At 39.8% G+C, this 945926-nt stretch overlaps 8 protein-coding genes and 1 long non-coding RNA gene across 35 annotated transcripts; 4 read left to right on the top strand and 5 right to left on the bottom strand.

The window, feature by feature from the left end:
* The first annotated feature begins 36875 nt into the window (after nucleotides 1-36875).
* LOC134529875 (uncharacterized) lies at nucleotides 36876-49831 on the top strand. Its single transcript, XR_010074728.1, has 4 exons — nucleotides 36876-37071; nucleotides 39888-39976; nucleotides 45125-45302; nucleotides 49326-49831. It is a non-coding gene; the product is annotated as an uncharacterized LOC134529875 (long non-coding RNA).
* Nucleotides 49832-109559: 59728 nt separating this feature from the next.
* On the bottom strand, nucleotides 109560-197449 carry LOC134529874 (ataxin-7-like protein 1). Of its 3 annotated transcripts, none has more exons than XM_063364417.1 (9): nucleotides 197218-197449; nucleotides 191165-191294; nucleotides 190483-190563; nucleotides 187701-187772; nucleotides 154627-154683; nucleotides 150995-151099; nucleotides 143167-143972; nucleotides 140767-141159; nucleotides 109560-122965 (listed from the first exon to the last, which is right to left on the bottom strand). In XM_063364417.1, the coding sequence occupies exons 2-9, from the start codon at nucleotides 191250-191252 to the stop codon at nucleotides 122183-122185; spliced, it is 2385 nt and encodes a 794-aa protein (XP_063220487.1). In that variant the 5' UTR covers nucleotides 191253-191294; nucleotides 197218-197449; the 3' UTR covers nucleotides 109560-122182. The 3 variants fall into 3 exon arrangements, with proteins under 3 accessions (XP_063220487.1, XP_063220489.1, XP_063220488.1); XM_063364419.1 differs by lacking the exon at nucleotides 109560-122965 and adding an exon at nucleotides 124344-124779 and having other exon boundaries at nucleotides 197218-197428; XM_063364418.1 differs by lacking the exon at nucleotides 109560-122965 and adding an exon at nucleotides 125228-127700 and having other exon boundaries at nucleotides 197218-197428.
* A 917-nt stretch (nucleotides 197450-198366) lies between these two features.
* Nucleotides 198367-261362, top strand: LOC134529873 (nuclear receptor subfamily 2 group C member 2-like). Of its 6 annotated transcripts, none has more exons than XM_063364415.1 (10): nucleotides 198367-198857; nucleotides 204995-205168; nucleotides 208872-209051; nucleotides 225331-225543; nucleotides 239901-240076; nucleotides 244359-244588; nucleotides 246792-246960; nucleotides 247963-248071; nucleotides 249439-249702; nucleotides 255261-261362. In XM_063364415.1, exons 2-10 carry the CDS (start codon nucleotides 205030-205032, stop codon nucleotides 255329-255331), a joined length of 1551 nt encoding a protein of 516 aa, XP_063220485.1. In that variant the 5' UTR covers nucleotides 198367-198857; nucleotides 204995-205029; the 3' UTR covers nucleotides 255332-261362. The 6 variants fall into 6 exon arrangements, with proteins under 6 accessions (XP_063220485.1, XP_063220480.1, XP_063220486.1 ...); XM_063364410.1 differs by having other exon boundaries at nucleotides 198599-198857; nucleotides 225316-225543; XM_063364412.1 differs by lacking the exon at nucleotides 198367-198857 and adding an exon at nucleotides 199417-200134 and having other exon boundaries at nucleotides 225316-225543.
* Nucleotides 261363-269389: 8027 nt separating this feature from the next.
* On the bottom strand, nucleotides 269390-321717 carry LOC134529004 (proline-rich protein 36-like). Its single transcript, XM_063362671.1, has 5 exons — nucleotides 321668-321717; nucleotides 321429-321606; nucleotides 314240-317989; nucleotides 311076-312149; nucleotides 269390-269932 (listed from the first exon to the last, which is right to left on the bottom strand). The coding sequence occupies exons 1-5, from the start codon at nucleotides 321715-321717 to the stop codon at nucleotides 269390-269392; spliced, it is 5595 nt and encodes a 1864-aa protein (XP_063218741.1).
* LOC134529870 (voltage-dependent calcium channel type D subunit alpha-1) lies at nucleotides 279627-686203 on the top strand. 13 transcript variants are annotated; one of them, XM_063364398.1, is made up of 43 exons: nucleotides 279655-279906; nucleotides 305110-305155; nucleotides 377123-377296; nucleotides 390186-390420; nucleotides 400576-400681; nucleotides 409101-409240; nucleotides 409967-410073; nucleotides 410420-410572; nucleotides 412542-412735; nucleotides 416756-416859; nucleotides 421053-421219; nucleotides 424823-424922; nucleotides 433164-433309; nucleotides 440340-440413; nucleotides 452920-453071; nucleotides 453584-453794; nucleotides 454489-454609; nucleotides 458024-458115; nucleotides 462441-462547; nucleotides 465495-465592; nucleotides 468922-469057; nucleotides 496475-496604; nucleotides 500909-501075; nucleotides 508212-508299; nucleotides 538054-538161; nucleotides 578334-578386; nucleotides 578685-578831; nucleotides 582580-582781; nucleotides 585800-586069; nucleotides 593300-593383; nucleotides 598398-598586; nucleotides 600451-600553; nucleotides 609603-609751; nucleotides 610755-610979; nucleotides 611500-611704; nucleotides 630229-630362; nucleotides 631223-631324; nucleotides 632129-632230; nucleotides 639424-639542; nucleotides 647296-647412; nucleotides 679729-679961; nucleotides 680811-680941; nucleotides 684564-686197. In XM_063364398.1, exons 4-43 carry the CDS (start codon nucleotides 390290-390292, stop codon nucleotides 684777-684779), a joined length of 5613 nt encoding a protein of 1870 aa, XP_063220468.1. In that variant the 5' UTR covers nucleotides 279655-279906; nucleotides 305110-305155; nucleotides 377123-377296; nucleotides 390186-390289; the 3' UTR covers nucleotides 684780-686197. The 13 variants fall into 13 exon arrangements, 12 of the variants coding, with proteins under 12 accessions (XP_063220470.1, XP_063220474.1, XP_063220473.1 ...); XM_063364400.1 differs by lacking the exon at nucleotides 377123-377296 and having other exon boundaries at nucleotides 279627-279906; nucleotides 684564-686203; XM_063364404.1 differs by lacking the exons at nucleotides 377123-377296; nucleotides 468922-469057; nucleotides 538054-538161 and adding exons at nucleotides 469422-469539; nucleotides 562245-562352 and having other exon boundaries at nucleotides 279654-279906.
* A 15137-nt stretch (nucleotides 686204-701340) lies between these two features.
* On the top strand, nucleotides 701341-730636 carry LOC134528833 (proton-coupled zinc antiporter SLC30A2-like). Its single transcript, XM_063362500.1, has 8 exons — nucleotides 701341-701684; nucleotides 703772-703953; nucleotides 706270-706380; nucleotides 719087-719387; nucleotides 721070-721286; nucleotides 724341-724446; nucleotides 728533-728667; nucleotides 730212-730636. The coding sequence occupies exons 1-8, from the start codon at nucleotides 701650-701652 to the stop codon at nucleotides 730355-730357; spliced, it is 1233 nt and encodes a 410-aa protein (XP_063218570.1). The 5' UTR covers nucleotides 701341-701649; the 3' UTR covers nucleotides 730358-730636.
* A 3960-nt stretch (nucleotides 730637-734596) lies between these two features.
* On the bottom strand, nucleotides 734597-776309 carry LOC134529869 (DNA ligase 1). 4 transcript variants are annotated; one of them, XM_063364395.1, is made up of 9 exons: nucleotides 776233-776309; nucleotides 771270-771478; nucleotides 762716-763090; nucleotides 761690-761862; nucleotides 756909-757023; nucleotides 744986-745182; nucleotides 744788-744886; nucleotides 738178-738345; nucleotides 734597-735892 (listed from the first exon to the last, which is right to left on the bottom strand). In XM_063364395.1, the coding sequence occupies exons 2-9, from the start codon at nucleotides 771454-771456 to the stop codon at nucleotides 735182-735184; spliced, it is 2025 nt and encodes a 674-aa protein (XP_063220465.1). In that variant the 5' UTR covers nucleotides 771457-771478; nucleotides 776233-776309; the 3' UTR covers nucleotides 734597-735181. The 4 variants fall into 4 exon arrangements, with proteins under 4 accessions (XP_063220465.1, XP_063220466.1, XP_063220467.1 ...); XM_063364396.1 differs by having other exon boundaries at nucleotides 771270-771493; nucleotides 776233-776302; XM_063364397.1 differs by having other exon boundaries at nucleotides 776029-776264.
* An 8006-nt stretch (nucleotides 776310-784315) lies between these two features.
* On the bottom strand, nucleotides 784316-825215 carry LOC134529868 (dynamin-binding protein-like). Of its 3 annotated transcripts, XM_063364392.1 has the most exons (17): nucleotides 825150-825215; nucleotides 821660-821790; nucleotides 819592-820817; nucleotides 817753-817908; nucleotides 813872-813947; nucleotides 813608-813776; nucleotides 811470-811640; nucleotides 809240-809389; nucleotides 808144-808249; nucleotides 805367-805497; nucleotides 804129-804362; nucleotides 802413-802565; nucleotides 800401-800580; nucleotides 796878-797069; nucleotides 796603-796792; nucleotides 792287-792531; nucleotides 784316-786375 (listed from the first exon to the last, which is right to left on the bottom strand). In XM_063364392.1, the coding sequence occupies exons 1-17, from the start codon at nucleotides 825168-825170 to the stop codon at nucleotides 786187-786189; spliced, it is 3720 nt and encodes a 1239-aa protein (XP_063220462.1). In that variant the 5' UTR covers nucleotides 825171-825215; the 3' UTR covers nucleotides 784316-786186. The 3 variants fall into 3 exon arrangements, 2 of the variants coding, with proteins under 2 accessions (XP_063220462.1, XP_063220463.1); XM_063364393.1 differs by lacking the exons at nucleotides 811470-811640; nucleotides 813608-813776; nucleotides 813872-813947; ... (2 more) ...; nucleotides 821660-821790; nucleotides 825150-825215 and adding an exon at nucleotides 809872-810000; XR_010074725.1 differs by lacking the exons at nucleotides 784316-786375; nucleotides 792287-792531; nucleotides 796603-796792; ... (4 more) ...; nucleotides 805367-805497; nucleotides 808144-808249 and adding an exon at nucleotides 809872-810019 and having other exon boundaries at nucleotides 809302-809389.
* A 28100-nt stretch (nucleotides 825216-853315) lies between these two features.
* On the bottom strand, nucleotides 853316-924903 carry LOC134529867 (uncharacterized). Of its 3 annotated transcripts, XM_063364391.1 has the most exons (11): nucleotides 924627-924749; nucleotides 915317-915354; nucleotides 894869-894934; nucleotides 892905-893099; nucleotides 884243-884392; nucleotides 880178-880333; nucleotides 869605-869796; nucleotides 867662-867732; nucleotides 866871-867043; nucleotides 861211-861394; nucleotides 853316-858735 (listed from the first exon to the last, which is right to left on the bottom strand). In XM_063364391.1, the coding sequence occupies exons 4-11, from the start codon at nucleotides 892947-892949 to the stop codon at nucleotides 858585-858587; spliced, it is 1122 nt and encodes a 373-aa protein (XP_063220461.1). In that variant the 5' UTR covers nucleotides 892950-893099; nucleotides 894869-894934; nucleotides 915317-915354; nucleotides 924627-924749; the 3' UTR covers nucleotides 853316-858584. The 3 variants fall into 3 exon arrangements, with proteins under 3 accessions (XP_063220461.1, XP_063220458.1, XP_063220459.1); XM_063364388.1 differs by lacking the exon at nucleotides 915317-915354 and having other exon boundaries at nucleotides 924627-924903; XM_063364389.1 differs by lacking the exons at nucleotides 892905-893099; nucleotides 915317-915354 and having other exon boundaries at nucleotides 924627-924903.
* Between the last annotated feature and the right edge of the window lie 21023 nt (nucleotides 924904-945926).

Below are 945926 nucleotides of genomic sequence, written 5' to 3'. Positions count from 1 at the left end.
ATAATAGTTCATATGCCGAAACACTGCGTTTATAGTTGAAAGGCCTTTTACATGACAAGGTCCGGTATAGTCTACTAGGATGCAATTAAAGAATAGTGAATTGAAAAAACACAGCTGTGCTTGTTTCCTTAAAACTGAAAGTGATCGTAGGTGTGTGTGGTGAACTATAGTATGCTCACAGAATTATCCTGCCCCAACATTTGTCTAGCTAAGCACGTGGAAGTAAGGTCCCTTAGCTACTTACAGCATGCATAGCTTCTTTCTGTTCCAGTATCGTATTGACGCCGTCCCCGTTGCCTGATCTGAATTTTACGTGAATTTGATATGTTCGATGAATTTTAATCTCAAGGGCGGGGTTCTTGGCCTCGTGGCTACAGGCAGGGACGCGTCGACAAAGGACTCCCCGGGCTGTTTTGGCCTCCCAGGACGCCTTATTAATAAAAACACACACGTACTTTTAGCTGGTTTATTCCGTCGCACACTTTACACGTTACACGCTCACGTAACTGGCCGCTTAATCGTCGACCTAAGCTCCACGCACGCCACCCTCTATTGGCGGACTTGTTACGGCCACACGGTAGCCCGGTGGCAAGTACGTTGATAGGGGTTGTTCCCGGCGCATTGCGAGTGGGATGCTCTGGCAGGCGATAAGTCTGTTCATACCTACGTGAACGTCTGCGGAACGCAACGTGAAATGCGTGGGGAGGTTGGTCACACAAAATTACTTAATACCAAACACTACACAATAGTCACTGTGATTAGTCCCGTGTTCGGGTCTAGATAAAGTGTTCCACTCAGCTGGTTAACTAGTTGCGGCTACTCCGCGTGGTGGCGAGGGCCACGTTACGCTGGGTACGGGCGCGGTGGAATCCTGCCGGATATCACACACGTGACCGTGGCACGTCCCAGTTTATGACTCGTCTGAAAGTTTAGCTTCGCATTTGGCGCAGTGCCGCCCTGCGGGGGCGATGAACTAATTCCCGATGTGGGACTTCATAAGCGTGAGGCGCAGGTGCCACGAAGGGCCACCTAATCATTTTCGTAGTACACTAAAAGTCCTGTGTCGGACTGCACATTTTATTAAAGGACCGCGCGGAGTCTCGAACGCTCGATTCGGGCCGACCGGGGAGCTGAATTAAAACGATTTGGCCATAATTACCTATTGTAGTGACTGGTGATGTTGGCGCGAAAGTTGAGAGCTCCCCGTGCGTGGGCTGCCGGCCTGGGCGAGTGCTGGATGGCGACTGACTAACCTCCCTGGCCGCCGGGGCCAGGGAGGGGGGAAATTCTGCGGGAAACTGCGGAGCGCGGGAAGATGATTTCGGCCAGTTTTGTGAATGATAACACTTTACAAAATGATTATTAAATTAACATTAATTATTAGTGATTTCACACTCATTAGTTTTTGTTTATCTTATCAAAAGCATGAACAAATTATTTAATTGCGCAGTGCCACACCCGGCCGGGCGCTTTGCACACGTAGGGGGCCGTGACTGACGTCACGCCGTTCGGGGCACTGCACTATGTTGCCCGCACGGGCGCGTTCGAGGCGCGGCACTGATCAGGTGTTGAGGACACATAACGGCCTGTGCTCTCAGAGGGAGCACCGACGACGGCGTCAGTATGTAGCAAATAATAAACGCTACATATCTAAAATACATTATGTACACCTTGGCTAGAACATACAATTTAGCAGAACCCTGTGGCAGGCAAGGTAAACATACCTTAAAAAAAAAACCTAAGTGGCTGTATTTTTTACGACGAAAGAGTTAAGTTCATTTTCTTTCACGGTTAATTATGGCCTAATCACCACTAAGGCTATCTGTGTTGTGATGAGTTTGAAAGTACATATTTGTGATGTTACCTCGTGCATTAATAGATAACAAGTTTGTTTATTTTTAGGCTTTTATAACAGCAACTTTTTTCCATTTCACAAGTTTTATCAGGCAAGGGGTGAGAAAGAGGACAAAGAGAGAGAGAGGAAAACCACTATTACAGAAAGAACAATAAAGGAGTGTAATGAGTTGGGGAAGGATGTGGTTAAGGTGACTGAAGCAAGGGAGTTTCAGAAAATGTTGAAGGGGCTGAGGGATTGAGATGTTGGTGGAGGCAGTACTTGCTACAGGGCTGAAGGCCAATTACAAGAGAAATTCAAATTCATTTCAAATACATAACACCAAGGTATTCTGGGATGGATTCCTAGTGGTTTCACCTCAAGACTACCATTATGTCGAAATTGTTTCAAACAATGCATTCTCTTGCTAATCCATAACACTCTGTACTCATTTCATTCTACACAAATGCTTGTATAGTACCTTACACATAGCCTATTTTTAAATGAAGTGCCTAGGTAGCTACACAGAGATTGGCATTAATTCAGGTTATATATTGAGATCAAAAAATTTAACATGACTAGCTGACATCAAGTAATCAAAGAATGCTTGCTAAGCCTTAATTTTAAATCATCATGATCATATGAAAAAGTGAATGTTATCAGATAGCTTCCTGCACACCTTTTTTTTTATTATTTTTTTGTTATTAGGGCTTTCTTGAGCCTGACTCAGTTTTTATAATCAAAATACCCTTTGATTTATTTTGAGAGTAATGTTTTAACATGTTGTTAAGTGCAATTTTTAAGTTAATATTAACTTAAGTAACAATTTTTTGAAGTTTAAATTACTTAATAATAAATATTACAAAGTAATTGTTGTACCAGTAATTATTACAGAGAAATAAATTGTAACCAATAATAATGACAATTGTAAATAACTTGGAATATTCCTTGACATATCAAAAGTTTTTGATATTGCTGAGCACAAATTATTTGAAAAACTGTAGGACATAGATATAAAAGGTATTAGCAAATAAATTACTGTTATCATATATGACAAACAGGAAGCAGATGTAACTATTTATTTTCGCTTCGTGAATCCCTCTATGTGTCTTTCAGACAATAGGGATATGAAGCATGTCAATGATACATAGATATACATGGTGTAATAATTAATATATTACAAATACATATATACATGATGAGAAATCTATGTAGGTACATACACTTTGACAAATATGTTTAAACTTAGGAAATAAACTACTTCCCTTTTAAAAGCACTGAGTTGCAAAGCTATTTACATTACAAACATGATGTGATCTGCATAATGTAGCTAAAACAACCAATTAATAAATATACACACACAAGTGATCACACACCATTGCATACACATGCCCTCCTTTAAACTTTATTTACATACATACAGAAAAGAAATACTGAGTGTATAAATGGTATTTTTACCTTTTTTAAATAAAGTTTAAATATTCATGGATGGTATAAAAGTGTGAGCTTAGAGTAAAGCCATCAATATTTATATATGCAAGTTCCCAGCTTTTCATATGATTTTCAGAGATAGTTGAAATAATAACAAAAAAAATCTATATATATGTACACATACACACACACATTGCATATCACTCACAAAAATACTCAGGAGTCCTGCAAGGTCGTTGGACCTCTTCTGCTCCTGATATACATTAAAGACAGAACTACTGCAGCCAAATGCAAAGTTACATGGATATATAGTTGGCAGATTCTGCTATAATAAGGCGTGAAGTCAAATAACCTGATGGTATGTTTAAAACAATTTATCTCCAAAACTGAAATAAAACCAAGTGCATTTTTCTCAATACGAATGTATGTACATCAAAATACTACACCGTTGTCATAGCAGTGGTAAAAACTAGGTCAGCCTACGACAATATGGTGAAATAATTTGCAGTGACACATATATGCACATCAAAGAAGTAACTCTTGAACTAGAAATGGCAATGACTTGGTCAGTTTTAAGTGACAATATAGTGGATAAATCAACAGTAACAAATGTACATACATCAAAACACTTGGTCTGTTGCAAGTGTCACTATGCTACAGTAAATAAACCAATAGTAAAAAGTGTATTTTTATGAAAACACCTTATCATTCCTTTGGTATTGGCAACAATTGGCAGTGACAAATACATATTTAACTCACTAACAAAATTGGCTCTAGCAAAGTTATATAAATCAACACACAAAACTATAAAAATAACCTAAGAAAATAATTACAAAATTGAAACCTCCCTTTTTCTGTACCCCATAAAATGATTGAATAGGGTTACAAAATTTACAGAATACTATAATGTCATAACAATCAAAACTTGACATCTAATCATAAAAGTTGTTTTAGCTACATCATAGTTTATGTGGAGCATAACTGCACTGACTAAGCAATGTTGCTAAAGTAAATGTTTACAGTTTTATCCATATCCCATGTTTACCAGATGCACGTAAAACTCTGTTCCTACAATTGTAGGCAACACACGAATTCGGCATATCGACGCTTCGTAGCCTCTTGATCTTGGCTGTTACAACAAAACTGCTAACAAATATCTTCAAGATAAAGCTTGGAGGAGATAAACATATCGCTTGGACCACAATAAACCACAAATTCACGTTCGTTTTATAAAATTACAGTCACTTCGTCATGCTTTCCTTGCTTTGGGATGGAGGTTACCGCTTTGTTTTGCCCCCTCAACTGTCAAAGTCCATCATAACCAACATCATAACATTGAGTTTCAATTGGAATCAAATATGGCGTCCTATTAGCAGTCTATGTATTTCTAGGTCGTTGGGCATAGCGGTCTATGCGACATATAGGAGCATTGGCGGTCGGCGTCACTATACTATTTAAAAACTAATTTCAAATGAGAATAACCTTTGGGGTAGGTAAAAAAATTTGAAAAGTTACCACTTAATAAATTCGTGCTGTGTGTAAGTTAGTGCACATATAAAACTCTTGCATTAACTCCCCAGTCTTAGTTTTAAATATTAATAAATTATGATATTGTTTGTGTGTTTATTTTTATTTTACCGATAAAAGGCACCATTGTTTTATTTTACTTGCTTGGTTTCCCTGAGTCAGTTCTCAAGATTTCGGGATATGTACACTTTTCGGGCGCTAGTAACAGAGTCGGCTGCCTGCTAGCGGCAATCGCACACTGATCGTGTGAGCATACAGATGTGTCACCTGGGAGCTCCTGTAAGCATCGTAACTCCAAGTCAATAATGTATTCGTGTTGTCATTGAATTCGGAACATGCCAGGCTAGTATGCAAACTAACTAGTGATGTGTCGGTCATCGGCCCAAGCATGGTTCTCATAGGCTCGTAGGCAGTATTTTGCACTGCAAGGAACTAACTAACTAGGTATGCAGTGGTGCACTCCCTAATCAGCATTGTGTGCTGGCTCCTAAATAAAAGACTTACCGAAAACAGAAATTAATTACAGGCATTTTGCAGCATGTTATATTTGGTTTACAAAGCAGGGGAATGCACCTACAATATCACACAAAACACTTTGACGCCAGCCGATAGTGCGCCTCTTAGTCGCACAGGCCGCAATGCCTCTCCGACGCCTCTCAAAGCCGTGTGCCACGAACACGCCCGCGCGTGCAACATGGTGCAACGAGTGTGAGTGCACCGAACGACCCGCAGCTAGCACCACTACCGGCCACATCGGCGGAAACACTCCGCCGGGTGTGGCAAGGTGCTTCCATCGGACTATAGCATTCAAGGGCACATGCTTCCTCTCACAGACATAAACTATGTAATGTATAATTCGTCAAACGTTTTTACTTATTAATGCAATTGTTCAACATGCGAATATGTCCTAAATTTGGCCGCGTCTGTTCCTTGTACGCTGCGCTTTTGGCGCACAATTAGCAGGCCCGCTGTAGCGCCGTGCTACACGAGATCGTCAGTATCCACTGGGAGCTCGGAGAGGCTGGTCGTCTTCGCGCAACATTGAGAGGTCAACTTCGTGCCAATTCCGCAACCTCATCTAGAGCATGAGTTACGACCCCCACTGTTTGTGCGTCACCGCGCATGTCTTGACAGCCGTCGCGCGCCTAGCGCCATAACAGCAGCAACGTCCGCCACGTACTGTTATCATCAAACTCTCCCTCTTACCATTATAATCGGGGTCATCACCGAACAGCCGCACACACGCAGAGCTCACTAACCCCGAACAGTCGCGGCCAGCGGATGGATAGCACCATGTAAAGCCATTGATAAGGAATAAAAAACACACTTCACGTAGCGGAGTGTATCATTTGTAGTGTAAAGCGTCTTGGGTGGCCTAAACAGCCCAAGGATCACCTCTACCGACATGTCCCTGCCTCCCGCCACTTGGCCAAACCCAAACCCCGAGACCTATTATTCAAAAAACTTGAAAGCTTTTACGGGGAGGCAGCCGGACCGGTGTCAACTTGAACATGTTACACCCTACATTATGTTATGACATTTTGCTAGTGGCAGTATATTATGGTTTTTTTGATGGGATATGGCAAATCCCGAAAATGTTTAAGGCTGAAGCAGGTGATGAGGCTCTGCAGCACGAGCTATGAATCTACGTTCGTTTGCAAAAAATAATTAAGTTGATGCCGGCAGGCATATACTCGGCTGATAAGCTCAAGTTCTGTTAGCTGGAGTCGGCCAGTTTGGAATAGCGTTTAAATTAGCGACGGATGGGTAACGTGGCGAGGTGAAGTTGAAAATAGCCGGGTTAAGCCCTGTGCCGCAAATTGACCTAGGGAGTTACAGAAAGTGGTTTGGAGCGATGAAATATAGTTAGGTACCGGTACCAGAATGAAAATACTCTGTTGAAACAAAGTTACAGACTCCCCATGAAATGATGCGTCCGCCCAGAGCCGCGGGCCGATGAAGACTGCCTGAAGGAAATTGTGTTAAGGGTGGAGACAATGCCACCTCATGCTAAAAAGTAAGAGAAAATGGCAAATTCTTTTACTTAATACTTGCAGACGAAATACATAACAATATTTTTTAACAAATTTCTTGTGAAAAACCATTAGCTGAAGGCTTGATAATGCTATTGTTACTTATTACTTAAATAATTTGTTTAAACATATGATTCAAAATGGAGACTGTAAGTTTCTTTTTTTACTACTCTATTTAAAAAATAAACGGTTGTCTTAAAACTAGGCAATGAACTCAGTTTTCAATATGAATTAATTTTGTCCCTAAGCTTGACGCCGCCCCGCTGCCTGTCCTTAAATTATGCTAATTAAATACGCGAAAGGAAATTTGGTCTCAATGCGGGGTTCTTTGCCTCGTGGCTGCACCAGGGACGCGTCTTCAAAGGGGCCCCCGGACTGTTATGGCCTCCCAGGACGCAGTACTATTAAAATAACACACGTGAATTTAACTGATTTATTACTGAAGCACACGTTACAAACCTTCACTTCGCATAAGGCACTTTCACGTGACTGGCCGTATCATCGTCGACCTCCACTCTGCCCACACGGCTCTCTAATGGCGGTACTGGATAATGTCACACGGTGTTCCGAAGACTACTCCATCGAGGGGTGCAGGCAACCCTGAGCTACGGTGACGATGATTCGTGACGCGGCAAGACTAGTGTCCAGCATGTGATAGTCCATACGGTATGTAATACGAATGTATGCCAATGACTGTGGGAGAGATTACAAATAACACTGAAATATACATAGGCGTGATGATGAAGGCAAACACTAACATTAACACGGAAATCAAACACTAAAGTCATTACGAGCGAGTCCCGGGCTCGTGATGGATTCGGTACCTTTGCTCATGGAAATTACGTAAATCGAGGCTCGTCCTCGTGGTGGCGAGGGCCACGTTAAACTGGGAACGGGCGCGGCGGAACCCGGCGTGGTATCTCGTCCACGAACGTTGTAAGTCCCAGGGAATGATGCGTTCACAAGTTCAGTTACGCGTTCGTATCAATGCCGCCCTGCGTGGGCAATGTACTAGCTCTCCGAAGTGAGATATAAAAGCGTGAAGCGCAGGCACCTCGGCGGGCTGCCTAAAACACTAGCATTTACGTAGCACGCATGAAAGACTCGTAGTCGAGTCACACATTTTAATTAAGGACTGTACGACACATCGTACGGCCGGGTTAGGGCCGACCGTGGAGCTGGAGAAAGAAGATTCAGAAATATTACCTATGGACGTTACATGTTGAATCTGGCGCGAAAGTTGGATGCTCTCTGTGCGCGGGGCTGCCGGCCCTGGTGAGTGCTGAAAGGCTACTGACGACTCTCCCTGGCAACCGGGCCAGGAGGGGAGGAAAACCCGCGGGAAAAAGACGGAGCGCGGGAAGATGATGCCGGCCAGTTTTGTGAACGGAAATAATTTACAATATCATTGATTAATTAACAAGAATTATTAGGCTCATTAAAAATTTAAATTGTGTTTGTTAATTGAATTACATATGCACTGGATTACATATGCGCATTGCCACACCCGGCCGGGCGCTTTGTATACCTAGCCGGCCGTGACTGACGTCACGCCGTTCGAGGCACTGCACTAAGGTACACGCGCGGGTGTGTTCGGCGCACTGACACTGGCTCAGGTGTTGAGGACACATAACGGCCTGTGCTCTCAGAGGGAGCACCGACAGTCGGCGTCAAGCTGCAAAGAAGAATAAAGAGCGTTCACTAATCACGGTGCCCTGAGGAGGCTAACACATGCGCTTTGTGTCGCACTCTCTCTTGTTGGAACAATGGGAAGAGATTAATATTGATTAAATATTAAATTATAATTATATATGCCGTCACCCGGCCTCTGTAGAGGGCCCGGGAAGTACCTGACGGGGGCTACGGGCATCGCGGTGCTGCTATTGTCCAGCAGGGAGGAGGGGGGCGCCAGGCTAGTGGGACCCTAGGCCGTTGGTGATGGGTCGCGGGTACTCTGCCCCCGCGTTTCCCACCAGGTACGTCGCTGGGAATATACCCTGAGACTCCCTACTTGGCTGTGAGGCCGCTCGGCCGTGTGGAGGAAGGAATGGTGCGAAATAATCGTAGACGACACAGTTTATATTAAATTGGCTTTTAATCCAAGGACTTCTCCAGTGGTACGCATGGGTATGCTGTACTCCCTACACATACACTACGCGGTGGCAGAACTGCTACAAAAGTTAGGATAGTGCGTTATGCAGCATCTGAGCTGTTGTAATATTACACTAACACACGCTGATTACAAAACAAAACATGACACTAACATAACACTGTGAATTTGCTGCGGCAGTATCGCGGGAACACGATTACTATTTCGCTGGAGACGGCCAGTGCCGAAATTTAATTGTCTTAGGAGAGCTCAATGAGTGTGGTCCTAAATTCGATTCTACACTTACGTGAGGTTGTAGCCGGCAGGCGTATGCACAGCGATCTTAACGAAAACGAGTAGGCTGGAGTCGGCCAGTGTGGTAAATTGCGTGGTCCGCAACGCGGTGCGGAATCACCAAGGAAACAGCAGAGATAAGCTCGGGTCCGCGAAATACACGCCGAGTCTACGTGAGCAGCAATGAATTTAAAAGGTTTGGTTATTAAATCAAGTACAGAGTGAATGATCGGTGGAACAAAATTGAAGGCTGCTCACGGTCACATGTCTTGACCCGGCGCGGAGTAGTTGGAGACTGCCGAACATGGTCGCTCGCAAGGAAGGGAAACTTTCACCTCCTTTGTGAGTCGGCACCCAAAACTTATATCAACTTAATTTGCTCTATTATAAGCTAAAAACACGTTCCAGGTGCTCAATTAAAAGGTAGCACCTGGTAATTGGGTGCTTAAGGCTTAACAACTGTGTTATAGTATTGATGCCGTCTTCGCTGCCTGTTTTAAAATTAATGAATTTAAATTATGAAAACTAGGATTTTGACTCGAGGGCGGGGTTCTTTGCCTCGTGGCTGCAGGCAGGGACGCGTCGACAATGACTCCTCGGGCTGTTTAGGCCACCCAGGACGTCGAATGATTAAAATAACACGTAAATAGAACTTGATTTATTAACACGTCATGTGGTACATCTCGTCACTTGATATAGAACACCATCACGTAACTTGCCGTATCCTCATCTACCTTCTCATCTCTGCACACACAGCCCTCGAATGGCGGTATTGATTCACGGTTTGCGGAATTCCCTAGAAATACCCCACCGAGGGTTGCAGGCTACCCTGAGAGCAGTAGTAAAGGCGATGAAGGCGCTTGGCACGTCTGGAGGTTGCGGCTAATGATACTCGGGACGGCGAAACAAAGGAACACTCGAGTTAATTAATGAGTAAATGACTTAGTTGAACCACTGGGTTTATCCGCACATGATTGGCTGTGGGCTGAAAACTAATACTAATATTGATACCGCTGAAAAGAGTCTGACCTGGAATTGTCCCATTGGCCAGAAGAATCTGATACAGGAACACTACTCAGATTAAAATAATATAGTAACCGAGAGTCCATCCTCGTGGTGGCATGGGGCCATGTAATGCTGGGGGCGGGCGCGGCGGTACCGGGGCACGGAAACTTACTTGCGACCGCGGCAAGTTCCAGGAACTGTTTCGTTAGTAAGTCACTGTTCCCGTTTGGCGCAGTGCCACCCTGAGCAAAGTTCAAATATCCTGACGGAGGAATTATAGCGTGAAGCGCGGGCACATCGGCGTGCTGCCCAAAACGATAATAATTACGTAATATGCTAAACGACTCATGGTTGAGTCAAACACACTTAATAAAAAACCGCACGACACATCGTACGGTCGATTTAGGGCCGGCCATGGAGCGGATGAAAACGGATTACAAGAATTTACATATGGAAGCTACATGCTGGTTTTGGCGCGAAGGTTGAAGGCTCTATGTGCGCGGATCTGCCGGCCCTGGTGAGTGCTAGATGGCGACTGACGACTCTCCCTGGCAACCCGGCCAGGGAGGGCTCGAATTCCCGCGGAAAGGTGCGGAACGCGGGAAGATAGTGATGGCCAGTTTTGTGTCACAAAAGCATATCAATTAACATGTAATAATTATTCATGAATATTTAGTACATAAAAAGTTTTAGTTATTACTCCTAATGAAATTTGCATGTGCACTATGTTCATATTGTGCATTGCCACACCCGGCCGGGCGCTCGCGCAACACAGCTGGCTGTGACTATAGCGTCACGTCGTTCGGTGCACTGCCTTACCCTACTCTACATGGCACGCGCGGGCGTGTTCGTTACACTTTGGCTAATTCGTGTGTTTAGGACACATAACGGCCTGTGCTCTCAGAGGGAGCACCGAGAACGGCGTCAGTATTTAATTATTTGAATTGTGGCATCAAGTTGGTAACTGTAAATTTATTAACATATTGTCTCACTGAAAACTGTTTTAGTTGGATTTATCCTTATCTGACTCGATCATTGTCATGGGCACTTTAATTAAGGCCAGTGGCCGCAGTGATTGGTAATAAGGTTCGTTGTCTACTCCGTGTGTGCGGTGATAGCCCGTAGTAGCTACGACGCATTTGTTTTATGCCTGTGAATTAATAATTGTGTCCTAATATCTTGTTCCTTAATTGTTTTATGGGGTCGAGCCCCCAGGGTTTCATGCCCTGAAGTTTATTTGAGTCTAGTGGGGTCATGCCCGAGGCGCTCGCCTGGCTCATTCCCTCTGGGCTAGGGGTGAGCTCTGAAAACGGGATCTGGTACTAGTGGTTTAGAGCGTGGGATTAGAGGCAATGGTCAAGACGACGTCATATATATATATATATATATATATATATATATATATAGACGTCGTACCGACCATGGCCTTTAAGCCGATGCTCCGCACCGCCAGTACCGTATCCCGTTTTCGGAGCGCGCCCCTTGCCCAGCCGGATTGAGTCAGGCGAGCGCCTCGGGCGTGACCCCAATAGACATAATGAAATTTAAAGGTACGGAACCCCGGAGGCTCGAACCCATAATTCAATTAAGGGAAAAGCCATTAGTACGAAATTACTAATTACCCGACATGTAATAAGTGCGTCGTAGCCACTCCGGGCGAGTACACCACGCACGGAGCAGACAACAAACCTCATTAAAAGTCACCGCGGCCACTGGCCATAATTAAAGTGCCCGTGACAATGACCAAGTCAGATTAGGAGAAATCCCTCTAAAACAATTCACAGTGGGACAATATGTTAGTAAATTTACAGTCGCCAACTTGATGTCACAATTTAAATAATTAAATACATTAAAACCGTTGTTAAGCCTTAAGCACCCAATTACCAGGTGCTACATTTTAATTGGGCACCTGGAACATGTTTTAACTGGTAATAGAGTAAATTAAATTAATATAAGCTTTTTGATGCCGACTCACAAAGAAGAGAAAGTTTCTCTTCCTTGCGAGGCGGCCGTGTTCGGCAGTCTCCAACCACTCCGCGCCGGGAACAGACGTGTGTCCGTGGGCAGCATCCAAGTTTTCTTTCTTTGATTATTTTATTCTATACTAAATCTTTAAATTTAAAACCTCTTATTAATTCATCGCTGCCCACGTCGACTCGGCGCGTATTTTACGGAACCGGGCCTATCCCGACCGTCTTCATCGTGATACCTCGCTGCGGATCGTATCACTCATGTAAGTGTTTCGCCGAACTTAGGAGCCCGCTCATCGACCCCCCCCTTCCACCACCCGTTAACTTTCGGCACTGGCCGTCTCCAGCGAGCATCGACCCACGCCCCGCGAGTCTGCCGCGGTAACCATTGTCACGTAGTGTTGTGTTTAGTGTTGGTGAGAAATTTTGTAGCGGGACTGAACCGCGGAGCGGACTTGTAGAGTGTACTGTGTACCCACATGGACCCCCGGTGAAACTCCCAAATTAAATGTATTCTCGCCAACTCGTATATCATTTTCCGTAATTCCCCGTCCTCCACACGGCCGAGCGGCCTTCACAGTCAAGGTAGAACCATTCAGGTTACATTCAAACCAAGTACCTGGCGGGGCACACGGGGGAAGAGTACCCACGACCCCACACCAACGGCCTAGCAGCCCGCTAGCCTGGCGCCCCTCCGGACAACAAGAGCATCGCGACGCCCGAAGTGCCCGTCAGGTACCCCCCCGGACCTTTCACAGAGGTCGGGTGACGGCAAATGGCGCCCTTGCGTTAGGCATAACTAAAGCCAAACATCACGAAAAACACAGCAAAATCAGACAAAGGGGACAGAAGACGGCCATTTTGAATGCGCGCAGTGGAATTTGGCGCACGGAGGAGCAGCGACAAAGGGACCACCCGGAAGCGCGCGTCACCGCCCGCGCCGACCCTCGCCAACTTTTTCTTTCACCCCCACCCCCCCCCCCCTTTTGGACTTTCAGCGAACATCCTCGCCCGCGCACCCCCCTCCTCTTCATCCCCCATCACATCCTCGTGCTCTCCGCTTTGTGAGGCTGTCCGGGCGCTCTCGGCCGCTGCTACACACGGCTATCCGCATCCCCCCTTCGCAGTGACCAGTCTCGGCTCTCCCTTTTGTGCGGCTGTCCAGGCGCCTCTCGGCCAGCGGCCAGAATCAGCACGCGCGACAACCCCCCTCTCCCCTCATCAACTGCCGGGAGAATGTTTGTCAACAGAGCCACATGCGTGCGCGGGCTAGATATTCACATCAAAGCCCCGCGCAACGTGATGGTGGACAGGATCAAGACCGAAGAGCTTCTGGAACTGTGGCACAACATCACGGAGACACAGTCACAGGCGAGAACACCACTAGTGAACAACACCCCCTTGCTGGTCCACCACACACCGGCGACCCCCGCACCCCGACCACCCGCGCCAGCGACTGGAGCTCGCACACCGACCACGCGATGCACGCCTCGGGGACGACCGAGGCCAAATGCGCCTGGCTCGCCCTGGAGGACTTGGCACGAGCCCTGCTACCCAGCAGAGTGACTCTGCCGGAGTTCACCGGAGCCCCGCATGAGGATCCGAGGGAATTCCTGAGGCTGTGCGAAGCGCGCCTAATCGGGTGCCGGATGCACCAGTCCGAATGGACAGAGCGGGTTAGCGATCACCAACGAGGGACCGCCCGGAGCTGGTGGAGCATTTGGGGCAGATTCGCAATGCCGTGGAGCGAATTCGCGAACGAGTTCAGCCACCGATTCGACACTGGATCGCTTTGTGTCGAGTGTTCCGCCCACTTCTATGGGACAGAGCAGAGGGACGACGAAGCAGTCGAGGCGTTCATAGCCACGAAAATACCACTGTTCCGCCGCATCTCACCCGGCACCGACCTGTCCGGGGCCCTGCCCATCATCACGAGCTTGGTGAGAGACGAGCTGCAACCCTTCCTGCGCCGCTACCACGCCGGTGGCGAAGCAGATTACATGCAGGAAGCACGCGAGACAGAGCGCAACTTTCAGCGGGCCTGCAAGCACGGCCTCGCCACGAACGCCCGAGGTAATGACAGCCCACCGGAAACCTGGCAGAACACGGCACCACGCGACACGCCCCCATACCAACCCAGAGGACCACGAGCCTTTGCAGCGCCGTCATCTTGGCGGGCAGAGCGACTACCGCAGGACGCCACGGCACGGGAACACGTCCCTCTGTGTCGCTTGGGGTGCCCGCGCGGCGAACGTCACTGGCACAGTGAGTGCCCGCGAGGATTCCGGGCGGCGCGACCTGCCACACTTCCGTGCCAGGAGGCGCACGTGAGACCACCCCCACCGCAACGCGCCAGCCCACCGGCCCCAGGTTTAGGGTTCCCTCCCCCCGCACCCGCACACAGCCAGGCGCTCGGAGAGGGACACGCCCTCCCGACCTTGGGACAGCTGGGCCACCCGCTGGACAACTTGTTCCGCATCCCCGTGGAGGACAACGGACAACTGGCCGCCGCGCTCGTCGACACCGGAGCGAGCGACGTCTTCGTGTGGCCCTCGTTCGAGCCCGCAGGCGCGTTTCGACCGGGCGGCGGCGAGCTACGCCTGGCCACCACGACGCACACCGGGGTTGATGCTGGGACACGCCGAGATCGCGGTGAGTACCAGAGAATCGGACAGTTGTGTATCCGCGGTGGTGGTGCAGGATTTGCGCGAGGAGGTGGTGCTGGGACTCTCCTGGCTAGTCCAGCAAGACGCGGTCTTAGCGCTGGAACATCCCCGCCTCATCCTGGGGCAAGCGGAGAGATGTGTAGTGTACGTCCTACGACAGAAGCCCCTCCACCAGGACACGGTACTGGCCCTAGTGGACGTGCGCATCGACGTCCCCCCCGCTCACCAGGCTGATGTAAACAAGATCCTGCCCCCCACACATGCCAGCACAGCTGCCAACGGGCTTGAGACCACTCCCGACGCACACCCGCCCGGAGGACCGGAAACGGACACAGAACATGACCCCCGCGAGGTCCCCTGCTCCACAGCAGCCCCGACACGGGGGGAAGCCCCCCGAGAGCAAGCCCTCCCCGAGGCAAAAGGAGCCCACGGGGACATACACCACGCCATGCTGGCAGAGAAGGGGCCGACCCCGCCGTGCCCGGCACAAGTAATGAAGGTCGCGGGGGAGTGCCATGAGGGGAGTAGCCAGCGAGAGCAACCCCGACAGCAGCGCCGACCCCCGGCCTACCTGGCCGAGTACATCCTGAGCAGTCTCGTCACGCAGCCCCACATATCATGCGCCGCACCGCCGCTTCCAGGCCCAGTTGCCCACGCAGCGACCGAGGCGGCGTCCGCCTGCACCAACACCTGATGCGCCACGGCGCCGCCTCTCGGCCCAGCTGCCCACGCAGCGACCGAGGCGGCGTCCGCCTGCGCCAGCACCTCATGCACCGCTGGCGCTAAGACGCCACGCGCCATGGGATCGCGTGTCGAAGGGTGCGGGCTGAGCTAGGGGGTCGTTGTACCGCGGGTCGGAGACGAGCTTCCGCTGGGGGGGGGGGGCATTTGACGTCGTACTGACCATGGCCTTTAAGCCCGTGCTCCGCACCGCCAGTACTGTATCCCGTTTTCGGAGCGCGCCCCTTGCTCAGCTGGATTGAGTCAGGCAAGCGCCTCGGGCGTGACCCCAATAGACATAATGAAATTTAAAGGTACGGAACCCCGGAGGCTGGAACCCATAATTCAATTAAGGGAAAAGCCATTAGTACGAAATTACTAATTACCCGACATGTAATAAGTGCGTCGTAGCCACTCCGGGCGAGTACACCACACACGGAGCAGACAACAAACCTCATAAACAGTCACCGCGGCCACTGGCCTTAATTAAAATGCCCGTGACTATGATCAAGTCAGAATAGGAGAAATCCCTCTAAAACAATTCACAGTGGGACAATATGTTAGTAAATTTACAGTCGCCAGCTTGATGTCACAATTTAAATAATTAAATACATTAAAACCATTGTTAAGCCTTAAGCACCCAATTACCAGGTGCTACATTTTAATTGGGCACCTGGAACATGTTTTAACTGGTAATAGAGTAAATTAAATTAATATAAGTTTTTTGACGCTGACTCACAAAGAAGAGAAAGTTTCTCTTCCTTGCGAGGCGGCCATGTTCGGCAGTCTCCAACCACTCCGCGCCGGGAACAGACGTGTGTCCGTGGGCAGCATCCAAGTTTTCTTTCTTTGATTATTTTATTCTATACTAAATCTTTAAATTTAAAACCTCTTATTAATTCATCGCTGCCCACGTCGACTCGGCGCGTATTTTACGGAACCGGGCCTATCCCGACCGTCTTCATCGTGATACCTCGCTGCGGATCGTATCACTCACGTAAGTGTTTCACCGAAGTTAGGAGCCCGCTCATCGACCCCCCCCCCCCTTCCACCACCCGTTAACTTTCGGCGCTGGCCGTCTCCAGCGAGCATCGACCCACGTCCCGCGAGACTGCCGCGGTAACCATTGTCACGTAGTGTTGTGTTTAGTGTTGGTGAGAAATTTTGTAGCGGGACTGAACCGCGGAGCGGACTTGTACAGTGTACCGTGTACCCACATGGACCCCCGGTGAAACTCCCAAATTAAATGTATTCTCGCCAACTCGTATATCATTTTCCGTAATTCCCCGTCCTCCACACGGCCGAGCGGCCTTCACAGTCAAGGTAGAACCATTCAGGTTACATTCAAGCCGTGTACCTGGCGGGGCACGCGGGGGCAGAGTACCCACGACCCCACACCAACGGCCTAGCAGCCCGCTAGCCTGGCACCCCTCCGGACAACAAGAGCATCGCGACGCCCGTAGTGCCCGTCAGGTACCCCCCGGACCTTTCACAGAGGTCGGGTGATGGCAATATATATATATTGACGCCAACCGCTGGTTCTCCCTCTGGTCCGCAAAGGTCGTTATGCCATAACAACACTTGCCCCTAAGTGCATCGAACATGCCCGAGCGTGATGACCGCGGAGTGTGTGAAAGTGCGCCGCGACGAACTCCAACGCGACGTCAGTGACCGGCCGGGTGTGGCAATGCGCCTAATTAATTGTATAATTATTTTGTCAAATTGAAACAACTAAATTAATAACAATTTAAAAGAAGATTCATGTAAGGGAAATTATGTCTAATTGTCTTATAAGCATATATTGTGTAACTTGTCTTTAAGTCCAAAGCTGGCCGGGTCGGTTTTCCCGCGTTCCACGTGGTTAGGCGCGAGGCCGCAGGGCGGGCTCACGCGCAGTTACCGTCGGGAGCTCGAAGGGGACGGGCGCTCCGCGAACGTCGGGCCATCAACAGCACCGATGACAGCCCTTCTTTCCCCCAAGAACAGGTTCAGGTGGACGGACGAGGCGGACCGTCCGCTGGCTGACGTGAAGCGCTTGTTCCGGGAGTGCCACACCCTCGCCCGCCCCGCCCCAAGGAGCACGTGTTCCTGCAGACGGATGCCAGTCAGGAGGGGATGGTGGCGGTGCTGTACCAAGTAGGTCCGGAGGGGGAACGGCGCGTAGTGGAATACGCGAGCGCCAAGTTCAGCCCAGTGGCGCGCCGCTATAACGTCAATGAGCAGGAGTGCCTCGCGGATGTGTGGGCGGTAGAGACACCACCTGGAGGGTAGGCCATTTACCCTGCGTACTGATAGCCAGTGTCTCAAGTGGCTCGACTCGGTACAGGGCCGGAAGTCGAAATTCACGCGATGGGCCCTGACACTCCAAAGCTTTGACTTTCACGTCGAACACATTCCAGGGCGCGAAAATCAACTGGCTGACGAACTATCACGACACCCCGATCCTAACACTGAGTATCACGACGAGGGCAGCTGGGAGGAGCTGCTACCACCCGTAAGACACCCCGCGCACACTCCGGGGGCAGCCGAACCCGCAGTTCTGTATGCCACCGTTTCCAACACAGATCCTGACACGTCTCTCCCGGACACGCTTACGGCCCTACATCGTGTCGTGCTGAGGCGCAGCACGACGACGAGTCAGTAAGGGGGTGGGTGGCCAGGTGCGGGGAACAGGTGCAGCCGTACCACAGATGTGTGGACGGGAAGCTGCTGACACGGGTATCAGGGAACATGGAGGCCTGGAGAACGTACGTACCCGCGGCTGCCTGTTCAGCTGTCCTAAACGTCTACCATGATCACGACCTGGCCGGCCACCCGGGCGCGGAGCAAACGCGAGGGGCGCTAAGTCGGGAATTCCACTGGCCCGGTGTTGCCAGGGACGTCCGCAACTATGTGCGGAGGTGCCAGCTGTGTCAGCAGCGCAAGTCGCGGCGGGCCGATGGGGTAGAGCAGAAGCAGCCCCGCAGACCAAATTAACCCTTTCACACACTAGCCTTAGACATCATGGGACCGTACCCCCGCACGTCACGCGGGAAAAGATTTTTAGTTGCCATTACCGATCTTTTCACACGCTGGGTCGAAGCCTTCCCAGTCTCCAACGTCAGGTCAGGCACCATCTTGTCCCTCCTAGAAACGTAGGTTTACCTACGATTCGGCTTCCCGAAGGTACTGCTAACAGACAATGGATGCCAGTTCACTGGGGGGCGCTGGCGAGCCGGATGCCGCCGGTGGGGAATTTTCCATCATACCACTCCTACATACCACCCTCAGGCGAATCCCACGGAGTGGAGGAACCAGGAGATAAAGGTTCAGCTCCGCCTCCGTCTCGGGGAGGACCATTCAAAGTGGGACATACACTTGCCCAAATTATTGTATTGTCTGCGCCGACGCACCAATGTGGTCACGGACCATTCTCCAGCCAAACTACTCCTGGGGCAGAACCTGGCCCTCCCTGGAGAGTGTCGGATGGCCGCGGTGGCTACCGAAGACCTATGGGGGTAGGAAATCGCAGCCATGAGGGAGCAGGCACGCGTAAAACAGACACAATTCCTGGATCAAAAGACACCGCAGTCCACCCGCCCTCCGGCACAGCTTGAACCCGGTCAGTGGGTGTATGTGCGGCAACACCATTTGTCTTCTGGAAAGAATAACTTCTGTGCGGGGCTGGCCCCCAAGTGGTCTGAACCCCGCCAATTTCTGTGGTGAACCGGGCCATCTACGTACACCGTGCGCACCCCCAGCGGGCGACCATCCAAGGTACACCGAGACGACTTGCGTCTCGCAGTAAACGACCCGGCCCCAACAGGGGTGGGACCCCCGAATGATAGGCCACCAGACACACCTCCGAGCCCGACTCCGGGCTCGCCCGAACCGGACGTGGCTAACCCGCACGGACACCACGACGGCCACGCAACCTCCACTTCACCTACACAAGTGTCAGATGCGGGGAGTTCCGCACCAGGGACTCCAGCCGAGTCCACAAACATCATGGACTCTCCAGTTCCCAACTGCCCCCCACCCAACATCCTTCCTCTTGCGGCGGACAATATCTTGCCAATGACCAACCTAGCCCCGACCTCTCTGGATGAGGAGGAGACGACTCACCTTGTCTGGCAACCGGACGAGGGGGACGCGAACAATGTGGAGGACGAAGTCGATGAGCCCTGGTGGCCGCTGGACGTCAGCTTGAGCGAGTCCACGTTTACCATGTCCATTGAGGAGCCTACATCAGAGGGGGAGGGGGAAACAGTGCAGAGGCGGTATCCGCAGAGGCGGCGGCGGTTGATGACTCGCACGCACAACCAATAGTTGGAGGCTCGACAAGCTCTGGGAAAGGGCGCACAGCTGTTAACAGGATCAGTGGTGAGGGGGAGAGCCAGACAATTTTAGATATTAATGTTAGTGAAAACACCGTCCCTTCCAGGCGGGCACGACGCCCTCCGGTCCATCTGCAGGATTACGTCACCAGAAACATACAGAATCAGGGAAATGTAAGCGTCCAGGGGGTGACTAGCGCACACCAGGGAGGGCGACAGGAACAGGCAACACCAATATTACTTCCTATCAGAGTATCATACCGTGTTCCACAGGTACCAACACACTTAGGGGACTACTTCCTGGGTCATATCATGGCGGCGGAGTCCCGAGGGATGACAGGGCTGTCTCCAACTCCGGCAAGGGAGGACCCACACCCATTTTTCGACCCGTTAATAGGCTCGCAATCACATACAAATAAAAGCCCCCAGGGCTCACGATTCACACCCCCCAGATGGGTCATGCCAGAACCAGCATTAATTCAATTGTAAACAGATTCACTAGGTGTGCCACACCCAGGTTCCCACCTTGCCTGACCACCTGAGTGCGTCGAACCGGTGCACCACTTCCATGCATGTGAGGAGCAGTGTTGTTGAGCATAACGGCCTCATTGGGGGGGGGGAGCATTTGACGCCAACCGCCGGTGCTCCCTCTGGTCCGCAAAGGTCGTTATGCCATAACAACACTTGCCCCTAAGTGCATCGAACACGCCCGAGTGTGATGACCGCGGAGTGTGTGAAAGTGCGCCGCGACGAAAACCAAAGCGACGTCAGCGCCCGGCCGGGTATGGCAATGCACCTAATTAATTGTATCATTATTTTGTCAAATTGAAACAACTAAATTAATAACAATTTAAAAGAAGATTCATGTAAGGGAAATTATGTCTAATTGTCTTATAAGCATATATTGTGTAACTTGTCTTTAAGTCCAAACCTGGCCGGGTCGGTTTTCCCGCGTTCCAAGTGGTTAGGCGCGAGGCCGCAGGGCGGGCTCGCGCGCAGTTACCGTCGGGAGCTCGAAGGGGACGGGCGCTCCGCGAACGTCGGGCCATCAACTTTCGCGCTTCATCTCCATATCAGCAATAGTGTAAGTCTTTTAAAATCCTTTAACTAGCTCGGCGCCGACCCCACCCCATTCGCACGATATTTCGTGCGACTCGTAACTTATTAATTTTTATCCCGACAGGGAGTTTTCTCACATTTTACGTAATTCCATGTCCAGTTTAAGGACAGCATATAGTGGTACGCAGTTTCGGCTTCACAGCCAGCTAATTGTTATTACTGTATGCTCTTTGTAAACGAGTATTGAATGCTACTGACTAACTTTCGCCTTTTAATTTTCACCATCTTAAATGTGTAATTTGTAACATGTGATTTAACTGAATAACTTTCCATTTCAAGAGACTTTGACGTGTACTTCTCCAGCTGGCGTATCTAAGTAATTTTAGAGACATTAATATTTCGTCGCAGGCTAGATTGCAAACAATCTTGAACATAGGGATTTCTCTTCGTGTTTCCGTGTCAGCCTAAGTCGTAGCAACATAAGTTCCGCGACTATCCGCCAAATCCTTCATAGGGATGTGTACTCACCGTTTCAGCTTGTCGATATTACTTTGCAACCTATCCTGGTCGTGCGCGTCGTTTACGTTCAGAGATACGCGTGTCACAGCGGTCCGACAACGGACGCGGCCAGTACCGGGACCAAGAAGTGTATCAATACTGAAAAAAGTGCAGTGTCCTGTAACTCGTTTACCAATCATTTACAAGGCGTCCTGGGTGGCCTGAACAGCCCAGGTAGGTTCCGAACCACGACGCGCTCCTGCCTGCAGCCACGAGGCCGCACCCCCGTTAAAACCCCAGAGATCTTTTCCAACGCTAATATTTAATTAAAAAACTTAAACAGGCAGCGGGAGTGGCGTGTGTGTATATATATATATATATATATATATATATATATATAGCTGTGGAACTTATCTGCATTTGTCACCACTACACAGTTGTGCCATTAACTCATGGAGGCAGGCTGGGAGGGTGTGTTTCGGCAGCGGGAATTGGTACTGATGGGGTGAAGACTTATACAGGATCCAGAAAAAAGACCTCCCGTATTTGGAGAGAGCGCTGTGTGAGTTGTGGTGGGAATATGGCGGTGGAGGGGGTATAGATCAATAGCGGTATATGTGGCATTGTCAGTAGGTGCAATGGCATGGTGTGGTGAGCATCGTGTGTTTGTTTTGGAGAAGTATGTTCGTAATGGTGGTTCTGTGATTCATACTCAGCGAGAATTTTGCATTTGGTTCGAACTTGGCCGACAGGAGGGCTTCGCTAGACAGAAAGAAGAAGGAAATTTTGTATTATGTGATAGTGTTTTGCAGCTGCCTCAAGACATAGGAATCGACTTAGTAATGTATCCTATTTCGTTTGGATTTCACATGATAAAAAATATCGTAAGTGCTTATTTGGAGACAGGAACTCGCAAAATAAAAGAAACAATACAAATGCATGTCTCATTTGGAAAAAAAAATTGCATGCAGTGATTGTTTAATCAGAAATGACCTGAAGCACACGGAGAGCACCAGCAGTCTTGCCGGAACCAGGAGCACACGGAGAGCACTTACAGCAATATTAACAGGTGTAATTTAGAAGCACACAGAGAAAACTAACAGAAGTCTTGAAATATATTAATATGCCTAGCAAAGTTATATACATTTTATGCATGTGCATATTTGTAAAAGATACATGCTAAGCATATTATTATGCACGGCTTACTATACATATATTGACGTCGTACCGACCATGGCCTCTAAGCCCGTGCTCCGCACCGCTAGTGCCCGAACCCATTTTCGGAGCGCACCCCTAGCCCAGCGGGAATGAGTCAGGCGAGCACCTCGGGCGTGACCAAAATAGACGTAAAGAAACTTAAGGGCACGGAACCCCGGGGGCTCGAACCCATAAAACATATATGGGAAAAGCCATTAGAACAAAATTACTAATTACCAGATATTAAACAAGTGCGTCATAGCCACTCCGTGCGAGCACCGCACGCACGGAGAAGACAACAAACCTCATTAACATTCACCGCAGCCACTGGCCTTAATTAAAGTGCCCGTGACAATGATCAAGTCAGATTAGGAGAAATCCCACTAAAACAATTCACAGTGAGACAATATGTTAATAAATTTACAGTTGCCAACTTGATGCCACAATTAGAATAATTAAATACTCTAAAACAATTGTTAAGCCTTAAGCACCCAATTACCAAGGTGCTACCAGTAGTATGTAAATGGGCACCCGAGCACAGGCTTCAGGCTGTGGTGTCTGTGGTGTTTTCCGCCATGTTGAATTCTAACGTCACGGAGGCCACCTTGGATGGTTGTGACCTTGACCTTTGACCTTGACCTTAACATTTGACCTTCAAAATGTTCAAAATCCGCCAAAATTGGGCAACATTTGCCCCAAATTCCTCAAAATTCGCCAAAATTTCCATTTCTGTGGAAAAAAATTCCGCTAAAAATTCTCAAAAAATTCCTCAATTCAAATATTAGGATTTCGAAAATCCTCAAAAGTCGTTTTGTCCTAAAAAAAACCCTAATTCCTAAAAGCGGCTTAAAACTCCTAAGAGCTAGCCGCTCTAAGCCGCCGAGGTCATGACCTTGAAAACTAGGATGTCATGGCAGCCATATTGGATGATGACGTCACCGTTGCAATTATCGTTACGGCCGCCATCTTTAACTTTTTTATTTATTATCCGATTTTAATGAATTTTTTTTTAAAATTATAAAAAAAATTAAATAATAAAATTTTAATAAATTATTATTAAAAAAAATATACTTCTACGACACGGAGCTCGGGGTCCTCGGTTCGAACCCGGTGAGGGAAAAAAAAATAAAAATGGCGACTGATCCTTCCCCTGTGGTGGGTGCTAGCAGACTGACCCCCACCACTTATGTTAAAGTATACATATCGTCACCTAGTATGACGTCATGTCCGCCATCTTGTCTTCGTTGCTGGAGACCACCATCTTGTTTTCGTCGGCGAGAGTGCGCTGACGCCATGTTAGTTTAGTTCTTTTCCGCTAGAGTGCAGTAATCATTTATTACTGTAACACCCGCCATCTTGAAATTTGGACGCCATCTTGAAAATCCGTAATTATTTAGCTAGAAAAGCGAGAAAAAATCCAAAATTCATTAAATAAATCACTCATTAACTTACATATCGATTCGATCCGCTCCTGTCCTTGGTTCGATACCCGATCGATACAAAACAACTTTAATTAAAAAAAATACTAAAAAAGTGTTAGGTTTGAGAAACTGAAAACACCACAAGTTCTTTTAAAAAAAATTTTATTACATAAATTCAATACACTACTACAAGTACAAAAAAAACACTGACAAATTACCAAAGCCTTTTGGATACCTCGATTCAAACAGTCTTCTTGTTGTATGGTACTACAATTGTGTATTACATAATCCCGTAATTTCAAGTTTTTGATCTTCTCACAGTACGTGCAGTCGGGTGATGGAACACCGCTGCATGCTCCTTCCTTCATCAATGCCACTGGAACTGTTGACAACCATTGTAACACTGCTGACATGTTAACTTCTGAAGCCTTTGAGGTCTGCTCTGCGGAAGATGTTGCACTCGTCGAAATCTCCTACTGTGCTGAGAGAGCAGGTGTAGCTGTAGACGTCGTTGTCATCGTGCTCTGCACTGATGATGGTAGACCTTCGATCCAGGTTGGTATATATAGTGGTAATGATGCCATCGAGTTCTCAAGAATAGCTAGATACCGGTCTATTATGTTATACAAGTCTAACTATCCGATCCGTTCATTACCGCAGCCAGAGACGGACTGAAGTCCATATCACCAGGGTCTCACTTATATAGACTCACCAGTCGGTACAACACATGAGTCAAAACAAGATCCATGTTCATTATACTCACACTTAACTTTCTCGGAGCATTTTTTATAATGAAGATGTAAGCTATCAAGACGTGAAATTAGTTTTTTGCACTTATTGCACTGAAATTGTATTCTTTTAACATTATTAGAACAACTGCTTCTTTCATGTCTGCGAGCATTTGAGGTGATAGTAAATGATGCGTCACAGTATTTGCACTGACGCAATGTATGCTCTTCATTAGTTGAAGAATCCATTGCCGACGATGAAACTTCGGATGATGGTGGTATCACATCTGTTGAAATCTCCTCCAATGTTGACGCCGTCGTTGCCAACGGGATCTGCGCCTTCTCCATCGTAGCAGTCGTCAAGGTTCCCGTAGACGATGGTACAACCTCCGAGTTCGACGTTAAAGACGGTAAAGATGCCATCGAGGTCTCAAGAACAGCTAATTGACACGACTTATGCACCAGAAGAAACAAACTAGGTGATCCTTACACCGCCGACGTCAGTAACAAACTGAGCGTCCTGCTGTCTAGGACTCGCTTATATACATGCACCGTATGGAATAATACGCTAGTCAAATCAAGAACCATTTACTAAAATACTAGAGTCAAATCTACAAATTAAAAAAATAGAAGCACCATCAACAAAAAAAGGAAGCACATTTGGAAGCACCATCAAAAAAGGAAAAAAACAATAGGAAGCACCGTCAACGAAAAGGCAGCACATTTGGAAGCACCGACAACGAAAAGATAGCACCGACAACGAAAAGGCAGCACATTTTGAAGCACCGACTACGAAAAGGCAGCACATTTGGAAGCACCGACTACGAAAAGGCAGCACATTTGGCAGCACCGACAACGAAAAGGCAGCACATATGGAATCACCGACTACGAAAAGGCAGCACATTTGGAAGCACCGACTACGAAAAGGCAGCACATTTGACAGCACCGACAACGAAAAGGCAGCACATTTTGAAGCACCGACTACGAAAAGGCAGCACATTTGGAAGCACCGACTACGAAAAGGCAGCACATTTGGAAGCACCGACTACGAAAAGGCAGCGCATTTGGAAGCACCGACAACGAAAAGGCAGCACATTTGGCAGCACCGACAACGAAAAGGCAGCACATATGGAAGCACCGACTACGAAAAGGCAGCACATTTGGGAGCACCAACTACGAAAAGGCAGCACATTTGGAAGCACCGCCAACGAAAAGGCAGCACATTTTGGATGCACCATCATAAAGGCAGCACATTTTGGAAGCACCATCGAATAAGGAAGCACATTTGGAAGCTCCATCAACAAAAAAAAAAAAGGCAAAAAGGAAGCAAAAGTTACGAGATCTAAGTCTTAGTTAGAAATCAGAATACAAGAAATAAAAACATTAAATTCTTATAATTTAAATTATTTATTTTATTGCTTTACATTATACAAATGCAAGTAAAACAAACCATTATTGTATGTAGCCAGCATTCCTCAGTTCCTTGAGTATGAAGGATATTTCTTTGATGCACGAATAGTTTCCTGCACAAAGCGAACCATGTAGAAGTCTTAGCCGGTCAACCAATATGTTTGGATCTTTCCATGATGTGTAATCATTCTCTTCTACCACCATCTTCCTTGCACCTTTATAATAAATATTATGATCTCTGGTGTCCTCCGTTTTACCATCAACCTCAGGGTAACTTCCTAATGTCAGATACCAATTGAGTGTTTTAAATTAGATCCAATACTTAAATAGAAATTTTTTCATATTTCATCAGCGAGAATTAATATATCTCATGCAAAAGTACTTTATGCATGTAGTTCTGCTTTTCAACAACAGATGTCGCCACATGTTGCTTGCAGGTAAATAATATTTAGTTCTTTTATGCGGGATGCGGGATGCTCACTAACGATCGCAAAAGAAGGATGGCTTCGCTAGACTCCAAGGAAAAGGAAGTTCGTCTTGCATATTGGTGCTCCACAGATGTCTCATGGCGTAATATTACTTTGACTGAGTAATGATATTTGTCAATTCCACCTGATAAAAATATTGCAAGTTTTGATTTAGTAACAGAAATTATCGAATTGAATGTAACTCCAAATAAAATGACATGTCTCATTAGACAAAAAAAATCCATGCAGAGAGCGGTTCCTCAAAATAGTCAGAAACACTTGAAGAAACCACAGGAATGATTGCAAGAACATGGGAAAAACCATCAAAATAATGACAAGAATAATCAGGAGCACACGGAGAAAACCATCATAATATTGGCAAGAATAATCAGGCGCACACGGAGAAAACCATCATAATATTGACCAGATTAATCAGAAGTACTCGGAGAAAACCACCACATGTTTTCTTTGATATCATAAAATTACAGGAAAAAATATTTAAAAATAAAAATAAATTAATAAAAAAATTTAAAAAAATAAAAAAAATGCATAAATTTCTTGTTTGTACAAGAACTCTATCTTTGCTCAACAATGATAAGTTTACAAGCTAGCAGAAACTGTTTATGCATTTTTTTTTTTTTAATTTTTTTATTAATTTATTTTTATTTTTAAATATTTTTTCCTGTAATTTTATGATATCAAAGAAAACATGTGGTGGTTTTCTCCGAGTACTTCTGATTAATCTGGTCAATATTATGATGGTTTTCTCCGTGTGCTCCTGATTATTCTTGCCAATATTATGATGGTTTTCTCCGTGTGCTCCTGATTATTCTTGTCATTATTTTGATGGTTTTTCCCATGTTCTTGCAATCATTCCTGTGGTTTCTTCAAGTGTTTCTGACTATTTTGAGGAACCGCTCTCTGCATGGATTTTTTTTGTCTAATGAGACATGTCATTTTATTTGGAGTTACATTCAATTCGATAATTTCTGCTACTAAATCAAAACTTGCAATATTTTTATCAGGTGGAATTGACAAATATCATTACTCAGTCAAATTAATATTACGCCATGAGACATCTGTGGAGCACCAATATGCAAGACGAACTTCCTTTTCCTTGGAGTCTAGCGAAGCCATCCTTCTTTTGCGATCGTTAGTGAGCATCCCGCATCCCGCATAAAAGAACTAAATATTATTTACCTGCAAGCAACATGTGGCGACATCTGTTGTTGAAAAGCAGAACTACATGCATAAAGTACTTTTGCATGAGATATATTAATTCTCGCTGATGAAATATGAAAAAATTTCTATTTAAGTATTGGATCTAATTTAAAACACTCAATTGGTATCTGACATTAGGAAGTTACCCTGAGGTTGATGGTAAAACGGAGGACACCAGAGATCATAATATTTATTATAAAGGTGCAAGGAAGATGGTGGTAGAAGAGAATGATTACACATCATGGAAAGATCCAAACATATTGGTTGACCGGCTAAGACTTCTACATGGTTCGCTTTGTGCAGGAAACTATTCGTGCATCAAAGAAATATCCTTCATACTCAAGGAACTGAGGAATGCTGGCTACATACAATAATGGTTTGTTTTACTTGCATTTGTATAATGTAAAGCAATAAAATAAATAATTTAAATTATAAGAATTTAATGTTTTTATTTCTTGTATTCTGATTTCTAACTAAGACTTAGATCTCGTAACTTTTGCTTCCTTTTTGCCTTTTTTTTTTTTGTTGATGGAGCTTCCAAATGTGCTTCCTTATTCGATGGTGCTTCCAAAATGTGCTGCCTTTATGATGGTGCATCCAAAATGTGCTGCCTTTTCGTTGGCGGTGCTTCCAAATGTGCTGCCTTTTCGTAGTTGGTGCTCCCAAATGTGCTGCCTTTTCGTAGTCGGTGCTTCCATATGTGCTGCCTTTTCGTTGTCGGTGCTGCCAAATGTGCTGCCTTTTCGTTGTCGGTGCTTCCAAATGCGCTGCCTTTTCGTAGTCGGTGCTTCCAAATGTGCTGCCTTTTCGTAGTCGGTGCTTCCAAATGTGCTGCCTTTTCGTAGTCGGTGCTTCAAAATGTGCTGCCTTTTCGTTGTCGGTGCTGTCAAATGTGCTGCCTTTTCGTAGTCGGTGCTTCCAAATGTGCTGCCTTTTCGTAGTCGGTGATTCCATATGTGCTGCCTTTTCGTTGTCGGTGCTGCCAAATGTGCTGCCTTTTCGTAGTCGGTGCTTCCAAATGTGCTGCCTTTTCGTAGTCGATGCTTCCAAATGTGCTGCCTTTTCGTAGTCGGTGCTTCAAAATGTGCTGCCTTTTCGTTGTCGGTGCTATCTTTTCGTTGTCGGTGCTTCCAAATGTGCTGCCTTTTCGTTGACGGTGCTTCCTATTGTTTTTTTCCTTTTTTGATGGTGCTTCCAAATGTGCTTCCTTTTTTTGTTGATGGTGCTTCTATTTTTTTAATTTGTAGATTTGACTCTAGTATTTTAGTAAATGGTTCTTGATTTGACTAGCGTATTATTCCATACGGTGCATGTATATAAGCGAGTCCTAGACAGCAGGACGCTCAGTTTGTTACTGACGTCGGCGGTGTAAGGATCACCTAGTTTGTTTCTTCTGGTGCATAAGTCGTGTCAATTAGCTGTTCTTGAGACCTCGATGGCATCTTTACCGTCTTTAACGTCGAACTCGGAGGTTGTACCATCGTCTACGGGAACCTTGACGACTGCTACGATGGAGAAGGTGCAGATCCCGTTGGCAACGACGGCGTCAACATTGGAGGAGATTTCAACAGATGTGATACCACCATCATCCGAAGTTTCATCGTCGGCAATGGATTCTTCAACTAATGAAGAGCATACATTGCGTCAGTGCAAATACTGTGACGCATCATTTACTATCACCTCAAATGCTCGCAGACATGAAAGAAGCAGTTGTTCTAATAATGTTAAAAGAATACAATTTCAGTGCAATAAGTGCAAAAAACTAATTTCACGTCTTGATAGCTTACATCTTCATTATAAAAAATGCTCCGAGAAAGTTAAGTGTGAGTATAATGAACATGGATCTTGTTTTGACTCATGTGTTGTACCGACTGGTGAGTCTATATAAGTGAGACCCTGGTGATATGGACTTCAGTCCGTCTCTGGCTGCGGTAATGAACGGATCGGATAGTTAGACTTGTATAACATAATAGACCGGTATCTAGCTATTCTTGAGAACTCGATGGCATCATTACCACTATATATACCAACCTGGATCGAAGGTCTACCATCATCAGTGCAGAGCACGATGACAACGACGTCTACAGCTACACCTGCTCTCTCAGCACAGTAGGAGATTTCGACGCGTGCAACATCTTCCGCAGAGCAGACCTCAAAGGCTTCAGAAGTTAACATGTCAGCAGTGTTACAATGGTTGTCAACAGTTCCAGTGGCATTGATGAAGGAAGGAGCATGCAGCGGTGTTCCATCACCCGACTGCACGTACTGTGAGAAGATCAAAAACTTGAAATTACGGGATTATGTAATACACAATTGTAGTACCATACAACAAGAAGACTGTTTGAATCGAGGTATCCAAAAGGCTTTGGTAATTTGTCAGTGTTTTTTTTGTACTTGTAGTAGTGTATTGAATTTATGTAATAAAATTTTTTTTAAAAGAACTTGTGGTGTTTTCAGTTTCTCAAACCTAACACTTTTTTAGTATTTTTTTAAATTAAAGTTGTTTTGTATCGATCGGGTATCGAACCAAGGACAGGAGCGGATCGAATCGATATGTAAGTTAATGAGTGATTTATTTAATGAATTTTGGATTTTTTATCGCTTTTCTAGATAAATAATTACGGATTTTCAAGATGGCGTCCAAATTTCAAGATGGCGGGTGTTACAGTAATAAATGATTACTGCACTCTAGCGGATAAGAACTAAACTAACATGGCGTCAGCGCACTCTCGCCGACGAAAACAAGATGGTGGTCTCCAGCAACGAAGACAAGATGGCGGACATGACGTCATACTAGGTGACGATATGTATACTTTAACATAAGTGGTGGGGGTCAGTCTGCTAGCACCCACCACAGGGGAAGGATCAGTCGCCATTTTTATTTTTTTTCCCTCACCGGGTTCGAACCGAGGACCCCGAGCTCCGTGTCGTAGAAGTATAATTTTTTTAATAATAATTTATTAAAATTTTATTATTTAATTTTTTTTATAATTTTTAAAAAAAATTTCATTGAAATCGGATAATAAATAAAAAAGTTAAAGATGGCGGCCATAACGGTAATTGAAACGGTGACGTCATCATCCAATATGGCTGCCATGACATCCTAGTTTTCAAGGTCATGACCTCGGCGGCTTAGTGCGGCTAGCTCTTAGGAGTTTTAAGCCGCTTTTAGGAATTAGGGTTCTTTCTAGGACAAAACGACTTTTGAGGATTTTCGAAATCCTGATATTTGAATTGAGGAATTTTTTGAGAATTTTTAGCGGAATTTTTTTCCACAGAAATGGAAATTTTGGCGAATTTTGAGGAATTTGGGGCAAATGTTGCCCAATTTTGGCGGATTTTGAACATTTTGAAGGTCAAATGTCAAGGTCAAGGTCAAAGGTCAAGGTCACAACCATCCAAGATGGCCTCCGTGACGTTAGAATTCAACATGGCGGAAAACACCACAGACACCACAGCCTGAAGCCTGCGCTCGGTTGCCCATTTACATACTACTGCTACCTTTTAATTGGGCACCTGGAACGTATTTTTAGCTTATAATAGAGCCAATTAAGTTGATATAAGTTTTTGGCGCCGTCTCACAAAGGAGGCGAAACTTTCCCTTCCTTGCGAGGCGGCCATGTTCGGCAGTCTCCAACAACTCCGTGCCGGGTCAAGACATGTGTCCATGAGCAACCTTTCACTTTGTTTCACCGACCGGTCATTCTGCAGTCATTTTAATGTTATCGTTAAAAGATTTGTGCAATGGGAGTGCATGACTTGATGTAAGTTTTTGGACATATGCCATTGCAATGGCGTATGTCCAAAAACTTACATCAAGTCATTTTAATACCTAAACCTTTTATTTTATTTCCTAGCTGCTCACGTCTACTCGGCGTGTATTTTGCGGGCCCGGGCTTATCCCGACCGCCTTCATTAGTGTTTCCACACTGTGTCGCGGACCACGCTACGTACGGCACTGGGCGACTCCAGCCAACATGCTTTCGATAAACCACCGCGCATACACCTGCCGGCTGCAACCCAAGTAAGTGTAATTTAAGGTCACGCTCACTGACCCACCCTAAGACTTTCAGTACTGGCAGTTTCCAGAACACTCGTAACCACGTCCCGCGAGACTTCCGCGGCGAGTTCATTGTGTGATATTAGTGTCGTGTTTAGTTCTGTAAGTAATGTATATTCATGTAACTGTACAACGGCTCAGACGCAACATAGAGCATTAGCATAGTGTTTGTAGCGGTTCTGCCACCGTGTAGCGTATGCATAGGGACTACTGCGTGCCCATGCGTACCACCGGAGAAGTCCATTAATTAAACGTAAATCAACATAACCGGTGTCGCTTACAATTATTTCGCGCCACCCCGTCCTCCACATGGCCGAGCGGCCTCAGGGGATTTCAGGGTAGACTTCAAGCCGCATACCTGGCGGGGCACGAGGGGGCAGAGTACCCACGACCCACCATCAACGGCCTAGTGTCTTATTAGCCTGGCGCCCCCCGGACAACAGCAGCACCGCGACGCCCGTAGCGCCTGTCAGGTACTTCCCGGGCCCTCTACAGAGGCCAGGTGATAGCTATATATATATATACACATACATACATACACACAGGGGCGCAACAAAAGGGGGGGCAGGGGTATTTTGCCCCCCCCCCCCCCTCTGAAACCTTGAATTGGGGGCAAATGGGGGCAAATAAAGTGCTGTGTAATCAATTTTTAGATCATAAAACTGCTTAAATAGCACAATTTTCCACCTTGAAATACAATTTTTCCCAGGGGAGAACCCCCGGACCCCCCGCTTCAATAGGGGGGATCGATGATTCTTTATAAAAATGGATATTACCCACCCTTTGGAAATTTAGTTGTTGCGCTCTGTGTGTATATATAATATATATATAAACCATCTAAATGTAAATTCACTTATCTGGATTTTCAAGATTTCTGTTAGTTTTCTCCATGTGCTTCTAAATTACACCTGTTAATATTGCTCTAGGTGCTCTCCGTGTGCTCCTGGTTATGGTTATTTCTGGCAAGACTGCTGGTGCCCTGCGTGTGCTTCGGGTTATTTCTGAGAAAACAATTGCTGCATGCAATTTTTTTCCGTATGAGACATGCAATTGTATTCAGTTTCTTTTAATTGGCGAATTCCTGTTTCCATATCAGCACTTACAATATTTTTTATCATGTGAAATTCAAACGAAATAGGATACATTACTAAGTCGTATACTATGTCTTGAGACAGCTGATAAACACTATAAGATAAGACGAATTTCCTTCTTCTTTCTGTCCAACGAAGCCCTCCTTCTCTTGCCACCGTAAGAGAGCATTCAACATCCCACAAAAAATATATATCTATATATTTACCTCTACACAACACAAGGTAACGTCTGTTGGCAGGAATAGAAACTACTTGCAACAATTTTCTTGCATGAGATAAACTAACTCTCGACGAAATATTTAAATGCATACATATAAGAGCGATAATATTGGCGAAAATGTTTCAACAGTGAGAGTATTCGACACCGTTTGGATCATTTTCGGTTTGAATTATGAAAGACGATTTTGATGACATATCAAGAACAGTCAACGTGGTTCCCAAAGCAGTATTGTCATAGTCGGCATATATTTGTCGGTATTGTGGCATTTCGTTTACTAAAACGAACAATGCTCGACGTCAGGAGAAAGGTAATTGTGCAAAGAGTCCTTTGCGGAAAAGTTGCTGTTTTCAGTTTAGACGAAGTGATAAATAAAAAAAACACATAAAAACCTATGAAGGAACACTTTTTGCGTTTTTTGAGAAAAAGTTAATGTTTGGACCGAATGTATGTTGAGTTGGCATAAATCATCACTCTTGAACATCTGCATTGCATGCATTAATATGTAATAAGATTCCAGCATCAAAGAAACTGTAACAATATATCGTACACATGATGAAAATTATGGCATGTTTCCGAAGATGAGCCAAGAAGGATATTATCTTCCTACGGAATTCTCAAATGGATTTTCTGTTACTTGAACTGAATAATTAAATATGGCTGGAAACCATGACAGCACAGCCGCTTTCCTGAAAATGAGAACAATATAGAAGAATTTGATGCTACCAAGACAGAAGATGGTGATGATGATGCACTGAGGCCAATGCAATGGAAACGACACATTAAACTAAATTATTCGGATCAAGCTTATGATGGTCACTGGAACTATGACGATGTAGCCTTAATAAATGAGTGGATTTTTTGATGATTTTTAGAATTTCCCCGAATTTCTAGCTAACAAATTACAGAATTTCAAGATGGTTATTAAATTAATATTTGTTTGTAAAATTAACTTTTTTTGATCAAGTATTTAACTAAGAACTTGAATAGATCGAATCAATCAGTATTTTAATTAGTGAATTTTTGATAAATTTTGGAATTTTTCCCGAATTTCTAGCTAAATAATAACGAATTTCCAAGATGGTGGCCTCGATGGCTGAAAAGAATGGCGATTACATTGGCATTAAATAATAATGAACTCCAGTGGGTAAAAATTAAACCAATATGGCAGCAGTGCACTCTAGCAAATGACATGTGTACTAAGTGACACTAGCACTTCTGGTAGCAAGTACTGAAAATAAAGATGGCTGCCTCCAGCAGACGAAAACCAGATGTGGCTATGATGTCATAATCCAAGATGACGACCTCCAAAATAGAAAATAAGATGGCGGCTGTCATGTCATATTTCCAGATGGCGGACTCCAGCAGACTAAAACATAACTGCAGCTGTGATATCATAATTCAAAATGGCAGCCTCCAGCAGATGAAAACAAAATGGCGGACATGCCATCACACTAGCTGCTATAATATATTCCTTGATATTAGTGGGGAAAGGTCAGTCTCCTGGTAGCCACCATGGAGGAAGGATCCCATCACCATTTTTTTTGTCCTCACAATGTTCGAACCAAGGTATCCAAGCTTCATAACAAGTGCGTTTTTTAAATTAAAATTTTATAATATTATTTTTAAATAATTTTTTAAAAATAAATTAAAAATATCTGAATTTTCTGGATATTAATTACATATTTTCAAGATGGTGGACATGGCCTCATAATTTAAAAATGATGAAATATCTTTACTAAAAGTTTTATTATATTTATTTATAAATTTTAAATTTATTCCAAGTTTTTCATATAGTAATTACGGTTTTTCAAGATGGTGGCTGTAATGGAAATGGCAACGATTACATCATAATCTAAAATTTAGGAAAGTTCTATAAGGTAAAATTGCGGAAAACAAAATGTTGTAAGTGATGTAATGCAAAGTGGCAGTTCAAGATGGCGGAATTCAAGATGGTGGCCGGGGACAAGGTTAAAGATCATCCAATATGGCCGCCGTGTCGCCACAATCCAAGATGCGGACACCGACACCGACACCACATCCAGAAACCAGTAGCCGTACCGGCCAAACTACACTATGTTTCAGAAATGAGACATTTTCTTACTGAAACTTGATAAATTAGCTCTAACATTATATAAATTTATCTGGCAATTGTGTGCTATATGGGTACAACACTCATTAACTCCGTCAAGTAGTTACTACAATAATATAGCTTAAACTGCGACTGGATTCTTAGTTTTTAAAAGAAAGCATTTAATGAACAAGTAGACACAATAATAATTTTATATATAAAAGGTAAGCAAGGGTGACACTGAGGAGTATGAAAGATTTTGGCGGCGAAACTTTGTATTTGTGTTTAGTTAGCGTGAAATAACATAAAACATGAGCAAGCACTGACTCTAGTTAGGATTTATAACATAGGTAGTTTATGTTTTATTTTTTAAAATCCCATATTATATCGCAGCTCTTTAAGGCGTGAATAAAACCTATATTTTCTTTATAGTGTATTTGGCGCAATGCAAATGTAATGGGTTAGTTTTAATTTGGTTTGTATGCTGGTCAGCTGCCGATCAGCACTGTGCAATCAATGTGAGACATAATTGCTTTTAGGCAGTAACAAACAAATCAGTACAGGGCGTGCTACGTTCAAGCAGTCGCATCTGTGTTATCTTTCGGATGGGTCAGACAGCACCATTTGCATCTGACGTCATGAACAATAATTGCCAATGAGAAGCATGATGAGTATAAAATAATTATTTAGCATACTAATAAATGTTTCGACTTTAATTTATTTATCATTTCGTCTAGGACACCACTTTATTGTATTTGTTTTCTGTGGAGTTGCTTTGAAGTGGAAAGCGTAGTAGGTACTCGAAAATGCAAATAAAATAATAGGGGGTTGGCTCTGATATACCTATACTAATAGCATAGTTAAATCTTCAGGAAATATATTGAAAGTCTCTTAATACATATTGACATTAATTCTTAGCTTGTTTTAGATTCTCGAGGAAAACCAAGCTAAAAATCTATGACATTCTACCGTGCTGTTCTCTATGTTGTATCACATGAATCAAATGCATCGGGCAAGTAAATGTGACATGCTACTAAAGAAAATTTATCAGCTAGCATGATCGGATGCGGATGTGGCATTTGATTGGTTCACGTTTCCTGAGACTTCACAGAAATCGCTCCAGAAAAACGCGGGCATTTTAGGCTCTGGCTGATGCCTTTCCTAGTAGGCCTGTTACCCCTGATCTTTGTGTTATATGATACCGTCTTTAATGACGGCTTCAGCGAAACGCCATATTAGTTCAACGTAATTCCCGTCAAGTGCATTCTAGTTAATCGGAACTCTTTCAATTTTTTTATAGCCAATAAAGCGTTCTTCCCTTTTTTTAACTTTTAGTCCTTTTATGTTTGAACATTAAAAACATTTTTATATTCCGTTTCTTTTGTGCAGTTTGCTATAAGTATGAGCTAGGGAGGTAACGTGTCGACGATGTAACTGAGAACTGGACCAGACCTACAGCAAGCAACATTCCAGCATTTGCTTGGAGTGATACCTCGAACCCGGCTCCTCTCGAATGCGAGGCCAACTTCTTGTCCTAGTGCCTTGTGCCGGTCCGAGCGGAGAAAGCGCGACCACGCCCTGACAGCGGCGCCAGGCAGCTGGAATGTGAGCGAGGAAAGTTGTCCCGGTTGTTAGCCCGTTGTTGCACGGAGCGAGCCGCTCCCTCCCCCCACCCTGCCTCCTGCAGACACGGAGACCAGGCGTGGAGCTGCCATTCGCCGGACCAGCGGCCTCGAAGACAGCTGCGTGAGTACCACAACCAGTAGCTTAGAGTCATGCGAGGGTGTTGGACTCGAACCCACGGCTTTCGCTACATGTACGCGATACCTTAGTGATCACGTTCACCGAGACCCTAGTAAATAATGTTTCGTCCCAGTATATTAGAATTTGAAACTAAAAAATATATATCTATATTATTGTGGTAATTTTTCTGTATAGCTAAAAAAAAAAGATTACTTTTAAGGGAAATTTTATGTTCCCTCGATTATAACAATTTAATTTGGGACTCAAGACATTAAAACATATCGTTTTACATCCATTAACTTGCTTTGGAAGGTTGAAACATACAGGCTACGAATACAGCTATTACATTTTTGTGCGGGTTAGGATATCAACTATCGATTCTTCAGGAGGGGGTTTTTCACTCCTTGATGAAATTTTTTTTCACTTGATATAAAAAATAAAATGAAAATTATTGTTAAACCTACCTTTTTCCTGTCCACATGAAGTTTATAAATAACCCACATTCCACTTTACTACCCCTTAAAGAAGATGTGGCTCTCCTTGGTGAAATTTTGAACAGTTCATTTACAAAAAAGAGGAATTTATCGTCAACATCCAATTGAAGAAAAAAAGTTCACTGAAAACATGAGATTACGAAAAACAACCACCACTTCTCTTTCCTTCTCTTTAAAGCATTATTTTGGCTCTTTCAGTTGAAAATTGGCACAATTGACGTTAAAATTAAGAAGACAATTAGGCCTACTGGCACATTCGATTAAAAAACAATCCCATTCACCCTTTGTTCAGCCCGGGCAATGCCGGGTACTTCAACTAGTGCTGTATACATTACTAGTTTGTATTTCATCAACTATACAATGTCAACTGCCATGTTTCAAGTTTCAAGTTTCAACAAACAGATTAATAAAACAGTCATGCTAAATGCATAATTTATAGTATGATTGAGCTTACAATAGTTTATTTATTATTTATATTTTTGACAGAAAGGCATGATCTCTACAACTTAGTATTTTGAAGCTGCATCTAAAATGTCATTTTGTAAACCTTTAGATATATAGGTACCGGTACTTGGCATTTGAAGCATATTTTTAAAGAAGTATTAAATTATTCATTTTCTAAACACAGTAAATTGAACAGTTCTTTAAAAATTCCCAGAATTATTTTCTGGAAACTACACCTTAATCTCCTCGTCTTCATTTGAGACATCACTATCACCAACATTTTCGTGTGTGTAATTAATTTGAACCTTCCTGTGTCCTCTAAAAGCAGTGTTCTGGCGTGTACAAGATAACGAGCTTCTTACGAGTGTCTTTAATGTGTCCCTATTATTTTATTATATTTGCGCCATGTGTTCGTTGATTTTAATCGAAAAGCGCCATGTTTTTTTGTCTGCCAATTTACTTGCATTTTTCCAACATTATCTCTAACACTAGTAGGGGCTTCTCTGCCTGTGACAGAAAAGTGCTGGCAAAAGGAACCAAATACAGCGACATTGATAACCGAATATTACATCCAGGAATATTTTCTCCTATATTTCGTCTAGGAAAATTGAGCTTGGGTTGTTTTGTTCCATCATTAGCACATACTCTATGATCAAATGATCGTTTTAACTCTTCTGTCGTAGAAGGTTTGTCAACTTTTGTTTTTCACAGTATGTATTTCTTCATTGTTGGTATTATTACCACTAGTAGACTCACCATCATCACATTTCTTTGAGCATTCAGTGTTCTCCTTAGAAGTAGACTACTGTTTTAACTTACCTATTACAAAAATCCATTATCCATTACAAAAATCATTGAATAGAACTGATCACTGCATCAGCGAAAGAACGCAAAGCAGATCTAAGCCAAGTGGAATAGGTTATGTTTTGTTGTGACACGACTGTCACTGCCAGTTCGATCCGCTCTCAGTGTAGCAACACCTCGTCGCGCAGATTTACAATGACTCGCAAACATTGGCTTGTTCCACCAAAATAAACAATGTGTGTTGGATTGTATTAAAATATTAATTTATTAATTTTTATCTTTTCTTATAGTTTACCAATCAAACCAAAGATTTAATATTAATAATGTATTTTTTAAAAAAGTCTTATTTAGAGTTTTCAATTTTGAAAATGTTGGGTAGGACCTGGCCTACTCAGTCTACTCGACTACCCTGCCTACCCCACTACCCTGCCTACCCCACTACCCTGCCTACCCCACTACCCTGCCTACCCCACTACCCTGCCTACCCCACTACCCTGCCTACCCCACTACCCTGCCTACCCCACTACCCTGCCTACCCCACTACCCTGCCTACCCCACTACCCTGCCTACCCCACTACCCTGCCTACCCCACTACCCTGCCTACCCCACTACCCTGCCTACCCCACTACATGGTCTCTAATTAAGCCTCAGCTTCCGAGCCTAGTGGGCCATGCGGCCCGACGACCCACGAGACATCTGCGGGTAGGCGCACCCTCCCCCACCAGGCACACCCTGGGTCTCGAACACAAGACTGCAGGTGATGGCAATATGTACACAAACGAGTGAATTACGCGGGCCCGCCATCTTTTCGTGGTTTCTGAGACTTTTGCACAGGCGCACCGGTCTTACGCATTTCCATTCCATTCACGAGATTACTCCTACCAAATGCCGTGTACCGAGAGCTAAGATGGTTACACGTAAAAAAAATATTAGGATTAGTAAAAATATAGGCTGTTTATTTATAACAACTTTTGTGTTTCTTTAATCTAACACTACTTTAATGGTAAACCTTATCTTTGATTAATATTGTAAATATGGTAGTTTTATTTTAAGAAAATGTTTTTTGTGTCTTTACAGAGGAAAAAAAATGTCATCAGCTGCTATGTTCTTGTTCGTGGTGCTGTTCACATCTGCTTGTCTGCTAGCAGAAGCTCAGCAAGCTCAACGTGAGTGATGTCTACGAGGTGTGGCTATTATATAACAAGATTGACGCTGTAAAAATTTAATGTTGATTTCATACATATTTACTGATTATCACCTTCAATATACACCCCTCCTCTATCCCTGCAATGCTCCGTGAGAATCTTCTATTTTTGGAAACAGTTTGAAGTCTTCTTTTGTCAGCTTCTTCAGGACACGTGCCTCTTTTCCTTTCACAGCTTCAACGGACTGTGATCTTGTTCCTTTCAGTGCAGATCTTGCCTCAGGAAACAGTGCAAGATCCGGCGAATAAGGCGGATGGTGTAAAACTGGGATGATGTGCTTGGCTGGAAACCTCTTCACAGACAATGCAGAATGAGCTAGCGCATTGTCTTGGTGGAGAACCCATGACTTGTCCTTCCCCGATTCGGGTCTGTTTTCCTTATTATTTCACGAGCAAGAACGTTTAGGTAGTAATGCTGATTAATAGTTTGACTTTCAGAAACCCAGAAAAGGTAAACAATCCCATTAATATCGAGAAAAAAAATCGTAATTGCTTTGAATTTTGATTTGCTCATTCGAGCTTTTTTCGCTCTCGGTGAACTTGGGCTCTTCCAATGCATGGATTAGCGCCTCGTTTCAGGGTCATAAGTAAAAAAAAACCACGATTCCTCACATGTTATTATCCTTTCCAAAAATTATGGGTCATTTTCAATGGAATTCAAAGTTTCAGTAGGTACAACCATTTTTGCAAACTTTTTGTTCAAACGTGAGAATTTTACGCACCATTTTGGCACACACTTTTTGCATGTTTAAATTGTTTTGTAAAATTTGTCGTACAGATTCTTTGTCAATTATTACTGTTTCAGCAATCGCACGAATACTTAACCGACGGTCAGATCGAACCAAATTACCGATTTTGTCGATATTGTCATCCGTTTTTGACGTGGAAGGGTGACCCGGGCGTGATTCATTTCAACGTCTCGTTCATCTTGAAAACGCTTAAGAAAATCAAACACACGTGTACGCGATTAAAATTTATTACGATACACTACATTCAATAAATTATAAGTTTCAGTAGCGGTTTTTCCAAGTTTCATGTGAAATTTCACAACAATTCGTTGCTCTAATGTCACAGTTAACATTTTTCCAGCGAAACACAAAAACAACCTGCGATGCGTACGAAGGTTACAGCTATACTGATTTTTTATACAGAAGCGAAAGGCACTGAATTCCAAAGAGAAAGCTTCACGCTACACGCTACCGGTCGTTGGCGTCTGGCGCATGCGTCCTTCTGTATCAGCGACAGTCTCCTTATTTAATAGCCACTCCTTGTACACTTACATTTGTATAATGAATGAGTACATATTGGTTTTTCTTGGTATGGGAACCACAGTCAAAGGTTTCTTAGTCATAAGGTTGAGTCTGTGTATTTAGGCATACTTTTAAGAATATAGGCTCAATGCCTGAAACATTTAAAAGGATGTTAAAAAAAAACACTATTTCATTTCCTCCCATGTGAGTAGTAGCAAGTTAGAAAATAATGAATAGCTTAAAAAAACGTTCGTGAAACCACGATGACTTCGCTTAACATTTGTGTGTATTGCGTCAATAATAAAATTATACGGATCCCAAAAACTCAAGCTTTCACATTACCTTTATACTTTAGTTCATTACAGTGTACAGTGGAACCTAACACCGTAACTTGGCCAAAACCTTCAAAAATTTTCATTTTATGCAATGTTTTCAAAATGATTCAATCATTGCCTATGTGACATTACAAGTGCAAGAGAAAATCCTGTAGTGTCGTAAAATATCTCACCTAGTTGGCTTATGGTTACATGAATGATTTGGTCCAATATTCTCGAACAAACACCACCTACTTAATCGTCGTTACACAGTACGCGTACACTGAGAAACTCACGGACACAAACACTTGGGCTCGCTTGCTTAGTCAGGTGAAATAATTCTAAGAAAACATTTGGCAGGTTATGTTACTAATAAACTTTCCTTCACCTTGAGTTACGACTGCAAAGTAGTATGTATTGGTATATCCTAAGGCAAGTTTCAGGGCGATGTGCCTAGGTGCCGGCCACCATAATTTATTTTAAGGTCACGGCTGTCAACTTGGACGACCCTGAATACGGACGCCATATTGGATGATTTTGAAATCAACCGCCATCTTGGAAGACTTCATTTCACCATCTTGGAAACATTTTGGTTTTAAATTTTAATAAAATTTTAATAAAAATGTGTTTACAGTAGTATACTTTGGTATGTCCGGCAGCAGGATCCAGGGTCTGGTGCAGTGGTAGTGCCGGTCAATGTCAGTCCGCCCTGAAATCACAGCGGCCATCATGGGTGACCTTGACCTATGCCCTTGAACTTTGACCTTGAAATTAGATCTTGACCTTTAACTTTGACCTTGAATTTTTACCTTGAAATTTGACCTTGGACTAAAACTTTGTCCTTGACATTTGACCTCAATCACCATCTTGGATTCCACCATATTCAAATCAAACTCCCCAATCCCCGAATTTTGCAATTTTCGTTATGGTCGCTATCTAGAATTATAATAACATGTCCGCCATCTTGGATCTGATGTCACAACCCCTTTTTTTTGGATTCTTATGTCATGTCCGCCATCTTGTTTTCGTCTGCTGGAGGCCAGAATCTTGGATGATTTCACGACCGCCTTTTTTGTTCTGATGGAGGCTGCCATCTTGTATTCCATCTGTGTTCTTGGTGTTTGTTCCTAGAGATCTCCAGTATCGCTCTGTCTCATGCACATAAGGTTAATACAAAATACATTGGAAGCATTGTGATTCGAACCATTACATCTGTAGTGCCATTTTATTTTGCCCTCGCCAGGTTCGAACCAAGGACTTAATGATGTGAGTTTTTTATTAAAATTTTATCAAAATTGTATTTAACATTTTTTATGAATTTTATAATTTTCCCTACTTTATACATTAAGAATTATGAATATTAAATATGGCGGCTGTGATTCCCTAATTTCAAAATGGTGGAAAACAAAAAAGGTGGCCATAAAGAAAATTGCAGTGTTGATGTCATAATTCAAAAAAGTGTGTAACAAAATGGTGGCTTTAACAAAAAATTGCAATGATGATGTCATAATTCAAAATGGTGGCTAACAAAATGACGGAAATTTGTATAAAACATATTGGTTGCTGTGACATCATCCAAGATGGCCGCTGATCAAATGTCCTCAGCTGCTTAGATAGGTTTGTCAATGAGGAATTTTTGTTCTTTTAAAGACAAAAATACTTCAAGGCATTTCAAATTGTTGAATTTTTTTTACTGTTTTTTCTCTCGAAAATGAAATGTTTATTTTTCAAAATTTTTTGAGAATTTTTGGCAGATTGTTTTTCCCAAATACCTATAAATTTGGTTGATTTTGGGTCAATTTTGGCAAATTTTGAGTTAATTTCTAGCCATACTTGTTAAATGTTGAAGGTCAAAGTCAAATTCATCCAAGATGGCCATTGTGCCGTCACAATCCAAGATGACGGACACCCGGCCCCAGGCACCTCCAGTCCTCGGACATACTGTTATATACTACTCTTTTAGTCACATAAGAAATACATTGTGCTTTTTTCGGCTATTATAGTGTCCACAAAAAAGTCCATGATTCAGAGGTATATTATAACAGTTTAATTTATACTAGTTGCAACAACTGATATCTCAAATTGAAGGTAAATTAACCTATTTTTTCTTACAAATGTTCAATATGTGCACCTCTATTTATAAGGCATACATCCAACCTAAAGTCCAATCCTTTCCACACTTTGGTTAACATGTCCGAAGTTATGGAAGCAATTGCCTTTTAAATTCTGTGTCTCAACTCTAGCAAATCATTAGATAGCAGCGGAATGTAGACACGGTCTTTTATAAAGCCCTAAAGGAAAAAATCGCATGCCATTATGTCAGGTGAATATGGAGGCCAGCGAAAATGAGCTCTGTCTTCTCGAAAATTATGACCAATCCAAAGGTCAGGGACTTCGACGTTCAATCACTCTCGTGCAAAGAAATTCAAATTGAGGGGATGGGGGGGCCTTACATCGTGTTGCCAAACAAAGTTTACAGGTTCACCATCTACTAATTGGGGAAAGAACCATTCTTTCAGCATATCCAGATAAGCCACCCCTGTTATGATTGCTTCAGCGAAACTAAATGGCCTGTACACTTGATGTCAGGACACAGCGTAGAAAATGTTTAATTTTGGATAATCTCTTTGGTGTTCCACAAGTTCATGAGGAGGTTTTGACCCCCAGATAGGAACTTAGATGAAAAGTTGACTCATCGCTGAACACCACACGATCAAGGAAGTCATCTTCCCGCTAAAACACTTGAAGTGCAAAGTTACAATGTACACCATAGTCATCTGGCTTTAAAGCATGTAGCAGTTGTAACCGGTATGAACGCATGTTTAAACGTGTTAATAAACCTTCCACACTGCCATCTTTGGCAACAGAAGTTCAAGACTTGCTTTGTGAACAGATTTCTTAGGACTACTCAGGTAAGATGCTCTGACATGGTCAAACACTTGTGGTCCTCCTGTGCCTTTCCCTTTACAAACACATCCGGTCGTTTCGAATTGCCTATACCATCGGCGGATATTTTTGCACACCTGGGGAATCACAATTAAACTTCAAACTAAACACCCGTTCAACTGAAATTACATATTCACTGTTAGCAAATTGTAGAACACAAAATGCTTTACGCTCGGGAATCGCCATTTTGCATAGGTGGCACTGCAAGCAAGAAAACAAAAAAGCACTACTCGCGCATGCTATTATCTAAAACTGTTTGAGTTACTCTTTAATTGAGACCTTGAACCACCACTCTACAACGATTGCAGTTGATACTATTAAAATTTATAACCGATACATTCTTTTATGGACATACTGAATATTGCTGCAGCTGTAAACTTCCCTCCAGGTGACGTCATTCACAAGAGGCTGGCGACTGCCCTCGCTGCGGGGAGCTGGTGAAGTGCGAATCTAATAACTTATAATCAGTTTTGTTGTAATTCAATTTTTCGTGCTACCTGTAATATTAGGTTAGTAATGTCTAAGTACTTTAGTTTTATTATAATAATCCTGTATAACTATTTGTCAAGTAGGGAAAGTGTTTGTGTTAATTCATTGCAGCTGTGGCTGGTCAGACAGTGTACGACGAAATCGTAGTGGAGTCCACGCTGTTTGTGAAAGGCAAGTCAGGTACAGGAAGACAGGGGAAATCAAGGACTCTGGAGTCAGTCTCGACAGACAACAGCACCCCGCTGGTCGACAGGCCCAAGCGCGATGTCCAGCAATTTAATAAGGCAAAGTATGTCAGTTTCCATTGTTCATTACTTTTACCACCAATATTATCATGCATTCATACTAATCTTGATCACTTTGCCTCTATGTCATAGTAAAACTGTTATGAAGTTGTGATATTTTGGCTTATTGTGCTAATAGCTTGATGTGAATAGCATAGAAGTTGTTATTTTAAAATATAATATGTTTTACTGCAATGGAACTTTCATGCTGAACAATTTAATTAAATTATTAAGAAAAAATTTTATACTCTTGAATTTATGTATTATTACAGCAAAAATGTTAAATTGAGAATGACACAGTTTCTCATTGTATAAACGACTAAGTTTGTGTACCTAATCAGACTTAAAGTACAAGTTAATGGCGCCAGGAGTGGTTCAGCCATCTGGATGAAATCTACGAGAAAGCGAGCTCTGCAACGGATAGGACACCAAAATCCATTGCTTAAAAATAAGGGACTGGCCATGATCGTGCACTAGGAATATGGTTAGAGTACAACACTCAAACAGTTATTATTGTGTCGTGGAATACCAGCCTACATCAGCTAAACTAAGCCGCCCTGTTGCCTCGGAGAGTGTGACATCACCCCGTGGCACTCATCCGTGGCCACCACCGAGATAGTGGTTCTGTTTGTATCTTCCTCCTTTATGTCCTCGGGGCCTGCCTCGGGCAGCAGGCTGCTAAATTAATTATTATTTAATTCAGAGTGGAACTTTGATGCCTGACTACGTAATTCTTCGGTGCAACCACGAGGATGGTCGTACAGGGTCTCTTAAACCGATTCGTAACATAGGGATTTCTAACCGTAATAATGGAGACGTGATTGAGAGCGGGTTGTAATAGCCAGCGTGATTAAAAACGTGTAGGAAAAAACCGTGTACCTTTCTGACCACTTGTCAACCATCCACAGGTAACAGACGTGTTACTTTCTAACCACTTGCCGATCAGTTACAGATTACGACGTGTTACTTTCTAACCACTTGCCGACCAGTCACAGGTAACAGACGTGTTACTTTCTAACCACTTGCCGATCATACACAGGTAACAGACGTGTTACCTTCTGGCCACTTACCGACCAGCTAAAAGTAACAGACGTGTTACCTTCTGGCCACTTGCCGACTAGCCACAGGTAACAGACGTGTTACCATCTGGCCACTTGCCGACCAGTCACAAGTAACAGACGTGTTACCTTCTGGCCACTTGCCGACCAGTCACAGGTAACAGACGTGTTACTTTCTAACCACTTGCCGATCATACACAGGTAACAGACGTGTTACCTTCTGGCCACTTACCGACCAGCTAAAAGTAACAGACGTGTTACCTTCTGGCCACTTGCCGACTAGCCACAGGTAACAGACGTGTTACCATCTGGCCACTTGCCGACCAGTCACAAGTAACAGACGTGTTACCTTCTGGCCACTTGCTGACCAGTCACAGGTAACAGACGTGTTACTTTCTAACCACTTGCCGATCATACACAGGTAACAGACGTGTTACCTTCTGGTCACTTGCCGACCAGCCAAAAGTAACAGACGTGTTAATTTCTGGCCTCTTTCTGACTAGCCACAGGAAACAGACGCGTGGGACGCTTTAATAGCCCACATCATCTTCTATAAGTGAAAGTGTGCCCGATGCTAAAAGCGGTAAACTCCTGGTAACTTTTGGCTAATTAAGGACGGTCCGAACCTAGCTTTCACGCGTTTGACATGAAGCTCTGAGAGGAGTTTTCGCGGTTTCGTGTGCTCTTAAACATACGGTGGCGACCATTTAATAAGCATTTGTGAGTCAAAATATATTCATGCTTTTAAATGTTGGTTTTCTGTTTTATATTAGACGTGAACGGGATCCTGAAACTTGGGATAATATTAAGGAAAAAAAGTAATGCCCACAAAAAATAGAAAGATTTTCGGGAAAGGACTTGGGAAACCAAATTTTTATATTCCAAAAACATGAGTTAACTATATTATTCTTTAGTTTACTCGACAGTGTAACTTGATATGCTTAAGTTTTCGTTACCATCTCTGTCATGTATGAAAATATGCTCATAATTGTGTAGATGTCTTATAAAAACACGCATTAGCTTATTTGTGAAACAATAATTGAACACTTGTTCATTAACAATGTATAAACAGTGTGGCACCAAACTTCGTGCTGTGGTGGTGAGAGTAGCGGACGTCTGCACGCAAGAAGCAGCCACGACGGAGGGCCGTCGCTTCCCAGTCAGGAACGGAAAGTGATTTCACCAAACCCTTGCTTTAAAGAGTTTCTTCTATGAGTATATTCGTATAGGAAACGAACACATCATCAGCGGCATCACAGAGCAGGTGTGGCCCTACAGCACTCGGCGGGGACCGGGCTTCGAAGCCTGCTAAGGGCAGTGCAGTGTCAACTATGCGAACGCAGTCTTTATAAAACATGCAGTGTGTTAACGCATATTTGGAATTAATTTCTTCTCGTTTGTGGAATGTAAACATTGTAACTGTATGTTTGAGTAATGTTTGAAAATGAACTTCACCAGAACAGCTTCGAACAATGGTGCCAACCATATGACCTTTGAACCAGTACAAATTATTTATAAATGCATAGGCCTATATCCCATCTTTGTTTCAACAGGTTTTATGTTGTATAATAATATTCAAAAATTGGCTTCGTTGAAGCATAGTTTATAACTTAAAGGTATGCCGAAAGTTAATAACGACTGATCAAGATATGTGATTTCTGCCTTAAATTAGGCAAAATTTAAATATTTAACCACAAAACATTGTAATGGTATTTAAATATGTTGAATCCGATATGGCATAATTTGGTTCCTATCTCTGCCTCGTACACCATGCTAATAGGAGAAGCCTACGATACACGACTTCTCAGCTCGCCCAAATATTTACCGCACAGATCCAAGTTCGCCGCTCGCTTGTAACTTCGCCAGCACCTATTACATGGTCAGCTATCTGTGACGTGTGAACGTTGGTTAGGTTGGCTACATTACAAGTACTATAAAATAATAAGGGCAAGTGAGCATGTCAATTGATTTAATTTTGTAATTTGTAATTAACAACCACAGTATGTTTAATGGAACTACACTAACTAACCGTCCACAATATTAAAAGTATTTTCAATGTAGCTAACATAGCCTAACCACCCAAATGGTAAACTACTAACATTTTGTAATTACTAAAACAAATGGTTTTTCTTCAGAATTGCCAACGTTTAAAAACATAGACAAAATAATTCCAACCAAATACAGCACAAATGCTATAAATGGTATTTAGAATTAAAATCCTCGATGTTTCAATTGTAGGTAAGCGATGTACGAAAACAAATGCGACAGGTTCTGATTTTAAGGTCCGTGTCAATATTGTAGCAAGCTGTTTGCGGGCACAGCTAGTGTCTTTAAAAATCATTTATAACCTTCAAACATATTGGCACACAACAATCAACACAAGTGTTTGTATTTAAACATAGATGTTTACCGAAGTCTCCCAATATCTTTACATTTGAGGTGCTTCACATTATTTAATCGTTATATTTCCTATTTATAATCTCAAATACATCAGACAGATAAATGATAAACCCGACAATCTTTGGCGAACACAATTTAAATAAGGACACCAACCTGATGACGTAATTTTTGCTTATTCGCAACTTGATTTAAAAACTTTTTTTAAATGTTTCCCAACACTAAAACGTCGTACAAGCCAAATTTATCAGATAAGTAACATTACAGTTTGCTTACAATTCACGTTGTTAAAAATAATCATGTAAGTATCAGCTTTGATTGTGAATGACAATCTGAGATTGGTTAATACGGAATAAGTAGTTAGTTTACAATAAGAGCAGCAGCCTGTTGCAAACTACAAGGTCATGATAGATGCTTTGCTCTTGCTCCTGCACTTGGACATAACACATCTTTACCACTGAAAAACTGTAGATTTTGTATAAAAACATGCACTTATTTTCATATATCCGTAGTGACGAGTATGTTTGGTAAAGTCTTGCTGGCATTGTTAAAAAAAATTGTGATATGTTGCAGGGTTTCGGAAATAAATGATGAGGCTTGGAATAATCAAGAAGTGAATGGCAGAATTTTCAGTGCCAGCCACAGGTTAAGTATCGGTGGACCAGAAGTATAAGCTGAAAATATCCACAGCAACTCACCGAAAAGTTTCTCTAATAACTACCTGTTTGCCTAAGTCTTTGCTCTTTTATATGTTAAAAGTCACTATATGCGCTAACTTGACAAATTTGATCAAAACAAGTCTTACCCTCAGCATAAGTATCATTAAATTTAATGAAGTGCATGCTGTACTTGTATATTTGATTTGGATTTTAGCAAATTTGTTAATTTACCATTTTATCTTGACTCTATGTGAATGTAATATACATATTTTGTGCTTTTGAAGGTAATATTGTAATCATTATTTAATTTTTTTTTAACCATAAGATAAAAAGCATTTATAATAATCTCTCTTGTAAAATAATGTATTTTATCAATGTGAAAAGTTAAACCATATAACCAAATTAAACTGATTAAAAATACTGAAGTGTATTTTTGAAGGAAGCTTTAAGCAAAAGTTTATTTTTTGTACAAATGTACAATATTCCTAGCTTTTACACTGTGTACATTAAAAGTCTAAACACAAATTTACGACAATTTTTTTTTTTTTGCAAAATCATTCCAGGGAATTGGTAACTGAAGGAGTATGAGTATAAAATTGGCGTGAACACAAACACTGTGTCGACACGCCCCGCCTGCTTGTGGGCCAAGTCGCTCAGAGCAGGGAGACCGCGAGCTGTCGGCCACTGACCCTCCCTATCGCCGACCAGGGTGGCTGGGCTCGAAGACATCAGCACAGGACAACAACTGAACTTGAATCAAACGCACGGAAGTTAACTGGAACAAACTATGACACGAGAGGCGAGAACAGCACACATATGCGGGATCAACAGTTCCCAACAGTTACACAAACTGACACTAACTCAGTGTGCACACGAGGTGGTGGCTACACCGTACCCCAGTGTGCCCTGTAGGTCACTACGGACCCATCTCCAGGTACCGAGTTGAGCGGTTTGCACGTTGGACCCGCGGGCAGCGAATGCGCAAACAGAATTAGATGAACCAGGTTCCGCGGCTGATGCTTGAAATCAGCCGGGTGGGGCCGGCCGCGAGCGAAAAGAAGAAGACTATCGAGCTGCTGTGTGCTCGCAGCAAGAAGTGGTTCAGGCTATCTTCTTGGATCAAACAACATGGCTATACAAAAAAAAATTATTTCGTAATTACATTTACACATGATGGAATGATACACTAAACCCTGTCAGAGGAACACAATGACGGTCGCGGAGCCGTTCTACTCGTCGCACTTCACTTTCTTCCACTTGCACTGCACGCGAGAAAGGATCGCAGAAAAGGGCAACACGACCAGAGGGAGCTCCGACGTATGTCGTCAGTGTCAAGTCATCCAAAATGTTTACAATTCCCACATGTGTCTTCAAAGTTGGTGCATGGAGTCAAGAAGTTAGGGAGTGGTTGTCTAAAGTAGATTCTGAGTCAGTCTGCATTATGGGACATGCCCAATCAGATTACTTAAACAAAGGGCAGTTAAAACCTTTATTTATTAGCTGGAAATAAATAAATGGGTGAGAATTTACAAATGTCATGTAGTGCCTATAATTGGACAAACAAGGTAACTAAAAAACAGACTGGAATTATAATTATAAACTTATTTGTTAAATGCAACATGTATTTTTGTGCCATACCTTTAATATTCGTGATAAAATAATATGCAAAATAAGTTTTCATAGTCGCAGATTACTTAAATTCACATAAATTGTGAGTTTTTATTAAGTAATCATAGTTGTTTTTTCAGTAATATCTGCTTTCCTGTTGACTTCGCGTACTTTTACCCACGTTCAAATTTCCTCAATTTAATTCTGAATACTTGTGCTATAGCTTACTTGTCCCAAAATATACTAATTATGTATTCATCAATAATCGCGAGGCATAACTTATAATTAAAGGTATTTTTTTTTTAGAGTAAGGTGCTGGTAACATTTAGAATTATATATTATAAAAAATGTATAAGTAAAATTGATTCAAGTAGTAGGAAATGGTATGTTCAGTGCCATTTGGTGGAGTATGAAGGCCATGCCGCACCCCTGTCTTTCTCCCTCAGCATCACCCATCCATGATTTGGACCAAGATGGCTGTTTCTAGCAGATACTAAATCACCATTTTACCCCAGTTCTTACCCCGGTTCGTTTGATACCCTACTTGACACATTGTGTCGCCTCCACCAGGGGAAATTTATAATCCAAGATGTCAGTAAGGGAGCGGGGCTCTTGATGGGAATGACAGTCGTGTAAAATATTATCTGTGGATGAACCTCACGAATCACTCCCTATCGCTTGCCAACTCCCTTAGCTAATTAGCATATTGTCTCCACACATCACCACCTGGTGTTGAACATACTATTTCCTACTACTGATTCAATAATTTTAGAAGTAAATAGTTGTATAGCTATAAGTATAAACATTATGGAAACTGTGGGTAAATATAGAATAGTATTGGTTCTTCTATGAATATAAATTTCCAAAATAGTATTTATGAGTTCTAATAATGTTTATCTTCTTACCAATCCCGTAAAGGGGCGTTATAAAAATACAACTGGAGTCTAAGAAACTCAGTGCTTCAGAATAAATTTAAGAATAGATATTTTGTGGCATAAAGTCGTTAAAAAAAGATAACATGAACAGTATTTAAAACTGTTGTAATGAAAATTTGTCTTAAATGAAATAACTCAAAAATGGAAGAGAATATGGCAATATACTTATCGTCATGTTAATTTTTATGCAGGTAGACTTGAGCTCCGTAAATGTTGAAAGTAGCGGCTCCTGAGAAAACAGTAACTAACAAATCAAGTGAAAGGTTTTATATAAAATGCAAAATAAGAACTGAAACTGTTGATTTGTATATAGGAAACCATCCCCCCCCCCCCAAAAAAAAAATTGAATTTTAAAAAAACAATTATTGCTACAGAGTAAATAAGTAGTAGTAGTAGTAGTAGTAGTAGTAGTAGTAGTAGTAGTAGTAGTAGTAGTAGTAGTAGTAGTAGTAGTAGTAGTAGTATGGGAATCTTAATGATATGTTGGCAAGTGGATTCCTGACAACTTAACCACTAAAATCATCATATAAATAAATACATAAATAAAAACTAGTGATATTTGAAACATAAGGTATTTGGCCAATTTTGGTTGCATTATTGTGTAAAAACGATATGTGTGAAATAGTCTGACAAATCAAGGTAAACACGAAGGGCATAATATTATAGCAATATATAAATCGTCTATATAACACTGATGCAGCCTGCGTGTATATTGTTAAAGTATTGTTAAAGGATTTATTGCCTTTTAATTTTACTAACTTTGGGTCAGTTTTGATGTTTTGCTACACACTGGAGACGCGGCCTTTTTCATTTAGACTCCATTTATTAGCATAGAAAATATTATGCACACCCACCCCCTAACTTCTTAACTCCATGGTTTTGTGGTGTTTGTAATTCTTATATAATTTACAAATTACCAAAATCCTATATTAAAGTTTTTTATGACATGTATGTAATTAGGGAATATAATATTTCGAAAAAGCTAGAAATATGCTACTGCTAATAACATATCCATTTGCTCTTTGTTTTGAGTAACCGTTGCTGACTTTTGATGTGTTATCTTGGGCCATGTTGGCAACTTTTCAGTTTTGACCACATTTGTGTGGTAATTTTCAAGTCATTTACCGCCAATATATTTTCTTTGTGTCAGCTGTGTGTATTGTGGTATAATTGTCTTGAAACGTGCATGCAATTGAAACTACTATTTCTAGCAACACTGCTGATTGGCTAAACATCTCTGAAGGAAATGGTTGCATGGTGTAGGAAATGGCGGTCGTGCTGGGCGTGCCATCTAGTGGGAAATTATGGAAAGTATAAAAAAAGTCTCCCCATTTGTTCTTTATTTTCCTGCTGTGGTTTTTTATTTTCAACACTGGCCAGGATTTCATATTTATTTTCATAGCGGTGAACTTCAGAAGCATGTCTTGAACTGTCAAGAATGCTGGCTTTTATGCTAAACCAAGTGTCAAATATGTAATAACTACTCATTTTCTACCAATAAAAAATTGTAATCAGTAGCCTTCATAGCAAATAATTCAGTACATCTCAAACAATAATTAAAAAAAAAATTATTTATTAATGGGAAGAAGGTATTATCAAGCTCACCGCAGAGAACAAAACTTATCGCGAGATTAAATACTCTTGCCTGTAGTTGTACAGACTTATCCAGAAACGATCTAGCTAATCGGTGCTAAACTCTCCATATATTTCTGTGCTGGATTCTATTCTTGGCCAATGATACGTCGCGTCGTTACCTCAGGAAAGCAAGGACGCCAAGATAACTTTCTAAATGAATGTATGTATGAATTTGGGTTTAACTTCTTGTTAAAATCTACATCATCATAGAAGGATGAGTGATTAAAACGTGAGATGGAGTAGCAACAGTATGCATTGGACCCCGAGGAAACTCATTTGCTAATGACGTCTGCTACATTTTTCCACTTTCAAACAAATTTGAGTCATGAAAAGTTTGTTGAGAATTGAGCCATTTACCACAATTTTTTTATTAAAGTAATTAAGCTAAGCATTTATTAAATTTGTAATTATACTAACTTAAACACGTTTCACTACATTTTTAACAAGTATTAGAATGCCGTTTCTTTAGTTTAAAATCTACAAATATGCCGTTATTGTCTTGTTACAGATACCATCTTAGCTCTATAATTATAACGTGTATGAAACCGTAGTTTATTTAGCTTAACATTAAATAAATGCATGATGACAAATCTAAAAATTACAAATTTGAATAAAAAAGATTGGACTATTGAAATTTTGGGTTAATGAATGCACCAATATATTTTCTAGTAGCGATCTTAATTTTAGCATTGACGTTTACTTATAAAAAGTATCCTAATGTTACTTACAAGTGATGCACTCACATTACACCATGTTTTTACTAACCTATAAATTGTTTTGAACATTGTGAATATATCAATAAAATATATTTCCCTTGATATTCTACACTGCAGAACAGTCATTATAGTCCAGTCATTTAAGCTTAAATTAGGTAAGAATCTCGGAATTCAAGATACCCAGCTGTAAGTCTGTAAATACTTGTACATTGACACCCTAAAAGTTGTCTCAAAACCTACATATGGTAGGGTGTACGCAACTATTAAATTTCAAGGTCAAAGGTCACAAAAATCGGTTTTTTTGCGCTTTTTTTTATAAATATCTCATTTCCTATGGTTTTTTTTTGCTATTTGTGTTTATTATCAATATTGTAGAATACAAAATTCTCTACAAATTTTGTTCAAAAAAATTTTTCATACGGTGAACCGTTTTCGAGATAGAGGGCGGAGAGCGCGCGGTCACAGCATTACTTCAGGTCAACCGGTGCCTCCGGTCGAAAACGCGCCATATATAGTTGATGAACTATCGATAAATCAATCGATTATAAATATTTGTCAATTTTTATTAACTATTATATTATATTTTATCATTTTCTTCATGCATTAAATCTATATCTATTCAATAATACTGATAACCGTTTCCTAAAATTAAAAAATAATTAAGGGAAAAACTTAAATCATAATATAATTATATTCCCATTTACACTAATGACATTTTAAATAGAAAATAATTAAGTTCATCTTCTTTCAACATAGGTAAAATTCACATTACTTGGTTCTGCTCCCCTTCTTTGTTGCATATTGTATAATCACTGATTCCCTGGTTGATTATTTTATTTTATGTGAAATGCTAAAATATATATTTTTACAACAAGAAGGTAAAGTAAAATAACTTACAGTAATTGCGGTTATTGTAATAACCATAGTGGCGAATCGTTTAAAGGTCTCGAAAATTATTCACATAATTAAATTTGTGAATTTTTCCACAAACATATATCTTTAGACTTGTCTCATGTGGAACCTTTACGAAATAAACTGAATGTGCTTAAAATAGTTTCAAGTCCTGATATAGCATTTAAAGGAATACCGAATTGTAAAACGTTTCATCCCCAGCGATTGTGTGTATCCTGAATGTGAAATCAAGAGAACAGACTTTAACATTGCTCTCGATCAGGCAGGTACCTCCACACCAAAGTGTGTTCACGCACAGTGCGAGAAACAGGAAACCAGAGAAAAAGAGAAAGTGTTGTACCTACCCGCGAAAAGCTTCACAGTTGATTACAATTCCGAAACTTAAACCGGAATACTACGTACCGTGGAGAGGAGTTAAAGATAAGAATGTTGTTCCTTCCAAACAGAAATCACAGTACGATGTTCCACAGAATGAACCGAGAATAGGAAAACATGGATTCCACTTTCAAAGCTGCCAGAGGAAAATTAATTACACATAAAAAGTTTATAACAATGCCACCGCCGAATGATCCTGGTGCTTCAATCATGGGCAACGTAAAATACTTAACGGTACAGTCACTGATTGAGAAATGGACTGGTGAGAAGGGCTACTCACCGATCCATGAATTCATAGATTGTATTGAAATCGCAGCAAGCTTAAGTAATTGCTCAGGCAAGGATAAAGTCAGGTTGACTAAAATAAAGTTAAAATGACTATCTGCTAGACTCATAGCCACGTGTCCGCATTTGAAGGAAGATATTTATTTTAAAAGCCTCAAGGAGGAGTTAACTGAACGATTCAAGAAACGTCAGCCATTACAGTTTTATTATTGTATGTTGAATAAACAATAAAGTCTGAAAATTAATTTCTCATTAATTCCCATTGATTACAGTCTTGGGCGTAAAGCCATGGTTGTCACCAGCTGGGGGCCAAACATTCAAAACAGTTTTATCTTCTGGCTTCACTAGCACTCGCCTCGTTATGTCGAGATGTGCAGCGGTGACCCACTCGCTCTCCAACCCCGGGCGCCTGGCGGGCCCGCACAGCCACTGACGTCACGCGCGCATACCGTTGGGGATTACAGCGGCCTGACCTCGCAGCCCCCTGCCCCGCGTCCTCCTTCCCGCGTGGAGTGGCGTGAATAAGCGCCGCTGTTCTGAATGTTTCGAGCGTTGGGTCGGCCCGGGATGACGCGACACTTCATAACCACTCCAGTCTGTTCCAGAAGCGGCGACCTCGGCCTCCACGGGAGTTCCGAGAGTTCCGAGAGTTCCGAGAGTTCCGAGAGTTCCGAGAGTTCCGAGAGTTCCGAGAGTTCCGAGAGTGGATTGAAGTGGAGTGCGAGTTCTGCGAGGAGGACGCGCGAGTGCGACCGAGTGGCGCGAGATTGTGAGCGGACAGGGGCGAACCAGAGAGGAGTGTGAACTGTGGACTGGACAGATACTTAGTGATTTGTGAACAGACATTAAGTGTGGTGTAAATATTAGTAGTAAATAAAACTGTATAAAATTAATTAGGCTATCCTTACGAGCCCGATTTTCTCCACTCGTAACAATATATATAAATTATCATTGCAAGAATAGTATTGCAATACTGTATTATACCAAACAAAATGTTAATAGTCCAGTCATTATAGTAAGTTCACCTCGGAATTCGAGATACCCAGCTGTAAGTCTCTAAATACTTGTATATTGACACCCTAAAAGTTGTCTCAAAACCTACATATGGTAGGGTGTACGCAACTATTAAATTTCAAGGTCAAAGGTCACAAAAATCGGTTTTTTGCGCTTTTTTTATAAATATCTCATTTCCTATGGGTTTTTTGCTATTTGTGTTTATTATCAATATTGTAGAATACAAAATTCTCTACAAATTTCGTTTAAAAAAATTTTTCATACGGTGAACCGTTTTCGAGATAGAGGGCGGAGAGCGCGCGGCCACAGCATTACTTCAGGTCAACCGGTGCCTCCGGTCGAAAACGCGACATATATAGTTGATGAACTATCGATAAATCAATCGATTTTAAATATTTGTCAATTTTTATTAACTATTATATTATATTTTATCATTTTTTCCTAACCTATCCACTTTTTATTCAGTATTAATTTATTTAACAACACTTACCTACCTGCCTATGTAATTGCAGAATTGTTAAAGAAAATATAGGAATTATATTTGAATTTTAACCTAATTAATATTAATAACTTCTTACATGATGAAAAAAAACAAATAAATTATGAATTAATCTTTTTATTAAAAAATATCATTCAAACCATTTATTTTTATTAAAAGTAAAAAAATGGAATAAAGGGTACAAAAACATCAATTTATAATTATATTTGTCTTCTTCCTCTTCATCGTCGTCTTCCGGCTGCTGGTAAATTTCAAACTGGTCTTCATTATCGTCTTCAACGACATTTGTCTCAAGTTCTTCCATGATTTCGGGGTCAAAGGTTCCATCTTCGTTAATGTCGCTCTGATATGGTAGAGCATTGAGACAAGCTTGCCCATTACATTGGCCACAAGCTAAAGAGCATTGCAAGCAAGGCACCGGTTCACACACCAGGCAGTGGTGCAGAGAGGACAGCCTCTCTAAGGCCTAGCTTCGCTGTTCATATCAGTGTTTGTCAGCCACCACTGCTTCAGGTATTAGGCGACCCGGCGGGTCGGATAGCCCGCGAATCGGAACCGCGACAGGGACAGGGATCATGGCGAGTACGAGTACAACAACACACGAACAGGCCATGGAAACCCAACAGGCTAACGCCAAACGCGAACGCGCTGACGATGAGATCGACTTCCAACAGGTCTCGGGTAAAAAGGCCTTGAGGGGAAACCGGAGCACATCACTCGGTAGGCGTCGGGAGACGGTACTGGCGAACAGTGAGGACGCGCGGATTTCGAGGCGCGGCTCCGCACAACAACACACAGCAGCGACATCCGCAATCCCGCTGCAGAACAGCTACGGCGTGCTGGCAAATTTGCCTGCCGACACACAACCACAGACAAGTGCACAACCACAGACCACAACCGCGGCCGGCACACGGTACAGGGGTGTACCGATAATGGTCAGGGAAGTTGCGAAGCTCAAGGAGATCGCAACTTTCCTGAACACACACAGAATCGCGTTCAGGAACACGATCACGCGCAGGAGAGAGCTGCGACTGACATTTGAGAACAGAGAGGGCTACTCTCAAGCTCTCTCATACCTGAAAGGCCACAACATCTACCACCACACGTTTGCGCATCCCGACGAGCGCAACACAAAGGTCGTTATTAAGGGATTGTACCCGGAGGTCGTCGAGGCCGACATTGCCGCGGAACTGACGGAGAAGGGATTCGTAGTTCATGACGTGCGTAATTTCGAAGTCACCCGGTCAGACGCCACAGGGCAGCAACAACGATTTAGGTCGGGAACTTTCTGCGCGACAGTCGCGGCCTCAGACGTCAACATTCTCGCCGTTCGTACACTTCACTATACGACAGTGACTATTCAAAAATACCAGGCCCGCCCACAAGACATCGCCCAGTGCAAGCGCTGTGGTGAATTTGATCACACCCACACTCGCTGCAGTAAGCCACCGCGATGCGTCAGGTGTGGCGAAAATCACACCCGAAAGGACTGCCCGAAAGCTGACGACGCAGATAAATTCTGCTTTAACTGTAAAGTGCGGGGACACACTGCAGCATGGAAGCAGTGTCCAGTATTTTTGAAAATGGTCACGAGTAGGTCACAGCGACAATCCGTGCAGACACAGGCGCAGACAAAACAACAACCGCCAGCCACGCACAGCCAGGTGGAGTTCCCCCCCACCCGCCCCGCTCACGCACAGCCGCGCGCCCAGGTGGTCAACAAGCCACAGACACAGCCGCAAACAACAACCACCGAGCTGACACGATCGGAGCGTAAATATTCGCAAGCCGTGAAGGAACCACGCACCACACACACTCCAGCGCAGAACAGAGTAGAAGGTAACACCGTCGGTGATCTATTCGAGCTGGCTGAGATTCTGAAACTCTGCAATTTCTCACAGCTCATTGCTACACTCTCGCCACACTACGCCGCCATCCGAGCTGAAACAGACGCATCGAAGCGACAGATGATCTTACTATCCGCAATCCTGAATCTCGCTACACCTTAAAATGGCACAGAACCCGGGGAAGCTTTTACAGGTCCTAATTTTCAATGCACACGGCCTCCAAAATAAAATATATGAACTGGAACAGTTACTTTTTGTATACGGAATCGATGTCGCTTTCATCTCTGAAACTTTTCTAAAACCACACATGCGAGCGTACATATGCGGCTACACAATATACAGAACAGACCGCCCCGCACTCCACGGCGGCGGTACAGCCATACTAATAAAACACGGAATTCACCACCACCCGATAACAATAAATGGACTACAACACATTGAGGCCACCAGCATAAACGTCCGTAATAATAATTCGCATGTTTGCATGTCCGCGGTATACAAGACGCCACAAGACCCACTCACACCACAGGACCTCAATAAATTAATGGAAGTCGAAGATCAATTTTTTATAGCAGGAGACTTAAACAGCAAACACACTGACTGGGGCTGCACCCAAACAAACGCCAACGGGAACATTCTACACGGCCACGCGGTTGCAGGAAACTACATCATTATTGCGCCTGACTCCCCGACATGCTATCCAGTAAATGGTGGCACCCCAGAAATTTTAGACATAGCCCTAACCAACATTCCAAACGCTCAGATAAATACAGAAACCTTAGATGAACTAAACTCCGATCATTTACCGGTGCTAACACAAATAACTTTTAATGCTACATCCAACATACAACTCTTTAATAATAAACTAAAGATTACAGATTGGGACGGGTTTAAGATAGAACTTATAGACACCCTAAATCAGCCCCCCGAAATAAATTCACCCGAGGAAATAAATCCACACGTAAAACTTTTCACGGACACAGTAAAAAATGCCATTAAAAAACACTCTCGCTTTGAAACAAAAAGGCAGTTCACTCGAACACACTACCCCGATCTGGATTATTACATTTCTCTTAGGCGGCAAGCCAGAAACAGAGCACAAAGGCTCCGCACAACAGAAGCCAGAAACGAATACAACAGACTGAATAATCTCGTACAGCGCAAATTAAAACAGGAAAAAATAAATCAATTCGGAAACTTAATAAACGAAGTAGCCACAAAACCGCAGGAAATGTGGAAACTATCTCGCAGGCTCCGCGGCAACAAAAAATTTATTTCAACCCCAGCTATTATAACAGCCACCGGGGCTAAATACATCGCAGAAGACAAGGCCAACGCAGTCGCAGACCTACTGGAGAAACAATTCTCCCCGAACACAGACGTAAATGACAGAAACTTCACTTTAACAACAACACAGGCGGTAAATAACTTTTTACAAACAGGCACGCAGTCTGTTCCTGAACCCATAACGTTAAGGGAACTTTTAAAGCTAATTAAAGCCAGTCCGAACAACAAATCAGGCGGCACGGACGCAATAAATTACGAAACACTTAAAAAACTCCCTCTCGAGGCACTCGAATATTTACTGGCGATATTCAACGCAATACTAACACACAAAACTTACCCCGATTCCTGGAAACTTGCAAAAATAATCACAATTCCTAAACCAGGGAAAAACCCAGCCATCCCAGAAAACAGGCGACCTATAAGTCTTCTAAACAGTATGAGTAAAATTTTTGAAAAAGCCTTACTCTCGCGCCTTCAAACACACGCAGAGGAACACGACGTGATTCCAGACATTCAGTTTGGTTTCAGGAAAGGTCACTCAACAATCCACCCCTTAATTAAAATCGTTGAAGATGCTACCGACGGATTTAATAACCCATCTAAAGCCTACACAGTAATGACAATGCTCGACGCAGAAAAAGCATTCGACAAAGTCTGGATTCCGGGTCTTATTCAAAAATTAATAAACTTCAATTTTCCAGACACATATATATACCTGGTGGCCCACTATCTATGGCGTCGTAACTTTTATGTTGCTCTGGACGGGGCTAAATCGACTACTCGCGAACTTACAGCTGGAGTGCCACAAGGCTCCCCACTCTCTCCTTTCTTCTATAATATTTACACAGCCGACATACCGCATGCAAACGCCTACGTACAGATGTATGCGGATGATACAGCCATAATTAAACAATCTGGTAACCTAAGATATGCCATGGTATGCGTCCAAAGGCAGCTAACTGCACTTGAGCAATACTACACTCGGTGGCGAATTAAAATTAATGCAGCTAAATCAACCACGCTTGTAATTTCAAAACGTAGAGGCAGACCAGACAGGGAACTAGAAATTTTTCACCAACCTATTCCTAATGTTTCACAGGCAAAATATCTAGGACTCACGCTAGACAGGACATTACTATGGAGCAAACACATTACTCGAGCAACAAACATTGCAACAGGATCCTTAAGAAGCCTGTACCCAATGTTAAAAGCACCTAATTTACCACGCAGGAAAAAACTCCAACTTTACACTCAAATTGTACGCCCGCAGTTGCTATATGGTTGCGAGGTCTGGGGCTATGCTGCAAATCACCATATAAATCGGCTACAAGTTAAACAGAATAATTTCCTAAGGGCCATTTTAGACTGTAACAGATTTACGAGTAACGAAACTATTCACAACGCACTTAAAATTCCGTACATCCGCGAAATAATATCAAAGAATAATAATAAAATGTACCTAAATTTACCACAGCACGAAAACGCACTGATAAATTCAATAGCGATTTACGACCCGTCCGAGCAACGAAAACATAAAAAACCTCGATTAAATTAAAACAATAATTATTACAAAACGAAAGCGACATGGATTCAGTTTTTAAAAAAAGTCTTCAATAAATTTTAAATTACATAAAATAGCTCTCCGAACACCTCGTGCGGGGGCTTTCGGGGCCCCGGCCAATCACAGGCCTAGAAGCTCTCTGATTGGTCGGGGCGCTGGGGGCCCCCAAACAAAACTGTTTTTTCTCCCGACACCAAGGCAGTCGCATTCCAGCTCCGGGCGTGTTCACACCGCGCAGAGCCTACAGTTTAAAGTTTAAAGTTTACACGGCCTATACAATTCAAAATGGTCCGAAGCACGCAGGTGTAGGTTTTGGCTCCCGGGAGATTCACTGCCTGTGTTGTTAGGGCTGACTCCCTATGCCTGAAGGGCGAGACCCGCCTGGCAGGCTTCACCTCCAGTGCCGGCCGCGTTTCGGAAAGGCATGGGATTTTGAATTGTGAAACAATTATAATTTCTATATATAATAACAACAATAAAAATAAATAAATACAAGCTACAAAATAACTTCAGCATCATTAACTCCACTTCTTTCGATTCAAAATGGTCCAAAGCACGCAGGTATGTGCGGCCCCCTCGGGTTCACTGCCTGTGATGTTAGGGCTGACTCCTTATGTCTGAAGGGCGCGGTCCGCCTGGTAGGTTTCACCTCCAATGCCGGCCGCGTTTCGGAAAGGCGGGGGATTTTGAATCATAACAATAAAATACACTTCTAGCTCACCACTTAATAATAGCAAATTAAATTTCTTACATTCTCTGCATTTTTCTCTCTCCTAGCTAATTCAAAATGGTCCGAAGCACGCAGGTGTAGGTTTTGGCTCCCGGGAGATTCACTGCCTGTGTTGTTAGGGCTGACTCCCTATGTCTGAAGGGCGAGACCCGCCTGGCAGGCTTCACCTCCAGTGCCGGCCGCGTTTCGGAAAGGCATGGGATTTTGAATTAAAAAAGCTAGTTCCGTAAATCCATCATCACCTAATTAATTTTCCCTTCCCCGGGGTACGTAACATTTTACAGCCACACCACTACAACACGCGCGACAATCCACACACATGTCGTAGCACCTTGTCAAGGCAGAATCATGCAGGTGAACTGGCAGAGGGAGCTGCCCCAGCCCTCGCTGGGGATCCGGGCCGAGAGGCATGCATGCCTGTCAGGGCAGGGCTCTGGGGGCTTGTACAGTAGCTTTAAGTCTAGATTTAAAAATTAAAAAAAAAAAATAAAAAAAAAATTTATAAAATAATAAAATAAAATAAAAAATATATATATAAATTAAAAACAAAAAAAAAATTAAATAAATAAAAAAAAAAAAAATACTGGACGAGGGCATCTCTCTGCTCGAACAATAATAGAATAGGACGACCTTCATTTATTAATTTCACTTTCTATTTTTCAGGTTTAGAAGACAACAGCCAGGGGGCTAGCTACAGCAATACTGGTTTAGCCTAACTTTGACCGAACTATATTGGAACGCAATAGTTCGGTCCTTAAGGCGGCCAGGTGTTTACTAATCTATGTAATTTCTTTTACCGTATCACCAACACGACCACACGATGATATGCCTGTGTGAAGTGACGGCCTGAACTACCTTGTTACATGCAATAATGGGCTAACTACCCTAGCATGTTTCTGTGTTCCCAGGGGTTCGTAGGAGCGGCTTGCACAGCTTTACACTACACGCCACACCCGAATTTAACTAGGTCACTTGAAATTACAGCACACCGACAAGCCTCTATTGCACACCAACACGACACTACATCACGCCAGTTAGCCGATCTAGCTGGTGGGGAGCTTCTCTCCCCCGCCGAATTAGGTACACGTAACTTTTTCTAGCATTACACAACCTACCAGCGCACACACAGGCCCGTGTGCCAAACTTATCCCTCAAGACACGCGCCCCGCCCGTTGATCCAAGTGATTCTACAAAAGTGTGGGGTGCACCTGATTTACAATGCACTAAGCGAGTTATAGAAACTTCGGTTTCTGGTCTCGCACACACTAACTGCCCCGGATGGCAATATGATGGATCGGCGGAGGCACCGGTTGACCTGAAGTAATGCTGTGACCGCGCGCTCTCCGCCCTCTATCTCGAAAACGGTTCACCGTATGAAAATTTTTTTTTTCTGGTGGTGAGTGGTTGCACTGACCACTCACTCCGCCGCCAGTCAGCACCTAAAAAACTAAGAAACTAAAACAGAAAAAAGATAAATGACTTACAAACTAGGCATTTCGTTACGAAATATGCAAACACCCAACTCAGGGATGGACGTGCAGTGCTTAAGATAAAACTAAAATAAGAACTAAAAATATATATATTTTTTTTATTTTTTTTTATTTTTTATTTTTTTTAGATTTTTTATTATTATTTTAGAAATATATATTTTTGATGACTATTACTTAGTATCTAGGGCTTATTACTAATTTACAAATCTCTAATATCTACTACTATACTACTAGTTATATATAGAGGAACTGTCGGTGTATAAAGTTACAGGTGAATTAAGTCAAGACCTATTCGCATTCTGGCATGGTTGCAAGCTTGTAATTCAAAATCCCATGTCTTTCAGAAACACAACCGGCACTGCAGGTGAAGCCTGCCAGGCGGGCCATGCCCATCGGACATAGGGAGTCAGCCCTAACACAACAGGCAGTGAACTCCCGGGAGCCGAACCTACACCTGCGTGCTTCGGACCATTTTGAATAAGCAAATTATTCGTTAATGTCTATAATTTAAGTTTCAACTCGCGGGAGACTGATTGGCCGATCGCTCAGCCAGCCACAGCACACTACGGAGGTCTGTGAGCCAAGATTGAATTTGGCATTTTATATTTTCCATGCAACTCTGGATCTTGTTCGCCCAGTGATGAAATATATGGGTTTCTGCTTATGGCACATTTATCATAGAATTTTTGCGCAGTTCGGAAATAATAATGTTTTAAAAGTTCGAGTTTGAGCTCTCTGTGCATAGCCCTTACGGGGCAATACACAGGCGCATCTGTCGCAATACGAATACTCTTATTCTGAATTCTCTGTAGCTTGATTAAGTGAGATTCCGCTGCTGTTGCCCACACCGGCGCTGCATACGTGATTATTGGTTTTATTAGTGCGTTATAAATTATTATTCCGTTTTTAACAGAGCTACCTAAACGTCTGCTCATGACGGGGTAGAGGGTCATGAGCCTAGTGAAAGCTGTTTTTCTTTTCGCCTCTATGTGATCGCGCCATAGTAGTTTCCTATCCATGTGTACGCCTAAATATTTAACCACATTTTTGTGAGGAATTTGCTCATTGAAAAGTGTTAGTCGTGGTCTATCTTCAAGTGGCGGGAGATGTTTACGCGTAAAAACTATAGCTTCTGATTTAGTAGGGTTTACCTGAATTCGCCATTTTGTGCACCACTGTTCTATTGAATTTAACGCGGTTTGTAATCTGTCTGCTGCGAGTTCTAGAATACTAGATCTGCTAAACAATACCGTATCGTCCGCGTAGCAGCCAAACTGAACTGATCGGTGTGCGGGCTTAGGCATATCGTGGATATAAATATTGAATAAAACCGGCCCCAAGATACTGCCTTGTGGGACTCCTGCTTTAATTATTTTTAAATCGGACTGTGCTCCTTCTGTCGTGACTCTAAACGATCTATTTTCTAAATACGAGGCCAGTAATTTAATATAACAATCGGGGAAGCCAGTTTTATATAATTTATAAATTAAGCCTTCATGAAGTACTCTATCAAAGGCTTTTTCTATGTCCAAAAACGCTGCGAGATTATAGCTATTCTGATTGAACGCAGTTATTATTTGTTCTGTCATACGGACCAGTTGATGCGTTGTTGAATGCGCGCTGCGAAAACCAAATTGTTCGTCCGGCAGTACGTCATTTTCTTTAATGTGAGTATTTAGTCGCTGTAGAATTATGCATTCAGCTACTTTTGACAATGTACTCAGCAGACTAATGGGCCTATAATTTTGGGGCAGTGTCTTATCTTTTCCGGATTTATGAAAAACTATCACATTCGCTTCTTTCCACTGCGATGGAAAATACTGTAGTTTAAGTATTCCATTTATTAATTGAGCTAGGTATTCCAAAATTTCATCGGGCAGTTTCTTAAGGACTACTGCCTGAATGCCATCGTTTCCCGGTGCCTTACGTGGTTTCATACGCCTGATAGCCTGTTTAACTTCCTGAGATTGAGTTAAGTAAGGTTTTGAGGTTAAAGGCTGATTAAGTTTGATTGTAAGGTCTCTGTATATTCTGGCATTAAATTGCGGGTCACAGGGTTCGATATTAGGTTGAAAGGCTAATTCAAGGGTATTCGCGAAGGCTTGTGCTTTGTCTGTCGGTGTAAAAGCGAACCCAGTGCGTGTTTTTAGCGGAGGTATTTTATCTATCTTATGAAGGAATCGCTTTGTCATACTCCAGGTGCTACCATCTTGCACCTGTAGCTGAGAGACTTTCGTCTCCCATTGGCTGCTCCTCCATAGAGTTATTTCATCGGAAATTATTTTCTGTAATTCATTAATTCTCGCTTTAATGTCGCGCTGCCTACGTCGAGTATATTCGCGCCTTAATCTATTTTTCTGAGAAATTAAATCCCTAATATACACCGGCAGTTCATCTTGCTTAAATCTAACCACCTTTTCTGGGATGCACGAGTTAATTGCAGTTTGAATTTTAACTGTAAGTTCAGTGACTGCTGATTCGATGTTATCTTTTGTTTTGAAGTTGGCAGCATCGGCTGCAGGCAAATTATCGACTAAATACGTCTGAAAGCCTCTCCAGTCGGCTTTCTTGTAGTCTTTAATTTTTCTCGGAGGACTGATGTCAGTGTCCACGTCATCGAATAGTAGATGTACTGGAAAGTGGTCAGACGACATTTCGTGAAAGACTCTGAGTTCGAATCCCGTTTGAACTCTCTTATTTAATGCAATATCTAAAATATCGGGGTTGTGCCTTAGTACTCCGCTATCGTGAGTGGGCTCTGAGGGAGCATGTACTTGATAATTTTTGTTAGACTCGTGTCTTTGCAGCAGTAGGCCATTGGCTGTATTGCTCCGACAGTTCCAGTCTTTATGTTTGGCATTAATATCGCCGACTGCTAGGAATGTGGGAGCTGAGCCATATAAGATGTCCAGCTCGTTTTCAGTTAGTGACCTGCCCGGTGGTGCATACATCGAAATAAGCACAATTTGTTGTTTATTGACTTTAAAAGTAATTGCCACAGCTTCTAATTTATTAAATTCAGGTAAATGAAATTCACTATGTTGTATACTTCTGTGGATTAGTAGGGCAACCCCTCCACTTCTGGTATCGCGGTCGCACCTATAAATAGTGTAATTTAAGATAGTTAGACGATCTGTTGGAATTAAGTGTGTTTCGTTTATCGCCGCGATTCTAATATTATGTTTAATTAAATGATCGGTAAATTCGATTATTTTATTTCTAATTCCTCGCGCATTCCAGTAAAGGATGGTACTTAATCTACTGTCTACAGGGGTAGTATTAATGGCAGAACCTAAATTAAGGGTGTGCAGCATTAAAGCTGGCCGCTAATGCTGTCACGAAGCCCGTGGTGGCTTTTATTTTGTCCTCTATTGACTTGGACGGATTACACCAAATAGCCATTAAAATGCACATTGGTTCCAGGACGTGTGCCAGGTTAGGGTCCTGTGTAATGGCATCCGATTGGCCTACGAGCTTCAGAAAGTCGCTCGCGTCCATCGCTGGCTTCTCCGCGGGATTTAGCTGCGGTGAAGCAGTTGGCATTACTGTTGGTGAGTCAGTCTGCAATGGGCTGGCTTGTTGTTGCCCAGGCGCGACTTTCTTGGAATCACTGGGGGGAGTGGTGGAGTTGGGTGGCGCCTTAGTACCTGGCTGATCCATCACTTGACCTTGCGCCCGGCCTTTACCGTTTTTGTGCCCCGAATGGTGTTTCTTCGGGGGCCTCTGGGGCAGGGGCTGGCCTCTAGGTCTGGGTGGGTTTGCCAAGACAGAAGTCACAAATTAGGGTTTCCCCCCTTTTCTTTGATAACCCAGCGCTCTTAGCCGTGAGGCCCTGCCGCCCTGGGGCCCCCACGGGCGTGGATGCGGATCACGCCGCATACGCAACCAGGAAGAGCGTTAGAGCTTTGGCTATGCACAGGGACTGAGGCTACCCATCTCAGTTTATGCACCACCTCTGCCCCCTACTCCACTCAGCTAACCAGCAAGTTGGATGCTCCCTTGCCCTCTGGAGTATCACTTCTGGCGCCTACCCCGGTCTCCCGCCTCACACTGGGACTCCTCAATCACCCAGCGAACCCGCGGTCCGGTGGAGGCCTACCCAACCTCTGCCAGCTGTCCAGGCTGGTTACCGGAGCTGTCCTCGTCGCTCACAACGTCAGTACTTCAATGGGCTAGGGAACCCTGATACCTGCCCCTAAAGCACTCGGGGCACCACTCCCAAGTACGAGTCCTACCTCACCAAGAATCCTGGGCCATAAGAAAACCTCAGCGGGGAACCATTCAAACATGATGGATTCTTCCCGTACTACGACCAACTTTTGGTCTCGTCGGCAGACTGTTCGCTGGTAGTTTGACCGGATCATCACGCTTCTGGGACGAACACCGCCAACCCCAGCTGGAAAATGGCAATCACGGCGTCCGGGCAGGAAGCACCTGGGGGTTGCCTCAGTACCTCCACCGACTACAAGGCTAAAGGGGGAACCTCGCCGTGCAGTTTACAGCCCGTTTTTAGGCCCGGGCACCCGACACCGCAACCACCATACCCAGTCGAACTCCATTACCATGGGGCCTAATCCATTCACTATGGGGCCCTTTGGGACCGATGCACCGAGGCTCGGCCGTCGAACCCCCCAGAAAGGTTTCTATCGCATCTGCTGTTGCCCGCAGATTCAGCCCTTTCACCATTTCTGGTCTCATACATGCAATTGAGGATGCACTGTGGCAGAGTTTGACCCGGCAGCGCCCTCTTTAGTTAGGGAGGTGCTATGACCAGAGGTTGGGGAAACCCCTCCCAACATAGTCACCACGATCCTCCCCCAACAGCGGTGCCAACGTGGAGGCAGAGGGTTGCCACTTGGTGTGGAGAGGCTATATAATCGCATCACACACCCTTTCCGCGGACTTGGTGGTTCATGTCTCGGATACTAGAACCGGCAACAGTTCCGACACCTCAAACGACAATCACCTTCCTAGCGGTGTGTGGAAACCTTAGAGCAGGCAGAGGAGACCTCGGGGTTGACTGAATCTCCTCACCGACTGCAAGGCTAAAGGGGAAACCTCGCCGTGCAGTTTACAGCCCGTTTTTAGGCCCGGGTGCCTGCTCTCCAGCGCCACTGCCAGAGAGGCCAAGTCCACTCCCGCCGGTTTGCCAAGACAGGATACTCCAGTTCATGCCTATCGCTCAGCACTGAATATTGGTTAGGGCTCTGCCATTGCGGGGGGGCGGGGTAGCTCGGGGCTCGCCACGGCTGCCTTGGGGGCTGGGGGCAGTAGCCTGAGGGGCCGGCTTGTTGTGGGGGCGGGCGGACTTGAGCCGCGGCTGTTGCTCGCTTGTTTTCGCGCAATGCGCGTTTGGATTGCAGCTCTCTGTCTTTCCGCTCCTGTTGCGGGAGGTGACGCCAGTTCTCCCTCTTGTAGGCCATGCAGCCTCTGTAATTGGCGCAATGCGGGCCTTCACATCGCGCGCACTTTGCCTTCGTCCTGTCACCTCCCTGGGGGCAAACCTCGGTTTTGTGCCCTTGGCTGCACCATCGGCACACAGGGGAGGCTCTGCAGCCTTTTGCGGGGTGGCCAAACCTCTGACAGTTGCCACATTGGAGGGGGCCTTTGGGGTGTCGATAGTCCTCAACACGAATGCTGAGGCCTCCGAATGACTTCAGGTCGTAAATCCTTTCTGGATTTACGGCCTTCGGGAGCTCTACGACTAACTTATTTATAGGCTGCCTTGTCTGCCTGTTGTACAGAAACCAGAAGTTCTGCACTGGAAGACCCATTGCGGCGAACTCGGCCTGAATGAATTGTTTGTCGGTGCTGCTATGCACTCGACAAAACACAAACTTGTTCGGGATCTCGTCCCGTTGCAGCAGCACAGAGTGTTGCACTCCGGCCTGCTCCAGTGCACGCACTGCCCTGTGGTACTCCTCCACAGTGGCAGTGTGAATCATGAGCTGGTCATGGCCGCGACTGACGCACGACCAGCGCTCCTGCAGTGCTGCATCCAGCACTGTTTTAATGGCCGGGTAGCTGTGGCCAGAATCAACAAATACATACAGGGGTTTCACCTGCATTTTCTTTGCCTGAGGGGCAGGGTTTGGCGGGGCAGGGCTCGAACCTGCGGGCGTGTTGGCGGCCGTTTGATTGGCCGAGTTGTTTGCCCTTCTGACGGGCTGCTTGCGAAGTCGCTCGGCCTGCTGCCTGGCGATCGCGGGGTTCGTCAGTGGGGGGCGCAGTCTTTCGTCCTTTCCTCCCGTTTTTTGTTTTTTTGAGACGACTGTTGTAAAGCCGTCGTCGCTAGACATTTCTTGTTCGTCGTCGCTCGGCAGGGGCACATCGATGCACTCCTGCATCACCTGCTCGTCACTTAACTGGTCAGTCATGTCGCTAGTTACACCCTACAACGCACTAACACCCACTGACCACGCACCCGGTATTAAGCCGGGTTGTGGCTAGGCTGTAGGGTTAGCTACAACCCGGGTTGTTTTGCACGCTTACACTTCTTAGAAAAAACCTGGGAATACCACCTGGCCTGTGCGCGAGTAAACAGGCTGTTCCTGGAATCTCGCAGCTCCGCTTGACGCGTCCGTCCTCGGCCAAGGCTCGAAGCGAACTCCCCGGCGAGCGGCAGTCGACTGCGGTCCGAGTAGCGCCGAGTAGCGCCGAGTAGCGCCGAGTAGCGCCGAGTAGCGTGAAGCGACGCGACACGGCCGATGCCGGCACTAGACAGCACTCGTATGGCGGCGCTACTGCTACAAGTAAGTCCGATTCATCGCACCCTCTTGCCCCGATGGGTGCATTAACTTTGGTTCGGTGTTACTGGGATACCAGGCTGTGCGCCATAAGTTTGAGTAGCATTCGGAAATGGCCGTAATTTTGGGATATTTTGGGACTGCTGCCGAACTTTGAATTTGTTTTGAAATAATAGATTTGGCGTGCACAGTTTGTTTGAGCACCAGCATACAATTACGTTATCGTCATAAGCACTGACCCCGAGATTTGACTGGCTGTGAGATACATACTGTGCTTAACAAATGTGCATGTTCATAGACTTGTTGTTTTGGGCAAATTACTGCATGCGGGACTTTGGTAATTTTTTGGTCGTCAGTTAGTCTGTGTGGTGGCCGCACGAAGCCATAGATCAGCACGGTACATGGTGCGTAAGTGGACCCCATTGGTATTTTACGCCACGATGAAAACTTGGGTGGCGCGGTGTACTCTCGTGTAAGCGTCGCGTTTACCGCCTGCCACGCCCCTGTTTTCTGTTGCTGCGGACTGAATATAATGAAAGTAGTTCGTGAACTGCTATCTGCCCAGACTGTGGAGAAACTGTGATAGGACTTCGGCGGACCATTTATTTTGTAGGCGATTTAGATATATTTTGTTACTATGAATAAGTTTGTTGTTACTATTAATAGTTTCTTTATTATGTCGGCTGAAGTCGTATTTTTGTTTTTGGAGCAAGTTAGTAGAAAAATTAATGTTAACAGGTGCGTTCCCATTTATAGGCCAGTCAATAAGAGGCAAAGTAAGCACTTTTTACCAGCAGACCTGGAAACTTGATATACGGGTAATTCGAGGACGCTGAATCGAATGGTGTTAATTTTTTTGAAATCGGACGAAGTTTTTGGAGAAAAGGGTTAAAAATTTGTTTGACTGTTTTTCTCAGAATCTAGGCGTTTAAGCGAAAAACGTTTCAAACAAAAGTTGTGGAGAATCAAAAAATACATAAAAAAAAGTTCCCAGGTCCATCTTTGTGTTTGTAAACATGAGCGAGAAATATTGGAGAGAAAGTAGTAAAGCGTAATTGTAATAGTGGGGCTAGTGTGCGGGCGAGCGTACTGTGAACTAAACACGGGCCTCTCCGTCATGACTAGAGTGCGAGTGAGAGACGGAACCATTTGACCTCTCTTTTTTATTATCTTACGCGTTAGCGAGTATTTTTCGTATTTGGTCGTCAGGTGTCGAGCGTTCTATATATATATATATATATATATATATATATATACACACACCTCTATATATACAGTGGTGTAGTTCCAAATTTAACAGTGCCGGAGCTCTTTGTATTTAAGACTCTTTGGTTCACCCATCCCCCGGGAAATTTTGAATTTCCAGGTGCTAATTGAAGCTATATTAGCAATTTTACTGGCAGAAATAACAAAAAGATTTTAACATAAACTTATATGGAGATATTAATTTAACAAATATCGGCGAGTTTCATGACTATTAATTTCACTTTTTGGAAAATACAAATAATACCCTTACATGTTTTTACAATACATAGACACAAAAAGGACACAATTGGTACATTAAGAGACATTGTCATACATTATATTACAAAACTGTAACCTTGCTACATGGCATTGTACAAAATGTCTGCAATTCAAGTTAAGTATTCAACACTGTTTACAATAAATCAGCAAAAACATTTTTTTCAGTATCTTGGTGTTGCCCTTTTGCTACGCGGGTTCTCGTATCATCTGCTGAACGGTGCGATCTCAGCCACGTTGAAATGTAAGGCTCAGGGTTCCAGTCTTTGAGGGAGGGTCCATGCAGTTTGATGAACATTAGTGATGATACATGTGGTATTAAAAGTCTGTTTCTGGTAGGAGATACAATGATGTTCATCAAACTGAACCCCCTTTCGCACTCAGCTGAACTACACGCAATCAGTTTTGTGCAGTTCATTAACACATTTAGTTCTCTGGGAATACAGCGACTATTGTCAAGATAATCCCGGTAAGCATTTATTATCTTGGCTGAATTAAGTTGGAATCGTGTACAAAGATTCTGTATATCCTCTTCGCCATACCCTACATGCAAATCGGCTGGCCATTGATCACAGTCAATAACTTTTATTTGATTCAACAGAATTTCATATTGAACGTTCTTTGTAACAGTCTCGGATGACGCTGACGTTGACTCATGGCTAGACATGGTTGTAAACAGCCTCTTTTTCAGGTTATTTGCTACACTAGACAATAGTTGTTGCTGGTTAATGGATGTCATTTTCGTGTTATCGGTTAATGGTATGGTAAGGCTTCTCTTTGAGAGATTCAATGAAGCGAATGCATCGCTTAATTAGTTTGTCTGCATAGACAATAGAAGCATTTCTATTTTGTAGATTCTCAGAAAGAATGGCTAGTTCTGCTAAAATGTCATACATTATGGCCAAATCATGTAAAAACTGCTTGGATGAAAATCGCTTCAATAAGCCATTGTACATGCTTCTTTCAGTGGAATATTTACTCATATCTACTTTGGCTTTTGAAAAATGGCTGAATAAAGAGCTGTATCCAAACCATACCGCTGAAACTGTTCGGAACGAACTGGCCACCCACCTGGTTGACAAAATACGGCCGATTTTATTAATTACTTGGCCGAGCTCTGCAGCACACTCAGCTAATTGGCGTTGATTCATTGGGAACCTACTGTACAAAGTATATAATTTGTCAATAAATATGTGAAAATGATTCACACCTGCTACTTCATCAACAGAATCGGCTAATGCTAACTCAAGTCGGTGATTCATACAATGCCAAATTATAATATTTGGATACTGGGATAGAAATTTCTGAGCTACTCCAGAGTGTTTCCCAAGCATAACACTAGCACCGTCACTTGTAAATCCTACCAAATGTTGTTTGAGGTATTCACTATTAAACCCGTGTTTATCAAGACAATATAATAAACTTTGAAAAATTGTCTCAGACTTTTGATTAGAAAGTTCTACTAGATCTAAAAATAAACAAGAGGGTGGTTGTTCTTTTCTTATTTCACATCTCAAATAAACTATTAACACATATTTTGAACTTAGGCTGGTCGACTCATCAATTATAATTGATATTTTCCCAGACACACCCTTAATTTGTCTAATAATCCGTTCCTTCATTTCTTTTGAAATATGCTCTATAATTTCAACAGCACTATATCGAGACTGTAAACCAACACCAACATTTACCCCATTTAGCTTCTGAAGTTCAATTAAACCGAAATGGTCACAGTAAGGTCGGTCATTTTGCGCAATGTAATAAGCTGATCTAAATGTTGCTTTTGTTGAATCATGCTGAGCTTTACTCATAGAATCACAAACATTTTCAATTGATTGTTTGTGAGATGTTTCAACAATTGTCTGTGTTATACGGTGAGCATTAGATTGCTTGTGTTCGATTATTTTTTTACGTAGTGATTTAAGATGATCTGATTTGTTAGATCGTAATAATTAACTGAATATGAACGCCATTCATTAGCAATAGAAATTCGCTCTTTTTGAATGCGCCTAATTGAGTTACCTCGGAACATACTTTGCAGCCTAGTTTACCTTTCCTGCAATCAATCCATGGGAAAGCTTCTTTTTTCCTTGACCACATTTCTTCATTCCAAACATCTGGCCAGTGTAGCAGTTCCACACTTTCAACACTACTTGCAGTTGCAGCCGCACAAGAACTGTCTTCATCTTTCTTTACGAGTTCATTATCGTCTCTAGGCGAGTCATTGAGTTGATTATACTGAACCGAGGTGCCTCAGATACACGTATCAACACCAGCAGTGGAGATATTTGAAGCACCAACACAACTAGTAACAGGGGCGACCCGAGAAAAGAAAGAGGTCAACATTTTTTGTTTCGGTTTTTGTTCCATTATTACAATAAATTGCTAATAATGTTAAATTTTCAAAACAACTGTCTTCCTCATGCTGTGTAGGTAGTTCACTGACTAAAAACAATAAATTATTTGCTAGTAACATGGCCATAAAAAACTATAACGCACAGCACTTAACCACAGTCTACAAATACGCGCAAATTAACGGAATAGAAAACAAAACTGAACCAGGAATGTAGCCAGTGTCGGTGTCGCACAGATGCGGTGTTTAGTTTTGCAGCTGCCTTGTAACTGAATAACACAGAGCTACGTCAACTCATTTCACTGCGCATGGTGTGCCTGCCAACCTCCTGCCTCCTCCTTAAAAATATCCTTAAAAATGGAGGGGGAAAAAAGTCACGCACAAAATAAAATATCGTGGTATCTTTTGCTTGCAGTTTTGTTTTTCTCTTTTAATACCACGACCAGCTGCACGTTGCAAGCGAAGCCTCGGTATATAATGCGGTAAAATAATAGGAAGTTTTAACTCGATGTTTTAGTGCAACCGCGCACGCACAATGCCAGCTTTACATATTCGTAAGTTACGAATCGTAACACAGCAATCAACAAATCTATAGAGATATTCAGTAAAGAGCACAGTAAATTACGGGACAAGAGATAAAAAAAGAACACGCGCGCACATCAACAATCATTTGTTTAGAACGTTTATCGCATATATATAATTATATATATATATAATTATTTCCCCCACCAAAACAGTGGCGGAGCTTCCGCTCCTGCCTCAAGAGCAGTGGCGGAGCGTATCTCCGCTCCGCCACCACTACAACCCTGTATATATATACACACACATATACATACATACATACATACATACATACATACATACATACATACATACATACACTTTGCCTCTTGTTGACTGGCCTATTACCCATTTAGTGTAATATCAGTGTGGTTGTCAGCAGTAGTAATAAATCTTCGATTACATTTTTTTTACGCGCGCGGTATTATTTACTGGTATTTAGGTAACCTATTCCTACACACTTCGTTAGTTTTGTGTTCTGCGAGTTCTGCTATTTTGTTTATGCTAACCGCTAATGAACTGCACATTGTTATGGTAGGAAAATCCTACCTAACGAGATTTCCCCAAAAGGCAGGACAACTGCAATACTCGGGAGTCTAAGGGGTTGCATAACTCCCAGGCCCCAGGAAACCCGAGATTCTCAGGCGACGAGGCCCTTAGCAACAGCGCACGGAGCGCTGATTGGCTATAAGTGATGTCACTTCAAGTCGGTGCTGATTGGCACTTGATGATGTCATGCTGGGTTCGCCTGGTATAAATACGGGTGTGTTATCCCGCATGAAAGTGCCCAGGGTTTTCCCTGTGTCTATGCAGGTTTTACCTGGGCCCAACTTATCTAGTAATTAGTCTAGAATTAAGATAGGGGAGTTAGCCATGGCGCCAATTGCTGCCATGGTTGGCCAATCCCCGAACAAAGCACACGATGCATGCCTCCCTTTCTGCATGGCTTAAACCCAGCGTGATTAGGCGTAAGGGCTTCGGCCTGGGACGCACCTAGAGTCTTCCCTAACCCAGACCCCTCCCAAACAAAATACACTTAGTTTTAGTTAGGTTAGGAAAAAAAAAAAATAGGCAGAAGATGCCTGGCTGTCAGCCAGAGGCTTCGGCTTACCACCGCTCCGAAGAAGACCACAGATCGTCACGCTGCCGCCACCACCCACGACGCCCGGAACGTCACGACAACACGAGGCTGCCAACTTAGCAGAATCTGCACTTGGGGCAGAAGGGAACCGCTGCTCCGTCAATAGAGACAGACACCAACCGGACTCTGCCTGTGACGGCCGAGCCTTGAACTCCGGAGTCTCACCTCCATCAGCAGCCGAGGTGGGACTTAGCCGAATTTCAACAACCAGTAAGTGGAACTTTTCACACCTGACCGAGACTTAGCCGCAGACGACGTAATAAGAAGAAACGGACGTAGCCTCAGACGTCACGACTCGCCACCATTACTCGCCAGGAGCGAGTAGCAACTCGCTCGACGAGTAATTTAGTGAAAAGCTGCTAGTCAAATTTGAACTCCTCAAGGGTGAGCAAATACCCCCTGAAGGAAAATATTGCAGGAAGCAGACTTTTGTTTAGGGACACTCGCTCAGCGAGTGGAGTAGGAGCGAGTCGGCGCTACGAGAGTGAAAGTCAACATCTACATCGTCCGCATACGGCAAAGAAGGGTTTATAGGTAGCGTTGACAGATGTACCCGGAATTGACTTTGTAAATAGACTAAGGAATTGATAGAGACAGAACTGACACGCCAGATAACCAGAAATAGAAACATGACGAGTTGGCCGCGCCTCAAACAGTGTGTAGGCGAAAGCGCCACTAGGATATGACTTCAAAGTTAAATATAATAAAAAAAAAGGGCGGACACAAACTCACGGCGTTGGTCTATGTCATAGTCAAGGTTATGTTTTAAATTATGTATCAGATAAAGATTGTGTAAAATCGAGGAAAGTTAAGTTTAGTTTGGAGTTCAGAAAGTAACAGTAATTGAATTAAAAGAATATTGTATACCAAAAATTACATATTTTGTTGCCATAGCTAAGATAATCGCTAAATGTCAGTATTATTATTTGTTGTTATTTCGAGTTTATTGCATCAGATTAAAAGTGTTGTAGTTTATGTTCACAGAGATCGTCAGCCATTTGCGAGTAACCTGTTTCAGCTATTGAAGCAAAGGGTGACGAATCAGTTCCAAGTTTGCATGTTTGTTGTGTGCCATATTATACCCAATAAAAGCATCTTGTACACAAAACTGTTTAAGTTTCTTCGCAAGAAAAAAAACCCACCCTATCTCCCTTGGCAACTATTTTCGAGTAGCTGCAGGAGATAACAACTTTGTGCCGTTTCAGTGCTAATTTCAGGCACAAATGTACGATTTACTTAATTTTACGAAATTTTTAACTTTTTTTACTTTATCTCCCATATGATGTTCCACTGCTTTTTTCCTCATCGAGATTTGTTCAGTCGAGTGTACCGACAGGTTAGTTTGTTTAGCAGTCCAGTGCTCCCAACGCCGTTCCCAGCGATTAAGGCTGAGGTTTGCTGGCGACATGCTGGGCCAGCGATCGTCTCGTCTGGACTCTGCTAGGCGTCACGCGTCGAGCTGTTCACCCTAGACGGTAGCGTGACTAGAAAAGCTGTTCTCTGCTCCCAAATATGCTAACTCCTCTTCTTGCAGTTGTGCTGAAGTTAGCTGCCTCTCTCACGAAACGGTGTTCCGTTCATCAGCCCAACAACACGTATCGTGTCGGACCACCTGTTCCCAGGCCGGGTCAGTCACAGGTTGTAGCCCCCCCCCCCCCTGTTTATTCTGGTCCACGCAGGTCATAACCCACAGCCGCGACAATGCCCGGGATGAAGGCCACAGCCCCTCGCGCCCCAGATGGACCACACACGACATCTCGCGGGAGTTTCGATAACTACCGGGCATGCTTCCTCGCCTCTCCGCCAGAGGACAGCATAGTCCCCTCCTATCCAAGCCAGGCCTTAAGGATCGACTTGCATCCAAGTCGAGAGGTCGTTTAGGGCTTGTAGTTCTGTGCGCACTCGCCAGGACGCGCTAGAGTGCGGCTACTCCAATCGGAATCATTCGGGTTCCCTGAAGCCCCTCCCCTGGACAGGCGACCAAAGACAGTTTTAGTTAGGCGAGCCGGCGCCATTTTTTGACGATTCGGCGGGCAGCATGGGGTAAGGGTGGATCTCTCTTCGCAGCCCGAGACAACGCGCTTCTGAAAAGTCGTAAACGGCTTTCTCTAAAGCATGTAGTTGGTTATCGACAAGACCATATGCCTTAACACTAAATTTTTAATTTTTTAGCTGCTCGAAATAGTTTAGTTTTTGAAATTTTTTTTTTGTCTTAACTTATTATTCTTCATGGCGACCGCGAACGTCCGACCTGATCTACTCCACCCCGCAGCTTAGGTAAGTTATTTCGTCGCCCTACACGTACTTTTCCTTTTGCTGTTCTCCTGGGCTTAACTTCGCCCAACATCAGCCGCCTGTTGACCAACCTAATTTGATGGGAATACTGGTTATAGGCGGGGATCAAGAATTATGGCGAGAAATTCCGCTCCAAATTCAACTCCCGATTGCGCAGTTCATGTGTTAGTTCACCGAAATTCATCGCCTCTTGCAATCGGAGAATTTCTCAAGAGTTGAGTTACAGCTTTCAACGTCTTTTCCCCTGAGTGGAAAAACCACAAAATTATTTATAATTCTAAACAACCAGTTTCAGGACACTTTTTATTTATTTAACGAGTAAATGTAATTTTTTTTTAAATTTGTCTTATGAAGATCCTGCGCGCTCAATATTCAATGGCCTGTAAAGTTAGGAGACCAAATGACCTAAGATTCAGTCAAGTATAACCATTGTTACTTATTATCATATCTCACCCCGGGGCCTCCCCATTTTGTTTATTGTTAACAAGATTTAATGTATTAAGTATAGCAAATAAGGTCAACAATTTTCCTGGTATTTTGTTTCGGCTGTAATGCCATGGGTCATCTTCAGTGGGATAATGTTTGTAAAGTCTAAAACAACAGCAACAAAATCATTAAGTAAGATATAGTAAATGCCTATATAAACCAAACCATATCTTATTATTTTCTTATCCTGTAATCACGATCCACATATACCTTACTAAGTTTTAAGGAGGTTAATCATAAATTTTGTTGTGCGTGCACTGTGCCCCTATGGGTAATGTGTTTAGTACTGTTTCTGCCTGGCGCTTCCACGGCCAATCTATTTTTGTTCTTTAGACGAAATGTCATAATGAGCGCAGCCGCACGTTACAACTTAGCTAGGCCCAGAGTCCTCAGTAGGTTGGAGTTGCTGGAAACCGAATATAATCCTTGCTGGGGGGAGTGGTGTTTGCCGCGTCACCCCACAGAGGGGGGGAGGGGTTTTTGCCGCGTCACCCCACAGAGGGGGGGAGGGGTTTTTGCCGCGTCACCCCACAGATGGGGGGAGGGGTTTTTGCCGCGTCACCCCACAGAGGTGGGAGTGGTGTTTGCAGCGCCTCCCCCACAGAGGGGGGAGGGGTTTATGCCGCGTCACCCCACAGAGGGGGGAGGGGTTTTTGCCGCGTCACCCCACAGAGGTGGGAGGGGTTTTTGCCGCGTCACCCCACAGAGGGGGGAGGGGTTTTTGCCGCGTCACCCCACAGAGGGGGGAGGGGTTTTTGCCGCGTCACCCCACAGAGGTGGGAGGGGTTTTTGCCGCGTCACCCCACAGAGGGGGGAGGGGTTTTTGCCGCGTCACCCCACAGAGGGGGGGAGGGGTTTTTGCCGCGTCACCCCACAGAGGGGGGAGGGGTTTTTGCCGCGTCACCCCACAGAGGGGGGGGAGGGGTTTTTGCCGCGTCACCCCACAGAGGGGGGGAGGGGGTTTTTGCCGCGTCACCCCACAGAGGGGGGAGGGGTTTTTGCCGCGTCACCCCACAAAGGGGGGGAGGGGTTTTTGCCGCGTCACCCCACAGTGGGGGGAGGGGTTTTTGCCGCGTCACCCCACAGAGGTGGGAGTGGTGTTTGCAGCGCCTCCCCCACAGAGGGGGGAGGGGTTTATGCCGCGTCACCCCACAGAGGGGGGAGGGGTTTTTGCCGCGTCACCCCACAGAGGTGGGAGGGGTTTTTGCCGCGTCACCCCACAGAGGGGGGAGGGGTTTTTGCCGCGTCACCCCACAGAGGGGGGAGGGGTTTTTGCCGCGTCACCCCACAGAGGGGGGAGGGGTTTTTGCCGCGTCACCCCACAGAGGGGGGAGGGGTTTATGCCGCGTCACCCCACAGAGGGGGGAGGGGTTTTTGCCGCGTCACCCCACAGAGGGGGGAGGGGTTTTTGCCGCGTCACCCCACAGAGGGGGGAGGGGTTTTTGCCGCGTCACCCCACAGAGGGGGAGGGGTTTTTGCCGCGTCGCCCCACAGAGGTGGGAGGGGTTTTTGCCGCGTCACCCCACATAGGGGGGAGGGGTTTTTGCCGCGTCACCCCACAGAGGGGGGAGGGGTTTTTGCCGCGTCACCCCACAGAGGGGGGGGAGGGGTTTTTGCCGCGTCACCCCACAGAGGGGGGGGAGGGGTTTTTGCCGCGTCACCCCACAGAGGGGGGAGGGGTTTTTGCCGCGTCACCCCACAGAGGGGGGGAGGGGTTTTTGCCGCGTCACCCCACAGAGGGGGGGAGGGGTTTTTGCCGCGTCACCCCACAGAGGGGGGAGGGGTTTTTGCCACGTCACCCCACAGAGGGGGGAGGGGTTTTTGCCGCGTCACCCCACAGAGGGGGGGAGGGGGTTTTGCCGCGTCACCCCACAGAGGGGGGGAGGGGTTTTTGCCGCGTCACCCCACAGAGGGGGGGGAGGGGTTTTTGCCGCGTCACCCCACAGAGGGGGGGAGGGGTTATTACCCGCGTCACCCCACAGAGGGGGGAGGGGTTTTTGCCGCGTCACCCCACAGAGGGGGGAGGGGTTTTTTGCCGCGTCACCCCACAGAGGGGGAGGGGTTTTTGCCGCGTCACCCCACAGAGGGGGGAGGGGTTTTTGCCGCGTCACCCCACAGAGGTGGGAGTGGTGTTTGCAGCGCCTCCCCCACAGAGGGGGGGAGGGGTTTTTGCCGCGTCACCCCACAGAGGGGGGAGGGGTTTTTGCCGCGTCACCCCACAGAGGGGGGAGGGGTTTTTGCCGCGTCACCCCACAGAGGGGGGGAGGGGTTTTTGCCGCGTCACCCCACAGAGGGGGGAGGGGTTTTTGCCGCGTCACCCCACAGAGGTGGGAGTGGTGTTTGCAGCGCCTCCCCCACAGAGGGGGGAGAGGTTTTTGCCGCGTCACTCCACAGAGGGGGGAGGGGTTTTTGCCGCGTCACCCCCCAGAGGGGGGAGGGGTTTTTGCCGTGTCACCCCACAGAGGGGGGAGGGGTTTTTGCCGCGTCACCCCACAGAGGGGGGAAAGGTTTTTTTTAGCGTCACCCCACAGAGGGGGGAGGGGTTTTTGCCGCGTCACCCCACAGAGGTGGGAGTGGTGTTTGCAGCGCCTCCCCCACAGAGGGGGGAGATGTATTTGCCGCGTCACACCACAGAGGGGGAGGGGTGTTTGCAGCGCCTCCCCCACAGAGGGGGGAGAGGTGTTTGCAGCGCCTCACCCACAGAGGGGGGAGAGGTGTTTGCAGCGCCTCCCCCAAAGAGGGGGGAGAGGTGTTTGCAGCGCCTCCCTCACAGAGGGGGAGATGTGTTTGCCACGTCACCCCACAGAGGGGGGAGGGGTGTTTGCAGCGCCTCCCCCACAGAGGGGGGAGAGGTGTTTGCAGCGCCTCCCTCACAAAGGGGGGAGAGGTGTTTGCAGCGCCTCCCCCACAGAGGGGGGAGAGGTGTTTGCAGCGCCTCCCTCACAGATGGGGAGATGTGTTTGCCACGTCACCCCACAGAGGGGGGAGGGGTGTTTGCAGCGCCTCCCTCACAGAGGGGGGAGATGTATTTGCCGCGTCACCCCACAGAGGGGGGAGGGGTGTTTGCAGCGCCTCCCCCACAGAGGGGGAGATGTGTTTGCCACGTCACCCCACAGAGGGGGGAGGGGTGTTTACAGCGCCTCCCTCGCAGAGGGGGGAGATGTATTTGGCGCGTCACCCCACAGAGGGGGGAGGGGTGTATGCAGCGCCTCCCCCACAGAGGGGGGAGATGTGTTTGCCACGTCACCCCACAGAGGGGGGAGGGGTGTTTGCAGCGCCTCCCCCACAGAGGGGGAGATGTGTTTGCCACTTCACCCCACAGAGGGGGGAGGGGTGTTTGCAGCGCCTCCCCCACAGAGGGGGAGATGTGTTTGCCACGTCACCCCACAGAGGGGGGAGGGGTGTTTGCAGCGCCTCCCTCACAGAGGGGGGAGATGTATTTGCCGCGTCACCCCACAGAGGGGGGAGGGGTGTTTGCAGCGCCTCCCCCACAGAGGAGGGAGATGTATTTGCCGCGTCACCCCACAGAGGGGGAGGGGTGTTTGCAGCGCCTCCCCCACAGAGGGGGGAGAGGTGTTTGCAGCGCCTCCCTCACAGAGGGGGGAGAGGTGTTTGCAGCGCCTCCCCCACAGAGGGGGGAGAGGTGTTTGCAGCGTCTCCCTCACAGAGGGGGAGATGTGTTTGCCACGTCACCCCACAGAGGGGGGAGGGGTGTTTGCAGCGCCTCCCCCACAGAGGGGGGAGAGGTGTTTGCAGCGCCTCCCCCACAGAGGGGGGAGAGGTGTTTGCAGCGCCTCCCCCACAGAGGGGGAGAGGTGTTGCAGCGCCTCCCTCACAGAGGGGGAGATGTGTTTGCCACGTCACCCCACAGAGGGGGGAGGGGTGTTTGCAGCGCCTCCCCCACAGAGGGGGGAGAGGTGTTTGCAGGGCCTCCCTCACAGAGGGGGAGATGTGTTTGCCACGTCACCCCACAGAGGGGGGAGGGGTGTTTGCAGCGCCTCCCTCACAGAGGGGGGAGATGTATTTGCCGCGTCACCCCACAGAGGGGGGAGGGGTGTTTGCAGCGCCTCCCCCACAGAGGGGGGAGATGTGTTTGCCACGTCACCCCACAGAGGGGGGAGGGGTGTTTGCAGCGCCTCCCCCACAGAGGGGGAGATGTGTTTGCCACGTCACCCCACAGAGGGGGGAGGGGTGTTTGCAGCGCCTCCCCCACAGAGGGGGAGATGTGTTTGCCACGTCACCCCACAGAGGGGGGAGGGGTAATTGCAGCGCCTCCCCCACAGAGGGGGGAGATGTGTTTGCCACGTCACCCCACAAAGGGTGAAGGGGTGTTTGCAGCCCCTCCCTCACAGAGGGGGAGAGTGTTTGCCACGTCACCCCACAGAGTGGGGAGGGGTGTTTGCAGCGCCTCCCACACAGAGGGGGGGTATGTGTTTGCCGCATCATCCCACAGAGGGGGAGAGGTGTTTGCAGCGCCTCCCCCCACAGAGGGGGGAGATGTGTTTGCCGCGTCACCCCACAGAGGGGGAGGGGTGTTTTGCAGCGCCTCCCCCACAGAGGGGGGGGAGAGGTGTTTGCAGCGCCTCCCTCACAGAGGGGGAGATGTGTTTGCCACGTCACCCCACAGAGGGGGGGAGGGGTGTTTGCAGCGCCTCCCCCACAGAGGGGGGAGAGGTGTTTGCAGCGCCTCCCTCACAGAGGGGGAGATGTGTTTGCCACGTCACCCCCACAGAGGGGGGAGGAGGTGTTTGCAGCGCCTCCCTCACAGAGGGGGAGATGTATTTGCCGCGTCACCCCACAGAGGGGGGAGGGGTGTTTGCAGCGCCTCCCCCACAGAGGGGGGAGATGTGTTTGCCACGTCACCCCACAGAGGGGGGAGGGGTGTTTGCAGGCGCCTCCCCCACAGGGGGGGAGATGTGTTTGCCACGTCACCCCACAGAGGGGGAGGGGTGTTTGCAGCGCCCTCCCCCACAGAGGGGGAGATGTGTTTGCCCACGTCACCCCACAGAGAAGGGAGGGGTGTTTGCAGCGCCTCCCTCACAGAGGGGGGAGATGTATTTGCCCGCGTCACCCCACAGAGGGGGGGAGGGGTGTTTGCAGCGCCCTCCCCCACAGAGGGGGGAGATGTGTTTGCCACGTCACCCCCACTGAGGGGGGAGGGGTGTTCGCAGCGCCTCCCCCACAGAGGGGGGAGATGTGTTTGCCACGTCACCCCACAGAGGGGGGGAGGGAGGTGTTTGCAGCGCCTCCCCCACAGAGGGGGAGATGTGTTTGCCACGTCACCCCACAGAGGGGGGAGGGGTGTTTGCAGCGCCTCCCTCACAGAGGGGGGAGGGGTGTTTGCAGCGCCTCCCCCACAGAGGGGGGAGATGTATTTGCCGCGTCGACCCACAGAGGGGGAGGGGTGTTTGCAGCGCCTCCCCCAGCAGAGGGGGGGAGAGGTGTTTGCAGTGCCTCCCTCACAGAGGGGGGAGAGGTGTTTGCAGCGCCTCCCCCACAGAGGGGGGAGATGTGTTTGCCACGTCACCCCACAGAGGGGGGAGGGGTGTTTGCAGCGCCTCCCCCACAGAGGGGGGAGAGGTGTTTGCAGCGCCTTCCCCACAGAGGGGGGAGAGGTGTTTGCAGCGCCTCCCCCACAGAGGGGGGAGAGGTGTTTGCAGCGCCTCCCTCACAGAGGGGGAGATGTGTTTGCCACGTCACCCCACAGAGGGGGGAGGGGTGTTTGCAGCGCCTCCCCCACAGAGGGGGGGGAGAGGTGTTTGCAGCGCCTCCCTCACAGAGGGGGAGATGTGTTTGCCACGTCACCCCACAGAGGGGGGAGGGGTGTTTGCAGCGCCTCCCTCACAGAGGGGGGAGATGTATTTGCCGCGTCACCCTACAGAGGGGGGAGGGGTGTTTGCAGCGCCTCCCCCACAGAGGGGGGAGATGTGTTTGCCACGTCACCCCACAGAGGGGGGAGGGGTGTTTGCAGCGCCTCCCCCACAGAGGGGGGAGATGTATTTGCCACGTCACCCCACAGAGGGGGGAGGGGTGTTTGCAGCGCCTCCCCCACAGAGGGGGGAGATGTGTTTGCCACGTCACCCCACAGAGGGGGGAGGGGTGTTTGCAGCGCCTCCCCCACAGAGGGGGAGATGTGTTTGCCACGTCACCCCACAGAGGGGGGAGGGGTGTTTGCAGCGCCTCCCCCACAGAGGGGGAGATGTGTTTGCCACGTCACCCCACAGAGGGGGGAGGGGTGTTTGCAGCGCCTCCCTCACAGAGGGGGAGATGTGTTTGCCACGTCACCCCACAGAGGGGGGAGGGGTGTTTGCAGCGCCTCCCTCACAGAGGGGGGAGATGTATTTGCCGCGTCACCCCACAGAGGGGGGAGGGGTGTTTGCAGCGCCTCCCCCACAGAGGGGGGAGATGTGTTTGCCACGTCACCCCACAGAGGGGGGAGGGGTGTTTGCAGCGCCTCCCCCACAGAAGGGGAGATGTGTTTGCCACGTCACCCCACAGAGGGGGGAGGGGTGTTTGCAGCGCCTCCCCCACAGAGGGGGAGATGTGTTTGCCACGTCACCCCACAGAGGGGGGAGGGGTGTTTGCAGCGCCTCCCCCACAGAGGGGGGAGATGTGTTTGCCACGTCACCCCACAGAGGGGGGAGGGGTGTTTGCAGCGCCTCCCTCACAGAGGGGGAGATGTGTTTGCCACGTCACCCCACAGAGGGGGGAGGGGTGTTTGCAGCGCCTCCCCCACAGAGGGGGGAGATGTGTTTGCCGCGTCACCCCACAGAGGGGGAGGGGTGTTTGCAGTGCCTCCCCCCACAGATGGGGAGGGGTGTTTGCAGCGCCTCCCACACAGAGGGGGGATATGTGTTTGCCGCATCATCCCACAGAGGGGGAGAGGTGTTTGCAGCGCCTCCCCCACAGAGGGGGAGATGTGTTTGCCACGTCACCCCACAGAGGGGGGAGGGGTGTTTGCAGCGCCTCCCTCACAGAGGGGGAGATGTGTTTGCCACGTCACCCCACAGAGGGGGGAGGGGTGTTTGCAGCGCCTCCCTCACAGAGGGGGGAGATGTATTTGCCGCGTCACCCCACAGAGGGGGGAGGGGTGTTTGCAGCGCCTCCCCCACAGAGGGGGGAGATGTGTTTGCCACGTCACCCCACAGAGGGGGGAGGGGTGTTTGCAGCGCCTCCCCCACAGAGGGGGAGATGTGTTTGCCACGTCACCCCACAGAGGGGGGAGGGGTGTTTGCAGCGCCTCCCCCACAGAGGGGGAGATGTGTTTGCCACGTCACCCCACAGAGGGGGGAGGGGTGTTTGCAGCGCCTCCCCCACAGAGGGGGGAGATGTGTTTGCCACGTCACCCCACAGAGGGGGGAGGGGTGTTTGCAGCGCCTCCCTCACAGAGGGGGAGATGTGTTTGCCACGTCACCCCACAGAGGGGGGAGGGGTGTTTGCAGCGCCTCCCCCACAGAGGGGGAGATGTGTTTGCCGCGTCATCCCACAGAGGGGGAGGGGTGTTTGCAGTGCCTCCCCCCACAGATGGGGAGGGGTGTTTGCAGCGCCTCCCACACAGAGGGGGGATATGTGTTTGCCGCATCATCCCACAGAGGGGGAGAGGTGTTTGCAGCGCCTCCCCCACAGAGGGGGAGATGTGTTTGCCGCGTCACCCCACAGAGGGGGGACGGGTGTTTGCAGCGTCTCCCCCACAGAGGGGGGAGTGTCTGCACCCCGAGCGGCCAAAGCTTTATTTATCTCCTCTAAATGAATTTTACTGGATTTAGAGCAAACACAAGTTTATTACACAATTAATTAAAGCAAGCGATACTAAATACAATATGGTTGGTTACTTAATTGCTGAGAAGCCGATCGAACAGCACCCTATCACTGGCAACACTATCGTGAACAGCATCTCAGTTATGACTGATAGCTATGCTGGAGTCGGAGCAGAATCTCGGTGACCAAGGGTGTGTCTTCAGGCGCGTAGGCGGTCTGCAGCGATGTCTTCGGACAGCGGGCAGAGAGAAGTGACGATTGGAGGTTTTTTTTTTAAACTACAGCCCCTCCACGCTGAAGCCAGTCTCACACAGCCGAAGTGTTTGTGGGCCCTAGAAAAACGGGAGTGATGCGACGGGAGCAATTTATGCGTTCCAGGTGAAACCTATACACTTTCGTTGACAAAGTGTAAAATGCCCATGCTAAACTTCCCAGAGGGGCTCAGGGAGTTGTGCGGGCGGGCATGTTCGCGCACACACGAGGAACGCTGGCCTGGCCCGCAGACAAGCCACTCCTCTCTTCAACAGCTAGCTACACCCTGAAGGGGGCGTGAGGCCAGGGCGACACGTAGCGAGCCCCCACGAGTCAGTACTGCCACAGCTACGGCCCCGATGTGCACGCAGCGGCCGAGCAGTGGCAGTGACAGGCGGCGTGAGGTGCCTTGCAAGCTTCTCTCGACACCAGCAAGCAACGTACTAAACTCCCGAATATGAGAGCCATGGTACTGCATCGCCAAACCAACTTAACTGCCTCTCCGACTACATGGTCATCTACAGTGGTGCCAGGAACATCACAATCGTTTCCAGTGCTTCGCGTTTAGTTGCATATGAAAATGTCAGAGGGTTGCGAACAAAGTCTAATGAAATCTCAAAACCTGGTAAACTGCCACTATTATACCATCTGCCTCACAGAAACTTGGTTTTACGATCTACGTATTAATTCTCATTATTTCATTGACCAATATTTAATCTTCAGAAACAACAGAAATGTTTTTCATACTTTAAAAAAAAGGAAGTGGCTGTGGTTTGGTAGATGTTAATAAATATAAATTCTTATAAATTCAATCAATAAATAATTATGATTGTCCTGGAATAGAAGCTGTTTCAGTGAGAATTAAATTATCCTCAACCAATTTTCGGACTCTTGGCAACATCTATTTGCCTCCAGACATTACGCCTAATGCGTACTCCTCTTATTTTTATAGTCTTTAGAAGGAAAATTCACAACCTTCCAAGATAGTGATTTTTGGTGATTTCAACATACCTGATGTTGATTGGTCCAATAAAAACACATCTAACCTTATGCATATACACATTAAAAAGAAGCCTCAGTGGCTACTCAATTTTTCATCTAGTGTTGTTTTTCCAATATAACTCGGTGTGTAGTATCTAAAGCTACTGCTATATCATCCTGCACTTAACATTACCATTACAATTGAATATCAATGGCATTAATAATCAATCTTTTGTTTTAAACATTACAAAAAAGGTTAATTTCTAGGTCTATACAACTCATTAAAAAATTATGATTGGTCCAATCACTATAAATTTTCTGATATTAATGATATGTCTTCTAAATAGACTTCTAAATTTCCTCATTGGTTCTCAATGAATTAAAACAAGCCCAGAAATCCAAGAAACATTTCCACAAACTGTACAGAAGAAACAACCACCCTTACTACTACCTATTCCTCTCACTTCTGGAAACAAGTTAAATATCTAATAAACTGTGTCAAAATTAATTGCATTTGATCAACCTACAAAACCTTTGACATAATGTGAAAATTATGAAAATGGGCTATTATGATCACCCCTCACTAAAAATTGATAATGTAGTTTAAAGTGATCTGTTATGCTATCCAATGTATTTTCTCAGTTTTTTTCTAGTATGTATGTATGAGACTTCAAGCCATAATCCCATGTTCCTGCCAGAAACAAAAACCATGACACAATATCTAGCCCTACTACCTCTGATAGCCTTGTTCTGTGGAGTATCAAGGCCCTAAAATCATGAAGGTCAACAGGTCCTGATGGCATTGCTAATTTCATTTTAAAAGGTTGCCGTAACTTAATTGTAACGCTCTTGAAAAATTTATATAACTCCAGTTTAAAATCCCTAGTTTTACCTAGTAAATGGAAAATAGCCTAATTTATTCCTATTCACAAGAATGGTTCCAAACTAAATGTTTCAAATTATTGGCCAATTTCTTTATTAAATGGAATTTCAAAAATTTTGAAAAAAATTTATTCAAACAGTTAAATAATCAACTAAAAAATGAATAATCTAAAAATCAATCATCATGGGTTCAGAGCAGGAATGTCTACTTCTACTAATTTAATCACTTTTCTTAATTCTATTTATAACAAAGTTGACAAGGTCGGGGCATTCGGTAGTATTTACAACGTACTTTAAGTGGGCGCCACCGTGTCTAGGGGGCACAGACCCGGCGAGAAGACTCTGTCTCAGGCGTGACGTAGCCCGTGGCGGCGTGACTCGTTTCCCCATTTTGCAATTACCCTAACCACGCAGTGGGATCTCAGGGCGCCCCACACGCCGACAAACAACACTCGAAGCACGCAAACACAATGGCTCTATGAAAACGCCTCGCGGCACGACAGGCACAGCTGTGGTCCAACCACCTCGATAGACACACAAAGGCGAAGTCCTCGGAGAGCCGGAACGGAGCGTCTTTCTTCAGGTAGCGACGGGAAGCGACTGCGCGAGCAATGGCCGCAGAGGTAGCGGGGCGGAGAGGGGGGGGGGGGACGTTTGGCGCCAAGCGCCCTGAACAGTTACCCTGTCTCCCGTCGTGCCGCGGACGTGGTTAGTGATTGAAATGCATAAAAATTACAATAAATTTTAATATAAAAACATATGGCACTTGGGGAACAAAACAAAAGATTTGCACAGTATTATTATATCTTGGGGAGCGAAGCACTGATTCTACAGCGCCCTCTTGCGGCGGCGCGCTATTTAAAACACGTCAGCCGGGAGGATTAACAGGAGGGGAGGGAGGTGGTGGCACATCGGGCTCAGATGGGCGTAGCCCTGGATGACGTCAATTGCCCCCTCCTAAAGTAGGCCGATGTGATGACATCTCCCGACCTTGAGTGGGCGTGGCATTGTTTACCTCGCGCTCCCTGTGGCAATGTTTACATTTCGCCAGCTGAGCAGCAGCTCCGTGCCCTTGGATGTCTCCTGGGTCGTAGGTTGTACCTTGGAGCGGGCTCGGGTGCTTCTCTCTCTCCTTCACCTGCCTCGGATTCTGCGGGTTCTTCCACGAAGACCCGAAAGTCTGAGTCCTCTATGGAATAGTGGAATGGCCACATCATCTCATGGCTGTCCGGCGACTCTGGTCGTTCGTCCGCTTCGTCTGGCGTCCATATCAGAGGCAAGGGCATACCGTCTCCTCTCGTCGACAGTTCGTCTGTTTCCGCGAACCCGCGGAAGGGAGAGTCCTCTCCGTCTGTCTCTGTGAACAGCTGTCTTGTCAGGCCCGTTCTGCGTGGGGCTGGAACTGGCGACTCCACTTCCACTCCTGGAAACCCCTGGAATCCTGCGCCCTCGTTCTCCATAGGGGTTGATGTCGCAGCATTGGCGTGATGTTGGTCCTCGGTAACTGTGGGGGTCACGGGTTCGCTTCCCTCTCCCTCAGGGCCTCCTTCCCCGCCTCCGTGCGCGATTCGTACATCATTCCGATGGTACTTCGCGGCACGACCACTCGGAAGTGTGACTACGACCGCGGTGGGACCTGGTATGCGCAACACTGCTATGGAGCCGATCCACTTGGGTGCAAGCCCCGCACAGAAGTTTTTGTTTCCAGCTGAGAGTGGATGTAGACGCGCGTACACCATCTGCCCAGGTGTCAGTGGCGGTGGTGGTCGTGTGGTGACGGGTGTGTGGTGCGCCTGGTAGGCCGCCTGCCTGCGACGAGCCTCTTCATGCGTCATAGCGATGTTCCGCCCGCGCTCCTCTGGGGATTATTCCCTGTCCTCCGCGCATCTCTCTTGCACCCGGTACTGGCCGGGCAGGGGTAGGTTACGTCCTTGCACGAGTGTGGCTGGAGATTCGCCGGTAACTGTGTTCACACGGCGCCGCAGGCAATAAGTGATTTCCGGGATGTGCGTGTCCCACAGGGTGTGGTCTTCAGCCAGCCGGAGTCTCAGCTGTGCCTTTATCTCCTGGTTGCGCCTCTCGGTGGGGTTAGCGCGGGGGTGGTACAATGGCGTGGTATGCGTCGTGACTCGCCACGCCTCGCATAGCTCCCTCCACTTCCGTCCCGAGAACTGTGACGCGTTATCCGTCAACACAACGCGTGGGTAGCCCCAGCGCGGGAAAAATTCTGTGTCCATGGTGCGTGCAATGGTGCCAGCGCGGCAGTTTGACAGCGGAAAGGCCTCGACCCAGCGCGTGAAGCAATCCGTCACAACCAACAGGAATCTCTTCCCGCGTGCTGACCTTGGGTACGGCCCCATCAAATCCAGAGCGACCGTGTGAAATGGCTCGGATGGTCGCCGGGGTCTTTGTTGTTCTCGCCCATCGGCTCGCCGCGCCTTTCGCCGTTGGCAGTGTCGGCATCCTCGCACGCCGTCCCTCACATACTTGTTAACCCCGGGCCAAAAGAAGAGGTCTCGTACTGCACGTACAGTCTGATCCGTACCCGGGTGTCCGGCTAGTCTGTTCACATGTAACATTGTGAATATTTCGCGTCGCGTCACTGCGGGTGCAAATGTCCGCCATGGTTGTTGAGTGCCTGCGGTGCGTGCCTGTAACAATCCCTCGAGCACACGATACCCCTCGCACGCCGCCTCCCCGCACTGACGTATTAGCCCTTGCGTGTGTTCGTCTCTGCGTTGTGCCGCGCGCACGAATGCGTCTAGTTCGTCTAGTTCCGCCCCTGGCGGTAGGGTGGGGGTATTGTTTACATCTGTGATCGCACACAGCGCCGCCGCCTGACTAAGTGTGTGTGGCCTAGGTGTCGGTGTGCCGCTCGTGGGTGGGAGGAGCTCGTCCCAGTCCGTGTCGTCCCGCGCCTCTACCGTGTCGTCTGGGTTACGCGACAGCTCGTCGGCCAGCTCGTTCTGTTTGCCAGCGACGTGTTCCACAGTAAAGTCGAGTGCTTGCAGGACCATAGCCCACCGCGTCAATTTTGACCGCCGCCCCTGCATAGTGGCAAGCCATTTCAGGCACTGGCTGTCTGTCCGCAGTATGAAATGCTGGCCCTCTAGGTGTGGCCTGTACCTCCTCAGGGCCCACACCACGCCCAAACACTCCCTCTCATTCACACTGTAGCGTTGCTCTACTGCCCCGAACTTGGCGCTCGCGTACTCAATTATGCGAGGCTCGCCAGCATCTCCAAGCTGTAACAATATGGCTCCTATTCCCTGTTGGCTTGCGTCCGTTTGTACAATTATCTGCTTCCCTGGATCTAGTCGGGCCAGCAAGTGACATTGCCGGAAACGCTGTTTCAATTCCTCGAAAGCTGCTTGCATTTCCGTGGTCCACCGGTAGGACTTTTTTGGTGACAGCTGTTCCGTTAGTGGTGCGGCGATGACAGAGAACTCTGGTATGAACGCACGTAGCCAATTGGCCAGTCCGATGAACCGTTGCAGCTGCTTACGAGTGTTTGGGATAGGCTTGTTTACAATGACAGACAGTTGTTGTGACGTTGGCCGATTCCCCTCCGCATTCACGACCAGGCCCAAAAAATCTAGTTCCGTTGTACCTACGTGACATTTCTCGGGGTTACGTGTAAGTCCGTGGGCGGCTAGTCGCTCTAGGATCAACGCGAGGTGGTGCGCGTGTTCGTTCCATGTCTGTGACCAAATGATAATGTCATCAAGATATGCGGCCGCGAACTTGCCCGCGTAGTCCCCTAATACACGCGTCATCATGTTCTGGAACGTGGCGGGTGCATCCTGCAATCCAAAGGGCATGGCGCAAAACTGAAACCGTCTGCCGTCCGGAGTCGTAAAAGCGGTTTTAGGGCGGTCCTCTGGGTGTATGGGTACTTGCCAGTAACCCGCTTTTAGATCTAACGAGGAAAAAATCTTTGCATTACCCAACCCCGCGATTGTATCTGCGATGTTCAACAGTGGAGGTGGTGCGTTTACTGTTACCTTGTTAATTGGTTTAAAATTAACGCAGAAACGTAAAGTGCCATATTTTTTTTCCGCTAGCACGACCTGGAAGTTGTATGGGCTCTCGCTGGGCTCGATAATGCCATCTCGCAACATTTCCCTCACTTGATTCAGGATGGTCTGTTTCCCCGTGTGCCCGTAGCTGCCAGGAGGGATGAACATAGGGGTGTGGGGGTGAGTAGGAATAGAGTGCTCTGCGACCGTCGTACGTCTCAGCGGATCGGCAGTCGCGAACACGTCACTGCGGGGTACAATTACACTCTGGATAGATGCCTGGTGCTCACGGGGAACCCCATGCTTGAAAGTAGCGAGACTGACCTGGTGTTTGGTTGGTGGCGGTGAGCGTCCGAGGCCATACACTGTACGGCGGCCCTGGTTGCCGACATGTACGCACCCATCGCGTACCTCGATCATGGCACCTTGGTCGTACAGCCACGGATGTCCCAGGATAACGTCGTCTCGGAGGTCGTCGACCACCAACGCCGTGGTGCTCGAACGTTGGTCGCGCACGTCCACGTGCAGCGTTACGACGCACCTGGTGTGGCAGGCGTTCCCAGTGGTCGCCAGCTGGAGTTGGCCCGGCCAGGCCTCGAAGGGCGTCCCTTCGGCGAACTGCGATGACACACAGTTGTGGCTGGCGGTGGTGTCAATGAGGGCACTGACTGCCCGCCCGTTGACCACGACCGGGATGCGAAGTAGCACGCACTCCTCCACGCTCACGTGCCCCAGGCTTGGTCCAGCTGTTGTTGTTGTGATAGCCGGTTGCGCGGGGGTGGCGGGCCGTGTTAGCGCGTCGCCCCCGGCTGCCCGTTTCCCGACGGATCGTTCCGTTGGGCTGCTGGTCGATATCGGTTGCGCACTGGGCAGTCCTCATGCCAGTGGAAGGTGCCACTCGGGCACGAGTGGCATTGCGGTGGCGGCCCCACGCCAATCTCGCGTCTACGCCACGCCGGTGCCGGGCGTTCCTGCCGACTGTTGTTGGCGGATGGGAAGTACGGCACCACAGCCGTTGCGTCAGCGGCTGTCACGGTCTCTGCTCGTACTGTCGATTTGGATGACCGTACCGACTTCAGGTCATACTCAATGGCGCGCGCGTGTTGCGTGAACTCCTCGGCCGTCTGGCTGGTTGCATGTCGTAGATGCGGGCGTAGCTCCGGACGCATCAGCTCGACGATGCGCTCCAACAATCCCTCCGGGCCGCTCGCCGGGAACAGCCGTCTATTTAGCCGGAGCTTCTTGACAATGAACGCCTCCGCCGATTCATTCAGACTCTGTTCCAGACAGTACAACTCCGTCCTGACCTTCATCTCCGCTTTCACGTCCGCGAATTGCGCCTCGAATCGCCGTGTGAACTCCGACCAGGGCATGTCGAATTCACTGACGATGCTCCACCACGTCTTCGCCTCCCCTCTTAGCGCGCCTCCCACGCGCTCTGCCCACTCCACGTCCGGCACGCCGTACCGATTCAGTCTCTCATGACACACTCGCACGAACTTCCCCGGGTCGTCACACGTCCGTCCAGAAAATTCGGGCAGCTCGATGTGACCCACAGGCGTAGGTCGCGCGCACGCATTTGTTGGCTCGACATAGACTCGCGTCCCCGTGGCGAACGCCGCCCCGCGTGTTGCGAACTTCACCTCCCGACATTCGGTGCAGTCGTACCAACTGTCGCGTGAAGAAGCCTGCTCGGTCTGGTCCATACACCGCACGTGTTTGAAGGCCCGGCAGTTTCGGCACCAAGCGTCCTTGCCCGCCTCTCCAGTACAGGTTGCCACAGTACACTTCAAACGTTCTATCCCGACTGAATTCAATCGCCCCGCAAAACCGTCCAGGCGTGGTTCGCAGCGTTCCAGACACACGCACGTGTCCATCCACGAGGCCCCCGTGACGCCCCCCACGTGCCTCGGACGTGCGCACGTGACACAATACATACTGTTTATATTAAACACGAGCTCTGGTTTAATTAAGCCCACTCCAGCTGCCGGTCGTCTATCGTCTGCCATGCTCGCAGTAGTTCAACTCACATAAGCACTGCAACAAAATTACCGCTCCCGGGATGCGGAATGCCTCTGCTGCTCCTGGATTCCTGGAAGCGCGCTACTGGTCACTGGATCGGTCGCGACGGAGTACCGTTAGGCGCGCTGCACGGACAATGGCTGCTCGGCTTCGTGCACTCCGGTTAACAATCGCACAACTCCCGCGCATCCGGTCTTGGTGGTTAAGGCAGCTTTTTGTCACGCCCCACGCTCTTGGGAGCCAATTGACAAGGTCGGGGGATTCGGTAGTATTTATAACGTACTTTTAGTGGGCGCCACCGTGTCTAGGGGGCACGGACCCGGCGAGAAGACTCTGTCTCAGGCGTGACGTAGCCCGTGTGGCGGCGTGACTCGTTTCCCCCTTTCGCAATTACCTTAACCACGCAGTGGGATCTCAGGGCGCCCCACACGCCGACAAACAACACTCGAAGCACGCAAACACAATGGCTCTATGAAAACGCCTTCCTCGGAGAGCCGGAACGGAGCGTCTCTCTTCAGCTGGCGACGGGAAGCGACTGCGCGAGCAATGGCCGCAGAGGTAGCGGGTCGAAGAGGGGGGGGGGGGGGGGGTGTTTGGCGCCAAGCGCCCTGAACAGTTACCCTGTCTCCCGTCGTGCCGCGGACGTGGTTAGTGATTGAAATGCATAAAAATTACAATAAATTTTAATATAAAAACATATGGCACTTGGGGAACAAAACAAAAGATTTCACAGTATTATTATATCTTGGGGAGCGAAACACTGATTCTACAGCACCCTCTTGCGGCGGCGCGCTATTTAAAACACGTCAGCCGGGAGGATTAACAGGAGGGGAGGGAGGTGGTGGCACATCGGGTTCAGATGGGCGTAGCCCTGGACGACGTCAAGTTTATCTAAATATAAATGCTCTCAATCTTCCATCAGCTGCTTTAACTTTTTTTTTAATAATTTACAACACCGTACAGTCATTTAAGCTCTGGATCGGCTAGTCAAAGAAGACCTACAACATACCGCTATTGATGTTAACATAAACTAGATATACTGACTAGGAATGAAAAGATTTTTTCTTTCGTAAAGTATACGAACAGTGACTACCTTGGCTTATGTAATGCTCTCAAAGAGCATGATTGGTCTGAAACTTATGATATTTGTGATGTAAATATAATGGTGGTTTATTTAACTTCTACAGAGAGTGATTACATAAAACATTTTATAGCAAAAGACTGTGAAAAGTATATCAAATTACCCACATTGGTATTCAAAACAACTCAGAGTAATTGAAAAAATATTACCATAAATTTTAAAAATGCAACATGGATCCACATTGCTCTTCTTTTTTTTTCTGAGGATCATAAATATACTAAGTCTCTCATCTCTAGAGATAAAACATAATGGTTCCAAAATGTTAATAACAAAATCAAGCAGAATCCAAAAAAAAAATTATGTAGCTCAGTGCACATTATAAGACAGCTATCAACAGCAACTATCCCTGAAGTTACCAATGCTACCAATGACCCCAACATCTGAATCTACTAATTATTCCATTCCAATGGCTAATATCACAGATAGTATGGTTCTTTGAGGCATTAGATTCTTAAAGTCAACACTGTCAACATGTCCTGTTGGAGGCCACAGTTATTCAAATATTTTTTTTTTTACTGATGGTACAAAATTCTTGAAAAACCAGTTTGAAAATGTCACTAACCATCCAAGCACTTTTTGTGAGGTTTAAACAACAGGCAATGAGTATCGTTTCACATTTTTCAATGCACTGGATTTTTTTTGCCTTCCCTATTATAAGGAGAGGAATTTTGTGCTTTCCTGATGCATCAATGCAAACCATTATGGTGAGGCAGCCTTTCCCTTTTTTATAACCTTTCGCTGAAGCTCCTCATTTTGAGGCTAGCAGTAGCGTTGTACTCTGCAACATCCGGTAAAATAAACCGGATTCATTGGCATTGTAAACTTGATATGCAGTAAGTTATTCCTTTTTAATTAAGGTTTCAAACTTTTAAAAATTTTCTGTCTCTTCAAAATCACCTGACAAGCTTTCTCCAGTGATTGTAAATTGATGCACTCCATGACGTTTTTTCCATCTGTCCAATCAATCCTGGCTAGCTGTAAATTTTGGGTCTCCATGCAGCAAACTCAATGCTTTCTGTTGGATGATCGCGCTAGACAAACAATGCTTCATCCAGAGTTTCTAGTTTAGCAGTTTTTGCTTTACACAGTTTATCCAAACTGTCCTGAGAAATTATTTTCAAACAAAAGTCTTCAATGCGTTTTATGTTCTTTTTCCGATCAGATACGGTCGATGTTCCTATTCCAAACGAGCAGTTCTACCTTATCAATTCTTGTAAATGCATCCAACCATTTTTTCCATAGTCATAACAATGTTTTTACGTTTTATTGCCATCGCGAACAATGCGCTAACGAAACAGCATGACGACACTGTACCTCGACAGTAACACCAGAAAAACACGCGAACACTACCGAGACTGCAGCGCAACTGAGAAATGTTGTCTCTAGGTCAATGTCAAGTGTGAAGCGTGGGAGGCAGATAGGTGGAGTCTCCAGTTCCATCACTCTGCACATTTTCAAAGCTTAGTTTCTCTACTGCTAGGAGTCTTTCTTGCACTTTGTCACTAGCAATATCCACAATTTTACCACAGAGCTAACTGTTGGATAAATATCAGAAATCCTTTTTTTTTTTTCCTTGGTTAGTGATTGTTATGAGGTAATCATTGAAATGTTAGCTTTCCGCTTGCATGATTTTTTTGAAGATGTATCTTGCATAGATTATGTTGGCCTTGGGAGTGAAGTATACGGTACATCATTTTTTTTCTTTAAAAACCAGAATGTCATTTTCTTCATTACAATTAAGTGAAAACATGTAAATATTTGCAGCATCCTGTCCAATGATAGTCATAGAATGTATTTTGCATTTTGGGACATCTGTATACAATTAAAATTGTTGACTCCGCAATCCTAAGGTGATTGCTATACCCTGTTCGGTTATTATCAACTGTTTGGAGGACTTAAGACTCACTCCTGATTCAAGGGTCATTATTACGTCTGATAATATCACTAGTTTAATCATTTAGTTCTTATGACATCATTATGTCCCAGGTTTCAGCACCAGGTAATTGGCTTTACTAACTCTTCATTTCACTGTTACATTGACAACCTTTAAACCATTTATAAACTATGAAAGTCACTGACACTTTCTGCTAGACATCTTGACTACTCCCATACTACACCAGCCTTTTCCTGCAGACTATTTTCTGAATGGTGCCAACCTACATCCATGACATTGACGTCGTCCGGGCCTGCGGCCCCTTTGAGCCCGATACGACACCGCCCAACCACCATCTATATTCAAACCTCCCGCTCGTGCGTGCGTGTGTGCGTGTGTGTCTAGCCCGGCAAGAGGGCGCTTAGCTGCAGTGCACCGCACCCCTAATTTGCTACGTTTTAATATTATTTGTAAACCCTTTTTGTTTTCATTCGTCTTTGCCCCAGTGTTGTGCAATTTACTTGTGTTTTCTGCAATTTAAATAGGTTACCTTAAATAACTATAGACGTTGCCCGGGCGGACCCGAACAGGCACGGACTTGGACGAGGATAGGAATGCTTTTATATGAATTATCATTAAATAAGTAAATAGTAACAAACTTTCCATTGTCAGTAATTTTTATATATTTTTAATGTTTATCTGTAATTTACTCAACTTTCGCCGGGGCACGGAGTCGTAGAATACAGTAACGGTAATTGTATTGGCGCGAAGGGCGCCATGTTGCCACCTGCGAGCGATGAGCTCAGCCCAGTCCATCTTCATCACTGACCGAGAGCAGACGCGCCAGCACCCCGGGGACCTCAACCTTTGTTCATCACTGACCAAGTAATTTCTGTATCGTTAATTCTTTTTAAATCGCTTTCGTTCGTCATCCTCGGGGCAGCTCTCGGTCAGCGGGCTGTTTAATTAATTAATTGTCTCAGTCGAGTTTTTTTCATCACCGTGTAATAAGTATACTTTGCAGCATGGCCACGTGTGTGGACCATGCCCTCACCTAAACCGATTCGTGCCTCAGGCTTTTTAACCGTGTAATGTGTAACGTGTAACGGGCGTGTAGAGAGACGTGTTAGTGAAATTAAATCTGGAGAATAAATATAAAGTGAGTACTTATTTAATCACGTGGTGAGTGAGTCTAGGAGTGTGGCGTGCCCGACGCCTAGAGCGGGCCAGGTCTGGGTAGCTAGGATAGAAAGGGCTGGTAACTCGTCCCCACTTGGGCTACGTCACGCCCTGAGTGAGAGACTCCGCCGGGTCCACGTGCCCTTCCACGTGGTGGCGCCCATAGTTAACATCTCGAAATCACCGGCAATGCGCGATCAGCCCTCAAATGGCGCCCAAGAGCGTGGGGCGAGTTACATCTTCCGCGAAAACCAGACCTGTACGAGCGTGTGAGATAGGCGGTTGTTACGCGGAGCGCGCGGAACTAAAGTTCGCGCTGGAACTATTGTTCGCGCGGAGCGCATAGCGGGACTCTGGCGCGCCAGCCACGTGATCAGCCAAGCGCACGCTTCCAGGAATCCGCGCACAAACAACGGACTCCGAGCGCAGTAAGTAACACAGTGCTGATGTGTTCGTGAGGACTGTTCGCGTGTAGAGTACCACGTGCGTAGACATGTATCCGTATCCGGACGAGTGTATCGGGTGTTACTTTCCCTGCCCGAGTTGGGACTTGTATGGCAGGACCGCCGCCGGATATGAGTGTGGCTACTGTACGGAGTACCGCATACACGGCGTGACGAAGTGTGGAGCGAGGTCGTGTCCCGGAGGTAGTAGCGAGGGCTACCGCTGCCAGGAATGTGCCGGCCTGTGGCATCGTGGCTGTATCGGCGAGCGTGAATGGACCATACTGCGCAAGTTTTTTACCTTCACGTGCGCACGATGCACTGCCGACCTAGCCACCCAGGCGCAGTACGAGGCAGAGACGCCGAAAAAGACGCCGCTCACGTCGACGCCAACGCCGCTCACGCCGACGACGCCAACCACACCGAAAAAGACGCCGCTCACGCCGACGCCAACCACGCCGAAAAAGACGCCACTCACGCCGACGCCAACCACGCCGGAAAAGACGCCACTCACGCCGACGCCAACCACGCCGAAAAAGACGCCGCTCACTCCGACGCCGACGACGCCTCTCACGCCGAAGCCAACCACGCCGAAAACGCCGACACAGCACGTGCCAGGGACGCCGCCCGTTGCCGGAACGTCACCGCAGCACCAAGCCGACTCCTCACGCACGACGCCGACCCCAGCACCACGAAGGTACGTCCTGACGTCACCCGCACCGCCACGTGTTACGTTACCGACGCCTACCGCTCTGACAAAGACGCCCGTCGTCCTGACGCCCACGCCCGTCGTCCCGACGCCGACGCCCGCCGTCCCGACGCCCGCCGTGCCGACGCTCATCGACTTGACGTCTCCCGACACAAGTCCGATCCCGCCGCCGCCTGCCACACTGCGTTTCGTCGACCCGACGCCACTTATCCCGACGCCGACGCTCGCCGTCCCGACGCCGACAATTCCGCTTCCGCCACCTCCTGTCCTGGAGCCGCCAACCTCGGCACCTCTCGTCGACCTGACGTCTCCCGACGCTGGTCCAAACGCATCATCGCCAGCAAGACCTCGTTTCGCCGACCTGACGCCACTCATCCCGACTATGATGACGCTTGACTCGCCGAAGCCAACCGAGCGACGCCCGACAACGACCGTCCCACCGCAGTCTGCCACGCCGTCCAGCACCCGCCTCGTGTCGGAGACACCTCCCGACGCCGGAATGACCTCGCCACCGCACCGAACCGCCGTCCCGACGCCACCAAGGTCATTTCCGGCGAAACCCGCATCGTCTCCGCCACACGACTCGCCACGGACGCCACCAGATTCGACGCCGACGCTTCGTGTCACCTTGTCGCCACCACCTGGCTTCGACGTCATCCGGCCGTCGTCACCGCTACCAGAGTGCGCAGTCGCAAACAGGACGCTTTGCGACACGATGTCCAGGGCCATGACGCCGAGACGCCTGAGCGCCGCCCCGCCGCCTGGATTTGCTCCTCTGTGCCCGCCTGGTTTCGAGGCACAGACGGATGAACCGGACCGAAAGAGAAGGACGCGCGCGACGCCGACGCGGACGCCGCCTACAGGCCCACCTGACGCGACGCCAGGAACGACCGAGACGCCACGACGCCCGATTCCGACGCCGAATGCCGCAGTACCGGAACACCGGTCAAGTGCCCTGCCGCCCGAGACGCCACAAAAATGTCGCAAGTTGGCAACATTGGGACGCCGCACCGTGAAGAGTCGCCTGAGCTCCCTACATCCGCCTGTCGCGATGCAGGTCGACGCCACGACGCCGGGACGCCCGACCGTCCCACCGCCGAACGTGACCGTCACCCGGACTTCGACACCTGTCACCCGTCTGTCACGACGGGCCGCGAAGCGCCCGCCTGTCGGCGAGGCTGAGCCGGGTCGTGCCGAGCGCCGCCCGCGCTTGCTGCCCGCCTGCCACGAGCCGCCTGACCTTGGCCGCCGCCGCCCCTGCCGGCCGGCGCCCTGGCCACCGCCACGCTATCACACGCAGCAGCCGCCGCAGCCGCAGCTGACGCAGATTTGGGGCTCGGGACAACTGGTGGGTCACCACCCACAAGGTTAGTCAGCCAGCGCCCATTCTGTCCGTGTGTATCGTCCTCCATAGTGTAAATATTGCTCAACTGTCATTTTGTAAACATTGCTCGCCGCCATCATGTAAACATTGCTCGCCCTTCCATCGTGTAAACATTGCTTGTCCGTCCGTCATGTCAACATTGCCACCTGCCCGCACAAACATAAACATCAACATTGCCACGTGGGAGTGCGCGACGTAAACACCACAGGCAACGCCCCCCAACCATCTGTCAAACGGCGCTGTCATATCGGCCTACTTTCGGAGGGGGCAATTGACGTCGTCCGGGCCTGCGGCCCCTTTGAGCCCGATACGACACCGCCCTACCACCATCTATATTCAAACCTCCCGCTCGTGCGTGCGTGTGTGCGTGTGTGTCTAGCCCGGCAAGAGGGCGCTTAGCTGCAGTGCACCGCACCCCTAATTTGCTACGTTTTAATATTATTTGTAAACCCTTTTTGTTTTCATTCGTCTTTGCCCCAGTGTTGTGCAATTTACTTGTGTTTTCTGCAATTTAAATAGGTTACCTTAAATAACTATAGACGTTGCCCGGGCGGACCCGAACAGGCACGGACTTGGACGAGGATAGGAATGCTTTTATATGAATTATCATTAAATAAGTAAATAGTAACAAACTTTCCATTGTCAGTAATTTTTATATATTTTTAATGTTTATCTGTAATTTACTCAACTTTCGCCGGGGCACGGAGTCGTAGAATACAGTAACGGTAATTGTGTTGGCGCGAAGGGCGCCATGTTGCCACCTGCGAGCGATGAGCTCAGCCCAGTCCATCTTCATCACTGACCGAGAGCAGACGCGCCAGCACCCCGGGGACCTCAACCTTTGTTCATCACTGACCAAGTAATTTCTGTATCGTTAATTCTTTTTAAATCGCTTTCGTTCGTCATCCTCGGGGCAGCTCTCGGTCAGCGGGCTGTTTAATTAATTAATTGTCTCAGTCGAGTTTTTTTCATCACCGTGTAATAAGTATACTTTGCAGCATGGCCACGTGTGTGGACCATGCCCTCACCTAAACCGATTCGTGCCTCAGGCTTTTTAACCGTGTAATGTGTAACGTGTAACGGGCGTGTAGAGAGACGTGTTAGTGAAATTAAATCTGGAGAATAAATATAAAGTGAGTACTTATTTAATCACGTGGTGAGTGAGTCTAGGAGTGTGGCGTGCCCGACGCCTAGAGCGGGCCAGGTCTGGGTAGCTAGGATAGAAAGGGCTGGTAACTCGTCCCCACTTGGGCTACGTCACGCCCTGAGTGAGAGACTCCGCCGGGTCCACGTGCCCTTCCACGTGGTGGCGCCCATAGTTAACATCTCGAAATCACCGGCAATGCGCGATCAGCCCTCAACATGAAACACTTTAGTGTTTTTAACTGTGAAGTGTCTTGGCATTGAACAAGATCACGAAGCCATTACAAAAAACATTGAAAAATTTTTTAATGAATGAAAAAGTTAAATACAACCAATATTTATCAACATAGAGAGTTTGTGATTTTACATGAAGAATTTATGAATAAATCATTGTAAATTTTTGAAGACTTATAATTTCATCATAACATTTTAACATTTGAATGCAAAAAAACCTATAAAACAATTAGTGCATTACTATGAATGATTTTCATTAGTAGCGCAGAGCAATATTGGGAAAATTTTAATATAGGTATAAGAAAGCTAAGTTTTTATTTACCTTTACAAACCTACAATGAGCTCTACACCGGACTCACGGCATACGTATAAACAATAATCCAACTCTTCCCACACTTTAACCAGCATTTCGGGTGTAACTACAGTCACTGCTGTTGCAGTTCGCCCATAGTTGTTGTAAGGGGAGTCTTTAACAAACCCCTACACGATAAATCACATACTGAGATCAGGGGAACTTGGACAACAATGATACAATGTGCAATCAAGACATCTATGATGGGTAGTACATCATTCAGGAAGCTAATTGCTGAGAAGTGACTGACAAGCAGATGCCAGTGCGGTGGTGCTCTGTCCTGTTGGAAAAAGAAAGTCTTCTGAATGTTCCTGTAGTTGTGGAAAATGCAGATCTTCAACATATCCAGATATAAAATTTCCATAACAGCATTTTCCCCAAAAAAGAATGCTACGTAAACCTATTTTCAGGAAACAACGTAAAACATATTTACCTTTGTAGAATTCTCTCACGTGCTCAACTATAGTATTTTGCCGCTATGATTCCCACATACCAACGTTGTGGCAATGCACTTTTGTCATTTAAGTGAAATGTGGACTAACCACTGAACACCACATAAATGGCAGTGTCATTTCCCATTGCCATTGCAACAATGAATTCACACAACTCATCATGACATTAACACTATAATTAAGGGCTTACAAAACTTGATTCCGTATGGTTTGAAACATAATTTTCACCATCAAACAAGCAATACAGTCACCTGGGGAAAGACCAGCTCTCTGCTGCCACTATGAGTTGACTTCTGTGGACTCTACGACATAGGGTGACCTGTGGACTTGTCCTCACACAAACAACCAGTCTCTTCTAACTGCTGGTGCCACTGTCAAACACTCTGACGGTAGGAGATTCACTGTTTCAATTTATCAATGTCAATGGAAATTGTACTTAACAGTTGTAACCGACTCAAACATATTTGAACTGAGAATGCAGAATGCTTTTTGTTTCAGTGTTGTCATCACCATATTGACACACACCGAATGTACCAGTTGTCTTCGACACCAGGACATCACCTATCAGCAACCACGTAAACTGGTAATGTGCAACTATGTATCACAGCATACTTGATGTTTTGATGTGTGTTAGATATTGTATTTTCAACGAAAAAATGAAATTCAAAGCCATTAGAGCACAGTTCTGTAGCCTTCTTCTCACTTCAGCAGCAGATCCTCTAGCCTATCATATCATTGCACCCACACAGAGTTAAGATATTTACTTTTCTGATGACAGTGCAGCACAGTATAAAAATATAAAAACTTTACCAACCTTTTCAACCATTAAAAGGTTCTGGTTTGGAAGTGGAGAAGTACTTCTTTACCACTTCTTATAGCAAATTTTCAAATGAAGAATAGGTGGTTCAGTGAAGTGGTTGGTGACAATGTAATTCTTAACATACTGTTACAATCACGTTTTAATCCCCTTAGAAAAGTATGATTATTGTAGAACAAATAAAAAAGGATACCTTTTTTATTGTTCTAAAGACTCTATTGAATATGAGAAATTCCTTCAGCCTTGATTTTAAAAGTCTATTAAAGTTCTGCAAACAAGATCATTACACAATTTTGAAATTAGAAAACATTTTAGAATTCAATTTCGGCACATATCCCGATCAACAGACTTCAAAAAGTTCCCATCACCAATAAATTACCAAAAAGAAATGATTATATGTGCTGCATGTATATTAATTGGTGGCTAGGAAATGTACATGACTTTGATGTGTTTTGAGTTGGACCAAGAGTTGTAGATAAATTTCTTCCACCCCAAACAGCAGAGTAACATACGAGGGTTATTTTTTTTTCAACCTCCGATCAGCTGTAATAAAAAAACGGGAATGAATTGGGAAATTATTTTAATGTCAAAAGAAACGTACATCTTTACTCTATTTTTCCACATAATCACCGTGCAGATTGAGGCATGTCGTACCGATGCACCAGCTTTCCAATACCCTCTGCATAAAATGATGCCTACTGCCTATTCAGCCACGTTTTAACAGTGCTCTGCAGTTCATCATTGGTGTTGAAGCGTCGTCCTCCAAGCCACTTTTTCAACGTGGGGAAAAAGGTGATAGTCACTCGGTGCCAAATCCGGACTGTAAGGAGGGTGAACAAACACTTCCCATCGAAATCTTGCAAGGAGTTGTTGTGTTACGGCGGCACTATGCGGTCGGGCGTTGTCATGAAGCAAGACAACACCAGATGTCAGCATTCCTCTCCACGTGTTGCGTATCGACTGTCTTAGCCGTCGTAGTGTCGCGCAGTATGCAGCAGCATTGATTGTTTTCCCTGGCTCCATGAAATCAACCAGTAGCACACCTTGGTGATCCCAGAACACTGTAGCCATCTGTTTATTGGTGCTGAATGTCCATTTGAACTTTTTCGGCTTGTTTGGAGAATAGGTGTGCATCCACTGTTGTGATTGAAGTTTTGTTTCTTCATTATCAAAATGAATCCATGTTTCATCACCTGTCACAATTTGAGTCAAAAAGTGTTCACCATCGTCTGCGTAACGCAGCAATAACGACAAGGCTGATGCCATTCGCCGCTCCTTGTTGATGTCAGTCAACATCTTGGGTACCCATCGGGCACAGATTTTCCTGTATCCGAGATTGTCTGTAACAATGGCGTATAGGGCTGACCTTGAAATGAGCGGAAATAGTTTAGACAGTTCTGAAATCGTGAATCGACGTCTCTCACGAACAACTGCATCAACTCTCTGAACTGTTTCATCTGTTGCTACCGACTTCCTTCCTTGGCCACCTTTATCATGAACATCAATACGGCCTTCGCAGAATTTCCGACACCACTCTCGCACAACGCCATCGCTCATAAAGTTTTCACCGTACACAACACTCATTCGGCAATGGATTTCTGCTGCAGTGTGCCCTTCTGCCTGTAAGAAACGGATGACTCCACGCAGCTCGCATTTCGCCGTACAGTTTATCGTTGCAGCCATGTTGACATTTCCATAACCAAGCTTCAACTGAGGTGTGAGTTGGCCGCTCCGCATGGTTGGTGGAAGGGGGTTAACACTACGAGACGTGTCGATTCGTGTACGAGCGATTAGGGTATCGATTAATGGGCATGCCATGGAGAAATGAAACTGTAATCACACTGCAGGGCACTGTTAAAACGTGGCTGAATAGGTAAGAGGCATCATTTTATGCAGAGGGTATTGGAAAGCTGGTGCATCGGTACGACAAATGCCTCAATCTGCACGGTTATTATGTGGAAAAATACAGTAAAGATGTACGTTTCTTTTGACAATAAAATAATTTCCCAATTCATTCCCGTTTTTTTATTACAGCCGATCGGAGGTTGAAAAAAAAAAACCCTCGTACTTCAAGCTGTCAACAAATCATACACTTTGGCAGAAACAAGAGCACATTCTCAAAACTATCTCCTCATTGAAGCTGTCAATAGCTATAAGGCGAACACACATAACAAATGAGACACCACTTTCACCTTTTCTGCAATATAACTGCTTTATAAGCATAAACAGGTTATTAATATAACATAATAACCAAAGATTTAATACATCAATAATATGCTAATTACAATTAATAACAAACATTTTGTGCGTCTTCAAATTTCATTATATTCTAAGGCCCATAGCTTTTTTACTACTTGTAGTAACAAAACAAAAAATATATTGCAAGGATAAACAAGGAGCTTTATAATGAAGAATTTTCAATTTTTAAAGATGGTTTCACATTGAATTTTTTCACATCGAAGGACAAAGTTAACAAGCTGATTTTACTGCCACAAAATCAACACTTTGAAGAGTATTCCAGGAAAAAATCTAGTTTTTACTTATAATTCTTCAGTTGATTTTGATGCTTAAATTAGTAGAAAATAAGGTTTGTTTGGCCACATTTATATCTCTATAGCATGACAAAGACTAGAATAATCTCTCAATTTAAATGTGTTATAAAAAATTACACGCAATTAACATTCTAATAAAATATAAATAGAGATTTACAGCTCTTATAAAAAAATTCCCCAAAACAGTAATTTTACACCGTCGCTGCAACAAGTGATTGCCTGTATTTCAGGAATTTTTTTTTTAAACTAAATATTCTGGAGTTTTCTTAGGAAAAGTGAAAGGAAACACTACCCAAGCTTCAGAAAAGTCAAAAATGGTGGGTTAACATGCATTTCTATACTTTTTCATGGAATGACCCTAAAACCTGATAAAGTTTCACAGGGAGGGTTCACATTTGATGTTAACTCTTTTGCTGCTACATACTATATTATTTTTTTATAAGTATCCCATTATGATACATACTGTGTAATACTTTTTTTTTTTTTTTTTTTTTAAGTTTGGCTTTAAAATTTTTTGGAGCACACAGAAAAAGTGGTTTTAAAAGTAAAAATTTTTCTTTAGTTGATTATTAACAAGATTTCAAAAAGTTCTGAATATCTATGAGAACAATATTTTATACATCATTAACAATTTGAAAGTAAAATTTAACTATCCCCTTAAATTTTTGGAAATGTGTATTCACATAACAAAGGAAGATTTTATTTTACAAAACACTTTACTGCAGTCTTCGCGGTTACATATTTTGTTTTGTACAAAAAACAAACTTACTTAAGGCAAACTTCTTTGCTTCTGTATGTGACATGGCTGTTATAAAATGCCTCTGTGTTGGGCACATTTTCATGTGATTGTCTCCCTCTGCCAGATTTAATTCTTAGTCTAAAATATTTTTGTACAGTATCTTTAATCAATAGATTATTGGCCGTTTCTTTTCATTGAAAAACTTTTAAAGAGCTTGAGCATTCGAAGCTGTGAGAAAGGAAACTTTTTGTACCATTCAAGAGTTTTTTTTTTTAACATTTCAATAGAACTAATCACCAAACATTTTTAGTCTGCTGAATCAATGCATGAATTGTAATTATTAGTTTTAAAGTCTTCTACCCAGTTTTTTTTTTTTTCAATTTATTTGCTTTCCGCCATTTCAGCAGAATGACCACTGCTTAGCATTCACACATCTTTGTTGCACCATTTCGGTGACAACATATTGCTACATGTTCCGAGGGAAATCACCCTTTTTATAGTCTGTTATCAATTGTAGTAATCTTTTTTTGTGTTTACCACACAGTACCACAGGCACTTGTCATCTGATGATTGGACCACAGATATAGTTCTGGACAGGAACAACAATTGTCAATTAAGTAAAGATAAACTAAATCTGACACCAAAAGATGACAACTAGTTAAAGCTCAGGGCTATCTGTTGAGCCTTACACGCATATTAATCTTTCAAGCTAAAGCGAGATAGCAGTATTTACAATAGACCCCTGCTGTATCAAGAAAGCACCAAGAGCACACAAACTCATGCTATACAGGACAGAATGTGTCAGCCGTTCATAAAACCCACAATAACATAAGTGTTGCACCAACAAAGTCTAACAAGCGATATCTCACCTCTCGTTCTTAGTACCTATGATTCAGCAGGCAATGGACAAGTTATATAGAGCACACCAAGCACACAGGAACTGCTTATCTGCTGATGAGTTAATACATCTACAGCAGCCAAAGAGTTAAGGTGTTAGGGCATCACAATACGTTGTTTAACAGGCAAAGACTCTACCAGGGTGTGATGTTGCCCACGTGATTAACAAAAGAGTTCTCAATATATTTATATGAGACCCGATTCTTAGTGATAAGGGTGCTGTTAAAATCATGGGACACTGTTTGTAAGCCTCTGGCCTCCAACTTGCCTCGCTACGCCATGCTAACTCTCCCATTACTTGAAGGAGGAAGCAACAAAAATGTACGACAGTTTGGATATTTATTACAAAACGTACAAACAAGTTGAACGGAGAGCTAAGGGCAAGCTGGGCTGCAGAGCGAAGCGGCTGGCACTACCCTTGCGCCGGTCAGAATACAATACATCAATACAAAGCAATATAACATTATGCACAAATTCAAACATACATTAGAAAATATTACACAGATAACAAAATACTTACTAATAAATATACAAAAAAATTAAATAATCCAAACAAATTCACAAAAAAAATTTTGGTGTCAATTTCCAAAAGTTTTTACAATTCACTTATCAAGAAAAACCCTTAAGAAAATACATTTAACCGAAACATAAACTATTCATTAATGCATTAAGGTTGAGGAAGGGTATAGTCAATGTCAAACCAAATACACAAATTCTTCTTACACTTAAATGCTACAAAATGTATTACAAATCCATTTGGTCAGCTCCATGTCAAAACCATTGACTGAAGGTCTGCTCGGTTTTTTCTTGACACTATCTGAATGAGGAAATGGTCACTAGACTTAATATAGTCCTCTTTATAACATTTACCATAAATCTGCTCCTCATTTCAATGAACAATCAAACACACAAAAAGGAATAAATTATGTATTCTAAACACTTTCAATAGACTGCCACTCTAATTACATACAAAAGGTTCATAATAGATTCCAAGATGCTTGAAAATTCACACAATGTCACTTACTTCTGTTTTAATCTTTTGTGAATACATTTTCGTGTACTGGACTCACATTTTGGATAGCCAGGATTCAAATACCAGTTCATCCATAATGTCAGTGTAACATGATTTCCTGGAATAACAATGAGCAATGCTGGGGATAGGGGATTATTAAAATATAGAAAAAATTTGTCATTACAAAAAACAGTATCCTTGATGTTTCTGGCTTTATTTCCACGGTAGAACACACTGTGAAACTTCACTCAGGAATCAGTTAAAACAACTACTCCAGCCAGCACATTAAACAAAACCTTTTAAATTATCTCAAGATTATCATCAAATTTATGATCAAGTCCTTAATAGACAGACCCATTTCAACAAGTGTCAGAAACAATTCTGCAATAACGGAATATTTATTTTTGTCAGCCTTAAGTCTGAATCACTCTTTGTGTGTGCAGTCCAGACAGTCAGAACTTTGTCATGGTTTGTAATTTTGAAGAATGTGGCACATTTCCAGCAACACTGCGGTTCCACCTCGCAAGCTCGAGAAGAATGATTTGTCTACAGTTTAAGACTTTAGGTCTTTTCTACAGTTTAAGACTTTAGGTCTCTCGTGACAAAGCTGTATTTATTACACTATCTCCAAAGTACTTCTTTATGTTGAATATACCAGTGATATAGCAGTGTGCTTTGGCCATCATATTGTCACTGTAATGCAAATTTAAAATTGTACGTTCAAAGTTTAACAAATTTTTTGACGTGACGTCTAATAAATCGACAAACGCCGGCTGCACACACGAAAAAGTGTCCCGTAACGCACATTGTTCCGTCACACTGTGTCCCGTTACGCTCATTGTTCCATTACGCTCATTGTACGCTTGCGCCGCATCTATCTCTCTTCCACTCGATTGGCCTATGCGTCCGAGTAGAAGACAGACAGCGGCAGCACACAACTTACATCTACACGTGAACTGTTTTGTCGACTGTTTATAAAGTGAAGTGAAAAGTTAATGTGGTTTTCATTGCTTGTTACAACAACAATTTTGGCAATAAAGGTTAATTATTCTTGCATTTTAAAAATCTGATACTAGTATAATTTCAAGTATTTATTCTTTTATTATTAAAAAAAGTAGCATCTGTTGGCGAGTGCAGTAATAATAGGTTATTTTAGATATTTGATTACAGTTTATTTATATAAAAACTTGTTCATAATTATATTTAAACGAAAAGTTAATGTGGTTTTCATTTTTATTACAACAATTTCGACAATAAAGGATAATTATTCTTGCATTTTAAAAATCTGATTACTAGTATAATTTCAAGTATTTATTATTTTATTATTAAAATAAATAATGATTCAATTTTATTCATAAAAGTATGCAATCATTTCATCAATGTTTTGTTATGACGTCACGTTAAACTATCGTCCGTAAACCGGCTTTACAGACAACCAATTTTTTTTTTTTTTTGGTAATCTTTCCCTTCTTGATAACATAAAATTAAATGTTCTCAAAAGCAATGGTGAGCACAGATGAAGTTATTGTAATAAATTGTTGATTGGTTTATTTTCTGTCTGGCCAATCTGAAGCTAAAAAATAACTTTTTCTTTGCATTTATTTACTAAATAATGTATGGTACTTAAAAACATACAAATAAAGATGACAGAAACTCAAAAGATTATTGTGGGTTCCAAACTACTTTAGCACCACCTTGGCACTCACAAAACAAGTCATGCCGGAAATTGAACCCATGACCCTCTTCACACAAGTGTGATGCAATAGTGATCACATCTATTGAGGATCTACTGAATATTGGTATGTGTGATAAATAGTGACAAAATTATATGGTAAATTGAGATAAAGCAAATTAATACACCATAAAATAAATAAATTAAAACAGAAATACAACTAAAATCATGAAATAATATTTTCCTATTCTTTATTCATTTAATCATGTGTTTCTGTTTTTAGTTGACACCCCAGGTGTTCATGTTTTCAGGGTAAATATACGAACAGAGTTGGACCATGCACCAAGTGAACTGAACACTCGTGCTCACAAGGATAGTTATCTAACTTTATACATACTACCATGATTTAAGTAAAGGCTAAAACTGTTCCAATGTGTTTCTTAAAATGACACGTATGTTTAAAAGGGTTTCATTTGTTTAACTTTCAGCACAAATTCAAATATAACCTAACGGTCAGTTGAAGGGGGAAAGGTGGCAGGGGGGGGGGATAGTTTCCCTTGCGGCCGTGAGTCGTGCTCTTTGTCAGTCCCTCATTGTCGCCTCTTCGAGCCGGAAGCAATCGTCATATCTGGTCACTTTCATCACTTGGTAAGACTTATCTCTTAACATCCGCCATTTATATTAAATTATCTAAAACTTTTTTTGTTGCTTTGAAGCCCGCTCCAAGAGGTACACGAGATGATTTAATTATTTTATTTCCTTTACGGATTTTTTACCATTTTTTAGATGAACTCTTGACTCTAGACCAGGACATGAGGTGGCCTGGTCCGCAACATGAACCAAGTATGTGCCGTTGGCTTTCTACCTGCTTCAATGTTTGTTAGATGGGTATTATTGTAAAGAGGTGCACTCAGTAAAAACCCTCTTACCATAATCTATCGCTGTTTCGAGTGACCATGTGTTCGATCGTGGGACAGGTACGTGCGACTCAGGGGACAATCGTGATCAGATTTACTTGTAGGGACTTGGAGCCCAGCCCTGAGTCCACGTGCCCTTCCATGCACACTGTGTTCCAAACCTCCATTTCAACTCGCCCACATTCCCTCCCTGCATCGTATATCAGTCCAAATTATATTGTGTTGGTGCAGTAAGTATCATGGAACATCCAAGTATCATTATTGTTCGATAATATGCTATCTTTATGAATAAAAATAATTCATAAAAACTAGAAACAATACCACAGAAATCTTTTGTTTTAAAAATGAAATTTGCCTAAAAAAAACCTAAAATTTTGTTTCTAATGATAAGTCAACACAAATTCAATACGCATTACAAGTATGCATTATATTTTATGTCACAAGTGACAACATGTTCTTCACTGTCACACCCCTGAAATGTGTGAAAGTAACACATTATTCACAGATGCAAAGATTCAAACTGAATAAATACTACACCTAATACACTATACAATTTTATTTAACATACTATACACACACATCAACTTTTTTTGTTTTTAATTCTAGTAATAAGTGTCCATATTTCATAAGATTTTCTGACTGAGCACTTTATTTACAACCACCATACAATTATTTAATTGTAAATAATGTGTTTCATATACCGCCTAATGTCACTGAATGCAGAATATAAATAGTAATGTTTTTTTTAACAATATTTTGTAATTAAAACATGTTGGCTAAAGAGTGTGTTCATTATTAAGGGTTAAAATGATCATAAAACACATTACCTAAGTGTGCTAAAAAAAGCTTATTTCAGTCAATGGTGTTTAAAGTAGTTATGAGATAGCAATTTATATTTCTGTAACACTAAGCTTGACTCTTATTAATCACAGGATTTGGAAACATTTATTGAAATAAAGGTAAAATCTTAAAAACTTCTCAGCATACAATATTTATGTTTAAATGAATTTTTTAAGTTTGAGATCCCACATGATTCTTGAAGATTGAGATGACACACATTTCACTATTTTTCCAAGCATACTGCATAAAACACAAGTTTTAAGCTTACACAATCATAACTGCTAGAAATCACATATCATACTAAAAAAGGTACAGTCTATGCTATGAGGTCAGCCTAGAATTATGGCATAACTCAATTGGAATAAATATGTTACAATATCATTTGACAGGGCTTGACTAAAAAAATTGTAAAGCAAAAGTAATTAAGAGAATATTTTGGCTAATGCTTTCCTGAGCTTTAGTTGACTGGTATAAAATAAAGGTTGTCCTACACATAGTTCCTGGGTTTGTGTGCTAGATTATTGGATTTTTTTTAACATGTTCCAGGTTGTCAGAGATGCAAAAGGGAAGAAAATGAAGTAGGTACAGTACTAGGAGAAAGAAACAGAACCATAAATTTCAGGAGTGTTAGCAGATACTATGCAGAAGTGTTTTAATATCATCAATGAAGGTAGACATCTATTCTGGAAAATCTAAAAATTTAAATAATGACCTAATTTAAAGTTCTGATTACCAAAAAACCAAGTAAACATAAATTAAGCTCTTGGACTGACAAATAAAAAGGCACTAACTACTCCCTTTTTATAAATCTAAAGAAAAATTTGCAAAAACTTACTTGTGAACAAGGTAGGATAAAATGTTTGTCAAGAGTTGAAATAAAATATTCTAAAATAAAGGGTATAGTCACACCAAAGATCCACTAAGTTAATGTTTAAGAGAAGGGCGTCCCGAGGCGCAGAACCCGAGCACTTGGTTGCAGTGACCAACTGTTTTTATCCAGTTAACCTAACCTAACCTAACCAACCTTTCATCTCAGTTTTTATTTGCTTTATTTCCCAGAACCAGTTACTATACATATTGATCCAGAAAAGTTATGCCAACAGCACAAGTAAATTGCTAGTGTCACATGGAGATAGCTCAATTATGACTTTCGATTCTTACACCGTTGCAACTATCGCATTCATTTATTTTGATGGCCATCACAAGAAGTGTCCATGTTTTGTGCTGTAGTCCATGGTTGTTGACTTTTATTAATTTTTTCCCACTACTGGATCATGTGATGAAACAAATACAAATTAAAGTTTGTTTTCAAGTTTAAAATGTCACAAATTTTCATTTTTTTGAATTATACAAACTAATTTTTCCACTACTGTTTTGCGAGAGAGTTTTGAAATAACCTTTAATACTTGCTGTGTATTTAAAATGCCAAGTATTGTTCATGTTTTTGATTATGCTGTCCCATTAAAAAAATCTTAACTGGATATTTATATCACATAAATGACTTAACCTCAACATTGAGCATTGGCATATGACAAAAATGACATAAGCTATGTCAAATGTTCGTAAACAATTGAATATTCATTATTTCAAAGTGTAAGTATTCAAAGTCAAAACAAATACGAATAATAAACTATTCGTAATCATATTCAAAAATCTGACTTCGCAGAGGCCTAGTAGCTAACTTAATGAGGAGTTTGGCTTCAGTAACTCTGATTCTATGAATAACGAATTTGAAAATAATTGAGATATTTCACTCTACATGAAAGTATACGAGAAAAAGTGATAGCAAAGTCATATGGACTCATTGTTCACATGCAGTCATCATGAGTCAATGATAATTTGGTGAATGCCTTAAACACATCCTTTTATGCACCATCACAAACCAAAGTGGCATAAAATCAGGTGGTATGGATGTTGTTGATATTGAAAAGACTACACATTATACAAATTAGCCTGCTAGAGTTTATGTTTTTAATTGGCCCTCACTATTAAAAGGTGGCCAACCCTGGACTACTATCCTGGAATAAAATTCATAGGTATTATTTAGGCAGAGGTAAAATTTTTGATATTTTGATACCTTGTACCCATTGATACTAGGCCTTAATGATAGTACTGAGTATAAATGTAAGCCTCCGATACTTAGGTAATAAATCTTGCATTCACTGAATGTGCAAACTAAATAAAACACAGGCATGTAGCTATCGGTTTTTAACAATGCAATATTTAAATGCTATTTGATGGTAGGTAGGAACTAAGTATTTAATATGAAATTATTCTATTTCACATTGTTGTTAGTAAATAGTAAAACCTAAACACAGAAAATCTATAGCTATATCATGTTGCGCTCCACAAGTGTACAATATTCCTGTCATTTTTGGCAATGTTAAGTTCAGTCCTCATATGCTGATGCTTCAATATGTAGTGCAATTACCTACACTTGTTGCAATATATTTTATGGACTTTGCAGCATTTGAATAATTAAATATGTTTGCAGAAAAATTAACATTGTTTTCATGAAGTACATTTTGCAATGAATCAATGTGTTGCTAGCTAGTTGAGGTTAAAGGTGTAATTATACATTGTATTCATAGTTGAATATATTATTTACATTTTCAATCACTCAAATTTAATATAGTTGAGAGAAATTGTGGTTGTGAAGGGAATTTTGTCAATGTGATTAAATATGTACCGTAAAACAGACTTGACTCGGACACTTTTTTATGGTTTTTGGGTCATAGGTAGGTTACAGGTTAAGATAATCAAATACAACCTTTACCATTAATTGAAGAGTAGTTCATTTATTAAATCTCAGCCTTATTTAACCTCTTAAATGTTACGTCAAAGAATAAAATAAAAACAAATGTGTCCGGGTCAACCATGTAAAACGGTGTTGACTCGGACACTGACCTTAATAACATTATAAAAAACAAACTTGCCTTCTACGTCCGCACTCGGACCCGCTAATACGTAAACCAAACTGTTTACATAATTTTTTATGGGTTTCAGACTAATGCTTACGATATGAGGGGGCATAGAGTAATAAAAACTTGCTTGTACCACACATGAAAACAAACATAATAATGAATACAAAAAAAGAAAACATCAATTTTAATGCTAGGAAACAACTGCAGTTTCAATTGACAATATAGCCATCAAATGAGTATTTAAATTTGAAGGACACCAAGCGGTCGTTTTTGTAGTTAAAAGCTGGCAGTCCGAGACTGCGCTCAACTTGTTCGTAGTCAATGACACTTTTGTCCTCTGGCTCTGCCCACTTAAAAACGAAATTATATGTGTCCATGTTTCGGGCGAATCGCATGAAGAGTCCATCAGGAACAATTTCTTCCACCAGCCCCACAAAGTATTTCTCACTTCTCTTGCTGTCGAATTTCACCTACAACCAGTCACCAACACTTGGATTCTTGAAGACAAGTTCGTCATCAGGAACTTCTTCAGTGTCCAATAAAAGAAACTCGTTAGAAGAGTCTTTCATAGAGAATTGTCCCTCCTCACTAGATGAAGACAATTCCCTCAGCCGCTTTCTAATTTTCTTCCCCTCTTTGTTTGGATTTGCAATCTTCGATTTTACACTGCTGGATGAAGGTTTCGGATTGGCAACCTCGATATCTTGAGCTGAAATGCTGAGTTCTGGAGCAACATTGACTTTTTTCTTCCTCTTAGGTTTGTTGTCACCAGTGTCATGGCGGTGAGTAGACAAAAAGTCAATTACTACCTCTCCTACTAGTTGCCTTGGCTTCTTAGTAGGAGACTCCTCAACTTGGGTTCCTGGTTTCTTTACTAGTTTCCTCAAAACATGTTCGGCGTTAAGTGGACTAATTCCACAGGCTCGAAACCCAGCTTCTAGGTTTTTTTGCTGATTAGGCGATATTGCCTCGCAGAGCTTTTTCAATAGAGAAGGGAACAACTGCTTGGGTAGATTGCTCAGTCTGCGGTCTGCTTGCAGTTTCCATTCTAGGAGAATCTGTCTTCAAGCTCCCTTCAACGGCCTAAAAAAAGCTACGTCGAGGGGTTGCAACAAGTGTGTTGCATTGGGGGGAAGACAAACAAATTTGATTTTGTTTGACTCGCAAAGTGTACGTCTTCAGAGAAGTGTGCTGAAAGGTTGTCACCAATGACAACATTGTTACCTTCACAAGACTTTACCCAAGGCAAAACAATGGTTTTAAACCAGTCCAAAAATGTATCGTCAATCCATCTGGATTTTGACCGGTTGTAACGAGCCCCAGGTGGGCCACCTGACACCCAAGTGTCATACATTCTTTCTGCCTTGTAACAGACATAAGGAAACAATAAATTCCCACTCGCTGTTCCAGCGAACATGAGGGAGATACAGCTTTTTGAGCTGTTCAGAATCCGCTCTGGGTATTTTGTACCCCGTTTAAAAATACATTTTGATGAGCCAGGGTCATCACAGTTTAGTACGTTGGCTGGCGGTGTGTCACCAATAGTCACTTTAAGGTTTTCAAAGTATTTTGAAACCTGATCATGGTTGATCATTGCTCACCTATGGGTGATGTTTCTACTCATGCGTAGTCTGATATCTGGATTTCTGGACGAAAATCCATTAACCCATTCTCCTCCAGGAAAGTTATTTTTAAAAACAGGAACCTGACTGCCTTCCTCCTCCAAATACATTTTCAAAACAAGGCGTACGTCGAGTCGAGTGAAAGGAAAACCCAATTCTGCTACTTTAGCTGCATGGGCAGCAAAAACCCTTTCTTCAGCTTCTGAAAATATTGGCTGTTTGCCGTGAGGGCCTTTGTATTTTCCAGAAACATGATCACTTAAAGTGGATTTTGGTAAAGAACATTTCTTTGCAGCTGCTCTAAGTGATATTATTTTGTCTTTAATTTCCTGAATGATTTTTTGCAAAAGTTCATATCATTCACTCATTTTCACTCATTGAACACTAATTAATGACACTGACAGCAATAAGTTTATTAAATAAAACTTAAAAACATGACTCAAGTAAACACTGGTTAACAGACAGACACTGCACTCACCTCTAAATGTATATATTGCGGTATTTGGCAGGAAGTGCGCTAGCAGACGTGATAATGCCTAGAGTTCACAGGTCCGAATCTCACTGTGTTGAAGTGTCCGGGTTAAAACTGGATTAACTTTTCCTCGAATATCTTATTTTTTAATTAACTATCAAAATCTTGTTCACGAGAAAATACTGAACATAATTATATCAACTATAACATCTTTATCAATAAATATCAAATCTTATAAACCTTAGTTGGACAAAAATGTATTTTTTTAAGAAGTGAACTATTGGTATTCCTTTAAGTGATGAGACAAAAAATACAGCAATGCTTCTCATACTCGTACAGCAGTTTATCTTGTGTTTTTAAGCACATTTCAATGCCATGATCATCTTTATAGCACATCTGGTGAGTTGGTAGTTAATATTTTTAAAATAGTCTGCATGCTGTCCGGGTCAAAAAAAACCCCGGTCCGAGTCAAGATGGTTTTACAGTATAACCTAGAAAAATTATTACAAATTTCAGATGTCCGATATTTGTTAGTACTTTCAACAGACCCAACCAACACAAACAATGCAGTGAGAACATTTTGAAAATTTAATTCTCAATAAAAAGTAAAAAGCACAGGCTTTAAAAAAAAATTAACATGGTTAATGAAACTGCAAATACAAACTGAAGATGGCTGAATACGAAAGGAAGAGTGAGATTACCATTGTATCACAAATTAATTAACAAAACCTAACAATACTACAATGTTTAGGTTAATCTCCCAGGATATGGAATAGATGGACTTAAAGTTGTGATAACTTTCTTCACGAGTAAACAGTGAATTCCACTCACAGATAAAGTTACAAGTCAACAATAGAGCTAGGGAATTGTCACAGATGTATTAACATGAATAAATGTTATACAGAGAAACAGTAAAATTTGGAATACAACAGCTATGATAATGTTTAACTTGGCATAAATAAAATTTGACAAACTTTATGTGAAAAATTAGTTGATGCTACAGCAAAATTGCAAGTCCTGACTTTGATATTTTTTGCTCAGTGTTATTTCTAAAATATAAATCATATTTGTGTAAATAATCTGTATGTAATTGTACATTATATTTAATTAAATATACTTTATCATGCCTGAAAAAAGAATAATTTCCAGTATTTATTTTATAAATTATATACACCAATCCTTCACTTTGCACATCTTCAGATTGTGCAAATTTATTTAGCACAAATGTTCATTTTACTGTACATTTTACAGTCTTGAATGTGCACGCACATCTGACAATGCTATCGGCTGTTGTATAAACATCAGCTAGGGCAAGTTCAATTGTGGCTATGGAGTGTAAAGGACCAAATGGTTTTTATGTCTGTGTGTATGCCGCTGGGTCGTACTGTTGTCGCCCGGCCACAGATTGAGCCATGATGAACTCAGTCTACCCAGTGGCAGGGAACTCGCACGCACAAACACCTGCAGTTGGAATCATGGCTTCCAAGTGAGAGCATAATGCATCATGACAAGTATTTGAGACAAAACTAGAAGTATTAAGGCTTGCAGATTGTCATGAAGGCCACACTTATGTTGGTCGCACTTTAGTTTTAAGCAAGTCAAGTGTGTGCACAATCATTAGAAATAAGGGCTCTATCAAACGTTTAGATAAGTCTGATGCTGTTGGTTGTACTAGTGGGAATATATTGGACATACCGGAACAGAAATTAACAGATTATTCACACGGAAGAGGTTGTTAATGGTGCAATGAAAGAAAATCACAGGCCTGACAGGATTGGTGTGAACCAAGCGGTGATACACAAAAAACACTTTAATTTTTGAAGGAAAAAAAAGAGTAAATATTGGGACAGTAATATCGGTTTCACTGCCAGTAAAGGATGGTTTGGTAAGTTCGCGGACAGGCAAGCCAACCAGCCGACTGACGATAACTATCTCGTGTTATGCGGTGTCGTATTTGTCACACAAAACTTTCAATGGTAGGCTTATAAAGATAAATGGTGTGACATATTTATCATTGAGTGTTAATCTATGCATTTATATTACGTAAAGAATATTTCCCTACATATTTTGGAACACATTAAGTAAATTAGCCTTGCAATTAATGGGGACCAATGCTTCAGAATACGTGATTTTGGATAACACAAACATTTTTATGAATGCATTAGTCGTGCTAAGTGAGGAATTGGTGTACTAGCCTTTTTAAATAAATATGCATAAAAAAATACCAAAATATTCAACTGCCATATTTTCCTTGATCTCTTTCAAATATCCTGACAGTTACAGGTTTTTCAGACCTGAAGCAACTATGAGACCCAATTTTATCACAATATCAGAATCAATGGTTTTATTATTTCATATTTTAAACACCTTTGACCTTTCACAGTATTAATTTCTGAATGAGAAAAAAATCTTTGCTATGCTGTTTCCTTCCCAGTACATATTCCAATAAAAAAAAATGAAACAACTTTTCTGCATTAGTCAACCATTAATATTTATTTACTACCTTAAACAGGCAGCAGTGTAACATAGCATAAAAAAACCATGAGCGAGTTCCAATAATGAAGAAGGAAATACAGTTTTATACCTAAACTAAACTGTTTTACTCCATAAAGAAATTCTTTTTAAAATGACAAACCTTTTATCAAGTACTCTAAACAATATTTATTTCCACAATGTCTCACAAGGGTATGTGGATTTACTTCTTTAGGCTGATAATTAGTTAAAAGTTTTCAAGCAAAAGAGATATTAATTTTTTTAATTTTTTCTTACCAAAATTTTATTATTTTTTATATCTTTTTGTACAAAACTAATCAAATTATAAAAAACTTCTTTTGAAAAAAATCTGTCAGCAAGTTTAAACTGTCCTAAAAATGGGGAAAATACCCCACTTTGAAAGGAAAAAAAAACCACTGTCTAGCAAAAACTATCAAGTAAGACATTAAAATGCACTAGCAATCACTCACCTGTACTCCAAAATAGTTGTAAATTTAAGGAGAGAAAGAGATCAATTTAGAAAAATTTATAACTGTGAGCTTAAGTTTGCTAAAACTGCATGTTTGAGGAAAAATAAATAATGTTGCTATAATAACAGTTTTTAAATTTTGGAACCATAAAAAAAATGAACACCCCATGATCATGGATATTTTGCAAAGCCAACATTTGGACATTTTTTACTAACATATTTGCATATTATAACACCCAAAGTGATTAGTTACGTATAGCATGCATATTTGTTAATATCTACTGTCAAACTTATAGAAATATTAGAATGAACTAAGCAATGTAATAATGGTACAATTGTTCTTTTAGACTAGTGGTCATTTTAGACCAGTTTTTCATAAACATACAATGAAACCTTGTCATAACACATGCAGATGATTAAATATATTTACATTAAAAATAAAAAATAATGAAAAGAATTCATATAGATGATACATACAATTGTTGGATATATTTAAAGTTCATATATTCACATATTCACTAATGTTAACTCTTGTTATAGCTAGGTTCCACTGCAACACAATATGACTTACCAGTTAACTTGGTGGAAACTTGTGTAGCATCTGGTGCTATAGCAATATTAGATGAAATGCTTTTTGGTATTTTACTAAAAAATCGATCTGACACTTGAGCGCCCTGAGGAACAAACACAACTTTCTGTTCCCCCATTTTGATATGCCCTGAGGTAGTGGTGCTCACACCATTAGAAATGGACAAAGTCATTAATGGCATGTGATTGGCACGTGATTTTGCACTGTGCCTCTGGGACAATACACTCCCCACAACCTCTACCGAACCAGAACTATGACTTCGCTTCACACGAGATACCTGACCTTTCTTTTTGTGCTGAACTGTATCATTTTGTTTAGAACAAGGCGTTAATACAGTTGACATATGAAACTGTTGTACATTCTTCAAAGCTGATTCTGATGAACTTGCTTTCACTGATGTAATTTTTTGTCCAACGGTGGTCAATGACAGTGACTTAACATTTTTATTATTAGAAGAACTACAAGACAGTGCCACTTTCGTTGATTTGGGTGTAATGTTTGTAATTAGAACCATGTTGCTACCTCCTAGTAGGTTCCCTTTAGAAGAACTATTTGCAGCAGTATGATTCACTTGCAGAGGTGCTGCATAAGTGTTGCTGGCAAGTGGAACTTCAATCAACCCACGAATTAGAGTTGTTCTAAGGATCCTGCGTGCTACTGCCATTTGTTTACTATGTGACAGAACAGTTCCCACTTTGTGAGCAGAAAATGAACATACCTGAAACATAATGATAAAAAATATATCAGTGAAATTAGAGCCTTTACTTGTTCATGTTAGTGGTTCTAACTCACATGTTGAGTGGTTTAGTTGTAACACTCAGATGCCTACAATGTATCCTTACCGATACAGCATAAAAAAAGTACATAAATTTTTAAAGAAATTAAAAAAAATAAAATGCAGAAGAAACTAAAAATATTGCGGTTATATGTTACCATTGAAAAAATTATAAATTTAATACATATAAAAATTCTTAATTTAAAACTTTCAAGGAACAGTGATTAAAATGTGTAAATTAAGGGGAAAAAAATTTCATGTCATACACTTTTAATAAACTAGTAATAACTGTACACATTCTTACAGACTTTTGAAATTTCACTATATTAATAAAATTACGATGAACATTCATTTTAAAAAAAAAAGTAGTTCCAGTTGAAAGAGAGAATGTATGCATTTTGTATATACGCATAAATGTATGTACATGTATGCGTGTATAGGCATATATATCATGTACTTAAAGGCCTATACAGAGTGTCCACAACACACCATCAAGTCAAGAACAGTTGATAGGGCCAATTAATCACAGTTCTGAATTGAAAACCCAAAATTCAAAAAGTGTAATAGGTATTTTTCAAAAGTTTTTAAATCTCCACCCTGCACCAAATTATTAAATATTGTGACTAAAATTTTTGCTACACAATCATAAATCGCCCTACAATTGATAAAAATCTAAACAAAATCAAACATACAATACTTTTGGGCAAAAAATTATTTGCACAATTATTTAATTATTAATTAATTAATTTATAAGTATTTGTCACATGCCCACTAACAGTCAAGGGCTTACACGGTCGGCACAACACATAAATGGTCAATGCAGATACAAGCACACTCCCACGCATTGGTACCTTGAGGAGAATTCGCAAGAGGTTGGCCAACACACGCAGTGACCAAAACCAAACAGAACAAGTACAAACATATATAATTGAACACAAAGGACCAGAATGAACCCAATGGTGGATAAACTCCAGTCCCTATGTCAGGCCGGGTGGAGACAGAGCGGCCGCCCTGTACTCCCTTAGTGCCTGGCTTCCCCACCACGAGAGCTCGGTCCCAACTGCCACAAGTTAACATAACAATAAATAAGAAAACAAGAATGTATACATTAAAGAACGTTTAGTAAGGAATATATAAAGACATATTTATATAATAATAATATGCCCCAACAATTTTTGGCTATTCACACTGTAAAAAAAAATTACTTTGCTGACTTAGCAAAGCATGCTTTAACTAGCCATCTTTTCAAAAAACTTGAAAAGTTAACAAAATAATTTTTTTACAGTATGACTAGACTAATTTACCCAATTAAAATTTTTTTTGGCAGCACGTCTTGGAAATAATTATTTTCCTTAAAAGTATAACAAGTTGGATTTTATTTTGAATTGTTATATATAGAAGGGTTATTTATGATCGCGTAGAAAAAAATTATGGTCACAGTATTTAATAATTTGGTGCAGGGTGGGGATTTAACAACATTTATAAAATGCCTGTAACTGGAAAACTACAACCCTTTATGAATTTTTTATTTTTTATTCAGAACCATAATATACTGGGCTATCAACTGTGTTGCCCCCAGGTAGGGGAAACAAGGGAGTTAGAGCGACACAAGAAAACTGTGTTGTGAGAGTAGCAAATTTTATTAACATGAAATAACGCAAGAGAACAATAAACATGTTAATACGATGCACTCAAGTTGTCTTCGACGAATATTAATATTCGTTCTTGGACTTGTCCTGTTTGAATATACCTGGTGGCTGTCAACACAAAAATAAGACATACGTCAACAATTGGTATAACACATAAAATGACAGCATATTTAATTGTTACAAAATAAATGGAAATCTTTATGAAGTTCTTAACCTCACTATACTCTGAGAAACAATAGCGAGTCACAAAGTATGTATGTTAAATATAGATATATACAGTAAACTCCCTATTATCCACGCATGCTACGAAAAAATACAGCACATATGTAAATCTGTATTTTATTACAAGTGAGTAAATTGGAACTCTACTGACAAGTGTATTGTGTGCAGTATACAGTAAAACGCCACAGGCCTTCTCGGAACTCACGCAGTAGGCTGGCATGCGTTGCTATTTTTGTCTCTGTCGCGCTTTGTTTCTAGTCGTATGGTTGCTTTGACGAGCAGTCAGTCAGCCAAGGTCGCTCCCCTCCCCTTCCACCTCCCTCACCCTCATGGCCTCTTCCTTTCTTTCTCTCTGGTCTATTGGCACGCCCACCTTCTTCTCTCCGCTCACGCTTTCAGTTGACACTGAGCGTGATTGCTGACCAGTCAAAGTTTAGTTTTGCCTAGTTACATCACGTTTTAGTGTTTAGTGTTTGTGTTTGCCTGGTTTGGTGTTTTTCGTTACAGATTTAAAATGGCAGAAAAGCGAAAGGTCGTGTTACGATTACGCAAAGACTGGAAATGATCTTAAAAGTAGAAAATGGCACTTCAAGAAAGCAGATGTGTTTGGATTATAGAGTCGGGGAAACAACAGTGCATGATATTTTAAAGAAAAAAGACAAACTGGTGAATTTTGTATCAATATCGGACAATGCTTCTGCGATGAAAAAACGAAAAACTATGAAGAGTTCTACCTTTGAAAATCTAGACTCGGCATTGGTGGAGTGGTTAGCTTAGGTGCGAAATGAGGGTACCCCTGTAAATGGTCCTATCATCGCGGCTAAGGCAAAAAAATTTTTTGTTCTGTTAGGGCTGCAAGGAAATTTTGAAGCGTTGTCTGGCTGGTTAACTCGTTTTAAGCAGCGTCAGGGAATTCGTGAGATTGGACTTCACGGAGAAAAACTTAGTGGTGACAAACATGCAGCTGTCGATTTTCAACATGAATTTGAAGAATTTGTTTTAAAAGAGGAGTTATCCTTTGAACAAATTTACAAAGCAGATGAATCGGGACTCTTTTGGAAATGTCTTCCCACTCGCACTTTGGCATTTGAAAGTGAACGTCAAGCGGCGGGGCATAAAAGCAGCAAAGAAAGGATAACCATCATGTCGTGCAGTAACGCTACGGGTGGTCATGAGCTTAGACTTCTTGTTATTGGAAAGTCCAAAAAACCGAGGTCATCCAAGGGCACAAGAGCAGAAAATTGGCCAGTTGATTATTATAACTAAAAGAAAGGATGGATGAACCAAAAAATATTTCAAGAATGGTTTGAAATGATTTTTGTTCCTCAAGTGCGTAAACACCTTCAAGCAAAAAATTTGCCTGAAAAGGCTGTGCACCTTCCCATCCAGCTACAAATGAACTAAAATCTTCTGATGGACAAATTTTTGCAAAGTTTCTCCCCCCAAATATTACCTCGCTAGTGCAACCCATGGACCAGGGGTCATTGCAACAATGAAAAGAACATACAGAACCAAGCTGCTAATGTCCAAAATTGAAGAAGGTTGTGATCTAAAAGAGTTTTGGAAACACTACAAAATCCTTGACAGCATCTACGACATTGCCTCTGCATGGGACTTGGTGAAACCATCAACTCTGAATAAGTCATGGAGAAAACTCTTGCCTAATGTCGAATCAAATGATAATCTGAGTTGTGAAGAAAAGAATGAAGATGTTCAACGCTGGCCGACTTGGTAAAATCAGTTCTGGGTGGTGAGAATGTCGATGTTGGGAACACTGCAGAGTGGTTGGAGTGTGACACTATCAAACTGGGGTTCGAGTGCTTGACAGATGAGGAAATTGCTTACAAAGCAAGGGGAGAGGGCGCGAAGGAAGAAGAGCAAAGTGAAAGTGAAGAAGACGAGTCCAGTGCGAATGCGCTAATGACTCACGAAGCGGCTTTGCAACCCATCGTTGGACTGCTTCACTATTTAGAGGCACAAGAAAATGATGCGCAGTTGGTTGAAAAACTTCTGCTGCGGAAAATTAAATCAAGAATTAAGAAAAGATGTTTCCAAAGCAAGAAACAAAAGCAAGTGACTGATTTTTCCAAAAAGTTGTAAATTTAAAGAGTTGAGCTTTTTTAGTGTCTAATGAAGTCTCCGAGTACATACAGTATGTACTGTATCCTTGCTACGAAGTAAGTACCGAGCACTTTTATGTTTACATTACAGAAATGTTTTGTATGATAATTATTCAGTAAAATACTAAAATTTTAGCATCATTTAAATTTTTTTTTACTGTTAATTGTAACTTTTACTGTACATAAATATTTAGATTTTTAAGTTGAAATTATTGTTTCCTTTTTTGTTTCCCATTTTCGGCTCTTTTGCGGATTATCCGCGATTTTCACTATCCGCGGTGGCCCTGCCACTTAATTTTGCGGATAATCGGGAGTGTACTGTATTACAGAAAAATTGCAAGAGAATATTGTGTCTTAAGTTGTTTGAAAAAATATTATTATACATTAAATTCCCAAGTTCAGGGGTGCCCTAAGGCTTACAAAAAAATTACATGTAAAAGTCCCGTCTTATCAGGTCCAATACGGCCGGACACTCGCCTCGACACTCGGTGGGTCACCCGGGCTTCGCTCGCTGAGTCGCCATTGCAGGCAGCACCGGCCATCCAGGCCCTGCTTCCCTAGCGACGCAGTGGCTGGACTTCGCTGGTGCAAGTTGTCCAGGATCCTGAAGTTCGCCTGACGACCGCGCAGAGAGGTGCGAAGGACAGGCCACGAACCCCCTTGGCCGGGCTGTTGCGATGTCCGCACCTGGCACAATCACTCTAGTGTCTCGTAACCTCTGAGTGATGTGCGTATCAATACTGGTGTACCCAATTCTAAATGGGTAGTTGTCAGACACTGCCTCTGTCCTACCACACTGTCACCTACATGCACTTGCCCATATCGTTGCCCACTGTTTTGTCCGACTGTCTCGGACAAGTTATTGTCAAGTGCCCTCCTCGACCACTTTTCTGAGTCTCTTGGTCGCCACAGAGTCGACACTCTACTCGTTGAATACCTTTGGCACTTAGTTGCCGACGATCTCGTAGCGCTCCAGCATTGCTCCTTGCGAATTGGGGTAAATCCGACTGACGACGAAAAATAACTAAGTCCAGCTTATCCTTCGCAGAGGCCAAGTCCCATACCGGAGTTCAGTGTTCGTTCGGACAGTGACGATCTTCTTGGTGGTCCAGGCTTATCGCCAATGTTCTGCTGGTCGTCGGCTGATGGTCTGTGCCTTAAGCACCGAGGTCGGGGGTTCATCGTGGTATACTACAGTTGTAGCTATGACGAATAGTCAGTCAAATATAGTAAAAGCTCTTTAATCCAGCATGTTCAGTACCACAACCGTGCCGGATAAGCGATTTTGCCAGATTATTGAACGCCAATATAGTTAACAAGAGTACCGCAGATAATCTACAAAGTTAACGTACATGCTATACATACATAAGCCTAATAATGCATTTATCCTCCCACTGTTGAAATAAATATTCATTATAATCAGTCAGTGGTTTTTTACTAAAACATTGGACGATTTGTTAGTGAAACATTTATTTATTTCAAAACAGTACTTCTTAAAAATAAAACATAATTTAGAATGGCATATGCAATGTCTGTCAACACCAAAGGAAGTACAAACATTGAGTCCTGCCAAACTTTTAGCAAGTGGGCAGCAAGCTGCCAGAAAATAAGTAGTTTTATTGTTAAAATTATAATTTATTTTTATAGCCACATGTCAATACTAGAATGGCATATTCCCAAAACAGAAACGAAGCATAACCACAGCGTGACAATTAAGTTTTAGCTAAATTAGTGTGAAAAGTCCACATTCAAAGGATTCTAATTGAAACTTAAAATATTTATCTGAATACATATTTATTTTAATAGGTAGGCATTTCCAAAAAAAAAAATAATACCACGTAAGAACAAACACAACCTATAATAATGGTCAAAATAAAAATACATTTACAAAGAAACCCCATTGAGATATTAGGAAGCGGCATGGTGCAAAATTGCAAAATATTTAACTATTAAAACATAAAATAATTTTGTTAGCAACATGTCCCCTAACATAATTTTACCAAACTGTTTTGTTATCACTAAAACATCTCACTTTTCATCACCAAGTAAAGCTTTAAGTTCAGTAGTGCATGCACAATGTTTATTTTAGTGGCTTCTAATAGGTTCAAGAATTATTTAATGGAGATAAATTTGTTTCAATTGAAGAATATCCAAGGAATAAAATCATACCATGAAAAACTAAATGAAAACCTCCAACAGTGCAAACAGAGCTGTGCCTGACCAACATGGTGTGGAGGGTTGAGTGACTTCAGTTAGTAAGAGGTTGCCAACAGCCAGTCATTTATACTAGCAAAGGAAAAAAGGGAACGAGTGTAGAACCAAGAAGCCATTGTGCCGTGATGTGGCGCATGGACCTGCCTCTGAGGCAGGCAATGGCACAGTTGGTGTTACAGGAGCCATTCTATAGCTTTAAAATGACTATAGTTTTCAATTAAGATTTTGATGCAATTTAAAATGCCCGAATCCCTAAAAAATCCAAACGTGAACAGCTCTATTGGTACCAGATAATTTAATGTGCCAAATCAAAGAATCTGGATTACAGAATGGCCACTGAAAAGGTTGCTTACCATGTGATCACCTCTGTATGCAGGAAGTATTGCCAACGTCTCGGGCATCGTATCACCGATTTTGAAACAATGCATGCTAGAGTGTTTCAACAAGTGTGGGCATTTTAGATGTGATTTTGTTTCTTGTTACATGGGTGACAAACTCCACTCTAAAAATGACCATTCACAAAATTGGGATGGATAATTCCTGTTTTTTCTCTTCATTCAACTAAAATGTCTGGTAATTTATAAAAATTACGGCACAATTGATTTTCTTTACATGTGAACAGAACCTGTAAAATGCATCTGAAGAGAGAGTACTGTTTTGCATTGTAAAAATAGACACCCACATGATTTTTGGCAGTGACATAAAAAAACTTCTTTACATTTAGGTCAAGCCAGAATAGTGGGTTGTTTGCCCTGTTGAAGCAGTTTAGTTCTGTAATTTTGTAAGTGCAATTTTTAGACTATATATTTATGCACATATGGTATGAATGTTGTCCATTCTGAAAAATTGTTAAAACAAAAAAGCCTTTTAACAGTACAACATGCAAAGCAATGAAACATGGTGTTAAACATAGATAGATGCTAGCAGATGACTTGTAGTGCACTGAAGTTAGTGCTGGAGATAACTTAAGGAATGAGACAAATTATTTTAAAACAGGTCCAAAATAATATTTTAAAGCCGTGCACCAAGTTCCTAACAATTTGTTATAAACACGTAGCCTAGAAATACATGTAGACTATATGTAAGTCTATAACAAATAAGCACATGCAAACTTTTCATGTAGGGTGCAATGTGTGATTTAATAAACAAATGCAGTAAATACGGCACATAATAACCCACCATTTTAAGAAAAGAAAAAGCCCAAAGTACAATGGTCCTACACAAATTTTTTTATTATTTTATTGTCGAAATAGCCATGCAACAAGCTTGAGTTATTATTAACTTGGCAACAACACACACACAGCTAGTTTCTAAATTTAATTCTAGATAGCAGCTTTTTTTTTTAATTAAGTCTAATATTAAGGACAACTACATGGTCCTTACAATATTAAAACTAAATATCTCAGTATTTTATTTTAATTATTATAATTAGAGACACAATTATGTGGTAATAGTGGCCCTGTGCTCAGAGTAGCGGCTGTGTGTTCAGAGTAGCGGCCGTGTGTTCACAGTAGTGGCCGTGTGTTCAGTAGTGGCAGTGTGTTCAAACCAGACGGACGTGCTTGCGTGAACGCTTCTGGTTATCTATGTATAAATGTTATTTTTCCTTTGTGTGTGCCATGATTCATTATCATTAATTCATCGCTGACTGATCAATGTGATTTTCGGGGGTTTTCATTACCTAAGATGCAACAGCTATTATATTAGAACAAGACGTCCAGCAAAACATGTTTCGATCTCCGTCTAAGAAATCTGACACTAATGTTTTAGTTAAAGAAAAACAAAAAACAATTGAAGTTTTTAAACTGGAAGTGTCTAACATAGATAAACTCATAAAATCTGTTAAATTTTTATGTGATAAAGTTGAAGATCCAAAAAAAAAGCGATCTTAAAGCCTCCTGATGGATTCGAGATCTGAAACAGCTGAAATCAGACAAGAATTACTATTGCTCCAACAAAGTCTTATTTCTCAGAAAGATTACAACACTTATAGTCAAGTGGTTAAAATAGCTCCCCAACACAAGAAACCTGACAGTGTCGTAACATCGGGAACATCGGGAACATCTGGCAACCGCACGCCGACCAGTGACCTGATTGCGACTCGGCAAGAATCCAGTGTAGTCCCGAGCTTACTGAACAACGATCAGCGTGTCACAGAGACGGATTTACCGTCGTGCAACATGCGCGCAAACCTCGCAAACCTCGCCCCAATGGGAACAATGCCACTCAACGTGATCAAGACAGAAAAAAAAGCCAATTAAAGTTGGATTTAGAAATAGTTCTACCTTAAACCTAACCAATTCACAAAAAGACAAAACCCTCTTCGTTTCACATTTTGAACCAAACGTACACGAAAATGAAACTATTCATTAAATTTCACAAGAAATAAACATGCTCAAGTTAAACTGATAAAAACTTTGTACAAAATAACATGTATGCATCTTTCCATGTATTTGTTTTGGAAGAGGACTTTGATAAATTAAACAATAGTGTTTTCTGGCCAAGTGGATGTCTTATAAGCCCTTTTTACGAGAAACTTCATCCAGATCAAGTAGCCAGCAATGTCTTAATCACTCAGGCACCTAATAAAGCTAGCAGAGCGACCACCAATCCTTCCATTACGGCCTCTACTTCATCCCCGGTGCCAGGAGCATCTTAGTGTCCTCCCGTGCAGACGTCTAGCAATGGGTTATGCTTACAAAACGTCAGGGGGCTTCAAACAAAATCTGTTGAATTTTTCGAAAACCTTGTTAACTCCACTAATTACATTATTTGTCTTACAGAAACGTAGTTTAGCGAAAACAATATTAATTTGCATTATTTCACGGACCAATACCTGATTTTTAGAAATGACAGGAACTCTCTACTTACAGTACTTTGAAGAATAGAGGTGGCGATGCTTTAATTGCTGTTAAAAACATAAATTTGTATCTGTTCAACTTATTGACAATTTGGATTTCCCGGGAATTGAAGCTGTTTGGCTTACATTCAAAATCTCACCTTCCAATCTTCTCACTTCGGCAATGTTTACTTACCTCCTAATGTAACTTCTGATACATACTAAGCCATTTTGAGACTCTTGAAGATAAAATTGCCATTTATCAAGATAATTAGTTGGTTCTTGGAGATTTTAACGTTCCCGGTGTCAATTGGTAAAATAACGACACTAATAATATCCTCCACTAAAACATTAAATCAAAGGCTCAGTTCTTACTCAACTTTACTTCAAGTCTCGGTCTTATTCAATACAATAATACTAAGCCAATGGATAATATTTTGGATCTCTGTTAATCTAATAATTCTACATGTACTGTAATGCATGTTGTAGAAGCGCTTATTAAAGAAGATATAATCATAGAGCTTTATCCAACAACATAACAGTGGAAACTTTCCCGCGTGTTATTCACATATCTCCTGTGATACGGAATCATAAAAAAGCAATTTTCTTGGTTTTTACAATTCAATTAAAAACCATAATTGGACAAAGTTTTATAAGTGTAATGATGTCAATGAACGTGTTGATCAACTACACACTTGTATTTTTCCTTAACTAATTAATCCAAGCTTTGAAATCAAAGAAACATTTCCATAAAATCTACAAATGAAGTAAGCATATGTACTATTACTCTTTTTTTCTTTCATTTTCGTAAACATGTCAGTTGTAAAAGGCCACAATTAGAATGTGTTATTTTCAATTAAACATATAAAAAATATTGCTGTAAAATATTATTTATTTATATTGTATGCATTATCTTTGGAAACATTTGGAATTTTAGCCACTACACAAAAATAACTCCTAACAGAAAAAATAGAAGTTGATACATACTGCCTTTGGTAATGTTAAAAAGAAAAAAAAAATTAGTAAAGAAAAATAATGAAGTCAATTTTTTTTTACTTAGTCATGTTTTTTTTTTAATTATTCTCTAAGATACTTTAAGTAGTTTTGCCAGTAGTTTACCTTTTTAATGAGTGGTTTGGTTAGGATTATGAAGTCCAAATACTGTGATATTGTGGCACTAGTTGTTTGGTGTAGGTTAACTACATTAACATACTTTAAAATAGTTGGGAATGGTTGATTAGTGTGGTTACATACATTAAAAATACCACTTGGGTCATTGATTAGGTTAGGTTTCCTACATTAAAAAAATTTAAAATAATTTTAATGGTTGCATAGGAATTATCCATTTAAAATATAGTTAACTAAACTAATCAACCATATCGGAAGTTGAAGTGAATCCTTTGATATCAAGAGTGAGTATGGCAAAAAAAAAAAAAAAAAAAAAAAAAAAAAACCGGGATGCCGCCGTCTACTTTGAACGGAAGCATGTTGAAGCAGGACCAACTTTTGGCTACTAGTGTTTCTTCGAAGTGTGAAAAAATGAAGGTTGGTAAATACAAAGAAGTTGAAAATTTATTCTTGGCATGGTTTAAGGAACAGAGGGCACTTGGAATCCTGACAAACGGACCAATTTTAAGAGAGAAAGATGTACAAATAGCACATAACCTAAGTGTTGAATTTCACGCTTTGAATGGCTGACTCTACAAATTTTTAAGAACAGAGTGGGAATTGTCTATAGAACTGTAAGTGGGGAATCTAAGAATGTGTGTAATGATACTGTCCAGAGTTGGATACCTACAAAGTTGCCTGCAATTATAAAGGACTTTGAACCAAGAAATGTATTCAACATAGATGAATGAGGTATGTTTTTCAACATGCTTTCTGACAAAACCTTGGTTTTAAAAGGTGAAACATGCTACAGAATCAAACAAAGTAAGGAAAGGGTGACTGTGTTATTGGGTGCCAACATGATGGCAGGTAATTGGGAAACCAAAAAAAAAAAACACTGTGTTTTAACAACATAAAGACAGTACCATGCAACTATGCAAACAAGTCTGCACGATGACAGATAGCATATTTGAAGACTATGTGAGAGTGTTGGATGCAAAGCTGGAGTGCAGAAATCGGAAGATTGTGCTTTTCATGGATCACTGCCCTGCTCATCCCAAGGAAACACCCAACCTTAGAAACATCCAGATTGAATTTTTCCTGCCAAGTTCAAAATCTAGACTACAACCAATGGATCAGGGAATAATAAAAATTCTGAAACAGCATTTTCGTAAGCACCTTGTGTTACGACTAATAACAAGGATGAAAAGTACGAAAACAAGTGGTTACAAGATCAATATCCCGGACAACATGCATTTTGTTGCTGCTTCATGGGGAATGCTCGAATCAACCACCATTAGCAATCGTTTCAAAAAAGCAGGTTTTAGTGCTCAACAAATTGACAATATTTTCCCTGAAGAATCATTTGTGGAAAGTGAACCAATTGCAGGTGCTTTTACATTCAGTGCAAATTGGAAAACTCTTCAAGAGCAACTGAATTTTTCATGCACTTTTGAAGATTATGTCTCAGTTGATGATTCAGTCCTACCATGTGAGCCACAAACCATGGAAGATTTATGTGCACAGCTGAGGATGAGATCGGCGAAGAAGATGATTCCACTTCTGTGCCAACTTACTCAGAAGCACTTGACCACCTGGACAAGCTGAGGTTATTTGTGCATGGGACACAAAATGTTCTGCATAGTGTGAGGAAGAGCTTGTAAGAACTGCGCCAGTCTGAAAATGTGTTAAAACAACTCTGACCCAGTATTTTTCAAAACAAGTAAATTTAAGTTACTTTTTTTTTGCTAGTGTTGTTTCGATAAATTTTGTTATTAAGGTTATTGAATTAAATTCAGTTTACTGATATATTTGTATAGTTTTTCCAGCACGTTGACAATAATAATAGGCAAGTGTAATTTTTGAGTTAATACGAATATCATTCGAGTAAAATTTGTGTTTATGTAGCAACTGAATTTGAACTTTGTATTTCCCTTTTAAGAAGTTTTTAGCATCCAGTCCCTTGAAAAACTTATTAACAGTGTTTTACTGTATCTTTAAAAATTAACAGTCTCTCTCTTAAGATCCTTCATTAATTTCTAATTTTTTGCTAAATATTTTTCTAGTTTTTATGTCTTATCTAGTAATAGCCCCACTAATCCTATATCAAATACTAGCACTGATTCAGTACCTTTTATCCCTATTGAGTTATCCTTTGGGGTATTGAGTCACTAAAATCCACTATGTCACAGGCCCTGATAGAATTCAGAACATCATCTTAAAAGGATGCTCTCTTTTATTCGTCCCTTTGCTATATCAGATATTTAATACTAGTATTAAATTTAAAGGTTTTCTTAACAAATGGATAATAGTTAAGGTTATCCCCATATATCAAAAAGGAAATAGTCTCTAACATATCTTTACTTAATGGATTTGCAAAATTTTTTGAAAAAATAGTGTTCAAACAAGTAAATTTTCATGTACAAAATAGGCTATCCTTAAATCAACTGGTTTTAGAATCTATATGACAACAACAAATTTACTTTCTTTTATTAATCCAATCTATACGGAAGTAATCAATAGGGGTCAGGTTGATGCCTGTTATTTTCATCTCGCCAAAGCTTTGACACTGTTAACCACGCATTATTACTTCAAAAACTATCTAATTTTGGTCTTTGTAATTCTTACATACAATGGTTCTCTAGTTACCTCAAAAAATATTTTTTGTGTCTCTTAACAACTGCAATTCAACTTTGCACATTGCTCATTCTGCAGTATCCCAAGGTGGTACATTGTCCCCTATCTTTTTTAATATATTCATTACTGATATAATACAGGAACTTAAACATGCCAATGGTTTCTAATAATTACATCCTTACATCATTGTTATTTGCTACAATTAGACATTATTGAAATAACTAAATGGTGTAGTCATAACTTTAAGTCTAAACAAAGATCAAACTTTACAAGAAAGTTTGATCATTTTGTGTTTAATTATAAGTTAGATAACATTAAAATGTCCAAGATGTATTTCATTAAAGATCTTGATATAATAAAAACTGTATTTTAATCTTCATGTTAACGCTCTAATTTCCAGTTAACTTAGAACCCTATTACTTATAAAATACATCACACAGTATGCTGCCAATGTTGACTCCATCATTTCACTTTATATGGCATTGATTCGTTCTAAATTTGAATATGGTTCAGTTATTTGGAACAATATTATTAACTCTGACAGCGTTAAAAGAGAAAACATTCAAAACAAACTTCTTAATGTTCAACCTTTTTTAACTTTATTTTCCGAATGTGGAGCCTTTTCTTGATTATCGTTTTGTTTGTAATTGTTTTATGTAGTTCTCAGTTTCATTGTAATTATTTTCTTGAAAATACAGGGCTTAGAGTTTCCCAATTCAATAGTCGTCTTCAAGAATTAATATGTACATTAGTTAACAAAATTTGTTATCTCATATATATATATATATATATATATATATATATATATATATATATTACAAATTTCAATCAACAAGATAAATATACTCTTTTCTTAGGCTATTGAATTTTTTTTTACTAAATTGTAATTAGTTCAGTTTTAGTCTGTAATAATTCATTGGTCTCAGGTTCAGTATTCATAATAGTTGCTTGGTAATCAAGTTATCATCATCATCATCCACATATTTAATGCACTGTAAATTTTTAATTTAAAGTTCACATTTTTTCTGTTGTTTTTACTCTTCATTACTGGAATGATTAATTGAAACTGTGATTATGTGCTTGTTTTATCTTATTACAGAGTTTGCAAGTATGCTTACACATGTCTACCTGTCGTGGTGCTTACCCTCCAGTGGTGCCTACCCGCAATGAACACAGGGTCCTCTGTACAGTTTATGCCCCTGACTGTTGGTGGGCATGTGACAAATAAAAATAAAATAAAAAATAAATTATATAAATAACTACATTAAGAATTAAGAATACTAAGAAATACCTATTGAATTTATCAGGTAGCTATTTTAACCTCACCCATTACTATTTTATGTAATTTTATACAGTTTTTCAGTATTTTTAAAATAGCTACACTAACCTAACAAACCATTCAAAAATTTTTAAGAATTTTTAATGTAGCTAACCCAGTCTACCACTCTCACAATTTGTAATGTAGGTAATAAACTAACCACTCTTTAAAAAGGATGACTACTGGTAAACTAATTTATGTATTACAATAATCTTTTAGAAAACATGTTAGGAAGTTTCAAAAGATAATTTTTGATTTTTTTCCTAAAAAAGACACTCTCCTTCAGAATTACCATGTGTGGAAATTGTAGGGTTAAAATTATTTATAATGGGAAAAACATTGTTCATGCTATTATTGATATTTTCTCATATTTAATTCACTTAACCATACAGTTTTCCTTGACTTCAAAGGCCTTCACATCTACTGAGTTTTTCAGAATCCAGTGAGAATAAAATACTCAATTTTAAAAGAAATTAGGTACGACTGATATTTATATTTGACTATTTACTTGATACAAATGACTACCTCTTTGAAGACATATATGAACATTAATATAATGCTAATGGTAAATTAAAATTAACACCAGAAACATAACATTATTCTCTACAATTTCTGCATTACTCAAGCACGGCTTGATTTTTAAGAACTCGACACAACTAAAAAATTATCAAGTGTAGACTTGACTCAACTGAAACGTTAGTATTACTGAATTCACACCAGTCCATTTCTAAATATAACAAATTATTTAGTAGTACAACATTTATTATGAAACACCACAATGATTGCACTAAAAGTATAAAAAAACAAACATGTGCTATCATTTCAAAACTGATATAAATTTATTATTAACATTATAAATCATTACTTGGAATGTACTTAAACTACGTATAATAGCAAAGCAAGTTTTTAATTCAAGATTTACTGTAACTTTACTGCATGTCATACATCCTCACAACGATGGCTTAAAGCACAGTCATTGTATATCCATTTTCAGAAACTTGTGAGAAACTGCAAAAGAAGATTTCATATTGTTATCCCAACTACCGGTTACAATTTATACTATAACTATTATTTTTATTGAATGAGTAAATGTATATTGTACATAATGAACAAGTGTCAATGCTAACAAGTTACAACTTTAAATTTAATAAATTTTTATTGTGTGAATTCTGTAGACATACAATGTCTGTGCTTCAGAATAAATTGAAATATCGGACATACAACAGATGTCCACTTTTTATCTCTTGTTAAGTTAATGACAGTAATAATAACATTCTAGTTTAATAAATTTTAAATATTCTATTAAAGAATTTTTAATTTCAATTGAAAGGAATCAAAAAAATGATCATCCACATTTTACCAAAAATAATTTCTCATTAAACTTTGTGTAATTTTTAAGTTCAAAAAGTCACACAAAAACACCACATTTTCTTCATCAAAATTTAAAACAATAATATTGTATAATATATATTATATCAAGTTCTTTGAGTAGGTATTTAATTATAATATTCATTTAAGCAATCAACATCGTCATTCGCTTATTTTTAATCAAATGTTTTAATAAACTTTGTTCAAATATTCACCCTAAACACTATTACTATTTTCTTTAACATAGAATAGTATAAAGTGGTTTATTTTTGTATTTCTTATTCATTTGAAGAAATCAACAACAAAATCATGAACTTATTATCAACACACATTTCTTTTTAAACATATAGGCCTGCACAATTATTTGTAAGTATACGAAGACAAAATTGCTACATATTTTCTGCGACATAGCATCACAGACAATTGTTAAGTCCTTTAGGTCTTCCACTACTCTTCTTCACTATCCTCCTGGTATGGAACCAAGTCACGGACACCTTTTTTGCTGGGGATGCCTTCTATAAATGCTGCATAGTCACCAGGTATGGTATGACACCAGTTCTCCAATATGAATGAGATCTTTTTTCTTTGCAAATGAAACTGCTATCTTTTCTTGGTATTTTTGAGTAAGTTCAATAGTATTCCAAACAATAGGCTTCCATTTATTGTTTTTCCTAGAAGTGTTAAGTGCCAAGAAATTGGGATCACTTAACTCATACTTGAAATAGATTATTGACGGCTGCTCTTTGACAAATCTTAACCATTTTATTTTCAGCCACAGAACTGGGCTACCATCAGTACTTATTTTGGTGTTCACCATCTACAGCTACAATTAACTATGGGCTGAAAAACCTTCTCGTCTATTATTTTTCCTGTTCTACTTGTGTATGTCTTGCCACTCCTGCATTGTTGTTTTTTTTTTTATATTTCTTTGCCATGAATCTGGATCAGCTTTTCTTTTTCTTTTACGATGGATGTTATCCTTTTGCTGCGCCTCCTGCTTATCTGTCTCTTCCTCCAAACCTTTGGCCAAATCTTTATTGTTGAGTATATTAGGTAGATCATTGGATTCATTGAAGCATCTTGTGTAGTGTTAATTAGATTTTCCATATCGAAGGCTTCTGTATGTATTGAACTCTCTTGAGAAATATTTATGTTTCCATTGACATTGTCATTTGTTACTGGGACTAAATACTGAATGTACAAATTTGTTTCTAAACTGGGAATACTTGTGTACTCATTATCTGACAAATTTTGAAGTACCTGTTGTGAGAAATTATTGTCATCTTGAGTAACATGTATTCTCCTTCTTCAATTACCTCACATTGCGAGATGTTAATGGGATAATGGCATTCAAGGTTAGTATAGAGACAGGACTTTTGACGACACAGATAATGTTTGTCTGGATATAAAATATCTGTGCTCTTAAGGTCAGAAAAGACTGTTTTTTAAACTGGAGTATTACCAGCACAAGTATTGCATGTCCATGCTATGGTGGACATACAATGTTTATGCCTATTGGAAAATGGCTCAGTGTTAAAATATAGCTGAAAATGTTGACATACAACATGTGTGCATATAAATAATGATCAAGTATGGACATATAGTTTTTTTTCCAGTTCATTTTTTAATACTTTATTATTGTTTTCGACTTACAATATTTGTGCAGGAAGTAGCTATGAACTTGAACTTTCATAAAAAAGCATAACCTCAATTTCCAAAAAAAGTGGACATACAATGACTGTGCTTTAAGCCATCGACAATTCCATTACTCATGCCCAAATATCAACAATGCAAAGTTGTGGTGTCACAAACTCACACCCAAGAGTCATTTTAATGTTTATGATGTCTTTCAAAAATATATTACATTTTCGATGTGTAATATAATGAAAACCAAAGAACATACTGAAATAAAATTTTTCATGTTATTGTATTATAAAAGGTAATTATTTAAAAGAAATTAGCAATAAAGAAATTAATTTTATAGAAATCATCCATATTGTAGAATTCCAAAAATTTACCTTTCTGTGAACAAAGACAATCTCAAAACATAATTTTTAAACATTAATATCACCCTTAAGAAATGACTTATGCATGAATTTATGAACTCAATTTCCACAAATAATTACCTTCAAATTTTTGAGTTTTCGAACAACCTGCACTAGCACATGATTACAAAATGCTTCATTTACAAAAGCAAAAACAATTAAATTCATAGTCTGCATATATATAATATTCTAATAATAAAATATATTATATGAGCTAATACTTACTGCTACGGGCTTAGGATGACGTTTAACCCAAGAAATGTCTGCTGGTAAGTGGTCAATTTTTGTTCTCACCACAGTGTCAGTCTTTCCTGTAAGTTCAGCTGAATCACTTTTGCATGGAGGAAATTTTGCTAATGTCACTTGGCCTATAACTGCCGGTGTTAATGACTTTATTGTCCTTTCCAAAGCGTTAACGGAGAGTAACTGTGATGAAGAAGCAGGAAAGTATAACGATGGTAAGGCAGTAGGTTTCTGACGATGACTTAGTACAGAAGTAACAGCGGAACCCGATGTTACTACATGGAAATTATGTGTTGGCAATACATCCTGCTTAAGAAGAGAGCTTGATTTAAGTATGGAAGCTGGACATTTTCCTTGTTTCTCTTGCTGAGTGACCTGGGAAAAAAATTACAATAAATGGCTGAAACTCCAGACATGAATTATGCATACATATCACAAGTTTGTCAAATATACCACATAAATTATAAAAAATATTAACATTTCAGCATAATAGTTTATTTTGATTAAATATACACAGTGATTCAAAGAGCAAGCACAAAAGTCAACACAACGGAAAAATGTCACTAATTAATGTCCACGTGCCTGAAAGTGATATGTATGAGCACAGAACTGGTACATAAGTGGTTTGAAAACCACTAAAACCAAGAGAGTGCACAACTGTCACCACTACATGATTAATTTTTACAGTCCCACACAATTTCTTAATAAGTTAATAAAAGACCATTGACCATCATCATCACAAGTATTAACTTCTATAAATAATAATTTAAATGGGAAAAAAAGATTAAATTTTAAAACATTTCATTCTCCTGGTGTGTTCCACTGTGTTTGAGAGATAAGATCACTGAATCACATCATGGTCAGCTGGATTTGGTTTTTCAAAGAGGTCCAAACCATATTTTTTGCAGATGGGAAATGTGTTAGACGTTGCCACAAGCCAATGAGTTGCTTCAAAGTACTCGAGTTACCGCCACCGATTCTTTTTGTCAATGCTCCATTTTCATCACATAATCCCCCATAATTTATGAGACACTGATAATCTTAGTTAACTATCCTGCAAGAATGTGTTTTAAAATTTTTACTTTTTTTATTTGGTAAGCCAGTTTTGACATTTTAATTACTAGCAATATTGAAACCAAAATAAATTTTAGAGAGTAAAATTAAGTTTTAGGAATACAAGTAAACCATTGAAAAACAGACACAAACGTATTCTGCACAACACAACATTGCACAAAACTGAAAGAAAACACTCAAAAACTATTCTCATTGTTACTATTTCATAAAATTTTGTATTAGTTTATGTGGTTTAACATTGACTGTAAAATGTGAATATAATTTACATTTATTCTTTTCCTGACACAAATGCAGAGGGTACACAGATTTATTTTATATTCTTTTGCAAACTGCAAGGATTTATTTTAGTTTTCTCGTTCATAAAAATTAAACTCTTGGTGGTCAGTTTTGCATGGCAGCATTTAAGGTCAAAAAATTGCCCTTTTATTCTAAACTAGCTTATGCCCAGCATGTGTTGCAATGCTCAATCAATTTTTTTTTTGTAATTTGTTTGAAGTACACACATACAAAGCATATCTCTATCCCTCTCTAATTGTTTATCTTTGTATCTCTATCTCTCTACATATATATCTACCTCTCTCTCTCTATAAATGTATATAAATCTCCCTCTATCTCCCCTCTATATACTTATATCTATATATGTCACACTATAGCAATGAATATATTAAAAATCTAAATTTTTACCTATCTATAATTTTATCAATCTTTTTACCTATCACAAGTGTGACATAGGTATATAAAAACATGTGCGTATTCAAATTCAACATTGCGTCAAAATTTCAAAGCAATCACTGAAGAACTTTTGGAGATTTACGATTTTGAACGTATTTACGAAAATTTACTTATTTATTTATACAGATACAGAGTAATTTTGCAGCAAAGAAGATCTGTGGTCTGTCACGCTAAACCTATTTAAGAAAATGTTTGTTAGAAATAAACTGATCAACCAAAGGAAAAAAAAATATTCCAAGATTCTTCATTTTATGTAGGTTTCAAGATGATGCAGCACACTGCACGAGAATTTATTAGTTAAAATGCTATGCATTAAAATATTAAATTTTGTTTTCAAATCACAAAATGGACTATTTTAATAATTAACACTTTAAAGTTTTGTTTTAATCTAAAGTTGCCGAGTTAGTTTAATCTACCTGAGATAAAAGTATTAAGTCTAACAGAAGAAAAAAATAACAATATACATAAGCCATGAAATATTTTTTTTCCATCTCTCCAATACATATAACAAAATGTACTTTGTGACTTGGGTATCAAGTATACGATATCTAATAATTATAAATATGAAGTACTTACCTGGATCACATTTGGTTTAGCAGCTAGTAGCAAGGTTTCCTTTGCAGCACGATGGTCAGCCAACAGGTTGTCAAATGTCTTACTGCGTCCAGTAACAGCTCGTCTTTGAGACAGAGAGTGACAGTTGCAAGTCAGCGACCGTGTGCAATGCTTACTTGTTTCTAAATTCCACACACCACAATGCTTGTCTGGGTTGTACTCTCTGTCCTTCACAGGCAAATACTTGCGCTCTGTCTTTGACCTCTTCTTGGGGGGCGGAGAAGCGAGCGGCTGACTCAGAGCCGACACGTGAGTCGCGACGGGCACTGGCACCACACTCGCCGCAGGGGGATCCGAAGACGCGGGTAGTGTCGGGAGAAATACTCCCAGGTCGATGCTGGATGTAGTGATCTTGGATGTTTTAGTCAATTTAGTAAACGATGAATCAGTCACCACTGGCTTCATAGGAACTGACAAAGGCAATGCTAACGGTAGTGATACAGAAATATTAGGAACAGTTTCCTGACGAACATCTAAAGAGTTTGAAAATGTTTTGTTCGTACTCTTATTTGTTGATGATGCTGATATCACTGCCGGTCCAGCTTTAGGTGAAGGAAGAATTCCTGTGTTACCGCCACCAATCACATTCTGAGTATTGCTTGCCGATTTTGCTTGCTTTTGTTTCTTAATTTTTACCTTTGGTAAACCTAAAATAAGTTTACAATCGGGTGAAATCCTATGTGTCCTAAGAGTTGTATTCAGTGGATCTTTTTTCAGTTCTTCAAAATTAGGAAGAGGATCATCTGGCTTTACATTATGCCACAAAGCTGAAACAAAAAAAAGGTAAAAAACATTGTGAATAATGTAATACTTCCTAATAAAAATACATTAAAAAATACACTCCTCAATTGAATTTAAAAAAAATATATATATATTAAAAGTTACAGCAAGAATATCAGGTAACAAACTACGTACTTGTAGTACTAGGTAATGACTTATACATAGTAGGTCAAAATTTAAAGGAGAAACTTTGACTGCATGTTCATCACAAAAAATAAGTTAAACTTTACCAAAGCTGGTACATGCCTTTGAAATTTGAGCTCAACAACATTAATTGCAAATAATAGAGAAAGTATTTACGATGGAATACTAAACGTCTGGATAATGTTTAATATAAACAAAGTTCTACAACCACTGCAAAACTTGTAGCTGTGGAAAAATGATTTCACTGAAATAATTTGTGGTAAAACCACTATTTTCCATACATTTTTATGACTTCTTGTTACCAACAATAATTTCAAAGAAATTATTTTACAACAGCAACAAGTATTGTTGTGGATGTAAATAGAACCTTGTTTAATTGACCACTATTCAGATGCTTAGAATTCCATCTTTAATACTTTCTCTGTCATTTTAAAATAAAAAAAGTTGTCCACCTCTAACTTCAAAGGCATATGCCAGCCTTGAGGAGCACAGTAGACCGTGTGATGCACCTGCAACCTAAGTTTGTAGGTTCAAGTATGACTCATCCCATATAACAAAGGTAACCCAACAATCAATAATTTTTGAAGGCCAAGCCATGATTATAAATGTTGCCTTACTAAATTTTTGTTTTATCACTTATTACTATTTCGCATGTAAATATACCTGTGGCTAAGCAAGGCTCACCCGAGGGGAGGGGGGGGGGGGAAACCAATTTTTCAAAAATGTTCTATCTTCCAGAAAATTCATTCTGGTCTAGTGATTAGTGTGAGTGAAACCAAAAATGGAGTTACTAGTTGTTATTTATAGTTAGTTACTAAAAATGTAAATTAAAAGTTTTTTTACCAATGAAAAAGAAACTAAAATAGATACCCAAACTAAAATTTTATATATATATATATATATATATACTCTTAAAGAGGAGGAAATTTCCTAAATATTTGTTTTGAAGCCACAGTTATAGCTCAGTTATTTATTGCTTTATTTTCATGTAGAAAACAGGGTTCGTGCTGCGTGCCATCACAGTTCTCCATGTTACAAAAATTATTACATTATTACATTAATATTATTTTTCAAAATTAAAAAAAAACAGAGTTTAAAACAATTTTAAAAGAGTATAAACACACTTAAAAATTGTTTCCAAATCCATTTTTTTATTATTTTTTTATTTTTTGAGGCCATTGTTGATTGAACAACTATACAGGAATATAATCTTTTAATAGAAAGTCATATTTATTAAAGTAAATAGATATAAATTATTTTGCTTCATGGAAATCTTAGTTCTTAATAATTTTATTTTGATCCAGTTTATTTTAATAAGATATATGTATAATATAGTTAACCTTTCAGTGAAATTTATATTTTCCTTATCCTGCATTTATCACTGTATAAAGAATATTATAAATTTATTTAAATGAACTTGTAACCAAATACTAATTACTATAAAGGGAATGCTTATGTTCTGAGTGGTTTAGTATAAAAATATGTATACACTATTCCTTCAGGTTTTCACACCAAAACAGAAGCGACAAAACAATCACTGCATTAATTATTCTTTATTGTAAAAAAATGGGTGCGTGTACTTATGTATGCGCGTGAGAAGTTATACTTCTTTGGCATCATTAAAAAATAGTTTTGAATTGCATGCAAATAATTAATTACAATAAAATAATAAAAGGGCTGGAAAAAGATAGTCAACACAATCAATAAAGTTCAGTTTAAATTTGAAAAATTGAATAGATATAATTTAGAGAATAATAAATATATATGACATAATTTGTACTAAATATTATAAGATTATTAATTTCAAATATTTAATTTAAATTCATTCATTTTTAAAAAATTTATTATTTTCTTAATTTAATATTCACTTTTCATATTTATCAAAAAGTTTTCATTAAATTTGTTCATTTATTTTTATAAATATTTATTATTTATTTAATTTAACAATAAATATTAAAAATTAATATTTTAATTTGATGGTTGATTTTAATTTTTTCACAATTTTTTTATTAAATGTTTTAATAAATTTATTTCTTAATTTTGTAAATATTAAATAACCAATAATAAATATTTAACATTAATAATTTAAAAATATTTAGTATTAATTATATTAAATAATAATATTTTAATTTATATCAATAAATAATAAATACGGATAGTTAACCTCAATTATATTGGAGCACTTGAAAAAGTATATAAGCACAATTATTTTTATTAATATTTACGAATAGTAAATAATATTAATCAAAATATTCAATTTAAATCACTACTGAATATAATTTATTAGCACATACATAGTTCACACTTGTATGAAAACTAAAACACGTGTTGTGAATGTAGAAACTAGAAACATGTGGATAAATATTATAAATATGAAAACAGTGATCAGAGGCGACGAGCATGCCAACATACGCGACTAATAGAGGTTCTATTTCTATTTTGTTGGTAGCTTTTTTTCGAGACTTAATGAGCGGTTTAGTGGGCAGCTTCAACCTGTTAATTTTGTGTTACAGTGATGCGCGCGCATCTTAAAATTTCACTATCATCATTTTTTCATAACATGCCTAAAGAAGCATAACTTCAAAAAACATTCCCAAAAAAATTAGCACACTAAAAAAAAGTGTTGTGTTATACAGCACAACCTCTGATCAGACTGGTCAACACGCACAACTTTTTAAATCTAACAACACGTGCATCTCTGTGCTGGCACATCGTCACCAGGAGGGGCGGGGTGCAACCAGCGACCTTGTCTGCAGTCTCAACCGAGGGAGTGACAGACTAATGGCAAACAATGACTTGGTTGATTTACATTTTTTAACTTGTGCTCAGCGAGTTCTGCAATGGCATCCTTTTCCCCTGCCAAAGAGAGTGCACTACAAAACTGCTATCACCGTCAATACCGTTTCAAATTACTATTACTTTGTTAATATCAAAGTTGAAATGCTCATCTGTGTTGTTAAAGATGCCGAGATATTAGTTATTTAAGCGTAAAAGCACGTTAATGTACCTTTCAGCCCGAGCACTAATAAACAAAACTTAGCACCAAATGAACACTTTTAACTTAGCTTTTTAAAAAAGTATACAAATATCTACTAGTAATAAAAACGGTAATATATAAAAGAAATTATCTTTTTTCTATATGATATAAATTCACATCAGCAAATACCATCACACATTTTATTCTAAAAGCAAGTTTGAAAAGTAGGGGTGCAACAATTATGCGGAAAATTTTTTTTTGCTAGATAAAGTATTCATAAAAACAAAACCCATTCATGGAAAGTACGTTTATTTACAAAGTGAAGTATAAAAGAGCACGCCAAACAATTTAATTCGATAAGTCATGCAACAAAAACCTTTCTTCAACTTTAAATAGAAAAACAAACATTAAATAGAAAAACAAAATCTATGATCCAAATGCAAGCCGAACGAACGCATAACTACTGTAGTAAACACCACGAGTGAGCGGGATATTAAATGTAGTTAACTCGGTTCCGCATAGAGCGTACGTTGCATGCAATCGGCGAGATATCGATATTTGACTATGTGTGCACGCTCTATACGGGAAGCAACATAACCGAACAGTAATAATTGCAACGAGCGCTGGCTACATTTTTGTAAGCAGTACACTGCGGCGACGGAGACAAACAATGAAGGTTATAACGTTTAAAAAGTCTTTAAAAGAAAATTTACACATCACACAGCTTCGTATTTCTGTTTTTTAAATAAGTACACGGTAATTTGTGAATAAATATTATATTTTACTTTAAAATACATTGTTTTACACGGGAAAGATACCTACACAAAGCGCTCGGCATCTAATAGCAGGACCAAAAACATCATGCGAAGTTTACGCGAGAGTTTTTTTTATCCAAATTTTGACGCCCTAAAATATGGGTACGACAATTACGCGTGTGCAACGATTATGCGATAAAAGAGGGTATGCAGTTTGATTATACTTTCGGTCAAAATATTTTCTATAATGTCCTATTGGACTTTAGAAAAATCCAAATATTGGGGCATTTTCTGCAAACAGTAAGAACTTTGGCCGAGGCTCAGGAGGATTGTGTCTATCGCACCCACTGACCCTCCTTGGGTCCACGCCTGCATGGCACCATCACCATGTACTTCATCATAATGCAAGTTTGGTAGCAAATTACTTTAGATTAGATTAATCCCAAAAGTATATTATTGTAGCAGTATACATGAACTTGACATGTAAAATAGTGATTTTATTTATAGTGTAGGAATGGGAGGTATTAGGTTCAAAGAATAGCTATATTGCTTAAATCTACATCTTAATATTCACTACAATGTACAGAAATCTTCTTCACAATCTTGCTTGGTTTCAGACTGTATATATACAGAATGGGACAGAATGCTGTCCCTAGTTCATAGAATTAACTGGAGGGGCTCCAGAGCGGGTAGAGTGGTGGGACAGGTGCCGTTAGGTCGGGGTAACAACGCCGTTTTCAGTAGCCGCCATGCAGTGGACAGGTGTAGTGGAGACGTTTATTAAAAAGTAGTGGCAACGCAGAGGGCCTTACACAGGCAGTTCAATTTAAATTGTAATGACAGTGTTCCATTCGGAAATGGATCAATAATGTAAGGACGATGAGATCTGCAGTTCCTAAAAAACCAGCTAGCAACCTAACAGTGTGAGAACTCCCAGTTATGGTGTTATCTTTAAAAGATTTGTGCAATGGGAGTGCATGACTTGATGTAAGTTTTTGGACATACGCCATTGCTAAGAACTTTTTCTGTTGAAGAAAAACTAATAAATAAAATAAATAAATAAAAATAAAAATAAAAATACTCAAAAAAAGATACAAAAAACACACAAAATTAAGCAAACAATTGCTGTTGTCAACAAGGATATGAACACCACAAAATATTCCGAAACAGGAATATGGTCAGCAAACAAAGAAAAAACAAAGAAAAATGTACTAAGAGAACGAAAAAATCCCCACAAATGATGACAACACAAAAATATTGAAACCCAAAATAATTCAGCACAACAGTTGAAGCGAGACAAAAAAACATGACAAAACGAAAAAACAAACAAATACAATAGTTTTACCTAAACAGAAACAAGCGACGTTTCGCACCTGTGTTTCCGTACCATGTGCGTCTCTGCCTGAGGACGGGAGCAGATAGCAGTTCCCGAAACGTCGCTTGTTTCTGTTTAGGTAAAACTATTGTATTTGTTTGTTTTTTCGTTTTGTCATGTTTTTTTGTCTCGCTTCAACTGTTGTGCTGAATTATTTTGGGTTTCAATATTTTTGTGTTGTCATCATTTGTGGGGATTTTTTCGTTCTCTTAGTACATTTTTCTTTGTTTTTTCTTTGTTTGCTGACCATATTCCTGTTTCGGAATATTTTGTGGTGTTCATATCCTTGTTGACAACAGCAATTGTTTGCTTAATTTTGTGTGTTTTTTGTATCTTTTTTTGAGTATTTTTATTTTTATTTATTTATTTTATTTATTAGTTTTTCTTCAACAGAAAAAGTTCTTAGCAATGGCGTATGTCCAAAAACTTACATCAAGCCCAGTTATGGTGTCTATTGAACAGTCTCAAACGCGTTCTGCACGTAAACATGCCGGTGCCCTTGGAATATCGTCCAGAACAATAAGGCAAATTTTACACACGGACCTTTAGTTACATTCTTACTGGATCATGACTGACCAGCAATTGAGCCCAAAAGGCTGTGTGAAACATAGTGATGCTTGCAATACAATCATAATAGCTGTACCCTCTGGCGCTATTGTGTGGACAATCGGAGAAGCACATTTTCACCTTAGCGGTACAGTAAACAAGCAAAATGTTCATTACTGGGCAACTGCAAACCCTCGTGAACTGCACCGAAGACCACTTCACAGCCCGATAGTGACAGTTCAGTGCGCTGTGTCCTCGATAGGCATAATTGGGCCTTTTTTTTTTTAAGAAGGAGGCTTAACCATGACTGTGACTTCAGTGTGCTATTGTGGATGCTGGAGAACTTTTTACGCCCAAAAATGGAAGATTATGACAAGGAACATGACTCAAAAGTCTACCGATTTCAACAGGATGGAGCCACGGCCCATACTGCCCATCGTTCACACGAAGTTTTGCAAGAAATATTTCTCAGCTGCCTCATCTCCTAACTAGGGAATGTTCCCGGATTTGACCCCCTCCCCTGTGACTTTTTTCTATGGGGCTACCTCAAAGCTGCAGTTTTCAAAGTTCATTCTCTAACCATGGAAGCTCTGAAGGAGGCAATTGAGGACATAAACACAGGAATATCACAAGATATGCTGGCAAGAGTAGGTGAAAACTTTGTTGAACGGCTCAATATGTGCATTGCCCGCCAAGGCCACCATTTGGACGATATTATCTTTAAATGTAATAAAACAAAATGACGTAATATGTACGTTTCAAAAATAAAAACAATTTTCTTTTATTTTGAATTGTTTTTTTTATAATTCACCTGCCAAATCAGGGATTACATTCTGCTCCATCCTATAGAATCATGAAAATCAAAATTAAGTCTGCCCAAATGGGTATATAAACATTATTGATTACTCTACTACTTACATATTTCACTGGAGCCTGACTCGAAGAAACACACTTGTTTAACCATCCTTGTCTACACCTACTGTCCCCAAACATTCATTAACCGTTAGCTTCTTGCATACCACATCGAAAACTCCACCTCCAGTCGTCGTTGTCTCAAGTTGCAAAAACACCCTTGCAAGGACCACATTGATTTTCATGCACTTTTATAAAAAAACAAGTCTAGGATTAAAATCCTACAACTTCCAAATACATTTCACAAATACTAACAACATTTTAAACCAAAAGCGTTTCAAAAAGGTGAATAATGCTTACCATAATGTTGTGTCAAGAAACCTGGTTTCACTGTGGCCTTACATAAACTGCAAACATGGGCAATGAATGGTTCTATTCCAGGAATTTCACCTGCCCATCGCTTGTCTGCAAAAAACAAACAACCCTCTATAACCCTCTATCTTGAACAGCTTGCTGTTTTAATTTAGTACGTCGAAAGATCCTGGTTCAACAAAAAAACTTGTGGTGTAACAATGAATGATCATAAGATGAATACAAAAAAAAATTCCTTTTTATTCAACTTAGGATTTATTGTTTTATCACAAGTTTTTGTTATGTGCAGGATCTTTTGACGTACTAAATTAAAACAGCAAGCATCATGTACCACAGGATCAAGGGATAACCTTGGATATGTGTTTCGGAACTTTTACCTTAAAAATGACTTTAGTGTCTCAGTTACCACATGTCTCTCTTAAGAAAACAGGAAAATTAAATTAAATTTACAGTATGATTATATGTCTGATATTTTAAATCATCTACAATCATTAAAATTAGCAATTAGCTACAGTTCTAAAACATATCAGCTAAGAACAAACACCATCCTTGTTCACAAAAAATTCTAGTATTACATTCCCAAAATCACATGCACAGTGCACACACTCTGAAAATGATTGTACACAACAGAAGTTGCTTCACTAGAAAATTGCATACACACAGGAAAACAGCATTAGCATTGCACACAGAAAGTTGACCAATTAAATTTTTATTTCTGTAATGTGTGCACCAATTTCTGTACATGACCAATCATGAAAAGACATTAAAACTTTCACTCCAATGGCAAATAATTGCCACAAAAGATTTGTAAAACTAATTTGATTGATTTATTTATTTGCAAAACAATGCTTTCAAGTAAAACATTAAAAGCAAAATTAAATGCTTGGCTTTAGGTTTACTACTACTTCATAAACTAATAGCTGACAAAACTCAAACGTATGAACTGAAAAACATTTTACAGATGTAATGAGAAGAAAAAATTGGAATATTTCCCAATCACTGTGTTGTGTGCAACTAGAATACAACACATAACTTCAAATATGTCAAAAGTGGTTTACATGTTTGTTTTAAATGTTATTAATTAGCTCTATATCAGAACTACTTTTTTGCATTTAAATAATTGATTGTTATAGGTAAGAAAATTATCATTGGTTGGTTGGTATCAATGTTCCTAGTTAAGAACTATCATTTAATCATAACTTTATCAGAACAAAACCTTACACTGTGGAATTGGCCCTAAATGTTTGCATTTTTATACTGAGAATTTATGGTAAAGTAACCACAGTAAGCAACTTATGAAAAACAATGCAAATAACAGAATATAATATTAATAAACAGACACAACTTTACTGATAACCGATTAAATAATTGTTGATTGGAAAACTAATTACTAGCAATTACCTGTTCGGTTACTGATTAGCCCATTATATTTTGAGCAAGTACATAAAAAAGTATCAAACTATAAATGAAAGTAATATATTACAAAAACATTTACTGAAAAGTATCAGTTTAGACTGCAGAAATGTCTGCTTTTTTTTAAAACTCATTTCACACTAACAACATCAATTCAGCACTGGCAAATGTTTATTCTGAATGACAAGCTTTCTCAAATTTTCAGGTAACATTCTATGTAAGTTAAGATATATATATATATATCCATGCAAGATTAATAAATTTAAAATTTAACTTATAAGTGGGTCATGCAAGTATAAAGTGTGCTTGGAAAGTTTTAAGATATGTGCCATCACTGCTCAATAGAAGGGTTAGATTTGCTAGGTTTGTCTGCGAGTGTGGAAGACAGAAGTGTGCTTGGAAAGTTTATTCAGGTGCCACCACTGCTCGACTGGAGGGGCAAGGTTTGCCTGCGAATGTTGGAAGTGTTTTGTCTTTGACTTGTTCTGATAAGAGCATTCAAATATCTTTGTTAAGTAGAGAGTGGCATCCTGGTGAGTGAAGAAGTGTTTTCAGTTCTCTTTTTAATATTACTTTTGCAAAATGGACAAAAAAAATTGAATTTGCGTAAGTCCAATTTTTTTAAAACCAGAAAATCAGCTTGAAAGAATTATAAACTCTTGAAAACATATTTCAGGAATAAATGTCTGAGCCATTCAAATGTTTTCACCTGCTTCAACAGATTCAAAGCTGGCCGTAAATCAATCGAAGTTGACCCCTGGTCCGGCCGACCTTCCACTTCCAAACCAACCAAAAATTGTGAAAGTTTGTGATTTAGTGCACTCTTGACTGTCTAGTTAAATTTATGGTAATAGCTGATTAACTGAATTTATACGTGGTTTAGTAGATTTTAACTGAATATTTGAACCTGTGTCTAGTGTCTGTGAAATTCATTCCATAAATTTTGTCAGGCCAGCAGAAACAACACTCGCAAAGTGTCCAAGAAAAGATTAATTGGGCCAAAACTAACACAGATTTGTTCAAAAGGTTAAAACAGACAACGAATCATGGTTTTATGGGTACGGCCTAAAAGATAAGCACAAACAGCGGAAGTTTCCAAGTTTGCCATTACCGAAAAAAGTATGATGAAGTCAGTCCAATTTAAAAGCGATACTGGTGGTTTTTTACGATTCTACAGATATCATGATCATATATATGCCCCTAAGGGGGAGACAGTCAACCAGAAATATTACAAAAGTGTCTGAACGTTTGCATGAAAAAGTGCGGAAGAAAAGGCTTGTGCTCTGGCAAGACAAGAATTGGGTCCTCCACCATCATGACAATGCTCTAGCTCATAGAGAAATCTCCTTCACTGAATTGTTAACCCAATTTCAATTATCTGTGCTTCCTATGATGTATCCCCTGCCAAGTAACTGTTTCTTAATTTGAAACTGACGCTGAAAGGGAACTGATTTGACTCTATTGAAGACATTCAGGCAAATATGGGAGGAGGTTCTAAACACCCTTAACAAAGACGATTTCCACGATGCTTGAAAAGGGACTAGGTACTTTGAAGATCAATCACAATACTTGAAAATACTGCCATTTTGAAATTACAAGCAGAATCTTAAAGCTCTCTAATCAAACCTAATAACATACCAACATACATGACTAGTAGTGCCAGGATTATGATAGTAAATATAAGATTTTGACATCACTGCAACAGAACATTGGTTGTAGCTGAAAAAAATGTGAGCTTTAGGGTTGCTACTCTCTTGGCAATATCAAATTTAATTAATATTTTTAAGTATATTACACTTGTGGTACGTATATGCACTCTAAATTTATTGTATAGTGATTGTTTTTTTTGTAAATATGAAAGAATGCTGTTTTTGGTCGAAACATAAATGCTGTTACATAGTGTTCAACCTTGAGATAGACTGATGCGTCAAAAACATAAATAAGTTTCTTCAGCTAAAATGTTTTTGCATCATGTTTTTAAAGAAAATAGTAAACACTTTAGATACTCCTCTTCACTATAGTTGTTATTTCATACTAAAGCAGATGGGTTGCAAACTTTCATGATGAGAAACATATTTTTCAAGAACATTCAATCAGCCATCATAAAATCTGACATGTTTCTCACTTCACAAAATTTAGGAATGCTGTGATGAAAAACAATATGACATATTAATGAACACTATGAATATAAACAAGTAAAATCTTACCTTCAAAAGAGAGGGTAGTGCAATCACTTTCATAAACTTTGGATGGTACTTCTGGAGCTGAAATCACAATACAAAACTGTATGGCCTAAAGTAATGATAGAATAATAATCTATTTTGCATATCATATTGTCACTCAAGAAAAAGTAAGCAGTATTGAAGAAATTAACCAACACATTACAATGTAATTTAATTTCCCAAACTAATACATACAAACCTTAACAGATTTAACTTGTACAAACTCTTAAAAACATCACAGTAAATTAAAAAAAAAAAAAAAAAACTTTGAACACCAAGAAAAATTGTGGTGAGTTTAGCCACCATACAAAAAGTCTTAACATTATTGTATAAAATAGATTTTTAATATGTGAAAAGATTTAATTAAAGAAAGCCTCTATGAGAAAAGAAACATGATTCCTTAGAGAAAGCCCTACAAACAATCTTAAGGCTCATGTTGGGTTATTGCAGTGATATGCCATCACTTTTTTCCAGGATCATTTCTTTTGTTGTTCTGCTGTAAGAGCATTTCTGTGGCAAATTTTGTTGCCACATATACATATACTACTTGTCATATTTGCAGTGTTTGTTTGTAATCAAGAAGGAAAATCAGACTTACAAGGGGACCACTAAGTATGGTTCAAACGGATTTTAATGGGTCTTATATGTGTTGTGGAGGGAAGCCCCCAGAGTACTAAACTAAAAGAGTTTAGTCCAATGTGCCTTAGTTTTCGTAAAAATGGTGGTTAAAGTTTTATACGAGCGTTTTAGACCGGTACATTTTCCGTCGCGCCAGGCGAGCCAGCCTAGCCTAGTTGGTAAGGCTCTTGTCTAGCAGCCGGTCGGTCAGGGTTCGCTTCCTGCTCATAGAAATTTTGTTTTTTGATTATTTCATAATTTTATAATAATTATGATTTTAACGCTGAAATAAATAAGTCAAAAAATATTTTATTTTTGCATGATGTATTCTTTTCAATCATACTTGGGAAACTATTGCTACCTGATTTTGCCGTTCCCAACCTTTCTTTTAATAATCGCTCTTATGCGGTAGTTACGGTAGGCGAGTTCTAATGGGTTTCTAATCTTTTAAAGGGGAAATAAATGGTCAGGAAGTAATGAACTATAACACATCATTTACTCATTGTTATATTTAATGTTATTCATGTGATTGGGATAGGCTGGCTCGCCTGGCGCGACGGGAAATGTACTGGTATAAAATGTTCATATAAAACTTTAACTGCCATTTTCGCGAAAACGAAGTCACATTGGACAAAACCCTTTTAGCTTAGTACTCTGGGGGCCTCCCTCCACAACATATATAAGACCTATTAAAATCAGTTTGTACCATGCTTGGTGGTCCCCTTGTTCGTGGTATCGTCTAAAAGAGCAAAAACCTTAAAAAGTTCTTATGTTTATTAGTTTAAAATGTGTGTGGTTACAAATCAGAGATTACAAAATTTAAAGGAAAATATAATTTAGTCTGAGATTTATTTATTTACAGTAATGGGATATTAATATATCATGGCCTTATATCTTTCATTAATTTTTTTATGATAAACTGTTATTTATTTTTCATAATGACACTTCAGAAATACAAAACTTTAAATAACACTAACATAACATTGTGGTAGATATTGTTAAATAATTAAGAAGCTGTTACATTTTTTTTTGCTTAAATGTGAATCACATTATCACTACAAACATTTTTAACATCCTTAATACATCCAAAATAAAAACAGCCATAGTTATATTATAAAAATATCATGAATGAGTTCATTTAATTTTGTATGAAATCAATACAACTGCCCTATAGATGGGCATTTGCCTGGCTATGTGGCTGTCGTAAGTCTGTTACTTTGGGCCATCTACTGCTTTACAAGCCAAGCTATAATCTCGTCAAATTTACAATGATTTTAACTTTTTCACATGATTAATGTAACATTTAAAATTTTGATCATTGGTAATCATATCAGTAAATAGCAGTGTACAGACATTAAATGACTTTTGAAAAGAGTTTCTCTTAAAATTACATGAGCTTATATGCTTAGCAGACTACACTAAATGCATAGCTGCACTATTATAATGAAGATACTCTACAAATTTATACTTATTTTAGCGGACTTCTGAGGCGTTGATGAATGTGAATTTTTAGGGTAAACATATTCTTTTCTATCACATACATATTTAAAAATACATAAAAAAATTAAAAGCGTGTATAGGTTATACTAGCACATAAAACACTTTCGACAGGTACCATGACGACCCAGAATCCTCATGTCAGCATAGTCTAACACAGCTTGGCACAGCAGGCACCTAGCAACGTGCAACTCAACTCCGCTCTCTCTTTGGCAACACTGCAGTGCGCTGGAAAGCATCCACCAGTCTTGCCGATGTTAGTAGTTATTTCACTGCCAATCTTTTACTTCCAAGGTAAAGTTTTGAAGCCACTATTATATTTAATCAGTTAACAGGGATAAATATTTCTTTAGCTACCAAACTCTGTTTTGCGTATTTTCTATGGCACTTCGAAAATTTTAAAGGTTGACAACCCAATTAAAATATTAACATTTTGAATTTTTTATAGCCCTCATTTATTCCTCAAAATCTCTCTGTATATGCTTGATCATAAAAACTAGCAGAGCTGCAGCACAACACACAAGTTTAATATTAAAATCCCATTACCTTTAGGTAGCTTATTTAGAATGAAAACACCATCGCTTAGACATACACAGCCTTTCTCCACAGCAGTCAGAAAACAAACTGATGAATTAGATCCATCTAAAAGGAGACCGCCGTACCACGGTCAGATAGAGCTGGCGGTGATGAGCAATCAGATACAGGGGGAGGGGGAGAAATAAGACAGAAGGAACTAGGTCTTGTCGACAAAGCGGTCATTAGAGATGGATAAACACAATTTATGCAAACTAGGAAGGAATCTGTCACGGCCTAGAGTCAGGAAGCAGCTCAGTATTTTCCTTGAGGAATTTCTGAAAAACCAAGTAAAACCAAAATAAAGCTAGTCAAACCCGGGACCCAAAACCCAGGTCCTCTGACATGCCAGTATAGTATCATACCACTGCACCACCTCGCTTCATAACACACGACAGGTGGTCTATATGCAGCAGAGAAAATGCAAAATCAATAATAGTAAACAGAAACTGCATTTCAAAGTCTCTTTAAACATGAGATTTTAATTTTACAGTTTTTGGTAGGGGCTAAAACATTCACATTATTCAAGTAATTATAACAAAAAATTTATGCAAAAAATGTATTAAGTTTACTTCTGGTGTAGTGCTTAACTCCTCACTCTCTTAGCACAGACACTGTTTATCCATACAGTATAAAATTTTACCATTTCATAATTAATAGTTTGTGATTTATTGATTTGTTATCCTTCAGTTTGGATTACTTGTTTTGAACTTGTCACGAAAAGCCTTTACAGTGCCTTAGTTAGAAACTATACTGTTATTACAGAACTGTTCATGAATCAAACCAAACCTTATCAGGAGAGAATAGTTTAGCATGGGAGTGTGACGTGAATACTATTTGTTGTAGGTGTCACCATAGCACACATTACAGGAGTAAAACTCTCGCACAGGACGTGAAATCACCTGTGTGGATATGGATCGTCATTTATTCAAAAACCTGGCCAGCTCTCAGCATCAGGCACGCTACGGAATGCAATCATCATGGCATACCTCAATCCAATTACGCTCACTCTTTTGGTCATTATTAACACATACATTCAGATTCACAAATGTTACTTCATCTGCTATGGTTCCGATGATTAGAAATAAAACCATTTTAACAATATTTTATTTGATAACCATCAATATGTAAGAATTTCACTTATAAGTAAAATACCTCACAATTGTATAAAAAATTATGTTGCATGACTATTTCATCTCCAAAATCTGTAAATTAAACTAACTGCTGCAGTACTTTACAACTTACAGCAAATATCAACAAAAATTTTAAGTACACAGATAAAACATTACAATCTCACCTAGTTAAAAAGAAGGCTTCAGAGAAAGAACTATGTGATAAAAAAAAGTTTAGTGACATGTTTCGGTATGGCTTGCTTGATGCTAGTGCAAGATCATAAAAGAAAGCCAAATACAGACAGGTTGTCATCTCTTCCTACACCTAGCCTTCGCAGCATCCCACCAAGGCTGGCACACACTGAGGTGACAGTGGCAAAAAGTAGCCGCCAGCTGTGGCCGCAAGCCTAAGTAAATCAAATCATTATGTAATCATTTTGAAAATACAACAATTGTAATTTATTTTTTGCAAGAAAATGCGGGAGGTCCCAGTGTATTACGACTGCTACATCACTGATGAAGACGGTATCACCTTGGTAAAATCCAAGTGTAAACTTGCCACAGACAGCAAAAATTTTCACTTAAATCACAAAACTGTTGGTTCACAAAGAAAATGATAAAAATCTTCAGAATAATGATCAATAAACCATCCCAGAAATCATTATAACTTTTAAATAACTTGCTCTGACCAGTCGGTACCTGCAAACAATGATAAGTATGAATGAATGGATCACAGTTTAACGTCTTGTCCACATTGAAGTCATTGAACATGAATGAGAGCTCACCAGAGCAACGAAAAAGTGCATTAATGAAAAGAAAAAAAAGATGAATCTGTTTAAAGGGGCCATGATAAGCAATTAGCTGTAATTTATTTCCATCTGTTCCTCTCGTCCGGTCGCAGAAACGTAGAGCTTATTCGATAGGTGACCAAATTAAAAAAGAGAAACTAAAACAAATACATCAGACAAGTGCAGTGTTCCTAAAGAAACAGTTATAATGTGAGTTTTAAAAGATTGAAGTCTGAATTAAGAAGGTATGATGATTTAAGTTTTTTAGCTGTGATTTAAAGTAATGTAAGAGTGAATTGTCTGACTGTGGTATCACTGGCCGCAGTCATTCAGTAAAGAGAAGTAAGAGCGGGCATGCATTTGGGAGCTTAGTCTAAGTTTTGTCCTTTTATATCAACATTTAAGTCGTGAAGACAGTCTTAATCTGGCATCTTTCGCTGCAAACACTTTCTCACCCCAACACAATTAATTCTTTGCATGTTCTATGACCTAAAGTTTTAATGTTACTAGAATTTCTCTAATTGAAATAACACCAATTAAATGAAAAGCAACATTCAAATCAATGAGTAAATAAACTTCATCTATTACCACTTGAGCAAAATAATATTTTATGCTACGGATATATTTCAATTATCTGTGAAAAATATTAAGTCACCTTAAATTTAATAGGAATTTCAAGGAAATCTTGTTGGCTACTCTGGCCACTATTCAAGGTAATGTATAGTTATAATAGACTAGAATAATTTTCAGGCTTAAGGTACATACTACAAAATGGTACATAAAATGAATTTATATTAATTTGCTTGATATTGTTGTGGTTGCTTTTCGCATCGCACAACTGGTGTATTTTTTCCCTTGGACTTGACTTGGTTTACCCCTGATTGTCATACTCCCTTCCTACTCCTGTGCTTGACTGGTAGCCTACCCTCCCATGAGGTGGGGACATGAAACCCAAGTGGATGGGATGACCACATGACACCACCGCCCCTCTACCTACGCCCGGGAATGAGCCAACCCTTCCTCTGCAAAAGGCTACAACTACATCCAACGCCTTGCCGTCGCCCTGAACAACATCACTGGAAGACTGTCACCCTGCTCCACGACCGCCTGATCGCCTCTCACAGAGTTGAACAGCAAGCCATTTGAGCAAGTTCAGACTTAGCACCAGTGCCGCTGTGGTTCGTGTTGGTGTTTGAAGAAAGACACCACCGAGAATAATCTAAGGTAACTCGCTCAAGGTTCAGTGAAGTAACTCATCGAGCGAGTAAGGTACTCGTGGAGCAAGTAATTAGCGCAAACTCGCTCATCGGATTCATGACCTCTAGGTCGGTGTTGACTAGGCCTGAGGTTGGAAAACACTTGTCATTTACCTAGGATAAAGTACTTGTCGAGCGAGTGGGAGAAAGCGAGTTTCGTAACAAGTTGGTAAAAAAAGGCATAAGTCGTCGATTTCTGTGGGCACGAGTGTGATAGTTCAGTGGCTGGTCGAATGTGGCACTGCCTAAATACCCGACTTCTGACTTAGCCAACGATATTGTGGTTTCCCTGGGTGACCCGGATTTCACGTTTCCCGACTACTGTACGAATAAACTGCGTATCGGTGTGTCTACAGGTGCGCTGCAACGAGTTGCGGAACTGGGGCTTTGCCAGTGGAGGTCGTCGTGGAGACCCCGGTTCCTGCCAGTGTCCGTGGTGTGTGCTGTGGGCGTGTCGGCGAGACGACTACCGTGGAGCTCAGCACTGGACGGCCTTAGCCAAATTGGCCATCGTTTTGACCCAGCTGGTCAAGGGGGTGTTTATCACTGCTGTAACATGCCGCCAGTAATACACACACACATGTTAAATAATTACCCTGTGGTAATATTTAGTTGAGAATTACATACGTATTAATATTTCTTGTATATTGTATCTTGGGATAACTTTGTTTTTAAAGATGGAAGCCCTGGTTAACTTTGCATACTTAAGTAATGTTCCCTTTCCAGAGTGTGTATTATTGATAGACATGCTACTCCCGTAGAATCAATTTTCTTTACTAGTGTTTTGTCTGTTTGGCTATTTCAAAATCGGATTATTATATTTGTTCTTTGTTTGTTAATAGCCACAAGCTGCCTGCCAGCAACCGAGTCAACAAGAATTATGCTTATATTCTTAAAAGCAAATGAATGGTCATTAAGATTGTTTGATAACCTATTTCTTAACAAAGTTTTGTTTTTAAATATTGTCTCTCACAGCACAGTTTTTTGTGTTTGCTTTAATTAACTCCCTTGTTCCCATCTTGGGGGGGGGGGGGGGGGGGGCAATATAACAGAAGTGATTTCAAAATCAACATTTTTTTTTTCTTTTGCATTACTGTAAAATAAAATATTGATTTTGCAGCTACAAGGATATTTGCATATGGTACGTTAAATTCTGGGTGAGCGGTTACACCATCATTGCCATTAGAAAATTTTTTCTTGCATTCCAACCTCACTAATGGATCATTTTTTTTTTTTATATTTCATAAGGGTACTGTATTAACATTGGCATTACAATCAAGACCCTTTCTACGAGCATTCCTACTGCAAGAGCATGAAAAATTTTTTTTAACAGTTTATTTCATAAAGAAAACTTAATCACAGATATCAAGATATCTAAAAATTATAGTAGAGCCTGAATATTATTTACCAATAACTCCCATAATATTATGGAATTATTATTTTTACTGTAAAAGACGAAATTCTGTAAAATAAGCTTACTTGTTCTTTATTTTTAATGTTTTAGAAGCATAAAACCATTTTTTGGAAAAATTTTTAAAATTTCATTCTCTTTCTTTCAAGCAACAATGCTAACCACCAAGCTAGAAGTGAGGATATTAGTAAATGGAAAAAATTTGTGTTTTACAGATGATTTGCTTGATGTTAGTAATAAATAAGTTGCTAGAGATGATTTTTTATAATTTTCATGGTTTAAGATTGTATTTACATTGTGAAAAAACTAACTGCATAGTTTTCTCTGAACATTTTCACTATTGTATCAAATTCATTACATAAATTATTTCCTATCAACTTATACAATACATTATGCCAGTTTTTTCTAATTTATTTAAAAAAATTTTGAGTATGAATTTTAAAATATGCATGATTACACAACTACTGCTCTTCACAGCTTCTTCCTTTTCAACTGCTGAAAGGCAGTAGGCAAATGCTGATGAATTGATTAACGGTTTGTGATATCACAAACAACTCCTTTGTAACTGAGATAACCAAGTCACGCAATTCCGATAGTTGAGAGACAACAAACATATCTCGTCTGAAAGTAAAACAAGAATAATTCCCTGCTGTGTATTATCTACCAGAAAAATGTGTCTTAATAGTGCTTATGAATAAAGTTAAGCAGGTGCTCTTGAGGAGTAAGCAGAGCATATCCTCACAGCATAAGCTTGTCTTCAATTTTGTATGAAAGAAAAGACAGTTGACTGAGGCAGGTGCTTGCATAGTCAACCGTCGCTGAAACAAGGCGACCAGATATAGCATGTTTTCCGTGCTTCGCACACCAGGCCCTCCTTCACTATACCCATTAGTCTCTCTCTCGCCTTATGTGAAATAAAGTACAACCATGTCAAACAGTGACAAAAATACCATCCAAAGAAACACTGTGCAAAAATTAATGGGAGAAACTGAATTTTTTTGTGATTGTAAAAAAAGTCTTCAACCAGTCCACTTTGCCAAATATTGTAAAGAATAAATCAAAACCTATCACAAGGATAGAAAAATTAATTGGGAGTGTAATTTGAAATTAAACTTACAGAAGCTTAAATTTGCTACTCCTCAAAATGTGCCAAAAAACAGTCAAAGAGTTCCAAAATCACCTTCATCAATGTATTGCTGCTGATGGCCACCATCTTGCTGATGTGATCTTCAGAACTTGATTTAAAAAAATGGGGATATTACTGATTCCAATAAAATAAACCTCATTTCTGTTAATTGCTCCTTTTTTTTTTTAATAGCCTTTCAAAACCGATACACACCTTTTGCCCCACCCTGTAGTTATAAAAGAATTATATTCAACAATAAAAAAAATAAAAATATTTATTTTACTATTTATTTCTATGCTGCTGTCAAATTACTAATAATCATTAAATATTTACAAATTAGAAATTATAATTTTTAGAAGCGATAACTGCAGGTGTTTCTTCATCTGCTAGTAGAGATTTGTTTGAAGATTATATGGTCGAAGATGAAGATGATGATGTCGAAGAGACACCACCATGATGAATTCGAACATGACACCACCATCTATTGGAACGGCGCCTAAGAAAAAAATAGCATAAATTAATTTTAAAGAATAAGACGAAGCAAAAGAATTTGTCATTGCCGAAACTTCAGTGCTTACTCCTGTTACAGCAATTAAAATAATTCAGAAAAGTTAAAAAAAACTGATGGATATTCAAATAGAAAACTAAAGTAAATAAAAATTCCTACTACAGCTGAAAATATTGGGATCCGAATAACAATGAGTTTTTTCTGGACAAGAATTAAAATTGAAAACTATTGTATATTGTTTTAAATTTTTAATGTCATATACTTTGAAATTGGCATCATTATTTTGATCATTTTGTAAAATATTTTTTGTGATTAAGTACATAATGCATTACGCCCTAATAACCAATACTAGCATTTTCACTTTGTTGCTCAGTGTATCTCTAAGCCTTCCGAAATTTTTACTTAAATATGCTTGGCCCTTCAAAGTATATTCCTCAATTAAATTTGTGAAGAGTACCAAAATGTACCTCCCATTGTTCAAGACACACATTACACATTTTTACAGCAAGAATGGGCATCAACTCAGCCATTTAAAACGTATGCTTACTAAGAGTGCCAGGAGGAAGTGCTCAACTTTTGAGCATAACCTCAATTTCAATCACACAAAAACAAAGAGTAGGTGCTTACAAGTCACTATTTACTCAACAGTTGAGCACCTGCTCAGTTCAGTAAGTCAACATGTGCTGTTCCATTCAAACGAAAGAGAGCACCTGCTTAAATTTTTCCACATGTAACAGCCACTATTTTATTCATAAGGCCTAGTGTGCAATGATTTCTGAGTCAAAATGCTATACCCTTGCAGTCAAATTTCTTCTACCAGAGCCAAGAGCATTTCCTTCGCTTCATCAAGTTTTTGTAGAAACTAGTCACACTATTAAAAATGTATTTACATGTGTGAGGTTCCAACATTCTTAATTTTGAGGAAGCCCAAAAATTATTAATTTTTTACAACTACTTTGTGTTCTGTGTAACAATCCATAGCAACTCAGACTACCACCCTACCCACTGTCTAAAAGAGTTTTTATAACAATTTATTATGTTGTCTTATCAGAAATAATATTTGATACAGTTTTCTGATACCATTAAAATACCAGCTTTTTATTCCTTTTAAGAAGTATTACTGTGTTTGCAATTGGTTTTATGATCATAATTTATATGATTTCATGCCTTTTAAGTGTACCTGTTGATTAGCTTGCTTTATGGTAAGTAAGCCACTTAAAGTTATTTTTACCTGTTTGTTTATTTGCGTAGTTAAGTTTTAAAGTGCATTCACTTATTTCTTTTGATATGTATGTGTGTGTTCACATAATTTTATACTGTATTTTTTATGTGGTCCTTTTTTTGAAAACTGGCTGGTGCAATAGTTTTCCAGGTACATAAGAATTAAGGAGACAGAGGGTTCTGTAAGCATGAGAAACACACTCGATTTAGTCAAAGTGCTGTTGCCACGTGCCATGATTGGCTGATATTTTTGTGTAATTTTGTGACTGGATGAAAGTTAAGTCACACGAGTGCCCTTTTCCCTTCCTCAGGGAGAAGGGCGACAATGAGGTAGTCAGCGTGTGTACGAGGTGCCGGGCGGTGGCTTACAAATAATACATTAATGTAGTGAATAGAGAATTTTGCGGCTGTGGTCAAGGTTATGGACATTAAATTATAATTGGTTAGACCACAGTTATCGGTAATGGTCCAAAGCAATGAGTGAGTAACCTTGCCATTGTTCCAAAAACTGAGTCCTTCGGCTTGCACTGTGAGATGCAAGCAACCCACGGTTTTTACTTAACATTTTTAATATTAATTTTTTCTGTACCTACAAACAGTAAATTGTTTTTTGGAGTGAGTGAATATGTTTTGTGTGACCTACTTGTATTGACCAATGTTGAGCTAGCTGGAGGTCTGGTATGTTAAAATACAAACAGCTGTATTCAGTGTACTGACAATTTTAACCTTTTTCAAATGACCTGGCTGGGGTGCTCTCCCCAGTATAGTGTGATCACCCGATAATGTGGGCATTATTTCCACAGAACCACGTTAAAATGGGTTTTTACTGTATATATTGTTATTCTTATAAATTGGGTATGCTATGCATTAGTTTTTACTATGGTTTTCGTATATTCTATTGTGCCGCAAATCAGTGATTTTCTCGGCACCATCTTATGTATTATTTATTCGTACTTTTGATCAGTGCTCAGGGGCTTACATTTAATTTTTTTTAATACAATGGGGCCCTTATTATTTAAGCATTAGGCACGGCCCACTGCTAGCGCTCCGCTGCTGCCGGTAGCGAGACGTTAGCAGTGTGTTGCATTTCCCCCGCCTACCATCACGTACGACTTCAAGCGTCCGGCACAGGAGCTTCATCTGTCGTTGCATCCGAGCTCCTGTTCCGTCGCACCACACACACACGGCACCTTGCATCCAGCCTCCGTAGGCACTGTTCCCAGCATCGTCTGGCATTTTCATACCCCTACCCATCTCACCACTACATCGGCATGATTTCCCTCTCCTCTCCCCCGTCCTAGACTTGTCGCCAGCCCCCCTGACACGACTTAGCGACCACTACCCCCTGATGTGGACCCCATGCGACACCTGTTGGACTGTTCTCGAACTAAATTAAGGCCTCCGGTAGTCCTGGTTTTTGCCACCAGGGAACACCACCTCTCGGAACATCCTCTAACTCTACTCTAACCACCCCCCCCCCCCCCCCACAGGGTTTTAATTATTGAAAGCCAGTTGCGCCACTCTCCAGCGCAACACCCTCTCTGTCGGCCAAAGTTGAAACTATTAAGCCCCACCCCCTTCCTGGCTCTGAGACCCTCTTTAACTATGCAACCCACCACCTCCAGGAATTCTCTCGGTAACCTCGTGGCAAGTCAGATCCGCGTTTCTTGTTTGCAGCTTTTGTTGCATCTGAAGTCTCTCTGAAGAGAACAACGGATGTAGTCCCGAGAGAGAAAGGGGGCTAATATCCCTTTTTATTTTATTTCATATTAAGATGTAGTGTTTTAGAGTAATTTTTTGTGATGGTGTCTTTCACCTTGTCGCCTTCGATACAGTGCTTTCTTTCTCGGCCTACTAGGGATGTAGCTTCTGGATTTTCCCCACCGCGGTAAGTAGAACTTTACCACTGATGTTTAACCCTAAATTTATAGCTTGCTTTACTCATTTTGCAGATCCTCTTTATTTATTAATTTCCTTGTTTTCTACCATTGCTTGGTTTGGTTTTTGGCAGTGGGAGATGGCAGCCTCTTTTCACGTCAGCTTTCTTCCCTTCTGGACTGCCTTTCGTGTCTCCTTCGCGGGCTCCTCAGATGCACCCTTTCGCTACTGACCGCGATTGCCCGTGCACTGCCTTGAGGCCGCAGCGCAGAAGCTAAGTCCCCAAGGAATGTGATTTCTGTATAACCTTAAAGAACATTTTAAAATAAATTTCAAACTCTCTTACTTCCAAAAATTACAGTCTAAGAACACTAAGGAAGTAATTCATTAAGTGCATTTTAAAATTAAATATTTACTGTAACTGGCCAGATTTATTAGTTAACTATAATATTCATTATATGCATGCTTCTTTCTGTTGTTTTAGTTTATCAATAAAGTCTCAAAGACCAATTATTTTTTTAAATTTTGGGTTCAGATTATTATATGTTTCGGGGCCTGTTTGGCTATACTTGAATGACTTGAAACGCACATCGAGACAAGATATTTTCATCAGGCAACATGTATCCGCAAACAAACCCCTCACCAAGTTACAGGCACGACACTTTAGTTTACTTCCATATGCAGGATAAAATAAGTCAGGTCCATCGCCTGTACTTTCTTAAAGTGGTATACGTGTAGCTGCTGTTCATCTATCACCTGCCAAACAATTACATTTCTTACACCCAGGTTGTGATCAATGGTACAGGTATCAGCTGACAGTGTTTCAGGGCTTCCACCATCCTTCTACTGTCACAAAGGCTCTTCAACTCCCAACATCCTGTATCAAGCTGCCACTGTTCCTATGTGGCAAACATCTGTTTAGAAACCACTCTTGATAATTACAGACTGTGCACAATCTTTACTTAGAGCTTCATCATACAAAAAATATGTTGCATTTTAACATTCAGCACTCCCCAAAACAAAAGCAGAACACAATACTTGACTTTTTATAAACATAAACACAACCTACTGCTCCCCTCGCCCTGTGCCTTGGCTGCAGTGGCCATCACTCAGCCACACGCTTCTTTTCATGCCTGTCAATTTGCACACTTGTTCCTTAACAAACATTTATTTTCTCAATAAGCCCTTCAACCGAGACAAATTTAGACAAACAACCATTAAAAAACTTGTATATGCCTTTGAACATATACAGTTCTCTATTCTTGTATTTATTGTACTTTTTAACCCATTTAGCCATGAAAGTCCAAAAGACAGTAAAAAATGTTACTAAAAAAATTTAAATGTTACTACATAATTTAAATACAAAAGTTTACATTAATTTATGAGAATATTTGTATTCCTTTTAAATTTGGGCACAAAACTACGGATCTTAAAACTCTAATACTAAGCACTACAAATGTACTATTGTCTTTTTTTATGCTTACATCTATTTCATCTCCTTGGGAATAGTTGTGTTCATTAGTGCTGTACTTTGGTCCAAAATTTTAGTTTATTAACAGTTGAGTAATCCCTAACAAAAAGAATTTCCCATATAAAATCTTCAGTTTCCCTAAATTACCTGTTTGTGTGAGAAATGTGCTCTGTAGGCTGATTATGAACACACAAAATATGCTGTATTCTCTACAGGCACTAACAAAATACAGACCACATTTTATGATTACAAATAAACATGTGCTATGGGTGAGTCACACACAGTATAAACCAATGATGATAAATGGCAAGCAATCATTGAAAAGTTAATGTGTTTGTTCAATAAACTACTGTCTGTGAAACATTATTTGTTTTTCACTGACCCCTGAAATATTTATTTTTTGTTTTTTTCAGTGAATGGTCTTTAATCCAGCACTCTATGGAGTGGCACATTCTGAGATCCTGCGAGAGTTGAGTGGAGACCAGAGGCTCGCATGAATGCGCTGCAACATTTTCAGTTCGCTCATGATCAGTTCAGTACCGCGTTTCTTGTGTCACATTTCCCCTAATGATATCTTGAAAACAAATGCTGTTTTTTTTCCTTCTGCAAGCAGCTTATTACAACTTGTTTTTAATACCATTGTACTTAATTTTTCCTTGGTATTTCCACTAAAACTATATTGATGTTCAACAATCCAGCAAAATCACTGTGGACAAAAACATGCCAGAATATAGATTTACTTTCCTCTTTCAAGCATATCTAGTTTTTGCTGCATTTGTTTCACAATTATTTAAAGTAAAGCTGCAGTATAACATTTTGTATTGTCATTATTGCATGCTGTATATAGTGCCAAAGCAAACATTAACTCATAAATACAAAATAAAACAACTACAGTGATTGTTTCTGTTGAGATGTGTAAATTATTATCTGGCTATGTTTTTGTTCATTATAGTACAATATGCAACTGTGAATTTTTTCCTTCGTGCAAGTTGGTAGTTGTGTGTGCTGTATGTATCTGTGCAACATGTCGGGTGTATGAGATCGGAGATGAATAAAACAGACCTTTATATCCATTTGCATCGCTTCTAATTTCATATCCTCAACAAGGGTTATGGGCCCAGTAGGCAAATGGATATAGTACAACAAAAAAGTGCTTACATGAGTTCAGGAAAAACATTTTTCGGTTCGCGAAGTGCGCGATGTATGGCCGGTTAACCTCACACGCCGAAAACGTGTTACGATCACAATGAGCACTCCGGGTCCGGGATTGCCGATGGTTGAGAAATTAATCGGCAGGGAGAATTTCTCAACATGGAAATTCGCCATGAAGGCGTATCTGGTTCACGACGACCTGTGGGATGTCATCGAGACAGCGCCGGATACCGCCAAGGTCGACGACTCGTGGAAGAAGAAGGACAGAAAGGCCCACTCGCGCATCATTCTTTTTGTTGATAAAACCAATTACTCCCATATCCGTGACACGAAAATGGCTGCGGAAGCGTGGAAGGCACTGGAGAGTGCATTTGAAGACTCTGGCCTAACAAGGCGTGTTGGTTTGCTCAGAAGTTTGGTTACAACAAATCTGGAGAAGTGCAAATCTGTTGATGATTACTGCGACAAGATCATATCAACCGCTTTCAAATTGAATGAAATGAAGTTCAATGTGAGCGAAGACTGGGTAGGGACCTTGCTTTTGGCTGGTTTGCCAGACCAGTATAAGCCAATGATTATGGCCCTTGAGAATTCTGGGACACCCATCACCGGAGACTCCATAAAAGTGAAGCTTCTTCAAGACATCAAGAGTGAAGATTGGGGTCAAAGTGAAGACAGTGCTTTGTATGCTAAAAGACAGCCTCAAAAGATTTTAAGATGTTATAAGTGTAATAGACCTAACCACATTGCTAAGTTTTGTCACCAAAAATCATAAAGGAACCCAAGCAAAAAATGGGATTCTAAGAAGGAAGAAACAGCAAAAAAAGGGAGCGGTGATTATAGGAAAGCATTCTTAGCGGCAAGTTGCAAACAAGAACACAGCACAGAGATGTGGTATCTGGACTCGTGTGCCTCTACGCACATTGTCAATGACGTAAGCAAAATGTATGATGTTAAACCCACTAGTAGCACAATTTTAGCAGCAGATGGGTCAGACTTGGTTGCAGATGTTTCGGGAAGTGTGGACCTGAAGTTCTTAAATGGTGTAGAAACAGTAGCCGTGAAGGTAGGAAATGTTTTACACATACCTAATTCAACTGTCAATTTACTGTCAGTGAGCAAAATAGTAAGTAAGGGCCACACAGTAACCTTCAACAAAGAAGGAGGTTATGTGCATGATGATAGGACTGGTGAGCTAGTTTCCACAGCCCATTTGAAAAATGGGATTTATTGCATGAACACACCAGAAACTCGACAATGTTTCTACACGGAAGAGAAAGGTTTGTTGTGGCATCGCAGATTGGGCCACTTGAATCGTAAAGGGATGCTGAAACTTTCCAAGATTTCTGAGGGGTTAGGTGAAGATATTGTGGTAAAGGACCCTTGTGAAGTTTGTGTGATGGGGAAGCAATCTCGCTTGCCCTTCAAACTCAGCAAGAAATCCTCAGAAAATATCCTGGACCTTGTACATTCAGACATGTGCGGACCCATGGAGACATCATCGGTTAGTGGATGCAGGTACTTTCTTACGTTTATCGATGATCACTCGCGAATGGTATATGTCTATTTTCTAAGAGACAAGTCAGAAGTTACGAAGGTCTTCAAAGATTTCAAAGCCATGGTGGAGAAGCAGACAGGCCGCAAAATAAAAAAGCTGAGATCGGACAATGGCAGAGAGTACGTGAACGAAGAGATGAAGGGTTTCCTGTCTTCTGAAGGTATCATTCATCAACTCACTGTTAGGTACAGCCCACAGCAAAATGGTGTGGCAGAGAGAGCCAACAGAACACTGGTTGAAAAGGCTCGGACTATGTTATTTGATGCAGGCCTCCAGAAGAACTACTGGGCAGAAGCAGTCTCTACAGCAGCATACCTGATGAATCGTTCCCCCTCAGCAACTCTGGGAGACATAACGCCTTACGAAGCCTGGCATGGCAGAAGGCCATCTTTGTCGTACCTCAGAATATTTGGGTGTGAAGCTATGGTGCATATTCCGAAGGCACTAAGGAAGAAGTGGGACTCCAAGTCAGTAAAACTAATTTTTGTTGGGTACTGCAATGCAACGAAAGGTTACCGATTTCTCGACCCTAAGACCAACAACATCACCGTCAGCCGAGATGTAACCTTCCTTGAGTACGGAAGTGAGAAAAGTAAACCAACCCCTACAAAAGAGAAACAGGCAGAAGCCCCCGCGGTGGAAGTTACTCAGGAAAACGAGGAAAGCTCAACCCCTTCGTATGACGGTGGCACGTCAGAACATGACCCTGACGAAGAGCCATTCTTGGGATTTGAGGATCGACCTGAAGAAAAGGAACAGGAGGCGTCAGAGGGTCCTCGACGTTCTACACGACATCCCAAACCCAAGGTCTGGCCTGATCACGAAACTTATTACAGTGAAGTTGCAAGTTCGGCTGATGGCTTGATCAACATTGATGATGCATTGCAAGGAAAGGACTCAAAGCAGTGGAAGAGGGCCATCGAGGTGGAATTTTCATCGCTGGAGAAAAACAGTGCATTTGAGGAAGTGGATCTACCGAAAGGCGCTAAGTTATTGAAAACGAAATGGGTTCTAAAAGTAAAAACCGGCAGCAATGGGGAACCAGATACATATAAAGCTCGACTGGTGGTGAAAGGATGTAGCCAAGTCCATGGGATTGAATACGACGAAACCTATTCTCCTGTTGTTAGGTATCCTTCCATTAGATACCTGCTGTCGATGGCAGTAAAAGGAAATTTAGAAGTGGACCATATGGATGTAAACACTGCATATCTGTATGGAGATCTCCAGGAAGAGCTGTATGTAGTCCCTCCAAAAGAATTTACCTTGTCTTCAGATGCAAAGGTGTGGAAATTAAAGAAAGCAATCTATGGGCTCAAACAAGCTGGGAGAAATTGGAACAAAAAGGTTGATGAAGCAACTGTGAATTTTTTCCTTCGTGCAAGTTGGTAGTTGTGTGTGCTGTATGTATCTGTGCAACATGTCGGGTGTATGAGATCGGAGATGAATAAAACAGACCTTTATATCCATTTGCATCGCTTCTAATTTCATATCCTCAACAGTTTCTAACCTCAATTATTTCACATAAAACTTCAGTTTATTATCATTTCTGACTTCTAACACACTCAACTGTGTTAGTAGAAAGTTGTGACACAAAAATTTCAAACTAAGTATTTCATACTTAACAAAGTGAAATTACATAGTTAACATATTTTTACCTTCATACTTGGAATATAACCTAGCATCAGTGCATTCATACTCAAAGGTTAAAAATAATCAGTTCATACTGTAACATTGCGAATTCCTGCCCCCTACTATATTTCTCATTTGAATAAGACTAATTTATATTTAATGTTTTTATGAATATTTTTATTATGCATCATTTGAAATATTTTGTTGGTGTTTTAATGATTATTATTAATTTAGGTTATGTTTAGTGGTGTTTGTTATTTGTTTAATTTATAATTTAAAATCAACATCCATACTAATATTATAAAGCTGAAGAGTTTGTTTGTTTGTTTGTTTGAACGCGCTAATCTCAGGAACCACTGGTCCGATTTTAAAAATTCTTTCAGTGTTGGATAGTACATTTATCGAGTAAGGCTATAGGCTATATTATATTATCAATAACATTAGGGATCCTTACTAAAAGTCCAATTTAGAATCAAATGCATTGGAGTGGTTAAATACAACATGCAGTACACGTACGAAGTGTGTGTTGACAATGCCGCAGGCGCTAGAAGTTTATTGTTTATTTCCTATTGCCTATTAACATTGTTGCCACGCACTAGATGCCTTATCATTCTTAATTTTCCCATACAAGTAAAAAAAACACCCGTGTGATATTAACAACGAAGCAATCAGTACCCTCATAAGAGTTCAATTAGTATTTAAATACTTTTTATCACTTTAAATCGCAAACCTAAACTATTGTTTTTTTTCCTCTCTCTGTGTTTAATGTTTTTTTACTACCCTTCTTTTCAAGTATATATATTTTACAGACTTGAAACTTCACAGTAATGTTCCTTATGTTACGCAGGATGACATTTTCCGAAAATTAGATCCCATGGGTGGTTAAAACCAGGCAACAGTGGGTACTTTGTCTGCATGAGAACAAGATTTTGCATTGTTCATGCCTTCTGCGTCTCCATGACAACGGGCATCGCGCGGCAGTGGTGTACCCACAAGGAGGGGCATGTATAATGAGCGGCGCAAGAGTGATCTGCCTGTAGACTGCCGTAGCGAAGTACGGGTACATCAGTTGTACGTTGCGTGCACGAGTCGGGAAACCATCGGTGCTATTCATTTTCTCTCCGGTACATTATACAGCATTGTAATAAATTTTCACTGAATTTTTTTTATTTACCATTACTGTAAATGGGAAATGTGGCTTAATTTTTTTCCATTAGAATAGCCGTGCGAAGCCAGGTCGGGCAGCTATTTTTATATAAACCCTATTTAATTCTCAGTCTGGTAACTGTCCCGTTCGTCATCTGTGCCGTGGCTCTCCAACGAGACGGCCCATAATGCACTGCGTGCGCTGGCTTGCGGACAGGAAAATAAAGAGGGGAAGCCGTCACTGAGATTGCACAGAGAACAGTTTCACGAGACGAGTGCCAAGTGCAAGAACCTTCTTTCCAGCGACTGCGACCAACGTCTCCGCGAATTACAGGCGAGACTGCCTCTAGTGTGTAATATTTGCATTTTTTATATATTTTAAAGCATAGTATGGATAGTTGGACAGTGAATTTCGAGAACAGTCTAGAAAGATTGAAAAGGAAGGAAGGCACGGGTGTGACACACTGTCGCCATCAGGTCATTTGTCACACCTCAAGATAGTGCGTCGTTGGAAAATCCCAGCACAAGAACGCACAACTGTGCACCAAGAAACTGGAACTTTCGCTGGGCGCAGTCTCGCCAGCCAATCAGGGTGAACCTTGAGGTGGCGTGATGTGTCTCCCCATGCCAGTATTTTTCAGGAAATAGTGTGATTGGTCAGTTGGTTGTATTGTATCTTGTAAAGGGACGAACAGTTCAGTAGCAGTCGACAGTAGTGGTCGCTGTCGTCCGGTGGGCCCAAGGTGCAGCCCCACCGGCGCCAGTTTGTAAAAAAAAATTTAACTTGTAACAAGAATTCTTTTTAAATATAAACCACACTTTAATAGTGTTTTCATTTGTATTTGTTATTATTCCGGGTTGCCGCGCCGGGCCAACTCTGGAATGTAACAATACTCACGTAGCTTCTTTTTGCAATAATCTACACACCTTTCATTGTTTACCCTTAAAGTGTAGAGCAAAAAAGAGTGTAGCACAAAAAAAGTGTTCATAATCAGCTGACAGGGTCTAAATTTTTGGGCATACTTGAAGGTCTCTGAACTGACGCACAGCTAAGCAGTGTGCAACTATAAGATTTTGATTTAATAACTACATGTATTTGAAATTGGTGCAGCAAATGGTGAATGATCTGCAACTTAAACTTAATGATGTGTTCAAGAGATTTTTTTAACAGTATGAACAGCTCACAGGTGTGGGAAATGTAAGCATACAGATGTGTAGCTTAAATAGGGCATCCACAAACAAATGTTCTTGTGATATGGTTGTAAATTGTTCACACAGGACAAATATTATGAGATATATTGGTATAGTAATTTGTGCAGTGTGAATTATTAACATTAAGAGTGTTAGACAGACTCCATTTGTAAACAATTGTGAACAGAGTTCTATAGGTTTAGAAAGTAGGCAGAGATGCAAAACTAGATTAAGAAGTTTACAGACATAGTGTGTTCTGGGTAAACAAACAAAATTAATTTCAAATATTGTATGTAAATAATACACCAATCCCTCACATAGTACACCTAACGTGTTCCTAAAAATGTTTGTGTTATCTGAAATCGCGTATTCTGAAGCATTGGTCTCTATATATAGCAAGGCTAATTTTCTTCATTTCCAAAATATGTAGAGAAATATTCTTTACGTAATATAAATGCATAGAATAACATTCAATGATAAATCTGTCACACCATATATCTTTATAAGTCTACCATTGAATACTTTGTATGACAAATACGACACCGCGTAACTAGAGATAGTTAACGTCAGTCGGCTGGTTGAATTGCCCGCCCAGGCATGAGCTACAGTTCACGTCGCGTACCCTTTCGCGAACTTTCCAAACCATCCTTTACTGGCAGTGAAACCGATAATAGTGTCCCAATATTTACTTTTTTTTCCCTTCAAAAATTAAAGTGTTTTTTTTTGTATCACCGCTTGGTTCACACCAAACCTGTCAGGCCTGTGATTTTCTTTCATTGCACCATTAACAACCTCTTCCGTGTGAATAATCTGTTAATTTCTGTTCTGGTATGTCCAATATATTCCCACTAGTACAACCAACAGCATCAGACTTATCTAAACGTTTGATAGAGCCCTTATTTCTAATGATTGTGCACACACTTGACTTGCTTAAAACTAAAGTGCGACCAACATAAGTGTGGCCTTCATGACATTCTACAAGCCGTAATACTTATAGTTTGTCTCAAATACTTGTCATGATGCATTATGCTCTCACTTGGAAGCCATGATTCCAACTGCAGGTGCTTGCGCACGTAGTTACCGGCAGACGAATGGGCAGACGTATCTTTGTGTTTGTGCTTGCGAGTTCCCTGCCACTGGCTAGACTGAAGTTCACAACGGCCTGATCTGCAGCCAGGTGACAACGGTACTGCACAGCGGCATACACGCGGACAAAAAACATTTGGTCCTTTACACTCCATAGCCCCATAGCTGATGTTTGTACAACAGCCGATAGTGTAGTCAGACCTGCGCATGCATCTCTTCCCTCCTCGTGTGGCTAACTGTATGCCACGGTATGTCTGTTGTTTACAGAGTTGAAACAGACTTAACGGCATCATGGCCAACTATTTTTTTTGGCTGAGATGATTTTGTGCTAACTGAAATTTACAGATGTGCTATTCAAGATTGGGGCAGTAAAATTAACATTGGGCTAAATGAATTCATGCAATCTGAAGACGTGCTAAGTGAGGGATTGGTTTAGAGCTGTTAAGTATAAAGTTGGATACACTGAAAGAAACTAAAAAGGTGAAAAGAGAAAACAATGTTAAGGTAATAAGCTTGTATGATATTTTTTGAGATCTTCTGCTAATAAATTATAACTATGTTTGTAACGACAATTTTCAAGGGACTGTATTCAAAGAACATGTTGAGTAGGAAAACTTCTTAGAAGGAAAAAGGAAAATTTTCTCTCCATATTTGTTAAAAGTAGCCTTCGTCATATCCCAGCGCTTGGTCTCATCACATTCAGAATTATTTACATTGTATATCGTTACCAGCAAAAGAATTTTTAATTGAATGACCTAAAGTTCTCATTATGACCAAATTAAAAACATTAGAGAAAGTGCAGTTTGTTGTAGAATATTACGTAGCTGACGGTTATCCAAAATGTTTGTATTGTTCACAGAAACTAAAAACATCAATAGTTTAGTACACTTTAACTTAACCTCAAATTATGATTTATTTATGTTAATTCCATCAGTAATATGTATATTTAAGAAATTTTTAAGACCTATTCAAATAAAAATAAACTAATTCGGCTTACATAAAATTAATGAATTTGTTGTCTTTTTACAAGTCTGTGCTATGGGCAGGATTAGTTACTACAGAATGCCCTTATTCCATAAATTCTTACTTTTTAAGTGTTTTACTATATAACAAATTAGGCCTAAGAGTGTGTTTTAATTATTTTTCTACATATCTATCTTTCATTTTACTGTGTTTGGCATAAATTTTCCTTGGACTCATGAGAAGAGTAAAAATAATTTAACTGAATTATTGTATTTGATTCGAGAAATATTTGATATTTGTGAATAACTTGATATTAAATTTAAAATTTGGTTTGAATGAAAAAAATATTACTCGCAGAAGCCTAACTAGATGTGATGCCAACCAGAGTTGGCTACATTTTCAAACATCCTACACAGGGGCGGCGGTTGTAATGTATGAAAGTGTGTCTGAAAGAGAATTTACACATCTGACTACTTCGTATTTCAGTTAATTAGATAAGTAAACAGTAATTTACAAAGAAATAATGGATTTCAGATTTACAAAAAAAATTGTTTTATTTGGTAAACAAAGCTTTTGCAAACTTCTTACATGGGAAATAATATTGTACATCTTATGGAGAAAATCGTGGGACCAAAACATTTGACCGATTCAGACGGGAAATAGTTTTGTGCGAGAATGTCTTAAACAAGTGTTAATGTAGTTGTTTACAAGATATGTTTCCAAGTTTCTTATGTCATAATTTGAAAGTTTGATGTGATTATCCTCATTGAACTATTTTAAAAATGTCATCAGTTGTGACCACATGTAAACAAAGACTTATAACTTAGAATTTTTCTCATAAATTTTATGAGAAGATTTAAGCCAAACTTTATATGATACTTAATGCATATGAGTGAACTAATCCCAGTGAAAATAATTTTTGTGTGAAGAATATGAACGGGCTAACAGTTTTTGAATTATTTTTATTTCATCAAGAGCATTACTGTGAAGGGTATGAATGTGTTAAACAGTTAGCCAAGACATATTAGTAGTCCAAAGAGACCTTAAGTGAACGACCCTACTTTTGAATAGTTTAAGAGGTCGGACTAGATATTTATAATGAACATTTAATACTTTCCTCTTAACATGGTTTGTTTACATTTGTTTGTTTGGGAGGCATCAGACTGGATATAAGAAGAGTTTGTCTGAAATACAAACTATGCTATGAAATGCTTACCAAATTAGTAGAATTTTTTCTAATTGAAATTTTTGACTTTAATTTTTTTTAAATCTGAATTATATACAATTTTGTTAGGGTGTGTTGTGTTTGGAGTTTATGAAAAAAAAATTCTGAATTCTAGTGTTGTAGAGTAAGAAGTAGGTGTACTTAAAGAATTTTCCTGATTTAAGTTACAAAGAGACTTGTCAATTTTTAAGTATAAGTTTGTTTAGCCTGAAGTATCGTGAAGGGGAAGGGGGCGGTCCATGAAAAGTTAAGCCAAAAACCCCAATTGAAAAAAAGCATTAATATCGTGGCAGAAATACACAACTTTATTATCATTTAACTCAAGCCCCATATGAATATGGAGGAACAACACACGACAAGTGAACTGCCAAGAAAGAGGGAGCAATGTTAAGTACAAATTACGTAAGTACACGTGATCAATACAAGTAGTCTGTATACAATTTACGTGCTATCGTTATTAAAATTCATACAAGAAGTTACAGAGAAAATGCTGTCTGTCCGGACGTGAGAGGTGCGGCGGAGAAAATGGCACACGCCCCAACGGAAAATGGGTCAGAAGCAAATGACAAACTCGAAGTGAGCACAAGGCAAACAAGGAGGCCAGGAAAAATTTAACCTTAACAAAACACATGGCCTCGCAGAGAACATAAGAAAAAATAACTAGGGAAAGCCAAATACGTAATGCAATTAGGTAAAACACACTGGCAATGCAAACCAGATAATTACAAATAATGTCGGTGTCCTGCAAGCATTACTTTACGAGCCCAAAAAAAGCAAACATGGACGCAGAAGGCCAACTACTGAACTATCAAGACACCGACCAGAAGGCACCTCCTGGCCATGCGTAACACGGCGCCACACCGAAGAACCCCTCACGGCGATCGCTCCCGGAACAGAACAGCACGAGCAAATGAAAAAACAGCCCTATATATAAAAAATCCAGTTGGCGCCCGTGTTGCACTCAGGAGGCGCCTACGTGACGCGGACGTCAGAAGGGGTGGCGGGAGGGGGCTTTAAGGGGAACGAGGGAAGGGGAGGAGCCGGCGGGCTTCTGAATGCCGGCTTGCACATTGCAAGCCTACATTGGGAATAGTAATATATTTTTATGAATTACTGTGATGTAATATAAAGTGTTTGTTCTTTAATCAGCTAAGTGGTAATACTGATGACTAAGTTTCTATTTTTTTTTCTCAATCCAACTTATGAAAACTTCAGATGATAATATTCAGTTTTGTTTACAAGTTAATCAATGGAAGTGAAAACAAGAAAAAAAAATTTCTGTCTGAAATTTACATGGGAAAAGAATTCAATGCACCTTATTTAAGAAATGCAATTGTGCAAGGGTAAATGGTTTTGAAGTTTTTTAATGCCATGGGTAAAGTAGTACAGTTGATATGAAATTTTGGAATAATGAGTCATGTTCGCAAAATCGCTTACTACAAAATTCCCGTTCATGAAAAGCGTTTGCTCAGTCCTTGTGAACAAGACAAGGTTTTTAATTTTAAGATCTATATTTCAAAATACTGATAATATGAAATACAAATTTGTGCTAATAACCTGGTTAATACAAATTTGATAATTGCAAAACCAAATTTTAAAAAAAATTGTTTTCATGAACATCAATATGAACAAACATTCTGCCAAAGATATATGATGTCGCAGCTCAAGGTATGAGAATTATATGGAAAAAAAAAGTTCTGCACTGTAGCTTGTAGTGTTGGCAACTAAAGTGGTGAAGACACCATCTTTTTACTAGTAAATGAAACAAACATGAGTGTAATTTATATTCTCTATGCTGTATCCCCTACAACTTCTATGACCCATACCTGTGAAACGTTTATTTATGTTGTAAACACATGTGTGATAATTAGGTAACCTGGTTTTTACATGTGAGTTGCTGAATTATTCAATGTTCTTATTAAGGATGAACAACTGCTACTAACCATAAAAGAAATTAACTCATATTACAAGTGAAACTTCAAATAGTAAGTTAAGTAGGCCAAAGAAGTAAAACAAGTGAAATTGTCAAACATCATGATATTCCATGGTCAACATTATCAACAATATTAAAAAACCAAGAAAAAATAAAGTTTCTCGTGACAGTGCTTCCATGTTATCATCAAGGAAACGACTGTGCGCACTTAAACACAAAGAAATAGAAGACTGTCTACTGCAATGGTATCATGAAATGCATGCAGTAAACTTGCCCATTTAAGGATATTTGGTTCAGCAAAAGGCAGCTTACCTAGCATTGCATTCTAGGTATTGCACTGCAGTGGATAAGAGCAAAGTTAAAGATTGGTTACAGTCTTGCAGCCAATACTTGACCAGTACAGTCCTGATGTTTTAATACAGAGGAAACAGGTATGTTGTTCAACTTATTGCCAAACAAGATACGGGCTATGAAGGGGAAAATGGCAATGGGGGAAAGCAATAAAGAATGTCTCACTGATCTGTTGTACTGCAATCAAACTGGGACGATGAAGCTTCTTCCCCTTGTTGTTGGGAAGTTTCACAAAACTCAATGTTTCAAAGACAAACAAAATGCCATTTGATTACAAGGCAAATTCATCTGCTTGGGTAACCAACATTTTTTTAAGAATTCTTGATCAAACTGGAACAACGCATGGCATGTAAAAATAGAAAAAAAAAATTCTGGACCAATATGCAGCATATTCTTGTGCAGGAGTTGAGATGTCCCAAGTGACACTGATGTTTCAGCCAGCCAACTCAATTATTTTACAACCTCTTGACCAAGGTGTCATACAGTGTGTCAAGAAGAACTACAGAACTTGTTTTTTGACTCTTCATTTGATTCGTCAGCTGGAGCTAAAGGACACAGACCTGAAGCGACCATGCGAAATGTATCAACGGCACGGGATGAAGTTGCGTCAGTAACAAGTGCTAACTGCTTCAGGAAAGCTGGTCCTGGTGGGCATGACTGTCAAGTGGAAGAATAGAGCAGTTTCACGACTTTCTGCAAGTGGCTTGTCTGCAGTGCCTGCGCACCTAGATATTTTTCTGTTGCATCTTATCTGGAGCATGGAACGGCGAACTAAAAAAGAGGCTAAGTCTTGCCTGTTTGAAAGAGGAAAGCATTACAAAACATTCCCGGAATTATCTAGAAACTCAAGGCTTTTTCCGGGATCATTCCAGATCACGTCAAATCTCAGCCATTTACCCGGTTTTCATGGTTGGAAGACAGCCTGTAATACTTTGAAATAACGAATTGTTGTTTAAGTATGAATATTTGACATAGCATAACTCATGAATTAGTTATATATCAACATTTACTCTTGAGGTTAAGTCATTTGTTCTATACAAATAGACATTTTAGCAGTTTTAATGGGACTGCACAAAAATAAACATGAACATTACTTGGTATTTTAAACATGCAACAAGTATTCAATGTTATTTCACTACTGTCTCACAAAGCAGTAGCAAAAAAAAAGTTATGTGATCGATTCAAAGCATGGCATATTTATGACATGTCGAACTTGAAAACAAACAATTATTTGTATTCGTTTAGTTACATGCATCAGTAAGGCGGAAAAAATAACATCAACAACCATGGACTACAACACAAAACACGGACACTCCATTATGATGGCCATTAAAAAAATTGAATGTGATGGTTGCAACAGCATAAGAATCAATAGTCACAATTGATCTACCACCTTGACACAGAAGCAGCTTATTTGTATGCATATATGATGAATCAGATATAGCAACTCAAAAACAAAATAAACAAATGTAAATAATGGTTTCATATTTCAAAGGAAATAAAGAGAAATGTAATATTGCTGAACTAAAATAGAGTTTATATGACTGCCGTTAATCACTATTTTGCGAATACTGCATTAAGAAAAAGTTTACGTTTTTTGTGAAACGAATTTTGTGGTTCCCAAATATTTTCTCTATCAAAATGTAGAGTAGATGGTTCTGGAAAATACAACGAATAAAAACTGAAGTGAAAGTTTGGTTATGTTGAGTTAGGTTAGCTGCATAAGAACACATTTTTTATTTCAAAATTTAAATATTTTAATAAACATTTTATGTATATTTACTATAACTGACCTAACCTAACCAAACTATTTATATTAAAAAAAATTAACTCATCACCAAGTTTTTGTAATGGTTATGTGCTGCTTGGTGTTTGAATTGTTTTGAGGTGAAAAAGGATTATATATGCTATGGTATAATTTTAATACGGAGAAGTCTCCCTGTTGTGTGCCGGAAATTAGGCATTTCGACCCCTTTTTAAATTTTTACTATAATTTTAAATTAATTTTGGAAATTTTTCTAATTTTATTTGGTTACAAGGGGGTGATTTACTTTTTGTTAGGCCGGTGTACGCCTCGTGTTTAAAATTTGTGCCAGTAGTCTGAAGCACCTTTCCCAGAGAGGTATCTGATATTTTGCAGATCTAATACTTGGCTGGTAGCCAGCTTAAAATTCCTCTCGCCTGCAGTCACGTCCCGAGTTTGTAATATTATTTCTTTTCATGACCAAAACTGCATAGAACAGCTTCTGGGCTGCAAGCTGCTACTTCTCAGAGACCTGCTGAGAGTAGTAAGTCTTGTCACGAACGGGTATCCCATGGACGATTGTTCCCAGCTTCGATGCGCCTTTTGTTTCCCCCACCCTTCCCCCTTAGTTCTGAGAAATCCAGGAGCAGTGACCTGACATGAACTTAGCCAAGACGATCGCCTATTTCAAGGACCTTCTCCCTGGTCCTAAAGATACCTCCGCGACACCTAGCGGCAGAAAAAAGCAACTTCACCCATGGTGGCCAGCGAGCTGAGACTACGCTCGTGACACCTGGCGGCGAGTCAGTTCACCGCCTCCGTTAGTTCCCCTTTACGCTGCCAGAGCGCAGCGCCGCTACGCATTATGGCCCTATGCTTCTTCCACGCGACCTGTAGAAGTCGATTGTTTGTTGCTTCCTGTACCTGCCCGTAGAGACCGCAGCAGTCGCTCTTTGGCGCGAACTACTGAAGTCGTGCGTACAACCACTCGGGCACCTTCGGAAATTTTCGGCCTAGAACCGAACCTTCCCCCTCCTTTGACCCAGGGCCTCACCGCCCGATTTAATTAGGAGCTTTGTCCGCCATTGCGGCACCCAGTCCTCTGACCTCGGCTACTGACCACGTCTTCTCGGCGTCCTCTGCACTAGGAGGCTTTTCGCGGGAATTGCGAATTCGTGTGCAGAAGAGATGTAGTCAGTTGCTCTAAGGGATGTGATCCCATTTGTTCAGTAGACAGTCAGTAGTAGTAATTAGTTCAAGTCATGTCTCTAATTTTAAAGTTTTAGTATTTTTTTAATTTTTTTCTAAATTTTTGGTTTCGTTCGTGCATCCGCGACTTCTCGGTCCGCGGCATCCTGATGTCGGCGCGAGACACCTAGTGAGCTCCGAACTCTACACCCTGTTTGGTGAGTAATCCGGCCTTTTCCCCCACATTCCCGTTTGTTGGCCTTTTGCGCCGACGGTGTATGACTGTCTGGAAGCAGGTCTAATTCGTTTTGAATTTGACTTGGGTTTCAGACAGGGTCGAAGTGCTGGAGAGACATATTGCTCCCAGCTCGTGGTCCTGTACCTCCACTGCGGGTCACGTTAGAAGAGATGTTTCCGCGACCCGACGTTATCTTTTGAAGACCTGGGTGATAATGTAAAATCAACACCCCCCCCCCCCCTTTCTAGCTACGAACTACATTAATCGAATGAATAGCCTACCAGCGAACAGTGCTTTCCTCAAGAACATGTAGAATGAATAAAACTAATTATCGATGTAATCATTGGATGAATCAAATTTTGGTGTGATACTTATAAATTTTTGTTTATGTAATTGTTTGTTGTTAAAGTTGAGTATGTGTTGTTATAATAATATCGGGCCGGCCCATTCTCGAAAAACTTAAATATATTGTTAATATCATTAAATGGGAAACTTACAAATGCCAAATAAAATGGAAAACAGAATTCATTATTCACATTTTAAATAAAACAGGGAACCTATAGACCAAGCTACTTGTATAGTGTTAATTTATTTATGATATACCTTCTTCCCTTAAACGATCCACCAGCTCCCAAGTTGCTTGTGTCAGAGAGTTCTAAATTGTCTTGTTCTCCACCTCGTGCCACCTCTGGTCAATAAATTTATTTTTCTTATTATTCTTACCCAGCAAGTTTCCAAGGCTCTTTTTAATTAATTTAAAATAATTTAACTTTGAGGCACGAGGGGCGTTACAGTTGAAAATAATTTCTATTTCAAAAAAACAAATGAATAACATGCAAGATGCTTGCAGCTCTCATTGCCACACTAAGTAGACACAGCACAGCTTGCACTGGTAGGGGACAAAGATTCACAGGCCAACAATAGTTTTGGTGCCAGGGTATTTGGAGCTGATGTCATATGAATTTGGTGCCCTGAATTCAAATATCGTATTAGTTTTTGCTTAGGATGTCAAATTTCTAAGATATAATGTTTTAGTGAAATGTACATTTTACATTATTTTAGGTTAAATTCATTAATCAAATCTAAAAATCAAACATGAAATTATTATCAAATTACACAAATATTATATTATAGAAGTATCATTATATTTTACAAATTTTATTAGTATATATTGATATTATTTTCTATACAACGATAGTACCAAGTCATTGATGTAGTTAACTTGGCACTCAACAGAGCACGCGCGTTGCATGCAATCGGCGAGAGATCAATATCGATATTCGACTACGTGTGCGCGCTCTATACGGGAAGCAATATAACCAAATACGAATGATGCCAACTGGCGCTAGCAACATTTTTATAAGTGGTACACCCCGGCTACGCAAACGAACCGATAAATGTTACGTCTAAAAACGTCTTTAAAAGAAAATGTACAAATCAGACAACTTCGTATTTCCGTTAATTAAATATGTAAGTGGTAATGTCTGAAAAGATATAATTTTATACTTTAAAATACATCTTTTTATACGGAAAAAATACTTGTTACACAAAGCGCTCAGAATCTAATAGCAGGATCAAAAAATCATGCGACATTTACGCGAGAGGTTTTTTTTATCCAAATTTTGACGCCCTAAAATATTGATGTGACGATTATGTGACAAAAGAGGGTTATTCTAGCATTGATAAAAAATTCAAAATAAAATCACACATAAAATACATTTTGGGGAAAAATATTTATTTGCACAACATACATTGCAAAATCTGTTAATCAGGTAACTTTTTACTATTCATGCTGTAAAAAAATTTACTTGGCAAGTTATTATAAAGATGGCTCATCAAAACCAGATTTTAAAATGTTACAACACTTGCACACTTCTTTTTATTGTTTTTAATACATGCATTTTTTGAAGAAAAAAAAATCAAAATAGTTTACAAATAGTTGTCATAAATAAATATCATAAATAGTATTAAAACTCAATTTCAATTAGTCTGTGTGAGACAGACAGCAATAGCATTTGACATGAGTTAAGAGAGAGACATTTAGTGAAATTCAAAATGAAACTAAGCATTTATTGAAATTATTTTTATCAAATTAAAGTAAACAAGCTGACCCGTGCAAATATTTTGCACAGAATCATGATCAACGTTAAACAGACTGTTAATATATGGTGCCTCCTACATGTTTGTTGAATATATTTTCATTACGAATGCCATAAAAAAATGGCATTCCCAATGAAAAAATGTTTTTAAAAAAGTTTTGTTAATAATTTTTTGAACTTAAACATTAATTTATAATTTTGTCTATTTAGCATCAATAGCGAGGAACATAAGCCTTAAAAAAATGTTTTAATAATTGTATTTGATGAAGAATTAAAGGAGATATGGCATTTCCACAAAAAATACCTTTGAGATATAATATATATGATGTTTGTAGGTTATGTTTGTGATACAAAATATCAACAGTAATTTCAAAAGTACTTACTTAGGAAAGTCTGACATGCCAGAAGTTTTGGTTGAGTGGTTTTTTGATGTAATTTTTTGGTTAAGTTGAAGGATCCTCTAAGATTTCGTTATAATAAGTTCTGTTTATTATGACGAAAGTGTAATTAAAAAAAGAAATATGTAGACGCTGATGTTTCAAGTGGATATCCAATTTGATATTTATCTATCGAAAAATTGACGCATCCATTAAAGGACCTCTTCTTAGATGACTTTAAATCTCAAATTTAAGAGAAGCTGTGCATTTTTAGACTGTGGGTCTATTTTTCGTCATTAGCCGGCACAATGAGATTTAAAATGAGGTGTAAATCATAGAATTTGATAAAGGAATAAGGAAGATCTCACGGACAGACAGAAAAACAGGCTAGAGAAATAATATATAAGATAGCCTGGTATCCTCACTGTATGTTTCTTACACAGACTAAATTCAATCTTTGAGCTTTTAAATATTAGGAATGTATTATAAAAGTACTGAAATTAATTTGAAACTAGGTCATCTTGCAAAAAAAAAATACAAATATTATCGTAAAAAAAGTATTATTAGTCAGTGTAGTATCATTTTAATAACTTACCTAAATTATTCATCTTTTAAAATAACTTGCTAAATTAGCAAAGTATTTTTTACAGTATAAATAGTAAAAATTACCCAATTATAAATTTTTCCTTCATAAGTCATGCAAAGAAAATCCCCCCCCCCCCCCCCCAAGTATAGCATATTTTGTTTTATAGTCACAGTATATAATAATTTGGTCCAGGATGGAGATTTTAAAACATTTGGAAGAAAAATGCCTACAACTTGAAAACTAGGGCACTTTTTTTTTGTTTTGATTTTTTGATTTAGAATCATCATTAACTGGCCTATAAACTGTTTTCTGCTTGATGTTGAGTTCTGGGACATTCTGTTTATTACACAATATAATATCTAACATTTATGAGTTTTTTATTCAAACTTAAAACAAAAGATACACTTATTTCACAATAAGATGAGACATGTTTTGTCCGATCCATCAACAAACATTTTGACTCATTATTGCCACCTAACTTCCTAATTGTGTATAAATATTTACTTAGCTAATTTTATAAGAATATCCACTTTGCAAAGTACAAGCATTCACTGACACCTGCCAAAAACGTCTCACCTCATTTTGAACAGAGCATATGTAGGAAAAATTTATTTTTTCCAGTGCTTCCTTCTTTTGTGAAAGGTGCCAACTGGTTCTTTTTTTTCTGTACCTCTGTGGGACATGAGTCAACCCTTTTTTTTTGTTAGCTAGGCAGAAGAAATAATTAATAATTCCCATAGCTGTCAACGGATAAACATGGTCGCAGCAGTCGAAGGACAGTTGGGAAGAGGGAAGGAGGGGGAAGGAGGGGTAAGGAGGGGGAAGGAGCTGGTTGTCGCTGCATCTTTACTACAGAGCTAATCCATTCTTAATGATCAAATGGATCTCATCACTGTAATAACAAGCAGTTTACTCACACTGATGTTGTTTATGGCCCAAACACCGGGGTTGAATCCAGCTTTCAAGATATTCTGCTCTAAGAAAGATCTTAGAAATCATCAAAGTTTTTTAATTTTCCCGAAGATAAAAAATTTTAGTCTCCGATTCGACCTTGACTTTCCGGAGCTCCGCACACCGCTCTTATAATTATATGTTTATTTATGTAGTAGTAGTAGTAAAAATAATACTAACTCAAGGGACTCCGACACATTGCAGCTTCCCAGTTTGTCCAAGGCTGGCCAATAAAGTTTTGGATGTCATCAGCTGAAAACAAATTGTAAACACATATATTTACACAGATAATTATTTTGGTATGCTAAAATCTATACACACTAAATATGTTTGTCTCAGCTCATAGTTAAATTTTTTTACTACAAAAAATCAGTAAACTAGACATGCCTAAAAAATTACCTTGACTGAACTACAAACAGTCCAAAGTTTCTCATAATACAGTATGCCATTATTCCGTAAAACAAGTACCTCATAAAATAACCAATCCTGCCTGTTACCTAAACTTAAGGGGCGGAAAAAAAAGCTAGCTTTCATTTATCAGTTCTCACACCACAATATAGGTTAGTAGTTAATATTTGAATTTTTATTTCAGACCAGAACAAATTTCTGCAATAATTGTCTGATGCTGACATTTATTTCTTGCTTTAAATATTTTCACTAGTGGAATAACAGGTGTTAAATAATTCTATTTTTTTTTCTTTTCAGAATGACTGTGAATGTAATAATACTAACAATAATCACACACAAAAACACTGTAAAATCCAAGTGCTATTTTTTGCCTTACATAAAAAAAAATATATCATAAAGTATCCATTGCCTTTTGCCAACCAAACATCAACTAAATCTTCTATGTTCTTAATACTGTTGGGATGCACAATAATAATAACAATAACTAATATTATTAATGTTAATATTATTATTTCATTCTTTGAATGTATCTTGCAGTGGGAGGATTGATTCAAGATGATGTTATGGACATACACAATCGCTGGTTACACTTTATGTCATAAGAAATCTCAGTAAGAGACAAAAAAAGATGAATATGCAAACATACAGAAAACAAGCCAAAATCAACTAATGTCAAAAAATTAACAACATAGCACAGAAAATTTTGTGGAAGGAATTAATCAAAAATTACTTCAGCACAAATGGACACAGTGGACTGACGACAAGACAGTTGCGACATGAACAGTGAATACAAAAAAAAACTTTTGGACAACACAGTAACAAAAAGAGTAACCCAACAATGATTAAAAACAGATAACAGAGACAGCACGACAATACAGTGACGCAAATGTGAACCCAACAATGAAATTAAACAAATATTCTGACACTACAACAAAGACAACACAGACGAACAAAGACATAAACAGTTGTGACATTTCAGGAACTGACTGTGTCTGAGAACAGGATCAGATCTCAGTTCCCGTAACGTCGCAACTGTTGTCTCTTAAGAAGCCTACTATGTTTGTCTATGTTGTCTTCATTTTGTTGTCAGAATATTTGTTTAATTTCATCATTGGGTTCGCATGTGCATCGCTGTATTGTCGTTGTATCATCTGTTTTTGAATTATCATTGGGTTCCTCTATTTGTCACAGTGTTATCCAAAGTTGTTATTTGTTTGTATTCACGGTTCTTGTCACAACTATCTCGTCATCGTCAGTCAACTGTGCCCATCTGTGCTGAAATAATTTTTTGACTTAATTCCTTACACACAATTTTCTGTGCTGCCTAATTTTTTTGTAATTTTTTTTATGCATTATTGATGTTTCTTATGACGTTAAGTGTAACCAGCAATGGCGTATGTCCAAAATAACATCTTAAATCATTATTAATATTATTGCTGCTGCTAGAAAAATACTTCTTCAAATGTAACATGAGCACAATAAATGACACCGTATTCCACTGGCTTGCTGGGATGATAGCCCGTAACACCTTGTCAAGTAAATTTTATAAGTATTATTGTAATGCTAAACCAAGAACATAATTACTATTTTTCACAGTGTAGAAGATATTACTCATGAGAACCTGCAGTCTGGAAATCTGCCTTTAACCTGCATAGTCATGACTTGAGGTAAAATAAAGTACTATCCAAAGTTTTTTCTTATGGTTTCCCTTATCTTTTACTTTACACTGATTTCGGTTGGCACCCATGGTGAACTTATGTTTTACTTTACACTGATTTCAGGTGGCACCCATGGTTAACTTATCTCTTACTTTACACCAATTTCAAGTGGCACCAATGGTTATACTATTACTAAATGGATAATTGGCCCATGACATCAAACGAAAACTGCTCGCTGGTTGAAAACAGCTAATGATGTACTAGCACCTATTATGCCACCATAGGTTTAAAAACATCAGCAACCTTTGAACATATTCTACAACTTATAATGCTATGTCTGTCATAATGTTTCACATGGATATAAAACAAATTTGCACCCAAAAACAGATAGTTCTGCAAGTACATTAATTTTCTTTTATAAAATATAATTTAAAATTTTGTGGCTGCAATCTCACAGATTGCCAATTTTCATGAGGAAATGTGTTCAGACCTACTTGACATTTTTTTTAAAGAAATATAAGTTTATGTGACAAAGTACAGTTGTCATACTTTTTAATATTTCCTAATTTTAAAATGGGTATCACTATTAAACTACAACATAATCTATGTATTCTACTAGAAATAAGAATGGATGGGTTAAAAATTCAACATAGGCTAAATAAATGAAACAAACTATCTCTAACACATGTAGTGGTAAAAACTAATCAGTTATATTTTTGTAATTTGCATTTAATATATGATGCCTAACACATTATGCATAAGATAAAAATATTAGCTATAGTTAAATATTTGTTTTAAAAATATATACTGCAGAGTAGGTGACTGTTAGTTACACACAATACACTGGCAAGTTCATGGTTTATAACATTTTTATTTTAAATCACAACACACATTACCAGCAAGCTCATCAGCAACTGGATTTGCAGAGCTTGAAGCCTCAGTTCTTTCTATCTTGACACTGGCATCATTTTCCACATCTGTAAAATAAAAATGTTTTGCTATGATGCAACAAATTACAGGGTTCCCAAACTTGTACTTCAATCAAATTACTCAAATTCCTTGAGTTTTCACCGTTTTCCCTGTCCAACCTCAAATTTTACCCGCATCATCAGTCAAAAGATATAATTACGAAATACATTATTTTCAAAACACATTTTAACAAAAATACATAACATGCAGAAATGAATTTAATATGTTTTCATAAACTAAAAAAAAATTATATTCATTTCATCTAACTTTGATCAAGCAAAAGACTACACATATTTTATTGTGCTTCAAATTAATACACAGATGTCTGCATCCCTTACGTTTCATTTATGTTAAAGATATTGATTATTAACAGCAAAAAAATTTTATATTAAAATACAAAAATGTTTAAGACATTAAGATACTACAGAGTATGGAAAATTACTTAATGGGTTCTGCAACGATTTTTCCAGGTTTCCAAAACACCTTATCAATCCCTGAGTTTCCCTGTTGTCCAGATTTCCCCTGTCTTAAGCAGGTGCCCTGAATCATTACCAAAACAAATCCTAGTTAAAAAAAAAGAAAAAAACATTTTTAATTAATAATACTGACCGATAATGCCATTTTCTTCAGGAAGTTCAATTTCACTGCTGGACTTGGACAACATCACAATATCATCCCTATCACCCCTTGCTTCCATATCTCATTTCAAAGAGTGACAATGCAAACATGTTACATTTTTCTGAAAACAAAAAATTATCATAATTTAAGGTTTAAAAAATTAAAAAACCTGCATAAGTAAAACACATTGTAGTGGCATGATTAAACAATACCACATCACAAAATGGATTTCAATTATGTAACAAACATGACAATAAGTTTTTCTGAAAAAATTTCAAAGTTTTCAAATGTAACTGAGTTAAGTACTTACTACCTGAAGATAGATTATGTGGTTGAACAACAAGCAACAATAAAAATGTAACTTCTTCATGAGCAGAAAGTAACATTGAAGTTACTAACGTGAAGAAGGGTGTTCAGTTCCGATGCGAAGGGCACACACAGTGGGTGCTGATGAAAGGATCAACAGAAAGTGAACAATGTTAATTATACTGAATTTATGAAGAAAGTAGGCACCATGTCAGCAGTTCAACAGCAGATAACTAGTTTCCTATTTTTCTTTTGGTTAGTTAATTGATAGAATGTAAGTAAACTTAGGAGCACCAAACTGATAGCCAATCAACAAGTAAATACATGTGTTGCTTTAGTTTGAAATCAAAGTTGATAGAAACATGAAAAAACCATTAAGCATGCCTTTATTTATGGTTTTTGAGTAAAGCATGTGAAAAGCACAAAACAGTGAAATAAATACTAAACTAACTCAAATAGAAGCATATAATTTATTTTTGACACACAAAATGTTCACCAATTGTTAAGTATGAAATAAATAGATCTTTATCTAAAATTTAAATTAATTTTTGAAGTGAAAACTTGTATAGGAAGGTTTGGATAGGGAGTAAATTCATGCAAGTCATCGACATGGTCACGTGACGTGAATGTGTGTGTGTATATACACATATATATACATACATATATATACACACACACTCAGTGGTGCGTGCGCAACCAGTAAGTACACGAAGAACACTAAGTCTTTGTAGCAATATAACCTAAAAATTAAGATCATTATTTTTTTAATACCTGCAATTTCTATGCAATTAGTATTTTATAGTAATTTAGGAGTTATTTTATTAACGTGATAAAACAAATTTGTTGTGTGATATTTTTTCGTAAATTGTGAAAAGGTATCTGATTTTTAACAAAAATTATTTTCTTATGTTACACAATTATATTTCACAAAGTTAGTATTTCTTATTTCAAATTATATATATTTTTTAAAATTCTATTATCAATATTAATAATAGTTACTTCTATTATTATTAATTCTATCATTTGAAGTTTAGGAAAAAATGTTGTGTACATTATATTGTTATTCTCTCTAAATATTTTTAATATTTTTTTTAGATCCTCGATTCTGTGTGGAAAACTTTAAAGATGTCTTCAGATGACAGAAAAAGAAAATTGAAAGAAGATTGTGAAGAATCTGTAGCAGCGGATTCTGCAAATGACACAAGTGAACAAAATAATGGTAAAGATAAAGAAAAACTAATTGTTTATAGTTTTAAGTTTTCACTTCTGTCAGCAGTCCTCATGACTATTTTGAAATTTTTTTAAACTTATAGTTCTGTAAATACAACATAATGTAATTTTATTTGCTAAAGGAAGTCTTGAATTAAAATACAAATGTATTTTAACATTTTACATAAAAACTTATTTTTGCATTAGAACTGCCGCCATTTTAAAACTTGTAAGACAGTACACTCGTTCGGAACTAAAGTGTTAACCCATTATGATCTAGCAAATTCAGTCAGTGACAGAGTAACTGATTGGAGTTTTGGATGCATCTTTGTACAGTGTTTGTCAATCTCTAACTACCCAATTGTCAAGGAGATGTTACAACTATAAAAAAAACTATTTTGCTTCACTTAAGTGCAAGCGGCAGGTATAACCACCCCAATGCAGTAGTACTAACACTGTAATTAGTATGTTAAATTTTCTTATTCTTTTCTGTTTGTAACTTAATTCACTGTGTGAAGGATTTCAAAAAATTAATTTTATACACTTGGAATTATTGGTTTTAACTTTGTAACTTTTTAACTTTAACCATTATCTGGTCTTCATTACCTTAACCACTATCAAATTTCTTAGAATCTAGTGGATATCTAAATAAGCCCATTTACACGATAATCAAGAGACATTTTCATGATTTTTTCTAAGCTCCTAAATTCCACGATTTCCTTAATCATCTAAAGGGGGACAATGTATTTTTAATGGTATTTAAGGCCTTAGATTTTTTAAGTGTCGAGAACTTTTAAAACATGGATTTGCACTGATATTTTTTTTTTGCCTTTACAACAATGATTTTTTTAAATTTTACCTTTCTGAATTTTTAAAAAAATTATAAGATTATAGGTAAACAATAACAAAAAATACTGTACCCAAAATAATATATAATAAAATTTATTACACAGTTATAAGTTTTCCTATTGTTGCAGATTTCTGCACATGATAACATATTTATATTTCATACAATCAAAGATTTCTAAAATTATTTATAGGCTATAATTTTCTAACTACAAGTGTGAAGTTGTCAGATCTCTGTTAAATTTTATATTTCTCTTCTACCAGCAGTAAAAAAATGTAAATCTAAATTGTGTTCAGTGCATTTCTCTCTCCTTTACTTGTCTACTTTTGTAATAAGGAGATAGCTGTCTGAATACACTTGCAGCAGAAAAGTAGAGACTTCAAATAATAGATTAGAAGAAAAAATGTATAAATGCTTATTTTAATTTTTATTGTACAATTGTATTTTTGTATAGCATTATTTGCTGTAATATTAAAAGTGATTACCTTTACCATCAAAATATTCATGTCATTTCTTCTAATAATTTTTTTAAAGGGTATTACGATACTTCAAGTAGATTACCAGTAGTTTCCCAATTTAACGGTTGATTATGTTTGCTACATTTTATAAACTGTGAGAGTTCAAGATTGTTTAGGTTAATTACATTTTGATATGTATTTCCTAAACAACAATCAAAAAATTTTACAGTGTTTTAATGTAGTTAACATAACCAAATGTAAAAAATAGTAAACTAATAATAAAATATTTAACACAACAGAATCCTTAGAAAAATGTCAGGAACTATAAACACCCATCTTCATATTTTCTCTTTATTTTAAGTAATTCTAAAGGAAAGACACTTTTCTGAAAAAAAAATTTCAAAATGCTTTCTTTTACTTCCTGACATGTTTTTTAAACATTCTCTAAGAGGGTGTTGTAATACTTTAAGTTTTCAATTTTAAGGACGGGTTCGATTGGAATACCTATTATAATTGGGTTAGGTTAGCTTTATTAAGAATATGGTAAATATGTAGGGTAACGGTATATGCGAAAAAAAATGCTAAAAATCCGAAAATACTTTTATTCTATGCTCTTTCACTTCCTCTTTTCAAATCAACCGGCGGAGATAAGAAATTCCAAATACTTTAGGAGATATGGAATTATTAAATTTTCATCACAATACCTGTGAATTCAGGCGGCCACCATTGTTTCTTGTTTATGAGACGAGTATGATTATTTTTTTTCCGCGACATAGGTGAACGACTACATTGTTGCTTGTTTAGGAGTATCTATTAAAATCTGAAAATACTTTTATTATAGTTATGTTAGGTTAGGTTAGCTACATTAAAACACTTTCAAACACTATGGACGGTTAGTTAGGTTAGTATAGCTACATTAAAATAAACAGAGAAATATAAATATTAATAAATAAACCCGAGGTTGGCCGAAGGTAAATGGTTCGGGTGTAATCGGGAATGGCAGAACTTTATGTGCGTCTTGATTTACCGTTCGTGAATGCCTATTTAATTAAAATGGTCGATTAGGTCAGGTCAGTTACATTATTAATACTTTCAAACTAAGCAGACATTAAAATTAATATAAATTAATTTTAATGGTTGTTTAGTTTTAAAGTATTTATAATGTAGCTGACCTGACCTAACAAACCGGGACAAAGGATGAACGGTAGGAACTCACGTAATTTTTTTTTTTTTACTTATTACTTGCGCAACAAATAAAACATTAAAATTTGAAACATTAAAAACTCACATACGTTAGAGGCGGGTACAATTCCTTTGCCATTAGTTGAAAATGATGTAGTCGTTCTACCTACGTCGCGAAAATAAAAAAAATGGTAAATATTTACTTGGGCGGTATTTCCGAAAAAAAATGTTAAAAATCCGAAAATACCTTTATTTTATGCTCTTCAACTTCCTCTTTTCATTAACATCGGCGGAGATTAGAAATTCCAAATACTTTAGGAGATATCAAATTTTTAAATTTCTTCATATGTAGTTGAGCGGTATTTGCGAAAAAAAATGTTAAAAATCCGAAAATACCTTTATTATATGCTCTTCAAATTCCTCTTTTCATTAAAAGCGGCAGAGATTAGAAATTCCAAATACTTTAGGAGATATCGAATTTTTAAATTTCAGCACAAAACCAGCGCATTCCTGTGGCGTGCGTGCACCACTGTTTCTTGTTTACGTACGAGTATCTATTTTTTTATTGGATAATGATGTCACGTGATTGTTCATGATAGGCCAGAATTCAAATGAACTAATACGTGATTATTTAGTTCAATTATTGTTTAAAACGGTGTTTAATTACCGCCTCCAACTTAGGTGAGTTTTTAACGTTTCTAATTTTAAAGTCTTATTTGTTATTTTGATATTGTTGCGCAAGTAATAAGTAACAAAAAAATTTACGTGAGTTGTTACTGTACATCCTTTGTTACGGGTTTGTTAGGTAAGGTCAGTTACATTATAAATAATTTAAAACTAAAGAATAATTAAAATTAATTCACATTATTTTTAATATCACCTTAGTTTGAAAGTATTTATAATGTATCTGACCTGACCTAATCGACCATTTTAGTTTACTGTTCACCCTCTGTCCGGGTTTGTTTGGTCAGGTCAGTTACATTATAAATATTTTAAAACTAAACAGCCATTAAAATTAATTCACAAAATAATTTTTAATGTCGGCTTAGTTTGAAAGTATTAATAATGTAACTGACCTGACCTAATCAACCATTTTATTAATTACGCATTCACGATTCACGTATTCACGAACACACGGCAAAATAACAAAAATGGCGCCGCTCGAATGGTTCCACAGGTCTTGTATTGCAAAATTAAAAAATTCGATATCTCCTAAAGTATTTGGAATTTCTTATCTCCGCCGCTTTTAATGAAAAGAGGAAGTTGAAGAGCATATGATAGAGGTATTTTCGGATTTTTAACATTTATTTTCGCAAATACCGCTCAACTACATATGATGAAATTTAAAAATTCGATATCTCCTAAAGTATTTGGAATTTCTTACCTCCGCCACTTTTAATGAAAAGAGGAAGTTGAAGAGCATAAAATAAAGGTATTTTCGGATTTTTAACATTTTTTTTCGGAAATACCGCCCAAGTAAATATTTACCAAAAAAATCATAAACGTAAACAAGCAACAATGGTCGGTATTGTGGTGGAAAATAAAAATTCGATATCTCCTAAAGTATATGGAATTTCTTATCTCCGCCGGGTTTATTGAAAAGAGGAAGTGAAAGAGCATAGAATAAAAGTATTTTCGGATTTTTAGCATTTTTTTTCGCATATACCGCGACTCTACATATTTACCAAGAATATTTCAAACTGGTGTTAATGGTTAGTTAGGTTAAGAAGATTCAAAATACTAAAAATCATAAAACGATTACACAATATAAAATGTACATATTTTAACCTAGCCATGTCAATTTTTGGTATACAACTTTAAGTATCAAAAAACCTTCTTAAATAGATTGGAAAACTATTCATTATAAATACCCTGTTATTGGTTATTTTCCACATTTAGCCTCATCCTTCCATCAAGTCTATCAATTCTAGCCATCTCTATGATCATGAGAGTAAAAGCTTTTTGAAAATCATACATAACATATTTTTCCTAAAAATAAATTAATCTCATTATAAACAATATAAATTTAATTCATAACATACCTTTTTTAAGCCGCAACAGAGCGACACAATATTACCTATGTGCATGTTTACTAATATATGAAAATTATTAAATCATAAATACAGTTAAATTCTATAAATTAAAACTGAGGTGATATTAGGAATAAAACCCGTAAATTAGGAAAGAGGGCTTTAAACATGACATAAGCTAGCATGACATCCCTAGCCAGAAACAGCTTCGCCATCTAACAAACAGCCATATTGGAACTAGTATAGTATTCGGTATATCGATTACATGAAGAGTCGAATATTTATGGATTAAATAAATACTTTAAAAACATGTTTTGGCCAATTTAACCATAATAGTTAAGATTTTTAAATGAGTAATATTCAACCAAACAAAATTCAATCAAAAATTACATTTCACCAAAAGTTTACTGGGTTTCAAATAGATAAAAAATCTTCAACTTTAAACGTTAAATGTTTGCCATTTAAAAATTAAACCAAATTAGAAAAAATGTAACATTGCCAAACAATAGTTACAACAGGGATTTGACGACGAAATCAAGACACATAAATAAACTCAAAATTTAAAAAGACAAATTCATTTTAGACAATTGTAATGAGAACAATAAAAATGCATGTTTTTAAATAAATAAATGATAAGCTAAAGGAAATTCAAAGACTGCTTGAAATTGATATTACATCTCATTTCATTTTTCATTTCATTTCATTTATTAGCGTCCTATATTTGACAGTACATATGTCCAGGTTTTGTCAGTAACATTATAAATAAAATACAACATCATAATACACTAACAAAACAATATAAAAAAAAATACATTATAACACAATAATATAACAAAAGTTGCATTAAATATATTTTTTTAATAATTACTTTTAAATATACGATTCTGTGCTTGTTATCAAAGAAGTAAGTTATTAAATTTAATACTTCAGTATTCATTTGTGATACAAAATTTATATAATCTATATTATCTCTTTATCGAACCAAAACGAAAGAGGAATTTAGGTAGTATAAGGGGTTTTCCACTGTGATGCTAGCAGGGTGGAATAGCCTGATGAAATGCTAGCTAGCAAGGGATAAAAATAGGAACATAATCTAATTTAAACTTCTCCGAAAGACTATAAGGTTAAGCTATCTAACATATCTAACACATTTTTTTTCTTAACCTAACAAAATTAAAAGAGTGTGGGAGGGATCAAGCTAGGGAAGACTCTAAGAATTGTATTGAAACTTATTTTATAACATGTTTTGTGTAATATTTTCAAGTAAACCTCGAATGAAAATACAACTTTAATTAGAGTCCAGAAACTTAATGGTAAATATCTGATTAAGAAAAAGTGAAAACTCTAATTATATTGCAAATGTGTTTATCGTGCAGAGAAATTATAATTTTTGGTATTGGTAGTAATGAAAAGACATGATGGCAGCGTGTTGTAGTTTTGAAACGTGTTTACTTTTTACGTTTTTTGAGTTTTTAATGTTTATTTAGATGTGTTTGTAAGTTTACAGTCAGTGGTATTTCTATATTGGTATTGACTAATTACGTTTGGCTGTCTGACCATGAGTGTATTACATTTGAACTTGAATATTAGGGTTACTCGTGAAGGTCATGAACTTTCACCTGTAAAGTTCTTGGATACATGTTTTTATACCGGTGAGTACCTTCGTTTAGATTATGCCAAATATACTATGATGTTTCTGGTTTTGTCTCAACATTATGTAGCGTAATATTTGCTATTTATAATATTTCTACGTGGACAAAATGCCCTTTTTATTCTGAATCTGAGGGTAAAATTTGATAGCCGCGGTACTAAATATTGAAGTATTGTTGAAGAGGGGAGAACAGTAATATTTCTTGCGTTTACCGCAAAAGGACGTTTTCTAATCGCGACTGGATTCTGGAAATAAATGTATTAATTCTGATGAAGTCCAGGGAAATTCTGTAAAAATCATGAATTTTAATCGTTATAAATATTTATTTACAGTGAATATACTATGTCCCATCAATATTCAATCGTTTTTAGTTTGGCAAACCATTTAATTCTTATTACCCTCAGTTGGGATACTTAAATTCAATTTTCAGAGAATTTACCTATATAACCTATACCTAGTAGTATTTGGTACCTTTGTTGTTGAGTAATTTTAGATTTATTTATTATGAACGCTCGGTATTACATTTCATAAGCTATGCTTGTGAAATGTAATTGTAAACATAGAGCTTATAGAGTTTATTTAGGTATAAATAGTAGTTTTTTGTATATATTTTATTGCACTCTTATTTTACGTAATGTCTATTGGTCTTATGTTTTGGTGTCACAAGCTTTCCTATAAGCCAACGCACTATGCCTTGGTATATTTAGATTTATAGTAAAGTTAATTAACTCACGATAACAAGTTTTTTGCCTGTCACAAGTAATTTTGTAGCTACACATTTTTGACATTGTACATAAGCAAGGCAATTAAAATGGCTAGCTGTGTAGCCCATGCGAAACAACTTCAAGTGTAATAGCCATACACCCCGAGTGTATTGAGGCTAATGTGCTCGTAATTTAAGGCTATTATTTATGCTAGTTATTTTGTTCACAGACTCCTGTAGGCTGAGCCACTTGTACATGAGATTTTAAATGATCAAAGCTCAGCATTCTTAAATATTATCATCTCATGTCATCACAGAGTGTGAATTATAAAGCCCCTATGTTCAAATAATAAATTGTTAAGTTGCTTTTAAAGTTTCAGTATACTTACTCTGCCAGCCCCTTTTTCCTCCTTTTCTTCTGACCTGTATTCACTAGTCAGGACAAAGGTTACAATATGTATATTTTACATTTGGATTTATTTAGAAGCTATAATTATGATTCAGGAACATTGTGTATTGTATCGGTGAACGGAAGGACAAGCGACAGATTATTATTATTATTTTTGGATTAACTGGTTAGTAGTAAATTAATATACAATATCAATATGTATACAACAATTGTTTTTATTAGTTTTTAAGTATTGTATTTTTTATGTTTGTATTATTTTTGTTAGATTGAAAAGTTTTTATTTCAACCTCAATTAACTGAAGGTTTTCAACGAAACTGATGATTTTAGTAGAATGAGCAGTGTTTTAAAGGTCATTGGAATTTAATTTACTGGTTTTACAATAATTGGTTACTTTGAAGTTGTACGTAGGTTGTATGCATTTAAAATGTGCAGATATGATTTTTTTGTTTGAGAATGTATAAAGTTTAGGTTACTTTTAATATTCATTCTAAGAATTGGCTACTTATTATATTTTGAACATTGTTTTTTTAAAATATTTCACTAAATTCATTGCGAATTTTTATATTGACAAATATTAATATGTAAAGGTGTCATATCAAGTATTGATAATGACTCCGAAAAAGTGAGTTATTTATGTTTTTTGTATAATTTTTATGGGTTAATTTGGACTCACAATCATCGGTCTCATCCATCTGTCAATCACATGACCTGCAGCCAATCAGGTTGCCCGAAAAATTCCATCCATCCGTCAAAACCTTAACAAGCTTTAACTTTCGATAGACAGACGGATGAAATAACCTCCAAAATGTTAGCAAGATACTTATTGCTGGCGACCTTTACTGTCTTATAATGTTTTTAAATATATTTATTTGTTTAGCTGCTTCCATTAAATGTTACTAACATACTTTTCAACATAGATTTAACAACTGAAAATAATTTAATAAATATCAGAGTGAAAAAAAATTCAATTAATTATTTATCAAGTGCTTAACTTTCCTGATCGTCAATATAATATAGCTATACAAGATAAATTTTCTCCAGTATTTAAGATTTTTTGTCTGTTGGCAGCATTAAAATGAAAAAGTATTTAAAGGACTTGCGGATGATTGTTAATCACTCCGCTTGTTGACGGACGGACGGATGGCTGACGGACAGATGGACGCGACGGATGTTCGTGAGTCCAGCTTTTTTCTGAGGAAGAGCCTATTTTCCATTAAAAATAAAATAAAAACTGTTTTACATATAGGCATGTTTTTGAACCACTTTCTAAGGAGGAAATTTCAAATTTGAAATTCTTAACCAACCATTTAAAATTATTTGACAGTATTTTGAATGTAGCTAACCACACCTAACCAACCATCAACACCATTTTTAAGTATTTTAAATGTACGTAACCTAACATTGCCAATTGTCCGCAGTGTTATAGTATTTTAAATATAGATGATCTAACCCACAGACCAATCTCAAAATATCACAGTTTTTTTTAATACTTAAACCTAACGTAACCTAACCAGTCATTAAAATGCTGCACTAAAAGTATTTCAATGCCCTCTTATAAATACAAAAAACATGTCAAGAAGAGATAAAAAGCAATTTATAGAATTTTATACAGATAAGAGGCTGTATTTCAGAGTTACCTTCAATATAACTAACCCAATCAAACCAACCATTCACATAATCTTACAATATTTTTAACATAGCTAACTTAACATAACAAACTGTTCTCATAATTTTAAGCTATTTTTTAGTGTGCAGTACCTAACCTGACCATTCATTTTAACTATAAACTAGGCATACTTGTATGTTGTATCAAAACACCCTTCTATAAAAAAAAGATTCAAAAACATGTCAGGATATTAAAAAAGGCATTTTTGAATTTTTATGAATATTCTTTTTATGGAAAAGAGGCTTGGTGTTTAAAGTCTACGAGGGTGAACTTAAGTGGAGTTGGTTAAGTTTACAACATTTAAAATATTGAAAAATTATTTACTTAAAATCTTTTAAAGTCAGTTTCACACTTTGACAAAAAACTTCAAAGACGTGTTTCAAAGTTTGATTACTTCATTATATATTTATGTGGAGCGACTGGCAGTGTATAGAATACCTTGCAGAGATTGCATTATTCTTGTGTTTTCATACTCACCTTGTAAGTTGGTTGACTTTCTGAATCTCGTGATGTGATGATGTTAGGCACCAGCCGGATGAATGTCTTCTAGTTTGCTAGACTAGTTATGGCTCGAACTCGCTGAGTGGACAGCAAGCAGCCCTTTAGTAGTCTGCGGCAATCATCCATTTGGTGGGCTTGATTTGCAGCTTCTAGGCATGTCTCAACACAATGCAATTAATGGCTGTTCAAAATTTTATGGCACCCAAGACATTCCTCATATTTAACGACTCGTTCAGATGAGACTGTACACAATTTATCAGCGTACGACTGCAGCAGTAGGGCGTCGTAATAAACACAAGTCCAGAAGTTGTTAACCGGCTAAGTCCTTCATTAATGGTGTTGTTAGTATGTCTACACCAACTTAGCTTCCAAAATCAAAGTTTGACAGTTACCCTCACTCAAACATACGGCTCCCAGCCACCCTGTTGCCACATACCACACGCTATTGTATGCCCTGAACACACAACAATTTTAAGTCCTGACAAAAATCAATTACCACTCGTAATGGCCAACTCTGAAAATTCGAAGTCCCAAATGTTGCTAACAACCACTTCAACAACATCTGACTCTCATCTCTCACTCAGGGCTTACCGAGACTAAGTCCATTGAGTGGCGTCGACTGGTAGACAACAGCGGGCGAGCTTGGCAGTGTAGCAGTTGGGCAGGTCCACCTCGGGCATGGCTCTGATGTCACAACATGTTGTTCAGAGCGAACTCTCTCTCTAGTCCTCCCAGAACCTCAGCCGATAACAAAATCCTGCATTAAGCAGGAAGCGCTGCTCGTGACCAAGCCTAACAGAAGCTCCTAGAGCGGCTCCGGTCTGCTCGTCGCGAGGCATGCGTCTTCACGATCGCAGGCACGCGGACATAGTCTAAACAATATTGAAAATAAATAAGACTGAAAAATGCCTATAAAAATACTAGTCCAGCAAACAATTTGAAGACCAGTAAAAAATATAGTTAAATGGCTTTTCTGAACTAAATAATCAATACAAAAAACTATTACGAAAATATTTACGTCAATAAAATACAAGTAACAAACTAGGTCACCATAACCTTGAACTATATAATCAGCTGATAACACCTAAATGACAAAAAACATAATATTTACATGTCTCAAAAAATACTCATAAAATCTGGGGTACTGCAATGCTACAAAATCATTAAGGGGGTGCCTCCCATTTCAGGTCAAGATTTTATATTTACAGTAATTACAGATAAACTTGTAGACTTTTTCAATTGTTTAATTTTCACGAAATGAAAAATATATACAGCCCATACTTTTTGCATAATTAGCTGCCAAAGTTACATTTTTGGGTTGTACAAATAAGGAGAATTTAATTTATTGCAGAACTGAAATTTTTTAGGTTTAACTGCAATGCCACTGGCTACTTCAAGAAATGGTTTGAATTTCTTTCAGAGAATATTAATTAATTTTACCTGGCAATTCAAAATTCTCAATTTTGTTACTATTTTGACAGCCAAGAAACATGAAATGAGTTTTTGTGATAGAAATGCAAACCATATCATGAAGTAGCCAGTTGCATTGCAGTTAAACCTAAAAATTTTCAGTTCTGCAATAAATTAAATTCTCTTTATTTGTACAACCCAAAAACGTTAATAATGTAACTTTAGCAGCTAATTATGCAAAAAGTATACGCTGTATATATTTTTCATTTCGTGATAGTTGAACAATTGAAAAAGTCTAAAAGTTGATCAGTGATTAATATAAATATAAAATCATGACCTAAAATTGGAGGCACCCCCTTAACACGAGAAACTATACGTTTATGGAAAATTACTGAAAATTGTTATAAGAGACTCTATTTCACACAACTTAAGAATGGATAAAAATTGGAAAATTAGTTATAGAAATTGCGGTGATAAATCTAGTACAGTTTGACAGGAATATCCACTCTGATAACTTTGCTCGCACTCCTAGAAACAAAATTAGGTACTTTGATTTTTGATAACATTGTAATTAAAATACTTTTTTAAATTTATTTTAAAGCTACTTTTCTGAATTTCTTCCCCTAAGTTACTTAAGTGATACTTTATGGAAGGGTTTGATTATAATGGTTTGAAGAACTTCCCGATTAATATTTGTCCTCTGAGCGATGTGGCGCAGTTGTAAAACTGAGGACTTGTGTTCAGGAGAACTCAGGCTTGGACCCAATCCATCCGTCCTTGTTTTTAGTGTTTCCCCAAAATTACTACAGGTTAATAAATAAAATAAATTTAATTGCTGCTACTGCATAAAACTGCACAATTTTGCTTAATTTCTTTTCACAAGTTTTTCAGTCAGTTGCTATTTTGAACAAACTTTTCCTAACTGTTTAATAATTTAATAAATTTTTTTAACATATTTTAAATGTGGCTTGCCTCACCTAACAAATTTTTTTGGTGAATCAAGCAGACAACTGCATGAAGAACCTAGATCTACTTTTGAGGTACCTAGAGAACCAATGAAATACTTATAAACAGTAGGCATGATGGTTCTACCCCCCCCCCCCCCCCTTCCAAATGAATTTCTTTGTACAGTACATTCCTGTAAACCACAGAAATTCACCATTATAAATTGCACATTTACAAACCAAATCAATTTCATTATTGCCATCAACAGCCAATAAATTTGGAAGACACTAACCTTTGATTACAGAGTCTTTTTCTCACACCTGAATATTAATAATAATACAAATTGTTTAGCTCAATTTTTTTCAAATAAATGGTAACTAAAGAAAATAGAAGTAAATATTTAAAAAGTTTACACAAAATTAAAAAAAAAATGAATGCTTTATAATCAGTAAAAAAAAAAATTCTAGAAACGATTATCATATGAATTGTTGTTGATGTTTCAGGCATTGGTTCATTGCCGTGATTGTAAAGTTTCTACATGGATGATGCCATGAACCTGGTTATGAATTCTGGAGTCGTGGTACAAGATATGACTTCAGGTCTTGCAGTACAAGATAAAGTTCGTTCTTTGTGTTTAACTGTTGAACTCTGTGTTGTGTGTGGTGATAGAGCGTCTGGTGAGTATCACAAAAGTACTCTGTAGTTAATATTTTTACTGCTTTTATAGCATTTTATTCAATACATTTTGTACTTTTGGATTCTAAGTGCTTGCCAATGTGTTTTGTGGTTAATATTTTTCATGGTCAGTTAAAAACTTAGTGAAAATTAGTTGTAAAATTTATTTGCACAAAGGTTTTCAGAACACACAAAAAATACAAATTTTTGGATGAAACCGTGATTCATGTTGTATTTGAAGTAAACATACAAACAAATCTCTTTCAAACCATATCAATAAACCTACTTATATAGAAATTAGATTGTTTTGTTGTTCATGTTTGCATGTGTGATATGTTAAAATGAAGGTTTAATGAAAATATATCTTAAAGGCATTATATTTTTAGAATTTAGTTTTACAGTGTTAAACTTTTTTCTGTTTGGTATAAGATTACAATGAAGTAGGGTCTCTGGAATTTTAGTTTAGTGGTGTGATTAGGGTAAATGTTACAATAAAAAATAAAAACCAAACCCAACTACCTATAGCATGCCAATTTTAAGTTGGTACAGTGTCTATTTCACAGGTGCTTATAATGTTAAAAAACTTTGTTGGTCACATTGTAATGCTTGGAAAAAAAATTTTTTTTTTTTTTAAATCTTTTGGAACAGACCTACCACATTCAAATCATTATTCTTTAGAATTTACTAACAAAATGTAGGTATATGTATTGTACACATGTTCTGGTCATGTTTCAATACATGTTGTATTGCTTAAAGTCATTAATGCTTTGTTAGTGAGTTACAGATTATAAATTTGGAGTTTTTTGAGTTCATATAATTAGAGATTGCTCAACATACCATTCATACTATAAGAAAAAACTCCTATGTATGACTGCCATGATCTTGAAAAGTTTCAGAAGGAATTAAAAATGGGAATTTAATTATATGCTGCTGCAAAGACATGAAACATGCTTATGGTGGCAGGAATATTCTCTTATCAGTGTGTGGGTGGGGCTATAGTGTTATTACCAATGGAAAAATTAAAGGAAGCTGTGATGAAAACTAAATAAGTTAATTACAGGGTTCGTATGGTCCTGGAATATCCTGGAACTTTAACCATGTCCTTAAAAGGCCTTGAAAAGTCCTTGAATTTAATCCAGTCCTTGGAAAGTCCTTGAATTTTCGGGTAACATAATATTCCAGCTAGTTTCCCACCATTAAAATCCTAGCTTAGGAATACGAAAACATAATTTGTTTATGTTATTTCTATAATATAATTTACTGACATGAACGGACGCTAACCGAGTGAATTTTCGTAAACAAATTTGGTTTTGCGAATTTGTGTTCCATTGGCGCACAAAATTATCGTTTATGGATGGTCTCAAATAATGGATCATGTGTGTGCACACATACTTCATGGTGCATTTAAGTATGGATCAGTTTCATCAACCTGGGATGTGGAGAGAATTTTGTCAAGTTTGTATTATCTTTTTAAGGACTCTCTAGCTAGGAGGGAAGATTATTTGAATGCAACCAGTTATAGTCTTTATCCCCTAAAATTTTGTGCCGTTAGGGGGATAGAAAATTTGCTAGTTGCAGCTCGTGCTATTGAAATGTGGCCTCATATGCTCAAGTATGTAAAGTCAGTAACAGACAAGAATGTTCCCAACACCAAATCTTTTATGGCCATCAAAGAAGCGGCAGGTGACCCACTCACACTTGTAAAACTGCTAGTATTTCAGTCAATTGCCAAAGAAGTAGAACCATTTTTGATAGCATATCAAACTGATAAGCCAGTTCTGCCGTTTTTAGGGAAAGATATGTTGAAATTGCTGCAAAGCCTAATGGAAAGGTTCATCAAAGATGATGTTATAAAGAAGGCAAATTCTTGTGGCAAACTTATCAGAGTTGAAGTTTCAAAGAAAGAAACATTTGCCAGCAACCAAAATCTATTTAGGATTTGCTGCAGAAAATAGAGTAAACAATTTGGTTCACAAGAATGTAAGCAAGGATCGTAACATTATACAGTTAAGAATGAAATGTCGTGATTTTCTCTTGGAAATTGTGAAAAAGTTGTTGAACAAGTGTCCTTTACAATATTCTATTGTAAGGAACATCAGTTGTTTGGACCCTAGAGAAATGAATGACCAGAAAATTTGCACTACCCGACTTTTATTAGTATTGAATATGTTGGTGGATGCAGGGCGAGTTGAAGAAACAGACTGCGATGCATTACTTTCATCTTACAAAGAGATTATTCTGGAGTTTGGTTTGTCGTCACAGTTTCGAAACTTCAAACCTGAAGCTGACCGTTTGGATTCATTGTTATTTGGTAGTGCAAACTCTAGTTCCAACTATGCAGGATTATGGTGTGTGATGAAAATGCTGCTGATTTTGTCACATGGACAAGCCTCTGTTGAGAGAGGTTTCTCAGTTATCAAACAAATTGAAGTAAAAAACATGCACAACCGTACACTAATTTCGCAGAGAATTATTTGTCAGCATATTACATCTGTTGGTGGTGTATCAAATGTAAACATTACAAACGATCTGATTGCTTCAGCAGCAAGCGCACGCCAAAAATGGTAATGCTTTTTGGAAGAGAAAAGGCGAAAAAAAGAAACAGAACAGCAGAATTTAAAACAAAACAGTATCACAGATGAAATAGATGCGCTCCAGACCAAGAAACAAAGAATTGAACAGGCGGAAGCAACTGGTAGTTTAACCATGGTGTCGAAGTCCAACAGCCTTCGAAGAACAGCCAAAGAAAAATCGGCATCCCTTGCTGAAGTAAATAGACAGTTATGTGAGAAGTTAGACGAATATAAAAATCACTAAGGTATTGTGTGAATGTTAGGTAGGTTTTTAGGTAGGGATTAAATTCAGTGGGAAAACATACTTAACATACTAAACATACAAAAGCAGAAATAGAAATGTTGCCAAAACATCCTTAATTGACTTATTCAAGTAAAAATTTGATGTGGCAAATATAATTTATTGTTTATAGTGGTCCTTGCAAAATTAGTGTACAGTCCTTGAAAAGTCCTTGGAAAGTCCTTGAAAGTTAATTGTAAGTTCCAGTAAGAACCCTGTAATTAGCCAGTACAGATAAAAACAGTCTTGACATATTCGAGAGATAAAAACAAAGACTACGAGACAGTGTTAAGAGAAGAAGTACAAGAAAATTAAAAAGAAGAGGAAGAGGCAAGAAATTAGGAACAAGATGTGTCACTAATAGAGGAAAAAGCTATTGAATAAAAAAAAAGAGAGCAATTCTAAAGATGTTTAGAAAATGGGAAATTATGAGAACTAAGAAGAAATCTCCGGACCCACTACAATAATTCATAAATGATAATTGATTTATTTGTTTCAGTGCCTAGGTGAATATGGTGAGCTAGGTTTTGAAGAAATTTAGACATCTGATAATAGAAGCAGATGTTACAAGCAAACAAATACAATGAGATATTTCACAAGTCTAGAATACAATTTTTATGCCTATTTTAAAACTCTTGTACCTCCTTCCATCCTAAAAGTTATTGCTTTTGCTTTCAGTGCAAGAAGTTCTGGGTAAGATTTTCTTGGTGGCTCCATAAATTCAGTTGAGTGGCTTGAACATTTACATCCAAAAAAAGTTTTTTGTTAAACTTTTTCTGTTTATTTAAATTTTTCATGGTGCCTTCAACTTTCAAAGTTTGAATTTATAACACAGGTTTTTTTTTTTTTCAGGTCGTCATTATGGTGCTATCAGTTGTGAGGGATGCAAAGGTTTTTTTAAGCGTTCTATTCGCAAACAGTTGGGCTACCAATGTAGAGGGAACAAGAATTGTGAAGTAACAAAGCATCATAGAAACAGGTGCCAATATTGTCGTCTACAAAAGTGTCTGATGATGGGCATGCGAAGTGATGGTAAGAGTCTTAGGAGTATAATGTACATGCATGTGTATGCTGCATGCTTCGCTATTTGAAAATCGAGACTGGGTTGATCGCAAGTATTTTGGATTGCATGAATGGAACCCATCTTTGCATTTGCTTTTATCAGTTATTGTTTGTTATAATTTTCTTATTAGTAAAGCTTGTTTTCTATTGATTACTTCTTGCCTAATCATATTGTATCAATCACAGTTATTGCACTTAAGAACTCTTAACAATTCTAAGAATATCTGACCAATTTTTGGCATCATCCTTCATAATCATGTTTAGTTATATTTTTGTATCTTCTGTAACCAGGTACTAATATTTATTGGTAACCTTGGTTATTAAGACTGCAAGCAATTGCTGTGCCATTTTTTTAAATGCAAGTTGCAATTATGTTGCTGGCTTAAAGACTTGAAGGGTTAGGAACCATAAACAGTGAATTAATGAACTTGGAAAAATAATGGTACTTTAGTTAAAATTCAGGGATATTTAAAGTGGACATTTTATTGCAAATTATGCTAATAGTTACAGAACCAGGTTGTCCATAATAGAACACTGTGAGGAGTTTTCCAGTTCAACAAGTCACAAATTCTGTTAGAACTAACCAGACTGTGCACATAGACAAACTGCCTATCAATTATCAACATATAAATGTTTAGTAAAATTAATTCATGAATAATTTAGTATTTTGAATCTTTGTGGGTGTGCAAATTCAGTAATATTCAGAATCATTTAGTAGGATTACATAAGTTTGATTTTCATTTTATGATATATAAAGTATTTCTGGGTGGTGATAGTCACGTGGGAAGCATTGGTTGTGAAAGGGGTCATCTTATTCAGGAACATTAAGGTGTTAATTGCCTTGAGGGTCTCAATGGCACTATTTTTCATATATTTTCCATAGTTTTAATTATAACAGGAAAAATTTATTGATGCTTATAGAGTTGATTTTTGGCAATTTTCTCACATAACCAAGTGCTGTAGGTTTATAAGAACCTCACTGTTCTTGAAAGCATTGTGCTGTAAGACAAATGCAAGTATGCCAAAACAAAATGAAAAATAAATATATAAACAAGTTTGTCAGCATTACTTTGTAACTAAATTCTTTATCATATTATTTTTAGAATTCATATCAGTTACTTTCCACATAATTTAAAAGGTGTCAACTATTTCTTTAATTCATCTGAGAGTACAGCGAATTATAAATTGTTTGATGGGACTAAAAAATTGAACCTTATCTGATATAGGGGCACTTTAGGGCAATTTTTGATTTGTTATAATTGGTCGGTTTCTATAGATTACAAACGTGCAAAAATTTACGCAGTTTATATTTTGTTGTGAAATATAATTTTAACAACATTAATGAATAAACTATAAATTTTAATAAAGCCATGAAAATATGGAAAAGTTTCAGTACAATAATATGAGAGCAAACAACTAATCACTTATAATACTGTATGTATTTTTAGAGAGAGTGTATTGCATTATGCAACTAGGTACAACCACAAGATATTATCTATAATATTGCAAAGTAAAAGTAAAGCTTACTGAGGGTCATATGTTACTGTTAGGAAAGTTGCTTTGGACTTTAATATTATTAGTTTTTTTTAATGGCCAAAAATGCTTGTTCGAATATTGCTCTGAGAAATATCTTTCATCACTACACGATGGACTTTTCTAAAAAGTTTCATGTTTGCTTCTGTAAAATCTGAATTCAAAAACAGCCTGTGCAAAATGTCCACTGCATTTGTGGTTTCCTGTTGCATAGAATGTTTTGTCTCAGGTTCTTATCTTCATTTTGTTGCTCCTCGGTTTTGGAGGGCTGAAATATCATCATCATCATCATCATCATCATCATCATCATCATCATCATCATCATCATCTTCATCATCATCATCATCATCATCATCATGCTCTTGACATGTTATGAGAGCATTGTCAACGAAGTCATCAAATGAAGTAGCTTCCAGTGACAGGTGTTTAGTAACTTGCTTCCATTGTGGAACATCTTCCTGTTGGCACTTGTTGTGTTCTGAAACAGCATATGCAGGGCAATGTGCCACAAAACCTGCCCTCCGGTTCCATACCAAGCACAGTCGTTCAATGGCGATCAGATTGTTTAATTTCAGCTTAGTGTTCCATCTGCCAACATAAGAACTGCACTAGCTGATGCCTATACAAGCATTTTACTTGTGAAATTACTCCCTGGTCGAGAAGTTGTCATTTGCTAGTGCATTTTGATAGCAAGAAAACAATCTCAACATTTTTTAACTCAACACCAACTTTGTGTGCAGTGCAAAACTAAAGAAACAGCAAAATCTTTTACAATTGTAAGCTCCCATTCTAGCATCCAAACTGTCCAGCCATTCTTTGAACAATACAGCAGTCATCCATGAGCTTTTGTTGTCATTATAAGTACAGGGCAGCTTTTAAATTTTCTTGGCTTGGAAAACTCTCCAATTACCATACTAAAAGCTTTAATTTCTCCAAGCGATAACTGTTTATATAAAATAGAACATTAATTCTCTACTTTTAGCGTTTTCCACCAAGATTCACTCTTTAGGTGTAATGTACTGTTTGGCAAGAGGTTGTAAACAATCCCTCTTCATCAGCATTGAATATTTATCTTTTTAATCATAGCCTGCTGTTAAGGATTGTAGATTTTATTTTCAATTATCACTGATGCTTCTTCACCATCAATCTTGAGTGTGCTGAGGTTCCACCTAGTCTCGAAACGTGTAAGCCAACCATTGATGCTTGAAAATGATCATTCTCAAGCAAGCTTTCCCGTGCAGTGCCTGATATGGACATGTTGTTGGAACGTACTATTGTTTACTACATTGCCATTTTAACGTTTACTTCATAATTTGATTCTTAAGTTAATTGTCCAAATATTTTTCACATAAATTAAGCCCACCCCTTATAATGCCCAAATTTTGCCATACCTTCTGTTATACCCATGGGTATAAGAGTGGGCAGAAGAGAAGAAAGAATTTGATAAAACATACAAATGATACCTGGAATGCTAACAGAAAACCAGCCAATGCAATTGTCAGCAAAGCAATCATATCAGGGTAGGTTAAACATGTTGCTGTCCATTCAACCAAATACTGAAAATATATGAAAATCACAGCTGTTTATTTTAAAAATTATGTATCCTGGTGAATTTTTTTTATATATTTTAACTTCTAATTTTAACTTGCAAAAATATAGCAAAATGTATTCAGTACTCAAAAAAAATACAGAGCAATTTAAAAATTTAAAGAGATTGAATTTTCCTTGGTAGGTCAGTTTCAATATCTAGTAATATAAAATTAATAAAATGATGCAAGGGAATTTGGGTTTGATTAAATGCATTTTATATATGATATATTTTTAATATTACATTAATCAGTCAGGTCATCTAGCTTATTCACAGCATTAATTGTGCTAATTTCATTATAATAGACAAATTAATACCTATTTGTATGTTTTATATATGTTAATTGATTACTAACTATTAATTTTTGTTATCAAGTGAGACAAAGAAGCATGCATAGTTTATGATAGTAGTATTTCTCATAATAAACGTAAATCCGTATTGAAGGAAACCATCACAGGTGTGGAGTTTCTATGAAGAATTTGTTTACTTGTTAATAATTTATAAACACTTATTTTGTTGTAAATGTAGGTGTTTTAATTAGAGAATTAATTTTTTCGTAAAAATTACTTGTAAACATATATTTTAATCAAAAAAATAAAAGGATAGAGGCCTTCCTAGTATAAAATTATCAAACCAAAGAACTGGGCTTTGTATTGAATGTTATTATAGCAGTGAGATAAACAATCAAAATATATTAATGCTTATTTTCTTGAAGCACAATTTTAATACTTCAGTAATCTGTTATAAAAAAAGGGAAACTTTTTTTCCAGAGACGAGTTTTGAAAACCGCGAGCGCTGTCACTGTGCTAACAAGACTCAAGGTACTTTGAGAGGTGACTGTAATATAAAGAAAGTAACGCATGTATTTTAAAACTTGCAATTAATTCATTTAAGTTTACCAAATATATTCTGAGGTAGTTTCACTATTACAAAATTTTATTTGGCACACCAGTATGTTTGGAATTTCCCCTAATTTGTACAAAAGTGAATATACATGTTTATGTGGGTATAGCAGGAAAGTAGATCACATGTTAGTACGGTTGTAGCTAAGACTTTGGTTTGTACCCAGAGCCAGACCCCTTGAAGGGTGCTCCGTGCATGGAAGCAAGTGCGCTATCAGAACGTAGGAAATGTGTGTTGTGTGGGGCTGACTTTACTTGTACATCATTGGTCGTCATAATTGTATTAATTAACTGCTTTGGATCCACTGAGTAATATTAACTGTACCATCTTGAATTGTTTTTATTGGAATGCTGCATTCTGCAAACTTGGATATGTGGTTGCAATCATCATACATGTATATGTACATATAGTAGTATATGTACATTTGCGTTTACATAAAAATTAATTTCTATTTGGTCATCTTATTTTTACACGTACAACTCTCGAGTGGGTTGAAAACCATTGATTTGAAATGAGGGACCTCACAGCAGTTGGCAGTTCAAATGAAAGTAAATGATGCAAAATTTAGACTAAAGTATCACCCACCAGATATTACACATGTAATTTACGTGATAAACAGAACATTGCAAATATAATAAACGTGATATATGACAGCTGGCCGGTTGTTATTAGAAATTTAAACAAAAATTGTCATCATAAGGAGTGTTAATTTTAAAGAAATTAACATACACAAAATATTTGTAACATTTTAGATATCTATTAAATATTTTCATTGCAGGGTTTCTCGTGGTGAAATTGCTTGTTAAATGCACAGGCAAATGTAAGATTGCAGCTAGCATAGCGTCGTTAGGATTATTCACAATGCACAGTCAGCAATCCAGTCACCAGAAATGATTATGTAAGGTTAAGAAAAATTATGCTAATGAAACCCTTTCTGATTGGTTAAATATTTAGGCAGCTGATGGTCAGGCAGTCCGAAATAAAGTTTAACGAAATTACACTGCTGGACCGCTGAGTGCCGATTACCAACTGTGGACTCCACGTTGTGAATAAGGTCTTATATGCCAAAGTACCTGGCATCACATCTTCATAAGTAAAAGAAACTAAAATTTGAACATTTGTTTCCTAGTGGTTTTATTCTGCGGGCTGTAATGCAGTCCGACTGCCGAGCTTGGGTGCTTGACGAGAATGTAAGGGGAGATGGATACGCAGTGTGTAACACACCAGTGTAGAGAGATTTACTGGCAGAAACACTCTGCTGTTTTTCCTTATTTCCAAACTACATTTATATCAGTTACCTATAAAATTTGTCACATTTTTACAAATAGCAAGCAAATACAATTTTGCAATCTGATACCACATTAGTATTTTTTATTTATTTATTTATTTATTTTACCACTATTACGGAGTTATGGCTGCCAACTGTGAGCCTGAATTTACACGTGAAGTCTCCAAATAAATACACTTCCAACTGTCAGAACCATGTGTTACCACTGCATGTATGTTGCTAAACTTTAACGTTTCTGGTTCAAACACCTGGAAAAACATGGGTGTGTGTGCTTATTGTATGCCCAATAATAACACGCAACATATGCTTTTTTTTTTACTTTTACTATTCTTGTTTGCGGTATAAAAGTTTAAAAAAATATAAGGTATTCCCACTTCCAAATATTTTGGTATGCCACGGGCAGCTAGTAAAAAAGTATTTTATGATTGTAACTGTGGTGACAAGCCTCTTTGCCCAAATTAAACTGATACTGTCCTAAATACTGCAATTCTTGAGTATGTAGTACGGCTTGAAGACACATTACATTTGTCACACTTCTATGTTAATTATCTCCTTTGATTCTCTTCCAACTATACAACCCTTTGCTACAGAAGGATGCAGTTTCTCAGGAAAATTCTCCAGGTGTCAAAGACAGTCCCTTGACCACATTTTCTTTGAAATAAATCTTAAGAAGTTCTTCTGCAGGTTTTTGTTTGAATACATGGAAAGTTCTGTGTTTTTTTGCCATGTTATTTTTTTATATTGTACATAACTGTTCAAATGTAAAAAATTTCTTCTTGTATGCCTTGTTGTATTCTATGCATTCCATTAAATTGTCTCATTTGATCTCCAACATCAACTCCTCTTATCTTCATGTTATAATTATATACTGTGGTAGGCTTCATAATTTTCATTTTCATTTTACGGCGAACCTTCTCTGTTTCTACAAAATTCATTTCTGTTCTCCAATAACTTTGAAATGTGGGTTTTGTACAATATCCAGCAATATGATAAGCTTGAGATACACTAAATTGTCAGGTGTTATACTTAGAAATGTGCAATTGCTGGGGTTGTATTTGTTTGTCTCCTCCACGTTGTTGTCAACAACATTATCACTCATGTATAAAAACTGCTTGAGTTATTGTCCAAATTCAGATGTGGTGCTATGCCAGAAATACCAGTAAATGGATGACATGTGGGTTCTGTAAATGTCTGTTCACTGCAACTGGTATCCATGGCAGTCTTTTCCTCGCCTGAATCCAAAGATATTTTTTCTGATTTATTACTTTCGGTATGTGACCAATTTGATGCAACTGTTCTAATATCATTTTGCTGTTCACTACTTGAAAATTCTGAGCTCACTAGTTCAAAGTATTTCATCATTGCTTCATCATCTTTACCACAAACAACATAGTCACTTCTTTTAGACCTATTTGCTACCATTTTCACAGGTGAAAAAAGATCAGTATTGCATTCACGGTAAATTTTTACTGTTGCAACACTTTTTACAGCACTAATTTAGTTCAAACCATTGTCATAACATAGAGATTTGCATGCATTACAGTCTATATTTTACTATAGTTTATCTAAAACGACAGTACCGTAATGAACGTATAAACATTCTATAAAATTATCTCTAAAAATGTGTCTGTTACATAACGAATATTATGTGTCACTTAGATGAACATTACTGGCAAACACAATGCATGCACAAACAGTGTTGAACTGAAACTCGAGAAGGTAGTAAGCATTTGAAATTCTGGATGGCATGTGGTGTCTTTAAAATACTGTACTCAATTTTTTATTTTGCATTTGTTTTGAATCATGTGATAATAGTCGTCGCCATAGTTAGTTTACATGCCTAAACCATGCGACACTCACAATAAGTTTCATGGACAGCACTACAAGCTCCCCAAGTGCAAAGTACGCTTGTGTTATCGGCCTAATGTGTGGCAGCATACGAATATGCTTGTGGATGCAAATAGGTTAACTTTCAAGGGAATGTTTAAAAAAATATATTAGTGATATTGGTTGAGTAGTTCTTCAGTTGTATTACAAAATCATGCTCCAGTTACTGAGAAAGATTTTGAACCTGCGTAAGGATGATGCATATGAATCGAAAGATACACTTTCCTTTAGAACTAGTACCAGTGTTGTGGCGAGAGATACGGATGTGAGATCTTTCATCTGGATGGGATGGGGATTTTGTATCAATTAAAATAATGCTGGATATCTTACTAAAATTAAGCTGTGTAGTTTGGTCTTTATCAAGCCATATATATGAAAGTTTTTCATCATGGGGATGGATGTCTTATATTTTAGATATAATATGAAGCAGATACATTAACCCGCGATCAGGTGCACTATGAGCAAATTGCTCACGGTCAGCAAATAATCGTACATCATTTTATGAAATCTTCACATTTGACTTTGGGTCTCTTGGTACCTTCAAGTTGGCATTTTGTGATTCGCCTAGTGCCATTCATAGCCCCTAATACACATAGGAATCGAAAGTGTCAACATTCAAAGTCAGCTACCTTCTATCTGTGAGCAGTTTGCTCTATGCGCGCCCGATAGCGTATGTTGACTGCGTATCGGGTGTGAACGTCTATCAAATGCGCATCCATTTACACTCGCGTGTTATTACTGTCTGTACATGTCGCTCGTGTATCCCCGATAGTTTTCGCGCGGTTTCTTTTGAAGTTTGGGTGTAAAGATGAATTGTGTGTAATGCATCTACAATCGAGTGAAGTCAAACTTTAGTCTGCTGTACAATGGCTACTAGCAAGGATCCAGAGGTATGGTTATTGTGGCTTCGAGAACTAGAAAATGAGGGCTATGACAGTTCCATTAGTGACTGTGATAATGAAAATGAACACAGTGAACACAAAACTGCTAGTGAACAATCCGAAGTGGAAACAAGTGAACTGGAAATTGATGAGTGTTTGTCGGCTGATAATAATTATTATTTGGGAAAAGATAAGAAAACAAAATGGGGTAAACACTTGCCACATAGACAGAGAAATGTTCGTACAATGGCATGCAATATTGTAACTCATCCTCCTTGCGTCAAGGGTATTGCGAGAAATGCAAATACTATTTTAGACAGCTGGATATTATTTTTTCCAGAGACTGTTGTAGGTGAAATTGTTGACTGTACCAACAAATACTTAGCAAAAATGAGGTTACGAATTGCACGTGAACGTGACTGTCGAAATGCTACGTTAGAGGAAATGTATGCTTTCCTGGGTGTTTTGTACCTGGCAGGATTGAAAAAGGCTCAACATCTAAATGTACAAGAACTGTGGGTTGACGTTGGGACAGCACCAGATTGTTTCAGAGCTACAATGTCAATAAAAAGGTTTGCCACACTTCTTAGGGCTCTCAGATTTGATGACCTGGACACTCGACAAGAATGAAAGAAGATTGATAATTTGTCTCCCATTAGGACAATTTTTTAAGGATTTGTTACCAAATGCGGCAGATTCTATCAGATTGGGGAATATGTAACAATCGATAAAATGCTCGAGTCTTTTCGCGGACGTTGCATATTTCGCCAGTATATTGCAAATAAACCAGCAAAATATGGCATCAAGATCTATGCACTAGTTGATGCTCAGATGTTCTACACAAGTGTACTAGAGATATATGCAGGTAAACAGCCTGAGGGTCCATACAAAACTGACAATTGAGCCAGTAGTGTATTAAAATGCCTAATTGCTCCCATTACAAAAACTGGACGCAATATCACCATGGATAACTATTTCACATCAGTCCGACTTGCATAAGAACTTTTGAGGGACCACAAACTGACAATCGTTGGCACACTCCGTAAAAATAAGCCAGAAATTCCACCATTGTTCCTGGACACTAGAGAAAGGTCAGTCAACAGCAGCATGTTTGGCTTTGGAGAAAAATGCCTCCTACTTTCGTATGTGCCGAAGAAAAGAAAAAATGTGCTGATGCTATCTACAATTCATAATAGTGACACAATTGATGAATCAACAGGGGAATTGTGTAAACCACAGGTGATAACATTCTGCAACCTTACCAAGGGTGGCGTAGATGTTGTGGATGAGATGAAGTCGTCATATTCAGTGTCAAGAATCAGTAACCGGTGGCTACTTACTGACTTCTTCACAATAATGAATGTAGCTTGCATAAACAGTTTTGTAATTTACAAGTCAACACAAATATTACAACAGATCGCCGTGCATACATAAAAACTCTAGCTTTGGACCTCATGAAATCACATTTAGTGACCAGATCTTCCATTCCCACGCCTTCAGGAGAAGTGGTATGCCAAATCAAATGTTTTGCTGGCTTACGTGATGTGGAAAATCAAATGTCACCAGTTCAAGGATTTTGTGGCCTATGTCCAAGACACAAGAACAGGTGAGCTAAGAAGATTTGTGCAAATGTGCCATACCAATATGCAATGAACACATAACATTCACTTGCATGAGATGTGTGGGTGGTGATACAAGTGATGAAGACTAAGACACTAGTAATGTGACAAAATGAGATCTATAGGGACAGACTAAGAATTAGCTCTTGCGAGTTATTTACCTATTATTATGTTGATTTAAGTTATATTTATAAAGGTTTTACTACGGCCTCTGTAGCTATTCAGCATGGCTGTATTTGAGTTAGATTTTTTTTTCAATATTATGATACTTCAAATGTGGATTTTACTTAACAATATTTTTTTAGTTAGATTACTATTGATGAAGAGACACGAAGGATGTTTGCAAATAATAATCATAAATAGTAGTGAAGTTGAATTGTATGTGAACTTCTTTAATTGTATCTTTAAAAAATATAGTGATGATTTAATACTACAATACAAGATACGCATTGCAGTGCATTCATAAATGTGCAAATTAAAGATGTGTAAATATTTTTTTAGCATTAAACACTAATAAGTATTTCATTTGAATCATCATTTGAAATTTCTAGTATATAAAACATGTTATTTAACTAAAATCTCGCATTTTGACAGAATAATCACAACTGTTGCTGCCGTGAGCAAAATGCTCAATGCGCGCCCTATCGCGGAACTTTTTATAGTGCGCCCGATCGCGGGTTAACAGTGTATGTTCTGTAGTCTTTTTTTTGTTTGTCAACAGACACAGACACTATAAGTTCTTATACAATGTATAACTTTTGTTTCTAACAAATAAGAGAAATTAGTTCCTTTCTGCTGGGACCAGTTTTACTTACTGTTTTGTTTGAGACTACATGACTGTTATTCAAAAGTTAAAAGCATAACTGCACAGTTTTATTATATTAAAGTACATAAAAAATATATATTTACAATATTAATGAAAATTTTCATCTACGGTTCTTATAAACTAGGTCTATAAATGCATGTTGGAAATTTAATCGCACAAAATTTTGCTTCACGATCAAATGCATAGATCAACAAATTATAATATATATATTTTTTTGCAAACAGCAGGCTGGTAAAACTAATCACTCACTTTGCACCCACAGATCGAGATTTTTTCTGTAAATATAATTGAAGTCAGTTCTGTATGGAATTCCTTTTTATTATTATTTTTTCTCACTTTGCTAAGCTGAGGGTTTGAGTCTGCCTGTTTTTTTTTATTTTCTCTGTACTTTCCAAAGTCAAAATAGAAAATATCAGTATTTTAATTCGTGAAACTGTGAACTTACTTATGGAATGTGTTCTTTGTTTAAAAAAAAAGTATTTTAATTATTATGTCTAAATTTAACATATTATTAAATTATTTATACTTGTAAATAAGTGCAGTCGTACACAAGAGCCAGTGGAAGTGGAACAAGCAAAAGTAAATGTCATGGACCATGTGCTTCTGTGTTAGGCATAGCAGCGACCTTGCTTTGGGTTGCGCTCCATCACATGTGTGCTCCAGTCCAAGATAGCAAGAGAATTAGTGCAAGTTAAACATCATTGTAACATTTGCACTTTACGATGTTACTTCATTTGAGGATTGAGGGTTCATGTGTGATTGTGCTCCAATTGAATAACCGCCACTGACTTCTTGTAACAATATCTAAGGCTTACAAGTGCGAGAACCTTGTTGGTAGCAGATCAATTAACTTATACAAATGCAGTGCTTTCTCTGTAACAGGCATGAAAACCTAATTTGTATTGAGGTATTTTATTTTGATTAAAATAATGCTTTAATTGTTTTAATATTTAAGTATCTTGAAGAGGACACTAACAGTAGATTTGGAGTGGTAATAAGTTGTGTTCCAGGTTTTAAAATTTGAAAATAAGCTTTACGTAAGGATGTTTTCATTAACTATGTTTTTTGTGTGTTTGAATAAAAAGTTAAACATATTACACGAGGAACACATCAGTTAATGGTGGAGTAATATTATTTCATAGATAAATAACCCATCAGTGCCAACTGCTAAATCGTTGTGTGACAAAATTTTTTCTTGACATCATTTAGATATACTTTACTAAAACGGCATGTGTTGACTGTAGTATATTATGCTTATAATTTGTTTCTGTACCACCTTAGGCATCAGTAGCCATAGGAATATAAGTTCTTAAGGCTTGTGAGTTTAATTTGTTTGGATTATTATCAATGATTGTTGTCATTGCTTAATATTCTGTAGATCTTGTCAGAGTTAAGTAGGGCAGAAATTTTTCTCGTGGAAAAATTAAAGAATTTTGCTTACCAATTCTAGGGATTCAAGTACATTTAGTTTTATATGTTAAAAAGTTAAGTTCTAATTCCATTATCATTTTGATAAATAGTTTTTTTTTTATAAATTGCACTATCTCATCATGCCATTGATAGCCCTGAGGTGAGGTCATGGATCATCCATGGTGAAAGGCACATATAAACAGAGCTTGTACATTATGAATGCTAATATTTTATGTTTATTATTGATTTTTAAATCTCAACTTTGTCATCTGCATAGATTCGGTTTGATTCATACCATATAAACCAAGCTGCTTTCTTGTTAAATATTTTTTTTTGTTGCTAGGGTATGCAAGTGTATGTGGTTTACAGGGATGGTAAATAAATGTCTTCATGTGGGTTTTGTGGTAAGTGTTGAAAAAAAACTATCACCAACAACATACACCATGCATTTATGTTGAATGTTACTTGTTGACCGGAAGTGTGGCTAGCACGTGGATTCTTATCTGCCCAGGTGTGCTTGTTGTTAACATCGAAACCTTCATGCATAAAAGTGACTATCGGTTTGAAACATTTGATAAATGATCTGAGGAGACCTATGTGTATGAACATAAACCGATATATGGTCACTTTTGTAAACATTAGGGGACATACCAAATGTATTGGTGTACCAAATAAACTTTTTGGTGGTAAACTAAAATATTCATAGTAAAAAATAATGTCAAGGTTTTTAAAACCTAAGGACGATGGCATTACAAGTTATAATGCTCATTCTCCTTACGTAATCTCAGCAAGCTTGGTAGCGTAACAGTAGAGCGTCTGCTGGAAGACCTCAAGGTACATGGTTCAAATCTCATCAGGGGGAAAATTGTTTTGCTTTTTTAATAACACATTACTTGATTATACAAATTATGCTTTAAGAAAATATATGAATACATTTTATTTGTTTATATTATTGCTATAATATTATTAAAATGGTAGCTCAGTCCATTGGATTGATTATTTCATCATAGGTAGGACTATATCCTTTATTTTTACTTAAAATAAAATGAAATTAATTATGTTTACTAGAAAATGAATACCCATGAATTAACATAAGTATTAAAAAATAAAACTTTATAATAGTACAACTTTCCATTAAAACTTTATGTTATAATTGAAGTTATACTTCTTTAGGCACATCATGAATAATGAGGAGCGTTTTTTTTACGATAAGCGTGCACCACGTAACAAAATTTTTGCAGGATAAAAAGTGTGTACTCTGTGAACAGTGGTGGCAAACAACTTGTAGGCACAGCCAGCACATTATAGCGGCGGGTGTCAAAACTACGTGTTACTTTATTATTCACGTAAACAAAATGGATTTTAAAATTCATTTGAAACCAGAGAAGACACAAATTATTATTTTCGCAATAATTTTCATGGCGATCTTGACATTTTGTTTTGCGTGCAGACATACATTCTCAGCAGAACGGTATTGTTGGTCTGGTAGGTAGTTACGAATGGCAACACACTCTTACCGTGCCGTTTTTGACCTGAAAATTTCCAAGGTCCATCAGAATGAAGTTGGCCTACATCTGCCAGGGTTGTGAAGTCAGGCCTCTAACTCTAACTGCTATTGCATCTTGCTGCCCAAGATTCCACATTGGTCAGGCTTCGGGTCAGGAGTAGAATGCCATAAATGCTGAGCTGGAGTACCAACCATACACAAAATCCTCCAACAAGGCAGGAGTTTGCGCAGACAGCGGTGCGAGCTGGTAAAACACTGTTTCCTGAGACGTACGGGAATGCCCTGGCGTTGCTCTCGTGTGCCATTTTGGTCAATTCATTTTCTTGTTAGGTCACAAATTTTGTCACCAGATATTTACTTAGCGTTACCTAACAGCGGTAATGCCACTCAAGCGTTCACTGTTATGATCACTCATGTGGCATTTCACAACGTACGTGTGGTAAATATCTGTTGACGAAACTGATGGCCAAGCAACAAATGAAAGAGAGAACTACAGGTGTAGCTCTCAGACCAAAGACATGCCAGAAGAATGAAGTAATTATCTTGACATATAAGCCCGGTTTGCTTGCAGGCGTAGTGGGACTGATTGGAGGTGTTCTGCGAAGCATCATAACACAGTTCCAGGCGTATGGAGCCTGGGTGTTGTGTTGCCAGGTGGCAGAGCAATATCAATGCCCGTGGAATAAAGCAACCACACTGATTGTGTACAAGCTTTCTATTACATCATCCTGCTAGCTAAATTTTTTTCAAGTAGGGTCAGGTGGGGTGGATATGATACAAAAAACGAAACTTTTTGAATATTATTTTAACTAAGAGCACTACAACACTGAGAAAAATTACGCACATTTCTTAGGGCTTTATAAACCTAACCCTAACTCAATAAAAATTTAGATTAATTAGTTAGATTGATAAAAAATAAATTTAGTGTATCATATTCACCCTGCGATTGGGGGGAATATGATACACAGGTGGGGTGAATGAGATACATCATTATATCCTACTTCCTAGCAAGGCTATCAGTGTGGTGGGGTGCGTGTGACAGGTCAAATACATGTGTATCACCCACAAAAAATTTCATGACAATCAGTTTAGTGGTCGTCCAGTTCTGAAATAAAATATGAAGTCATGTTACAGAGTGAATATTTTCCCTCTATATTAAAGAAGCATACATTTTGTCACTGTACATAAATGCGACTAGTGACTAGTCAAACAAATTCTACATACAATTTTGATCATTTATCCACGTACTGTCCAATTATTGAACGATCTTCTCAGCCAACAACAAATTGAAGAAATACTGTGGTCCTAATAAGGATTTTCTCTCTATTTATAATAAATACAACAATAGCAAAGGAATAAAAGCAGCTAATTACAAACTAAAATATGGAATGCTTAGAAATACACAGTTCAACATGTGATGTTAAATTATTCATATTACTCTAAAACATAAACATAGGGGCCTACATAGAACAATAAGTCGTACAAATTGAAGTACAACAATTTGTTTATGTTCAGGTTTACCAACATACAGAAATAGCTTTAAGGTAAAAAAAAAAGAAGGTTTTAATGACAACGTACATTTCAAATTCAGCAGTGGAAAATATAAATATTAAGCACTTTTTTATAAAACTAGCTAAAATTATGGTATCTCATTCACCCCATGCTGTGTATCACATTAACCCCATGTTCTGTATCACATTAACCCCATGTTCTGTATCATATTAACCCCATGTTCTGTATCATATTAACCCCATGTTCTGTATCATATTAACCCCATGTTCTGTATCATATTCACCCCAAAAATTTAGGCAGCAATAGTAACTAAGATATAAATGTCAGACTATCTTTGTAAGCATAAAAAAACAGAGGATACTTTCCTGCACCATTTAAAACTATAATTTTGAAGCTATCTTCTATGCACACAAAGATATAACAAAAGTTGCTGGACCTAGACATGAAAATTTTTTGGTCGAATTATTTCTTGCTTGAGACTTTTTCATTTCCTATAAAATGTAGCCAAAGGTTTATAACATTCATTATGGAATGGGGACGTATAAAGAAGAGGCAAGCAAATGTATTTTCTTCAAATTTTTTGTATAGCAAAAAGTAATTTTTTTTTAATGTATCACTTTCACCCCAAGTTTTACACTGTATCACATTCACCCCACCCAACCCTACTATTTTTGAAAGTACTTCAAATGTTTGGGATTTATTTTTATTGTGTGTTGATGTGTTCACGCTGTTTCGCTATGATTTAAAGGTGCAGAGGAGGTTGAAACAACCATGACTAATGTTGGATGTGCTTGCAATTGGTCAGTTACTGTGTGCTTTTATTAAATTACAGTTTTCTCAATGTTTTAATGCAATAAAGTACTACGTATAAAGAATAAAGCTGATATTCAGTTATAACCTAACATTCAAATGACTGAAATATTTAGAGAATGAAATGGGACAAAAAAAAATTATGAATGAACCTCTTGTAAGTAAAGTAACTTTTTTTGCATGTAAAATTGTTATATTTACTTCAAAGCTGTTTAGCGACCAAAACATCTCATGAAATTCTTACAGAACAACAAAGTTGAAATTTTTTTTTTAAGGAAAAGTTGTTTTTTACCCTGAAGATTTTGAAGGAAAAATTTATTTCAAAACATTTATTACTGCAATTTACAAATTTAAGTTTAAATTTTTCTGTGGATTACAATGAAGGATATTTTTTCTCATAAGTAATACTATACGTAAAATATGAAGCCAGTTTTTCTCTAACAGTGAACAGTCACGAGAAACATTCAAAGCTCCCCATGTTCTAGCGGTGCAACATGAGAGAAAGCCCATTTTGGAGAAGAGAGACTTCAGCGGGGCTGCGGCGACGGACAGCAGCACGGCATTCGGAACTAATTCTCCATACAAGATATTCATCAGGAAGGATTTGGCATTGGACTCAAAGTCTTCAGGGTTGCCAACCACTTTTTGTATTTCAGAGTTTGGGTTGATGAGCCCCACTGCCTTAAGTAAAAGTGCAGGTTAGCATGATATTTGCATTAAGTGTTTTGCATGTTGAGCATTTCCATTTCATATGTTATGTGTTTTTAATGGCAGAGTGCTTAAAAATTGGGTGCTTGGTAGTCATTGCAGCAGTTACTCATAGTCCTTCTCCATAGCTGTTTGCAAATTCATTATTAGAAATTATTATTTTTTGCACTTACAAGTAAGTATTACAATTTAGTTACTTCTTGTACTTCCTGCTTCTTTCTATGCCAGTGCTGATTGTTTTTTTTTTTTGTAAGTGAATAGTATTTAATATCTATGTGTACATACATAAATACTGTTACACTCATTTTAATATAATTTTGACAGTATTGTTAGGATATTTGATAAAAATGCTACTTCATTCTGTAAGTTTCTTCAGTTTCAATCATTAATGGCCGGTGTAACCAAAACTTTTATCACTGTTTCACCAACTTGAAGCATTCTTTTAAATACCTTAAGTTGCTTCTAACTTAGGACTCAAAATCATACCTTGGATTTATAATAGTCTCTTTTCTGGTGTAAGCAATTTATAAGATAGGCAAAATTGATTTTTATCTATGAAGGAAGAACATGCACAATAATTTTTTTTAATAATATAATTTATTTATACAAGCATATTGTCTCTTATCAGAACCCACTAAAATCTTTTTAAACTTATGCTTTTTTTTTTTGCAAGAAAGTTTACCATTTTTAAGTCCACATAAATCACCCATTGATTTTCATGATACCCCATCTTCTTTAAGACCAAAGCTATGGTGCTATATGTTTCTTTCATTGTCTTTGAGTGAACAATTGGTATTGAACCATATTTGTTCCCATTGCATATAAGAACACATTTCAAGCTTCGCTTATCTCAGAAAGTAGAGCTGATAGAAAAAAAAAACTAATTTCATATTTAGATTAAGCGCCCCAAATATAGCTAACAAAAATTTCCAAAATCCTAGGCACCAAAAAAATGTTTTTTCTTGTTGGGTTGTGTAATAGATGTAGTCCAACGAGGTAGTTTGTTGCTGAAAGTGATAACATTTTGGAGATAATTTGTGGGCCTTAATAATGTAGATTAAACATTTGGACTGCCCATATACTTATATATTTTTAGATATATGATCTGCAACCAGTAAAGCCTTTTGTGCTGGAGTGCGAGTCATGCCAGGCCTTATCTGGCTGGTAATCCTAACTCGACCACTGCTAGATTGGGTCTCTCCACCTGAATAGTGCGTCAGCGTGAGCAGTTCATTAACTAATATTTTAACATACCATTTGACAAAGTATTGGGGTATTGTCTTCATCTTTATCACAATTTGATGTAATATTGAGATGATACAGGCAGGAACTTACATAGACTGTAAGTTTATATTTGCAGTAAATTGTTTGTACTATCAGAGAAATTTTCAAGCTGGCACTTTTAGAAATAGAACACTTCTCATTAAATATTCCATGATTATTACGTCCACATGAGATCTTGCAAAACATGTTGAAACAGTCACCAACCATTTTCTAGCTGTTATTAATTCTTAATACAAGTATTTTCAACTGCAAAAAGCTTTCACTACAGTTTTCAACACAATGGTAATCTTGCAAGAAAGTTCCATATGAAATTATGGCATGACAAAAAAAAATTTCCTTTTCTACAGAATGTGTATGTAATGAATAACGACACACACAGAAAGTATAACAATTTATTTTTAATTATAAGTAAAAGTTACAATTTTTATAATTATGATGATTACTGCTTCAAATTACATGAAATTGTATCTTCATAGGTAATTAGATTACTTCTTATGCCTCATCTATGTGTGTAGCTGAGAAGTAACAATAATTTATAAATTATAACATCCATCACCTCTAAATTGGTAGGCAAGTAAATAATTTTAATAGATATACAGGCCTTGCTTCTGTCTCTTATATGCATTGGTGTGAGAAAAAAAAAAAATATATATATATATATATAAACTGCCTTAAATATAGTGGATTATTTTATTTGGATTATATTTCTTCTGTTTAAAGGTGGTTGATTTGGTGGAATAGTTGATGAAATATCATTCTTGGTCATGGATCATACCATACAAGTTTTTAAATTATTTAATAGCCTAATGAATGTGCTGTCACTATATTTAGGTCTACTGTTTAATGATACTATAAATAGAATTTTTTTTTAATTTTAAGAGCAAGTTATTTAGAAAATATAAATCTACAAGAACACATGTGGGCCTGATATTCAGATTCAACCTTATGCTGTATTTACGTTACATTTATTAAACTTGTTGATGAATCAGTTTTATTCTCCCCCAAATGTTTGTGTAGAAATGGACTTTTGTAGTGATATTCATGGATTATGATCATGACAAACGAATATTCTAAATTTATTCTTTAATGTTTAGTTACTGAAGATCAAGTTATACTCCTTGCAAACTAAAACAATTTTTTTGAATCAGAATTTCTGTTGTACGAGTTGTGTGTGGTTTCAAGAGGTTACTTTAAAGAAAAAAACTAGTTTCAACATACATAAATATTAAATCATATTTTAAATTCATTTTCTTTATAAAATGCATTCAGCATAGGTTTAATCAGGTTGAGTACAATTGTAAGTTAAACTTAGGAGTAACAAAAATTCAACACACACAGCATGCTATACAAGTACAATTATTTAACAAATAACTTTTGGCACAAGATTAATTAATTAAATTTATGTATTAGATTTGACTTTATGATGTTAAAACAAAATTTACTGTTTAGATACTGGTAGTAATTGCTTGTACAAAAAATATAACTTAACATTCAGTACCAAATATTTGTGTTTGCATCTTTAATGGCAATTGTGATAGTTCATGTCATCCAGATGACCACAGATTCCTGCTACCAACCTGATAATAATTTGTTTTTCTCTAAGAAACCCCTGAAGACCATTTTACACCATTAAATATTTATTTAATCAAGGTGATATGTTGATGCATTTCAACGATTGGGTTCAATGGAAAATGAAAGTTTTTATTGAAAGACATTTGACACATAGTTATAGAACCATCTAAATTACTAAGTTTATTTAATACATTATTTCCTCACAGCTATAAATTGTGGGTTAATTTTTCCTTTCCTTAAAATTATATTGCATTGAAACAATTTTGGACCATTATAATCATTTTATCTTTATATCGTATTGTTTACAAATTTTAGTTTCCTTTTTTTTTTTTTTAATTTTGCAAAAAATGCTTGAAATCAGTTGTCAAAATTAAATGGATTTAGGACAAATATGATTGAAGCAAAAGTACATAAGGCATAATTATCCAGACTGGAAAATTGCATTCAATAAAATCTAGAACTTGTCAAAAAGAAAAACATTGAAGAAACAGAAGCATCCCATTCCTTGAATGACAAGTTAGCCATGGTTAAGACATTTTTATGATGTTCTATTAAGGGGTTGGAATTGAATGTGATTTGAAACACAACTTTAGTAAGTAGCTATAAAAGGAAATGAATGTTTTAATGACGAAACACAGATTTCTTTGTGACTGTTGAAAGGTCTCTCTAACTCAAGTGCGCTATCAGGGACCTGTTTAAGATGTGCTGGTGAAATTGCTCTGTCTAACGCCCCATGTTGAATATTATTTGAATGCTTTTCCTGTAAATTTAAACGGATAGTTCTCTTGCGTTTTACATTTAATCTCAAATATTCTCAACATATACTTACTAATTTTTTTGAGAGCAGTAAAAAGTTATACAAGTTTTTATAATTATGATCATTTGCATGACCTTCTACAGCTCAGAAATAATGTATAGTAAATACACACCTGACACAACGTTTACTAAAACTTAATGAAAACCTAGCATGTGATCAGGTCGGATGGGTAACCTCATCACCTGCTCACTAGCAGCATGAAGTAAGTTAATATGAGATCAGTTGTAGGTTCATTGCATTATTATTTGCAATTACAATTCAACTCCATAAATACAATAATGATTTTTTTTTTTCCATCAATCAGAAAGAACAAATATTCTCACGTAGGCCGTGCACAAGAGCATCGTTCAAGGTAAGCTACCTCAATGCTCAGACAATCACGGAGCTATAACATCAGCCCAATAATTGACATAGGATGGCATAGTACTCATACATAATGTACATAAACTAGTTTAACATTAACTAATATTAGAAATATTACACAGAATAAAGAAGAGCAAATTAAAAGCTCTTAAGAAATACAATCCAATTTTATATACTGCACTCACATGTGATAGAGAAGATATGCTGTGAGTTATTATGAGAATAGAGCCTGCACTCATAGCCAAATTTACACCTTGATGCATAGCATATGCATGTAATGTACTTGACCTTGGGCATCTAGCTTACACTTCCAGCAACATGCATCAAGTCATGCTTTACCTTGCGTGACGAAGATCATAAATAAATACAGAATTACTGTACGACTTCATGCTGACAAAGTGCACCTGCTCTTACCATAAAACTTTAACACACACTAGTTTATCATGCACGTTGCAACATGAAAGAATTCCGACAGACTTTTCTACTTTTATGCTAGTTCCTTCAATGCAATCTGCTATAGTTTAGAACTGTGATGCACATTTACAACAATCAGTATGGAGGGGCTCAATACTTCTTTAAGGTTTACACCAAAATGTACGTGAGAATGCCACAATTTAAGACTGAAAAATGATTTACAGTAAACGTCAGAAAGCATATCACAAAGGTAAGTCAAAACATTAACATGTGCTGGCAACCCTCAAAGGTGAAGCCATGACCTAATTCTTAATTCTGACTGTCAACTGCTGTTTGACCTCAGGGAAACTGTTAACCTGCGACCAACTTCCTTAAATTTTACACAAAATCTCGAAAGTTCACTAACGCTTGCCATGTGTAACTATGCATAAAACACACTAAGCTAGCATTTAATTAGTGGTGGTGGTAATGGGCATGTAAGCAAACTTAGACAACAGCCAGCATGTTAAACTCAAAAGCATAGTCATCAGACTAAACGTAAGAAAGCTTGCAACATCTTCCAGTGACAAAAAATACAAAATTTAGTCGAGCTGATGCAAAAAAGAATTTTGAATATTGATTAAAGATAAGGTAGTCACTGCATCGGAGACGATGGTACGCTGCCCACGTGCATTGAAAACGATCAGTTGAACTGATGCTCTTGAAGACGAGCAGGAACTGAGCCAGTGTTACCACACCGCCAATGCTTGGAGGGAAGGGGGGGTGAACAAGGGAACATACGGTCTTGCTGTTGAGGCACTGCGCTTGGCATTAGACCCAGAAGCCGGCTCAGTCTGGTGAGAAACTTGTGACCCAACAAAAAATGCCTTCATTAATAGTGATGATAAGAAAATGAAGTAACAACTGTATTATTGTGATTATTCTCCTCCATGTTCATTCTTTTGAGTGAAGGTATGTAGATTTCATGACATGTAATAATACATAGGTGTGTTTGAAATAAATATATCAATATTTCATAGGCGTTCAGAATAAACTCCTACTATGCAAATTCAGTTAGCAATATTTGCGCTTGTGGTGTTAACATTTTGAAAAAAAAAATTGCTTTATTATTATGCTTAAAATAGCTAGAATTAAATTTGATTATTAACTTGTCATCTTTACCTGATAAGAGTTTAATTTCATAATGTAGATGTAGAGTAATGGAAGTTGATAGTTCTTAATAGTATTTGTAAATGTTGTGTGTGATTGTCCCTACTGACAAAACTTTTCTGGTATGACTTCCGCTTACAGTTGTGCCCTATTTTGTTAGCGCACAAATTCTGTGGTGGTGTTCTGTTCCTAACTATAACTTTGGATACTACATTGGTGTACAAAAATGAGTAATTGCAGTATACACTAAACACACAAGGTGTGCTATTAGTGATTGTATATTACTTTTTATGACTGTAATGTGAAGTGTTTAATAGTTCAGACAGACATAGTGACATCCAGATTCAGGGTAGGTTGTGTTGCTGTATGAGTTAATGTTCTTAGTGCAGTACGAACATGTTCACTCACTGACAAATACAAGAATACTAACATAAATGCAACCCTTACTAAACACTACAAATTAAAAATATTAGCTGATTGGGGCTGAACCCAATTCCAAGTATATTTTTGCCAACTTTATGAAATAGAATATTATTTTGTACCATCAAACCAAGATGATGTCATTATTTTTGCTACCTATAGATTCCAAGAAATAATGAAATACATCTGCTTGAAAATCCATCTGCTCAGCCTGTTTTTTTTCTTCCTGTAGGCCAACATAGTAAAATTGTAAAAGTCAATGATTCAAAATAATTTTTAAATTTTAGTTTCAATACTGAAAAATGTAATATTAAAACACAAGATTTGGTGTAGTTGCCCTAATTACATCTGGACCTAATTGATTATTCAAATTGGGGGATATGTTTAGGTTATTCAAGCTATTGACGAAAACAAGCACAGATATCACCAAGAACTGAAAACAGTTACATTGGTGGCTTGACGTTATGACAGTTTAATATGCCACGGAAAGCTCAGAGAAACTCGTACATTTGTAAGCCACTCTAAATTCAGCCTCATCTAAGTCTTGAGCAGAATTTACTTGGTTGCCTGTCACTGTCACACATACTTATGTACCTTAAATAATTATTATTTTGAAAATTGTAGGCTAGCAATGCATAAAATTAAAAATCAGAAGATATTGCCTTACCCATCCATCCATACTTCTTAATAACTTGAAATTGGTTATAACTTTTCCTTACCAAAATTTACAACCCTAAGAAGTAGAACAAAGGTTGCTATATGTGGGACTTAATAAAAAAATTTAATAAGTACAAAAATGAACCAGGATTAGAAAAACAGAGCAATTAAGCTAAATAATGCACACAATTAGTGTTATGAATAATTATCTTACTGATATTATTCTACCTTAACTCTTTTATTTTATATTTAAGCAAGCAAAATAATGAAACTTAATAAAAACAACAAATGTATACCTCCCCTAGGCATAAGTATATTATTGCATCTACAAACATAAACAAAGATATACTGAATTTTTTTGTTAAAATGTTTTGATAGAAAAGAGAGAGAGGACACTTCCATTTTGGATGAATTTAAAAACTTGTAATTTGTAGTAATTAGCTAAAATAAATAATTTACTATTAAGTGCTGCAGTTGTCTTTCAAGCAACATTTTTGTTCCTCAAGCTCAAGTGGAGGAACATGATGACAGAGTTTTTTGAATGGTGTTGTCCAATGTCATAGTTTGTCTTTATTTGCTGTTATTGTTGCTACTGTCTTGTCGTCGTATGCTCACTTTGTCCTTCTGTGTTGTAATAATTTTTTGACTGATTCATTCCACAGAATTTTCTGTGTTGTCTATGTATTCAATTATTTGACACAGCTGATTTTGGCTTGTTTTCTGTGTGTTTGCATTTTTTTCTTTCTTGTCTGTTACTGAGGTTTCAAATGACATACAGTGTAATAAGCAATGGGTTTATGTTAGAATATATACTCTCTTTAGGTGTGTTGAGGATGAAATTTAAGTATGCAATGGAAATGCAACGAAGTGCACCATGTCACCGAAGTTTAATAGTATGAAGTCCAATGCATGTGCGCTGAAACATTGAGAGACTGATTAGGTTCCAGATTCTTCTTTCATCACCATCAAAGTTGCTGTGAGAATGTTCGGTAGCAAGTAAAGTTAACATGAGTGTGAGAAAAATTATTGAACTCATCTATTGGGGTAATCATGCTTGTGCCCAAAGGCAAGTAAAAGAAAGTAAATTTAACGAAGCACTACATAGTCGAACAAGCATTAAAACGAAACAGAAATTTCAATAAGAGTGGGGCCAAAAGAGAATTTAGAAAATAAAAGCTGAAACTAAAATAAAATGCACTTACATTTTGCATGTGTTGTCATGCTACAAGAGCCAAACTTGAAGTACATGTAAATCTAATGCTGCATGCAGCCATCTCGAGTCTTCGCTCATAGCACCAGAGTGCGCAAGCACAGAAGGAAATGGTTACTGCCCAATCAGAGGGAGGGTCAGCGAGGCGAAGCTTGCTGAGGCTGGGCGGCAATTCAGATCTTGCCGTCCAACGGTCACGTCGCTGGCTCAATACAATTAGCCTTGGAAATCACTTCAGATTGATGATTAGATTTAGATGGATTCAGATAAGGAAAGAGACAAAGGTATTTTCAGTTCGACCTGAAAATAATATTTAAAAGCCATGCACTGTGTTTCTCCCATATGTACTGTTATAATCACGAATGTTAGTAATGGGCACGTGTATGGTAGAATACATACTAGCCTTTCATGTCGAGTAAAATAAATGATTTTAAATAAAAAAATTCCATAAATGCAAAACCATTTAAGATTAATTTTTTTAAAAGAGTTTAGTGTGTCTACAACAAAAAAAAATTTGTATTTTATCATGGAAATAAGCTTTATTGACCAGGCAACAAGCAAACTTTGGTAGTAAGTTACTTGGTCATCTGTTGTACTGCTAGCTTTATATTCAATCTGGATGCAGCACAAGCATTGCTAGTTTCATGTACGGATTTTAAAATTTAAGCTTTTTTAATGAACATTCAGTGTAATTTTTAATATATCTATTGTATTTCTTTTACTATACCATGAACAAAATTTACAAAGATTAAAAAAATATGTACTCATAAAAATTATGTAGGCAGACCATCCAATTTTAATGACAACTGAATCACAATAAGATTATCAACGAGACCTACAATAATAATAAAAAAATTACTAGGAAGAAAAATTTTCATTATAGACGAAAGCTATAATCACACTCAAAGTGAACAAAAATATGTGATTTAAGATTCACAAACAATAAATTTTTATGACTTATTATCTTTTTACTGCGATTAGTATATCCGCACACTTCCAAGAGACACACCATAACAATGATAGCTTAGATACAAGTGCTATGATGTCACCAAATTGCAGCTAATAGTAATTTGTTTTCAGTTTTTACTGCTGAGTTCAAAAATTAAACATTTGTAGGACATAATAATTAGAAATTTTAATAAATTTTACATGGTTGTATTAGACAAGATAATAATTGAAATGACAACAGCTTGAAGAAAATGAGTTTTCTAGGAAATATCTTTATTGTCTGTCACTGTCACTGTCACCAGTTTGCAAGATGATAGTGTTGGTTTAGTTGTCCAAAACTTTTCTTGTACTGGTCTTTGTTTTGAAGAGTTTGAACAGGTACATGTTCAAACTCTGTTTATGCCAATATTCTCTGTTAGGCTTGTATTGCTGAATTTGTAATTGGAAGAACTTAAGGAGGTAACTGAGCTGTATTATTACTATCGACTCAATATTTTACTTAGCTCCAGATCTACTGTATGGGAATGATATCAGTTGTGTGGCGCCAGTCTTACATCTTTGTGACCATGTGCACGAAAAGTGTAGGTTGTTTGGGAACTACTCAAAACATTTTGAAAGGTGATTCCGTATAAAATTTAGGTAGAATTTATACATGTCACTGTAGCCTAGTTCAATATTAAGGGATATACTCAGTTGAAAATTGGAATAGAAATTCTATTTGGTATGTACTATATTAAAAACTACTACAATGCTGTGAATAGTGTTTTTTGCTATAGAGTTCTTCATTTCATTAAAAAAAATAATAATTGTTCACCTCTTCGTATTGCATACAATTTTTTGTGCCTTCTGGCAATATGAATATTTGATACCATCTTATTAAAAAGTATAATGAATATAAACACCTCTTATATAGCAACTGCTTAGGTTGCATATTTTTAGCATAGATTACCTGCAAAAGTTTCTAACCAGTCCATTATAAGTTAAACCATAGTGCAGTTTCTTAAAATGCCTCTGATGGTACTTGATGTAATTTTCACTGTTAATTTTATTTTAGTTGTCACTGTATTTTGTGTTGACCAAAAATTATAAATACCGCCAACTTCAATCAAGTCCTATATTTTTTATAAAAACCAATAACCTTTTTCATGTTGCCAGAATTGACTTACTGCTTAATCAGTATAAATCCATGTTTTATGTAAATAATTAACAGGAAGATTTTAATTTTAAAGGTTTTATTTTCCATTATCATTCTGTAGTACTATGCATGCATTTCATTTCACCTGTCATATAATGAATGCTCCCTCTGCCTTGGCAATTTTTTTAACCAAAAATCAATCTTTTTCTAAACTTTCTCAGTGTTTTCATATTGGCACAAAAATGTATTTTTTCTTGCAAAGCAGACTGGAAATTCTCATTTGGAGACACTTTTTTTTTGCAGTGTAGTATTCTTGTACATTTCTTCTTACTATCTACTATGAAATCCAATTAAATCGGCCAGTTTGAATTTTTACATTTTTTGCCAGGTGTTAACAATGGGTTAGGTGTTGGTGTGTCAGTGTAAATCACTAAACCCAGTTAAGAGGTGAAGTAATGAGAATGAAGCAGTGAAGGAATGTATTTGGTGGGGGAAATTAAAGTACCATGCTCTCTATGATAGAAAACGTAACCCATATTTCTGAAACCTAAACATGTGTTGTGGCCCACATCTCATGTGCTCATTTCAAGTTTCAACCAAAATGAGTTAAATAAATTAATAACCACAAGTCTATAAAAATAGTTAAACAAAAAAAAATGTGTACATAGATATCCAATTAAGGTAAGGGGAAGGACAATCCACCATTGTTGTTTATTTTGTTCTCAGCAATGTGTTTTCACTGCCTCATGCTTTTGTATGAATTTGTTATTATAGCAGAAGGTATTGTGCTTATATTACTTCCCATGTTTCCACTGGAGTAACAATAGCATGTGCCTATGATTTACATTATGTTATTGCTCTGGTAGCATCAGCTACCTAAACCAGAATTGGAAGTCAGTGATTCGCAAGGAATATCTTGTTCATATACTGGTAAAAGTCATGCTTTTAGTGGTCATAGTTGGTACTAATGACAGTGACTTCAGCTTTTATAATGTGGTTGTTTAACAAACATGCAAGGGCAAGAAGAAAAAGTCCTAGGTAAATGTATTGCTAGGTAGGTTTTTATTTGTCTTTATAAAAATTTAGTTCAATGTATTTTGAGTTGAAAAATATTATTTATCATAGAAAACCTTCCTTGCAATTTAATATAATGGAATACTAAATCTAAATAAAATAATATCAAAGTCACAGTGTGTTATACAAAAATTAACTAGTATAAAATGTAGCTTTTATAAGTAATCCACTTCAAACATCATTAGTATACAAAATTGGTGAATAAACATTCCAGCAAAGTCAAGAACTGACTAATTTAACAAATTGAACATTTCTAATTTAATTATTTCAGATTTTAAATCTCAAAAGATACAGTAAATAAATATAAAATTTTTCAGTAAAAACGTTGTGTACTGTAAATTCTGGACTATGCCTTAAACTGATGTATTTTTGGCTCTCAAAAGAGCCATTCCTTTAACCAAAAGAAACTTTAAACATTGTATCAGACCGCATGCATGCAGTTGCTGCTTGCATGTTGCATGATGGCTGTGGCCATTGCGCTACTGCGAACCCGCAGTCTTGCTACTATATAACTCACTCAGTATTGAGCACATCGTAATGCATGCGTAACACCCTAGATGCAACTTCCATGAAAAATAAAGGCATCTGCATGATCACAGCAGTAGAGTGCTGGCCAAGTGTGTCAAGGCATTTGGCATGTACATGCAGCCCTGCAGGCTGTGTGTACTTTCTGCTGTTTGCATGATCACTCCTACTTAAGAAATATAATAATAGCTCTCAAATACCAAATAGAGTCACTAATTTACATAATCAAATTGATGGTACAAATCATAGCTGTCATAAATTTGGGCAGTTTTTGAACCCCATGTTCCGAGTTTGTGACAATTTCATTTGATTTGTAAATTTATTTTTCCTAATGGAACCCAAAGTGAAGGAGACCTATTGGTATTTATTTTATGGTATATTCACAAGCTTGTGAAATTAAAAAAAAAAATTAAAACTTTTTACTTATTTAAAACAGGAATTTCACTGTCACACTTCTAAATGGTAATTTTTTGTATGTAGATAAAATTAACCTTTTAGGCTTTTCAGTGTAACACTGCTTGTGCTAATTGTCTTTTTATATTTGCAGGAACATTTTTCTGTTTGGTTTATTCCAAATAATTTAAATATATTTAAAATATGTTCTTCCCAGCCACTCTTTGCAGAGCTGGATATAAAATCTTATTCAGATCACAGATGATTTAGTAAAAAATAAACATTGTTTGGAATATGAAAGTAGGAAATGCCATGCTAGGGAAGACCTTATTAACACTTTACAAATGCCAAGAATAAGATGTTGCAAAATGCATAAAATTGTAAAAGCAGGAATATTTATAATTCATAATCATTATATTATATTACAGAAAGGTAGCATAAAATAAACAATAGTGTAAAATAAGGGAATGAAATATATTTGTGTTAAACTATGTTTTAGTTAACTTATTTATTGAGTATTGGAATGCATGCTGAGTTCTTACTACCGTTACAGAGGTTGAGACACGTTTCAATTACTATTGATTTAATGGTTTGGATACTTTATAATGACCATGTTAAATAAAAACAAACATACTTTTTGACGTGATAACATCTTATAAATCAATGAATGCCGGCTGCGTGCACGAAAAATTGTCACGTTCCGCCTGAGCCGAGCGTGCAAGAAGCGGCCAACCACCGTGCGAGAAAATCTTCTATAATATCATACAGGTTAAGGCGGGCTTTTTAACTAATTGTTCGTGATTATTTTTAAACAAATTATTTAAGTTAAATGTGCAAAAACTGTAAATATTATTTGAAAATTAAAATGTATGCAATTTTTCATCAATGTTTTCTAATGACGTTATCACGTAAAATTATTGTCCGTAAACCAACTTTACAGACAACCCCCTTTTTTTTATTTGATAATCTATACCTTAATGGTCTTTTATTGTGGAGTTTCTTTATGGATTTTAAAATGACAGTGATTAAAATATTATCAAGTAGGTGAAGTAAAAGGGCCCTTGGTACATTGTGTGCAAAATGTAAGAGATTAGAGCAATAAATCATGGATTTATAATAATAATGTGTCCATAATTTTCAGTGCTTCGCTGATAATACAATAGAAATAAAAATGGGTGCGATCCTTAACACAGACGTTCTACAGACATAGTGGAATCTGTGTATTGAGGGAAAATCCTCAGCATAGAAGTAGACATTACGCGAGAAACCCTTGGAAGCAAGGAAACCGGTGAATCTGTTGAAACCATGGGCAATGTTGAACCCACTGCATAAAAAATAATGCAGCATAATTAACATCAAATAACAGCTTATCCAACACAAGAACGTAACATTTCAAATAAGGGGGAGGGGATGTAGAATTAAAAAAAAATTAATAGATTCAACTTAACCATTATGTGACATTTCGAGAAGTTGGAGCACGGAGCATCCATGCATAGTTGCGTAGCACAACGCATGTGAAGACACAAAATAAAAACAAAATACCAGCAAAGAAACTACATAATGTTGAGAAGAAACTTTTGGGAAACAACTACATGCAGTATCTAAAACCCATCACTGGCCCTTGAAGAAATGACCACTCGGGCCGGTTATGACGATGGTACAGCAGATTCTCTCCGGTGTGGCGCAGAGAGCTGAGGGAGATGGCGCGGTGTTGCGCAGTTCAAACACGTAGTTGTCGACGGCATGCGAGCTCTCAGCTCCTACAGTGGTCCACAGGGGGGTCATCTCCAAGGGGAAGGAAGGGGATGCTGACCTAGGTGCGACGACAAGGGGAGGAGAGAGAGGGCTCTGTCCAAGCCCGGCATCCGGTTCAGTGTGAAGTGGTGCCATCAAGGCGCGAGAAACAACAGTGGCAAGCGCTGATGTGTGTATGCACCTGATTGTGCTACGTGATATCACGTACGGGAGTAGGTACCCGAGCTACGCTCCGCGAGTGATGGGGCGTACGTCATCGTCCTTGCTGCAAGTTTGCAGCCGGTAGATGGTGGGAAGAAGAGAATGCTGTCAGGTTTAAAAACCTGGCTAATCAAAATAAAAAGGATCCACAAAAACATGGAAATGTCCTAAAGAAAAAGAATGAAGCTTAAAGTTACCAAATGCTGAAATGTTTACGTGTTAAAATAATTTAAATAAACTAGTGCTATGAAATCTAAATAAGTGGCACAAGAGCAAATGTATAGTACCATTTTCAAACAAAACAAAACAAATGATTTGTGCCAAGAACATATCTCACTCACAGAGTTCATGGTGTAGTAATTGCTGTGTGTTAATATGGGCAGAAATATTTTATTTAGTTTAAAAATCATAACTTTCTTTTTTATTTTAGTTTCAGATCAAAATTCTGCTGTCAGTGATGTGACAAGGCAGTTGTCTCCTTATCATGGAAGCGGGGATGAAGACGGCTCTACAGATAGCTTTGTAGGAAATGGTGATATGGATGAGGCAATAAATGTAACTCGTGATAAAAACTTAATTTCTCGTGCCTTAGACACAATGGCAAAGGTGAGATGTTTTATATATCTTTACTATAAAAATATTTAAAGAAGTTAGTAACGTAGCTTTTTTAATGTTTTTAGTGTCATTAACAATTAATAAATATGTACCAAATTGAAAAGGCTGAGGGTATCACTAAAGCCCTTGTGGCCAGGGTGGAGGCTTGGATCGTTACACGAGTGGTTCTTAGCTCACTATAATCATGGAGAGCTTCTTGCTGCCTTGAGACTGTATATAACCATGCATCACCAAATCCTATCAAATCTTAAAGTGGTGTAGGCCATACGTGTCATCTTTTGTTACAGCTGATGTAAGATTTTCGATGGGGTTAGAGTTTCTTGTTCTAATTGTGACCATGCACTAGTTACTTCTTTACTACTCAGTGTATTAAAACAGTGACATGTAATTTGTTATTGCAGTCATTTTGTAGTAATCATCAATGTATTTAAAATGTCTATTAAATGGTTGTAATAATGGGATGACTTACAACTGGGAAATTAAGTTGGCAAAAATTATGTCATTTGGTAATAAAATGGTGCAAATAATGGGGAAATGCAAAAAGCGGTAATGTAAAATGGGGGTTCTACTGTATGTGGTACATGGTAGTGTTGGAATTGAAAAGGCAGGACCTTTTGGAAACCAGCCTTACAAAACACAGTTTTCTTTCAGCAATTTTTTAATGTAAAAATTTAACTTAACATTAAAATAAGCACTGTTCATAAAATTACAAATGTACTTGTAGCTAGGTTTTTCAGACATGTCCATGAAAATACATCCTTGTGGATCATAAAACAAATTAAAATTAGGTTTAGAAGCTATAATGTCTGTAAAGCCTATATGTTCCCAAAAATGTTTTCCTGAATGACACGTTACTCTACTTCTCACCATCCTGTGCAGGTCCTTTCAATACTTTACCATAGTGTTATGGCCGCTCCCGATAAGCCTTGCTAGAGCTGCTTTTGCATTGCAGGCTATCCTGGGCTTTAAATTTTTATTAAAGTTTGGTTTTTACATAGTATTGGCCCTGGCCATGTATGTTACAACGCTGTATGATTCCTAAATATAAGTGTCAGGGTGTGATTTGTTTAAATATTACCATTGACGTTATTGCTACATAATATGGCACATAACAAGTAATTCTCACTCTGGTACTAATTCTTCAGTCATTCAAAACATCCTTGAATAATTATGTTTGAGTAAAAATATTTTAACTTTAAATTTTGCTAAATTCAAATATGTAATTATGACATTTTGAAAAATGCTCAAGATTGAATTAGTAATTTGTGGTCTTCTGTATAAGTGTTAAAACTTGTTTAGTTAATAGCTATTTTATTTTGGCAAAAATTATTTAAAAGGATCATTAGATATCATGGAAGCTGCATATGAATTTATTCATTCCAGTTGGTATCCTTAGATTAAATTTTAGAAGGCAAAAATTATTATTGATGCTAAGGGAAAGTATTTGCGTGCACCTCTTTAGATACTTGGCAAGGTAATACATAGGTTTTTAGAAGAAAACTAATAAGGTAAGAGAAAAACTCAATTATTATGCTTGTGAAAATTGGAATGCTTGACAGAGTAGAACAAGAGCATAGCTATCTGGGGAAGCTATATTGACATATTGGCAACTAGTTTGAAGGAAACAGCTTTTCATTGGATGCAAGTCTTGATATCTCACCTTGCCAAGGCATGCTTCAGCCAAGGTTTGGAGAATCAAAGTCCGGACATGAGAGGCACAAGTTTTTGATCCAGGAAATGCATTTGAGTAATCATTACAAAATGAAGTAAAATCTAGAGATATAAAGATTAGGTAGAAATAACATTTTGAGTGACAGCATATTCAAGTTAAGAGAAAGTATGCATCTTTGCTAAAGTATACCAACTGTACTAAGTTTTAGTGTTTTATAATGTGAGAAATAAATTAAGTTATTTAAGTTTGTTCCCATTTGGTTTAAATGTTTTCAGCTAAATGGACATGGGGTTTCTTTAATTGTGGTGTTGTGAGAATACTTTTGTTGGGAGTAACGTGGTTTTTACTCAGTTTTCATGGATAATCATTGCTGATAATGTCTTTTGTATTTTTGTTTAATTTTTTTTTTACTTTCCTTGTTTTGTCTTCTAGGTTGTTGTCACTAAGGTGGTTCTGTCTTTTCTTTGTATACTTTTGTTAATGGAAAACTTTCATTTAAATTTGTTTAGTTGTAATATATCACTACTGACATCAAACCTAATTGTTTGCTTTGTGCATTTACATTAAGTTCTGAAATGTTGAGGGTTTTATGACTGGGACATAGAAAAATCTTTTAAGTAGTTAATTACATATTGACCATTAATTTAATGTATATTATAGTGACATACTTGCAATGTGTGTATGTAATAAATGTTAATGTTAACCATCTTGTTGTGGTTTCATGTGAAGTAGACAAGGTCATTAGGGACAGGGGTATACTACACAAGTTAGGGAATTTGGGAAGGGATCGGCCATACCTATTACAAGGAACCATTTCAGTATTTGAATGAAGTGATTTAGGAAACCATGGAAAATCTAGATAGATTAACTGGGATTTAAACCTGGATCCTCCTGAATGTGAGTCCAGTGTTTTACTGTTAGACCACCTGACTTGGACCTTTTGGTGAAATAAATATGAGATTTTAGAACGACAATCCATTAAGTGTAAAATCGTTTGAGTTTCAAATGTTGAAAATAGTGTACTTAAAATTTATCCATGACATTAGATAAGACTAACATGAGTGTGATGTCATGAGAGGTTAAGCCTGTGGCATGGGCGAGATGCAGATGTGAAGTGTTAGGTGCTCCCCGTGATGTCCTCAAGATCTGGCCCGCTCCAAGCTCCTAGAGTTGGTCACCGCGTGCTTCAGAGAAATTGCATTTATAGTTTATGTTTGCTTGTACTACAAGAATGACATGAGGCGTCAGGAATGTCACGAAGCTGGCATGTGCAGTGTGTGCTCACTGGTGGTCTGGCTATTGCAGTATTAGACATGAGAAATGATATTACAAATAAACAAAACTAATGGATTATTTAAAAGCACACAATCTCTGGATCTAACAAAATGTTGATAAATTGTTTCAAATTTTGGTGGTGCCATCCAAAAGTTAGTATGAAGTTTATAAATATTAAATGCTATTGTTATTATTAAATAAATACATAGACACACTAAAAAAAAGTGAACTACTGCTAACAAAGTACTTGCACTCGGAGCTGCTTCATGCTGTTTAAAACACCCATGCACGCAGTGGTCTACACTCCAGGAATGCGACACTGCACATCAGGCCAGAGGGGAGTTGTGACTGTATCTAGTATTGCACTCACCAGATGATGTGTGTAGGCTGTCTAAGTATCCTAATTTAAACATTTTTTTTATGGCGTGGTTTAAAACCAATTTATTTCTAAAAAGTTTTTTTACTTGAAAAAATTATTTGCATGACTGTATATGTTAAACCATTTCTCAAAATATTGTAATATTCAACGTTTAACAACATTTAACAATAGAATGCTAAGTTTTATATTTATACCAAAAAATTTATCCTTCTTAAAACAGTTTAAACTCTTTATTGTATGAATGTTTTTATAAGAAAATTGAATTTTTCAAAGCTTCATTACAGCTGTTGATAATTTTTATGTTTCAAAGGTTATTTTCACTGAACTTTAATACCGTCAGTTGGGGTAACATTGGCCCTTTGAGGGTAACTTTGGCCCAAGACAAAAACATATTAAACCATGTTACAACTCTTCCAAATATTTATTAGATGTGATGATACATATGTAACATATGTAACATATTTAAATTTTTTTAATATGAGATTTACTTGGGTCTACATCTTTTCTACTGAGTTATTTTCTAAGCTGCAAGCCAAATTTTATACTTATATAATATATAAATCTTAATTCCACTTAACACACATAAATGAAAAATTAATGTTTTTAGATTTTTAGCATGGTTTTGTTTTGATGTTATTAGTTTTACAACATTCCTTGTCTAGATATAGTGTGTCAATTAACAGTTTTATGGGTTTCTTAAAGTAAAAATAATTTAGTTTTTAAGTGTTAACAAATACAATGTTTCAGCAAATTAAGATCATAGAAAATGTTATTGTGTTAATTTGAAATTTTGGATCCCTGCCAAGTAATCTTTGGTAAAAATAATTTTCCAGTTTCTACATATGGATCAAAGTTTTATATTGTCTTTAAGGATACTTTTGATTGTAATTTAATTTTGTGTTACCTGTTGGTGGTTAAAATATGATCAGTGTGCTGGTGTGTTTCAGAATTTAAATGGTAGTGATAACCTGGGATCCACCAGAGTGCAGCATGATAATGAACATGTGTTTGAACTGGAAGGTTTACTTTTGCAAGAGCATCATATTTCATTCAACTTACAGACACCAACTCCTATGCCAGCTTACCTTAACGTGCATTATATTTGTGAGAGTGCTTCTAGGTTGCTGTTCCTTTCTGTGCACTGGGCACGAAATATTCCTGCATTTCAGCTCCTGAGGTGAGTAATATTGCAAACTGTCTGGTATTTCCTTTTTAATGAGCATGATTATGTACCTACATTTATACAAGACTGGAATTGTCCAAAGCTGTGCAGCCTAGAATGTAAAGAAAAAGAACAGCATTGAATAAATTAGGGATTAACATTTCATTGACATCAAGGTCAGAATGGAACATTGGTGGAATGCACGAGTGGGGGGAACATGAGCACCCTGAGAAAACCCATTGGTGAACAGCAACATCTGCTACGTTTCCCACTTGCGATAAATCTGGGTTTCTGTCTTGCCAGGAAATGAATCTGAGTCATCTTGTTCGGAGGAAAGTGATCTGACCATTCAGTCACCGTGGGCCCTGCAACATTTAAGATATTTTACTATGGGAAATTACATTATACTTATGGCAGTCAACATAAGGTTTTTATTGTCTGTATATTTAGTAAATTTAAATGAGGTTTTGTTAGTATCAAATGCATGTATTCAGTTACATGGAATTGAGATAGATCTAATGAGTACAGGGGCTGATCTGGAATATTATAAATCCAGGTTCACTGGAAAAATTAGGAGCAATCAATACAAAACAACGTATTTGCACAAAATGTGATTTATGTTTAACCAGAGATGTTTGAAGTATCAGTTACCTTTTAACTTTTGTCTCTATGCACGGGGTGAAGCCTCACATCATTGTGTACAGTCCCAGGAAACACATGCTCTCTCACAGTACAGTTACGATTGTGCACAGAAATTTAAAAAATTTCTCTGCCTGTAATTAAAAAAAAATGCATTTTTGTGTTCTAAAAAGATTATTTGTGCATCTAAACTGTCTCTGATTACATTGCAAAGTTTCTTCATAATTTTTTGGTACAATTTTTACCTGGTAATAAATCTGGGATGTCAGGGATCCAATTTTGCAGGAGAGCAGGAAAGGGGTTTATTGAGATTTGCATGGGTACTGCCTTTTTCTTTCTCTTCAGACTGGAACTTTTTCCTCAATCCTTAAATAATTTATTTTTTCATTTTGAAAAATAATAATTTGGTTTTCTACTCTACAGTTTTATGTTATGTTAGGTAAATATTTCAATTAAATACTGTAGATCAGAAGATTAACTAATTATCGTGTTCTAAATTCATTTATTTTTGGCCACTAAACCAATGATAGTGACACTGTATTATTTTTTTTATCTCTTAGAATTGGCTGTGTGACAGAATAATTAATTCCGTGGGCATATTTTGAAGCCATGCCTTTAGTTGACAAGTGATCATGCTACTCTATGTCTTTCTGCCCACAGATGCACACGCACGCACACATGCATGCACGAGGGTGATCTCATATGAGTTGGAGAGAGTACATTCTTTGAATGATTCTTGTGATGGGGTAGATTGATTTAATCATTATTTTGGACTTACCTCATTGCTAGTTTGTACTGTTTGTCCTAGAGAGAAAGAAAAAAACAGACAAAGAAAAATGAATACAGAACACAGAAAACAAGCCAAAACCAGCAGATTTCAAATGTTAAATGTGCAGAGCTCCCAGATAATTCTGTGGAAGGAATTAGAACAATAGGGGGCGGTCTCAGGATTGACTTCTGGGGGAAGGGGGCCATCGGTAGTCTGGACCTAGTATAATACCTGTTTATTGCTTCGGAAGTCGTATTTTACCCCTCTGAATCCACCTTTGAGAACAGTATCACAGTAGGCTGACAAAGATGAGACAGTTGCCACAAAAACAGTAAATACAGATTCAAAGAGACTAGATTGTATACAAAGAAATATATTCAAAAACCAAATGCATCACACCAGACCCTTCCTTGGTCCACTTGTTTCCTTTTGCAGTATTTGATGAAGGATGGGAGGGGTGTTATTAGATTGAAAGATGAAATTAAAACAGTGTACAAATTGAGGGTAAATATGGACTAGGTATTCCTGGTCATGCAGGAAACCTTATCTTTCAGAATGTCACATTACATCTACTGTACCTGTTAGTTTGACAATCATAAACATTGTGCAGCTGTGCAGAAATCCTTTAATTTACAGATTTATTTTATATTTTGTATTCCATAACCTTAAGTAGAACAATTTTCTTTAATTAGTTACTATTCTAATCATTAGCTATATCATTTATTTAATAGATTAGTAGCATTTCAGAAATTAGTATTGTGATTATTATTTTATATTATTTTTACTGATTATTTTCCATGGATGTTCCAGTTGTGAGTCTCAGACAGCATTGGTTCGAGGATGCTGGACTGAACTATTCACACTTGGTTTGATTCAGTGTTCTGATGTCATTTCGTTACCAGCAGTACTTTCTACAATAATTAATCACCTTCAAGTTTCCTTTATTCAAGAAAAAATTTCAACCCAGCAATTAAAGCAGGTATGATTCTTACTGTAATTGTGTTTAGTGTATAGTTGCATATATAAATTAATCATCTCACTCTTATAATTCAAAACTGTTCAATGAATTGCCGTATAAAGTTTTACAGAAATTGCTGATGTTTCTTTCATGCATTTTGTTCTGAAATGTGTTAATTACTAAACAGGCTTACTGAGTTTATTATGTTAGCTGATCTCCCCTTGCATAATGTTAAAAGATGGAAGGGATAGGATGGTAGTGACAGTTTAATAACCAGAGTTGACAGTGAAGGGATTTGTTTGGGTCATGTTGATGGTGATGGCACATACAGTAGCAAAAACAATACCTCAAATATGGCAGCTGTGTGAGTGGTGTTGCTAACCCATTTTCGACCCTACCGGCAGGTGTTATTGAGTCAGACACACTAACATCCATCTCCTGTCATGCAAATTAATACTAGAGTTTAACTCAATGCAAATTGGGTTTAACTTATTAAAGTGTTTATTAAATTGTGTGTCTGCAGCTGTTAGTGCCAATCTATATTTTATTCTTGGTCAGGGCACAGCAAATCTAAGCAAATGGTAGATACCATTAGAAAAGTTCTGTTCTAGTCTGTTATAATGTGGACTTAATTTTAGCATTTTAAAAAAATTGAGATATTTGCTAGTTGTCCACTTGACTTGAGAAGTAAATTGCTCTTCATACCATTAAAGAATTTGGTGGATACACTTTTAAGGTATGGAAAGGAATGTGCTGAGAAATTATTCAGGAGCTTCCTCATAGCATGATACAGGGTGTGACACGATAAGAGTGAGGGATAGCTTGTTAATGTTTAAATCTGAAGAAAATACTTGTTTTGTTTGTATGTAACAGTTTAAATATTCTACTTCACTTTCAAATACCTTTTTGAATGGAAATTTTTTACTTTTTAACAATTATTTTTCACTAACACTTTCAGGATATAAAATATTAATTTTTTGTTGATGATGCAGTTGATTAAATTAATGTTCTTAATTTGTGTAGGTGACCGATCATGTTTTCAAAATTCAAGAATACCTTGGTGGAATGACTCGCTTGCATGTTGATGAGCATGAATATGCTTATCTGAAAGCCATCGCACTATTTAGCACAGGTAAATAACTTAATGTTTTTTGATAATTCATGTTATACAATTTATGATGAGTATTTCATATTTTGAACAGCTAAATCCTTTATAGACAATAGTTTTGTACATTGACAGACATTATACAGAATTATAGAGCAAATTTAATGCACTAGTAATGAAATTGACCATAATTTGACATTCCTGCTAAGTGTTGTGCATTATACAGTATGCTCAGTTCACAAACACTGAAAGTGCCATATCATTGTAGGACTAATATATAGTAAAAAAAAAGCACACTTGTCAAAAATTTGCAATCTCCCATAGGTTTTTAGAAAAATGGTCTGGTGACCATGCTGTCCCAGTTTTATTTACTCTCGTACAGTGACAAAAACTATTAAAAATAACATTTACATTAACATATTTTACTTCCCTTGCTATACACATTTTATTCAATCTAGAATATTTAAATTACAGTTACAAGATGTGTTCCAAATTGATGTACACTCTAAAATACATTTTTTTTCACATGCATGTTAATCATGTGCAGGTTGAGAAGGATGGTTGTAAGCATGTCACATTGTCCTAGAGCCACTTTAGGGCTTGCAAATCTCTGCCTTGTAAATTTACAGTCAGGAATGCCCTGGGCAGAGATGCCAATGTCTATGGATAACATGACCTTGACCTATATAATCAGCTGTTATACTACATTCCTGAAAAATATTATGGGTAAGGCAGTGACCTGATTATTCGTCTATACCCTTTGACAAAAGTGTGTTGGCAGCCATGTCGTTGAGAAAAGTCAATTTTTCCATATTTATTGAAGTTTTAAATATCCATGCTTGCATTTTTATTATCAAAAACAAGAATGTGTAATACACTTGAGCAAATCTTTGATGAATTTGTATTTTCCTAAATTCTGTAAAATAAATGCAGAATTAGTTTTATTCATATAGCTCTTAAAATTGTTGCTGAAAAAAAGCCACTTATTACTTTTTGAGTGTCTTTCTAACATTTTCACGGCACACAACACACAGGTATTTACAGATATTGCTGAACTTATGTGAACTGATCTTGTGCCGTGAGTGCTATTGTAGTAGTCTATTCAACATTCTATGATTTTACTATTACATATGTTAAATCATTGACAGCCTTCTATTTACAGACCTTTGTGGGTTTAACAAGTTAAAGCTAGTGTTTATAAGAAATGCTCAAGATTCCTGTTACATTATTAACAGTAGTTATAAAATAGATTGTGAGTACAAGTTATTTAAAGTAGCATAGATTATTATATTTAAGTAAGTTACAATTTTTTATAGATAGGTACATAACATTACTGATTTTGTGGAACATGTACATGCTCCTAATATAAAGTTTTTATTTTGTCCAACCAACAGATCAGCCTGGTATGTTATCGAGGCGTCAGGTTGAGAAATTTCAAGAGAAAGCATTTCAGGAACTTCAGATTTATGTGACTAAGACATTTCCTGAAGATAAGGACAGATTTCCTCGTCTGTTACTGAAGTTACCGCCTTTGCGTGCCCTGCAGGCTAATGTAATGGAAGAGTTATTTTTTGCTGGTCTAATTGGTAGTGTTCAAATTGATAGTGTAATACCCTACATACTGCGTATGGAAGAAGGGGAATATTATAGTCAGTTAAGTAAGTAATTATCTAAATTATTTTTGCTATTTTAGTTTTAACCTTTCATTTTCTGTTTAAGTATATATTATTTTAAGGTGATGCTACAGTGGTGTGGTAAATTGAAGCAGTCTGTAGGGGCTATGGTCTACCTCACGGTAGCGCTCATGTGCACACACCAGGACATCAAACGAGAATGATCGAAGATGGTGTGGTGTCATGAAACACAGAAGCTTCTAAAGAGCACATGGTTATAATGGGAGGCGGTATGTGCGATCAACCTTGCACACAGCATTGGTATTGCTGTGGAAAATAGTGTTGCTGCAATACCACATAAAAGAAGCTGAAGTATGTGCACCTTCATGTACCACTGTATATGTCATACCACACCACTGAGTGAGGACCTTTAAGGTTGTAAAATGATGGTCAAAATCAATTTTATTTACTTTTAAATAGTTGATATACATCTTGACTTCTTTTCGTAACAATTGTGTTGAAGTAATAAAATATTCTGCTTTTATTCATGGCTATATTAGAATTTAATTAATATAGGTAGTCCTCTGTAAGTATGTTCAGCTGGGCGAAGGTTATGATTTCATTCTAATGATCTTGTTATATGTGATCTGAAAATTGTTTGTCGTATAGATGACAAACTTTCTCAAATAATTATAATGAATATTATTATTCTTATTGTTGAAATTAAGGCTCCTATTAATAAAATAATGTTTTATGATGTGAATATATTTCTGGATAATCAGATGTGAATTATTTCCGGACATTCTTTTTACGCATGTTCATGTAAAATTGCATTAACATTGGAACACTCGGGGTGGCTACATGCAGGGAAAACCAGGGAATTTCTGCACATTGCAAGAGAAAATGTTAAGTTAAGTTAGTGTGGTTTGGCCATGACTCATAACAAATACTACCATGTAGCCTAAAGATTTCACTAATCGTATGCAAGCTTCGACAACATAGAAAACAATTTGAGACGGGAAATTTCTCGATGAAGCCTCTAAATTAATTTCTTGTCTCAGAATTTTTTGATAATTTATGTGTTAAAAGCATGAGGAATTAAGTTATTGTTTTTGTATCCCAAAAATACTGAAGTGCAAAAGATGCAAAATACTACAAAATGTACACAATTTCCCTCTTTTTTTGTGAATTTTCAAAGTTTTTTCCAAACATGGAGCCTTAAAAGAAATTGGATGTAGTTCAGTTTATTAACACTTTCACGATGGTGAAGTGGGAGGTCTGGCCTGACCCTAGACACAGGCCCTATTACTAACCTGCCAACATCATTTAGATCAAAGACTATTTTTAAAACCTTTTTTAGTGTGATAATTTTTGAACAGTGGGGTGGCACATAATGTTGCATTGCATTCTTTGCAACACATTTTAGTTTGCTTTGTCTTATTGGGGCTTTGTACACAATACATGTCCTGTATGCACTCCATGCATCAGAAAGATTAGGTCCTGCTGTCAGTCTTGGTGGAAAGTCTGATCTTCTTCCTCTGCTCTATTTTCTTCTTTCTATATTGTACTTTTCCAAAATTTGTTCTATGGTTTTCATTTGAAACTTAGCATACCAAGTTTTGGCAACAAATTTACTGTATAAACAATACAAATTGAAAACAGTCATATCAATAATATAAAAAACAGCTTGCGGTACCACTTTGATGATTTCCTAACAAATTGGAAAGTAAATTCTCCCCTTTTCAGCAACTTTTGGCATTTCTTTCCTTGTGTGATGAACAGTCTTACATGTATTTGTTGCCTGGTCATAAAGTTAACAAAACAGTGCTGGGCTGGTGTACCAGTTGTTGCAGAACAACATACGGTTCAATTAGGCTAGCTACATGTCACCAGGCATGCCAAGAACATTGTCTTGAACGTCTGCAGGCGCTCCACAATATACAATAAAGTCTCAAATATAATTGGTAAGAACATCACAGATAACAAACAGTTTCACTCCAAAACTGCTCTTTTTTTGCAGAAATATACTGTTTTATTTTTAGTCTGCCCTTGAACATCATGAGTGACTCATCAATTCACAAATTTTTGTATGGGCAGAAATGTTTTTTATATATCTTCCTTAAATGATTTTTGATTGGGCCGCACTTTGAACAAAGTGTGAGACTCTTTGTTGTTGGAGAAATGAAGAAATTGCAGCATGTTCTGAAAAGTCTCGAGATAGCAATTTTGGAAATAACGGTGTGTGCAAAATTGGTTCATTTCGACCAATATTCAGATACACTTAATTTTTGAATTCTTGTCATTATAAATGCAGGGGCAATAAAAATATAACCATCACTTTAACTTACATTGGCCACACATTGAGAAAAATAGCTGTTTCCTTGCACAGGGATTTTTATAATGGTTTCACTAAAAAATAGTTGAAAAAATCCAAGCTCATTCAAACCTGCTGCATCCGTTTCACTCTTTATTCCCGTATGAACATCATTAAAACTTGTGTTTTTTTGTAGTCAGATTTGTTGGCTGCCAAACAATTTTTTTTTCTTCAGTGGTCTGGTTTCTTTCTCATCTTCCTCAATAGAAGAGGATTCATCTATTACATAGATATAGATAAAGTTACAAAGAGTTATTAAAAAATAGCAGAATAATTTTCTCATTTGTGATAAAATTTTAATTAATAATTTTTGTTGTGTTAAGGATATCACAAACGAAGTGTTTTCAAGGAGAATATATTTGTAAATTACTGCAATGTTCGTAAAGAATGGATGCGTAGGTAGGGCTTATGTATTAATATTAAACAAAATATATGAAACAGAAAACCAGACCTCACATGTTTTAATGCCGGTGGGGAAAATAAATGGCATCGGGAATCATTTAGTAATTCACAACTAAAATTAAAAATTGAGAAAAAACAACACAATGTGCTGTGAAGTGTGGCATGAGCGCATGACCATAATCAGAAAATCTGCAAGAGTGTCAGAATGAAGTGAGTGACTTGTAAAACTAGTTTTCAAGATCAGGTAATCTCAACATGTGAAACTGGCAACCTTAAGTAAATACAAAATAAATAATTATAGTTTATATTAATTGTAATTTAAAATACATTACAGATTTGGTTATACTAGTTATTCTATTAAGTGATTCCTACTTCAGTACGTTTAATTTTTTATTTTGACATCAAATTTTAGGTTAGCTGTAATAGGTAGTTCATAACCAATCTTTCAAATGCATTGTAAGTAATTTAAATGTAGCTAACCTAGCCTAACCAAAGGTATTCACTATTTTAAAATATTTTAAATGCAGCAAACCTATTCTAACTAATTATTATCGTATCACACTAATCGTAATATATGAGCGAACCTAACCACTCAAGAATGGTAAACTACTGGTAAACAATTTGAATGATTGAAAATTGTTTGAGGGAGTAAAAATACATTTTATAACATTTCTAGAAAAGAGGCATTTACTTCATAATTACCAATAATTAATTTCAATAGGGTGTGTTCTATTGAATAAAACATATTATAGGTGCAGTTGAAGTCCTTTGCTAGTGTTTTCCTGAGAAAAGAGGTTTTATCATGTAATTATTAATTTATTTTGGTATGCTTACGTTTTGATATGAAAATAGGACATTTTAACAGCATATACAGCCTACTTTTCCTGCAGAAAAAGCATCAACATCAAGTGGCACCGCAGGATTGTTCATTTCTTAAAGGTCAGGGAAATTTGTCAATTCAGGTCTGGAAAACTCGGAAAAGTCAGGGAATTTTGGAATTCCAAGCTTGTAGCAACCATGTATAATTACTGGATGTAAGGGTCATGGAAAAAGGAATGTGTAAAAAAACTTATTTAAGACCATCCTGTCACCCTAAAAGGGTAGCACAAGCAATAGCCAAAGTAGTTTTTCAAGGCCCAGTGACAACGGGGGAAAACTGTAAACCACTGCTGTCTAGCAGCTCCGGTAGTTATTAAAGCTCATGAGACATCCACAAGGCCGAGCGTCCAGCACTTCTCTGTAGCATGTAGCAGTCCGAGCACAGACTGCTACGTAGTCGACCGCAGTTCAATGTGTATACTCGATAAAATAACCAGATCGAGAGCAGTCGTTTGTTTCATGTGTTAATGTTCACCTAAAAATGGCATCTATTGACTTTTTTTTAACATGGTTCAGTGTGTTGAAAAAAAATTGGTATTTACTGTATATTTGTGCATTCCAGTGTTCATTCCAGCTATTGTGAATAGTGATTTATTTATTTTTGTATACAGTAAGTCTGGGCTGCTCCAATGACACATGGGATGTCACTCTCACCTGCTGAACCGCTTTGTGTTGTGACGTTTGAGATGGATACCCTATGACTGATTTACATTATTTAAAATCATTTCTGCTTTTAGGTAATAGATTTGAGACCTATGTTTAATCTGTGTGAATAGTTTGTAGATAACATCACTATAATTTGTCAAGGACTCTATGATTCCATATATATTAGCTAACATTTCATTTAAAAGATAATTGATATATTTGCTCTCCTTTCACTGTGTTGCTACACAAAAATTGTGTTGTGTCATTTTTCTGTTCTCTGTTACTAACACTAATAGACCTCTGTAATATAGTGGTCAGCATACCTAACTCGGTATGTTAGGGTCATCTGACTGGGATCTTTATTCCTAAAAAACTATAAGTAATAAATATTTTATCTTGGTCGCTTTGGTAACAGGTTACCGAATTAATACAGTCAATTCTTGATTATTCGCTTTGCTGCTTATTAGGGGCACCTGTATAACAGGAGAATATGCTATTTTTATTCCAAATAAATCTCATCAAAAATGGAAGAAACTGGAAAGAAAATGTTAGTCAAGGTGGATTAGAAGAACTCTGGTAACACTATTCATGCTGCCACCAGCCTCGTGAGACAGATCTGTGGGTGACATTGTGGCACGATGCAGTTCTTTGTTCAATACTCACAGGTTTCTTGCTGGCTTGACTCACTTATCGCTTCATTCTTGCACACACAGATGCTCAAGCTGGGATGCATGATCAAAATCTATTGCAGCATATACATTAAGTTGTTCGAGAACATCTTGGCGTTTACCTTTATTTTTACACCTAAGCAGGTCCTATGATTTTATTTCTGAAATGTCTAGCTACAAAATATTTCTTATTTTCATTACAGAAGCCATGGAAAATGAACCTGTGCACAAGCATGGCTAAAACTTACGCTGCATTTGGTGATGAAATTATGAATACATTTTTTGTGATAATGAGCTGTTAAATATTCCATAAATTTTGTTTGAAAGACATGTCACCAATAAAATTTTTTTTATGTTTTCATTATAGAATGTCTTTATTGTTTTGCATCGAGTCACAGAAAATGGGTTTTGTTCTAGCTGCTTGCCCAAAGTTGGAGCACAATTCCTTGTTAATTCTTTGTTTTGGTCGTAATGAGATATTTTTATTGTTTTGTATGTGCCTAATGTTCACTGATCACATTACAAAGTGGTTGGAAGTTCAGTCAACTGGAGTTCCTTTAGCATTTTTATGCATAGCCACAAAATGTAAAACCTGTGATTTTTTACTCATTATTTAACTAAGCTTTTTGTTTCAGGTGTGGAAAATAATATTGATAGCTTTCACGCATTCTTCAGGCTAGAAGACAGCGAAGACGAAACATGCTAGTGAAATTGGGGGGCTTGGCCCTCCCTCTGTGTAGTTCCTTGTTTTATAACTTATACGGTGTATTTATGTACAGATAAACTACAATGTGTGCCTGTGTTAAGTGAGCAGCATTTTATTAATCATTTTACTGTAGGTTGGACTTGTCTGTGAAGTATTTTGACATTTAGATTAACTGCTCTGCTATTAATTTTATTTAAGATTGGTAACAGAAGAGAGCAACTGTGCAATAAGTTAAAGTACAAAGAAAATTAGTGTTAGCAGTACCTTTTTGTGATATGTAACTAATTGGCTTGTGTTCATGTTAGAAGGTTTTTAGATAAAGAAAAAAAAGGGTGTACATGTAAGAAGTAATTTATTATGAATATAAGAAATACATGTGATTTGAGAAGCATGTTGTGTGATGTAAGGAAGAGTGAGTCTTAATGGTTAAAGCATTAAAATTAATAAACCAGAAGGCTCATTATTTATATTTCTAACTGAACGCCTAAAAGGCTGGTACTATGGTTGATTTAAGACTTCTTTGAATGAAACATAAGTAATGTTTGAGCCGTGCCTGATTATATATATTTATGAAACCTGTGGAAGCAGATATTTACTTGAAATGGGGAGAGGGAAATCAAATGTTCCTGTTGTATTATAATAGGATCTACTGTTAATACATTTTGCTGTGATCTATGTGAATTGATTGTGTTCTCTTCTAATATGTGTCTTCTGAGTACATAAAGAGTATTTTGTTGGCTCTAGTTGAAAATATTGTTTTATGTTTCTCTCTGTTGTCTGGATATATGATATGAATTTCCTTTGTACCATGCCCATTTGTTTTATCAATTGGATATGTTACAAATTAAGGTATATGATTTGTTTTACTAGTTTCTTGTTTTAAACTGCTCAAAATGGCAGTGCTGATGTGGGTAGTGAATTTACATTTCATTTGTCAGTCTGTGATTCAATTCCCAGCCCTGTTAATGAGTAACACGCCAGTTCCGGAGTGGTTTCGAAAATACTACAATCCTGCATGATCATAACATGTAAAACCCTACCTCTACCTTTATGTTAAACACGTATTACATTTACTGATTTATATATTAACATGACATTCACTTCGTACCCTACATAGCATTTCTTCTTTTAAGAATAGAAGGAATTAAGGATTAAATGTTTAATAATCCCATTACTTCGTATGTAGAGTTCTAAGCGACATCATCTTTTACAAGCATGCATGCCAACACTCAACAGACAAGTGTTTCTAGAAATTAAACTGCTTCAATCTTTTATTGAATTATCATTTTCAAACATTTACAATGAAACCTCATTGATATGATATCGGTTAATCCAAAATTCTCATTATTACAAACCTGTTTAAATCCCCCACAGCATCAATAGGATGTTCAGTGTTAACTCGTTTATATATTGCGAAATACAGGCTATTATGTAATTATAAGTTCCATTGTGTATATATAATATCTGACAATACAAATATTTACAGTGGAACCCCGTATTTGCGTTCTTGGTATTTCAGACTCGTTTTCAGTTATTTGTTCCGTCGCTGTTGTGTAGCATATATGAAATTGTAGTCAGCGTTGATTGGCATCATGTTTGATTAGGTAGATGCCTGTATAGAGTGCGCGACCATAGTTGAGTATCAATATCGATAGCTCGACAACTGCATTCAGCTTGCGCAATTTGTCTCGTGCCGAGTAAACTGTATTTGATAGCCCGCACTCTTTCATGGTGTGTGTGTGTGTACTACGACGATAAGTTGATGCAAAATATTTTTAGATCATAATATTTATTTACTAGTTATATAGGTTCAACTACAATTGACATTGAATGCAAAATTTTAGTTATTTTTTTATGTGTAAATTCTCTTACTGAAACTTAAACACCACTATTTATTTGGACTTTTTATTCAACCTTATAATACAAGTAAGAATTAATTTATTGGATACTAGATTTAAACTTTTTTTTGTTTTTAATTTGATGTATTTTAGGCATGGCTTGAGTATTGATGGTATATTAGTAGTCTAATATACATTAAATTTTTCTTTAATGTAAAGTTAAAGTATATGTTGGAGAAAGAAAAGAATACATTCAGGAAATGAGGTATATATGTATTAGATAAGTTTAAAAGTTTTCCTTCAATTTACACTTTTCTGCAATACTGACACTGAAACAATCAAAGCCTTTGACCAAAGTGTGTTAAAAAAAAAAAAAGAGAAACAAACCAAAATTAGTGTTTTTTTTTCTTCACTCTAAATTTTTACAGTGATCACCATACATAAATGTAAATGATTTTGTGTTATCTTTTATATAGGCCAACCATGTTTTTACTTGAATGAATGCTCTTGTGTAAGTATGTAGTACATAGTACTATAAGAATACTTTTTTTTTGACATTATGTACTAAATATATATGTACAACATGGGGAAGTATGGTTATTACAAACCTCATTATTACTAAGGGGGCAAATTTCTGTCCCCTCAGGTTTGTATTAACGAGGTATCACTGTATCTTCTTGCACTAAATTTAGAGCAGTTAACCTAAAGCAATTGTTTAGCCATTTATATTTGCAGACAAAATGTTACAATCTAAAATAATAATAGTAGGGCCTGTATTATCCCCACTGAATAGACAACTGAAAAATTTTTATCACTCGATGGTTTCAAAATGTGTGTTATGATATCCGAATAGTTACTATTTTACTGTATAAGCTAGATAAAATGGTCTGCTTCGTTTAAAATACCAGATAAAATAGCCACACAATGGTGATGAGTGATGATCTTTGATGTATGTTTTACCTAAGGGAACTACAAAGTTATTTTCAGTGAAATCAAAGGGTAAATACCTAGCAGCTTAAATTTCTGACAACATTCCAAAGAAAAAAAGAAAGTCTAAAAAGAAAGTGATTTTTGTGAATAGGTACTCATAATTTATGGTTGAAAATTTCTACCGGCACCTGCAATAAGGTATCTCTTTTGAGATACATGCTTCCGTGTGAACATTGAACAATGTAAGATAATGATCTAAAATGCTAGAAATTTTGGATATATTTTTTTTAGTTTTAGTAAATTATGTCTTTATACATGCCCCTCCTTGTGGGTACGCCACTGCCGCGTGATGCCCGTTGCCATGGAGACGCAGAAGGCATGAACAATGCAAAATCCTGTTCTCATGCAGACAAAGTACCCACTGTTGCCTGGTTTTAACCACCCATGGGATCTAATTTTCGGAAAATGTCATCCTGCGTAACATAAGGAACATTACTGTGAAGTTTCAAGCCTGTAAAATATATATACTTGAAAAAAAGGGCAATAAAAAAACAAATTAAACACAGAGAGAGGAAAAAAAAAATAGTTTAGGTTTGCGATTTAAAGTGATAAAAAGTATTTAAATACTAATTGAACTCTTATGAGGGTACTAATTGCTTCGTTGTTAATATCACACGGGTGTTTTTTACTTGTATGGGAAAATTAAGAATGATAAGGCATCTAGTGCGTGGCAACAATGTTAATAGGCAATAGGAAATAAACTTGTAGCGCCTGCGGCATTGTCAACACACACTTCGTACGTGTACTGCATGTTGTATCTAACCCCCTCCAACGCATTTGATTCTAAATTGGACTTTTAGTACGGATCCCTAATGTTATTGATAATATAATATAACCTATAGCCTTCCTCGATAAATGTACTATCCAACACTGAAAGAATTTTTCAAATCGGACCAGTGGTTCCTGAGATTAGCACATTCAAACAAACAAACAAACAAACTCTTCAGCTTTATAATATTAGTATAGATTAATTAACAAGTGATGAGCAATTATTTGAAATATTGTGTATCTGTGTTCAAAATGTAATCTAAAATGTTGTTAATTCAATATTTAATTTTCCAAAAAAATTATTTAAGTGTGCACGATTGCATGTGCAAACAGACTGTATAGTAGAAAAGCCTTAACCAATGAAACAAAAATTCACTTCACACAGACAGAAACTAGACCTTACTAGCATAATCGACCAAGCTATTTTATTTTTTATAAAGAGATTGTTGTTGAAAGTATCAGATTTGTGTTTTTTACTTAATTTTTATGATGATTTATCATTTTGTTCAATTTCAAACTTTAAGGTTATTTCTTTTATCAGCATTTTCACAAATACCCTCAAAATGAAGGAAAAAATGAACTTAAAGGAATCAGGTTTCTGTTTGTACTAATAAAACAAGCTAATTTTTTTAGTATAATCACACATAATTAAAAATTTCACAACTTCAAAAAATAATAATCACACTTTTTGGGCATTGTCTGAAAATTTACTAATAGCTTTTAAGCTCATATTCAGAGGTCATAATACACAACAGCAGCAGGTATCCAGTTTGAACCTATCGGGTAGATAGTTATCAGCGACTTTTATCTGGAGGTGGTAATACAGGCCATTGATGTTTAATTTTTGTTATTAGTGTTGTAAAGAATTTATAATTTTATTTTAGGATGAAGGAATTTCAATTGTTTTAATTCTTAGTGTAATATGTTTCAACCAACTTATTGAATTTCTAAAATGCAAGGTGTGCATTTTAAGTTTAAGCTATTTTTTTCTTCTTAAAATTACAAATACACCATTTTAAGACTTGATGGTGGCATCTACAGTGCTGGTGAAGTTTAATTTATAGTGTCTTCCAACTGACTGCAGTGTGACCTGAAAACCATAGAAGTGCGTGTCTCACGTGCCTTCTCGAAAACAAATGCCTATTGTCATTGCAAAAACCAAAATACAGTGTAATGTGTGTTAGAGCTGCCTCGTGGCTCATTTGTTTCTTCATCTTATCCTCTTCTTCTTTCTCTCTCTCCTCCAAAACCATACTGATGCTCTACCTATGATTTTTTCAACAGTAAGATGTTCAAAGCCTATGTCATTGTCTCTGCAATTAATCCACAACAATGTTTTCTTCATTGACATCACTTCCTCCAGTAACGGATTTTGCTAAATTAGCTAAATCACAAGCAGAAACTACTGCTTCTTCCTCTGCAGGCTCTACCAAATTATTTTCCACTTTTGGTAAAATTTTCCTCCAGGACTTCACTAATGTTGGTTGCTTAATTAACTCCCACTCAGTGTTTATGTCATAAATGCTGTCAACAATTATGTCATCTTTCTAGAAGCCCTGAAGATTATTCCCGTCAATCCTTTGACGTCGTCCGGGCCTGCGGCCCCTTTGAGCCCGATATGACACCGCCCAACCACCATCTCTATTCAAACCTCCCGCTTGTGCGTGCGTGTGTGCGTGTGTGTCTAGCCCGGCAAGAGGGTGCTTAGAAGCAGTGCGGCGACCCCTAAAATTGCTACGTTTAATATTAATTGTAAACCTTTTTGTTTGTTTTCATTAGTCTTTGCCCCAGTGCTGTGCAATTTGCTTGTGTTTTCTTTAATTTAAATATGTTACTTGAAATAACCACAGACGTTGCCCGGGCGGACCCGAACAGGCACGGACTTGGACGAGAGTAGGAACGTTTTATATAAATTATCATTAATTAAGTAACTATTAACAAACTTTAAACTATCAGTAATTTTTATATATTTTTTAATGTTGATCTGTAATTTGCATAACTTTCGCCGGGGCACGGAATCGTAGGATGTAGTAACGGTAATTGTGTTGGCGCGAAGGGCGCCATGTTGCCACCTGCGAGCGATGAGCTCAGCCCAGTCCATCTTCATCACTGACCGAGAGCAGACGCGCCAGCACCCCGGGGACCTCAACCTTTGTTCATCACTGACCAAGTAATTTCTGTATCGTTAAATTCTTTTTAAATCGCTTTCGTTCGTCATCCTCGGGGCAGCTCTCGGTCAGCGGGCTGTTTAATTAATTAATTGCCTCAGTCGAGTTTTCAGCAATCGTGTAATAAGTAAATTTTGTAGCATGGCCACGTGTGTGGACCATGCCTTCACCTAAGTCGATTCGTGCCTCAGGCTTTTTCTACCGTGAAACGTGTAACGGACGTGGAGATAACGTGTTAGTGAAATTAAATCTGGGAATGAATATAAATTGAGTATTTTTATTTAACCACGTGGTGAGTGACTTAGGCTAGGAGTGTGGCGTGCCCGACGCCTAGAGCGGGCCAGGTCTGGATAGGTAGGGTAGAAAGGGCTGGTAACTCGTCCCCACTTGGGCTACGTCACGCCCTGAGCGAGAGACTCCGCCGGGTCCACGTGCCCCTACACGTGGTGGCGCCCATACTTAACATCCTTAAAATCACCGGGAACGTGCGCTCAGCCCTCACCTTTTATTAGTAAGTTTTTCTTTTATTTATTTTTTCATTGATGTAATTATGCCCTGGTCCATTGGTTGGATAAGAGCAGTGACATTGGGTGGCAAAAAACCGACGAAAAAATTTCCATTCTCCGATCTAAAAACATTTGTCAATAAGCAATGTAGCTTTATGGGGTAAGTTTTCAGACTTTAAATGCTCTTTGACTTGAGGAATGAACTTTTTTCAAACCACTCCTTAAATATTTGTTGGTTTATCCAGTCTTTATTTTGGTTGAAGTGTTGTATTGATAGGTTTTCAGCTCTTGTCCGTTTAAAAGACCTTGGTTTTTTTTTGTTTTTCCAATCACTACCAGTTTTAGTTTGTGAGATCCCAGTGCATTGCTGCACATCATTATAGTTATGCGCTCTTTACTGGACTTTTGTCCTGGAGCTTGCCGCTCACTCTCAAATGCCAGTGTTCAGGTCGGCAAACATTTCCACATAGCCCTGACTCATCAGCTTTGTACACTTGTTTGTAAGAAATTCCTTCTGACCGAATAAGCTATTCAAAATCAGTTTTGAAATTTTCCGCTGCCTGTTTGTCGCCACTTAATTTCTCGCCGTGAAGTCCAATTTCCCTTAATCTGTGGTGTTTAAACATCGTCAACCAACCTGATGATGCGTTAAATGTTCCTTCTAAATCTAGCATTGTAAAAAAACGTTTTTGCTTTTTCAGCAACTACAGGCCCTGAAACAGGAATTCTCTTCACTTCTTAAATGACTCACCTTTTTTTTTTTTTTTTTCATATATAAGGAGTTGGCTGATGTGGATGCAAATTGCATTAATTTATCTTTTTGTTTCTCTAAGAGTGGGTTCTCCCTTTCCATACTGCAAGCCTAGTTGCTTTTTTGATGTGCCATTTAAAATTTATTTTATTAATTTGAGTTTATCTTGAACTGATAAAATTTAAACAAACAAGCGAACTGCTACCCGACACCACGCTGACAGAAACTAAACATGACGCATAAAGAGAAAATCAAGTGTGGTTCGGAAAAGTTATAACTCGCACATTCTTTATATCACCTAGCCTATAGGTCTCACTTTTCCAGGAAGACCACGGATCCACAAGAACGGAATCTTCTAAGTATGTACCTACTCACGGGACTGTAACTGTGGGCCTCACGTCCCAGGAAGACCATGGGTAAGCCGCAAAGCGAATGTTCCCTCCACGGATAAACAAGAATTTACTGTAGTCTGAGAAATTCTATTTGCATGTGATAGTGAAAAGTTTCTCTTTTGCTTAATGTCAAGGTTTTTCTTGTCTTGTTGAATACATTATCTATCTAACCCTTTCATTCCCTCTGATACCATATGGCAACACAAATTTTAAACCTCTCTTGTGAATGCAAATATAAATATAAATATAAAGGAAATTCTGTTTTCCAATGGTTGCCATATGGCCACATCCTCAAAATGTATATAAATTTTATTAAAATTTCTTTTTTTAATATAATTGTAATTCTATATATATATATATATATATATATATATATATATATATATATATATATATATATATATATATATATATTCATCCGTATTTTACCTAAGAATATTTTTTCTATTTTAAATAATATGGGAATGAAAGGGCTAACTAGTTTTTTATTTGTTTTTATGATACACATTGCTTTCAAGCTTATAATATATTGTCGTTACAGGTTTTTTTTCGGATAGATTGAAATTGCGTAACTTGGGCGCCAGCACGTATTTGTCATTAGTAATCATCATCCATTTCGAAAAATAGATATCCCATTTGTCAATAACCTATTTCAAACCTGCTTCTCCGTTTCGAACAATGGCCGACCATGTGTTTTGTGTTGTGATTGGTTAGAATTAACCACTTCTATGTCAATCATAAACTGGAAAATGTAGTTTTGACTTAATCGTGTGCTTGATGTTAAGTTATAATTCTTAAGGAAATCAATCGTAAACCCAGCTTGAAGTTCCCGTTATGTTACCTGGTGGATACCTGGTAACATATTAACATGAAAAACCCTCTTAAACATTAAGCAAAAACTGACCATAGTGGTTTATCATTACCAAACTTAACTTATTTTTAATTTATTCGTTAAAGTTAAAAAAAAAGTAGTTGCAAGTAGTTCCGGGGTTTCCCGCCTGGGGCGCTGCACCGTCCTTACTAACTACAACTTAAAACATAAACACTTAGGAATTTAAAAAAGATGAAATGAAAAGGTTTGCATTACAACTACTTATTATTTTAATTGCGTTATTACGGGAAGGTGGCACTGAAGCTACTGCCTCTTGCAGGGCCAAGGCTCACACGCACACACACGCACGGGGCGGGAGGTTTGAATAGAGGGTGGTGGTGGGAGGATAGGGGTGGCGACGGCGTGAGGCACATCGGGCTTAGGGAGGGCGTAGCCCCGGTCGACGTCAATATGTTCATTGTATTATGTTCATATATTTTTAAGAGTTCCTATAATACTTTTGAGTGTCTATTTGACACATTATCTTCTGCCGTATAGCACTGAAATAGCCACACTGACTCTGGGGATAGAGTGCAGTTCACTCTTGGAACATGGAAAGCCACTGCACTTGGTGCGCGTGCACTGAGCCTGAACACACGGCACTCAACCAGTGCAGTTGCTGGAATTCACAATAAGGCAAAGAGCTGCATTATGTGACACATGGCTTTCAAAATATATTATTTAAATTATGAAAAAAATTTTGTGTACATGGGAGTACACAATTTTTTTTAAAAAGTTATTTCTATCATTTGTCTACTTTACATGGAATATTAAATCTATTGTTTTTATGACTGCAAATTTTTACAGTATTTTTTGAGAGTCATGGAACTTATATGTAATCACAATTTTTGTCAGGTAAATAGCAAATATAAAATTTTGTAAAGATATTTATCTTTAATTTAGTTGTGGTTGATAGGAGTGTGTTCAATTCTTAGGTTGTGTGTTTGCATCAACGACCTAGAGATATATAGACTGCTAGTGGGAGGCCATCTTTGATTCCAATTGAATTTGACAGAATGGTGGGCAAAACAGTGCTTTGTTAGCAGACGACATACGTTGACAGGAATAATACGGGATGAATTTGTAAAATTACGTGATGAATGAACAGATGATGTGTTGAATTGATTGAATTTACTTTCAAAATATAATTTTTGAAGTGTATTTTCTTTTAGGAGTTATCTTAATTTTTAAATATTTGTTTACTTTAAAAATCCGACGAATGTAATCTCAGCTTTTAAATAAAAATAAAAAATGATGTCAAAAGTAATCAATACAATAATGATTGATTTCAGCTTCTTATACATAAATAAGCTTCATTTAAATATTGATGTGTATGTTAAAAATTTAGGATTTGTGTTACGAATATAATGAGAAGTGCAAGTTTTGGGTGGTCATAAGGTTATGTACTCACACCAGTGTTCAGCAAATGTGCTGTAAATTTTGTTATACATAACTAAAATTTGTGCTTGACAATAACTGTTAAACATTTACACCTACCTAGGCAATAATTTTCTTTTTGAAGTTGTCTTTCTACTGTTACTTTTTCCTGTATTACATTTCTTGTTTTATTAATGTAATTCTAGAGTAGACTAAAATTTCAAACTTTGGTGACAGTGTTATGAATCGTATCAACAGTGTTTATTTATGTGAATTTTATTTTAAGGCAACAAGAATACATCAAAATAGTCCACGCATAAATTCTGTTACAATTACTTCAAATTGAGTCATTTATCTTCCTGGCCCAATTTAGTCCCATTGGGCAATATCTCTTAACAGTCAAAATTTGGAACTGAGTTTCTTTGCTTACAATTTAGTATACTTCAAGATTCTAACAAGGACTTGTTGGTTGTAATCATGACATAGTATGTAGTTACAGACATCCAGAAACTACACAGGCTACGGAGTAGTAGTAGTTAGAAAATTAAATAGCATGGTATAATAGGCCTCTTGGAGAACCTCACTGTGTAAAATGAGCTAATGTATTGTGCACTACACTGCTTCCACTCAGTATATTTCTCCAGAAGTATGATTTTCAATAGACAAACAATTATGGTATGTACCATTGATTTTTCTTATGTCATGTAGTAGGTACATTGCATATCTTTGATTGACTTTACTAAATTGCATCCAGTGGAGTTTTCCTGTGGGGCAGATCAAGTCTGCAGGAAAGCCTCTGAATTAAAAAAAAAAAAAAAAAAAAAAAATCAAAATTTTTTTTCTGCATCCTAACATGTTTTCCATTCAGCAGAAGCTCCAGGAAGACACTTTGAGAGAGACTATAATACAAAGAAACATGATGTTAAGGCTTCCTTTATGGTGGGCCACTGCAAATGCGCCAAAAGAAACACGCAACGCCATGGTCACATAAAACCAAATACTGAGTGGTGCTGTCATGCCAGCATTTTTCGGGGGTCGAGCACACTTCTGTAGCCACGCTTGTTTCCAATCATACTATAAAAGGGTGGTGTTCAAATAGTTCACCATTTTAACAAGCCTATGTATACACTGCACATCTAATAATTTTAAAAGTAATTACAGAAATGAGCAGCTTCACAGAAATGTGTATATTACATAATTAAAATTTTAAAAAAATGTTGTGTAGGTAAGGTGAGCAACATTACACGTAAATTACTATTTCTACAAGAGTTTACGCAATAACCAATTAAAGATAATAGTTATTTTTCAAAGTAGGTTTTCCTGGAAAATAGGCAAATAATGAATGTGAAAGGTTATAATAGGCCTATTGGGGGAAACACCACGTAAAACAATGAGTAGGCTAAATATATTGAGCACTGTAGGCTTGAGACAAGGTTCATAGTTTCTCCAGACACACGAGTTTCGATAAGTCACCAGCTAAGATAGTATGAACCGGTAATTTTTTCCCTCGTGTAAATTGAACGTCTTTGATTTAAGTATATTCGGTGTATTTTTGTACATAAAGGCAGGATAGGTTTGAAGGAAAGCAATTTTTTTTTTGTCCTGAATAAAATATATATATTTGTGTATTAATCTTTTTACCCATTCTCTGGGAGGGAATTGTGATACCTTAAATAGTTTACCATTTCAAAAAGTGGTTAGGTTAGGTACATTAAAAATACTCTGAAATTGTGTGCATAGTAGGTTCGATTATGTCAGCCATTTAAGTGAAAAGATTGAGAGGTTAGGTAAGCAAAGTTAATCATACTTTAATTACCATTTCAACAAGATATTATGCATTATTAAGGTAGCTGATCCAACCAATCATTCACTTAACAATTATTTTCTAAAATCTGCTAATCTCCAGTATTACTGGTTCAGCAATTTATGTGCATAGAGCCTTATTTTTAGAGTTGGCTTTTCAAGGTGGAGAGTCAAAAATGTTTCTTTTTTTACTGCTATAAATGCTAATTTTCTCGAAAAATGGGTAAGTATAAATATGTTACTTAAATTTCTATATAGAGAAGGGTCTGGGGAGAGAGCACCTGAAGACAATACAGTAAATTTAGAAAGTAGAGGCTCCTGGGGAAATGGCAAATAATAACAAAACTGAAAGGTTTTAAAGTGATAAATAAATTACATTTAAAAAAAAAAATGTAACCCAGATTATATGTATTAATGTAGCTGACACAAGTTTTTACTTCAGCTATTACGTATGCACTTTATTTTCTAGAGCCACTACTTTCAAGATAAAAAAAAAAAATTGGACGACACACTGTTATAATTGTACATAATATTATCATGAGGTAGAGCAGTTTGTGATGACAATTTTATTTGTATTTAAAACATCAACACACAGTCTAGGTTTGCACTCGTCCAATGATTTCCTCTTAAAATCTATCCTAGCAATAGGTTTGTTTTATCTTTCTACGTAATTTAGATTATCCTGTTTAAAAAATTGCATTGAATCTGAAATATTATAACAGTAAAGAGACAACTAAAACTCGTAATGAACGAATACGACTACAATAACAAACCCACACAAATCATTTTAAAAGGAAGGGTTAGCTATTTTCTAGCGCATTTAATGTCATACTTACACATCGCACTACAATATAACTATATTTAAAATTATATTTCACTCGTTCCATCTTTAAGTATTACCCGCAAAAACTGTAAAATTGCGAAAAACCTACATTTTTAGGGAATTTACTAGCAACTTGCATCTTTCTCCCATAAGAACCAATGCTTTTACAGCAATGTTTTGCCCACCATTCTGTCAAAACAGCTCTCTGTCTCTCTCGCTCGGATTGTAGTTCCCCAGTATGCCGTCGACAGCAGCAATTGGCGCTGAAAGCAGTGTGATAAGCAGTCTATATATCTCTAGGTCGTTGGTTTGCATGCATGGCCAATGCAAGACATGAAAAACTTTCACAGTTAAACAAAGCTGATTGATACTTTAGTTTGTAATAGAAGTTTTTTTTTCTTTTAATGTGTGCAGTTTTATAAAAAAAACTATGGTAATTATTAACTAAGGAATCTGTTGAAGTAAAAAATGAAGTAGTCAAAACTGTGCCTTAAATGGTTAGTTAAGTTTATTGGATACTATGTAACATTTTGGAAAAAGAAAAAAAAAACACATAATAAAGATTGTCATTGTTAATAACCAATAAAACCATTTTCAAGCTCCAACATTATAGACAATAATGCAAAAGTGCTGTATTTACTTAAGTAACCCTACCATTACATGTTTGCACATCTTGAGAGACCTGAAAAGTTATTTTAAAAAGTCCACATTATACACTGTAATTTACAGCAGACATTTATTTGGCTAATATCATATTATCAGGGACCGGAAAGTTACTTTTAAAAAGTAACTCAGTTACAGTTACAAATACTTCATTGGAAATGTAACCCTGTTACAACTACAAGTTACGCTACTGAAAATGAACCAGTTACAGTTACAGTTCTAAGAAAAGTAACTGTAAGTTACTTTAACAGTTACTTTGTGAAAAACTAAAAATGTGATACGTAATATTGGTATAATTCAAAGCTAATAAAACATATTGTGTGTTGTAAATATATATGTTTATTTAAACTGAAAAAATTTAAATAGGTCTTAGATTACATTGAGTAATTAGTTCACACTACAAAATTGTTCGCAGAACCACACAACAAGCACTTCACAATAAGGTTATTTTTATCACTCGACCAAACTTCGAAAAAATTAGAATATGCTTTCGTGCATGTGCACAGGTAGGTTAATTAATTAAACAGCACAGCAGTAAACCCGCATGTCGCAAATATTAAATAAATGACAATCAAAACAAAATACGAGCGCAGGCTAGCCAACAGCAGTTCAAGTACAAGCGATACCTACCATGGCAAATAATATGCTTGTCGGGATTTTCGTTCTGGGATTAAAAATATCAACAAATCGTAGTTCGTTCAATAAGAAATACATTTAAAAAATGTAACGCAAGAAGTAACGACAATTATCGTTACTTTAAGGCAGAAAAATGTAATTCAGTTAGAGTTACAGTTACTGAAAACCTAATATATTGCGTTACCACGATCGTTACCATAAAAAGTAACTCTTACAAATAACGTCGTTACTAGTAGCGCGTTACTTCCAATCCCTGCATATTATCCATGTGGGTCAACAACTTAAATTTTTACCTGTATAATGGAATTCAGGCAGGGAAACATCCTTTAGCTATGTTGGACGCAATAGTGATGCATCTGTGAGTTATCAAAGTGTAGGCATGTGCAAAGCTTTGATAGTACTATCAAATTCGAAGTATTTTTAAGCAGTAGCCTAAAACGAGATCCCTATTGTATTGGTGGCTGCCTCGCGCCTATTCGCTCCGCTGCAGTGGGCGCCCACCTGATAGCACCGCCTCGCTTCTCCTCTCCTCCCTTCGCTCTGCTGCAGTGGGCGCCCACCTGATAGCACCGCTTCGCTTCTCCTCTCCTCCCTTCGCTCCGCTGCAGTTGGCGCCCACCTGATAGCACCGCTTCGCTTCTCCTCTCCTCCCTTCGCTCTGCTGCAGTGGGCGCCCACCTGATAGCACCGCTTCGCTTCTCCTCTCCTCCCTTCGCTCCGCTGCAGTGGGCGCCCACCTGATAGCACCGCCTCGCTTCTCCTCTCCTCCCTTCGCTCCGCTGCAGTGGACGCCCACCTGATAGCACCGCTTCGCTTCTCCTCTCCTCCCTTCGCTCCGCTGCAGTGGGCGCCCACCTGATAGCACCGCCTCGCTTCTCCTCTCCTCCCTTCGCTCCGCTGCAGTGGGCGCCCACCTGATAGCACCGCCTCGCTTCTCCTCTCCTCCCTTCGCTCCGCTGCAGTGGGCGCCCACCTGATAGCACCGCTTCGCTTCTCCTCTCCTCCCTTCGCTCCGCTGCAGTGGGCGCCCACCTGATAGCACCGCTTCGCTTCTCCTCTCCTCCCTTCGCTCCACTGCAGTGGGCGCCCACCTGATAGCACCGCTTCGCTTCTCATCTCCTCCCTTCGCTCCGCCGCGCACCTTTCAGGCATACGTCCACTGGCGCGAGGCGAAGAGTAGATGCGCGGTGCACGGCCCTATTCCTGCTACACTCACCTCGTTGAGGCGTCGACACTAGCCAGGGTGGAACAGCGACCGCCGGAACTATTTTCTGGAGTTACAGGAAACGTTTAAAAAGCGGGCAACACGGCCCTATCCTTAACTTTTCCCTAAGCAGTAGCGCGAAATGAGATCCCTGCTGTATTTCTGTACTGCTGGCCGTCTCGCGACTGTGTTTAGTCCAGAAGAGCCCACGGCGGTACTCCTTCAGGCAGCCTGACATTCTTGTAACTTCGGCTCGGCGTGGGTCGGGGCAGTGTGACGCAGCTTTTCTTCGAATTAAACATTATTTCGATCAAAACCACCATTAATCTCTCGGTGGAAAAATTTCTGATTTTGTTAATTGCTAGTTTGAAACTTAATCTGTAAAATATAATCAGTTTAAATTTTTTATGTTATTTGCAACACCCAAAAAATATCCAGTTTAGCAACACTGTTTTTGTTATGTCAGTTGCCTACAACACTCTTCTCTTGGACTGTACAGTAGTTGTGCCTGTGTTGTACGCACCCCACTGGCACCCCCTGCCGTTAGGCCGCGCGGAATTTTTTCCCCTCCCCCCCACTTGCAGCAGTAGGCTGCTGTCTGACCTTGAAGATTAGTCACACGAAATAAACACTTGTCAAAGTTCAAGGGACAGAGTGAGCATTAGTAGGAAGATGTAATGTGAAGTTAAGTTTGTGGAAATAAATACAATTTTTATTTTATGTATTAAATTTGTTCTTCAAGGTTTTTTTTTTTCATATCAATGTATTTATTGGTAAGCAATTGGTAAAAAAATGTAAACGTCAGCCGAAACAACTTGATATAACTTCTGCTAACAACATGGCTATAAATGGTAGTACACATCACGGGAAATTTTATTTTAGTTTCTTGGATTCTAACATGATTAACGAATTTCCAATTTTTTCTTTCATTATTTTCTATATATTGTGTGTGACGCTACTTTCCTATTTGTACTGTCAAAACAAATTTGGAGACTTTTAAAATAGATTGAAGTGTTTTAACTGAAATAAAAATGTAAATGTATTTAGCAGACCTGTGTGTGTTGAATCTCGAGGCCACAAACTTTGCTGAGACATGTCAACGAAATTCACTAGGTAGGTAGGTGGGTGTCGGACCGCCCATACACCTGCCTGTCTTCCCCTCTCCTTATTCAGTTTTTTTATTTCTATGAGTCATGTACTTAAAAATGTATAGCCAGATTTTATAACACTGTTTTAGCTACGCAAATGCTTACAGTGTGTGTATGCATTAGTCTTCAACCATCTAATCTGTGTCATAAGTATCTAATTATCTAATTGTCCAATCCAATCGAAAAAGCAGCAGCTTTTTATTTTTAAAATATTGTTGAAACTGTAACCTCTCGTGTCAAACGCAAGAGGAACAAGGGGTGATATGGTAGACAGAGGTGTGCTAAGTGTTAGATATCAACTTTTTTATTCTTCAAATACACATACCCTTCATCACAAACAAATATTAACTTCAAGATATAAACAAATCACATTTGTTTCACAGCTGGAAAGTCTCTGTGAACAGAAAATACAAAAATGATTAGGACAGCCCTTACTTAAGTGAAAGTGCACTGCGCTTGGGCCTACTCAACTAGTACATAACGCCCGCGGCAATTCGTCGGGTTACACTGTCAATTCAAATTACGTGAATTTACAACAAAATACAGGAAGCGACAATAAACCATACTTTAATGCTGAAGGCAGAACATTGATGCACGTTAACGAAATATATTACAATAATAAGGATATCTGCAGTTCCTTGAAGAACGAATAGTAAACAAGTTTTATGATTTTCAAACACACAAATCTAAAACTCTTTATCATTTTATCATTTGCGTTAACGCTTTTAAGTATGATATTAATTCTTAGGAACATAATTATTAAACTTCAGTAAACCAAGCGAGGGAGTGACTGCTAAGTTGATCAACGTTAAAGTCCTCAATGTTCATAATTCTTCTTGTATCTCCATTTATAACTGAAAAACACGTAGTTCTTATTGTTGAATCCGGGAGATACTGTTATTTGTCGAATCAAAGAAAATGTCTCTTCTGGGTGGTTTTAAGCTCAAATACCGTCATCTCCAAACCATGCCGCCGTCAACTCTAGCCCCTCTTCCGAATTTATAAGTATTGATCCAACTTAACGCTGTTGCTCTTAGCTGGGCAAACAGTTTTACGTAGAAGTGTCTTACCGAGTGGTTCCAAGTTGCTCGGGCAGTGTGGCGGCAGGCAGGCGAGGTCTCTCTCCCAGGGCCTTATATGCTCTGGAACTCTAGGTCCGATTTTTTTTTTCCCCCTAACATAACTAAAACTAAGTGTATTTTGGAGGGGTCCGGGTTAGGGAGGGACCTAGGTGCGTCTCAGGCCGAAGCCTATACGCCTAGTCATGCTGCGATTAGCCATGCAAGGAGAGGGTCGCATGCATCATGTGCTAGGAGGGGATTGGCCAGCCATGGCAGCGATTGGCGCCATGACTAACTCCCCTCACTCTTAAATCTAGACTATAACTAGAGATAGGTTGGGCCCAGGTAAAACCTGCATAGACACAGAGAAAACCCTGGGCACATTCATGCGGGATGCAAATTGTCATGCATTACGTGTAGGAATTTACAGGAGACAGAGGATGGTCTGGATGAAGTGTTGGACAGAGTAGAAAAGAGTCTACCATGCGGGGGTTGGGCACTTGGACTCGTGGTCCGCTTTTCCAGTTGTCCAGTACTGGATTTAGTGACCAGGGACGCAAGCGCCCCTGGTGGTGAGTGGTTGCACTGACCACTCACTCCGCCGCCAGTCAGCACCTCTAGGTCCGGTACAAGGCCCGCCCAACAAAGTTCGCCGAGCATTTCCGAGCGGCTCCGATGCTTTCCGCGCAGCGCGCGACAACTGGTGTTGAACATGTTGCATCCAGCGCGCGGGTAGGCGCCGCGCTGGCGTCATTAATGTACGTATGTCGGGCGTACGTAACAAAACAATATTTGTGTTATTGATGTACTACCATCTGTTACTGTAGCTGTTATTATGTTGACGATGTCACCTCAAAATCAGGTTAGTTGTAGGTACATACCAATCATCTTGAAATTATTTTTCTAGCTGAGAGTTACATACAAGCACTTATAGGTCGCCTATTTAAGAGCTTTTAAGCAGTAAATGTAAATTAGTAATTTTAAAATTATTGTTTCACTCAATCATAGCATGAATAAAATTATTAATCATATAACAGACTATTTAGAAGTACAAAAATACTATAGCATCAAGTTCGTGTTTAAATACTTTCTTAGTGTCAAGCCATATTACCAAGTTCTTTTCTCAAAAGTCTTCAAAAAACTATACACAAATTTTCACAACCTAAAATTTTTTTCTCCCAAAAGTAATTCGTATAAGACAACCTTAAATTGAATACTTATATTTCAAACACATTTTTAAAGTCATAATTTCCTTTTTGTCTATCTTATTAAGTGTGGAATAATGTCACTAATATTACCCGCCTACCATTATTTGTTTATCCCATTCGGTGTAGTTCGTTGAGCTGAGTTCGTGTACCTGTGCTGTTAACTTTAAAGTATATTGTATAGATAAACTTCTACGCCACACATAGAAAATTTTATGTAAAAAAAACTTCATTTTTTTTCCCGCAGAAACAATGTGGAAGAAATACAAAACATGTCTAGTTGAACGGTTATCAAGCAATGGCAATACGTCTTCTTCGGAAAGCAAATATCGTGCGTCGTTATACCAAAGAAAGGAAGGCAACGGTAAATTGTCCATATCTAATGAGGAAAGTCTTCCAGATCTAGTATTTGAAATGTTATATCGTGTGCCCCTACATTATCAGGAAACAGAATCGTAGACATAGAACATTTTATGAAAGAAATGAGAGTAGTCTACGAGCACCCAAACACGTGCACACTAGGACGTTTTGAGCAGAGTTTAAACATTTCAATTAACAAATTTTTTTTGCTGAATTTGCAGAAAAAGGTTTTTGTAAGTGTTGGAATCTTAGTTGTTTAGGCACCTATCAGTAAACTGCATACAATGACATACAATTTAAGCTGGAAAGTATTCCAAAGATTATAAATTTTAATTACCGTTCTCTGAAAAAGATTGTGTGCTTTTCAAAAACGTGTTTAGAATCTAGTTCCCAAGGATTTTTTTTTTTTGTAATTATACAAGCTAAACATTTTACATTTGAACACACTTCAATAGAATTCATATAATTCATGTTGCAATGATTAAAAATAAATATGATAATAGAAAATAACTGTTATGCTGTTTCGCGAAATGGAAATCTCAAAAATAAGTTTGAAGTGTACGAAAGTTTGCTTTGCTTGTCTACAAAAAATAATTGTTTTGACATCTAGTTACTTTGAGTCTGTGTGCCCTCGCAAAATTAAAATCTTGCGCATCCTGATATTTTGAAAAACTTGAGAATCTTATATGTACTGAAACGTGTATTTTATAATGTTTGCCATAAAATATTTATTCGAATGAAAACAATTTAACAATGGTTTTTTATGTTATTTTTGGCTCGCAGTAACATCAAGATATGTTTAACCATATAAAAAAATCAAGGGAGCCTTTTTGTTTTGTTTTAAATATATCTATCTGAAAATGTTCATGATTAAATGCTTAAATATACACTTTTACAAGCAAACTTATGTTTCTATTTTTTTTCCTAAATCACCGTAGCATATACTCAGCTTTCTGGGCTGGCAATAAAAATTCGGTATGTTAAAGTTATAGGTACGTGGACTACGTTAAAAATTACACCTATTTCCTTTGCATCGCTTTCTCTCGCGGTCAAGCTTTTATTACCGAGGGGTTTTTCCTCTTAATGCATCTCCAAAAACAGCTTTTACATACATTTTCAGAATAATAAATATTTTCTGAAAAGTAGTACATTTAAGGCAGTTTACCGCAAACAAAAGTTCTTAGTATTTTTTAAATGTCAATTTCTTTATGCTTGTTCATCTTTGCTGCAACACGATATCCAGGATGACATTAATTTGATTGTGTTAATTGCTTTAGCTTTTTTTTCTTTAGGTCCATGATTGATTTACCCTGCACAATATTTATTTCATATCTTAACAATTTTTTGTGAAACTTTGCCGTGAATTCGTGAGTGAACATTAATAAAGTATACCTGTTGGACTGGAGAACTCTAAGTACATCTTGATCTTATTTTTGCTGTATTTCTCTTTCTTGTGACAACGATTCGCTTCGGCATAAAGAAGTAATATTTTACTTTTTAAAACAAATTCCTTCAGAATTAGGAAATAACCCACTTTTTTAATGTTGATCATTTGAATTTCGTACAGTGGTAATTTGATGGCCGATATATAAGGTGGCTGCCCTGCGCGATGTGGTCATTCAATTAAATTTGCAGTGGAAGTGTCAATGCAAGGCTAACAACTCTTTATCAGATATGTGATAACGGTCCTATTTTCTCGGTTTCGCTTTGCAGCTTTCAGCTCAGTTCCGGAAATCACTTCAGGTAGGCTCGGGAAGGGTATGTGTTGGTGTAAGAAGGGGCGGAAGAGGGAAGGCATTAGGGACAGTACAGTCGCGCCTAGAACACTGTACACTGTAGCCAGGCATGTACTAGACTTTCTGGCAGGTAATATGGTCTTAAGGGGCCCGCCTCGTCAGGGGTGTATGTGTGTTAGTGAGGCGGAATGATAAGCGCGACGCTAGCTGGTGCTTCCAGCGCGGTATAGCCTCTAAGCGCAAGGCTCTGAACTGGCGCGCATTCGTCTCGTCGTCACAGGATAACTATGAAATTTGAGCGGTGACCGTAACATTATATGGCGGAGAAATGAAGATAAAGGTGTTATGCAAGCCCCTTAAGTGCTTTCAAGAATTTGTACTGATTGTTTTATGCCTAAAAATTACTCTGAAAACACGCGTTTTAGGCATTTTAACGCTTCTAAAAATACAGTTTAAAAACTTAATCCGAACTTAAAAGTACTTTTCGGGCCTCAGCGAACTCTTAAATGCTATTCGTAAATAGGCCCCACTCGGATATCTTGAGTAGTTTTGAAATCGCGTTGTTTTTCCTGAAGCTCTGCACACCGTATGTGTGCCCAGGTAGGCGGGCCCCTTAAGGACATAGCCAACTGTCTGGTTAGCTGAGTGAGGCAGGGGGCTAAAGTGGTGACTATGCTGGATGGCCTCTGGCCATAGCTGAAGCTCTAACACCTTCCCGATCAAAGGGGGGAGTAATCCCATGACAGTTTGGACTAAACTTTATTTTCTCTGGAAGTTTTAAACTGTTCTGTAAGCCGACTCCCAATCTACCCTTAAGGGCGCATATTTGGGAGGAGTGGTAAAGGTGCCGGCCTTGAGTCGGAAAACAGTTGAGACCCGTAACTGTACCACCATCAAAGTAAACAACTTTTATTTCCAGATTCTTCTATGTGATCGCAACTTGACCACGTGACGATGACGTCATGCAGACAGCCAACTTCTGAAATATTTAGCATGACCGCGCGGTGCTGGAAATTGTTGCGGGGGCGGGCAACACCCGATTGAAATCATAGTTAGGTCCGGAAAAGTCGTGGCGGAAAGTTACGGACGTAAAAGATTGGTCAGGCTAACACATCCAGTTGGTGGCAAGGTGCGCCTAGTCGGTGGCCTGGCACGTCAGATATGTTGGCCAGGCACATACAGTCAGTATCCGAGCGGCCTTATTTTCTATAGTCGGTAGGCATTTCGAACAGGTTATGTTCAATTTCAGACGTGTAAGTCTAGCGACCCCGAACCACGAGGCCTTCGGCTAAACAATTTATATATTTCAAAAAATTATGTTCTATCTAAACCAGACAAGAGTCTCTGAACTGTCACACCTACATCATGGATATAATCTACTACAAGCAAATATACCAAAAACTAAACATGTTTTAAGCTTGAATAAGGACCAAGAAACCCTAAAAAATGCTCTACGCATACTACATAGCCAAGGGTTTTTGATCCAATAAATATTCTGTCCTAACTACAGACGTGACTACGCACATTTAACGAAAATAACACATTTATGGAAGCACACTCAAAAAAGGTAGCACATTTGGAAGTTCACTCAAGAAAGGAAGTACATTTGGAAGCCTACTTAAAAGGATATTTAGAAGCATATTCAAAAAAAGGAAGCACATTCAAAATTGGAAGTACATTTGGAAGCAGATAAAAAAAAAAAGGACATTTGGATGGAAGCAACTCAAAAAAGGAAGCACATTTGGAAGCACACTATAAAAAAGCACATTTGGGAGCACACACAATGAAAAGGAAGCGCATTCGGAAGCACATTCGACAGAAAGGAAGCACATGTGGAAGCACTCATAAAAGGAAGCACATTTGACAAAAGAAAGCACATATGGAAGCACACTCAACGAAAAGGAAGCACGTTTAGAAGCACATTAAAAAAAAGGAAGCAAATTAACGGAAAGGACGCACAATTGGACGAAAATTCAAATTGGTGATATACGATCGCAGGATATGGTAGAATACGATTCAATCAGTAGGAAACGATACTATAGACTTAACCCCGCGCATTTAACGAATAGGGCGTACATTCACACGAACATTCAACTCAGGATACGATCGCCAACATACCGTTAGCTACAATGCCTCCATCTGCATTTAGCTCCATCAGGCTACAACGACATTGGGCTACGAGGCTGCATGGGTACAATGCTACATGGCTACACGACTCCGAGGCTACAAGGCTACAAAGGTAAAGGTCGAGGTCAAAGGTCAAAGTGCTAGGCAGTTGACCAGTGTCGCTTTCGTGTACATCGGGGACGAAATTACGAACCATAAAAACGTGCCAAATAAATCTTCGTGATAGTGGAACTATTCTGGAATGCAATAATCTAAATTTAATAGTTATTAAAGAAATAATAGTCACTTAAAAAAATGTAATAATCCTAGGCTTAAAACATTAATATCGCAATATGCTAAGTGGTTAAATGCATATTAACAGCTTTAATTTTTTTTTAAATTTTCAAACAACTTTTAAGAAAATTATATTTATAATTATTGTTATTTATTCAACTGATTATTTCAATAAATTTTAATACAAAGCTCATTCTGTTGGCTTTGGTTATTTTGCACTATTTAGGCTCTCTCCCGCTCTTTAGGGCAAACTTGACATTTAAAGTAAGACAACATTACGACTAACTCTCATCCCTCATATACCAGTATTTAACATTTCTGAAATAAAAGATAACATTTTTGTATTCCAGTTACTCTAAAAATACAAGCCTCCTTACACTGCATAAAGTACGGGCAGTACATATCTTATATGTAACTATGTACATTGTAGAGCAATATAATTTTCCGTGAATAAAGTAATACACTCAATTTGTTATTTTTGTAGCTATTAATTTTAAAATAGTGAATTTTACTAAATAAAAATTAAGTATTAATTCCAACAAGCATACATACAAGTAAATGCAAACTGTTTTTGAAAATAAATTAGTAAAATTTTAATTATTTATTTTATTTCTAGGTTTAATGTACCTGTAAACTAACCTTCAGTTCAGCTACTAAAATTTTGTTGTTGTTTTGTCTTACATTATATACCAACGACTGTGAGTGTATATAATTGAGTTCCCGATTGAGTTTGTTGCTGACTCCAGTGTAGGAGGATCGTCTGACACGTAGTTCAGCTTTGCCCCAAGTCTGTACATCATAGGGTAGGGCATGAGCATGTACCCAGTCACTCGGGCATGTACGCTAGTCAAAATGCGATTTTCTAATCACGTGAAAAGAGAGCAGTGGATCATGCGAACAGGACTTACTCATCATTGTCTGAGCATCTCATCTGGAGCACAGACTCCAACTTGATTCACTTCATTCACCAAGTGTTGCAGTTCTCACTTCGAGCCTATCATGTGCGTTTAGGCTCTTCTCTGCTCGCCTCGGCCGAACGGTTATCAATGTCTGAATTACTGGCGCATTTCCTCTACATTTCCTACGCGTGACACGGAAACTTTAAAATCCAGAGAGTTTTACACAGCAAGAGGGCAAAAAATTACTGGCTTTTGTATCAACCTTTCGTTTGTCAAAATAGTGACCACTTTTTGAAAGAAAACCTTTAACGTTATCAAAAAATCAAGTTAATATGTGTAATGGAATTTTCTATCGTTCACACTACATGCGCTCGTTACGCGAGTCAATAGATACTACTTTGTTGTTTCGATGAGTGTGTGGATAATTCATTAGGTAGGTACGCCAAGGAGTTAACAATGTACATATCAAGTAAAGAGTTTGAAATCGTAAATGCGGATACGTGTGCCTGAGACAGCTGCAACGTACACTTACTGGAGCGTGTGCCAGCCGTTGTGCTGCAGGAGGTATTCTGAGACGCCAGCAAGCCACAGCCCGGCCGCTCGGCTGACGCTACGCCGCGAGCCTAATGTTAGAAACAGCCGCTGGCCGCGCCACTCATTGTGCGCACAGTAGCTTCCGCGCAGCGCTCGTTTTTGTTTCTGTTGGCGCGCGGACCGAAGACGTGGCTGGCCGGGAAATGTGCGGCGACAAGGTGAAGTGGCAGCCCTGATCACTTGTAGGGTCATGTGAAATTGGACGATGGCCAGGCTGGGCACTACATTCTTAGTAGTGTTGGCTTAGCGTCGGCACTGTAGTCCATTTAGTTGTAGTCTCGTGTTTTGACGGTAGTGTTTTTACTCAATACTTCTTGTAGTGAAGTCAGCACGCTGTAGTTCATCGAAGAGGGAGGCATCCATACAAACTACAAACAAATAGGTAAGTTAAGTTTCGAAAGAATGGCATGTATAGTTTGTCATTGGTAGTTGTTTGAGCGTAGCGCTGTTTTTTCACAAGTTTGCAGAGCGCCCCGAACAATTCTGTAGCGTTTCGAACCGTAACGCTATTATCAAGCACGGTTTCCTACCCAAGTAGTGAGGAACGCCATGTGAGAGATGGTTCATTTGGCGTAGGGACGGCCAACGTGATCTAAAAATATCCGCATTTGAAGTTTGTTTAGGAAGTGAGAGAGAGAGGGATGCTTTGGTGGTGCGGAACATTACAGCCCAGATAATGCCAATACCAAACCAGCTCAATCATGTGCCGATATACACGCGGGAAGGCTTTTTTTCTTTCGATGGTTTGTAAATACGTCTACAAATATTAAAATTAAAAAAAAATTGTGTTGATATAACATGTTTTGTGTTCGTGCTTCTGCTTGCTTAGATTAAGGGGGGGGGGGATCTGTAACTATTCCGTATCACGTATCCTAGTTTATCCCTTGGTCCTGATGGCATGATCGTGTATTGATCTTATAGTACATGGTGCTTGCTGTTTGAATTTAGTACGCCGAAAGATTCTGGCCAAACAAAATCTCGATTATCACACAACAATCAAATTACTGTATGTCAGATCTTGCGGAAATTTTTTTTTTTCATATTCAAATTAATATTATAATTCATTTTTGTATCACAAATTTTTGTAATGCACAAGATCTTTCGACTTACTAAATTAAAACAGCAAGCATCTTTTACCATAGGATCAATGTATGCAGAATCATGCATCAGGATGAAGGGATTACTTGGATACGTAATATTAAACTCTTACCCTGAATAGAAAACGTAAGTCCAATATATATTCTAGTTATTTTGCCAGTACTTGTTAATTTATTTTTCGCTAGAAACAAATTTTTGAATGTATGAACGAACATATTTCAATTTTTATTATGAAAAATTCTGTTTAATAGATACTGATGATTGAGAATTTGAACTGACTAAATGTATCCGTCCCAAATATCAGTGTTAATGATACAGCAGAATATATTTTGGTAGTGGTCATTCGCAAGAAATCCAAAGTTTTGTGCTGTTCTCTGCCAAATTTACTGCCTTTATGCTTAATTGATTCAAAAATGCCAATAAATTAGTTTCAAAATTTGATTCGTACGAACGGTTTGCCAACATGAACATAACGAAGAGGTAATATTTGATTGCATCGATTGTGTGTTGTACAAATTAATATTTTTTTTCCATCAGAAAGTCTTGAGTATCGTATTTTAGTGCTACACATTCACGCCCACCACTCGAGACCACCTTTTGGACTGCTCCGATCCACGTTTTGTAGGCGTTATTTTTGTAACATATTCGTTCTAAAAAAAACTGGTTTGTTCTTTTGTCATGGGTGTTTTTATAAAGTTAATTTCGGAAGGGTAGAAAAATACACTACACGAAGGTTAAATTCCAACTTCATGTTAACTTTCCTTTTGAACATTTTTCCTATTACTCAATACCAATTACTAAAACCATCGAGAGTATTGAAATGTACAATTCACAAGATGAAAGTCAGTTTGGAATTTTGTGACCAACACAACCGTATCGAACATACACGCCTGTGTTAAACTTATAGTTTCATTCAAGAACGTAGTAATGCAGTGCAGGCGTTTTAATTATGAACGCATTCGGATACGGACGCGTACGAATATGCGCAGCGAAGATTGTTTAGTTACTCCCAACTCTTCCGTGTACGTTAACCCACGTGACAAATGGCTCGTAATTTGGCCGTGGTGATAGCCACGTTTGTTGATATTTTTTAGTCTTTGAAAGTTGTTTCAAATACAATAAAAATGTTTACGACCTGTGTTCCATCATTTATGTGGTTTTATAAGATTATAGAGCCTAACCTGCCTGGTTATTTTTTCGTATTAAAAAATTACCTACGAATAATATAAAATTAGGCGACTATGATATGTATTATTTAATTTTGATTAAATAATTGTTAGTAGTCTTAAAACTTAAAACATTAAATATATTAATATTTTAAACCGTATTATAATCTTACTGAATTAGAAATAACACTTATACCAGGTTTATGAACCGTGCAAGAAACGCAAGAACTCAGAAAATAAAATAACTACGTTTTCACAAACCCGTTTATAAAGTACGCAACTCATAAAATTACAACGCATGCATCGGCCAGTTTTAAACATCTTACGTTTCCGCCTTCTAACATTTAAAGATGCAGACTAAATGTGTGTAGAATGTAAGATTTTCTTTTTATTACATGCATCACGTTTTCACACAGTGAAAGCAAATTACGCTTTTCAATACAACTATCAATAATTTCACACGTTTTCGCACGAAATAATAATTATAAAAATGCTCATTGAAGAAAATTTTTTTACACTTTCACAATTTGCAGTTGTAAGGCTGTTAAAGAATTGCGATTTGCGTTTTATAAATTACCATAGTTTTCTTTTATTGCGGGTAGCATTATTACCTTTTTGCGTTATAAACCTAGCCTTGTAAGCCTAATGTGTGTATGACATGGATAATGCTTTGCGAGCTGTTTCTCTTACGGGTGTAAGTGTAATTTTTGTAGTTATATATGTACGTCATTAACAACACATTAGTAACTATTTTGATGTAAATTCTTCGGTTGTGAAAGAGAAGCTCTTGTTACTCAACTAGTACTGACATTGATACTGAGGTCCATTCTGTTTGGCTACTTAGCCCACCTTTTGAGTAGTATATATTATTATGGTCGGTCCTGCGGCAGGTTACAGTGTGAGGTGTTGACAGCCATCTTGGATTGTGACGTCACGGCCTCCATCTCGGATGGTTTTGACCTTTGACCTAAAATATGACAACTCGAATGTAATTCGACACTTCGATCATGTTTTTTCCCTAAAAACTCAAAACAATTTCTAAAATTTAAAAAAAAAAAATTAAATTAAAAAGTAATTCCGTCATGGACTTTGGGGTCACCTGTTCAACCCTCCTAGTGCAATTCAAATAAAAGTTAATATAAAATATAATAAAAAAATATAATAAAAAATATAATAAAAATATAATAAAAATATAATAAAAAATATAATAAATATTTTACGTCACGGGTTGAAATGGTGCTGGGTCAAAAGCTCAAAAGATGCACTTGTAAAAAAAATGAAATAGGTATATTATTCCTCCACAATATTTACCGGGCGACTGACTCCTCACCACCAATATTGAGGCATACATTACTGCAGTCAGTATGACGTCACGGCGGCCATATTGTGTGCTAGCAGTTTAGATTCTGTTTTCTGTGCTAGAGTGCTCTACCATCATATTGGTTTATTAGTACCCGCTAGAGTGCAGTAGTGTCAATCAGATCGTCAGCTATTGTAGTGTCCGCTATCATAGCCACCACTTTCAAAGATACTGTTTTACCTACACTGGAATTTTTGAAACATTACATTGCATTTCTTCATTTGTGTTGAATTTGCTCTCTCTGAGGATAGGGAACACATTCAATACTTGGCAAATATGAGTAATAGCCTATTATTTGTTTTAATTTAAAAATATATATATGCATGGCATTGATTATCACTGTGTTATTATTTAACATAATAAATTTAAGAGACACATTTCTTAGATTACATGATTACATATGTGTCGAATCACCAAGCTCTGCACAGAGTCCCTATACACAGTCTTTCACAGCAGACAAAGTGGCCACCAGCACATTTGAACTATTCTTGTTTTCGTCATTACATTTTTTCAGCTTTTTCCATTTGCCAAGATAGACACACACACATTTCATCATCATTGTGTATGAATTTGACAGAGATGTCTCCCCAGATGGCTGTCTTCTTCACTACTCTTGTGCAACTTATTAGAACTTTCTACAAGATGTCCACGATATTGGTCTAGCGACGTCGGCAAAGATGGCCGCCATTACATTTCATCTTATGAGATGTCGGCCAAGATGGCTGCTTTCTTCATGAAATATTGTCTTCATTATATATTTTCAGCATTCTTCAATATGTTGGACACAATACGGCAGCCACAATGGCTGCCTACATTCATACACATCTTCGACATTAGTCTAGACGCAACATACATACCTCATTTATCTATCTCTTCCTCAACTGTGGTCGTGGTCATGTGGTTAGTACTGCCTCATGATCAAGAGATCATTCCTGCTCTTGTGGTTCTAATTGCACCCGCCGTAAACACTTATTTAAAAATCAATACAGCTCTGTGATGGTGGCACTGGAATTAACTGTGACATCATCAGCACCTACAGCAGTGCCTGCCAGCCCGCGGACTCCAGAACCAACATGGCTGCCGAGAGGGATCACCCACCAATCAATAACCAAGACATTCTACTCGAGAAAAAAAAATTAACACTCACCCGAGTTGGCGAGCGATAGTGCAGGGGAAAAAAAAAGTCAATGCTCTGAAAAGGTGAGGGGGGAGGGTATTTCTCTAGACACACAGTTTTAAAAAAATCAATACGTGATAGAAGGCTAGGAGTGGGGGGATTAGTGTTGGTGAGCGATAGAATGAAGGGGAAAGGGGGTACGCACACCTCTTGGAACCAATTGAGTGCATGATGAGTCATATACACTAATTAAGATTAATGGGATCCTTAATTAACACAGTGCCAGAGGGGAGAATGGTGTCAGTGCAGGTGGCAAACGAGTCATAGGTATTGGAGGGGTAATTGGGCACATATACATTTGCACTATTAATTGGACTTAATGGGTTTTTAATTGGTAAGTGATCAGTGGGGGTGGAGGTCACTATTTATGATAAATGGGGCTTTGATTGGCCTATTGTGTGCTCGCTTCCCCTACAGTTGTAACGGTTTAATTTTTTGGGGGATAAAGTTGACGAAGGCTATTGTTGATTAATGTTTTTTCCTTCTAGTCTTAAAACCGAGAATATTTTAGATTGACGTATTTCATGAAAACCTCCATTCAGTTAGTTGATATTGATAAAAAAAAAAAGAATCTTTGCATAAATTATTTTAAGGGCGTATGTCCCGTTCCAGGTCATGATTTTAGATTTATATTAATCACTGATCAACTTTTAGACATTTTCAATCGTTTAACTTTCATGAAATGAAAAATATATATAGTTGCATACTTTTTGCATAATTAGCTGCCAAAGTTACATTTTTAACCTTTTTGGGTTGTACAAATAAGGAGAATTTAATTTATTGCAGAACTGAAACTTTTTAGGATTAACTGCTATGCCACTGGCTACTTCAAGAAATGGTTTGCATTTCTTTCAGAAAATATTAATTAATTTTACCTGACATTTCAAAATTCTGAAAATTTGTATGATCTTGACAGCCAAGAAACATGAAATGAGTTTTTGTGATAGAAATGCAAACCATTTCTTGAAGTAGCCAGTGGCATTGCAGTTAATCCTAAAAAGTTTCAGTTCTGCAATAAATTAAATTCTCATTATTTGTACAACCCAAAAAGGTTAAAAATGTAATTTTGGCAGCTAATTATGCAAAAAGTATGCAACTATATATATTTTTCATTTCGTGAAAGTTAAACGATTGAAAATGTCTGAAAGTTGATCAGTGATTAATATAAATCTAAAATCATGACCTGGAACGGGTCATACACCCTTAAGGTTACATGCATAAGTAAGTAAATTTTATTATGATTTGAAAAGGGAGGTGAGTTAGAGGAGTAAGCAGCAATTGGTTCGTGTATTATTTGTGGGAATTATAGAGTATAATTATTGGCTTGTATATTAATCGAATCGAAAAATTTACAAAATTGGTGATTACATTTGAAACATTGGCTAAGAACCTCGTCGGTATTTAGAGAAAACAATATTAAGATATGCTTTATTTAAAAATGCAAGTATCATTGCAATATTTTTCTTGTATGTCTCGTAAACATTACGTTGCACCAATTTTCCCTAAATATTTTTCCTGGTACAAAAACAGTGCACATGTTTGGGGTAACGACTTCCACCCAAAGAGCATCCTATCATTTATATACAGGCATGTTCGCAAGTGTAAATGTAGGTTTAAGTCGAACACATGACCAAATTATGGTCCTCAAGCACACCTAGAGCTAGATCAATACAAGTGGAAAGACTTCATTAAAAATTTTAAAAATGTAGTTCTGCGACAAAAATATTGCCAGAATTACAATCATTTTATGAATAAAATATTTGAATGTGTTTATGTGGCAATAAATAAAATGCATTCGTCAATATTGTTACGAACGTGAGAGAGAAGATAGCGATGTGTGTCAGGTTCGGAGCGGGCTGGCGGCCACGCATGGCCACTGACGTCACGCATAAGGCGTACCACGAGTGCCTGGCCGGATAACAAGGGTCCTCGCTACCCACTCCCCGCGCACCGTCCCGCCTCGGGCTATTGTCACCTTTAGTGGCCGCCGCGAGGAGTGGCGTGAATAAGCATCGCTCTACTGGCTGTTTCAGGCGTCGGGTCGGCCCGGGATGACGCGATACGTCACAGCCGCACTCGTCCCTTCGAGAAGGACGCCACGGGTATATAAGCGATGACGCCGGCCTCCGTGGGAGTTCTGAGAGTAGGGGAGACAGTCTATCACTCGGGATTGATACTGGCGATACCCGTGCGATCAGCGAGAGGTGAGGAGGTAAAGTAGCCCTTGCTGAGCGAACCGGACCTATCGGGAGGCGATACCTGCGAGTGAAGGCCTGGCGAGTGATAGTTGGGGACTGTGCTGCGGCGCGGTGTGGGTGAGTGTGCGAAGGAAGCGGACAGAAGCGGACAGAAGAGCGAGTCACTGTCGAGCCAAGCTCCAGTGGAAAGTGTTAATGTTACAATGATAAGTGTAAGACTAAATGTTGTGCACAGAGATATTGAGTGCAGTAATAAATTTATACTGTAGAAATTAATAATATATAAAACTGTACTAATTAATTGAGCTATCCCTTACGAACCGAGTAGTTCTCCCCCCACAAATCGTAACAATATTTGATTAATTTACGAGTTATCGTTTACTTGTCTTCTAGGTTTAAATAACTCACGAACACCACATATCACAGTTCAATAATGATACAAATATCCTTGTTATACATTTATTAAAATAATTTCCGAATTGAAACTATTCATCATTTTTTGCAACATGTTTCACTCTTCAGCGTAATTTTAAGTGCTAATGAGAAGCATCGTGATGCAACACTTGAAATTACTAGGTTAACGTACAAGCAAACGGTTTATTTGCTACTTGTTTATCGTGATCCCGGTCTCAGTAAAGCCAGTATATGTAGGCCACATCCACTCCACTCCACCTCTACGTTCACTCTACGACTGTAGTGTTCCATGTCGTTTTAGTAGCCTTGTCCGACCTGAATTGGTCATAGCTTTTTATTACATTAATTAAAATTTAAATGATATGTACTGTTTTATGCGCCAGTGTTACTTTTCCTATTTACAAATAAAATAATAATGAAATGTTTAATATACTAAACACAGTGATTTTTTAAAATTTTTTCGTTATTTATATTCTGTACATTTTTTTCCAGCTCAAATAATATTTAACTTAACTGATTTTGCACTTTGATTATATCAATGTTATAAAAACATCCTGCAAAAATGCTTTATAGGGTTTTTATTTTAATTAAAATTTCACATTTTACTAACATTTATTTCGAAGATTTTTTTTTTTAAATTCTGCTGTCTCGTAATTATTCATTCGCATGTGTAATACTCGGTTTAGGACTAACGTTGTTAGATATTGTTTTTTATCGCTCTTATTTTCGTCCAGTCTTTAAGTGTCTGTCTCTTGCGTCATAATTTCAGCTTGTTTGAAATGGAATTCACTTTTTTAATTAAAGGTCGTTGTTAGCGACAGTCCTTACAAATCTTTATGCGACTGGCGGTGGTGACGCAAGTTAAATTGTGAATGCTGTTTCAATCCTCTACCTCCAGAATGGATGAATACTCGTGCAAACAGTCGGAGAAAGAAATGGAATTCGTTTAGCCAAATGGTTCAAATTTCCCACAATCTCGTTTGAAAACTGAAATAAAACTTTTTGTTTTGTTTTTAGCTCTATGCAGTCATGTACATTACATTAACACGTTAAATATAACAAAACATTTATGTAGATACTTTTTAGTGTTTCAAAATGCTTTATGCCTTATCAACTTGCGCATTAAACCATTTTCATCTTCAAGGGTAGAAGTTATAGCGTGTTGTTGCTTAAATACGCTTCTCGAGACTGAGAAGTAGGAGGTTCAAATGATCCAATTGCGTTTGTAATATAAATAAATGTTATTTTATTAGTAAAAATATTTCAAAGCATTAAACGTGAACTAGAGTGCATCATCTTTAGGACCACAACCAGACATTTATTAGACTTCATAACAGCACGCAAGCATTGATGCTACATCGCGGGATGCATACAGCGTACACATGCAGTATACATAGGCTACTATTAAAATGCTTTTTTATTATTTTAAAAATAATACCTATTAAGACAGTTTGGAATTTGGAATTCACGCTGCTATTGTTTGTTTTTAACTAACATAAATAAATATTTCTGTTGCTTTGTAGTGTATGGCTAAGACAAACAAAGGTTTATATTTTATAATTAGTTAAAAATAAAATTATTTAAACTGCAATAATGGCAGAAAAGAAGAATTTCCTTTGTGTAGCAACTAATACATGTCAAATATAACTTTGACACTTCGAAAGTCGGAAAAGTAACAGTATTGCCGTACTAGTAATATTATTTGACCTTGCACATGACTTTCATAGCTTCATATTTAATAAAAAAAGTGGTATTTGACGCACAAAAACAGTCTTCAGTTGGTAGGAAAAAACACCACTTGCCCAGATATAAGGGGTAAGTTTTTAGTTTTGTTTATTCGGTTTGGGCGTCTCATCAACGATGTACGACACACAGCTACAACTCTCAGCAACATTGGGAGAGGAATCGCCCATAGCCTGTAGTAAGGAACCACCCCACTTTTCCTGTAAAGCTTTTGGGGAAACCATGAAGACCGAAGTCAGGGTTCCTGGACTGTGATTATAACACAATTCCTCGCACGGAACGTTTTAGCGTAACAAACGCTAGACTTGCGCTCGGGTGAATCCCTTGCCATTCAACCTGATGATCCCGAGATTTCCAATCGAGTGCTGGGATAGTTCCTTGCAGCAGGCCGTAGCCGTTTCCTTCCCCAGTTTCCCTGATTCGTGTGGAGTGCGTAAGTAGTATATATTGATAGGTACTGACCCTGAAGCCCCGTTTGCACGTTGCCAGTAACTCTCACAAAATGGTTGAGTATTAACTGGTAAGACAGTTACTCGAGTCGTGTAAACGGGTAGGCCGAGCTACTCGTACAGGCCAGTTACAACTAGCATGCCAGCAACTGGAAGGGCGAGTTACTACAAAAATATTTGTTTCACTGGCGCACTGGCCTTCCCCCACCACGACAATTCTTGGTATTTGCGAGCTACTTGAAGCGTGTAAACGCGCATGCCAGCAGTCGGGCAGTAACTACCTAAACAATTAACACGCGCCGCGCACGTGTCAGTATTTATATCGTGAATTAATCTAGTTTCATGAACTTAGATGGCAGGTCGTTAGAGTGAACAACAGAGTATTAAATTCGTTTGTTTATATCGAGATAACGAAGTTTTGTGGAATTGTTTTAGTGCGGATTATAAGAATAGAGACGCTCGAAATGCAGCGTATGAAAGCATTGCCCTAGAGATGGCTATACCAACTTTTACAGCGAAAGATGTGCCGAAGAAAATAAAAAAAACGTGCGTTCGACATATTCTCAGGAACTGACAAAAATTGGCAAGAGTAAATCAAGTGGAGCAGGAAGTCAGGATGTCTACAACCCAACAATAAAGTGGTTCGATGTAATGGATGAAATAATGAAAACATCCACTACTAAAGATAAAGAAACATTCAGCAACCTGGTATGTATTTTAAATAGTTCAAGTGCTTTTTATAGAGACGCTAAAGAAAGGGTAAAAAAAAACAGTTTTACGTTTATTGAATTGTATTGTTATAAAATAAATTTTTCAGATATGTTATTGTTGAATAACTCTTTTCACTACATGCAGAAAAATAATCACATAATAGTCAAGTTCGACAGCAGTTGGAGTTGAATTATATCTTATCTTTAATTATAAATGAAATAAATGTTACATATGTAATCAGAAAATTACAGTACATAGTATGATACAGTATAAATGGTGTTGATATTTACAAAATCATGTTGTTCTGCCAAGCAACTGCACCACGTCCCGAGAAATATTCCTTGTAATTATCGCTTATCTTTTCGGCAGTTTTGTTGCTCTGTTATGACTTCGTGTTCGCAGTATGCTAGGGAGTTTGGAAATATCAGTTCGTTTCAGGGAAAACGCGTCATCACCTACCAATACTCCCCCATTAGGAAGCAAAGACCAGCTTCGAGCGCTGTAAAAAGTGAGCTGCACCGGAATACTCCACCATCAGCATTACTACCAAAGGAGCTGACGTCAATGTAATTGAAACAATAGTCGTGGTTCACAACTGCAAGGAGCACAATGCTGTTTTCATGTTTGTAGTTAAAATATTCACTTCCGTAGTTGCGAGGGGCCTGAATTTCTATGTGTTTTCCGTCAACAGCACCACAACATCCGGGATAGTTCCATCGCTCAAAGAATCCACTCTGAATAGTTTTGAACTGCTCAGTTGTCGGTACCTGAAACATAATCATTTCATATTATTAGGTGCAAATGTATGTAAATTAGAACAAGTGTTTATTATTATTTCATGTACGTATTGTATGTACCCAATGTCAGTGCCATAAATCTTACAATTTTTTTTGGTTGAATTAGGAAACTGAGCAGATCGCAGAGACTCATTTTACACAAACACATACGATCAATGCTGAACTTGGAAATGAGGACAGCAATCAAGTTTCTGCAAGCATCATGTCATCGCCCACAGGGACATCTCGTATTGCTGCATAACCTGCTAAGAAACGAGTTACATCTGCAAAGGGTGGTCCCACAACATTTAATAAGGGAAGCAAACTTAATATGTATGTTGAGCCTGGTCACTCAACAAAACGATCAAGACTACGAGACGTTTCTGCCGCTGTTCGTGAGTTACGTGAACTGAATGCAAGTTTAGACAAACCTCCTCCACCAACATTGGAAGATGAATGCACAGTGATAGGCAAACACATCGCTATCCAGTTACGTAAATTACCTGCAAAAGACATGTTACGAGCTAACATGGAAATACAACAAATTTTGCTTAAATACAGGTTAAATGCCATGTCATCCATGTCGCAACACTTGAACTGCGCATCGATTTCACCAACCCCAACAAGCCTCTCACAGCAAGCACCGGATGACCTGGGCAATGTTTTGCAAGAAGAAATTAATATAGCTGGTATGAAGTATCAACTACGGTATTGATGACTTGCGTGACTGTGACAATGACAGTGAAAACATTTACAAAAATTTGTAATGTACCCATTGTTGAGATTAATTACTGTGGTGGGTTTGTTTACATAATTCTATTTTGTTAATACTCTTGACATTTTCTTTAATGTTATCTATATTATACAATGTGTAATGATTTAGGGTCACTTTTAACCTTATGATACGAATAACATTAAAAATAATATGGTTTGCTTAAAAAGGCATTTCATGAAAATTTATTTCCATAATTTTTTATTGCTACCCATTTTTCAGTGTTTACAAGGTTAAAAAAATTACTTTTCAATTATTTTAATTTTACTATGTTTACAGCACTATGTGTAATTTAGATATTTGTACAAATAATGCATATGGTAGCAATTATTTTAGTAATATATTATCACTAATTACCTTCAAATAGCATTTCAGAACTTCCTTTATTGCATCACACACTTCAGGAATCAGTTTACATATTGCAGACTTGGATACACGAAAAAATACGGACAACATTCTAAAACTTGTTCCGGTTGCAAGGTGAGACAATGCTATCTCCAATTTCATTCTAGCAGAAAGAGATTCACGCATCACTGTGTCAGAACGTTGAATTATTGGCGATACAATAAACAACCGTTCTTCAAACTGTTCGGCATCAGTCGCATCACACTTTTAAACTCTATAGGATCCTCTTCATGCAGTTCTCGTAACAGCATTGCTGAAGCTCCACGCTGTGACCTCCGAAGAATCCATGGCCTAGTCCATACTCTTTTCCCCTTCTTAGCTTCTTCATCAACTATATCCGTAAGTTCGTCACACAAAACTTTTAAACACTGACCTTATTACTTTTCTTATGATATATTTCCGTTCTTCAGACATGTTTGTAAACAAGACTGCAAACAACTCACCCGCACAACCTCTACTGGCCTACTAGCAGCTAGTTACTCGACACATGTAAACGCTCCTGACGAGCTACTTATACAAGTAGAGTAGCTGGGTTCTAGTGACCAACTGGAATGATCGAGCTACTGACCCACTGGCATGCGAGCTACTAGCAACGTGTAAACAAGGCTTGATTCACAGTTGTGGAGTCTGTGCGGCCGACTGCCATTTGATGTCGCGGCGGCCATCTTGAATTATTGTTGCCATTACATTTTTCGTATAGTCGCCATTTTTACTTTTGACCTTATACCTTGACCTCTGAAATTAACCTTTGACCTTGTCCGAAATCTTGAATTTTGACATAACTTCCGCCATATTGAATTCTGATGGTAGGTTTGGTATGTCCTGGTGCACTGGTGGTTATGGGGGATTCAGGGATTCGCGAAGGCCATCTTGGATTATGTCACCCCTGGTGGCGATCTTGGATGACCTTGAACCCGGCAGCCATTTTGGATTCTGTCCATTTTGTTTTCTAAAACAATCCGCCATTCTGAATTATGATGTCATGTACGCTATCTTGAAAATATGTAATTATTAACTTAGAAAATTGGAAAAAAATTAAAATTTATAAATATATTATTTAGTTAAGTTTTAATTTATAAGTGAGCTGACAACATAGAGCGACCCACTCATGTGCGTTGCACTTTTCGTTATGCTGGCACCACCAGCATCTGCTGGAGGCAGCCAACTTTTTTTCGTTTAGTGGAGACCACCATCTTGATTTCATTTGATGGATGTCGCCATCTTTGTTTTTGGCATTGGTTCCTCAAGTACATCAGTCTCGCTCTTCCTCATGCGTGTAAGGTCGAGTTTCTATTTCCTACCAGTGTTGTTATAAACATTATAGACCAAAAATAGCTATATATATATATATATATATATATATATATATATATATATATAAAATCTTCATAATCCTTAAATCCTCAAACACGAATCCTCATAATCCTCAAAAACCTCATATTTCAAACACAAATCCTCAAATCGTCAAAATCCTCATATTCCAAACACAAATCCACACAATTCTCAACCGACATTTTTTCTTAGACATAATCATATATGATAATTATATGTGTAGACTCAGATATATATCAAATTAACTGACTCATCATTGCGGATTCGATGGTTAAAGTAGTAATACTTTTAACAGATAATCAATTACTTTTCTTCCATCAAATTTAATTTAAATCATGCCAACATTTTACACCATTCAGGTCCAGACATATTTCAGAGTCCTAACCCCCTAAAAATATTTAATTAACGTATCCTCTAAGCATGATCGTGTTTGCGTATTCGTGTTCAAAAGCTGCATGGAAGCAGATATTTTAAATGTTTGCATATATATTCATTTCCGTAAGGTTTTAAATGAAATAAAAAAACACGCAGCCTCAATCGTGTACGATATTATACTAAAAACAAATGACTATTCATATTTGTAGAGGTCCCGAACGAGTTCAGAGAGTTCGGAGAGTTCGGAGAGTTCAGAGAGTTCAGAGAGTTCGGAGAGTTCGGAGAGTTCGGAGAGTTCCACGAACGAAGGGAAGTGCGACATCGGCGAAGAGGGTGAGAGACCCCCTCGAGAGTGGCACGACGCGGAGTGACGGGATCGAGAGAGTGCGACTGAGTGGAGTGAGACTGTGTGTGTGGTTAGGCGCGAGGTAAGGGGCGAACCACTGTCGAGCCTAGCTCCAGCGAGGAGTGCGAACTGCGGAACTTGACAGGCATTGAGTGTCTGAGAAAAAAACATTTTTAAGTAGGTACCAGTGATTTGTGATCGGATATTTTTTAGTACAATGATTTATTATTAATGTAAATATTGGTAATTAATAAAACTGTAAAAAAACTCATATGGGCTATCCCTTACGAACCTAGTTCTCTCCACATAGGTCGTAACAATATGTTTGCAGCCTGGCAACAAGTATGATTAACATTTACAGCAAGGACCAAGTACAACCACTATTGACTTCGGCAATTAGAGATGTGGCCGCGAAGTACTTCCATAATCATTACTTTTGAATCCACCTGCCAGATGAAGCCCTTCCGTCCGCTGCGAGCGTGGAAAGACCCCGTTCCCGACACTCTGTGGGCGGTCAAATGAGAATAAATCACAGCAGAAATTTACAGCAAATATGAAAAATTATTCGCGCATTTATCGGCGTGCACGATGGCTCCGCCCACCGTTGAAGTGACAGGCAGAAAACAAAATATAAAGGTGTAAAAATAGAATTATACCAGACCTCAAGGAATGAGCTTTTGAAATCCATATGTTTTCAGAAATCCACAAATTTATCATATTTATTAGTACGCTTACCGTGCACAATACATAATACCAATCAGTAGGTGATATGCGTTCAACAGCCAATATACAGGATGTATCAAAATTCATGTTACAACGCTTGAGGGCAGACAGCTCTTATTATTTGCAACCATTTTTGCCAATAAACATGTATCCGGAAACGCGTAGTTAAGCCCCTGTAGCCCCAGAAAGAGTCAGCGTAGGCAACCCGTTGTAGAGTGTTATGTTGTGGATGTGCGGGCGTTCGAGTAGAGAAATAAGCTTTTTAATCGTGGCACAGATTTTAATTTCACTCTGAAATCAATCACAGCTTCGGCTTTGTTTTACAAGATTGAAATTGTTGCGTGACAGCCTAAAGCAACGGCTCAAAAACACGCCCACCTTGAGCGACACAGAGGTGGCAACGGCGAATCATGTTTTCACGGATACGCTGGAGCATGTGTGGGGTTGACCTTATGATTTCGAACGCTTCAATGATTCGCTGTGTAAGCTCTTCTATCGTTTCTACTGGCGTAGCATAGATAAGTCCTTTTACGTAACCCCACAGAAAGAAATCTAACGGGGTTTGGTCCGGTGACCTTGGCGGCCATGCGACAGGGCCCGCTCGTCCAATCCATCGGTTTGGAAATGTTTGGTTTAAATACTCTCGCACTTGCAGGGAAAAATGAGGTGGTGCCCCGTCATGTTGGTACGACATCACACGTCGGACATGCAATGGAACCTCTTCAAGAAGACCCGGTAGATCGTTCTGAAGGAAGTGGAGGTATCCGGCGCCGGTAAGTCGTGGCGGAAGAAAAAAAGGCCCGATGAGTACGCCGTCAACAATACCTGCCCACACATTAACTGAAAAATGTTCCTGGATGCGGATTTACATCATTCCAAACATGACTGTTGTGCGAATTGAGGATAGCGTCTTGAGTGAACTTGGCTTCATCGCTGAATAAAACCGCTAACTCGGGGTTCCTCAATACTCTTCGAATGTACCAACGAGAAAGGTCATGCGAAGAGGATAGTCCGCCGGACCCATGTGTTGCACTTTTTGAAGGTGGTACGGGTACAAGAGTTGCTCATGAAGTACTCGCCAAACAGCCATTTTGTCAGCGTCCATATCGGAACCTTCTGCCCTTGTGCTTGTATCCGGACTCTCCTCAAATCTCTGAAGTACATCTTCAAAACTGGGAGTACGAACCCTGCGTGGAGCACCAGCATTTTGTCTTGTGACGGCACATGTACCAGTATCACGCATTCGCTGAGTAAGTCTTGCAGACATGGTGTGAGCTGGAATCCTACGACCCGGATATCGTTCTTCGTACAGACGATGGGCGGCTCGTCCATTTTGTCTAGCTTCCCCGTAAACAAGCAGCATGTTCGTGTACTCACTAAACGTGTACTCCATTGAGCTCCACTAAAACGTCGCCCTTTTCAGAACCACAGCAAAAGAAATGACACCACGAGTTTGCTTGTACGACAGAACAGTCGACGACAGACCACCAGTGATATCAAAACACACTGCGATGTCACGCTGCGCAGTGCTATGGCACGGCACGAACGGAAGAAAAGAGGTGAGGCCGCCACCAACGGAAGTAAAAAGGGGCGGGGGTCAGCATTCGACATCGTACAGTCCTCTCGAGCGCTGCCCGGCATCATAAACACGTAATTCACCACAGCATCGTCTGTCTCGCACAATGCCCAACGGGTTGCCTACGCTGACTTTTTCTGGTGATACAGGGGCTACGCGTTTCCGGCAACATGGTTATTGGCAAAAATGGTTGCAAATAATAAGAGCTTTCTACCGTAAAGCGTTGTAACATGAATTTTGATACACCCCTGTATATATAAAACCAGAAAATATTTTATAAAGAAAAATTATAAAACAAATGTCTATAAAAATAAATACATTATAATACAGTTTCACTAAAATGTCTGAATACCGTGCACGCTGCGCAGCTTATAATAAACCAATTAAAAGTTTATACTGTCGTAAAGGCGTAGCTGGGGAGAGGTATTGAATTATAACGAAGTTTTCCAATAAACATATCCAATGTTCCAGTTGCTTGACAAGTCCATGAATATAGTAATGACTGCTATTCCCGCTAGTCCATCCACGTCAAACGGGGGATAACGTAGGCTGACGTATCTACCGCTATGTTGAAGTCCTTTCACAAATAGTCAAAGTCAAGGCTTACGGCAATTACACACAGAGTAGCATTAAGGGAATATTCACGCTAAACTCACGCTGTTCCCCCCCCCCCCCCCAAATGAAGACGAGAACTGCAACTCAAATTTGGTAGGAAACTCAGTCTGTTAATTCTCAGAGTTTTGTTCCAAATTTTTAACCACCAAAGGCTAGCACCATCTTCGGGCCACACTTCCCAGCCTTAAACAGTGTTTCGGGGACTACGCTGTACCTTAGTTTTTTGCTGTTCGGTCGTGCTGGTGCCGGGTGTTGCGACTCAGGTGCTCGGCGCTGGGCACGGGCGTACGCCGCCGTGCCTCCATGCTGCCGTCCTCAGCCCTCCCCGTCGACCCACTCCAGCCTTCCGCACACATCGCGCAGCGCTGCCGTCGCATGACGTCAGCTCGGTGGCCTCTCCCCGCCAGCGCTCTCCCCAGCGGCGATAAACAAGTAGCAGATAATTTAACACCAAATCATAATACAAATAGATATAAAACAAATACAAAATAAAAACCTATAAAGGATATGAAAAAGACAAAAGAAATACAATTTAATAATGTATACAGGAGTTTTCACAAAAATTTAAAATTTAAATGATAAAAAATCCTATGTGGCCGCACCGGTCACACAGAGGCACGGAAAACTTCGGTAGAGTCCTATAAAATCCATGAAAAATTATTGTGACCAGAAACGCAAATCTGATGCCAATTTGTTTGTAACTGAACACATCAAAAATGAAGTATCACCTCGAACGTCGCGACGTAGACTGAGGAGGGAGATATGTTTGACGGAGTAGACTGTCGCCCCGTCTACACGCACCGACTGGTCTGCGGTCTTGTTTGTACACAAAGATCCGGCCTCTCAGTCTTTGGCGGGCGTTCTAACCTCGTTCAGGTCATGCAAGACGTCAAACTTGCACAGAACGTTTTGTTTGACAAATCTGGCATGGTCATTCAAGACTGACGACAAAACCGGGCTAAAGAGGAGTTCCTAATCTGCCGTCACAGTAGTGAATGACTCTGTTTATACAGTATGTGTCGGAATACGACCGTCAAGCTTCGCTTGTAGGAACGCTGCTATATACGCCTGTGAAAGTCGAACAGAATTGTTTTTGGTTGCAGACAATAAAGAAAGTATTTAAGCTATTACACTAAGCGTCTGGATAGTATTTAATTGAAGAACGTTTTACAACCAGTGTAAAACTGCTGTCGGGGTAACAACATTTGAGAAAAATGTATGGTAAATAATGGGATAACTCCCAATTATTTTAAAGAGTTATAATTTCACGATAGCGACATATTCTGCGATTGTTGTAGAACTTTGTTCAAATAAACACTATGTAGACTATTATTGCATATCGTAAATTATTCACCGCTAGCTGCTGAAAATAAATTGTTCAGCTCCAACTTCAAAGGCGTACAGCAGCATTTGGAAGCATCTCGTATGTCACAATATGTTGCGTGGAAGTTTTTTTTTGGTTGATGCCCCATGCAGGGGATGGGGTGGGGGAAATGGCATGACCTTTTGTTTTGTGTTCATTCGTTTAGGCACGTCGAAAATTTAATCTTCATGATTCATGTTAGAAAATTGTTTTGATATTAATTTGGAAATGTCACATAATTTATAACGAATTTAACAAAAATAATTTATCATTCTATAGCAATAATTTCTTACAGTGGAGTTGCTAAGTAAAAATATTTTCCGACAAAAGGTTGTACACACCTCCTCAAGACCAGGAGTCTCTCAACCATAAACCCAAGGGCCAATACCTAGTAGCTCATCACACCAACATACTGTGAAGCTATGGCGCCCGTGGATTGGAGAACCTGCTCTAAACCAGGAGTCTCTCAACTGTATAGCCCAAGGACCACACAGACACCTCCACAAAGTCCCAAGGGCCACACAGACTCCTCCACCAAGTCCCAAGGGCCAAGAACTAGTAGCTCATCACACCAACATACTGTGAAGTTATGGCGCCCGTGGATTGGAGAACCTGCTCTAAACCAGGAGTCTCTCAACAATATAGCCCAAGGGCCACACAGACTCCTCCACCAAGTCCCAAAGGCCAAGAATTAGTAGCTCATCACACCAACATACTGTGAAGCTTTGGCGCCCGTGGATTGGAGAACCTGCTCTAAACCAGGTGTCTCTCAACCGTATAGCCCAAGGGCCACACAGACTCCTCCACCAAGTCCCAAGGGCCAAGACCTAGTAGCTCATCACACCAACATACTGTGAAGCTATGGCGCCCGTGGATTGGAGAACCTGCTCTAAACCAGGAGTCTCTCAACCGTATAGCCCAAGGGCCACACAGACTCCTCCACCAAGTCCCAAGGGCCACACAGACTCCTCCACCAAGTCCCAAAGGCCAAGACCTAGTAGCTCATCACACCAACATACTGTGAAGCTTTGGCGCCCGTGGATTGGAGAACCTGCTCTAAACCAGGTGTCTCTCAACCGTATAGCCCAAGGGCCACACAGACTCCTCCACCAAGTCCCAAGGGCCAAGACCTAGTAGCTCATCACACCAACATACTGTGAAGCTATGGCGCCCGTGGATTGGAGAACCTGCTCTAAACCAGGAGTCTCTCAACCGTATAGCCCAAGGGCCACACAGACTTCTCCACCAAGTCCCAAGGGCCACACAGACTCCTCCACCAAGTCCCAATGGCCAAGACCTAGTAGCTCATCACACCAACATACTGTGAAGCTATGGTGCCCGTGGATTGGAGAACCTGCTCTAAACAAGGAGTCTCTCAATCGTATTGCCCAAGGGCCACACAGACTCCTCCACCAAGTCCCAAGGGCCAAGACCTAGTAGCTCATCACACCAACATACTGTGAAGCTATGGCGCCCGTGGATTGGAGAACCTGCTCTAAACCAGGAGTCTCTCAACCGTATAGCCCAAGGACCACACACTCTTCCACCAAGTCCTAAGTGCCAAGACCTAGTAGCTCATCACACCAACATACTGTGAAGCTATGGCGCCCGTGGATTGGAGAACCTGCTCTAAACCAGGAGTCTCTCAACCGTATAGCCGAAGGGCCACACAGACTCCTCCACCAAGTCCCAAGGGCCACACAGACTCCTCCACCAAGTCCCAAGGGCCAAGACCTAGTAGCTCATCACACCAACATACTGTGAAGTTATGGCGGCCGTGGATTGGAGAACCTGCTCTAAACCAGGAGTCTCTCAACCATATAGCCCAAGGGCCACACAGACTCCTCCACCAAGTCCCAAGGGCCAAGACCTAGTAGTTCATCACCCTAACATACTGTGAAGCTATGGCGCCCGTGGATTGGGAACCTAATCTAAACCAGGAGTCTCTCAACCGTATAGCCCAAGGGCCACACAGACTCCTCCACCAAGTCCCAAGGGCCAAGACCTAGTAACTCATCACACCAACATACTGTGAAGCTATGGCGCCCATGGATTGGAGAACCTGCTCTAAACCAGGAGTCTCTCAACCGTATAGCCCAAAGACCACACAGACTCCTCCACCAAGTCCCAAGGGCCAAGACCTAGTAGCTCATCACACCAACATACTGTGAAGCTATGGCGCCCGTGGATTGGAGAACCTGCTCTAAACCAGGAGTCTCTCAACCGTATAGCCCAAGGGCCACACAGACTCCTCCACCAAGTCCGAAGGGCCACACAGACTCCTCCACCAAGTCCCAAGGGTCAAGACCTAGTAGCTCATCACACCAACATACTGTGAAGCTATGGCGCCCGTGGATTGGAGAACCTGCTCTAAACCAGGAGTCTCTCAACCATATAGCCCACAGGCCACACAGACTCCTCCACCAAGACCCAAGGGCCAAGACCTAGTAGCTCATCACACCAACATACTGTGAAGATATGGCGCCCGTGGATTGGAGAACCTGCTCTAAACCAGGAGTCTCTCAACTGTATAGCCCAAGGACCACACAGACTCCTCCACCAAGTCCCAAGGGCCAAGACCTAGTAGCTCATCACACCAACATACTGTGAAGCTATGGCGCCCGTGGATTGGAGAACCTGCTCTAAACCAGGAGTCTCTCAACCATATAGCCCAAGGACCACACACTCTTCCACCAAGTCCCAAGGGCCAAGACCTAGTAGCTCATCATACCAACATACTGTGAAGCTATGGCGCCCGTGGATTGGAGACCCTGCTCTAAACCAGGAGTCTCTCAACCGTATAGCCCAAGGATCACACAGACTCCTCCACCAAGTCCCAAGGGCCAAGACCTAGTAGCTCATCACACCAACATACTGTGAAGCTATGGCGCCCGTGGATTGGAGAACCTGCTCTAAACCAGGAGTCTCTCAACCATATAGCCCAAGGACCACACACTCTTCCACCAAGTCCCAAGGGCCAAGACCTAGTAGCTCATCATACCAACATACTGTGAAGCTATGGCGCCCGTGGATTGGAGAACCTGCTCTAAACCAAGAGTCTCTCAACCGTATAGCCCAAGGGTTACACAGACTCCTCCACCAAGTCCCAAGGGCCACACAGACTCCTCCACCAAGTCCCAAGGGCCAAGACCTAGTAGCTCATCACACCAACATACTGTGAAGCTATGGCGCCTGTGGATTGGAGAACCTGCTCTTAACCAGGAGTCTCTCAACTATATAGCTCAAGGGCCACATAGACTCCTCCACCAAGTCCTAAGGGCCAAGACCTAGTAGCTCATCACACCAACATACTGTGAAGTTATAGCGCCCGTGGATTGGAGAACCTGCTCTAAACCAGGATTCTCTTAACCATATAGCCCAAGATCCACACAGACTCCTCCACCAAGTCCCAAAGGCCAAGAATTAGTAGCTCATCACACCAACATACTGTGAAGCTTTGGCGCCCATGGATTGGAGAACCTGCTCTAAACCAGGTGTCTCTCAACCGTATAGCCCAAGGGCCACACAGACTCCTCCACCAAGTCCCAAGGGCCAAGACCTAGTAGCTCATCACACCAACATACTGTGAAGCTATGGCGCCCGTGGATTGGAGAACCTGCTCTAAACCAGGAGTCTCTCAACCGTATAGCCCAAGGACCACACAGACTCCTCCACCAAGTCCCAAGGGCGAAGACCTAGTAGCTCATCACACCAACATACTGTGAAGCTATGGCGCCCGTGGATTGGAGAACCTGCTCTAAACCAGGAGTCTCTCAACCCTATAGCCCAAGGGCCACACAGACTCCTCCACCAAGTCCCAAGGGCCACACAGACTCCACCAAGTCCCAAGGGCCAAGACCTAGTAGCTCATCACACCAACATTCTGTGAAGCTATGGCGCCCGTGGACTGGAGAACCTGCTCTAAACCAGGAGTCTCTCAACCATATAGCCCAAGGACCACACAGACTCCTCCACCAAGTCCCAAGGGCCAAAACCTAGTAGCTCATCACACCAACATACTGTGAAGCTATGGCGCCTGTGGACTGGAGAACCTGCTCTAAACCAGGAGTCTCTCAACCGTATAGCCCAAGGACCACACAGACTCCTCCACCAAGTCCCAAGGGCCAAGACCTAGTAGCTCATCACACCAACATTCTGTGAAGCTATGGCGCCCGTGGACTGGAGAACCTGCTCTAAACCAGGAGTCTCTCAACCATATAGCCCAAGGACCACACAGACTCCTCCACCAAGTCCCATGGGCCAAAACCTAGTAGCTCATCACACCAACATACTGTGAAGCTATGGCGCCCGTGGATTGGAGAACCTGCTCTAAACCAGGAGTCTCTCAACCTTATAGCCCAAGGGTCACACAGACTCCTCCACCAAGTCCCAAGGGCCACACAGACTCCTCCACCAAGTCCCAAGGGCCAAGACCTAGTAGCTCTTCACACCAACATACTGTGAAGCTATGGCGCCTGTGGATTGGAGAACCTGCTCTAAACCAGGAGTCTCTCAACCATATAGCCCAAGGGCCACATAGACTCCTCCACCAAGTCCCAAGGGCCAAGACCTAGTAGCTCATCACACCAACATACTGTGAAGTTATGGCGCCCGTGGATTGGAGAACCTGCTCTAAACCAGGAGTCTCTCAACCATATAGCCCAAGGGCCACACAGACTCCTCCATAAAGTCCCAAAGGCCAAGAATTAGTAGCTCATCACACCAACATACTGTGAAGCTTTGGCGCCCGTGGATTGGAGAACCTGCTCTAAACCAGGTGTCTCTCAACCGTATAGCCCAAGGGCCACACAGACTCCTCCACCAAGTCCCAAGGGCCAAGTCCTAGTAGCTCATCACACCAACATTCTGTGAAGCTATGGCGCCCGTGGACTGGAGAACCTGCTCTAAACCAGGAGTCTCTCAACCATATAGCCCAAGGGCCACACAGACTCCTCCACCAAGTCCCAATGGCCAAGACCTAGTAGCTCATCACACCATCATACTGTGAAGCTATGGCGCCCGTGGACTGGAGAACCCTGCTGAGGAAGATGGGACCTTCATCTTTGGATAGCGATTCGGTGCTCGTAAATAGTACCAATGCAGGAAGGGGCGAAACGTTAAACATGTTAACGGTGAGGGTAATAGCTACTTCCGTTAATGCAATAGAAGCCAAGAAATGTAACGGCTGGCCAAGCAGTGTATTTGGTCGTTATAGTTATGGCATAATTTTACGGCACACGGTTCATGAATCGAATCTTGGTCGTATCAAATGAAGAACTTCGGCTTTTAATATAAATTTACACATGTTAAGAAGGCCATGGTGACTGACTCGTCAGCTCACTCACCTGTAAGAAAGTGTTCAACAATTAGGGTGGGGGGGCGGGGGGTGTGCTGGTGTGATTGTCTCCGTGAGCTCCTGTTCTCGTGCCATTCATTGGTTCTAATCTAGTGTCGGTGACGTGATGTCAGGCTTTAATTCCTTCAGGCATAGGCTCGGTATAGGTTAGACAGTGTTAAAAAAAAAGGAGGTTGTCTGTAAAGTCGGTTTACGGACGATAATTTTACGTGATAGTCATAAGAAAACATTGATAAAAAATTTCATACTTTTTAATTTTCAAATATTATTTACAGTTTTTGCAGATTTAATTTAAATAATTTGTTTAAATATAATCACGAACAATTAGTTAAAAAGCCCGCCTAACCTGTTTGATATTATAGAAGATTTTCTCGCACGGTGGTTGGCCGGTTCTTGCACGCTCGGCTCAGGCGGAACGTGATATTTTTCGTGCGTGCAGCCGGCGTTCATCGATTTATAAGACTTTATCATGTCAATAAGTTTTGTTTAACCTTTTGCTGGTTTTTACATATAGCCGAATAAAAGATACTTTTTTAATTAAAATTTTTGATTTTTTTCTTAGGATAAATAATTTTTTTTTCAAATGGTAGCTTTAAATAATTCAAGGCGTAATTAAACTTTGTTTATAAATACCAAATTGGAGAACAATACAATTTCGTTTCAAACATTATATTTCTTAGTTATTATTTACAAATAATACTCCCGTGACAAACAATTTTTTATGAACTCTCTTTCTTTTCAGTTTGCTCTGTTCGGTACAAAATTTTCAATCGATTTTAAACCAACTTTCAGATGAGATAGAGATAGCTTAAAACATAGCTCAGGTAAAGAGAAACTGAAATAAACGTAAAATTTTCCAAATGTCTCCGTCATAATTTTAACAAGATGTTTAAAAATATTGCAATATTTCACACACACAAGACTAGAAAGCTGAAAATAATTATTGAAACAATTTTTTAATAAACTAAGTTTTTAAAACTGACTAAAAATACAAAATAATTTCTCTTAGCGTCATACAGATTTGTAACACCATACAGATTCTTAACCCCTTAGAGTTCATCCTGAAATTTTGTGATTGTGAATTTTTAATACCCATGAAAATGCTTGTAAGATTTAAAACGGAGACTTTGGGTGCATGCAATAGATAGTTGATGCATGAACAGTTCACATAAGTCACTAACAATTGTATTGCACTGCAGACGATATTAATGGTCTCAACGGCAGCTACTCCATACACTCCTTACTCATATATACTGTATGCGTCCCACGTTTTTCGTTTTCAATATTACAAGTATTTTATAGGTAAAAAAAATTCACGATCAAAAAATGTCAGGACAAACTGTATGCGGTTGGTATTTGTATGGTGTTACAAATATGGATGGGGCTAGGAAAATTGATTTTATACTTTTTAGTCCGTTTCAAAAACGCGGTATATAAAAAAATATATATAATATATTTTTTAAAAATAATATTGGTTTCTGAGTCGTACTGGAGTTGAAATGAAACTGTCGACGTTTGCTTGGCGGTGACGGGTGGTTAGTAACCGCTATATGCTGAGCTTGTGTTGTTTTGTTACATGCTTCCGCCAGTAATCTTGCTTGTGATATCTAATGATACCTTTTGTTTTTAGCTGTGCGTGGGGAGGAGATGATGTAAGGATGCCAGAGGAACACGAGGTGAGTGTATGGGGCTTGCTTAGAAAGTGTCGCGCACAGTGAAAATCCATGGCAAGTTATTGTCTGAATGTAAATACGTATATAAACATGACACGCATTCAATGCACAATATAACAAAATTTGAAGGCCTGATTAAAACCCTAAGAAGATATATTTAATGACGATGTTATATGTGATACTGGAGATTTCACAGTAATAAGTAATTTGCAGTAATAAGTCTGTTAATTCCATAAAGTAATTAATGTTATTTATCACACGAACTCTCGATGAAATTATTGCAATATTCGTTTTATCACTAATCTAATAGAAAAGTTCCTGAAAAAAACATTGTGTAAAGTAGATTTACACAGCAAAGTTTAGAACTGAACACCTTAATTAATTCCTGTTATAAATCATATAAATGTCAATTAAGTATCCGTTGGCTATAAATTTATTCAACTTTGCACTAGACACTTCACCTAGTAATCTGGTTGATAAAATAATAAACTTCCTAGCCAGAATTTATGGCTAAACATTAAGCAGTAATAAAACCCCTAAGTACATCATTACTTATACTCTTGAAACTTTGTAATATTAGTGACTTAGCCAACATATGTCTGTAACTCTCTTATGAAGTGAAAAAATCAAATTTTTTAATATCGTTTGCATTATTTAAGTGAGGTTTTTGTTTCCTGGAATCAAGTTTTTTTTTAACATCCAGGGGTCATTAATATTTACCTGAAGTTTAATAATATATTGAAGTTTGAAAATTAAATTTTTACCGGAAAAAAAAATTTGTTTCGCCGAAGAGTGCACGTAGAATAGCCACCTGCCGAGGTGAACTGTAAACTGTAACATCCGCTAGATAGCACCTCCGCGCGCTACATAGTTCTCATACACGGAAGATATAAAATCAACTTAAATCACCTGGGATTGTTATTTAGTGGTAAGTGATGAAAGTGCCGTGTACAGTTTGCACAGTGCAGATTGACTATAAATCACATGACCTATGAGTAGTATATATTGGGGGCACCGGGTAATGGTTCTGGATGAGGTTTCGGTGGTGTCGACCGCCATCTTGATGTCAAAAATTCCTCAGAAATTATCAAAAAAATCCTCAAAATTCCTAAACAATTTTCCAATTTCGAGGGAAAAAATTTCCTTTTCGAAGGAAAAATGTCCAATTTTCCCCCCTCGAATCCCGATGGCTTGAAATGTCCCCAGAGTGGCTAAAAATCCCCCATGGGAAAGTCACCCCAAGACACTGGCAACCCTTTACCTTGACCTTTTGATACAGTCTCATATAAAATACTTTTAGATAAATTGTATAAAGTAGGAATAAGAGGTTTGACAAATACTTGGTTTAAAAGTTATTTGGAGGGCAGGTCTCAGAGAGTCAATATAAATAATAAATTAGAGACAACCTGTATATAAATATAGGAGTCCCGCAGGGCAGTGTTCTTGGGCCAATTTTGTTTCTGTTATATATAAATGATTTGTGTAACTTAGACATAACAGGGCAGATAGTTTCTTTTGCAGATGATACTGCAATTTTATTTTCATCCGACAATTGGCCTTCGGGCTTTGAACGGTAAATAACGTACTTAAAAAAATTAAAGAAATATTAGATGATAGTTTTCTCTCTCTAAACATAAATAAAACCAAATATATTAATTTCTCTGCCAACATTTTGGGCCAAACTATCGAACATGAACAAAAAATTCACGTATGTAATGAAAAATTTTTAACTGTGAAAAATTTAGTGTCATAGAAAGAGTACATGATATAAAATACTTAGGTATAATGCTCGACTCTTTTCTAAAATGGAATAAACATGTTCCTTTCTTACAAACAAAATTCGAAAGTTGTGTATAAATTCGTTGAACTTGTGCCGGAAATTAGGCATTTCGTCACCTTTTTTAAATTTTTCTATAATTTTAAAATTTTTGGGAATTCTTATTTTTTGATATATCTGGTTGTTAAGGGGGTGATTTAATTTTTGTTAGGCCGGTGTACGCCACGTATTTAAACTTTGTGCCAGTGGTCCGAAGCCCTTTCCCAGGAGGACAATCTGATATTTTGCTGTCTAATGTGGACGTGGGCAGCCCGGTTGATTTTCTCTCGCCTGCAGTCACATCCCGAGTTTGTAATATTATTTCTCTTCATGACCAAAATTGCATAGAGCAGCTTGTGGGCTGCAAGCCACTACTTCTGAGAGGCTTGCTGAGAATAGCAAGTCTCGTCACGAATGGGGCTCCAGTGGAGCTGTGTTCCCAGCGGAGTGGCGTTTTCTGACCCCCCTTCCTCTCCCCCCCCCCCTCCCTGTTAGTTCTGAGAAATCAAGCTAGGAGAAGTGACCTGACGGGAACTTAGCCAAGACGATGGCCTAATTCAAGGACATTCTCCCTGGTCTTACAGAGACGTCCCCGACATCTAGCGGCGAAAAAAGTAACCGCGGGCCTGGTCGCCAGCGTGCAGAGCTCACCCTCGTGACACCTAGTGGCAAGTCAGCTCACCGCCTCAGTTAGTTCCCATTTATGCCGCTAGAGAGCAGCGCCGTGGCGCCATATGGCACTATGCTTTCTTCTCGTGGCCTGTAGAAGTCGATTGTTTGTTGCCTTCTGTTCTGGCCGGTAGAGAGCGCGCATGTCTTGTTCTTGTCACGCCCGCCTCGGACACCTTCGCAGGTTTTCGGCCCTGAGCCGAACCTTCCCCCTCTTCCCTAGGGCTTTAGCACCCGTTTTAATTAGAAGCCTTGTCTGCCATAGCGGGCACTCAGTACTCTGACCTCGGCTACTGACCACGTCTTTTCGGTGTCTTCTGCGCTAAGAGGTTTTTCGCGGGAACGGCGAATTCGTGTGCACAAGAATGTAGTCAGCTTGCTTTAGGGCTGTGATCCCAGTGGTACAGTAGCCTGTCAGATGTAGTATTTAGAAAAAGTCATGTTTAGTTAAATTTTATTATTTTTTTTTTACTTTCCTAAATATTTTAGTTTCTTCCGCGCATCCGCGAATTCTCGGTACGCGCCATCCTGATGTCGGCGCTAGACACCTCGCGAGCCCTGTTTCCACACCCTGTTTGGTGAGTAATCCGTTTTTTTTTTTCTCCCCAAATTCCCGTTTGTTGGCCTTTCGCGCCGACTGTGTATGACTGTCTGGACGCAGGTCTAATTCGTTTTGAATTTGACATGTGTTTCAGACAGGGTCAAAGTTTCCGGGGAGAGAAATTGCTCCCCGCATAATCTTCGGGACCTGCAGCTGATTTCCCCCTTTAGAAGAGTTTTCCTCTCGGTCCGATGTCATCCTGGGAAGACCCGGGTGATATGAGCTATATATATATTCCACTTGCATAGAAGGAACTAAATTAATTAACAAGATACCAGCGAGCAGTGCTTTAAGAACGTAATCCTCAGAACATGTAAAATCAAGGAAACTCATATATATGTAATCGGTGGGAGAATCAAATTTTGGTGCTATACTTGAAATTTTGTTAATGTAATCATTTGTTTGTTAAAGTGTAATGTGTATTGTTTTAAATAATGTAGGGGCGCCCCCTTAACTTTGTTAATTACTAAGATTTTTATTATCATGTCGAAATAATGCTAAAACAAAACCGCGTAAAAATAAACCAGGCTGTTTATATAGCGTATTTATTTATCATATACCTTCTTCTACATAACGATCCACGAACTCCCAAGTTACTAGTGTGCAGGGAGTGTAAATTTTGTCTTGTTCACCACCTTGTGTCCCCTCTGGTAATTAATTTTAATTTTCTTAATATTTTGCCCAGCTGTTTCCAAGGTGTTTTTTTAATTAATTAAAAATAATATAATTTTTGGGCACGAGGGGCGTTACAAACTAAGATCAATAGATATTATCTATTGAAGGTATTAGAATGGTCTACTTTGCTATTTTTCAGTCTGTTCTGCAGTATGGCATTCTGTCTTGAAGAGGGCCCAGAAAAATGTCAATTAAGCCACTTATAACAATTCAAAAACTTATTTTACGAGTCATTTTCAAAAAAAAAAAAAATCACACGTACTCGTTCAAGAAACTTTTTAAACTATTAAATGTATTTGATATTAAAAGATTGTTTATTAGAGCTGCAATAATTAATACGTATCAAAAGGAAAATCAGTTAAATTATGTATATCAAAACTATCCTATACGGCATAGACAGAACATAAATTTACCAATCCCTCTATTTCATAAAACAATTTCTTAGAGATCTTTAGAACTTTTGCTTCCAAAAATTGTAATTCTTCCTGAAAAACTAAAAACAAAAAAAAATTTCAAATAAAAAAATGTTAATATTTGGCTAGATAATTTAACTGATGAAGATAATGCTTTAGTATTTAAGTAAGATTTATATAATGTTGTAACTTTGTACTTGTACTTGAAATACTAAGTTTTATTGAATTATATTTTCATTTATTAATGAAACAATGTTATACTTTATGAGTTTTTTAATTTATACATTATATTGAATTTTAATAAATTTCTCTTTTTAACTTTCATCTTTATAAAACTAATGTAAGATTTCTAAGGTTATATTTTATATATTTATTTCTACGTTATTACAAATGTATAAGTTTTTACATTCGTCAAAATACCGCATGTAATTTAAAGTGACTAGATGCACTCACATACCAGCTTGCTTACACGAGTGATAAATTTCCTGGTTAATTAAATGAACATTGTCAACAATGTGTAAAAAAAGGGAAATAATAAAAGCCTAGGTCGCCATTTTCGATCAGCCCATATAGATTTCGTCATCTTCGATTCTGCATTTCGAACTATGACATCACAGTCGCCATTTTGTTTTATAGAAAATTGTTCTTTTGTTTCCCACAATAATGAGATTATGATGGCACTGTTGCAATTTTCGTTACGTCCGCCATCTTGAAAATCTGTAATTATTAATAGAAAATATCGAGAAAAATCATATTAAAAAATATTTAATTATAATTTCAATAAAACAAAATAGTCACATCATGGTGTCCTAGGTTCGAACCTAGTTTGGGAAAAAGGGAGGGGGGGTAATTCATCCTTCCTCTACGAAGACCACCAACGGACTGGCCCCCCACCACCCACGGAAATCTTGGATCCACCATTTTGTTTTCTAGAATAGTCCACCATATTTGTTTGAGAACTGTTCACCATTTTGTTTTCTAGAACATTCAGAATATTGGATTTAGACATCACAGCAACCACCTGGTTGACTTTGCCCATGACCTATATTTACCTTTACCCAAGACATTTACCTATCTTGACCTTTACCTTCATCTTTGCATTAGCATTGACCGTTGACATTTGAACTTGACCACAGCCATACTCTTGATTTCAGCCATATTAACATCGAGCCCCCCCACTTCCAAAACTTTGCATTTTTTTGTTATGTTGGCAAAATCATCCAGAGTCCCACTCCTTAATGTTGCACTTCTCATTATGGTAAGAACTTCCACTATATTGGATTCCATCTTGAATTATGTCATGTCAGCAATTAAATTTTCGTCTGCTGGACGTTATCATATAAGATTCTGACAGCCACCATCTTGATTAGGTCTGCTGGAATAGGATATCATATTCTGACGACATAACCAATATATTGTTTTCGTCTGCTTGAAGTCACCGTCTTAAATAACATAGTATCCACCATCCTTGTTTCCAATAATAGATATTAGGAGCGCTAGTCACATAGTAAACACATTTTCTGTTAGAGTGCGCTGCTGCAACATTAGTTTAATATTAACCTACTAGCGTACAAGCGGGTGGGAAGACGCGGATGGGCAGAGGGGCTTTTGCGAGGCACAGGAGGATTGCTTCTGGAGGGGGGGAGGAGTGCGTGCGGGTAGATCGTCCAGCGCAGCGCTGCGAGTGCGCGCGAGAGTGAGTGGCGGGCAGTCGGGCGGGCAGCAGGATCTCCGGGATGGGGCGCATGCGGGTAGATCGTCCAGCGCAGCGCAGCGCTGTGAGTGCGCGCGAGAGAGAGTGGCGGGCAGGTGGTCGGGCGGAGGGGCTGGCAGGATCTCCGGGAGGGGGTGCGTGCGGGCTGCTCCTCCAGCGCAGTGCTGTGAGTGCGCGCGAGAGTGAGTGGCGGGCAGTCGGGCGGGCAGCAGGATCTCCGGGAGGGGGCGCGTGCGGGTGGATCGTCCAGCGCAGTGCTGTGAGTGCGCGCGAGAGTGAGTGGCGGGCAGGTGGTCGGCCGGAGGGACTGGCAGGATCTCCGGGAGGGGTTGCGTGCGGGCTGCTCCTCCAGCGCAGTGCTGTGAGTGCGCGCGACAGTGAGTGGCGGGCAGTCGGGCGGGCAGCAGGATCTCCGGGAGGGGGCGCGTGCGGGTGGATCGTCCAGCGCAGCGCTGTGAGTGCGCGCGAGAGTGAGTGGCGGGCAGTCGGGCGGGCAGCAGGATCTCCGGGAATGGGCGCGTGCGGGTGGGTCGTCCAGCGCAGCGCTGTGAGTGCGCGCGAGAGTGAGTGGCGGGCAGGTGGTCGGGCGGAGGGGCTGGCAGGATCTCCGGGAGGGGGTGCGTGATGGCTGCTCCTCCAGCGCAGCGCTGTGTGTGCGCGCGAGAGTGGCGGGCAGGTGGTGGGCGGAGGGGCTGGCAGGATCTCTGGGAGAAGGCACGTGCGGGTGGATCGTCCAGCGCAGCGCTGTGAGTGCGCGCGAGAGTGGTGGGCAGGTGGTCGGGCGGAGGGGCTGGCAGGATCTTCGGGAGGGGGCGCGTGCGGGTGGATCGCCCAGCGCAGTGCTGTGAGTGCGCGCGAGAGTGAGTGGCGGGCAGTCGGGCGGGCGGAGGGGCGGGCAGGCGGAGGGGCGGGCAGGATCTCCAGGAGGGGGCGCGTGGGGGTGGATCGTCCAGCGCAGCGCTGTGAGTGCGCGCGAGAGTGGCGAACAGGTGGTCGGGCGGAGGGGGGCAGGATCTCCGGGAGGAGACGCGTGCGGGTGGATCGTCCAGCGCACCGCTGTGAGTGCGCGCGAGAGTGGCGGGCAGGTGGTCGGGCGGAGGGGGCCTGATCTCCGGGAGGGGGCGCGTGCGGGTAGATCGTCCAGCGCAGCGCTGTGAGTGCGCGCGAGAGTGAGTGGCGGGCAGTCGGGCTGGTGGTCGGGCGGAGGGGCGGGCAGGATCTCCAGGAGGGGGCGCGTGCGGGTGGATCGTCCAGCGCAGCGCTGTGAGTGCGCGCGAGAGAGAGTGGCGGGCAGGTGGTCGGGCAGAGGGGGGCCTGATCTCCGGGAGGGGGCGTGTGCGGGTGGATCGTCCAGCGCAGCGCTGTGAGTGCGCGCGAGAGAGTGGCGGGCAGTCGGGCAGGTGGATGGGTGGAGGGCGGCAGGATCTCCGGGAGGGGGCGCGTGCTGGTGGATCGTCCAGCGCAGCGCTGTGAGTGCGCGCGAGAGAGTGGCGGGCAGGTGGTCGGTCGGAGGGGGGCCGAGGGGGGCCTGATCTCCGGGAGGGGGCGCGTGCGGGTGGATCGTCCAGCGCAGCGCTGTGAGTGCGCGAGAGTGAGTGGCGGGCAGTCAGGCAGGTGGATCTCCGGGAGGGGGCGCGTGCGGGTGGATCGCCCAGCGCAGTGCTGTGAGTGCGCGCGAGAGAGTGGCGGTAAGTCGGGCAGGTGGATGGGTGGAGGGGGGCAGGATCTCCGGGAGGGGGGCGCGTGCGGGTGGATCGTCCAGCGCAGCGCTGTGAGTGCGCGCGAGAGAGAGTGGCGGGCAGGTGGTCGGGCGGAGGGGGGCCTGATCTCCGGGAGGGGGCGCGTGCTGGTGGATCGTCCAGCGCAGCGCTGTGAGTGCGCGCGAGAGAGTGGCGGGCAGGTGGTCGGTCGGAGGGGGGCCGAGGGAGGCCTGATCTCCGGGAGGGGGCGCGAGCGGGTGGATCGTCCAGCGTAGCGCTGTGAGTGCGCGAGAGTGAGTGACGGGCAGTCGGGCAGGTGGATCTCCGGGAGGGGGCGCGTGCGGGTGGATCGCCCAGCGCAGTGCTGTGAGTGCGCGCGAGAGAGTGGCGGGCAGTCGGGCAGGCGGATGGGTGGAGGGGGGCAGGATCTCCGGGAGGGGGCGCGTGCGGGTGGATCGTCCAGCACAGCGCTGTGAGTGCGCGCGAGAGAGAGTGGCGGGCAGGTGGTCGGGCGGAGGGGGGCCTGATCTCCGGGAGGGGGCGCGTGCGGGTGGATCGTCCAGCGCAGCGCTGTGAGTGCGCGCGAGAGAGAGTGGCGGGCAGGTGGTCGGGCGGAGGGGGGCCTGATCTCCGGGAGGGGGCGCGTGCAGGTGGATCGTCCAGCGCAGTGCTGTGAGTGTGCACGAGAGAGAGTGGCGGGCAGGTGGTCGGTCGGAGGGGGACCGAGGGGGGCCTGATCTCCGGGAGGGGGCGCGTGCGGGTGGATCGCCCAGCGCAGTGCTGTGAGTGCGCGAGAGAGAGTGGCGGGCAGTCGGGCAGGTGGATGAAAGGAGGGGGGCAGGATCTCCGGGAGGGGGCGCGTGCGGGTGGATCGTACAGCGCAGCGCTGTGAGTGCGCGCGAGAGAGAGTGGCGGGCAGGTGGTCGGGCGGAGGGGGGCCTGATCTCCGGGAGGGGGCGCGTGCTGATGGATCGTCCAGCGCAGCGCTGTGAGTGCGCGCGAGAGAGTGGCGGGCAGGTGGTCGGTCGGTGGGGGGCCGAGGGGGGCCTGATCTCCGGGAGGGGGCGCGTGCGGGTGGATCGTCCAGCGTAGCGCTGTGAGTGCGCGAGAGTGAGTGGCGGGCAGTCGGGCAGGTGGATCTCCGGGAGGGGGCGCGTGTGGTTGGATCGCCCAGCGCAGTGCTGTAAATGCGCGCGAGAGAGTGGCGGGCAGTCGGGCAGGTGGATGGGTGGAGGGGGGCAGGATCTCCGGGAGGGGGCGCGTGCGGGTGGATCGTCCAGCGCAGCGCTGTGAGTGCGCGCGAGAGAGTGGCGGGCAGGTGGTCGGGCGGAGGGGGGCCTGATCTCCGGGAGGGGGCGCGTGCGGGTGGATCGTCCAGCGCAGCGCTGTGAGTGCGCGCGAGAGAGAGTGGCGGGCAGGTGGTCGGGCGGAGGGGGGCCTGATCTCCGGGAGGGGGCGCGTGCGGGTGGATCGTCCAGCGCAGTGCTGTGAGTGCGCACGAGAGAGAGTGGCGGGCAGGTGGTCGGGCGGAGGGGGGCCTGATCTCCGGGAGGGGGCGCGTGCGGGTGGATCGTCCAGCGCAGCGCTGTGAGTGCGCGCGAGAGAGAGTGCAGGGCAGGTGGTCGGGCGGAGGGGGGCCTGATCTCCGGGAGGGGGCGCGTGCGGGTGGATCGTCCAGCGCAGCGCTGTGAGTGCGCGCGAGAGAGAGTGGCGGGCAGGTGGTCGGGTGGAGGGGGGCCTGATCTCCGGGAGGGGGGCGCGTGCGGGTGGATCGTCCAGCGCAGTGCTGTGAGTGCGCGCGAGAGTGGCGGGCAGGTGGTCGATCGGAGGGGGGCAGGATCTCCGGGAGGGGGCGCGTGCGGGTGGATCGTCCAGCGCAGCGCTGTGAGTGCGCGCGAGAGTGAGTGGCGGGCAGTCGGGCAGGTGGTCGGGCGGAGGGGGGCAGGATCTCCGGGAGGGGGCGCGTGCGGGTGAATCGTCCAGCGCAGCGCTGTGAGTGCGCGCGAGAGTGAGTGGCGGGCAGTCGGGCAGGTGGTCGGGCGGAGGGGGGCAGGATCTCCGGGAGGGGGCGCGTGCGGGTGGATCGTCCAGCGCAGCGCTGTGAGTGCGCGCGAGAGTGAGTGGCGGGCAGTCGGGCAGGTGGTCGGGCGGAGGGGCGGCAGGATCTCCGGGAGGGGGCGCGTGCGGGTGGATCGTCCAGCGCAGCGCTGTGAGTGCGCGCGAGAGTGAGTGGCGGGCAGTCGGGCAGGTGGTCGGGCGGAGGGGCGGCAGGATCTCCGGGAGGGGGCGCGTGCGGGTGGATCGTCCAGCGCAGCGCTGTGAGTGCGCGCGAGAGTGAGTGGCGGGCAGTCGGGCAGGTGGTCGGGCGGAGGGGGGCAGGATCTCCGGGAGGGGGGCGCGTGCGGGTGGATCGTCCAGCGCAGCGCTGTGAGTGCGCGCGAGAGTGAGTGGCGGGCAGTCGGGCAGGTGGTCGGGCGGAGGGGCGGCAGGATCTCCGGGAGGGGGGCGCGTGCGGGTGGATCGTCCAGCGCAGCGCTGTGAGTGCGCGCGAGAGTGAGTGGCGGGCAGTCGGGCAGGTGGTCGGGCGGAGGGGCGGCAGGATCTCCGGGAGGGGGCGCGTGCGGGTGGATCGTCCAGCGCAGCGCTGTGAGTGCGCGCGAGAGTGAGTGGCGGGCAGTCGGGCAGGTGGTCGGGCGGAGGGGCGGCAGGATCTCCGGGAGGGGGCGCGTGCGGGTGGATCGTCCAGCGCAGCGCTGTGAGTGCGCGCGAGAGTGAGTGGCGGGCAGTCGGGCAGGTGGTCGGGCGGAGGGGGGCAGGATCTCCGGGAGGGGGCGCGTGCGGGTGGATCGTCCAGCGCAGCGCTGTGAGTGCGCGCGAGAGTGAGTGGCGGGCAGTCGGGCAGGTGGTCGGGCGGAGGGGGGCAGGATCTCCGGGAGGGGGCGCGTGCGGGTGGATCGTCCAGCGCAGCGCTGTGAGTGCGCGCGAGAGTGAGTGGCGGGCAGTCGGGCAGGTGGTCGGGCGGAGGGGCGGCAGGATCTCCGGGAGGGGGCGCGTGCGGGTGGATCGTCCAGCGCAGCGCTGTGAGTGCGCGCGAGAGTGAGTGGCGGGCAGTCGGGCAGGTGGTCGGGCGGAGTGGCGGCAGGATCTCCGGGAGGGGGCGCGTGCGGGTGGATCGTCCAGCGCAGCGCTGTGAGTGCGCGCGAGAGTGAGTGGCGGGCAGTCGGGCAGATGGTCGGGCGGAGGGGGGCAGGATCTCCGGGAGGGGGGCGCGTGCGGGTGGATCGTCCAGCGCAGCGCTGTGAGTGCGCGCGAGAGTGAGTGGCGGGCAGTCGGGCAGGTGGTCGGGCGGAGGGGCGGCAGGATCTCCGGGAGGGGGCGCGTGCGGGTGGATCGTCCAGCGCAGCGCTGTGAGTGCGCGCGAGAGTGAGTGGCGGGCAGTCGGGCAGGTGGTCGGGCGGAGGGGCGGCAGGATCTCCGGGAGGGGGCGCGTGCGGGTGGATCGTCCAGCGCAGCGCTGTGAGTGCGCGCGAGAGTGAGTGGCGGGCAGTCGGGCAGGTGGTCGGGCGGAGGGGCGGCAGGATCTCCGGGAGGGGGGCGCGTGCGGGTGGATCGTCCAGCGCAGCGCTGTGAGTGCGCGCGAGAGTGAGTGGCGGGCAGTCGGGCAGGTGGTCGGGCGGAGGGGGGCAGGATCTCCGGGAGGGGGCGCGTGTGGGTGGATCGTCCAGCGCAGCGCTGTGAGTGCGCGCGAGAGTGAGTGGCGGGCAGTCGGGCAGGTGGTCGGGCGGAGGGGCGGCAGGATCTCCGGGAGGGGGCGCGTGCGGGTGGATCGTCCAGCGCAGCGCTGTGAGTGCGCGCGAGAGTGAGTGGCGGGCAGTCGGGCAGGTGGTCGGGCGGAGGGGCGGCAGGATCTCCGGGAGGGGGCGCGTGCGGGTGGATCGTCCAGCGCAGCGCTGTGAGTGCGCGCGAGAGTGAGTGGCGGGCAGTCGGGCAGGTGGTCGGGCGGAGGGGCGGCAGGATCTCCGGGAGGGGGCGCGTGCGGGTGGATCGTCCAGCGCAGCGCTGTGAGTGCGCGCGAGAGTGAGTGGCGGGCAGTCGGGCAGGTGGTCGGGCGGAGGGGGGCAGGATCTCCGGGAGGGGGCGCGTGCGGGTGGATCGTCCAGCGCAGCGCTGTGAGTGCGCGCGAGAGTGAGTGGCGGGCAGTCGGGCAGGTGGTCGGGCGGAGAGGCGGCAGGATCTCCGGGAGGGGGCGCGTGCGGGTGGATCGTCCAGCGCAGCGCTGTGAGTGCGCACGAGAGAGAGTGGCGGGCAGGTGGTCGGGCGGAGGGGGGCCTGATCTCCGGGAGGGGGGCGCGTGCGGGTGGATCGTCCAGCGCAGCGCTGTGAGTGCGCGCGAGAGAGAGTGGCGGGCAGTCGGGCAGGTGGTCGGGCGGAGGGGGGCAGGATCTCCGGGAGGGGGCGCGTGCGGGTGGATCGTCCAGCGCAGCGCTGTGAGTGCGCGCGAGAGTGAGTGGCGGGCAGTCGGGCAGGTGGTCGGGCGGAGGGGGGCAGGATCTCCGGGAGGGGGCGCGTGCGGGTGGATCGTCCAGCGCAGCGCTGTGAGTGCGCGCGAGAGTGAGTGGCGGGCAGTCGGGCAGGTGGTCGGGCGGAGAGGCGGCAGGATCTCCGGGAGGGGGGCGCGTGCGGGTGGATCGTCCAGCGCAGCGCTGTGAGTGCGCACGAGAGAGAGTGGCGGGCAGGTGGTCGGGCGGAGGGGGGCCTGATCTCCGGGAGGGGGCGCGTGCGGGTGGATCGTCCAGCGCAGCGCTGTGAGTGCGCACGAGAGAGAGTGGCGGGCAGGTGGTCGGGCGGAGGGGGGCCTGATCTCCGGGAGGGGGCGCGTGCGGGTGGATCGTCCAGCGCAGCGCTGTGAGTGCGCGCGAGAGTGAGTGGCGGGCAGTCGGGCAGTCGGGCAGGTGGTCGGGCGGAGGGGCGGCAGGATCTCCGGGAGGGGGCGCGTGCGGGTGGATCGTCCAGCGCAGCGCTGTGAGTGCGCGCGAGAGTGAGTGGCGGGCAGTCGGGCAGGTGGTCGGGCGGAGGGGCGGCAGGATCTCCGGGAGGGGGCGCGTGCGGGTGGATCCAGCGCAGCGCTGCGCCGGCGCGAGGTGAGAGTGGGAGGAAGGTGGCCCGCCAAGGCTGGGGAGGGGGTGCGTGCGGGCTGCTCCAGCGCAGTGCTGCGAGTGCGCGCGCGAGTGATGTGCGCGCCTCAGCAGCTGCCGTGACGAGCGCCGAGTGACCGCCGCCATGGACCCAGCGCTAGTCGGCACAGGTAAGCCGAGCCACGCCCGAATCAATACCGCCGCGGCTCACGTGACTCCAGCGTCGCTCCTTCCAAATCATCCTGACTTTCAACAAGTCCTCTGTGTGCCCACAACTGTTATTGATTCGTCCATTTAGATAAATTCTTTAGTTTTATCAATTTTAGGGTTGACAAGCCTGAAATGTCTTTGTCACAGCATATGTGCCAACTAAGTTCTTTAATGCGAGGGAAAATTTATATTAGCTTGTAAACAATTTGGCGTTATTTCTTTAATCGTAATAACATAAGCCTACTGGAATAAATAGTTGAAAGTGATTTTATTTCTCAATAGAAAGCTTCATAAAGAGTGAAACGGATATGGATAAAAATGTCTGCGTAGAGAACAATATTAGCGCACAATGTTAATGATAGTATATAAAATCAATATAATTTAGTCCACCTGACACACATTTTTGGTAACATCAAGAAGTAAAAAACCGAACTGTTGTTGGATTGTGCAAGGAAATAGATTAACGGTACAACCTCACTTATACAGTGATAGCTTGCAAAAGCAACAGTTTTGGTTGTGGTTACATTGACTAGATATATAAAGGTTGCATACTCTATCACTATTAATCTACACAACAAAGTATTTACAGAAGACAGACGCAGTAAGTAGGCATGGAAAGGCTACAGTTATAATATTTTCACTTGAGCCATACTTTGTTTCAAAATAGGCGTGAAGAATAACTGATAGAGTGCGTTTTTTTTTGCAAAAAATTGGTGTTAAATAAATATTCTTTAAAACTGGTAATTAATATTGTTAGAAATATATTTACTAAATATTAATTTTTTTTCAAAATATTTCCAATAGTGGCGATAGAGAAAATTACAGTTCAGTGAACTATTTATGAAGACTAATTAATATTTAATAATATAGTATAGTAGTTTTATTGTCCTAGTCAACTACAAATATACAATTATATTGTACATGTAGTATAGGACTCGTCAAGAACATTAAACATTATGAATACACATTTAAATACAATCATATACACACAAACAAAAATAATAATAAAAAACAAATAATGTACATCATATAATAATAATACATTTTTAGCATAGTTTTGCTTCCATAAAATCATTAATAGAATAAATCTGAATTCCAACAGTAAATCTTTCAGTTTGGTTGACACTTCTGTACAAATTTGAAATGATTATCTTTTGATTAACTGTGTGGTATTTGATTATGTTTTCTATTATAACGTAAACAAATTTTAACACTTAAATCTTTTACTTCATTTTGAAAATTTATAGAACTACTATTAGGCGACCTAAGGTTATTGATGAAGTATGCATGTGTTTAATGCATCGTTTTTTACGTTACTATGTTTTTTTCTGTCAAAATGAAATTATTTTTCTTATTTTTTCAATCATCTTATTATTCCTTTTGTCTTAAAATTTCTCATAGTATGTCTATACTAACAAACACACATATCTCGGAGACCATGTATTGGTCAAATTTTGGTCACAATTGTTTATCTTTCCGCTTTCTTGACCACACTGGCACAACCATTAAATAACAAGGCTACAAGATTTTTACTTAATTCCCCTGTCTGAGTTTTTGAGAGAGTACTAACACTTTAAGTGTAAACATAGCTAGATCACGCTATTTATCTAAAAATATACTTTTTCTTGAGCAGTTTTTAAAAATAAGTAGAAATATTACTTATCATTGGAAAGTTATTAATAGATTATGTGAGCCTGAAATTTTGCGCTAAATTGAGGCAATTATATCTGGTTTTTTTTAAGTAAATAAAATGTGCCTCAGCATTAAGTCTCGGGCCCCACACACCATGTAGGTTTTTCCCTCATAAACATTTCAAGGGATTTTTTGTTTTCATATTTTAACTCGCTTTCTTCCTTGCATTTGTTTATCTGCCACACATAATTTCAACATATATTCTCTTAATGTCCCGCAAGTGGTAATAATTACGAATACTTGCGCCTTTTTACTCCCATGATATTAAACTAAGTGAATATATGCCAAAAATATTTGTTAAAAGTTAAAATTTTGAAATACTCCTTAAATAAAAGGGTTATTGTTTTTTATTGCGTATTCAGTTCGATCGAAGTTCTATAATTCATTTTTTTAAAAATCAAAATATTTTGGTTATGGCATAGTTTCACATCACATACACATTCTACTGCTTACTTTATTTTCATACTTTATGTTAAAATACAACTGTACACGCATTAAGGAACAATTACCTCGTGAATTGTTGTGCAAAGCCTCGAAAGACTTAAAAAAAAGTTTATAGCCAGTGGTAATTAATAAAACCAAGCTTTCGCAAGAATAAAGCCACATGGAAAATGAAATAAAATAGTTTAGGATGGTCAGCTGGAGTGCCTTCCAAATCCACTAAAACTTTATTAACTCTTATGACTTTTTATAATGCCTGCATAGTCGCAGTTCATGCTTGTAAAGAACTTTGGCTGTTGAGTTTATTTTGAGAGAAACATTCGTAATGTCCACGCAAGGTGTTTATTTATTAATTGAAGCAGAGAGAATGTCATTCCTTGAAAGTCTTGGGATCGGCAATGCAAAAAATGAAAAAGAAAAAAAACCAAAAAAACTACAGATTCTATCACAGTGTCACTAAGTACGATTGACGGTAAGAAAAATATAGATCGTTTTTACTCTGAAAAATATAAAATATATTTTTTTTAATGTCAATATGAACAAACAGGAAATTAAATTACGCAGCAACTTTCAGTAAGGGTTACAGGTTAATTCTAGATACTTAACCATAGCAGTAATAATGTTGTGCAAGATAATGTATGTGCGGGAAAAAAATGAAGGATTCAGAGAACGTTTCACCGGTTGTTTCACTAAAGAGTAACAGGTGAGGAATATGCAAGGGTGCGCATGTGTCAAAACACAACTTATTCGAAAGTTACAAATTTATACACAATTTATACACTTCGGCAACAAAATACTATTGCAAGATAGAATATAAATGACTATTCGTGCCTTGTGAATATAAGTATGCCGACTTCAATATGTCGCGCTTCGTTTAGTGAGTTGCTGCGAACATTGACCATGAACACTATAACTTAAAGGTTTAAAAAGCTGTAAAATTAAAAAGGTTAAAGTAGTATTAGTAGGTATTTACTCCAGTTGATATATTATTGTAAATTAGTCTTTCTAACATTGCTCCCCTGGCTATTTAAATATTATGGCTGATAACTGAAAAATACTTCATTAGAATTTGAAAGTGATTATCAACTAACGAACATTAAATATGCATATAAGAAACGTATAAAAATAAACAGTTACTAAATTAATGTCTAGCTTCTAAATTGTTTTGTTTAGAGCGTTAAGACAACCACCGCTTGTCACGGCTACTCGCCTTGCTCGTGGCCGGGCGTTTGGTAACTCGTGGTCCAGCTCCTCGCGTCCCGTCGTCGTCCTTCTTGTAGCTCGGCCTCCGGTACTCGCCACTCGCCACTCGCCACTCGCCACTCGCCAGCCAAGCGAGTGTCCTTGGCCGATACTGCGCTGCAACTGCTAGCCCGCTGTTGTTCCTCCTGGAACCCCCGCACCTCTTGCGTACTCGTCGGGCCAGTCGCCACTCGTATTCACACTCGCCTGGACTTGCACCCGGCGCGGCTCTCGACCACGAGAAACTTCTGGGACATTCTCGTTGAAGCTTCGCGGGTCCCCTAACCCACAGGCGCTGCGGCATGCGTCGTGGGTGCGCGCAAACCTGCCGCTCGGTCCGCTTCTCTGAAATGCCGAATCTAATCATCATCAAGCACAGTAACAGATATTGGGTAACATAATAAACATGCTAAGATAACCAACTACAATATTGACATTTTACGAAATTCAACACCGAAGGGGAGTAAAAATGGTAAGTATGATTCTAAAACGACTAATGAACACTTCCTATTGTTTTAAAAACTAGGTGTTAAAAATTACGAAATAACATTAAAAACTAAGAACAACTTTCATGTAGAGTTACGTAATATATTTTTTTAATCTTTCGAAGGGGAAAAAAGGCGGTTGGTTATAATTTGTGAAAAAAATAAAAATAAAATAATCTTGGAAACGAATTGAGTAAGATGTACAGTATTTGGTAAGAATATTAAAATTAAACCATTCATTATATTTTACCACTTGATTAGTTTCACCCTAAAGTGTGTGAAAGGGGTAAGTTTGGTTTGAAGAAAATATTCACAATTCTGAATTTACTAGATCTAATGGTAAGAAATTAAGAATGAACAACAAGCATAACTTCGAGATTCGAATTGTATTTTTATATTTTTCTGGAATTTTACTTTAAAGGGGGAGATAAGAAGGTTAAGTTTTAATTTATCATGAGAATACCGTATCTGCATAGCAAACAAAGCTGGATGTAAGGAACTGGAAAAGAATAACGTCAATTATGTTATTTCAAAGCATGTTTTGGCTTTACCAATTTTTATATATTCCAACGCAAAAGGTGTTTAAAGGTGGTCAGTTTGTTTGTATTATAAAAGTAATATATCTGAAGCTAATTACGCGGGATGTATGTTATGCTGTACTATTTATACACATTGATAATTTTCAACTTTTTTTACTACTTCCGGAAATTCAATTTCTTAAGGTATGCAAGATTGTAAATACTATAATATAAATAATATTTCCTGATCAAATCAAACTTGATTTAAGATATTGGCAATGATATATCAACGTTCCTTAACTACCTTCTCTTATTTAACGTTCTCCGTAATAATACATTTTAAGTTTTAAAAGGGGTGGATATTATTTAAAAAAAAATAAAATTAATGGAATCCACTAAAAAAGTATTGGCAAGAGACTCTAATTAATGTAAATGTAAGATTATTATAAATATTTTTGATTTCACATTTGCGGTAAACCGGGATGAGTTTTGTTTTGTTTGGTTAATGGATATTGTTATATCCACGTAAGCCTTTGTTCTGAATTTTCACATACAACCCTGTAAGAAATAGGAGATGGGTAAAAATTTACAAATTTTGTTTAAGTATTACGAAGCATAACTAAGAATAATATGCGAGATAAGAAAGTTTATACCTGTAGTCTAAATTTCTAATAAATATGTAATTTTTCAAAAATCTTACAATAATTAACTGTAATAAGGTGAAATTATTTAATTATTCTAGGCATAGCTTTATATAAATAAATAAAAGTGTAAGTGTAAACGATGGCATAATCTAAATTAAACTGAATTAGATGAGTGTTTATTAATTTTTTTTTAACCTTTGCTTATTCATCAAATGGAAAGGAGAGATTTCACCGAAATAAAATATATCCTCGAGCATACTAAACTGGGAATTAGAAAAATTAGATACATGATCTATACCAAAAATTAAAAAAAAAGGTTTACGCATAATCAATACTATCTATACTAATATTATAAAGCTGAAGAGTTTGTTTGTTTGAACGCGCTAATCTCAGGAACCACTGGTCCGATTTGAAAAATTCTTTCAGTGTTGGATAGTACATTTATCGAGGAAGGCTATAGGCTATATTATATTATCAATAACATTAGGGATCCTTACTAAGTCAGATTTAGAATCAAATGCGTTGGAGGGGTTAGATACAACATGCAGTACACGTACGAAGTGTGTGTTGACAATGCCGCAGGCGAATATAAGTTTATTTCCTATTGCCTATTAACATTGTTGCCACGCACTAGATGCCTTATCATTCTTAATTTTCCCATACAAGTAAAAAACACACGTGTGATATTAACAAGGAAGCAATCAGTACCCTCATAAGAGTTCAATTAGTATTTAAATACTTTTTATCACTTTAAATCGCAAACCTAAACTATTGTTTTTGTCCTCTCTCTGTGTTTAATGTTTTTTTACTACCCTTCTTTTCAAGTATATATATTTTACAGACTTGAAACTTCACAGTAATGTTCCTTATGTTACGCAGGATGACATTTTCCGAAAATTAGATCCCATGGGTGGTTAAAACCAGGTAACAGTGGGTACTTTGTCTGCATGAGAACAGGATTTTTCATTGTATATGCCTTCTGCGTCTCCATGGCAACGGGCATCGCGCGGCAGTGGCGAACCCACAAGGAGGGGCATGTATAATGAGCGGCGCAAGAGTGATCTGTCTGTAGACTGCCGTAGCGAAGTACGGGTACATCAGTTGTACGTTGCGTGCACGAGTCGGGAAACCATCGGTGCTATTCATTTTCTCTCCGGTACATTATACAGCATTGTAATAAATTTTCACTGAATTTTTTTTATTTACCATTACTGTAAATGTGAGATGTGGCTTAATTTTTTTCCATTAGTTTAGCCGTGCGAAGCCGGGTTGGGCAGCTAGTAACTTTATAAAAATCTTTTTTAAACGGTTTTTTACGCCTTAAGTTGGCGTACACACATTTCACAACGTCGGGATGTATCTCGCCTCGCGCCATTGGACGGGCAAGCGGTGGAAATGTCGTTCGTTTCGACAAAGGTATCCAGAGAGGCGGATGCCACATCCGTGTACTATCGTAAAAAGACTTGCTTGTCTGTCCCTGCTGTGACTTGGAGGATGTCTGAGGGCAACAGTCGAGCATGCAGGTCCCATAGGCCTACTCCGTACCGAGCCGGACAGTGGCGCTCGCGCAGCAGATGGCTGCCCGCAAGTCTGCATCTCACGGTCACGGTAGATTCATATGACGTGTTAGAAGTTATACGTTTTTATTTAAGAACTAAACTATTCGGAAATTTACTGTAACAAACATTATTTACTCAGTATTCAATATTAATAAAAACACGTGTATAAAATTAATAATTTAATTTAGTAAATAATTGAAATGAATTGTAATTAATAATGAAAATCAATATCCTGAATGTTTATTCTAATTTATTTATTAAATAATATAATATATTTTGACACATTTAGTGTTCACGTGGATTAGTGCTCTTTTAATGTAGATCGCGTACGTAAGTACATACTTAGATTTCTTTGCCGCATTCGTGCACCGTATTTTGGAAAATAATTTTTTCCGACATGATTAATTATTGAAAAAAAAATCGTATTGTAATTTGAACACTAGAAAGCACTTTGCACGACAATAAATTAGTAGGTATCACAAAAAAAAATCATAAATCTACAAAGATATAGGTATCTCATTTATAAACGCTAAAAGTAGAATCAAAATAGTAATTTTAAGCTTAAATAAATTTCAGCCTTTTGCTATTTTTTTTTTCTAAGGGCTAAGTTGTTTTAGCTACGCGTTAAAATGGTTTCTAAGTTCATTTTTATGAAAAGAACTAGGGTAGTACTTGCGATAATTTCGCGCGTAAAGTAATGTAAAAAGTTGAGAGTCGAATTACTATCTTACGCACTAAAGACGTACGTATGCAATGGGCTACCAGTTTCTACAAGGAAGTGCACTGCACGCAGATTGAGAACCCAGCCTTGTGCCGGCCGCTACTGCGTAAAGGAGCGTGTGATAAATTCATTTCTTGGTGGGAGCCACTTGGCCGGCTGTTTGCTTGAAAATTCTTCCCATTTGTTGGTGGGAACGATTGCTTCTTTTATATACCTTTAATCCGTCCCCTGCGTACGCCCATGGTGATAACCTTAGTTTGAAAAAAATACGTTGTTATTACGATTGCCATGACAAGTGGTAAACTCAGACTACTTTTCACTTTCGTTACCACTCGCTAGTCCGGCTGCTACCAAGACAAGTTCACTAGTTTACTTTTGAGGTGCGCTTATACCTAGCTAACGCTTTGGCGACTAGTGTACACATGAGATGCCGGGTGCCGAGTGCTGGATGCCTGGATGCTGGATGCTGGATGCCTGGATGCAGGATGCCTGGATGCTGGATGCCTGGATGCCTGGATGCCTGGATGCCTGGATGCTGGATTCCTGGATGCTGGATTCCTGGATGCTGGATTCCTGGATGCTGGATTCCTGGATGCTGGATTCCTGGATGCTGGATTCCTGGATGCTGGATTCCTAGGTGCTGGATTCCTGGATGCTGGATTCCTGGATGCTGGATTCCTGGATGCTGGATTCCTGGATGCTGGATTCCTGGATGCTGGATTCCTGGATGCTGGATTCCTGGATGCCGGATTCCTGGATGCCGGATTCCTGGATGCTGGATGCCTGGATGCCTGGATGCCTGGATGCCTGGATGCCTGGATGCCTGGATGCCACGATGCTGGATGCGGGTTGCCTGATCCGGGGTGCCGGGGTGCCTGGATGCCGGGTGCCGGGTGCCGTGTCCTGGATGCCTGAATGCGGGGTGCGGGGTGCCTGGATGCCGGGTGCCGTGTCCTGGATGCCTGAATGCGGGGTGCGGGGTGCCTGGATGCGGGGTGCCTGGATGCCGGGTGCCGTGTCCTGGATGCCTGAATGCGTGGTGCGGGGTGCCTGGATGCCGGGTGCCGTGTCCTGGATGCCTGAATGCGGGGTGCGGGGTGCCTGGATGCCGGGTGCCGTGTCCTGGATGCCTGAATGCGGGGTGCGGGGTGCCTGGATGCCGGGTGCCGTGTCCTGGATGCCTGAATGCGGGGTGCGGGGTGCCTGGATGCCGGGTGCCGTGTCCTGGATGCCTGAATGCGGGGTGCGGGGTGCCTGGATGCCGGGTGCCGTGTCCTGGATGCCTGAATGCGGGGTGCGGGTTGCCTGGATGCCGGGTGCCGTGTCCTGGATGCCTGAATGCGGGGTGCAGGGTGCCTGGATGCCGGGTGCCGTGTCATGGATGCCTGAATGCGGGGTGCGGGGTGCCTGGATTCCGGGTGCCGTGTCCTGGATGCCTGAATGCGGGGTGCGGGGTGCCTGGATGCGGGGTGCCTGGATGCCGGGTGCCGTGTCCTGGATGCCTGAATGCGGGGTGCGGGGTGCCTGGATGCCGGGTGCCGTGTCCTGGATGCCTGAATGCGGGGTGCGGGGTGCCTGGATGCCGGGTGCCGTGTCCTGGATGCCTGAATGCGGGGTGCGGGGTGCCTGGATGCCGGGTGCCGTGTCCTGGATGCCTGAATGCGGGGTGCGGGGTGCCTAGATGCCGGGTGCCGTGTCCTGGATGCCTGAATGCGGGGTGCGGGGTGCCTGGATGCCGGGTGCCGTGTCCTGGATGCCTGAATGCGGGGTGCGGGTTGCCTGGATGCCGGGTGCCGTGTCCTGGATGCCTGAATGCGGGGTGCGGGGTGCCTGGATGCCGGGTGCCGTGTCATGGATGCCTGAATGCGGGGTGCGGGGTGCCTGGATGCCGGGTGCCGTGTCCTGGATGCCTGAATGCGGGGTGCGGGGTGCCTGGATGCCGGGTGCCGTGTCCTGGATGCCTGAATGCGGGGTGCGGGGTGCCTGGATGCCGGGTGCCGTGTCCTGGATGCCTGAATGCGGGGTGCGGGGTGCCTGGATGCCGGGTGCCGTGTCCTGGATGCCTGAATGCGGGGTGCGGGGTGCCTGGATGCCGGGTGCCGTGTCCTGGATGCCTGAATGCGGGGTGCGGGGTGCCTGGATGCCGGGTGCCGTGTCCTGGATGCCAGAATGCGGGGTGCCTGGATGCGGGGTGCCTGGATGCGGGGTGCCTGGATGCGGGGTGCCTGGATGCGGGGTGCCTGGATGCCGGGTGCCGTGTCCTGGATGCCCTAATGCGGGGTTTTTGGATGCGGGGTGCCTGGATGCCGGGTGCCGTGTCCTGGAAGCCTGAATGCGGGGTGCGGGGTGCCTGGGTGCGGGGTGCCTGGATGCCGGGTGCCGTGTCCTGGATGCCTGAATGCGGGGTGCGGGGTGCCTGGATTCGGGGTGCCTGGATGCCGAGTGCCGTGTTCTGGATGCCTGGATGCGGGGTGCCTGGATGCGGGGTGCCTGGATGCCGGGTGCCGTGTCCTGGATGCCTGAATGCGGGGTGCGGGGTGCCTGGATGCGGGGTGCCTGGATGCCGAGTGCCGTGTCCTGGATGCCTAAATGCGTGGTACGGGGTGCCTGGATGCCGGGTACCGTGTCATGGATGCCTGAATGCGGGGTGCGGGGTGCCTGGATGCCGGGTGCCGTGTCCTGGATGCCTGAATGCGCGGTGCGGGGTGCGGGGTGCCTTGATGCGGGGTGCCTGGATGCCGGGTGCCGTGTCCTGGATGCCTGAATGCGGGGTGCGGGGTGCCTGGATGCCGGGTGCCGTGTCCTGGATGCCTGAATGCGGGGTGCGGGGTGCCTGGATGCGGGGTGCCTGGATGCCGAGTGCCGTGTCCTGGATGCCTGAATGCGGGGTGCGGGGTGCCTGGATGCCGGGTGCCGTGTCCTGGATGCCTGAATGCGGGGTGCGGGGTGCCTGGATGACGGGTGCCGTGTCCTGGATGCCTGAATGCGGGGTGCGGGGTGCCTGGATGCCGGGTGCCGTGTCCTGGATGCCTGAATGCGGGGTGCGGGGTGCCTGGATGCCGGGTGCCGTGTCCTGGATGCCTGAATGCGGGTAGCGGGGTGCCTGGATGCCGGGTGCCGGGTGCCGTGTCCTGGATGCCTGAATGCGGGGTGCGGGGTGCCTGGATGCCGGGTGCCGTGTCCTGGATGCCTGAATGCGGGGTGCGGGGTGCCTGGATGCGGGGTGCCTGGATGCCGGGTGCCGTGTCCTGGATGCCTGAATGCGGGGTGCGGGGTGCCTGGATGCCGGGTGCCGTGTCCTGGATGCCTGAATGCGGGGTGCGGGGTGCGGGGTGCCTGGATGCCGGGTGCCGTGTCCTGGATGCCTGAATGCGGGGTGCGGGGTGCCTGGATGCCGGGTGCCGTGTCCTGGATGCCTGAATGCGGGGTGCGGGGTGCCTGGATGCCGGGTGCCGTGTCCTGGATGCCTGAATGCGGGGTGCGGGGTGCCTGGATGCCGGGTGCCGTGTCCTGGATGCCTGAATGCGGGGTGCGGGTTGCCTGGATGCCGGGTGCCGTGTCCTGGATGCCTGAATGCGGGGTGCAGGGTGCCTGGATGCCGGGTGCCGTGTCATGGATGCCTGAATGCGGGGTGCGGGGTGCCTGGATTCCGGGTGCCGTGTCCTGGATGCCTGAATGCGGGGTGCGGGGTGCCTGGATGCGGGGTGCCTGGATGCCGGGTGCCGTGTCCTGGATGCCTGAATGCGGGGTGCGGGGTGCCTGGATGCCGGGTGCCGTGTCCTGGATGCCTGAATGCGGGGTGCGGGGTGCCTGGATGCCGGGTGCCGTGTCCTGGATGCCTGAATGCGGGGTGCGGGGTGCCTGGATGCCGGGTGCCGAGTCCTGGATGCCTGAATGCGGGGTGCGGGGTGCCTAGATGCCGGGTGCCGTGTCCTGGATGCCTGAATGCGGGGTGCGGGGTGCCTGGATGCCGGGTGCCGTGTCCTGGATGCCTGAATGCGGGGTGCGGGTTGCCTGGATGCCGGGTGCCGTGTCCTGGATGCCTGAATGCGGGGTGCGGGGTGCCTGGATGCCGGGTGCCGTGTCATGGATGCCTGAATGCGGGGTGCGGGGTGCCTGGATGCCGGGTGCCGTGTCCTGGATGCCTGAATGCGGGGTGCGGGGTGCCTGGATGCCGGGTGCCGTGTCCTGGATGCCTGAATGCGGGGTGCGGGGTGCCTGGATGCCGGGTGCCGTGTCCTGGATGCCTGAATGCGGGGTGCGGGGTGCCTGGATGCCGGGTGCCGTGTCCTGGATGCCTGAATGCGGGGTGCGGGGTGCCTGGATGCCGGGTGCCGTGTCCTGGATGCCTGAATGCGGGGTGCGGGGTGCCTGGATGCCGGGTGCCGTGTCCTGGATGCCAGAATGCGGGGTGCCTGGATGCGGGGTGCCTGGATGCGGGATGCCTGGATGCGGGGTGCCTGGATGCGGGGTGCCTGGATGCGGGGTGCCTGGATGCCGGGTGCCGTGTCCTGGATGCCCTAATGCGGGGTTTTTGGATGCGGGGTGCCTGGATACCGGGTGCCGTGTCCTGGAAGCCTGAATGCGAGGTGCGGGGTGCCTGGGTGCGGGGTGCCTGGATGCCGGGTGCCGTGTCCTGGATGCCTGAATGCGGGGTGCGGGGTGCCTGGATTCGGGGTGCCTGGATGCCGAGTGCCGTGTTCTGGATGCCTGGATGCGGGGTGCCTGGATGCCGGGTGCCGTGTCCTGGATGCCTGAATGCGGGGTGCGGGGTGCCTGGATGCGGGGTGCCTGGATGCCGAGTGCCGTGTCCTGGATGCCTAAATGCGTGGTACGGGGTGCCTGGATGCCGGGGTACCGTGTCATGGATGCCTGAATGCGGGGTGCGGGGTGCCTGGATGCCGGGTGCCGTGTCCTGGATGCCTGAATGCGCGGTGCGGGGTGCGGGGTGCCTTGATGCGGGGTGCCTGGATGCCGGGTGCCGTGTCCTGGATGCCTGAATGCGGGGTGCGGGGTGCCTGGATGCCGGGTGCCGTGTCCTGGATGCCTGAATGCGGGGTGCGGGGTGCCTGGATGCGGGGTGCCTGGATGCCGAGTGCCGTGTCCTGGATGCCTGAATGCGGGGTGCGGGGTGCCTGGATGCCGGGTGCCGTGTCCTGGATGCCTGAATGCGGGGTGCGGGGTGCCTGGATGACGGGTGCCGTGTCCTGGATGCCTGAATGCGGGGTGCGGGGTGCCTGGATGCCGGGTGCCGTGTCCTGGATGCCTGAATGCGGGGTGCGGGGTGCCTGGATGCCGGGTGCCGTGTCCTGGATGCCTGAATGCGGGGTGCGGGGTGCCTGGATGCGGGGTGCCTGGATGCCGGGTGCCGTGTCCTGGATGCCTGAATGCGAGGTGCGGGGTGCCTGGATGCGGGGTGCCTGGATGCCGAGTGCCGTGTCCTGGATGCCTGAATGCGGGGTGCCTGGATGCCGGGTGCCGTGTCCTGGATGCCTGAATGCGGGGTGCGGGGTGCCTGGATGCGGGGTGCCTGGATGCCGGGTGCCGTGTCCTGGATGCCTGAATGCGGGGTGCCTGGATGCGGGGTGCCTGGATGCCGAGTGCCGTGTCCTGGATGCCTGAATGCGGGGTGCGGGGTGCCTGGATGCGGGGTGCCTGGATGCCGGGTGCCGTGTCCTGGATGCCTGAATGCGGGGTGCGGGGTGCCTGGATGCGGGGTGCCTGGATGCCGGGTGCCGTGTTCTGGATGCCTGAATGCGGGGTGCGGGGTGCCTGGATGCGGGGTGCCTGGATGCCGGGTGCCGTGTCCTGGATGCCTGGATGCGGGGTGCCTGGATGCCGGGTGCCGTGTCCTGGATGCCTGAATGCGGGGTGCGGGGTGCCTGGATGCCGGGTGCCGTGTCCTGGATGCCTGAATGCGGGGTGCGGGGTGCCTGGATGCGGGGTGCCTGGATGCCGGGTGCCGTGTCCTGGATGCCTGAATGCGGGGTGCGGGGTGCCTGGGTGCGGGGTGCCTGGATGCCGGGTGTCGTGTGCTGGATGCCTGAATGCGGGGTGCCTGGATGCCGGGTGCCGTGTCCTGGATGCCTGAATGCGGGGTGCGGGGTGCCTGGATGCGGGGTGCCTGGATGCCGGGTGCCGTGTCCTGGATGCCTGAATGCGGGGTGCGGGGTGCCTGGGTGCGGGGTGCCTGGATGCCGGGTGTCGTGTCCTGGATGCCTGAATGCGGGGTGCGGGGTGCCTGGATGCCGGGTGCCGTGTTCTGGATGCCTGAATGCGGGGTGCGGGGTGCCTGGATGCGGGGTGCCTGGATGCCGGGTGCCGTGTCCTGGATGCCTGGATGCGGGGTGCCTGGATGCCGGGTGCCGTGTCCTGGATGCCTGAATGCGGGGTGCGGGGTGCCTGGATGCGGGGTGCCTGGATGCCGGGTGCCGTGTCCTGGATGCCTGAATGCGGGGTGCGGGGTGCCTGGATGCGGGGTGCCTGGATGCCGGGTGCCGTGTCCTGGATGCCTGAATGCGGGGTGCGGGGTGCCTGGATGCGGGGTGCCTGGATGCCGGGTGCCGTGTCCTGGATGCCTGAATGCGGGGTGCGGGGTGCCTGGATGCGGGGTGCCTGGATGCCGGGTGCCGTGTCCTGGATGCCTGAATGCGGGGTGCGGGGTGCCTGGATGCGGGGTGCCTGGATGCCGGGTGCCGTGTTCTGGATGCCTGAATGCGGGGTGCGTGGTGCCTGGATGCGGGGTGCCTGGATGCCGGGTGCCGTGTCCTGGATGCCTGGATGCGGGGTGCCTGGATGCGGGGTGCCTGGATGCCGGGTGCCGTGTCCTGGATGCCTGAATGCGGGGTGCGGGGTGCCTGGATGCGGGGTGCCTGGATGCCGGGTGCCGTGTCCTGGATGCCTGAATGCGGGGTGCGGGGTGCCTGGATGCGGGGTGCCTGGATGCCGGGTGCCGTGTCCTGGATGCCTGAATGTGGGGTGCGGGGTGCCTGGATGCCGGGTGCCGTGTCCTGGATGCCTGAATGCGGGGTGCGGGGTGCCTGGATGACGGGTGCCGTGTCCTGGATGCCTGAATGCGGGGTGCGGGGTGCCTGGATGCGGGGTGCCTGGATGCCGGGTGCCGTGTCCTGGATGCCTGAATGCGGGGTGCGGGGTGCCTGGATGCGGGGTGCCTGGATGCCGGGTGCCGTGTCCTGGATTCCTGAATGCGGGGTGCGGGGTGCCTGGATGCGGGGTGCCTGGATGCCGGGTGCCGTGTCCTGGATGCCTGAATGCGGGGTGCGGGGTGCCTGGATGCGGGGTGCCTGGATGCCGGGTGCCGTGTCCTGGATGCCTGAATGCGGGGTGCGGGGTGCCTGGATGCGGGGTGCCTGGATGCCGAGTGCCGTGTCCTGGATGCCTGAATGCGGGGTGCGGGGTGCCTGGATGCGGGGTGCCTGGATGCCGAGTGCCGTGTCCTGGATGCCTGAATGCGGGGTGCGGGGTGCCTGGATGCGGGGTGCCTGGATGCCGGGTGCCGTGTCCTGGATGCCTGAATGCGGGGTGCGGGGTGCGGGGTGCCTGGATGCGGGGTGCCTGGATGCCGGGTGCCGTGTCCTGGATGCCTGAATGCGGGGTGCCTGGATGCCGGGTGCCGTGTCCTGGATGCCTGAATGCGGGGTGCGGGGTGCCTGGATGCGGGGTGCCTGGATGCCGGGTGCCGTGTCCTGGATGCCTGAATGCGGGGTGTGGGGTGCCTGGATGCGGGGTGCCTGGATGCCGGGTGCCGTGTCCTGGATGCCTGAATGCGGGGTGCGGGGTGCCTGGATGCGGGTTACGGGGTGCCTGGATGCCGGGTGCCGTGTCCTGGATGCCTGAATGCGGGGTGCGGGGTGCCTGGATGCGGGGTGCCTGGATGCCGGGTGCCGTGTCCTGGATGCCTGAATGCGGGGTGCGGGGTGCCTGGATGCGGGGTGCCTGGATGCCGGGTGCCGTGTCCTGGATGCCTGAATGCGGGGTGCGGGGTGCCTGGATGCCGGGTGCCGTGTCCTGGATGCCTGAATGCGCGGTGCGGGGTGCGGGGTGCCTGGATGCGGGGTGCCTGGATGCCGGGTGCCGTGTCCTGGATGCCTGAATGCGGGGTGCGGGGTGCCTGGATGCCGGGTGCCGTGTCCTGGATGCCTGAATGCGGGGTGCGGGGTGCCTGGATGCCGAGTGCCGTGTCCTGGATGCCTGAATGCGGGGTGCGGGGTGCCTGGATGCGGGGTGCCTGGATGCGGGGTGCCTGGATGCCGAGTGCTGTGTCCTGGATGCCTGAATGCGGGGTGCGGGGAGCCTGGATGCCGGTTGCCGTGTCCTGGATGCCTGAATGCGGGGTGCGAGGTGCCTGGATGCGGGGTGCCTGGATGCCGGGTGCCGTGTCCTGGATGCCTGAATGCGGGGTGCGGGGTGCCTGGATGCCGGGTGCCGTGTCCTGTATGCCTGAATGCGGGGTGCGGGGTGCCTGGATGCGGGGTGCCTGGATGTCGGGTGCCGTGTCCTGGATGCCTGAATGCGCTGTGCGGGGTGCCTGGATGCCGGGTGCCGTGTCCTGGATGCCTGAATGCGGGGTGCGGGGTGCCTGGATGCGGGGTGCCTGGATGTCGGGTGCCGTGTCCTGGATGCCTGAATGCGGGGTGCGGGGTGCCTGGATGCGGGGTGCCTGGATGCCGGGTGCCGTGTCCTGGATTCCTGAATGCGGGGTGCGGGGTGCCTGGATGCGGGGTGCCTGGATGCCGGGTGCCGTGTCCTGGATGCCTGAATGCGGGGTGCGGGGTGCCTGGATGCGGGGTGCCTGGATGCCGGGTGCCGTGTCCTGGATGCCTGAATGCGGGGTGCGGGGTGCCTGGATGCGGGGTGCCTGGATGCCGAGTGCCGTGTCCTGGATGCCTGAATGCGGGGTGCGGGGTGCCTGGATGCGGGGTGCCTGGATGCCGAGTGCCGTGTCCTGGATGCCTGAATGCGGGGTGCGGGGTGCCTGGATGCGGGGTGCCTGGATGCCGGGTGCCGTGTCCTGGATGCCTGAATGCGGGGTGCGGGGTGCGGGGTGCCTGGATGCGGGGTGCCTGGATGCCGGGTGCCGTGTCCTGGATGCCTGAATGCGGGGTGCCTGGATGCCGGGTGCCGTGTCCTGGATGCCTGAATGCGGGGTGCGGGGTGCCTGGATGCGGGGTGCCTGGATGCCGGGTGCCGTGTCCTGGATGCCTGAATGCGGGGTGTGGGGTGCCTGGATGCGGGGTGCCTGGATGCCGGGTGCCGTGTCCTGGATGCCTGAATGCGGGGTGCGGGGTGCCTGGATGCGGGGTACGGGGTGCCTGGATGCCGGGTGCCGTGTCCTGGATGCCTGAATGCGGGGTGCGGGGTGCCTGGATGCGGGGTGCCTGGATGCCGGGTGCCGTGTCCTGGATGCCTGAATGCGGGGTGCGGGGTGCCTGGATGCGGGGTGCCTGGATGCCGGGTTCCGATGCCTGGATGCCTGAATGCGGGGTGCGGGGTGCCTGGATGCCGGGTGCCGTGTCCTGGATGCCTGAATGCGGGGTGCGGGGTGCCTGGATGCCGGGTGCCGTGTCCTGGATGCCTGAATGCGGGGTGCGGCGTGCCTGGATGCCGGGTGCCGTGTCCTGGATGCCTGAATGCGGGGTGCGGGGTGCCTGGATGCCGAGTGCCGTGTCCTGGATGCCTGAATGCGGGGTTTGGGGTGCCTGGATGCGGGGTGCCTGGATGCGGGGTGCCTGGATGCCGAGTGCTGTGTCCTGGATGCCTGAATGCGGGGTGCGGGGAGCCTGGATGCCGGTTGCCGTGTCCTGGATGCCTGAATGCGGGGTGCGAGGTGCCTGGATGCGGGGTACCTGGATCCCGAGTGCCGTGTCCTTGATGCCTGGATGCGGGGTGCCTGGATGCGGGGTGCCTGGATGCCTGAATGCGGGGTGCGTGGTGCCTGGATGCTGGAACTCGGGTGCCGTCTCCCACCCTTCAGCCTGCGCTAGGTGGCGCGAGCATGCTGCTGTGGCGCTGTGTCCGCTCGGGAAGGCCTTCCGCCTGTTGCACCACAAAGTGGTGCGTCCTTCCAGCCGCGTCTGTGGCCACAGGTGTCGCGCATTAGGGCACATGACGTACGTGCGGACCACTGAGAAGTGAGGGATCAGTGGCAGTGCAGCTCGAGGCGCACACACTGGGCGCAGAGCTCCTGGAGATATCCCGAGTGGCTGTTTTTAATACACCTAGGGCCGAAAAGTAGTTTCTATTCCGGATTTTTTTTAAACTTCATTTTTAGAAGAGTTTAAATGGCTAAAATATGTGTTGTCAAGGTAATGTTTTAGGCATAAACAAACCTGTACAGGTTCTTGAAAGCACTTAAGGCACTTTCATTACAGTTCTATCTTCATTTCTTCGCCATACAACGTTACGGTCACCGCTCACAGTTGTCCTAAGCACGACGAGAAGAGGGTACACCGCACTAGAAGCACTATCCCGCCTCACTGACACATACACCCCAGAAGGCGGGCCCATTAATTAGCGTGTTTTTAGTAGTGCTACCCAGAAAAAAAAAAGGTATCTTATTTTCCACGATTGTAAATAAACGTTTGAAGTTAGGTAGTTGACTTCAGGGACATTTTAAATCCTCATTTGAATATGAATCCTGTTTTATTAGTCTTAAATTTCCTGGGATAATAGCATGAATCTTTTGAGCAGCCAACAATTTTTAATGAATTTAATATTGCGGGATTTCTTTTATTGCAGACAGAAGTTCCAACGAATGTTTAATCTTCATAGTTCGAAGAGATTCGTGGATTTGTCATTTAACATTTAATTCCTTTCCGCTCTGAAAAGGTAAGGACTGTCTTAAGCATTTTCCTTACAGAATGAATCAGCAAATTTTAGCATTTTTTAATAATAGCTAGCGATGCCCGAAAATGACCATAACAGAAAGAATATCCGAGGCTTCCAGTATGTTGAAGTAGCCTCCTCAATCTTTTAGACTGAATCAAGTGCTTGTTATAAACAACTTAGAAATTTATATGAATAATTTTTTTCAGGGTTAAATTTTTTAGAACTACTGTGGTCACGAAAAACAGTAAAAATATTTTCTGAGACCGATTACTTAAAGCAACGTCCTGACACACACTAAACTAGTTCTAGTGGACCTTGGTGGTCATGTGATGAGGGTCGCATTTCTAAATTTGTGGACACAGTCGCTATCTGAGTAGTTCGGAGCCCTTCATGTAATCTGGAATACCTGTCAACGTAAGCATCTTTGCAAAACAGAGTGTCGTAAAACCCTGTGTATCTATTTTTCCCCTAAATGTTCCTTATTGGCCATTATATTGTTGAGTTTTCATAATAAACTGAATTGAAATTAGTCCGTTTTGGTCAATAATTTTACTCCTCGATTTATTAAAAGTTTCCAAGTAAATGGCATAGCCGGATTAATATGGGAATTCTGCCCCCATGGCTTTTTTGACTCATACTTAGGGGGTCGATTTGGTGTCGAATGAAAATAATTCACACCAATTTTTAGCTCTTTAACTCAAACGGTATTCGAGAATTTAAAAAAAACAACTGTTTTTTCAAAATTATTTTTATTTTTATAGTAAAATTCGGAATTGATTAATGATGATTTTTTTTCTAATTCTTACAAGTCCAAAACATGAAAAAATCATATGATCATGATTCTCAAATAGAAAACCGATTTTTAACGGAGAAAAGATTTTTTTTCAGCCATCTTGAAATATGTCACTCACCAAAATTCGTCAGAAAATGTCTTTTATACTCCTCTATACTCAGGATTTTTTTTGAATTTTTAGAAATGGTGGAACAATTCCAAAAAAATTAAAAACTCATTTTTTTTTCAAAATCTTGCATTTTAACAAACTTACATTTTTTTTGGTACACATAAATACGTAGAAAATTTTATTTTTGTTTAAAATTAACAATTACATTACTTATTAAATATTCTTAACCTTAATACTAGACAACGATCACGTTAAAACTATGTTTTTCAAAATTTTGGCCAAGTTGGCACATTATAACGATATCTATCGGGATTTTCTGTATCCATTTATTATTTCTTCTAAGGTTCCGCTTGTTTAGATAACCTAAAAACAAAGAAGCCTTTATGGTTGATGTCATTGTCTGAATAGCAGTTAACGCATTAATTAATTCAGTACTTATATTGACAATATTTTTTCGTTTCACCATAAAATTATACTGGAGTATCATTGTTGTTATATTATATCGTCTCATCTTTATGAGATACTATTTTTTCTCGTTAAATAGTGTCACAGTCGATTACAAAGACTCAAGTAAGTGAAGTTTTATATTTAATCAGTTTATATATGTCCAAATTCCTAATATATAATTTTAATATTGATTTCAGAATGGATTTTGATAAAAAAATGTATCAATTGTAACATAATTTGCGTAAAGCGGTTGGTTATAAAAAAGTTGTTATGACAATTGATGAAGCTAATATTGCGACAGAAAAAATTGGAAAGAGAGTTCTTGTTAATGATGCCTTTTGTAGTAAGTGTCGAGTTATTTTAACAAGACCACCTATACTTAAGAACACTGAGGATTCATCTGCAGATCAAGTTAGTATCAAAAGCCAGCCAATTTTTTCTCAGTCTTCATCCACTACTGTTTCATCCGTATCATCATCTGAAGATCCTTCATATGTTATTGAAGAAAAAATGGAAGAAGAGTAAGAATTTGTGGAGCTGGGTTTTCCCCGAATCATATCGACACATAAATACTGTTGCCTTTGTGGATTATCAGCAAATATCACAATCGTTCCATTTGAAGCACGCAAACAAGTATTTTCGACAAGGCGACTCTTTATTCCTGAAGGAAATCGGTGTTGTAAAGTTCATATTATAAAAAAGCGGTTTTATGATGAAGAAATTAACAAATTTCGAATTAATTCGAATACCAGTGTATTTGAAGTTCGTGATTTGGAAAAATTACTTGGGCAGCTGGCTATTGGCACTGATTCGTCTATAATTGATAAAATTGGAGATCACTCGTTTTCAGAAAAACAGTTGGAGGTATTTACGAGCCTTACCTGGGAAAAATTGATAAAACTTCGTGAAATGCTAACGTCGATGAGAAAATCAGTGAATCGTAATGTCATTCAAGCTCTTGTTATTTTTTTATTCAAATTACGAACAGTAAATTCAAATGCAGTGATATCTTCCATTTTTGGTTTAGCTCGGGAACAAATGGTATCCGACTACTGTGATGAAGTAATATCTTCGTTTGAAAAAGATATTTTACCTCAGTATTTCGGAATCGATGCTATTAGTAGGGAGACATTACTCGCCAATACGTAAAATACTGCTAAAATGCTGTATCAAGTGAAAGATGACCAGTTGATATTCATTTGCGATGGAACATATATTCGTCATCAAAAAAGTGCAAATAACGAATACCAGAGGAAATCATATTCTGGTCAAAAGAAAGTTCCTCTGTGCAAACCATTCACGATATGTACTACAAATGGTTTCGTTATAGATATGCTTGGGCCATATACAGCTAATATGAACGATGCTGAGATTATGAGAATCATCTTAAGTGATCCCAATGGTCTGATTAAGTTGCTGAAAAAAGGTGACATTATTGTAGTTGATCGTGGCTTCGGGGATGTGATAGTATATTTAGAAGAATTGGGGTTTAAAGTGCTAATGCCTGCTCTCAAAGGAAAACGCAATCAACTGACCACAGATGAATCAAATGAATCCCGTTTTGTTACCAAAATCCGTTGGGTTGTTGAAGCAGTACATGGAGATATTAAGCAGAAGTTTAGGATTTTAGATCATAAACTAGACAATAAATTGCTTCCAAAAACTGGTGTTTTTTGTCGAATCGCTTGTTTTCTGCACAATGAATTTGGTAAGAGACTTGATTCTGATCTCGATCTTTCTGAAAAAATTATTGCCGCCATGAACTCAAAAAAGTATCAAGATAATTCCTTAGCCTCAGAAGTAGAGAATAATCGTTGGGCAAGAAGAAAAGTTCATTTTGCAACAATAACTAGCTGCAAATCTGATGATGGTGGATTCTCAAACCAACTAAGTGATCTTAACGTTAATTATGAAGAGTGCCTAAAAAAACAAATGGATAAAATCAAGACTTTAGAAGAAATCATCAGAATGCTACAAAATGACTTACGTGAGCAACCAGAATTAAAAAATTCAAAAACACTTAATGTCACCTCAGTGGGAAAAAGTCGGTAAAAATCAAGAAACAAACAAGGGAAGAAAGGAACAAATATCAAGCCCGCCAGTAAGCATCCAAAATAGATTTCTACCAATACAAAATGAACAAGAAAATCAGAAGAGGAACGTGTCAGATGAGATTGTATTATTTCAGTCTCAGCAGAGAAGCTACAAACAACAAAGAACCTTGAAAACAGAAAGGCCTAATTTGAAAAAAAAAATAACAGAATTTCTGAGCTGAAAGTAAAAAAGCCGCTAAACAGAGTGGTAGTTCTAGGTGACAGCCATGCTAAAGGAATAGCTCCATTAATAAAAAGTAACCTAGATGTTGAAGTTATAGGATTCATAAAACCTGGAGCCCCACAACACGAAGTGCTGCGTAGTGTAAAGGAAAATCTCTCAAGTTTTGAAAACTATGAGACTGTTGTAATCATCGGTGGTGCAAACGACGTAGCCAGAAATGAGGGAGACAAAGCTGTGCAGTGTCTTGAAGATAACCTAGAAAAATTGAAGAAAAAATCAGTAATCGTTGGAACATCCCTAACAGGTATGATCTATCTGTCACTTCTTGTGTCAACAATGCAATTAAAGTCATAAACAAACAATATGAACAACTAAGTATGAATTTTTCAAATGTGCAACTTGTTGATGTTGGCAGTCTAAATAGAGAACTGCATACTGTACATGGCATGCATTGTAATAGTAAAGGTAAAGCATTTATTGCTAAAAAAATTTGTGAATTATTAGGTAACAACATTGATCAAAGCAGAAGTAAAGTAGCAAAACCCACTTTCTTAGACAAATGGCTGGCCAGGAAGGGAAATGATATTGTACATAAGGAAGTGTCCAAATGTGAGAAGGCTGTGAGTAGAGACAGTGCTTGATAAATGGGTTATAAGGAAAAAGGTGAATGTAAATGAAAGAAATTTTTTATTGTAAACTACAGCAAAGCCAATAACTGTACTTCTAGAAGTAGATATCATGAAGTTATAAAGCCTACTCAAGATGTAAAACATATAACTCTAAATGATAAAAAAAAAAAAAACATTCACAGTATTACATCAAAATATGCGTAGCTTAAAAAATAAAAAAGTATTACTTGAAAATGTTATTGAAATAAACCATCCAGATATTATCTGCTTAACAGAGCACTGGTTGAAAAAAGATGAGATATTAAATTGTCAATTTATAAACTATGCGCTAGCTTCTCAATACTCTAGAAACACAGCTAGTGGTGGAGGTGTGTGTATATATGTGAAGAATAATTTACCTTTCAAAGAAATTAGTGTAGACAACATATGTCAAGAAAAAATTATTGAAGTATGCTGTGTTACAATACCAAATTTAAACTTCTGTATAATTTTTGTGTATAGATCACCTATCAGTTCAAATGTAGGACAGTTTTTTAAGTCACTTGACAAGTTGTTAATGAAGACAAATAAGTTAAAAAACTATTTGATTTTATGTGGAGACTTTAATATAGACTTTAATGGAGGCACTAATTTAACTGAACAATTTAAAAATACTCTACATAAATTTAGCTTACACTATACCATTAGAGACCCAACAAGAATAACTTGTACTAGTAAAAAAATACTTGATAATATCATAACAAATATAGATAAAAAATTATATTTTTCCTTCAATTGTGTAACTGCAATCTCAGACCATGATGCCCAAGTGATAAAGTGGATAAACCAAAGCAAGGAGTTTATTATCACGTTTTAGCAAAAGTAGAACAGAAAAGAATATTTAGCAAGGAAAATATAACTCTCTTTAATTCACTATTAAATGATGAGACATGGTTTGATGTGTATAGACAGTTTGATCCAAATATAGCTTGGAATAAATTCTCAAATATTTTCTTTTTACTTTTTAATAATGTATTCCCTAAACAATTGGTAAGAGAGAACATAACAAAAACAAATAAATGGATGACTAAAGGATTGCAAAGCTCATACAGTAAACTAAAGACTCTTCATCTATAAAAAAGATCTACAAACAGTGACTTATTAAAGTTATATACAAAGAAATATGAGAAAATTTACCATAAACTTATATTGGAATCTAAAAAACAGTACAATAGTAAAAAGCTACTGTATTCCTCTAATAAAAATAAAGAAATGTGGAAATTAATCAATAAGGAAACTAAACAAAGATTAATACATAAAAATATAACTATAAATGTGGATGGCATGGAAATTCGTAATGGTAACCAAATAGCTAATGAATTTAATAATTTTTTTATTACCATACCAAATAAATTAATAAAAGGAGTGAAGACCCCTGATAATCAGCAAAAATTATGTGAATAATTAAATTTAGAAATGTGGAATACAAATTCCTTATATTCACCCCAATAACAGAAAAAGATATTTTAGAGACTATTGCAAAATTAAAAAACAAAAACTCTTATGGTCTTGACGAAATACCAACCTCACTACTAAAAAAGTGTTCTCATTTTATAAAACTTCCTTTGACATATATATTCAATCTGTGCTTAACTGAAGGTGTTTTCCCAGACAGACTTAAATGGACAAAAATAATTCCTGTATATAAAAAAGGTGCAATAACTGATATGAACAATTACAGACCAATAGCACTTCGATCATCTTTTTCAAAAATATTTGAAAAAATAATCTCAAAACAACTTATATTATATCAAGATAAAAATAACATATCTCAGAGTCAATTTGGGTTCCAAAAAGGGAAATCTACAGAACAAGCAGTTTATAAATTCATAGGAAATATTTTAAAAGCTATTGATAAGAAAAACCATATTATGGGCATATTTGCAGATCTTTCCAAAGCACTTGACTGTGTGGACCACTATTTACTATTAAAAAAACTTGAGAGTTATGGCATAAAAGATAAACATTTAAAATTATTTAAATCATATCTACAAGATCGGAAACAAGTAACATTAATACGTCAATGTGATGATAAAGGTACATATACAAATGCTATATCAAAACCTATGACTATTTCAATAGGAGTACCGCAAGGCTCGATCTTAGGTCCCATATTATTTATAATTTTTATAAATGATCTTCCTACATCAGTAATAAATGGAGACGCTATCATGTTTGCAGATGACACAAATATATTAGCAATAGCAGAAAATAAAAAAGAACTAATAACTAAAGTAAATTCTATACTAGAGGAAGCAAATAATTGGTTTATAAAAAATAAACTAGAACTAAATTTATCAAAATCCACTATATTACAATTTACACGAGTAAATAGTCTAGCCAGTAAACATGATTTTGCTACTGTAAATGGTAAACAAATTAACATGACTGACCATATTAAATTTTTAGGGCTACAGATAGATAAAAATTTAAATTGGCATATACATATAAATGCCATATACAAAAAATTGTGTTCAATGTGCTATGTTATACATACTATCAAAAAAAATCTATTCTTTAGAAGTTGTAATGGCATTATACTTTGCAAATGTACAGTCTATATTAACATATAGAATTATTTTTTGGGGAAACGCATCACTGTTCAAAAAAGTGTTTAAAATTCAAAAAAAGATAGAATAATAAATGGTAAGACACAAAGGACTCACTGCAAACCATTGTTTAAACAATTAAATATTATGACTTTTCCTTGCCTGTACATTTTTCATACTATACTTTATACAATGCGTAACTCCACAGTAATATCAAATAGTAATATACACAGTTATCAAACTAGAAATAGATGTGATTTACATTTAATCACACATAGAACAAAACTATTTTCACAAGGACCCTACTACAGTAGTATCAAATTAATTAATAAATTACCAACTGAAATTAAGGAAATTGTCCATTTAAATAGGTTTAAACAAGAACTAAATAAATATTTGGTAAAAAAATCCTTTTATTCAGTTGAAGAATACCTTAGGGTATAAGCATATTAATATGTTGGTTTTTGTATTTCAGCAAGTATGGTGGTTAGAATGTATCAGCAACCTAAATAATATTGCCAAGATAAAGATTGTAGTATCCAGGAGTGTGGTTATGTTTTGTATTTAAGATTTGTGTTTGTCTATATGTTTTAATTTTTTGTTTGTATTTTGTATATTGACAACTCCCTTTTAGTATGTACTGGAGAAAACAGGAGGCAACCAAATAAATAAAAAAAAACTTCAGATATATTAACTGATTTTCCTGAATTAACGGAACAAGAACTCAAAATTCTATTCACGGGATCATATCAAATGTCTCAAGCTGTATCGTATTTAGCTGAAATGATGGATGAAAACGGAACGATAATACTTTATTATTTAAAAATTACATCTAATATTATAAAATTCAAAGTCAGATCTCGACATATTAATTCGAAGACATATCATTGTTTTGTTGAATATCAGTCAGATAAGAACAATATCTCTGGAATAACTCGATATTGTTGTGATTGTGCAAATGGTAGACGTACTGTTGGATGTTGCTCACACATTGCTGCTATTATATACTATTTATCTTACGATCGATACTTAGCGAAAATCGTAAAACCAGCTGAGACACTTAGTCGTCTGTTTATTGATGAAAACATCAGTGTCGTCGTGAATGAAGACAGTGATGAAGCCTAGCCTAATTATTATTTTGATTAAAATTTTTATTTTTTCTGTATCAAAATTCAAAATATTTCCCAAATGTATGAAATAATATATAAGTATTACCTTTAAGTTCTTTTGAATCAATAATAACCCTTTTAATCACTTTAACCTACTGAATCTTTCTGTTTATCTTTTGCAAATATATGTTTTGGTAAAAAAAAAAAAAAATTCTACGTATTTATGTGTACTAAAAAAAAGTAAGTTTGTTAAAACGCAAGATTTTGAAAAAAAAATGAGTTTTTAATTTTTTTGGAATTGTTCCACCATTTATAAAAATTCAAAAAAAAATTCCTGAGTATATAGGAGTATAAAAGACATTTTCTGACGAATTTTGGTGAGTGACATATTTCAAGATGGCTGAAAAAAAAATTCTTTTCTCCGTTAAAAATCGGTTTTCTATTTGAGAATCATGATCATATGATTTTTTTCATGTTTTGGACTCGTAAGAATTAGGAAAAAAATCATCATTTATCAATTCCGAATTTTACTATAAAAATAAAAATAATTTTGAAAAAACAGTTTTTTTTTTAAATTCTCGAATACCGTTTGAGTTAAAGAGCTAAAAATTGGTGTGAATTATTTTCATTCGACACCAAATCGACCCCCTAAGTATGAGTCAAAAAAGCCATGGGGGCAGAATTCCCATATTAATCCGGCTATGCCCTTTACTATAAAAAATAAGTAATAGCATTTAGATTCAATTTTTGTACAGCCATGTTTTTTTACTTCTCCCGCTAGTTTCAGGTTTTAAGGGTAGGAGTGGAGAAGAGATAATCTGATGTCCACACCAGATACTCAGCTGTCGGATACACGAACAAGCATTTTTTACTGTTGAATAATCTCGTGCATTACGTAAGAGAAGGAAGCAGTATATCTTGCTTGTAAAAGAAAGCATTCTACCTGGAGGCGGCCTTATTGCGTAAGAAGGTCATGTCCATCACCCAGCTGTATCTCCTGTCTCGTACAGGAACTTCTTCCCAACTGCCCAACGCTATACTGTCGTCGTAACTGGGGAAAGCAACTCGGACAGAGATTCATTGGTGTTCTCTAACCAAGAACTCACCAGGAAATTGTTTTGGAAGCAATACGTACTTGTATCATTTGTTGTAAAATCATACGAAATCGTGAAATTCCGCTTCACAAATATTGCTCTCGAGGAAGGTGGTGTAACCGTTGGACAAATATTCTGAAGGCCCTGGGTTCGAATCTTGATCAATCCTGACTTAGGTTTTCCATAATTTTTCGAAATTACTACAGGAAAATACTCTCCCAATATCCTTGATTCGTGTCGTTTAATGACGTATCGACAAAACGTAAAACCTAATTAAAATTAAAAATTAGTTCTCCCTGGCGTTCTTCACACGACGCAGTCACGGTCATTGTTGAAGTTTGTCGGTACCGGAATACTACTATTCTAGTAACAAATAAAATATTTAATTCAAATAATGGTTAGGTACTGTTTATCAAAAACCAATCAAGGGACGTTGGATTCGAATGCTAGCTCAGGCATATATTCTTTAAATAACTGGTTGTATAACCAGTCGCCTCGCATAAGGCTCCCGTTAGCCGTTTTCACTGACGCTGTCACGTTCGTGTGTGGAGGGTCGTGGGTTGTATCCTAGCCCTGTATCGTCATCTCGCCTCGTGCTAAATCATGTGAAGCAGAACATCCGCAGTAATGAATCATAAACGTAAACATTCTCTGCAATAAGAAACTATAAAAGTAACTAAGACGGTTGGAAAATATTCTGTTAGTTTAAAACGAGCACATCGACTTCTGATGAAGTATTGCACTTCAGCTTAAAGAAATAACTTGCTTGAAACACTGCTGCTGTTCCCGGCACGAGTGGATGAAGGCGTTATTTTTACATTGAATGTGTGATGTGCGCACAAACCATACTAGACCTTAAAACAACGCATTTTAAGCTTGGTTGTAGAAATAGCAAGTGATTTATGTACGAAGATAAAATGATAATGTAAATGAAGGGGATATGGAAACTTAATTAAAAATATTCCCAAATACTGGGTAATTCACAACTGTGAGTCACGAATACTAAAAGATTCCCACCCTTGTGAGGATCCTGACGTGTGAATACACATGGTGCAGATGCAAGGCATAGGTGCAAGCAGCGTGGCAAGCAACGAGGCCTCCCAGACTTCAGCGGCGAAGCACGCTTCGTACTTGACTCGCACAGCCGTGTTTCGTCATTACCGACACCACTAATTAACATTACACTAATTTACAGGATTCTTAACTAATGTCTTACTTCAATCGACCGTAACACATGTACTAGGTTTTCATTGTAATACTTTTAGATGATTAACAAGTTCAGTATAATCTATTTTTACTACTGCAAAGCAGTTGTTCGGTTTCAATTAGTTTTTTCGTTCTGTGCAATGTTTCTTCTGGCTCCTATACATGATCGAATCTTGTTTCTCAGTCAAGATGCTTGTCTTGACTGTTGCACGGTATGTTCTCGTCACCGCGGAACTCTGCGCCAGAACGAGCCCAAGCGCATTTCGCGGAAGCCAGCGAGTCCTAGTTGAGTAATTGGGAAGTTTTCCAACGATGTGGAGGCTCCGGCGCGCCCGACACTGGTGTATTTTTGTATGTTCGGTTCGCCTTACCCTCCAGCCTGAGCCAGGTGCGAGGCCCCGAGAGCTGTTTGCAATCTTTTTAAACATTCGCCTTTGGCCAATTCTAACGCCAACAATTCTTTCTAAAAGAACAAAACTATAATATAACTATAATACCAGGCGAAACAAAGTACGATATAACGAATTAATTGAAGTATTTCGCAGAAATTAGAAGTTCTAACGTTGTCACATTTCCTTACCTACTAAACATACTACGTTAAGTATAACCTTGTACGAGAACGCTGAAAATACGTAGATATGAATTTGTGGTCGTAATTGTCTTTGCGGCAAATCCTTTGCATTTGGGCGTAAGATTGTTTATACCCACTTTAGGTACTATCTGTGTACCTATATGTACTTTGATGAAAATATTGCCAAGCTTATAACTACATCGCGACAGTGTTAACCACAATGGTTTGCCTGACAATGTGAATGTGCTTTGGTTTGCTACTGATTAAATGATAAAAAGGAAAATTAAATTTTTTAATCTGGTTTTTTGACTCAAAAAATCAGCTTACTTACGAGACCTAACGGTTTATACTTGTTGGTTATATTTGTTGGCTCGTGTATTTATTAAAACGTAATGCACATAGTGCGATGGACACTGCTCTCACATTCCGCAGTATCCAGGTCCTGTCATCTTGGTTGGTTTGACCTTTCCTTCCGAGATACCTCCAGAGACCATTCTTTCCTCAACATTAATAATTGTGTCGTTAAGTGTTTATGCCCTTAATTACCTCGTTTTCAATTTATAAACTGGCTCAGAATAAGTCATCCACGACGCTTAGCGGACATCCCATTGCTTGCGTGGGCAGAGTGAGATGTCGGTTGCTGCTCGAACTAGTCCAGAAAAGGAACATGCCGTTTAGGTAGTGTTTCATTGGACCGTAAGGAGTTTTTTTTAATGGTCCGTACAGGGTCTCCACCATGCAAAAATATTTCATAGCAACTTTTGCAGGAAGTAGGTACTACTAGATCTAAATAAAAAGTACTAGATTGTTATTTTATATTATTTGACATTATTTAGAATATGTAATTTTATTTCTTATACCTGGCACATTCATCGATTTACTACGCAGTGTTTGATATTTTAAATACCTTTATTAGAATTAAAATCAGTTAGGCCTTCTTAAGCATTAAAATATGTAGCTTATGAATAATTAAATGTAAAAAGTAGTCAATTTAGCGAAAGTAGTTTGTAATTTGTTTCTTAATTTACTTTTGCGTGATTTCGCTGCTGAAAATATTCTTTCAGTTGCTGACGAAAAAAATGGCACACAACAGCGTTGGTAATGTTATAAAAGAGGGCACAGAACTTCAGCATTTTGTATTGAAAAAAAACAGCTAGTTGTGTGGGTAAACGTACTAAAACACTAAAAAAGTATAACAAGTACTGGACCTAGAACGAGAGAACTAGCAGTGGAGATCCTGAATACTTACGCTCCAAAGTCGATGTTGTCTCATCTGGGCTCTCCGGCTGTGTTCAATGTGGGTTGATGTTTGTAACTTCCCTGCGAAGGCCTGCTGGGAGCCAGTCTAGCTGCCCCCCTGGCAGGCTTGCTGCGCGGGTTGCCGACTTCCCGGGCGCCGCGGCAGCGAGGATCAATGACTGGAATGTTATGTGCATCCCTGCTTCTTAATAATGCATTGTTTTTTCCTGAAATACCTGCTGGTGTACCTTTTTTGGTCTTGATAAAGCCACTGGAACGATTTTCATTTGATCATGCCCCACACGTTTTAATTGAAATGCACAGTGTGAAATATTGCAGTTTACTTGATAAGACACTAAGTTATTAAAACTAACCCCAATTATCAATATTGTTCATTATAACTTTGTTTTATTTTCCTACCTATTTGCAAGTTTCAATATACGGATTCTATAGATGACAATAACGTAAGTAATTGGAAGGGTTTGACAATATAGTTTTGGGAAAGACTAGATGAGATCAAATAGTTGGTTTAAATAACAGATAAAAAGTTTACAAGCAAGTAAACTTTCTACTTGGGATTATGAAAGAAAAGCTAAATACATGGGATATGTTATGAGAAGTTGCCTCATGGATTACTAGAGATATCATCGAGGGAAAGAAGAGGACAGATAAGTCGGATATAGCAGATCTCACACAAGGAAGGAAGCATTAAAGAGTTAATACAAGAGGTAAAAACAATATAGCGAACTCTTTATTGTCTATAATAACAGACGTTTATGACGCAACACGATATTGAAAGCACGATGTTGACATAATGAAATATTAACTATACAAATTAAAAACCAGCAACATTACAAAATTATGATATAACATAATAACTGCATACATTTATTGAAAATGATAACTGTTGGAGAGTAGTAAAGAAATTTTATTATTTTAATGAACAATTTTTACGTACATAAACAATTGTGAACAACAATATCTACATATGATAGATAATAACTATGAATAATTGTTGGAACAGAAGATATCCTTTAAAATAGATTAATAACCACTACGAGTCAAAAAGGAAAGAGGTACACATTTTAACAATTACGTGATGTGCGATTGTTCCCCTTAAACAATCATAAATGATTTTAAAGAATTTCAATAAAATGAAAACAGATGTTTAGTTTTACATTTTTTTTAACCAATTAAACCAATAGCTTCGATCATGAAAGAAAGGGATTGAGCTTAACTTAATTTCGACATCAAGGTCATTATGAGTCGGGAAAAGCGATGAGATAGTAATGGCGCATTGATGGAAAGAATAGGTAATGTAGACGGTAGTACCCAGAGAAAACCCACCAGCGCATGCTAATGACCGCTATATTTACCACTTGTGAAATATGGGGTTAGACTCAGTCAAGAATCGAACCCGTACCATCTTGTGGGAGGCTACCGCTCAACCACTGTTGAATAAGGAATTGGCCGACTCGAATTGTAACTAGGCGACAATATTTGCAGTGTCACTTGATCATAATGTGTGGTAGGAATTTTTTTTAGACGACACGTATTCGACAATCAAACAACACACATTCACTATCTTGCAGTTTATGTTATTTAAGTTTGTTGACGCAAGTAATTTTTTTATATAGTTAGTGAAAAAATATTTTAGGGTAAATATTATTATTTTATTACTCCCTCTGAAGGTGAGTGATACCTATTTAAATTTTTATGCGGCAATTTTTCTTGATTATTAAAACAATCTTTAGTAAAGAATTTTGATAAACTTTCGTTTGAAATTTTTGACAGTTTACTATAGTAAGGTATTAACAATTTTTAAGATATTATTTGATGACAAATTTTAATGGCAAAGCTTGATAGTTTAGTCGTTAATCATTGAGTCTTAAGTTGTTTTCGTTGTTGAGTGATTTGTATATGGTCTTAACGATTTATTTTTAGCAAGCATAGAAAAAATTTGTCTTCTAAGGGATTATAATAATAGTTAAATTAACAGTGGTTTTTTTCAGTATGATTGTGATCTTAAATTCAGCTGAAGGTTGTGGAATCAAAACGAAAGAGGTATGATACTTGATTCGTGTACTAAATGTTGTTTAGTCCTTTAGTCCGTGGCCACGTGTCTGCCAGGCAGCGAAGTTGCACCGTGTCCGACCTCTTAAACCATTCCTTCCGCAACTGTGACATGAAAATATACAAATAAATATTAGTAATATGAAGACATTCATTAACATTTCTTATACAAGCCATACATTGTTAAGACTGTGTGCCATAGAGAAACCTCAAGATGAGACACAGTTGAATATGAAATGAAGCCCGCATCAGCCGATGCCCAAAGTTAAATGCCTAGACAGCTCGGACGCTAACAGCGGAATGACAAGGAGACAATTGAAGCAAGAACAGTAAATGCAGCGACTAACGACGCAACCAGGAGTGATTCTGAACACGCTCGAGCAGTGTGTCAGGTCTAGTTGCGACAGTCTCTTGTGTACAGCCGCGAGCACTCGGCGCATGGACAGGCTGCTGGCTGGAGCAGACGCGTGGGCGCGGCCGGCGAGTAGCTCGCAGAGCGCACAGCCAGTGACACTTGGCAGCGCGACCCGCCGCGAGTCACGAGGCGTATTTGTGGACGCGCACCAGCTCCGTCCACTCCAGCTGCCGCCTCGACTCGCCTCTCGCTGTCACCACACCTCCACGGGAGGCTCGTTTCCTTCAGCACCCCCCCCCTCCCCACTTTCCAGCCAAAATTGAACTCTGCTTACACTCCTGGAACCACCAGAATCTATGTTTGTTTTTGTTGGTGATCTTCCCAATTGCAACACGGCAAATGTTGAAGTCACAGCTGCCGACAGTGATTCACCATCGAAATCGGCACCATTGTTTGCATCGTTACCATTGAGATCTCTTTTTACGATGGAAAAGGAAGCCATCAAGTCCACCGCAGATGCTGACTCCATTCTGGATTCATAACAGGGAGTTCGTCGGCACTATCAGTAAGGCGTCATACCGCATGCGCTCCAAATAATTACCCATAGTCAGTGGCATTACATGCTCCAACTAATCATTGGCCAATGCATATGTATGAAAACAAAACTTGTCCTTGTAACAGTAATGGTACTGCATATTATTTGAATGAAAGTATATATTAGGTTATATTGTCTACCTACGTTTAGAGATACTTTTGCAGGGCCCACTGCCCCTGGTGGCGATGACCACCTCGGTGAACACGAGCGGTAATGTCCGCGGACAAGCACGTGCGGTCGGTACCTCGGTGAACACGAGCGGTAATGTCCGCGGACAAGCACGTGCGGTCGGTACCTCGGTGAACACGAGCGGTAATGTCCGCGGACAAGCACGTGCGGTCGGTACCTCGGTGAACACGAGCGGTAATGTCCGTGGACAAGCACGTGCGGTCGGTACCTCGGTGAACACGAGCGGTAATGTCCGTGGACAAGCACGTGCGGTCGGTACCTCGGTGAACACGAGCGGTAATGTCCGTGGACAAGCACGTGCGGTCGGTACCTCGGTGAACACGAGCGGTAATGTCCGCGGACAAGCACGTGCGGTCGGTACCTCGGTGAACACGAGCGGTAATGTCCGCGGACAAGCACGTGCGGTCGGTACCTCGGTGAACACGAGCGGTAATGTCCGCGGACAAGCACGTGCGGTCGGTACCTCGGTGAACACGAGCGGTAATGTCCGCGGACAAGCACGTGCGGTCGGTACCTCGGTGAACACGAGCGGTAATGTCCGCGGACAAGCACGTGCGGTCGGTACCTCGGTGAACACGAGCGGTAATGTCCGCGGACAAGCACGTGCGGTCGGTACCTCGGTGAACACGAGCGGTAATGTCCGCGGACAGGCACGTGCGGTCGGTACCTCGGTGAACACGAGCTGTAATGTCCGCGGACAAGCACGTGCGGTCGGTACCTCGGTGAACACGAGCGGTAATGTCCGTGGACAAGCACGTGCGGTCGGTACCTCGGTGAACACGAGCGGTAATGTCCGCGGACAAGCACGTGCGGTCGGTACCTCGGTGAACACGAGCGGTAATGTCCGCGGACAAGCACGTGCGGTCGGTACCTCGGTGAACACGAGCGGTAATGTCCGCGGGCAAGCACGTGCGGTCGGTACCTCGGTGAACACGAGCGGTAATGTCCGCGGGCAAGCACGTGCGGTCGGTACCTCGGTGAACACGAGCGGTAATGTCCGCGGACAAGCACGTGCGGTCGGTACCTCGGTGAACACGAGCGGTAATGTCCGCGGGCAAGCACGTGCGGTCGGTACCTCGGTGAACACGAGGGGTATGGTCGCGGACAGGCACGTGCGGTCGGTACCTCGGTGAACACGAGCTGTAATGTCCGCGGACAAGCACGTGCGGTCGGTACCTCGGTGAACACGAGCGGTAATGTCCGCGGACAGGCACGTGCGGTCGGTACCTCGGTGAACACGAGCTGTAATGTCCGTGGACAAGCACGTGCGGTCGGTACCTCGGTGAACACGAGCTGTAATGTCCGCGGACAAGCACGTGCGGTCGGTACCTCGGTGAACACGAGCGGTAATGTCCGCGGGCAAGCACGTGCGGTCGGTACCTCGGTGAACACGAGCGGTAATGTCCGCGGGCAAGCACGTGCGGTCGGTACCTCGGTGAACACGAGCTGTAATGTCCGCGGACAAGCACGTGCGGTCGGTACCTCGGTGAACACGAGCGGTAATGTCCGCGGGCAAGCACGTGCGGTCGGTACCTCGGTGAACACGAGCTGTAATGTCCGCGGACAAGCACGTGCGGTCGGTACCTCGGTGAACACGAGCGGTAATGTCCGCGGGCAAGCACGTGCGGTCGGTACCTCGGTGAACACGAGCGGTAATGTCCGCGGACAGGCACGTGCGGTCGGTACCTCGGTGAACACGAGCTGTAATGTCCGTGGACAAGCACGTGCGGTCGGTACCTCGGTGAACACGAGCGGTAATGTCCGTGGACAAGCAATTGCCGTCGGGCGCAGGGAAAGCCGACCGGACTTGAGCTACGACGAGACCTTCGGTTCCTTTATCGCAGACACGACATATATCGCTAAGTTTTGTCCTGTAAAGTTTATTGCATAACTTCAAGTGAAGTTGAAGAGACTATAAATTTTGTCCTTCAGTAGCAACGTTTTGTCGTCGTTATATTCCTTTTCGATACTTATATTTTCTTTCGTGCGTTTATAGAACATGACCCTGGCTCTATAGTCGGCAATTGCTATACCTTTTTTTCCCTACAGTTTGTAACAGTCTCTACAACTGTGAACAGCATTTTACCACGTATCTGCAGTGATTTGTTGTAAAAACGTATTATTTTATTGGAAAATGGAAAAAAAAGTTTCTTTTGATAATAAATAAACAGCTTAGTTAATTACTTGTTAGAATTTTCGTAAATATTTATTTTATTCAAAACCTTACTCAATTATGAAATTTAACTTTTTAAATACATTTAACTTATGCAATTTATAGTTTAATACTTCGAGAAATAAATAAAATGAAAAAAAAAACACAGTGCTAGTGGGTATCGAACCCAAGCTGGCAGATTACCATTCAATGTGCTTTACAAATGTACCACGCCACTGACTTGAAAATACATGAACAATATCCGTCAAACTATACTTAAAAATGATTAAAGAGATGTTCCTCGCATCCTAGGCGACTCAGGCGAGGTATTCGAGGCCTTGAAGGGCACCGGCCAGTATAAGCCAGGTCTGCGAGCCCCGACTCACATCTTCCCCTTGTTGGGTGATTACAACGCCATGCCAGAGCATTAGTCCGTTGCAGAAAATTAAGCTGACGAATAGGGTTTTAATGTTTATAAAACATAGAAAACAAGCACAGTTGAAATTTTCAAAAATAAATAAGTAAAAACGCATGTTTCGTCAGTTTCATCAGTGTCATCCTTCAGGTGGTTTTCGTTTTTTTTCCCCCTTCTATTTTGCTAACTTGATTTCTTCTTAAGATATGTATGTGTTATGTTACTTATTTTCGAAAGAAGCTTACATTAGATATTTTCTGCGATTCTTTACATATTTAAGTATTTCATCAGTCTTGATTTATGCAAAGGACAAATGCCCCTTGCAACAAATGTGTGATGATCATTTCTCTTGACGCTTTAGTCCGCTGTGTGTACTCAGAATTCTCGGCGTGTGTGAGAATCTGTCTTACAACATTTCATTATTTTTTGCAGATTCAATCGTTATTTTACGTATAACCAATAGTTATACACTTTATCTAGTATTGTGCAAAATGACAACACATCTTTTACGACAGTTACGTACATTAAACACTTACGACATATCCTTTGCTGCTATCGTTTTTAATTCTGATAAATTAAAACTCTTGAATTAAGAGAACTCATATTAAGCTTTAAATTTTTATTATCAGAAACGATCATTATCTTTAACCTTAATAGATGTCTTAAATTGTTTTAAGATTTAAGAGTGACCTCGACTGAATATATTCAGATACCTTTACCGATAACAATTAAAAAAAGAATTAAATTGTTTATCATTAAATTTGTCATTACAGCTTTCACAGAGGTAAGTTTACTTGCTATCCTTTTCGGAGGTAAGGTATAAATTAGCATATTAACTTGACAATGCACTGAATTTCTGTCTCTTTCAAAGCAATCAATTTTATTTATATTTTATTAGTATTGACTGGCCTTCTTAAGGCATATATGTCTTGTTTCCTCTTTATTCTGTCGTCTTCAAATTTTCACTTTTTTATCTTTTGAAAACTATAGTTCTAATCTTCTTCATCCTCGTAGACATTGTAATTTTAAAATTGCTTTTCAGGATGTATATTTTGACATAAAACACTCTTCGTCGTCTTCGATATCTATGGCCAAGAATTAATTACTCCTAATTTTAAAGAAAAATTGAAGATAAAATTGAAGATATTTTCTTAATTTCTGCGAAGGAGCTGCTTTTTGTCTACACCTGAATCATATTTTAATCTTCACTACCTTTTAACAGTAATCAATCAGTGAGATTTTGTAGGAATGCCTTTTAAATTTGATATTTAATTTATATTCGACAGTGTAGCCTATATTGTCTTCTATCGCAGAGTATAGTGTCCAGCAAGACGTTGCTGATCGCTGTGCTGGATAATGTAAGAGTTCACATGCATGGCAAATAATGTACAGTTTATTCTCAGGTGTCAAACAATGTGCGTTTATTCAAACTATCGCTTCTACCAAACTAACTAACAATAACTAGTTAACATCTGAGCATTTTTGTTGGTGCGCTTTTCATGCAGTTACTTTCTGATGCTGGAGAGTATTGTTAGTATTTTCTAAAATAAAAAAAACCACAGTTGATATGACATGTCAATCGCGCTCACAAAACAGGAAGAGCTTCCCCGTGTCTTGATTGATAGAGATGTCGAATATAGTTTATTTGTAACTATAATATCTTGAGGATAATTATTTATTGTGTATTGTAATGGTAGAATGATCGAAGGTCGAATTTATAGGTTGTAATTAGGCCATTTATTATTTAATCTGTCATCAGATGTATTCACGTGAACATTATATCTATTAGCTATTTGTCCTCCATTGTAAAAAAAAAATTGTTTTGATAATGAAATACAAGAGTAGTGTAATTCAGTTACTTCCGGTACATTGTAGTTCTGGTCAATCATTTCTAGGCTTGAGGCTTACCTCATGTGATATTTCGGGCGTATTCGGGAGTGTCCGCCGCTAATCCCTGTGATCGGGAACTTGCAAGTCATGGCAGGCCACCTTCGATACTACAGCCGGCCGTGCCCCTTTTCGTTATTTCACAAGTCACATATGTTAACACTGCGCTGACATTACTGTGGATTTCGACCATTTCCATACAAATGAAAGTATTTAGTGGAGGAAGATGGGTTTGAACGCTCGACCCTCGACAAAGCAGCGTGACGCCATGCGACCACGGCCACTTCGCTGTTTCGATGACCTTCAGGGTAGACTACACAGTCCTCTCTATATTCGGGGAAATAATGCCAGTTCATTGGATGCTGATATGAGTCGTTTTCAGTTTTTTTTCTTTGATTCGATACTTCTTTGAGTGTTCCTCATTGGCCCAGTCATCCAGATAAACAGTAAGCCAATAAAAAATCAGCTTCCAGGTATTTTTTTAAATTTTAGCATATTTTGAAATTCACGATTTTTTCCGGTTTCTGTATAAATAAATACAAATGTATAAATTTTTTAGGTATGACAACAAATTAAAAGTCTAAATAATGCTACCAGTTTATACTCTATTACGTTGAGAGCTATTATGATAATTTTTTATTTATTAACTTCACTAAACTAAATTTCTAAAAATATATAAAAGCTCGACCTGTGTCAGATACATTTAAGTTCTAAATATTTGATATATTTTACGCTCATAAGCATGTAATTTCAAGATTGTGGACAAAAATAATAATTTCATATATGTTTTATATTAGTCACAAATTACAGTTTTTTCATCAGTTAGTTTTAAGTTGGGTTACGAGAAATATTTTAAAAAATAAATTGATATAATTTTTTTTATACTATACTGTTTAAACAAGTCTTTCATAGTCTCGAGAATTGAGACTACGAATGACTTTATACAAATATTTGAAATAACGAAGAGGATTAATAATGTATTTTTCATGATTGACATGCCTCCGAGCAAAGGCATTGCAGGTGGACACAACTAAATTTGCCCGGAAGGTCACGAGAGGTAGGCCTCAAATGAACACGCGGTAGGCCGATAAGAAATTCATAATGTTAAAATGAACTCGCACTACTAACAACCTGTTCACTACCATATGGTTATGTAAAAAGTTTCTAAGTTCAAATTAGATCTGAATGTTCAAGATACAAACAAATCTTTACACTTTGGGTATGATTAATGCTATTTTCATATTTGACTGAGTAAATATTTCATATATGAATAAATATTTATTATTGTTTAATTAAGCATAAGCATATGACTGTTAACCTTTGGTTTGAATAAACGAGTATTCATAGTGCTTAATGCATATGAAGTTATTTTATATACAGTTTCGGAAATTCACATATTATATTTCAGGAGGTGATTCCTTGTGTAAATGGAGGTAGTTCATACCGGATGATTCTAAACAACAGCGGTGACGCTTTATATGTTGTATGTTGTGAGTAGTAGGAAAATACCGGTTCTGGGACAGGCGCAGGATCCAGGATCCGGCGGCCATCTTGGATGACGTCATCTAATCCGTATGCTAATCCATGCTAATCCGTATGCTAATCTATGCTAATCTATGCTAATCTATGCTAATCCTTGCCAATCTATGCTAATCCATGCCAATCTATGCCAATCCGTATGCCAATCTATGCTAATCCGTATGCCAATCTATGCCAATTCGTATGCCAATCTATGCTAATCCGTATGCCCATCTATGCTAATCCATATGCCAATCTATGCTAATCCATATGTTAATCCATATGTTAATCCATGCTAATCCATCCGCCATTTTGTATTTCTAGAAATTTCCACCAACTTCGAATCGTGACGTCACCGTTGCACTTTTCGTCACGGCCGCCATCTTGGATTCGAATTTTTTTTTTTTTCGAACTTCAACTTTTCGAAATTCGATGTAATCATCAGCCGCCATCTTGTTTCGTCTGCTGGTGGCCGCCATCTTGTTTTCGTCTGCTGGAGGCAGCCATCTTGTGACGTCATATAGTTCTGTTGGTCGCCACCAGATAGCAGCAGGGATTATTTTATTTTTTTCTTTAACTAAAATATTTTCAGTGCCGAGGCTGGGATTCGATCCATGGGACGTGAAAACGTCCAGGATGTCGTGGTTACGAGGCGGACGCCTTGACCACTAGACCACGAGACCAATTGGGATATGGTGGAATAAATAATCTATATATGCTACGTACTGACGGCAAGTTTATGATAAATGGGGGGAGGGTGTTTTTGCCTTCCTTAATGCATACCTAAGGCGCCACATTTGAAATTAAAATTATTATACAGCCGCCATCTTTAATTCCAGCACAGACTACCAGATGGCGCTAAATTCAAAAAATTAGTTGCCAGAGGCGCCGCCATCTTGGTTCTCAAGTTGGCTGGTAGATGTCGCTAGTATCGCGCGCCAAATTCAAAAATTAGTTGCCAGAGGCGCCGCCATCTTGGTTCTCAAGTTGGCTGGTAGATGTCGCTAGTATCGCGCGCCAAATTCAAAAATTAGTTGCCAGAGACGCCGTCATCTTGGTTCTCAAGTTGGCTGGTAGATGTCGCTAGTATCGCGCGCCAAATTCAAAAATTAGTTGCCAGAGGCACCGCCATCTTGGTTCTCAAGTTGACTGGTAGATGGCGCCACCGTCGCCATATTTTAGTTCATACAATCGATACCAGATGACGCCACCATCGCCATCTTTAGTTCCTAGTGTTGCTACCAGAGTGTGCCACCATCGCCATCTTTAATTCTTAAAGTTACCGCCGGAGCGCGCCACCGTCGCCATCTTTAATTCTTAAAGTTAATGCCGGATGGCGCCAAGTGTTATGTAGTCAGTCTAGACAAGTCGGGATAAGTTTGGAACCTGTAGCCATATTATTATTAATTAATAATGTATGTTTATTAAATATGATAGAGTATTTATAAAATATTGGTGTTGTGTAGAGACTCTCTCTCTTCTTCTCGTAGTGGCGGAAGACATCTCGAAGGTAGTGTTAGAATTTATGTATTAAAGCAATCACTCTAGCTGAGGAGGTTAATAACTTATAGTTACAATTCAATAATAGCGGCAATTAAATGTTTTGAAATTAAAGCAAACAACGTAAATGTTAAACACATATTTATTTAAATCTTATTACAAACAGCAAGGGGTAAGAACAATTGATGATTTAAAAGAAGTAAATAACGAGTAATAAAATCACATAATATTCACACACTACACATCATAGTGACAAAGGCAACATTAACTCGAGACCCAATACCTAAATATTAAGCATAACTACAAGTTACATAGCGTATAATAAACTCTGAAATACATATTAAAGGGAAAATTGATATAAATAACATTATACTTTGCTCAATAGTTCCAGAAGTAATGAACGTACAGCTACACGGGCAATCTCAACAGTTCTTTCATCACTAGTGTTTTCTGTGGAACATACTTGAGTGGTGTCTTCACTGATCGGACCTAGATGACTGAGATCTCGGGTTCGACTCTTGCGAGATGTAGGAAGGCGAAGCTGACGCCGGCGTTTAGGCTGGACTGCTACTGATGTAGTAGGTGCTGGCGATGTAGCACCCATCTGGGTACAGGCAGTTGATGTCTGTACTGGCGAAGTCTGGCCACATGCAGATGCTGGTGGTGACCGAATAGCTGGTAGGTTGAATGCATGTGCGAAAACCTCTTCAGGTGTTGCAGGGAGAACTGTATCGTCTCTCATCATATTCACACTACAATGTCCATAGCCCAGGCAGTTGATAACTTCTAGAGGTGTATCTTGAGGTCCTGGGTTTAAAACCTGTTTCACGTGAAACACAGCGTCACAACTCTCCGAAAAATGTTTTAAAACACCGTCGATCCACTCACTATAATCAACAGTGCCTAGCCCAGGCGTTACACTGGAGTATATCCTGTTCGGTTGAAAGTTAGACATCTTGGTTAACTACTTCTGCTGTAGGTCCTTACACCACCACAGTTTCAGCTCGACTGCCATCGCACGAGGCGAGGGTCGTATCACTTGGATACAACATTCCAACACGGTGATCAACCATCCAAGCCCTAAGCATGCTCGCATTGTGTCTTGAGATCGAACCTGGACATGTATTATTGCACGTGTACAATTTATTTAATTCTTTCAATGATGGACAGTCATATTCTGCTTGTACATCTAATATTAGCACATGATGCTTACAATAGTTAGTTAGCCACAGTTTCTGCTCTATTCCTACAACCAATACAGGGCCGGTGAAATGACTTGCCAATATGTTGGGTATTGAAGCATAAGGAAAGAGTCCGTGTTCCCAATGTAAACCATGAAAATTTCTAGTGAGCCAAGCATTTGTTTTTTGATGCTTCCTGGTGAGATATCGCCATTCAAATGGAGGTTGAAAGTTACGTGTTATTACATTTCCTTCTTCATCTGCAATGCTAAGTTCCTTGATAATAAACCCATACTGACTAGAGAAGCCTTGGAGGTTTACACATTTCGTCATGGAGGTCGAGACGAGACTAAGCCGGTAATGTACTGTCAGGTCTTAGATAATGGACGACACAATCTACCTTGTTGCAGGATGTCTCGATTATGTCCGGAGCCTCCTCGTCACAATCACTGGCCCAGTGATGACCGAAGTTGCAGACCTCTAGTTGAAGTAACCATCCTCGGTGACGTAGTGCACACGGCAGAATCCTGGAGTTACTTCCGCGTACTTTGCAGTTGGATCGAACAGCATTTGCTTGAATTTGTAGCAGCAGCTCTATACCCACACGACTATGTGTTGACTGCTGTGTCTAGGGTGTTGACCTCAATTTATACCGCTAGGACCCCCCTCCAGTCCAGTCACGTGTACCGTTGCTTCCGTTGTTGTCCCCCCGCCTTGCTGGCGGCCTCCAACATTCGAACGAGGTGATCAACCATCCAAGCCCTAAGCATGCTCGCATTGTGTCTTGAGATCGGGCCTGGACATCCAAGTTACATAGAGTATAATATACTCTGAAATACATAATAAAGAGAAAATTGATATAAATAACATTATACTTTGCTTAATAGTTCCAGAAGTAATGAACGCACTGCTTGATCAGTGACAGGTGTAACTAAATATTAAATATATTTAATATTTTATTTTCCATTACCTTTCGTGGAATTTATTAATCATTCACTCTACGAAAAACAACTCAAGACAATATACCTGACCAACGAATTAAATACAGTACCGCTATGCCTTACATGAAAGTCTAATTATTCGATAATCTGAATAACCTATAAATCGTTCATGTACAAAGCCACACATACAGGCCAATTGTCTATGGACCATGAGACCGAGTCATGACAATATCAGACGTATAGGCTAGTCATTTCAGAACCGCAGGACCTTCTTCGTCTTTAGATAATTACAGTCATTTAGACCATCATGAAATTTTTATACATACTAAAGGACCAAGCGACCTTGAAAAATATTTTAGTAACACCAAGAGGTATTGAACTAGTAAATATTCAGTCACTACATATTTTACTACGCGCAATCAACAAAACGGAAGCACCATCAACGAAAAGGCAGCACATTTGGAAGCACAGACTACGAAAAGGCAGCACATTTGGAAGCACCGACTACGAAAATGCAGCACATTTGGCAGCACCGACAACGAAAAGGCAGCACATTTGTAAACACCATCAACAAAAAGGAAGCACAATCGGAAGCACATTCATAGAAAAGGAAGCACAATCGGAAGCACAATCACAAAAAGGAAGCACATTTGGAAGCACAATCACAAAAAGGAAGCACATTTGGAAGCACAATCCACAAAAAGGAAGCACATTTGGAAGCACAATCACAAAAAGGAAGCACATTTGGAAGCACAATCCACAAAAAGGAAGCACATTTGGAAGCACATTCAACGAAAAAGGAAGCACATTTGGAAGCACATTCAACGAAAAAGGAAGCACAATCATAGAAACAACGCACAATCGGAAGCACAATCAACAAAAAGGAAGCACATTTTGGAAGCACAATCAAAAAAGGAAGCACATTTTGGAAGCACCATAAAAAAGGCAGCACATTTGGGAAGCACAATCAAAAAAGGAAGCACATTTGGAAGCACCATCAACAAAAGAAGGAAGCATATTTTGGAAGCACCATCAAAAAGGCAGCACATTTGGTAACACAAGTTACGAGAACTAAGTCTTAGTTAGAAATCAGAATGCAAGAAATAAAAACATTTAATTTTTACTTTTAATATTTAATTTATTTCTTAAGATTATACAAATAGAAGTAAAATAAGTCATTATTGTATGTAGCCAGCTTTCCTCAGTTCTTCGAGTATGAAGGATATTTCTTTTATGCACGAATAGTTTCCTGCACAAAGCGAGCCATGTAGAAGTCTTAGCCGGTCAACCAATAAGTTTGGATCTTTCCACGATGTGTAATCAATCTCTTCTACTACCATCTCACTTGCTTGTTTATTATAAATACTTTTAATATCACAATCGTCCCAGTGATCATAATAAGCGTTATCAGATTTATTTATTATAACACGTCGTTTCCACCGTTTCGGTCTCAGGACATCGTTACATTCTTCTATCTTGTCAGCTTTAGGTGCTTCATCACAGTCTATGCTTTTGTAAACAGCCTCAGAGTCACTGTAACAATCACTGTAGAAGGCATCCTCTTCACCCAGATTACCATATGAATTCGATATCGATGATGTCGAAGTGCCATTATCGTCTTCATGCTTCCTTTTTAGGAGTCCATCATCATTTTTACAAAGTAAGAAAGATCTACTTGAATTCGGCTGGAATGTATTCTCACTTTTCACGTTAAGGATTCTTCCATTGTCTTCATTCTTCCATAAATCATCATCGACCTTCAATTTAAGTTTTTCGTCGAGATCGGAAGAGCCACGAACATAATCTCTCTCAAGACAAGGAAAATTATTGTCGTATTGCAGATCACTATTCCTTAGTCTAGTAGCATCGTTGTACTCTGGCTTGTAAGCAGGCTTAACGTTACAAGTTCTGTCATGTCTTTTTAAGCTCTCTCTCCGCGTAAACGACTTGCTACATCGAACGCAACTTATCATATTGCGTAGTGGATTTTTAACACAGTCATTCTTCTGGTGTTGTCTTCCATTCTTACTCAAGATAAATTCTTTGCTGCAAAACTTACACCTGTGTCCTTTCGATACAGCGACAGACACCGAATCAGGATTCATATTAGTTACTGTGACTAATGTTAGATACAAACAGACAGTTTTCCAATTGGAACCATTACTTAAATATAATTTTTTAAATATTTCTTAAGCGAGAGTTATCTCATGCAAAGGTACTTGTAAGTAGTTCTGCTTTTCAACAACAGATGACACCACGTATTGCTTGCAGGTAAATATTATTTATTTCTTTCATGCGGGATGCAGGATTCTCACTAACGATCGCAATACAGGGATGGCATCGCTAGACTCCAAGGAGAAGGTAGTTTGTTCATCCAGTTAGTGTTTCTCAAATTTCTCAGGGTATATATTATTATTTGACTTAATAATGATTTTTTTTAAAATTCCACCTAATAAAAATAAAATAGAAGCACTCGGAGAAAACCATCAGGAATGATGTCGTTTATAAACATCATAAATTACAATTTTTTTTTTTTAAATATTCCAAATTTAATCCTGCTTAAGCAACATGAGAGTTCTAGCACAAGCGGGCTTGTGAACTCTTTGCTTAAGCAACATGAGAGTTCTAGCACAAGCGGGCTTGTGAACTCTTTGCTTAAGCAACATGAGAGTTCTAGCACAAGCGGGCTTGTGAACTCTTTGCTTAAGCAACATGAGAGTTCTAGCACAAGCGGGCTTGTGAACTCTTTGCTTAAGCAACATGAGAGTTCTAGCACAAGCGGGCTTGTGAACTCTTTGCTTAAGCAACATGAGAGTTCTAGCACAAGCCCGCTTGTGAACTCTTTGCTTAAGCAGGATTAAATTTGGAATATTTAAAAAAAAAAATGGTAATTTATGATGTTTATAAACGACATCATTCCTGATGGTTTTCTCTGAGTGCTTCTATTTTATTTTTATTAGGTGGAATTTTAAAAAAAATCATTATTAAGTCAAATAATAATATATACCCTGAGAAATTTGAGAAACACTAACTGGATGAACAAACTACCTTCTCCTTGGAGTCTAGCGATGCCATCCCTGTATTGCGATCGTTAGTGAGAATCCTGCATCCCGCATGAAAGAAATAAATAATATTTACCTGCAAGCAATACGTGGTGTCATCTGTTGTTGAAAAGCAGAACTACTTACAAGTACCTTTGCATGAGATAACTCTCGCTTAAGAAATATTTAAAAAATTATATTTAAGTAATGGTTCCAATTGGAAAACTGTCTGTTTGTATCTAACATTAGTCACAGTAACTAATATGAATCCTGATTCGGTGTCTGTCGCTGTATCGAAAGGACACAGGTGTAAGTTTTGCAGCAAAGAATTTATCTTGAGTAAGAATGGAAGACAACACCAGAAGAATGACTGTGTTAAAAATCCACTACGCAATATGATAAGTTGCGTTCGATGTAGCAAGTCGTTTACGCGGAGAGAGAGCTTAAAAAGACATGACAGAACTTGTAACGTTAAGCCTGCTTACAAGCCAGAGTACAACGATGCTACTAGACTAAGGAATAGTGATCTGCATTACGACAATAATTTTCCTTGTCTTGAGAGAGATTATGTTCGTGGCTCTTCCGATCTCGACGAAAAACTTAAATTGAAGGTCGATGATGATTTATGGAAGAATGAAGACAATGGAAGAATCCTTAACGTGAAAAGTGAGAATACATTCCAGCCGAATTCAAGTAGATCTTTCTTACTTTGTAAAAATGATGATGGACTCCTAAAAAGGAAGCATGAAGACGATAATGGCACTTCGACATCATCGATATCGAATTCATATGGTAATCTGGGTGAAGAGGATGCCTTCTACAGTGATTGTTACAGTGACTCTGAGGCTGTTAACAAAAGCATAGACTGTGATGAAGCACCTAAAGCTGACAAGATAGAAGAATGTAACGATGTCCTGAGACCGAAACGGTGGAAACGACGTGTTATAATAAATAAATCTGATAACGCTTATTATGATCACTGGGACGATTGTGATATTAAAAGTATTTATAATAAACAAGCAAGTGAGATGGTAGTAGAAGAGATTGATTACACATCGTGGAAAGATCCAAACTTATTGGTTGACCGGCTAAGACTTCTACATGGCTCGCTTTGTGCAGGAAACTATTCGTGCATAAAAGAAATATCCTTCATACTCGAAGAACTGAGGAAAGCTGGCTACATACAATAATGACTTATTTTACTTCTATTTGTATAATCTTAAGAAATAAATTAAATATTAAAAGTAAAAATTAAATGTTTTTATTTCTTGCATTCTGATTTCTAACTAAGACTTAGTTCTCGTAACTTGTGTTACCAAATGTGCTGCCTTTTTGATGGTGCTTCCAAAATGTGCTTCCTTCTTTTGTTGATGGTGCTTCCAAATGTGCTTCCTTTTTTGATTGTGCTTCCCAAATGTGCTGCCTTTTTTATGGTGCTTCCAAAATGTGCTTCCTTTTTTGATTGTGCTTCCAAAATGTGCTTCCTTTTTGTTGATTGTGCTTCCGATTGTGCGTTGTTTCTATGATTGTGCTTCCTTTTTCGTTGAATGTGCTTCCAAATGTGCTTCCTTTTTCGTTGAATGTGCTTCCAAATGTGCTTCCTTTTTGTGGATTGTGCTTCCAAATGTGCTTCCTTTTTGTGATTGTGCTTCCAAATGTGCTTCCTTTTTGTGGATTGTGCTTCCAAATGTGCTTCCTTTTTGTGATTGTGCTTCCAAATGTGCTTCCTTTTTGTGATTGTGCTTCCGATTGTGCTTCCTTTTCTATGAATGTGCTTCCGATTGTGCTTCCTTTTTGTTGATGGTGTTTACAAATGTGCTGCCTTTTCGTTGTCGGTGCTGCCAAATGTGCTGCATTTTCGTAGTCGGTGCTTCCAAATGTGCTGCCTTTTCGTAGTCTGTGCTTCCAAATGTGCTGCCTTTTCGTTGATGGTGCTTCCGTTTTGTTGATTGCGCGTAGTAAAATATGTAGTGACTGAATATTTACTAGTTCAATACCTCTTGGTGTTACTAAAATATTTTTCAAGGTCGCTTGGTCCTTTAGTATGTATAAAAATTTCATGATGGTCTAAATGACTGTAATTATCTAAAGACGAAGAAGGTCCTGCGGTTCTGAAATGACTAGCCTATACGTCTGATATTGTCATGACTCGGTCTCATGGTCCATAGACAATTGGCCTGTATGTGTGGCTTTGTACATGAACGATTTATAGGTTATTCAGATTATCGAATAATTAGACTTTCATGTAAGGCATAGCGGTACTGTATTTAATTCGTTGGTCAGGTATATTGTCTTGAGTTGTTTTTCGTAGAGTGAATGATTAATAAATTCCACGAAAGGTAATGGAAAATAAAATATTAAATATATTTAATATTTAGTTACACCTGTCACTGATCAAGCAGTGCGTTCATTACTTCTGGAACTATTAAGCAAAGTATAATGTTATTTATATCAATTTTCTCTTTATTATGTATTTCAGAGTATATTATACTCTATGTAACTTGGATGTCCAGGCCCGATCTCAAGACACAATGCGAGCATGCTTAGGGCTTGGATGGTTGATCACCTCGTTCGAATGTTGGAGGCCGCCAGCAAGGCGGGGGGACAACAACGGAAGCAACGGTACACGTGACTGGACTGGAGGGGGGTCCTAGCGGTATAAATTGAGGTCAACACCCTAGACACAGCAGTCAACACATAGTCGTGTGGGTATAGAGCTGCTGCTACAAATTCAAGCAAATGCTGTTCGATCCAACTGCAAAGTACGCGGAAGTAACTCCAGGATTCTGCCGTGTGCACTACGTCACCGAGGATGGTTACTTCAACTAGAGGTCTGCAACTTCGGTCATCACTGGGCCAGTGATTGTGACGAGGAGGCTCCGGACATAATCGAGACATCCTGCAACAAGGTAGATTGTGTCGTCCATTATCTAAGACCTGACAGTACATTACCGGCTTAGTCTCGTCTCGACCTCCATGACAAAATGTGTAAACCTCCAAGGCTTCTCTAGTCAGTATGGGTTTATTATCAAGGAACTTAGCATTGCAGATGAAGAAGGAAATGTAATAACACGTAACTTTCAACCTCCATTTGAATGGCGATATCTCACCAGGAAGCATCAAAAAACAAATGCTTGGCTCACTAGAAATTTTCATGGTTTACATTGGGAACACGGACTCTTTCCTTATGCTTCAATACCCAACATATTGGCAAGTCATTTCACCGGCCCTGTATTGGTTGTAGGAATAGAGCAGAAACGGTGGCTAACTAACTATTGTAAGCATCATGTGCTAATATTAGATGTACAAGCAGAATATGACTGTCCATCATTGAAAGAATTAAATAAATTGTACACGTGCATTAATACATGTCCAGGTTCGATCTCAAGACACAATGCGAGCATGCTTAGGGCTTGGATGGTTGATCACCGCGTTGGAATGTTGGAGGCCGTCAGCAAGGCGGTGGGAACAACAACGGAAGCAACGGTACATGTGAATGGACTGGAGGGGGGTCCTAACGGTATAAATTGACGTCAACACCCTAGACACAGCAGTCAACTCATAGTCGAGTGGGTATAGTGCTGCTGCTACAAATTCAAGCAAATGCCGTTCGATCCGTCTGCAAAGTATGCGGAAGTAACGCCGGGATTTCGCCGTGTGAACTACATCACCGAGGATGGATACTTTCAACTAGAGGTCTGCAACTTCGGTCATCACTGGACCAGTGATTGTGACGAGGAGGCTCCGGACATCATCGAGACATCCTGCAACAAGGTAGATTGTGTCGTCCATTATCTAAGACCTGACAGTACATTCCCTACAACATTAGAAGCGCTTAAGGCTGCATCAGCGACTGAAACTATAAGCTCGGAACCAGACTATTCCTCAGTAAGGTGCGAGTTGCAACGTAGCACCGAGACGGTTATCAGATGGACTGAACAGTGTGACGGGTTTATTCACAACACCACCTACGTTAACCATCATTGGTACACATCCTGCAGCTTTCTACTGTGTAGACTCTACCGCTTCTTTCCCCACAGTTAAATTTGTAAGCTAAGAAGCAATTTGAAGGTTCGTGCGGTTGTTATTATGTCTTCGCGCCATGACATTGATTTCAACAGCTTGTGGTGGAATACGTGTGAATGTATTAGGACCATACCCTTAGAGGACATACCAAGTGAAGCAGAGGATGAGGAAACATTTCTACACAATTGGTTTGAAATCGAGTACTGCAGACAACGTGGGCGACGGTGGTCACGTGAAGAGCCGTGGGGACGATCCCCTGAGCGTGATCGTTCGCCAATAGAGTCATCACGTCAAGTTTTTAGAGATGTACCTACAATTCAACCTGCTCGTGAACCAATGTTACCACCAATCATCGTTAGTAACGATGCTGTCGAACCACTACCAATTGCATCTCGTCAATCACCTCCTACATCAATCAAAGAGAGACCGTCACCTCCATCAATTGTGGGGAGACCAGCACGGACATCGCATCTCATGCTAGGAGCAACGTAAGTGAATCAGCAATTAACATCTCATAGAGTATAGTATACAACTGAAAATAATTTTAACAATGGACTGTTCTAATAAATGCTCTACTCTATGGAATTGCATAACAGACATATTTATCCAAGTGATACATATATTTTTAAATACGACCCTCGCCTCGTGCGATGGCAGTCGAGCTGAAACTGTGGTGGTGTAAGGACCTACAGCAGAAGTAGTTAACCAAGATGTCTAACTTTCAACCGAACATGATATACTCCAGTGTAACGCCCGGTCTAGGTACTGTTGATTACAGTGAGTCTATCGACGGGGTTTTAAAACATTTTTCGGAGAGATGTGACGCTGTGTTTCACGTGAAACAGGTTTTAAACCCAGGACCTCAAGATACACCTCTAGAAGTTATCAACTGCCTGGGCTATGGACATTGTAGTGTGAATATGATGAGTGACGATACAGTTCTCCCTGCAACACCTGAAGAGGTTTTCGCACATGCATTCAACCTACCAGCTATTCGGTCACCACCAGCATCTGCATGTGGCCAGACTTCGCCAGTACAGACATCAACTGCCTGTACCCAGATGGGTGCTACATCGCCAGCACCTACTACATCAGTAGCAGTCCAGCCTAAACGCCGGCGTCAGCTTCGCCTTCCTACATCTCGCAAGAGTCGAACCCGAGATCTCAGTCATCTAGGTCCGATCAGTGAAGACACCACTCAAGTATGTTCCACAGAAAACACTAGTGATGAAAGAACTGTTGAGATTGCCCGTGTAGCTGTACGTTCATTACTTCTGGAACTATTGAGCAAAGTATAATGTTATTTATATCAATTTTCTCTTTAATATGTATTTCAGAGTTTATTATACTCTATGTAACTTGTAGTCATGCTTAATATTTAGGTATTGGGTCTCGAGTTAATGTTGCCTTTGTCACTATGATGTGTAGTGTGTGAATATTATGTGATTTTATTACTCGTTATTTACTTCTTTTAAATCATCAATTGTTCTTACCCCTTGCTGTTTGTAATAAGATTTAAATAAATATGTGTTTAACATTTACGTTGTTTGCTTTAATTTCAAAACATTTAATTGCCGCTATTATTGAATTGTAACTATAAGTTATTAGTCTCCTCAGCTAGAGTGATTGCTTTAATACATAAATTCTAACACTACCTTCGAGATGTCTTCCGCCACTACGAGAAGAAGAGAGAGTCTCTACACAACACCAATATTTTATAAATACTCTATCATATTTAATAAACATACATTATTAATTAATAATAATAATATGGCTACAGGTTCCAAACTTATCCCGACTTGTCTCGACTGACTACATAACACTTGGCGCCATCCGGCATTAACTTTAAGAATTAAAGATGGCGACAGTGGTGCGCTCCGGCGGTAACTTTAAGAATTAAAGATGGCGATGGTGGCACACTCTGGTAGCAACACTAGGAACTAAAGATGGCGATGGTGGCGTCATCTGGTATCGATTGTATGAACTAAAATATGGCGACGGTGGCGCCATCTACCAGTCAACTTGAGAACCAAGATGGCGGCGTCTCTGGCAACTAATTTTTTAATTTGGCGCGCGATACTAGCGACATCTACCAGCCAACTTGAGAACCAAGATGGCGGCGTCTCTGGCAACTAATTTTTGAATTTGGCGCGCGATACTAGCGGCATCTACCAGCCAACTTGAGAACCAAGATGGCGGCGCCTCTGGCAACTAATTTTTGAATTTGGCGCGCGATACTAGCGACATCTACCAGCCAACTTGAGAACCAAGATGGCGGCGCCTCTGGCAACTAATTTTTTGAATTTAGCGCCATCTGGTAGTCTGTGCTGGAATTAAAGATGGCGGCTGTATAATAATTTTAATTTCAAATGTGGCGCCTTAGGTATGCATTAAGGAAGGCAAAAACACCCTCCCCCCATTTATCATAAACTTGCCGTCAGTACGTAGCATATATAGATTATTTATTCCACCATATCCCAATTGGTCTCGTGGTCTAGTGGTCAAGGCGTCCGCCTCGTAACCACGACATCCTGGACGTTTTCACGTCCCATGGATCGAATCCCAGCCTCGGCACTGAAAATATTTTAGTTAAAGAAAAAAATAAAATAATCCCTGCTGCTATCTGGTGGCGACCAACAGAACTATATGACGTCACAAGATGGCTGCCTCCAGCAGACGAAAACAAGATGGCGGCCACCAGCAGACGAAAACAAGATGGCGGCCACCAGCAGACGAAACAAGATGGCGGCTGATGATTACATCGAATTTCGAAAAGTTGAAGTTCGAAAAAAAAAAATTCGAATCCAAGATGGCGGCCGTGACGAAAAGTGCAATGGTGACATCACGATTCGAAGTTGGTGGAAATTTCTAGAAATACAAAATGGCGGATGGATTAGCATGGATTAGCATGGATTAACATATGGATTAGCATAGATTGGCATATGGATTAGCATAGATGGGCATACGAATTAGCATAGATTGGCATACGAATTGGCATAGATTGGCATACGGATTGGCATAGATTGGCATGGATTAGCATAGATTGGCAAGGATTAGTATAGATTAGCATAGATTAGCATACGGATTAGCATGGATTAGCATACGGATTAGATGACGTCATCCAAGATGGCCGCCGGATCCTGGATCCTGCGCCTGTCCCAGAACCGGTATTTTCCTACTACTGTTGTGCGCGATGAGAAACTTGTAACATTTCAAGAGGGGACCTATGTCACGAAAAAAAGGTTTGTGTTGTATGAGACGTCCAAGGTTGAGTGCATTTAGTACATGGGCATGCGTGCTACATTTCGTTAAGAAACTCCCCATAAAGACCAACTCTTAGTGCAGTAAATTACAAAATTGACACTATACTTATTACAGAGCCTACATCAGCGGCGAAGAGATTCAAACACATGCAGTTCTGTGCCCAGGTTTTAGTCATAAAGTGGATTTGTGTGACAAGGTCCTCCTCTGAAGTTACATGAGTGTAGACCTTCAAAGTACCCCACAGAAAATGGTGATCTGTAAGGCCTGATGACCGCGGTGGCTATGAAATCAGTTAGGCCTTCTTAAGCATTAAAATATGTAGCTTATGAATAATTAAACTGCCATTTGCTTAAGACAGCTGGAGTCTCGCAATGTTGCAGCCATGTTACCTGACAAAACCTAAGTGGCACCATATTCAATAGTGTGGGCACCATAAACAATCCAAAATGTGACGCTTTACAGCGCCCAGGGCATGCATTCATGGACATAGGCTCTCTACTGAAAAATAAAAAAAATTCCCGTTTCGCGCGTCATACAAAACGTTGTTGGTTTTGGTTTGAATCATCCGTTGTAAGCCAGTTAGAGCTTCTCTCGATTCCAAAGTGCGCTGGTATTCACCCTTGGAAATGACATTCGGAAACCACCTTTGTGGAAATTATCAAAATGTTTGTTTAATGATACGGAATTCTTTACACTCTAAACTAACATTTCATTTAAATAACATTAGGCAGCATCCACTTATTGCAAGAAACTTGTATGCAATTCGATGTGATATTATTGACTTTTGTTGAAGCTTATGATATAATGTGAAAGGACTTCGTTGCAACTCGGACGAGATGTTTTTTGTGCATCACACATGAAAAGTTTCAGCATCAGAAACATAACGCTTGGAAGTAGACAATTCTTCGTCCTCTCGGAGGTGAGCATTATATTTGTGATGGGAGAACGCACATGGTCTATTCTTTTGGCTCGTTTATTTAATTTGCATTAGCAGTCACACTGTTTTGGTACCTTAGTTGGTACATGTGGTGAGTTCTCAGGCCAATTTAGTCCTCTGGATGTCTGCCAATTTCTTCCAGATAGACTTAGAAATGTTAAATCCGTTGCTCCATAACACACATGTTAAGTCAGCGAACACCAACTGCCCTGTCATGTTTTAGTTGTAGCTGGTGGGAATGGTCAACCAAATATTGGTTACTTAAAGGGACTACATCTCTAAGGACAAAGTATTCCCTACCTAGAGGCATGCGTTGTATGCAAACATTCCTATAGAACGTTTCCCTCTTAGATTGCAGTACACGACTTATGGCGCGTGCTGTTGCCAAATGTCTCACACATTACGAATTTCAAGAGATGTGTTTCTTTGGAATTCTGTTTGCACCAGAAGCATTTTAAGATCTCATATCGTAATTAATAATATGTTTTACTGGCTTGCCTATACATTTGTAGTAAATCGTCACTTTTTTACTCTAACCTACAACAACACAAAAAAAACCATTCACACATATTCATTGGCACGAATTCATACGAAATATTAAAACGAAATTGTAAAATGAACTTGATAAAAAATTACACGTAACTTTTAATCACTATCGCTTGCGCTGACCAAAGTTGATACCCCTTCCGTGAGAGTAGCACAGGGCTAACCAGACAAAAGGGGTTGGGGTGATGGAGATGACTGGAATGAATTTAATGAGGCCAAAATTATAAAAAAAACTTTCCTCGTCATCTTTAAGTTTGTCAGCTCTCCACAGCTCTTCTTCCATGTTTTTAACCTGTTCTATATAATTTTTACAGTTTTATTTTGATGGTAGTCATAACTTTGTGTTATCAACATGCGCCTAGAAAGTTTTGTTACGAAGTCTTACGAACGATTTCACTTGGGCCCACACCATTTCAATAGGGCTGAGCTCGCAATGATATGGGGGCAAGCAAAGTACAGTTCGTCTTACGCTTTTGGCTATTTCTTCATGTATGTATTTTTTTTACTTAAGCTTTTCCCGTCCTCCTGTGTGTAGCAATTCCCTATTAATCATACTGGCATCATACGAAATGCCCATCTTCGCGAGATACTATCGTATATACTCCACACGAAAACATTGCAGGGGAATCGGTTCACACATCCTGCTATGGTATCATGCATTATCTAAAGCAGTAACAGTTTCGTCTGGAGTGTTTGGCAAAAGATTTTAGGCAAACTACTTTTCATACCAATCTGCAGTCATTTCATCGGAATTGATGCAAAATGTGCGCCATGTCCTGTAGGCTGTTTAAGGCCTGAACTAAGGCTTTCAATGGCTGCCTGTTGAACGTTCTTCACGGCTGTCTTTCCTTGCCTTTTCCACAATGAGCCCCACATTTACCCACGACTCCTCTGTATAGATAGCTGGCTTTCCTAAATCCAGAAACCTTTTTACGTTTCTCAAGTCGGTATGCCGCCACCGAATTATGTCGTCACGTTCTATATATAATGCCTGGTTATTCTTCTTAATTTCTCAAACCCAATGACGTGAAGAAACCTATGCAAGGTGGTACGAGATAAATTTGGCAGTGATTCGTCATTTTTCAGTTTTGCTAGAATAACATTTGAAGCAAACATTGTAAGCAAACACAAAAATGTGAACGATCTGCCGAAACCCACTCTATATAATGCCATCGAAAGTTTGTTTATGGGAACTTTTATGTTTGAGTTTTTTTGGTTTTACATGACCAGGCGTACTTAAGGGTACCATGCCACTCCATTTCCCTCCCAAAGGCGTAAACGGTTCGTTCTGATCAGCCAGCTGCTTTGGAAGCTTCCTTGACTGCATTGTTCACACTCATGTTTTTAGAAACATTCTCAAGTACGTTTGACACAATCTTGCGCGCCCTCCCTCGTAGCCTACCAATGTAGTTTCTGTTTGGTGTTCCACCTTACATAGTTGACATTACTTAATCCACATCAAGGCAGAAAATAAAACCACATGTGAATAAATAACCCGTCAAAAGTGTAACTGTGAAGAGTCACAGGACACAATGCTTCGCTTGGTCGCGAGACACGGCCCTGACTGGTAGGCCGGTTTCCAGAAATGAGTGTCGTAGGAAATAGCTGAACCAAGGAAGCCTTAATATTTGAACACCTGTCGGACAGAACTTTACTTATCCAAACACAACCATGTTTTCGCTTACAAAGCAGGTTGAAGCTAGCCTCTAGTACAGCGCGCTCTTGCGTTAAGACACATCTTCACAGCTATGGACACGATAACCATGGGAGCAATTGAGATGGTGGTGTTTTAAACAAATTCCATTCATTGTAAACATCCTTCAGTCTTTCGACCCCTATCTATCTTTAATGGCAAAAAACTTTGCCACATAGGTATCAACTTTTTGATGTCAGTTTTTGAGTAGGTATTTAAAAGAATTGAAGAACTGCAACATGGATCAGTACGTCTTGAGTTTTTTGGTAGCATTGCCAAACATGAATTTATTCAAAAAATCTGAATAGAATACACACTTTGCTTAATTTTTTATGTGATATATTTTGAAATACTTAAAAACAGTTCCCAGTGAGAAAGTTGTTTTAAATTGTTTTTGGCTCCTTAAAATTCAATTAAGCATGCAAAATGTACATCGCCTGATGGATATTTTTATGATTTAAAATATACAAAAATGCTTTGTCCAAAAAATACAACTTTTAATATCTATGATATATGGCAACAGCGCACGAAAAGACAAGGACAGCGCTCACGGCAGTCGGCATGTTTTACAAAGAGAGAGAAAGCACCCATTCACTTCCACACTGCAATCCAAGAGTGAAATACTGTATAGGTAGTTGCAGCAAGGATTTTATTTGTTTTTAGGTCATAAATCTCAAACGTCAACTAATATCTATAATACCCGCAGGTAAAAGTTTTGTTTCCAATATCAGGATGCTACTTCATATTGTTTTTTATACGAATTAACAGTATTATTTTTTATTTCAGTTTAATGTTTGGTAATAGATTGAAGAAGTTGAAGAACTTTGTTCAATAAAACACTTCCTGGAATTGCAGTTAAATCAAAAATAGTTTTGAATTTCTTTGCACAACTGCTATGTCTTCAAACGGTTTTTCAAGAACGACTATCGCCCTTAGAATTACTTGAATTTTATAAACTTTGCATTAATTTCCATGAAAAATCACCACTTGAAATATTTTGGGTTTGTTTCTATCAACTTGTGTGAATATACATTTTTAACACTTCATGCAAAGAAACTGTTTTTCCCCCGCAGTGTACTATAATTAGTTTTTCACGATCCATCATATTTTTGTAACCCATAGAAATAAATACATCTTGTAAGAAAAAGTGACCATAAAAATTGTACAATTTAAATGTCAGACTATTTCATACAAAAATATGTCATGTTGAGCTTATACATTTGTAATGTATTTCAGAAGTTAACTTTTGTTTCATTTATGATGTGTTTGCGAAATATGTTGGTAAGAATCGAAACAGGGACTTTTGGATCCTGCGTCCCAGATTATTGTAATAAAGTGTTGCTATTATATGCATAAAACGATCAAATATTAATCATTTAAAATATAAAGTATTTAATTTTTCACTGTAATAGAGAGTATAAAGATTTTTCATTTGAATTTGCTCCTTTACGAATAGGAAACAATAGGCATGATAAATGCTACGTTGGTGTGATAAGTGGATCTATAAGTTTATTTCAAGCGATAATATAAAGTAACGCATTAAAGACAAACACACTACATTCTACCATTGAGAACCAACTAGTTTTAACAAGATTTGCGTTAAATGTGATTCCTTATCCAGTTCAGCGATTTGCAGTATTCATACCGATGTCATGCCAAGCGATGTGACTCTATGCCGGCACAGTAGACGCCAGGGAGTGAAGACGGTGATGCAGAGCATTCGCTTGAGGGAGCAATGGAAGCCAGCTTGAGAGTGTCACACCTGTGCAGGCAGCTGGCATCCCACACACGACCTCCCTCGTTCGCTTGAGGGAGCAATGGAAGGCCAGCTTGAGAGTGTCACACCTGTGCAGGCAGCTGGCATCCCACACACGACCTCCCTCGTTCGCTTGAGGGAGCAATGGAAGGCCAGCTTGAGAGTGTCACACCTGTGCAGGCAGCTGGCATCCCACACACGACCTCCCTCGTTCGCTTGAGGGAGCAATGGAAGGCCAGCTTGAGAGTGTCACACCTGTGCAGGCAGCTGGCATCCCACACACGACCTCCCTCGTTCGCTTGAGGGAGCAATGGAAGGCCAGCTTGAGAGTGTCACACCTGTGCAGGCAGCTGGCATCCCACACACGACCTCCCCTATGAGTGCCGGTAGCGCGAAATGTTGATTAAACATGTTCAAATATGTCATGACTTGTACGAGTGGAATTTTGTCGAATATAGTTTATAAAAATTATGTTTTAAAAGGCGATGTTTCTACAGATTTCACTAATTGACTTTTAGTAAAATGTTGTGAATTATTTTAATGAGACAGCATTTTGCGAGCAACTTCTTCGTGGAAATTAATCATGTATCTACGCCAAAATTTATTCTCATCCTTAAACATGTTGAAGGCACCTGCTACCAGAATCTGTGACGACGATGGGGCTTTTACGTCAAAAGAAGAAGACACCATCATAAAACAATAAAATAAAATGTCTTGGATGATTATTATAATTATACAAATTATATTGATTTTCAGAATTACTGCTGTGAGAATTTGAAGATGATGGTACACGATGGAGGAAACATCAGTTTTACATCTTACGATGACCCAACTGTATTGAAGGGCAGGCTTTGACTTTTTATTGCTTATAAAAATAGCTGAAATTTGATACATCATAAAAAAATTTCACACCATATTCAGGAAGCTAAGGTGAGTAGTAATTCAAAAATATATGGTTTTGTGTAGTTCGTTTCAAACTGTTTGTATAATATATAGTGTATTAAAGTTCCTCCTGCTACAGGGTTCAGTGAGAGATGTCGAGGTGTTGGCTGCCATATTGGATTCTGTCATCACAGTGTAATTATTCTCTGTGTGTTGCCAACTGTACAAGCCCCACGTTGGGCGCCACTGTAATTATTCTCTGTGTGTGGCCAACTGTACAAGCCCCACAATAATGTGTGCCACTCTAATTGAAATATGTATTATATGGTCAACTGTAAATAATAATTGTTCTTGCGGGGTTTTTGGCACCTATTCTCTCCGCAGTAGATCTCGGGAACGCTGCTGCTGTATGGATTACCCAGACTGCTAATTCAGCTAGCACGTCACTGCATTGTACTACTGTCAAGAGAATAATTATTAAAAGGAAATTTGGTAGTGTTGTGTTACTAGTGTAAATTTGCATTACCTATGACCAAGTCTGTCTTATACGTAACTGACATTTACTGTAATTGAAATAGTAGTAGTTTGAAAACATACGATTTTAATGGGTTCTTAAATATTGTCGTGAAGTTACTATTACCATGCAATTCAGCGAGAGGAACAACCAAAATAATTTACTGTGTATGTTATCATTTTGTTGTGACCTAGGTGTCAGTAAGTAGATGTAAATGACGTCACAGGAACACATCGACTACCATGCCGGGTCTAGCTATAATCTGTCGGAGGCTTGAGGCTCTCTTCCTAGGAACTCCAGGTGGTCTGGCTGCGACGCTGGAACACTGGACGCTGGAAGCTGTAACTGGCGGTAAATATGTAGAGTCGCGGTATATGTGGAAAAAAATGCTAAAAATCCGAAAATACCTTTATTCTATGCTCTTTCACTTCCTCTTTTGAAATCAACCGGCGGAGATAAGAAATTCCAAATACTTTAGGAGATATCGAATTTTTTAATTTTCATCACAATACCTGCGTATTCATGCTGCGATTACCATTGTTTCTTGTTTACGAGTATCTATTATGTTTCTTATTGGACAATGTTGTCACGTGACAGTTCCGTGATTGGCCAGTATTCAAATGAACCAACACGTGATTATTCATTTATTTATTTATGTTCCGTCGGAGGTATCGCAATGTAGGTGAATGACTACATCATTTCCTTCTAATGGCAAAGGAAATGTACCCGCCTCCGCTTTTAACGTTTCTAATTTTAAAGTCTTATTTTTTATTTGGATATTGTTGCGCAAGTGAAGATGGGGGAATGGCGCCACCTTAAGGAAAACATAAGATAGCCATCAACCGAATGACGATAGGCTGGAAATAATCAGTTATACCTGACTGTTGGGGATCTTAGTACACAATGCTAACAGTTCAAGAGCTTAGAAATAAGTCTTCTATGTGTAATTTGTATGTAATTACGATTCGGCGAATGGTGGTATTACCCCGCTACTCGGGGTAATTCCGCCACTCATTTGAGATATTTATATTGTTTGTAAAGAAGACATTATTTATTAAAACATTGACGTGTTTAAGCTATAACTTACATGTACACTTACAAGGATACACTACGACAAAGAACAAAAGTAAACCTACTCATGCTTTAGCTGATCCATAGCCACCCATTAGGATACAATAGAGAAATTAACAAAAGTCACATATATAGTCTTTAGCTGATTCATAGCCACTGCATTCTGAATGGGCCCATCGGGAACAAAGCGTACAGCGGAACCATAATTCGTTATTTTTTCCGAATTCGTTGCATATAACGCACACGTTGAAATCATCACCAAACTGCACTGGGTCTATATCATCATCCTCATTGTCGTCACACAATTTTTTTTCATCTATGTCTTCCTCGTTTGAAGACGATGATGATTTCAACATAAGCCCTCTTCTGCATGTCTTCATGACCTTCTTTCCTGAGTGTTTGCTGGATGACTTCCTTTTTTTCCTCTCATCTGTGACATTAGATCCTCTTTTTATCAATTTCTTCTTAGTGATTTCGTCAAAGTAAGCCTTAATTGGACTCGAAGTGATGATCTCAGAGTGCTGCTTTCTTGAGGCCCTTATACCAACCGATTTTGATGAACATGGTTTAGGAATTGGAGAGATTTTTTCAACTAGGCCCACAGTGTGGTGCAATAAAGGAGGTTGACTTACTTCATTTTTTCCTCCAGATGTGGAAGGTAGAGGCTCCGTCTCCATATCTGTGTTATCTTGGCATGTTGAGTCTGATCCTGGAGGTTGATGTGATGTAGCCGTAGGAATAGGACTAGATGAAATTTGCGGCTTTTCTTCACCATCTGGAATGCAAACTGTTGAATTAACTTCATGTGTAGCAATGAAATCATCTTCTCCAAATTTGGTGGGATTCAATGGATAAATTCCTGCTGTTAAAAATCCAGTGACCCCTTTCTCCAGTGTAGCAACACGAATGTAGGCTCGGTTAAAAATTTCTGCCAGTTCGTATGGTGTGATTTTTAGGTTCTCGCTGCTGTGAGTTTTCATGTAGAGTTCACATTCCTTGTTGAAAGCATTCTTAAGAGGGCCATAAAAACAGATATCCAAGGGTTGTAGTCGATGAGACGAATGGGGTGGAAGTGACACAATATGTATATAATTCTTTCTGCAAAACGAATACACCCTGTACGATTTGTGGCTGGAGTGGTTGTCAAGAATAAGTAAGACAGGATCTTCGATAGTTGGTCGAGTGTTCTTTTGGAAGTGCTGTAGCCAATCCATAAATAGATCTTCATTGATCCACCCATTCTTGGAACATGCATAAATTGCATCACGTGGTCCTCCTTTCTGTAACTGTGGTGACATTCGCTGGCGTGGAAAAATTAACATGGGTGGAATGTAATTTCCGGTAGCACTCACAGTGCAAACTACTGTTACATTTTTTCCTCTCTCCCAACTTGTTACTGCTCCCACTTGCTTCTGGCCTTTAGGTCCCAGAATCTTTCCTGGTTTATGTACCGTGGATATACCGGTCTCATCCACATTATATATTCTGGATGCTGGGAAATGAAATTTTTCTTGTACTGTTTCCATATTTTTGAAGAAAAGATCTACTTCAACCTTGTTGAATCCTGAAATTCTATTTAGGCTGGTAGGTTCTGGTTTTCGCAGACTGATTGACGGGTTTCGGTTCAAGAAACCATAAACCCAATCTGGGCCAGCTAATTTAGTTTCCTTATTGAAGGTGTGTTACATTTCATTTGCCTCTGCTATATCAAACGCCAAACGTCGAAGTTCAGTAATAGAAATACCGAAAAACAACCTTGATAGCAATAAAACATGATCAGCTATTTGTTTTTCTTGTTCCGCTGTAAATAGTGGCTTTCTTCCCAGGGTTGGTTTTTCTGTTAAGTTTGTTTTCAATCGGTCTCTTAATGTTGACCTGGGAATGTTATACTGGTTTGCAGTACTTTTCACTGACTTACCCTTCTTCACAGCATCAATAGCTTCCTTCAAACTTTCCTCTGACCATTTTGCTTTTTCAGTTCTTCTCTTCCTAGTCCGTGGCATCTGAAAAATAATAATAAAGGATATGTTACTTGCAAAATTGTATAGGGGTAATATCGCCACCATGGCGCCATTGCCCCATGCAGGAGTGGCGGTATTGCCCCATTTTGTATCAGTCGTTTTGTGCCATTTTTACACATAACCTAAATAACTATGAACACAAACAAATATGTTAAATTACTTACTATAGTAAGTATTTAACATTATAATATAACTACATGTGTCAGTTAATATTTAACTCCACTTACCTTGCTACAAATCGAGTCCAGAAATTATATGAAAACACAGAAAAAACTATTTATCGTCGATAAAAAAAACCACGCAGCAAGAACCGCACCGGACGCTAACACAACATGTTTCAAACTCCTCGCTAGATCTCGCACCAATTCACTTCACTCCAGCATGCGCACCTCGTCTGATTCTATGGGTGGCGGATTTCCCCCAGGTGGCGGATTTCCCCCACTCTCCCCTAATAAGTAACAAAAAAAATTTACGTGAGTTGTTAATGTTCATCATTTGTCCGGGTTTGTTAGGTCAGGTCAGTTACATTATAACTACTTTAAAACTAAAGAACCATTGAAATTAAATCATATTATTTTTAATGTACGCTTAGTTTGAAAGTATTCATAATGTAACTGACCTGACCTAATGGACCATTTTAGTTCCTACTGATCATCCTTTGTCAGGGTTTGTTTGGTCAGGTCAGTTACATTATAAATATTTTAAAACTAAACAGCCATTAAAATTAATTCACATTATTTTTTATGTCCGCTTAGTTTGAAAGTATTAATAATGTAACTGACCTGACCTAATCGACCATTTTATTTATTACGCATTCACGAACACACGGCATAATAACAAAAATGGCGTCGTTAAAATGGTTGTACAGGTGTTGTATTGCTAAATTAAAAAAAATCGATATCTCCTAAAGTATTTGGAATTTCTTATCTCCGCCGGTTGATTTGAAAAGAGGAAGTGAAAGAGCATAGAATATAAGTATTTTCGGATTTTCAGCATTTTTTTTCGCATATACCGCTACTCTACATATTTATCTAATTGGCGAACTACAGAAGATCTGAAGTAGCCGGGTGTCTGGCTGAAGAATCGACTTCCCTCTCGTCCTAAAAAGTCTGTTTTAATTTGGATCGGTCTCACCAAACGTCGTGGCCGATCGTAGCTGGCGCTGACATCAGTCGTCCGGAACCACTACGGGACGAACGGGACCGACGCGGAAGTTGGCACTAGATGTCGCCGATACTCCCTATCTGAGACTTATTCAGTCCAGAACTATTCTCACAAACCATAGTGTGGAGAATTCTGTATAGCACACGACCGCGGATGACGCGAATCTTCAATTCCTCGGGCGGCAACCAAGGCTTTGGTTCGCCCCAGCCCGAGAAACGTCTTCCCGCTGCAAGATGGCGATGGCGTCTCCCTCTTCCTCCTTCTAACTATTTATTTTACGTCCCTAGCAACCAAGGAGCTATGGAAATATCAGCAAACCAAATTAACTGCATAGTGAAATAAAACTTGGATTTTAGCGTGTAAGAGTGCTGAACTAAGGCAAATGAATAAAGTTTCCAAAGAATAATGCTTAGAAGACCCTGAAGTTAAAAGGTGTGTTGTCTCTGGCAATAAGATGTGTGATATATGTTAAACTTTGGTTGTCCTCTTTACAATAAAATAATTAAATACATAAGATCGGCTTATGAAATATACAATTAATGTTACAATAATAATCAAAATAATAATATAACTGTAAACAGTCGTACTGGTTACAACAGTGATCATTTTGGATGACCTTGACCCTGACTTTTGACCTTGATCCAAAAGTTAAAAAAAAACACAGAAAATTTGTTAAAATTTCACCAAAATTTGCCAACATGTCCAGTTTAAAAAAAAAGCCAAAAAATTAGAAACATAAAATTTCCTTTTCTAGCGATAAATTTCCTTTTCAAGGAAAAATTTCCCATTATAGTCCACAAAAAATGCTGATGGCTTAAAAATTCCTAAAAGCAGCTCGAGACTCCTAAGCGGCTTAGGTCATTACCTAGACCTTTAGGATGATGTCATAGCTGCCACTTTTTAATTGTCATGTCCGCCATCTTGAAAATCTGAAACAATTTCAAAATTCACGTAATTTTTTTAAATACAGTCATTATAAAATTTTAATAAATACAACTACATCATGACGTCCTCTGTTCGAATTCGGTGAGGGCAAAAAAAAATAGCAGCGGGTCCTCCTTGATGGCCACTGGCAGACTGACCTCCCACCAATAATATCAAGGAATACCTATATTACATTAGCTAGTATAATGTCACAGCAGCCATCATTGACGACTTTGACCATGACCTTTGACATTGACCATTGAGATTTACATTTGATCTTTACTTTCTTAATCTTGACATTTGACCATGGTTTTGACATTGCATGTTACCTTGACCTTGAAGTACGACCTTTCACCTTGGCCACCATTTTAAATTCCACCATCTTGAAATCGAGCGTCCCAATCACGATCGTTCTACTTTTTGTTATGGTAGAACAGTCAACCAATTTAGATTCTGACAGTACATCCGCCATATTGTTTCTGTCTGCTGAAAGTCGCTATCTTTGACATCACAGTCACTTTTTTAGATTCTGATGTCATGTCTGCCACCTTGTTTTTTTACATAAAATAAACATTTTTGCATCGAGCAAAGATCGAACCAAGGACAGGAATTGATCGAGTCAATCATATTAATTTCTGATTTTCTGATAATTTTTGGAATTTTTCCTTAATTTCTTGGTTGGTTACAGATTTTCAAGATGGCATCCAAGATAGCTGATAATATCGTGGATGTCACTAAATCACTTATTATTGTACTCTATCAAGTACAAATTAAGCCAATATGGCAGCAGCAACCTCTAGCATGTGATGTGTGTACTATGTGACACTAGCACTCCTAGTATCTAGTAATGAAACAAGATGGCTGCAATGTCATCTAGCAGACATGTGTTTACTATATGAAACTAGCACTCCTAGTTGCAAGTACTGAAAGTAATGCCCTCCAGCAGGTGATGCTATTATTCCTTCAAATTAAAAAAAATTAAAATCTGGATGTCTGTTATTTTTATATATACCATTTTTTCATTCTCAATCTAGTAAAGGTCTCGATAGGCGCGTGGTCAGCGGCATATGTTTTCCAACTCTGAGGTCCGAGCCGTCATGATTCGAATCACCTTGTTTCCCATGTATTTTGTATACAATTTTGAATTTAATGTGTCTAATGATCACTTCAGAACAAGTAGGTAATGGAACATCGACCTTATGTGCTTGAGACAGAGCGATGCTGGTGCACTCTAGGAACAAACAGCGCAAACAAATATGACTGAAATTGTCGTCCAGGATGGTGACCTCCAGCAAAACAAAAAACAAGATGGCGAATGGGAATTCATCCATGGAGATATCCAGCAACCGAAAACAAAATGGCGAATGGGAAATCACCCAATATGGATGCATCCAGCAACCGAAAACAAGATTGCGGACATCAAAATCGAGAAGCAACAGACAATCTCATCCAAGATGCCTGCCTCCAGACAGAAACAAGATGGCGACATGTCAGGAATCAAATTGGCAGAAGGTTCTACCATAACGAAAAGTGCAATAATCGTGAGTGGGACACACTATTTCAAGATGGTGGAATTAAAATGGGAGTCGATGTCAAAGGTCATTTCTTTGTCAAGGCCAAAGCCAAGGTCAAATATCTTGGTCAAGAAGGTCAAGGTAAAATGTCATGGTCGAACATCGAGGTTCAGTACCTCAAGCACCTTAGGTTGGCTTGTTTTAATGAGTGTTAAGCTGCTCATGAATTTTCAAGTCATCTGCTTTTTTTGAGGGGTAAAATGGGAAATTTTCCCCCTAAAAGGAAATTTTCCCCCTAAAAGGAAATTTTTTCGCTCCAAAGGGAATTTTTCATTTTAAAGATTTTTTGGCATATTTTTTCCCCATAAAAATGGGAAATTTTGGTGAAATTAGAGTATATTTTTGGCTAATTTTGAAGGTCAAGTAAAGGCTATCCATGAAAGCCACTGTGACATCACAATCCAAGACAGCCACCGTGACATCAGAATACAAGATGGTAGCCGACACCTCGACAGCTCACCCTGAACTTTGATGCAGGAGGAACTATTATATACTACTTTAGTAGTAGCACATAATATGATGAATACAATTGGCTTCCAGTAATTATGAGTTTAGTTTCCATCTGCCTTCCTTAACAGTGTCTTAAGTGTTGTATAGTGAATGCATTTAACTATTTATGTGAATGTGCAGTCACATTTCGTGGTTATATTAATAGTGATATACCGATTCGAGCATAACAAGGAATTTAAGTTCTGTCCGTGGAATTGTAAGTTATGAAATAAAAGTTCGCTGTATACATCATACAATATATTTTTACTTAGCTTGCTAAAGAAAAGAATATATTATGCTTGTCTGAATTTTTTAGCATGCCAAGAAGGAAAGTTATGAGATACTTTTAAGGAATGTAAGTAGAGGCGACAAAGGGTCACAAAAATGCAATTTATCGAAACTACTTAGTTTTTTGTGTACATAGTTTTATTTAATTTTTTTGTACTTTCGTTTTTAAATAAAAGCGTTACTATTCCGTAATCATCATGGCTAACCAAAGATTTAACAGCAATGGCAAAAATCGATGCCACTTAAGTTGCTCATAAAAAGGTTTGGTAAACAAGGTCTCTTAACTGCAGCATATGAATTAAAATGTACCGACAATTTTTAAAATGGTGTATGTAAAAATCTGAACAGCCAAGTATAAATCAACCCACACCCATTTAGGAATCAGCATGTCCCTAGTCGGTTATGGCATAATAAGTATTACGCATTCAGGAATCCGGAATTAAAACACAGAGAACATCGAAAATAAACTACATTAAACTTAATGAAATCCGTGTGTCTCGATTCAACTTAAACAATTTTATATAGCAGTTTAGCCTAAATAAAAATTGAAATATATTCTTAAATTATAGAATTGAAAAATATTTATTTACTGAAAAAGTCACGTTGTTGGAGGTGTAGAATTCTGTTAACATTAATATCAATAGAAAAACACAGGGAAACACTTTTTCAGTTAGTAGGGGGTGAGGCAGAGAGGCAGGAAAGGCTAATAAAAAAATGTTACCCCTCCCCTGTCAATCATCAATCTTTATTTTGTTCTCCTTGTTCCACACCCCTCCTAAGACCGCGCACCTCCACCTTTCTGCCCCCTGAGGGGCTTAAAATATTAATCATTATTTATTGAATTTTAATGTTATGATTGATTATTATTGAATATGACAAGTTTACTCCTCTCTCTCCTCCCCTTCCTACTCCCCCTCCCCTCCCCCACCCTTCCTCCCCTCCCCAACCCCTTCCTCCCCTCCTCAACCCCTTCCTCCCCTCCCCAACCCCTTCCTCCCCTCCCCAACCCCTTCCTCCCCTCTCCAACCCCTTCCTCCCCTCTCCAACCCCTTCCTCCCCTCCCCAACCCATTCCTCCCCTCCCCAACCCATTCCTCCCCTCCCCAACCCATTCCTCCCCTCCCCAACCCATTCCTCCCCTCCCCAACCCATTCCTCCCCTCCCCAACCCATTCCTCCCCTCCCCAACCCCTTCCTCCCCTCCCCAACACCTTAAACCCCTCCCCAACACCTTAAACCCCTCCCCAACACCTTAAACCCCTCCCCAACCCCTTAATCCCCTCCCCAACCCCTTAATCCCCTCCCCTTCCCAACCTCTTAATCCCCTCCCCTTCCCAACCCCTTAATCCCCTCCCCTTTCCAACCCCTTAATCCCCTCCCCAACCCATTCCTCCCCTCCCCAACCCATTCCTCCCCTCCCCAACTCATTACTCCCCTCCCCAACCCCTTCCTCTCCTCCCCAACACCTTAAACCCCTCCCCAACACCTTAAACCCCTCCCCAACCCCTTAATCCCCTCCCCAACCCCTTAATCCCCTCCTCTTCCCAACCCCTTAATCCCCTCCTCTTCCCAACCCCTTAATCCCCTCCCCTTCCCAACCCATTAATCCCCTCCCCTTCCCAACCCCTTAATCCCCTCACCTCCCCAACCCCTTCCTCACCTCCCGACCCATTCCCTCCTATTTCCTCCCCTCCCCTCCTACTTCCTCCTCCATTTCTATACCATAAGGAAAATATTTCTGTAAGGATCAAGAAACTATATGTTGTATTACTTAAAACATAAAAATTCGCCTGGGCTAGAAAATGCATGTATCAGTTGCCACGAATAGTTCGCAGCCGGGCCGACACTGCACCAGTAGTATCCTGATTGACGGCCGCCACATTGGACGATCGTGTAATGCTTCCGGCTTTCTAGAAATTAAGCGACAGTGGATAGTCCTGTAGCAGCTAGCTACTGCTGCCGGGCCACCTATATTAAGTGGTTATTTTGGACCTATCGAGGGCTAAACGAATCTCTTTTTAAATCTTATCCGCACGAATATTTTTTAAATTAAAATGGCTTACAAAAATGAACGAGGTTTTTAAATGTACAAGTATTTTAACATTAGTAGGCTACCTAAAACTGTATAGTAAAAAAACACATTCAATTTATAACTTTTGACAAGTTATTTATATATTTCTTATTTACGAACATACAAAATTGCGATATGTTAACTAATTACTGTTATTAATTTCTGAACAGCTACTAATTATATATTTTTTAGTTCCGAAAATATGAATGTTTGCGATTTGTAATAATTAACTTAAAAAAGTACACAGCCATGTATTGATATCACTCTGTGCATGCACTTTCGTAATGGGAGATCTTAATGTTAACAAAATATTATTATTACTAAGAGCATATAAATTATATCGAATTATATTATAACACAACCTACAAATTACTTTAAAAACCATTTCAAGGAATTATTATAGTGAGAGCCCTGATAAAGTAGGGTGTAATAGTAAACCTTACGTTATTTTGATGAGACACACTCACAGCAAGGAATACACACGCATTAAGACAGTTGCCCGCGAGATACGTCAGCACATGACAAGTGTTAGGACCATTAATGATCGCGTATTAAGAGTGGCGCTCCACAAACTCCCCCCTCCCCAGACCCTTCCCTCCAGTGGTTCTCAGAGCCACGTTCGGCACACAGCTGTGTCACCATTCTGGAGTCTGGCTCGATGCCCTGCTCGCGACCGCAGCTCACACAGCGTAGTACTGCAGCTAGGACTTTTCAATGACAGATGGTGGCAATTTCTCTAACTGACCGACAGCCTTTTACTGGCGACAGGTCGACCTGAAGCTCTGTCACCACTCTGGAGTCTAGTCCGACGCCACAGTTCGCGACCGCCCCACTTACACGATCCGATCACACAGCCACAATAAGTGCTAACTGGCAGCACGGCGGGAAACGGCATAAGCCACCCCCAAAAGACCAGACCTGACCAAACCAATGCGGACTAAAAGTCCAAGTGCCCCACCCCTTGCATAGTAGAACTTCTACCACGCCCCACTCTTCTTCCAGGACCATCCTTCTATTCCTGTAATCCACATGCTTGTAATAATGCATGACCTTTGCATCCCGCATGTATGTGCCCAGGGTTTTCCCTCTGTCTATGGAGGTTTTACCTGGGCCCAACTTATCTATTTTTAGTCTAGAATTAAGAGTGAGGGGAGTTAGTCATGGCGAAAACGTCTGCCATGACTGGCCAATCCCCTCCTAGCACATGATGCACGTGACCTTTTCTGCATGGTTAAAAACCCGCATGTTTAGAGCGTATAGGGCTTTCCCTGAGACGCACTTAGAGTCTTCCCTACCTAGACCCCTCCCTTACACACTTAGTTTTAACTTAGGTTAGGAAAAACTAAGAAACGTTTGGCACACTATCTGGCTTCTGATCTCACCCCTCGAATGTGTGCGCTACAGCGACGCACGAATTCCCAAGCGCTCTAGTGCCCAGACAGCCTCAGACCCGTGACTGTGGAAACTATAGTAGTGAGTTCACAAGCTACCATTTAGGTATCGACCTGAGCTCTTGTCAGTGAACACCTGCATTCAATGCAAGACAGGTTTAAACCTGCTTTCTGTAGTCATGGGGAATATTAGTTTTAATTTTTCAAAAATGAAAACATTATCTCAAGAATGATATATGTACATCATTAGATGCTAATGAATCGGAAAAACCATCAAGTGTGAGCGAGGCCACATATCCCAAGCTCGGGTGTGTAACTTCCTAAACACACAAGTTATGCATTACTAAAATATACAACTGAAAGAGTTTTTAATACAATTACTTGGTACAATAATCATATTTAAATAATGATACATTATACACAACATGTGTTGCAAATTCATGGCAAATTAAGACAAAATTCGAATTAAAAGTTTATTAAAACTTGGGTCACAGACTTTGGTGTCCTCGGTTAGAAATCCGACAAATACACTTTGAAGAAAAAAACACTTCCTACTTCAATGATCCCTACAAGAAGACTGAACCCCACTACCTTTACCAAGACAAATATATTGCTCTTACCAGAGTGACATCATTGGAGCCATATTGGCCACCATCCTTGATTCACTTTCCATATTATAGTGAGCTACTATTATATACCTTCATTTGTTATACTAGCTGTCAAAGATATAATAATAGTTGAGTCAAAACTACGACCATCTTTACTAGTTGGAATAAGCACAGTTTTAATTTTTAGTTTTGTGGTTTCTGGAAGTAGGCATAGTTGATGCATTTATTTAAATCGCCTATCTAACAGTTAAAACATAAGATAACATGAACACTATGTTTCCTTTTTAAACAGAAAATAAGTAACTATATTGAGCTTTTGATCCTAAAACACATATAAATACATGTTAAAATTACCCACTCTCTCCCTCTTCACCCCAAATACATGCATGGCCGATCATTCCATCGTGGATTGTTTAGAGTATGTAAGTTGGGAGAGTGCAGTGATGCTGGTCGCTGGCCAGAAGTACATCCCAGTACCCAGATCATATTACTCATTTAAGAAGTACATCGCAGTACCCAGATCATATTACCCGTTTAAGAAGTACATCCCAGTACCCAGATCATATTACCCATTTAAGAAGTATATCCCAGTACCCAGATCATATTACCCATTTAAGAAGTACATCGCAGTACCCAGATCATATTACCTGTTTAAGAAGTGCATCCCAGTACCCAGATCATATTACCTGTTTAAGAAGTAACTGGGCAGTGATCTTTTAGATGGTTTCCATCGGAGCCAGGCGGCTGTGAGTGCAACAAGCGGCGGCCGGGCAAGGCGCTGCGCGGAATTGAGCGAATGAAAGTCCTGCCTGTTCTGTCCATAGGGCCACAAAGTAACTTTGGCGGCAGGACCACCAGCAGCACCACCAGCAGCGCGCCCGAGAAGCCGCTGTCCACCGCGTGGCAGACGGCTCTGAGTGCCACTGCCATGAGCGCCAACAAGAAGCGGCCAGTGCGGCGGCCGGGCAAGGCACCACCAGACCGGCCGGTCAGGGCGCTCTTCTGCCTCCCGCTCAAGAATCCCATCAGGAAGCTGTGTATAGATATCGTCGAGTGGAAGTATCCTTATACTCTTCGAGCTTAGCTGTCGTGGTCGGTGTGGACTCCTGCGCACTTTGCACCAGGGGTGTAAGCAGAATTTCATTTATTGAACGGCCTGTGGAGGGGGGGGGGGTGTTATCCGTCATACCCCTCCTGAATACGTCCCTGCTGTGCTCTGTGCGGGGCATACAATCACAGTAATTTATGCATTGTGTGTTTAAAGTTAATTATCATGTTGGTACAATTGTTTTTATTGGTGTTTGTCTATATGTTTTATGCTGTAACCACACTAGCATGATGGAAACGATGAGATATCCGAATTTCTCATTATATTGAAAATGCAGTTTCTATCCGCGTGACAAACAAAAATAAACTATGTATGTAATGTATAGTTATATAAATTCGTGTCTGTAACAGATATACCACATGCCAATAAATAAAACATATTCCAGGTTTATTAGCACTCGAGCTTGCAAAGGGTATATTAGTTCTGATATTTTGATGTGATGTAATACTCCCTTATATGAAAGCCAAGTTTTGGCCTCGGCGCGCTTGTGCATTCAACGTCATTGTGGGAAAACCGTCAAAAATATGGAAAGTTTTTAGTTTCCTTTAAATATTTTTCTAGCTATCGAATTTACACAATTTTTCACTCTTTATTTTTATGTAGAGGATTGAATTGCCTTCAATTTTAACTGTTAAAATATTTTTGTAGCTCAAATTTCTGCGGCGATAAGAAGCCATGAAAGTTGGCTACCTGACTTTTTTTCACAAATCTAGTCCCACCACCATTTATTGACAACTTTTTTTAAATTACTATAAACCTGCAGTGGGGTTACAAATAAAATTAAAAAAATACAAATATTATTAAATTTGAGTTGATTTAGTTATAAAGGATTGACACTTTTTTTAAAATTATACTGCATACACTAGCGTATATGTTTAAATGTAAGTGAAATAAAAATTATTTCCATTGATACGTATTTTCCCTTTTTGCTGGCATTATAGCTACTTGTCCATTTTATTGGTCACATACACCAGAAAGTGGTCTTCCTCAAACTTCGTTATCGTCTTCAAGCATCCTACCAATTTCAAGAAGTTCATCAAAGTCACCATCGTCTTCCATTGACATTTCTGGGACATTTGTCAAGAACAGCCACAATAATGCATACATTTTAAAAAAGCTTTCCAACCTGTTTTTTTTTTGCAGCTGCACTTGCCTTTTTTCGTTGGAACTAAATATAATTTGGTAAAGCTTCTGGTGGTAGGTCTTATGTCATCATAATTTGTGTTTGGCCAAAGCTGTTATGCTTCCATCCCCATTCAGTAGGATTTTTACTTTTCCCAAGCATTCTTGCACTTGGTGTAACTTCTTAATGCGTTCCCTAGAGAAGCACCATTGGTGGGTAGTGATGATGAATCGTTTTAGCTCAATACTGGGTGTCGTGAGCACAGGCAACACCAATCTATACTTGCCTAGGGAGGATGATTCCACGTTCGTTTTCCATTGCCTTCACAGGATGAATTTAAAGGGACATCACAAAAACCAAGTCCTGAACCCAAGAAGAAGCTGTAAAAATCCTCTCTCTGGCCAGGAATCGAACCCAGCCAGGCATGCTAACCACCAGAAAAAGTAGGCGGATGGTGGGAGGTAATCCAACCAAATGAAATTAATTCTTATTTACAGCTGTTGTGAAATTGTACCTCAGCTCATTCAAGTTAATGTGGGCATCTGAACTAAACTGAAGAGCTCCAAAATGGGGTGTATTGTATGAAGCCTGGCCTCGGGATAGCATCAATCCCATATGCTAATCTGAATTTCGATTCTGTTTGAAGAGACTTTTATCCCTAATAAAAATGTGTTTCACCTCAATACAATGCTACAAGATAACATTTGGTGGTTTTGATGAGTTTGACTTTACTCGCATTGGGATATTGGAATACACAAAGTATTTCAATCAAAAATGGTTGTTTCTGATGAGTCGTACAACACTTCATCTTGCATTTATTGAAGACTGCCGATGTGGTATCACAGCCGCTAACACCTTGAAGGAATACATCATATTGAACAACTGTGAGTATTTGAAGTTTTTGTTCGAATAAAAGACATGAGGTGAATTACCTTTCTTACTTTTTAAAAATAGATTATGTGTGGCAGTATAGCTGTCAGAAGCCCCAACATATCAATGAATTCTCCAATAATGATAATAGCATGATAATTTGGAGATAAATATATGACTATATTCACAATTAGGAAGTCTGCATCTTTAGAAGCTTTATTTGCCGTCCTGTCTGTCCTTTAAAATTCAATCATTAGCATTTAAATGAAAAATAACCCGTTCTTTTTATTCGAAAAATAACTTGTTCCTTTTATTCCCCAACAAAGTTTCTCGTGACACTGGTGGAGTCATCGTTTCATAAAAAATAATCTTATCAGAAAAATTGATTTCCACACGCCTAGATATTTCTGAACTTTTTGTGTATCTTTGTTCTCCAATGGTCAAACACGATAATAGCATTCACTTCGTGATGTCTGTGAATATACTGGACATACGATTCTACTGAACTTCATGTAATAAATAACCACAGTATTTACTACCTGTACTATGTTTTTCCCCAGTTAAAATTTTATGGAAGAAGGGCAAAAGCAGATAGAAGGTAAACTTCGTACATTTTCACATACCATTTTCATAGAATTGTGACTGGGAATGGAACAAGTTCATACAGAATTCCTGAAGTTCTGCATCTGATTACTTAGCATTTAAATTATGTGGAATAACATAACATTATCAATACCACTTAAATTTCCTTAATTTTTATGCAGTTAGTCAAATTAGCAAGGGAGACTACAGCATCCTTGTTTGAAATACACATTTTCGAAATCTTCTCCAACTATCTTTAAAATGCCTTTATTTCCAATTTCAAAGGACATGTGAAAATTAACTTGTGTACCATCAATCTTGACATATTGGGAATGCTTGGAAAGAAATAGGACAAGGATAGCCAGTCAATAAGGTTTGGGGCATCCTGGTTGTCAGTGGTGATTCAGGAGGGTCCGACGTTGCTGACATAATTACTTTCGCAGTAATTTTCATTCTCTTCACGAACGTCGTGTTCGTAAACTGTGCTAAGTGTTCAGCGAAGAATTACACGGTAGGTAATCCCACTTCCTCAAGTCAAGCCACCTGAACCTTTCATTGATTTAATAAGTGATTGTTATTTATCATACCTGACCATTTTACTGAAAAAAAATTTATCTGTGCGCATAATATGAAATTTCCTTTCGAAACGAATTTCTGAAACTCAATTGGATCTGTGTTCCCTTCCAAGATTAGTGTGTCATGCAGGTAAACATGTGCGCATTTTGCATACTTGAAAGGCCCACAGCATAAAGTATGGAATCATTTAATAAAATTTATTGAATGAACGCCATTGCAGTTTTGCACTGTTTGATAAGGAACAAATTCATGAATTCATGTATTTATGAATTTTTTCCATGATAAATAGTGCAAAATTACAGTGGCATATATTCAAGAAATAGTATTAAATCAAAGTTCCCAATTGCACGAATCATTTAAAGAAAACATGGAAGCATGTCATGAATGGTGTTTAAGTATAAGATATGGTCACTCTTGTCCTCTGCTTCTATGAATTGTTATATCATTGAAGCAATTTTTAAATATTCTAACCAATCTTTGAGGTTGGTCACTTGTTTACTAGTCCCTAGATTGCTTCAATCAGTTTTGCTCTGACCTTTTGAAAAACTGCATCATCTTGAGCAGTTACTTCAACAAATCTGTCCATATCTGCTAATAAGGCGTTCAGCGAAGCACTCTCTTCACTAGTTACCAAAAATCAAACTGGTCAAAGCCTGATGTGCCAACATGTGACACCTGACAGCGCGTGATTAGGCATGAATGCTGTTTCTTGCGAAATAATAGCAAGAAGCTTCAAGTCACTTCCAGGCATTATGTGTCCGATACATTCCATAAAAGACACGAGGAGGGGAAATTTCCGAGCCTCACAACAGCACACTTCGAGTTTAAATCATTTTTAACTTTATACTACGGGCTTCTATGCACAACGGTTAGTGGAATGTAATGAAACAGGTTTGCTGCTGAAAAGACCAACACATAGAGAGGTAAACACTGTGACATAATTACTTTGGAAAGAATCTCTAAATGGTAAGCACAATATTGAAAATGCAAATGGAACCACTCCACCCAGGTTGGAAAGGGACTCGGGATAATTTCCCACGCATCCATTAAAAATCAAATGGAGATGGCAGGATTACACATGACAAGAAATTAATACCGTGAAGGTCTTTGACTCCAAAATAAAATTCTTTAAACCCATTTAGTTTTGGTGAGAGAAAACAATCTAAGTATCAGCAATTTTTTTTTAAAATGGCGGCGCATGCACAGGTGCGCCGAGGTGGAAAACTCTACTTCAAACAAGGAAACTGGAGACTAAATCATCTCATAAAATCAGAGCTACCAAACCTTTAGCAAGTTCAACCCTTTTTTTTTTGTTGCTAATATTCCTGCATTTTTCAGTGTAAATAACATTTTAATTGGCATTTTTGATATATACTTATTTAATCAAAATTTAACGTTCATTCGGGTAGTAATCACTAGGCGTGAATCAATTTGAGTTCACCGATAAATTAGGTAATGAAACCTTGAAAATCACGAAAGTAATAATGTTAACCAATATACTCGTGCACCAGTTAAAACAATTATCATAAAAAACAGAATTTTGACACGCATTTCAGTAATGTCGCGCCGGCGACACAATGGAACAGGATTATCAAACTGTCCAGACAGTCCACGAGATTGAGGGAAAACTAACCAGCACACAAGCATACTCGGTTCTATTACCGAGAGAAAAGTCGAGCGTGTGTTCATACTCTGAGAAAGAACCATAGCAAAGTAAATCACCAAGTAAAGATTTCTATAAACGATATACAATTTATTCAAAACAGCAAAGTTAGCCACTTTTAAACGAAACTAACTCGTCTACACAAACGTATTACAACCAAAGTAATAGTTGTAAAATGCTTATAATTTACATTAAAATTGAAACCGATTCGTCTCAATCGACGTGTAAATGCGTAAGTGAAAAATACATTCAAAATCTTCAATGTACGTAAGTTAGCTCACATTAGCCCTAACACAGCTTTATCACCACCAAAACTTTGGGCCGGTGCATCTGTAAAAATATTTACTCCAAGAGTATATAAGTACCTAAATATCGCGCACGTTATTAGACAACTTAGGGATATAAAAGACTTCCCGATGCATACATATGCTGTTTATTAAGCTTATAGCTTGAATAATGCAATGTAACACAACTCTCGATAAATATCCACACAAAATTCATTACTATGCTGAGAGATTTCAGTTGGTATTTTACATCGAGTACGTCTTTCAAATAACCTCGCTTGAGAAATGACTAAATATTTACATGTGCGAAATATTACAGAAATTATTCCATATACTCATATATTTGTCAAAAATTACGACAGACATCCATAATGGATGACACAATTCGCTTCTGAAACCTGGTAACCGCGGAGTTGTTTATGAGGAACTAAAGAACGACCCAGTGTAAGCGCTCCTGCAAGCGATGCGCCGGGTTGAACAGGCCACAAAGAAGTGCATGGCTCCACATCAAAGTTACATGTCGAGTGCAATGAAATAAACTTGCGATAACGGACGCAAAGTAGTGGATACCCCAGCGCGCGCGTCAGTGATGAGAAACTTGGCTTTTCATCTAAACACTGAGAACTCTACTGGTCGTTTTTCTGAGACTACACAACGCTAACGCCGACCAACATTAAAACGGTGGTACACCAAAAAATAATTTAGAAACAAAATTACATCAAATATTGCTGAAAATATTACGTTAAGGAAAGAAAGACAACCTCAACATAATGTCAAGATTACTTACGTCGCCAACCCTACGAGAGACTCTGTCCGCCGAACTTAAATCATCGAACGAACAAGACTCCTTTATTTCCTAACCTAACTATAAAACTGTGTTTGTAGGAGGGGCCCGGGGTAGGAAGGGACCTAGGTGCGTCTAGGCCGAAGCCTATACGCCTGGTCATGCAGGGAATGGTCTTATGCATCGTGTGCTTTGTGTGGGGATTGGCGCCATGCCTAACTCCCCTATCTTAAAACTATACTAAGTTTGGCCCCGGTGGGCACTTTTATGCGGGGTGCAAATATGATTGCATTAAGTGTAGGAAGATACGTATTCTTACAGGAATCTAAAACTTAGGACATTATTTTATTATTTAGTTGACGGCCACGCAAAGTTTTAGTTGAATTGTTTTGGTATCTACAAGCGTAAATATTTCCAAGATTAGTTTTGAAAGTGACCAGAGAAGTAAATTTGTGTCACCATTTAAATTATAACTATAATTAAATAATATAAAAATTATAAAATTTTAAAATGTTTTAAAAAGAAACAGTTTGAATAATTTTTGTTTCTTTTAAATTAAATATTGTGAATGCCGAAATCATATCCTTTTATTTTTTTTGCAAAATTGATAAGTTTCAATCGATTGAAACAGTAAAAAGCAGAAAAATATTAAGAAAATGAACACTTTAATATTGCTTTTGAAACTTGAAATAAATGAATAAATTGATAGTAATACATTTAAAATTGTAGTGAAATAACAGTATTTTCATGTTAACATTTCAATGATTAAAAAGATACAAAATGTGCTTTAAATATAACAAAACCAGTTCCATACTTTACATAAAGTGACCCGTAGTCTTAACATAAAAGAAAAGTATGATGGAACATTCTTGACCAAAATAAAGTAAATAATATTGAAAAAAAAATCAAGTTGAAAACAAAAAATCTTTTCACGATGTAAAAAAAAAACTAGTGAAGTTTTCGTTACAACTACATTAGATTTAGCGATTGTCAAAAACTTATCAATTTATGAAATAAAAATATATGTCAATGCTTTGATGAACGTTCCTAGCTCACGCACACTACATTTTTTGGTAATAGGCCTATGTAATGATTACGACGACTAAAAAAGAAGAAATAATAGAATGTACAGAGCTGGTTATTTTGATTTTAACATTAAAATGTTAATTTATTTAATGGCAGGTGTATGCGTATCTATATACTATTAATTTTTCTTATTTTTTTTATAATCTAATCTACGTGTTTGGAGAAGTGAGAGACAGTGATAATGCGCTAAAGTTGTAAGGAATGGCTATTATATTATTTGTTATTTTTAGTTAGTTAAAGATGATCCATTGACAATGGCTGATTGCTCTGATACGGATTCAAGATAAGAGGAAGTTATCCTTTAATTTTCCTAATTAAGGACGTTTATTAGCAGACCTTTATGGCGCAATTAGTTGAATCTCGCTCTAAGTTGTAATTCCGGCAAGACAGGATGTGTGTGGCGGTATGGATCGGACTAGCCTACCAGCCCGATGAAACAATAATTAACACTGGTGGTATGATGATGAGTCGTTTAACCCATGACTGGATGTCACGTGACAGTCCCTATGCTTGGCAAGGCCGGGTGATGGTTTACCATTGCCTTCAGCGGGAAGAAGGTTAGGGGCATTATGTCCCCCCCCCCCGGGCTCTTGGCCCACCAACCGGGCTCGCTGATACAAGGGGAAATTGGGCGAACTAAAAAAACACTAGTTGTCGTAAAATCATTCATGAATTTATACGCCATCATTTATGATAAACAAGAGATACGAGGTTTCTAGTTTGGAACTAAATAACTTCAGCTTATAAATACACACGAACAAGCTAGAAGGTTGCGAGCAATAACAATTTACTTGACATTTTGAAACAGAAATACAAACAAATTGCAAAAATTCGAAGAAGAAAAAAGTTGAAAAAAAACTTATCACATTTGACAAATAAGTCACTCGGCATAAGTAGTCTTCGTTTCTTGTGTTTTGTTTCCCGGAAATCACATTTCATTCAAGCAGCTTAAAATTGCAAGATACAGTATGTTCGCAATACTGCATGCCCTCAAAACAATTTTACAAATAGGCGTGGCACAAACGGTAGTGGTTGAAATTCGCAGTGAGCAATTTGCCAAAGAAAACTTACCGCCTTGCCGTTTTGTTTTCTTTAGTAATTCCGGTTTATTGTAGTGTAGACAGTTCAAACAGGACCAACATGCTCATTAACTTGGGGTGCATGTAGGGCGGAAACGGAAACTGCTATGCAAACTGAAAAACTCAACTGTAAGCCAGAAGGCTATGAAAATAGTTTGAAAAAATATTTTAATCTTGGGAATGCCACTAACTAGTCCCCGCTGCTACAAAATGTGGCTTGTTTTTTTCGAGTTGATAAAGCGGGTAGCAAAACAATTTCTTCAACCATCATGAACTTACTTCTTATCACATTATTACGCTTTGTATGTCGAATAGGTAGTTGTACTCGTGTGAAAGGTAAGGCGTGGACGAACCTGAGTACAGTTTTCAGGAATTCGCGTTTTTGTTGTAAATATGAGTATTGGGTTTCGTAAATCTGTTTTGAACAAAAAAGTTTATATTTTATAACACGTAGAAGAACCAATTGCCATAATTTTGTAGTTTAAAAACTACACTTGTTTTTTATGGATTTTGAATTGATTTATTTCGTTTTGATATTAAAATCTAATTTTAATTCTTAGAAATAATTCAAAACAAACCGTAGTGCTGGAGAAATACATTCAAGCCTCCAGCAGGAGGTATTCCAAATTCCTGGATATAAGGCTTTGCCCAGGATTGTGTTTACTGTGGTAGGAAAATACAAAACTGTAAAGTTTATTTTATAGAAAGAATATATTTACTACAAAGAGTGAAAATAAATCATTTAATTTTTTATGTAAAGACTGTTTAAATATATCATTGTGTGGGTAAAAAAAAGTATAATTTGGTTGGTTATCGGCTTAATATTTTCAGTTGCAAGTAAAATTTCAAGCATGTCTGTGGGCGAAAGAGTTAAATCGTATGCATTATTTATCAAGATTTTTCAGAACGTAAGAAGGTTTTTCTATAATATGATTGAATGGAAAAGAATCAGGTTTTTACTGTCGCGAGTAATAACAAGGCTTCACACCCAAGTTTAAATCACTACAGTAATGTAATGTCGAAGTTTCCTCAGCAACAAAAAGTAGGGCCCTAGTTAAATAATAGTTAGAAATTTAATTCAGCAAATAATAATCGTGATTTGTTGATACGTCAGATAATGAGGATACCGGGATAAATACAATTTTTTAAGTCCTTTTTAAAGTTTGATAATATTATTTCTTATCCGTCTGTACATGAAAACAGTTTTAGGCTACTTTAAGTTAAACTATTTTTGCTTGAACTAAAGCTAACCAAGCACTTGTAAAATGTTACAATTTATATCACTACAGGGTATGTTGTTACACATGTAGGGTACATTGTTACAATTTAATTTTTTTAATGAACACGCTCCATTATACATATTTTACTAAAAAATTATCTTGTCTAATACATTATATTTATAAATGTTACTTTTGTATATAAAATAACAAAGCATTATTATTATTATGGCACAAAAATGTTTTAAAAGTTAATTTTTGAAAACACTGTTAGTAAAATTAATATTTAGTTTTTACTGAATGTCTACTAGAAATGTAAAAGTTATATCTTAGGAAGAGATAACAATTTCATATTCTCCAACAATACATTAACATGTATTGTAACTACACTGTAGCAACATACCACACTGCCCACACCATAATGTTTAATATCAGATTCCAAGAACAGAACACAATAAATATTACGTGCTTTAAATGATTCAGGCAAGGGGGAATGTTGATTTAATACACTTTAAGTAATAAGCATATAAATACGTATCATTTGAACATGTGAATTAAAACTTAACAAATCACAAATGTATTATGATTATGTACCACTTAATGTATTTTCTTCTGTAAAAGTTGTAAAATGATATTCCAACATTTTGCTATGAAATCCTTCATAATGTAAACAAGAAATGTTAATGCACTTTGTACGACATTGTATGTTCCATATGTTTAAATTTTCAAGCACTATTTTAAATGCTGTATGTTTACACTGTAGAAATTACAGTTTTGTGTGTGCATGATGTTTATATTTGACAGAGGTCATCATAAACAGTTTTTCCTCAACATTTCCACAGACCATTTGAGTACCTGATTCTCCTGACCATCTTTGCTAACTGCGTTGCCTTGGCTGTGTATACACCTTACCCTAATTCAGATTCTAACAACACAAATCTCTCTTTGGTAAGTACGCATAGCGGTGAGTATGAAAGATTTTTGCTTCGGAAAAAAATATGTTGATAGTTTGTACCAGTTGATTATTTTAGCCTGCGGTGATCATGGTTGGTCGAGTGCAAGTCGTGACTCGCCTCGCGCTGATCCCGGCAGGCATTGCCATGGGCCGATGGGCCGATGGGCCGATGGGCCGATGGGCCGATGGGCCGATGGGCCGACGGGCCGATGGGACGACGGGCCGATGGGCTCTCGCGGGATTCTCCCCTGCCAATGCCCATGTTCATGTCACCCCTCGACTCACTTACCATCATGTCCTGATTCATTCATCCTTACGCCTTCTTCGGTGTATTCTCCATTGAAGCAAGACATTGTAATGCTTGTCCCAGAACACGCATGAGAAAAAAGGTGCAAAGCAGTACAAAAATAATATCTCAATGTTTAAAAAATAGAATACAGGGCTTGTGTTGTCACTTAATGTCGGTATGCTGTTACATTTGATTATGTAACAGGTTTTGTACGTGGTTAAAGCACAAACTAAAAATATATGGTGCCACTAGAAATATTAAGGTTTAAATTCTACATCATACAAATTAAAGCAATTAAGAAGCGTTTTTAAAACTACTTGTATAGAAAAGATAAATACTGGAAGTCGATACTCATTCTTTTGCCGTGTTAGAGTACATTTCAAATCCAACGACGTATGTTTGTAGCATAACTGTAGATTCACATCTTGGCTTTGTAAGTTGAGCCGCGTCGCAATAGCTGTGTGTGGCGACGTTTCACTCTGCATTGCAGCTGGTATCTTCAGGGTTGAGAGTACACCGTTGTTTCTCAAAATCAAGATTCCTGCTGTGATGTGGCTCCACTTAGAAAGCCCATATAGTTTATCAGACAATGGCCGTGAAAGTTTGCAAAGCTATTTTATCAGTACTTCGTATAAAAGTGACAAATGATTCCAGTTCTAAAAATGTGTGAAACATATAATAATAGACAGTTTAAAGATAATGTTGCATCAGTATATATTGCTCTTGGGGGTAAATTCATACTGTTGTTACTTTGAAAAAAAAATTGGTTGTCTGTAAAGTCGGTTTACGGACGATAGTTTAACGTGACGTCATAATAAAACATTTATGAAATGATTAATCCAGAAGAAAATGAAATATCATATTCGGCCTGAGACTGAGCCGTAATAGGTTTTTGCAACCGAACCATTTAGGCATTAAAAATATTATATTCTTTGAGGAAGAAATTTTTTTAAAATTTTTCTATCTTTTGTATGATAAAATCTACCTCTGCATACTTTTATGAATAAAATTGAATCATATTTATTGAATTATCACTATTTTGTATGGATACAAAGAAGGAGTGAAATTAAATCTACAATTTAATTAATAAATTTACTTTTATTTGCATTCATTAATTCAAATATATTTATTACTTTTGAAGTGTCGTGCGCACCGTATTTATTTTTACAAGTACAAAAAAAATTTCGACCGCCGGGATTTGATCCGTCAGCCTATCGATTGGTAGTCAGCGATGCTAACCGCACAGGCACGAGGCCATATTGGAAACAATTGTTTCAGATGTTATAAATTAATAATATTCCACGCAGGATATTTGTTTGAATTTCTTTTAACTACCATATTCTCTGTTGGACTCGAAATATTTACACGCTCATGGGCTCATAACTATAATACGGTGTGTGATTTAGTTGATCAAATAATAACTCATGACAAATAATTACCAATGTCAAACTAAAGCGTGAAAAGTATCATACCAGCAATACATATTTAGTTGTACAGCTAAAACAATACTCATACATCACTGTTTAAATATACTGATTTACACTAGTAATTAAAATAATACGTACTTGTAAGAACGCCATTTCCTTGCGAATATACTCCCGTGGCGCGGTGCACAACAATAACCTCGAACCCCGCTATGTTGTCGTCTGCCCCAAGCCGTGTGTGGCGACATGCGCAGGCGTGATCCAACCGGCGCGACCCACCTATCCCTGCAGCATGGCGGGGTGAAACCTGAGCAGTACGCTGCCACGTGCCGGCCGAGTTCTCTGTACCGTCCGCAACATACCAGAGAGATGCCACGCATGCGTAAACAGGACACATCCGTAATGGGACATCCGTAATGGGACATCCGTAGTGGGACAATTTTTCGTGCGTGCAGTCAGCGTTCATAGATTTATTAGACGTTGTCACGTCAAAAACACACTGTTAGTTTATCCGTTTCTGTGTGTTTGTTTGTGTGATAAATCGGTAAGAATTGGTGGTATCTGTAACACATTTATAATAGAATATTTGAAAGTTATCTATTTAAATGTTTTAAAAAGCTCCTGCTAGACTGATAATCTTTAGTGAGATATTGAGTAACAAAAGATTGTTAGCAATAAAAATGATTTCCAAACTAGTTAATATAAGTTCGTCAGAGTGATGGCCATGTTGGTGCCTACTAATCTACTTCGATGGTTTCACATCGCAGTTAGTCGCTGTTGATACAAAAAGTTAGATTGGTTGGCTTAGATAAGCGGCTCATAGTGGTTGCGAGTTGGAAGGTGAGCTATTAATGAGTGTTGTCCAAACTTAACACACACACAGTGAGTGGTGCAAACCTCACAAGGCAAGGCGAAGCCTGGACGGAAGAGTGCGCAGGGTATTCAGTACAAATACAATACGCGTATTAATAATTTATTTACTTTCCATTTTAAATTGGTATCATTTGCACAGATACACATTGTTACAGGAAATATAACAAACACTAAAGCAAGCTTGTGTGTGGTTAAATTTAGTCTTTGATATCTAAATTCAGTATTTCTTTCCATACAGCCCTACACAAAGATAAAAATTTATTAACAAAAAACTGAAAACGTTTAATGTATTCAAATATAAATTACCTACGACTTACAACAAAAAATATATCAACGAAATGAAATTAAAAAAACACAATTAACAATTGAGAAAAAAATATTACTAAGTTGGATGAATAAAAGCAATTTTAAATGTCAGTTTCGAGCATTAGTGTAGTATTGTGTTGTTATTTACTAAATGCAGTAAAGGTAATCAAACACTAGAGTTAAAACAAAGCCAGGACATATTATCTAATAACAATCAAGCACGCTACAGAGGCGGGATATAACTGTTCCTACTGCAAGCCTCTCGCCACACAGTTACTGTGTTCGCTCGCCCCTCGAATCCGCTCCACGCCTGGCAGCCAGTTTGACTGCTTCTAGCAGAGCACTAGCATGCAGTTGCGTCTTCTCCGCCAGTGGAGTGGTCCCTGAGTCCGCTCCACGCCTGGCAGCCAGTTTGACAGCTTCTAGCGGAGCACTAGCATGCAGTTGCGTCTTCTCAGCCAGTGGAGTGGTCTCTGAGTCCGCTCCACGCCTGGCAGCCAGTTTGACTGCTTCTAGCGGAGCACTAGCATGCAGTTGCGTCTTCTCCGCCAGTGGAGTGGTCTCTGAGTCCGCTCCACGCCTGGCAGCCAGTTTGACTGCTTCTAGCGGAGCACTAGCATGCAGTTGCGTCTTCTCCGCCAGTGGAGTGGTCCCTGAGTCCGCTCCACGCCTGGCAGCCAGTTTGACTGCTTCTAGCGGAGCACTAGCATGCAGTTGCGTCTTCTCCGCCAGTGGAGTGGTCCCTGAGTCCGCTCCACGCCTGGCAGCCGGTTTGACTGCTTCTAGCGGAGCACTATCATGCAGTTGCGTCTTCTCAGCCAGTGGAGTGGTCCCTGAGTCCGCTCCACGCCTGGCAGCCAGTTTAACTGCTTCTAGCGGAGCACTAGCATGCAGTTGCGTCTTCTCCGCCAGTGGAGTGGTCCCTGAGTCCGCTCCACGCCTGGCAGCCAGTTTGACTGCTTCTAGCAGAGCACTAGCATGCAGTTGCGTCTTCTCCGCCAGTGGAGTGGTCCCTGAGTCCGCTCCACGCCTGGCAGCCAGTTTGACTGCTTCTAGCGGAGCACTAGCATGCAGTTGCGTCTTCTCCACCAGTGGAGTGGTCCCTGAGTCCGCTCCACGCCTGGCAGCCAGTTTGACTGCTTCTAGCGGAGCACTAGCATGCAGTTGCGTCTTCTCCGCCAGTGGAGTGGTCTCTGAGTCCGCTCCACGCCTGGCAGCCAGTTTGACTGCTTCTAGCGGAGCACTAGCATGCAGTTGCGTCTTCTCCGCCAGTGGAGTGGTCCCTGAGTCCGCTCCACGCCTGGCAGCCAGTTTGACTGCTTCTAGCGGAGCACTAGCATGCAGTTGCGTCTTCTCCGCCAGTGGAGTGGTCCCTGAGTCCGCTCCACGCCTGGCAGCCAGTTTGACTGCTTCTAGCGGAGCACTATCATGCAGTTGCGTCTTCTCAGCCAGTGGAGTGGTCCCTGAGTCCGCTCCACGCCTGGCAGCCAGTTTGACTGCTTCTAGCGGAGCACTAGCATGCAGTTGCGTCTTCTCCGCCAGTGGAGTGGTCCCTGAGTCCGCTCCACGCCTGGCAGCCAGTTTGACTGCTTCTAGCAGAGCACTAGCATGCAGTTGCGTCTTCTCCGCCAGTGGAGTGGTCCCTGAGTCCGCTCCACGCCTGGCAGCCAGTTTGACTGCTTCTAGCAGAGCACTAGCATGCAGTTGCGTCTTCTCCACCAGTGGAGTGGTCCCTGAGTCCGCTCCACGCCTGGCAGCCAGTTTGACTGCTTCTAGCAAAGCACTAGCATGCAGTTGCGTCTTCTCCGCCAGTGGAGTGGTCCCTGAGTCCGCTCCACGCCTGGCAGCCAGTTTGACTGCTTCTAGCAGAGCACTAGCATGCAGTTGCGTCTTCTCCGCCAGTGGAGTGGTCTCTGAGTCCGCTCCACGCCTGGCAGCCAGTTTGACTGCTTCTAGCGGAGCACTAGCATGCAGTTGCGTCTTCTCCGCCAGTGGAGTGGTCCCTGAGTCCGCTCCACGCCTGGCAGCCAGTTTGACTGCTTCTAGCGGAGCACTAGCATGCAGTTGCGTCTTCTCCGCCAGTGGAGTGGTCCCTGAGTCCGCTCCACGCCTGGCAGCCAGTTTGACTGCTTCTAGCGGAGCACTATCATGCAGTTGCGTCTTCTCAGCCAGTGGAGTGGTCCCTGAGTCCGCTCCACGCCTGGCAGCCAGTTTGACTGCTTCTAGCGGAGCACTAGCATGCAGTTGCGTCTTCTCCGCCAGTGGAGTGGTCCCTGGGTCCGCTCCACGCCTGGCAGCCAGTTTGACTGCTTCTAGCGGAGCACTAGCATGCAGTTGCGTCTTCTCCGCCAGTGGAGTGGTCCCTGAGTCCGCTCCACGCCTGGCAGCCAGTTTGACTGCTTCTAGCGGAGCACTAGCATGCAGTTGCGTCTTCTCCGCCAGTGGAGTGGTCCCTGAGTCCGCTCCACGCCTGGCAGCCAGTTTGACTGCTTCTAGCAGAGCACTAGCATGCAGTTGCGTCTTCTCCGCCAGTGGAGTGGTCCCTGAGTCCGCTCCACGTCTGGCAGCCAGTTTGACTGCTTCTAGCGGAGCACTAGCATGCAGTTGCGTCTTCTCAGCCAGTGGAGTGGTCCCTGAGTCTGCTCCACGCCTGGCAGCCAGTTTGACTGCTTCTAGCGGAGCACTAGCATGCAGTTGCGTCTTCTCAGCCAGTGGAGTTTTCCCTCAGTCCGCTCCACGCCTGGCAGCCAGTTTGACTGCTTCTAGCGGAGCACTATCATGCAGTTGCGTCTTCTCAGCCAGTGGAGTGGTCCCTGAGTCCGCTCCACGCCTGGCAGCCAGTTTGACTGCTTCTAGCGGAGCACTAGCATGCAGTTGCGTCTTCTCCGCCAGTGGAGTGGTCCCTGAGTCCGCTCCACGCCTGGCAGCCAGTATGACTGCTTCTAGCAGAGCACTAGCATGCAGTTGCGTCTTCTCCGCCAGTGGAGTGGTCCCTGAGTCCGCTCCACGCCTGGCAGCCAGTTTGACTGCTTCTAGCGGAGCACTAGCATGCAGTTGCGTCTTCTCCGCCAGTGGAGTGGTCCCTGAGTCCGCTCCACGCCTGGCAGCCAGTATGACTGCTTCTAGCCGAGCACTAGCATGTAGTTGCATCTTCTCCGCCAGTGGAGTGGTCCCTGAGTCCTCTCCACGTCTGGCAGCCAGTTTGACTGCTTCTAGCGGAGCACTAGCATGCAGTTGCGTCTTCTCCGCCAGTGGAGTGGTCCCTGAGTCCGCTCCACGCCTGGCAGCCAGTTTGACTGCTTCTAGCAGAGCACTAGCATGCAGTTGCGTCTTCTCCGCCAGTGGAGTGGTCCCTGAGTCCGCTCCACGCCTGGCAGCCAGTTTGACTGCTTCTAGCGGAGCACTAGCATGCAGTTGCGTCTTCTCCGCCAGTGGAGTGGTCCCTGAGTCCGCTCCACGTCTGGCAGCCAGTTTGACTGCTTCTAGCGGAGCACTAGCATGCAGTTGCGTCTTCTCCGCCAGTGGAGTGGTCCCTGAGTCCGCTCCACGCCTGGCAGCCAGTTTGACTACTTCTAGCGGAGCACTAGCATGCAGTTGCGTCTTCTCCGCCAGTGGAGTGGTCCCTGAGTCCGCTCCACGCCTGGTAGCCAGTTTGACTGCTTCTAGCGGAGCTCTAGCATGCAGTTGCGTCTTCTCCGCCAGTGGAGTGGTCTCTGAGTCCGCTCCACGCCTGGTAGCCAGTATGAGTGCTTCTAGCGGAGCACTAGCATGCAGTTGCGTCTTCTCCGCCAGTGGAGTGGTCCCTGAGTCCGCTCCACGCCTCGTAGCCAGTTTGACTGCTTCTAGCGGAGCACTAGCATGCAGTTGCGTCTTCTCCGCCAGTGGAGTGGTCCCTGAGTCCGCTCCACGCCTGGCAGCCAGTTTGACTGCTTCTAGCAGAGCACTAGCATGCAGTTGCGTCTTCTCCACCAGTGGAGTGGTCCCTGAGTCCGCTCCACGCCTGGCAGCCAGTTTGACTGCTTCTAGCAAAGCACTAGCATGCAGTTGCGTCTTCTCCGCCAGTGGAGTGGTCCCTGAGTCCGCTCCACGCCTGGCAGCCAGTTTGACTGCTTCTAGCAGAGCACTAGCATGCAGTTGCGTCTTCTCCGCCAGTGGAGTGGTCTCTGAGTCCGCTCCACGCCTGGCAGCCAGTTTGACTGCTTCTAGCGGAGCACTAGCATGCAGTTGCGTCTTCTCCGCCAGTGGAGTGGTCCCTGAGTCCGCTCCACGCCTGGCAGCCAGTTTGACTGCTTCTAGCGGAGCACTAGCATGCAGTTGCGTCTTCTCCGCCAGTGGAGTGGTCCCTGAGTCCGCTCCACGCCTGGCAGCCAGTTTGACTGCTTCTAGCGGAGCACTATCATGCAGTTGCGTCTTCTCAGCCAGTGGAGTGGTCCCTGAGTCCGCTCCACGCCTGGCAGCCAGTTTGACTGCTTCTAGCGGAGCACTAGCATGCAGTTGCGTCTTCTCCGCCAGTGGAGTGGTCCCTGGGTCCGCTCCACGCCTGGCAGCCAGTTTGACTGCTTCTAGCGGAGCACTAGCATGCAGTTGCGTCTTCTCCGCCAGTGGAGTGGTCCCTGAAGCCACTACTGTTCACGCCTGTAACATTGCAGGGTTTCGTTTTTGGATCTGAAGTTGCTTGTTTTAGCTATTACTGCCATGCGATCATCCTGTATACTAATTCGAGCGTTCATAATTTAATATTAGGATTCTTTTGCTTTTGATAAAGCTGATTATAAAACAAAATATGTTTACCAACAAAATATATTAATGTACAAGTGTGAAGAGTAAAAGAAAGCAAAAAATAATAAATATATGCTAATTCTTTTGACGCATGTAGAGTTAAATTGTATGTTCGAATAGTGTCTTTATATAGGTATGTATTCCAAGAATGTTTTCAGTGACAACGTGGCTACAACTCCAATATTGTTGCTTAATTTAAGAACCAAACAACTCTGCTTCATTGAGATTAGTTTACTTAAAAAATTTTTTTGACAAATTTTAACAATATTTTCATGTATCACTTTCATTGGTCTTTGCTGTTAACTTTGGCTTGTTTTCTGACCTATCACCAACTACCCCCGTCTTTCATCTTGGAATATAAATATTCTTAATTTTGTCCTGTATCGTAGCCCATTACGATCTGCAATATGCTTCTTGTTATTTTTAACGTCAGTCCATAACACTTGGGCAAACATTGTTTAGAAAGTTGTTGTATGATTAAAAAAAAGTTAATAATCTGTGATTCCTGTACGGAATAACAAATAATAGTATCTATTAGTTTTGTAATTCATTTAAATATTATGAGATACTTTGAGACGCAAAGAGACTCTAAACACGCTTGTTATACATTCGCATCGAAGCCAGACCAAATTGTTTACGAGAAGAAATGAAAAAAAGTCCACTAAATATGTAATATTTTAATTATTTAAATTGGAGTGTGTTGTTTAATAATTGTACTGTATTTTTTGTTCTGTTTTTCAGGAAAAGATAGAAAATGTGTTTTTAGGAATCTTCACAGTGGAGTGTGTTATGAAAATAATAGCATACGGGTTAGTTGCGCATCCTGCAGCCTACCTGCGAAACGGATGGAATTTACTAGACTTTACAATTGTAGTGATAGGGTGAGTATTGATGTTATATTGCTTGCTAGTATTTTCACGAACTAAAACCGTATTACAACAGAAGTATATAATATATGGGTTGTCCCATAACTCAGCATCAATCCGAGAACAGTTGATAGGCCAGTAAATTACGGTTCTGAATGAAGCAACCCAAATTCAAAAAGTTTCGTAGCTTTCGAGCTAGTTATTTTTTCAAAAATTTTTAAAGTCTGACTGCACCAAATTATTAGATTTTCTGACTAAAAATGTATGCATGGAAATAATAAATAACCCTACTATTGATAACAATTCGAAATTAAATCTAACATGCTGTGCTTTTAAGGGGAAAAATATTTTGAAGACAAAAGATTTTTATGAAGTAAATTTTACTAATAATACTATAAAAATATCATAACATATTTACTATAAAATACTTTGCTAAGGAATGTTTTTGAAAATATGGCTCATTAAAACAAATAACATGCTAAGTAAACTAAGTTTTTTTTTACAATTTGAATGGTCGGTTTTAATATAGAATTGCAATGTATGAACACTTAAAATATATACTCTAGAAATAAGAAAACTGCTTTGTGTAATCACTTGAAACAACCAGTTTCAAGGAAAGATGTGCCAAATACTTTTAAAATGTTCTATAATATCACCATTTATCAAACCAACAGAAGTGGGGGCCATTTAATCCAGTTTGAAATGTCGAATAACCAACAGCGTGGTTTCTTCATGTTGCAGGTTAATAAGTACAGTGTTGCAGAACTTGATGAAAGAGGGCTTGGACGTGAAAGCTCTTCGTGCTTTCCGAGTCCTCAGACCTCTGCGCCTAGTGTCCGGAGTGCCGAGTAAGTTGGACTACTGTCTACCTGGGTCTACCCACACACATTTAGAACTGAGTAAATTGAGCTCAATGTTGAACACACAATGGCTGGTACTGTGGCAGTGACCGCTATGGCACAGGAACATAGAATATTAGCTAAATAATTTTTTCTTGGTTTAGTTTGTTCTATTTACACAGCAATGCCATAACACACTTTTTTTTACTGTTTTGGTGAACACATTTTTGCATAACACCGTGTTTTATTCTCTCTTCGTTTAGAAAAAGAAATTCGATTTATTGAGTTAATGGAAAATTTCCAATCATAGATATAGGAATCTTACTGTAATAAATATATTTTTGTTCTGTTTCAGGCCTCCAGGTTGTGTTGAATTCAATCCTTCGTGCCATGGTGCCTTTATTACACATCGCTCTCCTGGTTTTGTTTGTTATAATTATATATGCGATTATTGGTTTGGAGTTATTCTCAGGAAAATTACATAAAACTTGTTTTGATAATGCTACTGGTGAGTATGTAATAAACTTAGAGCTTTTCTTTGATTTGTGTGGGGAGTAACATTTTTAATAGTTGAAAAATTACATATATTTTAAAAGAAAGTTTTGTCGCACAAGTGGACACAATTATTATCAAAATATTTGTAAACAGATTTTCATGAAATACTCCAGCAAATATTTAACAAAAAAAAATTACCTATCTTAGAAACACGTTTGTTATGAAATAGATTTAGAGGATAAATGAGCCTATCATACGCTTATCACTTAAGTTAATGAAATCTTTTACACCCTGCAAGACGTACGAGGCATCGATCTGCCAGTCATTTTCTCCGGAAACTTTCCCTCTTGATGGATTGTCTTTACTTTGTGGAAAAATGAAAGACCTTCTCATATGAGGTCATCTCATCCATATATATATATATATAAATATATATATATATATATATATATGTGTGTGTGTGTGTGTGTATGTATATTTGAAGTAAGATTATACATTAGAAAGATTGTTGAACTTATGTCATTTATTGACGATACTAATACTAATATGTAGTTATGTTTTAGGTTTTCGTTATCTTATGCGGAGTTTGTCAGCCTTTTTGGTTTAGAAACGTATTTTTGTCGTTTGGTGAACTTCCTCGAACATTGATGTGACAGTATGTCAGTAAATCATGCTCCATTTGGTCCTCTAACATAATATGATGTATTATTCTTTAAAATAAATAAATATAATACATTTTATTCACCACGTATTAACGTGCTCAGGGACTGCAGTTTATAATTTCACAACGCAATTAAATTTTCCCCAAAAAAAATCGCGTGTAGTTCGAATCATATAATATTATGTAAACTTTGCTTAAAAATTAAGGTTATTTCCTTTTATAAGACTTCTTTTATAAAATTACATTGTGTATTTATTTTGGCATAGGTGGTATAGCAAGGAAGAATAAAATTGTGAAATAATATATGTAATTAAGTATAAATTTCAAAATAAAATTTATCGTTAGGTTTTTTTAAGCTTCAATGTTTAAAAAACGTGCGGACATCGCTGTAACGGCCGGGGCACCAGTAACTTTGCTCTGTGTAATTTTGTAATTTTTGAAATTGAGGTCCAATTTCTTATTTAATCAGTTATTGGTTCTCTAATTTAAAGTTCCGTCTGCGAACATATGTAGTTAACACTTTTAGCAAAAGAAACTAATATGTACCAAACCACTATCAAAATAAAATAATGAAAACTATAATGTCAAACAGGGGAAGTTTTAAAATAAATAGCCTTTTATTTATTTAACTGAATCACCACTCGATCCACTTTATTCTACTTTTTGAGAGTAATTATATTTGTTTAGTGTTCGCCCTCGGGTTCGCTTCGGGGTTAATTGTACTCCCCCCCCCCCCCCCCCCATCCTTTGACAGAACAGCTTCCTGGGCTTTTCATTAACTATTTAATGATGTACTCAAGTGAACAAGAGTACATCAACAATGTTTAAACCCGAACATATTACCACTGCATCAGTGATACATTTTGTTACGAAAATTTTCAATGTGTGTGTAAATATATACATTGGTATATTTCCATTTATCTTTCGATATTTCCTTTCTTAAAGGCATATATATATGCCTTTAAGATGGCATAAGGCATATATTTATAACTACAAAGTTATATATATATAGCATAACTTTGTAGTTACTTAAATTGTCCATAAAGCCATTTTACCTGTGCATTTAAATGCATTTTATAACATTTACAACTGTTCGCATCATTTCCTGCCGTGAAGATTTAATCTGTAAAACATTGTAGAAGGATTTGAAGTGACAACTCTAATGCGGAAATGTCAGAATTTAAAGTTTGTAATTCATAAACCCAGTTTTTACCAAAAACTATTTCACATTGCAACTGTTTACTACGCTTATGAGTTGATTATTAAAACTTGGTGTAATGCTGTAGCAGTATGACTGACTGCTATGTGGACTCGCTTCCAGACGAAGAAATGGAGGACCCGCATCCGTGCGGGGAAAGTGGTTTCCAGTGCCACACGATCGCTGAGAACATGGTTTGCAAGGAGTACTGGGAAGGCCCTAACAGCGGCATTACCAATTTCGACAATTTTGGCCTTGCAATGCTGACGGTGTTTCAGTGTGTTACATTGGAAGGTTGGACGGATGTGCTGTATTCGGTGAGTACACATTTCAGAGTGGAGCCTTTTAAATTAAGTTTACTCGAAACTTGTTATTGTTTAAATATATTTATATCAAGAAAGTGGAAATATTTCAGCCACAGATGTTTTGTTCGGTATTTTAGTGGCCAGTCATACTGATATAGCCTGAAGGAAACGTCTTTTTGATAGTTGCTAATATCGTATGGATTTCATTAATTGTTACCAGTTAGTACTGGTTCTTTGTAATTGCTTGTCCACACATAAAACCAATTTTATATAAACCTTCAAGTTAAATGGATTAGAAATGTTTTTGCTTTATATTTTATTGTGGCCTGTTAAGCCTAATATTTTATTTCTGAACTTAGACAATAATGGTCAATAAACAAGATAAAACAATTTAGTGGATTTCTGAAATTTAAGTTCGCTACATAAGAACAAATCATTTTCAGAAACCACTTACTACGTTTGGTTGTTAAAAGTTACTAAAAATGTGTTCCAAAAATGCGCAAATGATTAAAAATTCATTTTTACAACACCTAGTTGAAATTAAACGGAGGCAGTCTGGGTAGTTCTTGGAATCCAGTTCGTAAAACTTTGATTTCAAACGCTTATAAATACATTTTTAAATTTGTTTCCTCAGTTATCCTCCTCAGGTATTCGGGAATACAGTGTAGTAAAAGAGAACATTGCAGTTTGATGATCCAATTCGATTAGGTTATTTCTTACTAAACATGTCAGCCGTGAACAGAATGCTTACGATAGACAAGTGAAATGGTCCGACAGGCTTTCGTACTGACAAATCTGTGTTTAATAAAACTTAATAGTTTACAAAATCAACATGATACTTATGTAAACAGATTTACACTTCCTTTCGTAACATGTTTAAACGAGCAGGTAAAAACCCGGCAAATTTGTGAACTCTCAGACTACTTATAATTTTATTAAACACATGTAGGTACTCATTGTTGTAATATTAAAAATATTAGCACTGTCATTAACAAGTGAAAGGTAACACTTCATATGTAACCAGTGAATTATAGTGAGAGTTGTAAAAGATCTAAAAAAAATAATAAAAAACGAGTTTCCGGGCAAGGGATTGAAACCTAACCTCAGTGTTGAGCTTTATTATTGTGGAGCGCCCGCCGCGCTTCTGTGACGTCATCTCCGTGCCGCAGCCTTCCTTTCCTTCTCCCCTCTTAACCCCTCTCCCCTCAAGGTGCCAATTTCCCCTTCCCTTTCTTTCCCCCTAGCCTCTCCTCAATTGTAGCGACTGCAACGCCATCTAGCGAATAGTATAAATGAGCGCGTATAACTTTTAATTGTCTATTTCGTGGGTCTCTCTTGGTGGAAGCAGGTCGTCTCTGGCCCGGTCGAGGGGCAGCTCGTCTAGGTAAAATTCTTCAGGAGACGGAGTTAGTGTGTGCACACGATGGCCGTGCGAGTAACGTAAATATTAAATATGCTTGCCAGCCTTGATTTTCATGTAGCCATCCCTTTTGACTTTGACCTTCACTTAATTTATTTTCTGTGTAATATTTTCTTTTGTTTCTTCTTTCTGCTGGAAGCATTTGCTTACTCCCTCCTGCATGTGGTTTTGATTTTAGTTGCTGCGCGACTTGCATTGTCGGCAGTGGACTCTTAACTTATTTCAACGGCATCCAGACCACGCTTTGATTGCTTTTGGTTTAGAAGTAAGCACGTTAAGTGCCCGATGCCGCCCTGGTATTTTGTTTTTCATAAGAGCTTTCAGCTCCGTATGACGTAATTTTACGCATCGTTTTGCCTCGATTTTGCCCTCTTTCTTTTCCTCCCAGCTGTACCCCCGACCGGAGCCATTTGGTTAAGGCATACCCCCCGTGATCTAGCATATTTTGTTTGAGCACTTCTCTGTATTACGCTTACCTAGCCTTGGCAGTGAATGTCATCATGACGAGACCCACTGAAAATTGTAGCTGTAACAAACCATGTAACCGATCCCTCGCTTCTCTCTTGGGCTTGCATTTCTGTCCGCGGGACTACGCTCTCTATGAGTAATAGATATTTAATATGTTTTTTTCGAGGAGTGCACAATTAACGTTATATTAGGTGTTGGTTTATTTTGTAGTACATAATTCCTTGCCCCTACACGTGTTTGGACCGCTCGTATAGTCTGTATGTATATTGAGTCAGTTCCTAAAGTTGTTAACAGCAACGTACGTCTTGTGAATCACGTGTGTAATGACATAATGTTCACTATGATTTTGGTCTTCGCTCGCCTCCGGGCCGTAACGTAATGCGTACGCACGTATACTTGAATATTGGTTTCTCTCCTCTCTTATAGTGTGTGGTAACTGAGTAATAATTTCGCACAGAAATTGAGAAAATGTCTATCCCCATTGTCAGAGGCGACTGTTTTATACTGCATGATCCAGGGCATGCCTAGGAAATTCAACTTGTAACGGAGAGAGAGAAGGAATATTAACTTGTTGCTTGTTGTTTCGTACGACTGTAAGAGATACGCAGTAGTAGTTTGTTTGTTGAATCAGAGTACATTGGGCACAAGGTTCACCCTAGTCTTTTCCATAAGTAAGGACTCAGTAAAGACATAAGGAGTGAAAATCATTGTGAAGGGAATAAACTTCATTAAATGTATGCTAATTTGTATTTGCTACGCACATGCCTCTAGCTGGCATCGAATCCGTTGACAGTGTATGTATATGTGTTAAGTTTGCGAAATTATAACGTTGTTGAGTGCGACTCATGTTCTTTATTTGTATTTATGATTTATCACTTTCTGCTTAACTGTCTTTTCTAACAAAGACCCCACACACGATTTTCTTGTGCCCCCATACACTTCGCTTGCATGAGTAGGATAATCAGTAGGAGTGTTTGGTGGCGCATGGATGCACCCTGGTGGTATGCTTAACTGGATACCCCCACGCTGCAATTGCATAAGCATTTAATAGTCTCATACATAACGGAAGTTGATTACGTTTTAACTTTCACCTTTCTGAAACCTTCAAGTCTGACGATTTACAATATTTTACCTCTCATGTATGGAGAACTTACTGTTTATTCAACATGAACTTGGCATATCGGCAAATTTATTTTGACATATTGTCATAAATTTCTTATCTGTCAAGTTTTATGAAATAGGCCCCTGTATGTGCAGGGTAATTTTGAATCCCAAATAAAACTGCAGAAGGGCGAGTATTCATGCAAAATGAGGTAGACAAAAACATTATGGCTTCCAGCCTAACATGTGCACAAAGAGAGGTGCATGCCGTTAAAAATATATATTTTAATGTTTATTTAAAATCACGTGATCAAACACCAATATATAAATTCATCTTTTCTTGACTTCAAACCTAAAATTAACACTTTGGGGTATAGTACGGATAGTTTCATCCCCTTTATTAAGAAAACCGTGTTTCTTTATATGTTACAAATCACTTATATAATAACCAGCATAGATTTTATTATTTGAATGCTAAAATATAAGTATTGTCTTATATGTGTGCATCATTCGCTGTATTTGTCTATGCTGTCTGTGTTTTGTCGTTCAGAGCTGCTTGTCTGTTGTCGGTGATTTGTCTTCGTTCTTTCGTCCATTTTATTATTCAGTTTGTATTGCATTTATTTTTCTTTTGCAGACGGAATACCATACCATATGTTTTGGGGAGAGGGGAAGGTTTCTTTTAGTAATAGCTTATCCTGTCTGGTTTTCTGTGTCGTATACATAATATAAGTATTAAATTCCAGTCTTGGTTTTCTGTAACACACAAATGCCATGCATCAAATTACATAGCTCCATTGCTACAAGTTTGTAAGTACTTGGTGAGAGAGTTTCTTCAAACATACTCAGTGCTTTATTTAACACCATAATTAATTCATGCATGTAGATAAGGGATCTATGTAAATAGGTTTTTTTTTCCTAGAAGATATTTAGAAAATAATATTTATTTAGATTTTAAATCGCTATAAAATAAGTCTCCTAACTGTAACATATAGTGTGTTACTTCACATTTTTCTACTATGTTATATATATATTTTTTACAGGTAGAAGATGCAATGGGAAACAGTTGGCAATGGATCTACTTTATATCGATGGTTATTCTCGGGGCATTTTTTGTAATGAACCTAATCCTCGGTGTCTTAAGTGGGTAAGTTATACGCGTACTGGTCGTATCTTAAGCGTTATAACGTAGACACGGTTAAGCTAATGGTCATATCACTTCACTCTTACTAAGGATACAAAAAAGTCAACAACAGTTCGTAATAACATGGATACGACTATTGGATTCAAACAGTCAACAATTTGGTATTTTTACTATGAATATTTAGCAAAATGAGCACATTTCCCTCTGAATAAAATATTTTGAACAATGTATATCGAATAAGAAAAACAAAAGGCATATTCTAAAATTAAGTCCAGCCAACAACACTTTGAAACACACTTAATTGAACAGTGCTAGCAGTCTTTAGTAATGGGTATGGCCACCCAACATACCAATGAGTTCTTCCACCCTGTGCTGCTAACTTTGAATGAGGTCATCCAGTTTGTCTATTGCAACTTCAGTAAGTTCTTGTCTGCTGGCTTCAGCATGTCCCATGCATGTCTGGGGACTGTACAGAACAAAACATTGGATTTATATTGTGTCCTTGGAGATACCGCAACACTGTCCCATGACGGCGAGGTCTTGCACTGTCCTCTACCAGAAGCATCTCGGAAGTGCCACAGCACCTCCGGAATGTATCGGGAGCTCCTCACTGCGTGTGGATGGGAATGAGAGGGATCCGCCGACCCAGCACTACTCCTGCCCACATGCCAGAACATGGATGCACTCCGCCACACAAATGGCTGTAGCACCTCTGGAATGTATCGGGAGCTCCTCACTGCGTGTGGATGGGAATGAGAGGGATCCGCCGACCCAGCACTACTCCTGCCCACATGCCAGAACATGGATGCACTCCGCCACACAAATGGCTGTAGCACCTCTGGAATGTATCGGGAGCTCCTCACTGCGTGTGGATGGGAATGAGAGGGATCCGCCGACCCAGCACTACTCCTGCCCACATGCCAGAACATGGATGCACTCCGCCACACAAATGGCTGTAGCACCTCTGGAATGTATCGGGAGCTCCTCACTGCGTGTGGATGGGAATGAGAGGGATCCGCCGACCCAGCACTACTCCTGCCCACATGCCAGAACATGGATGCACTCCGCCACACAAATGGCTGTAGCACCTCTGGAATGTATCGGGAGCTCCTCACTGCGTGTGGATGGGAATGAGAGGGATCCGCCGACCCAGCACTACTCCTGCCCACATGCCAGAACATGGATGCACTCCGCCACACAAATGGCTGTAGCACCTCTGGAATGTATCGGGAGCTCCTCACTGCGTGTGGATGGGAATGAGAGGGATCCGCCGACCCAGCACTACTCCTGCCCACATGCCAGAACATGGATGCACTCCGCCACACAAATGGCTGTAGCACCTCTGGAATGTATCGGGAGCTCCTCACTGCGTGTGGATGGGAATGAGAGGGATCCGCCGACCCAGCACTACTCCTGCCCACATGCCAGAACATGGATGCACTCCGCCACACAAATGGCTGTAGCACCTCTGGAATGTATCGGGAGCTCCTCACTGCGTGTGGATGGGAATGAGAGGGATCCGCCGACCCAGCACTACTCCTGCCCACATGCCAGAACATGGATGCACTCCGCCACACACATGGCTGTAGCACCTCTGGAATGTATCGGGAGCTCCTCACTGCGTGTGGATGGGAATGAGAGGGATCCGCCGACCCAGCACTACTCCTGCCCACATGCCAGAACATGGATGCACTCCGCCACACAAATGGCTGTAGCACCTCTGGAATGTATCGGGAGCTCCTCACTGCGTGTGGATGGGAATGAGAGGGATCCGCCGACCCAGCACTACTCCTGCCCACATGCCAGAACATGGATGCACTCCGCCACACAAATGGCTGTAGCACCTCTGGAATGTATCGGGAGCTCCTCACTGCGTGTGGATGGGAATGAGAGGGATCCGCCGACCCAGCACTACTCCTGCCCACATGCCAGAACATGGATGCACTCCGCCACACAAATGGCTGTAGCACCTCTGGAATGTATCGGGAGCTCCTCACTGCGTGTGGATGGGAATGAGAGGGATCCGCCGACCCAGCACTGCTCCTGCCCACATGCCAGAACATGGATGCACTCCGCCACACAAATGGCTGTAGCACCTCTGGAATGTATCGGGAGCTCCTCACTGCGTGTGGATGGGAATGAGAGGGATCCGCCGACCCAGCACTGCTCCTGCCCACATGCCAGAACATGGATGCACTCCGCCACACAAATGGCTGTAGCACCTCTGGAATGTATCGGGAGTTCCTCACTGCGTGTGGATGGGAATGAGAGGGATCCGCCGACCCAGCACTACTCCTGCCCACGTGCCAGCATATGGATGGACTCCCCGGACATGCCTAGATTGCTGACATCATCTAGAAGTTCTCCGTCTGCACTTTGATGTCAGGTCTCAAACTATACATAGTCTGATTGGTAAACATTGAATCCCTGTTGCTCTGGAGAGGTCATTAATGAGAGCCCTATCGTTCACATTTCCCGTGTGTCTGTACTTTCTCCACACATTGGACACGCTGCTTTGTGTGACATTAACGGTCGGCCACATCTTGCTATGACCTGCCAAATGTAAAGCCACTTTCTTAATCCTGTCAAACTTTTGTATTCGTCTACGTGGCATGTTACTGCAAGGTTGAACACAAACTGACTGTAGCATTTTGTGATATGGGACAACGAACCTCCTGCTACAGCACTAGTGACTAGTTTAAGAGCACAAAGTATGCCTGTAGACAACACTGTTGAATTCCATGGTTTTAATAGTCTAATGAATAATGTACCTATGTCACTGCGGCATGGAATATCTCAGAATACTCGTTTTGGTGGTATTCAAAACTTGTGTTGAGCTATGTACTTTATCTAACTTGAAAATAATTAACTGTTTTAAAATATTTAGCATTAGAAATAGTTAAGAGTATTGTTTAAGTTTTTGCAATGTTGTCAGTTTTTGTACTTTATGTAATTTTCTTTTTTCTTTTTTTATGTGGATAGTATGGTTAACATACCACACGTAGTATCAAGAGACTAGTATCACTCATGCACAGACTTGCTTTTGTGAGTGTTAAGTTTCATTACGAACAATGTAAAAATAAGGTAATAAATAAAGGTATAGTAGGGTAACCGGCGGAGAACGTGGCGGACGTCACCGGGAGACGGTGAGTTTCCTCGCAGTGCCCCTGGCAAACCCAGCCTCGCCCAGCCTCGCCTCGCCCAGCCTCGCCCAGCCTCGCCCAGCCTCGCCCAGCCTCGCCCAGCCTCGCCCAGCCTCGCCCAGCCTCGCCCAGCCTCGCCCAGCCTCGCCCAGCCTCGCCCAGCCTCGCCCAGCCTCGCCCAGCCTCGCCCAGCCTCGCCCAGCCTCGCCCAGCCTCGCCCAGCCTCGCCCAGCCTCGCCCAGCCTCGCCCAGCCTCGCCTCGCCCCTCTGAGGGTCTAGATGGGTGACGAGCCAGTGGCCTAGTGTATACCACTTGACTTGCTGCGAACTATGGATACACCCGTTTTGACCATTTTAGCTGTCAACAAAGTATTCTCAAAAATAAAAGGGAAGCGAAAACATGAAGAATATAAGAATATATAGATGTAAAGGTTCTAAAATATTATTTTCTTTAACAAGTAAAAAAGTTGAACAATTAATAAATAAAACTTATTCTTCTCAATTCTAGCACGCCATTATGTGGTCACCGAAATCTGAATACACGGTAAATAAATCTTTAAAAACTAGTTGCCGAAATAATTTCTTGTAAAGCAACTAATTTAAGTGTAAATTGATGAATTCTTTGTGTGAAAAGTGTTAAAATAATGATTTATCTGAATAAGAAGGTATTGTCCACCAAATTATGATAAATATTGTGTTACAACACACATTTTAAAATTCCCCCAGAATTGTGTTTGAAAATGTATAAAAATTCACGAGTAGCAATAGAATATAATACTTTGGCAACCAAGATTACAAAATAATTTCTTTTGAGACGTACAAAAATTGTTAGTCTAAAAGTGAAATAGATTGTGTAGTATTATAAAAGTGATATTTAATTGCATGTTTCATGGTTATAAATTATTATTCTTATTGATGAATCCCTTGGTGGATTATTTTTTGAGAGTTAAGTATGGCACGAGGTAAGATATTCTGTTCCTGAAGTTGCAGTTTATTCATGTGAGGGTATTTGAATTTATTAGCAGGTGGGATGTAATAATGTGTTGATTTCAGAGAGTTTTCCAAAGAAAGAGAGAAAGCTAAAGCTCGTGGCGACTTTCACAAGTTACGCGAAAAGCAACAGATAGAAGAAGATCTGAGAGGATATTTGGACTGGATTACACAAGCAGAAGACATAGAGCCTGAAGGAGAAGACAAAAGTCGTAATCATGACGGAAAATGTAAGTAAAAAATCCCATTACAAGATGGTTTTCATTTCACTAACTGCGTTACAATCGATCTGTTTTCTTAACTTAACATCTAGTGGACGAGATCATAAAAAATGATACACAAAACACGTTGAAGGAAAGTAGGGGAAGAAATCACCACTGGCCTATGGTAAGGAACTATTACAATTGCCGGTGTTTGCTTAGGGAAGCTAAGTAGAACCGACATCAGGACTTGAAGCTGGTCCCCCCTGCAGACAGAGGTCCTCGGTGGAGTGGCCAACTCCGTGCTAGGGTTCCGGGTTCGAGACCCGGGTAAGGCGTGGGGTGAACCTGTGCCAATTAGTCCACGAAACTGTCGGATAAAATAATGCGTGTCAACAAAATGAAAATAACCCAGGCGAATAAAAAATACATGTAAAATAAACGCGCAGGCATGGGAGTGTGCGAGTATGCAAACATGTCATCTGTAGCTTCACTCCCGACTCCCTCCTTGTCACGCCATCTAGCGCCCCCCTCGTGATAGTTTGCACTTTTCGTTGCCCTGTGAGCGTCTCACTTTAGTTGCGCTCTGATGACGTCCTCACCTGGACTTACCCTACTAGCTGTAAGTATCACTTCAGTAAAATATGCATATGTCACCTCTTAAACTAATTAGTTGTACATACATACTTACATACTATCTCTCAAGAACACTTCGCAGAGATGAATCTCTATAAAGGCAACCAATACCAATATAAAATAATGCCATATCCATAACACATAATAAAATGCTAGCAAGTTACCACTGATCATATAATAAGAACCCATACTTTCTAACAATATAGACTTTTGTGTTTCAACTTAAATATTCCCACACAACATTCGCAAGAAGAGGGCTGTGACCCGCCCTTTTCTTAGGAATGCCGGCAGTTACGTCCTTCGATCTGTTTTACTTTTATGCTCCTGCTAGTACATGGTAGAATAATAAGACTGGTTACGAGTTCAGACCATAATAATTATTCATTTAACATTAGGATTCCATGGTAAATCATGGACGGACTTACTAATCGCTAATGAAACTAACGCGTGCTCTGCAAAGACGGATGTAATGACTGGGTCGGCCCCAGAAGTGACTACACTAGACGGTGCCGTGGCCCTTCGCAGGCGGGACGCTGGTTTCTGCTCCGCGCATTGCCCCCCGAGGAGGCTGGACTTCAGGTCCACCAACCAGCGCTAACGAGCTTCCACGCCGCTCTTTTGAGATCTATTTGATTTCAGTAGACTTGTGATATTTATACATTGGCACTTGGGTTACTTAAATCGGAATTGTTATTTGTATGATATTTTAGAAAATAGTTTTAAATTGAATGCACAACTACCCTTGAAACATAGCTTCAATATGGAGCAGGAGGAAATACAGGTCCATCAGCCTGGCTGATACTGTTAGCCAGGGGCGTAGCCAGGGAGGGGGGGGTTATGGGTTCAACCCCCCCCCCTCCTTAGCATCAAATATTTAATTAACTTCTTATTCATCACTCAAACAAATTTCATATTAAAATTAATAAAAATTTTTTCCATTAAAATTTTTACCATTAAAATATTTAAATTTAAGTACCGAAAACTGCTAAATAGCACTATTTGACACCTTAAAATCCAAATTTTCCCGGGGGGGGGGGGGGAGACCATGCTTCTTAACACCCCCCATACACAAATCCTGGCTACGCCACTGCTGTTAGCCACGGTGCGCCATTTTATTCATGATTTAACGTCTCATATTTTCACTGATTTCTAAACACAACACACTGATTCTTCTTTAATTACACTCTTAACCTATTGCCACTCCATAACATATTATATCAACATTATTTGTTGTTTGTATAGTTTAACAGCAACTTGAAACAAAGGTGACCATCCAAGCAAAAATCTCACGCTAATGCAAGAAATATACACTCAAATGTATCGTGGAGAAGATTAATTTTGTTAAATATTAATTTTTTGAAATACAATGCTTAGTTAAAACAGGTTCAGTGTATCAAATATTCTATGGATGTTAATTATTATTCTCATATATAATTTAAATCACAAACCTTTTTGTGTCTTATGGGTTTGTCTCATTAAATGTGTATTTTAGAAGTTACTGTTGATCTGCTAATTGTGTAGGTTACCTGTGGGTAAACAAATGGCTAAGTGTGTAATTGCATGTGCCATGTGCATATATTTAGCGGGAGGTACACCTGGACAGTAAGTTCATCTCAAGGCAGCACGGGCCATCTGATGCTCCGCCAGAGATCAATAGCGCTGATGCCTATGGGGGGGGGGGGGGGGGGGGGAGACATCCCACGACACACCACTGGTCACTGGCCGTGTGGATGATGCATGGTTTGCTGTTCAGTTCTTTAAAGTGCCAATGTAACTTACGAGATCATTGAAGAGAAACGGTCTCGTCACCAGGAACCTATTTTTCCTCCCGTGCTTTTATCACGCGACATACGACCCTGACAAGCTCAGTTGGTTTCATTTTCTTGTCATTACTTTAAATAAACGAATTATGTAAAATTATTCCGATAGCGGCTTTGCATTTATTGTGGTCTAAAATTGTTTCACCAGATAGTCAATCAAATTTATCTTCGAGCTGTAAACTCACGCACGTGATGAGAACTACGAACACAGGCGTTACTTAAACCGCTACCAGATAATATTTAGTAAACAATTGTCAGGGGGATTCGACACGTAACAAAGTGCAAGAGCGCTATTGTGTGCGTTTTTACATGAAAAACCATCAAGCAATAATGGGGGAAAAAAAACTTAAATGGCGTGTGAGAGCGACCCTTAAAACTGAGCAGTTGTTACAAGCCAAAGTTACTATGCGCTGGTGTATAACTGAAGTGTAAGAAACTAAATTCAGGACAAAGCACGCATTTCTTACGTAGCGATAACTTCATGTTAAAAAGTAACTCTTTGCTCAGAGCGATAACATATAGCATTAGTCATATTTATAAAGGGAAATAGTTAAAGGTGTAAGTTTGTAATAGCATGCATGTAATAACATATTATCATTGCTGCCATACAGCGCGCATGGGATCAGAGACTTCAGTTGCCAGTGACAGTCTCTCTGTCATAGCTTCCCGTGCGACTCGCTTGAAGGGGTAGAATCCCAAGTTACCTTATTGATTAATTTCGTGTTTTTTTCTCATTAGTTGAATTAAATTCATAAATAACAATTGTTAATTTTTTATCAATTATTTTATAAATTTAATAAGTATTTATTAAATATTTTTTAGAAACATAAAATTCTAATTTTTATGTCAACCCTAGCATAAAATAAGAGCATGCAATCGTGTTGTATACAGTTTTAAATTAATCGTACGTGTGTTGCCTTTGTAGTGTATTACTTAACTTTTTTGTATATCATTCATAAATCAAACATATGTTTTTTCCACAATCCTACAAACTTAAGTTTTTCAGGGTTTTGGAAAATCCAAATTTCTAGTGATTTATGAAGGCTATACAAATAAAATAATACAGGTCCAAGGTAACACAAAACAATTATTTGAAAACTGTACACAGATGAAAGTTAGGGTTGCCATACAAACTGCTGGATAGGTACTGACTGGACGAACCCGCGCTGTGTTTCAGCCAAGGCTGCGGAGACGGAGCACCCCGACCTGGCGGAGGGCGAGGAAGTGGAGATCGAGCAGGAGTCCTGGTGGAGGAAGAAAAAGAAAAACTTCGACAGGTGTGTAACTGACGCCATTCGCAGCTGTGTTTCGCTTGTGAGTAGATTGGGTGCTTGCATTGACTAAGTGGATGAAATCAGTGGCACTCGCTACTTGAAATGTAATTACGAAATGAAATCTTGGCAGAGGAGTGAGGTGACGGAATCGTGGTCTGACCAGCCTCATTCTGTTCGCCGTGGATTGTCTGATCCCCCTCCAACCACCACCACTCATGGTGGCACTAAACTATACCTTTTGTAACGATGTTTTCTCTTATTGCGGAAGATGCGTTCTCGGAGTGATTTGACTGCGGACGAGTTGGTCACCGTGTGTCAGCCTCGCTGGTGCATGGAGTTGGCATGGGCTCATTTTCACTGCCTGTCTTTTGTTTTGTCCTAGCATCGAGTATTTAACCGTATACAATCAAGTTTAATTTTCGCATGTTGGCATGTTTCATGGAAATATTTATTAATCTTTGTGGAGTGTATCTAACTGAATGTTAACGTGTTTAAAAATAACCCTTTATTTTTATTTACTACCTCATACATCACACGCAGTTTACTTGAGTGTATCATTCAGAAACAGTCGAGCCCCACTAAGATAAGTTAAATTTTCGGAGCTACATAATATTTACATAACAACAGAGATGGTAAATTATACTAAAGCTGTATAGGTTGAGAACTTTCATTCTGGAACACGTCTTATATACTTCCACAACCATTAAAACTATTTTGAAAAAATCTCTGGGTTCTCATATATGCTTGAAATCATCAGAGATTAAAATTATTATTATTTATTATGTTTTACAATAAACACTAGCTAAGCGCACATGCTAACAACGTTTGAAAAGTTTTACATTTTATTGCATAAACTACACACGCAACTCTTTCGTTTTTAAATATGAACGTTCTATACGTTATTTTGTTTCCTCGTGAGTCTGCTATCCTAGCTACTATTGCAGCTCACGAAATACATTTTAAGTTATTTAATGCAAAATATTGTGTTACGTAGATGTTTTAGACTGAACAGTATTTTTTTTAAACCATTTAATTGTTTGCTTAACACATTAACTTATAAGCACTTATACTACTAAAATATCCATTGTAACCTAAGACCTCTGGTATAATTCGAAATCCAAAATGTATGATCTCCAAAATACTCAATACTCACATCGCCTACTTCACCATAATTTGTACTCATCTTACGTAAGAATATGATTCATCAGACCAGTGGCTGATTTGTATTTACGTGCAATGTTGGGTTTTTCTAATAATTCCTGACATTTACGATACACATATATATATATATATATATATATATATATATCGGGAATGGGACTAATTGTATACGTATAGTTGTGCAGCACTAACAATGCAAATTAGAAAAAAAAAACCCTCAAAGATACAGTGACGCAGTTAGTTAAAGATAGTAATACTGAATAGCCTATTTGCCAGACTTTTTCTAACTAGCAGGTAGGTAACATATATGATAATCGGTTGCAAAAACTAACAGCGAAAATCAGTTTGCGATGCTGAAAAATAGGTAGTATTTTTAGTAAAACAAAAATGACGTAAAAATGCAACAACCCAAAATGGAAGGTGAAGACATGGGGATGATAACTCTATGATGGTTTGATGTTGCCTTCTGCAGAATAAGCATACAGCACATCAAGTCTGTTTCCCGGGATGAAAATTTTTCTTAAGCTAAAAATCTCTGAACCGGCCAGGTTTCGCACTCTGTACTTCAGATCGACCAGCCAGGATCCTGTCACAATGCAACACTGCCGGCCCTCTCGCACCATGGCAGCATGTACTATTATTTGTGATAACATCGCGTTCCTCATCTGCTTGACACTCGGTATTCTTTACATTTTTATTTTTAAGGTAGGAATCAAAATGCTTATTGATACATTTAAAGAAATACATTTTAGGTGTTAATCCTAAGTTATTCTTCCGAGAGTCGGTGGTATCTATGTTGTTGCTACTTGAAGTACATTTAGTTAATTATATTTTGCGGTTTTTATAAAAACTCGAACAAGTTTATTTTATCGATCAGCACGTTAACTATGTTTAAATATGGGAACACGATCAAGCATGTGAAACATCAAAAACTCAGCACATAAAGCTTCAAATCTGTTTGCATCATGAAAATAAAAGTGATGAAGGTCTACACTTTGAGTAACAAATTAAAACTAACATTAATTAAAAATTACAAATATTTGTGTGTTATCTCATGTTATTACGTAGAGTTGTGGGTTACATATAGTTAATGGTATCGAATATCGGTAACAGAAGTCACTTTCTCAACCACATTTTCCTCATTATGCAAACATTTTAATTACGAACACTTAACATGCCATTAAGTGTTGGGCACAAAATATGAGAACTACAGGTGTAAAGTGCTTATACATGACCAAATGAAGTATAACATATTTGTCAGTTAATCAACCAATCGTTATAGAGTGTTTCTTTTGGTTTTTAAGGACACTACTCGAGTTACACCATTCAGTAGGGTAGTAGTTAGCGCTACTAGTTGAAATATCACTATTACGTTCTTGAGAATTGCCATAAATATCAAACGGTAAAATTTTAACACGTCTGTAGCCGGGAGGCTACTGATTATTCGAGAGGGGCAGGTAGGCTATGCTAGAATAAACGATAGGTCTACTGTTGCACACTATTTATTTGCGCCGTAGAGTGCGCTAGCAAATTTACATCTGTGTACAGTGCACAACAGCCTACTCGTGCTAAGAGACGGACTGGAACTGTCCCTTCTTTCCTCTTCGCCAGCCTGCTAGCCCGCACAGAGGAGGGGTGATACTCCCCTTGGCATCCGGGCTAACGGGACTCCTGGAGGGTGCTCTGCATTCTGGCCCAGGGGTGTACAAACACCGACGGGACAGCCGGTGCTGATAGCCGCATGGTTGGCGTAGCGCGGTAGATGTCTTCGCGATGTACCGCCACAATACCCCCCTGCCAGTGACTTGCGCACAAGTTACGAGAAACCACCTTGGAGGCGATTAGGAAAGCGGACTTGGCGGCCGGATCGACGTGTTGCAGTTTGGGAAGGCACGTTGTTGACATCCAGATGATTCGTTGGAGCGGCCATCCCAGCAGCAGGACGTGGTATGTCGTGGTCCTCTGAAACGATGTCACGGATGGTGTATGCAGGTTTGAGGCGATCGATGGAAACAGTAGCCTGCCTACCATGCATTTGGATAGTCGCAGTTTTTCCTGAGCGACTAACAACAGGGAAAGGCCCCTCATAAGGAGGTTGCAAGCACCCTTTTGGACCATCGTGGCGAACAAAGACCTCCGTAGATGTGGCAAGATCCTTGAAAACAAATGTTCTCGGCTTATCATGTCTTGTGCCACCAACTGGTCGGAGTTCACGAAAGTGCTGCCGAAGCTCTTGGATAAGGCCCGGGGCCTCCAGTTGGCCTGCATCAGAATGGGCGACAAGAAACTCGCCCGGTAGGCGTAGTGGTTGGCCATATACCAAATCTGCTACAGAAGCACGGAGATCCTCGCGCCATGCTGCTCTGATGCCTAAGAGTATGGTGGGTAAGATGTCCACCCAGTGCTCTGTCATATGGCAACATATGGCGGCCTTCAGCTGTCTGTGCATTCGCTCCACCATACCATTGGAAGCAGGATGAAATGCAGTGGTCCGAAAGCGAGTCATTCCCGTCAGGTTACTGAGGTCCCTGAAAAGGCAGGACTTGAACTGGCGCCCTTGGTCGGTAGTGATTTGTAGGGGAGTTCCAAAGCGTACAACCCAGTTGGCATAAAATGCTTGAGCTATAGTGTTAGCCTCAATGTTCTCCACTAGACCTACCTCTGGCCAGCGGGTGAAGCGGTCTATGATGGTCACACAATAACGGTAGCCTTGTGAGACAGGCAAGGGTCCCACAATGTCGATGTGGACATGGTCAAAGCGGGAGGATGGTGGAATGAAGGAGCCAACAGGGGAAGAAACATGGCGAGAAATTTTGGAGCGCTGGCAGCGTAGACAGGCATGGGCCCATCTTCGACAGTCCGATTTGACAGAGGGCCATACAAATCTTTGGGTGACCAACCGTACAGATGCATTAATGCCTGGGTGAGCCAGCTGGTGTACCAAGTCGAATGCATCCTGGCGAAATGGGGCTGTGACGAAGGGTCGTGCTGTTGGTGTGGAGACATCGCAGTAGATCTCTGTTGGGGAATCTGACAAGCATATCTTCTGCAGCTGCAGGCCAGAATCTAGTTGTAGAAACCTTTGTAGCTCTTCATCCTCAGCCTGTGAGGCCGCAAGGGCTTGGTAATCGAGGGTTGCGACAGCATCCACTCTAGACAGGGCATCTGCCACGATGTTATGGGACCCCATGATATGCCTAATGCCTGTGGTGAACTGGCTAATAAAATCAATATGTCGGGATCTCCGAGGTGAGCACTTGTCGGGGTTTTGCTGGAAGGCATAAACGAGAGGCTTGTGGTCGGTAAAAACAGAGAAATGTCTGCCTTCGACCATATGGCGAAATTGATGGATCCCTAAATAAATGGCTAACTCCCGATCATAGGCACCATATTTTTGCTGAGCAGGGTTTAATTTCTTGGAGAAGAATGCTAATGGCTGCCAGGATCCCTGCACAAGCTGTTGGAGAACTGCTGCCATTGCAAAATCTGAAGCATCTGCCATTATTGCTAAGGGTGCGGACGAACTTGGATGTGCGAGCAGGGTGGCTTCAGCAAGGCTAGTTTTGCACTTCTCAAAGGCACTGTCACTGTCAGGTGTCCATGTTAACAGGGCTTTGCCTTTCACATCACCCTTTAGAAGTTCATGAAGGGGAGCCTGCAACTGGGCAGCCTTGGGAATGAAGCACCGGTAGAAGTTTATCATTCCTGTAAACTGGCGTAGCTGCTTCGCCGTAACTGGTTTTTTGTATTGGAGAATAGCATCAACCTTCTCTGGAACGGGTGTGGTCCCGTCTGCTGAGATATTATGTCCTAAGAATGTCACTTGTGGTTTGCCAAATATGCACTTGGATGGGTTAATAAGTAGCCCATACTGAGCAAGGCGTCGGACGAGTTCCTCGAGGTGCTGTCTATGTTCTACCTCATTGATGGAAGCTACCAAGATATCATCAAGGTAAGACACACAAAATTCAAGTCATCTGAGAACTTCGTCTATGAACCTCTAAAAAGTCTGAGCAGCATTACGAAGGCCGAAAGACATGAATGGGAATTCATAAAGTCCAAAGGGAGTTGTAATGGCAGTTTTTGGAATATCAGCTGGTGCAACTGGGATTTGGCTGTAGGCCCTCACAAGGTCAATAGTTGAGAAGATTGTTTTTCCGCAAAGAGTGTGAGAGAAGTCTTGTATGTGGGGAATTGGATATCTGTCTGGAATTGTGTGTGCATTGAGCAACCGATAGTCCCCACATGGCCTCCATTCCTCCCCTTTTTTGGGTACCATGTGCAGAGGTGAAGACCAGGAGCTGTCAGACGGGCGAGCAGTGCCAAGTTTGAGCATTGATTCAAACTCCCTCTTTGCAATTGTGAGTTTGTCCGGTGCCAAACGACGTGGTTTGCTGAACACAGGCTGCCCAGCTGTAGTGCGGATATGGCGTACTGCAGAATGTTGGACAAGATGTGGTGTACCAGATGGGCGGGTAAGACATACATACTTTTGGAGGAGTTCGAGGTAGTGAGATGATTGAGACAGTCTCCTGACACTACTGATGTCACTTGTGGCCCTGTGGCAGACAGAGGCAAGAGATGTGGTACAGTCTACTATGCGCTGATTCCGAATGTCTACCAACAGGCCATAATGGTGGAGGAAATCAGCACCGATGATTGGTTTGGTCACATCGGCCACCACAAAACGCCAGACAAAATCATGCCTGAGTCCTAAGTTTAAAGTTAGGGTGAGGAAGCCATAAGTCAAAATATTTGAGCCATTTGGCTGCGAACAAAACATAATTAGACTTGGGCCGCCTTCCAGGCAGTCTAGCGCAAGGAAACACAGAAATGTCAGCACCCGTGTCAACCAAAAACTGTACCTTTGTGCCCTTGTCCGAGATGAAGAGGTGGCTGCCTGAAGTCGGGGTTGGATCACTGGCCACCATCAGTGAGTCCCCAGCATGTTTCCCGAGCTGTATTCGCAGGGCTGAACACACTTTCGCGCCCCATCGCCAAAGCAACAATGGTACCAGCAGATCCCCTACAAACTCCTGCTGCGGGAGCGTTGCTGGCGTGATGTTGATGGGGAGCGGTCGCGGCGACTGTCGTGCTGGCCAAGACGAGTCTGGGATGCTACAGCTGCGATCTCCTGTCACAGTGTTGTGGCCATCTCTCCTATTTTGGCAGTCATGAGGATTGACATTTTCTCGAACATGGATTCTAACGAGGCTGCTTCTGCCATCTGTGGTCTCGGATTTGTATCCGCGATGGCGTCTGCAAGCTCGGCTAATGAGTCTAATGAAGAATTTTTCTGTGTTGCCAAGATCGCGTGTGTTTGTGGTGGTAACCTACCCAGCCACAATGACTTCAGAAGGTCATCTGGAACGACTGTTCCTGCCAAACTGCGGAGGTGCCGTAGAAACTGCGAAGGCCTTCGGTCACCGACTTCCTCGTGTTCCAGTAGTTGTTTCGTCTTCCGTTCCTGTGAAGCACTTAACCTCTTTATAAGTTCTGATTTGAGTCGGCCATACTTGTCCTCAGTCGGGGGATGGACAAGTATATCGCGCACTTCGATCGCGTACTTACAGTCCAAATGACCTGCCACATAGTTTAACTTGGTTTCGTCGGATTTGACACCTGCTAGGGCAAACTGGTTTTCCACTTCAACGAACCACATTTCCGGGTCTGGAGCCCAGAAGGGTGGAATGCGTACTGCAACACGCTCGATGGAGACGGTTGATGATGGGGGTTCAGTCATAACTGCGGAAGTGTTATAGAGTGATAATGACACACTAAAAAAAAACGAGGTGCGATTATGTGCTGGAGCACGATGCAACTGCCTGGACTGTGTCGCCGAACATCAACATGACTCCTACTTGCATGTCACGAGTCTCTGAAGTCCGAAGTATGCGCTGGAAGTGTCACAGAACTCGTTCATTTCCTCTACTTCCGCGGCAGTGCGGATGACGAGCGGCGCGGGTGATGTGCGGCGCGGATGACATACGGCGCGGATGACTTGCGGCGCGGGTGATGTGCGACGCGGATGACGTGACATGCGGACGACTTGCGGCGCGGGTGATGTACGACGCGGACGACTTGCGGCGCGGGTGATGTACGACGCGGATGACGTGCGTCGCGGATGACGTGCGTCGCGGATGACGTGCGTCGCGGATGACGTGCGTCGCGGATGACGTGCATCGCGGATGACGTGCGTCGCGGGTGATGTGCATATGGGTGACGTGCGTCGCGGATGACGTGCGTCGCGGATGACGTGCGTCGCGGATGACGTGCGTCGCGGATGACGTGCGTCGCGGATGACGTGCGTCGCGGATGACGTGCGTCGCGGATGACGTGCGTCGCGGGTGACGTGCGTCGCGGATGACGTGCGTCGCGGGTGACGGACAGCGCGAGCGATGTGTCTTGCGGGCGACGTGCGACGCGCTTAACGTGCGGTGCGACAGGTTGCTCATATTACGCAAAACATGAATATCGCGTGATACTTATTTCGGAACGCATATTAGCCTTGCCCCGACCACGTCGGGGTCACCACTGTAGCCGGGAGGCTACTGATTATTCGAGAGGGGCAGGTAGGCTATGCTAGAATAAACGATAGGTCTACTGTTGCACACTATTTATTTGCGCCGTAGAGTGCGCTAGCAAATTTACATCTGTGTACAGTGCACAACAGCCTACTTGTGCTAAGAGACAGACTGGAACTGTCCCTTCTTTCCTCCTCGCCAGCCTTCTAGCCCGCACAGAGGAGGGGTGATACTCCCCTTGGCATCCGGGCTAACGGGACTACTGGAGGGTGCGCTGCATTCTGGCCCAGGGGTGTACAAACACCGACGGGACAGCCGGTGCTGATAGCCACAGCCACATGGTTGGCGTAGCGCGGTAGATGTCTTCGCGATGTACCGCCACAACGTCTGAAATTAAAATATTTCTTTTAATTTACAAGCCTATAATTTATTAAAAAAATTGTTAAAATAATGTAGTAGAAAGGCAATAAGTCTAATGAAACCCGTATTATCTTAGCACTCATTATTTTATGTAGTTTCTGCCATCATAATAATTAAATGTGTTATAAATATGTTCCAGAATCAACAGACGAATGAGGCGGGCTTGTCGGAAAGCTGTGAAGTCGCAAGCTTTTTATTGGCTTATCATAGTATTAGTGTTTCTCAACACTGTCGTGCTGGCTACGGAATATTATAGACAACCATCGTGGCTGGACGAATTTCAAGGTAAGTTGGTAAATTCCAGACTGTCTTTGAATCGTTCTTTGCGTTAAGGTAAACTTTTACTTGTTATAGATGGGCGGTACCTACATTAAAATATATTCACACGTGGTTATGAGTAGCCGTGGTTGCTGGAGACTGCTAGTTAAGCCATTTACAAACCGCTCAACATTTCCTAAAGGAGCTTAATTGAACTTGTCGAATCAAGTTTCGTTTCGTGATTTCGTCTTTAACATATATTTTCTTTTACTGTAAAATGTGGGTTTTCAGCTTTTTTTGTATTAAAAATTCAACACACAATTTTGTTTGTGGCATAAGGAAAAGCAGGGAGCCTTTATCTTCAATATTTCACCCTAAAACTGTAACGTCACAGCTTAAGTCCCATAGAGGCGCGTTACCGAAGAGAAACTGCACTCCAGTTCGGTGCCTGGCGCTCAGAGGCGAATAGGCTTGTGATGCGCGAGGCCGGCGAAAGATGGCCGCTGAAAACCATCTTCCTTAACCAGCCTCGAGTCTAATGGGTAAAAGATACGACGTTGAAGCTCGCGTATTTGTGCTTTATTTGATATTTGATTAATTTTGGTTTAGTGTGTAAATATTCCTCCTGCGCCTGGTGCGGGGTGTCCACCATCTTGGATTATGACATCACGGCAGCGATCTTTGGTGATATATAACTTGACGTTTGTCCTTGACCTTCAAAATTTGCCAGCAATAGCCTATGGCAACATTGACTCAAAATTCGCAAAATGACTTGATACTCGTATTCCCAGTTTTTAGGAGATAATTACCAACAACATATCTCGAAAAATCTGAAAATTTAAAAATTTCCATTCTAAGAAAAAAAATGCACATCAAAAATTGCTTTGAAAAGAACAAAATGTCCCAAAATCGGCTTAAATTCCCCATCTACCAGCCACCAGTAAGCCGATGGGGACCGCTGACCTAGACCTTTTGACCTTGGCCTTGAACATGTCCGCTATCTTAGATTATTATGTCACAGCCGCCATTTTGATTCTATAACTTTCCACCATCTTGGATTCTGCCGTCTTGAATAGTTATGTCACAGCCGCCATTTTGTTTTCGAGAAATATCGGCCATATTTGCTTATGGCGTCACATGTGCCATCTGACAAATATATAGTTAATATCCAAAAAAATATAAACAATCATAAATTTATAAACAAAATACTAAATTATAATTTAAATATCGTTTTAATAAATAACACATTAACATCATGGATATTAGTCCTTGGTTCGAACCCGGTGTGAGCAAAAATATAAATCCTTCCCCCTGGTGGCTGCTGGCTGAATGACTTCCCCCCCCCCCCCCCAAAACAATAATATCAAGGAATATATATTATGCCAACCAGTATGACGTCATGATGGTTATCTTAGATCCAACATGTTTTCGTCGGCTAGATTTTGCTGTCATCGTATTAATGTATTTCTACGCGCTAGATTGCAGTAGTGATACTTGCCAGACCGTAAGATTTCGTAACATCCGCCATCTCGTCGGTTATATTGGCCGCCATATTGAAAATGTGTAATCACTACCCTATAAATTCGGAAAAAATTCTAATCTTTTTTAAAAAAAAAAATCACGTATTAGCTATATTGATTCTCGTCTTCGGTTCGTTTCTTAACTGATACGAACCTTATGTATTTCGTATTGGACTACAGCTTGATTGCTTGTTAGCTTGTCGGCTTTCCAATCGTAAGGATTCGATCATGTTCGGGCATGTCCGTCGCTCGATGCCCATGATTAGGAGCTTTTCTTTGGCTTCGGTCACCTTCGTCTTCTACATCCGCAATACTGCACGATAGTTCGTTGGTTGTGAACTAGAGTATGCCAGTGTCACATGCCATCAGGGCCGCAACTAGAGTCTCTGGCACCCGGGGCATGAATGAATTCATGCGCCCCCCCCCCCCCCCCCCCTCTTTTTTTGCACATACCACACCATAAAGCGGGGGGTCCGGGGGCCCTCCCACGGAAAAATAGTGCTATTTAAGCATTTTCCATACCTACATGTAACAGTTTCTGTGCTACTGTACCTTCAATGAATGAACCCACTATGTCCATAAAGTAGTCCGTATAATCACTAGACTTGTTCATTAAATATTTTGAGATGTTATATTGTCAATCAGATTAGACATTCCTGGCATGCAAGTTAAAAAACTTTTTACCAGTTACCAGTTGTAGTAGGAATTACAATGCAAGCGATTTCGGCGCCCCCACAGCTTTGCGCCCGGGGCGTATGCCCCGCTTGCTCCCACCTAGTTGCGGCCCTGCTTGCCATGCGCACTGCCATCCCCTTGTGTATGCCAGGCACAGGAAGTTTAATAATTAGTTTCCAATACAGCGTGGCTTCCTGTCTGACGTAGGTCCGAGGGGGTCGCGCGCCTGTTTTCGCCCCGCAGAGCGCAGGGTGCGACTCTGTGACACTCCAGCGCTCACGCACCATGGACATTATGTGGATAACACTACAATTTATAATGACCATAGCTGAAGATAAGATGTAGACGTATTATATGCATAAATAGTTACAGTTAATATATTTAAAAACTTGTATTTAACACTACATGATTATGACTATAGCTGAATAGACGATAAAAATATTTAACACTATGCAAATAATAATTATCACTATATATTTTTATTCTACAGACTAAAAATATAATGATTATGATTTTTATTCAGCTAAAACACATCAGTATACTATTGAAAAATAACTAGAAACAAATATTATTTAATAAGTAGAGAGGAAGGCTATCACTAACAATAAGTAATATAATGCTTTTACTTATTTTTATTACTATAATCAGAACACAAATTACACCTATAAGGATACTTCTGTTATAGTGGTAGCTTAACAACAGCAAACATATTAATAAACATTAAAGAGTATGTAGCACTATGTCGATTCAAGATGGCGTGCTCTAAATCTAAACACCAACTAATATTATAAAATAGACTGCGTCCTTTAGTATTTAAACTCACTAGCAGACTACATGGTTGTCAGTATTTTTAAATTTAAACTTGGATCCAGCAACTAGTACTATAAAAAAGTATCTAGGTCTCTGAGTTTAATCTTTGGCGCCCTTTGGTATTTTAATGTTGCACCTTTTACATATTTTTTTAAATTTAAACTTGGTGCTCCTCTGGTGTTTGAATTTGGCGCCGCCCAGTGATAGTATAAAAAAATGGACTCTTGAGTTCAATTATAGCGCTCCCTAGCAGACCACACGCTGGTTGGTGTCTTTTGATATTTAAATGTGCTATGATATTTGAATTTGGCTCCAGCATCGAGTTGTAATATATATTCCTTATTTTTTTCTTCATATATGAAGTGACCCGCTGGTCTGGTGGATAGCATCTCAGCCTGATGATTTGGGACCCACCTACCGCAATAGAGTTTATTCTTAAAAATTACACCTGCGCTCCACATCAGCACCACCTAGCTTCAACCAATATGGCCGCCACTTCTCCGCCACGCATCACCGGCTGCGTCTGCTACCCACGTGGCGTCCACTGGTTGCTATGTCTACAATCACTGATCATTAGCTCGTCACCCCCTAGCCCCTGTCCCAGAACCCACCAGTCCCTACTACTTGTGAATTACACAACACTTTCAAAACAACAAAGCACCATGCTTTTTGAAATGTTCCATAGTAATTAGTATGAAATACCTTATAGTTACAATGTCTTGATCATTTATAAAGTAACATATATTAAATACTTTGATACTTGCCTCTTAACAAGTTACATTTTGATCCAATTTCTAGATCCGTTGATAAGAGACATTAAACTGATAAAAAATTTGAATGCCATTTAATGGAACTAAACATTGATGTGTGCCTTGACCTCCCGGTAACCCCTGTCCTCCTGGTGGATCCTGTATCTCCAGGGTTCAGTCCTCAATAGTGCAGGTGTAAGAGTAATCTACCTGAAGACCATATAATTTTCGGTAAGTTTAACTTTTATATTTACGTATCTATTTTCTGATTTCTTATGTATTCACGATTAATGTTGACACTGATTTGTCAATGATTAAACTGAGTAGGGGTAGTTAATAAATAATGTATTCACCTAGAGATTTCGTTATAATTATGTGTGTCAGGTAACGTTCTTCTAAAATCGAGTTCAGGAATGAAACATGGCTACAAGAAGGGACTTAAGAAAGTTGATAATGGAATCGAAATATTTTGATTCATACTATGAAAAAGTCACCACTAATTACAGATTGATTGATGAAGAACATTTAAAGAAACAGTTGAGGGTATTTTATTTTTTGTACATAAGTAATTGGATAAAGTTCTATCGCTTACAGACAAGATTTGAACATACATATAAATCATGGTTGGACGTTGAAGAAATGTTATCTACCGTCATTGAGACAAGAGTAGAGAATGCTCCATCTAGGTACTAGTTCGGTGAAACGTTGTCGTCCAAAAAAATGTTCGAAGAAGCTAAAGAGCGTCCAAAAAAGCAAATCGTGAAGAGTGAAGGCGACCGATTCACAACTCCTCTCGCAGCCAGAGTGGTTTCCAGCCTACCACGAAGACGAAGGAAGGGCAGTCGTGCCGGATCAGCTTGCGTTAAGTTTCTCGCCAGTGAAAGTCCTGGATCTTCTAAGAGTTTATTCCGCAAATTAAAAAGAATATAAATAAATTTAAAATCATTTTCTCCAGAAGGTACTAGGTCTTCTCGTTTAGGCAAAATTAACGAAGAGGTCAAACAATTTGTTAAGAACAGCTGCAAAAAAAGGTCAGACATATAACCAAGCTAAAATAGACTAATTGAAGCCAAACATCTGGCCTATCCAAAAAATATTATTGCTACCGAAAGGTGCAGCGAAGTTCCACTACAGGGTTTACTGAACCACACTGCTGGCCGGACTGTCGAAACAGTCGGTGGAAGTTTCCAAGGTAAATATAATGTAAAATGTAAATGGGGGTGTGATGGCTCCACAGGGCGATCAGAAGATAAAGAAGACTGAGAAGAAGAAAAATCCAGGGACGATAGCGTTTTTATTTCTTCACTTGAGCCCTGAAAACTTGTAGGAGAAAATGGTGCCATTTGGGAAAATCCTCGTCCGAGTTCCACCCGCTTTTGTCGTCCTATAAAGCTTCAATTTGTAAAGGAGACAAACCAGGTTATCATTTCGGAGGAGCTACAAATAACTCAAATTAAGAAATTGGCACCATTTAAAGTCAGAGGAGTATAAATCGACTTTAAAATGCAATTGACAATGATAAACGGGAAAGTTGTGTCTTCCTTAACGACCAGTTCGCCCAATCTGTAAGCAAACAGCAAGAGGTTCGCCATCTTGGAATAAGACCAACCCCACGGATGAAGCCGCATTATAGTATAGAATATCGCCTCTACATTCCTTTATATGATTTATAGATTTTGTTTTGGCAATTTATTATAGACTAGGTAAAAAAAGAATTGCATAGCTATTTTAATTTTTTTTATGTTTTATTTAAATTATTTTCTTTGTTTCAGGTAAAAAAAAAATCAAAAGTCCGCGGAGATAAAAATTGTTCAGAAGTGCGAGTGCAGAAAGAGCTTGCTTGTACTTAAGAAATGAGAAGATACTAGCGACAGAAACACCGCTCGGATGATCTCCGCTGATCCAAGTACGGCTTCTAAAGCGACTGGTGCGGATGAATTTGTCATATTGTTCCCACTGTCCTGTGGAAGAGAAATTAAAATAGAAATTTTTGAAGCATATTGTTTAAAGGCTGTCTTTACGAGGAAAAATACGGCCGGTACTTATTGACGCTGACTGTTCATAAAATGTTAGCACATAGTCGATTGATAATTTAAACATTGCCGCTTTACCTCTTGGACAATTGTCTGAAGAGGCATAGGAAGCCAGGACCAAGATATCCGGAACTACAGACAAATATTCACCAGAAAAACAAGTAGAAAATTAAAATTGAGGTCTTGTTTCTCAGCACGTTGCTCTCTTCAGACCCCGATGTCGCATCCGCTCGTCCACTTCCGAAGAAAAACATTACATAGAAATTTACCTGAGGAGGTGAAACATGACTTGAAAGATCTAACAATTTATTTCAAAAGTAGCGAGGAGGAAGATTCGGAAGATGATTCAGAGAAAAGTATTTGCCATGAAACCACATCAGACGAATCCGATTGATATGAAGTTATAGAACATTAATATATTTTACTGTATTTGTTGATAATATTAACATATGTCATTTGGTTCTCTTAAAATTTATTGAATTGTTTGTTTTTCATGATTTTTAACGTATTATTGTACATTATAGAACTTAAACAGTTTAATAATGATTATTTGTAAATTTATAAATCATTAACTATGTGAGAGAAAAAAACAAAAAATAAATAACTGCTCTAGTGATCAATACTTCCTATTAGCGCAGTTACTTAATATTTAAGCATCTAACTAAAACAATCATTGTTCAAGCAAACGCTAGAAATTCTGAGGAGCATGCCAAAAAAATAATTAAAATATTTTTAATTAAAAATATATTTTATGTCGCCATATTGTTTCCGCATGTTGTTTTAAAAAAAATGCACTAGATTTGTAACTAGTCCTTTCAAAAAGTTTATGAATCAATTTTGGTTTAAAAACTTGGAATAGCAAGCGTGCTCTTGTTTGTATCGGGACGTTATTCGTGCGGTAGCCAGCCAGGCAGCCAATGGGAGCAGTTGACATGGCAGTGAGATAGCGATCGTCCCGGGCGGACCAAGGGCTGGCAGGTCTCGTGGAGTCAGCAGTCAGTGTCCAGAAGCTCGTGTTCACAAACAAATGTATTTCCCATTTATTCCCTCCAGAAAACTTAAATGTTGCGATCAGTATGTCGCAGAAGCTAAAAGTGGAAATGTTACCAATTTGTCAATGGCTCAGTAGTAATACATACTTAAATGGTACCTACTAAATTTATGTACCTTTTCTTAATAGTTAAGTATTTTAAAATAGTTTCTTAAGTTGCCATGATATACAACCTAATTATTATTTTGTTTAATAACACTTTTTCCCCTTTGTTTGCAGATTATACGAACTTCGTCTTCGTTGCACTTTTTTCTATGGAAATGTTGTTAAAGATGTACAGTTTAGGCTTTCAGGTAAGTTTAATCTAATTAACTCCTGTAACAAATCTCAGTATGTTCTCTATTTCTTGAACCGCCAACCTCCATGACAGGATACGCGCAGGCTCTAGAGGCGAGTGTTCTGGGTTCGAATCCCGGGTAAAGTTTGGGTGAAAAGTTGTATCACATAGTCATTGAATTGTCCAAAGAAAATGTATGTCTACCTTTCAGTAATAAGTTATTAATAAAAGGGCTTGTTAGCTCATTGCTAATACGACAATTATCGGCGAACCAAACATTTGATTAAAAGAATATTTGGCACAGTGCTTTCATTCGGAATGACCTGGGCCCACTGTAGGGTGGCTAGAGAGTAACCCAGGTGTGCGCCACGCCACGAGCCTTGCGCACGGCGCCATGCCCTCCCTCTGCCCAGGGATCTGACCTGGGCCCACTGTAGGGTGGCTAGAGAGTAACCCAGGTGTGCGCCACGCCACGAGCCTTGCGCACGGCGCCATGCCCTCCCTCTGCCCGGGGATCTGACCTGGGCCCACTGTAGGGTGGCTAGAGAGTAACCCAGGTGTGCGCCACGCCACGAGCCTTGCGCACGGCGCCATGCACTCCCTCTGCCCAGGGATCTGACCTGGGCCCACTGTAGGGTGGCTAGAGGGTAACCCAGGAGTGCGCCACGCCACGAGCCTTGCGCACGGCGCCATGCCCTCCCTCTGCCCAGGGATCTGACCTGGGCCCACTGTAGGGTGGCTAGAGAGTAACCCAGGTGTGCGCCACGCCACGAGCCTTGCGCACGGCGCCATGCCCTCCCTCTGCCCAGGGATCTGACCTGGGCCCACTGTAGGGTGGCTAGAGAGTAACCCAGGTGTGCGCCACGCCACGAGCCTTGCGCACGGCGCCATGCACTCCCTCTGCCCGGGGATCTGACCTGGGCCCACTGTAGGGTGGCTAGAGAGTAACCCAGGTGTGCGCCACGCCACGAGCCTTGCGCACGGCGCCATGCACTCCCTCTGCCCAGGGATCTGACCTGGGCCCACTGTAGGGTGGCTAGAGAGTAACCCAGGTGTGCGCCACGCCACGAGCCTTGCGCACGGCGCCATGCACTCCCTCTGCCCAGGGATCTGACCTGGGCCCACTGTAGGGTGGCTAGAGAGTAACCCAGGTGTGCGCCACGCCACGAGCCTTGCGCACGGCGCCATGCCCTCCCTCTGCCCAGGGATCTGACCTGGGCCCACTGTAGGGTGGCTAGAGAGTAACCCAGGTGTGCGCCACGCCACGAGCCTTGCGCACGGCGCCATGCACTCCCTCTGCCCAGGGATCTGACCTGGGCCCACTGTAGGGTGGCTAGAGAGTAACCCAGGTGTGCGCCACGCCACGAGCCTTGCGCACGGCGCCATGCACTCCCTCTGCCCAGGGATCTGACCTGGGCCCACTGTAGGGTGGCTAGAGAGTAACCCAGGTGTGCGCCACGCCACGAGCCTTGCGCACGGCGCCATGCCCTCCCTCTGCCCAGGGATCTGACCTGGGCCCACTGTAGGGTGGCTAGAGAGTAACCCAGGTGTGCGCCACGCCACGAGCCTTGCGCACGGCGCCATGCACTCCCTCTGCCCGGGGATCTGACCTGGGCCCACTGTAGGGTGGCTAGAGAGTAACCCAGGTGTGCGCCACGCCACGAGCCTTGCGCACGGCGCCATGCACTCCCTCTGCCCAGGGATCTGACCTGGGCCCACTGTAGGGTGGCTAGAGAGTAACCCAGGTGTGCGCCACGCCACGAGCCTTGCGCACGGCGCCATGCCCTCCCTCTGCCCAGGGATCTGACCTGGGCCCACTGTAGGGTGGCTAGAGAGTAACCCAGGTGTGCGCCACGCCACGAGCCTTGCGCACGGCGCCATGCCCTCCCTCTGCCCAGGGATCTGACCTGGGCCCACTGTAGGGTGGCTAGAGAGTAACCCAGGTGTGCGCCACGCCACGAGCCTTGCGCACGGCGCCATGCCCTCCCTCTGCCCAGGGATCTGACCTGGGCCCACTGTAGGGTGGCTAGAGAGTAACCCAGGTGTGCGCCACGCCACGAGCCTTGCGCACGGCGCCATGCCCTCCCTCTGCCCAGGGATCTGACCTGGGCCCACTGTAGGGTGGCTAGAGAGTAACCCAGGTGTGCGCCACGCCACGAGCCTTGCGCACGGCGCCATGCCCTCCCTCTGCCCAGGGATCTGACCTGGGCCCACTGTAGGGTGGCTAGAGAGTAACCCAGGTGTGCGCCACGCCACGAGCCTTGCGCACGGCGCCATGCCCTCCCTCTGCCCAGGGATCTGACCTGGGCCCACTGTAGGGTGGCTAGAGAGTAACCCAGGTGTGCGCCACGCCACGAGCCTTGCGCACGGCGCCATGCCCTCCCTCTGCCCAGGGATCTGACCTGGGCCCACTGTAGGGTGGCTAGAGAGTAACCCAGGTGTGCGCCACGCCACGAGCCTTGCGCACGGCGCCATGCCCTCCCTCTGCCCAGGGATCTGACCTGGGCCCACTGTAGGGTGGCTAGAGAGTAACCCAGGAGTGCGCCACGCCACGAGCCTTGCGCACGGCGCCATGCCCTCCCTGTGCCCAGGGATCTGACCTGGGCCCACTGTAGGGTGGCTAGAGAGTAACCCAGGTGTGCGCCACGCCACGAGCCTTGCGCACGGCGCCATGCCCTCCCTCTGCCCAGGGATCTGACCTGGGCCCACTGTAGGGTGGCTAGAGAGTAACCCAGGTGTGCGCCACGCCACGAGCCTTGCGCACGGCGCCATGCCCTCCCTCTGCCCAGGGATCTGACCTTGGCCCACTGTAGGGTGGCTAGAGAGTAACCCAGGTGTGCGCCACGCCACGAGCCTTGCGCACGGCGCCATGCACTCCCTCTGCCCAGGGATCTGACCTGGGCCCACTGTAGGGTGGCTAGAGAGTAACCCAGGTGTGCGCCACGCCACGAGCCTTGCGCACGGCGCCATGCCCTCCCTCTGCCCGGGGATCTGACCTGGGCCCACTGTAGGGTGGCTAGAGAGTAACCCAGGTGTGCGCCACGCCACGAGCCTTGCGCACGGCGCCATGCACTCCCTCTGCCCAGGGATCTGACCTGGGCCCACTGTAGGGTGGCTAGAGAGTAACCCAGGTGTGCGCCACGCCACGAGCCTTGCGCACGGCGCCATGCACTCCCTCTGCCCAGGGATCTGACCTGGGCCCACTGTAGGGTGGCTAGAGAGTAACCCAGGTGTGCGCCACGCCACGAGCCTTGCGCACGGCGCCATGCCCTCCCTCTGCCCAGGGATCTGACCTGGGCCCACTGTAGGGTGGCTAGAGAGTAACCCAGGTGTGCGCCACGCCACGAGCCTTGCGCACGGCGCCATGCCCTCCCTCTGCCCAGGGATCTGACCTGGGCCCACTATAGGGTGGCTAGAGAGTAACCCAGGTGTGCGCCACGCCACGAGCCTTGCGCACGGCGCCATGCCCTCCCTCTGCCCAGGGATCTGACCTGGGCCCACTGTAGGGTGGCTAGAGAGTAACCCAGGTGTGCGCCACGCCACGAGCCTTGCGCACGGCGCCATGCACTCCCTCTGCCCAGGGATCTGACCTGGGCCCACCGTAGGGTGGCTAGAGAGTAACCCAGGTGTGCGCCACGCCACGAGCCTTGCGCACGGCGCCATGCCCTCCCTCTGCCCGGGGATCTGACCTGGGCCCACTGTAGGGTGGCTAGAGAGTAACCCAGGTGTGCGCCACGCCACGAGCCTTGCGCACGGCGCCATGCCCTCCCTCTGCCCGGGGATCTGACCTGGGCCCACTGTAGGGTGGCTAGAGAGTAACCCAGGAGTGCGCCACGCCACGAGCCTTGCGCACGGCGCCATGCACTCCCTCTGCCCGGGGATCTGACCTGGGCCCACTGAAGGGTGGCTAGAGAGTAACCCAGGAGTGCGCCAACCCACGAGCTTTGCGCACGGCGCCATGCCCTCCCTGTGCCCAGGGATCTGACCTGGGCCCACTGTAGGGTGGCTAGAGAGTAACCCAGGTGTGCGCCACGCCACGAGCCTTGCGCACGGCGCCATGCCCTCCCTCTGCCCAGGGATCTGACCTGGGCCCACTGTAGGGTGGCTAGAGAGTAACCCAGGAGTGCGCCACGCCACGAGCCTTGCGCACGGCGCCATGCCCTCCCTCTGCCCAGGGATCTGACCTGGGCCCACTGTAGGGTGGCTAGAGAGTACCCCAGGTGTGCGCCACGCCGAGGCCGCAAGGAATCAACATGGCTGTCTCCGCTCCACCCACCCTTCATCAGTCTAAAACTCTAGAACCACGCCGATGTAAACAATAGTAAATACAAATAAACGTTTTAATTATCTTGCATGCTCACCACTTTAAAAAAATTATTTTGTGTAAAATAATTTGTTTCTCTTGTGAACTACATTGAGGTCGCACAGTTGCGTGGTAGGTACGGTAGGAGTATAGCAACCATCAGGATTATGTGCATAAGTAGGCATCTCTAAAGGTTGCTCGGGCAGGATCGAATGTTAGGATCTTAGACTGTTCGTTGTGTGAGCTTGTAAAATGGTCCTATGTTCTTTGTATTCTCAAAAAAAAAAATTGCCTTAAAATTGCCCTTAAATTTTCCGTCTCTCAATTCCTCTTTGTACAAAAAAATCATCGATTACTCTTACAAACTTAATTTACCTAGGCGGCTACCAATATCTTCATAAAGCAGAAGAAAATCCGTTATAAACGTGCCTAGATCCAGCCGCTGGCAAGAAGGCAGTGTTACACAACACTATTTACTAGTGCAGTTGGAAAACTTTCAACTAAGTATAGAGACGTAGCTCAGTTCACGTCTTCAGTGATTGTTAAGTTACTTTTATTGGTACGTTGTGTCTTTTGATTCTATTTAAGTTCGGTTTTTTAAGTCGCTACCACCACGGAAAATTTCAGTGATACATAAATACATTTACAACAATTAAAATATGGAAATATGGAAAACGAAGTAAATGCAGGTTTTAATTTATGTGGCTACGAACACATACTTAAGGTAATACCTATAATACTTGTAATAAATGTGAATGATGATACGGGTTAAAATTGAACCAAAGACTAACTACATAATTATGTTCCTGGCGTAGACTTTTTCGGTCGATGAAGCTGGATGTGTTCTAATAACGTCTCAAAGGAAAACGTATCTGAGAGAGGAAACGGCTTGAAATATGCCAGAGTTGAAATCCGGTAAGAAATGTAAATATAGATCTGCGTACACAGCCAAGCAGGTTGACGTGTTTGATCTTTGCATGATCGTTGTTGCTGTGGCAACCGGCCAACCTGTCTGAGCTCGTCGGACGTAGCGACGTTGTCTGTGGCGAGGGTCGCTGTGGCCTCGGGCTCGCACGGGCTCACACGGGCTCGCACGGGCTCGCATGGGCTCGCATGGGCTCGCACGGGCTCGCATGGGCTCGCATGGGCTCGCATGGGCTCGCACGGGCTCGCACGGGCTCGCACGGGCTCGCATGGGCTCGCACAGGCTCGCACGGGCTCGCATGGGCTCGCATGGGCTCGCACGGGCTCGCACGGGCTCGCACGGGCTCGCATGGGCTCGCACGGGCTCGCATGGGCTCGCATGGGCTCGCATGGGCTCGCACGGGCTCGCACGGGCTCGCATGGGCTCGCATGGGCTCGCACGGGCTCGCACGGGCTCGCATGGGCTCGCACGGGCTCGCATGGGCTCGCACGGGCTCGCATGGGCTCGCACGGGCTCGCATGGGCTCGCACGGGATCGCATGGGCTCGCACGGGCTCGCATGGGCTCGCACGGGCTCGCACGGGCTCGCTTTGTGAGCGACAAGGCGGTGGTCGCGTAGGCGTGTGCGTCAGCAGTCCTGAGGGAAACCAGTCCTCTTGTCCAGCCGCACCGCTTGTGTGTACCCCATTGTGTTTGACTTAAATCATTCAGCAGACTTATAACACTGGTATTGATACCGATTTTAATTAAAGGAAGGAAAAAAATAATTTGGCGCACTTTTATAGTAAATTATACAAAGGACTAGCTTAAATAATTCAACCACTCATATTAATGATGTTTTCATACAACAAATGTTATTTCTCGCTTCTTGCTTTCCATGCGAAAGGCCAATCTAGTTGGGACAACAATTCAGTTTGGCTTCAAATGGCTTCCAGTTATCCCGCTACGAATCTCCAAATCTACATCCTACAATTTAGTGTTCACCTTCGCTCCGAATAACTCTTTGTCTAATCTGTGGTGTTGATTTATTACCGGAGAAGCCCAACAACACCAAGGAAGTTCGGGCAGCTCACATGAAGAATCTAAAGCGGTCTCATGAGAGGAGCCGCATTAAATATAATAATAAGCGGTTTGACAATCCTTTTCGACGAAGTGATCTCGTTTTGTATAAAGCCCATCCTACCAGTAAAGCGGTACATAAAAGAATGGCAAAGTTGTCTTTTAGTTTGTCAGGTCCTTACCAGATACGTTTTCTCAACCCGGTCACAGCTAGCCTAGCTAACCCTGACACTGGAACTCACATTCCCCAATCCTCGCCTTCAGTTTGTTTTTGGCCATTGCTTAGGAGCTGCAGAACCTAACTTTGTGTCCACTGCCGGCCGTCTTCCTCAAGACTTTATAAAGAAATATTCTAGCAGCAAGAAAACACTATCCCGGCTACGCAATAACTATTTTCGTGCCCTGAAACGAGACTAGGTACAACAACATTGTAAACCGTTATTAATAAATTAATGTCTGCCCAGAATATTTTTTTTGCAAAATTTATCCAACTATCTTTGACATACTCAAGTTCATATAAAACAAATGATAATCCAATGTACTCAATTGTGCTTGTAGTATTGTTAACTTCTCCGCGGGTTATCTGCGCTTCACATGTCTCATAAACGTGCCCAGCCATCTGCTGGGTCGCCTATCGATCTGCGCGCGAGGCAGTGTCGATTAGTCCGTCGCTGACCTCGCCCTTGTGCGGCTGTCTGCTCCACTTGCGCTGTGACGACCACTTCCTCCACAATTGTGCAACTATCCACTACTTTACCGTATCAAAACGCTAATAACTACAAACATACGGAGAATCAGTAAAATACTATTACACCATTCCAAAGAGCAATTCAGTGTCGGTCCATAAATTGGTAAACTTTGAAAAAGTCAGATTGAAATTGTGAAATTTTTTATCTTGCTGGATTAAAAATAATATAATTGGAGGCTAGCCTACAAATGATTTAGCACAGAAAATAGCACACGCACTCGCACAGGGCACACGCACAGCACAGAACTTCAACCTACAATTAAATAACACACGCACAGAGAAATCGGAAGTTTATACAAAATATTTACGAAAATTAAAGGAAGTGCAGCGAAGGAAAAATTGTGTACATGCATTGGTAGCCTTGTCAGAGGAAAACAGCTGATATATGTGTTTATTTGTTTTGCGCGCGCTATGTGAGATGAATGGAAAGGAAAAGAATTTGGTTTAAGGTAGCAAAAATCACAATTTCCCTCCAGGTCTCTGAACAATCGTACACTTCTAACCTTAAACAGAGTATCCTTCGAAAGGGTACGATGTTACAGACCTTTACATTGTATGGCATGTTTACGTATTTAACACTTTTTTCTGCACAGAAACTTTCTGTTTGTAGTTCTAAAATGCTATAAAAATCGTAACTATATAACTAAAAAATGTAAACAACACTAAATGAAAATATGTCGTTTTGGCGCCATTAAGGTAAACTGGCATAAAAATAATGTGAAACACTGAATTAAAATATATGACGCCTTGCAAGGTAATTCTATTCATTTACAGAATACTTACAGTTGATATGAACTTGTTCGCACAAGGCATCAACGATCGCCTGCCACGCATTTTTCTTAGCTTCATTTTTGAACCCTGCCAGGGTTTTATCAAATAAAATTGGGGTAAATATGTAGAGTAGCTGTATTTGCGAAAAAAAAAAATGTTAAAAATCAGAAAATACTTTTATTATATGCTCTTTCACTTCCTCTTTTCATTAAACCCGGAGGAGATAAGAAATTCCAAATACTTTAGGAGATATCGAATTTTTTAATTTTCATAGTTGGGCGATATTTGTTAAAAAAAATTTAAAAATTCCGAAAATACTTTTATTCTATGCTCTTTAACTTCCTCTTTTCATTAAACCCGGCGGAGATAAAAAATTCCAAATACTTTAGGAGATATCGAATTTTTAATTTTCATCACAATACCTGTGTATTCATGTGGCATTCATTATTGTTTCTTGTTTACGAGTATGAAATTTTTTTTTTCTTGCGGCGTTCACCTTTGTTTACCCGCCTCTAACTTATGTGAGTTTTTAACGTTTCAAATTATTTGTTATTTGGATATTGTTGCACAAGTAATAAATTAAAAAAAAAATTACGTGAGTTCCTACTGTTCATCCTTTGTCCCGGTTTGTTTTGATTTGATTTTTTATTTCATTCAATAGACCATACAATGGTATAGAATATGTCAAAAAAAAATTACAAATAAACATAAATGCAAACACATAAACAGGTACAAGAACAGTATTAAAAACATTACAAAATTAAAATAATATAATATAACAGCTGCTCTTCCATGAATAAGCACCTATTATATATTATATATAAAAGAAATTATATATAAAAGAAAAGTCATACATAAAAAAAAAAATTACGAAGCTACCTCCTGTACATAATCGTCTATCTATATTGTAAAAAGCCTTATGTGCTAAATAAAGAAATAATTCCTTTTTAAATAAATTATATTGGTACATATTTTTTAGAACTGATGGTAATTTATTGAATAATCTAATACCAAGGTCAGGTCAGTTACATTATAAATACTTTAAAACTAAACAATCATTATAATTAATTCATATTATTTTTAATGTCCGCTTAGTTTGAAAGTATTTATAATGTAACTGACGTGACCTAATCGACCATTTTAATTAATTAGGCATTCACGAACACACGGCAAAATAAAAAAATGTGACGTTCGAATGATAGTACAGGTCTTGTAGTTCAAAATAAAAACGGCGATATCTCCTAAAGTATCTAGAATTTCTTATCTCCGCCAGGTTTAATGAAAAGAGGAAGTAAAAGAGCATATAATAAAAATATTTTCGGATTTTTAACATTTTTTTTTTTTTGCAAATTCCGTTACACTACATATTTACCAAAATTGGTTTGCTTTCAACCAGGCAAACTAAACTTATGTTGAAATTAGTCTCTTCATTCATGTTGTAATTGAAGGAGACTATTTAACTTCCTGCGCATAATATCAAAACAATAACACCGGCACACAAAAAAAATTAAGTAGAATGTGCTTTTGACCGGACCTACCTACGGGTACGTATTGGTCCGCTGAATCCGAATTTGAGGTCAGTTTGACCCCTACACCCTCGAAATTTCGAGAAAACTTCGAAAAAACTTCGAAAAACCGTAAAAATGATGAAAATCGGCAGTTTTAATGATAAAAAAATTATTTGGAACTAAACTAAGCGTGATTTTCATGTATTTTGATCCGCTGAATATGAATCAAAACTTTATTGAGACCACGAGCCGTTTTAAATGTAAAAAAATCACACAAACCCTCCAAAATTCCGAAAAAAATCATTTCTTTCTATCTTTCTTTTTATCTTTTTATGTCTTGTGTTTTTCACAGATTTCAAGTTATTTGATATATCTACGTTATAGAGTATTTATTTTAGGCATTAAATCATGTTCAATCAATTTTTTTTCTGTTATGAATGGTAATTTTTACAATTTTTTCGAATTTTTCCAGCTTTAGAGGGTGAATACACTAAAAAAATTAAGATGCGAATTGAAGACATCAAAAGATATGAAATTTTATCTGAATTGGATCAGAAGAAGTTTTTTTATCATGAAAACTATATTTTTTCGGAATTTTAGAGAGTTTTGTGTGATTTTTTTCACATTTAAAATGGCTTTTGGTCTCAATAAAGTTTCGATTCATATTCAGCGGATCGAAATACATGAAAATCACGCTTAGTTTAGTTCCAAAACATTTTTTTATCATTAAAACTGCCAATTTTCATCATTTTTACGATTTTTTGAAGTTTTCTCGAAATTTCGAGGGTGTAGGGGTCAAACTGACCTCGAATTCGGATTCAGCGGACCAAAATACGTACCCGTAGGTAGGTCCGGTCAAATGCACATTCTACTTAATTTTTTTTGTGTGCCGGTGTAATGTACAAGTCTAGTCAAATTACGTACGCATTTAACATATACAATTGCGCATGACCTCGGTGGTAAGCGAGGTTTCATTGGTCAGCGAGCAGCGCACAGCGCACACGCACAGAGAATATTAAAAGTTGGTCAACTTACTGTGCGTCGATCCTGTGCTATTTTCCTGTGTGTATGCTGTGCTCGAGTGTAGGTGGCGCAATTCAAAAACTTTGTTTATATTTTCTGTGCGTGTGCTATTTTCTGTGCTAAATAATTTGTAGGCTAGCCTTGATCCAATTTTATAAACAACTTGATCTATTCTACTTAAAATTAGTGTACCCAAATATAAAAATTAACGAAGTAGTGTTTGAAAATGATCTCATCCTGTATTGTGGTAAATGATGAGCATAATTGCAATTCTGTCTCGTTAATTTAAATCTGTTGTCAGGTTAGATGTTTCGATACTATGATATGTGTAGTGGGTTAGCTAATCTTGTATATGGGTCATCGGTGGCAAAGAACGCTATTGCGTCACACTTCATGACGAAGCTGTTGGTAGTTATTCGGTTACGAAGTGGTTTGGAGCCCACTGTAATATTGGAGTTACCGTCACCTTAAGCCTCTGGGCATAGTCGCATAGTCATGTGATGTAAAACATTATCAAACACACACACACACATTCGTTTTGCGGTACCTAATTTCTTGGTGACCATAACACATCCATAAAATCAACTCTGCAATCATATTAGCATCCCAGCACCCATGACTTATTTTGAGTCTCAATTTCAGTCTTTTCTGCTAGTTTTTACAAAAAAATATTTTCACCTTAGATCATTCTCTTTTGGGGCTGTGCTTCTCGAGGAAAACTTTCAAGGCATTCAACTTCAGCTTTCCTTACTTCCTATTAACAAGTGTCAGTAGTTATTTGTTCACTATGGCAGTCGCTTGTTTGCATTGCTCTATAGATGCGGTTATTTGGCTCAAGTCGCTCCACATGGCAGCAATAAAAGTACACTCCTCTTTATTATATTTTTCGCTAACCTGGTCTCACGTGGTTCCTTTTCAAGTTAATACAATACACTGTGGCTGTGGTAGTAGCGAAAGGATTCTGAGACAGTGTAAACAAACCCCCCAGAAGTGGCGGTCAGTGACACAAGTCAACAGGTTTTTGACAAACCTGGGCCATGTGGGTATTCAAACAACTCATGGAGTGGAGGGGATTTATATGATGACGTCATCTGCTGATGTGGGCCATCTTGGTTCCAAAGCTTGAGGGCAGGTGGCGCTAGTGGTATTTATTTTTGGGGAAAGAATGTGTAGGATTTCTTTTACAACCAATGATTCTAAAGTCAATAACATAAGTGCATTTAAAATAAATTTTTATTTTTAAATTTATTTATTATAAAATAAGTATTTTCGTTCTTCCGTTTTGAACCAAGCACTTAGAACTCAATGACGTAAGTACATTTTTTATTTTAATATTTTTTAAAAATATATAAATTATTTATTATATTGATTTTTTTAAATCCCAGAATACGGCCATGATGATGTTGGCTTACTGTGGCAGGTAGGTAAGTCTCTTTTGAAAATACTAAGCAACTTTTTCGAGTTTTGAATTTTTAGATATTTGGTGGGAATTTTGACCGCAAAACAAGAATCCTAAGAATTCTAAGGCATTCCAAGAAATTGTTGAGGAATCACAATCCATGATCAGACCCAGAGATTGGAGGAACTATTTTGTACCGATTATGATTTGTCATTGAACAGTAGTCCATTTCTGTTTCGAACTACTTTCAATGCAGCAGGAGATGAAGTAGAAATGTGCAGGATGCCAGGTGGTTGAGTGGCAAGGAGTTTGATTCCCGGTGGGGTCCCAGGAAACATGGCGGATGTTGCAGTGAAATGGAGGGTTTCCTCGGGGTACTCATCTAGTTTCTCCACTCATTCATTCTTTCAGTTACTCAATTCTCATCGCTTCACCCTGCATCTTCCCTAATGACTCCTATTTCGACGAGATTCCAAGCCTTAATTCATTTCATTTATCCATTCGTTCAAACTTGGAATCATCCCTGACTGACAGTGCTCACGGTACAAGCCGGCCAGCCATATTCCAATGCCAACTCCTTAAGTGCTAATTCAAATTTATTTTTTGAAATTGTGAATATTTTATTTATGTTTCTTTGAGTTAAGAAATGTGCAGTTCTTTTAGCTGTTACAAAATAGAATTAGAAAGGAACGTTGAATGAAAGTTCAGTTATTGTTTATAGGTGCATGTCCCAGTGACTGTTTAGCACACAATAATAACTCTGTGCAATATTTTGTTTTGTTCAAAGGGTTATTTTGTATCATTGTTCAACCGTTTCGACTGCTTTGTCGTGATTGGGAGTATCGGCGAGATTGTCCTCACACAAACCAAAGTGTTTCCGCCCCTGGGCGTGTCCGTGCTGCGCTGTGTGCGACTACTCCGTGTCTTCAAGGTGACCAAGTGAGTAGCGCTGGAGCCTTGGCCTTCAACAATTATAAATGTTTGCCAAAAATGACACTTAAAATTGACCCAAAATTCGATATTGTCTAAAACTTTTCAGTTTTTAGAGAAGAAAAACATTTTTGCCAAAAAATAAATGAAAAATCTGTGTTTCAAAATTCAGTTTGCAACGTATTGTTTGTATTGGGAAATGATTTGTAAACTTTTGTGAATTCTTTTATTTTTAATTAATTGCATATTCACTCTGGTAGCCCACACGGTAGCTGCGTAGATTATTATCGGCCTGTATAATGATTGTAAATTAGTTAACATAGTAAATTTTGACTGTATACATAAATCACATCATTGTTTTGTCAACATAAGTTTGATTAATAAATGTACAAATTTATGTGTGTGAACTAAAAATATGTTTTTTAAGCACTGGAATTGTTAATGAAAATTGATGCTTTTTTGCTTCTCTTCAAATAACTAACATTTGCATGTACTAAGTTTTGGTTTATGGTTTGTTTCAGATATTGGAGATCTCTTTCAAACTTAGTTGCATCACTTTTGAATTCCATACAATCAATTGCATCACTTTTGTTGCTGCTGTTTCTCTTCATAGTGATATTTGCTCTTTTGGGAATGCAAGTATTTGGTGGAAAATTCGACTTTGACAACACGCAAGACAAAACTCGCAGCAACTTTGACAGTTTTTGGCAAAGCCTTTTGACTGTTTTTCAGGTACCAATATAAATATTTCATATGTTGGTTTCTAATGTTTAAATGGCATTATGATTTAGGCTGTTTGTACTAAGGACAAAAGTTTTTTTATTATTAGAGCAAATTTAATGTTTCTCTCTAAACTGTTTGATAATTGCTTCTAGTTCTTGTAATTTATTACAAAATGAACCATTAAACTTCAGCAAATGGTACTCTGCATAGTGGAATATGTAAAGAATTTCTGTTGTCTTTTTGATTACAATATCTGCAGAATTTTTCTTTGAGCTAAACTGACAAGTGTGTAAAAGAAGACTCTTGGACCACTCCACTGATTTTTTTCTTCTTTAGGATAACAAATATCAGTGTGTTTTATTTTATTTAGTCAGAACAAAATGTAAATTAATAATTGTCACACTTCCCCTCTATGGTTTAGCAGCACTGAAAACAAGGCAGTATTAGGGAATGAGACACAAATTTTAACAAAATTAATATTTATTTATTTTTATTAATTTTAAATTTTTTTAAAATTAACTGTAACTTAGTTTTAAAATTTTTCTACAGCATGTAAAAATAATTTGTCACAATTGTGACCTATGCCTTTTTAATTAGCAATACTCAATTTCTATACATTATAGTTAGGTTGGATTTATATCCTGTTTTCTTAGTTTATTTTATCATTGTGAGAAAAGTGATGTACTTTAGTTGATTTTTTCAGATCCTTACTGGTGAAGATTGGAATGCTGTGATGTATGAAGGAATTGAAGCATATGGAGGAGTATCTTCCCCAGGAGTTCTGGCTTGTGTATACTTCATAATTTTGTTCATCTGCGGTAACTGTATCCTTTATAATCTTGGGTATTTTGCAATTCATAGCCAGTTTTAACCTTTTTTCTCATGGTACGGAACAAAGATAGTTAACCTGTGATCGGGTGTGCTATGAGCAAATTTCTCACTGTGTCCAGAGAAGTCACCATATTTTGACATTATACAGGTTGAGCACAAATTATAAGTACACTTTCAAAAATTAAACGGTGTGGATGATTTATCTGAAACTTCTTTCAGTCAATAGAGAATACCTGAAAGTTTTTTTTTCAAATGTTTAGGAATCGTTTGTTGTAGGTTGCCTCCGCTATAAGCAACTGTTGTTTATAATGGCTCCTACCCCACAACAGTGTGTACTTCAGTCAGCGAAAATGGAGTCGGTAACTGTTGAGCAGAGCAAAGGAAACAAACACCTGAACACAAATCTTCCTGGAAGATGGCTTGGTCATGTGTCGACGATGCGGAATGGGGCAGATCACCAGACTTAACCCCGTGTGATATCTTTCTTTGGGGTTGTGTCAAAGACAAAGTGTTCATGCCACCTCTGCTGCTATCTTTGCCGGATCTGAGACAGCGAATCACAGTGACAGTTGAGTTCATCGCCGTCGACACATTGCACAAAGTGTGGGACAAGTTTGAAAATCACCTCGATGTTTGCTGCGTAACTCGAGGCCCGCATATTGAGTCACTGTAACTTGTAAAAAAAAAACCCTGAGAGATTTTGTATTGACTGAAAAAGGTTTCTGGTAAATCTGTTGCACCGTTTATTTTTTACGATTTATTGAAAGTGAACTGATAATTTGTGCTCCTTTGTATAAAGACCTCAAGCCTTGCGGTACCTTAAATTCAGCTACATTTGAGCAGCCCAGTTCCGTAAACAAGCTCTCAAAAGAGATAACATTGGGCTGTAGTCAGTGAGTAATTGGTGTTACTGCCTGTGCACCTGATGGATTTGGTGCTGTTACAGTGAAATATTTGTGTAAAGAACAAAATATTCAGTAGTTTATGGTCTAGCCACTTTTATAGGATTGTAATACGTACCCTATTTTATTATTTTTTTTTAAATTTCTTAGCACAGTGGATATGAAATCATTTTATTTAAAACTATTGTGTTGATTATATTTTATTTTGTATATGTTAATTTAGTAATAAGAGTTGTATAATGTTTCCTGCATTTTAGATAAGAAAAATTTACTGATGTAAGCATAAGTAACTTTTCATAGTGCAGGTTAAACAGTCATCCTTAAAAATAAAATATTGGAATCCAAACATTATCGAAAAACAAAAGGCATGGCATATGGCAGATACAGATCTCAAGAGTAGAAATTATGTTCATAAGTTTATTGTCCTAATTAAAATAATATTGTGTATTTTTAAATAAAACATGTGAAATATCACTTTCCAAGGTCACTTGCCTCCCTAAATATTAATATTAGGCCATAAGTCGTACTATGTTTTTCTACCTCATTTTGCAATCATTTGCAATATTACTTGAAGTTGAGAATCAATTTTTATTAGATGATAAATTAAAAGGTACATATTCACTTCTAGCAAGTATTAATATGAAGCATACAGTGACCATACAGTATTGTGACCATATCTCCGTTAGAGGAGGCTTCAACCCACTGAGGAGATAACAGTAAAAAGAAAGATCAAGTGAGGTAAATAACTCAAAAGCGGATATTTCGCCCCTTATAGTAGGAGCAGTCGTAAGTTATTACATTCTGTTTTTAAAAACATGAGAATTCAAAACATTAATATGTTAATAATATAACAATATATTAAAAATGGTAAAACAACCAGAAAATTGTGTAAGCATGTACAGATATCGAAGAAGTATATATAAGCATCTTCGAAAGGACAAATGACTACAGTTATATAATTGTAAGTGCTTAAACACATAGTACACAAGCGTAGGTGTACGTATCAAGGACTTATAAAGAACCTAATACCAAACATTCATAAGAATTACAAAATACATAGTAAAATATTAAATGATTACAAACACGTACAAATACATAATTTCAAATGGAATTCAAAATTGTGTGCTCTTGACTAAGTAGTTTACGTAAGGTGCGCAAACACATGATTATATACATACTTTGATTACGAAAAGAATATCACAGTAACAAAAATAAATAAGTTCTATGCAAACCAGGGTGATCAAAGCAATTGCACTGTCAGTAATCCCATGTGTTCAATGCAAACTATTGATTACTAGAACACAAATGTGTTATATCACGTAGATTCAAATAGATCATGAGTAATGCAACATAAGAGTGCGTTATGATTAAATGCAAACATTAAATGTCGAAACACACATTTATATTAAAGTTAAAGACTTTAATAAGAGCACTAAAGAACATACCACAACTGGATCCGATCATGACCGGTATTTAACAAACACACAATTAAGTGAACAAACATAATTTAGAACGTGGCAAGCCGAAAAAGAGTTTAAGCAAAGAGAGTTATGTATACTACTTTACTAGAGGAGCCACTACAACAAACCAACAAACGCAACTGCAAAGCATAATACTTGCACACCCATGACCGTATCCGCAACACCCCTACACGAACACAAGTTGTGTGCGCTCAAAGTGACTAAAGGTGTAATATCAATCCAGGGCTTAAATAAGCATGGATGGGTAAACCACTGCAGATAAAATGTAGTACCAAGAAATTGAAGAGGGGCGCATGCGCAACATGGGAGTGAGAACCGCAGAAGGGCAAGGAAAATAATGAGAGAGGGGGGAAGGTGAAAGGGAAGGAACACACTGATCTGAAGATAACCGAAGAATGATGAAGATAACACTAGCAGTTTACTGCAAATATAAAACTGTCGGAAAGCTTCAATTTGAAGAATCTTTTGGGACTGGGAATGTCTAAAATGCATCGCAACAAAGTTAAGTTTCTCGAGAGAGAGCTGTGTTCACTAGCGTGGTGCTAAGTAACTGTCAGTTATCCTGGGCTACTCTATATTGTTCCAAGTTACTAGGTATGGCACCATTACCTGCATTTTCCACAGAATACATAAATTGTTTAATAGTATAGATCGATGTGATAGCGATAGGAAATGCTTAAGAAATGAGCTTTTCTCCCACAACTTTAAATTGGAGGTCAGTGGAGATACGCACAAAATGTACTATTTTAATAACGTAAGTGAATAAAAAGAGGGACTGTAAATTTCTCCACATTACATATATCATGTGAAAGTAAATAATGAATACCTCCAAAACAAAAAACACATCATGGTATATCATTGTAGGGCACTTTAGTTTCGGAAAGCATAAATCTAATATTATAAGATTTGGTTTGGTAGCTTTTTCAGAAATGGTGCTTGAACTTATTCATATATAAATTTAGTATACAAATACATTGATTATATGTGTGTTTTATGTTGAAGTGTTTCCTCAACTATAATACAGATATTTTATTAAATGTTTTCTTGGCCATCGCAGTAGATAATCTTGCTGATGCTGAATCTTTAACAGCCATTGAAAAAGAAGCAGAGGAAGAGGTATGTATTTTCATGAAGCTTGATACATTGGAGTTTTTGTTTTAGAACTTGGCTTATCTTCGTGCAAAAAAAGATTGTGTAACTTGTATAGTATACCACTATTCTGTAAAGAAGCTGCATAAAGAAAATAAAAAAATCAAAGAAACATTTTAAAAGTAAAACATAAAATCTAACATTAAACATAAACAAAAATATTAATCAGAGAATACTACAGCAATCTAATTAATTGATAGTCTTCATTGGTATTTCAAAACTCACAATAATACATGAAACCTTTTCTTGCATGTCAGCAGAGCATTGAGTTGGAGGTTTTCTTCTATTTCTATCAGACTAGTGCAGTGGTGCAAAATTGTGAAAGGAAAAACATTCTGGAGGGAGGTTTATTTACAGTTATAAATTCCTTATTAGAAAAATCTTTCCAACAATTTTTATTGTTAGTTAAAATTTGCATTATTTTCTTTTTATATTCTTTGACATTACAAAATTACAATTATCAGAATTAATTATGAGGGGGCCAGGGCCATTAGAAGTTATCAATTAAAAATATGTTATACATTTTATAAATTTAATTATTAAATTAAGATATTAGTTGGTACCACCAGTGCTGGACTATATACAGATGTCCGAAAAGTCTTTCCCTGACTACACAAATTAATAACATCGGCTAGAAGTAAGATAAAAAACGAAACTGGTGACAAAATGTTGAGAAACTATCCAAGCTTTTTTCAAACATCAATACACTTCCACATGAGCACCTTTGGTAGCACGTAGCACATCTAGTCAATATTCAGTTCCCGTCCACACATTAGCCAACATCATTGGAGGGATCGATGCAATGACTCTGGTTATCCGTTGTCGCAGGGTTGCAATATCTGGTACATGTGTTTGGTAGACCTCGTCCTTGACATAACCCCATAAAAAGAAGTCTAATGGGGTTATGTCAGGAGAGCGTGGAGGCCAAACCATTGGTCCATCACGACCGATCCATTGTCCAGAAAAGGTCATATCAAGATAGGCATGGACCTCCAAACCCCAATGAGGTGGTGCACCGTCTTGTTGAAACATGACATCGGGGTGATACTTAAGCAGCTGAGGAACAGCATGAAGTTGTAACATGTTCAAATACACTGGTGATATGATGGTTGCCTCAGCGAAGAAGAATGGCCTGATAATTCTGTCATGCAATAGTGCGCACCAAACATTCACTTTTGGACTTCCTCTGATACACTCCGTCACCTCGCCAGGGGGCGGTGAACCCCAAATGCGCACGTTATGGCGATTCACTACTCCACTGACAAAAAAAAAAGGCTCCTCATCAGAAAAGGCAATTCGTTGGAGATAACCATTATCATCCTCCATATGTGATAAAATTTTGACCGCAAAGTCATATCAACGTGTACTGTCATTGGGCAACAGAGCCTGAACGATTTGCACTTTGTATGCACGAAACATTAAAGTTTGTGTAAGATATCGTAGAGAGATCTTTTTGGCATCTGTAATTCACGTGAGGCCCTTCGCACCGATTTCTTGGGACTTCGTAGAAATGACTGTCACACAGCTTCCACCCTTTCAGCTGAGGTTGATGGTCGACCAGACTTCGGAAGGTCAGCAACCGATCCTGTGGTCTTGAACTTCTCATACCACATCTTAATGCTCTTGACATTGGGGGGAATGTTTCCATATGTGGTCTGGAAGTTTCTCTGCACTGTTATTGGTGGTTGTGTCTCGTGGTACCACAGGACGCACTTCACTTTCTCCTGATGGGTAATCATGTCCGTCTTCCTGGGCACCTCACCTCGGACACTGCACACATACTGCGAACCTATGACAAAAAAAATTTAAGTTATGACCTAACATTTTGACACCACTTTCATATTTTTATTGTACGTCTAGCCGAAGTTCTAATTTGTGTAACCAGGGACATCCTGTATTATTTGATTTTACAATATTCAATCGTTGACTGTTCACTGGCTGACAGGAAGTGGGAAATACTGGCATTCTTCACTCCAGAGGGGCCGGCGTAAATTTTGTAGACTAAGTCTTGAAATAAATTTTGCCGAAAAAAGTCTTGCAATAAATGTTGAACCAAATCTTGAAATGAATCTTGAACTAAGTCTTGAACCTCACTGGAACAAAAAAAGGAATCCAGTGGTCAAGAATAGCAAATGAATGGAGAATTTAGGGCAAAAGGTTAACAGGGAGGCAACTATAGCCAAAAAGGACGTTGAATTTTCCACCTACCAGTCTGGGGGTGGAATGAAGAGACTCACTCCCTCGGAAGAGGCAGCGCGAGTACTTGCAGAGTCCGTCGCGAGACATGATACGGATTTACTACTTGACTAAACTAATGGTAAGTAGCCCACTAGAAGCATAAAAAAAATAAAAGTTAGGAATCACTCCCGAACATAAGAGATTACATCTCTTAATTTAGTTGCAGTGAGATAGTTTGTGGCTGAAGTCGTGGCTGATAAGCTCCGACGAGATGCAACCACGGTGACTGCAGATGGACGAATCTCTCAATCAAAAAGGCGACATTTGGTTAAATTTGGGGCAGAGGCCCGGAGGCTTAGGGAGTGGGGGAACTGGCCTCTGTTTGGCTGGAATAGGCTCGTGGAGAACTTGCTCCGCCCACCGAAATAAAATTACGAAGCTGACTGGTTGCCTAGATTTAAGGTGCATCGGTGGTGAAAGAAAGCAGTGTGCTCTGTCTGGTAACAGGAGCAACTAACTCGGTGTTAGTACGCCGAAGTACCGCGAGGGGTAACTAGCGTAAGCCTGGTCCTTATGGAACCAACTGGTGCACACTCTGTCGGGCTAAAAGGGAACTAGAGAGAGTTGATGGTAGCGGCCAGTAGAGGTCTCGCTCCAATGCTGAACTAAGGTAAGTTAGTTCATTTTGTCGCCCGGAGATGGCGCAAACAGGCAGTTCGCCGGCCAGTGGTATGTCCTTGTGGCCTAGTGAGGTTAATGGCCCCGGTCGTTGCTCTGGCCGGTGTTCCTGGCATAGGAGTGGCGGTGGGGGATGCTAGCTTGTGCCCGACGGTACTGGAACATAAGAATGGGGCATGACTGGCAACCTCAGCCGAGGTCTGGGAACTGAACTGCTGTGGGCAGCAGCTGAGAGGCGCTCTCCTGGTCACGAAGTAGGACACTGTTACTGGTCGGGTTTGTGACTCGAGGCGGGGAGAAAAATGAGGCCAATTTCTAGCAAAGGCAAAATCACATCTGGGTGTAGGTTGAAGCATTGGGAAAGAGTGGCGGAACTCTAATAGAAAAGGTTAGATCAGTATGCACAATGGTCTAACAAAGTTTCGAATTTAGGTGAAAAATAAATTTGTGCCAAATATTTAAAATTTACGGCACAAGTGTAATCAAATTTAATAGCGAGATAGTTCCTGGAAAAGGTTTTCATCTTGGTTTTTGTATTATTAAGTTCAACCAGATTAATAATTAACCATTGATTAATGGAATTAATATCATTTTGTAATAACAAGCAGTCATTTAGAGTGGTAATTTTCCTATAGATTTTCAGATCATCCCCGAATAGTGAGCTTGCTGTGTGATTTAGGACCATCATTATATGGTTGATGAAAATATTAAAAAGCAGGGATGACAACGAACCTCCCTGGGAAACACCAGAACTAGTATTAAATAATGAAGAATTATGATTATTATGTAATTGATAAAAAAAATTTCCGTTTTCGAGATAGCTGGAGAACCAATTACTAATATAATTATCATATGGACAGATGCTGTACAGTTAGACATAGAATGGATCAGTATCTTGCCTTTTATTTAGAGAGACAAGATTATTTAATGCCATGTGCGATGTGCAAAGTGATGCAACTTACAGGGTGTAATAGTTGTTAAATGTGTTTCGTGTTGTCAATTTTGCAATGTTTTCGAGAACCATTACAGAAAATTGTGTTGGGGGAGTACGAAAGAGCCAGCCTCCTGCCAAACTGTTTATTTCTCCACACACTTGATCACGTGCCACGCTCATTTGGCTAGGCAGACGATTATTTTAAAAGTTTTTACCTGGGGCAAGCGGGCGCAAGTATTTGACCTCTTCACAGTGTAACCTAAGAAAGAAAGATAATTCTTGCACCATCCTGTAAATGATATACAGTTACAGAAAGGTTGTGTGGCATTGTATCAAATACTGCATTTTTGTTTGTTACTGTTGTACATTTGTTCAATGTCTTTGATTGTTAACATTTGTACTGTGACAATGTTTGTAATTATTGATGTATTTATCACTTTATTGGTATGAAAGTAGTTAAATGCTGTAATGAGCTATATTAATATTAATGATATTTGATCAGGCAGAGAAGCAGCAGAAATCTCACAGTGGCTCGCCAGCGAGAGAAGCCGAGAGTGAAGCAAATGAAGAGTTGACGCATGCAGAGGAACAGGATGTCGATGATGATATGTGAGTATTGCATTAGTGATATTGCACAGATCCCAGTAATAAATACAAGGCATTTATTAAATGTGTCTATTTAACACCTTGATATTTTACTAAAAGATATTTAACCATGTGTACGAAATTTATTTTTTGTTTTAATTATCATTATTATTATTATTATTTTTAAAACTTACTCATATCTGCTCCAAGATTGTGAAATTAATGGTGATATTTTCAGTTTTTAAACTTCATGAAAGTATAACTAAAAGGTAAAAACACTATAATGATGCAAAAATTAAAACTAGTATTTGCAGGGTGTTTGGAAATAGCAGGGCATAAATTTAATGTGTGACAGGGAATGCCAAAACCAGTTATTGTTGAAGTACAAATGTCTGGAAAGGCGACCCTGTGAAGCACAAACAGTAGAGAGGAAATTGGAAATGTGCGCGCAGCAGTGCCATGATGTTTCAAATGCTTGGCAGGAAGCTGGGAAGAGCCAGGTGCAGTCATTAGAGTTGGCCAAACTCACTAGAATCAGCACAGTGGATGGTTGGTTGTGGGCTAGGCTTGTTGGGATGCAGTAAAACATGTGAAACAATTATTTAAATATTTATTGCTAGTTATTTGTAAGGCAAATATGGCACTAGTTGAAAAATTATGAATGTAACAAACATTTTAATTTAATATACACAAAATATGTATTAAATATTAATTGCGCTTAGTATTGTGCAACTATAAGAAGTAATAATATAAATTTAAGAGGCAGCATTTCCAGTTTGGTTAAGCAAGTTAATTTTTTTTATTCTTTGGGTTTTGTGTTCATCATGTAATTGTTTTTTTTTGGTGGCAAGATGCCCACCATTGTTCTTTAATAATTTTAAGTAAGGAAGACTAAAAATTGGTAAAAAATTGTAAATATTCTTAAGAGACTTTCACTCAAATGTTTTCTAGTATTGGAGTTAATGGATAATGGAATCGAACAGTATTATCAGCCCAAGCAATTTTCTTGAAGTGTTGATATGTATGTAACAGTTGGACTATTAATCTTGTTGGGAGGTGTAATTTTTATGTGATGATATTTTTAAAAAATACTTACATCAATCTGTGTATAATATGTACCTAGCAAAATGACACACACTTGCAACAAGAGTTCCAAATATAAATAGCAAAAAATAACAGTGTGTATCCCAAAAGTCATTAAATATACTTTTTTGCAACGCCCCTAATGGTCACCGTGTTCAAACAAGTTGGGCGATTGGGGGGGGGACCATTAGCCATACATTGCACCAAAGTTCAGTCCACTGGGAGCTTTAGAAGAGGCAGGATAGCTGATTTAGTGCACCCTTGTTTCAAGACCATGTCACGACGTGCGATGGCGGATATTATTGAACGATGTTGGGCGATGAAATTTTGCACAAAACTCAGCAAAAAAAAAAGTGCCAAAACTGGGGAATTGCCTAAGAAAGCCTATGTGGAGTCTGCTCTAAGCTGCGTGCAAGCTTCGAGCTGGGGGAAGAAGTTTGAGGAGAGCCACGACGGAGTGGCCGGTGACCTCGGCTCTGGACGGCCAACATGTGACTCGTGTGCGTGACTCATTAATGATTGTTTGGTTATTAGCAGACACGCTAAACATTACGAAAACGGTTGTGCATCGCATCGTTACAGACTAATTGAACGTGCGACAGGTGTGCAGCCAGCGCCCAGCCACTGTCTGCATGTCCGTGAGTTTCTGGCGAAGCCGTCGCACCCACGCCACAGTCCCAACCTAGCTCCGGCCGACGGTTTTTTGTTTTTGAGGATCAAGAACCCACTCGAAGCATAGACGCTACTGAAGCGGCCATGACAGCGGCTCTGAAGCAGGTTCTGTCGAGGTCTTCGAGGGGGCCAGGCTGGGGAGAGGCAGTGGAATGATAACACTCGTGGAGGGTACACCGAACAATTTCAAAAATGTGTTCGTTTTTAACTAAATACATTTCATTACTTTTGGAAAGCATCCTGTACAACATAAAAGTAAAGAAATGTGGAGAAACATGCATTTATTGCAGCACTCCAATTGCTTTGATAATGCTTTTCTATTTGAGTTATGTCCTGGTAGAACCTTTCACCACATTTGTCACTAATGGTACCAAGGTTATCCCGGGAAGAAGGCCAAATGGTTGTTCCAGAAATGTAGTTTGTGTACCTATTTCTTAAATATTTGAGATGGTTGTTTTCTTAAAGTACACAGTGAAATTTATTGTATCAGGTGTCAGTTTATATTATTTATAAATTTTACAGTTAAAAATTTCTCTTAATTATTATATGTTATATTCTTGGTTACTTCCAAAAAAATTTACTGAAAATATCCTGAATACTCTTTTTATAAATATGTACTAACCTATATTGTGAAAATGTTGCTTCTTTTGAAGAGAGAACAGATATTTGAATGGCAAAAGTATGTTCGTCCTTTTCAGTTGTAGCAGTACTTTTGCCAATATTTTAAAAATATATTTTGATTAAAATTTTGGCAATCCAAATTTAAAGGAATTAATAGAATTTATTATTATTATTTTCTAAAATGTCTTTACTAAATAGTAGACATTTATGCAGAAATTATTGATTAGATTAATTGTTGCAAGTTACTTTGGAGTTTTATAAATAGGATATTTAGTGGGTTTCACACAATATTGCAATTTGTTAAAATATCTTAGTTTAATTTAGTATTTTATCACCTTATTCTCACATTCTTATTCCATCTTAGACTTTTTAGCTTTTGTGGTAATGAGGTGTTTTGCTTGAATTTTATTTTAGATTAATCATTATTTATTTATCTTACAGTAATTAATTTTGTAATATTTGTCAGTCTTAATTATTTAACTTTTTGAAGTCAGGAAATGATATCTGCCAACATGTACTTGTTAGATAAATATAAATTAAAATTCTTTTGCTTCTTATTGGCTGTTTTTGTTAAATTACATCTTTCTCAGCACAGGTCAGAGAAGGATGAAGAAACTGGAAGTCACACGAAGGTTCGGCTGGAGATCGGTGAAAGTGAAGAGTACGCGTATGATGACAACTTGGAAAATCAAGGTGTGTAAATGCCAGACTATTGCATTTAGGCTTGCTATTTTTTAAGATTAAATGTTAAAATTGGAAGAAATCATAAAATATTGGGGAGAGCAGCAAGTTTGGAATTATCAGTTATGGCTATAACAAACATTTAATGTTTTTTTAACTAAGCTGTCTTATGATAATTATAGGCTTCAGGACCTTGTTTGATGTTTAAAAGTATTTTTTTTTTAAATATTTGACCTCAGTCACATATAAAAGTATTAAATTAGAGATGGACGAGTCTGCAAATTTTTGAGCTGAGTAAAGCAGAGTGTTCAGTATTTATACCGTCGAGTTCAGTCCATAAGTGAGTATTTTTTTTAGTAGAGTCCTTAAAAATAAAGTAGAGCTCATTTAGTTGTAACATGTTTTTTGCAGGTAAAAGCATTAGAATGGATTTCGATATAGTACTAAGGGTTAAAATAAATAATTAATGCAGAAAAACACTAGACAAGATTATATTTAGTAAATGTCGAAAGACGTCCTTCATAGGTACTAAGTAAATGGGATAAATTAATAAAACTAATTTTGTTCACAGCTAGGTTTAATACAATGTTATTTGACTTATTTAGAAATATAATAAATATTTTGATAATTCTGCAGAATAGAAGCTTCTGGGAAATAGGGGAATGATTACATAATGAAAGGGTTGTTAGGTTAGATGAGCTTTATTAATTACGTATTATATATTATGTATGCATTAAGTATGTACAAAATACATATTAATGTAGCTGACCTGACCTTATAAACCTATTGCTTAAGTTGTTACTCTTCATACTTCCCATAATTTGTAATGTTGTTAACATTTAAATGATCTAATAAATATTTCTTAACACCATTCACTCGAATTGTTAAAAACTGTGCACAAACTATAAAATTACCAAAACACAAAAGTGTAAACACAACTGGGAGAAAGATCAACTCCAATAATTTTTTTCAATTTTCTTCCACTGTTTTATATTTGGAAATGTTTTCTCCACACTTAAAATGTTTACACATTTTCAAACATCACATCATTAATGTGCATTTATAGCATTTAAAATTTCACTGTTTAGCATTAAAATTTTATGTTTTAGCATTTTGACATCACAGATATAGCATTTTTTGTAGGCTTGTGTGAATATTTGAGTGAATATTTGAGTTCTTGACTATGAATAGTTTTTTCATGTTCAATTCAACCTCGAATACAAACACCTCAAAATAACGAATAGTCATTTACTTTCGAAGTAGTGGCCAAGTTTTGTGAATTTATCATTATTAATTAGTTGTTGATCTACCAACTTGGTTTTCTGGGGTTTTCATTACTCCTAAATGATGGGTCTACTTCGGTATCAGAACAAGATGTGCACTTGAACACTTTTAGATAGTCACCAAAGAAATTAGTTTTTAAACCAAATTCTACAACATTAGAACAATCTGACACTCTGGATTCTATTTTGCCCTATAATGAAGCTTTTTCTCTACACCTAGAACAAGCTGATCATGTGAACATGTTTAGAACGTCTCCCAAGAAAACGAGATCCAATCCAGCTAGAGGCCAGAAACAACCAAAGATGGAAGTCAAGTTTCAATCTCTTAAATTAGAAGACTTAATTAGAAATATTTAATTGCTTTGTGTCAAGATTGATCTTAAGAAGTGAAAATGCTTTTCTTAAATCTCTGCTTACTGATTCACGCTCCAAAACTGCTGAAATGAAACAACTCCTTCATATCTTATAATGGCAGTGATAAATCTTAGTCAAGCCTCAATGAAATCATTGAGTGACAATAAAACTGACAAGAGTTGCAACTCCGGGCGTCTCAGGTAACGGTAGTCCGTCCCGTGACTTACATCCGACGCAGCGAGATAAGCGCAGTGTCACGCGCGGCAACAACAACAACCAACATGCTGATGAACACTGATTCGCTGTCCTAAATCTAAAAACAATGTGAATGTTGAAGCTAAACGAGAACAGGATCGCAAAAAAGCACCCATACAAGCGGACATAAGGAACATCTCTACTCTTAAAAAAATCAGCAAACCTATTCCTAAAGAAACAAAGGTACTTTTTGTTACACAATTTGATCCGTCAGTCCAGGAAACATGAGATTGTAGATTAATTTCCAATGAGCTCAACCTATCTCATGTTAAAGTAGCCAAACTTTAAACATAATTTAATACATATGATTCGTTGTTCCAATTAGCTAGATACATTAGGCCTACAGACGGACATGCAGTGACGGGCTGACGGGCTGGTCAGAGACGTGAATAAGTTGAGCCCAGGTCAGTATGGAGCGGTGATGGAATGCTTTAGTGGAGCAGATGAGACAGCCTCCAGAAAACTGACAGGCTTGTGGCAATGTTCATTGCATTATTCTCCCTGTGGCCTCTACATGTTTTCTATGTAAAATTGATTAATAGTATACAACTTAATTTATTTAGTTAAAGTTTGTTTGCAAATTTTGTAATTTTGGCTTGTCTAGCTGTACATAATATACATTAAAATGTAAATGGAGGTGTTACATGCGTACTGCAAAAACTATCTTCACCAAAGAGTGCTCATAAGTAAAATTACTGAAAACAATGAATAGGTATTTATGTTTTTTAACATTTTAATATGTGTATTTGAACATTTTTATGAGTTCATCAGCTATTTTCTTGTGCTTTAATGACAAAATTTTGCTATATTTCGTGTGAGAAAAAGCTCTTTTGTTTAATAAAACTAACAGTTACAATCTTCAAGTTTACATTAACCTACAGAAATGAGAAAAAAATTAATTACAAATAAGTGCTAATTTCTAATCATCCTGTAAAATAGAGAAGTAATAATTTATAAATTATGGACATTGGGCTGTTCATTGCAAATAATGTTTTTTCATAATTAACAAAGAAATGTTTTGAAATTGGGATATCATAAGTTTTATGTAACTTAATCAGAACTAAGTTTGTATTTAAAGTGGGCGGGTTTTTAAGTTTAACATTATTTAGAACATTTGTCTTCTTAAAAAAAAGTCATATTTATTCCTTCAAATAAAGAAAAATACAAAAAAATATAACTAATGTTTGTTACTGAAATACCCATATTTTTAAATTTTCACATTATTTATTGATCCATTTTTGTTTTTATTTAGTGTAGTATATTAGGCAAGTCTGTATTATCTCATTCAAACAGCTGGGATTTTTTTTTTCCACTGTTGAAGAATCTGAGCTTCGCGTTCCTACTGAAACATAATGTTTATTACGATTTATATAACTTTGTAAATGTTTTGAGATTTGGAATTACAGTACACGTTCTATAAGCTTTGCAGTGGCAATGCAAAATTTTCAGATGAATTCCACGAAGATGATGTTGAAATGGATCTTAAGTCTGCTAGACCTCGGAGGCTGTCGGAAGTCAGCATAAAAAAAACAATCCAACCTCTTCCAGAAGGAAGTGCCTTCTTTATCTTTTCAAATACTAACAGGTAAGATAAAGTAATTTTTCCTTGGGCATTACTGCATTAGCAGAGCCAAAAACAAAACCAAAATCAAAGAAAGTCAATTTATTGAAAAAAGTCTGTTCGAAACATGTTTCAATGTTCTTGATACTAGGATAGGATTTTCAAAACTGTGTAATGTTGAAAGTTAACATACAATATTTTGACTTTGTTTGTTAGCATCTGAACCAATATTTTACTAAATACTGAATAGTTTTCACTGCTGGTAAATTTTTATTGTTATTGACAAACCACTTAATTTGATTTTGTGTCAATTGGCCTGCGAGATTGTAGTTTTGCCCAAGGTTTAGTATTTCAGACTTATGTTTGTAAAATATTGTTTGCTTAACAGAAATGGATGATGATGGTATATCAGCTCGTCCTAGACGTCTGTCTGAGTTCAACATGGGCAACCAGACTCAGCCCATTCCTCCTGCGACATCATTCTTCATTTTTTCTCAATCCAACAGGTGAAAGCTGGTGCATCTAGGCTTCTTCTGCTATCAAATATTTCACTCATTTTCTGCTCTAGTTAATTAAAATTAACCTAACGTGAATGTTAATTGATGCTTGATTTCAGCTATGTTCGTATGTTTAGCTAGCACTGTGTATGTTATAGTATGTGTTTATAGGAATCATGCTTCTACAGATCCTTATTTCTAAATGTTGACATTTCAAGCATGTTGTCTGTTTGAAATTTTAAAGAAGAAATGGTGACCACAGAACTTTTTTAATTTTTCGTAAATATTGTAATTGATTAGTGGATTGATTATTAAAACTAGCAATAACCTAAAAGAATTTTTCCAAATTTTGGAAGTGTGTACTATGTAATATTGATATCACATTACACACTGATGTTAGTGGTTATATTTTCACCATGGTATTTAGTTGTGGAAGTTCAATAACATGCTTTTAGTTAAAATTCATTGTTTTAAAATAATAGTTTGACAATAGAATTTGCCTTTACCGTATCATTTTATAAAAAAATTTGAGACAGTTATCTCTCTTAGTTATTCTGCGTGTGTGACATGAACAAGTATATATTAGAACAAAAACTTGATTGAACCTTCATATAATTGTTCCAATGCTCTAATGAAATTGATGTGCTATTATTTATATAAGTAGTGTAGCAAACTAACAAGCATCCAATAGTTTAATGAATTTGTATCAGTAGCTTAACAAAAAGTATTTTTAACATCTACTGTAATATGTTTCACACCCATTATATAAAACAATCAAGAAACAATAGGAATGATTTATTTATATATGTTCAACCAGGAGTACAAAACATGCGTAGTTAAAAAAAAAATTGACTAATTTCTATAATAGTAAAAAAATATTTTGGGTTTTAAAAAAGGAGTATGCATATTTTCATAACACTATGTTCAGATGGTCAAGTATTATAAAATTTGTGACAATAAAACACATTAGGATAAATTTTTATCCTTGAGGCACGTATGCACATAGGTCGTAAAGTTAAAATGCAGGCATTCCATGCTGCCCTTCACATCCACCTGTAGCCTGCTTGCGTACATATGTACGTACGTAGGTAAGTAAATCAATTTTAAGATTTTATGAAGTTCGATTGGTTTGTACAACATTTTGCATGTACTTTCTTTCTTCAACTGATTGAGTAAATAAGTGCAGGAACTGATAAAATTTAATATTTGACATTTTCATGCATTTAATCCAATAAAATTATAAAAAAGGAAATTGTTTGAAGTTAATTCTAAGTCAATTTCAAAATGTGCTATTATTTTATAGTACATTCACATTTTTTTTACGATTATAAATATTTTTTTTAAAAGGCAGTTTTGTAGGTGCTAATAATAATTTTTATCCTTTAATAAATACTGTCATACAAAATATTAATTATTATTAGAATTTAAATGGGTTGTAAGTAAATCATCAAACTAATTATTTTATTTTGAATTTTTTATATTTTTTAATACATAAGTAAACGATACGCCATGGCATAAACGTCTACCAAGAGAATTATGCAGGCATGTGTTTACCAATGTGTAGTCTTGGGGGCGTCGTAGACACTTAAGCCCGGTGTGTATCCCTTAAGGCCCCATGTGTAGTCTTGGGAGCTATGCAGTCCCCTTAGGCCCCATGCGTAGTCTTGGGAGCTTTGCAGTCCCCTTAGGCCCCATGTGTAGTCTTGGGGGCATGGCAGTCCCCTTAGGCCCCATGTGTAGTCTTGGGAGCTATGCAGTCCCCTTAGGCCCCATGTGTAGTCTTGGGAACTATGCAGTCCCCTTAGGCCCCATGTGTAGTCTTGGGAGCTATGCAGTCCCCTTAGGCCCCATGTGTAGTCTTGGGAGCTATGCAGTCCCCTTAGGCCCCATGTGTAGTCTTGGGGGCATGGCAGTCCCCTTAGGCCCCATGTGTAGTCTTGGGAGCTATGCAGTCCCCTTAGGCCTCATGCGTAGTCTTGGGGGCGTGGCAGTCCCCTTAGGCCCGATGTGTAGGGTTATGTACGTTGTGTTTATACGGCATCGTTCATTTGCCTTGGGTGCAGTCATGTGGGAGGGCATGCTGACCAAGCTGATGCTGTGAAGAACAGGGAAGTGGGTGTAAGACCGGGCTACCTCTGATTATATCCAACCACAAGACTGGCTCGCGCTGAGCGCCAGGAACACTTTATACTTGTTGAGAGAGCATCCCACACACGTCAGTCTCTCTAGCTTTTAAACACCTGGTCGAACCAATAGATACACAAAAATCTGGTAAGATGCTGTTTATGGACTTGATTATGTTTGCAAATGAAAATAACAGTGATGCAGTTTGTTGTGTTTTGGACTTGAGTAGTTGATGTTTTGTTATTGTGTTGAGGATGATGCCAGAGTCAGTGTAATGACGGAGGTCTAGGACAAAGCAAGTTGTGGTTACCTTGTCTAAGAATCGTAAATATAATACAGTTAAATAAACAGTGGTATGGAATTGGGTTTAGGTGTCTGGACAAAGTTATATTTGTTTTTTTTTGAGAAGTCCGTATAACTGAATTATAATTAAGTTACACTGTCTGCCTCCTAAAGTAGGCCTTGTAGAAATAATAAAAGTGTTAAATATTTAATTAGAAATACCAGATGGATCTGTGTCAGTAATAAGAGCTGAAGTGGTTGAGGTGTGGAGACAGCCGCACTCGGTGGGCTCTGTCGAGACTGGGGAGTAGCAGGCAGGCGTCCGGGCTAAACACAATAGTAGCTATGAAGTCTCCAGTCATGAGCATATGCAAGACATAGTTAACCCTTGAATGAGCTTGTAATAATTATACACTTGTAATTGTACAATTGTGTTTTACTTTTTACGTAATAATTAATGTTTATTAGGTGGGGCTGGTGGGGTATTAAAAAAAAACACACATGCTTACATAAAGTTAGAAAATACTGCTTTTCGGCAGGGGAAGGGGAGGGGGGGGTTGAGAGTTGGGGTCTTGATCATAGGAGGGGCCTAGTCCTTGGTCAAGGTCAAATGCTAAGCAGAGTTTGTGAATCCACCTTAAAAGCAGAGGTGCCCACCCCCCCAAACACTATGACTCACCCCCCCCCCCCCCCCCGAAATTTTTTATGCCATTTTCTCAATGATTTACTCAATTATTTTATAATATTATACTTTTTTAGTATTATATTTTATCACATTTTGCATTAATTAAAAATGATTTTCTAATAATAATTTTGGTCATATATCAGGTAATATTTCCATCCTGAACCGACAGATGCCAAACTGCTTTTGTTGAGGAAAGTGCGGGGTTGCCAATTTGATTTACAAGATCCCTTTCAATTATCAAAGCACCAGAAACGTATTTTCACATTAGAAGTTATAATTATGTAAATAATATATACATTTTTCTCGTCTTTTAACCACCCCCCCCCCCCCCCCCCCCTGAAATTTTAATGACGCAGTCTGCGTCGTTACCCCCCCTTGTGAGCACCCCTGTTAAAAGTATTTTAAAAGTATTGCACTAATGTAAAGCCCATTAACCTTAGTTATTTGAATTTACTGTGCTTCATTATAATCTATACAAGTATTTATATAATATTATAAAGCTGAAGAGTTTGTTTGTTTCAACGCGCTAATCTCAGGAACCACTGGTCCGATTTGAAAAATTATTTCAGTGTTGAATAGTACATTTATCGAGGAAGGCTATAGGCTATATTATATTATCAATAACATTAGGGATCATTACTAAAAGTCCAATTTAGAATCAAATGCGTTGGAAGGTGTTAGATACATCATGCAGTACACGTACAAAGTGTGTGTTGACGATGGCGCAGGCGCTAGAAGTTAATGACTATTTCATTGTTAGTGCAGTCCTCATCACCGTTGAAATTTTGCGGGTACTTCAAATATCAAAAAATGCCCTTTTTTTAAAGTATATATATTTTACAGACTTGAAACTTCATAGTAATGTTCCTTATGTTACGCAGGATGACATTTTCTGAAAATTAGATCCTATGGGTGGTTAAAACCAGGCAACAGTGGGTACTTTGTCTGCATGAGAACAAGATTTTGCATTGTACATGCCTTCTGCATCTCCATGGCAACGGGCATCACCTCTGCAGTGGCGAACCCACAAGGAGGGGCATGTATAATGAGCGGCGCAAGAGTGATCTGCCTGTAGACTGCCGTAGCGAAGTACGGGTACATCAGTTGTACGTTGCGTGCACGAGTCGGGAAACCATCGGTGCTATTCATTTTCTCTCCGGTACATTATACAGCATTGTAATAAATTTTCACTGAATTTTTTTTATTTACCAATACTGTAAATGGAAGATGTGGCTTAATTTTTTTTCCATTAGTATAGCCGTGCGAAGCCGGGTCGGGCAGCTAGTGAAATATATTTTGCAATGGGTGGATATTCATAGTAAATTTGTGTTATTTCAGTTATATTGCTCTTGACTTTAGATTTAATAATGTGTCATTGTGTGATATATGAACATTAACCTCATTTAGATAATAAGAATTTTAATATATACAGACATAGTTTTGGTATTTAAACTTGCGCAAAAAAAATTATCTATTAAATAATTTTAGCAATTGTTCTAAAATCATTAAAATTTTCAACTCTCCTTTATTTTTGCATTTAACTGCTTCAAATTCATTTTATTTTTAAAACTAAGCTCTTAAAAAGGAATAATTTATGCTTAAAATTTTATTTACGTAACACAAATGTACAAAATATGTTTTGATTCAGAGATACAACTACAAACTTAAAAGTTGTTGTAAACAAAAAAACAGGAATATTCAAATAGTCTATGCAACTAATAGAACATCTGGAATATGAAGTACTGCAGAAATCCTGTTAGTAGGTAAGGTATGTTTGTCGTGGTTCCGGAGGGTGTGAATTGTCAACAGTCGTGAGTTTGGGCGCCACCATCTGATAAAAGCACACGGCCCTGGCAGAGACTCGTCGCCCGTGTGAGGAACGAGATTCAGTCCCTCCTAGCCTCCAGTCAGCACACAGACCTGGCCTCCAGTCATCACACAGACCTAGCCTCCAGTCATCACACAGACCTAGCCTCCAGTCATCACACTGACCTGGCCTCCAGTCATCACACTGACCTGGCCTCCAGTCAGCACACTGACCTGGCCTCCAGTCAGCACACAGACCTAGCCTCCAGTCAGCACACAGACCTGGCCTCCAGTCATCACACAGACCTAGCCTCCAGTCAGCACACAGACCTGGCCTCCAGTCATCACACAGACCTAGCCTCCAGTCATCACACAGACCTAGCCTCCAGTCATCACACAGACCTAGCCTCCAGTCATCACACTGACCTGGCCTCCAGTCATCACACTGACCTGGCCTCCAGTCATCACACAGACCTAGCCTCCAGTCAGCACACAGACCTGGCCTCCAGTCATCACACAGACCTAGCCTCCAGTCAGCACACAGACCTGGCCTCCAGTCATCACACAGACCTAGCCTCCAGTCATCACACAGACCTAGCCTCCAGTCATCACACTGACCTGGCCTCCAGTCATCACACTGACCTGGCCTCCAGTCAGCACACAGACCTGGCCTCCAGTCAGCACACTGACCTGGCCTCCAGTCATCACACTGACCTGGCCTCCAGTCAGCACACTGACCTGGCCTCCAGTCAGCACACTGACCTGGCCTCCAGTCAGCACACTGACCTGGCCTCCAGTCAGCACACTGACCTGGCCTCCAGTCAGCACACTGACCTGGCCTCCAGTCAGCACACTGACCTGGCCTCCAGTCAGCACACTGACCTGGCCTCCAGTCAGCACACTGACCTGGCCTCCAGTCAGCACACTGACCTGGCCTCCAGTCAGCACACTGACCTGGCCTCCAGTCAGCACACTGACCTGGCCTCCAGTCAGCACACTGACCTGGCCTCCAGTCAGCACACTGACCTGGCCTCCAGTCAGCACACTGACCTGGCCTCCAGTCAGCACACTGACCTGGCCTCCAGTCAGCACACTGACCTGGCCTCCAGTCAGCACACTGACCTGGCCTCCAGTCAGCACACTGACCTGGCCTCCAGTCAGCACACTGACCTGGCCTCCAGTCAGCACACTGACCTGGCCTCCAGTCAGCACACTGACCTGGCCTCCAGTCAGCACACTGACCTGGCCTCCAGTCAGCACACTGACCTGGCCTCCAGTCAGCACACTGACCTGGCCTCCAGTCAGCACACTGACCTGGCCTCCAGTCAGCACACTGACCTGGCCTCCAGTCAGCACACTGACCTGGCCTCCAGTCAGCACACTGACCTGGCCTCCAGTCAGCACACTGACCTGGCCTCCAGTCAGCACACTGACCTGGCCTCCAGTCAGCACACTGACCTGGCCTCCAGTCAGCACACTGACCTGGCCTCCAGTCAGCACACTGACCTGGCCTCCAGTCAGCACACTGACCTGGCCTCCAGTCAGCACACTGACCTGGCCTCCAGTCAGCACACTGACCTGGCCTCCAGTCAGCACACTGACCTGGCCTCCAGTCAGCACACTGACCTGGCCTCCAGTCAGCACACTGACCTGGCCTCCAGTCAGCACACTGACCTGGCCTCCAGTCAGCACACTGACCTGGCCTCCAGTCAGCACACTGACCTGGCCTCCAGTCAGCACACTGACCTGGCCTCCAGTCAGCACACTGACCTGGCCTCCAGTCAGCACACTGACCTGGCCTCCAGTCAGCACACTGACCTGGCCTCCAGTCAGCACACTGACCTGGCCTCCAGTCAGCACACTGACCTGGCCTCCAGTCAGCACACAGACCTGGCAATGCTTGCACATGACGAAGATGGTTGCACACTCCAGTGGGCTCTTGCAGGCGACCCACATACCTGATAGCTGGGAGAGCTGGCAAGTGGTCAGTAAATACCATGGTGAACTCAGTACGGTTTTTTATTATACTTGGACGTCAGGTTACACAGTACCCACGACACGAACTGAGCTAAGCAAGAGTCGGACCATGCAGTGGTCGCTCAAGATGATATCGCCTAGCTGTCTGGCAAAGTCCCGCTAAGGGTTAAACAGTCTGCCGGCCAAGGCGAGCCCCGAGGATAATATAACATTTATTAAGATTGAATTACGTTACATATCTAAGTTGAGTTGGGCGATGCAAATGTATGAAGTCCCCGGGGTGCATGTGCGTCACACCTCGACCGATGCTGGTTGCAGACTGGCCAGAGGGGCGCTCTCCCACCGGCGACATGGCGTCTTCTGTCGAACCATTTAGTTATGTGCCACGGGTAAACAAGAAAAGCACTCTTAAAATACTCACATAAAAAATACATGCCCTCTCGTTACTTAGCTACATGCGAACATACAGTTATGTATTACTAAACTAACATAAACAGGATCCAGGTTAGTTCAGCTCCGGTCTGCTATGGCGCCGTTGTTGTACCGAAGCACTGAGCTTGAAACGCCATCTTCCTGTAGTTTGTGGCGCGCTGTTTGAAAACACGTGACTACGTTCTTCGGTAATTCCATGCCGGGAAGGAACGAGTGAAGGTCGAGGAAGGGAGTTTAGTCCAACCAGGCTTTTAGGGCGAAGCCCCGGTCAACGTCAGTTTGTTGGTATTTGGGATATTAGAAATATGCTTAATGTTGAAATGCAACAAAAAAATTATTTACAGTTAAATTTAAATTAAATTTTCAATGAAATTGATTATTGTATTGAATTTGTCCAAATTTAAATAACTTAGAGTTGGCACCCAACTACTTTTGGCATAAAGTAAATCCATGAGAATGGAGTATTCATACCTGTGAAGTTTTGAGCCCACTTATATCTTGAAGGTCTCATCCTTTTAAACCTCTGTACATAACTGTATGATATAAACCCTTATGCTTACCTTCAAGACTTGCACACAATAGAGATATGAGTGTTATGACACTGGCACTGAGATTCCAGTTTCATACATTTAGTTTTGATGTATTTGCACATATCAAGTAGTAATTAATTCAATCAAATGGAGTTTTACTTGATGATGCAAATAGCTTCATGATAGAGTAATTTCTATTCACTTTATTATTCTGTATCTGAGGCATAGGTGATGTATTGAGTATATTTATGATATGGTATTGAATATTGCAAACTCCACTTTTGTATAGCTGACGTTTAATGAAACATTTTGTGTTTCTTTATCATAATAAATGCAATACCAAATGAACAGAGTAATAAATTTGTATTATATAAAAATAAGTTTTCAGTTTGTGCCCTTTTGACAGGTCCAATGAGCCATGTTTTCTTACAAAATAGTGGATCAACTCATAATGTTTAAGATATGGGGAGATAGTATGGGGAATAAAATTAATCATGATGTTTTAAGAAGTTGTGTAAGTTTTATGATATTCTTACAATTTTACTTTTTTCCTTTCACCTTCAACAGCTTTTTAGAGCTTTATATAGTAGAGGTGAGGTGACCCATGATTAACATTTCTATCCTACTATATTCTGTTCATGAGTTTATAAAAGTCTTTTAGTTATCAAATGGTATAGTGCATATAGTGAATGAAGTAGGGTTTAGCATTTAAATGACAGTGATGTGCTTAAAGACAATTGAATTGTTAAACAATGAGATGGACTGAAGGCATTGGTGGTGGAAACAGGAGTTCCAGAATTGGGACAAAGTCCACCAGCTCACGGCAACTTCCACGTTTCCAGCTTGCGAAAAATCCTAATCTTGAACCAGCAAGGACTCCAACACGGATCTAATTGGTGGAAGATGAGTGATCTGAACACATAACCAACATGGCCACTAATTATTTGTAAATGTATGTAATGTATGAATACAAACACACACTGTTAGGAAATTATGTTTCTTTAGCGAGATTAAACAGTATGCCATACTCACTAAAAAATAACAATGAATATGTGGTGCTAAAAGTGCTATTTTGTAATAACATTGATTTGTGGACAGCAGGCATTAAGCTGCTGTGCCATTGAAAACAATTTAGTTTCTTGTGCAAACAGTTAATGCCTAACACCTCTCCCACCTGTGTGGCTTTGACCTACATGACCACACCACTCACCGCCTAGTGGTGGACATAAAGCTACCACAGCCTTACCGGCAGCAAGGGAGACGGTGCTTCGTCCCGCTAATCCTGATTTGGGATTGGTACAACTTCTACCATTTGTTTACTGCCAGTTTATAAATAATCTTTGGCGTGTATCACCACACAAAAGGAAAAAGGATAATTAAAACATTCTGTGTGTATATGTAATATAATATTTAAAACTTAATTAAGTTTTTATGAGATAAATATGTTATTTAAAATGAAATAATTTAACTTAAATAATCCATCTATACTACATTAATGTTAAATGAAACCAATATCTAACTATGGCTATTTACAATTTTACACATGAATTTACTCGACATATTTTGCTAAAAACTACTAAAATCAAAAGTAAATTAATAAAATATCTGTGAAATATATTATGTTACTTGACTAATTTTATGCGACTACTATAGGTCTGTCTACAGTCTCGTATAGTATACGTCGTCTCCAATGTTAACTTATTATGTGTCTGCTCTCTCCCACTCAGTATGTCGGCATTAGTAACATTACAAAATAGATGAAACATCAGTTCACTTATTTTCTTGCTCATGGGGCATTGTTGTCTCTTTAAAGTCACAGCGGCGTGGACGGATGCGGATCTCATCTCGAATACCATTCAACACCCTGAGTCGAAGGTTTTCTACTATTTCCACCTGCCTTACCTCAAACCTTCCAGAGGCTGATTGTGGTGTAGTGTCTGGAAGTAATGCACCAATTTGTTGGGATATGGTCACGTGGCACTTACCCTAAGTCAATCAAACCCTGATGATGTGAACACACAGGAAAACCTTGTTCACGGAAGTCGTGTCCAGTCCCCTACTACGGGTTGAAGCGGACCAGTTTTCTCATTTTACCGTAAACAAGCTGAATGGTTATGATTTTGTAGAATAAAAAACTATATGTAAAAACAATTTTTATGTTGCAAGTTTATATAATATTCTGTCCATCCCACCCCCCTCCCCCTCTATCACAACCATGGCTACATACAAGAAAAAAGTTTTGGTTCTGGTATTAGTTAAAGGCAAATTAAATTTCCCTGAGTTAATATAAGCTTCATATTGATGTTACAAAATTTCTTAATATGTTTGAAATTTTCAATAATTATTTTCAATACCTACATTGAAGTTAATACTCATATTTTTTAAATACCTTTGTTTTCAATGTACCTATGTAAGCTACAATAACCTGACTACAAAAAGCATCAGTGGTTGGCAAAAATTGCACAGGATGTGCAATTTTTATCTCAATGGTTGGTTTTCAACAATTAGGCTTATTGCTCCAAATATGAGTTAACATATATAAAAAATTTTGCTACAGTAAAACCATATTTTATAATTTTATTTTTATTTTTTATATCATACTTAAGTACCTGATTTCACATACTAAACAGTTATTTACATAAAACCGTCTTGCGGCCGTACTTTCAGTGTGATGCACTTGATGACTTGACTAGTGTGGTAAAAATGCTTGATTCATATTTGCCAGTTTATTTTCTTGTAATTTCACCAGTTTTAATCCATGTTAACATTTGCATAAAAAATTACATTGTTACAATATGTAACCATACAGATATTATACACTAATCCATCTTAAACAATATTCTCTTAACATTAAATGTGTTTTGGGATCCAACCCACGACCTCATTACATGATACGATTGTGACACATTAGCGACCAAAGCCACCAAGGACCTAAAGTGCTGGTAGTATTGTCATGTGTTGGCAGTTACTGTTTTGTAGGTTGAACAACATTAAATGACATAACATTCTCCGGTTGGTAGTAAGTCTGGTTGTAAACATCGCAACATTGCAGACTCCTTCAAACATATAAGAAGTGTTGCTAGGGTGGTTTCAAGCCTGCAGGGTACTTTGATTGGAGGGCGTGGTAATTCTGCATGTGTAGTCTTATATTGGCCCTGCAGAGTGGTGCTTAAATCTATTGGCCATGGTGACCAAGTAACAAAACTTGGTTAAATTTCATCTTCTAACATTTATACTGAATTCGGACCGAGTCTAAATTTCATCTTCTGACATTTATACTGAATTCGGACTTGGTGCTGCCTTGTAAGCAATTATTCTTAGATGATGGAAATTGAAAAAAAAAAAAAAAATAGTGTAATTTTATTCTTCAACCTTACAATCAAAGTTTTAATAAGAAAATTTCCATTTGAATTCGTTGTACTTGCTACACTTTTCAACATTTTTAGGATCAAAATTTGACTAAACTTGGCACGACTTGTGCTAAAGGAGTATGCTTAAGCAAATAAATGAAATACACTAAATGCACAATTTTTTTTAATTTACATTAAAAAAACTTTATTTTTCGTGGATCTACTTAATCTATTTGAAATACACACATTTTCCAAAGTTCAAAGAAATCTCTGGATCAAAACTTCACGTGAAGTTTATTTGCATTGTCTCTGATTCACAATAAAATTTATTTTTCTTTTAGCATTTGCATGAATGTTTATGCATGTAAGTATACTTTTTAAGTTCTGTATGTTTATAAAATTGTATCTTAATTCTTTCAAGTAATATTTTTAATTTTTTGTGACATATCATTACTGCATGTAATAAAATTTTTATTAATTTGTGAGTTTATTTTTAATATATCCTTACTAACAGTTTGCCCATGTAGACATTCTGACAGTCAACAGCAAATTAAATTACCTAAAATTGTCAATAGTTGTGTCGTGATGGGGGGTTTGGAATCAGCGTACGTGTATACCTCGGGCGCCACCACGTGGACCCGGCTACCGACTGTCCCAGGGCCGTGACGTGACCCGTGTGGAGCTAGGCTCGACTTCCCCCCGCTAGCACTCACCAGCCCGCTCTCAGCGGCGGGCACGCTGGGGTCACACCTTTGGCTCTGTGCTGGGAAACTCGTGGGCGAGAATAAGTGCAACGAGCCTAGTGAATATTGAGCTTTATGGGTGCCGACACGTACACTCAAGACGCACACACAAAACAGCACATAGTCCAGGTTTCTTGCTGACCAGGACACCGCGTGGCCCGGCCCCGAAAGTATAAGTCCGCCGATTAATCTAAAAATGCTCCGGGGGAGCTTTAATTAATTAAGTTACACAGTCTGCCGCCGGGGTAGGCCTCGAAGGTTGATTAAAAAAAGTTTTAAAAAAATAGTAACGATGGCGGATGTTAACGGATCGGTTACGAGCAAAATTGTAAGTCGACGAGGTGCTGAGGTGCGTCCTACCCCGCACGGCGAACGGAAGAGACTGCCCCGGGCCCGGGTGTCATGGCCGCAGGAAGTGCTGAACTTACCGTTAGTACTTTCATATTAAATACAGTTAAACATAACTATTAAAACCATTTAAAAATTACAAGTTAATTAAGATTTAAGGATTGCAGATTACAGATATTTAATAATTACATTATTTAAACAACATGCAGTCTCCACTGCTCCTGTTAGGGTGGGCGCAGTGTGACCGGACACACACACGCACACACGCACACACGCACTTGTAGGCGGGAGGAGTGGGGGTCGGCAGTGGCGGGAGGCACATCGGGCTCAGGGAGGGCGTAGCCTGGTCGACGTCAGTTGAGTCATTGTTAACTTAATGGCACTGGCCACTTTGTCCCTTTCCTTTGCAAACACTCACATTTATTATAACAAACCCAGTTAGAATACTCAAAATGCCAGCACTTGTAAAAATACTCTGGTTCTTGCTTCAACTACCACCATTTATATACTCATGCCTGAAAAATTAATACAAAAATAAAGCAGGGGGTTTATTCTAAGTTGGAAAGAGTTTCATCATCATGAAATTGTTATTATTATTGGATGATTTAACATATTTGGTATTCAATGTTACGTGTGGTGTCTAGAATATCGCTGGCTGCCAATTGGGAGAGCCCGACTGCTACTGTACAGTCAGAACATGAAAACACAATCGACAACTAACTTTCAAACATGACGCATTGGAAACATGGTGGTAACAGTTATGTGTAAGCTAGATATGCACATTTTTACTGTTTAGGCACTACTCACAATATTCTTACAGTAAATTGAAACACATTTACCTAATTTTTGTTTACCTACCAATTTTTTTAGTAGGTACATTCAATTTATATAAATATGGTTTTTTTCATCTCGTTTGTGTAAGGAAGGAATGGCAGAGTGACTAAGGTCAAGGAACAATTACTCTTACAAAATATAGTTTTACAAGTTCAAGTCTCTTTTAATATTTTAATATAATTATTTTGTATCAGCATTGTTACGTTTGTACATACCATCACAAGTGATTCTCCTTCTTGACAAGATCATAATGCTTATATAACATATATTTGTGGGACCTCCTGTAAACTTAGTCTGTAAATATTAAGCATATTTTTGATTATACGTGGCATTCGGATTGAGAGTGTGATTGTGTAGAACTATAATATCTTGCGTGGGGTGAGCCATTGGTGGAATAACTATAGCCGAGAATGTCTTAAGGGATACAGGGACAATACAGAGTTAATGTTAAAGAAAATGCTGCAAATAATACGACTATAAAGATATTTAGTGTAGCCTATAAATAATATGGTGAGGAAAAGTTATTAAAAAGCAGGAAGGTATCAAATTGTGTGTATTGGGCAGCTCAAAATGCTCTGTTTGATGAATTGGAAAAGAGCTGGAAGTAAATATGTATCACCCAAAGAAAAGAGACCATATTATAATAGCATTGTAGTAGAAAGTAGAAAGGAGGCTTTGATATTTTTTTCTTAGCAGCTTCTTCTATTACAGTGCAGAAGTTATTAATAATTGTGATGTAAAATATTCATAATACCTTATTTCTTTTACTCTACGTAATTGATTGCGTAAGAGTGAATGTGGTGTACATAAATTACCACTAACCCTTGCCGTGGCAGTGAAAGTATGCATGTTCGTGAAAAGCAACTAAACATGTGGTTGAAAACATAGCCAAATACATTTTGAAACAAATACATTTTTTATCGGAATATATGTGTAGCTAAATATGTTTGTACCAGAATGTATGCTAAACCATATGTGGGTAGCCAAATATGTGCATACCCAATGTGTTTGTAGCCAAATATGTGCATACCCAATGTGTTTGTAGCCAAATATGTTTGTAGCTGAATACCTGTGTAACGAAAACACTTGTCGCTAGCTATATGTGTAGCCAAAGGCATGTATAGTGAAATGCACGTATGTAGCAATGCATGTTTAGCCAAAAGCATTGTCAAGTTAGTTATTGGTCTATGCATGAAATAGTTTTGCTAAGCAGAGATACCGTAAGGCTTTAAAGTATAGTATTTTGCAGTTGATTGTCCATCTGGACCAAGAGTTGTTTGATAGAGGCTAAATATGATCTATAGTGGTTACAAAATAGTCCCTTTGGTTATTTAAATGTTTATACTTGACACCATGAACATAGGCTTCTAAATGAGGAAGATTTGGAGTAAGTCAATTAATAGAAAAGTGTGTAAATCAAGTGTGGGGATTCATACACAACATTTCTGCTACTGATATAGTGAGGGCGTACCGGTGCTAAGGTTGGAAATACTGGTGGAAATTAATGGGCGCCGCCTTGTGAGTGGGCACGTGGACCCGGCTGGAAAACTCTAACTCAGGGCGTTACGTGGCCCGTGTGCGGCGAGATATTAGCCCTCCTGATGTTTACGCAACACCTGTCCCTAACCAAGCCTGCTCTCAGCGTCGGGCACGCTACTAATTACCGCAGTGGGCTCTCAGGGCGTCCCACATGCCGCTGACTGGTTAAGGACCCACGTGGCCCCCCGAACACAAAACACGTGACTCAATTAAGTTGGTTTTTATTACTCACGTTACACGCCCTTACACAATCCTCCCTTGATACTGCTATAAAACGCCCGAGGCACGAATCGAATTAGGTGAGGAGGCGAACCACGCACGTGGTCGCCTCAAGCCGTTACTTAATACACAGATGATAGAAACCTCCGGAGAGTAAATAATTATTAATTAATCAGTCTCTCCGACCGAGAGAGGCCCCGAGGATGTAAAGAAAACGATTTGGATAAATTACTTAACAGAACTACTTCTCGGTGAAACAATGGTGATGTCCTCGGGGTGTCTGCAGAGACGTCCGCTCTCGGCCGGCTGTAGAAGGAGACTGGGCTGAGCTCATGGCTTGCGGCAGGCAACATGGCGCCCTTCGCGCCGAACACAATTACTGTTACAACTTAGCTATGGCGTGCCCCGGGTTATTATTGAAAAATAACATAAACTCTTTACAAAAATTAGTACATCACATCCATACCCAGACCGTCTGTAATAATTACTTATGTGATAGAAAACAGTTTAAATCCAGTTATATGCTAGTTCCTCCGCCGCCCGCTAGGGAGCGTCCTTGTCCGTGCTTGCACTTATTAAATTACAAAACATCATGATTTAGTTAAATAAAAGACACTCACATGCATAGCCGTCGTGACACTATTTTGGGGCGAAAAGAAAAGGATTACAACAATTATTAAGACTTATAGGGGTGCGGCACACTGCAGCTAAGCGCCCTCTTGCTGTAGTTCGTGGCGCGCAGTTTGAATCTCGCACGGCTACGTACGTCACGGTACAAATGTCTGGTAGGAAAGGTGGTGGGACAGGGAACGGAGGATGATCAGGCTCGTGGGGCGAAGCCCCGGCTGACGTCAATAGGAAATGGAAAATAAATTTCAAATTGGATACAATGGCAGCTGATAAAACCATACTAAGCTACCTATATAATAAGTTATACCAGAAGCATAACTTAATACTTACAAACATAATGCTGAAAGCTTTTGGTGGATTTACTATTAAGCTAGAAGTAACTATAAAACTGAGCTGTGAAGTGGGACTGTGAATTTTTTGTTGTTGTAAACTTACAGACAACACTGCTTGGTATAGAAGAATGTTAACAGCTTGCAACTACTAGTAAAAATAATTGCAGTAAATTGTAGCAGGGTTTAAGATAGCAATAGCCAACTACTTGTGACAAACAAATCTGACACATTTGAAGGCTTACACAAGTTTACAGGCACTTACACAATACTGCTAAGAAAACATACCAAACTAATTAAAAATACTACAAGTTCAATGAAGCCAATTTTGAAAAGAACCATTGCAGCATTAGAAAAGAGGCAAGTGCTTAAACAAGTAGAAAATATTAGACTGGAAAACTGCATCAATCAGTTAGTGAAATAAGAGAAGCCAAATTGTGATCTAAGGTTATACCTATTTCCAGAAGAGATTAGCAAATTTATTATTCAGAAAATTATCTGATTCCAACCTTGTCAGTAGTTGCTGAAACACTATCATTTCATGATTTTTTTGATTGCGGAACCTTATAAAAATATGTATCTTCAATTCAAGTTGGATGAACCATGAAGTGATTTTTTTTGTAGTTATTCAACTTTGTATAGAGTACACCAAATTAAAAAAAATTGTTTTTGGCCTCATGTATGATACTTAAACAAAAATTCAAAGTAACTTTCTTTGACATTCCTATTGTGTTGACATGACAGGATGATTTGTGTATTCAAAATCAGCACAAGAATGCAACAAAGCCATTAAACACATAAGACATAGGGAAAAGAGAGGAATATCATGATTAATGACAAATTTATATCATACACATGCGCACACACGTGCACATGCCATCACACGTACACATGCACACACATACATACACATGCCATCACACGTACACATCCACATCCACACATATGACTACTGCCTTGTTGGAGGTGAAATACAGGGTGACAGGATGACTGATAATAGGTTGGAATGACCTTGCAACCCCTCTATAGTTGGTTGATTGATTACACCGGCACACAAAAAATTTAAGTAGAATGTGCATTTGACCGGACCTACCTACGGGTACATATTTTGGTCCGCTGAATCTGAATTCGAGGTCAGTTTGACCCCTACACCCTCGAAATTTTGAGAAAACTTTGAAAAACCGTAAAAATGATGAAAATCGGCAGTTTTAAAGATAAAAAAATTTTTTGGAACTAAACTAAGCGTGATTTTTATGTATTTCGATCCGCTGAATATGAATCGAAAGTTTATTGAGACAACAAGCCGTTTTAAATGTAAAGAAATCACACAAACCCTCCAAAATTCTGAAAAAAGTATTTTTTTTTGTTTTTTTACTCTCGAATTGAAGACATCAAGAGATATAAAATTTTATCTGAATTGGACCAGAAGAAGTTTTTTTATCATGAAAACTATATTTATTCGGAATTTTCGAGAGTTTTGTGTGATTTTTTTACATTTAAAATGGCTCGTGGTCTCAATAAAGTTTCGATTCATATTCAGCGGATCGAAATACATGAAAATCACGCTTAGTTTAGTTCCAAAACATTTTTTTATCATTAAAACTGCCAATTTTCATAATTTTTACGGTTTTTTTGAAGTTTTCTCGAAATTTCGAGGGTGTAGGGGTCAAACTGACCTCGAATTCGGATTCAGCGGACCAAAATATGTACCCGTAGGTAGGTCCGGTCAAATGCACATTCTACTTAATTTTTTTTGTGTGCCGGTGTTATCGCATCGAAGTGCATTGGCACTGGATGTGTAACATGTATCGGCAGCATGTATGCTTACTGCCTAGAGTAGCAGCGCATCATAATGGTCTCAGTAGGCCTGAGGGCACTCCTAGGTTTGACGTAACACTTATAGCAGAAATTTCACGTAATAAAGAGAACTTATAACATAATCTTAGCTGTTACACAGTCATTTATTCAAATTCTTAGGCTATGATTTATTTTGATACACTTAAAACTTTCCAAAAAAATTAAAATTTAAACTGAATGTGCTTGCTTAAATCACTTCATATGTGGTTTATACTCTTTGTGTAAATGCAGTTTATTTTGCTCTTGACACTTGAGTGATTTTGCAACACTAAAAAATTTGAGCAGAATCTTCATTTTGCTATGGTAATATGTGAGGATATAAAATATAAATATTTACTCTAACTTTTGCAGAACTACTTTAAACAGTTTGTTATTTTAAATCCTAATATGCATTAAGTAATTTGAAAACATTGGTTAATTATTTGACTTAAGGGAAATCCTGTACAGAAAGTTTTGCATGAAAACTTAAGTGAAAATGGCCCTCGGACTAAGAAACCTTCCAGAGAAGTTTATCCTCGTTAGTCATGATCAGGGGCGTAGCCAGGGGGTGGGGGGGGGGGTTAGGGGTTCAACCCCCCCCCCCCCCCCCCCCCTTAGCATCAAATCTTTAATTAATTTCTTATTCATCACTCAAACAAATTTCATATTAAAATTCATAAAATTTTTACTATTACAATATTTAAATTTAAGAACCGACAACTGCTAAAATAGCAATATTTTACACCTTAAAATCCAAATTTTCCTGGGGGAGGACCCCCGGACCCCCCGCTTTAATACTGGGAGGGGGGGCGGGGGGGGCATGCTTCTCAATACCCCCCATACACAAATCCTGGCTACGCCACTGGTCATGATGGCTTGTGCGTTTATGCTCATATGGTTTGGAATCAACTATAAAGTTAGATGTTCGATTGTTTTATGTCATAAGTTACACAACATAAGATTATATGAATTATTCATACATAAAAATAACCATTAAAAAAAACATATATATAAAACAATGTTATCACTGGGAGACACTATCATCAGCTTTAATTTGTGTTCAAGTTTACACAATTAATATTAATTATTTTAAATTTTCCTGGTGGGATCAGTCATTTGGAAATATTTTTTTTTGAATTTGGTTATTTCTAAACACATGCAAGGAAGTTATGGCTACTCTTGTCATCATGCATCTTTACTTGCTGCATATCCACAAGGTCAGTGTGGGAGGATGACCGGATAAAACCCCTCTTGCTACATCTTGGTGCAGACCTGCGTGCATGCCAAAGATGATTCGCTGATGTCTCGACTACAGAGAGTACATGAGACGGATCAACAGTTTTATAGAACCCAGCCACTTCTCTGGAATATAAGCTGCAGTAGACCGCGTAGCACAACAGATTTGTGAAATTGTACTTCATTTCGGAAAGAGAACTGCTTAACCAACTGCGCTACGGAGCTCAGCTGTGTGGTAGACACACTTGTGATGCCTAAGTGCTGTTGAACTGTTACATGATGTTCAGTTATCTTGTTTTGTGGTTTGAAAAGCCGACATTCTTGATTGATTGTTCAGAATATTCTGTGATGTAAAATTGTATATAGCCATTTGATAGACACCATTTTTGGTACCTACCTTAAATGGGGCTTAAAGCCTAGTTGATTGCAAGATCACTATAGTTCAGGGATCTTGGTGAAGGGATCACCATAGCATTTGCCTAGTGTTATATTGAGAAACTTTGAAAAATGCAAAAAAAATTATGGTTGTTGCAGTATTCAAACTCAGGTTCTCTGGAGGGCAAGTTCATTGTCTTACCACTTCAACACATTGTTTTCTTTGTACTTGGTTGGCTACTGAATCAGAAAATCTAAATGGTTTTATTTTAATTAAGTACTGGATACACAATAATTACTCTTCATAACCTTTTGTAACATTATGATGAAACCATAGTCTAAAGAAAATTTTAAAATCCTAGCTATCATATTACATAAAAAATGTTAAGATATTGAAAAATTGAATGTATGATATGCAGTTTAGATAACTCTTTATACCGTATTGGTTTAGTTTTACATCGAGTAGGTACCTACAGTCAGACTAATCTCAACATGCACAAAACTTTATTTTTTCATCATTGTACACCATATCCATATTTTAAGTGTTTGCCCTTCCATAGTCATACCACCAATGAAAGACACGTGACATTCCGTTTGATAAGGAATTTTAATTTCATTGAAACTCTAACATTAGGTATTTGTCCATGCTGAACTTTAACTTTACAAAAATGTACTATATTAAAATAATTTCTGCAAAATAATTAAGAACTGTTGTACTCCAGTATTCAAAACATTTCACTCACAACTTTGTCACGCCTGCTACTCTCTAGGCATGGTTATGTAGAAAAGGGCTTCAGTTCAATATAAATTACAAAAGGTAAAATTAAAGGTAAATTTAGAGCTGTTAATTAAAATACATTTGTTAGTAATTAGCGGATCATTGGCAATAAACTAGACACAGCTAATGTTTGGCGGAGAAACATATTTTCATGCACCCACCAGTGCCCTGATGAATCCACTCAAACGGTTAAAACACAGTTCCAGTATACAGCGTGAAGTTGATTCTTTTAAGAGGCTTCTAAAATCTGGTAGTGCAAATAAATTAAATGAACGGTTCAATCAAACTTTTACCATAGTGGATTAAAAATCAGACTATTATATTGGTAAATCCACACAGTTCTCTTTAAAACAAATAAATTACTGCACATACTTTTGGCAAGGCTTTCCTAACACAAAAATAAAGTCTGTCTTTAAACATGGCACACTTAATGCCATAAACAAATGCTTGGTAACAAATGTGAAGGGGTGAGCAGTGCTACTGAATGCTGGGCCCATGCATCTCACAGTACAGCAGCTTGCAGGTTGCCCTCGCTGCCTGGTGTCTGGCTGTGCTACTGTCCCTACACACCCCGCCTGTCAGCTGACTGTCGTCAGACTTTGTTCCAACCACGTCAGTCACACGTGTTAAATCATCTTGGTAGTTAGCGAGATTGTCTTCTCGTGGAGTTGTTTGTGGGGGAACATGGATGTCGGCAGTGGTGCGGTGCCAGTCACGTGGAGACTCTCTGCTCTCGGGAATAACATCGCCATGTGGCTGCGAGGTGGCATGTACAGTTGCCGTGCTGCACACTCGTACAAAGTCATGCTCCTCGAGCGCAAGATATGGAGTTAAACATTGACATGAAGCACTTCCCTAGCACAAAAGTTATGCCCGCGGAACATGACCACATGCGACCAGGCGGGAGGATTAAGAATGCAGAGAAAACTCCCACACGGGACATGAATGCATTAAATTAAGTGGCTGGCGAAATCGGGCCAGCCGATGGACTAGCCGCGAAGCCTGAAAGAAAGAAAGAAAGAAAGAAAAGGTTCAAAAACTCATTCTCGCAGAGAAGGCAGATGATGACAAAGGACGACGGACACCGACAGGGGATGACGGAAGCATCAGTTCACCCCGAATAGCTGCGGCCACTAGGGGCCCTTTCCCGCGACAAAGACCCGCGTAACTCCGGAATGGACGAGGCTGGGACTTGAGTGGATTCACATCAGGTCAGCAATTCTTAAAGACTATATTAGTGTCAATGAAAACATTGTCTATTAATTTGTTGCATACTTAATGAGACATATCAGTAGACATAAAAACCCACGATCGATTGTCGCGCGGGTGGCAATCGATGTATCAGCGGCTGCGTTAATTCGGCGCGCAGCATGGCGTTGCGCTCTCCCGGCACTGAACATGTTCACCACGCACGCATAAACACGCACGCATAAACACGCACATGCCCCTGAGAGGCGACAACCGGCCATAACCCCTGTGCGACAAGTGTCAGCAGTATTATTGAATTATTTGGCGAGGTTTAAATTATGATTCAGAGTGTTCAATTGAAGGGTGATCGGAGAGTTTTATTTTAAGGACTGATTGAAATTTTTGTTTATTAACCGTAAATAAAACACTACTGCATTTTTCATCATTGTGTTTATGGAATTTCCATAAGTTTTAAATATGAGATATTGATACACGAAGTGGTGAGAATTTATACTAAAATTAACTGTGTGTTAGTAAGACAAATAATGTCATATACTATGTTGATCTTGTTTTTGAAAAAACTTTATGTGGGTTTAGTTCTCAACCTTAAAGATATTATATCTCCTATTGAAAGGTTTTGGTTTGCATATTAATTAATCTTATGGTACTTCTCAGAATCTGTTGATATGTATTGGCACTGTGGTATTATCGAGGGCTTAGGGCTAGCATTTTCCATAGCATCAATGGGTTACTTATTGCTGGCAATTTGCTTTGTATTTAATTTTCCATGAAAGGGGCAGATTAAACACCCGTTAGGTGAGAAGACAGTATTTTTATTCTATTAATGAAACAATGCGTATGTATTGTATTCTGTATGTATTTTGGCTACCTTGACTTGAGAAATGTTAAGTTCATTTGTGATATAGTAAACAGTTTCCTGTTCTTGGATGGACTATTCAAAACGTGATAAAAAGAGGGCATTTGTTTCTTTGATCACTGGTGTGGCTACTGTTTTTAATGGAAATATTCCAGACTAACGAATAACTCCCGGCTTCGCTTGCACAATTTCTGAGTATTTTTAAAATTTAGCCATCAAAAGAAATTTTTTGTCTTTAATTCCAAACATTTTTACTGAATAAATAAACAAAATAAATTGTCAGATGCATAAAATATATATTTCATAACATAAATTTTAAGAATTCTATTTTTGGAGTAGTTATGCGTAGGCCCTTATTTTAGTATATAAAGTATCTGATTTTAAAACTTCTGTTTCAGTGTGTTCGAAGATATATTTTAGTTTGATGAAATCACACATGCCTCCTTTTCATTTCATGAGATAGACAATTAAAAAAAAAAAAATCTTAAACTTGCACCTAAATTATTTTAACAAAGTTTATGTCATCATTTACACTGAAACCTTCATTTACTAGTCTTATAATTATTATATAATTTCACCTCATTACGAATACCTCCCATTATTTAAGGATATTTTATACAATCACATGTTTATTTGAAATATAAAATACAGATATCAAAATTATTATACAACATATTAGTTGACCCTTAGTTTACTAAGCATTACTTAAACAAAATCCCCAAATTTTTAACCCCTCACCTCTTTTCCCACAGGGATGTCAATGTAAAAATTAAGAACTAAGTAAATGTGGCAATATCTATTTACCAAACAAAAACCAAACTCAACCCTTTTCTTACTTTTAACTGCAGATGTGAACTCCAAAACAATTTTAGTAAACTTATATTTATATTGAGTTAAAAATAATTTTGCCAATAGTGATTTAATAGATTCCATAAATTTTTATTTGTTTAAATAATATTAACACCACATTAACTTAAAAGGGGATATTTTGGAAAATATTGAATAAGAGAAGGTAGGTTATGGGAAGTTTATTAAACATTTCCTATTAATAAATTAAGTTTCATTAGATCAGAATATATTATTCTTTAATGTTAAAAAACAAGTAGAATTTCAGCATGTTGTAAGAAAGAATTGGTAGATGTTGCAAGTATGTAAATAATACCACAAACTTACATCCTGCTTGATTAGCTTCAGAGGTACGACTTTTTCAATAAAATAAATCGACTACCTTTTCACCCCTTTTACGTCGAATATAGAAAAATGGAAAGTTTAAAAATAATTTTTACCTTATTCTTGCTCAGTTTTTTACCTTCATCTTAATTTTCTTGAATATATGATTTACTTCATTAAAAACTAATGTGCCTTTAAGGTAAAATATCGAAAAGAGGTGAAAGAACTCAACATAATTAATTATTTGCGTTAAATTTGCAAAGTTTTTTATATCCAGCTTTATTTGTTATGGAGCAATGGAATTTTAATGATAAAACATAAATTATTCCCTTTTCCCACCCTTAAAAGACGAAATCCGGAAAAAATGAAAAAATAAAATTTCTAATTCTATGTGCTTCTTGACCATTCATAATTTCTAACCCTTAGATCTAGTAACATTGGATATATGCATTTTTTCTTTACTCTTAACTTTACCCCTTTACACCCCATAGACAATGCATCTTGTAATTAATTAAAATAATTTTTTTAGTTTATTATTTTTACCATTTAATTTACATAAAACTTAATTAGGTTTGAAGATATGACTTTTTTAAATAAATGAAAACTTACCCTGTTATCACCCCATTAAAAGACAACTTTTTATAAATGTAAAAAATAAGCAATTCATAACTTTTGATGCAGGTTTTTTTTAGTATCTTATTTCTAGTTATAATTGAATTGGAAGTGTTCAATTATTATTATTTTTTTTGTTTTTAAAACATACCTACCCCTTTTACCAACCTTAGAGTTTGAATAAAGCAAAATGGTAGAACAGTGGTTGATAGTTTTTGTATGTGTGTTATAAGTACCCAATTTTTTTATTGTGCTTGATAATTCAAAGTTTAAATAATTTATCTTAAAACCATATTCACCTCTTTTTCACACCTTATGGCTGGAATTTCGCAAAATGGTACAATTGAAGTTGGTAGTTTTCATATGTTTATTATTGGTAGATAAAATATTTTATTATACTTAATAACTTGATTCGTAGATATGATTATTAATCAAAATGTACTTACCATTTTTTTCATTTATTACGGGTTGAATTTTGCAAATTATAAAATTTGTGGTTAGTAGTTGTATGTTTATTATTAGTACACAATATCACTTACTAATCTCTATTAAATTTGGAGATATAATTATTAATATTTAAAATATACTTACTCATTTATTACATCTTAAGGGTTGAATTTCGCAAATTATAAAAATTGTCATTGGTAGTTTTCATGTGTTTAGTATTGGTACCCGATATAATTAATTTAATTTAATTTAATTCAGAGACAAAATTATTAATCTTTAAAATATACGTGCCACTTTTTCACGCCTTTGGGTTGAATTTCAAAAATACAAAAAAATTAGTTGGAAGTGTTTGTAAGGTCATTATTGGTACCCAAAATCATTAATTATGCTTAATTAAATACAAAAATATAGTTTAATCTGTAAATATAATTACATTTTTTTCACCCCTTGGGTTGAAATTCATAAAATATAAAAATTGTGTGGTAGTTTTCGAATGTTAATTATTGGTACCCATTATCTTTTATTAAACTTGTTTAGTTTCAGAGATATAATTCATTATTTTAAAACCATATTTACCTTTTTTTTTACCCCCTTAGAGGTGGAATTCTTTATTTAGACAGAGCCTAGTTTCTAGGTTAGCCAAAGAGCTTTTGATTAAAAAAACTTCATCAAAATCCATCCAGTAGTTTTCAATTGATGCTCGAACAAACAGACAAAAGTTTTAAAAACTAAATTTTTGAGTTCTCAGTAATAAAATAGCCATTTGCAATAATTTTTTCATCATTTCATCCAATGTACAGACTTTTTGCTTCAAACAGTTGCATAGGAGTTTTCTTAAGTTTGTTATTGGTTGTGATTGGGTGTTGACTTAGGCGTGTGTTGCATCTGTGTGAAGCCTCATCATTGACACAGTGTTTGGGTTGCCTTACGCTGACGTCGCGCAGTTCCCACTTCATTGCAAGTAGATCACTAGACAAGCCTCTGACACCCGGAGTTGCCCGGCATTCAACTTTTTTTATTGCTTGAAGATTGTATGACCACTTACTTGACTGTATGATTTTTCATACACAGATGTTTGATTAGATTTAGGTCTTGCCTTACCTCTGATGTTTTAGGTCCAAAGTAGATCAACATTGTCTTTAACCTGATTTTCAAATGCATAGCATTTTTACAATTTGAATTAGATCATCCACTTTATTGATATCCCTTATCTTTGCCTTTGGTTTTCCCTCAACTTTGGGTCCCATATTTTGAGGTGATAGTTTGAAGATGTTCCTGGAGCTGTCCTGTAGGAAAAATGTAATAGTTTCATTATCTTCATGGGGCATTAAAACTTCCGATATTCTGGTTGATGAGTTAATAATGAGTTAATGATGACTGCTATCCACAGTAACATAATGAATACTTGAATACCTACAGCATGTGTGTTCAAACACATCTGCCGGCAGTGAACACTCGGTCGTAAACTGTATGTGTAGCTCACCAAGTCATGTTTTTCAAAAGTTCTATGTAAACATTTTCTGAGTAACCAAGTATACAAGTTGTGTATTTGTGTTTGTCAGTATTTCACAAAAAAAGCGACACGCCGTGATGCTGTTAACCATATCCTTTTATTCACATAATAACAGTCATTTCTTCCACACACCTTTTCCTCAATTTCCTAACTCTCTAAACTAAAGCAGTGCTACCAACTCGGTAGCTACAACTATACCTACGACACAAAATATCTTCATTGCCGATAACAGTTTTAAGTGACTAAAGGTATAATTAAAATATTTCAAGGATTCTATGAATGTTGGGATACAAAAATAATTGTTATTACTTGTGTTTCACCTGGTCAGTAATTATTCTGAAGTTGGGGTGTCGGTAATAAATGTTTTACTGAGAATGCAATAAATTAAAAATGGATTGTTTTTTTGAAATATGGTAAGTAATTTGTGAGTTAGTTTTATGTACCGTAGTCACTGATGTAATATTTAAAGTATGTCTTGTCTGTATGTGTTAATCTCCAAGATTTTTACTAGTCCGTGCCTATAATATAAGAAACAAGCATATCTGATGTAACGAGATAAAATTAACCGTCAGTATGTGAAGTTTAAATCATAATACTTCTCCTACCAAAACCATAAATTAAAATTTTTTCATACTTTTGTATCCCAGATAAAAAATTATTTTGTGTGCATTATGTCAGCCTTGATGTACAACTGATTCTCGCTAACCCTAGATCCACTTGTGTGGAAGATTTAGTATGAACATGTTTTGCAAATGAAATGGATATTAGGATAAAATATTTTGGGACTATGCCATAATTTAATTTTCATGTGTTACAAGAAACCTAGAATATTACAACAAAAAATTCAAATACGTGAAACAAAACAAAAATGATTTTCAAACTTCTGTTTAAAGACAAAAATCAGTTTACTCATGTTAAAACAAAAAATTAATTAGCAATGAGGATTTTCGTGAGCTATGATTCTTATTTGAAAATACTAGAATTTAACTAGTGTTGCAGAGGTTCATGAAATGGGCTGATTAATTATTAAATTAACAAAAAAAAAGTGATTTAAGTGATTTGCTATAAATTTTTTTTCTTACAGGTTCAGAATTCTCTGCCACTGGTTATGTAACCACAGTTATTTCGGAAATGTGATTCTTGCTTCCATCATGATATCTTCGGCCATGTTGGCAGCAGAAGATCCCCTAAGATCTTCTACTACTCGAAATGATGTAAGTAATATTAATAAGTCCATTTATTTATTTATTTTATTTATTTATTGAATTTGTGGCATGCCCACCAACAGTGGGCACGAACATACACAAAGGAAGCAGTCCTTGCCCGTGTCAAGGCACCGCAAGCATGTCTGCACCACGCCAGGTGGGCTCCGCCCGCAAGGAGAACAATCCGTGCGGGTAGCCAGCACTCGCAAGTAGATGCGACATAACCTGCCAGCACCGCACACATGAAGGCGCCACAACACAACGAAAGACAGAAGAGTACAAACACTTAAACAAGGATGTTAAAACTCACACTCTGAATGAGACAATAAGAACAAAACACAAAATACCAAATTACAAATAGATAAGCAAAACATTGCTCTGCTTAAATTAATATTACTTGCTGTTGTGTCTATTATAGTTTATAACGAGTCTGTAAATAAGATCATTCTTGTTATAAATAGTACATAAACTAGAAAAGAGCCGAGAATTGAATTGGGGGATTCTCAATCCGGTGTTCTCAAGAATATAGCTACATTTAATTTTATAGTTATAAATATTATGAACAAAAAGATAGTCCAAATAGGCTCTATGGTCTGCTAGAGGAAAACAAATATGGAATAGGACACTTAAAAAAAAATGCAGACGGACACTAAAAGAGAATAAAAAGTAACAACACGAACAAACAGTATGTTCAAGAGAGCTTTTAAAGGTTGTGAAATATAAAATACAGACAAATGCCAGGTAACATAAATGCAAGATATGAACAATATTTGAAATCTGAATAAGGAATAAAGTTATGGCTATATATCCTTATTTTTGAATATTTATTTACAATTTCTTGAAATAAGCTGTGCTAAGGTGCAAATAATGTTTACAAAATGATAAAAGGAAACCATGTCATTTTTATGACAGTGAACATTTTTTGGGGAAGGATCAGAAATATGAATTTTTTAAGTTATAAAATTAACGAAAAACATTTTTTGATTGCTTTCTGAAAGTAAAAACTGTTAAAATCTTGATTAATATATGTAATGTATAACAACTACCCACAAACAAAATACACAAATTTTCTCTGAAGTCCTAATTAAATTACATTTAATCTGGAATTAACGGTTTTAAAAAGGGCCTTGATAGAAGTATGTTGCAACAATCAAGTTTTGATTGTTTGAAAGATATAAAATTTCATTATATGCTTCTGTCGTGTAAAGTACTGTAATTTTTTCATCTGTTAGCTCATAAGAATAAACATCAGAGCATTTAATAAGCATGATAAAAATAAGGAAATTATAAAATTATGCGTAGGAAGCAACAGATGTTTTGAGACAGGAATGCAACAGATTTTTGAAATGTTATTCACCCTTTTAAATTTTTTTAACAAATATGTAATTCAATTATTTATTTGATAAAAATACTTTAACTGCTATCGTAAAAGGTTACATTCATTACAGTCAATATTGTGTAATTTTAAAATTATTCATAAAGGCCAGCTAAATTGGCAACGTATTGGAATTGCCAGGATGCAATCTTGCATGAGCGACACAGGAAAATCAGAAAAAAAGCAGTAAAACAAGTATTTTGTTCTGATACCGTACATAATATGCAGGAGTGTGCCTGTTTTATATGTTAAGACGAGACATAATTTAAAGCATGTTCATGAATACTTTAACTTCATTTTTCACACATCTCAATAGTGCAAGTATTTGTTATGTTAAAGGACTAAAAAAAATGCTTTTGACAAGAAATTATTCCGTATTTTGCTTAAAGTTACAAGTAAGTCTGAGAACAGGAATGGTTGCAGACCAAGAATATACAACTTCTTCAAAGTTAAAAATATTTAAGAACATATATATATATATATATATACATACACAATTACAAAAATCATTAAATAACTTTCTTGACTTAACCTCCAGTTGCAGGATAAATACAGTTACGAAAATGAAGAGACAAGTTCTTCAAACTCGTGAGAGATTACTTTGCCGTCACCTGGGGTCTTGAGCTGGAGACCCAGGAGGAGCCTAGTGGAGGCTGGTGGCTTTAAGAAGCTAGCTCGTAGTCTAACCCAGTAGGATCGTCGGCGGTGGTGTTACTGGAGTGTGGGAGTGCTACTCTAGATAGGGAACACTAGCCCTAAACAGCAAAGTGCACTGATTCCTAGCTGGTTGTAGGTATACTGACTACCAAAGATACACACGATACAATTACAAAAATTACACTGTGGCACTGGTTACTAAGTTAAGCCCTAACTAACAGTCTCGTAAGAGGGGGTGCTTTGATTGGTTGGACGGCCAATCCCGTTAATAGCTGAAAACTAGTCCGTGACCGAGCTCACCTGTGTGAGTCGCGGGTTCACACTAAATTCAGCGGGTGTTCTCATTACGCTGAGGTCGGCAGGAGTCTGCTCGACAGAATAGCCAAAGTTCTGTAGGCGGGAGTTGGCCCGGTCCGTAAAATGACTACGTCGCGGACCTGTGTCGCGCGACGAGCGAAGTTAAAGCGGCCGGGTTAAGCCCTGCACCGTAAAGCGGGCGCGGGAGCACACGGGAAGTTGAGGTCCTCCCGTGGACACCGCGAGGACGCAGATCCCCTCCCAACCCTGGCGCGAGAGGAGAGGTAGCAAGTGCCGTCACTTTAAGATTAAGTTATGATTTACAATACTCACTTCTAATAATTACTTAAGCATACATTGAGTGGCAGAAGGCCTATAATTTTATGTATTCCAGAAATATATAATAATTATATTCAAAAAATAAAAGTCAAGCTGGAGACTGACTGTCGCTTGTCGACTGCTCCAGTGGCTAATTTCAAGTGGAAACAGGGAGGTGTGTCATGTTGGCTCGACACTGTTATTAATTTTAGGCTTAAGGCCGCAAGGGACATTCTGGATGTTCGTATACATCGCATTCCCACGGGGTAACACACTCACTCCTAAGACGCACTTTAAGAAGGAGACATGAAATTGCCAGTTTAAAAGTGCATGCCACTTGCATATATTTACATTTTTAAAACAATAGGCAATAGGTGTTTGCACACCCAATTAGTTAAAACACTCACCCGGCGTCACGTAGGGTGGGCTAGGGGTGCGTTCCGCTAGCGGGGTTCAGTACTGGCGGGTGGAGGCCGGGCTTTAAGGCCTTCGGCGGGACGACAACATCAGTTACTTATTGAGGACATTCAAAAGACATTATAGTTGAAAAGTAAACAACAAGAAGCTACAATCAGGTGCTCTTCAAGCCAAGCAAAGACTCTCCAAAACGTGTATTGTGGCTTGCTACAAGACGTAGCGAAGTCAATCATGGCAAAACTTTAAAACCACACGGTAACTACAAATACTAAAGGAAAATACAAAACCAGCTAAGCCTGAGCAAAATTTAAAAGGTTTGTTGTCGAAAATGAATTTAACTCTTTAACTGCATTGTTCAACTTACCGGGGTCAAATAAACCTAAACCTGTTTTATTGTCACAGAAATATTTAGTCCATCAGGGGCTATAAATTAAATGGACTTCATTCCTTCACATTGGCTACCAATAGCACATATTTGTGGTCTGATCTTTCTGTACGGTTGTGTTACAAGATACGGACAGCTGGTCTGATGCCATTACTTACTTTAATTTCCAACTGCTTAATATTTATCTAAAACTATTCCCCAAAACAATTTTTATAAAAAAAGCAATCTAAAGTGGAGCTATATAACCTAAGCACAAGTTTCAAGTTGTTCTGGGCCCAGAGTGTAGGGTCTGAGGTCCGCGGCCTTGAATTTCGTCACAACGCCATGTTACAGTCTCACTGAAGTCATGGTCACCTTGTTGAGTTACATTTGACCTTGATCCTGGCCACCATATTAGATTCCACTGCATTCAATCAAATAAAATTAAAATACATAAAATATTTTAAATGAAATAAAAAATTAAAAAATAACCTATTTTAAGGATTTAAAAGTACTCTGTGCACATCCAATGAGTTTTAATGTTTCAGTGTTCAATAGCATATTATAAATTCATTAAAGACTAAAAAAATATATATTTATTATTTCTGTACAACATTTGGGTGGCTCATTTTTGGTATAACATTTTATTTTTCGTAATTGGTTTTCATATGATAAAATATTTTAAATAAAATCAAAATTTCCTAATTATTTTAAATGTTTAATTATGCTGGAACTTTTGACTTAATTTATAATTCTACCTAAGTGCACTTGTGTATAACTACCATCCTTACTGACACAGAGTTATTTTGGTGTAGTAAATCAAATATTGACACTGTAAAATCTGAAGCTGTGTCAACCTATAAGACCTATAATTTTTTTTTGCAGATTCTGCAAAAGTTTGACTATCTGTTTACCGCAGTCTTCACTGTTGAAATCTGTCTGAAGATGGTATCTTATGGCTTTGTGCTACACGATGGTGCATTCTGCCGCTCAGCATTTAATCTGCTTGACTTGCTCGTGGTGTGTGTGTCGCTGGTTGCTACGTTCATCCGGTAAATAAAGTTATTTACTAAAATTATTAGTGTTTAGATTATGTAAGTTAGAGTTTCAATTTTGATAGTTGTGTGTAGTGAGTCACAACAAGAGTGAGCAAAAGCTTTTGGGATGGAAATTTTTTTATAACAAACTGACTACACAAAATAAAATTTGATTTGAATATAACAATTTTTGTAATGAAATATTATTTACTTATTCCGTAATATTTGGCATTTCCTTCCTTTAAAGGTTTTGTTCTTCTTCTGAGGTGCATTCGGCCGTAACTTTGACTGTAGTGTTACGGCTGAATGCACCTCAGAAGAACAAAACCTTTCTCCTCGAAAAAGTATTTTAATGTTTTCCCTGTACTTCAGTGTTTCAGGCTGTTGCAGAGTATAAAACTTTAATTAAATTAAATTCATTGTTTCTTTTTCAAGAATAAATGTTTAGTTAAAGCATTTAAATGGTGGTGAAAGTTCAAATCAAATCAAGCAATCAAATCACTTTTCCAAACCAATTTTCTGAACCAATTTTCATAAATTTGCACATACATTGTTGTGCTTAACTCAAGTAACATGGTTATGTTTTACAAGAGGTTCTTGCTGCACCTGCCTCGGGTGACTTGGTAGTATTGGCAAAGTTTGGCATGTACAAATGCTTCCATACTTTCGTCCCTGGCTTGTGAGCGGCAGAACAACTCGTGGAGCTCCGGGTCATTGGTCAATTTTTGACTACTCCATGTTTACTACTCACCCGTTTGTGACTACAATGTCCCAGTTTCACCCCGAAGTGAACTAACCTGCCATCATGCACATGCACAAATTGGTTGGCGTGAATTGTTTAATCAGGCAGTTCTACTGCCACTGTGACACTCGGAACACATTATACTCCCTCTGGAAACATGAGAAACTGCTGGGTTTCTACATGCAGCACCGTTAACAGTGTGGCCTTGCTGCTGCTCCTGTTTCAACAGATCACGCAACGCACGCCTGAGAGTCAGAGTGGTGTGTTAGCTGGTGCAATTAGAAAGGGACAACTTTTGGGCTGTATTGTATTGTATTGTGTGAGGTTTCCGGCATGTGGCACAAGTCTGTCGGCTCCATCGACACATGGTTCATTGCAGCGAGTGCATGTGAGTGGCAGGTGGTGGGGTCAGTTGAAGGATGAGTGATGTAGGTTGGCCTTCCCAACGACATGACAAAGGTGTTTGGGGGAGGGTTTTGATTCGTGGGTTGATATTGGCCTGGTTGGTGTGGATGGTCTTGGGTGCCCTCAGGGCATGGGCATGGGCATGGACATGGGCAGAGTGAGCCGCCTGAGCCGGATCAGGAGAGTCTCTGTGCTAGTCGTGGGGCGGTCTACTGCAAACAGCCTTGTCTGGAGTGCGAGCTCGCCCTATAGTAGAGACTTGTGACTCATCCCTGCAAGAATGCTTGTGGCAGCTGGGGTAACTATAATGGAATTGTCATACTGTTTGAGCACCACGACCCTACTGCATTGGTAGGGGTGGGCTGCAGGGGTTATAAAGTGCCTGGGGATGGCAGATAGCAGGTGGAATGGATGGGGTGCCAGCTACCAGGAACCATGTGCTAGCCCAGGGATAAAACAAGGTGTTAGTTGCTCTCAGGGCTGTGATATCTCCAGGTGCAGTGGTGTAGGCAGCTGGGTCATTGCCCGGCAAGGATACCCTGTGTGTAGGTCCACAGGACGCTGCTTCCTTCAAATCACAGAAGCGAACCTAGCACAAAGGTGATGAGCCACTTTTAGATACCACAATGAACGCTGGTAACGACATCCTGTTTTGCTGGGTTGCCCAGCAGCACTTTATTAAACAGTTCTACAACAGCATGTTACACGAGTTCCCGCCATTTCGTAACTAACTAAACATAACAACAACACAGCATACCAACCTATACTCAGTACATAACAGCCACGCTGTTATGTTCTGCACATGTCTTTATTTATTAAAGACACAACTCTTAACATTGTAGGTTCCCTTTCATAAACATGGCTACCTTTCAACTGTCACATACATAATACCAACCAGACAACACAACTATCTTAACCCAGATAATGCCAACCTTGTCATAAAAAATATCTTAACCTAAACACATAACACACGCAGTCGTCTACACGCAGCCGTGCCTGCTCACTACTCCTGTGCCAATAGGGAAGGCAGGTTCATAGCAGGGTTGTCTCTCCAATTGCACCCCCTCCAATATTGTCGAGTCATTGTCAGGGCGGGACGTCAGACCAGAGGGGACACCGATGGTTTGTGTCTAATGTGTGTTTTTTAAGTAGTGGTTTTGACTACTACATGTAAAAAACATTTGAAACCAAATGGAAGACAAAAATAATCTGGTTCTTGAATGTTGTCAACATAAAACAAAAAAGAATTACTCCAGAATGTTATAACATGTTAAAGGCTAGAGAGAAGGTGCAAAGTAGTACAGTGAGAGGTTGAACATCACTATATGGTAGGCCTAACATTAGAGAATTTAAGGAGTTGGAATGTATGTTTCATTGCATGAAAAAGATTTCAACTCTTTGTCCATTGCTGCTTTCCACTTCGAAGCCTGTGGACTCTCCAGAGCTTCCCTTGGAGTCAAGGGCTCATCTTTACCTGAAGCAAAGTATGATACAAAGTCCTTGTCACTTTTAGTTTTTCGGAGGCGTGTAGACCGTCATAGGTGGAGTTCCTGTTCCAAAGGTTCCTTATCAGAAAAACCATAGAAAGGTTCTTCGGCACTGTCGGACATGTCTTCATTGGGATCACGGCTGTCATGAGTTTCTTGATCCTCACTAGTACCATCTGCCTCACAACTCTCGTTTGGAAGATCAGTCAGGGGCATTGTTAAAACATCCTTGTTAGGGCTGTCTTGCGTGTGACTTCTTTCTGGTGGACTCATGACTAAAGGGTTGCTCTGGCTAAGCATTTTGCCTTCCAGAAAAATTACATCACGGCTGACCGTTATTGCTTTGGTGGTAGGGTTTATCAAGCGATATCCCTTTGTGTCTTCACTATATCCCACGAATTTCATCTTCTCAGAACGGGCGTCCCATTTTTTTCTCTTTTCTTTGGGTACTTGAACCATGGCTTCACACCCAAACAACTTCAGATGGCTCAGGTTTGGTTTCTTCGAGTACCAAGCTTCATACGGGGTTTGGCCTTGGAGGGCTTTGGTGGGACTTCTATTATTCAAGTATACCGCTGTCGTAACAGCTTCTGCCCAGTATTCTTTAGGGAGGTGAGCATCTTGTAATAAACACCTAGCCTTATCGACTGTCTTTCTAATTGACCGTTCTCCCACTCCGTTCTGTTGAGGTATATAGATGACAGTCCTTTGGTGCCTTATGCCTTTCTCTTTTAGGTATTGTGACATTTTATAATTCACGTACTCCGTCCCGTTGTCTGATCGCAGCATTTTTATCTTCCTGTTGAGCTGGTTCTCTACCAACGCACAGTACTCTCTGAAAAAGTCAGGCACTTGATCCTTGGACTTTAAGGCGTAGACATGGGTGTACCTGGAATAGTCGTCCACTAAGATAAAGAAGTACCTGTTGCCTCCAAGGGAAGTGGTTTCCATCGGTCCGCACAAGTCTGTGTGAATCAATTCAAGTGGTTCCTTAAACCGATATTCACTTCTTTTGAAGGGCTGTCGAATGTGCTTCCCTAAAATGCACACTTCACAGGGTTTTGCACTGCATTCAACACTCTCGACACCGATGGCCATACACTTTAGTGAAGCCATATCTTTCCTGTTTAGGTGACCTAATCGCCTATGCCATAAATCCTGTTGTGAGATGATGACACAGGCCCGGTGATTAGTTGGTGTATCAAGCTGGTAAACTCCTCCATGTTCTGTTGCTGTGGCAATAAGCTTGTCCTCGCTGTTGTAGATTTTTCCACCATCACCATCAAAAATGACCTTGTGGCCCTTCTGTACAATTTTGTTGACAGAGAGAAGGTTAGTGGTGATGTTTGGTGAGTAGAACACATCCCTAACCTCAACGTCTCTCCCAGACACTGAAACACTGATATCTATGTTCCCCACTGATTCTGTTTTAATTGTCTCGCCATTCGCAGTGAAGATTTCCAGCTCACTTTTATTTGAATCCTTAGAATGTCTGTACTTGGTGAGGTGCATTGAGGCACATGAGTCTAGATACCAACGTTCACATTCATTTGATGAATTAGAGAATAAGCATGCAAGAAATGCACTTCGGTCCTCTCCCTCCATCCGTTTTCCTCTTCCTTCACCAGTTATAGTTTGGCTTCGGCACTCAGCCGCAAAATGTCCTACCTTGTTACAATTATAACATCAGAATGTGTGAGGCCATCTCCTTTCAGGTTTGTTTACATTTAAGTAGTTCCTGTTGTTGCTGGCGGGATGTGTCTTATTTCGTTGACCACTGTAGAGTGCTGAATCTCCTGGTTTGCTTTCACTACATTTTACATCCTGCAAAAGCTTGATTTTAATGGTGTCTGCGGTAATCTGAGTACCAGAATTCTCTAATGCCATTATCATTGGTTTGTATTCGTCCGGTAGGCCTGCCAGCAACAACGTGCCAATCCATTCGTCTGAGATGTCAAATTTAATTTCCCGGAGCCGCTGTGCCGTAGATATAATTTGATTCCCGTACTCTTCGACAGAACTGAAATTATCTAGCCGGGTGAGGATCAAGAAACTCATGACAGCCGTGATCCCAATGAAGACATGTCCGACAGTGCCGAAGAACCTTTCTATGGTTTTTCTGATAAGGAACCTTTGGAACAGGAACTCCACCTACGACGGTCTACACGCCTCCGAAAAACTAAAAGTGACAAGGACTTTGTATCATACTTTGCTTCAGGTAAAGATGAGCCCTTGACTCCAAGGGAAGCTCTGGAGAGTCCACAGGCTTCGAAGTGGAAAGCAGCAATGGACGAAGAGTTGGAATCTTTTTCATGCAATGAAGCATATTAGTGGACTGATTTACCAAAAGGGAGAGTACCTTTGAAAACCAAGTGGGTATTCAAGCTCAAGAGCTCCTCCTCAGATCAGCCAAATTACAAAGCTCGCTTTGTCGTCAAAGGATGTAGCCAAAGGCCAGGTATAGATTACGAAGATGTGTTCTCCCCAGTTGTCAAATACTCCTCACTCAGGTACCTGTTTGCCCTAGCCACGAAAGACGATCTCAATATTGCACACATGGATGTCAAGGCAGCTTACCTACATGGTTTCCTCGAAGAAGAGATTTACGTACAACCACCCAATGAAATTGGAGAAAAGCCAAACAACAAAGTCTGGCGACTGAGGAGGGCCATGTATGGCCTAAAGCAGAGTGGTAGGTGTTGGAATCAACGCCTCCATGAAGTTCTCATCGAAATGGGTCTTAACCAATCAAAAGCAGACCCTTGCATCTACTTCACACGTCAAGGCGAGAGTGTTATTGTTGTCGCTATATATGTTGATGACCTCCTGTTGTTCTCCAACGACGAAAATCTTAAAAACATGGTTAAGTCAAGCCTTGAAATGAAGTTCAACATGAAGGACCTAGGGGAAGCCAAATATTGCCTCGGGATGTCCATCACCAGGGATCGTGTCTCTGGCAAGTTATGGATTGATCAACGCCCCTATATCGACGAGATCCTTGTACGCTTCAAAATGTCTGACAGTAAGCCCGTCGCAACTCCCATGGCTTTAGGTGTGAAACTTCAGGGAACTCCGAGAAATACAACAGAATTTAGTGAAGGTGATGAGTGCTATGAAGAAAGCGAGAAAGATGACACAGAGGTTCCTTTTCAGCAGGCGGTTGGTAGTTTGTTGTATTTGTGTCAGATATCTTGGCCCGACATTGCACAAGCTGTAAATTGCGTCAGTCAGTTCAACAGTAATCCAATGATGTGTCATTGGGTTGCCGTTAAACGCATCCTCAGGTACCTGAATGGTACAAAGAATCTGAAACTGCAATATGACAGGAACTCTGACCCGGAAATGATTGCTTTCAGTGATGCAGACTGGGGCAGCGAAAATAACAGGAGGCACTCAGTAACAGGTTGTAGTTCTAAATTCATGGGGGGTCTAATCTCCTGGCACAGCAAGAAACAAAGAACAGTGGCACTGAGCATGGTGGAAGCAGAATATATAGCACTCAGTTTCACTGTCCAAGAGGTTCTGTTGCTTAGGGAATTGATAAAAGAATTGCAGCCTCGGGAGGTTGGACCATCCATCATATATTGTGATAACAGAGGGGCCATTTGTCTGTCAAAAAACAGAGTCGTGAGTCAGAGGTCTAAGCACATTGACATACGTTACCATTTCCTGAGAGAACATGTCCAGCAAAAGACCATCCAAGTATGTTATTTACCTACTGAACAAATGGTATCGGACATGCTGACAAAACCTTTGTCAAAGGAGAAACATTGCAAATTTTTGATTGAAATGGGTCTTGTCTAGTGCATTGTACCTTATGATACACATATATGATACATATATATATATGTATGTATATATACATATACATATATATGTATGTATATATATATATATATATATATATATATATATATATGCGCACACAATATAACTATTAATAATTTAAAGGGAAGTGTTGGGAAGTAAATTATTATATTAGTGATATTTCATGTGTTGGAGTTGCAGCCCTGCATTGTTTTTTTAGTTGTAGTCATCGGTGTGTAAAATGAGCTTTGTGGTGAAGAAGTAAATAAACGAAGTGTCTTTGCTACGATGTAATTAGTTTCTTCCAACAGAATGGTTATGTTCAGTTGCATGGATGCAATGGGAAGACAAAATACAAAGATGAGTAAATGAAAGAAGAGCAAGAAATTTCTTAGAACATTTGATGGCTTACGTTCTATACAGTTTCACAAAGTAGATTGGATTAGTCTTCCAAAAAAAAAAAATGTCATAGAACTGGCAATAATTTACTGCTCTTATAATACTTTACTTGTGTAACTTGTGAATAGTTAATAAATATGAAACAAATATGCAATAGTGGTGTTATGTTCAGTGTGTTTTATTTTAACTTTACTTAATCTATTAGTGTAAGATGAAATCAATTGCAAATGTTTAGTTTTAATAATGATGATTGAAATTTAGTTTTTTTTTTCTGAAAGATATTCTGTAACTTTTTCTTAATTTTGTTTCAGTGGCAGTGCTATATCTGTTGTTAAAATTCTTCGAGTTTTGCGGGTTCTTAGACCACTAAGAGCAATCAACAGAGCCAAGGGGTTAAAGGTATGGTGTATATATTTTAATTTCAACAGTCCCACTTAGAATATATATGTTTGTAAACATTTGGCACATTTTGCACCTGATGTCATTTGACTAAAATGTTACTGATTTTCTCAATAAGGTTTTTTTATACTTGTATGTAATGACATACATCAAATGTTTTCATATTTGCTTTGTGATTGGATTGGTTAAATTGCAAATTGTTTCATGTTTCATAGATTACTATCTTTACAAATTTTAACATTTAGATAAGTATATATTTGTTTTGGTAAACTTTTTTCATTACTTATGTTTTGGCATTGATAAATAAATTTTGCTCTTGTGCAATCAATTTGCACCTAATTTTGTAAAAAGAAAAACAGGTTGTGTTACTATAAGATTAAGTTACAAGATTGATGGCTACAATTATGTGTTTAACTTATCGCAAATTTCAAATATGTTTAAGTGACATCTCTGAGAACTTATTTGTATTAATTTTGGAAGCCTCGCAAAATTTTTGACATTGCCCCAATTGAACATTTAGGGCATGTAGATAAGTAATAAAGAACACACAATCTTAATGTTGGATGGAGGGTAACCCTGAGGGTGGGACGTCCTATCTCAGGGCTGCAACATGAGATTCTATACGGGCTCAACTCGTAAGCTCCCTCAGCTCATGTTATCTCATGCCTCAATAAGCTGTTAAATAGCTACAACTAGCACATCTGCAGAAATAAGGCACAAATGTGTCTGTTTGTACGTGTTGATTCTAGGAATCATGAACTTCAGCATTTGAGGATTACCAAGAATTTTCCCCCCTCACTATCATTCTACCATGTCAACGCTCAAACATTCTGCAATGATTCACATAGTCATTTTTTTACTACTCTAGCAAATGTTTTTACTTTTCTTCACTCTTTTGTATACATATGATACATCCCTACCCTCAATTCAAGCATGTAAACAATATTCTTCCTGTTATAAAATAAAAAAAGTATAAGTGTCAAAAATGACCAAATTCATGAGAATTTTGAATGTATGAGGTGTTTGCGGCACCTTACTATGATTTTTGATTGAGCCCCAGTATTGATATTGATGGCAAAAGGCAAGATTTGCCCACTATTATGAAATGATTGGATGAAATTAATTTTTTTATTTCACCGTATTATATAAGCTGCTTTCACTTTGTTAGGACATGGCTTACCATGCCTGACGAGATAGCACACTCTCCAAACTAGCTGGCTTTCTTGTAAGTCACACAGTGCATACACATCACTGAGCCGGGTGTACTGCACTGGGGATGTCGATCTGCCAGTTGTTATTGGCTAGCCTGGCGCCACTCTGGACAACTGCAGCATTCCAAATACTCCATAACTGACACTAAACTCCCCCTGAAATCGCATCCAGAAACCGAGATGATAGCAACCTAACAAGGCATGAAATGCTTTAGTTTAAAGTTATATTTGCACTACTCAAGATTTTCACCAAATAAAAAATGCTGTTGATTATCAATAAAGAAACAACAAGCTCAAAACATTAATAAAAAAATGGCAAGAACATGGTCATAAATTAAACATTACTAACTGTGAGATAGACATGGAAATTTAAGCCAGCACAGAATAAAACTTGCGAAGAATGCGGATGCCCCAATGACGAATTTTAAAAAAAAATTGTTAAATGCAATTGAGGTGTGACATTTTATTCAGAATGTAGAATTATTTTCATCATTGTCAAATATTGAGTTCTGCTATCATGGTCATCAAATTCAGAAGTCACTGAAGTATTCTGACACAGAATTCCCTTTGTAAGTATTTGGTGGTTCATTTATTATTGAAATGTTACTGGGTTTCCTTTCTTCGATTTATTTCTGCAATTTTATGAGTTTTCATTCTGTATAACCTCAGAGCCAAGTGTTATCAGTGGCTGAGACAGCTGATGGCTGATGTATGACACTAAATGAGGAGGGTTGTGTGTTTGATCCTACCGCCTTCTCCCTTGGAATTTATCAAATATATGTGACGTCAGCCGGGGCTACGCCCCATGAGCCTAGTCAGTCTCCGTTTCCTCAACATTCCTCTCCCCTTCCCCGGCATTTGTACCGCCATGTACGTAGTCGTGTGTTTGAATTGCGCGCCACGAACTACCACAAGAGGGCGCTTAGAAGCAGTGCGGCGATCCCTAAAATTGCTATGTTAATATTAATTGTAAGCCTTTTTGTTGTTTTCATCCATCTTCGCCCCAGTGCTGTGTAGTTTACTTGTGTTTCTTTAATTTAAATAAGTTACCTTAAATAACTATAGACGTTGCCCGGGCGGACCCGAACAGGCACGGACTTGGACGAGGATAGGAATGCTTTTATATGAATTATCATTAAATAAGTAAATAGTAACAAACTTTCCATTGTCAGTAATTTTTATATATTTTTAATGTTTATCTGTAATTTACTCAACTTTCGCCGGGGCACGGAGTCGTAGAATACAGTAACGGTAATTGTGTTGGCGCGAAGGGCGCCATGTTGCCACCTGCGAGCGATGAGCTCAGCCCAGTCGATCTTCATCACTGACCGAGAGCAGACGCGCCAGCACCCCGGGGACTTCAACCTTTGTTCTGCACTGACCAAGTAATTCTGTCTCGTTAAGTATTTCTGAATCTCTTTCGCTCGTCATCCTCGGGGCAGCTCTCGGCCAGCGGGCTGTTTAATTAATTAATTGTCTCAGTCGAGTTTTTTCATCACCGTGTAATAAGTATACTTTGCAGCATGGCCACGTGTGTGGACCATGCCTTCACCTAAACCGATTCGTGCCTCAGGCTTTTTAACCGTGTAATGTGTAACGTGTAACGGGCGTGTAGAGAGACGTGTTAGTGAAATTAAATCTGGAGAATAAATATAAAGTGAGTACTTATTTAATCACGTGGTGAGTGAGTCTAGGAGTGTGGCGTGCCCGACGCCTAGAGCGGGCCAGGTCTGGGTAGCTAGGATAGAAAGGGCTGGTAACTCGTCCCCACTTGGGCTACGTCACGCCCTGAGTGAGAGACTCCGCCGGGTCCACGTGCCCTTCCACGTGGTGGCGCCCATAGTTAACATCTCGAAATCACCGGCAATGCGCGATCAGCCCTCAAATGGCGCCCAAGAGCGTGGGGCGAGTTACATCTTCCGCGAAAACCAGACCTGTACGAGCGTGTGAGATAGGCGGTTGTTACGCGGAGCGCGCGGAACTAAAGTTCGCGCTGGAACTATTGTTCGCGCGGAGCGCATAGCGGGACTCTGGCGCGCCGGCCACGTGACCAGCCGGGCGCGCGCTTCCAGGAATTCGCTGCGAGCAGCCAGGTGGCCGCATTCCTCGCGACAACAGCAGCCGGGCCAGGTCAGTGTGTGTGTGTACCGCCATCCGCGTTGCGTCGCGTAGCGAAGGGAAGAGGGGCAATCGACCGGCCTCACCACCACACGACCATGTCGGACAACCACGGACTTGACAAAAATCCGGGCGCGATTAAGGCAAGTGAGTTGTTTCAAAAGAATAGCTTATATTGTGTTATGTGCGCGCGACCGCGCCAGGTGAGCGGGACGGCGATTTCTTCGTGGACGGACACGTGCGTGTGCGTAGGACAGTATGAAGCGCAGCCGAACCACGAGCAGGCAGAACGGGCGGATCAGTTTGAGGCGGGACACGGGAAGTGCACGGATGCGGAGTGTGAGGGCAAGACGCGGGAGGGAGGCTGGTGCCGGAACTGTCGCGCGTTCAAGCACACGGCGTGTTTCGCGAAGTCCGAAATAATCTCCTTTCAAGACGGGTGGTACACGTGCCAGTGGTGCCACCACGTGAGAATAGCGGGCCCGTCAGGCCGCAGCCCGGTGAGAGACGCCGCCGACACACCACGGAGCAGGGTACCTCTCATAGGACACGTGGAGCTACCGGAATTTGCGGGCAGAACCAGCGACGATCCGCGGAGATTTGTACACGCGTGTCGGGAACGCCTGAATCGCTACGGAGTGCCGGAGTGTGAGTGGGCGAACAGGGTGAGCACCGCGCTCAAAGGCGACGCCAAGACGTGGTGGCAGATCGTCCAGGAGTATGACATGCCGTGGACCGAGTTCGCGAGATTGTTCGAGGCCAGATTCGCGGACGTGAAGACAGAGATGAGAGTGCGGACGGAGCTGTATTGTCTCGAGCAAGGCGCGACGGAGGCGGCGGAGGCGTTTATCATGAAAAAAATACGTCTGTACAAGCGGCTGTTTCCCGGAGAAGAACCTACCGGAGTGCTGGAGCGGGTAGTTGAGCTGATGCGCCCGGAATTTCGCCCGTATTTACGCCCGATGACGCGGCGTCCGGCAGAGGAGTTCGTCCAACAGGCGCGCGTCTTAGAGCAGGACCTACGAGCTGTCAGACCGACCAGGATCCACGCCACCCTGAGCACCAAGCAGGAAGACACGACGCCCGCCGACACCAAGGCGCTGGTGCCCTACACGGCGCCCACCCGAGACCAAGCTAGGCGCGACGAACCCGGACCGAGCGGCCACGCGCAGCTGACATGGCGGAGACGGACTACCGGCGGCAGCCCACCACCTCAGTGCCACACGTGTCCACCAGGCACGTTCCATTGGCACGAGAACTGCCCGGTGAGGAACAAGTTCCGGCCTGACTTCGCGGCGCAGCAGCCGTCGGGAAACGGACGGCAGGGGGCGGCGCGCTAAGACAGCCCACCTCCCCCGCCTCACCTAACAACAACAGACCTACGGCGGCGGGGCCTCTCCTGGGTCACGTGGGAGCGGCGGAGGCCGACCTGTTGCGCATTCCGGTGGTTGTCAACGAGCGCGCAGTCCACGCGCTTGTTGACACCGCCGCCAGCCACAACTGTGTGGCGGCACGCGTGATTGGCCGTGACAACTTCGAGTACCACCCGGGCCAACTCCAGCTGGCTACCACGGGGGACGCCTGCTACACCCAGGGCGTCGCGACGCTGGAGGTGGACGTGCGGGACCAACGGTCCGTCACGACGGCGCTGGTGGTGGAGCAGTTACGTGATGACGTCATTCTGGGGCTACCCTGGCTCTACGAGCAGCACGCAGCCATCGACATCCGGGCCGGCTGCGTCCACGTCGGCACCCAGGGGCGGCGGACCATCCACGGGCTGGGTAAGCCTACTCCACCAGCAGTAAACCAGGCCAGTCTCGACGAGTTCCAGCACGGAGTTCCCCCCGAGTTTCGTGCTACCATCCAGCAGGTCCTCGATCATCAGTGTAATGTGTTTGCGTCCGCGGACCCGCTGAAACGTACCACCATAGCTGAGCATGCCATCCCGACCCATCCTCACGAGCCAATGTTTATCCCACCCGGTAGCTACGGCCACGTTGGTAAACAGACCATCCTAGACCAGGTTCAGGACATGTTGCATGACGGGATAATTGAGCCTAGCGAAAGTCCGTATAATTTCCAGGTCGTGTTGGCAGAAAAAAAAGACGGGAAACTACGCTTCTGTGTCAATTTCAAACCTATCAATAGAGTGACAATTAATGCCCCACCCCCCCTGCTGAACATAGCCGACACACTTTCAGGCCTGGGTAACGCCAAGATATTTTCTTCCCTCGACCTAAAATCTGGGTATTGGCAGGTGCCGATACGTCCGGCGGACCGACCCAAGACGGCGTTCACAGCCCCAGACGGGCGGAGATTTCAGTTTTGCGCGATGCCATTCGGCCTACAGGACGCCCCCGCTACCTTCCAAGGGATGATGACACGGGTCTTAGACAACTACTCGGGCAAGTTTGCGGCCGCGTATCTGGACGACATAATTGTTTGGTCTCAGACGTGGGAAGAACATGCGCATCATTTAGCATTAGTCTTGGAACGCCTGGCGAGCCATGGTCTGACATGCAATCGCGAAAAATGCCACCTGGGGACCACAGAACTAGATTTCCTGGGCTTAGTGGTTAACGCGGACGGAAACCGACCCACGGAAAAACAGCTGAGTGTAATTATCAACAAGGAGCCCCCACGCACGCGCAAGCAACTGCAAAAGTTCTTGGGGCTAGCTAACTGGCTGCGAGCCTTCGTCCCAGAGTTCTCGGTAGTAGCGGCGCCGATGACAGAACAGCTGTCACCCAAACGTCCGTTCAGGTGGACCGTGGAAGCCCAGAACGCTTTTGACGAGCTAAAACGCAGATTTCAACAGTGCCACTTACTCGCGCGGCTGGACCCAGGCAGACCCCTGATCGTACAAACAGACGCGAGCGAGAAGGGCATCGGGGCCATCCTGTTACAACTCGGCGACGACGGCGAGCCTCGGGTGATTGAATATGCAAGCGCCAAGTTCGGCGACGTCGAGCAGCGGTATAGCGTGAACGAGCGTGAGTGTCTAGGCGTAGTTTGGGCCCTCAGACGCTACCGCCCACACCTGGAGGGGCAGAAATTCGTACTGAGAACTGACAGCCAATGTCTCAAATGGCTGGCCACGATGCAGGGGCGACGTTCGAAGCTGACGCGTTGGGCCATGCTTCTACAGGCCTTAGATTTCGAAGTCGAGCATGTACCGGGAAAACAGAACGAACTAGCGGACGAGCTGTCGCGAGATCCGGACGTCACCGTCACAGCCTGTGACGATGCGGAGTGGGAGGAGCTTTTGCCACCACCCAGCGGGCGCATACCCAGGACCCCGCGCACCCCGACAACCCAAGCCGCATTGTGTGCCCTAAACCTTAACGTCACACCGACATTACCGCCAGGCGCGGAGCTTGATGACTTAGACGCCTACGTGCGAGCGGCCCAACTCACGGACACAGACACACAGGAGATCGTGCGCCGTTGCGGGAGCGGAGAATGTGAAGGCTACCGTGTATTGGACGGGACACTGCAGGCGCGACCTAAGGGGACAGCTGGCCAATGGCGGACGTTCGCGCCAGCCGCCACCCGCCGGGAGGTGTTTGACATGTATCACGTGAACAGGCTAGCCGGACACCCCGGCGCAGACCAGACGCGACGCGATCTGCGGGAACAGTTCTACTGGCCAGGGGTAAACAAGTTTGTACGGGACTGCGTGAGGAGATGTAAACATTGCCAGAGGCACAAGGCGCGCCGCACCGACGGGACAGCCCAGCAGGTACCCAGGCAGCCCACCGAGCCATTCCATACAGTCGCCATAGACCTAATGGGACCATATCCCCGCACGCCCCGAGGGAAAAGATTTTTGTTGGTGGTGACAGACTGCTACACGCGTTGGGTGGAGGCCTACCCCCTGGCGAACATCCGCGCCGGCACCATTGCACGCAGCCTGGAAACGGAGTTTTTTCCTAGGTGGGGGTACCCCCGGGTCCTGTTGTCGGACAATGCCACCCAATTTGTCGGGCGCCGGTGGGCGCAGCTGGGGAGAAAATGGCGGGTAATCCTACACACCACCCCCGTGTACCACCCCCGCGCGAACCCCACGGAACGACGCAACCAAGAGGTGAAGGTTCAACTGCGGTTGAGGCTCGCGGATGACCACGCCCAATGGGACACGCACATCCCGGACGTTCTGTACTGCATCCGGCGACGGGTGAACGCGGCAACCGGCGAAACACCAGCCACCATGGTCCAGGGGCGGAACCTCACCCTCCCCGGGGAATATCACGTGCGGCAACAACAAACGGACCCGGACGTAGAGAGCCCCGAAGGACGCCTGAGGCGATTGGCCGAGACGCACGATAGGGCGCGACGTAACCAGGCAGCTTACCAAGCACAACGCACACCCGAGATGACCCGCCCGCCCCCTGAACTGAAACCAGGCCAGCTGGTTTACGCGAGGCTCCACCCCCTCTCCTCCGGCCGACGCAACTTCTGCGCCGGCCTGGCGCCAAAGTGGTTTGGCCCGGTGGCGGTGGTCAAGGCGGGGCCCACGGCGGTCGTGATAAAGTTACCCTCAGGCCGGGCCGCGAAATATCACCGGGACGATGTGCGCTTGGCACAGGAAGAGACGGAGGCGGCGGACGAGGCGGAGACGGGGCAGGAAGAGACGGAGGCGGCGGACGGGGCGGAAGAGACGGAAACGAGACGTGACGGAGCAGGGACGCGGCAGGAAGAGACGGAGGCGGCGGACGAGGCGGAGACGGGGCAGGAAGAGACGGAGGCGGCGGGCGGGGCGGAAGAGACGGGAACGAGACGTGACGGAGCAGGGACGCGGCAGAGAGAGACGGAGGCGGCGGACGAGACAGACGGGAGGGCGGCCGCACAGCTGGTCACGTCCACCCCAACAGACGGGGGCGGGTTCAGAGGCTTCCCGGACCTGGGGGCGGGACAGGCGACGCCCCTCGCAGTCACAGATGTCCGGCCGAGGCGGCTGTTCGAAGACTCGGGGAGTGACGTCTCGCCTTTCAGGGGATTTCTCAGGGACACGCCCGGAGTGACGGAGGGCCAGTCGACATCCCAACCACTGATAAGGTGGCCGGAGGAAGTAGAGAGTAGGCCGGGTTCGCCGGACGAGCCATTATGGCCGCTGCATTACTCGTTGGCAGACTCCACGTTCAGGGTGACAGTAACCGAACCGCAGGAAGACGAAACACCGCGGGAAGAGAGGGGAGACCGGGCGTCACAAGACCCAGTTCCGGCTCCGCGATACACGCTACGACCCCGAGGGATCGCGAGGAAGCACAGCTGTTGTTGATAAGGGGGCGACCACGCCCACAGGCGACCCAGCGGAAACGTCGACATGACCGGCTATTCGAGGGGGGGGGCAATTGACGTCAGCCGGGGCTACGCCCCATGAGCCTAGTCAGTCTCCGTTTCCTCAACATTCCTCTCCCCTTCCCCGGCATTTGTACCGCCATGTACGTAGTCGTGTGTTTGAATTGCGCGCCACGAACTACCACAAGAGGGCGCTTAGAAGCAGTGCGGCGATCCCTAAAATTGCTATGTTAATATTAATTGTAAGCCTTTTTGTTGTTTTCATCCATCTTCGCCCCAGTGCTGTGTAGTTTACTTGTGTTTCTTTAATTTAAATAAGTTACCTTAAATAACTATAGACGTTGCCCGGGCGGACCCGAACAGGCACGGACTTGGACGAGGATAGGAATGCTTTTATATGAATTATCATTAAATAAGTAAATAGTAACAAACTTTCCATTGTCAGTAATTTTTATATATTTTTAATGTTTATCTGTAATTTACTCAACTTTCGCCGGGGCACGGAGTCGTAGAATACAGTAACGGTAATTGTGTTGGCGCGAAGGGCGCCATGTTGCCACCTGCGAGCGATGAGCTCAGCCCAGTCGATCTTCATCACTGACCGAGAGCAGACGCGCCAGCACCCCGGGGACTTCAACCTTTGTTCTGCACTGACCAAGTAATTCTGTCTCGTTAAGTATTTCTGAATCTCTTTCGCTCGTCATCCTCGGGGCAGCTCTCGGCCAGCGGGCTGTTTAATTAATTAATTGTCTCAGTCGAGTTTTTTCATCACCGTGTAATAAGTATACTTTGCAGCATGGCCACGTGTGTGGACCATGCCTTCACCTAAACCGATTCGTGCCTCAGGCTTTTTAACCGTGTAATGTGTAACGTGTAACGGGCGTGTAGAGAGACGTGTTAGTGAAATTAAATCTGGAGAATAAATATAAAGTGAGTACTTATTTAATCACGTGGTGAGTGAGTCTAGGAGTGTGGCGTGCCCGACGCCTAGAGCGGGCCAGGTCTGGGTAGCTAGGATAGAAAGGGCTGGTAACTCGTCCCCACTTGGGCTACGTCACGCCCTGAGTGAGAGACTCCGCCGGGTCCACGTGCCCTTCCACGTGGTGGCGCCCATAGTTAACATCTCGAAATCACCGGCAATGCGCGATCAGCCCTCAAATGGCGCCCAAGAGCGTGGGGCGAGTTACATCTTCCGCGAAAACCAGACCTGTACGAGCGTGTGAGATAGGCGGTTGTTACGCGGAGCGCGCGGAACTAAAGTTCGCGCTGGAACTATTGTTCGCGCGGAGCGCATAGCGGGACTCTGGCGCGCCGGCCACGTGACCAGCCGGGCGCGCGCTTCCAGGAATTCGCTGCGAGCAGCCAGGTGGCCGCATTCCTCGCGACAACAGCAGCCGGGCCAGGTCAGTGTGTGTGTGTACCGCCATCCGCGTTGCGTCGCGTAGCGAAGGGAAGAGGGGCAATCGACCGGCCTCACCACCACACGACCATGTCGGACAACCACGGACTTGACAAAAATCCGGGCGCGATTAAGGCAAGTGAGTTGTTTCAAAAGAATAGCTTATATTGTGTTATGTGCGCGCGACCGCGCCAGGTGAGCGGGACGGCGATTTCTTCGTGGACGGACACGTGCGTGTGCGTAGGACAGTATGAAGCGCAGCCGAACCACGAGCAGGCAGAACGGGCGGATCAGTTTGAGGCGGGACACGGGAAGTGCACGGATGCGGAGTGTGAGGGCAAGACGCGGGAGGGAGGCTGGTGCCGGAACTGTCGCGCGTTCAAGCACACGGCGTGTTTCGCGAAGTCCGAAATAATCTCCTTTCAAGACGGGTGGTACACGTGCCAGTGGTGCCACCACGTGAGAATAGCGGGCCCGTCAGGCCGCAGCCCGGTGAGAGACGCCGCCGACACACCACGGAGCAGGGTACCTCTCATAGGACACGTGGAGCTACCGGAATTTGCGGGCAGAACCAGCGACGATCCGCGGAGATTTGTACACGCGTGTCGGGAACGCCTGAATCGCTACGGAGTGCCGGAGTGTGAGTGGGCGAACAGGGTGAGCACCGCGCTCAAAGGCGACGCCAAGACGTGGTGGCAGATCGTCCAGGAGTATGACATGCCGTGGACCGAGTTCGCGAGATTGTTCGAGGCCAGATTCGCGGACGTGAAGACAGAGATGAGAGTGCGGACGGAGCTGTATTGTCTCGAGCAAGGCGCGACGGAGGCGGCGGAGGCGTTTATCATGAAAAAAATACGTCTGTACAAGCGGCTGTTTCCCGGAGAAGAACCTACCGGAGTGCTGGAGCGGGTAGTTGAGCTGATGCGCCCGGAATTTCGCCCGTATTTACGCCCGATGACGCGGCGTCCGGCAGAGGAGTTCGTCCAACAGGCGCGCGTCTTAGAGCAGGACCTACGAGCTGTCAGACCGACCAGGATCCACGCCACCCTGAGCACCAAGCAGGAAGACACGACGCCCGCCGACACCAAGGCGCTGGTGCCCTACACGGCGCCCACCCGAGACCAAGCTAGGCGCGACGAACCCGGACCGAGCGGCCACGCGCAGCTGACATGGCGGAGACGGACTACCGGCGGCAGCCCACCACCTCAGTGCCACACGTGTCCACCAGGCACGTTCCATTGGCACGAGAACTGCCCGGTGAGGAACAAGTTCCGGCCTGACTTCGCGGCGCAGCAGCCGTCGGGAAACGGACGGCAGGGGGCGGCGCGCTAAGACAGCCCACCTCCCCCGCCTCACCTAACAACAACAGACCTACGGCGGCGGGGCCTCTCCTGGGTCACGTGGGAGCGGCGGAGGCCGACCTGTTGCGCATTCCGGTGGTTGTCAACGAGCGCGCAGTCCACGCGCTTGTTGACACCGCCGCCAGCCACAACTGTGTGGCGGCACGCGTGATTGGCCGTGACAACTTCGAGTACCACCCGGGCCAACTCCAGCTGGCTACCACGGGGGACGCCTGCTACACCCAGGGCGTCGCGACGCTGGAGGTGGACGTGCGGGACCAACGGTCCGTCACGACGGCGCTGGTGGTGGAGCAGTTACGTGATGACGTCATTCTGGGGCTACCCTGGCTCTACGAGCAGCACGCAGCCATCGACATCCGGGCCGGCTGCGTCCACGTCGGCACCCAGGGGCGGCGGACCATCCACGGGCTGGGTAAGCCTACTCCACCAGCAGTAAACCAGGCCAGTCTCGACGAGTTCCAGCACGGAGTTCCCCCCGAGTTTCGTGCTACCATCCAGCAGGTCCTCGATCATCAGTGTAATGTGTTTGCGTCCGCGGACCCGCTGAAACGTACCACCATAGCTGAGCATGCCATCCCGACCCATCCTCACGAGCCAATGTTTATCCCACCCGGTAGCTACGGCCACGTTGGTAAACAGACCATCCTAGACCAGGTTCAGGACATGTTGCATGACGGGATAATTGAGCCTAGCGAAAGTCCGTATAATTTCCAGGTCGTGTTGGCAGAAAAAAAAGACGGGAAACTACGCTTCTGTGTCAATTTCAAACCTATCAATAGAGTGACAATTAATGCCCCACCCCCCCTGCTGAACATAGCCGACACACTTTCAGGCCTGGGTAACGCCAAGATATTTTCTTCCCTCGACCTAAAATCTGGGTATTGGCAGGTGCCGATACGTCCGGCGGACCGACCCAAGACGGCGTTCACAGCCCCAGACGGGCGGAGATTTCAGTTTTGCGCGATGCCATTCGGCCTACAGGACGCCCCCGCTACCTTCCAAGGGATGATGACACGGGTCTTAGACAACTACTCGGGCAAGTTTGCGGCCGCGTATCTGGACGACATAATTGTTTGGTCTCAGACGTGGGAAGAACATGCGCATCATTTAGCATTAGTCTTGGAACGCCTGGCGAGCCATGGTCTGACATGCAATCGCGAAAAATGCCACCTGGGGACCACAGAACTAGATTTCCTGGGCTTAGTGGTTAACGCGGACGGAAACCGACCCACGGAAAAACAGCTGAGTGTAATTATCAACAAGGAGCCCCCACGCACGCGCAAGCAACTGCAAAAGTTCTTGGGGCTAGCTAACTGGCTGCGAGCCTTCGTCCCAGAGTTCTCGGTAGTAGCGGCGCCGATGACAGAACAGCTGTCACCCAAACGTCCGTTCAGGTGGACCGTGGAAGCCCAGAACGCTTTTGACGAGCTAAAACGCAGATTTCAACAGTGCCACTTACTCGCGCGGCTGGACCCAGGCAGACCCCTGATCGTACAAACAGACGCGAGCGAGAAGGGCATCGGGGCCATCCTGTTACAACTCGGCGACGACGGCGAGCCTCGGGTGATTGAATATGCAAGCGCCAAGTTCGGCGACGTCGAGCAGCGGTATAGCGTGAACGAGCGTGAGTGTCTAGGCGTAGTTTGGGCCCTCAGACGCTACCGCCCACACCTGGAGGGGCAGAAATTCGTACTGAGAACTGACAGCCAATGTCTCAAATGGCTGGCCACGATGCAGGGGCGACGTTCGAAGCTGACGCGTTGGGCCATGCTTCTACAGGCCTTAGATTTCGAAGTCGAGCATGTACCGGGAAAACAGAACGAACTAGCGGACGAGCTGTCGCGAGATCCGGACGTCACCGTCACAGCCTGTGACGATGCGGAGTGGGAGGAGCTTTTGCCACCACCCAGCGGGCGCATACCCAGGACCCCGCGCACCCCGACAACCCAAGCCGCATTGTGTGCCCTAAACCTTAACGTCACACCGACATTACCGCCAGGCGCGGAGCTTGATGACTTAGACGCCTACGTGCGAGCGGCCCAACTCACGGACACAGACACACAGGAGATCGTGCGCCGTTGCGGGAGCGGAGAATGTGAAGGCTACCGTGTATTGGACGGGACACTGCAGGCGCGACCTAAGGGGACAGCTGGCCAATGGCGGACGTTCGCGCCAGCCGCCACCCGCCGGGAGGTGTTTGACATGTATCACGTGAACAGGCTAGCCGGACACCCCGGCGCAGACCAGACGCGACGCGATCTGCGGGAACAGTTCTACTGGCCAGGGGTAAACAAGTTTGTACGGGACTGCGTGAGGAGATGTAAACATTGCCAGAGGCACAAGGCGCGCCGCACCGACGGGACAGCCCAGCAGGTACCCAGGCAGCCCACCGAGCCATTCCATACAGTCGCCATAGACCTAATGGGACCATATCCCCGCACGCCCCGAGGGAAAAGATTTTTGTTGGTGGTGACAGACTGCTACACGCGTTGGGTGGAGGCCTACCCCCTGGCGAACATCCGCGCCGGCACCATTGCACGCAGCCTGGAAACGGAGTTTTTTCCTAGGTGGGGGTACCCCCGGGTCCTGTTGTCGGACAATGCCACCCAATTTGTCGGGCGCCGGTGGGCGCAGCTGGGGAGAAAATGGCGGGTAATCCTACACACCACCCCCGTGTACCACCCCCGCGCGAACCCCACGGAACGACGCAACCAAGAGGTGAAGGTTCAACTGCGGTTGAGGCTCGCGGATGACCACGCCCAATGGGACACGCACATCCCGGACGTTCTGTACTGCATCCGGCGACGGGTGAACGCGGCAACCGGCGAAACACCAGCCACCATGGTCCAGGGGCGGAACCTCACCCTCCCCGGGGAATATCACGTGCGGCAACAACAAACGGACCCGGACGTAGAGAGCCCCGAAGGACGCCTGAGGCGATTGGCCGAGACGCACGATAGGGCGCGACGTAACCAGGCAGCTTACCAAGCACAACGCACACCCGAGATGACCCGCCCGCCCCCTGAACTGAAACCAGGCCAGCTGGTTTACGCGAGGCTCCACCCCCTCTCCTCCGGCCGACGCAACTTCTGCGCCGGCCTGGCGCCAAAGTGGTTTGGCCCGGTGGCGGTGGTCAAGGCGGGGCCCACGGCGGTCGTGATAAAGTTACCCTCAGGCCGGGCCGCGAAATATCACCGGGACGATGTGCGCTTGGCACAGGAAGAGACGGAGGCGGCGGACGAGGCGGAGACGGGGCAGGAAGAGACGGAGGCGGCGGACGGGGCGGAAGAGACGGAAACGAGACGTGACGGAGCAGGGACGCGGCAGGAAGAGACGGAGGCGGCGGACGAGGCGGAGACGGGGCAGGAAGAGACGGAGGCGGCGGGCGGGGCGGAAGAGACGGGAACGAGACGTGACGGAGCAGGGACGCGGCAGAGAGAGACGGAGGCGGCGGACGAGACAGACGGGAGGGCGGCCGCACAGCTGGTCACGTCCACCCCAACAGACGGGGGCGGGTTCAGAGGCTTCCCGGACCTGGGGGCGGGACAGGCGACGCCCCTCGCAGTCACAGATGTCCGGCCGAGGCGGCTGTTCGAAGACTCGGGGAGTGACGTCTCGCCTTTCAGGGGATTTCTCAGGGACACGCCCGGAGTGACGGAGGGCCAGTCGACATCCCAACCACTGATAAGGTGGCCGGAGGAAGTAGAGAGTAGGCCGGGTTCGCCGGACGAGCCATTATGGCCGCTGCATTACTCGTTGGCAGACTCCACGTTCAGGGTGACAGTAACCGAACCGCAGGAAGACGAAACACCGCGGGAAGAGAGGGGAGACCGGGCGTCACAAGACCCAGTTCCGGCTCCGCGATACACGCTACGACCCCGAGGGATCGCGAGGAAGCACAGCTGTTGTTGATAAGGGGGCGACCACGCCCACAGGCGACCCAGCGGAAACGTCGACATGACCGGCTATTCGAGGGGGGGGGCAATTGACGTCAGCCGGGGCTACGCCCCATGAGCCTAGTCAGTCTCCGTTTCCTCAACATTCCTCTCCCCTTCCCCGGCATTTGTACCGCCATGTACGTAGTCGTGTGTTTGAATTGCGCGCCACGAACTACCACAAGAGGGCGCTTAGAAGCAGTGCGGCGATCCCTAAAATTGCTATGTTAATATTAATTGTAAGCCTTTTTGTTGTTTTCATCCATCTTCGCCCCAGTGCTGTGTAGTTTACTTGTGTTTCTTTAATTTAAATAAGTTACCTTAAATAACTATAGACGTTGCCCGGGCGGACCCGAACAGGCACGGACTTGGACGAGGATAGGAATGCTTTTATATGAATTATCATTAAATAAGTAAATAGTAACAAACTTTCCATTGTCAGTAATTTTTATATATTTTTAATGTTTATCTGTAATTTACTCAACTTTCGCCGGGGCACGGAGTCGTAGAATACAGTAACGGTAATTGTGTTGGCGCGAAGGGCGCCATGTTGCCACCTGCGAGCGATGAGCTCAGCCCAGTCGATCTTCATCACTGACCGAGAGCAGACGCGCCAGCACCCCGGGGACTTCAACCTTTGTTCTGCACTGACCAAGTAATTCTGTCTCGTTAAGTATTTCTGAATCTCTTTCGCTCGTCATCCTCGGGGCAGCTCTCGGCCAGCGGGCTGTTTAATTAATTAATTGTCTCAGTCGAGTTTTTTCATCACCGTGTAATAAGTATACTTTGCAGCATGGCCACGTGTGTGGACCATGCCTTCACCTAAACCGATTCGTGCCTCAGGCTTTTTAACCGTGTAATGTGTAACGTGTAACGGGCGTGTAGAGAGACGTGTTAGTGAAATTAAATCTGGAGAATAAATATAAAGTGAGTACTTATTTAATCACGTGGTGAGTGAGTCTAGGAGTGTGGCGTGCCCGACGCCTAGAGCGGGCCAGGTCTGGGTAGCTAGGATAGAAAGGGCTGGTAACTCGTCCCCACTTGGGCTACGTCACGCCCTGAGTGAGAGACTCCGCCGGGTCCACGTGCCCTTCCACGTGGTGGCGCCCATAGTTAACATCTCGAAATCACCGGCAATGCGCGATCAGCCCTCATATGTATCCACTAGTTCGGAGCCATATAATAATGTTGAAGGTTAAGCCTCTGTGAATTACTATGTGAAGTAAAACCCTGCCTTTATTAAATTGCAGCAGAGGCGATTGTCCAACAACATTCTGCAGTGATGAACATTTTTTGTTCCCTTGGTAACTAACTTGGTAATGTTCATTCCCATCACAAACAGCCATAGGAAATCCAGAAAGTCTCTGTATTTGATTGTTCATAGATGGTTTCATGTTTGGGTAGATTAAGTGTTGTTCAATGCATTAGCAGTACCGGTATCTTATTTTAGGAATTTAATTATGTTACGAACAGAGGCGCATCAAGAAGCTGGTGAATGGGTTGGGTGAGTTGAGTTCCGAAACTAATGTTTTTCCCCCCTTTTTTTCCAGAGAGCAAAATTTTATCCAGTGTAAGTTGTGATCAGCTCCTCAAGGTCTTGGTTTCACCACTGGTTATGAATATTTCAACAATTTAAGCTCTTTATTCTTTATTTATCTTACTATCCCCTAAATGCTTCTCATATAAATGGATTGGTACTGTGTTTTACGAAAGGTCATTTAGAAAATTTATGAAAGTTTGTTACTTAACAAAACATTTTTCAGTACATACAGCTCGTGTCTAAAAACTTTGACTGTTCATGGTATGTTATCAGGAAATTGATAAATTTTATTATACTGTGAATATTTTATATAGTTTTTGAGTAAAACAACCTGTTGACTGGTAGGTTATGAAAAACCATTTGGTTGTGTGATGTATATTTCAAGACAGTAAAGCAACGGACTTTTTTCTTTCTCATCCCATAGTCACAGGATACCTGAATTTCCACAGCATTTCTAATAACGGTGATATTATATTAAACTGTTTATAACTGATTGTTAACACTGTTAAATGTGAACTAAACACTTCAATCTCATGTTTATCAATTAATCAGCAAGGAAATCAATAACATTTTAGTATATTTACAATAAGTGTCGGTAAATGGTGCTTAGCCTATAATGTTTCTGGATTGATCTTAGAAAGCTGATATTTCAGCTTTACCTAGAACTAAGTTTATTTTCCATATAATGTTTCTCAATGCAGTCCCGCAAACATGTGCACCAAAAATAGATCTACACATATTTTGACTTAAATTTTTATCTGTTACTGTCAACACAGAGAATTAAGAGTTCTTGACCAACTAATGTTGCTTGCTGTTCTCATTTGGAATACGTAAAAACTCAGTGCTTTAGTTTTTAAAAAATTTTGTTTATAATTTTATAAATATTTAACATACTGTGTTACATAATTTTACACATTCATCTCTGGTTGAAATATGCATGCATTGTTTTTCAATGAATTTTTATAATTTACAGTAAGTGTACTAATAGTAAATAGGTACCTACCTATAAGATGTTATAAACAAAAAATAATTTTAAAAACTTAAATGTTTATTTTTTTTGTTAAATAAATATTGAGTTATCGTACATCACTAATTTTTTTACCTCCCCAGAATTTAATGGTTTGACAGACATTAGAGAAATATTTTATGTATACCTACTTGAAATAACTTACATTAGAAAAAACATACACAAGCATGCCCTGGTGAGATAAAAAGCTACAGTCTTTCATTTAGCAATTGGGCTTTCTGAAATAACAATGTAGGAAGACTGAACAAATTCACATTTTAATGTTCAGTTAATTGAAATACTGTTAAGATTTTATACTGGATATTTATTTAACATGAAATAATGTTATACAATCATAAACCACTGTATATTCGACAAGTATGTAGTCTTTGACTCGCAACATTTAAATGACAATTGCATATTTAAATTTTTATAGTATACATGCTAGGCACTATCCATTTGTATGTTAAAAGTTTATTTTTTTAACTTGAAACACAAGTTTTATTTAAAATAAATAAAACATTAGTTTCAGCACTTATTCAGGTGGTATTATTAATATTATATAATTTTTTAACCAGTGACACTTCTTACAGTAAATTACTGTGTGCAATGCTTTCTAGAAATGGTGTAGTTAAGGACTCTTGCCTTGTCTGTTAACTACCCATTTGTTAACAAAAAAATGTTAATTGTAATTTAGCTCAAAAATATAAACATTAATCAAAAGCAAGAACTGGAAAGAGAGCTGTCGCTAGAATTAGTGAAAATAATACTGTGTAATTCATGTACACATGTCAATGTGTTATTTTCAAATGGCAACAACTATCCTGAACCTTCAGTATTAACGACTTGCCACCAACATTACAGGTAGGGTATCTTAATGTTGTTATATCTTTATTATATGATGTTGTAGTCACTGTTACAAATACATCAATATGACACCATCTTACATCACACACCTTCTAAGTGTCATGGGTGCCAACTACCACACCCATAACACCTCCCCCTTTTTCATCACCTCAGGTTTCCTTTATACATGTTACATGTTACCCTTCATACATTTGTTTCACTTTGACCCTCCTACCACTCCTGGTCACGTAATGGTCTTTGCTTCTGCTGTCTGGCAAGTCCCTACCGTTGTTTCTTCCTGGATCATCACTTGTTACCCTCTCACTGTCATTATTAAATCCCTTAAAACATTCTATGTCTGTATCAGTACTTATTCTTCCACCCTGCACTGTAGGACTTGTTTGACCTCCTTCATCAATTTCTTGGTATGGCACCCAATCTATCTATCTGTCTGTTTCCTCTGAACCGTGAAGGGCGCAAATTACACGTGTTTCTTCAGACCACTCTGCCACTCCTGTCTTTCCTGATGAGGTATGACCGTGGTTCACGGCTGTGTGAGATAACTACAGCTGGCTCCCAGACACTGTCACTTTCTATCTTCGTGACTACCTGCTCGCCTTCCTGAAATTTGACGTCTTTCTTCTGAGCTGACCTGTTGTAGTACTGCTTGAACTTAGCCTGCCTGGCTTGCAAGGCTTCATAGATCCCCTCTTGAACAACTGGTTGCAACATGGCTGTGGTTATGGGTGGTGGTTCTAACACATCTACTGAATAAGATTTGTGCTGGAGATGCCTGCAGCCCAGTGATAGGGGTGTTATTATACTCACGCAGGAGGTCCCTGTGGTCAGTACCTTCTGATTTGCTCTTGCGTAGGATCTGTTTACTGATTCCCACAGCTTTTTCTGCCATCCCATTGCTTCGATGGTAGTTTGGACTACAAGTAGTTAGTGTGATGCCATATTTTTTGTAATACTGCTGGCACTCATAAGATGTGAAGGGTACATTTTCTGAAATGAGGACTCTGGGAAACCCATGAACATTAAAGACATCTTGCATTGCATTTATGGTGCATGCAGAAGATTTTGCAGCCAATGGTCGAATATAAATCCAGTGGGAATAGTAATCAATCAGTATCAGGAAAGCCTTCTCGGCTACTTCAAGGATATCTGTACCGACATGGAAATATGGCAGTTTAGGAACTTCATGTGGTATAAGAGGTTCCCTGCACTTAGCCCTCTTAAATTTTTCACATGTCCCGCACCTTGACACATGTTCCTCTATATCTTTCGCCATTCGGGGCCAATAGAATAATTGCCGTGCTCTAGCCTTAGTTTTCTCAACTGCCGAATGCCCTTCGTGTACCAGGTGCAGGAAATATTGCCGCAGTGTATGGGGTACCACAATTTTGTGTCCAAGGAATATTATTCCATCTTCTATGTGTAGGTTATCTTGAACCTTGTAGTGTTCACCATATTCCCCTAGCATCTTACTGGTATGGGGCCAGCCCTCCTGGTGCATTTTGGCCACCTTACAAAGGATGGAATCCTGCTTAGTTTCTCTTTGAAACATCACTTTCCTACTGTCACTCATTGGTAAATGTGCACTCAACGAATGTACCACCTCCAACATTTCAGGATCATGTTCAGTCTCCAGGAGTGGCATTCTCGACATTGTATCAGCCAAGTGCAGATCTTTTCCCGGTACATAGTACATCTTCAGTGAGTACTTAAGGAGTTTGAGCCTAAGGTGCTGTAGTCTAGGGGAACCTATCTTCCCTATGTTTTTGTTCATAACTGCCACCAATGGCTTGTGGTCTGTTTGAACATTTACCGTCCGACCATAAACAAAGTAATGAAACTTTGTTGCTGCAAAGTATATGGCTAGAAGTTCCTTTTCTGATTGAGAGTAGTTCTTTTCACTGTCTGATAGGCTTCTTGAAGTAGTTGTGACAAGCTGAAGGTTACCGGAACTGGATTGTTGCAACAAACAGCACCCTAGCCCATACTGTGATGCATCACACTGTAAGGTGATTTCTTTCTCTGTGTCAAATAATGCCAGGACCGGTGCATCTGCTTCAGCTCATCAAATACTTTCTGATGTAAGGGTAGCCACTGCCAATCGACTCCCCCTTTAAGTAGTTCGCATAGGGGTGCTGTAAGTGTTGCCATTTGCAGTAAGAAACTACGAACGTAATTGAACATCCCCAGTATTTGTTGCAATTCCTTTTTGTTTGAGGGTGTTCTTAAATTAATTATTGTCCTCGCTCTCTCTGGATCTACTTTCATACCTGCTGCAGAGAAAACATGGCCAATGTACTTAACTTTCATAGCTTTGTACTGAAGTTTATCCACATTAAATTTTATATTTCTAGCCCTAGCCCTTTCCATCACTCGTTGAACAGCTTCATCATGTTCTACCTCGGTGTTTCCCATACAGAGTAGATCATCAAAGTATATTACTGTGTTAGGTATGTCTGCAAAATTACTTTCAACTAGATGTTGAAAAAGTTCTGGTGCACTGGCTATTCCATAAGGTAGTCGCAGATATCGGTAGATCTCAAATGGACTGGAGAAGCAACATTTCAATGATGCCTCCTCCCCTAATTTAATTTGATGAAAACCTTCTTGTAGATCAAATACGGAGAAGTATTTTTTCCCTGCCAGCTGCTCACTGATGTCACTGAGTTTGGGAACCATGTGATAATGTCGTTTGATTTGTTTATTTAGGTCCGTTGGATCAAGGCACACTCTAAGATTACCATGGGTTTTTCAGTGACAACTAGGTTGCTTACCCATGCCCTGGCATCAACCTCGTCAACCTTTTGAATAACCCCCTTTGTTTCTAGTCTATCCATTTCAGCTTTGAGTGACCCTCTCAAGGCCTGAGGTACTCGTCTAGGAGGGCAACATACTGGATCAGCTCCTACTTTAGTAATGATTTTACCTTCTTGAGGAAAGCCACCCAGGCCATGAAACACATCTTCATTTTGTCGCACAAAACTGTCTTTCGCCGTCCTGTTGTCAACAGAGTGCACCCGCTGCACTAAGTTCAGTTGTATGCATCCTGGTAACCCGAGCAATGGCACGACATCCAAGTCCACCACCATAAAGTCTATATAAGCTTCAGCTCTCGTAGCTTGGCAGTTCAAGGTTACTTTACCCACAGGTGTGATAACACCATCCAATGTCTTTAATTTCACGTTAGTAGGCTCAACCCTAAACTGCTTGTCCACTTTTTTAAAAACCTGAAGTGGAAGTACACTAACCTGTGCGCCGGTGTCTAGCTTCACCATCATTTTTAAGCCTTCAATGCTTAATTTTTCTTGCCACTCATTGGGGTAGGAAGCACTACTGCTGTCTCTGTAGCTTTTTATGCGACCCCTAACATCAACAGGACATACACTGACACTATCACAATAAAGATTCTCTGGCGAGCTGGACAATTCAACTCGCTCCACAACTTGTACCTTACGAACTCTACATGACCTTGCAAAGTGATTCAGGACTCCACATTTAGCACATTTCTTTCCAATTGCTGGGCATGCTTTGGGTCCGTGCACTGACTGGCATCGCCTGCACTGAAATTCTCCCCTTGTTTCCAAGTCTTTCACCGGCCTCTGACGCTGTTCACTTGAGCTTTTACTAACCCCACTAATTAAAACAGTGTCAGTCTCACTATCACCATTCTTGCTGTGTATTAGATGTGCTTGTTGCTTGCTCTGCTCACACGCTCTGCAATGTGCTGCCGCTTTTTCCAATGTGAGGTTATCAACTCGTAGCAAAGCTTCTTGGACGGCCTTGTCCAGTACACCATGAACGATACGATCCCGCAGCATCCTATTTTCCGCACTCTCACCGGTGGTGTTATTATAATTACAGTTCTTCACGAGATGCCGTAGGGCAGTGAAAAAATGCTCAAAACTTTCCCCTTCCTCTTGGCACCTCTGAGCAAACACATATTGTTCAAAGACATCATTGATCCTGGATCGGACGTACCTTCCTATGGCCTGCTTCCACTTAACATAACTTTTCTTATCCTCTTCCACCATGTCAAGAGTTGACAAAATGCGAGAGGAATCACTGCCCATGATGTTTCGCAAAAGTGAAATTTTAACCTTGTCTGGGGCATTGTCTTGTCCAGTACTCACAAGGTAGTCTTCAAATTCTGACTCCCAAAACTTCCAGTCCGCGTATGCATTTTTGCTATGTAAGTCCAAATCAAGTGGCAACTTAACTCCGCCACCCACGGCCATTGTTTACGAATATTTTAGTTAGCACCTACTTTCACTGTGGTTACTGGCCCGGTCTTGTTACTTAGTATAATAATTTAAGATAAACACAAAATCCTGTCGACTGCGCCATGTTATATCTTTATTATATGATGTTGTAGTCACTGTTACAAAATACATCAATATGACAACATCTTACATCACACACCTTCTAACTGTCATGGGTGCCAACTACCACACCCATAACAAATGTTAGAGTTAATAAAAACTGGATTGCTCCCCTTCAATCCTACATCTGTCAGTAGTATGGAAAATCTTCAGCAAACTGCAAGGAAACTCCAGTGTGCCGAGCTCTGGCACTATCACTCGCTGTGGTGTGTGAAAACTGCAGTTTGCCTGACGTGTGCTGAGCTCTGGCACTATCACTCGCTGTGGTGTGTGAAAACTGCAGTTTGCCTGACGTGTGCTGAGCTCTGGCACTATCACTCGCTGTGGTGTGTGAAAACTGCAGTTTGCCTGACGTGTGCTGAGCTCTGGCACTATCACTCGCTGTGGTGTGTGAAAACTGCAGTTTGCCTGACGTGTGCTGAGCTCTGGCACTATCACTCGCTGTGGTGTGTGAAAACTGCAGTTTGCTTGACGTGTGCTGAGCTCTGGCACTATCACTCGCTGTGGTGTGTGAAAACTGCAGTTTGCCTGACGTGTGCTGAGCTCTGGCACTATCACTCGCTGTGGTGTGTGAAAACTGCAGTTTGCCTGACGTGTGCTGAGCACTGGCACTATCACTCGCTGTGGTGTGTGAAAACTGCAGTTTGCCTGACGTGTGCTGAGCACTGGCACTATCACTCGCTGTGGTGTGTGAAAACTGCAGTTTGCCTGACGTGTGCTGAGCTCTGGCACTATCACTCGCTGTGGTGTGTGAAAACTGCAGTTTGCCTGACGTGTGCTGAGCTCTGGCACTATCACTCGCTGTGGTGTGTGAAAACTGCAGTTTGCCTGAAGTGTGCTGAGCTCTGGCACTATCACTCGCTGTGGTGTGTGAAAACTGCAGTTTGCCTGACGTGTGCTGAGCTCTGGCACTATCACTCGCTGTGGTGTGTGAAAACTGCAGTTTGCCTGACGTGTGCTGAGCTCTGGCACTATCACTCGCTGTGGTGTGTGAAAACTGCAGTTTGCCTGACGTGTGCTGAGCTCTGGCACTATCACTCGCTGTGGTGTGTGAAAACTGCAGTTTGCCTGACGTGTGCTGAGCTCTGGCACTATCACTCGCTGTGGTGTGTGAAAACTGCAGTTTGCCTGACGTGTGCTGAGCTCTGGCACTATCACTCGCTGTGGTGTGTGAAAACTGCAGTTTGCCTGACGTGTGCTGAGCTCTGGCACTATCACTCGCTGTGGTGTGTGAAAACTGCAGTTTGCCTGACGTGTGCTGAGCTCTGGCACTATCACTCGCTGTGGTGTGTGAAAACTGCAGTTTGCCTGACGTGTGCTGAGCTCTGGCACTATCACTCGCTGTGGTGTGTGAAAACTGCAGTTTGCCTGACGTGTGCTGAGCTCTGGCACTATCACTCGCTGTGGTGTGTGAAAACTGCAGTTTGCCTGACGTGTGCTGAGCTCTGGCACTATCACTCGCTGTGGTGTGTGAAAACTGCAGTTTGCCTGACGTGTGCTGAGCTCTGGCACTATCACTCGCTGTGGTGTGTGAAAACTGCAGTTTGCCTGACGTGTGCTGAGCTCTGGCACTATCACTCGCTGTGGTGTGTGAAAACTGCAGTTTGCCTGACGTGTGCTGAGCTCTGGCACTATCACTCGCTGTGGTGTGTGAAAACTGCAGTTTGCCTGACGTGTGCTGAGCTCTGGCACTATCACTCGCTGTGGTGTGTGAAAACTGCAGTTTGCCTGACGTGTGCTGAGCTCTGGCACTATCACTCGCTGTGGTGTGTGAAAACTGCAGTTTGCCTGACGTGTGCTGAGCTCTGGCACTATCACTCGCTGTGGTGTGTGAAAACTGCAGTTTGCCTGACGTGTGCTGAGCTCTGGCACTATCACTCGCTGTGGTGTGTGAAAACTGCAGTTTGCCTGACGTGTGCTGAGCTCTGGCACTATCACTCGCTGTGGTGTGTGAAAACTGCAGTTGCCTGACGTGTGCTGAGCTCTGGCACTATCACTCGCTGTGGTAAACTGCAGTTTGCCTGACGTGTAATTTTTGGGTTTTCTGGCTAAACTTAACACAGTGTTTTTTACAAATACATCAGTTATTGAATAAACAAATAGTTTGTACAAAGCATCATATATTTCACCAATCTAGTAGCAAAAAAGAGTCAGAACTTCAATACAACACACTCATTGAGTTTCACTAACTTTCAGTTTAATCTAACGCATGTTCTTTGAGCACAAACCATCAATGTGAATAGGCCGCAAAATAAGTACGTACAAACTTATTGCACAATGCAAAAAAAAGGGACAGCTTCATTGGAGGCTAGAGCAGCATCAGCAACCACCAAGTTAGGGAGTGGGTACAACATGGCACCAAAATGTGTGAGGATTCATGTTTCTAATCCTGCTTTTGGTGCCTACGTCTTTTCCTCCCATGTACACACCATTGTCACATCCTTAAACATGCATATTGTGCAATATCATTTCTTTTAACTGAGTTAAAAGGATGTCTTTTAGATCTTCTCTTGCCCAATTGTCTATTTTGACGAATTGCAAAAATTTATCTTGCCTACGTGGTTCTTTTTCAGATGCACTGCACAGATATAGAATGATTAAATAATTGAAGTAAACTACCTCAGTAATAGACATTGATGTATCGACTACTAGCGGGTGAATTACTGCATTAGTATCTCTCATATCTTCTTTTTAAAGTTCAACCTCTTCTAATGTCAAAGTACTAGGAGCAGTATGCCGTGAACTAACTGTAATAAATCTTTTTATAGCGTACACTTGTTTCTCTGCCTTAACAATCCTCCGAGCCCTCCTTTTCCGATAAAATTCCCCGAAGGCTTTGCTTTATTTGGCATTTCAAAAAGGTCTCTATTGAATTACATTGATGATTTCAAAACACACTACATTTTGGATACAAAGCTTGTTCATAGCCAAAGCAATGCCTGTGGTGCTGTGCGCTCGTGCCTATGTCTTGACGGCGTTGAGGCAGAGACTGACGCTTGGGCGTGGAGTCAAGATGAAGACAAACAGTCACTGTCAGTATTCATGCTTCAAATTATTACAATTACCCAACAGTGCAACAATCCAAGAAACCAACATTTCACAAAAAATTTTTTTTTATTCTAAAACATTTTTAACACAACTTGAAACATTTTCCACCTCCGCCTGGCCCGTGAGCTGCCCCTGGCAGAAGCCGACACACATTCCTTGCTTCATTCATGCCATACCTAAAGTGGAAATGCAGTTGCCAACCAAAGCAGCTGGCTGAAAATTTCAGCCAGTGATGTATTTTGCTACTACAATTCACTTAAAAGTAAAATTCAACTTAAATGTTGCAGATTAGAAAAGTTCTGTCAAATTCTCTACTTAACAAGATTGAGTTTTCCTTGATGGGTTGGTTTAGAAATGTCATATAATATTAATTTAAAAAGTATGCAAAAGAATTTGCATTCAATTTAACATAGAATACTTGTGATATAACTAATAGTAAAATTACATGCACTTAGTATGAGTTCAGAGAAGAGTTAAATTTGCCAACAAATCATAAGTAGGCCTACTTTTTAAAAGGTTATTTTAATGTTAGTTTTATTACTGTGTTATATATCTTGTTAAGCCTTTAGACCAATTGTAATAAACCATTACTTTTTCAAGTCATAACAAAGAAGCAAGCAGAGTTTAACGTAAGTCATAAAACAAAATTCTAAGTGATAGAATATCATCTCTCATTTTCATTTAAAAGGTTTGCAGTAATTATTAATTATTTGTGCTAAATTGTTAACATAAATACATAACTTAAAATGTCCTTTGATTACCAAGTTATTTTTAATGAGATGATATTTCCTCACAAATAGAGGTGTAACTACATTTTTCTCTCTTATAGTGTTTTATAACAAACACGGATTATTCAGCATTCACGTTTATATGCTTTAAGTTACATCTGCAGCTGTTTAGTTTTAATTGTTAGTTTAATGTTCTCTTCAAAATATTTTCATTAGTACCTATGTAAATCACTTTACAATCAGTACCACCGAGTTTAGGCAGCTGTTTCAAACTGAGTGTTGTGAGTGTTGCACACCTGCAAGGAATCTAAGTATTTTGTTCTAAATTTATACTAGTTTTTCTCAAGCGTTTGGGTAAAGAATAGTACAACAAGGCAACCTTTCTCGTTACTTATGACACTGAGAATAATGGTAAGCCTTTAAAACCACATTATTTCTTCGCATCACAAAAAATAATCAGAAATAAGGTTATTCATTTAAATTATTTTAATGAAATAATTTTACTTCAGCGACATGATATGCAGTGTTTGTAGAACTTTTGTTCAATTAGACAATACAGATGCTTGATATTTCATCATATAAAGTTTCTTTATTTCTTTAAAAAATATATAGTTTTAGCTGCAACTTCAAAGGTGTATACCAGCCTTTTTGATCATACATCCTATCAGGTTTTCAACCTATTTTTACGTGGTGAACCTGCAAGTGAAGTTTTTCCGTCAAATTCAGACTCGTTCTATATACATACAATTAACTCTATATTCATTGTGCTGTAAAATATTTTTCTCTTACGAAAATTGTGGAAATTTTGATTTTGATAAATTTTGTAACATTTAATTTAAAATAGTTATAGTGTATTAAATCCAAAGATCTATAACTGCTGTCATGCATATGTAAGTACCGGTACGCACACATGTTTTTATATGATTTTTTTAAAATCTTGTGACTACGATTTTCATTTATTTAATTTTTATTTATTTGCTTTTTTATGGCATAGTTTTATTATCCTTATATACTGTTATGACCTATGTGAAAGGACTGGGTTCGTAAGGGATAGCCCGATTAAGTTTTGTTACAGTTTTATTAATTACATTTACATTAATAATAAATAATTGTACATAAAATGTCCGATTACAAATCACTGGCACTTAAAATGATTATTCTCAAGTACTCAATGTCTGTCAAGTTCCGCAGTTCGGTTTGCACTTCTCGCTGGAGCTAGGCTCGACAGTGGTTCGCCCCTTACCTCGCGCCTGTCCACACACACAGCCTCGCGCCACTCAGTCACCGCACTCTCACGATCAAGTTGAACTCCGTGCCGCGCCACTCTCGTAGGGGTGAAGGGGGAGGGGGGAAGTCATCTCGCCCTCTTAGCCGATGTCGCACTTCCCTACGCTTGCGGAGCTCTAGGAACGACGGAACTGTCGCGGGACTCGCTCGGAACTTCCGCGAAGACCGGTGTTGCCCTTTAGTACTAGTGGGTAGTCTTTCCAGAACTGACGAGAGCAGCTGTGACTAGTCGCGTCATCCCGGGCCAACCCGATGCCCGAACAGTCCAGAAAGGCGGTGTTCATTCATTCTACTCCACGTGGCGGCTCGTGGAATCCCCAAGGCCGCTGAGCGATAGATAACAGTGCTGAGGAAGGATGTACGGGGAGTAGTGATGACCCTTGTAGTCCTGCCTCGCGTCAGTGGCCGGGCAGGGCGGCCAGCCAGCTGGGAACCTGGTGCTTGTTGCCGTCCTGCCTGCTACAGTAACAATACTGATGTTTATTTGATTATTAATTTATTTGTACGTTAATTTTTATGCCATTTTTAGGATTGCTTTTTTGACTTCTAGAATCACTGATTATTCATATGTCTTGTGTTTTTTGTTTGTCAGATACATTTTTCTTCTCACTTTTGTTGTTTTTTTTTATATATTATTTTTGTTCATTCACATTGGGCAATGGAAATTTTCTTTTTAAATTTACGTGTTTTTTTATTTAGTTTCTGTATGACCATAGCCTAAACAGAAGTTATAGCTAAACTAAGCACACAATAAAATTAGTAACTGAATTTTTTAATAAACATAAAATATTTAAAATTCATGGAAGCTGTGTGATGGGTATTACATTACTTATCAGGAAAATATGTGTTACCGTATGTCTCCCATGGTTAGGGAATGTTTTTGGTGGCTGCTGCATTTAAACCTGTTATCATAATGAAGTCTTGTTAATTAAGAAAATTTGTATTATTCAATGATACTATGCTAATGCCTTGTTAACAATGAAAACATTTAAAAAGGAAAACGTAGCACTACCAGAGCCAAATAAAATATTTTGAATAATCCATTAGTAACAATGCCATAAACAAACATAACAAAGTTCAAGTTAAACAAACTAATGAAGTTATTTTATATTATATATTATTCGTAATCAATTTGGTTCATCTGTATTACAGTTTTATATATGTAAATTATGTGTATATATATATATATATATATATATATATATATATATATATATATATATATATATATATATATATATATATATATATATATATATATATTTGTATATATTTGTATACATATGTTGTAAATCTATTTTTGGTGGCAAAAATGCAGGAAAAGGTTTAATTTTAAATTTTATAGTGATACTGTTGTATTTTTTTAAAAATATTTTACTGTGTTTTTAGTTTGGATAATTATTTTCTGTACTTAGCGATAATTATTTTCAGCTTCACAGTTATCGCGAAGACGACTTGGCTACTGCCAGCATTAGTCTATGTTTTTATGTGATGTGCATTGTAAGTTGGTTCTCAGACGTGACTCGAGGAAGCATATTTAGTGCTAGGTATTTGTTGATGATGTATCTGTCCCGTAGCACGTAGTCCAGTGCGTGATAGTCGCAGTTAAGACTATTGGCAACATTGTCCTCGTCACCTGCCTCCTACAATTCATGTTTGCTGTAATTGGAGTCCAGTTGTTTAAGGTAGGACTCTGTTCAAACAAATAAGTGTTTAGTGGCAAATGCACCTTTGGTAATATATTAATCTGTAATGCGTTTTCTTGATTTTGAGTTACTGAAAACATTTACACAATAATTTCATGCTACCCTGTTGTCCGATGGTTTTGAATGTATTTCTTGAATCCTTGTTAGCTTGTTTTCTGGAGTTGAGGCAGGGAGTCAGCCAGCAACAACACTACGTGTAGCAGTTTTGAGTTTGGCTTTGTTTAAAACTGCCATAACTAATCTCTGCATGTTTGTGTGATCTTGAGTTCATTGACCTGTATTGATTAGGATGCAAGCCTATGAGTAGCACACATAAACTCCCTGCAAGTTTTAGCTTACAAATTGATTGATAACCATTTATCATTATTACAAATAATGGCAAATCATTAAAACAAGAATTCTACTTCAAAAATGTATCAACTTATTCAGGTCCGTATAGCCATTTCCGTCTTTTTTACAATTTAAACTACTTTGTAACATTTTTATAAGAAATAAATTCGGTAAATTGTCTGTGCGTGTGTGTTTGTATGCATATATAATCACATTCCTCTCAAATTGATAATGCTTACATGGTTGTATTTCATAAAATTTTGTTAAAGTTATATTTGAAAAACCTTTATTATTAAAAGTTTTTTGACTTGACTTGTTCTTTTTGATGTTTGTTTTAACGAAACTATGTTCTCAGTTTTCTTTAATTAATTTTTACTCATACCACCACATTTGTGCCATATGGCTAACCACACTAAGGTTGACAGACTAAGCTAACCCTGGACTTCCAATTAGAATTGATTCCTACATCTGTCACTTATCCATTATTTAAAACTACAAAATTAGTTTTTTTAAGGTAAAGTCTTAGTCATGAAGGTTGGTTACTTATAGGTACTGGAGGCACAAAAATTGTAATAAAAATCTAATGTTACCATTCATGAAAATATTTATGAATTTTGACTAATTCACACCCTAAACATTGTTTGGACAAAAATAATTTCATCAACAATTTTATGTTTTAGTTAAATATTCACCAAGAACATTTCCTGCTGCAAGCTACTTGTGAAAAGATTGCTAGAGATACAACTCGCATGACGTCACAACCAGATGGTTCCATATCTCGTGATTTCCCACCATGGTTCAAGCATTGAAATTTATAAGGAGGCAGGAAGTTACAGGCATTTACGATTATCTTTTGAGCAACTGCATGTTGAAGTGTGCACACTGCTAATTAATTAAACTAGTTTTTCTATACGGTGGCCAGTTTGCGTGAAGCTTTAGGGAGCGCCTTGCCTTTTGTATTGCTCCAGGTTCCCCAAACTCACCAAGTGGTTCCTCACGTCAGTTCGTTGTCCGGCTGTCAGTAGTTGATATGTGCCCACTATGCTGCTACCATTCATCTTCATAAACTATCTCATCAGTATTATCTGTTTGTCACAATATTTCGTTGCTAAAGTATACTTTAAATTTTTCCATTCCCAAATTACACTAAAAAAAATTTTAAAGCTACAAATACAAACAATTTGGCTAATTTTACAGTTTTTTCATGTTTTATTATAAAACAAATCCAATTAAAAATACCTACTTAAAACTAAAATTTCTGAAGAAAAAAATGAAAAGCCCTACAAGCTCCAGTTAAAATTCATCCATGTACATCATTCATTAGAATAACCAATTTTTTCAGTTACATGTTGAAATGAATGAGTGAAAATACTCAATCACAAAGTGTTATAATATTAAAATTATTTTTATCACTATTCAGTAGCTGTGTAGACACAACTTATGGTATGAGTAAATATTCTACAGAATAAATTCACAACAGCAAAGTATCTGCACGTACACATTTACATTTTGCTAAAAGCTCATCAAAATTATACATAGGCTTACTGTTTACATGGCAGTCGTTGTTGAACATGTTGTCATCTAAATGACCCACTGTGAACATGATGGTTGCATGGCCAATATGTTTGACTGGTGATCAAAGGTTATGGGGTCGAATCCCCGCCAGGTCTTGTTGTTACTATCTTAAAAGTGTTCCATAAATAAACAAAATTTCATAATAATTTAGAAGTATAAAGAGAGATCCCACAGAAACTCAACAGATGAATACAAAAATTTTTCCCATCTATAAAAAACTTCCTTAAAATTGTAGTAAAAATAAAATGGCAGTTCTTGAACAAAATAGTGTCTATTGCATGTGTAAATTTATAAATCACACAAATGATAAATATCACCATAATTGCATATAAACCCATACGTAGATGTTGTGATTTTGCAAAGCAAATTAAAAAATGAGTACGTGTAAAAATGTACTTACAGTAGTAATGACTCTGTTGTTATGTACATTAAAGTTAAAGGTTAAAATATTTTATATGGTAGTGCATTAACATTTTTACAAAAATTGTATACTCGATGCGATATCCACCAACAAGTAAAGACATATACTAAGACTGGTTGAAAAATAAGAAAGAAAAGAAATCAACTGACAGTATTATAATAATAAAACCATTTTGAGATAATTTTTTCCAAGGCAGTGATGTCTGTCTGTGCGTCTGTCCATCTGACCGAAGTTAGAGCTTTCCAAGTGTTTGACAGATGGGAGAATAGAAAAAGAACCGAAATGCGCTAGAAGTCGTGTGAAGAATGGAGATAACGGTAACAGACGAATGTTGGAGCACAGAGTAGTTACGGTCTTTGTCTGTATGATGTGTTTCCGTACCAGGCCTCTAATATACGGTGTGTGTTCATTTCACAAAATCAAGTAACTTTATGAAACCGAAGGACTTGATATGAAAGTAAAATAAAAGGGTAATGGTGCTAGAAATCACTAAATCTTAATTTCCAGAAGCCTTTGGTTACCTTGCACTTTGTTAAATCTTACCTCATTGCATAGTTAAACATTGAATACAAATATTTAATATCTGTCCACTAGAATCATGTGGAAATAATCTGAATCTGTGAACAGGTTTTAGCTTTCTGACATAGAAATGGGTGCATTCCTGTAAACATTATTTCATTTTGTATTATGTTTAGTTTTTTTTTTAAATTACCCTCTTATATAAAAAAGTAACATAATTTTACTAAAAGGGCCTAAAAAATGTCAATATGTTGATTCACCAGGTTAAACTGACCATTAGGTTATTCAAATTCATGCTGTTAAAGAGGGAAAGTAAAGACATAATTATATTCTTAATAGTGGTGCACCGATGCGGATACCGATGAATCGTAATCGGCGATTATGGGTACTTACCGATTAATCGTAATCGGCGATTATCTTAACGATTACTTTGCCGATTATTTACGTCCCGGCGTAATTAAGTAGGTTTTTACCGTGTAATATTTTATTACACATTTTAGGATGAAATACGGTAATATTTGTATATATTACAAAATTCATCTAACCCCGTCATATAATTACAGATATTTCGTTAAGTTTAAAGGCCCTGTCACACTGTCAAATTTTAGCTTCCAACACCTTCCAATATGTTGGATACAATATCTTTGAGGGTTGTGACGTCACGTTAAACGTCACTATCGCAGCCATGTTTATTTGAGAGATTGAATGTCTAGAGTTTCCTTCAAATATTTTACGTATAGGACTGGTTCTAAAATATGTTGGATGTTGGATGGGATCAGCCAATCAGAGTATTCTAAAATAAAGCGGCCGCTTTTGTTTCCGTTTCCGAAGTGTAATAGTTTAAATATCAGCAATGGCGAATGGTAAATAAATGCAGTAATTGAATTAATACTATTTTATTTCCTGCTGGAATATGTAATTGTTATTGTATATTTTCCTCCAATTGAATCTGTATCTACGGAAGCGCAGGTTAATATATTTGACTAAAAGAAGTTACTGTAGTTTTGGAATATTATGGTCCTTAAACCAGAAAACATCTATTCAACGTACGATCATTATTTGACTGCTATACCAGTTTTGCTTATGTTCAGGTATTGATGATACACTAAATTAAAACAGCAAGCATTGCGTACAAAATGTGCCATCAGGAATGAGGTATCAAAACTAGGATATGCATTTCGGAACTTTTACCTACAAATCCAAATTAATAACACCTAAAATAAATTTTAAAATATCTCAATTCAGAGACTTAATGTAACTAAAATTATTTTGGCTTACCCAATCAATCTTTCTTATAAGTCATTGTTCTCCTTATTTCACAATAGCTGCTACTCTGTAAGTATTGTCAGGAATTTTCTGGAATATAGACTCATAATTTCCTGACAATAGATGGTACTGACTTATGTTAAAGCAGCATCTCTGAGTAAGCAAGTAGCTCTGGTGATTTGCAAGAAAGGCCTAGAAATATTAAAATTCTGCCTACGTGTCCAATTATTATTATTTAAGTTTTGAAAGTAATACCATTTTTCGTGAATGTAAATATTTGTGTAGCAGATCCTTGTCAGTAAGCCTATACTTCCCAGGCTGTACGAAACAAGCATACCTGGTCTAATATCTCGTTAAAAAATTATTTTAAAGAGATAATGTGACTGAGGTGAAGTTAGCTTAAAGGCTCATCAGGTTGAGGTTTGTAACAGTAAATACACTTAATTCAAAATAAAACAAAATTTCCAATTACTAAACACAGCAAAAATTAACACATTCACTTTAAAGTATAGGAACAATTTTGATGAAATACAAGTGAAAGTGTCCATACAACAGCAGCTAGTTGGGTGAGAAAATAAGCGGGAATGAGAAGGGATATGCCTACTTGCAGATTTACATTTAATTATATGTTTTATCCTTACAAAACATACCTTTAAATATAGTTTTTGAAGAGCACTATAAATTGCACTACAAATTTCAGGTAAAAATTTTGAGATGGTGTTGTGTGGAATACTTGTAGAGAACTTAAATGATTCCCCTGTCGCCAAAAATCTTAATGAACTGCCAGCCTCTGCTTTGCTGGTATAGACTGGCACAAATGAGTATCCTTCTTTGCAATGCGAGACTCCACAATTGAATGAAGAAGATCAAAACTTTCAGAATCCATTATTACATAGTTCGGAAATGAATTGGCATCTTCGTATCGAAGTTCGTGACAAAAAGGGGTAAAACACCATTTGTTTGCCGGGAAAGTATCCACTGTCTCGTCCACCATCTGCGTTTCCTTTTCTTAGATTTCTCTTCTAGTTTACTGAGACTTGCTACAAATGCAATTACAGCTACAGCTTTTGAAACACTTTGATGCTCTTAATGCAGGCATTGCAAACAACTGGAAAACGTAAATTTTAAACTGTGTATGATCACAATATACCTAAATTGGAATATAACCTACTTAAAAAAGCCAGTGTTCCTTGACCCAAAATTTGTTTTTGATTCTAAATACTGTCATTTACAGTTCTCTACAGAATGTTTGGTAAAACGAGCTCACTCAAAGAAAATTGATAGTGTGAAATGACTTCAAATATATTTTACATTGCTCGTCAAATAATATTGAATACAATATATTTGAAGACGTATTTCATCCATAATCACCCTTCAAATTTTGTTGTCCAATTTATTGGATACAATATATTTGACAGTGTGACAGGGCCTTAATAAAGCTCATTGCCTCAAACAAAAAAAAAGACATTTTTCCTACACGTTTATTTACGTTTCGTCTTTTGTTTAGTGGCCTTGTACAATACCTATAGCCAGAGACGTAAAATATATGGTACGCAATCAAAATACCACAAACAGTTGCAGTGGATTCTATGACAATCGATCTTTTCGAGTCGTAGTAGCGGTTCAAAATCGTGGTCCCGATGCCTTCTAGTTTTTATCACTGCGATTTACAAACTCGTTATGGGCGTCTTTGGTAACATTATCCGTTTGTTATTTGATTGACGTGATAAGTGAAAAAGTATTTATAATTTTATTTTATATATTCAGTCAACATTAATAAAATCACATGTGCTAGTATTGGGTTTTTAGTCATTTTTATATAATTATAGTGAGATGGCGAGTAGGGAGAAAAAAAGTGAAGTGTGGAAACATTTTTCTATAAACTCAAGTGAACAAAATAAAGCAGCATGTTTACATTGTTAAACGATAATTTCTTGATGCAACCTTATGTGATAGTCAATAATAATGCTAGTTTTCCGCAACAAAAACTTACCCATTGTAATTACAATTATTAGACTGTAGTTCAAGTTGTTTACAATAACAAATATAAATAGAAGTTAATTTAATTTACACTTTGCAATGACTTAATAGTGTTTTTTATATACTTTTATACTGTTATTACCTATAACTGTATTCTCGACTTAACCTTATCTTGTTATTAAATTCACATGGGAATAAAAATTTTTGTGTGCATTATTACACTTAAAAAAATTTCTTCATTATAATCGGTAACTGAATCGGTATCTGCCGATTATTGCTCTCATAATCGGTAATCGAATCGGTAATCGGTGAAGTCATATCGGTGCACCACTAATTCTTAATATTACTACAGAATTCTTGAAGAATGTATAATAAAATACATTGGTGGCCATCAGCAAGTTTGGGTCTGTTCATCTGGTTAGCTTAATGAAAATAAAATAACAAATGTAATGTTTGCGGGATCCCAAGATACATACCACACAGCACTTAGGGCAAAGAAGAAAGGTTTCCAACATGAATGAAGGCACACAAGGCCCTGTCTCGGGGCACTATCACACGTGAGTAGTGTTCCCGAGGGGTGGCAAGTTCCTGAGACAGGAGTGATGAGGGACTGTGTGGGGGCGTAGCCATACTGAAACATCCATGTTTGGAGTGTTGCAGATAATGCCTTTTGTAGCAAAAATAAATCATTAGTATTTATCAAATTTCATTCTCTAAGGTTAATTGTTCTGAAGAAATTAATTTTTAAAACCACATTTGTATTAAGTGGTTTTAAAAAAATTGTTTGAATATTTTTAATCAAAATAAATTTAATAGCTAAATTATTTTTATGATTAAAGCTCATCTTTACCCATCATGTATTTTTTTTAGTTTTTAGCAACTCCAGATTTAAAAAAAAAATGGGTAAATATTTACAATCGCGGTAGATGCCAAAAATAATGCTAAAAATCCGAAAATACTTTTATTCTATGCACTTTCACTTCCTCTTTTCAAATCAACCGGCGGAGATAAGAAATTCCAAATACTTTAGGAGATATCGAATTTTTTAATTTCATGATATGTAGAGTCGCGGTAGATGCCAAAAAATATGTAAAAAATCCTAAAATACCTTTATCATATGCTCTTCAACTTCCTCTTTTCATTAAAAGCGGCGGAGATAAGAAATTCCAAATACTTTAGGAGATATCGAATTTTTTAATTTTGCAATACAAGACCTGTGGAACCATTCGAGCAGCGCCATTTTTGTTATTTTGCCGTGTTCGTGAATACGTGAATCGTGAATGCGTAATTAATAAAATGGTTGATTAGGTCAGGTCAGTTACATTATTAATACTTTCAAACTAAGCCGACATTAAAAATTATTTTGTGAATTAATTTTAATGGCTGTTTAGTTTTAAAATATTTATAATGTAACTGACCTGACCAAACAAACCCGGACAGAGGGTGAACAGTAAACTAAAATGGTCGATTAGGTCAGGTCAGTTACATTATAAATACTTTAAAACTAAGGTGATATTAAAAATAATGTGAATTAATTTTAATTATTCTTTAGTTTTAAATTATTTATAATGTAACTGACCTTACCTAACAAACCCGTAACAAAGGATGTACAGTAACAACTCACGTAATTTTTTTTGTTACTTATTACTTGCGCAACAATATCAAAATAACAAATAAGACTTTAAAATTAGAAACGTTAAAAACTCACGTAAGTTGGAGGCGGTAATTAAACACCGTTTTAAACAATAATTGAACTAAATAATCACGTATTAGTTCATTTGAATTCTGGCCTATCACGAACAATCACGTGACATCATTATCCAATAAAAAAATAGATACTCGTTCTCGTACGTAAACAAGAAACAATGGTGCACGCACGCCACAGGAATGCGCTGGTTTTGTGCGGAAATTTAAAAATTCGATATCTCCTAAAGTATTTGGAATTTCTTATCTCCGCCGCTTTTAATGAAAAGAGGAAGTTGAAGAGCATATGATAAAGGTATTTTCAGATGTTTAGCATTTTTTTTGGCATATACCGCGACTCTACATATGATGAAATTAAAAAATTCGATATCTCCTAAAGTATTTGGAATTTCTTACCTCCGCCGGTTGTTTTCAAAAGAGGAAGTGAAAGGGCACAGAATAAAAGTATTTTCAGATTTTTAGCATTTTTTTTGGCATCTACCGCGATTGTAAATATTTACCAAAAAATGTTTGAAAAACAAACTTTAGAAACAATTTTGTATGTGTCACCCAGCTTTGGAAACTCAAAGTTAGTAAACATGGTGCAATTAGTCATGCAATAGCTTTGATTATGAATATTTTGCTAGTTTTTTTTTAAAATAGTAAGCAATATTATTTAACATATCTGTTGAAAAAAATTGTTACAAAAAAAAGCAATGACAATGTAGTGGAACACCATTAGAATTTGTCTTAAATTAAAAACTGTGGCATGAAAATGCAATAACCTAACACAGCAGGTAAAGCCTGCCTTCAGTGTCAAAAATAAATATCATTAATATTCATAAAACTAACTGCTGCAGTGTGTAATTTGGAAACAATGCCTATATTTTAATTCCTATGTTATAATTCCTATATTATAATTTATTACTTAAGTTTAGGACTACGGTTGTCATACAATGGTCTGTATTTTTTAAAAAAAACTATCAAATTATTTCATATAAAGTGTTTTAGTAGAAATGGTTTTGATAATAAATTTCATCAGAATAGGAATAATGGTTTGAATTCTTCATAAATGTATATAATTTGTTTTTTAAAAAATTTAAAGAACTATCATTTTTGCCATTAATTTTTAATTCATTGAATAATTTTGGGCACATTGAAAATTTTATTTTAGTAACTCAAGTGAGGTGCTAAGGTTTTGTCAACCAGTTAGACTAGGTTTGCAAAGTCAAAACTAGATATAAATTGGCTCATAAAATTTATATTGAAAATCTGCTCAGCTGTAGAAAAGATTATAATGGCAAAACATGCACAAACAAAAAAATAAATTGGCTTAAAGCTAGAACCACGATGAAGTCACAAATTAAAAAAATTATTTGGTGTCAATTTTTGGCACAGACTTGCTTACTGATAACCTAAACCAGAAGTTAAAAATATGCCAAAACCACTGGAACACCTTTTTACTTCAATAAAAAAAGATATTTTTACTACCATGTGGCAATCACAAACCACTCCAACAGGCCTCAAAGTGGGTCACTTTTCCATTAAAAGTCACTTAATTTTTTTAAAAGTCACTTTTGGTCACTAAATTTTGATTCAAGTCACTTTTCTCACTTTTGCAAGTTGTAAATTGCAGCATGTACACCAATCCCTCACTTAGCATATCTTCAGATTGTGTGAATTCATTTAGCACAATGTTCATTTTACTGCCCCAGTCTTGAAAAGCACGTCTGTAAATTTCAGTTAGCACGAAATCTCTGCAGGAAAAAAAAGACAGAAAGTCGGGCACGACGCCACAAAGTCTGTTTCAACTTCTGTAAACAACAGATGTACCGTGGCATACTGTTAGCCATACGAGGGGGGAAGAAATCCGTGCACAGGTCTGACTATACTATCGGCTGTTGTACAAACATCAGCTATGGGGCTATGGAGTGTAAAGGACCAAATGTTTTTTGTCCGCGTGTATGCCGCTGTGCAGTACCGTTGTCACCTGGCTGCAGATCAGGCCGTTGTGAACTTCAGTCTAGCCAGTGGCAGGGAACTCGCAAGCACAAACACAAAGATACGTCTGCACATTCGTCTGCCGATAACTACGTGCGCAAGCACCTGCAGTGGAATCATCATGGCTTCCAAGTGAGAGCATTGAGGGCGTACCGGTGTTAAGGTTTGAATACTGGTGGACAATAATGGGCGCCACCACGTGATTGGGCACGTGGACCCGGCTGGAAACTCTAACTCAGGGCGCTACGTGGCCCGTGTGTGGAGAGATATTAGCCCTCCTGATTTTAAATGCAACACCTGTCCCTAACCAAGCCTGCTCTCAGCGTCGGGCACGCTACTAATTACCGCAGTGGGCTCTTAGGGCGTCCCACACGCCGCTGACTGGTTAAGGACCCGCGTGGCCCCCCGAACACAAAGACACGTGGTTCAATTAAGTTGGTTTTTATTTACTCACATTACACGCCCTTACACAATCCTTCCTTGATACGGTTATAAAACGCCCGAGGCACGAATCGAATTAGGTGAGGAGGCGAACCACGCACGTGGTCGCCTCAAGGCAGAGATGTCCGCTCTCGGCCGGCTGCAGAAGGAGACTGGGGCTGAGACCCGGGCTTGCGGAAGGCAACATGGCGCCCTTCGCGCCGAACATAATTACCGTTAACATCTTAGCTATTGCGTGCCCCGGGTTATTATTAAAAATAACATGAACTCTTTATAAAAATTAGCACATCACATCCATGACCAGACCGTCTGTAATTATTACTTATGTAGTAAAAAATAGTTTGAATCAAGTTACATGTTAGTTCCGCCGTCGCCGGCTAGGGAGCGTCCTTGTCCGTGCTTGCACTTATTTGATTACAAAAACATCATAAATTAATTAAACAAAAGACACTCGCATACATAGCCGTCGTGACACTATTTTGGGGCGAAAAGAAAAGGGTTACAATAATTATTAATACATATAGGGGTGCGGCGCACTGCAGCTAAGTGCCCTCTTGCTGGGATACCAACACACGCACACACGCACGCACAAGCGGGAGGTTTGAACAGAGATGGTGGTGTTTGGGCGGTGGCATATCGGGCTCGAAAGGGGGCCGCAGGCCCGGACGACGTCAGCATAATGCATCATGACAAGTATTTGAGACAAAACTAGAAGTATTACGGCAAGCAGAATGTCACGTAGGCCACACTTATGTTGGTCGCACCGACAGGATTGGTGTGAACCAAGTGGTGATACACGAATAAGCACTTTTTTTTGGAAAAATTAAAATGTAAATATCTGGACAGTAATATCGGCTTCACTGCCAGCAAAACATGGTTCCGAAAGTTAGTGAAAGGTACGGGACATGATTGGAAGGTCACGCCCGAGTGGGCAAGCCAACCAGCCAACTGACAATAACTATCTCCCGTTGCACAGTAGCATTTGATGGTTGGCTTCAGGCGCGTAGGAAGCAAATATTTAATGGGGGGGCAAAGGAGAGTATCATTACAAGTGGTGGATTTAACAAAGGGGGTGTCAGGGGGCTCTCCCCCGGTAGAAAAAAAAATTGTTTTCTAAGGAACAAAATGGTGATATTTAAGCATCTTTCGTACATAAAAATGCAACGAGTGGAAACATTTACTGGTCTTACATCCCACAATAATATTTCCGCTATCAGCATTGTGAAAGGTGAATATTTAGAAGAAAACAAGAACAGTTGCCGTGCTGTATTTATTGTGCCTGTACACATATCGAAAAGTCTTAATTTATTTTAAGAATAAAGTAACGCACAGACAAGAAAATCCCATAAAACCACTTAGCATTGCAATGAAGACAATGCCTCTTGTTAATCTGATGCAATGGCCAGGCAAAACCATCACTTTGCCCGGCCATGAAATGTTATGGCCGGGCAGTCGCCTGGGTCGCCCCCCCCCCCCCCCCCCCCCTCCAAGGTTCCTACGCGCCTGGTTGGCTTATAAAGATAGATGGTGTGACATATTTATCGTTGAGTCTTATCTAAGCATTTATATTATAAAAAGAATATTTCCCTACACATTTTGGAACACATTAAGTAAATTAGTCTTGCTATTTATGGAGACTAATGCTTCAGAATATGCAATTTCGAATAACATGAACACTTTTAATAGTGCTAAGTTTAGGATTGGTGTAACACATAAACATAAAATTGATGTTTTTTTAATATTTGTGTAGTTAATTATCTTCAATAAATTGTCCACTTGGCAACAAATGGCAAGCGTAGACATAACCACGTGTTTTTTATCCGAACAAATTATATCATTTTATAATTTCTTAATTAACCATGATTTTTTTAGTTGCTGTGCTATTGTAGAAATGTGAACTTGTTCTCTCGTGTAGTTATAAACAAGATTTTACATTTAAAGAGAATTTTATTATAAAATATTAAATACAAATAATATATATATTATAATATAGTTGTAGCTGTGAGTTTGTGCTGATGGACATGTTTATGCACGCTCTAAATCAGTTGCTACCTATGGACATTTTTGAGTGCGCACCCAGTAACTAATGGTCTTGAAGTTATAATTGTAGTTATCAACGTTGATTTTTCGTTAAGTGAACAACCTGAATTCTTGGGTTTTCCTTTGCCCTGTGAACATGAGAAAATAGCTGAAGATTTAAATCAAGAAACTCTCACAAACATGTTCAGATAGTGGCCTAAAAAGTCCAGGTCTAAAGAGGCCGTAAGTGAAAAATATTCCGTGTCCGTGTCGGAGTCGTGCAAGATAAATGAGATAGTTCGTGCCGCAAATTAGGCATTCTCCTCGGCACTTTTAATGTTTTTTTTTGTTGGTATTTTTGACCAATATGATAAGGCTCGTATTTAATTGTTTTTAATTTCTTCACCCTTTTGGCCCCTTTCAATTAAAACTTTGGCCAGTAGGTCCGACCACTGCAGTGCCTCAGTCCTCGGCCCAGTTTTCCTCGCCCCTCTGCACATCCGGCCTACAGCTCCGCCAGCACGCTCCTGTACTTGAGCTGCCAGCACCGCCCGTGCTTGGAGCCGTGTCCTCTGTGCCCAGGGAACGTCACCTGCCAGACCCTCGCCTCGTCACTCTGCCATGTGGGGCCACTTCCCCCACTTTCACCCTTCAACTGCCCGCGCTTCCCTCGCCCCTCTGCACATCCGGCCTACAGCTCCGCCAGCACGCTCCTGTACTGGAGCTGCCAGCACCGCCCGTGCTTGGAGCCGTGTCCTCTGTGCCCAGGGAGCGCCACCTGCCAGACCCTCGCCTCGTCACTCTGCCATGTGGGGCCACTTCCCCCACTTTCACCCTTCAACTGCCCGCGCTTCCCTCACCCCTCTGCACATCCGGCCTACAGCTCCGCCAGCACGCTCCTGTACTGGAGCTGCCAGCACCGCCCGTGCTTGGAGCCGTGTCCTCTGTGCCCAGGGAGCGCCACCTGCCAGACCCTCGCCTCGTCACTCTGCCACGTGGGGCCACTTCCCCCACTTTCACCCTTCAACTGCCTGCGCTTCCCTCGCCCCTCTGCACATCTGGCCTACAGCTCCGCCAGCACGCCCCTGTACTGGAGCTGCCAGCACCGCCCGTGCTTGGAGCCGTGTCCTCTGTGCCCAGGGAGCGCCACCTGCCAGACCCTCGCCTCGTCACTCTGCCATGTGGGGCCACTTCCCCCACTTTCACCCTTCAACTGCCCGCGCTTCCCTCACCCCTCTGCACATCCGGCCTACAGCTCCGCCAGCACGCTCCTGTACTGGAGCTGCCAGCACCGCCCGTGCTTGGAGCCGTGTCCTCTGTGCCCAGGGAGCGCCACCTGCCAGACCCTCGCCTCGTCACTCTGCCATGTGGGGCCACTTCCCCCACTTTCACCCTTCAACTGCCCGCGCTTCCCTCACCCCTCTGCACATCCGGCCTACAGCTCCGCCAGCACGCTCCTGTACTGGAGCTGCCAGCACCGCCCGTGCTTGGAGCCGTGTCCTCTGTGCCCAGGGAGCGTCACCTGCCAGACCCTCGCCTCGTCACTCTGCCACGTGGGGCCACTTCCCCCACTTTCACCCTCAACTGCCCGCGCTTCCCTCACCCCTCTGCACATCCGGCCTACAGCTCCGCCAGCACGCTCCTGTACTGGAGCTGCCAGCACCGCCCGTGCTTGGAGCCGTGTCCTCTGTGCCCAGGGAGCGTCACCTGCCAGACCCTCGCCTCGTCACTCTGCCACGTGGGGCCACTTCCCCCACTTTCACCCTCAACTGCCCGCGCTTCCCTCACCCCTCTGCACATCCGGCCTACAGCTCCGCCAGCACGCTCCTGTACTGGAGCTGCCAGCACCGCCCGTGCTTGGAGCCGTGTCCTCTGTGCCCAGGGAGCGCCACCTGCCAGACCCTCGCCTCGTCACTCTGCCATGTGGGGCCACTTCCCCCACTTTCACCCTTCAACTGCCCGCGCTTCCCTCGCCCCTCTGCACATCCGGCCTACAGCTCCGCCAGCACGCTCCTGTACTGGAGCTGCCAGCACCGCCCGTGCTTGGAGCCGTGTCCTCTGTGCCCAGGGAGCGCCACCTGCCAGACCCTCGCCTCGTCACTCTGCCATGTGGGGCCACTTCCCCCACTTTCACCCTTCAACTGCCCGCGCTTCCCTCACCCCTCTGCACATCCGGCCTACAGCTCCGCCAGCACGCTCCTGTACTGGAGCTGCCAGCACCGCCCGTGCTTGGAGCCGTGTCCTCTGTGCCCAGGGAGCGTCACCTGCCAGACCCTCGCCTCGTCACTCTGCCACGTGGGGCCACTTCCCCCACTTTCACCCTCAACTGCCCGCGCTTCCCTCACCCCTCTGCACATCCGGCCTACAGCTCCGCCAGCACGCTCCTGTACTGGAGCTGCCAGCACCGCCCGTGCTTGGAGCCGTGTCCTCTGTGCCCAGGGAGCGTCACCTGCCAGACCCTCGCCTCGTCACTCTGCCACGTGGGGCCACTTCCCCCACTTTCACCCTCAACTGCCCGCGCTTCCCTCACCCCTCTGCACATCCGGCCTACAGCTCCGCCAGCACGCTCCTGTACTGGAGCTGCCAGCACCGCCCGTGCTTGGAGCCGTGTCCTCTGTGCCCAGGGAGCGCCACCTGCCAGACCCTCGCCTCGTCACTCTGCCATGTGGGGCCACTTCCCCCACTTTCACCCTTCAACTGCCCGCGCTTCCCTCGCCCCTCTGCACATCCGGCCTACAGCTCCGCCAGCACGCTCCTGTACTGGAGCTGCCAGCACCGCCCGTGCTTGGAGCCGTGTCCTCTGTGCCCAGGGAGCGCCACCTGCCAGACCCTCGCCTCGTCACTCTGCCATGTGGGGCCACTTCCCCCACTTTCACCCGAGGCCTGTCTCTTCAGACAGCTCTCTCTTGTGGGACAGTACTGCCGGAAGTCAGTTGTCTCGCTACACTAGGGGAGTGTTTTTCCCCTTTCCCCCTTTTTTCCGTCCATCATGGACTGTGTTAGTTTCCAAGTCTTCTACATGTTTGTCGAGTGTGGTTGCGGGTATTTTCCACCATCACGTATGGCTTAAAATATCAGCTCTACCCACCATTTGTATGAGCTCATTTGGTGTACTCATTTATCTTTATCAGTTGCATACCTTTTCGTAAAGCCTCAACAATAGAGCGAGAACTTAAACTAATTAAATTAAAAATATTATACATTTTAAATATAATTTTTTTTACATCTAGCATAATTTGCTATCAAGCATTTAATACATGATCCCCATTTACTAGTAAACTGAAGAGGGTTTCCTGTTTACAATAAAATTTGTTGTACCTTCGCTGGGCTCTTCCACTGTCTGGCCTATACACCGCTTGCTTTGTTATTTGTATAATACCTAGTCCTCTGAGGAGCACAGCTAGGTTTCAAGTTACTCATGTGAAATCTCTGTGTCATAAAGTTTATGAGTTGAAATCTGAAAATCAAGTTCTTAAGTGCTTATTAATACATTTCTGAACTCTCTGAACTTAAACTTGAACGTATTCTACTTAAGGGGGCGGTTCAGAGACTAAAAATCGCTACTCTTCTAAATCGTGATAATTTTGGTAAAATCTGAATAAAACCTTCGAAATCAACTACCCGAATACTCCGCTCGGTCAGTATAAGTACCTGAGTAGCTGGGAGCAACGGTCATTCGAGTCAGGCTCTTCAAACGGGGAGGTTGTATTTCTCCTCTCTCCTGGCCGGCTCTTGACACGCGAAGACGGTTGGCCGCCCCCCTCCCCGAGGAATGTGTGGGTTTCACCCGCGCATGCGCAGGATAGGTCTGAGAGTCGCAGTGTTGCCAGTTCCACTCCACCCGACCAGGGCCATGAGTCATGACGACCGCGGCTGATCCAGACTGACAATCCGCCGCGCAGGCGAGCGAAGTTTGACGGCCCGTCGGGAAATACCTTCGCGCGCACTTTAGACATCAACACATTTATGTGCTGTACATATTATTCGATGTTAACATTTGGTTCAAGATAAAATCATAATACAAATTTCAAATATATTTTTATTATCATTTTCACTAACATTTCAAACATATATGTATCTAGAATTGAGATGTTAAAAACATGCTCTATCAACATATCATAATTTAAAATTTTCTTACGGTTAACTCAATTTGGGAAGGCCTGAAGTTATGAGACGTAATTTATACGTGATATTTAAATAGTAAAATAAATAGGAATCATAATGACAGAACAAATTTATAAATATTGATTAGCACAAGTGTAAAATAAAATCTTACCTGATTAATTTAGATCAATTATTGCAACAGTAAATTGTCTAATTAGGGGTTTTACTATTAAAAATCCCCGCACACTTTATAGATAAAGTACGGAACAATTCGCGGTTTGATTTCGCGATAAGCTTGAATTTTTATATTACCTTAATTTAAAAAAAAATCTATATCAAAGGGTTTAAAATAACAGTTTATTATAGTTACATTGCATTAGTAATCAAATGACTTTGATTAAAAAGATACCTAGTTTCATTTATTTGTAACATTAACTTCCAAGTTATCATAACTACAGTTACATCATTATATGTTGCATTCTGTTTAACGAATATCATATATGAGTTTCTATTATTCTCTATCGTATTTATAACGTACTAGATAATATTTTGTTGTAAATTAAAAACGAAAAAATGGCAAATTTACTAAGCATACATTTCTAAGCATCAAGATATTTAAAAATATTAAGTTTTCACGATGAAAAGAATAAAACTGTATTCATATTAACTTCATATGTTTTGAAAGATTCGTAGAGAAGATTTCTGGACTTTCTTGCATCCATTTCCTCTTTTGCCTTTGAAATATACCTACTCTGGCTCTCTCGCTTGTTTTCCTCTAATTACTCGTGATTCAACAATTTCGGGAAGTAAACACTCTTTATAGAATCGCGTGAGTTTGGGCAGCATTTCAGTTTTCCAAAAATCTTCATTTCGCTTAACTTTTTCAACAAACAAATCTTGTTTAGTATCAGTCATGACAATTAAATAACATAAATATTTTTTGTTATATTTAAAATTCCCTGGATCTGATAGATATGTTGCTCTTTTTTATTTATTTCTAGATTTTAAATTTAAACTACAAAACTTTATACTTTCTGGTATTTTGTTTATTTTTCTTCTAAATGTAAATGTTATTGCCATAAGCCTAGAAAATTAGTAATAATGCACCAAACAAAGTAGACTTTAAAAATATCAAAAACATATTAAATATGTAATCTGTGAAACATGTACCAACCATTAAAAATATTTACAATTTACAAAAAAAAAAAAAAAAAAATTCAAAATGTGCATGATTACAAAACTGAAAAACTGTATCTTTCACTGCCAAGTTAATTATGACAACTCATAGAATAACAGAAATAAACAAATAAATTACAAATGTTTAAAATCATACAACATTTCAGATAAGATATGCTACTTGCAATAATGATAATACATTTAATTTACTTCAATCATAGTATAATTGTGTACCATAAGTTGTAATAACAAAGAAGAGAATATACTGTGCAGATGTAATGAACTGAAATTATTTAATTGTGCATGCCATATGGGCAATAAAGCTGCCAACATTATTTACCTTATTAAATTGAATAGGATTTTTTCTGACGTGACAACGTCTAATAAATCGATGAACACCGGCTGCACGCACGAAAAAGTGTCCCGTTACGCACATTGTTACGTTACGCTGTGTCCCGTTATGCTCATTGTTCCTTTACGCTGTGTCCCGTTACGCTCATTGTACGGTTGCGCCGCATCTATCTCTCTTCCACTCGATTGGAACAACCATCGATTTGACTTTTTCCAGGCACATTAAACTTGAAACACTCCCATTCATTTCCTACTTTTCCTATCATCGTCCTATCCTTTTAACAGAATAACACAGATTGGAAGAGGTTAAATAGCAAACATGTATAAAAGTTATAGTTAAAATAATCTCTTCGTTAAAGTAATAAACATATTTCAATTAATGAGTGCAAATAAAAGTTAATTTATCGATTAAATTGTAGATTTCATTTCACTCCTTTGTATCCATACAAAATAGTGATAATTCAATAAAAATGATTCAATTTTATTCATAAAAGTATGCAATCATTTCGTTAATGTTTTGTTATGACGTCACGTTAAACTATCGTCCGTAAACCGACTTTACAGACAACCAATTTTTTAAAACAATTGATTTATGTTTCGAGGCTAGGTAGGTAGTTAAATATCATAAACATTTCAAAAATAATATTTTGTAGCTGTTTTTGAAAACACCGTAAAAATTGCACACTAAGAATGGTCTTAAAAGTAATAGTTAGTACATATACGTTTAGAACATGGTTTGCCTGTCCGATTTGCTTATCTAGTTCGACGACGTTAAAATTAACAAGAAATATACAAATAAGTAAAATCTTAATTTCCAGTTTATTGTTGTACCGGAACTTTAATACCAAACTAAAATTGTCTTCCTGTTGGAAGCTATCTTTTGGTGCGAGATTTGTGTACGAGTTCCGCGCTGTCGACGAGACCTTATGAACAATTTAAAAATTATGTATTTTCGTCTGAAAGAATTGTCATTAATATACAACTATAAACATATTAATTTTTTTCTTGAAAACTGCAACAAAAGTCATGCAAAACTTCTAGCCATTTTCACTCCAATTATTATTCATTTCCAATTATTATTTCCTGGTTTTCTTCTTAACTTTTCATTTACATTTGTAATATGTAGGCTATTTAATTTTTTATTTGTTATTATAATGGTTTAATACATAAAGGACTCTATTATATGTTTAATTTAAGCTTTCATTAAATATTTAGTAATCAAAACTATGTGCTACAGCTTGACCGCACGGCACTCTTCTTCAAAAGAAACATTGGCAGGAAAGGCATCCACTCTGAAGGGACATCCTACTGGGCTTCATTTCGAGGCCAGACGTGTATTAAATTTAAAACTACTCTCCAAGAAAACAAACAAATAATAATTCTTATTTAAGAAATTCGTATATTACCTAGTGTATCAATGTAAAAAATACAAAAATTAGAGGAGATCCCAATAAAACTCTGCCCACAAACATGAAATTTGACTGCGTGTCCGGGGCGTAGGTTTTTCCGATGATGCTATAGTGGTTTGCCATTGCCTTCCATGGTATTATGGTGAATGGAAGATTACAAAAACTTAGTCCTGATCCCAGGGAGAATATTTTAAAGATCCCCTCGCCGGCCTAAAATCTAACTTGAGCCTCTTGGTGCAGCCTTTTTATACATTTGTAGCTCAACATTTTCCTGTTTGAAAATTAATTTTCTCAAAAATGTTTCAAAATCTTGTGGTACACCAGTAGACACACTTTCTGACTAATATCATTCAATATTTTTTATTTGACCGTACTTTGAATGTTGTAGAAATTGGTAGACTATAGGTACTTAGATAATATCCACTCACAAAGAGGATAATCCCTAATATTTTTAACTCGGTCAGTCAAGATTTTTTGTCTTTGATAAAAAAAAGTCTAAGCATAAAGCATTTTCCTGAAACTTATTTTTTATCTTTAATATACCTACTAAACACAAATTGTCAAGACGATGAGAGGCATGAAAAATTCACAGGTTCCAGGACCGATGGCATTTAATGTATTCTAATCACTGATGTGTATTATCTTAATCAAACAATATTGTTAACTATTCATTGGTTACTTGTTAACACATTTGAAGAATACGATTGTTTCTACATTCTCTTGCTGGTTTTATTATTAACTCCGATTTTTTCCAGGCCTTCTCAGGTAAAGTCAATATTAGTTATATTGTAGTTACATAAAGAAACACATTAGACATATTTTTCGTATTTTTAGTGAAAACGTTAAGTTTATTTATTTATTTGTCAATCACTGATGCTTCGGGGTAGGCCTTCTTACGGTATTGTTTTGATATAAACGACGCTACGTGCGCTTGTGTTCCTCTTGTTACTGAGGTTTACGACACTAGAAAAAAATTATGTGTCACTGATTTACTTCAAGACGAATTGCATACTGTTATATAATTGTGCGTCTGCGTTGCTGTCAATGGATTATATGCATACTGAAGACTCTTAAGTAAATAATAATATAACTAAAAAATGTGGGTTCAATCACATGTTCACTGGATTAGAACAAAGATAATGTAGCACTACTGAAGTGACATCACCGTCTGTTACTGACCTCGCGAATATTTATACTCTAATTATCACTATAGTTTAAAGGTATACAACCGAGCCCAAATATAAAAAATTTCTCAAAAACAGCTAAGAAACAATGAGGTTTATAGAGTTTATACTGCAGCAAGATAAAAATAAATACGCAGTTCGCGAATGTCTAGTAAAGCAACAAGAACATATCCCGGCAGAACATTGTGATATTTAAGGATTACATATTTAAAATTAATAAAATTAAATTAAATTTACTTACTGTAGGGCATCCTGGAATTGGTTTACTTCAGTAACTTGCTTATTATCTTTGAAAGATTTGTGCAACGGGAGTGCATGACTTGATGTAAGTTTTTGGACATACGCCACGACGGGAGCAGATAGCAGTTCCCGAAACGTCGCTTGTTTCTGTTTTGGAAAAACTATTGTGTTTGTTTCGTCTTTTCGTTTTGTCGTGTTTTTGTCTCGTTTCAACTGTTGTGCTGAATGTTTTTGGGTTCAATATTTTTGTGCTGTCATCATTTGTGGTTTTTTTTTATCGTTCTATTCTGTTTTGGAAAAACTATTGTGTTTGTTTCGTATTTTCGTTTTGTCGTGTTTTTGTCTCGTTTCAACCGTTGTGCTGATTTTTTTTTGGGTTCAATATTTTTGTGTCATCATTTGTTGTTTTTTTTTTTTTTCGTTCTCTTAGAACATTATTCTTGTTTTTCTTTGTTGACCATATTCCTATTACGGAATATTTTGTGGTGTTTATATCCTGTTGACAACAGCAATTTTTTTGCTTAATTTGTGTTTTTTTTTTTTTTTTTGGGTATTTTTATTTATTTATTTATTTTTTAGTTTTCTTCTACAGAAAAAGTGCTTAGCAATGGCGTATGTCCAAAAACTTACATCAAGTCAGTAACTTGCTTGGATTCATCTTTCTTTTGTCAGGTCATTTTCCTTTCTTTTTTGCCAGATCAAACGAACTGCTAAAGCTTTTTTACTCTTTTTTTTTTAACACGATAGGGTATTTTTCTTTTACCCATTATTTATTTTTCACAAGAAAACGTTTTTGCTAGTAACACCGGAACATGAATTCACGTGAATATCTATGGCAACGCTGTCCGCGCACCGTCAGTGCTGCTTCGCGGCGGGAGGACGAGAAGGCAGGAAATGGTTACTGACAGCGCAGTAGCTGCACTCTGTTGGCAGTTTATCAACTAGTCAAACCGCTTTCTCGTGCATGCAAGGAATATTTCGTGCATGTTGTCTAAGTTGCTGTTCGTACAACAATTATCGAGCTATATAATTGAAGAAGAAACTTAGCTTGACAAGTAGATCATGTATTTATAGGGATATAAATTTATTAACTACTATGTACGGCTTTCTTCAACATGGTGCGATGCACTTGGAAAAATTAAAAACTGATTTAAAAAAGGTCTCGTTTAGTAAAATACTCACTTTTTATACATAATGAAATATTATAAGAATAAAATATTTGTAAAAAAAATATTTTCTAAACATTGCATCATAATTACGCATAATATGCAAGAAACAAGACGTGTTTTTGTCTCATAAAGATCCATATTTAAAATTTTTTTTATTAACTTTTTGGACTGTTCCAGTGTTTGCCATAAATTAAATATTAAAGTAATACCTTTCTTTTATGTGAATATCTAGTTACAATCGCATTACCATAACACAAAAGATTTATATCACCAATGAAGTATACTACGAATTCTGTGTTCAACGTGAACCGCCCCCTTAAGCAAGATATCCAAGTAAAGAATGAACCTATTAAACTTTCAGTCAAAAATTAAATCAAGCAAGGAGCAAAAAGAATGGTCAGGTGGCATCTTTATGTGACAGTGGCATGGATGTGCATGTAGTAATGTCTGCTAACAAAAATTTCACAGGTAACCAACTTGTGATGCAGCAGGATTGGCGAGATTCAAGCAAAGTCTTTAAACAATCAAAACTCTCATGAACAAGGTTTTACAGTGGTGCCACATGCACACAAACCAAAAAACAACGTTATCCAGGAACCTAATTATTGCCTAACGATCTGAAAAAATACTCAATGCAAGTGGGCATTAGAAACACATTTATCAAAACAATAGTTAAACTGTTGTTCAAGAAGTCAAAAGCCCTTTTTGTTATGCGGTTTGACTTGATGGTCCAAGAACCGGAAATTGCTGATTATGTGACAAATGAAAGTCGCCAAGTTCCGCATTGAATACGGTACTTACACTTCGTTCCATGTCTCCGCTCTTGAAGAGGATTTTTACATAATTAATAACACTGTTTTCTGACCTAAAGGATGCCTTATTAGTCCCTTCTACGGTCTTGAAAATCCCATCATCCATGACAAGCCTGCTACAGATAATATATCATCTGATGTGTCTGAAATAACTCCTTCATCCCTGTGCGTGGGATGTAATCTACCAGAACACAGTTCACACCTGTACGACATTATCTGAAACCTTGTTTAATGACTCCAGTATTAATTCCCATTGTTTTACGGATCACTATACTGTCTTCCGAACTGATAGACATTCAGAAATTACTATGAAGAAAAGAGGTGGTGGTTGTCTAATTGCTATTAATAGACATAAATTTACATTTGTTCATCCCCCCCCCTGCACCCCCCCTCACGAAATCAAAACAGTCTGGATATAAATTAAAAGCTCTCCAAACAAATCTCTCAGGGAATTTTTTTCGCTCGGGTGTTATTTTAATAACATAGCATTATATAGAAAAATAATAAAAATATATTTTTAAATAAATTTAATGGATTGTTGTATCACAGGAGGGATAAAAACAGTTTTTTATGTTCAACAAAATTTGACTATGCAGTTTTTTTGACATATGGTCAAAAATTATTTAATGTGAAACTTTAAAATATTCTAGTAAAATGTTCTTAGGCACTGAAAACTTTTGTTTTTAAACATCTTCACTGAAAAGTATTGTGGCTATTTGGACCATGAAGTACTAATACAAAATGTATATAATTAACTTTTCTTGATAGTGCTTGAGAAAAATAATACATAGAATTTTTTTTTAGTAAATATTTACCAGGTTGAAGACCACATTGACATATTTGAATTCACAAACTGACGTTAAAAAGTGCCGTCATCTGTAGTTTACGGTTTGAGTGGTTTCACTTATAAAAATCCTGATGCTCGCTGACTCTCTGGACACATTCAGAACCACGTCTTTCCACAAAAGTACATGGTTATAGGTATTTGCATCTCCAATGACACATGGAAGTAGTTGTTCACCGGTTGGTTAATGGTATTGGCTACAATGGTAACGATTGAAATGCTGAGCCATGTTCACTTAAAAATTAATTTTTACCATTTTAAATAAGCATGAATCCTAAGGATACCTACATTTAACTTAGGTGTATAGCATATATTGTGCCTGTATTAAAACATTGCTTAGCATCTCAATCTAAGTGAAAATATTCTTCTTTAGTTCCACCTTCAACGTCATTGTTTGTGATTTGGCCAGTGGTTCTCACATCCCCTACCTTAGGTGCATTTGACTGGATTCCTAATCCGTTCCATCACTTGTGAAGCTCTGAACTAGCATAACATACTCCATACTGACATGTGCCTGTCTCTGTCTCTCCTCCCTTAGTATGTAGTGAAATGCGTGATAGTAGCCATTAAGACGATCGGAAATATCATGCTGGTAACCTACCTCCTGCAGTTCATGTTTGCTGTCATTGGAGTGCAACTGTTCAAGGTAATCTTGCCAGCCCTATACACATGCTGTGCTTCATTAGTGCTTGCTAGTGAACTTTGTTGGCTGAGTTGCCGCTTTGCATGTTGAGCATGCCAGTGCAGAACACTAGACAAGATGTGATGCAAATATTGCGTTTTATTTTTCAGTTTATCAACCATTTTTGTTAGCTGTAATGTGTTTTATATAGCTTAAATATTTTTTGTAGAGTTATTAGATTTTTTTTAAATTCTCTAAGTTATGTATTAAAAAATGGTTATATTTTAAAATTCATTTTTATCTATTATAGATCTCGTCATCTGTGGCAGTTGCATTTGTGTGTAAATGCCCATTAAAAAAAATATATTCTAAGTTTTGCTTATCACAACAGAATTTGTAAATAAAATTATTTATTATTGTAACTAATCAGCAAACACAGAAAATTGAAGATTACATTTTACTGATTGGTGCCAGTTACTGGTAAAAAAATCATAATCTTTCATTTCACAATGAATGGACCCATTAAATGCACTAAAATATTTTAAGAACAGCTTTTGCTGGCCTACATGTGCTTTTGCCTAAGAAGAGTTAAGGGAAATACCAATTGAACCACAACACTGTTTTTCCACCAAACGGATGAACGTGTATAGCAACACAACACATTTTTAATTTATAGTGCATGTCTTAATTTTCTTGGGTGCTCTCATAGACAATGGATATGCTAGCACACACACTGACAACCTATGATCCAAGGAGAACAACACAGCGCTTGTATTTCAAGCAAAAAATACAGGCAGTAAAAAATCCTCTAAAAGATGAATATTATAATATTCATATTAAATACTTCATAATGAATGGATAAGTTCTGAGACGAGTGCTTTAAATATTTAGTAAAGATGTACTCTTGAATAATGCTACAGTGCTGATGAGGGGGAAATCCACATATTTTAAGTGATGTCCTTATGTGTCGTGCCCACTACCAAAGTCCTACGACTGTCAGTGGGCATGTTACAAAATTAAATAAATAAATAAACTTTGTACAAAAGAATATCCAATAAATGAAATGTATTATTTTTATCAATTTCAGATGGGAATTATTGATGTTTATATACTGCCACACAACTAATATATTTTCAGAACACTAGAGCTCTAAGAAATAACTTAAAATATTGAATAAACTTGTGAATGGAATTTTGTGGCATATCTAACATTTTATACTCTTACTTAAGAAATTTTTTTTTGAGGTATTAGAAACCATTTAAGATGTGTTATGACATACATAGTGACTTAAGAATAATTATCATTATTGTGGGACAATTTAGAACTTTTAAAATTTACAACATACTTTATTGAGATGTACTGAATTTTTTTAAAGTATAATTGTGATAGAAAAAAATGTAATGAAAATGAAATCCCCTCAACTGTAACTACATAGGCATTAACAGTTTTGAAAAATTTAGTAGTTTGTTAATTATATATAGACCTGTTGCAAGTCAGTTTCAAAGAAAATCTTGCTTATTATTTTATGGTTATCTTTTTTGTATGACTGTCATAATCTAAAATTTGGGTTGATGATTGAAATTGCAAAAATTTTATCTCAGTACCATTGATTAGTAAACTTATATACCTATGATGCAGTAAATTTCTTTAAATTAACCAACCCAGCATAAAACTATGCTAAACAAAAATAGTGATTTAAAAGAGTAACAAAATAATTTTTATTTCCTTTTTACATGTCAATTAAAGAAATCCAAATTGATTAATTGGGTTGTGTTATTGGCAGGATGCTTCGATAAGTGTGTGTGTTTGTTTTTCTTACCTTTTGAGATCCAAGAGTTATAGTGAGATGATAGAAGAAAACCACTCTGAAAGAAAAGAATTAGGGAAATATTTGTAATTAGTAAAAATGTAATTTTTGGAAGCAGAGAAGAGCATGTAAATGAATTAGACTTAGGTGACCAGGCAATATGCTTAACAGAACTGAATTATACATCAAAAAATTATACATAAAAAAGGCTCAGGAGACAATCATAAATTTCTTTTCCCTTTTCATATGTTATCTGCCAGTCAAAATCTATTTTGATAATGTTGTATTGACCTCATGTAAATGGACTTTGAATATAAATTTAATATAATTAATAAAATATTTCTGATATTCTTACTGCTACTGTAAATGCATGTACTGTAATTTGATAATAGTATTGTGATATATAAATAGTAAAAGTGGCAATGAATTAGCAGTAAATTATAATGATACAATGAAATGTTTATTTACAAGCTTTTTTATGATATTTAGTACTCGTGTATATAAGTTTATGGCTTCATGAATGCAGAAATTGCTACCGAGTTGTACACTTATTAATATCATACTTTTGAGTTCTTATTGCAAACTTGGTTGTTAAAAAAATGTGGCTTGGAAATACAATATTTTTTATTTGTATGATTTTTGCAATAAGATGTCAGATGAAATTAACAATTTTCTACTTTCTTCAAATGATTCATGAGATGGGGAATTTTGATTTAATACAAATTTTTGGACGTACACCATTGCAGTTTTGTACTGTTTGTCAAGGGAAAAATTCAAGAATGCAAATTAAGATATAAAAATGAAAACATAAACCCCAGAGAACTACCCTAAATCATCCATGTCAAACAGATAAACCCAACGATGAACCTCAACAGGTATTATGGACAACACAACGACAGCACATACAAACACATTTGAACTTAAATATCAGACAACACAAGAATTCCATGCAAGTAATTTAGCCATGGAAAATATAATAACAGCACAGACGAACACAGTAAGGTAACAACGACGAGACAGTTTCAACAATAACAGTAAATGCAGGCAGACAAGAAAACCTGGACAACGCAGCAAATATACAAACACAAGGATAAGAGGAACAGATATTATTGACAACACAATGACAAACACAGTAGGTTTCCTATGATAAAACATTTGTGAAGTTTTGGTAACTGGTATCTGTTCCCTTATGACTGGAACAAATATCAGTTCCGGAAACGTCGCAACAGTTTTGTCATAGGAAACCTACTGTGTTTGTTGGTGTTTTCATTATGTTTTCCATAATATATGTTAATCTTCATCGTTGTCTTCTTATATTTGCTGCGTTGTCCAGGTTTTCTTGTCTGCCTGCATTTAATGTTATTGTTGAAACTGTCTTGTCGTTGTTACCTCACTGTGTTCGTCTGTGCTGTTATTATTTTTTCCATGGCTAAATTACTTCCATGAACTTCTTGTGTTGTCTGATATTTAAATTTGAATGTGTTCGCTCATGCTGTCGTCATCATCATATTGTCTATAATACTTGTTTATGTACATCATTGGGTTTAACTGTTTGACATAGATGATTTAGGCTTGTGGTCTGTGGGTATATGCTTTCATTTTTATTTCTTAATTGCATTCTTGAATTTTTTCAATGACAAACAGTGCAAAACGCCAAAGGTGTACGTCCAAGAAATTGTATTAAATTTTATACTTACTTAGTGGAACTCAAAACACTTTTTAAGCCAGTTACACAAGTATGTTGCTTTATATCAAGTCTTAATTATATTTATGTTAAAAATTTCACTGATGCTTAGCCCATTAAAAAAAAACAAAAAAAAAACGTAGTATTTATATCTATTGTTACGGTTGTTGCTAAGAGTTACCAAATGCACAATGGATGTGAATGCTCAAATATAAAATAATTTTATGCTTAGACACTAAGTACAGTTTTAATATAAAATAGAAACTGTTTGGTTATTTAAGAGACATACCTTTTATTATTTTTCTGGCTGTGTAGTTATTTATAGAACACAAAATGAAATGAATTTTTGTAATTTGTTTGAAAGCAACATATTGCCACATTTTCAAATTATAATTTTTCCTCACTTTGAATTATATATACTCGGGCCATCCCAATTTAATATTAGAGAAAATGTCCCTTGATTTTGGGGCATAGGCACGTTAAAGTTTTAAAATTAGCTTTATTATTTTAATTTACAGGAAAATTTGTTGTGAATTTTATATAATAGAATTATTTATAAATGTTTGTATTTGTTTGATAGGGTTTTACACCCCACAGTTATGCACTATGCCTATGGTGACTGGCCCTGCAAGGTTTTAGTGCCTCTAAACTACTTAGTCGCACACACAGTGCACATAAAGTTGACTCATGCTCGGCTGTTGGGATGGAATCTGTGACCTTTGCCACATGGGGGTGATCACGGCCACTAAGGACCCATTTTATAAATGGTAAAATGTGGCCATGTAATATACTACCAACATTTTCACTGTAAATTCTTGAAACAATAGAATCTTACATTATTTGATTGTTCTTTGTTTGGTTCAAAGCTGGGTCATGGGTGCTTGTAATTGCTGGGGTGTTATTCAGTGGTATAGATACCAACCCTAGTACCAAGTCTGCAACTCAGTGGCTCGTATCCCAATATAATCTGAAATGTTTGCACACAAGAATAACACCCACAATGTCTGTGGGTTAATAACATGCTGGTTTATTAAAACTGCGGCATAAGTTATGTTTTAAATGTAAATTGTAGGAATTTTTATTTAATTTTGAAAGTTTTCTTTGTTTTTAATGACAGGTACAGAATTATGTTCACCAGAAAAAAAATCAGTCACCCTAGTGCGCGGGCACAGATGGATCGGTAAGCCTTTACAGATGGCGTAGCGTACGAGTCCTGTGCTCAACCACACACGCACTGCCTCTAGGTAAGCATAAGGCAGTAGCGATCAGTGAGACATTGATGTTTCAAGTGGACGGTGTAAGGATGTGACAGAGTGGCATAGCGAACGAGTCCTGTGCTCAACCACACACACACTGTCTCTACGTGAGCATAAGGCAGTAGCGATCAGTGAGACATTGATGTTTCAAGTGGACGGTGTAAGGATGTGACAGAGTGGCATAGCGAACGAGTCCTGTGCTCAACCACACACGCACTGCCTCTACGTGAGCATAAGGCAGTAGCGATCAGTGAGACATTGATGTTTCAAGTGGACGGTGTAAGGATGTGACAGAGTGGCAAAAGGGGGCAACCGTGTTTACCGTGCCCATGGCCATAGGGTGCGTGAAGTTGCAGCGGACTGTTCAACGTGTCTACAAGCAGTGGTGTACTACACGTGGCCACGAAACAATACTTCAAAGATCCTGACCGAGAGGGACCGGAGACGCCAACATTGCGACGGGAACTGCTTGCAACGAACATTTGGAGTTGGTCACCTCGCAAGAGGCAATTGCTCACGCAGGCACATGAAGCTAGGCTAGGCATCATGGAACGTGGACAGTAGCTGACTGGCAGAACGTAATGTGGTCTGATGAATCACGTGTTCCAACGATGCACATCGTCGAGGGCATGAAGTATTCCATCCTGGATGTGCTCAAGGTCAGGTTCATGGATTGCGGGGGACCACTAACATGAACCAGCTGGTTTATTTAAACATTCTGGATGACCAGGTGTTGCCTTTCAGTCAACATCTGCACGATGAGTAGGCTATCGACCCAGATATTTCAACATGACAACAGCAAAGTTCATCGGGCTGGACACATGTGACTGGTTTTGTGAACACTCCCCCCACCCTGTTGCATCTCACTGACTTGAAGGCCATTGAAAATCTGTGGGACAAGTTGGAACAGCGGGAAAACGCTGACATGAGCTGAGTGGAGCTGCGAGTGGCTGAACCTGGATGCTACGTGCCTGCACAGCCTTGTGGGCTCTCTTCCAGCCGAATCCAGGCGGTTATCAAGTCCAGAGGTGGAGTGACAGGGTATTAAATGATGCTTGTAATGATTTCTCCAGGGGTGACTCATTTTTTGTCCGGTGAGCTTATTATATTTTGTATTTTTCTTAGTCACATTTGAATGTCAGAGATCATTTGGAATTATTACCGGTACTAGTAAATTTTGGCATGCACTCAAATTTCCTGAGCAGTAAGTTTGTAATAGTAACTTTCTCATGTAGGTACCCAGACTTTTATAAATTGTATTGCTTATCTTCACTCCTCAAACAAATTTAGGTGGTTAATGTTTTTAACTTTATCCTGGGTTTTTAACATATATTTATTATTATAGTTTTAACTATTTAAAAACTTTTTTGTTGAGGTTTTGTTGCTGTAACATGTAAATGTTTATTTTAAAATAATGGTACAAACAAAAAATGTGTAACCAGACTTTAACAATGATAATTGTTTTTAGTTCCTAACATTGATACTGTGATATTAAAGGCTTATTTTACAATTTGATGATAAATGTCTTTATTTATGCTGGAAATATTGGTGTTTTAGTTATTTGTCAGTATTTTTATAGTGTTAATGTCTATAAATGGATATAAATTTTTTTTTGCTTTAAAGAAATGTTGTTACAAATAATTTATAACAAATTTATTGCATAATAATAATTCAGGTTATTTTTATGTTCAATTTATTCATATTTAGGAACATAGTTCTTAAGGTGAAAAATTGGGTTCTTAAAATGTGAGATCATTACTTGCTACGTACCTATCAAATTTAAATTTCATTATTTTAAAAATTTTGAATTATGAAAGTAAAAAGAAACCTGGTTTCTTTTTGACTATTTGACTTTTTGATTATTTATACTCTACTTCCCGAAGAACCATCGCCTTAATTAGATACATCACTTTTTATGTATCTATTTTAGAATTCTATTCTTTCTCTCTATTTTGCATTAATAAGATCACAATCTTAATTATCTGGAATAACATTATTACGTCTGATAACAACAAAATTTAAAAAAAACATTCTAAATCAAATAAAACTAACCAATCTCAAGAAATTACCGCAATCTACTTTAACTCTTTTTTCAGACTGCACTCTTTATTCAAAATTGCTTTATTTTCAAAATTATATGTAATTATGCCCTTTATAATACTAGTCTGAGAATTCCTCAGTTTAATATTCATTTATTATCTACTTTGTGTACAGTCCAAATAACAATGACATTATTTAGAAACTTACTTTAAACTTCAACAAATTTGATATTGAAGTGTATTAGAGAATCTATGATTTTTTTCTAGTTAAACAGTTATTAGCTAGGTAATTATGACCCATAGTTAAGGTAGTTATTATTTTACTCTCTAATATTAACTCACTTTTTATGTTGTATCTTTTGTATCGTGCAATGAAATCTCAATGTTTCAATAACTGTATTTAATAATCAAAATTTCTACTTGTCCTTGTCTGTACTTCTATTTTTTTTTCATTATTAACTTTATTGCTTGTTCAATTGGTAATTTTCCTATATTTTATGAACTGATATTCAATGTGAATTTATTGTAATTTTCAAGTTTTTGTCTATGTTTCATTGTCCTATGATATCTCTGTTTGTTTGTATCTGTTGAACGTATGCACGCGCCCCCATGTCGTTGGCTGATTGCAGATGCACCCTTCTGCGGTGATTGCGCTTGCCTGCTCTCGGTGCAGTGGCTACTTGTCTGTCTGTCTGTCTGTCTGTCTGTCTGTCTGTCTGTCTGTCTGTCTGTGTCGGGCCCACCCCAACAAGTCCTTGACTGTTGGAGGGCATGTAATAAATACATATTAATAAATAAGTCAAGTAATCGCAGAGTTTAAAAATAATGGGAGAATTAGTGTCCAGTCAATTCAAGGTTTGAGGGAAATTGAAAGTTGAAATCGAAAAAAGTTTGCTGCTTACACTGTGTCAAAGAAAATAATAATTGAGTTTCATTGCAGCACATCAAAGGATTAATTTTTGATAGAGATGGATTCAACTGGAAGTCTGCGCATTAGTTATATCAAAAAGTTACAAACTTGGAGAAAATATTAAACTTTACTGATGTATAAATCATACTGAAATGGGTGATTTACACCTTGATATATCTTGAAGCATAGGCTTGTAGACAAGGCCAAGTAAATTTCTTTCATTGTTCTCCTATCCACCTAACAAAATTTACCGCACTTGTGTAAATAATGAGGCTTTTTGTCGCATGGGGAGATTGCCACGGCGTGGCGAGTGCAGACGTGGCTAGGTGGGGTTTATGGTGGTTGGCCGTTGCTTATCCTCGTGTGGAAGTGAAGGGACTCCGGCTCGTCAGCAGAAACTCTAGCAACTGAGCTGACTGTTTATGTGAGGAATCTTGGCATTTACTGCAATGGGAAAATATTTATAACAAATTTCTGTAGCAACACTGCATTTGCAAAACCTATGTCAAGACTGCTAATTCCTTGGGAACCATGAGAGTTATTACCATTGGGTTTGACATATTATCTGTATAACTATAATAAACAAAGTAAACGTGATTTCTGTGACAAATTGTTTGCGTGGCAGTTTGTTTGGTGTCAGCGCATCTGATTACTAGTGAAAGATGATAAGTCACTCCGGTTTTTTCCTTTTACGACATTAATCTAAGTGTATCAATACAAATAGTCATTATCAAGGCTACCAATGTTGCTTGTGGCTCAAGCGTGTTTGACGTAAGAAAATCTTATCTTTTCAAACCTTTGCAACGTACATCCTAACTCTAGTGATGACATTTATTTTAATTGTAAGGTATCACATGGGTTACACCCGATGCACATTCAAATCACAATGTTTTCACGGTTCCAGATTATCATAAATGATTGTACGTACTTGCATGCAAGGAAAAAATGTTTAGTCCATGCTGAATAGTTTGCCCTTACACACGAAATGCCTTTTATATGTGGTTTCAGGAAAGGAATGGCATAATAAAAATGTGTGTTTTGCAAAAATGTACAATTGACATAGGGTCATATTCACACATAGGGTATATCAGCTGTAACATTTTGTTGTTTTGCACCTCATATACCTAAGGTTTCCCCGATCTGTCGACTACGTTTCCATCTCCTCACGGGTGGAAACCATCAATTTTTCCCATCTGGTCTTAATTTAGGGCTTCGGGACTTCAGCAAGTGGTGGACAAAAACTCTCCGGCGGCTTGCATGGAAATACAACCTTCTGTGCACAGTGTAGTGTTATCACAGCTTAATGCTATTACATGTAGGCTCATAACTGATTGAAATTATACTTGGTGTGCAGCACCAGTAAGCAGTTATCTGTGATTGCAGTGATTGCATGAAGATCCCAGAACTCGGAACTCTACAATATTGTTTAATGTATGCATATCTTTATAAACAGTTTGGCTGAGTTAGGAAAAGAATATACAAATGCATGATGTATAAAACACTGCAGCAGGCCTGGAAATGGTACACGACACATCGGTGATGGCGATGGCATAGTTTCTCTAAGGGTCAAATGCTATGCATTTTAAAACACGTTTCTTTACATTTGTTAAACAAACTTTGATTCTTTGTAAAGTTTTTTTAATTTTTGGATTCGTGCTGCTAGTTAAATTATTTTTTGTTTCAAAACCAGAGGTTGTCCAATGATTATTTGAATTGAGAAGAAGAATGGCTGCGTCATCGGACAGCCTGACAGGCGAAGGGGCCGGCAGACCACCTCCGGCTGACTTGGAATCAGTCGTGTATTCCATTACAGACCCCAGATAAAACTAAGAACCTCATGGAAGAAGTAGAGGAATACAACATGCCACATGGTTTTGACTCTCTTCCTCCCTCGTGCCTATGCAATCCAACAAGCGAGCGGCCGGTTGCGACACTTCCCTGCGAAGCCAGCCGCGCTGTCTCGGCTGTTCCCAGTTGAGACCGTGTCTGCAGAACTGGTGACCCTGATCACTAATGCATTGCACTCATGTGGCAAGTGTCGTGGGTTTGACTCAGAAACTCCAACATTGAGCACTTAAACAATTAGCAGGTTTGGAGCCCCATTTCTTTATGCCTCTGTGTGGTGTATTATCTTACTTACAAAAAAACTAAATATTAAATATTTTAGTTGTACATGACATTTCGTTGACAGCGAGGTCATTAAAGGCTGTCGGATGTTGGGGAAGATGACCTGAAACTGTGCTGAATGCAACTGTGGCGATGAGGGGGGAAGTGGGAATGATAAGGTTGATAATGAAGTGAATATGAGTGGTGATGGGGTAGAAGAATGGATGCAAATTTACTGGAATTGTTTACTTGTTATTCATTGCTAGTATCCCTGATGTTCCAGGGAATATCTGAGTGCTGGGGGCGGGTATCTCCACTACTCGCCTTTTCATGGGATTGCACGTAGGGTGATATGATACAGGAAGAGGTTAGTACTTAAAAACAAGAATAGCTGGATTCAAGATTCAAGGAGCAGTTCTTATTAAAACAATATAAATGAAATTCATGGTGTTCACGTAACTTTTCTGAATGATAATATAAATATCAAACCATTTAAAAAACCATAAGCGTTAACCATGGCTAATTCTAGAGGGATTATAAAGACTTAAAATCAACTCTCGAATCATTGGCCATTTCCTTGTATTGATTCCTAATTCCTCTGAGAGAATGCTTTGGTTGACAGTGTTTTGTCCTGTTTTTTTTTTTTTTAAATTTAGTAAATTATTTAAACCTTTTAAATAAATTTTTTATCGGTTTAAACTTAAGTAAACATTTAAAAAGTGGGAAATTTGGAGTTTGAAGTCCCTTCCTAGTCTTCAAGTGCTACATTGGCCTATGACCGGAACTTCAAATTTATTGCGTAACCATTGTGTGTGTGGTCACTCACTCACCAGTCGGTAGTTGGCCCTGGGTGCTGTGTCGAGTGGCTTCCCCGACTGAATGCCTGACGGCCTGACTGCCTGACGGCCTGACTGCCTGACTGCCTGACTGCCTGCCTGCCTGCCTGACTGACTGACTGCCTGACTGACTGACTGCCTGACTGACTGCCTGACTGACTGCCTGACTGCCTGCCTGACTGCCTGACTGACTGCCTGCCTGACTGACTGCCTGCCTGACTGACTGCCTGACTGACTGACTGCCTGACTGACTGACTGACTGACTGACTGCCTGACTGCCTGACTGACTGCCTGCCTGCCTGACTGACTGCCTGCCTGACTGCCTGCCTGACTGACTGCCTGACTGACTGCCTGACTGACTGACTGACTGACTGCCTGACTGACTGCCTGACTGACTGCCTGACTGACTGACTGACTGACTGACTGCCTGACTGACTGCCTGACTGACTGCCTGACTGACTGCCTGACTGACTGCCTGACTGACTGACTGACTGACTGACTGACTGCCTGACTGACTGCCTGACTGACTGACTGACTGCCTGACTGCCTGACTGACTGCCTGACTGACTGACTGACTGCCTGACTGCCTGCCTGACTGACTGACTGCCTGACTGACTGTCTGACTGCCTGCCTGACTGCCTGCCTGACTGACTGACTGACTGCCTGACTGCCTGACTGACTGCCTGACTGACTGACTGACTGACTGACTGACTGACTGACTGACTGCCTGACTGCCTGACTGACTGCCTGACTGCCTGCCTGACTGACTGACTGCCTGACTGCCTGACTGACTGACTGACTGCCTGACTGCCTGACTGACTGCCTGACTGACTGACTGCCTGACTGCCTGCCTGACTGCCTGCCTGACTGCCTGCCTGACTGACTGCCTGACTGACTGACTGCCTGACTGACTGACTGCCTGACTGACTGACTGACTGACTGCCTGCCTGACTGACTGACTGACTGACTGCCTGCCTGACTGACTGACTGCCTGACTGACTGCCTGACTGACTGACTGCCTGACTGACTGACTGACTGCCTGACTGACTGACTGACTGACTGACTGCCTGACTGACTGCCTGACTGACTGCCTGACTGACTGACTGCCTGACTGCCTGCCTGACTGACTGCCTGACTGACTGACTGCCTGACTGCCTGACTGACTGACTGACTGCCTGACTGACTGACTGACTGCCTGACTGACTGACTGCCTGACTGCCTGACTGACTGCCTGACTGACTGCCTGACTGACTGCCTGACTGACTGCCTGACTGACTGCCTGACTGACTGCCTGACTGACTGCCTGACTGACTGCCTGACTGACTGCCTGACTGACTGACTGACTGACTGCCTGACTGACTGCCTGACTGACTGCCTGACTGACTGCCTGACTGACTGCCTGACTGCCTGACTGACTGACTGACTGACTGACTGATTGACTGACTGACTGACTGCCTGACTGACTGCCTGACTGACTGCCTGACTGACTGCCTGACTGACTGACTGACTGCCTGACTGCCTGCCTGACTGACTGCCTGACTGACTGCCTGACTGACTGACTGACTGACTGCCTGACTGACTGCCTGACTGCCTGACTGACTGCCTGACTGACTGCCTGACTGACTGCCTGACTGCCTGACTGACTGCCTGACTGACTGCCTGCCTGACTGCCTGACTGCCTGACTGACTGCCTGACTGCCTGACTGCCTGACTGACTGCCTGACTGCCTGACTGCCTGACTGCCTGACTGACTGCCTGACTGCCTGACTGACTGCCTGACTGCCTGACTGCCTGACTGCCTGACTGACTGCCTGATTACCTGATTACTCCGGCTTACGAAGGACGTGAGGACTGCTAGGCTCTGATTGGCTGCCGGTTTTCTCCCTCAATTTTCTTTTCATCCATCCTTGCTTCCTACGTAATACCCCTACTCCTTTTTGGCTCTGCTGACCTGCTAATTCTTCCCTCTCAGCTATTTTACTATCACACTAGCAAACCTTCATTGTGCAACTGGGCACCATCCTGTTTCAAATCTCGCTTCCAAAGTCCTTGTAAACTGTTTACTGCTGACTACCTGTTTCACCATTGGGTGTCTCGCCGGCCGCCTCTTCCCCTAATGCATACAAGCATACGTAACTTATCTGTACACTACTGTTTATGCAACAAAAAAGTATCTCCTAGCTCATTAATCCTAATAAGTTATTTGTCGATGATTTTTAAAGCAGTGTCCATAGTAAGTAACTATCCAAGCCTGGAGTGATTTAAAGAAACTATGAAAAACATACATCAGAATGGTCGGACCAGGATTTTAATCCAAGTATTGAAATGTGAGTCCAGTGTTTTACTATGTTGCCGACTCTTTCTGTAACTAAATAATTAATATAAAACCAGTAGTTCACGTATGAAATTGGTTTTTTTCTTACAAATGTACCATTTACAGTTTATATGAAAATATTGAAAGTTGTCAGAGCTGAAAGAAATGTTCTTTGGAAGGGGCCCTCTGTGTCCAGGCAGGCTAATATGTCATTGTGACGGGGCCTCCAAACAAAACAGGTTGTTAGTACTGGCGATCCTGTCCGGGACCCTAAATGACACATGATTTACTATGAAAGAGGATGCTTTTCAAGCATGCACTCTAGACCAAGAGTAATCATACTTTTCCATCACTTGCATGCCCCAAGAGTTTAGAGTGTTTTTTTACACACTTTTGTGACTCTGTGTTGTGGCACGTCATGATGGCTGCATTGGACCTGGATCCAAGGGTACACAGACCTTTGGCAATATTACTTAGAATGTCATGAAATGAAAGGATGTTACTGACTTGGTCCTCATGAATTATGGTTTAGCTTCATTGCAACACTAGTTAAGTGACTTACAAGAATCATAGAAAGTTATTTAAGTTATATAGTTGAGTTGTTAGTTTAGAAAAACTGTGATTCTTTTACTACTAACTGTTTAGCAACAGTAATATTTTTTAATTCTTTGGAACTAAAGTTGGTTTGGGAAAATCTCCAGACTGTATTATTGTTTTCAAAGGTAAATATAGCAAATCACTAGTCAAATAAAGTAATGCTAGCAGTGGAGTTGGAAGCTGCAGCCCTCACCACATGAGCATGATGCATCAGTGATCCTGGCCTGCAGGACCTAGCTGTCCTCAGGACCTGTAGCTGCCTTTCCTCCAAGGGTTAGGAAAATATAACTGCTACGAGTCACGTGCAATACTCATGCCGGTATGAAGCCAGTTTGTGACCGTTCATCTTAGATATCTATGACACGCCACAGAAGATGAGATGATTGGACATTTTTTGTGACAAACAAGAATCAACGTGGTCAATAAAATTTCATTTTCAGGATAGATAAAATTAAAATTTCTGCATTAAAAGTAATATGTTGATTGTTACTCTAATAAAATATTCTGTGTTTTATTTTTATAAATTTTTTAATCACTTTTTTTTAATAGTGCCATTTACTATTCGGCAACATTTCTGATGTGAGCTTATTACTGAAGATAATTTTAAACTATTTTTCTATGAAAAATTAATATTTAAGTTTATATATAAATATTGCAACTGCTTTGGTGGTTTTCATTCCTCAAGATTTTAGGTTTATAAATAATTTTGCCTGCCACATATTTTCATCACATGCAAGATTTAGACTAGATGCAGTCGAGTAGATACAACCAAGTACTGTGCAAGTGTATTCATGATCTTTTATCTGCACAGTGTTTAAAAAGGTTGAACAAAAGAATCCGTTAATTAGAACTTAACAACTAAGTCTTATGTAAATGGAATTTATTAATATAGTTGCCTGTTGCACAAAGGAATCTTGCTCATTAGTTAAACCAAGTACTGTATAGTATGTCTTAACAAAATAGGTGTGTTTAAGTAACTGCTTCAATATTCATTTGTAATAACATTAAATTAATATAGTTTAGGTAGCTCAAAATATGCACGACAATATTTTAGTGAAGTAATTTGATACTGCTTGCAGGGAAAAGTCTAAAATCATTTATAAATATGTGTGTGTAAATATTGTTTATAGAAATATGTATTAAGGCTATTTAGGCATGATTTTATAAATAGTTAGCTTAGTGTCAAGCCCAGTCTTAGTGTTTTATTACTTGTAGCCTACATGCCATGTTTCTTTATAAGTATTATTATTTACTCATTCTTGAAAAATATAGCACTGCGACTTATTGATTGGCTTGTTTGTAATAGTCATGGTATTTTAAATAAAAATATTTATATATATTTTTAACCTATGTAGAGAGAATGCAGTAAGTACTGACTTTGCTTGTTTTGGTATGAATTTATGGCTTTAGGTGTTTGTAATGTATTTAAAGTTAATAGTTGTTTTGTTCTTGAACTATGAATTACACAGAATTAGAATTGCACGAAGACCACTTTTGTCTCACAGCATTGCCTGCTCACACACGACCATCAGATTATATCACATTCAACAGTTCACAAATTTTTAGCAAAATGGGTAATGAACAATGACATCTTAGATGTGTTCCATTTGATGGTCGACAGTATTGAATACCAGGTGAGTTCGATGGCCGCTAAGGAAATAAAACTCGGTAGTTCTATTTTGAGCTGCGTTGAGTTCAAGAAGAGAACAGGCATACACATGTAAACTTTCTAAAGAATTCAATCTGAAACATAGTTGCTCAAGCTCCCAGAAAATCTAAACTTCATTTTGAAATTAAAGTAATATTGTACCAAACGTCTGTTATAATAGCCAGTTTTCCCTAGGATAAAAGGCATAATCCTACAAAGAACAAATCTTGTTGGTCTTGCATTCTTATCTTTTGGAAATATTGGGAATGTTAATGTGTTGAATTGTGGGTGTCGCTCAACAGTAGTGTCACAGTATCCAGTCCTGCTCGGCAGACCCATGAATAAAGTCTGCTTCTTGGCTCTACTATTAGGATACTCCTGAAATCTGCACTAGGGACACTTTTTTCAGTAGTTGGTTTTAGAATTACAGCTCCCATAATCAGCTTGTGTTGTCATTCTTATGAAAGATACTTAACTAACTTTTATTATACTCCATATTAACTATATATGCCTCTAAGTTTGTGTTTGTTAGTTTGTATTTCACACATAATTAGGTAAATTAAATATTTGAGCTGAAAACATCTGTGGTCTTTTTGCAATCCTGAATACGTAGGAATTAAAGAGTGATTTTGATTGAATTTAATTAAGGCATTAATTTCAGTTAAATTTTTCTTGTAACATCGCATAAACTTGTGATCATAATTATCTTTTTCAACTGGTCTTTCCAATGCGAAGCATATTTTTATAAATATGGTTTGATAAAGCATTTAGTGAAGCTGCTTTATTTGTGTAATTTTTCTTTTCACAGGGGAAGTTCTTCTATTGCACAGATCGCTCAAAAATGACACAAGACGAATGCAAGTAAGTGTTTATTTTGTGTTCTTTATGACCAGAGGAGTGAGTGGCCATATTAAAAATTGGTTCTTAATTATTATTTGAGAATTTTATATGATACTAAATATTTTTAGTCTTGTTACAATTGTGCATGAAGTACAATATAAGTTCTTAACACTCAAGAAGGCCCAATACATCAAGATTTCCTAAAGTTACTTATAGGTTGTTTTGTTTTTCCAACCCCTAATTTTTTTTGTAAACTATGGATATTTATGTAATAACTTAAACACAAAATATTGTAATATTGTTTCCCATTATGTTTCAGGGGAACATATCTTGTGTTTTCTGATGGAGATGTCAACCAACCAGAAGTAGAAATACGGATGTGGGAAAGATACCGATTTCATTTTGATGATGTAGCAAAGGCCATGCTCACATTGTTCACTGTTTCGACATTTGAAGGATGGCCTACGTAAGTTACAAATTAATTTCACAGATTTTCGAGTTCATAGTCAAGTATATGATAGTTGTCTATTATAAAAATAATTTCCAATATACAGGATGGTCATAAAGTATTTGTACAATTTAAAAAAATCATAACACGAAAAGCATTGCAGTTAGAGATGTGCTGTTTGCGGCAAAATAAAGATCAATATCATAAGTTTTTTTTTCACGTATCAATAAACTTCGATATGGTCACCTTGTGTTGCCCTTAAAATGTCCAACCGGAATTTCGATTTCACGCCATACGTTGGACAACATTTGTGGTGTGACACCTTCAATAGCAGCAGTTATCCTTCGTCTCAGTGAATCAATATCCAGAATATATTGAATACACTTTGTCCTTCACATAACCCCAAAGGGGTGATATCGGGCTATCCTGGTGGCCAGGGTATGGGACCATGCCGCCCCACCACCTGCCAGGGAGTCATGGACAAGTAACCCCCGATGTGGGGGTGGTCCATCTTGCTTGGAGGGGTTGGAACTGAGGCACCACAAAAAGTTCAAGCATATCTAGGTAGGTGATAGATGTTAGTCTTCTCAGCAAAAAAAAAAAAAAGAAAGGACCGATGACTTTGTCGTGCAACAATCCGCACCAAACATTCACTATCGGAGAATCTCTCACATGCTCTGTGACACTGGGGATTTTGCGAACCCCATATACGAACATTGTGCCTGTTGACCTTACCACAGACGTGGAAGGTAGCTTCGTCGGAAAAACACACACGTTCGAGGTACGCATTATCCTCATCGACCCATTGCGAAATGTCACTTACATAAGCTGCACGACATGGTTTATCATCTCTGTGTAAAGCCTGCAGTATCTACACTTTATATGCATGCATCTTCAGTCTCTTGTGCAAAGTTTTTGCACTGTCGATCTGGGCATTCCTAGTTCCCGAGAGGCACAATGTGTTGACTTGGTAGGGCTTCGAGTGAAAGTGTCTTGCACAACTGCAACAAGCGCTTCACTGACGGCTGCCATGTTCGCAGACTGTCTAACACAGAGTGTACCACGATATGATGCTTCTTCTATCAGGTGGTGGTCGTCCATATTCAGTCCATAAGTTCCGCTGCACACTACGTGGTGACTGTGTCTCATGAAACCACAAGACACACTTGGCGTTCTCTTGTGGCAACATCAATTTGTGAAGGCACAATGTTCTCTATGCCGATTCCACGTGAAACATGAAAAAAAATAATTTAGATATTGGTCTTTATTTTGCCACAAACAGCACATCTCTAACTGCAATGCTTTTTGTGTTATGATTTTTTGAAATTGTACAAAGACTTTATGGCCACCTTTATAATCTTTACGATTCAAAACAGTTCTGTATTGTAACACACGAGAACTAGTTCTGTGCCAGAAAGGAAAAAATAAAGCTTTGCTATGAAGCCTGTGGTGCTACTAATACCATTCAAGCTGTTCCAGAAAACATTTTCATTTTGACATCATTTTAAATCCTGCCAGTAAATTTGCATGTTGTAATATGACTTGCAGCCAAGTAAATAGCAAATGGTGAGTGTATCATACACATTTGAAATTCAGAACCTCTTTCGAAAATGTAAACTTAATGAAAGATACTGCTTTCAGAACATTAAAACTCACCGCATTCTACTTAAAATCATTGACTTTTATAGGCACGCCATCACTTTTATTCAAATAATTATTTAGGATGAGGCATCTCACATAGAATTTATCCCAGGATATTTCCTGGGTTTAGAAATAACTAAACTATTTTGGACAAATTAATGTAAAGGTTGTATTATCTCTGTTGTTATTTATTTTTGTTAATATTAATGATAACTGCTCTTTGAGATTAAATACACAAATTCTTCACTTAGCACCACTAATGCATTCCTAAAAATTTTCATTTGACCCAAAATCACGTATTCTGAAGCATTAGTCTCCATTAATAACAAGGCTAATTTACTAAATGTGTTCCAAAATGTGTAGGGAAATATTCTTCACGTAATATGTATAAATGCGTAGAATAACAATCAATGATAAATGGGTCACACCATTTATATTTATAAGCCTACCATTGAATACTTTGTATGACTAATTCAACACAGTGTAACAGGAGATAGTTATCATCAATTGGCTGATTGACTTGCCCGCCCGGACATGACCTTTAACTCATGTCACGTACATTTCCGCGAACTTTCCAATCCATCCTTTACTGGTAATGAAAATGATATTACTGTCTGGATATTTAAATTTTCATTTTTAAAAAATTAAAGTGCTTATTCGTGTATCACCGCTTGGTTCACATCAAACCTGTCAGGCCTGTGATATTTTTTCAATGCACCATTCATTTAACAACATTTTTCATGTGAATCATATGTTCATTTCTGTTCCAGTATCTAATGTCAAATGTATCCCCACTAATAAAACCAACAGCATCAGACTTATATAAACGTTTTATAGAGTCCTTATTTTGTACGATTGTGCGCATAGTTGACTTGCTTAAAACTAAAGTGTGACCATCTTAAGTGTGGCCTTCACGACATTCTGCATTCCGTAATAATTCTAGTTTAGTCTGAAACGCTTAAAAACGATCCATTATGCTTCACTTGGAAATCATGATTCCACTATACTTCCCACTGTAGGTTCTTGCGCACATACAGTTACCGCAGCTGAATGTGCAGACGTTGCTTTGTTGCAGACGTTGCTAGTTCCCTGCCACTGGCTAGACTGAAGTTCATCACGGCCCAGTCTGTGGCTGGGCGACAGCGGCATACGCACGGACATAAAAACATTTGGTCCTTTACACTCCATAGCCGCAACTTAACTTGCCATAGCTGATGTTTGTACAACAGCCGATAGCATAGTCAGACCTGCGCGCGCATCACTTTTCCCCTCATACGGCTAACTGTATCCCATCGTCCCATGGCACATCTATTTACAGAAGTTGAAACAGACTTTGTGGCGTCGTACCCGGCTTTTCTTTTCTTTGCCTGCGGAGATTTCGTGTTAACTGAAATTTACAGACGTGCTATTCATAATTGGGGCAGTAAAATTAACATTGCACTAAATGAATTCGTGCAATCTGAAGACATGCTAAGTGAGGGGTTGGTGTATTAAAACTAACTTATGCCTCATTGAAGCTATTTAAAGTAACTTTGACATCTAAATCAAAATTATTTATTTTTTATTTAAATTATTATTTTTTATGAAAAGTGAGGTTACAAGAGTCAGAAGCACATAACACTATTGGGTAAGAAATCGGCATTTGATGAAGGAACCGTCTCAGCATTCGCATGGAGTGAATCTGTGTAACTGTGCAGAACTGAAATCAGGATGGTTGGACTGGAATTGTAACCTTGTCCTCTGTAATGCGACCACTGTGTCCTCTGTGTCTAAACGTTGCACTACCACGCACCTCAGTTATAAATTATATTATTTTTAGGATTCTAATTGTTAATGCAAATAAAATGTTTATTTTTAACAAAAAAATTTAGAAATAATTGGTAAATAATGTTCAGCTTTAACTATAATTTGTAATGTATTGTGTAACTAAGAATTTTCTATAACTGGTAAGCTTTATTAGTAATAAAGTTAAATTTTAAAAAAATGATTATTAAATAATTTTAGGTAACTTTGTAATATAATGTTAATTTAAACCCCAGGGAGAAAATATTCTTATAGATACTTTAAATATCACCAGAAGTGCACAAACACTAATAACTATTTTAACAAATTCATTGTGTTTCAGTTTGCTGTACGTCTCTATCGATTCCAATGAAGAAAACAGAGGACCAATTCACAACTACCGCCCCATAGTGGCAGCATATTATATTGTCTACATAATCATCATTGCATTCTTTATGGTTAACATTTTTGTAGGTTTTGTCATAGTTACGTTTCAAAATGAAGGCGAGCAAGAATATAAAAACTGTGAATTAGATAAGAATCAGGTAAGTCCCATTTAAGTTATTAAAAAAATTATTTTCACTAGATGTAACTTTAGTTGTAAAAACATACAAATTTTTATGTTTTATATGTAGTGTTTCAGAAAAATATTGAATACCATCCCTTAAAATTACCAAACAAACAGCAATAAAATAATATTTTTTAACCAGAGGGTTTGGGTTATATTTGGAAGAATAGTGTAGGAAATGAAGGAAACCGCAGCTTCCCGCGTACTGACGCTCGGAAGCAGAATGAAACAGTCGCTCCCTGCCAGCGCTCTCAGCCATGCAAACCTCCAACTACCTTACGTTGCTTGTAGAATCCTTATAGTACTTCAGTAAATTGGTTGGACAAATGGTTTTCTTTTAAAGCTTCCTTGAAATGATTAATATTATAACTTATTTAATTGGGAAAGGGAACTTGGGGTAATTGCTCTGTAGACCTTGTTTGGTATCATTCTAGAACAGTTCACAAGTGTTTGTCACTTGTATACTTTGCTTACACTGATTTCTTGGCTTCAGGTTGACCAGCTGTGTAGTAGTTGAAGGCTTGGGGTGTCTTCCCAAACTTTCAAGACGGTTCTTCCCTACCAGTTTGAAGTATCTCCCTTTGCTGCTGACGTGATCTCCGGGGTCTGTTCATTCCTGCGTCTTTTCCGCTAGAGCTGGGACCGAAGTGATTCTCTTCTATGTGGATGTTGCCAGTACTCAAAAGGTTGTTCTGTTCCTTTTACCTTCCTCTTGCCTGCAGATTCTTCATTGCTGGTTGCTCTGGATTGGTTGCTTTCGCCACTAGCGGTAAGTGGTGTGGGCTATCTTCTTTAGTTTAGCATCTATCTTGTCTTCTGTTGGTAGCTGGCTGCTATCATCTTAGGTAAGAAGTCTGTGAAAACTTTAAAAATCAGTTCAGTTTTGGTTGTAGCACAATTTCCTTAGGTGTCCTATTGAATGACTTGGTTTCTTACTGTTGGGTATGCACTGGAAAATAATTAGTGGACGTCCCATTTGCAAATGCCTGTCAAAATTCTTCACAGAAAAATTTCTACATTTTCATTTGAAGTATAAAAATCTGAAAATATAAAGAATTATCTATTATGCTTCTTCCACAAATGCACTAATTTTATAGGCTGGAATGACACTTGGGTTAGAATTGAATTTAAATTCAATAGACCAGACTTTTTCCTAAGCATTGACACAAATAAAACTGTATACATCACGTTTTATCTTTTGGCATCGATTATTTAATTTGATAAAAATATAATAAATAACTGGGTAATAGGCCGACACACATTACCACATTGCATGACTTTTTAAAAAAATACAGGAAATCAAAAATTATTGCCAGGATTATAACCAGTTATTATGAAAAAAATATTTGATGGATATACATGTGTGGTATCTTAAAATGTTCAGAAGGTTTACATAAGTAACCTTTGATATGGGTGTCATTTTAAGCTCTCATGGTGTCTAGGTGGTATTTGATCTACTGCCATGACTTCTGAACAGTGTCCATGCTGTAGGCACCCTCTCTCTAAATTGCTGGATTTTCATTATCTTTTCAGCGTACAAAATGCTTAGTCAATTAACGGAACCATTCACATGAAATGTTGCTTCGTCACTAAAATAAAACGTGCTGTTGGAAAGTTGCATGGTTGTAGATGCTGTTAAGCATGAATACAGCAAAGTGCATACGTTTTTGTCTGTTGTTTAGTTTAATTTCATGCAGCAGCTGGATTATGCAAGCACGGAGCTTCAAACATTTAAGCAGAATATTCTGAATGGTAGTTTTTGGAATACCTAATGCTAAACTTCTACCAGCAATTTATTTCTTTGGGATTGCCTAATGTGTTCCACATCTTTCTCTGATGTTCTTGGTTGGCCAGTTTCTCTGAACTGCTTCATCCACCAGTTCAAAGTTTTTTCACCTGGAGGTTTTTCACGTGGATGCAGACGTCGCCACTTGCATTGCACAGCGACAGCCAGCTTCAGTTTGGCCAACGCAACACAAACAGCGCCTTCGGCTGAGCTGTGTGCATCCAGCCCTTCTCCGCCTCATACTGAAGCAGAGATAACAGGGTGTGTCTCAGCCTCAATCCTACCCTCCTTCATGCATGCCGCCTTTCAAGCCTCACCATCGTACAAGGTCACAGAATAAACCTTACTCTGACAACCTAAAAACACAAACCCAGCCCCACATTGAGTACGCTGAGAAGACAACGAACATCCAGCAACTTAAAGAGAGGGTGCCTACAGAAATTGCAACTGTAACTGTGGACACTGTTCAGAAGTCATGGCAGTAGATCAAATACCGCCTAGACACCATCAGAGCTTAAAATGGCACCCATATCAAAGTTTACTTAGGTAAACCTTCTGAACATTTTAATATGCCTCAAGTCTACATCCCTCAAAAACCTATTTTATAAAAACAGTTTGGTATTCCGACATTCATTTCCGATGATCCTTTATATCACATAATATTACATGGTATGCATATACCAATGGTCCAGACAGTTGAATTATTTAAAATACTATTCAAATACCCATACCAATATTTTTATTTTTTTTTAATTTATTTATTTGAATTTGTCACATGCTCATCAACAGTCGTAGACTTTAGTGATGAGCACTACATGTAATACAGGAACACAGTTATCACTATACTAAAACAATTGAAAATGGGTGAGAATTTCCAAGTTCACATCATAGTTGTTATCCTAGACTATATCAGTCATTTCATTGGCTAGAATTTCAACCTTGTAGAAAATCTTCCACAAAAATTTTTAACATGACTAGTTACCAGAATGGCCATAAAAATGGCCAACTCTCTGCAAATCTTTCTATAGCACCATACATACCTGCGGCTATCGATGCTTCCCAAAAACCTTCCAAGGAAAATTCTATCTTGGCATACCCGCTTAAGCGATAACCAACATATTTTATACAATTTTAAAATGATTAGTATGTATCTCAATATTTTTATTCTACAATGGTTAAGCTCAATGTCTATGATTATTTATTTTACAGAGAAATTGCATCGAGTTTGCTCTGAAAGCGAAACCAGTACGCCGTTACATTCCAAAACACCGTCTGCAGTATAAAGTGTGGTGGTTCGTGACATCGCAGCCATTTGAGTATACAATATTTATACTCATTATGCTGAATACGATTACGTTGGCTATGAAATTCAACAATCAGCCAAAATCGTACGAAAATTTTCTCGATAATCTCAACGTTATATTTTCGACAGTATTTGCAATGGAATTTGTGTTTAAGCTTGCAGCTTTCAGGTTTAAGGTAAGTTTTTATTTACGTAAGTTCATTTCCGTGCATTTACATGCTAAAACATGATACTTTTAATAAATATAATTTACAATAATTTTCATAACTTATTTATGGTTACTTGTAATGTTTGCATATTTATCTAAAAAAAAAAAAAGAAAAAAAAAAGTGCATATAACAAATTTGAAGGGGGGAAAAATCATATAATTTGTTTTTAATATATACTACTTTTTGAAAATTATTTTAATGTTATGATTTATTTAAAATAATTAGCTGTCATGGAGAACTCACTATTTCCCAATGTAAAATTTTACTTATTTTTAAATATTATTTTAATAAGTGTTACTTTTGAAATTTAATATAAAGTGATCTGTCTAGTCGATTGCAAAAGTATCTGCAGAGCAGCTACAAGGAAGTGTACATGTGTTACGCTAGGAGCTTCATCTTTACAAACACACTCCTTGTCTTAGTTTTAGCATTGCACTGTTATAAGTATGCTGTTGTCAACAACTGATTGCATAGTAAAGAGAGGTCAGAAATTGGCTTTTGATTCTGACATGAAGGAGAATGCTCCGGCAGTAACATACAGAATCCATTGTTCATGTGGTAAAGTTTAGGAAAAATAGACAGGTGAATCATCACCCATAATAAAGAACACATCCATGACTACAATCATGAAAAATCAATGATCAGCTCTGAAACCAGTCACAGCATTGAATTGAAAGGATTTATTTGTTATCACAGCCAACACATCAGACTACAAGAAAATGTACCTTCAAAAAATAATTCTCATTCTTGAATGTGCATAGGGAATATGGGCACCACTGTTCAAAATTTTTCAAAACCACCACAAGCGGTAACATTATGTAGCTTAGTCAGCCACAGAAGCTCATTCCAGATTGGCCAAAACACCTATTAAATTAGGACGATTATGGCCCCTGATTGTTAAACAGCACCAGCCAATCAGGAAGCATGTCCTATCTAATCAGGTACCTACATAAAACCTTATAGCCAAGCCATTTCGTACGTATTAAACTAGAAGCTGTTATGAAAATAATTTTTAAATTTTAATATGCTGGTTAAGACTTTATGTTACCCTATTTTAAAACATATGTGCTCTAACTTCAAGTACTTGTATGTTACCCTATTTTAAAACATATGTGCTCTAACTTCAAGTACTGTCTGGCATGTTAAACATCTTTATTTACCTTGCCAAAGCTTTCATGTTTGACTACAGCACTGTCTGTTACAGCAATGTGAATAATGGATATCGATGCATGTATACAGTAATATATTGTGGAATTGTAGGGTGGTGGCAGTTATACATTTTCTTATATTTTGTTTCTTGTTTGCCATCTTTGCAACTCTTAATCTGTAGCATTGTTAAAAAATGTGCTTTAGTGAGATTCATTACCTTTTTGTTCTGCGATTTCGAAGGTTTTTTCCTCTTGATGTGTATAGTAAAATCCTGTGCGTTAAGCAGCATAGAGAAATATTGACTAAAACTGGCTACGAGTTGTGATGTATCGCAAAGATGATAGAATTACAGTACCCAGAAGTCTCCTTGGTGCATTACTGTGCCCAAGGATTGTTTTTACTTTTTTTACCTAAATACTCTATGCGTGATGTTAAGAATGAAGATCGTGCAAGCAATGTTTTACAGTAGCCCAGGTCGTTGCCCTTGCCTTACGTATAGTGGTCAGCCATTAACGTGTTTGAGAGATTTGAGTGGCTAGGAAATCCATGCACTACAAGGTCATGCCATCTTCACTTTTACTCTCCAAACCTAGTCCGTTCCACCCTTACAGTGATAAATGAAATATAGCGCTCAGATAAGGGTAGTGAATGTAGCTGTGACCATAACGGCTGGGAGTTTATAACGGTTGTTATGTTTACGTGTTGAGTATCATTGTTAGATCTGTGAATTATTTAGTATTAATTCCTCACTGATTAATCAACCTGATTTTCTGGGTTTTTGAGAAACCCCTAAATGATGTTATTACTTGTGAATCAGATCAAGTCATTCACTTGAGTATGTTTAGGTCTCCTACCAAAAAATGGCCTCTAAAACTGCAGGAATTCAGGAACAACCATCATGTGATGTCCTAAAGTCAGATTGTTTCAAAGTTTCTAAATTGGAAATCTCAAACATGACATGTTAAACCTTTTCATTAAAATTTTTTGGTGGCAGAGTCCCACTTGCTGTATGTATTGGAAACAAATAATAAAAAAAAAATATTTGATTGGAAATGTTAAATATGAAATTATTCACGAATATAAAATATTTTTTAAATACTTGCAGACCTCCAGTAGCTACCACTGAGACATCCTTGATGGTAGGGTACCTTCAGTAGAGGATACCTCGGTACTCACATTACCGTCAGCTGTGATCACCTGGCTAGGACACACAGGTGTGCCATAGGAGCTATCCGGGTGTGCCCTGTGGTATTTCAGAGTAATTTGTGTACAGATATAAAAAATAGATATGGTTTCCCTATTATACCATTTCATTATGTATATAATGCCTTTTTGTTAACACATCTGTCGTGTAGGACATGTGTAGTGGAGAGGTTGGTGGCCCTGCGGGGGTCGACTAGATGGTGTTTGTGAAGTCGTTCAGTTGAGTGGTTGATATCGGGTTCGGGAGTGGAAGGACTCAAGGAAGATGTTGAACAGCGGGCGAAGCACTAACAGCATGCCAGGAAGGACACAATAGTGGCGACGAGAATTTTTATTTTACGACCCGGGCGTGCGTGCGGGAAAACAGTAAACAAACACTGTGATGGCGATGTTTCCCGCGTTTGGGGAATTCATTCCAGGGCGTGACACGTGGCACACGTACTCAGAATGTTTGGGATATTATTTTGTGGCGAACAAAATTACAGACAATAATGAAAAAATGGCAATATTTTTTACCATTTGTGGAGCAGAGCTGTATAGCCTCGTGACCTCATTAGTGGCCCCAAAACCAACGTCCGAAGTTACATTTCCCGACATTTTGGCAGTACTCACACAACACTGTGAACCTTAACCAAGTGAGATCGTGGAATCATTCAAATTCCATAACAGAAATCAGCACGAAGGAGAATCTGTGGCATAATTCGTGGCGGACTTGCGACGACTTAGCATCCACTGCAATTTTGTGGATTTAGATCGCATGTTGCGAGACCGGGTGGTGTGTGGTGATCATGATACAAAGGTGCAACACACACTCCTGACAAAACACAACTTAACATTTAAGGAGGCGGTTGAGTTGGCAACAGCTGCGGATGCCACAGGCCGCAATGGCGACATCATTACTGTGTGTTATTTGAATGACTTTTCAGGTTTTACTCTAATAGTGATTTAGTTCAGTACAGCACTGTTCGTAAACAAGCCTTGATTTACGACATATTTCTCAAAAATGTGTACATGGTGTGCCTAAAATTATTTGGAGATTTTAATTGTGCCACAGTTTCAAAAAGTTGGACCTAGATTTTTACAGCAACACGACTGAAACTACCTCGATCGCAGAGGTGCTATTTTAATTGTTTTAACATGACTGCTGTGATGTTGAAGCCCTACAGTTTTACCAGCAGAGATTATTTACTTAAATGATAGTAACGGCACTGGCAGGTATGGAGGAAGGTTGGCCGTAGTTGGACACTTCGAAGCTTATTCCTGAGGAACTGAGTTCAAATTCCAATACAGCCATCTTAATTTTGTTTTTCCGTATTATCTTGAAATCAATCCATGATGTTTCCCACCTATACACTATGGCCGATTCTTTCCCCAATATCTCTGGTTTGTATCCCTAATGACAACTCTAGCGTCAATCTACTCCCGCTTCTGTAGCAACATGAAAGGACATTTCAGTAAGCATAAAGAGGGTTCCATTTGTATCAGCCACGTACTGTGTGCACTCACCATTATTATTAGAAAATCAATGAAGTTTCATGACTACTATATGGGCACTAAGAAAACATAATTTTTTTTGGGAGAGGGATGGGGACAACTAATAATATTTTTCTCAATCTTTCAAGCCCATAACCATCTTTTAGACATTTTTGTCACAGTACGGCTTACAGACGGAGTGTTTCTTTCTACAGATTCAACTAACAACAGAAAGTGTTCTAAGTCTTGGACAATCTGTCCTATTTTTAAGAGGGTACTTCTGCAATAATTTACTGTGGAAAATAAACAATTTTAATAAATGGCTAAAGTAACAAAAATAGCATGTAATGTAAAATATTTTATACCAAAAATTGCAAAACATTCTATGATAGAAAAATTACACTTTTAATTTATACAAAATAAGAATTTCTTAAAAAATATTTCTACAAAGATATTTCAATTAACCACTAGTACACAAAATTGCCTACATTTACTTAGATTAAACAATGTTATGTGCTCATCTTGCTGATTTAGCATTCATTTTATTCATCATGCAACTCAACGTTTACACTTTTCTTTCACACATAGAGTGGTCTTATTTACTTTTTTAAGATCTATCATTCCCGAGAAAACTTTATACTGAAATTAATTTCTATCTTGTTTAAAATAATTTGCAGTTTCTTGTAAGAAACTTCTAAAACTGAATAACTTTGCATGCTTATTTTGCAAAAAAAAAAAAAAAAATTGGCACTCAGTAGGTACATATGCTTTATTTCTCATGCAAAAATGAGATGGTAAAATGTACATTTCAGATTAATTTTTGTTAAGAAAACACATGATTTACGAAATTATTTGGTAGTTTCGTAGTTAATCTTCTTATTTTGTCGCAACAAGCCACTAAAATGGTAATTGAAATGGACTTTGCATTAGCTGCTTGCTGAAGCTATCCCATGTGTTATTATTTTTTTTTAGCCACAACAGACAAACATTTTTTTCATTTATGAGAAAAATATTTTATTTGATAGAATAGCACATTAAAAAAAGTTCATTAATGTTACCATAACAAAAAAAAACTAACTTTCACATGAATTTATGCTAAAAGGTATGCATAATTCAGTGTTCAAGCATATTTTTGTGCAATAAGCCATTGAGTATTCCATTTTGTATACTGTTTGTTGGAGACTGAATATGGACTTTGCACTATAGGACTATAGCTTGTTAAAACTTAGGAAGGACACAGTTTATGCTTCCTTTGGCAGCAAGATATGCTATGATATAAATTTGTTCAAAGGACATTAACTATTAAGTAAATGTTTGTTTCACTAACATATTTTTGTAAAAAACCACTTAACGACCAAATTAAAATTGTATTATCCGTGATATTGAATTATTTGGGGCAACACCACCTCAATTATCATGGCTATTCGGGAGTTTACAATGAATAGTGAAAGAATAGTGGCTTTAAGCCTCGTCGACATTTTTTAGTGTGCACAAATTTTTCACTCTTTTTTGTCTTATGTATTCAGGTCTATGTGAAAGTTTACTTCAAAAGAAAGAAATTATTTTCAAGACTACGAAACACAGTGTGTATTGTGTGTATTATTTGTTGCAACAACTGGTAACCCAATACTTTTGGTAAAGATCAGCATTTAACAGATTTTAGTACTAAGCGTATATGAAACTAAAAATTGGGAAGTACACGATGCATCCTTGGTGGCATTGATCGCTGAGGTGTCATGCTTCCGCACTAAACAACCACCTGGCCTGACTGAATATATAAGCTCCGAGTTATTCTCAAACGTTTTTGCCACCCACTACAATCTGTGCATAGCTGACTGTTTGATGCGAAACATCATTCCATTCCATAGCTTGGCAAGTATGTACTTAATGGTTTCTAGTACTGTGAAGCCAGCCGGAATCTTGGCCGTAACATTGTGCATGGATAAAAACACATCCCTCGCTGACACACACCTTGACTAATAGTGCCATGGCTATTTCTTTCTTTTCAACCCCACTTCTTTCTTATCTGCCAAACTATTTGAAAGTAGTGCAGCTGCGTAATCAACATCAATGTGTCCTACAATATAAAACACACATTTTGTTAATTTAATTACAACCAATTTTTCTGTATTATATCCGAGTTAATTATTGGGGGGACGAAATGAAATGCCTAATTATTTTGGTGGGGTGGTCCTCTCCCTGGTAGCGGGGGCCAAGATGTCATAAGATGACTGGTAAAGAAGATTGATAAATATTTCAAGTATAAGTGTGATAACTGCTAGAGGTAAAACAAAAAAAAAACCTAGTTTAACTGATTTGTACTAGAAGGATAAGACAAAGCAATTTGTGAAACGTGATGGTTTTCTATGAAATTAAAAATTTTTATGGGTTGAAGGTCACTTAAGTCCATAGCTCAATTAGGGTTACTATTACATATATTAGTTCTGTCAAATTTTGTAAGCATATAAATGGTCTGTATGACAGCTACTGGGATAATAGTGTGAGGGAAACTAATATCAAATATATGCGACAACAGGTTTAATGGTACAGCACCCAAAATGTTTTAACACAAAATTTGTGCTTGATGTATTTAAGTTTCACAAAGTACAATACAGCCAGTATCTAAGTGAAATGCTGAAACAATGTGATTGTAGTTTTTAATTTCCAAATTTGTTCCAAAATCCTTCAGAGTTCCCTTCAGTTTCGAGTGCCTGGCCTAAAGCCTGCTCTGAGAAGCCCTGTTTACAATAAATTTTGACTATTTTCTTACTTTAGTGTTTGTTTCACCACAGCCACATGATTACTTCAGTGGTGTTGCCTAGCTATGTTATAGGTTGATCTACCTTGCCATACAAAATCCACTATTAGCCTTATGACTCAGTGCTGTAGATGTTCCTTTTTGAGGCTGAAAGTTAGAGCTAGACACTTTTCTCATATTTACTTTTGTACATATAATATATGTCGCTGTTGGAATCACTAATATTTATTTGTTTATTTATTACAATTGTGACATGCACACCAACACCCCGTAATATAGTTGCAAGGGTGTGCATTAGAATACAAAAACAACCCAGAAAACAATAACACAAAATGAAAACCAATCAAACAAGATTATCATAAACATTTAATATACATGTAAAATGAAATATTGATGTAGCATACTGCCGTACGTTAAATGCATTTAAATGCTTTTAATGTTAAAACTTTGGAAGGGAATAATCATGGCACTGGAGAAAAATGTTACCAGCAGTTGCTTTGCAAGTACTGTTGCACTCGAATATGCAGCCATCTGAAGTGAAATTTATTTCACCTTACATTCATGTATTATTAACAGTTTTCTTAATCTTTAATTATTTTTTCTTTGTGCTTTAGAACTATTTCGGCGATGCTTGGAATGTCTTTGACTTCATCATTGTCTTGGGCAGCTTTATTGACATCATTTATTCTGAGGTGAACGTGAGTAATAGCTATTGAGAATGCTGAGTGTTTTACTAAAATAATTACTAATTATATACTGTTCAATTATTTAGTGTGGGTGTTTTTAAAACTAGGGAATTCTATAAACAGGATCAACTAAGTTCATAACAGACAACAAATTTATTATTATTTGTTTATCTTCCGTAATTCATGATAATGATGTAGATGTAGTTTGGTAAATGTACTGTTCAACGCTGCAAAATTTTTGAAATGAAACACTTATAAATTAGTTTATCCACTTTGTCTGCCAATCTATGACTGTATTGCACTAAAGCTCAAAGCGTAAAGTGTATATCCAAGCAGGCTCCTCTATAAAATATACTATAACAAGAATTTTTTAGTAAGTAATATTATTTTCGCAAATACTTGGGCATTTACATTGACTTCACAGCCTGAAGTACTGTCATTGACGGGATGAATTGTAGGACACACATTAGTCAAGGACCAAACCAGTACATCACTCTTACTTTTCTTGCTTGGTGTTTCATCAATTTTGTCATTGTCCGTTTTATCCTCCGACTCAGATTGCAAATCTACAAATAACGTTTGCGAACCACCTGTGCTAGCAGTCGCTGTGAGAGACAGTGATTGCAGGCAAGGCGGGCAAGTTGTTATTGTCACAATCCAGAGATTCCTCAGCATCCGAATAACTTGTGCTCAAATTCTGTTCCTCAGTCACTTTTGGTGAGTATCGTCTCAGTGGCTTCACTGTCCATAAGGTATTTTTTTCTATATATTTTTGCTATAAATGCTTGCTTATTTGTAACGAAGTAAGAAAGAATAAGTACTTGTAAGAATAAAATATATTAGCCACCACAATACTTATAGACAAGCACTGCCGTAATTTATAATGTGACAAACTACAAAGCAAATGATAATTCAACAAAGACAAAAAGATCCAGAGAAGAATCACGTCAAATCTCTTTCCATTTATGGTATTTCTTGCCTGAAGTGTCAAGTTTATGTATACCTACTATTTATATTCATTTTTAGATAATAGTAAAATTTAGGAGATTTAAGGGATATTTAATTTGTATGAATAAATAAACCATTGAAACTGAGTAATTTGTTATAGTTAAATTAATTAGGAGCTTAATAGTTTTTGTTAAGTGTGTCACCATTTCATTTTGTGTTAAAAAAAAATTGAAAAGACTTAAATAGAAAGACAAAATATACATAATATAATATAAAGTATAAATAATTAGAAATTTGATTATATAAAAACTTTTTCATTTTAAGTATACCATAAACAATACTGATAAGATATAATGAAAATGCCCAAATAAACTAGGAATAAAAATAATCGTAAAATTTAAAACTGCACTTCAGCACACACTATTGATTCTGTGAGTATGTAGATAACAGATAGTACTCAAAGAAATCACAGAGATTGTTGGAAGCACCAACGAAATAAGCTGTCAAGAGCACCAAGTGGCTAGATACGTAAACAAGTTATCTCGCCTTTACCACCATATGTTCGCCAGACACAGGATAAATTATCTCATCTTTAGCTTGAGATGCTTCTGTAATGAAGAATGAGTTACAATGTCGTTAGCAGCGAAAGGGTTTTCAGTAGTGCATTATGAGTAGGAGGATGATACTGTAGACACGTAGCTATTATGTACTCCGTCTCTTACATGTGAGGCTATAACAGTAAAATACTAAAACACTGTCATAGCGGTAAATTAAGCTAAGCGCCTTGTGTGTGTACCATGAGTGGGACACCTAAAGTCATCAGCCCGTATTAGTTGCGTGCACATTTTACATGATGTTGGTGATCCTGTGTGAGCAAAATTGTAAAATTCACCAGACGTTTATAATTTTATGTGAGGTCTGGGTCACATCCTGTGACCAGACAAAGCAATATGTACCTAGTGATTTAATATGCCTCTTGGCATGCAATGATTAGTTAAGAAGCTTGCGTATGAAACAGGCCATGTGAAGCTAGCCATGGAGCCAGATACTTATGTGACTGTTGAGGAGTTCAGATGTAAACTAACTGCAGTTGTTGACTGATATCACACAATCCTTTAACAACAAACCTTTGACAACATTTCTGAGAAAAATTAATTTTTTTTGTCCATCAATCCATTTTAGTGGCTACTGGGCAGTACTTTGTATCAGCTTATTGTGTTTCATCATCCCAGTTCAATATTTATCACCATAATTTCCAAAATTGGACCGTCAAATTATTCGGGAATATGTATTAAAAAATGTTTGCAGTCTTAGTATTTTTGTTAGTTTTCATATGGAATTATATTAGGCTGTGCAATATATTTAAAATTAAATTATAATACACAGTACTCTTAACAAATTTTACTACTGTATTAATTACGTAATACCGCTTTTTGTGGGTACTGTATTCTAGCCATTTTCGCACTTTCTCTTTGTGAGATTAAACCTCTATCACCCACAAATCTTTACTTAGTTGTACTCGTGCAATGAATTCTTTTCCCGTCCATTACCATGTTAGGATATATCTCTTTAACATATTCAGGTTATTCGTAAAAATTGTCCGAAATATTTTGGGTGATGATTCCTTATGGCAATTGAGGTAGATTTTATATTATCCATTTACAGCCTAGCTCGGTTCCTTAGGGTAAAATTTGATTTTGAAACCTGTTTAAGGAATGGATTTTGCCCACAGTATCGAAAACAATTAAAAATACCTCTTTTCTGGGGGTAGAGTTTATTCTCTATTCTGAATTATTTAATAATAATAATACTTCTTTCCCTTCATTAAAATAGTAGGGGGTGGCACACTCTCACCTCGCTCTTATGTCTGAGTTTTTAAGATTAATTATTAATAAAGATTTACAATACAAGAGTTTGGATGCATGCCATGGTAAAGAATATTAATATTTTTATAAACTTTTCAGAGGTTGAGAGACACACAAACATTCCTCCATGAAAATCTTTTAGTTTCTTTCTGAATCTATTAGTGGATTGGATAACTTAAGGTAAAGCAGATGTTACAATAAATTACAAGCAGACTTTGATTCCATTCCTTTTACTGGTCATAATAATTAAGATACAAAATGTAAACTCTTCACTGCAGTTATGTAAGACATACACTTGCATAACTGTTTGCTGACTTAGTGTGAATTACCAACACCATCTTCTCCAACCCCATCTTTAGAAAACCATCCATAAACATCCCTAAACATCTTGAAATTAAAGGATACATAAATTACGTAGTTAGTATGCCATACTTAATGTGCATTTTATGACTGATATTCAGTCTGTCTTACATAATAAATAATAAAACCATTTTCCGTGAACTGAAAATAAATATTTATCACTTTTAAATGAGTAATGGAAAATGGTAATTTTGTGCAGTCATGGTTTTTAAGTCATTTGTATTTTTAATTTAGGTCTGGAAAATAAATAAACTCGATGAAAAGAGTGCCTTTCTCACTACCCTGGTATGGTAAGATTGACTGAAACACTAGGTGAAAAATAAAGTATAGTTTTTGTGGTTTGGGATATTGGTCCAAAAATTCCTGACATTATTGATATTCATTGCCAAAATTTCAATGAAGCAACTTTAAACTGTGACGACACCTGGCTCTCTGGCCCCTGTTGCGAGTGATTCCCTGTCGTGACGAGAGCGCCGGCCAGCCTACGGGTTCTCACCTCGTGGCTTGCAACAGGGGGCCAGAGACGCCTCTTAGTTCGGTCCATGTCGTTAAGGCACTGGCTGCTAAACGGCGAGCCACCCACTACTCTCTGGCGGCGAAGCGCGGAGCAGCGCTCGGAGGCGAGCTACGACTGCCTCCCACGCACGGGCGCACGGCGAGCGGGAAGCAGGGGAGGGGACGCACAGATGCGTGGGAGACAGTACGCACCAGCCAGGGTCCGTCACACCAGCCGCTCACCGCTCGAAGCACCACTCAGAGCACTTTGTTACACTACACTCATGCCAGGACCTGAGGGCTATGGGCAACAGCGGGCCTAGGGACCAGGATGGACACGATAGCTGTCGTCAACTGTCATAATTTTTTTATTTAAATTATTAACGTTGATAAAAAATGTAATACATACAATACATATAATACATATGTTTTTAAAATTTTCTGATTCTTAATTATTTCTTTTTTTCTTCATGGCATTATTTAAAAGAAAGAAGATATTTAATGCAATTCCATTTTATATTTGTAACCAAAAAATGTCCAAATTCACAACCATTTTAGTTTGATGGTATTCTTGTGGGAATATAAACAAAATTAAAATTTTATTTACTAATGGTTTCAAACTGCCCCTTTGAGAAACGTTTTTCAGACAATATACTTTAGCTAATCATGTATTTGTTCATAAACAGTTGTAAAAAAGTTAAATTATTTCACGATTTTTTTTAAAAACTACAAGAATCAAATGAAGAAAGTCTCTTAATTATTTATTTATTTTATAACTTTGCACTTTTTGAAACCCTGTTTTAGCCACAATGTTAAAGTTCTGGTGATATGTGGAGATCAACCATATCTTGATGTTCAGTGAAGATTGATCAACATTTTTCAAGATTTGGTATATATTTTTTTTTGTTTTTCAATATTGACCTATTAACAGCTAAGAATGTTTTTGTGAGTTAAATGGCTATGTGTGCCATTAGAATGCCTGTTACATCAGTGCTCTTTTCGTGTGGGTAGAAAGTAGCTCACATAGTTATATGTTACAATTCACTTATTTGCATGAAATTAAAGCTGTGTCTTTTGTGTAGTAACTGTTACGTTCAGTGCACGAATCTAACCATATGTGTGTGAATTTATTTTTGGTGTTGGTTTTAACCCTAGTGCCAATGTGATGAAATAAATTTTTAACTAACTTGACATAGAACTAAAAGTTCTATGACTATGCTTTTGAAAGCTTTGTTTTCTGTGAAAACATACATATTTGAAGGTAGCAGTATTTTATGGAAATATCTTGGTTTAAGGTAAGTTGAAATTGCAAGTACAATAAAATAAACACGCTAAACTATTTTTCGACCATTTTTCAGCCAGGATCTGGTATAATTTCAATAAACTTCTTCCGCCTGTTCCGAGTGATGCGGCTGGTGAAGCTACTGAGTCGGGGAGAAGGCATTCGCACACTGCTCTGGACATTCATCAAGTCGTTCCAAGCACTGCCTTACGTTGCACTGCTCATCGTAATGTTGTTTTTCATCTATGCTGTCATTGGAATGAACGTAAGTTTTAGTCGTCACAAATTATTTGTTGTAGCCATAGTAAAATGTTCAACTATTATGTAAAAAAAAACATTTTTTTCCCTTCATTTAAGATGTTTGCTTTATTCATTCATTAAAATATTTCAAAATCAAAATGAGCATTAGTGTTTCTGTACTATCATTAAATTTTATTGATTATTGTTAGTCTTGGTTATACGTTATTCTTAACAATGCTTATAAATCACATATTTTAAAATGTGTTTTGATTTACTAGCCTTGAGAAGTACACAGACTAATTAATACATATCAAATGTATTGTGTTTGGCATAGATTCATTAAGGAAATCTCAGTGACTTTTGCTAGCTAGTAAAGGATCAAGGATTTTATAACATAGGAATCTAACCATTTTTGTTTATCTTCTGATATCACCAAGCAGAAACCAGTTAGGAATCTGGAAAATTTACCTTTGTAGTTATTTAACTTCCTAAATTAGCTGTCAATATGTGTTATTTAGAAATTATTCATTTCTGTTTTTAAGCATCCATAAAATAAATTCAAGTTTAGAAAATTGATATTTGTTCCACCAAAACATATTGAATATTGACTGAATTTGAAACAACTCCAGGATTCTTCAGCAAACTTTATATTAGCATTACAGAGTGTGCACACATCAATAACGATTTGGGGGAAATAAATTTCGGCTAAAACTCTTTTTAGCCTTTTTCTGTCCTTTGGATCCACCTCTGTTGCTAGCCACATACTGTGTATGCTATTGTTGCTATCTAAGATACAGTCCGGCATACCAGCGGACTTATGCCAACAAAGCAAACCTAAGCTAAAATTCTTTAATTTTTAGTTAAGGTCTACTAAATAGCTTTTACAGTACACACACAAGAGGTTGTCGGAAGCAATTTGTGTGGCCCAAGACTAGTTCTGGATCACTCGGAATTGTTTGAGTTTCTTCAATCGAACTCAGTCTTTGAAAGCAAATTTAGTTTTGGCCTGTATTTGTGTTGAAATAAAGCTTATAATATTTTACACGTCAGTCTTTTTGCTACATTTACATTAATTAGCTGAAAGTAACCAAATTATCTTTGCAACCAACTTGAACTAACTTGACATAGAAGTAACTAAATGTTCTATGACTATGCTTTTGAAAGCTTTGTTTTCTGCGATCAACTTAGAGAGAAGATATGAAATCTTTATCATCTTTAAATCTTTCTTACACTCAGTTATATCTTAACACGATAATTAAGTTAAATGATGTTATAACCTCAGCCTAAAGGTAGGTACTTACTTAAAATGCGGTGATCCATGGTATCTTCGACTCCCGGTCTCTACTGCACATTTCCCCGTCCTCCTCAAAGTCCAAGCTCGTTACCCGAGCGAGTCTCGAGCTGGCTGTGAAGCCTGCAGTCCGCCCTGCCAGGAGGCGTCTCGCCCGCGTCTCGCCCGCGTCTCGGAGCCACCCACACCCTGCCTGCTCCAAGAGAGACAGTCATTTAAACTGTGCTTCACTGGAAAATTCTGAAACGTATTTTTGATAACTTAAATACTAAGCATTGAGAAAGTAATTTGGAGTAGAGTGTAATGATGGCACCAAACTTAAACTTTACGTTACTGTTTTAAAACTTTTTATATGTAAATTAATTATATGTATAAAATGTTTCTTCAGTTTTATTGCTTTAAATACAACCCTAGACATTTATTTTTAATAATCTCAGTTAAACTGAGTATTACAGCTATGTCACATGATGAGACAAAATCACACAAACATTTGCTGTGCAATAACACATGAGCTATGTCAAGTGATGTTAGTTGTGATGTTATTTAGTAGAATATAAAGAAATTTCAGGAATGCTGAGCTGTCTTTTCTTTCTTTCAGATGTTTGGAAAAATAGCCCTTAACTCCGATACTGCTATCCATCGGAACAACAACTTCCAAACATTTCCACAGGCTGTGTTGGTACTATTTCGTTCTGCAACAGGTTGGAAAAATATAATTAAGGCTTGTAGAACAATAGTGGCCTAACTCCAACTGCAGCGCACTGCACTCACCATACAAGGTGGAATTAAATATGCTAAGTACTAGTGGGTGAAACTTTCATTACCAGGAAATTCCACACATTCCATCCCTACTCTTGACTACCATGAGCCAATTAGAAAATGTATTACTTATAAGTTATAACTGCCTTCTGGATGTTCTTAGCACTGTGATTAAATTTGAATAATACAGGCACATATAAGTTACTAGATGGCTGTAATTTTTATGTGCAAAATGTTTTCTTGCCATGTATTAAAAATGTAAAAATATTACATTAAAAACTTACTTTAATGAACTTAGTAGAAGTCTCGTTTTGTAAACACCACTTTAGAATAATACTGCATGTAATAATGCTAAAATTACGAAAAGATCCGTTTCTTTATTTGCTTTAAAAATTACTAAAACTTAAGTGCAGCAGAACATTTCGTGCACATCCAAGAAGCGCTGTAACCGAGGATGGCTGCAGGAACTGCAGTGCCGCTATCATATATGAATTCAATTTTTTTTAACAGAAAATTGAAATAAATTTTTATTTGCAATTTGAAGTAAGCCAGAGATAAGGTATACTTATATTTTTAAACAGTTGTTCCACTTACTAGAAAATTGATAATTTACAGACAGTTTTAGTTGGTGTGTCACATGACATTAATTCTGCGGGTGTATGCTGCTTCGGCAGCCATGATGACTTATGTGCTGTCTGTCCGACTGTGCATGCTTTCTACAGTTGAGCTTTGGCATCTGTGTGGCGCCTGTCACGTGCCTAATTGCACCAGTCACTATGCATATTTAATTCCACTACTATGTAGTGCCGGTGTAAATTTTACAGTATTTCCTTTAAATGCTATATTTAACTGGTTCCATGGTTGTTTTGTGGAGTTGTGGCAAATGAAGTAATTGATGTTGCAAAATATGTTGTGTAAGCTATATTTGGTGGTACATGTATCTGAATTTGTGATAATTCAATTGCTAAAGTGATTAATGTTAGTAATAAATGCAAAAGTTTGTAATTTGGAATACTGGCATTTTTTTAGTGGATTAAGCATTGACAGTGTAGCAGAAGCATATAATAATAAATTATAAATGACAGGTAGGCCATCACTACATTACAAACATTATTCAGATAAAAATTGAATTCTTACTAAATTTCTAGGAATAGTTTCTGCAGATTGCTATGAAGATACCTTCCTGCTAAAATAATAGATATATGACATTGGAGGTATGAACTCAATCAGAGTAATTAAAAATTTTTATTTCATTTACTATTAATATGTCTTTTATAATAATAGTTAATAGATTGTCAAATTAAAAAAAAAATTACACATATGTAAATGTTTCATATATATGTATATATGTATGTATATGTGTATATGTTTCTTTATATTTATGTATATATGTATATACAAATGTTTAAAAAATTATTTCATAATAACGCTCAACCAACGAACATGAACATAATTTTTTTTTAATATCTCAATACCTATATTCATGTAAATAATTCCTAGTATTTTATTTCATTAGAAAACAATTCAATTGGTTAATTAAGCTTAAAAAATTTATTTGATATACAAAGAAAGATAAGTTTTTTTAAATATTTTACTAAGTACCCATTTTCATTAATGTGCTTATTTGTTATTGTGTCCCAAAATCTCATCAACAAGCTCATAAGTGCTAACCAACGACAACACAACCAGGGATAGTGTAAGGAAAATCCCAGTTGTTGCCTAGTGTGGTTTTGAGAAACCATGCATGGTGAGCGGAACTCGGGACGGCCACCACCATTGTCCATTCAGTCACCATAAGTGGAGTCCTTGTCAACTATGTTCCTGGTGTGTAGGTACCGTGCACCCTAAGTCCGTATGTCACAATGGAAGGTCTCGTATCGGCTTCATGTGTCTATGAAATAACATATCACACAAAATTCTGCACACAGCATTATTGTTAGAGTTCCATTGTTGAGTTAATTTATTGTGGTAATTTGTTTTTATTTACCTTAAACATGAATAATTACTATTTTTGTATAAAGACATTACATATTAAGCACATCATAATTTTTATTATAACATACCAATCAATCCGACAACATAGTTTACAGCTATTTATCATTTACAAACAGTTCATTGATTGGCTGAAATATCAACGTTGGGAAATCAAAGTTAGGCAAAATGCAATTAGGGAAAATACTTTAATGGGAAATGCAGTAGATAAAACACAGTTTAGCAAATCATAGAAGAGTTAAAGAAAATAACATGAACAATGAAATGTTTGATGTGGCAAACCCTGAGGTCTCGCATGTGTCGCACGTTGTGTTCTGTGCTGGATATTCACAGGTGGAGATGCAGCCTTTTATCACTGTCTCTAAGGTAACTAAGGGCACCAAGTTACGCATCAGTTTGTTACAAAATATTGAAAAACTAATATTTATAAACCAAAATCATAACGGCTGGACAGGGCTTCAAACTGAATACTATGGAATGTGAGCCTGGTGTCTCACTACTGGGTCACCTTGTTCCTGAGTATTTCCATTCCCGAGTTTGATCCAAACCATTTTCCATGACCAATTTTTAATGAGCTAACCGATATGCTGAAAATTTATCTTTACAACCGACTCAATTAAATTATTTATTTATAATGTTTTAAACTTTAAAAACTGAATAATAATTTACTTTCAATTTTTAAGCAATGGCTAACAAGCACAGGATTAAGAAAATAATAATAAATTTTTATAGTAATTTTCTACAGCTACATTTCTTGGAAGACATTGAAACTATAATTCCTATCAAAAGGACTATAGAGGTAAAAATAACACGATGCAGATCAGCATGCCATCTGTCTAGTAGTGGTAGAGGAAAGAATATAGTTCCTCTTGTGACACTCCAGACCTCCGTCTAGCTCACAATTGCCCTCGGCATATTTTAAAGAATTTTACGTTAAATTTTTTGTTTGTGCTTTCTATGTTAAGTTACTTTGTAACATTAACAACATGAGAACACATGAGTTTGCTCGTTTATACCAGGTTAGATATTTACACATTACTGGCAAGAACTGAAAGACTCACATTTTTAAATATATTTATTATGTTATCTATTATGATGGCTCTTTTGCATTTCTCATTTGGTCACAAAAAAGTTGTTATATATTTACTGAATGTTATTTGAGAGCAGAAAAATGTCAGTCATGAGTTATGAAATACAAAATGCAAAAGGCTATTGTGAAAGGTTTATAAGAAGATCCCTTAATAAATAACAGCAATGACAAGAAGATGAAATAACTACATGGCATGTTGGACTAAGCATTAAGAAATGTGTCAGACATATTTATAAATATCAAAATAAATGAGTAAGTAAGGTGCTCTATAATTCTTCAATTATTTTGGTATCTTTTTTACAAACATCCTCTTGCTGTAAAAAATTCAAATACTGCACACTGATGCTGTTTTCAGGGAGGGTTTACATTATTAATTAGGATGGGGGGGGGGGGGGGGAAAGTGTTGGTGCTTGCTACCACGTGGCTGAAGACGCTGTCCCTGAGCCGTGACACCGCCCATCTGGGAGCTAGGCCCGACTCCCCTCGTACTGTGTTGAAGCAGCAGGCACACTTGTACGTGTGGTCGCTAGTTTAGTACTTAGAAGCTTGTATTCCCTCAAACACAGACTGGGCCGAACAATTAATGAAACTCTGTATGTATTAAACTGCGAAGTGGCCAACGGCAATCCACCTGGCTGGTTGCGGACCAGAACACCCCATGACCCGGCACAGAATATGAGTTGCGTCGTTACATTTTAAATGTCCTGAAAGAACTTTAAGTGTTATGTTAAACAGTCGGCCACCTGGAGTAGTTGTTTAGGAAACAGATGTTGAAAGATCAGTCAGTACAAAGCGATGAAGTCTTTGAGGTGCGTAGATGCTTCCTACTCTGGGTGGCGGTTGAAAGAAACTGGCCAGTAGTCTGGGTGTCGTGGTGACAAGAAGCTTCGGAGTTACTGTCGGGTGTCAAAACAATTACGTGGAGGAACAAAACACATAACAGAACCCTTTAAACTCTTAACAATAACTGGAAAATATTTATGCTGAATTAATATTACTTGTTTTATTTCCTTATTATTCACTATTGGTTACAATACATAATAACACGTTCCAGTTATGATCTATTAAAGGTCCGCCATTACTTGAATACTGCTTGCCTTCATGTCTGCCAACTTCCAATCACAACACCATCCCCTAACGAATAACGCACTGTCACAGCGTTTGACGAACTAGTCTCTCAATCTTGCGGGCAATCTGATTTCCCAGCCACTCTTTGTGCGCACCGGACACTCCACAATTGCCCCCTTGTTCTCACGCTCACTCACAGCAGCCTCTCCCTGCTGGCTGACTTTTTCTTGTCCTCCACTCGACGGCTCCACAGCAGCATCTCCCTGCTGGCTGACTTTTCCTTGTCCTCCGGTCGACTGCTCCTTCTCCCTGGCCCATTGCTACTTCTTCTGGTGTAAACCCTCTGAAGTTGAAGTCTAGGCTGGACCGTCTACCATGCTTCTCCACAGGCAAAGGCGACGGTCTCAGATGTGCAGAGTTTCTTCTGATCTGCCGACCCTCTTGATCCCTGACCACATACGATCTTGGTGTCCCCGCTTCTCGCACTACTTCTGCAGGTTCCCATTGTCTGTCTCTATATAGCAACACTCGGTCCTGCTGGTTGAACCCTCTTTTCATTTTCGCCCTTTGGTCGTGCCACTGCTTGCTTTTATCTTGCCTGTCTTGTAACGCCTGAGTTACTTTGGTGTGTACTTGGTTTTAACAGTTTCTTGCTGACTGGCAACTTGGTCCGCACACACCGGCTCATGAGTAGCTGTGCTGGTGACACTCCCACTCCCGACAGGGGAGTATTTCTATACTCAAGTAGCATGACTGACAAGTCAGTTTTTAGATCCAGGCATTTTCTGAGCATGTTCTTTGCAACTTGCACCGCCCGCTCTGCCTGCCCATTAGACCTCGGTTAACCTGGGCTTGTTGTCACAACTTCAAAATCCCAACATGCTGCAAATTGTTTGTACTTGTATGAATTAAACGGCATGTTGTCAGACACAATCACTTTCGGGACACTGTGTGTTGCAAACACGGTCAACAGTGCTGTCGTTACACCCCCAACTTGTTTGTTTTCAACTAGTACCACTTCCATTCACTTGGAAAAGTAGTCCACCAAGACCAAATAACTCTTCCCTCCAAAGTCACACAAATCAACACCAACTTTTTCAAATGGTAGAGTTGGGACCTCATGACTAATTAGTGGCTCTGCTGTGTTCTTGTTTCTGAACTTCTGACACACAAAGCACCTACTAACCGTTGCTTCAATGTCCACTGACATGTTCGGCCAGTACAACAGCTGTCTGGCACCAGCTTTGGCTTTCTCGATGCCTGGGTGTCCTTCGTGCAGATGGAGTAGCATTTGCGGACGCAGCATTCCGGGTACCACTACACGGTCATTTAGAAATAGGAGACCGTTGTCGGCATGCAAGTTATGTCTCTGAACAAAATATGCTTGTGCTTGTTGGCTGACTCGATTTTTATGTTCTGGCCACTCTGTTTGACAGTATTGTATCACCTCACTTAGTATTTCATCACCTGACGTTGCCTGTCTGAACTCAGCCTTTCGCTCTTCTGACATCTGAACACTGTCACACACTGACAGTGTGAACCATCTCGTTGGTCAGCTCAGCCTCTCCATCGTCACACTCTCATATATAAGACCGTGACAACAGATCCGCTACATGCATCAGTTTGCCCGGAATGTACTCCACCGACAGTGTGTAACACAGCAACTTAAGTTTCATACGCTCTAGTCGTACTGAGTAGACCTCTCCCACATTTTTCTTGAATATGGCCACAAGAGGTTTGTGATCTGTGTACACAGTGACGTTACTCCCATATATGAACTGATGAAATTTCCGTGCCGCAAACACTATACTAAGCATTTCCTTCTCTACCTGTGCGTAGTTTTTCTCTGCTGGAGACAAACTCCGAGACGCATAGGCGATGGGTTGATCCCTGCACATCAAACAACACCCCAGGCCATCCTTGGACGCATCACACTACATCGACAGAGGCTTGTTGGTGTCGAACAGACCTAACACTGGAGTCGTCCTGACCAACTCCTTGACGTGCCTCCATGCTTCTTCATGTACTGGCAGCCATTGCCACTCAACATTAGTTTTCAGTAATTCATGCAGGGGTGCAATGATGGTGGCTAGGCTAGGCTAGGCTAGGCAAAAATTTTCGTAGATAGCTTATGAAACCCAGTACCCGTTGAAGTTCTACCTTGTTGGTGGGTGCCTGTAGCGCGAGCACTGCCTGCACCTGTTCTGGATCTGGTTGCATACCGTTCTTGGAAAAGATATGTCCAAAATACTTCACTTCAGTTCGTTTGAACTGAATCTTGGCTTTGTTGAATTTTACATTAAGGTCCTTAGCTCTCTGTGCTACCTGCAATAAGATCTTGTCATGATCCTGCTCATCAGCTGCTGCAATCAACAAATAATCAAAATATACTATTACCCCTGGAATGTGACCAAAGTTCTCCACATTCACACGTTGAAATATTTCTGGTGCACTGGATAAACCAAATGGGAGTCTTCTAAACCTGTAGCACCCAAATGGCGTACTAAACGTGCAGTAACGACTTGACTGTTATCTAGCTCAGTTTGATAGAAACCATCTTTCAGATCCATCACTGTGAAGACTGCCTTATTGCTAAGTTGACAACTTAATTCTTACAGTGTTGGTATCATATGATATTCCCTTCTGATTGCTGAGTTTAATTCCACTGGGTCTAAACACAGCCGAAGTGACTTATCTGTCTTCTCCACGATCGTTAATTGACTGACCCACCCAGATGGCTGATCGACCTTTGCAATGATCCCTACATTTACAAGGACCTCCAACTTCTGCTTCAGCCTGTCTCGAAGTGCCAGAGGGACTCTTTTAGGGGGTTTCGCAACTGGCTGTATTGACTTGTCCAATGTCAAGCTGCACTTGTTAGGCATGCACCCTGTTCCTTCGAACAGACACGCGAACTCTGTTGTAAACTGGGCGTATGAGATACCCGATGCGATACCAGCTGGCCTACTGCTCACACTGTCAACCACACTGCGGGAGACGAGTCCCAACAGGATGCACCCTGGGAGTCCCAGGATTGGCATTCTACAATCATTGTCTTTGACCACAACAAATTCCAACAACACTCGCGCACTGTGTTTCCTCTGTCCACGTGTGCAACAAAGAAACGCAACCACCCCCACTGGCTTTATTTTGTGACCACCGAATCCTTCCAGGGTTACAATAGGTTGCTTTAGCTCAGTTGTGCCGTCAACCTGCTTCACGAGAGACTGTGACAGTATATTTACTTCCGACCCCGTGTCCAACTTAAATTGTACACTCTGGTCTCGCACACACACATCCTGGACCCACTCCTTACGATACTGTTTGACACTCTCTATGATAGCACGGCATTCGCTTGATCCTACAACTTGCAGCGTACTTACAAAGAAGTCCTCTGGCCCACATGTCGACTCAGTTACCCTAACCTCTTGCACCTGACTAGTGCATGCAACTGCAAAGTGATTGAATTTTTTACACTTGTAGCACTCTTTTCCAAATTCTGGGCATTCATTTTTCTTGTGCTCTCTTCCACACCGTCGACACCGAAAGCCTCCTTTGACCGCCTGCTGTAGATGGGGTTGTCTCTGTTGTTTTGATGTCTTCCAAACTGCGTCGACACCCTGTTCACTCTGGGACTCCTCCTTCATTGTTTCGACATGGTGTTGCACTGGAGTAACCACCTTGCTCTGTACAACACCTGCACTCTGTTTGCCTAATTCTGCCACTCTGCATTGTTCAACTGCCTTGCCTAGGCTAAGATCAGGCTCTCTTAACAATCTTTCTTGTAGGCCTTTATCTCGAATGCAAAGCACGATGCGATCCCTAACCACACTATCTGCCTGATCTTTAACGTCACAGCTTTTCACAAGTTTTTTTAGATCCCTCAAAAATGAGTCAAACAACTCACCCTCTTCTTGCGAACGACAGTTGAACTTAAAGCGTTCCACAACGATGTTCTTTTTCGGGTTACGGTAGGCCTCAAACGCTGCTGTTACCTTTGTAAAATCCGTCTTGTCTTCGTCCGAGAGGTCAAACGTGTTGTATAGCTCAACAGCTTCGTCTCCGATTATATTGAGCCACATGGCAACCTTGACTGCCGACGACTTCGATTCATAGCCTGTCGCCAGCATGAAAATGTCAAAACTCTGCCTGAACTTGCGATAATTTTCACACAAATTGCCATCGAGAGCTAGACACGGTGGCAGTTTGAACGACTCAATTGTCTATCCCGCCCGACACACACGCACACAGAGACTGCTCAAACTAGTTCGTTTCACTAGCGCCACATGGCCCACCGCTGGCTACCGGTATTTTGAACACCTGTAGGCTATCCTACCGACTGCGCCATGTTTTATTTCCTTATTATTCACTATTGTTTACAATACATAATAACACATTCCAGTTATGATCTATTAAAGGTCCGCCATTACTTGAATACTGCTCGCCTTCATGTCTGCCAACTTCCAATCACAACATTACTGATATAATTATTTAGTTGTTATTTGAATTCAGAAGTAAATAGCCAGTGTGATGGTGGTTTGCATGGCGCTGCAACGTCCGTACACGCTGGCCTGAAAACACACGTACTCGGGACTTCAAGATTCAGTGGAAGGGAACGTGGTACAGTTTGTGGGGCTGACACATTGGCGAAGGTTTGAGACAGAGGGCGGTGATGAAGCAGGCGAGGCATGCCAGGATTGAGGGAGTTGTAACATATTAGTTATGCTCAAGTTGTTGTCACTTTATTATTTAACTCTTGATCAGTTATATATGCTAATATTTAGCTAATCATAGTTACAAATTTTATTAGGAATTTTTTTACAGCTAATTATTTTTTTCAGGTGAAGCATGGCAAGATATAATGTTAGCATGCTCTGCTATACCTGGTGTTGTTAAGTGTGATTCCAAATCAGATGATACATCTTCAACTTGCGGCTCTGATTTGGCATTTCCATACTTCATTTCTTTCTATGTACTGTGTTCCTTTTTGGTAAGTGGTCTTTTTATATTCATCATTTTTAATAAAGTGTTGCAAATAGTTACTATAAAGTCAAGGAAAATAATTTACACTACTTTGAATTTATTTTGGCCTATTTTATGATAAACTAATGTGTCCATAAGCATTCTACTTTACTTTGAAAATTAACACTAATGAGTTAGCTTTCTTGTGTTTGGTCTTGTGTGTATTTATTCACTATCTATCTTTATTTTCAAGCTATTTTTTAGAGAATAAAAATTGCTATGAATTATTCGGAGCTGTGGGACTGAGCGTGTGTCCCTTTATTAACGTTCACTTATTAAAATACTCTATTCACCAGTTTTGCAGTTTTAGTTTGAACTGTTTTTTTTATTCATTATTTAGTAACAGACCTTAGCACTCAACTTAGTTACTTAATTATTTACTCTGACATAACTCCTAAAGTTATCCAACCTTTGGTGGGCATGTCACAAATAAATAAATAAATACATACATACATACATATATACTCATTTGAATCAAATAGTGGTATGACAAAAAGTTTTTTTTTTTTAAGGATTTAATGTAAGGATAACCTAAACAAACACCCAGAAACCAAATGTTTTCATTTAATAATGCACTATCCTTGGAAATATTTCTCTCACTGGGTCAGATGCTATCTTTCCTCATACCTGAGAACTGGTTAGTTTTTAAGCCATCGCTAAATTTTCTGCACTATCCTGATAAATGAGTTTATGAAAGAAATTTTAATTGTAAAACCAAAATGTGGGTTTTGCTTTAAATAAACTATATTTCACAGGTATTTGGTTCATTTCACTTCTAGCTGAATAGAAAAATTTTATCACATGTAATATGTTCGAAATATTTCACTTTGCATTAATTATCAAAACATTTTAAAACGTTTGTTATTTTTAAAGAAATATGTTGAAGATGTGTGCAATAAGGTTTGTATTCATTTAATCAACCTATTGTAATTCCCACTGTGATATTATTTATGAAATTTTTTTATTTGCAGATAATAAATTTGTTTGTGGCTGTTATAATGGACAACTTTGATTATTTAACAAGAGATTGGTCTATATTGGGTCCACATCATTTGGATGAATTTATTAGACTTTGGAGTGAATATGATCCTGATGCAAAAGGTCGTATAAAACATTTAGATGTCGTCACACTGTTGAGGAAGATATCGCCGCCGCTGGGTTTCGGAAAGCTTTGTCCGCACAGGGTAGCATGCAAGGTAAGCCAAAATTTATTCCAACTTAAATGTTTATAATACTCATGCAGAGAATTAGAGTTATAAGTACTAACAACTTTTTATTTCAAATACTAACCATGTTCACGAGCATGATGAATGCATCTAGCATATGCGATGGTCTCTTGACACATCTGAACCCCTGGGCTGGTTCGATCCCATGTAACGTGTAAAGCACAGAGAATGAACTTCCTTGGAAGTGAGACCTGTGAAGCCAACACTGCTTGTAGATGTGTGGCCGAGCTAGTCTCTCTCTAGGCGACCACCATCGCCCTGGGCTCATGCTGGGCCTGGGGTCCAAGAGCAGAGACGTATACAGAAGCAAAACCAAAACCAGCAGGGGTTACATTATTCAGTGCACAGTCTCATGTTTAATCAATAGCAAAATAAATTTAAAATTTATTATTTTTTGCTGAAACATTTTAGCTCTCTATTTTGTTAATGCAATGTGTCAATCTTGATATTACGATGTTAGTGAAGTGAAACTATTTTTTTAATGTTTCAGAGATTGGTGTCAATGAACATGCCCCTTAATAGTGATGGCACTGTACTGTTCAATGCTACATTATTTGCTGTAGTGAGAACATCTTTGAGGATAAAAACAGATGGAAATATTGACGATGCAAATGCTGAACTCAGAGCGGTAATCAAGAAGATTTGGAAAAGAACAAGTCCGAAGCTTCTGGATCAAGTGGTTCCACCACCCGGAGGTATTATTTGTGAACATGTTCAAATTGCATTTTTATTTATGCTGAAATTTTTTTTTGTTTCATGTTTTGTTCTAGTCAAAAGCTAAATTCAAACTGTTCCTCTGTCCACTAAATAAAACAAAATGTTTCTAAGCTTACTTGGTACCACGTTTTTAAGTATTTTGATCGTCAAACTTTTTAAATCATAGAACATTTAAAACATTATGTAATCATTGTATTCTTGAATTATCAGTGAAAATTAAATTCTTAGTATTTAAATTTAAATAAATTGATAATGTAATTTGCTGTAAGCATTGTTGGTAATCCTTGTTTAAGGCATGACCACTTGATAACTTTGTCTCAGTCACCATCATGAGGAGCACCGCGACTGCCACACATTGTTAAAGAAAAACAAAACACTGTAACACCATGTAAAACACCATAACAATTTACACGTTGCTTCTTAAATAACACATCATTTTTTTATACTGAACGAAGGAAAGCTCTCTCCAAAATCATGTCAAATTTCATATTTAATTGTTAATTAAATTTATTTGAAAAATCATCACAGCCTTTCTCCAAATTTGGTAGGGTTGTTGTAGCAAAGTCAAAGTATCATAATTATCTTCCAGTGTTTGTGTGGCATTTTCCATCAACATTTCCATGGATGTATTAAACAAATAAATTCCCAAAAATATGGTTAATCTTGATTAAATCGACATTCAAACACTTGATTATTTATTAACTTTGTTAATGAACTTGCATAGGATTACAGGAGAATATCAAACAAATATTACATTAATCAATCATAGCCATCAAGTATCTCCTTCCACATCTTTTCAAGTGTATCTAACATGTTATGAGGTCATTTAGATTTTTGTCGTGGTAGAATGTAGCATGATTCAGTAATGTTTCATTTACCAATGAAACCATGTAAATGTTCAGAAAGTTATTATTCAGCTAACTGATAGAGGTCTTTATTAAGTATACAATTTCAGCTAATTATCTCTTGTTGGATTTGTAACCCAATATAAATTTAAAAAAGATCAAATATACCCAACACATTCTTAGAAATATTAAAAGTAAGAGAAACAATGGAAAATTAGTGACTTCTTATGATACATTGTTATGTTTTTAATGACAGCTATATTTTATTTTATAACTTTTTATTATTGTTTAGGATTAAAATTAAAAAAACTTAATTTATGTATTGATGTTTTATTATCTCTTTCATTAACATACACTGTACAACTGATGTTACAATCTTACACACGTGTCGTCTCTCTAGTCGCCATTCTACACACACACCGCGTACCAACCTTCCAACATCTACATTACCACATCTCCCTCTTAATTGCTACGTCGACACACACTAGATTTAATAATGAATTTATCTTGATACATATTCATTAAGGTAGACAGGTTTTTGTGGGATTCTTTGTGACCTGGACCTTGTGGGAATGTGTGGATGAGCTCTGCAGTCCCCTGGTTGATTATTCTTAATATCTGAGTCTGTGAAACCTTTGAATCCCCCGTCCAACACTCTTTCAGACTGCGTGGGCTGCTCAGAAGCTAATTTTACCACTTTGTGTTCACCGGACCAGTACCCTTGTTTGCCGACCTTAATGTCATGTCCTGCTATTGCAAATTCTCTTCTTGCAAAGGATTGCTTCAAATGATTAGTGTTCCTTCTCTTTACCCTACCCTTTTCATCCTGGATAAGTACTGAGCGTGGGGCACCTAGGACATCAATCACACAAGCAGGCTTCCACACACCCTCATCTAGATAAACAACATTGTCACCCTTTTGGAACTCAACATGTCGCAGCTTGGCAGTCTTGTCATAATGCTGCTTGTTTTGGAAATTTTTCCGTGCCTGTAACAAATCAAAGTTTTCAACAATTTTAGGTTTCAACAAGTGATTGTGAATTGACAGAGTAGTTTTGGTTCTCCTACTGAACAAGAGTTGAGCTGGACTGAAATGTGAACCTAGAATGGGAGTATTGCGATATTCAAGTAGCATTGTATGAACATCAAGATTTTGCTCTGCACACTTTTTTAACATTTTTTTACAAATCCCTACTGCCCGCTCTGCCAGACCATTACTTTTGGGATAATATGGGCTTGCAGTTTGAATGGTGAAGCCATAACTTCTGCTAAACTCTCGCATTTCAAAGGAATTGAAAGGCATGTTGTCTGCAACCAAGATATTGGGTACACCATGTGTTGAGAAAATTACTTTTAAGACCCTTACAACAGCAGATGAACTCTTGGAGGTGAGAGGAACTAATTCTACCCACTTGGAATAGTAATCACAGAGTACTAGATAGGCACCCGAGCCAAATTCGAGGATGTCACAAGCCACTTTCTGAAATGGTAAAGTTTGTGGTTCTTGTAATATCATGGGCTCTTTCGGGTTTTTGGAGCTAAATTTCTCACAGAGACCACACTTTGCCACAGTGTTTTCAATGTCCGTGTCCATGTTAGCCCAATAGAACAAAGTTTTAGCTCTGGCTTTGGTTTTTGAGATGCCAAAATGTGACCGATGCAAGTGCTCTAATACAAAGTTTTTGAGGGATGCAGGAACCATGATTCTATGTCCCAAGAATACTAGACCTTCTTCGACTACAACATCATTTCTGAATTTATAATAGAATTTTACAATGTCTGGTACTTTAGTTTTTGATGTTGGCCATCCATTTGAGTGCAGTTTGTTCAATTCGGCTAACAGGGCATCCTTTGCTGTCTCCTGTTGGAAAATCAATTTGTTGTCATTGGACATGTTTACTGTGTGTACCACCTCAGTTAAGGAAACATCAACATCAGTGACATCAGCTTTTGAACACGCCCTGCTTAGCGCATCAGCTACAAACATTTTTGAACCAGGTACATAAACAAGATGCACTTTATACAAGCTCAGTTTAAGTCTTATGCTTTGTAGTCTTCTAGATGAGATCTTGTGAATTTCTTTTTTCATTACAGACAGTAAAGGTTGATGGTCAGTTTGAATGGTTACGTCTCTACCATAAATGTACTGGTGGAAACGCTTGCATGCAAACAAGACTGCCAAAAATTCTTTGTCTATCTGACCATAATTGATTTCTGTAGGTGAAAGACACTTGGATGCATAGCACACAGGTTTGCCATGCTGCAACAGAACACAACCTATACCCTCCTTACTGCTATCAGTCTGAATTACAATGTCTGCTGACTCATCAAACGTTTGTAGGAATGGTTCTGAAATTAGTATAGCCTTCAGCTTCTGAAGGCTTACTCCATGAACATTGGGGTCCCAAACAAATTCAGAGTCTTTTTTCAAAAGGTTGCGCAATGGGGTGGTGACTTCAGTGTAGTGAGGAATGAAGTCTCTTAGATAGTTAACCAAACCAAGAAAACGTTGAAGGTCTTGCTTACATCCAGGTACATCATAATTTACAATGGCTGAGATCTTGTCTGCATCTGGAAGTACACGACCTTCTGTGAAAGTGTGACCAACATACTTAACCCCTTTCACTTTGTACTGAAATTTGTGGACATTAAACTTGACGTTGCACTTTCGTGCCCTATTGAGCACTTCTCTCAGAATATTGTCATGAGCTTGCTCATCCTCAGCATAGATTAACAAATCATCCACATATATTATGACACCATCAATGTCACCAAATGTTTGAGTGTTGTATTTTTGAAATACCTCAGTGGAGATATTCAAACCAAAGGGTAGTCGTTTGAACTGATAGGAGCCAAATACAGTGGAGAAAGTACAGTATGATGAGCTGCGTTCATCAAGATTGACATGCCAAAACGAGTCCTTCAGATCAAGCACACTGAAGTATTTTGCTTTGCCAAGCTTTGCAACAACATCTTTGACTGTGGGTAATTCTACATACTCCTTGATGATGGCATCATTCAGATCCTGAGGATCAAGGCAGAGCCTTAATGATCCATTCGGTTTTTCAACAATTACTAATCTGTTTACCCATTCAGTTGGGTTGTCACATTTGATTATTATGCCTAACTGACAAAGTCTGTCTAATTCAATTTTTAACTGTGTTTTGATTTGGATGGGAAGTCTATGAGGTGGATTAGATGATGGCACACAGTTCTCTTTCAGCTTAATAGTGTAGTCACCCTCAAACTTACCGATGCCAGTGAAAACATCTCTGAAGGCAGTCACTATGTTTTCTTTGGATAGCTGACACACTTAATCGACTATGTTCTTCTGTAGAATACCTAACCTCTCACAAGTCGGAAGTCCCAAGATTGGCACAGAATCTTCATTCACTATCACAAATGTTTCCAAGGAATTCAAATTGTTAAGAGACAACATTAAGTCACAAAGGCCCACAACATCAATGTGAGTGTTGTTGTAAGCAGCAAGTGACATGTTTTCTTGTCGCAACTTGATGCTTGGTTTGACACACTGCAGTTTGGAGAGGGTTGTAAGGGGTAAGATGTTGACACAAGCACCAGAGTCAAGTTTGAATTTGACACTCACGAGATTTTCTACAAGAAAAGTTTCAGTCCAACTTTTTGACAATGCAATGGTGTTCACTTCACATCTTGTATTTGCACCGCAGTTATGATCTTCACCGGTAGGCCTGGCTGAGATCTCATCACAGTAGTAATCTTCATACTCAGCAGCATGTTGTGTATTGTCACAACTACATTTTACTTCAGTTACTTGTTGCTTATCACCAATTGCACGTGAGTTGCATACCTTGGCAAAATAGTTCATGCGTCCGCAGTGGGAACACAGTTTTCCACGTGCAGGACATTTCAATCGGTCTCTTGCATGTTGATAGCCACACCATTTACAAGCAATTTCAACAGTTGTTCGTTGTACATTTGGGGCTTTCGTGGTACGGTATTGGCTGTTTTTTCTGTACTTCATTTCATCCACTGTGATTTTGCAGTGGCTTTCTTCACCGGAGTTAATAACCTGACTTGCTTGTGTGCTAGTGATTTCTGCTGTTCTGAATCTTCGAATTGTTTCGTCCAGAGTAACATCTCCAATTTTCAGCACCTTTTCTTGTGTCGCCCGATCTCGTGTTCCAAAGACAATTCTATCACGTAGAATTTCATCTGTGTTTTGAAATTCGCAATCCCGCAACAGTGTTTTTAGCTCCGTCACAAAAGCATCGAATTGTTCACCTTCCTTCTGTTTGCGGTTATAAAACAAGAATCTTGCATGAAGAATGTTTTTCTTTGGATTACAGTAGGCCTGAAATTTGTTCAGAATTGTGGCAACAGTTTTGTTCTTTTCTTCGTCTGCAGTGAAGGTGAAGGTGTTGTATACATCCAACGCATCTTCCCCAATTACATTTAGGAGAATAGCAATCTTGCGTGATTCACTCTGTGATTGTAGATTCGAAGCCTCAAGATAGATCTGAAATGCTTGACAAAATTTTTTCCAGTTTTCTGCTAAGTTGCCCGTGAGCGATAAATTGGCAGGAACATTAAAAGCAGTAGCCATGTTGAATTTACTAAACATGTACAAGCACTCCCGAATGCTAGGTGATCAACATTACCGTTAACGTCAGGACATTTGATGTAAATCCTAGTTAGTTGGACATACCGACTGCGCCATGTATTGATGTTTTATTATCTCTTTCATTAACATACACTGTACAACTGATGTTACAATCTTACACACGTGTCGTCTTTCTAGTCGCCATTCTACACACACACCGCGTACCAACCTTCCAACATCTACATTACCACAATTTATACAAAAATAAGATTAAAACGGTAAGTTTTTTATAGTTTTCCAAAATCATTATTGTCAACATTGAACAAATTCATTTAAACTGTACACCAGTTCCTCAAACCTATAAAAACAAAAAATTGTATTTATTAAAAAATCCATTAAATTGACAAACAGTTTATTTATATAAATGCACTACTAAAAATTTAATATGCTTTGTGCATGTTCAAAAATCTGTAAAATCAGAGATAATAAAAGAAATAATATATACCGTATTCATTTGTATACAAAAATGAGGAAATACTACAGTTAAGGAAAAATCTGAAAGGAATTTCTAATTTCTTTTCCTTAAGAGTAGGTAAGTCACCAGAGAGCAGGCCTATACAAATATTCAAATAAAAATACGAATAGAGTTTATTATTAGTATTTGATTCAACCTCGAATACTAACACTTCAAAATAACAAATATTTGTTTCCTTACAAATATTTGACATAACATACCTTATACCAACATTCACTGTTGAGGTTAAATCTTTTGTTCAATATAAATACCCTTTTTTTGATGTTTTAATGGGACTTCTTAATCAAAAACATGAACAATAGGCAACATTTTGAACATTCAACAAGTATTCAAAGTTTTTTTAACAACTGTGTTGCTAAACAGTATCAGAAAAATTATGTGTACAATTTCAAACACAGCATTTTTCGGACATCTCAAACTTGAAAACAAAATATTATTTCTATTCGTTTCGCCTTACGTACCAGCAGTGGGAAAAAATAAATAAACGTCAACAAACATGGACTGTAACACCACAAATTATGGCAACTCCATTGTGACGGCTATTAAAAGAAGTGAAGCCACAGTTTTAACTGCATATAAATCAATGGTCACAATCAATCTAGCACCATGTGACACTGTAACAGCTTATTTTCTGTATGCATCTATGACGAAACAGATGCGACTCAAAAACAAAAAAAAAAAAGAAAGGAAAATAGTGGTTTTGGATATAAGATGAAAATGGTAGAAACTGTGTTTATAATATTGCTTAACTTGTCGTCGCATGGGCTGTCTCGTGGTTGAAGTACTGATAGTTTGTTCCCGGTGAGCTGCTGGCCACGTGGCTGGAGACAGCAGTGATCGAATGAAAGAAAATAAACTCAAAAAGGATGTTGATTTATTACAAAAGAGGTAACACTTTACATGGTGCTTCCACACAACTCAGCCCGTACCTAGTCTCTGTGTCCTTATGGTGTGCAAGCGTTATGGTTACGACTTGAGCTGGGGTGCGGTGGTATGTTGCGTGAAGGTCCGCGGGTCATGTTTCGTGGGTAATGTCTTATTGACACGTCACATCCGTGACGTAGAACACGGCAAACACTGTACGAGTGACAAGGCGCAGAACATTGAACTCTACACAATTACGTAAATATTACACACGCAGCAGATAGTGTGTCTATGCGTGGTGCTGCTAGGCGAGGATTTGGGCAGCTTGACATGTCTTGCGATGAGTTGAATTCACCTCAGTTATGTTACACACCGGAACGATGTTTCGCGAGAGACGAATGGTCTCTGGATTTAAGCATGGGAGTCAGGCCCTCACAAGCACGTTTCTCACGTGGGCGATCGTGGCCTTCTGCAGATTCCTAAGGTTAGTGAATTAATTAAAAAGTTACGTAGAATGTTGACACATTTAGTCCGTGGACGGCCCAGTGTGGGCCATGTTGGAAAGTTCACTGAGGTAAACTGCTAAGGAAGGAAACGTAAAACTGGAAACTGCGTTACACTTCAAACCGCACCGAAAGCAGGGGCCGGTCATGGGATTGGAAACTTACGCTATGGCGGTTACAGATGGTGATGGCAAGATGTTGTGGACCCCGTGGTGCACGGACGCGTTTGTACTCTGTGCTGAGCGAGCTGCGACTGGCACGGCCTCGGTGGCTGCGAGCTGCGACTGGCACGGCCTCGGTGGCTGCGAGCTGCGACTGGCACGGCCTCGGTGGCTGCGAGCTGCGACTGGCACGGCCTCGGTGGCTGCGAGCTGCGACTGGCACGGCCTCGGTGGCTGCGAGTTGCGACTGGCACGGCCTCGGTGGCTGCGAGCTGCGACTGGCACGGCCTCGGTGGCTGCGAGCTGCGACTGGCACGGCCTCGGTGGCTGCGAGCTGCGACTGGCACGGCCTCGGTGGCTGCGAGCTGCGACTGGCACGGCCTCTGTGGCTGCGAGCTGCGACTGGCACGGCCTCGGTGGCTGCGAGCTGCGACTGGCACGGCCTCGGTGGCTGCGAGTTGCGACTGGCACGGCCTCGGTGGCTGCGAGCTGCGACTGGCACGGCCTCGGTGGCTGCGAGCTGCGACTGGCACGGCCTCGGTGGCTGCGAGCTGCGACTGGCACGGCCTCGGTGGCTGCGAGCTGCGACTGGCACGGCCTCGGTGGCTGCGAGCTGCGACTGGCACGGCCTCGGTGGCTGCGAGCTGCGACTGGCACGGCCTCGGTGGCTGCGAGCTGCGACTGGCACGGCCTCGGTGGCTGCGAGCTGCGACTGGCACGGCCTCGGTGGCTGCGAGCTGCGACTGGCACGGCCTCGGTGGCTGCGAGTTGCGACTGGCACGGCCTCGGTGGCTGCGAGTTGCGACTGGCACGGCCTCGGTGGCTCCGAGCTGCCCAGGGTCAAGTTTCCCATGCAAAGTACGCATAGTTGCACGGTGAACAATATTTTTTTAAATAGGAAAGACAAATGATGACAATATTTTGACTAACAATTTACAATTAAATAATTACATAACAGAGTCCAGGAGCTACATCCGGCAGACGAACACACATGGCAACTGTGACTATTGTTCCCGTCACAGCACTCACTACACTCCCGATAGGTTCGTGGTACGCACATGTACAGGGCGGGCATCGTTGTGGCACAACGGCATTTGTGACAGAGGAGCACCGACATTTGGCGTCAAACTAAAATACAGGTTACCTGGCTCCCATTTACAACAAAAATGTGTGAATAACTAAGGTTAAAATATGTAAATAGGTGCTCATTTAATCATTAATTTATGAACACAGATTTCAAAAAAATTCACATTTTTCGTGAAATGGATCGGTGACAAACATTTTCTGGATCAATTAATTGAGTAGCAGGTTTTGAATATGAAGCAATTAGGTACTGAAATGAAATGTTTTTTAGTTAGGTTAGCTGCATGATTAAAAAAAAACATTATTTTTCTTTCAAAATTTTAATATTGTAACAATTTTTACTTGTGACTATTAATCTAACCAACCTTTCACTACACGACACATTTTCTACATCTTTCCCTACATATTCGTTACATGACGTGAAAAAGAAATTTTCTTGTGTGATTCTAATTCTCATTCTTACTATTTTAATTCAATATTTGTTTTCGAGAATAATTATGTATTCATATTCAATTCAAACTAAAAAACTGATTTTCACTCATGCCCACCAGAAAGTCAAATCAATAATCAAATATTTTTTAAAGATGTGGGACAAATTTTCTAAAATGTTTAAGAAATAAAATCTATTTATGTACTATGTAGGATTTAACTATATATTATCCACAAGAAAAGCATTGATATTTTTGGAATACACAAGGTAACAACTGCGTTTGGGTCGTAAAGACTGAATAAAAATTAATCCTTGTTTACAGACTATGCTTTTCTTTTTGTGGCAGGATGAAAAAAAAAATTATTACTTAATTAGCTCTCTCTAAGCAAAAGGCTATGTTTCATGCTGTTGTGGAGGCTATATAATCAATAGACTGATAATTGAATTCTAAAAATTTGATTTATTTTCAACTTACATTTTGGTTGCCTCTTCAGCAGAGTTTTGCCACTTTAAGAAAGCAATAACTTAAGGGGGTACCTCCAATTTCAGGTCAGGATTTTATATTTACAGTGATTACATGTAAACTTGTAGACTTTTTCAATTGTTTAACTTTCACGAAATGGAAAATATATTGAGTGCATATTTTTTTGCATAATTAGCTGCCATAGTTACATTTTTAACATTTCTGAATTGTACAAATAAGGAGAATTTTATTTATTGCAGAACTGAAACTTTTTAGTTTTAACTGCAATTATACTGGCCACTTCAAGAAATGGTTGGAATTTCTTTCAGAAAATGTTAATTAATTTTACCTGGCATTTCAAAATTCTCAAAATTGTTATGATTTTGACAGCCAAAAAAAACATGAAATGAGTTTTTGTGTCCGCCACCACGAGAGGCATGCATAGAATCTGAGCTACTTTTATTACTTTAGGCACTTAACTAAATTTGTTTCTTTGTTGATGGTAAATCATTTTGGGCATCTTACTCTGTAAATATATGCTGGAATGACAAGTCTTTGTATGCTTTTTGTTTTAATTAAATCTTCATCTCTATGTCATACATCAACAATAAATGTCTAAAAATGGTTTTGGGCTTGAAAAATTTAGTTAAAGAACTTGATGATTCCTTCACACACGTCACTAAATTAAATGCTTGCCGTCACTTGTACTTATCTGCTGTCAGACAGATGCCTCTGGGCCATAATGGGCAAGATCCTTCCTCTTGATCACAACTTACACTGCGTAAAACAATGTTCTACAAACATTAGTTTTGGAACACTAGCCTTCCCACCAGCACCTTCACGAGCTTTTTGATCCGCCACTGTTGTACCTGGTGGTTAGCCTGGTCTTCTCACCACTACAGTGAGACAGCATTAGTCTTGCATTTCATTGTGTGTTTAGGCATGTAGATAGACATTAAACATTTTACACATACACCAATCCCTCACTTAGCACGACCAATGCGTTCCTAAAAATGTTCGTGTTATTCGAAATTGCATATTCTGAAGCGTTGGTATCCATAAATAGCAAGGTTCCAAAATGTGTAGGGAAGTATTCTTTACGTAATATAAATGCGTAGAATAACACTCAATGATAAATATGTCACACCATTTATCTTTATAAAGCTACCATTGAATCCTTTGTACGACAAATACGACACCGTGCAACACGAGATAGTTATCGTCAGTCGGCTGGTTGGCTTGCCTGTCCAGGCATGACCTTCAACTCACATCGCGAACCTTTCCGCGAACTTTCCAAACCATCCTTTACTGGCAGTGAAACCGATAATAGTATCCCAATATTTACATTTTAATTTTCTAAAAATTAAAGTGCTTATTCGTGTATCACCGCTTGGTTCACACCAATCCTGTCAGGCCTGTGATTTTCTTTCATTGCACCATTAACAACCTCTTCCGTGTGAATAATCTGTTAATTTCTGTTCCGGTATGTCCAATATATTCCCACTAGTACAACCAACAGCATCAGACTTATCTAAACGTTTGATAGAGCCCTTATTTATAATGATTGTGCCCTTATTTATAATGATTGTGCCTAGACTTGCTTAAAATTAAAGTGCGACCAACATAAGTGTGGCCCTCATACTTTCTGCACGCTGTAATACTTCTAGTTTTGTCTCAAATACTTGTCATGATGCATTATGCTCTCACTTGGAAGCCATGATTCCAACTGCAGGTGCTTGCGCACGTAGTTACCGGCAGACGAATGGGCAGACGTTGCTTTGTAGCAGACGTTGCTAGTTCCCTGCCACTGGCTAGACTGAAGTTCACCACGGCCTGGCCTGTGGCCGGGCGACAATGGTACGGCACTGCGGCATACGCACGGACGTAAAACATTTGGTCCTTTACTCTGTAGCCGCAACTGAACTTGCCATAGCGATGTTTGTACAACAGCCGATAGCATAGTCAGACTTGCGCGCACATTTCTTCCCCCCTCATCTGGCTAACTGTATGCCACGGTACATCTGTTGTTTACAGAGTTGAAGCAGACTTCGTGGCGTCATACCCGACTTTTTTTTTGCCTGTGGCGATTTCATGCTAATTAAAATTTACAGACGTACTATTCAAGACTAGGGCAGTAAAATTAACATCGCGCTAAATGAATTCGTGCAATCTGATGACGTGCTAAGTGAGGGGTTGGTGTACATAGAAGCTGCTCTTAGTTCTTTGATTTGTGGATCAAGCAACAAAAAATATGTTTTATATTTGTTACCTTTATAAGTTTGATAAATACTAATTCATTGTTTATATAAATGTGTGACACACATTGTGAATCATGAAGCAGTGCTTTAATTGAAATGGCTGTTCTTTATCAATTTACAAATGTTATTTCATTTTCATCATCACTAGAGATGCACTTTTATATCATTTAAAATTTCACTGTTTAGTATTAAAATTTTATTTTTTACCTTTTTGGATGATTTTGACTTTACAGATATAATTTAGCATTTATTTACTATAAAATTCAAATGTACAATACAAACAATTCATTAGCTACCTTTTATTTTCATATAAAATAAATACAAGATCTTTGATGACATAGTATCTCTGTTGGAAAAAAAAGAATACTAAAATGCCATTAAAATTTAAGAAATAATACAAACATAACCAACAAGAGTATTCTGGCTTCACATGAATCCATTGAAAGACAGCATAGAACACACTTCCATAGTTTCTTTTTCATCCTGTAGGCCTACTGACATTCTGTCACAAAAATAGCTCTATTAGGTAAAAATATCATTTAGCATCTACACTGTTAGTAGGTGCCCACACACTTTTCAATACTGCATCAGCAAACTTTCTGAGGTTTAACTTCTGATTAAAGAGCATTTCAAGAATATCAACTTCGCAGTTGCTTCTGATGTTGCTAATTAGGAGGCTATGGAATTTTTGATATCATTCCACAAAGTCATCTTTAAATATTTCTAGAAAATAAATAATAGTATCATCCAGTAGTGTTTCGGCAAACTTAAAGGCACAGAATCTTATATACTGAAATGTAAGAGCATTGATGACTTTTTGGAGGGTTGGCACACTACACTACTTGTTGCGGTCAATACGAGAAGTCAGGGGCAGACCCAGGATTGACTTCTGGGGGCACCGGTAGTCCAGACCTAGTTTATTTCCTGATTATTACTGCACAAGTCATGTTTTACCCTTCAGGGAGGGAGGGGACATGCCCCCGTGCCTCCCCCCCCCCCTAAATCCGCCACTGAGAAAAATGGAATATTGACTCGAATGCATATAATATACTAGCTGAGTGCACCTTGGTGCGTTGTTGGTAAATGACAAAAAAAAAAATTAATTGCAATGTGATTTGAATAAGTGTTAGTACGTAGAACAATATTATTGTTGTATATAAAAAACTGATGAAAATTATTTGCCAGGATTAAATGCAACATGAAATTAGTATTTTTAATTTTGTATTTGAGGTTAATTTGTTTTACTGTATTAAATCATCAGTTCCAAAAATGTTTCCTGTGGAATTTAAATTGCAACACAAACTTATTAAATGGTTGCTACAAGTAAATTCAGAAAATTCTTCACTAATCACTATGGGTTGGAAAATATCTTCACTAAACCAAATTATAATATAAACTTTATTAATTAGTGACAAAAATATGGCACACAATGTTAAATCAGTTTTTTCTATGAACAAGATTGTGTATGGCTTTAAAGGAAACTGCAGTACAAAGCTTTGAACTACGGAAGCATGTAGGTTATATGGCTATCAACGTTGTTTCCTAGATTAAATCTGTTTTCTATAGAAAAAATGAAAGAGTATTGCTAATAGCAAGCAACTAATAAGACACATAAATAAATTGAAATTACTCTAAATCAAGACTACATAAATATAAGGAAGGTGGAAGGACACCAAATATTCAATACAGTTGTTCAAGACAACAAAAGTGCACTTTTGTGAAATTGCAAATCCTTACTGTTATATTTTTTTCAGGGAATAGCAACAGCATCGCCAGGATAAAAGACACAATAATCGCAGGGGATATGCTACTGGTCACCACCTTTTCTACAACCACTATGTATATACAAAATTTGTGGTTGTAATGGTGTTTAGTACATAAAGTCTTAACCTTCCAACTTAATTACTTACGAAAGGTGACTTTCGGGACGTAGCCAATATCCATCAGCCATGTAGCCAGGTATTACAGATTTGATCCCTGAATGGGAATTAATAATTTCGTATCAAGTCACTTATCCCAGTTACACTCCCTATCACAGCTCACACTTGCCAAGTGCTAGAATGCAGTACGCAACAATGCATGCAGTATGTGAATAGAATGCAGCCACATCAGTTAGAATGTTACAATAATGGCACAGCTGCTTGCAGGCTTACCACCTTGAAATACACACTAAGCATTGCACTTTTGCTTGCAGACTTGCTAACTTTAAAAAATTCACATGATTAATAAACTCAACAATGCATGTAAACTATGTTATCAACAACTGTTGTTGTGGGTCTGCGCGGTTCCCCATAGCCCACAGTCAAGATGACAAGTATCGTCGAGGTCTAACGTGATGTCTGCAAAGACTGGTCGTAATGCCGAGGGCACCACTACGTCTCTCTCGAGACATGACGTCGCCTCCCCCGTATGTACCCCCACATGCACTGAGCGTTGGGCATGCGTTAGATGTTGACAGACTACCTATGGACTCATGCAGGCATCCCACATTCCTTAACTCTTAGCGTTAGTTCCCACGAGGTCAAAGACAAGCTCTTTATTGCATGTCGTAACTCTATGACCTTAATACAAAACGATGATGGTGATGCTGATAAAAAAACTCTACAACACACAAATCTGTTATGAGTATTTGTTTACCCTGGTGGCGGAACAGTTATCGCCGCTTCAATTCCAAAGTTCCGGTAAAGGGCAAAAAATTATTTATATAAACAGTCGGCTGCCCAAGGTAGGCTTTGAGGATAAGTCAAATAGTTTTGTATGAATTTAAGTATAAAACAGCATTACTAAGTCAACGATGCGCAATGATGAATTTCCGTGATTGTTGGTCGCTTCCCGCCGTGGGGGATGATGGCTTCGGACGCACACTGTTTGCTGGCGAGTGTCTTCGTGCCACTGTCAAGACTGCTCAGTTATAGTGAATCCTCGTGCACAAATAACCTTTATTACAAACACATATTTTACATTTATTTATCAAATATTGTCAGCTTGCGGAGCCCTGGGTTTCCCTTGGGGTTTGCTCTGGTTCAACCTCTTTGCAGTTCTCATCACGCACGGCATTCAGTCAGTTGACCTGACGAGCACGTGACCCCCGCGGGAAAGTGAGTCTCTACAAGGGGTTGAGTGGTGCGCGCTTGGAGCCATTGGGGGCGGTCACATCGAGCTCCTGGGCTCCCGGTTGTGGGCACAACTCAAGATGCCATTATTGTAAGATAAACTACACTCATCATCAGATAGACAGGGAGTTCATTACTAAATAGCTTGGTTGTAAGTAGCTTATTAACAAGTTTATACTGTACATTCAATACATGACTGTATCACTTGTTAGGAAATTGCAGTCTGCTGTTAGGGTTTTGGTTTTATTCCAGCTCTGCATAATTAGTCGTTAGGTGAATAAAGCCAGCTTCGGGGGTTTTCTTGGGTGTGTACATTTGTTTCAATCATCTTTGTCCCACTGCCACTCCTTCTCCACTCAAGTCTTACATCATTCAGTGTTCTTGTTGCTGCTACAAATGGCATTTAGTTCCTGGTGTAGGGGAGATGGGTCAGCTTGGCTTGACTTAGTATTTACTTGTTAGTTGAATGAGGAGGTTATTGAAGGTATGATAGCCAAAAGAATCCCTGTTTCTGACACAGCGAGACATGATCGCGGAACTGAAGGTTCCTCGCATTTTGTGAACATGCCTGGGACCATCTAGCTGCGGCAAAGCGTTATGGCATTATGGGGCTACTTTCTTATTGTTTGTCAAGGAAAAAGAAAATACCTGTTGCTGTTCATGAGGTAGGTGCTATGATTATACACTAAGCAATTTCAAAGACTTTATTTTAAATCTTCATTTATGTATGCATATCAAATAGGTTGATGTTATTCAAATCAAAGCCCTGGTAAGGGTACATTTTACCTACACTGCCAGTGGTGTGCCATAATGTCTGTAGAAACATCTTGATTTAAAATTTTTTTTTGTAGTAATGTCCAGACATTTTGTAGTAGTGCCATAAAACATTATTTTATAGTTTTATTCAAATATGCAAGGAATTTTTTCCAAATTTAAAATGGATACAACTTTGGTTCTCTAAATTAAATACTTACAAGATCTAATAATATTTTAATTTTATATTAATTTCTAAAAGATGGAATGCCAGGTGTCTGCATCAGTCAGGGGCCGTGCACACGAGGCAGTGTGGCAGCTCCTTTGGACGGGGAAGCCAACATATGTATTGGCTGTATTTGACATTAAATACTGGCAAGCATTTAGTCATTTCTAGGCCTATAGGTACTATGAATTCATTTTCTACTGAATGACACAATACAACCGTATACATTTAAATATGAAAAAAATTTCATTTGGATAAATTTTCAGAGGATTTAAATATTCTCGTTTTGTGCTGAAAATGTGGAGCCAGGGAACATCTTGAGGAACTGGAGACGAAAGAACTGTGGAGGTCTTAGTTTCCATCTCTTAGTCCTGTCCTGCCATTCCTCTCCCCCCCCCTCCCCCTTTGTGCCGTACAGGTTATATGACATGGTATACTAGCTGTCTGTACACACATCAAGGATGGTTTCGAACCCAAGACCTCAAAATTATGTGTGTACGCTGATCACTAAACCACTAGGTATGAACTCACCTGAAAGTAGATTTTTAGGATTTCAAGTCACAGGAATTATTCCCTCCATTCTTAATACTAACCCAAAACAACAAATTCCACTACCAATCATTGACCAGAAGAGATGTGGCTTCAGTGATAAAACTGCCATCAACTATATTTCTCAAGAGATTTCATCTCAGAGGGAATGGCATATCTTTTATGAAAGCTTTAATTGGAGATCTATTTGGAAATTGTTTTCAAAATTTTTGAAGACATTTAATGTGAATGTAATGAAACTTAAAAAAGGCTAACAAAGAAATGAAGTGGGCAAAAATTGAAGCAAAAAAAATTGTTGCACCTAAGAGAAAAAGTTTAACAATTTTTTAGGTTTTTGTGATAGTCATAAAAGACTACAGCAACAATAGCTGAACATGTGAAGCACTATGACTAACCTGAAAATTTTGAGAAGCAAAATAGTCCAAAAGAGCTGCAGCTGGAAAATCTTAAGAGGTTTCATAATTCCACAGCTACAAGGAAAAGCATCATGCTAACTTCCAGCTAGCTCACAATACCTTGAATATGTTCAAGGAGAATGTATGGGACTTAGGTACTTGATTAAATGCAAAGTCAGTGATTCAAGCAAACCTATTTTTAATCTTGGCATCGAAATATTTTATAATTCAAGCAAGTATTGTTTCAATTCATTCGTAATTTTAAATATGTATTAAAAATTTTTTGATGTTAAACGACAGTGTTGTATAGTTTGAACTTTATCATCACAATACTGGTCCAACATATGCAAATTCTCTACTATCGAACCATTGAATTTTCAATGTATGTACATTTATAACACAAAGCTAACAAAATGTATTATATGAATTAATCTTATATTGATTTTTAACCAATTATATCTGATGTTTTTATTTCAACACATCATACTTCCAATCTTATCAAACAGATGCCAGCACTGAAATAATATATAGTTGATCACATAACCTATTGCCAGACTTACATAAAAAACTGCCAATTGTGGGCCGAAGGAAGTAGCTGTAGAGTGGGTAGGGCTCGTTTATGTAATGTGTATGTATTATCTTAATAAAATTACGCTAATGTCTGGGTTTTGCATAGAAATGTTATCTTATATCAAAAACAAAATTTTAATACCAACACTATGATATGGATTAAATAAATAGAACTTGTCATATTCTTATCAATAATTAACACTTGCAATAAGAAAAGTTAAATGTTCTTTGAAAATATGTGATCCCGAAAATGGTACAATCAATTGATTTAAACATTCAACAGAATAAAAATTAAGACAATTTCTAGCATTTGATTATAAATTATTTGTTTTTAGTACACACGAGTAACATATTTTTTAACCAAATCCTTTGAAAATTATTACATGAGAAATAAATTTTAAAAAAATATTTTACAAAAAAATTCAATGGACACACATGGATTATTGTCGAAACCTAAATTCCAAGAAGTAATGAGGCAGTCCAGGCTAAGTGATATTACGTTCCTACGTAGTTAAATTCTCGATAGCCTTACTAAAATTAAAGACCTATACCCTACCATCTTGAATTTTTTTAACAAACTGGCCACAACGTACCGTACAGATGAGTTAGTATTTAATATTATTACTTAAGAAACCACACGACTTAACTTTAGACAGTTGTTGAAGTCAACATTTATTTCCAAGTGTAACTATTACGATAACTGCAGCCACTCACCTGAAGTATCTGTGGTTGCCTCCTGGTGGTTACATGCTGGAGCCTGTTCCGTAATATCAGATCAAAACAGTGTGAAAATGATTAGAAACATATTAGTTGTGCCTTGTTGTGCCAACAGATTGAAAAAAAATAGGAAATATAATAAAAAATTAGTAAATCAGAGACAGCGGGCTTTAACCAGCATACGAAAAGAAAAAAAAAATGTGTGGTGAGGTGTCGTCACATGTTAACCCAAGAGGCTGCGGGCAACAAACTGTCGTGTTGATAGTCTTGATCACTAGGGGTTCCAGTTCCCGAGTCAGTTTGAACAGTTGTGATGCCAGGGCTGGGGACTGCCCTGGACCAATAGTACTTTATTATAAATAAAAATACTAACATATGTACTAAAATGACTTACTTTATTTCTGATTCTGCACAGAACTTAAATTATTGTTATTTTTGTGATGTTTTTGTTTTAGTTGATGATGAGGTGACAGTTGGCAAGTTCTATGCTACTTTTTTAATTCAAGATTATTTTCGTCGATTCAAAAAGAGAAAAGAACAGGAGCTGAAAGATGGTGACAAGGAATCCCATAACACTGTCACATTGCAGGTACTTAACATAAAATTAATTCACTTTCTTTTTCTTTAAAATATTACTATTTGAGAAAGAATTATTCTAAAAAATTTGTAAAAAAAAATGATTTTTTTCATTTTTAAAGAATTAATTAATTATAAAATGATGTACAGAATGAGTCATAACATCTGTACAAATAGTAAAATCTCTGATAAATGTTTATTTTACATATTTCTATAAATGGTGTTATAAGGTATTATAGTTACAGAATATCTTCCATGTCACCCACATAATGACAGTCTCTCTAATCAATTTTGGCAATCGCATTACAGTGTCTTTCAGACACATGACAATGACATGATAATGTCTTCCAGATCTGCATGAATAAGCAATGGAACCTGTCCATTTAAATTCCTTGATAAGTTCTGCCATGTGTTGTGGGTTATGTCTGGTTTGTGCGTTGCTTTGAAAGTATGCAGGGCATGATGGGTGTTACCACTTCTGGCCAACAAAATAATGTTTGTCCTTTCTTCCTTCGTTAGTGGCATTTCATTACTATTGGTTCGTCTTCCTAAAAAAAAAAAAAAAAAAAAAAAAAAATTAGTCACCCCTTTCACCATTTGTACACGGAGACTTATGACTCTTCCTGTATGTGTTTATTTATGTATATATATTAAATTTTATATTAAGTACTGTTTATTTATTAGTTAGAAAATGTCTCTAAGTTTTGGAGCATTTATAATTGTCTGAAATAAATTTAAAATTTGTTTTTTGGCTTATGGCTTAGTAGGCCTCACTTAGCTTTCACTATGTTGCTTTTTGTTTACATATAAATTTAAAGAATAATTAGGTTTATGAGAAACATTAAAATGTAAAATCACTTTATTTGTTTTCAGGCTGGTTTAAGAACATTGCACGATGCTGGACCAGAACTTAAAAGAGCCATTTCTGGAAACCTTGACGAACTTATAGATGACCATCCAGAACCTATGCATAGGGTATGTATTGACAAATAATATTTTTATTATATTTCTCATTTTTAAAATATTTTTCTATCAACTTATTATAATATGACAAATAAATAATGTATTCCAAAGAGATACAACACCTCACAGACGTGATATTACATTTTTGTTTCCTCGCTATATTTTGGGGTGTAATTTATCTGGACACTAAAACTGTTTGAAACAGACTCTATAGTAATACAATTATAATTTGAAAACAATAAACTAGTTATTAAAATAATACTTTAAAAGTAAATTAAATAACAGCTTAATTAATTATCTAGCTCTGAATTTTAAATTTAGGAGTTTTAAATAATTTCAGTTGGTAAATAAGAATTTTGGTTCCATAGTAACACAATTTTATTTTAATATTTATAGGTTTTTTATCTACCTTGCAAAATATGCTGCCAATTAGGGCCCAAAATTATGTCTTTAAGTGTAAAGAGAACAGAAACAGACTAGTGTTCGGAAGTTAAAATTTCTTCGAGAGTCAAACATTTAAATGTGTATTGTGTTAAAGAAGTAGATATATTAAACTTAAATAATGATTCCAACATATAAATTTTACTTTTGGTCAATGATAAACTATATATTTTATTACACAGAAAATGATATGTGTATTATAGTAATTAATTTTTAAAAGCATTGGTCCAAAGCTTAAAATTGGCTTGTCCTCCAAGGAAGTATGTCTTCTCAGTTGTCTTCAGTTGTTCTCTGCTTCCATTCTGCCAGTTAGTTAATAAATACTAACTGTGGCATTGAAAGTCAAAACTGATAGTGCATTATGTGAACTTTCAGAGGAACCACTCTTTATTTGGAAGTGTGTGGTCGTCAATGCGCCGAGGCCACGGAAGTTTCCCACGAGCTCTCTCGCTCAAGGTGAATCCAACACAAATAAAAGTAAGTGCCATAACTGTTTCCTAAGAAATTATAAATATATATTAACATATATTAAGGGTGTTTTGCAAATTCACAATATTACTTAATATTTACATGAAACATTGTTTTACTTGTGACTATTTAAGTGATGCAATTATTTTAATTCAATTTAAAAAAAAGTCTGGTGCACAATTTTTGCATAGTTAACAGTCACTCATTTTTACCTTTTTGGCAACCGGTCCACAATTAGGACTAATCATGTTAGAGAATTAAAAATTTCCATGCATTATGTTAATACAACTATCTATTCCATTACATAATTTAAATAATTTAAGATAAATTTAAACTATTTTGTTTTGGTGACTATATATAAATATATAAATATATAAATAATGTAATACAATATGTTAAATTTAATATTTATGAATACTCATACAAATCTCAACAAAAAATGAACCATAAGATGCACCCCCCTCCCCTCATGTTCTCTTAAGTACCCTGGAATGGTACTACAGAAAAGAAAAAAAACTGGAAATGAGCATGGTAAAAAATGACTGTAAATTAAAATACTAATCCAGAGGTTAAAACATGGGTTATTAACACACAAACAGCAGGGAAGGTGTGTTAATGAGGATATTAAGTATAACTAACAAATATAAACACTAAGTTTACTGGTTTCTGAGTATCTATTTTAATCTAGATGATATTTTTGTTTTGGTAGTTACAGGCAGAAAATCACAGGCAGATCATGAGTTACTTGATAACTTTTACATATTTCAATTTGATAGAATAATAAATTATTGTGTTATTACTTAATAATAATTAATGAAGCACAAGTAAATTTTAAATTAATTTTTAGACAATAAATATCAAACGTTTAAATGCCCGGCCAGGATTATTTGAGGTAAATATGATTACTTTTACATGTTTCATTATTTCATAGAACAAGTGACAAAACAGTAATTTATGGTTTTACAATATTTACAATATTGGTGCCTATTGCATAGAGCTCATCTTTGGCTAAGTGTTTGATGTGGAGAAAGTCCAGAACTGCTGACTGAATAACATTTGCACTATGGATAAAATTGACATGTTTGCAGTAGTGTTATCTGGCTGCTGGTGCTCTGGGACGAGTGTGGGGCATCCTGCTGAAGTGACGGCACCCACGCGGAACAGAGTAATCTACATGGCTAAGAGAGGTAGTTGGTAGCTGAGGGCTGAATCCCAACTTATGGAAGAAAGGAAGGACTTGACCGCAGAAAAGTGGGACCTCACACTGCAAACACAAAGGTTACACAATGAAGGCAGATTTAGTGAGGACTGGGGAAGTCTGGAAATATTAAAGAATAAAAAAAATTGACGGTGCTGGAGTTTTACACCGTAGTGGGGAAGGCCTGACGACCAGCACATGAAGTCGGTGCAACCGCGGTCGCGGAAGGAACACATGTCTAGCAACCTGAACTAAAGCTTCTGCCACTCTACATGATTTCCGATAGCACTCTTCATACAGAGGGAAACTATCGTGAATCTGGGGTGACTACATCCTAGTATCACCCGGACCGACAGAGACAAGTCGCGAGAGCCCAGAAGTCGGGCGTAGACTCTCTCCGGACAAGGGGTAGTCCGCATAATTACAGGGGTAAGGAGGACCATCGGAGCTGAAAAAAAATGAGAGCAAGGCTTTAACGGAAGTTGGGAAGAGATAAAACTCATCCGATTGGCCAGTAGGCCAGGGAGGGAAGTGGACATTAATAAAATTTTTAAAAAAACCTGGTTGCGCCCATGTTTAGTAGATGGCGGTGCCGACAGATAGCGTGCCTAGGATGAAAGGTCCGGTAGGTGCTGCACTCTGGCGGGTGATACCGAAGTTACCTGTACTTAGTGGAGTTAGTCGGACAACCAGCTCAGTGCTCAGTGCAAATGGTTCTAGCAAGCACAGAGAAAGACACGAGGGGCAAGGGGTATGGAGGAAAGCCGGCGAAACTGGCCCCTCTGGCGTGTCCTGGTGATGGCGAACAAGATCTTTGCGCCTGACTGGAAGTCGCAGAGAAAGCTCGTGCCTCTGACGAGTGCAGTAACTCCGAGAAGGAGTCTCGGCCGGGACACGGTGGGCGAGAGACATCACATCTGAAGTCATGCCCATGAGCGAGGGAAGATCGATGAGCGTTGCTGACCGAACAAGCGACTGCTGTATCATGTGCCCGATGCACCGGGTACACAAGGGGAAACCAGTCTGGCAAAGTTTAAGTTGGAGAGTACAGTAAGGAAAGAAATTTTGATTAACTAGGTGAATCAGATAAAAAAAAATTTAATTAAGATACAACCTTGAATTTGCCAAGAGGTTACTGATTCACGGCACAAAGGATGCCTGCTATTGATCTGTCAAAGTTTTTTTCTTCACTCTACGAACAGTTTCCGGGAAACAAATTATTTTGATTTCCAGTTAGTGTGGTTTCAAAGTTGAAACTGAAGCACCACCATATTGTGCAATATCAGAGAAAAACAATCAGTGAATAAACATATGTGGCAATAGACTGCAGTAACAAAAAAACAAACTCATTTGATTTCAATTTTTAAGAAGAAATATATTTTGGGCTGTAGGTATTAAAATTAGAATTAAAATAAAACTGGTATCTTAACACAATATGGCAAAACCAGAACAGATTTCTGGTTTTTTTTTGTCGTTTACCCTAGTACCACCAATTCTGCATCTACTTTCAGTTTTTCAAAATCTAATTTATGTCTTCCATTTAATCTCTCATAACATACATATTTATGGGAGAGAGAGGGTGGAAACATTTCTAATCAAAACCTGTCATCACTCAAAATCATGCACTCACTTAGCAAGGTAGTACTTTTAAACTAGTCCAGGGGATATCAATGTTTCTCTTGTGTTATAGCACAATTTAACTTAATTTTTTATCAAAATACATACGTTGCTGATTATAGACTATGAGTAGTAACTACACTTACAAATAACCATTAGTTCAATATTTTCATAAATTCTTACAGGGATGCAGTGCACTGTGAACCTAGGACATATCAACTTCAACCTTAAATTATCAAAACTTAAAATACCTACATTAACCTCTGTTTTTATTCTCCAGGACGTGCAAAAGCTCCCGAGCCAACGGATGTGCATTCGCATCGTGGCAATGCATAAACAAAACTTTCTTGCCAATAATCTAACTAAAATCAAAACTAATAACTGTAACCAATGAAGAGCCCACTTACTAGAGAAACACTCCGGCAAGGTGTGCTAAACTAAAACACCTAGTAGCCCAAGCCACTTCGAGCAAGCCTGCTTTATTTTGACCGTTCATCATCCCTTCCCGAGTTCGACCTTCTTCTCCCTAGTTAAGCGTTACTCCAAATGTATTAAATAATTAAAAATTAAATAACATATATATTTATCAAATTCAATATTTAACTAGTCAGAACTGTTTAGCAAATAAGTTACAGTTTTATTTTAAAGTCTTAAATTGTTTTTTAAATATATGGTTTTTATCCAGCAGATACTTTTTTAATTTTTTTTCAATATAGTATTTAACAATTATTTATATTTTTCGAATCTTTTTATATTTTTTATAATTATGATATAAGAAACATGTGGTGAGCTTGCTATCGCAGCGGGGGTTGAAGTAGGACGCCACCACGTGGACCCGGCTGCGCTGTTGCCAGGGCCGTGACGTAGCCCGTGTGTGCCTGTCTCCCCCTGCAGCTCTGAGCTGCTCCGAACACGATGTTCCTCGCTCGGCAACTCTCGGGAGCGGGGCGCTGACGACACACGCACAGGGTGGTGGCACAGCGGGCTCGCAAGAGCACAGCCCGGGGCTTAAACACAGCTAAACACCCTACTAGGATACATTTCATTGAATTGGCTTAGAGTTTTACAATGTGCTTAATGAACTCACTCATTACAATGATTGTTTATGAACATTTTCAATTTATACAGAATTACTGATCAATAGTTTCACTTTAAATCAAATTTATTAATTACAAACAGTTTTCCCACAGAGAGCAAAAATTATTTTTTATCACTGGTTCAAAATACAAACACATATAAATTTAAAATGCAATTATCAAGTTTTGAATTGAAAACTCAATCTGTCTTTTCAGAGAAGGGAGAAGTTTTATTCTATTATACTTGAGAAATAAAATTGGTTTCTCATTGGATGGGCTCAAATTACATAAATAACTTGTTTTACTATGAGATTGCTTTTTATTATTTTTAAATGCATATTTAATAGCTTTTTTGCAAATTTTGTGTAGATTTTTAATTATGTTTACATTGCTTCTTTGATATAATTTTCTCCTTGCTGTAATGTACTGTCACATTTTTGCTTTCTTCTGCTTCCACACTTAGTTTTTATTGCAACTTGGTGCTTTTTTTGGACAGTTCTGCACATTTTTATTTCAAACTTTCATTTTGTCTGTTGTGCTTTTACTCTTAATTGTAATTTTACACTTTTCATATTGTGCTTTGAAACTATGTTTTCTCATATTTGTAACTTTTTCTAATGTTTCTAATGTTGCTTAACTGGCATTTGTTCTTGTTTTTCCATCAAATTGAAAATTGTGCACATAATATTTTCAAAATTACTTTTACCCTGTTTTAGCTCTTTGTTAACATGTGCTGTTAAAGCTTTATGAAATTTGAAGGTGCTATGTTGATCCATTAGCCTTTATACAGACCAACTATAAAAATAAATTACCATTAACTAGTCGTTCACTTGTAATATAGTGTGTTAAAACTATATTGATCCAGACCAGCAGTTTCGAAACTTCACTGTCGTCTTGTCTCATTCATCCATACATAAATTTTAGATGTCTAAACTGCTAGTATGTAGTAATTTGTTACAAGAATATTTGGGAAATAATGTCCAAATATTATATCGTAACAGATTTTGTTTTGTTTTTTTATTTCACTGAAGATTTCCGTACACAGTAAATACAAAGGCATTTTTGGTTTTGGTGACATTAAGTTATAAAGAAGTGAAATCAAATGGACTGGGTTTTAACAATGTAGCATAATAGAATGGCATTGAATTTCCTTAAACATGCCCATTTCAGCTGCATGAACACAGTCTCTTACAATGACTGTCATGTATAAGCCTTATCTAACAGGTCTAAATGGGAAATTATTTTCAAAACTTTGTATCAGTACAATCACAGTTGTAGCCCTCTCTTTAAACAAGTTACAATTCAGTTATATCTTGCAAACAAGATAAGATGAAATGTAGTGTGGCTAGTAGCTCTTTTCTGCTGAGGAATTCCACTTTTCTAAGGGATTAACGTAAAATAAGTTAAGCTTTTTTTATGAACAATTTCTCATCTCTGTTTCACTCTAACTAATAATGGTGAAGAAAGTTTAAGGAAAGTCTTTTTAAGGTGAACATTTTGTTGCTGTTTAAAGCTAAAAATAATTTTGGTGACAAATGGTGCAATTGTTTATTACGTTTTGGCAAGATTGTAATGGCATAAATTATAAACTTAATTTTTCTAAACAATTATTAATTTTATATTTATTTAGTTATTCATTTTATTTTGTTACATACCCACCAACAGTCTAGGGACTATAGCACAAAAACAATAACTTGAATGTAAAAATGTGCTAAGTATAAATATTTTATTTATCGAAAATTCAGATCAAAATTGTTAGAGATTGATTTTAACTTATAAATAATATCATTGTTATTGTGGACTGTACACAAAGCTATAATAAGCGACTATTGAATTGGGGCACTCTAAAGCCAGTATTATCTCAGATTTATTTGCAATTAATTTTGGAATTACAACAGTTATAAACAAAAAGTGAGGCTAATTAAGCTCTGTGATCTGAAAGTGAAGTTAAAGTAAGTTGAGGAAAATTCTTTAGAATTATTATTTTGATAATTTTGTTTTGAATATCTTCTATTTTTTTACTCTCAGATGTGTTAATGCTATTCCAAATTATTGAGCAGTATTCTAATTTTCATCTGATTAAAGCCAAATAAAGTGAGAGAATAGAATCAGGATTCATGGCATAAAAAGTGATTGATGTACTTAATTAAGACAAGGGTTCTTCAGGAAATGGAAATTTAATATTCTACATGTTGATGAAAGTACATATATAGGTATAGATGATGTTTTGGAAATTGAAGCATTGTCTAATTTGTAGTTATAATTTTTAGGTTTATATTTCCTGGTAAAATAAATTATTTTAGTTATTTTTATTAAGAGTAACTAAATTTCATATGCATCACATATTAGTTTTATTTTAAAAAAATTTTAAATTAGTAGACAGTCATGGAGTGTTGTGATTTTTCTATAAATTGTAAGATGATCAGCAAAAATTATACCAATAGTGTGATTAAGAACTTGATAAATGTCATTGATAAAAATATTGAAAAGTAGAGGTGAAAACATTCTTCCCTGAGGGACTCCTGAACTAGCTTTGAAGAAGGAAATGTTATTAATTAATACATAAAAAGATCTATTATTGAGATGGCTGGAGAACCAAAGGACAAAATTTTCACTGAAACTAAAATTTAATAACTTTCCAAGAATAATTGAATGCTTCAGCAAGATCCAAATAGCAGGCATCAGCCTGCCCCATTAGTGACTTCATTGTTAATAGGATCAAGGAAAGTCGTTAATTTAGTAGAAGTAGTCATTCCTGCCCGGAAACCATGTTCATTATTGGATAAATAATTTTTATTTGAAAAATTAAAATTTTGAATACAATTTTTTTTTAATTTTATAAAATCCATTCATTAAAGATATGGATTAATAATTAGAAACATTTTATTTAGAACCATTTTGGTGAATAGGGATTACTTTAGCTATTTTCCATTTATTGTGAAAATCTTGAGATTTTAATGTATAACTAAATAAATGTTTCAAAAGAGGTACTAGTATGTTAGAGCAACCTTTTAGAATGAAATTTGGAATTCCAACAGGACCTGTTGACCTTGAAGATTTGAGGGCCTTGAAACCTCAGAGTACAAGGCTGTCAGAAATGGTAGGTATAGATATTGTGTGAAGGTGTTTGTTGCTGAGGGGTACTCAAGGATTATCATTTGACGTGACATAAAAACTGGAAAATACTGAGCAAATACCTAAACTATATGTGCCACGAAAACAGATGCTCTTACATTTTGTGGTTTGCTTAACTGATTGCGTGGTGTATGGTAAATTCTACTAATTTTCTTTTCTTTTTTTTTTTTTTTTAGGTATCTCAGAACAATTCTATAGATTACTTACCTTATAACTCAATACAACGTGCAGTTACTGAAGGAATGAATCATATAACCAACATAACGAAAAGTGCACTGGGTCCACTTACAGCAAGGTATATATTTAATTGATTTAAATTTTGTACCAGGGTAATAGTTAAAATAATAGTATGTGCATCGCTGTAAGTGTTCATAGAAACCTAATATGGTTATCTACAGTTAGATAAGTTACGCATTTGTGTTATACAAACTTATTTTTTAATGTTAATAATGAAGGTTTTTGAAATATAACTTATCTAAATAAAAATCATGCACAAATTGATATAACACTTGGCACAGGCTGTGTCTAAATTTTTTAAAAAATTGCTATTTATTTTCCGAGAACTATTTTATGACAGCTATTTTAAATCCCTTGCTAACTGCCAGAATGTTAATGTAATAAGCTTTTCAAAGTTACAACCATAATATTGCTACACATGAAGTGATGCAGCAGTAGCAGCTTGGTTTTGAAATGTGATGTACTGTTCAGATAATTGAAAAGTAAATTTTTAGTTTTTTATTAACAGTTTTTGACTGATGCATTATACTATGCAAGTAAATGACATTTAACTGAAAGTCATACAAGCCTTAACTTAAAGAATGCTGTTAAAATTATCTAATTATTTTTTTGTGTGTTGTTTATGAAGCCAAGTGTGATATTTTTTCACCTTCAATGACAATTTTTCAGTTCCAGCTAGTAAAAGGAAAGGTAACATGATCGATTCTACATGTTTTCTGAGTAGCCACTGATCAGCCATATCAGCCATTGTAGTTGTAAATGAAGCTCTTTTGCCACTATTTAAATTTTGTGTAATTATAACTTACATTTGTTCTGCTCACCATTATATTGATGATGCATTTATAAATTTAGTAGCAATTGATAGTCAAAAAATGCCATCCATCCAGAAATTTCCTACAAATTTGGACTCATCAAAAAAAGAAAACTTTTATATATTTCAACTAGATGTCCTCTATAATAGCAGAATATTTATTGAGAAATGTCACATTTAGAAAATTGTTCTTATAGTGGTTTTCTTTCAAATAAAAGAAGAGTAAAACTGTAATTTGCTACAGCTAAAGCCTACTGTTACTTACAACACAAACACTAAAACATGGTTCCCCTGTGTAAGGGGTACTTTCTTCACGATTCGTACCAATCCTTGTTACGTGTTACATTGATAGACCATTATGCATATAATAAATTGCTAAATAGTTTTCATTCACAGTGTTTATATTCATAGAAAATTTTTTTATAAACCATAAATATTATTTGTAGGTTACATTTTTTTTTTCAACATAAAAGGTCAATATCACCTTCTTGTATGTGTAAAACTGTCTCTTTTTTGTCTTTGTATTGGCACTGTTTTGAATGTTTTTTTTTTCTTTAACTGCATTTGCTCATATATGTTTGTCTTTCTATGTTTGTAATTGTACTGCCCATTTGTAAGTATTTATGTTTCTTAGTTTGGCATATCTCAAATTTTTTAGCGTATCCATCAGGATTTATCCATGTTTGTCTCCTTTCCATCTCTCTTAGAATTGGATAGAACTTAGAACTAAGAACTAAGAAACTTAATATTCAATATATTTATATTCTTATCATAAAATCATTTTTTAGCTATGTTTCTTGGCAAACACTTTACATAGGAACCAAAATTTAATAAACCACATTATCTTGAAATGTAGGGCATTGAATGAAATGAGTATGCTATAGAGAAGTTTCACATTATGGTTACATACAAGACAATCTAATAAGTATTTTTATGGGAGAAAATTATAGTCTGTATCAAACAAGATATCTTGAAGCTTGAAATTCTGCCACATTTCAGAAGTAATTCAATAACCTTTATAACGGCACTCCTGAGAACATCAGCAGTATTAAGACGTATAGAGCCAGAAGGAGATGTGGATTTTAATTAATGATCGCTAACAAGACAGTAGTCTTGAAAATATGCAAACATGAAATTTTGCCAAAGACCGCCAAGCATGAAAGACTGATGATAAACCACAATCCTTTAATTACACATGACAAATAATGGGACTGGTTGGAAGATTATGATGAGTTAGTTGGACAAGAAGTCACATGTGCGAACAATGAAGAATTATATAGTTAGATGAAGGAAATGAAAATGTGAATATCAATGCCAACCACAAGATGATCAAAGATGTCTCACATGTGCCTGATTCGTTAAAAAATCTGAAAACTGTTAGTGCTATGGCTCAGAGTGGTTTGCTGATTACATTTTCTTCACAGGGCTGCAAAGTCTATCAGGAAAATGATTGCAAAATTTGTGGAGAGGTAAAGGTGACTGCTCTTGAGTTTGACGGAATTTCCAGACTTGGCATGATTCTCGACGCACTCCTTATGGCATCGTAAGTGAATCCAAATTTCAGACTGCTGAAAAATAGCATGGCCACAGGTATAATATATGCTGCTGGAGTGAAGGAACATTGCATCCCTTGTCTGTGCTCACAGATTTGTGTGAACCAATGGGAAAATCATCTCTGAAGAGTTCCTGTTATCTACTGATATTGTCGCGGGGGGGGGGGGGGGGGGGAATCCCCTGTTGATGTTAAGAGTAATGAATGGTGTCATCGTGTCTAAGGGGCACAGACCCGGCGGAGAGTCTAGCCTCTGGGTGTGACATTGCCCATGTGGGAGAGTGACTCATATCCCCCATAATCACCTAAACCTGGCCCGCTATCAGTGTCGGATACACTAGAGTGGTTAATACAGTGGGCTTGTCAGGCATCCCTTGTGCACACGTGGTTGTGTGAACAAAGTACTCACAGTTCTGATCATAGGGATTTATTCACGCCGAGTTACACACAAATGATACAAATACAAAGATATAATATACTGATACTACAAAAAAAATGCCAACGACAACTCGACTGGTTTAGGTGCGGACCAGGACACCACGTGACTTGGCCTCGAATTTACATTCATCGTTACGTTTCCAACGTTCAATGGAGAACTTAAATCATTAAATAAAACAGTCTACCACACGGAAAAATATGTAGAAATAAGTTACAGGCGCGGATGTTAAGAGATCAGAGATACAAGTCTTAGAGGTGCGGCGTATGTTAAGAGATCAGAGATGCAAGTCTTGGAGGTGCGGCGGATGTTAAGAGATCAGAGATGCAAGTCTCGGAGGTGCGGCGTATGTTAAGAGATCAGAGATGCAAGTGTTGGAGGTGCGGCGGATGTTAAGAGATCAGAGATGCAAGTCTCGGAGGTGCGGCGGATTTTAAGAGATCAGAGATGCAAGTGTTGGAGGTGCGGCGGATGTTAAGAGATCAGAGATGCAAGTCTCGGAGGTGCGGCGGATGTTAAGAGATCAGAGATGCAAGTCTCGGAGGTGCGGCGGATGTTAAGAGATCAGAGATGCAAGTCTTGGAGGTGCGGCGGATGTTAAGAGATCAGAGATGCAAGTCTTGGAGGTGCGGCGGATGTTAAGAGATCAGAGATGCAAGTCTTGGAGGTGCGGCGGATGTTAAGAGATCAGAGATGCAAGTGTTGGAGGTGCGGCGGATGTTAAGAGATCAGAGATGCAAGTCTCGGAGGTGCGGCGTATGTTAAGAGATCAGAGATGCAAGTCTCGGAGGTGCGGCGGATGTTAAGAGATCAGAGATGCAAGTCTTGGAGGTGCGGCGGATGTTAAGAGATCAGAGATGCAAGTGTTGGAGGTGCGGCGGATGTTAAGAGATCAGAGATGCAAGTCTTGGAGGTGCGGCGGATGTTAAGAGATCAGAGATGCAAGTGTTGGAGGTGCGGCGGATGTTAAGAGATCAGAGATGCAAGTCTCGGAGGTGCGGCGTATGTTAAGAGATCAGAGATGCAAGTCTCGGAGGTGCGGCGGATGTTAAGAGATCAGAGATGCAAGTGTTGGAGGTGCGGCGGATGTTAAGAGATCAGAGATGCAAGTCTTGGAGGTGCGGCGGATGTTAAGAGATCAGAGATGCAAGTGTTGGAGGTGCGGCGGATGTTAAGAGATCAGAGATGCAAGTCTCGGAGGTGCGGCGTATGTTAAGAGATCAGAGATGCAAGTCTCGGAGGTGCGGCGGATGTTAAGAGATCAGAGATGCAAGTGTTGGAGGTGCGGCGGTTGCTTCCTACCAGGGTGGGGTCGACAGAGACTGGAGAGTGGTCCAGATGTCATGGCACCAGGAAGCAGTGAAGTTACCATTAGGGCGTTTATAATTACTTGAAGAAACAAAATAACATAGTGAAACCCCTTCACGCGCTTCATACTGATTTACTATTAACTATTATGTATTAATAACATTTACTTTTCATGTCTTTATTACTTAAGTTCAAATGTAAACTGCTTGCATTAGGGTCCGTTCTGAAAGGGCTATGCATGTCGCTGCTCCGCCTTTATGACATAACCTGGACACACATTCGCGGGTGGGTGGGGGGGGGGGTTGATATAATTAATATAAAAAATGTCAATTAATTGAATTAAGCAATTAGGGGTGAGTGATACTGACTCTAAGCACGCCTCCTGCAGGGCAGTCCAGCACACACGCACACATGCACACATTGGCAGGATGTTTGAGATAGAGGGTGCTGCTGTGAGGAGAAGGGCCTGAAGCGAAGCGAGACATATCAGGCTTGAGAGAGCTTGTAGTCCCGGTCGACGTCACCGCTGACATTCTTAGAAAAACTTTTGCCTTTTTTCTAAGATCAAAAGGGGAAGTTGCTAGAAAATTTATAGAATTTAAGCCCTTATTGGAAAATCAGGCAGGAATGACACTCAAAGCCGTTTATCTGACAACGAGAAGGAATATGTGAATGACACAATGTTGAATATCTTTTAAGACATGTGGTATAAGGCATAGGTAACTGTGAAGTACACTCCAGAACAGAATGGAGGGTCTGAGGGAGCAAATAGAATCATTGTTGAGGAGGCTAGCACTGTGTAGCAAGATGCTGGCCTAGGAAATAAATATTGGGCTGAGGCAGTCAGTACTGCCATCTGCCTTAAAACCAGGTCACCTACCAGCGTAGTGAAAGACAAAACGCCGGAGGAAGCATGGACAGGTGAGTGTGTTAGGATGCAGTGCTTTTATGCACATTCCAAAACAACAGTGCAAGAAGTGTGATCCCAAAAGTGAAAATATGGGTTCTATGTGTTACTGTGAGTATATGAAAGGATAAAGGTTTATAAACCCCAAGACCCCCAAACGAATTCTTAAAGCTCGGGATGTACTTTTCATCGGGATATTATGGGTCAGAAGAAGAAGAAAAGGGAGGCATGGATGTTGGGCTTCTACAGGAAGCTTCAGAATCTGCAATGTCACATGCACATCTAGAAGGATAACCTAAGGATAAAACAGGCGACAAGAAGAATGAATGAGGATATTTTGAAATTACGAAATGCTTGAAGATCAACGGTACCCAATGAGAAAGAGACGCCCGAAGCATTAAATGACATGGTGACATTCCTGATGAGCAAAGTCTGTAGAAGATGCACTTTCAGGTGGTAAAAAGCAAAAACTGGCTGTTAACAATGCAGGAAGAATATATAGTTCATTTCTACTAAAAACTAAATGATGCTTGGGTTTTGATTTTAAATAATTGGGTGTTCAAAGTTAAGCAAGAAATGGATGGTAATGCCTTGTTGACAAAGGATTCACACAAGAATCTGGTATGGATTACGAGGAAATATTGTAACCCATTTTCGGAAGCTCTACAATACAACTGTTGGCATTGGCTTCAGAGATGGATTGGGACATTGACCATCTTGATGTTACAATAGCTTTCCTAAATGGTGACCTTGAGGAAGAAGTGCTCGTGGAACAGCCTGAAGGTTTTGCTGATAATAAAGTATGTCTACTTAGAAAGGCTATATATGGGCTAAAACATCTGGGGTCTGGAACAAAAAGTTGCATAATGTATTGCTTGACAGAAGATACAGAGAGTCTGAATATGAACCATGAATGTATAGCAAGGTTAGTGAGACAGAAATTGATATTGCTTTTTATATTGATGACTTTGTAACTTTTTCCAATAATAAGAAGGAGAAAGCCAGCCTCAAGAAGCAAATAATGAGCTAATTGAAATGCAGAGACTTTGGGGAAGCAAGTCACTGCCTTGGACTAGGAATTCGACGTTCCAGCAACAAGGGAAAGCTCTGTGTGGATTGACATAAATACATGCTTGAAGTGTTGAACAAGTATGGAATGTCAGACTGTAAACCAGCCAGTACACATTTGGATGTGAATCTCAAACTTACCAGGGAGCATGAGAATTGTAATGTTCTAAAATTGCCATATAATTTTTGATAGGTTTGCTTATGAATGTGTACACCCGGCCAGACATTGCACATTCTTGTAATGTGCTTAGTCACTTTAGCACAACATTCAATGAAGAACACTGGACAAGGGACAAACGATTGTTGAGGTACTAGAGAGGTGCCTGGAGCCACTGTCTTGTGTTCAAGAAAACTGGAAACTATTTTGTGGCATTCTTAGATGCGTAGATGCAGATTGGGCCAATGATGAGCAAGACAGGAAGTCATACATTGGCTTTCAATCTATGAGGAGCTGCTGTAATGTGGGAATCAAGGAAGCAACATACAGTAGCCCTATCAAGTGCGGAGACTGAGACATGGCTCTAACAGAAGCCGCTAAGGTAAATGGTTTCCTTAATGGACATGTGTATTACATTATTCAGTACCAAGCAGGGAGCACAGAAGCCAGCGTCACATCATCGTAACTTGGCAGAACTTGTTTAATCAACTGTGATGGGAAACAATAAACCATACACTTATCCACACCATGAGTTACTAAACTACTTGCCTTAGCTGTCACTGCTTACAAAACTCCAAACAATACGTCTGGTTCCTTCTTTACTAGCAGACTGAAGAACAATGATGGAAATGGCAAGTGTAGAGGACAAATATTTGGAGGATTGGGAGCCTGGGTGAGGAAGACGGAAGGGGAGATTTAAAAATAGGATTCCTGTGTTTGTTTATACTTGTTGATTCTAGGAATCATGAACAGTGGTGTTTGAGGATTACCAAGAATTTTCCCCCCTCACTATCATTTTACCATGTCAACGCTTCAACAGTCTGCAAAGATTCATGACAATTTTTATCACTACTCTAGCAAATATTATTACTTTTCAGTTCGAAGCATTGCGCCACCTCGAGATGATTTTCGATTGAGCCCCAGTTTTGGCAAGTTTTGCCTGCTGTTATAAAACGATTTGACAGAATTCATTTTTCCTTCCACCCTCTTGCACACCCCTACTTTTTTATTCATGTTTAACTGTTTAAGAACCAATACCATACATGTTAGACTGTATATGATGACGTCAAAATTGCAGAAACCAAGGTGCTTCTTTTAAAATACAGTGAACCAATCTCTACTTGCCACCACTTGGAAGAGTCCATATATTGAGTGTTGATTCATTGTGCAAAATTTAAACTGTTCCTCAGTAAACTTAGATTTTTCTTGGAGATGTTTGTTCGCGGTGTATTGTGATGGAATGGTTCTGAGGCCGAGTCCCAAAAAATGTTGTGATAAGTAAAAAATTCTGGCACTACAAGACTACTAATCAGGTTAATCATTTTGAGGAATATGAAAAATGCAAACAATTTTTTAAATAATTAAGTACTGTTTTTGTAATTTAAAATTATAAAGGTTAAACTATTTTATTTGTGTCACGAATCTATACTTGGACTTGTGGTTTTAATTGTTGAGCATATTATAAAATATATAATACATTTATCTCTAAATCAATATATCCTTATATCTTAGCAACAGAATTCACTATACGCATTTGCAATTTTATTTAAATGTGTTGTATTTCTCGTATAGTGGCATATCAGTTCAAGAAAATGATGGGTACAAAGAAGAAGAAAGTATTCCATTACAATCACTTGTGGTATACAATGGAGATCAAGATAAATCCAATGGACCACATCAAATTTTAGAGTATGTATTATTTGATAAATATTTTCCTTCCATTAATTTTAATCATCCTATTCTTGTATTCTCATAAAATTAAAACCTGAAAGTGTATCAAAAACATTTTTTTATAATTTTTTCAATAACATTTAAATGACTTGCGTATTTTTCTTGTATAATTAGTTTAATAATATCTAATTATGTACACTTTTAAATGTTCTAATAATAATTTGCTTACTGAGCTAAGCAGTGTCATATCTTTGAGGTTTTATATTTTATTGTAAAAAGTTTTAAACAATGAAGTCATTGGAGCACCCTAGTAAAACATTTCTGTCCTTATATTAAAGCAATGATTTCTTATGATTGTAGATTTGTCACATAAGGTCATAGTGAAAACACTAATGACTGTTACCAGTGACTTCAACCATTTGATTATGTTCGCCATCTCATTAACTCCATAATTGATTCATTTTTTCATTTAGTATAGTGAACTTATGTCTGTCACCATCTTTTCCGCAGTCTTGAACATGCCAGCGTGCTGGTATTTGAGGTACTTGTCATTTGCTAGTGTGTGCTGGTTCAAGACCCATCATGGTGCTTACATTTATGGCTAGAGTAATCTGCTTCGACTTTTATTGCCCTGGGCCTACAATAAATGGTCAATGATTTTACAGAACTATAAAAAAATACTGTTATGTGATTGTAAAGTTTGCTTTATAGTTTTAAAATAATAAATATTTAAGCAGGTAAAGTATGTTGGTAGTGTGTTTGTACTTGTTACATGTTAAAAATTCTGATTTTATTATGTACCCTTATAGGTGCTACACCTCCCAATATTTCTGTGTAGCCAAGTACTTCCACATTTCTGACTGTAGAAAATTTGCAGGGTCCCTTGTTTCGAAACCACTTATTATTGAAACTATGCAATACTGGAAAAAAAATTATGATTGATACAAGCTCTCTCTAGCCAGAAATACAGGGAATGGTGAATGATGCAATCACACTATTATCAGACAACCCATAAGATGGTAGATAAAATGACTATAAAATGATGACTGAAACTAGCGGTTATTGCAGATAATAAAAGAAACAATATGGCCGACAAGGCGGCCGATATAATAAAACAGACAAGGCAAAAGGATCAGGTCAAGGTCAATATCACTGTTGAAAGTAATTAGGGTTTTTAAGGCAGTGCCGACACATGGGAAATTCATTGCCCTCAGTCATTGAACTGCGCTCGCTCCACTTGGTAAGTGCTGGACTGGACCCGATATCTGAACTGCGACCGAGCGAGGCGGTGCAGCGTTCAAACAGACTCTCTTTCAGATGGACTGAGTTCCCAGTTCTCGTCCATGCATACTGAGTTTAGTTTTACATTGTTTCGTGAAGTCACTCTAGGCAAATTCTACATTGGTTCCTTGCACTAGGGCATGGCCAACTCCTTCCCCTACTTCCCTGACTTGCCTGACCTCCCTGTTTTCAAAGTGTTTGTCCACCTCTAATGACATTTTAGTCAATGAGACTGAGACATAAAATCAAAATAACTTAAATAAAATCTTAACTACCCACAAATTTAATATTTTTAAATGGTTTATTATATATATATATATATATATATATATATATATATATATATATATATATATATATATATATATATATATATATATATATATATATATATATATAACCAAAGTGAATATAGACAATATACTATCAAAATAATAAATGCAAAATAAACTTTAATATTTTGCTGCAGTTTACAAGATAAATCAACTTATGTAAAATATTTGGTTTAAATACCTTTCACTGATAATATATTATTTAGACAACTTATTTGTTCTGTTCTCTGTAATTTTGGTAATGCCATGTATCATGTTAATAAACTGAACGTGTTTTAACTTGCGTGTTTTCAGCTGTGTTGAACAAATATATTTCAGGTCAGCATCAATGTGCCATTAATAAATTATCAGAATGTAAATTTCAAAAAGTAGATATGATTTTTAATAAAACAAGAAGCTCTATCCGAAGTGGTATTTTATCGTGCCAAATTTAAAAAAAAAAAAATTGTAGAACAATAGTAATTTCATTTTTTATAAATTTTTACAATAACTGTTTGATATTAATAAGGAAGCGTTTTTGTCCAAATATTCAATGAAGTTTTTAAAATTAGAATTTTTGCAAATGCCTCACCATATTTAAATGTATGTATATCCTTATTGGATATAGTCTTCCCAGTATGCCTTTATAGCAGAGTGCTTAAACATTTCACACTCTCAAAGGCGTGCAAGGGGAAGAAGATCAATGTGGAAATAATTTGCTTAGCAGCAGCCTTAGAGAGGGACAGAAATGAATGTTTCAATGACACTTGGTTATATAGATTATAGAGCATTCGGATGTTTGTGAAGAATTTTCTGTTTGAAAATTGGGATTATTTCTCTGGTCGTGGTGTTTGATTGTTGTCACAGAAACATGTAGTGCAGACAAACATGCTTTTGGTGTAAAAATAAGGGATTTTCAAATGATGCTCATGTTAAATCAGTTTTTTATTTTATTTTAGATACATGTTAACATTTTTGCTTTATGCCAATAGGATTAGTGGAGAACATTTTATAAAATATGATAGTTGTTCTGAAAACATTCAGGCTTGAAGTAGGACTTAAAACCACAACCCCAGAGTAAGGATTCACACCACCAAGGCTGCCACTTAATTTATTAAATATTATAAAACTTCAGTCCACAACTACACTGACAAAAAAATAATGGTCCAAGTTGGACTTTGTAATACATTGTAGAGTTGTAATCATGTTCAATATACAAAATGGCCTCCAGAGTGCGTAATTGTGATGCCACCATGATGATAGTGATGTTTTAATCAAGCATATGCAGAGGATGAGTCAGTCAACATGTGACGGAAATTCACGGAACACACAATACACCTTGAAGAAACCTTAAGCATCATTACCAGCACTTGACAGAGTTTGACAGGGAAATCAACTTGCTGGTACTTGGACCATTCAGGTGTTTCGGTGGCCCGATGCTGGAATCAGTGGCTATGATAGGGCCTCTGTGCACATGAGTGAGGGTGTTCCCCAAACATCGTACATTCCCATTTTATCGGCCCCTTCCATACTAGTGCAGTTTGTGGACTGTCATCCCGACTACAGGTTGGCCACTACATGTGTGAGCTACCACAGTCAAGAGGCATGTATTAATGCTGAGTGACATCACAAGATGTTTACTCTGCATTTATTCCGATGACCTGATGGTCATGCATGCGGTGGTGCTGAGGGGGAGGGCAGACAGACATGCTGTCATCACCATAGAGTATGGTTTATGGACATCTGCAAGGTGGTACAGTGGTACATCGGTAATGTAATGGTACAGTCCGCAAACAAGAGAATGGTAGTCTGCATGCTGCACGAGTCATTGAGTCATTTGTCATGTCTCGAGGTACTCCCAAAGCCAGCAAGTTCTCCCAAGCTGTCCCTGATAGAAAACGTATGGGTTCAGCTCATTACACCCTCCTTTGGGTGTGTGCAAGTCATATCCACGCCAGGTTTAACATAAACACAAGAGCGCAGGATTAGACATTCACAAAATTTGAACCAGAACTTCCTTCTGATAGGAAAAGGCTCCACCTGATCAAAGTTATCTAAAAATAATAACATTAAATCCTTATTTTGAAAATATTAACCAACTCGAGTGTTGAAATAATAAAAAAAAAATATATCTTGCAAGTCAGACCTCCAGCTAGCTCTAATTGGTCCAAAGACAAAACACTGCACATAAACTGGGAGCAAATAGTGTTCACTACCTGATACACACTTTTAAGGGGAGGGCACGACTTAGGAAATTAATTTCGGGATGAGATTCAATGTATTAGCAGTATATCTTTGGGGTGTTCACCCCTTAAAATAATTAAGCACACTGGCCAGTCAATTTTAAAAAAAAACTCTTTAAAAACGTAAGCACAGTTTGTATGCTGTTATGTTTCACTCTGGACAGCGGTGCAGTGACCCAGGTGGTAGTGTACTTGCTGGTCGCCCAGAAGTCAGATTTAGATTCTCGCTGACGGTCACTTTATTTTTTATAATAATTTTAAAACTTTTTTATTAAATCAACTGATTACAAATATTATTAATTTAAATATAAACAATTTTATTTACATCGTAGACTTCCATTGATGTAGTTCAAAATAGCAAAATGGATTTTTATCTGCAACCATGATAAATTGCAAGACAAGATCACGGACAGAAATTCATGAAATCAATCAAACAGTGGGCCTGGTCACTAACAGTCGGCATCTGTAGACTTCTCATTTATGGATTCGGTGCCCAGCAGATAACGTTAAGTTCCAGAAAGTTAGTAAAAAAGTCATTATGAACAGTGTTGTGTGACCGCAGAAGTACAAGAATTGGAAATAACTGTTGATGAGCTGTGTAAATATTATATGGGTGAGGTTAGTGCTTTGTTGGTCCAATTAATTGTTTGTTGGAAAAGTGGGGATTAAGTTTGAAGTAAATACTGGAGCTGATGTCACAGTCACTTGGTAGGAGTCCAGAGAGCACACAGTTTACTGCTCAGTTCTCTCGCAGGCAGGCACCCTGGCCTGTCCAATATCCCCACACTACACTGCATGTCCCTCTGACTTCACTCCTTGCTGTCCGCTTGCGCTGCGTAGTGTCCCTCGTATCGGCAATCTTAAACAAGTTCTTATTAATTAAATGTTTTTTTTTTTCATCATGCCAGTCTTTAATAACAGATATAATTTGTTTTGCACACTCGTGCGTTGCTGGCACAAAGGAAACGGATCACTTGTCTGGTTCTCCGGTCCGGTCGTGTCGCTTCGCTACTGTCTAATATGGCTCTGAGTTCAAGTGTAAGAGGCAGACAACAGAAACTGGATTGCTGAGTAAACAAAGAATGTTGTCTCAAAAATGTTGTGTGTAAGTTGGAAAACTAGTGAGTCTAGTGAAATAATGTGTTCAAATAACAGATTGAGAATCTAATTAAAAAAACATTTCATTCCTCCTGAAAGTAGGGGAACCGATTTTTCACTTGGTTCCGTAGAATAATTGCCCCTGGTTGGTAGAATGGCAAGGAATGCTAAAACAGCAAGTATGTATTGTGTTCTGATTATTTGCAAGAAATGTAACGTTTATAATAACAATTAACCATTGTAAGGAAAGAGTAAATAAAGTGTTAATACAAAAACATTACAATCAGAGGTATTCTCTTTTATTTTCGTAAGTGTGTAGATTTTTGTTTTTGTATGGGATGGTGAATGAAAGCAGTTTGCATTTAGGTATCTAAATGGGTTTGTAGGTTTCCAAAGATATCATTCACATATTGGTACAAACATTTTGATTTGTTCTCAATTCATGGAATAGTTGTTCCATATTGTGCCATATATCTATGTGTGTTTGTGTGTGTGTGTTTGTTTGTGTGTGTTTGTTTGTGTGTGGGTTTTTTTGTGTGTGTGTGTGTCAAATGGTGAGAGAGGTGAATCTATTGCACCTTAATCTGATCTGGGAAAATTCTGGTCTTGATAGAAAAAAAATTAGAGATTATACAATATTCCATGAGTGTTCTTAAAAGTTTCTTGTGGAGTATTTTAGTTAGTAAGGATCCTTCCTACTGTTTATAGGATACTGAAACTTATAAAAGAGTTATTCCTCATCTAAACTCAAAATTAGGTTATTTTTTTCAACGTTGGTTTGCTTTTAGATTCCGATAACTGGTTCTGGTGTGGGTGCTGCTTGTTTTAGCCGTCTCTGCTGCACTAATGGAACAGCAGTTCATTTCTTTTGAATTTTAAAATTATATTGCCACACAAAAATAGGATGAAGGCATAAAAAAACTGAAACCCTGAAAAACTCTTATATTGTCAGGGATGTGGTATATTTTAAATATCCTTTACTGTCTTAGGCATTTTTTTGTAGGTTTTTACATGAGATGAATGGGCTGCTTACCTTATGTGAGTAGAGTGCCATTAATTAATAAATATGAAATGATATATCAAGCTTATTATGTACTAGATTAAAATTAATTAATATGAGCTGCTATTAAGTAATATAAACTTTTACTTTTGTTTTGTATACATGTAAACTTTGAAATAAAAATGTAATTTGCCAGTGTGATTCAGTTTTGTTTAAGCGGCTTTCAATTACAACTAAAATGTGAAAAATGATCAGTCCATCATCCGGTTTTCTTGGCCTGATTCCAGAAGTTAGCCTAGTGTTGGTTCTCGAGTGTTTTCCAGAATAGCCAGAGCCTAGCGAGGTAAAAGAAGCACTCTGAATTACACAGAATAAATCATTAGACTTGACTGGTTACAGAGGTTTGTTATCTGCCTGACTTTAATTTGTAGAAATAAGCTCATACTGAAATGTACATGTAGATACAATTTCAGCATAGTGGGGGCCCATGCCCGACCAAACATCACTAAGAATAACCCACTCTTTAGACAGCATTCTGACGGAAGTTTCGCATTTGTTTACGTAGCACTTGTTGCTGGAGTGGGCAATGCCCCAAGTTTGTGAAACAAGACTAAGCATGGCTCGATGGTAGCTGGAGCTACACGAGTCTGCGTTAGATATTGCAATTAAGAAAATGTTCCCGGCAGGTGTACATACCGTAAATTAAATTAAACATACACACCATTGTCGGCCAAGCTGGTAAGTTTCTACATGCCAAAACTGACCCAGGGATTTGTGAAGGCCAGGAAAAAAAATGCTTAAAGAAAATTATATTCACCACAGAATCACCAGAATCAGTTACACAAAAGTTGCCGTATCTCCAAAGGATGCTGTCCACTGTAGGTCATGGCCTGTTAAAGTTTGCCGTTAGAATATGGTACACCTCACTGAAAACACTACACTGACAAAACAATAAAACATGCCAAATACTCCTGACATCAAATAAACGTTAATTTGGCACTTGCGTTCTGCCTGGATTATCCATCCTTCCACTTGAAGCAGGCTCTAGATGATGAATAGTGCCACCGCAGGCGAGCTAGCATCAGGCACTTCCAGTAGTGTGCGGGTTGTGGAAACTCACCCAAAATATTTTGGTTGGCGATTCCTTATGTAAACTCGATTCCAAATTGTGATATTCACCCTTAACAAGAGTGTTATATATAAATGATATTTCAACATTTTTTTTAGAAAAACATTTTAATTTTATTACCAATTTAGGAATAGTGTATCATGCTATGGAGTTCTTTGCCGTGTTTACAAACCATCTGTCCAATAAAAAAAAATTATTAAGGGGTGGCATAATTTTATTGTTTATTAATTTTGGTCTTTTGATATTCAGGATATTTAATGCTGTTTTATTGAGAAGTATGACCTAATAAATAAAAATGCCTCTCTTGTTGCATATTTCTAGGCCACACCGTTTTGGCATACATTGTATGCAAACCTTTCAGCAGTGCCTGGGAATTTAGCATCACTTTAGTTTCTTACAATTATTTTTAATAATTTACAGCCAGTAATTGTTTTATAAAATCTCTGACCTTTTGTCTATAACCTCATCTTGCATGCAGCTGTCTGTGTCTGTTCCCTCACTTGCCTTGTGCCACAACCTCATCCACAAACATCACTGCTTTAAAACACCTCATTCTCTACTTCTCGCGTCAGTACAATCAATGTTGTAATGAGTAGTGGAGAAAATAGAGGTCTACCATAATTCAGATGTTTTCTTGTCTAAACTACTTTGTTATTACTTTCCACTGGACTTTCACGTCTATGAACAGCCACCCAAACCTGTCTCGACTAAGAATTTTATAAATTTTCAAACTTGTTTAAAATTCAGGACTATATATGTACTATATTCGCTGTAGATTTTCTCAAAATTATTATTTACAAATTCTAATAAAAGATGTAGAAAATAATTTTTACTAGGAACAATAAATTTACTATGAAATATTCTTAATGTACCTATAAAAAAAATAAACTTGCAATTAACATTGGTCTTTATGTGATAGGAGCTTCATTTTAGTTGCATTTAGATTTTCTGATAGGTACAAATCTTTATCTTTTGTTCTCTTTTCTTGCTGTAAGTATTAATTTATGTTGATAATATGAACACAATTATAGTATAGTTGTCCCTACACTTTACAGTGCCTACCCAATAACCTAATAATATTATTCCAATTGTTTATAATATTGCATTAATATTATTATGAATTTTATTTCTTTGTGTTTCATATGTTTTATTCTGATTACAGTTAGTTTTCAATTGTACTGTATAAATCATCAAAGAAATTTTTTTATGTTAATGACCTTATATATAATTATTTCTAGCAATTTTTAGTATTATTGTTTTTTTTTTGTAAAGTTTACTCTTTGCTCTTGTAAAATTGCAGCAAACTTGGAGGGACCCAGTTCCTACATCCAAACCATTACGGTAAGCTTTGTTTGTGTGCAGGACTTGGTGGCATGCTGTGTGCTGCTAAGAGATCGTGTTACTTTGTTACTTGTTACTTTGACAAACTTGCTTGGGTAAACTATCAACTATAAACTATAAACAGTAACTTGACATCCGGCTCTGAGCTGCTGCATGGTGCTAACTGTGCATTAATGACCGGTTTGCGAGTGTCTCTTCTTACTTACTCAACATATTTTTGTGGCTTTGTATATACATTTCGTGGGCTCTTTTCCTTTCTGTGTGTTTGGTTGTGGAACTGCAGTACTGCATGCGTAGAATAATCTCACACACTCAAAAGATTCACAGAAATTACGAAGATTAGTTTAAGTGTGTCCCAGAAGAATCATGTTCTTTTTCCCAAACTAATGACATTTGAGGAAACTGAAAAAAAGAAAAAAAAGCAAATATATTAGATCTCTTGTTGAGCTTATTTAATGAGAATGCAGCCAAATAAATATAATTAAATTCTGGTCACATAGATTTTATAAGAAATTTTCTTCACTTATTTTTCATTATGTAATCAAGCATCACTGTTATTTAACTATAGCATTGAGTTTTTTTTACAAATATTTATTTTCACACTAAAATATTTTGTGCTAATCTCTAATACTACCAAAGTATTAGAAAATTGGTTATTAATTGCTTTAGTTCAAACCAATTTTTTTTATATCTGATTTAATTCTTGCTTTAATAGTGTAGGACACAGTTTTGCTGATTTTAACATAGAATTACTGCTTTATGATTGCAGATAAAGTATTGAAAAAGAGATTTTTTCTTTAAGTTGATACAATTATGAAGAACACTGGTTAGTAATAGTTCATCCTGAAACAATGTCTGCAATTATTCACTTTATAAAATGCATTTATTATTTACAATAATCAAATATGTTGTGTGTCACTACTTAGTATAGCAATTTTATTTTAAAACACTTGGGGATAAGAAAGTTTTACTTTATATTGTACTGCATTGATTTGGTAGGCATTTAAACTCATTTTTGACAGGCTACCTGGCTCACTGATAATTGCACATTAGTTTTTACTGCTTTGAGAATCATAGTTTGCTACACACTTTCACAAGCCTTGTTTATTGGAATATAACAGCCCAGCTTTTTTCTATTGATTTTTCCCGTGACCTAAGAATAGCTTAGACATATTGTAATAATAATAAAAAATTCAAAATGCACCAGAAACCCTTAAAGCAGTTCTGCAAATGTTCCTTACTGCTGCTTAATATTGTTTTGAAGGCAGCCTTGCACTAGTCTAGCTGTACAGAGAACTCACTCTAATATTGCAGATTTCAGGCAAGTAAATATCTTTAGAATTACTAGACTCAAGAATAACTTGGTCACTGAAACTCTTTACAAAAATCTTTGGTAATATTGACACAATGTAAAAAAATATTGAAAATCTGAAGATTCTGTTAAGTAACCCCAAGAAAGTTTAAATTTTATAATGTGGTATGCAACAGGTACATAATTATAACAATAACACATTTAATGCTAAAAGACTAATAAGAGATGTCAGCAAACTGATTGATTAGTGAAAGGAATCATTACTAGGAATTTCATAACCATTTTCTTAGGATTTGGTGGAAAACCAAAGGATCAGACTTGTATCCTTCCGTATGTGCTTGATACTTGCTACCGCACCACCAAACTTGCTTCACCATGCAAGATTACACTCATTTCCAAAAAAAACTTTTGCAAATCCATTGCACAGCATCAAATGTATCCCACAATGCATGCAACATGCACACATGATCTGCCACAATGTAGTTTGTCCGTCGTCTGTACGTTACTATCAGCATGACGTCTGAGATGTTGACATTATAAATTATATTTGCAAACCTTCTGTATTTCCTCCCAGTTCATTATTTACATTGTGCCACCACAAGCTATAGTAATATGCTTTAGGCATTGAGGTATGATATAATCGCTGCAGGAAGGGATTTATTGCCTATAGCCCAAACAAAATTATTAGAATGACCACAGTGTTTAAAAATACTTATCTTTATAGAAAAAAATTGTATTCGTATCCATTTCAAACTGTTTACCAGAAAATTGATTTTCATTGTTGTGATGAATTAAAACTATCTTCGTTCAATAATGGTTGATGATTGTCTCAATCAGTAATTCTTATGGTTAAATTTGACACAAAAAAGCCGTGAAACATAGTGACTTAACACACTCATTTGGCCACAGACGCTTCTGAAGAAAGCTCGTGTGAATTAACAGTATTATGAATGGTTTGCTGTAGCAGATAATCTTTTTTTATTTCAAAATATCAATGGCATTTGTATAAATTATTTTTGTATTTATAGTATTTTTATAGTCCTTATGTCATAACTGTAAATATATTCATTAATTTGACTACAGTTTCCCCTCCATAATTATAACTAGAGTGTAAACAAATCGTTACTTGAAATACTATAATAGCATTTTTGTGATTGAAATGCATTTTTAATTATATTTCTTACACTAATAATTCATATAGGTAACAATTTTTTTTGTTAACAATGATCTTTAATGTTTTGCTATGAAATAGCACTATTTTTAACACAGTTTATGTAGTTTACATGAGAAACATTACCAAAGTAATTGAAATACATTTTTTAATAAATTTAAATCCACTGTTTGCTAGACTGGAAAAATTGCCACTATTAAAAGTTTTAAAATAAGCGCTTGTTCTATTTTGCAACTACTAGCAAAAGAACAAAAACTATAATCAAGTATTTTGCATATCATTTATCACATGCTAAATGCAAGTTTACACTGTAATTCACTGATCACTATCATTTTCGTAAGCTCTCTGGTGTTCAGTCTATGTTTAACACAGGGAGGGGGTTTTAGATCTGAAACCTGTTTATAATTAAATTATAAATTTGCTTCTGTTGCTACTAATATTTTGCTGCTATATCATAACAGGTAAAATGTGTTTTTTATGTTATGATAGTAATGTTTTTGTCCACTGAATAATAATTCTTTACATACCCATTAAGACTACATGTTCATAAATATGAGACAAAAATTTAAACAGAGAATTATGATATCTACAATGAATGGTCAAAATATTTTCCATGAACCTAGCAGATTTCAGACAAAACTGATATTTAAAAACATTATTTGCCGGTATCAATTTAAAGTGCTTTGGTCATTATTTGTTTAGATGGAACAAACTATTATTTCTATAACAGACTGTTATTGTTCCACACAGTTACATAAGTTGCTCTGAAGCTAAATAAATTTCTTTAATATTTTAAAGCCCTGAACAAATAATAATTTTGACAAAATTGATATGACTTTTGTACACTCAATTTTATGGATACAGGTAAACTATCCAAATTATTGTCTTGAGAATAATTTATTCTTTGTTTTGTATGAATACATATTTATAGTTAGCTTCTACCGCCTGACATTATTGAAACTCACTTTTAAGTGGCAGCAATGTCAGCTTGGTTCAATGTTACCATGTTGCACCAATCCAGACCTCACCGGCTCGCAATGGCCTGAATTGCACATACATAAACACTTGGCTACAAATTAATCAAAAGTTGCAGGTAGTGGGGTGTAAAGTTCTGTCTCTGACTGTTAAATGGCTTGAAACTGTTAATGGTAATACTCAAATAAGATTTGAAATGAAGTTAGGTAATTTATTCTTCTCACATCATCAAAACTTACACGCCCTTTACTAAGTAGATCCGAAAGAAACCACTCTCCCACCTTCGATGATCGCTACTGACAGTTCTGTGCCTTCACGAGATGCTGTCCCTAGCGACTCTGTCGCTTGGGTATGAACATATAGGGGAAATAAATCCCGATGAACCAGTGGAACATCTGGGGCTTGCCAATTATAGTTAAATAACCTGAAAAATACTTTAACAAAGGTTCATGCTTAATCACAGCACGACCCGGCACTCAGACGTGGAATTCTTTCTCCTTGCTGCCGTTCCCGCGTGACCTTTCGGCACAGTACTTGAACAACTACTATCGAGACTGTGTGCAACTGCGTGCCACTCGAGAGAAGTGGCAGGTGCACCACCTCACCAACCAATCACAGCATACCCCTCACAAAAACCTAGCAGTGTCACAATTTCTTAATCCTTGCAACAAGGCTTTTCCTGCAAAATTATAACAAGTCTTTTGACTGACTGGCTGGCATACAGGTGTGATAAAATCACCATCTCTCCTAGGAAAGGACTCCTGCTGACTTTCCCATTATAAGGATACATCCAGAAACTGCCAGAAAGCCTCAGCAGCTTAAAATACATCTGAAAATTCGGCGTAAGCCTGTCGCTCATCTGTCCATCTTTCTTTATATCAGCACAATTAACAATATGCCAGAATTGCAATAAAAACTTTCAAATAAATACCAATGTAAATTATAGGCATAAAAACAATATTTAATGCCATTTAAAGACTGATAAGAGCACATCACAAACACTTACTCCGCAACCAAAGTGAGAACCAATAAAAATATAGTTATTAGGCTTTTCCAAATAAAAATTAAATATAAATAAAAATGAATTACAAGAACATTCCAAACAATAAAATAGATAACTAGGTCCCTTTGACCTGAACTTGCTTAACCAGATGATCCCTCTGAATGATAAAACATATTATTTATTCCTCTAAGAAATACTCGTGAAAGCTGGGGAGGGCAGGATCTTGCAACTGCAGCATGTATTGTTGCTGTAGTGCGATTCCCTGCCAATAAATTTGTCCATACCATCTTTCGGTTATGTAGACACTTTTGTTACAATTCAGGCACCATTGACAGAGCATAGCAATGAAACAAACACTCCCATCTGAACCATTTCAATTTAAACAGTGATTCATTGTAATGTTGTTCTTTCCTCCATATGGTTACAATTGTGGCTTACTGAAAAAACAGAATTTTTTTTCCTCCTCTATTCATATCTGTTACTCTCAAAGTAATATAATTTTGGTGGTGCTCGTATGGTTGGGTTTTCGGCAGATCATTCACCTACCGCTGTAATGATCTGGCGGAAACAAACAGGAATGTTTCATAAATGTGAAACGTAGCCAATTTTTGCATGAGCCGGAGCATTTATCTATTTACTCTCATTTCTCCCCTACCCCATCCCAATTCGTTATGCATTATGTTGTCAGCATTTCGTTACCCATTTATCTATAATGACCTTGATGCCAACAAAAGTTAAAGTTAAATTTATATTTAATTTTTTTTTGTTTAAAGTTTTTCACTGTTCCCTAACAGTGTAGGTAATTCAAAATAACTGCCCTGCAAAAAATTTTAAAAGAAGATTTTTGGTCACATGCAGAAACTAAATATAAACCATAAGACCTCTGATATAACAGTATCCACTCAACCACTTGTTACAAACTGAGTACTCATAAATGGAGTCATACCATGGGTCACATTTCTATAATGTACCAATATTTTCCTAAAATGTAAAAGGAATACCATTTTAGGAAATAAACCACTTTTACTGCATAATTACCCGAAAATATTTTTGGTGGGTGCATAACTGTTCATTTGGCTTTTTTGATATTGCAAATTTTGAGCTTTGTTTCTAAGGGGATCAGCTGAATGAAAATTGATAGCATACATTTAAAAAGTTTGGGATGCCCAAACATTTTCTGGAATTTTATTTACAGAAGGAAAATATCAAAGCAGTATAATTTTTTATTTATGCTTTTTTTTCATTGTAGAAAACAAATATTACATAATTTATGAAAAAAAAAGTTTGGTACACAAGCTATAGGGTTTTACATGACAGCTACACGCAATGATTTTAAAGTTACGGGGCTGCAAGATTATAGCGGGCTACAAGGCAGTGGGTGCTGAATTAATGCTCGTAAATTTTGTTGTCAGCATTTCCCAAAAAACGACACGCAGTGATGCTGATAACCATATCCTTTTATTCACATAATAACAGTCATTTCTTCCACACTCCTTTTCCTCCATTTACTAACTCTCCAAACTAAAGCAGTGCTACCAACTCGGTAGCTACAACTATACCTACGACACAAAATATCTTTATTGCCGATAAAACCTCCCCTCAATAAAATATTTTTATGAAACAAACAATCTTTTCCTAAATTTGTCAAACAGTACACCACCAAGAGGCTTAGTAAAAATATCACCTAGTTGGTCACTGGTATTAACATAGTCCAACCTAATGATGTTTTCAAACAGTTTCTCTTTTACAAAACACTTCTTAATCTTTAGATGTTTGACTCTAGAGTTGTCAGTGGCCATATGTGCCAGCTTTATAGTTGACTGATTATCCTCTAACAGAGTGATGGGACCAACTTCTATTTTAAAATCATGCAACAAGTCTTTTAACCAACAAGCCTCACTGGCAGCTTGACTAAGAGCAACAAATTCTGCCTCAGTGGATGACAGAGCCACTGATTGTTGTTTTTTTGAAAACCAGATAACAGTACAGCCAAAAACCTTAAAGCAATAACCAGTTGTAGACTTACAGTCATCACTGCCTCCCCAGTCACTGTCCACATAGCCTACTACATCATCATTCCTGTTTCCATAGTAATTTAAACACATATTTAAAGTACCCTTGATATATCTAAGAACATTTTGCAGAAGTTTGTAAAGTAAAGTGCTTGCACAGTTCTGATATCTACTTAAGATTGTAACAACAGCACACAAATCAGGTCTTGATCCCATTGCAGCATACATTAAGGATCCAACTAATTTTCTACACTTTGACTATTTCCTCATTTTCTGAGCATTCCTTTTTCAATAACTCAAACTTGAAGTTTCTGTCAATGGGCAAGGACAAAGGTTTGCATTCTGACATACCATACAACTCAAGTAAGTTCTGCAGATACTGTTTCTGACTTATGGTTGTACGATTACTAGCTAAATCCTGCTCGACATCAATACCTAGAAACCTTTTTACACAACCCAGCTCTTTCATTTTGAAGGTGTTACATAGTGCATCTCTAAGATGACTGAGCTCATTTTTACAATTTCCAAAATATAGAATATCATCAACATACACCAACAAAACGTTTTGGTGTTGCCTTTACATTTAGAATAAACACATGCATCTTTGTCAGAACGTACAAAACCCAGTGATGACATTACTTTATCAAATTTAGAGTTCCACAATTTGGGAGCATTTTTAAGGCCATAAATAGACTTATTTAGTTTACCAACAGGATACTCTGAATTTACACCCTCTGGTAATTTCAAATAGAGTTCCTCATCAATTTCACTGTTCAGGAATGCACTGCATACATCCATTTGCTGTACTGGTAAGTTCAGTTTGGTGGCCACACTCATAAACACTCTGAAAGTTTTAAGTTTTGCCACAGGAGCGTACAAGTTATACACATCACATTCTTGCTCGAAACCTCTTGCCACTAGTCTTGCCTTGTATTTAGTTTCCCCAGTTTCAGTCCCCTTTTTTGTGAACACCCATTTTGAACTAACTACTTCTTTTCCTTCTGGCACCTGTGGTAAGGTCGTCCAATTGTTGTTTTCATGTAACTGCTGAAGCTCGGCCTTAATTGCCTCCTTCCAACATTGTGAGTCTTCCCTATTCATTGCCTCTTTGTAACTCTTCGGTACCGCATCAGTTGCTACGAGTCCTAGATCGTACTCTGAGCACCACGCTGGCTTTCTTACACTCCGTCCACTTGCTGTTTTAGGTGGCTTACCTTTGGAGGTTTCTCTGCTTGACACTTCAACTGGTCTCCCCTTTCTTTGGTCTCCTTCAGTCACTGCATCCTCAAAACCTTTAAAGGGAGAAGACATTCCTTCACTTTGTACGTCTTCCTCATCAGTACTGGAATTTGATTTTATTTGTTCATCTTCTTGAGTCAGGTCTAAGCCAATCATTTCAATGTCTTCTACTTCAGTTTCAGTCCTTGTTTCACGTCCCTTTAGTCTCACAAACACCACATCCCTTTTTATTTCAACTTTCTTCTTGTCTTTGAAGTAAATTCGATACCCTTTGGAATCTTCGTAACCAACAAAAACACCTTTCTCTCCTTTTGGGTCCCACTTCAGTCTCTTTTCTTTCGGTATATGGACAAATACCTCTGTTCCAAACACATGAATTAGTTTTGTCAAATGAACATTTTTCCTTTCCCAGACTTGATATGGTGTCTTATTTTCTCGAGCCTTTGAGGTCCTATTTAACACATACACAGCTGTATTTACTGCCTCTGCCCATAGCTGTTTGTTAAGCCCTTTCCCACTGAGCATTGACCTAGCAGCTTCCACTAAGGTGCGAATGTCCCGTTCTGCTCTTCCATTTTGCTCTGGTGTATAAGGTATTGTTGTCTGGTGTTGTATCCCATGGTCCTCAAGCAGCGCTTTCACTTCCTGATTCACAAATTCTTCCCCATTATCACTTCTAAGCACTATCACAGGCAGACCTGTAGCTTTTTCTGAAAACTGTATGTAGTATTTCAGCTTCTGGGACACCTCAGATTTACTCTTGAGAAAGTACACTTGCCGGTAATTTGAGTAGTCATCTTTCAATAGCAGAAAGTATCGAGACCCTCCCACAGACGCTACCTCCATTGGTCCACACACATCAGCATGTACCAATTGCAATGGAGCATCAGTGTGTTGTTTGCTTTCACCAAATGGTAATTTCTTCATTTTTCCCTCCAGACATGCTTCACATGACTCACTGTTGTCTGAGTACTTAATATTGTTTTGATTCAAGACACTTTTCACATAGTCCAGGTTTTGATGACATAAACTTTCATGCCACTCTCTCAACGAGCGTACCACCACTAAGCAGTCTTGTTCCATGATTACGTCCAGAATATACAAATTTCCCTCCTTATTTGCCACCGCACGAATCTGGCTGTCTTTATATACATAGCAATGATCGCCAGCCATTTTAACAGTATGACCCTTTTCAATTGCACTTGATACTGAGAATAGGTTCATTTTCAGCTCAGGGACCCACAATACATGGTTCAAGGTACTTTGCACATAATTCTGTCCATTGTAGACTTTCACATTAACTTGTTCGATACCTTGCACCTGAAGACTACGTCCATCACCAACGAGAACACATTTATTCGATACTGGTGTAAAGTTAATGAGGAGGCCACGTTCGAATGTCATATGTTCACTTGCTCCACTGTCCATAATCCAAGAGGTGGATCTTTTATGGTCCTCCAAATCACTTACACTACGCAATACACTTTCTGACATTACAAAGGCATTTTCATGTTTAGGCCTATACCTTTGCTTGCACTGAAACTTCAGATGTCCTTTCTTGCCACATTCAAAACACTTTCGTAAGTCTTTATCCTCTCTGCATTGGTTTGCCACATGTCCCAAGAATCCACACTTGTAATACTTTAATCCCCCTGTCTTCTTGACAGTGTTCCCTTTATATGATCCTGCCACCATAGCCACATCCTCATCCTTGATTTTAGACTTTAACCTCTCTTCTTCCACTAGTAGTCGTGCCACCAGGTCATCAAGTTTTTGTTTACTAGTTTCTACAGATTCCCATGCTGTCACAAAGTGACCAAATCTCTCTGGCAGTGACATTAATATTTTTGTAATCGTGAACTGTTCCGACACTTCTTCTCCTGCCTGTTTAAGCAAGTGACACAATTCTTGTATTTTTGACAAATATGTAGACATGTCAGAACCCTGCTCGTACTTAAACTGAAAAAAACGTTGTTGCAGTAAGTGTACACTTATACTCGACTGCTGCTCATACACACTAAGAAGCTTCCTCTACATCTCGTTTGCAGTGGTGCAAGTAAGTATGTGCATCATTGCATCCTCACTCAAACGCATTACAATAATACTCTGAGCCTTTGCATCTTTTTTTTGCCACTCACCTTGATCTTTTTCCGGTTTAATGTCTGTTCCATCCACAACTGAAAAAAGATTCATTCCCCGCAACAACACCGACACCTGGAACTTCCACACGTTCCAATTCTTCTGCCCCTCCAACTTTATCGCTCCCACGGTATTCATCCCTAGCTGCTCCATTTTTCCGGAGTCAACAAGCACCGACGATAAATTGTTGACGACGAAAGCGACTGAATGTGTACCACACCCCGGTACCGCTACTCCACAGAAGCTTCCCACGCCGCCATTACCACTCTGCAGAGAAACACGTTGCCGGCCTACACAATTTAAACATCTCTGGTGCGAAGATCACTCATGACTGTTATAAGCATTCTGGGCCCATAACCTGTTGTCAGTATTTCACAAAAAAAGACACGCCGTGATGCTGATAACCATATCCTTTTATTCACATAATAACAGTCATTTCTTCCACACTCCTTTTCCTCCATTTACTAACTCTCCAAACTAAAGCAGTGCTACCAACTCGGTAGCTACAACTATACCTACGACACAAAATATCTTTATTGCCGATAACAAATTTAAGTCATGTCAGGAGTTGGAATCAAACCAACAACCCTCGCAACATGAGTGTGACACGTTCATGACCACTACCACCATGAACCATTCAAAGCTAAAATAGAAGTTAAAATTATATCAATACCTACAACAAGAGTTGTGTTACAAAATTCACTGTATGTTTATGTCATTAAAAACTTACATGATATGGAAGTATGAACAGTGACACTGCTTCAAGGTGCGCATGAATGTACAAAATGAAACAGTTGAGCATGTGACATTTAATTACCTATGATGTCGTTTGTGTTATTGCGACTTAATTATATTAACTTTATCATAAAAGATGGTGTCCTGTGCATATTTCATGTGTAAAGTTGATAGATTTAAACAGAAAATGATTATTTTTGTAAGAATGAAGGCAATTTACACTGCTTAACTGTAAAACTTCAATGTTCTAAGTTTCCACCCACATTAAGTTTAGCTGGTGGACATTTTTAAAATGAAATTAATTAGAGCTTAGTGTCTGTTTGACTTTGGGATCATTAGAGACAATGAAGAGTGATGATGTGGGAATAGACAATCGATGGAATGAGTTGATGGGGGAAACGGGGGTACCGACAATCATGTACCCTGAGAACTATCCGAGGCTGTTCACCATCAACACATCATTGAAAAGTCATTTTGTTACATTAAAAAAAGGAACTTTTGCTGCCAAGCATCCAAGAATGCTGCCATCATTGCAGAATAAACTGGATTTTTAATTAATGGGTGTAAAGAGTTTTGATAAGCCCTACATAAATGGAGCATTAGCAGTCTTGTCTAGATACCTTTTAATTAATGTGATAAGACGTAAGCATTCGCTGGTGGTGCTCAAAGACACCAGAACAAGGGAATGTGTAATAAAGTATCACCTAATTAACACAAATTGATAGTTAGTGATGTCATATTAATGATTTTTGATGTCAAGTTAGGTCCACTTACTTTGGACCAACTAATCTTGCTTTTGGCCCCATGAGCTAAGTTAGAGATTCGTGCACACACTGATTCCAGCAGTAAACCTAGTAATCTTCAAGTAGGTAGTCTCAACATTGTCTGAACATGAATCATAATGGCAGCTTAATTCATTTGTTTTGTTTCTTCCTGATGGGAAGAAAATAGTTGATTAATTGTGGAATTAGAAAACAATAATTGTTTAAAGTTAAATTTGTGAGTGGAATGTACAGTATTCAAAACATCTGCTGAGAAAATAAGCATATTAACAGGAAAACCTCAGCACATGGACTCACCCATGTAGCTCAGTTGCAGATTAGTACAAACAAACCTACTGTAACACAATGTATGTGTCTAAGACTGGTTTAAGTGCCATCATATTAGGCAGAGAACAAGCACAAGTATCATTTTTGGTCTCTGTGAAAGTTTTTCCTGCAGAAATGCAGGGTTTGTTAGAGAAGATAATGATTATTGAATGGTGGGGGAAGAAGTAAATTTTGGTGGTTTTAAATGTTGATTTAGTCTTTGAAGATAGACTTTTTGTTTTCATAAAATGTATTTCATAAGAGATTGTTTTATGTACCCGTTACACGCACTGTGTCTGCATTACACGATACATTGGTTACAAGGGTTATCTGACGAGCTATCAGCCATAATGCCAGCTGCTGACTAATGAACCATAAGCAACACAACACTCTCAGCCTTACCAACTGAGCTGACAGTACATAACAGTCCTTCCCTCCAAGTGATTTTTTACCCTAAGCACTTGTACATATTGTTATACACAAAGGAGAACGTAGTCACTCAAGTTTCTTGGTGTTTTCTTGACTCGTGTGGATCGCTCCCTCACCCTCGTTGGCAAGTTACTCAGCTCCTGGGGCTGTCCCTGGGTCTCCTGCAGTGAGAACTCCAAGGTTCCAGCAAGCTCCTCAGATGTTTGCTGCCCTGGACGAACATGATTGACTGCAGCTGCCGATCCGCAGTCACTAGGAAACCCCAAAATTGGTAGCTTGGAGTCCCTCAACACTAGGGAACCGGCCGCTTGCTGGAGGGGCATCTCGCTGCTACTCATCCTCGTACCAGATGATCCTGGTTGTGTCGCTGTACTGCTTGGAGGCCTCTGTGGTTGCTGCTGAAGCTCTGGTCTCCCCCGATGGACAGCTTGCTGGAGCGATTCTTCCTGCTCTCGGGGCCGCGTCCCAGATGCTCCTCCCACCGGTAACCTCGAGCTCCCCTGGAGTCGTGTAGCGATATTGCGTCGCACCATCTGATCAACATGTCTCCATGCCATGTGACCTCCAGCCTGAACTTGGTATGTAACTGGACCCTCCCTACGTGCCACCACTCCAGGGACCCACTTGGGTCCAGCTCCATAGTTGCGTATTAACACTGGGTCCTTTTCACTAAACTGTCTCATTTTACCATCACACCCGTCCTCCACTAACCCTTTTCCCGCACCCGACAGCGACCGCGGGTGCAGCTTGTCGAAAACCGTTTGCAGCTTCCGACCCATCAAGAGTTCGTCAGGCGTCTTCTGCGTGACCGTACTGGGAGTTGTACGCAACGAAAAGAGCAGTCTGTGTAATCTCGTATTCCAGTCGCCTGCTTTCAACTTCTTCAACTTGTCTTTGACAGTTTGCACCGTTCGCTCGGCTTGTCCATTACTGGCCGGATGGTATGGGGACGTATACTTGTAGATGACTCCATTCTTCTCTAGAAAGGTCTTCATTTCACTTGAAGCAAAGGCAGTCCCATTATCAGACACCACAACGTCCGGAATACCATGGTTACTAAACATACTCCTCAGCTCCTGCACCACTACAGCAGATGACATTGACGGCACCAACCGTACCTCTGGCCATTTTGATAAGGCATCGATGACAACCAGAAATGTTTTCCCTTGAAAGGGCCCCGCAAAATCAACATGCAGACGGGACCATGGTCTCTGGGGCGTGCTCCATGGCACCTGGGTCTTTGCTGGTGCCCTGCGTTCAGCCTGACATATCTGGCAATGGCTTACAATCTCCTCAATGTCTTCGTCCAGTTTTGGCCACCAGATGTAGCTTCGAGCTATGGCCTTTGAGCGCACCATTCCATCATGTGATGCATGTAACATTCCTAAGAGGCTACTTCGCAGCTGCTGCGGAACTACCACCCGAGTTCCCCACAGCACACAATCACGGTACACTGACAGTTCTAACCGGCGGTTCCAGTAGGGTCGAATCTCCTCACTTGGTAGTTCTTGTGGCTATCCATGCAACACAAAATGCTTCACCCTCTTCAACACTGGATCCTCGCTCACGCATCGTGCCATGGACTGGGCGTCCAAGGGGGCGTCCGGCATTGCTTCAAACATCAGGATATCTGCCACTACCGGAACTTCCCTTGGTGATGTCGGCTGTGGCAACCTGTTCAAGGAGTCTGCATGTCCAATCCGAACCCCTAGCTTATGCATGATGGTGTAGTCATACATGCCCAGCAACAGACTCCACCGTAACATGCGAGGTGACAGTATGTCCGGGGTTGGGCGCTTGGGATCCAAAAGTCGTAATAATGGCTTGTGGTCCGTCACCACTGTAAATGATCTGCCTGCCAAATATTGATGAAATTTAGTCACCCCAAATATCACCGCGAGGGCTTCCTTGTCGATCTGCGCATAGTTCCGCTCACATTTTTGCAGTGTCCGCGACCCAAACGCCACCGGTCTCTCCTCACCATCGTCCATGACGTGTGCCAACACTGCACCCACGCCATACTCTGAGGCGTCGCATGTTAGCACCAGAGGTCTTGTGGTGTCATAATGGACCAGCACACAGTCTGTTTGTAGCAATTCCTTGGCCTTGGTAAATGCAGCTGCATGCTGTGTCTTCCATTTCCAGGCAGTGTTTCCATCAAGCAGTCGGTGTAGTAGCTCCAAAACACTAGCTTTATCTTTCAAGAACCACTCATAGAAATTGAGCAAGCCCAAAAAAGACTGCAGGTCCTTCTTGTTTTGGGGCACTGGTACCCTACGAATTGCTTCCATTTTGTCGTGTGTGGGATGTATCCCTTCCGCATCTATCCTATAACCTAGAAAATTCACCACTGCGGATGCAAAAACATACTTGGACTTCTTCAACCGTAACCCAGCCTTGTCTATCCTTGCCACTACCTCCGCTACACGTGTCCAGTGCTCTTCTTCATTAAGCCCGCTATTAACACATCGTCCAGTAGCACTACCACCCCTTCTACTCCTACTAAGAGTGTTTCCATGAGCCTCTGGAACACGGCAGGGCCACTGCTCACTCCAAACTGTAATCGGCGGACCTTAAAAAGTCCCTTGATGGTATTGACAGTCAACAAATCTGCCGTTCCCTCGTCGACTCCAACCTGCATGTAGGCATCCTCCCAAGTCCAGCTTCGTGAAATATTTCCCCCCTGCCAGCGATGCCAGAGCTTCGTTGATGGTAGGCAATGGATAACACTCTGTCTTAAATGCTGGATTGATTGTGCCCTTGTAGTCAGCAAATATGCGAATGGACCCATCCGATTTCATTATAGGCACGACAGGTGTCGCCCACGATGAATACGGCACTGCCTCATAAGCTCCTCGCATCACCAGCTTGTCGATTGCATCTCCTACCTTGTCCCTTATTGCAAATGGCACTGGTCTGCATTTCCTAAATACTGGTGTGACTCCCTCTTTAAGCGCGAGGGATACCGGTGGACCCTTATACTGTCCAAAACAACTGCTGTCAAATACCTTTGGATACTTGGCTACCAGTTCCTCCACCCATCGGCTCTTTTGCACAACACTAGGTTCCTTGCAACTCTCTACCATGAAAACGCCCTCCACAGAAATCCCAAGGGGCTCCAACCAGTTCCTCCCCATCAAACTCGGCCCTTTCCCAGCCGCCACTAACACCGGAAGTGGTACTGCCTCACTTCCCCTTGTTTTTACCAAGACTGTTTTAACTCCCTTAACCCGCAACTGTTCCTGGGACCACGTACGCAATGCGATGTTACACATGTCCAATGGTGGCTGTTCGGGCCACAGGGCCTTGTATGTTTCCCCACTAATAACAGAAAAGCTTGCGCCTGTATCTATTTCCATGCAGTGTTTGTTGCCATCCATCCAAACGTCCATGACAAAGGGTGCCTTACTTTTCAATGCTCGCAGGTTATTCAAACTGTACATTGCTTCATTTTGTTCTCCCTCTTGCTCTCTTACTGTATCTGACAACATGTGAGTAAGTCCAGAGTTAGACTTATTCCCCACATTTCCCTGTCGGGCCCCACCAACAGGCCTACCTTGTTTTTGTTTTGGAATACAGGCTTTCTCTATGTGGCCCTGTTTGGAACAAAACCGGCACACAGTTGTCACATGCCGACACTCTTCCGCAACATTATTCCCTGTACATCGCCAACGCTGTTGTTTCCGTTTGTTCTCCTGGGGGCCCATCATTTGTTTACGTATTCCCGTGTCCATGTTTGCCTGAATACCATCCGGACATCTGCCGATATGGCTTCTGCCCGCCACCGCATGCACTGGATGTTCGTCAACACGCGTTGTCCTTATCTCGTCACCTTTTCCACGTAAGTCCAATATGTTCTTCCCTGTTGCCTCAGCCGCCATAGCAATATCCACTGCATCTTTGAAGCTCAGTGGATCCTTAGATAGCAACGCATGCTGAACCGATCTAGCCCGCACACCACACACCAGTCTATCTCTCAACATCCTCTCCAATTTGGGGAAGTTACAATGCGTGCTCAATCGCCGGAGTTCCGCCAGATAGACTGCTATCGTTTCATCCGCTAGCTGGTCACGTTTCAAAAATTTGTATCTCTCCACAATCTCGCTGGGTTTCGGTTCGAAATGTGCGGAAAGCTTGCTGAATACCTCGGCGATGGGTATCTCATCGGTAGCCTGTGGAGCTAACAATGATGAAACTAAGTTGTAGAGTTCCGCCCCGCAGACAGTGAAAAATACAGTGCGTTTTGCTTCGTCGTTTAAAATTTTATTAGCTATAAAATAACACTGCACCCTTTCGCGGTAACTCTTCCACGTGTCCCGACCCGGCACAAACTCTCCCATAACCCCAATCGCCGCCATCATCGCCCGCACACCACTTCACGCGCACGAACCGATCCGGAATTCCTCGTCGCCACTTTTATGTACCCGTTACATGCACTGTGTCTGCATTACACGGTACATTGTTTACATTACATGTTACACAGGTTATCTGACGAGCTATCAGCCATAATGCCAGCTGCTGACTAACGAACCATAGACAACACAACACTCTCAACCTTATTATCCGAGCTGACAGTACAGAACAGATTGTATGCATTATAGCTGAGAAGATGAATCATAGTAGAATTCTTGTTTTCTGTAAATTTTTTTTAAGTAAAGATAATATTATAAAATAGAGTAAATAGTTGTACTTAGAACAATAGGGTTTTGTTTCTCGTAACTTACCATACAAGTATCACTACTGTGTATTGATGGTGTAAATGAACTAAATGGTATAGTTACTGACTACCTGTCTTGGTTAAGCTAGAGAAAGTATGTGGATATGTAGCCTAAAGGTCCACTTGTAGATGAAAGAGGGTAGCTTAATGCCGATGTGTGGACCGTTTATTGTATTTGAATGCATGTTTGTAGCCTAACTTTGGTAGCCAAATGCGTGTGTGTAGGTAAATGTAAGTAGCCAAATGCTAAAGTGTGGTTGAATATTTGTAGCTCAATGTGCATATGTAAATGAATGTTGATGGCTGGATGCTTATCCTTGGCCGAATGTTAATGACAGTGCGTATTTGAATGTCTGTGTGTGTGGATTGTGTATGTAGCCAAGTCTGTCCGAATAGCAGTGTGTGTGTGTGTCTGAATGTTAGTAACTAATTGCAAATATGTAGATAGCTGATTATACATGTGTGGGTGAATATTGGAAGCCAAATGTGCATGTATAAATAAAAGCTTGTTACTGAATGTGATTACTATTAACTGTGTGTATGCCAATTTTGGTTGCCTATAGCCTACTTTCTAAACATTGTAAACACTACAGCAAATTAGTGAAATCTTTCTGAAAAATAGTTAAAACTGTTCCATTAAGGCCCTGTCACACTGTCAAATTTTAGCTTCCAACACCTTCCAATATGTTGGTTCCAATATCTTTGAGGGTTGTGACGTCATGTTAAACGTCACTATCGCAGCCATGTTTATTTGAGAGATTGAATTTCTAGAATTTCCTTCAAATATTTTACATATAGGACTGGTTCTAAAATATGTTGGATGTTGGATGGGATCAGCCAATCAGAGTTATCTAAAATAAAGCGGCCGCTTTTGTTTCCGTTTCCGAAGTGTAATAGTTTAAATATCAGCAATGGCGAATACTACATGGGAAAGAAATGCAGTAATGGAACTATTCTCCGTTCACTCTTAGCTGAGTTCTGAAATAAACAAACACCGCCGTATCACTGCGCCGCGTCAGCAAGTGATAGGCTGAATTCATCTGGCGCGCCAAGCACTAGTTGCAACACACACACTTCAGTACAGTCGGTGCTAATAAAATAACGGAGACGTAATATAACAGGAAGCACCGTAGCACTTTGTTCAGCGTAGGTGGTTCATTTGCGAAGAAAAAACTATGCACTTTACGCCTAATAACCGTCTTCACAAAATCATCACAGGTTTTTATAACAGGATACTCAAGTTTCCTTTTCTTCCCGGAAGATGTTAATGCCCCGGTGTCCTGTAATTCTTTCCTTGCACGAAGCACACTGCTCTTCGAAACACGCCTAAATTCCGCAGTTAAATTCGCGATATCGTTCACACGACAATCCGGATATTTGTCTGAAAATGTTTTAAAAACATTCAACACAATAGTTTTCTGTGCACTTTTCAAAGGCTTTCCCGTTCTGTGTTTTACAAAACTCGGTCCGACGTCAGCCATAACAAGCCGTGCGCGCGCGAATCCGAAATGCAACTGTTGCGCCGGGCATCAACTGTACACTGTACAGTACCTTTTGTTTATGCCACCGTACACACGACGTCTGCTAATATAATTGTAAGTACATACTTGCTGACACATTAAACTGTATTGAAAATTAATGATGAATCGCTATAATGCTATATATCAACAACTGTTATAAAAAAGACCGTGTAAAAATACTTACAAATGGTACGTAACCAAGGGACTATTTCTTGCACACAAATAATGTGCGCGGCGGCCGGCAGCCAATGAAAATGTTTGTTTACAAGAGGCTTTGTTTATTCCAAAACTCAGGTAAGAGTGAACGGAGAATAATACTATTTTATTTCCTGCTGGAATAATTGTTATTGTATATTTTCCTCCAATTGAATCTGTATGTACGGAAGTGCAGGTTAATATATTTGACTAAAAATAGTTACTGTAGGTTTGGAATATTATGGTCCTTAAAACAGAAAACATCTTGTATTCAACTTACGATCATTATTTGATTGCTATACCAGTTTTGCTTATGTTCAGGTATTTTTGATACACTAAATTAAAACAGCAAGCATTGTGTACAAAATGTGCCATCAGGAATGAGGTATCAACTAGGATATGCATTTCGGAACTTTTACCTACAAATCCAAATTAATAACACTAAAATAAATTTTAAAATATTTCAATTTAGAGACTTAATGTAACTAAAATTATTTTGGCTTACCCAATCAATCTTTCTTATAAGTCATTGTTCATCTTATTTCACAATAGCTGCTACTCTGTAAGTATTGTCTGGAATGTTCTGGAATATAGACTCATAATTTCCTAACAATAGATGGTACTGACCTATGTAAGCAAGTAGCTCTGGTGATTTGCAAGAAAGGCCTAGAAATATTAAAATTCTGCCTACGTATTCAATTATTATTATTTTTGAAAGTAATACCATTTTTCGTGAATGTAAATATTTGTGTAGCAGATCCTTGTCAGTAGGCCTATACTTCCCAGGCTGTACGAAACAAGCATACTTGGTCTAATATCTCATTAAAAAAATTATTTTAAAGAGATAATGTGACTGAGGTGAAGTTAGCTTAAAGGCTCAGGTTGAGGTTTGCAACAGTAAATACACTTAATTCAAAATAAAACAAAATTGCCAATTTCTAAACACAGCAAAAATTAACACTTTCACTTTAAAGTATAGAAACAATTTTGTTGAAATACAAGTGAAAGTGTCCATACAACAGCAGCTAGTTGGGTGAGAAAATAAGCGGGAATGAGAAGGGATATTCCTACGTGCAGATTTGCATTTAATTATATGTTTTATTCTTACTAAACATACCTTTAAATATTGTTTTTGAAGAGCACTATAAATTGCACCACAAATTTCAGGTACAAATTTTGAGATGGTGTTGTGTGGAATACTTGTAGAGAACATAAGGGACTTAAATGATTCCCCTGTCGCCAAAAATCTTAATGTAACTGCCAGCCTCTGCTTTGCTGGTATAGACTGGCGCAAATGAGTATCCTTCTTTGCAATGCGAGACTCCACAATTGAAAGAAGAAGATCAAAACTTTCAGAATCCATTCTTAAATAGTTCTGAAATGAATCTGCATCTTCGTATCGAAGTTCATGACAAAAAGGGGTAAAACACCTTTTGTTTGCCGGCAAAGTATCCACTGTCTCGTCCACCATCTGCGTTTCCTTTTCTTAGATTTCTCTTCTAGTTTACTGACACTTGCTACAATTGCAATTACAGCTACAGCTTTTGAAACACTTTGATGCTCTTAATGCAGGCATTGCAAACACCTGTAAAACATAAATTTTAAACAGTGTATGATCACATTATACCTAAATTTGAATATAACCTACTTAAAAAAGCCTGCGTTCCTTGACCCAAAATTTGTTTTTGATTCTAAATACTGTAATTTACAGTTCTCTACAGAATGTTTGGTAAAACGAGCTCACTCAAAGAAAATTGATAGTGTGAAATGACTTCAAATATATTTTACAGTGCTCATCAAATAATATTGAATACAATATATTTGAAGACGTATTTCATCCAAAATCACCCTTCAAATTTTGCTGTCCAATATATTGGAGACAATATATTTGACAGTGTGACAGAGCCTTTATGAATTTGTTTGGAGCAGTTTCAGCAGTTTTCAAGTTGAAAATTACACTAATTTGCTATTGTTTTTATCATTTCCTACAGTGTGTATAGGTAGTCATTCTGAGTAATCAAATGTATTTGTCATGTCGCTTGATATTTGGCTAGTGATGGAATTTGTGAACTGATGTACATAGATGGATATCTCAAAGTGAGTGCAAAATTAAGTACTTAATGAGCATCCAATCACGATTAAATGAGCATCAAATGAGTGTTGAGTAAGTGTAAAATGAGTAGGCCTATGTATGTACCTCATTTTCAGTATATTTTTTATAAATGTTGAATATTGATGTATCGGGCTCATGTTAATCACAATGTTAGTAGATAAGACCTCAATCTTATGAGTATTATAACAGGCATACTACATGCCCAGTTGTACCACTTTAGGCCTTGTGCTTCAGGGATGCATGATGACTTTAGGCATATTTGTAAATGGCTGTAGGGTATGTTCATACTGAACCCATAGGCATGCCTACAAGGGGGGCCAGGTGGGCCATGCCCCCCCCCCCCCCCCTAATGTAATCACTCAGATCGGCATTTCTCTAATGCGTTCGTTAATATTCGTATAGTCCTGGCACTGTGACACTCAAACTGTTTTTCAGTGTTGCAGCATGCTAATTAACAATATTTTTAAACATTTTATCGTTCTGGAAATACAGCCGCCTTAGTTTATTTAAAACACGAGGTCATGGCCAAGCAAAAAAAAAATATTTTAAGAGGTTTGTTAAAGTTCTGTTGTCTGAATTGCTGTGTTTGCATTCACTAAAAAGAAGTTCATTTAAAGGTAGATCTGGACCAAGCTAATGGAAAATTCAAGGGGGGGAAATGTGTAAGTACCCTTTAAACATTGTCTATGGAAAAAAAAAAACATATTTTCAAGATTGTTAATATTATTCGGATATAAATATTAACTAGTAAACATATCTCGTTAATACTGCACAAAAATATAAACACGGCAATGAGTGAATGTATTTAGGCTATTTAACATTCTAAATTCAGCTTCTGATTTAAAAATTTTGCAGGGCCCCCCTAATGGAAATGTCTGGGCACGCCTATGACTGAACCCAAGCTTCCATTTGTTACGTTTACATTTATCCTCGGGGCAAAGTTTGTTGGTGCAATCATCAAAAGGCGAGCCATATATTGTATGTGAAGCAAATTGAACATGTGATATGTCAGTTTCATGTGACAATAGTAATGACTTTTCATGATTATGATAATTTCAATGACATCAAACACTATTTGAGTCTTATTGCAGGCAATCAATGAAAACACAAAAAAATTTTTTTTTTTTTTGTATTTGCCAAAATTGTCTGCTTCCTTAGAAACCCAAGTCACTTGATACCTTATAGCTTCCCAGCTAGTGGGATGTTTGAATCATGGGTGAGAGCTCATGTTTACTCCAACCATCAGTATCGTGCTTGGTTCTGCTAGAGCTGTCACAATGCACCGTCTTGACAGCGGATCTAAGAACGGACAAGGGACTGATGATGGGGGTGCAACCGGCCACTAACTTTCTCCCCCAGCGACCACCTCGGTCGAAGGGACAGTGTGTTTGTGATTTCCAACCGGGACGATTTGTATTCATGTAACTGACTGCGAGGCTCTTCGTCTCTGTGCCAGGTTCGCTAGTGTTGCGTAGTTAGCGGCATCCTGGGGGCTACACCCGGTGTATCCTCGCCGGCAACTGCCTCTGGTGATGTCACGAGCCTGAGGACCAATACCATCTGGCACCCTTTCCGATCAATTCCAACCACTCGTCACCCCTGCACCCCATCCCCACCAGTGTCAGCAGGAACAGCTTTCGTCAGAGGCAGACTCTCCATTTAGACGCTAGGCATCATCTTAAAGTTGTAAAGTGGTCTACAATTGCTTCTATACAACAAGTGATATTGGATAAACAAGTAAAAATAGTAGCTTATTAAACATACCTTATACATACTGCAGTGATGTGCGAAAGAAACTACATCCTATAATGTCCGCACTCGGACTGAATGTCCGGCCATGGGGCGTGAGGTGACACTCTAGGTTCTAGGGCTGCAACCCAAACTGCCCTGCTATTTACAGCGATCATACTGAGGAACACCATTTAAGTGTGCGAGTCAGGTTCAAAATTATATTCAACTGATATTTTTTCATGCTATATCTTGTGGAAGTTTAGCCACTAACCTTTTAGTTATTTAGCCATAAGTTTTTTTTTTTTTCAATTTTTGGGATTATATTCTGTAATATTAGTGATGAGAGTTTAATCATAATTTTTTTTAATATATTACAGGATATTTTTTTTTTAATTTATTGAATCTGTCAAAATACTATATTAATTTCAAAATATTCAATATTTATGATAAAATTCTATTGTAATATCAAATTTTACTGACAAAGCCCAAAAACCAAAGTCAAATTGAATGGTCATAGTCTCTGCCAGGTGGAAGGTCAAGCTCAAGATTGTATTTTGGCTCACCACCCACTTATTGCTGGCTGTTACTGTACAATAGCCCTTGATGTCGATCTTTCTTTTACCAGTTTGATTTTTTACAAATTTGCTTTTACGGTACAGATAATTATAGAATGAACAAGCTATGTGTAGCACATTATGTATCAATGATTCCTTGACCATAATAACAAAACCGGTATTGCTACAATTGTACAAAAATAAATAATTTTGAGTTTGTCTTATGAGTAAAATCTTTCTGAGGTAAGGGATAATACTGAAACAACTAAACTGCAATGTGAAATAACTGAGTATTAAAGGCTATTGTGTGTAGATATCTGATGCCAAAACTATAGCATTGGGAATATATAGTTTTAGTTAACTTTTTGAAATACGTGTAGGGAACAATTTATCTTTTATAACATTAAATAAATCTGAGAAAATTGCTTAGTTTAGTCCCATGATTCACTCCATAATTTAATACAACTAACTTATGGATGAAATGGACTTGTAAGTACTGTTTAAAGTTTCCCTAAGTATTGGATGTAAGGGAAGTGCAGAGAATTGAAAGCAATTGACTTAAAGCATTGTCAAACACTTATCAATCATAGTTTTCAACACAGTATTTAAATTGTAAGTTAGGTTTTTTTTTTATTCGCTGTTCATTCCTTACAAGTTCTGGCATATTTATGTATCCTTACATTTTATTAGTACAAAATTTTTTAAGGTTTTATGGTGCTTATTATTATTTTCATAAACATATTTACATACTTAATAGCTGATTTGTGTCTCAAATATTTTATACTTCAATCTGTATTGAAAATCTACAATTCCAATAGTCAACACAGTTGTAAAAGAGTAAAAGTGGGTGAATTGCATTAACAAATAAGGGAATCCATATTTGACAAATAAATGCTGACTTTGTGGCACTTTGACATTGGCTTGATGCGTGAGTCAGGATTGCGAGATGAAGTGAGGGCTGCCAGGTTGCTGTGTAATACTCTTGAATGGTTCAGCAGCCTCCGAGACGAGCACAGCAGTGCCCTGACTCCCCCCACGCCCCCTCCCAGACGAGTCTCACGGGGCGCGCTGCAGCTAGGGAACTCTAGCCACAGTCGCGTAGCGGACGGCTTAAAACTGGCTCAAGCTCGAGTGGGGGCTGTGGCCATGGCACAGGTTCAGCCGGGCGGGGAGAGGTCAGCACGTGGACGAAGCTATCCTTCCGATCACAGGGCTTCCTTCCACGGCAGAGGTCAGATCCCACGCGCCCCTTGCTTGCAACACAACCCGGCTGCAGTACATGGCCATACCCGCACTTGTGCATGCAGAGCTTGTGTGTGTCCGCAATCCATGAGTACTTCTCACTTTATGTATCTTACTATGCTAATCAAATTAAATTATTATATTCTAAATAAAAAATACCTATATTTTATGTAAGTTGAGAGTTTCTAGCGAGCAGCAGTTTATTTTGTATTGCTCGTTACTATCATACCATTAGAGTAGCATCGCAAATGTACATGCGACATAGTATCTCTAATTACACATATTTTAGTTCAGAATTCACTGGACAAATTTACTGAAATATTTCTTACGAAAAACTATCATGGTTACTTGATTACCAAATCACTTTTTGCGCAAAATTTACTAGAATTTTGATTAATAAATTCAAGCACGGTAACTCAAATAATTACCAAACATGATGTGACTAAAGTGGTTTTTGTATCAAAAAGCTACAACGTAACTTAATATAGCACATAAATAGATTATGAACACCTGTATATAGCATGTACTGACATGAAATGGATGCTTGCAATTAATGTAAGTTTTCTTGTCCTTTATTTTACATTTATTTCTTCCTGAAAATGTATTATTTTTGCAGTTCTGCTTGATTTAATTTTTGTCAGTGTTTAACAATATTATATTCACATATTTGCAGACACAGGTTAATGAATGTGTTGATGTTTCTCAATATAGCAACTTTTAAAATTCACTTTAAATTGTCATGCATGTTGAAACATACATGTAACATTCTTTTGTTTCTCATGTATCGTACAACATTGAGAATTGTATGATAATATAAATATTTGTGTTTTTATTGCAGTATCTCAATCACGAGAAACAAACGGGAATGTTGGACCTGAGCGCTTGGTCCATTCCTTACCTGGAAGTCCTGCGGACCGCCGACCCAATTTTCCCGAAGTTGTTGGCTCAGCAGAAAGTTTGGTTGGCAGGGTGGGTGAACACTAACAGTTACTCATTTTAGATGCTTGTAACCATTCATATTCTCTAGTTTTATAATTCCACAAAACAAATGATGGTTCAAATTGAACAACAGCTCAACCTGCTTGTGCACGATTGAACAATCATCTCATTTTAATTTTGAGCCCTTTTCGATCTGGTTTCTTCTCTCCCCTGAGTCCTTCAGATCCCTAAAGCATTGTACTTTTACCTAATGATGGTTAATCCATAATATTAAAATGTTTTAGAACTATTGTTAATTCATGGTACTATTATAATAGGCATTGTGCGTGTATCATTTAAAAGCCCATTTCCACATCCACGTACACCTGTGACACACTAACAGATTGGCATTTCGCGAGACTGTCATCAGGAACTTTCTGTTTGTTTAGTATGTTGGAAACAGCTTAGTTAAAAAAGACTACATGCTGTGCCTACAACCTCTTTCACTTATACCACTTTTGACTTCACCCTCCACCTCAAGGTGCATATTCTAAGTTTATTGTTGTGATTAAATTTGTCATTACTTTTTGATTATTGTTCATTCTTGACAGTTTTGTATTTTAAGTTTTCCTGTGACGTAATTTCAGTGCCTATGATTGTGGACCAACCTGTGACAGCATACACTCGTATATACTCTTTTTCATGAACATCAGTGCAACTATCCTAAAAGTCATTCTGTAAACTTCAATAGAAGTCATAGCAAGAAGTAATCACAACTTTCAAAACACGCAAGAAAACTGGCAATTACTGTCTTGATAATCACAGTCTTCAGATTATATGCGCCATGTCTCGATAGCGGGGCAACAAAGTTTGTATGGATTGAATCTCTTTTCTGGAAAAAATATTACTTTTTTTATACAACTGAATATTAGATTATACAAATTGTACTTTAAGCAGAAATGTAATATAATTTTTAATGTATTTACCTAATTTCTATAATAACTTTCAAGACATAGCTCAATCCTTGGTTATTTTATTCTAGGTAAGCTCATAGCCTTTATTTCTTCCTTATAATAAATATAAATGACATTTATTATGAAATGAATGTACTACATAAATTATTGACGACTAAAGGAACAACTTCTAGGAACTGTGCATGTGTTAAATGAAAATGTGAGATGGTTTTCTTTGACTTAGAATTTGAGTTTATTGTACTTGCACTACTACTAATTAAAACTATGCTTGTTTCTTTATCTCACTTTGTTAAAATAAAAAAAGTTGATAAAATTTCTCCAAATATTCTAATAATTTAGTAATCAATTTAATCAATTAACATATTTAAAAAATTTGAATTGGTTCCATTTATAACTGTTACGTGTACATAAGCACAATGATTACTGTAAATTAACTACCTGTGTCCATGAACTGACTAATTAATGTAGTTCTATGATTTTATCTTAAAAATAAAGTATATTGAAGCAGACCAAAATTCTTTTATATACTATTTATTTTATATTACTCGATAAATTTACAAACACTACATTCAAGTCACAGGTAAGAGCAGCCTAATCTATAATAACTATATAACCACACAAAATTTACAAATGTATCTTATGCTTCACACACATGTGCACAAACACACACATGCACACACTAAAAAGTAACTTATATACCTTTATTATTAGACTTACATTTGTTACTGCGATACATTGCAACTGCTGTATTTTCAGTTTCTAAATGACTGTATGCTAACACAGCAATGGCTACATAAACTTATAAAATACTAGGACTCCTACTTGTATGTAGGTGGTGATTACAACTGTGGCCCTAAGTATTCTCTGGTGTTGTGTGAATAATTTACCTGCCAATTATTTTTTTATTTTAATTTTTCTCAAAGTTACGTCATTGACACACGTACCGTAAAGTAATTTGTGGCTGGTAAAAATTAAACAGCAGAACCTTGCTTGCTAAATTTTTGTAATATTTAGTTTAACTGTTCTTATCAGTATGCATAAAAATATAATTCATTGACAGCTTCAAACTTCAAAATAGTTATGGATATAACTTATAATTTCTCCAATTTCCCCGACATTGTCCTTGTTTTTTTTTTTTTTTTTTTTTTTGAGGCCGTAAGACCCAGTAAATAATAGATTAAAATAAACATATTCAATTGCTTTCTGCATTAACTTTTTTTATTTTGACAGTTTCTATGTATTTATTAGCTTCAGTAGCTCCGTACTTTCTTGTTACAAATGACTTCAGAATGACGTCACAGAAAAATTTAAAATACAAAACTGTCTACAATAAACGATAATTGAGAAATAACGAAAAATTTAATTGTAACAATAAAATTAGAGTAAGCATCATCAAGTGGTATGCTTCCCCTAGATGCACCCACCTGTTGCGATAGCTCTCTTCAGACACAGCTTGCCTGCTGTTGGTGCCGTGTTTGCAGTGGCTACATTGTCTTTTGTTTGTGTGCGTCTGTGTGTTTCATATGTTCTTGTAGGTTTTTAAAGTTATGAAACTAGTTGTGTAACAAATGTTATACCCAATATATCGGCCAGTTCTATAGATCTTGTAGATTTTTAAGTTTTGCCATGTATTAGTTTAATATTTAGGATTTATTATTAGAACTGGCCAAAAAATATAACATTAGGAAGTGCAGGTACTGTCTGTAAAATCCCTATTATGCTTATTAAAGTAAATGTATATTTGTAATGCATGCTATAAAAACCTATCGCAAAGGTAATGACCCAAAAAATTTGAATACATTAAAGTTTTATGGAGATTATTTTATATCTAACACAAACAGGAACCTCAATACTCTTCTGAGCCTTCTATGACTCAAACTAAAGGAACTTAAACTTAAATTATTGTATTTGATCATGGTAAATATAATTTTGAGCCACTATAATCTTCAGTTATGTTTATTAAATATTTCATACATATTGTGTGCTCCATTCATAATTAACTGAGTGGTCAGATAACATGTATCCCACCAAGGCAATCTGGGTTTGATTCCCAGTAGATTCACAAGTGGGAATCGTGGCAGATGCTACTGCACAGTGGGTTTTCTCAGGGTTCTCTCATATCCCCTGAGCGTTCACTCTGTCAAGCTCCATTCTTATTTTATTCCCTTTCACTCTCTCTAATGACTGACGTCAACCAAATTTTAAGCTCTAATTAAATAATTAATTTATTGTGTACAGTTGTAGTACACATTTTAATGTTTGCTAGTAAGGGTAGTGAGTTTCCCAGTAGCTTAGTGAATTGAATGTTAATGATTTACCTTTAAATATCTGAACTTTTTGCCTTAATTCATTTTAATCCTACAAACCTTGTTCCAATGCGGTTGGGGAAGGGTTGAGTAGTGAGATCACAAGGTGATCTGTGTTTGACTCCCGGTGGGATAACAACGAACCAGTTGGTTCCCCCCTCCTCCGACGCTCCATTCTCATGTCACATCTCATATGTCAAATGACCTTAGTGTGGATGAGTCGTTAAACCACCTCATTCATTCGTTGTTAAAGCACTGAGCACTAAAACACTGAGCAATCTCTCTTGTTTATGCAGAGTTATAGTTATTTTCTATCGCAGTATGTAGCAACATTAAAGTAATGCAGTCGCAAAAGACTTGAATTGTTAAGAATGTAATTATTGACATTTTCAGGTGCTAGTGGAACAAGGTTTAGGCAAGTACTGTGATGCAGAGTTTGTCCGCTACACGTCCCGTGAGATGCAAGAAGCTCTTGATATGACTCAAGAGGAGATGGATAGGGCCGCTCATCGTCTTCTTATGAAGGAATATCAAGAACGTCAATATCGCCCACTTTCCTTCCAAATTGCGGAAGATTCAACTCTAGGACAGTTGGATCCACAATTATAGCATTGCGCCCCACCTGTTCTTGAACAGATTTTACCAGCTTGGGCTCCACTATCAAGTGCCTCATCTTGTTTCTGTGCAGGGATTATGCCAGAATTTTTTTTAATTTTCCTATTTAGCCTGGAACCTAGTTCTGGATTAACTAAAGCAGGAGTTCAGCACGTGCTGGTATCAATCCAAGTGAACAAAAATAAAAACTTCAGTATTTTTTTAATACTTAACAATACTTCAAAAAATATAATAACTGTGATGTAAAATTTAATAAACAAAAACCAGTTAAATACATACTGATTTTAAAAATGTTCCAATTTCCACAAACAAGAAAGACCTGTTTAACTTGTAGTGTTATTTATGTACATTTGTTTTGGTTTAAAATGTGTTTAGCAATATTGTGTTTTTATTTTTCATGAAAAATCAAACAATAATAATATTGTTTTTTATTTCAGCAGTGACAAATGTTTAAGTGTCTGGTATACAGTTTTCAAATTAAGAAATATGTTCAAACTAACATTGGTTTTTGCAATCATGTGTTTTCTATGTTATTTGATATGGTGTAGATTCTTATATGATTTGAATGGCCTTGTTCACAATTTATTTGGAACTGTTATTTCAAACTGCACTGATATTAGACTGAATAAGTTAAGCGTTGGGCGATTATGAGAAAAATATTTTCGTAATGGCTGCTGTGCAACCAAAAACTGTGAAACAACACAAGGATCAATATGTTTAGTAAACTAAATGTATGTATAGAAACAAAACATGCTATAGTAACTGTACAAAAATTTTAATGTTCTTTTTAAAAGTATTAAATATTTTCACTATCTGTTATAAAAAAACTATAATGTATATTAACATTGATTGTTATTGTGTTTTCATATTTAAAGGCAAGAAATTTAATGTAAAATTAAATATGAAAGAACATTTAAAAAGTATAGTTCAAGAAGTCCACAAACAAACAGGGTACTAATTTATTTAGGAATTTTTTTCTGTATCCAAACTTACAGTTTTGTTTTGTAAAGCCAAAACTTTGATAAGAAAAATTATTGTCTGTTTTATTAATGAGACCATAATTTTTTTATGATATTTTAAAGTTTTTCTCCGTGCTTCTACCAAACAGTCATATCTTATAAGTGTGACATTTCATGATTAAATATGTCATTTTATCAATTCTTTTTTGATACTATCCAAAACTATTCCTTACAAATATTTCAGCGTTGCAAAACTCTTATGAATGTTGAAATGCATTGTTGTGTGTCCCTCTAACTAAAAATACATTTAAATCGGTGATCATCAATAACTTTCCACTGAACGATCATTTACCAGTTTGTTTTAATGAAATGTATAGTATTATATCAAACCATAATATTGCCACGAAATTTGTACAGAAATGTGTAAAATAATTGTTTTAATAAATTATCAAAAAAAAATACTTTTTTTTTTTTTAAAAAAAACTTGTGCATGCTCTTACTATAAATTTTTTAACTTGATTTTGTACCACTTATTTGGATATATCTCATGGCACAAATTAGGTCTTTTTTTAAATTTATATAAAGAGTTAATATTTTAGCATTTTATAACTTTAAGCTTTACATTATTTCTTTGGTGAATTTTTATATTTTCATGAGACCTTTTTATTTTAATTTCTCCAGGCCTTTCGCCTGATGGTTTTCTTTCTTGGTGAGGACATCTGGCTGCCTGCAGGCACCAATAGGACTTCCCATTCAGTTGCATACGTTAGCAGTGCGGCCTGATAATGTATGCCTCTATTTCTCTCAGGGCACAGTTTCAGCGCCCATTCCCTTGTGTGCCATTACACAACACACCACTTTGTCACATCTCTCTGATAGCACCCGCGCCTTGTCTCACACCTTAAGAGCACGCACGCCTTCATTGCAGAATGTCTCACACTGCGCTAGCTGTTTCTGCGTGCCGGTCATGTGGTTCCAAGAACCCAGTGCTGGGCCAAGACTAAATCCCGCCCTCTTCTCCCCTCACCCCCTCACCCCCTCAGACGAGCATTTGGCGTAACACACCCTCCTTTCCCCGGCCCTAGGGGAAGACCACGCTGCTACTGTGCGCAAACTGTGGACCACTGTAGGAACTAAACTAAGGGCATTGTAGTTCTGGTCTTCGCCACCAAGCCGCGCCACCTCCCAGGGAGGGAGTAGGAGTACATCACCCGTCTCCTATTCTTCAGAAGATCTCTGCCTGCCCTATGCTCTGGGTGCCACCTACTGGCACTTTCGACAACTATATGTTTGAGGCAGCTTTAGTTACGAACTTCAACAACCAGTGATACTTGACAGGCTGCGGCAGCCTTCAGGTCTAGCCTTAGCACCACCATTATTATTTTTTTTTTTTTACCACCACGAAGTGTCTTCTTTAACTAGGAGTGGCAATCCACTCTCAGGGACAGTCTCTTCCAGGGGCAGATTTAGTCGGATCACTCTTTCCGCATCGGAGTTTCCTCCACAAAAGTTTGGCAGAAAACCGATGTTTCGGCATGTAGTCGCGTGCTAGGGGAGTGCTAGCCTCCTTATTTTTTGTGTGCGATTTTCCTTCAACTTGAGGTGTGTTAGCTATTTATTTTTCTTTAAGTTTTTTTATGGTTTCGGGTGTTCACCATGCAATAATGCCGTACATTCAGTGCTACCCAGCACATTTGGTAAGTGAGATTTAGTTTCATTTTCGACAGTTATTTCCTGTTCCTGTTTTGCCTTTTTTAAGCTTTAATTTCTTCTTTTACTCACTAAACATGATCTTTTTCTCTGCGTAGTGTGGGTTTCAGCTGTACCCCTGACTCCGCTGTTCCGATGGGCCAGCTACTGAATTCTCCCTCCACTCTCTCTCAGATGTCTGCAGCCCTTGTCCCTGTGTGATCAGCGTCATCTCCCCGTAGCTGGCAGGGAGATAGCCTCCACTACATGTAAGGCCGGTTACTTTCTTTCTCCCCCACGAGCATCCTATGTGAGTGGACATAGTACTCTCAAAGAAAAAACACCACTTAAGAACATTTTCTAATTTGTAGATGTGATCATCACAAATAAGGACACTTGACACCCTTATATTTTTTTCAGTTAGGTACTGTTGCAGTTTCTTTTGCAAAGAATTCTGTTATTTTCTAGTGTGTTCCATTGGATCCTGTTCTTTTGAATTGGGTCTCATCGCATATTATTTGATTCTGTTGAATTCTAATGTTAAAAATATATTTGTAGTATTTATTGACTGGTCCGAGTGCAGGAGCTAGAGCTGGTGCTGATGTTCACCATCTTGGATGACCTTGACCTTTGAAATTGACCTTAACTTCAGTTGCCATCTTGAATTCTGAAACAGTGTACTTTTCTTGGATTCTGGAATGTTGCAATTTTCGTTATGGCCGCCATATTGAATTCATCCATCCTGACATCGAGCACCCAGATCCCCCAAACATTTAACTTTTCGTTACGGTTGCTATCATGAATTCTAATGTCGGCGCAGTAGCAAGCAGATCAGCATCATCTTGCTTTTGATGTGGACAGATGCATTCTCATGAGACATGTCCAGCAAGGCAGTGGACCTGTTACTCGTGTGGGAAGAAAGGTTATGCAGTTGAAGCATTTCGCTCATGCCTGGCGAAGGAACTGGAGACAGAGCCTAGTGATGAGCTCCTGGTACTTAACTCTGCCTTGAACACAACAACATATATCAATAGTTTAAATAAACCCTTTGTTTCAGTAGTTCAAAGGATAAAAATGGAGATAGATAGTGGGGCTTGTGTATCTGTCATACTAGTTTCTGCTTATAAGACCACTTCCTTCGTCCAGTACTAAAACATTGAGCATTAGAGTTAGTCAGACAGTCACTGGAAACCATGAGACAATGTTTGGGAAACCATTGTACTGACGTCGTCCGGCCAAAGGCCACCCTAAAGCCCGACCTGCAACCGCCAGTATCCGACCCCGCTAACGGAACGCGCCCCTAGCCATGGCCCACCAGAGTCAGGCGAGCGCCGCGGAACTAAGGTATAATCAACGCCCTTGACTTAATCGGCAAGACAAACCGAGTCCCGTACATGGTAAATTCAATACACATTAAAGAATACACCACTTTAAATTAACAACACCGTGCAACACAAGTTCGATGTAGGAGTGCTCGGGTCACTCACGTGTAGTTTTTTTAATAAAACAGCTGTGAGTGCTCCCCTTGCGGCCTTCAGCCTGATTTCAATAGTGTAATATGTGACTTAATTAAAACCGCCCCAAATTATCATTTATCATTCGCCACTGGAGCAGTCATCAAGCGACGAACATTCTCCAGCGTGACTCTGATAATTCAAACTTATTTTATACAAACTTGTTACATGTCAATTATAAAACACATTATATATATAGAGTTAATTATTAAGTTTTATTGCGTGAATTTAGAGCCACTTACATTTTGTTATTAATATAATTTTTTACGAATAACGGAACTTTAAACCTTGGCGCGACAGGAAGCTCACCCCTCCCCTCGCGCCAGGGCCAGACGCCAGTACAACGCGACTCGCGGACCGGGACAGACGCACGTCCCACGGGGAGCCATCATCCTTTGTCTTCACTGAACTTCCTTCTGGTAACTATAGTCAAACTTCGAAACCTCTTTTAATCACTCCCCGTGTGCGCCCGGTCCTTTTTCCGGTGTAGGGCCTATCCCAGCCGCGTAAATATCACACTCCCCGCACAACACATTGCGCGGGGCAGTGCAGCATACGGCGACTCAAATCAAACTCTCTCCCTCAACCTCGACTGGCGTGAGGACGTAACTTTAGTATTGGCGCATCAGAACGCCCAGTGTTTAATGACAGTGTACTTTATGTAGGGAAATCGTGTGACTGTAATTTGCAAGTGTAAATGCCAGCGTAATTAAACGTCCACTCCGCACACTCCATGCGCGACGTGTAAACGACAGTGCAAAACCGTGTACGTTATTTGCAAACCTCACCAATCCAGTTAGGGATCAGCGTGCTATGATGTGTAGGGCCAGTGGGGCAACAGGCATTAAGGTGATTGGTGCATGGAAAATATTACGACAAAACTAATTTAACTGTACATATTTATTTTTGATGCTTCTTTTTAAGACATAATATACCTAGAATCTTTTTTAATAAACTTTTTTTAATGAGTTATGTCATTTTAAATGCATTTATTTTTATTCCAAGCCAGAATTATTTAGAAAACACATAATTATGTTAAACTTAAGTATAGTTCAAGAAACGAGTGTACAAATAGGTTTCTGCACCTATAAAAGTAAGAAAAAATTTTCATCGTCAAAATTACAGTTTAATATTGACAATTTCCATTGATCATTGCTGGACTACTTCAGGAGCGATTTAAAGAATAAATTTAAATGAAAATGAAAACATAATTGGCAGAACACTATTGAGTTATGTATATATTGTCATATACTTTTTTTTTGATACAATCCGATTCAAAACACGCCCTCTGGAGTGACAGTTCTAGTGCTGCGTGTAAAACTCTCGCCGCCGGGAAGAATGTCCCTGCGACGTGGCGCTGAGGGCGGCGCTTGTCGGAACCAGGTGGTGCGGTGGAGCTCCGGCCGGCTGACCCTGCCTGCTGGAGGAGAGGGAGAAGAATGGGGTGTAGAGGGAGGACGAAAGAGGAGGCCGAAGCAACGAAGGGTCTGTCAAGGTCGCGCTTCATAGTGGAGTATCTTCGCTCAAGCAAGGAAATTGTCTCTGTACAGAAAAATTCGTACAGCGAAATTCTTTTTAGCGGTTATGTTTTGACTTGAAGTTGAATACTGACAGGGTGATTATTCTTTTTGGTGGTTGTTTACACATATGAATAAATTTTTACCCTCCAGATTAATATGTTTTGACAGCATAGAACATCAGTTGTGTATTCCGGTTAGTTAGGGTATGCTATATGCACACTAGAATGACAGATCTAAATTTAACCAAAAAAATAGATTTTATATTTATTAAAATTTATTTAGAACATCAAATCAACACTAGGCTATTCTCGTTATATGAAATATAAAAAAATTCAAAATGTTAGCTAGCGATGCCAGAATGCCGGGCACACTAATTACAAATGTCCTTTTGTAATATTACATTGCACAGAACACTGAAACCTTAATACTTCAAATGTTTGTTTACAGTTTTATTATTCTGTGCTACATTATTTAAATTTATATGTTTAATTTATTTTGGGTTTTGAACTATATTTCTGACATTGTTACAGACGTTTGGGCTTTTCTGTATGTAATTATTAAGTAATTGCGGCTTTTGGAATTACGTTTTTCACGGCCAGAAATTGCCCGAGGTTTCGGCGGAACTTTCAAAAAGTGCCTCGAGCCTATTGTTGTAAAAGTTGCTACTAAAAACAAGCTTGGTTTTGGCCGTTTTGGTGCGTGAAGCTCCGCGTCAGGACGTTCCTAACGCGGGCCTACCATAAGTTATGTTACGTGTGCGGTAATAATAGTATGTATAAAAAGGTTATCATCAGACTGCTGATGGTATGTTAAGTTGCGAACGGGAATACGCGATTTTAAAGTTATTAACGTCAGAAGATATCATTAGTCTAGGTATGGCCATTTTTTTATTACTCTATCACTAACGCTGTACTGACGCCCTGCAACTTTTTAACATTGCCGATTGATATTATGACTTTGTTGATGTTGCTGGGATAAACTAAAACCAGCCGCTATTAAATATTATATTTACTAAATTATTTTGCCTCTCAGTATTATTAATGGCACGATCATATGAACATACAATTCACAACTATCTTAGTGGTCTTGAGTCTATAGGTCTTATGTTTTATCGGACAATTGATTTAATTTATGAGTTAGTGAATTTTTCGAACCGTAAATCCATTTTTGAACTCTACGTGAAACATTGACATTTGCGAAGTCGTGCCCATGTACCTGGCAACGATAGTTAAAAAAAATCGGAGTGATATTTTGGTCAAAAGGAATTACTGTATTGAGGGATACGTGGTATTTGTTTATTCGTGTGTAAGTAATAAATCAGTCTTAAAATCAGTTAATTAATTTGTCTTCCTCTTTCGTATTCTAATTGAGATAAATATCGGATAAGCATGTGTTACTTGTATCACGACATCTAGGTATTGTTTATCAGTAAATAATATTTTATTTTATTTTATTGTTAACTAATGTGCATAGGGCAGTGCACTAGACATCACTACCTGTGTGTAGTGTTGCTTTACACTTTTTAACGCATTAGAGTTCACATAAAATGATAAATCCAAAATCTCGTTTAAAAGTATACATATCAGCGATCAATTTAATTAATGTCCAGTATAACTCAGTCAGTAAAACACTCGAAAATATGTATAAGACCTGTTAACCTAAATATTTGTTAACAGTTAAACTGAACCAAGATGTGTTAGTGTTTTTTTTTCTTCCGTATATTAGAGGTATGGGACATCAAAATACGCATCTGTCGCCCATTGACTTTAAATACAGAATTATAAACTACATATTGTGAAAACATTCTGCAACAGTTTTTGCTGAACGGAAAAACACGGATGAGAATACAGACTGTTACATTTATTTTCCCAACAGTATCACGGATCTTGGCAGTGACTGACTCTGAGGGAGTTCTCGCACCTTGAGGCGCTACTGCAGCCCAAGTACTCGTGTCACTGTCTACGCCGTGCTGGTCGAAGGGTGGCACAAATGTCTGAAATGGGGAAAATAATCTGATCTGATCAAGATGACGATGGAAAACACCTCCTCCAATACCATTTACCCTGTAAGTGAGCGGACCCAGTTGGTCAACTATGATGCCTCGGTCCCACTTGTTCTCTCGGCGCCCATAGACTCGAAAAGTCACTGCACTGCCAGGCGCAAAAGTGTCCGACCTGCACCGAGGTGAAGAAACAGGAGGTGGTTGGTGGGTAGCAACCGTGGCTGCTACGGAAGGCGTAACCAGGGAGAGTCTATTTCGCAATACCCTGCCAAACATCAAACTGCTGGGACACTCTCCAGTAACAGCATGAGGTGTCGTCCGGTAGCTCAGAAGGAACCTAGGGAGTGCCACCTCCATTGGCACCCCAGAGTGGAGAATGGCTTTGATCTTCTGCTTGAACGTCTTGACCATGTTCTCAGCTTGCCCGTTGGTTGCTGGGTGGTATGGTGGGGAAAATGTGTGTCTTATGGCATTCTGACGGCAGAAATGTTGAAACTCTTCCGATGCAAACTGGGGGCCGTTATCCGATACAAGCCGCTCCGGGAGGCCATGCGTTGCAAACCACCCACGCAATTTGTTGATAACGGCTGTGCTGCTAGTACTTGTGAGTTCACACACTTCAGGCCACTTAGAGTAGCTGTCCACTAACACCAAGAAGTTCTTTCCCAGGAAGGGACCAGCAATGTCCACATGTACTCTATGCCATGGCTTACCAGGCCATACCCATGGCAGAAGGATAGACTTATCAGGCATAGACTTCTCCCGCAAGCATGACTCACACGATGTTGTGACCTTTTCCAATGTATCATTTAACTTCGGCCACCAAACGTAAGACCGTGCTAGAGCTTTCATTTTACACACACCAAAATGGCTGGAATGCAATTCCTGCAAAATTTTACTCTGTAGAGACAACGGCACGACCACTCTGTGGCCCCACATCAGCACTCCCTGCTCAAGCGTCAACTCCAGCCTTCTTGTGTAAAATGGTTTCAAAGCCTCTTCAACCTCTGACGGCCAGCCATCACGAACGCACAACAATACTTTGCTCAAAACCTGGTCACGCTCTGTAGCAATCCTAATGGCTTGTGCGGTCACTGGTAAAAACTCAGCCTTTGCAACATGCAGATATGAAAACTCTTCTGAAACCTCTACCCGGTGCAACGGCAGCCTGGAAAGGGCATATGCATTGGAATTTGCTGAACCTCTCACATACTGTACCTCATAGTCAAATCCTTGCAACAAAACAGCCCAGCGCTGTAGGCGATTTGCAGCCAATTGAGGAATGCCGCAATGGTTGCCAAATATGTGCGTTAGGGGCTGGTGATCGGTAACGAGGCAGAACTTCCGCCCATACACATACTGGAAGAATTTCTTGACGCCAAAAACAATTGCCAAGGCTTCCCTATCTAACTGTGAATAGTTCTTCTCGGCTTCTGACAATGTACGAGAAGCAAATGCGATTGGCTTCTCCGAGCCATCCAGATACACATGACTGATCACCGCCCCGAGGCCATATGGGGAAGCATCACACGCCATCTTGATAGGCAACTCAGGGTCATAGTGGGCCAGTACAGTAGATGAAACAATTAAATCCTTGAGCTGCTTGAAGGCAACGTCGCACTGCGAGGTCCAACTCCAACGACATCCTTTCTTCAAAAGCCCATGCAAGGGTGCGAGGATTGCAGAGAGGTTAGGTAAGAACCGAGCATAATAGTTTAACAACCCCAGCCATGCACGCAGCTGCTTAAGGTCTTGCGGAACTGGTGCATCCACAACTGCACTGACTTTATCGCTGCAAGTATGTAGCCCCTCTTTGTCAATAGTGTGACCCAAAAATGTTACTGAAGGCTGAAGGATTTTACACTTCTTCGTATTTACCTTGAGACCATATTTGTCTAGACGCTGGAATACTGTACCCAGATTTTTCCAGTGCTGCTCCCTTGTCGGACCAGTCACCAGAACATCATCTTGAAAGAAAACCACTCCGTCTAGGCCCTGAAGAACCTGCTCCATTGTACGCTGAAAAATGGCCGGACAGGACACAATTCCGAATGGTAGTCTGCTGTATCTGAAAAGACCCCTGTGTGTATTGATTGTGCACAATTCTTGAGATGCCTCATCTAACTTTAACTGCTGGAATGCCTGAGACAAATCTACTGTAGAAAATTCCTCACCACCCTTCAACTTTGCTAACAGCTCTTCCACCCTGGGTAGTGGGTAATACTCTGCTACTAATCCAGGATTTACAGTTACTTTAAAATCAGCACATATGCGTACACTGCCATCACTTTTTGCCACTGGCACAATCGGTGTAGCCCATTTACTGAATGTTACGGGGTGCAGAATGTGCAGCCCTAACAGTCTGTCTAGCTCCGTGTCCACCTTGCTTTTTAGTGCGAACGCAAGGGTCCTGGCAGGCAAAAACACAGGAGGGACATTTTCCTTTAGTCGTAAGGAGACCTGCCCACCAGTAAATGTTCCCAGGCCCTCATCAAAAACCAGTGGATATCGCCTTACCAAGCTGTTAAACAACTCCCACTTTTGCTTCTCTGATGTCTCGATATGATACAAGTGCGGTCGTGGTAAATGTAAAGCATCATACCAGTCTCTCCCTAGCAAGGGTGGACCACCATTTGGTACTATAAAAAGATCTAATTCTGCAGTCTCAGGCTGTCCCTTTACTTTCACGGGCACCCTCAACGTACCACACGGACTCATCACCTCATTTGTATAAGACTTCAATCTGACATTGGTAGGCCTCAAGGGATGGGTTGCAAACAATTGTTTGTAGGTATGTTCTGATATGGCAGATATAGCAGCACCGCTGTCCACTTCCATGTCTAATTGTACTTCCCCAACCAAAACAGGTATTACCCATGGCTTTGGTTTTGTTCCAGTTGATATACAAAACACTGATGTGAACTCACTTTCCCACCGATCTATGAGGCCAACTTGGTTCTCTGCACCATCATGTACCACAAAGTTGTGTGCTCTCGACTCACCCTTCTTTGACATCGCTTGATTTGGACACATGCGCTGCAAATGACCCAGCTGTTTACAATTGTTGCACCTATAACTCTTAAATTTACAGTCTTTCACCACATGGTTAGCCCTACCACAGCAAAAGCATTTCACTGTTCCTAACCCTTTTTCATCTACCTTCCTGGGCCTAAACTTGACTACATTTACGGCCTCGGTCACTGGAGGCGTCTGACAAGGTACCTCACTAGCCTTCAAATCTGCCACACCTAAAGATGCATTATCGATAGCCGCTTCATACGCAGCTGCAAGTGCTACGGCATTCTCAAACGTGATGTCTTCTGGTTCCAAGTATAACCTATGTGTTATATGTTTATCTCTTACCCCGACCACAAATTGGTCACGCAAAGCCGCGTCTAAAAAGTCCCAAAATTACAATACCTGGTTAATTTCCGTAACCCAACCACAAAGTCAGAAATTGTTTCGCTATCTTGTTGCACACGCTTGTGGAAATTGTGCCGTTCAGCTATGACCAATGGCTTGGGAGAATAATGATCACTCAACAACTTCAAAAGTTCCCTGTAACTCACGTCCTGAGGTTTCTTTGGTTCACACAAATTCCGTAAGACTTCGTATGTTTCTTTGCCTAATGATGATATCAAAATTGCGCGCCACTTCGCTTGGTCCTCTTCTTTATCACTGACGCCATTGGCAATAAAACACTGTTCCAGCCGCTCAGCGTACGATTCCCACGAATCCTCGCAGCAAACAAAATTTTCCACTTTGAAACCTCCCATTTTAACAACGCTGAATAAACGGATTATTCTTTCCGGCACAACATGCCATCCTCATCGCCACGTGTTACATTTTTATTTCGTAAATCACCAACTAGAGTTACATTTGATCAAGCTATGTGGCCATCTTTTTCCAACTGTTCACAAGTCTCCAATGCGGCCAATGTTACAGAAAATATCCCACACAGACGAAATGTGTTTGGTAAGTGATTTTTCGTCAAATGAAATGGAACAGGGCAGAGCTTATCAGAATGAAAGTACAGAACTACTTTTGTGCAAGGAAATGCATTTTACAAAGACATTTCAAGAGAAATCACCTTTAAATGAAATAGATCTTGCTGACATGGAAGAAATATACTTAGATTTAGCGGCCAGGCCCCTTTCAAGTGACGAAATTTCTCTTGAAGGGCTGAAATATGTTTCTGGCTATATAGCTCACCGTTTCAGAAATAAATATCCCGACCTTGGCACTACGGATTTCAATTCGGAGGACGATAGCTGGATACATGTACAATCAAAGGGTAACTTAAAATGTCCCATTAATGAATTTTTTGAATTAATAAAGATCGCTGAAATGTGTTTTGATAATGTTCATGGCAACAATTTGTGCAAAAAAGAGCGGATTTTTGAATCACTGACTAAAATTATTTGCGGAACTACTGAAAATAAATATCCAGAAGAAGTTATATACTGTTTTGTCAGGACAAGAACGTATATGCGTATCAAGTATTTGAACATGAAATATTTAACGAACAAGACCAAAAACGCAAAGAAAGAAATAAGATGAGGAAAACTACCCTCTAAGATTTTTCAGTGTGATAGTGTCCACTTTCCTTCACCATAATATGTATGTTCATAATTTATTTACGATGTTTTTTAATTACTATATTTAAGAAAAGCATTTATTGTGAATATCGCAGCAATTATGTAGGGCTTAAGGTATTTATTGTATTCCAAATATTGAGTATGTCATTTTTATTGCCTTTATTAAAAACAATATCTATGTTAACAATGTAACAAAATTGCGATATTTTTGTATTGCTATTGCAATTTCGTTTCTTGTAAACATTATTGTAGACTTTTTCATATTGAAAAATATTTCCTTAACCATATTTCCATTTCCATGGCAATAGTCTTGTTAGCTTTTCGGGTAACTCTTCTACATGGATGATAAGATGGTGCGACATCTAAAACATATCACACCACCTTTACATAACTATAAAACTAAGAGGTGTTTTCTTTACATAATATTAAAGCACAATGTTTCCTTGTGGCGCAGGTGATTTAGAATTTCCATTTATCTAGAAAAATGAGCTTTCAGAATGTTTTTTAACACACAGTGTTTCGGAACGTTTTTGAAGAAAAAAATTGACTTCCCGTTTTATTCTTTTGCAGCTGAATTCAGGCACATGCATGAAATATGTTTTAATCCGTAGGAAGCGCAATGGTTTAAAGTATTGATGTTGAATATTTGAAAAGATTTATTGAAATAGTGTGAGAGAACGAGTGAGTTGAGTGAGAAGATGTGCGCTCTCAGCCACATGACATGCGCAGTTGCGAACAAAAAATTAATCCATTCCGCCTCCCCATGGCGAAGGATGAGTGAAGGAGAAACCTGCTAAACCTTCCCCTCCTCCGGGCACGATAGAACCGTATCAACTGTGTGTTAGAGGGAGAGCGAGATACAATCTTCGAGGTTCTGTTAATTCCTCCTAGATGGCAGGCCGCAGAGCGACCACCAGCGACACCCTTCCCGTATGAAGGCCATCTCGCCACTGACGAGCTGGAACTAAGCTCCTGACCTCCCTACATAGTAACAGTCACCCACATAGGCATCTAGACTCTTTAATGATCATATGATACAAAATTAATTGTTTTCGGGCCTGTGACCGTTTTTTACCGTGCACCAATCGCCTTAAGGATCCCTAGCATCATCACCACCGCCGCAGTTCCTAGTGGACCATGCAGGGGCCTTCGAACCTCACGACCCACCTCGTGGCTAACCCCCGCGTTAGCCTGGCGCCCTGCCGGACACACTTCCCCGCAACAGAGCAGCCTTCTCGCTAGGAACACCGCCGAGTCTCGAACACGAGAACCCGGGCGACGGCAGTACATGTTGTAGGGCAATCCAGAAGAGAGTGCCAACTGCCACTTGTGGTAATAGAAGGGAGATTAAACATGTTGTCTATATTGGGAAGAGAATGGCTTGATGCTATTCTACCTGACTGAAGAAATAACTTGGAGTCGGTAAGTAACGTACGTAAGATGGTTGATTATGGTCAGGGTCCAAATGAGGTACAGAGAATATATGATGAATTGGGTAATCTGAAACTGAGTGAAATGTGTACAAGATTTTAATTTAATAAAAAAAAGCCTAGGAAACAGCTGGGCAAAATTATAAACAAAAATACAAGTATTACCAGAGGGGGCACGCGGTGGTGAACAAGACAAATTTATACTCCCTGCACACAGGCAACTTGGGAGCTAGTGGATCTCTAAATAGAATAAGATATATGATAAATAAATAAACACTACATAAGTAGATTGGTCTATAGGTTCCCTGTTTTATTTAAAAAGAATTAAATGAATCTGTTTCCCTTTGTTTTGGTATCACAATAAAATGGTATCAACAATATATTAAAGTCATTAAAAGGGGGCCGGCCCGATATTATTAAAATAAGTTAAACAATACTTTTAACACCAAAAAAAATCACAGAAACAGAAATTTGAAGTATCTCTCCTGACATATTATAGTTATTATTATAACTTTACATATTCTTATTGGATAAGTTCTTTATGTCACTGCTTGCTGGTCTTCGTTTAAATAATTTGTTTGGTTGCCGGTAGGGGGAAGTTAGATGTTAAATATCACCCAGGGCTTCCAGTTGGACCTCTGGCCGGGAGGAAGCTCTTCTTAAAGGGACTTGAAGCTGGAGGTCCTGGACAACATGATGGGTGCAATTTCAGCGCCCAAATGTTGGACCCTGTCTGAAACACAAGCCAAATTCCAAACGAATTAGACCTGCTTCCAGACAGTCAAACACAGTCGGCGCGAAAAGGCCAACAAACGGGAATTCGGGGAGGAAAAGAGACCGAAGTAACTCACCAAACAGGGTGTAGCTCCAGGGCTCAGGAGATGTCTCGCGACATCAGAAAGGCGCGGACCGAGAATTGCGCGGTTGACGCGGCATAAATCATCACTTAGTAAGATAAAAAAATTAAATAAACTTCCGGCACAGCAGGATACGATAGAATTTGGCTCCAACTACACCAATGGTATTTAGTTACAAGACTTCAAGGCTACATGGCTATGAGATTACAAGTCTACGAGATTACAAGGCTACGAGGTTACAGGACTACAAGACTACTAGGCTACGAGACCTCGGGGCTTTATGTCTACAAGTCTTAACTGGCTACGAGACTACAAGGTTACTATGTTACAAGTCTACGAGGCTACGATACTACATGGCTCTGTCTTTGACACCGTTCAGCTGCGAGAGTTAATATTTATCTCATGCAAAAGAGCTTGTTGCAAGTAGTTCCGTTTCTTGCCAACAGATGTCGCCACGTGTTGTGTTGCTATTTTTTTTATGTGGGCTGTGGGATGTTCACTCACGATTGCATGAGAAGGAGAGCTTCGCTAGACATCAAGGAGAATGAAGTTCGTCTTGCATGTCAGTTTCACAGCTGTCTCAAGGCATAGTAATAGACTGAGTAATAAATAATTTTTGTCTAAATTCTACCTGATAAAAAATATTGTTAGTGGTGATTTGGTCGCATAAATACACTAATTAAACGAAATTCGGGATAAATTTGCTTGTCTAATTACGAAAAAAAAAAACTGCAGGGATATTTTTCTCTGGAATAACCATAAACACTCGGAGAATTTCAGCAGAAGTCTCATCAAAAATAACCAGGAGCACACGGAGAAATTCAACAAAATATTGACACAAATAATCAAGAGCACACGGAGAAAACCAACAGAAGTCTTGTCAGGAATGACCAGAAGCACTTGGAGATACCAATAAAATATTGACAGCAATAATAAGGAGCATGCGAAAGAAACAATTAAAATATTGACAGGAATAATCAGGAGCATACAAAAAAAAAATATCGACAGAAATAATCAGAAGCGCAAGGAGAAAACTAACGCATGTTTTCCAAAATCAAGATTAGTGTATAACAAAACAAAAAAAAACCATTTTAAAAACATTTTAATTAATAAAATTTTTTTGCTAGAACTATCCTTGCTGAACAATGAGAAGTTCACAAGCTGATAGAATTTTTTCTAATTTTTGGATATAATTTTTTGTGATTCACTGATTTTGGTTTAGCAAAACGCGCGTTGGTTTTTTCCGAGTGCTCGCGATTATTCCTGTCAATATTTAGTTGGTTTTCATAAAGTGTTCTGACTATTCATGCTAATATTTTGTTGGTTTTCTTCAAGTGCTCCTGATTTTTCATGTCAATATTTTGTTATTTTTCTCCGTATGCTCCTGGTTATTCCCGACTAGACGTTTGCCGAGAAAAATATCCATGCAATTTTATTCAGTGTTTCGTTCAATTAGAGTTTTTCTGTTACCAAATCAGCACTTAGAATATTTTATCAGGTGGAATTCAGATTATGAAAATTTATTAACGGATGATTACTTTATCTTAAATCAACTGAGAAACACCAGGGGGGGGGGGTGGCTTCAAACATAAAAAAAATATCAATTACTCAGTGAATTACTATGCCTGAGCTGAGAAACACGGACATGCAAGGCATTGATGTCTAGCTGAGCCATTCTCTTGCGACAGACTATGTTGACTTTATATCCTTTCCTGTGTAGTTTGGAAGCTGCTCAGAACGTATTTTGTTCCTAGGATGTTTCAAAATGAAGCATGACAATTTATATAATGCATGTTTGAGGTAGTAAATTATTTTAATTATTTTGTCGCCAAACTGATAAGTTATCTGGCACTCTTGTTAAACATTATTGCCACTGTCATTGTACATGATAAAGTCCAAACGACCAAAGGCGCATCGCACAGTTTACACAAGTGAAATTTATCTCGAAAGGCTATTTGGTAGATGAGTCAAGCAAGATAGTACGCGTATTCATCCGAAAGTACTGGTTGAATGATTTATGTGGTATCTGTACAAATTCACACGGCACCACAGTTCTAGGAATATCTTTCTAACTCTACGATGTCAGTCCAGTGTGTATATGCGCGGGATTACATGAGGCTGGTACGGGAACTACGCTCTCTGGGCATAGTATCTGCGGGAGAGCTAAAACATTGACAGTGGCACTTTCTTCGCAAGTCTTGCGGCGTGGTGTGTCGAAAGGGTATTTCCCATTAGCAGTGTGTGATACGGGAAATATTTTTGAGGTGCGAGCCAACATATTTACTGTATCCTCTCATGGAATACGATTTAGAAAATATGAATATTCTCAGGTAAGTGCGTCGTAAAAATGTTTGCTATTTACTTATTTATTTTTAGTTAATTGGCTTTACAAGAAGCATTCATTAAAATTGCTCTATCAACTTGTATCCATTGTATATGTTTTGAGTTAGTGAATCAAGTAATCAATAGGACTTATAATGACTTATGTGCAATCACGAAAAATATGTTACCCAATTCTTTGCTAACTCACAAGGAATTTCTTAAAATGCGTAAACACCATAAATACCGATTAACTCACATTACTCAAAATTTGAATCACTTTCTGCTATACACTATTAAAACACATAAGCAGTCATTTCAAAATTATTTTTAAATAATGCACGCACTGTACTTTGTGGACACAAAGTAATATAAAATTTAATTCCTAAGTTTCTATGCATATATTTCTGATATTATAAGTAAAATGTGACACTTAGCATTGCTCTGTGCCTTTAGCTTTCGCCTAGATATGTTAGCTACTAGTAATAAATACCCACGTGTTATGTATAACACGTGATATTGGGACTTATTAATAATAACAAATACAAAAGTAACATTTTAAACCATGCATTGCCCATTAAAATTACAAATTTGAGCAATGATTACTTACTTTTATACAGACAATATAGCTTTTATGTTGTACTTATATTATATTTTTTTTAATTTCAAAAAAAAAATATTATGTGCCTCTTAGCCAGACATGCTGGGCTTCCGAAAGCGTATTCACAAGTAATTATTTCTGAAAATATTTCCAGATAAAATGTAATATAAAGTACTTAAGTAACACACAGGTTCCATAGTTGGTGAAATTTAACCTCTTTTTTTCAAAAGCACGTTGAGTATTTTAAAGTTTAAATAAATGTTTGTCAACATTAAGAACTCAACTTACACTGCACCATACATAATATTCTTAAAATATTGGTACATTATGTCGATTTATGGGCAAGTGTAAACTACAAAATTCACGACGGAAAAAATTGTCCATGATATAAACAGGATCATTATATCATTATTTACATGCAAAATAACACATGGTTACAAAAATCTAAATAATTTATGCATTATTTTTTTTTAAATATTTTTAAATATACAAGTTTTGTGGGAAGAAATACGTTTACGGCATTATCGTTAATATACACGTGATTTAGTCAAAATGTTTTACGAGCCCTGTGACACTTCAAAAAATAAAATATTTACACTTTTGAATGAAATTGATTATTTTTATAATATAAAAATTTGACGCAAGTGATAGCAAAAATTATAAACAAAATTTAAAAAATTTCCGTAATGACATTTTAAAAGTATTCTGTTTACAATTTATGGTGCAATATTTCAACACAATAGCACATAGTTTTGTTTAAATTGATGATTTATTTCCAATATTTGTCGATCCTTCAAAGGACACAACCAGTAATATTACTAAATATAAATATTTGATTTTAAAAACTTAATAATGCCAAAATTTGTATGTTGGTACTATTTTCTAATATTTTTTTACGTTAAATGTTTTACTATTAATAATTTAGTGGTAAAAACACTTTTTAATTTTTTTTCAATTTTAATATAAATTTCTTTCGATCATTTTATAACTGGTACAAAATAAATAACAATTATTGTAATGCCCCTAAATAAAATGGTATTGAAATCAATTGAATTATTAGGTTCAAAATTTTATTGAACAAAGAAATATTACTACAGTGCCAAATTGGGCACTGGCATAGTCAGTAACATTGTTCTCATCTGCACTGGCATCGGTCTGTACATACAAGTTTGTTTCGGGGTTGATGCAGGACCGAGGTTGCACTTGTACCACTCTCTGGGTGACGGTATGTCGGTTGTGGGTGCTAGGATGTAGAGTGAATAAGATTTGTTGATTTGTGTTCGTCTCTGCCACTTGTTAGTCAGTTGATTAACATTAGGAATATATATTGTATTCCTTGGTCTGTGTTTATTTTGTATTTGTTGCTGTTTATTCTATGATGTGGTAAGTTCTGGTATTTGCTGATACATGATATCAATGTAGATTGTCCTTTTTAATTGACTGCAGCTGCAAAGTGACTTAGAGCCTACATGACATTCAAGCTTGTGTTATTTGCAGTGACCAGAAAAACAGCGATTATGGCAGCCTTCAAAGAAAAGAAAATTCAAAAGAGACCAATTTAACTACACCTTCTCCAGTAAAGGTCATATACTGTCTGCACGGAAATCCAAGTGCTTCATGCTTCATCACCGAGTGCATGCTAGGCAGCAGCAACGAAAATTACCAAATTAAAGAAACTGGTAAGTTCAACGATTTATGTTTGCCTTACAGTCAACAGTGAACTTAACGAATATCGTTGAGCCATTATTAAGCATAGTTTCGCTAAAATTCCGATTTGATTGTGAGTAAGTAATGCGTGAAGTGAGATGCCTGTGGATACTGGTTTGATTAATAATATGAAAAATTGGCTCTTTTTCATGCCACCTTCATGACCCTTCAATAAAAACCTATCAGACATTTCCTTTAATCTCATATTGAGAAAAGGTTTAATCAAAAATTTTGGTCCCTTGCGACAGTCAAAACTTATCAAATTTTTAACCAAAAATTAAAAACCCGGTAATTTGGTATGCATATTTGATGGAAATCATTCACTAATTGGGCGTACAAAAAGGTTATTTTGTAAATAAAAATAAAATTAGAAGAAATTTCTTGGTTATATTTATGTATGTCTGAATATAGGAGCTGTAGTGTATGGCCTACTGCGATCTTAAACCTTGTGAACAAGACCGCTAGTTTTGATACCTTGCAGTAAGGTGTCATTGAAGTTGACATCAGATATGTGAACTTGTGGCCCTCAAATACCACCGGCACACAACTTCGTCGCTCTGGGTCTGAAATCGCTAATCAAAATGCAAAAATAAACACTCTTGCACTGTTAAATACCGCAACTCCCTAGAACAACGGTATAACAAAGGTGGTAATATAAAACACAGAAATCAGAGCATTAAAAAAAAAGAGACTGCGTAGAAAACTAATAATCTACTAAGGAACCTCAAAATCTATACATCAAAATACTAGCATAGCTTACCTAATTCAAACGCACGTTTATTTTTAAAAAAATATGTGAATGAAAAAGCTTAAAGCACAATAAAATAAATAATTGACAAAGGCCTAAAATCGATATAAAACTCTTTCATACATTAATCTACAAACTGATATTCCGATACCAATCAAAACTAGGAAGCTCATTGAAAAATATATTCTATCCATATACATAAACATACTGGTACCCAGTGAATTTACATATTAATTAAATCATTATCTTTCCAAGGAATAAATATTTATTTATAATAAAATATTTTCCCTAAGATCCTTGCTTCAGCCTCGCGCTTACAAACCACTGTTCGCCATGCAAAGAAAACTGTCACTTCCATGTAAATATTCTGGTTCACATTCATCTGCGGTGTGCAAGTAGGAGTTTATGCGCACGTACAATTCAGTTGCCTTATTGAAAAGAGTACTCAGACAACTGACAGTTGAATTGCATTCAAATGGCACGCCTGGCACGCAATTAGCAGCTGTCTCAAAGTGTAAATGTTTTACAATCAAACATATTGTATAACAGATTACGACATTTTAAAATAATACTGGTATTTATTACTTCTCTTAAAAATAAAATATATTTCATTAATAAATACTTGTATTATTTACTTATTTCCACATCATTATATTACTATTCTTTGTTTGATCACGATACCTTGAGAAATATTCGTACGGGTCAGCTAGTTTTCTCTTAGTTTTGAAATAAAAGTACTCAAGTGTACAACAAGAGTCTGTGGGTCACCATATTTGGGATGAAAGTGTTCCAGAAATACCTTGACAATCATCTCGTTTTGCTTCATTTAAGTTGAATCTCTTACAGTCTGTGGAGCTCTAGCTTTTTTAATAATGTGTTGTTTATAATCAATTAATTTATTGTTACTTGCTTCCTATTTATTTTATTATCAAGCGGAAGCATAACTCCACTATCAGAATCAATTTTCAATTTGTAAAATTACTGGAAATGACATCACTCTAGACACAACAATAACATAATATCTTGAAACAGCAAAACATTCAATGATTGTTTATGACTTGTCAACCTCGACAGTTGCTGACTTCGACAGTTGCCATGATAGTTGTACACAATTTTGTATAAATTTATTAATGCAGGAACAACATACCTTTTGGATTAATGTTGTATCTGCAATAAATTATAGTTTTCATGACTAAAGCTCCGAGGAATGGACTGACTGATTTAATTTTTGTTTCTTATTGTGCGCAAACACGTACCGAACTTAAATTCGTGCTTAACTTAAAACAGCCGAAAAAGTGACTTAGGTTGTTTCTGAAATAACTGATTAAAACTTTAAAAAAAAAAAAACATAATTACGTCCGTTGGAGTTTCTAGATTCCTTGGTGGGAAATTTTCCATAAAAATAGGAAAAAACTTTACAATATAAGTAGTATAACGTTTAGAGATTGTAAATTATTATTGTAAATAGTTGTTTATTAATTCTATATTTCTCGTTGTTATTGTTAAAAGTAGACGCATGAATGTTTTGATTTGTTCCCAGAAACTGACCACTGTCACAGCGAGAAGAACGACGGCATTGACAAACGAGCGCAACGTAAATTGGTCGTCGCAAGTATACTGTGCGTGTGCTTTATGATATCCGAAGTCATAGGTGAGTAGCGAAATCATTTTTTAAGTTTGCTATTACATTAATCAATATACTGAAACTTGTTAATGCACATTTATATTAATTAAGGTTTATATTTTAACAAGTTATGGGTGTCCCTTTTGCAGAGACATTTGTTCGACCCCTACCCATAGCACGATGACTAGATGGTAATTTTTATTGCTTCTTTTTTTACGTAAATTTCTGAAATTAATATAATATACAAAGATGAAATGTTTATTTAAATTACGAAGAGTTTTTTACTATATTTGTAACTGATTTAGGTTAACCAAAGTGCTTCTATTGATTTGTGCTATAAATAAGATGTCATAATAAGATATATTTAATACTTATGTTATTTAAACTTTAATAACAGATAATATTTTATGAGCTTTCATAAACACGATTATGATATAGTTATAATAAATGCATTCATGAGTATAAATTGGCTTCTTATTCTTATTCATCTATTTACAAGATACGAATAAAAAATTGAAATTTTACTGGTTCTGCATACTTCATAGTAAAACTATTTTTTAAAAAGTCCTACTACAGCAATCTCCTGATCCACCACTAATAAAAATATATTTATTTGGAGAAGGTTGTGTGTTCGTACGCGGCAGTAGGCCTACACAATTACTTATTATGTTAAAGAAATTTACTGGCAAAAACTGTCTAATACATTTTATTAATCACAGTGTGGTTTTAAGAGTAAATAAATGCTGTTTATTGTATGCCTCATCCATAAATTCTCGTAATATACTTTAGGCACGATATGAAAAAAAATGAGAGTGAAATTTTACGATGCGCGCGCACTATGTAACGAAATGTTAACATGATTAAAGAAAGGCTACCAACATAAAACCATGGCTGATCCATGTGTTGCAGCATACACCTATATTTATCCCAATCTGTAAACATTGGGGGACGCACAAATCCTACAGGTATGCCAAATGAAAAATTTTAGTACCAAAACTCTTCTGTAATACAAATTCTAAACTTTAATAGTCATAGAAAGGAGTAATAGAAACTTTAAATGTACGATATAAATTTAGCATTACTTTATTTATGCCACATAATCTCATGCAGTTCATGCCGTGGTTCGGTAGCGCAGTGACAATCGGACATATGTGTGTATGTATGTATGTATATATATATATATCATTGTTGCAGTTATATTGATTTGGTTCCAATTCCGTCCCTCGATAAAGCTATTTTTATATAAATGAATATTACCTTATACAAATTTTACTTTAAGCAAAACTTAATTTTTTTTCTTTATCTAATTGCTGTAATACTTTGAATACATAGCTCAGTCTGTTGGTTTATACTACCTAGCCGTTATTTAATCCTCATCGTACAAATAAATAACACAATTACAACAACCTTGAAATAACGTTAACTCTATAATTGAACAAACCTGCGTTTGTAGAAAATTAAATTTAAATAGGCTACATTATTCATGGATAAACGCATTATTTATGTAACTGCACCCATGTTAAATGAAAATGCGAGCCGGGTTTATTTCACTGAGAACTCAAGAATGTGTGGCATTACTATTACGTAAAAATGTGCTTGTTCCTTTGTCTCAGTTGGTAAGATAATTTTTTTACAATTTTTCAATCTAGTTTAATAAGTCAGTAATCAATCAAAATTTTAAAAAATATATTCCCTATCATTTTTAACACTAAACGTTAAATAAGCACCATTAATGCTGTGAATTATCTCGAATAAGTGTCTAATTTATTGCTTGTAATATTATAGTTATATAATAAAATAAACCTACATAAAAAAACACTTCCATTATATTATTTTTGAAGTTATATTTATTTAGGCACGTTATGAAATAAAAATGAGAGCGAATTTTTACGTTGCGCACGCACCATGTAACGAATTTCTCATTAAATGAAAAATAGGCTACGTAAAAAAAAGGCTCCATTAAAATAAAAATGATAAATATGCTTTTAAATATTTTACATAAGTGATTGATATTGAATACTAGTCCATATAATTATAACCATTTATTTATTGTGAATATTAGTGAAATACATTGTGTTTATAAACGTTTTATATACGGCAGGTTATGTCCCCGTTTGTATAATTTATTTGCATTATAAATTATTACAGTATTATTGAAATTAATTATTAAAATTAATAAATTAGAATCATATTTCAGTATTTTTATTGATTTTCATTGTTAATTAAAATTTATATTGGTTATTTTGTAATCTTAATTCATTTTATACATGTGTTTAAATTAGTTTTTAATACTGAGTATTTATTTAAATTTGTTAATTAGATTGAAGATATACTGACATAATAAACCTTATCTTCAGAAACTAAGGCTTTCTTAAGCACAAAACATGACTTAGATATTTACATGAATTAATACATAGATTTGAATAAGAGGTAATATTGAAGGTTAAACAATGTTCATGCAAAGAGGTTGCTAACAGGTTGCTAAGAGGTTAAAACCAATATCACCACATATACTTTACCAACCGTATTTATAATTTCACTCCAGTCCATTTATTATTTTATTTATAATAATAATTTGCTTGCAAAATTAAGTTAATTTATTATTACTACACCAAGCAAGTATAACATCTATCGCGCTTACATAAGTACACGCACACATTTTTTTACTATTGGGAATATATTAATAATTATTTCAGCTAAAATCTATACTAATATTATAAAGCTGAAGAGTTTGTTTGTTTGTTTGTTTGTTTGAACGTGCTAATCTCAGGAACCACTGGTTCGGGTGTAAAAATTTTTTCAGTGTTGGATAGTACATTTATCGAGGAAGGATATAGGCTATATTATATTATCAATAACATTAGGGATCCTTACTAAAAGTCCAATTTAGAATCAAATGCGTTGGAGGGGGTTAGATACAACATGCAGTACACGTACGAAGTGTGTGTTGACAATGCCGCAGGCGCTACAAGTTTATTTCCTATTGCCTATTAACATTGTTGCCACGCACTAGATGCCTTATCATTTTTAATTTTCCCATACAAGTAAAAAACACCCGTGTGATATTAACAAGGAAGCAATCAGTACCCTCATAAGAGTTCAATTAGTATTTAAATACTTTTTATCACTTTAAATCGCAAACCTAAACTATTTTTTTTTCCTCTCTCTGTGGTTAGTTTGTTTTTTTATTGCCCTTTTTTTCAAGTATATATATTTTACAGACTTGAAACTTCACAGTAATGTTCCTTATGTTACGCAGGATGACATTTTCCGAAAATTAGATCCCATGGGTGGTTAAAACCAGGCAACAGTGGGTACTTTGTCTGCATGAGAACAGGATTTTGCATTGTTCATGCCTTCTGCGTCTCCATGGCAACGGGCATCGCGCGGCAGTGGCGTACCCACAAGGAGGGGCATGTATAATGAGCGGCGCAAGAGTGATCTGCCTGTAGACTGCCGTAGCGAAGTACGGGTACATCAGTTGTACGTTGCGTGCACGAGTCGGGAAACCATCGGTGCTATTCATTTTCTCTCCGGTACATTATACAGCATTGTAATAAATTTTCACGGAATTTTTTTTTATTTACCATTACTGTAAATGGGAGATGTGGCTTAATTTTTTTCCATTAGTATAGCCGTGCGAAGCCGGGTCGGGCAGCTAGTAAAAATAAATAAAAAGTTTAACAAGTTTCATAGGGTTTTTACATATCAAATGTTTCCATTGCTATCCACTGCAAAAGATAAAATTAATTTAAATATAAAAAGCATTAAAATTGTTCCACACGTGTTGGTGGAAAATCCTGAAAACAGTGCGTTGTTAGCTAACACACTGCCATTGCTTTTGTTTGGGTACAAGGTTGCATCTAGTGTGGTTTCCTAATGGTTTAGGTTGTTAGTGTCACAATCTGTATTCGCTGTAAAGGTTTTGAGGTAGTAAATATAAGTGTATATGTGTGTGAGAGTGCGGTTACACACAGTCTGAACATGTTTCGTTCGAGGCCATTTCCCATTTAACTTAAACAGGTTGGCAAAGCAGTTCAGATCGACATATCTTCTACATTAGCCTCTGATTGGCTGTTTAGAATATAAACAGTCATTTGCAGAAATTCAAGATGGAAAGTGTTCCTGGCACAAGTTCGAGTAATATTTTACCGAATGCAACAAAAAAATAAACAGGCAATTATATATATATATATTTTTTTAATTGATCCTGACCTTAATTTTCTTAAAACTGAGATAGGTACTCTCGCTCAAAAAATAATAAAAAATAAGTTTAAAAAATTTTACTGTGCATGTTGTTTGAATTCCCGATTTGTAAAAAAATATTGAGCGATATGAAAACACATTCCATTTCTGTTGATAATACTGTATAAACAAGTAAAAAAATCCCGCGTTTTCTGGATATAAAATAGAGAAAATTAACAACACAGTCATTCGTTGACAGTAGACAATCGGTTTTAGAGCTGAACATACTTTTCGGCAACTACCGTGTAACCGTACACTTTCGCGTTTGTAAACTTGTTTACTTAAACAAGTTCACCTGAAGTAGTTCAGGGTCCCGTGTAACCGCGCCCTGAGTCTCTCACACGAAGGCTTCGTGTCCTTGTAGATCGAGTAGGAGTTCGATTTACTGAACGAGTCGTGTATCGAACCTACCTGAGTGTGTGTTCAAAGTATTGTAAAAACTTCTTGGCATTCTCTTTGGATTAGAGGTTATACTTTGGAATATTTATTTAATATATGTTTATGTTTTGACAAGAAATCTTTGAATTACTAACATTTGCAGAAAAATCGATGACGTGACACTACTTTTGACTCTTTTTTTTTTGTGTTTTACACGTTTGCTTAGCTAAAGTTATTTAATAATCAGCAGATATTTTAAGTACATATATATATATATATATATATATATATATATATATATATATATATATATATATATATATATATATAAAGAACTTATTCTAAGTTGGGGATCTTTGCCGACGTGATGGTTATTTATTTTGATGATTCTAATGCTATAAATGTTTAATTGGAACTTATTATAATTTTTTAATTATTTAATGCCATTTTATGTTTTAAAATTTGTAAACTAGCTTGATTAAATTTATATTCCTTCCTTTAACTAAACTCAATTTATCTATGATCTGTCTGACACAATATTGGAACAATTTAATTAAACATTTGTATCATTAAATTAAGAATATAAAATATTTTTGTTCATATTCTTCTTCACAATATTTCCGTAATGGTCATTCTGTGTCACCTAAAGATAAATAAATAATTGGACTGATAATAAATACGCCACTTTCATTTAAAACAATAAAAATATAAAAAACATTAGTTTCACTAGAATCACAATTTTAATCTTACTTCGATGGAGATAACATTAAACATAAAAATGTTCAACTATGATAAGAAACATTCCCGACGAGTGAGAGGCATCTCGAATAACACCTTAAATTAGGCCAAACACCTGTCTGGAAACGTGTTAAATACTTTAATTTTAATTGTTATTTTAATTTTAAAGAACGGCATTCACTTGTGCTATAAACAGCCTTGTAGGTCTATAGGGATTGAGTTCTTCTGGTTATTCCTGAGAAAACAATCACTACATGTATTTGTTTTCTCGATTAGAGATGTGCAATTGTATTCAGAGTTTCGTTTGATTGCTGAATTCCTGTTGCCGAAGCAACACATACAATATAATTTTATCATCTGGAATTAAAATAACATTCCTTACTCAGTCGTTTACTTTGTCTTAAAACAACTGAGAAACACTATCATACAAGACGATTTACCTTCCCCTTGATACCTAGTGAAGCCATCCTTCTCTTGCGGTCGTGAGTGAGCATCCTGCGTCTCACATGAAAAGTATTAATACAACCCAACAAAAGTGGCGACATCTGTTGGCTAGAATCGGAACTACTTGCAACAAATTTCTTGCTTGAGATAAACTGAATCCCGCTGATGAAAAATTAAAATTCTATTTAAGTTATTGTTCCAATTTAAAACTCAGTTTGCATCTGGTATTAGACGCAGAATATGACATAAATCACGGCTCATTCTTATCTCAATTTGTGTTTATATATTTTTGAAATAATTTATTTTATTTTTCTATAGTATTAAAAATAATATAAAGAAAGACATCGTTACGATAAGTTACTTGAGACCAAATGGTCTCGTTATTGAAAAAAAAATTGAAAATAATAGATTTACTAATTGGTTTTATTTTATGTTGTCTATTTGAGACATCATGAAATGTGCTGTTGCGCTGTTCGCAGGCGGATACTGGTCGTCCAGTCTGGCCATAGCCACGGACGCAGCCCACCTGCTCACGGACTTCGCCAGCTTCATGATCTCGTTGTTCTCCTTGTACTGTTGCAGTGGTAACAAGGTGTCCGTGTTCGCAGGCGGATACTTGTCATCCAGTCTGGCCATAGCCACGGACGCAGCCCACCTGCTCACGGACTTCGCCAGCTTCATGATCTCGTTGTTCTCCTTGTACTGTTGCAGTGGTAACAAGGTGTCCGTGTTCGCAGGCGGATACTTGTCGTCCAGTCTGGCCATAGCCACGGACGCAGCCCACATGCTCACGGACTTCGCCAGCTTCATGATCTCGTTGTTCTCCTTGTACTGTTGCAGTGGTAACAAGGTGTCCGTGTTCGCAGGCGGATACTTGTCGTCCAGTCTGGCCATAGCCACGGACGCAGCCCACCTGCTCACGGACTTCGCCAGCTTCATGATCTCGTTGTTCTCCTTGTACGGTTGCAGTGGTAACAAGGTGTCCGTGTTCGCAGGCGGATACTGGTCGTCCAGTCTGGCCATAGCCACGGACGCAGCCCACCTGCTCACGGACTTCGCCAGCTTCATGATCTCGTTGTTCTCCTTGTACTGTTGCAGTGGTAACAAGGTGTCCGTGTTCGCAGGCGGATACTGGTCGTCCAGTCTGGCCATAGCCACGGACGCAGCCCACCTGCTCACGGACTTCGCCAGCTTCATGATCTCGTTGTTCTCCTTGTACTGTTGCAGTGGTAACAAGGTGTCCGTGTTCGCAGGCAGATACTGGTCGTCCAGTCTGGCCATAGCCACGGACGCAGCCCACCTGCTCACGGACTTCGCCAGCTTCATGATCTCGTTGTTCTCCTTGTACTGTTGCAGTGGTAACAAGGTGTCCGTGTTCGCAGGCGGATACTTGTCGTCCAGTCTGGCCATAGCCACGGACGCAGCCCACCTGCACACGGACTTCGCCAGCTTCAGGATCTCGTTAATCTCCTTGTACTGTTGCAGTGGTAACAAGGTGTCCGTGTTCGCAGGCGGATACTTGTCGTCCAGTCTGGCCATAGCCACGGACGCAGCCCACATGCTCACGGACTTCGCCAGCTTCATGATCTCGTTGTTCTCCTTGTACTGTTGCAGTGGTAACAAGGTGTCCGTGTTCGCAGGCGGATACTTGTCGTCCAGTCTGGCCATAGCCACGGACGCAGCCCACCTGCTCACGGACTTCGCCAGCTTCATGATCTCGTTGTTCTCCTTGTACTGTTGCAGTGGTAACAAGGTGTCCGTGTTCGCAGGCGGATACTTGTCGTCCAGTCTGGCCATAGCCACGGACGCAGCCCACCTGCTCACGGACTTCGCCAGCTTCATGATCTCGTTGTTCTCCTTGTACGGTTGCAGTGGTAACAAGGTGTCCGTGTTCGCAGGCGGATACTGGTCGTCCAGTCTGGCCATAGCCACGGACGCAGCCCACCTGCTCACGGACTTCGCCAGCTTCATGATCTCGTTGTTCTCCTTGTACTGTTGCAGTGGTAACAAGGTGTCCGTGTTCGCAGGCGGATACTGGTCGTCCAGTCTGGCCATAGCCACGGACGCAGCCCACCTGCTCACGGACTTCGCCAGCTTCATGATCTCGTTGTTCTCCTTGTACTGTTGCAGTGGTAACAAGGTGTCCGTGTTCGCAGGCGGATACTGGTCGTCCAGTCTGGCCATAGCCACGGACGCAGCCCACCTGCTCACGGACTTCGCCAGCTTCATGATCTCGTTGTTCTCCTTGTACTGTTGCAGTGGTAACAAGGTGTCCGTGTTCGCAGGCGGATACTGGTCGTCCAGTATGGCCATAGCCACGGACGCAGCCCACCTGCTCACGGACTTCGCCAGCTTCATGATCTCTTTGTTCTCCTTGTACTGTTGCAGTGGTAACAAGGTGTCCGTGTTCGCAGGCGGATACTGGTCGTCCAGTCTGGCCATAGCCACGGACGCAGCCCACATGCTCACGGACTTCGCCAGCTACATGATCTCTTTGTTCTCCTTGTACTGTTGCAGTGGTAACAAGGTGTCCGTGTTCGCAGGCGGATACTTGTCGTCCAGTCTGGCCATAGCCACGGACGCAGCCCACCTGCTCACGGACTTCGCCAGCTTCATGATCTCGTTGTTCTCCTTGTACTGTTGCAGTGATAACAAGGTGTCCGTGTTCGCAGGCGGATACTTGTCGTCCAGTCTGGCCATAGCCACGGACGCAGCCCACATGCTCACGGACTTCGCCAGCTTCATGATCTCGTTGTTCTCCTTGTACTGTTGCAGTGGTAACAAGGTGTCCGTGTTCGCAGGCGGATACTGGTCGTCCAGTCTGGCCATAGCCACGGACGCAGCCCACCTGCTCACGGACTTCGCCAGCTTCATGATCTCGTTGTTCTCCTTGTACGGTTGCAGTGGTAACAAGGTGTCCGTGTTCGCAGGCGGATACTGGTCGTCCAGTCTGGCCATAGCCACGGACGCAGCCCACCTGCTCACGGACTTCGCCAGCTTCATGATCTCGTTGTTCTCCTTGTACTGTTGCAGTTGTAACAAGGTGTCCGTGTTCGCAGGCGGATACTGGTCGTCCAGTCTGGCCATAGCCACGGACGCAGCCCACATGCTCACGGACTTCGCCAGCTTCATGATCTCGTTGTTCTCCTTGTACTGTTGCAGTGGTAACAAGGTGTCCGTGTTCGCAGGCGGATACTTGTCGTCCAGTCTGGCATAGCCACGGACGCAGCCCACCTGCTCACGGACTTCGCCAGCTTCATGATCTCGTTGTTCTCCTTGTACGGTTGCAGTGGTAACAAGGTGTCCGTGTTCGCAGGCGGATACTTGTCGTCCAGTCTGGCCATAGCCACGGACGCAGCCCACCTGCTCACGGACTTCGCCAGCTTCATGATCTCGTTGTTCTGCTAGTACGGTTGCAGTGGTAACAAGGTGTCCGTGTTCGCAGGCGGATACTGGTCGTCCAGTCTGGCCATAGCCACGGACGCAGCCCACCTGCTCACGGACTTCGCCAGCTTCATGATCTCGTTGTTCTCCTTGTACTGTTGCAGTGGTAACATGGTGTCCGTGTTCGCAGGCGGATACTGGTCGTCCAGTCTGGCCATAGCTACGGACGCAGCCCACCTGCTCACGGACTTCGCCAGCTTCATGATCTCGTTGTTCTCCTTGTACTGTTGCAGTGGTAACAAGGTGTCCGTGTTCGCAGGCGGATACTGGTCGTCCAGTCTGGCCATAGCCACGGACGCAGCCCACCTGCTCACGGACTTCGCCAGCTTCATGATCTCGTTGTTTTCCTTGTACGGTTGCAGTGGTAACAAGGTGTCCGTATTCGCAGGCGGATACTTGTCGTCCAGTCTGGCCATAGCCACGGACGCAGCCCACCTGCTCACGGACTTCGCCAGCTTCATGATCTCGTTGTTCTCCTTGTACTGTTGCAGTGGTAACAAGGTGTCCGTGTTCGCAGGCGGATACTGGTCGTCCAGTCTGGCCATAGCCACGGACGCAGCCCACATGCTCACGGACTTCGCCAACTTCATGATCTCGTTGTTCTCCTTGTACTGTTGCAGTGGTAACAAGGTGTCCGTGTTCGCAGGCGGATACTTGTCGTCCAGTCTGGCCATAGCCACGGACGCAGCCCACCTGCTCACGGACTTCGCCAGCTTCATGATCTCGTTGTTCTCCTTGTACGGTTGCAGTGGTAACAAGGTGTCCGTGTTCGCAGGCGGATACTGGTCGTCCAGTCTGGCCATAGCCACGGACGCAGCCCACCTGCTCACGGACTTCGCCAGCTTCATGATCTCGTTGTTCTCCTTGTACGGTTGCAGTGGTAACAAGGTGTCCGTGTTCGCAGGCGGATACTGGTCGTCCAGTATGGCCATAGCCACGGACGCAGCCCACCTGCTCACGGACTTCGCCAGCTTCATGATCTCGTTGTTCTCCTTGTACTGTTGCAGTGGTAACAAGGTGTCCGTGTTCGCAGGCGGATACTTGTCGTCCAGTCTGGCCATAGCCACGGACGCAGCCCACATGCTCACGGACTTCGCCAGCTTCATGATCTCGTTGTTCTCCTTGTACTGTTGCAGTGGTGACAAGTTGTCCGTGTTCGCAGGCGGATACTTGTCGTCCAGTCTGGCCATAGCCACGGACGCAGCCCACCTGCTCACGGACTTCGCCAGCTTCATGATCTCGTTGTTCTCCTTGTACTGTTGCAGTGGTAACAAGGTGTCCGTGTTCGCAGGCGGATACTTGTCGTCCAGTCTGGCCATAGCCACGGACGCAGCCCACCTGCTCACGGACTTCGCCAGCTTCATGATCTCGTTGTTCTCCTTGTACGGTTGCAGTGGTAACAAGGTGTCCGTGTTCGCAGGCGGATACTTGTCGTCCAGTCTGGCCATAGCCACGGACGCAGCCCACCTGCTCACGGACTTCGCCAGCTTAATGATCTCGTTGTTCTCCTTGTACGGTTGCAGTGGTAACAAGGTGTCCGTGTTCGCAGGCGGATACTTGTCGACCAGTCTGGCCATAGCTACGGACGCAGCCCACCTGCTCACGGACTTCGCCAGCTTCATGATCTCGTTGTTCTCCTTGTACGGTTGCAGTGGTAACAAGGTGTCCGTGTTCGCAGGCGGATACTGGTCGTCCAGTCTGGCCATAGCCACGGACGCAGCCCACCTGCTCACGGACTTCGCCAGCTTCATGATCTCGTTGTTCTCCTTGTACTGTTGCAGTGGTAACAAGGTGTCCGTGTTCGCAGGCGGATACTGGTCGTCCAGTCTGGCCATAGCCACGGACGCAGCCCACCTGCTCACGGACTTCGCCAGCTTCATGATCTCGTTGTTCTCCTTGTACTGTTGCAGTGGTAACAAGGTGTCCGTGTTCGCAGGCGGATACTGGTCGTCCAGTCTGGCCATAGCCACGGACGCAGCCCACCTGCTCACGGACTTCGCCAGCTTCATGATCTCGTTGTTCTCCTTGTACGGTTGCAGTGGTAACAAGGTGTCCGTGTTCGCAGGCGGATACTGGTCGTCCAGTCTGGCCATAGCCACGGACGCAGCCCACCTGCTCACGGACTTCGCCAGCTTCATGATCTCGTTGTTCTCCTTGTACTGTTGCAGTGGTAACAAGGTGTCCGTGTTCGCAGGCGGATACTGGTCGTCCAGTCTGGCCATAGCCACGGACGCAGCCCACATGCTCACGGACTTCGCCAGCTTCATGATCTCGTTGTTCTCCTTGTACTGTTGCAGTGGTAACAAGGTGTCCGTGTTCGCAGGCGGATACTTGTCGTCCAGTCTGGCCATAGCCACGGACGCAGCCCACCTGCTCACGGACTTCGCCAGCTTCATGATCTCGTTGTTCTCCTTGTACGGTTGCAGTGGTAACAAGGTGTCCGTGTTCGCAGGCGGATACTGGTCGTCCAGTCTGGCCATAGCTACGGACGCAGCCCACCTGCTCACGGACTTCGCCAGCTTCATGATCTCGTTGTTCTCCTTGTACTGTTGCAGTGGTAACAAGGTGTCCGTGTTCGCAGGCGGATACTGGTCGTCCAGTCTGGCCATAGCCACGGACGCAGCCCACCTGCTCACGGACTTCGCCAGCTTCATGATCTCGTTGTTCTCCTTGTACGGTTGCAGTGGTAACAAGGTGTCTGTATTCGCAGGCGGATACTTGTCGTCCAGTCTGGCCATAGCCACGGACGCAGCCCACCTGCTCACGGACTTCGCCAGCTTCATGATCTCGTTGTTCTCCTTGTACTGTTGCAGTGGTAACAAGGTGTCCGTGTTCGCAGGCGGATACTGGTCGTCCAGTCTGGCCATAGCCACGGACGCAGCCCATCTGCTCACGGACTTCGCCAGCTTCATGATCTCGTTGTTCTCCTTGTACTGTTGCAGTGGTAACAAGGTGTCCGTGTTCGCAGGCGGATACTTGTCGTCCAGTCTGGCCATAGCCACGGACGCAGCCCTCCTGCTCACGGACTTCGCCAGCTTCATGATCTCGTTGTTCTCCTTGTACGGTTGCAGTGGTAACAAGGTGTCCGTGTTCGCAGGCGGATACTGGTCGTCCAGTCTAGCCATAGCCACGGACGCAGCCCACCTGCTCACGGACTTCGCCAGCTTCATGATCTCGTTGTTCTCCTTGTACGGTTGTAGTGGTAACAAGGTGTCCGTGTTCGCAGGCGGATACTGGTCGTCCAGTCTGGCCATAGCCACGGACGCAGCCCACCTGCTCACGGACTTCGCCAGCTTCATGATCTCGTTGTTCTCCTTGTACTGTTGCAGTGGTAACAAGGTGTCCGTGTTCGCAGGCGGATACTGGTCGTCCAGTCTGGCCATAGCCACGGATGCAGCCCACCTGCTCACGGACTTCGCCAGCTTCATGATCTCGTTGTTCTCCTTGTACTGTTGCAGTGGTAACAAGGTGTCCGTGTTCGCAGGCGGATACTTGTCGTCCAGTCTGGCCATAGCCACGGACGCAGCCCACCTGCTCACGGACTTCGCCAGCTTCATGATCTCGTTGTTCTCCCTGTGGCTGTCGACGCGTCCTCCGACGCGCAAGATGAGCTTCGGCTGGTACCGCGCCGAAGTCATGGGCGCGCTCATATCCGTGCTCATGATCTGGATCGTCACCGGCATTCTGCTGTACGCAGCTGTCCTCAGAATCATCTACAAGGACTTCGAAATCGACGCCATGATCATGCTTATCACTTCTGTCGTAGGAGTCACCGTAAATGTCGTGTGAGTAAAATGTGGTTTATATTATCGCTGAAATATTAACTTTTACAAAATCGAGCACCTATAATTTAATCTGTGCTATGTGTTAGTAAGATTCAAAATTATTTAAACTGCTGTTTTACACAACTGTAACCACAAGGACTGTCAACAGTCCCTCACCAACAAAAATGTACCAGAAGAGAGTCCAACAGTGAATGCCACCAAGGCCCGAGCTCAGTGCGATAAAGTTCTGGTGTAATATTTATTTGTCAGCAAAGGCAATGACTGGTGACACACAGGAAAGAGAGAAAATGTCATCAGACAAATAAATTTGGAAAAGACACATACACATTATATTATTGTTCGTTGATTACATATATAAAACCATGATATTAAAATAGACAGCAGACAAAAAAAATACAATTTAGTATTTCCTTCCGTTAGAAGATTACATATGTTTTAAACTTTTCTTTGAAAGCTTATTTGAAACATATATAAACTATTCTTTGCTACGGTAAATAACTGGGGCCCACTTAAATTAAATTTAACTTACACCTGATGATTACATTACTTAATTTGCTACATAAAGTTTACTGCTTTTAAGTATAGTCCAGAATATAATAATTTAAATGATGATGCCCACACAGATGATAATTATATCATACTCGAAGTGAAAATAAAAACAATATTCTATACACGGGATGATTTGTTGAAACTTTTTTTAACTAGTATATTCTTAGTTGGACTCAACATATATACACGCTCATGGGCTCATAATTATAATACGGTGTGTGATTTAGTTAATCAAATAATTACCCTGTCAAACTAAAGCGTGAAAAGCATTATAACAGCAATAAATATATAGTTACGCAGCTAAAAGAGTACCCATATAACACTGTTTAACAATACTGATTCACACGAGTTATTAAAATAATAAGTACTTAAAATAACACCATTTTCTTGCGAATATGGCCTGTGGCGCGGTGCACAACAAAAAGCTCAAACCCCGTTGTGTTGCCCTCTGCCCAAATACTCCCTTACTAAATGCCAGCAAGTCGGGTGTACCTACCGCCGTGACCCGCCTGTCCCTGCAGCATGGCGGGGTTCAACCTGAGCCGCACGCCGCCACGTGGAGCCCGCTCAAGGGAACGAGTTCTCTGCACCGTCCGCAACCTACTAGCGTCAGAGATCGTTTCACAAAAGACGTATTGTAATTCGGCCTTGAAATTTAACTCCCATCGCGCCCAAAGAAGTTTCACTTCAAAATAACTCATCGGCCGAAAATAAATAACCAGGTTGATTCCCGAGGATGTATAGCAAAAAAAAAAAAAAAAATCTCACCCAGTTGGCGGTGCGGAGCAAAGAATTACCATATAAATCAAGTGTATTTAAGAGCCGAAATAAAAAGTAGAATATCACATGACAGCTGACCAAAAAAGTTATAAGATCATAGATACCATCAAAAGATGTTAAAACTGTTAGAAAATACTTAACGAATACAGTCTCTGTTCCTAAACCAATATTACATAATACCTTAGTATATATTATTATTGTTTAACCTTTTTCACATTTGTTTCAAAATTTGTATATAGTTCTTCTATTGTTCTTCCAGTCTTGAGGCACTTCACTTCGTTTATAAAACACAATAATTCACAGTAAGAAGTTCTTACAAGAACAAGGGCCGACATGGCTTTGTTGGACCGCAGGATGGGCTGCACTCTGCACTCCCACGGGCACTCCCATGGTGAGTCCCATGGCGAGTCCCATGGCGAGTCCCATGGCGAGTCCCATGGCGAGTCCCATGGCCACGCCCACGCGGACGAGCGGGAAAACATCAACGTCCGGGCAGCCTTCATTCATGTCGTAGGAGACTTCGTTCAGAGTTTCGGCGTGTTTATTGCCGCCCTCACCATTTACTTCAAGGTAAAAATGTCTAGTTAAGCATCCATCCACTGGCATGTTTCTTCTATTATAAATGAATTCCTTTGCTCGTTTGTAAACCATCAAGTGACAAACTTTGAAAGGAAATTCGCAAAAAAGCCAGATAAGAGACGCAGGAATGTGTCTAATTGATAATATAAACTTAATGAATTACTCTACATAGTAAGAACACCTGCTTATTATTAGGTATTCAGTAGTGGTAAATAGTTTGTCGTAGACCTTGATGTAAATGAAAAACTGTGGGGTTTGTGTTTCTTGTTCTGAAACAAACATGAATGTTTTGGTTCTGAGCGGCAGGCCTGGGGGGGGGGGGGGGGGGTAACAGTGATCCTCATCCTCCTCATTTGATGATTTTTTTAAAATGTATGTAGTGGTCGTCACTCAGACGCGCGCCGGAACACGGCTGATAAGCAACTCTCAACACCCGTGGTCGCTCATCCAAGTAAATATGGGCGGCAGTTGAGGACCATCAAATCTTGATAGTTTATTTATAAGTATAGCAGAAAGGAGAGTTGTGGTCTTCTGTAGTCAAAACCAGGAGATCAAAATGATGCCGTTTCTCTTCTTTTCTTAAATGAGCTATCATAATCAACTCCATCTCGATGGTGATAACAGACCCTTCAAGGTTTTTCTTTTAAGATTATTTTATCTCTTGGATGGGAGTCGAAAACAAAAGTCCTGAAACAATCGCATTTGTTCACTGAATAATTGCTTATGGCAATGTTGTTGAAAAAAAATTTATGTGTCTTGGTGCCTACCTGAGTCTTATGCTTTAGTACGGCCTGATTGGATTCACGATGGTGTCTCTGTGTTTGGTGGAATCTTGCAGAGGAATATGTGATGATACTCGAAGCTTTTCAGCTGGTTTACTCAGTGTTGAATTCATTCTACAACAGAGATAGCTCATCCTGATATTTTACTTATTTATTCTTCCTCTTATTAAAATTTGGCAAATTGCACAAACACAATCCAATCAGATCATTTATGATGAAGACCAGTTCTGGCATTAAATAATGGTAGAAAGATGATGTGAGAAAACTATTCCCGACTTTAGCGACTATATTTCGTAACACGACTTCGTCCGCGAACCACAGTAACAAGCGACGATGTTGACAGTTCCAAACAGAGTGCCTGCGAAGAGATACTCAGCATGGTTGGATTGTCTGAGAAGTTTCAGTTGAGCAATGACATGCGTATGAGCACTGAGCGAACAAGCGAGCACCGAGCTTCAGATCCCCGGCTCAAGTAGCGCGGTCAAAGTAGCGCGGTCAAAGTAGCGATGACTCAACTCGACGACTGGTTGAACAAATGTCGGATGTGCTAAGGAAAGCACAGCTTATCGATGTCTAGCTACGGGAAGTTGGGTGCTGACAGGAGAAATGCCTAAAGTTTTAGACCGAAAGGCTTGAAGGAATAATTCTTAACCAAAATAAAAAAACAGATTTAAAATTATAAAGAAATAAATTTCAACTAATAAAAGTAAGATGCGCCATCAAAGTATCTGAAAGTGGCACAGTGTGGTTCGTCACGGCCAATTCTTTTCTCGGGATTTTTCTATCGACCTTAACAAATAATTTTGTCAGTGCTTCCTAAGTATATTTTTACCTTTAATTTTCTCTTACGACCTCAAGTTCAACGATATGTTAAGCTTAGTTTATTTGCAGCTATTCTGATTCCGGCTATTGAAAATTATATTTGCCTCATGTCAGTACGAACACCCATTACCAGTGAACTGTAGCATGCATACAAGAATTAGTGTTGATGATGTGGGCTGGTGGGCTTCCAATGTCGAGGGCTGATTTTTGCAGAAACCGTCAGCCCCGGGGCATGAAGAGATTCATCCCTCAACACCATCCTCCAGAATCCCAAAACTATCTATAATCACCTAGCATTCCCACCAACAAAAGCAAAGCATTTGTAAGCAACTAGGAGGCAAAGTTACTTTCTTGCCCCCTCCTCTGCGTATGCTACTGCCGGTTACGGACACAGTAGTGGCAGTTTTATTTTTTATTTTTTTGGACTGTATTACATTGCCAAAATATTAGTTTCTACCTTCAAGCATAATAATGCTCATATAAATGTCAATTGGCAAAAAATGTTTTAGCTTATATCGTACTGTTTCAAGCGCTCAAACATTCGCAACACAAATTGTATTCTAAAATGATTTCAAATAATAAAAAATCGCTTACTTCGTGCATTTCAAAAATATATGATTATTTAATCGAGATAAATTAAAAAAAGGCAATTCTCTGTAAGTGAAGACCTACGTTTGAGTACAGCCGGGGTCCACACTGCGTGCTCGGAACTGCCTTTCCTTCGTTCCCTGCCCAGATTCCGTTTCCCGTGTCAGTTGGGGGCTTCTGGCAGTGTCGTTCTTATGGGACTACGACCTTGTGGTGGATTGCAGGTGCAAACCCTTCTTTTTGTGCCTTAGTGTGCTTTGTATAGAGTATGTTTCCTGTCGGAAATTACCATGTAGCCATTCAAAATTGTTCATTTAATTTATTGTGTTTTAGGCTATCCTTTTATTTTTTCAGCGTAACAACTCATTTTTATATATTTATTTATTGTAACCTAAATGCTCGTCTGCATTTTTTTTGTTTAAAGTTTACTAGTTTTATTTTCAAACTGACTCACTTGGCAGTGAAGTAAATTCAAATATTTTGGTATTTGGGCAGTTTTTTTTTTGGCGTAACCTAAGGGGTTGCATTTACTTAACTTACAAAAACCCTCTTTTTTAAATTAATGTGTTAATACATACCAAGTATAATGCGACAATGATATTTTGATTGGGTGTTTCCTATTGTCTAAATGTTTATATTTAATTTAAACTGTAATAACTAATCAAAAATTATGTATTTATTTATTATAAACTCACATGTAACATGACAAACTATTGGGTTTTGTCTTAGAGCATTATCCTTGTTTTTGAAAAATAAACATTCATTATATTTTGTTAATTTTTAATACATGTAAATTATGTTGGTTACATATACTTAGGAACTAGACCATGTTTAACACAGTTTTTCTTTGCAGCCTGAGTGGTCCATAGTCGATCCAATATCAACATTCGTGTTTGCTGTCATCGTACTTATAACCACATTTTCTTTGATTCGTGATACTGTCCTCGTCCTCATGGAAGGTAAAATAATTTTAAAGAAAAATATACCTGCATACATATATAATACTTAATCATGCATATATGATATTTAATATTTAATGCGTGTTATTAGTTACACCTATATAATATGCTGATGGTGTCGATGAAGCTTAGGATGAAGGATGATGATTCCTTCCTTTTTGCTCGGGTCCTAAGTGATCACAGGTAGGGGCGTGATAATGGATGCCACAGCATTTTAACAGTTTTCTTGGCAGGGTGGTTGTGTTTAATTGGGTCATTTTCTTCTGCAGTATGGAGAGTTAGGACAACTCAACACTCAGTCCTAGTCCCAGATAAACATCTTTCACAAGTAAGAACTCCTTGACCCAGCCAGGAGTGAAGTGCTGGACTCACCAGCTAATAGTTCGGACTACTGGACTGAATTGTTATAGTATATTTGTTAGGTTGTGAGAATTTATTCAAATGCATAAATTTAATAACAAATGATAACATTATCTTCTCCGATTGCAACACCTGAATCAAAAAATATCTAGTAGGCCCTAGTATAGAATTGCCGATACGGGGACAGGTTTCAAGGTTTGTGTCGTGAGGCTGGCCGCTAACTTGGATGGTGATGTAATGGTGGTCATTTTGAAATTAAAATTTCCCATCTTTCCTTAAAAATTACTCAAAATTTCCCTATTTCTAGAGAAAAGTTCCCTTTTCGAGAGAAAATTTCAAATTTTTTACCTCAAAAAATTCAGAGGGGACAAATTTCCCCAGAGAGATGCAATTTTCCTCAGGGAAGAGCAATTTCCCTCAGAGAGGGGCATTTTATTCAGAAACCCCATCATAGGCAATGACGTATTTATTACCAGACTGTCGTAGCATTTGCCATCTAGTCGGCCAATTCGGCCATTATCTTGAAAATCTGTATTTATTCATCTAGATATTCGGAAAAAATCCAAACATCATAAAAAATTAACCTAAAATATATAAAAAGATTCGATCTATTCATGTTCTCGGTACGATTATTGGGCAATGGCCAAAAAAGTTAATTTTACATTAAAAGTTATTATTTAATGTAATATAAATCTCAGTTAATTTTTTGCTATAAAAGTGACAGGTTCAAGAAATAATACAACATATTTTTATAAACAAACTTTTTACGTAAATTATACAGTACAAACAAGCAAATTAATAAATGTTGTTTCTCTACAGTGAGATAAGTTTGCTTATTCTCAGTTGCAATCGATCCACATGGCTAAGTGTCCATCCGCTACCTTTTCCCTGGTTTGCCTTTTCTTCGAGGCACATTTTACAATAGGTACCTTCATTTACAGACTCTTCTACGTCGTGCGATAGGTAAAGAGCAGTATTCATAGTCATGAATGCTCTTTGGCAAGTCTGGTCTTGAAATAGTTCAGGTTTACCATAAGTACATTCCAGCCAAACATTATATTTCACAGAGTGATTTTTTCCAATACTTCTTCAAGTTGATTAACTATATCCTTCTTGGCATCAGAAAGAACTGTGCAAACATATCTTGTTGCAAGAGAGCCATTCAGGTAATAAAGGTTGTTCAGCATTCCACAGAAAGCTGATTTCGCCAGGTAGAATCCATTTTAATTCGGTCTCAACGTGCCGACAAGAGTTGTAGGTTGTGTTGCACATTACCTCTATGTCAGAGCTAATTGCTGCGCATGCGTTGTATTGTAAGAGTCATTGCGCGTGCGAATCTTAGCCTTATTTTGCGGGGAAGAATGCAACACGAGCTGGTCCTGTACAGTTTTCCATATTGTCACTATGTGTGACATTTGTCGCAGCGAAACGCCAAGCGTGACAGGTTCTTCAGAATCCTCTCTTCTCATGTCTTCGTGCACCCCGAGAGAATGCAAATATATTATCACGGAAGGTACATGAATATTTATTGTTTGTATGTGTGGATGTATCCTTACTCAGAAATGTACTAACATGAGTCTTCTGCAATAACAATGTCGGCCGTTTGACGGGGAAAGTGCTTTGTTTTGATGTTATGGCAGGTATTTTTAAATTATCATTTCTTGCAAACTCCTTGCAACATTTCTCACAGTTAAATTTTGTGCGAGAATTATTAGAACAAACTCTTTTCTCCGAACATTATCGCCATGCAAAAATCTTTTCACATGAACGTGATCGATGCTCGCTGGTTGTTGGCTGAAGTCTCCGAGGTTTATGGCTTCGCTACCATTGGCATATGCACCGTCGCTACCAACGAGATCTCCGCCGTCGATGGAACAAGCTCCACCGACTTCTGTGTCGTCATTTGCGTCGTTATCATCGTTGTTCGTACAACTTCCATCGAGTGTTAAAGAAGGCAAAGATAACATCGAGTTCTCAAGAATAACCAGTTACTGAACTTATGTATGGCGCCCAACGTGGGACATTTATGTAGCGCTATATACCTGTATGTGTAGTGAACTACAGTCACAAATACATATACTCTCAGGTCTAGGGCGCCAACCAGTGAAGATGTGCATTTCAAGTATCACGATTTCGTTACTTCTAATGGATTTTATCTATATCGGTAGTGTAATTATTCTATTTTATGTATGTCATTGAATTAAAAGTAACAACTATCAGTTTAATGTTTGTAATTGAACCAATAGATGTACGATAAATTCAAACAGTATTTTTAAGGTACCATTCGGTGTGAATCATAAAAAAATAGTGATAATAATTTATTTTACAGTAATTAAATATTTACTACCAACTCTAAAGTAACAATGTTCTTTACAGAAAGTTACCAAGTAGACACATCCAGATTGCATTAACTAGAATGAATTAACTTTTTATATGGAGCATGGCATATATTTAGCAAAAGTCTTTGGTTTTAAATGTTTGAATTATGAATATTTCAATAATTTCAGAAAATAATATTAATTAGTTCAAATTTATTTTATATCCAGCAACTAACTCAATGATAGTGTGTGATAAAACTTTCTCAGAAAATCACCTGTGATTTAGCAAAAGATACTCTCATACGATATTGTCAGAGATTTTGGAGATGAATACAATGCTCATGTCATATTAATTTGCAAACTAAACTTGATCATCACATTTCCACACAAAAATGACGTACCGCGAATAGGTACACTGTGGAGTTCAACATGAGACTGATGAATGTTATTCACTTTTGTTAGAATATTGAAACCATTCTAATGACATATATATATATATAATATTATTAACTATCTTACTCGAGGGTCCTCATTATTCCTATCAACAACATTGTTCTGTCCATAGAGCACACTGTTTGATAATACTCTTATACATTACACAGCTGTGCATTTCAATAAATGGTTTTCCACTTATGTATCGAGCATACTATTCTGTAGAACTGACCTAAAGAGAACTAACTTGGAGAATTCTATGCCGCCATCTTATTACACATGCATGATGGTGGACGTACTAAATAACATTAAAGACACGTCTGACACGCTGTAGCGGTACAGGTCAAGGCCAAATGTTATTTAGTATGGGGGTCATTACGAAAGTGTGGCTATAACGTCCTCTGATATAAAGTCCATGACATCGGTCTAGGTAGTTATAAAGGGCGCGGTTGTAACATCATTCAACATCACATACTCCGGCTCCATCTGCGCTCACAAACAATGCCAAAACCTACAACTACATAATACTAGTAACATGGTGTGTAGGTGGTTGGGTGAAAGCCCGCAAGAATTGTTTTAAGCAAGACAGAATACAAGGTCTTCCCAAGTTACAATGGATGCTTGGTCTGCAATATTCAAACTATAAGAAAGCTGGATTAACTCCACACTCATTCTGGCAGCTTTTTAGTGGATGGCGCGGTGAAACCTGAGCTTCTTGTAGTAGACGTTGGACGTTGGTTTCTTCATGACTTGCCAAAACCTTACTAACATATTCAACAATTTTCTAGTTTTCTTTTATAGCAAGACTCTATGTGGGCCAATATCAAAGTTATTTAATTTCTAAATAGTTGTCACTGCATTAGGCTCTTACCTCTTGCTGATGCTCCTTGTGCTAGAGATATATGTATGTTCTAGTAACACTTATGCATCCATTTAGTTTGATAACTTAAACTATTCAATTTTTTTTTTTTAACAGGAAGACCAAGCAACATAGACTTTTTGGATGTACTGAATACTTTCTTGGAGATCGAGCCTGTGGTGAAAGTTCACAACTTGCGAATCTGGGCCCTGAGTATGGACAAAACTGCCTTATCTGCTCACCTGGCGATACGTAAGTGCACTCAAAACTTTAGGTGATTGTCTTCTTCTTGTAGCTGTTTATGTGTTTAAGATAACACATGTTTACTTCGTGGCTCTACTCGCACAGTTTCAAGTATTGTTAACATATTCCCATTAAAAGAAATGTATGTGATTAATTCCAAACATTTTTACTAAATAAATTCTTAAAATTCATTTTCAGGTGCATAAAATATTTATTTCATAACAAAACCTTTTAAGGATGATATTTTTAAAGTGTTTTTACGTAGGGCTTTTTAATTTTTAGTATATATATCAAGTATCTGATATTAAAACTTTTGCTTTAGAGTGATCGAGGATATGTTTAACCTTGATAAAATCACACTTACCTACCTACTTTAAATTTCATGAAGTAGAAAATTTAAATAGTTGTTTAACCTGCAAAAATTTCATTTTAACTAAGTTTATGCCATATTTAATACTAGCAATTGCATTTACTATGGTTAAAGCAATGCTTAGAATAATTAAATAATTTCACCTTTTTTATTTGCAATGTAGAGTACAGTTATAAAATTTCTTATCCAAAGATTTAGTTAATTCTTAGTTTGCTTAGTATTACTTAAACAAAATCACACAATTTTTTACCCCTCTCCTCTTTTCACACTCGGATGCCCATGTAAAAGATCAGTACTAAGTAAATATGGCAATATCCGCTAACCAAACAAAAACCTTTTTTTTTCTTTTTACCGCATATGTGAACTCCAAAATAATAATTATTATAACCCTATATTTATATTTAATATAAAATTATCTTGATAATACTGATTTAATGGACTATATAACTTTTTAAAATTTTAAGATAGGTAATAAAAAAACCTGTTTCAACTTAAGATGTGATGTTTTGGAGAACGTTGAACAAGGGAAGGTAGCTTAAGGTATGTTTATTTATCATTTCCAATATCGTAAATAAGGTTAGATTTTATCAGAAATAATTTTAATGTTAATCCATATTACCAATATTTTATCTTTTAAATAGTATAGGTAACTTCAAAAATTTGTGAAGAAGAGTTGGTAGATTTTGCATGTTTATAAATCATACACTCGGTTAGCTTGAGAGATAGGTACATATATTATGTTGAAGCCCTTTTGCGGTCGAATATAAAATATATTAAAGATTAAAACATAATAGAATTTAATTATTAGTTGTGTTTCACATACTTTCCATTCAAATATTTTCCTGTTTGGTTGTAAAATCTTCGAAAATAAGAAGTTAAAAATTTATAACATAAATTATAATTATAAAAAGAGTTAAACAAGTTAGTAAACGAATCTTTAAAATTGGCAGAACATATATCGAGAAAAGCGAAACAACTTGAAATGGGGTATGATCAAAAAGGTTATTATTCCTCCAACAAATTGTAGCACGAATTTTTATTGTTTGACATATTGTACGTCAGTTTAAAGCATACAGAAATATCAAAATATTTTAACTTTCACTTTTTTTCAAAATAACTGAACGTTTTGACTGTGTGCCTAGTTATGCGTGTTCCAGTACTTACAGAACTGCTATGTTCACAGGCCCTGGAGCAGTCCCGCAAGCAGTTCTCTCACAAGCTTCGCAAAGAATTCAAGCAAAATACAAGTTCTTCGAGATTACTCTTCAGATCGAAGCATTTGACCGGAAAATGGAAGAGTGCTTGCAGTGCCAGTGCCCTGACAAATAAAACATTACATTTTATGTGCAACATAAGAAATGTTTTAAAATATGGTACACAAAAATTAATACTTGTTTCTTCAAGTAGGGTATAGTTTTTATTTACCCGTGTATCTGAATTAATATAACAAAAACTGCACTTGTGATTTTTAGTGTAGGATGCAAAATTATAAATAATTTACTTTCTTTGCTATGTTTTGTATTATCAAGCAGTACTCAATTTTTATTTTTATTTTTAGAATTGCATTTATAAATAAATAAATGAAGAAAAGAATTTACATCACAAAAATTTTTAAGGCCCTTCATTCCTAAAATAATTGGAACAGGAATATATATATATATATATATATATATATATATATATATAAACCAATTTACCTCATAATTAACAGATTATAGGTGTTATAAATAGTTAAAAATATTTTGAAGAGTAAAATTTTAAAATTTTGTTTGAATTCTTTTTTTTTTCATGGAAGCTGCTGCTGAGTGAATAAAAAATTAAATTTCAAAATCAATTTTTTTATAATTTTTTTATAAATTTATTAACTGAACTGTGTACTTACATGCTCATATTGAGTTTGTTTAAAAAGTATTCACTAACTAAATGAATGTAAGTAACCTAACTGAGGTCTAATTTAAAGTACTTTCGAAATAAATTTATGTTCTATAATAATAAAGCCATCGCTTAGGTAAACACGACAAACTATTAAAACATAATCAAATAAGCAAACATGAAAAATATTTTAGTAATTATATTATTTAATTTGTTGAATATTGGCTTAGAATTCCTCGTGAAAGTATCAACATATTTTTATAGTATGACTAAGGAATGTCCTTTTAATTTCCCATAGACATGTGACTGTAGTTAATTTATATTTTTCATAGAATATAATATTTCAGGACAAATTATGCTGTGTAATTCAAATCATAAATCTCTAAACACAATTTTTATTTCTTGTATCATTTAGCTTTGCGTTGTTTTACACTTTGGTTTATTAAAAAAATTATATGTTTTACATAACTACCAATCAAAGGTAATCTTTAAAAATTATAACTATGCTTATTTGTTATTTAAGTTATTTTTCAAATTATTCTACCGATTTTAACTATGGTATGCGAGTAAATTTGTGTTTTTGGATCATGTAAACAAATTATTTTAATGTTTTGTGACCATTTTCATGGTAAATAAATTCTTCTAACATAGTGAATATAATTGGTAAGTTGAAATTTAATTGGTCAGTACATTCTCCCTCAGTGGAGTAGAGCTAAATTATGTTGTTAAGAATGATTTAGTAAGCTACAAACCGTTAATGAATTCGAACGTTTGTTATAATCATTCTTCGCCCAAAGGAATCAGATAGTCGCGGTAGTTTAAGCTAAGATGATGATAACTGAGTCCACGTAATACATGAATTTTGTTTCGACGTCCGAAGATAATCTACATATGAAAAATTACATTTGTGGAATAAGTAATACTTTTTGAAGTGTTAAAAGAAGATCATAGTACATACAGTATGTCCATAAAATAATTTCGTAGTTATAAATTTTAATTATATCAACTGTAAGCGTTGTATATTGTTGGTACAAGGTCACAATTAAAGAGTAACTCAAGCAGTTTGAGATAAGCGCATGTGCGGGTACGGCTTTGTTGTTTTCTCGCTTGCAGCGCCACCTATGATGAAAGAATGGCTCTTTCCGTAATCAGTAGATGGTGAACCTGTAAACTTTATTTGGCAACAGCAAGGGGCCTCTCTAAATTGGAGTAATTTTATACGAGAGCGGTTTAACGTCGAAGTCCCTGACCGTTGGATTGGTCGTAATGGTCGAGACGACAGAGCTCTTTACATAACGCCTTTGGGGCTTTATAAAAGATCGTGTCTACGTTCCGCCGCTACCTAATAGTTTTCCAGAGTTCAGACAGAATTGAAGAGGCCATTGCTTCCGTTACCCCGTGACGTGTTAACCAAAGTGTGGGAAGAATTGGACTTTAGGTTGGATGTGTGCCGTATAACTAAAGTGCACATATTCAACATCTGTAAGAAAAACTAGGTTATTTTACCTTCAATTTGATGTATGATTTGTTGCAAAAGGCTAAATTAAATCTTTATAATATACCATTGAAACTGGGACATTATTTTATGAACATCCTGTTTAAGAGTGCATTAGTGCTTTCCACCAGCCAATAAAAAAAATTACAAGTTTCTAAATAAACTGTGAAGAAAAGACAGTTTGAACTCTGTAAGAAAGGGACAGACGATACGATGGAAAATGTTATCTTCAAACAACTAAATGAAAATTATATTTTTAAAAGTTCAAATATTGATTAATATATTTTATGCTGTACAAAATCATGATTAATTCAATGTGTTTGTAGATAAAAAGTGACGAACATGTGTTTTTATTTTTAAAAAATTTATGTGTGGTTTTACATGTTGAGAAATTTTAAAACAAAAGGGAAATGTGTATGATTAATTGTTTTTGCTATAAATAACAGTCTAAAGCTAAGTGTTCATTAAATAGATATGTTGTCATGTTATTGTATAAATATAAAATAATTTATGGATTTTTGAATGTTATTGTTATTGTGGATTGGTTAAGCAAGTTGATTTCTAACTTTTTTTTTCAATTCTTAAGATAATTTTCTCATGAATAAAATTAATCTATTAAAAAATGTTTATTGCCACACATATTTTCCACTTACACCGCAAGTACAGACGATTTACGGCGGCAGGGGAGGGACTAGCGAGTGTATTGGTGTGACACATTCAGTGGATGATAGGGATAATAAGCTTCAAGTTGCTAGCTCGATAAAACCCTGCGTGTACCTACACGAGCGACCAGCTAGTTCCGGTGCGCTGCGTGACATGAAAGTCACTGTGCTGCAGCAGCTCAGGGCGCTGAAGCAGCCGCCTTCTCCGGCAGTCTACTCCGCACTGCGCCTGTGAGTAGACCGTCTAGAGTAGAAGTAGAGCTGCCCCGCCCGTCTAAATTAGATGCGCTGCCACCGGAAGCCAGCCGGAACACAATGCTCGAGCCGTCAGAGGGACCGCCATGTTCCGCTGGATAAATTCAAACACCTAATAGTAGTGAAACTCCATCAATTATTCTGTACTTTCGGACCTTTCAAATTTTAATGTTTGGCATGAAGAAACTTCTTCCCCAATGTTTACTGTGTTTTCTTTCATGGAAACAGCGTACACCTAGATCCACAAGTAGGCCTACTTCATTTTGTTTATGTTCATTTATTCAGCAACATATTTTATAATGCCAAAAAACAATAGAGGCTTGATTGGTTTTTGTTGTGTTGGTAGGGTAAATAATATATATTTTTACTACCACCTCGTGTATGTGGTCATTTTTTAGTAGTATAGAAAAGGGGCTCCGAGCTCTGGCTTCTGGCTGTGGTGCCGTAGTGTCGGTCCGCCATCTTGGATTGTGACGTCACGGCGGCCATCTTGAATGACCTTGACCTTTACATTTGACCTTGGCGGCTATCTTGGATCCGCCATATTGGATCGCCATTTTGAATTATGACATTACTGTTGCAATTTCCATTACTGCTGCCATCTTGGAAATCCGTAATTTTTATGCTAGAAATTTTGAAAATTTTTAAAAATTATAAAAAATTAAGTAATCAAAATGAATAAAAAATTAATAAAAATTATTTAAAATCATTTAAATAAAAAAACTCACTTACGCCATGAGTCGGAGTCCTCCGTTCGAACCTGGTGAGGTAAAAAAAAAGATGGCGACAGGTCCTTCCCCGACGGAGGCTACCAGTAGACAGACCCCCCCACCACTTTGACCAATGCATATATGAAATACCCCCTCCCTCCTCCCCCCTCCCCACAATAAGAATTGTCGTTTCCGTGACTATCGTTCACACATAACAGCGATAAATATTGATAGTCAGGGTGTTCCAAGTTTTACGAGTTTACATTTAATCTTCTCGATCCTTTTTTTGTGAAGTGTTTTGTTCTAAGGCTATATTTTTATAAGCTGCAGTCATTGATAATATGTATAAATTCCTGGTGTAATTCAAATTTATTTTTAATATTTTCGGAAGAGTTAGTTGTTTGTGTTTCGATGTTTTGACGCTCCAGTTATAGAGTAATATTATCTCTACCTGTAATTACTATTGTCGAAAAGACATATGTATATATACACATACATAAATCTTGAGTAAATACAAAATAAAAATAACTGAAAACTTGCATAGGGTTTAAAAAATAATTGATTAAAACCGAAATTTGTAAGTAATTTTATTAAAAACATATTAACACTTAGAAAGCTTTTTGAACACACTCATAAATTAGTTATCGTTTTTACATAAATAGTTTATTTCTGCGAGAATATCACACAGTAAACAAAGTTGCAACAGAAAAACTTAAAATTGTTTTATCTGACCAACTGTAAGTAACTATTCGTATTTACAAGTCCAAAAAATACACAAGATGTAAGTTTTTAAAAGTCACATTATAGTCACGACTTTTTGTTTTGAGATTTGTTTTCCCATTAATAATACAGGTTGATCCACAGGTCTCTCTACAAAGGGTGAAAGTAGTAACTAATTTCTTATTCGTTTTCAGAAAGGTGAACCAACTGAAAAGAGGAAGGAAGAACCGATTTTCATTATTTTTATTATTAATTTTGGCTGGGAGTGATACCATTTGTGCGAATAAAATAAACATTAATCACCACTTTCGCCGTTATTTTGGAGGCTTATGACTCATCCTGTATACTTAACTGTCATTTTTCAAGAAGCCATGTTAATGTCACCATGTAATATGCACAAGCATAGTAATAACTTTGAATTCAAAACTTATTTTCAAAACTAGCCTAATTCTGCTAATACTGAATTTAAGTCTTCTTGAAGTGTAATTGACATCTCCTTTTGTTTAAATAGTTCATCTTTTAAACGGTCTACATTAGCTTTAAGCATGTAATTGCCTTTCTTAAGCGCTGTTAAAGTGTTCTCGTGTCTCTTCGCACGCTCACTTAGGTTTGATTTCTTTTCTTCCATTACAGCATCTTCTGGTAAGTCCCCATCACTTTCCTCGTCTTCAGACTCTTCACTTTCGCTTTCACTGTCAGATTCACTTTCATCGTCAACTTCACTATCATCTTCAGGATTATCATCTTCTTCGTCATCTTTCATTAAGTTGGCCATTTTATCTACTTCTTTCTGAAGCTCTTTGTACTTTTTTTTCTCCTCTTTGAGTGCGTTCTGTTGTTTTTTTAATTGCTCTCTTAGTGACCGCCTTTCTTTACGAGCTGCTACTTCTTTGTCTTTGAGCGCCTTAAGTTTAGTCGTAAGTAACTTGAGTTCACGAGCTGTGCGCTTTTCTTGAAGCGCTGCTTTATCTTCCTCACTGTCTTCTGAGCTTTCGTCACTCTCCTCTTCTTCAGTTTCACTCACCTGCTCGTAGTCAGATTCCACTTCAAAGTCGTTATTTTGGTCAAATTTATTTGCCTCTTTCGTTTCCTTGTTTTGAGGTATCCTTTTAGATGAAGGTTGCTTCGTTAAGACATGCGAATCCCGATCCTAAACGAAAGAAAGATTGATTACAATATTTATCACACATAAAATACATATTTCACTTAAAATTATTAAGTTTGCATAGTGATAAGATCACTTGACTCCCAAAAATGAAATTCGGGTTTGACTCCCGGTGAGGTAAATTGAAATCTGCTGAATGCAGAATGTATGGTTAACTTAAGAATATTTAATCTTACATAGCCAAACACATTCAGATACTTCTCCGCACTTCATTTTATATGACCTACTTCGCAGGGAGTGGTAAATAACTTAGTTGTTACTTATAGCAATGTAAAGTGCAGCAAACATCAAAACCCGAGCCCCATCTTGTCAAATCTGTTTTCGCCAGATAATGACCATAAAAGTATGAAATGAAGTAGTAAGTGAAAGTCGGTCCTGCCGCAAGAGCCAAGAGGTGGAATTGGTGTCAGGAGTCTGCTATATTGGATGCTCTTGACAGTGACCTCTGTTGACATGGACCTTGACCCCACGCACCAGATAGGTCATTTTGGATTGGAGGAAAATCCCCCATCTTGGATTCAAGAAAATTCTTCCGACATTTTTCATAAGAGAAAATCCTGCCTTCTAGTATGTCATCTTGTTTACATCTGTTTGTTATTGATATCTTAATTTCTTGTACTTGATCATCAAGTGAGAAAATTTTCCTCTATCTTATTCACATAAGGTCTATGACCCATTAAATGCAAGTGCTTACATGACTCTTACAGTTTCACAGTATTTAATAATATTTACAAAATTTATTAGAAGCGAGGTGAATCAAACCATGTCAGATATCCGGCATGAAAATGTACCGGCATGAAAATGTACGTCTTTTACAACACGACCTTTGAGATGTACACGTGGCTAAGTATTCAATAATGTTTATATAAAATAACACATGCAGACTTTTTTCTTAATTTGGTAAAAAGTAATCAGAGCGTGTTGGAAGCGGACATCTTCTGATTTCAATACTCACTAATAGGAACGCTATTGTCGTGTGTTGCACATGCTGTTGTTAGAGCGCCCCAATCGCAATCTTTAGTTTCAATAGCTACTTGCTACTAGGAGCCCTAGTGTCACATCTTGGAAACATTATCTGCTTGTGTGTGCTAGCATCGATCGCGATATTCAGACCAAACATTTCCCAGTAACAATTCCGACAGTACACACAAATATGATAATTCACCAATCATATTCAAACAAAGAGACTTTCAGTCGTCATACTCTACAATTTCACTGTTAGGTATATGGGTTGACTGCAAATTACAGAGCATAAATTTAATAGGTGGTAGGTCATGCCAAATCAAAAGATTTTTGTTAAAGAACTTATGTCCGGAAACGAAGCACTGCAAAGTTACAGGCACGGAAATTAGCGCACACGTTTGAAAGTAGTGGATGTTAAGGGATGCTCCGATGGCTAAGAGGACGCGTGATCGAAGCCCAGTGATGTTCAAACTCTCTGATGATCAAGGCTCAGACGTTTTGCGTGTGCCATACGCAGTTTGGTGTGCATCACCCTTCGTAATATGAAACTCTCAGTGTATAGCCGTCTCTGGTTCAGCTTTATGGAGGTCTTTCTATTCGGTTCACGACTATTACGAAAGATATCTTGGTTATGCGAACAGATGCTGCTGGAATACTTTTCGCCTGCCCGTACACCATTAACTTATCGGCCATCTCTGCAAATGTGAGACTAGCTGAAAGTTAAAACACTGTACCATCATCTCTGTTACGTGATTGTGTGAGTTTTTCTTTCAGGTGAATGTCGTTTGTTAAACACCAATCACAGTAATTCAGTGCGGAAGCAAACGCGTCCAGAGAGGCTAGATCATATAAGGCAACGACTTCTCACATAAAATGTCAGGAAAAATTTGAGAGTTGACTTTGCGATAGTCTAATAGTAAAACACACGCACATATATGTATATTTAAGCTGCTTTTGCTATTGGCTCACTGGTGATCAAGGTGACTCTGAGCCGAAGAATTTCCATTAACCAAAATAATCATCGAATCACAGGCAATCAGTTGAGACGACTCACAAGTTAGCGGCCAAAGAACTGGAGCTATTTGCCTGAGTATACAGAGGACTGTGTAGTCTATCCTGAAATTAATTGAATACGCGAATTTTTCCAGCCTCTAGTCAAATGTTACATGTGAATGAGCAACAAGAAACAATCAAATATTTACAAATTGACAATACTTACAATTGTAATAAATCTGAATTACTATCCTAAATTCTAGGAATTTGATTACTTACTGTTGTATTAAAGAATAGCCAGTTCATATAATTACCTTCAGCTGTGATGCTAGCTTGTTTTCTAGTGCCTTAGCTTTTGCTAAAGCCTCATCTAGTTCGTTCTTTGTCAAATCAAGTTGGCTAACAACATCATGGTACATATCTTCCATTTCTTTTGCATGTTTTTCCTGATCTTGCAGCTTAACTTCAAGGGCGGCAACATCCTGGGGAAAAAGAAAAATTATTACCATACTGTAAGAAAATATTTCAATACATATCCAAATATAAATACATCCCGATGTGCGATCACTGACTCTCATCCATACATATCCTAACACACTTTCAGACGGCTAGAAACTTGAAATTTAGACAGTAGGTAGATCTCATCCCGTAGTCGACGGAAAAATTCGGAAAAGTTGAGATTTTTAATATCAAACCCCCCAAAATTAAAAATCTATCAAACATTTACAAAGCCAGGCTATCATAGTATTGTTTTAGATTTAACAACAGGATCGGACCAATGTTTGTTTATCTGTAAGCCATGACTATAGACTACAATAACATGTGAACACAGAAAAAACTTTCCTTTCGTCTGTGAGCGATTTATTCTAGGCTGCGGAAAGGTGTTGAAAAACATGGAGTCCTCAAAGATTAAAGCTTTATGTTTAGTGCCTATGCCATTTCTTACAATCTAACATACATTTTTCCTGTGGTGTTAACGTTGCTTCTGAAAGCGTGCATGGATAAATTCCTAACTCTATGGTATAGATTCAGGTTGGGGTTAATTTTACAAGTTAGGAATGAAAGTGTTGGAAGTTAAGCACACTAAAATAAACTGTTTGCAGCCCACTGCACGTTGTGCATGAATATGTAAACGTACCTGACGTTTATAGCAGTAATCTAAAAAAAATATCACTTAATGATTTACACTAATGAAAATATAGTAATATTAGGAATGTTTATTCTAATTTATTATAATAATGTAAGAATTTATAATACAAATAAATTATATACACGGGAAAATAAACTCACAGACACTACCATTAATAATGCCAGAAGACTACTTAACCTTCCACAGACACTCCCTGTCAGCGAATATGACAGTTTACAAGCAATCTAACATAGTTATAGTTGTACATACTGGAACATAACGTCACTAACATAAATACACTTACAAATACACCGGAAAAAGTTTATAAATACAATTTCTATCACTAACATTTACAACAAATAAATGTTTTTAATTATATGGAACAGTACTTAATATAAATCACTAAGGTATATGATTTAAAAGTACTGCCGTCGCCTGGGTTCTCGTGTTCGAGACTCGGCGGTGTTCCTAGCGGGAAGGCTGTGCTGTTGCGGGGAAGTGTGTCCAGGAGGGCGCCAGGCTGACGCGGTGGTTAGCCACGAGGTGGGTCGTGAGGTTCGAAGGCCCCTGCGTGGCCCGCTAGGAATGGCGGCGGTGGTGATGATGCTAGGGATCCCTAATGCCTGTTGCCCCACTGGCCCTACACAGCATAGGACGCTGATCCCTAACTGGATTGGTGAGGTTCAGAAATAATGTACACGGTTTGCACTGTCGTTAACACGTCGCGCACGGAGTGTGCGGAGTGGACTTTTAATTACGTTGGCAAATTACACTTGCAATTACATTCACACGATTTCCCTACATAAAGTACACTGTCAATTATACACTAGGCGCTCTGACGCGCCGTCACTAACGTTATGTCCTCACGCCAGTTGCAGCTGAGGGAGAGTGTTTGATTAGAGTCGGCTAATCTCGTAATCGGTAAATTGCGACGCGCGGGCCCAACTGTGTGGACCGCGGCTCGCTATTAAATGAAGAACACGTCTACTATTGGATGTAGCCTGTGCCTGTGCACTTGGCGTTTAAGCAAAAGTCTGTGGTGGCGGGAGATGGCCCGTACCGTATACTGCACGGCCCCACGTAATGCTTTGTGTGGGGCGTGTTAAATTGACGCGGCTGGGTTAGGCCCTACACCGGAAAAGGACCGGGCGCACACGGGGAGTATTTAAAAAAGGTTTCGGGGTTTGACTATAGTTACCAGATTGAAGTTCGGTGAAACAAAGAGATGCTGGCTCCCCGTGGGACGTGCGTCCGTCCCGGTCCGCGAGTCGCGCTGTACTCGTGTCTGGCCCTGGCGCGAGGGGAGGGGGGAGCTCCCTGTCGCGCCAGAGTTTCTAAAGTTCCGTTATTCGTAAACAATTATATTAATAACTAAATGTAAGTGGCTCTAAATTCACATAGTAAAACTTAATTATTAACTCTCTCTCTCTCTCTCTCTCTCTCTCTCTATATATATATATATATATATATATATATATATATATATATATAATGTGTTTTATAAATGACATGTAACAAGTTTGTATAAAATAAGTTTGAATTATCAGAGTCACACTGGAGACTGTTCGTCGCTTGATGACTGCTCCAGTGTCGAATGATAAATGATAATTTGGGGCGGTTTTAATTAAGTCACATGTTACACTATTGAAATCAGGCTGAAGGCCGCAAGGGGAGCACTCACAGCTGTTTTATTAAAAAAACTACACGTGAGTGACCCGGGCACTCCTACATCGCACTTGTGTTGCACGGTGTTGTTAATTTAAAGTGGTGTATTCTTTAATGTGTATTGAATTTACCATGTACGGGACTCGGTTTGTCTTGCCGATTAAGTCAAGGGCGTTGATTATACCTTAGTTCCGCGGCGCTCGCCTGACTCGGGTGGGCCATGGCTAGGGGTGCGTTCCGTTAGCGGGGTCGGATACTGGCGGTTGCAGGTCGGGCTTTAGGGTGGCCATCGGCCGGACGACGTCAGTACATATATACTTTATATTAGTAAAACTGTAACATCCGTTACAAATGGAATCACTCTAAAGGCTACATACAAATAAATTATTATATTAGTAAAACTGTAACATCCGTTACAAATGGAATCACTCTAAAGGCTACATACAAATAAAAAGTATAATAATTTACCGCAGTTTGATTCTTCACTGTACATTATGCCATTTTAATTAAGGGTGCCTGCAATTGTTTGGCTAGTGAATGCAACACCCTGAAAAAAACATACTACACCTTAAGAGGTGAATACACAATTTGTAAGTGTAACGGACGTTACAGAAAAAGGAAGGTGTACCTAGACTATTATTTATTTTGCCCAAAATCTGTTCTCTTAGGACACATAGCACTTTAAAATTTGCTGTATCAAGGCAGGAGGTTTCAAAGAGTTCACAAACATAACAAATTCAAAGAAATATAGTGTTTTGATGAAGAAGTTAGTTAATTTACTCCGTAACGGATGTTACATACACACTGTAACGGATGTTACAAGTACTAAATACATTATATACAACATTTACATACACACATTAAGACATAATATAACACCAAGAAATGATGTATGATCAAATCATGATTGTTTAATGTAAATAACTTCATAATAATTCATTAAACAGTTTTCAGAATGAATATTAAGTAAATGACTATTTAGACCCACTAAAAATAAATAAAAGTGGTTTACTTGAATTTTTTTTCTCGTAATATTTCACAAGTACACCAATAAAACTTATAATAATAAAATCCTGCGACCACTTTATGATAAAACGTTAACTAGTTTTTCAATTCACTACATTAAACATTTTTTTTTCATATACATAATTATACAGGATTAATGAACTCATAAAATACTCTAGCTCCCTTTGTCACTATTTGAGGTAGAGACAATATTTTTATTATCTGTTCATACCGGATGTATTTTTCATCATGTTCATCTATCTTAAATAATCTACCCGTCTTCCCGTGTAGCTTCAGAAACACAACACGGACTTCATCATCGTCCTCCACATGGGTTTGACAAAAACCGATGTACTTAAGTACAGACTATCAGATTTGTTACCCATTTCAAAGCTAACCAAAACATATGTTCCTGGATTAATGTTACATGGTAGTAATTCTGTAGTTGATGAGAAAGTCTTCATAGATGGCCCAGGGTTAGTACTTGGACAAGTGCTAGCTTCGTCTTCGGAGTCAGTGTACACTTCATTGTAAAATAAGCTCTTGCGGGTGGTAGAACTGAGAGCAGACTTAGTCACTTGTACTTTTTCCAAATGAGAAACTACTGTGAGACCACAGAAAACAAAATGTGTCATGCGCTTTCTGAAAATGATGAAATTTCCTTATTCCGGGGATTTCTTTTACATCCTTCCACCTTTCATTCAGAAAGGATGATGTGCTGTCAACATCACTTTTTGGAACATACAGTATGTTAACTGTAGGACTTAGTTCTCTTGCACAGTTGTAAAAGTCTTCGCTGGTACTCACTGTAACACCTCTTGATTTAACAGCAGTCCAGACTGTTCTTTTAAGTTTTCCACCAATAGCATCGACTGCTCCCTTGCCATGACCAGGAGCGAAAGTGTTCCATTCAACATATTCGACGTTCAAGTCGCTGTAAACAATGTTACCTGTGAATGTTGCCAATGTGCACTTTGGACCTCATCTTGATGAATAAGACTGTAATTTTCTGCAAAATCCACGAGGTTTTGTGGCTACTGACAACACATTCTCTGGTCTCAAGTCATAAAACTTAGATCTCGACAGCTTAACATAAAAATTTTCTTGGAAAACTTGGTGAGCCTCAGAAATAGTCATAATAAGGTAACGCTTTTGTTGTTGAGATCGCATTCCAGTTTCCTTATCTTTAACAGATTTGTACTGGCGCTTCACTGGAGTCTGCCAACTGACCTCATCACTGTTGTAAAACTCTCTCACTGTCCCAACATCTACAGGAAGTATTCTGGTTTGGGATAATTTCTTAAAAGTTAATAGCTCTTTATCAAAAGTTTTTTTCACTAACATGTTAAGAACGGCTTTTTTTTGTTAGGGCTAAAAGGAAGAGCATTTTTGGCCTTAGAAACAGCTTTCTGTAGGGTATTACTGCACGAGTATGTACCAAGTGGAGTTTCAAGTGAATTGTCATTTGGTTTTTGTAATGCTTTCTGTTTCCTCCAGCCACGGACTCTCAGCCATTATCCCTCCTGTTTTTAAGAGCAATTTCATTATTTTCACAAATTATCTTTTCTTTGGCTCGATTCTTTTTGTTTCTCAGACAATCTTTTTTCAGGTACTCTTTCCATTTTTGTTCATTTTCCTTTTTCCTAGCTCTGCATTTTTCCATTCGTTTTTTGTAATTGGGCAATGAAGTCATTATCTGCAACAGATTAAAACCAGAAAATAAAATTAATTTGCTGTAATTTGAACAAAATTAGTATTACAGCAATGTAACTGACCAAGCAGTATCATAACCTAACATTTATTTAAAGAAAAAGAACAGTAATGTACGTGAGTTTCTGAATAATGCCCTGGATGACTACATAGTGCAATGTAACATCCGTTACACTAAAATTATACAATAAGTTTATGAATAATCTTTATCTAACATATTGGTGAATAGATAATGCTTCAATGTTTACTTTTAAAAAGTTTTGACTCGAGAAAATTCTGTTTTATTTACTTCGTACCAACTTCCATTTAAAATGTGTAACGGATGTTACACACAAAACATAAGAGTATACAGGCAAATATATTCAAAATCAACTTACCTATAAAATTTCTTGCATCATAATGAAAAACAACAATATTCTCATCAACCTTTCCCTCCAAAACTAAAGATGGTTTTTTGTTTAATAAGCTGTCACGGTATAGTCAACTTAAGCATTCTTATCAACTGAAACATCATTGCACACAACTAAACATGCACATACCCAAAAAAACAACAAAATATATATTGAAAATTAATAATTTTGTTGGAAAATGAAAATATAAGGTTAAGTCTAAATGTTATTTAACTGGAACAGACTAATAATTAAAAAAAAAAATTCTTGTACTTTTCCTGTTTTTCATGGAATGGCTGTTTTTTTATTCCTGTAAATTATTGTTGCATGCTGTGCGTGCAAATTAAAAAAACATCCTCATTATTATTTTTCATAACGCACCTAAAGAAGAATAACTTCAAAAAATAAAAAATCTCATACTAACATTTTGACGTGATAACGTCTTATAAATCGATGAGCGCCGGCTGCACGCACGAAAAATTTGTCACGTTCCGCCTGAGCCGAGCGTGCAAGAACCAGCCAACCACCGTGCGAGAATATCTTCTATAATATCAAACAGTTTAAGGAGGGCTTTTTAACTAATTGTTCGTGATTATATTTAAACATAATTATTTAAATTTAATTTGCAAAAACTGTAAATAATATTTGAAAATTAAAAAGTATGCAATTTTTCATCAATGTTTTCTTGTGACGTTATCACGTAAAATTATCGTCCGTAAACCGACTTTACAGACAACCTCCTTTTTCTACATCGCTGAGTGCAGCTCGAGCCACCAGGTTCCCTGAGCTTCACTTGTCTCGCGGGTTTGCCACGACTTTCCTGCGTCAACCTACCACAACCTGCGACCACAGCAGATGCCTTGTAAGCCAATGTCAAAAGCTATGGCAAGGGCGGCAGGAACACATCTTAAGTAAAAATTTTAAACAGATGGTTTTACGCACTAATTTTTCTCTCTAAATAAAAAACACTGATGCTATATTTATATACATGTATTTAATATTAGTTATTGTTTTAATAAAACTTACCTCCTCGTGCTTTTTCTTCATTAGTTCCGGTGACTTATCAACCTGTTTGTTAGAGAATTTTTCTCTCTCGAGTTCCGATTCCAGGTGGAGAAGTTTCGCCTGCAATTATAGTTGGCCCATGTATATATTTTTTAAACTTTAAGATAAATGGTTAGGTACTATTCTTGCTTAATGATGTGATGGTGTTATTTAACTTACCAGCAGTCTCTTGTTTTCTCTCTCCACGGCTTCTTTATTCCGAAGCTCAAGTGCCAACATCTGCTTTGTAGACTGGAGATCGTCTCTCACTTTGTCTATGTCATCCAGTTCATCCGGCTCTGCCTCAACCACTTCAGCCTCCGTCGCCTTTTGGATCTGCTCTTCGATCGTGAGCTGCCGTCTGAATTTCCGAAGACCTGCAGGAGAGAATATATCAGCATATCAATCCATAGACACAGGTAAAAGTTTTATATTTGAAATGAGGCTACACCAGGATTTAAAACAGGTTTTAATACTAAAAACTATACGCCAAGTCGAATCTTATAAGTATTTTCGGGGTTAGATAAATATAATATACCTATAGCTTTTATAGTAATATTAAGGAGACTTCTAAAATGCATTGCTTATTTATAAAATAAAAAATGCGTGTGTTAAATTTACTTACTCACAATATTAGGTGACTCAAAATTATTCAAAAAGTGATCCGTGTTCGATTGATAGAAAATACTGTAACAATCATAAATAAAAATAAAGCGTCTTCTTCTGCAGCAAAAACTCCTGTCATATTGTTTGATTTAAATGAAATATAATTCTTGTATTTAATTTGTTATTTTTTGCTATAACGTTTTTACTGTAGGAGATTACAACACGCTAAATTACATAATGATTGAGAGTAGTATAGAACAGTATTTCCAGCGCCAGACTGCAGGCTGTGGAGCCGAGAGCGGGTCAATGACCGACCTCTGACTTCATGGCAGCCATCTTGGATGACCTTGACAGTCAAATTTTGCCAAATTTTTTTTCAAAGTTCGCCAAAATCCCTCAAAATTCCAGTTTTTAGGAAAACATTTCCGCCAAATAATCACGAAAAATTTTGAATGATAAAAAATATCCCTATTTCGAGGGAAATACTCCCGTTTTGCAATTTCTGCATGCTTGCGTATTGAACTTTCAACCTGTTAAATTTCCGTTTTGTAATCAGCGCTTATTTCATTGCATTTTTGTGAATACTTTTTTTTGTATATTTATCACACTAGACATTATTTTAAAAATTATAAATTAAATTTCGTGTCCGAGTTTATTTTCAACATGAAAAAACAATAACTTCCTCGTTACTGAAGTTAGATGCTTACACATCCCTGACGAATTCTGAAAGACTCGCTCACGTATTATTTTTTTAATCAAGAAATATTTTTGCACCAGTTGGGTTTGAACTGGAAACTTTGAACACAAAGATGGCGACCAAAATAACTTTAATGGCTGGCGGTAGAAATAATAAACCACTTTAGGGAATTTTTGTTAATTTGATATTTTTGATGTGAAATTTTCCGTTAAAATGGAACTTGCTCTTAGAAAATGGGAAATTTTAAAATCAGTTTGGTGGAATTTTGAAGGATTTTTTAAACCAAGATGGCGAATCAAAGATGATGGACGGATCCTGGTTCCTGCGTCTGTACCAGAACATATCTAATTTTAGCGAGTTTTGGCATGCAGTCCATCTTTCACAAATAAAATTTAAAGTTAAAGATTAGAAGTATTCCCAGTTCTCTCATTTCTATTCTTCACTGTCATTCCAGATATTCTCGTTTAAAATGCCTTCTACCAATGAGTATTTAAATTATTAATTTAAATGCTATAATGTGACGACAGTCGTCGTACCCTCCCAGATACAGAGGCCGTACCTGGCCACCGACGCGGGCCTGAGGGGGCCTGTTTTCCCCCCCAGTGAACCCCAGTGTGTGCGACGGCCAGGGACGCACCCGCGTGCGCCCTAGCATGCCAACGAGTGTTTTTTCTATGTGACTTTATCTTTTATTTCAGTGTGTATATATTTGTAAACGATTAAGGGATTTGAATGTGTGTAATTAACTTATTTTATTTATTATTCATTGTGCAAGTTCGCTGTGTAATTAATGTCTCGTGTATGTCTTTGTAAATAATTCAATAACTTTTTCTGAAGTGTTTCGCCGTAGTATGTAATTGCAGCCTGGCGCGCCGCGGGACGGAGCTCTCTCCCACGCCGGCCGATTTTCCCCTCCCTCCCCGCCACCCGCGGGCGCCGGCCCGCGGGCGAGCGGGGAGAGGCAGTCGCGTCCTGGTCTCGAGCGGAGACAGACGTGTTCGTTGCTCCGCGAGCCGCGCACGTTGCGCTCGGGATTGAACGTTCGCTCAGTCCGCAGTCGGTCACGGCAGCTGAGCTGCCACCGCGAATCAGCTTAGCATTGTTAACTTACGAGTCATCGGGAGACGTGTCTAGCGGGCAGTTTCTACAACGCGAACGTGGTGCTACGAGTCTCTGAACTTTTCGCCGTCCACGGAACATTACGTAACGGGCCGCGTATGTACAGCGTTCCGTCTTCGGGCCCTTTCTCACTGGGTCAGCCTAGCATTAATAAACTTTACGATTCGCGCCGAAACGTATTTGAGAACCGCCCCGTCATCAGGGAGTCCGTGTCGCCGTGGTAGGGCACTTGTTCCGCGACGGTTCCGCCAGGCTGCGGCAGGACTTTATAAGCGTTAATAAAAGACGGCTCGTGAAATTCGTTAATGCCGTGTTCTGCTTGCGACAACCTACCAACATTCCTCGCAATCACTTCACTCTCCCTCCAGGTCCCGCCTTTCCCGGTCCCGGCCACGTTGGCCTGGACCCACACCTCTCCGACGAGGGCAGTACGGGCATAACAGGACATTTATTTCAACGGGAAAACGGGGACCTGAAGCCGAGGGACGTCATTTGGCGCCCAACGTGGGGCCGTAAGCATACGCAAGCGCACGCAAGCGCACGCAAGCGCGCAGGTGCAGGACAGAACGGAAGCAGGTGCGGCTGCGCGGCGTGGGAGCGGCTCGAATTCGAGACGTCGCGCCGGCGCGCCGGCGGGAGATAACGCAGCGCGGGAACGGCGCGAACACGAGACGTTTCGGCGAGAGATAGCGCGTCGTGGGGGACAGAAATACAAGACGGCGGTGCAGCGGTATCCCGGACTGAAGATAACGCGCTGGGGAGGATCGTATTGTATTACTGGGGGAGATTGTGTTCACGATCCGCGGATCAGTAGCACAGGAGGACAGGATGGCGTGGAAACAGGCGGGACAAGAAAGATACGATCTAATCAGTTTCGAAACGGACTTGTGTGAGGAGGGAGACTCCGCGAAAATGGACGTAAAAAACGAGGTTTGCGGGTCCGGCGGCGCGGCCGAGGGCGCAAACAGCACGGACAGCACAGTTGAGGACAGTAAACGGGAACAGGGGGACAGGCACGCGGACGCAGATGGGCCGGTAGTGCGGTACGTGAGCACGCAGTTTGAGTTGCCAGAGTTTGCGGGGAGAGACAACGAGGACCCGCGGGAGTTTTTGCGGGAGTGTGAACACCTCCTAAAACTGTACGAAGTGCGACGGGCGGAGTGGACGCCGCGAGTGGCGGGACAGCTCCGCGGCGAGGCAAGGAACTGGTGGTCAATGGCCGGGAGTTTTGATACCGAGTGGGGACATTTTGTACGCCAAGTCAAAACTAGGTTTGATAACGATCAGGCGCGGGCAATGTGTTTGCGGACATTTTATTGCCGAAACCAGGAGGAGGACGAGAGTGCAGAGCAGTTCATTTACGAGAAGTTACGCATGTTCCGCCGATTGGGGACAAGTGGGGACGTGAGTGCGGCGTTGCCAACCATTGTCGAACAATTGCTGCCAGAGTTTCGCCCCTTCATGAGGACGGCTGCTGGTCGTGACACGGAGGAGTTCGTGGCCCTCGCCCGCGTGATCGAACGTGACATGTCGCAGTGGAGGACGGCACTCAGGGGCGCGAGAGCTCCCCGTGCTCGCTCGGGGCCGCGAGGGGTCACCGTCACAGAGGTCACGGACAGTGACTTGACCGTGGTGAGCTACGCCGGCGGCGCGGGACCGCGCAGGACAACAGACCGCGGTGGCACCAGGGAACGCCCGGAACCAGCTGCGACAGGAGGAGGACGTCACGAGCGGACAGATACGAGAGAGAGGGACGAACGTCCGCCGCGATGCCGTTTTTGCCCGGACGCGTACCATTGGCATCGCCTCTGCCCCACCAGAGCCGCGTGGGAGGAGGCGCGCGAAGGCAACACGTCGCAGGCGGGAAACGCAGGACCGGGGGCGGAGGGACAACTGGGTGCCGCTCCCCGGCCCGCCAGCCACCGGCAGTCCCAGTAACTGACAGAACACGTCGACCACCACCGGCGCCTACCGCACTAACGTCCTGTATGCCGCCGGGAAGCAGGGGACAACGGGACTACTCCTCATCAGCTGTCTCCATGCCGAGGCAACTGCGGGGACAGCTGACTGCCGGCGCCACCACCGCGGCCCTGAGGCCGGGTATACCAGGGCCGGACCAGCCGCCTCGTCGACACGCCGTCGACGGGGTGGACAACCAGAGCGTCAGCGCAGGCATCCCGCCGGCCATCTCCGTGCAGGGACAGCTGACTGCCGGCGCCACCACCGCGGCCCTGAGGCCGGTTATACCAGGGCCGGACCAGCCGCCTCGTCGACACGCCGTCGACGGGGTGGACAATCAGAGCATCAGCGCAGGCGTCCCGCCGGCCATCTCCGGGCAGGGACAGCTGACTGCCGGCGCCACCACCGCGGCCCTGAGGCCGGGTGTACCAGGGCCGGACCAGCCGCCTCGTCGACACGCCGTCGACGGGGTGGACAATCAGAGCATCAGCGCAGGCATCCCGCCGACCATCTCCGGGCAGGGACAGCTGACTGCCGGCGCCACCACCGCGGCCCTGAGGCCGGGTATACCAGGGCCGGACCAGCCGCCTCGTCGATACGCCGTCGACGGGGCGGACAACCAGAGCATCAGCGCAGGCATCCCGCCGGCCATCTCCGTGCAGGGACAGCTGACTGCCGGCGCCACTGCCGCGGCCCTGAGGCCGGTTATACCAGGGCCGGACCAGCCGCCTCGTCGACCTGTCGTCGACGAGGTGGACCACCGGAACGTCAACACGTCGGCGCCGGAGCGAGCCGCGGACCTCGCCGCGAGTTCCCCACGCCCGGACGGCCAGGTGGCCGGGGGCGGTGGGGGACAGACGACTGCACAGCTGGGGCAGGTCGGCCCCGAGGAGCCGGAGCTGCTGCGAATTCCTGTCCGCGCTAACGGGCGGGAGATGCTGGCCCTGGTGGACACCGCCGCCAGCCGAACCTACATCGCGGCCCACCTGGTGGGAGCGGAGGCAGTGACACCGCGGAGGGAGCTGGTGCAGCTGGCCACCAGGGACGCCGTCGTTGCAGCAGGGGGCATCACTCAGGTAACAATGAGCATCGTTGGTCACGTTAGCCACGTCGAGGCCTGGGTGGTCCCCGAGCTCCGCGAGGGGCTGATTCTGGGGGTCCCATGGCTGCACGAGGTCGACGCCACCGTGGAAGTACGAGCTGGCCGGATGCACTTCGGCACCCAGGGGCGCTGGACGGTGTACGGCGTGCACCAGTTTCCCCCCAGTCCCCCTCAGTCAGTCATTCGCCTAGAAGACCTTCAGCACGGTGTTCCAGAGGAGTACGTCGATGTCATCAACCATGTCCTCACCTCTCAGGCACAGGTATTTGCGGCCGCGGACCGGCTACGACGGACAAACGTGACGGAGCACCGGATACCGATGGTACCGCACCGCCCTCCCTTTGAGAAGGTATACGGATTTGGCATCCGGGAACGGGAGGCCATACAGACTCAAATTGACGAGATGTTACGTGACGGGGTAGTGGAACCCAGCACCTCCCCGTATAACTCACGGGTGGTGCTGGCCACCAAGAAAGACGGAAGTCTACGCTTTTGCGTAAACTTCAAGGCGATAAACAAACTGACCATTCCCGCCCCGCCCCCGCAGATCAATATCACAGACGCACTGGCAGGACTGGGGGACGCCACTATTTTCACGACACTAGACTTAAAATCAGGCTACTGGCAGGTGCCGGTATGTCTGGAGGACCGCCCTAAGACGGCATTTACGGCACCAGACGGTCGACGTTACCAGTTTTGCGCCATGCCGTTTGGTCTCATGGACGCCCCTGCCACGTTCCAGGCCCTGATGGTACGTGTTCTGGATGGGTACATTGGTGAGTTCGCCAGTGCCTATCTGGACGACGTTATCATCTGGTCCAGGACGTGGGAGGAACACGCGCACCATCTGGCATTGGTGCTAGAACGTATGGCCAGACACGGACTGACGTGCGCCCCAAAGAAATGCCACATTGGGGCCACGGAAATAGAGTTCCTAGGACACATAGTGACGGCGGAGGGGTGCCGCCCCCGACCTGAGCAGTTGGAGCTAATAGAGGGAAAGGGGGCACCGAAGACCAGGAAGCAGCTCCAGAAGCTGCTGGGGCTGCTCAACTGGCTGCGGTCCTTCGTCCCCGACTTCGCCACGGTGACGGCCCCGATGACGGACCTACTGTCGCCGAAGACTAAGTTCCGGTGGACCCCCGCCGCGGACGAGGCCTTGCGACAGGTGAAGCGCCGGTTCAGGAACTGTCACACGCTCTCACGCCTGGTGCCCAGCCGCCCCATCTTCATCCAGACGGATGCGAGTCAGGAGGGGATGGGGGCGGTGTTGTACCAGATGGATGACCGGGGCGAGAGGCGCGTGATCGAGTACGCCAGCGCCAAGTTTGGGCAGGCTGAGCGGAAGTATCACGTGAATGAGCAAGAGTGCCTTGCGGTGGTCTGGGCCCTACAGAGGTACCGTCACCACGTCGAGGGCCGCTCATTCACGCTGAGAACCGACAGCCAATGCCTCCGCTGGTTGGACTCCGCTCAGGGCCGGAAGTCTAAGTTCACTCGGTGGGCCATGCTGATCCAGGAATTCTCGTTCACGGTCGAGCACATTCCTGGACGTGAAAATCAGTTGGCCGACGAGTTGTCCCGGAATCCGGACCCTGAGAATGAGTTCCACGACGACCAGGGCTGGGAGGAAGTGCTCCTCCCTGAGCGTGAGCGCGGGGTAGAGGACTCGGTGCCGCGACCGTGCGCGTTGTACGCGCTGACAAGCCCCACTGCTCCTGCACCTGACGCGCGACCCGAGACTATGACTGACCTGCTGGCGTGGGTCCACGCGGCGCAACTCCGGGACCCCGACACCCGGACCCGACTGACAGAGTGTGGGGAGGGGGTGATACCGGGCTGCCGGAGCCTGAACGGGGTGCTCCAGACCAGGGGGGCTCACAGGTCGAGCGGGTGGCGGACCCACGTGCCGCCCGAGGCCAGGCGCTGGGTCCTGAGCTACCTGCATGACCACCCCCTGGCGGGACACCCGGGCGCGGAGCAGACGCTGCGTGAGGTCAGACGGACGTTCCGCTGGCCTGGCGACGCGGCAGAAGTAAGACGCTACGTGCGGGCCTGCCTGCGTTGCCAGGAGCGGAAGTCCAGGCGACCCGACGGCAAGGAGCAGCAGGTCCCACGACGGCCCCGGAATCCCTTCCACACTGTGGCGGTGGATATTATGGGGCCGTATCCTCGCACGTCCCGTGGTCGGCGATTCATTGTTGTGGTCACGGATGTCTTCACCCGCTGGGCGGAGGCGTTCGCAGTACCAAACGTGAAGGCCGGCACCGTGATTGCCCTGCTCGAGCGCGAGTTCTTCCCGCGATACGGGTACCCCGCGGTCCTGCTGACGGACAACGGGGTGCAGTTCACGGGGAGAAGCTGGCGAGTGTCCTGCGCGGGTTGGGGGGTGGAGCATCACACGACGCCCACCTACCATCCGCGCGCGAATCCGACCGAAAGGTGGAATCAGGACATTAAAACTCAGCTGCGCATCCGGTTGGACGAGGACCACACCAAGTGGGACCTGCACCTGCCGACGCTGCTGTTTTGCCTGCGCCGTCGGACGAACGCGGTCACGGGCCATTCCCCCGCTGAACTGGTGCAGGGCCGGAACCTCGCCCTGCCCGGGGAAGCGCGCGCAACCCCCGACTTGCACAACATGACCACGGACGATCTGCGCGAAGACGCCCGACGTCGCCAAGCTGACTACCTGACTAGACGTACGCCGCAGACGCACCAGCCCCCAGCACGACTAGAGCCTGGCCAGCAGGTGTTTGTTAAGTGTCATCACCTGTCGGCTGGCGAGCGGGGCTTTTGCGCCAGTCTGGCTCCTAAGTGGGCGGGGCCACAGGAGATCGTAGACAGACTGGGCACCACCTCGTACCTCGTGCGTCGCGCCGACGGACGGACAACTAAGGTGCACAGGGACGACATTCGACTGATAGGCGACCCGCACGACGAGTACGACCACGACGACAGCGGACCAGTGGACGGTGACGAGGCCGAGGATGACGTCACCGAAGGTGTACTGGCCGACCTCGGCGCCCCTGTGGTGGTACCGCCGGAGCCGGACCTGGGACGTCGACGGGGACACGCCCACCCCAGGTCACTGCGGGGGGTTGGCAGGAACGTTGACAGGGACGACGACACACGGGACGGGACCGATGACAACGTCGCAGTAGGAGTCCTGGTCGACCTCGATGACCCCGTGGTGACGCCACCGGAGCCGGATCAGGGACGTCGACGGGGACACGCCCACCCCAGGTCACTGCGGGGGGTGGGCAGGAACGTTGACAGGGACGACGACACACGGGACAGGACCGATGACAACGTCGCAGTAGGAGTCCTGGTCGACCTCGGTGACCCCGTGGTGACGCCACCGGAGCCGGATCAGGGACGTCGACGAGGACACGCCCACCCCAGGTCACTGCGGGGGGTGGGCAGGAACGTTGACAGGGACGACGACACACGGGACAGGACCGATGACAACGTCGCAGTAGGAGTCCTGGTCGACCTCGGTGACCCCGTGGTGACGCCACCGGAGCCGGATCAGGGACGTCGACGAGGACACGCCCACCCCAAGTCACTGCGGGGGGTTGGCAGGAACGTTGACAGGGACGACGACACCTGGGGCACGACACATGGACGGGCCCCCACGACGACACCGACTCAGCCTCCTACGGGGGGACAGCAAAAGGGGAACGGTGGTTGGCAACTGGCAAGAGGGGGCGGGGAACGGACGCCCGTCAGAAGGGGCGGAAGGGGTCCGCGTGGCGCAAGCATGGCAGAGCTGGAGCGCTTTGTGGACCGGGTGCTCCCGCCTGATGACGTCAGCGCCTACGCCAACGACACTGATGGACCGCTCATCGAGGACGTAACACATGACAACACTGCTCAGGGCGACCTGGTCGACCTGAGTGAACCAGTGGTGACGTTGCCGGAGCCTACCCAGAGACGTGGACGGAGGTACGTCCACTCCTGGGAACGGCGGGTGACGGGGACGGACGTGAGCAAGGACGTGACAGACGGGGTAACGGTCCGGCTCCTCAGTGGGGAGGGCGATGTCGACAGGGCCCAGCAGGTGGTCCTGGACTTGCCTTCCGGGGAGCCGAGGATGACCGCTCACGCGGGGAGGGGACCGGCGTTGCGCCGGTCCACGCGTGAGAAGACGGCCCCCCACTACCTCCGGGACTACGAGTGGGGGAGTCAGCGCAAACCCCGCGACGTAAGACAAACGACCGACGGGGGGTTACGCTGCAGCGTGATGCAGCTCCTGCCCCAGTTTGCCCGACCCGGACGGAATGACGTGACGAGCTCCGACGACCAGACAAGTGGCCGGACGCGGACGCGGCTGCCGGTCTAGGTCGGCGTCGGGGGCCAGGACGGCCTCGGGAGAGGGGGGGCATATGACGACAGTCGTCGTACCCTCCCAGATACAGAGGCCGTACCTGGCCACCGACGCGGGCCTGAGGGGGCCTGTTTTCCCCCCCAGTGAACCCCAGTGTGTGCGACGGCCAGGGACGCACCCGCGTGCGCCCTAGCATGCCAACGAGTGTTTTTTCTATGTGACTTTATCTTTTATTTCAGTGTGTATATATTTGTAAACGATTAAGGGATTTGAATGTGTGTAATTAACTTATTTTATTTATTATTCATTGTGCAAGTTCGCTGTGTAATTAATGTCTCGTGTATGTCTTTGTAAATAATTCAATAACTTTTTCTGAAGTGTTTCGCCGTAGTATGTAATTGCAGCCTGGCGCGCCGCGGGACGGAGCTCTCTCCCACGCCGGCCGATTTTCCCCTCCCTCCCCGCCACCCGCGGGCGCCGGCCCGCGGGCGAGCGGGGAGAGGCAGTCGCGTCCTGGTCTCGAGCGGAGACAGACGTGTTCGTTGCTCCGCGAGCCGCGCACGTTGCGCTCGGGATTGAACGTTCGCTCAGTCCGCAGTCGGTCACGGCAGCTGAGCTGCCACCGCGAATCAGCTTAGCATTGTTAACTTACGAGTCATCGGGAGACGTGTCTAGCGGGCAGTTTCTACAACGCGAACGTGGTGCTACGAGTCTCTGAACTTTTCGCCGTCCACGGAACATTACGTAACGGGCCGCGTATGTACAGCGTTCCGTCTTCGGGCCCTTTCTCACTGGGTCAGCCTAGCATTAATAAACTTTACGATTCGCGCCGAAACGTATTTGAGAACCGCCCCGTCATCAGGGAGTCCGTGTCGCCGTGGTAGGGCACTTGTTCCGCGACGGTTCCGCCAGGCTGCGGCAGGACTTTATAAGCGTTAATAAAAGACGGCTCGTGAAATTCGTTAATGCCGTGTTCTGCTTGCGACAACCTACCAACATTCCTCGCAATCACTTCACTCTCCCTCCAGGTCCCGCCTTTCCCGGTCCCGGCCACGTTGGCCTGGACCCACACCTCTCCGACGAGGGCAGTACGGGCATAACAGGACATTTATTTCAACGGGAAAACGGGGACCTGAAGCCGAGGGACGTCAAATGTTACACCTATTTCTCAGCAACTAATAAATGGACAACTCAGTAATATACCACCCAAACTTACTCTACATCATGAAACCTTTTCACGCATAACTGCTTTTCCTGGGATTATATCCACAACCTTGTACCTAGTTCGAAGGTGGACACTTTCCCGATGATGGTAACTGAGAAACCGGTAAGAAAGTAAATGAAATTATGGTATGATGGTAGAATTTATGTAACTAAGCTGTAGGAAAGGTAAAGCAAAAGAGAATGTTATTTAATGTAAGAATAATAACAATTACTTCATATTTCTGTACACTTAAAAAAATTAAATTAACAGATGATTTTCCTTGTTTCAACCACACAATTCTCCAAAAAGTTCAATCAAACTGTTCTGTACTGTCAGCTCGGTTGGTAAGGCTGAGAGTGTTGTGTTGTCTATGGTTCGTTAGTCAGCAGCTGGCATCATGGCTGATAGCTCATCAGATAACCCTTGTAACCAATGTATCGTGTAATGCAGACACAGTGCGTGTAACGGGTACATAAAACAAACATTTTTTGTTTAAATTATACTGTTAAATATTTCTTTAAATTCAATAAATAAGGATGGTAAATTTAATTTATGTTGAAGTAAATATTTAAGCCAACGGTAAATTTATAATCAAAGCTTCAATTGCTTTTTCTGTAAAGAAGTTGCACCCTAAAATATCTCTCGAAACAAAGTAATATTTTGTGACAAAGCCAACTTAAAGGACAGCTTTGAATCGTGTTTGACTTAACTCATGTTCTAAACTTTTGTACGCCGTCTGTCATTAATTAATTATGATTTGACTACATTTTCTTTCACATTGGGAATGGATATATTGCTATTATAACTTTTGTGTGTTAAACAATTTGTTAATTGGTAAAAAATTATAAGGAATATTAGTATAAATCTTTATTTTTGTTTAACTATCGAGGACTGGAAATATCTCCTAAATTGTTATTAAACAGGAATTTGTGTTTGGTGTATATTCTATGTTAAACATTATTTTTTGAAAAATTCAAAATATAATACGCATTTTATTTATGTTCATTAATTTACTTACAATAAAAGTATCGTTTCGGCAACCATATTTAAAAAAAATATACAATTTTGTACAAATCGAATACGTACCTTCGAGTAGCGGTTTACTTCTGTCATTTGTACATACTCTCTTTAAGGACACCCCTCCCTGAATTTCTTTTAAAAGCAGATTGTGGACGTTCGCTTTTTCAGATTCGTACATAAACTGAAAAAAAAAAAAAACAAACAAAAAAAAAGAGTTAATAAAGTTTTTTGTAATATTTAAAAGTTAATTCATAAAAATAAGTTAAATGAGTAAGTCCATGGTGTGTTTTTCTGAACCTTGGCAGTATTGGTGTGTGTGTAGGCTTGGTAAGAGTGTAGAAGTAGTGTAAAATGACCGGTAAGAGATGTGGGCTGATCATGGACACTTGCTGTATAGGACTACCTATTGGATCCGTCTGGCTACCAAATGTATGGGCCTTGCCATCTACTGGACGTGTGTTCCTGGCCACTAAATAGATGTTCCTGGCCACCAACTGGGCGTACCTTGCTACCAAATGGACGTGTTAGCCTGACCAACCGACAGATATGTCTGTCCAACCTATCTGATGTGCCTGGCCACAGGTTAAAGGTGTCCAGCCACAACTAGATGTGCCTGGCCACAGATTAAAGGTGTCCAGCCACAACTGGATGTGCCTGGCCATACGTTCAAGGTGTCCAGCCACCAATTGGATGTGCCTTGCCACAGGTTCAAGGTGTCCAGCCACAACTGGATATGCCTGGCCACAGGTTCAAGGTGTCTAGCCAACAACTAGATGTGCCTGGACACAGTTTCAAGGTGTCTAGCCAACAACTAGATGTGCCTGGCCATATGTTCAAGGTGTCCAGCCACAACTAGATGTGCCCGGCCACAGGTTCAAGGTGTCTAGCCAACAACTAGATGTCCCTGGCCATATGTTCAAGGTGTCCAGCCACAACTGGATGTGCCTGGCCACAGGTTAAAGGTGTCTAGCCAGCAACTAGATGTGCCTGGACACAGTTTCAAGGTGTCTAGCCAACAACTAGATGTGCCTGGCCATATGTTCAAGGTGTCCAGCCACAACTAGATGTGCCTGGACACAGTTTCAAGGTGTCTAGCCAACAACTAAATGTGCCTGGCCATATGTTCAAGGTGTCCAGCCACAACTGGATATGCCTGGCCACAGGTTCAAGGTGTCTAGCCAACAACTAGATGTGCCTGGCTACAGGTTCAAGGTGTCTAGCCACAACTGTATGTGCCTGGCTACGGGTTCAAGGTGTCCAGCCACAACTGGATGTGCCTGGCTACAGGTTCAAGGTGTCTAGCCAACAACTGGATGTGCCTGGCTACAGGTTCAAGGTGTCTAGCCACAACTGGACGTGCCTGGTCGCTGACTGGACATGCCTGGCCACCTGGCCACTGACTGGACATGCCTGGCCATAAACTGAATGTGCTTGACCACCGAATAATTGCTTGTCCACTGAATAGACATTCCTGGCCACCAACTTGACATGCGTGGCCAAAAATTTACTGTGCGTTCCCACTGAATGGACATGCCTGGGTAATCGACTGCCATGTAGAATTGTGCTGAAAACACATGACTCGCTTTGTCTTCTAAGAAGACTGTAGAAATAGAGAAAAGTTAGTAATTTCCTTGTTTATTGTATTTGTAGAAATTATGTAAGAAATTTTTATTTGTAAAAAACTTGTGGTGTTTTATTTCTTGAACGTGTACAATTGATGTGATATTTAATGTAAAAACATTTTTTGCATTGACCAAGGATCGAACCAAGGACTTTAATCCATCTAATCAATTGTTATATTAATAAGTGAATTTTGTTAATGGTTTTTTGAATCTTTTCCGAATTTCTAGCTAAATAATTACAGTTTTTCAAAATGGCGGATGTGGCATCATCTAAAATGGCCGGCGGGGTCCCGATCATAGACATCGAACGGCGGACACGCCTGAACATATCCACATCCTCATGATTGGCAAGCCACCACTATCAAGCCAACACAAAGCCATAGTCCCATACGAATAACATTGTCCCCGTATGCCCATTTATATACTACTTACGTGGAAGTAAATCACACTCATTGTAACAGCTATGCTGTTTACTCTGAGGTCTCGTACTTAATATCGTACATCAGTCAGCAAACAGTAACACGTCTGTGTTTGCTTACTTTATGCCAATTGTAGTACGTCGGCGTCGGCTTTCCCTGAATCCTAACGACAAACAGTCTGCAAACAAGAGTACGCAATTATTTATTTCCTCCCTTGCATTGAAACACTTCGAGCTGTTTCATGATGTGATCAATGGAAACCTCTCTGCTTTGTCAGAGAAGGACATACTGAAAAAGTAACTGGGAAAGAGAGAAGATCTCAAGAAAGAAGAGCAGTGCATAATTATATAAAGAAAGTCAATGCGCCAGTGACGGTCCAACCAGGTCTCAAAAACAGCACTGAGGTGAAGGACGAGCTAACAGAGGAGAAGAAAGGAGAACCAGAAGCAGAACAATCTGGAAACACAATACAAGAAACATCTAAACAAGAACTACCTCAAGTCCATGAATGCAAAACCGGAGAGATTGACCCAGCCGTAATTTACAGCAAATGGGAGTATGATATGAGGCTTGCAAGACTTGATGAACGAGACATCCAGAATGCTGCAATTGCGGAAGTGGTAAGAAGTATGGAAGGTGGGGGGAGGATTAATTTCCCAAACCTCCCACTCCAAGACAAACATCTCTTGGCAAGAAAAAATCTACCCCTGGATGTCGAGGAACTCAAGGTACTCTTGCAAGTTAATTTCGGACGACTGGAAATACCTTTGGACTTTCAAGAGCTGAAAAAGCAAGCGGAGCGAACCTTCGGACGTTTTGTATTTGATCATACAAAACCCTTTACAGGTTACAGGCTTGTAAAGAGAGAATGAAGGAACACCGCAGACAAGCTTATCACGGAATATCTGATCAAGACAAAAATAACCCGAAGAGAGAGAGGAGAAGAGGCAAAAACAGAAATTTTATTCCAGGACAAGAATTTCAAAATTTTAATCTATGGATCATATGTTTTAACAAATGGGACTTGAATATGAAGCTTTATCAATGGACAAAGACAACCTTAATGGATGACATTTCATGTATCAAGTGTTTTAACATAATGACCATGATTTTACCGATTGATACCAAGAAGACGGAACAAGAAGGCTATGGACGGGAACAAGACAGCAGGAGGAGGAGTGAGGCTGCGGATGCGGCAAGAAGGGACGAGAAAGGCAAAGGAACAGTCAAAGACGGAGAAGAAGAGAAACACCTGAAGGAAGTGAGGTCTGTGCCCTTAAATGGCACTGTGTCAGGGTCTGGTCAACCGACCTGTCACAGTGGCATGTGAGTGACCTCACTAAGGAAAGAAAGGATGTTTTATTAATTACCACCGTGTTTTTATGAGTGGACTCAAGAAAGGACAAGGAAAATCTTATAATCATGACAAAGCTTTATTCTGGCTGCTGGCACGGCGGTGAAAACAGAATGGGCAAGTTATTTTCAGGTAAAGGCGAATTGTATGTAATACCATTCAGAGGAGTGAAGTACATCTGAGGCCAAGCCACCCAGGGGTCCTCATCGAGGTAACCTGGGTGTAGCAAAGAAGAAAAGTTAGTGCTCTTGGTACGCCCTCACGGGTTCAGTTCCAGGAGGTGGAGGTGGAGAGGCCAGGCCGGGCTTTTGCCCGTAAATAACTTGTTTCATGATGTAGACTCATGACTGTTTACTGTGATTGAACTAACCGTTCCATTCCCATGAGTTAGTCATGTAAGTTTATGGTTATGTACCTTTCGAGTTCTTTCAGGAATACGATACTATTTATTGGCGACCTAGATTTCTCTTTTGTGGGAAACATTATTGAAAGAATTTTAGAACTGATTGCTAAGTAGCAACCTTTGTTTGTAATTTAATTTCTCAATAATTTGAGCAGATACCTACCATAGCGACAGTGCCAGAATTTTAAGTGTGGATGCTTAAGAGATGATGCAAATATATAATTAGCTCAATGCAAACATATGTTTGCATACACTTGTTCCCATTCATATGGTGGCACAGACTGGTTCATGTAGGCAGGTAAGTAGGCGTGCACAAGACAATTAAACGCTATCAAAATAATATTTTCGCATTTACACTGGTAATTCTATTATGTTTACATTATTATACAGATTATTTTATTAGCAAACAGTAATTTTTTTAGTTTCATTTTATTTTGGTTAATCCATAGACACTATTTTGTTCAACAATTATGTATATAATTTTTTAATTTTAATTTTTTTCTTTTTTCAAACAAATTATAAGCTCAAAGACGATGCAACTTGGCAAGTATAAATAGTTACAATGTATATCTAAAGACTCAACAAATGCGTGATTGTTTAAGATCTCAAAAGAAAAAAAAATGCTTACATGTATCCTGCCTATATTTTATTTAGACATTTATTTAGATGGTAAGTTACGGTTCTTTATATTTGGTGCCTATGACTAAATATGTATTACAGGATTTGTGTGACAAGTCGTTTAAGTCTAAAAGAAGACGAAAATTCTGAACAATGAATTCCTCCTTGGTTTTCTTAAGTTGTAAGTCGATACGTTAGTAATAATGAGACCCCGCCTATATCATGAGACAGCAAGTTTGGCCCACGAGACGTTGTGTTTGTCACCGCATATCTTGAAAGATACTTTAAGGCTGCTTATTGAAGATCTGTCTGAAGTAATTTTTTTTTCACACAAATTTAATTAAACGTCTAAGTTCTCGTATGGCTATTATTAGGTTAAGTTAATTTCTTACTTGCGGTACGGCTACGAAAGTGTATATTCTCATACTCACACTCTCTTTCACCTTCACTTTCGGAAGGAGTGGGGTGCTTCTGTCGTTGCACTGGACATGCTTCAGTTTCCTCCCGCTCTCGATGTCCTTCATGAGCGTGCCCCAATCAGGACGCTTCCTGGGCCGACTCCTCAGAGCGTCCAGCTTCTCTGCAGCCGCTCCGCTCACTGGGGCTGGAACAACCACGCGCCATCTCATTGCTGTGGTAACAGACTGAACAATGTCATTCATCTATTCATTTCGGTGACAGGCTTGACTCCAAAACTATGTCACCAAATCAACCATGATTTTAATAATTCTTTATTTTTATTAATTTCACAATATTTAATTTTATTATATCAAAAATAAGTTTAAATTTTAACGCGCGTACCTAAGCACGCTAATATCATATATATTAGACTTCTTTATATTAACATGCAAGCTTTCTGTGCTTGGTACTGGTCATAGAATGTTTGAATGCCAACCGTCATACTTTAACATAACCTTTCCGAAACCAGGCTAAAGAAACTATCAACTATTGTGAGCAACAAATATCAAGCCTGATGCTTAGTATGTCGTATCCATCAGCTTGGCAAAATAATTTTGAAATTTGAATTTTTTCTTCTTAGAATTTTGAATCTATCATGATGTGTACGTTGTTAACACCATACACGTCTTCGCTTGACGTGTGTGTGATAAGAAGCATAAGAAAGGCAAATAAACGAGATTTGTATGAGCATTAATTTTTTAAATCCTATTTTACAGACTATTTAATACGGAAGTATCAATACTAATATGTTTTAGTTTCAAATTATTGATTTTCCTAAACTTCAACTGAGAATTTAATTTTTATTTAAAAAACCAAAAACTCAATAAGATTTTAGCACATAACTTATTTAAAAAAGGAATGTTTCACACCAGAAATAATATCCAAAAATAAAATATAGCCGAATTTTCGATACTGCGAAAATAGTTATATAATACAGGCCAATGTAGAAAATATAAAGATTGGGTTTATTAAAGAACATATATTTATAAACGATATACCTTTCTTGGGTCCTTGCGGGGGTGGAGGGGGTGGCATGGGAGGCGCTACTGGCTGGCCTGGGCAGTCCTCCGGCTTCTGTTCTTTGCTGTGCTCCGAGTCGATGGACTTGTTCTTGCGTTCTTGCGACAGCTTCTTCTTTGGCGGCGGCTCCTTGGGTTCGGGTTTTGGTTTGGAGATTGCCGTAGGCTGATCTCCATTCTCCTTCGCTGACTTCCCCGAGGGCATCGAAGGCACTATTGTTATTTTGCTCTGCTTGCGAACTGGAGCGGGCTCGGGCGTCGCAGACTTCTCGTTCTGCGACTCCAGTTTGCCGGGCGAAACCACTCCGCTCGGCAGTGAAGAGGATGAAGATCCGTCGTTTTCCATGCTAGCAGCTGTGAACAGCATTAAGCATTACAGCATTTAGAGAACGAGATGGCAACATGCTAAATTAAAGATTTGCAAAATAATAAAAAAAATTAGTATTAAGTTTCTGATATATTTATTTTAAAACATTAACATTTATAATTAAGAAATTTGCATTGTATAATGTAAAACATAAAAATTTAAAATTTAAATAAACGAGATTTGTGAGCATTAAATATTTTAATCCTATGTTACAGACTATTTTAATACGGAAGCATCAACACTAATATGCTTTAGTTTTAAATGTTTGGTTTTCCTTAACTTCAAAAGAGAATTTTATTTTTATTTGATAAACCAAACACTCAATAAGCTTTTAGCACAAAACTTATTAAAAATATGAATGTTTCACACCAAAAATAATATCCAAAAATAAAATATAGCAGATTTTCGATACTGCAAAAATAGTTAGGCCTATATAATAGAGACCAATGTAGAAAATATAAAGTTTAGGTTTAAATTAAAGAATATATATTTATAAACGATATATGTGGTAGGGTATCTCTTTTTAACTTAAAAAAATTAAACAATTAAACTTTTAATATAAAAAGTTATTCATGAAGTGCGGATAAATGAAATGCAATGAAAATATTAAAAAAAATAGTGTTACAAATAATACTGTCACTAAATTCTTAATATTATATTAATATATAAAAATTAAAATATTCTAACTTTTTTTGTTTAAATAGTTTTTTTATCCTATGACATATACGTATAACACTAAAGTGAAAAAAGTTTTTTAATGAAGGGTTTTAAGTTATTCTTATTTTAATCATCATGAATACTACAAAGTACACTTCAAATTTAAGCATTAAGCTTTTTTGTTTTTTATTTTACTCATACAACACTTTTTTTTTTTTCAGAAAAATTAATTAAAAGAAATGGCTTGTGTGGGCTACTCCCAGCTTCGTCCACAATAACCCCACCAACTGTTTTATAAATAAGTGCCCGTTAAAATTAGTTCCTTCTTCCACTTGTTGAAATTACATTCATATCACTTAGGTAAGTTAATTACAGTAAAATAATCTGAAATACTGGAGGGCTGACAATTGCTTGTGTTAGAAATAAAAAAGCTTTTTCCTGTTCAGGTCCCCATTGATATGGTACATTTTTCTTGCGCTCAGCATTTAGAGAGGCTGAATGTTTAGACAAATTTGGTATGTACTTCAAATAAAAATTAGCCATGCCGATGAAGTAGGCAATGCCTTTCAAATCTTTTGGAGTCTTTAACTCTCTAATGGCCTGGGTGTGATCGGGATCGCATTTCACTCTTTTGCTGGAGACTAAATGGCCTAGAAATGATATTTCCTTGACTGCCAATTTTACTTTCTCTGTAGTCACTGTTAGACCTGGCCTGCGCAGTCTGTCGAGTACTCTGTGAGGTGGATAACGTGGTCGTCAAATATTTCTGAATAAACAACAACATTGTCAAATAGTTTAAACCATTAAATTTTATGTGTTCCAGTTCTTGGTCGAGCAAGCGAGTCAGCACCTGTTCACTTGTTGCCAGCCCAAATGGCATAACCTTGTACTGGTAGAGGTTCCAAGTACACCAAAACCAGTAATGTGTTTTGATGTTTTGTTGAGTGGAATTTGGTGATATGTTAAATTAAGGTCAAATACACTGAAATACTTGGTATTATTAACCAATATAAGACCGAAATAAGATTTGATGAAGATATTAATTGTATATCGATCTGCTTGTTTACCTTCCTGTAGTCAATCACGATGTGTTGCTAATTCCCTATAGGAACCAAAAAGACAGGGGAACTGAAAGTAGAAGTGGAGGGTTCGATAACATCTTTGTCTAAAAGGTTCCGCATGTGATTGCACATGATATCCATTCTGGGGCCAAACAGTTTGTATGGATGGTAGTTTACTGGTGTAAGATCAATCAGGTGGGTGCATTATAATTTCTTGGTTAAAACACCGGAACATGTATTGCATACAATTTTGTCAGCAAATTTTTTCTCTTGGCTGAGATGGTCCAAGTGTAAGGTATTTCCATCCTCAGCATTTGTTCATAATGGGGTGCCATTACTCTGAGCTTTTGATTCTGGCACCACAAAGGGGATAAAAACTTGGTTACTAAATTTAAATTTTATATTTCCTGCTTGGGGATGGATTGCAAGGCCTGTTTTATAATAAAGTCTGGCCTAAAATAATATCAGTTTCTAAATCACCGCAAAATTAAAATGGGAAAGTACAAAAAAATAAATCAATGACTTTAATCACAGCTGCAGTGTCTATGTGAAGAGGTTGTTCTGAGGCTGTAGACATCATTCTAAGTTCACTGATTCTATTTCCGTCACTAAATTAAGTACTTTTCTGCAACTTTTAGAACCTGGACCCTTAAATAAAACTTTGGACTGAACCTGTTTCGATTAAAGTCGTTAGGTATTTCATGACACCAATTAGTGAATTAACATAGGGTAATATTGTTCAAATTTTCCCAAACATGTGATGGCATTTTTGTTTTGCCTGGGATTTTGGGACATTCGCATGAGTTTCTTTGTTTAGTGGGTGCCACTGGTTTCAGGGTAAGAGCACGTTTCTTAACTGTTTTGCATGATTTTTCAAACATTTGGGTCTTTTAGGTTTTTTTTTTTCATTTTATAATTTTCTGGAATCTGACATGAAGGTATAGGAGTGTTTTGTTGTTTCTGATAAGCACGTGTGTGAAAATATTTTAGATTGGTAGAGAAGAAAAATTCTCTAATGCCTGTGAGCATGTTTTTTTGTTTGTAATTATTTTGTTTGTTACATTTAGCAAGACACTGTTCAATGCCATTGCCTGTTTCCTTGCAATACTTTCAGAATGGTTTCTGGATGTTTGTGATAGGTTACTCTGACGATTGGTAGGCTTGGAAGTGGTAAAATGTTTCCCTTTTTGGTTCGTTTAGTGATGTGATAAATTAAGGCCGGCTTCATTAGTAGTCCGCAAAATCCACATATTTGGCATGGATAAATAACCTGTCTGGTTTCTTGACACTCTGGGGCCAGGCCTGAAATACAGAACGCGAGTGTTTGCTGGGTAGATGCCATACAAGATACTTGTGATTATCTCGCATTCGGAGACTCAACACAGAGCTCATGCTGCCTCATTAATGTCTGCAATGCATGTGCAAGGGCTTCATTTTGTGTTGGAGTTTGTTGTACCATTTCAATATTATGTAGGTCAACATGCGGGAAGAGATGAAATAGCTAACCACATCTGCGTGATACTGATAAAAAGAAAAAAAAATCTTTCAATGGTGAAAGAGGTGTGCTATGTAGTGGTGGTTGGAAAAAGGAAAAATAATTTCGAGCAATTATATGTGTGGAATGTTCCCCTTTTGATTAAATATGATAAAGTGTCTCAAAAATTAAATTAACCTGGTGGGACTGGGGTCATTGGTTTCGGGAAAAACCAACAGTAGTCTTTCACATTAAGTTGCTAGAGCACCATGCTGGAACAGCTAAAATATCATGTTGAAGGTCTCCACAATCATCTGCAATGTCTGCTGTCTCTAGCCCTTTTTTTAAAACTTTGTTGTTAACGTGCTTGAAGTTAGGTACTTTACATGTATTGGAAGTTATTTTTCTACATGAGACAAGAAAAAATAATTCAAAGTTGGTGGGTGGGTATCGATCACATGATCCTTAACACATGAGTGACTGGCACTTGGTGTGTGTGCTAACTACTTATCTGTCTTGCTGTTTCATGTGATAGTGATAGTAATGTTTTTTAGTTATTGTATTCCGGACCTTAGACTGTTTAATATACAATTAATCTATTTAATTAACTCTGTAATGCCTGGTATCAAACCGTGGACAGGAATCGATTGATTCAATGATTATTTTTACAACCGATTTTTTTGATGATTTTTGTAATTTTTCCGGAATTTCTAGGTCGATAATTACGAATTTCCAAGATAGTGGCCATTATGTCATCATCGACTTACTGGAGGCTGGTAGATGTGGAATTTAACGCACTTTTAGTATTTTGAACATAATTTATTAAATATGTGTTTTATGCCCAGAACAAACATTTTTGTATTGATTAGGGACCAAAACAAGCACTGAATGCGATCTCGTAGCAAGTATTTAAAACTAAGATGACTGCTCGGCCTCTAACAGGTACTGCTATTATTCCTTCATATTTAAACAATTACACGTTCAAATATGTGTTATTTTCCTACATACCTTATTTAATTATTAGCCTGGTATGTGTCTCGATGGCCGTGTGGTCAAAGGTGTAAGATTTCCAAACCGAAGGTCCTGTCTGTCATGATTTGAATAACCTCGCTTTTGAGGAATTTTATAAAAAATAATTAAGATAAATATGTGTATAAGGAAGTAGCTACACTGATAGACAATGGAGCCTTATGTGCAAGAGATAGAAAGATGCTGGCGCACTCTAGGAACAAACAGTAGAAACAAAGATGGTGGCATCCAACAGAAGAAAACAAGATGGTGGCCTCAAGCAGACGAAAACAATATGGCGGAAGGTTATAGAAAACAAAACAAAAGTTGTAGAATCAAAGAGATTTGAATCCAAGATGGTGATCAGCCTCAAGGTCATCAAGTACATCAAACGATTTTTCGCGAAAATTGGTCAATCAAAATCATGTAAGACGTTACTGTAGACTTTAAGTAACATTATGTGCCGCAAATTAGGCGTTTTTCTTGGCACGATGAAAATTCCTAATTTATTGGTACCTTGTTCAGAATATAGATGCTCATACTTAGAATTCTCGAGCTTCTGTATCCTAATGGGACGTTATAATTTAAACTTTAGCCAGTGTGTCTGACGACAGGGGCCAGCCAAGCTGTGTTAGCAGCTGTTGGCGTGTAACTCCCGTCCCAGGCGGCCATGAGCGCACCCACGCACGGGCGTCGCCAAGTGTCGCCTGCCAGAGCATTTCCCCACACCAGGTTCGTGACGAGTCCCCCGCGCACTATCTCCCGGGCTGCCGCGGAACTAACTCCGTGGTGTCCCGCCTGCCCCTACCAGGGTCACGTCCGTACCTCACGTGGATGTTGGTTTATACGTTCATTCAGTTGCCTTTTTAACAAACTCAACTATGTTAATAAACACAAAAAAATCATAATATTCAATACACATTTTATATACCTATTTAAATTACATCGCCATCCCTTTATTCGCTTCTCACACCCAAACTCGAAAATTATAACATAACAATGGTGTATTAAATACGTTACACAGTATGAACGTGTAATAAAAAGTGACTTATTTATTGTTACTCAATTATCGATGTTAAGACAGTAATGGAAAATATAGTGTTCGTGCTCATTTAGTTTCTTCTTTTGGCCATTTCCAAAACCTTAGTTGTTAATAGTAACTTTTATTTTAAAATGAGTGTTCACTATCAACCCGTTGGCGAATGGTCGCTGCAATATCTCTAAATGTTGCAGCGGAAATCACACCCGAGAGGACAACAAAAGCCCAATGCTGTCGATTATGCCTAGTGAGATCCTAATCAAAAGCATCGTGAGGCCGATAAATCCAAATATGGCCAAATTTTTACAACAGGCAAGCCAGCAATGCATTCACGGATCTTTAAATATAACATGTGGTTGGACTGTGTTTATGGCAAACCATATCCATTCAAGGATAAAGTGACGAAGTGTGCATTCAAGACAGTGAATACTCCCATTTATAATTACAACGATGTGAAACAGTCTTTTAAACACAGTATCGAGAAAGTCGTTCGGGAAGAAAAAGACTATGTCAGTAAAGGATCTGGCTGGTCTTTGTCTTCAGTAAAACGATTGGAGATAAGAATTAGTCAGTTCAAGCCAATGCAGAACTAAATGATTGTTAGATTGCAAGTGTTCCTGTAGTAGTATAGGATTTATTTAATAAATTTTTGTTTGTAATTTTGTTGGTTTATTTCTTGAACCTGTAACTTTTATGGTATTTTCAATTAAATTACGTTGCATAGACCAAGGATCGAAGCAAGGACAGAAATTCATCTACTCATTCAGTAAATTAATGAGTGATTTTTTGAAATTTTCTGAATGTCTAGCTTAATTATTAATAATTTTCAAGATGGCGGCAATAGTAGCTTACTGGAAGCTGGAAGATGAGGAATTTAAGCTTCTTTTAGAACTTTCCACCATAATTATAGAAATTTAAGTTTTTATCTTAAATTAATTTTTTTGCATCGATCAAGTATAGAACCAATGGACAGGAATCAATAAAATCAATCAGTATATTGATTGCAAATTTTTTGACGCATTTTGGAATTTTTCCATATTTATAGCTAAATAATTACAAATTTCCAAGATGGGCCTAAATTTCAAGATGATGGATGGCCTCGCAATAAATAATACCGCAATCTAGCGGCTAAAAATTAAACTTATATTAGGCAGCGCCCTCTAGCAGACGAAAATGAGATGGTCGACTCAAAATGGCTGCCATGATGTCATACTGGTTGACATAATATCTGTCTTGGCATTAGTGGTGGGAGGTCGGCCTGTCGGTTTCTTCCCTGAAGGAAGGTTCCGACGCCATTTTTAATCGAATGACCTCGTCGGATTCGAACTGAGGACTCCGTAACGTAAGTTTTTTTATTAAAATTTAACCAAATTATATTTTTATTAATTTTAAAATTTTTCCCATTTAAAAAGAATAGTAATTACGTATTTTCAAGATGACTGCCATAACGAAAATTGCAACGGTACCGTCATTATTAAAAATGGCGGCCATGACATCCTAATTTTCAAAGTCATGATCTCGGCGGCTTGGGGTGGCTTGCTCGTGGGGAATTTAAGATAGTTTGGAGACATTTTGTTTTTTCTAAGGCAAAAGTCTTTTGAGGTTATTCTAATTCAATTTTTTTGAAATTTTGCGGGTTTTTTATCCTTCGAAATGGGAAAAAAAAATTTTTCTTATTCTTTGAGATTTTTTGGCTGATTATTTCCCCTAAAAACTGGAAATTTTGGCAAATCGTGGCTACATTTTGATAAATGTTTTGCCAATTTTGGCAAATTTTGAAGATCAAGGTCAAGTATCAAGGTCATCCAAGATGGCCGCCGTGACTGCAAAATGTTAGATGGCGGACTTTAGCGCCGCCTCCACACCCAGAACCCAGAGCTCGAACCGGCCAACATATACTACTTATAGTTTAATTATTTTTATATAGTCATTGTCAATTTAAGCCAGGCTTCAATACTAGTGGTCTCCTTTCATAAGAACATTGAAGAAAAAGTTATGAATTAAATCGGTGGCACTGATTTGCTTGTATCTTCACAATACTATTGCTATGCATAACACTTGCAAAACAACAACCAGATTGGTCAAGCACTAAGTGAATTTAAATTTAAAAAAATATGATAAGCTCAAAAATTATCAAATATATTATATGTAAATAAAACAAACATGCTATTAAATACAAATATGAGAATCTTGTTGTAATAACTTATTATAATAGTAACTGCAATAAGTTCTAAATGTTCACAAACAAGAACATTAGCTGCATCCGAATACTAGCCTAATGGATCCCTTATGGATCCACTAGAAGTGCATCGTTGTGGACGCGGTCATCTTTACGTATCTTCCGAATCCTCACAAGAGATGCATAGGCATCCATACATGCATCCACTAACTCGAGGTGTCTAGGGATGCGACATTCACATCCACTGATGCTTCAATACATCCATTAGATCCAGAATCGTGTTTTATTATGTTTGTATATAATGTCACTTTAGATTTTTGGCATACTAATTGTTTAAAACATTATAAGCATACAGGATAACTCGAATAGAGACTAATAAAATCCTCACTAAAAATTATTGAAAAGCGAACTTAAACTTAAAGAGGTATTTAATTCACAGTATAAGTATTTTTAGTATTTTGAGATTCATGCCCAACTTATTATTTGATCACTGACATTTACAAAAATCACGGTTTATTATTTTTTTTAAATTGCTCGTTAAATATCACTACTCAAAGTGTCTACGTACACATTAGTACGACCAACTGACAATAGGTGGTGCTAGCAGTAAAAGTATTCGCATAGGTACTATGAATACATTAGCAATGCGTCCTCTACACTGTGACTGCATTTGCCAAGCGATGTACGGAGGAGTGTGCTGTGTACTCGGGTAACCCGGACACCAGTGTTGAGTACAGAGCGCACGCACCTCTCAGCTTGACTGAGGAGGGCTTGGTCGCTGCGCTCACGGGGTTCTTCTGGTTCCTGGTCCTCGCCAGAGTCCAGGGCGCCGCCGGCAGAGGCAGCGGCTCTGGTCCGTCCTTCACCCAGGGCGGGCGGAACGTGGTCCTCTGGGGCGCCGCGCTGCCGGGCCCGCTGGGGTTGATGGCTGGCATCGCGAGTCTGGGTGCTGGACGCCTGTCAACAAACCACCTTCACCAACTCATACCCCGCGCTGCCGGGCCCGCTGGGGTTGATGGCTGGCATCGCGTGTCTGGGTGTTGGACGCCTGTCAACAAACCACCTTCACCAACTCATACCCCGCGCTGCCGGGCCCGCTGGGGTTGATGGCTGGCATCGCGTGTCTGGGTGCTGGACGCCTGTCAACAAACCACCTTCACCAACTCATACCCCGCGCTGCCGGGCCCGCTGGGGTTGATGGCTGGCATCGCGTGTCTGGGTGTTGGACGCCTGTCAACAAACCACCTTCACCAACTCATACCCCGCGCTGCCGGGCCCGCTGGGGTTGATGGCTGGCATCGCGTGTCTGGGTGTTGGACGCCTGTCAACAAACCACCTTCACCAACTCATACCCCGCGCTGCCAGGCCCGCTGGGGTTGATGGCTGGCATCGCGTGTCTGGGTGCTGGACGCCTGTCAACAAACCACCTTCACCAACTCATACCCCGCGCTGCCGGGCCCGCTGGGGTTGATGGCTGGCATCGCGTGTCTGGGTGTTGGACGCCTGTCAACAAACCACCTTCACCAACTCATACCCCGCGCTGCCGGGCCCGCTGGGGTTGATGGCTGGCATCGCGTGTCTGGGTGCTGGACGCCTGTCAACAAACCACCTTCACCAACTCATACCCCGCGCTGCCGGGCCCGCTGGGGTTGATGGCTGGCATCGCGTGTCTGGGTGTTGGACGCCTGTCAACAAACCACCTTCACCAACTCATACCCCGCGCTGCCAGGCCCGCTGGGGTTGATGGCTGGCATCGCGTGTCTGGGTGCTGGACGCCTGTCAACAAACCACCTTCACCAACTCATACCCCGCGCTGCCGGGCCCGCTGGGGTTGATGGCTGGCATCGCGTGTCTGGGTGTTGGACGCCTGTCAACAAACCACCTTCACCAACTCATACCCCGCGCTGCCAGGCCCGCTGGGGTTGATGGCTGGCATCGCGTGTCTGGGTGCTGGACGCCTGTCAACAAACCACCTTCACCAACTCATACCCCGCGCTGCCGGGCCCGCTGGGGTTGATGGCTGGCATCGCGTGTCTGGGTGTTGGACGCCTGTCAACAAACCACCTTCACCAACTCATACCCCGCGCTGCCGGGCCCGCTGGGGTTGATGGCTGGCATCGCGTGTCTGGGTGTTGGACGCCTGTCAACAAACCACCTTCACCAACTCATACCCCGCGCTGCCAGGCCCGCTGGGGTTGATGGCTGGCATCGCGTGTCTGGGTGCTGGACGCCTGTCAACAAACCACCTTCACCAACTCATACCCCGCGCTGCCGGGCCCGCTGGGGTTGATGGCTGGCATCGCGTGTCTGGGTGTTGGACGCCTGTCAACAAACCACCTTCACCAACTCATACGAAATTGAATTAGTGAATTGGAAATGTGTGGACATAAAAGCAACTATGAATATGCTGTGCCGCAATTTCGTGATCATCGGTACCGATTAATTTCTGACATAACATTTTATTTTGCATTTTAATTTTGACAGAGTCCTAGTTATCTTTTTGTTCTCTTCCATTAAATATTTTCTCACCGGGTTGCTCGAGAGGTGTCCAGCGCACAAGCAGCTGCACTCGTTTTCTCCCCGTCTCGGGCACGACCTGTCTCACTTCGTGCTCCCTAGTGCCTTCCTGGGTGTACTCCGAGCGCTGGCCTGAGGTGAGCCGCTCATTACACGGTCCTGTGTAGGGTTCCCGACTTGCTAGGCACGATCCGGCCTCCGCTCAAGCCCACTTCCCACCACGTCAGCAGATCCCCTGCCCCTCGTGACTTTGACTGGACTTCACCGAGAGCACTGACGAGCCTTAACCTCTCTCTCCCCTTCAGCCCGCCAGAGCGCAGCCCAGTCGCGCCCATCAGCGCCAGGCTTGCGGGAGTCAACTGCGCCACCCCTCGCACGGGACTTTCCAGAACCAGCCCCGAGTCTGGTTTGCATGTGTGCCTACAGAGTGCAACAAGTTATCTCCGATACCCCTTAAGTTAGGCTACCAGCCACTTTTTTGACGTGACAACGTCTAATAAATCGATGAACGCCGGCTGCACGCACGAAAAAGTGTCCCGTAACGCACATTGTCCCACTACGGATGTCCCACTACGGATGTGTCCTGTTATGCTCATTGTACGCATGCGTGGCATCTCTCTTCCACTCGATTGGAACAACCATCGATTTGACTTTTCAATCATATTTTCGTCGTTTGAATTATTTATATTATGTAATTTAACGATCGTCCACCGATTTTCAGCACAATCGGTACTGTTATTTAAAAGTAATGTTGAATATTCAAATACGTTTTAAAACTTCCACAACACAAAACAAAATTTAATTGTATATAACATCTGAAACAATTATTTCCAATATGGCCTCGTGGCCGTGCGGTTAGCTTCGCTGACTACCAATTCAAAGGTTGACGGATAGGATCCCGGCTGCTGCAATATTTCTTTTTTGTACTTGTAAAATTAAATACGGCGCGCGCGACACTTCAAAAGTAATAAATATATTTGAATTAATAAATGCAAATAAAAGTAAATTTATTAATTAAATTGTAGATTTCATTTCACTCCTTTGTATCCATACAAAATAGTGATAATTCAATAAAAATGATTTAATTTTATTCATAAAAGTATGCAGAGGTAGATTTTATCATACAAAAGATAGAAAAAAATTAATTTCTTCCTCATAGAATTTAATATTTTTAATGCCTAAATGGTTTGGCTGCAAAAACCTATTACGGCTCAGTCTCAGGCCAAATATGATATTTCATTTTCTTCTGGATCAATCATTTCATCAATGTTTTGTTATGACGTTGACACGTTAAACTATCGTCCGTAAACCGACTTTAGAGACAACAATTTTTTTTTATTATTTATTTTGTGGTCGTCGGAGCGATCTCTCGACCGTAACCTCCAGCCAATCAGAGGCCAGTTCCCCCACTTCCTAGGCCTCCGGGCTCCTAGCGCGAGTTTTAACCACATGCAGCCCAAAGGAACAATCGATTGGTCGTTCTGCCGTCCCCGTGGTCGGTTCCTTCCGCGGCTTCTCGCCCGCGAATCAGTCTCGCGGCGACTGGCCGACTCGCTTCGGGATGTCATCCTTCTCTTATTTGTTTACATGCCGCCTGGCATCTGCACAGCCTGCGAGGTAGACTTCCGGCGTTGCAGTTGGCGCCTGGCGTGTAGGCCACCCGTCGCACAGGAGCGAGAGAAGTGTTGCCTCCAGGGGCAGGAAGTGAGGTGACACTCCAGACAGCTCGAGGCCCGAGAGGCGTGTATCAGTCCGCCCGTCATCACCACCACGTGACACTGGGTGTGTCCGCCAGAAACTAGGTCCAGCGGTGGACTCAGAGTTCCTTCGAGGAAAGCCACTTGCTGATAGAATATTTACAGGTGAGAGTCATACCAGAAACACACGAAGAATCCCAACAACAGACTTGCCAAGAATAACCAGAATCACAAGGAGGAAACCAAATGAATACTACCTGACACAATCAGCAGCACACGGAGAAAACAAACTGAAGTCTCGCAAAATCCGGCTGAGTGAATACATACACCTATATGTATGCTTACATATTTAATATAATAATATGCTTAGCATATATATGCTTTACATATATACGTTTTATACATATTTTTCACAGATAGTTTATATTAAACATAATATTAAATGCATCATGCTATGCATGATATATATATTAATCGTCTAAATGTAACATTCACTTCAAATTGATTTCTCCGGAATCACTGGTTTTGAATTACAATTTTTTCTATTGAAATTACGTTATATTTTTCCATTAAAAATTTAGGCTTATTTTAAGCATATTTGTTGTACTAATTCCTCAAATAATTTGAATATCAAAAAAATTTGTTAGATATTCTAATGTTTGGTAAATGCAATGTTAGTAAAACCGATAAATTTGTTTTTGAAACTATTTGTATATAATTACGTTCCTATATTTACCTACCGCTTGTAATTTTTTTAGAAATTTTAAGTAGAACATTTACTTGTAAATATATCTTCCTGGTTCACTTAAAAAGTTATTTTACAGACGCAATTATAATATGAACGTTTTCAAAAACATAAATAGCAATAAAAATAAATAAATTATATATTATTTATTTAATTTGTTTTTAAGTTCTAACTAGTGTACCATTACTAACGAAATAAACACATCAAAGTCTTTCTGGTACTAACAGAGCATAAATTCACCAAATTAGTTCTTAATTTAAACGCAGTAAATATCTGGCACCCGCTAAGGTTTCTCTGGAAATAATTAAAGTCAGTGCGGCTTCTATAGGAAAAAACTAAAAATCAAAATATCGCAATGCTTTAGTTTGAAAAACCCCACACATATCCTTGATTAAAAAAGCACAAACAAACAACTATTGTGATCACTTCTAGAGATTTCGATAAATATATGTGTGCAAAAACACTTCTGTAGCCACATAATCTTTACAGAATTACTTTTAATTTTACAATAACACGAAAACAGTTTTGAAGCTAATAGAAATACTTACCTATACAAAGAAGCATAAAAAAAATGTTTCCAGGTATCTTGCACCGAACACAAATGCTTTGCTGTAGGTAATTTAGGCTATGAAACCAAATGTTGAAAACTACACAAGTAACTAATCACACGTAACGAACTGCAGTGACGAAATGGTACAGCTAGTTTTCTGAACCAGATTATAAAAAATGCAGGCCGTGAGTGGTTGAGTTACCTGCTATTCCTGGATCACGCCACCGCCCGACACAGCGCCGGCCAAGCTACTACTGCGGCCAACACTTGGCAAGCCACGCCTTCGATATATTTGGAACAGGACCGCGGGTACGTCACTGCCGCCGGCTATTCCTGGACGTTTTCTGTAAACGTGCTTCAAACAGACAACGGTAAAGTCTGCAAGCCGTTGAGAACGAGGGGAAGCAGCGCCTACTGTCATCGGGCACAACAACACCGCTCTGCCGCCACAACAACGTGACGCGGAGGTGACGGGTTGTTGTGCCCACGTGTATGGTGTTTCCTGCCGTCACGTGCGAGACACATCCCTGTCATCGGGCACAACAACGTGACGCGGAGGTGACGGGTTGTTGTGCCCACGTGTATGGTGTTTCCTGCCGTCACGTGCGAGACACATCCCTGTCATCGGGCACAACAACGTGACGCGGAGGTGACGGGTTGTTGTGCCCACGTGTACCGTGTTTCCTGCCGTCACGTGCGAGACACATCCCTGTCATCGGGCACAACAACGTGACGCGGAGGTGACGGGTTGTTGTGCCCACGTGTACCGTGTTTCCTGCTGTCACGTGCGAGAGACATCCCTGTCATCGGGCACAACAACACAGCTCTGCCGCCACAACAACGTGACGCGGAGGTGACGGGTTGTTGTGCCCACGTGTATGGTGTTTCCTGCCGTCACGTGCGAGACACATCCCTGTCATCGGGCACAACAACGTGACGCGGAGGTGACGGGTTGTTGTGCCCACGTGTACCGTGTTTCCTGCTGTCACGTGCGAGAGACATCCCTGTCATCGGGCACAACAACACCGCTCTGCCGCCACAACAACGTGACGCGGAGGTGACGGGTTGTTGTGCCCACGTGTATGGTGTTTCCTGCCGTCACGTGCGAGACACATCTCTGTCATCGGGCACAACAACGTGACGCGGAGGTGCCGTGTTGTTGTGCCCACGTGTACCGTGTTTCCTGCTGTCACGTGCGAGAGACATCCCTGTCATCGGGCACAACAACACAGCTCTGCCGCCACAACAACGTGACGCGGAGGTGACGGGTTGTTGTGCCCACGTGTATGGTGTTTCCTGCCGTCACGTGCGAGACACATCCCTGTCATCGGGCACAACAACGTGACGCGGAGGTGCCGTGTTGTTGTGCCCACGTGTACCGTGTTTCCTGCTGTCACGTGCGAGAGACATCCCTGTCATCGGGCACAACAACACCGCTCTGCCGCCACAACAACGTGACACGGAGGTGCCGTGTTGTTGTGCCCACGTGTATGGCTGTTTCCTGCCGTCACGTGTGAGACATCCCTGTCATCGGGCACAACAACACCGCTCTGCCGCCACAACAACGTGACACGGAGATGCCGTGTTGTTATGCCCACGTGTATGGTGTTTCCTGCCGTCACGTGTGAGACATCCCTGTCATCGGGCACAACAACACCGCTCTGCCGCCACAACAACGTGACACGAAGGTGCCGTGTTGTTGTGCCCACGTGTATGGCTGTTTCCTGCCGTCACGTGTGAGACATCCCTGTCAGCGGGCACAACAACACCGCTCTGCCGCCACAACAACGTGACACGGAGGTGCCGTGTTGTTGTGCCCACGTGTATGGTGTTTCCTGCCGTCACGTGTGAGACATCCCTGTCATCGGGCACAACAACACCGCTCTGCCGCCACAACAACGTGACACGGAGGTGCCGTGTTGTTGTGCCCACGTGTATGGTGTTTCCTGCCGTCACGTGTGAGACATCCCTGTCATCGGGCACAACAACACAGCTCTGCCGCCACAACAACGTGACACGGAGGTGCCGTGTTGTTGTGCCCACGTGTATGGTGTTTCCTGCCGTCACGTGTGAGACATCCCTGTCATCGGGCACAACAACACCGCTCTGCCGCCACAACAAATTGACACGAAGGTGCCGTGTTGTTGTGCCCACGTGTATGGCTGTTTCCTGCCGTCACGTGTGAGACATCCCTGTCATCGGGCACAACAACACCGCTCTGCCGCCACAACAACGTGACACGGAGGTGCCGTGTTGTTGTGCCCACGTGTATGGCTGTTTCCTGCCGTCACGTGTGAGACATCCCTGTCATCGGGCACAACAACACCGCTCTGCCGCCACAACAACGTGACACGGAGGTGCCGTGTTGTTGTGCCCACGTGTATGGGTGTTTCCTGCTGTCACGTACGAGACACATCAATGCACACAGGTTCCTTTTAATATATATGTTTCATTCAAATTTAACATTCAGTTGTCAAAATCACTGTGCGTAAACAAATTTCAGATATTTTTACAGATAAATTTTGTAGATAAAACTTCAAAAAATTGGTTGTCTGTAAAGTCGGTTTACGGACGATATTTTAACGTGACGTCATAACAAACCATTGATGAAATGATTGCATACTTTTATGAATAAAATTGAATCATTTTTATTGAATTATCACTATTTTGTATGGATTCAAAGAAGGAGTGAAATTAAATCTACAATTTTATTAATAAATTTACTTTTATTTGTACTCATTAATTCAAATATGTCCTTTACTTTAACGAAGAGATTATTTTAACTATAACTTTTATACATGTTTGCTATTTAACTTCTTCCAATCTGTGTTATTCTGTTATGGATAGGACGATGATAGGAAAAGTAGGAAACGAATGGGAGTGTTTCAAGTTTAATGTGCCTCAAAAAAGTCAAATCAATGGTTGTTCCCATCGAGTGGAAGAGAGATGCGGCGCAAGCGTACAATGAGCGTAACGGGACAACGCGTAACGAGACAATGTGCGTAACGGGACATTGAGTCATCATTTTTCGTGTGTGCAGCCGGCGTTCATCGATTTATTAGACGTTGTCACGTCAAAATGCAATGCTAATAATTAGGGACAGGCATTTTCCGCGAAAAAACGTGAACGCCTATTAGACTGCAACAAGGTATACCCGCACCAGTGTTTTCTTCCTTGTGATTGGCGGCCGCCTGCGAGAGAAGTCGTCGTCTTTTTTTTGCCGAGCCACTCAGGACGCGTTTGATTGCGCACTGACTTGATGTGATTGGTGTTGTAACAGTCGACATGTACCTGAATGAAACTCACACAAACACTACAGACGATGCTACAGTGTTTGAACTTTCAGCTAGTCTCGGAATCTTTTCGCGAAATATGCATGCCCCTACTCAGGGGCGCAACAACTAAATTTCCAAAAGGTGGGGGGGGGGGGGGGCAATATACATTTTTATAAAGAATCATCGATCCCCCCTATTGAAGCGGGGGGTCCGGGGGTCCTCCCCCGGGAAAATTTGTATTTCAAGGTGGGAAATGGTGCTATTTAAGCAGTTTTATAATCTAAAAATTGATTACGCAGCACTTTCTTTGCCCCCGTTTGCCCCCATTTCAAGGTTTCTGAGGGGGGGGGGAAAAAAAACCTTTCCCCCCCCCTGTTGTTGCGCCCCTGCCATTACTAATAATAGAAATAGCATTTCAACAGTTCAACCTTCTTTCTAAATCATTCTGACGCGCATTTCAGTAACGCCGCAGTCGCTGCTGGATGGAAATAGAAAATATTTATAATCAGGAAATCAGTCACGTCAGCCATTTTGTTCACGATGACGTCATAGATGTGTCGAACGTGATTGGTAGGGACAGGAAAAATTCGCGGGTTCAATGACCTGCAGGATGAACTCCAAAGTTCTACGCACACTCGGTCAAATGCCACCCACTCATTGGCTGCTGTCTTGTGAGACGTCCCAGCGTAGCAGCCTGTGATTCGATAAAGCTTTGGTTGGGTGTTTCTCATTGCCCCAACGTCATCCAGGTGAGTTGTGAGCTAATAGCAGAGGCAGCACTGAGGTATAACTATTTGTATTTTAGCCTATCGCGAAATGAATTCGCGAATTTTTCCGGTCTCTAGTGATTGGTTATAAATGTTCGCGTCACCGCCAAATCTCAAAAAACTGGCCAAAAGTCAAAAGCGTTATAAATTTGGCTGAAAGTCAGTCCTAGGTGGATAGAGGGTGGGGGGGGGGGGGGGGCGATTACGAATCCGAAGTCAAAATTTGAGATAAAAAAATGGCATATTTGACTTGAACCATTTTTATTAAAAAAGTAAAAAATCAATACATATATTGAATACCTAATACGATAAAACATGCAATCGGTAGAGTAAAACTTCATGCATCGTTATCCGAAGAATAATTTGATTCACAATCAGTTGATTCAGTTTTGAAATCGCTGGCGCTTCCTGCACTTGCTGGTACACGTGCGCAACTAACAATAAAACTGCTTCTGGGAGCAACGACTTTGAGTTTCTTCGAGGTAATTCGCGCAAACTCGAAATAAACGGATCGGATATTAATAATAAGAGCAAAATAATGTCTTCCATTAATAATATTCGCAGGCTTTCACGGCCATTGTCTGAAGTAGCTTGGCTTCTGTAGCCGTGTCCTTGGTGAATAATTCTGCTAGGTAACTGTTCCCTGATGATGGCGACTGCAATTTCAAGCGAAACGTCGGTGCATTATTCGCCAAGGACACGGCTACAACCCAGAAGCCAAGCTACTTCAATTTCTTCCATTGATTTAGCTCAGAAACATTTTCTTGCAAAATCTTCTCGACATATTTTAATGTATTTATAAGTAGACTATTGATCTTCTTCAGACATCTGTCCTATCGGTAATACCGATGAATTTATTACTTCTGCGCCATGAATCAATATATTATGCATCTAATTTGGCACATAGAACCACGGATATACCTACACAAAATAGCGAGATGTCTGTAAGGCATAATCTTGAAATTTTATGAAACCAATTTCATAGCCCCACGAAATTGTCCGCAATATGACATTGAAACGCTTAATCAAGTCATCATCAATCCCTGTTTTAGCAGCATAAATGCTTGAGTAGCCGAAAAATAGTCCAGCTGTATTCCTAACATTCGAATTACCGAAACAAGGATTTGGTTGATCTACTAATGGAGCCAATTCCATACGGAAACCCTTCTGTATGTTAGTTTTTCGGATTCTTCTTATGTAGGCTAAGATGTTATCACTTTTCTTCAATATTATCCCAGCACTTGATCTACAGCAGTATGAATATAACGTGTGATAAATATGATTGAACTTAGAATATTCATGTCTCTGAAACATTACCAGTTTTAAACTGCACAGCAGTTCTTTACTTGTATATTCAAAAATTTTATGATCTATTTTGAATTTCATAGAAAATTAGATTTAACAACCAGTCAAATTATATTATTCTTTTATTGCAAATGTAGAACTCTGTCTAACCCTTGCTTCATAATAATATTTTCTACTAACAACAGTCTGATTTTTCTTAATGCACCACAGGTTTATAAACCAGCTACTTTTTGTTTCACTGTACTTCCATCCATTTTTGCTAATGACGAAAAAATTACCCAAGAACAGTGTCACACAAACTTGGAGCATACCTAAGAAAATCATGAACACAGCTAGTAATAACAGGGAAAAATGGCCAGATAATATGTCGCAACAAATTTTAAATTTCCCTGCATAACAAAAGTCAATAATAATTAGCTACAATTTACATCTGCTGGAGAAAGCCATCTTGTTATGGTTTAGTGAAGACTGCCATCTTGATTTCATCTAGTGGATGTCGCCATCTTTGTTTATGGTGTTACGTCAGTCTCGCTCTTTTTCATGCATTTAATGTCGAGTTTTTTTTCCTATCAGTGTTATCAACATTATAGACCAAAAATATCATAAATATTTTAAAAATTATAGACCAAAAATATCTATAAATATTTTTAAAAAATCCTCAACCATTTTGTTTATGATGGTGGTTGTGACTGCCATTGTTTCTTAAAGACATAATCATATATATTTATACATGTAGACTCAGATATGTTATCATATATCAAATTAACCATCTCATGATTGCAGATTCGTTTGTTGATGTAAAGTAATAATGCTTTAAAAAAATACTTACTAAACTAATAAATTTTCTTCCATCCAATGTTATTTTATTTAATTCATGCCACCATCTTACACCATTCAGAACAAGAAATTTTTCGGTGTCCTAACCCACAAGTAATATTTAATTAATGTATCTTGTAAGAATGTTCGTGTTTGCGTATTCGTGTTCAAAAGCTGCATGGAAGCAGATATTTAAATGTTTGCATATATATTTACATTTCACTCTTCTAAGGTGTTACGTGTTTGCTTATTCATATTTGAAAGCTGCCTGAAGCAGATATTTTAGTTTTTTCATACATATCAGTTTCCATAAGGTTTTTATTGAAAGAAAAAAACACACACAGCCCTAATCATGCACAATAATATTATATTAAAAACAAATATGACTATTCATATTTGTAGAGTATTAGATGTGTTCCCTCTTCACGAGAGAAAGTATCCAACACATAACATTATACGGTTCGACTTTGTTATCACTATAGTGTATATGATAGAGTTATAACACTCACCTCAGCACTTACCATTTCTGTGAGATGCACTTCACATCACATGTAAATGATACATATTTTTAAAAATCGTGATAAAGATTAGAAATATGTGAAAAAATTAAAAATATTTATATCTATTTTTTAAAAAAAAAATTGGTTGTCTGTAAAGTCGGTTTACGGACGATAGTTTAACGTGACGTCATAACAAAACATTGATGAAATGATTGATCCAGAAGAAAAGGAAATATCATATTCGGCCTGAGACTGAGCCATAATAGGTTTTTGGAACCAAACCATTTAGGCATTAAAAATATTATATTCTTTGAGGAAGAATTTTTTTTAAATTTTTCTATCTTTTGTATGATAAAATCTACCTCTGCATACTTTTATGAATAAAATTGAATCATTTTTATTGAATTATCACTATTATGGATACAAAGGAGTGAAATGAAATGTACAATTTAATTAATATATTTACTCTTATTTGCATTCATTATTCAAATATATTTATTACTTTTGAAATGTTACGTGCGCCGTATTTATTTTTACAAGTTCAAAAAAAAAATTTTCACCTGCCGGGATTCCAACCGACAACCTAACGATTCGAAATTAGCGCCGCTGACCACTCAGCCACGAGGCCATATTTGGTAATTGATAGTTTCAGATGTCATATATACCTTTATAAAAATTTTGTTCACGGTAGGGGAATAATATTATTTCGTTTTAATAACTCGATTTTATAACAAATACGCATCCCAAATACACCAAACTTATTTATAAGGTGTTAAAATATTTTTTAAAACATTGTACAAAAGATCCCGGTTGTAATTTGAATTATTATGTGTAACTGTAAAACACCATTGTTGGTTCAAAACATATTTGTATATTCAACATTACTTTTAAATAACCGTACCGATTGTGCTGAAAATCGGTGGACGATCGTTAAATTACATAATATTAATAATTCAAACGACGAAAATATGATTGAAAAGTCAAATCGATGGTCGTTCCAATCGAGTGGAAGAGAGATGTCACGCATGCGTACAATGAGCAAACAGGAACATCCGTAGTGGGACATCCGTAGTGGGACACTTTTTCGTGCGTGCAGCCGGCGTTCATCGATTTATTAGACGTTGTCACGCCAAAAAAAAAAAAAATTTAAAAAATAATTTCTCATCCCAACTCACTCCTAGCCATAACAACACCATGTAACATGGCTCTACCCAGCACTTCCACCTTGCCCTCTATACCCACAACTTGGCTACCCGCTCACACGAGTCAGTCTGTCAGCTGCCTCTCTACATCCTCAACGACTGCCACTGTCTCAGGACCTTCCATCAGGACTCCACAGTCTCCTCATAGCTGGCATGACGCATCCTTCTAGCTCTCATCCTTGTCCTAAGGGTGCAATGGCTCACCGCGGCTCGACCCTCTACCATTTACAGTCCAGTCCTGTCCACGTGTCCACTGACGTCAGCATACCTACCCCCTTCCCGGCCCTAATAGCTGTGTCATTTAGTCCTGTCTCCACACGTCCCCAGCCTCCCGATACCATTTTAAGTACCCTCGACAAGCATTCAGGCCTCGTAACTACTGAAAGTTTCAAACAGTACAGGAATAAATAAAAATAATTATTTAATACTTGGATTTATTAACATAAAAATTTACAACACATCACACTACATAAAAATTTACTACATCGCAATACATTTTAAATTGTATAACATCAGTAAGTAGTTTTTATCCACCTGTTTTTCAGATTTATCAAATGACTTTAATTTAACAAAGAAATGTCTGGAGCATGCATCTAAAGCATGTAAAGGATTGCTTACACACTATGACACACATCTCTTTCCAAGATGGCATATTGTTTTAATCTAATGTGTCGGGATTAGCATATTAAAATATTTTCTTGTGCACTCTATGCACAATAATGAATGAGCCCTTAGGTGCATTAAAGGCTTTCCTTATGGACTCTGTTAATGTAAATTAATGCCTCCTATCAGACAAAAGGCCAATACAAAATGGCATTCTTTGGTAGCTTCTTTTGAAATTTAAATGAGGCACTCTCTGCCTAGTAATTTTGAAGTTTAAATGTGGCACACTCTGCCAACTAATTTTTTTAATTTAAATGTGGCACTTCCTAGCAGAAGATACGAGCATTAAACATGGCCAACTGTGGTGCCCTGGACTTAAAGACGGTGCTCTCTGGGAAACTAATTTATGAAACTTAAATGTGGTGCTCCCAGCAGATGAAACTGCCATTCATGGTGGCAACTGTGGCACCCTTTGGTGGAAGCCTGTGCTGGAAATAAATATGGCGCCCTATGGGAAAAATATTTTTGAAATTTTAAACAACACACTTGCTACAAAATGTCACAAGTATTATAGTCTCAAAGACATAATTTATAAGCATATATTCCTTATTTATTTAGCTATACCTCAACTTTTCTCTTAGCTCAGTGGCTAAGGTCTCCACCTGTCAACCTTCACATGCTAGCATCCCAACCCACCGCAAGGTTTCTTGTACAAATAAATACTACTGCGCCACCTGCCTTCAAGCTTCGGAACCAAGATGGCCGCTTCCAGAAGATGATGTCACCATCGTCATCCCCTCCACTCAACGACTTCTTTGAATACCCACATGCCACATGTTTGTCAACAACCTAATGACCGGGGTCACTACTTCTGGAGGCTATGTTTACCCACACTGATATTTCCCTTAACCCCCTTGTGCCATAGGTATGTCCCAGAAACAGCTAACTCTCCCTACTTGCAACATGGACAAAATTGGGTTGGTTATCTTATGTATTACAGAACATTATTTAGTAAAATTTTAACTCACTTGAAAATAGATGGGGCATAAAATCGCAAAAACATTCAATGGTGAAGCAGGGGTGGTCTACCAGCAACCAGCAGCAGCACATCTCGCACATAGACTTTTGAAAAACCAAAAACCTTTCTTGAGTTATGCATCATCCCACGTTTCCACTGAATTTTGCGCATCTGGCAATCTATGGCCGGTTCCCTGACATTCAAATCCTTTCTTCTGAGAATCCCCAGATATATCTTGGTCATGTAATTTACGCATAGCAAGAAAACCTCGCTATAGGCACATCATATTAAAAATTGAACATAAACAAAGCAGTTATAAGGGTGCTGATGGGTTATGATCGTTGCTTTTATAGGATTTAGGAGCAAAGTTCCATTCATAAAACCCAAATTTTTTTTTTTTTTTTGGAATACTGGCTTAAGTGGTAAATGCATGTTGTAAAAAGCTTGGGGGGAGAGGAAATATTTTATTTGAATTAAAACTGAGTTTTTTTCATTTATATATAATAAAACCATTTTTATATAATGCAAAAGTATTGTAAAACATATATGAAAATTTTATTTACATATTTATATATTTATTTACAACTTTTCAGTACTATAATGAATACATAATTACTCTACTAGCTGCTATAAATATATAACATATATAAATTTACAAAACAACAATTAATTAGTTAAAATTGCACTTAGACAAATAGTTTGCTGGAACATAACCAGTATTTTTTAAATTATCTTCTACAAACCACCATTCTGAGTTTCCATCATAATCTTCTTTGTGTAAAACTTTTACTACTTGGCCTCTGCTGGCTTTTAACACATGGTCATCACTGCTTGTCAAGTCATGCAGCACATAGAAGAGCTGTAAAACATTAGTCATACATACACCTCACTTATAAGCTAGTTACACAAGTTATTGAAAAAAGTTTCGTACACTCTACACACTGTCTAAGTAAAATGTTGCACAGTGTTTCATCTGAATAGGTTAGAACAATTTTGAAAATAATGCAAAAGGTTAATTTAACACTGGAACCATCTAAGTGTACTACTGGATATTTTGAGACATGTTCTTGGACATTTGGTCAATAGTAAGGGGATTACACCCCATCATTGAAAACTCGTTCCAGATAAAGAATTCCCTCAGTCGAAGGATCAACAAGGGTTCAAAGTTTTTTGGGCCTTACCTCTTTTTACTATAAATACATTTCAATTTTTTTTTTCAGATAGCATAACCATTATCCACTTTGTTAAAGAAAATTGAAAAATTTGTTTGGGCAGAAGCACAAGAACAGGCATTTCAAGCTTTGAAACAAAAACTAACTTCAGCTTATTGTTACAGGTCTAAGAGCACTCAAACTAAAATCACTTAGCTTAAAATTGCTTAGACTAACATTTTTCAGGCTAAAATATTCCAGCTTAATTTTAGATGTAAATTGTTAAGCTGAGTGAAGTAAACTGAGGGAATAACTTTCCCTATCCATAATGTATTCTCATTAAGTTATTCTCCGAAGTGGAGCGAGCTCAGAAATGCTTAACTGTAGTACAGCAATCATTTTACCAAAGGGCTATTTATTAACAAATGTACTGAAATATTCCTGAAATGTATGTAATTATTTCAATACTTGGTGGGTCTACATTATATTTTATTTGTTCATCGCCCCTTAAGATAAACATAATGTCTTGTCGAAATGATGGGCACATTATTATTACAGATGTGGCTAGACCCAAAAGGCAATGTGACGCCTGTGACGGCGTCACAAATCAATTTTTTTTTGTTCGTGTCCGCGCGTTGTCGGAAGGTGTGACTTATCGCGCCATCTATTAGTGTTTTGGGTCGAGAGTTGTACGCTAGCAGACGGGCTAATCCGTGTAGCGCTGCGGGCGGTGACTGTTGGAATTAGCTACCGCGCATGCGCGGTAAGCGACCAGTCAAGCTCAGTGCTGGACAGAGAGAAAAAGGGAGTGACTCGTGAGTTAGCAGTGGGGCCAGACGGCAGTGTGGGTCTATGATAGGTACCTCCGGTGAATAATGCACATCACGACTTCAAGAAATGATTTTCACTTTACTTGATTTATGTGTAATTCGTGGACGAGAGGAGAAGAGAGATTTCAGCGTGTATATGCTGGACAATGCAACGCGAGGTTCGTGCGGGGAAATGGAGTGTAGTTAACCCCCAGTCGAGGCCTCTATCGCCGAGGAAAAATATCAGCATAGACCCGGGCTACTTATGAGCCGAAGAAAAGCAGCTACGATTGAGCTGTGGGTAAAAGTTTTGTAACAAGATAATAGTGGTACTTTCTTTTCTAAATACGAGGAAGCATCGGCGCGTGCGAGAAAATTATTTTAAGAAGTTATAAAAAAAATTTTTATGTAATATTTTTTTTTTGGAGTTCGACACGACATGGCGGGTTGTGGAATGAGCGAGAAGGTGTGAGACTAGTCTACCGAGTCAACTTGAGCAGCTGGCACAGGAGGAGGACAACATTTTATAAACTTAAATTTGGTCTACGATTTGATTTTTCCTGTTTATTGCGGAGGAGGGGAAAAGATCGTCTCGACGGATTTGTTTTTGGAAATGAAATTTGAGAAGAAATGAAGTTTCGTCAGTAGCTGAGCGACCGAAATTTCCACGAAGTTTAAATGGTTCGTCGTATGGAATGCAGCTGGTTCGAGAGTCGGTGGTTGCAGTCGGCGTCCCAGCTGTGCAGATGTCTTTAAATCGTATAATGGTGGTGTAGTGATCTTTTCCTTTTAAATGGCCTTTTTAAATTATTTATATTGTGCGTCGTCCTGTTCCCGATGGCAACTGAAGGGGTGAGTCTTGAAATAAATATTTCCTTGGGTCCCTGTGGATGGTGAAGAGCTAGTAAGAAGTTATGATACCTAATGGTTGTGTGAGAGAGAGGAAACCGTGTGACTTTTTGAATTAAATCGTACGAGATTCCTTTAATAAGTTCTAGAATTTTTTGGGTGATTTAATTTTTGCCGGAAATAATTTAGGCATTTTATTGTTTGCATGCTGCCCGCCACCGTAGGTTGGAGAAAAACCTGCCATGCGTGATTAGTGAGATTATTATTTATAAATTTTTTTTATAACTATATATTTATATTGTTGATACTTTGAGTGGTATGAAGCTTTATGAGAACTGATAAGTTATGGTTAGATATAAATTATTACTATAGATGTTTGATTTAATGTTGAATGTACGATAGCTAAAATATTTTATTCATACTCATCTGAGGCTGTCTTGTGTGATCGACGAAATTATGAAAATTTTGTCACACGAATTGTCTCTTTTATATTAAATTTTATAGAACTATATAGGCATACTGTGGGTACATTTCCATATTTAAATTATTATTTTTTTTGAATGTCGGGACTTGCTATAGGAGAGCTCTCGGGGTGGGATAAATGAAAATTAACAGTATTTTAAAATAAATTGTGATTGTATATAGCGTATGAAAATGGAGTAAGAGTTCACGCACTTGTGGTGAACTTGTGGTGAAGCCTGTGAACCCACACTACAAAAAGAAAACTCTACCCACCTCTATTAAAGTTTTTGTCTTGTACCTGAATTTTGAGATTTTAAGTTCACTTTGATTGTTGTAGTAAAGCTTTTTTTGTATTTGAGTGCTGTTGAGATGCACATATTAGTAGTTGTTTGCAAAATAATTAAAATATATTTATACCACTGAGCTCTGCTCTTTGTTTTGTTTAACGTAACCTTTTCTTTCCCTTTGATTTAGTACCCTTGGGCCAATTGTTAGGCCAGGTTCTCCCTGCTGTAAGGGTAATAGGTAAAGAAGGGTTACAGCAAGAAGTAGGTAAAACCTACAATCAAGATTTAACTCTCCGTTGGGATTAGTCGATGACGCCGGACACCTGGTTAAGCTGAACTCCGGCCAAGCAGACAGTTCCTGATTGGCCTGACCTTTCATACGTCATGACTGTCCTTAGGGACCAATCACACCTCAACTGCAAATGGCCTATTGAAACTGTGCCAGAATATCAGGCCTTCAGTTGTTCATCGCCCTTGAAGATGGCTGCAATAATGCATGCCAAAACATTGATTAAATTATAATTACCACATGTGGCATTGATCCAAAATACAATCATTTAATACTCTGGCCAAAAAGGCCTACAATTAATAATTGTTAGTTATTCACACTTACATCTCAAGCAGTGAGGGAAGTTTTGTTTCAGCTCTAACAATAAAATTTTTCAAATAAATGTATTCAATAATTATTTCTAAAGTCCACAGCTTAATTTCATAATTTAACTGACATTTTATTCTGCTCAGCAAATTATCAAGGAAATTCATTTTGTTTTACTCCCAAGAAAGGACATATGGCCTACATGGTCCATAATATTGACTAGAGACTCGCTTGAGTGAAGTAGACGTGCAATTTTGCAGTATTACGTTGAGCCGGTAGCATACACAGCATACATAAACTTATAGATGCACATCACTCTTCTCTGACTCAGACCATAACATTACTTCACAGCTATACTAACCCCTAACTTACAACAATCACAACTCATTAAAATATATATTCATATCAATGAAATAGCCTAAATTTATTAAGAACAAAATTACACACTATTTAATTCATTTTTTAAATCTCGAAACACCCCACTCTTGGTACAGTAAAACTTTTGTGCAAGAGAAGATATACTAAAAAAGTAAAACCATGTTCAAAAAATTATGATCTTCATATTTTTCTTGGTCCCATACTAATTAAACACCAGTGCATCAAATAATCCAGAGGTTTTATACAAGGGCCATCTGACGTGATGTGGCAAGTGGAGGGGCTATCATCGCCATCTTGGTGTTAGGACGTTGTCTCGATCAGCACAACCAGCTGCGGTAGCGTGAGGTTTTTGTTGCTTCTGATTAATGGGTTGTGTACTTTTACAATGTGTGCTGCAATAGAAAATCCCGTCAGTTGCGAAGTGCGATCGGTATCAGGTTTTGTTAGCAAGAAACAAGCCAATTTAAATCCATTGGAAACTTTGTAAAGTGTACAGAAACAACGTAATGAGTGAATGTGGAGTGAGACAGTGGTGCTTTATGTTTAAAAATGGTCACACTAATGTTCATGATGAAGATCGAAGAAGCTGACCAAGCATTATGACTGATGAACTGGTGTTGAAAGTGAATGAGAAAATTCGCGAAAACCACCGCTGTACGATTTCGATTCTCTCGTTACAGTTTCCTCAAATTTCACAAGTTTGTTGGATGAAATTGTAAAAGAGGCTACCATAAATTTTGTGCCAGATGGGTACCAAAATTCTTGTCGGAATCCACAAAAAAACAGCACATGGCAGCTTCGTTGACATTTATAGAGGCCTACAACAAAGATGGTGACTCACTTCTCTATTATGCCGTAACTGGGGATGAGACTTGCGTACAGCATGTAAATTGTGAGAGCAAATAACCAACAGTCAACAAGTTCTCTAGAAAACCAAGAAAGTATTTGCAGACATTGTTATCAAGAAATCATGACAAAATTTTTTTGGAACAGGAAAGGTGTGCTTGTTGTCGATTTCCTGGAACATGGTTCAATGATAACTCTGAAAGGTATTGATTGTGAAACATTAAAAAAATTGAGAAGAGTAATCTAAAACAATCATCAGGGAATGCTGAGTTCAGAGGTTATCTTTTTGCATGACAATGCACGCCCGCACTCGGCCAATCGAACTCGGGAGCTCTTGATGGTTTTGGTTGGGAAGTATTCAACCATCCTCCACATACTCTTGATCTAGCACCAAGAAACTACCACTTGTTTGTGCACATAAAAAAACTGGCTAGCAGCATGGTGCTTCGAAGATGATGTGGAACTGCAGGAAGGCATCAACGGGTGGTTGAGTCTCAGACAACAGAATTCTATGACAATGACAACAAAAAACCAGCACACCTAAAATAAGTGCCTGATTCAAAAAAGGATTACATTGAAAAGTAGCTCAAGAGTTTAGCTATCAAAATTGATTAATAACAATGTTTTCTGTCACATTTTTTTGTTTTTATTACAAACTGTAAGTTACTTTCTAGATAGACCTCATATTACTGAATTCAATTTATCATTGATTCCTTTCAAATACAAGTTAAATTGTAACTAACTATTGAAAAAAATTACATTAAAAACATTTTATAATTTTTCCTTAAAACCATGCAGGGTTGAAATGGTGAAACATTTTCGATTTTAATTATTCTCACAACACAATGTTTTTGAAACAAGTATTCACCTCCTAGAAGCTTCATGATCACCATCTGTGTAAGACCAAAAACCAATAAGGAAAAAAAATTGATTGCTTCTGCTTAATTTCCGAACACACAACAGGCACTAGATTAGAAAACTTATCTTTTTGGGAAAATGTGTTAACTCTGGCGACAGGTAGTTGACCGACAGGCACTAGACCGAAAACAAAAATTAATCTCGCTATGGAAAATGCCTTGAGCCTGGGCCAGGCAGTTGACCAAAAGTACTAAACCAAAAGGCACTAGACCAAAAGTAATTTAATCAAAACCACATTTGACTGATAGGCACGAGACAGAAAGTCGTTGCTCCAAAATTGCAGTCACATGATTTTGGTCTACCTACTTGTGTACCCAAAATAACTACAAATTAATAGCTAAAATTTTTCATACCAAGCAGATCATGTCTTAACTTTCCTTTTATAAGAGACTTTAAAAATCAAATGCTTAGAGAGATGAAATAACATAATAATGGTTCAAATTTAATAAACTAAATGTCAGGTAAACTATCTTACCTCATCATCCTTAACTTCTTCATAGAAAGGTTCATTTTCTTCATTAACACCTGAAGACACCACGGTTGCATAGGAGGGAGGGTTGTCTGCTTCATCAGAAGTCTCATACAATCCTTGTTTCGTGGATCCATGACTTATGTCTGGAAGTTGTACTTTCTGATCTGTAGCTTGATCTATCACTGATTGGCCCACTGCATCATTATGCAACAATATTAGGCAAGAACTGGGCACAAATCCCTGAGTTGCTGTAACAGTCAAGCCCACTTCATTACAATCTCGTTACCTCAGTGTACATTAACAATTAAAGAAAACTTTGGAAAGTTACAAGGGCAAACAGTTGGAATTTGGCAGTCACACAGCACCACTCCATTGGCTATCGCAGCACCTTACGTTTAAATTCTCCGTGGGAAGAAGGTGACGAGTCTGGCGCAGAAGTTAAGAGTTAGACATACGAAGCAGTTCTTGGTACTAGACGCCCAGTTTCAGACTGTCGCTGGTTAAGCTGTATGAAGGTCTTCCTATTTGTACAGTTCTGTTATGAAAGTGCCATTGGTAAATGTGCACTGCAACTGATGCAACCCCTCTCGCCTCTCCTAACTCTATGAGTACTTCGGCCATGTCACTGCTGTTGGCCAAATCTTTGATCGCACTACCGTACTTGCTAAACCATCAGCACTGTGTTAGTCGCCCAAAGCCAAACACACAACCATCCACTGTGAGGCACACTACACTGCTGGTTGCTAGTGCATCTGAATAACTATAAACTCCAACCCCTATTCGTCGCCTGCATCGTCACTGGTCTGCAACCACGTGTCTTCTCGGCCAGCGGAGTGGTGCCTGGGTGACCGTGGAGTTTCAATGTGCATGCTACACTGCCCATTAAATTTATACTTGGAAATTTACTAACATTTTGTGGACAATGACCAGGAAAATAAGAAGGCTAGCAATGATGTGTCATGTACTATTAAAACTATGAGTACTTAAACAATAAAACGCACCACAATATCATTATGGTGCAAATTTGGGAGAGATTTTAATTTGAATGTATTTATTTTTAAGTTATACCTTTTAAGGCGCGTTATGAAAAAAACATGAGTGTGATTTTACGATGCACGCGCACCATGCAACAATATTTTCAAAGAATGAAAAAGGGGCTACACACAAAAAAAAAATTATAACTGCGCTTTAAATTCATATACTATAAGGATTGATATTTTATACTGATCCATATAATTAAAAACATTTATTAATTGTGAATATAAGTGATAGAATTTGTGTTTATAAACTTTTTTAAATGAGTTTATGTTCCCATATGTGTGATTTATTTTTCATTTTAAATTATAAATTATAACACTATAATGCAATAAATAATTAAAATTTAAAAGATTACAATAAACATTCAGCATATTTATTGATTTTCATTATTAATTAAAATTATCTCAATTATTTTACTAAATTAAATATTTTATTTTATACACATGTTTATGTTAATACTGAATACTGAGTATTTATTTAAAATATTTAATTTGATTATATTTATACTTTACCAACAATATTTACAATATCACTCCAGCCATTTCATTATTTTTTTTATTTCTATTAATTAATTACATGCAAAATTAAGTTAGTTTTTTTGCTACACCAAGTAAGTATAACTTTTAACGTGCATACATAAGTACATACACCCATCCAACAACATTCAATAGGTTAATTTTCTTCAAGTTCTTGATAAGACCTTAACCATCATCATTTGCATAAAGAAGTAAGGATAACAGCTTGCGCCTATATCTTCTCTTGAGACCAAAACTCCTTGGTCCGTTGGCTAGCATAACGCTGTGACATTGGGTGGTAAAAAAATTGCTCGTATGTCCCCATTTTTCAACGCTTCAATGTTTGGGTGCGAAGATGCATTGTCCAAAACCAGAATAGCCTTCCTTGGGAGGTTTTTAAATTTTAAAAACTGCTCAACCGATGGAACAGATACTTCATGAAACAATTCTTTGAAAATTGCACAGCTCATCCAGGCATGTGACTGGTTTCGGTGCCAAACTGAAAGTTTATCCGTTGCAATGTGCTTTTAAACGCAAATGGTTTCTTTGATTTTCCTTTGAGACCAAGTTCTAATTTGTGCTCACCTGTTGCATTACTGCATGCTAGGATTGTTACCCTCTCCTTGCTCCTTTTAAAGCCTGCGGCTGACTGTTCTTGAAAGCAAGACTTTTCACTGGTAACAGTTTATAATTTGACTCTGTTTCATCACAATTGTACAATTTCTCTCTGGTCAAACCTTCAATTTCGATACATTTCTGAAAGTTTTCCTTAAACTGAGATGTACCTTCCGTATCTCCAGATAGTTTTTCCCCACAAATACTGAGCTGCCGGACTCCATAGTGTTTCTTACAGCGATCAAGCCAGGCAGTGCTTGCGACAAATTTAGAATCGTTGTATTTTTAAATTCTTCATAAAATTTCAAGGCCTTCTCTCGCAAGATTGGCGTACTTAATGGCGTGCCCTTCTCTCTTGTTTGGTGAAACCAAATGTAAAGTGCTTTATTTACCTAATTAAAGTCACTTTCCTTCTTACTTTTCCTTTCTTTCAATGTTTCCGTACAAATTCTCTCAAAACACCATGATTTGAATTCCGTCCACTTCTTCTTCCAGTCTCCAATCATATGTTTGCCGACTCCCAAATCCTTAGCCACTGCACCGACAATTTCTCCCTTATCCAGTCTCTTCAATGCCCGCAACTTGTGCTCCATAGACAAGTTCACTTGTTTTCTTTTAACAGAAGATGTCACCGCAGAGTACTGTGCAGCACCCACAACTGTGAAACAGCTCTGACAGTGAGTACGCACAGACGCTCACTCACGCAGTGCGGTTAAGACACTGACTGACCCTGGCGAAGGCAGCAGGTAGACTGAACAGCTGACAACACGCCGGTGCCAGACACGTGGTGGAGAGGGAGTGTGGCGCGAGACAAAGGAATGTGGGATCTTGAATGGGTCTGCGCACATTTTTTTTGGCTTGCCAGGCTGTGGCTGAGTTATCCAGACTGCCGAGTTATAGAGTACTGAGTTTTCGGGACTCTACTGTATAAGAATATGTCAGACTACAAAAATAAGTAGTGCCACTTTTTGGGTTATTGAGGGTAAAAGATTTTAAGGTACACGGGATAATGAATATTATGGGATAGTTAAAAAAATTTTAATGGCTTTTAAAATATAATGGGACTTTTCCTTCACTTCACTTTCTTTTGTATTTACATCATGTGTTTTTCTTTCAGCCGGTTCTCTACCAGGCCCAGGCAAACCATTTTTGTGCAATGCTATCTGTCTGCTTCCAGTACTTGACATAGCGGTAACTGGCTGCTGCGACTTCTGGCACATTTTTTTCTCCCCTGACACCGTTGTGCAGACATGTCGACATGCCAGCAGCCAATCGCGGTCTTCTTTTCTCATGCAGCACTGCATATATTCGCATCCTTCACCCTTATCGATAGTGCTCTCACCACTGCATCGTATGCCATAGTGCCTTTCTTGTTCTGCCACTGCTAGCCACGCGCCATAGCTCGATAGCCATCCGTCGCACACCCATCAGGCGACATCTGTGACCATGTTTGCTCTGTGTTCTAACCTCTGTCACCACCCTTCCCCTTGCCCCACAGGCCACTATGTTCACGCCCTTGACTGAGCTGTGATTGGCTGGAACTTATACCTTCAGCCAATCGGAGGGAAGCAATGACTCACAGCTTCTAATCAACTAAATGATACTAAGTCTCACGAACCACTAACCACAATTTAATAAATTAATAACAAATCATTATTATTGTTATTATAACTTATGAACTCACACAGCACCTTCCAGGACGGCTGGGCTCTTTCCCCGACCACAGACAAGCAATTAACTTCAATTTTTCTGCAAACTTCACACTTCTAATACTGTAAGCTTTGGCAGACCTACAACTTTCCAAATTTTGGTTTTTCAGTGATATTTGGACGGAATGCATAGCTAGGGTAAACGAAAGTAACCAAAAAAAAAAAACCCACACTGCTCACTACAATGTCCAAAAATTTGGGGCTGATGGCGCTGGCATTTTTTCATGACAACAATTATGTGAGTGGATGTTGTATTATTTATAATATATAATCACCCTCATTTCAAGGGTACAGTTATGGCTATAACAGTATTTTTGAGTGCATGAATAGTGTGTAATAAATTTCCATCTAGATTGTGTTAAATATCAGTTTTCTTTTATCTAATTGATACTTTATTTGATTAAGATGTGTGAAATTATAAACAAGTTTTAAAATTGCTTACCTCCATTATCAACAAACCAGATTTTTGGATCCCCCATTGGATTTTGTTTCTTGATCACAGCCACTAATTGTCCTTCGCTCACTGTCAATTCAAGATTTTCTTTGGCATTGTAATTTTCAATAACCTGGTATAAACTGCTGATATCATAATAACTGTGGAGGTAAGCTTGCTGGCTTGTCATCGGCATGCCCTAAAATAAAAATAAAGAATTTGCTATTTACAAATTACATTTTACTAAAGAAAGCTAATATTAATCAAATAATTTAAAAACTTACAGTAGAAGCAATGCTAGCTGAAACACTATCAGTTGCTGATAATGGAAAGAATTTGTATGTACTGCCAACACCACCATCATATTTTGGTTGCCTAGTTAAAGATGGTAAATTGATCAGCTGACTCCACGCCAGAGTATGTTTCGTCACAAAGGTGTCTAGAGATTCATCATTAAAATGATTGTCTTCATAAATCTGAAACATATAGACAAAACGTATAAACATTGTGCCTAACTGTATGTGGTGCCTTCAGGTATGTATGACTACAGGTATGTAGTGACTACCATGTTTACAGTGCCCACCTCACATATGTTGTCCTGTATATGCAATAACTAGTTTTTTCACTAAAAAATTAGTTCTAAGTAGTAATGATAATTTACAACCTCGAGATTTTAAATTCCCACTGAAATGCTCCTCCCACACTTAACAACCACTGACAATGTGATGTGATACGTTTAATGAATTATAGCCAGTACTATTTTTGCACTGGTCTGTGGAGACTATTTTGATGCCCTTATAAAGAATTTCACATCACATTTTGCAAATAGTAACTAATACATACAGCATAGAAATGCAATTAGAAAATGCATAAATAATTACAATTAAACACATTTTTTCTATAGGACACAGCCTACATCATCATGTAGACTATTAGGTATTGTTGAGATTACGTTTCTTCCTTCCTAAAGAATGTCATAAATATAGTTTTTTATTCTTCTGTACAATTTTTTTAAAACATCATACTTATTTACCAACATCAAATTTGTAATGTACTTCTATTTAGTTTGATTTGATTGACCCAAAATTCAGATATTTTATAAATAATAACAAATGTGTGATATATAGCCTCACATCAGTATAAAACTTTATGTAATAGCATATGTAATAGCATATGTATGACTGTGTGTATAGATACCGCCTGGCACTGTGATTAAAAATCCTGAAATGGCATATGTAAGAATATATATATACAAATATATTTGTGCGTGAGTATAAATACGAGTGTCTGTGTAAATGTTACATTTACGTGATGATATTTAGCATAAGACACACTAAATGAACACACATTATTCCTAGGTATTTATTTATCGCTCTTACTAACATTTAGTCAAAATATAACACGATAACATATACACTAAACTGTCCATGACATGGGACAGTGTTAATCCACGAGGAAGATTTCACATAATTTATGTCATAATTCATGAATCAGAAATTTTTGTATTTGGTATTGTCTTAATGGTTATTTTTCATACATGTATGTTTAACTGAAATATGGCTTTAAATATCTATGCACCAGTAGTAAAGGATAATAGACTAATAGTGTTATTGAAATTTTAAATTTCAAGTGCTGGGCCTTTGATTGAGACATCCATGTATATAATGTGCTCATGATTTATTAACTGTAAATAAGTAATGATTTTGAACAAGCCCTAAAGTTTTGTTTTGAGAGCTGTATTTATTTGCTCGCAAGGCTAAAATGAGTTGTTTAAGGTTAAGCCTCATTTTAAGTGTAAAAGTCATTTAGTACTTTTATTATAAATTATATTTATTTTGTTATGAATATCCATGTTCTAGACAAACTAGAGTCTTATTGTGGCTTCGAACCCTTCCTTTTTTGTTTTCATGGGAATGAGTGCAATGAATATTGTAATGAGCTTTTCATGGTGTTAATATGTGTTTATATTAATTGTTCGCAGCTCGTATATATCTGCAGTTGGAAGCTGCCGCTATCAACCTCACAGAAAATAGGAATCAGTATTGCCTTTTGAAGAGATGTTATATAATGTGTACGGAATTTGTTTGTTAAATAAAACTGTATCTGACACCACACTTCCCGCTGTTGGGGTTAAGTTCACCCCCTCCCCAACAAGGCTTCACAATTCTAAATCAGTACGGCCATGTAACATTGCCATATTAATACTTCTAATACAATTTGAATTCTGCAATACTGAAAAAGTAAACAGCAATTCATTGAATAAAATTGCCAAATATAACAACCCCCATGGCCATCTTGACCAACAAAAATAACACAACTAGAACAGTAGTTATTTTATAATAATGTCCTTAAAATGCTGGTGTGTGATTAATGATGTCTTAAATAATAAAATTAAAACATTTTCTTTGTTTCTGCACAGTGTTATAATTGTTATATGTAATATTTTACCACATTGCTTTTACCTGTATTTTTGAAGGCTCCGGCCTCACGCAGACTTTCTTAAAATTAGTCTACAGAAGTTTAGTCTAGACATTAACCAATTGTAAGAATACAACAAATAGCATTTAGGAAGTGACTTTAAAAACAATTTTTACCTATAAACATAAAACTGAATTTTTATAAATAACAGATAACATTGAGGGTGTACCGGTGTTAGGGTTTGGATATTGGTGGAAATTAATGGGCGCCACCATGTGAGTGGGCACGTGGACCCGGCTGGAAACTCTAACTCAGGGCGTTACGTGGCTCGTGTGTGGAGAGATATTAGCCCTCCTGATTTTTACGCAACACCTGTCCCTAACTAAGCCCGCTCTCAGCGTCGGGCACGCTTCTAATTACCGCAGTGGGCTCTCAGGGCGTCCCACACGCCGCTGACTGGTTAAGGACCCACGTGGCCCCCCCGAACACAAAAACATGTGACTCAATTAAGTTGGTTTTATTACTCACGTTACACGCCCTTACACAATCATCCCTTGATACTGCTATAAAACGCCCGAGGCACGAATCGAATTAGGTGAGGAGGCGAACCACGCACGTAGTCGCCTCAAGTTGCAGACACGTCCGCCCTCGGCCGGCTGGAGAAAGAGACTGGGCAGAGACCCGGGCTTGCGGAAGGCAACATGGTGCCCTTCGCACCGAACACAATTACCGTTACAACTTAGCTATGGCATGCCCCGGGTTATTATAAAAAATAACATAAACTCTTTTACAAAAATAAGTACATCACATCCATACCCAGACCGTCTGTAATAATTACCTAAATGATAGAAAACAGTTTAAATCAAGTTACGTGCTAGTTCCTCCGCCGCCCGCTAGGGAGCGTCCTTGTCCGTATTTGCACGTATTGAATTATAAAACATCATGATTTAACTAAACAAAAGACACTCACATACATAGCCATCGTGATACTATTTTGGGGCGAAAAGAAAAGGGTTACAATAATTATTAATACCAATTAGGGGTGCGGCGCACTGCAGCTAAGTGACCTCTTGCTGTAGTTCGCAACACACGCACACACGCACGCACAAGCGGGAGGTTTGAACAGATGGTGGTGTTTGGGCGGTGGCATATCGGGCTCAAAGGGGGCCGCAGGCCCGGACGACGTCAACATGTAGCATATATCTGACAAAAATATGCAAAAACCATAAAATGTTATGGTTGCTTAGTCATGTGTCTATAAAACTGATGAGTAAAAATACTGTCATGATTATTCAAGTAACAAACACAACAAACTGGGTGAGGTCAAGGTGCCACTTTCATAAACTATAAAAATATATAAAAACTAATTTAATTAATGTCAGTACACACCTCAGAAAACAGTGCCAGATACTGTTTAGTTATTTTTCCCATGAGCAGTTTCCTTGCCAAAACAAATGCTTTCACACATTCAGAAAACACTTCACAAGCAAGTGTTATTAACAGCGGCAACTCTTCTGTTAATTGGTTGTTAAGTGCAATGAAAGTGTTCTTCATTATGTTTATTGTTCCCTGAAACACACAAATACTTTTGACATAGCTAAACATGGCAATGAAAACCATCAAATCAGTAAGCCAAAAATATTTTCATCACGATTATGAAGTGAGGGCCCACACTGAATTCTAAAAGTAGACTGGCATGCGACTGACTGAAATGAGAATCCAAAATTAACATTTAAAAATTATAATACATATAAATAGACGTGTGTGATCGTATATTTCACCTTGCAGCCACAACTCCCACCGGAGAGCACTGGCGTTTATGAGTGGTAGTAGTCCAGAGTCTTCCACGGTGGCCTCGTGTCGGTAGCTGTGGTGGTGTGCGGGCATTTTCATACATTTTGACCAATGTTCGGAATCTCCTATAATGTTCGGGATTTCTACAGTCTGGTGTGTGTGATGGGCATGCGAATTGACCACCGACCACTAAACACCCATCAATGATTGTACTCAAATGAGTGAGAATGTACTAGAATGTTCTCGAATGTTCTAGAATTAACTGGACTGGAAGGATCAAAAATGTTCTGGAATGTTCGAGGACCATTGTGTGTGGATGGTGGGGATGGCTTCAGACACTAATAAGGCAAAGTGTGACGCGTATACATCAGTAGACATTTTATAAACAAAAGGGTACAGATAAAAGAAAAAGTGAAAAATTGTAAAATATAAAGTGAAAAGTAGAAAATTAAAAATGAATAGTGAAGTGTGAAAAGTGAAAATATAAAGAGAAAAAAATGTCAAATCATAAGAGAGAATTTTCGCGATCCCGCATCATCTCTCAAAGACAAAAGATGACGTGGAGAAATAAAACTGAAGAAGAAAAAGAAGCACGTCTAACATTGCTATGAGATAATTCTCAACGGAGCAGAGTGGTGTGCCCACAAGAGCTCAGAGAAGCCCACAGGAACGTGCCTTTTCTGCACGTCCAGTGTGCTCCAGGTTCCCACCAGACCAAACTGATGACACAGATTGAAGCCAAGGCAAAGAACATTGTACACTTCTGAAACCTCACGCAGGCGATCCAGCATGTCCTGAAGCTGAGGGTGTGCTGTGTCCTTCCCAGCTGAAGACCTTCATCGACGTCAACATCACCAAACATCAGTCGGCCAGAATGACTTCGAGAAGGAATTCTTCAAGTTTGCTAACAACTTTAACTTTGGCAAGCTTGTGGAAAAAAAGCACAAGTGCCAGAAGAGGGAGCTCGTCTGTTGTGAGAAGCGGACGAAGAAGCTGGTGGCAAAGCCGAGGTTCCTCGATCGCACAGTTTACAGCAAAGATCTGACCTTGATCCACCTGGCACACGATCGACTGATCATCGCCAGGTTCGTGGTACTGGACTTTTCCAAGATGCTTATGCACTGCTTCCACTAAGACGTGATGCCCCCGAAGTATGGGACTGGCCTCGAACTGGCCAAATTTGTCTACAACCATGATGTCACTTTCCAAGATGGTGTACCCGAAACAACACCACACCCAGGACCAAGGCACAGGAGAAAATAATATATACTAGTCAGGACTATAATTATACATAAATTGTTATAAAAAATTACTTGTAAATTTGCATACATCATTAAAATTTATGTCAAGGTGACCTGAGTCCCCGACACACTTGTTCTTTGTAGCCAGCTACCAAAACATTTAGACCCAATATCTTGGAGGTACTGCAATGTAACAGAACTTCAAATAGCAAAATTTTAATCTCATATGTCACTGTAAATTTTGCTTCCTGTTAACACCCAAATAATCAACTATAAAGAACTTTTTAAATTAAATATTTAAGACAGTGAAAAGCAAAATCTAATTAATGTACCGACATATTAATTACACACATAATTTTTACATACCTGTCGATTGTCTTTAGTTTTATCCATTCTGGAAAAAAAAGCCTCATAGTCAAGAAGTTTGTCATAGCGTTTTTGCACCAATTTCCATGGGCCTTCAAAACACTTAAGCAACATAGATAGTGGAATTGAGACTCTGCTCTCAAATGTTCTTTTCTGAAAGTATACAACACACATGTGGAAAAAATAACTGTTCTGTAACAACCTATCCAAAAGACTAACTTATTGTTTATTGGATAGGTACATATGTAGGTATACTATTATATTAAATTTTACATTTTATCATTTGTAAGGTTTTAAATACACTTAAACAAATTAAAGGTAAATATGTGTACACAAAAAAGCAATAAAAACAAATATATACAGTAAAATACAGCCCATATTCCTAAATTTTAAGTATATAAAAGTATTTCTGGTGGCAAGGTTCAGGGTGTAGTGCCATGGTACCGACTGCCATGCAGGATTGTGATGTAATGGTGGCCATCTTGGATGACCTTGACCTTTGACCTTTACCTTCAAAATTTGCCAAAAATTACTCAACATTTTCCAAAAAAATCAACAAACATTTTAAAGGAAAAACTTGCAAAAAAATTTAAAAATTTGAAATTCAAAATGCCTCAAAATATATTTTTCCTTTTAAAGAACAAAAATTCCCCATTGGGGCTTAAATTCTCCGTTGTCAAGCCTCCAATAAGCCTCTGGAGGGGCCCTTAGACCTTGACCTCGGTGGCCATCTTCGATTCCGCCATCTTGGTTTATGCCAAAAAGACTCAAACAACTGTAACATTCATCATAACTATTCACTTTTCTACAAAGTATATACAAGTGTATAATATTTACATTTTTGGATAGAGTGAAGACCTGTAATGTTAAATTAGTTACTTTGTGATCACAATATTTTTAGTGTGTATTTTGTTATGGTGATTGAAAAATAAATTTTTTATAACTACAAACTAGTCAGGCTTGTGTGAACACTTGCTCTGAAAGCCCCAGCCTGGCTTGTCTAGCAGCGGAGAGGAAACACAAGACAGCTGTGATGTGTGTGAACAACAGCAAGGAGAGGATAAATGACCTTTTTTCCTGGAATGTTTACCTGCTAGCATTTATGTTTGGCAACATGACAGTCCACCCCACTTCCTGTTATGGGACTTTGGAGATTATCTCACCCAGGAATGCCCAAGCCTGATAGAGTACCACTAGCGCAAATATGCTAATTCTCCCACAGTAGGTAGAGCAAACCACATGCTATTAAGGGGTAAGAACACACTCAGTGAAAAATATTTACAACAGAAGAAAAATCAAGGAGGAGATAGCTGGAAATTTTTGAAAAGTGCACACTTCTAGTTGGTAATTGCAGCAAGGTGATAGGTATTGCCTTATATTCTGTAAACATTACTTCAAAGGGACTGTTAGAAACATTTTAAAACATGTACAAAGTTACTATAAAACTAACAACATATAAGGAAGATATAAACTAATTACCACCTATGCCGTTATATAACTTATGTCTTGCTAACATCAGTAACTCAAGAGAAAACATATATATATACATATATATAGACATATATAAAAGAGTTGTAAATAAAATGTTTTAATTGGCTGCTGCATTAAACCAAACTCAATTGCTACAACCCCCCTCCTTCCCCGCTAACACTTAAACTTACTTAACACAATGCTCTAATGATAAAAACTTACAGTTAAGTCTGTTATAAAACTTACAAACTCATTCAAGAACTGAGAGGAGATGTTTTTTACAATCTTGCAGTACATGTCTACTTCAGTTGTTGTATCTTCATCATATAGTGATACAATATTTTCTACTATGAGGCCTTTAATGAAGAATGTCTCCTGCAAGGATGCGACGAATGTTTCAGCATTCTTCAGAAATGACCTTACCATCTTGTCAAGATTGTAAAACAAACTTTCTTGTTCATCATACAGCTCATCTCTGGCCTGAAACATTATACATTATAACCAAATACCGCAGATCTCCCGACAATCCATGCATTATTAAACTAACAACATGCAATATAATGCAGAAAGCTATAAAGTTACAAGTGGCACAATACCTTCATCAAATAAAATGTAATATCAAAACAAAAAATATAAGTAGGTAGGTTTGGTATGTTCTGGGACAGGGGCTGGGGGCGGGGGATTCAGGGATTCGAGACGTCCATCTTGGATTTCATCACTTCCGGCAGCCATCTTGGATTTCATCACTAGTAGGTAATTATGGTTCGTTCTGGGACAGTGGCAGGTGGCGGGGGATCCGGGGATCTGCGGCGGCCATATTGGATCACGTCTCTTCCGGCGGCCATCTTGGATTCCGCCATTTTGTTTTCTAGAAAATTCTGCTGATGGAGCTTGCGGTTCGCCGCACGCCATCGAAATCAGCAGTGTCAACACCGTCGACGTCATCCTAGATGACCGCCGGAAGTGACGAAATCCAAGATGGCCGCCAGAAGTGACGTCATCCAAGATGGCCGCCGGAAGTGACGTATTCCAATATGCTCGGAAAGTAATATGTTACTGCGGCTCTTTTCTTATTTTTACAGATTAACGTTCCAGCCTACCTCTTCTAAATTTATTCTGGCCTTAATGTAGCTTTTGCCTGTGGACCGTCACAAGTTTAACTTTCCCCACTTTCTTGCCATGACAAACTTCAGTTCGGTGCCGGCCAGTCACTAATTTAAGAGTTGTATTCCTATGGCTTAGTCCCCCTTTTAGCCCTGTACATTCTAGAGGCAAGGTCCTTTATGAGAGTCCGTTTCACTATCTTGTCTTTGAATAATGAGACGGAGAAATACAATTTTTCTATGTTGTTTTTAATTTATGTAACCAAATATGTTTACTTATTCTGTAAATTGACAGAAAAATGACAAACAAAGAAATATGAGTGTCAGCACATCACTCAATTTTTTATGTAGTACTAGTGCAAAAATAAATAAAACACTTACCCCAGTTTTTATTCCAAGTGATGAGGATAACAGAGCACCAATGCGATTAGACTTTTTGGCTACAGAATGCAATGTCATCCTTGATATACGACTAGAAATAGTTAATGGGTTGTCTTCTAAATATTTTATCACTGAAAAATAAAACATTGACTTACGAAATCCCATTTAAAAATATGTTTCCCTTAAAGCAATATCATCACTACAGTCATTAAAGCAATCAAAGTAGCAGACTAACAAGGTGAGTTATTTTTTAACATTATGATAAAATACATTACAAAAACCTGCCATAACAGCAACTTTAATCAAAACTGTAATATAATTTACAAACTGGATGTCAGTGCAACGACGAATTTATGAAATGATGGCATTCGTTGAAACAATTTGAAGAGAATGTAAGGAAAAAAGTAACATTGTTAGTAGGGGAACTGTAGCAGTTCTGGAACACACAAAGATATAATTAAAAAAAAATCATAATTATAATATATTAGCTATCTGAAATAGAGATCCAACTGACAAAAATGAGAAAACTGTGTTTTTAGTTGAATAGTGATTTAAATATTCAACTAATGTACAAAGCCCAATTTTCTGCGTGAGAATTTATTTTGTGTTGTTGAAAAGCTGGCATTCCAGTGAAAACAAATCTCACTGTAGCATAATTTTTTTCCAAAAAATGTAGGATTTGTGGTTTAGATCCATATTCGGGGTAACTATTCAATTAGACACCTCCCTCTGCCCCCTTCACCATATCAATAAGTGTCAATAAAGTTCTCATCAATCTCAATTATAGTTAGTTTCTCAGCACATCAATTCCAATTAGTGTAAATTATACTCCACCCCCTTCACACCTCACCTTGCACAATCCCCTCAAGTGATTTCAATTTGTGTGTACCAATGAGACAAATATTGCCTCCATGTTATTGATTTTTTACTGGAGGGATAGTTCTCTCCCCTCCCCCCAACACAATCGTTTGCTTAGGTTCATGGAGAATTAACATAGATCTAGCATTTAGGTCCTGTTCTCTCGAACTGTACCAAAGTTTGCCACAGGCTAAGCACAAGAGCTGGAGCATAAGTTCAAGCATCTCAATAGAAAAAAAAACTATACATAACAGTCTACCTCTAATCACTAAGACATGATGAAATGTTTTCTGAAAAACTAAGATTTGTCCACTGCAATCTAAAAATTAAAACAATATTTCTTAACTCAAAAAGTTAGCCTTATATAAATTTGTACACAAACTCGAAGAATGGATCTTATTTAATCGCTTATAACATGTATGCAAATTCCCAAGAATCTTATATGGCAAGCAGAGTGAACTTTTTCTGAGTCAGAAAAATTTTAAGGATTTGGCAATGCTTTTTATGTTTGATGTGATTTGCCAAAACGAAAGCGTTCTCTCTGCCAACACCAGCGCCCACACAGGCATTTGCAATGATACTGACAAACCCAAGGGACAAGAGTGTTAATATTGGCTCAGTCATCTGCTGGCAGTCATGAAGTGTGCAAATATACAAGGTTTCTTTAGCCAACACAGGATTGTCATAAAGGAAGTCAGTATAGCTGGGGAAGAAGACCAAGTGATCACAAGGATGTTTCAACCACCTTTTGAGTGGAATCATTAGCCTAGGAAACATATAAAAACTAATGATTGCTCACAAATTATTTTACGGTTAAAAATGGTTCTCAAATGCCCGGACAGCAAATTTCCCAATACTTTAAAAGAGCTTAAACCTGCTGCCACGACAGAGATCGTACACGCCAAACCAGGCATCTCATCCCTCTCCTGCGAGCTGATATGTGTCAACTCCAGGACAAGGAGTGTGATGAACTCCGGCACTACATGATCCAAGAAGGGGCAACACTTTCTGGTACATCTTGCACAGTTTCCTGCAGTGTGAGCTGTACCACTTACCGCCTCCACTGCACGAGGCACAGACTTACAAGGACTCTGGCATCGACTGCTAGTCACTACCAGCATGATAGTTGATCAACTCCTGACCAAAGCCCGCAATGGCAAGCAATGCAGAGAACCCAGCAATTGAGTCAACCAATAAAAATTGATTATGCATGCTAACCTAAAATTTATCATAATAATGTCACTGACATGTCTAACAAAGTGTTGGATTATTACAACTATGATAATGAAAAAGAGGCTTGTAATCCTGATTCAGGATATGGAAAGGAAGAAGTTGAACCCACACCAACAGACCCTATAGTTAATGAAACGGACCCTACAATCCTGCTTAATATTTCGAGAGCAGACTGAAAGCCGCTCCATGCAAGCCTGCTCTGCATGGAGTACAGGGTGTTTGTTGACAGGCCAAGCATATATTTTTTGCGAGTGAACCCTCAATGTGACATATTTCAAAATGTGTCTTGAAATGTACAATTTTTCCTAAAGTGGAATCCCAAATACTCTTTAAATCAGTTACACTCCTTACTAAATTTCACTGTGAAAATACAGAATGAAGGATAACTTATTGCACCCTCGCGCCCAATTTCCATGTTCAAGATGACTCGCGAGAAGCACTGAGGCTGATAAAAACAATGGTATCGAGGTACAAAGCATTGTCACTACAGCCCACTTATAAACACTCAGTGGCTCTGATAACAACACACCCTGTATCAGTCATGCATGCCCTGTAGCACAGGTGTTTCTAAATGCCAAATTTTCCACTTCAAATGGCCATGAGAGCCTCTAGTCACTTTTAATGGAGAATTACTTTTTTAACTCAAGTTAACATTAACAAAGGTAGTTTATAAAATAATATCTCACCTATGTCTTTTCTACGCTTATTTTCGTTTATGTCCTTTGCAACATCCATCATTGCTGAAGCAGCTTTTATCAAATCACACCTGTCTTCATGATTTTCCTCTGTGTACTGAAACACAGAAAAATGGAATTGCAAACATATTCATTATTTAAAAGTATTATATGAAGCGAATAACCAGACTGCACGTGTGATGCCGGTAGGGGGGAAAATATCGGGAACCATTCAGAAATTAAACACTAAAAAAAAAAACAACATAATATGCAATGAAATGTGTGTCATGATCATAATTAACAAATCTTCAAGGGCGTCTGTATGAAGTGAGTGACTCGTGAAACTAGCATTTAAAATCAGGTGACCTCAACTTATGAAACTGGCCACCTCAAATAAACACGAAATAAATAATTATAGTTTTCATCATTTGTAATTTAAATCACATTACGAATTTGTTTATACATTTTGTTTAAAATTAACACTTAAAACCTAACTATTCGTAACTTTATTAATACGCAGAAACTGGCAATCTCCAGAATTATTGTAAATAAATTCCGTGTTGAATTATTTATTGACGACTCACGCCCATCAAAATAAATGGCTGCGTAAAAAATTAACGCAGTTTGAGATCAAAATACATTTTGCAAATGATTACTATAGATTCTCCTGAAACTATTGAGTTACAAAACATGTATGTAAGCATGTGTAAATACTTTTTTTTCCTTGTTAAACTACTTGTTTACAGAATAAAGCCTGAGAATACACGAATAGAAGGAAAATCAACCAAATTTTGTGATCGTAAATGTTTCCAAATTTTCTTGAGGTGTCTAAACGTCAATGAAAGCGGGATTTTCCGTTTCACTTTTGTTAGTACAAAACTAAATTCCAGAAATATGGTGTGATTTCCCTGACATTCCCCAGAATTCCCTCAACATTTTTAATTTCCTGACTTATCCCGGTTTTCTAGTCCTGTAGCAACCATGAATAAAAACCAATTATAACAGCACTAACATCTTCAGTAATTTGATTAAATTTAAATATTTTAATTGATTTCATATTTAATTTCTTATATCTACTTCCAAAATTTAAAAATTAAGAAATACTTACTTTGATTAATTCGTTAACAATTAGGGGGTATTTGAGTACTCTTTGCACAGGCTTTATGAGTATAGAACCCATATCAAAACAAGAAATCTGGTAACGCAATGTCTCAAGTCCTTTGTCAAGTACGGTCTTGATGGCAGGATCTGAATCATACTGAAAAAAATATATATATTATACAACAGTCAAAAATCTCTTGTATAAACATTCATAATTATACAGTTATTCCAAACAAAAATACTTGAAATATCCATATCTAATACATGAGATCAGTATAAGTATTTTACAAAACATGGTTAATTCCACAGTTATTCCATATCAAATGCTTGGAATATCCGTATCTTACAAATGACACCGTAAAATTAAGAAATATAATTAAAACTAACGTTAAAAGAGCATAAATAAAATTGTTAAGAGCTTGAAGAAAGCCACCAGAAAAGAGCTACTGAAAATAGCGGATAAGACATCATTTAATGTGAGCTATAAGTACTTCATTAAATTTTTGTTACTTCCTCTGCAAGCTTAACTAAACATTCTTGTTTCTTAATCAGGTGCGAGATTTATGTTGAATTAAAACATTGGAGATATTGAACTGGAGAAGGAGATGAAGAGAGGAAATCACACCAATATTGGCATACCTGTCTCTCTTAGTTTCTTTAAAATAAGTAGTGTGCTTATGGCCGTTCTGGTGCAGGACTCAGGATGTAGTACAAGCTGCGGGTCAATGACCGGAGCCCTGGGGTTGCCACCGTGTCACATCAAACGTAATGGTGTGCCAAATGGAACCTTATGATAGAGAAACTACCCTCAATATATCTGGTAAACTAAAATAGTCATAGTAAAGAGTAATTTCAAGTTTTAAAAAACCTACAGGTACTGGTATTACAACAATTATAATACATATTCTCTAGACAATCCTCTGTTAGGATTTATAGCACAGTAGTAATAGAGTGCAGTTAATAAGCCAAAGGAACATGATTTAAAACTAGGCAGTGGAAAATGTTTTTACTTTTTTTTACTTACAGATTACTGGATTATACAAATTGTGCTTTATGCAAATATATATAAGAATAAATTATATTTGTTTATTGTATCCCCAGTATCATAGTCGACATACGTCTACTTTCTGTACAATCAAGAGAAAAAAATGATATTATTTTTAGATTAATAAGCAATTATAATAGTTTAGACCCAATAGTAACAAGCTTAACCAATTAATAAATTATTTTAGTAGCACTTGCAGCCAATTCAATTAACTGTGTATTCTAAATTCACTAATTTTCTGTATTTTTGTATTTATTAATATTTTTTTTGTTTATTAATTTTTTTTTGTTTTGTGTCCTTTATCTGTGGTGTCCATTGCGTATTGTGTTTGTTTTTTTGTACCGTGCACACCCCTGTAATCTCTTCTCAGAGTGTTGGTGTGCATGTCACAATTTATAAATAAATAAATAAATAAATAAAAATAATATTATTAAATACATATCTCAGTACATTGGATTAATTATTTCATACTAAGTAGTCTTATATCCACAATTTTTACTTAAAAGAATATTAATACAATGAAGTTTGTTAGGAAATGACGCTACTCTACCAGCACAGGGTCTAGCAGTTAGCTGGGTTCCCGTACCTGCCTGGCAGCACGGCAGCACGGCAGCACGGCAGCACGGCAGCACTGCACATGAACGGCTGGGCCGTGCAGAGCCAAGATGGCCTCAAACACGACTAAACCAGACACCGTGGCACCTAAGATTGTTGCGGGTATAGGTCCCATGTATTCTCTGAATACCAGGCGCAAAAGTGTACCTAATGTTATCCATATATCTCATTTCCATGACATGTATTATCGAAAATTTAAAAGTAATCAATATCTGAAAGTCATTCATTCTAAAATTAATTACCTATATATAAATTTTGGTACTAGAGATGATCTAGGTAGGATGATTTGTAAAGTAGATTAAAAAAATGCCATCATGTATACTTGTATACTTGTATACTTGTCTATGTTAAGGTCAAGTAACATGCATTTACTGGCAAGGATTTTTTTTCACTAGATGGTTTTAAATTTGTAAAAATAATGTTTATGTATCACACAATATGCAACAACCTGCCACACATTAAACTACACTTTTCTAGAGCATGCATTTAATTCCTCTACATTACAAAACTACAATTTTCCAGCAATATATCTATTTTAACTTTGTTAAATTGGCTACAAATTTGAAAAAAAAATTACCTTTTCAAGCAACGTCGATACATTGTCGTGATTAACAGTGTATTCGCTGTAAACACTTTTCATTCTACTAGCTATGTTAAGGAAACATCTCCCAACATACTGATTTTCTTCACTTTTGCCTTTAAGTGACAAAAGTAACTCATCGGTGAAGTCTTCTGATAAATGAATAACCTATAAACACAATACAGCAACAAGGATTTTGAAACAAAACTATAATCATACAATTTTAAAATTTTTTTAAGCATAATGATTTTTTTTAAAAAAGTCCAAATTTTTGGCAAAATATTTCGTGTAAGGTAAAATGTTTGGATTCTAACTCTCTTTAAAAATCTACTGCATATAAACTTGTATCAATTCATGCATTTATAATAATATAAAAATATAAATAAGTTAAGCCATGGTGATTGAGTGGTTAGATTACTCGCATCCAACCGGGATCAGGTTCGACATAATTAAAAACATAGCGGATGTTCAAGGTTAGTGGGTTCCCTTGGAGGACTCCCATTGCCCACTCATTCATTCAATCAATACACCATTGGCATTTCAATATCGACAAGACGTTACGTTAACTCAATCCTAAGCACCGAAGTTAAAAACTGACACAAATTTAATGCTGTCACATCTACGTCAAAAACTCTGTTGTTAAAATCTTATTGTGTTTATCATCTCAGCCATGACCTGGCAGCAAAGGATTTATGATAACAGCTAAAAAACATATATGACATATTCATATAGTAAAATTTATTAATTTTTGTGTGGAAATATATAACTATTAAAACAAATAATTGTTAATAAATCGCTATACTAATGATTTTATTAAATGGTGGTAGTGGAATGTTGAGACACACACTAAATTTCAGAGGACATGCAGTTTTAGGACATGATTTTCGCATTTTTTGGAACTGGATATTCAGTTATGTTTCCATTATTTTACTTTTTTTTCTTTTCTTTTTTTTTTAGTTTTATTCAAGTATTACATTATTCATACACATTTTTAAAACTTAAAAAAAAAAAAAAATCTTTAAATATTGTGCCTACATAAAATTTGTCAGGTAGGTGAAAGGAGCACTATTGTTACTAAGATATGGTCTAAGCACTTGATTATATTTATTAATATATAAAGTGAAAAAAATTATAAGTAAACGTAAATCCAGAGTTAACACTAGGCATTAGCTCCACAGTTACATTTAAACTGAAAAATCATGCACTTTCTTAATGAGTAGAGCAACAATTATTTCATAGATTCAATTTACTCTATTCCAGATGCAAATTGCTTAGCTATAATCAAGCCTTTATAAAATGCTCATTGTTTGATAACAAGGTCATATTTTTTATTGGTTACACGATTGGGTTACCACTTATTCTCCTTCTTTACATGTGTCTCAGGGTCAAGTGTGTGTTAAGAGCCCTGTAGTGCAATCATGAAAGTAAAACACATATACAGGCCTATATGCTACACGCAGGGTTGGAATAAAACCAGGTGTTTTTATTACATTAGCTATTTTGGTTCTCAGAATGTTCAAATGAAAGCCATACAACATCCCGCTTTCTGCCACTCACGTAGAACCAGAAAAGTTATAACATCAAAGAACTGAAGTCACACAAATCTGCACATCTGACTGGAACTTAACCATAGAAGAAGAAGAAGGATTCTCCAAAGAATTAGTGTTTCCCACAGAAAGGGGATTTACTTAGGTATTTCCAACAAAATAGGATATTACTTTAATAATAAATTAATTTATTTTCTCTTTTTTTACACTTTGACTACAATTTACTAATTAATTTAAATAATAAGATCTTGATTAGTATAAAATTATTTGTTCCAGTGAATCGCAAGAAACATTAATGAGCAAACTATTGTTGTTATTTGAGTGGAATTAGACCTTCATTAAAATTTATTAAGATATTTTATTTAAAAGAAAATTAATTTTTTTTTAATTTTTTTTTAACACTCGATTTAAACCATGGTTTGAACCACAGGTTAAATCAGATTAAATCAGCCAACCCTGGCTACACATCTACTTTCCTAACCAATGTATCAATGAAATTAGTGGCTCTATTTATGAGATATTTTCAAATGTTTCACCAAACACCGCTGTAATTACATGAAATAGCAAAAATTAATATTATATACTTACCTCTAAAATGTTTCCAAATAATAACTTCACATCAACACCATAGCTTTCCAGAAAATTTGGATTATGCAAATTGAATGTCTCATAAGTTATTTTCATGTCCCTTGAAAATTCTTTTTCTGTATATACCAATTCAGATATTACATTTTGCCTCTGTTCTATATTCTTAGCCCTGAAATTAAAAGAGAAGAAATGTGTAACACAAAATTATATTAAATAATAAATTTATAAATTAATTTGTTAGTATAAAAATGCTTACAATATTACCTTTCATCCTCGGTTCTAGTATCTTGAGTAACCTCCACATCAGGTGCGACATTCATTGTAGATGTGTCAGCAACTTCTGAAAAAAAAAATTTCGAAATATAAGTAAATATTAACAAACTAGTCCTTATCATTCATACATTAACTAATATACAGGTGACTATTCAATAAAAAGTTCCTATTGTCCCCTATGCAATTTTATTTTCAGTTAAAACACTGCAAACAAAATGCACAGTATTCAATAAAATGCTCTAATACCAATATTTAAAAAAAAAAAAAAAAATAGCAAAATAAACTCAAAATATTTCATTGGTTCAACTGATATATTAAAACAAAATATTTTTTTTTCTCAATAATTTCATCTCATTCATTTGCATCTCCTTCTCTGGCAGTGTGTGGATAGTTAATTTTTTTTTGAAAACAAGTGAATCACAATTATATAAACCAGATGTTGGCAGCAGTGATAGCACAAGTCATCCCAGCTCGCTAACTGACAGTTGGTCTGGTCACGCCACTCTTCTCCAGTGGAAAGTTTATATTTGTAAATGTTTACATAATCAAGTTATTTACTTTTTTAATTAATAAAATGTGAAAAATACAATGAATTGTAAAATCCATACAAAATACATTTTAACAATTTTTTTTTTTTTTTTTTTTTTTTTTTACATATATATTCCCTGCCATATTTTTCCCTTGGACAATGCATGCAATTACTTTTTTTTTTTTTGGAAACACCATTAATCTGTTTTCCTTAATTGTTTATGACCAAAAACATTTTAGACTTTTTTTTGTCTCAGTATTACCTAAAGATGAAGAGTTATTTTTAATGTTTTAAGCTAACAACAAAAATTTATTTAATTTATTAAATTATTTAATCAAATAACTTAATGTTTTCGGATTTTCATTTAGCTTGTCAAGTGGAGTACCATTAAGACAATGCAGTAATAATTTTTTTAATAAAACAATTTCTTTTTGGAGATTTTCAGAGTTTATTTACACCTGTTGTGGTGTTGTGGGGAGGTATTCCATGTGTTGATTGCTTGGAGGGGTGGGAGCAGTGATTGGAACTCATCACCGCATTTTGAGGGTATTTCTGAGCATATGGCAAGCGGTAACACCGTAAGTTTAATTTTGATATGGATAACGAAGAAAAATTCTAAAAACACTGACGTCATCCGGGCCTGCGGCCCGTTTGAGCCCAATATGCCACCGCCCAAACACCATCATCTGTTCAAACCTCTCGCCTGTGCATGCGTGTGTGCGTGTGTTGCTAGCCCGGCAAGAGGGTACTTAGCTGCAGTGCGCCGCACCCCTATATGTATTAATAATTATTGTAATCCTTTTCCTTTCGCCCCAAAATCGTGTCACGACGGCTATGTATGTGAGTGTCTTTTGTTTAATTAAATTATGATGTTTTGTAATAAAATATGTGCAAGCACGGACAAGGACGCTCCCTAGCGGGCGGCGGAGGAACTAGCATGTAAGTTGATTTAAACTGTTTTTTATCACATAAGTAATTATTACAGACGGTCTGGGTATGGATGTGATGTGCTAATTTTTGTAAAGAGTTTATGTTATTTTTCAATAATAACCCGGGGCACGCCATAGCTAAGTTGTAACAGTAATTGTGTTCGGCGCGAAGGGCGCCATGTTGCCTGCCGCAAGCCCGGGTCTCTTCCCAGTCTCCTTCTTCAGCCGGCCGAGAGCGGATGTCTCTGCAGACACCCCGAGTACATCACCGTTGTTTCACCGAGAAGTAGTTCTGTTAAGTAATTTATCCAAATCGTTTTCTTTACATCCTCGGGGCCTCTCTCGGTCGGAGAGACTGATTAATTAATAATTATTTACTCTCCGGAGGTTTCTATCATCTGTGCATTAAGTAACGGCTTGAGGCGACCATGTGCGTGGTTCGCCTCCTCACCTAATTCGATTCGTGCCTCGGGCGTTTTATAACAGTATCAAGGGATGATTGTGCAAGGGCGTGTAACGTGAGTAATAAAACCAACTAATTGAGTCACGTGTTTTGTGTTCGGGGGGCCACGTGGGTCCTTAACCTGGTCAGCGGCGTGTGGGACGCCCTGAGAGCCCACTGCGGTAATTAGAAGCGTGCCCGACGCTGAGAGCGGGCTTAGTTAGGGATAGGCGTTGCGTTAAAAATCAGGAGGGCTAATATCTCGCCGCACACGGGCCACGTAACGCCCTGAGTTAGAGTTTCCAGCCGGGTCCACGTGCCCACTCACGTGGTGGCGCCCATTTATTTCCACCCTTAGCACCGGTACGCCCTCAACACTGATAAAACTTATGACAAATTGTGTGATAAACTGTTAACATTTTGTGATTTTGTGGTACTTTTATTTACATTTTGAAATTTTTGTGTACTTTTTTCATTTTTATTTTGCAAATTCAATCAGAACGTAGGGGGGTTATGTAACATAGCATACATAATTCCTGCCCCCTGCTACCAATAATATTGTAACTGATACAAATACTGTATGTTGCTGATGTTTTCTTCATGTTCTGTAATTAAATTATACACATGTTTCTTCTATTATGCATAGGCATTTAAGGTATTTTGTTTGTGCTTAATATTCATATTTTTTTGGATAGGTTTTACATAAAGATGAATACATTTGTTTATTATTAATTTTTTCTCTATTTTGCTTCATCAGTTAAAATTAACATATGTATTAATTACATTTTTACAATTTCAAAGCATATTCTGGTTAGTGAGGCTGTAACATTCGAGAAGTTTAACAAAGAAAGGAAGACCCTGACTGTCACCAGTGAGTTTTTCTTCCCACCTCAAGTTATTGCGTTGTTGGGAAAAACCAGCAAGTAGGCGCACAACTGTGCAAAAATGGACTAAAACTTTCGCTGAGCACTGCCTCGCCAGCCAATCAAGACGAGCCATGCTGTGATGTGATGTTATTTTCCAAATTTTAAGGGAACAAATGTTATAAATGCACTTTCCTTAAATGGTCATGTACCTGGTTCTGTACTGTGATTGGCTGGTTGACCCACGGAGTTGCTTCCCTTTGTTTACACATTTCGAAGGGAAGGCAACTTTGTTGTTCAACAAGTTATCGTTCGATTGTAGCCGTGTGCGGTCGTGTCTTCGGCAGCTCACAAAAATGAATTACAATTTTACAAATAGATAATTTCACGCCTGCTGGTCGGGACCAGGCCAACGTTTGATCTTTGTTGAATATGTTTTCAGACTTCTTTTTTTTTTAACTAGAGATTCGACCCCAAGCGTGGTAACTGGCGATGGTAACTGCCGGTGAGACCACACTGGTCTCGCATAATTCTGTACTTCACTTAACAATTTAAGTGGAGGATGTCTGTTAATTTTTTTTATATCATCGAGTGACGAGCTATAGTGTCTGTGGAAAATCATCTGGACATGTAAAATATGATCAAGAATGCAAAACCTCAGCAAATTGTCTTGCTTAAGTGCACAGCTGTAGGACATCAAACTTGACAGGATTTACATGAATCACTTCTGTGTTACTACACAGTCATCCATACACTGAGCTCAGGTGCCATAACAATTAGAGTTAGGCCAATGAAATTTTGCATAGCTTTCTGTAAAGAGTGTTCTGTAACAGTTTAAACCAAATCTATGAGTGTATAGCTGGAGCCATTTGGCGAATGACGAGGAATCATCTGCCCAACCTTCGCCCAGAGCTCGAGGCTGCTGGCCCAGTGAGATTTCACATTTCACTAAGAAGACTGTCATTGGCTGCTACGGTCATTCAATTCCATATGGCAGGTAGGTTTCTACCTGAAACTTAGCAAGCCTGCCCTTTCAGCAACGTTAAAGACTTACTCATACTAACACTTATAATCCATAGTTACACCAACATACAAGGAAAACAGTTTACCTGATGCATCCAGCTGAACTTCAGATGTAACACTTTCATCGCTGACTTGTTGGCAGCATACCGGAGCAGGAGGGGCGGGTCTATGGGGTATTCTGTCGTTGCTTTCTCTTCTTCGCGAAGTACTGCCCTTGCCTCCTCTCAGTTCCACTTCATCCACTGCAACAATTAGCACAGTCCTAACACTAGCCTTCCTTCACAACAACCACACAACAAACTGCAAACTGAATATACTTTACTATAGTATTATTTTACAAGCAAAATTTTTTACGAGTATATGTACAACACAAAGCTACATAAAACAACATAAATTTGAATAAGTGTAATATCCTAACTCCCTCCCCTTATTTTCTGGGTTGTCATAATCGTCATTGTCAACCTTACTACAATCAATGCCAGCACCATTGTCTTCAGTGGTAAAAGAACTATCAACAGTAAACAATAGGTCAACATCTACAATAACAAATATTCTATCATTAAGATATTTAAATATTAAAAATTATAAGTTCATGGCATTATTTATGAAAAAAAAAAACAGTTTATTTATAGAAACTGCACCCTTGTTAAATAGGAAAGTGAGCTGGTTTTATTTCACTAAGAATTTAAGAATGATGGGCATTACTATTAGTATGTTAAAATGTATTGTGTTCCTTTGTCTCAGTTGGTATAATTTTTTTTACAATTTCTCAAACTTGTTAGTAATTAATCAAAATTTAAATTAAAAAATTCACTAACATTTTGAACTTGTAATGTTAAATGATCACAATTATTGCTGTGAATTATCTCGATAAAGTGAGTCATTGCATGTGATATTATAGTTATATCATTAAAAAAACCTACATTAAAGCTGACCCCATTTCCATTATATTCTTTTTGAAGTTATACTTCTTTAGGCACGTTATAAAAAAATTATGACAGTGAAGTTGGCAACCGTGACATCACAATCCAAGATGGCGGTGGCAATCCCAATCCACACCCACAACCCAGCAACCGCACATACTATTATATAATACTTATATTGATGTGTGACAATACTAAACTATACTCACATTCTGTAAAATAAAACAAACAGTTTTAATTACATACTTTATGTAAAGTAGTACTTACAATGAAAAATAGTTTGCAAATACCCTCTATTTAACAAACACCCTTACAAACAAAATGCAGATTTTGGTCCTTTGAGATTTGTTATATAGGGTTTTTTTTATTGTAATTACAAAAACATCCTAATAATGATTGTGATGGGATCAAAACTATGCATACCACATAGAAAACAAGCACTACGTCTAGATAAATACTTAAGAAAGCATGACAAGATTAATAAAAGTTGGAAACAATTTTGCTTTATTTAAAATTTTTAATTGATATGAATGATCTTACCCCAAGCCAGGAGGCGGAGTGGAGGACAAAGTGAGAATAATACCTCAACAACCCAGGGCGAAGTCAGGTGGGCTTCCCCCATTGTGCCCCCAATGCCACAAGCCATACTGACGTGAAGATGATGTGCAAGTGAACAACACAGCCATGATTACTCTGCCCCAGCCAACACAACTCTCTCTGTCTGATAGTTCCATAACAACATTGACTCTCTAGGCCCACCTGTGTTTGTGAATTTATCTTAACAAACCTACAAACCCTTAAAGGGCAAGCTACTCAGTGATGTGTGAGGAAAATCTGTTTTCACATGTGTGCTGATTTACATGGAAGTTAATTTGGAGGGAAATAAAACATTTTATAGTGTCAAGTTTGGTACAGCTACTGAAGAAATATCAACTAAATTTAAAAGTATACTCTTGTAAACTTATAAGAAGCAAACATTTATTAAACATTTACGGTACTTACCTCCAAAGGTGAGTGATTCCACGTGTCTCAAGTACGTATCGTCAGCAGGTGCTTGAAGATCAGGTTCCTGGTCATGGATTGCCCCATTCTGTATATTTAAGTGTCTGGGCTCTTTGCTTGTTGTCACAGAGTTAGAACTGGACCCATAGCGAGCAGACAAGGATAACTCTGCTAAATTACGTGACATTGCTGTATCTAAGTTCATGGCTTCCGATGAATGTGCGGAGTTGCTGCTACTTGTGCATACTGTGTTGTTTCGCTCTTCCACGCACTCTGACATAGATACACTATCAGTCTGATCATGCAAGTCAATGGTACATGCTCCACTATCTTCACTTTGGCTGTGGATATCGTCACTGATCACTTGGGATATATACACACAAGGGACTAAACCAATTTGTCCTGAATTATTTTGAATTTGACACCAATCGTTATTGATTAACTCTATCACCCACACTTTTTCACCTTCTATTACACTTAAATCACTCTTCGTCTGAGCATCAAAGTTGTACTTCACCACAGCACAAGAATTTGCTAAAATCTTCTCTGCTGAACCAACTTCATTTTCTTTTGCCAAAGCTTCACAATCCAGGTTATTTTTACAATCAACCAAAATCTTAACATAATTTGCTGGAAAAATACCTTTCTTTCCACAGATTTCTCCTTCCATCCAATATTTATCTATATACCTGATCAAATTAACTATTTCACCTTCATGAAAGTTTAATTCATTATCAAACTGTGCACAAAAAGGATACAGTGTAATACCATGAGGCACACTATCCTCAGTGACATGAGGAAAGCTTATAACATTTTTGCTCATGTCATTTTCCATATGTTTTACAAGTAAGCTCGCCTCAGAAGTTGAATCATCAACACACTGTTTGTAAATTTGACGAGCTGACACACTGGAACTCATGTCAGAAGTTGAATCATCAACACACTGTTTGTAAATTTGACGAGCTGACACAGTGGAACTCATGTCAGAAGTTGAATCATCAACACACTGTTTGTAAATTTGACGAGCTGACACAGTGGAACCTATGTCAGAAGTTGAATCAATAACACACTGTTTGTAAATTTGACGAGATGAAATGCTGGAACTTTCATTATAATTTTCTGAATGACTGGCACGAGAAACAGCCTTAGAAAGTGACTCACTGTAATTGTCCAACAGTTCCACATGTGATGATGGAAATATTCCAATTCTTTCACCAATGAATCCCCTGAAACCAATCAATATGAATTAGACAATAGAAAATTAATTAAGAAACAAGCAATTACACCTAACCTTGACCCTTATTTTAACACAAAAATATAAACAATTATACAAAAAATTCATACTAACATTTGATTCTGTAACCGTTTTTATTGTTTTGGTGGTAAAAAAAATCATAAGAACTACTATAACCTTATTTAACACCCCCAGCAGTGATTTCAGCTAGGTACTCATATTAATTTTATATTGTAAAATTCCTCCTTACAGCTTGAGAATTGACAGTTCCAATTTCAGGTAGAATCAGCGGAATCGAAGCAACAAAGAATGGACATGCCCAACCCTAAGTACTTTTTTATTTTATAGTTGAAAGTTGAATGAAATACATTTTCAGGGTTAACTATTGAGGTGGGGAAGGACAAAATGATATGTCTGATTATTGGGGGGATGTATATTGTTGCGGTACTCATGGCTAGGTGAGTTACAGGACGTTAGTGAGTTAACATTCTGTCTTCTTTCTAATGATGACAATGTCATTGAGACTAAGCCAATCCATGCATTTCTTTATTTATTAATTAATATTGTCCTATCTTCATTAAAACAAGTGTGTAAGTCTGTATTCTGAATAAAAAATTCAAAGGAAAAATATAAATCCTGACCAATGTAGAGGCACAGCTAAGTATGTTAAAGAACAAGTTAATGATGGAAAATAACAAAATTAAAAATAAATCTAGTTAAAAATCAATATAAATGAGACAATTGTTCTGATTGGAGATAAAACATAGGGAGCACAAAGTATAAATATTAACTTAATCTAATACCTAAACAATCAAAAATGTTGGTATTACATACCTGTACCAGGTATCATCAATAATGTCTGTCACAGTCACAACCTCATCTTCTAATAAATCAATTTCTTCATCCAACTGTGCTGTCACACTGCGTATTACTCTAGCCTTTATATCTAACTCTTGAGAAGTACTCTGGAAAAAAACTTGAGTTATTTTCATTATTTTTCATCATCTTATACAAATAGAATTAAATACCTACACCAAACTACCGGTAGTGTTTATTCCTTTTTTCTTGACCTCAAAATTTTTACGAATGGCTACATGCCTGATAAAAAAAATCATCAGTGACACCACACTTTAACAGTTTGGAAAAACACAATAAATTGTTTATACAGTCAATTATCATTTATCGCATTAATTAAAAGCATTGTGACTGTACATTCTCTTTACTACTATTTTAATTGTACTCAGTATGAGAATCCAAACTATAGTGAGATAGCTAAAAAAGATAGATATATATATATATAAAAAAAAAATTTCTGGTGCTTAAGTATGTATACAGTTTGACTGACCCATACTCTTACGTAACAAATTTTGTGTTCACATTTTTGGACACTATCTAACATACACCCCATGAAAAATGGAAAATTCTAACAAAAATACTAGGTAAGCTACTCCTTAAAGAAGAAACTTTTTTTTATAAAAATCTTTAAAAGTGAAAAAAATAAATTTTGTTTTTAAAATATACCTAGGTAAAAAAAAATTAGAAAACTAGCCAGTTCCAAATCTAATATCAGAATTATGGTGAATATAGAACAAAATTGTACTACATTACAATGTTGTACAGAGTCAATTTAAAATATATCTTGTATTATGTAGGTACATACTGACGACAGTCGTCGTACCCTCCCTGATGCAGAGGCCGTACCTGTCCACCGACGTGGTCCTAAGGGAGTTTTGTCCCCCCAGTGCACCGCCTGTGAAGTGCTACGGTCAGGGACGCACCCGCGTGCGCCCTAGCATGCCAGTGGGCTTCTTTTTGTGTTATAAATAATTATGCTTTTTATGTATTTTTAAATGGTTACGAGCCTCAACAATTGTGTATATTTTGTAACGTAACAAAACTCTCACGTCTGAAACACTGTGTAAATACTTCGCTTGTCATTTATTCATAACTAATTAATTCATGTGTAATTTCGCTTTTTTATTAAATACTCGTTATGTTGAGGTAATAATTCTGTGATTTTTCTCAAGTGCTTATGCCATGTTAGTAATGTAATCGCAGCCTGGCGTATCGCGGGGCGGGCCTCTCCCACACCGGCCGATTTCCCCTCCCCTCCTCCGTGGCCCGCGGGCCTCGGTCCGCTAGCGGGCGGGGGACGGCAGTGGTGTTCAGGACGCGACAGAGAGCAGACGCGCGCTCCGCTCCGCGCTGCTCGTGAGGCGCGTTTTCTCATCTCGCAGTTCGCCGACAGTGAAACGTCACGGGTCGTCTCTGCAGCTGAGCTGCATTCGTTGTGTCGCTGGACGTATTCAGTTTTACGTGTTTTTCCGGGACTTCACCAGCCAACCGTCATAGGCCGTGTAAGCGCATCTCCGGACCACCGAACCTCTCAGTCAGTACGAATACTCATAGGACCTTATTCCTCTTACGTGACAGACCGCGTACGCGCTGTGCATCATTACAGAACAATCGTAACCGGAACCATAGCTACGGGATTACCTCCCCTGTTCGTGTCGGGACGTATTCTAAAGACGAGACTTATTTCCGGGAGTCCGGGTCGCTGCGGGGAGGGCGCTCATTCCGCGACGTGCCAGCCAGGCTGCGGCAGGTTCTCTATACGGAAATAAAAGGGGCTCGTGGAAACGGACATCACCGAGTTATCCTTGGAGCTGCCTACCGTTCCTCCTTCCCACCTAAAATTCCCTCCAGGTCCCGTATTTTCCGGTCCCGGCCACGTTGGCCTGAACTCACTCCTCACCGACGAGAGCTACACGGGCAAAACAGGACAATTTCGCAAACAGGAAATCAGGGACCTAAAGCAGAGGGACGTCAATACATTTACTACAGCCTTGCAGCAGTTTCTGCAAGCATAGCAAAGGTAAAAACCAATTAAAACATAAAACTAAGCATATAACTCTGTATTATTTAACTTTAAAATTCCTAAACTAAGATTATATTTTTAACACATTAAACTAACAGAATGAATTAAAAGGAAAGATATACAAGATATAATAGTTCAGCTATTACTGAAGGAAGTATTTAATTTTATCTAAGATGTTTAAAAAGTTACCTTTATTTTACAAATCCCATTGCCACCTGCCCAATCATTTCTTTACACTTAGATGCTAAGCTCAACAGTTACGCATGATGCCATGCAGGGGCGCAACAACAGGGGGGGGGGGGGGGCAAGGGTATTTTGCCCCCCTCTGAAACCTTGAAGTGGGGGCAAACGGGGGCAAAGAAAGTGCTGTGTAATCAATTTTTAGATTATAAAACTGCTTAAATAGCACCATTTTCCACCTTGAAATACAAATTTTCCCGGGGGAGGAAAAAGGTATATTGCCCCCCCTTTGGAAATTTAGTTGTTGCGCCCCTGATGCCATGGTGCCATGAAGCAAAGTTCGTTGAAGGCCAGCATATGCAACAGATAATGATCAAGCCAGGCGGAACAGAAGTGATGATGACACGCAATTAACGTTGCACAAAAGTTGCAAATTTTAAAGGCACGAGTCGAGAATGCTTGGTGGTAAGCCGGTGAGAAGAACTCGATGCGAATGAGTACGCGTGCACCCAACAAGCGAGTCTACGAGCCTGGCTAGCCTTGAAGTGGTTGGTGGGTGTAACGCCAAAAATTCCATTTTGGCACTAGGTCAGGAGACCTGGTGTTCGCAGCTATGTCTTCAATACGCAAGTAAGTCATCAGTTCCATCCCCAAAGCCCTTCGGAATTTTATTATTAATTTTCGTAAAAGCCACGACGTAAGAAGATTACCTTTAGTTTTTTATTCTGTTCGCAGGATGAAGTTCAGCTTTATATATATCAATGTCCAATTCCCGAAAGTGAAAAATTTGTGAGTTTAATTTTGCGATTCCTGTGCCATGACGTATTTCATTCTGTTTATACTATTGTTTGCCTTATGAAAACACAATACCACTCAACAAACAAACGAATGGCATTGTTTAATTTGTTGTAGCCAGGCCGCTGTACTAGGTTTGTGTTGTGTAAGAAGTAATTATCACTGTGGTGTCAGCAATGTGTGACTGGGTATGTGTGAATGTGTGAATGAGTGAATGTGTGAATTATTATTACAAAATGTATTGGTATTTTTGTAAACTGTTAATGCCTTGGTTAATTTTTATTTAAATATTTTGATATTAAAAATTTTTAAAATCATTAAAACTTAAGCTTTCAGGCAGATTTTTTTCAAAACACTTTTTTAAATAACTATACATGTGTTAAAAATCTCAGGGCCTAATGCGTATTTTTTAAAACGTTGATCCAAAGTACATCATTATCAATTTCATTAAAAATAATTTTTTCTACTCACTGAAAAATTTTTACTATCCATTGTTTACCGCCTTGTTTAAAAACATGACCATAACCTAAATAAAACAATACAGTTTGTTTTACGCGCAGTCTCTTGTTGACCTTTTAACTCTCTGGGCGTTTTATGTGCCGGGAACAGTTGTACTAGTGCGGTTGTATCCTAGGGTGTAATGATTTCTTAAGTCATACAAGTAGTGACCTTGATACTCCTATCGAGGAGGAAATGTGACCATTCGTATGCTGGTTGTTTTATTGCTGTCATCTTCTTCAGCGTTGTATGTAATGTTCAGCGTATCGTGACTTTTAGTAAAAGTATTAGCTTTTTTTCTTTTCATGTAATAATAAAACAATAAGCATTGTTCATTTTTATTTCATAATGTTTTTATAAAGTATTTTTGTTTATTTCTAATTATTACAGGCAATGTGAATCATATTCTTATTTACGTTCTTATGTTTGATACATATCTATATAAAATAATCTCTGATCATTTGTGGCATTATATCAGGTATTGCCATAGCAGTTTCACCCTCACATGAATCTTTATTATAATGCCGTACCTACTTGGCCCTGAGTTCAATACCGGGCTGTCCACAGCATGCCACAGCTGTGCTCGTGACATCACTTCCGCTCCGTGCGCACAGAAGTGGTGTCCTCTCCAGTCTCATTCAGCCACCAACAGGACCAGACACGATCGGGAGGCGAGCTGCCAGCTACTATCTCTGTTTTTCCTACCAGTAGGTTTGTATCTGTTTCAATATTTGTTTAAGTAGCTTGTTAATTTAATAATGGAACTGGCAGCAAAGATCTAATTAATCGCCTAGGACTAAAGTGACAAAGCAGTCTGGTAGAGGTGTGTCCCCAGACTGGAACTTATGTGAACAACTACTGCAGGATAGCCTGCACAACACCATTCTCCTACGCGGTTGATGACTCTCGGTAAGCTACACAGGCCGGACAGTTCATGACATGCCTCCTTGCAGGAGGCTGCTCTTCCCGAGAAAACTGGTGCCAAGCAACGACACCAAGCAGCATTGCTACCAAGAGATCTCCGTGACATATCGACATTCTCTGCAGAGACGAACCCACGACAATTCGCGAATTTACTTTTTAAGATAACTACTTTTTTTGCTAGGTATAAAAAATAAACTCACATCACTTTCTTCAACTAGATGCGAAATATCAAGTGTTTTTTTTTTACCTAGTTTCATTTAATTATATCTTTTAACTTGCAGCTCATAGAGTGCTGAAGAGATGCTCTGAAACTTTCACTAGTATGGGTGTCTTATCCCTTATTCTGACCTCGGCCAGTAAATCCGCCCCCTTTAGGAACAGACCCCTGTCTGAAAGACATTATACATTTATCCTACCTGGCACCTCTATGGGATGTTAGTGCAGCAAGCGCCCAGTGAGTTGTAAGAAATATATATTTCTTGGTATCGTTGTCACATGCTCCCGGCTGAGCATATGAGTATATGGTGGTTACCAGACAGAGAGTTCCTACCCTTGAGCAATCTGGGTAGTGAATACTTTAAGTGGTAACTGAGCTCTACATTTACTTTGATTTAATTTACTGTTCCTTTCCTCTCTCTCTCTCTCTCTCCTTCCCTCGTCGCTGGAGCGGCTATCTGGAGATTATGCTCTAGACTCCCTTCTGTCCCTGGAGCGGCCGCTCGGGGATTATGCTCTAGGCTCCCTCCTCTCCCTGGAGCGGCCCCTCGGGGATAACGCTCTAGGCTCCTTCTGACTCACCTTCCCCCCATTTTTCGGCCAAGATCCTCGGCTGCAGCCAACCTCGGCCCGACTCACCGCTCGACTATGGAAGCCCTTCGGCGACACCAGAGCTCACCACCTCCATCACCATTGGTCTCTGCCCGGGACATGTCAGGGGGAAGGCTGGATAGAGGTTAAGGGGTTAAATTTCAGACTCTGCTCTCTGACAAGTTATACTTAGTTTGACGCCGTCCCCGCTGCCTGATTTCTGAATTAATGAATTTAGAATGTGGAATTTTAACTCGAGGGTGGATTCTTTGTCTCATGGCTGCAGGCAAGGACACGTCGACAAAGGACCCCCCAGGCTGTTTAGGCCACCCAGGATGCTGTGATGATTAAGAGAAAACACTTGAGTACAACTGAAATTATTAACACGTCACAATGTACATGGCACCATCACGCAACTGGCTGTATCATCGTCTACCTTTTAGTCTCCGCACACGCAGCCCTCGAATGGCGGCACTGATTAATGTCTTGCCGAAAGCAGCGAATTACCCAACCAGGGGTTGCAGGCTGTCCTGAGACTAGCAATACGAAAGATGGTGGCACGTGACGCATCGGGAGGCTAATGTTAAGAACTCTCTAGACGGCGGAGCAGTTGATTACACAAGACTAAATCATTTAAATGCCTATAGTTAACCTAGAGAATAATGGAGTTGCAAAGTACACATGGCAGATGCTTCCACACTCAACACGCCCTTGGAACAGGCAGACAAAGCATGCGGCTGATGGCCGAAACTAACACTAGAATTATCACCGTATGACTAAAGCTTGACATGGAAGCGTTCTGAGGAGCGAAGTAAATTTTTTAAAGAAGTACAATTCAGGTTGGATTGGAAATAGTTACCAGAGTTCCGTCCTCGCTGTGACGTAGTGGACACGAAATGCTGGGCACGGACGCGGCGGTACCGAAGGCACGGATAACTCACACCCGACCGCTGCACATCCCAGAAACAGAGTCGGTAATAAATGTCGCTAAACGTGTTTAACTACTAAGCAGCCCCACGTGGGCAAAATCCAGACTCCTAGCAGATTTACTAAAGCGTGAAGCGCGGGCCCATTGGCGTGGTACCCTTAACAAAGTTGACATCGTACGGCCGAAGGCCACCCCAAAGCCCGACCTGCACCAGCCAGTACTCGGCTCCGCTAACGGAAAGCACCCCTAGCCATGGCCCACCTGAGTCAAGTGAGCGGACCGCAGCCCAAGGTAGAGAATAGTGAACCATTTTAATTACGCATGCAACGCACTCCCCGTGCCTGCAAAATTCCCCACACAATAATAAAGTAATCAAAAACAAACAAAAGCCCCTAATTAATATAGTGCGTGTAGGAGTGCCCGGGTCACTCACGTGTAGCTTTCTACTAAAACAGCTGTGAGTGCAACCCTTGCGGCCTTCAGCCTAAATTCAGTAGTGAAACGTGTGACGTAACTCAAACCGCCCCAAATTAGCATTATCATTCGCCACTGGAGTAGTTACCAAGAAACAGACAGTCTCCAGCTTGACTCTAATATGCAAACTTATTTTAGACAAACTTATTAAATGTAAATTCTCAAACATATATATAGATATTAAATTAATCATCATGTTTTACTATGTGAATTTAGAGCCACTTAAATTTAGTTATTTATATAGATTTTTACGAATAACGGAACTTTAGAAACTCTGGCGCGACAGGGAGCTCACCCCTCCCCTCGCGCCAGGGCCAGACACGAGTACAGCGCGACTCGCGGACCGGGACGGACGCACGTCCCACGGGGAGCCAGCATCTCTTTGTTTCACCGAACGTCCATCTGGTAATTATAGTCACAACCAAAACCTTTTTTTTAAATACTCCCCGTGTGCGCCCGGTCCTTTTCCGGTGTAGGGCCTAACCCAGCCGCGTCAATTTAACACGCCCCACACAAAGCATTACGTGGGGCCGTGCATTATACGGTACGGGCCATCTCCCGCCACCCCAGAACTTTAGTTAATCGCCCAGTGCACAGGCACAGGCTACATCCAAGCTTAAACGTGTTTTTAATTTAGTAGCGAGCCGCGGTCCTCACAGGTGGGCCCGCGCGTCGCAAGTTACCGATTACGAGATTAGCCGATGCTAATTGAACGCTCTCCCTCAACTGCGACTGGCGTGAGGACTTAATAAGTAAACACACGTAGAGGCACGCAGGTGTCCCTCTCAGATAACGTGTGCAGTGTAATCGTGTACGTTGACGCCAGCCGATAGTGCGCCTCTTAGTCGCACAGGCCGCAATGCCTCTCCGACGCCTCTCAAAGCCGTGTGCCACGAACACGCCCGCGCGTGCAACATGGTGCAACGAGTGTGAGTGCACCGAACGACCCGCAGCTAGCACCACTACCGGCCACCTCGGCGGAAGCACTCCGCCGGGTGTGGCAGTGTGCTTCCGCCGGACTATAATAGCATCAAGGGCACATGTTTTCTCTCACAGACATAAACTATGTAATGTATATTTCATCAAATGTTTTTATTTGTTAATTCCATTGTTCAACGTGCGAATAGGTCCTAAACTTGGCCGCGTCTGTTTCCCGCGCGCTGCGCTTCTGGCGCGCAATTGGCAGGCCTGCTGTAGCGCTGTGCTACACGAGTGAGTCAGTACCCACCGGGAGCTCGAAGAGGCTGGTCGTCTTCGCGCAACGTTGAGAGGCCACCTTCGCGCCAATTCCGCAACCGCATCTAGATCGTGAGTACAACACCACTGGCCGTGCATCACCGCGCATCACCGCGCATCACGGCGCATCACCGCGCAGGTCTTAGCAGCAACGTCCGCCACGTACTATTCGCTCAAAACTCCCCCCTCTCCATAGTAAGCGGGGTCATCGCCGAACAGCCGTACACGTGCAGAGCTCTCTAACCCCGAACAGTCGCGGCCAGGGGATGGATAGCACCATGTAGAGGTTGATGTGTAATAAAAACCACACTTCACGTAGCAGAGTGCATCATTTGTAGTATAAGGCGTCTTGGGTGGCCTAAACAGCCCAAGGATCACCTCTACGGACACGTCCCTGCCTCCCGCCACTTGGCCGAACCCAAACCCCGAGACCCATCCCGCAAGACTTGATAGCTTTGACGGGGAGGCAGCCGGAACGGTGTCAAAATGGCGCCCATCTAGTGTGGCAACATAACAACGCTGCAAACGCCATCCGAATCGCTGAAAATCCGGCAGAGTTACGCGTAGGGACAGCACAAAAGGGAGAGAAAGCGCGCGCAGACGTGCAGGCGCCGCGGAACGGGACGCGCCGGGGTAATCAGGCCACACCACCCCCCTCCAGCACTAAGATCGTTCGCTCACTCCCTCCCGCATTCCACGGTTCCACCCCCACCCCCCTTACACGTGTACAGATCGTTCGCTCACCCCCTCCCGCCTAACCCCTCGCGCGCCGAGGACAAACGAGCGCGCCCGAAGATCACCGAGCCGTCACCAGCCGCGGCCGCGTAAACAACCGCGAGGCGCGTGCGTGCGGGCAAGACCGCTCGGTCGTAAGCGCGAGGGGGCGCACCCCCGGATCTGCCCGCGCCCGCCACCGACGCTTCATCCCGACGCTCGGGTCGGACAGCCGCGGATCGCGCATGGACAAGAGGCCGGACGTAGCCATCACCATGGAGAGCTATTGCGCCGGGTGCGGCAAGCCGCACACCACCAGCCACAGCACCGGTGAGTACCCCCACCTGTACTGCACATGCGAAACGGTACGCGTCAAGACGGAGGGGCAGCCCAGAACCCAAGCGGGTCCCCAGTGCGCCGCTGTCCACTGTCCCGGTTACCGAGGCGAGATAGCGAGATGCCAGCAGTGCGGAACAATTAAACACTGCGCATGCGCAGACGCGCTGGAATTCGTAAATTTCCGGGACGGACTTTTTCTGTGTGGGAGGTGCGAGCGACGCGCACGAGGGCACCCAGGGGGTCAGCTAGCTACCACGTCCCGCCCCCTCACCGGGCCTATTACCCTCCCGGAGTTCGCGGGCCTCAACCACGAGGATCCGCGCGTGTTTTTGCGAGCCTGCGAGGCGAGGCTCGTGCGGCACCAGATACCGCGGGAAGAGTGGGCGGAACGCGTGAGTGCGCAGCTGCGTGGCGAGGCGCGCGAGTGGTGGGCCCAGGCGGTCAGCTACGACGCAGACTGGGAAGACTTCGCCCGCCAGCTGGAGGCGCGCTTCAATGACACCCGAGCCCTGAACACATGTCGGAGTGAGATGTTCAGCCTTTGCCAAGGGGACGGGGAGGCGGTGGAGACGTTTGTTTATAACAAGCTCAGACTATACCGCCGCCTAACACCCGGGGGTCAAACTAGCGACATACTGCCCTTCATAGTGGAGCTAGTGTCCCCCGAACTTCGCCCATTCTTGCGCGAAGCAGTGACTCGCGGGCTGGATGTTTTTCTCGCACGAGCACGAGCCATAGAGCATGACCTCCAATCAGCTCGCAGCGCCAAGGGCGTCGCGACGCCCCGGTCAGCCCCGTCCACCAAGGGGGCGGCGCGCCTCGGACGGGGATGACCAGCGCTACCCGTCAGCGGCCCGCACCAGGTCGCCGGCGAGCTACAACAGCCACCGGGTGCCCCCGGCGACCCCGACAGCACCTGCGGTGCCTCCTTATGCACCGGCGTACCACGTCAGGACGGACGGGGATGACCAGCGCCACCCGTCAGCGGCCCGCACCAGGTCGCCGGCGAGCTACAACAGCCACCGGGTGCCCCCGGCGACCCCGACAGCACCTGCGGTGCCTCCTTATGCACCGGCGTACCACATCAGGACGGACGAGGATGACCAGCGCCATCCATCTGCGGCCCGCACCAGGTCGCCGGCGAGCTACACCAGCCACCACGTGCCTCTGACGACGTCGGCAGCGCCCTTGGAGCAGTCGGGTGAGTCGCCCCACCTGGGACAGTTGGGACCTGAGGCTGGGTACCTACTTAGGATACCGGTGGCCATGAATGGGCAACCTGTGCATGCATTAGTGGACACGGCTGCCAGTCATTCCTACGTGTCAGCTCAACTCATACCCGAGGGGGACCTGATCCCGGAGCGTGAGAATGTACAATTAGCCACCGAGGGGGCGAAGGCACTTACGGTCGGCCGCACCCAAATCACCCTTGCCATTAGAGATCACACCAGTCAAATCACCGCCCTCGTGATGGATGGGCTCAGGGACCAGTTGATTTTAGGGTTGCCATGGTTAGCCCAGGAGGATGCTACAGTAGAAGTGCGGGCGGGGAGGGTGCACGTCGGCAAGCAGGAGAGGCGTACCGTATACGGCCTGGGTCGGCGGCTACCACCTCGGCGAGAGAACCCCATCACCCTAGATGAATTGCAAAATGGTGTACCACCCGAGCAGATAGACCTAATTAACCGGGTATTGGCACAACAACCGCAAGTGTTTGCTGCTACTGATATGCTACGACGCACCACGGTCGCTGAGCACGCCATTCCGACCAGGCCACATGAACCCCGGTTCGTCAAACCGTTCGGGTTCGGGCCCAAGGAGAACGAGGTCATCCAGACGCAGATCGCTGAGATGTTGCGCGATGGCGTCATTGAGCCAAGTGAGTCCCGTTACAATTGTTTGATTGTGATGGCCAGTAAGAATGATGGCTCAATGCACTTTTGTGTCAACTTCAAGCCAATTAACGCAGTCACCATACCTGCCCCCCCTCCCCTCATCAACATCACGGATGCCTTGGCGGGGCTGGGCGATGCATGCATCTTTACCTCGCTAGACCTAAAATCAGGATATTGGCAGGTGCCGGTACGCCCGGAGGACCGGCACAAAACAGCTTTCACCGCGCCTGATGGGAGGCGTTTCCAGTTCTGCGCCATGCCGTTCGGGCTGATGGACGCCCCTGCGACCTTCCAGGCCATGATGGTCCGCGTCTTGGATGGCTACGCCGGCGAGTTTGCTGCAGCGTACCTAGACGACGTGATCATCTGGTCGCGGTCGTGGGAGGACCACGCACGCCACCTAGGCCTGGTCCTTGAGCGGCTGGCCAGACATGGACTCACATGCGCCCCCCACAAATGCCACGTGGGTGCGCGAGAGATTGAGTACCTGGGGCACCTCGTGGATGCCGAAGGCTGTCGGCCGCTGCCCAAACACCTGAACCTCATTGAATCCAAACCTGCACCCAGCACCCGTAAGCAGCTACAAAAACTCCTAGGTCTCTTGAACTGGCTAAGATCCTTTGTACCCCACTTTGCCAGCATAGTTGCCCCTATGACCGACCTATTGTCACCGAAGACCCGGTTTCGGTGGACAGAGGAGGCAGATCATGCACTGGCCACCGTCAAGCACGAGTTCCGGGAGTGCCACCGACTCGCCCGCTTGAGGCCCGACTCCCCGCTATACTTGCAGACAGATGCAAGCCAAGAGGGGATGGGGGCCGTCCTATACCAGGTAGGGGAAAACGAGGAACGCCGGATAGTGGAGTACGCGAGCGCCAAGTTCGGCCTGCCCGAGCGGCGGTACCATGTGAACGAACAGGAGTGCATGGCCGTCGTTTGGGCGATGCGGCGGTACCGACACCACCTGGAGGGCCGGCGTTTCACGTTGAGGACAGACAGTCAGTGTCTAAGCTGGCTGGATTCCGCCCAAGGCCGCAAGTCGAAGTTCACGCGGTGGGCACTCATGCTCCAGAGCTTCGACTTTGCGGTCGAGCATGTGAAGGGGCAGGACAACCAGCTCGCTGACGAGCTGTCACGTCACCCCGACCCTAGGTCCACTTTCCAGGACGACCACAGCTGGGAGGGGCTACTACCCCCACCAGGTACCCTACCTGTCGCCACCGGGGAGGAGGCACCAGCGGTGTTGTGCGCCGTGACCACGCCCCCGGACATTGCCCCAATCCAGGTGTTCGAGACCCTCACTGCCCTAGTGGCGGCCGTGCAGCATGCCCAGCAGACGGACGAGGCCACTCAGACCGAAGTGCAGGCGGGTGAGGGAACAGTCCACCCCTTCCAACGGGTAGTAGACGGAGTGCTACAGACACGGGTGCCTGGCGACATGGAGGCATGGCGTCTCTACGTACCCGGGTGCGCACGAGCTGGCGTACTACATTTTCACCACGACCATGACTTGGCTGGCCACCCCGGGGCAGACCAGACGCAGACGGACATCCGCAAAACATTTCATTGGCCAGGCATCACCCACGACGTTAGGGGTTATGTGCGACAGTGTCAGCGCTGCCAACAGCGGAAGGCGCGGCGGATGGACGGAGTGGAGCAACAGCGCCCCCGTCGACCCCATGACCCGTTCCACACACTGGCACTCGACATCATGGGGCCATATCCCCGGACCACTCGGGGCAAAAGATTTTTAGTGGTCATCACGGACATCTTCACAAGGTGGGTTGAGGCCTTCCCAGTGTCCAATGTGCAAGCTGGGACCATAGCAGCTCTACTGGACCAGGAAATTTTCCCGCGCTACGGCTTCGCGAGGGTTCTACTGACAGACAATGGGTGTCAATTCACTGGGAAGCGCTGGCGAGCTGACTGTCGTCGATGGGGCCTAGACCACCACACCACCCCTGTCTATCACCCCCAGGCCAATCCGACCGAGCGTCGGAACCAAGAAGTAAAAGCACAGTTAAGATTGCGCCTGGGGGACGACCATTCTAAGTGGGATGTACATATACCCAAGTTACTGTATTGTCTTAGGCGCCGTACGAATGCCGTCACAGGCCACAGCCCGGCCGAGCTGCTGTATGGACAGAACCTCGCCCTACCAGGGGAGTGCCGGGTGGCAGCGGCCATCACGGACACACTAATCCGTCCGGAGATTGAGGAAGGGAGGGAACAGGCCAGGCAACAGCAAAACCAATTTCTATCGGAGCACACACCACAGACCAGTCACCCCCCAACGCCCCTACAACCTGGACAGTGGGTGTACGTGAGGCAGCACCATCTGTCATCGGTCGCTCGCAATTTCTGTGCGGGGCTGGCCCCCAAGTGGTCGGAGCCAAGGGAAGTGCTCTGGAAATCCGGACCCACGTCATACGCGGTCCGTACCCCCCGGGGACGGCCTGCCAAGGTCCACAGGGATGACCTGCGGTTGGTAGCACCCGGGGTAATGGAAGGCGTGTCACCAGGGCCCAACTCGAGGGTGCCTCAATCAGAGGGCCAGCAGGTAACGAACCAGCAGGTTCTGCCAAAGGGCACCGCCCCACCATCTGATGATAACATGGGACTTGAGCCGATACATATTGCCCCCCCCGAACTGGAAACTCCAACTGCCCGTACACTGAGCCCTCCGATCGACACCCCGGGTGGCACCCATCAGGACTCCCCGATATGGCAACAGAATGACGAGGAGGAGACAGAGGAATGGGATGAGCCATCATGGATGCTGAACATGAGCTTGGTAGATGCCAACCCCCAGATGTCTGTCGATGAGTCAGGTGATGAGTCAGAAGGGGGGGAGGAAGGAACTGACATTGGGGGAAGGTACCCATCACGCACGCGGTGGGCTCCAGTCCAGACGTGCTGTCTAGACGAACATGAGTCCATGGATATCACGCCCCTGGACGAGCCCGGGAAATACATAATTGAGGATGTCACCCCCCCGGACGAGCCTGAGAGAGACCAAGCTAGCCATGCCTACACCCTGGCCGAACATGGGACATACATAATTGAGGATGTCACCCCCCCGGACGAGCCTGAGATAGACCAAGTTAGCCATGCCTACACCCTGACCGAACCTGGGACATACATAATTGAGGATGTCACCCCCCCGGACGAGCCTGAGAGAGACCAAGCTAGCCAGGCCTACACCCTGGCCGAGCCCGGGAGATACATTATTGAGGATATCACTCCCCTGGACGAGACTGAGGACAATACCTCGGACAAGTTCTTGCCCCTGAAGGGGTGCCTCCCGCCGAACATCACACCCGAGCAAGCGGCAGCCCCCTCCCCTCCACGGCGGCCACAGAGGACCCGCAGGGCTCCGGTTCACCTTGCTGAGTACGAATGGACCAATCATCAGGGCCAGGCCAGGGACCCTACAGTGCCACCACAGTGCAACTCATTGGAGCTTATCCACATCAAAACATCACTGCCCCTACTGAGGGGGAACGAGCATAGTGAGGGAGGCACACAGTCATTTTCTTGTTTGAAGAGAGATGCTCAGGGCCTAGAATCTCACCCCAGGCATAGTACACCACCCCAGTGCCGCGCTTCGAGTGCGTCACTCCCGTGCGATCATTGTGAGGCGTCGGTGCACATAGCGGCCTCAGATAGAGGGGGGCATTTGACGCCAGCCGATAGTGCGCCTCTTAGTCGCACAGGCCGCAATGCCTCTCCGACGCCTCTCAAAGCCGTGTGCCACGAACACGCCCGCGCGTGCAACATGGTGCAACGAGTGTGAGTGCACCGAACGACCCACAGCTAGCACCACTACCGGCCACCTCGGCGGAAGCACTCCACCGGGTGTGGCAGTGTGCTTCCGCCGGACTATAATAGCATCAAGGGCACATGTTTTCTCTCACAGACATAAACTATGTAATGTATATTTCATCAAATGTTTTTATTTGTTAATTCCATTGTTCAACGTGCGAATAGGTCCTAAACTTGGCCGCGTCTGTTTCCCGCGCGCTGCGCTTCTGGCGCGCAATTGGCAGGCCTGCTGTAGCGCTGTGCTACACGAGTGAGTCAGTACCCACCGGGAGCTCGAAGAGGCTGGTCGTCTTCGCGCAACGTTGAGAGGCCACCTTCGCGCCAATTCCGCAACCGCATCTAGATCGTGAGTACAACACCACTGGCCTTGCATCACCGCGCATCACCGCGCATCACCGCGCAGGTCTTAGCAGCAACGTCCGCCACGTACTGTTCGCTCAAAACTCCCCCCTCTCCATAGTAAGCGGGGTCATCGCCGAACAGCCGTACACGCGCAGAGCTCTCTAACCCCGAACAGTCGCGGCCAGGGGATGGATAGCACCATGTAGAGGTTGATGTGTAATAAAAACCACACTTCACGTAGCAGAGTGCATCATTTGTAGTATAAGGCGTCTTGGGTGGCCTAAACAGCCCAAGGATCACCTCTACGGACACGTCCCTGCCTCCCGCCACTTGGCGGAACCCAAACCCCGAGACCCATCCCGCAAGACTTGATAGCTTTGACGGGGAGGCAGACGGAACGGTGTCAACGTAAAAGCACCACAGAGTGCCGTTTTGTCAAGTGTAATTGTAATAATAGTGTAATCAAAACTTCTACGTGTTCCGACGCCTCATTGGCAGTCATGTACCGCCGAGTAGACCTCGCGCCCAATGTAATGAACCAGTGAAAATCGTGAACAATAAAACGTCCACCCCGCACCTCCCGTGCGCGACGTGCGACCCGTAGAACAGCCAGAACAGTGTATGTAAATTAACCTAAACAACCCAACCTAATCAGGAAACAAATTCCATCACCGCCGACGGTTCTAGCGGACCACGCTGGGGCAACGAACCCACGACCATCACACGGTTAGACACCGAGCTAGCCTGGCGCCCTCCCGGAATAGAAATCTCTAAGAAAGCCAGCCACCCCGCTAGGACCTGCGCCCGACCTCGAACACGAGACCGCGGCGGACGGCAAAGTGAAATTATGTAACACAAGAAAATGCTCATGTCTGAGCCACAGTAAATTATTTAAGAACTGCGCGAAACATCGCACTGTCGGTTTTGGGCCGACCGTGGAATGAATGAAAACTGATTAAGTAAATTTACCTATTGAAAACTACATGTCGGTTTTGGCGCGAGAATGATTGCTCCACGCGCGCAGGGCTGCCGGCCCTGATGAGTGCTTGACTGCAACTGCCGCTCCCTGGTGACCCGGCCAAGGAGGTATCGACCTCCCGCGGAAGGATACGGAGTGCGGTAAGATGGTGACGGCAGGCGTTATGACGAAAACGCGCCTGAATCAACATTACTTTATTAATTAAAGTTTTAATAATATAAAAAGTTTTAGTTTTTCTTCTGACATAAAATTACTTGGGCACTATGTTTTTATGGCGCAACGCCACACCCGGCCAGGCGCGTCACACAACACTGCAAGCCTGGATTACTTCCAGGCGTTTTGCACACTGCCCTAACTCACTCTACACGACACGCACGGGCGCCTTCGTTGCACACATCCCAGTCGGGTGTTGAGGACACACAATGGCCTGTGCGACCAGAGGGAGCACCGACGGGCAGCATCAAGTTACACATGAGACTAGGCCATATGTTAGTCTATGACCTGCCTTTACATTACATGTACATTCTTAAGATTTAGGCATCATATCTTATTGTATGTAATACACAATACACATGTTGTAACTACAGTTCTCATCCTAAATAACACCTGATGACATTACAGATCCATTAACAATGTTATTCATTAATGTTGGTAACTGCCATCTATGGGTGACTGTAATTACTATATTTACAAAATGTAGAGATACTATAGTTGTTTACCTTTATGTCAAAGGTCTTTCCCTAAGGTGTTGAAGCACTCGCAGAGGATAAAATGGTATATATGACAGTTCGTCCCCTCCCTTTGTGATCTCGGCTGGTATTTTTGAATTGTTGCATTTGCCTGAGGTCAGAATGCTGGGCTTCACTCCCAGGGCTGGCTCCTCTACACTGGGCACTGCAATACACTGTCTTCGTGTGAATCGCTTGAGGTGCTCTTGGGGTTTGGACGCCTTGAACGGATCCAGTTTTTGCCTTCATGGCTAAAGGTGAAGAATTTTCTGGTAGAGCCATGTTCCTTGGTGCTGGTAGGGCCCTTGATTCCAATTGAACCTTGGGTGGATAGTTGTGTTACTCTGCACTGTCTCATCTAAACTGCATATGTGATATCATTCTTGGTGTTCCCCCTTCCTTGTGCCACTGAAAACCACTGTCTGAGCTAGTTTGATTCAGTGAGGTTATGGCAGCATCTAGTGGGGAAGTGTCTTGGGGTCGCTGGTCTCCTTGCTCCACTATAAAAGGAGTTAGGTTTATTTGTGGTTTCACATGGGTTTCTTGATTGGGGTTGTCAACATTGCTAATATTCGGGGGGTGGCGGGCCATTAATATCTTTGGTACTGCAGTTAAGAGCTCAGCCTGTCCGAAGTGAATAGTTTTCGCTTAAACGTCTAATATCACCTGCTGCTGTGTGAGCCAATATTGGCTCACTGTGAGACTTTCTTGGAGGTCCACTGTAACTTAGCAATGAATCTCCCTCTTTATGTCTGCTATGCAGCATAGCACCGTGGCTTGACCTTGTAAGGTGAGGACGGTTCCTTGTTTAGCCAGTTGTGCAGTTTGAGGTTGGAACTTCATATGTGTACCTGTTGTGAAAATGACACTTTCGTGCATGTAACTAGGGGGCGTCTGCTGAGTCTATAAGGGCATGAATTGGTTACGTGTTCAGTTGCACCTCGACTCATGGCAGTTCCTGCAGTGGGTTATGCTCTATGCACATAATACTTTGGGTATGGATACATTTGGTTTGGAGCTTGAGGGTTGAGGTCATTTAACTTGGACTCAGGGGTCGTACTAGTGAACAACTTTGTTTTCCCCAGGAGGCTTGCTGGTTAAAGCTTCTCGTTTCAGCCTGTTTGCAGCGGAACACTGAGCAGTCTTGGTGGAAGTGTTGTTTGGGGCAGTGCCAACACTTCGGCAAGGTTCTTTTCGGGGTTGTATTCTCTTTTAATCGATTCAATGGTGGGTCTGGTTTACTTGCTGAAGTGCCCTGAGTTTCGAAACGATCTCGCTGCACTGCAGTAGCTCGCATAAGGAGTTATCATAGATCCTCGGGAGGCAGATACCTTAAAAATTGACCTAAGTTCGAGTCGCACCAGATTCAGTAGAATAGTATTCCCGTGTGTTTGGTTACAAGATGTATAATCTTTAAAATCTACATTAGAAAAAATTAAGTACATTAAGAAAAACACATAACCTTACCTGTTGTTACCATGTGGACATAACATCTTGACGTCGTCCGACCGAAGGCCTGCCTAAAGCCCGACCTGCAACCGCCAGTATCCGACCCCGCTAACGGAACGCGCCCCTAGCCATGGCCCACCCGAGTCAGGCGAGCACCGCGGAACATAGGTATAATTAACGCCCTTAACTTAATCGGCAAGACAAACAGAGTCACATACACAGTAAATTCAATACACTTTAAAGAATACACCACTTTAATTTAACAACCCCTTGCAACACAAGTGCGACGTAGGAGTGCCCGGGTCACTCACATGTGGTTTTTTAATAATACAGTTGTGAGTGCTCCCCTTGCGGCCTTCAGCCTGATTTCAGTAACATAATATGTAATTTAAATAAAACCGCCCCAAATTATCATTTATCATTCGCCACTGGAGCAGTCATCAAGCGACGAACAGTCTCCAGTGTGACTCTGATTATTCAAACTTATTTCATATAAACTTGTTACATCTAATTTCTAAAACATGTATATATTGAGTTAATTATTAAGTTTTATTGTGTGAATTTAGAGCCACTTACATTTTGTTATTAATATAATTTTTTTACGAATAACGGAACTTCAGAAACTCTGGCGCGACAGGATGCTCACCCCTCCCCTCGCGCCAAGGCTAGACGCCAGCACAGAGTGACTCGCGGACCGAGACGGACGCACGTCCCATGGGGAGCCAGCATCCTTTGTTGTACAGTCCTTAATTAAAATGTGCGACTCGACTACGAGTCTTTCACGTTGACGCCGCCGTCAGTGCTCCCTCTGAGAGCACAGGCCGTTATGTGTCCTCAACACCTGATAAGTGCCGCGCCCCGAACGCGCCCGCGCGCGCAACGTAGTGCAGTGCCCCGAACGGCGTGACGTCAGTCACGGCCTCCTACGTGTGCAAAGCGCCCGGCCGGGTGTGGCACTGCGCAAGGGTATTGTTTTTCATGCATTCGAGAATATAAACAGAAACTAATAAATCTAAAACCATCAATAATCAATGTTAATGTAATAATCAGTTTATAAAGGGTTATAATTCACAACGCTGGCCGAAGTCATCTTCCCGCGCTCCGCAGTTTTCCCGCGGAATTTCCCCCCTCCCTGGCCCCGGCGGCCAGGGAGGTTAGTCAGTCGCCATCCAGCACTCGCCCGGGCCGGCAGCCCACGCACGGGGAGCCTTCAACTTTCGCGCCAACATTCTGTAACTGCAATAGGTAATTATAGTCCAATCGTTTTTATATCAGCTCCCCGGTCGGCCCAAACCGGCCGTTAGCGATCTCGCGCGGTCTATTAATAAAGTGTGTAGTCCATTCACGGACTTTCTATTTCCTACGTAATTAATTAGGTGACCCCTAGTGGCACCCGCGCCTCACGCTATTACGTCCCACCTCGGGACATAGTTCTTTGCCCACGCAGGGCGGCACTGCGCCAAACGCGACCACAAACATTCGGACGAGTCATCAACTGGGACTTGCCACGGCCACGTGTACGATATCGTTCAAGATTCCCACGTGTCCGTACCCAGCTTAACGTGGCCCTCGCCACCACGCGGACTAGCCGCCTGTGCATATCCTCCTGTGCGGGACGTACCACAGTGATTTAGTGTAATGTGTTTTCATAAGTAAATTCGCGGGACCTACCGCCCTATAGTGTAATGTGTTTTCATAAGTAAATTCACGGGACCTACCGCCCTTATAGTGTAATGTGTTTTCATAAGTAATTGGCGGGACCTATCACTCACGTACCTCGCGTTACGTCCGCGGACTTTCGCATAAACCAAGACAGGTTCATCGTGCGCGGAGCTTAGGTCGACGATGAAGCGGCCAGTTACGTGATCGTGCGACATGTAGAGTGTGCTACGCAATAAAACGACTACAAGTACGTGTGCATTTCATTAATCAGGCGTCCTGGGAGGCCGTAACAGCCCGGGGAGTCCTTTGTCGCCGCATCCCTGCCTGCAGCCACGAGGCCAGGAACCCCACCCTTGAGATTCAAAATTAACCCACTAGTGTAAATTTACGTAAATTCAGATCAGGCAACGGGGACGGCGTCAACGTGTGCTACGTAATTGATTATGCTTTAGGCAGCCCGCCGAGGTGCCTGCGGTACAGGGCTCACTTCGGAGAGCTAGTACTTTGCCCACGCAGGGCGGCATTGTGCCGAACGCGTAATTGAACTTGTGAACGCATCATTCCCTGGGACGTGCAACGGTCGCGGACCGGATACCACACCGGGTTCCGCCGCGCCCGTTCCCAGCTTAACGTGGCCCACGCCACCACGAGGACGAGCCTCGATTTACGTAATTTCCATGAGCAAAGGTACCGAAACCATCCCGAGCCCGGGAATCGCTCGTAATGACTTTAGTGTTTGATTTCCGTGTTAATGTTAGTGTTTGCCTTCATCATCACGCCTATGTCTATTTCAGTGTTATTTGTAATCTCTCCCACAGTAATTAACATTGTTTCATATTACCTACCGTACGGACTACCACATGCTGGGCACTAGTCTTGCCGCGTCACGAATCATCGTCACCGTAGCTCAGGGTAGCCTTCACCCCTCGTTGGAGTAGTCTTCGGAACACCGTGTGACGTTATACAATACCGCCATTCGAGAGCCGTGTGGGCAGAGTGGAGGTCGACGATGATATAACCAGTCACGTGAAAGTGCCTTAAGCGAAGTGAAGTTTTGTAACGTGTGCTTCAATAAGAAATCAGTTAAATCCACGTGTGTTATTTTCATAAGTACGGCGTCCTGGGTGGCCATAACAGCCCGGAGGCCTTTTGTAGACGCGTCTCTGCCTGCAGCAACGAGGCAAATAATCCCGCCCAAATTTCCAAATTTCCCTTCACGTAAATTAATGAGCATAATTTCCAGGACTGGCAACGGGGACGGCGTCACAGTGCCTTTACTGTTGGCGGCCATATTGATTTCAGATAGTTTTACTTAGCTCTCTAAGACCTGAAATTACCATAATTTTCCAAGTTTATAATGTTTGGTTTCAGGATATTTATTTTCGAATAACCCCACATTCTCAGTATACTAGTATTATAATATGAGATAAAGTAACTTTTGAGGCATTTGTTCTTGTACCGGAATTAAAGAGATTGATGTCGTACCGACCATGGCCTCTAAGCCCATGCTCCGCACCGCTAGTACCCGATCCCATTTTCGGAGCGCACCCCCATGCCAGCGGGAATGAGTCAGGCGAGCGCCTCGGGCGTGACCCCAATAAACGTAAAGAAACTTAAGGGCACGGGACCCTGGGGGCTCGAATTAATAAAACAATTAAGGGAAAAGCCATTACGACAAAATTACTAATTACCAGACATTAAACAAGTGCGTCGTAGCCATTCCGTGCGAGCACCGCAGGCACGGAGCAGACAACAAACCTCATTAATATTCACCACGGCCACTGGCCTTAATTAAAGTGCGCGTGACAATGATCAAGTCGGATTAGGAGAAATCCCACTAAAACAATTGACAGTGAGACAATATGTTAATATATTTACAGTCGCCAACTTGATGCCACAATATGAATAATTAAATACCCTAAAACAATTGTTAAGCCTTAAGCACCCAATTACCAGGTGCTACCTTTAAATTGGTCACCTGGAACGTATTTTCAGCTTATAATAGAGCAAATTAAGTTAATATAAGTTTTTGGCACCGTCTCACAAAGGAGGCGAAACTTTCCCTCCCTTGCGAGGCGGCCATGTTCGGCAGTCTCCAACCACTCCGCGCCGGGTCAAGACGTGTGTCCGTGAGCAGCCTTTCACTTTGTTTCACCGATCGGTCATTCTGCAGTCATTTTAATACCGGTACTTAAACCTTTTCTTTTATTTCACAGCTGCCCACGTCGACTCGGCGTGTATTTTGCAGGCCCGGGCTTATCCCAACCGCCTTCATTAGTGGTTCCGCACCGCGTCGCGGACCACGCCACGTACGGCACTGGCCGACTCCAGCCAACATGCTTTAGATAAACCGCCGCGCATACGCCTGCCGGCTGCAACCACAAGTAAGTGTAATTTAAGGTCACGCTCACTGAGCCATCCTAAGACTTTCGGTAGTGGCCGTCTTCAGAACGCTCGCAACCGCGTCCCGCGAGACTGCCGCGGCGAATTCATTGTGTGATATTACTGTCGTGTTTTGTTCTGTAAGTAACATATGTTCATGTAACTGTACAACGGCTCAGATGCCGCATAGTGCATTCGCGTAGGTTTGTAGTAGTTATGACACCACGTAGAGTACGCATAGGGAGTACCGCATACTAGGGATGGGGCGAATCCTGATTTCCTCGAATCCGAATCCTAACTCGAATCCTCGACTGGAATTGCCGAATCTCGAACCCAAACCCGAATCTTTTAACAGATGATGTCCACATATCTAATGTAAGTGAGATGTATTCTGCTTGCACTAAAAGTCCCTTGACTTTATCACATGTAGATTGGTACATTTCTGGTATAAGTGTATATAAAGACAACAATTTTTTCTTGAGAAATTTCAGTTTTAGTACAGATTAGCGGTTAGGATTTTTTCTATAAATAAGCTAGAGGTCTGCGAGCATTTTACTTCGAGCCGAGCTCGAGCTTTTGTGGTACAGTTACACTTTTGGGAAATTATTTTTATCTTAAACTTAATATCATGTTTGAATAAAGTATTAAAATGAAGTGGGCTTATTAATTTTGGGTAACTATTTACAGAGTGTGTTTACATTTTACTTCATTCAATTTACACTTGCAAAAAAAAACATACACACAATAAACCTACATGGAAATTAGTCTTTTTCAATATCCTGAAGTCTGAAATATGTTTACTCATGTCATTAAATGTAGAGCTGTATTGAAGAAGCCTATTTTGCCAATATTTAGTTGAATCGGAATTTATGCCGACTTCCGATACAGTACGCTCGTTAATTTTCGGCCGATATTACTGAAAAACGAAAGAGACTGCCATAACCTAAAAATCCACGAGTACCATTTTCACTTTTCGTAGTATTACTGCATTCTTTCAGATCGCATTATTTCTTAGCAACATGTGCCAACCGTACATATCAATGTTTAACATCCTTTTTTTTTTTTTTTAACAATGTTCTTTAATTTAATATGTCATAAATAAATAATACATTACTATCACGGTAAATATACATCTCAGTTGTTACGGTAACTATAGTGCAAATATGGTAGCTATCTTGCTTCTGTAGTAATTATGGTATTCTACAAAGAATCTTTAGTTCTTTATATGGTAATTATCTTAATATAACTATTGGGTTTGTACTGTAGTTATGGTACATCATCCATATTTCGTCGTATGTTGTTGTTCATTTGTCTTTTCTTCATATTTACGTGTGCCATTATTTGAGACAAGAAGTTTCAGAAAAATTTTTAACGGACATTATATCACACATTTAATGGCGTAAATGACGAGACCTCGGGCAATTTAAACGCTTTATACGGAAAAACCTACCACGCGGGACCTCGTAAGTGAGTTTTACTGTATTTTTTCCCGTAAATAGTAAAAACCGAATCCTTTGACGAATCCTATATCAGACCCGCCGAACCTTCGAATCCCTAGGATTCGGTGGATTCGGCGGATATTGGATTCGGTCGCCCCATCCCTACCGCATACCCATGCGTACCACCGGAGAAGTCCGTTAATTAAACGTAAATCAACAGAACCAGTGTCACTTACAATTATTTCACGCCACCCCGTCCTCCACACGGCCGAGCGGCCTCAGGGGATTTAAGGGTAGACTTCAAGCCACATACCTGGCGGGGCACGCGGGGGCAGAGTACCCACGACCCACCATCAACGGCTAGTGTTCCACTGGCCTGGCGCCCCCCGGACAACAGCAGCACCGCGACGCCCGTAGCCCCCGTCAGGTACTACCCGGGCCCTCTACAGAGGCCGGGTGACGGCAAGATATATATCAATTTCTGTCAAGAGATATTTATGACTGGGGTTATGGAGTGCATTTTTTCTGTTCTGAGAATTTTTGTCCAGAGATCATAAAATTAATCAGAATAAAATTATCACTTAAGTTACTTTCTTGTCTTGTTGATGTTCTGCCACCTTCAAGTGTTCAAAATTTAGGTTCTATTTTCTTTAACGTATTTTTATAAGATGCAGGTTAGGCCCCATCTGGGCAAGCAAGTTTACCTTGCGTATCGAACCCCTGGTAAAAAAAGTGGTCCTTACAGTGAGCGTTTGGGACCAGATGGGACTGACCTCAATAGGAAGGAATTCGTAAGCATTTTTTTCCTTGTCAAAGTCAAAGTTAGTTTCCTTTTCTGTGGTAAGAAACTTTCCGACATCCTTCCCTATCTTTTACATGTGATGCCAAATAACTGAGCTGTGTGCTCTGCCATTCGTTTGGATACCAAAGCGGTTCAGAAAAACCCCTATTAACACTTCCCAGTTGCGTATTTCAACATCTAGCTGCTTCTTCCAATAGTAATGTTGCTACCTTGTCTACCTATTCAATGTGGTGGATTGCTTGTGCTCTTAGAGCATGCTCTCATTGTCGTACAGCTTGCACAGGTTCCTCCGGGGTGCACTTATAGATTTGGTACTTAAGGATGCAGCGTGGTGTTGGATTCATGTGAATAACTTCCCAGCGAGCTTCAGCGGAGTGTCTTCCCAGCCGAGACAGGAGAGGTAGTAATTCCTATGGTATGTCTGACAAGTGATAGGGACTAGGGTGGTGCGAAAGCAGTTCGGTGCAAAGCAAATCTGGGCCACAACAGTTTTTGGCTTCTTCTTCACAAGCTTCACTCGGCAGGGGTTGCAGATATGCATAAATGCCTGTTGTTCAATGAGGCCAAGGCATTGTAGGTGAAGATGAGCATTGCAAAATGCACAGGTCTGGAGAGAACCTTGGCTCCGCAGAACAGTACCGGCAGGTGACCCTGGCAGAACTCGGGTTGAGCTGGGGCAGATTGGCACTGCACAAGGTGCGGCAGGCCAAGCAGCTTGGCTTGACCATCTCTGCCTCCACCTCGTAGCACCACTCTCCGCCCAACGAAGGGTGCAACCACTCCACTCCTTTCCATGTGCTTTCTGAGCGAGTCAGGTGTGTCAACTGTGGATCTTAGTCCTGAGGCAGCGAACCACATAGCAGCAAGCTACAAGCTACAGTGGACTGACGTTCAAGAGTCAAGGCCCAGCTCTGGCTTGCTAAATTAAATGTAAATATATAATAAAGATAACAGTTTCCTGGAATATTAATTGTATTGATATACAGTCAAAGAAAATTTTACAATTGGCTATAACTATTTGAAACTTTTTCGTGGTGGAAATGCATTTTGAAGTGTTGTTTTAATAATTGTCCAGTATCTGGTTTATGTATTACATTTCCTTTTTTTTTTAAATTGGAACAAACATACTTTAGATAAACTGAAAGAAATTTTTGTTTTCTGTTGACAGTTGTTAACTTTTGTGTTATCTAATTTTCCTTGAAATTTTAATTATCTCCAGTTCCTTAGTTTGAAGTCATATATTTTATTTATGCCATCTATTCAGTATCATATTTTGTTTATTTGTTTCTTGTCATCACACACACACACACACACGCGTGCGGCTAGGGTAGTGTTTGAAAACATTGTCCGCTAGCCACGGAGCGAGGACATAAATTGATAGTAGTTGGGATTTTGAGTGTAGCCAGCCAGTCTGAGGACTGTCACAATGCAAACATGACATTTGACAGGTCAAATTTAATATAAGGACGCATGTGCGTGATGTGTGTAACAATTTGTGCATCCACATAATGAAGACTCGGACTTTAAATTTTTTTCACCAATTAAGTCTCGAATTCAATGTAATGACTTTTAAATGCAGGTATGTGCAACAACTTTCTCATATAGATTGAGAGAATTCGTTATTTACAGTGCCATTAAAAATTCAACTTGAATGGAACCTTTACTATCCTAATTCAATAGAAGATGGTATTTGAAAAACGTGTATGTGACTTCTCTATCAGCACAGATTGGGGTTAGGCTTTACTTACAATTTGAATGAAAAATGGGGAATTTTAACTTCTGTGAATTGATAAGTTGTGTGTTTTAATTTTAAACTATAGTTTACATCTGTTTATATGTTTGATTTACTCTCCGTAAACCCATCTGTGCACAACTTTGTGCCAGTCATTCCTTCTCAGTTACAAATGGCCAGTCCTGCTGGCTTCCTTTTTCTATCCCAGTACGCGCTCGCTCAGACACACACCGTAGTAGGATATGCCACAAGCTATGTTGTCATAATAAATTTAGCATCCCTCATAGACTGACAACCATATTCAGGCATCGAACCGCAGTACCGCCCATAATTCCTGGCAACGGAGATATAATCTTTTATTATAAAACCAATTTTATCCATTTTCACCATCTTCATACTCTAATTACAAAAACCTTCAAGAACACAATTTGCAACTTATTATGAAGTCTATTCTCATTCAGTTTCTTCACTTTGACTTGATTTGCTTGCTAATATGATTTATTAATATATAAAGTAACGTATGTTCCCTTTTTCATGACCTTTGGTGTTGGATTTCTAAAATTGCTAAAAACACGCAACGTAACTGTTTATTAATTTTATTTATTTAATTATTTATTTTTTGTGCTAACCAACATACATTGACCAAAATAGGCTGGCACTTTGCAAATATAAAAACATAAATACAAACACAAAAACAAATAAAGACAAATACAGAAACATACACAAACACAAGAGGGAGGAAAATGTATAAAGTAAATACCAATTATACACATTATAAAAACAAAACAAAAATTTTATCCAGTACATGCTAAGCAACCATCAGTTATTGTCGTTGATCATTTTAATGAAATTATAATGCTAAAAATTTTTAATATAATAATGGCATTACATTATGTTTACCCAAGGATAAAATTGTTAATATGCTATTGTAATCTCTAAGAAATACTTTATGGGGTTTTATAAATGTATCAAAATATTTAATGCAATTATTAGTACAATAAAAAAATTGTATTAACATACTATAAAATCTAGGTGATGTGAAAATATAAGTGATAGGTTGAATTCCAAGTTTCTGCAATCCGAATGTTAATCCGAATCTCAAAGAATGCCTCGAATCTGAATCCTGGTTTCAAGGGTTAAAAATTAAGTAATGTGCAATAAATAAAATTTTTAACACATATAAAATGCTTTTTCATAGCACTTCTTTGTTGCCGAGATTGTTAGCAACACTCTAAATTAATAATTTCTAATGATTTTACAGTGTTTTAAATGTCGCTAATTTATAGGTACCAATCAACCCATTTTACAATATTACATTATTTTATTTATAACTAACTTAACGATTGATAAAATAATAAACTATTAGAAGTATCACAATTGCCATCTTGCAGAATGATTTGAAAACATGCCAGGAAATTAATAAAAAATCTTTTCAAGGTTCTTGCTCTCTCTATCTCTCTCCCCCCCCCCCCCCCAGCCCCAAATTAAACAAGAATTAATGATTGTTTTTCAAAATAAAAACAGTTTTGGGTTTCAGAAATTATTTAAAAATAATATACATAAGATCATCTCCATAACTTTATTAGAGTGAACCAAAATATTAAAATAACTTACTATTGAATTATTAAAACACATGGCAGGTGGTAACTGAAGCAGTGCACCAACTATACTTTTTTGCATAAACAGGGCAGAACCTACACAATGTGTACATTTCTAGATGTTGTGATAACAACTATTGTAAATGAAAACATGGGGATGGGGCAAACGTACGTTAAACACATTGTAACATGTCTTCACATACCATTAACAATTATTTCTCGTCCTAACATATGAGATTTATAAAACGTTAAGTATAAACAAACGAAATGGTAGGTTATCACCGTATTATTGTTTAATTTTGTTCAAATATTTACCGGGAAACAAGAGTATTTTTCCATTTGAAAAACATAATTTTTGCATCACGTTATGTATTAAAAGAAATGTACATAAAACCAGGTATAAATATAAAATGTGTTGCAGTTTTTACTGTAAACAAAGCCAGCCTTTCTTCCCCCCCCCCCCCCTTTTCTAAATAAGCAAAGATAAGAAGATACAAGACATTCAAACATAGTACAAAGAGCAACATACCACGTTTGTGGCATACAAAAATAAAATCGATGGGCTCTATGGTAAAAAAAATTCTAATTCGTTCAAGATATATAGAATTACTTTGTTATTGAAATTTGTTTCATGTGTTAAGTATCTATGACCTTTCACGTGACCTTTTCAGAACTGGCTTCGATCAACTTGCATAAACAGCCGTGTTCCATGCAAAAATTTGTTTTCCAAAATAATGTTGAGAAATTTCAGGAAAAAAACATTAAAACAGCAGAATATCATCTTTTCCACAAGTTTCGTGCTTCACCATATTTTTGGGTCCCTAAATATGGCCACCTATACATTTATATTCATTTCATTAACTAATTTTTCCAATTGAGTACATGATATTATTTAATTTACTTATATAAATACATAAATAGAATAATATTTTAAGGAACAGAATTAGATTAAGTACAAATATAAACATAAATATCCCTAGTAAACTTTGCCCGTATTTAATTTTTAAATTTACTATTTTTACTCCAATATTTTTCTTAGAATCTTTACCTCGAATCCCGAACCTTTTGAATACTGGAGATTCGGTGGGATTTGAGGATTTGAGGATTCGACCGGCCCATTCCTAGAATATATGGTATCTATGATGGTAGGCTGGAACTTCAGGGATGTATGCTCTCTTACCTCAATGCAATCATATATTGAAAAATAAATCTCTTTAGAAGAAATTACGCATATAATACCAAATGTATTGTTTTCAAAGTAACTTAATATTATATTTAAATAATTCATGGTCACAAATTTCAGCAACAGCAAAATTTACATATAATTCACTTAAGTATATTATTATTGGATTGTTACTTTTTTTGTGAATGTAACGCATTATGTTTTTCATAGTTTAATGGCATAGCTTTAACATCACACCATTTTTAATTTAATAATTGCCTATTTGCAATTCTATATGATCAGTATTATTTGTAATAGTTATATATATATATTTTTAAATCAGCATCATTTAAAAACACCTGAGAGTGTAAAACAGCATATACAATTTGATTTAAAAAAACTGAAGAGAAGTGGAGAGAGGACACAAAGTTACACCTTGGGGAACACCAGAAAAAAAGCCTTTTTTTAATTTTTTTTTTAAATTTTAGATTAACAGTAAATTCTTACAATGATAAATCATCTGTCAGATAAATAATTGGAAAACTAGAAAATGTATGTAAAATAAGGAAAAAATTGTGAAAGCATTTTTTAAACTCAATTAGTGGACGTTTACCAAATGCTTTTGTGAAATACAAATATACAATATCAGATTTTTTTCTGTTGGTAGCATCATAATGATTTTATTCATAAAATTTAACAGATTTGTGCTAGAGTTTCTGTTTGTAAAAAAAATGTTGCATTGAAGTGCAAAGATTTTTAATATAAAAAGAGAGATCACACAACCACAACCCCACACACAACTACACACACACAACATATTTTCTTGTATATCATTTCATGCATATGGTTTTTTACTGAATAACATGTTTGTGTTTGTGGGATTAATGGACTATGTTGTTGACCTGTAGAATATTTTGAAATTTTAACATGTTTGTAAATACTGTTAAGTAAAATTAGTTCTGGATTTCATATATATTAGAGACATATTTAAAATCTGTTTCAGCTAGAGTAAATTTGTACCCAAAAATTTACCATGTGTGTATTTAAAAGTACATTATTTCTCAATTCCAAATTTGTATTGTAATGTCTTGCATACTTCTAAATCAGGGAATACAAAATATTTAAAATTAGCTTGTAAAAGATTTAATTGTTTCTTGTTAATAAGTGAGGTTGGCAGTCAATCAAAAATAAAGTTCTGCAAATATATTTCCTGCAGTGTGTTAAGTTCTCACATAAGGTGACAATTAGCTTCGTGCCTTGGACTAACACAAAACTCGAGTGAGATGAACAGTAGCTACTAAGTTACCGCATGTGATTGGCGGACTGTTTCTGCCTAATGTTGCCAGTGAAATGTTGCGTAATATCAGAGCTGCAAAGTTGCATGTAAATGTATTTGCATCTGTGTTATAAGATAGTAATTGTAATAACTTGAAGTGACGGAGTTCATCCGTCCCCCCTCCCCCTCAGCAGAGGCGCGGGGGGGGGGGGGGGGGGGGGAGGCTCGAGGCGACACACTCGCTCCTAGTCACAGCTCCTTGTTACGATGCTCATGTTATGATGCTCATGTTACGATGCTCATGTTACGATGCTCATGTTACGATGCTCATGTTACGATGCTCATGTTACGAACTCGTGTCACTGTGTTGGCTTGTTCGTTCGTAAGTTGTGTGCATTGTGGCTGCACCTTAACTTCTGATCAATCATTTCTGCCTTTATTATAAAATACGTTTCGGCCACCACTCCTTTTTGGTGTAACTGTTTTGTGCCTCGATGCGCACTCGAAACAACCTCTTTGTATGACGATTACGACCGGGGCCGGGCCAAGTCAGATGAGTTTCCCGTGCGTCTTAAAGCTGTCGCCCCTTTGTTTGTTTATTTATTTAGCTTTCCCTGTTTAGGGTAGTTTATTTTGTAACGTTTTGAGGACATGTTAGCTAATTCCTGTTGTTTCGGGCTTACTGCACTTGCTGACCCGCTTACTGCCCAATTTATTTCGAGGGCAAGTGAGTACCGTGCCAGGTTCAGAGGACTGTCAAACATCAACCGAGGCATGTAATAATGAATCTGGCTGGCTGTGTTGTACTCAACAAGGTGATAGTTTTATGTACTACTTTTCAAATTCAAGCTTTTATTATAAACAAACTACAGAGTATTCCTCACAAATTTTAACATACTTATCTCAGTGTTTTACATTATATTTACTATAAAAGCCAAATCATAATATCATCTAATAGACCTACAGTAAAAAAAAAAAAAAAAAAAAAAAAAAAAAAAAAAAACTCGTACAAAACTTTTCTGACACCACAATTGCAGCACTCAAAAGTTGAAAAAAACGTGGATTTTATTCATTGACCTATCTTTGTTTTCTGTTCAAAACTGGTGAAGTTATGTTATAAAAAATTGAACTCACTTTCTGAAGTAGATTCATTAGGAATACCTATACTGCCAAAGCATTATTTTGATTTAAGATTCACAGACATTCAACTTTCACAACTTGTCACTTAATTGAGAGGAATACGTCAGCATATTCCTAAGGCCCAAGCTACACCAAACAACAGTCGCTGAGCCACACCCACTGTAATGTCTGGAACTCTCAAACAATAGTGAGTCACTCAAAAAATTTACATTTTTAACATGTAAAATTTGAAATACAAACCAAATTGTGCACTGAAATAAAATTTTACGAGGTTGTACTGTGCAATATAATATTAAAAAATGATAGTGACTAGAAAAATAAATAAATTTTTTATTAATCACCCCAGTGGCAAAATCACCATGATATATACAAACACCTTAACGCATCAGTGTCACGTTGGTTGATCACTTTTTACTTTATGTAAGGTTTATATTGATTAACATTGTTTCTTAATATATATTAACATACTCCATTTGATTTCAAAATTGCTTCACTGCTACTTACACAGGTTTTGAACCAGATTACACATGAATAATTCAAATTAATTTTCTTCTTGAAATGTGTACTAGTTCACTGATAAACTCTGAGCACAAATCTTGAAAGCTGCATAATGTTAACTATGAACATTTCTGCAAGGAGTTTTCATCAAATGAGCAATTACTATACTTCTTATAACAAAGTATTCTACATGTTTTGAAACAAATAGGAAAACCATTAATAATTCTTTACGAAGTATCAGGTTATTGTATATAAAATAATTATGGAAAAAAAACCTACAACATTAAAGCTTTTTGTTGTTGTGATGTTTACAATGTGAATGGCTATTAAACCAAATACATATTTTTAAGAATCCCTCAATAACCCAAAAACTTCATGAAATTTTAATTAGTGTGACATCTGTTCTGTTTATTTAGTTTTGAAGGTATCGCTAAAACTATAATTAGTTTAAAAAACAAATTATAGTTCCTAAGAATTATAAATACACTAACAATGATGAAAACTCCTTAAGGCAGTAAAAAACATTTTTTGGTGACAAATTAAAGTAAAATAACATTAAGTAATTTCACAAATTTTTAAAATTTCTTGTGCAAATAACAAATAAATCAGCTCTTCTGATAAACACTAATAATTTCAACTGTTCCTAAACAATAGGCTTATGTGTAAACAGAACACTGCTGCTATGTACTAGCATCTAATAATTTTTATTTTGAAATATCCACTAAATAGCAAGTTTAAAATGTGATAAATTTTTGATTCAGAAAAAAAAAATCATGCTTAACAATACAAAAATGGTCCCTTTACAAATATATTAACAATGCAATTAATAATATTAATTCTTGGAAGACATTAAGTGAGCAATTTCAAAATGTAATTTTGCAACATTTAATTAAATCAAAAAGACTTAATTAATAAAAACAAGAAACAAACAATGCATAATATCACTTTGTGTGTAAACTGGCAACATGTATAATTGCTGGTATATAACATTCAATTAAATAAACAAATTTAAAAATCATAAATTTTACTAATGTTGACACAACTAAAATTAAAATTATTTAAGGTATAAATTTATACTCATCTGTGGAATAGTTCTTACAATATTATAAATCATTAACAAAAGTATGCTATAGAAGTGCTTAGCTGGATTGAATATACACATACCCACATCCACACTCACACACACACACACACACACACATGCATCCACACACATGCTCACACACTCTCACACACACACCTACTTATTGTGAAGTTATCATGAAGTCTTTTATGACCATAAAAATGATGAATAAGAGATAAAATAATTATATTTCTAATAATAGTAAAACCAGTGGCATAGCGTGATATTTTTAAATGGGTACCGGTACGGTATGCCCAATTGAGCATATCCATGAAATAAGTTTGAAATACATAACATAAAAATATTGCAAACCAAGCACATTTCAAGACAAATTACTCCCTTGTTTTCAGTTAGCAACATTTTCCCTTTTTTTCAGGAGTGATGAGACTTTCAGTTTTACTTTAGATACACTGAAAGCTTCTTTTATGCATAAGATTTTTATTCCCCTGTTGCTGATCATCACATAAGTTTTATGCTGACAGGCTAAAACAATCAATCACATGAGCCTCAGATATTCGTTACACAGAGGAGTTTTGTACTAGAACTGTAATAGTATCACTTCTGGTTATTGTTATGAATGATTTTTCTTTTATCTAAAGCAAATTTCAATAATGACCTCATAATTTCTCATTTGGTGATTTCTTTATTTCAGTTCAATGTCCTCTCACTTCACTCTCATTACAAGCTATGCATTGATGAAATACCTATTGATGAATTAAATCAATAACAAACATTCAAATCTTGCTTTTAATTAATATAGACTTAACCAAATTGCACCTTATATTATCAGTTAGATTATAAACAATTCAGTGGTTACAGTTTCCAATACAATAATAAATGTGCCTAACTTGCACATAGGATCACCAGGGTGGCCACGCTCTATCACAAAACCAAATTCCATGTTTATTCCAAGAATTTTAGAGTTTTTCTAAGAAACTTAGTAAAATGTTACAATTTTATTAAAAATACTAGTAGCTAACCATGCTGATTCCATTAGAGCTGAAACCGAATTAACAATTTAAAATTAAAGATCAATCATTTAATAACATATAATTAAAAAGTATTCCTGTAAGACTATATGTGTTACTTCTGTGACAAAAAATGGTTTCTCCCTAAAAAAAAAAATTAAGTAGCTCTTGTACACTGTTTAAACTATTAAAATAGCAATCAACAACAAAATTTTACGAAAATTCCAGCACCGGTATAAATTATACAGCAAAGCACAAGGGCACAACTATAATTACTTCAATGTTATCTTTAAAAGCTGCCAGGAATAAGAACATTATAATAAATTATTAACATAAACAATTAAAATGTTCACCAATACTTCTGTTAGCTGAGCACTACAAAACTAGTTACTAGCTTTAAATACTTCATAGAAAATCTTTCAATCACAATAAACTGCACATTATGAATTTAGAGTTGTAAAAGTAGCTCCCTAACTGCCCATCCTATTTTTTTTTACTAATATTCACTAAAAGAAAATCACTTTAATAATGGCTGTAGACCAAATATATATTAAAACACTAATTGTAATAGTAAAATATTAATAAACACACAAATGTTTTCTTAGCGTAGCCCTTAAATAAACTTAATCTTAAAGGCACTAAACGAAAAAAGAATTCTGGCAGTATCCGCTAGTCTAGTTTCTTTCTACGTTCAACATAATTTCTTTGTTTTATTCTGCAGTAGAGGATCCAGTTATAACGTGACAAATCACGGTAATAGTTTTCGGCCATGACATCCGTTTGTTATTACCGTCCGACAATTGTCAGAAACACGAGAGAAGGAAGGAAACTGAGCGGGGACATCCTCCCGCCGGCTGGTCCCTGGTCCCTGGTTCCAGTGCACAGTGCACAGTGCACAGTGCACAGTGCACAGTGCACAGTGCACAGTGCACAGTGCTCACAATGGCACAAGTGATGTAGTCTGCAGGCGCGACCAGTTTTTTACATCAGCTGTACAAACAGATAATTCCGATGGCTTTCAAAAATTCACAGCTTTCTCATGTATTTCTATGCACCAAAAAAATTCACGGCAATTTCAAGAGTTCCTAAGTTTCCCTGTCGAGTGGCCACCCTGATCGCAGCTCAGCTTCACCATTTAAATTTCTTGGTTTTTGATAAAGGTTGTAATTGTTGTCCACCAAAATGTTATTCAGGGAAACAATTTTATGGTTTTATTTTTATGAAGATTTAGTCTTTTTTTTTTTAAAAAAGATTTCTGTGTTATTAATGTTATGTATTGCCTTTATTCATTAAATATAAGTGTGTAATTCAATAAATATTTCTTAATACTTATATCATTAAATAGTCTCATTTTGATTGACACTTGGAGCATTTATACTTAGTGAAAAGCATGTCCACAACAGAACTACTCAGAAGAAATAAAAATAAATCTGCAAATTTTTGTGCGTTTAAAACATGTGCCATCATCCATGAAAAACATGTAACTAGTGTAAGAGATACAAGATTAAAAAAATTAATATTAATTTTTTTTTCCAATCCATATAGGTCATACATTCTGGAACCAAATTCATTATAAATAAATCTCATTCAATCAATTTACCATGACAAAAAATTAAAATTTTTGTAATTTGAGTTAAGTTTTGTCAAATTGCTGGCTGATTTCATGTTTTCAGTTACGTTTCAGTGCTAAATAGTGTACAACTTGCATTTCCATGTTATGTTGTGTTTATATGCTTTGCGGTGTTATTTAGGTTTTATCGCAATTCACCATATAATCTTGTCCGTACTAATAGCATGACCAATTTACCATTGAAATAGGGAAATTGAAACACTGCCACAGAACCTGCTTATTATTTAGAGTCGCAGATAAAAAACAACAAACTTGTTTGGCAAGAGAGAGACGTGTGGGAATGTCTAGCCATGCCTCTGTCGCTGGCATGCAGTGGATCGTAACTGCGTAACAGAAGCCAAGGACTGCTTGCGTTGTACGCAGAGAGTAATTAGCAAAGAAACACTTGGTTGCTGGCTGAAGTCCCAACTCTAACAAGAGTCCTATATAAAATATAATTTTTTTTACTTATTATTTTGCAATAGAACGCCAGGCATACTGGCATCATATGACGATACACCACTGCTAATAACAAGTACAAACACTATACATTATTATGCAGATTGATTAATTTAAAAATGTATTATGTATGCAACAATGCCTATGTACCATATCAAAAGTACATATGCTTTTATAGAAATAGTGATTAATAAAAATTACTTTAATGAGCCAGAAAACCACAAAGCACTTAAGCATTAGAGTACAATGTATTTCACCTTGAACTAGATTTTTATTATGTCTTTCGCTTCCTAAAACATACTTTTGAATTAGTCCATTCATATATCACAGTATGTCAATAACAATACAGTTTCTTAATAGAAATAATAATGGCATTATTAGATTGTTTGTTTGAGTGTGTAAACACACACTAAGTTTCAATATTGAAATATATCTGCAATATTCTGGAACTGATGCTATAAAAAAGACATCAAAGCTAAATTAGACAACAAGCCTAAAGATACAATGTTCTGATTTTATGATTTAAATAAGTTTTAATCTTTTGCTACAGTCACATTACCATTGCAAAGTAAACAGGAGACAATGAGAAGATTAACCAACAGAAATAAAATATGAACTTTAATAAACCTTTCATATAAGTCACTTAAGATTCTTCAGTATGTTACATTTTTTAAGAGCTGTGTGTAATATTCCATTGTGTTCTTTAAATAACCTATTTTTCATGTTACCGTCTATATTTGTGATAAAATATTTTGTCACTTATAAATAAATATATTATTTGGTTAAGAGGGTTAACTTGTCTCACCAATTCAAAAAAAAAATGTACTGTGTAAGTAGACAAGGAAACCATATAGGTAAATGTGGTGTGGTGTTGCCAGCAAGTAAAATGAAGCTCCGAGGCACCATCGAACAGTGCTATCAGGTTGAAGTGGTGGCGTACGACTGCCGCCCAGCCAACTCCAGCAGGTATCTGTCGGGATTGTTGACCCAATCCCTGGGGTTCAGCTTCACTTGGCGCGCCTGCTCAGCTTGCTCCACCTGCCACTTCTTCACGTCGTGCTGATTGTTTCTGAAAGGAAAAATACCTTACAACTTCATAAATGTAAATTATTTATTGACGAACAAGACGTCTCTGAACACACAGCTACGTTTAGCAAATAATGCAAAAATTATTAAAGCTTTACAATTAATATATTTTACAGTTTAACAAAGTACAAAAATTGATATAATGTGCATTTTTTTCTACAGACTCAAACTAAAAACCAAAGTTTGAAAAAAAATTAATATCCTTGCACAGAAACCTTGGCAAGCGAGAAGAAAGATTATGATGACTTCTGGGATGGCATTGTAACAAGTCATGTTTGTAGTTAAAATACAAACTTCCTTTTTCACTCATTATTTCCAGCAATGGTTTTCCCATTTACACCATTTCAAACAAGATATATTTCTGGGGCACAATTAACTAAAAGTCTTTGGATTGCCTACCAGTTTAAGTCAACAAAAAAAAAATTGGCCAAAAAATTTCAATATTTTCTACTATTTAATAATATTCTATAACAGGTGGACACTTCACTATTCAGCAGCACATTACCTTTCACACCAGGTCTTTAAACTTTAAGAAAATTAAAGAAAACGTTTTGTGATCCATGGCAAAAACAACCTAAAGCGAAGGAATGCCAATTGCGTGAGAGAGCACTTGTCCACTTGTGAGGCTACAGAGCGGGTAGTCTGTGCGGTCTCGCTGTCAGACTCGAAAGAGAGATGGCGAAAGGGAAACTGAACAAAACGTTAACTTGTTGTACACTCTCACACACTGTTTGGCAGCTACCTTAGTTTTCAAAGCATAAACAAACTGTTTAGTTATAACAACATATAGATTCTTGAAAAAACATTAGCATCAACATTTTGCCACACACAAAGTAATTTTGCATATATTTTTATTGTGTTTATGTAATGTACATACTTAAATAATAAGGATTTAATTGATATATTGTATTCATTGTGATGTTCAGAAAAAAATACTTAGTAACTTTTCTATCCATTCTTGCATATGCAAATGTGTATCACAACAAATTGTAATCTCTACTAAATATAAAAGTGTTGGTGTCTGTAAGTTAGATAAAATTATAAAAAATAAAAAAAATATATTGGAAATGGCTATTAACATTATATAGAAATTAAAATATATTTTTAAAATTTTTTATGTTTGCTTGTTTGCCTGTCAGTTGGTTCCAGCATCAAGCGAAAACTACTTATAGATTTTGATGAATCTTTTGTTATCAGTAAGGAGTTTTGCTAATTTTAAAACTATGTTTAATAGTAAAAATCTTATCTCCAAAGAAAATCAAGTGAGAGATAGAAACTGAGCATGAATAACTTAAATAATTAGTTACGTAAAGTGTGTTTACAATTTTTTGAAATTGGACCGCCAAAGGTAGTGAAACAGGGGTAAGTTAGTTTTTATAGTAATAAATCATAACTCCTAGCATAATAAGCGGAATGTAAGAAACTAGAACATACAATACATGATTTCACAGCATGTTTTTTCCTTTACCATTTGTCTATATTCGACTGCAAAAGGGGTGAAAAAGCACGTCAGTTTTGTTTTATTTTAAAATTCATAGAAAATGAAAGAAATTATGATTTCAAAACTACAGCAAGTATCTTTATGTCTCTTTATACCGGTCTCTACATGACAGGTTCTGATTTAAATATCGCTGATATTATTGAGGCAAGCTGTTTGCAAGCACAGTAGGGACTCGGGTATAGCAGTGGCAACGTTTCTGCACAGGATACATAAATTAATGTTTCTTTATAGTTGCAATCAGATAGTGCATGTTAGATTGCTTAAAAAACTATTTTCATTATTAATAAAATACACTTGACACAGGTTGTACCAAAACAGACACAAAGTTATCATGGCGCTAAAGATATACCACTTCACCTATAAACGTTTTTCAAATCTATGAACTGTAAAATACTTGATCTCTTTTTCCAAAATAAGCACTATAGGCTGAAACATTCTCATATTTCATAAGTAGCTACCAATTTTGCAATGTACAGACATAAAATAAGTAAAATAAACACTTGTGATATACAAACCTTTAAATGTGTTTCAAATTAGGGTGTAATGTGCCTCTGAGATCAAAATGACTGAACTGCACTCCATGAAGCGTGAGACTGCTAGGAGGGGTGGACTTCCATCCTTTCACGAGCGGAAGTGAGAACGAAAACGTCAAAATTGTGCCCGACAGGTCGATTGTGCCTGACGGAGGGATTAAGAGATGTTTCATTGCAAAAATAGTCTCTTATGTAAATCTTAGCTTTGCCGATAAGTTTTATTACAGGGTGTTGAACTCAACATCTCTTACCACTCAACCTGTTGTAAACAGACAAAGTTGGTTATAGAAAGCGATCATATTCAAGAAGGCTTTCAGACGTGGAGGGTATATCGTTTGTCTTTTGGGACAAGCGCCTGTCCTCAGTGCACCTTGCTGGGCACAGCCCTTCTCGTTATGGATGGATGATGGTAACAAACATTTACCTGTCTTTAACAGAGCCGCAACCCCATACTTCAATGCTGCCAACAATGTAGGGGATACCACAAAACGTCAGTCTGCTGAATCCTTCATCCACTTGTAGGCATGGAGCTTTCTTATCACTTCCAGCATGAATGCCTTTTGGGTAGCCACGAATAGATGAATTGAAATAAAGCAGTTTTGGGCCTCCTGTACAACAATGCAATCATTATTAAATTTAAGACATTCACATAAATAATTTAAGTGTAAAATATTTTAAAACTAGTCGGTGATGTAGTAGCAGAGACCAATGCTATAAAATTATAACTGTACGTTTTTCCTACTTTTATAATATTATAGTTGGGGAACATGCAGAATTTTTTTCTTGCCATCATTAAATTCTGCTAGCATTTTAAATCTCAAAATTTTTAGTTTACAGAAATTTTTTTTGTTTGAAAATAAAAATTGCTAGCAAAAAAATGTTTTCTGCTAAAACAATTCACTTCATAAGGTGCTGTGATGTCACTGTGTGAAACTGCACTTTGCACAGATCAATTAACCTCTTCTTTTGTAAAGACGCGTGTGTGCGCCGAGGCTTACAAGTGGAATGGCCTGCGCAGCCCTCCTACGTCAACAGCACGCCACACGCGGCCATGCATGTCCTGTGCCAGGGATACATCTCCAGCGTCTCCTGTCGCCCACGTCAACAGCACGCCACATGCGGCCATGCATGTCCTGTGCCAGGGCTACAGCTCCAGCGTCTGCTGTCGCCCACGTCAACAGCACGCCACACGCGGCCATGCATGTCCTGTGCCAGGGCTACAGCTCCAGCGTCTCCTGTCGCCCACGTCAACAGCACGCCACACGCGGCCATGCATGTCCTGTGCCAGGGCTACAGCTCCAGCGTCTGCTGTCGCCCACGTCAACAGCACGCCACACGCGGCCATGCATGTCCTGTGCCAGGGATACATCTCCAGCGTCTCCTGTCGCCCACGTCAACAGCACGCCACACGCGGCCATGCATGTCCTGTGCCAGGGCTACAGCTCCAGCTCCTCCTGTCGCCCACGTCAACAGCACGCCACATGCGGCCATGCATGTCCTGTGCCAGGGCTACAGCTCCAGCTTCTCCTGTCGCCCACGTCAACAGCACGCCACATGCGGCCATGCATGTCCTGTGCCAGGGCTACAGCTCCAGCTCCTCCTGTCGCCCACGTCAACAGCACGCCACACGCGGCCATGCATGTCCTGTGCCAGGGCTACAGCACCAGCGTCTCCTGTCGCCCACGTCAACAGCACGCCACATGCGGCCATGCATGTCCTGTGCCAGGGCTACAGCACCAGCGTCTCCTGTCGCCCACGTCAACAGCACGCCACACGCGGCCATGCATGTCCTGTGCCAGGGCTACAGCACCAGCGTCTCCTGTCGCCCACGTCAACAGCACGCCACATGCGGCCATGCATGTCCTGTGCCAGGGCTACAGCTCCAGCTTCTCCTGTCGCCCACGTCAACAGCACGCCACACGCGGCCATGCATGTCCTGTGCCAGGGCTACAGCACCAGCGTCTGCTGTCGCCTAAAGTAATCTCGTCGCGAGGTACCGAGGAAGCCTGAACCCACCCAACCAACTGTTTGCAGACGGCCCTCTTTGAAACAGGTTAATATAGGAAATTCGCTGAAAATCAGCGTGACAATTGATGTTTGGTGCTCCTGGCGGAATGAGCTGGTCATTAGGTTGCAAAAAATACCATTAGCACAAATATTTTAAAGTTTTATTTTCATGTTAATTGTTGTTTAATGGATAAATTGGTCATTAATAACTACAGTAGAAGTGTGTAGAATGTTAAATTGCAATAATTTGCAAACTAAAATTTTCCCTAAGTCTTTTCTGGGTTCCTGAAGGATTAAACTGGGTAATTAACTCGCACAGAAGTTCAGTATTTACTAGTGATTTTTTTAATAGTTACTTAATTTTGACATATCTAGTTTGCATTTGCTATTAATATTCATACTTAATTGATGGAAACACTGGTTGTTTATTTAAAGTGTAAGCTGTGGCTATTAAAATGTGAAGAAACCAAAATTTAAACAAGTGTAAAAAAAGAGAATAATTGCATGATTCTAACATACTTTCATATAAAATTCATATAAAATATTATATTTTCTGCAATGAGCACCAGTTTAGACCTTAATTTTTGTTTGCTATATGTTTTTTGCAGTCTGAAGTAATAACTTGCATAATTTGTATTACCGGATGTTGTTAAATGTTAAGCGAATTTTTGGCGTTTTGGTATGATATTTACATTTGAATTTATCATAAAATTTTGAAGGTGGTTATTGATAAGGTTGCTTAAAATCATTAATGAATAGTCACAATCCCATACTTCAATGCTGACAAAATTGTACAGGGTAACAAAAAAAGTAAGTCTGCTGCTTGAGATCAGTAAAATGTTTGGGCAAAGAAAGTTCTGAAACACCACCAAAAATACTGTTTACTTAGCTTTCCACACAAATAATTTCCTTAGGACATAGAAACAATTCAAAATTCACATGCAGACCTACAACATAAAGAACCTTCCTTCCTACCCTTCCTACCAAATTTATGTAGCAGAGTAAGAATAGATAATTGTGGTGGTTAGACTCTTTAAAAAAAAAAAAACTAATTTATAAATATAAACACAAATATTCACTCACATATACATACACAAATAAATATATCGACAAACAAATACATACACACACATGCATACATATACAATTTCAAAAGGGGCCACTACTATCTTAATTAGAGGTGGGATGATACCACACTTTCCATACTCAATTCTGTATTGTTTTTTCAGTTCGATACTTTCGATACTCCAGGGAAAAATATTTTCCACAAAGTAACAATTATTACAAATAACATAAATTAGTTTTAAACTATATAAATTCCCTCTTTATTACAAAAATACATACTGTAAACAACTTTAAAGACTAACGACTTATATAATTATAATTTATTCTGATGTAAGCCTATTGGTTATCATAATTATGTCTAATAAGCTGTTCTAGTACAGTAGAACCCCTGTCATACACTTTTCAACGGAGGGCACAAAAATGATGTATTATGCGGGAAAGTGTATGAAAAGGGAATGGCAATAATAAATTTTTTTTCCAATCTAGCATACCAGCACAATGTCAGATTAAACTTAAAAATACATAATGTGCAAATAATTGCATTATATTAATGAAAGATATGAATTCATTATTATATATAAATATAATAAAACCACCAGAAATGTAAAATACAGTCCATAATCAAGTAAAGCTGACATGAGAAACAGTGGCCTTACAAAATGTTAAGAAGTCCTTTCTTGGAGGGGAGGGAAGTCACCAAGCCTAAATTAGAAATAAAAAAAAATCAGAAATTTTTGCTTGTTTGTTTTATTTTACAAACAACTTTATGCAACAGAACAATTTTCAATAAAATTTTAACTTGAGAAACGTAAAATACAAAACAATCCGATCGTAAGAAAACAATAACAAACGGGTATATTCAGTTCAAAGATTAATGAATGCACAAAATATGAGATCCGTGCCTTGGTAAAGCGCGTGCACCATTTTCATAATCATTGCTAGTTTGCGCCACTAGTCTCGCTTGGTGCTGGCCATAGATGCTACTAGCGAAGTGCACAGTCTTCCTGATACTATCCATATCTATGGTGCGATAAAGTTATTTTCTTACGTTTGCAAAGGTAAACAATGAACGTTTTTCAAAATAAAAGCATTAGAACGTAGTTTATCAGGAGGAATATAACAAAACAATTGGTGAATTTTAGGACTTTTCCGCTTTGTAAAAATGTATGAAACTGGAAATTAATGATTTTATAAGTGTATGTTCCGGGAAAGTAAACCATTGTAAATATAGTACTTTCGGCAGGACCCAAATTAATCGGCATATGACACGGGAAAATGTATGAAACGGGAACATATCATTGAAGTTCTACTGTAGTTGTATTTTGTACGATGGCGACTCAAAACTTAATTCAATACAAATGAACAAGCATTCCGGTATCAAAAAAATGTATCGAACTTACAGTTTCGATACTCGATACTTTGCGATACCGTCAAGTATCGAAGGTATCGAGGTATCGAAGTATCGAAAATCCCATCACTAATCATTATGCATTCTCAGCAGATTTAAAAATGTCTCTAGCTTTTAACATTTTCAATAGAATTTTTTTGTGTCTGTAGGAGAGCTTAATTTCTCTTCGTACAAGATAATTTTATTTATTCTTAGTTATAAATGCTGAAAGTGTTATAATAAAATACCAGAAAAACCAACCTTGATCAATGTATATTACAAAAAAATAAAATTAGCAATGTCTCCTAAGGCAACAGATTACTGACAATGAAAAATAAAAATTGCTACCATGTAATACAATGAATTAGAAATAATTTTTTAAAATATAAAAAAAACCTGAAAACTAAAAAATATTTATAATAAATAAAACTAATAATCTACATACAAAATGAATGAAAGGTACATAACCGAGAAGTTTCCAATAATGTAAGAAGTTTAAAATTTCAAAAACTTTGTGTGTTCAGTCAACACTACAGTATGGAAAATGCATATAACTGGGATAAGCTGTCTCTCCCAACAGCAAAATTATACTAGAAGGCTAATTTGGCAAAATGGCCACACAGTACAAATAACATCTGTTTCTTATCTTCTTATGAAGCAGCTTTCTGACATGAACAAAAAAAAAGTACATAATCTCATAAGCTGAATACTCAGCATCAAATTAAAAGAATAATATGGCTTTAATAAGCTATCCTATATATAATCAGTGTTGTTAAAAGTACTCGGAAAAAGTAATTGGGCTCAATTACAATTACTGTGGTGACAATGTAACTAATTACAAGTAAAAATTACTTTACATGGATGTAATCAGTAAAATTACAACTACAATTACTTTCCGCTACCATTTTAAAACTGACTTACGATTTTTTTTACACACTGTTACATTAATATAGGTACATACATATGTATATGTTTTGTTAAAAAAATTATTTTATGTAATGATTAAATTTATTATCTTTAATCAAATGAATAATATTTGAGGACAAACTTGCTTGAATAACATCAAAAGACTTCATACAAGTAGCTACCTGTAATAAAAGTAACACTCTTTAAATTTTGGAATTGACCTTACAAAACAATTACAATCGTGGAAATACAGAATCTAATGTCAGTAAATGTTGTAAAAAAACAGTGTTAATACATATCATTAATAAAATTCATTATCTAGTTTGCTTACCGTGCATACAATCGTAGCACTACAAGCGTAAAATTATAAACTTTACTAATACAAAATTGTATGTTCTTCTTGTTCTTAATTGTATTCATTATACGTTCCGAGGATAAAAGTAATGGCAAGTAAATATAAAGTATTGATTACAATTAATGTTATGTATTCCGATTACAAGTACGAATTACATTTTTAAAATGTAACTCGTTACAAGTATAAATTACTTGAAAAGTAATCGTTACAAGTAATCAGATTACTTGTAATTCGTTACTTAACAACACTGTATATAATATTACCGTTAAGTACTATTTAACTGTAATTACTATGCAAAAATAGCTTGTATTGTATGTGCACACAACTCTTGATATTAACAATTACACCATTTTTAAAAACTCACGATCAATGATGTGATACAAAGGAAGAATCTGTATAATGATACAGTTTTCATCTCCCCAGTAAAGATGACTCTCACGCCACTCTGTTGCTGAGCCAATGCAGAACTGGACACCATCCTGACCACGAATTAAAGTCAGCGTGGGTCCGCGATAACTCAGTACGTGGAATAAAAATCTGAAACAAAAAGATATACAGAGATGGTAAAAATTAGCATTTAAAACTCTCAAATGTAAAATATATATCTTAACATTAAATATTGTTATGTGTGCAGAAAAAATGTCTGGAAAGGATAGACGAATAAACTACCTAGAGTTTTATTTATTACCTAATATGTATTTAAACTTTTAATTAAATTAAAACAATTTAAATATCTGTACAATAATAAATCAATTTTTTATTACGGTCACAATTTACTCCCCCACTGGAGCTCGGCTCAACACACAGCCTCACACTACTCACTTGTCTCTTACTGCACACCTCGTTTTCCACAACTATGGTACTGTGGCCCTTTCCTGGCCGAACACATGTCACATGGCACATGGCACCTGAACCAGAAACAGCGCTGAATGATATTGCCTAGAGTTTATTTACTCCAAGATGGCTACCTTAGGTCCCATCAGGCATTTCTTTCAGCACTTCTGGTACTAGGCTCATCAGGAGTAGTAGCTGCATAGTAACCACTTTCCCATTTAGATAAAACTGTTTGTGTTACTATACACTATGTAAAATATGTTTACTATACAAACCATATACATACATACATACATATACATAACATTTATTTTTACATACCTGTTGGCTGCTAGGCCTTGGTCATTACTGTTGTACAGCATTGTCCAATGAGATGGGCAGACAGAGCCAATCTACAACATAAAGAAATGTATTTTGAAAAACCAAAACAATTTATGCAACTGTAACACTTTGTTGTATTTATAACTGCCTCCAATAGCAGTAACACAAATGTGTTAATTTATATCACAGAACATATGCATTCATACACCCATTTGTTCTGAACATGCAAATAAGATCTCAATAGTTAAATAGTTAATGGTCAAAAATATAATACTAGACACTGTTTTAAATGTTTGCTAATTTTTTTTCATGTTTGCCAGTCAATGCATGTAAATGGCTGGCATGAGTACAGTTAATAAGCATACTGAACACTGCCTTGAAAATCTGTCTGCTTGCTACAATACAACATTCTAACTTTTTCAAGAGGAAGGCCAGGCTGCTCATAAGAATAAAATAAAAATAAACACTAGAAAATGGGTGATGTCAAAACCCAGTGTCTCTCAATCTAACCGAGGCTGCTATGGGCAGTTACATCTCCCTTCGTGCTTTGCACATGCGTTGAGTGAGAAACTAAACCCTTTACAACCAGCGCACATAAGTGACTGAGTGTGTTTCCTTTGTCAGCAGACATGTAAGGCATTTCAATAACTCAGTATTTGTTAAACTTTTCAAGGATCATATTTGTATTGCTATCCACACCACAAGAGTAATTACTAGGGATGGTCAGACGAAAACTTGAACCGAGTCGAGCGAGTAGCTAAAGCTCGACTCGACTCCAAAGTTTCATTATTGTATAACCTACAATTTAAAAGTAATTTATTGTTGAAATTAGGATACTTGGGTTAGTTTTGTATTTTGCATAAACTTTGGAACCCTTTATTTTCCAACTATTGGTTGTTAAAATAATATTTCATGTCTGTCGAGATGACTGCCTACGTAACAGAGATATAGTTTGGAAAATTTTTATAGTAATTACTAAAAAAAAAAAGTAGGAGGGGCAGATAAATATGTGTCACTTTTATTAAAATTACCTAGGCTGTTTTAATAACCACTTAAAATTTAAATTCAGGGTCACTCATTTTCCATTGCTAAGTAAAGTGATTCAGTACTCAACAGAAATGCTTTCTGTTAGAGAAAAAAAGTTTCATAAAATTATAACAACTGTTGAATAAGTGCAAAATTTTTTAAATTTAATTATTTTAATTTAAAAGTTTACTAATTTGAACCTATTTTATGTTCAACAGCTGTTTTTACATGTGCAGGAATAGGCCAATGGTTTTATGCTTATTCAGAATTAAAGAAAGTGTGTTAGGTCACTAAGTATCTACACTTTTTAATTTGTCAAATAATAATAATGAAAATATTTTTAAATCAAACATGATTATTTCTTGCATCATTAATATTTTGCCTATACATTGCTCATTGCTTTGAAATAATACAAAAGTTAGTACCAGATGAGTACATAAGGATTTTACGTTTGTTTCCAATGCTGAACACCAATAATAATTTTAGTTCCTGCGGAGAAAATTATGTAAACATAAAAATTCTTTTATTAATTATTTATCAAACTTAGTATGAAACATTTTCGTTGCATTTGAACTAACAATATTATTATAATTTAACAAAGCTGGTTTTAAAATGTACAAAATTTTATGTTAGTATATTCAGGGGAAAAAAATGAGTATCAGTATACTTGCCAGTAAATGGCTGCATAAATTATTTTCTTATAATACATACATCATACAGTTTCTTTGATTTTTTTATCAGCCCAAATACTGTAACCATTAACTTATACAAAGAAAAAAATAATAATTTCTCTTTAAACTGTAGTTCTGAACTGCGTAAAATTCCAAAGTTCAAAAAACTTATGGCCGCAAATATTGTGAATAAATGTTTTGCACGTTCATATCACTATTATATCACAAATACTAAATGTTACAAACCAGCTTGGAGATGAAGTAACTGGCCGACATGCTGATGGCTGAGGTAGTTGGAGTGTGATGCTCTGACGGACGAGTGAATACTTCTGGTAATGATGTGGATAGCAACCATACTTCTGACAATGGCAACATAACATTTTCATCATGTTCAAATTTCAACTCTCTATCCAAAACGGGAGTGGTAAGTTCAAGACCCTGTAAAAAATACAAATAACACATGTAATGTGACTTAGATATAGAACATGGGAACACCTCAAAATAGAAGGATTATTGATAACTTTAACACAAAAGAAAAATGCTTTTGTAGTATACAACTACAATCAACAGTTGCATGTGTGTAAGACCTGAGGCTGCAAATTATGTTCAGTCCTGGGAACGTATTAAGGGCATGATTTTTCTGAAAGACACATGAAAATACATCCACAGAAATATGTGATGTTTTAATAAACAATCAGTCATCAAAAAATGTCCAGGAGATACAGTGAATTCTTGGTATGTTAAATTATGTCAGACCTTCCCTAAAAAAACATGTTGGATGCAGAACGACCCTTGCAAGAGTTACAGAATGCAACGAATGGCAATTCCTTCCACAACCTAAAAACTATGATAGCCATGCAACTTTGATCCTTCACATTCAATTACAGGATAATGTGATGCATCACAATCAGGGTCAGGGACATGTTTGCTCCAAGAAAGGTATCACATAAAATGACAGCGAGTGCTATTGGGCACACATTCAAAAGGAAATGCTAGCAACAGTTTTTAAGGTTACTAAATTTCGTGAATGGATGGTTGGATACCACATACAGGTTCTTACTGATCACAAACCATTAATTCCTCTCATGACCAAACCAACTGGAATGATCGGTTCAACATCTCAAGTTGTTACGACATGACTTGACTGTAGCGTACTTACCTGGGAAATACATACACATAAGGGATCTGTTGTCTAGGTTGTATATAAAAGATTATGTATCCGAGGATCCTAAAATGTTAAACACGGTACACTCAGTACCTAAACATTTGGCTATCACACCAGGGAGACAAGCGCAGTTTGGAAGAGAAATGGAGCAAGATTCAGAATTAATTTACATAAAAAAATACAGTGGTCACTCGGTAATCCGGCAGATATCAGACCAGAGCACTGCCAGATCACTGGGAATCACTAATAATGACACATTTAAACTGGTGAAGCTATCTTTTATTGTATACACGTGTATATGTAATATGTATTATACACTACATTTGTACAAACAGGCAATTTAAGTGTTAACATGAAATAAAACTACAATTAAAAAATTCAACTTACAATACAGTACTACCGTAGTTTTGTATCAATAGTCTACATTATTCCATTGTACTGGATGGCATAAAACATTTTCTATTTTCGTCTGCTTTTTCACTTTAAATGACATTTTGAACACTAGTTCTTGAAGTCGCTTCAATACTAGAATGTCACTCGCGAGACACCATTTTTCTTGTGCCCAGATAAAAGATGCAGCGCAGGAATCAATGGCTGCGTCGTGAGGTATTGTTTGCCTTCTCGCACTTGCCTCTTCATCCTCTTCTATTGTGGTCACAGCCTCTGTGATGACATCGTCTATTTTCCCCTTCGTCACCAGGCAGCCACTCGGTTGTCAAAACATCATCAGCTGTATCCACCAGATGTTTATTGATTAAGTCACTTTTATTGAAATCAAGAATGACTGTGTTGTTTGGCTATTTCTTGTATCGCTCTGACAATTCCACGTTAGGTCACAAATTTCCCCACGAACAAACAATAACGTTTTCATTAAGGTTCACCCAAGTTTGCAAGTGAGTACACTACATCTTTCAGGTTAATTTATTTTTAATGATTTAATCACACTATCGTCCTAGACAAAACCGTGTACATAAAGTTCTTTAGTACTGCATTTTAATTTCTTGGATTACATTTTGCTCCGTAGGTTGCAAGATGGGCATTACAATTAGGAGGTAGAAAGATAACAGGGATAAAACTATCTTTAAGTTCAAATCCTCTTCATGAGGGTGCCCAGGCCAACTGTCCAAAATAACCAATGCTTTTTGTGGAAGGTTCCGATTTTTAAGAAATTGTTTTACTGACGGTACAACCAGTTCACCAAACCATTCTAAGAACAATGACTTAAGTCATCCATGCCTTGCTTTGGTTTTTGTAATGAACAGATTTTTATAATCACCACTATAACTGAATTCAGAATAAAGAAATTTAAAAAATCCTACAGGACACTTTGTGTATGTTTTTCATACACAGTTTTTTACCTCCTGTTACAGCAGATTCAAGATACAATTTTTTCTTAAAAAAAAAAAAAAACCTTTCCCTTTTACACTTCCTTTGGCTGGATATTGTTCCAGAGCTTTTCTGTGATTACATACACAATATCATACTTCCACGTGTTTCGTCTCAGGTATAAGATGATGTATTGACACAAACTTTTCTCCTTTTCACACACTTAGTGCTAAAATTTAAATATATATCTATATATAAATAAGAAAACACATAACATAGTTTTGCTACCTGCTATTCCCTTTAATTAAATTGGGTAATGTGAATTTTCTTTATAAAATCAGACCTACACAACTTTTACCACCCTTATCTGGATAGTAGCGGTAAGGAGTTAGTAGTTTTTAATACAATCCCAATTTTTTTTAAACTCAAAAATGGCAATTAAAAAAGTTAAAATAAATAAAAAAACACAATTTTTTTTTTTACTGTTTTTACCTCCTGCTTGTTTTGCTTCAATGGAAAAAATCACAGTACCCAATTCTGTATATATGTCTTCCTACTCTAGTAGATTCTAAGATGTGATTGTTTTCTTCATAAAACTGAACTTAACCTTGTTATACCACTTAGGCCCTTTCTACAACGGCACGTAAACAGAGACGGATCTCCTGAACATTTCACTGTCGCGTCTGATGCTTCCACAATGCACAGAAACGTAACAAATAGTAACCAATGAGATTGCACTCCAAAATTTTGAAATATTAATTTAATTATATGTATATATATTGCTTTGAAATCATAGCACGGGCAGAATTTACATACATAATAAAAATAAAGGACAATGTAATAATACAATCCAAGATATTCTTGTAAATGAAACAATATTTTAACGTATTTAGAAACCAAACAAACATGGCTACCACGGCAGCCAAGTACTTGGCTTCTATTGGTTGCACGGAGCCACATAAACGGAAGAGCTCGGCATTGCCAAGCTAATCCGTACGGGTCCGTCTCAGTCTGCGTGCTGTTGTAGAAACTGTTTCGTGCGATCCGTCTCTGTTTATGTGATCTGTCTCCATTTCCGTGTTATTGTAGAACTGGTCTTAGGTGTATATTTTAGAAAAATGTTAAAAATGAGTTGGTAGTTTTTTAAGGTTTGATATTAATTTATACACAATAGTTTAATTTCTGCTTAACACTAAAAGCACCAAATCTGTCATGTCATTTTTAAAAAAATTATGATTCTTCCCGGTTTTTATTAAAGTGTTTGAAAATTTTCTTTCCTTTGCTTCTCTGCACTTGCAAAAAATTTTTGGTATCCAATATTATTTATTTTCTAAAAAATGGATGTCTATACCTAAACGATCCAAACTGGTCAGTTAGACATCAACATCTTTTATGGCTATTTTTGTCTGTTCAACAAAATATCTATTATTTTGATAGCACCACCACTTACTAAAAGTTCTTTATATTTGTTTACAGTTATTCTTTGCTCTGGTTAAACATTTTTTTTTATTGTTTATTGACACCAAGCATTTCTTTTTTGTATGATATGATAGTGCTTTTTTCCAATCTGTGTTCATTTGTTGGGTAACGATAACTGAGTTAAAAATCCAACAATAAAGCGATGCTGTGGTCTAACTCCTGAATAAATTACTAAGTTGCTTTAAGAGTTGTCAGTAAATAATGATTCTGATATTGACAATGTGGATGGTACACCTTCTGTGACTGATGATGATTACGTATCTGCTACATTTAGAAGTGACGTTGACACTTAGATGAAAACAGCATAAATTAACTACACAGGGTGGGGGGAGTAATCACAAAACCAGTCACATGTGTCCAGCCCGATGAACTTTGCTGTTGTCATGTTGACAAATCTGGGTCGATAGCCTACTCATCGTGCAGATGTTGACTGAAAGGCAACACCTGGTCATCCAGAATGTTTAAATAAACCAGCTGGTTCATGTTAGTGGTCCCCCGCAATCCATGAACCTGACCTTGAGCACATCCAGGATGGAATACTTCATGCCCTCGACGATGTGCATCGTTGGAACACGTGATTCATCAGACCACATTACGTTCTGCCAGTCAGCTACTGTCCAGGTTCCATGATGCCTAGCCTAGCTTCATGTGCCTGCGTGAGCAATTGCCTCTTGCGAGGTGACCAACTCCCGTCGCAATGTTGGCGTCTCCGGTCCCTCTCGGTCAGGATCTTTGAAGTATTGTTTCGTGGCCACGTGTAGTACACCACTGCTTGTAGACACGTTGAACAGTCCGCTGCAACTTCACGCACCGTATGGCCATGGGCACGGTAAACACGGTTGCCCCCTTTTGCCACTCTGTCACATCCTTACACCGTCCACTTGAAACATCAATGTCTCACTGATCGCTACTGCCTTATGCTCACGTAGAGGCAGCGCATGTGCGGGACTTGTTCGCTACGCCATCTGTACAGGCTTACCGATCCATCTGTGCCCGCGCACTAGGGTGACTGATTTTTTTGTCTGGAGAGCTTATAACCATGCATATGTTTTTAATTTTTTATTATAGTGGCATTTATTTAATCTATTTTATAAATGTTGCAGCCTTAGAGGGGCTACCAACAAAATAAACATGTGATTAATTAAATAATTAAATAAATTAATAAATTTGAATAAAACCCAGCTAGATGGGTCACGGCAGAAAGTAAAACATGTTGTGAAATTTAGCGAACAAGGGATAGAAACGTAAAGCACAACCATATTTACGAAAATAATCCATACAATTTATTGCTTAGAATAAATATGAAATTGCATTAACCTTTCACATTTAAGGGTACAAGTCATTGTATTCGAGACTATTATTCGACACATAGTCATGACAAAATATACGCATATTATTGCAATAAATATAAAAGTACATATATAATCCCGCTCGTGAAAACAATATCATACCATTAGCAACGTATCCAAATATATAACAAGAGTGTAACGCCGTACGAGATACCTACATTACGTTACAAAACAAGCCTAAATTAACAAACTAACACATAGAGACACAACAATTTATTACACAGAAACCGAGTAGGTCAAGCTAACTGCTCCTCGCGAGGAGATTCAAACAGGGTGCTCGTGCTTATGGTCTGTCCGATCGAAAGGCCATAGCCAGGTAATAAAATAGAGCAATTATTTACGGCCAACAGCAATGAATAAAAAGTAGGTTCTTGTACAAGCACGGCCAGTCAAGGTATCGTCACAGGAAGCGGTGAAGGGGAAGAAAGGAAGGGGAAGGTGGAGGCAGAGTGATAAGGGGAGGGGAGGGGAGCAGCGGCACGCAGTTTCAAGTGGCATCCACTTCAATGTGAACTATATATATATATATTTATTTGTTTTGAAATGCAGCAGTTTACTTTCACCTTTCATCTACACTTGTGTAACAAAATGTAATATCTGACCACACTATTCTAAATAAAGAAGAAAATTATATAAGTCACTGTGATGTGTTCAGACAGCTACTGATATGCTCCTCAAGTGAGAGGCATCAGGGTTCACAGCAGGGCCAACAACAATGTCATCCCACAAGTGGAAAACCAAGCTGATGGAGAAACCAGTCGATTGCAGCAAGAACAGGGTGACATTGCACGTCAGGGAAGATATTGTGGTATTGGTGGTGGTAGTCGAAACTACAGCCATTGCAGCTGGCAATATATTGTTAGGAAAAGACGGACAGACATTGTGGCCTGCAATTACTATTGAAGTAAATAAATCAGGCTGAATGACAGTGTAATGTGTCAGATGAGCATGTCGCAAGGCATGGCTACTTTTTGTAGACGAAGAAAAGCCTGCCATCAAGGTAAAGGAAACTGGGCTACGTCCTCAGAAGAAATTGATGCTTTCACTGCTCTTCTGTATGCACGAGGTGCATTTGGATGTGGAAAGTTCGACTATGACAAACTTTGTAGCCCAGTCTTTTTTCTTCACTATGGGACGGAATAGGTTTCGCACAATGAAACACCTGCAATTTGATGTGCGAGCCAGCAAGATCTGAATAGCTGAAAACAGATATATTCTCTTTGATTTCACAAACCTGGTAAATTGCTTGCTATAAGCCGGGTTCAAACCTAGCCATTGGTGAGCAGCTGTTCCAGACCAAGGCAAGGTGTAAGTTTATTTAATAAATGCCAAACAAACCGGACAAGTTTGGAATAAAATGCTAGGTGTTGGCAGATGTGGATTCAAAGTACTTTTGCAATGAATTTCCTTATCTTGGTGAAGATGAACGCTGATGAGAGTATTTCTGAAAATGTGGTGATGCATTTAGTGAGCCCATACGAAGATACTGAACAAAATGTGACAAAGACATCTTCTTCACATCCCTGCATCTTGCCAAGAAACCACAAGATAAGAATAACAGTCCTCAGGGCACTATGAATAGAGTGCAGAGAGAAGTTTCTGTACAAGTCACTACATCAAAAGCTGAGGTCTACATTACCACAGCACTTACACATGAAGTACAATGACCGTTCATCAAGGAAAAAGAAACAAGAATATTCAGATACTCAGTAATGTACATACTGAGATTGAAATTGCTATCACTCCAAAGAAAATTCCAGAATCTGAACATTTCTATAACTGCACTAAATATGGCGTTGACATAATTCACATGATGGCAAGAGAAAAACACTGTAAGAGCTGGATTCCGCAAACGGCCCTTACAACTATTTTACAATAATTTGGATTTGGCAACCATTGATGCTTGTGTGATTTACAGAGAAACCACAGGAAGATCTATGAGCCATTACAAATTCATTTTGAAACTGGCCGACGAACAGTGTGATCAGTATGTACAGACTAGGAACAGCAAACAACCACATTCTGTTCTGACTCAGGAGCAACAAACATGCAAACCCGTGCCAGATTTCAAGATGCAACAGAAGCTAAACTTGTGACATGTGTGCCGTGTCACAAGTATACACGTGGCAAATGTGCGGCAAGAGTAGACAGACCAATCATGTGTGTTCTGGGCAAAGGTGTATCAAGACACAGTCCCAATGATTTTTTATATTTACAAATGATTTTTTAACAATACTGACACATCATGAACAATTTGTTAGTACCTGAAATTCTGAGTAAAACATTTAGACAAATGAGATAAGTAAGATGATAAAAAGTACTTACCTTTTTAGTGTGCATACATCAGTTGCTGAAATAAATAAATTTCAGTTTATACAGTACTTGGATTTGTAAAAATACATTGAAAGACTTTTAAAGTACAGTAGAACCCTGTTATAATGTTTTTCAAGGGAGCACAAGAAAAAAACATTATAAGCAGGAAAACGTTATAAGCAGGAAATCTAAATTTAGCACTTAACAATGTTCGAGCTTTGTACCAATGGACTCACCAAGCTATGTAAACAACTTTAATGTTAAAAACAAAGTTAGTAGGTATACTTGATACATGAATTTTCTGAAACAAGCCAACAATTTTTCAACTTCGTCTTGTTCCCTGATTAAATTTTGTTTGTCTTTAAAGATACACTGCCACAATTTTTTGTAAAATTGTCTCACGATTCATGATGACAACATTAAGAGTGAGAACGTATACTCCTTCGCCACCTGAAAATGTTTAATTTTGGGATTCCTATGTATGAGTGAAAAAAAAAAAATTATTTGTAAGCAATAGAAAACACTTTTAGTTATGCCCTCGCTCAATGGTTGGCAACTTAAATATCGTAGGACTATGTAGGTGCATCTGAATAACTACTGGAATGGCAAGGAAGAGAAGAGTTGACTAATGGTGCCAACTGACACGTAACTATGAACATTGTTTACCTTCAGTATATTGCATAAAATTGTATTTTAACAAACTTCATGTATTGTATGGCAGTGATTGTAAACATAAACATACATAAAGGAAACTTTTTATCGTAAGTGTTGGAATAATTTGGTTTTAAAACATTTTTCCCCCCATTTATTGAATGTTAGAAAGCAAACATTACAAGCAGGAAATTACACTATTTATGAACGTTATATGCAGGAAATAAATACATTGTCCTTATGGGGGAAATATTGGGACTTTAAAAATATGACATTATAAGCAGGAAAACATTATATGCAGGAACATTATAACAGGGTTCTACTGTATAATGATTATATATGATATCAAATTTATTACTTTATTTTGAGTAAAAATTTTTTTAACCTACAATTAGAGTTGTTTTGATTTAGATTTACTGTTCAAAAAACTTCAAATTGTATGCACAAAATTATTTTGCACAGAAAAAAACTCAATATTTAGAGACATTTAACTGTCAACAGGTAGGTCAAAATAACCACAGCTGGCGCTTAAGGGTAGAAGGAAATTATGGCTCTTCTGGGGTTAACTAGCTTAGGAGCTATGGTTATTCATCATAAAACCTAATGCAACCCCTTTAGAAGCTTTTAGGGGACGAATTTTGTAATTATATAAAGCCTTGTTTTTAGGTTGACCACAGATTTGAAACACAAAACCATTTTATTGAAATTTGTTGAGTGTTTTCGCTGGATTAAAAAGACGTGAACCAAATCATAAAAACTATTTATAAAATCTTTTAAAAAAATATAGACATTTCTTATTTTATTTTTCCAAATTCCATGCGATGTACAAACTTTTCACCTCGAACCATTAATAAATATGTTTTATGCTTATATTTTAATAGACATAAAGCTTTGGCTGTATGGGAGAAAGTACATGTTTATAACTTTGATTTGGTGTACAAAAATGCTAGTGCCATAACTTTACCACAATTTAGAGACAAAATAATAAAGAAATATATAAGGGATTCTATACAGTTGTATAAAAAAATAAGTTATTTTTTGTTTGAGAGAAACTACTGATCTACCAATGTCATATTATTTTATATGAAAAGTTCTTCAATATTTACATCTAATAATACAGTCAACTTCAATTTATAAACAAACAAATTTGTAACCTACCTACTTGTTACTGCACTTTCATGATTTCAGAACAAAAAATTTTGGTTTGCATCATTCATAGTAGTCATTTGCATGAGTGCTGATCAGGGCTCATTAGCAAGCCCACCATAATTAAAATTGTTCATATCTGTTGGAAAGCATTGTTTGCAGGTATGCGTGAAAGGCGGTTCAACCTATCAGGTGCCAAATCACCATTGATAAGTGGCAAGCACTGCAGACCACCAGCACATTTTGCTAGACAGAACATTTACCATTTCAGGAACTCTAAACAATCAACACTACTACTGATTAAGGAAACTTTACATTAAAATGTACTGTTATAACTGAGAAATCAAATATTTACACAACATACAGATAAATTAAAAAGAGGGTGCAAGTATTCATGTATGCACACTAGAAGTTATACTTCTTTGCCATGATTAAATACAACATATAGTTGACATCAAAAGGAAGAGATGGTGCAGCATTCGTCATAATGAAGAAAACCAACAAAGTTGTTAGTACGATTGATAACAAGTATGTTGTAACCTAATTTTCTTGGCTAAAAAATAATAATAAAAAAACCTAAGGAAAACCAAAGTACAGAAACTCAGTTCACTGGTTTTTGCATGGAAAAAAAAAAAAAAAGGTAATGTAAGTTACAGCATTAATTGAATATTTTATATATTCAAATGTTTTTTTATTTTGTTTGTTACATTACTTTTTTTTCTTTTTTTCTTCATTTATTTAATTTCAACCACGTTACTTTGTATATTTTGCATCTGAACACAATGGTGCAAAAAGAAAATCACATTGCATATTAAAATTTCACCGCAAATGAACTTGGAGAAGTTTAACTTCAAAAATGTACATAGTTACCACCAAATCAGGATCTTGTATGTTAAGTTCATCTATGTTCTCCAGAACTAACATGTATTTTGAAATGTTGGGAGGCAATGAACATGTCGTGCACTTCTGCAGAAATATATCAAATTCACTGTTTTCAGAACAGGTACATAAATATTTATGTCAGCATGTGCTGCAGAAAATTTTACATTTTAAATAATTTGGTAAATTATAAATAAGTTTTTTTTTTTTTTTTGTAATTTTAGGCAAAATGACTTCAGGTAGAACAGCACTAGGCAAAATGACTGTAGGAAAAATGACAGTGTGAGAAGTAATTGAGGCAAAATGACTTTTAGCACAGATTTTGTTTAGTCAAACAAAATTTCTTGATTATAAGTAGAGGTGCTGGAATTTTAAGCAAAGTGACTTTGGACACATCAACTCAAAGCAAAATGACTGTTAATATGAGCACGAAAATCTTTAAGGCAAAATGATTTGAGGCAAAATGAGGCTTATAGCACACAACATTAAATACAAATGTAATATACTTTACCGATGATGAATTTTCCTGCTCTGCTTTCCCAATGAGGTGATACGCTGTGGTCAGAGTATGCACTACGTATCGATGCAAACCCAACAGCAGACGAGAGCAGTTGGCTTGCACCCAATGAGCCAAGAAAGAAACCGACACAGTTTCTTTTCGATGGAACTGAAAAATTCATACACAAATAATAAGTAACATTTTATATGCTTGAGTTTACATGGTAATACCAATTAGATGCAACACAAATATCTAAAAAAAAAAAACAAAAAAAAAACATGATAAATACATACTGAAATAAATACAAATAAACAAAATACTTAATTTTTCAATTAGATGATGGCTTTCTTAAAAAATATCACCACTTAGTTAGGAACATTATATTTCTTTGTACAATCTGGAAATATTGCAGGAGGTATATTTACTACTAGCTGCCCGACCCGGCTTCGCACGGCTATACTAATGGAAAAAAATTAAGCCACATCTCCCATTTACAGTAATGGTAAATTAAAAATAATTCAGTGAAAATTTATTACAATGCTGTATAATGTACCGGAGAGAAAATGAATAGCACCGATGGTTTCCCGACTCGTGCACGCAACGTACAACTGATGTACCCGTACTTCCCTACGGCAGTCTACAGGCAGATCACTCTTGCGCCGCTCATTATACATGCCCCTCCTTGTGGGTACGCCACTGCCGCGTGATGCCCGTTGCCATGGAGACGCACAAGGCATGAACAATGCAAAATCCTGTTCTCATGCAGACAACGTACCCACTGTTGCCTGCTTTTAACCACCCATGGGATATAATTTTCGGAAAATGTCATCCTGCGTAACATAAGGAACATTACTGTGAAGTTTCAAGTCTGTAAAATATATATACTTGAAAAAAAAAGGCAATAAAAAAACAAATTAAACACAGGGAGAGGAAAAGAAACAATAGTTTAGGTTTGCGATTTAAAGTGATAAAAAGTATTTAAATACTAATTGAACTCTTATGAGGGTACTGATTGCTTCGTTGTTAATATCACACGGGTGTTTTTTACTTGTATGGGAAAATTAAGAATGATAAGGCATCTAGTGCGTGGCAACAATGTTAATAGGTAATAGGAAATAAACTTCTAGCGCCTGCGGCATTGTCAACACACACTTCGTACGTGTACTGCATGTTGTATCTAGCCCCCTCCAACGCATTTGATTCTAAATTGGACTTTTAGTAACGATCCCTAATGTTATTGATAATATAATATAGCCTATAGCCTTCCTCGATAAATGTACTATCCAACACTGAAAGAATTTTTCAAACCGGCCCAGTGAATCCTGAGATTAGCGCGTTCAAACAAACAAACAAACTCTTCAGCTTTATAATATTATTAGTATAGATTTACTGATTGAAGAGATAATAAATAGTAACTTCTTCATTAAAAAATGAATGTACTTTCGCCAAAAACAAACACAGCAAATGTGTGAGCTAATTTTGCATTAATTGCTTACAAAAAATACAAGGTTTTTCTATTACATATTGTACCGGAAATTAGGTATTTCGGCATGTTTTTTTTAATTTTATCATAATTTTAAAATTATTTTTGGAAATTAATTTATTTTCCATGTAGATTGGTTTCATAAAGGTGTAGTTTTTTTTAAGTCAACTGTACCGCTACTCGCCCCTGATCGACCTTAGTGCGTGCAAACTCCGACAGAGGGAAGTCTTTTACGATAGTTCACTTCGGGCCGGACGACGAGAGTTGCCGAAGGTTTCCGACGCCCCTCCACCCTCTAGGACGAAGTCCTTGTTTAATTAGCGACGCGGCGCGGATGTGAGGGGACTCTTGCTCTGCACTCTGGAACGACCGCGTCGGTAGTCCGCTGATCGCGTTTCGGGCTCCGTCCAGTAAAATAAAAACTGACGCCGAGCAACAGTACTAAGATGTAGTCTGATCAGAAAAGGGATGTTTCCCTATTTACCTTTTGGTTTTTTATTTTAGTCATCTCAGCATAGCCTCTACGTAGTAATCCAAGTTTCTCCGCGAACCAAATTTCTTGTCTGGCGCCGCATATTTTTTCTTTTAACTGCGACGTCAGCCGCGCATCGCCCTCCATCTTCCTACCAGGCAACATGGCTGTGCCTAACAACTACTACCCTGTTTTGGTAAGTTCTCTCTTTGGTACTTGGAACTTTGTCTCTCTTGCGGTCGTTTTCTGACCCGACCTTGTTATGTCTGTGGTGCAGATCTAATTTTTTTTTTGGTTTGGTCTGTCCACAGACAGGGTCCTAGAAACCCCACCCCCCACCCCAAAGAGAAAGCAACCATCATGGGGAACTAAGCAAGCCCGGCGACCTCCAATTTTGAATTGGTGGTTTCGCCAGTGGAAGCTCTCATCCCCGGCCTTTTCGCCATCAGCTACCAACCGCCAGAAAATCTTCAGTTCGTGAGAGCGAGTGCCAGTGAAAGTTTCTTTTGTTAATTTCCAAATGTAATTTCAGATATCAGATTCGAACCAGTTTAACAGTTTAGGTCTCTTCAGCCATCTCGAAATTGTATATGTGAAATGGTTATAATTAACCAATGATAAGCTAATATGGTGATTAAAGATTATTGTAAAATGTTAAAACTTTACGGTTTCCTTAAGAATGATGGGTTGGAAAAATAATTTTCTATTCGCTGCCCGGGTCGGCAAATGATTAGGTAAACTGAGCTCTCTTTAATAATGGTTAAATGATAGAAGTGTTTTCTCTTTATAGCTTGTAACAGAAAGTCTTGAAAACAAACTTTGATCTTAAATAAAAGGATGCCTATAAACGTAACTGTTTGTTTTTATTACTTAAGGCAATAACAATTCATACTATGCTCCCAGGTCTTGATAGGGAGTTTACAAATTTTCGTTGGACTCACCCCGTGTCCGCCTCTGATGTTTAATTTTGTTCTTAATTTTTCTTTTCTGCCCGCCACTTCCAAGTCTTGTTTTGTCGACATCTTGTCAATATTAATAACAAGGACACGAGGGGCATTTCAACATGATAGCAAAAACTACATTTTATTTTAACACGCAGGATCTCAAGCCATTGATGATTCTGAGACCACGTCCCAGGGGTGACAACGGTCACCCTGGGCCAATGGCAACGTCTAGGGTCAAATTTCTAGTTTAAAAATCCGAAAACACCAACAAATAAAAAGTTTAAATGTTTTCTGCAAAAATTATTTTTTTCTTCCCTTTAAAAATGACACTATTTTGAAGTATCATTCCATGTACTAAAAAAAAAAAAAAAAAGCATGTAAACCCAGGTCTTCATATAAAATATGTGGTAGTCTCTCTTGTAAACAAAGCCATTCTGCTTATCCACTAAATAACCAAAGATATGAAAATGCAAGATGTTTAACTTTTGAACTTTTGTGCTGCCACACCCAGCACAAAGAGTAACTAATCATTTTTGTGTCACTGATCAATACTACTTATTTGTGTTGTAGTAGAGAAAAAAAACATTTGAGATATTGAAATCTCTCTTGTGTTATGAATCTATGACATACCATGTGATTCTTTCAGAATTGGTTTCAATCAGCACATGGGAAATTGTGTATCTTGAGTAAACCTAACAATCAAGTATTTCCACAATTATGAGATTTCAATATAAATGTCAAAAATCTACAGAATTTTGTCTTATTTCCCATTTCACTGTTTCTTAGAGTTCCTACCTATTACCTTTGTGTTATGGCAGTGATTCACTGCTGACATAGTTTCATTTACACAAAGATAAATATTTTTACAGCACGTTTTCAACATTAAATATATATATATATATATATATATATATATATATATATATATATATATATATTGCTTTCCAAGTACAGAAAATTCAATTCAAAATAGCTATGTCACAAATATAACATAGGTCCTCCCAAATTATTACAGTTAACATCTGCATGTATATACAGAGTTAGAATAAGTTTATGATGACAATCAACCAAAATTCTAATCCAATAGTTACTGCAGATTTTAATCAATGAGGTAGATACATTAATAGTTCTACATTGACTAAATTATCTTCAAAACTGTCCAACGCAGAACTACTCACAGCAGAATCCACAACGGCTTTCAATATTTTGAGCAAATGTACACAAGTGCGGGTTGGTCCGTCAGGGTAAAAATCCATGGAGAGCCGATACACCTGTTGCAGCAGAGATTTGAACTGATCGTGTGTCAACTCATCATTGGAAGAGTAGACCTAGAACAGCAAACATTATCACTCAGCAATTAAAATTTTTTATTTAAAGTAACATACAGTAAGTCCTAGGTTTACATCGGGGTTACGTTCCTGAAAACCGCGACGTAAATAGAAACGACGCAAAATGAGCCATGTTTCATGCCACCGGCCGGCCACAGCCCAAGGTCGGCCGGAAGCGCTGGCATACAGACGTGACAACGGGCAATTTTATCAGCAAATGACAACCGACAGCGTGGGAAACAAGTCCAACTAGTACTTCTCAGCTTTATAGAATGGTTATTTAACCAGCTGCTTTATTACCTTTATTGATTGAAATATAAAAACAGATATATATGTACGTAATATAAACGCATAATGCATTCAAAGTGTAAGGATACAAAGTGGTTTAGCGCTACACAGATTTTACTTTGAGTCATTCGCGGGAGAAAACAACTGTTTTCTTTTGGAGGCTGGTAAGAACAAAGTCAAAAGAAATGCATACATACAATAAAAGTACTATAAGTATGACAAACATTGAGAGCCCTTGATTTAAAATAATCACATGAAGTAATAAACACCTAAAAGAGGTTATACAATAGCGCGGCGCAATTCTTACAATTTACGTACGGGAATAATTCTAATAAAAATCAATGTAAAATATTTTTCATGAGAAACACTACTTTAAATTTACGTCGCAAACAATATAGATTATATCATTTTACGTAACAACGGCACGTTTAAAACTCCGGCCAACTCAATGATATCATAGCGACTGAAGTGCCAAGGAGTTGGACGAAAAGGGATAGGAGAAAATGCTGTGTCGTTGCGGGAAGTAGATAACACTTCTACGTGCGTGGCCGAGCGGGCGGGCTGGTAGTATTGCATCACCGCGCGGAGAGCAGCGGAGAGCAGGAAGCGTCCCTCATGATGTATGATAAGATAAGGCGGTGAACGTGTAGCTTACGCTACATAGCATAAATTAACTACCGAAGGAAACAAAGAATTATAAACGAATTATATACGGTGTTTTGGTTAAAAAAAAAAAAAATACGATCATTGTAAACGACGTTATTGTGAATCGGCGACAACTTAAATTGAAACATGAGTACTCAAACATTAGCGACATTAATCCGAAACGACGTAAATCGGTACGACGTAAATAGAGGACTTACTGTACATAATACTCATTTAATTTTAAAGCTATGGAATATGTGAAATAAATTGTGGCCTATGAAAAAAAAAAATCAAATTATGAACAAATGATAAACTATGAATAATACAGTACCATATATTCAAATAGGTATAACACATAAATTAAACCTAACTAAACAAATATTTGCCATTAACTTACAGAATGTACAAAGGTGCAATTTTCTTTCATGATTAAAAATGTTTCAATACTGGAGTTATTACCAACAAAAATATTCAAGAACTTTGTATTGTTATGATATTTCTTTACTTATTTTACATTTTAAAAATATCCCTATGGATCAAATATTAAGGTCACCAAAAAGTCACTCCCAAATAAATTAACAAAAACAATATTTCTAACAAATGATCAATTACTTAAGTATTTTAGAAGTTATTATTAATAACTATTAAATACCTATATCATACTTCTCTAATATCAGTTTTCATTCTCTCGGCATTTAATTTGTAGCATAAATTTTAGGTGTGATTTTTATTCAAATTAGCTTTTTTTTATTTTAAACCCAAGTTTATTTCAGAGTGTAGGAACTTACATTAGTTTGTTTGTGCTGAGGTAATGAAATATGGCAGGCTCAGCCACTAGTTATCACCGGTGTTCAGTCCAAACTGAGTTTTGGCTAGTACGAGACCAGCAATGGGAATTGTTTCATGCACAAAAGTGACTAAGCGAGGACGATGGCAGAGGGGAGACCTCAGGGCTGTGGAACTGCTGAGTTTGGATGCAGTTGCTGGCTTCTTAGCAATTAAGCTTTCTATGGAGGCACACTTAAAAGTGCAAAGCTCGTCGTAGCCAGCTGAAACTTGGCAAGAGGACAAGTACCCAGCGTAACACATGCAACATGTGAGCTTACATCCACAAGATCGGTGATCACCTTTTTCTATGTAGAATACAGTGTGATAACTTGCAGAACTTATCATTCTGCCTTCAGTAATTTAAGAAAATGTGTGTCATGAATTTTGATTTTGACTTGGGAGGAAGGTGAGAGAACTTGATCAAGGTAACAAACTTCTTCTAAGATTTTAAAGTATGCACTTTTATTTAAATGAATGTACAGCACACGAGTTAGTGTATTACTTGGTTTATTTGAATCTTGGCAGGGTAGGAACTATTGCCATATGAGGTAAATGTACTTATTTCTCTGAATATGACATAATGAAAAAAGATTTAAATTTTAAAACCCAATGATGTCTTATTTCTTAAATACTTATTCTGCAGAAATGACTTTTTTTCTCTCTCAAATTGAACTGTGTTTAAAGTACCTAATTATAATCATTATGGAAGTGAGCATACTGTATATGTTAGTAAATTTTAGGAAGTTCACCAATCAGGAGTCTGAAAAATCATGTTGTCACCTTTAATTCTGCTATGAGAGTTTGGTTCCCTAAAAAGTATTTTATTAGTACTTATATCTGCAGTATGCATCAACAGTTTAGGACAGTTATAAATTTGTGCAAATATGATTTTGTCCTAAAACATTTTGTGCAATTATGTGTCAAACACGGCAACATCTGCCTTTAACAATTCATAAAAAAATATTTCTTTTAAATTATAAAGTATTTATAATAATTAACTTAATTTAATGTAATTAAACCTCTAAAATAAATATTTACCTATTGTTTTCCTGTTGGTGACTTTTTCAGCATGTATTTATGTAATTTTATGTTATTTTTTGCTATTTAACTTTTTCTGAAAGCAGAATGATGTAACCCTTTTGTGTTACGTCAGACTGTCAGAGAGAAACAGAGTGAGGCATGTACTTTGCGTGGGATTGATAAAATGTTTACATTTTCTAAATATACAATAGTGAAGTCACAATAGATTAAGAATAGTTGTTTGTATGCTATGAAGCTTGTGCTGGGGATCTTTCAGGTTTCACAATGTTATTAGAAATGAACAGAAACAAGGTGTGATTCCGTCTGAATATAATTACGTCAAATTTATTATAGGAAAATTTATAACAGATATTAAAAAATATACATACAATATCAATTACTTAATTAATTAGCTCTCAGATATATTTAAAGAGAAATATGGGCTAGCCCTAAATTAAATTTAAAAAAAAGGTTTCATTAAAAAAATACATAAACCAATAAAAAAAATACAAATATATTTAAACTATCCCAGTATTCTCAAAGTCCAGATGTGGCGTTTATCTGATGAACTTCGTCTAACGGCGTAGTTTAAGAAAGTTCAGAAAAGGTTAAAAGGTACAGAAGCACCGGAGGTCGGGGCTTCGCTTCCCGGAGATCACGCGGGAACGTGATGCCAGGGCGCCTGTGTGGTGTTGTGGAAGGGAGATGAAAGTGCCAATTCGGCGTCCGGCTCTCGAACCCTGTCTGCGAACAGTCCAAATCAAAACTGATCAGAACTTGTACACAGACAGTATACGAGGCAGAAAATAATGCCCGGAAAAGTTAAGGGGAGGTTGAGGAAAGTCGCGGATTGTAACTCACCAGACAGGGAAGTTGGCTTCTATTTACCGATGCGTCGCCAGCCAGGAACTGGATCCCGCTAATGCGCGGCTGGGCGCGAATGTTTTCATTTCAAAAAAAAAAAAGATTTAAAAGAAAACTAACTATTATGTTTCTTACTGTGCAGACGGACAAAACTACATAAAGAAGATTACAGGGATAGCATCCCTTATTTAAGCGACTACATTGTCGATTGCGGTCGGATGCAAGTCTTGCAGAGTCTCGCCGATAATCGCAAACGGTCCGTCTGCAGTCGCGACGCGAAGTGAAGTGTCTCGCGAAGAACCGCGTCTCGTAATTAAAAGTAAAGGTTCAATCAAATTGGGGGGAGGAACTGGGACGTCCGGACCGAAAGGTTCCGAAGTTCCCCGAGTGGGCGTCATAAAAAACTCTGACTTTGATGTCTCGAAGTTGGTAGCACTTGCAGATTTTAGTGCTACCTGTTGAGGGGTGTCTGAAATAAAAAAGAATCGACTCGCTCAAGGCGTCTGCTTAAACCAGGGGTTTAAGGGCGCAGTCAGGAGCTGCACTCTGGCGGCCAAGATAATTAGTTACTGTTTCTGCCGCTATATGTCGTGGGGTGGTCCATCTTTGCACACACTTATTTTTATGCCAGTCGCCCTTGGAGACTGTCGCTGTCTGCTGGGGTTTATGACCGGTCATTGGTCTTAGGCGAATTCTTAGAACCGATAGGGGAGGGGGGTGAACAAAAAGCGCCACGACGATGGGAATGAGCGTCCATGACGTGACTCCAGGGGAGTGAACCTAAGACGTTTGCGTGACGGTAAAGGCTACGGTCAGCTCGTCTCTGAGAAATGTTAACAACTCGTCCAGAGCTGTTGTATGCAGTTTTAGTCATGAAGTGAAGTAACGTTACAGGCCTGGGACGTGCCTATAAGCGAGGGAAATTTCAAACGGGCTGCCAACAAAGTCTTAGATCTGCAAAATATCAGATACGTCTCTGGGAAAAGTGCTTCTGTCTACTGTCACAAAGTTTAACTCAGGGGAGTACACCAGCCTAACAAAAAGTAAATCGCCCAAAGTAACCAAATTATAAAGAAAAATAAAATTTCCAAAGATAATATAAATTATATAAAATTAGAAAAAAAACTGTGTCGAAATTCCCAATTTCCGGCACAAGCTTTGTGATTGGCTTTGTGGTGTGTAAGTCCACCTCCGTCTTGGGGAGACAGGTGAATGCGTCATCCACCAATTAGTTGTTTTTTCGCTGCTGTACCAACTTATGTGCCTGCGACAACTTGCAAACATATTAAGTTGTACGTAAATAAGATAATCTAACAGCTGTGGTCTGAGCCAAGCTGTAAGAAATCATTTTTGAAATGTAGATGATATTATTTATATGACTACAATTCGTCTGTATTTTGGATCAGTTACCATGTCAATTGCATGCAGTAATCATGCCCTGTGAACAATGGTGTTTTTCAGTCATAGTCAGTTAGGAAGTAACGGCAGGACTTTATACAGAGTGGGGCAGAATGCAATCCCTGATTTGGTGGTTGAATTGTGAAAAAACAGTTCAAGATAAACGATAAATGTTTTTATTTTTGAAAAGTACATATCACACATTTTTTTTGCTTAACTTTTAAAGAAAATATCATCCAGTGGTGGCCTTGGCGGGCAATGCACATATTGAGCCGTTCAACAAAGTTTTCACCCACTCTTGCCAGCATATCTTGTGATATTCCTGTGTTTATGTCCTCAATTGCCTCCTTCAGCGCTTCCATGGTTCGAGAATGAACTTTGAAAACTGCAGCTTTGAGGTAGCCCCATAGAAAAAAGTCACAGGGAGTCAAATCCAGGAACATTCCCTGGTAAGGAGATCAGGCAGCCGAGAAATATTTCTTGCAAAACTTTGCGTGAACGATGGGCAGTATGGGCCATGGCTCCATCCTGTTGAAATCGGTAGACTTCTGAGTCATGTTCCTTGTCATACTCTTCCATTTTTGGGCATATAAAGTTCACCAGCATCTCACAATAGCGTGCTGAAGTCACAGTCATGGTTAAGCCTCCTTAAAAAAAAAAGGCCCAATTATGCCTATCGAGGACACAGCGCACTGAACTGTCACTATCGGGCTGTGAAGTGGTCTTCGGTGCAGTTCACGAGGGTTTGCAGTTGCCCAGTAATGCAAATTTTGCTTGTTTACTGTACCGCTAAGGTGAAAATGCACTTCGTCGATTGTCCACACAATAGTGTCAAGGGGTACAGCTATTAGGATTGTATTGCAAGCATCTCTAAGTTTCACACAGCCTTTTGGGCTCAATTGCTGGTCAGTCATGATCTAGTAGGTATGTAACTAACGGTCTGTGTGTAAAATTATTTTAATAGCACCACCTGTAAAAGGCTCACTGTGTCAACAGTACACTTTCCCTGTTTTTAAAAAAGATCTCCACAACAAAGCCCTGTTGCTCACCTGTCCACTGCATGGTGACTACTGAAAACGGCGTTGTTACCCCGACCTAACGGCACCTGTCCCACCAATCCCTCCGCTCTGGAGCCCCTCCAGTTAATTCTATGAACAAGGGACAGCATTCTGCCCCACCCTGTATTTGTAATTCATGTTTGAATAATATACACACAAAGACATATTTGTCTTTGTTATAGTTAAGCAGAAGTAATTTGTTGTAGAACGGCAAAATTATTTGTTTGTTGTGTGAAGATGTGAAACAGTTTTATCATGTAATCGGTTTATATCTTGGTAAAAGGAAGAATAAATATCATATATATAATGGTTGGTCTTGTCGCCTCGGTCGCTTTGGTGTGACGAGGTTCAGGTGTTGTTGTGTTGTTGGGGGAGTTGGACAAGGTAGTTGAGAGAGACAAGTCTTGCCATGGAATAATTTAGGGAGCGCCGGCGAAGTTCACGAAGCAATGGTTAAAATGGGTTTGCTGTTGAACGTTTGGTGTAGAGGAGTGATCTACGAGAATCATCATGCAAATATGTTTTTGGAGTCTAAGATTATGCAGCCTTTTTATTTGTTTTGAAATACTATAATACGAATCTATGTAATACGTTTGCTAAGGTGTGTGTTGATAACATCAGAGAATAGGTCTGAGTTCTGGTGCGCCAGTTAATGGGTCTACGAGCGTACATCCCGTTTATCTGCTACAAGATTATAAGTCCAGTTTATAGTGAAATTTTTCCAACAACAGTTCGGTAACTAACATTATGCTAGGGGCACGGAGAAGTCTAATGCGCTGATTGAAGACAAGAAGGGATGTTGTGCATTTGTCTGCAGTCTTCTGACAACAGGACTGTGGCGTGAGGAAGGTGAAATCTACAGAGGCATGCAAGATACTTCAGTCTTCGAGTTGGTGCTCTTAGTTTTTGTGCAAACAGCAGTAAATTGCGGGATGCAAATTTAAAGGCTGTTCGTCGTTGTAGAGGCTTCTAGAAAACTGTAAGTTTTGACCGTCTGGTTTTTCTTGCTTGATGTGTTCTGAATGTTCGTTGTAATTATATAATATATATCTTTTAGTAGAACTGTTGATTCACTTAGGGTTTTCTGTCGTTAATTGGACGAGGTATTGGTTGTGTTTCCCTTTTGGGGAGGTTTCGCTGGCGCGTCCGATATATATTTAATTGTGTATTTTTTGCCTAAATTTTTTTTTAGTTGGAAAATATCGAGTCTTTCAGGGTACATCACAGTAAATCAGTATCTTTTTATGCACATTGCCAATTGAATTTATAATTTGTAATTCTGATAACATCGCTGTCTAATACGTTCTTTTGTGTGGTAAATGAAGGGTTTGTGCTGTGAAATGCAATTATTTTTAGAAATATTTTATTTATTTTTTTAATGATAAATATTTTATTATATTTTTATATTATTTATCTGCTGGTTATCTGGTGTTGTCTGGTGAACTTTGTCAGTCCTGTGTGGCGAAGGATAGATAGTAAATAATAATATGAGGATTTTGTAAATCCTGGCCAATGAGTACAAACTTATAAACTGTGGTGTAAATTTTTTTTTTGCGCTAGAGATTTCTGAGGCACAAATAAATTTTTTTGAGATTTGGCCCACTAAATCATTATTTATTACCATATCTTTGTAGATATTATTCCTATTTGTTGTTTTTGGTTAATGTTGAATGTCACAGATAGTCAACTCTATTATGTTGCCTTTTTGAAACTTAGTACTGTGTTATTTAAATAGAGTTATTTATTATAAAATTTGATTTAAAATTACCAGCTGAAATTAATTAATCTATTTAAAATATTGTATAATAATATTATAATTTTGTTTTGTAAAATAATTTATTTTTATGTGTGGGGATCAAGGGAATTGTTTTAGGGGTGCACCCGGGGGAGGGGCAAGCGGTTTGTTTTGAGTGAAGCCACTGGTGGGCGTGGTTTTGTTTTTGAAGCTAACACATGTGAATGCAGTGGAGCCGCCCGGACCCGCTCAAAGTTTAATGCCCTTGGCCCCTTTTTGGCTGTTAATGCTTTTTTATGCGTGTATATTGTTGGTTTTTGCCTTTTAATTTTTTTTTAAATTGTTTTGTCTTGTAATTTGTTGTGGAAGTGGAAGATGTTAACGTTGATTTTTATCTGGCCAATTACAACTAGCATCGCACTCTATTCCTTTTTTTTATTACATTGTTACTCCCTTTAGCTTGATTTTTTTAGGTTAAGCTCTGGGGGTGTTTCACTGTGTATGTCTAGTTTAATTATACGTCTTGTGTAAATAATTTTTGCTATTGTTTGGCACAAAAAAATTTAAAAAAAAATTCATGCATTTATTTTAAGCAAATCTATTTGCTATTTAATATCTAAAGTAGCAGATTTTTAATAGAATTAATTTTCAAAACATATATAATGAGTTTTCTTACCTTTATGTATATATCAGTTATTTCTGCATCATTGATCACAGTCATTAGCTTCTCACACTGCTGTTTGAATACTGACAATGGTAAACTGTCCTGTTTTGATGAAACAGTAGACACGCCATGTTTATGTGATTCCTCAGAGATGAAATACTTGTATAAATGTTCGGACAAATCTGGATATGATGAAAACAGGTATTTCTGAAAACAATGATTCCAATGTTAATAAATTACAGCTTATTATTATAAACACTTAAAACACAAAGTTAATTATATTTACACTTTTCACAAAATCCCAAAACTTAACTGATAGTTACAAACTGTATTGAAACATTGTCAACTCTGTAAAGTACAGAGTTTTATGTTTCATAAAGTTAGGCATTGAAGTGTAAGACATTATAAAACTTCTAGTTGAAGTGAGTTCAGAAATGACTTATGTACCATGTTTGTGCTATCATTCAAGATAAAAAGATATGGGGTCTCAAAAATGGATCAGTCACCTAGAAAAAATATGATCACAAAAAAAATTTGCAAATGGCTGAATTTGATAGACATGCTATTTACAATATATTAAAATACACATTCGTGCCTTCACCCTTCAAAGTAATGATTTTCAATTTGTATGGATCTGAAGTAATGAAACCAATGAATTAAGACGTGATTTTAAGTAGTGTTGTCACATATCCGAAGTAGCACTTTTAATCATCTACTTTAAAGTTTTAATTTCCACGTGTGCAAAATAGTAACAGTTCTTGAGTGACATTAAATACAATAGATTTAATATACTACACTGACCTTAAGGCCGCAATCAGCATCAGCACCGCTGAGAAAGGACACAAGTTTTCAGGTGGAGTTTACCTCATGCCTACCATCCTGCATTACTGGCAAGTCACTTGGTAAGTGATTCAACAAACATGCTTTTAGTAAACAAGAGTCGGAATTACGTTCAAAGGTTAAATAATCTTTCTTGTTGATGGAAAAAGCAAAGTTTATGCTTCTTTAATTTTATTAGACATTAAATCATAGCTCTTATATTATTAATTTAACTATGCATAAATTTGTACCTCATAAATGTTGGTGGCACCAACTTAGTAAGGAAATATTTTGCCCAAGGCCTATTATGCCAACAATTTGGACTGTGAATATTTAGGAATTTTATTTTCGTCTCAGGAATATTATTCCCAAAATATATATCAAAAATTTTAAAAATTGTAGCATTAATGTAATTGGACACATGGACCTTGTGAGTCACACCACAAATGTGCAGTTAAGTCTGTGTTGCCAGTGTCTTACACCTTATGTTAACACGTTAACATAATTACCTACTAAGTTGTTTACTAAATGCGTGTTTGTTAGCTATATAAAAACTGAAATGAAAGGAAAGTAAAAAAAAATTTCAGTATTCCCATCACACGTAATTAACTCTCATTCCTCAAGTGTCCCGTCATCACATCTGTCAGACACACCCATGTCATCATTACACAGAACATAGTAAAGTGTGTTCGATTACCAGTATCTAATAGAACAAGAAGTGAATTAAATATAGCTCTTTCTGCAATTCCAAACTAGAGGAATACACATCGTGTTGCAAGAATTTAGATCCCCAACAATCAAAAATGGAGAATGAAGCTGAGGTAATACAGAAACATTTCAACAAACAATTTGTTATCGTTTCTTGGCAAAAAAATTCAAATAATACAGCTTAAGTAATCCTAAATTACTTATATGTATTTATAAGATTAAAAATAAAATTACTTATATGACTTCATCTATTTCAAAATAATATAAAAACTCAATTCTTTTTAACACATCATTTAAAGCATTTTCCTTTTTCTCTGGAACACATTTATAATTCTACGTAGGATCTAAGATCTAATGTTTTTAAATATATGGTGCAAAACCCAAAAATTAAAAAAAAATTCAAACATAAAGTATAAAAACACTGTAATAAATATGATAAAGCCACTCACAGTAAACACTTCTTTGCTGATTGACCGGCCATTACAAGTTTCTTCTGCACTTTTTTGACCTAAAAACTGAAAGAAAAAAACTTAAATCATTATAGTTTAGTGCATCTATAACAGCTAATCATAAGAGGGAGTACATAACAAGATACGTAATTTAGGTAAGGAAACAGAAGGACATGGGGCCAAAGGAAAATACAAAAGCTCGCGAAGGAGGGTAAATTGTTCAGCCACTAATGCAGACCTGCCAACATTCAAATTAAAAAAATCATGAGGTCCACGATAAAAATTTTCAGGCCCATAAATACACATTAGATATAAAAAACAACAAATGAGAATCTTTAAATTTAAGTGACATACCTGTATATATGTTACATGGTCTCTGCTTCAAAATTTATTCCAACAAATTATAGGTTGCAGATTTAATTTAGTTGAACATAATTTATAGCTGTAGTGTAGTGATCACAAAGGGCCGTAACTAAAAAATATGTAAAATAACATTCTGCTCGTGTAACACTATTATCACTGTTCACAGCAAAATTAATTTTTTTATTGGAAGCAATACACTTCACGTGTTAGTTGTATTTTTTTGTAGCGACATGTTTCACAATGTCTCCTCTTCCACTATGCGAGATAGAAAAATCAGCACGGCACACGCTACAAAACGCAAAATTGCTTCCTTTAAGTGACTCGAGTATTGATGGAAACTCGTTACTGTAAGCTTTCGTAAAACTTGTTTTGTAACTTTTTCAAACAAAATCTTGGGTCCCCGAAAAATCGTGAGGAAACACTATTTTGGCGTGAGGGCGTGAGATGGACCTTAAAATCGTGAGCCTCACACCAAAATCGTGATAGTTGGCAGGTCTGCTAATGCTTTTCCCAGAAAAAGTTATTTTATACATTGTAATTGCGATCAAAAGGAAGTCAGCCTTGGATCTGCCACTTAAAAATCTCATTGACCATTTGCCTGGAGTGACTGGGAAATAATTTTAAAACTTAGATCTGGATACTTGGGCTGGAATATTGACCAAATGTGAGTTTAATGTTTTTCCACAAACACAGCACGCTGGGAAAAAAAAAATTAACTGCCAGGGTCCAAATAAAACAGTAACTCCACCAAATAAAATAAGCTTAGTGGTGATTTAATATTTCCATGTGAAACTTGGGACAAAACTTAATAGGCAAAATATGCCCACTAAAAAAACTGTGCGGTTGAGAAATGCCAACATCAAAATTTAAGTTTTAAATATGAATCAAACATAGAAATTGACTAAACACAATGACATAAAAAAAAATAATTTTACAAACATTATTAGTTTAGTAATTTATGGAATGGTGTATTAACGAAGTGGCATATTAAGTAAAATAACACTCTATTATACTTTGGAATTTTTTTTGACAGTGTTGAATTATATTGGTATTGGCATTAGCACATATGTGCACACGTGCATTTTTTGCAATCGAAACTGAAGTTATTATTTTCAACATTCATACTTTGTGGCTATACAGTTTTTTGTTTTGAAACAAAAGACGAAGTTCTTTAACATAGTGTTATGGTTGGTCCGTACGTACTAGAAAATAGATAATCTGAAACATTTATGTTGAATATTCCCAGTAACGAACTACCAAAAAATTTAAAGGTAGCCAACATTTTCTTTCGAAAAGTTAACGAATTTCAGGTTGTTAAGACTGCCGATGAATACCGGACAGTTCGCTGAGCATGGAGTTGCGACTCTCTATCACCAGTGACGTGACAGTGACGTCAAGACTGCCATCTCACGTAGCTTTCCTGTCCACAGTGGACAGTGTCCGGCAGTGACGTGCGACAGCGACGGTGCTGTGAGACGAGCGAGAACAACACAACCCTTCAGTCTCCTACAAGAACATATTCAACCTCGGTGGGTTCGCGGGCTGGAGCGTGTACATCGGCCTTAAGGCCCCCGCCTACCCGGGCACACACACGGTGCGCAGAGCTTCAGGAAAAACAACTCAGGATATCCGAGTGGGGTCTGCTTACGAAAAGCACTTAGAGTTCGCTGAGGGCCGAAAAATTACTTTTGATTTGGATTTAGTTTTTATACTGTATTTTTAGAAGAGTTAATATGGCTAAAACGCATGTTTTCAGAGTAATTTTTAGGCGTAAAACAACCAGTACAGATTCTTGAAAGCACTTAAGGGACTTGCATAGCACCTTTATCTTCATTTCCCCGCCAAATAATGTTAAGGTCGCCGCTCAAATTTCACAGTTATCTTGTGACGAAGAGAAGACTGCGCGCCAGTCCAGAGGAGACACCGCGCTAGAAGCACCAGCTAGTCCCGCCTCGCTGACACACATACACCCCTCACGAGGCGGGGCCCTTACGGTTGTACGTCAAGGCCCCCACACGATCAGTTTGTGGTTGCTGCTGTCGGATATGTCGTTTAAACGAAGAGTAAGGATGACACTTTGGATGTTGCAATTGTAATTGAACCTTTAGTAAGAAAAAGGATAAAAAATAGCAAAGCAACCAAAGAGTATAAACATGGATGTCAGCCACGACACTCAGCTGATGGACAGATTGGACACTGTTCCCACACACGGCAGTTGGGACTGAGTGCTCTCTGGCCCACAGTCTGACTAGATGAGAAGCCATCAGTTTGTAAGTAAATTGGTTCCGACTGTTCAATCCACCCTCCTCACACACACACACACGGCAGTTTCGACTGTTAAGTTCCAACTGATCGGTCGGAACTAACAGTTATGGGGGCCTTAATCGGTACTAATTTACAGAAGTTGCAGTACCTATGACTACAACAGAGCCGTATTTCACGTCTAGCTACCGCCAGATTACTTGCGACTGGCGGATATACACGAGTGTCAGAGTGCCACTGAGCATGGCTGTGTGAACATTATGCCACATGGCAGTCCGCGCCGCTTACAGGGTGTGTTTAAGATCTGCTCCAGCAGTTTCCAAGTTCGTGATGCACAACTATGCATGCACTATGTTGGCAGCATTTTTCGTCTTGAATCACAGCATAAAATTCTCTGTCAAATCAATTGATCACACAAAATAAACTAATTATTTTTGTGTTTATGGTTTATGGAAGTGAAATATGGCACGGTTAACCCGCACCAGGAGAATCGTGTGTCTACGTAGTTCAAATTCAACTAATTAATAATAAAAACCAAAGAAAAATGATTTGATGGAGGTGTTCGGTGACACAACGAACAAACACAATATCAGCTGGCCGAGTTTTGTTTTGGAGGAACAGTCAAAACGCTGAGAACAGATAAAGGTTGAAATAAGCAATAAATGAGTAATGACTAACTTGGTCAATAGCATGGCTTTGTAAAGCAGTGTGAGAGTATATGTCAACCAGGGGCTCTGCCCTCATGAGCAATGCCCCTTCTCTCGCCCCCCGCCCAAGGGCATTACGTCAGTGCTTCACGCCCCTAACGAGGCCTGCCTGAGGTATTGCAACCTGTCTTATCCCCCCCCCCCCCCCCCTTTTCAAGTGTTTTATGTTTTAGCGGACAGAGTTGCCACTTGAAGACAGGCTTTTCATTAAATGTTACCAAATAAGTATTCAATGAGCCAAACAATCCCGAAGCGGGCCATATTGAAATACATATGTCCATAAAATGTATCAGTTATACATTTTAATAGTATCAACTGTAAGCGTTGTAGAGTTTTAGTTCAAGGTCACAATTATAGAGTAACTCAAACAGTTTTAGAAAAGCGCATGCGCTAATACTGCTTTGTTGTTTTCTCGCTTGCATCGCAAAAGAATGGCTCTATCCAATTAGTAGAGGGTAAACTTGTAAACTTTATTTGGCAAACAGGATGGAGCCCCTCCCCATTGTAATCTCTTTGCACGAGAGTGGTTGGACGTCGAAGTCCCTGACCGTTGGATTGGTCGTAATGGTCGAGACGACAGAGCTCTTTTTCGCTGGCCTACACGTTCACCTGACATAAAGCTAAGCGATTTGTACCTTTGGGGCTTTATAAAAGATTGTGTCTACGTTCCGCCGCTACCTAATGATTTGCCAGAGTCGAGACACAGAATTGTTAACCATAGTGTGGGAAGAATTGGGACTATAGGTTGGATGTGTGCCATATAAACAAAGGTGCATATATTAAACATATGTAAGAAAAACTTGTTAATTTACCTTCAATTTGCTGTACAACTGCTTGTAAATGTTATAATATACCATCGAAACTGGGACATTATTTAATGTATTTTTTGTTAGTTTAGTTACGTGATGTTATTGTTAACGTGCATTCACTCTTTGCCTCGGTGGCATGCTTCCAGATGTCTTTCAAGGTCGACGGCCGGAAGTGAGTCAGTGACCTTCCTCTGAGCGCAGCTGAGTCAGTCTGTCGTCGCCGCCGCTACAGGCAAGGCTATCTCTCATTTGTGCGAGCCACTTCCTCTTCACTTCATGGGGGAGAAACTCTAATTACCGAGACTGAGACCTAGTTTTTTGAAGTAGTTATGGGCCCGTCCGCTAGATAGTAGTTTTCATAATATATTGCTGACATAACTACATTAATTTATTAGAAGTAATGTATAAGCTATTATCAGGAAAACAAACCAGAGGAAAATTCACTCTATTTAGGTAGCCACTAATTTTGTGGTGTGTAATACTATGAGTTTTTACACCTCCTACTCCTTTATTTATTACATGACGGTTTATTACAAAACAGCATTAAGTATTTTCGCATCGATTAAATTAGTTTTGCGCCGCCAAGAAGATAACTTAATATAACCAAAAAAAGTATTAACTAAAAAAACTTTGTATGAGAACCTCTATTCCGATTTTTTAATTGCTGGTAGTTATGGGCCCGCCCAACAGATAGTGACATATGTCGCATGAAACATGGTTTCAGTTTCCACCATAAGAGTCGCACTTCTTTATTTCCCTCCTTGTTCTGTTCTTCAGGGCTTACCTCTGCCTATAATTTGTAGTGTAATACGAACTCAAACTTAGTCCAGCACATCCCGGCTTTGTTAACTATAGTAAACTATATGGGAGTTGTGAGAGCGAGTAGTGTGAATGAAAACCATGAATGGAACTGTTTCTTTGATGCGGACGATGACGTCAGCAGGTGTCGTGTAGACTGAGACATGTCGTCTCCAAGAGCCTAGTTAGTTATCTACCGTAAGTCAATATAGTGTTTCCACCGCTCAGAGTGTACATATTTCAGTGTAATCTATAGCTCTACTAATTATAAAACTGTTCGAGGCAAAAAGTCTGGACATTGGATGAAATGATGGAAAAAAAATTGGAAATGGCTATTTATATGATTGAGAACACGAAAATTAGTTTTTTTTTTTAAATTTTTGTCTGTTCATGTGTTTGTGTTTGTTTGTTACAGCATTAATAGGAAACTACTCGGTGGATTTTAATGCACCTTTTTTCATTAGAAATGTCTTTGTCTAACTTAAAAACTGTGCTATATATAATTACATAATTCCATCCCTAAGGGAGTGAAAATGGGGTAAATATGGTTTTCAGATGATCAATTATATCTCTTAAACTAATCAAGCTAAATAAAAGATATTCAGTACCAATAATTAGCACACAGAACATCCAACCAAAAATTTTAAATTTTGCAAAAACCAACTCCTAAGGGGTAAAAAAAAGTGGAAGAATGTTTTAAAGATGAATAATAATTTCTCTGAATTTAACTAAGCATAATAAATTATATTGGGTACCAAAAAAAATACAAAAAATACCAACCACAAATATTTATATTTTGCAAAATTCAACCCCTAAGGAGTAAAAAAGGGGTAAGTATGTTTTTAAGATTAATAATTATATTTGGAATTAATTAAAAATAACAAATTACATTGGGTAACAATAATAAATATAAGAAAACTACCAACCACAATGGTTATATTTTGAAAAATTTAACCCCTAATAGGTAAAAAAAGAGGTAAGTAAGCTTTTAAGATTAATTATTATATCTCCAAATTTAATTAAGCATAATAAATACAATTGTGTACCAATAATAAACATACAAAACTACCAATAACATTTTTTATATATTTTCCAAATTCTAACCCTAAGGGTGAAAATCGGGTATGTTTTTAAGATTAATAATTAAATCTCCAAATTCAATAAAGGTAATAAATTATATTTGATACCAAAAATAAACATACTAAAATTACCAACCACAAATTTTCTATTTTGCGAAATGCAACCCCTAAGGGGTGAAAAAGATAATTCTGGTTTTAAAATCATTTTAAACTGCAAAAATAATTTAGGTTGAATGTAACTAAAAATATTTTTTATGTATCTTTGCTCGTATTTAAGCATCAACCATTTAAAAACTGTTAGGGATGTTAACAAGGGAAAGTCACATATATACTTTGTAGTTGACATATGCTTCTTAAAGTCTCTTTAATAAAACAATGATCAAACTATGGAGAAGTGAGTGAGAACATGTTTAGTAATTGCTGTTATACAGGAACGTTTAAACTTTTCTGAGAGTGGTGCAGCAAAAATATGTTTTGATATCTCTGCATAAAGTTTTGAGCAGAGTGAGATTTTGAACTATAGATAATGCACATTGCTATAGGAAAGGTGTAACAGAAAATCACGATCAAATACGGTACAGACATGTGAAGTGCTAAAGTAAAGCAAGGGCACAGGTGAGGTGTGGATAAGTGGAGAGATAGCCCAGTTCCATGTTTACTCCTTGCTTCTGTTGCAGCAGTTTCCTTTGAGCGAATAATATGTTACATGAAAACAAAGAAAATATTTTAGGATAACATACTGGATTTGAAATAGTAATTAAAAAAAGGGAATATAAAAGAATTACCTATAAAACATTAGTGTGGGAACCACAATGACAAAATAAATTTGTGTTTGTACACAGTTAATCATTATTACTGAGACCAGTTAATTAAAAAGATTATTATTTTAGGTTTATCTTGCCTTTAATTTTGTAGCTGTGAGTCTTTCTTTATTTTTTTTTATAGGAACTGAATAGAAGCAAAGAAAAACTTAGTCAGTTTTAGAAAGGGAAGGCTAGCCAGCTAAAAAGTTCATTTAAATCTTAAACTTTATAACTTAGTTTTTTAACAATCTCATTCTTATGTCTGCCATCCTTTATGGTAATTATTCCTGTGTTTACATGGTTACTGATGGTTTGGTCTGAAATACGGTTACTGCAATGACATTGGAACAATCAGGAGAAGAAAATATAGTGCCGGTTCATATTCCTTGAACTTATCCGCCATGAAGAGGGACTCACTGAACTGGGGGTGGAGGGGGGGGGGGGGGGAAGAAGGAATACTTCCACAGGACTCTTGGAGATGAAAACTAAAAGATGACCCAGAAGGAGAGAACAAGACAGGCTTGCTAGTCCTGGGGCTAGCCCTAGTTACGATGAGCGAGGAATCAAGCGTGCCCTCTTCATGAGGTGTTGGTGTGCATGTCACAACTGCAATAGTAAATAAAGCCTCGGCACGAGTTGCGCCAGGACAGAACACGGCTGACGCTTCCCGGTCGGCGTCCGGAGCAGCCCCAGTTCCGCCACCAGCTGTTCGTCGGTCGCCCGCTGGGACGTAGAAGACGTCGGGACTAGCAAAAGAGGTGAGTGACGACACAAGACCTACGCCCTAGCGTCAGGGCGGGAGTAACGCGCAGTACACCCGGGTAACCCCGAGCGAGTCACTTAGTTATAGTTACTGTAATTGTCTTGTTGGTTCATCTTTTCCTTGTTCATTATAGTTAAACATATTTCTGTTATTTTCAAAAGCGGTAAAGACCTTTTAAGAGAAAGTTGATCAGTCATAATGACCTTAGTGTTTTGTTTCTTACAAATCGAAAACTATAGTTGTAGACATAATAAGGACAAATCATATTTCAGGGTATGTTCGTAGTGTTATTTGCAGTGGCAGTAATTTTTGTTGTGTGTGTTCACTGTGGGAGCTTACTCAGAATCCTTGGGGAGCCGTTTCGCTCACTGACATACCTTTTGATTGTTACATTGTTTACAAACATACAAACTATATTTATTCCAATAAACTGTTGTTGCATACCCCTGCCTCTAATTTGTTTAACTGTTGTTCAACTATACGTAGTTATCCCCAACACATTTCACATTCAATTCAAGACAAAAATTAATGTCTACCTAATTTTGAAAAAAACTACTCCCATCCCAATCCACCAGTTGTTAAAATTTCTGAAATAAAACATTTCATTTTTATTCTAATTACTCTCCACACTGCATAAAGCCCGGGCGAAACCAGGTACTTCCGCTCGTAACTCTATAACCATCATTGAGCTGTAAAATGAATTTTTCTGTTACAAAAGTTACGTTATAAAATTTTGATAAATTTTTTCTAACTATTAATAACAACATGGTTTAGTGTATCAAATCAAGAATAAGTATAAGTTCTGACTTTCGTACGTAAGTGCACACATTTTTTATAAAACAAAAATTAGCAGGCAGGCTATACGTTAAAGCTAGCAACTAGTGTGTAGAGGCAATAAATATTTGAGGTATTTGAGGTGCTGGTTATTTTATGCAAAACTAGCTGAACAAAGAACAGGGCTTACACAATTATACAATTTTTTAGTGAGTTTCTAAAGATTACATGATACCCTGGTTGTGCAAAAAAATGTGTTGCTGACATTGCATAAATTTGAGGAAGTTTACGTACTATATATTTCATGTGAACTAAGTGTTTCAAGAAATTAATTGCAGCTATTTGGAAATTTTGGAGTTTTTCAGCAAAATGATGATGAATTTGTTTTGAAAAAATTTAAAATACAAGCCAAATGAAAATCACTTTAGTGTTTTCAAACACTGAATAACTTATATAAAGAAAATTTAAAGTAGTATTGACATTTTTTCTGAGCTTAGTCAAAATACTGAACAATTTTTTCTGAGGTTGTCCCATTGGGCAATTAATTATTTTAGTGTGACTACCTTTTTTTTTATTAACATCAACACCAAAGTAAAAGGTAACTTTTTGTTGAATGCAAAATTAATTTTCAGTATTAACTAGCAGGTTTAGTGAAATGTTGTAGCTGTATATTTACAGTTATAAATGGAATTCTTTTGAATTTTTAGTAAAAAAAATTCTTTCTAATTATACTAAAGGTGGAGAATAAATCATATCATTGAAGTGGTGAAATTTGCTGTCAATGATAGTTTTTGTTCATACTCTTTGGATGGTAATGTAGTTCTATGGATGTTGTATGTCTATTTTTTTCTTGAGTTTGTACTTTTGATAGTAAGCAAGTTATTTAACAATGGCTCGAAGAAGTAGTTGGCTTATAGGTATATGTGATACAGGAATGCCCAAACTGTACCACTATTACTGTGCAAAATATAAAAAAATTTGCGCGTGGAGTCCACACATGACTGAAGTAAAACTTCTTGCCTTTTTAGGTCTAGATACAGTTAATTATCTTCATTTTCGATCAAACTATCCACATAAAAATTAATGATGCTCTTAAATCTAAAAAACATTTCCACAAGCTGTACAAAAGAAACAATAATCTACTCTACTATGCGCAGTTCTATCATTTTAGAAAATCTGTGAAATCTCTAACTAAGCGCGACAAAATCCATTGGACTCAATCGACTAACAACAATATCAAGAAAAACCCTGAAAGTTTCTGGAGATATGATTAATGAAAGATGGTTATTACAAACAACTTTCTCTTAAAGTAAATGATGATATATCAAATGATCCGAACGTGGTAACGAATGTATTTGCTCAGTATTTCTCTAGTGTATATATAAACCCAAATACTTCTCCCCCAATAACTACATCGGTCATGTCTTTTGAGACTATAGCTGTGCCTATAATTTCTGAAAGTCTAATACTTTGGGCAATTAAGGACTTAAAATCAACTAAATCCACAGGTCTTGATGGCATTCTCAATTTTATTCTTAAAGGCTGTGCCCAACTTTTAGTACCTCTACTTTATCACATTTTTAACACCAGTCTGAAAACGAATATATTTCCCAATAATTGGAAAATAGCAAAAATGATTCCTATTCATAAAAATGGTTCAAAATTAGATGTCTCAAACTACAGGCCAATATCATTACTTAATGGGTTCTCTAAAATTTTTGAAAAAATTACAGCTAAATTCTTAAATTTTCAACTTTGTAATATTCTCTCCAATAATCAACATGGTTTCAGGTCTGGTATGTCTACTACCACTAATCTTCTTACCTTTCTTAATCCTGTATATAATATAGTTACTAATAGGGGTCAGGCCGATGCATGTTACTTAGACTTAGCTAAAGCCTTTGATACTGTAAACCATTCCTTACTTCTTATTAAATTATCCCATTTAGGTCTTTGTGGAAACTATATCAATTGGTTCTCAAGCTACCTATCCAACAGAAGTTTTTTTGTATCGATCAACAATCATAGATCTTCTCAGTATAATGCGTGTTCTGGTGTTCCCCAGGGAGGTACTCTTTCACCTCTTCTCTTCAATATATTTATTAACGACATTACACAAGTACTTTCCTACTCTACTGGCATTCTTTTTGCGGATGACCTAAAAATCTATAAAATTATTTATTCATTAGAGGATTGTGAATTACTACAAGAAGATATTATTAAAGTTAATAATTGGTGTCTAAGAAACCTGGTCAAACTCAACAAAGATAAAACCAAGGTTATATCTTTCACTAGGAAATACCATCCAATTAAATACTCATACAAATTAGTGAATTCTATTATCTCTCAAGCCCACTACACAAAGGATCTCGGTATCATCCTTGATTCAAAACTATATTTCCATAAACATGTAGATTACTTATATTCCTATGCACAAAGAACTCTAGCGCTTATAAAATTTATTACTTCTTATGCAACCAACTCAGACTCTCTTATCTCTCTTTACATGGCACTTATAAGATCAAAATTACAATATGGTTCTGTTATCTGGAATGGCATCAACTTAACAGATACTGAAAAAATTGAAAGTATTCAAAATAAAGTTATGGATTTAATTATTACGAGGAACCTCCCACACCCCACTTAGACACCCCTGGTAGACCGTAGGGCCTACCAAGATGCCCTTTTTGTTCATAATTGTTGTATTCATAAATTCAGATGTCCTTATTTTCTTGATAGTACTGCCTTAAGAATTCCTCAATTCAATTCCCGCTTATGCTCTATTCTGTGTACTCTTCATACTAATAATGATATTATTTATAGACTTATAACCAACTACAATAATCTATATTTGAATTCCAACAGTGTTTAATAATAAATTCTGATTTATGTGTCATATCTATATTATTTTTCCTTCAATTGTTCTCTTAACACTTAATGATATGATTTTACCTTCATATATGTTTTATGTGTTATGTGTTATGGTTCTTTAACCTTTGTTAGTGTTTTGTCTGTATTGTTATTATCACTGCTAGTGTGTGGTACTCTTGCTCTCGTTTGCTGGCCATCTGTAGATGTTTTCCTCCTATGGTACAGACGGAGGTGGGAGTCCATACACTGGTAGTGATAACTGTGCTCTTGTTGTTACATGTAGTGCCCACCACTAAAGTCTATGACTGTTGGTGGGCATGTGACAAATTACAAAATAAATAAAAATCAAATAAAAAAAAATTATAAACTCAATTGCACAAATCAATAACTCTTTTCCACACGAATATATACATTGTAGATTCTTTAAATTAAATCAAAGAAATATGGCAGCATCAATCGTTAGCCGTTACGATAACTGAGGAGTAGACAAACACAAGCAGCGTTACGAGAATTGCCACCTCTCCCCTGCCGTCTCCCCTTCCGGCCGCTACAACCAGCATACAGCATGCTCCGCTACGTACCTATCCCCCTTCCTTTGCCGTCTGCACATTCGACCGCTACAACCAGCATACAGCATGCTCCGCTACGTACCTATCCCCTTCCTTTGCCGTCTACACATTCGACCGCTAGCGCTTGCTGCACTCTCCTCCTCTGCCACCTGCCTCACTGTTCCCCTCGTGCGATCGGGATTTTCGTAACGCTCAAAAATTGTTGCCTCCTCAGTAAAGAAGTGTCACTTCAAAAATTACCTGTGATATGGTGCATGTCCCACCACACATGGGTAGACACACTGACACACAAACATGCGTTTGCACATGCACACACATGCACGTACACACATAGAAACACACATGCATGTATGCAAGCACACACGTGCAATCACGAAAAAACATACATGCAAACACACAAATACATACGTGAATACTTAAAAACTAACACACAAAATTATATTGATTTATTTTAAGCTGTAACATGCCTACTGATAACTAACAAGCCAAGGTGGTAGGTACCATACTTATATACACAAAACATGAAAAACAAAAAAAAAAAAAATATTGAAACACAAACATAGATACAATATAATTAATTGTAACACAGACAATCATAAAGACATAAGGCTAACACAAAGAACAACACCACTACAGTAAAACCGTAAACAGTAAAAATTTACTAGAAAGAAAAAAACTGTACCTACCACAAACTACATAAAATTTTAAATATAGATTTATAATAATAATATATTGAATTAATCTATGTAAATAATTTATTAATGTTTATTGAAGCTCGATGTGCCTCGGCCTGCTTCAGCCCCTCTGTTCAAACCTCCCGCCAAACAGTGTGCGCGCGTGTTCATCCGCTCTGTGCCCGCATCCCTCAAATAATAGTTCAGTTAATGTAATTTGTAATTTTACTTATATTTTAATTCCCCCAGTGTCAGTTTCCTTTCAGTCTAAAGAAGAACTGAGCACCGCAATGCTCAAACATTTTGGAACACACCCCTACGCAGGCAGTTTATTTCTGAATTTATAATGCCAATACAAGTAATGATATATATACTTAGTAATAATTGTAAATTTATTATTCATTGCCGAGAGGTTCCGCTATCTGTTACTTCATGTAAATCTAAACGGCCTAACACACTGCCGCCCTGACACCCGGTCTCTCTCATTGGCTGCCCGGGGTAGCATGCATCCTACGCACCTGTGTTTCAACTGATCTTTAGCATCCGACATCATTAATGTGTTTTTAAACCTTAGTCTCCATCTTGGAAGCCTGCCCCGGGACTATGCTTCCTTCATAGCCCTCCACTCTGGCAACTACATTCAGGCCTCTACAGGCCCAGCATTTTTGGACGCCAGAGTACCATTCTAGGCCCTAGCACTATAACTAAACTTTTATTTCAACGACAAGGTTACAGGAGGTAGGATTAAACTTTCAAACTAACAAATAAACTCATTAAAAAATCTAAAAGAAAAACTAGGTTTATTAAACCTGATAGTTCTATAAGAAATACACATAACAGAAACTGGTTCAGGATGTTTACTTTTTGACAAGATCAGAATAAATACAATTCAATCACGCCAACAAATTTAGCAAAATACATACTCACACACATTATACTAGGTTTTGCACTAAGCTAGGTGGAAATGCTTATATATTATCATAGTAATTGATTAAAATTATATATGCAAAAATAAATAATTTAAATTCAAAATTTATATTAAATAAAGCATGTGGCATAATGAAAAATTAGAAAAAGGAAAATCAACATTTAACTAAACTTTCAAAACCATCATTCAGGGAGTTTGCAAAATTATTTAAAAGCTCAATTAAAATTCTGCATGCAATGTAATATTATTTACCAAAATTAAATCGTTTATGCAGATATTAAAAGCTCAAGGATTTACCCAAATAATTCTTATTTATGAAATACACTGACAAAATTACTCAAACATGTTAGCTACATGTTACACATTGAAAAATATTTCTCCACAATAGGAACTGCTTAACACGCTATCAAAAGGCTGACGTAACCTTGCTCACTAATTTGTATTTTTCTTTAACCATTCAATATTATTGTAAACTATTGATATTAAAATGTTAATATTGATTATAAAGATTTATGTGAGGTCAGTCTTCAAAAGGATCCAAATAGTAGCCTTAACATTGTACCTTGAGGATAAATATATATAAATATATATATATATATATATACACATACACACACACACACACACACACATATACATACTACCAAAAGTTTATAAAATTTTATTATATTAAATATAAGAAACTTGCAATGATTTGATCAATTATTTTAATTAATATAATAATTTGATTTAATGACTTGATTTAACTTTCAAGAACATTAGAATCACTGTGCTGCTTATATAACTCCTCAAATTTAAGACAGCAAAAAAATTCTGATTAAACTTAAAGTTTACAACAGGGACCATTCGCCTTAACACACAATTGGCCACGACGAAAACCGTCTTTTCCACAGAACAAGATCAGCTACTACCATTGAGGGATGAAAATTAAAGTACTATTACTGATGTATACAGATAGAAATTTTCTTCGCTGAATAATTCACTAGAGAAAGAAGGATGATTTCTACTCCAAAATAGAACTTAAAGTTTGACGACATTGGTGATGTTCCTGGCCCATCCCATTTGACCAGGCATTACAGTCCCACTTCGACTGCATAAACTCCGTACTGTACTTCTCATGTTTTGTCATTGGTTTTCATCCGGCACACATTAACTCACTGCTACCAGTATTGCTGAGTATTAAATACTGACAACCCCTTCTCAATTATTTCCCAGTGATTAAACGGGCTGTAAAAAGCTTGATTCGTTACTCACATGAATCTGCCACAAAAAAAAGGATTAATCTTTCAATGACACAACTTGATATATGCGTGACTCTACTTTAAGAAGTCATGTTTTGTTATGAATGGCATCATGACAAAAATTTTTAAAATTTAATCTTATAATTGTATTTATTTATGGAAACAGCTACTTAGTGAATATCTGTAAGATGGCCAGTCAATTATTAATCTTTTTGTGTCTTAGAAAAGAATAGGGGAGATACTCTACACAGAAAAGAGACGACGCTTCCAGGGTAGGATACAATATAAACAGGGGTGGGAATTTTGTGTTAGTTTGTAAAAGAAACACATTTTTTTTGGAATAAATTTAAATTATAATTTTTTATGAACTATTAATTACACTTTTAATTATGTAAGACTTTCTGTATAACATATTATAATACTGTAATCGTTAATAAAAATTTTGAAACATAAATACTTATTTGAATAGCAATAATATTCAATCACAGTGTTGACTTAAACATAACATAAATCTCTTATCATTAGAATCAGTAGAAAAATAAAAAATCATGGGGTATGTTTTTAATAGACATTCAATGCTTTTATTAAAAGAATAGAAAATTTGCTGTCTCCTTTCATTTTTAAGATTGGAGCTGGGAGTTATTGTATGATTTGATTAGATCCCGCATTCTCACCCCCCCCCCCCCCCTTGCACTCACAGGGGCAGTGACAGTCCCCACGGACTGCACATTACAATCCTACTAATTCTGTGCGCACGGGAAATCAAAACAGATAGCATTATAATTTTCCTTTAAACTCATTCCCACTTGCAAGCTTGCACAGATTAAAATTTATCGCAGCCCAGTTAACTAGAGCTCGCGATGCATTTAGCTGCGTTCCGAGGCAAATTTTAAACGCCGCATACGTCAACGCCAACAATCCTGCTGGGTGATATCTTCTATATCCTTGTGGGTTCATGATAATGGCAGGGAGGGGGGGTTCCCCCGGTGACTCGGCCGGCAAACCCTCGCCTGTCAGGGATGGCGAACCTGGACGAACACCTCAACACCGACCCAGTGGCCAACATGACGTGGCAGGGAGGGGGGGTTCCCTCGGTGACTCGGCCGGCAAACCCTCGCCTGTCAGGGATGGCGAACCTGGACGAACACCTCAACACCGACCCAGTGGCCAACATGACGTGGCAGGGAGGGGGGTTCCCTCAGTGACTCGGCCGGCAAACCCTCGCCTGTCAGGGATGGCGAACCTGGACGAACACCTCAACACCGACCCAGTGGCCAACATGACGTGGCAGGGAGGGGGGTTCCCTCAGTGACTCGGCCGGCAAACCCTCGCCTGTCAGGGATGGCGAACCTGGACGAACACCTCAACACCGACCCAGTGGCCAACATGACGTGGCAGGGAGGGGGGTTCCCTCAGTGACTCGGCCGGCAAACCCTCGCCTGTCAGGGATGGCGAACCTGGACGAACACCTCAACACCGACCCAGTGGCCAACATGACGTGGCAGGGAGGGGGGTTCCCTCAGTGACTCGGCCGGCAAACCCTCGCCTGTCAGGGATGGCGAACCTGGACGAACACCTCAACACCGACCCAGTGGCCAACATGACGTGGCAGGGAGGGGGGTTCCCTCAGTGACTCGGCCGGCAAACCCTCGCCTGTCAGGGATGGCGAACCTGGACGAACACCTCAACACCGACCCAGTGGCCAACATGACGTGGCAGGGAGGGGGGTTCCCTCAGTGACTCGGCCGGCAAACCCTCGCCTGTCAGGGATGGCGAACCTGGACGAACACCTCAACACCGACCCAGTGGCCAACATGACGTGGCAGGGAGGGGGGTTCCCTCAGTGACTCGGCCGGCAAACCCTCGCCTGTCAGGGATGGCGAACCTGGACGAACACCTCAACACCGACCCAGTGGCCAACATGACGTGGCAGGGAGGGGGGTTCCCTCAGTGACTCGGCCGGCAAACCCTCGCCTGTCAGGGATGGCGAACCTGGACGAACACCTCAACACCGACCCAGTGGCCAACATGACGTGGCAGGGAGGGGGGTTCCCTCAGTGACTCGGCCGGCAAACCCTTGCCTGTCAGGGATGGCGAACCTGGACGAACACCTCAACACCGACCCAGTGGCCAACATGACGTGGCAGGGAGGGGGGGTTCCCCCGGTGACTCGGCCGGCAAACCCTCGCCTGTCAGGGATGGCGAACCTGGACGAACACCTCAACACCGACCCAGTGGCCAACATGACGTGGCAGGGAGGGGGGTTCCCTCAGTGACTCGGCCGGCAAAACCTCGCCTGTCAGGGATGGCGAACCTGGACGAACACCTCAACACCGACCCAGTGGCCAACATGACGTGGCAGGGAGGGGGGGTTCCCCCGGTGACTCGGCCGGCAAACCCTCGCGTGTCAGGGATGGCGAACCTGGACGAACACCTCAACACCGACCCAGTGGCCAACATGACGTGGCAGGGAGGGGGGTTCCCTCAGTGACTCGGCAGGCAAACCCTCGCCTGTCAGGGATGGCGAACCTGGACGAACACCTCAACACCGACCCAGTGGCCAACATGACGTGGCAGGGAGGGGGGTTCCCTCAGTGATTCGGCCGGCAAACCCTCGCCTGTCAGGGATGGCGAACCTGGACGAACACCTCAACACCGACCCAGTGGCCAACATGACGTGGCAGGGAGGGGGGTTCCCTCAGTGACTCGGCTGGCAAACCCTCGCCTGTCAGGGATGGCGAACCTGGACGAACACCTCAACACCGACCCAGTGGCCAACATGACGTGGCAGGGAGGGGGGGTTCCCCCGGTGACTCGGCCGGCAAACCCTCGCCTGTCAGGGATGGCGAACCTGGACGAACACCTCAACACCGACCCAGTGGCCAACATGACGTGGCAGGGAGGGGGGGGTTCTCTCAGTGACTCGGCCGGCAAACCCTCGCCTGTTAAGGATGGCGAACCTGGACGAACACCTCAACACCGACCCAGTGGCCAACATGACGTGGCAGGGAGGGGGGGTTCTCTCAGTGACTCGGCAGGCAAACCCTCGCCTGTCAGGGATGGCGAACCTGGACGAACACCTCGACACCGACCCAGTGGCCAACATGACGTGGCAGGGAGGGGGGGTTCTCTCAGTGACTCAGCCGGCAAACCCTCGCCTGTCAGGGATGGCGAACCTGGACGAACACCTCGACACCGACCCAGTGGCCAACATGACGTCATTCGCGTCTTGTAGCCCTCGCAAATTGTATTGTTGCACTACACACTGTCTTTGCTGTCCGTGGGTTCGTAAATTTTACATTACTCCATTTCACAAAAGACTTAAAAAGTACACAGGTTGCCCGTTGCTTCCATACCACCCCCTGAAAAGTTTATGCAAATTAAACTCCGTACCGCTAATGTATTTTACGAAGCTCACGCGTGACCTTCTGTCACCTTTCCTCGGATGGGCAGTGACGAAACACACAATACCTCCCCACCCCCCCTCTCCGTCGCATAAGTGTGCGGAAGTTCTAGCACCGTCCAGTTCTTTGCCACACACCATTTAAAATGTAAATAATGATTGCACGACCACACCAAATATTTAAATGGAATTAAAAAAAATATTATACATAATTCTTTAAAAGTAATAAAACTACAAGTTAAAACTTAAAACTAAAAATTTAACTCTCCTACTTTCTGGTTCTTTCTGGAGTTCATCACTCATGTTGCCAACCTGAACTAATTCTTCCACTGCAGAAACAGTCATCACTGAGATCTAATATTTTAGTTTCAACTATCCTAAAATGCTATTACAAATACAGTACACTCCCTATTATCCGTGAAATTAAGTGGCTGGGCCACCGCGGATAGTGAAAATCGCGGATGATCCGCAAAAGAGCCGAAAATGGGAAACAAAAAAGGAAACAATTTCAACTTAAAAATCTAAATTTTATGTACAGTAAAAGTTACAATTAACAGTAAAATTTTTTTAAATGATGCTAAAATTTTAGTATTTTACTGAATAATTAACATACAATACATTTCAGTAATGTGAACATAAAAGTGCTCAACCATATGACTAGAAACAAAGCGCGACAGACCAAAATAGCAACGCATGCCAGCCTACTGCGTTAGTTTCGAGAAGGTCTGTGGCGTTTTACTGAATATTGCACACAATACACTGTCAGTAGAGTTCAAATTTGCTCACTTGTAATAAAATACAGATTTATTTATGTGCTGTATTTTTTCGTAGCATGCGCGGATAATAGGGAGTTTACTGTAACATGAGCGAACCTTTCATTACTCATCAGTGATGTGCAAACATCTAACCTCAGTAATAATGCCGAGCATGATAAAGATACTAATAAATAAAATATTCACTTTTCAAGTAACAAAACTTCTAACGTTGCTTGCCACCATTATGCGCAGATAGGAGCACGGAACAATAGAAATGGCTCCGATAAATCCTGTCTTTGTACCTGATTTTTGGCAAGGAATTTTATTAAAATACTGCCCATCTTTTTTAAATTCACTAACAGTTAAAAATATAAAGTTTATGCAAACATTATAAGTTATACTCCTATGGCATTACTAAAATATTAACCTGAAACCATTTAAAAAATACTATAACACTAAGTACATGTTTTTTTTGTTGTTGCTTAAATGACTTAAATCAGTCTGTAAATACTTCCTACAAACAAACTTTAAGCTTATTTTACATTATTAGTAGATAATTTTGTATTATTATTATGTTATTAAATAAAGTAAAAATTTTTTTTCCAGTGACTAGGTTTAAATCACACTAAGAATTTTCCCTGAAACTTTATAAGTACGCTCTCTACCATTGAGCTACAGAGCCTGCTGAGAATTTAGAAGGAAACATGTATGATTATAATTGAAAAGCCAGTTTTCTTATGTATTTTAAAAATTGGGATTACTTTTTAATATTACTATTTTAGTTTACCAAATATATTCCAGGGAAGTTTGACTATCATAAAGTTTCATTTGGCACAGCAATACGTTTGATATGTCCCCTAATGTTTACAAAACTGACTATATACTTGTTTATGCTGCTACACATGGGAACGTAACTGAATCTGAATTTTTTTGTGACCCATTTCCGTTCATCGACTTCCATTCCAACTTCACAAAATTACTCCTACCAAATGCTGCATACCGAGAGCCAACATGTTTACACATCAAAAATGTTTTAATTATTGCAAATGTTAAAAAGGTGTCAAATATTTTTGTTAGGTATGTTTAGTGGCCCTTTCTAGAACAGGCTTCCCACACTTTTCCTCTAGAAAATTTCCTTGAGTTTTCCGTGTTTTCCTCGTCCAACCAAACATGATTCCCTTGTCTCATCCACTAGTTTTTCAAGATATCATAAAATCATATATTAAACTACAAATATGTATATAAACAAATTTAAACCACAACAGCATGCCAAACCAACCATAATCTTTTTCCGCTCAATGGACAGTTTGCACTGTTATCATGCAACATAAGCTGCCAGTCTGTAGTATTTAACTATTAAATTTGATCAACAATAAAAACAAAACATCAATTGTGAACATATTAATGACTATCAACATTTTATTGTGCTTCAAATCATTAAAAAAATGCACATTTGATTAATTAATTATTTCCGTTAATTTTAACTAAAGATAAAAACAAATGTGTTTTCAAGTACACGTGAATGTGTGATTAAAGTACAGACTGGTATTAAGATATAAATATGACAACTAGTATTAAAAAAAATACTAATCCAGTTTGAAAATTAATATTTTGTCCATTTCCGTGTGTTTTCCAGGTTTTGACAATACCTTTTCAATTCCCTGAGTTCTCCCTGTCTGCCGGAACCCTGTGAAATCAAACATGATTGTTCTTAGCAAATTTAATTTTACTTTAGTAAAATATTTTCCTTGTAAAAAGATTTCATTGTATGTAGGTCAGTTGTGTACTAGTTTCAAAACTGTGTTCAATATCATATATTTCCTGAAAACAGTAGCATTATTCACTCACATGCATAGACCTAAAAATTATTTGTCCTTGAGGTGAAGCAGGACGTATGTCTTAGCCACGAACTTCCCTTCCCTAGCCTGCTGCAGTTCTGCCTCACAGCAGGTCACGAGCCATCGATGGATGTTCATGCTCCTCACTAAATAACTGCATGTTCAATATTTATAATGAAACTAGAACTTAGTAAAACGTTTCAAACACTAGAAATACAAAAAAAGGTGAGTGAGCATCATGATTAACACACAAAACATATTGGAGTATATATTTCAAGTATGATGACACTTATTGATATAGCCGTAAAAAAGATTTTAAAAATAAACTTTCACATAGAGCAATTTTCAACATAGAAGAACATAAAAACTAAAACTCAGCAGCAATAGCAATTTATCATTCATAAATTTGTTACAGATGTTCTTACTTGTTAGATCTAAACCTGGGTGTGGATGAAGGATTAATTCATTTTTGATTCATATATATATTTGTATCATAACTCATGCCAAAACTGAGGTATTATATATAATCTTTGGAATGTTAATTACCATATATGCTTTTATATCTTCTGTAATAATTAAGTTACAAAAATTTTGACAGTTTGGCATAAAAACATGCAAAACTTTGAACAAATCTCATAAGGTAAAATGTTTTAAGCAAAATAAGTGATGCCCCTTGAAAACAGGCCAGTAGGGTGCCAGCGAGATAGACTAGGCTTTGCTAACGTAACAAGGCAACCACGAGAGGGAACAAAGACTAGAGCTATAACTCCTCATGAGCTTGCTCAGTGTCCAAGTTATTAGCAATAGGCTGACTAGTTAGAATGTGCAAAATAAAAAAAATTCTTATAAATTTAACAGTTTAAAAAACTATTGTCAATAACAACAAATATCATAAAAAAAACATGAACTTGTTTAGAAAAATTGTGTTTTTGTATTAAGTATTAAACATGAATTTATCGAGATAAATTTAACCAAACAGGGGTGTTACAAAGATATTTTTTTTCTAATTTCTTCAAAAAAAAAATTATATATATTATGACGACAATATTCAGATTGAAGTTCAAGAACATAAATTAGACGTCATATTTAGGATGATGTTGACCAGATAATTTCTCTTTATTGAGATGTTCATATTTTTTATGCAGAATAATTTAGATCATGTGAAATAATAAACCTATGAGCTTCCCTGGTTACTCATGAAACAAACACAGTACCCAAGCCAAACAAAGATGTTATATGGGGTATCCCGAAGCCTACATTGCGTACCGCTGAGACAAAAATATCAAGACTACAATAAATCTGACAAAACAAACAAAACATAACGTTCCCTGGGAAATTTCTTTAGTAAATGCTGACCAAAACGCAGTGAATGCATGTCAAATCATGTTGCTGCAGAAGGTTAATATGTATACAATTTAAAACTTTACATTATTCTTTCCTGAAGGAACAGGTTGGTTTGATTTTTTGACCCGACAGAAAGGCAAAAGTTGATACAGTGGCAAAATTTTGGAAACTTAGAAAAAACCTTGTACCAAACACTATTCTGCACATGGTGTAGCTAAATATTTATAACAGATTGTTTGATTATGTTATTCAAGTAACTTTAAACATTAAACAACATAATTAACATGAACAGTTTTCCTTAAAAATTTTTAAGGTTTAGAAAAGTAATTTAGATCTTCATTCTTCTTGAAATCAATATAAAAGTAATTAAGAATTTTAAAAAAATTAACTGCCATTTTGTAATTTGATGGATAACATTATGTTGAGACTTCCAAATACTAAAAATAGTTAGTAATGAAACCATTAAATTTCTACAATAATAAATCACACATAAAAACCGTGTAAACAAAGTAGAGTCAGTGCTACGCAGCAGTAACAGTAGCACAAGTAATGTCTGCACCTGAGATCATACTGTGCAAGTGCTTCAATAATGTCAAAAATGATTGAATGGCACAACAAAAATTAATTTAGTCTACAAAAAATTAAGTGAAAGCACACTTTTGCAACAACGCTGTCTTAAATAACTGGAATACAATAATGCCAAAAACATTCCATTAAAATATAGGTTGTAGTGTAAAATTATAAATAATTTATTTTCCCAGCCTGATAATTCCCTCTTCCAGCTGAGTATACTTGTTCATGAAAAACTTAACTGTAAAATAATTTTAATAGTATTGAATCACAGTTCCTGCAAAGTAGTAGGAAACAGCCACGATACTTTATTTACCATTAGGTATTCAGCTTTGAAATTTTTTTTCACGGGATAAATGTTCCCTGACTAAAAAAATATATGCATGAAATTTATAAGCAGATTTTATTAAATACCACTATTCTAAACCTTTAGATATATATTTTTTTAAACTTAAATTCTTCATGTAATGAAATGGGCAGGATAGTCAAAAATTGTGGCCAGAACACGCCTGCAAACAGCAGCAGGAAATCATTTCCTGACACATCATCAGATGTTTACTTTTTGCACAGAAAATGTTAAGGGTATTTTCTTTTACTTAGCTAGTGAAATTTATGTATTATTTGACATTAAATTTTAGTCGTCTTTAAAAGTAATTTGCCAATGCAGAAATGATTCCTAATACAAGACAGAAACATAGATTTGTACATGTAAAAGTGCTTGATCACATTCAACTCACCAGATATAAACATCATCAAAGTGTTAACGGATCTTTTTCTACGGCTTAAATAAAGGGATTAAATTGCATGCATTTATGATTCTCATTAATGGCTTGCACAAGTTATTGAGGTTCAGAATTCAGGGAATGAGTGCAATGTCCATTTCTTCCATCCCGTAAGACCATCAACATCATTTGAAAATTCTTTAAATGATGTTTTGATGCCACATGGCAATGTCTTACTACTACTACTACTGGACGAGCATGAAACAATGTCTTACAACTACTACTGGGCGAGCATGAAACAATGTCTTACAACTACTACTGGGCGAGCATGAAACAATGTCTTACAACTACTACTGGGCGAGCATGAAACAATGTCTTACAATTACTACTGGACGAGCATGAAACAATGTCTTACAACTACTACTGGGCGAGCATGAAACAATATCTTACAACTACTACTGGACGAGCATGAAACAATGTCTTACAATTACTACTGGGCGAGCATGAAACAATATCTTACAACTACTACTGGGCGAGCATGAAACAATGTCTTACAATTACTACTGGGCGAGCATGAAACAATATCTTACAACTACTACTGGACGAGCATGAAACAATGTCTTACAATTACTACTGGGCGAGCATGAAACAATGTCTTACAACTACTACTGGACAAGCATAAAATTAAACCCAAGCTGTGGTATCAACTTACAGAACTGTTACAACATAAGATAAAAAGAAACTATCTAAAATAACTTGCTGAGGGATTCATGTTTTAATAATTTTTACATGTAAACAGCATATCACATAATACATTTCTTGTAACTGTAATGATAATCTTGTGCATAGGTACTTCTTACAGCATATGCTTTCCTGATGAGCTTTTTTCACATCTTTATTTTTATTGAGAACTTATTCTATTTGATGTTTAAATATTGTTGAAAATTCAAATCTTACGGAAATACACAAAATTATTTTCACAAATTTGAACTGAAATATTGATGTTACTAGTCAAAACAAAGAGAACAAAATTTGTTTTGGTGTTACCAATTTTAGTATATTACTGTGTACCCCACTGGAAATATAGCTCACAAGAAATCTGAAATAATTTGATAATGTCCATTTACACCAGTGAAAATATCTTGGAAGGGCGAAAAACACTCCAGTTTTACCACCTCAGGTAAAATATCCTGTTACTATAGTACTTGCAAAATAAATTTGGTTTCATTGTACATATTGACCCCTTTTCGGTGAAAATTAGACTTGGGAAATTATAATGCAAATTTCAATGTTCAACTTAGTCATCATCAAACTTTTCATATATATGTTGAAAGCTGAAACAGAGTGAACCAAAATCATCCAAATTTATTTTGAGTAAAAGGATTTGTCAATTTTTTTTTTATTTGCTCAGTTACAAGGAAACTTATATCATTATTTGCAAATGCTTACGGTCCCAAAAATGCACATGTTTCAAGTGCCATCCCTTCAAAACTACAAATATGTATAAAGAAATGTGCCAAAATATTTTAAAAATAGTGTAGCAACCAATTTCAAAAACATTTTTTGAAATAGCATGGAATAACTCAAACATGAGTTGTTAGTGAAACAGTTTATTTAATTTTCACTCATTTGGTTTCAGTAAGGAAATCTAAGGCAATCTACTATATTCTACATCATTTTCAACTAATTTCACTGACATGCTCTGTGGTTTGGGTGTGTGTATTGCCTGTTTTGTTTCCAAGATGAAGATTCACTTCTCCTTTTAATTTTGGTGACAAAAAAAATTATAATTTAACTACCTTTTACAGTAGCTATAATTTTACCAGTTGAATGGCTTAGTCATGGGCGTCGCAACCGGGGGGGGACACGTCCCCCCAATAATAAGAGTCTTCAATTTCGTCCCCTCCAATAATATATTTAGTTTCGTAGTTATATTAAAAATATGATTTCTGTGATATAAACCATATGTTGCGCATGGTGCATTTAGTCCAATCGTGGTAATGTGAGCACTTTTTAATTCGATCTTCGTGTAAATTCAAAATCAGGTCCGATACCAAATACAGATATGTTAACTGTGTTTTTACAAATTTGTTCTCTGAAAATATTTTTTATAAAAAATAAATTATATATTGCAACCAACTATAATTAGAATATTTAGGAAAGAAAAATGCCTAAAAACCACCTTTTTGCACCTTAAAACCCCAAATTTTCCCGGAAGAGGACCCCAGGACCCCCCGCTTTTTTTTCCAGGGGATGGATATTCCTCAACAACTAAATCAATTGACGTCCCCCCCCAAAAAATATATCCTTGTGACGCCCATGGCTTAGTAAAAAGGTTCTCACTTGGCCTTGGTAGTGTTAGGGAAACCATCCCAGATTTATAACTCTGGAGTTGTGGCTTTGTTCCCCTCCCCACCCCCCTCCTCTAGGATGTTTTTATAATTAGTAAGTAACCTGATCTCTAATAGGCCCTCTGGCATAATACAAGGATGTTATTTTCTTAAGAAATAAAAAATATAAAACAATATTGGTTATCAGTCCATTCTTTGTTTTCTAGAGATAAAGCAAACTATATTAAAAATGTCAAATTAATATACTACTCTTTAGCTATACTTGATTCTTGGAAGTTTTTGTAGAGGGCAATTGAAATCATTATTATTTTTATATAAAATTGTATGGCCTGTAGAAATGTTTTTAATACTAATAGAATCTCTTAGGTTGGTGAAGCAAAGCCTAGTTATTTGTAACATTAAATGCCATGTCAACTGACATGGATACAAATATTTTGAAACTAATTTTTTTAATTTTTCTTTTGTTTTTGCGATCCTCAACACTGTTCATTTCTTTTATATTCCTTCTCTCGCAGCTACTTGTTCACACAGCATTCCTTCCCGGCTCTTCTTCGTCTCTTTTTAGTTCATCTCTTCTTGTTTCTCCTGAATCTCGTCTGAACTGCACTAATTATTGTAGTAGTTAAAAGAAAAAATGAAAGATTATGTTTCGTTATGTTGAAATAATTTATTGGTACGGTGCAGCGATAGAATATGTGATTGCGATTATTTTAGTAATGAGGAAAGTGACATTTGGTTGGATTAGGTAAATTAAAATACTCTAAAATCATGTTAACAGGAAGTTAGGTGAAGTTAGCTACTTAAATATACTAGGTCATAAAAGGGCAATTTGTTACATTAAATTAGCTTTATTTTAAATTGTTGATTCCTAACTAAACGTTTAAAATGATTAGTTTTAATGCAACTAACCTAAATAACCATCCACTCTTTTTTTAAATATTTTTACAAATATTTTTAATTTTGCTTACCTAACCCAACCTAATCAAACAAACCATTCACAAAATTTTATTTTCAAAATATTTAAAATGTAGCTAACCTAACACAACTTACCAAATGTTCTATAGCCACCGCAAATTTTGTGGCTGTAGCAAAATTACTTCTTTGAACTTATTAGAAATACCACTTTATCTTACATATATATTTCTGACATGTAAATACCCGGAATTAATTCAATGAAATAAATTTCATTATATCAAATATTTGTAATATATAAACCTTAACTAACTACTCGTTAAAATGGTCAACTGAAACAACTCGTTAACTACTTTAAGTATCACAACACCTTGATGTAAGCTTTTGGACATACGCCATTGCTAAGCCGATGTATGTCTGTAGAAGAAAACTACAAAAAACCAAAAGACAAGAAAAATTGCTGTTGTCAACAGGATATATACACCACATAATATTCCATAACAGGAATATGGTCAACAAACAAAGAAAAACAAAGAAAAATGGACTAAGAGAATGAAAAAACCTCCACAAATAATGAATAGAACAAAAAAAAATTCAGCACAACAGTTGAAACGAGACAAAAACACAACAAAAGGAAAAGACGAAACACAATAGTTTTCCAAAACATAAACAAGCCAGCACAACAGTTGAAACGAGACAAAAACACAACAAAATGAAAAGACGAAACAAACACAATAGTTTTCCAAAACAGAAACAAGTGACGTTTCGGGAACTGCTATCTGCTCCCGTCCTCAGGCAGAGACGCACATGGTACGAAAACACAGGTGCGACTCTGCCTGAGGACAGGAGCAGATAGCAGTTCCCGAAAAGTCGCTTGTTTCTGTTTTGGAAAACTATTTTGTTTGGTTCGTCTTTTCGTTTTGTCGTGTTTTTGTCTCGTTTCAAATGTTGTCCTGAATTTTTTTTTGTTCAATTCATCATTTGTGGGAGTTTTTTTCGTTCTCTTAGTCCATTTTTCTTTGTTTGTTGTCCATATTCCTGTTATGGAATATTATGTGGTGTATATATCCTGTTGACAACAGCAATTTTTGCTTAATTTATGTTTTTTGTCTTTTGGTTTTTTGTAGTTTTCTTCTACAGACATACATGTGCTTAGTAATGGCGTATGTCCAAAACCTTACATCAAGTCATGCACTCCCATTGCACAAATCTTTCAAAGATAATTCTCTCCTTCAGAATTAATGGAAATTGTGCATATGAATATGTGGGAGTTTAAAAGAGTTAATTACTAAATGATTACCTGTAATTTCCTAGATTAACAGCTTCTACATAAATGAAAAGACATATTCAAAATGTTATTTAGTTCAGTTCTACTAACCATTACGGTTGTTGTGTTGAGACAGGAGTGAAAAACTGTGAGTTTTTAATTACCGGCGAAAGGTTTACAGTTCAAATGCTCTATTCACGTACATAAAAAATTAGCACCATGTTTGTTTTCATTTTGGTACTAGTTGAATAGTGTGTGGTATTACATTAATTATTATGGAAACAGTTTAATATGATATTTTTTGGTGTTGTGTGCGATTTCAACTGTAAGAGAGATTTTTTTTAGGTTAGTTGTTTTTATTCAAATTGGTATGCTATATCGTATTACTGCAGATTGCGTTGTTAGGAATTTTAAGAAGTATTCTGACTTAAATAGTGGAATGAAGACTACACTCATCAAATTGAATTTGTTATTCACCTATCATTTGGCGTGTTGTTTGTTAAGTGAGAGCTTTGATCGTAGTGAATTCATCGGTTTTGTATCGTTGTATTTTCTGATTAAAGAATGATAGGTGTTTCCATGAGTGTCACGTGATGCAATGCAGAAATATATATCGGTATGGTCTGTGAATTATAATTTCATTGGTAAACAAGCAGAATTCATGTTTTGTTGAAGGTTCTAAACTACTGCCAATGTCTCCATCGGTAATTCTAAAAAAATACAAAGTCTAAAATTCCAAAATACTTTTTCATGTTTTTGAATAATTCCATATTCCCTAAGAGGGCATTGTGATACTTCAAATAGTTTACCGTTTTAACAAATGGTTATGTTAGGATTATTTATTACAAATCTGTAATATTATGAAAATGTTCAGTTGGGTTAGTTTTAAGTATTTTAAATATAGTTAAATAGTGTGGATGGTAAGATTAGCTACATTTAAAATACTTAAAAATAATGTGGATTGTTTGTTTAGTTGTTACGTTAGCTACAAAAAATATATATATATATATAACTTAAATGGTTGGTGTGGAATTCCCAAATTAAAATGTACATAACTTAAAGTAACAATCAAAATTATTAATAAATATTTTTTATGTAGCTCACCTAACCTAATAAAAACAATAGTTTGCAGGATTTCACAGTATTTTTACTATAGCTAGCCTTACCTAACCATCTATCAACACAACTTTACAAGTATTTTAAATGTATCCAACCTAACCAAACTAACCAGTTGTACGAAAACACAGTATTTGTAATGTAGCTAACCTGAACTAACCACTTGATTAAATGGTTAACTACAGGTAAACTACTTGAAGTATCATAAAGCCCTCTTAAGGACTGATACAAATATGTTTGGAAATAAAAATAGAAATAAAATTGGAATGTTTAAATATTATTTTTCAGAAAAGTAACTTTCCTTCAGAAATACCTCTCCATTTTTTATTAATTTTCTGTTGACCGAAAAAAAACAACATTTAATTGCATCCAACGTAGGAATCAAGTTTTAATTTTTTGTAATATAAAATCAATTAATACAGTACAAAAAAAACTTATGTTCACTGAATAATCATGGTATAAAGATTTTAATAATTTTCTAATAAAAATTTGTTCTCGTTTTTAATGGCTTTTACCCCACGATTTCCCTCGGCTTCATGGCCCTGCCCAATTGCTAATTTCTCAGAATCCGGTACGGATTTGACAACGCTGTTTTCGGGGAAAATAAAGGAACGTATGTAATGCTCAAAAGGACGAATTTAGGAATTTGTTTTGCTTCCCCCTCACCAATAAAAAATGATATACCCGCTTACCTTTATCTTAACTCGGCTATTGGCTTAAATAATCAAGTCATTGTTAAGAAACCCAACATAACCCACTAGGCACCAATTTTGTCTAAATTATAACAAGGCATATACAATACAAGGCATATAGTATAAAAAATATATAGTAAGACTTACTTTTGCCAATTTTTCAATATAAATAAATTGCGATTTATCTTGAATATTTGTACCAGAACTTGTCCTAGAAATAGATTTTGGTGTAACATCTTTACTCTGAGACGTACCCATTACGATTTAGTTTTCACTCTGAGAAATGAAATAAAAATTAACTTGTTTATAGTTAGTAGCCAAATGGACTATAGTGTAACCTTGAATATAAGTTCATTTTTTTTTATCATTTTCAACACTACCCCAACATTCCTTCAAAGTTGTCAGTTTCCCATCTAGAAACAATTTTTTTTTGAATGGCCTACAGCGGATCGTGCCAACCGACCAAAACTTAAAACCAATATAAGTTGACTATGGAAAGTCTTGGCTTCACATAGGTCCATTCTTGACCCGAGCAGAAACGAAGTTCACCGATGTTAGCAACTCACTCGTGTAACTTCGGTAGCGTGGGAAAGATGTCGTCGTCGTAAGAGTTCGCTTCGAGCCTTGGCCGAGGACGGACGCGTCAAGCGGAGCTGCGAGATTCCAGGAACAGCCTGTTTACTCGCACACAGGCCAGGTGGTATTCCCAGGTTTTCCTAAGAAGTGTAAGCGTGCAAAACAACCCGGGTTGTAGCTAACCCTACAGCCTAGCCACAACCCGGCTTAATACCGGGTGCGTGGTCAGTGGGTGTTAGTGCGTTGTAGGGTGTAACTAGCGACATGACTGATCAGTTAAGTGACGAGCAGGTGATGCAGGAGTGCATCGATGTGCCCCTGCCGAGCGACGACGAAACCGAAATGTCTAGCGACGACGGCTTTACAACAGTTGTCTCAAAAAAACAAAAAACGGGAGGAAAGGACGAAAGACTGCGCCCCCCACTGACGAACTCCGCGATCGCCAGGCAGCAGGCCGAGCGACTTCGCAAGCAGCCCGTCAGAAGGGCAAACAACTCGGCCAGTCAAACGGCCGCCAACACGTCCGCAGGTTCGAGACCTGCCCCGCCAAACCCTGCCCCTCAGGCAAAGAAAATGCAGGTGAAACCCCTGTATGTATTCGTGGATTCTGGCCACAGCTACACGGCCATTAAAACAGTGCTGTATGCAGCACTGCAGGAGCGCTGGTCGTGCGTCAGTCGCGGCCATGACCAGCTAATGATTCACACTGCTACCATTGAGGAGTACCACAGGGCAGTGCGTGCACTGGAGCAGGCCAGAGTGCAACACTCTGTGCTGCTGCAACGGGACGAGATCCCGAACAAGTTTGTGTTTTGTCGAGTGCATAGCAGCACCGACAAACAATTCATTCAGGCTGAGTTCGCCGCAATGGGGCTTCCAGTGCAGAACTTCTGGTTTCTGTACAACATGCAGACAAGGCAACCTATAAATAAGTTAGTTGTAGAGCTCCCGAAGGCCATAAATCCAGAAAGGATTTACGACCTGAAGTCTTTCGGAGGCCTCAGCATTCGTGTTGAGGACTATCGACACCCCAAAGGCCCTCCAATGTGGCAACTGTCAGAGGTTTGGCCACCCCGCAAAAGGCTGAAGAGCCTCCCCTGTGTGCCGATGGTGCAGCCAAGGGCACAAAACCGAGGTTTGCCCCCAGGGAGGTGACAGGACGAAGGCAAAGTGCGCGCGATGTGAAGGCCCGCATTGCGCCAATTACAGAGGCTGCATGGCCTACAAGAGGGAGAACTGGCGTCACCTCCCGCAACAGGAGCGGAAAGACAGAGAGCTGCAGTCCAAACGCGCAGTGCGCGAAAGCAAGCGAGCAGTAATCGCAGCTCAAGTCCGCCCGCCCCCACAACAAGCCGGCCCCTCAGGCTACTGCCCCCAGCCCCCAAGGCAGCCGTGGCGAGCCCCGAACTACCCCCCCCCCCCCCAAATGGCAGAGCCCTAACCAATATTCAGTGTTGAGCGATAGACATGAACTGGAGTACCCTGTCTTGGCAAACCCACCCAGGCCTAGAGGCCAGCCCCTGCCCCAGAGGCCCCCGAAGAAACACCATTCGGGGCACAAAAACGGTAAAGGCCGGGCGCAAGGTCAGGTGACGGATCAGCCAGGTACTAAGGCGCCACCCAACTCCACCCCTCCCCCCAGTGATTCCAAGAAAGTCGCGCAACAACAAGCCAGCCCGTTGCAGACAGACTCACCAACAGAATTGCCAACTGCTTCACCACAGTTAAAACCCTTGGAGAATCCAGCGATGGGCGCGAGTGACTTTCTGAAGCTCGTGGGCCAATCGGATGCCATTGCACAGAACCCTAACCTGGCACACGTCCTGGAACCAATGTGCATTTTAATGGCTATTTGGTGAAATCCGTCCAAGTCAATAGAGGACAAAATAAAAGCCACCACGGGCTTCGTGACAGCATTAGCGGCCAGCTTTAAGACCGCACACCCTTAATTTAGGTTCTGCCATTAATACTACCCCCGTAGACAGTAGATTAAGTACCATCCTTTACTGGAATGCATGAGGAATTAGAAATAAAATAATCGAATTTACCGATCATTTAATTAAACAATATTAGAATCGCGGCGATAAACGAAACACACTTAATTCCAACAGATCGTCTAACTATCTTAAATTACACTATTTAAAGGCGCGACCGCGATACCAGAAGTGGAGGGGTTGCCATACTAATCCACAGAAGTATACAACATAGTGAATTTCATTTACCTGAATTTAATAAATTAGAAGCTGTTTCAATTACTTTTGAAGCCAATAAACAACAAATAGTGCTTATTTCGATGTATGCACCACCGGGGAGGTCACTAACTGAAAACGAGCTGGACATCTTATATGGCTCAGCTCCCACATTTATAGCAGTCGGCGATATTAATGCCAAGCATAAAGACTGGAACTGTCGGAGCAATACAGCCAATGGCCTACTGCTGCAAAGACACGAGTCTAACAAAAATTATCAAGTAAATGCTCCCTCAGAGCCCACTCATGATAGCGGAGTACTAAGGCACAACCCCGATATTTTAGATATTGCATTAAATAAGAGAGGTCAAACGGGATTCGAACTCAAGAGTTTTTCACGAAATGTCGTCTGACCACTTTCCAGTACATCTACTATTCGATGACGTGGACACTGACATCAGTCCTCCGAGAAAAATTAAAGACTACAAAAAAGCTGACTGGAGAGGCTTTCAGACGTATTTAGTCGATAATTTGCCTGCAGCCGATGCTGCCAACTTCGAAACGAAAGATAACATCGAATCAGCAGTCACTGAACTTACAGTTAAAATTCAAACTGCAATTAACTCGTGCATCCCAGAAAAGGTGGTTAGATTTAAGCAAGATGTACTGCCGGTGTATATTAGGGATTTAATTTCTCAGAAAAATAGATTAAGGCGCGAATATACTCGACGTAGGCAGCGCGACATTAAAGCGAGAATTAATGAATTACAGAAAATAATTTCCGATGAAATAAGTCTATGGAGGAGCAGCCAATGGGAGACGAAAGTCTCTCAGCTACAGGTGCAAGATGGTAGCACCTGGAGTATGACAAAGCGATTCCTTCATAAGATAGATAAAATACCTCCGCTACAAACTCGCACTGGGTTCGCTTTTACACCGACAGACAAGGCACAAGCCTTCGCGAATACCCTTGAATTAGCCTTTCAACCTAATATCGAACCCTGTGACCCGCAATTTAATGCCGGAATATACAGAGACCTTACAATTAAACTTAATCAGCCTACTTCAAAACCTTACTTAACTCAATCTCAGGAAATTAAACAGGCTATCAGGCGTATGAAACCACGTAAGGCACCGGGAAACGATGGCATTCAGGCAGTAGTCCTTAAGAAACTGCCCGACGAAATTTTGGAATACCTAGCTCAATTAATAAATGGAATACTTAAACTACAGTATTTTCCATTGCAGTGGAAAGAAGCGAATGTGATAGTTTTTCATAAATCCGGAAAAGATAAGACACTGCCCCAAAATTATAGGCCCATTAGTCTGCTGAGTACATTGTCAAAAGTAGCCGAATGCATAATTCTGCAGCGACTAAATGCTCACATTAAAGAAAATAACGTACTGCCGGACGAACAATTTGGTTTTCGCAGCGCGCATTCAACAACGCACCAACTGGTCCGTTTGACAGAACAAATAATAACTGCGTTCAATCAGAATAGCTATAATCTCGCAGCGTTTTTGGACATAGAAAAAGCCTTTGATAGAGTACTTCATGAAGGCTTAATTTATAAATTATATAAAACTGGCTTCCCCGATTGTTATATTAAATTACTGGCCTCGTATTTAGAAAATCGATCGTTTAGAGTCACGACAGAAGGAGCACAGTCCGATTTAAAAATAATTAAAGCAGGAGTCCCACAAGGCAGCATTTTGGGGCCGGTTTTATTCAATATTTATATCCATGATATGCCTAAGCCCGCACACCGATCAGTTCAGTTTGGCTGCTACGCGGACGATACGGTATTGTTTAGCAGATCTAGTATTCTAGAACTCGCAGCAGACAGATTGCAAACCGCGTTAAATTCAATAGAACAGTGGTGCACAAAATGGTGAATTAAGGTAAACCCTACTAAATCAGAAGCTATAGTTTTTACGCGTAAACATCTCCCGCCACTCGAAGATAGACCACGACTAACACTTTTCAATGAGCAAATTCCTCACAAAAATGTTGTTAAATATTTAGGCGTGCACATGGATAGGAAACTACTATGGCGCGATCACATAGAGGCGAAAAGAAAAACAGCTTTCACTAGGCTCATGGCCCTCTACCCCGTCATGAGCAGACGTTTAGGTAGCTCTGTTAAAAACGGAATAATAATTTATAACGCACTAATAAAACCAATAATCACGTATGCAGCGCCGGTGTGGGCAACAGCAGCGGAATCTAACTTAATCAAGCTACAGAGAATTCAGAATAAGAGTATTCGTATTGCGACAGATGCGCCTGTGTATTGCCCCGTAAGGGCTATGCACAGAGAGCTCAAACTCGAACTTTTAAAACATTATTTTTTCCGAACTGCGCAAAAATTCTATGATAAATGTGCCATAAGCAGAAACCCATATATTTCATCACTGGGCGAACAAGATCCAGAGTTGCATGGAAAATATAAAATGCAATATTCAATCTTGGCTCACAGACCTCCGTAGTGTGCTGTGGCTGGCTGAGCGATCGGCCAATCAGTCTCCCGCGAGTTGAAACTTAAATTATAGACATTAATGAATAATTAGCTAATTCAAAATGGTCCGAAGCACGCAGGTGTAGGTTTGGCTCCCGGGAGTTCCACTGCCTGTGCTGTTAGGGCTGACTCCCTATGTCCGATGGGCATGGCCCGCCTGGCAGGCTTCACCTGCAGTGCCGGTTGTGTTTCTGAAAGACATGGGATTTTGAATTACAAGCTTGCAACAAATGCCAGAATGCGAATAGGTCTTGACTTAATTCACCTGTAACTTTATACACTGACAGTTCCTCTATATTTAACTAGTAGTATAGTAGTAGATATTAGAGATTTGTAAATTAGTAATAAGTACTATATACTAAGTAATAGTCATCAAAAATATATATTTCTAAAATAATAATAAAAAATTAAAAAAAAAAATTTAAAAAAAAATATTTTTAGTTCTTATTTTAGTTTTATCTTAAGCACTGCACGTCCATCCCTGAGTTGGGTGTTTGCATATTTTGTAACGAAATGCCTAGTTTGTAAGTCATTTATCTTTTTTCTGTTTTAGTTTCTTAGTTTTTTAGGTGCTGACTGGCGGCGGAGTGAGTGGTCAGTGCAACCACTCACCACCAGGGGCGCTTGCGTCCCTGGTCACTAAATCCAGTACTGGACAACTAGAAAAGCGGACCACGAGTCCAAGTGCCCAACCCCCGCATGGTAGACTCTTTTATACTCTGTCCAACACTTCATCCAGACCATCCTCTGTCTCCTGTAAATTCCTACACGTAATGCATGCCAATTTGCATCCCGCATGAATGTGCCCAGGGTTTTTCCTGTGTCTATGCAGGTTTTACCTGGGCCCAACCTATCTCTAGTTATAGTCTAGATTTAAGAGTGAGGGGAGTTAGTTATGGTGCCAATCGCTGCCATGGCTGGCCAATCCCCTCCTAGCACATGATGCATGCGACCCTCTCCCTGCATGGCTAATCCCAGCATGACTAGGCGTATAGGCTTCGGCCTGAGACGCACCTAGGTCCCTCCCTAACCCGGACCCCTCCAAAATACACTTAGTTTTAGTTAGGTTATGAAGAAAAAAAATCGTCAAGACGGGCCTGCTTCTAGCCATGGCCGAGAAGAGAGGATAAAAGGAGCTCCACGCAGTGGCGTAGCCAGGATTTGCGTATGGGGGGTGTTAAGAAGCATGCCCCCCCCCCCCCCCCGTATTTAAGCGGTGGGTCCGGGGGTCCTCCCCCGGGAAAATTTGGATTTTAAGGTGTAAAATAGTGCTATTTTAGCAGTTTTCGGTACTTAAATTTAAATATTGTAATGGTAAAAATTTTATTAATTTTAATATGAAATTTGTTTGAGTGATGAATAAGAAATTAATTAAAGATTTGGTGCTAAGGGGGGGGGGGGGTTCGAACCCCTAAAACCCCCCCCTGGCTACGCCCCTGGCTCCACGACTCCAAGAATTGTTTGTGTACTCATACACAGGCTAGGTGGTAGTTCCAGGTTTTTCCGAGAAGTGTAAACGTGCAAAACACCCCGGGGTGTAGCTGCCCTTACAGCCTAGCCACGAATGTGGCTGACTCTGTCCTGGGTTTTGTTAGTCAATGGGTGTTTTGTGCGAGCAAAAGGTGTTACTAGGTACTGTGTAATGGCCGATCAGTTAAGTACCATGCCAGAGATGCCACAGGAGTGCATCGATGCGCCTCTGTCTAGTCACAACGTGGTCAACATAAACAGTGATGATGGGTTTACTACTGTCACTAAAAGAAAAACAGAAAACTGGGGATAACCGCGAAAGGCTTGTTTTCCCCCCTCACGAACCAGGCATTCGCTGGGCTACAGGCTGTGCGAGTTCGCAATTAACCTAGGCGACATGGTGGCGCCCAGCTAACCAGCAGGCTGCCAACACATGCAGGTTCAAGCCCTTCCGCACCAAACCCCGCCCTCAGGCAAAGAAACCACATGCGAAACCCCTGTATGGTTTTTTGTACCAGGCTCACATTTACCCTACCATCAAGGCTGTATTATATGCAGGATTGCCAGAGCACTGTTCGTGCATCAGCCACCCCCAGGACCAGCTCATGGTTCACACTGCTACTGTTAAGGAGTACCTACCACAGTGCAGTGCGCATGCTGGAGCAGGCCAGATTGCATCACTCGTCTTACTACAAAAGGACGAGATCCCCATTATGTTCGTATTCTGTCGAGTGCATAGCAGCACCGACAAGTAATCAATTCAGGTGGTGTTTGCACGAATGCAACTCCCTGTGCAAAACTTTTTGGTTTTTGTACAATCGTCAGACCAGGCGGCCCATTAACAAGCTGATAGTCGAACTACTGAAAGCCATAAATTCCGAGAGGATTTATGATTTAATAACCTTCGTAGGCCTCAGCATACATTTTGAGGACTACCAACACCTGAAAGGCCCCCTTCAGTGTGGCAACTGACAGCTGTTTTTTTTTGGCAAACCTAGAAAAGGCTGCAGAGCCTACCCAGTGTGCCACTGGTGCAGCCAGGGACAAATACTATGGACTGTCCTCAGGGTGGGAACAAGGACAAGGTGAAATGCACATAATGTGAAGGCCTGCACTGTGCAAAATACAGAGGTTGCATGGCATACAAGTGGAAAAATTTTGTTACCTTCCACAGCACGAACATAAGGAAAGGGAGCTGCAGTCTAAATATGCAGTAGTGTGTGAAAACCAGTGAACTGCAGCCGTGGCTCTGCCCCCCCCCCCCCCAAATCCACAGCAAGCTGTCCTGTCAGGCTACTATAACCAGGCCCCGAGAAAGATGTTGCATGCCACAAGCTACCCCCCCCCCCACCAGCAGTGGCAGAGCCCCAACTGGTACTCAGTGTTTGATGACAGGTACGAATCGGAGTATCCTGTTGTGGCCAACCCATGGAGGCCTAGAGGCTATCCTCTTACCCAGAGAGCCCCGAAGAAGCACCATTCGGGACACAAGAATGGTAACGGCTGGGGGCAAGGACAGGTGAAGGGACAGTCAACTCTCAATGCCCCAGTCCAGGGGCGCAACAACAAAATTTCCAAGGGGGGGCAATATACCTTTATATAAAGAATCATCGATCCCCCCTATTGAAGCGGGGGGCCCGGGGGTCTTCACCCGGGAAAATTTGTATTTCAAGGTGGAAAATGGTGTTATTTAAGCAGTTTTATTATCTAAAAATTGATTACACAGCACTTTCTTTGCCCCCGTTTGCCCCCACTTCAAGGTTTCAGAGGAGGGGCAAAATACCCTTCCCCCCCCTGTTGTTGCGCCCCTGCCCCAGTTGACCACATCCTTCCCCCTGGGAATTCCAAGAAAGTTGCGCCCAAGGAATAAAAAGAGGCCAGCCAAATTTAGGTTAAGTCACCGCCAGCTGTGCTACCAACTGCTTAACCACAGCCAAACCCCATGGAAAAACCAGCGATGGGCACGAGTGATTTTTTTGAAGCTCGTGGACCAATCGAATGCCTTCATCCAGGACCCCAACCTTGCACACACACTGAAACCAATGTGCCACTTAATGGCAATTTGGGGTAATCCATCCAAGTCACTAGAGGACAAAATAAAAGCCATAACAAGCTTCGTGACATCCTTAGTGGCTAGCTTTAATGATGACACACCCTTAACTATGGTTATGTCACTAATATTACCCCATTGGCAGTAGAATAAGTACAATCCTTTACTTGAATGCATGAGGAAATAAAATAATCATACTTATCAACCGTATAATTTCCATAAAATTAATATATTGATGTTAAATGAAACTCATTTGATTTTAAACAGTGGTGCACAAAAAGGTGAATTAAGGTAAATCCTACTAAATCAGAAGCTATAGTATTTACATATAAACATATACTGCCACTCAATGATAGACCAAAAATAACACTATTAAATAAACACACCCCTCACAGAAATATTGTCATGTGGGTTTACAATGTTAAAAAAATAAATAAAATAGTTCAATAAATTTTCAATCAAATTTAAATATACCAAATAAAATGCCAAATTAAATCCATCGAAAAATATGAGTTTTCTTTCTCTTCATTGGGGGCAAAACAGTAGGTAACTCAGAGAACATACTCGCTTGGCATCAACTTATAATTTGCGAAAAGCATTAGTCACAATTCCTCTTAACTTAATAAAATACTTTTATGTAGGTACCTTAATGTACCAAGGATCGAAACGAATACGATCGTCATCATGTACAGGATATTTGGTGAGAGATGAATTAAAGGAGATTTTTAAAAATAACTTAATAGATACTGAATGAAAATGAATTTACATTTTATTTTTAAACTTAAGCAAAATAAGTCTCAAAGAAAATTTACAGATCGTGATAAATATGACAACATTCTCTTCAGTAATTAACTACTGAACGACCATAAAAGAGAGAGAGAGCTTCACCAAACTCTTCCCTAATTCTTCCTAATGTGTTAACTTAATAGCATCAATAAACCATAATTTATAATTAAACTTAAGAAAAGATATTTGAATACTCACATTTTCAAATAAGCAGAACATTACTTAATCCCTTACTTTAAAACTAACATAGGGGCCTCTCCTGCCCTTGACAACCAGAAAGAACATTACACTTTCAAACTATGACTCTAACAACTCGTGGCCACTGACAAAAGGCCTAGCCTCCGCCAGAGTGAGCTTGAACTCAACACATTACAAACAAAGCAACTCGTTACCCCAGGAGAGAGACATATCTTCCCCCTGAGTGAGCTTATACTCAACACATTACAAACAAAGCAACTCGTTACCCCAGGAGAGAGACATATCTTCCCCCTGAGTGAGCTTATACTCAACACATTACAAACTAAGCAACTCGTTACCCCAGGAGAGAGACATATCTTCCCCCTGAGTGAGCTTATACTCAACACATTACAAACTAAGCAACTCGTTACCCCAGGAGAGAGACATATCTTCCCCCTGAGTGAGCTTATACTCAACACATTACAAACTAAGCAACTCGTTACCCCAGGAGAGAGACATATCTTCCCCCTGAGTGAGCTTATACTCAACACATTACAAACTAAGCAACTCGTTACCCCAGGAGAGAGACATATCTTCCCCCTGAGTGAGCTTATACTCAACACATTACAAACTAAGCAACTCGTTACCCCAGGAGAGAGACATATCTTCCCCCTGAATGAGCTTATACTCAACACATTACAATCCAAGCAACTCGTTACCACAGGAGAGAGACATATCTTCCCCCTGAGTGAGCTTATACTCAACACATTACAATCTAAGCAACTCGTTACCACAGGAAAGATACATTGCCTCCCCCTGAGTGAGCTTATACTCAACACATTACAATCTAAGCAACTCGTTACCACAGGAGAGATACATTGCCTCCCCCTGAGTGAGCTTATACTCAACACATTACAATCTAAGCAACTCGTTACCACAGGAGAGATACATTGCCTCCCCCTGAGTGAGCTTATACTCAACACATTACAATCTAAGCAACTCGTTACCACAGGAGAGATACATTGCCTCCCCCTGAGTGAGCTTATACTCAACACATTACAATCTAAGCAACTCGTTACCACAGGAGAGATACATTGCCTCCCCCTGAGTGAGCTTATACTCAACACATTACAAACTAAGCAACTCGTTACCACAGGAGAGATACATTGCCTCCCCCTGAGTGAGCTTATACTCAACACATTACAATCTAAGCAACTCGTTACCACAGGAGAGATACATTGCCTCCCCCTGAGTGAGCTTATACTCAACACATTACAATCTAAGCAACTCGTTACCACTGGAGAGAGGTATATCCTCCGTCAGAGTGAGGCCCGATATTACATACCCTTGGACTTAAATCCCCGCTACTGCCGCTCCCCCATTACACACGCTGGTTATTGAAGCCAAGGTACAAACAACTAACCAGGACAGCTGAGACCCAGATGCGGCCTGTCACGACAGCGCGCCCCCAGTGGCTGAAGCTGCGCGCGGCCGATCAAACCAACTACAAGAGCATGCGCTATCTGCAAGCCAGTCCCGTGCCCCAGTTACTCGGTCAACGCCACTGGCGCCGACGAGTGAACAGAGCAGCCAGCCCGGAGTCCCATCAGTAAAGTCCCCAAATTTGATATCAAAAACCCTGCAAAATTTTGAACCGCGACAATATTGTTAAATATCTAGGCATGTACATGGATAGGAACCTACTGTGGCATGATCACTTAGACACGAAAAGAAAAGCAGATGTCACTAGGCTCATGACCCTCTACCCTAACATGAGTAGATGATTAGGTAGCTATGTGGAAGCAGGTATAGTAATTTTAACCCGCTAATAAAACCAATAAAAAATGTACGTGGCGCCAGTGAAGGCAACACCAACCAAAATGCATTTAATAAAGTTGCAGAGAATGCTGAATAAGAGCATTCATGCCATTCAGATACAAGTGTGTATTTTCCTGTCAAGGCCATGCACAGGGAGCTTAAACTCGAACTTCTGAAGGATTATCACACCAGAACTGCTCAGAAATTTTACGAAAAATGTGCAATAATCAGAAATCCTCTTATTTCTTCTCTTAGCAAACATGATCCAGATCTACACCGTAAATAAAAAATGCCTATTACGATTTTCGAACAGAAACCTCCGTACATGCGATGTGGCTGGCCGGCTTGTTTGGTCCTCAGAGTGGTGACAAATTTGAGTGCAGACGCAATTTCTAGAAAGATTATCTTTTAGTATCATAATAAATAAGGCACAAGAAAAATCGTTAAGATATTGTGGTATTAATTTAAAGAATTATGCTTTTCTCACGGTCATTTATATGTAGCTTGTTCTAGAGTGGGAAACCCGTAAAATTTATATATCTACTCACCAAATAATAAAATGACTAATGTTTTTCATAAGTATATGCTGGAATAGAGTAAGTTATGTAATTTATTATGAAATTACGTGAAAACAAAATTATATAAAAATCAGACTTTTCTTTTACTAAATTGAATAAAACTGTATTGAGAATATGATGATTAAGTTTAACTTTATAATTTCTGTGTTCAAAAGGGTCTGATCAAAGACATGCATATTTGATAGGAGCGGGCTGTCTTTGACCGAGCGAAGCGAGAGTTGCCCTACCTCTGGCTCGTAAACAATACAAATAAGAATATAGTTAATTACCAGAGTTAGAACAAATAGAGAATAAAAAAGTAAAATAATTCATAAATACTCAATCATAATCAAATAACAAAAAAGGCCAATTCAAACAAATGCAAACATGTTAAATAAAATGAATATGTTAACAAATATAAGAAATATAAATCTCTATATAAAAATTAACTATCAAAAATTAATTTTACCAATGGTACAAGTAATACTCTTGTTACCAAGATAGTTGTAATTCAATAAGTTGTCTGTTATTATAATAACGATCATATAAGCGTAAAAAAATACGCATGAATTCAAGTCTCTCTCCTAGAAAAGTGAATATATTGAAATTACATATTCTACAGTATACGTTTCTACTTTATGATGAACATAAGGTTCTTACTTACCTACTTTCTAGCCTTGAGGATATACCTACTAATATTTTTTTGTTCCTATAGTATATGCAAGTAAAATAATTAACATTGTAAATTCCGTGATTCAAAGAGAAAAGTATGACTATTTTTATAAACTAAACAAACTACAAACCTCCATATTTGTTACCATTAATGATTTCATTTTAATTTGAAGTGAGTGAATATTCCTCACACTAACAAAGATAACCAGTAATGTATTCTTAAAAATACAGAACAAACTAAATGTGTGTTTCAGTTGTAGCAGGCGAAGCCGCGGCTGTTGCGCGCTGTTTTTGTGGCCTGTGGAGCTGAAAGCACTAACAACACACAGAGACATGATCTGACACCGACACTGAAGGAGGTATGAGGGTGCTGCACTCAATGTGGTTACAGGGAAAATAAAAGATTTCCAACTACAATTTTTCTCATCAAAATTTCTAGATTACATTTTTTTTTAACATCACGATTTAAGTTGTTTGTTTACAATTTATGACGTTTGTAAGTTATGAGATTCACCGTTGTGTGTTCCTTGGTTAACTGTTTCTAAGTTGTGATAATCCTAATTTATGATGTTCTAAGTTACGACGTTTCCAAGTTGTGTGGTACAACATTGTCTGTTTGTAAGAAATGTCTTTCTAAGTTATGAAATTTCTAAGTGTTGGGTTTCTAAGTTGTGACATAAGTTGTGATTCCGTATATTAGGACATTTCTTAGTGATACTGTTTGGCATTGCGTGTTTGTATTTTATGACATCTCTAATGTTTGTGTATCTAAGTTGTGGCAGTTAGTTGCGTGATTTGGTACTACGTATTTTGAAGTTGTTATAGTTTTAAGTTGGTTGTTTATAAGTTGTGATAATTATACGTTATGTTTCTAGGGGACGGAATTTATTATTTGTGATGTTAATAGTTATTGTATTTCGGATTTTTGTGTTTCTAATTAATGATCATTCTAACTCATGATAGTTCTTAATTATATGAATTTTTGAGCATTCTTAGCTATGATATTTTTAATATGTAACTTTTAAGTTTATGTGTGGATACCACTCAACAGTGTGGTTATATAAATTTAAGATAATGGAAATACTATGTGTTTAGAAAGCTTCTAAAAACTAGTAGGTTTTGTCACCTAAGTAATCCTTTGAATAATGCAATGTAGCATGCTGCTTTCACAATACTATTATGAATGGTAAGATAAATAGTGATGTAAGTAGGCCCTACCACTAATTGTACTTATATTCACTTCGGGAACAAATGCTTCAGCGCATTCGATTGTAACAATTTGTTAAGTATTCCAAAAATGCATAATACGAGCAAAAAATATGTGTGCGAGTCTTCTGTAATAGCCAGAGATGTGTAAACATGTAAGGTCGGTAAGGAGCAAATTCACGTCTTCTCATGCTGTTACTGTTGCAAATAAATTTAAAAGACGAAACTCAGACACGAAATATACTGTAGAATTCTTTAAAATAATGCGCTGCGTGATAAATATACAAAATTTTCTAATTTTACAGAAAAATGGTAAAACTGTTTCCTTGCTTTAAAACAGAGTTATACTTCTATTTAACAAGTTGTTGATAACATCACTGAACTAAACCGATCCCAAACCCAATCCATGTTAATAAGGCAAATTTTTATTTATTTCCTAAAAATTTTCTCAATGTCGGTGCATTTTTTACGCTTCGGGTAGTTTCGGAACAGATATGATTCAGTTTTGATGATTTAATTTCATAAAATTTACAATGTGCGGTATTATCGCTTTGTTAAAAACGTGCATTTTTGTAGAATAAAAACCAATAAATCGATTGCCTTTACAATTATATTAAATTAAAGAGATTATGGTACATAGATATTAATATTCTGCGGGAACATAAAACTAACTTAATTTTATTTTGACAAACTAAAAAGGTAGGGTTAACGCTTATTGCTGACAACATTCCAGCTCAAAGTCACACGCTTAGAGGCGGCGAGACATCTGATGCACTGGTCGTTGCGCTCTTAAGGCTCTCGCATTTATAGTCATAGACCGAGAGCGCGCAGGTATCTCATCGACTGAGCAGATGATGGCAGGCAGCTTATCTAATAAAACTGTATCCATGTTGCTAAGATACCATTATAAAATATTAGATCTCGCCAGATTGTCGTTAATACACTTCCCGAGGTCTCAAGTCCTTGCGTCAGATCCGTCACGCGTGGTCCTGATTAAGTGAAGAGTTCTGGGTGCGAAGTGCACAGTGACGAATGCTCAGTTGGAACGATGAAGGAAACCCGCCTGCACGCGGCTAATGCGATTGTCTGCAGGAGTAGCGAGGACTTGTGAGTATTTACAGCGCACGCCAGTAACAGATGTAGAGCGCCGGGCTCCCGCTGCGAGGCGCACCCTCTCCAGAAATTATAAAACGTTTAGTTCAAACACGCGTGGGCTGGCCCTGGAGTGGGGTATGATGACAATGAAACAGCACTCGACAGTTGGGCTGTGGTCCTCTGCGCCCTCCCGACCAGCAATCGCCCGAAGCGCCGCCCGCTCAGTGCTAGAGCAGCTTATCCTGGCGCGGTGCCGTCTACTGGCTATCTGGCGGGGCACGCAGCAACATGCCGACCTTACTCTCGTAGTCATAGTTCCCATAGCCCTTAGTAGAGCCCGCTCAGTGCTAGAGCAGCTTATCCTGGCGCGGTGCCGTCTACTGGCTATCTGGCGGGGCACGCAGCAACATGCCGACCTTACTCTCGTAGTCATAGTTCCCATAGCCCTTAGTAGAGCCCGCTCAGTGCTAGAGCAGCTTATCCTGGCGCGGTGCCGTCTACCAGCTATCTGGCGGGGCGCGCAGCAACATGCCGACCTTACTCTCGTAGTCATAGTTCCCATAGCCCTTAGTAGAGCCCACTCAGTGCTAGAGCAGCTTATCCTGGCGCGGTGCCGTCTACTGGCTCAATGGCGGGGCGCGCAGCAACATGCCGACCTTACTCTCGTAGTCATAGTTCCCATAGCCCTTAGTAGAGCCCGCTCAGTGCTAGATCAGCTTATCCTGGCGCGGTGCCGTCTACTGGCTCAATGGCGGGGCACGCAGCAACATGCCGACCTTACTCTCGTAGTCATTGTTCCCATAGCCCTTAGTAGAGCCCGCTCAGTGCTAGATCAGCTTATCCTGGCGCGGTGCCGTCTACTGGCTCAATGGCGGGGCACGCAGCAACATGCCGACCTTACTCTCGTAGTCATAGTTCCCATAGCCCTTAGTAGAGCCCGCTCAGTGCTAGAGCAGCTTATCCTGGCGCGGTGCCGTCTACCAGCTCTCTGGCGGGGCGCGCAGCAACATGCCGACCTTACTCTCGTAGTCATAGTTCCCATAGCCCTTAGTAGAGCCCGCTCAGTGCTAGAGCAGCTTATCCTGGCGCGGTGCCGTCTACTGGCTCAATGGCGGGGCGCGCAGCAACATGCCGACCTTACTCTCGTAGTCATAGTTCCCATAGCCCTTAGTAGAGCCCGCTCAGTGCTAGAGCAGCTTATCCTGGCGCGGTGCCGTCTACCAGCTCTCTGGCGGGGCGCGCAGCAACATGCCGACCTTACTCTCGTAGTCATAGTTCCCATAGCCCTCAGTAGAGCCCGCTCAGTGCTAGAGCAGCTTATCCTGGCGCGTTGCCGTCTACCAGCTCTCTGGCGGGGCGCGCAGCAACATGCCGACCTTACTCTCGTAGTCATAGTTCCCATAGCCCTTAGTAGAGCCCGCTCAGTGCTAGAGCAGCTTATCCTGGCGCGGTGCCGTCTACTGGCTCAATGGCGGGGCGCGCAGCAACATGCCGACATTACTCTCGTAGTCATAGTTCCCATAGCCCTTAGTAGAGCCCGCTCAGTGCTAGAGCAGCTTATCCTGGCGCGGTGCCGTCTACTGGCTCAATGGCGGGGCGCGCAGCAACATGCCGACCTTACTCTCGTAGTCATAGTTCCCATAGCCCTTAGTAGAGCCCGCTCAGTGCTAGAGCAGCTTATCCTGGCGCGTTGCCGTCTACCAGCTCTCTGGCGGGGCGCGCAGCAACATGCCGACCTTACTCTCGTAGTCATAGTTCCCATAGCCCTTAGTAGAGCCCGCTCAGTGCTAGAGCAGCTTATCCTGGCGCGGTGCCGTCTACTGGCTCAATGGCGGGGCGCGCAGCAACATGCCGACCTTACTCTCGTAGTCATAGTTCCCATAGCCCTTAGTAGAGCCCGCTCAGTGCTAGAGCAGCTTATCCTGGCGCGGTGCCGTCTACTGGCTCAATGGCGGGGCGCGCAGCAACATGCCGACCTTACTCTCGTAGTCATAGTTCCCATAGCCCTTAGTAGAGCCCGCTCAGTGCTAGAGCAGCTTATCCTGGCGCGGTGCCGTCTACTGGCTCAATGGCGGGGCGCGCAGCAACATGCCGACCTTACTCTCGTAGTCATAGTTCCCATAGCCCTTAGTAGAGCCCGCTCAGTGCTAGAGCAGCTTATCCTGGCGCGGTGCCGTCTACTGGCTCAATGGCGGGGCGCGCAGCAACATGCCGACCTTACTCTCGTAGTCATAGTTCCCATAGCCCTTAGTAGAGCCCGCTCAGTGCTAGAGCAGCTTATCCTGGCGCGGTGCCGTCTACCAGCTCTCTGGCGGGGCGCGCAGCAACATGCCGACCTTACTCTCGTAGTCATAGTTCCCATAGCCCTTAGTAGAGCCCGCTCAGTGCTAGAGCAGCTTATCCTGGCGCGGTGCCGTCTACCAGCTCTCTGGCGGGGCACGCAGCAACATGCCGACCTTACTCTCGTAGTCATAGTTCCCATAGCCCTTAGTAGAGCCCACTCAGTGCTAGAGCAGCTTATCCTGGCGCGGTGCCGTCTACCAGCTCTCTGGCGGGGCGCGCAGCAACATGCCGACCTTACTCTCGTAGTCATAGTTCCCATAGCCCTTAGTAGAGCCCGCTCAGTGCTAGAGCAGCTTATCCTGGCGCGGTGCCGTCTACCAGCTCTCTGGCGGGGCGCGCAGCAACATGCCGACCTTACTCTCGTAGTCATAGTTCCCATAGCCCTTAGTAGAGCCCGCTCAGTGCTAGAGCAGCTTATCCTGGCGCGGTGCCGTCTACTGGCTCAATGGCGGGGCGCGCAGCAACATGCCGACCTTACTCTCGTAGTCATAGTTCCCATAGCCCTTAGTAGAGCCCGCTCAGTGCTAGAGCAGCTTATCCTGGCGCGGTGCCGTCTACTGGCTCAATGGCGGGGCACGCAGCAACATGCCGACCTTACTCTCGTAGTCATAGTTCCCATAGCCCTTAGTAGAGCCCGCTCAGTGCTAGAGCAGCTTATCCTGGCGCGGTGCCGTCTACCAGCTCTCTGGCGGGGCGCGCAGCAACATGCCGACCTTACTCTCGTAGTCATAGTTCCCATAGCCCTTAGTAGAGCCCGCTCAGTGCTAGAGCAGCTTATCCTGGCGCGGTGCCGTCTACCAGCTCTCTGGCGGGGCGCGCAGCAACATGCCGACCTTACTCTCGTAGTCATAGTTCCCATAGCCCTTAGTAGAGCCCGCTCAGTGCTAGAGCAGCTTATCCTGGCGCGGTGCCGTCTACCAGCTCTCTGGCGGGGCGCGCAGCAACATGCCGACCTTACTCTCGTAGTCATAGTTCTTATATTTATCTTTAAAAGATTTGTGCAATGGGAGTGCATGACTTGATGTAAGTTTTTGGACATACGCCATCGCTAAGAACTTTTTCTGTTGAAGAAAAACTAATAAATAAAATAAATAAATAAAAATAAAAATAAAAATACTCAAAAAAAGATACAAAAAACACACAAAATTAAGCAAACAATTGCTGTTGTCAACAAGGATATGAACACCACAAAATATTCCGAAACAGGAATATGGTCAGCAAACAAAGAAAAAACAAAGAAAAATGTACTAAGAGAACGAAAAAATCCCCACAAATGATAACAACACAAAAATATTGAAACCCAAAATAATTCAGCACAACAGTTGAAGCGAGACAAAAAACATGACAAAACGAAAAAACAAACAAATACAATAGTTTTACCTAAACAGAAACAAGCGACGTTTCGGGAACTGCTATCTGCTCCCGTCCTCAGGCAGAGACGCACATGGTACGGAAACACAGGTGCGACTGTCGCACCTGTGTTTCCGTACCATGTGCGTCTCTGCCTGAGGACGGGAGCAGATAGCAGTTCCCGAAACGTCGCTTGTTTCTGTTTAGGTAAAACTATTGTATTTGTTTGTTTTTTCGTTTTGTCATGTTTTTTGTCTCGCTTCAACTGTTGTGCTGAATTATTTTGGGTTTCAATATTTTTGTGTTGTTATCATTTGTGGGGATTTTTTCGTTCTCTTAGTACATTTTTCTTTGTTTTTTCTTTGTTTGCTGACCATATTCCTGTTTCGGAATATTTTGTGGTGTTCATATCCTTGTTGACAACAGCAATTGTTTGCTTAATTTTGTGTGTTTTTTGTATCTTTTTTTGAGTATTTTTATTTTTATTTTTATTTATTTATTTTATTTATTAGTTTTTCTTCAACAGAAAAAGTTCTTAGCGATGGCGTATGTCCAAAAACTTACATCAAGTCATAGTTCTTATAGCCCTCAGTAGAAGTGTTATAGCAATTTCGAAACACTCATATAGTCAACTATGGTGAACCTATCGACGATGACTACTGAAGGAAGAGCACCATCTTCCGAGCATCGATTTTATCACTGTGGGTATATGTTCTTAAACAACAGCAATGTTCGTGGACACGAGTAGAGAGAATGTGATAAGAATCTACTTCCAAAAAGTTTGGCAGTGAAAAATGTTGCAAGCATATTGCCTGAAATGATAAAATAAAAATGCACTTGTAGATGAGCTAAGGTTCTGCTTCACGGCTGAAAGTAAAGGTTTTACTGCAACAGGGATGCATTGATGGGCTTCAGAGTACATCGTGAATTGGTACAACAGCAGTAACATAAGCCTCTGTCTCGGGCCTGAAATGTTAGTTGCCATTTAATAATCACATACCTTGCATCTACTGCGATATGTCGTTCGCATTTTCTCATATGCAAATATACACGAGATAAGCAAATGTGTAAAGTATCTGTAACGTATCAACTTTTGCTGCGATAAGTGCCATGATAGGTTTACAGATATCGATAATTTGGGACGATATGTGAAATACTGTAAATGTAAATTCCGTTTGCCTACATTTCGACTCCTTGGTGTATGTTGGAGACTGGTTTGCATAAAAACACACAAATAGATGTTCAGCAACCGATTGCAATGACCCAAGACAGTGCTTGTTGGATTACAGGTAAATGATAAAACGATTCCACTTGGCGAAATCTGCATTTCGTGGAATGTCGAAAGACTACTGTTATTTAAATACATTTAATGAGTCAAAACACATTATTTCTATTCTTGGTGACATCAAGCAGAACGTAATCAATTAGCTTACTGTTTAAGTAGCAACACACAGATGTATAAAATATAAATTGCGGTTGGACTTTGTATATGGCAAACTATATCCGTTCGAGGATCAAATGGAGAAATGCGCATTCAAGACAGTGAACACTCCCATTTACGATTTCGACGAAGTAAAGCAGTCTGTTATACACAGTTTATAGAGAAACTCTGTCGGGAAGAAAAAGACTATGTCGGTAAAGTATCTGGCTGGGCTCTGTCTTTAGTAAACCTATTGGAGCAGAGAATTAGCCAGTCCAAGCAAATGAAGAATTAAATGCGTGTTAGATAGCAAACTTATGCGGGTTTTCGTGTAGTAAAGTAGAATTTATGTAAATATAATGTTTTTTAAATGTTTTGTTTCATTTATTGTACCTAAAAAAAGCCATGACTTTTAATGTGAAACATTTAATTGAAGTGATTTTAATTTTATAATTATTTTTGATCTAAAATAACAATTTTCGCATCAATAAAGGACCGAAACAAGGAGAGTAATATATGAAACCAATCAATATATTAATAAGTGTTCTTTTTAATGATTTTTGGATTTTTTTCCGACTTTAAAGGTTACATATTAAAGGTTTTCAAATGGCGGCCAAGATGGCTGACCATATAACGGACGCTACGATGGTCTGGTAATAAATACTAATGTACTCTAATGGGTTAAAAATAAACCAAGATGGTAGCAACGCACTCTAGCAAACCATGTGTGCAATACACGACACTAACACTCCTAGTACCAAGTACTGAAAACTAAGTTGGTGGCAGCACTCTCTAGCAGATTGTGTTTGTACTACGAGACATTAGTGCTCCTAGTAGCAAGTACTGAAAACAAAGATGGTGGCAGTAATCTCTAGCAGACCAAAAATGGCGGATCCAAGATGGCCACCATGACATTACACTGGTTCACATAATATCTGCCTTGATAGTAGTAGTGGGAGGTCAGGTTGCTGGTAGCCTCTATGGAGGAATTATAATGCTTGTTTGCCCTCACCAGGTTCGAACCAAGGAATCCAAGCGTCATGAAAAAAAAATCGTTTTTTAATAAAATTTTAATTAAGTAATATTTTTATAATTTTTAAAATATTTTCGATTTTTTCTGATTATAATTACGGATTTTCAATATGGTGGATATGTCTTCGTAATCCATAATGGCATTATTCAAAATGGTCGAAAGTTTGTGAAAACAAAATTACCGAAA

This window comes from Bacillus rossius, chromosome 2 (assembly GCF_032445375.1).
Source record: "Bacillus rossius redtenbacheri isolate Brsri chromosome 2, Brsri_v3, whole genome shotgun sequence".
In the NCBI taxonomy this organism is placed as follows: domain Eukaryota; kingdom Metazoa; phylum Arthropoda; class Insecta; order Phasmatodea; family Bacillidae; genus Bacillus; species Bacillus rossius.
Note: the sequence above shows the minus strand (reverse complement) of the source record. Positions and strands in the feature narration are given on the sequence as shown.

What these genes read in the sequence shown, in the direction of transcription:
- LOC134529873 (XM_063364410.1), top strand. Translation starts at nt 205,030, where the DNA reads ATGGATGATGCCATGAACCTGGTTATGAATTCTGGAGTCGTGGTACAA. An exon ending in CCTTAGACACAATGGCAAAG is followed by an intron (nt 240,077 to 244,358) that starts GTGAGATGTTTT and finishes GGTGTGTTTCAG; the next exon opens with AATTTAAATGGTAGTGATAA. An exon ending in CAACCCAGCAATTAAAGCAG is followed by an intron (nt 246,961 to 247,962) that starts GTATGATTCTTA and finishes TAATTTGTGTAG; the next exon opens with GTGACCGATCATGTTTTCAA.
- LOC134529869 (XM_063364395.1), bottom strand. Translation starts at nt 771,456, where the DNA reads ATGCCAGCCATCAACCCCAGCGGGCCCGGCAGCGCGGCGCCCCAGAGG. An exon ending in CTCCTCAGTCAAGCTGAGAG is followed by an intron (nt 763,091 to 771,269) that starts GTGCGTGCGCTC and finishes TGCTGTTCACAG; the next exon opens with CTGCTAGCATGGAAAACGAC. An exon ending in CCCGCAAGGACCCAAGAAAG is followed by an intron (nt 761,863 to 762,715) that starts GTATATCGTTTA and finishes TGGTTGTTCCAG; the next exon opens with CCCCAGTGAGCGGAGCGGCT.
- LOC134529867 (XM_063364388.1), bottom strand. Translation starts at nt 924,737, where the DNA reads ATGGGTACGTCTCAGAGTAAAGATGTTACACCAAAATCTATTTCTAGG. An exon ending in TAACTGATATATACATAAAG is followed by an intron (nt 884,393 to 892,904) that starts GTAAGAAAACTC and finishes TTGCTGTTCTAG; the next exon opens with GTCTACTCTTCCAATGATGA. An exon ending in GTTACTTCATCTCCAAGCTG is followed by an intron (nt 867,733 to 869,604) that starts GTTTGTAACATT and finishes TTTATGTTGTAG; the next exon opens with ATTGGCTCTGTCTGCCCATC.
- LOC134529868 (XM_063364392.1), bottom strand. Translation starts at nt 825,170, where the DNA reads ATGGATAGTAAAAATTTTTCA. An exon ending in AGTTCAGCTGGATGCATCAG is followed by an intron (nt 813,948 to 817,752) that starts GTAAACTGTTTT and finishes TTTTTTTTTCAG; the next exon opens with AAGTTGCTGACACATCTACA. An exon ending in ATCTGGCACTGTTTTCTGAG is followed by an intron (nt 797,070 to 800,400) that starts GTGTGTACTGAC and finishes TATATGTTTCAG; the next exon opens with ATTTATGAAGACAATCATTT.
- LOC134529004 (XM_063362671.1), bottom strand. Translation starts at nt 321,717, where the DNA reads ATGTCCCAGAAGTTTCTCGTGGTCGAGAGCCGCGCCGGGTGCAAGTCC. An exon ending in AACGCCCGGCCACGAGCAAG is followed by an intron (nt 317,990 to 321,428) that starts GCGAGTAGCCGT and finishes TCGTCACGGCAG; the next exon opens with CTGCTGAGGCGCGCACATCA. An exon ending in CCTGCCCGCCACTCTCTCTC is followed by an intron (nt 312,150 to 314,239) that starts GTGCGCACTCAC and finishes CCCCTCCCGGAG; the next exon opens with ATCAGGCCCCCTCCGCCCGA.
- LOC134529870 (XM_063364400.1), top strand. Translation starts at nt 390,290, where the DNA reads ATGAGCGCCAACAAGAAGCGGCCAGTGCGGCGGCCGGGCAAGGCACCA. An exon ending in AAAAAGAAAAACTTCGACAG is followed by an intron (nt 424,923 to 433,163) that starts GTGTGTAACTGA and finishes AATATGTTCCAG; the next exon opens with AATCAACAGACGAATGAGGC. An exon ending in ATGTACTGTGTTCCTTTTTG is followed by an intron (nt 609,752 to 610,754) that starts GTAAGTGGTCTT and finishes TTTTATTTGCAG; the next exon opens with ATAATAAATTTGTTTGTGGC.
- LOC134529874 (XM_063364417.1), bottom strand. Translation starts at nt 191,252, where the DNA reads ATGGAAGCAAGGGGTGATAGGGATGATATTGTGATGTTGTCCAAGTCC. An exon ending in TGAAGAAAATGGCATTATCG is followed by an intron (nt 190,564 to 191,164) that starts GTCAGTATTATT and finishes TTTATTTTACAG; the next exon opens with ATGTGGAAAATGATGCCAGT. An exon ending in GTCATCCTAAGCCCGTAGCA is followed by an intron (nt 122,966 to 140,766) that starts GTAAGTATTAGC and finishes ATTATGTTTCAG; the next exon opens with GTATGTTCATTTTCTGCTCA.
- LOC134528833 (XM_063362500.1), top strand. Translation starts at nt 701,650, where the DNA reads ATGGAATACGATTTAGAAAATATGAATATTCTCAG. An exon ending in TATGATATCCGAAGTCATAG is followed by an intron (nt 706,381 to 719,086) that starts GTGAGTAGCGAA and finishes CCGTGTTCGCAG; the next exon opens with GCGGATACTTGTCGTCCAGT. An exon ending in ATCTGCTCACCTGGCGATAC is followed by an intron (nt 728,668 to 730,211) that starts GTAAGTGCACTC and finishes CTATGTTCACAG; the next exon opens with GCCCTGGAGCAGTCCCGCAA.